At 35.1% G+C, this 1,153,433-nt stretch overlaps 26 protein-coding genes, 3 long non-coding RNA genes and 1 other non-coding gene across 53 annotated transcripts; 14 read left to right on the forward strand and 16 right to left on the reverse strand.

Moving 5' to 3' along the window:
* Positions 1 to 2,551: 2,551 nt before the first annotated feature.
* On the reverse strand, positions 2,552 to 34,347 carry LOC132698683 (otoferlin). Its single transcript, XM_060664875.1, has 28 exons — positions 34,189 to 34,347; positions 34,070 to 34,132; positions 33,928 to 34,012; positions 31,888 to 32,041; positions 30,993 to 31,155; positions 29,193 to 29,546; positions 25,203 to 25,481; positions 24,395 to 24,595; positions 24,230 to 24,337; positions 22,765 to 22,917; positions 22,569 to 22,709; positions 22,401 to 22,517; positions 22,211 to 22,345; positions 22,005 to 22,160; positions 21,381 to 21,632; positions 21,126 to 21,324; positions 18,788 to 19,047; positions 16,952 to 16,999; positions 16,760 to 16,896; positions 14,158 to 14,433; positions 12,167 to 12,337; positions 11,190 to 11,335; positions 8,951 to 9,099; positions 8,716 to 8,903; positions 5,978 to 6,216; positions 5,686 to 5,921; positions 4,712 to 4,812; positions 2,552 to 2,732 (listed from the first exon to the last, which is right to left on the reverse strand). The coding sequence occupies exons 1-28, from the start codon at positions 34,345 to 34,347 to the stop codon at positions 2,552 to 2,554; spliced, it is 4,851 nt and encodes a 1,616-aa protein (XP_060520858.1).
* A 1,347-nt stretch (positions 34,348 to 35,694) lies between these two features.
* On the reverse strand, positions 35,695 to 73,216 carry LOC132698583 (LIM/homeobox protein Lhx2-like). The gene is made up of 6 exons (XM_060664762.1): positions 72,886 to 73,216; positions 64,245 to 64,540; positions 50,172 to 50,345; positions 48,358 to 48,581; positions 38,510 to 38,748; positions 35,695 to 36,887 (listed from the first exon to the last, which is right to left on the reverse strand). Exons 2-6 carry the CDS (start codon positions 64,496 to 64,498, stop codon positions 36,669 to 36,671), a joined length of 1,110 nt encoding a protein of 369 aa, XP_060520745.1. The 5' UTR covers positions 64,499 to 64,540; positions 72,886 to 73,216; the 3' UTR covers positions 35,695 to 36,668.
* On the forward strand, positions 67,512 to 68,787 carry LOC132698584 (uncharacterized). The gene is made up of 3 exons (XR_009618399.1): positions 67,512 to 67,682; positions 67,880 to 68,047; positions 68,182 to 68,787. It is a non-coding gene; the product is annotated as an uncharacterized LOC132698584 (long non-coding RNA).
* An 89,400-nt stretch (positions 73,217 to 162,616) lies between the features above and the next one.
* Positions 162,617 to 413,830, reverse strand: LOC132697914 (protein apterous). Its single transcript, XM_060663678.1, has 6 exons — positions 413,436 to 413,830; positions 326,706 to 327,148; positions 324,494 to 324,694; positions 205,074 to 205,501; positions 184,562 to 184,776; positions 162,617 to 164,366 (listed from the first exon to the last, which is right to left on the reverse strand). Exons 1-6 carry the CDS (start codon positions 413,481 to 413,483, stop codon positions 164,151 to 164,153), a joined length of 1,551 nt encoding a protein of 516 aa, XP_060519661.1. The 5' UTR covers positions 413,484 to 413,830; the 3' UTR covers positions 162,617 to 164,150.
* Positions 400,799 to 537,747, forward strand: LOC132697919 (uncharacterized). Its single transcript, XR_009618321.1, has 3 exons — positions 400,799 to 400,936; positions 456,054 to 456,186; positions 537,649 to 537,747. It is a non-coding gene; the product is annotated as an uncharacterized LOC132697919 (long non-coding RNA).
* On the reverse strand, positions 532,715 to 634,558 carry LOC132697913 (serine/threonine-protein kinase tricornered). Of its 6 annotated transcripts, none has more exons than XM_060663675.1 (9): positions 634,418 to 634,558; positions 634,037 to 634,138; positions 545,794 to 545,929; positions 545,228 to 545,344; positions 542,954 to 543,169; positions 539,096 to 539,403; positions 537,974 to 538,283; positions 537,733 to 537,920; positions 532,715 to 534,940 (listed from the first exon to the last, which is right to left on the reverse strand). In XM_060663675.1, the coding sequence occupies exons 3-9, from the start codon at positions 545,916 to 545,918 to the stop codon at positions 534,825 to 534,827; spliced, it is 1,380 nt and encodes a 459-aa protein (XP_060519658.1). In that variant the 5' UTR covers positions 545,919 to 545,929; positions 634,037 to 634,138; positions 634,418 to 634,558; the 3' UTR covers positions 532,715 to 534,824. The 6 variants fall into 6 exon arrangements, with proteins under 6 accessions (XP_060519658.1, XP_060519660.1, XP_060519659.1 ...); XM_060663677.1 differs by having other exon boundaries at positions 634,469 to 634,555; XM_060663676.1 differs by lacking the exon at positions 634,418 to 634,558 and adding an exon at positions 634,223 to 634,307.
* Positions 632,087 to 632,177, forward strand: Trnay-gua (transfer RNA tyrosine (anticodon GUA)). Its single transcript is given in 2 exon segments — positions 632,087 to 632,123; positions 632,142 to 632,177. It is a non-coding gene; the product is annotated as a tRNA-Tyr (tRNA).
* A 72-nt stretch (positions 634,559 to 634,630) lies between the features above and the next one.
* On the forward strand, positions 634,631 to 635,661 carry LOC132697918 (uncharacterized protein C16orf52 homolog A). The gene is made up of 3 exons (XM_060663681.1): positions 634,631 to 634,826; positions 634,883 to 635,095; positions 635,148 to 635,661. Exons 1-3 carry the CDS (start codon positions 634,724 to 634,726, stop codon positions 635,333 to 635,335), a joined length of 504 nt encoding a protein of 167 aa, XP_060519664.1. The 5' UTR covers positions 634,631 to 634,723; the 3' UTR covers positions 635,336 to 635,661.
* On the reverse strand, positions 635,653 to 636,919 carry LOC132697915 (probable ribosome production factor 1). The gene is made up of 4 exons (XM_060663679.1): positions 636,633 to 636,919; positions 636,363 to 636,584; positions 635,889 to 636,307; positions 635,653 to 635,833 (listed from the first exon to the last, which is right to left on the reverse strand). The coding sequence occupies exons 1-4, from the start codon at positions 636,807 to 636,809 to the stop codon at positions 635,653 to 635,655; spliced, it is 999 nt and encodes a 332-aa protein (XP_060519662.1). The 5' UTR covers positions 636,810 to 636,919.
* Positions 636,920 to 636,942: 23 nt separating this feature from the next.
* LOC132697917 (transcription initiation factor TFIID subunit 11) lies at positions 636,943 to 637,943 on the forward strand. The gene is made up of 3 exons (XM_060663680.1): positions 636,943 to 637,386; positions 637,440 to 637,624; positions 637,684 to 637,943. The coding sequence occupies exons 1-3, from the start codon at positions 637,061 to 637,063 to the stop codon at positions 637,815 to 637,817; spliced, it is 645 nt and encodes a 214-aa protein (XP_060519663.1). The 5' UTR covers positions 636,943 to 637,060; the 3' UTR covers positions 637,818 to 637,943.
* A 941-nt stretch (positions 637,944 to 638,884) lies between these two features.
* Positions 638,885 to 642,310, forward strand: LOC132698858 (protein crumbs-like). The gene is made up of 4 exons (XM_060665208.1): positions 638,885 to 639,067; positions 639,182 to 639,322; positions 639,374 to 639,505; positions 641,618 to 642,310. Exons 1-4 carry the CDS (start codon positions 639,022 to 639,024, stop codon positions 641,680 to 641,682), a joined length of 384 nt encoding a protein of 127 aa, XP_060521191.1. The 5' UTR covers positions 638,885 to 639,021; the 3' UTR covers positions 641,683 to 642,310.
* On the reverse strand, positions 641,729 to 666,867 carry LOC132698856 (cold shock domain-containing protein E1). Of its 2 annotated transcripts, none has more exons than XM_060665202.1 (13): positions 666,737 to 666,867; positions 664,646 to 665,325; positions 660,702 to 660,909; positions 660,493 to 660,637; positions 659,307 to 659,486; positions 658,986 to 659,185; positions 657,173 to 657,380; positions 656,687 to 656,913; positions 654,381 to 654,710; positions 651,521 to 651,761; positions 648,914 to 649,430; positions 646,607 to 646,874; positions 641,729 to 643,423 (listed from the first exon to the last, which is right to left on the reverse strand). In XM_060665202.1, the coding sequence occupies exons 2-13, from the start codon at positions 664,737 to 664,739 to the stop codon at positions 643,258 to 643,260; spliced, it is 2,784 nt and encodes a 927-aa protein (XP_060521185.1). In that variant the 5' UTR covers positions 664,740 to 665,325; positions 666,737 to 666,867; the 3' UTR covers positions 641,729 to 643,257. The 2 variants fall into 2 exon arrangements, with proteins under 2 accessions (XP_060521185.1, XP_060521186.1); XM_060665203.1 differs by having other exon boundaries at positions 666,682 to 666,767.
* Positions 666,868 to 667,028: 161 nt separating this feature from the next.
* On the forward strand, positions 667,029 to 668,577 carry LOC132698857 (ataxin-3-like). 3 transcript variants are annotated; one of them, XM_060665205.1, is made up of 4 exons: positions 667,030 to 667,241; positions 667,367 to 667,396; positions 667,452 to 667,909; positions 667,964 to 668,577. In XM_060665205.1, exons 2-4 carry the CDS (start codon positions 667,373 to 667,375, stop codon positions 668,280 to 668,282), a joined length of 801 nt encoding a protein of 266 aa, XP_060521188.1. In that variant the 5' UTR covers positions 667,030 to 667,241; positions 667,367 to 667,372; the 3' UTR covers positions 668,283 to 668,577. The 3 variants fall into 3 exon arrangements, with proteins under 3 accessions (XP_060521190.1, XP_060521188.1, XP_060521187.1); XM_060665204.1 differs by having other exon boundaries at positions 667,033 to 667,273; positions 667,327 to 667,396; XM_060665207.1 differs by having other exon boundaries at positions 667,029 to 667,396; positions 667,442 to 667,909.
* Positions 668,578 to 668,791: 214 nt separating this feature from the next.
* Positions 668,792 to 674,052, forward strand: LOC132698184 (mitochondrial import receptor subunit TOM40 homolog 1-like). The gene is made up of 5 exons (XM_060664117.1): positions 668,792 to 669,144; positions 669,200 to 669,462; positions 669,512 to 669,741; positions 669,799 to 669,986; positions 673,912 to 674,052. Exons 1-5 carry the CDS (start codon positions 668,991 to 668,993, stop codon positions 674,049 to 674,051), a joined length of 975 nt encoding a protein of 324 aa, XP_060520100.1. The 5' UTR covers positions 668,792 to 668,990; the 3' UTR covers position 674,052.
* Positions 674,053 to 674,392: 340 nt separating this feature from the next.
* LOC132698182 (retinoblastoma-binding protein 5 homolog) lies at positions 674,393 to 677,641 on the reverse strand. Its single transcript, XM_060664115.1, has 10 exons — positions 677,518 to 677,641; positions 677,439 to 677,464; positions 676,985 to 677,386; positions 676,749 to 676,930; positions 676,450 to 676,569; positions 676,193 to 676,386; positions 675,963 to 676,138; positions 675,624 to 675,722; positions 675,426 to 675,561; positions 674,393 to 674,531 (listed from the first exon to the last, which is right to left on the reverse strand). The coding sequence occupies exons 1-10, from the start codon at positions 677,534 to 677,536 to the stop codon at positions 674,449 to 674,451; spliced, it is 1,437 nt and encodes a 478-aa protein (XP_060520098.1). The 5' UTR covers positions 677,537 to 677,641; the 3' UTR covers positions 674,393 to 674,448.
* Positions 677,642 to 678,155: 514 nt separating this feature from the next.
* Positions 678,156 to 680,414, forward strand: LOC132698183 (uncharacterized). The gene is made up of 5 exons (XM_060664116.1): positions 678,156 to 678,348; positions 678,399 to 679,033; positions 679,085 to 679,255; positions 679,303 to 679,481; positions 679,549 to 680,414. The coding sequence occupies exons 1-5, from the start codon at positions 678,156 to 678,158 to the stop codon at positions 679,712 to 679,714; spliced, it is 1,344 nt and encodes a 447-aa protein (XP_060520099.1). The 3' UTR covers positions 679,715 to 680,414.
* Positions 680,415 to 680,898: 484 nt separating this feature from the next.
* On the forward strand, positions 680,899 to 694,880 carry LOC132697948 (WD repeat-containing protein 3). Its single transcript, XM_060663738.1, has 12 exons — positions 680,899 to 681,147; positions 681,203 to 681,412; positions 681,469 to 681,666; positions 681,719 to 681,898; positions 682,297 to 682,692; positions 682,752 to 682,918; positions 684,329 to 684,488; positions 685,173 to 685,400; positions 685,543 to 685,812; positions 689,979 to 690,218; positions 692,362 to 692,772; positions 694,679 to 694,880. The coding sequence occupies exons 1-12, from the start codon at positions 680,977 to 680,979 to the stop codon at positions 694,844 to 694,846; spliced, it is 2,799 nt and encodes a 932-aa protein (XP_060519721.1). The 5' UTR covers positions 680,899 to 680,976; the 3' UTR covers positions 694,847 to 694,880.
* Positions 694,881 to 694,952: 72 nt separating this feature from the next.
* LOC132697949 (protein spitz-like) lies at positions 694,953 to 846,164 on the reverse strand. 2 transcript variants are annotated; one of them, XM_060663740.1, is made up of 7 exons: positions 845,920 to 846,164; positions 834,102 to 834,147; positions 780,155 to 780,271; positions 751,033 to 751,125; positions 701,350 to 701,521; positions 699,102 to 699,163; positions 694,953 to 697,311 (listed from the first exon to the last, which is right to left on the reverse strand). In XM_060663740.1, exons 3-7 carry the CDS (start codon positions 780,258 to 780,260, stop codon positions 696,992 to 696,994), a joined length of 753 nt encoding a protein of 250 aa, XP_060519723.1. In that variant the 5' UTR covers positions 780,261 to 780,271; positions 834,102 to 834,147; positions 845,920 to 846,164; the 3' UTR covers positions 694,953 to 696,991. The 2 variants fall into 2 exon arrangements, with proteins under 2 accessions (XP_060519723.1, XP_060519722.1); XM_060663739.1 differs by lacking the exons at positions 834,102 to 834,147; positions 845,920 to 846,164 and adding an exon at positions 785,159 to 785,551.
* Positions 810,686 to 813,546, forward strand: LOC132698606 (uncharacterized). The gene is made up of 3 exons (XR_009618402.1): positions 810,686 to 810,837; positions 811,591 to 811,695; positions 813,141 to 813,546. It is a non-coding gene; the product is annotated as an uncharacterized LOC132698606 (long non-coding RNA).
* A 2,632-nt stretch (positions 846,165 to 848,796) lies between the features above and the next one.
* Positions 848,797 to 970,089, reverse strand: LOC132698180 (transcriptional activator cubitus interruptus). Its single transcript, XM_060664112.1, has 12 exons — positions 969,948 to 970,089; positions 967,565 to 967,776; positions 883,993 to 884,114; positions 868,747 to 868,845; positions 864,692 to 865,071; positions 863,054 to 863,281; positions 860,592 to 860,741; positions 860,367 to 860,531; positions 857,862 to 858,554; positions 855,808 to 856,014; positions 853,542 to 854,689; positions 848,797 to 850,241 (listed from the first exon to the last, which is right to left on the reverse strand). Exons 2-12 carry the CDS (start codon positions 967,723 to 967,725, stop codon positions 849,701 to 849,703), a joined length of 3,894 nt encoding a protein of 1,297 aa, XP_060520095.1. The 5' UTR covers positions 967,726 to 967,776; positions 969,948 to 970,089; the 3' UTR covers positions 848,797 to 849,700.
* Positions 970,090 to 1,012,685: 42,596 nt separating this feature from the next.
* On the reverse strand, positions 1,012,686 to 1,022,825 carry LOC132698276 (probable helicase with zinc finger domain). 2 transcript variants are annotated; one of them, XM_060664260.1, is made up of 8 exons: positions 1,022,141 to 1,022,825; positions 1,021,832 to 1,022,040; positions 1,021,559 to 1,021,773; positions 1,020,469 to 1,020,581; positions 1,020,002 to 1,020,411; positions 1,018,603 to 1,018,865; positions 1,016,864 to 1,017,716; positions 1,012,686 to 1,016,004 (listed from the first exon to the last, which is right to left on the reverse strand). In XM_060664260.1, the coding sequence occupies exons 1-8, from the start codon at positions 1,022,418 to 1,022,420 to the stop codon at positions 1,013,965 to 1,013,967; spliced, it is 4,383 nt and encodes a 1,460-aa protein (XP_060520243.1). In that variant the 5' UTR covers positions 1,022,421 to 1,022,825; the 3' UTR covers positions 1,012,686 to 1,013,964. The 2 variants fall into 2 exon arrangements, with proteins under 2 accessions (XP_060520243.1, XP_060520242.1); XM_060664259.1 differs by having other exon boundaries at positions 1,021,832 to 1,022,055.
* Positions 1,022,826 to 1,022,852: 27 nt separating this feature from the next.
* On the forward strand, positions 1,022,853 to 1,024,454 carry LOC132698787 (uncharacterized). Of its 2 annotated transcripts, XM_060665049.1 has the most exons (5): positions 1,022,853 to 1,022,881; positions 1,022,974 to 1,023,375; positions 1,023,423 to 1,023,500; positions 1,023,548 to 1,023,795; positions 1,023,844 to 1,024,454. In XM_060665049.1, the coding sequence occupies exons 2-5, from the start codon at positions 1,023,037 to 1,023,039 to the stop codon at positions 1,024,202 to 1,024,204; spliced, it is 1,026 nt and encodes a 341-aa protein (XP_060521032.1). In that variant the 5' UTR covers positions 1,022,853 to 1,022,881; positions 1,022,974 to 1,023,036; the 3' UTR covers positions 1,024,205 to 1,024,454. The 2 variants fall into 2 exon arrangements, with proteins under 2 accessions (XP_060521032.1, XP_060521031.1); XM_060665048.1 differs by lacking the exon at positions 1,022,853 to 1,022,881 and having other exon boundaries at positions 1,022,888 to 1,023,375.
* A 201-nt stretch (positions 1,024,455 to 1,024,655) lies between these two features.
* Positions 1,024,656 to 1,029,460, reverse strand: LOC132698785 (ubiquinone biosynthesis protein COQ9, mitochondrial). Of its 4 annotated transcripts, none has more exons than XM_060665045.1 (5): positions 1,029,250 to 1,029,460; positions 1,026,278 to 1,026,546; positions 1,026,008 to 1,026,220; positions 1,024,851 to 1,025,060; positions 1,024,656 to 1,024,796 (listed from the first exon to the last, which is right to left on the reverse strand). In XM_060665045.1, exons 1-5 carry the CDS (start codon positions 1,029,293 to 1,029,295, stop codon positions 1,024,761 to 1,024,763), a joined length of 774 nt encoding a protein of 257 aa, XP_060521028.1. In that variant the 5' UTR covers positions 1,029,296 to 1,029,460; the 3' UTR covers positions 1,024,656 to 1,024,760. The 4 variants fall into 4 exon arrangements, 2 of the variants coding, with proteins under 2 accessions (XP_060521028.1, XP_060521029.1); XM_060665046.1 differs by lacking the exon at positions 1,029,250 to 1,029,460 and adding an exon at positions 1,026,722 to 1,027,391; XR_009618424.1 differs by lacking the exons at positions 1,024,656 to 1,024,796; positions 1,024,851 to 1,025,060; positions 1,026,008 to 1,026,220; positions 1,029,250 to 1,029,460 and adding an exon at positions 1,026,722 to 1,029,233 and having other exon boundaries at positions 1,026,540 to 1,026,669.
* A 169-nt stretch (positions 1,029,461 to 1,029,629) lies between these two features.
* On the forward strand, positions 1,029,630 to 1,046,467 carry LOC132698784 (F-actin-uncapping protein LRRC16A). Of its 2 annotated transcripts, none has more exons than XM_060665042.1 (22): positions 1,029,630 to 1,029,805; positions 1,030,410 to 1,030,507; positions 1,032,390 to 1,032,440; positions 1,032,499 to 1,032,708; positions 1,032,761 to 1,032,990; positions 1,033,047 to 1,033,306; positions 1,033,355 to 1,033,542; positions 1,033,606 to 1,033,683; positions 1,034,319 to 1,034,500; positions 1,035,230 to 1,035,381; positions 1,035,443 to 1,036,028; positions 1,036,919 to 1,037,147; positions 1,037,209 to 1,037,384; positions 1,038,408 to 1,038,630; positions 1,038,698 to 1,038,718; positions 1,038,795 to 1,039,011; positions 1,039,121 to 1,039,200; positions 1,039,985 to 1,040,156; positions 1,040,603 to 1,040,803; positions 1,041,799 to 1,042,032; positions 1,042,175 to 1,042,233; positions 1,045,184 to 1,046,467. In XM_060665042.1, exons 1-22 carry the CDS (start codon positions 1,029,769 to 1,029,771, stop codon positions 1,045,280 to 1,045,282), a joined length of 3,783 nt encoding a protein of 1,260 aa, XP_060521025.1. In that variant the 5' UTR covers positions 1,029,630 to 1,029,768; the 3' UTR covers positions 1,045,283 to 1,046,467. The 2 variants fall into 2 exon arrangements, with proteins under 2 accessions (XP_060521025.1, XP_060521026.1); XM_060665043.1 differs by having other exon boundaries at positions 1,038,795 to 1,038,993.
* Positions 1,030,681 to 1,032,362, forward strand: LOC132698786 (DNA/RNA-binding protein KIN17). The gene has a single exon (XM_060665047.1). It carries the CDS (start codon positions 1,030,937 to 1,030,939, stop codon positions 1,032,098 to 1,032,100), a length of 1,164 nt encoding a protein of 387 aa, XP_060521030.1. The 5' UTR covers positions 1,030,681 to 1,030,936; the 3' UTR covers positions 1,032,101 to 1,032,362.
* LOC132698788 (adenylate kinase isoenzyme 6) lies at positions 1,037,395 to 1,038,254 on the reverse strand. The gene has a single exon (XM_060665050.1). It carries the CDS (start codon positions 1,037,979 to 1,037,981, stop codon positions 1,037,424 to 1,037,426), a length of 558 nt encoding a protein of 185 aa, XP_060521033.1. The 5' UTR covers positions 1,037,982 to 1,038,254; the 3' UTR covers positions 1,037,395 to 1,037,423.
* Positions 1,046,332 to 1,047,049, reverse strand: LOC132698789 (GEL complex subunit OPTI). Its single transcript, XM_060665051.1, has 4 exons — positions 1,046,863 to 1,047,049; positions 1,046,706 to 1,046,809; positions 1,046,523 to 1,046,652; positions 1,046,332 to 1,046,466 (listed from the first exon to the last, which is right to left on the reverse strand). Exons 1-4 carry the CDS (start codon positions 1,046,965 to 1,046,967, stop codon positions 1,046,413 to 1,046,415), a joined length of 393 nt encoding a protein of 130 aa, XP_060521034.1. The 5' UTR covers positions 1,046,968 to 1,047,049; the 3' UTR covers positions 1,046,332 to 1,046,412.
* A 222-nt stretch (positions 1,047,050 to 1,047,271) lies between these two features.
* LOC132698136 (nocturnin) lies at positions 1,047,272 to 1,066,035 on the reverse strand. Of its 8 annotated transcripts, none has more exons than XM_060664041.1 (8): positions 1,065,921 to 1,066,035; positions 1,055,383 to 1,055,645; positions 1,051,094 to 1,051,311; positions 1,049,157 to 1,049,222; positions 1,048,980 to 1,049,101; positions 1,048,706 to 1,048,912; positions 1,048,363 to 1,048,637; positions 1,047,274 to 1,048,303 (listed from the first exon to the last, which is right to left on the reverse strand). In XM_060664041.1, the coding sequence occupies exons 2-8, from the start codon at positions 1,055,448 to 1,055,450 to the stop codon at positions 1,048,066 to 1,048,068; spliced, it is 1,194 nt and encodes a 397-aa protein (XP_060520024.1). In that variant the 5' UTR covers positions 1,055,451 to 1,055,645; positions 1,065,921 to 1,066,035; the 3' UTR covers positions 1,047,274 to 1,048,065. The 8 variants fall into 8 exon arrangements, with proteins under 8 accessions (XP_060520020.1, XP_060520024.1, XP_060520027.1 ...); XM_060664044.1 differs by having other exon boundaries at positions 1,055,383 to 1,055,642; positions 1,065,921 to 1,065,938; XM_060664043.1 differs by lacking the exon at positions 1,065,921 to 1,066,035 and adding an exon at positions 1,061,551 to 1,061,685.
* Positions 1,066,036 to 1,070,014: 3,979 nt separating this feature from the next.
* On the reverse strand, positions 1,070,015 to 1,088,194 carry LOC132697923 (H(+)/Cl(-) exchange transporter 5). 2 transcript variants are annotated; one of them, XM_060663689.1, is made up of 16 exons: positions 1,088,035 to 1,088,194; positions 1,087,545 to 1,087,642; positions 1,084,914 to 1,085,070; positions 1,083,974 to 1,084,000; positions 1,083,646 to 1,083,739; positions 1,082,122 to 1,082,368; positions 1,081,899 to 1,082,060; positions 1,080,879 to 1,081,026; positions 1,080,685 to 1,080,824; positions 1,079,232 to 1,079,414; positions 1,078,956 to 1,079,170; positions 1,077,552 to 1,077,845; positions 1,075,498 to 1,075,764; positions 1,075,280 to 1,075,443; positions 1,073,440 to 1,073,653; positions 1,070,015 to 1,070,447 (listed from the first exon to the last, which is right to left on the reverse strand). In XM_060663689.1, exons 2-16 carry the CDS (start codon positions 1,087,626 to 1,087,628, stop codon positions 1,070,357 to 1,070,359), a joined length of 2,487 nt encoding a protein of 828 aa, XP_060519672.1. In that variant the 5' UTR covers positions 1,087,629 to 1,087,642; positions 1,088,035 to 1,088,194; the 3' UTR covers positions 1,070,015 to 1,070,356. The 2 variants fall into 2 exon arrangements, with proteins under 2 accessions (XP_060519672.1, XP_060519673.1); XM_060663690.1 differs by lacking the exons at positions 1,087,545 to 1,087,642; positions 1,088,035 to 1,088,194 and adding an exon at positions 1,086,663 to 1,086,790.
* A 17,886-nt stretch (positions 1,088,195 to 1,106,080) lies between these two features.
* LOC132698378 (BTB/POZ domain-containing protein Tiwaz) lies at positions 1,106,081 to 1,141,501 on the reverse strand. The gene is made up of 7 exons (XM_060664396.1): positions 1,141,295 to 1,141,501; positions 1,128,155 to 1,128,244; positions 1,122,408 to 1,122,629; positions 1,108,806 to 1,109,011; positions 1,108,517 to 1,108,749; positions 1,106,635 to 1,106,731; positions 1,106,081 to 1,106,572 (listed from the first exon to the last, which is right to left on the reverse strand). The coding sequence occupies exons 1-7, from the start codon at positions 1,141,357 to 1,141,359 to the stop codon at positions 1,106,433 to 1,106,435; spliced, it is 1,053 nt and encodes a 350-aa protein (XP_060520379.1). The 5' UTR covers positions 1,141,360 to 1,141,501; the 3' UTR covers positions 1,106,081 to 1,106,432.
* Positions 1,141,502 to 1,153,433: the final 11,932 nt, after the last annotated feature.

Genomic DNA, 1,153,433 nt, shown 5'->3' on the forward strand with positions numbered 1-1,153,433 from the left:
TTCCGCGGAATCTAGAAATCCAATATAATACAGTACTTTGTATTTAAAATACGATGAACCGAACACCCTAATTATATCATTCGTAGTTGCTGAGCTGAGGAAGTAAGGACCATTATTTCGGACACCCTGTACAACCTGTACAATTGATTATGTACCAAGTCGCTTCAGATATTCCGTTGACATTTAAGTGAGGACCCAAAGAAACAATTAAATTTTTGAATAGAAATACAGTGACGTAGTCGTAGACTTAGTTGGACTTTACAGTTTACAATTTCATTTATAAAATATACAGGGTGTCCAAATAGTGTGTAAAAGTAATATGTCTCGTTTATTATTTGTTTTGTTTTTTATTTTGTTTATTAAATTCGAAAGTGACTAAAATAAACAATATAAAATTATTTTCAAATATAAGGGGTGATTCATAAATGTGTGTTCCGTTTAAAAATACATACGTTTTTTTGAAAGTGAAAAGTTTGAGACCAAAATAAATATTACCTGAACGTGGGAAGTTTACAGAGACGGATTGAGAATAATTGTTTCAGATAATAGCATTGGTTACATGTAAATACAGAAAAACAAATAAAATATAAATAAAAAACGTTGGCACAAAAGGTAATGCGCATTTAAACAAAAATAAAATCATGAACTCTGCAGCTATAGAAAAACAATTTAAACAGTATTTTACGCTAGGGATAATATTAAAATCGCAATATTAATATTGATGTTAGTTCCAGAAATACACATAAAAGCTAAAAACAAAAAAGATCCGTTTAATTAAGTTTCACTTTACTTATTATTGTAATTAAATTTTTCTACACAAAATTAAACATTAAAATATATATTTTTATTTTTCTTGGATTATTGCGATATTTTCTCATAATTTGACAATTTTGTCTAGTAAAAAAGCGTATACCTCAAAAAAGATTGATAAAATTCAACGAGCAATAATTGAAGTAAATAATGGAAGTATAATATACAGGGTATTCCATTTGACATTTTCACGCAAATTAATATTTCTTATTTTGTCTCACTCGGCATAAACCATTCCAAGACATATATAGGATAAAAGACCTTATAAAATTGTACATCCGTACATATACATATATATATACCCGAAGACACTCAGTATATAACAACCCTATATTGAATATAAAATGGAGGATTTACTACTGTAATAATACACAGGGTGATTGATTAAAAAAATATTTGATTTGGTAAGTTTGGTTTCCCGCGTATTTATGAAGCGCCCTGTATATTTCAAAATAATTTTAATTTTTTTCCTTTATCCCCGTCCATAACTTTTCTATTTAACATTTTTTACATTTAACATATATTACTTTTTGTGTGAGGCTGTAAATTTATAAGAAGTAATTAATTATATTTAAATGGATGGAGCTGGTGGAAACTTTATTGTATCTGTGGATAGACCTCGTTGACCTCCATCTTCGATAAAAATTTCAACCTTCTCGAAGCAACGTAGATATCTTAAAAAAACAAAAATATAAATTAGTTTGAGAAATCACGATTTTGGATCGAGGTCGATATTAACCTATTCGGCTGAAATTTGGCACAAAGATGGACATCAATGAAGTCTATTCGTAGATACTATAATGTCCACCATACCTACATTTTCGGTTGGTATTTTCAATTAATTATTTTCATGTTTATCATGTTTTTCCTCAAAAATTTTTTAAATCATTTACGTTTCTACAAGAAGATTGAAATTTTTATCAAAGATGGAGGTCAACAGATACCATATAGTTCTCCCCAGCCCTCTCAATTTAAATATAATTAATTACTTGTTATAAATGTACAGCGTCGCAAAAAAACCGTTACCGACGGCAAACGGTATAACTTGTGTGAATCTCTTTGGTATCATTGAATAGAGGAAGGATTAGAGTATTTAACATATAAGTTTCAACTTCTCAAAATTATTAACAAATAATATATAAAACGTTCAATATCTATCATTGATTTTTAAACTATTTTTTCCATTTGAATTGAGATTTTAAGGTTATTTCTCAACTTATGTTGATCTGAGAAGGTTCATATTTTCATAGAAAATGCACATCAATGTGGTCTATCCGCACATACTATAATGTCCTCCTCAACCCTCCATTTTCGGTTAATATTTTCGATTTATTAGTTTCATTTTTGTCATGTTTTTTTCTCATAAATTTAAGGTTTTTAATTTCTTTAAATATCTATGTTTATCCGAAAAGATTGAAATTTCTATCGAATTTAGAGGTGGATTTGGAACATTTCGATGGGCACTTACACTAAAACTAACGGCGAATGCCGCATCACCTTTTTCTTCAGCACCTGATGGAAAACTGAAATTAAAAAGCCCACACGCACAACCGCCTTGTTTACTCGCAACGCTGAATAAACTTTTTCGAATATTGCCTTACCAATACAAATAAAAAAAATTCGACTATTAATAACGACCCTTTATTTATTCAATCATGTTAAGCGCTGGGCGTATAACTTTTATTTTCGCTTGCAGGAAAACGAAAAAACAAAAATCATTTCGGAGTCGTTTCTTCCTTCATCAAGCTCCCAACAGTTTTTTCACAGAGTAACCTGGGACGGAGTACACCGCAGCGCCGATAAAAAATATCACCAGGATCACCAAGGAGTATTTCACCAGGGTGCAGCCGTAAGTCTTGCAAACCACGTATTTGAGCGATTTCAGCGGGTTTTTGAACCACGCGAAAGAAGTGTTGGGCCTTCTGAAATAGGTAGCCATTTTTAGTATAGTCCGGCACACAAGATAAATGGTCATGTCTTGCCTGGGATCTCATAAACGGAAGATATTTTACCCTCAATAAACCAACAAAAAGCCTATTTAAATTTTAAGGACGTTCGGCTGTTAATATTATTATTAAAAAGTCCAGGTGGCTGTGAATCTTACGTATTGTGACAGTAAACGTCAAATTAAATTAATTCTGCTTGTGATACATTAAAATACTCTTCAAGGCACAACTTTATATTTTCGAATAAATGTCCATGTTTGAGAGAAAAAGACAAGTTTCCTACAGCTACCTCTGAAGATCCAGTTCAACACAGTAACTTGCTCATGAAGAGGCAATACTTAGAAGCCCGGATGAGAGTATGGAGAATTTTACACAATTTCAAGCTTCAAAAACTGCCCTTCAAGACTTGAATTTAGCAGCTGGATATTGAAAAAACAAACTGTTTCTCGGATAATATTATTTAGTGATGAAGCCTCATTCACACGAAACTTGAAAATCCTCGATAAACTCGGGAATTCCGTTTTCAAGATAAATTTTCGGTGAATATTTATATGGTTTATAACTTGAAGAACGTCTTTCACGTTTCATTGAAAATGATCTTTCAATATGACTGGATAATGTTCCTCTTAATGTAACAGGGTGGAGATTTTGAGCAACTAATTCAATATAGTAAAATATAAATTAAAAAATAACAAAAAAAATGGTCGGACACTCCCAAGCTATGTATATATAAAACATGTGTTTAAAAGACATGAGCCAATGTCTACTACAACATTCATGAAGTTTTAATTACCACAGACCAACAATTTATAAACGTTCAACAAGATTAAAAGAATTAATAAATGAAAATCTCGCAAGATTTAAACATTACAACAAAACCTGGATTAACAAATCTAAATTAGATAACAATTATAGTCCATTTATTTTTGGTTGAAAACCTTCGTTTAGTGGGCAACAGGTACAGAAGCAAGAAAATTTCCGCAGCTTTAAGGCTTCTCTTGGATGAGTCAATAAAACGCCTCCAGTCCTCAGAATTGTACTCGATACCAGGTTTTTCATTAGACCAGGAATATCGGTGCTATAAGTAAGTGAAACAAGGTAAACGTAAGTCCTCACTAAGTCATTAAGTTGTGATTGTGAAAATAACTAACTAACAGGTTTAGAAACACTTGTGGTATTGTCTTCTGAATGGGCTGAATCTGCAGGCAGGACATCTAGGCCGTGTGACACTTGGGGACTTGAGGTTCGAATAAATAATGTTTTTCAAATTCTTAGTATTATATCTACGAACGTTGCACATGCAGTCATTATGGTGATTTGTTGGCTCTCTTCATATCATATTCCCAAAGAGAGGTGGAGGTGGTATTATAAGAGAAAATTCTAAGAGTGGACCCACAAAAAAGTTATTGCTGCTTTTGTTGCTCAGAGCCCCGCAGAAGTCCACACTTATTGTTATTTATTTGGTTTTCGTATCGAGCTGACTGTACGGTCGTATTTAATCGTAAGACTTCTAAACGCTATTGATCTGTTGACAACGGAATGTATTAATTATTTATCATAAGTCTTCACTTCATTTACCAAAGGATATTTATGGGAGGGCAATGAATAAAGGTAATCAATTTTCTTCGTTAATCAGACGGAAAAGGAGTAGTTTGAACTATATTTGATAAAAAAAGCATAAACTGCTTCAAACTGTTTTACATGAAAATATATAATTCTTGAAATGAGATTGGATGTCACCATTTTCATTTTATCCACGAGTTACGTTTTTGAATCAGCTTACTCTAATTACATTAAGTGGCAGAAATATTTGTTGACAAATGGTGGAAGCGCTGTCAATTACGTCCTAGCTATTTAGTACTTCAATGTTCCATAGAGCAATATACCAACATTATCAAGGTGTTACAATAGATGTTATTTTTTGATTGCTTTTGAAGCCTATTTCAGTGACAAACCTTGGTGGATTTAAAGCCTGGGGCCCTTGCCTGCCTACACCAGCCGGTGAATCTTGAGACTCTTCTTTCGTGAGTATTTCAAGTTCAGCTTCTAATTTCCCCTGAAACCAAAAATTTCGGGACTCTGGAGAATGTAATTATTCATTCATTTTTATTTAATATATAAAATAAAAACAAAAACCTTTGGTACTAATGAGGTGTTTACAGCGGAGGGTCACGATTCCTACGAATTCCTTTGATTCGTACTGTTACACTAAAAGTTCTTTGCGGTTTGTAATCTTTAAAATAAAATATTTTTTTTCTACATTTGGGTCTAGAATGCCATTGGTGAAATAATAAATAAGTCAAAGAAAATAATGAAATAACACTCAGGCAGACTATAAAGTGGTAATATACAGGTGTAAAGAAGCATAAATTACATAAAAATTATAAAAATAAAAAAATAACTTTGCAAACTGCATAATCCTAATTTAATTCTGCTCCTTTCCTTAAATCCTTTTTTCTTTCAATCGACAAGAAAATGTATCTGATACTCTAGATCGACATGTTGTGAACCATTCCAAAACAAATTTTCCCACCAAAATGCTTAGAGATTAGAAAATTGATTTTAGAAAACAAACTGTTTACTGGGATTTTCACAAGTATTGTTTACAGGCAGACTGATATGTTACCTTAACAATGCCAGTTTTTAAATCTAATTGAACGTTAGGCAATACATTTGTATGTATCATTTCGTTAATCTCCATGACTTCCAATAAATTTAATTTTCTACTATTTGTGGCTGTATGTAAAATATCAAAATTGTCATTAAAAATGTTTAATAGACCATGTTAGAGCGTCTGCCTGAGAACTTTCTACCAAGTGAAACATAATTAATCAGTTCTTTTTTGTTTTGCAGTTTTCTTCTTGGTTTTTAAGTGTTTTTTCTCGAACTATCCTCTAATCTGCCCTTCAGAAACGGAGTTTAAAGTAACTCTGTCACATGGCGCGTCCAGCAACGGCATATTTTTTTCCGAATTAGTGGGAACTAGTACCGTGAGTTTTGTTCGTGCGTTTTCGCTGTGACCGGACAAGAAAGGCCACCATCCTTTCGTTCTCCTGACTTTGAAAAGGTTCATCCTTTTCGCGTCGGAGCCCATAATCGAATGGCCGCACTGCTTGGCCGACCTGGTGCCCCGAGGCATGTTGGACAGTTCCAAAGTCAGCGAGCCTGAAAAACCAAACACCTTTTCGTCGGATCTAACACCACGGCCACCGAAATGCCACCTAAAAAATCGTCTTTGGTGAACGTGTCGTTGTCCCAAACCGTCAAGTTTAATTTGCACGGAATTTTCACTTCGTAACCGTATCTGTCGAACATGGAGTCTTTTTTGAAAATCACCATTCGGTTTTCGCTAGCTATAAAATGGAACGGGAAGACGAATCTCCAATTGAAGTTGCCTTCGCCAGTGAGAGATCGGTAATGGACGTCCGTGTATTGACTATTTTCGGCGTCGTCTAGCCAACTAGGACGTGTGAAAGCATATTTAACCGAAATATAAAATTATAAAAATTGGGTCCTACCACTTCAAAGAAAAAAAAACATCTTTTAACTATTCGAATAATACGAGCTGTTTCCTCAATAAACTCTGGTCGAACAACATCCATAAGTATATTTGGTATATTTGACATTTGTATCTATTTCTTCGCCGTGTCTCAATTAATATTAAAAAAAAAGTGTACAAAAAAAAGTAACTTTGTATAAGGTTGCCTGGTCAAAAATGTTACAGATTTTGAAATATTTGCTATAAAACCTATTTTCATTGTTAAAAAGATGGTGGAGAACCATGAAGAATATAAAACAACAGAGCACCACCGAAATGCAGATGCAGATAGGCAGTGAAGTTATTAACTCAAAAGCTCAATTTAAGTTAAATTATTTAAATATTTTAAGAAATTTTTATCTGAACCTTGCATTAGTTCATTTTTAAATTTATTTTCTATATTATCACTGTTTGCTCCCTAATTTGTTCTTTTTTTTTCAATGAGAATAGCAATGGCATTAAAAATTATTAAGTTAGGTAACACAAATTTCATGGACAACTAATATTAAAATAATAAGTGAGCATAACAAAATGCTGTGAAATTATGTGTGTGTTTCTATTTCAAGAAAAAAATCTACTTTTAGCTATTCAAATAATTTAGGCTATTTATATACTGGTTAGCTTGGGTTAGTTATTTAAGCATGTTTCAATTCCTCACCAAATTCTAGATATATTTCAAAATATAATATTCTGCGTCAATAATATCAACAAATGTTTGGCTCAATAAATATAAATTTTATACAAAGAATTAAAAAAAAAGTAGCTTTGTATAAGATTGACCAGTTGAAAATGTGTATTTTAGAATATTAACAATAAAATGCATTTTCATTGCTAATATGATGGCGGAAAATTTATTTTTTTAAAAGCTATTTAATTTTTTATTTTATTTAGTTATTTTTTTAATTTGTTTTCTTTATTATTACTGTTTTCTATATAATTTGTTGTCTTTCTTAGAAAAAGGTTGTCCTCATTTAAAGGAGGATATTTTTTTTTATTAGAATAACAATAGCATTGCTTTCCAAACTCGTAGAACTATCTTCATAACCAACTAATAGCAAAATAGTTATAAAAATTGGATGTTTCTACTTTTAGCGATTCAAATATTATATTTATATTTTGGTTAGTTATTAAGGCATGTTTCAATTCCTCACCAAATTCTAGATATATTTTAAAATATAATATTCTAGTCTAATAATATCCATGTCTTAGTGGTTCTGATAATTTTTCTGGCTAGAAATTATTTCAGTGGAGTGAGTTGACATAAAAAAATGATATAAAGCATTTTAAAGAAAGTAACTTTGTGTAAGACTGTCTGATTGAAAATGGTGTAGATTTTGAAATATTAGAAGTAAAACGTATTTATTGCAAAAATGACGGAAAAAATTATCGCGTGACATTTTTTTTTATAAATTATGTTCGGCAAGTCAAGAAGTATTTAAATTAACTAAATAATTTTTTATGTCGATCATAAAATTAAATTTGTTTTATTTACGGTCACTGTTTTCTCTACAATTTATTGTTGTCCTTATTTAAAAGAGCTCATTTTTTTCTAATTAGAATAACAATGACAAAAAAAGTATTAGGTTGGGTAACACAAAACTGTCCAAAAAAACAACTTTTCACGATATATACCAGAGTCGAAGAAATACCTAGATCTATTTAAAAATTAAAATATTTCTAAAATGGTAATACTCGAATTTTGATGGAGAAACTTTAATTGCGTATTCAAAACACTAAATTAAGTAAAAAAATTCATATAAACTTATGTCCAGAAACGATTTGTTTTAGATGGTGTTGAAACGTTTCGAACAAAAAATGCTTTTTTGCTATTTCCTAGTCAGTTGCTTTCTCCTTCCATTTGCTGATCGTCATTCATTTTTGTTTCTGCCATCATCCATCTTTTTTCATAGGTTTAAGAATTTCATCTCTATACATTCTCTGGATGAGTCCCATCTATTTTAATTGTTGCGCTTTTAATACTCTTATTATATCTAGTCCGTCAGACTGCTAATCTTGTTCTTGACTTTCTAGTAAACACCGTTTTCAGGTTAGTATATTGTTCTGCTTCTTCGAATCTGTAGGTTTTATTTCTGTTCTGCTCTTCTTTGATGCTTAAAGCAACTGATGTTGCTTTATCCTCCAATCTTTTTTTACTTTCTTTGAGTCCTTGTTCACTTATTGTGAGCAGTACTAAGTAAAATCTAGGCATTGGTGCATTTTAATTCGCTTTTATTTATATGCCAGTTAAATCCTACTTTATCTTTCATTAACCTTTATACAGAAAAAAAAGAGTACTTGTGCTTGCTCGGAGTTGTTATAAATGTTAGTTATCCTAGAACCTGATAATTTGAGAAAAATCTTTGACTAACGGAAACCACAAGCACCATATTCAATATGTTCCTAGAGCTGCTTCGGTATTACCCCTGGACATAAATATCCGATTTTTTCTCGCCGGTTAGGAATTCGTCGTCATCCAAGATGACATCTTCTACGTTCCAGATGATGACCCTCAGTTCGTAAGCCACTGGTTTCCTGGGCGATATGTTCACCTTCGACGGGGGCGGGTAATCCCTTCGAGGGAAAATGTCGATCCAAAGCTGAAGCTTGCCCTGCAAGACGAGCTCTCAAACCTGTTTCGATACCCTGCTGGTATTACCTGTTCGATGCCGGGTTTGTTAGGTGTGAATAAAGACCTGGTTTCGACGTGTTCCGGCACCAATTTGAAGCCGACCAAGGGTACGTCTTGCCAATGCCTCAGCGCATCCAGAGCTAGGATTTCTCTGCCAATTTCTGAATCTTCAATACCTTTGAGCCAAAAATAATAGTAAAAATTTGAACTAGTTGGAAAAGGAAAAGATAGAAAATATTTGTTTTTTGAAAATTTCTATTTTTTTTTGTCTTGAATTAAAATCAATTTACAGATAACAAGTTAATATTTTGACAACAAGGCGACTTTGAGTCGATTAAAGGTTCAAAAAAGAATTTCAACAACGATCGAGGTTCTTAATCCGCCATTTCCAGGCATCGAAGGTTGGCCATTCAATGGCCAATATAATTTTGGACATTGCTCCTCTAAAAATATCAATTAATGAGCAACAATTCCACGCTTTGGTCCAAGCGTTCAACTTTCGCCACCATGGAAAATATATATACAGGGTTAGTCAAAAGTCAATATCTCAGGAATTATTAGACATACATTTATGAAATTTAATATAGTTTCTAATAATGCTCAATCGAATGGTGGCGTTGCCACCTTTAAGTTTTTCCCTTAACTATTAAACTTACTTATTTTAAATAGACAGGGTTCTGTCGTTGTTCTAGGAATGACAAAATTAGGAATTCAATAATAATTTAATCAATAAACTAGGATTTAATTTATACACGACAAATGATTGCCACGATTTGAGAAACAATTGAATTAAGTGACCGACTGGTTCACCAGATTTAAATCCCCTAGATCTTTTTCTTTGGGATCGCCTCAGTACTAGTGTTGGTTGAATTTGTGTATAGAATTTTAAAAGATATTCAAAAATAGGCGTCGCTTTTTGACTAACCCTGTATAACACCTCGTCATTCTCATACTCATGCTAAGATCTTGTAAAGAGCTGTTTAAGATTTGTAAACGACCTTTTGGTTTGCTCAGTTCTTGCCATAGTTTTCGTTCACGAATAAAGGCGACTATTTAATATAATATATGTGGTAGTAACTTGTCTGCATTATCTGCTAAGACAACAGTAAAATTAGAAAGTTAAAGAAGAGTACAAGAATTAATAAATTAATATGCAGTAATATAAAAATATTTTTGTTGTATTATGGACTATTGACACAAAGATTCAAAATAGTGTTTCAAAGTAATATATCTCATTTATTTTTAGAAAAAATACAAAATTATATATAATATCAAAAGAGAAAATTTAAAATTATTTTTAAACATCCCGGGGGAATTAAATTTTTGGCAAACTTATATATATTTTAAATAGAAGTAGTACAGTCATTTATCTTATGCTTTTCTTGAAGTTAGTTTGAATCATTTATACAGGGTGAGTCAAAACGAAAAATATAATTTTTTGTCGAAAAATCAAAGGCAATATACATTAATTATACTTTTTGATTTGATGATTTGATCTAGAAAAACTGCCTTTCTTACAGCTCAAAATATTATTGAACTATAAAAAATGTTATCAGATCGCGCACTTTGTTAGTTGGCCATGCAAATATAAGTATAATTGGAAATAACATTGTAGGGCCTCATTTTTTTGGGCTTTTGCATATTATACCAGTCAAGTTACGAACAACTTATTTCGATAAGATGGCCGCTTAGACTTCCTGATCTAACAAAGATGGACTATTTTCTGTGGGGATTTGTTAATGGCCAGGTATATATAAAACTGTCCCCAACAATACAAAAAGGACGACAACAGAGAACATGAAACAGAGATTAAAAGAAGCCTTTCAAAGTGTTACGTCATGAAATGATAGCAAATACAGCCCAATCCTTTAAAGAATGTATATTGAAGTCGGCGGGAGACATAAATAAATTAACATTTCTTTTTTGCCTTGAAGTTTTGTTTGTGATATTTTCGCAAGGTTAGAAAATTCTGTTCGGAAAAATATGTATGCCTCAAGAAATACTCCCTTTAAGTATAGGAAATCCTTAATACCATTGCAATAGGATTAATAGTAGGAATTAATGGAAGTATAATATACAGCGTAATTTTTTTTCCGAAAATTAATATTTTTCTACTCTTGGCATAATAAAATACATAAAAAAAATGACCATAAATCCGAGGACACTCGGTATAGGCCATAACAACCCTATATTTGTTAGCTTCATATATGACTTTTTTTTACATTTTCCTCTAATAAACCCAAATATATTACTTTGACAGACTCACCTAAAAAATTTGTTGGGATAAAATTCACGCTACCCACGCGAACAGAATTCCGTTGGTATTCGGGAGTTTCCAGGCCCCATCTTCTGCAGAGCGCTTGCAGAATCTCGGTGGGTTTCTCTTGGTCTCTCCAGGCACAATATCCGCGCCTGCAGGCGTAGCGTAAAAGCAATCAATCAAAATTTGACGTTACGACCAAGAGAGGGCTCTAGGATTTTTTTTTCAATTATAATTTACTAATAAGTAAGACGTATTTTTCGGAATAGTCGGCCCATATAAACTGCTCGATGCAGGTAACAATGTAGACTCCTGCCAGAGAGATATTTATTTATTTACAATGCTATTGTAATATATAATAATGTTTTAACACTCAGTAACAACATTTTCATCATTTTTGTATCTCGTAGCATTAGTTTTGACCTACCTTGTATAGTATATAGAGATTAAAAAATGATGGACAGTACCTCCATAAGCTACTTTCAAAATTTTAAAATTACAGTGTCGTAGTAATAAAAATTAAATTGAAGCTATGATTTGGTCGTAAAATAAAGAATAATTTATTTTAAAAAAACACTAAAGAACGTATCTACTCTTTAAATGTAATAATGTCCATGGTGTCCCATTTATAATTTCAATGTTGATGCTACTTTTTCGAAGGAGCGCCAACATTGCAGCGCTAAAAATATGAAATTATGAAAAAATGAATACAAATATAAAATGACGCATTTAAATTTTATTGTTTAAGTTTTATGTGTTGAAAGTAAAATCGAATTTGAAAGATACTTGATATATTTGCCAATACTAAAGCATTTTTTTCAAAAAATTCGTTCATTCAATCCGTATAAATGCATTTTTTTTCAAATCCATATCAATTTCAAGTGTCAATTTAAGCTTGCGTGAAGTTCGTACTTCTAGTGAAGGGTTTGTTTATGTTGGATATAATATATGTAAGAAGAATAATTAAAGCCAGACTGTCTCACTCATGGTAAGCTTCGGATATGGCGCAGGACGCTCTGAACTTTGTGTAGTATCGGGCCTCCAAGTCGATTTTGGTCTCGCCTATAAGTTCGTCGTATTTGCCTACGTCGCGGTCCCAAACGGAAATCGTCAGGGTGTGGTCCAACGGAAAGACAGCTTGTAGCTCGAAAGTCCTTCGAAATACAACCGATCAGTTGAAATAAAGGTAGAGGTTTTATAGGATGATGATTTGTTCAAATAAGCACGTTAAAGTGAACCTTCAAAGTAATAATAATTTATAGAATTTATAAAAATCTGAAAAAACAACACGAAAACCACACTTCATGTAGGAGTAGTTGATGATGGGAATATCTGTATAATCTATAGTGAACATATTTTTGCGACACAGGAAAAATAGAAAAAGTGCTTGACCATAAGTACAAATTTTTTTTGTAGTATTTGTATGTATACAGCGTGTTCCGTCGTGCCAGAAGAATAATCAACTTTATTTTTTTAAATGAAAAATATGTCCGTGAGTATTATTATTTCTTATATAACATTGAACACTGTAAAAAGCCAATTTTTCTTTCAAAAAAAGTTACGGACAACTAAATGTCAAATAAAAGCTGTATTTTCGTCGAAGGAACAATTTTACTAGTTTTCTTTTTCATGGGTATCTTGTAAAAATAAGTAATAAATAATAATAATAAAAATAAATAAGTTTTCTTAATTACAAAAAATATTTTTTATGGTAATTTGTGACCGCCCTGTATAATACATTTTCGTCACAGATAGGTAAAAGCAATAAATATTAACCATTCCATGGATCCATAACAAAAATTCCCAATTTTAGTTTTCAAGTATAAGAAACAATTTTTTTCAAATACCTTTTCTCGCAAAAACGGAAAAGTTTATTTTTCTCAAAAACTACTCAAAATTCGTATTCGAAATGGAGCGAACAACGAAAATTTTTAAAAATATAAATATGGTTACTCTCTTAGCAAAACGAAACATCCCGCATACATAAAAATAATACTAAAAAAATGTCAATGTCACTCAAAGAATTGTCGACAGCCTTTGGTTCAGTAACATGTTGAAGTGCCTTATTTATTAATGAATGAGGATGTTCTGTATTGAAGTCGGAGTTGTTGATTGCCACACAACGCGTTGGTTGATTCAGCATTAGAAAATGTATTCTTCCGCTTTATGGATTACCCTAAGGCGTTTGATAGGTATTAGACAATAAAGCTGAACGAGTAATTTCACAATATTGGGGGCAAATAACATATACTTTGAAGGCATTTGAAAATCAAGATGCAGTAACACTTGTGAATAATATTGGCAACGTTGATGATAACATTATTATTGCCAGCAGCTATTGAATAGGGTGAGAAGTCAACATCGAATATGGCTTAGAGGGCTTAAAGTTAAACTTCAGATAGACATTTCATGATATATCAACGACGCATAGAAAGGTTATTTCGATGCTTCATTGAAAAAGTCAGAGCGATATTTACTAAGATGGTATGTCTTTCCTGTTCTCATTTATGGTATGGAATCTTGGACCTTAACGGAAGCAGCGGTCCTGCAGCAGGATATTCGAAAATCTTGGATAGACAATGAAGAAGTGCTTCGTAGAATGCAAAAACAGACGGAAATAACTAATTCTAATGAAAACGGCGATCCAGCAAAAGAAGAATTTCTTGGTTAAAGAACCCTAGACCCTGGTTCGCTTCAACAATAACAGGAGTCAATCGAGCTACGACGAGCAAAAGCTAAAATGACCGTACTGGAAGAAGAAGAAGCTGGTACAAACTTTTGGATAATGCGAATTTAAGCCATAGCTTAAAAGTAGCATAACTGAATGAGATAAATAACATCCAGTTCTACGCCAAGGACCCTTTGAACTTAGAAACGGTTTCAGAACGTTAGCGAGAAGAAGGAAAAGCTTTAACTTAAGCACCTAAAATTTAGGATGAAGTACACTAAACGTTATTCAAGCTTTCAAAGTTACCTTCCGAAAACCGGATCCAGTTGGCCAGCCATACAATGTTCGCGGTCGTCGATTGTTTTGTTTCCTACCGTCAAATACAGATAAGGATCGGATTTTCCGCTAAGGTCTTTTGGTCGCAAACCAATAGCGCGAACGCAATAAACTCTTAACAGGAAAGGCAACGGGGTATTCTCTGGGAAATCTTTCAGTACTCCATCTTTGACGGAAGTACCTCTCGGGCATACGTAGTCGTTTTCGTCACCAGCAGGGGGCGGCCAGCGATAGATCTTTATTGCTCTGTCAAGTAAAATTAATTCACCCTTTTTTGAGTATTGGAAAATATGAGATTGTTTGATAGAAGTTGAAAAATTTGATGCGAAAAATCTCACCTCACCAATGCAAAGTCAGTATTGAATTTTTCACCAAAATTAATTTTGCAAGACTGCGATAAGATGTTTGAAAATGTAGTGATGTATGTATTTATTAATATCCTATGGGTTATGAGTTTTTCTAACCAATTTTTCTTTGTCTAAGTCTTTCTAGATCACCACACTAAGCTGAAACATGGGTACCGGAATCAAAACTGTGTGTTATATGAAAATATCAAATGACATTTGAAGATTTCACCACCGTTCTTTGACGAATGGAGGCAGTTCTCAACACTAAACCTCTCTCTCTCTCTCTCTTCCTCCCTCCCTCCCCCGCCCCACTCTCTTTCTCACTCCCCCTCTCTCTTTCCATCCCTCACCCGCTCTCTCTCCCTTCCTCTCTCTCCCTCTCCCAAAACCAAAATATTTAAAAATTGTTATTTTTATATACCCTTACAGTTCTAGGAATAGCTGTTTTAATTTTTACATATTTCATGTGAGTTCATCAAGTCAAAGTACTTACTGCATCTTGCTGATTGTGGCAAAAATGCTTTAAAATCAACAGGATCTTTGTTAATTTTCCAAAGAAATTTTCACGGGCAACTATAGTAATATTTACGTCAGTTGTTAACACCTCAAACTTGCTGACGTTTCCCCAATCATCCTCTTGTCTTCTGCAGAGCTTAACTCAAACTGGGTCGTAATCTACTCTGTACCGGGTTAAATATTGTTTGAGATGGATGCAGCAAAATAAGGGACAATTTTAGAGATTTCTATGAATTTTTTTTTAAGGGTCTTTGATGTACTTTTGACATAATTCCTTCTGACCTCAGCTGCTGACCTGCGCTCTTTGCCTATCAATGATTTTTCATTATCTGGAAACCACCTCTCGTGATAGTTGTGCTTGTCCTTTCGTTTTTCTCTTTTCTTTTCGTAATTTAAGTTCCTTTTCCATTTTCCTTATTCCCTTTGCGAAGGTGAATGCTTCATTGCAGGGGAGGTATATTATGAAAATCCCAACAGTTATGCAGTTACTTTAAAATACCTTCATTTTATTTTATTTGTAGATTATGATTTATGTATTTAGAGTGATAATAACATTCAATACTCGGACTTTCTATGTACTGGTCTAGAAAATCAATGAGCTAGATTGCTTAGAAACTTCATAAACCTCTCTCAGAGTAACTTGGTTTGAAATAGAAAAAAATAAATTTTGGACTTGGTCATAAGGCAATTATCAGACATTATATGGTTAGTTCAGCAAGATGATCATTAACCTGCTATTCATTCATCACTTCAATTTCCTCATGCCATACATATGAAACACGACTTTCTTATGTCGCTGGATAATAATTTTAATTTTAAAAAAGCTAACTTCCTGCTAAGTATGTAAGTAATGTTCCTAAACTTAGTCATTTCTTTCTCAAGAATAGGATCGTGAGCCTGCCTGCTCTTTGTCCCCCGTTATAAAAAGTTAGATAATAAAAAGTGTCCTCTCTGATTTTATCGCAAAAGAGTCTGAAGTACGGCTAGTCCTGCAGTATGACAAAATTTTAAATGTCTTAGGTCAAAGCTAAAATCTGCAATTAGTGACTCTAATAAAAACTATCAACCGAACATTAAATATGCAAATAAAAAAGATCCTAAAAATAGAAATCTCAGTAATTCATACCACATTGAAAATATAAACATTAAGGACTTTGTAATACTTTTTAATCTACTCTTTAATAAAGCCATTACTGGTATATAGAAAATGACTAAAATTGTTTCTGTACACAAAACAGACTGTAAACCATAATGGGTCATGACCAAATATCCCATGTTGTTAAAAACCAGATAGTCCCTCAAGAATGTTGCATTTTAAAGGGAGACCGACCATTAGCAATTTTAGTGCTGTATCTCAGTATATTTCTGAGACTATCGATGAAGGCTTTCAAGTGGACTTCGTATATTTTGATTTTTCACCAGCGTTCGATCGCTTGGATCGCAAGATTCTAATCCACAAGCTTCGTACTTTTGGATTTTTTGAATAGCTGGTGAACTTGTTTTCTTCATACTTGTCCCACCGCGTAGACGTCTATTTCTATGGTCTCACCTTCAATGAATACGCTACTTCCTAAGGCGTTCCTCAAGGCTAAATAATAAATTAGTAAAACCAAGATGATTCGCACCGAACCATATCGGACAGAAAAGCACAGCCGAAAAGACGTTTAAAATTAAAGCGAAATGGAGTGAGCTGAGTTCGCGGTACAAACCCTTTGAAGAGAGCCGTTGTATTTTCCTCGTTTAGAAATTCCATGCCAGTTCGTCGCCCTTTCGCTATTCGAAATGTAGTCAGCATATCCGAAAAGCCTTGGAATTCCGGCTGGAGTTCAAGCTCGTTTTTGTATACCTGATAACCACGTCGGAGGTTTTATATTTTCAGATATCAATGCTAAAAACAATACCTTTAGTGTGTTAATCCGGGATGTTGATGTTGATAAACTGGCGCCGTCCTAAAAGTGACACTTCTACAATTATTTTGTAATCTTCGAACACAATATTTTGCATATACTATTTGCACATGCCGGCAACACTGTTAGGATATAGATTCCGTTTAGTCGACAATTTTATATTTAAAAAATAATTTTAAGACTATTCGGTACACTTATGAACATAATTTACAGATGATGCGCAATGTGTATTGGTAAGCCTGTTTGTTTGCTGTGTAATGAACCCATTTCAAGGACGAACTGATCAACTAAACACCAGCAAATGTTTCATAAACAAAGAACATAATCAGAATTTATCAAGGAGTGTATGGTAAAAGTTTGCAGTGTGTTGTGTGCTGAAGAAAAATGGATTTGGAAAAATTGGTGTCCTACGTGTAAAACAGACTTTTTTGCGCAGCTTTGAAAATTCGCAATAGCATTGATTTTTGGGTTTGGCAGATATTGTGAAATTATTCCAAACATCAATGGATAGTTTCCGAAATTCAAGTAGTATTCGTAGTTTTTAATAATCTCTAATTTTAAGATTTAATTATAATGTTGCACCTATTATTTGCATTTGGTTTTGTTATTTGAACAAATTTTATTATAATAACATTGTCGTTATATTTCATCTCTAATTTTACTTAAAATATTACTTATACAACATTTTTAGAAGCTTTTCCAGCTGAAGCAATAGCAATCTTCGTATTACCAAAAAGTTAATAAATAAAATAAATAAAATAAAAATTTCTTAATTTTATATTTAAGAAATATTTTCAGGACTCTTCTGTAATCGTATGAGTAGACCACAATAAATAGCAGGAAAGATAACCACTCTGTCATAATGATGACAGCAGCAAATGTCATAAGTGGTGTCATTGCTAACGTGATGGTTATCTTTCTTGAGTATTATTATTTTGTTTCTTTCAAATTATTTTTTATTTTTAAAAGTTGTCATTTTGGAAGCATTTTTTGTTTCCTTGTTATTTTATTTCGTAGATTGTTTATTCTTTTAAAATAAAAACCAATGTAATGAGGCCGATATGCACAAAGCTTTGGAAGCTGTTCGCAGCGCAACTAACCAAAAAGTTAATATAAACGATTTAACTGTGTTTATGCTGAAATGAAACAAGGTAAATCATCTTACCAGCGGTTCTGCTACTAAAATATTTAAATAAAAATATCTTCATTTTATATTTAAAAAATGTTTTTAATATTTTTAAGGATGATGTGTAATTAGAATTATTTTTATTTTTAAAAGTTGCAAATGACAATGAAACTGGCAAAATGATATATCAGCATGGCGGGTAACATCACTTACTATATTATTTGGCCCTCTTTTCCTACTTTTTTTATTTTGCAGGTGGTTTATTATTACAAAATGAAAATTAATTGTGACAGCTGGAACAAGGCAGATGTGGATGAAGCTCTAGAAGCTGTTTGCAGTGGATTTGCTGAGTAAATAGCAATCTGCAGCTAACCAAAAAGTTTATGTAAAGGATTTAACTGTATTTATGTTGAAATGAAACAAAGTAAATCATCTTACCCTCTGATCTACTAAAATATTAAAGTAAAAATATCGTAATTTTGATATTTCCCTAGTTCATTTAAAAAAATTGCAAATGACAATAACTGTGTACTGAGATTTCAGTTATGCTGAAATGAAACTAAATATGTTATCTTAACCAATGTACCAAACTAAAATATTTTAACTGTATTTAAGTAAGAAGTAATATTAATTTCTTTTCCCGCACTAAGATATTGGAATTTAAAAGATGTGTTTTATGTGCGAAATGCGGTTACTTTTCCTACCTCCAGTGAGGCATAAAATTTCGTCCACCAGTCGAAATCTTCGTCAAATTCATCATCTACGTCACTGGGCAACGACGAATAAGTACCGTCGCTCCGATAAGTGCTTCTGCGCACATTATCGCCGATTTTCAATTTCCGCCTGCACAGATAGCGTATTATACTATGAAATTTTTCGCGTAGTTTACTCCCGGATTGAGGTTGTTCTTCGGGCAAAGTTAAATTCTCGTCCCAACTTTTACAAGTGACGAGGGTTTCGGAACCTACAAGTCGTTCAAAATATTGAAAAAAAATACGCAGAATAACGCAGGCAATTTTGAGTTCGTTGTTATACCAAGTTTAGGAGGGGATGAATAAATGTGATGTTCTTTTGTTCGCCCTGCACGTTGGCGGATAGATGTATAGTGAAAATCACAAAAGAAGACAATTACGCCACTCCATAAGGCTGCGAGGGTATGTTATGGCAGGGGTTAGTAAGTTAGGTTAGGCTAAGGTTAATATTTATTGTAATTATTTGTAATATAATTCGCTATTTTATTGCATTATGTACTAAATAAGGGCTAAAGGTAAAGTTTACCTAGTCACATGAGTTATATTTTGCAACTCATAACTCTAAAGCATTAAAATAATTTAATGAATTTAAATTTCTTTTAGGCCAAAAAATTTTTATTATTATTATTATCCAATATTTGTAAGTTATTTTTTGCAGATTACTAGTAATCATGGAATATTTTTGGACATTTCTAGTTAATATAAGTCAGCTAATCTCGGGATTAGTTATAATCGGATATTTTAATAACACAACAATAAAAAGTAATATGCTAAAAATATGTAAGAATTTTGACACGAATGGCAATTTATTTAAAAAAAAATATTTTAACTGACTCACAAAGCAAATGTATATAAATACAAATAAATTATTTAAAAAGCAAACGATATTATGTGACAAATTACCTTTAATTAGTACGTACCCCATAAACTAATTAAGTTTACTTTGAAATTATTATTATGGGCTCTGTTACATTAAAAATAGGGTTTTTATACCACTGTACATAATTTGATTGGTATGTTCCCCACAGTTATTCCAAATCTTGGGTGTAACTTGCATAGCTAAAACATTTTCATCATTATAAGGTCCCTTCCGATATCATTATATTCTTTAGCAGGCTACCGTATTAACTAAATAGCATCGAATTCACACTGGTATCGAGTGGTACGAAGTATTTAATGAACATGGCTTCTGATGATGTCTAATAATTCTAATTTTGTTAATGATGGCTGTAATTCGAGTTTGCTTTTAACCAACCAGCAGCTGGTTAGTTATATAATCCTCTTGGATAGTGATTAAAGGTCTTCCATTATCTTTTTCTTGTTGAAAATAATTTAGCAAAGATACCTGCGATTGCGAGTTAAGCAAAAACGATGTTTAACTGAAAATTAAAAATAACAGGCAGTTTAAAACCAGGCTTTTACAAGCTTATTTTTAAGACGCAACATAGGGTTTTGCGTGGTAATTATTCAAACTGTTGAGCACATTTGTACTGTATCAATCCTGCTATGAATCTCAAAATACTAACGAACACATTAAAATACAAATGTTGTCAAAAAATGTGGCATAAAGACAAGTTGATATTGTAAAAATAAAATGCCTTTTAAAATATTGTTGAATTCTTAATTTTTTTTAAGGATTTACTGCTTAAAATGTCTTTAAATATTTGAGAAGTAAGACACTGTTGCGCGTATTTACTTGTTTCGTATCTTCCCAAATTATTATTATTATTTACTAGAAAATAATATACTGACTAAATTGTCCTCTGTTGTGATTTACAGTACATAGAACTTGACTTTTGAATAGATGTAACAGTAAAAAGATGTAAGCACACGGTCAGACTGCTGAAAGAAATTAGTTTAATAAAATATTACTTAAATTATATTAATATTTTAAAACCCTGACTATCTAAAATTGAAACTAAAATTGTTAAATAACGTTATAATTTATAAAGCATTTAAGTTAATATAAGTAGGTTAAGGTTATTTTTAGAGCCACTTTAACAAAGACACATATGGTAAATGACATGCTGCCAACTCCATACATTCTTGGATATTTTAATATACTAGATAAGGTACGGGAACTAGAAGCAATTTCAATTCAAATTGAATTGCATTGATGCATTGATATTAAACCTTATGTTGCTGGCAGTTCTAGATTACACTGAAAAATATCCTCTTTCAAGGAAAGGCATAAACATATTTAGTTTTGGTTTAGGCCTATGGCCAATATTTCTGGATGAGCCAGAATGTAGTACAAAGTTCGTTGTTTGAAAACATTTTTCAGGCTTACTTCCAAAGAATATGGTTCCACTGGCAGATGCTTGCGTAATCTTCAAACGTTGCTCTCGTTCATCCCTGGTGAGAGGAGAGAACAAAAACTGGAAAGTGTCGCAGATCGTAACTCCCGCGTATACGTATATTCCGAATTTCCTGCTGTCGAACAGTTTCAGTTGAAAGGATTCGGAATATTGTCTTTGTTCCGCCATGGTCTAGAATTTATTCTTTTTAATAGACCATGGAATCCAAAATTTATCGTCTTATATACCACAGACAAACTTCGCGCATAGTTCGGGAAATTGGAATTCCTCTTCGCGTTTTCGATGAAGTCAGAATGTGCGTAAGTGTTCGCGCAAAAGAAGGTCACCCTCGGTCTATTTACCCTCATCAAGTTAACCTTCTTCAAGTTCCTCAGACCCCAAAAAATTATTTCGATTTTGTAGGGTACCGCGATCGGTTTTATTTCAACTGGTATAGGTACGATCTGATCATCGGCGCCATCTTTGACTGCCGTTCTTATCTGTACAGGGTTATGCATTATATTTTGACACCACCTACAGGGTTAATTTTGATAGATAGTGTAAATACAAAAGTTTGAAGATATTTGCTATCTTCTGAAATTATCAGCTTAAATAGTAGTTCGTCTTATATAACATTTCTTTATGTAGTAATTGTAATGTAATTAAAATATTGGAAGAATGTCAAGTATTATTATTAATAAAAAGAAGAGTTGCAAAAGGCATCCAAAATAAAATTTAAAAATAGAGTGGTCCTGTATACTTTAAAATCTTTTCAATTTTTTATTTACCATGATAACTTTTGAAAGCAATATGATAATGTACTTTACTCTACAGCTGACTCACGCACCGAATGCCTGTTAAATTAGCTTTACCTCGATGAGATCGAAAGCCGCCAAAATGGTTGCGAAACATTGGTCGTTATGCAGCAAACGGTACCATTTCAACGTAGTCTGGGGTTGGTCGTCATTCCCGTCCAGAAACTTTACCGTCGGTTTCACGATAGTGAAGCCGATGAAATCCCTATGGTGCTGAAACGGAGCTTGAGGGTGTTGAATTCGATGGTTCAGATGGGAGGTACCATTCGATCTACGTCGTACATGCGTACTAGCAGCGTCGGAGGATTGGCCGTGATAAAAGAACGCGAGCCATAACTACAAATGTTCTGGAGAGCGATGGTTTGGTCCCAAACTGGAGCAAGTTCTTGCCTTTTGACCTGTGATGCGACTGGGATAAGCCAAAACGGCGAGCGAGACGTCTGGTATTGTTACCATTGTTTCTTTAACCAGATGAGCGATGGTGAGTTCGACATAAGCGTCGACTAAACCACTTAAATCGAATCCAGGTTGGATTTTGCCCTCCGATATGTACGCGTAAGCTGCAAAGGACTACATACAAAAGCAAACACCATCAACGATTGTGTTTTCGGTGCAACTCACGCGAATTTCCTGAGCGACTAAGTGATCGTCGTCCATTTTAAAACCATCGGGTAGCGATTCGAAGCAGTGTTGCTCTTGCCGCCATAATCCCAGCCAAATCATATATTCCATCTTACAAATGATGTCCTGTCTGCCCTTTAACTAGAAGCCGAGCATTTAGGTCGGGTCGAGCACCATGGCGAACGATAAATCCTACCGAATAGACTGCCGTTTCCACTTTTCCGCAGGATTCGCCTTTTTCTTCGGCTATTTTCGAGTACACTAATCGTCTCACGGGTATCCTAAGGTGAGCCACTTTCTTGCCGTTGCAACAGAAGTACAAGAACACGTCCGGCCAGCATGACTGGGCCTGTTTTGCGAGAATCAGAAAAGCAACGAATTTTACATAATTTTCAAAAAAATGTTGACCTTCAACATGGAAAACACTGTCGCTAACTACTTGATCCGACCCCTAAACTGTTCTGGCAGATTAAGAGGTGGAACTGTGTATTTAAGAAGGTAACAGGAACTACTACAAAGTGGTGTTTTTTGATTAAGCAGTTTAATAATTTGTCAACCAGAATTGTTCCGTCATTTTCTTTAATACTTCAAACATCAGCAGTGGGATTGGGAACATTCTTCTTTCTTGTTTTCGATGGTAATTGCGTTCACACGATCTTTTAGAGTTTCCCATAAAAATGCATCCATCGTGGTCAGGTCAGGACTGTTGGGTGGTCATTAAATTGTTCCATCTTTTACAATTGTTTAATTAAATTTTTGATTCAAATAGTGTTTAGCAAATATTACACAATGAGTCTTGTTGAAAGATCAAAGTTGTTCGAATGAGAGCTCATCTATATAGTTTTCTGATTAGTTGCGCAAAAAAAATTAAATAATCATTAACGTTTAAACGAAAGTTGAAGACATTGCTTATTATCCTGTTGTTTAAAATGACACAAAACACATTTATAGTGGTTGAAACTAAAATTCCTTGTAGCTGTTTTGTTGATTCAACATACCACTGGTTTTTTGTCTGAAATGTACATTAGCCCAAGCGTGGCCAAAATTGATTGTTTTTCTCTTTCAGAATAAGGCATTGCACAATAAAAAGAAAGGATTTGATTAAGCGCATATTATACAGGGTGTTCCATTACTATTCCTTACTATTCATTGAGAAACTTTTTATTTGACGAGGGAATTATAATGATCAGAGTACTACTTAGGGTCAGATAACCAACGGATGAATATCCGGATCAACAATAACGCAGAATATATAATATTTATATATAATGGAGAATAATTAGTAAAATGCTTGTCCCTGGAACACTTATTTGTAATTTTTTACTCGAAATTAAAATAATAACGCTATACAGTGAATAAAGTGAAACATGATATAAATTCATTTAAAAAGCAGATACTACATTTCCAAAACAAAGTTAGCACACGTTCCTCGCAATTTTGTTTTGTTGTAAACGGAAAATATACAGTAGTAGTAAAGTTCTTAAATTGCAATAAATATAATAACAAATGTGTGTCAATTAATTAATTAATTAATTAACAATTTAATTAATGATAAGAACAAAAAACATTGTTATTCTATTAATGTAGTCCGTATAACTCCAAAAATGTGAAACATAAAAAATCATAAAATATTTGACCACGACATAAAAATTTTGACTTACGTCTTTGATAAGGAATTCGATTTTCTTTTCTATCTTTAGCAGAGTTCTGTAGATGAACCTTTTCGACTTGTTGCCGGACAACAAATCAATTTTCTGGCAGATTCGAGTCTGAAATAAGGTTATAATATTCGGGTTGTCGGTAGGTCCCGTATATTCAAAATTCACCATTGCGTTTAAGCAAGTGGACAGCCGATTCCTATCTAAATCTGAGCCGTACTTGAAGCCGTACGAATTCTCCAAAATTTCGACGTACTTTTTGCCCGCTGTAGACAAGTAATTCATTATATCTTTCAAACTGTCGTGCAATTCCTTGGGAGCTGGTTTGGCTTGGCTGAAGAGAGGTTCCAAACTTTCCAAACTGTTTGTCTGAAAATTACAGTAAAACAAAATTGCAGGTAACTAAACTTGCGTGCATAGAAATCGACCAACTTTTCACTTGAATTTCTTTTTTTTGGAACCTGCTGATTAGATAAATAACAATGTTTTTTGCGTGATTTTTACGTGACAATTGTTTCGACAACACCGTGTCTTTATCAAATTTATTTATTTATTATTTATTATATATAATGTGAACTTTTATTTCTTATTTATTATGTAAATATAAAAAAATAAAAGAAAAAAAAAACACCCACACGCAGTTTTGTGTGGTCTCTTCGGTGCCATGATGCTTTTTAACCTTTAAGAGAATCTCGAATCGTCCTTTGCGGCTTTTTAATAATTAGGGCATTCAAATAGACAACACCATAAAAATTACATGAAATTAACGAAGAACACATGATCCGGACTATGGAATACATAAGAAATAAGGATTGTAGAATACATAATGTAAACAAGTAATATTTAAATTTTGTCTGGATCGCTGGAGAATCCCGATTAGTGCATTTCGGATTCTTGTATGTTTATTTTTTGGGTCAAAAATTTACAGTGGGCCGATTTCTATGCACGCAAGTTTAGTTCCTTGCGGCGCGTTTACGAGATACTGCGACATCTTGTCCAACATGTTCGAATTGAACATCCTTTTCCTGAAATCCGGCCAACGCGAGACTAATGTCATGCAAGGCTTGCGACTCCCGTAGTCCATGAAACTCGACCCCCGGTTCGTTTTCTTTAGTTTTCTTCCGGCGGTCGAAGCCCAATGGCTTCCAAATGCGACGGTCAACGATATGGACTTGTCTTCGTACTTTCTCGCGATGCTGTTCACTTCGAATATTGTGGCGAACAAGTACGTGTCCTCGAAATGAAACATTTTTTCCTGGAGGACAATAAACTCGTTATAATTTGCAGATCGTCTCGGCAACAGTTAGATCGAATATCTAGAATGGTCCTGTTCTGAATAATGAAAATCAAAAGATATGTTTCTGAGGACGCTTTCTACTCAATACTGGAAGAACTAGCACAGGGACAAGAGATGATATATTCCAACATCCTACTTCAATCAATTGCTGCAACGGTTCAGCAACCATCCAAGCTCTAAAGTAAACTCCAGACTGATCATTGAGGATAATGAGGCTGAATAACTGGTCCGAGGTCTCCTTGGACTGAAGCAGATATCTAGGAGACTATGGAGTTACTAAGGCTGTCGACGGCCAAAAATGGCCTTCCGGCTTCAGTCAATCACGATAGGACACTGCCATTTACGTTGCCAAGACGAATTGAGAACAGCCGTATGTTCTAATCAGGTAAGTGTTATTCATGAGCCAGCAGAAGGATCCATCGGAATGTCTGGTTAGGAAGGATGGGGGTAGTTAAGAATAGTTATTATTGGATAATATACAAAAAAGATATTTCGCAAAATTTGTTGGATTAGTGTTGAACAAAAAGCTTTGGGTTGCGTTTTCTTTAAAAAATATTAACAATAAATGAAAAATAAAATACTCAATATGCAATATATTTATAGTCCTCAATTAACTAAAAAAATATAGTCGACAAGGTCATTTGGATGTACAATAAAATTATATTGTTTTAATATACGTTATCACTAAGTAGTAAACATAATATTATAAATAAACCAAGTTATAACCAAAACACATTAATTCAAAAATCAAAATAATGCAAGACCGGTTTGACCAAAACAAAGTGTATCCAATAACATAACCAACATACATACAATTAATAAAACAAGGACCAGAAACAGATTGAAATCAAACAAAAAAAGATGAAAAAGAATAAAATTATACAGTTAAAAACATTAAAAGATTAAAACATCATTTATTTTCAAATTATCAATCTTCATAAAAGCTTCAAACTGTTTGTGTACAATGTATAGCTAAAAAGTTTTTTTTTGACTTAAAACTATTTTTCATTAATTTCGTAACAGAGTGAATAAGTAACTAATTCAGAAGATGTTTTGTAAAACTCATGACACTCGCTCCGCTCTTGTCAAATAAACTCGTGAGTCAAATGTCGTTTACCGCACTAGTTGCATAATATACTATTAATACAAAAACTGAAGAAATAGTTAAAATTCTAAGTGTCATTAAAAAATCTTCTACATGATTGTCTGTAGGAAATATTAAAGCAATGTTACTATTCGTTTCCGAATCAGAACGAAATTAACCATTCTACGTGAATACGCTGTTACAATGATTAAACTGCGATAGCAATAGAGTATCGGAAAACCGTTTTTTAGTATTCTGCGGGAGCGTATTCTGGGTCATTGTGTTTCCAGAAAACCTACACACACAGACCGATACCTTAATGCATTTTCACATCACCATCCGGTCCAAAAATCATGGGTTATCAACTCTCTTGATTACCTCTGCTCGTCTCTCTAATAATTTCCATATTGAAGATATCAAAATAATTTCATCACAAAATACACTTCACCACAACCTTATAATAGCAATGAAACCGTAAGCAATACTCAAATAAAGAAATACGTTCAAAAGGCTACCTCCACTGTGCATAGCTTGTTTTTGATAGCTTTAAACCTTTAATTTAACTGTTGAAGATTTTGAGGCTTTCTTTGTCATATATTTAAAAATTTTTTCATTAAACTGCCCCAATTTGGGATCTTCCGTAAAGTTAAAATCAGAATATTTTTATTCTTGTTTCATGAAGACGTTTTCGTGATTAGTTGTGAATGAGATGTAGATAAGCAAGATACATTTATTTCATCTTCATCTTGAATTCAAGAGTTCGATTTGAACTTCAATATTAGGAATTTACATAGAAGTTTTTCCTTTTTAAACGCTTTTTCTTTGGCCTCTTGTCTCTCTTTAGCGCCCCTAATAAATTTGCATTCTTTAATTATCGGAATGACACCTAATAAATTAGAACTAAAAGTTCAGATTTTCACGAAATTATATATTATGACATGACAATTGTTTCGACAACACCGTGTCTTCATCAAATGTAATATTTACAAACCACAAGCTACCCAAAAATGACAATAATACTTTAATTTATTAATGTTGTTGTAATAATTTAAGTTTAATAATGGAGAGGTACTTATATCTAGTTGATCGATAAACAATACATTTGAATGTCTCATTTTGTTAGTCTCCATGGCTTCCAGTAAATTCAGTTTTCTACTTTTTGTGGCTGTATGTAAAATATCAAAATTGTCGTCAAATATATGTTTTTCTGTAGCATAGAAATAGGAATCTAGACTATTGTTTTTGCACGCTCTTTTATGTTCGCTAACGCTTTTCTTGAAGGATCTACCTGTTTGTCCAATATAAATTTTAGGACAAGATCCGCATTTCAACCTGAAGGCACCTGATTTTTAAGATTTTGGACATTTCTTTTTATTGTTTTTTAAAGATATTCCCATTGTGTTGATAGTTCTAAAAGCTATTTTTAAACCACATTTTGACAAATGTTTTGAAACTTTTTCACTGAATTTTCCTATGTATGTAATTGTTTTAAATTGTTCGCGTTCTGGTTTCGGATAAATAGAGTTTACTGTTGTCTGGATTTGTTTTTTATTTATTATTTTTACGATAATGGACGGATTGTAGCCGTTGTTCAGTGCTATTTGTTTAATGATATTAAGTTCTTTGTTGTGATTTTCTGTTGAGAGTGGCATATTAAGAAGTATGTGTATAAAAGAGTGAAAAGCAACCATTTTGTGTGTAAATGGGAAAATCTAATTTGTTTTGCGTTTTCGTAATAGTTAAGCCTAAAAAATTAATAGAGTTATCTTGTTTAATCTCGATAGTGAATTTAATACGATTATGTAATAAGTTAATGTAATTTAAAAAAGAATTCAATTGTCTGTCCGTTCCAACAAAGCAAGCAAAGACATCATCCACGTATCTATACCACCATAGAAAACTTTTACTTAAAGGATGTTCTAGTACGATATTTTCCAAATTATCCATATAAATCTCGGCTTACAAAGGACTAACGACTAAGAGATGTAAATCTGTACATTAAATTCAAAATAATTTTGGTCTAAAGATACTACTAAGTAATCTAATAAATTTCTCAATGGGTTAACCTGCTTCCGAATGAGGATGAAATCTACTTCACTGGGAAATAAGTTTTGTACATCAAAAGACAATAGTGTTGCGTTTTTTTTTTAATTAGAAAAGGGTTAAATTAAAATTTGCCTTCCCTTGCTTTTGCGAAATTCTGTATACATACATTTATCACCTTACATATAAATTTTTATTTCAATTCGAGTCTTCTTTAAATAAGAGAAAAACTGATGCAACTATGAAACTAAGTTATTAAAATTTTAAAAAAATTCTAAAACTAAACTGTGTATATTATTTGAAAATTATTATGTCTGGAAAATTATGTGTAAATTACAACGTTTTGTGCTACTAGCGCCCCCTTTTCATAGATTAAAAAACTAGCTAGTAAAATAACCTCCGTTGTCTATTATCGAGTTGTTACTTGATGTTAAAAATTTTGATGCACTTAAAGGGAAGCAACAAGACCCTGCCGACGTCCTTAAGCTTGTAATTAAACAGAAATCAGTGGCGTACTTAAAACTGCCGCGCTAATGGAATACCTTCAACGCTGGCGTCACTGGTTGGACGTTGATGGTACGCGTGGCACTGGTATGTATCAGGCTGTCAACGAACTGAACCCTCATCGACATCAAAACGGAACCGCCGTACTGTTCCACGTGATTTCTTTCGGCGTACATGTAGACGTAGTTTGGACCGAAAGTCGGTAGAAATCCCTCCACTTGATGGTTGGAGATCGATTTCAAATCGAGGTAGTGCGAGAAGACCGCTGTTTTCCTGTCTACCGTGCAGAAGAGTTCGATTTTTACCCGTTGGGATAACGGGGGAAACAAGTCGGTAATGATGAGGCGTTCGTTAAATGACGGTGATGTAGATTCCTTTCTCGTGGTACTAACCTAAAAAAAAAACGTGATTTTGAAAATTTCTGGATTTGCAGCAGCAGTATATCCGTTAATATTTCAGCTATCGAAAAAATAAAAATACTTCCATAGAGCTTTATTTCCATAAGACTTGATTTACAAGTGTTGGATATTGTCAGGATAATGTAAAAGTATAAAATTATCTTAGTATAATTAGTAAATTAATAATAATGATAATAATAATAATAAGTAATACTGATAGATAAATAACAAATATATAAACAATAACAAACAACGAATACGTATTCGTATTCAGTTCGACAGGTAATTTATTATAAATTTTTAGAGTCAAAACAAAGGGACTATTTGCTGTAAGAGACAGTCGATGTGTAGGTATTTTTATGTTAAGATTCGGTCTTAAACTGTACTGAATATCTGAGTTTCTTGACGGCATATAAAGATTAGAGTTACTTTTTACATAAGTGTCAGTAACGAGTGTTGTGGAAATAGGTTCCGACATAAAAAATTCCAGGGCTTAAACAGTATAGTCCGTAAAATGCGTTTCTGCATCCTAAAGACTTGCTCCGCACGTGGGGAACCTCCCAACAAACCAAGGCGTAGTTGAGATACGAATAGACAAAGAATTCGAGGTGCCTCTATAGATAGCCCAAGACTAATATGCATGTTACTGGATCGATTTTCGAGAGATGTCAAAAACTAGAAACCGCATCGTTATATGTCAAGGCGTTTTTGAGCTACAGGGTGATTTAATGCAACAGACGCAGTTATAAATGTTATTAAGACAATTAAAACCTTATATACTACCTGCATTGTCAAAGATGAAAGATAACTTGTTGTTGTTGATTTTATATTCAATTAATTCATGTTTTAAAAAAATAGAATTGGATATTATATAAGTTAAGTTGGATTTAAAATAGGATACACGAGTTGTAATAAATACTATATATCTGAAATGATACAGAATTGCCAAATTCAATAAAAGTGCTGAATACGGGCGGTTCCTTTTTAAAAAAATGAGTTTTTTTAATTGGTCCTTTATGACCACCCTGTAGATCAGTATACGGATCCATGATAAAATTTTTCAAAAAAATTGCAATTTTAGTTTTCAAGTGTAAAAAAAAACACATTTTTCATAAGGCCTGCTTTTCCGCAAATGGAAAAGATCATTTTTCAAAATTTCGTATGCTATGTAATGGCAAAAAATATTCAAAAACAAGAATTTTTAAAAATATGCATAGCAATCCATTAAACAAAAGATAATAGTTAATTACTGTCCTGGCACAAAGGAACACCCTATAGATATAAAAATGCTGGAAATAAAATATATACTTGCGGCCAAACACATTTTGTATTGAACTTATTTTCCTCAGTGTCGCACTTCTTGAGATGGATAAATGATAGGCGCATCTTAAACGGACCTCCCTGTTAGAAGGTATATTATAATCAAATTCTGGCACTCACGGTCGATCCGGCCAAAGTAATTTTGATTTTCGCGGAGCATCGACTCCCGTGTTTTGTTCCGACTCGTTCTGAAGGAACTGTCAAGTTTTCGCATTCGTAAACGTCGAAGATATACCGAGCGTTCTGTCGGTCGCTGGCGAAACCGTCGGGGCACAAAAGGTTTCTGTAAAATGACAAGTTAGAACCTGAAAGGAGACAACCCATACAGCTACCAGATATATAAAATTACTTATGAAACATTTTTCAAAGAAACTTCCACAGCCTACTGTAATACTTTTTACAAAACTTCTGGACTCCTCCTGCGTCGGTTTTTGCTGAGTCGAAATTGCTGACGTTTCGGCAACCATCCTGTTGGCTTCTTCAGAGCTTGACTGAAACTGTTTCAGCTATTTCCTTAAAATGTGTCAGGATTTCGCAACATCAACTAAGCAATGTTAGAAATGAGTTTTATGATTCCTTGATTGCTTTCGGTATCATTGCTGAAAAATCCGAGAGTCTATAGAAATCTATAAACAACTTCAACTTAGCAATCTTAACCGCGACTCACCTGTCACCAATATGGGAATCAGTCATCCGAGTCCGTGCTTATGCCCCTCATTTAGCTCCGCCCCCCTCAAACAATATATTAGCAGGTACAGAGTAAAATGCCAGCCAGTTTCAGTCAAACTCTGAAGAAGCTTAGTTGGGGAAACGTCAACAAAAACCGACGCAGAAGGAATCCAGAAGTTTTGTGTAAAGCGTGTCTGTATTGAGTTTAGATATTTCAGAAATATTTAAAAAAATGGGACTGAAGTGTATGGTTATCGCTGTTTAAAAAGAAAATAGGGCACGGTTTAGGTTTGTGGGTGAAATGAACATCATCTGATAGCTATACGGTTTAACTAAGGTTACAAACCCTTCTATTTCGTCGTTAACAACGTTAACGGGCAACGTTGGTGATTGTCCTTTGGATAGGACCGCGATGTCAACCTTGAGGTAGCCCGTGGGTCCGCCATAAACGTCAGCTTTCGGATTCACCAGTACCGCCCACTTGTGATAAAATTGGGCATCTGAGTAAGACAAAAATAGTGAACTAGATTTTTCACCATTGAAACGATATCAGTGAAAATATTGTTTGCTTTAATTCTAAAATATTTATAAAAAAAATAGGCACAAAGAGCTTCAATTTTTTAAATAAAAAACCTTTTCTACCAATTCTAACCCACTTTCACAGGCTTCAAGCAGTTTGGATTTATTTAAATATACTGTTAATGTGTACCTGAAGGGTCAGTTATATGTATTGTTCCTTGTCTCATGTCCATATTCAAGAGCCATTTTGTTTATGTATGTATAATTCTTTGGTGTGTTGAGACGTCGTCTTGTAATTGGACAGAATAAAATTTTAATTTTATATGAATTAAAATCTAACATTATTACGATGATTTTGATTTAAAGTATAGATTGGAAGGAAAATTGCCTTTCTAAAATTGATAGACAAAAACGGATATCAGTATCTGCCGCTCCATAGATTTACAAGAAAAAAAAATCGCATTCCTCACTTATTTGAAAGACTATACTAAAACCCAAAATCACCTACTAGTATGCATTTTTTCTGCAAGTTCCTAAACCGAAATGTACAGGGTGAAAAAAGTCCTTTTTTTTTGTGGACAGCTATTTAACTATTTGTTTCAAATATGTTATATTTGCTTTATTATGATCCAAAAATTCCATTTGAAAATTTTTGATCAAATTTGATCAAGCCTGTTGTACAGCGTGTCCTTGGACGTTCTTACCAAATAGGAAAACTTTTAATCATTAACTTATCATTAAAAATGTATTTAAGAGAGCGTTTTCTCTTGTGAGGTTATAGTGGTACAAATGACAGGTTTTTAATACCCACCACCCACGTATTAATACACCAAATCGTAATTTATCACCTACCAGCGTTCATTTTATCTCTGCAAGTCTAAACAGACGGGTTGAAAAAAAAAACATTTCTGACGATAACCATTAAACCATTACTTTCAAATATGTTAGAATTTATTTATTGTAATGTAAAGGTGATTTGGTGCAACGCATATTGAGTTCCGGAATTTCCCTTTAAAAATGTTCAATTTGATCAAGCCTCTTATGCGGCGTACCCTTGGAAGTTCTTACCAAATAGGAAAATTTTTAATTATTTACTTTAGGGAAAAAATGCATCGCCCATTCGATAAGAACTTCTTCAAATCTATAACATGGAGTCCCTCCAGGATAGGTTCTAGGGCAACTTTCCTTCATTATTCACATAAACGATTTCCCCTCATGCATTAGTTCCATCAAATGTCCACTTTTCCCTGACGATACGACAATAATCTGCAGGTACTCATCTTCAACCAGATTAGATGAACTAACTTATGGGGTTCAGCTGAAGGCTCTGTCTTGATTTATTCTTAAATAATCATAAAAACAAAAACTTTTTAATTTCAACACACGCCGTATGTTGTTAAGTTTCAACCCCCCAACAAAAGTCGGCAACAGCTATGGGTTCTCCACTATCGCCAGGCATCGCGAACATATTTATGGAAGCCTTTGAGAAGAAAGCCATCGATATCTTTCATTTAAAACCAAAATTGTAGAAACGCTACGTTGATGATGTAAAACCAGACATCAAATTTTCTTCCTTATTCTAGCAACGAAAAATCCGATAATGTATAGAAATCTGTAAGCAACCCAACAATCTTAACCAAGACTCACCAATATGGGAATCAGTCATCCGAGACGCCATTTACGCCCCTCATTTAGCTCCGCCCCCCTCAAACGATATAAAAGCAGGTACAGAGTAAAATGCGAGTCAGTTTCAGTCAAGACCTTGAAAAAGCCAACAGGATGATCAGCGAAACTAACTAAACGCAGGAGGAATCCAAAAAAATTGAAAGTGTGTAATAGTATCATCAACTAATAGAACGAAAATTACTTGGTTGCGAGACGATGGTAAAAACGTCCAGCTTGGTGGTTCCAAGGAGTTTCCGTTTCCTGCAAAACGTCGCCGGTTGGACCACCTAAAAAGATGTTTTCTGCTCTAAGTACCCACCACAGCACAGAGCAAAGTTACTCACCGCGATGGTTAAAACTTTATCCGCTAGTTGTTCGTAAGTGCAGCTCAGTTCGAATACGAAGTACTGGAAAATATTAGATACGTTCACTAATTGCAAGAATGCGATTGGTCCGGTAGTACCTCATTGTAAAATGGCGAATCCGTGCCTCTTTTTATTTTCGTGCACTTTTTCATTTGGTCGAGAGCGACCGTAACCGCGGAATCCATATTGTCCCACGTGTAGTGCCTGCCTTCTAATATGTTTACCGTGAGAAGGTACGAATCGACTTTTCCTGTCATTTTGACGGTGATCGTTGGATTGAGCGAACTACCAAATGATTACCGGTATTGAGAAAACAAAAACTGGCGCATTCGCCATTCGTCAAGAATATTAGAAAAGTGTCTAATTCCTTCAATATTCAGAACAACGCATTTATGAAACAACACAAAAAATATCGCATCACTTGTAATTTTAAAAATGTTTGTTTTGCTTGGCTTTATTTAAATTTATGTGTCACGGAAACAAAATAAAATAAATCCCGTTTGAAATAAAACCTTAATTCCTCAAAATTAAAATTAAAAACAAAAACACGCAAATTAAGGCAAAGTAAATAATTTAATATCGTTCACCAGCCCTTATTACTGCTTCCATGAGTAGTGGCAGTCCCCCAAAACGACCTTGAATGTACGTCTGTGACATTTCTTCCCATACTCGAGAAAATATATTTTGAAGTTAGTCTATGGCTCTAAATGGTCTTCTGGTTCTATGGTCTATGGTTCCAGACATGCTCAATCGGTTTCAACTTGGTGCTTCGTGCTAGCTAGTTCATGGCAGTAATGTAAACTTTCAATGAATTGCTAAGAGGTGCTGTCAATAATTATTGGCCAAATTTAAATGCATATTTTGTAATTTTATTTCTGCGTTTTCCATAAATATAATTTCAAATTTTGAACTATTGGTATAGAAGTTTTAAGTAAAAACAAAACGCATATTGGTGAAAAAATTCGATAATGGTTGATGCGGCTTTAATGCAATTTTTGATTAAAAAGTTAAAAAAAAATAAATGCCAAAGAAGCTGACAAAACTGACATTTAAGGATTGGCGTCCATATTATGGGAACAGTCGACGACAACATATAGCCTGTATTTTGAAGTGGATGCTTTCCCTAGCTAGCCGCGCATCTCTAGAAAGCAACCGATCAAGAACCTCAATTTAGAAACTATTCGAACTCACCTTAAAAGAGAGAGGTACTTCTTCGAAAGTGTAAGGCTCTTCTAAGGGAGGGAGCAAAATCTGAATGCAGCATCTTTTGTACTAAGAACAAGGATGCACCGCAGTGAGAAATGAATGACTAATGTGTTAAGGTTTTTTTTCTGATTTCAAATATGTGTAATTATTTTCCGTATCAAAAAAGATCAAAGTTAGCTTGCCGTTGTCACAAAGCTTTTAAATTTAATAGTAAAAAACCAAGGTTGATAATATTTCTAAAATTCTAACCTATAAATTTTAGAATTAATTTGATGTGTCACTACTTCTAGCCCGTTCAAAGGTCTCAATATTTGTTTTCATCACAAAATAAAAAAAAACCCTAATTAAAACAAGGTAGGCGTATCGTCGAAAGCATTTAAAATAAGAGTCGGTTTATTAGTCAGATGTTATATTTAACAATTTGCAATAAATAGATGCATTACGGAGGGCTAAATAAAACTTAACCTAACTATTTACAATCGTGTTTACGTTAAACTTTCAACAACCTAAACCTAAGTTTTATTTGGCCGACCTGTCCCCTATATATAGACTAAAACATCTTACATCTTGCGTTTCAGCGCTATAAGAACGTAATGTACAAACAAAAGAAAAACAACTGAATACGAATTGCACGAATAAATTGTATCGTTTTAAACGCCATTTTTTTTGCGAGAAAAATAACTAAAATGCTTTACAAATTGGAACGAACAGTTACAAACATAAATATTGGTTCCGACAAAAAGCTCGGGAATAAGTTTTTACCATAAGAAGGTTTCTTGCATGGTAAAAGCAGAAATAGATCCCGAGAAAATGTATTCTGTACATTTTTTAAATGTACATCGACTGGATATATCTAAGGACCACGAAATACGACTATACGAAAAAGGAACATTGTGTGTATAACTTTATCATAACTTAAACCGACATATTTACAGGTAATCTTAAGAATCGTTGTTCTACTGCAACCAGTCTACCACTACACAGGTATCAAATTTATCTACAGGCCAATTATACGTAAGACACAGGTCAGGAAAATGTGGACAATCCTAGGGATTTGTCTTGTTGATATTCACATTAATTTACAATTTATTTTTACCAAAAACTCAAAGAAACAAAATACGAACGTCTATGTACTTCGAATTAATTTTTCCGGGTTAATGACATTTTAAGCTTCTTTTACGATATGTGTAAACAAATTTTTATATTTTGCAATTTGAATCAATTAAAATAAAATACCCTATTATTTTAGAAAAAAAAATGTTTACCTTAGCCAAAAAAAAAATGTATATATGCCTCACGGATTGACCAATTCTTTTGTAACATGTATTTTCGGATAAATGTTTTGGTAGCTCAACATAACACGAAGCGAACCTTAATAGATGTCGTTGAAGTTAATATTCTGCGAGTTTTGGGAATGTAGATGGTGATGGAGATCTTCGATGGATTGATGGGACATACTGTTCGTGTCCAGGAGAGCTGACCCCGTTGGTGAACCGCTGGCACCTTGGGGTTGAATGCTGTTGTTGTTGGTAGTGCCTTCTTGTCGCATGATGTTTCGCCGCCATTTTGCTCGCGCGTTTTGAAACCACACCTACACGGAGGGAAAGAAGATGCTGGTATTCACGAATCTTAAGTTATTTTAACTGTTACTGAAATTGGGAAAAAATAATCCAAAAAATTGTTTTAACATTTCTGGATTTCTTATGTGAACATTAACAAATAAGCAGAATAAGTAAAAAAATAATTACATTTTTTGATGATATTTTATCCGTGTCCCTATATGTCTGTAGTTTACATGTTGTAATCTTGTTTATAAATTAAACTTGTTTATGGAGAAAACATCAAGCGTATTTGCAGAGACCATAACTCTATATTTCGAGAAAGAATTCATCAAACATGATTCATGAAAAAGCTGAAAATCTTAGACCAAATTTTTGAAATATTTTAAAAACTAACGTCACCAATACCGAAACCATCAAGCTCTTTAAACTATCAAACGATGTGATAAATTTATCATCGCAACAACTTTCTACGACGGAAAAATCAGTTTTTGCAAAAAAAGGATATCACATGAACAACACCAACTGTCATCTCAAACAGCAAATGAAATTCGACTTGAAAGTTCTTCTCTCTAGCAATTTAATACAGTTCGCCACAACCTTCCAAAGACAATTTAGTCAGCAAACAACCCGATCACATATCAAAAGTTTTTAAGAAAGATGCGACAAAGAATACATTGGAGAAAGCAGACGATAAATATTAACTAGGCTCAAAGAACAGAAAAAGTCCTCAAACCACGACAAATAAACTCATCAGCAGTTAAACGGGACATTAAATCTTATTCGATAAAAGTAAAACTCTCGCATTTGATCAATTCTTCTAACAAAGAAAAATTCAAGAATCTGGAATTCAAGGTGAACTGCGACACAGGTTTACCGTCATCCGAACGAATGTCCACGTCCATCCTTTGCTCTTCTCTTCTCTCTAATAATTTCCACATTAAAGATATTAATAATAATATTATATAATAAATATACAATTCAAACCACCAATTGTCCAAAAGCCATTCAACATCTTCGATCCGTCAAAGACAATATTTCGTTTGAGATACCAGAAGCTTGCAGCATTCCGTGCATACGAGGCACAGATTACATTAGAGAGACAGAACAAAAAATATCAACTGGGCTCAAAGAATATGAAGGAGCCTTAAGACTATGACAAATAAACTCCTCAGCAATTGCCGATTACAATCGTAAAACCGGATATCAAATTTCCTTCTTTATTCTTCCGACGAAAAAACCGAGAATCTATAGAAAATCTGTAAGCAACAATCTTAACCGTAACCTTTTACCAATAACAGTCGTTCGAGACAATGTCCACGCGCCTGCTTGGGCTCCGCCTCCTCAAACAATACTATATAAGCAGGTGCAGAGTAGAATACGAGTTTCAGTTGAAGAACTCAACAGGATGATTTGTGAGACGTCAGCAAGTTTGATTTATAAACCGACATACGACTAATTCAGAAATTCTTTTAAATCCAGTTCCATAAACAGTTCTTTCTTTTCTTATTTTTCACAAATTTGAGCATTCGTTGAAGAGGTCTCTTCAACTTATGCAATTTTTCTTTAAACAGTGCCCATAAAATATCTCCATAGGTGCAAAATTTTCGAAATTACAATGGAAAATGGAATCATTAATTATCTCTCCCGTTACCTGCAACACTCGCTTCGACAGGCCGGTTTTCTGAGCGAGCTGCTTCAAATCCTTGGCGTCGGGGTTCTGATTGATCGCGAAATAAGTTTTCATCGTCCTCAGCTGATGGTGCTTGAACGACGTCCTCATCCTCTTGGTCCTCTGCGATTGGTGGCCGTTGCTGGAAGCCGGCGACGTCACCGACGAATCGTACGACAAAGACTCCATGGACGACGACAGTTCACCTTGTTGCAGCATCTCTGACGAAGACAAAGTTAGTATCAGTTGAAATCTGCTATAGCTATAGGTCACGTAGAATTATTATAGTTTTAAATGATCGAGATATACTATTAAAGTAAAAGCTGCTAAGATTTTTCAAAGAGAGTTCCACCGATTACAGTATTTTATTTACAAATCCTCTGGATTTCTCCTGGAACTGGATGGCATTCTATTCAACAACATATTCTCCAGCAAAATATCTAGCGTCTACCTTAAAGGCTTTTGCAGGTGATTATCAAACAGCATTACATTAGATCCGCATGATTAAAAAATGCTTCTCTGGGATATTATAGGATTCATATCAAGCCTCCACCATAGAGTTTACTAGTTGATGCACTCAAAAGCCTTACATTAAAAAAAGTAAATGACCACCTAAACATTGAATTTCTGGAATTTCTCTATGAAGCTTCTAGTCGTTACCAACTGTAAACTTTTTAAGAACTAGAATTAAAGTAGAACTTTCATTTTACTTTGAAGAGGTCGCTTTAAGCAGTTCAAAGATTTTTTTAAATCTGCAGGGTGATTATGTCTCTAATATGTTCCCAAACTGGATGCCTCCTGTGGATGACTGTGTTAAAAACAAATACTATTTAGCATTCCTTACATAGAGAAACAAAAGAGAAATTCGATAAACTTAACTTAAACTTAAACTTATAACTGAAGCAGCAAAGGCAATTATCCAAAAGTTCGCAAAATACAATGAAAAAAAAGTGCTACTGGTTTTAACAAGCATTATAGAACTTGGGGTTCTATTTAATACATAAAATATTTATAATAATCATTTCTAATAAATCTTTTGGCTATGCTGCGTTTCAGATTAATTGAAACGCCGAGTTTTTATGTACAAAATTAAACAAGGCAAGTTATGTTATCAGAGGAATGGATGAGAACAAGGAATGTGTTGTGTGTTAATTTATAGGATTTTTTTTTATATATAAAAAATAAATATAATAAATAAATAAATTAAAGAAATATTTATAATAAAAATAATAAACATAAATATAATAACTAAATATTACAAAAAATAAAGAAGAAGGCTAATGTCTAATATAATATATAATTATAACACCCTACCAATTCACAGTCTTTCGGCAATTGAGAAAGGACTTTATTATCAGTGCATTAAGATGAAAGTTTCATTATTATTATTAATTCAACTACTGCTCGAGATCGGATTTTCGTTGTGAAAAGATACTAAGATACAACAGCAAAGAAATTCACCAGAACCTAACCGTCTTTTTCGCAAAGCCTACTTCAAAATTTTTGCCCTCATTTTGTGGTCAGATCCTACTTCGCACAACTTTACGGTCGTTTATTGTTATTATGTTAGTCAAAGCCTACTCTGAATGCGCAAAGAAAATTCCAAATGCGAATTTCACGAGCACAGCGACTAGAGACCAAACGTAAAGGGTATACATTTTTTGTGCAAAAAAAAGGCGTGATAAATGATATGTTTATTAAGTATGCAAACACCAAGGTGCTAAAAAGTTAGTACGAAAAGTAGCATACATAGCGCCCTATACAATTTGCCCCAGAATTATTCGCAAAAATGAATTTCTCACGTCAAAAAACCGAGATTTGTCAAATTTTGTGCAAAAAGCGTGACTATTTCAGGAATTGTTAAAAAGATCAAAAATAAAATCGTAACTTTGACACCCTGCATCTCGGTTGATATCCACTTTTAAACAATGGTAAGTTCGGTTAAATATTAATAATTTTTTTGCTTTAGAACCTGATTAAACCTGTATATTATACGAGTTGCTGTATAGTTTATTTCTTTCACTTTGCGTAGCAAAACAAAGAGGCTCTAGCACTCTCTAGCTCTATCGATCGATAGTACATCAAACATTCAAACTCTCGTCGGCAAATATCCACGCAGGCACCGAACCACTCGCAAAGGGTCAGGGCTCGTATTTACAGCACTCGAGCACGTCTCCCCGTAGGTTGTTATCCAAACTTTCGCATACACTTACGAGCCAGAAAGACTTCGAAAGCGTCCTTTGCCTGAGTTCGAGGACCCACTCCACAGCAACGTACGTGAAATGTCCGCGTGGGACACGTAATTAAAATTTCGAACTTGTATCGATCCATAAAATAACTGCGAAAGAGTGTGCAGCGATATTTCTTCCTTCTTTGAATACCCTAAAATTTCCTGCTTCCCGACAATGATATTGTGACGTCGCAAGCGATATTTCGTATTAAAAGACCAAACGCATCGCCAGGTGTGCTTGCCAAAGTAATTGTGTTTCACTGAAAACTATCTAACAAACGCGTAAAATAAGTTTGTTTATTGCGAAATTCCCAGAAATACCCGAAAATGCTCCAAGTTTTTTTGGAACTCCTTATCCTCGCACATTAGGTTAGGAGCATTATATTGGGCAAATCTAACAGGTCCGTTGGTACCTTCCTCGTAGGGAAACACATAACTCGTTTTCCCATAACATTTTACAAGATCTAAGCATATCTTGAGAAAATACTGCCGTAAAAATGTCGCATCTATCAGCGACCATGTTGGTTGTTCAATGCCATAAGGTCATTGGTTAAAAACGAAAGCCTCCACAATATTTTTTTCATGGTTGCTTTATCGGAATAGGCAGGACCTCTATATCTCGAATAACTATATAGGAAAAATGTTATCAAAGCCGAGGCTTTTGACTCATGTTGCTGTGGGTAAACAGCATTATACTGGGCCATGGGGCTATTTTACGGCAGTCGAGGAATAACTCTCACAAGGATTTCTCCTGCGACCAACTTGCTGACGTTTCGCCAGCCATCCTGTTGGCTTCTTCAGAGCTTGACTTAAACTGGCTCGTATTTTACTCTGTACCTGTTTATATATTGTTTGAGGTTGGCGGAGATAAATGAGAGGCATAAACCCGGTCTCAGATAACTGATTCCCATATTGGTGACAGGTAGAGACCTGCGTCGCGGTTAGGATAGTTAGGTTGTTTATAGATTTCTTTAGACTGTCGGATTTTTTTGTTGGCAGAAGAACTGATTCGTGTTCGGCAACAGCTGATGAGTTTATTTGTCTTAGTCGTAAGGCTCTTTCGTGTTCTTTGAGTCTAGTTGATATTTTTCGTCCGGTCTCTCCAATGTATTCTTTGCCGCATGTGCATGGAATACTGTAAACTCATCTCAAATCGAATTTTGCCTTTGACGGACCAAAGATGAGAGATTTTTGGACAAGTGGTAAATGTGGTTTTGACGTTATACTTCTTTAGAACTTTAGATATGTGGTCAGTGATGTTTTAAATGTAAGGAAGCACCACACTGCCATGTGTAGGATTGCTTTCGGCCTCATTGCCATTGGAAGGTTGTGGTGAAATGTGACCATGCATTTAGTTATCGGTCTGTGTGTGTAGGTTTTCTGTAAACACAATGACCCAAAGTTAGGTCTGATTTTCTATTGATAAGAATATCTATGAATGGAAGGTTATTATTAGGTTCCAACTCAATGGTAAAATATATGTTAGGGTGTATAGGGTTTAATGTTCAAAAATTTGGCCGTTATAAAAAAATATGTTCCCAACAAGCATTTTTCAATTAACGTGAGAAGGTTTGGTTCCAGATTCTCGGACTTTAATATATCTGAAATGATGTCGAGAGTTTCAGGAATAGGAACTTTGATATAGAGGGATTGTACTAGGGAAACTAACTAGAATATCTTGTGTATCTAATGTAATGCTTTTTAATTGTTCAAGGAAAGGAATTAAGTACGAAACTGTCAGTTTTCCCTGTAAGGGGTTTTAATAAGGAAGCTGGATATTTTGCTAGAGTATATGTTGGAGAAGAGGTCGAAGGGGTAATCATGGTTTGTGAATCTAGAGACGAGGAATTTTAGAGTCATGGGGGTAGCAGATTTTTTTCATGGAGTCTGACAAAGCCTTAATAACAGATTTAAGGTTGCGATTCATAGATGCCGTAGGATCTTTTTTAAGATGATCCGCCTGTAAGAATATCTTGCACCTTTTCCTGATATTCAGTTGTTTCCCTGACTGCCGTAGCATTTCCTTCATCTGCTTTTAGGACTACGATATGTGGATTGGATTTTAGAGATTTGAGGGCGATGCGTTCAGGCTTTGCAATATTGGATTTAGGAGGTTTTGATTTTTTAAGGATTTTTGCAGTTTCAAATCGAATTTCGTTAGCTGTTTGAGATGGCAGTTTGTTTAGGATAGACTCGACATTTGAAATGATTTCTTCTTTTGGAGCCTTTTGAAAGAACTAATTTTTCCGTTTCCGAAAGTTGGCGCGATGACACATTTATTACAATGTTTGGTAGTTGAGAAGAATTCGATGGTTTGCCTAGCGTTGACGTTACTTTTCCAAATTTCTAAATGTGATTTTGGGTAGTAGATAAATAAAGATTTAAAGCTTTGTCATGATCATGTTTGAAAGGCGAATCATGTTTGATTGGCGAAACGTCGGCAAGTTCGATTCAGCAAAAACCGACGCGTGGAGGAATCCAGAAGTTTTTTAAAAAGTATTTTAAAATCTTGTTTGAATAGGAACAATACAGCTTAATATATGGTTATAATTGGCATCTAAAAATATTTCAGGTTTTAAAATATTATCGGTTCTACTCGAAATCAATGTAATTTCAAATGCAACATTTAGTTTTGGTTGCCATCTTGTTCGCAAAACCAAAACGAATTTTTCACACAGTTATTGAATGTGCATAAAAACAGTGCATGTAATATGTACAGTATTTTATACAGGGGACGTCGAAAAAGTGCACTTCTGAAAGAGCAGTAGTAATAATAAAAAGCTCTTTTTTAAATGCATACCCATTGGTACGGAGCAGTGTAGGAACAATTAGTGGAAGTTGTTTCAAATTTCGAATTCGAAAATGCAATAAAAAAAAAAGTTCCGTCAGTGTTGAGACTGATTTCATGTAAACCAGTGGCCAGGGGTCGGTAATGAAGGGGCCGATTTTTAAATCAATTTTAAAAAGAAAACTTCATACGAATTTATGCCCTAGGAGTCTTAACTTTACACCAGTGGCGGGCGGGCTGAAGTACGCATACGAAGTACGTAAACTCTGAGGTGTTTTTTTTTATCTTTATAATTATATCTCATCATAGCAGTAGGCTGTTCTGTTGTCAAATTTTCTAGTTTTGCATGTTCAACTTTTTTTCAAAAAGGTTGTTATTAATTTATTATTAGACAATTTTGCTAAAAATTATTATTATTATTATTAGGTAGTATTTTTTTTATAAATAAAAATCGTTTATTATTTATTTTGTTGTCCGGATGTTATCTTATTTCATTAAAACTGTAAAAGAAAAAGGACAGTCTTCTAATTTTTTTTCCTGAATGACACTAGTTGGGAATTAAAAACTTTGTATTTTGTATTAGATAGTTTTTTTTTCACAAGAAAAAATTCTCAATTTAACCACTGCAGTGGCGACCTAATTAATCAAAATATTATTTGTTCATAAGCAGTCAGTGGCGCGACACTGATTTCCTTAAAACAATAAAAATTTGCATTAGTTAGTAAAAATAAAGGCTAACTTCTCGGCATGCTGTCATATTAACGATATTGTAATGACTATACAGAGAAGAGGTTTTTTTTTAAACGAAAAAGAGCATATGTTTATATGAAGTTTTTTTAGATATAACAATTGTTCTTACATGTTTCTAAAAAAAATTGACTTAATTAGAGAAAGATATGAAAGCATAACTCTGGCTTTTGGCAAAATGTAAGACGTACGCAAAGATCTTTTAATTACTTCCCGTTAATAACAACGTACACGTTCGCCAATGAAGAAAAAAAAAGACAAATCCCAAATGCGAGTTTTCCATTGCGAAACCCATCGATTTGTTCAAAATTTATCGCCTCCACTTTAGAATTACAACTACGGCATTAAGCACGTCCCCCAAGTCGGCCGGTAGTTTTATTTTCTCCGAAAAAAACAAAACTGTGGGCCCGATCGCGAAACAAAACGTGCCAGTATATCGAGAGTCGATATCGACGCGTAATTTATAGGGTCGCTCCTACCGGTGGGTGGCCGAAACCCGAAACAGTTGACAGATGAAAAGTATCCCCGAGATCGGCGATTGGATAAAAGCACGTCCGGTAGCCCGATTGGTTTGGAAAAACGTTATGGCCCCCGCTTTTTTGAATAAATATGTGGACATTCCGTCCCGAGGCAGACCTATCGTCGTCTAGGAATTACTAATAGATGTTGTTTATGGTGGTACCGCGTCGACACCTGCGGTACCTATCGGTAAATGTAAATTAGGGAGACAGAATTCGGACGGCGAGGACATTCCTGCATTATGGGGCTTCCATTTGGGAGGACCAAAAAAAACCTAAGCGTCAGTAGGCGAAGTCTCACCGATACATCAAGATTGATACGGATTTACCGGCGATGTAATTTGGATTTTTAGGATTTGCCCGGAATGTACTGCCCATATCGGCAGCGTATTTAAGAGATTAAAGTATGTTCATAGATATAAGAAAGTGACTAACTGATACGAATTAAGGAAACTGAATCCTCAGACAAAAAGATAAATTATAAAATTTGTGCAAAAAATTCGAGTTCTATTTTAACCAGTTGAGAAATGTTCAATTATGATACTCAATTGTAATTAAAGTAAAATTATAAAAGAAAATATCGTTAAAAATTTGGTAAAATATTAAAAAATCATTTAAAAGCTCATTTCATCCAGATAAACTCAAATATTTATGTACGTTGTGAAAACTCGCCGATTTAATGAATAAATTAAAAATATTTATTAAAAACTATGAATATAAACGCCCATTGGGATTTCAATACGTATTCAATTCAATAAGTATTGGGTTGTTCGGAAAGTCATTTCGTTTTTTTTGGGGAACATGAAAGACAGTTTTCGTATAATGAATAAATATTTTATTAAATTATATATTGGCCATTCTGGTCCAACACCTTTTGCCATCTTTCTGGCAGTAACATAATTCCCCTCTCATAAAAGTTTTGGTCCTTGCTGGCAAAAAACTGGTTCAGGTGGTTTTTGACATCTTCATTTGAGGTAAAGGTTTTGCCATCCAAAAAATTTTGCAGGGACCGGAACAAATAATAGTCGGAAGGCGCCAGATCTGGAGAATATGGTGGATGTTGCAGTACGTCCCATTCAAGCTGTAAAAGTTTTTGGCGAGTGACCAAACTTGTGTGAGGTCTCGCATTATCCTGGTGGAACACTACACCCTTCCTGTTGATTAATTCGGGCCTCTTCTCTTTAAGTGAATCATTCAATTTGTCCAGTTGATGACAATAGACTTCTGAATTAATCGTTGTATTGTCCGGCAAAAGCTCAAAAAAACGATTCCTTTGACATCCCACCAAACGGAGAGCATCACCTTTTTTTGGTGAATGTTGGCTTTTGGCACGCTTTGAGCCGGTTCATCTTTTCTGCTCCATGACCTCTTGCGTTTAACATTGTTGTATACAACCCATTTTTCGTCCCCAGTAATAATCCGCTTCAAAAATGGATCATTTTCTTGACGTTTGAGGAGCGAATCACACACGTCAACGCGACGACACAAATTTCGCTCCGTAAGGACATGGGGCACCCACACATCGAGCTTCGAGGTTAAGCCCATGCCTTTCAAATGGCCATAAACAGTCGAATTCGACAAATTTAATCTCTCACCGATTTCTCGTGTGGTTATTCGCCGATTTGCATCAACTAATGCCTTTATCGTATCTTTGTCAGCTTCGACCGGCCTTCCAGACCGTCGTGCATCTTCGACATCAAAATTGCCGGATCGAAATTTTGCAAACCAGTTCTGGCACTGGCATACTGTTAACACGCCTTCTCCATACACATCCGTCAATTTATTTCTCGCTTGGACAGCATTTTTACCTTTTCTGAAGTAAAAAAGTAAAATTTGACGAAAATGCTGCTTATTGCTCTCCATATTTAAAAGGGCATCAACCAAAAACTACTGCGTAGAATTAATAGAACTTTTTCACACACAAGCCTTGCAATATCAGCTCTCAAGACATATAATGGTTATGCGGCTTAAGTGTAAAGTTGGTTTCGAAAAAACGTAAATTAAGTCCTCTGACGGGAAAAAACGAAATGACTTTCCGAACAACCTTATATATGGCTATCAGCAAGAATAATATACCAATGGGACAACTACTGGTTAATCAACAACCAATAATTCGCGTCTCAAGTAACGTGTTCCTGGGAACAGATGTTAATGAGAAATGGGATCATTCAGTTGAAATCAGACAACATTCTTGGAAGTCACACTCTCATCCGTGAATTCTGGACATTGACAGAGGCGTCTATGAAGAAACTAGAGGCTTTTGAGATGTTCGCAAACATTCGCAAAATGGATAAGGAATGTGAAATCATAAACAACGTAAAGAGGCGCAACGAACAGTGATACGGTCTGTTGCAGCTTCTTCTCAGGGTAAGGTTTTTGGAAAAAGAGGTCCGGGACGGAGGACAATCTCATGGCTCTACAATCTAAGAATGTGGTTCTCTCTTACAACCACAGGACTCTTCAAAGCAGCAGTAGATAAGATTTGAATAGCTATTCTAATAGTCATCATTCGAAACGATTATTCACCTTAAGAAGAAGAATATTAAGAGCTCATACGTGGTAAGTACTTTCTAGAGGCAACTGGAAACTAGTTTTTGTGTGCCAGATCCAAAAAAAATAACGTTTTTCTTTACCCACACTAACCATCGGCCTTGTGGTACGATCTCGTGCGTTATCGCGCTTAATATTGAAATAAAAAATAATATTCCTGGGTGCATGGACATCAAATATCGCCCCCGAGAGTCACCAAATCCCCCCGCCATACAGGCCCACGACGCGGTAGACGCAACAATCTTCCGAAGCGAGCGGAAAAATAAAACAATCGACAACAAGACAATCTCCGGGGTAGCGTCTCAGAAATGGTCGCCATAACAATTAGGCCTAATCTAAATGCCCGACTAATTATTGCCATTAATTCGAGACCCCGGTGAAAAAAGCGCCATCCGTAATATGTCCGACTATTTTTAAGCCATTGATTAAGGCCCGAGATGGGCGGTGGGAATCGCAGCAAAAAGTTGTCCTGCGAAACTCGTACGGCGGCAGGAAATCGTCCCCGCATTCGAGACCGGGTACTTGTACGATTGGAACAGTCCGAACCGGCCTCATGTCGTCTGAATCGCGAATATTGATTGATTTACTGACATCCGCGGTAGACATGCGAATCAATATCGGCTTTGTTTTAGGTCGCTGCAGATTGTGCCTTCTTAATTACGCGTCAAAGGAAGGGAAGAACAGCAAAATTGAAGAATACTGATAATATATAACAATAATAATAATAATAATAATAATAATAATAATAACAAATGGTACGTCAAGAATGTGGGGCAATTACAACGGTTATCGCAGTGGAAAAAATATATAAAATAAACATGAATAAAGTTGTCTGGAAACTGGCTCTCATTCTACTTTGTACTTGCTTATATATTGTCTGATATTTCAGAGACAACCTGTATATGGTCGGACGCTTATTGATTTGCGGTCGCGTTTTCGACAAATAAACGCAATAAAAAAAAGTAGAGGGGAAAAAAGGGGAGAAAAGGCGACTTACCCAACGTAGCGGCAGCCATTCTCATCGTAACCGGCAACTCCCCCCCGCAGGGGGAGTCGTCGCTCGGGGGTTTCCTTTTCCTCGGTCGTCCTTTGTGATTCTGGGGCGGGGTCGACGAGGGGAAATATCCGGGGGACTCGCTCCCCCTGAACATCATATCGAGGGGTTCGTTGCCGGGATCGCACATCTCTAGCATTTGGTAATGAGGTCTATTGAAACAAAAACTGCAATGGTAAAAGTTACTTTAGGGATCTCCTCGCTTAATAACTCGTTTTTCGAAATAGGAAAAATTTTCGAATTTTTAGTATGGCGATGTGGCGACAGAGGGAGCCTTCCTTCGTAATTTAGAGAGTTAGACAAATTAAAAGTTTGACTCGCTTCGGTAAAGAATGTTCTTTGAGGTTATGTTCGCAGATTGTCGTTTAGTCGTTTAGTTTTAAATTTTAATTATTAATTTAAATTTATTAATTAAAAAAAAGTTTAATTAGTAAAAGCAATAGAAAGCAAAGAAAAGCAGAATATGATTGAACAGAAAACTTTTATACTAAAGAGCCAAAAAAAAAAAAATGAGCACTTCAGTTCCAATTTATCTAATCAAAAATTAAATAGATAGGAATCCGCAGCAAACCACATAGGCAAAAAATATATTTTTTGAAAGGACTTGCTTTGCTCAGAAGAATTCTGCGACTACTTTTTTGAGCCTACTTATTTTGGGCACCTTCTTAAAATTTTGAATATGGAAATATATTTAAAAAACAAGTTTTTTTCAGAAGAAATCTTTGACTAGTTTAATGAACTTGTTTATTTTGAAGACTTTTGTCTTAGATTTTCATAACTTCATAACATCTTCTATATACTTCTCCAGATTATAAGATAGTCGAGCTAAAGCAAGACGAAAGAAGAACAAGGAATATTATTGAAAAGAAATTTTTGTGAATAAAAATAGTAAAGAAAATAATGGAAAAACTTAAAAAAGGTTAATCATATATATTCGACTATTAACGTTTTCGAGATATCGCCACTTTTTTGTAATTTTGAGCACTTTGTTTCTAATTTATTTAACCAAAAATTAAGTTTTATTCATTCAAAAAACACATAAAATTAATTTCAGTGAATCAGTTTATTGTTAGTAGTTGAAAAAATACAACAAAACGTAGTAGAAATTTTATTTTTCGATAATATTATTTTCATTTTTTTCTTTGCTGTGGGATAGACTGGTAAAGAAGCATTTAATTTTTAATCAGATCTATTCTTTGTACTATTTCGCTTTTAACTAATATTTGTTATGAACAGAGTTAAATTAAAACAAAACGTTTTATTTTTTTGGTGTTTGTGAGATTATAATGTACTAAATGTAGCCTTAAACAATGAATAAGAATCTTGTAAATTAGGAACTTAAGGAAAACTTAAATTACTATGGGCATCTTACGTTTCGTTGAAAACTTTAGTATCAGAATGACTGTTGCAGATTTACTTTATAATCCTACATAAACAATTCCTAATTACGTTATTTTTAATCTGGAATTTTAGTATAAATTAAAGTATAAATTGACTTTTTTAGCAATTTTTATGTTAAGATTGTATTATAATAACAATTATACCATTGTTATTTGACATCCTCGTTAGTTTAGTCTTTGTCATTATTACAACATTACTTTCGATAACGTCATCATCGCTTTGAATTTTGGTTTATTTGTAAGTCCAAATTGATTACTTTCCCGCCATTTTTTATAAGATCTGTCATGTGTGATGTAACTATTAACTCTGAATGATATTTTGAACATTTTTTTTTCAATTTGCTACACTGCACCTACCTGCAAAATATCAATCCATCCCGCATTCCGAAATGGTCTCCCTTCGACAATGGGATTCCGCAAGACGTACAAGAAAAGCAGTGCAAGTGATAAACCAGGTCCCGTGCTCTGATGACAAGTTCGTTCGCTGATATTCCTGCGTGGCACCGTCCACAGCGGGTTACTGCGAACATCCTGCAACAGTAGCACACGTATGAATGAATTAAATTAAAAAAGCGAAACTTTTATTAACGCTAAAACGTAATTCCATCAGATTTTTGAAGAAAAGGATGCTGCTGGCTCGCGCAAACTTCTCTAGAAGTGACATTCGCCGAGTAAGTGACCGAAGAAAAAAAAACGTTTAAAAAAAGACGCAATCAATGTCGCAACATTGTCAATAAAAGTCGCATATCGGGCGACGCCATGCGATTTTTCATCGCTCGCAAGAAACCGGTATAAATTCCATATAGTAAATATTTTAAATTGATTTATGTCGATAAATTTATGTTTCGGAATAAGGCAAAAACAAATTCCCGGCAAGAAATGCACCCAACCGGACCATATTAAAGAAAACGAATAAATAACATGTCCTTTTAGAGCCAGTTCCAGTATGACGGCAAAAACGAAAATGTCTTCTGTTTTCTTCATTGAAAATGCGAATTATTTATTATATTTTATACCTTTTGAGAACGATAAAGGATGGTACATTAAATATTGATCAAATTTATTCACGGACCAGGGAAAGCTTATCAAATGAAAACTGTGGAAACATCTAGTGATACCAGCTGACAAATTCGAAACACCAGTGTTGACTAAAAAGCTTCGTAATTGCACCTAAATGTGAACCATCTCCTCCAGAATTCTGGGACAACCGATCAATAAAGAAGAAAGGAGAATTAAGAACATGATGATGATGGAGCGGAACAAATGCTAGCGAAAAATTGAACTGAGGTGGCTTTTGCTTGAAGAAAATCCATTTATCAAAATAAATAAGAACTAAAAGTTCAGATTTTCACGAAATTATATATTTTGACATGACAATTGTTTCGACAACACCGTGTCTTTATCAAATGTAATATTTACAAACTACCTGCTACTATATATACCGAAAAATGACCAATTCATTTGAATATCCCATTTTGTTAATCTCCATGGCTTCCAATAAATTTAATTTTCTACTATTTGTGGATGTGTGTAATATATCAAAATTTTCGTCAAAAACGTGTTTTTCTGTGTTTAAGTGTGTAGCATAATTAGAATCTAGACTATTGTTTTTAAACGCTCTTATATGCTCGTTAATGCGTTTCTTGAAGGATCTACCTGTTTGTCCAATATAAATTTTAGGACAAGATCCACATTTCAACCTGTAGACACCTGATTTTTTGGATTTAGGACATTTCGATTTATTGTTTTTTAAATATTTTCCTATTGTGTTGTTACTTCTGAAAGCTATTGTTAAACCACATTTTGAAAAATGTTTCGAAACTTTTTCGCTAGGTTCTCCTATGTATGTAATTGTTTTAAATTGTTCGTGTTCTGTATTTGGTTTCGGATAAATAGAGTTTACTGTTGTCTGTATTTGTTTTTTATTTATAATTTTATCTATAATGGACGGATTGTAGCCGTTGTTCAGTGCAATTTGTTTAATGATATTGAGTTCTTTGTTGTAATTTTCAGTTGAGCGTGGCGTATTAAGAAGTATGTGTATAAAAGAGTTAAATGCAGCCAACAAAATTAAAGATGTCAAAATCCCTTCTAACGCAACTCTATTGTCTTTTGATGTACAAAACCTATTTCCCACTATGGATGTGATAGATTTAGTAGATTTTACCCTAACTCGGAAACAGGTTAACCTATTGGTGAAACAAGGTTTATTAGATTGCTTAATAGTATCTTTAGATCAAAATTATTTTGAATTTAATGGACAGATTTATATCTCTAAAGAAGGTTTGATTATGGGAAACCCACTTAGTCCTTTGTTAGCCGAGATTTTTATGGATAATTCGGAAAATATCATACTAGAACATAATTTAAGTAAAAGTTTTTTATGGTGGTATAGATATGTGGACGATGTCTTTGCGTGCTTTGTTGGAACGGACAGACGATTGAATTCTTTTTTAAATTACATTAACTCAATACATAATCGTATAACATTCACTGTCGAGATTGAACAGGATAACACTATTAATTTTTTAGACTTAACTATTACGAAAGTGCAAAACAAATTAGATTTTTCAATATATCATAAACCTTCACACACGGACACAGTCATACATAACAGCTCAAATCACCCTTCTTAATACGCCACTCTCAACTGAAAATTACAACAAAGAACTTAATATCCTTAAGCAATCGAAAACTCTTTTTTATCATGTGTATCAACATAACAAAAAAATATATCGAAGATCGAGTATATGTAGTCCGCCCATTTACAAAAGTCACATTACTTTTTGAGCACACCTCGTATGTATTAAAGTGAACAAATAAATATAGATTTAAACACGGTGATAGGCAGAATAGGGAGAGTACCCAATAGACACCAGTAAAATGAAGGACATTGTCGATATTTTAAAAAATAAATGTAGCTTTGATCACTTTAATATCTGTTCCAAATTATTAAAATGTGCCGATGTGCTTAAAATCTCCAAGCTAATACATAAAGGCGGAGAATTAACACTCAACAATTTGAGACCTTCGTTTTTAATACCTATTTTTTCGAATATTGTTGAAACGAAAATATGAAAATGAAAATATATCACGAAACAATCTACTTTACGAAAACCAATAAGGAATAAATCTACATCTCCGGCTTTAGTAAACGTATTAACGGAGATAATAAAAGTACGTTAAAATATAAAAAAGGGTTTCTCATTCGACATTAATAAAATCGAAAAAAATAATTTTGATTTAAATATGGTCATAGTTGAGTGAGAGATATCAATATGTAGCATGTGGACAAGCAAGTTTTGAGGGTGGTGAACGGGGTCCCTCAGGGTTCAGCTCGGGGTCCAGTTTTATTTATAAAATACGTACGACATTTATCAACCCATTTCATCCACAAACACCAAGAACTCTGAGAAGTCTAGAACAACTTCACTTGCTGATGACACAGCTATATCAATAGGCAATGGTTTTTAGGGCAATAAGTCATCCTTAAATGAAACCAAAATAGTTAATATGATTTTTTCTAGTAGGCGTGTCGATGAAGCTACAAATTGTAACAAAACAAAATTTCTTGGTGTTAGAATGGATGCGAAGCTGGACTGGAGGGAGCGCGAAAACTTTCTGACTGACAAGATCTTCAAAAGCATCTTCGCTGTAAGATAATTAGTAAACATTGTAAACTTTGACATACCGAAATCGGCATATTATGCCCTAATTCCCCTGACATGGGCTCGTGCACCTTCAAGCTCTCATGTCTTCTCATTACAACGGAGAGTGCTAAGAATAATGAACTAACAAAGTGAAAAAAAATAAAAAATTATAAACCAGTTCTTTACATTTAAACCCGTTCTTCAGAAATCTTATAAATTCTTTACCTATACCACAGACCAAGAGCAATACGTTTTTGTTCACCTTCACCTTCACCTCACTTCACTAGCTCTGGAAGAATTGCCTCAGCCTATAATAGCCTAAGATAAGCAAGAAGCAAGCGAAAACAACACCATCTCAGTCTTTGTCCCGTTCAATCAAATTCCGTTACGCTCACAATATCGGGTCATACCACTTACTGCCCTAGTGGCCAAGAACGTAAGATCTTCCAGACTCCTAGATGACATTGCCATCGAAACATAATTGTCTGGGAAAGAATCAGATATATCATTAATAAATATTATACATAAAAAAGGTCTTTAGATGAGGATCTAATCACAGAACTATCACTTCTAAGGGCTACTTTTTGGTCACGGCCCTTCAAAAACGACTTTATCCAGGCGTAACTATTCCCCCATATACCGCAATTATTTAGCTTATTCAACAACAAATTAACATTAAGCACATCAAAAGCTCGCTTGAAGTCAAAGAACATAACATAATGTTTTATTATTCAGATAAGGAAACTAAACTGAGTAGATAATCCATTGGGAAAATCAAACTGAGAATTCGAGAAACATTGCTACTTTTTTAGAAGTGCATCGAGCCGCACGTAAAAACAATTTTTGAATATTTTGAAAAAAATCAATAGAAGTGATATTCCACGGTAATTATAAATTAAATAAATAAAATAAATTTTTTTGGCTCTGTTGGCCCTGTGCATGCATCTTTGATAGACGAGTCAAACAATTCCTGAAAATATTTATAGAACAAGTCAAATTGCTCTTCAGCTGTACCAACACCGTCAAACAAAAACTGCCAGTCCACCCTAGATACTTCAACCTGAAATTCATTTATGTTACTTTCACTCTCAAAACAAAGTGTGTAGAAAAAAGATGGAGGAAAGTTGCAAAAAGGTATAGATAGCATTTGCATATGGATTATGGATTCGAGTGTATTCGGTTACAGTTCTACTGAACCCGTAACTTGCAAATATATTTACAATATTAAGAGACTCGCCTGAATTAGCGTTTCCTAAGTGCACCGAATGACTGAGTCTTAAATTTAAAAATTCATATATCTTTAACTCCAGAAAGTCCACAAAGTATTTTGTAGTAGATTACTTTTCCGAAATGTCACTTTCCCGACTCAATCTAGAACCAAAAAAGGATGTTAAATTGAAAAAATGTTTAGAAGATTAGCAGATGCAGTAAAAATGATGCAGCAATTACGGCTATGGAATTATAAACAATTTAACGATAAATGTTTGTATTGATTTGAATTAGACTGTCGCCATAAATAATGTTTTTGTGGCTCCGCGTCAGGATGAACGAAGATAAGACATTTTACTAGTGACAAAAGGTATCTCGTCATCGATCAGGCCTGGTTTCCTTTCGAAATTGATTCACAACTCGTATCAGGAAATCTGACAGGCTTCCCTTTCCCACAAGGTTTAACGCACGAGATATACGATTGAATCGAGTACGCTGGAAATTGTATAGAATAAATTGCAAAGTGCAATTGTTGTTTTTTTAATAAAATAGGAAGACGCCGCTCATTGAACTATTTAAACAACAATTTCAATCTATAAAGTATGAAATTTTGAAAAAACCACTTGTTAAAGCTTTAAAAAATATCACATTTCGTATCACCCTAAATATCCTGATAAAATTTAACCTTATGTAATGGTTGAACTGAGGTGGCTTTTACTTGATGAAAATCCATTTATCAAAATAAATAAGAACTAAAAGTTCAAATTTTCACGAAATTATATATTATGACATGACAATTATTTCGACAACACCGTGTCTTTTGTCAATTCAAAATTCAGAAAATTCAGAAAATGTTTCATTTATTTCACATAGGTCTAAAATGTAGATTATAGACAGAATTTTCAAGAGTTACCGAAGCTTATAATATAAAACTCAACATTAATCATCTTGTTTATTATTTTGCTACATATTTTTGGACCATACATATGACGAACAGCTTGTCATAAGAATCATGGTTATTGGAAATTATACAGGAAGATCGAAAGCAGAAGTCTTTGGGTAATAAAGTAAGGAAATCAAGTTGTATTGTTGCGTCAGGTTAAATCGGTGAAGTGAAACATTGAAACGAAATGTTTGTGACACTTCATCCGCTAGTTATGGTATTTAAAATGAATATTTAACCAAGTAGTTGGAAAAAAATACATTATAGCATAAAGTAATCGGTTAAAATATGGAACAAATTCATTTCAAAACCAGACAATAGATTTGAAGAAAAATTCTAGCACTCCTCTTACTTTTAAAGAACAAACGAATAAAAATCAAAAATTTAATTTTGAAATCATCAGATAAGTAGCTAGTTACCGTGATGTTGCTACACTGGCACAATTACATTTCGGTTTATTAAACAAATGAATCCGAATGAAACAATATTTAATTTTCATTGGATATGGAGACAAATGGAGACCCCAAGAAGAAGTTTGTTGTTTGTTTAACGGAAAATATTCAGAAAGACCCATTCAAAATACCAAGAAGTAGGACATGTAAAAGATCGCCTGCGGTCAGGTTGTCGAAAACTAATGAGAACGCAATCTTAAACAAATTGCAAATGTGCATCTTCTGAAGTAGCTTCAAATAATGATGATAACCAAAACTATGGTGGATTGTGCAACTGTACTATAGTTTTTTCATTGTCAGATACCGTTTAGTGATAAAGTCAGGTTTTGTTTAAATGCAAGGGTAAATAATCCACAATGGATGAGAGAAAATCATGCACAATATCTAGAAAAAATAAATGTTTCGGCAGGAATTATGAATAAAAAAATTATTGAACCTTATTTCTTCTATCAAAATTTTACTGGAGCCCAATAGTTGCAATTCCTTCAAAATGACTTATTTGTCAAAATAAATAAGAACTAAAAGTTTAGATTTTCACGAAATAATATATTTTGACAACACCCTGTCTTTGTCAAAATATATAATTTCGTGAAAACTTGAACTTTTAGTTCTTATTTATTTTGATAAATGGATTTTCATCAAGTAAAAGAGACCTCATTTCAATGACTTATTTGTTTTTACTCAACCAGTGCGAGAATATTTAAATATGAATTTTTACAACATATAATAACATATAATAAATTAATAAAATAATAAATAACATAAATAAATTATTATACAAAAAACAAGAACGAGTAAAAACGCCGAAGATCAGGTGGTCACCTCACTCTGTATTACATCTTATGCATTCACACACGGACATGTAAGTTTTTCTTCAGATTATAAATGAGAAACTTAACCTTAAATAGATGAATGAGATAAACTAAATATAATAATAATAATAAAGATATCTTTATTATCCCACATATCTAGAATACAATCAGTGTATTATGGATTTTGTCAAAATTTATGTAATAGAAATTTATGAAAAAGTAGAAAAATACAGTGATGACAAACATTAATATTCGTTTAAATTATAAAAACAGTTTTCTAGGAGGAAAAACTTTAGTTTGGCTATAAAAATGTTTACATTACTACTGATCTTTAGCTCTGGGGACAGTCTATTGTAGACAAATACCGGTAAACAAACTTCTAATATGTATATACACGCTAAAGGCATTATTTTAAACTCCCGGAAGAGAGCAATACACCTTAGGACTTTTTTTACTTACAGTAATCTCGAATAGTTGTGAGCATAGTAGAAATTTATTATGCACTCTACAGTCAAAACAGTTTTTCATTTTTTCATTTGAAGCTTTCAAGAAAGTAATTGGAATATACGAGGTGTGTTCGAAAAGTAAGGTGACCTTTAAGTTTTATCAAAATGTATATATTTATTTATCAAAATTAATCCTCGAAGCACTTCTGATAAGTACTTTCTGGTATACCCAGCTTAGATAACTTCCAGCTATTTTTGTTTTTTCATAGGTTTCTTGAGTGTTAGGAAGAGGAAAAAGTGTCATATCCGGTGAATATGGTGGCTGAGGCATGATTGTGGTTTTGTTTTGCGCAAAATTTTATGCAAATCTTTGCTCCATTTTTTTTTGACAACAGAAAATCGCACACAAACATAACAAAAAAAAATATCCAAAATCGAATGTACTTAGCCTGTCCAATTATGAAAGCCACCTTATTTTTTGAACATACCTCGTAAATTAGTACACGGGACATTGTTTTGGAGATCAATCCAGATATTTTCCGCCGCATTTTCCCCCGTAGATACTTAATTAGAATTAGATACGAAATAAGGGAAATTTATGAAATTAAATCCAGAATTTACAATCTGAAAAACAAGGAAAAAGTTGAATGATTAATGGTACATATCAAATGAATGACGAGAGGTTTTCTATAAAAGACAAGGCATCGCAGGCCCTGAAGTATATTAACAATGATTTTTCTGAAACTGCAGTCGAAGGACAAGCCGGCGATATTAAGCCCGAAACATAAAAACCCTCTGACAAGTATAAAGTTTAAACAAAAAACTTCAGCTACTGACATTTTACAAAGACGAGAAGCAAAAAGGTGTGGGGGTGGGTACTTTGCATCCATATGATGTACATTCGTATACAACTAGTCATAATATAATTCCGTCAAACCATTTTTCAGCCAAAACATAGCAGGTTTACTGCTTTACTGCATATTAACGATCAAATAACAAAAAAAATTGGATAAAAATGATCGACGTGTATCTTTTTTCCAGTCGTATTTAAATAATAGGCAGTAGCTCGTTTAAACGAATAGCGATATATCAGATTTGGGTAACGTTACTTCAGGAGTGCCGCAGGGTTCACTTCTTAGACCTCTGTCGTATGTGTTGTACACATTTGATATGTCTATGGAGGCCAAATTTCCTCAACTTTATTTATACGCTAATGAAACAAAGCTGTTACACACATTTAACTCAATTTTGATAATATCGAAACTAATCTTAGTATGGACCTTAAAAGTCTTTCTCAATATGTTAAAAAAACACAACCTTAAGCTAAGTTCTAAAAAAAAATACAAATTATGCTATTTGGTCCCCATGGAAGCTATTTAATTGGAAAATAAAGATCTTAAATTTACAAATGAAGCAAATGGTGATAATGGATAGTCCATTGAGATATAGTGGCCACATTTTTAATTTACGTAAAAAGACTTATAGATCCCTCACAACGCTATATGCAAATAAACATATATTGAATTTTATACTACGAAAAAACTCTCTGAAGCATAAAGTTGTATACTGTCTTCCATTATATTATCCATTCTTAGCCGTTGCTGATAAATCCAGGTTACAGAAAATCCAGATCAGCTGTGCCCGATTCGTTTATGGTTCTTTTTATTGTACATTATATTATATATTAATATTCTTTATATTATAATGAATATTTTGAATCTGGATCAATTCTAGTATTTAGGAAAAAAATTAATGTCCATTTATTGGAATTACAAAAGCCTCTGTCCTAAACAAATTATTATTTATTGTTATTATAGCTCGTTGTTTCAATATTATTGTAATATTCGGTTAATGTTGGGTAGCTGAGATCAATAGTTTGAGAGGTGTGACTATATTAGTTTGTATTAGTATTAGGTAACTTCGTCTATATTTTGTGCAATAATTCAAAATATCCCAGTAAAAACTATTATTATTCGGCCACGCTGTACTAAATTCGGATTTTTTTAACGAACGGCGTAGTTTGCGTCCTGAATATATTTCCAGGGAAAGAATCCACCGATCGCTATCTCTCCTTTTCCATTCAAAATTTATACAGGCGAAACGTCTCCTACCCGTTACGTAACAGAAAGGAAAAAAATAATAATGAGGTCGGACATTCTTCTTTATTAAAATTCCGCGCGCGTCCGGGCCCAAACGATAATATTGTTAAATTAATTGGAAGAAATTTTTGTTTAGCTTCCTTTATTCGGGTCTTTCACAATATTTTCGTGGTTGTCGTCATCGCCGGTGGAAGATAACGGCGAGCCCATGGGAAGGAGACCATGTGCAGTTGACTTGACGTAGGATTGAATGTTATAGTGCATAAATAATTATTATGATGCTCGTTATTTATGCACGGACGTTCGTCCGATGGGCCACGATAACCCCGCTACGGGCGTGCCTTTTACGATGTGGAAAAGCAAAAAACGTCGATTTTCTAGAATGCGACATTGTGAATAAAATTTGTATAAAGCAAGACGATATTACGTGAACGAAACCAGAAGTAAGAATAGGGTGGGAGTGGGGGAAGTAGGTTTGGATAACTGTCGATTTTTATTTATAGGAAGCCACATACTTTTTACTAGTCAAACTGCTTTATTTAAATTAATAATCGTAATAATAACAAGAGATAAGGTTAAAAACTTTCTTAGTTGTCTTTTCCTAATTTATTGATTCATGGTTCCCCTTGCTCGCTTTGATACTTTCTCACCTCTTTCAACACATACCTATCCTCTATCATTCGCTCTTCATTTCCATACCTAAACTGCCTTCTTTATATTTCTATACTATATCATTTTATAGATATGTAAATAAATTATACTAAAAGTCGAAGATTGCTTAATTTTCTTTTTCTCCTTTCTCCCTTAAGCTTTTTTTTTTGTTACCCATTTGTTTTCACCAAACCTACATCTTATTTTCAGTTCCACACTGACATTTTATGTCTTCTTTTAACCAATACTTATCTCCGCTATTAATTTCCTCCTTCGTAACCCTAACAATCAACTTTTATTCCCAACATATTTCCCTATAAGAAGGACTAGTAGGTAATGCTTCTTGGCTTGGCGTAGTTCTTTGCATTTTGAGTCTACGTTTGATTTTTGTGACGTTTTTTTTGCTTATTCGCGTCCTTTTGCTATCGCTCTATCTAATTAATCATCCCCTACTGTTTAAATGCTTGAATTTAACGGCTTTATTTCCTAACTTCTAAGTTTTTCCTTTACTCAGTACTTAATTAGTTTTTATGCACCCTCTCCATTTCTTGTTCTTTCCACGTGTTACAATCGAAGATCATCTTCCTTCCTTTTTAATTTTCACATTTCCCTTCCCACATAATTCTTTTTATCATATAATACCCTAAAAAAACTTGAAATTTTTTTAAAAATCCCAGGGGAAGGAGGATTTGGAATGTGGGATTGCAAAAGTTTGTGCTAGTCTAAAATTTCTTGCGCCGTAGATTTTGGAACGCCAACACTATCTTCAATTTTTCTACAAGAATTCAGTAATTTCATTTGCGAATAGGCGAAACTAACCAAAACTAAGCAAATATTTTGTTATTGTATTGTCTACATAATAAATTTGTTCTGTGCAAATTCATGTTATATTTTTCAACATTTCGAAATTATTAGTTGGCTCCCATAATATTTAATTAACAAATTAAATGCCTTAATAAAATTGAAGAAGTAATATTCAGTAGTAGCTATTCCATTTTGAATGTGGACGGTATCTTTCGTTTCTCAAAAAAGTAGCACCATGACCCGCAAACCGCAAGCCTCTAGAAGAAGATCAAATTCCTTTCGAATTTTATAGGGTATTTCGTTTTTTTTTATTTTATCAAAAAATCTTTTTAACAAATTTTGACGAAACTTTTTGCAATTTCAATGGCACTGGATGAAGACTTGATAATTGTTTTACATCAAGGGATAACAGATGAAACTGAAATTGACGTTGTGGTTGTTTCCGATGCCACCATGTAACGATAGGACTTTTCTAAATGTCATTAGATAGAGCATGTTATCTATCGTAATCTACAAAAAACGAAGCAATTAACAGAAACCATTAAAGCCAACAAAAACGTGAACACCTTAAAATCAAAACCAGAAAAACAAAAATGTAAAAAATAAAAACTGAAACTGAATAACTCATAAACCCTTTTGGGCAGCACTTCTCCAGGTCTCCTTTCCTTGTCCACGTCTTTGTCTCCTAATTGGTCCACGCAATCGCCATCTTAATCTTTTCCACTTCCTTCCTTTATCCATTTTTTGACGTGGCACATGTTTTATTTACCGTTCTTAGAACGTTTACTTATTTATCATGAAAATTAGTGATCTCAAGCATGGTCAATGCAAATGTTATTCTTTTATGTGCAATTTGGTACTCTTTCCGTCCGTTGAACGAACAAAAAATTGCCTAATTATTTTTTGACGCCGCCATTCTTGGAAACGTCCATCACAAATTTATAGCCGCCAAATGCGAACTGAGCTGGCGCGCCTATTTTACAATGTTGGAATTTCGCGGACAAAGAATATCAATTTCAACTAATTGGTTCCATTTTGTGCACCCGAAGGAATGTTCTTTATGTGTTTTTCGACTCTCGTCTTTTTTTCTCCCCCGATTTTCGAAGGTTTCAATTAATTAGGATCGGCGGAAATTTATGGTTCGAACACGCCGGCACTGGTTTTTATCTCGTGTGAGAATTATGCTGCTTGTCTCGCGGAAGATGCACATACAACGAAGCTATATATTTTTTTTCGGCAGCTCGAGGGTCCCGCGTGTTGAATATTTTCGTATGCATTAAACCGTCTTGTTTGTTTTTTCGAAAAGTGGTTTGAAAACAAGCGACTTGCCTATACTTACAACTTCACGGGACTAAAATGTAATGGAAGTAGAGCGTTCCGGAAATACATGGAAAAACCTTTCTGATTGAGATACATTTTAAAGTCTCTCCTCTAATATCATGATCCTGAATTGTTGGTCTATTTCCATGTTTGTAGTGTTTAGGTATGTGGTTAATTTCGTGAATTTTTGTCTTGATATTGATTACATAGTTTTTTTTTATTTTGTTAAATGTTCTTTTTTCCCGGAATAAGTGTAAAAGCAACTAAACTAACTTATGTTAGTTTTGTTGCACTCTTGCCCTTTCAATGTATGCATATGTTGCAATATATATTTTCAATAAAAAAAAATTTTTTCAGTTTGTGAACCGTGAGTATACTCTATAATCGACCCGTAGGAAGGACTGCAAATCTTGTTACTTTCGAAAATCGATGAAATCGAATTTTCGCAAGTATAAAAATTTTATATCCCGGTAACGGTAAGTCCTACGGGATCGCCGTGGGTACAGAAATGATCACCGTTCGAAAATAAAAAAATTTGTCTGTTTGTCCGTTCTCGTCTTTTGGTTTTTCCTAAATAACTTTCGAAATTTGCCTTTTTAACCCTCCACGAGATAGATTAGCTTGTAAGTAATGGCCCTGATCTGACGCCGATATGTTTTAAAGCGATCGACTTCATGTTTAACACATATATGCAGCCTTGCCCCGTGACGGAACCTATTGAAAACGGGGGGCTGGGGGGTCGGGAAGTATTTTAAAAAAATGAAAAATCGCGTGTGCAAGTGTCTACAAAAAAAACCATTTTTCAAAAACTGTTTACAAGACCAACAAAATTCTTCAACCAGTAGACGAAGAGGAAACGACTATTATTGAAGATTGGCAATAATTTCAAATCTGTGTTTTAGATGTCAGTTTCTTATATATGACGATATAGCCCATATAGACAGCTTAAACTTTTGTATATACGGTTTTTAAGTATTGTATATTGTAATATTGTATTCGCAATATTCGGTGCAATATTAAAAAACATAATAAGTGCTCCAAATTTGCAGATATCGATTTCAGTACATAACTTTAAACTTAGAAGAAATAAAGTAAATAGAAATAAAGTAAATAGATTAATAGGCCCCCTATTTTATCAAATGTTCAATTGAATACCTTCCTGGACCTCAGATCGAAGTATTTCTTATTTATTTACTATTTATTTATTCATTTAGTAGGAGAAAAACTAGGTTTTCTTCTAAAAACTGCAAAATTCTTTTAAAAGACTTATTTGTTACATTTGTTTCACAAGTTGATTAATTTAAGAATGTCATTCTTTCGGCAGTAGGCAAGAGTTCATTAGCATTGATTTCTCAATAGATAATTCATCTTTTTCAAACACCCGTTGACAATCCAATAAGTATTTTTGTTTTCACTCCCGTCTGTTAATTATTTTGATGTTCCTCAATTTATTTATTGTTATAACTATTATAATTATCAATATTTGCTAATATTCCTCTCACGCTCTACAACGTCCAAGTAATCAATATTAATGTCGATTGATTAATTGATTATATTATTATAATTAAAGACCAGCTGTGTTTCTATCTTCTGACACCACATAAATTATTTAAGCTTTTAATTGCCTTTGGAAATTCAGCAATTACTGGAGATTCTCTTTTTGGGGTTCCATCTCTTTTCAAAATTGTATATGTTGGAATGTTCGCTTTGTTATTAATGCATGAATTCCTTAAATTCCTTAATTTTTCAAATTCTTGACATTACTCACCTATATATTCTTGCTTGGAAAATTTTTGTTTCTAAATTTTTAGGATTAGCTGGTATTACTGATGTAAAACAATAGTGAGGGTGGGTCTCGAAGCATAATAACATCTATTTTCCGCAGCCGCTACCAAAATTGGTTCAAAATGAACTCAAAATAGTTGGCAAAAAAATGTCAGTAACATTATGAGAACCCAGTAACTAGGGGCTAGGAAACTGTGTAAGAATGGCGATAAAATATAATACACAACATATACGCAAAAGGGAAAGTACTACCACTCACCGGTAGTAATCTTCCTTGCAGTAAATATTCCCATCTCTAGCGAAACACGTAAGCTCGGTGTCCAGAGGTAGTTTGCACTCACAACACTTCAGGCAAGATGCGTGCCACTGCCTGTCCACCGCTAGCAAATAGTACCTATCTTGAATCTTGCCCCCGCAACCGGCGCAACAGGAAGCCTCGACCACCGAGGAGCCCCCGATGCTCGAACATGGCGAGGACGTGCCTCTATCCAAACTTTCGCGCTCTTTTAACATGTCGTTGAGTGCGGCGAAATGAGTTCAGTCACTTCCATCAATCTGTAATGGAAGAAATATCAATAAACCCTAAGTTTAAGTGTAGTTTAAGTCTGTAAGTGTAGTTGAGTCTAGAAAGTGATCATAAATTTTAATAAACATTAAATAGCTACTTTTCATGGTACATGTCAACCCATTCAGTGGAACTGCCAAGTTTGGGTATTGATAATTCAAAAAATATTATCTCCAAAAGGTCTCTTTGATAATGGGCGATTTGTTTTATTTTCAGATTTCCTGCTGCGGCTGTTGAAGATGAATCGAAATTGCTGACTGAAACTGAAATTAACTGAAACTGGCTTGTATTCTACTCTCATATTGGTAAAAGGTGAAGACATGAGCTGCGGTTAAGATTGTTTGGTTGTTTCTATAGTATAGATTTCGTTTTCGTTATTGTGTTCGGCAACTGCCTTAAGTTGTTCTTTGATTCTAGTTGATATATTTCGTCCACTCTCTCCAATGCCGCATATGCATGGAACGCTGTAAACTCCTGGTACGTCATTGACGGATCGAAGATGATGAGATTTTTGGACATGCGATAAATCTGGTTTTGACGTTATATCTCTTACGAACTTTGGATATCTGGTCAGTGATATTTTGGATGCAAGGAAGGAAAACAGTGGCAAGTGTAGGGTTGCTTCGCTTTGGAAGGTTGTGGTGAAGTGTATTTTGTGATGCGGAAGTTATTAGAGAGGAGAACAGATGTAAGATGTTTTAATTCTGGGTTCAGTGGCTGGGGTTGAGATAGTTTTACCGGTCTGTAAACAAGAGAGTTGATAATTGATGATTTTTGAGCCGGATGATGATGTGGTGTGGTGGTACTGGTGTGTGTGCGTAGCTTGTCTATAAACAGAGTGACTCAGTGCAAGGTCTGACTTTCTATTGATAAGAATATCAAGAATAGGAGATTATTAGTAGTTTTTGAAAGCTTTTGTATAAATTTTGGAAAAAAATGAGAGCAAGCTCACTGCAATATAGCCCTTTCTTTATCGTTATTGCCCTTACAACTGTCTCTTTCAGTTCTATTGGAACAAAATCCTCCTGAAACTAAATCTTAAGACTTGACAGGTTGATAGGAAGAACAGGTCAGTGATACGCCACTGAACTGAACCTCACCTGTTTCTAAATTGATTTGCTTTTGTTAGTTATTGACTTTTTGATTATTGGAATCAAAAACCATTATATTATTATTATTATTATTATTATTATTATTATTATTATTATTATTATTATTATTATTGTTGTTGTTATTAATTTCAAGCAAAATAATTCCTAATATAATAAAAAATAAAAATATCAAGTCAAGGGAAATGCTTAAGTTAGTGTTTAACAATATTGATGAATGACAATTTTTTATTTAAAAAAGTGATAAGACCCAATATTTGAAAACAAATAAGGATATCAGTATCAGTAGTAATAATGTCCATGGTATTTTAAAAACAACATATTTTACGTTAGGATAAATATATTGAGATGCGGTTTTCACTGAGTTGTTGGACCCTTATTTGCACATTGCATCCTCACTACTTTCCTTTTAGAGATAAAAGAATAAAAAGCATCTAACACAATAGATTTGAATTTGTTTAAGCTTTAAAGCGGTGTTCACTCTATCATAAATACAAGAAAACTTCGCACAAAACGGGTTTTAAAATTCAAGATGGCCCTCTGGTAACCATTTCAAGATCTCAAAAATTGTTTTTGCTCTTGGCCGATTTGGTCAATAATTTTTTGTTTCAAATGTTTAAAAACATCCGTTCGCAGTCAAGAATTGTGGAGGCGATAGGGGAAGGTTTGAAACATTAGCCGATAAACACGATTACCTTCCGTTGAAATTTCAAGCCGAAGTTGGTATTTGAAAAAAAAAACGGAAATGTTTGAACAAAAGAACGGATCAAAATGCTGCAGCTTGCACTTCGCTTAGTTCATTCCCAAGCCAGGAGACGGCGCTGCGTTTGTTGACCACCGTCTTAACACGAGAGTTTCCATTCGTTAACTACGTAAGTATTAATTTAAAATAATGCACCAATGCTTCCGTTTTAGTGGTGGGTGAATTCGCAGTATTTAGCACCATCGTATTACCTGAATTTCACCAAAATCCGCACGCACACTGCACTCTTCAAAGGGAGAACCCAAACGTGAACTGATAGGAAGTTGCTTTCGCGCTGCTTTTTGTAGAGAAAACGAAGTGGAATAAAAATTAAGACCCACTTTGATGTACGATTAATAGCCGTTTAGCTCGGACCGTTCGAATAATTCGAAACGTCGCCGTCGCGTCGATAGGAAGTCTCAACTTCCGGGTTTTAGCGGGCGCCGCGACTACTTAGCTGAAGAAATTCACCCAGATACCGGAGACTATACTGACGATTAATATGGTGCGAGCATGTCCAGTTTACCGTGGTATAAATAACATTTTCCTGGGTAAATGACTCACAAATATTTGCCTAGGCAAAAGCCATTTGCCTACAACTTTTGTCTGTGACGCCGACACCGTATTTTCAATGTAACTTGAATTATACTTACATAAGGAAAAATAAATATGGTTTAATGCTCTAATTGTATCAATGAATCTTCTTTTTCTATATCCATATATCTTTTGTTCCTTTTACATACATCTACAGCTATCAGTCTTCGTTGTTATTATTCCGTTCAGTATTATTCAGTATCAGGTATACCCGAGACTGGTTTACGACCATTTCCCGAAATAATAATTTTAATTGAAAATCGAATTTCGAAATGGAAGACGGAATAACACCCATAACGCCCATAACACAAGTCCACAGTGATTTTGATATTTAAAAGCTGTTTGATTATTTGCTCTATCACGTCAATTTGTTTATATACCCCAAAAAAGGTATTTTATTAATATACCTATCTATGACATTAATATTTACGAAATTAAGTGTGATTTGGCAACACCGGATAATATTCGATTTCTCTGCAAAGCAATTGAGTTGGGGCAGAAGCGTCAATACAGCGTTGTAACCTGTTTATGCGTATTTCTAGTGTTCTAGAACGTACAAATATAGAAAGAAGACTTTGAGATAGTCATCGGACTCTAGAAAAAAACCCACACCTGGTAGCAAAAATGTGTGTTTCAAATGTTTTTGCGAGAAATCTCGAGCCATATCTGATGCCAAGATAAAAGAAGGTATTTTTGAAAGTTATGCAAAGACAAGGATTTTCAAAACACAATGACCAATGTCGACAAAAATGCCTGGGTTTCATTCAAAGAAGTAGTTGATAAGTTTCTTGAAAAAGAACGAAAACTGGGAAATTATTGTTCAAAATATGTTTCAACACTTTCATCGTCTAGGTTGTAATACGAGTTTGAAAATGTCATTGCAGTTTTCACATTTCAACTATTGTCCTGAAAATGTCGGAGCAGTTAGCGAAGAACAGGAAGAGCGGCTTAACCAGGGCATTAGACAAATGGAGATGGAGCATAACGATGATGGCGGACTACTGCTGCTGCTATAGCTTTCTGGGAAGAAGACGAAGATTTCACTCAAAAAGGTCTGAGTAAAGTTTTTTTTTACTTTTTTTTAAACTAGGATTCCATTATTTTACTTTAACCTTTCGCGATACAAACAAAGGCATAGAATAGTTTTCAAAATAAAAACACCTGTCAAAAAGGTTAATTTTTTTAGACCTGTGTATTCACACGCGTCTCGGACGGTTCAAAAACGCAGGAATAAATCGGGACGGCGCTCGAATGAAGTTCCGAGGGCAAAGTAATTGGTACATGACGCAAGGCATTGTTAAAAGTCAATAAATCCCCGCGAAGGCGCAATTACGATCGACAATTAACAAATTAACCGGTCTACGTTGTCGACGGCGCTGCGGGTTTGCATAAAATGCCTGTTTAAATAGTTCTAACGGCAATTCTACATCACCGGCCGATATAAACAAGCTCGTAGAAATGGTGATTGTTTATGTGAGGTAATTTTGCGCCTGTCTGCAGCGATTAATGCGATTTGCATGTCCGAGGTGTCTCGTTAAGCATCAAAATGAAGAAATATATAATTTTTTCTTGGTTAGTGATTAATTAAAATGAAATTACCGTTATGAATAAGGGGCTATACCTTGGGCCGTATTTTATAGGCCAGAATATCCAGAAGTATGGAAACGTGGTCAAGTATTTCTAATATTTAAAAATAGCGAAAGCCAAAACATACATACCGATGCGATTTATACAGAATGTTCTATGTTTTGTTATTATTAAGTGTTCAAAAGGTAAAAATAGACTTATTCGAGTTTTTGAATACACATGTATTCAAAAATCACATCACCAAAAACTCTTGCAGCAGCATTTGAAGATAATATTAAATTTAGGTGAATTACCAATAGAATTTTGGCAAATGTTACAAAATTAGTTTGACAAGCACACAAATTGTGTTTATTTTGCTGAAGACAAGCAAATTACTTGTAAATTTCGTAATAGTCTTCCATGTTGCTAGGGTTTGTCGTTAGAATTTGTTATCAGCATGATAATTAGTCTTATTGCATTACATGCATACTTTCCTCATATGAGTATTCAAATCCTTAATCAGGATTACCTCTTAGAGATCTTGGTGTTATTTTTGACTTTAATTTTGCTTTTAAAATTTATCGTTTAAATAATTTAGTAATAGTATTCCAAGTCGCTAGGTTTGGTCAATAGAATTTGTAAGAATATATAAGCGTTTCTTCAAAATCTGTAAGCTGAAAGTTGGAATATAACCACAGTTTTGGCTGATCACCTAATCACGTAATTAATGCTGTTTTAAGTGACTAGGTACAGAACAAATGTTCAACACTTTCATGCTTATCATATGAGTATTTAAATCTGTGTTATGGATACCTACATAGCTGTCAGAGATCTTGGTATTATTTCTGACCATAATTATACTTAAATTTATTTATCGCTTAAATAATTTAGTAATAGCATTCCACGTTGCTTTGTTTTGTCACTAGAATTTGTAAGAATTTATCAGTGTTTTGTGAAAAAAGTTCAGAACAAATGGTCAATGCTTTTATACGAGTATACCTACATATCTGTCAGAGATCTCGGTGTCATTTTCCAAATATCTTAGTGTCATTTGAAATTTTACCCTTAAACTTAAATTTTTTCATCACTGAAATAATTTAGTAATAATATTTCCAATATAGGTTTTGTCACCAGAATTTGTAAGAATTTTCTCAGAGTTTGAACACATTATCACATAATTCATGCTTATCATATGGGTATTCACATCCTTGATGAGGCTTGCTTACATATCTGTCAGAGATCTTGATGTTATTTTTCACATATGTGTGTAATTTTGGAGCTTACTTTTAAAGTTAATTTTTTTATCACTTAAACACTGGTTGGCAATGAAATCCTATTTTAAAAAATTTTATGATAAACATAATGTTTCAAACGTGATTTTTTTTTATATTTCAAAATTTTGTTTTTTTTTTTCAATTTTTTCATTCGTCAACGTTACAAAAATGAGTTTCAGGGAGTTGTAAGAGAAAGGAGGGAAGTGCCGAAGGTGATTTTTATGGCAGTAAATAAGCGCATGCGCAGTATTCATTGCGACACTACAACAGTTCAGTGAAAACTTGTCGTTTAATTGTTTACCTTTTATATCAAATATTTTGGTAAGTTTTGCATAAAGTTCATGTTCTCTACATTGGATTTAAGTATTTGATGTGTAGTTTGAGTTTTTTTTTAAGTAAAGCCAATAAATATAAAATAGAAGTTTGAAAGTTGTTTTAAAATTAATTTTATGTGATTTTAGGTTACAAAATGCCACGGACTTGTAAAAATTCCTGAGATTGTTTTTGCTACATTTGTGGGGAATAAACCGCAGCGACATGTCATGACCGATCTGGTTAAAACAGCTTATAAGCTATATTTTGGATTTTCTATCGATGAGCGAGATAAAAGTTGGTTGCCAAAGAGAGAGCCTCAAAGTCATGAGAAAAAAATAGAGATAAGATTGTTTATCTGAACGTCCTATCTGCAAAGAGACCAATTCCTCGTGATAAAGACACTCCACCTCCAGTGAGAAGGCTGAAAATAAAAATATTTCAGGTCTACAATTTCAATCGAGTTTTCTTTCTGATAGTACTTCATCTTCATACACTTTATCTGGATCTTCATGTCCATCCACAGAACCTCATTTACTCGAACAAGGCGACTTAAATAATGTTGTTAGAAACTTGGGACTTTCAAAATCTAAGGCACAGTTACTCGGATCAAGGTTAAAACAGTGGAATCTATTGGCTAAAAGTACCAGAGTTTCATATTTTCGTACGAGGCAAGCAAGTTTTACAAGTTACTTCTCCAAAGAAGATGATTTGGTATATTGTAATGATGCTGCAGGGCTTCAAGAACTAAGTTTTCCAGAACATTCTAGTGAATGGAGACTTTTTATTGATGCTTCAAAAATAAGCTACAAGCATGAAAGAAAATTATGCAAACCTTGAGGTATTACTTGAGAAAATTGAATATTCTCAATACCCATGGAATATTTGTGCTGATTTAAAAGTTGTCGCTATACTGACTGGACTACAAGGAGGATACACAAAATTTTGCTGTTGTCTTTGTGAGTGGGATAGCCGCGCAAGAGACAAACATTACAAAGTAAAAACCTGGCCATCAAAAGTTTGACTCCTGGACTTAAAAATGTTTCTCATAAACCGTTGGTGCCATGCGAGAAAATTTTTCTGCCACCCCTTCACATAAAGTTGGGACTCATAAAAAACTTTGTGAAAGCTATGAATAAAGATGGTGCAGGTTTTCAATACTTAAAAACAAAATTTCCTCGAATCAGTGACGCGAAATTGAAGCAAAGAATTTTTGTAGGTCCGCATGAAGGATGAGGTTTTTGATTCGAAGTTGAGCAAAGCAGAAAAAAAAGAAAGAAATTTTCTTGGGAACGCAAAAAGTGACAACTATCAACAAATCATTCGGGAGCTACTTTCTGCTTATAAAGGTTTAGGATGCAATATGTCACTCAAGATCCATTGTTTAGACTCGCATTTAGATTTCTTTCCTGAAAATCTTGGAGCTGTATCAGATGAGCATGGTGAAAGGTTTCATCAGGATATAATGCAAATTGAAAAACGACAAAGGAAAATGGTCAGCAGCAATGCTTGCTGATTTCTGTTGGTCAATTCACCGAAAAACTCCAAGGGAATCTATGAAGAGGAAGAAAACTACTAAATAATTTGAATTCTATCACTCCACAATGAAATAACTGACGATATTTATTAGTTTTGTTAATATAATTTAGGATTTTTTACTGTAAAACTCAAGCCGCCACATTTTTTTATTTCCTTATAATAATTTATACTTTAATAATATTGTTTTGGTGTGTGCTACTTATTTGTATATCAGATCCCGTGTTTAGAGCATACAATAAGATCAATTCATGCATGAAAACAAGGAGAGAAAAAAAATTTTTTTTGCAGACCGGTGTAATTTAGTAATAATACTTCAAGTTAATAGTTTTGATCACTAGAAATTATAAGAATTTATCAGTGTTTTCTCAGAGTTTGAACACATTATCACATAATTCATGCTTGTCATATGAGTATTCCAATCCTTGATGATTATTGCTTACATATCCGTCAGAAATCCTAGAGTTATTTTTTACATTAATTTTACTTTGAACTTCAATTTGTCTATCATTTAACTAATTTAGTAATAGTTTTTCAAGTTGCTAAGCTAGTTTTGTGAGGCATACGTTTTACTTTTTATCCTCTTACAGTAAGAGGAGAAAAACAGTCTTACTCATAAAATAGACAACAAATACAATTTTTTTAATTATTTTTCATATAGGAGGTTGGACCTAACTTTAACTGTATTGTAATAATTAATCAGTACAATTTAGTAGTTATTATAACTGATATCACAAATTTAACAATAGGATTTCTAATCACTACGTGGGAGTTGTTTTCATATAACTTTCATTTAGAATCACTCCAGAAATTGAATGGGCTGATATTCATTATTTTAGTTGTGGAATACATTTTTCATCAACAAACCCTTTTTTAGGTTTTTACAACAACAATATCACCCACCTAAATTTGGGAAAATACACCTCATACAAAATTATTTTAATTTATTCGAGGATTTTAGGTGTTACATTAAATAGACCGTCTGTCGAATATCCATAAATATATAGTAATAAAACGAGTAATTCCTTTCAGTTTGGCCAAATATAGTTTCCATTTTTTCGATTTTATAGGATATATTAAAAAAAACGAGCTTATGGTGGATGCGCCGGTGACCGTTGTATTTTTAAAATTCGCCATCCGATTTGCGAAACTCCGAACCTTTAACCGACGTTCATAACTTCGACCCGCGTTCTCCGACTCACCTTCGAATCCGACCACGCAGAAATATCCCAAAACAACGCACCGCAACACACCAAACTTCTGGCCACTGTTAACCTATCGATTCGGAACGTGTAAACTGCAAAAGATGTGTAGTAAACCACCAAAAAAACAACTGAACAAGAGCCGGCGGCACACTGTGTGTGCGTTGCACTTTCCCGACGGCACGGGGAAGCATCTAAAAGGGAGCTCTGCATCTCTTTCTCGGGGATGCTGACCAAGCTCCGCCCGTCGTCAGAATACGGTCGCTGGCCACGCCCCGTTTTGGCGTTGACGATTAAACCGAGTCCAATGGGCCGCGACACCGATGATAACTGTCCCCCCACTCTTCTATCGCGCCAAGGATTTCAACACTGGGCACTCTCCTTGTCGCCTGAAAGCAGTGGTCTCGAGCGGTTGGGAGGTAATAGGTCGCACTGTCAGCGTTAAATCACACAAACCCAGTTAGTACTTAGCATGTTTTTAGGTGAAAATTAGCGGCGTATTGTGTAGTGTATATTGGTAATTATACCGGGCATTGCGGAAGGGAACATATGAAATCCCATGTAAATTTTTAGGCGCCCGAATATTGTACATTTTACATTTATTACATTACATTATGATCGGCTCGTGTACTTAGTTTGAATAAATTTTAATAACCCAATCTTCAGTTATTGAAGTAAATATGACGGTAAAATTAGAACACTATAGTTTAGATAATAAATCAAACAGCACACGAAAAAAAAATACTTGGTTCAAATAGGTTACGCTCCATTTTAATATAAAAATGTCAAATTCTCAATATTTACGTTTCTTTTAACAAAATGAAACGCTTCGTTTGAGTATAATAGACAAAATCTTTGGCACGTTCAAAGAAAAGATGCCGAAATGTTTTCTTTTCTGGTAATATATGCTGCAAATTTCATTGAGGTAGAGCTATAACCAATTCTATTTTCTTTTACCATAATTTGGATCATATTTAATAATTTATAAAACAAATAATATGATATCTACTAAGTTTTCTTGGATGGAGAAGTTTTATTTTGAATGAATAATCATTGTATTACACTTCATGTGCGTGTCTATTATAAATCGTTGTTGATGTTTGTCATTCTAAGAAAATGAGACTTACCTATTTGTTTTGTTGTTTGTATTTTTTCATCTCTAGATGCAGGCGCTTTCTCTCCTTTTTGAGAGTATTTATAGCAAAGCGACCGGTAGGATTTACTCATTTGCCAAGTTTGAATAAATTTTAATAAGCCAATCTTCATTTGTGATATGATGGCAAAATTAGAACACTATAGTTTAGGTGATAATTCAAACATCACACGGAAAAACTAAAATACTTGGTTCAAATAGGTTAAGCTCAATTTTAAAATAAAAATGTTTTAAAATTGAGATAAAATTTTAGATATTTATATACCAACTTGAATTAAGCATATACCGATTCGTTTCAATGAGCATCATTTTATATGGTAACTTTTAAATTCGTTAGATATATATTTTAAAATTTTCACATAGGTGGTAGATGACCATAATTGTGAAGATAATTAAAAGCAATTTTTTTGTGAAATCTGTTTATATTTATATTGTGATTAAATGAATACATAACACTGGCGTTCCAAAATATAGTTAATTTTTAAAGAAACATAGGGTTATAAACGAAAAAACATGTTCTAGAAAGTGTCTGCTATGGCCATTTTTACCGTGTTATCCGGAAGTGATGGCCGTAGATCGACGATATAGAAAAACTTATGAAATACTTAGCAATTTGTTTTTTTTTTTTACTTTCTGTCACATAGATTACAATTGACACACATGATCCAGTCAACACCCAATTTTGTGTACCGGTAATCCTCCTCACATCCTACGCACAAATTTTCTTCAAAAACTTCACTTCCGCTTTCCTCGCATTTCAGATTCATCATCTTCGCTACTTGATTCATCAATTTTGCTCGTTTTCTTCTTCGATGTTTGTTATTTATTTTGATATTTTTGTTGTTTTCCGTGGCCTTTTCTCTCTTTTTCTTTACGAACTGTCAAATGTTCGGGTAAGTCAAAATATCTGCTACCTGCCTATCTCTCTTTCTAATAACAGTTACTTTTTATGGGACTGGTATCATCTTTTCTGTTAGTAGTTTACTTGTGCTGGTAAACTATCACTTTGCTGTTCTTCTGCCTTCTTGTGAGCTGAGCACTGTAATGTAATTCGTCAATGGATAATGCGTAATCTGGTATGACCTCTCGATTAAATGACAGGATTCTCAGCAATCCTTGGTAATGGAAAAAAGATTATTTCAATTAGGTAACACATCATCAAAAAACAGAGATTACCGAATAATCGGGAAAGATGACCATGATTAATTCTAGATATGGCCGACTCTCCCGGATTTCCGGTAGAGGACATAGGCCCAAAATGTTTTCCACGACCAGTATCACAGCCGGAACATCGCACTAACCAAATTCAACGAACACAATAGTAAAAATACACATCTGGTTTCAAAACTATACACTAGATATACTCACTGTCATATATTTGTTGAACAGAAATTTCAAAAATCTAATTTCATCACTTTATTCTTGATTTTCCACGAAATAACAACCACAGATATTGACATATCGAACGTACACAGCGGACTGATCACATATTGACAGGCTATTTTATCGTAAAATTCATCGCCAACTTTAAATTTTATTTTATTTTTTAACACCTTTTATTGTACCTTATAATAAAATGTAATGCAGTTTATAACCTTTTTTTATTAACAAATGATTTAAAATAAAAGAAAAGTAATCTAATCTAACCTTAAATACATTAAAAATAAAAACAAAAGCAACTACTTCAACACTGTGTCATGACGTTTCTTGGTGTGTGCCTAGTTTTTTCAAAATAGATGGAACCATATACCAGATACCAAATTTTGGTACTGTATATAATACATACAAATAATTTTTATTATTATTGATCAGCTAGCCTTTATGAGAACTTGCCACTTGTCGGTGCAACTCTCTCAAAAATTCGATGTGGCTCGGAACATTCTTAAACAGATAGCTCCATTCAGATGTATTTGAGAAAAACCTACTCCCTATAACATACTTAAAAGATGTAGGTAATTAATGCAGTAATAATACAACTGACAATGAATCGAATGATTATGGTAGATCCGATTCGATAGCATCCAAACAATTGAAAAAAAAACAATTTAGGTTTAACCAGTTTTAGTTAACTTCTGTAAAATACCCAATTGCACACTAGCGTGCGGGAACCATCACTTTACCACGTCAGTTTCGTTTTCTACGGAACCGAGCCGCTTCGGACATTTCCGGAATGTTTACCGCACGGGTTTGGGAGCAATCGGATGTTTTCGGAGCTTTTACCGCGCGGCTTGCATTTTGACGTTTGTCAATTCTGACGGTCAAGTCAGTGAAATGTATTCGTGTTGTTTTGCAAAAATTAATTTAAAAAAACATAAATTTAAATCGAGCAGAAAATATTGAAAATATACGTAATCCAGAATTAAGAATTTGTTTTTTTTTTGTGCAGTAGACTACATTTTCACACACAGTGTGGAGGAAATCCAAATGATTAGTAAGAGGTTTCTTGGACAAGCTGTAAATAAACATCGAACCATAGTGTGGCGCACATTAAAAAGCCACAAATATTTTTCCTAAAAATACGAAAAGCACCAAGAACTCCGGGAAGAAATTTGAAGCTTCCTTGTTGCTTATTAAAATTTGTTCAAACTTTGCACATGAGATAGTTATACCGGCCCCTTCAAAAAGTTTTATTACAACTTTGCTATAAAGTACTCAAAACGGATTGAAGAGAAGCGACTGCATCTAGAGATAAAAAATACAATGACATTTATAAAAATATGGTATATACTTAATATTACAGTAGAGTCGGCAAGTCGAGACAATTAATTTGTATTAAAATAATACAGCAACGGGTTTGGTAGATTACTGAAGAAAAACGAAAGAAATAACTCTAATTTTCTTAGAATGACAAACATCGACAACAATTTACAATGGACACGCAGATGAAGTGCAATACAATAATTATTCATTCATAATAAAACTTCTTAATCGAAACAAATTTAGTACATATTAAGTCATAGCAAAAATATTAAAATTGGCGATAAATCTATCTCAATGATATTTGCAGCATAGTTTACAAAAAAATAAAACATTTCAGCGCCAAGGGTTTTGTCTATTACTTATCTACTAAACCCCCTATTTGCCTGTACTTTCATTAACCTATTCTATTGGATGCAAAATGCCAATGTGTACTAATAGTTTGTGCGATCTCATTCGAATAAACCATTGGTGAACTGCGTAGGGGTAGGAATAACACGGAAGTCAGTGTTTTCATTGGAATATAGTGTGAAACAAAAAAATAATAAAATAAACAAGAAGCAAACGACATAAGCACAACTTAACCTGATTCAGCAAGTTTGAATAAAAAGAAATGCTTTAACTTGTCGAAAAAATACAATTAACAACTAAAATGAAACCTCTCATTTAAGTGGAGACCCAAGTAATGTTAATTTCAAAACAAAAGTGGAGGCGATGATTGCCAAACCTAATAGTATATACCTATAGCTTATTTATTGAAATATTTTTATTGTTTCGAAATAACACCTTAGTCGAAGTTAAGTAAATCGTGTGCCAAACAAAACGATCCACTATACGATGTGGAAACCCGTACAAAAGTTTCTTGGACTTATACAGGGTGTCCCAAAAGTGTATTTAAATGTATATTTCGTCATTTTTTGATTCCTTGGTCAACGTAAAGGCCACGTTCTTAAGAAATTCCTATTGCAATTTTCCTATTCCAGTTTAGGCAGAAATTGAGGTTACGAGTTTTTTTTTTGTGATGTGTACATATAAAATTGTGTTGCGACGCTACTGATCCAGGATTGAAATGAAAACTTAACTACAGACCAGACTTTCAGTTTGACAGATACGCCTTATCTTATACAGGGTCTCCCAAATAGGTGGAACACCCTATATTTTTATTCCGATGTCAATTCAAAAATAAGGTGGGTTTGTACAAAAAATATTTGTATGCCCAGTATCAACAAAATTATAATATTTTAAATCTTCAGGAGAGTCTTTTGTTATAAATTTTTTTCGTATCTCCTATAGCTCTCCAGATAGTATAATGGATTGTTTTATTTGGCACACGAAAAACTTGATTTTCGACCATTGCCGATGGTAAATTTAAATAAATTTACTTATTTAGTTCTTAAGAACTTCTTATGGAACCGTCAAATTGCATCGCCCTGTATACGCGCCGCATGAACAACATGAGTGAGACGTCGGCACGTTTTTTTAAATGTTTTTTTAGATTGTGTTACTCGAGGGTCCTTTGACGGGAGCGGTCCTTTTGTGTAACCTATCCATCAGGATCTACCACCGGCAGACGCCTCGGTAAAATAACACCTATGTTTGTGCTCAAGTTGTCGTCAGGTCATTGCTTCCAGCAGACATACTGAGCTGTTTGATGAATAAATTCGTCTAGCACAGTTACTTATACCTGGCATTAACTAACTCTTTGAGAGCAGTAGATAAGTACTACTGCTATACTACTATAACGCGGTTTAGATACCTACTAAACTTTTAAATAATATGCAAAATTATGTGATATATACAAAAAAAAGAATGTCAAAAAATAAACTTTTTTTGATTTGAATGATTTTTTTCGATGTAGTGCTGGTGTAAAAAAATGTTCTGCTATTTTCAAAAAATTCGTATCACCCCGAGGAGCAGACTAGCAAACGGAACATGTACTAGTTGATATTAGAAAGTATTGTACTACCAAAAATATAGTGCATTTATTAATTTGAAGTTTTAAGTATTTTACGTTACCTTAACCGCAGACCTTCGAAGGACTGTATTAAAACCCATCCCAAAAGATGTTTATTCTGCATTAAGTGGTCTTGCTTGAGATGGACCGTTTTAAATTTGATTAAACAGTGATACTGAGGAGTATATTCATCAGTACAATATCAGTATGTATAATGTATATTAGGGAGGTATTTTAATGTGATCCTTCGAGTAAGTACGTGTTTATGTACCTGATTCACGAGCTTTGACCCTGGGAGGCTGTTTTCACTGGTTAGTTTAAAGGGCAAGGGTAAGTACCTGTACTCTATTTATCTTACAGGTAATTTTGAAAATAATCATTTTAGTCTTGTGTGCCTGTCGATTAACAACAATTTTTTTCTTGAATTTTTGCGTCTTCTACGTATGAAAAGTCTCTAGTGTACCTTAAGACAATCAGTAAATATGCAAAAGGTGATTAAAAACACTTCTTTCTACTCCTCAGACGGAGGGCAAAGTTTTTAGAGATGAATAAAACAAAAAGAATCAAATTTATACATCTATACATCTGCTTTCGGATATCCCCATATCTCCATGCTCCACCCTGATAGCATAAAAAGACGTGTATCCAAAAAACTACTTATATATAGTATCTATTTATTATAACCATATCAAAACGCCTTCATTCCCTAAACAAAAGAGACAAAATTTGTGTGTTTGATTTTATAGAAATATACATAGAACCCGCATGGTTAGTTCAAAGGGCAAGGGTAAGTACATGTACTGTATTTATCTTACAGGTAATTTTGAAAATAATCATTTTAGTCTTGTGTGCCTGTCGATTAACAACAATTTTTTTTCTTAAATTGCGTCTTCTACGTATGAAAAGTCTCTAGTGTACCTTAAGACAATCAGTAAATATGCAAAAGGTGATTAAAAACACTTCTTTCTACTCCTCAGACAGGGGGCAAAGGACTATCCCTAGTTTTTAGAGATGAATTCAACAAAAAGAATCAAATTTATATATCTATACATCTGCTTTCGGATATCCTCATATCTCCCTGATGGCATAAAAAGACGTGTATCCAAAAAACTACTTATATTATTTACTACTTACCTTTAGTATATATTAGAGACAAAATTTGTGCGTTTGATTTCATAGAAATATACATAAAACCCGCATGGTTGGAATTTCGCATACTGATGACGACAGGGACAAATCAATTCAATCGCGTGCTACCTTCCCTGTGAGTTGCTTACGTTTCCTTTATCTGACGATTCGAATTCATGACAGAAATAGTAAGAACATCCAGCCATCAGTAATTAAGCGCAGCGATTCAAAAGGACAACAAAAAATGTGAGTGTGTGTATGTGTGTATCGCCTGCCAATTACGGCCAATTAGCTTACCCTGCGTGTCCTAGGACTGGATGGATACCAACACTATGACCCCTCTTTCGAGAACCAGTGGCGTGCCGCATTGAAAAAATCAAATTTGCAGGGCATGTTGTTTATATTTTCTTCAACAACAACTAACTAACCAAGATACCATCGACGCCCAAAATCCCAATAACCGGGTATTTTCAGTTTTAGACAGTGGACGAAGTGCTGGGAGGAATAGGAGGATATCAACAGAAGAAGAAAAACAATTGGCCAATCGTCACTACATTACATTATTATGCATACATTATACATTAAAATGCGTTTTTACGGATAATTTACAATGAAAATTATCTGATGATTATTTTGGGGTTTCTTGCAGAGCAGTGATTGTATCATCTTGTCTATTATGAAGAAATCTATTAAAAAATTGGTGTGACCTTGAAAATATTTAAATGCCAAAATTTCAAACTTGTTAGTTTTTCCTAACCCCAAGAATTTCTGTCGAATGAGAACAACATATGACTAAATATCAGTAATAATTATAATTGAACTGAGGTGGCTTTTACTTGATGAAAATCCATTTATCAAAATAAATAAGAACTAAAAGTTCAGATTTTCACGAAATTAAATATTATGACATGACAATTGTTTCGACAACAACGTGTCCTTTGATACATTTGATAAAGACACGGTGTTGTCGAAACAATTGTCATGTCATAATATTTAATTTCGTGAAAATCTGAACTTTTAGTTCTTATTTATTTTGAATAATTATAATATTAATAAGGGGGACAAGAAGGTGATCCTTTAATCTTCCAAAAATACAATGAATCGTCAGATGTAGTCTTAAAAATGAAGAAAATAAAAAAAAGATCGAAAAAGTTATTTATTTTCATATTACAAATTGAAAAAACTGTCTAATTCTCGTACCAAACCAGACGATTTTGCCCAGTAAGTATTTGTAAAAAGGGTTTTATTAATCTCACCATAGAGTGACCAAAACTTGTTACCAAGAACACTTTTTTATCGAAAATTATGGTATATTTTTTTAAATTCAAGTTTTAGACTAATTATTTTTTATTTAAAATGCATTATTATGAATAGTTTATGTATTATTTACTATTGGGTTGCAAAATGTTTAATTCGCCTCTGCAAACAATATTTTGCAGAAATTTTGGATCTTCGGTAATCCTCAAACAGTTATGTTAGAAAACAGATGCATTTTATGTTATGTTTATCTTAATTCAAGCCCTTCCAATACCCAATTCCTTCTTTGATATCTGGTATCTGAGAAGCAGTTGAAAAGCAGGGAACCTAATGAAACCCATCAAAAATAATCCCCCAACATTGGTGTGAACTTGAAAACATTTAAGTGCCAAAATTTCAAACTTCTAAGCTTTTCCTAGCCCCAAGAACTTCTGTCGAACGAGCACAACACTAAATATTGGTAATAATTATAATATTAATAACAGGGGCCACAAGGTGCCGATATTGACGATATTCTGAGGCTGGCATCAGAAGTGGAATGTATGAGATGGATTAATATATTTCGCAAAAGTTATTCATTTTCATATTCAAATTGTACAAATTATTACAAAACTAACCAAAACAGACGATTTTGCCCAGGAAGTATTTGTAAAAAGCGTTTTATTAACCTCCGCATAGTTACCATATACCAATACCAGGGTAGTTCTCACAGGAAAACCGTGGTTCTCCAAGTATAACCTCGGCGATCGTCAAGCAATAGGGCGACGAGTCGCCGCTGGCGTCGGGATAAAGACAGGCGCTGTGGTCTCGTGAGGAAATTGCTTACGTGGAAATCGGGGCACGACATCTCATTACTATACCGCCAATTTCACGAAGACCGGCAACAGGTGACGTTTCCGTTTTTCTATTTGCCCCGAGATTTTGTCAACTCGAAAATTGATTCAGCCCGGCCGCAAATTGTATATAGGTTGTGGTTTTTACGTATACGCCAAGGAGATGGGACATTAAACACAATACTAGAAATTAATTAAGCATGCCAGAAAAATGAAAATGACATTCCTAAATTACAAATTCTACTTCCGATATTGCATCATTTCTTTATTTGCAAAATGTTGCCTACTTTAATATAATAATTATTTATTCATATCAATTTATTATTAAAAAGATTACTTTTAAATGAACTCGTTAATAGTTACGAGTGAATACGCATAAAGATAGAAGAATTCTACGACCAAAATAAACAACCTAATTAAAAAGACCATACTGTATATTAATATTTTTTCTTATTGGATTGTTACGTTTAAGTCTGGGTAGTCGGTATGTTAGTATGTTAAAATAGAGACCAGCGTTTGATATTCCACAATAATCTAAATACTCAGTGGAAAATAAATAAGACGTTTTTAAATAATCTGCTGGAATGTTGTTAATATGGGATATAGCAGCTAGTAGTTTTTTTTTCAGGCGATGGGAATTTACCTTTTCAATCGTCACATTTTCTCCGATGCAGTACCCCAGAACCATCTGTTCCAGGAAAGAAGGTTAGATTTGTCTCAACGTTTGATGTTTCACCTCTACGTTTCGTCACAACAAAAATTACCACTAGGGGAAGTGAGAAAATAGGCACCAAACCAAAAGCAAAGAAAACAACTGGCAAAAAAAGGAATCAAACGAAAGAAAATGAGGTCAGCGACTCCGAGGATGCAGGTCCCAAAAGATGAGGATATGGATATGGACGAAATTGGATAATGACGAAACTGATGACCAGAATGGAGCATGCAATTCCAATCAATTAAAATTCCAATCTAGTCAGTCCGGCCCTGAACATTTCCGTGGATGAGGATGACGGTGTTTAGGAATCGCGTCATCGATGACGCGAGTAAAACTTTATTTGGTATAGTCTGTCCCAATCTTTATCGCGTTGACTTTGGACGAACCCTTCCCAATAAACGTTATTGGGTAAAACCATTAACAAAAAATTTATTCTTACTTGAGTGACAGGGATGGAGTGGGCCAGGTATATATCTTTCTTTCTGATACATTTCTTCGGTGTTGACCATTTGCGGTATTGTCGAAATTATTTGTCGTGTATGAAACTTTAATCAGTAGAGAACTTATCAAACAAGATTGCTTTAGAAAAATCGTCACTAGGCGGAGCAAAAAGCTTCGCGGTTTCGTATAACAATTTCAATATGTTACGTATGTTATAGACGAAAACCTCAACTACAAAAATTGTAGCTCTTGACGTGGCCTATGGCACCGTTTGAACCAATTAGCCATATTTTTGACGACTTTTGATTTGCGGCTAATAATTTACTCTGTCAAAAAAATAATTTTCTAGACCATTTAGATTTTTGCCTATAATAATAATCGAAAAAATCTTCTGCGTCTGCCGGTTAAAGAATTTGGACAATCGGATGAACGAATTTGGTGGAAAACATATTTTTCTGGAAGCTAAAATTACCAAAAAAAATCAACCATTTTTTAAAAATACTTGGTAAAATTTGATGGCGCCAATTTCTACCGTTTAAATGCGGACACGGAGTTTTGATATCTGCAAATTTAGGACACTTAATACATTTCTCATGAAGCACGGAATATCAGGTGACATTCGATCTTTTGCTACCATCTCGGTAGCAAATGATTTAATGTTCAAATGGTCGAAAATCCCGAACGGCGTTCGGGTTCGGGCGGGGGGGTGGTTTGCAACAGCTGAGTCATGACGTCATATACGTGTCGAATGACAGGTTGTTTAGGTTGGAACCAGCCATTTTTATAGGGATATCAAGTTTGAAGCTTATTTAAAATGATTTATCTTACTAAGTTAACATTTTATTACTTTTTTTAAACAGGAATTCAGTCAGTTAATTGTGGGTAGTAAATTCATAGGGTAATGCAGAACAGTAACATAACTCCTTAAAATAGTTTTTCACGACGACCTTATATATTATTCATGCAGAAGGTGTAACGGAACGCTCACATAGTATTTTATAACACTATTCAATTTGTGTGATTAAAGGTTAATAAATATATGTATATTCGAGTTATTGCAAAAAGATATCTCAGAAGCACAGAAACAAAATATCAAGCATCAGGAAAAGTTGAAGAGAACTGTGTGTTCATCTTAAGGAAGGGACCACATAATCATGAACACTTGAAGGACCAAATACGAGACAGGAGTTGCAAGCACGTGTAACAAAGGAGACCAAAAGAATATAGGCAATAGACTTGCGAAAAGGTAAAGAAGTTATTAGTAATAAAAATATTTCTAGAAATGTGTAGTACATTACAATGTACGACTGAAACTAATAAGTATTAATAAATTTCAATTATGTTAACCTAATTTTAGGAATGCCGAAGGTGCCTTACTTCCTTCAACTCAGTATCTACCTCTAGGCAGAGCTGGAGGCAATCGAATGTACCTGTAGAACTGAAAGACGACTAGACTTCTGGGAGCAAGCGAGCGACCTAGATATTAGTTTGGTTATACAGTTTGGCAAAAAAGCTTGGCGTGAGCCATTTTTGTCTCAAGGTCCTGTATGAGAAGTTGCCTTTGTCCTAAAAATAAAAGTATAGGATTATACTTGCACAAGGCGCTGTGGATTGTATGTCAAATACAAGGAAATGTGGATGGAAAAGAATTATGGCGGAAATACTATGTTTTAGGAATAATTATTAAAATGCTTGCGCTTAAAATTTTTGTTTCATTTCAACCATTTGAACAGATTTACTCGATTAACGTCAGCTTATAATCAGTTTTATTCCCATCATCAGCTGTAAACCCTACCTATTTTGCTAAAAAATGAATTTTGGTGTGGACGTTGTCATTCATAAAATTTTAATAAATTTGATTTGATAGACGTCAACTTTTACCTTAATTGACCGAATTCGGGTGTCCTGTGCGGATTTAGCAACCGATGTACGTCCTGTATCTTTAAAACAGGCACCGTTTTCCTAATTCGTATTCGGATTATACCTATCTAAAATTCACTGTTCAATTGCAAAGTCTGCCATTTGACCGTCTGCTACATCGAGATCCCTCCCGAGGAGAGACTCACCGAGACTTTCCGAAACGGGACCGAACGTCGTTCGGCATTTTCGATCATTTGAACATTCTATCATTTGTGGTGTTCCTTTTGCTACCATTTCGTCGTCGCGTCGCCGAGCTATCCGCTCGCGTTCTCGCGAGACTCCGTAACAATTTTAAATTAGAAATTCGTATCTGATCACGTTTTTTGAGTAAAGCAACAGAGTGAGTGGCGTAGCGATCGCGACCCGCGACCCCTGTCGTTCCTTATCTGATCTAACAGACACACGTAATGGCATTCTGACTGTCACAGCCGTCATTCTTCACGTTGGTCTCCGCGAGCATCTCCTCGCGACTCTTTCTCCTCCTTTTTTTTTATATAAAGTTATAAATATTCACGTCCTCCGGCTGCTGTAAACCCGAGACAAGGCTTATACTCCTTAAAATTTATTTTATTTCCCGTACGCGGGCAACAAATAATAAAAACCGTTTTTATCTCTGGGAATTTTCAGGGCAAACGTGTGTCCGTACACGGGTCATATTTTACGGTAGTTTGTTTTCGTGTCCGATGGACGAAAAATTTCGTTAGAAACGATGCGGGGCACTCTTACGCGAGGTAATAATGGTTTTCGGTGAGAATGGGAGAAATTACGAGATCTAAAGATAACGGGGGTCACGAACGTTCCGTACTAAGGCGGACCATCCACGCTCCGCTACGTGCTTAACCCATATTATCCCAAGCATTAAAAAAATGGACAAATACTTTTTTGCTCTGAAATTATTTATCTTGTTGCACTTAAGAATACATTACATGTGTCAAAAAAAAATACTGGTGCGTAAACGAACCACTGGGAAAAAACATTAAATAATGTTTTGGGACACATGTAACATATAATTTATACATAAATATACAAAAGAAAGTTTAAATTCGACAGAAATGAAAACTGAAAGTAAATTGTTTTCCAAATGGAACCTGATTTGATAAAAAAAAACGCATAAGATTTTGTGGTACGTGAGGGTACTACTAGTATCACCCGGTTTCATTTTTGGTGATATTTTACAAAGCATGAAATATGTAAATGCACATTACACTTATTACAAACGTAAATTGCATGACTGTGACATATTCTTCATGATTATCATAACGCACTTCATTTATGGCAGGTGCAAGATTTCTTTGAATAACTGTTTTATCAGTTTTTACAAGTCACAAAGCAATGTAAGATTTAAAATCAAATTAATCATTTCGTCATCAAAAAACATAAAAAAGCCTATATTTTAGTTCCTCACATGATCTAAATTCATCGGATATAGGTATGTGAGTGTACTCAATCTGACCCATTTGACAGTAGAAGCACTCCTGCAGACGTTTGCAGACAGTATACGTCATCTTTTGAATTCCAGGGTTTCATCATTTGATGAGACCCATTCAGGTTCAGTAGTTGATGAATTATAGGACCGTTGAAAGACAGCTGTATCATTCGGTGTATGTAACTCGAAAGTTCCAACTATATTATTTGCTTTCTCAAACTTTTGTAGATTCATGTTATCGTTCATATCTTCTTCGTCAGTCAAGGTATCCACGTCAGGTGGAATATAGACCGCGTCAACATGTTCTGTAAATATTTTTTTCAAGTTATTTTTAGCATAAATTTGCAAGGAATGGAATGCTGCAATACATAAAAATAAGTGAATCCAAATAATACTTGAGACTTTCATTGTTATTGTCCTCATCCATCACGATCTGCTCCATAGCCGCCTCTAATTCCTTTTGAGTCAAATACCTCGAAAATGCCATATTTTACGAACTGTAACGTTCTCTGCACAAGGCACAAACTAATATTAAAGAACACGCTATGATTGACCTACTTTGAGTAAAAAAAAATGTTTATAAGTGTTACAAGCTGTTTCAAGATGGCCGAAAATAATGCATTTGCTCACTCATCGTTGCTTGTGGTCAAAAACAAAACCACAGTCATGCCTCCGCCACCCTATTCCCTGATATGGCCCCATGCGAATTTTTCCTGTTCTCAAAACTCAGGAAACCCATGAAAGGAAGAAAGTTTGGAACAATTGAGGAGATAAAGAAAAAATAGCTGGAAGAACTCAATGCTATACCAGAAAGTGTGTAGCAGAAGTGCTTCGAGAATTGAAAAAAAAAATGACCCAATTGGGCTATTACTTTGAAGCGGACAACTTTAATTTTCATAAATAATAAATAAATACTTTTTGATATAACTTAACAGTCGCCTTACTTTTTGAACACACCTCGTATACAAAAATAAATAAGAAAGAATAGTAGAGAATGTCAAAAATTAAAGACTTACATGCAACATTTGTTTAATTTCAATGTTAAATTTAAAGTAATCTTTGCTTATTTTAAAAATTGTCTGTTATGATGGTTTGACTGTATTTTATATAAAATGCAAATATTTATTAGCGTTAGTCACTTTCTGCAATATATGGTTGGGTAAACGTATGAAATGTGATCTCACACAACTTAAGGGTTTTAGGAAGAATTGTGATTTGAATTTGTGAATATTAATGGAAAGATTATCCTTATTGTAGATCCAATAGATCGTTAAACCAATTTTGTTGATAATTTTAATAGGAAATATTCGAGATGGTATAAATGCTGGGGTTAAAAAAATTGAGATCGATCAAAAGAACAACAATTCGATTATTCAAAAGAATTTGAGTGACTTTGTTTCTCAAAAATCATTGAATTTGTTCACAATCCTTGACCTACCATAGGAAAAGTACCTCAAACAAATGAAAGTTGGAAATGACGCAGCAGAGAAAGGAGTAGCTTTGGTCTCTGAATATAATCACTGAAGATTAGTTTCAATATTTAGTGGAAGTTGTCAAAGAACATCCAGGACTATTTCCTGACTGCAATACAAGTGTGTAGCTACGTCTAAAAAATCTATATTTATATATATGGTGGAACAGAATTCTTTTCCTATTAATGCAATTATGGATATTTCTTGAATAAAGAACTTTTTCTTTCTGAAATATATAATAACTAATTTTAAAATTTACTAATTTAATGAATAATTAAGAACTATTAATATATGCACGCGTTAGGATTCCAATGCAAATATCTTCAAAATGGTTCGAGTAATCGATAAACCACAAAAGATACTTTCTCTAGAGCGTTAAATTTTCTATAAAAATAATTGAAATAATTTCACGATAATTATTTCTCAATTAATAACAAAATTCAGAATAAATTATTTTTCTTTCAATTCTTCAATCTTTGACTTCGAATATCTTTGAAATGGTACGATTTATCGAAAAAGCATAAGAGATCATTTTTGTAGAGCGTTCAATTTTTGATAGGAATAATTAAATTAATTTCACGATAATTATTTCTCAATCAATAACAATATTGAGAACGAATTATTTGTCTTTAAATTCTTCAATCTTTGACTTCGAATATCTTTGATTTATCGAAAAAGTAGAGCGTTAAATTTTCCATCAGAACAATTGAATACATATCACGATAGTTATTTCTTAATCAATAACAAAATTCAGAACAAATTATTTTCCATTAAATTCGTCAATATTTGATCTCGAATATCTTTGAAGTACGATTTATCAAAAAAGTATAAGAGACCATTTTTGTAAAGGGTTAAATATTCTATGAGAATTATTGAAAACGTTTCACTATAATTATCTCTCAATAAATAACAAAATCCAGAATAAATAATTTTTCTTTAAATTCTTCAGTCTTGGAACTCGAAAATTTTTGAAATGGTTGACCATTTTTGTAGAGAGCTAAATATTCTTTGAGAATTATTGAAAACATTTCACTATAATTATTTCTCAATCAATAACTAAATTCAGAAGAAGTTATTTTTCTTTAAATTCTTCAATGTTTGACCTCGAATATCTTTGAATTAGTACGATTTATCGAAAAAGTATAACAGACCATGTTTGTAGAGGGTTAAATATTCTATGGGAACTACTGAAAACGTTTCACGATAATTATTTCTCAATCAATAACGAAATTCGGAATAAATTATTTTTCTTTAAATTCTTCAATCTTTGACGTAGAATGTCTTTGAAATGGTACCATTTATCGAAAAATTGACTTAATAAGCTGTTGCTGATAAGATATGATTATTTATATATGAGACTAAATCGAAAATGCGAAATTATAATGAGGATAATCTTCCAGTGGTAAGTACTAACTACTAACTAAAAAACTCTACAAAAAAATCGTTTTTTTTTACCCACCTTACCATCTACTGAGCAAGTATATTATTATTATTGTTATATAAACTAATTGGCCTGTCTTTGAGGTGCTGTCCCACGAATGAGGCACAGATCCGGCCCGGATACTTCTCTGCAAAGTACCGCGAGATACGCGACTCTCATTTATATACAAAACAATAAATAACCACTAAAAACCAAACTCGCCGCACCACCCCTGATAAATTTCGCCCGGCATCTATCTAAATCAGCTCTCCCGGGGGTTGTATTTCACCTAACCGAACGAGTAACGTATTTATGGATTCAGGACTCCACCCACTTCCACATTAATGATATATCGCTTGGGGAAGTGTAGTGTATACCAACGCATTTGGCGCCCAAGAATTTTAACGACAAACTGTTACCACGCCAAAAGGAATCGAGCGTCACATACACAGGATGTCGCCCGAAATGTTCGACCGAATGCATTAATTATGCAATTAGGAAGGCGCGACGTTATCTGAAAGAAAAATGGTCGTAGAAAAATCTGACGTGTTCGATTTGCCGAATTCTTGTGCTCTAATTGATTGGTTAGTTACTGCAACTTCAATATGGGAGTCTATCGGTTTCTTGGCCGTGTTACTCTGTTTCTAGGCACAAAAAAACTTGGCAAAATCCGCATAGAGCTCAAAATTCGTCGATTAGGCTTGTGAAAAAAAAAATATTCAAGGTCAAGGTGCAGGACTTTGCCTCGCTTTTCTACATTGTCGTTCAATGCAGTGCAACTTTCATTCTTCAATACCTGTGATAAGTTTTTTATTTTACTAATCAGTCTGAGTTATTGAGCGCTATATCTAAAATCTGGTTTGTTTTAGGGTATATTCAACCATAATTTCAAAGTGTATTCAGGAAAACCAAGTTTTATAGCAAAAATAGATCAGACAAAAGATAGATCCTACAATTCTTCAATATTCATCATTTTCAAAGTGGAATAGGTTGTTTTCTTTTAAATGTTGTTACAATAGATAATTGTTCACTTCCACTTCAACAATTATGTAAGGAGTAGATTATCTATAATTGTTCTGCACAGATAACTCCTACTACACCATCTGTGTGATAGAGTTGTATTGGCACACGAGTTTTGTCTGCAAAATATTTGTTCCTAAAATAGAACTGTTTGGAGTAATAAGATAATCTTGTGGCAATACATTTTAAATATGATTTCTGGCATATGATTTCCACGGCTGGACGTCCGATTTTCGATTACTTTTTCCAACATTTGTGGCCATATATCGGCAATAACACAGCGAATGTTGTCTTCCAAATGGTCGAGCGTTTGTGGCTTATCCGCATAGACCAATGACTTTACATAGCCCCGCAGATAGTCTAGCGGTGTTAAATCACAAGATCTTGGAGGCCAATTCACAGGTCGAAAACGTGGAATTAGGCGGTCACCAAACGTGTCTTTCAATAAATCGATTGTGGCACGAGCTGTGTGACATGTTGCGCCGTCTTCACCATTGACTGTAACGTTCTGGCCATCATCGTTTTTGAAGAAGTACGGACCAATGATTTTTGAGTATTGGTTTCGCTCCAAATGCGACAGTTTTGTTTGTTGACGTAGCCATTCAACCACAAGTGCGCTTCATCACTGAACAAAATTCGCTTATGAAAATCGGGAACAACGGCAATCTCGTTTTGGGCCCGTTCGACGAATCTACGCCTTACTTGATGAATTTATGATGATATGCCAAACCAAACTGAGAATAAATCACTTGACAGCTGGTAAATCGGTCGCCATCTTGAACAGTAATGCCAACTTAAACTTCTATACATCGAAAAAAAAACACCCATTAGTATTTCCAATATATGTTTCCTGCGGTGTAATCTACATGCTACAGACTTAACAAAAATGACAATACAAATCCAAAATATTTTTTTTTACTATTTTGGATTTACTTGAAAATGTGATTCAAATTTATGTACCGCTCTTGTTAACTTTTGAAGTCCCGGATGCATTAACGCATCACTGGGACAAAATGGGTTAACGTACAGTAATTTAATAATTTCGATGGTGCTAATTTGACTCCTGCGCAATTGCGTTCTGCTACCGTGCTGCGGGGCTCCCGAGGCCTCGCGGTCCATAAATTACTCCGAAACTATAAATTCTCGCGGATCTAATTGTTTTAACCGTCGATTTCGGTTTGCGTTTACCGCTAACCCACTTTAACGAAATTTCGATACGAGCCATTCATCATTTTGACAGTTCGCCAGCCTTTTCCTGTTTAGCGATAGCACTCGCTTTTTTTTTTCTCTTCGACGCCGCGCGCTCACCTCGCATTACTCGTTATCTATCTCGATTACCACTTTTAATTTAAATATAAATTAAAGAATTTTGTTTTAATGCATATTAAATCGGCGCAATTATCGACTATAAACGTTTAAACGTATGGCTGGTTGTATACAGGGCGGCCGCGAGCGGAACAAGAGAAAGACTTCTATGTTTCCAATCTCGACCACCAAAAGACTGCCCTTTTGGTGGTCGATAAAGTGATCCAACGATATATAACATTTTAAAATGTTATTTTAATCCAAATATACGTTTTGTGAAGAATTTAAATTTTTAATATACCTACCTAGTCGCATTGTGACTATACCTACTGGTCTTGAAGAATATCATCACTCAACCATGTTTCTGAAATTCCGGAAAATATAGTAACAAAATCGATATTTTACAATTGAAAATGTATGTTTATTTTGAACACCCTGTTCTATTCATATTCTGTATCTTTTAAGTAACCTTCAAATAGAAAAAAAATATTTTGGATAATGGTACAGCGTAGTCGTTGGTACAGATGGAATCAGCATCCATGCCTGTCCGTTCTCCGTTCTCCGTTTCTCCGTTCTCTGTTCCAGTGATTTTTGACGATAACGGTCAATGGAGTAATCAGATTTAATCTTCAATTTTCGATCTTCTCTCAAACGTGTGCAAATATCTTATTTTATATGCCATAGATATTTATTTATTTATTTATTTATCTACAATTTAGGTTGCGAACAGTACGAAGTACCAAAAAAAGCATCCCAGTTGTATCTTAGAGAGATAGGTTTACAAAAAAATCTAAATTTTAGCACTCATCAGCACAAGGTGAGTATAGTGTGATGCAAAGTGATATAATAATATAAAGACTATTACAAGTTTACATTTTAATTAGGGTACTTTATGTCGTAATATGTCCTACAAGATATTTTTTCACCCTGCATTTAAAGCCTTTAATAAGTGTAACAAAAATATCGACATCCAGAAAACAGTTCTGAGAATTAAATATATTTTGTAATTTAGTGGTCAATGAGTTCTGTCCTATCTTGGTTCGGTAAGGGTCGACATCACATAGAGCCCCGTCTCTGGCGCTGAATTGGTATGCGTAGGTTAGTTAATCTTTGATAAGAGGTAAGGAGAGTCAGCCTGATCGATTAAAATTTTGTGGAGCATTAACAGGTCTGTTTCAGTTCTTTTGTTTTGGAGGGTTAGAATTTCAAGTGTTGATTTAAGTGGTTGTAGTTGTGGTTTTCAACGTTGGTGTTAGTTTTATATGCAAGATATCTTAAAAAACTGTTTTGTACTCGTTCCAAACGCGTGATGTGGATGTAATTAGGATTCCAAATGACTGAAGCGAACGAAAGTTTACTAAGAAGAAACGCACAGTACAGTTCAAGAAGAGATTTGGGGTTTTTAAAATCTATTGAGTGTCTTTTTATGAAACCGGTAATTTTATTCGATTCGTTTATTACTTTAGCCATATGAGTCTTAAAAGTCCACTTTAGGATATGACGTTTTCAAGTACCTATCTTTGATGGCTCAGATATATGGCCGTTTTTATCTAAACAGGGGTACCATAAGTAATAGGAAATGTCAAAATATAAAATTCTTTAGTTAAAAACATTACGCTTAATCGAAATTTATCTTGGTCCAAAAGTTGACCTTAACCTAGATACAGTGGGGTCAAAACTGCAATTTAATTTTTGGTTTTTTTAAATAATTCCCGAAACAACCAGGCCTTTGCACAAAATTTGGCAAATCGGGGTTTTTTTCCCATGAGAAACTCATTTTCGTGAATCATTTTGGGGCAAATTGTAGAGGACGCCACGTATGATCCCTTACGCGCATTTGATCCTTTTTTACACAGAAAAATATATATTTTTATATATATTTATAGTTTTGTAAATATTGCACAAGAGTTAAATTTGCTGTACATTCAATAAAAATCCCGAAATTCCACTTAACGATTCTGATTAGATGCTTATTGGATAAGTGGAAATATGTGATAAAATGAGGCTACCCAGGCCATAGTTTCTGTTTTATATTTTCTTTCAAACTGAAGTGTTTATTTTTATTATAACGTTTCACTATCTATGTTATGCGTTTCAAATATTGAACGTAAATAGTAGAATACAACAGAGTCTAATTATACTTCTCCCGTCATTGAGGAATGTTCCGGGAGAAGTGGCTACGAATTTTAGTATACATAGGGTGTTACAACATGAGCATAGCGATAACTGAGCTACAAGCATTTGAAGTTTCAAAATTCAAAGCGTGGGAAATATCTCCGAAAACATTCGATTGCTCCCAAATCCGTGCGGTAGAATCCCGGAAATGTCCGAAGTGGCTCGGATTCGTGGGAAACGAAACTGACGTGGTAAAGTGACGCTTCCCGCACACGAGACCGGTGGGTAATTAGGTATTTTACAGACGGGAGTAGAAAATATATTTTTCAAAGTACATTTGATGGATGTCTTCGACGGTTTTTCATTCGAAGAGAGCCTTGCAGAACTGTTTTTGGCAATGTGCATCGATGTTTGAGAAAAACAAGTTTCTTACAGCTAGTTCTGCACGTGCACAGGAACTTGGTCAAGAAGAGGCAATACTTAATACGATGGATGCTCGAGACTTTCTGCTAGTGTATGCAGAGCTTTACACAATTTTGTACCCGAATTGGAAGAGATTCACCAGTTCCACGGCTATCATGGTCACCTAACCTTAATTCGTTTGATGGCTTTTTATGGAGAAGACTTTAGTTTATGCAGAAAGTATGAAAAAAATGGTATCGATGCCGCAGAAACCATTCGTGCTGATCCTGAGATTGTTAGCAGGGCTGCCACTTCAATTCTGGTCATTTTGGACAACTAATTAAATACAATAAAATATGAATAAACGAAAAACAAGGAAGCAATTTTTAAATGGTCTTGAAAATTGTAAATGCTTGCAGCTCTGTTAGTAGAAATTACGAGCCAGATTCAAGCTTCTCCATTATAAGACAAATATCATGTAGGAATGTGGGTAACCATAGCGTTTATCGACCTTGTTTTCCAAAATTTGCGATAATCTTTTGTCGACGGCCGGTATTTAAGTCTGTTATCAGTATCAGTTTTATCGACGATGCAGAAACTAGTTGTTTGCGTTTTAATTTTGACGTTTCTCGCTGCGGATGTACGTGCAGCAGATGATTGCAAAGAAGGACTCTTGAAAAATTACCAACGGGGACCTTGCGAATCCGGCGGCCTCAAGCGTATCCTGTACAGCAAGATGTGCATCGACGAGTTCGAAGCTAGAAATTACACCGTAAGTGGTACCAGAATTCTAGCTGAGCAAAATCGATGCTGGTGATTTGTAGTTGGCATGGACTGGTTCGGAAACTATAGCATGCGTGTCGCTGGAAACCAATGGACCGGTTTTCTTTGCTGGAGGAGGATCTGGATACAACTACACGTACATATTGATTGAATCGGTACAGGGTCGCCAGCTGGTATGGGAAGCGTCCATATATGCTATTTAACACTTGGTATACCCACTTTCTAGGAAAGAATGAGTAAAAATAAAATTATTTCGCTCTCGTTCTCTCGTTATTTTTGTTTTTGTTAATGGGTCAGAACTTTGATCTTTTTAAAATTGTTTTCTGGCCCTTTTTGCAAATATATTAATGTGATTTTCTTGTACTGGTAAACCCTGTATTAATTGCACATAAACCATTTTTTTACGTTAAAAGTTCGACAGTCACAAGATGGTATCTGTGTTTACAAAATGATGGTCCCTTGTGATCTACTTGTCAAAAAGTGACAATTATTTTTTATATCTCTTAAATTTCGGTTCTTTTTGGAAAATCCTTTTAAGTAATGGTAATTTTTTAAATTTTATCAGAAAAAAAAATGGATTTCTGGAGATTCTGTATATTATTTGGAATAAACAGCATTACTAGTATTAAATTCGTTGTTTTACATTTATTTGTATAACCATTGTAAAACTCGTTGTTACATGGTTGCCATATAAGCGATTGTACCAAGGTAAGGGTATCAAGAGGCATTATATGGTGTACGACATTTTTTTTAATACACCAATGTTGGAGTACGGAATTTCATGTCTATTTTTGCAAACATTGAAGGGACGCGACTGATTTTTCTTAAGGTCAAAATTATTTTTACAATCTCCAATCATTTTTAAAGAAATTTAATTTCTCAATTTTAATTTTAATTAGAAAACACTCTGTACATGTTGCTGTATCACGGTTACAGTAATGTTTGTATGGCTATTATTGCAAGAGTGTATGATATATCATTATAAGGATTGTGTAGTCATTACGCAAGATGTCGTATACTTTTCATATAATTGACGTTATAATATTCTATAGTCGATGTACTAAAAACAATGCATTAAAAGCAATATTGATTGTCTGTTCAAAAATTGAATTGATGGCGCGGCCATCCAACATATTTTTGTGTGAATTGAAACGGAGTAATTTAATAACTGGTATCCTTAAGAGGCAATGCATACTATTTACTTAGTGTTGCTAAAAATAAATTACAAAACAGTTACTTGAAAATTTGTTTATTTTAAACAAAGTGTACAAAAACATACTGTGTCAATATTGTAACCCAAAAATTCTAAAAATATGCACATACATTTTTTTAAAACAAAATAATAAATTTTAACTACTAGAGTAATGTTGAAACTAAAATATCCTAATAAATTCTTTGAAAATAAAAAATAAATATTGCATTTCCATAATGCGGGTTTTTTTATAACAGGTGTATCAAGACATGAAAACTGAAATCTTTATTTTAGACATGAAGATACTTATCCCAATCAAGACAAGGAAAACTTTTTGCAATGGTGCAATCTGATAGTTCAAAATGTCATTAATTCTGACTAAAAATAACATTTGCTCTTCTTTTAAAGAATAGCAAAATAATTTATAGGGCACACGATTTGTATTTAATAATAATAAAATAAAAATGATTAAAACAGGTGACAGGTTTAATGTAGTTTGGCCAATAAGCGCATATCATTTGGTCTAATGTTTGACAATCGTTTTCTAATTGTTGAACACGCTGGGTCATTTTTATAACTTATTATTTTATGTATAGAAACTATTTTAAAATATCATACAAATTGTATAAACCAGGATAAAAATTAAATTATTGTAAACATTATCTTCTTATAGAATTTTTGTATAAATTTCACGATTTGTATTGTGGTAATGAAGAAATTAAATAACCTTTATTAAAATAATCTATCACAACTGATTTATTTACTAAAATTGAAATGAGGTGGCTTTTACTGGATGAAAATACATTTAACACCATAAATTATACTAAAAGTATAATTTTGACATGACACTTGTTTCGACAACACCGTGTCTTTATCAAAAGTATTATTTACAAACTACCTGCTACTATATATACCGAAAAATGACAATGAAACCTTAATTAATATTGTTGTGAGAATTTAAGTTTAATAATGGAGAGGTATTTAAATCTAATTGATCGTTAAGCAAGACATTTGAATGTCTCATTTTGTTAATCTCCATAGCTTCCAATAGATTTAATTTTCAACTTTTTGTAGCTGTATTTAAAATATGAAAATTGTCGTTAAAAATGTGTTTTTCTGTGTTTAAGTGTGTAGCATAATTAGAATCTAGACTATTGTTTTTAAACGCTCATTTATGTTCGTTAATGCGTTTCTTTGTTAAATATACATTTTAGGACATGATCCGCATTTCAACACGTAGACACCTAATTTTTGAGATTTTGGACATTTCCTTATCAAATGGACCAATGTCGAAACAATTGCCATGCGAATATATATAATTTCGTGAAAATCTGAACTTTTAGTTCTTATTTATTGATTTATTTGCCGGTTATCGAATTTTGTAATGTTTTATTTCCTCTGATTTGCTTACGTTTGATAATATTTTATACTAGCATTTTCACTCTCTAGACTTTAACTGACTAGTGTAGTGTGTTTTGATGTGGATAATCAAGGATTTTTACAAAATATTTGCCGACGCTGAAACGCCGACTGTCAATTAGCGGCGGTAACCGAAAAACGAAAACCTTATCAAAAGCAAGTGTGATGAAACAAATGTAGTGGGCGTTACCGCTTAAAAAATAGGCGCCGTCGGGTCTGGTGCGACTATTCCCTGACAACAGTATTGGATTTCAAAAGAATAGACCATCGAGGTGACGGTTCATTTGCATGTCCGTCGATTTTATTACGAAACTACCTATTCGGCAGACTGACTTTAAACCGTTGCCCTTTCGTTACCGAAAGAACCATACAAGCTAAGAGATTACGGATAAATCAAGAAATAATAGTGTTTGCCCTACTTTAACACTTTAGTCATACAAATAATACACAGTGAGCATTCAATAAAGTCGACAGACAGACATTTACAAACAGTTGTAGACAATCCATGGCCACTGATTTACAAATGCATTAGAAACATTTTAAACAAGCATCAACGTTTACATCATGGCGTTTTGCTATCGCGGGCTGTCAAAATGACAGCAAAATCTTTTTTTTTAATGGAATGCCTTATATGTTGTTAGCTGAAATCATATATCTTTTTTATTTTTATATTATATTATCTTATTATTATTTCTTTTTTATTAACATTTCATTTTGCCGTTTTTGAGATATTTCGGTTAAAAAATCATTCGATTTCAGGACAATAGGACATATTGCTTAAACATTGTCAAATCTGCCTTGATAGCAGTGTTATATATGTTTGCAACTGCTTTAAAAATGTTAATGTGAGTTAAATAACTTAAGATATTTCAGGAAGAAAAACGCCAAATAATAAAAGTGTCACACGAAAGACCAGGACAACAAAAAGAAATTTTCCTGGAACCACAACTAGAGCCATCTCAAAACAAACAAAACAGCAATGCAGAGATCTATCTAGCTTTCCTAGATCTGGAGAAAGCTGTTGACAAACTTCTAAAATATGTAGTGAGGCGGAGTTTGATAGAGCGAGGCTTTGAAGGACTAATTTCAGCCATAACGTCCACATATAAGAACAACAAAAATTGCGTCAGAACCGACAGCATGCAATCGGCATACTTTACAGTAAACGACCACACACTTTCAAATATATATATATATATATATATATATATATATATATATATATATATATATATATATATATATATATATATATATATATATATATATATATATATATATATATATATATATATATATATATATATATATCCATTTAACATTTAAAAAAATGATATTGCTGTCATTTTGACGGCTTCCAATTGTGGTTTGTTTTTTCTGATATTTGCATAAGATAATAGAGCAAAAATCTTCAAACTTTTCTATTTTCACTTTTTTTCTATCTTTCAAAATTAACCCTGCAGGTGGGTGTCAAAATATAATGAATACTCCAGTACAAATGTTTAATTTAATTTTTTTTTTAAAACAACGGTTTTACATATTTTCAAAATATAGCATTCTTACGATACAAGGAATAGAGAAAAGGGATATGTGATAACAAATAAGTGTAAAAAACAAACAGCCTAAAATCTTACACATTTTTAAAGCCCATTTCATAATTTAAACTTTTAAAAAAAACATCTCAAAAAATTTAATCTATTTGTAAGCCTCGAAGCAATAATATAAATGAGTAAAGAACAAAAAATAAATGAAATATGAGCAAAATATCTATATATACAAGAATAACAATCCATCAAGTAATACTTATTATTATTATTATTATTATTATCATTATCATTATTAAAAAAGGTACATCGTAAACTTCAGTTAATTTTTTCAAAATATTATTTTCTATTAAAATGAGGATTTTACTATAAAATGTTACCCAAAGCTTTTTTTTTTGGAAACATGGTTTACCTGTACACTTTTGGACTGGTTCAACATCCCAAAGCAATTCACTCACTCCAGTTTTATATTCGTATACTGTGTGGTACTGCTAGTCCAGGATCGTCACTTTTGGTTTGGCATCCACGGATCGCACCTCAAGATAACAGTATTTTTATGGAGTAGAAAGGAGCACTGTTACTTTCGCAAATATCCAACAGCAGTACGGTACTACGCCGAAACAAAGAAACAATTTTTCTTTCCGTGCCGTGCTCTACTAGTTCCCTAATAGAAAATGATGATATCAGTACGAGCGACGAGTTCCCGTATTGGGGTGATCAACTACGCGGACCACGCGCCATTATTGATTGAATTTTTCGGACTGTCATCGTCGGTACGTCTGTGGACAGTGGGTGGGCCCCCTTCACAGCTGATCCGATTCAAACAAAAACTGCGGGAGCCAAAGATTCCTTGCGGAGATGACTCGTGCCTGATACCGCGTCTTGATGATTGCATTGTACAGCGTGGTCAAAAGTTAGGCCGATGAGGAGCCACACAAAAAGTTCCATCGAGCATAGAACATGCGGAGGACAACCACACCAGGGTGCAAGTGGATCTCTTCATTTTGATATTTCTTCATGCGACCTTCATTCTGACCAAGAAAATGGAATTCATCTAATAGACAATATGCATCCATTGGTATCCTCCAACCACAGAATATGATTTATTAGAGATCAATCGTAGTACAAATACCCTACAGACTTCATTACACCACAGTTACAATTTTTTTTTTTGCATAGTACCTATATATCTAGCTTTCTTTGCATATTGGAGATGAGCACATATATGATCTAGGATGAATACGTGATGCAAACACTTTTCAAAGCTCCCAACTTTTTTATAAATGATTAGTTACATCGCAATCATTTATAAAAGATTGAAATCCCTTAGAACATTTTGGCAATTTTGTTTTCCAATTCTATTCATTTACAGCTTAGAAGGACTGTAACCTAAATTTTTCGAATAGGAGTTTCTATACTGCTTCGACTAGTTTGAAAGGCATTAAATTTCATCTTATAATTTAAAAAAATCGAATTCTACAAATCTATTAAAGTCAACAAAATAGAGAAACGTTTTTAAGGGAAAATACCGCGTCTTGTGATTGCATTGTACAGCGTGGCCAAAACTTAGGCACAAAAAGTTGCATAGAGCATAGAACCAGCGAAGAAGAAGAAAGAAAGATCATTGGGGTACAGATCTCTTCATACAATCTTCATTTTGATTAAGAAAATGGAATAGACATCCAATAAGTTTTTCTGTTTTGGAAAACTCAATCACAATTGTTAAATTTTCGGAGCCACAGGGCTCTGTCCTTGGAGCACCACCCAACTCACTAACCATTTGAAGTTTAGCAGTTGGAGTTTATAAAATATAGGAGATATAGAAGTAGTAGGGGTCTAAAATTTGTATACAAACTGCTATACAATAAATAAAAAATCTTTTTCAACTAACATTGACTCATTAAGGTGTCAACCTATCCGATTTAAAATCTTTTTATTTCTTTCTCCAAATAAAATGCGTCACAAGCCACAAGCCCCAAAGCAAGTGCCATAATTTGTAGGCTCGGAATAACCAATACGATCCCATCTATATACGGGTCAGAACTGAAAATATATGTAGTCGCCGCGAGTGGCCAATAAATCGTTACCTAACAGGCTAATATTCAATTTGCAGACTCATCCGTTGAAGCCACAATCTCATCGAACTCGCAATTGGCTGAACTGTGAGCTCACGAGAATGTGTCCAATTTGATGAACACTTGCACAAACCGTCACCATCACACTATTGAAAAATCAGTTTAATTTTTTAAACTTTTGTGGAGTGTAGATAAATATCGATTGCTGCATGACAATAGATATTCTCTTTAACTTGTAATAAATAAATGATGACTCTATCACCATAGACTAAATATGGTTGTAGCTTTTGAGTTTTTAAAAATGTTGATATTTTAAAAGAAGAACATTTTGTTGTCCTGACATTTTTTTATCGTGGATTTGCTTTTTTTTGATGAATCACATATTTGATTTAGATGCTGTCGTAATAAGTTCAACCTCATTTACTATTTCCATAATTATTTTTGTAAAAATTGAATGAAATAGCTCATATATTTCACTTACAGTTGTTATTTATCAACCATATAATTAATCTCCACCGGTTAAGTTTGTCGATAGAAGCAAATGAGAGGAGCTGTCAAATTTTCACGTAATACGTAATGACATTTGATTAGTTTTGGTTAGTTTTTGTTAGTTATTTTGTGGCAGTTCAACGGTTCACGACAACTGCACATAGACATTATTTTTGAAGATTATCAAGTCAAAAAATGAACCAAGTCGAAAATAGAAAAACTTTGTCGTGTTTCAAAAAGAGTATTAGCATTGTTTCAATCGTAGTTGAACATCAGCAATCAAAGCAATTCCAAAAAACAAAATTCTGCTGAAAAGCTTTGTATGTGCTGGGTGTTTGAAACTTTTTTATTTGAGGAGATAGGATAATATAATCAAAACAAAAAATGATAATGTTTTTGTATTAATTTATTGAAAATCTTGAAAGCTCCACTCGGACTCCATGTAATGACTATTATTATTATTATATTATTACCGTGGAAGGCTTTCCCCAATTTTAGAGAAAATACAAAAATAACCTTAGTTTTGTTTGTCCCATACAACTTTGTTTAGAAAATGATATTAGTCGTTCATTTTTTTATTGTGTACCTTTAGTAGAAAATTAGAAAAAATTTTCAGGTATTCATTCCTTTCAAAAGTGTAATAAGAACATTTATGAAGATATACTAGACGAAAAATGTAACCTTAAAAACATTTTTTTAAATAAGAAACACTTTCTTAACATTATGATTTATCAGAATGTTTAGAAACGTAACATGGATTCAGAATCATTTTTATTGATTAAAATATGAAAATAAACCAATTTCATGCATGTTCATTTTTATTTACATAACAAATTGTGTATTTTAACGTAAAGGTGATATACATATAGCATTGCTTAAATATAATTTCATTTGCAGAAAACGGATCTGGTTTATAACCGTGGAGGCAAGGTGTTATCGTGTATTTATTTTAATTTAAACTTAATGGGCCCAAGGAGCATCTCTACAACCCTGGAAATGATACAATGTTATTTTGTAAAACGTCATCCTGAAATCGGTGGTACTAAGTTTAATTAATTAAGCCAAAAAATAGAATCATAAATATGTACAAATTATGAACTTTAAAATGTATACTAAATATACATTCATACATTCCAATATAATTATTAGAAAAATGTAATAAAATGAGGATTGTGTGCTTTGTTTCTTTATATGATCATGATTTCTTTTAAAAATATTTTTTATTGTATTTTCTTTTGTTTTTTTTAGTATTACCATCATATTAGTTATATTGATACACAAAATTCGACTTTTCTCTCAAATTATAAAATTGTCCAAAACGTAAGCAATATATTATAAATAATTCAATTCTACTGTTAAGAAAACTAATTTACAATATGAAAATCAGATGTGCAGGAAAAATTGAAAATGCCTCAAGAGAGACGTACTACGAGTACATAGCACCCATTTCCTCAGCAAGCAGTACCTTTATTAAAGCGCATTTTGTCGGATAATAAAAAATAAATAATTTTTAACTCTTGTACGCCTCATTCGCAGACACACTGTAAATGCGTATTAATTTTAAAACGTATTTTTAAAATGCGTTTTTATACTTTTCTTTTATCGTAAAATCAAATCATTTTAAAATTCAAAAAATATTATCGCAAATTTTGTTTATGGGCCAATCAAGTTAATACATTTTAAGAAACTAATTTCCAACAAGCTCGAAATCATCTTGAAACCTCTATTTGATCCTAAATGCGTGTAATCTGAGTTTGGATCATTCTAGGTGGTGAGAATAACTTTTGGTAGCCAAAAATTCCGCCAAATTTTTGCTTGTAACTGAAAAATGTCATTCTATTGAAAAATACGATACGCATGGGATTGAATTCTCGTCCATTGTCAAAGAAAATATTCTGTTCCTACCTGCAATCAGTGGATGTGATACAACTTCTGCATTCTATCCCCAAGGGAAGTTGAAGTTCGTCAAGCTTCTTGAAAAGAAGCATTACAAGAGACTGTAGATGTTTTCCATCATGAAGATGAGGTTCTCATTTCAGCTACCGCTCTCGGTTGTTGCATTTTCAGTAAAATAAATCAATAAAATCAGATTTAACTAAAAAATTTTACATTTTCTTCATCTGCTGTGCTAGAAACTGAGCTTGATAATTTACATGAAGCGCAGATTGATATGCGCCTCGAGAATCGATTACCCGACATTTTCGAAAATAAATGAGCCAGTTTTGGTGAAAAAATTACCGCAATTATTGCGAAGCTAATGGGCCGGGTGCTGGTGTTTAAATATTCGTCGTAATTGGTTTTTGCAAAGGTGTAGATGGGGGTCTTCTGATCGGTTAATCAGTATGATGGCGACGTATGTGCAGAAACATGCCAGTTACTTTGTATCAAGGGATGTATAACGGAATTGAATTTAAATAGATGGTGAAATAGTATAAAGCATATACTATTTTAGTTACAATAAAAACACGACTTTGGAATTTCTTTTCAATCAAGAAGAAAAGCCTACTATTAGTCCAAGAGGGTTTTTATGTGCTGAGGGCCTTAACAACTATATGCTGCTATTTTAGCTTTCGTTTATTTTTTTTATTTAATTGAAAATATGAACTTACCCACCTTTTCTTATTATGTATACTAGTTACATATTATATGTTGATTAATGTTTAATTAATTTTTTTAGGGCACTTGATAAAAGTGAATGTTCAAGGGTATCTTGATATTTGACTGCATTTATTACACCTTCAATAAAGTGAAGCTGACCAACATTGGAAAGTTTACTGTCCTTTTTAGGCAATCCTTATGGGATGTTTCTATTGTTTTTTGGAGGGCGGGGGGGAGTCAGACGTCTTCGGCAATCCCTCACATAGACACGTAGCTATAGATAACTTTATAGCAATTCTGTTTGGTCCGATCTGATTTGGACCCAAATGCAACGAGTTTTTGTCTACAATGGTTTTTCTTTGACGAACGAGTATAACTCAAAAATAGACAATTGCTAATATTTGCGACAGATTCTCCATTCCACTTTTGGAATAGACTTCTTAATATCATGCCTTACACACCGTTTTTCAGTGTCTCTATTGTCAATTTTACTGTTGGAGCTGGTCGATCAAAATGTCGATTCTATAATGTTAGGTACCTATAATTACTTAATGATAATATATATTTTGTAATAACAAGGAATACCGAGAATAAAAGTATCGACGTCATTTAGCTCTCAAAACTACGCAATGGCGAGGTAACGCACAATATAAGCAAATATAAATTTTATTATATTTTTAAAATAATTTCGATTAATTGACTGGAAATTGTTTTCCTTTCACGGTACCGATGAATACTAATTTCACGCACTTTTGGATCATTAGGTTTTCAATGTACTATTATTGTATTTTACTAGTAAGACAACTAACGATTGTTAATTATTAATAGACAAACGAAATTTGACTCTTCTTGGCAAAATATTATTTACCGGTAAGTTTCATTTCAGAGCCTCTTTTACTGGTGAAACATTTTATTCTTTGTGACGTCTCGGTCATCAAGGCCTTCTTCAGACATTTAATTTTAACGTACAAAAATGGATTTTTAAATAAAATCATTTATAGCATTGTGCTTACAAAATGATTATCAAACAACTGTATAGTGAACCGTTGACGTTTTATTGTTGTGCATATATTTTTATACTATTTTTAATCACTTTGTACGTTCTATTGACTTGCACTAGTAATTTTTAATCATTTCAATCTATTTTGCTGACTCCTATACACATCTTTATCTATGTTTTTATTTATGACCAGGAAAACAATGCTATAAATAATTTTATTTAAAAATACATTTTTGTAGGTTAAAATTAAAGTAAAGTAAGTAAAGTATCTTCTTCTTCTCAAGGTACCATCTCCACTAGTGAAGGTTGGATACAATCTCAGCAAATCCCGCTCAGTCCTTAGCAACCTGGAACAAGGTGTGGGCATTCAGGCCAGTCCAATCACGAATGTTCTTTAGCCAGGAATGTTTTCTTCTCCCTATCCCCCGTCGTCCTTCAATCTCGTCTTCCATTATTAGTTTAAGTAGGGTATATTTACTGCTTCGCATTATGTGGCCAAGGTATGCCGTTTTTCTTCTCTTGACAATTGTTAGCAGTTCCCTCTCCTATTGTGTTCTTCTCAATATTTCCTCGTTGGTTACACATGCTGTCCATGGGACTTTAAGGAGCCTTCGCAAGGTCCACATTTCGAACGCTTCTATTTTGTTTATGGTGTTTACTTTTAGCGTCCAAACCTCGCACCCGTACCGTAAGTAAAGTATAAAAATGTTATATCTCGGTGACGGCAGGTCCTAGGGCACCATCTTTGGTACAGAAATGATGAGGGTTGAAAAAATAGATTTTTTTTTGTCTGTCTATTTGTCTTCCTGAAAAACGTGATTTTCTCAAGAAATGTTAAACCGATCACAAAATTTTAGAACCATAAAACGCCGGAGATCCGGGGCTAAGACTTTTATATTAACCAATTCTTCGATTAGTAAAAAATATGCCCAATCGGTGCAAACAGTGTTGTAAGCCGCACCAAGAGTAACAATTTTTATATTTACGGCTCACACACGCTGTTCGAGAAATTTGAAAAAATCCATTTGAAAATCGCTGTTTGTCGAGCCCAATTTAGACGTCGTTGACTATTACGGTGGACATGGAAACATTCTTGGACCAGGAAACGTGGGAGATCCAGGGCTATAACCGCTATTTCCGGCATTTTTCAATTATTTACAGGGTGAATGTTAATGTAAAACTATAAAAAAGAGTAATTTGGTTTAACCAGTATCGTAAACTGTATCGAAAGAGTTTCAGGTTTCGTCTGTCATACAGGGTGCCCGACATACTTGGAATAATATCATTACAAATCGTTATTACTTGTACAATTTTTTATATTTATCAAAGTTTGTCGTGACTTTGACATTCGGCGATACGTGAAAGATGCTTTATACAGGTTGTATGCGCAATATGTTTACATCGATTGTGCGAAATTTCCATAGTGGTACGCAGTAGCACGACGGAAAAATAATGCCCCGCCCAGCGACGATCTTTCGAAAGCAATCTTGTTAAGGACCGTACATAATATGCAAGTATTTATTTGAATATTACTTTCAGTGTCTACGGGTTGAACTTGAACTTTTGGTAATTGTTTGTGATATTTTCCGTATTATTTATTGTTGGTGCGGAGCTCCTAGCCGACTAGAAAAAAGATCAAACGCGGAATATCGATATCGAGTCTCGCTGGAGACGTAGCGTTCGCATCCTGCCTACCGATTGCCCTTGTTAATTACCAGGTTTTCGACATTTTAGCTCGGCTATAATTATTATCTGCCGCCGCATGCAACGTGCTTTTAACGAAAACCAACAAAAAGGAGAAGATTAAAGGAGGAAGACGACCAAAAAAAAAAACGGGCAAGAAGAAAAATGCGTCGTGCATCTGCCACGGTTGCCGTTGGTTAAGGTCGTCGAAGAATTAGTTGCAATTAGTCACGTGTTCGATGTCCCTAATGAGTTGACACAGATAAAGTATTCCTCATTGATCGTTGATCGAGCCGCGCCATAGTGGAATGTCGCCAAGAGTGCGGCAAAAAAAAAATCGCGATATCATTTGATTAAATCAGTCGCGGGTACGGTATCAATGAACTCGAGACAAAAACGGCTGCAAGGTAATTTTACAGAATACGCGGTCTAACAACAATAAACTTAGCATAAGCTTCTCAAAAACTGTTTTTATGACTTTCAAATTGATTAGGTCCGACTAGAAATCTCTATAGCGGCATAGATGCAAAACAAATCATCAGAAATCATTCGACTTTCAAATAAATTTAGTCTTGGCCTCTAGGTTAATGCGAGAAATTCCCTATTACAGCATAGGTTTAAATCAAACGATCATTGTTTTAACAAAATAAATAAGATTTTCACGAAATTATATATTTTTACATGACAATTGTTTCGACGAAAAAATGTAATATTTACAAATTACCTGCTACTTTATATACCGAAAAATGACCATAACACCTTAATTGTGTTGTGAGAATTTAAGTTCATTAAAGGAGACGTATTTAAATCTAATTGATCGTTCAGCAATAATTTTTTTTTTATTTTTGTGGCTGTATGTAAAATATCAAAATTGTCGTCAAAAATGTGTTTTCCGTGTTTAAGTGTGTAGCATAATTAGAATCTAGACTATTGTTTTTAAACGCTCTTCTATGTTCGTTAATGCGTTTCTTGAAGGATCTACCTGTTTGTCATATATAAATTTTAGGACAAGATCCGCATTTCAACCTGTAGCCCCCTGATTTTTGAGATTTTGGACATTTCGTTTTATTGTTTTTTAAAAAATTTCCTATTGTGTTGTTAGTTCTGAAAGCTATTTTTAAACCACATTTTGAGAAATGTTTTGAAACTTTTTCACTAGGTTCTTCTATGTATGTAATTGTTTTATATTGTTCGTGTCCTGTATTAGGTTTCGGATAAATAGAGTTTACAGTTGTCTGGATTTGTTTTTTATTTTATCTATAATCGATAGATTGTAGCCGTTCTTCAGTACAATTTGTGTAATGATATTAAGTTCTTTGTTGCAATTTTCTGTTGAGAGTGGCGTATTAAGAAGTCCTTGCGTAAAAGAGTGAAATGCAGCCATTTTGTGTGTATAAGGGTGATTTGAGATGTTATGTATGACTGAGTCCGTGTGTGAAAGTTTACGATAAATGGAAAAATCTAATTTGTTTTGCGTTTTCGTAATAGTTAAGTCTAAAAAATTAATAGAATTATCATACAGTTCTAAAAATATTTTAAATCAATCATTAAAAAACTGAAGGTTTAATATGAAAAATCGACGATATCTCCATAAATGTAATCTTTATCACAAAATTATAAGATTGAAGTCTCCACGCAATTTTTTTTTAAATCAGCTTTCGCAAGGACCTTCACAATTTAAATTTAAGATTTAAAGGCCTACTCGCCCCTCCACTTCACACCTCTGGAATTTTTGAAAGTTCCTTTACATATGACATGGCTAAAATATATAATGCATTGGATCAGTCTCGTAAATTGCGAAACAATACCTTTTCCACACACCTGCGTGAAGTATCATTATTATTAAATATTTACGTAATGTCTACTGTAAACTATTTCCAAAGTGTAACTCCCTCTGTTTGTACAGATCGTACCAGGTATTTTTTATGTGTATTTTTCCTGCCCAACGCTGCTACCTTCTTCTTAGAATAGGTTTAAAAACGGAGGCTCAAAATATCTTATTTTGTTCATCTGAACCGTGTCCTTTTCATTGCATATTAATACGTGAATAAAATGATTATTATTAAATCTCGTAATAAATTTACGTATCTTGTATCTTAGAGTAATTGTCATTTGAGGTGCTGTCACTGCTCCGAAATTATCCCAAATGAACTGAGAACAGTTTCAAAAATTTTCAGATTTTTTACAAGAATAACCATTTTTAAAAAAACGGATTATAAAAATTGTTTATAAAAGGGATATATGTTATCCGTCAACAAAAAATTAGAAATGATGAACATCCTTATTCAACGAGAAACTGCATGAACTAAGTCACCGTCAAACCTAAGGTATCTAGAACCATAGGAGAGAGATGTTTTCTTTGTCTCTCTGCACAGTTTCGCAAAAAATTGCTTAATATTAGAACACTTTCATTATTTAAAATACAATTAAAACGGTTATTAAATTGAAATAACTAGAGGTAAAATCCATAGTTTAATATATTTAAAGAACAATCAAAAACTTTTTTTCTTTCATTTTGGTTAAAAAAAAATCTTCAAGGCTGGAATTTGGTGTAGTTTGAAGTTGACCAAGCACTTTATAGATTAGTTAATATTATCCTGGGGAAGTATTCAGGATGTCTGGTCTTTTATCCATCCAGGTTAGTTTTGATTAGTTTGGTTTGTTACTCTGTGTTTGTTGTCTTCGTTTGATCTATTGGACTTTTAATTTTATTATTTATGGCAATAAATGCTATGTAATAATAATAATAATAAATTGAAAAAAGTATTTACCGAAAAATACAAGAGTAGGATTACCAAAGTATTAAACACCAAACTGTCAGCCAAGAATCAGATCACAGCTATCAATTCCTGGGCTATTCCTGTACTCACGTACACTTTTGGGATATTGAAATGGTCCGAATCGGACCTTAATGGGTTAGACAGACTAACCCGCCGCCTGATGACAAAATTCCGATGGTTGCACACATCTATAGTCTATGACGAACGCAAAAAATGAACCTAAGACAATGACTTTTAGACTCTCAGGACCGCTTAATACATTTGATCGCCGAGGAGGACAAAGGGTTCACGCCACTAAATTTGCAGCACCGAGAAATCACGTTTGATCTGAGCACGAGACAGGAAAACCAAACTTTGTGGAGACAACAAACTCTACATGGAAAATTCCCTAGAAGTCTGGATGCAGATCACATTGATAAGGTCGCCTCGCTGGCTTGGTTGAACGCTGGATATCTATATCCCGAGACTGAAGGCTTTATTATGGCTATCCAAGACAGAGTCATGAGAACCCGCAATTATGAAAAACACTGCCTCAAACTCAACGTGGAGGACAACTGCAGGAAATGTGGCTCAGTTCGAGAATCCATCGAACATATTATTGCCTGGTGCTCTGCTAAACTTGCTAAAATTATCCACCTCCAACTAGCCTTAACGTATGGCCTTCTAGAAACATACCAACCGTATTATAAATACCAGCCCTCGGCTGTGCTCGAACATGGCAGAGGTGAACTATACTGGGATAGATCTGTTACAACGGATAGAACAGTGGACTACAATAAACCCGATATCGTTCTTATAGACAAAGGAAAGAAAAATGCCCTCATAATTGATATCGCTGTTCCACTCTCCCACAATATCAGTAAAACTGAAACAGAAAAAATACAAAAATACGAAAATTTGGCGGTGGAACTGAAAAATATTTGGCAGCTCAATAAAATGTTTATCTACCCATTTGTAATTTCGGCGGAGGGAATTGTCTCCAAAAACTGCTCCCAAAATTTAAAACACATCGGACTTCCACCGAACATCGTGGGATACGGACAGAAGGCTGTCATACTACAGACATGCCACATTGTTCGTAAGTTTCTGCATTGAGTGGGAGGAATTGAACTGTTTTCTCGCCAGTTCAGAAAGCCAGCGGCAAAGCCTCGGGTGAAAACAGGCCAGTAAGAGCTGAGATGTACTCGTATAATAATAATGATAATAATAATAATAGAAAACTGAAAAAATACGATATTTTGCATTTGTTTTAAGCTAGTCCTTACTATTATCTCTATAAGTGACATTTTTGTAATAGACAATAACATTTTTAAAATAAAAAAACACTTCAAAACTGTACCAGAAAGAAGACCTTTGGTAATGAGTACAGTGTGGTATAGGAAGTTTCACAAAGAAGAGGTGGATTTTCTCAAATATTTAAGTAATGGAAAAGTATTCTTTGTTATTTTATCTATTTATGTTTACGTTTGTGTTTTACGTTGACTGATTGTTGTGGATTATCGATTATAAGATCTGGCTGGGGATTTCAACTGATAATTAGTTCTAGGGGTATTGTTAACGTTGAAGTTCTTGTAGCCTTAAATGTCTTTGGTACACTTAAACACACCGAACTCAATGTCGAATTATCGAAGGCTAGATCATTGATGATTTTAAAAATATAGTCATTACTCCTCTGTGGTGCAGTGTTAAAACTTTAGTATCCAATGCAGATCAAGGTCATCTTTCGGCGTCATTTATGAATACTACAATTAATAATGGGCGTGATATTGATCCTTGTGGCATCCCAGATATAAAAATAAGGCGTGTACATTCCTATCCTATCCTATATTTCTTAAGTAAAACTGCAATAGAAAGAACCGATCCTTGGGATAAGGACAATTGATTTGATTTTAATATTACAGTCGTACGGCGAATTCAATCAAACACCTTTTCGAAGCCTGGGAATATGGGAAAAAAATGCACCCTAACCGACCCGATAAACAACGTACTAAACAAACATTGTGAACGAATTAAAATTTAATGCATACGTAATGATTTTCGTTCGACCGACGCAATAAATTTCGTTTATATGCCTCGGCGAATTGAGTTTTGAAGTTTCCATTTTTTATGTGGCTCTTCTCGACCGGGCCGGCCGAGACGCCCACGCCAGTTCGTTTTGTGCAACCAGATCACGATCTACGGCGAGTTCGGAAAGTTATACGATTATTAAGAAAAATAATCAAAAGAAGAAAAAAAAGTACAACTAGAAAATAAAAAACACTCTAGATAAACCAAAAATAACTACCTAGTGCTGGGACCGGCTTCTTAATTGGGCGGTTATTTGACCACTTCTTAGTTGCCACTCCAAAATATTTTAAATTACATCCCAAATAGCGCAAAGACGTTGTAAAACATCCTCAGTGAAAGCACTGAAAGCAGTAATCACAACACACAAAATATACTCAAAATAGACGCCGTATACCGTATACTGTCAACAAAAACAAGGCCGAAAAGATGGTGGACGACGAGAAGGAGTTTTTATTTTTTTTTATAGCTATTTTTATTAAAATAGCGTTTCTTGTCTCGTTCTGTCCAAAAATAATAAAAACAATTTTAAAGGTTTGATTCCGGACTTTTAGGACTTGCCAATACTGACGTCAATGTAGATGTGAACAAAAACGTTGCCAATAAAATGTCTCCCAAAACACCACAAATCAAATAAAACTAAGTATTTTCCTTCTCACTTGTTCAAAATTAAAATTTTTAGGTTTCATTTCGTTTTACGGTTTTTCACTTTTTTTCCCTTATCTATTTAGAGGATATCTGTGATATATCGTGTACAGTAAATCAGCCAGATTTCAGAGGATATCCCTGGGATGTATTTTACAGTATATTCATAGTATATAAATAGGACATTCACCCGATATACTTGGGGATATTATGTGCTATCTGGGTATAACTTCAAAAATATGAAATAGTTATTTTTTCTCCCATTTCCAAAACTCTATTTTGTCGTAATTAAGTAAATGCCGCCCATTGTAACAGAACCATTTTCAATTTAGCAATCTACCCTAACTTTCCGTCGGTACTTAATTAATCTCCGAGTAGCGTTCGAAGCAAAATCGTCCATAATAGTCTATATGGGGGCCCGAAAATCACATAAATAAATTCGATATCTCGCGCTCTCGACACCATAAAACAACCTTTTGGTCAAATTACCATGCCGAAGGCTGACAAAAAGGTCTTGGGGGGCACCTTTGAAACACCGAAGCCGGGTGCCCCGAAACACAGACTCCTGCGAGGTCCTGCTGGGGGGCTAGAAATTGATTCGGTTTTTATTTATGGTTTTTGATTCGATTCTCGCCCTGGCCGACGTTTGTTTATGCGATCGTTTTCGAAATAGGCACTTATTGTGAATTAAAAATATATTGATCCGCATGTGGCAACGATTATTGCCCGATGAATCATCCTTCGGCGTACATCGCGTTAGGTTACGGTGGTTTTACGAGTTGGCAACCTCGCATTTTGTGGAGAACATTTTACCGTCCTTCGCAGACCTTTGGTGGCGTGTCATTATACTTTAGGAAACTACGGGATGCCATGGATATTTATTGATCTATACCTTTATACCTACCAAAAGCAAGCGAAATATAACAACAACAAACACAGAACAAATCTATTATCACTGAGCTAGATTATGTTGAAGACTACTATTTCTCTTGATGAACACCTGCGACAAAAAGATTCAAGAAAAAAACACTGCTTCCAAATTTCTACTATACTAATTGTTAGAAAAATCGATATATCTGTCAACATTCGGGAAAGAAACATTATATTCACCTCACTTATTATCCCAAAAGAGGGAATCATTTGAAATGTCCAATCTATCCTAAACAAACTACCATCTCAAGGAGCTAATGAAATGCGATTTGAAACGGCAAAAATCTTTAAAAGATCGAAACCCTAAATCCAATATTGCAAAACCTGAACGCATCGCCCTCAAGCAGATAAAGGAAATGCTACGGCAGTCAGGGAAACAACTGAACATCAGAATCATACCGTCAACTTAAAAAAGATCCTACGTTATCTATGGATCGCAACCTTAAATCTGTTATTAAGGCTTCTTCTCTATCAAACTACCCCCCATGACTTTAAAATTCCTCGTCTCTACGAACACTCAATGCTCTAGCAAAATACCTAGCTTCCTTCAAATTCTTGCACGCAATCAATTCTTCTACCAATAAAAAATCCGAGAGTCTATAGAAATTTATAAACAACCTAACAATCTTAACCGCGATTTGGTGTGGAAGCCACCAATATGGGAATCAGTCATCCGAAACGGTGTTTATGCCCCTTATTTAGCTCCGCCCCCCTCAAACAATCTATATAAAGGTACAGAGCAAAATGCGAGCCAGTTTCAGTCAAGCTCTGAAGAAGCCAACAGGATGATTGGCGAGACGTCAGCAAGCTCGACAAAAACCGACGCAGGAGTAATCCAGAGGTTTTGTAAAAAGTAATATTCATTTTTGTTGTTTACGTGGATGCTCTTTGTTTTGTTTTCATTCTAGTTAGTTTTATTTTTCCCATCAAAAGGCTATGGTCACTTAAAGCCTTAGGGGAGTTTAGTGTTCTTATGTTTAGCGCTTGCAGAGGGTGTATGCTTCTATTGCTTCATTGAGTGTTGTTCTCTCGTCCTTCTGAACGTGTATTAGTACTGTACTGAGTGGTCAAGGAAAGTATTATCGATCCTCATTAGATCATTGTTTCACTTCATTACCAATACAGGCTATAAAGTCTCCAAGAATTATTATCGAACCATTCTTTGATATGGAATCTATGCTATTTTGGTGGTTGATTATAGAAGTCTTCTCGTTCTTGGCTTGGGACGGGCAACAAGATCACTAAGCTTTTCGGTTCAGCCAGTGATCCTGCAGGCGGAGTTCTGATAAACTCCAATTCCTCAAATCGCCGAGAACCGCATAAGCATATTTCTCGAATAAAACGAACACCCGCCACAAAAACGCCCTAAAAAGCAGATCATTAATACGCCCCCGGCCCTGGGAAAACAGGAATCAATTGTTCAGCAAAAATAAAAATCCAAAGAAATCGAGACCTGCGTGGACGCGCATTATACGGCCGTTGCGTATATTAAAAGCACTTGTCGAGCGTATTATTCTTGATCCGGCATCGTTTTATGCGCGAGAGCCGGTGGCCTATTGACACGTGCCGGCCACGTGGATAACGTAAACCCATTCATTAGTGCAACCACACCGAATATTCGAACGTGTACGTGTTCGTTTGTTTCCTGCCCCGTTTTACGTCATCGTCGAGGATATCCCCGCGGAGTCCTTTTTTTAATACGTCGAGAGATTGGGGCGTTGTTTGCTGCCAAATTGGATTCGTTAACGTGGGGACTTTTTGATGGGAGCACGTTGCAACGGAACACGAGGGTTGAGAGTTTTCCGTGAAAAATCGTTCAAGTCCGTCTCTCGGTATACGGCAAAGAGCTAACCAAAGGTCACGTGACGGACCGGCGTATCAATTGTAACAAGAAAAAAAAAACGTAAAATTTAAAAAACGCTAACGATTTCATCAAAATCAAATATGATTTTGCTTCATTGGTGATATTCTAAATCAATGAGAGACTACTACGTTAGGCGTGTCCGAAAAAATGTCCCAAATAACGCAAATTGACAAAAGAAGGGTTAGCACCTGAAATTATTAAAGAAAGGCTGGATGGTGTGTACGGCCAAAGTTCTCCTTCGTATTCTGTAGTGAAAGAATAGGCAAAACGTTTTCGAATGGGGCAGGAGTTGAAGATGATTCAAGAACTGGTCGGCCAGTGGAAGTCATAACGGAAGATATTGTTGCGATTGTGGAAGAGATGGGATTGAGTAATCGACGTTTAAAGGTCAAGGAAATCTCAGAAATTACTAAGCTTTCTGATACAAATGTTCGTCGAATTCTGCATGATCATTTAGGTATGCATATGGAGTGGAAGATGGGTTCTTAAAAACCTTTCGGCTATTCAAAAACAACGCCGTGTCGAGTGTGCGCGGTCTTTTTTGGAACTCTGTGTTATAGAAACTATTGTGACGGGTTCTCTATTAGGACCCTCTATCGAAAAAAGAATCAGCCTCCAAGAAAATTCACAGTCTGCCAGTCAACAAAAAAGGTGATGGTCACGATCTTTTGGGATTGTGAAGGAAATCTTGTGTTAAATTTTAAAGAAACTAATACCACTGTCAATGGTAAATATTACGCAACATTATTACATAAATTGCGAGACTGCATAGGTGTAAAGCGTCGAGGAAAACTGACCAGAGGCGTGCGACTGCCATTTTAGAGTGTGGGTTCCAAAGATGGATCATCCTCCCTATAGCCCAGATATGGCCCATAGAGACTATTATTTGTTTGGATGTTTGAAAAGAGGCTTACGTGGACGGCGGCTTAACGACGAAGTTGAGCTCATTTTGCAGACAAACCAAAAGAACATTTTTTTAAAGGGATTGAGTTGTTAATAAAGAGATGTAATAAGTGTATTGAAGTTAAGGGAGATTATATTGAAAAATAATAATAAATTGTTACTCTACTTTGTTTCTTTCATATTCAGGCCGGGAAATTTTGGCGCTGCTCTCGTATATGATTTTATAATGTCTTCTTAAAACTAACATGTGCATAATAATGTTAATTAATTACTATTATTAAAACAAAAGTAAACTATGGACATTATAGTTAACATATAATAAAATAACCAGAGCAAAGTAGTATGCTAGGCAACAAGTGCGGTAAATTAAATTAGACTCACGAGTTCATTTGGCACGAGCGGAGCGCAGTGGAGTGCTTTTCCATTTTTCTTCGTTACTTCTCTTCTTTTAAACGTTCTTCATATTGAAATTTTTATTTAAATGTATTTTTTGCTTGTTTATATTTATCAATATCGTGATTAAGATGCGTCAGTCGTCAAGCGCAGTATGGACTTAAGCAGCCCTTTAACTTTGAGATTAAGATGGTTACGTATCTAAAAGAGTATTATTTTTACTAGGATCGAATTTTTCTTCACATTTTTTTAATTTTCGATACAATCTGTCGATAAAAACGGCAACGCCGTAACGTGAACAAACCTTTCGAATTTATCCGCGTGGTATATAGTCGACAATCGATAACCCGGATAATCGATAAAACCGAGGATATTTTTAGCTCTCGTTTCGACGACATTTTGAAACCGAATGAAAACAAGATTGATTATTTCGGGCCGTGGGTCCATTAAGAAAACAAAAGAACACGATCCGGATGGGGAGATATATATTTTTTCGTACGCACTGTCATAACAATACTTTCCCTCTTTCGTTTTCGAGAAAATTATCTCCGTCGGATTCTCGGAATATAGCAACCGATACGACCGATAATATTCGTTATTTACGGCGTCATATTTCATGAGCGATTAAAGATTAAAACGTCCCGCGTTCGTGAATCGAACATGTCGATCCGATTCGATCGGACGCCGTTGTTTTGGAACCGCAGATTGACTCTTGTCTCGTACGGAGGGAACAAATGGATCAGCGCAAAAAGACTGAGGCAAATTTTACAGAAAGAGACCAGAAATGTGGATTGTTGTCTCTTTCTTGCTGTTACGAAGATCCATTATTATATGTTATAATCGCACATGTCCGTATACAAAAAATAACTAACCCGAATGAAGTTAGCCATCGCCACTGAAACAATCTAGAGCAGTGGTCGCCAGCGTCTGGGATCCATTTCCCATTTCAAATCGTTATATTTCTGGATATATCAACTAAATATGTGGTATTTGTCTCATTATCAATAACTGTCAAGTCAAGAAATATGGCTTTTTATGTTTAAGGTTTATGTCGTATTTCTTCGCCAGTTCGGGGTATATACTGTTTGCAACGTTGTTGTGCCTCTCTACTAAACTAACCAAAACTAACCAAAACTATTTATTACTATTATTATTATTATTATTGTTATTGTTATTATGATAATTATTATTATTATTGTTATTGACGAACGAAAGGCTGCGGGGGTATAATTCTCACATCTACCTGCGTACTAAGAATAAACGCGTCGCGTTTGATAAATTACAAGGCTTTTCGTCTGTCATAATAGTAACGAAAAAGCCGACTGTCAACCGGGACCCCTCCCTCGGCACTTCGCGTAATCATCTGTCAACGCACCCCATTGAAAGAGGCTGGTGCAAAGTCATCGTCGTCTTGAACCTTTTCTCTCTCCCGAAAGATGAATGACTTGTGGCCTGCTACCGGCGGTCTTTAGACCGTGATTAAGTGATACCCCCGATTTATAATTCTTTCGGCTTATATAGGAAATGCCGCCTAAAGGCCACAATGCATTATTTAATCAGTGACTCGATTTTATTCAAATCAGCCAACGGAGTCGATCCTACCTAATCAAATATAGTCCCCATTTTTCAAAGTTAACGATACTATACCATATAGCATTTTAACTGTTCTGTTACAGAATACTGGTCTGCAAACTTAAAAAAGATTGTATAGGAAAAAAAGCGGTTCTACCAGAAATGGCCGAATATCCACAGCGACGAGGTCGGAGAACAATATGCAAGTATAAATAGAACGTGAAAGAGAAGACTTATAAGTATGAAAAAGTGTGTTTACTAACAGAAAGCAGCAAAAAAATCAAAGTAGCAGCACCACAGTTAAAAAAATACTCAAAATATCGCCTCAAAAAATTTTAAGCTGCGGAGCTAGAAAACCTATTGAGCTGATAAAACAGGGACCCGATATACCATTCGAAATAATAGCGGATACCGGCAACAGATACAAAACGATAATATTCCTGAAGGCAAAAACATATGTAACAACTACGGAGGCATTAATAATAATATTCACAATAACAAATTGCCTTTATTGTTGTATATTAATACATACAAATATATAGTAGAGAAGAGGCGAAGGCTAGCAAAAGCTACTCCAGTTGACCTATTAAAGTTTAAATTGAAAACTAACCAGGAAGTTATAATTACGTTGATACACTAGATATTAAAAGAGAGAATTGAGGAACGCTTTGTAGAAATAGAAGAACAAGGTGGTCTAAGCACTGCGCATTGTTATACACACAACATATTCTACACATATGATATTTATAGATTTTAAAAAAAGTCTATGACACGGTACCATCAAAGGGACTTGGACAAGGGAGCAGTTTGTCACTTAAAATATATTTCCAGGAGGTATGGAAAAACTGGGGAATATGGAGTGAACCTCCACTGTCTATCGACTTTATTTTTCGCAGTCGTCCAAGTGTGAGGAGGATGCCTATTAAATGCTTGAGGAAGATTATAAAAAATGGGAACTTGATATCAACATCACAAAAATAATGAAGTCGCCGAAATTGGGAGAGGGACAAATTGAAGATCCTGAACTACAACTAGGCAACAATTAAAGATGTCTTTAACGTATTAGCCTTAATATTATATTACGGCACTAACCATCTGTCTGCTTTTTATGACTTATTCCTTTATGACCGCAAAACTAATAAAAAAAATTGAATTCGAACGCGTATTTGAAAGAAAATAATATTTTGGCAATCCTTTTCTGGCCTTTGATGTTCTTTTTCTTGCTAGATTCCGTACAGATTGGGATGGGTGGCATTTGGTAAATTGATCACATACGGCTTGGAAACGCTTACGTTGACTAAAAATTTCGCAGATAAGTTGGGAGTAAATCAAAGAAAACTGGAACAAACAGGCTAGTCAGACAAAGAACTAAAATAACAAATGTAATACAAAAAATAACCAAGGAGATGGGCTGCTCATACAGCGACAATATCTGGACCAAAAGATTGATAGAATGGAGACCCAGGGAATATAAAAGAAATCGGGGTAGGCCCCCAGCAAGATGGGAAGACGACCTGAGGGAAAAATAGCGGGAAACTGGAAGCAGAAGGCACAAAATAGAATATTGTGGAAGGAAATGTTGATGACGTAGGCATGAAATCTGAAAAGGTTTGGGCGTATTAAGTGAATCCTTAAAAGGAAGAAGAAAAAGAATTTATATTTTATTAAGTTTCCGAAGAAATTAACTTGTGTAGTCCAAGATTCGCCAACTTGGCTATTAAAGCCATAGAGTTAACGCTTGGCCAAATAGTTCCTTAATTAATCCATCAATTATCGTCTTTTCTTCCGTTCTAACGCGGCAACGTGGAACGCATAACGGGCGACAACAAAGGTGGGTTTTATTTTTTGATGCACGCCGCTAAAGTTTTTTTTTATGGTGACTACTAATTTAACATGTGGTACGTGTTGGTTTCTTTTTACGAAAAAACTGTTCCAGTTTTAAATTATATCAAACCGAAAAACTATTTTAAGTAGACCGTATACGCAACCGAGGACCGTGTCGGCGTTTAGGCTCAGTGGCGTGCGTTACATCCATCCGATTTTTGCCAAAGAAGTTTGTGAAAGACAATGTAACGCCGAAGACGGGTAAAAAGTATAAATGAAGAAAGACAAAGACTGAAGATTTTATGAAAGTACGGTATTCATGATCTATATCGATCAAAAACTAATGTAGACCTTCCAGTTTTGAAATGTACTCAAAAAAACATTAATAATAATAATAAAAATAATAATAATGTTTGCTTATACCTTCAATACAAACCAATCTAACAAAAAATACAAACATTCAATAATACCGAAAAAGAGCATTTGTTAGAAGTTGTAACACTGGTTTTAAAGTTCTCGGTTCTTGACTTTCTGAATTTCTGATTATCGTGTGTGGGTGCCATAATAATTGGCACAGCCTTTTAAAGTAAAAAAGAAGAAGAAGAAGAACTTGAAATTCGCGCAGAACGGCGCCACTGTCTAACCGCCGACAACTTATTTACAGGAAGTCGGTCATCAATTTAAGCGAGAGACACCTTTGCCTTTGACATGCAAAACGATTATTCGGAAAAACTGTGTCAAATGAGAAGTAAAGTTGCGGCCAAGGGGCAGTGACATCATCAATCAGATCTCGCGCATCAAAAACACATGTCTTAACATGTGGGTGACACGTGAGGAATCACGAATCCCATGTCAAAAATTACGAGCCACACAAAAAAGGGGTGACGAAAAAAATCGTATCGAATTTGGATTTTTTTACGATTTTCCTGGAAGCCGACCGAACCGCGACCGACGTTCGAGCAATAGGAAAAGTTATTTATGTTCGTTATTAAACAGAGAGGAGAAGCGTTATGGACCTAGTATCCGCAGGAAAAATTGCTAAATGGTTCGGTGAAAACATCGAGAAAAATGGCAAAGCTCGTCAAAAGTTAAAATAGTTAGAATCGATAAAATGATAATAATAATAAGTTATAATAATAATATTAAATTTATTAAAATATAACAATAGAAGTGACAAGTGGCGAGCTCTGCGAGGGCTACCTTTTATATGTCTGGATTTGTAATAAAAAACCATAAGCTACCAACAAATATGACTTGTTTCTCAAAATATTCATTCCGATGATCAATAATACACTTTAGCATTCGATGAAACCAATCATCAAAGCACTTTTCCCACACCTCCAAAACATGCTTTTTAAACGCATCAACCGATTCTTCTGGTGTCAAAAATCGTTGCCCACGTGGAAATAAAAAGAAGTCATTAGGTGCTAAATCAGAACTATATGGGGGATGGCCCATCAAATTAACGTTTTTTTTTGCACTGATCGGTGGGAGCTAGAATTGCCGTCGTCTTCGGCGGTTGGTTTTTCTAATTCCTTCGAAGACTTTCGGCAGAATGGTTGTATACCATTCAGAATTGTCTGTTTTACCTTCCACCAAAGAAACAGTTGCAACGTGGTCAGTTTTCCTGAAGAAACAGGTAACCATTTGTTTCGAGGTGCTTCGCGTACAAACAACGTTTGTGGGCTTTGTCTCATTCTGAAAGACCCACACTCATACAAAATTGTATGAATGCTGGTCCCACTAATGCCCAAAGATACCTCAATCTCATGATATGTCACGTGACGATCCTGCAAAATCAGTTTCCGCACTGCATCAATATTTTATGGAGAACAACAATCGATTTTGGACGACCTTCACGAAATTCGTCCTTAAGAAAACTACAAGCACGACTGAAGTCCAAAAACAAGCGATAAACAGTAGTCCTAGATGGTGCTTTAACTCCAAAAGTCGAATTAAGGTCATCGATGCATTGTTGTCGAGTTAGTCCACGTTTAAAGTTGCAAAAAAATGTTGTACGAAAATACTCCCGATTAAGTTCCCTTTTTACCCGTTGTTTTTATTAATTTATCACAAACACAAACGACACTCTTTCGCCAAAACCTAACTGAGTCAACCTAACCTCAAAATGTCAAACTTCCCTATGAAAACATTAGTCGCCAGATGGCAGGACTAGACTAGCAAGTCTGATCTGATATCAGTCTTTAAACATTTACTTTCATGTACTGGAGGATGGATAGAATTTTTCTGGAACTATTTGAAGAAAAAGAAGATAATGATGGACAGGTGTTACAAAAAGAACCCACGCAAGTACGGCGTAGAGATAAACACGTCATATTGTTTATCTCTAGCAACCCCGTGTGGGGTTGCTAGTCCCCCATCGGGCGCCTCCCCAGGTGGCGGATAGGGGAATGCCTCTCAGATATGAGTGGTACCGAGGAAATGAAATACTTGGGGCGGACCAAAACTAGCACTGAGCAACGGCAGCTGGTTGTCTCAAAACTGAACACGGGCGATAGTTTGAGAAACAATATTTGGCTGTGTTTCAGACAACAGACGGCGTAGTGGCATCCACTGAAACGGCGTTTGTACAGCGGTGTAGAAGGCAAAGGAAAACCACTACACTAACCTTTTCCCAGGAAAATCTTCATGGCTGGAAAATATTCAAAAACGGCCCTCAGTCCCGGGCAGACCTTCAATGGTCAGAGGGTGCGAAGAATCTCCCGGCCAGCACTGAAAATTTGCACCTGGAATATCAGAAGTATGTTTGAGGCAGGAAAGATCTATAACACAATAAACGAAATGAACAGATTGAATATTGACGTGATGGGTATCAGTGAGATGAGATGGCCAGGAAACGGAGAATGTCAAATGGAAGATCACATAGTCTACTATGCTGGAAACAGTGAGAGACACCATTTAGGGGGTGTTGGTTTCATCATAAATAAAAAGTTGAAGTCTTCAATTATTAGTTGTCTGCCATACTGTGACAGAGTTATTTTGCTAAAGCTCAGAGGAGAACCTTTTAACATAAATCTCATTCAAATATATGCCCCCACATCGGACAAAAGTGAAGAAGTAGTGGAAGACTTCTATGCTCAAATAAAAGAAGTGCTTAAGAACGTTAAAGCAAGAGAGGTAAACTTAATAATGGGGGATTTCAATGCCAAAGTGGGACGCGGAAAAGAGGATGATATAGTGGGTGACTTTGGGTTGGGAAAGAGAAATGAAAGAGGAGATAGACTCGTACAGTTCTGCAGAGAAGAAAGTATGATAATAACGAACACATGGTTCAAACTCCCACCAAGACGTTTGTACACTTGGAAAGCCCCAGCGGACAAGCCAGATAACATCGTAAGAAATCAAATAGATTTTATCCTAATCAACCAGAGATTTCGAAACAGTTTAGTCTCTGTCAAATCTTACCCAGGGGCTGACGTTCCATCCGATCACACTCCCATAGTATGTGTACTAAGAGCTAAACCACGAAAAGCTCATATCACCCGAACCACACAGAATAAGAAAAAATATGACATCGACAAACTCCAAGACAAGGAAATACAACAGGCAGTGGAAAAGACAATAAGTGAAAAACTACAAAAGACACCACTAGATGATACTCAGATAGAGAGAACGTGGACAACTTTCAGGGATTCAGTGACCCAAGCTTGTGATCAACATCTGACTTCTGACAAAAATCAGCAAAAGAAGAAACAGTGGATGACCGACAAGATCTTAAAGATGATGGAGGACAGAAGGAAAGTAAAAACTACGAACACCACAGAGTATCGACAGATTCATAACGCCATTAAAAAGGAAATTAGAGAAGCTAAAAAAAGATGGATGATTGAGCAATGTCAGGAGATAGAAGAACTTGACCGTAGGCATGACACGTTTAATATGTACAAAAAAATCAAACAAGTTACAGGCAGACATCGAAAAAGAACACCAGAAAACATTATGGATGAACAGGGGAAATTTATCTGTGAGGTGAACGAAAAACTAAAAGCATGGCAGAAATACATACTTGAACTCTTCAAAGACGATCAACGTCCAGTGAAACCTGAGCAAGCAAAGAATATGGAAGGGCCAGTTATATCAATGGATGAAGTTAAATTTGCCATTGAAATCGCTAAAACCAGAAAATCACCTGGTCCCGACTATATATCATCGGAAGTACTAAAGATTATGGATCAACATTGTATTACCACCTTGACGTCATTATTTAATAATATATATGAAAGTGGCACGATCCCGACTGACTGGCTTGTTTCATCGTTTCTCACCATACCAAAAAAAACCAGCCCCAAATCGTGCGGTGACTACCGTACCATCAGCCTTATGTCACACGTGTTAAAAATCTTTCTTAAGGTAATTCATGCCCGCCTGTATAAAAAATGCGAAGAACACATGGGCGAATCGCAGTTCGGGTTTCGCAATGGCTTGGGAACTCGAGAAGCATTGTTTGCAATACAGGTCCTTATTCAGCGATGTAGGGATATGAATTGCGACGTTCACATGTGCTTTATAGACTATGCTAAGGCTTTCGATCGTTGCCAACACGAGACAATGGTAAGAGTCCTACATGAAACGGGCTTGGATGGAAAGGACATAAGAATCATCTCTAATCTTTACTGGAACCAGAAAGCAACCATCAGGCTTGGAAATGATGAATCAAAAGCCTTGGAAATTAAGCGTGGTGTCCGACAGGGTTGCATTTTGTCACCCTTGTTGTTCAATCTCTACTCTGAGAAAATATTCAAGGAGGCACTAGAAGACACTACAGACGGTGTTAAAGTAAACGGCGAAGTAATTAACAACATCAGATATGCAGATGACACGGTTCTATTGGCCGACAGCTTGGAGGGACTGCAAGAACTTATCAACAGGGTTACACACACAAGCGAACAATATGGGTTGGAACTGAATATCAAAAAGACTAAATACATGGTTACAAGTAAATCTATTAATCAACACGGTGTGCTGTATTGTAAAGACGAAACCATCGAGAGAGTGAACAGCTTCACCTACCTTGGCTGTAACATCAATGAATCGTGGGACCACTCCAAAGAAATAAAGTGCAGAATAGAAAAGGCCAGAACAATATTCACACAAATGAGGCGCTTTCTCTGCAGTCGAGACTTCAATATGGCACTCAAGAAGAGAATCATAAACTGCTATGTCTTCTCAGTGTTGTTGTACGGGGCCGAGGCTTGGACGTTGTCCGAAGCAACAGAAAAAAGGATAAGGAGTTTTGAGCTGTGGATCTATCGAAGACTCCTGAGAGTTTCATGGATGGACCGAGTCACCAACGAGGTGGTCCTCAGAAGAATGAACTGCCAATTAACTCTCATGAATACCATAAAACAACGCAAACTTGAGTATTTGGGCCATATTATGAGAAACCCCGTCAAATATCGCCTACTACAGCTGTTCCTGCAAGGTAAAGTGGAAGGAAGAAGAGGACCAGGTAGAAGGAGAATATCCTGGCTCGCTAACTTGAGAAAATGGTTTGGCGTGACTTCCGTCGATCTGTTCCGCGCGGCAGCCAACAAAATAAGAATAGCCATGATGATAGCCAACATCCGGAACGGATAAGGCCGTCAAAGAAGAAGAAGATATAATACAAGAAACAAGAAAAAAAATACAGCGAGTAAAAAAGAATTTTTTTAAAAAATGTGAACTGAATAATGCATACGTAAAGATTGGAACACATCTTAAGAACCCTAATATTTAAGAAAGGGGATTAATTTATGGCCTAGACAGAGAGATAAGACCGGTAATAGAAAATTCTTTACAAGAATCTGAAAGTGGATTCAGAAAGAGGAGAGGTATAGAGGCTCACATATTCACGGTAACACGAGTATTTGTTTGAGTTTCATTGACTTGAAGAAAGCGTTTGATAAACTGCCAAGGGATTAACTAGTTAAAAGTGAAGTAAGTAAGCGACCAGAGACAAAATAAGGAAAATTGAAAAGATTGATCAACAAAGAAGCAAAATTCAAGTCCAAAATGGTCAATATAAGAAACAAAGATATAAGAAAAGATCTTGAAGGACGATCAACAGTGGCATACATAGAAAAAGATAAAATAGAAAAAAAAAAACGCGGAAGACCAAGAGACAAAGTAGGCAAAACTTGGAGTGAGGTGAAGATTATGGCAAGAAATTAAAAAATGTGCAAAATTTGTACATGAACATTAATCCAGTCAGATGGTATCCATCACGTAATGGTAACAAGAGTTTCATGAAAAAAAAAATGTTTTTTAGTTATATAAGGAACGCACCAAAGCCTAATCACACCTTTCAGTCGTACACGGAGGACGTAACGTAACGTCTTATTTTGACCTTCCGTTCGGTCTTTAATTCGTACTTAACATAAATTAATGACAGACGAAGAAGTAATTTGTGAGTGAATTAAGATAAAAACGCTTTCAAATTGAAAAAGGTACCGACAGAGTCCCGTGAGAATAAATCCGTTCGGGCGAACATTGTGGGTATAAAGTGTTGAGGAGAGTCATTAGAAAATCGCAGTTAATATACAGGATGGGTGGATTAAAAAAAATTTATGGCTGCTGCGGCTTTCGAGATGTTTATCTTAAATTTTGAATATAGTTTATGCAATGAGATTTGTTTGCTTTAATTTAATTAAATTTTATTTATTCAAATCTCTTCTTGCGAATACTTTGTTTTCGGTCATTCTAACTCACTCTAACAACAGGACGGGGACAATTTTATTGAACAAATATAGAAGGACAGGAAAGGAGATAAACTGTTAAAAAAGAAAACAATATTCATCAGGTAACATTCTCTTCGGAGCTAGTTAAGTGCATAAATGTTTTGGAATCTCTTTATTATGATCAAAGCGCCTAGAATGAAATTTCATCAGCGATACATAATTGTTTTAAAATCACTGTTTTTCTTGAAGAGTATTACTTTAAATTGTCTAAATGTGTACCAAAAAGTAAACTAAAAAAAATTTTTGACTACATTTTATTTCAGCACTAATTTTGTCCTTATGCGTTAAGGAATCTTCAAACTTTTATTTTTATTAGTTAATTAGTTTTCGGCCTGAGTTGTCTTATTTATTTATATGTATTCTGCGTTTGAACTATTCTACTGTAAGCTGGCGGACACTCCAGAAAGATGAGAAAAAAAACTAATCAGTGATTATATATTTGCTATAATAAAACATTACTTTTTCTGCTCTCTTCTGTCAAATATATAATTATACACAGATCTAGCGTGCCTGCGTGTCCTTTTCTCCATTACTTAATAAATTAATAAGAGTGTTTAAGCTTTTAAAACATTGTTAAAGAACTCAATAAATGAATTAAAAGAGCGATTTTTAGACTTATAGACGTCTTCATAGCTAATCATTAAATTTATATTGCTTTAAGTCTAAAACGTTTAAGAGAGCTAAAACAATAAATATTTTCCAAATGTCGAAAATGTCCAAATTTTCGAAAATACTGAAATACACGTGTGCGTTTAAATATTCCTCTTTAAAATATGGGCCAATGATTCCATCGAAAAAAATTCCAAAGTATACATTTACTTTTTTGTATAATACGACCAAAAATATAGTGCATGTCTTGTTTTGTCGTTTTAAGTATTTTACAGTACCCGAACCCTTGAGCTTGGCAGGACCGTGGTAAAACCCATCCCAATCCATCTTGAGATGGACCGTCATGAATATTTGTAGAAACTTGATTTTTTTTTGGGAAAGTAAATTTGATTAAGCATTTATACTCCGGGGTATTTTCGAATAAGTAGAAGCGTTTATTTTAATATCACGTGATATGTATTGTTCTTGAGAGTTATATATTATATTATATATTACGGAGTTATTTGATCCTTCCAGTAAGTTACGTATTCACGAGCTTTGACCAACTGAGGCTGTGTTCACTGGATGGTTCAAAGAGTAACGGTAAGTACCTGTACTCAATTTATCTTACAGGTAAGTGCGAAAATAATCCTTTTTGTCTTATGTGCCTGTCGATTAACAACATTTTTTTTTAAGACTGTAGATTATATTCGTGATACGTCATAAGAATACTGATAAATAGTTATTAGAATCTTACAATTAAACATTTTTTGAAAGTTCCTGTTTTTTAACACTTTAAAATGTGGAGACCGCGGAATGAAGCAGATATTCGCCTGTTATACAATTTTATAAGAACTTCAGAAGGGGAAGTAGGAGCAACAATAAAAACAAGTGACATGACCAAAGTTCAGAAGTCAACTGTAAGAAAAGTTGTTGCAAATGGGATATTCAAGAGAAAAGTGAGAGAAGATGCTGGTTACTAGAGTTGACCATTGAACTAATTGACGGCAGCGATGGTGATGATTTTTTAAATGACTGATACTTTATTATTATTATATTTAATATTTTGTATATTAATAATGATACTATGTAGAAATGTAATGAAATAGAACGTAGTAAATTGTTACTTTGTACTAATTTTTTGTGTACATTTTTCAAAAATTGGGAGGCAAAAAGATTGTTAGTGTTAGGTGGATAAATTCCTAGGACGGTCCTGGAATGGTAGCGGGTAAGGATCTGCTCTGCAGGGTGTTTTATAAGGGGATGTGGTTTTGGAGTAATAAACAGTGGGCAAAGTGGGTTGTAAAAGCACTATACTTCTGGCCGAAGTATAAAAACCGACTGTGAGACGATTTCCACTAACATTGTATTAAATCAGCAGATGAGGGTAATATTTGTATCAACAAATCAATAAATTCAAAGAAAGCTTTTTTACTCAAATCCCAGCAACTTGTTTTTTTATCCGACTCGAAAACCTTCAAATCACTAAGGTACACAACGAGCAAGTGCCAAGTGACACATGCCACCATTGTTAGCTGAGATATCGCGTCGTGCTAATTGGCAGGGGTCCGTTTCTTGCTGGGGGATTCGAATGTAACCCCCGACGATAGCATACGCTACCTCTCCCCGCCCTCCCGCACCCCAAACGATCCCACGGGATATAATTATTGGGAATCAAAAAGCATATGGTAATAGACGGGCCGGGAGGGTAGCAATTCGAGTCGGTTTGTGCGATACAGGAGAAGCTGACGTCGTTATTGTCTGATGAAAAAGGAGGCTGCAGAACATCGATTTTGCTGACGTCAGGTGTTAAGCTTTAGAAATCACTAATTTACAGTTAATTACTTGTTGGTCTCACGTCTGGTTTGATGGGCAATTTGGTTAGTTTAATGTTAATGAAAAAACTGGAACTTCTTCTATCTCCATTTATCTCTATCTCCCTAATAGAAAGAAAGCAGTTTTTTGAAGTAATAAAATGTCAAATTTACGACATGTAATGCAAGGAGTTCCACAGGGTTCCACTATGGGTCCATTATTGTTTTTAGTTTATAATAAAGATCTCTTTGGCCATATGGACCCTGTGACTGCTGTTAATTTTGCAGATGACTCTACATTTAAAACATCAAACGAAAAACACAGTTGCCCAAACAACGTGCCAATTTGTGGTTTAGAGCGAATCGTCTAAAATTAAATGAGGATGAAACTCACTCGTTAGTCTTTTCAACAAATATAAATATTTTGGAAGGAAGTTGTTGTTTGTGGTCCTGGAGTGTCAACTTTTTGTTACGACGATTGAACAATGTAATCGGAAAAGATTATCTAGTCTCGAGCTACTATGCTCTTTTTCATTCAGTTTTTTCATATACTGTAATACTGTGGGGAAACTCGATAAATTTCATAAAAATGTTGTCGTATACAAAACAGAGCGATCTGAATTATATCCAACGCAGGATATAGAGACCATTGTCAACCGCTGTTTCAGATTCTTGGGGCCACTGCCATCGGTATACATGTATCACACGGTGTTAGAAATTCATAACTCAAAAAATATGTTTTCAGTTCACTCAGATAATCATAAATACCCCACTTCCTCCTCAAATTTGCTTCGAACTAGGAAGTTTTAAGACACTAAAAGCATGAAAAATTTGCTATTTAAAAGTGTTAAAACCAAAATAAAATATCTTCTTTTTGAGCGTTGTTTTTCATCTATAAAGGAATACAAACGGAAAATAAAAAATATTTTCTCATTACATTTTTTGGTTGGGTTCCGTATCTTCCTTTTTTCCATTTTTATTATCGTTTGGTTTTATATGTTATGGATTACATTGTTATATGTATCCGATCGATCGATATATATGTATATAATTGTTTTTTTCTCTCTCGCAGTTTTGTGAAGTTTGAAGAAGTCTGATGGAGCACATTGGGCACAATGTAAGAAACTGGTTAGCTCGGTCTCCTTATGTAAACCCACTAGATTATTATTTGTGCCGCTTATGTACTGGTTCGTGTTATTTTATTTTTCATAAAAGTAGCCTGCTAGTGAGCCACCAGAGGAAAATTTACAAATGACAAACCTATCAAGCCCATTTGACATTCATAATTTCAGATCTGTTATCGTTTGGCCCACTAATTTCTTGACACCCACTTCATAAGAAAATAATATTTCAAAAAGTCAGGTGAGTTCAAAACTGAAATGGATGAGAGCTAGAGTTATTTTTACCATTTTCTTAAACTGGTTTATTATTATTACGTTTTTCTGTAGACATGTAGCTTAAACTTGTGTATCTATTACGTCATTCGTGTCAAATAACAAAACCTACGATTTAATTACATTTAACTGCCGTTTTAAATCACAGTTTATATTTTCTTGGTCGGCACCTATATGAATTAGACATGCTATGGTCCATATCTTCATGTCAGTTTTCGCGTAAAAACCCGTAGAAAATTCCAGTCAGACAAACCAACAGGCGAGTAGCGCTCTAATAATGGTAGTCAAGCGGCAGGTGGTCCCCAGTGATCGCCTATCTTTGAGGCAGTCGTCAGTCGCATTCGAATCATTCCCTCTATCGATGTACGTATACTGATTAGTATTTATAAGATCCGCTGCTGCATTATAAAAATCGGCTGCGATGCGTAAGCCGCAAAGACGGGTTTAGATATTTTCTCTGCCAGAACCGGTAAAGTGGCAAACCTGGGTTAGCCGTAACTCCAGCTGCACACAGTTTTACCAACTAGACGCACTGCACACATATTGGATAAATAGAACTATTTATCAGTCACAATTAGGACTGTGGGCGTCATTCTAGGGAAAAATCGTATTCCTGGCAACACCGCAATACCGTTGAAATAAAAATCGTTTGTGAAGAAATACGCATTTTTATTGACAACTAAATAATTGTAGATGAAAACAAAAATTTGTCGTACCCTAGAATGAATTGAAGATACTTAAAAGTAAGGCGAGTAGCATAGAAGAATAATAATAATGGTCAATTTATAAACCAATTAAATTAAACTTTTAAATACTCTAAGCATATACTTGTCATAGAATGTCATAACTAAACATTGACTTTTCGCTAACAGTAATTATTTCTTCACATTAACGATAATCTTTAACCCATATAATCCCAAGCATAAAAGAAAATGAAAAAATACGTTTTTGCTCTGAAATTTTATATTTTGTTGCACTTAATAATACATAACATGTGTCAAAAAAAAAACTAGAAACATACAAAACAATACTGGTCCAGAAAGCCTATTTTATAGTTCCTCACATGATCTAAATTCATCGGATATAGGTGCGTGAGTGTACTCAATCTGACCTTTCTTCCATTTTACAACAAATATTTTCAAAAAATAATACATAATCATTATAGTATTTCCAATGTATGTTTTCTGCGATGTAATTTACATGCTATAGACTTAACACAAATGGCAATACCAATCCAAAATAATTTTTTTTACTATTTTGGATTTACTTGAAAAGGTGATACAAATTTACGTACCCCCTTTGTTCATTTTTGTCATGCATAAGATCTTTCCTTTACACATAAGTTAGTGATTTCTACGGTTTTATGTCCTTTAGTAGTGATAATAATAAAATTTCTAAAATTGAACTGAGGTGGATTTTAGTTGATGAAAATCCATTTATCAAAATAAATAAGAACTAAAAGTTACCAAATGATAAAGTTCTTATTTATTTTGAAAATTTCTAAATAGATGTGCAAAAATATTTCCTTGATGTGACAAAAAAAATCATAGAATAGGTGGCGCATTAACGAACCACTGGGACAAAATGGCTTAATGTACCATCATTAAATATTATTAATCTGAAAATAATGTCATTTTTGAGAACATGGACATAATTTAAACATTCTTGGCCGACTCGGAAAGTTCCTAAACCCTTTGTCGCCGATACAGCAACCTCGTTACGTACCTATTGTCCCCACTCCTAGTAAATACCACAATAAAATTGTTTATCAGCATAAAACGCACTGTGGGATAACAATACATACCTTACATCACTGCCCCAAGATGTCAATCAGGCCGTAATGCAGGGTATTAAATTACTATAATAACTCAACACTAGAAAAACTTGAAATTTTTATCGCACATTCAACATCCCAGATATTGTTTGAAAGACATTTCAAAAACCCCAAATATTTTGTAACCATATTTTGCTAGGTTATTTAAGATGAGAAACAATTATGGAAAACCCTGTAGCTTGAAAAACAAGACTATATATACTTCATTCAAATTATGTACAACAGTACAGCATTATATTCTCAAATAACCTTTCTAAACATAGAAAGAGAATACTTTTTTCGAATACAACGTTGTCAATTTTTATTTAAAAAAACATGTCTGCCGCTGACTTGCAATTTTTTTTTTTGAACAAAATGTGTTAATCCTTAAATTGCTATAGCTCACGACTAGAATAACTTGAGTTTTTTATGGCAACGTCCTAGATATTGTTTGAAAAATATTTTTAAAACCCCATAAACTGCCAAATTTTGTAACCATATTTTGAGAGGTTATTAAAGCGTAGATTACGATAAAATGTAGGTTTCGTGGTAGTTAAACATCGGAAGTATTTAAACGACATTTTCGGCCTGACAGCGACATCGTAAGCTCACACGAAATCGCCACCATTCACATTTGGATATGAAGCTATCGCTGCCGAAAAAGATAAATCTCAATCAGACGTAATTAATTCCTCACGGGTGCGATGAAAACGGACACGAACAAGAGAAGCGCTGATTGAGACGTCAAAGCTCGAGTACAAAACGATGTAATAAATTATTGTTACACAAAGTTTCGCCCTCCATCGTCCAAAGTGCCTCGAACTGCGGCGATTCTCTATTATGTTTTACGACGACGGTTTTGCGGCTACGCCAGCGGCGCTTCTAGAAGTCACAACTCTCCAGGTAATAATAACCTAATAACTACGTCAAATGGAATCTAAAACATTAACATTTATATGACAAAAGTGAGTAAGTTACCGTATTATTCTCTATTAAGTTTAACCTTGCATTGTAGGTATGTTTATAAATCTTTTTCAATAGCTTATTCATATATACTATATATTTTTTCATTGTTTTTTTCAATAAAATAAAAATAATAACGGTATTACACAAGTGTATATCCATAGAGTACAATCGAAACTCACAAGCTCAGATTTTTTTATTATTTTTTCAGTAAAATAAATGATAATAATAATAACAAAACTAATAAATAGTAACCACATTACAGAAGTATACTTTGACACAGCACAATCGAAACCCACAAGCTCGTCATTCTCTTGAGTGTTCATGTATCTAATAGATTTTTTTTAAAAAAAATTTTCAATAAAATAAATGATAATAATAACACCAAAACTAATGACCACAATTGCATAAGTATATTTTGACATAGCAGAATCGAAACTCACAAGCTCGTCATTCCCTTGTAAATAAGTTCCTATATCTTACAAACTCTTCCATTGTCATTTTTAAGCAAATAAATAATAACAACGATAATAATAAAACAAATATATAATAACCAGCCTAACTCAGCACTATCAAAACTCAGAAGCTCGTCATTTCCTTGATTGTTCATATACCTTATAGATTTTTCAATTTTTTAAAATAAAATTAGTACACAAGTATATTATGATACAGCACAATCGAAACTCCCAAGCTTCTCATTCCCTTGTAAGTAAATTTCTATATACTACAATCTAAGTATATTTTAACACAGCACTGCCAACACTCCAACCAAACCAAAACTTCCATTATTTTTTTTCAATAAAATAATAATAATAATAACAAAAGAATGAACTTTACATTGACTTTTCCAATAAAGTAAATGACAACAATTGATTAAAAAAGACCGAACAAAACATATATATTTTTTTAAAGTCGTCTTATTAAGGATTTTATAGTCATTCCCAATAAATAAATAATATTTGACGGGCGTTAGAGATTTTTTAGGCAGTTTTACTTCTAGTAATGGAGATTGGCTTCTTTTTGAGGTGAAACATATGTTATCATAAATTAATTTTAAACCTGCTTTGATAATGATTGTGATATATACATAAAAGAAAAATAATAAAAAATAATCAATTTTGGTTAGTTTTGGGGAGCATTTCGACTTTTTCACTACTGAGAATAGGTTTTTTAGGATTTTACTTTTAGGTTTTACTTTTGTATCACTGTGCATTTTTTCTAAGTTTTATGTAGAAATGGTCTATGTCCATAAAATTTGTAATAAATAAATAAATAAATAAAATACCTAAACAACGAGAATCCATGCATTTATATTAGTGAGCACTCTTACTAGCCGTTCTTCTATTCTTCTATTTTAAAATTGGCATGGAGTTTATTGTATTAACCTATGCCCCTAGTGATTTGTGTATTGTAGTTAAGTTAAGTACGAATAAAAAAAAACACTGCAAAATTCTAATCGTCTATTAAACATTTAAGAACTTAAATCTTTGATGATCTGCTATGGTAAACTCTCTGGAAATCAACTGAAACTGTAAAACGTCTTGTATTATAGTGTTCTATAGTCCCAAACGTTTATGCTGGGCAGGGTAATGTAATTTTATGTCGTTTAGGACAAGTATTAAACTAAGGTCCATATTTTAGGCCATGTTATAATCGTCTGTGTGCCCGAGTAGATGATACTCTACAGTAACACAAAGGAACTTCAGAAGGACGTATAAGCTAGATATGATAGGATCGAAGGATCTTATAGTTATCATTTTTTGGGCATTTTCCTAATTTTATTGCTCATGGTCCATGGCTTTTAGTGCTTAAGTTAAGTTAAAAAAAATACCATACCACTGAGAAAAAACATTAAATAATGTTTTGGGGCACATAAGATGTAACATATAGTTTATACAAAAATATACAAAATAAAGTTTAAATTCGACAGAAAGCAACTAAAAGAAGATTGTTTTCCAAATAGAACCTGATTTGATACAAAAAATCGCATAAAATTTTATGGTGCGTGAGCGCACGACTGGTAATACCTGGTTTCATTTTTGGTGATATTTTACAAAGCATGAAGTATGTAAATGCACATTACACTTATTACAAATGTAAATTATTGTGGCTGTGGCAGATTCCACATATCCTTCCGGTTTTATTAGCATGAACAATCATGAGGTGACCTTGATTATCATAAAGCACTTCATCTATGGCAGGTGCAAGATTTCTTTGAATAACTGTTTTATCAGTTTCTTGAAAAGTCACAAAGCAATGTTAGATTTAAAATCAAATCAATCAATCAAAAAAGCCTATTTTTTAGTTCCTCACATGATTTAAATTCATCGGATGTAGGTGTGTGAGTGTACTCAATCTGACCTTTCTTCAATTTAATAATAGAAGTAAGCCTGTCGTTTGCCGAAAGCATACGTCTTCTTTCAGGTTCAGTAGTTGATGAATTACGGGACTGTTGAAGGACAGCTGTATCATTCGGAAAGTTCCAACTATATCACTTGGTTCCCCAAACTCTTGTACATTTCTGTTATCGTTCATATCTTCTTCGTCAGTCAAGGTATCCACGTCGGGTGGACTACAGACCGCGTCAAAATGTTCTGTAAATATTTTTTCACGTTATTTTTAGCATAAATTTAAAAGGAATTGAATGCTACCATCACATCAATACTAAAGAACACGGTAATTGTTGGATGTTTATTCTACATGCGCTAACTTGTCTAGACTTGCAATAATAGTAGTGATATTAATAAAATTTCTAAATGGATGTGCAAAAATGTTAGGTGAGGCACTAACGCACCACTGGGACAAAATGGGTTAAAAATTCGCAGACATGAATTATAAATAAAAAGTATCGTGTTCTGTTCAGGCCGCCGTAAAAAAAAACGAGAGATATAAATTGCGAGCCGCCCGCTCATCTTGTTTATTATAATTTCTCCCAGACTTAAACAATAATATGGCGGAATATTTATGAAATATCTCATACGAACAAGCTCACTCTCACGCGCAACATTTTACCGTTAACTTTAATTCAAACTGGCGGTGCGTTAACGAATCTTGATAAAAATTATTATTATAACCGCAATAAATTATACGAACTGGCTGTTATTATGTTATACTGTCGTGCCACGATTGAGATAAAACTCATTTTTGTACAGTTAAAGACGTTTTATTGCCGATTGTTACAAAATCGCGGCCGAAAAGAGGAAAACGTCTTTATGTGGCCTGTCAAATGTGGTGGATCTGGATTTATCTGGTGCGCTAACGTCGAGTTTATACTATAGAAGTGGAGCGCCTAGAATAATGTTAAAGAACTTTATAAAAATAAATCAAGAAAGCGAGTGAAAAGCAAAAAGCATCAGAAATGTCCCAATACAAAGAAAGGAGGAAGTCAGTTACAATATAAGCATAAGCATAACCCACAGTAGCATGTTAAAAACGGACGAAGTAAAGGTGCATCCACTAAAAATAAGAATTGCTTACTAAAAATAGACTCGAGTTTAATAATGCAGCTGCTTAGACGACATAACATTACTTTTTTTGTTTATTCCTTCCTAAGCACCAAAATGCGCACCAAACAGTCACTTTCTGAGGATGCATTGCTTTTTGAACAATCTCTCTTGGATTTTCTAATCACCAAATACGAGCATTTTGTTTGTTTTCAAAGCCACCAAATGTGCCTCATCGCTAAAGATGATTTTCGTTGAAAAATGAACCCCTTGTTCTCGTATCCATTCTGCAAACACGCGGCGCTGTTGATGATCTCGAGGTTTCAACTCCTGACTTATTTGGACTTTATATGGGTGTAGATGCAAGTCTTTTGTTAAAATTCGTTGTGTGGTTGAATACGTAAGGCCCACTTGCTGCGTTCGATGACGAATCGATGTGTTTGGATCTTCGGCTACACTTTCGCGAACACACACACACACACACCTTGCGTCGGTTTTGTATAAACTGAACTTGCTGACGTTTCGCCAGTCATCCTGTTGGCTTCTTCAGGGCTAAACTGAAACTCGCTGGCGTACTGCTCTGTATTTGCTTATACGTTGTATGAGGGGGCGGAGCTAAAGGACTGATTCCCAGATTGGTAAAGAACCTGAGTCTCGGTTAAAATTGTTTTTCTATTTGCTATTATTATTTGAATACTACCTATACGGAAACGGCAACTAAAAGGTTATATAAGTCACCTGTTATAGTACAGTCGATATCAAAATTTTGTATGTGATTTATTAAAAAAAAAAAAACTACAGATCTCAATGCACCTCATCGCGTGCGATGCGAGCAACCAGACGACTACGTCCGGCACCGGATCAGACCAATTCTATACTCGCCGTAAAATTATCCGTCGCTAAAATCGAATCGGCGATAAAAGCGGGGAAAAAAAATTACATCGCGGCAATAACAATAATTTTTAGACCGCCGAAGCGAGAGCGTCCGGTCACTGCCTAGCTGCCGTTTCGTTCACATTTGCTATTGATCAATTCTTATTTCTTCTGGAAACGGGCCGATAAATAAGACGGTTCTCGAACCGGATACGTCGACATTGTCAAGCGTGCGACCATTGTTCATCTCATATTAATCGTACCGATCGACTTTTATGGAAGGTTGACCCGATGCGTTTCGAAAAAAAAAACGGGAAAAGATTTTTCACCGTATCGGGAGTCGTTGTTATTCTTTAACTCGTGACGGACGACACTGTGTCGAGCACGATGTAACACTAATTTTATAAATGAAAAGTATATTATATGGCAAGAAATCGATATCGATATCGATCGATGTTGTACAGCCCATCCTTTTTGAACAATTTTTTATAATCCCTTTTAACACGCGCCATAGCTACCACGGAACCAGAAACACGAGCAATTGTAGTTGGGGAAAATTTAGCTAGCCATTTTTCACCACAGGTCATCAAAGCACCGCACTGATGAAGTCTAACGGAAGATTCCTGGAGGATTACCTAAAAACTCGAAGGAAACTGAACAAATTCTTGATTCATCTTTTGTAGAGTTATTCGAAGAAATTAGGGGCGATCGAAGACTAAATGATTGCCGGTGAGCAGATCAAAAGTAGAATCTCAACCCCAGATGTTGGGTAACTTTGACATATCCATTTTTCTTATCGCTTTTAGATCAATTTCAAGTAGATTTTGAAGAGGGTAGAAGAGAAGCCTTTGATGATATTGATGTGAGTTTTGCTCATAGTGACTGTTAGTTTTTCTTAGCTTTATGTTGCAAGTTTGATGGTGAATATGTTATCTACTGTTATCTATAGATTTTTTGATCAGTATGATTCGTATAAGATTCTCTCCATTCCCTCGGTAGGTACTCTTACTTCAATTAGGCATTCTTCAAATAAGCACTTCTGTCAATTTCGAAGGGCCATATCTAATTAACTATGCAGTCATTCCTTCTGGTAATGGTGAATTTTTTAGTTTGGTATCTTTTATTGTTTTATCCACTTCTTCGATGGTTTGCATAGGAGTTTCGCTCATTTTAAATTTGTATATTCTTTCTTGTGCTCCCGCGTTATTTTTCTTCAGTATTACTTGCTGTTTGATCTCTCTCTTTAACCTTTTGAATTTTTCTCTAATCTTATCGTTGTTTGTTTCTTGAGTTGTAGGTATTTTTTTTGTTTCGACTTTCTGCTGCATTTCAAAATTCCACCAAAACGGTTTATTCGTTTTTTGGGTTCTTGTCTTAATTTTTTGGTACTCTAACCAAAACTAAGCAAATATATTCCAGGTTGTACTCCTAACGATGTTTTTAAATAGAAATATCGTATATTAGTGGAGCAAAAAGATTTTATTATATTTAAAAATTGACAGTTTCAGATTTGGATTTTTTTTTAATTATTTTTTTTAAATTTATTTATTAAATTTATCACAAGCAAATGTAATCCAAATAACCAAATAACATATGGTGTTGTAGGTATATTTATCGTATAATAATAATATATCGTTTAATTAGCAACACACCAAATTAGAAATATAAAAAATTATGTGCGTTTAGAATGTAGTATATTTAATTAGGCATGAGCATAGACCTGAATTAATATTAATATAGCATTTGCATAATAAAATTAAAGCCTATAACTTTTTTGTACAAGAATACACTTTATTTGGTTTTTCTATAAATGGATATTCGGAAAAAGATACAATTAATTTTAAACATTCCAACAATATAACAACCACGAAAGTGGTACCCGGTTATTAAATCAACTATTGCATTTAAATGTACTAGAGGGAAAAAATCAGATAACATCCGTTTCGCTAAAGGGGTTGATTAACAAAAATTGACGACATTTTTTCGGCTGACATCTCAATAAATATTCCCCTTCTAGTGAGGGCCACTTAATAAGGGCATTAGGGGTTATTGTTCGGGTTTAACGCCGTTTTGGTTTAAACAGCTGTCGCCTGTGGCCGTGATAGGTCTCGATACAGTATCTTAACGAAGAAAATAGTTTCAACGACTAATGCCCTTTCAATGTATAGCAATAACGCATACCAAATATCAAAACTCAAAACCAAATGTTTCAGTTGCAAGAAATAATTTAAGTTGTGACAGACGGTCATTCCTTTCAAACCACATTAAACGCGTGACGTCATACCGCTGCTTATCAATCGATACGAGCCGATACGTTCTTATATTGTTATTCCCGGGTTATGGGCCGATAATTATAGGTTAGGTGGCCTTTTGTTTACGGTTATGTTTGGCTTGGTGTGTTTGTATTTAATCTACGGCAGTTTGTATTTGTAAAAAGAAACATAAAAGTGTTAGACTGTTCTGTTATTAGCTGCAGCTATATATATATATATACAGTCTGTAGCTACTAAAGCTAAAGCTATTTTCAATTTTCAAAACTTTCTTTTTAATACTAAACACAAGATAACAAAAGCAAGTAAGAGAACCAAGACTAAAATTAAAATTAAAACCACTCAAACGAACGCGTTGTCGTTTTCTAATGACTTCTTTATGCTACCGTCCGACTGGCGCGTAGTTTTACGCGCCGATTGACGTCACAACCGGTCACAGCCAATGACAGCTAGTACAATTTTAAAGTTATATAAACTTAATATTTATTTTTATTGTTTTTTTTTTGGTTGGATGAGTTGTAGAGAGATAGGATAACTTCTTGTCCTTGGATCGAGAAATCGGTTCAAAAGGCTGATGTTGGAAGAAGAAATGGCCTCTACTCTCGGGCAGATCTTAAGTGGTGCTAAGATTCCCGCGGTTTCAATACATAACCTAACTGAAAACACGAGCAGATTAAAAATAAATATTCTACTTTTACTACTTAGGCAGCAGTAATGACACGACATGTCATACTTCTGGGAAAACCACTTAAAAACCCAGTAAGAACCTTCATTCGTTTCTCCGAAAGGTGCCTTAGCAGCTGGGCAAATCCGTCAATATTAACATAATTCAAGCTTATGCTCTAACAGCTCACAAGTCAGATAACCAGAATTTTACAATCCACTAGACCAAAGCCTCAAACTGACTAAATCGAATGAAGTCAACATATTTATTGGGGATTTTAAGGCCAAATTAAGCAAGGGTACAGTAAGAACTGTAATTGGAGTCTACGAAATAGAAAGATGAACGAATAATTCACTACTGCGAGGAAAATGAGGCCAATATCTACATCTGGCTAAAGCTGAAAGAAAACGTACAGAGAAAAAATTCTTCTCCAACATCCCGGTATTTAGAATGAATACACACAATAGTTAACACCAGAGATGGTGAAAAATGTTGTTATAACATAAAAAGTTTCTTCAAAATGACAAACACACAACAAAGAGCGAATATGAGAAATGCTAGATCTAACGGAAGAACGAAGAAAACGCAAAATTTGAGGATTGGGACGCAGAACAAGAGATGCCGATCAAGAGCAACGTTCCCCACACTGAAAATATTTATTACAAAAAGAAATCTAAACTTTAATCTAAGATACGGAACCCATAAGTGTCATATTTGCTCAGTTACTCTGTATGGTGTAGGGGCCTCGACCTTAAAAGCAAATTCTATAAATAAACTAGAAGCATTTGAGATATGGCGAAGAATATGAAGAAATGCAGAAGGTCTTCGAAGAGCACAATTAGAATGTAGCGAGCTTTACGAGATAACAAAGTTTAGAAAAATATCCTAGTCGGGTCATATTAGGAGGAAAAGGGGAATAGGAAGAAAGAAACTCCCGTGGTTGCGCAATATTAGACAATGGACAAGGATTTGAATTTCAAGATCAGCAAAATCTGCAATCAACAGAAACATATGACGAACGCCGACGCAAGAATTTGCATGGCACTCTAAGAAGAACAAGGTTTAGGTTTGGTATAAGCAATAGACAAACATAACTTAAATAATATTTTCCACGATTCTAAACCAGCCTTTATTGTTGTATCAGCAAGTGGTTGATGGTCCTTGGAAGTGGTGTTCGGCCGTCTTTCTCATCAATTAAATTTAGACATAAAGCTAACAAACAATTTTATGGCACCTTTTCCAATCGAGGCTATGGTGAGATTTGCCTCTCCGATTTCATTGCAAGCTAACGGAAATCTTCATTATTAATTAGTGCAGGACCTGTTTAATTCTTCTTTCTTGGTTGACCACTCTTTCTTTCTTTCATTCCACACCTTCACAGTCCTTTGGATCCGTGACCTAATTTTCTGAAACTTGCACTTCTCCCTCATATCTTCATTCTGAATTCTGTTCATCCATTTCTGACTCACTATTCTTCAATTATATCTTGTGTTTTGTTAACTACGCCTTAATAGTTTGATGTCCTCGGTGGTTGTTGTTTCTTCACGGAAATAATTGGACAAAATTCGCCTGTCCGAATGTATCCCGTCGAAAAACGTCAAACGTACCAAAATTGCACTCGTTCATAACGGGTGATATTAAATCAAGTGGGCGTAACACTCAAAATGTGCGGAGCTGCCACAACACGATGTAAAATGCCCAAGTGCGGTAATTCCAAAGTAAACAAGATTAAACCCGAGTCGACCGTTTTGAATATCCCTCTGTTTGCTCACGGGATTAATTTTTATTCACAGTTATCCTCTTCTATATAAGCGCCCGCCGGTATGATAATATGTGCGTGTGTGTCTGTTTATTTAAGGGATTTTTTTTTCGGAAGTCGCTGATCTTTGATTTATTGATGACCTCTTTAGGATCGGGGGGCTAAGCACCTGCAGGCCCGCTTTAGAGAAGTTTCGGACCTACGAGGGCAGCACCAAAATTTCGCGGCCTGAATACAAAAAAGAAACAAAGTAGAGTAACAATTTTTTGTTATTTTTCAATATAATCCCTCATAACTTCAATACACTTATTACGTTGAACTTTTACTTGGCTTTTACTTGATGAAATTCCATTTATCAAAGTAAATAAGAACTAAAAGTTCAGATTTTCACGAAATTATATATTTTCACATGACGTGTCTTTATCAAAATATATAATTTCGTGAAAATCTGAACTTTTAGTTCTTATTTATCTGGACACTTATTACATCTCTTTATTATCAACTCAATCACTTTAAAAACATATTCTTTGGGTTTGTCTGCAAAATGAGCTAAAACAGCCTCTTTTAACTCAATTTCGTCGTTAAACCGCCGTCCACGTAAGTCCTTTTTCAAATATCCAAACAAATAATAGTCGCTGGGGGCCATATCTTGACTATAGGAAGGATGATCTATCTGTTGGAACCCACACTCTAAAATGGCAGCTTGTGCAACACCAGCAGTATGGACAGGTGCATTATCATGCCTCTGGTCATGGTTATGTAATAATGTTGCGCAATATTTACGATTGACAGTGGTATTAGTTTCTTTAAAATCTAACAAAAGAATTCCTTCACAATCCCAAAAGATCGTGGCCGTCACCTTTTTTGTTGACTGGCAGAGTCTGAATTTTTTTGGAGGTGCTTCACCCTTACGGCGCCACTCCATTGATTCTTTTTTCGATAGAGGGTCATAATAGAGAACCATAGTTTCATCTCCCGTCACAATAGTTTCTATCACAGGCTTCGGTTCCGACCCACCTAGTTCCAAAAAAGACCGCGCACACTCGACACGGTGTTGTTTTTGAATAGCTGAAAGCTTTTTAGGAACCCATTTTGCATACCTAAATGAGCATGCAGGATTCGACGAACACTTGTATCAGAAAGCTTGGTAAATTCTGAGATTTCCTTGACCCTTAAATGTCGATCACTCAATATCACCTCTTCCACAATCGCAACAATATCTACCGTTATGACCTCCACTGGTCGACCAGTTCTTGAATCATCTTCAAGGGACTCCGAGTCGATTCGAAAACGTTTTGCCCATTCTTTCATTACAGAATACGAAGGAGAACTTTGGCCGTACACACCATCCAGCCTTTCTTTAATAATTTTAGGTGCTAACCGTTCTTTTGTCAAAAACTTGACTGCTCTATACTCAATTTGCGTTATTTGCGACATTTTTTCGGACACGTCTTGTTTAAAATGCTGTCAATAAAAAACTATTTGACGCAAGACTTCAATTTCAATTCAAGATATATATTTAGAAAAAGACAAAGTTTTATGATACTGGCGCTGCATCTATGTCAGGCCGGGAAATTTTGGCGCTAACCTCGTATAAGCTTTCATTTTGTTATGGGTTTTGTATGGGCCTGTGTAAAGTAGGCCAGGGTAAAAAGATAACATTTCGTAGTAAAAATTTTCAGCAAAGAGAAAACTGTATTGAATTTTTTTATTTCTTATAAGATCTTTATTCTATGAAAGCGAAAAATAGGGAACTTGGATAACATTTTAATGTGAACAATATCGCTTATAAAAGTAAGTGTACTACTAAAACACAGTTAAAAAAAGAAATATTTGATAGTTCTACGCAACAAATATAGGCAATTAAAAATTGTACTAGCTGTCATTGGCTGTGACCGGTTGTGACGTCAATCCGCGCGTAAAACTACGCGCCAGCCGGACGATAGCATAAAGAAGTTATTAGAGAACACAATCGGTTTGGTGATTTTGATTTCAATTTTAGTTTTGGTTGTGTTACTTGCTTTCGTTATCTTGTGTTTAGCACCAAAAAGAAAGTTTTCGAAATGATCGAAGACGATTTTTTAAAATTACAATCTAACAATTTAACTTTATAGAAAATTGACACACTAGTTTTAAACCAATATTCTATTGCAATCAGCTTAAAATTTTCAAGTTTTATTTAAAACAAAATATTTTGTTATCTAGTGGAAATCTAAACACTGATTTTAAGGTATATTGGCATTAATATCTTTAAGTGTTACTTATAGTCATATTTAAGTAGATGCAGGCATGCTATTACCTTCCTAATGCGGCTTCATAGAAGACGTGAAGAGCCTTCGCCAACCGAAGTTGTTTGTTATTGGGCAAAAAGTAAACTCTCCAAAGTCAGAACTACAAGATTTTGGAGGAGAAAAAAAACTAAGCTGTGGTGAAGAAAGCACATTGTTTTCACAGGAAGGTATAGACCAAGGTTTGGAAAACAAATCTGAAAGCTCTTAAGACATTTCAACTTTGATGGGGAACATCAAACAGAAGAGTCAAACACTGTTTTATGTTTCTTTTTACAAATACAAACTGCCGTAGATTAAATACAAACACACCTTTACCCGAGCCAAATATAACCGTAAATAAAAGGCTACCTAACCTATAATTATCGGCCTATAACCTGAGAATAACAATATAACAACGTATAGGCTCGTATCGATTGACACGCAGCAGTATGACGTCACGCGTTTCAAAGGAATGGCCGTCTCTCACAACTTAAATTATTTCTTGCAACTTAAACATTAGGTTTTGAGTTTTGATTCTATACATAAACAAAGAAAAAATATTGTTCAGCTTGTGGAGCTTACACGGAAGGTCCTTATAGACCGGATCTAATTCCCAATGACTTTCTATAGCGAACAATTTTACTGATGAAAAATTTGATTGAATAGAAGCTCGGGCTCGCTGAAGCCGTTTAGTTATATGTCGACGTTGTTTTGGTGGCACAGAGTGGCCAGTGTGACGTGTCGACCACACCAACCGACAATTCATTTGACGCACTAAACGGTTGTCAGTCAAAGTGGGCCCCAACGTCGGAGATGATAATCTCAAACGAGAGCATAACTGAATGCTGCAAGGCGAATCGAATAGACGGCCCTCATAGTAGATACCCCGGCCATATTTTAGATCTAGATGAAAAGATTACAACCGCAAAGTATTAACTCGCATTGTTTTATTAAATACGTTTCACAGTAAGATACCTCCGCTGAGCTGCAGCAGAGCGAAAGACGACATTTTTGTTTGGCAACGGGAGGCATAGAAAATCACATCACTTCGCTATTACGTTTTACAAACAGCTATCGGGCACCACTACCACGATCGCAAAGTGCTTTTAATGGGAAAAGAATGGTTTTTGTTTAAAGAGAGGAGGAAATCCTTTTTTAACGCTCTTTGCTCTATGTCTTCAAGAAAAGCGGTGAAACAAATATCGATACACTTCAAAAAAAGTTTTTCCTAGGCTATCAATCGCGATTCTTTACTTTACCGCCAGGTGGCGTCGTCTAATATAACTGCAAAAAAAAAATGTGAATGAAAAAGTGCCACCGTATGAGACTATCGACGTTAAATTATCCCCAATAACAAAATAGAACGCAAAAATATGATTTCGGTTGCCAAATGATATTTTAAATGTAAAAAAAAGTTTTTATTAATTGTTGGTTTCAACCGCCACTGAGTTTAAGTTCACTATTTTAAATGAAAATACAACACAATACCTCAAATTCATAGGAAAAGTCCTCTAAGTTGAGTATTCATAGAGAGAAGCATAAAAATTGTTCGCGCAGAACTAATCCTATGGCTACAACTGTGCAAATCTTTCACGACGAATGCATCTAGTGACATTTATTTCTTTTTTAATTTGCTTAAAGAGACGAAACAAACAGGGGTCATAATAATAGTTAAGTAATGACAATAGTTTAAAAAAAAAGACAACGGGTTAAAAAAAGAATCATGAGAAGGATTCTCTCTTCAAATACACAGCAAAAATCCTAAAAGTTGAGTAGGATGGGCGTTAAATATCCTACCAATCGGCCAATCACAACCGGACATATTCTTCAACCACTACTAAGAGAGGCTGAAAAATTGTTCAACAAGAACTAGTCCTAAGGCCACAAGTTCTGCAGACAATGAAATATTTTCAAATAAGTAGAAATTGTCCTAAAGTCACAACTTCTACAGACAATGCAACATGTTCAAATAAGTAGAAGATCAGGGACTCAATAAACATGTCCCACGGGAATCGCAACTACAACTCGAGCTGCTAACAAATTTATAGTATACAGAGTAGGTCCTCACCATAATCTCAACAGAATTTAATTCCATTGATACATAATATCTGGGTTAAGCGAATCCTTCACTGTCAAAGCAATTGGTGACATTTATTTCTAAGGAGAAAATAGAAAATGAGAGTCTATCGTCAGATTTTGGCCTTTGATACATAACAAAAATCCTGTAAGTTGAGTAGGATGGGTGCTAAATATCATAAACTAATCGGCCAATCACAACCGGACGTATTCTTCATCCACTACTAAGAGGGGCTGAAAAATTGCGCACCAAGGCCACCTAAGGCCACAACTTCTGCAGACAATGGTATATGTTCAAATAAGAAGAAGATCTGGAACTCAATAAATATGTCTCAAGTGAATCGCAGCTTGAACTTGAAGTAAATAAAAAATAAATTTACAGTATACAGAAGATGTCCTCATTATGGTCTCAACAGAATTTAATTCCTTATGAAAACAACTAGTTATATTTATTTCTAAGGAGAAAATGTAAAATGAAAGTCTATCACCAGATTTTGGCTTTGTTTAAACCAAAAAAACAGTGGCTACAATAATAGTTAAAAAAAAGGGAACTGGACAAAATAGCTTGAAATGAATTTTTTCTTCAAACGCATAGTAAAAAACCTGATTGATAGAGAAAGTGCAAAATATCAGAAACCAATTTGTCAATCACAGAACTACGGCTACAACTTCTGCAGAATGTGGTCGCATTAGTTTCGGTCATTATGAGATCAACTGAAGCGATCCCATCGAAAATATAGGTGGTAGATCTAGAGGTCGAAAAATGTAGGATACTGAGAATTATAATAACAATAACCTCCAACAGCATTCGAACCTTTTGATGCACGATAAGCGAATGTTCCACTGTGGGAAAATAGAAAATCATAGGCGAAAAAAATCGCCCCTGCTAAGTAGATTCTGAACTGCGTTAGCAGAGGCCACAATAATAGTTTCTTCCTTGCTCTTACTCTTTTGCATTTATCTGGAGGTCTCTAATCCAATATTTTTTTAGTCATTGCGTCTCATCTCAATTGCAGTGAATGTATTTCTGTCCGCTTGAGTTTCGATATAGGACAGCTTCCTCGTAGAACATCCATTTCAGTGGCCAGCAATTTGATTGACCCACATCTCATACTTCTGACCCATATGTCACAGTAGTTTTTGCTATTGTATTGTAAATACGACGGTTGATTTCTCGTGGTTATTCCAAAGTATACCTTTTGGTACCAATTTTTGCATTTACACTTTACTATTTTCTTGCTTATTGAAGATCACTCCCAAATATCTAGCTCCATCTAGTTAAGTTGTCACTTTCCGCGATGCCCATAGTTAAGTATTCAAATTTCAACTCAAAGAATATAATCTTCCACTCGAAGATCCAGACTCGTACAACCTTTCAGAGCCTGGTCTAAATATGTGTTCAATAGAGTAGGAGATAGGCAACACCCTGTATTATTCTGAGATCGTTTTTCCAGAGCTATTTTCAGAGTAAAAAAGTAAAGTTTAAAAAAACTGGGATCAGTGGAAAAAGGGGAATTATTCTAGTTAATGCCAAAAATTGTACATGACGCTCGCAAGTTGAGGGCGTTCGGTATAATAAAGAACCATTCGAACTGAAACGATATACATACATAAAAATTTTGTGTAACTCACCCCCAATTAGGACTCCTCCGGTGAATCGGATACGGCTTACACGCATGTGTGGCTACGTTATGGAACATTAGTAGTTCGGATGGGTATTTTTTGGCTTTTAGCAGAGGCAAGATGATTAATGGCAAAATAAATAAGAACTAAAAGTTCGGATTTTCACGAAATTATATATATATATATATATATATATATATATATATATATATATATATATATATATATATATATTCACATGACAATTGTTTCGACAGCTCCCTCTCTTTATCAAATGTAATATTTACAAACTGCCCGCTACTATATATACCGAAAAATGCCAATAACACCTTAATTAATGTTGTTATGAGAATTTAAGTTTAATAATGGAGAGTAATTGATCGTTAAGCAATACATTTGAATGTCTCATTTTGTTAATTTCCATGGCTTCCAATAAACTTAATTTCTACTTTTTGTGGGTGTATGTAAAATATCAAGATTGTCGTCAAAAACGTGTTTTTCTGTGTTTAAGTGTGTAGCATAATTAGAATCTAGACTATTGTTTTCAAACGCTCTTTCTTTTGCAGGATCTACCTGTTTGTCCAATGTAAATTTTAGGACATGATCCGCGTTTCAACCTGTAGACACCTGATTTTTGAGTTTTTGGACACTTCGTTTTATTGTTTTTTAAAAATTTTCCTATTATGTTGTTAGTTCTGAAAGCTATTTTTAAACCACATATTGACAAATGCTTTGAAACTTTTTCACTAGGTTCTCTTATGTATGTAATTGTTTTAAAATTTTCGTGTTCTCTATTAGGTTTCGGATGAATAGAGTTTACTGTTGTCTGTATTTGTTTTTTATTTATAATTTTATCGATAATGGACGGATTGTAGCTGTTGTTCAGTGCAATTTGTTTAATGATATTCAGTTATTTGTTGTAATTTTCTGTTGAGACTGGCGTATAAGAAGTCTGTGTATAAAAAAGTGAAATGCAGCCATTTTGTGTGTATAAGGGTGGTTTGAGCTGTTGTGTATGACTGTGTCCGTTTGTGAAGGTTTATGGTAAATGAAAAATTCTAATTTATTTGCGTTTTCGTAATATTTAAGTCTAATAATATAATAATAACAAATATATAATTTCGTGAAAATTTGAAACTTACATTCCTTACTTATTTTGTTCAGTTCAATTTTTGAAAGAGGCTGAAATTGGTTTCTTGGCTATTTGGTTATTTCAAATTGCTTCTAGGTTGGCGAATATGTTCCCAGAATATTTGTTTTTTTAACAAATGTCTACAAAACGGGATACAAATAACATTTGATTATAGAGTTCGAACAGAGATTTCATCTATTATTCATAAAAAGTTTCTTAGACAAAAACTAAAGTTAGACAAAAATAATTTCAAACACAAAAATATCTAACACCAAGCCAGTTGTTACAAAGTATACCGATCACCAATTTTACAACAGGTTCATAAACTTAACAGACACAACATTTTCTAAACATGAATTTGAAGTTCTGGAAAAAGGTTTCAACTGTAACTTACAGCACAGGAACATTAATTTAATTAAAACAAGCATTCATTAGCGAATATAATAAACTCCCAATTAATAGATAACACACACCAAGAAATTTCTAGAATGTAAGATCTATTAGAAACAAAGCATTTGAAAATAACATACTATTTACACGTGCAGATAAAGGGAAGACAGTCATAACTATGTAAAAAACTTATTTCCCAATATTCCACCTATGGATGTGATAAATTTAGTAGATTTCACCCACACTTGGAAACAGGTTAACGCATTGGTGAAACAAGATTTATTAGATTGCTTTAGACCAAAATTATTTTGAATTTAATGGACAGATTTACATCTCTAAGAAAGGTTTGATTATGGGAAACCCACTTAGTCCTTTTTTAGATCAGATTTTTATGGATAATTTCGAAAATATCATACAAGACCATCCTTTAAGTAAAAGTTTTTCTATGGTGGTATAGATACGTGGATGATGTCTTTGCGTGCTTTGTTGGAAGGGACAGACAATTGATTTCTTTTTTAAATTACATTAACTTATTACACTATCGAGATTGAACAGGATAACTCTATTAATTTTTTGAACTTAACTATTACGAAAACGCAAAACAAATTAGATTTTTCCATTTAACATAAACCTTTACACGCGGACACAGTCATACATAACAGTTCCAACCACCCTTATACACAAAATGGCTACATTTAATTCTTTTATACAGAGACTTCTTCAGAAGATTACAACAAAGAACTGAACAACGGCTACAATCCGTCTATTATCGACTAAATTGTAAATAAGAAACACATCCAGCCAGTGAAAAAGTTTGAAAACATTTGTCAAAATGTGGTTTAAAAATAGCTTTCAGAACTAACAACACAATAGGAAAATTTTTAAAATAATAAATAAAAAAATTATAAATAAAAAACAAATCCAGACAACAGTAAACTCTATTCATCCGAAACCTAATAGGGAACACGAAAAATTTAAAACAATTACATACATAAGAGAACCTAGTGAAAAAGTTTCAAAACATTTGTCAATATGTGGTTTAAAAATAGCTTTCAGAACTAACAACATAATAGGAAAATTTTTAAAAAACAATAAAACGAAGTGTCCAAAATCTCAAAAATCAGGTGTCTACAGGTTGAAATGCGAATCATGTCCTAAAATTTATATTGGACAAACAGGTAGATCCTTCAAGAAACGCATTAACGAACATAAAAGAGCGTTTAAAAACAATAGTTGTGATGGATGTGTTTCTACCGAAGCACGCCGGGATTCAGGACCGTCGAAAACAATACACACACTATACTATACCAACGGAGTGTATTACTATATGTGAAAAACAAAAGTACAAATTGCATGGACCGGTCGTACCGACTCTGGTCCAGTAGATCGAAGTCAACATAGCTCGTCCCCTAAAAAGGAACTGGCCACTACGCGCTCCTACGCCGACTTCGTCTCCGACAATTGGCAATAGAGGGCGCTCCGCACATCACTACAACACAGTACACTCCGACCAATTTTTAAAGCATCACATAGTCTAGATTATAATTATGCAACACACAAAAACACATTTTTGACAAAATCTCAAAAATTAGGTGTGTACAGGCGGATCATGTCCTAAAATTTATATTGGACAAACAGGTAGATCCTTCAAGAAACGCATTAATGAACATAAAAGAGCGTTTGAAAGCAATAGTCGAGATTCTATAAGGTTGTTCGGAAAGTCATTTCGTTTTTTCCCGCCAGAGGACTTAATTACGTTTTTTCGAAACCAACTTCACACTTAAGCCGCATAACCATTATATGTCTTGAGAGCTGATATTGCAAGGCTTGTGTGTGAAAAAGTTCTATTAATTCTACGCTGTAGTTTTTGGTTGGTGCCCTTTTAAATATGGAGAGCAATAAGCAGCATTTTCGTCATATTTTACTTTTTTACTTCAGAAAAGGTAAAAATGCTGTCCAAGCGAGAAAAAAATTGACGGATGTGTATGGAGAAGGCGTGTTAACAGTACGCCAGTGCCAGAACTGGTTTGCAAAATTTCGATCCGGCAATTTTGATGTCGAAGATGCACCACGGTCTGGAAGGCCGGTCGAAGCTGACAAAGATACGATAAAGGCATTAGTTGATGCAAATCGGCGAATAACCACACGATAGATCGGTGAGAGATTAAATTTGTCGAATTCGGCTGTTTATGGCCATTTGAAAGGCATGGGCTTAACCTCGAAGCTCGATGTGTGGGTGCCCCATGTCCTTACGGAGCGAAATTTGTGTCGTCGCGTTGACGTGTGTGATTCGCTCCTCAAATGTCAAGAAAATGATCCATTTTTGAAGCGGATTATTACTGGGGACGAAAAATGGGTTGTATACAACAATGTTAAACGCAAGAGGTCATGGAGCGGAAAAGATGAACCGGCTCAAAGCGTGTCAAAAGCCAACATTCACCAAAAAAAGGTGATGCTCTCCGTTTGGTGGGATGTCAAAGGAATCGTTTTTTTTGAGCATTTGCCGGATAATACAACGATTAGTTCAGAAGTCTATTGTCATCAATTGGACAAATTGAATGATTCACTTAAAGAGAAGAGGCCCGAATTAATCAACAGGAAGGGTGTAGTGTTCCACCAGGATAATGCGAGACCTCACACAAGTTTGGTCACTCGCCAAAAACTTTTACAGCTTGAATGGGACGTACTCCAACATCCACCATATTCTCCAGATCTGGCGCCTTCCGACTACTATTTGTTCCGGTCCCTGCAAAATTTTTTGGATGGCAAAACCTTTACCTCAAATGAAGATGTCAAAAACCACCTGAACCAGTTTTTTGCCAGCAAGGACCAAAACTTTTATGAGAGGGGAATTATGTTACTGCCAGAAAGATGGCAAAATGTGTTGGACCAGAATGGCCAATATATAATTTAATAAAATATTTATTCATTATACGAAAACTGTCTTTCATGTTCCCCAAAAAAAACGAAATGACTTTCCGAACAACCCAATAATTATGCTACACACTTAAACACAAAAAAAGACTTTTTTGACGACAATTTTGATATTTTACATACAGCTACAAAAAGTAGAAAATTAAATTTATTGGAAGCCATGGAAGATGAACAAAATGCGACATTCAAATGTATTGCTAAACGATCAATTAGATTGAAATTCCTCTCCATTATTAAACTTAAATTCTCATTTAACCATTAATTAAGGTTTTATTGTCATTTTTCGGTAGATTGTAAATATTACATTTGATAAAGACACGGTGTTGTCGAAACAATTGTCATGTGAAAATATATAATTTCGTGAAAATCTGAACTTTTAGTTCTTATTTATTTTGTTAAATGGATTTTCATCAAGTAAAAACCGCCTCAGTTCAATTTTAGATTAATAGCCCCAAACGCGGTCAAATTTGGGTATAAGTTTGACATGATTAGGAAAAGGTGAACTCATAGAAGATAAATGTCGAATCATACTAACATTTTTTTTAAACATACACTTGCTGTAAATACACTTTGTATGTTAACACAGACTAAAGAATCGCATAGAACCAAAGCCTGTCGTCCCATATTTGAAATGATTTTTCCGAAAGTATTAAAAATATCATTCTTTATGTCGCGTGATAATTGTGTTTGATAATAAGGTCTATTGGTTTTTGTAATTTTCATGGGGTGAAAATTCGGAAGTTCAAAGATAAGCCCTCGCTTACCGACGCACAAAAGCTTCAACCGGTCACCGAAACTTTCAAAAGTTGCCCGACGTTTTTCCTCTTCTAAAGCGCACCGAATAGGTATTTACGGCTGATTCATTTCAGTAACAAAAGCACCGCCGGTGTAGCCTTAATTTGTGCAGGACGTCAAACTATATAATACGATACATATTGCTAGGGGCTTATCGATAACAAGTATATTGTTAGAGTCAGTCGTTTGACATCATTGGGGGAGGTTCTTTTATACACTCGCGGGGATGTATGGGGGGCGCACCTGTGCTATTAGGAGGGATAGCTCAAAGCACCTAAACTGGCGTAGATAACGACCTCTCGTTAAACGCAGCTCAAAAACGTCTTTGTTATTACCTGCGCGGTGCCTGTCACTTTTGCTCCGATTAAATCAGTCACAACTAACCAAATTATCATTAGTTATGGCTCACAAAAACTAGGAAATCCCAACTTACTTAATTTAATATACCAGACGAGTCAACAGTACGTAGATGTATGATGATTTGAGAGGCATTGGGGAATCCAATACTTATGGTGGATCCCATTTAATTGCATCCAAACAACTGAACAAGAAACATTATCCAACATTTTTTTGCCCAACAGCTCCTTTTATCGGATGCTGGAGAAAATTAAAAAATGTTTGTTTGTAACCTGTTCCTTGTTACTCGTTTGGCTCATGGTATCAATACGGTGGCAGAATGTAAATGATTTAATTAATTAAGTAACAACATTATTTCTAAAAGTATCAGAAATGGAAATTCTCTAAATACTCAATTATCACCCACACCAGTCAGTAACAACAGTAAGCCAAATCCATTCGATAAGTCGTGTCTTCTGCTTATTTCGACAAATTTTTCAGATGTCTTCTGGCAAACAAATGGTCGTGTACTGTAGCCAGATGACCTGTAACACCTAAGAAACAGGCAACCATTTGCTTCGTAAACAATTTTGGTTGGATTTTATGCGTCTCGGAAGACCTATTCGGTCGACTGCAGTTTCAGGTTCACATGCATAAATTCATGTTTCGTCACTTGTGCAGATGTTATAAATCGCTTTCGAAGCCCATGCTGATGAAATTGAAATTCGTCCTACAGCGAACGTCGACCATGATTGAAGTCGTTATATCGACGTTTCACGGTGATATAGGATTGTGGTTCATCGCCATATAAAGAATTAAGTTCATCGAGTCATTCGTTTCTTGATAATCCATCTCGAAAGTTAGGACAACAGGGAAGTGACTAGATCGATACTGCTTGACTATAATAAAGCTTCTGATATGACGGATCATTCCACGTTGTGTAATAATTGGGATACCACGGTTTTCACCCACCATGGTCTGTTGGTTTAATTGGGGATTGTTTGAGAGATCGGTCTCATATTACAGTAAGTTATCGGCTTCAAAGGTGCTGCAGTGGGTTCCTCAGGGATCCACTACTCTTTTCCATCTATATCTCCAATTTCCACCCATACGTCGATACCCGCACCAAACACCACTATGCAGATGATACTCAGATTTATTTGTGTCACGATTTCTTCAGCGCATGCTCTTAGTTTTAACGCGTCTAAATCAGCGGTCACGTGCTTTATACCTAAGGCCGGCAGAGACCCAGTAAAGCACACTGTAAAACTTACGATTAGGGTCGATGAGGGCAGGAACTTGGGGTTGGGGCTTAACAGTGAGTTGCGCTTCACCAAATTTTTGAATTACATACAGCAAACCCCACATGGCATACTTAAACTACTCTACCCAAATAAGATATATAAGATTATATTAATAATTCTCCCTAGAGTGTCCTACTGCGACTCTGTGCGGAGCGATAGGCTCCAGAAGATTCAGAATTCTTGCTATAGTTTCTCCTACGGCATCAGAAAGTTCGATAGAATCAGTTACCACTTATGTTCGACTCATAAGGTTTTGTAGCTTATGTAGCTCCTAGTCTTTACAATAAATTACAAAATCAGCAAACTATCTTAACGGCACAATTAAAACTTTTAACAATAGACTCAAGAATCAGTTGTTATCTAATCGTAACATTCGGTAACTATATAACAACATTTTTCTTCTGGTATATAAAAATGTTATCATTATTAATTGTATTTGCGATCCGGGTTGAATAATTTGAAGTTTGAATCGATAACCGTTCATTGTTTGCTCGTTCTTTGATAAAATTACATTCTGTTAATTTTAAATTACCCGAAACCAAGAACTGATGGTGCGATCTTACCGTTACATCATCAATTGCTCCATATACTAGCTGATATCGTTATCTCGTCTGCAAATTGAAAGTGATCGAAATCGTTGAAAAAAAAATTCTGTGTCGATTCCTAACAACATTTTTTCTAATCAGCGTCGACTCGTTGCGTTGATAACTAAATCTTGGCGTCTCGGAGGATTGAAGAACTTAGCGATGCATTTTGATTCTTTCGGGCTGGCGGGCCGTATCAAACATATTTCGAAAAAAGATGGTAGCTAATCAATAGTGATTATTTTGTATACTATTATTGCTTTAATTTCAGTAAGTACAGTTGCGCCACTGTATTACGAACCGATTGATGACTTTCACGTTTAGTTGATCGATGTGCGCAAATCTATGTTGTGAAGTTCCTTAACGTATAATTGATTTTATCTGCGATCAGAACAAATGTAAGACATTTTACAACAGCTATAACTGTTTAATTTTTTCTTTCGCAATAATTGAATGAATGAATTAGTTACTGAAAAAGTTCATTGCGCCTAGTGTGGAATGTCTCCATTGAGCACACATCAATTATAATGTCGCTTTCTTCCCTCCTTGCATATTTTTAATTCGTATATCCCCCGATGGCTGGTCTTCTGGTTGAAGGTTCTAGATTGAAAAGAAGAAGAATTTATGTAAGCGGTCTGTGATGATCGGTGATAATACCTAAATCGGCTGGTAAAAACCGTATCTTGATATCTTATTTTTCGCCTTACATATACAAAAAGAAAATCTAAAAGCACAAAATTTGAAAAAGTGGATATTACACCCGCAATTGTTCTTATTTTTTGTCTTGTTTTCTTTTTCTTCCTAATTTTGAAATAATAAAAGTAATTTTAGTTACGAAAAGAAACACGCGTAAAGGCACAGTTGTGAAGACGATTGTATCGAAATTAGTGTATGTACAGGGTACAGGGGACCCAATATTCGGCAACTTAAAAATTTACTTGGGATTCGGAACAGGAAAAGGAGCCTAATTTGGAGCACCTCTCAATTTTTCTTTTTAATCAGCACGATATTAAACAAATGTAAATACACCAGAATATTATACCAATTATATGTATTACGAAAAAGAAAACCCAATATTAAAAAAGAAATTATACATTTTCTGGAAAAATAAAATTTATTTCAAAGTTCATTTTAAGAAGCCAGTTTCGTATATTGAACCAAGTAATTTTAAAACACAGTTAGTACAAACATATTGTCACATTCTGAAAGAGATTTGCACATTTGGCATAATGCCACACTTTGCATTTTAGGCAACAGATCATGTCTATGATAGTATTTTTTTTCACATATGGTACAGTACCGAGACTCTTCTTGAACTAAGTTTCGCTTGAATGTCGTTTTGTTTTTTGATGGACCTTGATTCTTCTAAATCGATTTTGTAGGGAGAACTGGTTAATTCTACTGCCTCTTGCTTTCTTGCAGCTCTTTTAGAAACTATTTCTTTGCATAGTGGCAAAGGAGAAATTTCTAAGATGGGAATATTTAAAGAATTGTTCTTGTTCGTTTCTTCAGAAGAGCGAGTGGAATATCGTCTTCGCTAGATGAATCCATATTCCTACCTTCACCTTCAACCGATGAGTTGAGAATAGTTTAAGATATAAAACCGTTTTCTTTCTATCAGTTGGCCATATTTCAGCACCCGAAAAGCGTTAACAGCATTTAACATTTTCGTAATAGCTAAGTCTAATAAATTAAAAGAGTTATCCTGTTCAATCTCGATGGTGAATTTTATACGATTATATAATGAGTTAATATAATTTATAACAGAATTGAATTTTCCAACAAAGCAAGCAAATTATGGAAATCTCCCCTATTCCCGGTATTTTTTTCCTCCACTATTTTTATTTTCTTGGGTAATATCGGCAATAGAATTCTACCTCACACGCGGCCTCCACTGTCGCAGTTCGGAGGCGGTTTTCACACCGGATTAGGACCCGCAGTCGTTCCGGATGTGAGAGAAAGGTCACCAGAGTGATGGCGCCGTTGAGGCTGTACGCCGAATTAGACGCACCGTCACTTTAATTTTTTCCAGTCCCGTGAAATATGGCCCCCAGACACGAACCCGATCGTATTTCTTGGCGAAAATAATAAGAGCGTGTTTATACGGCTCCTTCCACGATTAATCTCGCGGAGGATTTTCGGAATTCGCCACGGGAATCTGGCCATTTTTTCGACTTCAAAGCGACACACGTAAGGGACGAGCTCGCTTGAAAAAAATAACACGCCCTATAGGGCGACGTTTCGGGGAAGTTTTGCGAAATCTGGCACCAATGCGAGAAGTGAAACGATATTATAAATTAATTATTATATTTATTGTTATTAGGAATATGCCACCTATCGCGTTAACAATAGTTTTTGAGGTAGCATTCAATTTTGTCATACATATATATACACACAGGAAACATGTATACAATCGGAAAAGGAAATCCAACATTTTAAAAAACGTATTGTACTTTATACGATTAAATTTGGCCGCACTGACGGGAAGACAAACCATGTAACAGCTTTGAAGAAGTCCGGAGTAAAAATCGCTCAATTAAGTACAAAAAATTAATACTGAGCCTTTTTTTCGGTGCTAAGGACAAAATACTTAAACACCTCAATGAAACACTGAAAAGCTGTTACATTTTAAATAAAAAAAGGTGAAAGATCGTGACCGAAAAATATGCATATACAGGGTGGTTCATATACTGGAGATGCTAGACACTAAAATATCAGGAATGAGTTCGATATGACTCACATAAATGAAATGAAATTAAATAGCGATAAAACAATAACAATTTTGATTAAGAAAATTTTTAAAAGGTAGTAACGAGAGCACCAAAGTGCTTGAGTTTATTAAATAAACCGGTTTAATCAACCATACCGGAGATATTAATTTGACCCCTCTTAACTCCCGGATCATGGATTCTGGAAAAAAATTGTCTCACTGACGATGAATAATGCGAAATTTTAATTCCTGCGTCGGGAATTCAAAGTTTGTAAGTCCTTCGATGCGGATAATAAGACAATCCTCCATTTACAGAATTTTCAGTAAAGAAAAGCTCCATCCATGCCATCGTATTTCAATTTTTCCAAATAATGTTTTGCGAACGTTTGGTGTGGTGTAATTTGCATTTTCCGCCAATCTAACTGGAGCTTGTTATTCTTCAGCACCACTTACACGGGCTTCTAGAAGGCATGTAGGTTATGCACTTATCAATACGGGTTGAAGTTGGAAGTGAATTTGTTTAGCCGCCAAAAAGTCCGGAAATAAATCCCCCAGACTTCCCAAACTTGACGGATATTTAAAATAGTTTTGAAGTTTCGTTTATTAATTGTTGAAATTAAATCTTGTCTTTTATTGCTCTCTTTATTTATAGAAAAAAAAAAACAAAAAACAGTATATTTTCTATAAAAGATTTTGATTTTAATTTTTCTCAGTTAAATTTCCAAAGCCTTGTATCTCCTGTATGAGTAATCATACTATTTTGGTTTCTAGCACCTCCAGCTTAGGCACTCCCCATTCTTTATGAATCACCCTGTAAAATATTTATATTCTACAAAACGCCTTAAAGTCGATATAACATAATATTATACGCCTAACTTAGTGTTTTAGGAACAATTTTAATAATTTACCTAATTAAGTGCAAAATTAATATTACTAATTTTTTACAGATTGTACAGATCAGTTTGCGATGTGACCCCAATTACCGCGAATGAAGAAAAATATATGCCGATAAACATATTCGAAGTTGAGAAACAATAACTGTCGATTTTCCACGTGTATTGCAATAGTAAAAAAAAATTCGTGGCCTTAAAAATCGCTTACCCAAAATTACTGCTGGATTGATTAATTAAAACAAAAACGTTTAAAATTAAAAAAAAAACTAAACAACCCTTCGAGTTTTATATATATATATATATATATATATATATATATATATATATATATATATATATATATATATATATATATATATATATATATATATATATATACGGTGTCCACTCAAGTCGTAGGTTTTCAATTTTCTCTCTCAAATATATATTCAACTTTGGGATAATATTTATTTCGAATTTTATATCGTATCGTTATCGAAAAAGATACTTATGTAAAATTAAAAGTGCCCTGAAAGGAAAAAGGTACGCGTATGAGAGAGCTTGCAAAATACGCGTTCCTCAGCGTTATAACCTCAAAATAATCGATCAAGAAACAACCAGGAAACCGGTTTTTATTGTCTTGAGTGCGACATCTTATATATATATTTCCATATAGAAAAAAAATCTTGTCATGGTCATTATAGTATACAGTAGATGTTCGGAAGTTTTAACATTTAAGTATTAACTTAACAAAAAACTGAATCTTGTTGGACATACAGGGTGGTTTGAAAAAGTATCGCGTTTAAAATTAATTATGTCTCCAAAACTAACTAACAGTCGTAAAGATTTGCGAAACAAGAACGATTAACAATAACTCAATGAAAACACACACAGTTGTGCAGTTGTGGCCGACCTCTAATTTGACAATCACAAGTAACACTAAATGACTCAAAAATTGAGGTTTCTACATACCCTGGCGCTTCCCGTTTCAAAGACATCACAAGAAAAAATTTAGGGGTGTAATGTCCAGTGACCTAGGTAGCTAGGGTACTTCTTAGCCACGCCCACCTTTGCAGAAAAGTTTTATCCCAATCGTTGCATATTTTGTTGTTATTATGTGGAAAAATGCTCTCTGGTGGCAACTGTAAACAATAAATACACTCGAAGAAGAGTTTTTTGGTTGAAGTTGTTTTGAAGTTCAAAATAAATAAGAACCAAAAATTCAGATTTTCACGAAATTATATATTTTTACATGACAATTGTTTCGACAACACCGTGTCTTTATCAAATATATAATTTCGTGAAAATCTGAACTTTTAGTTCTTATTTATTTTGATAAATGGATTTTCATCAAGTAACAGCCACCTCAGTTCAATTCATGGTTTGAAGTTACTGATAAATATTTATATTTATAATTTATGAGCGCTACTATTTTCTAATGAGGAACAGCTAACATCTTTGGTTAATTTTTAGCGCGGTACTTTATGAAGCCACCCTGTATGTCGAACATACAAATTTTCTTGCACAAATTTATTTTGTCACCAAGCAGGACTGTTTGGGTCGTGACACTTTTACTAGTTTAGTGAACAATTAAAAATTGTCCCATCCGGTGAGAACTTTCGAAGACACACTGTAGAGTACGCTTCAAAAACATCCGTTGATTTCTTAACAGCTTAGTGAAACATATCATAGAGGATGAAATTTGCCATGTTGCCAATATTTTGTTTATCTCCCACCTAATTATCACAAAGTTACTTATTTATGCTTATAATTTCAATCTTGTTTTAGTAACATTATTGGAAAATTTTTAAAACTAAAAGGGTTTTAAAAAACGTTGGGATGCTGCAGTTTTCTCTCAAGACAACAGATTGAAAACAGAGGTTAAATTGAACGTGTGAAATAATTTTGCAAAACTGGATAAACAAGTTTAAAAAAGTTTCATTATATAAAGTTCAATGAGCTATTAAAAATCATCACGTGAGGGTTTCACGCTGACTGGTGGCACTTAAATTTTATTGCATCTAGGAAATTAACTAATATTTTTGAAACGCACCTTACACCCACAAAGTCCATTCTAATCCAGCTGTTTGGGTTCATTAATGCAACAAAAAACGTCGCAGCTAACAATGTGTATTTTTTTTTCAACTAGTAGAACAGAAAAATCTGCCCAACTGTCGAAACGGACAAGCAAATACATCGAGAATTCGATATATTAAAGCTCATTTTATGAGCTGAAGTTACTGTTAAAACGCCAAAAATCGTCAGAAAATTAAAATCATAATTAAACAACTTGAAAATCATTTTGTTGAGATCAGTATGTCAATTTCGATTAGTTTGTTGCAAAAAGCCGAAACTAAAAATAAAACAATAATAATGATAATTATTATGACCAGCGAGATTCTTAGATTTAGGACCACCTGATTTTCAAGGGCGGTATTGAACAAAACAAAAATTTTTACAAACCTGTATATTGTTATTAACAACAGAAAAAGCAATTACTCTAAAATGATTTTTTTTTATTTCTGTCATAGGGATCAATGTGTTTGCATGTACAGGGTTATTTTTTATATTTGCGTACCCACCTACAGGGGTTAACGGAAGTAGGCGAGAAAACCTTTCAACACAAAAGTTGTATCATTTTTGCAGTATTATCTTTTACACTTGTAAAAGATAGCAAGTGAGAATCGCAAAGATAACAAACGGTAGCAAGTTTTTTTATTTTTAAATGGAACGTCCTATATATTTTCTGTTATGACGAAAGATCTGTTTATCCTGATTTCAAAAATATATAGATTGTTAATATTTGGATAAGACCTTCTCTGTTATATACCTCGACATTTGTTGAGAATATTATAACACTTGAATTTTATCCACCAAGCCTTGAACTATAGGGATGACATGATGATATTTTAAAGTGGACTTGAATCTTGTAATATGACATTCCCAATTGTGCGGCAACAATTGAGGTTGAACTTTGGGCCCTTTCTAAAAATTCATATGAAAATAATTTTATTTTTAATTATTATTCATAAAAGTAAAGCTGCTTTCAAAAGAGAGCAAAATATTCATGTCTTCATCTACATTGCCAACAACGATTTTTTCAACTGTTTACTGAATGTTCCGATTTAAAGTAAAGCGACACAATACGTGACACAAAAATTTATATATAGAACACATAGAAGACATTCTAAACAATCTTCATTTAAGAATAAAAAACTTGCTACTGTTTTTCAACTTTGCGATGCGAGGTGGGTACGCAAATATAAAAAATAACCCTGTACCTTGGTTGAAAAGGATTTTAAATAATGTATTTTACGAAAAATATCAAAATCTACTCAAAATAGATTTTGGGAACAGCATAATTTTTTGTTGTACTGATAGTCCACATCAACTGATTCTCTGCCCTTAAAACAGGGTAGCTTTTTGACTTGCCGATAACTAGCCACTTCAACTTTTCTGAACCACTTATGTTGCTTGCAACCATAACTGTAATAATTCTCTGCGTGCTGTTTTTGGCATTAAACCATTTTCAATCTGTAACGCTAACGTTTTATAGGGTAAAAATCATAAAATGCTAGTTGCACCTGCATAAAAAATATAATGCCGTTTACCACACTGGTTGCACAGTATTATATTACATTACTTGTAAATTGTTATTGTACGACCAAAAATATAGTGCATTTATTCTTTTGACGTTTTTAGTGTTTTACAGTACCTTAACCGCAAAGCTTCGCAGAACAGTGATAAATCTTGCCTGAGATGGACCGTAACGAATATTTGTAGAAACTTGAAGTTTTTATTTGAAACGTAAATGGACCGTTTTAAATTTTAACAGCAGGTGACTGTAATCTAAATTGCGTATATACTGTGAGGCTGTTTTCACTGGATCCTTCAAAGGGTACTGAAAATAATATTTTTGACTTGTGTGCCTGTCGATTAACAACGTTCATCTTCTTGTATTTTTATGTCTTCTATACAGTGCTTCGATTTGTAAATAAACAACAACAAGGTACATTAAACGTTCCTGTTCCAAAACCACGCAGAATTTGAAGACGAAGTGGAGATGCAAGTCGAACCCAATGAAAATGTAGAACTCGGCAAATAAAAAACGGATCTATTTTTCTTCGGATGCTAGACAAATTGTTTTGAATGTTTACAATTTTATAAGACATTCAGAAGGGGAGGAGCAGCAACAAAAACAAGTGACATTCCGAAGTCAATTGTAAGAAAAATCAAGAGGAAAGTGAGAGAAGTACCTCGTCAGGGGCCAATGGAATCTCAAAGAATTTCGCAACGGAGGGTGAATTATTTAAATGCAATTGAAAAATTTTTATGTACCTAATTCTCGAGTTTTGCCCCTGCGAGTGCAAAATCGGCCACGGACGATTTTGACTGAACTTTATTATTATTAATTTAATATTTTGTATATTAATAGTGATACTATGTAGAAATATAATGAAATAGAACGTAATAATTGTTTCTTTGTACCAGTTTTTTTATGTAAATGTTTCAAGAATTGCTAGGCGAGAAAGATACTTATATCCCGCTTGTTAGTATAGATAGATAAATTCCTAGGACGGTCCTGGAATAGCCACGGGTAAGGGACTGCTCGGCAGGTTGTTCTATAAGGGGCAGCACAGGGCCGGTTGTAAAAACACAATATCTCTGGTCATGGTATATTGGTGTCGCGATTCCCCCCTCCCCTACAAATTTTGCTTACCCGTTTCTAAATTTGGGCAGTTCGAAATCAATGTGCGTTTTTACCAGACTAGATTAAGAGCCAGCACCATGTTATTTATAACGAAACTGTTTTTGGAGATTCTCTGGCCCGGCTTTCAAGGCCGGACTTTCATCACACACGATTTGATTTTCGATGGGATTGTCCGAATGTTTCATTCTATCGTTTCACGAACAATCCAAAGACGACGGGCTGCCCGGTGGTAAGATGAACGGTGGACTGTGAGCCTGCATCGATATGCTGCTGCCTATCGAACCGGGTCCGCCATGGGAATACATGTCGATGTCGCTCATGGCATCCGAACCGGAACATTTCTCCCCCGTTTTGCCTTCCTGCTTCAGCATCATTCGCCGCCACTTTGCCCGCGCGTTTTGGAACCACACCTGCAACAACAACGGCCGTCAGAGGACATGTTGACCTTTTTTGCGGAAAAAAAATTCCAATTAATCAAGAAAAACATATTTTTCTACTCCCGTCTGTAAAATGCCTAATTACGCAAATATCTTAGCATGCGGGAAGCGTCACTTTACCACGTCAGTTTCGTTTCCCACGGATCCGAGCCATTTCGGACATTTCCGGGGTTTTACCGCACGGGTTTGGGAGCAATCGGATGTTTTCGGAGATATTTCCCAATCTTGGACGTTTGTCGATTCTGACGGTCATGTATTCGTGTTATTTTGCAAAAATGTACTCAAAAACAACACAACAACAAAAACATGTCAAAATCTGATATTTTGTCATTTAAAATATCCCAAATGAACGACACGCCGTGGGTATATGGAAAAATAACAAAATCCAGACGAAACTATGCACCCCATACAAATTTCATATGTTTAACGAATTATGATTGATTCTGTGAGTTTTGACAGACATTGATTGTACGCCATTAATTTCTCTTAAATTAAACATTACTCGAATCAATTTTAAAGAAATTAATTTCTTTGCTGAAAAAAAAACCCGTTCTCTGCATGATCATAACAATATCGTTAATATGACAGCGTGCAGAGAAATTAGTTTTTAATTTTAAGTGAAATCCGTGCGAATGAATGAAAGTCTCACACAAAAACTAGTAAAAGAATATGACAAAAAAGAAAACAATCAACAAGTTAAAGCTTGAGCATTTAGACCTCAATTGTACCGTGTGTTCAATTTATCTTGATAACATGTTAATTAGCTGTAACTTTTTTGTTTTTGGAGATATCAAGATAAACAAAAAAAAAAGGAAAATGTAGGGTTAGTAGTCAAGTTTTTCCAAGTGACGTATCAATCAAAACACTATCAATTTTCATTAGATATGTGTTTAATGGAATATCTTTTAAATCCGTTTAAAATGATTTAACACACTTTATACTTTAGTCCACTAGTTTTTGAAAAATTGGCAAAAATATGAAATTTTATGTAAGACACGCTAAAGTAAAAAATTCTTTAACTACCAATTGTAAATACTGCTGTATGTGACCACCATTTTCCTGAGCACAGTTTTGTGCACGTGACTTTTAATGTGTCCCCCAATAAAAAATCCAGTAAGGTTAAGTCGGAGTTGTTGGCTGGCCGTTTCATATCCAAAATTTTTAACTTGCACAACATTGTGACGAGGGCCACCGTCTTGCTGTCATATAATCAGCGCTGATATAATTAGATATAAATCTTCTATATATTGTTCTACTTGGTGTTCTAAGACTTGCAAATAAAGATCTTCTGTTAACTTTTGATCAATAAATGTCCATCCCAAAATATATCCATCTATGACACCACACCATACATTATCTGATTGGTACCCCTGGGTTTTTATTTCGTGTATTTCTTTGGGATTATTTAAGGACCTGTATCCCGTATTTTGTCTATTACAACCTTTCTTGTGGTGAATTATTATTATGTATATTTAAAAAATCGTTTTTTTTTAAAAACAGTTTACGAGACCAAAAAAATTCTTGAACCAGAAGATGCAACAGATACGGCTCCATAAACTTTTATTCTTGACAATTTTTCAAAAATATAAAGGGAGCGCCGAACTGAAAAATTGGTCCCCCTATTACTGAAAATTGATTATGACTGAAAAACTATGATTCAGGTCCCACTTTCTTTTATATTGCGATATAGCCCGCCTAGACAGCAAAAACTTTTGTATTTAAGGTTTTCACTTATTGTACAGGGTGTTCCCGATATTCAGTGCTAAATGAGAAATGTGTTAAGTGACCTAAATTTGCAGATATCAACTTCAAATTTAGCACATACGTAAAAGTCCGTGTTCACCCGATCCAGTGCAATAACATTTATCTAAGGCATTTTTTCAATTATATACAGGGTTTTTAAATTATAGGCAAAAATCTAAAATACCTAGAAAATTGTTTTTTTACAGAGTAAATTATTAGCCGCCAATCAAAAATCGTAAAAAATATGGTTAATTGGTTCAAACGGTGTCACAGGCCGCATCAAGAGCTACAATTTTTGTATTTGCGGTTTTCGTCTATCACATACGCTCCTAGGGATATTTGATTATTACGGCGCACAGCATGGTTTCGGAAAATACTTATTTTCTCCATTTACTATTTTCAAAAAATTAACAAATAAAAGATGGCCGAGGATTGAACATTGTGGAACACCACATATGATACAGCATCCTTAAAGTCAACATATTAGAGTCCGTTACTGGGATATTTGCGCAAAGACCCACTGAAAAACCAATAAAATGTAAAATTGCAAGTAACAACTCTCAGTTTAATCTATCTTAAACTTTAGAATAATCAAAGGGTAGTAGGATAATTATATCATCGTTGTCATCTTTTATATTAGATTTTTGTATATATCTAATCTGATAGATCATGATATTGTCAATGACTTTCAATAATATTGAACTTTTTAGGGATTGCAATTCCACTTCTTCGAAAACACTTCATCTCATAGACAGCACTTGACAATTTTAGAAAGAAAGGGCAGAATTCTAGAGCAACTCAAAAGGCAAAAGGTTTGCTGGGTTGAATAATCTGAACGGATTATTTGATTTCAATCAAAATGGATGAAACGTTTTTGTAAATGTTTTTTAAAGAGTTTCCGACACATAAGACCGTACAGGATATAGCGCCCCACTGATTTAGAAGCTCCGGAAAACAACTTGCCCACTCCGGTAACTTATTAGGACGCCATCGCTTCCGTTTTCTTTCAATCTTCCATTCCCCTCTCAAAAAAAAGAGGGCTCCCGCACACGCCCCCCTCTGCAACATTGTCTGTAAGCGGATGCCTGCCCGGAAAGGAAATAAATCACCCTGACTTTCCCCCGCTGGAAGCTACCGAACAGCTCCAATTACTCCTTAGCGTCGGTCCACGCCGACGTCGGAGCGTCGTCGGGTATGCAGAGGGATTTATAGGGGCTTTACGTCGGCTTATTTTGAGTGGCTCCGGCGGGTGGAGGTTTTGCGATTGATTTTATTTCTCGGAAGGGCTTGAGATCGTGACGCCCCGCCACTGGCCCGGAGGAAATGTTCCCCGCCTTATTTTCGAACCTCCGGATGCTTCCGATTTTTTCCGTTTTTTATTTATAAATAAGGCCATGATTTTCAAATATAGCACAGTATAATATTTAGGTCATACTGCAACACTAGCTTCAACATCAACGCGTTCTTTGTTTTAAATCTATATGATGAATAGTTCGAAGTCTTAAAAACATAAATATTCAATAGAAAAAGTGTTTCGTTTATGGGCAAAAAATAAATATCCTAAAAATTTCAGTTTTGGGGGTTAATTATTGGCGATAAATGAAAACTTGTTAAAGATGGGATAATTTTTTTATTTGAACAGTATCGTAAAGTATGTCGAGAAAGAGTTTCAGGTTCCGTGAATTATACAGGGCGCGAGATATTTGAAAAAATATCATTCGATAACGCTATTATTGGTGCTAGTTTTAATATCTACCGATGTTTGCTGTAATTAAATTTCATCGATCCGCAGGAGCACGATAGAAAACCAATGCGTCCTTTTACCACACGAAATCGCGACGATTTTTCGAAAGCATTATGCAACAAGCATTTAAACGGACTTGACAAACAAATATCCCGGAAATGTCCGAATGGGCTCGGATCCTTGGAAAACGAAACTGTCGTCATAAAATGACAATGAGTGAGTGAGTAAAGCGTCATTTTATCACGCCAGGTTTGTTTCCCACGGAACCGAGCCACTTCGGACATTTCCGGGAGCAATCGGATGTTTTCGGAGATATTACCGCGTGGCGTGAATTATTAAGGATGACCTTTGCATAGAGGTACATTGTGAAGTAAGTAAGGCACCTTCGGCATTTCTAAAATTAAGTTAACGTAATTGAAACTTATTATTACCTATCTAGTTTCAGTCCTACAGTGTAATATACTACACATTTCTACAAATATTTTTAATACTAACAACTTCTTTATGCAAGTTAACTGCATATTAAATCAATTTTACCTCGGTCCGTTACACCTTCTGCGTGAATAATACTTAAAGTTCTGTTCTGGTTCTGCATTTACTACCCACAATTAACTGAAGTCTTGCTTAAAAAAGTATTAAAATATTAACTTAAAAATAATGAAATATATCATTTTAACTAAGTTTGAAATTCGATTTCCCTAGAAAAGATAGAAGTTGTTACCGTTTTTGTGTATGTCAAGCAACCTTGAGGATGATGGTTATTGTAAGCTGGCCGAGTGACCTATTGCAGTGTGGCCATTAGAAGTAAAATCCAATCCATAGGGTAATGCAGAACAGGAACATAACCCCTTAACAAATAGTTTGTCACGACGACTTTATGTATTATTCATGCAGAAGGTGTAACGGAACGAGGCAAAATTGATTAAATATTTTATAGTTGCTCACAAAAGAGGCATTTTGCATGTTTAGTGCAGAAACGACGTATTTTATAACATTACTCAATTTATAGGATTAAACGTTAATAAATATATGTATATTCCAGTTATCGCAAAAAGATATCTCAGAAGCACATAAACAAAATATCAAGCATCAGGAAAAGTTGAAGAGAACTGTGTGTTCATCTTAAGGAAGGGACCACATAATCATGACCACTTGAAGGACCAAATACGAGACAAAAGAATATATGCAATAGACTTGCGACAAGGTAATGAAGTAATTAGTAATCAAAATATTTCTAGAAATGTGTAGTACATTACACTGTACGACTGAAACTAATAAGTATTAATAAATTTCAATTATGTTAACCTAATTTTAGAAATGCCGAAGGTGCCTCACTTCCTTCAACTCAGTATGTACCTCTAGGCAGAGGCGGAGGCAATCGAATGTACCTGTAGAACTGAAAGACTTGACTAGAGTTCTGGAAGCAAGCGAGTGATATTAGTTTGGTTATACAATTTGGCACAAAAGCTTGGCATGAGCCAATTGTGTCGCCCTGCCCCCTAACCAAATATGGGCATAAATTTTGATTTTTTTTCCTTCTTTTTACCTTTGTATAAGTTAATAGGAACCAGTAATAAATATTAAATAACAATATATATATATATATATATATATATATATATATATATATATATATATATATATATATATATATATATATATATATATATATATATATATATATATATATATATATATATATATATATATATATATATATCAAATCACATTTGATAAAGACACGGTGTTGTCGAAACAATTGTGATGTCATAATATATAATTTAGTGAAAATCTGAACTTTTAGTTCTTATTTATTTTGATAAATGGATTTTCATCAAGTAAAAGCCACCTCAGTTCAATAAACTGCTTGAGCTTTTAATTTTGTTTCATTTCAACCATTTGAACAGTTTTACATCATAAAGGAGAACAATCAGTACAAATATTTTCTGCTACACCAATGCAACTAAAGATTCGGTGGGGCCATTAGGGGACATTTCTGGGCTGCTCTGGAGCCGTGAGTCAAGAAACCAGGTCCACTATTCTGTAGATTTAAAGTATTTTTGTATCGCCATAAGTACATTTTTATGTGACTCTCATCTTATTTGTAAAGTATTCTAGGGGTAGGGGCCCATAAATGTGTGTTATCCAAGGCTCACTCGCACCTGGCTAGAACAAATTGCACCGTGAATTCAGTCAACTTATAATCAGTTTTATTACCATCATCAGCTGTAAACCCTACGTATTGTCCCATTGTCATTCATCAAATTTTTATAAATTTAATTTGATAGACGTCAACTTTAACCTTCGCCGGTGGCTGTAATAAATAGGGGGCGATAATGACAACAAAATATTCAAAACATATTCACGGGTTGATAAAAAATATTGTTTTCAATGCGGGTTGCACCACCCTTCGATGAAATTAACCTATATTTTTTTGTAAACAATAATTGACCCGATGCATAGGAATTGATGTGTCCTTTGCGGATCTAGCAACCGATATACGTCCTGTACCTTTAAAACAGGCACCGTTTTCCTAATTCGTATTCGGATTATACCTATCTAAAATTCACTATGAAATTGCAAAGTCTGCCATTTGACCGTCTGCTACATCGAGATCCCTCGCGAGGCGAGACTTACCGAGATTTTCCGAAACGGGACCGAACGTCGTTCAGGATTTTAGATTATTTGAACGTTCGATTATTTCTGCTTTTCCCCAATTCGCTACCATCTCTAAAATTTGATCGAGGCCGAGCGAAACCGATCCCGATTCGATCGTCTTCGCGACCGATAGCGTATAAGTAACGGCGGACAAAAACGACGACACATTCCCCGTGAGCGAGGAGGCATTTAATGGCCGCCGATACAATAAACATTTTATCTCCGGTCCGGCGTATATAGTCGATTCTCACGTCCCCCGAGTCCTTTTGCAAATTGCGCACCGCGCGGCAAAAACAACTGCGCGGCGACGCGTCCGGGACCCTTTTTTGTCGTCCGCCTTCCCCCTCCGCCGTCCGAAAACGACGAACGCACATTTAACAAATGATAATGGACGCGGTTACGGAATTCTTCCACATCCGAGAGGGTCCGGTTCTTGCAACACTATTATCGCCACTTTGAGTTTATTGTTATTAATAGTGGCGGCCTTATTGGGAACATCCCCGCCCCCTTTCCCCGTCACGTGATTACCTCATGTAACTTTCATTAACCGTCGTCGTCGTCGCCGCCTTCGACTAAAATGTAATCTTTATCGGGCTTTGTTTTAGGCGTGCGAACTTCGCGCAAAGGTGTATACTCCCCCCTGAACTATAAGGGAGTGACGATAAAGTAGAGTAAGAGCAATTGTGCAGTTATCTTTATTTAGTTCATTACCGGATGTCGTAAATTGACACAGGAATTTACCTACAGTAATTTTCGAGTTTTAAATCGCACGATCAATTATTTTTTGCATTTTTGGATCATTCTACGTAGCATAGAACGCTTTTTTTGTTTTATTGAATTTTTATTTAATTTTTGAAAATTGTGTCTAGGAGGCTGTGGCGCCTATCATAAATACTAGTTACCTGATCATGGGAAAAATTGTAAATGAAACTTTTCTTGACTTGTCTAATGAATTATTTTTTCAAATAGCGCCCTAGTGGGAAAAAAACTTCTTAAACCCGGTACTTTTTTTTGCAACATTTTAACACCACTAGCATACAATGCACGGGCCTGTCGAGAGTTTGTTCCCGTATATCAGAAACCTGTCAACTTTTTCACTCATATTAACCCTTCCATATTTCGAGCCGTTTAAAAGTTATAGAGTGTTCCCACTTTCACCCGGTATAGTTAAGACGTACGGATCATTTTTCATTACGTCACTATACGCTGGTTAATAGTTTTACGTGCTAACCCTTCTTTTGTCAAAAACTTTATGACTCCTCTATGCTCAATTTGCGTTATTGGCGACATTTTTTTGGACACGTCTTGTTTAAAATGCTGTGAATAAAAAACTATTTGACGCAAGATTTCAATTTTTTTTCGCACCCTACTAAGGTATATATTTAGAAGAAGACAAAGTTTTATCATGATACTGGAGCTGCACCTATGTCAGGCCGGGAAATTTTGGCGCTAACCTCGTACACTTGCGTTTGCCTGAATTTTCCAGTATCTGCGGGGCTTTTTGTCAATAGAGCCATGAAGTACGATTTATGTATTAATACGACTTATTCAATAAATTAGAGTACTTTTTGCTCTATGGTTCGGACAATCTACCACTACTGAATGGCCTTATAGGCGAGAACACAGAATTTCATGACCGATCCAAGCAGTTGTATTGTACGCCCGGCCTTCCGCGCATATTTCGTCCTCTGTTTTTCTCGCACTGGCGTGTTATATATATAACGCTTGCAAAATAGTCTCGTGCGTGGCGGAGTGGCCGCGAGTGTGCAAAACATGCACTAATTTCGCAGCACCTGATCCATAAACCAGTCGTGACGTGAGTCGTAACACGAACGTACACAAAAAATCTGGGCGCTTTCAAGTGTATGAATTTATTTCGCCATAAATTCGGTACCGTGAATACGGCACTGTCACGGATGTACAAATTTATCGACAGGCTATACTCAATTTGTTTGTTTTGTCGTCGTTATCCGTCATAAATCTACTGGGAAAATGTGATGCGTTTTTATGTAGGTCACCCCGAACTACTAGTTGCGAAGCGACGGGTTGTCTCTCGAGACGACTCGCAACCCGCAGGGTGTTACAAACATTTCCCAGGGCCGTTCCTTGAACTCAATTTGCGTTGCGACGTTATCATCAACAGTACTACAAAACCAAAGGCATATGACATCATTCATAAAATTAAAGGTAAAAATTCATAGAATGAAGTATTTACCCAATCACAGTTCTAAAATATTGAAAAGTCTTTGGAAACCTACATTGCACTGCCTCATTCTTTTGCACAGCTAATTACGCTATCATTGTATCATACCACCTCTTCCAAGGAAGCTTGGTTAACTGGAAATTTAATTGGATAATCTTTTACTGAACAACTTCTATTTCTAGCTGCAGTACCCGGCTCCGGTGGCAGGACTTTAAGAGGCTAGTAAATCCCTTAATCCCTTAATCGGCTACGTCTTTGGTAATGTGCAGCTAGATAGAAGATCAGTAAGAGTCTCTTGGTCTTTTAAACTCAGCCTACATGTGCCACCCCTACGATTTTTAAAAAGCACTCTCTGCCATCGAAGGTCCCAAATTACTATCATCGACATTTATTCAGTTTGCTGTTCAGTATGCTCTCCTAATCCAACAGATCTCTCTGGTATAAGATATATTTACAGCCGGTCCGCCACCTTTCTCATTGAACTTATTACTCAAACGGAACTTCCATGGAATCTTAACCAAATAATAAAGAAGGTAGATTCTTCCTATACGCTTTTAGGATAGACTTTGTAGTGCGCCCGCGATAGTCGATGGAAGTTCCTGGAACTGTGCGAGTGGGGGGGGGGGGGTTAAAACTGGAAACGGAAGGGTAGTATGGGGTTACGAGGCTAGGAGGCCGGTTCATCGTTTATGTATCCGGACGCGGCAGGCCGCCTCAAAGAGTGTTAATTTGTTTTCATTGTTTGTCGTGGGACAGTATTGGGTTCCCAATACTGCTCCTCTCAAGTGTATCCTTGGTTTTCGCAAATATACGCTGTTTATTACTCCAGAATTCCACGAGATTTTATTATTTTTCACGTAACCGCAGAACAGTATGTGAAGACCGTAACAACTTGAGCGTATAAAGAACGGTCCAAATGTGATGGGTCATTACCCGCCAGTATCCATAAAAGAGAAAGTCCAATCATCACAAATATATTAAAATCTGGACCGATTTCAATTTCATATTAACATTTAGAAGAGGTTAATATAGTTTATATGTTTTCATTGTTTATCTACAGTTGGTACCTCTAAATAAATTTGTGGAAGAAGACCGCGACCCGTTCGAAGTGTGTCAGTCAAGAACTCAATTTGTGTTGCGACGTCATCGTCAGCAGTACTACAAAAGCATACCAAACACTTTTGCTTAAGTCTCTACCAATTTACATCGCAATATTTGCCTTTTGGACTGTCCTAGTTGCAAGGAGCATTTCTCTTGGACAATATTTTACTGAAGAATATCTACTACTATTTCTAGCTGCGGTACTTCCATGTCCTTGGTGGGCAGAATTTAGATAGTTTTATTCCGCTTAATAAAGCAAGCTCCTAGTACTCTGAATTCCTAGTAGTGTGCACCTCATTAGAAGATCAATGGGAGTTTCATCCCTTCTAAACACATAATATTGACAGAGCATTCGTTACCCTTAAAGAAGAAGAGCGTAGCTTAAGCCTCGGTAAACATTCCCAATGCAGCAGAAAATAGCTCCCAAGTCAATTATTCAGCTCGTGCGTCAGTCCTGATCCAACGGAGATTGTTTCTGTACCCTTCTGGGATAGCGAAATTCTATTGTTTTCTAGTAACGTCGCTAACTGTGTGTGCACTTAAGCTGAGCGTGTAAAGTGTGGTGCAAATATGGTGGATCATCACGTGCCAGAGGCAACTTTTTAAACAATCTATACTAGACTAGAAGCAGCAGAATTCTCTGGACCGACTTCAATTTCATGTAAACATTTGAAAGAAGTTGAGGTATTTGATATGTTTTTTATTGTTTTTGTGTTCATCAATAACTAATCTACAGTTAATATGTTAAAACACATTTCTAGAGGAAGACCAAGACATTTTTTCTTTCAACTAACGGATGATACTGTTTGATGATTTTGTAGATAAAAAGAGTCGGTTTCAACATACTCTAGAGACTAAAGAATCTATTATCGAAAACGAACAGTACCAAGTAATAATATGCGCTAAAACTCACCCCTTGACGATTGGGTGGACAACAGATTATTCATGAAAACCTCACTCAAAAGGTTTAGGTGAAGTGAGTGAAGGTGGTCAAAATTAACAGTTTTGCAAATTGTAGAGATTGAGATAAATGGAGTCAGAAATTTGTACAAAAACGAACATCATCCACACTGTAATCTTTCATTTGTTGTTATAAGCGTTAAAGGCCACTCCTTGACGATTGAGTGAGCATAAGTCATTCATAAAATTGTTATGGTTGCTAGTAACGTCAGCAATAAAAGGTTGGCGTGTGATGACATAGCACTGCACAGAAGATAGCAAAGGGATCAGGCGGTTCTTAGTTGTTTTAAAATGTTGTAGGCGATATATTACGGAAACAGGAGATTCTGGATGGTGTTTCCGCATCGAATACATTAAAAGACAATCTAGATCTGTCAAGGACTCTGATTTAATAGCAGTAGATTTGATGAACGAAAGTGAAAGCTAGAGAATTTATGGCTTACTGCAATATTTGACCCAAACTGAATGATCGAAGACTTCCTGTCACTTTCCTCGTGTCCCTGATTAGGAACAGATATACAAAATGGAGAGAGTCTAGTTGCAAAATGAGTTCAATGTTTTAATGTTAATAAAACTGAGAAAATGTAGCTATCTACGCATCTTTTATAGAAAATAAGGTTATCACTAAGATGGTTGCCGATAATTTTTGTTTCAGATTATAAAAGAAAACCTCACTAGAAAAATGTAAGTGCTGTGAGTGAAGGTGATCGAAAGGATATCGATAATTAACAGTTTTAATGGTATTGTAGGGCCCATAATTAAATAAATCTGAAAAGTCAAAGCGCGGCACAGATTAGCGTTCCGAAAATAACCACCACGGCCCGCTTGATAAATGCGGCGTTTGTTTGTGTAAATGTTGCGTTTGCGAGCATACCGGTTGATATATTATTTCCGAGTGGTTGTTTTTTACGCCGATCTATCTTGCCCGGCCCCGCGCTGCATGTTTTTGTAATAAACGCGGCGCCTAATTGGAACACGTGATCTCTCAACGATGCCACTTTCGGCGGCGTGTGCCTACCCGAACGCGGGGTGCCTTTTGGGCGCAAGGCGCCATCTTCATTTTCGTATCAAATAGGGAATCACGTTGTAATTATACAGGATGACGTAGGGTTGAACAGATCGACTTTTCGAGTGGCACAATTGAAAAATAGCTGCAAAATCGCAAGAACAACAAAACTCTACCGCGCACTATAGAAAATGCAATTGAAGATAAAGAATTCGATAACTCAATATAATGCTTTGCTAATAACATAATAAACAACACATTGTTACGAAAACTGTATTTGTAACCAATGATCTTTTGTACCTTTTTTTAAATTCCTGTGACAAAGAATTATAAACGCGAATTGCGTTGAACGTGGAAGATCTACGAGACAAGGCACTCTGATGATGTGGCACCGTTAGTCTGTACCTGTATGTTACATTGCAATGGAATAGGAGCAAGCCGCTCTCTCGTAAAGTGGGTGAATCGAGGTTATGGATAACTTTATAACGAATACGTTGAAATGAAAAGTTCTTCTTTGTTCCATTTTAAGCCAATTAAGTTGACGTTGTGCAGCAGATACATGGTCATATTTTCGAAGACCCATAATAAAACGGACACAAGCATTTTGCAACTTTTGAATACGGCACTTACAGTCGTTATCAATAAAAAAAAACCATACACTACATTACATAATTGTTTCCTTAGTCTAAAATTTAAAATATGCCTATTACTATATGAGATTTTTAGTGAGAAATATGCCTTTTGAAAGATATTTTTTCAATATTCACGAAATCTCAGATCACAATCTATGATCACACTCAAATTTTTATGCTGAGTCGACAACGGAAAGTTTAATATTATCTAACATTATATTAATATTGTGTTGAAGTAGACTAAAATAACAAAATAAATAAAAATAAAGATTAAACAAACAAAAGATTTCGAAAACAGACATCAGAAAAAGACGCAAAGATTATTCCACAACGTTTATTTACATTTTTGCTGAAATAGAGGTTCAAATGAACAACTCAATATACAGGGTGTTTTCTAATTGCATGTCCAGCGATTTTTGGGTCCATGTTAAGAATAAAACCTCATATGAACGTCATAACTTTTGAGATACAGGGTGGAAAAGTTTTGAAAAAAATATTTTTTTTTAATAACTGTGATATTAGATATTTTAATGAAGTTTGGCACACGTGCACTATGTATCAAGAGGCATTGTTTAGCGTAACACATTTTTTTTTAAATACACGCTGGGGTAAAGAATTTCACAAGTCCATTTTGGCAGACATTGATGGTACGCCACTAATTTCTCTTAAAATAAAAATTATTCTTACGATCTCCAATCATTTCTAAAAAAATTATTTTCTTGTTCTTTTTTCAATCTAATATACGGTTTTTGCTTAAGAAAACAAAAACACCCCTTCTCTCTATGATCATAACAATAACGTTAATAGGACAGCATTGGAAGTACGAATACGAAGTACGTAAGCTTAAATAAATAAAATAAATTTAAACAGAAATTGTTAATTATTGATCTTGTTGGGATGTTAGTTATTTCATTAAAACTGCAAAAGTACAAAAGAACATTCTTGATATTTTTTTCCTGTAGTTGGTAACTAAAAACTAGATAATTTGTTTTAAATAGATATTTCATTTATCACAATAAAGAAGTTCAGGATTTAACCAGTGTAGTGGCGACCTAATTAACCAAAATATTATTTGTTCATAGACAGTCAGTGGCACGACACCGATTTCTTTAAAAATATGACATTTTCATTCATTTACTGATTTGATTTTCTTACAGTTACACTTAAAAATAGAAACTACTTTCTCTGCATGCTGTCATATTAACGATATTGTTATTTAGCTATCGTCTAACTGATTAAGTGTAATGTGCAGGATTATCCATCTAAGTGGGACCATCTGTTTGCTGTATAATGAACAGGCATCGCAACTAAGACTGCTTCAAAAAATTTTAAAATAATCTTCCGTTCTAGAATTTAAAGATTTTGATTCCCTAAAATATCATTTAAGCTAAATTTGGGTTTGGGTCTTTGGGGTTGTTCACCTTGTTACAAAAATGATACCATTATTGTAGTTGTCATTTTGAAAGACTACAAAGCAAAACAAAGTACCGCGAACAGATTTAACTTTTTTTTTAATTCAAATTTTAGCAAACACAATTTTCATTCTTATACGGACAACGAGAAAGGCTTGTTTCTTCAAATTTGCAAATCAAAATTAGATTAGATCATCAAAAATAAGGATATATTTCCTGACAAACAAACAGCTTACGAAATGAGCCTTGGTCGATCCCACTTCAAAATCTTTTGCCAAAATTTCGTTTTTGTTTTCCTTATACGCTGGGATAATAATAATAATATAATTTTGTTATTTGGCGTTTTTCTTGCTCAGTATAAATATAAACAAATAAATATAATAAATATCTTTAAACTTTTGTATTGACACTTTTTTTCTATAGTTTAAAATTAACGCTGTAGGGGCGTGTCAATATATAATGAATAACCCTGTACATACACAATTGTAGCTCAAGTAGGTACAGAAAAAAATAGTATTACTATTTATTGACCTGAGGTGGCTTTCAGTTGAGGAAACTTCATTCAACACAATTAAATTGTAACAAAAAATATGCCAAAGTTATTTATTAGTATATGACAGCTGCTTCGGCAACTACGGTGCCTTTATCAGATCAAAATCTAAATTTTTGGTCTAATTTAATTGTATTACTATTTAGCTCGTAATATTCTAATATATTATTTATTTATTCCTTCTGGGGATTTTCATTGACAAAAGTCCGATCGAAATGAACGAAGAGATGAGGGGCAGCGGCGACGCTAGGGGGTGCCCAGAAAAACCCGACCTATTAAAATTTTTCACTTGGACGATGGTTGTTTGTCTTGGGCCTCGTTAGACGTTCGAATATGGCCGGCGGCATCGATATTTTAACGGGACGAAGCCGGTGATTTATGGGCCCTCGTAAATGCGCCTATAAATAACGCTAATGGCAAAACTGACTGATTTTCAATCGAACCCGGGTTCTATACGCGATGAGTCGAGGGCGTTCGATAGTAATTTAAATGTTTTAAATAAAACCGAATGGCGATCAAATACAAAGCTTCGTCGATTATATACATTTTTTATTTTAGCGTTTCGCCATTATATGCGATGGGATCATGAGTGTTTATTAAGTTAAGTTCAAAATCTGACAGATGCGTCTCAGCTTATACAGGGTGTCCCAAATAGGTGTCCAATAGGTCGTGTCAAAAAACACATTAGGTCACTTGTTGGCAATACTAGATATTTTTTAAATTGCAAAGACACAAAGATATAATACTCCAGATATACAAATAAAACCTATAGCTAACAATACATGGTGTCCATTAGTACGTGGAGATTTTGAAAAAAATCGACTCTATACCACACACGTTAACAGATTTAATAAAACTTCAGAATTCATATTTAAATAAAAAAATATATATAATATATATATGTATATATATAATACATAAAAAAAATATCGTGATATACTACATTTTTACATATTTTGATATTTCTTTATTGTTTTGCTGCCAGATGAAACGAGCATTTTAAGAAGAACATTTTTAACTAAACTTTATGGACCGAATTAACGACCACTTTTTAGTTATCTTTTTTTTTTTTATACATTTACTTCTTCAAATTTGTTACTTTGGTTAGTCAGCCCATAAACTTTAGCAACTTATATTTTTTAGTTGGTATTTTCAATCAATCAATGAAACATTTCTTTTTCATTTCTCATTTCTTTAAATATGAATTCTGAAGTTCTATTAAATCTGTATTGTAGCAGTAGGTTCTATTCGTATATCTGGAGTATTATATTTTTAAGAGAAGTAGGATCATGTCTTTGAGAGAACGTTGGAATACCTTGTTGACAACCAAAATATTTTTGGTGGTGCCATGATTCTAATATCAAGTGATTTTGTCAGACTCAATCAGTTATTCCCCGATGTGTCAGTATGTAAAGACACTCCAATTAACAACGAAAATGCGAGTATTTTTGCAACAAGATGAAACTGCAAATGTGTTTGCGAAGCAGTTGTTAGACACTGGAAATAATAATGTTGTAGTGGACACCTCGACCGGATTCATCATATTACCACATCGCAAACTCAAAGTAGGAGTTTATTCAGCATGTTTTCCCAGATATTACATAAAAGTTCAACAAATATAATTGGTTGGGTGAACGAGCAGTAAAGATCAGTCGACACCGTTATGAACCAGGATGGCGTAGTCAACTATCCCACGAAGTTTTTAAATTCACTGGAATTGTCTGGATTACCACCTCACAATTTGGAGTTAAAAGTAGGATCATTTGTCATCATGCTGCGTAACATTAATCAACCACCACTGTGCAATGGAACAACACTGGCTGTGAAAAAACTGATGAATAACATCATTGAGGCAACAATCATGACACAAAATACAAAGGAGAGGATTTTTTATTTATTTATTTATTTATTTGTTTATTTATGCTCCACAAAACAAAACAGATACTGTAGTTTACGAGAAATCCTTAAATTGATTAACAGACTGTATCGTAATAGTCCATGTCGGTCAATATCAAATAAATGCCGAGCGTTTCAGGAAAACTCTGTTAGTAAGCAAGCATAATGTGTCATTCAAAAAAGTTTTTTTATTATTTTTTCAAAGAAATTCAAAGAAACTTCCACATGCTCCTGTAATACTTTTTACAAAACTTCTGGATTCCTCCTGCTGCGTTCGACTCAGCAAAAACCGACGCAGGAAGAATCCAGAAGTTTTGTAAAAAGTGTTTTCTTATTAAATACGGATTCGTTTTGTTTGTTTTAAGATTATATTATACAAAAGTTGAGGCTGCCGGGTCAGCTAGTGTTATATGTAAATTAACTATTATTATTATTTATTTCTATTTATTGAAAGCACCATTAGTCAAGTTTGATTTGTAGGAATCTTAAGAACGAAATAAAAAGAAGAATTCTATAAAAAAATCATTAAATTGCTTGGCGGTTCTATGATCTACGGAACTTCAAAAAATCTTTTGATATTGGCAAAACATTTTTTGATTTTGATGTTTTCGTTTTTTCAGAAAAGAAGGAACTACCAAAATTTGTGTTTTTTTTTAGAACAAAATTTTAACAAGCTTGACCATAATTAACTTATTCGTGTTTAGTGCAATAATTATTAAGTTCCAATCTTAGGAATATTGTATTACGAAAAAGGTAACAAAGTAAACTAATTTAAGATTGTTGTATTGCTGAATATGTATGTTATACCAAGTGTCATGAGTTTTTTATTTAATCACTAATCAATTAATGGACACTAACTCATTTTATTAATTATTGGTGTAATTAAGTGGTCAAATTTGGAGAACAATTTAAAAAATGAAAACATCTTGTATTCAAAAATTACTGATCCAATAACTTTATCAACTCAACGCCCTTTTAATTTTACCGATTGTGTTCCGCGGATATTTTCAATGGTCAGTGCTTATTTTTCCTGGTCCAGTTTTCCTGAAAATATTGAATCAGTTCTTGACAATATTTGTAGGGCTCTGTCAAGTTTAAATATGTGAAGTTGTTAATCTTTTATACTTTCGCAGCACACATTTGTTTTTTTTTGTACTTTCAGAAGATAAGAGAGGGGAATTCATACAACTTTTTATTTGTTATTGTTATTACTTTTGACTCCCTGTAAATTCATGGAAGAAATCCGTAACGCTTCACTCTTGCACCATTATTGTAATTCTCGTTAAGCAGTTTCTTCATTTCGCATTCATTCATAAAGTAATAACGAGTTTTACATGTAATTTGAATAATTCTGAGAGGAAACACTAAACACATATTAACTACATCTTTCATCATTCGGTGTGTCATCGACGTAGAAATGCGCATTTCAAATAGTTGAAGCACATCGAATTTTATCAATATCAATCAATAATCAATTTAAGGCTAAAAAAATTCGATTTTGCAAAAAAAAATCATTTTCCGGGTTGTTGTCCTGTTACCTCGAATTTATTTATTATTTATGTATTTTTTTTCTTTTACTTTTCTTACAAGCCTTCGAATTACCCCTATCTGATAATTTTATGTTTTGACATGCTCAGCTGTATTTAGTAATATCACTTAATTTCCAGTAAATTACATTTAATCACTAGCCACTAATCAATTAATTTTATTTATTATTGGTGTAATTAAGTGGTCAAATTTGGAGAACCATTTAAAAAATGAAAACATCTTGTTTGACAGTAGTGATTAATAAATACCAGATCGCCATTAAAACAAATTTTATTTTCATCTTAACATCATCCAGTTATTTGATGCCTGTCATAGTCTCCTGTTTGCATGACGTTTCAATTAGTTCAAATTTGTCAAATATTTATTGCACTAAAATTGTCTCATTTCAATTCATAGTAATCCAGTGTGTTCTTCTACGGAATGAAGAAAAATGCGTATTTCAATACAAATTCCACTAGTTTACTAACATTAATTATTAATGGAAGAATAAGTGATGACAATAAATGTTTGCAAAACGTAGGAATATCACCAATTATTTATAGTTATTACTATCGTTTAAATTGGGACATACAGGATAATACAAAATTAAACTTTTTTTAACATTAAAATTTTCACTGGACTGTTGGACCCTTATTCGACTATCTAAGAACTTTAATTATGTACAAAAACTCAAGAAAATACTCATAACCCCCCCACCCCTTTACAGAGCAAAGATAGAGTAAAAAACATTAAGCCGTGTGAACAACATTAGAATTTTAAAATTCAAGATAACAATTACGCCCTCTGGTGGCTATTTCAGAGTCCCACCGTACAACATACACTACAGTTTTCTACGTTTTCCATTCACGTCAGGTTTAGCGTCAAGTTTTCCTCTACATCAAAATCATTTATTTGCGAAAGCACTATACCAATGTATTTTTAGTGTCTTACTCTAAAGAATATCTTAGGGGACCGTAACAGGTAACCGATTTATGACGAGGTTTTACCACCGAACGTATCAATTTAAATTTAACTGGGCATAAGAAATCAACGAACATGCGTAAAACGGACTATTAATGTACCACGCGGGTACAACACACCGAATGAAATTATATAGTCTCGCCAACAGGTAGGCAGAAATTACAACGTCTCTCCTTATGCCCGCTAAATATCAAGTGCCAAGGCGTTACAAGCAACAGGAACAAAAATAATTTAAGAACAACGCGCTCGTACATCAAGATACCTGTCCGAGGATTCTGTTCCGCCGTTACAAAGACGGTTTAACTCGGGCGACGGTTTCTATTTTTGCTAATTGCCGCAGGCGGCTGCGTCCCGCTATGAAAAATGGCCCCTCGTGAATATACGCGGCTGAAAGACCGAATCTGTTCGGTATTCACGTGACCTGTCACTAACCGCGTGCCTTTGATGTGGCGGAAGGAGAAAAATCGATTCGTTTCAATCTTGGTCAAAGGATTAGCCGGTAATTTTCGAATAAGGGTGACGCGCGGCTGATTAGAAACGGCGGCAAAATAAGCGAGGTTAAGTTCCATGCCTTGTGTCATCTGCATACAGTACAAATAATGCGTCTGTACTATCCTGAGGAAGATCGTTAATAAAACAATTAAAGAGGAGCGGTGACAGGCGGGGTACAAGCATACATACAAATGGACAGAGGGATAAAAAAGTTTCAGAGACTAAAACCGAATGGCAGTAGGAATATGACTCGTTGAATCTACACAAGAAAGTCTTGGAAACCGTTGGATTACACAGATGTTCCGGTTGTATTTGATTTTTATTTCACGTTTAATAATTTCCTATTTATTGCATTTCGTGTTTGCAATTTTTAGTTATCAGCAGGCAAAGTAAAACAAAGGGATCAGGTTGGTTATTGTTGTGGTGGTTAACTAAGTGTTGATAATATTCTGTCAAGAAGGCGCTGTTAGAAATCCTAAAATTTCCCCTGTGAAATTTGGATATTTTGCTGATTATTTTTAGCAATCGACGTTTTAGTCGGATTTTACTCGACATAACCTCAAAAAAGGCAAACGACATCGTAGGTAAATTTTCTACAATTATAAAATTCCCTACTCTTGCTGTTAGCGAAAATCGGTTCAATAGCCTGGAGTTTGGACCAAAGGGTAAGATTGTGAAATTATAGTTATGATTCAGTAGTTAATTTATTTATGATAACTACAATAATAAATATATCAATTAGGCCAGACTGACTTCTAGAGTGTTTTCATTATCAACTTGGTTAAAACTCTTGAAATTCAAGAATTTGAGCCCGCACGTAGCAGACCTAAAACGTCCGGAATGCATCATTGTCTAAAGTAACAAAATCACTGTGTCTAAAAAAAGAAATTCTAGAAAGTTCGAAGATTACACAAGAGGATCTACAACAGAATTAGGCGAGATGTGGGGGTGATTTCCTGGGGTGAAAGAATCATTAATGGAGGAATGCGAAGTTCTAAACGTCTGCTACAGCTCATCATGCACTTGGGTTCACAACCTACTATACATTTCCGAGCAACAGTTAATGAAATTAGAACAACCGACAGTCCAAACGAAGCTCATTTAGAAGAAGAAGTTTTTCAAATAACCTTTTAAATGATTTGCATTGTTTTTCTAATTTCCAAGTTGTTTTGGTTTTGTAAAATACATCTCTTTGGTAAATAAACAAATACTTTTGATTGGACTCGTTCGGTTTCGTCGCCCGTTATCAAAGTGAAAATTTACCTGCAAAACTCTCTTGGGCAGACCAGTCTTCTGCGATAGTTGCTTCAAGTCCTTTGCGTCCGGATTATGATTGATTGCGAAGTAGGATTTCATCGTCCTAAGCTGATGGTGCTTGAAGGAGGTCCGCATTCGTTTCGTCCTCTGGTTGGACCCGTGAAGTCCGGGAGTACCAGGCGACCGACCAAATGGAATGTCTAGGTATTCTTGATTTAAATCTGGAATGGTAAATTCGGCCATATTTAACTCTTACAGCTTGCCCCGGGTCTATCAGTTAGTCACTGTCTTATATCTATGAACAGACTTTAACTCTAGCTAACACAAGGAAATATTTAGGCATGAAGAGATGAAAAGAACTATACTGTTTGAACTAGATCATAGCAGTAGAACGGTTACATTTTTAGATTATTTTCGAATTTTAAATTGTAGACAGTGTGAACAAATTAATTAATTCAATAATAATAACTAATTAATTAATATCACCTATTCTTGAGATCCACATTCTGGTAGAAACGTTGAAGAATGAAGATATTGAAGAACCTGAATCCAAGAACAATTCAAGCGTTATATGTATTTCAATGCCGAAGCATGAAAAGAAGCTACAATTTTTTATTTATACGTTACAACTGTTGTTACAATTTTCAGATAAAAAAAACAAATGGATTGAAGTATTTAATACAAAAACTAGGTTTCGTTTTATACGATTTTCTACAATGGAGTTTACTAAGGGCAGTGGATCAGGAGAACGGCACAGGAATAGCTCAGAACGTACGTCACAGGTAGAACTCAGGCAATTAAGCTCGGATGGGGAAGATGGAACTACCCATTCAGTCTAAACAGATATTAGGGTGGGTGTGCCCCATTCCAGACCTCTTGCTATTTTCTATTTACTAGATGTTTCAAAAAAAGTGTTACTCCACTACGAGTTCTGCAAGACAATAGTATTTTGATCTTCCAGGTTTATACAGTATGACCAAACCAAATTCTTAGGGCTTAGAGAGTTGACCAACACTTTTCGTGAGATGCGTTGCCATAATGATAAAGTGGCGGTTGTTATTTTTTCCATACAGACCACCTTCAGAATGAAGAACTATTCTGTCAAACTTTCGATTCAAAAATATCGAATTTTGAAGCTCTTATCGTAATAGTAAGTGAACTGAGACAAAACCACAAATTTTAATATTAAAAAGGCCTTTTGTAATCATTTAAAAATATCTAAAAATCTCAAACGTTTGTAGGGGGAACATTTGATACTATCGCAACTAACTGCGTTAGTCTTAATAGTCTTAATTATCCGCCATATATCCGTTTCCGTGCATGGGATTGAACTATTTTCTCTAACAGTGTTTACAAAATGACTGTTTATATCCTGAGCATCACATATATTTACAGGTAAACCACTATTTTCTCCCTTTAATAGTCCCACAGTCCTCACGCCTGCCCATATGATGCTAAAAGAGCAATTGTTTTGCTAAACACTTCCTTTTCTTAATGATGAATGTTACTTCTTGGTCTTTTGGTAATGTGGTCACTACACGAATGCAGTATTAAATCACTTCTTTCCTTGCTAGCACTTGCTTCCAAGCTTTAATCACCATTAAATAAATAAGAAATTCCCTATGTCAAATATCAACTAACTAGGCATGAAAACACCCGTGGTGTGCAATTATTTTTAAAAGAAGAACAATTATTTTTATATCTAGATCAGTATCAGTAGTCGCTGTACTCCCTACTGCACTTCTCTTAATTCCATAATAGTGAGACGGTTAAATCAATACCCTGTTAAATTTCTGCCGATTTGTATTTATGAAATCCCTGAGTAGCGAATCGTCTATAGTTAGTTATACTCAGGGCAAAGACTTTAGGAAAAGTGTAAATGAGAAACTGTTGGCTTTTGGCCTTGTTTCATTTCATTTCTGTCAGTGTCGTGGTTAGTCCTAATTTAGTGGAATTTCGTTTCATGTTTTTCATAATTTTCACAACTCTTTCAATTCTAGCACCTGTTTCGATTTCGTTCATCAAAAAACTGTCAAATTTCACAGCTCAGGCGTTCCGTCGAAATTTAAAGTTTAAAAGCTCGTGCAGAGAAGCTCTAAGCAAACATATTAGAGTTTTATGTTCCATAGTGATTGGTCCACATGGTTTGACATTTCAAAAAGCTCTCTTATCACAAGGACCTAAAGTTTTTTGTTTGTTCTCTTACCGGATGAAGGCAAATTCCTAAAATCTTGCGACATTATACCATTCACGAAATTTATAGAGGTAATACAACAGCGATGCAATATAGGTTCTAATATATAGGCCATAAATACGCGAGATTCGACTAAAACGCTCACCATCAAATATTTATTGCCACAATAAACTGGTTCCCATATGCCCTTACAAATTAAGCCTTATAATACCTCTTGTCCTCTTATGTAATCCTTTGTATATACGGAACCCTTATCCCTTTTTATAGCGTTCCGCTTTTATGAGCTACTTACTATACTCGAGTTTATTGTACACGGGATTATAAATTGATTTGTCTCTTCTATCCGCTCGGTAACGTGCCTTTATTTGGGGGACACTTTTTTTATGGGAGGAGAGGTGTTAAATTTTCGGGATTAAGTGATTGACTTAGTATACGAGTGTACAGGGTAAAAAAATGCAAAATTAAAAACAGAGAACAGACGAATAAACAAAAAAAAAAGAGCAAAGTGTGTCACAGGATACAAATTTTTTATTTTTTTATATTGTTCACATGATGCCCGTATTTAGACAGGTTATCAAAATATCTCTGATGTCAACAGGAAGCATATTACAGGAGTAGTTATTAATTTTTTTAACTGAATTGAATTGAATGAGTGTCCGATCTTGTTTGGCAGTATAAACAAACGTGGTGATGAAATTTCAGTATCTGAATGAAAGAGTGCTGGAAGCAGTATGAAGCAAAGTTGGTGATCGAATATATTCAATTGAAATTTGTTGTTCTCATTTGATTTACTCAACAGTATAAACAAAGCTGATGATCTCATATAACCATCTCAATGGAAGATTCATCCCACTGAGTGTTTTAAAGTAATTTAATTTAATTTAATTGTATGTCATGTTATTTTCAGGAATACAATATATTATCCACAGTATGGACAAATTTGTTGATCTTATGTAACAATCTCAATAAAAGACTGTTATATGATATTTTGATTTTCGAGATTCAAATATTTTAAACAAAGCTGGCAATACAATGTAATTATCTCAATACAAATACGAAATAAATAAGACAACCTGTTCATGAAGAACATAATATTTTGAAGACTTCGTCCACAGTATTTTACATATTATAATTTTAGCTAATGGAGTTGTTTTAGGAAGTGGGAATCACAAACTGGTTCCATAATAAAGCATACCTTAATCATTTTCATGGCAAGTATCTTTGTTGACCTTGACAATTAAATGCTATCCTGTTGGTCATCAATTCCAGTTACTTGGTTAAAAACTCTGTCTATCAATCTTATTGTACTGAATAAAAAATTTCCTGAATTAGAGTAATGTTGATATCTCAGAGCATCTAAACTAAGGAAGGCAATATCCGACATAGGGATGGAAGATCCAAATTTAAAGATTTAGTTTTTTCAACTTCTATTACGGTTGCTCTTTGTTCTAAATATGTGGGACACACCCTGCCAGCGACAGTCAAAACCGAGTCGACCATAATAGCCGCAGTTTCAATAGATACTTATCGGTCGTAATGGGTAAAGTTTTCCCACAGGACGCGTGGTGGGTATTTCGGAGATAACCCCCCTCACGTTTGTAAACACCGGCCTGTTAAACGTAATCAAAACCCACCGCAGATGTTTATCAAACACGGAGTGTGTGTGTATGTTTTCTTGCTGCGGAAAAACACGATTAATCCGCCAACGTATTAAGGTGATCGGAGGCGGGACGGAACAAATTGATTTGCTGTTTGGTTATTACCAACCCCCAAGCAATGTTTTTGCCTCGTTCGTTTTTGTAATTCTTCTCTTTTTTATTCGAATACGCGGGTTCTTGGAGAATTGAGAGCGTCAATGGAGTGACGAAGGTCCAAGTACTTTTTATAAAACTTCTAGATTCCTCCTGCGTCGGTTTTCGTTGACTCGATATAGCTGACGTTGTTATTTGGCCTCATGGTCAGGAATCCCAAGTAGATTTTCTTACAAGTTAGACATAGATGCAGCTCCAGTATCACGATGAAACTTTGTCTTCTTTTAAATATATACCTTAGTAGGCTGCGAAAAAAAATTGAAGTCTTGCGTCAAATAGTTTTTTTATTGACAGCATTTTAAACAAGACCGAAAAAATGTCGCAAATAACGCAAACTGAGTATAGAGCAGTCATAAAGTTTTTGACAAAAGAAGGGTTAGCACCTAAAATTATTAAAGAAAGGCTGGATGGTGTGTACGGCAAAAGTTCTCCTTCGCATTCTGTAGTGAAAGAATGGGCAAAACGTTTTCGAATGGGACAGGAGTCCCTTCAAGAACTGGTTGACCAGTGGAGGTCATAACGGAAAATATTGTTGCGATTGTGGAAGAGGTGGTATTGAGTGATCGACGTTTAAAGGTCAAGGAAATCTCAGAAATTACTAAGCTTTCTGATACAAGTGTTCGTCGAATTATCATTTAGGTATGTAGGTACATGGGTTCCTAAAAACCTTTCGGCTATTCAAAAACAACGCCGTGTCGAGTGTGCGCGGTCTTTTTTGGAAATCTGTGGGTCGGAATCGAAGCCTGTGATAGAAACTATTGTGACCTGGTTCTCTATTATGACCCTCTATCGAAAAAAGAACCAATGGAGTGACGTCGTAAGGGTGAAGCACCTCCAAGAAAATTCAGAGTCTGCCAGTCAACAAAAAAGGTGATACTCACGATCTTTTGGGATTGTGAAGGAATTCTTTTGATAGATTTTAACGAAACTAATACCGCTGCAAATGCTGTTGATCGCTATAGACTAGTTTTGACAACCTGCTTCACAAAATACTCAGGATTCAAGAGACACAACCATTGGTGGAATGAAGACAAAAATATTTAACTTATCTCATCAATTTCGCGTAGAAAAACGAGGCTTAGTTCCGACACCCATGACACTATAAAGAAAGGGTGACAAACTTCTTCACCGAACTGCATTTCGAATTTACTTGCACCTAGAGGACGGAGAATATCAATTTTACACTGTGGCTCACCAAAAAACATTAAGGATTGCTCATTGGATTACCATCAATACGTGAAAGTGAATAAAATAGTAGGTGAAAAATCTCTTTTTAAATATCCCACCAGGCTATGTATTAATTTTTGAAAAATGCAAACACTGAAAAGAATGGAAGGAAGTTTTAGAATTACAACGGATCCCAAAAAAAATCCTGCCTAAAATATTTAATTTCCAAAGCTACAATTTCGATTTGGATAGGCGACTTTCGTGAGGAAGGGGTGTGAATAGCAGAACACGTAGTTGTGTCCCTGTTACACTTTAGCTGAAAAAGTACCAACGATCAACACCAAAATATTCTGAAGACATTTTTAACCAAACCAACTATTTGAAATTTTAAGAAACCAAATCGTATGATAAAATGTATTTCGTACATGAGATCATAAAAAATCCGGTAATATACCCCTTAGATCACTGCGATTTGAATTTTACATAAATCATAATACCAGAACTGATTAATACCAGAAAGCAGTTGTACTTGAAGTGGAAAATAATTATAAAGAAACTTAGGCCTTCCTTGGATGATACTGATGGCACAGATTTAAATGTATTTATTATTTACATAATTACAATCACACAGTACGCAATATGTCAGAAAGTTTCATACATTTTGCGTTTTAATTTCCTTACTACTACCCTGGACCTGTTTGATAGCAATACACAAAACAAATAGTAAGTTTAGTGTTGAAAATTATCGTACAGGTGAGTTTCTCTGAAGTATTTGAATATGCATTTCGTGAGAGACGAATGCTTTTTCTTCAAGGGAAGAATATACTGTCCTTAAACCAATTTGGATTTCGCTGTAGGACGTCGACTAAATGTAATAATGTAATGAAAAACCTGTAATCATGGGATCTTTTGCGATCTCAGTAGTTCGTTTGACTCTATTGATCACCGCACTCTTTTGGGGAAGTTGTCATCACATGGGATTGCAGATATTGTTCTTAACTGAAAATACTCCTTTGTACGGGCGCGCAAGCAGTTTGTCAGTATTTTTAGTGACAAAGATAATCTCTGTCGTCACATTAATTCGTCCGTGGTTGATATTGATATTGGTGTTACATAGGGATCTCTTTTAGGTCCTGTCCTATTCATCTTTCAAGTTATATGCTGATGACACTTCCTTTGTCATTTCAGATAGATGTCATCTTTAACTGCAGAATGAAAAAAAACGGTATGTTGAGCAACGTCAATAACTGGTTTAACAGTAATAGTTTGTTTTTAAATCCGTTGCACAACTGATCCAATTTTTCTTGTTGTTTGGAGTGTCGCCTTCCAAGCAGATACTACTAATATTTGGCTTCAATTCTATGGAATTAAATATACAAGAAGAAGGCAATATTAAAACTTGATGACTCATTTCAGCAATTATTACGTCTGTATAGGTCAAGTTTGTTTTGTATTTTTCACATTTTAGACCATTTTCTGGGTAATTTCTTCTTCTCTTCTCCAAAGTAATGGGAATAGCTGTTGAACGATTTGAGTGAACTTTAATTATGTGAAAACTGTGCTCTAAAGCTCACCCTGAAAATACCTGGAGCAAGGAAGTCGAACAGGAGCTCGCCCAACATGTCTATACAAAACCACCTACAGAGGGCACGACTAAAGACTGCTTTAAGATCACAATGCGGATGATTGCTTCGAAAAACACGACACACGACCAGCAAACTAATTAAAGGTCGGCGTGCGCGTGTACCTACATGCGTGGCACAGTGACGTAAACTCGGATTAGCCGTTTGGACAAACTCCCTGATAGGATTGACGGCGATTTAATTAGGCCGGATGATGTTGGGAGTCGCTTTCGCGTCGCGCTTCGTCCCGCGCAATCCGCTTTCCGCTTAATACCGTCCAACGTACCAACCAACCCCCAAAGGGATCACGCGGCCATGTCTGGGCCGTGATCCGATTTAGTTGCCCGAGGGAATAGGGATTTTTTTTTTAAATTAACATTCGCGTCTCGTTCAACGAAACATATTGAATTTAATTAAGGACCGTGGAGTTTTAGAGAAAAAAAAGCAAACAATAGCTAAAGAAGAAGAAAAAAATGAAGATTCGTCCGATGTGTTTAATGACAGAGTATTTTAAACATAGGTGGTACTCGCGGTAGCGCTCCTATCAGTATGTTTGGTTACCTAAGATTCACAAACCATTATAACCAGTCAGCACTATGGGTCCTTCAATATATTCTCTAGAAAATATTATTTCAATAAATTCATAACTAGAAAACAAACTGAGTTTTGAAAGAAGCAAGGCGAATTTTTGTATTTCGAAAACAGTGGTATATGAACTTTTATGCTTGAATTTGGTTCACCAGTGCACATCTACAATCACATCTTATCATCAAGTTACACTCTGTATCTGCAAGGCAAGGTCGGATTTAACAAATTCAAACAAAATTCAAATTATTGAAATGGCAAATTCTTGTAGTGTACTTCATTCATTCAAATAGATAGTGATGAAAGTTTTATTATATCCTGTCAGCTTAATGACTTAACATTACAGGATACAGGATAGCTCAAAAAAGTACGACGAATAAAAATTGCTTATTGATAATAATACATAGTTTTTCCAAAATTTTAATTGTTCTATTTTTTTTTTAATTTTTTAGAAACAAGAAAATTTAAAAATAGGGTGCTCTATTTAATATTTAATAAGAAAAAAATAATTTTAAATTAGATAAAACCAATGAGATAATGAACTAAACTGTATCTTTGACTCACCCTGTATATCGTCAGTCCTTGGCAATATCCAGACATAAAAAAACTGTTTCCTCATTTATCCCGCCAGTTAAACCGAAAACACACTTCGATTAATCGTTTTCCTAATACAAGTACGTAATTGTTTCTAATGAACAGTAAAATCGAATTCTTACTCTTAATCGATAAATAAATAAAATATTAGATAATTTCTGGGTGTCGATGTATGTCGAAACGTATTTAGAAATATTTCCCCCCACCACCATCAAGCATTTCGAAAATTACGTCGTTAATCAAGGCGTTTATTTATTTATACGTGCACAATCGCATATAAAAATGAAAAAAACAATAATAGTTATTATTTACTGGTGTTTACAGCTGGGACCGTAATTCGATATCGCCAGGAATATGCGCTGGAGCGCTCATTATTGCGAATGCAATGCCAGTAATAATTATATTATTTAACAGTCGACTGGTTAATATGCGTGTTCGTTTAAATATATATATCATATAATGAATTCACAAAAATGCGCCAGGCGAAGTAATCCGTTTTCTAGGTTTTCCATTTTATTGACAACTTTTATAGGAGATTGGGTAATATTCGCGATCTGATGCATATTCACAACGGCGACAATTAAATATTTAAATGAACCGTACAACATGAGCAATTAACATTATTGCATAAAATTTGCAAAATCGATATTTATTATATATTGGAACATAAATTGGCATTTTTTCGGGGTATTAAAAGAGCCATTTCATTCTAATTTACGCATATCTAAATAAATATAAACTCATTGCCCATTCTCAAAACGGTACAAAATTATTTTCAAAATTTCGTCGACTAAATTTTACAATCACTTTTGGTAAAGATGACAAATTTAAAAAAATACATGCATATATATATATATATATATATATATATATATATATATATATATATATATATATATATATATATATATATATATATATATAGATGGAGCAGCAATAGACGAACAAGATGCGGAGTTAATTAGGCAAGATGTCGCCAGAGTCTTAAGACAGTCAAAACCACCGCAACCAAACTTAAGCAGAGAAGAAATGCAAGCCTTAAGGAATCTAAACAAAAACGAAAACATTCTAATAATGCCAGCAGACAAAGGAAATGCCACTGTCGTCATGAATACGTCGGATTATAATGCAAAATTGGAGGATATTTTGAACGACCCAATATACAAACTAGTCACCAGAGATCCCACGACATATTTGGAAAAAACAACTAAGTCCAAAATTCTCGATTCATCAATAAACGAGGATACAAAGAAAACTTATTCCGAGGGAAAAATCGAGTCGTTGCCCAAAATTCTACGGGCTCCCAAAGATCCATAAGGACGGGGTTCCCCTGCGTCCAATCGTAAGCGCCTTTAACTCACCATTATGCAAGCTGGAAAAACATCTGGCCAGTGCACTTCAGCCTATAGTGGAAAAGGCAGATTCCTATGTTAAAAACTCGGAACATTTCACTCAGATTTTAGGTTCTCTCAGGATGGACAAGGACGACATTATGGCAAGTTTCGATGTCAAATCCCTCTACCCGAGTATTCCAGTAGAAGAGGCACTCTTGCTTATAGAAGAAAACGAAGATCTTCCGCCATACATAATGGATCTGTCGAGACATTGCCTGAAAAACGCTTACTTTATGCACAACGGGAAAATTTACCGACAAATAGATGGAGCGGCAATGGGATCATCTCTCTCACCTGTGATTGCCAACCTCTTCATGATTTACTTCGAAAAGAAAGCAATAGAGAAGGCAAATCTGAAGCCAAAACTATGGACAAGATACGTTGATGACGTATTTGTTGTATGGCCTTTTGGCAAGGAGGAGCTTTTGAAATTCCTAGATCATCTGAATTCCATTCACCCAAGGATTCAATTTACAATAGAACTTGAAGAGGATAACAGTCTGCCCTTTTTAGATGTGCACATCACAAGGACCGAGGATGGACACTTGGAACACACTGTCTATAGAAAACCAACACACACTAATAGATATCTGAACGCTATCACAGATACAGGCAGTGGCAAATACATTAATTGCCCGGTGTTTCAAGCTCACAAACGAGAGGAACAGAGATAAAGAACTGAAGAAAATTAGTACCTGTCTTCGACAAAACGAATACCAAAGGCGCACCATCAGCAAGGCAATCAGTAAACAACAACAGCCGCAGCAGAGAGTGCAGGACGAGACCCAACGAAGATCGATCGCTGTCCTGCCATACATCAAGGGGGTTACTGACAAAATCGGCCGAATATTACGGAAACACGACATATCAACGGCATACAAACCTGACCATACCATCGGAGCAATACTAAGAAACCCAAAACAAAAAATTACTCTGGAAAACCAAGGAGTATACAGTGTAGCATGCGGATCGTGCAGCCTGACGTATGTGGGACAGACTAACAGAAGGATTTCAGCCAGGCTCGAGGAACATCGTTTAGCCATAAAAAACAAACAAACAACATCTGCTTTGTTTCAGCACCAACATCAGACAGGCCATAAAATTGATTTCGGCATTTGCAAACAAATAGCTAATATTCCTGATTTTAGGACTAGGATTATACGAGAGGCCATCGAAATAGAAAAGTCCGGACACCTCAATACGAGAGACGACGCTCTGCATTTATCCAACACGTGGAGAACGATAATCAAACAGCAGAGCGATGCGCAGCAGCCAACGGGGACATCGCAACTACGATCGGGCGAAATTAACAACGCGACAATTCAGGGGGCGGAGCCACCTCCCCCCACGCACAAGCAGCACCGTTACCATCTCCGGCGCAGAGTATAAATACCGCACGCACCGCCGATAACCTCCCAGTGTTCGAAGTGTTTTCGGAGCGCGAGCATTGAAGATGCCAAGTGAGATTTTGGCGAAACGTCTGCAGGATTCCAGTCGGATGCAGGATTTGCAGAATTCCAGTCGGATGCAGGATTCCAGTCGGAGTTCAACGAGCAAACGGATGATATCCCGGAATATAGTGTATAGTGTATAGTGAATATATATATATATATATATATATATATATATATATATATATATATATATATATATATATATATATATATATATATATATATATATATATATATATATATATATATATATATATATATATATATATATATATATATATATATATATATATATATATATATATATATATACAAAATTAAAATATAAAAGGTACATACTAATTTAAAGAAATTATTAAGAAGTTCTGCTTTAACTAACATCATATAAAGATAGTGAGCATTTTCTTTAGGGAAGGTTTTACCAATTTGTACAGCTTTGCAATTTCAAAAAATCCCCCGCGTTAAGTCATAACTTAGGCGGCTAGGAAATAGTTTGGTATAATTGACACCAATTAATTTATCAAGTTGTCAGGAAACAATAAGGCCTGGGCTGGTTTTCTTTTAATTTACAAATACATTTAGACCAATTAAGCCTATAACCAATCATACACCAACGAAAATTGTCGAATTACCATGGTAAAATGTTGCTTCAAGGTTCAGTTTCAAATTCATTTGTTATTATTTATTTAATTTATTGAATAAAGTAGTTATTATAAATGATAAATCAGTTGAAATAAAATTTTTCTCTATGTTCAGTCAAAATACTTTTAACATTTAACATTATATACCGACCAAAAACAGTAGGCCACCTTCAAAAAGATGTATTATAAATAAAGGAAAAATTAATTTGCTTTAGGTTAAATATTATTTAAATGACAAATATATTAAAGTCAGATAACAGAAATAAGGAAAACAACGTGAAACAAAAAAATCATAAAATTTGATGTTGAATTTGAAAATATCAACAAAAATGTAAAAAAGGAAACTAAAAAACAGTAATCAAATTTTACACTGTAATTCAAAACATGAAAAACAATAGAAAAACATAAAATGAAAAACAGGTAAAATTTTACACTATATTTTGAAATACGGAAAACAAAGTAAACTGAAAAGAAATCGTATAATACTTGGAAATAAGAAAACCCTAAAATTTTGCATTCTATTCCAAAATATCAAACAAAAACTTAAAACAAAAAATGTACCATTTTAAGTTGTATTTTGAAATACAAAAAATGCTTAAAACAAAAAATGTACCAATTTAAGTTGTATTTGGAAATATAAAAAAAAAAACGTAAAACATAAAAATTCGTAAAATAAGTTTTTTAAGCAAGAATTTTTTTAAGATATTTTTTATTATCAATTTTAAATTTAAATAATTAAATGTTACATTCTAATTGCAAACATGGAAAACAATTGAAGAACAAAAAATGATTAAAAAAAAGGTAAAACCTTACGTCAACCGAAAAAAATCATAAAATTTTACGTTGTATTTGGAAATAACAAAAACAATGTAATAACATAAAGCGAAAATCTTAGGTAAAACTAAAAAAATCGTAAAATTTTACGTTGTGTTTCAAAATATAAAAAAAATGTAAAAATATAAAACAAAAAACAGGTAAAATTTGGCGTTGTATTACGAAATAGGTAAAATTTTACACTGCATTTTGAAATGCAAAAACAATGTAAAAACAATTATGAAATGAATGAAAAAATAACGTAACGAATAACTAAAAACGTAAAACAAAAAAGGTAGCATTTTAAGTAGTATTTGGAAATACGAAAAACAAGGTAAAACAAAAAATTGGTAAAATAAGTTTTTTAGCAATTTTTTTTTACCAAAAACAAAGTAAAAACGCAAAACAAAAAAAAATAACCTCAAATTTTGGATTGTATTTCTAAACACTTAAACAAACGTAAAAAAAAATACGAAAAACAAAATAAATTAGTAAGAATAAAAAATACAAGTTCCCTAACGTACGTTTACTGAATAAAAAAGTTTTTTATAATCAAATACCCAGGCCAATTGCGCTTCCTTCGATTGTGTGCATTCGTTCAGGAAACTTAAATAATAATATTAACTATGGTTTTAACGCTTAGCCCTAAGGTACACGAAACTGATTACTTTGGTTACTTTTGAAACCTAAGCCTTGAAAATTATTTAAAAAATCACAAAACGATAATCAAATGTTATAAAAATAACCAACAACAATAATACATATACGAAAGGCAGCTCTGCCTATAAAATATACTTATTTATATAATAATATATAGGTATAGACCTAAGGTGCGTCCCCTACAAACAACAGGTACCGTGGGTGCAAGAACAACTATTTCACTTCTAACAGATATCGGGGCACCCGATCAGCAATAAATAACTCATTGACATCCGGTGTGAGATGGGGTAAGACCGAGGCGGGTTTTGTTTTTTTTTATCGTGCTTTCCTGTTATCTCTACAGATTTAATTTCTTAATTTTGTAAGCGACGCGGTCCCCGTTCTAACGGAATGCGATTGAGTTGTATTTCGGAGCCTTTTTTTAAAGAATTTTGTGAATTTTTCTCTCCCACCCCACTCGGTATAGTGCATTCGCAAATAAATGCTTTTCGTTTACTGAATACAACAAAAACGTGCTGTAAATGTGTAACGTGCAAAGTACAGGGTCGGATTTAATTAATTTAATTCAGAAAATGCAAAAGTTGAACAATACTACAGTCGAGTACACGACCAATAGTCACGACTTGCCTGGCCTTTTACGCCATGTCTTTTTCAAATGTAATATTCACAAACTACCTGCTACTATACATACCGAAAAATGACCATAAAACCTTAATTAATGTTGTTGTGATAATTTAAGTTCAATAAATCTAATTGACCGTTAAGCAATACATTTGAATGTCTCTTTTTGTTAACTTTTACTTAAAGTAAATAAAAGTTTTCTATGGTGGTATAGATACGTGGATGATGTCTTTGCTTGCTTTGTTGGAACGGACAAACAATTCATTAAATTAAATTACATTAACTCATTATATAATCGTATAAAATTCATTATTCAGATTGAACAGGATAAAACTCTATTAATTTTTTAGACTTAACCATTACGAAAACGCAAAACAAATTAGATTTTTCCATTTATCATAAAGCTTCACACACGGACGCAGTCATACATAACAGTTCAAATCACCCTTATACACACAAAATGGCTGCATGTCACTCTTTTATCCACAGGCTTCTTAATACGCCACCCTCAACAGAAAATTAGTGCAAAAACTTAATATCATTAAACAAATTGCACTGAACAACGCCTACAATCAAATCAAATAAATAAGAACTAAAAGTTCAGACTTTCACGAAATTAGATATTTTGACATGACAATTGTTTCGACAACACACATTTGATAAAGACACCAAATCCAAATGTGTATGGTACCAGGTAGTTTGTAAATATTATATTTGATAAAAACACGGTGTTGTCTGAACTTTTAGTTCTTATTTATTTTGAACATTTTTATTCTTATTATCGGACAATTGCACACACTGCCTCTAGATATGCAAGAAATATCTAAAGTCCCTAAATGTGAAGATGGTAACCACGTGAATATATTGGAAAAAATCTATCCGTAAATTAGTATATTTTTACATGCAGGAAAAGTGCAATATTGCAAATTAAAGTATGAAAAATGTCCCATACTCTTCTTCCAAAGCTACATTTTGGCATTTTGAAAAACTGTCTGAAACAGCACATATTTTTTATATCCAACGAAAGAAAAATCAAACAAGATCTTAACTAGTGAGTTACAAGTTCTTATTGGATTATCCTGACACTTTAACGAAGACGTCAAGTCATTTTACTTGGCAAATGAAAGCTACCTTTGTCAGTGTGTCCATTATTTATACCAATTACCATTAATATTAGTCACTGACTTTAAAAAAATCTAAAAACTTCCTTCGACCAATCAGGTGTCGGTTTTGCATTGTTTAAACGGTCGTTAAATTATATGGCTATTTCAAAAGTAACGTTAAAACATTTATAATTTTATTTAATTTTTTTCTTTTAATCTTTTTTTATTGATTTTCTAGAGCCCACAGAACTCTACCACGTTTTAGTAGAAACTGAAGTGGTTAATACGAAGGGGAGCTATTAGTTTGCAATTTGCGTTAAACTTGGCTTATCCGAAAAAAAAATGAAACCACCCTGGAATTTTCAGTGTCTGCCTCAAGAGAGATGGTGTATACTCTCATGAACAAGCTAAAGAATAAAAATTGAAAACATCCCCCACATCATTAACAAAATTAGATTTTAATAATATATTCCTTAAAATTTAATTTAATTTTAAATTAATTTTAATTTTTTTAATTTTAATTTTCGTTACAATAGTAATTTTTTCTAATACGCATTAACGTTAACACCAGGCCAATACACAATAGTTAATGAGATTTTGGTTAGGTTATGGTAGCATAGTTTGAGGTATAAAAATGGGTTCTTTTTGTTAAACTGTTTATTCTATTTATTTTTTTTCTATTTATTATAATACAGATTTAGTGGACTGAATTGTAATAAAAACATAAGTTCGACTTGAATAGTCCCACGGTTTTATTATATAAAAAATAAAAAAATATAAAGAAGTATCAAATGTATTTTTACATAAATATCCTGAGCTTGGAGATCCAAACTTACCCATTTTTTTTTTGTAATCTGGTAAATATCCTTTTTAAATAGACATTTTCCTTATAATTCCCAGTTTTAAATGGTGTAATGATTTAATTGGATTTGAACAATTTTTTTGTAAAAACTGAAATTAACATTCTAAACATTTATTACTTAATCAAATATTAACTAAATTTTACATAATTGGGTAACAGTTCATATTAATTTTTAAAAATATGTATTTAATTAAAATGTTATGTATTTGGAAATTTTACAGGGCAAAAAAATTTAAATTAAATGCAAAATAAATTTGCCGTATAAAAGTGAAATTTTTGTTTCGAAAATTCTCAACATAAAATATGTAAAATACGAAAAAATAATGTTAATTTGTGAAAACATATTTGAAATACATTTTTGCTTCTGAAAATAAAATCAGTAATTTCAATTTTTAAATAAAACATCAATAATCGTGTAAGTTGTTATTCACTAGCTTTTTTGTAATTGGACCCAAAATTACGATATATTAGAGAATTATACAATTTCATTAGACACCCTGTAGATGGGGTACGACCCCGTCCCAACCCGGGGTAATGTTAATAACCTTTTTTCTTGCTATAACGCTTCGACATAAATTTATGGGCGCTAATTAAAATGAAGTTTTTAAACCGACAACTATCTGTCCCATTAACAGTATAATATTCGCAGTAAAATCGGGAACGTTATTTTATGGGCTACGTTAATTGATCGAACAGATGCCTCGGATCAACGAAATCTTATTTGCACTTTTCTTTAAAAAAAAAATTGCTTATATTACGACCGTGCTCGTTTTACCGATATTGGAGCAAGAAATTAGTAACGGTTTACGCGTAAATTTGATGATTTTAAACTTTGATTAGTTCGATGTTGGTTTTAATGCTGTAGAAATTTGGAAAGAAAACAAAAAACTGCTGTAAAACAATAGACTATTGATAAAACCTATGAAAAAAAGAGAAATCAAACGACCCGAAGCAAATTTAAATCTGTTGAACGTACAGAGTTTTCATTTCTATGTGGACACCCATCTGTAGAGTTTATTAAAGCGAGCAAAAAGCTTTATATACAAAAGCTGTATGATTTTTTCCCTGAACGTACCAATAAAAAGAAATGAGCGCCACAGATGTATAAAAAAGGAAATTAAAAGGAACGTTATTACATTAACATTAAGATGAAAGTCCTTTTTCACCCGATTTCAAAAATACAAACTTATAAACAATGTTCCAAAGCAATAACCATCGTTAAATTCCTACTCTTCAATAATAAAAGTTTTGATGAGATCAGAAACATGAATTTATTTGCCGTTTTTATTGAAATAATATTTACGTCATTAGATAGTCAAACCAGAACCCAAAAGCTCAGTGAAACCAGCATCTTTTTTAATAAACCTTTGGTTCCACCCATCACTTGCTACAAATGTTTCAGGTCCGTGATTTAACCCATTTACTTCGAGTGCTTTTAATTTTATCATTTCATTTGTAACTACATAGTTTAATTGTCGCCATTTCAAGAGCCAAGAAAACACTATCGTCGATTTTACTATATTTTATTGCCTTCATTGGCTCATTCCTAATCTGATTAACGTACGTTTCGGATACATATTCTTGTAAATTTTCTTTATTTTCTTTTTTCTTTATTTTCTTACTCTACTTCGTTTCCTTACCATTTCCAATGTCCTTTAAAATGGATATTAAATATTAGTTAATTAATTATCAGAAACTATCGGAATACTAGTAACTATTCTATTTAACAAAAATTCACTTCAATACTGGCATTACAAAACATAAACATATTCCAATAACAGTTTTTATACAATTTGAGGTTATGTTGTTATGAACAGCTGATTTTACTTCTGAATTGGCCTAAACTCAACTCTAAACTTACCTTATATCGAACAGTTTAACTAAAAAAAGTTGCTTGTATAGAGAAAGAATGTTGCTTTTATACGTTTTACCTGAGAACGTTGTCGCTCGGTTTCGGTGGGTGTTTCAGCGACGGTTAGCGGACACGGCTACCGAAGAATACTAGAAACGATTCCGTCCATATACGGGGAAACATGTCCGACACGACAAAACGAAAAAGGCATTCGAAAAAATTACGGCGTCCCTTTGCCATATGGTAATAAAACGATTTACGCGGAGCGGATACCCATTTTATTTGCACGGAAACACGTCGACGTGTATACAGGACGATTCGCGACCTATTAGAAGTTCAAATTCGGACGAAAATAAAGAATCTGTTCTACTATTTATTTACAGATCCCTACAGATTACTAGTTCTAAGTGTCTTTTTAGGGAAAAAGCAAAAAAAAAAAATAGTAGATCGACGAGATATTTTCAGGAGTTACTAAACACAGAGGACAATGGAAAAATTAAAAAGAACGCGTTCAGTGCGAACTTCTTAAAGAAATGGGAATAATTATGACAAATATGGAAAAAGATGAGTGGAAGGAGGCCGTGAAAGGTCCGCAGAAGGTATGCCAAAATTACAGATTCTAGGCAACATTCAATTAAATAGACTAACCTTATAGAAGGACAACAAACAAACCTGACAAAAATGTGCATTCTAAAGTCGAAATCAGGAGTGAAAGAAACAACTCTACACAAAATCGGCTCAGACAGCGGTACAAAGGTCTTCAAAGACTGTATAACCAATAGAAGAAAGAAGAAACAGAATAGAGATAAAAGTTAGCAAAGAGAAAATTAAATGCGTTTCGACAACACCTTTATCAAGTACAAAATATGAAAATTTTCCGCCACCTATATATAAAAACAGGTATACTTTGACCAGAAATATAGTGCTTTTCCAGGACCGTCCTAGCAAATTATCTACTTACACAACAAGCGGGATATAAGTATGTTTTCAATCTTTTTCGCCGAGCAATTCATGAAACATGTACGTAAAAAAAATATTACAAAGTAACAATTTATTACATTACATTACATTATTAATATACAAAATATTAAATATAATAATAATAATAAAGTATCAGTCACTTAAAAAATCGTCACTATCGCTACTGTCGTCACGTTTATTAATTGTTTGAAACTGAAAATCTGTTTTCTTCAAAAAAGTACGCGACCACTCTTTGTACTTTTTTATGCAGTTCTTCTAAGGTTAAAACAGTGTTTACTTGATATGCCTAATTAGATCTGCGTGTTGTTCCCTAAAAACTCGTGCAGCATCTTCTGTCACTATCCAATTTGCAAAACATTTTCTTACAATTGACTTCGGAACTTTGGTCATGTCACTTGTTTCTTATTGCCCGTGCTACTGAATTTGTTATAAAATTCTAAACACTCAAAACAATTTGTTAAGCATCTGAAGACAAATTGATCCGTTTTTAGGTTCGACTACCATCTCCAGTTCGCCTTCAAGTTCTGCGTTGTTTTCCATGTCTTCCTCTAATAGGGAAACATCTACTTCATTCCGCGGTCTCCGCATTTGAAAGTGTTAGAAAATAGAAAACATCAAAAAATGTTTAATTGTAAGATTTTAGAAAAATATTTATCTGTATTCTTATGACTTTATCTTTATCTTTATCTACCCCGAATATAATCTATAGTTTATAGTTGTTTACAAATCGAAGAACTATGTGGAAGACATAAAAATACAAGAAGAAGAATGTTGTTAATCGACAGATACACAAGACAAAAATGAGTATTTTCAAACTTACCTGTAAGATAAATAGAGTACAGGTACTTACCCTTACCTTACCTTAACTTACAGGCACATAAGTAAGGATCACCTACGTAGTATAAACGAACATATTGCAATTTAGATTAAACTCAAAGAGTATAAGAGAGAGGGGAAGGTCGTGGATACTGTTACGAATGCCGGATAACAGCACTTCTACTTATTTGAAAATCAAATTTAAAACGGTCCATTTACGTTTCAAATAAAAATTTAAAGTTTCAACAAACATTCGTTACGGTCCATCTCAGGCAGGACCTACTGAATGCAGAATAAACATCTGTTGGGATGGGTTTACCAACGTCGAAGGTCTGCGGTTAAGGTACTGTAAAATACGTAAAACGTGAAAGCAATAAATGCACTACATTTTTGGTCGTGTTATAGTAATAGATTCATAATTACCGTTGCAGGGTTAAAAATTAAATTTAATAATGGAAACCGATTTAAATCCAATCCGTCATTAAGTGTTAGATTCGAATATGTTAGGACTACAGAAAAATTTAGTTTTTTGCTTTTTTATTCATTATGCAAAATATCAAAATTATAGTCAAACCTGTGCATTTGAAAATAAATGGCACAATTAGAATCTGACTTTTTATTTTTATACGCTCTTTTATGTTTATTAATGCGTTTCTTTATGGTTTGAGATGTTCGTCTGATAAAACTTGTAGACTCCGAATTGTTGAGTTTTTTGAAATGTTTCCTATGGTGGTTTCAGTTTTAAAAACAATCCTAAGAACAAATTCATAATATTCTAGTATTTTATTTTTTTATTATTTTATAAATTTTGGGTTCGGTATTTAATATGTGATGGATGGAGTTCAGACTTGATAAAACTGTTTTTTAGTTATAAATATTTGTCGTAAGGATTGTTGAAAGATTTCTATTTTATAATATATAATTTTTGTTCAAAATCTGCTGTTGCAAGCAAGAAAATATTAAGTAGTCTGCAAAGAAAAGAATGAAAGGGAACCATTGTGTGTGTGGGATTATGACCTGAGTTATTATGTATTATCGTATCCATGGTAAATGGAAAAATTTAATTCGTTCTGTAATTTATTTACAGTAAAGATAAGAAAGTTTAAATAAAATTCAAAAAGGACAGTAGTTGTCTTTCCGTTCCAGCAAAAAAGCAAAAACATCATCGAAAACGCCACTAAGGAAATCTTTTACTCAGATGATGTTCCTGAATGATATTTTCTAAATTGTCTAAATTATTTTTTATTAAAAGTGTCAATTTTGACAGGTAAAGGCAAGGACCAAAATTTGCCAAAACTAATTAACAACATTAATGGTGACAATGCAGAAACAATCGGTAAAGACGTACCTAAATTAGCTGTCATCCCTTCCAAATCCTTGGGCTTTCTCTTCCTGGGTCGCCCTTTTTGTCTGGGAGTGCTACCAGGCGCCCCATTGAAGAAGGACACCTTCCCCACCGGGGGTTCCGACGGAGGCGGCGGCGCCGCCTGCGGCGGCATCGTCGAATGGAAATCTGGACTAGGAAAGGACGGAGCGTAGGGGTGGTGGAAACCGAACATTCCAGACGGCGGGATTTCAATGGGCGGCATTTCAAAATGGAGACGGCAGAGGACGGAACCGGCACGCATGCCGAAATGGTCGCCCTTGGTGAGCGGCGCGTTGCACACCTCGCAGGAGAAGCAGTGAACGTGGAACACCAGGTCTTTCGCGCGCATCACCAATTCCGACGCCAAGATGGTCGCCTGACACCTCGCGCACCTTTTCATCCCGAACAATCTGGAAATGGCGAATGGCGTTAGGTAAAAACCAGTCTGCACGCCACTGGTCTGCAATTAAATCCTCCATAAAAAAAATATATCATAAATATGAAGATTTTAATGCTCTGAATATGTTCCCGCTGGATGATATTTTTGTCTTTCAATTGTTCACGTTGTATATTAAATATTTTGGTAAGTTTTGCATAACGTTCATATTCTCTATATTTTTCTTAAGTATTTCATGTGTAGTTCATATATTTTTTCACGAACAGAGCCAATAAATATGAAATAGCACTTTGAAAATTTTTCTAAAATAAGTTTTATTTAATTTTGGGTTATAGAATACCGCGAACTTGTAAGATTTCTACAGACTGTTTTTGCTACATTTGTAATAAGTTTACTCTAAAAATGCAGTGAAATACCATAACCGACCTTATTAAAAGAGCTTATCAGCTTTATTTTGGATTTTCTATCCATGAGAGGTCTTAACATTTCCTCAAGAACGTCAGAAGTCACAAATCTATGTCGTTCACAAAGCCAATGCCTTGGAGTGAACCTCAGAATCATAAAAATGATTGTTATTTCTGCAAGACCTCAACACGAGGATTCTCGAAAAAAAAAAGAGTATACATCCGAACATCGTATCTGCAAAGATACCAATTCCTCGTGGTTTTATTTATGCCTGTGCATCATCAGCTTCATACACTTTATCTGGATCTTCAAGTCCACCAAAAGGACCTCATTTACTTAAAAAAACTTAAATGATCTTGTTAGAGACTTGGGGCTATAAAAATCTAAACCACAATTGCACTGATCAAGATTAAAACAGTGGCATTTGTTAGATAAAACTACAAGAGTCTCATATTTTCGAACAAGACAAGATGCCGGGCTTTTTCAAGAACTTACTTTTCCAGAAAATTCTGATGAATGGAGACTTTGATGTAGTGATATTTTCCACTTATAAAAACAGCTTAGCAGAGTATGTGCATTTTTGTTTAGGGAACAAAGCTATCTAGAAGAAGAAAAAAAGAGGAAGAATAGAATAGGATATAATTAGGATTAGGATAAAAGTAGTGATATTTTCCAGTTGTAAAGACAGCTTAGCAAAGTATAAGTATTTTTGTTTGGGAAACAAAGCTATCTAGAAGAAGGAAGGGAGAAGAAGAATAGAATAGAATAGAATTAGGATTAGGATTAAAGTTGCGATATTTTCCAGTTACAAAATTAACTTAGCAAAGTATGTGTATTTTTATTTAGGGAAAAAAGCTATCTAGAAGAAGGAAGGAAGAAGAAGAATAGAATATAGTTAGTTAAAAAAACGGCTTAGCAAAGTATGTGTATTTTTGTTTGGGAACAAAGCTATCTAGAAGAAGGAAGAAACGAGAAGAATAGCCTTGGAAGGAAGGGGGAGAGGATAATAGTGATCCGGAAGCTAAATAGGACCCTTTTGTTTAAGATTTTGCATTTTTTTGGTAATTGTAACTTTCCGTTTGTAACGGGGTGATGGTAAAAAAAAATAAACATAAAAATAAAATTGGATAACTTGTGTTTTGAACAAATACAAAAAAAAACAAAACAAAAATACCATCGGTACTAACAACGTTTTAATAAATATTACACAGACGTAAGAATGTGCCAAATATGCCATGAACAGTATGAAAATACTAAAACAATACAATAAATAACACTAACACCAAAAAATCTCCTCTAAAATGCCAAACATATTTTATCGCAGTCGTAATTGAAGTCTTAAAATGTACAATTTAAAAAATGTTTGCTCAAAACTTAAAAAAATGATAAATTAAACAATATAGATATTATTTTTATCGACCGAAATTTAACCGAGGCCTAAATGTTTGCCCAAATAAACGTAGACTATCGCAATCAGCCATCTAAACAAGAACAATAGAACATTTATAATAATGGTTCGCGCATTTCCTAGATTAGGTGTTAGATAAGGATAGTATCCGACACCCGCCTACCTCCCATGAAGATATTACATTCTAAAACTGTGCGTTAAGATTGTCAGATAGCATATCCGTTTAAAAAGTATATAGAGCGTACGTTTGCTTGAAATTCCTTCAACGAATTTTGAGCAATACCAAAGGGCTAGAGTCGGACAAATATTACATGGATTGCATGTGTGCTATCACATCCACCAGGGATATAATCAACGGTTCTACGTTACCCCAAGTTTTTTTAAGGATTATTTTCAATTACATTATCAACACATTCTTCCCAACTGCTCTCTAGTATTAATTACATCAGTTACATGGGCGGACATTTTTGGGTTGCGTCAATCTTTGTTATTTCATTGGGTACATGTTATTTCAATAGGATTCAAATCGCAATGGAAGGGGGTTACCTAAGTTTTATCATACGATTTGGTGCTTATAACTTCAAATAATTGTTTTTTTTATTTTTTTACTAGGGAACTCTTGCAATACTTCTTTTTTGCTAGAGGGAAAAGAGAATTTTTTTCCCAATTCAGAAGACCTACAGCAAAAAATATATTTTTGTTTTAGTTTATTGCTCATTTTGTTGAGGGTAAAAGCTCTTATACGAACCACGCTGACGATACAATGATATAAATATGTTAAAGAAAATCGCCACGAGCTTTATGAAGAAAACAGTTGAACATTGTTTTAATGAAAAAAAAAAAATAGTTGTTAATAATAACAAAACAACACTTACAAGGTCAAAGTAGCTTAACCAAGAACGATAAACATCAATCGCTGTGCTAAGCAATAAGAACAAATTCTTCGGTTTTCTTTTTGGACAATATGTTAACTTAACGGGATATGTTACCAGTTTCGGGTTATAAAAAACAAAATGAAAATGCTGTGTGGAAGTTTCAAAGATATTGAAAAAGTATTTTTCTACCCCCTTCTGTAAAATACCTAATTACCTAACACAGTTTATACTATGTTCAAAGCGTGCAACCAGAACACTAGAAAGTCTCGAAAGTCTTGCATAGGAAAGTTCAAAGAATTTAATGGCTTAACAGTAATTTCAGTGTTGACACAAGAGTGTGTCGATTACTTTTTAGAACATAGCTCCTTTTTTACTCCTAGCGAATCACAAACTGTACTGTAACACGCACACAGAATTTCAGTTTTCCTCATTATCGACTTATGGCGACTGAAAAGGATCCTTATTACCAGTGCATAAAAATATCCGATAACCTCATGGAATAGATACAAAAAATTAAGACTGGTAAAATCTTAAAGAATGCAAATTTTATTATTCTAGTCAGAAACGAACCATACACTATGCAAGAGTTTTACACCAAGATAATAAAATCGTAAATATTGTCACTTCGGCACTATTCAGTGAACCTACATTTATTGCGTGCTGGACTATACCATCGAAGGAAACGGATAGGCAACGTTAAACCGAGCAATAACAGACAGGAAGGTAATGTGTCTGGTTTTGTTCAGATTTTGTGATTTGCAGTTTCCGTGAGTGTAATTACTGTAAAAAATAGCTCGAAACTATTTCGTTAATTTCTTGTTGTATTCGTCTGTGGCTCGTCGGATATTTTTAATATATTTAACGCAAACCATTCCTAGGCGAAAGTGTAGTAAAAAAGTAAAAAAGTAATTGGGAAACACTCCAAAAATTGTCCCAGATTACACAGATTACACATAGCACAGTTGCCCATGGCAAATACTTAAGTAAAAGAATAAAAACTATATATAACTTTATTTAATTTATCTACCACATTTCACAGCAAAACAATTATTAAAGTTTCGAAAGCTGATTTAAATAATAAATAAAAAATAAATGTCTTTAGTTTCCAGCATAATTTAACAAAATACAAAAAAAAATACAGAGGTCATCAAATTATTTTTTTTTTTTGGCATTTACCTCAAGAGAGTTGGTATGGAAGATATGTCTTTGTTGATCATATCCATGACCAGTAAATAGTTCCTTGCATAATACCCTGGTTTCCAATATCTACCAAATGCGCCCAGCTTACGCGTATAACAGGTCCTAAAATTGATCCTTGGGCTACTCCAGACATGACATCTCTAGAATGCGAAAGATGATTATTATATATGTCTTTTTGGATCCTTCTTGACAAAAAAACTCCGAACTCCGAAGAATTGCTATAAGAAGACGGTGGTTGATCGTACCGAGTGCCGTTTCACAACTGAAGTTCTTGCTGAAGCCACTTTGATTTGATGGTAAAATATTTTTGTCATCCAAAAATGTCCAATAATTTCGATCTGACATTTAATTCTGCATAATTTAAGGTGTAAGGTTTTTATTAACATTAAAAGAATCAATGACTGAAAATCTCGGTTTATTTAAACATTATTTTTATTAGCACAAGAAAGAAAAACACGAAAAGTCATAAATTTAAAAAAAGGAATTTTCACAGCTCTGTACTTTATTTAATTTATTTCCCATTTACGCATTTTTAATATAAAAATAAATAAATTTCACAGATATTAGCGTCACTTCGCCTCTGCAACCTCAAATATCCAGGACACAAAGCGTATTTCTTATCCATTATACGCGCTTAGAGGCAGAAGTAGAAAATATTTGTATTATTACGATTCATGCTGTTTTCAATTCGAGTTCATTGAAGGGCCGTCGTCGCAACAACCACTCAATACGAACCTGACACTCCACTCGGCCTTTGAGAATTGAAATAATTTTTGAAGTATTCAAATTGGCCGAAAGCCCCCCATTCAGTGTATCGGATTATGAGGCTTTTGTAAACGTTCGGAACGAAGCACGCCGCAAAACTATTGTGTTCGTTTTCGCGCAGCGACTGCCCTCCGAACAATCGTAATCCATTTCGAGAGGTCCTCGTCGGAATATATTTTTATTTTGCTCGAGGTATTTCCTTGCCCTATTGTCCCAGGGTCTTTTTTTTCTCGAAACATTCGAAATTCGAACGTCAACCCAGATATTTTTAATAAATAACTTGTTGTAATCCCTAATAGTGAAAATTGTCTGTAACTACATGACGATATAGCGTGTTTTCACCTACTGTAAAGGGTTATATATTTTATGATGATGACGATAAGTGTTTTATACTTGTACTCATATATTGTTCATACAAATATATTACTAAAATTGGTAACGTGCTACTAAATTAGCTGGGTAAGTTTAAAAAGAAAAATTTTTAGAATAACTTTTGGTCCACACTTTCCCAGCATCAAAGAGTTTTTTATTCTTTAGTCGACAGAAAGATCTACACCAAACTGAACGTATAGTAAAAAAAAAATGTGTTTTTACCATATTTAGTTCTGGTGCATTTAACTAATTGTAGCGATATTTTTATAAGAACTTAAGGTTAACTCTGTGAAATAAATATTATAGCCTTTTAAAAAGTACAAAAACAACGCAACACTTAGAGAATTAGAAAACAAGCGTTTCGGTATTAGTGCGAAACATATTTTTTAGACACGTGAAAAAGTTCAGAATTTTGTCACCTTCCAGTGGCCAATAGTGCTACCCAATAGATAGGGTAAACAATATATTCAATTTCTTTTAAGAATCGAGAATAACAAATCAGACACCCTGTGGTATAAACCTTATACAGGGGCGACTATACATTTTTTGAACAAAAATGCTTACAATCTTATCTTATATTTATAACTTTGCTTGAAGACTTCGTTTCCTACTTCTTTAGTTGTCTTGGCCTCCTTTATGACGTGTGCCTTGCAGACACATCCTGCATATTTACATATACAGTGTAAATATATGCAAAAGTTCAAATAAATTTTGTCCATTAACTTTACAGTTAAAGAAAAACGATCCTATAACCCGATCACCCAAAATAGTCACTCTAATGAGGATTCACTGCCGACTAATAATGGCTATTATACTAATTGATCCCTGCGTTGCTCTAAAAAGAAGCTCCAACGGTTTATAATATTCGAGACAAAAAAAAGGAATTCAATATGACAAAGCTGGCCTTTTAGAATTCGATGTACCGATGTTTTACTAATATAAAGTCCAAAACGTATTTTTCTTAAACTTAAATGGGGATTAATGTGTACATAGTCCAGAACATTAATGAGGTTTGACGAATTTAAACTCTGATTATTAAAAATGGTTGATAATTGAGAGATTTTGAGGTGTAGAGTTTGTCAAATTTTGCAGCCTACTAAAAAAGCAAACTATTAACACATCTGGCGGCGGTTTTTTATGAATAATTTCTGCCACAGGAGTCGTTTTATTTCTTTTATGGTTGCCTGCTACTTAAAACGTCAATACTATTTACAAAACAAGAAACTAGATATTTGACTGAAAATGGGTCGAAGGGGTAATCCTGGTTTGTGAACCTTATAAAGTTCGTAGAGACGAGGAATTTTATAGTCATGAGGGGTGACAGACTTCTCCACAGATTCTGATGAGAAGAGGAAGAAGCTTTAATAACAGATTTAAGGTTGCCTTCCATAGATGACGGTATTGGTATTGGTATTGGTATTAAAGGGGGGCGCCCTCGCGGGCGTCCAAGCACTTAGACCACCAGATGGGCCCGTTGTGCCCCCAGGCCGCTCTAGAGAGCGTCCAGAATGCCGCCCCTCCTGTAGAAGGTCAGCAACTCCTTTAGCCCAATACCGTGCACTGAGTCCGGATCGATCAGGGCCGTTCCGAAGACTCCCAATCTTGCCCATGTCAAGGCAGGGCACTCGGTGAGCAGATGATACGGGGTCTCCTCCCCTTCCATGCACCACCTACACTCCGGGTCGTCTCCAATGCCTAGCAAGCAGAGATGCCTCCTAAGCCTGCAATGTCCTGTGTAGGCCCCTGTTAGTGCTCTACACTCCCTCCTGGTCAGTCTAAGCAGCTCCCTGGTCCGAGGAAGGGCGAGCCCATCCATCATAAGCATAGATGACGGAGTATCTTTTTTAAGTTGACGATATGTTTTTAGGATTACGATGTAGTTTTTAACAATATGAATGAGTGAGTAAACCTTATGAAAAAAATTAAAAAAAAACTGATGTAAACTAAGATAACCAACTCCTTTTCAGTTTTAAATTCTTTTATTCATACTTTAGGGTAGGATAAAAATGCCCCTCAATGAGTTATTTTGTTGTTATTGGGTTATATTTTCGGAATGTTGGAAAACCCCGACCATTTTCCTTTTAAAGAACGAGTAAAAAGCATTTAAGAAAAAATATTTGAATTCATTTTAGCTTATTTATATAATATAAGAAGATTTTGCAGAAACAGGGTTTTAAAATTTAAAATTTAAATTTAATTTAATTTAATAAAATTTAAAAATTTACTTTTTTTTTAATTTTTAATATCGTGCCTAGTTATCCTTACTCGGACACGCAGAATATGGACATATACAAGATGTGTCTTGGGCCGCCCCAAACCTTGACGAATGTAAAAACTTTCGTATTATCTTTGATAATGAACTCGGCTTTCGTACAGAGGTTTCCAAAATTCCTCCAAAAAAAACCTCTATAAAAGTAAAGATATTTTAAACTTTAAATAAAAGAAAATCTCTGTGAAGCACCGGTTTTGAGTCATCTAAATTACTGTAATTTTGTCTGTGGACCCTGCTCGGACGTTTTGACAAAATATTAATTACAAAACGTACAGAATTCCTGTATTTGATTTATTATACTACTTAAAATTGGATTCCCCTCATATTTATTGAAAAAACTGACTTGTATAAATCCGCTTCAATTGTCTGTATGAAGTACCTAAAATTAAGAAGTTCATGACTAAAAGTTGCTTCTTGTATACATCAAGATGTCTCTCATTGCGCTTGTAAAAAAAATATCTCTTACGGGAAACTACCTACCGATCTAGCGTGCTGGCAGCGTCACTTTACCACGTCAGTTTCGTTTCCCACGGATCCGAGCCACTTCGGACATTTCCGGGATTTTACCGCACGGGTTTGGGAGCAATCGGATGTTTTCGGAGATATTTCCCACGCTTTGAATTTTGACGTGTGTCAACTCTGACGGTCATGTCATGTATTCGTGTTGTTTTGCGAAAATTTACCCACTAACGGTCGTAGAAAAAGTATAGTATGCAACTACAGTATTGCACTTGTTGCATAATATACTATTTTTTATCGATTTTCTTTTTTGAATTATTTGCTCAATTCATACCTTTGTATGCAAAATTGGTATTCTAAATTAAGTTTCCGTTGTCTGGTTACATACTTGGTTAACGTAACAGCTGAGCTGACCTTCGTCGAGATTAAAATAAAAGCATCTAACCAAAAACATTTAAATTTCATTTCAGAACCTAAAAAATAATTTCCCTTGGTCGATTCTTGGGACACCCGGTATATAAACGTATACCGGCCAATAAGGAAATCGGGCGATTGCAATGGGAAACGGGCGGCATTCCGACGACTTCTTCAGCCGTCGTGGATGTTCTCTCGACATTCTCGTTTTTTGGCAAACAAAAACCCGATTCGAATTTGATTGGTGCAATTGAAAATGGCGAAGACCGCTTTTTTCCGCGGCCGTATCGTCGGTTCCGAACACGATGGCTTTTGTCCTTTCACGAAAGCATTATTTATAGCTGTATTCGTACAATGGTCTCGGAGACCGGCGCTTTTTATTTTCGGCCGGCGAGGAAGAAGCCCGAGGGAATTCGTTCCTATACTGACGACGTAAGAGTCGCCTTTTAAAATGGGCTCCCGCTTTACTCAAGTAACACTGATAAATTCAAGTTATGTCGGGATGGTTTTTGTTACGTTGCACACCATATTCTACTAAATTTTAATACATTTTTCTCCACCTTTACCCCGCTGTCGATGAGATCTTTCGTCTAGGGGATTTTATTACTCTTTTAGTGCTCTTATTTAAAAATTAGAACCCTACACAAAGTATGAGTACATTATACTCTAATAAAAAAGCTTTAACGTTCTTAGGTGAAAAGAAATTGGCATTTTTCAAGATCAACATAACATTTTAATTTTCTGTAACTTTTTGTTTTTAGAGACATCAAGGTAAACAAAAAAACAAAATGTAGGGTTAGTATCCAAGTTTTTTCCACGACTTAGCTTCAATTTTTTTTTTGAGGACGCATAAAAAATGACGTGCGCAGAACTACTGCAATAATGTCGTGGAATTTCGTCAGGCAATCAATCAGTTAAGACACAATCCGAAAACGACATCATATAATTAGAGTGTCTGAGAAATGTGTCCAGGAAAATGGTGATCATATGCCGCAGTATTTAGAATAGTTAAACAATTTTTTACTTCACTGTCATTTTTAGTATTTTTCAGTCACGGCCTTCTCTAAAATTATATAAACATTTCCTATTTTTGCCGATTTGTCAAAAACGAGTGCACTAAAATAGTATATAATATACGGGGTGTTCCATTTTCAAAAATATGATGTAGGCTTATATGTCAGAAAATTGATAGTGTTTTGCTTTATACGTCACTTGGAAAAACTTGGCTACTAACCCTACATTTTCTTTTTTTTTTTTGTTTGCTTTGATATCTCCAAAAACTAAAAGATACAGTCAATTAAAATGTTATGAAGGTAAATTGAACGCACGGTACTTAACACCACCTTGAGGTGCGAATTTTTGGATTTATTATTATTCTAGGAGTATCTTGACTATACTGATAAACTGTTCGTTGCGTTGGATCTCACCATTCCTTTCCATATTGCTCCACATACCTTCTGGCTTATACTTTCCAAATTAGAGTCCAGTTTTCATTAAAAAAATAGTTTCTCATGAACTGTTCCACTCTGTATATTATTTTTCCATATTTGTACGTATTCTTTTTTTACCACCGACGCCTAATACGATATGACGTAGAAGAACAAAACGTCCTCAAACATTCGAAAATTGTAAAAGGAATTACGATCTTTTTCCTCGCAAATTATCCTGAAGCAACTTGTCGCCGCGACGTGTAAAACGTCATGCGACAACAGCAGTTTACCACCTCGTGGCGATTTTCCTCTTAACAGCCCATCTATAGCTATTTTAATGCCTTTCAAATGGCGTTCAGAGGCGCCGCAACAGTTCACCGTCTGCGGCACAAAAACTGGCCACCGCATTAACTTGAATAATTGTTATTTGCAGGCCATTTGTTGCGTTTGTTCGTTACGTGCGAAAAACTAATTAACTACTCTACACTGGAACAATCCGATGCTGACAAATTTCGAGGAATATTATATTATCAGCATCTACGCTAACAAATATTATGCTACCTTTAATGAACAATTTGCAGGAGTAGTAAAGTACCTTTTTTTTGGCACCAAGTGGTATTATCTTTACGGAAATACTAATGGAAATGTTTTGGGGGGAATTGTTTACGCTGGCAAAGGCAAATGTTTCAGATGGACTCAAAGTAAATGATTCAATTTATCAACAGCACGCTGATTGTAAATAACGCACAAAGAGCATGCTTAGACTATGGAATGAAGATCAACGTTAAGAAAACGAAGACCAATTCTCCATTTGTGTATTTCAACATTCTTATTAATGGTTTCTGGGTGCATAGAAATTAATGTTTTTTTTACCGTTTCTGTTATTTAACTTAATAACTACTTTGCTGTTGGGGATCTAATTTAAATATTGTTCAAAAACCCAATTGTCCTTGGCTCCTTTGTCTTCTATCCCTTACGCCTGGGAGACCTTTCTTTCCTTTCTGTCCCATTAATTTTTACATGCTTTCTTCACTTAGCACAGCTGCTACTTTTTTTTAAATTTATTTTATCAGCATCTACGCTAACAAATATTATGGTATTAGGTACTGTGCTGTCAGATCTCCTTCAAAAATCATAATACGTACAAATGATGTAAAAAAAAATTTAACAAAATTTATTTCAATAACCAATAAAAGAACCCTCCAGATTGATTACCCCTGGTATGTTATAAGCAGAGAAACAAACATGTTATTAATAAAAACTTGCAAAATAACAATTAATAAAACCTTTTTAAAGAACATGTATCGAGTCATTTTACCCAAAGGAACGTACAAAATGACACCAAGGTCTAAAATTTTGGTGAGTTTGGTCCTTTGCTATTACTTCTTCTTCTTACTTAGTTCTATTGGAATGCTTGAGGAATATTAGTGGTTTTCAAAGGTTCAAATACTTGTACAGTTGCTGTTTTCTCATAAGATTTATCAAAAAGATATGAGTTACAACCCTGTCTGGTGTTTGTTTAAGCCACAACGTAATTTTTTGGTTAACATATATTTTTAGCTGACCAAAAACAGAAACATCCAATGGCAGCAAATCCACTTCTTCCATAGACCACATTGATTCAAGTCGACCCTTCCTGTGTGCTCTTCTGAAACTTGCTTCTGTTATACTAATAGGAGGACGCACATTATGTTACTTCGCTTTGCGTGTGATCTTTTTTGATTAAATTTCAGTTGTCTGCCTGGGATTGCCTGGAAATTGCTTGGTTTTCAACAGTCATCTGTTTTCCAGTTTCAAACTCTTTTCCCCTTTTCTTTTTGTGCGCTTGTTCCTTTCATTTCTTTGAAAAACTCTACCAATGGTTAATCAAGAACTTGTTCTCAGTTTTCTGGAAATCCTCCAGGGATTTTCCCTAAGACATTCATCGGTAAATCCAGATTTTACATTTGTCGCTACAATCTGTGAGGCTTTATTCCACAGAAGTGTAACGCCGGGAAGTGTCCTTTGGGTAAAGTCCCAGAATATCTTCTCCTGTCGCAAAATCTTCCAATATTCCAATTTTGTGATTTGAGATCACACGTTGATAAATCCTTATTAGTCTACTATTTTGGTTTTTTTCTTTAGGTTTATGTTATGTCTGATGACGGTTTCTTGTTGTAGAAGTGTAATTTCTGATAAACAATAAATAATAATAATAATAATATCGGTATAGTTGCAAATGAACAATGACCGCAATCTCCCTATTCGTAACACCCTGTAGGTGCCCCCTCACGTGGTAAGAAATCCCAGAAACAACAAATTTCCGCATCCCCGCCGTTTGATCCCTAAGGAAGAACTTTCGCACCGCAGTCCCATTGACGGGACAATTCAATAGAGTCCGTGTATTAAAAACTACTTAGGGGTTGGGAAATCCGGCGTAACGCGCCCGCGGGGGGGCCGGTCGTGCCCCCCGCCGGCATGCCAACACACAATAACACTCTCGTTACACCGAGTATTTTTTTAGAGCCCATTGTTCGGGGAGTATGTTTGTACGAATGTATTTCCTATTTTTGTTACTTGTTTGAAGGGGTTGTTCGATGGGGGTTTTTTTCAAAACGATCCGTTTTAACGGTCTCGATACGGCGTAAAAACACATTCTAAAGGTTAACGGGGGCGGGGGGTGAGAAAACAAGGGGTATCTCCATTGGTTATTTCTCGAAAACGTTTTTTTCACTTCTGAGGAATATCTACACTAACCCTTAGTCCAAAGATCCTCCAAGAAGTGACTCTTTTGAGATTAATCAGGTAAGTCCCTGCGGTACCGCATTTATTTATTGTTTTTCGATTTAACTGCAATAAATAGACTCACAGCGAATATTACAAATATAAATCTTAGTAACATTAACCGCACCTTAACGCAAAAAGAGAAAAACAAAGGCTTCAAGTTCCCTGTATAAAAAGACCGGTCTATAAGCCAATACATACTCGTTGCAGTGATATTTACATGAAACACCAAATACAATATTTTAAGTTGCTTTTAAGTTACCGTTTAAAGTGTCCAATTCTTTGTATTTTTAACTAGCTGGCCAGTAGTTCCATTATATAATAATTTTAAATTAAATAATCATAAATATATATAATGCGACACACGGTGTGTAATAGCCTATTATACTTTCTTCTAAAAAGCAAGGATTTGGAATGCAAATGCTTATGTCAGTTTATTCATAGTAAAAGATAAAACCTACTTATGCTACTATGGAGATAAGAACAATGAATTTCACAATGAACTAAATTAAAAAAGATTGTTAATGTAGATTTCTCAAATTTTGATTCTAGCTGTGTCATAACGAAATTCTTTTAGTTAAGTTTTAAAGATTTTAAGTTGCCGTTTAACATGTCCACTTCTTTTTATTTTAGATTTTTTAATTAGATAATCGCAAATATATATAACACACGGGGTGAAATCGCCTTAGATACCTTCCCTTAAAAAGCACTAAGTGTTTGATTCGGAATGCAATTACTCATAGTAAAAGATAGCACCTACTTATGCTACTTAAATTTAAAAAAATTGTTAATGTAGAATTGATTCTAGTGTTTCATAACGAAGTTCTTGTAGTAAAGTTTTTAAAGTTTTAAGACGTATTTTAAAGTGACCACTTTTTAACTTTAACCAGTTGTCCAAAGACATTTAATGTTTGTATTGGAATGCAATTACTTATGACAGTGCACTCGTAAAAGATGAACCTACTGATTAAGGTTATCCAGGGTAAGATTTAAAGTATTTTTCCAGAAATATATCTAGTCTTGATAAATAAATAAAATAGTTTTTTACAGCATTTTACAAGAAATCTGTTTCAAGATACCTAAAATAAATACAGTGCATCATAAAGCTTTCCTTGAAAATGTATTTAATAAAGAATAAAAAAATATGTTTAATAGATTTATAAGCAACAATGGGTACGCTATTGGTTATTAAAATTGTAGAAAATTTGTTGGTGTTTAAAATATTGATGGTTTCTTGTTTATTTAATCAGTCGTCCTCAATGCAATATTTTTGTCAACGCTCAAAGTACAAAATTTCACAAATTTTTCAAATTTTTCCAAACTTGGGAATAGTTTAATGCAATAACTCCTTCTGTATAAGCCAACAGTATATAAAGAGCTTTAAAAAGGCTCATTTAATAATAATAATAATAATAATAATAATAATAATAAAACGTCTTTTATTAATTTTTTCTAATCGTTACATTTCTTAAAATTATATTTCAAAGTGCTTAATGAAACAAGCATAACCTACTTCTGCACGGTATTACCAAAAACCAGAAGCTGAAAAATTGTAATTGGAACTTTCTCAACGAACATCCGAGAGCGTACTAAAGAAAACCCAATAGGTACTGCAAGATATTCGATACAGTTATTGTTATTTTTCTATACCTTGACGACACTTTACAATTTTTTGAATTTAATGGTCGCTTCTAATGTTTGAGCATAAAATTTCAGATATAATTTATAAATGATAAGATTGTTTTGTTAATATTTCACTATTTTTCCTTTTTTTTAACGATTCTGTAGTATCTGTAGTATTAGAGCTTCTTCTAACGTTTTATTACTACATTTTCTTACTGAATCTGTATAAGAATTTTATAGTCATCTTTTGGACTGGATGTATACATATACAAACATTAAAATGGCAATGGAAATGGCAAACGAATAAAAAATAAAGAGAAACCATATAAAAAACAAAAAGCGACACCCGTAAGGTGATACGTATCGCCATATTTTTCTTGTTAAACGCAAAATAAACAAGTGAACGGTGATCTGTTACTTCCGAAATAAATTTCGACTCATTAGCGGCGTTAAAAGACATAAAGTAAAACGTGGATTATTAGCGCACCGACGACTGAGTTGTGGCCTACACTTCGCTAAGACCGACTCATCCGTCTACCGCCATTAATGAAAACCAATACCTTAACACGAGGAAGCGACCATCAAACGATGAATGCCGACGCTGCCAGAAATAAAAACAAAATACTCGACGTGAGACACGAGGTCCCTAATACGAACCTATACCGATAAAAAAAAGGGTATTTATACAACAGAATTGTAAAAAAGTATTTCCACCAGGTTACCAAGATTGCTTTCGAAAAATCGTCGCTGGGCGGGGCAAGTTCGTAGCGCCTAGCACGAAGCAGCTTTTTATTATAAGAGTGTATTTGTAAATGTGTGTGGTAGCGCTCCTGCGGACCACTACGGAACTTTCGCAAAATCTATGTGATTTAATAGCGCATGCACCCTGCATAAAATGTCCTTCACATCTCGTCGAACTTCAAACGATAGCTTTTTCAAATGTATCGCGCCCTGTATAATCGACGAAAGCTGAAACTCTCTCTCTCGATACAGTTTACGATACTGTTCAAATAAAATTATCCCATCTTTAACGGTTTTTCATTTATCGCCAATAATTAACCAACAAAAACGGAATAGCCCAGTCATATTAGGGGTTTCACCTCGGAATGAAAGATAATAAGCTATTAATTGGTATGACCCTTTTTTTTGCCATTCTAAACGCTGTCTCAAAAGTCACAAACGCTATCGTGTGCGCGTATTAAGATATTCAAGGTCAAAGGTCACAAAAATCGGTTTTTCGCGAATATCTGCCTTCCTATTGCTTAAATGAGATTTGCACTTATTACAAAAGTTGTAGGCTATAAAATTATCTACAACTTTTGTTTAAACTTTTTTTTCATACGACCAACCGTTTACGGCCAAATGCAAGGTCAAGCGTGAGTTATGGTTATCAGAACGTTGTATAAAGTAAATTATTTACTTGAAAATTATAATTATTAAACAATGCCCATTATTTATGTACTAATTATTAATTATTTATATTTAATTAAAATAAGTAACTTGATTATTTATCTATAACTATTCATATTTAACTATTTAAGTGTAGCATATTATTAATTCTGGATTATATATTTTAATTATATTTTAAATTAAAATGACAGTAAGAGAATATATTTTACACATATCTTTATTTATCATTAAATATGGCATATTATACATTTATTGAAATGTGAGTGTCCCGGCAATGAATAGAAAAGGGCATAGGGTAGGGACAAGTATTTCCAGGTATATAAGTATTGAGAAATTTACGCATTTTAAAGAAAACATATATAATGTCGTTTTAACTTAAAATATAACTAAAAAATATAATTCAGAATTAATAATATGCTATACTTATATAGTCAAATATGAATAATTATATATAAATAAACAAGTTACTTATTTTAATTAAATATAAATAATTAATAATTATTACATAAATAATGGGCATTGTTTAATAATTATAATTTTCAAGTACATGATTGACTTTATACAACGTACTGATAACCATAACTCACGCTTGACCTTGCATTAGGCCGTATATGACTGTACGCTGTGAACTCTTCGCGCTCTACTCCAAAAACGGTTGGTCGTATGAAAAAAAAGTTCAAACAAATGTTGTAGAGAATTTTATAGCCTACAACTTTTATAATAAGTGCGAATCTCATTTAAGCAATAGGAAGCCAGATATTAGCGAAAAACCGATTTTTGTGACCTTTGACCTTGAATATCTTAAGACCTGGACATGATAGCGTTTGTGACTTTTGAGACAACATTTAGAATGACAAAACAAAGGTTCATACCAATTTACAGCTAATTATCTTTCATTCCGAGGTTGACCCCTTTTTTTACCTAATATGACTGGGCTAGAAACTTTTACGATCTTTTAGAGTTTTTGGCCGTAAATGACACATCCTCTATATGTTCGTAGAGGTTATAGCCCTGGATCCTGGTTCAAGAATTGTTTGAAAATAGTAAATGGTTTTCGAGAAAATAACTCGCTATTTCGGGGGCTGCCGATTTCAATATGGATTTTCTATGCCGAGCAGCGCAGACGAAAACCGCAAATACAAAAATTGTAGCTCTTGATGCGGCCTATGATACTGATCGAACCAATTAGCCATATCTTTTAAGATTTTTGATTTGCGGCTAATAATTTACTCTGTAAAAGAACAATTTTCGAGGTCTTTTAGATTTTTGCCTATAATTTGAAAACCCTGTATATAATCGAAAAAATACCTGAACTAAATGTTATTGCACTGGATCTTTCCTGTCTGCCGCTTAAAGAATTTTGCCGATCGGGTAAACGATTATGGAGAAAAACATATGTTTCTAGAAGGTAAAATTGCCAAAAAAAAAAATTCAAAAATTTATAAAATACTTGCTAAAATTTGATTGCACTCAATTTCTACCGTTTAAATGTGGACACGGACTTTTACTTCTCTGCTAAATTTGAAGTTGATATCTGCAAATTTAGGACAGTTAACACATTTCTCATTTAGCACGGAATATCGGAAACACCCTGTACAATAGGGTACAAAAGTTTTTGCTGTCTATGCGAGCTATATCGCAATATAAAAGAAAGTGAGATCTGAATCCATAGTCTTTCAGTTATAGCCAATTTTCTATAATAGGGGGGACCCATATTTTAGTTATTTTTTATTTTGCGGCGCACCCTGTACATTTTAGAAAAATTGTCACAAATAAAAATTTATGGAGTTGTATCTTCTGATATGACTTCTGATAGATAACAGTTTCTAAAAAATAGCTCGTCGTTTCTTCATTTTATGTAAATCATCAACGTATCACACTAGTAAATATTGGAAGCAGAAAAGGATGTTTATATGCATAAAACAAATATATTAAAAACGTGGTCTCTCCAGCATACTCTAGCGAACTTGTTGGAGTAATAAAAACTGATTGACCCAGAGTACATGGCAAAACATGGTAAAATACCAAAGGCAGTATACTTTTTCTTACGAAACTTTGTATATATGCATAACTGAATTGTAATTCATACTGTAATTATATTATTATAAAACTACGCTTTCGCAGTATAATTAAGTACATGTTAAATGTAATTTTCCGCTCTGAAAGTAAATTTACATTTAAAAATGAGGAATTTTGAGCAATATATAATTTTGCACCTTCTTGCGAGGCGTATGGGTGGCCATTACTACGGTGAAATTTTTTACTATCTGAGACGCGCGTGCAGTTATAAAAATATTTTTTCTGCAATGTTTGAAACGTAAGATGGAGATCGTATTATGGTATCGGTAGGAGGTAATAAATACGGAGATGGAAATCTTAATGTTTTAACTGAACTTAAATTAGGTAAATTGAATTATATATGTTAAGCTTTTTAAGTTTTACTTCAGGTCTTTCATGTTTATAAATATTCAGTAGTAAATATTTTTAAATATTACAATTCCAAGCTTTTAGAAATTAAAAATAATAAAACACTCCAAATTTAGTAGCCTATCGTTAGAAAAAAGAAGCAAATACAAGACAAGTCTTGCCTGCATGCAGATCCAGCTGTCCAATAACAGAAAAGCACAAAAAAAAAATAAAACACTTCTAATGTTAACAATGTATTTACTTACAAAACTTTCACAACATTAACCGCGACATTTTTGAGATATGATTGGTTCAGATGGGGAGTTTAGAATAAAAATAATAAAGAAAAATAATAAAAAAAACTTAAACGAGAAGAGCCATGAACACATGAGTTGTGGATGATTGAAAATTAAAAAAGTCATGAACATTCTACGTTTCAGATGAGTTGTTGACGATGACTATAAAAAAGAGACGTGATAAAGAATACAACGTTGTATAACTGGATTAGAAGATAGAATATGAGAGGTTACGAGTATTGACAGAAACTGTGTGAATAATATTTGCAATCTGAAGGTTAAATAACTATTTTGCGTTTTTTTTTCCATTTTGTACTAGTTTCATAAGTTTCCACTCTCCACTCTTAAGCTTAACAATGTGGATGGATGTACATTTTCAAAAAAATCTTCAGCTTAAAAATTCCGTCCATGATATTAATCCATATTATCCCAAGCATAAAAAAAATAAAAAAACACTTTTTTGCTCTGAAATTATTTATTTTATTGCAATTAAGAACACATTATATGTGTTTAAAAAAAATAAAAACTCGAAACATACAAAGAATCTATGGCAGGTGCAAGATTTCTTTGAGTAATTGTTTTATCAGTCGCAAAGCAATGTAAGATTTAAAATCAAATCAATCACTTCGTCTTCAAAAAACATAAAAAAAATTTCAAGCGGAGTTTTTCCGGAAAGCCTATTTTTTAGTTCCTTACATAACCTAAATTCATAGGATGTAGGTGTGTGAGTCTACTCAATCTGACCTTTCTTGCATTTAACAGTAGAAGCAAGCCTGTCGTTTGCAGAAACCATACGTCTTCTTTTGAATTCCAGGGTCATCTGATGAATCACATTCAGGATCAGTAGTTGATGAATTACAGGACTGTTGAAGGACAGCTGTATCATTCGGTGTATGTAACTCGAAAGTTCCAACTATATCAGTTGATTTCCCAAACTCTTGCAGATTAATGTTATAGTTCATATCTTCTGGCAATCTTCTTCTTCTTCTTCTTCAGCCTCTAGACATCCACTCCTTTACATAGGCCTCTTCCAGTGATTTCCATGCCAACCTTTGCTCCGCGGTTTGCATCCAGTTTTTCCCAGCATGTCGTTGAATGTCATCTATCCATCTCGCTTGAGGACGCCCCACACTTCTTTTCGTTCTCCTTGGACGCCACTGCATTAGTGTTTTGGTCCATTTCAGATCGTTTCTAGCAACGTGTCCTGCCCAACGCCACCTGGGACTCACTATCCGCTCCACAACGTCACAGACCCCTGTTCTTCTCCTCTCTCTTAGGCTTACACCCAGCATTGCTCTCTCTGTTGCTCTTTGACAGACTCGGAGTCGATTTTCACTGCCCACTGTAAGCCTCTCAGTCTCGGGTCCGTATGTTGTTATTGTAGACCTTCTTGTTCAAATTCACTGGTATAGTCGGGTTGCGGAAGATATAGCTAAGTTTCCCGAATGCTATCCAGGTGAGATTGATTCTTCGGGTGATCTCTGCTGTCTGATTTTCTTTCCCAAGCTGGATGTTGTGTCCTAGATATATATATCCCTTGACATTTTCTAGCTCGTGATTTTCAATGGAGACCTTTATATTGTCAGGGCTCAGAAGTTTAGTTTTCTGGAGGTAAATTTTGAGGCCTACAGCTTGGGAAACATCTTTCAGTTCTTGAATCATTGTTGTCAACTCATTTGTGTTGTTGCTGAAGAGAACGATGATAGCTAGGGTAAATAACTTAGGTGAGATTGTATCACCTTGCCTAACGCCTTTTCTGACTGGAATCTTTCCGGTGATCCAATCTTCATTGATTCTTACATGTAGATGTATTGAAGTAAGCGAGTATATCTCCAGTCTACGCGAGCATTGTTCATTGCATTCATCACTGCCCAGATTTCGATTGAATCAAACGCCTTCTGATAGTCTATAAAGGCCATGTGGAGTGGGACATTATATTCCGTACATTTCTCTATCAGCGTGGTAAAATATTTCGTGGAGGTGTTAAAAAAAACGACAAGGTGGTGCATTAATGCACCACTGGGACAAAACGCGCGTTTTTGCAAATAGTTAAGAACTAATTATGGGAAATGATGTCTATAACGGCGAGCATATGCAATCAGAGGAACTAGTGGGGGCAGGGGACTTTTTATTTTTAATAACGGACCAGCGTCAAGTGTTCGAGACGATAAAGCATTTAATACCGCCCATTTCAACAAAAACAAAACCTGTACCAGTTTCCTGAACAAACTGACTGCGTGTGAACGCGGAGGCTCGCTTGAGAAAGTGCAAAATTCAAATTGTTATTTATAAAACGTCGTATGACTTATATCGAAAATAAACAAATATCTTAGCGGTTTTTCTATCGGGAGTGACCCACATTTCGAATCGGGACTAATTGCTTCATTTGCTTAATTGGAATCGAATATTACTGAAATCTAGAGAGTGGGAACGAGAGGAATGCAGATATTGAGCAAAAATTTTATGACACCACTTTGTTCTTCTGATAAACTGCTTTCACAGATAGATGGTTACAATACCAGTGGTCCTGTTAAAATATTATCCGAAAAGATATATTCGTTACACTAATAGTACCAAACTGACCTAAGATTAACATTACCTAAAAACAAGAGAAAACACCGACAATTTTAATTATTCTTTTTTTTAATTCATCGACAGCCGCCATATCCTGAAAACTAAACTGAACTCGAAGTACTGCTCGTACTAAACACAAATAAAGTACACCATTTAGTACGTTTTACCCTCTTTCATTAAACGTGACAAAAATTGTGGTGTAAAAAAAATGCGTACTTATATTGGCGGTTTTTTTTTTTTAAATTTTGTCTTCATTTCTCGAGGAATGAGAACAGCATTAATACGACTCTGTTTTGTCAAATTTATTTTTTCATTTATTTGTTATAAAAAAATCTACTTACCTAAGATAGCCATTAACTCTAAACGAGAGAAAAGACCGTTTTTTTTTTGTAAATATGTTTTTTAAAATATCTATTGCCAATGACTGCTTACTATTTCATTTGCTTATTATAACAAAAATCTACCAAACGGGCATAAACCCCCACTGACAGATAACAACAACGGAACGGCAAGAGAAAAAAACGTAATTTTTAATTTATATATTTTTTTAAATATCTATCTTGAAAAACTAAACTAAACTGGAATTCTGTGCTCTTACTAAACATAATAATGATAATAATTATAATAATAATAATTAATTATGTAAAATTACAAGAAAATTAGAAAAACTAACACACAAACTGGGACCCGACAAGTTTATTATGGGCGAATCGTGAATTTGAAATACTGGTGGCATGGGTTTTGCCAAAATGATTATTTGAGAAGATAATATGTATTTATTTCATTTATTTATTATAAAAAATAATGTACAAAACAAGTAGGCTTGGATTAACAAAAAAAAAAAACAAAAAGGGATATTCTCACAAAATGTGCTATCTGCAGTGGTAAATTTATAATACCAGCGGTGTGGATTAACGGAATTAATGGAATAATAACAATATTGTTTTTTTATTTTGTCTTTATTTGTTTTTTATTTATTATAAAAAAACATCTATTGAAACAGTATAAGAGTTAAAATGGCGTTGGCAAAGTCTACCCAAAGATAAGCTTTAACTCTAAACAAGATAAATATAGGTAGATATGCGTGCTTATATTGGAGTTTTTTTTTTAATTTTGTCATTATTTCTCAAGCAACGTGAAGAGCATTAGTGCGTTGCTGTTTTGTCAAATTTGATTTTATTTATTATAAAAAAAAATCTACAAAACAGACATGAAGCCCAAGTGACAAAAAAAACAAAACAAAAAGGGATATTCTCACAAAATTCTGTGAGTGTCTGTCAGTGGTATGGATTTAGACGATTATTTGAACAGATAATAAGTCAAAGTAGAAATGCCTGCTACATTGTTTTTATTTCTCAAGGAATGTCAACAACGCTGCTGTTTTGCCAAATATTGAATTTACTTTTTATTATTTATTTATAATTAAAAAAATCTTTCAAACCAGTGTAACGGTTACAAAGGCGTTGGTAAAACCTAGCAGAAGGTAAGCATTAACTCTAAACAGGAGGGAAGATCGAAATTTTTGCTAGTACTAAACATAAAAAAACTTCACCAAACATGACAAAAATTATATAACGGTAGTGTTGTAACAATTAACACAAAAACATGGACCAACAGGTTCTCGCTAGCATGTCCACGGTGGATCAACAAAAAAAAAATAACGATTTTCTCATAAAATTGAATATCCCGCGAATTTTGCATATAAGTGGGTCTATCTACAAAAATCTTTTACGTACGTAATATATATTCGCCATTGTTGATACCATCTCGTCCGTATGCGCAATTCCTTAACTTGACAATGAAGCTCCTTTCAAAGGTAATCGTTTTAATTTTATGCAACCGCCGCCGTTAACGCAGCGATGTTATTATTCTCGTGTTTTTCTCGTGTAAAAAAAATCATATCGGAATAAATATCAACCTACTTTACACGGCAGCCACAAACAATGTTAAATTTATGCACATATTATTTGCAGTTTATTTATCAGGCTTGAAGGCAGCCGCGAAAATCGGAAATCTGCTTGAAAAAATTAAGCATTGCCCAATTCCAGGTTAATTTAGAAGAAAGAAAAAGAAGAGGTTTTAGATTATTTTAGAATATTTCGGGTTTTTCTGCACTACGGGGTGTGTTCAAAAAATAAAGTGACCTTTAAATCTCATCAAAAAGTATTTATTCACTTCAAAGTAACCACCCCCCCCCCCTCCAAGAATTGAGTTATGCATCAATTTTTCTTTTTATCTCTTCAATCGTTCTAAACCTCCTCCCTTGCACGGGTTTCTTGAGATTCGGGAACAAGAAAAAGTCGCAGGGGGCCATATCCGTTAAATATGGTGGCTGAGGGATGACTGTGGTTTTCTTTTTGACGAAAAAGTCAGACACGAGCAACGATGAGTGAGCTGATGCACTATCGTGATGCAAAACCCATTGTTTTCCCATAATTTGGGACGTTTTCTTCGTATGGCGCAAATGGCGCATCACTTGAATGTAATACTGTCTATTGATCGTACGACCTTGTGGTTAGAACTCTTGATGTACTACGCCCCGATAATCAAAGAAAACAGTAAGCAAAATCTTGACATTCGCTGAACTTGAAGTGCTTTTTTCGGTGTTTTGGATTCTTCCATTGGGACGATTTCATTTGGACGTCATAAAGATGTACCAATGACCAGTTATGACCTTTTTGAGAATATCAGGATCATCTTTGACGTCGTTTAACGACTCTTAAGTGATGCTACTTCGACGGTCCTTTTATTCAAAATTAAGTAGTTTCGGAACAAATTTTGCTTGGAGACTAACCAATAGAGATGCCGACGTCTTAAGCCACTTCTCTAATAGTGATTCGACGATTTTTTAACACCATTTGCATCATTTTTTCAACGGTTTCATCAATTACTGACGTGCTGGGGCGTCCAGAGCTAGGTTCATCATCGGCGTCTTCTCCACCATCTTGGAACAGCTTTCACCACTTATAAATATTTTTTTTGTTCAAAGCAGATTCACCATATGCCGTTGTCAACATTTCAAGTGTTTAGCAGCACTGTATTTCATTTTTTACACAAAAGTTTATACAAATTCTTCGGTTATCAAAATACGTCTGTTTTTATTTGATATTTCTTAAAAAATAGAAAATTTTAAAAGTACTTTATACATGAAAAATGAAGGCGAACGAGACCCTAGAGGTAGAGGAATTTGATGATAAGAACTTTAGACAGTGGACCGGCATGACTTTCATGGATTTATACTGTACGTAGATCAGCAGTAAACAAAGCGATCTGGACTAAAATGTTTGGAATGTAAATAAATACCACAGTGGCAAGTGTGAGGTTGCTTTCAGCCTCATTTTTTTTGAGAGGTTATGGTGGTGTGTTGTGTGATGGAATCCTTAAGATATCTGAAAATTTTTGATTCTTCAGCTTTATTTTTTTATCAAAATGTACTTAAAACCGCAATTGGCCAAGTTATCTCTTGTATGGTTGTTGAAACATTCTTCGCACAGTTTAGCTTCCTCCCAAGTACTTCTAAATCCTCTACAGGTGCAGGTCATATTTATAATCTAACCAAAACTCATTATGTGCAAGGATTTTTCAATTTTATTTTAAACTTCTTGGAAAACTATATATAAACAAGACAAAAAGACGCTTATAATGGCAGTATAAAAATACGCAAGGGGTAATTAAAACATAATAACTACCCAGCAACAACAAGTTAATAAATTAAGGATTGCGGCAGAATCAATAGCAACGAGTTCGTATTACACCGAACATATTTTTCTGTGTTTGGCATTGCTTCAAATATCAAGCGGTTGTGACCGACCACTTTGTACCAAACTACTTAAACATAAGATTGTCGCCTCGTATATTACGTAGACGACGAAAATAAACATAAAACTTTATATCAAAACCGTCTAAATATAACCATGAGCATTATCGCGGAATATAGGTGTATGCCGCAAGACTAACAAATTTACATTTTGTTAAACTACTGAATATGCAAAACGCAGCCGCCAATTTTATTATTTATCGCTCATTTCGCGGCAGAAAATTATAGGTTCGATAGCTAACTCGGCCTAATGAAACGGTAACGAAAATATTTGGATTTCTCCTGTAGGATTGACTCATAAGTCGTGCTTCCTTTCGATTAACTGATTTAAGATTTATAAAATAAATGAAAATGTTATTAGATACTTTTGGCAAAGTCCATAAAACGTGGATCAAGTTTTTCGTGACATCAACAGCGGATAGAAAACAATATTTTATTTAAAAAATGTATATTGTATGGAGACGTTTTGTGCTATAAGAAAAAAAAATTTCTAGTCATAATTTTAATATTAATACAATTTTTTTTATCAAATTACAGAAGTTAGAAAGCCATTTTAACTTGGTCGACTAGGATTTTAGATAAAATTTTAAATAAAAGTCTAACCAAGAAGAAGGTTAAGAAGAAGGTACTCAAAATCAAAAATAAATATTGCGTGGAAACATGCCCAGGCATAGACAATCTATTAGGCAATACCACATCAAGAATAGCACATTTGTTATGCTACATAGTATCAAGTCAGGTTCTATTTGGAAAACAATCCACTTTTAGCTATTTTCTGTCGAATTTGAACTTTCTTTTGTATATGTATAAATTATATTTTACATCTTATGTGCCCCAAAACATTATTTAATGTTTTTTTCCAGTGGTTCGTTTACGCACCAGCATTTTTTTGTATGTTTCGAGTTTTTATTTTTTTTTAACACATGTAATGCATTCTTAAGTGCAACAAAATAAATAATTTCAGAGCCAAAAAGTATTTTTTCATGTTTTTTACTTTTGTATACTTGTATAATTGTTCAAATTGAATTTAATTTGACAGCTCGTTGGATTGCCATTAAATATGAGACAGTTTTCTGATAGTAACACATCGTTATATTCATCATCATCGCGTGCCGTCTTCAGTGAAGGTTGGCGATCACATTGGCAAATGCTTGTCTATCCTGTGCCGTTCTTATTACTTGTTCAAAGTTCAGGCCGGTCCAGTTTCTGATGTTTCGCATCCAGGACAGTCGCTTTCTTCCTAAACCCCTCCTTCCTTCCAGCTTTCCCTCAACTATCAGTCGTGGCAACTCATACTCTTCGTGCCTGAGTAGGTGGCCTAAGTATGATGTTTTCTTTACTTTTATGATATGTAGTAGCTCTCGCTCACCACCCACTCTTTGAAGTACTTCATCGTTCGTAATTCTGTCTGTCCAAGGGATCCTCAACATTCGTCTGTAGCACCAGAGTTCAAACGCCTCCAATCTATTCATCATGGCCGCCTTCAGCGTCCATGATTCAACGCCGTACAACAGGATAGGCCAGACGTAACATCGTACCAGTCTCAGACGTAGGCCCAGGTCCAAATATGAATCAGAGAGGAGCCGCCTATATCGCATAAATCCCTGGCGCGCTTGCTCAATTCTAGTCCTTATTTCGTAATCGGGGTTTGTGTCTCTTTCAATCCAGGAACCCAAATATTTAAAATGATTTACCATTTCTAGGACTTCGCCGTCGATTTGCAATGGAATCGGGATATTCTGATTTTTGCTAATTACCATTGTTTTTGTTTTCTTAATGTTGATCTTCATCCCATATTGTGAGCATGCTCTTTGAACGCTATCAATAATATTCCGAAGCCCGATGTCTGTGTCGGCCATCAGAACCGTGTCATCAGCATATCTTATGTTGTTGACAGTTTCCCCATTTACTTTGATTCCATCTGAGATATTCTCTAATGCGAATTTAAACAGCTCCTCCGAGAAAACATTAAAAAGAATCGGTGACAATATGCATCCCTGTCGTACTCCTTTACAAATCTCTATTTCCGCAGATGTAGTATTTTTTGTTCTTAGTTTTGCTATTTGATGCCAATAGAGATTCTTTATTAATTGAATGTCCTTTCCATCGATTCCCACGTTGACAAGAGAGTTTAGAAGGCCTGTATGTGGAACTCTATCGAATGCCTTTTCGAAGTCAACAAAGCATATGTATAGGCTCTTCTGCTGGTCCATGCATTTCTGAGCCAAAACCTGCAGGCTAAACAGTGCTTCACGAGTGCCCATGCCTCTCCTGAATCCAAACTGTTCTCTTGAGATTACCTGCTCGCATTTCTCCCGGATTCGATTGTGGATAATTCTGAGAAGGATCTTCAGGGCGTTGCTCATCAGACTAATCAACCTATCGTTATATTAATAATTATTATATATCTACTGATTCATTATAAAGTGGTCCAGGGTATTATTACAAGAGGGATTGATCTTTAACAGTATAGATTAAAGCTGTTTTATGATCCTAAAAATAATATTTAAAACTATTTTCACTTCAAAATATTCAAAATCTATCCCAAGCTACCTGATAAAGGTTAAACACTATGATCGCGTATCGGCTATATATTACTAGAACGAGGAAAAAAAAAACGTTTTTAAAACGATCCATCAATTACATTCCACTCGCGAGTTCCTGCTCCTTCTGGCGTAAACCGATTACCATCCATTTACCGAAAAAAAAAATTGAGAGAGAGAGATAAAAAAAAAATGAAACGCGTTCGACCCGAAGTAATAAACAATATTTTCACACTAAATCAACTTTTTGCAGAGACCGCAATTTGCATGCAAGGTTAACTCTCTCGGCAGTTTTAATTTTATGACTGGCGTTTTATCACACTACCGGTGGAATATAGAGCCATTTGCTTTTTAATTTACTGCGGATTTCTATCGACATTTTCCTGTTACGCGGTCCCGATCGTTCGCCGCCAATGCGGAGCCGTAATTTCTAGGTTTTAGTTGGAAATGCCGGTTGGATATATACGGCCTAGTCGAGATTTGATTTCGATCCCGGTGAAATAAATTCAAGTGTTATGAAAGTCGTTAACTTTTGCGCCGGGTTTACGGGCCGACATAAATATGCCGTAGCCGCCTTTTTTTTAACGCTCTAATTAAATATACAGGGTGGCGACAGCAATGGAAACGGTGATCTCCCCCTCCTAGGTGTCGCTGAGGTGGACGACCATGATTCCCTATAATCTTTCATCCTATACTTCTTTCCCTTCTTTTTTTTTCCTCAAGTAATAATTAAAGTTTTTCGAGGTTGAAGGCGGGTATTTATTCATAAGCCCCGTTCGTCTATAGATTTCCATAATTCTGTACAAAATCTCACCTTAACTGAAGATCCAGTGCAATAACAATCGTTATTTCGGGGGCTGTCAAGACGCCATGACGTCATTGATTATTACGGCGCACTGCTTGGTTTTGACAGAAAACTTATTTTCTCGAAAACCATTTACTATTTTCAAAAAATTCTTGAACCAGGACGCGTTGAAAATCCGGTGCTCTCTACTTCGAACATTGTTTGAATCATATACAGGGTGTGTCGTTTATGGGCAAAAAATCTAAAATATCCTAAAAATTTCCGTTTTTGTGAGTAAATTATCGGCGATAAATGAAAAACCGTTGAAGATGGGATAATTTTATTAATTTATCTGTAAATAAATATTCCCGCCTACAATTCATTTAAAATTTCTCTTTAACCGGTAATTGACAAAATGGAGAGCTCGCCCAAACGATTACGATATTAACGTGATTCCGTCGGAAGTCACGGGCTCGGAGTGTGGAAGTCGAAAGTGAGAACCCCGAAATCACAACGGCGTGACAAATTAACGGTATAAGCATCCATAATTCAATTGCGCAATAAATCACCCAGACCGCAATCTGTCATGTAATATAATAGGAAAAACTCTACAGATAAGAGAAAGATGGTATCGCGTGCCTTTTTAATCGCATGCAACCGATCCAAAAATTTACCCCGCGCACCCATAGGCGGCGCGACGGTAATCCAGCAGGGAGCGAAAAATAAAAATAATTTTAATTGAACGAATGTTACATCGACCTAACAATAACAAGATAAGATTTAATAAAAATTGAATCCCTGTACTTCGTGCAAAAATTTGGGAGTATTTTTTTGTAGTGTAGTCCGACAAAGTTATTGTAAAGTTAAGATCATAAAATATCCGTTTAAAAATTATCTTACCCAGTAAAATTAAAACTATAACGCACTACAGTGGGTCTCTCTTCTTGGTGAATACAGAAAAATCCTTCAACAATTACAAAACAGCTGTATATGGTTTTGTTATCGATTGAGACGGTTTTTGATCATGTCTCTGGTTCATATTCAAATTCTAATCGGCTTAAACTGCAAACTGATAAACCAAACTACTTTATAAAAATGTAATGTGCATTCGTTTTATGTCACTAGTAATATTATACTGTTATTGCTTGTATTACTTTTCAAATTTTATTTTCAAAATTTTTAATGCCAATGTTACGGAAAACACTTCGAAGTGTTTTCGGAGCGCGAGCATTGAAGATGCCAAGTGAGATTTTGGCGAAACAACAACAAGATCTTCCGCCGTACATAATAGATCTGTCAAGGCATTGCCTGAAAAACGCTTACTTTATGCACAACGGGAAAATTTACCGACAAATAGATGGAGCAGCAATGGGATCATCTCTCTCACCTGTGATTGCCAACCTCTTCATGATTTACTTCGAAAAGAAAGCAATAGAGAAGGCAAATCTGAAGCCAAAACTATGGACAAGATACGTTGATGACGTATTTGTTGTATGGCCTTTTGGCAAGGAGGAGCATTTGAAATTCGTAGATCATCTGAATTCCATTCACCCAAGGATTCAATTTACAATAGAACTTGAAGAGGATAACAGTCTGCCCCTTTTAGATGTGCACATCACAAGGACCGAAGATGGACATTTGGAACACACTGTCTATAGAAAACCAACACACACTAATAGATATCTGAAGGCTAATTCTCATCACCACCCATCACAGATACAGGCAGTGGCAAATACATTAATTGGCCGGTGCTTCAGGCTCACAAACGAGAGGAACAGAGATGAAGAACTAAAAAAAATTAGTACCTGTCTTCGACAAAACGGATACCAAAGGCGCATCATCAGCAATGCAATCGGTAAACAACAACAGCCGCAACAGAGAGTGCAGGACGAGACCCAACGAAGATCGATCGCTATCCTGCCATACATCAAAGGGGTTACTGACAAAATCGGCCGAATATTACGGAAACACGACATATCAGCGGCATACAAACCTGATCATACCGTCGGAGCAATACTAAGAAACCCAAAACAAAAAATTACTCTGGAAAACCAAGGAGTATACAGTGTAGCATGCGGATCGTGCAGCCTGACGTAGACCAACAGAAGGATTTCAGCCAGGCACGAGGAATATCGTTTAGCCAAAAGAAACAAACAAGCACCAACATCAGACAGGCCATAAAATTGATTTCGGTACTTGCAAACAAATAGCTAATATTCCTGATTTTAAGACTAGGATTATATGAGAGGCCATCGAGATAGAAAAGTCCGGATACCTGAATACGAGAGACGACGCTCTGCATTTATCCAATACGTGTAGAACGATAATCAAACAGCAGATCGATACGCAGCAGCCAACGGGGACATCGCAACTACGATCGGGCGAAATTAACAACGCGACAATTCGGGGGGCGGAGCCACCTCCCCTCCCGCACAAGCACCACCGTTACCGTCACCGGTGCAGGGTATAAATACCTCACGCACCGCTGATAACCTCCCAGTGTTCGAAGTGTTTTCGGAGCGCGAGCATTGAAGATGCCAAGTGAGATTTTGGCGAAACGTCTGCATATTTATTTTTATTTATTTATTTTGTTTGTTATCTTGCGACAACCCTAATATTGGCAGTGCTACCGGAATTATTAAAGAGAACGTTTTGATGATTTTAGAAAAACTGGAACTTGTAAGATGAAATGCTCACAACACTACGCACAAGCAGTTCTGAAAAATGTCTTTTGATATTAAATGTTTTCAAAAATATAAATAATGCATAAAACTAATTAGCCCTACGACCACTATGGGCCAAATATATAATATGTTTATTTTTACTATTAGAAAAATACATTCACCGTATTTAGAAAACAGTTTTCTTTCCTCATTATTGGTCCTTTTCCAAGAACATTATTGGAAATGATCAATGCGATGCCTTTTTTGCAGCATTTTAATTAAAATTGCTATCTTCAGCGAGGGAATTCACTTCAAACAAACACGAAACTGAGATTCAAGTTATAGACTGGGAAATAAAATTACCCACCATATTCTTGACTACGCTTATGGCTTACCCTGTTATGAACTGTTTTGACAATAATGTTACTGTTAAAGCATTCTCATGTGTTCGCGTCAAGTACAATTAAGTCACCCCGATTATTCGGGGTTAGTCTGCGTGAAGAATGGGACAATTTTCAATGAAAGAAGACACAATGTCCCCTCTATATGTGCGAGCAGCGGGTCCGGTAAACGCCAGAAACACATGCCCCATCGGTTGACGTTGAAATAGGTATCTTACAAGCTGCTAATTGCTAACGGTGTCTTTTTTTATTTGTTTAGGTATTTTACTCTTTTTTCTTTTGCTGAATTTGCTGTAACCGACAAAATGGCCAAGAAATAAGCAATCAAATCAAAAATAACAGACAGATAATTGTTTCACCTGTATAATTCCAAAGTCAACCCAGTAATGACGGCCACGGTTCTTGTTTTTGTAGTTTTTAGTTATCACATTATTTTTATGGCGGTAGTAACTACTATTTGTATATGAAAGAATTATTCATAATGTTGTGCTACCAATAAGCTTTCTAACCCCCCACCCCCCCCCCCCTTTTTCTAATGTTGGAAAGTCTACTGAAGTTTATATTAAAAGTACAGGCAAAATAGCCTTTACTGGTTGCAGGAAAACGAACATATTGAATATCCTCGGGAGCAACAAGGCAAATTTTGCTTCAGTATTTCGTGTTTTATTTTAGGAAGTTATGTAAAATTATGTATATCAATAGCATCAGATATTTGTTAATACTGGAAAATATTTTACCAGAAACATACCAAGAAAGTCTACGCACACACGGTCGCATAAGATGGTCTCCCGATCTCGTAATTCCCGACTTGATAACTTATTGTGGGCCTACCTTTAAAATCGGCATCATACAATATGGGATAATTACCACCCAAGTTAGTACTACAGGAAAATAAGTGAAGGCGGCACTGCTGCTTCGTAGTTGAAGGGAATCAAGAAAAGTAAGTCAGATTATCGTATACGCTATTAATTACTTTCAAATTTAGGTTGCAAATAGGTAAGACTACGTAAAACCCTAACCACTAAGTATATTCAGAATAGAATAACGTCCAAATAAAATTAAAATTTACAAAATACATATTATTAATGGGATAAATTTGAAGCAAGATAACTTATAAGTGACGCAACAAAGGCGCAAAATAATTTAATTTTTATTAAAATATTCATTTTTATCAGAGCTATCCCTACAAATGGGATAACTTTCATACAATTATGGGTTATTAACCACTTTAAAATCTAGTTGGCCCATTTAAAACACACTTTATTTCATAATTCAGTAAATGAAAAAAAATCTGACAAAAACTAGGTACTCCATTGGATTCTGCGCAAAAATAATCTCTATAGAGGTATTTTTATTTTTTCGACAGCTTCAATATAGAGAAAGGCAAATCGCGAAATTTTCAAAACCACCCTGTAGCTCAAAATCGCAATGGGATAAGAGAATTCTGTTCTTCTGCATCTTTCATTTCACCAAAAAGTAGCACCATGACCCGCAAACTGCAAGCTCCTAGTTTTATTCGTAACCGAGATATCTCTCAATGACACACTGTATATAGCGTCCAATTCAAAAAATATAACTTCGTACGAAATAATCAATTGTTTATTAATTTGTTGTTCGTATCAATTTGGAGATTACGAAAGAATAAAAAAAATTACTCCTCGAGGAAGACGATTCTATTAGGTTTTGATAATTCGCGTACCATATCACCCTGTATATCAAATAACAGTAGCGAACGACCTCTAAGACTGCGAAAGGACCCGCGCACACCGAAATGATGAATGAACCCAGTCGACGCCCGTAATTTACATTCATAATAAAGTTTTTATCTTACTTCTGTCCTCGTCATCAGATAGCAGACTTATGTTGGCAGCGATGTTCATACAATTTGTTCCGTATCAGCTTACGCTCGGCGCTATCTTTCCATCTTTATTGCGTCCCTGGACACCCTACATGGTATAGTATGGGCGGACCAACGCCACTTGACTTACGACGAGATTCAATTTTTTTTCTCCAGTTTCGCTTACCCGATAAAAATATTTTTCTCCTCGCACGGCCAGCTTCAGTTAACCGTCGAGATACGCAGCCCTCACTGTCATTCGTCTCGTAGACGTAAAGAGAGCGACAGCAGCCACAGCATTGGTAAACGTCAGTCTAATATTATTACTATTCACTATTTATTTCTAAGAGTTACGTTATTAGAACAAACAAAAGAAGATAACCATTTAAAAACAGAATAAGCAATAGATAACATATCAACCATCTTGCAAATTTAAAGCATCGATTTGACATATTTTTTGAAATTGTATGTAATTTGATTATTACATAAACATCTGCAATTTGCAATTTCAGTTAATGTTTGAATTTGAAAAGAGACGTTTTACAGCAACTAGGTGCAAATTAAAATGATAAAAGACTATAATAAATTTAGAGATAACTTTTGGAATACGTAATAATGTTTATCTTTGGACACTACCTTATCTCAGAAACTATAGAGAATGGAGCCAAAAGTTGAATACAAAAGTTAATTGAGGCATTACAAACCTTTAGTTTGTTTTACTTTTGTGTATACAGGGTTTTCCATTTCTTTCCTATTTTAGATGGAATACCTAGCACATTACTACCGTTTTTAACATTTTTAATTTTTTATGTGAAAACTGACGTTTGTATGACGTAAAATACGAGGTTAGCGCCTGGCATAGATGCAGTTTCAGTTCACGATAAAACTTTGTCTTTTTTTAAATATATATCTTAGTAGGCTGCGAAAAAAAATTGAAGCCTTGCGTAAATAGTTTTTTATTGACAGCATTTTAAACAAGACGTGTCCGATAAAATGTCGCAAATAACGCAAATTGAGTATAGAGCAGACATACAGTTTTTGACAAAAGAAAGGTTAGCACCTAAAATTATTAAAGAAAGGCTGGATGGTGTGTACGGCCAAAGTTCTTCTTCGTATTCTATACTGAAAGAATGGGCAAAACGTTTTCGAACGGAGCAGAAGTCCCTTGAAGATGATTCAAGAACTGGTCAACCAGTGGAGGTCATAACGGAAGATATTGTTGCGATTGTGGAAGAGTCAAGAAAATCTCGGAAATTACTAAGCTTTCTGATACAAGTGTTTGTGTATGCGTGTGTATTAGGTATGCAGAAGGTGAGTGCAAGATGGGTTCCTAAAATCCTTTGGCTATTCAAAAACAACGCCGTGTCGAGTGTGCGCGGTTTTTTTGGAACTCTGTGGGTCGGAAAGGAAGCCTGTGATAGAAGCTATTGTGACGGGAGATGAAACTATGGTTGTCTATTATGACCCTCTATCGAAAAAACAATCAACGGAGTGGCGTCGTAAGGGTGAAGCACTTCCAAGAAAATTCAGAGTCAACAAAAAAGGTGACGGCCACGATCTTTTAGGACTGTGAAGGAATTCTTTTGCCAGATTTTAAAGAAACTAATACCACTATCAATGGTAAATACTAAGCAACATTATTACATAAATTGCGTGACTGAATACGTGTAAAACGTCGAGAAAAACTGACCAGATGCACGACAATCCACCTGTCCATACTGCTGGTATTGCACAAGCTGCCATTTTAAAGTGTGGGTTCCAACCTAGTCCTCCCTATAGTCCAGATATGGCCCCCAGCGACTATTATTTGTTTGGATATTTGGACGGCGTTTTAACGACGAAGTTGAGTTAAAAGAGGCTGTTTTAGCTCATTTTGTAGACAAACCAAAAGAATATTTTTTTAAAGTTGTTAATAAAGACATGTAATAAGTTAATTGTAGTAAAGTAATTGAAGTTAAGGGGGATTATATTGAAAAATAATAAAAAATTGTTACTCTACTTTGTTTCTTTCATATTCAGGCCGGCGAATTTTGGCGCCGCCCTCGTATCTGCCAATTTCTTCATTCGGATTTCACTAAATATGAAACTAAAAAAACTAACAAATATTTTTTTTTTTAATAGAAACTACCATTTTTTATCATCTTGTTATATTTAGCATTAAAGATTACGGCAATTTTATATAAGGTTGCATGTGTATGTATATGTATTTCGTTTTAAAATTAGTCTATCACAAATAATATGTTGTTCTCATACAAGTTCAATTAGTGTTTGAACAAAACAAGTGCTAGAACGCTGCCTCCTTGGACGTATGTTTTGTTGATGATTACTGTCATAATCAAATATTTTTTCACATATTATTGATTATTATTATTAGGCACATACCGCCTTACATAAAAATGGCTTAATATTTAACGCTAAATATGAATTGATGAAAAAAAAAGTTTTTTTGGCAGTTTTTTTTAATTTCATTTTTAATCTTATTTTTCGCCTTCCGTGTATTAATACTTATGAAAATTTCTTATGAAATCCGTTATTCTAGTGATTTGTTTACAACAAAACTTACTCAAGTGAAACAAAAACTTTTCACATAAAATATTAAAAATGTTAAAAACGGTTAGACTTTGGTATAGGGCATTATACATAGAATTTTGTGTAGAATTCAAAAATGAAGTAATATACCAGGTGCTCCCAAAGTTGACACTTTCCCACGAAAAACACCCTAATTAACTTTTGGCTCCATCCCCCATACAGTACAGTAAACTATGGTAAAATTGTGTACCATTTGCCGTACTTTGGATAAATTTAAAACCACTTGAGATTGTTGGAACACACGGACGTTCACATTTAACCAAAAATTCTTATCTTCCAATGTCTTTTAACTAAAAAAGTAAGCGATGTTCAAAGTAATTTCTTTTATAATCCCTTGGTATTCCCTTGCACTTTTTCTCATACCGCAATCCCTCTGCAGTTAATATACGATAAGAAATAGAAAAAATACAGTATTTAAGAAACGGTTGTTAAAATCAACAAAATACATTTATGGTAAAAAAAACTTTAATACATTGCGTTAAAAAAAGTTATTTCAATTTTTTTGATATTTGATCGATTAGAAGTTTCGACAATCTGAGCTGCAGAACAAATTCAAGTTTGAAGCTGGAAATGCTGTAAGGAAAGACACGCTATTAAAGAATTCTTTAATAAAAAAAATATATTTTTTTTATTTAGTATTTACTTAAAATGATTTCTTTGTAAACACACTAGGCAATTCTAAAAAATATATTTAAATTTTATTCCAAATCTTCGAAACCTTTTTTTAGTGATTATTTTTATGGAAAAACAAATTTTACAGTAAATACAAATATAAAAATAAATAAGTTGATAATATATGTATGCTGTTGTATTGTATGCCGCGTTTTAGAAATACAGACAAATGTTATTATCTTAAGATCAATATACTTATAATTTCAGTGGTGTAAATATTAGAGAAGTGTTCCGGAATAACTATAGACACCAAGTCGCTGATCACAATCTACAACGCCTATGTGTCGTCCTGCCTTGAGTAAACAGAGTAAACAGTCCAAAACTGCAAAATACCTAATTACACACCGACCTCTAGCGTGCGGGAAGCGTCACTATACTACGTCAGTTTCGTTTCCCACGGATCCGAGCCACTTCGACATTTCCGGGATTTTACCGTTTTCGGAGATATTTCCCTCGTTTTGAATTTTGACGTTTGTCAAAATGTCAAAAACTAACGGCCGTAGAAAAAGTATAGTATGCAACACGTTCGGTATACTTTTTTTTTTTTTACTTTTTAAACACTCGGTTCGCTCGTTTCAAATAAATTCGTGAGTCAAATGCCGTTTACCGCACTTGTTGCATAATATACTATTTAATGACTAGTAACGACTAAAATTCCTTCATAGTTGTATGCACCTAGATATAGTACAAATTTAGGAAACAACTCGCCAATAGGTCCTTTTGCAAGGAAATTATAACAGTTAACTTATTGCACATAAATACTTCTGCAAGTAATTAGTGTTTCCCGCTCAAACTAAATTTAATTTATTTCTACTTTCGTGTTTTTTTTTCTTTTGTTTAAAAACATGTTTACTTATAAGACTTGATTTACAAGTGTTGGATATTGTCAGCATAATGTAAAAGTATAAAATTATCTTAGTATAATTAGTAAATTAATAATAATAATAATAATAAGTCATACTGATGGATAAATAACAAATATATAAACAATAACAAACAACGAATATGTATTAAAAGGTATCACAACAAAGAAAATCCTTAATATTGTAATAGCAATTTGTCTTTAAGAGTGCATTTGAATTTGGTTTGACTAGTTATCTCCTTCAGTTCGATAGGCAATTTATTATAAATTTTTACAGTCAAAACAAAGGGACTATTTGCTGTAAAAAGCAGTCGATGTGTAGGTACTTTTATGTTAAGATTCGGTCTTAAACTGTACTGAATATCTGAGTTTCTTGAGGACATATAAAGATTAGAGTTACTTTTTACATACGTGGCAGAATTTAGTATGTACATACTAGGAAGTGTCAATAAAGAGTGTTGTGGAAATAGGTTCCGACATGAAAAATTCCAGGGCTTAAACAGTATAGTCCGTAAAATGCGTTTCTGCATAATAAAGACTTGCTCCGCACGTGGGGAACCTCCCCAACACACCAAGGCGTAGTTGAGACACGAATAGACATAGGAAAAAGAGTACATTTTTAAGAAACCTGATGGCGGAGCCTCCATATGACAAAGCAGTAAACAGAAAGCTTTCTGAGAACGTGGTCCACCTGTTCGAACCAGGAGAGTCTCGAGTCTACATAAACTCCGAGGAATTTTACAACACTTTCCTGTTGAATGGTGCTTTCATTAAAGCGTAGTAATAAACTCTTATTTAAATCCCGTGTTGAAAAGGCGATCATCTCAGTTTTACTTTTATTCAATATCAATTTGTTAATTTCTTGTCTTGGTTGCAATGCTAAGTTGCTCAGACGATTCAACTATACTTAGTGTATCTTATAAAATAAATAAATTAATTAATAAATCTTAATTCTTTTTTTTAACCGTTATTTTTAATTCAAACCATTGGATGGGCCAAAACATAAACTTAAATACAAAATTATATTATTACAGTAGTACAAAAGCCTTGTTTTTTGTATCCCTAATTTCGACAAATTGATGGGCGCTGTTGCCAAGTGGGCAGACGCATATCCTCACACGCACAAATAAAAAACTAGAAATGTGGCGGCAATATCGGTGCGGGTTTCGAATGTGACGACTTTCAGCGGTTGGTTCACAAACGATTGGCGATCCACTTCGGTAAGATCGGAGAAATAAAAGAAAGGAACGGCATTCAACTGTCCGAGTATGAAAACCGTTTATGGAGTGGCGAGCTCCATAGACAATGGCCCTATTGTATCGAGTCGAATCTGCATAACGTCGTCCCTTGGTTCGGTTTTTCCACAAATTTATGGCTACCCGGTTTTGGACCCGCCTGTGGTTGTCAACCGGATTCTCTACCGATAGCTCGCCTGTCCATTTTGAATATTCTTTTAAAATGGAAATATCAGCCGACGAGACAGTCGTACTTCGCTATGCCTTAACAAAATAAAAAGGTCGCTTACAGCATCTGAATTGATATCGGCAACTTTCAAAGACACTACGTCCAAACGAGACCTAAAACGAGCCCTTAAGCTGACTTATGGGTGTTTCATAACTTATCCGCCATAAAACAACAGGTTACCAAAATTTATTTTTCAAAAATTAATAATAAATGAATCGTAATTATCGATCGTGAATGACCAATGGCGTGTGGGGTCGTCGTAGAACACTGGCAGTGGTCAATTTTAATACTTTTAATACTTACTTTTAATAAAGTAAATTACCAAATTAAATTACAGTCTCAAAGATATAGACAATGCTAGACACATTCATTAAACTTATTCTGAGTGGCTCAAAATTAAAGTCTCAATTATTTTGACTTCTGCGAGAGCACTTCAAATGCTTGCAAAAATTCGACAATATAAAAAATTATTTGCGACGTAGTAGAAAACACCAATAGAAATAGGTTTTTTAAAGGTATCGAAAGATTTAAAGAAACGACCAAAACCAACCTGTTGTATAGGAAGTATCAAATTGTTGAGTCGTTTTGGACCATTCACTGCGAATATCGATGTTCTAATTATTTTACAGTATCTTAACCGTAGACCCTCGCAGGGCACAGGCTCTATTTCACAAAATGTAAGTATAATTACGGATGCAATCTCCAAGAACCACTGGATAATTTTAGACCTACTGCCGGGTTTGATGTCCATTCTGAAACTTAGATAATTTCTCGATAATAAATGATAAAAATAATAATAGAACGTGATCCATTATAAATAAATTCAAGACCCACTATTTTTCGTCAGGTGTTAAACGAAAATTTCACTGAGTAAGCCATGGGGCGCCATTTTTTTCATTCGTTTTTTGCATTTATTGTTTTTGTTAATATTGAAAGTTACACTATTCATTGGTACACAGTCGATAGCCCTTTTTTAGATTGCCTTTAACTTGATTATTCTTTTTAAAATAATTTCTGTCCTAATTAGCTCTTTTATTTTATTAATGTTTTCTTGCCTAGTAAATAAATTTCGGCAACTCTTCTACATCTCGAGGTTCAGTGGGATGGTCGGCTCTCAAATGTTGACGTGATTGCCAATAGATTTGTACAAGATATAACTGCCATACTAAATACAATGCACCCCAAAATAAAATCAACATGAAACATCAATATAATAATGAACGCAAATGATGAAAGAAAGAGATAAAATTTATTTTAGGGCTGTTCGTTATAGAGACGTTGGAGGCTGGAGTGCATATAACAGATTACGAAACAACATTGTTAATAAAATAAAGTATGACAAAGACAAATACTTCACAGAGGTGATAGATGAAAATAAGCAAAATTCAAGAGAGCCATGGAAACATTTGAAGACATTAATCCCGAATAAAAGTTTATCCAGGCCAAGGGAAATTGAAAACTGATAAGGATATAGCGAGTGAATTTAATAAATATTTTGTGTAGAGCATTGAGAAGATATCATATCGGCAATAACTAGACCATCCGTCAATTTGACGTGTTTAGATCTGGACCAGGATACGGAAAATCACAGCGTCACGAGGTTTGAAAACATTTCATTGATTTACTTAAAAAGGATTGTGCGCGGAATGAAGAATGTTGGTGGGGTGAGTCTGCCATGTCAACAAGAGTCTTCAAAGATGGTTTTGCAGTGGTTGGAAACCGAATATTGGACGTTATCAGTGCGTCATTTTCTAAACGGCAGTTCCCAGAGGAATGGAAGTCATCTTTGGTGGTTCCGGTGCCGAAGCTTCCAGGTACTAAGCTGCATTCTGATTTTAAACCGATCAAGACTGTGCCAGTGTATTGGAACTCGTTGCAAAAACAATTTAATTGTCTCTAGTCAATCGGGATTTCGAACGGGACATTCTTGCGAGACTGTGATGTTTAGTATCTGTGATGAATTTGTCGGGGCTGTCGATGACAACAGGTTTATTTTGGCTGTTTTTGGAGAAAATATGGGGATCGGCTAAAATCTTACTTATATGGCAGAACCCAAAAAGTAAAGTATGAGTCATCTGTGTCCGAGTTCATTTTGGTGGACCATGGGGACTGTTCTGTAAATTAATGATCTAGTTCAAGTTGTGAAAAACTGCAAAATTTGGTAAGAATACCCAAGAAATGCAGCGAGATATCAATGATGACCTGTCTCGGGAGTTTATATGACTGGGCAATAATAATCTTAGCATTACTGTCATAAAGTCGACGTTGTGTTTGTATGGCAAAAAACATTGATTTAGTGGTTTGGACCTGGAGAGTGTTACTATTAATATAAATGGCGTTAATTTGCAGCATGAGAAAAAAAATATTAAGGAGTGTGATAATTTAAATACTTTTCAAAGATTATTAATTAAAACTTATTGTCAGAAATTTCATTCTGATTATCTTTTGTACTTATTTAAATTTTGCTGTTTTGCCGCTGGTTCGTATATTTAAAATGTAAATACGATTGTTTTCTGTTACAGCTTTATCCTAAATAAATAAAGTATTTATTTATTATTATTTATCTTCTGGTACAATCCTCTTAGTGCAGCTTCACAAAACCATAGAACGATTGACTTCAAAATATTTTTCTGCATTTTCCGTGGACCCATAGTCTACATTTTTTCTGCTGGGTACCGCTACAGTTGTAAAGGGAAATTTTATAAAAACATAAGCAATATTGCCGCCATATATCGTGTCTTACCGGAACTGCATTTTTTCTAATTTTTAATAGATACATTGAGAATTTCAATATTTTCATTTTCGAATAACATTTTATTCTTACAAAATTGCCTAATTAGGAATGAGAAAATGTCATAGCGATAATTAAACAAACAACAGAACATACGGGGCATGCCTTAAACAAATACAAATGTTTTGGATGCCCCCGTATACGTGAATATAACAAACAAGAATGCTGTTAGCTGTATTCTACAATTTTCACATTAATTTTCCCCCAAAATCTGAAAGAAAAGGGAGGTGAACATTTATAATGGATCACCCTGTACGTATTAACCTTTAGAGAACCTTGTGATACAAATAATTGTATTTCTTTGTAAGCAATAAACAACAAAACAAGGTTGGTAAGTTAAAAAAGGATAGCTGCTGAAAAGTTGCTTCATAATGTAACTATTTATTTTATTTACTCATTTGTTGAATTATTAATCATTTAAATTAACCAAACGATAATTCCTGAAAATTAAGATACATATTTCATTATCACCCTGTTTCTTAGGGTGAATTAGGTTGTAGTTACCGTCAAAATAATATTTTCTCCTTATAGTGCGACACCAATAGCATAAATAATTTATTAACTGCCGAGGTTAGATTCAATTTTAGATATTGGCGCAATATAAAAAATATTATTTATATCGTGCTCATCTGAATATTAAATACGAATGGGTAATTAATTTGCCATAGGCTATCTAAACGTATTTACATCTTAGTCCAGATTTAATTTTAGATATTTATTTATAAAAGACGAAAGTTACGGGCAAAATAATTTGCCTAAACGGACGTTAAAACTATCAGATTTTTTTTATAACGACAATTCGGATAAGATCTTCCGAGAAGATAGTCTTTTATTGCGGACTGGTCAGCGCCGGCTTCCTAATTATTCATAATATTTTATAGGCTTGACAAGTTATTATGACTCAATAAATATTTGGGCTGTAAACTTCGGCCATAACGTACGGGAATTTTAATTTTAAGTTTGTTGTGTTATTTTTTTATTATTCCGACGGTATAAAATTACAAGCGGGGACACCCAGCTGAAATCTGGGACTGGTTTACGATCTATGAAACGAAGATTTTGAAGAAACTTATGAATTGTAACCCGAATGCCGCAGCCGCGGGTATTCGGGACGTTAGGATTCGTGGATATTAAGATATTTCACAGATAAGGAGACGGGAAGATGGTGTGTGGCTCGACATTAGTCAAAAAGTTATTCTAGGTATGTTAATTTCCTCAGCTGGGACGTTTACATCGCCTGTGATTTATTCGGATCCAATCGACGTGTGAACTTCTCCTCTCTTGCTTGATAGAACCACAGAAAAGTTGTTCTCTGAATGTAGAGAGTACGCAAAAAAGCAATGCGTTGCTATTAAGGCGGGTGTGAAGAAAACAACAATAATAACTGACACCAATTGTTCATCAATTAATCGTTAGAAATTGTGAATGCTAGACGGAAGGGGGCATATCAAATATCAATCAAAAAATCACCCACTCAAACTGTTTTATTTGCCTGACTATATACAAACAACAGGGAGCCTCTTTTTTATTTTACCAAAGTGTTTGTTTATATATGAAAACGCATTATATCAAATATGAACCCTTAAATCGCAACATTTATTTCGCATAAATAAACAAATGAAGCAGTCGGCGTGACGTCACACCGCAGGAAAGTAAAGGGTATGTTACGAGTATAACAGCAACGTCAAGCATTCCTCATCGATTTCTTACCAAATTTGCTTCGTCAGTCTCGATTTTTAAATATATAAAGCATGCAAAAAAGGTGCAGGGGAGCATTAATATCAAAATAGATAAATAGATAAACTTGTTACTTTACCAACCAAGCTTACAATATATCATCTTCTATTACCTAAATATTAAAAATATCTAAATATTAATTTTATTTAGATAGGAATAACTCACACTCTAGTAAAAGTATTAGTTAGGTTTAGGTACTCATTATTTATACTTAATAAATATTTGAATAAGGATGTTATTTTTTTTGTTTCAGATTGCGGAAAATATGGACAATGAAACCTCACGTAGTTCCTCATATTTTTAATTGTCAGACAGACAGAAAAAGTACATTTTCAGTCGGTCAGAGCAGCAGCTGTCAAAAGGGCAAATTTATGAAGCACTAACTTCCTCTTCTACTACATTATCAGAAATACTACAAACAAATAAGTTTATACATCATTTAATTTATTTTAACATTTAACTAAATATTTTAATTTATAAACATAATTACATAATATAAAATTGTAACAATTTTTTTAAGTTGCTTAATGTTGGCAGCGTGTTTAAATAAAATTGTTTTTTTGTTTTTATATATCCCAATAAAAAAAGTTAAAGACCAAAATTGTAGCAGCATCAACTGGAAGAAAGCTCCAGGGTATGATTTAATTACTCGGAAGATTCTAAAAGAACTTCCGAAAAAAGATATAGTCAAACTTACCTATCTGATCAGTGCCTCATTTAGCTGAAGTGACATTTGCTGCCTGCAGTTTAAAAACCGGTTGAAAAATTACTCCTTAAAAAACTACAACCTCTTACCGAAGAAAACAACCCAATTCCTTCACATCAGATATAGAAAAAGTCACTCAACCTTGGATCACGTCCACAGAATAACAAACCCGACTGGGAAAGCGTTAAAAGAAAGAAAAAACTGCTCTACCATTTACCTTGATCTACAGCAAGCTTTTGCTGGAATGTAGCATGACGGAATTAAGTATGAGTAAAGAAAATTTGTGCCCAATATACAGACAATTGCTAGAATAATACATTTAAGATATTAAAGTTGGAGTTGCACAAGGCAGTGTACTGGGACAAGTCCTATAAATGTTACACACCAATGCGTCACAAGAAATCTGCAAATATCTGCAAATCAAATCCGATAGTATCAACTTCACAAATAAACGTGGCCAATATATATAAAATACACGAATACTCTATGCTAATCGAGCAAAATATTTGGGTATTACCTGGTGCCGCTCTGTCAAAAAGAAGAGAGAAGAATAAAGAAAAAATATATTGGCTATTAGATGGGCATTCCACCATGTCAACTTACAATACGAGTTAGTGTAAGCGTCAGTGTAAAAGCAGAGTAAAGTGTACCCGGAATTAAATGTCTAAATAATTATAGTATAAGAATTTTTGTTAAGTAAGAGTTTAGTTTTCCTAGTAGTAAGTTAAATTGGAACAAAATATCTTACTAAATAAACTTTGATAAGATCTAAATTATTATTATTTAATATTTAGTGTAATTTTTTGACCACGTGTTTTTATCAAATGTCACATTTGATAAAGACACGGTGTTGTCGAAACAATTGTCATGTAAAAATATATAATTTCGTGAAAATCTGAACTTTTAGTAATTTTTTATTTTGATAAATGGATTTTCATCAAGTAAAAGCCACCTCGATACCGTTTAGACCAGATTATCAAATGTTTTATAGTTTTTATTTTACGGCTAATCATTTGAGAGTTGTTTTTATAATAAATGCCGTCGACTGAATGTGAGATATGGCGACAGTCACATCGACTTTTTCAAATATCTCTGTGAAAACAAAAATTGTAGGCCTCAATGCGGCCTTCATTACTGTGAAAACAAAACGGTCATATTTTTCACGAATTTTGATTCACGGCCAATAGTTTAATGCCGGAAAGAACAATATTCAGCGTCTTTTATGTTTTTGTAAATAATTGAAAAATCCTGTATATAAACCGTTATAAAATTTTCAAAAAAATTTCAAAATCATGCTTGATTACGCTCACATTCTACTCTTCAGATGTGGGTACGGACTTTTTTGTTCCTTGAAAAATTTAAAAGACCCTGTACAACATGTGTGAAAACTTTAAATACAAAAATTTTAGCTGGCCGTACGGGCTATATAGCCATTGAAAAAAAAAACTGACAACTAGTTATGGTCAATTATCATTGCAAAGGGACCGATGCACCCTATACATTTTTAAAAAATCGTCAAGAATAAAGGTTTTTTTTTTCGGGATCTTGCGAGTCATTTGGTTCAAGAATTCTTTTGATCGTATATACCGTTTTGGACAAATGATTTTTTTTCTCGATACCCTGCAAATGCGGTTTTTTAATTTTTAAAAATAGTTCCCGGTCCCCCACTCTATATGAGTATTTCACAGCAAATTCCAAAAAACAGTCGAAAATGTAAAAAAAAAGATGGACGCGGTGATTTGAACGGAAGTTTCGTTTCTCACGAATCCGAGTCACTTCGGACATTTCCGAGATTTTACCGCACGGATTTTGGAGCAATCGGATGTTTTCGGAGATATTTCCCACGCTTTGAATGTTGACGTTTGTCAATTCTGACGGTCATGTCAGCGAATGTATTCGTATTGTTTTGCGAAAATGTTCCCAAAAACTAACGGTCGTAGAAAAAGTATAATATGCAACACGTTCGGTAAACTTTTTAACTCACTCGTTTATTAAACACTCGCTCCGCTCGTGTCAAATAAACCCGTGAGTCAAATACCGTTTACCGCACTTGTTGCATAATATACTATTACGACGCTGGTCATTTCTGTACCAATGGGAAAAATTCGATTTCATCTATTTTTCGAAAGTAACGAGAAATTCGTCAAAATGAAGTAATAAACATAACCGCATTTAACGCGAATGGATAAAGTATGCCTTTTTAATACGTTATCGGCGTATCAATTTCGTAACTTGTAGCGAAATACGTTCGTTTTTATCCGAAAACCGACACCGCTCGTAAAACCGTCCATATATCTCATAAAGTAGCGGCGAAATAGCATCAAATATGAAAAATTGCTTAAAATTTATATTTCTATGTAAATTAAGCTCAGTCGATACCTATATCATCTGCATACAAACTGCAAAATACGCACCCATTATTATATATATATATTCGCAGCAACGTTGAAATTGCGGGGAGCGAGACGTTTATTTTTTTAATTTTTTCAATTTATTCAAACCGGGTATAACCTCGCAATTTTCATATATAGTAAATACCGTAATTCAATGCAAATATATTACGTAGGCAAGAAAATAAAAGTACTCTTAAATACGGGTTATTGGAATAAGATGATGAAGATTACGAGGCACGTGCTGCCAGCTTTGCTCCTAATTAAATTGTTTTTGCGTCCCACGCGGAGTAGCGGTTTTACTTTTAACAGGAAAATATAATATTTTTTGGTTTCTTTAAATTCAATCGGTTACTTAAAACGACAGCAAATTGTTCCTTACTTAATTCTATCCGAACTTGTCAAATCTTTATTCACAACGAAAGTTTTTTTTTATACAGGGCGTCCCCGAATTAGAAATCATTTGTAAATGAGTAAAATCACGTCAAGTGGACCCCCCATTTACCAGCTGATCATAAAAAATTAATCTATATATATCTTTTATGATGGAAAATTGATCCCTAAAACGATTTTTTTTTATTTTGATTTTAACAACATTTATAATGAAAATGTTAAGCGGTTTTAATTAATAAATCAATTAAAAATCAACCGTAAGAGATAAATTTATCAAATTTTCAGCATCCATGGTCTATACTTTAAGAATATATTAACCACTTAAAATTATTTGTTTATTTTCGTATTATTAACTAACTTTTAAGTTAACAAATAAAAATTTGAATTTATTTATGACAGCGCGCCGCGCGCCGAGGGCTGTGGATGGGCCGCGCTGCCTTGCGTCTCAACTGCATTGAAGGTTTTATCAGTGATAATTTAAAATAATAAATAATACAGCATATTATTATAAAACAAATTTTATTATTAGATATTTATGTTATTTCATTATAATCATTATTACTAAAATTTATTTTTTTTTACAATATTAACAATCATAACATACTGAATAGAACAAACAAGATTAAATAATTAAACTGTACATTTGTCGTCAGTTATTTATTTATTTATTTTTATACTTTTTTTTTTTTTTTAATAAATACTTTTTCATCCTCTGAAACGAGCCTGGATTCTAGTGAAAAATTTTCCAATGGTTTGTAATAATGAAATTGGCGAGTATTTTTTATTGCAGTTAAGCATTCGAATCGTGGTTGGTATTTTTTTTAAAGAACTTTGGGCCCACTGAAAAAAGGAAAGTGGGGTTGTTATGTGGTTGTTTTTATCACGTTGGAGAATAGCACGATAAGCTTGTCTTATTACACTCCCTGCTAAGCCATCACACGCTCATTTGCCAAGATCAACACCAAAATCATTTTTACGATTAAAATATATTTAAATAATAATTAAAACTAATTTTTTAATCACATAATTTCATAATTCACTCGGGCCATTTAAAATCACAGAAAATATTATTATTACAATTAAAAATTATAATAATAAAATATTAACTAAAAAAACACAACTCAACAACACTTCAGCTTTTATTTTTAATAATTATTGATGTACTATTTACTTATATACTATATTACTAGGATACGCGAAAAACAAATAAAAATCGTAACGGAGCGGTTTTCCTTTTTTTTTTTAACTAAAGATGGAGTGTTGACTAGTAAATTTAAAAACCATAATTCGCTAAATTACCTAGAAAAAATAAGTATAGACCATAACAGTTTTAAAAATTTAAAGTTGATTGTTTTTTTCTAAATTTACGCTGTATGGTAAAAATAATTTAAAAAATTGTTAGTATTCTTTATAACATTGTTAAAAAAATAAAATTTTATTAATAATAATTATAAGAAAATAACATAAATAATAATAAAATTTGTTTAATAATAATATTCTGTTCGAGGCGCTCGGCAGCACGGCGCACTGTCATAAATAAATTCATTTTGTTTAAACTAATGACGAGCTGTGAAATTTTCTTCGGGAATCTTAAACATAAATGGATAAGGCATGTGACCGATAGAGGTTAAAGACATTAAAATTCTTCCTTTTCCAATTCTAGCTTCTTCTGACATCAAAAATGCAATTCCTAGCTTTGTTCGAACTATTACGACAAGGTTAAAGACATTAAAATTCTTCCTAATGCAATTCTAGCCTCTTCGGACATCCAAAATCAATTTCCTAGCACTTCAACCATCGACGAAATAAAGATAATTGACAACATTCTAATTCAGAGACAAGTCAACATAAAACAAGATTTATTTAGATAGTTTAATTGTTTGTTTAGACCAAAAATATTTTGAAATTAATAGTCGATGTTATATTTCTACTGAAGAGTTAATTATGTGAAATCCACTTAGACCACCCCTTTTTATGGACATTTTAGAAAATATTATGAGCAAAAGTAAGTAAAACAGTGGCCGTAGTTTGTTTTCCTAGATTTTGCTTGTTTTATTGGAACGTAAAGGCAACCACAGTCCTTTAACTCATATTCACTCTATAACCGTATAAAATTTACCATAGAGACGGAACTAGATGACCTTTTAAACTTTCTGGACGTAACTATAACTAAACTACAGAACAAATTGGTTGCCTATTATTCTTTCATTCATATCCAACCCATATTAGAAAAGGAACATAATATAATATAATAATTAATAATAATAAACAAGTTTTATCGCGCCAACGGGTAGAATTAAACGCATTAACCCATTAACTACGTCACTGATATGTCATATGGATATTGATATTATAAATAAAGCGAAAAACTGAATGTGTTGAAAACTATGGAGGTTAGCAAGATATTGGAGTCTGTTACTTAATGACCAACTGGACTTGAATTCGTACCAATTTTTAAATTGAAAGTTATGTCCCTACAATAACGGTAAATACGAATGTAAGGGGTGTTTTTTTTTCGATGTATAGAACTTTAGGTTGCAATAAAACAACGATGGATTATTCGATTGACATGAATTTTATTTATCTGAAAGAAAATCTTGTGGCATTACATATTAAATATGATTTCTGGCATATGACCGCCACGGCTTGCGCGGATGTAGTATAATCTGGACGTCCAACATTTGTGGCCGTATATCGGCAATAACACAGCGAATGTTGTCTTCCAAATGGTCAAGCGTTTGTGGCTTATCCGCATAGACCAATGACTTTACATAGCCCCACAGAAAGTAGTCTAGCGGTGTTAAATCACAAGATCTTGGAGGCCAATTCACAGGTCCAAAACGTGAAATTAGGCGGTCACCAAACGTGTCTTTCAATAAATCAATTGTGGCACGAGCTGTGTGACATGTTGCGCCGTCTTGTTGAAACCACATCTCCTGGACATCATGGTTGTTCAATTCAGGAATGAAAGAGTTAGTAATCATAGCTCTATACCGATCACCATTGACCGTAACGTTCTGGCCATCATCGTTTTTGAAGAAGTACGGACCATTGATTCAAACAGTCAGTTTGTCTGGATGTAACAGTGTTTCGACATACACTTGAGGATTAGCTTCACTCCAAATGCGGCAGTATCGTTTATTGACGTAGCCATTCAACCAGAAGTGCGCTTCATCGCTAAACAAAATTCGCTTATGAAAATCGGGAACAACGGCAATCTCGTTTTGGGCTCATTCGACGAATCTACGCCTTGGCTTCAATTCTTGCACGAGTTGGATTTTGTAAGCACGTAAACCAAGATCCTTCCGCAAAATCTTCCATAAAGTGGATGGACACAGATCCAATTCTTGTGCTCGATGGCGGATGGACTCATTCGGGTCTTCCTCAATACTACGCTCTACAGCAGCAATAGGTTCTTCTGTACGCACCGTACGGCGTCTCTGGCGATGCGAGTTATCAATAAGAGTAAACGTGGTGCGAAAACGTTCCATGGTTAATCGAATTAACTGCTCTGATGGACGATTTAGTCGACGATAAAATGGACGTAGTGCGCGATACGTATTCCGCACAGAAGCATTATTTTAGAAATAAAATTGCACTATTTGCAAGCGTTGTTCAGGCGTAAGTCTATTCATGATGAATTGCCAAAGCAAACTGAGAATAAATCACTTCAAATCTGTTAAATCGGTCGCCATCTTGAACAGTAATGCCCACTTAAAGTTCTATACATCGAAAAAAAAACACCCATTATTACCACCTGTGTGAATGTTCACATTTAAATGTTCTACTAAAAAATATCTTCAATTCACAATTTTTTTTCTAGTTTTAAAACTATGCTATACTGTTTGTGACAATTACAGCTTAATAGATAAAATAGACATTCAATTATGTTTTTAACATACCGTTGGTGTTGTGAAAACTCGGTTATATTATCACGTGACGGGCTTAAAGCCTCAGTATTATTTATTGCCGATTTGCGCACCTGCATTTCCACGTGCGCTTCGCTGAAAATCATCGATACCTGCGGTATTCGAGAGATATTCAACAAGTAGCTCTTAAAAAAGCTATTTGGTAAATCGCTTGTCACATTCGGAATTTGAATAACGACGGTCCTTTGGAGGAATTTTTTTGCTGAGCGATACAATCTGAACTATATGAAATTCAAAGTAGAAGAATGCCGTCTCACTTAATTAATTTAATTAATTAAGAGATACAGGGCGTTCAAAGTTTAAATTTAATTCTGAGTGTTCTCATTAATTGACAAATTTTTAATACCATACTAGTAAAAATTATCAGGTTTACGTATTTCGATATTTTTACTTATTATTTAGAAAAATCTAATTAATTTTTTATAGGGGAGTGCTTTTTTCTATAGGTTTTAAATGTATTTCCGTTTAACCCATTGTGTCCCAGTGGTGCGTTAATACATCACCTATTCTATGATTTATTTTGTCACATCCAGGAAATATTTTTGCACATCCATTTAGAAATTTTATTATCATCACTACTAACGGAGATAATACCGTAGAAATCGCTAATTTATGTGTAAAGGAAAGATTTTAGATATGACTTCAAAAGTTAACAAAAGCGGTACATAAATTTGTATAGTAAAAAAAAAATATATTACGCAAATAACCATGAGAAAAATTATTGTATCAGTGCATTTTGTTGATAGTAGTAAATAAAACGCAAGATAACATCATAAATTTTGGTGTACTGCAGAGTTGAGGTAGATAAGGAACAATTTTATTTACAAAAAAAATATCAGAATAAATACGATGAACTTTTTAAATGCAAATATGTCAACAAAATCCTTCAGAGTGAAACAGCCTAAACATAAGTTCGGAATGCCTCAAGGCAAGGGACTCCATCTGGGGCTCTGAAAAATTATTTGCACACATTTGCATTGCATTTTAGATATTGTTAATCATAGTAACCTTTTTTGAGAAAGTTTTTTCAATATTTCCTATACTTTTTATAATAACACACATTTAAAGTGACGTACAAAAAGATTATATTTTATTGGTTTTGAAAGATCCAAAACACGAGATGAAGAAAAGTTGGATCGCTCAGCCAAAATCAGATAATGGATACGAAAAGTCAGCATTGAGCAACAATAAGCAATATCTTTAGGGATAATTGTGGAGTTCCTGGGGTGATTCCCTAATGAAATAAAAAGACGAATAGCAATGGAACGAGGAGCCATGAGCAACGTCACCAGAATATGGAAAAATGGATAAATCGCTTGTATTATCAATCTTTTTGTACGGAGCGGAATCCTGGACTATGAAAATACCAGGCATAGGAAAGATGTGGTATTGGCGACCTATGCGACGGTATTTCATGGACTGAGAAACGTACCAATGAATCTATACCGATGGAGCTGAAGATCAAAGACAAACTGTCCACAAGACGAGAAACTGATAGTACAGGGAGAGGTGGAAGGCAAACGACCAAGAAGCAGGTCACTTGTTAGATGGATAGACCAAGTAAAGAAAATCACGGATACGCCGCTGAAAGACTTACTAACGGAAGCAATGGATAAACATCGACAAAGCCTTCTAGAGCTCAACTTGCAAGATTAGGTGCTGCTCATGGCAGTACTCAACAAGATAACAATCGTCAGACTAGAAGCCAACATTCAAATCCAATAGGCATTTTATGAAGTAACGCAAGTAACGAAAATTGATATGTTAAATCAACCACAGGTACATGGTTTAACAAATATTAAATAGTGACGTCAATATTCCAAACAAATTTCATCCACATCAATGTTCTTCGAACAACTACTACGACAGATACACAACTCACACATTTTCCATAAAAAAAACCATTAAAAAACAAATGTTTCAGAGGAACATCGGCATTCATAAAGCACAGCGTAGAACGTCAGTGCTGTATCCTCTCTCCAAAACATAAACCAAGGGATAAAAGTACAACGGAAACCAACTTAGGGGACCTGCAAGCTTTGGTTAAGTTCATAAACCATGCACTTTGTCAAGCAACTGTGACGGCGACCAAAAAGTCAAAATCTCTGTCCGTCAAGTCTTTGATCTGAACTGGAAAGAAGTGCATTTTCTTTGAGTTGTAGAAGCATATAAATATATGACCGATCCTGGTAAATGGAAGCAAAATCTCTAAATAGGATCGACATCTGATACGCAAGATGCTCTGGAACTCAGAAAGAACAGTTGAATGTAGTAAAACAACGACTGTCAGCATATAAGAAAGATAAGAAACATTCGAGAATGGCGTGGCATCAACGGTTTGGCAGAAAAAGAAGCATGTATTCATTAGCGAATATTACAAATATCATAGAAGCAGCCAAAATAAACACCATAGCAACGGCAGAGAGATGCTTCTTCCGTTATCGAGACACTTAATTTAGACGGAAAGTTCGTAATAACTGCCACGTGAAGTTAAATAAATGAAATAAGAAGTCAAACCATAGAACCGTGTGGGACTCCTGAAATTATTAATTTAGATGACGATAGCTATCTCAGCGACGCGTTATCTCTCGCCTTATCCTCGGGGTAGAAAATTACAGAGTTCTAACCATTGTAGTCCATATAATTGAATTTAAATTTACACATACACGATATACGAAGACGCGGCGTGACGAATCGCTTCGATGTGTAGCTCGAAGCTCGTAACATAATAAAACACCTGCCAAATTATTAACGACGGATTAAAAAAAAATCCCGATCTAAAATTGCGCGAAATTTACGTCCGCATCTGCTTCCATTAACGAGAGGCCGCCACAATCTTTAAAGATCTCGCGCGCGAGATAATAAAATAATCTACAAGTTAACGATAAGCGTTGCGGACATATTAGATATTAAACGCACAGGCGTAAATAAAATATTCATTATTATTAATATCGGTACACAATTATAATCGTTTAAGGCTAATATACACTGTCGTACGTTCGGCGTGATTACGACCGAAACAAAACGGACGAAGTTATTGTGAGAACGGGACGAGATAGCATCGTGAAAATCAAAACGGACGATAAAAATATCGAAAAAGGCACCCAGGCGGAGAACGATAAAAATTCCTGGACTCGACGCGAACGATCAGTAATAATACGGAACAATTTTATGGAAACCAAAAGCGGCAATACAGGGTGATAACGCGCGTGTTTTATTTTGTTTCGAGAAACGTCGAATCGAAGTTTAATCGATTGAAAACAATTGACTCTGCATATATTTTTCTCATTTATAAAAAAATTATTGCCTTCCAGAAACAAATATTTTTTAACAGCTGTATAACCAGTTTTTTCTATTTTCACCAAACGGCTCTTAACTAAAAACCAATCGTCCAGAAATGCTAAAACTTTGGTAAGTAACTATCAAGAAGTGCACAACTATGATCACTAGCTTTTAGTAACTAGTGCCGCCATCTTCAGGGTCAGGTGAGATCTGAAACTTTTCAAGTGACCCTCGTACTTGTTTGTTTTCGTTTTTGTGTGTGAAAATAATATTTAATTGTTTCGCAATTTTCTTTTCATCAAAATTGTGGCGTATTTGTCTAAATAGGACTAGGAATTCCTACAACAATATATACACTCCAGACGTATAAAGTCTAGTTATTTCGTCACGAATAAATTAGATAGATAGATGTTATAAAATGTAAACACTATCTGAATATTTATTAAAAACAAAAATTTCACAAAAAAAGGAAAATTTTGTACTGATCAACGTGGAAAATCAGTGATGTAAGTTTTTGAGGCCGAAGCTATCATCGCAGTGATTTGAGTCAGAAAGCAATATGTTGGTATTTTTATTATATGAAATTTTTTAAGAAAACGTATTCAAATACACTTTTCCATGGAAAAAGGTCAGTGTGTCAAAGTTCTTATATAGATGACGTAAATAATAAAAATATAGCCTGAACCATCTTCAGGTAAACAAAACCGCAGTAAAAACCGGATACTTGCAAATCTCGGTTCTAAAAGTTTAAAAATGACGCGTCAATCGAGTAGAGCAACATTCAAATAATTTGTTCAAAAGAAGGCTTTTAGGGAAAGTAAAAACCAAAATAATTGTGAGGTTTATTTTAGGTTTTTTGAACATTGTTGTGCTATGTGCCAAGAGGCATTTCAATTTCAAAAACTTGGAGCATTCATGGAAGGTAGCCAACAAGCCCATAGTTTGAGACCGAAACAAAATAAGTTCATTGTAGTTACCATAATCGGGAACGTCAAAGAAAACAACAGTAATACAGACACATCAAGAGAGATACCCAAAATGATCCCTGGAAGTCTGCACCTAGAATTATTGACGAATTCAAAATAATCAATTCTGATGGTATGAGAAGAGAAATTAAGGTATGAGAAAAATTAAAATGATAAAACCAGTATATTTTTATGGGCTTATTTCTCATGGAATGGGCTCTATATACATCCTTAATGACGCTATGTATCAATTTGTTTATAGGGATGTCATGCAGAATGTTATGCTTCCTTATGCAAAACACTCTTCACCTTAACCCCTTTGAATATCTCTGCGAAGAAATACAAATCCAAATACAGTTTAGTTAGTTGTGATCACGATAAGTATTTAATGGTGGAAGTCAGATGTTGGTTTTAAATGTTCTTGAATTTTTCCCAGAACAAAACACGAAGGCATTGATGGTGCTAAAAAAGGACATACGATAGTGAGAAGAGCTCCAAAATCCGCAGACTTGAGAGAGTCTAAGAAAAGTGAGATTCGAAATGTTACTCATGACCGCATTATATAAGGAAAATATGTTACTTTATAGGAGAAGATACATAATACGGGCTCAGCGCAAAATATATAGGCAGCTCTCCCAACACTTAAAAAGAAGTCTGATAGAAAGAGAGAATTTTCTGATAGGAACACTTCCAATTTTGGGCTCTTATGGACTAATATTTATTGTTCCGATACGGTAAACTTAACCGGAGAATTTTGTGTTCAAATTCCCACTTCCTCGGGTACATCTGGCAACGTAGCATAAATATTTCGAAAATATAGATCTACTACTGTAAAAAAAACCGTATCACCGTGTATAGGTAAACCGACAGAGAGAAAGTCAGAGTGAGAGAGAGCAGAGTAGTAATTACAAACACGCATTAGGTTAGTTTACGAGTGGCCGGGGAACGTGAAGTCCGCTTCACGAAGCGGACGGAAGCTGTAGGGGTCCCGGGGATCGTACACAGAAGTTCTCGGACGTGACAACACGTCACTAAAATGTAGAAATTGTTACCGTTGGATTTTATGGTTTCTGATAACCTTTGTTGACTTCGTGGCGCTGCTGGCTGCGTCCGTAACTGACGTATTATGGCGCGGGGATTCGTTTTTTATGCCTTTCGTCGCAGCGGGTGAAGATGACGACGTCTCGACGAACCCTTATCAGCGTATTACGATCGGCGCTTTTGGTATTCAAAAAGGAGCGGCCGGCCGGTCAAGGACGCGAAATATGTCTGCCAGTGTGAATAAGAAGGAAGATAAATCGTTTTCAAGGAATCGCAGAGAGAAAAGTAAAGAAAAAGGTCGAGAGGTCAAACAAAAACATTTGGATGAGAATTTGAAGATAAGTTACAGCAAGGTTCGATAAGAAAACTGATGGAGGAAAACTGATTTTAAATTTAAAAGATACCAAACAGGCTTGGTAAAAGTACATAGAATAATTATTTTCTGATGAAAGAGGAGATCCTATCATGACAGATGAAGTTAACACATTAAAAGAAGGAAAAGGATCATATGAAATGCATTCATAATTCTTTTTATTTCTCGTTAAATTCCTAATCAGTATATTCAATAGCAACTACAACACTGGGAACATCCCAAAAGAGCGCCTCATCTCAAAATTTATAGTACCGTGCAGAGATATGAATATTTGCGCTTATTTGATAGACTATCAAAAAGCCTTAGAAAAAACAAAACCTGAAAGGATGATGGAGGTTTTGAGAAATACGGGAATATTTACCTAATATTAAGATTTGTACGCAATCGACATTCTTCGTGGTGTTAGGCAGCGGTGCATCCTTTCGTCACTCATTTTCAATCTGTACTCAGAAGAAATCTTCAGTGAAGCTCTTGAGAATACCGACCTTTTGATGATAGTGTGATATTTACAGATAGCATGACAGCATACAAGAAGTAAAATAACCGACATCAGCCGTCCATGTGGCTTAGGAATCAATATTAGTAAATCCAAAGAGACACAACAGTAACACACACATGGGAAGGGTTTCACAGTTGGAAACAATCATGAATGAGGATTGGAATCACTCACAGGAAATTAGAATTAGAATAGAGAAGGCAAGGGTCAATCAAATGCCTAAATTGTTTAAAAGTCACAGTCTAACGTGGACATCAAAATTAGGATCCTTAGATGCTATATTGTTTCTATACTTTTCTATGGAATGGAGTCATGGATAGGGGCAACCGAAAGAAGGAGTTCAAAATGTAAAAGAGGTCTAGGAAGAAGAATATCATGAATCAAAAACTTAGGAACAAAAGCAACAACTCATTTATTTAAAGCAGCCGCCAACAAAGGCGTTATAGCTAGGTTGATATTCGGGACGCATAGACACCTGAAGAAGAAGATGGAAGAGCAAAAAAAATATTAATACTTACCTGATGGGTACAAAAAGCTTGTCTCACCCCCCTCCCCCCCACAGACTTAGCTCTCGATCATCCTCCTTTATTCTATGGGGGGTTTAGGTGCAAATCCCAATGTTTAAAAAGATTGAAATAATCATCAACCAGTTAGCCTTCTCTCAAGTTTTTCTAAAATATTTGAGATGGTGATGTGTGATTTCTGTATTGTTGAGGCGATATTAAGTTTTCTATTTAAGGATTTAATTTCGTTTTGCTGCTACTTATAACTTGGCCATATTGTTCTCATGTTCAGCATGTAGGATTATTTATTATCTGTGTAAATGATTAAAATACCCATGACCGCTTAGGGAAGGGAAAATGAATAATTGGTTCAATCAAACATCATCTCAAACATTTTGTAGAGCACAACAAAGCCAAACAGCAATTCTATCCTTTTCTACAGCACTCTCTGGAAAAAAATTAACAGTATAATATTCTGAGGAGAAAATTCCGATATTCAGACAGTTTTGAACATTTCTGAGTCTCTACCACTTACAAATTTGATGATACGCATTATCCCATTTAAATGAGTCTTAGACATGAATTTTGCAAGACCTGAATTCTCCATCTGTCTGAAGAATATATAATATAAGAAGAAGAATATATCCCAATAGTTAAATTTTGACAACACTAAAGATTCGCAGACATTTTTTTTAAATTTTTTGATATATATATTGCCCTACCTGATATATTTGCTTCAGATCACTTCAGTGTGTGGTTTAAACCTCAAAGAGCTGTCAAATGTCAATCCAAACATATACTTTCGTTATCAACTTATATGAAAAAGTCTTGTTCGCAAAATTTTTGATTTTGCCTATGCTACCCACAATATATTCTTAGCGTGAGTGGAAATATATACTATTATCACTCCGTTAATAATCCGCAAGATGGCAGGCGCGTCGTATGTCGCTTTATAGTTCTCCTGCATCGGGTATCGATTTACTTTTATGTGTCGTTCGTCTTAATTTAATTTCCAAGTATAATTTGTCGCGGATATTAGTCCCAGTCACCTGTAGATCAATTATTCAAATGTTATTACCTATTACGACAAAAATAATGTTAATGAATTAAATGTGGTCGTCAGGCGTAGAAAAAAGTCCGTTTTGTTCGGTTGACGGACGTTTTAATGGCGACTACTAGCCAGTAGGCAACGTGTATGATTGGCCAATAAACGTTAAATAAGCTAAAGCATCCGCGGGACAATTAAGATACTTCTGACGGTAATAAAGATAAGGCGTTGAAAAGTAACGGTCGACGATGGTTCGAGTTGTAAACGCAGGCTAGTTTCGTCTGAATTATGGTTTTTGAATTAATTACGACGGGAAAATACGATTAACCGGATCGCCTTCGATGATACGGTTGAATGGAGCAATCATCAGTTAAATTTAGAATATTATTTGGGCACCAAGAAAAACACTCGGTAAAAATTAGTTAGCTTACAGTGAATTATTTAAAATTTTTCTTATATATCACATGCTGCATTTAAATTTTCTAAAGAAACATGGCAGTATTTTTACAAAACTTCGGTAATTTGTTACGTGCGGTTGACAGCAAATGCAGCCACATCAAACTTCAATGGGAAGAAGAAGAAGAAGAAGAAAGAACGTATTTAATCTCTTGAATGTCAAGGAATACAAATTAAAAACGTTTTTGACATAATGAAAAAAATCAGATATGCGTAAGAATTTGTAAGGTTGTAATGTGTAGTTTTTGGCAAAAATTTTTGCTAGATTAGATCAAGTGTAGACGAACATATGTTCAACAATAATCATAAGGTAGATATAAGTAATTTAAAATTAGTTTAAATTGTTAAGAGAGGGAATAAGGCACTGAACAAGGGCCGAGGTCCAATCCCATTTAGCCCATTATACGCGCTGATTGGTTGCGTGAACAGTGCGTAATTCCCTTCCCACTTCCCGATATATATATATATATATATATATATATATATATATATATATATATATATATATATGTTCGAAGTGTTTTCGGAGCGCGAGCATTGAAGATGCCAAGTGAGATTTTGGCGAAACGTCTGCAGGATTCCAGTCGGATGCAAGATTTGCAGGATTCCAGTCGGATGCAGGATTCCAGTCGGAGTTCAACGAGCGAACGGATGATATCCCGGAATATAGTGTCATCATATATATATATATATATATATATATATATATATATATATATATATATATATATATATATATATATATATATATATATATATATATATATATATATATATATATATATATATATATATATATATATATATATATATATATATATATATATATATATATATATATATATAATCTTCTCCTGAAGATGCCAAACTTGGTTGGCGAAACGCGCTTCAAGTACGTAAAATTTGTGGTAAAACGCGTTATGGTGTGTCCACTTCTTATGTGTGTATCAAGAGGGAAACATCACCTTACATTCCAATAGGGTATAACTGTGGCGTCTGTTGTCCATTATCCGAGTGGAAAAAAATACGATAATTAAAATTACAAAGTGCGATGGAGAGATCAGGCGGCAGCTCTAAGTGCCTCATTGTCGCCTGGTGGTGGCGCGTCGTAACTTGCCGGTATCACTTTGGGTTAAACAACCGGAACAAATGAATAGAGGATCAGTGACGCCTCGAACGGACCAACCGGAACTAATGGGGGCGACAACGCAAAAGTATTTCCGGTAGTTGGAAATTAATCCCGATTTAGTTTGGTAATTCCGCCAACTTTACATTTAATTAAGCAATTTTATCTCGACATTTGACGCGGACCGCGCTCCCTGCGCTAGAAAGCCCTTAAGGGTGAATCCGATCTAAGCAACCAAAGAGATACTTTAAAACTGATGTCCAGGATTGGATATGATTCTAAATTTCACACATGGTCTGTTATACCCTATTAGAATAATGAAACCTTTACGGCTGATATTTATCTCCTAACACAACAATAAGAAATGAACACCATAGTATTCCCTCTTTTGCGTTTCATAACTGCGTTCACACCAAATGAATATTGCACGTCCTCAAACGTTCGTAACATACAAAGGGATTTTGGTGAATACTCCTTCTTCAATTTTCTCCTGCTCCAGCGTAATGTCCACACATACACGAATGATCAGCAACAGTTTCGTTGTATTTTTTGGATATTTCTTCATCCTCACTTCTGAAGGTCTCTTTGTTTCGCTTACATAAGAGCTACAGCACTCGCTCATATATGAATGATTCTAAATTTCACACATAATGTGTACTCTAGATCATGTTTGTTCTAACCAGAGATCACCACATACATTTACTGAAAAAGTAATAGCAACTGGCGAAATTTTGATAATTGTACACCGGAAGATCATACTGATTGAAACTGAATAGCAATAACAAGTCTTATCTCAATATTTTTTTGATATTGCCGTTAATCTACATACCTAGTAGCTATATATATCAAAGGCTGAGTACAGGCCCATTATAATCTGACACTACATCTACATATATGATTAATTCAAAAAGATTAATATCGGGAAATAGCTGTCCAACCAATATGTATGAAAAAGGTGCACAATGAAATTATAAGGGATAATTATGGGCACTTCTTTCAATATTGAAGCTATCAATAACCATCAAAAAATTCCAAGTGACGTCGAAGAATTTGGATTATTTATATTTGAAATCTAGTAGCTTGACGCCAGGGCTCCATTTTTATCAAAATAATTTTAATTCTCATTTACAGAAAATACTGAATATAAACAAAAATAAAAAACTATTTCCCTATACTGTCTTCAGAATAGGAACTAAATTATAAGATGGCTACATCGTCATCATTCGTGGGTGCTAATTGCTAATGGCGCAATATCTGAAGTATCATATCTTCCACAGGTCCACAGGTCTTCCAAGTTTCTGGGATTATCCTTTCTGTAAGAATGATGAACGAATGAATGAATGATAGCTTACGCTGTCCATCACCATCGAACTTTTTTGGTACGAGCGGATTTTTTAAAGCAGTTTTCAAAATTTTTTGTGATCATATTGTCATGATAATCTCCACTTTAAAATGTTAAATTGATACCCTTAATAAATCCCTCGCTAGCATTTCTAGCATTTGTAGAGATAATTTTAGTCTCATCGATAAATTTTGATTTTTGATATATTTCTACTATTTGATTACCACTTAAAACCAATACTTCTTACGTATTTTTTGAGCTTTTTGTTTTTTAAGCAAAGTCTGCCTTGTAAGATTTTCATATTTCGCTCATATCAATTATTTTGTTTAAGTAATCTGTAATTTTGGTATTTTCCCCAACTCTTAATTTTCGGATTTTTGTATGGCTAAGTTGTGTTACGACGACAACGATTTATTTCAAATATTTGTTGTCTCTGTCAGTTGACATAGATTAAACAAAAACAAACAAAAATGATGTCTTCTAGGAAGGTAATGCGGCAACTAATTTTTTCTTATTTTTTAATTCTTAAAATACTATAAAACGCGTTAGAAAATGTAACTGGCCTGTAGTTTAACAAACGCTCAGCATCTCTTACTGTTTCGGTTGCTTCAATGGCCGACACCATAAAAGAGACCGCGAAATATATGCTTCAATTCCTTCTGACGTCCACACAAGTAGTGACGTAGAGGGCAAACAAAAACATCAAATGGCGTTACGTCCGTAAGGCAAATGACATTATTTCCTGGGCCTCAAACACCTCCCACAAACGGGAACAATGTTTATTTACTCGTTAACATGTCGACCAAACAAAAAGTAACAAAACGAGCCGCTGATGTCCGTAATTATATCGTCGTCAAACGCGAGAACAAAATGACACTTAATTTCGTTACAACGGAATTCGTTAATCGCGTTGTGGGCGCAAAACTTTTTATTTTTGAATTTTTTTCGGATGCCAGTTTGCAGGCGGCGCGATAGTACGACGGAAAGAAAATGAAAGAATACGAAAGCAAAGGCGAAAAGAAAGATTATATATATATATATATATATATATATATATATATATATATATATATATATATATATATATATATATATATAAGTATAAGTATAAGTATATGTAGAAGACTCAATAAAAGTTACGACTGTGTGCATCAAAAAATAGTTTCAATAGAATCACTTTTTAGCTGGACATTCTACACGCTCAAAGAGTGAAGCTTTTATTAAGATTGATAAATAGGAAGTCATTGATATTGTAACCTTTTTGTGTTTTTAACTCTGTAATTTTACACCTTTCTTTTTTTTATTGGTTTTAAACTATTTGTCGTCTTTGTTTTATCAACAGTTTTTGTGTGTGTGTTTGTTCATGTTTTTTATATACTTCCTTTTAGACAAAATTGTTTTGCATTATTGGTTATAACTTTTATTTATACTGTTTTTGTTTTTTTTTTGTTGTTTTTGACGAACTACTGGCTAATATCCGTAGATGAAAAAAGAAGAAGTTATGATTGTGTCACGTTGTCGATACTATATTTTTCTAATTGAAGACCATAAATATCATAAGAGAAATGAGAAAATATATTGAGAATTGAGAATCATCTAATAAGCCAGTTTTATCTCGACAAAAAGGAATCTTTAGAAGAAACCCAGCAGCAGCTAGTTATTGAGATGAAGAGAAAGAGAAAGAGAAAGTAGGATCAATAATAATGGTACCTTCAACAGCAGCAATAAGCATTACTGAGCTCAATAAATTCAGCGTGAAAAAAAAGATCGAGATATCAAGAACGTTTTGGGTTTAATATGTGGTGGGGAATTATTGGAACTAACATACTAGGTCCACTTATTGGCCATACCATATAAAGTACACGTAATTCTAAGCAAGTTCGTGAACTCCTCTGGACTTCTTCATATGGGGTTTTGTTAAAAACATTCTTTTAAATCTGAAGAACATTACGAGAATGAATAACGGTATTGTATTGCATATATAATGAATTAAATAAAAAATTGTATAATTTCTATGGTGTCCTCACTACTTAATCCAATTTACATCACTCGCTTATTAAAAATAGAACAAATGCGGTTTTCCTTTTAACTAAAAAAATTACATGTGATACATCGTCGAAATTTTAATAAAAAATACTTCAAATTGACTAGTAAAAAAATAAAATTTAAAATAAGATTTTGGTCAAATTCCAGTTTTTCCCAAATGATGCAGCAGGCCGTGAAAATTTTTCAAGTATCCAAACGTCCTAATTTAACCCAAGTACCAGTCAGATATCGAGGTTGGTAACTATGAGACCGTGGCGACGCAAACGTAATGGTTATCTTTTTTTGAAAAAAAAAATACTGCGCGTTAATTTACGCTACGTCGTTCGGGGTTGGCCGGCGGATATTCACGGGGTTTTTGCTTCGATGAAATGAAGTCATTACGTCGTTTCGACCTATTATTTCGACGACAATATGGGTACTCAAAAAAAAAAACCGTGTGTCCACCTAATGGGATAAATTAATTGGCTGTTAGTTTTTATTCTAATTTTAACGAAGTAATTGTGTTTTCGGTTGGTTGCATTCGCACCTAGCTGATGGTCGCAGCATGAAAATAATGACGCGGTTGGCCCAAAAAACAAATGAACTCGCCTATCAGTTCCAGCTTACTAAGCCAGGTAAAGTCTCCTTTTGGCCTGTCACACGGTACGCTCCGGAATAACAAAAAGTAAAAAAATATTGTTATCAAATAGTATTAGCGACTTGTAACATACAATTCTATGATTTAGGACAGAAAAGGAAGTTAATCCAGTTTTTTTTTTTTTAGTAGTCCAACTCTTTTACAGACTTTTTAGTGGCAATAAAAATTATGGATGTACTTAAATGTTCAAAATTCGGGAGAGCGTTTTTAAAAACATTTATTTACACGGAAAGCGAAATAAAGTTTTATTCGAACTGGCAGTTACAAAGGTTGGAATAATTAAGAGCGTATTTTACAATATTAACTTACTTAACTATCGAAAATAACGGAGTGTTTTTTCGAAAAAACTTCAAGATTTTCTCCCTGGCAGGTTTCTTCTTTGGATGCGATTTTTTTTAATTCTCGTACCTTTCCGAATAAGAGCTTCTTAATGATGAAAACTAAAATTAGAACCATGATTATTCCAAAAACAATAACAATTATTTGGAATGTATTCGTTTCTTCTTCCACTGGTTCCATGGGAGTTATTTTTTCTGCTAAGTCTCTCAGCTGGTATATCTCGTCGATATTTATTTTTGAAAGACTTTCTGTTAATTGGATTTTTGGTAAAAATATCGGTTTTCCGAACTGGATTTTCACATCGTTGAAGAATTTTTCTTCATTAATTTCTTTTTGGCAGTTTACTGGTATCTTAATCAGTACTGGTACTTCGATTTGCATATATCGATCCGTGTTACACTTAATTAGTAATTTTTCAGGTTTCTGTGGCAAAATAAGAACTAAATTTCGAGTGATTTGTTCTATAATTGCCTCTGACAGGTTCATTTTCGTAATTGGGCAGTTTTCTATTTCGATGTCGTCAAATAAGTTCTCCACGCATACATCTCGGGGGTGAGTTTCTTCTTTGCAAAAGTAGACTTCTTCGACGACGGGACATGTTTCTGCGGTGAATTGTTTCTTCTTTTCCGCTTGTGCCATATAATGGTATTGGGGTATAAAAATCGATTGATTTTGGATTATTGGGAAAATACGGTAAAAGGAAAATGTTTCAGATCTTAAAATTGGACTGCAAAGATCACTTTCGAGTCAACAAAATTTACCTGAGTTCCCAAAATTTGATTAGAAGATACAATGTTTTTAAATTGGGGAATTTTATTTTGTTTATAAATTGATGCTAAATACTTAAGCATTTTATTCAAAGCAGAAATCGGTAAAATACTATATTGAAGCGCAACACAATAGCGTCCTCTAGGTTATCTAAAAACATTATCATATTTTGGCAATCTAAGTTTAATTGCGTAATGATCCCGTGAAAACTAAGACAGTCTTGTAAAGAGTATATCGTCATTAATACTACATTTTGGAATGTTTTTAAACCAGTGTGTAGTTTTCGTTGATTTTCATTTAATTTTACAATAGTTTTGTTATAATTATTAATTATGCCCTTTGATAAAGATATTTGTAGTTCTAATTCTTTGGCTAAATTATTTTGGTTTTTCTCAAGTGTATTTATTGCTGCTTTATAATAATTTCCGTCGTCAGCGTCGAGAGTTCCAAATAACCATTTATTTATTTTACCAACCGCGTTAATTTACGAACATGTGGATGTAAATTTTCAAGTCTTTCCACCGTAATTTGTATTAAATATTCAGTTCTTAGAAGTAAATTTTCGGCAAGTCCATAATAAGGAATATTATTAGTTATATTTTTAATATTAAACTTATCTTTAATTATTTTAAATGCGTTCTCTATGCTTTCTACGTGGTTAATTATTTGGTTTAAATCTACATAATGGATAAATGTACGTTTGTTATAAATTCACTTCGCGTTACCTATCTGGATAGGAAGTATAGGATTTACGAGTTTGGTAACTTGTACGTCTGTTAATATTCGTAAAAATATGTTTTTGTTAGCCTTTGTTGTTATTAATTTATTTTCCGTTTGGTGTATTAACAGTATCTTTTTGAATTTAAGAAGTTCTTTGCTTCTAAGTTTTGTCTTAATTAAAGCATATTTTTGATCACTAAAATCTGGTGGTTTTCGATCATACTTATTCTTTTGGCATGTGTCACAATTATTAACATCATTTTCTATGTCGTCAGACATTTTTGGCCAATAATATGGCATAGACTGAGTTTTTCTTGTTGGTCATCTTGGGTTTCGATGTCTTCGAGAACTACATTACATTGAATTATTTTAAATGCTGAATTTTTGAAAGTGTTTTGCAATGTTACAGCAAAAATTTGGGTCATAGGGTCATTTTTCGGGATTGTGATATAAAATCGATTATTTACGATTTGATTTGATTTGATTTCTTTTCTTTTCTTAACCTAATCGCGTGCAATGCCAGCCCTAAACTATCCCTTCAAGTGACCTTATACAGAGGTATCGTATCCTTTTCGTCACTCGTCACATGCGGGTTGTACCTTCGCAGACGGTCGTTCTGCTTTCCTTGCTGCTGGTTCTGCGTGCTGAAGGACTTGAAACTCCACGTAGCGGGTGTCCAAAAGTTTCGAACTTTCCTCGATTGGCGATTTCACAAAAACTCCCAGAAGATTCTGGTTAATTATCCACTACTACTGCACTTAGAAAATCCGTTCCGACTGCGCCACTTAAATGTTCAACATTCGGGAGAGCGTTTTTAAAAACATTTATTTACACGGAAAGCGAAATAAAGTTTTATTCGAACTGGCCGTTACAAAGGTTGGAATAATTAAGAGCGTATTTTACAATATTACAATCGAATAAATAGGCTTTTAATGCGGTGTCAGTGTCAGTGTATCTTCGCTTAGCTTTGGGCTTCGTCTGCGGTTTGGGACATATAACTATGTAGATTTGCGATTTTAACGCCGAAATATTCTTTTGTTTGATTTTAATTTTTGACCGTAGAAAATAGGCCACAAAAATGAGTTGCACTCTATTAAGTAAAACGTAAAATAATTATTAACAATACTATCCCTCTTCGGAATCGGATGATTGACTTTTTGCCAATGATGAACTATCGTCCTGATCCTCTGTAATGTTAAATTATGTGATGCTATACACATTTGTATGTCTACATTTAATTTCGAAGTATAAGATTTGATTTACAATTTTCCAAAATCTCAATATAATTTTGACGTCAAATACGAAAGCACGTTCCACTAATTGGAAGAAAACATCATAACCCTGAGCGGGCATGAACTGTTTAAATACTGTTTCTAAGACAAACTGTTATATAATAATAATAACAATGATGATAATAATGATATTAATAAATAGTCTTTATTAAAATACGACAAAAAGAATATATCACTGTTCAATAGGTAGCCAGGTATAGCAGCGCTACTCCTCTTAACTACACATACAATGTAGTAGAATATTCAGAATTTAACAAGAGAAAAAAAACTGACAAATATAAATAAGTCCCTCAAATATCCTAAATTCACAATTTGACAATTTTAAGCAAAATCAAAGGGGAATCAATGTAGAAAAAAGAAAGAAAGAAAAAATAGAGAAAGGAAAAAATCAAGGGCAATATTCAAAAACTACTAGAAGAAAAACAAGAAGCAAAAAATAAATAAAATAAATAAAAGCGGTTCAGCCTTCAAGTCAATTGTTAGACTCCATTTTCCACAGTTTTCGTATTTTATCGCCAAATTTAGCGAGATACGCACTTTTTCCTTCCTCTCGGCCACAGCTCATCCAGCACGCTCGCAATAAAACTGCGAAATTACGTCGTATCTAGGTGCTGTTACAAACCGCAATAAAAGTTTCGTGTTTTGCAATGGCCCCCTGCCGATCCCCCACCGGTTGTTTCTAGTTGGTTTCACATTGCAATCCCTGATCAACATCTTGCATTAAATTTACGGTAAAACAAGCGGTTTTATACTTGTTGGCCTTTCTACCGTCTAGACGCTAATTGTTTATATTTTTCTCTTCGAAATCGCTTTTATTATTCGCGCGATCTGGAGCAAATTCTAGAGTAAATAAAAACGAACGAGGTTTGAGAAAAAATATCAAAAAACCATTTATTTCTGCGTTGAGCTTAGTTTGTTCTTAATAATATGACCGCATATTTGGGAGGAAAATGCGTGGATGACTGAAGAATCTAGAACTTGGTTCTCACTGAACAATTGGTTCCTTTAAAAAAGTCGGAGAAAAGAAGAATCATAGAAGAAACGCCAGTTTGATGTTTTGTACCAATACATTTGTTTTTGGACAAGGTGTTACAAAAAACAATAATTTTATCGTCTAAAATTATCGGATTACAGGTCATTCTCCATTTTGACATCTTATCTGACCACTTTTTGCATGCTTTCTGGGAAAAAAACTCCAAAAGTAATTAAAAAATGGAATTTTTCCGACTAAAGTCCCATAGACTTGTAGCTGATGTTGGATGTTTTTCTGGCAGTAGAATTTTGATTGATTAAGTAGTGAGGATAACTTAGCAATTATACAATTTTTGATTTAATTCAATTCTATGTACATTATATATGCAATACAATACCGTTATACATTCTCGTAATGTTCTTCAGATTCAAAAGAATGTTTTTAACAAAACCCCATATGAAGAAGTCCAGAGGAGTTCACGAACTTGCCTAGAATTACGTGCACTTTATACGGTATGGCCAATAAGTGGACCTAGTATGTTAGTTCCAATAATTCCCCACCTCAAATTAAACCCAAAACGTTCTTGATATCTCGATATTTTTTTTACACGCTGACTTTATTGAGCTCAGTAATACTTATTGCTGCAGTTGAAGGTACCATTATTATTAAAAGTTATAACCAATAATGGAAAATAATTTTGTCTAAAAGGAAGTATATAAAAAACATGAACAAGCACACACACAAAAACTGTTGATAAAACAAAGACGACAAACAGTTTAAAAGTCATAAAAATAAGAAAGGTATAAAATTACAGAAGGATGTTTTTCTGGCAGTAGAATTTTGATTAGGAGTTTTTTTTTTGCCGAAGAAAACAACACAAATTTATGTTTTGGTTAGTTCAATTTTATATATAATATGTTTAATGTTATATATTAGGGTTTAACTGCGGATCACACAAAAGTAAATTTTATTTTTTTACTAGTCTATTTGAAGTGTTTTTTATTAAAATTTCGACGATGTATCACATGTAATTTTTTTAGTTAAAAGGAAAATCACATTTGTGCTATTTTTAATAAGCGAGTAATGTAAATTTTATTAAGTAGTGAGGATAACTTAGCAATTATACAATTTTTGATTTAATTCAATTCTATGTACATTATATATGCAATACAATACCGTTATAAATTCTCATAATATTCTTCAGATTCAAAAGAATATTTTTAACAAAACCCCATATGAAGAAGTCCAGAGGAGTTCACGAACTTGCCTAGAATTACATGTATTAAACCCAAAACGTTCTTGATTTCTCGATATTTTTTTTACACGCTGACTTTATTGAGCTCAGTAATACTTATTGCTGCAGTTGAAGGTACCATTATTATTGATCCTACTTTCTTCTCCTTCTTCATATCAACAACTGCCGGCTGCAGAAACCTTATTTTGGGTTTCTTCTAAAGATTCCTTTTTGTCGAGATGAATCTGGCATATTAGATGATTCTCAATTCTCAATGTATTTTTCTTTTTTTTTATGATCTTTATAGTCTTAAATTAGAAAAATCTAGTATCGACAACGTGATACAATAATAACTTCTTCTTTTTTCATCTACGGATATTAGGCAGTAGTTCGTCTAAAACCTAGGACAAAAAAAAACAAACAAAAACAGTACAAATAAAAGTTATGACCAATAATGCCGAACAACTTTGACTAAAAAGGAAGTATATAAGAAACGTGAACAAACACACATACAAAAACTGTTTATAAAACAAAGACGACATATAAATACTACAGACAAAAAAAATATCCAAAAAAAAAGAACACAAACTAACTAAAACCAATTTTCAAAGAATGCATGAACTACAAGACAAAATGGTAAACCATAACTAGCAAAACTAGGCTATACAACGAACAACAATAATTTTATCTCAAGTAAATAATTATAACACGAGTATAATAAACAATATATATCAGATTAACACAAGAACCAAAAGCTTTAAATATTTTACAAAGAGGTTTAAGTCTGCCAATTAATTGAGTTTATTTGTTGAAAAATTTAGAAACTATATTTTTAGTATGGAGATTAGAGATATCTATGTCCTTACCGTAACTTATTCAAAATTAGTTTTCTCCATTTTTCAAAAATATTAGGTTAAGTAAATCCTTAAGTATCCAAGTTAACCAAATTAACGGACATTTTGGTAGAAATACATCTTGGAAAGTAAATTTTGTCATCCTGTATATTAAAAGCAAAACGTAAAAAATGACAGTAAAACAACAGATTGGCCAACCTTTCTATAACTCTGCCTATTAAAAAAAGTTTTACGCTTAAACGGAAGAAAAACCACTACCCAACTGGTACCGCGCGAGTAAGTGATTCTTAAGGTGCCCTTTTTTTCGTTGAGCAGCGTACTAATAACCGAGTTCCGTTGATATATCAAAAACTGTTCGATAATGGTCATAAATGTCGCAGGATGCCGATAATCGAAATACTAAATTATCTCTGGCCAGGACCGTTAACGCGGGCTCTTTAACGTGGTGAACAAGTGATAAGCACGCCAAAGATACCACGCAGACAATTTCGAGTTTGCCGCCAATACACGGTCTGCTGCCTCGACAGGATATTTTAATTTATTAAGTCAAATCGCATTACAATCCCGGCTATTACGGTCGCTATTTTTTTAACGGTTAATACAGAGGCGTATCCGAGAAATAAAATGAAATCAAAATGACGCGCCGAGGGAAAAAATGAAGTTGAAAATAACGTTCTCCGGTGGCAAAAGCACCCGTTAAACTTATATAGAATAATGCGTGAACTCTAATTATATAAAAAATAGTTTGTGCACAGCTGTGGTTGTAGAAAATTTATTCGATGATTGTGTTGATTGACTTTCCATTCCATAACGCGAAGTCTAATTGTATAAAAGAATATTTTGGAAACAGACGCAATAGTAGAAAACAGAAAATGTTGATGCTATTAGCAAATACGAAATACAGCAAACGACAGAAATTTAATTATTAATTAAATTTTGCGGTTTTCTTTATAAACTTTTCATTTGAAATATCTTGGGAGCAGAAAATCCACTGGAGTAATATCCGGGGATCTCACAGGCCATTCGCCATAGCTATTTTAAATTATGTCGGGTTTTCGGGTGGTGCGATAAAGCTAATAAAAGGTTATCTTGAAGTTTAGGTCAATCAGCTAGAGAAACTGTTAGTTGTGGTGTGTCGCAAGGTTCAATACTGGGGCCACTTTTATTTACAATTTACACCAGCAATTTTGTATCGTGTATGGAAAAAGGGATACGTCGCCTTAAAGTTTTTTTTTTATCCTCATCGCCACTTATTGTCTGAGGCCCATGCCTAGATAAAACTGACACATATCGAATTCAGAGAGTGCAAAAAAAGTGTTTGCGGTTAAATTATGGTATAAGAAAATTTGATCCAGTCTCACACAAACTACAGGATGCTAAGTGATTGAATATGCAGAATAGGCGTACACTACACTCCTTGGTATTTTTTTAATTGTTTTTTTTAATTGCTTTCATCTCCTTTTTTGCAATTTATGTGGTTTAGTGGTATTTTATTGCATTGTGAATTGAACATTGCAGAATAAATGTATTATTATTATATTTACTTTTAGAAAGAGCAAACGCGGTCAGTTTCCAATGTCCTCAGCCTCGGCCAATCTAAATCTCGGCGGTTAAGAAATCAATTAGCGCATGGGGATTCCCTCGATAGCCGGCGTTGCCACATCTCAACTAATGGTCACGATTTGACCATTTACCTCCGGCCAAGGGACTTATCTATCTGTTAAATGGCCGGCTGTTCGAATTTTCGTGTCAACGTACAATAGATACGCGAGATTGTTGGCCGCGTGTGAGGTAAGTTTCGAAGCGGAAATAAAGGGAGATTATTTTTATCCGGTTGTACTGAAATCGACTCTTAATTGACGACTTTTCAATGGTTTAAATTTAAATTTGGCATCTTCCAATTGTCCAATTGCAAACTGTTAATTATTACTCAGCAATGTGGTTAATTATTAGATGGATTTCGAGAAACTTGTGCCACGGAAATTGTAAAAATTACTTATTCTCAAAATTTTGTAGAAATGTTATAGAAATCAACTCTTCGTGCTGTACCTCGCAATCGTGTGCCAAAAGTCTTTTTCAACACTTGTTGCACAATCCTTGTCATTATTTTTGGGTTAAAATGAACAAGAACAAATAGTTTTTTATTTCTTCCTTTTTTATTCTTCTAAAATCCAATGCGTTACTCAAATGTACTACTGTTTCTAATAAAATTATTACAAATAAAAAAGACAAATTGACAATTGTTCAACACATATTATTGTAATTGAACAAAAAGTTATTTTTCATCTGAATCTGACTTGATCGAATATATATTTCAAACAGGGTATTTGCTTTTGGCGATCCATCTTAACTTATAAACACTGAGTGTAAAAGTGTTCCCAAAACCTTTTTCTATTGTCCGCTTATGGGAAGTGTCTGTTTAAAGGAGAGTACATACGTCGAAAAAAAACTGTTAATACGACTATAAATACTCATATATAGTAAGCAAACTTTTAAAATATTATTTAGTCCTTGCGTTTATGAAAAAATCTAGTGTCTCATGAAGCCTGTTTTATTGAAGGAGACAATTTAACTAGTAACTCTCTGAAATACAGAGAAATCATACCTTTAACATAGAAATATGATTTCCTTTGGACTACCTTCTTCAAATGGGTCTGCGATCTCGACATCCAAATTTGGAAATTTCTCAACAGCCTCTTCTTCTGTTGTTATATTAACCTCTAAGGTCATGAAATCTTTTGGGAGTCTGTCTACTCCTGAACGTTTGCCAACTGTCGATAATAGAAGATCTTAAGGAAGTACAAAGCATCTAACACGTTGATGGTTTTTGTAGGCTCAAATAAACTTTGAACTTTGGTTAAAACCTTCCTCTCAAAAAACTACTTTTGATACTTTCCTTATTAACAACTTCGATCTTTTCCTTTAAAGTTACCATTTTATGTTTATGCCCACTTAAGCAAAATAAAGAGGAATCACCTAATATAAAATGTTATAAGCGAATTTACAATATCTTCCGTTTTAGGAGATTTATTAGAGATATCCGCAAGGATAGCTTACAATGAGTCTTATTTTTAAAAATATTCCATACAAACACTCGTAAAACAAAATAAATAACAACTAAAAGTTCAGATTTTCACGAAATTTTATATTTTGACATGACAACACCGTGTCTTTATCAAATGTAATACTTACAAATTACCTGCTACTATATATACCGAAAAATGGCAATAAAACCTTAATTAATGTTGTGCGAATTTAAGTTCAATAAAGGAGAGGTATTTAAATCTAATTGATCGTTAAGCAATACACTTGAATGTCTCATTTTGTTAATCTCCATGGCTTGCAATAAATTTAATAGTCAAAATTGTCGTCAAAAATGTATTTTTCTGTGTTTAAGTGTGAAGCGTAATTAGAATCTAGACTATTGTTTTTAAAAACTCTCTTAGGTTGGTTAATGCGATTCTTGAAGGATCTACTTGTTTGTCCAATATAAATTTTAGGACAAGACCCGCATTTCAACCTGTAGACACCTGATTTTTAAGATTTTTGACATTTCGTTTTATTGTTTTTTAAAACTTTTCCTATTGTGTTGTTAGTTCTGAAAGCTATTTTTAAACCACATTTTGACAAATGTTTTGAAACTTTTTCACTAGGTTCTCCTATATATGTAATTGTTTTAAAATGTTCGTATTCTGTATTAGGTTTCGGATAAATAGAGTTTACTGTTGTCTGGATTAGTTTTTTATTTATAATTTTATCTATAATGGACGGATTGTAGCCGTTGTTCAGGGCAATTTGTTTAATGACATTAAGTTCATTGTTGTAATTTTCTGTTGAGAGTGGCCTATTAAGAAGCCTGTGTATAAAAGAGTGAAATGCAGCCATTTTGTGTGTATATGGGTGATTTGAGCTGTTATCTATGACTGCGTCCGTGAAGGTTTATGGTAAATGGAAAAATCTAATTTGTTTAGGGTTTTCGTAATAGTTAAGTCTAAAAAATTAATGGAGTTATAATGTTCAATCTCGATAGTGAATTTTATACGATTATGTAATGAGTTAATGTAATTTAAAAAAGAATTCAATTGTCTGTCCGTTCCAACAAAGCAAGCAAGGACATCATCCGCGTATCTATAGCACCATAGAAAACGTTTGCTTAAAGGATGTTCTACCATGATATTTTCCAAAATATCCATAAAGGACTAAGTGGGTTTCCATCAAACCTTCCTTGGAGACGTAAATCTGTCCATTAAATTTAAAATAATTTTGGTCTAAAGATACTGTTAAGCAATCTAATAAATCTTGTTTCACCAATGGGTTAACCTGTTTCCGAGTTAGGGTAAAATCTACTAAATTTATCACATCCATAGGTGGAATACTGGGAAATAAGTTTTGTACATCAAAAGGCAATAGGGTTGCGTTAGAAGGCATGTTGATATCTTTAATTTTATTGGTTAATTCTAAATAATCTTTTATTGCAAATTTTGGTTTGAAATCTGTGTGGAACTTTAAAATATTTACTAATTTTGTTGAGAGTTTAACTGCCGGAGCTGTTACATAAGACCCGACTGGTCTAATGGGCATATCTTGTCTATGTAATTTAACTAAAGATAACTTCGTAACTCTCGTAACGTTTTTTTTTAAATAGATAGACTAAAGCTGTGGGGTCACTTTGTTGATATTAGATAATAATTGACGTTGTTGAACAAGAGCGGGGTTGACAACCAAAGCGCATCTTAAAATATGAACCGATACCTAATTGCCGCATAGTAGTGCGCCAACTTTTCGCATGCTCCCGTGCACAGACGGTTTCGCTTGGATTTGAAACAAATAAATAACTGTGGCCAGGGCCAGACCACGCGGAAATGTCGTTGCGTATATTGAAATTTGGATTTGAGAGGGTGTTTGTGATCGGTTACCGGATAAGACTGACCGATACATGTTCAGCGATTCGTAGTTGATTTTCGTCTCAATGTAACGCTAAAGCGAACTGAGCCGAACGAGCCTTGTATCGCTTGAAAATCTCTCAGTACGCCCCTGGTCGAGTCCTGGGTCCTAAATCACTCCGAGTGCGTTTTAATCTTTATGTTTTGACGAGGCTGGATGGTTCGGTAATGTCACCCTTTTGTAGTGGTTGAAGTAAACTAAATATATCCGAAAATTGCCAGCGTTTGTTATTTTCAAATGATTTATAGAAGCAATATAAATATATGGCGTGATTCTAGCGCATGTAGCGTGCTATATGGTTAGCGCGATGGAAGGCGACATATCTTAGCTCAAAAAAGCCACGTGTCTTTTTTTATGCAGCGCTTTCGTATTTTTTATTTAAAAAAAAAACACTCATATTGTTTGCTAAATACAAATGTAACTAAACGCCTAACTAAAATTTTCAATTACTTATCTAAATTCTATCAAAAATAACAAAAATCTTTGGGAAACAAAAAAAAGCGTGTTAATTGCAAAACCTAAAATTAATGATAATGGTAGTAACCACAATTACTTTTCAAGAGTTCCTCATCCATGGGTCCTTTTTTTTATTTTTTTTTACAAACTACACTGTATGTATGTATGTCTACTGTATGAAAATTCCAACAGAGCAAACAAAAATTACGGCCCTTATAGAAACACATTGAAATGACACCATCAAAAAAAGGACTTAACACATCACTGTCCATATCTTGTTAAAATCGCCTCTTGATGAGACGACTTGCCCACTAAATTGACATATATAAGGCCATCTGTAAAATGTGCAGAAAAATAACTAAAATCAGCTATTACGAAATATACATTTTTTAGGTAAAAGACAACTTTTGTATCTCTACATCTGCAAAACCATTCAATTTTGGAATTGGGTTCGGTTTTCGCAGTTTTTGTAACCATTGTCAAGTATTTAAATACAAAAATAAGGAAAAGAAAAATATGTACATTTGTTTTAGTTGGTAACTAGCAAAAAGAAAAATAAATAAAACAATGATGGACCAATCACAGTCTAGTTTATAACTCATACTAGAGAACAAACCAAAACTGAAAATTTCAGTGCTTTTTTGAGCCCTTTTAAGAAACTAAATTACTTAGAATGTCATATACGTCATTTGCTTAAAGTTTAATTTTGGCCAATATTTATTATGTGATTATAACAAACCTGGAACCGTTTAAAAGTATAAGCATATCTCTGAAATTATTTTTCAATTATTTTTTTAAATACTTTAAGGTAAATTACCAGTTTTTTTTTACTATTTTAGTCTTCAATTCTAATTTTAATTTTGATTTTTTTGTGGATAACAATCATAAAAAAAATAAAAAACGCTCAATATAAGTTTCTGTTTAATAAAGATATTTAACAAAATTTCCGAAAACTTTCGTATTCATCATTTCTCGTTACAATTAAAATTTACTCCGCCAAGAGAACTTTAAAAAATCTCCGAAAGTCAGTTTTTTTTTAAATATCTTTTTTTTATAATTTCTGTATATCCTCAAAAGAGTTCGAACCCAATAAAAATGTTTTAGTTTATTGTTGTGTCAGCCACAGCCAACTGCGTAATTTATCGTATGGTATTTTATTATTCGACCCAAGTAAAAAATAGAATTCACAATAAAAAAGACGGATTTAAGCTATTAGTCTAGCAATTTACAATAGCATACGTTTTATTGCCGACTAGAAAGAGACAGACAAGATTGCCGTAATGCTGGTTCTGAATAAGGAATTTTTTTAGGCGTTTTTATCAGTTTCTCTGCACCTGCGAATACTTTACGATAGCAGATTTGTAAATGTTTTTTTTTCCGTTTTAATATTGGCAATTACTTTTATCTTTAAAAAAGGTGATTATGATTATAATTTGACCGCCGGTCCTTAACTACGTGCGTAATTGCCGTTAAACATACGGAAAATTTTTCATCCATTTTCTCGCTTTTTTTATCTTAATGACGGTTTTCGGACGAGATATCAATTTTGTGCATATTAAAATTTATGCAATTTTGCGTAATCACCTCCCCCGTTTAAATGAACGTTATTGGCTGACTTATCGACGTTCGATAGCCGTTTTACCCTCCAACGGTTCATTATGCAATTTTTCACTTAAAAATCGCCTAGTTATTTGGTGTATACAATAACGATAAGCATTTCTAAGTTGGTTCGTTATTGTTTACGATAACTGCTAATCCTTAAACCTTTCGTAAACATTTTTAGCGGCAATAAACAAGTCTCAAGGAGTTGTTGTCTGATCGTTTTTCAAAGAAAACAAGATTGCTTTCGAAAAATCGTCCCTGGTCGGGGCAAGTCCTTAGCGCCTAGCGCGAAACAGCTTTTTATTATAAAACGAAAGAACTTCACCGTTTCGTGTGGTAAAGGGACGCATCTTTTTCTATCGTACTCCCGCGGACCACTATGGAACTTTCGCAAAATCGATGTAATTTAATTGCGCATGCACCCTGTATAAAATGTCCTTTACATCTCGTCGAACTTCAAAGTTACAGCGCAAAAACGGAACTTTTTAGGATATTTTAGATTTGTTGCCCATAAACGACACACCCTGTATATGATACAATCATTATTCGAAATAGAGGTCAGAGCGCTGGATTTTCCTCGGGTCCTGGTTCAAGAATTTTTTGAAATGGTAAATGGTTTTGGAGAAAATAAGTTTTTTCTGAAATCATGCAGTGCACACTTAACACATTTCACATTTAGCACGGAATATTGGGAACACCCTGTACAATAGGTGAAATTCTTAAATACAAAACTTTTTGTTGTTTATTCGGGCTATATCGCAATATAAAAGGAAGTGAGATCTGAAGTATAGTCTTTCAGTTATGGCCAATTTTCTATAATAGGGGGACCCATTTTTCAGATTTTTCGAATTTGCGGCGCACCCTGTATATTTTTCAAAAATTGTCAAGAATAAAAGTTGATAGAGCGGTATCTTCTGCTTCTTCTGGTGCAAGAATTTTTATGGTCCCTTAAACAGTTTTTGAAATTTTTTTTATTTTTTTAGAATACGATTAAAACTATTTAGATGTCTATAGCTTTAAGGACAATTTAAAAAAAGCGTTACTGTAAATAAAAAATGATCAGTATTCTGGTTATGAAACAAAAAAAATCATTGAGATAATTTTAATACTGTTAATAACTTCATACTCTTTTATATCTGGAGAAAACGAATTCGCTTTCTTTAATCAGCCACGTGTCATTAAAATCTCTAGACACCTTTAATTGTTTGCAAAAAATTAGTCAGCACTTCACAAGAATATATTTTTTTAGTATATACTTCCTGCCAGAAAGCTTCATTTAATTTAATAAAAAGTGAGCTCCTTATTTATTTACATTTTTTACTTGAAGCTTATGAAGAGTTGGTCAATAGTATCAACGCCAACGTTCTTATCTTTCCCAGTAGCTATGAGCCACTTCAGAATCCCAATTTGCATCAACGGGGTTAGCGAACAATTTTGATAACAAAAAATTCCCAGGCATAAATTGTTTATAGCTGCTGCCAATAGTCCGATTGTTTTGTCGAAAAAATTTTTTAGTCATTCACTAAGAGGTAGACATAGCGCAGGTGAGTTTAACTACCGAGTAAAAACCAATTTAGTTCGTCCTGCCCTTTATACATTAAATGAGTGTTTTGCGACAACATATTGATTTTGTATATTATTTTAATGTTCAATCCTGCCTGAAATCAGGTTTCTGGAAGTAAATTGATATCTTTCAAACTTACCAAAATACTTGATATAAAAGGTAAACAATTAAACGACAAGTTTTCACTGAACTGTTGTAGTGTCACAATGAATGCGCGTATTTACTACCATAAAAATCACGTTCGGCACTTCCCTCCTTTCTCTTACAACTCTCTGAAACTCATTTTGTATGTATATTTACTTTTTGTAACGTTGACGAATGAAAAATTTGAAAAAAAAAACAAAATTTTGAAATATAAAAAAAATATACCGATTTTGCAGGTATTTTTCATATTTTATTTGTTGTTCATCCATTTTTTATTTCAATAAATAGTGCGCAATTTTTTAATTATATAAATAGTTCTCTAGCGGTTCAGTAGACTAGACTGCACCGCTTTTGAGCTATCTGTTTACTTTGTCTTGAAAAATATCGATATTGCATATTATTTGTTATTTTGTTATAATAAAGGCTATTTATTATTATTATTATTATTATTATTATTATTTAATTCGATGAACGTATTAAGAATAATATATTTTTTAAAATTAAAAAAATATATACTGTTTGCTTTTTTTTAATACAGTTTGTTTTATTTCTTCGTGTTTCAAATACTTTATTTCCCATATAAAAAATTGGCAGTGGGAGCCTGCCGCAAAACCGTTCGATCACGTAAGTATTCTCACACGCCATGTGTGGCCCCATTTCGCGAAAGACAAAGGGCACTGCTGCTGCGGCATCCGTGCGCTATTGGCTCCCGCGAGATCGGTTCGGGGAAATGATCGAGCATCGTGCAATGTCGTACCCGCACAATGCCAAGTGCCATCTTGAATCGTCGGCGATGTCGAATCGTGAGCGTCTTGCAAATGTATTTTTTTCGTGACGGTCCGAAAGACAACACACACACACACACACACATGCACGGAGGTACCGTTACTTTCGTCAAGAGATACGAGTTGTAACGGGGAGACTTGAAATCTCGTTACAATATAGAATTTTTTGATGCTACGCCGAATTACTGGTGCACAGAAAAATATGTATAAAAAGAAAGAAAAAATAACGCACTAAAAACTATGATTTAGTCAATATTAAAATTGTATAAACTAAATGCGTATCTATTTTATTTTGGCCAAGAATGTATTAAATCATAATTTTTATGGTTAAACGAATTATTTGCTTCTTAAAACTTTTTTTATATAAACGAAAGTTTTATTGACGTAACATGACCTAATGCATAAAAAAAGTTACTTGGTACCTCGTACAAAGACCAGCTTTTTAAAAAAGTGTTAATTATGGTTTGACAAAACCATTAGAATTAGTACATTTATTTATAAATCCCAAGAGGTGAAAATTTAAATTTGGCGATAAATTATTGTCAAAGACGAATGTGACAAAAAACAACAAAACAAATCACACCAATTCGTATCACAAACTCTTTAATTTGAATTTAATTTGTGCTATACTGACTGAATTATCTTGATATTTGTTTTAATAAAAGTCGGTCTTCTTTTGTAAAACTAGTTTCGCCAGAAAACGTCTATTTTAGCATTTTAAAGAAGATTTTACGCAATAACCTCACATTTGGCATTAGGTCATCGACTACTTGTCATTTCCTTAAATTTTTCGAAAAAAAAATGGTCTGGAGGTAATGTTTTATTTATTTATTTGTTGGCGTGTATTGGCACACCTTCCTATAAGTTATTTTTCTGATCGACGCTGATTTCTTCTGCATCTGGTTGATTAGCTACTTCACTTGTGCATTTAGACTCACAGTAAACTGCCTGCTTCGATGGAAATGATTTTAGGCCCTCCAATAAGTAACCTGTTTGACGTACCCCTTTTGGGACTAATCTGGTAGTCATTGCATTCAGTGTGTCCACTTCTTTTTATCTTTAACCAGCTTTTAATTCAAATAGACTCGGGGTGCAGCGATAAAATATATTGATGATATGTTAAGAGTATTTGTTTTGCAATTACTTATGACAGTTTACTGATAGTAAAAGATAAAACCTACTGATTTATTATAAAGTTATAGAGAGTATTATCACTCTAGAGATAATTTAATTTATAGCAAAGTGTTAAAGTCTTCTTCCAGATATATTTTTTAGAATCTCACAAAATTTTGAGGAACATTTAGTCTGGATACTCCAAGATAGCTCGACCTTATAGAGCACTTTTACAAGGATTCAATAAATGTAGAATAAAAGTTGATCTTTTGGAAAATATAGATTTATGGCCTTAGAGTTATAGTTATTTTTCAAGTTATTCGATAAATCCAAATTGATTTAAGTGTAAAATGTTTAAAATAAAACTGAAAGTGTCACGTGTCCGTTAATAAAATGAAAAATAAAAAAAAGGTCACTATTTGAATCAGTCAAAACCGCCAAACATTCAAAACAAACAGACTTCAGTCAGGTGGAGTGATATCTTCCATCATAGCGAAAGTTTCAGATTAAATTTGTTTTACACATGTACCACATATCAGATTGTACTGGACTTGTCGATCGTAAATTAATTTTTATATAAACCAGTTAAATATGAAAGAAATATTAAATATAAGTATAATCTAAAATGAAAATAAAAACAGAATTTAAAGATAATGTAAAACCTACCATGTCGAACGCTAGATTTTGGTTTTGTTTAATTATTTTTGAGAAATATAACGCCAAAACCGGATTTATCACTTGTCTAAAAATCTCTCTACATCTTCGATTTGCCAAATTCAGTATGAGATTCCAGGAGTTTACAGCATTACAGCAAGAATAAAATATATCTCATACAATATCTCATCCAATATACATTATACAGTATACAATATAAAGGTACAGAGTAGAATGAGAGCTAGTTTCACGAATTTTTGACGTGCTCCTTTTTAGCAAAAAAGTGGTTAATAAAGATCTTATCACATCATAATAAATTTATTTTTATCGTAAATACCTCAAAACCTTTGCCACATCAAAGAGATGTGTTTCATTTTTATATTGCTTTGTGTACATTAAAAAAAAATAAAAATGGCCACCCATATCCACGCCAATAACAAAGTTAAGCACTTCGACAGGAATATTATCATTTTTGATACTTATTAAAGGCTTTATCGGCCATTAAAATCCTGGCTACAGTAAACTTAGACGTCCTGTATAACAAAAACTTGACCCTACAGTGACAACGACAATGTATTTCCATGGCGGTTTTAGTGGCCACTAAAATCATGCGGGGATAAATCACGCGGGTAGAAAAAAAAACGCCGCCTCACAACCCCATTAATAATCAATTTAATATCTGTCGTTAAAGGTCCGGCGAGCGATTGAATACTCGCCGCTCGTAAATAATCGGGTAACATCGGCTCTCCGCGGCATATTCCGAATACGTCGAAACGATTAAACGTAGAAAATATGTAATAAATATGGGCGGCCGTGGTCGATCGAGCTCTAAGCACCCATTGAATGCTCGGCCCGGTTGTCAACGGTCAATGGGGATAAAATTATCAAACGGGGCGCCCGTAAAAAAGAGAAAAATATGCGGTTATAAATGAACGACTTTCGAAGCCAACGCTAATACGAGGAATGAGCAAAGACAACGCAAAAATGCAGGACAATCCTATTAAAACAGTAATAGGAACGCTGTAGCAAAAAAAAAGAGACCTAACCTACAAGTAAGTCATTGTTTTAATTTCTAATATGGAAGCGCCTACGTGATCGTCGGACGGTCCCAATTTTTATCGTATGCTATGTGAGTTTGAATTCACAGGCTTAACGCAGTTGTTAGTATAGTGGGTTAGATACTCACCAATCCTTTTTTTTAATATTGTGGACAACCCTACGGCGATCTCGTATACAGATCGTTATTTTTGTAAGTCCTAAAAAATATTCTTCTTTCTTGCAGATCACAAATTTAACTGCAAACAGAGATTGCCAGTTTTTGGAAAATACTATGATTGCAGACCGTGGAACGTACATCATGGGTTTAATACATTTCACTGACGTAAATAGAAGGAGGCATGGCTCATAAGAAGACCCTCGTGATAGTCCCCGTCAATGTACCATCCACTATAGCATTCCGGACGCAGAAAGTTTTTTTGATCTATCAGCGGCAGCTGACAAGATACTAAATCTCAAACAAGTGAATATTAGCAAAGCCCTTGGAATCAAAGTTGTTGACTACCAAAGACCTGACTTTTTGTTTACTGCTGAATCTTTTTTTGAAGTAGCATGTTTGCATCGATGCTTAAGAAAGGAAAAACCATAGAAGATATTAAAAACATCTCAGTTGGCTGCTATCAGACATGAGTAAGATCGGTGATGACAAGAAAAGGCACCTATTATTAATGATTCCTTATCTAAAAGACCCTAAGCACCGAGAATGTTATTCTAATTTGACCAAATAATGTGTTGGCACTTAGCCCGTTTCTCATTTTTCTTAAATAATTGAAAGAAAAATTGTTTAAAAATATTTTTTTCCATTGTTCTTGTGTGGCAGCTTATTTACCCGTAAGCCAAATAAAATGTTTTTTATTTTAGTAAGAAAAAGTTTTTTTTTAATATCTCCTTTTAATAATTTTGGCACTTAACCCCTTTCTTACTTTTCTACTCTTCAATTAGTGGACAACACTTTTTTATAGTCAGAAATTAAGCATAGAAAATGCAAGAAGTCTTAAAGAAAAAAGTCATCTTTTGGCAAACTATGATAGAGAAAAACCTAGTGTTAAAGGTGCTATGAATCGTTTACAATAGCAAGAAGTAAGGGAATTAAACTATCAGGTAAATAAAAAAATATTGAAATTGTATTTATTAAAATTCTAGGGACAACGATTCCAGACAGAGCAAAAAAGATATCAGTGCGTCAGCTGGGTGGTGAAGAAGAAAAATAAAGAGATGGAATTAAAAAACATTTTATCCAAATACTAAACAAAAAATTCAAAAAATATATTACGAGGCCATTATAATTCAGAATTTGTTATCAAAAGTGTGATAACGTTCAAGGTCTTATTTAAAAAGCAGTTAGTTAATGTCCTATGCTATGTAATATGCTATTTATTTCTTAACTGTTTCATTGAAGATAGTCGCGCACACAACAAAAAGAAAATATTTTCATAAGTTGAGTGATAACTATAACCTGATTTTTCAAAAGTCACATTCTTTGAAAAATAAATGATTTAGAAGATGATATAGATGACACATCTTTTAACAAAATTGTAGATGGAGGCAACAACGTCATTTTGGTTGAGTCTGACCAATGCGATACGATTGGAACATTTGCCAAATTTGACTTGGAATTACATTTTCAAGACAAACTAGTACAATTGATTTTTCAAGCCTAATTAAGCAAGTTAGTATTGTTATGTATTCGATTTTTTTATTGATACATAGATTGTATTATTACTAATCGGAGGTTGACGTCAGCAGCGTAATCAAAATATCTAATGTAGAAAAGAGAAACAACGAAGGACCCGTTAAACCATAATTTCACTGTCAGTTCTAAATGCTCTCGTAGGGGCACCTATTGGAGGGACTTAACGGTCAATTTTTTATTTATTTTTGTATTATAAGGCACGCACTTAGAGCTTTCTGGTGCTTATGATTGTATAGGTAGGGATTTATTGCTCAAAAAATTACATTTATAAGGTGTAAGAATTAATGTGCTAAAATTGTTTGAATCATATTTATTGGGAAGGAAACAACAAGTAGAAATAACCCAAAAGTTATCTTTGTGTAGTGTGTTATTAACCCATATTATCCCAAACAAAAAAAAATACTTTTTTGCACTGAAATTATTTATTTTCTTGCACTTAAGAATACATTACATGTGTCAAACAAAAATAAAATAAAATCTCGAAACATACAAAAAAATTGTGGTGCGTAAACGAATCACTGGGAAAAAACATTATATAATGTTTTGGGGCACATCAGATGTAACAACTAAAAGTAGATTGTGAATTGTGTGGCTGTGGCAGATTCTACATCTTCTTCGTGATTATCATAACGCACTTCATCTATGGCAGGGGCAAGATTTCTTTGAGTAATTGTTTTTTTCAGTCAATATGTTCTGTAAATATTTTTTCACGTTATTTTACAAGGAATGGAACGCTACAATAGATAAGAATACGTAAATGAAAATAATACTTACCAATTTCATTGTTATTCATCACGATCTCCTCCATAGCCGCTTCTAATTCGTTTTGAAAATTTGAAACAGGCCAGTAACGGAGAACAGAGTATAGAGAACAGAGAACAGGCAAAAAAAATTGAACTGCACCAACGGCGATCCAGCAGAACCTACACCATTACCGATATCTCAAGTTTTGTTAGGATTATATTAATTGTAAAACGTGGTAGTACTGGCAACACCGCCTACGCTTTGGACATTAGTTCTTATCACGTGCGCACGATTCAAATAAGGGATTGAGCAAATCCAAAATAACAGATGCAAAATAATTGTAAAATATTCAACGTGTGGAATGCGTTATATAGCAAATAACCCGTTCAAGAATGCGATAGGCACATACATACTGCGTCGATTTTATTTACACGCGGAGATATAAAGACTACCGTGTTTCGCGGCAATATTGATAAAATCTATGTATACTTCTCGTGTCTATCGCGATTTTCACACTTTACTTAACTTAATAAATATAATTTCTAATGTGTTTAATCTGTTTATTGGCTTTTTCGCTAATTGTAATGGCGGCTTTATATTAACCCGAACGACTTCTCTTGGTACGGCGATTTTATCGTTTTATTAAAAAGTTTCCTTGATCATTTCGCTTGTGCAGGAAATCATAAATTTTACTTTGCCTGATTGACTTCGTGTTTAAACATTTTCCGCGATTTGCAGTTTCTAATTACCGATATAGTCTGTGGTGTTTAATTATCAACGCGTTAATGAAACTAATTGCAAATTCCGAAACGCGAATTTGTATTTATTTAGACCGAATGAATTTGTCACTAAAAACAGCCCTGCAAAATGTCAACAATAAAACTTAATCTTTGTTTTGTGATTTATTGAATTTTTGTTTTTTTGGATTTCTATACTTTCATAAAGTTCTTTTTTTTTGTGTTAGGTTCTGTTAGTAGGACTTTAACTTTTTGAAAATTAAATGTGTGTTTGGTGTTTTCGCAATGGGTAGGAAGAGCTGTTTTGTGACAAAAATGTCATACTTATGTCCGTTGATTCTATTTTTTAAATATCGGCTTGTTTGTCCTATATATACACTGTCGCAATTAGAGCATGGAATTTCATATACAATATTTCTTCTTCTTTCAAAAATCCAATTAATTACAAAACCAATTCTAAAAAGCTTAACAAAATATATCATTCAATTTTAAACTAACAAAATTAAATTATCCAATATAATAAAAAATACTAAAAAACCGTACCTGTTTTGCATGCCATTCCAATCTGTATAAAATATTCGGTGACAAATTATTTTTATTTTTAATATATTAACACAACGTCAAATGTCATTAATTGTTATATATGTCACCTATACAAAATAAGAATATTTTGAAAAAGATCGAAATTACGATCGAAACGTTCATAAATATCTAGAAGAATCACATTAATTGTTTTCCAGAGACCGAATACCCAAGAAAAATTGAAGAGTACATACACGCGACGGTCCAAGAAACAACATCCAATAAAAAATCACATATGTATATATATATATATATATATATATATATATATATATATATATATATATATGCTTTTAAGAAATGTATGCCTTTGATATAAAGTAGAAACAAACAGTAGAAACAGCAGCATTCCTGATTTATTTTATGTTCATGTTAATTAGCGTGCAAGCTTGTTACCAAAAGTCCTCAATAATTACGGCACAAACTATTTTTTTCGCAACATTAGTTTGCAGCAGGTGCCTAATTGCACATATATACAAATAAATTAATACCTTTTTCCGAAATCCCGTATCTGTGACAGCGCAAAATAACAATAATTATAAACGATTTTCCAATTATTTAGGGAAATAAAATAATAATTGATTAAATAAATCGCTGTTCTCAAAACGAAGGCTGCCGGACCGTAAAATATTTCGAAAAAAAATTGTCGATATTTGTATACGACGCGCCCCTAACGAGTAACATATTTTATTAGCTATACATAAAAATCGGACGCAGTTTTCATTTGACCAATAAATTTGCGGTAAAAAAAAAAATTACCATTAAATTTTTGAGTTAGGTGAAGATTTAATAATTAATATTAAAATTAAATTAAAAATAAATTTGCCGTATGCTTCAGACGAAATAATTGCTGAAATAGGTCTCTCGAGTTTTAAGATGGCCTCTTTACTATATATTTAATGCCATAGAATTGGTATTGGCTCAGTGCAAAGTATTTTTATATAGAAATATTGTAAGCGAGGCCAAGGCACGATGATACTGCAGGAGTATCTGTTTGGAAGGCAGCTCCCCAGACAGTTACGAAAGAAAATTGGATCAGTTCCATAACACATACAGAAAATATGATATAATGGATCGTGGGGAAAAGGGAATACACATGATATAACAGTACGGCCATGTATGGTCACCGTGTATGTTTGGATAAGCACTTTCTAGCTTAACCATGCAGTCAACTCCCGAGTTGCGGCAAAAAGTCAGCTAGCCATCTAACTAGTACAACAAAGGAAAGAGAAAACCATCAATAACAAGCAAACCAGAGATAATAAGGGGTGTTTTTTTTCGATGTATACAACTTTAAGTTGCAATAAAACAACGATGGATTATTCGATTGACATGAATTTTATTTATCCGAAAGATAATCTCGTGGCATTACATTTTAAATATGATTTCTGGCATATGGCACGGCTGATGTAGTCCAATCTGGACGTCCAATTTTCGATAGCTTTTTCCAATATTTGTGGCCGTATATCGGCAATAATACGGCGAATGTTGTCTTCCAAATGGTCAAGCGTTTGTGGCTTATCCGCATAGACCAATGACTTTACATAGCCCCACAGAAAGTAGTCTAGCGGTGTTAAATCACAAGATCTTGGAGGCCAATTCACAGGTCCAAAACGTGAAATTAGGTCGTCACCAAACGTGTCTTTCAATACATCGATTGTGGCACGAGCTCTGTGACATGTTACGCTATCTTGTTGAAACAACATCTCCTGGACATCATGGTTATTCAATTCAGGAATGAAAGACTTAGTAGCCATAGCTCTATACCGATCACCATTGACTGTAACGTTCTGGCCATCATCATTTTTGAAGAAGTACGGACCAATGATTCCACCAGCCCATAAAGCGCACCAAACAGTCCGTTTTTCTGGATGTTTCGACATACACTTGAGGATTAGTTTCGCTTCAAATGCGGTAGTTTTGTTTGTTGACGTAGCCATTCAACCAGAAGTGCGCTTCATCGCTAAACAAAATTCGCTTATGAAAATCGGGAACAACGGCAATCTCGTTTTGGGCCCATTCGACGAATCTACGCCTTACTTGATGATCGTTTGGCCTCAATTCTTGCACGTGTTCGATTTTGTAAGCACGTAAACCAAGATCCTTCCGCAAAATCTTCCATAAAGTTAATGGATACAGATCCAATTCCTGTGCTCGATGGCGGATGGACTCATTCGGGTCTTCCTCGATGCTACGCTCTACAGCAGCAATAGCTTCTTCTGTACGCACCGTAGGGCGTCTTTGGGGATGCGAGTTATCAATAGGAGTAAACGTGGTGCGAAAACGTTCCATGGTTAATCGAATTAACTGCTCCGATGGACGATTTTGTCCACGATAAAATGGACGTAGTTCGCGATACGTATTCCGCACAGAACCATTATTTTCGAAATAAAATTGCACTATTTGCAAGCGTTGTTCAGGCGTGAGTCTATTCATGATGAATTGCCAAACCAAACTGATAATAAATCACTTGACAGCTGTTAAATCGGTCGCCATCTTAAACAGTAATGCCAACTTAAAGTTCTATACATCGAAAAAAAACACCCATTAGTAGATAAATTATGGGCCCAAAATCATCATTTCGTTAAAAAAAGTCCTTTTCACGATTGTTTTCCACATCGGAACAATAATTAGGTTACAAAATGGCAAAGCTAAAATCAATCACGATAATAATTCCGTAGTAATTGTTGGCCAACCTGTTAAGATATTTCATTCAAACGAAGATCGATTCGTACCGCTCACAGAACACGATCATATCTTGTCGCTGTTACGAGCCATTGATCAATGGTGCCCGAGTTTTGCATTGTTATCTGTCAGATGTACAAGAAATTTCTGTTTCGAAAATACAACCTATTTTCGTGATTCGTGACTCGGTACTTACTACATTATTCCGCGAGGTTTTCGAATGTTAAAAACGAAATTATGGGGTCAATTTTCCCGAAAGTTCAACAATTATTACGAAACTTCCACTGGGCTGGGCTGGGTGTAAAAAATATGACAAAAAGCCCTGAAGATGGAAGTTTTTGATTGAAAAAATTCTAAGCCTAGGACGAGGGAACAAGTATCCAAGAAAAATGAATCGGAACGCCTAAAATTGTTGCAACTTAAATTAGAAATACACCACATTTCTGAGATGTAGAAAAAGTGAGACAAAGAGACTAAGTTTGATGTATTTTTTTGAAATACCTTTATGAAAACCTGATATTCCGTAATACAATACATTCCCAATAGTAGCAGATGGCAATATTTATTAATTTTGTCAATATAAGGGGTGTTTAAAAAAGTCACAATATTTAGGAGCGCGATTCCTCCGAACATTTTATTAAAAAATAGAAAATGTAGATCCGGAATGCATTGCTTCCAAAGTATTAAACTTTTTTTTTAATGATTCAAACTAATTCAAATATCTTCAGACACGCTTTTACTAACTAACCAACTAACCAAAACTAAATGAAAACCAAACATTGTTTGCAAAAATGTACGCCACTGACTTTAATTTAATTTCGATACTTCGCTGAGATAGACTAAAACTACAATTTGTTCGCATCCTACTACGCAGAAAAAGAAAGTTTTCTTCAAAAAAATGTAAAAAAATATTAGTGCAGTGCATATGTTATTTAAAATTGGTTGCCATATTTGCGATCAATTTTAAGTTTATGATAAAAAATGCGAGAAAATAAAAAGAAATAAAATTCCGTTTAATTCACAAGTCGAACATGGTTTTTCCATGGTAAGAGTGATTGCGCAACGCAAAACTACCAAATTTTGAATGTTAAAAAATTAATATTGTTTATTTTATTTTGAACTTAATCTACACAAAGAGCTTTTCTAGAATCATGGAAATGATACAACGTTATTTTGTAAAACAGAATCCCGATGTCGGTACTAAGCTCGAAATAATAATTAATAATTTAACAAAAATAATTATAAAACTATGTTCTTAGATGGTCACTAAATCAGGATTATGTTTTTTGTTTTTTGTTATTATTAAAAATTGGTATTCATTTTTTATTATACGATAAAAAGTTATTCATTATTAAAAATTCAGGTTGTTGAGAATAGAAAATGCTTCAAGAGAGAAATATTAAATAGTACTCATTTCTCAACAAGCAACACCATTATTAAAGAACGACATTTTGTATAATAATAATAAATAATAAATAATTGTTTCCTCTTGCACGCTCCCTCCGCGGACACACCGTATATGAGTATTAATTTTACAATTTACTTTTAAAAAGCATTTTTAGACATTTCTTGAGTTGTAAAATCACATTAATTTGTGGCAATTATTACGTTTGAGACAGAGTATTATTACTTTTTCGATGATTGTACAATAAATGATTTTTATTTAATTTTGTTTTAGTATTGCAAGTGACATTTCTATTCTTGATGAAAAAATATCTGCAAATGTATTAAATATAGATGGAAATTCTATATTATACCCACCTAAATGCACAATAGAAATTATGTTACGCTAGTAGCTTGTAGCTTATAGCACGTAGTATTTAAATTGCCTAATATATTCCATAATATTTTTCTGTGTATTACTTTTTCGGTATATTTTTGCAAAACAACACGAATACATTCACTGACATGACTGTCAGAACTGACAAACGTCAAAATTCAAAAAGTGCGGTAAAATCTCCGAAAACATCCGATTGCCCCGGGAAATGTCCGAAATGTCTCGGATCCGTGGGAAACGAACATTTTTAAATCCTTTTTCAACGTGCAATAACAACACCATCTAGACCTAGATTTAGACGGTTTAAGCACCGCCGAATTGATAATGACGGCAATTACCTTTCACTTGCTTGTAGGTTTAAGCAAAGTTTCGTCTAGTGTGTAATTTTGCTCGCCACCAGTTCGATCAATAACGCGATTTTTGCTACGGGCTCGTACGTATCGAGGATGAAAAAAATAACTGTGTCAATCCGCTCATATTAATTACCCTAACGATCGGCTTCGAAAAAATTGGCATTATGGATTTTAGCATGTCATAGAATTGCCAGTCGGGAGACTGATTAATATCTGCCGGTAAAACCGCCCGAGAATATATATATATATATATATATATATATATATATATATATATATATATATATATATATATATATATATATATATATATATATATATATATATATATATATCATTCATCAATAAACGAGGATACAAAGAAGAAACTTATTCCGAGGGAAAAATCGAGTCGTTGCCCAAAATTCTACGGGCTCCCAAAGATCCATAAGGACGGGGTTCCCCTCCGTCCAATCGTAAGCGCCTTTAATTCACCATTATGCATGCTGGAAAAACATCTGGCCAGCGCACTTCAGCCCATAGTGGAAAAGGCAGATTCCTATGTTAAAAACTCAGAACATTTCACTCAGATTTTAGGTTCTCTCAGGATGGACAAGGACAACATTATGGCAAGTTTCGATGTCAAATCCCTCTACCCGAGCATTCCAGTAGAAGAGGCACTCTTGCTTATAGAAGAAAACGAAGATCTTCCCCCGTACATAGTAGATCTGTCAAGACATTGCCTGAAAAACGCTTACTTTATGTACAACGTGAAAATTTACCGACAAATAGATGGAGCAGCAATGGGATCATCTCTCTCACCTGTGATTGCCAACCTCTTCATGATTTACTTCGGAAAGAAAGCAATAGAGAAGGCAAATCTGAAGCCAAAACTATGGACAAGATACGTTGATGACGTATTTGTTGTACGGCCTTTTGGCAAGGAGGAGCTTTTGAAATTCCTAGATCATCTGAATTCCATTCACCCAAGGATTCAATTTACAATAGAACTTGAAGAGGATAACAGTCTGCCCTTTTTAGATGTGCACATCACAAGGACCGAAGATGGACATTTGGAACACACTGTCTATAGAAAACCAACACACACTAATAGATATCTGAGCGCTAAATCTCATCACCACCCATCACAGATACAGGCATTGGCAAATACATTAATTGCTCGGCCCTTCAGCCTTACAATCGAGAGGAACAGAGATGAAGAACTGAAAAAAATTAGTACCTGTCTTCGACAAAATGAGGAACATCGTTTAGCCATAAGAAACAAACAAGTACCAACATCAGACAGGCCATAAAATTGATTTCGGTACTTGCAAACAAATAGCTAATATTCCTGATTTATATATTTGTATATATATATATATATATATATATATATATATATATATATATATATATATATATATATATATATATATATATATATATATATATAGTTCACGAGAAATGTAATTGAAGGTGTACTGGGTAATAGTACATGTGTTCCAGCGAAGCCTACATCCTATAGCCACGTTAAACGCACATGTAATCATTGTGTTTAATCGATTTGTGCTTTTACCGTCCCATGTCCGGCAGAATTATTAATTATTGAGTATATCAAAAATTTTCCCACGAACTTAAAATGCAAATGAGGAAAAGGCGCGAAGCAAAGTGGTGAAATGCTCTCTAAGATCGCAAACCTTCGCCAACTTTTACGGCCCCGTTTTATTAGTGGATAAAACGCCCCACACTCACCGAATGATCGTTTAAGAGCGGAGAAAATGCATGTTTTTGTACAAAACGTGAATATTTTTCAACCATATTAAAAGAAGAAAAACATATTACGTTTTTTCGTATTACGTATTCAAACAAAACATTGGTGGCTAATGTTAACAATTTTGATTAATTTACATTTTATTGGATAGACGTGCGAAAGATTTTTTCTTGAAGTTCGTTTTCGAATTTAATCGAATGTAATTTCCAATTAGATATTGCCTTTTTATAATACATATATCACAATAATATATTTTGTATAAGTAGGATAGATTTCTTTAAATTTGTTCTTTTAACGAATGTGAACCCATATTAGTTATTACTTTTTTGGATTTTACAGATCACGCAAATCAAAAATTTACTGCGCGTGAGTAAAACTCCAGCTTTTTCGATGGCAATGTTTCCTTGCAAAAAAAATAAAAAAACATTAGAAGAAAAGTAGGTTGAAAATTAATAACACAATTAACAAAATGGTATTTTGTCATTGTAAGATTTGTATGTTTTGCAATTACGGGATTTATGGAGAACAGGTTTAATTCCAATAGGCTTTATTTCAAATAACATTAATGTTCCTAATTTTTCATAAAATAAAAACGTATATTTGTATTTTGTGTTCATTTTGATGTAGTGCATATATTGGGATTATTCGCTCCGTATTTATAACTCTGAATTAGATAATAATCATTATATTAACACAGTGACCTGTAAGAATGCGAATGGCATCTTTCAAAATAGGAAAATTAAATAAAAAACCTCTCTATGATTCTTCTTTCTTCAATTCTCCTCGCAGCGCAACTCAAAAGTTTTCTACTAGCCGACCACTTTAACACAATGAATCCAGATATACGTGATTTATGTATTTTTAATATTTCGTTTTTTTTTATGTGCAAATTTGTATCTTAGTTTTGTTAAAACAACGTGAGACCCACTCTTAAAATATTATTTTTTTAAAAGCCAATTCGTAATAAATTAACCCTCAGTATAGTGACTTTAGCTGTAATGTCTTCAAGTATGTGCTAATTTCGCAGATTTTTTTTAAATTAATGATTTTGGTGGACCTGGGCTTATTAAACACATTCCCACGCACAGTAAAGTTCACGCGAGAAAAACTGACGACGACCTTTCATCATTTCATTAAATTACGAAGTTCTGGGATATTCTTGTCCACCAGTCACTTTAAAACCCTTTTAAGGAGTGACAAATAACAAATAGTGGTCCTTCTTAGCGTCTATTTAAACCTGAGCTGTCATTATGTCAAAAGAGTTTTAATTTAATAATGGTGAACTACATTAATGCGGATGTAATGACAGATGTGCATTTTATGAACGGGCAAGCAAACGGAAGCTCCTCGGTAGCAAATAAAAATTTACTATTAAAATTTGTTTTGCGTTGAATGTCTTGCTTTTTCATTGCGTTTTTAGTTGAGTTACATCATTTAAACAAAATGTTGTTAAAGAAGGTTATTGAGGCTTGCGCACCAATTGATCGACTTTTAAAAGATAATTGATAAATGTTTGTAACAGTACACAACTAAGATATTTTCTTTTTCCACATTACAATTTACTTTTTTAATTGGAAACTGTAAGTTGCAGGAGACCAAAAAGTTTTTAAATAAAACATAAAATAAATATTATGTATTTAACACATATTTCTCTTCTTTTGAGCCTACATTTATTACCACACTAACTTTTATGTTCAAGAAATAATTACCTTCCTTAAGTTTAAACACACTGTATAACTGACGGTTAGTTAGTTAATAATCAAATTTTTGAGACTCATAGACGCGGATATCCACCATAGAGATAACTGTGCCAATAACCGCACTATAATTATGCGTAATGATCGTAGTCTAAAAAAAATTATATTTTATGCATATTAACATATGACAAAATGATACGTTGGGAACTTTATTAATACCTGTCAGTAAAACTGCACGAGAATATATAGCTTGTACCAGAACTGTAATTGAAAGCTTACTAGTAAGTACACGTTTTCCAATGAAATCCACATCCTACAAGCATGTTAGACGCGTAATTATTATATTTCATCGATTTGCATTGCTACCGGGTGTTCGATGGAAATATTTGATATTAAATATGTAAAATGTATTCTCGTACAAACTTGGTGTTGCAGTTTTCGCTAAATGTTCATACCAAGCAACTGATGATGATGGAAATAATAAACTTCAATGACGACTCTGATAGTGAAACACAATTCGATTTAGACATTCATAATAAAAATGTAATTATGTATAAGATATTCCTAGCTATGAATTTAATGTTATTATTTTTTTCTATATTATACCAACCTAAATAAACAATAGAAATTATATTGCCGCTATATCCTTTGAGAAACCGTCCCCAATACTATACCTTAGTGAAAAGTGTAAAAATCTCTAAAAAGTTAAATGCAATATAATACGCCGTTTTTCCATCAAAGTGTAGTGAAAGCCAACCAATGAAATCTCGATATCTTCTTATTCCCAGCCTAAATTACAGAAACAGAAATTCGTAATAATTTTAATTATTTTATTTCATTGTCATTCATTATCATTAACATTATCACTCAATAAGCTAAGTTTTTGTTTTGTTAAACAATCTAGAAATTTAATCAGAAGACTAAAAAATAAAACATATCGTTAACGAATATTTATACGAAATGGATATTGAACAAATAGTTAGACCAGCTTACCGACCGGATCTTAAACCAATTGGGAATCTCTAATTCCAACGTCAAATATTCGTGAATTATTCATTTTGTTTTTAAAATTTCTACATTTCAATTCAGCTTACAGGCCCAAGACTCAATAACAAGTGGTAATTGCCTTACAATTAACTTAAAAGCTAACCAGAATATGCGTTAAAAGGTAATCGTAAATTCTATCTTCGATTTTATTTGTTATGTTGGTACACACATCCCTAACATATGTGCACAGTTTCAGCCAGTTTGTAGGTTTACTTTTTATTGTGTGACAGAAGCGTTAGTTTTGGTTAGTTTCACTATTACAGAAGTGGCTGAGGACGTCGGCATCTTTATTGGCACAATGTTCTATGAACTTCTGGGCAGGACTATCGAAGGAGCATCGCTCAAAAAGGTGACGAATCATGGGTATATTGTTATGTCCTCAAAACCAAAGTCGTCCCAACGGAAGAATCCAGAACCGCCAAGATCGAAGTTCCATCAAAAGTTAAGGTCACTGTTTTCTTTGATTATTGCGGCGTAGTACATCAAGAGTTCTTACTACAAGGTCGTTGGGTCAATAAAGAGTAATACCTTAAAGTTATGCCCCGTTTATGAGAAGCAATATAAACAAAACGCCCGGAATTGTGGCAAACCAATTCATGGACTTTGCATCGCGATAATGTATCCGCTTGTGTGTAACTTTTTGGCCAGAAACAGAAACGGATATGTCCTGTTTCCAAAACTCAAGAAACCCATGAAAGATAGGAGAAGAAAAATCGCTGGAAAAACTCAAGGCTATACCAAAAAGTGCTTACCAGGATTGGAAAAAACGTTGGCAGAAGTGTGTTATCTGCGGAAAGGGTACAACATTAATTTTGATAAATAAATAAATACTTTTTGATAAAACTTAAGAATTACCTTACTTTTGAGCACACCTCGTATAAACCGTAAAGTTAAAATAATTCAATTGCCTTGGTAAAATTCCAGTGTCGAGTTCTCTTTTTCAAATGCAGTGAGCAAGTTTAAGGAATTCCTTTTGAAATAGTTAAATAAGAACACACGTTGTTCAGATTTTCACATAAATATATTTAAATGGCAGCTGTTTCGGCAACACCGTGCCTTTATCCTTTGTGAATATAATCGGCAACGTAGTAAAAGCTTAAAGTACCACCAAATAGCCAGGAAGCTATTATCAGCTTCTTTCAAAAATTGTGCTGAAGTGGCTTTTACTTGATGAAAATCCATTTAAAATAGTTAAATAAGAACAAACGTTGTTCAGATTTTCACATAAATATATTTAAATGACAGCTGTTTCGGCAACACCGCATTTGATGAAAGCACGGTGTTGCCGAAACAGGTGTCATTTAAATATATTTATGTGCAAATCTGAACAACGTTTGTTCTTATTTAACTATTTTAAATGGATTTTCATCAAGTAAAAGTCACTTCAGTACAATTCCTTTTGATTTTCTTAAATGAATATTTCGTGTAAAAACAAGCAAGTTTAGAGTGCGCATTTGGGACCTTACTATTTTGTAATCTTTTATAGTGACTTTATTCAGTTTCTATTTCTAAAAAGTGGCCATTTTACATGCGCAAATGACACTTCATGACATTCAAATCTAACAATTTATCTTTCGAAAAATTTAATAAAATATTAACATCCTCTCGCAATATCCTAGGACATTTATGCCTTTTTTCCTTTGCCCAATATTGTTTTCACTGCGTCTGCATCTAAAATTCTTTCGTATAAAGCAAATCAGCAGAAAATCGCTTGAGTTGGTGCCGCCTTATTACACGTCATTACGGTTCAAGAAATGCGGAGGCCTTTTTTCAGAATCGGAAAACAAATCAGCGCCGATAAGGGGGCAACAAAAGAAACCACCGGTTTATTAAATATCATTTTGAATTAAAAAAAAAATAATAATAAAGGTGGCGACCGCGATATTAAGTGAGAACGACTGGTTTTAAAGGCTCGCGCGAAGCTTACACATCGGCGGCGATTATTTTAAATACGTGTTACCGCTATTGAAGCCAAAAGTTAAAAGAAACAAAAGGGAAGGTCCGGCATACCGCATAAATTCTCTTAACCGCTTTTTCGAATAAAATACGTTTCAGAGCCGCCTTTACAAAGGATATTAACATGATGAATATTTCCAGTTCGTATATATTTGTCTTTAGCCGGTTGCCTGCGGGCATATCAATAAGTATTATTAATTGTTCCAATGAGCCTCGTGCATAACTGGATTTTTGAACGGGTCGCGTTTTATTTAGTTTTACATCGAACGATCTCGAAGTCGGCCTTGGTGGAACGAAATATGAGCCGATCGGACGGAGAAAATTTTTATTAAAATTTGAGAGGAAAGTTTATTATTATTAACAGCACTTAGCTAGCTAAAATATAAAAACAAAATAAAACATAATGAAATAGTCACCGTACTAATAATAAATAGAGTAATATCGGTTTGAAGTAACTTAAAACGAAAAAATTTCATCTCATTTTAGAATTTTGAGATGAAATAAGAATTTTGAGGTAAAATTTCGAAAATTGAACTGAGGTGGCTTTTACCTGTTGAAAATCCATTGCAATGCAATGCAAAGCAATAAATTTTAAAATTTGGAAATAAAACAGGAAATTTTGGGGTAACCCAAAATATCAAATTTCATTTCATTTTAGTGTTTCGAGATGAAACAAGGAATTTTGAGGTAAAATTTAGATTTAAATCAGAAAAATTTAAGGTAAAACGCCGAGTTAAAAGGCGAAAATTTTCGAGTTATAAGTCCAAATTGACCCAAAAGGCAATAAATTTCAAAATAAAACATTCCGAATTATAAGTCGAAATTTGACTATAGATAAAATCTGAATTTGGGTTATAAATCCAAATATTGCGTCAAATTTTCGTGTTGTAAGTTGAAATTTGACCCTAAAAGCCAATCATTTTCAAAATTTTCAAGTTTTAAGTCAAAATTGACTCCAAAGGCAATACATTTTCAAATTTCAAAATAAAATATTTTGAGGTACATTAAAAAAATTAATATAAAATCTGAATTTGAAATTTTGAGAAATTTTATCACAATATTTGCGTGTTGTATGGCAAAACTTAATCCTAAAAGCAATAAATTTTAAAATTACGAAATAAAACACAAATTTTGAGGTAACTAAACCACAAAATTTGATTTTATTTTAGAATTTTGAGACGAAACAAGAAATGTTGAGGTAAAATTTCGACTCAAAACACAAAATTTTAAATTTGACTATGAAAATATACATTTTAAGACGCGAAATTTCAATGTAAAATCTGAATTTTAAATTTTGAGTTATAAATCGAAATTGTACCTCAACATTTTCGTGTTGACGAGATTTTATCTTATAAGTAATAAATTTTCAAATTTCAAAATTAAACACGAAATTTTGAGGTAACTTAAACCACAAAATTTCATTTTATATTAGAATTTTGAGTAAAATTTCGACTTATAAATCCAAATTTTACCCCAAATTTTCGCGTTGTAAGAAGAAAATAACCCGAAAGGCAATAAATTTTCAAATCTCAAAATGAAATATTTTGAGGTAAATTGGAACAACGAAAATTGCATTTTAAAACTTCGAGTTATAAGCTGAAATTTTACTATAAAACAAACGCGAAATTTTAATGTGAAATCCTGATTTTAAATTTTGAGTTATAAATCAAAATTTTACCCCAACATTTTCGTGTTGACGAGATTTTATCTTAAAAGTAATAAATTTTAAAATTTCAAAATTAAACACGAAATTTTGAGGTAACTTAAACCACAAAATTGCGTTTTATATTAGAACTTTGAGTAAAATTTCGACTTATAAATCCAAATTTTACCCCAAATTTTCGCGTTGTAAGAAGAAAATAACCCGAAAGGCAATAAATTTTCAAATCTCAAAATGAAATATTTTGAGGTAAATTGGAACAACGAAAATTGCATTTTAAAACTTCGAGTTATAAGCTGAAATTTTACTATAAAACAAACGCGAAATTTTAATGTGAAATCCTGATTTTAAATTTTGAGTTATAAATCAAAATTTTACCCCAACATTTTCGTGTTGACGAGATTTTATCTTAAAAGTAATAAATTTTCAAATTTCAAAATTAAACACGAAATTTTGAGGTAACTTAAACCACAAAATTGCGTTTTATATTAGAATTTTGAGTAAAATTTCGACTTATAAATCCAAATTTTACCCCAAATTTTCGCGTTGTAAGAAGAAAATAACCCGAGAGGCAATAAATTTTCAAATATCAAAATGAAATATTTTGAGGTAAATTGGAACAACGAAAATTGCATTTGAAAACTTCGAGTTATAAGTTGAAATTTTACTATAAAACAAACGCGAAATTTTAATGTGAAATCCTGATTTTAAATTTTGAGTTATAAATCGAAATTTTACCCCAACATTTTCGTGTTGACGAGATTTTATCTTAAAAGTAATAAATTTTCAAATTTCAAAATTAAACACGAAATTTTGAGGTAACTTAAACCACAAAATTGCGTTTTATATTAGAACTTTGAGTAAAATTTCGACTTATAAATCCAAATTTTACCCCACATTTTCGAGTTGTAAGAAAAAAATGACCCGAAAGGCAATAAATTTTCAAATATCAAAATGAAATATTTTGAGGTAAATTGGAACAACGAAAATTGCATTTTAAAACTTCGAGTTATAAGCTGAAATTTTACTATAAAACAAACGCGAAATTTTAATGTGAAATCCTGATTTTAAATTTTGAGTTATAAATCGAAATTTTACCCCAACATTTTCGTGTTGACGAGATTTTATCTTAAAAGTAATAAATTTTAAAATTTCAAAATTAAACACGAAATTTTGAGGTAACTTAAACCACAAAATTGCGTTTTATATTAGAACTTTGAGTAAAATTTCGACTTATAAATCCAAATTTTACCCCAAATTTTCGCGTTGTAAGAAGAAAATAACCCGAGAGGCAATAAATTTTCAAATCTCAAAATGAAATATTTTGAGGTAAATTGGAACAACAAAAATTGCATTTTAAAACTTCGAGTTATAAGCTGAAATTTTACTATAAAACAAACGCGAAATTTTAATGTGAAATCCTGATTTTAAATTTTGAGTTATAAATCGAAATTTTACCCCGACATTTTCGTGTTGACGAAATTTTATGCTAAAAGTGATAAATTTTAAAATTTCGAAATAAAACACGAAATTTTGGGGTATGGTCTGTTCATGGATAGAAGAAAGTGGCCAATTGCTTTTGAACGGATTATCCAAGGGTGGTCATCAACATACAATGCAACAAGATTATTACCTTAATTAATAATTAATTTTAAATAATTTCCTTAATCAATAACAATAATCTTGTTGCATTGTATGTTAATGATATTGGATAATCCGTTCAAAGGCTATTGGTCACTTTCTTATATCTATGAACAGATCATAACTTAAAACAGGCCATTTTTGGGTAAAATACCGAGTTATAAGTCGAAATTGAACCAAATGCAACAAATTTTAAAATTTCAAAATAAAACATTTCGAGTTGAAATTTGACTGTAAAGGAATATATTTTAATCTAAAATCTGAATTTTAAATTTTGGGTTATAAATCCAAATTTTCCCTCAAAATTTCGAGTTCTAAGTTGAAATTTGACCCTAAGAGCGAATAATTTTTAAAATTTCAAAGTAAAAAACGAAAGTTTGAGTAAATTGAGATCCCGAATTCTAAAATTTTACAGTTGAAACGTTTTAGATAAAACACTAAATTATATTATTGAATTTTAAGTTAAAACAGCAAAATTCTGATCTCTGTTCGCACTGTACTTGTATTTTTACAATTGCTTAGCGCATAATCCGATGCGTCAACAATCGCGACCCCAAAATTGCCGCATTAAAACGTTTCCTAACGATTTCTGACAACTTAAAAATCGAAATCAAACAAACACTCGGTCGGTAAGTGCAGTCAAACAGAAAAGGAACCTGTTTCCTTTCCGAATCGAGAGGGTCATCGTCACATATTTTCAACGACTCGTTTTACTTTCGGCGAAACGAACCTCTAAGGTATAAAATGAGCCATGCCCACTTATTCTCTCCGCTCCTTGACAAGTGATGTTTAAATTTCCTTGACGTTTCCTTTGATCTTGCCTATACGCGGACGGACATTGCGAACATGCGCTAATAGGAATAGGATGGGAACTTTCACGACGTACCCACTTAAATACGTAAGACGATCCACGCACGCCGGAGCGCGATTTTTTTGATTCGCGATTGTGCATTTTACTATCAATTTTCGATTGCTCTGTTGGAAAATATCCAATTATAAAATACAAAACAATAGTAACAAAAAAGGGAAAAATAAACAATTTTTGCAACCAAAATTTTTTGACTTTTTACACTTCTGACGCGGAATGGAGCTACTATTTCCGAAAAAACTTATATCTCTGAGAAAAATTTCGCTATTTCAATCCCTAGGATCCCTATATCGAAACATAATTTACGATTTAAATTTCTCAAAAAATATATGAATCCTTATTCCTGTCGATATTAAATTAAGCCAACTTATCTTGAGGTCTGTACTAAGAATCGATTACAAAAACTTCAGAATGCTTGTTGTATAATTTATTACTCCAATTCGTGAAAATAACATGAAGTATAGCGTTTATCCACCATTCAAGTGGTTTGATTCTTGTGTTATTAAGGTAGGATGTACTAAGAAAAAGGAAACTTCTTCCATTAAAATTTTTCGATATTTTCAAAAATAATTTAATTTTTTCATCCTTTTTATTTAAAAAAAAATGTCAATTCTGGCGGGTAAAGGCAAATATCTAAAAACTAGTAACACTAAATTCTGTCTCGACACTAATTATAATTATTTATATTGTTTCAAAAAGTAAATTCATTTTTTTGGTCAAGTTCTTTGGGTAGCAAAACATCTGGGACAACATCTAGTTTTTATGATAAATTCAAAGAAAGACATTCGAACAAAGTATTCAGTATACTCCATATAAGTAGTTTCGTCACATTAGGATGATCCAGACGAAAATGAACTAGTTCATTTAATAAAAAAAACTGAATGAACTGAAAAAATTGATTTGTACACAATAACGTTTTTGTCTGTTAAAAAACATAGCCAATTTGTTTAATTTAACTAAATATAATGTAATTATAAAAATTTTAATATTGTTACCTTATAACATCACTCGCCAACGGCGTGGTTAGCATAGCAACCATTCAAATTAAGTTTCTTTAAATTACGAACACCTAATTACGCACCGATCTAGCGGGCGGGAAGCGTCGCTTTACCATGAATCCGAGTCACTTCGGCCATTTCCGGGATTTTACCGCACGGGTTTGGGAGCAATCGGATGTTTTCGGAGAAATTTCCTACGACTTGAATTTTGAAGTTTGTCAATTCTGACAATGTATTCGTGTTGTTTTGCGAAAATGTACCCAAAAACTAATGGTCGTAGAAAAAGTATAGTATAACTCACTCGTTTATTAAAAACTCGCTCCGCTCGTGTGAAATAAACTCGTGAGTCAAATGCCGTTTACCGCACTTGTTGCATAATATACTATTCTGTTGTTGTTTCTCACTGACATAAGAGATTCATTTTTTAATATGGTCGATTTTTGTTAGTCTTTAGCATGTGATCAATTTGCTAGATATACCTTATCTCAGAAATTATAAGGGATGGATCCAAAAGTTAAATACCAAAGTTAAATGGAGTATTACAAATCATTAATTTATTTTAATTTTGTATGTACAGGGTGTTTTATTTTTCGGGGGCGAGTCTCCACTATATTATTTTAAATCGAACCCCTGGCATGCTAATTTTTGACTTCTACACAAAATTCCAAACATATTTTGTGCATAAGTCTAACCGTTTTTGACATTTTTAATTTTTTATGCGAAGAATGAATTTTCTTCATTGGGAAGCATTTTTTGTTTCACTTGACGAAGTTTGTTGTTGTTAAGTTGTCGACGAAGGACTGGAATAACGGATTTCATAAGAAATTTCGATACGCGAAAAATCAGATTAAAAATGAAATTAAAAAAAAAATGCCAAAAACTTTTTTTTAAATGGAAACTTGTCATATTTAGAATTAAAAATTAAGGCAATTTTATATAAGGTTGTATATGCTCAAAATTTTTATTTTTTGAAATATTTCTTCTTAAACATTTGTCTATCACAAATAATATGCCGTTCCAATATAAGTAAAGTAAGTGTTAGGTGGCTATGACGGCGTTTGCAGAAAACAATTTCTAAAGTGCTGCCACTATGATTTACCATTTCATAGTTGACCATAATCTAATAAAGATTAGCGATAGCGATAGGTTGGTTTTGTTAATGGATTATCAATAAAAAATTAGAGTTTATAAAGGATAACAATTTTTCTACCAGTTGTTCAATATGTCCGACCTTTTGAGCAAAACAAGTAGTGAAAAGGGTTTTTAAATAGATAATAACATTTCTGAGAGAATCGGGTTAAGTCTTTAGGGGTCTCTGCAAAATTCAACAAAATATTAAGTTCCTCTTAATTATTCAAAATATGACGATGTACATTTTTTTCTTTCTTCAAACTTCTCTAAAGTGTTGGTAAATTCTGTGGAAGATCTTTTCTTCTGGGCGTCTTCTTAATGGAAATTTTCTAATATAACCTTCTAACATATCAATCTTTTCCTCTATAGTAGACATAATACGCAAGCAGCGTTCTAGCACTTGTTTCGTTTAAACGCCGTCATAGCCACCTTGCGCTAAATGAACTTCTATGGCAACAGCATATTATTTGTGACAAATATTTAAAAGGAAATATTTCAAAAAGTAAAAATATTAGTCATATACAACTTTATATGAAGTTGCCTTAATTTTTGATGCTAAATATGACAAGATTATAAAAATGGGTAAGTTCCATTAAAATAAAAGTCTCTTGGAAATTTTTTTAAATTTCATTTTTAATCTTACTTTTCGCGTTCCCTGTATTATTATGTATCGAAATTTATTATGAAATCTGTTATTCGAGTCATTTGTCTACAACAACACTTATTCAAGTGAAACAGTATATGCTTCCGAATGAAGAAACTGGCAGATGTTTTAGATCTTGCAAAGGTCATATTTGGCATAAAAAATTAAAAATGTCAGAAACGGTTAGACTTAGGTATAGGACATTATACACAAAGTATGTTTAGAATTTTGTACAGAGTTCAAAAACGAAGTAATGTACCGGGCGTTCCATTTAAAATAAGGAAGTTGATAGCCGACCGCGAAAAACGAAACACTCTGTATATACAATATTAAAATAAATTGAAAGTCTGTAATGCCCCAATTAAATTTTGTATTTAACTTTTGTCTCCATTCCCTACAGTTTCGGAGATAAGGTATATCTAAAGCTATACATAAAACAAATATATAAGGTGGTTCGGAAAGTCATTTCGTTTTTTCCCTTCAGAGGACTTAATTACGTTTTTTCGAAACCAACTTCACACTTAAGCCGCATAACCATTATATGTCTTGAGAGCTGATATGGCAAGGCTTGTGTGTGAAAAAGTTCTATTAATTCTACGCAGTAGTTTTTGGTTGGTGCCCTTTTAAATATGGAGAGCAATAAGCAGCATTTTCATCATATTTTACTTTTTTACTTCAGAAAAAGTAAAAATGCTGTCCAAGCGAGAAAAAAATTGACGGATGTGTATGGAGAAGGCATGTTAACAGTACGCCAGTGCCAGAACTGGTTTGCAAAATTTCGATCCGGCAATTTTGATGTCGAAGATGCACCACGGTCTGGAAGGCCGGTCGAAGCTGACAAAGATGCGATAAAGGCATTAGTTGATGCAAATCGGCGAATAACCACACGAGAGATCGGTGAGAGATTAAATTTGTCGAATTCGACTGTTTATGGCCATTCGAAAGGCATGGGCTTAACCTCGAAGCTCGATGTGTGGTGCCCCATGCCCTTACGGAGCGAAATTTGTGTCGTCGCGTTGACGTGTGTGATTCGCTCCTCAAACGTCAAGAAAATGATCCATTTTTGAAGCGGATTATTACCGGGGACGAAAAATGGGTTGTATACAACAATGTTAAACGCAAGAGGTCATGGAGCAGAAAAGATGAACCGGCTCAAAGCGTGTCAAAAGCCAACATTCACCAAAAAAAGGTGATGCTCTCCGTTTGGTGGGATGTCAAAGGAATCGTTTTTTTTAAGCTTTTGCCGGACAATACAACGATTAATTCAGAAGTCTATTGTCATCAACTGGACAAATTGAATGATTCACTTAAAGAGAAGAGGCCCGAACTAATCAACAGGAAGGGTGTAGTGTTCCACCAGGATAATGCGAGACCTCACACAAGTTTGGTCACTCGCCAAAAACTTTTACAGCTTGAATGGAACGTACTGCAACGTCCACCATATTCTCCAGATCTGGCGCCTTCCGACTACTATTTGTTCCGGTCCCTGCAAAATTTTTTGGATGGCAACACCTTTACTTCAAATGAAGATGTCGAAAACCACCTGAACCAGTTTTTTGCCAGCAAGGACCAAAACTTTTATGAGAGGGGAATTAGGTTACTGCCAGAAAGATGGCAAAAGGTGTCGGACCAGAACGGCCAATATATAATTTAATAAAATATTTATTCATTATACGAAAACTGTCTTTCATGTTCCCCAAAAAAAAAAACGAAATGACTTTCCGAATAACCCAATATTTAAAGACCATATTGTGAAAGACAGTATGCCCTAACTAGCGTAAGTGGTACTATTATACTTATACTTAACGTTGCACTGTTAACCATGTATATATACGTGTATACAGGTGTACAGAGATTATAAAAAATTGCGGTTATTACTTCTGTTATTTCAGCGCGTGATCGATTCCTTATTTCTACACGATAAATAAATAATAACACAACCTTGGCCGCTACCTATGCGAGCGATATACTACTTTCCTACGTATAACTAACTAACCCGCTATATTTTGTAATTTTCTTCCGCAATTATCCGTTCGTACGGGACCAGAGCAGTCATCTGGCAGATAAGTTAATACCTTATAGGTAATTATAAAATTCTTCTTAATATCAATCGAGGAACGCCGGTAATACGCGATAATTGCGGGCGGCTGGAATATTTACGCGCGTGCCGACAAAAAATTTCCCGCTTTCCACGGTAAATGAAAAGGGAAAACGGGAAGACCTGGTGACTTGATAACCCGTTCGTACCGTTCCTGTGCTTTATCCAAGCCATCCAAGGACCACGACCTCTACTAAAAAAAAATCACGACTTGTTACTTTCGAAAAATCGATGAAATCGAATTTTTCGAAAGTATACGCCCTTGGCCACGAAACTTGTATCTCGCCAACGGTAGGTACGGAAATGATCAGCGTCAAAAAAAAATATTTTTTTTCTGTTCTCCGTTATTCTGTAGACATGGCATTAATTGGCTATATCTTTTGAAAGGTTTGCAGCACGACCTTTAAATTTGGCTCCCTTTAATCCGTGCACGAGGTACACAAAAAAAGTAAAAAATGAGTCGGATCAAACCAAGGCGTCCATCCCTTTTTTTAGATTTTCGTCTGTTTTTTGGACTTTGCTATGAAACACGATAAGTGTCCGAAATTTGAAGCTATCCACTGTGAAAAGCGTCCTTTTCGCTATTAAATTGTTAGCCCTAATTAAAAATTCGTAAAAAATATGCCCAATTGGTTTAAACAGTGTAATAAGCTACATCGAGAGCTACAATTTTTAAATATACGGGTTTCATCTATCGCACACGCCGTTCGAGATATTTGAAAAAATCCAAATGAAAATCACAATTTCTTGCTCTCAATTGAGAGGCGATGACGTCATTGATTATTCGGCGTTACTGCATGGTTTCAGAAAACAAGCATTTTCTGGAAAACCACTTACTCTATTGGAAAAAATCATATACCAGGAAACGTGGGAGATCCACCCCTATTTCGAACATTGTTTGAAAAATATACAGAGTGTATCGATTATTGACAGAAAATCTAAAAGTTCCTTAAAATTTCCGTTTTTGTGAGTAAATTATTGACGATAAATGAAAAACTGAACAGGTCGCAAACTGTATCGAGAGAGAGTTTCAGGTTTCGTCATTACACAGACCGCGCGAGACATTTGAAAAAATATCATTCGACAACTTATTTGTGCAAATTTTAATATGTTACAAAATTTGCCGTAACTTTGAGGTTTGGCGAGACTTGAAAGACACCTTATGTAGGGTTCATGCACAATTAAGTTACATCGATAGCAGCGATAAGAAATTGACATACAAAGGCGTTGTGTCCGAAATTTGAAGCCATCGACTTCATATTTGGCACATATATGCAACCTTGCCCCGTGACGGAACCTATTGAAAATGGGGGGCTGGGGGTAGATAAGTATTTTCAAAAAGTTAAAAACCGCGTTTGCATGGATCTAAAAAAAATACCATTTCTCCAAAATGGTGTATGAGATAGAAAAAAATTGTGTATCAGAAGATTGGCAAGACCCAATGCTATAAACTTCTATTCTTCAGATTTAGCAGAGAAGAAGAAGTCCAGACCCACATCTAAACCATTAAAGTTGGCGCGAACAAGTACCGCAAAGTATATTTTTTTAATTTTTGAATTTTTTTTTGGGCAATTTTGGTTTCCAAAACTATTATTCCGAACGGAAAAATGCTTTAACCAGCAGTTGCGGATGATCCAGTACTATAATTTTTATTTCGAGCATTTTTTTGATTATATTCAGTTATGGACAAAAATCCTGTCCGTTTCCAGAGTAAATTGAGCCGTAAATCAAAATTATTAAAAAAATTGACAAATTGGTTTCCACAGTGTTATAGGCGAGAGCAACGATACTTGTATTCACGGTTTTCCTTTATCACAGCCTCTGTTCGAGATATTTGAAAAACTCCAAATGAAAACAACCATTTCTCGCCCTTAATTTAGACGCGATGACGTCATTTACTGTTACGACGACTGCATGAAAGTTCCAAAGTGGTCCGCAGGAGCACGATAGAAAAACAATGCGTCCTTTTACCACAAGAAACCACGAAGCTCTTTCTTTTTATATTAAAAAGCTGCTTCGCGCTAGGCGCTACGAACTTGCCCCGCCCAGCGACGAGTTTTCGAAAGCAATCTTGTTTTCACAGTTCAAAGTATCGTGTTTCATATGGAAATTTTCAAACGTATGACTTTTAGGTTGTGTTGTTTGATCCATACATGTTTACGCGATTTCTGACGATTGGATTTGGTCTAAAGGTCTTTTTGTTGCTCCGATATAGGACTCCACATTCGCCGGGTATTTGGTAGATACTATTCGAGTACTATTTACAACGATATATTGTTGAGCGTAGCCATTATGAAGCAAATCATTTTTAATACCGGAAAAATTCTGATGGTTAATTCATATTGTGGTTGCTATTTTGCAGAGTGTTTGGATGATTCCTAGTTGCTAGATTCGTAGATACGTAGAGGTGCCGATAGAACTATTATTTCTACTTACTAGGACATCTCTTTCTCAACCGTAATTATCGAGAAAGTAATATAGCAGTCTATCGGTTCCATTCCATATGATGAAGGTATCGTCAACATATCGAAACCAGATCCTAAGTTTAACAATTGTGCGTTAAACTTTGACTTCGAAGTAAGATGGAGCCCCATCACAACTCATTTCCTCAATTTTAAGTAAAATTGATTTTCCCTACCATCAATAACAGAGCATCTGTTCTCCCACATGATGTTCTTTGAATATTGCCCAGTTTTGCACATAATTTGTAAATTCTCTCCCGATCTCAACCAAATTAACACATTCTATATAACTGTTGCAAAATTAAAAAAAAGCGCAGATAGTATATAGACAGTGTAGACAGTCTATTCTTTCACTTCATCATTAATTAAACAAATAGCTAATAAACATTTTACCAAATTTCGCACCGTTGGTCGAGCAAAATTTAAGCATTTTAAAATTTGAAGTGGTAAATCGATCAATAAAAATTGTTATTAGTATTAGCTAAAGTATAACGCTACACAGAACATGTGTAAAGGGAATGGCAAAATTCGCAAGAAAAGCGTATCACTGTAATGTCATGGAAGAATGGACAAACTAACTCCCAAACAGAATTGTCAAATACATCTAAAGATATCGAAAATCGTCCGCAACTTTCATTTTGCAAATTGTGTGATTTACCACTTTGTAAAAGAAAAAATGTACCTACAAATAAAAAAAACTTCTACAAAAATGAAGCTATATCTCATTAATAATATTGTGCTTAATGTATTTTTTGATAATAATAATATATTATATAAAATCGATTATTATTCGCCGAAGTCCCTGTCCAAATATGTTTTTAATGTAAAAAATTAAAGAGTTCTCTATAACCGTTTGGCTTCATCTCAGTTAAATCTGTGCTGTGTGCGCGTAACACTGTTAGCAACTTAAATATATATAAGCTGTATTGAGCGACCGACGTTTAACCAAATTTTAGTCAGAAATCGGTGCGTAATCTAATCAAAAATAACAAAAATTGGTTATAGACATGTTTTCTTTACCTACAAATGGTAAAATCTTACAGACAGATGATAATACATACTGATTGACATGTTTCTCTACTTTTGAATTCTAAATTCTTGCAAATGACAATTGGTATTGGTATTAATATTAAAGGGGAGCACCCTCGCGGGCGTCCAAGCATTTAGGCCACCAGATGGGCCCGTTGTGCCCCCAGGCCGCTCTAGAGGGCGTCCAGAATGCCGCCCCTCCCATAGAAGGTCAGCAACTCCTTTAGCCCAATACCGTGCACTGAGTCCCGAAGACTCCCAATCTTGCCCATGTCAAGGCAGGGCACTCGGTACGGGGTCTCCTCCCCTTCCATGCACCACCTACACTCCGGGTCGTCTCCAATACCTAGCAAGCAAAGATGCCTCCTAAGCCTGCAATGTCCTGTGTAGGCCCCTGTTAGTGCTCTACACTCCCTTCTGGCCAGTCTAAGCAGCTCCCTGGTCCGAGGAAGGGCGGGCCCATCCATCATAATAACTCTCAAGCCCCCCGCGGCCCGGTCTCTCGCCCAGGCTTCGAGAGCTCCCCGCATCACACACGGGGCGATCCCCAAGCGGGGCTCTGGCCCTATATGCCTATGCGAGGAGCCCTCTCTGGCTAAGGCGTCCGCTGCCTCATTGCCCCGGATACCAGTGTGACCTGGGACCCAGACCAACATGACCTTTCTCTACTCAGTACCCCTTTGCACTCCTTTATCAACAAGGAGAACGTACGCACTGACTTCAGCGCCATGAGTGCAGCCCTACTATCCGAGCAGAAGAAGACTCTCCTGCTTCCGTGGTTGAGCCGAAGCACCTCTCTGGCAGCCATCAATAAAGCGAAAATTTCCGCCTGAAACACAGTGCAGTACTGACCCAGAGGGACCGACAAGCTCGATCCCGTTGTCTCGCAGTACGCTCCAGCTCCGACAAATGACAATACATATTGATTAAATTGTCGAAGTTTGGTAGTATTGTATGCTGTCGAACATAAGCTAACCAAAAACAACCAAAATTGGTTATAGACGTGTTTTCTTTACCTACAAATTCTAAATTCTTGCAGATAAATAATAATATAAATTGTCGACCTTTTGTAATATTGTATGCTGTCCAAAATATTAAACCTGAACATCAGCTATCAGAAGGTAAGCTAACCACAAACAACCAAAATTGGTTATAGACATGTTTTCTTTACTTTTGAATTCTAAATTCTTGCAAGCAAATGACAATACATATTGATTAAATTGTCGAAGTTTTGTAGTATTGTATGCTCTCCAATATATTTATCCTGGAAATAAGCAATCAGCAGGTAAGCTAACCAAAAACAACCAAAATTGGTTATAGACATGTTTTCTTTACTTACAAAATTTTAATTCTTGCACACAAATGATAATACAGATTGATTAAATTGTCGACGTTTTGTACGATTTTATGCTGTCCAAAATACTTAACCTGGAAATCATCTATCAGTAGGTAACCTAACCAAAAACAACCAAAGTTCGTAATAGACATGTTTTCTTTACTATTAAATTCTAAATAAATATTAACTGGGAAAATTTTCAGACTTTTATGTAAAGTTGCTTATGCAATAAAACAAAAAACAAAAAACGTATTATAGTTATTATATTATATTATTTATAACTTTGTTATTAATAAATTTTGTTTTCAAGTATAAACTAATTTTGGGCTACAAGAAAGCTGGAGTCAGAACGCGGTCTTCGAGATGAGCCGGTACAAGAGTTAAAATAATTTACACCCTGAAACCGGTCCGAGTAAAATTTAAAACCTGACCTATATACCGAAAGTAAACTTAATGGCGGCTATTACGACCGGTCTTTAGGGTCGTGGACCGTTGTAGACAGAGCAAACACCTCTGACGGCCGCGTTTTTAAGACGTTTATAAAATGAGCGGCCTTAATGTCGTAAACTGGGTTAAATGCAATTAAAAATCTGTATTTATTTTGCTTTTTATGCAAAATTTTAGAAAAATATTTGTTTTTCATACCTATTCCATACCCCAAGGTTTAGGTAAATTATAGTTATTGCACTGTTTACTAAAATAAGACAGGAAATTTCTCTAAAAAAAAGGAAGACCAGTGTGCATTACCCTTTCGTTAACACATATAAATTGTCCTTGCAACATTGTTGTTCAACTAAACAAGTAACACTCTGATTGGTCACTTGGTTAAGACCTGTGCTGTGTGCAGAATCCCCAGTTGTTTATGCAGGCCAGTCACGCAGAACAATTTCATAAACGATCAAAGAACACAAACGTCAAATCTTAGCTAGTAAACTTTTGCTAATCATTTAAGATCAGTGCTCCAGCAACTGTAATACGAGGGCTACCTTTTATATTTCGGGATTTGTAATAAAAAAACTATATACCTAGACACCCTGATGATCAATACACTTTAGCATTCGATAAAACCAATCATCACTTTTCACTTTTCCCACATCCAGTCGGTCACATCTAAAACATGCTTTTTAAACGCATAGTTGTGCTACGAGAGCCAGCTTAAGGAGAAAACTATATTCGTCCCAACCAGCTTTGATATCGGTTTGGATCGTATGATTTTTGTTTCGAAAGTGTTTGGTGAATGTTTTAAGTGTATAAGGTGTGGCCGGCCACGCTGTTTTAGCCATACGCGCCGGTTAAAGGCCGGATGGGCCCGGATTTTCCATGGCGGAAGCGGAGGAAGGCCGATTATTTTGGTATGGGTCAAAGTCCTTCTTTGCAACCTGAGAACAAATGTTGGTTATATTTCTTTTTCACATGTTGGTCTGTGACCAAAACAAAAAATTCTTCGACAGTAAACATCACCGTCTAAGCACCAGATTATATACCGCGAGTGCTAGTAAGGGCAACGAGGTACGTTATTAAATAAATGGAACGTCCCAGAAATTTCAAAAAAGAATTAAGCGTCTTGGCCAAGAGGGAATGCTGGAAATTAATTTAGAGTTTCTGGAATGGCCACTAGGGGGCGTAATCTCCAAAATGTCTTAACCAATTTCAATACACATGGAGTCCTTAAAATGGTCTGTTTCTAACCTACCAACGGTGCTATGAGTGACACTATTGAGGTTGAAGGAGTTTTTTAATAAAATCGAAAAAAAAACATTTTTCTGAACAAAAAAAAACGATACGAGCTCTTTGTTTTATGTCAACCTGGTGAAAACCGCATCTCAATATCTTTATCTTAACCTAAAATATGAATAAAAGAACTCCGAAAAAAAAATTGGGTTTAGAGAATAATTTCCATGTTACGGGTTATCTCGAATTTGGCAAATGATATTTAAAATAAAAATAAAATGTTATTATTTATGTTTATTACTTTTTTACAATCCCTTCGAAAGGCAAAAAATTATATCGTATCTGACTGTTTACTTTTTGGCATGCTTTGCTATTTTCAAATATTTCGTATTATAAATAAAACATTTTGAGTCCCTGTTCCCAAACTTACATTAAGGCTACACACAAAATAAACAAAAAATAAATAGCAATAAGCACATAGAGGAGTTATAAATAGTTTACAGTGTAGTTAATTATTTAATCATAATAACACTTCGCGCAGGTGAGTGGAATAGGTATTGTTAAGTAATTTAAAAGACTGATCCAATGCATTGTGTTTTAGTCATGTCATATGTAAAGTGTGACGTGGAGTTGTTTAAATTGTAAACGTCCGTGCTAAAACCGATTTTGGACGACATTCACGAAACCGGCTATAAAGGGTAGTCCTAGATGGTGCTTCAACTCCAAAAGTCGAATTAAGTACATCGATGCATTGTTGCTGAGTTAGTCCACGTGCAAGTTGTAAAAAATTATTATTAATTATATTAAGCTCCATGTTTAATCGTCACATTTTTTAAAATTTATCACAAAAAACACTATTTCGCCAAAATCTAACCGAGTAAACCTAACCTCAAAATGTCAAACTTTCCTATAAAAACATTAGACGCCAGATGGCAGGACGAAGAAAATCCCGAAATATAAAAGGCGGCAATCGTAATAATAACACTTTTTCATTTTTCATTTCAGAGGTTTTTAGGCAATATAAACGTTAAAATCACCCTAGGGAATAACATGTTTTCCGTTTTTCATAAATAGCCTCGCAAGTATATGTAAATGTGGAGTTTTAACTATATAACGTTGATTTATTAATGCAGGTGGGAGAAAATAAATTTCGATTACTTTCACTAAATAAAAAACTCGTTTTTCATGAAGAAAAACGTAGCGAGCGTGGTAACACTGAATCGATGGTTTGTGGATCAAAAAATAAGACCAAATTAATACCCGGTATGAAATTATTTTGTTTGTCGTCCAGACAGTCCACTTCTTTGAGGAGTTTATGTAAATATTTTAACGGACCGCCAGAACGAATTAAATCCTATTAAAATGTGAAACGCCTGAGATTGCTTAGCTTAAAATAACCTTCACTTCGACTTAATCCTTTCCATTTTGTTTTGCAGTAGGTCGGAGTGTTTTTTTTTTCCTCCGCTAATAACTAAAACGGCATGTGTGTACAGAGGCGCGCGTGTGTGTGACGGGATAAAACGCGTATTAATTAACAACACGCACATTTTTTTTTTTGGTTTCTGGAGACAGAAATCGCATTTTAGCAATATAATATGAACGCGTGTAGCGACATATAAAATAATCAAATCAAATATATTCTATTAGAGAGTTTTTCCGAGAAAATACACCGTGCAATAAATTTTACCATATTGTCACCTTGTACACGATCATATGGTCAGTTTTTCTCCTTAGGCGGTATCTCTATCGCAATCCTAGACTGGAAATAAAATACAGTAATCTGTAAAAGCAAACCAAAAAACAAGGTCTCAATTACTTGCTTCCTACATTTAGTAAATCGTTGTTACGCCTATGAATAGAAGAAATTATTTGACTTAAATGTCACCTTTTCGTCTGTAAATGTATGCAACCGTTTACTAATTTAATAGAATGTTGTTTACATAATTACCTACTATCTAGAAGAGAAATAGAAAAAAAAAGAAGGTAACGAAAAAGCCAGATTCAAAACAATTCAAAAGTTAAGACAAATAATTATATTTTCCAATAAGACAACAATACAAACAAATACACTTCCTCCAGCACAACATTTCGCAGAAAACACTCGTGTGCCAATACAAATCTATCAAGGAGATGGTGTAGTAGGCTATAACATATTTGTGCAGAACATGACACAACAATATCCTTACTTAAAAAAGTAGGTATTTTATGGTTATATGGAAAATGGAAAAATCTATTATTGCCTGGTTGGAATGCTCAATGACTCAATAGATAAAAGGAGAAACAGTTGTCCTGTATACCTCCAACATCTGCTTATTTCCGTCAGCATTTGTATCTCGTGTATTATCAAGTTCAAGTGTGGCTAGGCAGTGAGCTGAATCCAGAAGAATGGGGTTGGAAATAAACAGTTCATTATCTGGAGCCAATTCAAAATCTACTCCAGTCTGTTCCAGAAAAACTGCTCGATACTAATTTCTGTAACTGCAAGACGGGTTGTAAGAATTGGGACTGTCAAAAAGTGGGATTATTTGTCCGGGCCGGACTGATGATTCTAATGAAGAGACAATTGATGCGTCCCTTTTTGTTAGAACAGCGAACCGAGATTCTGCAAGAAGAAGAAATAATTGTTGAAATAGAAGTAGACAATTATCCATTGAAACAAAATTTAGAAGAAAACCCAGTCCACTTTTAAAATTATCAACATCACCATACTTTCAATTAATAGGATACAATCTTATACAAATACAAAATTAAATTTTTTACGTTTGATCATGAATACATTTTTTTGCACAAGTCGAATCGAAGAGGATTTTTGACATTTCATCTATATGGTATATTTAACGTCTCTGCGAATTTTCAGCTCTATGCGAATTTTGCCCAAGTTTTGACTTGAACTGAAGCTTTTCCTTGATGAAAATCCATTTATCAAAATAAATAAGAACTAAAAGTTCATATTTTCACGAAATTATATATTTTGACATGACAATTGTTTAGACAACACCGTGTCCGCTAGTCAGTTTCAGTCAAGCTCTGAAGAAGCGAACATGATGATTGGCGAAACGTTAGCAAGGTCAATTCAATAAAAACTTATTTTTGTGTTGTGATTATACTGCTGAAAATTTAAAGTGGAATTTCGCGTTTCCAACTAGAGTCGGTCGAGAAATGGTTGCCGATTGCGCGATGACGTGATATTCGAAAAATGTCGCGCGACCAAGAAGAAGATCGTCGCACGTCGGTGCCGTGAAGACTCAAAATCGATGCCCGCACCATGCGGCTACCGGTACGGTCAACGGGGGCATTAATAAAACCAAGAACACAATTAATCACGGAGTCATATTAAACAGTAGCCGAGCATATTCCTGCAAATGCCGCTGCATACGCCACGTCGGCGAAACGCGAATTGTTTGAATATTCCCCTCACAAAGGGACGGTTCTTGCCCGCGTGTTTCGCAGATTCCGTAGTTTATCATGCCGGTTGAATTATTACAAAAGCCGGACGTCCACAATGCTCGAACTTCTGTGCCGTACGGGGGGGCTTCGTTGAAACCGCTTGTTTTCCGATAGTTTAAATAACAAACGCAAGGCGCGCCACTGACTTCAAACGTATACAATAAAATTAATAAATAATTGAACATTTTCCATTCGTAAAAAAGGAATAAAAAAACATATTCCTCATTTGACACACTAAATTATACAATACATTACAATACAATACAAGTGGGATGCTAGCTTAACCGAAACTTTTAAGCTTCGAAGAAGCCAACAGGATGATTAGCAAGTTCGACACAACAAAAACCGACGCAACGAAGCTGGGACATTGCGCAAAGAAGATTTTGAAAATGCTGAAGGCAATGATGAATACGAGTGCTTGCATCTTTTATCTCCAAAAAAAAAAACTTTATCATGAATACCCACAAATATTATGTTCTATAAAAGGCAGTTCATAGCATATAATGCTGGAATTCTCAGCACAACAGAAATATTAAAATGACTCTTTTCCTTATATATATTTTACAAAATACCAAAAATCTCGAAACAATTACCCTAAATTTTCTAATGTCGGCACACAGTTTCTTACCGAACGACTCGGATTTCAGCCATATAGAATGCAAATTAAAATCATTCCAACGTGTTTATACGCCTGATGACTATATTGATATTATGAGAAGCTGCCTTAAAATAAAACCACTTGATAATTTTCATGGCGTTCCAAATATTGAAAAAAAATTGTAAACAAACGACAAAAAGAAACAGGAGAAAAAAGAAACTAAGCGATTTTATAATCTTAGTTAAAGAAAATAATTTAGCCAATGAATACCTGGCAAAAAATATAGAAAAATCTGAGAGGAAGATCATCCACAACCATTAGTTCCAAATGGTAAACCAATCTCTGAAAAGAATCTTAAGAACATAAACGAAATGGTGCATCTTATAACGGGCACTGCCTTTTTATAGCAGCTTCAAATCAGATAGACGTATAGTTAAAGATGTTGATGGACTCGATGTGGATTAGCTAGATTTTAATGTTATTCCTTCATTATTCTTTAATATAATAATTTTTTGATACTTCTTATTGGTGTTTTTCATTTTGCAAAATCCTACAAATTTTTTGGTATTTTTGAAAAAAAAATAAATAAAAACTTGTTATAGTATAAAGTAAGATGATACTTGTACTATTGCTACAGTTTTTCTGTATTCAGTTTTGTATGCGTTGGCTGCAAATTTCATTTACAAATATGTCAATATTATTGAATTGTCCTTTGCATAAGATTGTAAAGTAAAAAAAATGTTTTACAATATGTTTTATAGGTCTCTCAAATCGTTACTTTGAGATTCATAACTCTTATCCCAAATTACATATTGTGATGTTCTCTGTGGTCCCTGCTTAACACTACACAATAAGGAAGCCACAAAACTCTTGTCTGCGCTGGATCTATGGCATTCTACACATTAGTTACTCTCTCGCACAGTATCTACTTTTTTTAAATATGGTTACACGGAATCAGCTTACGGTCTGAAGTACATATTATTAAAATGAATCTTCAGCCTCCAGCTTAATTACTGGAAATTTTCAAGCGTTTCTAATTGAATGAAATTAAAATGTTAAAGATTAACTAAATGCGTTCAAATAGCAGCTGCACGCTGTTATTAACATCACTCTCTTCTTTCTATTTTTAGTGTATAAATTAATACAAAATATCTGTAAATAGGGGCTCATGTCTCTTGTTATCTCAAATGTGTTTGAATTTTTGTTATTTGCTCAAATCGTTAACAAATTATGTTATGTATTCTTTTTCTTTAGGGTGAAAAAGTCAGCATTCCTGCAATTCTGAATTGACTTCTTGATCTATTATGCTTACACATTTTATTCCTCTCCTTTATAAGAAGTCTCTGTATTGGATAGAGTACCTCCGCGAGGAGCTTAGATAGTTCCTCTACTCTACGCATTGAGGTACTCTAAGTCAGTTCCCAGCTGATTAGGAGATGTCCTATAATATTACTACCAGACATCCCTGTATGTAACAGTGGTTAACCAGTTCATTAATTTTGTTTTATCCAGGTTATCCATAACTACTACTGTACTAAAATAGTATTCAAGAACTTCTGAGGTCATGTCCTATCCCAAATCATATATTGTGATTTATTTTACGGTCCCTGCTTAGTAGCGCAGAATACAGAAGCCACAAAACTCTTGGCTGCCCTTGATTATCACAATCTAGCTCAGAACAAGTGGTTGTGTGCAAAATAGCATCTACCTTTTTTATTTTTCTGTATATGTCCCTATGTCGAATACTAGGTTTTTGTTTTATAAATTAAAAAAAAAAAAAAGATATTCACGAAACTTAGCTATTTTTATTGTGTTCATGTAGATATTGCTCAAACAATTTTACTATGGAAATAAATTTGAATTGGGACGTACTATACAGAAGTATTGTCTTGTATTGTTGTGTTTCCTTAACTTCAAAACATCCCACATTTCGTTTTCTGATGCATTCCCATATTGCTGCTGCTAATTCCAGAATAACAATCTGCCAAATCTTAAGTATATCCAATATGGCGACAGTAGGTACGTATCTCACTACATTCACGAAACCATTCATACAACTGAAAATATCATCTATTAAGAAAATAAGATGTAGTAAAGTTAATAAAATGTTCCTCAGTATTTAGTTTAATTATTTTAACTGTGTACTAAGTAACTTAGTTTATTTAGTAAAGTAAAGAAAATATATTATTATTAGCTTGTTCGCTGCGATTATAGTAATATAATAATTGTAGATAATGCAATACATAATAAAATACATTTTAAGTATTCTCCTTCTTTAATAATATAACGTGCATCAGAGAGAAATTCATTGGCACCCTGATTAATGGTGAAAGACTTACCTATAGTAATCTTTTTTGCAGTATATGTTACCGTCTCTGGAAAAACAGGTTATGTCCCCGTCCAAACTGTTTCTACACTGACAACACTGCAAACAAGTTGCGTGCCACCTTCTCTCGACCGCTTGGAGATAGTATCTGTCTGTGATCCGCGTACCGCACCCCGCGCACACCACCACACCCACCGCACTGTCATCCGCGCAGCTGCAAAAAAGACAAAGCGTCAGCTACCACTAGCTTAAAAACGAAATAGGTTAGTAGTAGTAGTAGTTAGTAGTAGTTAGCTGTCAAACACAGATACAAATGAGTTCTTACAAAACGACACTATTTTAGTGTTGATTGTTGATTCACACTTAAGGACATTTCGTTGGATTTAATCAATTAATTTGGAAGTCTATTATCATAGCGTCTTTGAAAACTGCCACAATCCAACGACCACTCGAAAAAGGAAGTCGCTGTCCACAGAACTACTTAAAAAAGAAGAAGAAGAAGAAGAATGTTGATTTTTCAAAGAAACATCCACAGGCTACTGTAACACTGCTTTTAAAGCATCTGGATTCCTCAAAATAAATAAGAACTAAAAGTTCAGATTTTCACGAAATTGTATATTTTGATATGACAATTGTTTCGACAACACCCTGTCTTTATCAAATTTCACACCTTTATGGTCTGTATAATGCTCCATTGTAGCATAAATGTGAACTTCACTTTCAAGTTTCCCATTCAAAATTGCTGGAATGATATTAATAGTCTTATTGTTGATATTCTTGTTACAGACGAGTAGACGGGTACAAATAGATTCCTCACCTTTAGTTGAAATCCTTTAGGGACAAGTATTGCGTTCTTTATCCTATATTAATTTGTCCTAAATACCCATGTGGATTCAAGTGCAGATTTTCCTTCTGGTAAATCTGATTTGCACCATGTCTTTAGCTTTATATGTGAATCTAATTCTTTTGTAATAGCTTCTCTCCATTTCGTGGTCTTAAATGCATCTTCCTCGTTTAAATTATTACTTTCAAGGGTAGATATTGGACAAAATGCCGTTATATTTACAATTATTTGTTTTTCGACGTCTTTAGCATTCTTTACAATGAACTAAATACTTTTTTAAAGAAATTTAACACGAATTCCACAACATTATCTAGAAAATATTTATGGCCTTCTGGAGTAGACATTGAATGAATCAACCCACCAATCCTAGTAGTTCTTCTTCTCTGCAAGTTTGCCTTTCCGCATTTGTAGCATGTATATGGAGTCTTTTGAATATCGCTTCTGAATGACCTAGTCCTTTTTTAGCTTTTACCTTGAGTTCCTCACCAAGAAAACAAGATTTTACAAAATCATTGTCACTTTAGGAGCCATTGCGGTGATTGCTGCTTCATAATATTCATTCAATGTTAATAAAAGATGACAAACTTTATCTTCGTCTTCAACCTTTGATACGACAATTTCTGGTTTTTTTGTGCTTTAATTTTGGCAATTGTCTTTTGAGAATTAGCTTGCTAACCACACTTCTTTTTTGGAGAACATCCTCCAACGACTTTAACATTTCTCTCGCTGTTTTGGCATCTTTGATTATATCAAAGTCACTTACACATTGTATAATAATCGACATGGCCTCTGTTCTAAAGCCCGAAAGTATTTTTTCTGCAGTATCTTCAAAGTGCTTCTCTTCCAGTAGAGAGCCTGTTCATCTTTAACAGAAGTCTTGCTCCAATTTCGCTTGTTTGGATTTATGCATGGTTATCTTGTGGTAGGGACGTGTCTCTTGATTAACACTTTAATTATTGAAAAAGAAAATTGATGCCTTACAGAATAACTTTATCTTCGTCTTCAACTTTTGATGCGACACTTTCTAGTTGCCGAATTATGGAGTCGAACTGGTGAAAATGGCCCCCTTACATTTCATGTATTTTGTGCTTTAATTTTAGCAATCGTCTTTTGAGAGTTAGGTTGGTAAACACACTTCTTTTTTGGAGAACATCCTCCAACGACTTTGTAATTTCTCGTGCTGTTTTGCTTAGTTGGTTAGTAAAGCACAAAAGTATTTTTTCTACAGTATCTTCAAAGCGCTGCTCTTCCAGTAGAGCCTGACTCATCTTTAACAGAAGTCTTGCTCAAATTTCCCTTGTTTGTTTTTAACACTTTAATTATTGAAAAAGGAAAACTGACGCCTTACAGAATAACCGCGTACGTCTCGATAAAACCTTACCTAGACGGTGGCGTTGGTGGGTTCGAAGGTGGCTGCTCCGGCTCTATTTTCGGTATGTGATGCTCGAACGAGGACTGCGGTCTCCTCAATTCGGCAGGTGTCACGGATCGGGCAGGCCGCCCGAACGGTACGACCGATCGGCAAGGTTCGGCATTGCCCGACGAATGATTCGACAGGGTGCGGCAGGAATCGTTGGCACAAGCGGGATGATTCGGTGGCGGACGACAAATGTCCGACCCGCAGGACTGGTGGTTGTTGTTCGAAGGGGTGCTGCACGCGCTGCCTCGGCCGCTACCTCCGCCGCTGGAGGTGATGCTGGGGTCGCCCGGGATGCCAGTCGCCGCCGACGGATCACCCATAGATGAGGAATCGCATGAAGGCAGATTGGGCGAAAGGTCTCGTGATGGATCGTACGCCGGGCCAATGTATTGTTCGTTTTGCTGCTGCAACAGATTTAATATCGAGTTTTCAATGACAAACAATGCAATGTCCTAGAGAGATGCAGCAGAAGCACTGGCAAATTCGTGCACGTAATCAATTCTTCCAAGAACGAAAAATTCTAGAATCTATAGCAATCCATAAGCAACCAAACAAACTTAGCTCCTGTAGCTCCGCCCCCTCAAACAATATATAAGCAGGTACACAGTAAAACTAAACTGAGGTGGTTTTTACTTGATGAAAATCCATATAACAAAATAAATAAGAATTCAAAGTTCAGAGATTGAACAGGATAACTCTATTAATTTTTTAGACTTAACTATTACGAAAACGCAAAACAAATTAGATTTTTCTATTTAACATAAACCTTCACACACGGACACAGTCATACACAACAGCTCAAATCACCGTTATACACACAAAATGGCTGCATTTCGCTCTTCTATACGCAAACATCTTAATAAGCCACTCTCAACAGAAAATTACAACAAACAAACAAACTGCACTAAACAACGGCTACAATCTGTCCATTATCGATAAAATTATAAATAAAAAACAAATCCAGACAACAGTAAACTCTATTTATCCGAAACCTAGTGCAGAACACGAACAATTTAAAACAATTACATACATAGGAGAACCCAGTGCAAAAGTTTCAAAACATTTGTCAAAATGTGGTTTAAAAATAGCTTTAAGAACTAACAACACAATAGGAAAATAAAAAAATAAATAAAACAAAATGTTCAAAATCTCAAAAATAAAATGTATACTGGATAACCAGGTAGATTCTTCAAGAAACGCATTAACGATAATAAAAGAGCGTTTAAAAACAATAGTCTAGATTCTAATTATACGCATTTAAACACAGAAAAACACATTTTTGACGACAATTTTGATATTTTACATACAGCCACCAAAAGTAGAAAATTATATTTATTGAAAGAATAAAAAATTCTTATATATTTGAGGGTATTCCCAAAGAAATTCATGGTTACATTACACAATATCACAACAATACAGCCTGAAATTTTGGAAATCATAAAGAAGCAGGAAAGTCAACTGGGGTACTAAAATGTAAATGAAAGCGAGTTGTGTTTTTCAGTAAAAACCTAGTTTTAACCTATTTTTATTTTTTTATGATCGGGTAACATATCTAAGACGTTTTTATAATTCTTATGAACGAAAACATATTTATTTCCAAAAATGTTAGGCCGTTTTTGTACACACAAATAAATGCCAAAAACCTTGAACTTTTTCGGCCTTTATAATTTTTTATATATCAATTCTTCGTAACACTAAGGTAAGAGTAAACTAAAACATAATATAGGGCAACAAAATAAAAAAATATACTGACAAAAATCCAACAACTATTTCAATTAGTCCTATAGCCAAATATTCCCAAAAAAAAATAACATTATTGGGCAATTTTCGTTCATTTAAATATGGCGTGAATTTCTTCTTTTCGGCTTTATATCAACCCTAGTACCATGATTTTTAGAATATTAGAAATAAAAGCGAAACATAACAAAATATTTATTAAACATAAGATTAGTAAAACGTATAGTTATCGTCTTCATACAGTACCATCATGATTCAGTAAAAATCGGCAAAGATATTATCAAATTCCTCTCTATATCAGGTTTTGTCGCCAAGGTATGTGAGGCGAAGCTAGTCCAGTTTCTGATGTTCTTTGACCAGGAGTATAGGACCAAATAGGCTGTTGTGTTCCTTGTTCATTCAATGCGGCAATCCTTCATTCGAGTTACTTTGAGTGTCCACGACACAACTAGTTATCTCTTACGTTTCTTATTGTCGCCATGACTTTTGTATTCTTGGTATTTACCCTGAGACCTACTGCGAGTAGACCCAGCAGACTGCCCATCTCATATTACCTTCTGATCCCGCAAGAAATACTGATTCTGAGTACACATTCAAGAGCATAGGCCTCAAAAAGCATCCTTGCCCAACTCCACGCTTGATAGGTATGCGGGTAGTTACTTTTAAATCTCATTTCAAGAATGGTCAGTAATTGAAAGAGGTCGACGAAGTCAGATGCGTTTGCTGTTCACGTAAACCGGTTTAATGAATAAGTTGAAATTATCCTCGTCCAGTGTTGGGTTGTCCGGCTTTTTTGTGTTCTTTTTCGATTCCCGAGATCGTTATTAGAGATTAGTTATGCTGGAAGCGGTTATGGCAATAAATCGTAATCCAAACCAAGGCATGAACATAACTGTAGATGGAACACCAATACCAAGAGTCTCGAAGTTCAGGTATTTGGGCATTTGGGCACAAATAAGGAATTTCCTACATTTTCCACACTTCTTTGCGGTGTCGAGTTTGAGATGTGGGTGTATTGCAGAATGTTAAGGATGCCATAGACGTTTCAAATTTGGGACATCGAACCAACAACGAATGGGATCTTCCCGATACAATAAAAAAAAGAATCTCGGTCATCTTATGAGACATAATAAATACAATTTCCTTCAACTCATAATGGAAGGTAAAATCGAGGGAAAACGCGGTCCCCGACGCCGACAATGCTATTGGCTGAAGATCATCAGAGACTGGACTGGATTGGACTCACGCACATTACTAAGGAGAGCACAAAATAGAGAAGAACTTGCCATAATTGTTGCCGATCTTTAATGAATGGCATTTTAAGAAGAAAAAGGCATCGGTGTGTTTTCATCATCCACAATTCTGTATATAGTGGCGATTTATAAAAACCCAACGATACGAGAAACCACCCACCCACTCACACACTGATAATCTATATACTTAGTCTATGTTTAGTTAACTAATAGTATATCTCCCAGTCATTCCAATTTAACGATGAAATTATACCGAAGCAATATTCGCTGTCTCTGTTTCCTTTTCCACTATAAACCATTAAAATAAAAGCACTTGCAACTTCATTAATGACCCGGGAGCTTAACTCGTATAATCCTTATCGATAATTTAACTAGATGCTTGTCGTGGTTAACTATCGGTGCTAATAAATCATACGTAAATCTTCTTAGCGTTATTTATGTACGATAAACTGTGTCCCGGTCTATACTCGGCGGCGACAAAATCTACTCCAGAAACAAAAATCGTGCCGCCATTATTCAGGATAACGGCACATTTCATCGGGATGGATTAAGTCCGCTCTTTTTTCTCATCAAGTTCCTTATCAGCGTGGAACGGCCGCAATTTCAGCCGCTGGCACGAATACATTACTTTTATTTGTTGTTTGTTTGCTTATCCGTATTCCCGTGCGTAGAGGATCTTGGGACGCCAGGGGAAAATTCTGGCAGCGTCAATCAGCACGTTGATTAGGAACAAGCAGGTTCTCAGTACCAGTGCTGTACCTGCTGATATATTACTTTTTACAAAGCTTCTGTTTTTGGTGAGTCGAAGCTGCTGACGTTTCGCCAATCATCCTGTTGGCTTCTTCAGAGCTTGACTAGAACTGGCTTGCATTTTACTCTGTAGCTGCTTATATATTGTTTGAGGGGGGCGGAGCTAAATGAGGGGCATAAACACCGTTTCGGATGACTGATTCCCATATTGGTGACAGGTAGAGACTTGGACTTTTCGTTTGTAGAGGAATTGATTACATGCAAGATTTTTAATTTAATCGAATAAAATTTTATATCCGGTTTCGCGATTGTGTTCGTATCTCTGGTTTTGACGTTATACTTCTTTAGAACTTTTGATATGTGGTCAGTGATGTTTTGAATGTAAGGAAGAACCACAGTGGCAAGTGTAGGATTGCTTTCGGATTCATTGCTATTGGAAGGTTGTGGTGAAGTGTATTTTTTGATGGAACGCTAAATACCTTTAACGTGGAAATTATTAGAGAGAAGAGCAGAGGTAAGGCGTTTAAGTAGAACCACTAAATATAAAATAGAAGTTTGAACGTTGTTTTAAAATTAATTTTCTGTGATTTTAGGTTACAAAATGCCACGGACTTGTAAAAATTCCTCACATTGTTTTTGCTACATTTGTGGGGAATGCATACTAAAAACACAGTCATGACCGATCTGGTTAAAACAGCTTATAAGCTGTATTTTGGATTTTCTATCGATGAGCGAGATAAAAGTTAGTTGCCAAAAGTATGCTGCAATAGCTGCTCAAGAACGTTGAGAGGTTGGCTTGAAGAAAGTCACAAATCCATGCCGTTTTCAATTCCAACGATTTGGAGCGAGCCTCAAAATCATGAGGATGATTGTTATTTCTCGAAAAAAATAGAGATAAGATTGTTTATCCGAACGTCCTATCTGCCAAGAGATCAATTCCTCGTGATAAAGACACTCCAAGCAAAATAAAAAATGTTTTAGGTCTACAATCTCAATCGAGTTTTCTTTCTGGTAGTACATCTTCATCTTCATACACTTTATCTGGATCTCAATGTCCATCTACAGAACCTCATTTACTTGAACAAGGCGACTTAAATGATCTTGTTAGAGACTTGGGACTTTCAAAATCTAAGGCGCAGTTACTCGGATCAAGGTTAAAACAGTGGAATCTATTGGCTAAAAGTACCAGAGTTTCATATTTTCGTACGAGGCAAGGAAGTTTTACAAGTTACTTCTCCAAAGAAGATGATTTGGTATATTGTATGCTGCAGGGCTTCTTCAAGAACAAAGTTTTCCAGAAGATTCTAGTGAATGGATACTTATTATTGATGCTTCAAAAAAAAGCTTGAAAGCCGTTCTACTTCATAATGGTAATAAATACCCATCTGTCTAACCAAAACTATCCAAAACTAACCAAAACTACTAAATAATTTGAATTCTATCACTCCATAATGAAATAACTGCCGATATTTATTAGTTTTGTTAATATAATTTAGGATATTTTACTGTAAAAGTCAAGCCGCCACATTTTTTTATTTCCTTATAATAATTTATACTATAATAATATTGTTTTTTGATGAAATAAATATTAAATTAAAAACCTACGCGTGGTACTTATTTGTATATCAGATTCCGTGTTTAAAGCATAAAATAAGATGAATTCATGCATGAAAACAAGAAGGAGAGAAAAAATTTTTTTTGCAGACCAGTGACATAACCGATGATTTTTGGGCCGCATGATGATGTGCAAACAGGTCTGATTTTCTACTGATACGAATATTTAAGAATGGAAGTTTATTATTAGTATCCAACTCTAAGGCGAAACGTATTTTTGAATGTCTAAGAAACTCTACTAGGATTTCTTGGCCATGAAGCCAAATAACAAGAGTATTATCGACGTAGCGTTCCCATAATTTTTGGTTTTAGACGAAAGGCGTCGAGAGCTTTTTTCTCAATATGTTTGCGATCGAATTTCATTAGCTGTTTGAGATGGCGGTTTGTATAGGATAGACTCAACATTTGAAAGGGGGGGGATAATACGTGGGGCGAGGACGAAGTTGGAACCTTTTGGAACGAACTAATTTCTCCGTTTCCGAAAGTGCGATGATACATTTATTATAGTTGTTGAGTCGTTTAATGTTACAACTCTAAATTCGTAGCTTAACTTCTTGTGATTTTTTGAGTAGAAATCAAACAGACACGTGTTGGCATTGCGAGATTTTTATTCTTGACCATATATGGGCATGGACCCGGGTCGAACACAGAACACAAAATTAGACAGTTCATTCTCCGCTGTGATGCTGCGGTGTCGGTTGTAAGCGACGTTGCCGGAACGTACGATTTGTCCCTGTGTTTGGTAGTTGACAAGAGTTTGATGGTTTTCCTAGTGTAGATAAATGAAGAAGAATCCAGAAGTTTTGTAAAAAGTATTGCACTAGTTTCTTTAAAAAATTAATAAGACTGCTTATATATTGTTTGAGGGGAGAGGAGCTAAAGGAGGGGAATTAAATTTAATGCCTGAATTCGTGATTTTGTTCGGTAACTGCTGATGAGTTTATATCTCGCAGCCCTAAGGCTCTCTCATGTTTTTTGAGCATGGTGGATATTTTTTGTCCGGTCTCCCTAATGTATTTCTTGCCGCATATGAATGGAACGCTATAAACTCCGAGTATCTCAAACGGAATTTTGTCTTTGACGGCTCGAAAATGTTGATTTTTGACATGTGGGCATTGATATTTTGAATATAAGGAAGGAAAGAGTGGCAAGTGTGGACTCGTTGTCTTCGGAAGGTTGTGGTGAAGTGTACTTTGTGATGGAACGCTTAATATCTTTAGTGTGGAATTTACTAGAGAGAAGAGCAGGTGTAAGGTGTTTTAACTCAGCGAGTTCAGCGACTATTTTTGGGTTGGATAGTGATGTGATGTGCGTAGGTTTTCCGTAAACAGAATGGCTCAGTCTTAGGTATGATTTCCTATTGATAAGAATGTCTAAGAATGGGAGATTTTTATTAGTCTCTAATTCAATATATTATATTATAACATCTAAAGGGTTATAAATTGTCTAATTAGTTAGTGGATAATTATCCCACACTAAGTGTAGAGCTATGGCCAAAAGCAACTTCAATTAATACAATCCATTATTTTGGTTCCTCCTCCCTTCTTCTGGTCGGTTTGATTTTGTAGGCTACGATAAAATAGTTTCTTTTGTCTGGGTTATTCGTAAAATAAATAACACTTACGGTAGCAGACGAGTTCCGCAACTCAAGCTTAATTAAGCGTTATGAATTCACTTCACAAATGTTATTTTTTGTTCCATAAATGTATTCGCGACAAATGGATAGGTGTTTCCAATGTTTGTTCGAAACATTGACCGTTATAGGAAAAATGTGTTCAAGACAAGCATTTTTCAATTAGGATGGGAAGGTTTGGTTCCAGATTCTTAATATATCTGAAATAATCTGAGAATTTCAGGATAGGGACTGTGGTAAGGGGGATTCTACGTCGAAACTAACCAGGATATCCTGTGGATTTAATATAATGGTTTGAATGATTCATTATCAACCGACACACGTAAATTGAGAGTATTTGATATTTGTAATTTATTTTCTATTATTTTAAAATATTCATAAGCAAGATTGTACTGGCAAATGTATAGATGTAAGATAGATAGTAAGTTGTTTTTTTTTTAAAATGGAACACCAATTTTTTCAATTCCGATTTCTGTGTCAAATTTCAGGCATAATTCATCATCATAAGCACCTTACTTTTTATGTACCAGTAAAGTTCTTACATTGTCACGATTATATTTCTGCCAGTAAAGAATATTAATAAAATCCAGAGAATTGAAATTGTAGGTATTGAAGTAGAAAAAATCTTTAGTCCGCATAGACCCTTCTGTATCATTAAACTTACAGAATAACGGTAAAATTCAGAAGCCATTTCTTTAAGGAGATTAAGCAGAATTTAGCCAGAGACCGTCTATTAATCTTATCTACCGCCAAGTCTGGGTCTCCTGATTTCCAGTTGCAAATCATTGTCTATTTCCGATGCGATGGCGAAAATAATCTTACTAATTATTTCTGGCACTATTATCTCGTGACCCTTTTTTATTTTTAGTACTTCCGAAGAGTCCAAAAGCGAAATCGACCTCGCTGTTAATAACGAGTAACAAATTTTGGAAATTTAATTCGGTAACCTTTAACACGCTAAGTTACCATTTGACGATTAACACTCGTACTTAAAGGAGTGTGAAGTACGTGTTTTTCAATTTTATTTAGACGTGCCAAAGGAGTGCTTAAAAAAATCCCCTGCAACCCATATAAATAGCTACATATTTTTAAATTACTAGAATTATCCGTATTATGTTTTAAAAAGTAAACTTATTGATTGATTATTTATTTCATTCGCTAACGTTTTTTAAGAGGTTAATTAAATGAAGGCATGGGCGCTTTTTATAAAATCTTTATTGAATTTTAATTCGCACCAGTACGCACAGTAGACTGAACGTTTCAATACGCAGATTTTTTGCCTAGTTGCTACTTTTTTAGCATTCAAAACAAAAGAATTCCACCCCTTATCGATCGGACAAGAATGAATAGTAATTATGCAGCCAACATCACATGCTAAACGGGCATGCAAGCATATCCAAAAAGAGACAGCAGATTTATTACTTGTTCTTGTGAAAATGCGCCTTTAGCAACACGCAAGTACTTACGTCACGTATTAATTTATTTAATAAGAATTAGGATTGAGGGCTTTAATAGGCCGTTAATCCACTGAGAGTATACGTCAAAATGTCAACGCCGCCTTTCATTTCGCCTCGATGCATATAAAATGCGATCTGGCAACGTGTCGCTATTTTTGACATTTTGACGGCGCACTTGGTAGGTATTTTTTGAGATTTTAGCGCTTCTAGGAGAAGCGGTTCGAATTATTAAATCGACACTTAAAACATGCGAAGAGTATCCAGCGAAGGGATCAGTGAATTTACTCTCTGAAAACTGATGCTCTAAAATATTCTAAAGTATGCAGTGTTGCCACTTCAACCAAGTAGCTTTTGTTCAGGGTTCTCCACACCTATGTTTCACTGTTATCGAAATAAAAATTAGTATGCCATTTTAGATGGAACAAACAGGTTGCTTCAAAAATAAGATGCTGTCGTGGAGTGGCGTTTTATTGAGTTCTTTTTTATAGCACATCCTATATATTCATTCGTCATTCGAAACTAACCCGATTTTGTTCACGTTTCTCTACCGCCTTTGAAATAAAAATCAATTCTCAATATTTTTCGGTAATACCTACATTCAGCAACGAAAAAAGTTACTCACCAGGAGAGAATACCTAGAATACCTAGTAATACCTCATTTGAAATAAGTTTTAGTTATAAATAGGGAAATTTGAACAAAATTCAGTAAATTTCTTTCCTAGAAAAAAAAAACAAATGAATTATGTACTCTCCTGAGCTGAGATGAGTTGATATTAAAGCTCGGTGCTCAACGAGTTGACAAGAGAGGCAATCGACGTTCAACTTATGCCACGAATGAGTTACAGGACATGTGACTGGCCTGTATATAATGAGCGAGTGGAAAAACATCAATATCTTGGCTGCTCGCTTCATGTGGACAGGAAAAGAAACAGTTCGTGCAGCATTTAAAAGCTTACTAAGCTACAGGTAGGCCTACGATATGTAAGATGCTATGTATGCTTGTTCTATGATGCGGAAGGGTGGAAAAGCACCAGTATATGTAGAATAGAGGTCTTGTGAAAATACACTGCACTGAGCGAATGTTAAATGGAGAAGTACTAATTGCAAAACTTCTGGATTGTGGGCAAAAGACTATAAATTGAGCACGAGAGAGAGAGAGAGATGGCTAATATTCAGTGGGTGGATAGGCATCTGAAGAAGAAGAGCGATTAAAAAAGAGCCAGGTCCATCATGTTTCCAAGCTCATTTTTTAAATATTAATATTCCGCACTAAACGCGAAAGATGGCAAAATCAGATAAAAAGATATTAAGTTTCGCATCATGTCGATGTCGGGATATTACGGGGCTCGATTATTTAAACGATCATCATCATCATCTCGCTAAGTATGGTTGTTCGACTCTAATAACGCGAGCGCTAGAGAAACAGAAAAGAATCGTCATTCCTGGGTCAAAACAACGATTGCGTAGTTAATAGGCTAACGACATAATCATTGGCATTTTCCGAAGCCGGGAATGGAATTTGCTGCGAAGTATGTATATTTCGAAATGACGGTCTTTAAAGTGGCGAACGTGGTCGGAACGAAAATTTCCACGTAGGCGAAACGACGCATTATCTCGACCAAAAAAATTCATAATGGTGGACCTCAACCCATATGAAAATACGTCAGAGAAAAAGAAATCTGTTGGAATAGATAACATTTGTTTTCACTTCGTGGCACTTACATACATCCTGTATAAAGTGTTTTTAACTTATCGCCGAATTTCAAAGTCACAACAAACTTTGATGAATAAAAAAAAATTGTTCAAATAATAACGATTTCCAGTGATATTATTCCAAGTATCTCGCGCACCCTGTATGATAGACGAAAGCCTGAGACTATCTCTAGTCACAATTTACGATACTTTTTTTTTCAAAGAAACTTCCATAGGCTACTGTAATACATTTTACAAAACTTCTGGTTTCCTCCGGCGTCGTTTTTTGCCGAGTCGAGCTCTGAAGAAGCCAACAGGATGATTGGCAAAACGTCAGCATGTTCGACTCTGCAAAAACCGACGCAGAATTTACGATACTGTGTAAACTAAATTATCCCATGTTTGGTAGTTTTTCATTTACTTGTAATAATTTACCAAGGAAAAATGCTATTTTCAGAATATTTTTGATTTTTTTTTATACTTGTAATGCTTTTTACAAAACTTCTGGATTCCTGCTGCGTCGGTTTTTGCTTAGTCGAAATTGCTGACGTTTCGCCAATCATCCTTTTGGCTTCTTCTTCTTCAGTTTTAGTCAAGCTCTGAAGAAGCCAACAGGATATTTGGCGAAACGTCAGCATGGTCGACTCAGCAAAAACCGACGCAGGAGGAATCCAGAAGTTTTGTAAAAAGCTTGTAAAATGCCCGAAGTAAAACATATTTTTCTGCAAACTAAAAGTACCAATAAATTTTTTTTATTTTTTTTTTAAAAATACTTGGTGATATTTGATTGCACCCAATTTCTCATGCTTAAATGTGGGCACGAACTTTTACTTACGCTTAACATATTTCTCAAATAGCACAAAATAGCGAGAACACCCTGTACAATAGGTGAAAACCTTAAATACAAAAGTTGTAGCTATCTATATGCGTTATATTATCATGTATCGTCGAACAAGTATCGAAACAGAGAACAGAGAACGGACAGACAACAAAAAATTCGAAAGTAACAAAAGGAGAACATACTCATAAACAAATGAGAAATAGGTGTGGTGGTATACTTTTTTTTTGTAAAAATAGAACTTACCGAATAGTGTTCTTTAACTCCAAAAAATTACCTAAGCGTTGAATTTTATTTATTTTACGGTCTGAGTCAGTTTACAAAAAAAAGATACAATATAAATATAAATAAAAATAGTAACTTGGCAAAACACCCACTTTTATAAAGAGCAATAAACAATTTTTTAAATTCTGTTTTAAGATCGCTAGTAAAGAAACGAAGACAGCAGTTGTTAAATAATCTCAAGGTTTGCGAATTCGGACGAGAGAGCCGTACATGCCGTTCTAAAGTTTATTAAAAGTCAAAATATAGGAGCAGATTCTTCTAATTTCCAGAACACTATCATAAAAAGCTCACAAGGCTCAGAAATGCCCTTAAAACAGTCTCCAATATATCAATGTAACATCTGTAATGCGGACTACTAAGAAGGAATAAAGGATGTTAAAACAGTAGGGTGAGAACAATGTAGTGTTAGGGGTAATAAAACCAAGACATCTCAAGCCTTTGATAACAATGTCTTCTCAAAAGGTCAGCCAACTTTGGTGAAACACTCTATCGTTGTATTCTTAACAATATTTCTATTTTGAAAAGTGTTAAAAGTAAGTAATACTAAAACATTTTCCAACATTTAGATCAAGACCATTTTCTCAGCACCACAAGCTGACATTATTAAGCATCGATAAATGTTTTATAAAATTTTAAACCATCTTCAAAGAAAAGATGTTCAGGATAAAGGATCACAGAATACAGAATACGTCAGACTCGAAATGCTCAACAAATTAGCAGCAATTTTAAGATGACAATGGCGAATTTCATACTTATTTCTACGTTGCTCCAGATGGCGACTATTTCCCCATATTATTCAGATAAATCGAATTATCGAATAAAAAGTTACGAGGAGCAAATAAAACAATATTTAACAATAACAATTTCGGTAATACCAATAGCGTATATTTAATTTTTCGTAACGTCCCTTACAAAAGTCAAAAATTTCGATTTGAGGCACTTCGGGAGTGCTCTTCAATTCTTGAACCTCTCTTATATCTCTCGTACAGATTTGATACTTCTAACGAGGTCATATTTTCTCATTCATATGCTGATGACACCCAACTGTTACACATTTAACTCAATTAATTACGATAACGTCTAAGCTAATCTTAGTTTGGATGTTAAGAGTAAAAGTAAAAAACGCAATCAATCAAACAATAATTATTATTAATATTAACTTATTTCTCAAAAATTTGCCTAATTAAAGTAAAGCCTATATTTTCTTTTTGGTAGTCTTTCAGCACTCGTATAAGACAGAGCACCGTTTCTGGTGAACCAGTTGGGTGATAAGTTGCCCAGTCAAATTCTGAACTACTAAAATTTCGCATTTATTATAATTAATGTTGTCACCTATAAAATGAAATAAGCACGATGCAATAATGCTGTTGGATCCTATTACAAACGTAGATTTATGGCTTAGATAACAATTATTATTGTCTAGCCACTGGGCAACATTAGCGGTGGATGCTAAGAAACATTGCCGCGGAATGTATCGGTTTAAACAAATGACATCTGTTTTAATTTAGCTCCGCATTTGAATGCCTGCATTAGAATTAATTTCCACATACGTCGCAGTAATATATGGCGTCAATTTCCTGCCACAGCCCTCTTCGTCGCTACCGCTTGTAATCGTGTATATTAATCAAAAATTATAGATAGCGTAATTTAGATATTAGATTTATTGTTGCAAGGTGTGAGAACACGGTGTCTCGAGTAATGGTTCCAAGCCAACCACGGTACTGACGCTGATGCTTCTGGTCTTGGCACATGCGAAGCTTGCGTTGGGCTCTTTGGTATAGAATTCTATTTTTTATCAATTCGATATTTTTTTTTGACTAACTTTCACTAAATTTAACCCAATTTTGGTGAAGCTTCTAAAAAAAAAATTACAAAAATTACGAAAAAGAAATATTGGTTATCCCTGCCTTGCTTCAGCATCTCCTATGTCGTTAACACCCACCCAATATCGGACATAGGTAAAGATACTAAATATTAAAAAAAAATACGTTTTGGTGTAGCTATAGCTGTTACAACGAGATACCAAACAGTTCGATAGATAGATAAATAAGTAAAAATTATAAAATAACATATATAATACATAAAAACATATGATCGTACAGGAACGTGGACATATATATGTTTCTTATAACTGTTAATTTTTTGATCAAACGTCGGGACCAGCTATGGGTTCTTATGGAAACCTTGATGACACTTTTGTTATAGTCATGGTCAAGAAGCTCCCTATTTAATTATATAGTCTCAGTTAAGCTCTAAAGAAGATCACAGGATGATTGGCGATGATTATGCAGTGTGAATCCAGAAGGTTTGTAAATAGTTTTAATCGTTTGTTTAGACCAAAATTATTTTGAATTTAATGGTCTATTATGTATTGGTACTTATTCCACTACTTGCAGAAATTTTCATGCACAACTTAAAAAATATCATACATAAACATCCTCTGAGTAAAGGATTTCTCTTACGTAGATCATATTTTTGCTTGTTTCACTGGAACCGAAAGGCAACTGCAGTCCTTTTTAAACCATATTAACTCGATACAAAACCGCATAAAATTTACCTTAGAGACGGAATAAGATAAATGTGTAAACTTTTTGGACTTAACTATAACTAAACTACAGAACAAGTTAGATTTTTCCATCTACCATAAACCGTCACATACGGACACAATAATAGATAATTACTCAAATCACCCTTACACACACAAAATGTCTGCCTTTTATGCTTTTATCAACAGACTACTTAAAGTACCACTTTCAACAGAAAATGTTGAAAAAAAAATAAATATTACAAAACAAATACCTTTTAACAATGGTTACGACCCCTCTTTGATAGATTAGATTATAACTAAAAAGCAGTTTCAAATAACTCTGAACACTATCTATCCCATATTAAACACCGAAAACAAAATTTATCAAACAAAAAAATACATAGGAGAACCTAGCAGTTTTGGTATTAATATTGCTTTTAAAACTGAAAAAATCCGGAGTCTACAAGTTGAAATGTGGATCTTGTCCCAAAATTTATATCGGACAAACAGGTAGAACATTTAAGAAACAAAAAAAGAGAACATATAAAAATAAAAGTTCGATTTGCCGAAACAACTGTCATAAAGCACTAAAAACTGTGAAAATCTGAAAATTTTTTGTTCTAATTTAATTTTTGTAAAAACAGTTTTGTACTTTCGGGCAGTACATTATAAAAACCACAACGATATAATGACATTCTCTCAGTAGGAGACAATGAATGTACTGGATAATTGTGATCTAATTCTTTCCCTACCGTATCACAAATTTTAATTAAATTAATTAAGTTAAACTAGTTAATTAACTAATCTAAATGTAGAATGCTTTTTGCATTTTTTTTATATGAAAAAACAACAGAAATTTTTGCATTTTTTTTGGCAATAGACAATATCTTGGAATTAGTGTAGTGTTCTCAACTTTGATTATGTTTATTCCAGTGTGATCTATTTTAATTAATTTTTATTTTTTAAAACTTGTTTCACATTTCATGAGGAGTTTTATCGGATTTGAGAATCGGGTCGTATGCGTTGATTTTTAATAGTAACTGTGTTCTGCGTTGTATCTACAACTTCAACCGATCCTGTCACTTCATACATGTCGAGTTGATCCAGTACCTTAGAATAAAATAAAGGATATACATTTATCTTTTTTTTTTAAACTTGTTTATCTACCTCACCGGTAGCGATTTTATATTACAATAAAGTCAATATTATTATTATTGGTCTCAGGAACTAAAAAATGCAGAACAGCTTTGTTTGGGACTCCCCTGATTACAATATTAAAACCTCTACCTACAAAAAACTACTTCTTCAAACCATCTACATTTTCTCTAAATTATTTTTTATGTTAACGTTGGTATTGCCACATTTAAAAAAGTGAAAACATTTTCAGAAGCAGACGTAGTTAAAAAGATATTTCATAACAAATACCTTAAAATTTTGGAAATATCGATGCATAATAGCCCTTTGTCTTGCGCTTCCTGAAATGTGAGATTTTAACGTTTAGATGCGAAAATTTTGGAAAGATCCTTCGGTGAACCTAATTCTCTGACTAAGTCACTAAATTCTGATTGCAAAAAATCACTGTGGTTATTGAGAAACATTCCATATTTCTCCGATATCGTGGCCCTATCTATATAATAGGTATTCCAAAAAGTAGGGATCACATGGTTCCATTATTCCAATATCTTCGACCTTCTTCACATAACCCTACTCAGTAGTATTGTTTTTTAACAGGGATATTGAATTTTCTATTAGTTTAGTCCCCATAACTCAAAAAATATGAAAAATCCCAGATCACAAAATTTTTTAAATTCATTTTCGAAATCTGCGTCATAATAAATAATAATAAAAAAGGAACTTGGTATCGACATCTTGATCCACGCTGTATATTTTCCGTCTACTGTAATAAAAACTAACCAAAAAAAAAAAAACAATATTTGAAATCACATTCTTGTAATAAAAACTTAACAACAATCAGGAAATGCGGTGGAAATCGAAAAAATGGTTTTCTTTCCTAACAAAATGCCGGCGGCCGCATTTAAAAAACATCTGGCAAAGGCGATAACATAATCTAGAACACGTTTTTACCAACGACGAAGGCAAAACGTTTATAATTTTATATTTTCATTCGTAATGACATGATAAATGGTATTATTAAGGCATATTTGTAATTGCGTATCTCTAGTCCGGGCAAAAACAAGATACCGACCGGGTATACTTACTAAAACATTTTTTGTTTCGTTTATTTCTGAAACGGCAATAAATATAGTGTCTGGCTCGGGGCTTTTCAACAATGGCATGATTTAAGTGCACGTCTAAATAATGTAAGTTTAGAAAATTCCACAGGCACAGTTTTTCGAAACAAGGCGTACGGTTATCGGTTAAACATGGCGAATTTGACATTAGCTCTGGGATCCTTAAATAGTCCGCAACGCGTTTTTTTTTGGGAAAATAGTTTACAGCAGTTATTTTCTTTTTTTTTGGAATAAATAACTACCAAGTTCATTAGTATCTCGTGCGTTGCTGTTTTAGAAATGCGTTTGTGCTGTTTGTAATTTATTATCGGAACAGTAGTGAGATTTGCTACTTAGTTAAGTGCAAAAAACGTTGGCTAGTTTTTATTTTAGTATTTTACATGTCGCATCTTCAAAAACAAAGATTTGCGGATCATTTTTGCTCTTAACTTAACTTGCTTACTTTCGAAAAATCGATAAACTCGAGATCTCGGTAATGGCAGCTCCTAGAGGACCGTCATTGGTACAGAAATGATCAGCTTCGAAAAAAAAAATTTTTTTTGTCTGTCCGTTCTCCGTTCTCTGTCCACGGTTTTTCGACGAAAAACTTCCGAGAGGTTTATGTTACACCCTTCAAATTTTGCTTTTTTTAACAGTCCAAAGGGTACATAAGGTATAAATGGCTGCTGTCAAGTTTCGGCGTCCATCTTTTCCTATCGATTTTCGCATGTTTTTTAGACATTCCTATGAAACACGATAAGTGTTCGAAATTTGAAGCTATCTAAAAGATTGTGTTTCAGATGTTAGTTTCTTCTTTAAAACTTTTGTATTATAAAGTCCATGCTCATATTTAAACAGTAGAAATTGAATCGAATTTCGCAAAGCGTTTTTTTTTTTAATTGACTTTTTTTTTTATTATTTGGGCTTCCAGAAAAACATGCGTTTTTCCATAACCATTCACCCGATGGGCAAAGTTTTTTAACCGCCAGACGCAAAAGATCCAGTGCTATAACATTTATTTCAGGCATTTTTTCGATTATATACAGGGTTTTACAAATATACACAAAAATCTAGAAGACCCAGAAAATTGTTCTTTTCCAGGGTAAATTATCAACTGCAAATCAAAAATCGTAAAAAGTATGGCCGATCGGTTTAAACAGTGCCATAGGCTACAATTTGTGTATATGCGGTTTTCGTCCATCACATACGCTGCTCGAGATATTTGAAAAAATCCGTATGAAAATCGCTATTTTTCCTCCACTCCATCTAGACGCGATGACGTCATTTAATATTACGGTGGACTGCCTGGTTTCAGAAAACTAGTATTTTCTCGAAAACTGTTTATCCTATTGAAAAAATTCATATACCGTGAAACGTGGGCGATCCAGGGCTATAACTTTTATTTTGGGCATTTATTCGATTATGTACAGGGTGTGTCGATCTGATTTAAACAGCCTCGAAAATTGTGTCGTCTCTCACACTGGGTGCGCAAGATATTTGAAAAAATATCATTTGTAATCGTTATTATTTGTGCAAATTATTACATTTATCAAAGGTTGCGGTGACTCTGAAGAGCAGCGAGAGGTGAAACTCACTTTATACAGGGTGCATGCATAATAACATTACATCGATTTTGCGAAAGTGGTCCGCAGGAGCACCATAGAAAAACAATGCGTCCCTCTAGAAAGCAATGGCATCTGAACGAGTATTTCTTATAACTACCCTTTGGTATCTCTGACCAAGAAAATTTTTAAAAAGTTAAAGGGCAGTACCTCTTATTCCGAAAAATTTCAGGTTAGCTAGGAGAAGGAAATCATCCAATCAATAAATCATTAGTAACAAAAAGCAAGGCAGCAGTACTGTGAAGAGGTCGAAAATCAGATTGGATGTCTGGGAGGGTTTTGTTATCGCATACCAACTGAGGAAGTTGTTTAGCTGAAATTTTTTCAATAATCCTTGAGATGGTTGCCAACAAACTGATTTGTCTAAAATCGTTAATGTTTGGAGTTTGCTTCCAAGAGTCCGGAGAAACCCCGGTCAGGTTATACTATGATATATGATATATTTTATTACTTTTTCAATAATTTTGTGATATTTTTTAACCATAGTATTGAAGTTTTTTTTTTTCAAACAATTTTTTTTTCAAATGTTCTTTGTAGTGTAAATTGTAAAACTCAAAAAACACAGCTCACGTACTTCTCGTTTGAAAAATATCATTTCTTGTTGTTATGTAATATACATAATAATTTTTTTCTCTATTATCTACCAATCGGCAAAGTGGTGACGGTAAGGGTACTTTTGGAAGCAGCGTCGCCTTCGACGGAGACAAAAGTTTCCCACAGTGATCGGCTTTTGCGATAACAAGCGTCCGTCGAAATTAAAAAAAAAAAGATCGAACGTGGACCGCGGGTTAATGTAAACCAAATAAACGCGACAACGCTGGCGTGCCGTCCCATGACCCAGAGCCTACAGGTTCGGTCGGTGGTCAGGTTTAAAAAAAAATGTATCAACAGGTGCCCAAAGCGATGTTTATGAAACGCGATAATGTTACTTTCACGCAACTCGGCGTCGGTACAGGTTACTAGGTGTGCTTAAGGGCGTATAAGTGGGAAAATACATTTTTGTATATTTTACACGCCTATAATGATATTAGCTTCGAGGATAGTTTCTTCGCAAATGTCTTTATTATTGCTTTTATTTACATGTCAGGAAAAAGAAACTGACATCGGAAATGATATTTGTTTTTGATATTATTTTAATTTATTGTTAATTAATAGCATCAAGTAACACATAATATTATTATCATATATAACTATTATATAATATATAATATTAACCCTTTGCACTCGTATATGGCCGCAGAGCCGTTTTAGTTACAATCTCAGAAAGTATGACCATATTTCGCAATGCCTCTCTGATTTGGATTGGCTCAAGATGGATGACAGATATAAAGTTGAGTTAGTCACCGTACTTGTTTGATAAACTTTGCAGAGGAAATGATATTCACTTCTAATATTCACTCTCATTCTTTCTCGTTGAGAACACGTGTATGCAAAAATAAAAGATAACATGATATTTATTTTATACATGCCGTGCGCTGTTTATTGTATATCTGTTGATGTATATATTACGACCACTTCAGTTTACATGACTTCAGTTTTATAACTAACACGATTGGGTAGGGGAGACTTGTTCCCTTGGGAGACTTGATCACCCAGTGACAAATCAAAAACTAAACGCTTTTTCTAATTTTTATATTGGCAACATAAGTCTTTGTTGTCTATGGTGGACCAAAAACGTAATTTTGACAACTTCAGAGCAGTGCAGCCATTTTTATTTTTCTGTGTCAACATTTGTTTCGGTAAGTTTTTCATTTGTTTTTTTTTAAATAACTGAATGAATAATTCACTGAGTATGGGTCAAAATCATTGAAAGTAGGTTATTAAAGTTTGCATTAACATGTATTTTATTTAATTAACGTTTTGTCTTGATATGAAAAACAAATTTTTTTAAAAGAGCACTTCCGTGTACACTCGATCACGGCTCTCCCGGGTACAGTTGATCAGGGATCAAGTGTCCCATACATTCAATTTGTCAATTTTCTTTTTTCGTTTGTTTTAGATTAATTATAAAATGGGAAGAAAAGAAAAGAGGGTGCAAAACCGCGTATACGTGTTGACCCACAAATCTTAAAGAAGTTGTTAACAACGTATTGGAGGAAAATACGATCAGAGGTACTGCCAAAATTGTTACTTTTTGATTAGATAAGTTTTAGGACCTTGCAATGCAAATGTGTGATATGAATACCTGATGTTATTAGTAGTTTCTAGTTGTCAAAGTTATTTATGTTTGTTACATTTCCTTGAGATTAATGAATTTAGATTAATGAAGAGAGTTATTGATCGTTAGTCATTTAAAAAGTTTGAGTAATAGAAGTTATTTAAATACCAAAGCGATTTCCAAGTGTTGCTAAAGTAAGTCTAATTTTTAGGTGATGAGCAGTTCATATAGATACTGCTAAGACTTTTGAAGCTTTGTTTTGAGAGTTAATAATTTGCGATATGAATAGAGTTACTGCAAGATACTTTAATAAAACCTGTTAATACTTATTAGATTTATGACAATGTGGAACTTACATTGAGATTGAGACTTAATAGTCACTAAAATTAATCCTTAGGACATATAAAGCTAATTATATTCATAATTTTGTTATAATAAATGGTACTTTTATAACCAAACAAGTTTGCATCATCCAGTCTACCCGTTACTGGGATCAAGTCTCCCAGAATATGGGACACTTGTTCCTTTTGGAAAGTTTTTGGAAAATGCAAAAAAATAAATGACTACCTATATATGTATGTATTATTTTCATAGAACTAAATAAATTTGATAAAAATATAAGCATATAAGCAAGAAACCAAAATGGTGATCAAGTGTCCCCAGTTTCCCCTAAAGTTAAGTATATTTAAAAAATATATTTTTTTTTCAAATGCGCAAAGACATTTTTACAAGTTGAAATTGAAAGGGAATTGCGAAGTAGTGACGATGAAGTTGTTCTAGATATCGGTAGACGAATCTGTTGTTGCATTTAAGGGTAAAATTAGTTTTCTAACTTACAATCCTAACAAGCCTACAAAATGAGAGATAAGAATTTATGTAATGGCGGATGCTAACACTGGATATGTTTATTCAATTTTGCCGTACCACGAAAGGTTGACACCGGAAAAGTGAGACTTGATTCACCTGTAAGTACAAGGATAGTGTTACATCTGTGTCGAAAATTATTAGAAATTATTAGGCAACAACACCGATGGATACTATACGAGCTTACCACTTGCAGAAGAATTGTTAAAACTAAATGTTCATTTGACAGGTACTGTTCAAATCAACAGCAAATTTATACCTGATTCTATCAAAAATCCAATATTTCCGGAAGGTGACATATTTGCATGCAGATCATTTAATTTGAGATTATTGGCGTGGAAAGATAAAAGGGTCGTCACCACACTTACTTCGAGGGATAGTTCAGAAACACTGTGCAGTGTAAACCACCTATATAGATAATTAATCAAAGTAAAGTAATTTAACCGCATTTTATAAATTAATTTGCTATCAGAGCCGTGATTTCACTTATATTTTAACCTCTCTGTTTGGTTAAATGTTTCGGCCGCTTTCGGGTGTTCGTCGCCGGTGCCTCGGGTGAATTGGACAAAATGCACATTATAGTGTAAAACGCATATATATTTTTTAAGCTAGCCTATAAAATTTTAGTACATATGACGCAATACGCAACAGAGACAGATGTTTTCTTTAAAAACCGCATTTCTCGCCCCTCGCTCTGTCAGAATATCGATTAGTAGAAGGGCTTCATTTAAAATAAACATAGTTTTGGGGTTTAAAAGATATCTTTTCGGCATTTCTCGGTTAACCGTGCACTCGACTGTTGCGGGTTGTGTTTGCGTTACGTGAAATTGCGAAGACTTAAAGGTGAGTGTTCTCACGAGTACAGTGATGTTTTCGTTTTATTGGCCAAGATACCAAAGTACCAAATGATTTATTTATTGATCGGTTTCATTTTCAAAGAATTTGGTTAAATATTAGTGTGTTCTCTCTTTGAACTAATTTAAACGTTGTTCCTTTGCTTGTTGAAAGTCGGGGCTACTGTCGAGTGTCTCTGCCCTTCAGGATATATCTGTTATCTGTGATGTCTGGTGATATTATGTAATATTAAGTTTGCTTCATGAATCTTAATAATCTTTGGTACTCAGGATATGTTTTTAGTTTCAGATGCGAACCATGTCACCTCGCTGATGGCCTGTTCACCGTGCGTTTAGACCAAAAACAAAAAAATTAGAAATTACTCATTAAAATGTATTATATATACATTTTCAACTTCAAATTTTATTATTCTGGTTATCTCATCCTACAGTAGCATTTTTGGTTATCCCATTTGAACATTCGACCATTCCCGACTTATCCCGGCTTATCCGGTATGCAACGGCGTCGGACAAAACCGTTCGCGGTTAATATATCTCGAAGGTTCTCGTTAGGTCGCGTTGAAATACCTCTCCGAATCGAGTCTAGCGCCGTTGGTGACCGTAAAGGCACACGGAGCCCCCTTTCGTTTTGCACGCGAACCTTTCGCCGTTCTTTATATCGTGTCGTGTACGAGAGGAAGTCACCTTGTTTTTGCGCAATTTATAAAGTTGTGAAATTAGGCTTCTGGTGTATTCCCGGGCAAATAAATTACGCGTTCTCCGGCGAATATAAGAGACGCCGATTAAGGCGATATTATATACGCCGCGGCATGGACGAAGTGGGAAAAAAATTACGCTCTCCGCTTGGGTTCATTTTTACCGTTCGTGTTCGGGAATAATTTATTTTCGTGTAATTTGGTTAGGAAACGTTATGGGAGATGTCTGCCGCGGTTTTTTATTTAAATATATTAAATTAAATATGTAAACTTTAACTGGTGCCGAGAATTTTTAAAACTCAAAAAAAGATTTGGTTGTTGGTTGAACTTTGTGGCATCACTGTTGTTACAGGCTAGATTTACTCCAAATCAGAAAATTGATTTTCGTTAAATACCTAGGTTTAATTCAGAAGTATTAATTAACATAGTTTTAACAGCTACAAATAAGAGGCATACATAAAAAAGACCAAAAGGATAGTAATTAGTTTCATCTCTATATTCCAGCTCAAGTCTCGTCTTTACTTCTCGTCCTTCTAAACACAAATGGTGCATGCGCTAGTAAAACACTAAAAAAAAAGAATAGAAAGCATGTTTATAAGTCAGTTTTAGGCGTACTATCGGTACAATTTTTGCAAATTCAGTCAAATAATTGGTTGTGTCAAATTTCACCGGCGACATCGAGGTTTTCAATCCAAATTGCTGGTATATTTAACATTAAATACGCTTGGAAGCAAATAGCAAATTGAAATTACTACTTGCGTTGTCCCGGAATCACTGGTGGTACTTTCAAAATTGGGTAGCGATCGGAATCCGAATTTAATTCTTACTTAACTCAGCTACAATGTAAACAAACGCAATTAAGGTTAGAGAACTGTCAAATTTGGCATTTTTCGCCAAAAAAAATCATCTTTCATTAACCAAAATATTTTAATCAATCGCCAGAGTTGCAACCGGCTGTCATCGCCAGGGAATATCGAATATCGAATATTTTGATATCACGTCTTGTGGATTTGAATATATTGATAACTAGCGATAAAGGCCACTACCAACCTGGTAAGCATGTTACTATCTTGAAATGTCACTTTTTGTTCCCCATCACATGGTCTCTTCTGACGCGGCATGACGTAACTGGGCACTTAGGGTGGTTCTGCTTCCTTTTTTCCGGGCATTATAAATGGCCCTATCACTAGTTTGTTCCGACAACCGGCAAAAACCGACGCAGGAGCAATCCAGAAGTTTTGTAAAATCGTCCATTACTTTTATTGATATTAAATTGTAGAATAAATTAAACAACTCTTTTAACAAAGGAAATCTTCTATAACTTGAATGCAACTTTGCGAGCTACAAGACGTCTAAATTTTAGATTGTTTATGTGTGCGAAAACTGTTTGTTAAATTATTTTCGATAACCCATATTAACAACCTTAAAAGTGTTGTTTATACATGTATGGGCAATAAATCTTCCGGTTGCAGTCCTTTTAAAATACCTCAACACTCCTCGAGCAAAAATACACTTTCAAAATTATCGTCATCAGCATGCATCGAAATGAACAAGAAATGCACATATGCATTATGAACACTTATGTTATTTTAAATGAAGCCCGAACTATTTCCTTATAATTAAACCCGTTCCTCAGAAATCCTATAATTTACCTATACCACAGAGCTATTTGAATCAATGTAAATGGAACAAAAAAAAGTAATAAAAGTGTCTTATTCATTGATATGCATATAAAATGTAAAATCTAAAAATCTTAAGAGTTAGTGAGTAACTATTATTTGGGATTTAAAAAATAATCGTAACTTGCACAGCTTACAGATATAAAAGCAGTTCACAGCAAAATTGCCCAAAAGAACTTCGCTCGACGTCTACCTATAGAAGTTTAGTTTTGGAATTAAATGTATTGTTAATTTATACAAATTTTGTTCTCTTTCGAAATTGGTGATATTGCCTAAAAAAAACTTCTGAAATATTTTTATGATTTTGAAGCCTATGATGTTTTCAATTAATGACATTTTTTTTTATAACCGCAACTACAACTGAAGCCACTGAATATGTCAATGAAACAAAGGTATCTTCCAGTGAAAGCTTTAAATACAAAAGAATAATTTGTTTTTATAAATATTAAATATTAATATTTTAATTTTCTGTCACGTTTAGATCTTCGATACCTTTTTCTAAATTTTTTGAAGTATTTGCTTTATAAAATTGAAGATGTGAAGGTGCTTTTAAAAATGTTTTCTATTTCCTTAATGAATTATAGCATATTATGCAACAATTGAGGTAAACGGCATTCGAGAATTTAACAAACTAGTGAAAAGTTTACCAGACGTGTTGCATATTATAATTGGTCTGCGACCGTTAGCTGTTGCGTACATTTTTGCAAAACAACCGTCAGAATTGATAAATGTCAAAATTTAAGCCGACAAGATCCAATTTCTCCCAAACCTGTGCGGTAATATCCCGAAAATGTCCGAAGGAGTTCGGGTCAGTGGGATAAGAAACGCATGTGGTAAAGTATTTTTTCTGCTCCCGTCTGTAAAATATCTAATTACGCACCGATCTAGCGTGCGGGAAGCGTCCGTAACAACTTCGGACATTTCCGGGATTTTTCCGCACGGGTTTGGCAGCAATCGGATGTTTTCGGAGATATTTTCCACGCTTTGAATTCTGACGGTCATGTCAGTGAATGTATTGAACAATCATATTTGTGTATAATATAAAAATTTTATTTAATTTGCAATTTTGCTTTTTTTGTTGTAGTGTAACCAATCTGACTGGCGATTGAAGTTAAATTATATTCTATCCTCTCCATTTTATTCTAAATGAGAAACTGAAAATTTGACAATTTTTCTTTGTTCTACCATTGGAAACAAGTTTTTGGTGATAAAAAGCTAACTTTTTCCACAAATCGATGTTCTGTACGGAAAAAATAACTGGTTGTCCTGAAAGTACAAGCCGAGGCGTGGAATTCCTGCACCAATGAATATTTCGGGAGATAAATCGAAAACGTCTACAATTTTAAGAGGAGGTCCTACTTCTCAACAAAAGAAAAAGTATAACAAAGATGTAGATTATTTTACAACAAAAGCAGAGAGTCAGAGGTTGGCCCGAAAGTATAATAAGTATGCACCCATGAATATTCCTGCAAGTGAATTGAAAATGACCATAATTTTTAGAGAAGATCCTAGCAGAGAGTAATGATTTACTCATTATGAGTACAAACATGACAGTTGAAACACTTAGGGAACAGTTTCTAAAATGAGTTGAGAAAAGATAAAGTTCCTAGTGTTTCTTGGTAGTTAGCAATATTTTACTGAATTTCTTGATGATTTTTTTTATATAAACCCATTTGGAGTTTTGTTACTAAGAAGGAAAAAAAACGCAAAGCAAGTTAGCCAAAAGACTTGTTAGTTTGTCGTTACTGATGAAAACTAAGCCAGTTGATCGGAATTTTTGTAAAAAGTGGATTGTAGAGTAGACTTGGCGGAGAAATAAAGCTGTTTCCAACTTCAAGAAAAATTGTTAGAGGTTAGAGGAATTTGTTTATGCTTCCAAATAAATCAAAACATTAAAAAGAGAAACAACACAGAAAAAGTGCTTTTCATAGAACTCTCAGCATTACTGGAAAAATGTTTCTTATGTCCCAGTATATACGTATTTACAGGAAGTTCTAAAAAATTCTGGAAAATTCTGCAAAATGTCCAAAAGCCTAAATAATCTTGGCAAAATTTTAAAACGTGGCGAATCGAGCCTCGTACGCTAAATATCGTCAGCATCATCAGTAAATTCTCATGCAGGCAGCAGGAAAGAAAATTTGAAGGTTTAATTCGCACCGCTACAAAGTTACCCCGTCGCGTCCCTCACAATTATTTTCGCCGTACATTTTCATTTTATTTAAGCCACACGTATATGAAAATTACACGCCGAGCGGTAAAAATTAAAACAAAAACAACCAACATAGTCATTTGCTACCAGGCGAGGCTCCGCATCATTGTAATGAATGGTACCTACTCATACCGCTAATTCTGGCATTTGTGCATAAAACCTTAAAGATCTTCACACGCGAAATGACGTGTCTACCGCGTAGCCGATCTGAAATTTCCAACAACTCGCTCCGAGCGTTATTTTTAACCGGTTAATTAAGTTTAAAATTATTGATAAGGCGGTCGGAAGGCAACGGAAATGGGCATGTGAAGGAGCAACAAAAACAAGGTAATTTTTTTATTTTGGCCTTCCGTTCGATGGCTGGGCGACCCATCAGACCCATCGCCGTAAACAAAGTGGTCAACACAAAGTGGAAGTGCCATTTCGGACATTGCATAATATACTATTTCGTTTCAAGTGTATGCAAAGACCATTACTACACCAAAGAGTTATTCAAATTTTCCAAAAATAAATTGGTTCAATAATTATAAAAACAAAACAATTTAAACTTATCTCATTACCTGATAATGATAAACTGTCTTTATTGCTAAAAGAAGTACCTTTCTTCCACTTGGCATCAGCAAGAAAAAAACAAAATGCAGATATAATAGTAATTAAGAAAGATGAGAAATAAATAAATTTTATGTGGAACGACTAATAAACAAAATGCGACAACACTAATTATTCACGCGGAATTTGGCTTAGACATTACACGCTTATAAACCTAAGGTTGTGAGTGAATCAATAGGGAAACCAGGGATTTTGTGTCATAAGGTAAGGTCTCATATGACTTCCTTCATGAGGACAAACGCTGATTCACCAGCCTACACTAGAATATGTGCACTTGAGACAATCTTTGACATGTACATGTAGATCAGAAGAGGGCCAAGGACCGAGATCGAGAGAGGGACTGTTGAAGTATCGATACATATTTGGAGGGAAGTCATATACTGAGGACAGACCCGAGTTTAATGTCCCAGCTGCGTAGAACCCAAACAACGGAAGAATCTATGTTGCAGGATCACCAATAAGGTTAAAAGTGGAGAAAACAAGGAAAGCGTGCAAAGAATTGAAAAATGGTAGATCATCTGTCTAGGAAACACTGCAGTTGAACTTCTTAAATATGAATTTCAAGAAACGATACTGCTTTAGTATTAAACATTCCAAAATCTCAGATGAATTGAGATAGCTCAGTAAGTATATGAAAAGATTCTAAACAATAGAACAAGAATACAGAAGCGGCAAAACAAGCAGCAATTAAAAAAATAACTACGATAACGTCCCCGTAGTAAGACTGGAAAATCTTTACAAAAAACTAACATCAATGTGGAACTAATTTATTTCAAAATACAATTTAATTTTAAAATAATAATGGCAATATCCTCCATTACACGACATAGCGCTGATGGCGTGCCATAGCCTTCTACGGCATCACGGTTGATGCAGTTGCAAGTGTGATTTTGTTGCCAATGGTAGTATAAAACTTAGGAAAATATGCAACAGTTAATGATATACATTATATAGGAGTCAATGCTAGAAAAACAATATTTGACTACGGAGGAAGATCTTCCATTAAGGCCGCTTCCATTTGACTTTATAACTTTAAGAATAGCAGTCACATCAGTCAGAAAATTATTCAGCAAACTATTTAATCGATTGTTTACCATTTTGATTACCAACATGCATGAGGGAAATAACATGTTATTATTGTCGCGGAATGCCGATATCTCCAAAAATAAAATAAAATAGGCCGTTCGCGACCAAACAGGCAATGAAAAAAATCAATGTTTTGAATGAATATTTATACCGAACAAATAAACTTGTCGCTTTTCGCCTTAAAAGGAAAGTCGATAATAACTGTTTCTCACACGTTCGATGTTGAAACATATAATGTGAAATCGATAAAACGTAATCAATCAATATAGCGTAGCTTTAATCCTGATTGACTGTATTTAAAAGCTCATTTGAATATGTCTCTCATGTGCCGCAACGCATAACTGGAATAAATGTTATCGCCACGTTGCATCTAAATGTTAATATTTAAGATGTCGGGTTCAGCTTACAAACTTATGCAAATAAAAAATGAGGTACCGGACGCCTTGACTTAAAAACACTTAATAAGAAAAGTTTTGGGCCATAAGGAGACAGATGTCGCCTTGTTAATCGCTTCATTTATGTGTTCCTCAAAAAGGATGCCCAGAAATCTGGTCTTGAAACTTCAGGAAGGCAGTATTCGAGAGTTCTAGAAGGGCCCATCAATGATGTATCGTATATAAAATACGAATAATCTATAATTTAAAACTAGAGCAACAATAAGCGTAGTTAACTCATAAAATCGTTTAATTACTTTGTGTGACTGAATTAGACATGATAGTGCTGGTTTTACGATAAAAGAAAATGTTGAAATGCTGTTGCAGCAGGACTGAAATTGAAAAGACCACTATTCAAATTATTGCAGACAAGAAAGACAAAAAAATCCATGAAGAAGAGGCGCGAAATTCCTTCACCCTTTCAATTTTGGAAAACATACGCATAATTTAATAAGGTTTATGTAAAACTTGACGAAGAAAGAATTATTAGCTACCCAAACACTTTGGCAATTGCAAAAACAAACATATCACTACGACATTTAAGATGAAAGGAGAGTTACTGTGCAAAAAATCGAAGATTGAAGGGACACCAGAGAACTGGCCCATCATGTTATCAAGGAAGAAAAAATTCCTTATACATTACTTTTGATCGAATAACTGATAACTGATAAGAAAGGACACATGATTTAAAATCATTGTTTTGTTTGTTATTGGATATGTATATTATTGCTCAAACCACTTGGAAAATAAAATATAATCCGCAAGGTGCCTAAACATATGAGAGGAAAGCGAATATCATCTGCAAAGGTGGTGGTGGTATTGATCACCCTCAAAGTCAAGAGAAGGTCCACTACAATAGTACTATTAAAACTACATGGAGTGAGGTACCACCGAGTCTTCCTCACCAGTCATCGAAAGCAAAAGCTGAGGATCTTGCGATAGGCATAATTTGGGACGCCAACTCTCAACTTTGCTGAGAGAATGCCAAAGTGAATTTCGAATACAAAAATCGCTACCCCGTTAAAACAAACTCTTTACGTGTGACAATTGAATGGGTTCGCCACTAATTGCATATTCATGGGCTTGTTAGCCTTTGACGTGTATTTAAACTCGGCGTTGTGCCGAATGGAATTGTTGACAAATTGGAAATTTTGTTGATATATGACGGCTGTTAATAATGATTTACTGTTCATTCCAAGAACAACAGAGAGGGACGATATGTATCTAGCATTCTAACGGAACTATACCCATTATCAACTTTTTGTTTTCACGAAACGTGTTAGAGCATGTAGTTTCTACAGGGGAAACATGGAAAGGGAATGATGGCCCGGTGAATACCAACATCTACTTGTGATTTATCATTATTTAGTCACCAGCATAGGTAGTTTCCACACTATTTTGTTAATTTATCACCAATTTGGAGAATATTGTTCGAATTCTTATAGCAAGGGCAAAACAGTCTTTTGTAAAAAAAAGAAAAAAAAGGAACGATGCTCGCAAATCTCCTGCTAACTTTTGAAATAGTAGTAAAATATATGATAAAACGCATTTTCCAGAATATTATTAGGAACGCCGTTAAATCCCAATTTGAACCACCTTGTATACTTTTATCGAGTGCTCGAGATGCTAGTTACCAATTACTAAATGAAACTGTTGTACTAATTATTATGTAATTGCTAAACGAATTGAGGACACATACTTTTTTTTAGTGCAGGCCTTGAAACATCTAACTATAACCGCTATCGATAGAAATCGACAATTATAATAGTGAAAATCTTTTGTTGTCAAGTTTGAATCAGGAAAGATGGCTGTTATGCCATAATGATAACATCAGCAGATTTTACTAATTTTACTAACTAACCAAAACTACTCTTACACAGAAAAAAAATTAATAATAATATAATCGCAAACTTTACTGAGAAAATGATTATTTGCTCATGTGTCAACATAACTTGTGTAAATAATGAGCGTTTTACACTAACCAAAACTAATCAGAGAATAAGAATTTTCAATAAATACAATTCTAATACCATATAAATAATTTGGGATAGACCATTATATACATATCTCAGATCAAGATACTAATCATGTATTGTGCACAGATTATAGGATCATGCAAGATATAGAGCAGCTGACTTATGGATGCTATGCCTAAGGCTCAAAGTTTTTTGAAATTTAAAAAACTTCAGCGTTCGAATGTCGGGTGATACCATGTCAAGTTTGCTCAATCTGAGTGTAGCAATTCCAATCCAACCCATAGACAAAGTTACACTAATTTGAATGTGACGAACCTGAAAATGTGGAAACACATAAATAAGCTGCAAGAAACATAAATATTTTCTAACACATAAGTTGTCCTTGAGGAATTAGAATGCGAACAAATGGAGAACTTGTGACGACAGCGTCTATTTGCAGCAACTTTCTAATATTCACTTCAGTGTGATGCGCAATTTGGAAAAACAAAACCCTTACCACTATAGTCCTGCCCTGCAAAACTATTGAAATACACGGTCAACACGGTGATTATCCTTGGCCTCTAAAGATCTCAGACCTAACTCCACTGGGCTACTATTAAAGACCTTCTTAATTAAAAGTTTCATCTCTGCAGATTGCATATTTTTCAAAAAAACTATGAAAACTGATGATGCGCGAAGTATGGCAACACCGATCGTCAATCTTGCAAATCAGTACCAATATACAGCATGTTTTATTTGAAGCAAAAAAGTTAGTACTGGCCACCCTGTATAAATGAAAATGTAATAAATGAATCCAAATTAACCCAAGCAACTTTTGTGAAATCTTTTCGCAAACAAAATGGCGGCAAATTCAAGTCCCGCCCCCTTTTTGCGTAATTAGGGGATAGTTCCCATCAGAGTGTACCATAAGCGGGAACGTAATGGCGAAAGTCCGACCACGACCGCCGAAAAAATCGCGCGAAAAACTTCTAAAACGCTGAATGTTATCACTTTCCAAGCAATTCCGATCGGCAATAAAACAATTATCGCGATATCATAATTATATAGTTTCTCCTTCACCGTATTCAATAAACCGCGAAATAATAAATTATATCGTCTTTAGAGTCATAAAAACCGCGTCGTGGGCCGGACCGAGAAATAATAACTATATACAGGGTGACGCGGCGAAGTCTTCAACGATATTTGATATTATAATTAATGTTGGCAGACTAAGTATTTTGAGGCGGTCATCGTAAGGTGTATGTCTAAGCTCAAGTGGCGAACATCACAGCCATGGGTTCCAGACTATCAGCCCTAGCCTCATAGTATTTTAGAGCGTGGCATATATGCGTAGGAAAATATGGCAATGGACATATGTTTGTCTCATAGCAAATAAAACTTATGTCTTCATAGTTTTAAGTAGGTTTTTGCTAGTTCATTCAGGGGGACACAATATGACCTCAGGAATCAATCGGTAGGATCATTCTTGTCGCAACAGTATCTACAGCATGGGGCACAGAATTATGATTCATCATGTTGTGAGTCCCCGCTTTCGTTTGTTATTCGGAATAAGTCCTTTCTTGGTTTCTTTTTTCGTCTTAACTTTGCAGCTTGTATTTTGTCTTTTATTTCTTTTTTGTATCGTTCTTCCGCAAGACTTCTGAAGAAATAATGCTGCTTCCTTTTCTGACACCCACCTAGGACTAGGTGCAATAGCTTCAAATGATGAATTACTCCTGTGCCATCAATTATATTTGTGGTAAAACAGGGCTAATATTCTTAATGTTAATAGGAAATTATCGTTATTGGGAAACATCTCAACATTTCTAGTAATAGTTATAGTTGAGTTAAATGTATAAATACCACTGGTTCTAAAGCCCGAAACTCCATTTTGAACTGTAGCTACTTTTCCCCATGCCATCTTTAAGAGAGCCACAAACTGCAGTCTACTTAATCGACCTGGACGACTATGTATCCAGGTGTTATGTGTTTGGGTCCAAAATGTCTTTAAAGGCTTAAAAAAATTCACTGCATGTCACAAGTGACGGCAACCACTGGGTCGTATAGCTCGGTAAAGACTTGCTTGCAGCTAAAAAGAGAAAGATTCTTGAAATAAACTGTTCTCGAAGCCTGGTTTGAAAATATCTGTTGTTAGATAAGCTATTTTTAGATTATCATTTTACTACCAGAAGGCAAGCCATCTTTAAATTTTGGTTTTTATTTATATATTTATGCCGGCTATTACTGATATTATCTCGCCTTTCTCCGTTTACAGTTTTAGTACCTTGGCCAGCTTGCTTTTCGTCAATATTAGAGCTGTTTGAATAGCAAATGAAATTATAGAGTAGGAACAGTGAAGTTGTATGTAATCTCACTTTCTTTTTAAGATATATGTCACCTAAGATCATAAAAGTCAAAAATTGAACTAAGGAGGATTTTACTTGATGAAAATCCATTTATCAAAATAAATAAGAACTAAAAGTTCAGATTTTCACGAAATTATATATTTTGACATGACAATTGTTTCGATAACACCGTGTCTTTATCAAATGTCAATAGATGTCAAGATAGCCAATTCTAGCAATAGTTCTTATTGCTTGTTTTCACAAATTCAAAAGAAAATAAATGAGAATGCAATACAGCATGATATAATATTTGCACTAACGAAATCCACTAAAAAGTAGATGAATTGCTGCTTTACATGATACATTAAAATGGATACGTAATTTGTAAGTAAATTTCAAAAAAAAGCACCATAGAGCTCGCAATGAACCAATTTCCGGGCAATTCGCCCCCGAGCGATGCAGAAACGAAGAAAATCGGTACGCTAAATTACATTACTGAGAGGCAATTCCGCCTGGGCAAAGAAAATGCGACGCGGAAAAAGTACAGAAAGAAAACTAGTTATAATTCAGCTAAACCTATATGTTTAGAATACATTTTCGTGGTATTAAGTCAGCGTCGGCTGCGAGGGGATCTCATTCAAATGTATAGGTTTTTCAATTTCCATCTGACGTGCCCTTTGTGGTCTTAAGAAATGATGAACGCCTATGTGGTCATCTATTTAAAATAAGAAAGGAACAATTCAGGATCTCACATCGCCTGCATTTTATGAGTAACAGGACCTTATTATTATTTTTGGACAGTGTATTTTATCACAACAATAACTAAATATTTATTATGTATATAATATTATCATTCTACTAGCTTTCGATGTGCATAATAAGCTCTCCTCTGCACTTTCTTAATAACAATAATAATAATTTGTTATTCAATAACAAAAATACGATTTCTATAAAATTATTTATCTCTGCTTTTTTCTTCGTTGCAATAACAAACCTCCTCTCGTGTTGAAAGTTTAACTATAACATATTTTGCCATTTGCCAAATCTGACGATCACGTGACACTTCACTCAGCGATGTATTCGTGCTGTTTCACAAAAATGTATCCAGAGACTAATGGAACTATGTACAGTGCAGAAACATAATATATTTATGTAAGTATAAGGTAAAGTGTATTCGTAAAATTTAATCATATCATTACAACATTAACCCAAAACGTAAATTAATGAGTAAACAAGTAACACTAAAATTGGTAATTATAACTGTGAAAGTACAAAAGGGATATAATTGTAACAGTAAAAAATTGAAAAAATGGAAACAACGAGTAAAGCAAGGAAAAAGAAACAGTTTGACAACACTGTGAAATTATTTATCGCAGACCCTATAAACTTACGTAGTATTTCTTTTAGCTAAATGCAACTAGAACTTTTGAGCAACACTTAGCGGTATTATAGTTAAAAGGTCTCTTAAAAAAAGCTCACCCATTTTTAACTGAACCTCAAATCATTCAGAGCGTTCTTATGTGAGTTAACGGCTAGAATATGGAACAAATTAATTTACAAATCAGGCATTGGATTTCAAGAAAACCCCTCGCAAACGTCCATTTTTTGCAGTAAATAGAAAATATTGGTTGAAGGGAATGAACAGAATGTGGTGCAAGATCTCCCGTTCTGATATTACTCCAACGGATTATTTCCCCTGCAGAATTTTAAAATCCAAATGTGTATAAAGAAAAACCAGAAAATGTATATGATTTCAAATTTAGAATTAGATAGGAAATAAAGCAAATTAATAATATAGCATTCAAAAACGGATCTACTTTTTGACCCACCCTGTATATTTTATGCTCTTTGCAAAAAATGCGAAAGAAAAAAAATCGTTATATGGACCAGAACACAATTTAAAAAAGAGATCAATATTTTGACCCCTTAAAGTACTGAATAAAAATTAACAAAGTATTAAAAGACTGTCAGGAAAAATCATTTATAGCAAGAAGTTTATGAGTTGCATAACACCACACTTGTTTGTGTTTGTTTGAAAGTTTGAACACTTAAACGTGTTAAGATATTAGGTGCGGGGTTATATATAATATTTCTTATGTTGGGGTAGAATCAGGCCGCGTGCATCTGATGCATATCTAAGATATGCTTGCAACATGAGATCATAATTTTTGATGATGATAGTCAAATAGCAAAATAAACAGAAACGTATGATGGACGCCGGCTTAGTAAGAATTATCTAAGAAGATGAAGAAGAAGCTTCTCGTAGAGTGTAACGTCCACCCTGTATTCCGAGAGTACCGATAGAGCACCGCGTCCATAATTGTACCTTTTGGTCTTAAACAAACACGAACGGCGGTACCACTGCCGTTTCATAACATAATGAGGGGGCCCCGACCGGGCCCATCGACGATGACGTTCCGCCGTGTGATGGGCCCGAAGTCGTGCCAGCGTCCAGCCCGAATCGTGAGACTGATAGCTGTCAGAGTGTGTTCTGGGACCCGGAGGGGGGCCAAGGGAGATTGGGCACCGCGCTAGGGGTCGTGACCCCGACGGAGATATATCTGGCCGACCTGTGTGGTACCGGTACAAGACACGCGTGCCTGGTGATAAAGTTTCGTTCGGCCTTGGGACGAGGGGAGCGGCACAGGTCATCGTCAATCGTACTCGAAGGGGAGGAAACGACAAAATAAACTGCATTGAAATTAACCCACTGTCAATTTTTGACTTTAGTATCTTTTTTTTTTCTAGAAACTCTTCATCTGACCCAAATTTAATATGCTTTATTATGAGTTTAAATTTGTCAAAAGCTGATCTTTTATGTAACAGCCCCATAAAGTTCGAAGAGTGGCTATTAGTTAGTGGACAGCGAGAATAAGACTGAAGGGAAATAACCTGAGCCCACAAACAACTGCCATTGATCGAAAACTTACTTCAGCTCATTGACAAGCACACTTACGCTTTGCACGGGATCATTTGAATTGGACATTGTTCTGTTCTCAGATGAGACCAGAATATGCCTGTTTGGTGGTGACCGACGAAAATAAAGTGTACCGAAGACCAGAAGAGCGATTTGCAGAATGTTGCAATGAAGAGCGGAGCCCTTATAGAGGTGGTTCCTGAATGATATGCGTGCAATGTCTATGGACTCACGAACCGACCCTGTTTTTATACGTAAGAGCGGCCGTGGCAAACGGGCAGGAAAATTAACAGGTGCTAGGTACATCGAGCATATTTTATCAGATCACATGACAATCCTAGGCCGCTCTTCACAAGGATAGTGCAAGATTACTTCGTAGCTTCGTAGCCCAACCTCAATCACAGAGCTTATTGTTGCAGCAGAGGAAGAGTGGCTTAACATTCCACAAGAAATCCAGTAAGAGATGTTATTAGGGCAAGAGGGGGGGGGTCTATTAAAGCATTAAATTTTGATCAATAGTTTCTCAAAAAAAATGAAATTGAAATCAAAAGTTCATAGCGGGTCGATTTTTAAGCACGCAAGTTTATATTCTAAATTCCAGAAATACGGGGTTGTTCAACTTAAGTGCAGTTGGCCTTTATCGATGACGTAATTAGATAGGAGAAGACTAAGTCTGTGCCGTGTATTTTGGGCACTTTTATGGGGTATCTCGGTTATTTTTCAAGATATAAGGTGCCGTCAACAAAAGTATCGTGGTCCTCTTGGTCCTTGAGATACAGGATGGAATCCAAAACTATCGATTTTGGGACCACCCCCGAACCTCCGTTTTGTCACGAGTTATTGAAAATTTTGAAAAAAGAACCTGTATATAGTTTTTTACATTAATTGGAAATCATTTCAGCTTTTCATAAATATATATTAGTCTACAGTTGTTTTCAACATTTGCAAATTTAATTTTTCTCTTATTTTATTTTATTCGTAACAATAGGTGCATGATTAATCTACCATAAACAATATTCAAGTAAACAATTATTAAGATACAAGCAACTCAATATTTTAACGTTCAATTATTTAAATGTGTGTGTTACGTTATGAACTACTATTTGTAATGGTTTTGAAATTATTATAGTCCATTATAAAGAATATTAAAATAAAATTACACCTAAGACTGTTGTTCAAATTGATCGAATGCAAAATTTGCAGGTTTTCCATATTCTTTTAATGGCATTTAAAAGAATTAGAGTTTCGAAATTCAATTCAATTGCCCCACCAAATCCTGTTACAGAATCGTATCGCGTTTTATATTTAAAAAAAAATCCAAAACTGTAAGATCTGGAGATCGTGGTGGCCATCCATTTTTGAGGGAACACATGGTCTTGAAAGTCCAGAGTTATGACTTGGGGAATCATCTTGCTGAAGATATATATCATTATAATGTACTAAGGGAACATCTTCGAGTAATTCTGAAATGAATTCCTCAAGAATTTCTAGGTACCTACGTGCTGTAAGACTTCCTTCATTAATTCAGTAAGCTATTCATTGTCCCAAAATAAAACACGAATACCCCAAACTCAAAGCGTCTTTGTCATTAAAAATACCAGAACTTGAAAAGTAACATTCGTCGGACCATATTACAAGTCTGCCAAAAGAATTTGTATGTTTTTTTTTTAATTCTTTGGCATTCGATTTTGGTACCCCTACTGCTTGTTTTATGTGTTTTGCAAGATAATGACGGCGTTGCTTCCATGTAACATGACATATTTGTTTCTCTTTGTTCCCTATTCTCGTCGAAATAATTTTTAGGGCGTGGTTGTTAATATTTGAGAGAAGTAACAAAAAAAAATGAAATAGATAAGATGGTCAAAAGTAAACACTTAGTGCTTGGCCCACACTCAAATTTATTCTGCAAAATACATATTTCGTTAATTTTTTTCAACAATAGGATTTTATTAATTATATGCGTTACCAGCGAATCCACCAGTTAAGAATTAAGAGATGTAACAAATAAATAAATAGACGCAATGTACAAAAATAATCAAAAACTTGTTGCTTTTTGATCCACTAAATAAAAAGAGAAAAGAAAGAAGTAACTTAGAAGAACTAAAAATTACACTGGTCTGCAAAAAAAATTTTTTTTCTCTCCTTCTTGTTTTTATGCATGAATTCATATTATTTTATGCTCTAAACACGGAATCTGATATACAAATAAGTACCACACGTAGGTTTTTAATTTAATATTTATTTCATCAAAAAACAATATTATTAAAGTATAAATTATTATAAGGAAATAAGAAAATGTGGCGGCTTGAGTTTTACAGTAAATAGATTCCACTGTTTTCACCTTGATCCGAGCAACTGTGCCTTAGATTTTGAAAGTCCCAAGTCCCTAACAAGATCATTTAAGTCGCCTTGTTCAAGTAAATGAGGTTCTGTAGATGGATATGAAGATCCAGATAAAGTGTATGGAAGATGTACTATCAGAAAGAAAACTTGATTGAGATTGTAGACCTGAAATATTTTTATTTTCAGCCTCCTCATTAACTGGTGGAACTGGAGGTGGAGTGTCTTTATCACGAGGAATTGGTCTCTTTGCAGATAGGACGTTCGGATAAACAATCTTATCTCTATTTTTTTTCGAGAATCCTCGTGATTTTGAGGCTCACTCCAAATCCAAAATAAAGCTTATAAGCTGTTTTAACCAGATCGGTCATGACATGTCGCTGCGGTTTATTCCCCACAAATGTAGCAAAAAAAAATCTGAGGAATTTTTACAAGTCCGTGGCATTTTGTAACCTAAAATCACATAAAATTAATTTTAAAACAACTTTTAACCTTATATTTTATATTTATCGGCTCTACTTAAAAAAATAACTCAAACTACACATCAAATACTTAAATCCAATGTAGAGAACATGAACTTTATGCAAAACTTACCAAAATATTTGATATAAAAGGTAAACAATTAAACGACAAGTTTTCACTGAACTGTTGTAGTGTCACAATGAATACTGTGCATGCAGGTATTTACTACCATAAAAATCACCTTCGGCACTTCCCTCCTTTCTCTTACAACTCTCTGAAACTCATGTTGTATGAATATTTACCTTTTGTAACGTTGACGAATGAAAAAAGTGAAAGAAAAACAAAATTTTGAAATATAAAAAAAATTATATCGAAAAATCTAGACGTGATAGAAAAAATCAGCCAACGGGGATAGATTCAAAACGTTTGAATCATTATATTTATCATAAAATTTTTTAAAGGAGGATTTCATTGCCAACCAGTGTTATTCAGCCAAAAACATATATATTTTTATTCATCTCAACAATAGGATTTTATCAGTTTTATCCCTTATATCCGTTGCTACTGAATCCACTTATTAAGAATTAAGAGAAGTAAAACCCACGCTAAAAAATATTGTAAAAAATCTTATCCCCTATATTCGCGAGCAACGAATCCACTCATATTTGAAAGAAGTAACAAAAAAAAAATAGATCATCTGGACAAGAACAATCAAAAAGCCACACTAAAATTTATTCTGCAAAGATAGGCGTTCTTTTATTCTTCTCAATAAATTATCGCTTCTATCTCTAAAAAAGAAAGATTTCATGCTCAACATTTCAACTTACACGCAACCTCCACTACGTGCAATATTAAGCACCAAATAGGATCAAATAACGATAAATTTTAACATGTCCTGTAGATTAGAAACAATTGAACGCACATTACTTCCAGGGAATCCGAGATTAAATATCTTTTTCTTTTAATGTCTAATATCGAGAGTTTTCCAGTCCGTTATGAGTTCGGAAAATTTCGCAAAGAACTTTCTCGGTATTAGCCGCTCGTTTTCCAGCAAAGCGTCGACCGGAATTTTCCGGGGCATTTCAATTACAGGCACTTAAGTCGCACCGACGGGCGGTATCGCCCATAAATAAAACGATCACACGTGCACTGCATACCACTTAATTCTTGACGCCGGACTATTGTTAATTTAGAGCAAGTACGTACAGCAAAAAGTATATCCCGCACCTTATACGGTTTAAAACCTCTTCGGACGTGTTTAGCAGTTTCAACACGATCGGCGAGGTATATCGTAAAGTTGTAAATTCCGGCAACGCTGCAACCCCACCGCAATGCGCCATAAAAAAGGATTCCTTTGTTTTATTGTCGCTTCACATAAAATTTTCAAAATTTCCTACAAACGTCGGACCACAAATTCGGCATGTTCCATAATTCCCATAAAACAGCAGTTTCGTGGTAAAACCTCAACAATATTTTCACTTCTACATATGCTATCGCTTCAATCCCAATTCATGTTCGATAAATTTCCATTAAATAAAAACGACGAATTTAATTATTCAGACACAAGAGCAAATTAACGTGCAACCGATTTGACTATTTCACTCTATTCCACAAATTCCCAGTATAGGAATTTTTGTAGTTTTTTGGATACTTGAGAGATCTCATGCTCAATAGATAGAAAGATAGTTTTATTCACAAAGTCCAGTGGATGTTTCGTCAGGAAACCAATACATTATAGAGTAGTATAAAGATACATGGAATTATGTATATAAACAATACGATAACACACATTTAATAGTACAGTATAGAAGAGTTAAAAACGGATATACAAAGAGTACAAAAATATGGAGAAAATATCACTAAACTCATCAGGGCACTCCTGTAATATATGTTTCAAATTCTTTCAGGTCGTAGAGAGCATTGGTTGACAGAAGCTTTCCGATGCACTTTTTAAATTGTCTTGTAGATAATGACATGTGGTTCAGTCTTGGCTTTAAAAGGTGTTCTCTGTTTCGGGTGTTACAACCGTGGACATCCGTGTGTTTCTTGTGAGAGCCTTTATTTTTTTTTATTTATTTAAATAAATATATGCAAGGCACTGTTAGTATTTTATCCTTTATAAATATATCTTTGCATTATAGCCTCGGGAGCAGTTTATTGCAAACACTATCTATGTCGTAGTCCCACTTTAGGAAGGCATCGATGTAAGATCCGAGAAACTTTGTTGTCAGACAGCATTCTGCAACCTATAATTAGGAGACAGACTGTTTTGAACCCTCAATATTTGTTTTCAGCGTATGGGTAATTCCCGTCATATTTTCAAATCCTAACAGAAAAAAAAATTAATAACTTTTCTGTTAAAAAGTGATTTGCGATTATTATAGATATATCGTGTTAATAATTTTTGCAATTCTAATTGCTAATGTACTCCACAAGAGTATTATTGATGCTGATGCTACAACAGTTAAAAGTTTAAACCAACAACGATAAGTACCAGCTCAAATTAAATCATCTTCCCATTCTAGAGATTTTCAGTTCCAGTCCATGTTGCCATTCCATAAATTCTTCCTAAATCCCAAAAGGAAATGTTAACCTTATAAAACTAATTTGGAAGAAGTTCATATTTGCACTTGGAGTTACACCCTTAAAAGGATAAAAAAATTAGAGTTTATCTTAGTACAACGGGAAATCCAAGCTAAGGAATTACTCAAATCACTCAAAGTTGATTTCCCAATCGATACAACGAATTCCCAGTGACTATTGGCGAAAACTAGCAACGACAAGCAACTAATGAAATCAAATTGATAATATTAATATGTACAAACCTTCCGATTTTACAAGCGGCTCATAACTCTATTCCATAAATTATGAGTAAATATCAACTACGAATTTCATCGTTAGAAGGCTTACATATCCTTGGGCAACATAAAACACAATGAAAGTTAATTTTTCATTGTTTTACGTATGCATATTTATAACGGCAATGTTGATTTACGCCTCCGGCATTAATCTCCTAAGAACATTTAAGAAGCATTCATATAACCGCTTTTTTTTAATTAATTTATCAGCTTGCTATGATATAGTTCTTTGACGCATTAATGCCCGCCATAAATTACAAGAAACCCGTCTATGAACTACTAATTAATATTTATAGTAAAAATATAAATCTTGGGTTCTATATGCATAGGACGGCGTAAAACTTTCGGTCCGGCTTGGAGGCAGCTCAAAGGCCAAAGCTAATTGCATTAAACTATGGTAATTAAATAACGGGGTTCCCAGTTGAAAATTTAAAATTAATTAATTAAAAATCAAACGATATTATCGAATTCTTTCGAAATAATTCTTTGCTTTTCTTCTAACGCGTGTTATTCACAGGGTGTTTCTGATTAGCGAAATATTTGACGATTTTGACGAATTTCGCAACGCAAGCCTTTGTTATTAAAATACAATTGTTCATAAGATAACTGTTTACATTTTACTTATTTATTTGGAAACGGAAAGCTTTATGAAAAAAATGGAGAACACTAAAAAGTTTCTGATAAAATCGTCTACCGATTTTTTTCTATTCTGTCCATTTTTCCTTAAATTTAGTTGGGAAGACTTATAAAGGTAGTCTAATTCAGTGCCTCCACGCATTTTAAAAACCAAATAAATTTTTATCATGGTAATACTTTCCCAATATTTTATTGTTTTGTCGATTTTCAAGAAACATTATTTTTCCGCCTTTTTTTTGTAAGTGTAAGTGAATATAGCAAACTACCCTTTATTTAAACAGAGGAATTACTCCCTTACATTTTTCGGGTTTGTTTTGAAACAAAATATTAGTAATTTATATGAAAAAAGCTCAGCAGTTTTAGTTTTTTTGTGATCAGCACACAAAAAAACAAACAAATATTGAATACTTGACGAGTTAAAATATAAAATAATATCAAAAATATAATAAAAATTGGAGAAGAATTAATTTCCATGCATGACAATGCTAGGCCGCAAGGATCGTGCAAGATTACATTACAGAAGCCGATTTTCGAGTTATGGAGTGGCCATCATGCAGAACAGAATCTTTTTAGATGCTGTAGGTCTTGTAGCTATTGCTTATAGGTGGATATAGTACTCTACAGCCGATATATTATACGAAATAACTGTTATTCTAATTTGGGCAAAAAATGGACCTCATCTTTTTTCCCCAGTACTCTTCATTCATTATTTATATCATTATTAAAATTTTAGAGGCGAAACCGTACGGTAATATAGCTGTATCGTATTTTCTTATCCGACATCTCAGCACGATAAAAGAGAAATTTCTTCTCCACCGTATCCCCGAGCCATCGAGTTTATAAATAACAAACACTTAGAAGATTTGACACTTCTCGGACTTGTCCCGTGAAATATTGAGGCAGCTAGCGCGGTTTGAAAAATGTGATTTTAAGATCGTTAATTACCGGGTCCGCCGCTACTGTCACAGCGTCGCTGTTGTCGAGTCGTCCGTAGACAAATGACTGCAGTTATAATTTATCTACTACGGGCGTTCGGGTTATAAATGCCAGAAATACGCGTGTCAAAGCCTACCGAGATAAAAACGCGTACACGTATAAATAAAATGAGTTATGGAAACGATCTCCAGATCTTCTGGCTAGTTTCTTTTAAAAATAAGGCGAAAACGATCCACGGCTTGATTTGGAACGCCGAGATCTTTGCCGATAAAATTCGTTAAAACTGTAGCAATTTCTTTTCGTTTTTTTAATGGAGGTCATCCGTCTCTTGTCTTATTACATACAGAGTGTTGCTTAATTTAGTGTCTTAATATGTTATACACATTTTTGTCCTAAAAAGAACTCAAGAATTATCACCTTAAAAACCAGCCTATATACGAAATTCAAGAGTGGGCACCACGTATGAAAATAAAAAACATTAGTTTCTATATAGACCCGATCAGCTAGACATACGGTAACGTATTAAATGAATCGTAATGTTTTAATTGAAGAAAATTAGGCCAACATATTAGGATTTTATGAAGCACACCCAGTTTCCTCTATTACTAGAGTATATGAAGAGACAGGTATTTTTTGGTGATCAATCCACTCAGTTTTGGTCAATTATATATTCAGTTATTTTTCGGTAGTTTGATATAAAATTATTAATGTTATTTTTGAAAAGTTTGGTCAAAAATTGCAAAAAAAATTAAAGATCATCATCATCGTCATCATAGTTTTAGAGATAAGGTAAAATGTTAACTTAAAATTCTGGTCCACTATTTTTGTGTTATTATCAATATTGATATTTATTTTCTCTGTTTATTTTGTACATATAAAAGTTCAAGAAAAATATTTAAAAAATAAATGAATGTTTTATGAGCGGAAAACTATAATTTAAAAGAAACAACAAAAACGAGTTAGATGATATTGAGTCACAACTTTTCCATTATTCGTAGTCGTTTATTATATTGTAGTGGTTAACAAAAGATTAGATTAGAAAGAAGACCATAATCTTAAAATTTTAACAACAATGAAAAGGTATCAAAAATGTGCGCAAGAGATTTTACCTACACTTTTGCGGATACGATTCGCCATCACCAATAATAATGAAATGCAAAAGACACTTAACAAACTCTTTTATTTTGTTAGTAGATTTGTAAAGTATTTTTCAACGTTTTTTATTTCTAGATTTTGACTGGATTTAAGTAGACGTTTTAGAAGAAGATATATATTAATTTAGTTTCCGTATAACCGTTTATTTCATTTATGTTTGTAAGTGGTTATGTTTTGTAGATGATTTCATTAAGTATCAAGTTTTGATATGATCAGTCAAAGTAATAATTGGTATTCAGTCACTTCTCAGTTTTTCTAGTAGTCTAATCGGAAATTTTAGAACAAGTTGCACTTTGAAATTAATGGTGTTACAGTCAGTATTAGACCATAGGTTGAACCAAATTTTGACGACAGAATGGAGGAGAGTAACGAGCCAAAAAAAAACATTTCATTCGAATATATTTTATGAGTACATGAAGGAAAAGTTTATATAACAGAAAATTTATATAAACAGAAAAAAAAACTGTTTAAAAAGACACCAACATCGCTGAAATTTTAACATGGCATTATTACAGTCATGGCCATTGTCGAAGTATACCGAAAACAGAGTAGGTACTGTAATGACCGAATGCTGTGCTACTCCAACGTTAAATGTCAGCTCAAAACTACTGTGACTGACTGAAGCCTATTCAATAAACTATTTTCACGTTATCGCCTTTGCAGGTGTAGAAACAAAGCATCAGATTGCTTATTTGTCATGAAATTCAGCTTTTAGCTAATTAACAATCACAACGTCTATCGGTAGAGGTATGACCAATAAGGTCTTCCAAAAAAACAAATTTCTGACATGAAAACCAAATGTAAACAATAGACGCTGAATAAATCGCAACAACTCGAACTACAAATACCGTTTGGAGGCAACGCTGTGGCAAAAACTCGAACGCACGCAGGACGCCATATTTAACTCGCACGGCAATAGGAAACCAGCTCTTCGGAAGCCGGCACTCGAATTATTAAATCGCAAAGAAATAAGATTTATGGCATCGTCCCGTCGCATTTGAGCCATAAAAATCACCATATAAGGTGAAGAAAATGTAAGCACGTCCGGACACGGCATTAAAAACAAATATAATTCGTAGGTTGCTTTTTTTCTACTTGAATCGATTGCTGACTGATATGTGGGAAAGCTAATTCGCTATTTAAAATTCGATTTCTTCCCTATCGCGATGCCTTGCCTCTTTCTAGTAGATCAGAATGCACAATTAAGAAGTCGGGATTGCAATCTTATTGCTTTGATAACATGTTATTGTATTCACTTTGAATGAAAATTTAGATGATGTCTTCATGGTAAAAGAATTTGCTGAATCTGGAAATTACATTACGAGAAGGATGTGCCTTAGAAAAATGGTAGATTTGAATTAACTTAAAAAAAGTTTTATCCATTTGTGGTATTAAAAAAAATTCTGATTTGCGATGGCCTCTCAGAGCCGGTATAACAATTTTTCGAAAACTAGTTCATACGGAACGAGCGTATTCATTATATTAAAAATTTCTCTTTTTTCCTATATGGTCCTATATACAGGGTGTATGAAATGTCAATAATTCAGGTGGCGATTTTTGGGTCCATTTTAACAAAAAAAAAACTTCATATGAACAAACGTCTTAGCTTTTGAGATACACGATGGTAAAATTTTCAAAAATTACATTATTTTTTAAATATCTGTAATCCCACTATATTTTAAGAGGCATTATTTTGTGTATCACAATTTTTTTAAATACGGCACCGATTTCTCTTAAAATAAAAATTATTCATACAATCTCCGATCATTTGTAAAGAAAATTATCAAATCCGATCACAAATGAATACAAATGTCATTATTTTTTCAAGGAAATCAGTGGCGTGCTCTGCATGTTGTCATATTAACGACATTCTTATGACGATCCAGAGAAGAGGTTTTTGTTTTTTTAAGAGAAAACTGTACATTATACAAATAATTTTTATTTCAAGTGATATTGGAGGCGCCAAAATAGACATGTGAAATTAGATACGCCCGCCACCGGTGTATTTAAAAAAAAATTGTGTTACACTAAATAATGGCTCTTGATGTGTGCCAAATTTCATTAAAATATCCAAATTGGTATTACAGGTACAAAAAAATTATATTTTATTTTTGAAAACTTACCACTCTGCGTCTCAAAAGTTAACACGTTGAGGACTATGTTCAGATAGCGTTTTCTATTTAAAATGGATCCAAAAATCACCCCCTTAATTCTTGACATTCGATTAGAAAACACCCTGTGTATTGTAGGTCCCCAAAGAAAGCTCCATGGCATAGAATGTGGTCAAATTTGTTTAATTTAGTTATTTGATAATTTGATTTTCAATGTCATTCTTTTTATTTTTACTTTTAAAAACTGTATTACATTATTACACTATATTTAATTTATCAATGTATTTATAACTTCTTATTTAGTTTTCAATTTAAACGTTTAATTGTGGAGTAGCTTTTGCTAGACTTCGCCTCTTCTCTACTGTATATTTCTATATAACAATATACAACAATAAAGGCAGTTTATTATTTTTTTTTTATTTTTTCCATTTCCACAGGCAAGTACTTTGGACACGGCTTTTAGCAAGCGCCCAAATAGTTTTGTCATGTTAAATCTGTTTTGTTTTCGGGAATTGACATTCAAGACCCTCCGAGCAATGTGGCATGTTCCCAGTATGGCCACCTTCTGAAATGGTGGTAGTAGCAGCGTTTGCGTTTGCGTTTTAGAGGTATTTCACCAGTTGCTCCCACAATTATTGCCACAATAACCACTTTTTCTTGGTTCCAGATTGTTTTCACTTCGGCGGCGAGTGGCATGTATCTTCGGACTTTCTCAACCTGAGTTTGTCTTGTACCACAATGTCTGGCCTATTGTGTATGGTTCTGTTCCAGTATACTTTGTGGGTTTCACTTTCGGTAACAGGTTCCGGCGTGTAGGCATAGCAGTGCGGGGTCTCCATCAATAAACCAATTCTTTGGACTATTTCCTGGTGTATTACTTTGGCTATGTTATCGTGCCTTCTGAGCTATTCTGTCGGAGCTAAGGTTGTGCATCCAGCAATTTTGTGTCCTATGGTTTCTGATTTGGTGTGGCACATTCCTCACTTGTCACTTTGCACGTTCGGATCTCCTATTAACTTCGGTATTGCCTGATCTTGAATGGCGTACATAAATACCGTAGTTTCCGCCATCAGTGTACTGCGTTGGAAGCATTGGTGTCTATTTGGTCGAGTTCAATTGTAGGGGGGTACCGTCCATGTAGTTCTTTTAATTTCCATATCTGCATCTTATCTTCAACAGTGGTTATTTGTAGCAATGATAGTCTCTATCCGCCATAATAAGAGACGTGAGTTTCTTATCTGCTTTCACGATGTTGCGGTGGTACGTGGATGTTGTGCTTTTTTCATAAAAGAACCTTCTCAATTCATCAACTCGTTCTTGGTGAGCATCTGTTACGAGGTTAGCACCAAAATTTCCAGGTCTGACATAGATGCAGCTCCAGTATCACGATAAAACATTGTCTTCTTTTAAATATATAGCTTAGTAGGCTGCGAAAAAATGAAGTCTTGCGTCACATAGTTTTTTATTGACAGCATTTTAAACAAAAATGTCGCAAATAACGCAATTTGAGTATAGAGCAGTCATAAAGTTTTTGACAAAAGAATGGTTAGCACCTAAAATTATTAAATAAAGGCTGGATGGTGTGTACGGCCAACGTTCTCCTTCTTATTCTGTAGTGAAAGAATGTGCAATGCAGGTCATAACGGAAGATATTGCTGCGATTGTGGAAAAGGTGGCATTGAGTGATAGACAGTTAAAGGTCAAGGAAATCTCAGAAATTACTAAGCTTTCTGATACAAGTGTTCGTCGAATCCTGCATGATCATTTAGGTATGCATAGGGTTAGTGCAAGACGGGTTCCTAAAAACCTTTCGGCTATTTACAAACAACGACGTGTCGAGTGTGAGCGCTCTTTTTTGGAACTCTGTGGGTCGGAACCGAAGCCTGTGATAGAAACGATTGTGACTGGAGATGAAACTATGGTTCTCAATTATGACCCTTTATCGAAAAAAGAATCAATGGAGTGGAGTCGTAAGGGTGAAGCACCTCCAAGAAAATTCACAGTCATCCGGTCAACAAAAAATGTGATGGCCACGATCTTTTGGGAATGTGAAGGAATTCTTTTGATAGATTTTAAAGAAACTAATACCACTGTCAATGGAAATATTACGCAACATACGTGCAAAACGTCGAGGAAAACTGACCAGAGGCGTGCGTCTTTTGCACGATGTACCTGTCCATACTGCTGGTGTTGCACAAGTTGCCATTTTAGAGTGTGGGTTGCAACAGATAGATCATTCTCCCCACAGTCTAGATATGGCCCCCAGCGACTATTATTTGTTTGGATATTTGAAAAAGGACTTACCTGGACGGCGGTTTAACGACGAAGTTGACTTAAAAGAGGCTGTTTTAGCTCATTTTGCAGACAAATCAAAAGAATATTTTCTTAAAGGGATTGAGTGGTTAATAAAGAGATGAAATAAGTGTATTAAAGTTGAGGGGGATTATATTGAAAAATAATAAAAAAATGTAACTCTACTTTGTTTCTTTCATATTCAGGCTGGGAAATTTTGACGCTGTCCTCCTAGGCCTAGTACACCTCTTTCTCCTTTCTATCGTGACTGTTGGCATAGCATAGGTGTTGACCGCTTTTATTTTGTTTGCAGCCGTGAGGTGCGTTTTCAAAATAGACCTGATTCTACCCATTAGTCGATTTCGTAAAACCTCTTTCATTCTACCGTGGCTTATCCCCCCGCTTGGTTATTATTATTATTATTACTATTGTTATTATTATTATTATTACCTCATCGCACTATTTTCTGAAATTAAAAAAATCGCGGAAAATTCAACAGAAAGCTGAAATGCTCGATTCTTTGTAAACGCGTCATTTGAAAACCTCTTCAACGCGTGCGACGCTTTGCCCCGTTGCATATAACAATTTAGGAATTTATGTACCGTTACGTTTTCAGCCAGACACGAAACTATAGACAACCAAACGGTACAATTTTCCGCATGGATCCCCATTCGGTGGTTTAAAAAAAAGCACAGCGCTACACAATTAAATGTCATTAGAAACGCAACGTGTAATAATTTAATTGCTACCGGGCCGAACTCATGAATTTTATTAATATTATCTCTGATATTTATCTACGTACTTATAGCCTCTTGATCGTGGCCTGTAATTTTCTTTTATACTGAATCATGTAAACGCAAATAACAAACACAAAAGAATTAATAACGACCGACGTGCCTCTTTTTTTTTCTCCTTTCTTTTTCTCCTCGGTAAACTATTGCCGCAATTTGCTAAATAACTGAGACGAATCGTGGGGAATATAACAAAGTAATATCGTAATTAAAATTTTCTTCACCTGGGTCGGTACGCTTTGTTCAAAATGGAAAAAGGTGTAATTTCGTGATCGATGATTACGATTACGACTGAGCATTCCTCAGCTATCTTTGTCTTATAAATATTAAGGACGTTGTATTGTTAGCTACAAATTTTGGTCGATGTTTATGCGGAACCATATTTCCGAAGCAGCTTTTGTAATAATAATTATAAGATATTGAAATGCAGTTTGTTCTAGAAAAATGTGCAAAAGCAACATTCAAAGGCAAGCGCTAAAAAAGAAAGAAAATATAATAATGAGCGACTTTAAACAGCTTGAGGGCGAAGAGACCTACAGGTAAAATAAAAGAGTGGATAAAAAGAGAAAATAACAAAAGAGTGAGACTGCTACCAAACAGCCAGTTAAACAGCAGAAATAAGCTAGGACAATTCGCAATCCTTGTTCTTTGGAGTGATAAATTGGAAAGCCGATGAAATAAAATCCCTAGATCGAAAAACTAGAAAGCTTCTTACTCTCTACGGGATGACACTGAGCATCGAGGAAAAATGGCGGCAGAGGCTTGCAACAAGTTGAAGCTGCCTATAAAGCTACTATACTCAGTCTATCTCACTATTTCGAGAAAGCTCCTGGTAAGTCTGTAGAACTTATAAAAACAAGTGTCAACCTACTACCGAAACATAAGTCGGCAACACCAATCAGGACAGAACTGGGTACAGAAATGACAGATGTAAATCTAGAATGCAAATGGCTATATAATAACTTACTATCGGATAAGATCAAAGAAGAATGGCGGCGAAAAGCAATGCACGGCCAATATCCATCACAGGTGCTCAACAACCAATCCGTCCACAAAGAAAACAGTCTAAAATGGCTTACCCGTGCTACATTAAAAGGAGAAACTAAAAGTTTAATTATAGAGGCTCAAGATCAAGCTAATAATACCAAATATTTCTTCAGAAACGTCATTGGGCCAAATATTAAATCAAAATGCAGAATATGCAAAGAACAATATGAAACTATTCACCATATCATCTCGGCATGCTCGGTCTTAGCAAAGAGAGAATACATTGAGAGAAACGATAGGGTTGTTAAATTGGTCCATTCCGAAATCTCCAATAAAATATGGGATTGATGTGGTAGAAGCACGAACCAGTCCGGGTACCACAGAAAGAACATCACCTGGAACCAGCAAGTTATAATGGATCGCAGAATTAATGCGAATAAAATGATAACTGAAATAATCCCACTGATACTAGGAGCAACAGGAGCAGTTTCAATATATAAATATAACTGTGGACCAACTTGAATCTGTAGCATTATATGGAACAGCTCATATTATAACAAAAGTTATTGCTTAATCATCTACCTTAGGGATATGGTATATCCCCAGTAGCATGATCAACACCAGCGAACAACAAAGAAGCTGTGATATAACAATAATAATAAAAATAATAATAAAATAATAATAATAATAATAATAATATAGCTAGTAGACATGTAGAAGCTTTGCCTATGCTAATAGTACAGGAACTGTTGAAGCCACTATGCAACAAAATTTTGAGATCTGTTCAATACGCGCATGCGCGAAATATGAAATTGAGTTTTTAACCAATGCCAGCGCTAGTTGCAAATTCTGACGTTCGACCCAATAGACCTTGCGGGATGCAACAACCAACATGGCCGCTGGCTGGATGCTTCTTAAAATATGTCGAAATCCCATTGAATTGTAATGCAAAAATGGAATTATGGTGTTGAAAGCATTGTTGAAAAAATTATCGACAAGGGCAGGGTTAATATTACGCTGAATTACAGCACACGGATAGACGATAGCGCGATAGACACAATATCAGCTGATTTTTCCCGAATTTGTGCCCATAAATCGGCGCGAACAGTTTTTTTTTGTATAAACTTATAGGTTTAATCTGTATTGAAAATGTAAATAAAGCCGAATTCACGAAATCTGACCCTTAAAAGTGTAAATATAACTTTGAAGTACTTGAAACATCTAAACATCGTGTAGACGGAACGCTCATTCTTTCATCGCACGTTTAGTAATTGCAGACAGTTTCGCCTCCCAAATATATAATTATGAAAAGTGCAAACGGACAATTTCGTTAAAAGACTGTAGGTATTGAAAAATTTAACCAAGAAAATTAAAAACTAGTATAAAACAAGTCAATAAACAATTAGTCTTAAATGTGAGATAATTGCACATTCCGAAAAGAGCTACCAGTAGTAAATATCTAAGAATAACTTACGACTCTGATATAAAATGGGACGCTCACGTGGCTAACACAGTAAAAAAAAACAAATACTAAGTACATACAGTCGCTGTGTATGTCATAGGCTGGGGAGGTCTCTCCAGTTCTTTGTTTGACCTGTTGGATCGGCTTCAGAAGCGTATTGGAATAAAGGAACAAGATGCAGATATAGGGTGAAAGTGGGATAGACGCCCTTGGAGGATAGACGCCGCACCTTAAAAAAAGAGAATTTAAAACCAAGTTCACGCTCTAGTACCAAGTTCCTCGGACAAAGCTCGCCCCGCACAGCACAGTCTGCGCACGCGTTTCGACAGGACTGCACGTGTCGCCGCTTGAGTTAAAAAAACGTTGCCAAATTTTACCGCGCTGGCATGATTCTTGTGACAGTGACATTTTGACGTGTTCAGAACTTTCGCTTTCGAAAGGTAAGTTTTAAGTGGGTATTGCTATTTAAATAGTATGTATCATTTATATTTAAGGTGTGTTTACAAAATTACGAAATTATTTAAGTATTTTCATTTATTTGCTGGGGCGTTTATCCCTACTAAAAAGGATAGAGGCCCCACTATTGACTGAGTATAGACGCCCTTAGACGCATGACTTATTCACAGGTACTTATTGTAGAGGTAAGATTTTTTTAAATAACCTATCTAGTTAATATGCAAGTTAGTAGGAAAATTGACTTTCCAGTTTATTTATGAGCTGTTTATAATAATCGTATCACCTAATTTCATTTTTTATTTTAGACAAAATGCCGCGAAAATATAAAAGAAAAATAGGGGCACCCGTTCGTGCTGCTTGGTCTGAAGAAGCCCTTTGCAAAGCTTTTGGGGAAATGGATAAAGGCCAAGGCCATTTCGAACTTTGAGGAGGCGATACGCTAAAAAAAGCTGTGAAAAACTTACTCTGGGTAAGTAACAGAGGAATAAATTTCCCTAATCAAATTCAATTTAGGCACCGTCTTCTTAGTTTGTTTTTTCATACTTGTCCTTTTTGAATCCTCAGTTTTTTTTCTGTACCTAATTATTTCTTCTTTTTCAGGAAAACATCCCGCACTGGACTTTGACAAGGAGAAACGTCTCGTAGCGCACATACAAAAATTAGAAAAGGCAGGATTTCCCACAACACGACAGGATGTAAGAAGACTCGCTTTTGAATTTGCCGAGAAACTAGGTTTGCAAAATTCTTTTAACAAAGAGACACGTATGGCTAGTCAGTACTGGCTCAAATCATTTCTTGAACGACACCCAGAACTCAGTATTCGCCAGGCAGAAGGTTTGTCTATTGCAAGGGCTCAAGGATTAAATCGAGATGAAGTAAGCAAAATGTTTGAATTGTTGCTAAAAGTACTAACTGAAAAATATTTGATCGTTTAACCTGATCTACAAAAAGAAAAGACCGAGGTTTAGCTCTGAAAGTGAACAAGAGTTCGATGAATCATATTCTGACCAGACTAAATCTGATAAAGAAAATACTCAAGTCCACGGCCGACTGGATTCAGTGCCTGATGTGCAAACTCTGGTTACACGAAGATTCACTCTATATGGCGATTACTGTAATGGATGTGGACACAAGAAGAACCTTGCAGTTCTAAAAGCTAACCTGGCCAAAGTGAATTCAAAGAATAAGTAACCTGGCCAAAGTAAACAGTATCTCTATATTTGTTGATTATTTGAAAATTTTGATTACTGTTAGTTTTTTTTTAAGAAGGAAGCTTTGTTTTTTTCCGAAGAAGTCCAAAGGGACGGATTTGTTTTAAGTTTTATTATTCCTAAATTTAGTTCGGTAAAGTTTTAAATAATTTTTAATAGACGTTGTTAAGTTGCTAAGTTTACCCAAAGAATGATTGAAAGACTGAGCCATTTGTTCCTATAAAAGTGCCATTTACTTAATTTTACGGTATATTTGGATAAGAAAAATAGAAATTACATATTTTATTTAATTTTCTACGATTTTTTTTTATTACGGAGGCATCTATCCCATTGTAGGGCATCTATACTCCAGGGGCAACTACCCCATACAGTAGGCGTCTATCCTCAAACAATAAGTTTTTTTTAGAGCCAAAAATATCAACAAATCTACGGTATGCATTGAATGATGATATGAGTAGATAGTAAGTATAAGGACTATAGTTGTTACACTCACTCACTCGAATAGTGCTTTAAAAAAAAAGTTATAGTCAACTTACAAAAAGTGGGGCATCTATCCCACTTTTACCCTACCACTGATTACCAAATAAGCTTAATTAAAAAATGAATATATACAAAATCAAATGAACACTCGTAATAAAAGTATTGTTTTGGGCCGCCGCCATATGGCTGTTGAATAAAGAAGCTATGTGTAATATGCAGTAATAGTATATTATGCAACAAGTGCGGTAAACGGCATTTGACTCACGAGTTTATTTGACACGAGCGGAGCGCAGGGGAGCGAGTTTTTAATAAACTGTATACTTTTTTTACGACTGTTAGTTTTTGGGTACATTTTCGCAAAACAATACGAATACATTCACTGACATGATCGTCAGAATTGAAAACGTCAATATTCAGAGCGTGGGAAATATCTCCGAAAACATCCGATTGTTCCCAGATCCGTACGGTAGAATCCCGGAAATGTCCGAAATGGCTCTGATCCGTATTAAACGAATCTGACGCTTCCCGCACGCTATATCGGTGTGTAATTAGGTATTTTACAGACGGGAGTAGAAAAAATATTTTAATGAATTACCTAATAAACTGAAAATCTCAATGTTAACACAAAAGTACTAAAAAAAAAGTTAAAGAAAACCTTAGAAGTGTTACAATCGAATAAATAAAACGTAAAAATAAAATTCAAAATATCTAAAAACTTTTTTCAATTTGCAAAATTATGAAAAGTAAAATATATTTGTGTATAATTGGCGAGGTGGCACTCACAACCAATATTAAGTAGTTATAAGTTATAGTAAGTAGTTGTAGTAGTAAGTTATGTTAGGGTCAACCTATAAAAATATTTTTTATGTAAAATGAATTTTTGGCAATAAATGTTATTATTTTAATTATAATGGATTTTATTCAGCACTTAAATCATTTTCATTTCTCTCGTTTCTAGTATAAGCTTTATTGCAAGTTTCCATTTATGAGTAACAAACTCTAAAATGTGTCGTTTTTTGTTTCAAAATTTAAAAAATATTTTGCTCGCAAAAATTGCATTGCAAAAAAAAAATTGTAGCGAAAATATACTTTTATATTATTTATCTTGTTTTTTTAAATGATTTGTGTTTCACTTTTTACTTGTGAATAAAAAAGAATGAAAAAAAATAGGAGTTTCATTTAAATCATGATATTAAATTTAAAAAATCAATTAATTTAAATCATTATTTTAACAGTGATTTAAATGACTTGATTAAAATCAGTCCAACCCTGCTGGTTGCACCATTATTCCTTATTTTAACAATCAACATTTAAGTGAAAGAGGTTTTAAAGGTATTTTTCCTACAATTGCTACAAAACGTTTAACAAATTGCGGAAAAAAATTGACCTACAACGCGTCTTATGACGAACTAACCAAAACTAACGAAAATTACAAAGACGACTCGTTCAAAGATGGCCCGTACTAAGTCTTTTTTAACGACGGCAGCAAATATAGAAATACTTAAGGCAAGTAGTATTACGTAAACTGGACATGTTTAAAACTAACCGCAGCGGTTTGAAAGCTATCAACTTTTATGGCGTATAAATCGTTTTACTGTACACCCACCACGTTCGTTATCTCAAGTTCAGGAAGTCAACAGCATAGGTCACATAACGATAATACAAGCATCCGTATTGCAACGGCGCTGAGCAGAGAGTTGTATAAAAGCAAATCGCGGTGTAACGCTTTTTTCAACGTTTTTTCAAAATTTCCACTTTAAATTTACTTCACATTAGTGGAGGGGGATTAAAAATGTTCAGCTTTGGAAAGATTTATAATTTAATTTTTATTATTTATATTTTGTTTAATGAATTTTTATTATTTATTTATTTATTTAGATAATCAATTTATTTGCATATTGAAATCAATTGAAATTTTTTTCGAAGTTAGATTTGCAAGATGGATATCTGGAAACTGTGAATGCGAATGTTTCCGCAATTATAAATATATTTGAACATTAAACTTGCTAAACTAGATATCACGAAAGTCATTAAATTTTAAAAAATACGCAAAAATAAAGTTATACTGAAATATTAATAATTAATTTAACTTATTTAGAATTTTTTGTTATCCCCAAATGCAGATGTGTTTTATTTTCTTATAACTAAAACCATTTTTGTGGTACGTTCAAATTGATAATATAATTTTTTCAAAATTATTTAATCAATCACAAACTTCATGTTTCCTACGATATTAAACAGTTAGTGAAAAAGTTTTCGGTAATATGTTGACCATATGTAATATCATAAATGATCAATTTTGCTCTATCGAAGAAAATTTCACCACTTGAAACCGATTTTAACATTTTCTTACAAAAATTCAAAAACTATAACATCAGCTGATTTGGGCAGAAAATTTCGCGTGAATACTAAAAAATGTCAATTTAAATTGGGATGGTTTGTTCGATTCTTTTAGGAAAATCGCAAAATAAAACTAAACAGAGCAAAAAATTATTGGACAAAAAATAGGGTTCAATACGAAATAGAGGGAAGACAAATTTTGTGACACATGGTGGCCCTAGGTAGGTCACAAAATTTGAAGTATACGCAAAAATAAAATAATAAAAAACATTTTTATTACAAAAAACTAGCTCAATTTAACTTCTTCAGAATTAGTTACGTAAAACATTCAAATTCAAGCATATTATTTGAAAATTCATTTTTTTTTAATAAATATATTCTAATCGAACCAAAACCAAAAAATTATTATAGCTACCCGATTTTGTAAACTTTGTTACTAAAAATTCAAAAACTACTAATTTGGCGTAATTAGGCGATTTTGGTGGAAAATTTCGCTTGAAACTGAAATTAATTGGTTTAAATTTAAATTTTAAATTGAAAAAAACGCAACAAAAAACCAAATCAAAAATAGACAAACAATACACATGAAACAATTCGAGCATAAACTTAACACACATTTTTTAAAATAAAAACAGTATGATTGGATAATGGTTTTATAAATAATAAATGAATGTTCGGGAGGGGAAATTCAAGGCCTGACTTGTTCAAATTGTCCAGATTAATGGACACCTTCAATTTTCTGTGTAAATGTACACTTTTGAAATTTGGAACAACTTCAAAACTGCTAAAGATGTACTTAGAACAAACGGAAGGGAGGGGTTTCTGCATATTCGCGACTTCACCAAGGCATTCGACTGCGTCTAAACGGAATTCGTGAAAATACCCTAGGCCTTTTAAAATCTTATTCGGCCGGAAGAAAGCAATATGTTGCTAGGAATGAACTGGAATCTACTTTTTTGGACATTACTAATGGAGTGCCTCAGGGGTCCATCCTTGGTCCACTTCTGGTTATAATATACATAAATGACGTAGTATTTGCAACAAATGCTGCTTGCAGTATACTCTATGCGGATGACACATCATTGATTGAATCGGAGAAAGATCTAACTGATTTAAATAAAAAGGCTGTCACTACACTCTCCATGATTGAGCATGATTAAATTCCGATAAAACAAAGACTCTAATTTTCAATACCAATAAAAGAAGTAAAAAACCGTAATCGGTCAAACTCCTTGGTGTTTACCTAGATACGTTTTTAACCCGGTCGCCTCGTATAGACCACCCGTGCAGTAAATTGTCTTCGCAGGTTTTTGTCCTGAGACAACTGCGAGGTTCAATTTCGCAAAGCACTCTCCGGATAGTTTATTTTGCACTGTTTCACAGTGTCTTATCATGTGGCCGCCCAATATTCAAAAAATTGAAAATACTTACGTTACCATGCATGTTTATTCTGCAATATTTAGTTGAAATCCACGCAGATTTGTCTGTGTTTCTGACTCATGCTGGCCATCACAGCTACATGACTCGAACAGCTGACAAGTAAATCTAGATTTTTAATAATTATAATTTAATTAAATTAAAATTATAATTTTTATTAATAATTTCTCCTCCGTAGATGCCTACCCATTCCTTAAAACTGAACCTTCCCTGATTCGCTTGTTCCACCATAATATTTTTGCTGCTTCCAGTAATAGCAGTTATACCTGGTGAATATTCCATCACTAGAAGTAGTTGCGTCATCCGTTCAAATAACTTTCTTGACACAAATTCCAGTGTTTCTCTCCATAGTCCTGGTGGAAGTATTCAGGTTAATTTCTATTTTTACCAGAACCGGGCTTCTATACGTCCTAGCACGCGGTTTTGTAAAGGATCCGTATTCTTGTAGATGACGTTTTTTTGAACTAGGTTACCTTCTTTCCGGATATCTTTGCAAATATAGATTTAACGCCGTCTGTCGATTTTCGTTACCTTCAATATAACATTTTATCATGGCGTACTTTTCAAAGTTTTATATATTTTTTATAGCTTTATAGATAGATACCGTAAAACTGCATAGGTCAGCACAGCCTACTAGTGTAATTATTAAAAAATGCAGATATCTTTTTACTACTTAATAAAAATAGGTGCATGGCACATCGTTTGACAGGAAATTTTGTTAGAAAACTTTTTTTAAAAATTAGGGTATTCCATTTAAAAAAATGTAGCTTTGAGTTATATCTCGTGAACTAACGGCTTTAAGACAAAATCGGTGAAACACGTAGATTTGACCTTAAAAAATCTTCGAAAAATGTTTTAATAAAAATCTCTATCTTTACAAATGGAAAAGTTATAGAGGGTTTTTAGAAAAGCACATTTTTAAGAATCACTCTGTAGGCCATAGAGGTCTCTCGAATTTGGGCCACCCTGTATTCTTCCTGACTTCAAAAATACGTTTTTGTATTTATAAGTTGGCAATAAACAATTATTTATTTATTGTTATTATTATTGTTATTATTATTTAACAGCTCTTATACTTTTGATACGCATACGCATACGCCTCCAAAATGGCTCACCCTGTATATATCGCGTTGGAATATCGACGAGGCGACTTCACCTTATTAGTTTTAAGTTATGCTTGGCGTTAAAAAATCTCCGCTTTCTGCAAATAACAAGATAAGCGGCCGGCCGAGTTCGAAATGGAACTACGTCTATTTCAGACGGCATTTACATCGAGTTTTTCATTTAAATTTTACTCGCATGTCTGGTTTTAAGGTCCGGGATCGCGAGATGGAAATATTTCTGTCGCCGGGCAGCCATCAACCCGCCATCTGTAAAGGGAGAGATATACGCGTTATATCTGTTCTAACGAGCTCGATTTCCAATGAAAAATTTCTTCGACGCAAAATTGTTCCGCGTTTTTTTTTCTTTTTGTAATTGGTCTGCCGGAATCCGGGATTTCCAAAAAAGGCGTTTCGTAACGGTCTTGAAAATGAAAACTGCATGCGATGAACTATTTTTTTAATTACAATTTTTAAAAAAGTCTGTTTTTTTAATATAACATATTGGGTTACCTTCTTAACCGTATATAAGAAAATGACATTTGCGTCCAAAATCGCCTCCATTTTGGATGATTGTCTAGGTAATCCAGAGAAGAACTTCTCTTCTTTACCGAATAAGCAATTCGAATAATCGAATCCGAAATATCGTGTTTTACAGAAAAGTTATATACTTTTGAAATATAGGTAAGCAGATAGATAGACCCTGAAATTTTAAAAGTAATACTTATAAAAATCTAAATCAAGCACTTATTTGTCATTTGAAAAATATTTGCTTTATTCAAAAATTGCATAAAATAACGATGACTGAATTATGAAAAAACGGACACTCATCGATACTCCTTTCATCTAAAACAGGAAAACAAAAATTTCTCGCTCACTCAGAAACGTAGGTAGCTATAAATATTGCTTATTTATTTACTCACTTTTAATATATTATTATTATTAATCACCAAACAAATATATTACTTCTTTTACTTTTGCTTTTGACTCACAACGAATATCTGTTTTTGTACTGTTAAATCAAATATACACCTCTTACGGCAACGACATTTACATACATGCTTATATACGAGGGCAGCGCCAAAATTTCCCAGCCTGAATATGAAAGGAACAAAGTAGAGTAACAATTTTTTATTATTTTTCAATATAATCCCCCTTAACTTCAATACACTTATTACATCTCTTTATTAACAACTCAATCCCTTTAAGAAAATATTCTTTTTGCTTGTCTGCAAAATCAGCTAAAACAGCCTCTTTTAACTCAACTTCGTGGTTAAACCGCCGTCCACGTAAGTCCTTTTTCAAATATCCAAACAAATAATTGTCACTGGGGGCCATATCTGGACTAAAGGGAAGATGATCTACCTGTCGGAACCCACACTCTAAAATGGCAGCTTGTGCAACACCAGCAATATGGACAGGTGCATTATCGTACACGCCTCTGGTCAATTTTCCTCGACGATTTACGCGTATGCGGTCTAGCAATTTATATAATAATGTTGCGTAATATTTACCATTGCAGTGGTATTGGTTTCTTTAAAATCTATAACAAGAATTCCTTCACAATCCCAAAAGATCGTGGTCATCATCTTTCTTTTTGAGTGGCACACTCTGATAGATAGATAGAGGGTCATAATAGCGAACCATCACAGGCTTCGGTTTCGACGCACAGAGTTCCAAAAAAGACCGCGCACACTCGACACGGCGTTGTTTTTGAATAGCCGAAAGGTTTTTAGGAACCCATCTTGCACTAACCTAAATGATCGACGAACAGTTGTATCAGAAATGTGTTAGGCGATGAAATAGATGCGTGAGATTGGCATTCCTTAGAGAGCATACGGATAAATATTTGAACTTCTGCAATTCAGTAATATTTGCCGATGAGACCAAAATATACTTATTTGGATCCAATGGAAAAATATCAATATGCAGTAGTAGGCAATATGCATTTCATTGAAGGAAATATGAACCAATATGTGTATTTGTGTGCCCAAAAATGAATACCCCAATTTAAAAAAATAATAATTTTCTAATAAAATGTCCAGTCAAACGATTTGTCATTCACCCATTTTTATTAAATGGTATGGATTTTTGCTCCAAGACGTGTACATTGCAAGTGGTACCTAAATAAATGCCAAGAAGATCCCGATTTTGCCAGGAAAACTATTTGAACGGATAACTGCTATTACTGAAAACAGCAAAATCTCCATATTATGGTAGAACAAGCGAATCATTGAAGGTTCAGTTTTAAGGTATGGGTAGGCATCTACAGAGGAAAAATTATTGAGCCATATATTTGTGATGGAAATTTAAATGCCGAAGGATACCAACAAATTCTAGAAGAGCATTTCGTTTATCGAGAATTTTCCGCTTCAGCAAAATAACTTTTAACATGACGCGGCAGCTCCTCACAATGCACGAGACATTACTAATTTGCTAAATAATGAGTTAGCCGAAAACTGGATAATAAATAAAGGTCCTATATATCTAATGATGCTCAGGTCTTCAGACCTGACCTCTTGCGACGCACAGCGCCTGCTATGATAAATATCCAAAATTGCAAAAAAAAACGATTTTTTAGAAAAATTCTGTGTATCCCATATAAAGAAATATGACTTGGTGTGATATCTTGGGAACTAAAGGCTCCAAGACAAAACGGGTAAAATAGAGAGATTCCCGCTTAAAAAAAAATGTTTTTTTCCAAAAACTATTCTTACAATTAAAAAAGTTATAGAGGGTCTTTAAAATCGCACATTTTTGAAAATCACCCTGTAGCTCAAAAACGCCTTGACGTATCACGATGCGGTTTTCAGTTTTTTACTTCAGGCAGATTAGTTTTGGGCAAACTATGCTGAAAATGCTTAAAGCCATAGAGGCCCCTCGAGCTTGGACCACCTTGTCCATGGAGGAGCAAACGGCAAAACACATATTGTGCAGCTCTTTGGCCGTCGGAAAAATCAGATCCTGAAAACTGGGAACCGGATATGGTCGCAGCGGAAAACCGAGACATCAGCCACCCTCATCCTAACCTTTTATAGAGTTAAATATTTGTTAAGAGCATAAAAATTTTTTCTAAAGGATCCTTTGTCCGAATCAAACTGGCGAGCCGCCATTAAGAACATATGTAAGCCAGCGGGGTGCGTCAGTTGTATCGAGATATCGGACCGTAACTCTTCGCCATGCGAAGCAGGTGAAGTTAAAAGTTGAACGAGAACTATTCTCCGTCGAATGTAATTTACATACGACAAATATAACAGACTTCGGTCGTATTTTTGCTCTAATTTATAACTTACACGCAATAATCGTGCGCCACCTCGTATATAAAACTGTGAGTTATAACCGCCAAAGTGCTAATTGACGGAGTAATAGATCACAGATTTCCCAGCGTTGGCTGCGTGGCTGCTTGGAGTTGCCGTTGTTTTTCAATGCCATTTTCATTATAAAATAAAACCGTGGGTTTCGAGAAGAGGTTTTTGTGATTAACTCAACCTCAAACTATTTTTCAAAATGTTTCGTAGACAATTATTTGGGAATATAACACATTTATTATATTGCATACCGCAAACAAAGTTTATATAAAAATTGTATGACTTTTACTCGATTATCTTTTGTCTTTCACTTAACACAACGATCTGTATATATATTTTTTTATTAGATTTTGAAGAAACTCGTGTTTAATATTCAAAAATGATAATAATCAACATCAAAAACAGTAGCTCAAAATAATAATTGCTTCATAAATTTTGAAACAATGGAGATGTAAAAACCAACTTGGTGATTCTTTTCCAAGGCAATGTTGATGTTGATTAATTCTGCTTTTGAATAATAAACTCAAGTTATTTCGAAAACGGTTACACCAAATAGTGACGACTTATTTTTTTTTGAAATCAGGTTAGAAAGGACTGTCATCTCAAGAAAGAATATACATGGTGTATTTAATAAAAGGGAACTTGTCGATTATTTCAGATTTTTTTCCGTGGTTCTGCAAAGATTATCTATCAGGGATATCACTACGCAGTCACTGTAACGCTCAAATCTCTATAAATTTATATTTGTGATTTCAGCTTATAATTATTGTAATCGTAAAAAGGCAAATTTAAAAAAAAATAACTTAACAGATTGTTGTGGAATGTAGATTTTCTTGCCAGTTTCACCTGACTATGGCGATGCATTAATTTTTTTTTGGCATTTTGTGACATCTATTCATATTTAATGGAAAAAAAGGTGCCCAAAGTTGCTTGGTTTTAAAGATACAGATAAAGATAAAGATAAAATAAATACATCAAATAAACAATGAAACATTTTTGTCAAAGTCCTTGGAACTTTCGTAAGTTTGTATACATTTTTAATTTAAAAAAATCATAACAACAAATATCGCTTTGGTTGCTGATTTTTATATAAAATCAATTAGTTTTCGGTTTTTATTATTTATATTTTTTGGTGAAACTCAGTAGATCCGTTTGTTTTTCTCAAGGAGACCCAGTGGCGTGCAATTAAACAAATTTTATTTCAATCTCGAAAAATGGGATAGGATCGTCATTTGGGGTAATAATTTGGATTTAATCAAGTCCCAATTAGCCGCTTATTTTACCAGTGAAAACGTGCTCTTAAAAAAATAACGGTATTTTTGAAACAATGCAATTTAATACACGTTCGGTCGTTGAATGTGTCAACAATGCTTTGCCAATCAATAATCATTAAAAACGGCCCATATTCGTATTTCCATTTTTTGGACTATTTTATTTAAACTTGGTTTTCATAAATCAAAAGTGTGTCCTGTGCGATCGGGTTGGGTGAAAAATTGGCGTTTCGGTATAGGGCTACAGTTCCACTTGTTGGGATCTTTTCTTTTCTAGTCATTAGCAGCACCCAAATCCGGATCGTGTGCTTATTGCGAGCCTAATTGCCGCCATCTGTCAGCACAATTTCGCGAAATGAAATATCGAGAGCTTAGATTTGAATTTTATCTCCCAATAAGAAAAGCCCAACAATATATACGTGGCAAGGTACGGACAGCCTTAATGAAGCAAACCTGTTAATAATATTGACTATAAATTACGTAAATTAATAAACTACTGTTCATTCCCGTTCAGAAATGCTAATCAGATAATTTTAGATGTGATTTAAGGACGCTCGTCTATGGCACAATCGTGGGAAATGTTGCTTGTAACGTTATCGTGCGGTACACGGGTGTTTTTTTAGAAAATTTTGAAAAATCAAGCGCATCGCAGCGGTCTAAACGTCGAATCTACCAAATAAAAGGTAATTCGAATTTTAACAATATTTTATATCCATTTTTAAGGCATCAAATATGGTGAATAAAATTTTAAAAAATCAGGATTTCAAGAAAAATGTGGAAATATACGGGGCGGATCAAAAAGATGTCGACACCAAGTTCGTTTTTTAAAACCATTTTTGTAAATCCTTTTTCACATACCCAACTCTCAATTCTAATGAGCACAAGAATAAAAAACAGAAGTAGAGAAAGTAAATATCTAAATGAAACCCAGAGAATTTAAATTTTAATTTTTACTGAGAACTAAAGCAGAGGTTTGTGATTTTTTTAAAGCAAAATGCCTAGAAAGAAAATGGAGAAAAAATTTGTAAAAGTATTATCCGCACCAATACACTTTTGTGAAACTAGCATGGAAATGTGCAACTCAAAACCATTTTTTTTCATCGTCAAATGCTCTTTAGTGAAGAAGGGACATTTGGTTTACATTTTACTGTAAATAAACAAAATCGTAGGAGTGCAAATAATATCAGATGGATAATGTTTCAGCAAAGATTTTGAATACCATCCAAAATCGATATCATACAGGGTGTCTCAAAAAAACGACATTAAATTTTTTTTTTCATGAGCACACCTGAAATAATTGGTTATAGTATTCTTTATTTTCAATTATTTTTTCGTTCTTCGCACTTAAAAAATATTTTTTGATTTATACACGTATAAAAATTATACAATAAAATTTAGAGAAAAGTCAATTTTTATTGTTTTCTTAACTCTGAGAAAACCTCTTTTCTTGGTATAGACATCTCTTCAAACAAAAAAAAAAAAACTAAAAAAGATATAAAAACAGGTTACCATTTTGATAAAGCGGAACATATTTTATCAATATTGGAGCAGGAATTTGTACTTATATGTAAAAGATATTGTCAATCGGAGAAAATCAAAAGTAACAGATAATTTCAGTTAAAAAGAAACTTAAGTTTTCTAATAAGCTATTTGTCACAAGTGAAGATTAATTTTGTGTTGCTATATGATTATTAATTGTTAGCTAGATATTCAAAATTTAACTTCTCTAAAAAAACTTTGTCCTCTAAAAATTGCAACATACTTCTTTTAAAACGAAAATAGCTGGGATTTTTTTTAAATTTAACTTTGATGCTAAAAGCACTAAAAATGCAAAACGCGAAAGGGCGCTGAAAAGAAGCATAAGATGAGAAAAAGTGGCAAAATAAAAAATTCAAAACGATAAAAAATAAGATGTAAAAAGAACAAAAAAGGAAAATAAAAATTATGAAAATAATATATTTATTAAGTGGATGCAAATGATTAAAATGCGAAGTCTAGCACGATGAGACACCGAAACATTAAAAAATTACTGTATAGAAAATTAACAACAAATAAAATATTCGTTTCCCAACAAAACAGTTTTCAATATAGAAATAGTTTGCATTTAGTTATATTTATTTGTACCAACCAGACCCAACCCGTACATTAAAAGTCTAATTAGATGTAATTCAGAAACGCTTTTCAATTTTTGGGATTAAATATACTTCAGTATATTATTACATTTTGAGATTCTGTGGGAAATTCTAAACATATTTTATGTGTAATATAGTACACCTCTTATTGAAATATTTCTGTAATTTTTGCCAAATTTGGTCCCCAAATTTGGCAAAATATTAAAAAGCACGCTTAAGTTGACGTTTTTGTAATTGTTGTTATCCAATTTTATACAGGTTTTCCAAAATTAGGCTGTATTTCTCATGTGGTTTTTCCGGAACTATCTCGAGTTGTTGAAGATCGCTAGATTAGTGGGTTGGATTTTTATTGGATTATACTTTCAAAAGTAAAGTTTGTTCTTCTCCAGTGAATACCAGAGAAGATTTGTTTGTTGTCGGACAGCTCTTGCCGAATTGGACTCTCAACAAATTCAACGCCAAATATGGAGATATCGAGAATAGCAAAAAATAAAAAAACAAGCAATTTTCAAGTTGGTTAAGCTGGAAGAACAATTTTTTTTATTGTCAAATTTTCCAAAAACGGTTAGATGTAGGTATAGGACATTTTACACTAAATATACTTGGGATTTCGCACCGAATCTCAAAATGTAATAATATGCGCAATGTTCCATTTGAAATAAGCAAACTGACATGTTGAACCGGAAGTGACGGATCGTTGAGAATATTATAGAAAAAATAAAATAAATTCGATTGATTTAAATTCTTTCCCACTGCGCACACTTCGAGTCATTGTTTGAACTCGACACTCGACACATTATAGTGCCCCAGACGTGCCAAACAATCGTGTCAGGTAGCCAAAATCCTATTTCATGCCTATGATGCATTTCCTTGCTCGTAACGTATTATTCTTATCTTGGGTAACATCTGTCTAAGTAACCCTATAGCAGCGCCCCCCGGTGGTCCCCCGAGTTTTATGAAGATCTCCGAAAAATTTAAAACTGTCCCGATTTGTGGTATTTTGAAAGGAATCTTAGAAGGTGTCCCGGATGGGAGAGACACGTCTGCACGTCTGCCAGGTAGATTCGACTCCAATACACCAAAATAACCATAAGGAATCTAATTACAATTCAAAAATTATAAATATAATGGAAACCAAACAATATACTTCGAAATTGAGAATAAAAGAAGATTTTATATGGTACGTATGGATATATAGATGTATACAAATTAAATATATGCGTTTTGCAATCATATTAAAAAATATATATAGGGTTATAGGAAATAATAAAATTGCAAATAAATGATTATTCGCAAGGTTGATTTGCAGGTGACATTTTTAATTTTAAAGATTCTTTTCTGAATTATCATGAAGACACCATGGCTGATTTATTTGAAAGTTGGTTTAAAAACAAAGTAGTTCCAAACATTCCTTCTAATGGCGTCATTGTAATGGACAATGCAAGTTATCGCAGTAGACAGTTGACTAAAACCCCTTCCTCATGTGACACAGAAGCAACAGTCCAAAACTACATGTATAATAACGACATTTATTTTCACGAAGATTATACCAAAAAGCAATGAATTGAGGTTCTACAAAACTTGATCCTACAAAAGGAATACGTCTGTGATAATTATGCAAAAATCTATGGCATACAGTTTTAAGACTTCCACCTTACCACTGTATATTTAATCCCATTGAACATGTTTGGCACCAACTGAAATCTGCCATTCGTCGTAATAATGTTTTTCAAGCAGAACAATCGTATATCCATATTGCAAATATATAGAACAAATAATAATTAGTGATACTGATATATTATGTGAATAATTTTAAGTAATTTAAGTAGGCAATAAAAATAATTTGTAATTTTACTTTAGGTTTAAACATAAATACATACATAAATAAATAAATATTGTTTAGTATCTTTCCTAACAAAACCCCAAATAATTAAATTCTAAGCAAAGTACGGACCTGTTCGGCCATATTTCATTCTGACAGCTTGCCCGGGTCTTTCCTTAATTCGTATCAGTTAGTCACTTTCTTATATCTATGAACAGACTTTAACTACAAACTGACCTTTTCGGACTGTGTAAAGGCCCAAGGTATCACATTGGACTATGCAAAAAGACTTAATATATTTTAAAATATTTTAAATATATTTTACATTCTTTGAAACAGGCAAACGTTCGCTGTATCTAGATATCATTGAGACCACTCTCCTAGCTCTAAAATTATCAGATGTACCCGTAATTATAACAGGGTAGCAAATGCGTTTCCGGATCTTGACCTATTTGCTCTTCAATTAGCTGTAAAACCTGTAATTATTTCTTAATTAGATTTAGATGGTAAAAAAACATTAAGACTAGTCCACTGACAAAGTATCTCTTTTTTGTGACATTTTATGTTTTCCTTTGACTGGACAGCTGCGTCTGTCTGTAGGAAAGACTTGTTTATAAACAAATACATAAATAAATAAATATACATAATGATTGCTCACATCCGAAACTTATAGGCACCAAAAATATGAAGGCAAAGGTGAGATCCACGCGGAACAACGTAAGACCCACTAAGACCAACCAACCAACATTCACAACAACGGGCACTTCGAGGAATACGCAGGCGTTTTCGTCACCAAGCAACACGTAGATTTTTCCATTTGTTTTTTAATAAACGTAGATTTTATCGCACTGTTTACTTTTTACATTAAAATCGGGCAATCTTCGCGTCGCTGCCGGTCTCACCTCGAGATGTCAGGTATTAAAAAAGTCACGACGCGGCGACGAGATTGCATATTGTGAGATGCTGTTGACCCTCGCCATACGGATTGGTGTAGATTAACAGGTAAACCGATTAAAATCGAGTACGGGTCGAGTCAGGAAAGCTGCTCGAACACGGCTATTTCACATGAGAGAATATGCCATAAAAATACGATGCCCACACTTTCGGCGGAAGCGTGATAAATAGATGTTCACGTCCCGCGGGCCTTCGAGGTTAAAACTTTTCGGAAAATAACCTGCCTCCGCCGTTATTTTAAAATGTACAATAGATTTTGTGAAATAATAACTTGTGGTCGGTTCCCGTCGCTAAAACGCCTACTGCATCGCAAATATTGCCTGATACACTTTATCCCGAAGTATATCATCTTGGCTTTTAGCGCAATTGAAGGACAGTAGAACAAGCTACTCAAGATTCTGAAGGATAGTAGTTTTACTATCCTCAAGAGACTGGATTTTTCTTTTTTCAAATGTTCCATAATTCCGCTTCAATTTATACTACACTATTTTTGATTTTACCGTTAATTTAGCAACTGCAAGTCCTTCAACAGAAATTAATACCGAATATTCCGACATAGCATATTATTAAATTAGTTTGAGTTTTATAGGAGTTATTTTTATTAGCTTGAGCCAAGAGAGAACACATTTTTTATCAATATAAATTTGAAAGTTTTAATCATAACTATTTATATATAATTATATTCATTATTTCTGAACACTGAGTTTGAGTCACGCTGTATTTGTATTTATCGTAGATATTTTTGATTTATTAGATTTATTGCAGTACCAAAATTAAAAATTTGTTCAATTTTCTTTTTTTTTAATTAAATAAAACACTATAAACAAACTTTTTATAATTTATTAAAATAAAACACACAAATGTTTATTACAATACCAAAATGTATAATATATATAATTTCAAATTTTTAGAAATTAAATATAGTGATTTAAAGGATTTTGATTTCATTTGATATTTGATATAATATATAACAAGGAACAAAAACTAAGCGTTATAAGCTTATTTGTATATACAATTCCCTTACTCTAACCAAAAGTTTAAAATAACAAAATTCTGTGCGTGAGTTTTTGTTTAGCTAAATTTCAACATGGCTGAAATATCACGTCGACCTAACCTATCACTAATGTCTAGGACAATGTGTTTCACGTAAATAACTGACTATCGAATCTCTACCGCCGTATGTAAATTTGGCCATTTTCTCATATTTTTACTAAATAGAGAACCTATTACTGTCGAATAAAAACTAAAGAGGTAGCAAACAATAACAACAACATTGAAAATACGGACCATTAAATATTTAAAAAAAAAAACAAAATCTAGCGGTGGGTATTAAGCAAATACCTATGAAGAATGATATGTATTGCAATAGCTTTTTTTAAAATTCGGCTATAAAATAGAAACAATTAACACAATTTTTAACCTTAAGATATGAAGTCTGAAGATATAACTTAAATTAGAATGCATAATACACTATAATGAGGTAACTTATCATCAGTCCACCTTCTTAGTCGGCTTACAATGAAAAGTTCAATACTAAATTTTGCTTTCAATTCACCAACATTGAGAGGAGTATGACTCTTTTCTGTCTGCGATGACTACATCAAGCATTTTAACTGAACTACCGTTGCTTGCTAATAGCAGTAATATATGATGTACAATAAGGGCCCCGAAACTGAGCCTTGTGGCAAAGCGTAATATTTATTTTTTTAGGTACTACACATCTATATAGTTTTCTCAAATATAAGGAATGTCTAGGCATGGCATTAAATATTTATGTTACCAATATGGGATTCAGTCATCCCTCATTTAGCGCCGCCCCCCTCAAACAATATAAAAGCAGGTACAGAGTAAAATGCGAGCCAGTTTCAGTGAAGCTCTGAAGAAGCCAGCAGGATGACTGGCGACACGTTAGCTAGTTCGAGTCAACAAAAACTGACGCAGGAGGAATCCAGAAGTTTTAAAAAAAGTACTTATTATACTATCAGCCTAGGCAAGGCCTCTATATATGTATTATATGACTACATGGGTTTATCAAGCAGAAAAAGAAAAGTTAATCAGAATTAAAAGTAGAGGGCGCGCCAGGCCAGACCAAAAGCACCCATAGAATATACAAAACCCAGGAGTAGAATTTCAAACCTCTCCATTTCACGTCTTGTGTAGGTATATTTTAATTTATTACGACGTAACTAAATGATGACAGCAATGAGGGCTCGACATGTCAAAATGACATCAACCATTAACCACACTGAGTGAAGCCTCAGCTTCGCACCAATGATCACGAGATTTTCGCAATTGGATAGACCCAGATATCCCAAACGCTACGTCAGACGATGCCTGCAGGCGCTAAACCTAATATCAACGTTCTCGTCGCTCATCAAAATCACCATCGGGTCCGTCATGGTCAACAAACCGAATCTGAGAATGTTCGGAGTGACCAACATCGTTTTAGGCGTGTTCACCGTATTCGTCGCGTTGGAGTATTTCCAGGCGATCATCTTCAGGCACAAGAAATTGGCCGTGATCTACGCCGTCTGCTCCATCACCGCTACCAACGTGTTGGACCTGACTTTGACGTGCCAACATTACGTGAAACACAGGAACGTTCGGGATCCTCTTCAATCGAGAATTGGCGTTCCGATTGCAGTGGTGAAAGGAGTCCATTTTTTCGTCGTCTTCCTCTGGTTCGCTTACTACTGGAGAATCAGCGAAGTCACGATGGTCGCGTTCTCGAGTATAATATTGGCAAGACAGTCGATGGTTATGCCGGACACAAGCAGGTCCACAGTTCTGGCTATAACGTTGCCATCCTCGAAGAGTTCTGTCGTTCCCACGAGCGTGCAATTTGCACCGACCAGTTTGGGAGAGTCTAAAGAGGACGTGGTACTGACGAAACAGTCGAGCGATGTTTGACCATTGATTGAAAATAGACAAAGAATTAAGAACACGGCAGCGTTCTTGGTTAGTAAACCTGGGCAAGAAAAAAGAAAAGATATATTGGAAGAAAAAAATATGAGTTTGACAAGGGTCTGAAAACTTAACTTGATCCTATTTAATTAAATTAATAACACAAATGAATAATACTTAAAGTAAGAAAATATGTTGGGATACAATATATATTTAAGAATAAATAGATACAGCTTGACGCATAAAATTTTTAACATTTTGTAGAGGAACAAACGGCAGCTAAAGCTTAAGGTTTCTTTTTTTTTGACCAAGAAATTACTCAGGAGCTTCAGACGAATGTTCCAGTAGAGTGCTTATTTAAAAAGGTTAGAAAAAGTATGGACTCTGCGGGCACAGGTTGTTCATAATTTTGCAATGAAAGTGATGTTATTGAATTTAAAAAACTTACTGGGCAATTCAAAAATGATTAGTAAAAAAGATTTTACAGGCCTTATCTTGATCATAATCCAACTGTGGTGAACACGTAGAAAACGAGTGTATCAATAAAAACAAAAAAAAATGTCTGAATTACAGGCCATGATTCCCGAAAGGAAACAAATACAAAATATCTACGAAATACACATCGATTTACAATGTTCACCAAGAAACGAGGTGACTTGGATGGTAGCGGACAGCAAATCTTTGTCCAAGAAGTGGATTTTAGCAGCAGCTCTAAATCAAACGGACACCACCACTTTTCCACCACCACTGACTTTCAAGTAGGTTTAAATATTAACGAATTAAAAAGTATTCACAGCAGACAAGAGGTTATGCGAAAGCTTTTAAAATTTGAAGAGAAAGTCTGAAATTTGACGGAAATAAATGCAACCGAAAAACCTGTCATTACGGAACGTCAACTTGAGTTAAACCAGAAGAAAGTCTGTGAAACGAGGACAGAAAATAAACTTCTACTAGAGTGGCAAGTTATTTATTGTTCTCAAATTGTTAATTTGACGGTTATGAATAAGATAAAATTACTACGATTCATCAACAATTTTGTTGGCGAATCCGCCTCAAATAAGAAACAAGCTATTTTTGGAAAAAGCGCAATTAATAACGTTTAACGCGTAACGTATAAGCTGCCCACATACACGTGTTATATATCAAAGTTGTAACGGCGTAGAATTAGTAGCAAAAATGTCAAGCGAAATGCCGCGATATTGAATATTACCAAGTCAACAATTTCCGGCAATAAATTTTCTTTTTGCACTAGCAACCGGCGATTCAGTTTTACAAATATTTTGCGCTTTCTGTGTAGTGCACGGGTGATCTAAAACATTTTTTAAGTAGCTCTGCAGACCTAACAAAGCTGATACTATTTACAAATCTTCTGGATTCCTCCACAACACAATCCACTCCACCAGAACCACCCAAAGAAAAATCCAAAAGCACTCCCACACGTGCCACCTTATTTTGATTCAAAAGCTCACTGACCAAATTTCAAAATTTCCTAAGAAATATAACGTGAAAACCGGTTTTACCACTGGTCCTAAAATCTCTCAACATTTGAGATCCGTCAAAGAGAAAAATTCAATTTTGGATATCAGGAGTTATAACATATGCAGCAATGAGGACGCAAGATATTTATTTACATTTACAAAATTAAAAATTCGGGAATATTGGAGTGGTTCGTGATCATCATCATCACCAGCCTTCTTGTCTTGTCCATTCTCGAACGTAGGACTCCTCCAGGTTTTTTCATTCTCTCCTATTCTTTGCTGTCTGCATTCAATTTGTACTTATTCTCCTAAAATCGTCGATCTTCTCTCTATACCTCTTTTATCCACTCGAGGTCTCCACCCTAATATTCTCTTTGTTCATTTGCCGTTTTGTGGCCTCCACTTTGCTCTTGTGATAAGTTCTGTTAAATCAATAGTGAAACTTCCGAGCTACTTTCCAAAAATACTGAAAAATTAATCTCCCAATGGTGCCCCGGTTTTGTCAATTCTACAATCTCCAAGAGTAACTAAATTGAATTCCAGAAAAACTTGGTTAATTGCAAAGGAGTGATGCAAATCGTAAATTACACACGTTTGAGGATTTTTTTTCGTAATTCAACGAAACATTTGGATTTTTTGTTCCTCCTTCACCATTTTTGCAAGATCTTCCAGAAAAATAATAATGTATATGGAGTGCTATGTAAGACGATCGAGACTATTCAATTTAAAATGATCCGAATACATTTTTTGATTTTGAACATCCTGTAGCATCTAATTCAAATTCAAAAACTGAAAATACTGGAAAAACTATTAGGTCTAGATATGTATTACTATTTATAAAAAAAAGTTGAAGATTTTTAAAAGGAATTCAAAATGGGGCGTTCCATTGAAAAAAAACGTTTTATTCATTGCGCTTTTTTGAGCCACCCTATATACATTAAAATAAATTTAAATTATGCGCCCCGACCATTTTTACATCTTTTGTATTTGTCATTTTTTCATAACTTTTGATAGCAATAAGATTATGAAATTTACTGAATTTAATATTTAGCCATACAGCATCGAGATAATAAATGTGAAAGACATAAATCAAGCTAGTTCCATTCTAATATTAGAAAAATTATAGAATAGAAACTTCATTAAAGCAAAGGTAAAAGTAAAGGTAAAAGGTATTTTTTAATAAGATGTACAAGTGTACAATCTGACTTTACTTTTTTTGTTATTTGCTTGTATCCTTCCATTTTTGTGTAAACAAAAAAATATTTATTATATAGAATGTGTTTTTCATTATACAAGGATTGTATCTACTACGTACTGGTATTTTCTAGCCCAAAGCATACCTCAACGTAAATAGAACATTTAAAGTTCAAGAAACGACTAACCTTTTGTATTATTTTGCATTCTAAATATTTTATGCAATAAAAATTACTGTTTCAGTCCGACGAGACGAGACGTGTAATACGTCAATATGCGCTTCGGCTGACGTCACTGACAAGTATTTGCGGGGGCTGAGGTGAGGGGTAGCTTTTACGGATATTTTACTCGGTCTGCATAGGCAACCCGCGTTAATACTACGCGTGGTCGTCCGCGCACGCGCATGCCGACCGACGACGGCGATGATTGCGCAATGTTATGAATACAATAATTATATTGTGATGTTTACGTGCTGTGAGAATATAGTTGGCCAGCGGACAGCCATTGTCATTAGAATTGTATAAGCGAGTCCATCCCCAATTAGTTTCGCGTTGTGCTGTTGTTGATTTTATTAACGTTTTATTAGTGAGTGATTTTCGAGAAATGAAACGCGCACTGAATATATTTCAAAGTAAGTACCTATCAGTTAAGTGCCATTTAAAACAATATTTCGCGAGATTGCCCGAAACTACTAGTTTCGCTGTGAATTGCATCATGCGGACAGACCTAACCTATAAACATATGATGAAGCGTTATTTTGCGAGTTCTTTTAAAGTTGTATATCGTTCTCGTGATAAAATTACTGTTGCTTGTTTTAATGTCACTCTAATTAACACCTGCAATATTGTTGGTTAATACAAACGCTATAATTTAGCAAAACAAATATTTAGTTTAGGCTCAAAGACCGCAATTACTTTTACTTCGAGCGTCGGACTGGGAGTTTTATAAAGAATCAGTGGAGAGGCGCAAGTTATAATGTAGTACCGTTCGTAGTGTAATTATACTGGAACATCATTTGTATTTTATCAACTTAACTTACCATATATTCAACATAAGTATTATTTGTGAATATTTGCTGCCACTATGCTTTATACGATGCTTATCAAAGATGCGTAAACCATAATACATACAAATGTTTGCTAGTTTTATCGCAAAAGGGCTATATTGTAACCCAATGCTTAAAATAATACCTTGTATTTGAAATTTCCTAATTTTTAATCCATTTCGAAACTTAAATTCATTCAACTCTCAGACTAGAAGGATTTTGGGTCGACACCAAGGAAACAGTTTTATCAATGTGAGGTTTACCAAAAAATAAATGTAAATAAACAATAGAAAAGCAACATTCATGAAAACGGTAAATCTAAATTATATGAAAGGTGTAGATTTTTAAAATTACAATAGAATGTACAGCGTGTCCCGTTTTTAAAGTTCCAGCTTTCGTTTCCCAAGGCTACGAATTTTTAGATTTCCAGATGCAAGGGAGGGTGATTTTGAATTTTGGATTTCCTTGTTTAGACACAAAAACCAAACTCGTTAGTTTTTTTTACCAGAATAGTGTGCAAGTGTTTTAAACGCCTTATTGTTAGTTTGAAATAAGCTTATTGACATAAACCGTAGGGGCACAGCATTTCAAACAGTAATTACCATATGTTATCACTGTTCGATAGGTAAAGTAGACACTTTTTTATATGAAAAAAGTTTAAAATTGAATGTGAATGTTATTTTTTATTTCAATTTCATATTTGAGTTTCGAATAGCTCTCATATCTTTGAAAAGCTCATAAACAAGCGTAATAAAATACATGGAGTTCCGTTTTACCCAATTTGATGTAAAGCCTCTGAAACATGCTTTGCTTTGGCCGCCTATTGTAATTAATTTGCATATAACATGCAAACAATGTGTGGCATTTCAAAATTGGTGAATTTGTCATTTCCCCGTCACTTTTTCAGACTTACAAATATGAAAACAACGCCAAAATGCTTCCGAAGCTTTTGACATTTATTATAGGTCTCATTTGTCCACGATTGCGTCGCCATCTGACTGAACTGCGTGCATTGAGTCGTTAAAGTTTGATTTTATCGAAGACTACGCGATTTATCGAATTAATTCAAAATTTTAAAAAGTGTCCGGTAAAAAAGTGATAATGAAAAGATTCAATTTCCCAAACTTAAAGTTATTTTCTTTAAAGAATTTTTTTTTGACCCTTCGATTCACCATTTTCAACCAGCGGGTATAATAAATAAAAAAAAACAGACAGCGGGATCATAGGTTCTCATTTCTTCGTTAATATTTATCCAAATTTTCTTCAAAACGAATTAGAGAACCATACGAATGAGCTCCCATTGGAACAACTCATTGTGTAGTATTTGTTAAAGACTAATTAAATAACCGATTGGAAAAGATGGAACAATAAAATGGCCACCCAACGGGCCTGACCTAACGTCGATGGATGCAAATACATCAATACCATCCAAAACAGAGAGCATCTAAAAAACTTGAGCAAAACAGAAGTTCAAATAATAAAAGAATCTATCAATTACAGAGAACATTCACTAGATATATTGAAGAAAATGGGCGACTAATCGAAAAAATACTTTGTAAAATTAATTACCTACATATACTATATTATACCTACTTAAATTAATTCTAGAATATTTTTCAATGTTAATAATTAAAGTTAACAAACACTTCGAAAACTAATGAATTTAGGTATAGGATACAGGTATGTGCAGGATAAATAGAAATGTTCTCTTTTTTTTGGCTAAGCTGGTTGTTTGTTGAAATTTTTCAAAGATTCCAAATATATCGATAGGCGATCGATATATCCCAAAAACAGGAAATATACAGAATTGCCGGGAGATTTTATTCAGTGTATAATATACAGGGCGTTTCCTTAAAAAATACATAACTTTTATCTGTGGGTGATTTCTGCACATAGAAATATGTATTATGTTATAATAATATTATTAAAGTATAATACGGCGCTATTTCTTCAACTTTATGAATGTCCTACTCATTATTTCTGTATCCCTGGGCAACTTCTAGCAGCTCTGATGTCAAATAGCAGTCGTCAAAGAAAATATCTTTTCGAGCAATTTTTTGGCTTCTTTTGCGAGAATGATAGGAAGCGTTATTCATAATAACAACATTTTTCCATTCAGTTTTTATTACCTATTTTAAAAATTAATTCAAAACCTTTATTCTAATCTTCAAATAAGTAAGTACTTAAAATAATATTATCTATCTGTATAACGCAGGTATTTTCTGGGCTGAACCGACTCTGAAGCTGCCATACGCCATGTGTCGACTCTGCTGCTTTCTATGCCTATGGTATAATACGGTCAAAAATATGGTGCATTTATTGCTGTGACGTCTTAAGTAAATGAACCGTTTGAAATTTGATTAAGCATTGATGCTGCGGGGTATTTTCGTATAAGGAGAAGCGATTATTTTAACATCAGGTGCAAAAAAGATTGAAAAAATACTTACATGTCGCTTGTTAGTGTGGGTAGATAAATTCCTAGGATGCTCCTGGAATGGTTACGGGTAAGGGTCTGCTCGGCAGAGTGTTCTATAAGGGGTTGCGATTTTAAACAGTAGGCAGAGTTAATCACGGGGTCTTTTGTCAAAGCACTATATTTCTGGTCAAAGTATATCCACACTGCATTCTCTTTGTGACATGGACTATAGAGTCTACAGTTACACTGTGACCTATTGGGATCACCCTGTATATAACCCCGAGAAATTTGATAGATAGAAAACATAATTTTCGGACGTAAAATTTGAAAATCAAAGCCAAGCAGGGACACCCTGTAATTAAAACCGGTTAATTATTTACCGGGTTTAACGATTTAATTGAAAAATTTTTACGTGCTGCCACGAGACACTCCCCGTCTCGTTAACATTTCAGTTTTTTACGCCCTCCCCACCCGTTTTTTTTTTGCGAAACGCACGAGTGCGGCGGGAAAAAAATCCGGGAAACTGGTAACGACGAGCCGATCGGTCGCGAAACAATAATTATTTGTCCCCCGGAATGCATTAACAAGTTTACAATCCGCTCGTTAGGACATATCTGGGCGCTTTTTTTTGTGCGAAACTAAATACGCGAGTTTCATATTATTTATGAAGTAACGTGAAAGCTTTATATCAAGCGTCAACCAGCTGCACGCGAGCGACTCAAAAAAAAATATATGTATATACCGGACGATTTTTAATAAGCGCAGGGGTAATTATTTTTCTTATAAATATTTCGCGACAGTTTTGCGGGAATCGAAAGAAAAGGCTCATTAAATCGCGACTGTTTTTTTTTTAGAACTTCCGTTTAATTATAAGGCTGCGAGTTCGATCTGAACTAGAAGGGCAATAGAAAAAGACAAATGGCCCGGTGTGCCGGCTTGCCTTTGAAATCCGCAAAATCTGCGTGAAATGACTGAAAAAAAAACTAGTTCATTCTTACAAGATGTTAAAATAATATCTATTTTCTGAATCGACTTAATCGTCAGCAGTCCAATACATAACACATATCGTTTATTGTTGTTTGGAGATCAATGAAACATTGCATTTGATTATGCAGCTTATGAGTTCCCATAGGTTTCAGTCTATACAGTCCAGTCTAATGATAATTTATATCTGACGAGGTACATCTGGGGTTCCTTTTAGGACCCTTAACCGTTGTCCTTTATATGTCACTGCGATACTGTAAAATATATTCGTTAACGGTACTGGTATTTATTTTTCTTTTGGTATGGAGCATTTCTTGGAGTTTATCAGATATATTAATGAGGAGTAAGTAATCTTCCTAAAAAACCAACTTAAAACTTGGGGAGACTGGAACCTGTGGTGGAAGATCAACAAACTTACGTTTATAACCACTACTGCACCACAACTTTATTTAGAACACTGGACACGGCATCATCGGCAGATGATATAAACTATTATATAAGTTTATATCATCTGCCGATGATGCCAACATGGTTCGCGAAACACGTGTGCAGTGTTCTAAGTAAAGTTGTGGTGCAGTAGTGGTTATAAACGTAAGTTTCTTCAACTTAAAACTTAATCATTTTATGATATTTGGGAGCAAGAGTAAAGTAAATGTTGATATCTCCAGAGGCAATACTAAAATTGGTTTAGTTGATGATAATAGTAATCGATATTAATCTTAGGTTTAAAACACCTGAAAAATATATTCCAAAGTGCTTTTTTGTCTCTAAAAATACTTTACGGCACCCGATATATTTCAAATTTCAAACTAAGGAAAACTTTATGTGGAACCTTAGTGTCGAACAATGATTATGTTGTCTGCCTCGATGGGGACATCAAAACCAGAATGCAAAGACTCCAATACCTGATTCACTCATAATGTTCATAATATTCAAATGAGGTATAAGAACTAATTGTCTATTCCACCCCATCAGAATTGGCAGTCGATTAATTCAACAAACAAAATTGACATTCATAATGTTATAAGACATTAGGGCGTAAGATAAGGTGACAAAAAATATTTTTTCATTTTTTTTCTATTTGACTTTAATTGTAATTTCTTATTGGCAGAAAATTAAAAACGATCGCAATACATTTTTGAAAAACAAATTTGTGTAGTTTATTCTTATTATTTCTACTTAATACTTTTTTCAATTACCACGGAATGCAAAAATTTGCTATATAAAATTATGTAAAAATCTATGTAATCCGTGAAATCTGTAAAATCATATGGTTGTGTAAAAGCTGCTGCACTAATATTAGATTGTGATTAGGGAGTTTGGCTTGTCTTGCTGACATAAAAAATAGTAGCAATGGTACACATGATAAAGCGCCTGGTACTTTACTTTGTGACCATTTTAAACTTATCAGTTGGTTCACGACCAGCATTGAATTTTGTCTAACTGTAAGCAAATTTTTGCATTTTTTTATTATTTCTCGCGGTTTTAAAGTAAGCAATCATTTTTAGTTGCTCATGTCACCTTAATTAAGTTATTTCATTATCATTATTTCATAAAATACAGACCTGTGAAGTTATTGAATATCATATAACGGACAGAAAGTAAAGTACTATTTTTAAAAAAATAAATAAGAACTAAAAGTTCAGATTTTCACGAAATTATATATTTAACATGATAATTGTTTCGACAACACCTTGTCTTTATCAAATGTAATATTTACAAACTACCTGCTACTATATATAACGAAAAATCACCATAAACCCTTAATTAATGTTGTTGCGAGAATTTAACTTCAATAAAGGAGAGGTATTTAAATCTAATTGATCGTTAAGCAATACATTTGAATGTCTCATTTTGTTAATTTCCATGGCTTCCAATAAATTTAATTTTCTACTTTTTGTGGCTGTATGTAATATATCAAAATTGTCGTCAAAAATGTGTTTTGGTTAGTTTTGGTAAAAAGTAAGGTAAACTGTTATCAAGATAAATTGAACGTACGGTACAAGCACCAAATATTATTGGAATGCCGTTTTCTACTAGTTAATAATAAAAAGGAAACGCCCCAAATTTAATTTTTTCAACACGGAGCAATATTTAAAAAAATACATCCTTTTTATTTATCTATCTCTCTTTTAACTTCGAGGCACGCCCTGACAAAAATCTGAAACGGCAGAAAAACGGACGGGGATCGTCTTGGCAGCGTATCAGAGATGTTTATTTCACTATTCGCGGGTCATTGAGGTCTGTCTGAATGAGATATTATAGTCTCTCGGCGTTTGAGGTCAACATTTCGAGTCTGTTGGACACACTGTCTCGGGATCGTCGCGATAAGACCGCCGACTATTTTTGTAACGTCGTTCCACATAAGTTGTTACCAAGCGATAATGTTATGGTTTTAAGCATTAAAACGTTTTTAGAGAATAGTACACACGGACGATTCGCGTTTCACGATACAGCGTGTGCCGGCGAAACTTTTGGGACTTTGAACTTTGATTGGTGACTACAAAAAACTCACATGAGCGGCATTCGTGGCGCAAAAATACCGCATGCCACTGGTTTCGCCAAAAATTAATATCGCTTATAAGGTTTCCTAGTTTGCGAGTACCATGGTATAGATGTCCATACCATACTACAATCGTAACATGTTAAAAAAATATGAACAAAAAATTGTCAATGTTATTTGGTGCAATAAGAAGCTAGTTTGGCCCTAACAGAGTAAAACGATTTGCTCCAGTGGTGTCCAGAGCGTGCGGGAAGCGTCACTTTAACACGTCGGTTTCGTCAATATATCAGACAATTCAAATACTACGTCCTATAAGCTACAATAAAAATCTAATAAGTAAAGTAAAGTAATATTTATAATTTAAGTTTCTCACAGAAATTTTACAGTTTTTATATTAATATATTGCCAAGACCAATTGGAGTATTTGGAAATATCTATATCTCATCAGTACAAACAAAACAAAATTGAAGGTTAGGACCTGCTTTTTCTTCTTCGTAAAAACTCTATCCTCGGATGATTTTGCTTCCAATTACAGTATTTTTCTTTAATTAAACTACCTATTGGTTAATTGTAAAAGTTAAATAAACAAAACGTTGTTTATATCTCTTTCTGTCTAACGTACACAGTTAAAAAGAGACGACAATAACAGAACCGATCCGAACGATAAGCGGGTAGGTTTAATGGCAACTGGCAAATATGTTGTTTGAATGGTACGAAATTGTGATTTTTTTCGTGACCGTCGTAGAAAAAGTGTAGTAAGCAACACATTTGGTAAATTATTTTTTGAACCGGCAACTCTAGGATTTATTTTTCAATTTGCTATTATCTGATTAACTGTGGTAACATTCGCTAACTCATCTAATCTATTGATATTATTTTCGTTTTTCATTATATGTACTTTGCAGTAGCACATTTTAATTATGTTTTATCAATAACAACAAGACTTTTCAACAAAGTCACTTGGAATCTTCTAAAACCTTGTCAAAAGTTTTTAAAAAAATTCTAAATATTAATATGATTCCATATTTATTTTTATTATTTATACCATTTTTATTTATTTATATTTATACTATTTTTACAATGTGCTGCGTAATGAACATGACTTTTTACCAAAATCAAAATCTATACATTTCAAAAGCGTCACCATGATTTTTAGGGAAAAAAAATGTTTTCATTCATTACAAAAATTGTTCAACTGCAATTACACCTTCATTATTTATCGTACCGTATAGTTCAACAATTAAAACTGGAAGTATGCTGGATAAAACAAAAAAAAAACGAGCGCATAAAAATATTCCATTCACAAAACCAGTTCATCCATGCTGAAAGTTTTTTTGCTTTGAAATCTCGGGTTAAAATACATGGATCGGATACTTTTTTTCAAAAATACGAGAAACGTTTGGTACATTCTGCAGTGGTTTATATGTATGCCTAGAAAAAACGGATAATTTACAATAATATAATTAGAATTTACTTTTATATTCGAAATAGTAAATTTTATACATAAAATGTATTTTTGAAAAATACGATATATTTTTGGTACTCCCTGCATTTCCATTATAAAAAGTAATTTTGTATATTTTCTTCCCTTAAACATCCAGTTTAATTAGTTTAAATTTTATATTCCAATTTTATAGCACAAAAAATATAAATATAATTATTAACTTTTATCATTTAATCATTAGAATGCTATAATAAAATATTGCATATGAAAAACAGTTTATCATCCCTGCTATAAGTTTAAGACAAGATTGGTTTATATGGATATCTATAAAAATGTTTTTTATTTCTATTATGTAAATTATTTGTTAACTTTTTTCTTCCCTGAGACATATAGTTTAATCAGTTTCAATTTCTGTTATTCGAATTTAATATCACGTGTACAAAGAAATATAAATATTTAGTTGCATTGAAATAAATCAGAGAGAATATAATCGAATTCAGCATTTCAGATTTTTTTGTGATAAAGGGCTTGGCTGGTTACAACTTTTTTACTAAACAAGTGTTGAACAGCTAAATAATAAGTTTTGAAATTTGGTATTTACCGAAATGGGGGACTTCTTTTAATGAAATTAGGAAAAAGGTATTAATTCCAGAGACAACGCAGAGGCTGATCTAATTGTTGCCATTGAAACAAGCTATTTCCGTTTCAAAAAACGTAGACACGCATTTTTACATATTTTAACGTAATATTAGATTGTAGTGAGGATTAAATATTTTTTGCTTTGGTTTTTAGTTATATGTAGTTTAAAATGGATAAAATCAGATAAAACGTTTTTGAATCATTAATAAAAAACCGCTTCATTATAAACAAAAACTTGGTACCCTGTATCTTGAAATCAAGTAAGTATGGAACAAAATCCTATTTTTACCTAAAAAGTCGATCTTGACGTTTGCCATTATAACCCTGCGCACTCTCTACAACAAATTTGCTTTTTTTTCAAGAAGCACCTTAGACTAGGTCAAATAATGTTAGTCTATCATGAATTCGTATTTGTTCTGTGTCTTTTACTTTCCTTATAAAATTCAGAAGATGTTTTAAAAATTTCAGATATTGACTATGGATTTATAAGTCGTACAGAGCTTAGTATCAAGAATTGGTTTTTTAAAGATACAGTATACCGCTAATCAAAATATATAGTAACATTTATTTATTAAGTAAAGTAAAGCGGCTGAAGAATTGCATCAGGAAGTAGAGGTTAAGTTCTGAACCGAACAGGCCCTTAGCACCTTTCTCAAAATCAAGCAAATGCTTTAAAACTAAAATACTACATAAACGATATCGAAATGTAAGCAGCTATATTTATAATATATCCTGAGACGGAATAGAATTCTGGACCCTGCAAGTCACCACAACGAGGAACACTGAAGCCTTCAAAATGTTTATTTATATTCGTCTTATGTGGGTATGATCATGCATCGCATGAATCATGAACGAGAGCTATCAAGGAAACATACAAATGAATATCAATGATAAAACTGAAGTGAAGCGAGGTCCAGGAATGAACGTTCAAACGCTCAGGATAGCAGAAAGATGAAAAGAATTTGCCGTGGTTATCACGAATCTGCGCAAGTGAACAAAAAGAAGGTGGTTAATTACTAACGAAAAAAAAATAATAATAAGCAACCAATCAGGAAACAGCGGTTGCATGCGGGTCGTTTTTGTTTTAAATCAGAACCAGCCGATACGGTTTTGGTTCAAATAGCTTTTTTTTATGTTTACCGAAATCCACTTATCGTTTGTTTTGACTAAACCTTGACTTCTCGTGAACCATTTTTGTGCAGTCTGATAAAGTTAATTTTAGCCGACATCCCGCACATTATTGACCTCGATACAAAATGGTGCAACGAATTTTCGGTATTCTTCCCCTTGCCGAGGAAAATTAAAAAAAAACGCCTCGACACACTCACGGCTTGGATATTGTCGGTCTACCTTTTTTTTTTAAAGAAATCTAACTCGCACTTCATATCGTGTTTTTTCCACCCTGTAGTTAGTGCGTAAAAAATAATAAACTGTCATTTGTTTTACTTACTCCCGTCTGTAAAATGCCTAATTACACACCGATCTAGCGTGCGGGAAGCGTCACTTTACCACGTCAGTTTCGTATCCCACGAATCCGAACCGCTTCGGACATTTCCGGGATTTTACCGCACGGGTTTGGGAGCAATCGGATGTTTTCGGAGATATTTCCCACGCTTTGAATTTTAACGTGTTGCTTTGCGAAAATGTACCCTAAAACTAACGATCGTAGAAAAAGTGTAGTATACCAACACGTTCGGTAAACTTTCAAGTCAAGTGTTGGTATTTAAGACAAACGACTTTTTTATTTGAATTTTTATACTTCTTCAGTTATTTATTGGCCACCCCGTATTAATTTATCTTCAAAATATCAATATAGACTGCTTAGTTAGTAAATCAACCCCAAATATAAAACAAAGGCTTTCAGTAAGAGAAATCGATAGATATATTCAGACCGGCAAACCACTTTTATATGAAATTCAAAATTTCGGAAAAACGACATATATGAAGTATTCCATGAAGGTTCAAGATTGCCTACATATAGAGTTCCATTTAAAATAAGGAAGTTGTTAGTTGAGGCAAATTCTTTTCTAAAAAAACCCCTGCGCGCTGCTGACTTTTTTCTATGATAGCAAATTTAAGACCAGTTAAAAGCTGTGATATGTATTGTATTGAATATTTTTATTTTTTAAAGATATTTATGGCCCTAAATATAAGTATAATTAAACTTTTTAGATAAAATTCCAGTAAGTGGTGAAAACGGATACCTGGAGCTACATCTTCATCTTCTAACAAATAGGAAGATTTTGTTGAACTCCTACGAATGCTAGTTCTATGCGTTCAAGTTCAACGGTTTGTATCGGTTTCTTATAAACAAGTTCCTTTAAATATCCCCATAAATAAAAATCTGAAGGATGTACCTTACTTTTCCGAAAGATACACCCTGTAGCTGCGAAACGGTCCCGTTTTGGTATAAAAAAAGGCTTATTTTTAATTGAGGAAACTTCCCTTCAACGACGGCACATGCTTTTTGAAACACCCTGTATACAACGACATAATACAAATCCGACTGTTTAAAAAAAGATGACACGTTAGTTGAAATGTTGTATTTGCTCTTTTTTTCTATCGATAATATGTAACAACCTTTTAAGCGAACCCATAAATACGCGCATTTTAACGATAGGGAAAGGGCGACGGAAAGGGTAATTGCTTTAATGCGGCCACATATTATTCCATTTAAATTTCATTAACAATTTGTCTTCATTCAAAATATATGTAAAGTGTGTCTTAAAGTATATTGTCTTTGGTTAGTTTTTTTCCAAAAAGTAACTACGACGTTCAGACATATTGTTACCGGGTAAAATTTTTTATTTTATGTCATGAGTACACAGAGATTCCCTCAAACTTAAAAAGTGGAAAGCTAACATTGCTGAGTCTGGGGCATCTATTGGTCTTTGGACGTTGTTTCTGTTGAACAAAAGAAGTTTAAAGTATGGGTTATTTTAGGCATCTGCTCAGATAGAAGAAGCTATAAGTATAAAAAGAAAAAAAAATGGCACAAAATTACAACCCTTTACCGTGGTAGGAGCGCCCACAGTCACTAAAGTTACACCTACATTAATATCTCTGGATAATGTAGGTTTTAGAGCATCATGCACCATATATTTTTTTAAAAGGAAATAAAATAGTTGTCGAAGTTCCACTAGCCAAACAAGTGTAGTATAAAGATAGCATCTCTTAACTTCTTAAAACTTAAACGATTTAACTGCAATCGACAATGGAACAATAAACTTGCGTGCAAAGAAATCGGCCAACCAAATTTTTGACATTGGTATTTTTTTTCCAGGAACTATCCGTCTAGCCCAATAAATAAACATTCTATTTGGAAGACAATTTAATATGCTGAGTCCACAATTAACTATTACGAAAACGCAAAACAAATTAGATTTTTCCATTTACCATAAAGCTTCACACACGGACACAGTCATACATAACAGTTCAAATCACCCTTATACACACAAAATGGCTTCATTTCACTCTTAATACGCCACTCTCAACAGAAAACTACAACTTAGAACTCAATATCATTAAACAAATTGCACTGAAACAACGGCTACAATCCGTCCATTATCGATAAAATTATAAATAAAAAACAAATCCGGATAACAGTAAACTCTATTTATCCGAAATACTAAATAATACAGAACAATTTAAAACAGAAGTTGATTAGATCTATGCCTAATGGAGTCAGAGATGTTATTAGGGGGTTTTACCTATTTGTTTTTATTAATAAAAAAAAGTTAATTTGCTAAGGCTAAACCAAAAAAGGAGCAATAAATTTTAATCAATTTAAATTCGTATTAAAGCAGATTAAAGCCAAGAGAGGTTATACCCACGATGAAAGAATAAGTGTTGGACGCGCGGCCTCTGAAGATGCCAAATGATATTTTGGCGAAACGTCAGGCGAATGATCCTACTCCAGGATCAAACAACGAACGGATGAACACCCGGATTACCACCAATACATATATATATATATATATATATATATATATATATATATATATATATATATATATATATATATAATTTGATCTAATTAGCAGCGATCAAATTGAAGTCTAAAATTCGCGCAAGTTTAGTAGCGAGGACCGCGTCTTACCCAATGCATCCCGGGCGTGTGAGAGGCGGCCTCCTCAAACACTCCCATCTGCTGAGACGGCAGCCCCGACGACGAGCGAACCTGTCCGGCACCCCCGGACACTTTAAAACCAAACGCCGACGGCCGGCGCGTCAGTCCTTCCGCAATTACTGAAAACGCGCACCAAACACCTTCAGGACGTCGTGGTCATCGCGACACTCGCGGCACCCGCGGCACCACCACACCGGGGGAGCGTTACGTATAAATGTTTCGAAAAAAAAAACAAAAACACGCGTCGAAGGAAACGGAAGAGACGCCACGACTTCGGTAAACAAACGCAGGGGCGCGAAAAGTATTCAGACGGTCGCGGCAGGCCGTGCGACGTTGACGTTTGTCGGCGACGCGCATGTCTTAGACACGGCACACATGATGTCTATGCGGGCCGGCTCGCGCACTTGTGCGGTTCAACGCGCATGTGAGGCCCGGCGATCGCGGTCACGGACCCGCCCACTTCGATCGAGTGGGGGACGTTTGGGGAGTCTGGGAAGCGCCCCCTCTATCCTATACGGTAGACGACGGTTCGGTGCGGCTGCGGTGCGGCTTTGTTCCGGGGTATCGCTATATGTACGCGTAGCGTTATTAAAAAAAAAATGATGACGACGACGGTGATGATAATAAGCGGCATGTTGCGACACGAGAATCCACTTGATGTCCGGGAAAAAATGAATTATCAATTATTAAACATATAAAATCGATATTTTTGTGGCATTCCCATATTTCTTTATAATATTGAAGCGGAAGCTAAGATCGTTTAAAAAAAATCTCAAAGCAATATCTACCGGCCATCTTTGTACTTGGGCTAAAGTTATGGTAAATCTTATTTCGTTTTGCATTATTTTACGACCATTTATTTTTTCATAAACCGGAACAGTGTTTATCGGTCTAAATTCTGTATGCTGATTTGTGCCTTGAACCTTGAACGGTATACACCGGTAGAAAGTGAAGTATTTATAATGCCCAAAAGGCGGTTGCCTATTGCACTGAAGACATTTCTGATTACCCCAGTCGAGATTCCACTCGTCCCACCACCATATTTTCTAAGTCATCGAATTGTGGGATGCTGGATACTATCTCTGGAATACTATTTACAAAGTATTCATTAAATTTATTGGCGATTTCCATTTCGTCATAATTCAAAAAGTACTCTCCAAGCCGCCTAGACAACGACTTTTGCCAATTTTTAGTTTTCTGATTTCGTTACTTACGTATATGTATATAAAATTATATTTAATTTTCTGAAAACTTAATTTATTGAAACGGAAGCACGAAATGCTTGTCACATTCATCAGATAGTAAAAAAAATCCCACGCTGAGGTTAAACAAATGCTTAAACATAAGGAAACATTTGCGGCCAACTTGGGTTTTCTCTTGATTTAAACGCGGGTATGATGGCATTTGTTTAAATATGTCGTCCCAAAAACACGCAACGACCTGTTCCGGACATAGTACGTTCTATATACAGGATGTTTCAGAAATTCGGGACACAAATTTGAATTGTCCATTTACCAGGCAAGAATAAGCATGTTTTTTGTTAATGAGCGTTTGTCCTAGCTTGCTTCGTTATCGGGATATTGGCTGTCGAAGATTATAGAATAAATCGTTTTTTTATTAATTTGTCTAATGGACATCTATTATTAACAAGATTGCTTTCAAAAAAGGCGCTTCGCGGTTTTTTGTGCTAGAGAGACGCATTGTTTTTCTATCGTGCTCCAGCGCATCACTTTCGCAAAATCGATGTAATTCAATTGTGCATGCATCCTTAACGAAGTGCCTTTTACATCTCGGCGAACTTTAAAGTTACGGTAAATTTTGGTAAATTCAAAAATTTTTCACAATAATAGCGATTACCAATTATATTTTTTAAAATATCTGGCCCGCCCTGTATGATAGACGAAACTTGAAACTCTGCCTCGACACTGTTTAAACCAAATTATCCCGTGTTTTATTCATTTACGGCTATTCACGAAAACGGCAATTTCCAAGATCTCTTTGTTTTTTTACAAATACATACTACATACATATTCCAATAAATGCCGCAAGTAAAACTTATAGCCCTAGATCTCCCACTTTTTCCGGTATGTGAATTTTTTCAATAGAATAAATAGTTTTCGTGAAAATACCTATTTTCTGAAACAATGCAGTACACCGTAAAAGTGAGTGACGCCATCTCGTCTAGATTGAGTGCGAGATATTGCGATTTTTAAATAGATTTTTTCAAGCAGCTCAAGCAGCGATTTTTTTTGCGAATTTACTCCATAAAAGAACAACTTTCAGGTTCCGTCACTAGGCAAAGCTGCATATATGTACCAAATATGAAGTCGATTGCTTCAAATTTCAGGCACTTATCGTATTTCATAGCAATGTTGAAAAAATAGTCGAAAATCGCGAAAAAAAATGGATACCGGCGTCGGATCAGGGCCATTTCTTATAAGCTTATGTAACTCGTGGAGGGTTAAAAAGGAGGCCAATTTTAATTTTGTAGTTCCAACGGTTCGAAAGTTATTCGGGAAAAACCAAAAGACGAGAACGGAGAACGGACAGACAAAAAAAAATTTTTTTTCGACGGTGATCCTTTCTGTACCAACGGCGATCCAATAGGACCCACCGTTACCGAGATATAAAATTTTTATACGAGCGTAAATCGAATTTTTCAAAAGTAACAAGATTTAATATTTTTTTTAATCATGCAAATAAAAATTATTACTTACGGCCTTAAAATTGTTTGTATTGAAGTGCCAAACACCCCGTATAGTACTTTTCCGTTCTATTTGACTGACAGGTTTTATCGTCCGTCGTCTATTTGTAAAGAGTCAAACATTAGGTAGTTTTTAACAATGACGTTTAAGTAGTGTGTAAAGACCATTATCGGTAAATATTTAAGTTGTACACTGTACCGTTTGCCAAGTTTTGTTCAAACACAGGAACCCCGGCCTTATGGAATATTATCAGATGTCGCTTTAGATCTGCCGTGCTCCTTTCTACTTAAACAGATCCGGACTACGATGAATTGCGAAAAGGTAACTATAGAAAAACGTAGTTAAACTTTTGAAAGTTCATTTAGGCCTCCTAAACTTAAATCTGTAAAGTATTCATTAAAAGAATTAGTAAATGAAAATCTCCCCATTCCGTTTCTTTTATATCTTGATGGAACCTCCCACCTTGCTCCTCACTCACGGCACCAAGTTTCTCGTTAACTAATCCAAATGTGAGCGTGAAAAGTGTAGTTTTGTACTCATATTGCATTCCATTTCCCTAAATTTCTCTGACACATTTTCTACAATGTCTTTGTAATTTGGATATTTGTGGGTGCAATCTTTTCAGATTCGATCACGGTAGTCACAAAGCCTTGACCTTCCATTAATCGCCTTAATTGAGCGCCTACAAAAATTCCTTCCTTTAATTTTGCCTCTGAGAGGGCGGGAAATTTTCCACATAGGTATTTATTTTCATCTTTTTCTACAGCTTTCACATACTGCTTCAGCAGTCCTAATATAATATTTATGCAACGCCGGTAAAAGATTTTTTCTTCTTTCTTCTTCAGTCAGACTATCTTGTAGAAGATTTAGGAGTTAACCCTTTTTGGCCAGTTCTTTTTCACCCAAAGTTGTTGAGCTATTAATTTTTGATTTGTATGGACTGAAAAATAACAGGATACATCAAAAGAAAGGGGGACTTCACAAGAAAAACGTTATGGACAGAATTGTGGAGGAAACTTTTAAAAGAGAAAAAGTTAAAGAGGTTAGGATTTTCGAGAAATCAGCAGAAAATAACATCTGTATCAAAAATAAACAAAAACTCAGGAAAATAAATAAAATTTTAACCAATATGGTAGCAGTTGGTAGTAACTAGCTTTTGGCATAAAGCAAATTCTTCAAAGTGATGGAGTGAGGAGGAGATGAATATATTTTGTGAAAAACCAACAAATTCGAATGAAATCAGGAAAATACTCAAAATGTAGGATATGGTTAATAAAACATTAGAAATTGGTATCTACCCAGAATGTCCAGACTGATAAAATCATACCAATCCACAAAAAAAAGAGCCAATAAGACTTATACAGTTACTGACTAATCCAGCTGCTCAGGCCATTATCAATGATCATTTGAAAACTTTCCACTGTGCAGAGCCTTATTAGCGACAGTGCCTTTTCTGGGTTATATATAGAAAAAAGCACATTGTTGCTTTGTTTGTAGTTTTGAAAAGGGCATTTGATATTGTGGATATAGATTCGTTTTTATATAAGTCGAAAAGTAATTTAACAAATAGGAAGAAAAGTAATTATTTAAACAAACATCGTAGTGTTGAACTGAAACTTAGCATTGTACTGCCTATGCCCGTAGTTTCAAACGAAATGCAGGAAATGCTGATCTTATTAGATGTTACGACACGCTAAGCTGTGACAAGCTAAGTATAAAAAACACTGTAAGCGGAATATTAAGCTGAATATCATTACTGAAGGGAGGTGCATTAATAGAATAGAAAAAAAAACAAGTAGAGGAACTGTCGAGAAATACTTGTGCGAGGACCAAAAAAGGACAGGAAATGCCAGGGACTATTGTTAGCGGTGAACTAAAGGAAATGTGCAATGATTTGATGAAAATGAAAAGCAGACAAATATATGCGGCATCGTATATCAAGTTGAAAATTTACGGTACGGCCCTGTTGCTCGTGGCCAACGGCTTTGTTACAGATGCCCGCGTGGATGCTGGTCTGCGTCTTCGAAAAATGACCATTCAACACCTTTTCAATTATGGCTAATTAAAATGGCTGTCAGGTAAATCTGCCACACGGTCCATACCTTTGTGAGTAATTTTGATGACGTAGATGTTTTCGAAATGATGGATTGTCGAGCCGAGCTTAGAACTTATATACGGGACTCTACCTCCGTTGACGGCATAATTCCTTTAGACTTTAATCCACTCGTCTGGTCGATGGTAGTCGTTCGGTATGAAACTTCCGAGTCGATCCAGGCAATCGACAATCAATGCACAAGCTAAAAGTTGTTTAGATTTACCTAATTTAATTTATTAATTGCCAAGTATTATCGGTGATACTTTATTTAGTCACTCCAATAATTTTTTTCATATCAAATGAGAATTTATGCAAATAAAATTTAAATTAAAAATTAGCAGTAGGGCAAGGCAATTAGTGCAAGTGCATACTAGGCAAGTATATTCGTGGCACAGGTAATTTCGTGATAAAATCAAAATAATATATCACGTTCACACCGATTGCTGCATTATAAGTGGGCCTTTATAAATACATACCTATACTTTTTCACATTCACGTTCGCTAAGAGAAGATTCTTAATTTACTATATTCTTTATATGATATGATTGTTTACGATTTGCTTACTAAGGTAAATGTTATATGAGAATTGATAGTAGATTTTTTTTCCCAAGAAACTTTTATACTATTTGCAAAACTTCCTGTGTCTGTTGTTATTGAATTGAACTTGCTGACGTTCAGGGCTTAACCGAAACTGAAATAGTAAATTTAGAGTATAATTTTTATTTATTTTTATCTTAGAATTTTGAGGTCGCTTTGGACTCATTCACTTATAAGTTTGTTTTTTTTTTATTGTCCATTGTATGATGGTCTTAAAGAGATAACTTAATTTACTTAATAAGCAAAAAGGCCAACCAAAACTAACCGAAATGTATAACCTGGGTAGTCTTGAACCTTAAAGCTGCCCGATGAGTACCAAAACAAAATCTATTCTATAAAGCCAGTAAACAAACTGGAATACCATGGAGTACTGTAATAGTAATGGGTGTTTTTTTTTTCGATGTACAGAACTTTAAGTTGGCATTACTGTTCAAGATGGCGACCGATTTAACAGCTGTCAAGTGATTTATTCTCATTTTGGTTTGGCAATTCGTCATGAATAGACTCACGCCTGAACAACGCTTGCAAGTAGTGCAATTTTATTTCGAAAATAATGGTTCTGTGCGGAATACGTATCGCGCACTACGTCCATTTTATCGTCGACAAAACCGTCCATCAGAGCAGTTCATTCGATTAACCATGGAACGTTTTCGCACCACGTTTACTCGCATCTCCAGAGACGCCGTACGGTGCGTACAGAAGAAGCTTGGTTTACGTGCTTACAAAATCCAACTCGTGCAAGAATTGAACCCAAACGATCATCAAGTAAGGTGTAGATTCCTCGAATGGGCCCAAAACGAGATTGCCGTTATTGCCGATTTTCATGAGCGAATTTTGTTTAGCGATGAAGCGCACAAACAAAACTGCCGCATTTGTTGCGAAGCTAATCTTCAAGTGTATGTCGAAACACCGTTACATCCAGAAAAACTGACTGTTTGGTGCGCTTTATGGGCTGGTGGAATCATTGGCCCGTACTTCTTCAAAAACGATGATGGCCAGAACGTTACAGTCAATGATGATCGATGACTGTCAAGAGAATAGGCAACTGCTGTTAGAAAGCTGTACACTTACCAAATCGCTTCTACTGATAAACAATGCTAGACTGCGTATGTGCAAATGGGTTTTGAATTCCTCGAATATTTAAAGGAGCCTGCTGGATTGACTACCAAAAAAAGATTGCCTTCCAAAATACACTAGTAAACTTGTTTCCAAAAGGTTGGATAAATAGGGATTTATTTTTGGAAGGGTTTTCGATCTGTCGTATTGTTCGTGGATCCACCTGCTTCAGACAACAATCCGGAATCCATTTCATTGGCAAATGAAATTTTTCTTTTTATATTCACTGTATTAGCCATATTTTGCAACCCCTAGACGGTGAAGGTTCACTGGAAACGTGAGAAATCCAGAAAAGCCTTTCACACGATTTTAAAGTCCGCATTTACAGCCAGGAACCAATATAATAAGTGCATTTGACCTTTTGACAAAAATGTGCCTTTTTCATAATGGAAAACGCAACACCATAATTCGCGTTGGATCAGACGGAACATTAAGGACTCCAGCTTGGACTGAAATGAAGGTGCCAGTGCGGAACAACATTTTGGAAACGGGTTTCAAAATTATCTTTTATAAATATTCCGGTCGTATTAGGTGGATTAAAAAACGGACTCGCGTATCCGCTGACGAAAAATGAACCCAGTGTCGGCGACGCGGCATAAACAAACCATAAATTACGAGAAAATTATAGAATGTCAAAACGCTGTTAATATTTATATTGTGTTAAATATTAAAATATGTATAGGGAATATTATATGAAAATGGCGCTATAATTTGAATTTAATCTCCCAAGTGATCTAAAACTAATTTGCGATTGAGCCTGCGGGGGATCGAAAGTCACACTTTCCCTTCTGGAATTAGAATGGGATACACTTTCTATGAAGGCGGAACTAAAACTTTAGAAGTTAGCGCTAGATTGTTGAAACTATTGCCAAAAAATGTCGGTTACATTTAGTAAGTGAAAACCTCAAAAATTTGTATTTGTATATTGTATAAATCTCTGTCTGAAGTCTGAAGCTACAGGTCAATATTGTCGAAACGCCAAATAAACTGCGACTTTTGGAAAGTGTTTCACATTGGGCTAGGCAAGAGGCCAGTACTTATGGAGTACCACCGAATAAAAAATGGCGACTTGATTATATAACAGCGATAGATCCGCACAATCTTCAAACAGCAGCTTACCGTAATTAAATAAAAGAGACAAATGTAACAATTTTCAGTGCCAAATGCTTTGTTGCTTAGCTTTAAGAGCTTTAAAAGAGCATATAAAGGCGCAACTGTAGAAATTTTTGAACAACGGCCCAAGGATTGACTTCTACAATGCGAACTAGCATTATAAGATCCCAGCGTCTTTTAACACGAAATGCACAGATCTCTGTATAGAATAATATAAATCTCACAGAATTCAGGCAACTACTATATTTTTTTAATTAAGCCATGACAATGTTAATTTCAGGTAAATAATTTTTATGAATATATTTGTAAGCCAACGCAAAGAATGCAGACGAAAAGTGAAATATTGAGGCAAACTCTGTTATAAAATACATTCGTGGTATTGCTTACTCAATTAAGGGTCGTTGTTGGTAATAAATCCGGTGTTTCACAAGTTAATATTAGCAAACTATAAGAAAATTTCGTCTTCGTGGAAGTATAACAAGAGAATAGAAGAGCAACAGAAATTTGACATCTTTTAGTCAAGTAGGAGAGGTAGACGCGCATAATCTAAAACCTCTTTTTTCTGGGGAGATTTAACATCACACTCTGGAGTTTCATATATTTATTTATATTTGTTGAAGTTTTTATTGTTTAGAATAAAATAGTTCTGCACATTTAAAAAGTCTTATTAAAATAAAATTTACGTAAAATATAATGCGGTAAAATAAATGCAGATCAATGGATCAACTCAGTTGCTTCGTTGAGAGTTCTTAACTAACTGTCTACGAACGGTGCTAAAAAGACCCATGTGGCTAATATTATTCAGAAGTACCAGTAAGAGAAAAAAAGACCAAAAGTAACAAAAATGTCTAAAAGATACAGATGTTAAACGATCATTCAAATAATCTGGTTTATGGGACTTATGAGCAATATTGGAAAGGAAAATAAGTTTTTAATTTAGTTATGTTAGATCAAAAATTTGAGTGGGCTTAGTAAAAGTTTCATTGTATTTTGATTTTAATAATATCTTCATTTTTTTTATCAACAAAGACCGGTAAGTACTTACTGTGTTTTTACTGTATTAAATTACCGCATTCATTAAAAGTAAAGAGCAGCATTAACACAGTAAAATACTTTTAAGTATTTTTGAAATGAACCTTTGTTGTACAACTAACGTTGTAAACAGTTGTAAAACGCTTAAAAAATATTGTGCAGATAACAAACAAAAAATACTAACAAATAACTAACATTGTTTTTAAGACGACACATAACGTTTTCGACAAAGTCTCTAATAGTGATTAATTAAATCACGCAATGTTTTTCATGTTAGCTGCAAAGACCTTGACTATAGTGCGAGTTGTTGGTGTTGAACAAACTATTTTTGGAGAAAGTCAACCTTTTCATACTCATCAGATTCAAAACTAGTCTTATAGAAAAGCTCACGTTTACCTTTAACAAATTTAACTTCAATTATGTCTTGTAGAAGTAAATTGGGAGTGTTTGCAGCTTCCATCCCTTTTCTTCCCCATCTCTTAGTACGGAAGCCGAAACAAGTGCTTCTCCTTTTTTATCATAATCAACAAACGCCTCCTGAAAAATGACAATTATATATTTTTTCGGAAGACCAATATGCCAGTATGAATTGCTTTGAGACTAAAATTAAGCAGCCTTTAACATATACAATTATTTTAAATTAACTCAAAAGTTCAAGAAGTATCAGAAAAACAACAATAATAATCTGGCATTAACCAAAGTCGACAGAAACTACCTCTTTCCCATACGTTCACAGTCTCAGCTTCGCTGGTTTTTAAATCACTACTGGAAAACAGAAATTCTAATTTTAATCTCCTATGGGTCAAAAAAACATTCATTTCAATAATATCATTAGGTAATTTTAGAATAGTTCATGCCAATAACCTCACTTTTTCAAAATAAATAAATTAGTGCTTTTTACAAAACTTCTGAATTTCTCCTGCTTCGGTTTTCGCTTAGTCGAAATTGCTGACGTTTCGCCAATCATCCTGTTGGCTTCTTCAGAGCTTGACTGAAACTGGCTCGTATTTTACTCTGTACCTGCTTATATTGCATATGATGACTGATTCCCAAATTGATGACAGGTAGAGACCTGAGTCGCGGTTAAGATTGTTAGCTTGTTTATAGATTTCTATAGACTCGGATTTTTCATTTGTAGAAGAACTGATTACATGCAAGAATTTTAATTTTATTGAATAAAATTTTATGCCCGATTTCATCAGTGTGGTCGGAAACAGCTGATGATATTTTTCGTCCGGTCTCTCCAACGTATTCTTTGCCACATATGCATGGAATGCTGTAAACTCCTGGCGTCTCAAATGAAATTTTGTCTTTGACGGACCGCACATGTTGCGAGATTTTTGGAGCAGTGTTAAATCTGGTTTTGATGTTGTACTTCTTTAGAACTTTTGATATGTGGTCAGTGATGTTTTGAAAGTAAGGAAGGACCACAGTGGCAAGTGTAGGATGCGGCCTCACTGCTATTGGAAGGTTCTGGTAATATCTTTGTGTGTGTTTTAATTCTGTTTTCAGTGACTCGGGCTGAGATAGTTTTACGCCTCTGTAAACAAGAGAGTTGATAACCGTGCGCAGGTTTTCTGTAAACACCCTGTGTTAGGTCTGAGTTTCTATTGATAAGAATATCTAGTATCGAGTTTAAATATCTAAGAAAATCTACTAGGGTTTCTTGACCACGAGGCCAAATAACAAAAGTGTCATCGACGTAGCATTTCCATAATTTTGGTTTTAGATGAAATGTGTCGAGAGCTTTCTTCTCACATTTTAGTTGAAATTTACCCAAAATTGCCCCTGATGTGAGGAAAAAATAAACAATATTAACTAATGTCAAAACACAGCGTCTGCAAACTCCGTTATAGGACTATCATATCTGATTGGTTGGTTGCTGCATAAACTGCGTTAACACCGAAGTAACACGCAGATTGAAGTCCGTCAAAAATGCATATACTGTATTTTTCCTTCGGACAGCCGAGATTGAAAACAGTCTTGTTTTCTGGCGAAATAGAGTTTCGAATATTTGGAAGTGGTGGTGCAAAATAGATGCTTCTTCCAGATGGGAAAAAGCTTGATCCTAAGTACCCTTTGTCCAACGGTTACGTGAGTGAAAAGATTAGAGGTGAAATCACTCAACCAATGTTGTATGGATAAAAGTATAGTTATGGCCAGATCAATCACCAGGGTTGAATCTCGTCGAGAGAGAACCTTTGGGAGAAAAAAAATCAGAAATTATTCAAGAAATAAATACTTTCAGACCCCCGCTTGTGAAGAAACCATTACCAATTTAATTGAATCGACGCTTAGATATGACCAAGCTGTGATTATAAATAAAGAATATTAAGTAATTTAATTCATTTTATTTTTCTTTAAAAACAGTTCATAAAAATTATTTACATACTACCTAACCAATCACGAACTTATATCTCGTATATCTTGTCGGTTATTATAGGTATGAGTCTATTTTAAAACTTGTTTTGTTAACCTTTTGCTATTTCATGAAAATAATTTACCAACAATCTCCATTTTTAAAATAAAATCATTGGTCAGATGGTCGGCTCCGTCCGCCAACCACCTGACACTTTATTACCCGACGCTGTGTCGTATAGATTTTCCGACACAATGGAGAAAAAGATGTATGGAGATGACCGTTTGTGGCGCCTGCAATTTTTACGATTTTGACGCGTGTTCGATGTCGGCCCCCCCGTAGTGAGGGTCTGCCAAAATACTAATTTATTGGTTTGCGACACGAGAGCGGCGATGATCTCTCAAACTGTCAAAAGAAATCGATCTCCGGCCTTTCGGGTTCAAACGAAAAAGATGTTAGGTGCCCGGCGCCGGTTGACTATTACCTGTTTAAAGAAAGAACTGCTGTTGTCCTTCATTGGATTTCGTTAACGATAAAGACAAGGAAAATCGCGTTATTTTTTGGTGTATTGGCGTAAAGAGCTGAAATTTCTGCTGAAGTTTATTCGTATCTCAAGTCAAGTTGTCTCGATGTGCTTGGTGCTTGCTAAATCATGATTTTACCGTGTTGACCAATAATTAATAGCCCTTTCAATTCATTGGGCAATGTTTTATTATTATTATTTGGATATACAGATGTATGTGTAAAATGTCACGATACATTTATGAAATACTCACAATTATCCTCGGGTTGATAAACAAATGTCTTATTATTATAGTATTGGCATACAAGATGTGTATGTGTAAAGTTGAAATGAAGTGCTACGATACATGTATTTATGAAAAACTGAAAATTATTGAATTGACAAACGCTTTATGATTTTGACATACAGATGGATACGTATAAAATTTAAATGGAAATAGTTATGAGAAACTAATAATAACCGTTGAATTAGAATAAAATGGTTTATTACTATTTTGACATACAGATGTGTATGTGTAAAATGGAAATAAATTGTCACAATGCATTTATGAAAAACTGATAAAAATCAACGAATTGACTAACAAATGTTTTATTGTTACTATTTTGACAGCAAATATTGAATTGAAAAACAAATGATTTATTATTAATATTTTGACATACAGATGTACATGTATAACGTTGAAATGAAATGTTAAGATACGTATATTTATGACGAAGTGACAAAAATTATTAAATTGACAAAAAAATGATTTATTATTATTTTGGCACCGAGATGTGTATGTGTGAAGTTGAAGTGATATGTTACAATACATGTATTTATGACGAAGCGACAACAATGACAAAATTAACAAACAAATGATTGATTATTATTTTGACACACAGATGTACATATGTAAAGTTCCAAGGAAATGTTACGATACATGAATTTATGAAAAACTGACAATCATTGAATTAGCAAAAAAATGATTTACTACTATTTTGAAATACAGATTTGCATGTGGAAAATGCAAATGAAATGTCACAATGCATTTCTGAAAAATTGACAATTATCAACGAATTGACAAACAAATGTTTTATTATTATTATTTTGAGATACATACAGATGTGTATGTGTAAAATGGAAATGAAATTTTACGATTCATGTATTTATGAAGAACGGACAGCAATTATTGAATTGATTTATTATTATTATTATTTTGACATACAGATGTGTATGTATAAAGTTGAAATGAAATGTTAAGATACATATATTTATGACGAAGTGAGAATTATTAAATTGACAAAGAAATGATTGATTTTTATTTTGACACATAGATGTGTGTGTGTAAAGTTGAAAGGAAATGTTACGATACATGAATTTATGAGAAACTGACAATCATTGAATTAGCAAAAAAATGATTTACTACTATTTTGAAATACAGATCTGTATGCGAAAAATGGAAATGAAATATCACAATGCATTTCTGAAAAACTGACAATTATCAACGAATTGACAAACAAATGTTTTATTATTATTATTTTGAGATACATACAGATGTGTATGTGTAAAATGGAAATGAAATTTTACGATTCATGTATTTATGAAAAACGGACAGCAATTATTGAATCGATTTATTATTATTATTATTTTGACATACAGATGTGTATGTATAAAGTTGAAATGAAATGTTAAGATACATATATTTATGACGAAGTGACAATTATTAAATTGACAAAGAAATGATTGATTGTTATTTTGACACATAGATGTGTGTGTGTAAAGTTGAAAGGAAATGTTACGATACATGAATTTATGAGAAACTGACAATCATTGAATTAGCAAAAAAATGATTTACTACTATTTTGAAATACGGAAATGCGGAAAATGGAAATGAAATGTCACTATGCATTTATGAAAAACTGACAATTATCAACGAATTGACAAACAAATGTTTTATTATTATTATTTTGAGATACATACAGATGTGTATGTGTAAAATGGAAATGAAATTTTACGATTCCTGTATTTATGAAAAACGCACAGCAATTATTGAATTGATTTATTATTATTATTTTGACATACAGATGTGTATGTATAAAGTTGAAATGAAATGTTAAAATACATATATTTATGACGAAGTGACAATTATTAAATTGACAAAGAAATAATTGATCGTTATTTTGACACATAGATGTGTGTGTGTGTAAAGTTGAAAGAAAATGTTACGATACATGAATTTATGACGAAGTGACAACAATGACAAAATTAACAAACAAATGATTGATTATTATTTTGACACACAGATGTACATATGTAAAGTTCCAAGGAAATGTTACGATACATGAATTTATGAAAAACTGACAATCATTGAATTAGCAAAAAAATGATTTACTACTATTTTGAAATACAGATTTGTATGTGGAAAATGGAAACGAAATGTCACAATGCATTTCTGAAAAATTGACAATTATCAACGAATTGACAAACAAATGTTTTATTATTATTATTTTGAGATACATACAGATGTGTATGTGTAAAATGGAAATGAAATTTTACGATTCATGTATTTATGAAAAACGGACAGCAATTATTGAATTGATTTATTATTATTATTATTTTGACATACAGATGTGTATGTATAAAGTTGAAATGAAATGTTAAGATACATATATTTATGACGAAGTGACAATTATTAAATTGACAAAGAAATGATTGATTGTTATTTTGACACATAGATGTGTGTGTGTAAAGTTGAAAGGAAATGTTACGATACATGAATTTATGAGAAACTGACAGTCATTGAATTAGCAAAAAAATGATTTACTACTATTTTGAAATACAGATTTGTATGCGGAAAATGGAAATGAAATGTCACAATGCATTTATGAAAAACTGACGATTATCAACGAATTGACAAACAAATGTTTTATTATTATTATTTTCAGATACATACAGATGTGTATGTGTAAAATGGAAATGAAATTTTACGATTCCTGTATTTATGAAAAACGCACAGCAATTATTGAATTGATTTATTATTATTATTATTTTGACATACAGATGTGTATGTATAAAGTTGAAATGAAATGTTAAGATACATATATTTATGACGAAGTGACAATTATTAAATTGACAAAGAAATGATTGATTGTTATTTTGACACATAGATGTGTGTGTGTAAAGTTGAAAGGAAATGTTACGATACATGAATTTATGAGAAACTGACAATCATTGAATTAGCAAAAAAATGATTTACTACTATTTTGAAATACAGATTTGTATGTGGAAAATGGAAATGAAATGTCACAATGCATTTCTGAAAAATTGACAATTATCAACGAATTGACAAACAAATGTTTTATTATTATTATTTTGAGATACATACAGATGTGTATGTGTAAAATGGAAATGAAATTTTACGATTCATGTATTTATGAAAAACGCACAGCAATTATTGAATTGATTTATTATTATTATTATTATTTTGACATACAGATGTGTATGTATAAAGTTGAAATGAAATGTTAAGATACATATATTTATGACGAAGTGACAATTATTAAATTGACAAAGAAATGATTGATTGTTATTTTGACACATAGATGTGTGTGTGTAAAGTTGAAAGGAAATGTTACGATACATGAATTTATGAGAAACTGACAATCATTGAATTAGCAAAAAAATGATTTACTACTATTTTGAAATACAGATCTGTATGCGGCAAATGGAAATGAAATGTCACAATGCATTTCTGAAAAACTGACAATTATCAACGAATTGACAAACAAATGTTTTATTATTATTATTTTGAGATACATACAGATGTGTATGTGTAAAATGGAAATGAAATTTTACGATTCCTGTATTTATGAAAAACGCACAGCAATTATTGAATTGATTTATTATTATTTTGACACACAGATGTTTGTGTGTGTGTGTGTGTGTAAAGTTCAAACGAAATGTATGAATTTATGAATTGAATTGACAAACAAATGATTTATTACTATTTTAACATATAGATGTTTATGTGCAAAACGGAAATGAAATGTACTTGTTTTTATGAAAAAATGAACGAAATGGCCAGCAACTGATTAATTGGGTATACAGATGTGTATGTGTAAAAAGGAAATGTAATGTCTCCATAGATTTATTTCTAAAAAACTGACAAAAACAAATGCGGACGTACAGATGTATATATATATATATTTATCTATATATATATATATATATATATATATATATATATATATATATATATATATATATATATATAATGTAAATGAAATATCATCATAGTTGTGTTTATCAGAAACTCTGACAATAATCATTCAAGTGGCAAACAAATGTTTAATCATTAATATTTTGAGATACAGATGTGTATGTGTAAAATGGAAATGAAATGTCACTTAAAAATATTGACAATTTTTTTATTATTATTATTATTTTGACATGTGTATGTGTAATGTGAAGATGACATGTCACAGTACGTGTTTTTATTAAAAACTTTCAATAGTCATCACATTGGCAAACGTTTTATTAACGAGATATAAAAATTGGAGAAAGTAGAATCAAAATTCATGAAGATTTTTTACGTGAAATTTTCCGGACCCCTTCCATTAACTTCAACCAGATTCACCACGCACGATTCTGAGTAATTTTTACATTTTATTCATATGCTCCGTATGAAATGCTTCAACGCTTATCGTCTTAACGATTTTCATACTTATTGTCATTGGGTAAACCAACAACCGTTGAAAAATGTGCATGAATGTTTAATAAGCTGCCTGAAAGAAAAATGCATAGTGACTTTTTATTTCTCTGGACTCTGGGCAACAGTGAACAGGATATGATAAGTAGGTTGTTCCTATTGAATATGCGTATAACATGTGAACGATCCCAGAATGTCTGGTTGGAACAAACCTAATATAAAAAAAAAACAATAAAGAATCGTTGCTACTCTGACTGAATATCGACGAATTCACATCACGAGTCCGACACTTTTTCCTTTTGTCAAACCGGCAACGTTGCCCCTCGATGATTGACACTTTAAACGTCGATAATGGCTAGGTTGATGGCGGTCGGCGCTCAAGTACTGGTCAGTAGCAAATACCAGTAGTACCGTGGGGGCATTCAACGTCATTAATCGAGAAATTTTCAATGCGATCGCGCCAAGATGAGATTTCAATTATTTTCATACGCGTTACAAGGCTTTGCCGTAATAGCTGGTACGAGGCGACTTACGGGCGTCGACCATTCCGTCGACCATTTTTGTTAACGAAAAAAAAATAGTGTGGGAACGTGTTGGTTTTTTCTTGAAAATTCCGATAAATCCGTTTCCGAAAGGCGGGGAGTAATGAAACACAAATTTTTAGTAAGTGTTGTTAATGTACATGATGATATGTATATAATATATCCGTGGCAATGAAGTGGTGTCGTAATAACTCTACTTGCTGCCTTAGAAATCGTTTGACATTTTCCTACACATTAAGACCCTTGTAAAATCTTTGTTTATGGTCCGATTTTGATTTTTTTTTGTTTGATAGGTCTCTGAAAAATGCATTCTTTCGAAATCTCGATGAAATCGAATTTCTAACTCGTAAACTCGAGATCTAGGTAACGGTAGGTCCTAGAGGACCGCCATCTTTTAACAGTCCGCGGGGTACATAAGATATGTAAAAATGGCTGCTGTCAAGTTTCGGCGTCCGTCTTTTTTTTTCGATTTTCCACTTTGTTTGGACATTCCTATGAATGAATGATTTGTTTATGGCTCAATTGTGATAATTCTTTTTTGTTGGACAGATTTCACTGAAAGACACTAACGATTTGCTGAACATTAAATATGATTAGAGAGGATTAGGTATGAACGAAACAGATTTTACAATTTATAATGGATTTTTAATTCGAATGTAATAATAAAAATAACAGAAATATAAAAATCGAATTGACGTCGGCATACTGTTTCCTTTGTAAAACCAAGTGCGCCATTCACTCGCTAATTTAGTTTTTAATTTTGTTTACATCCTTCGATGTATTAATGCTGTTGTTTTAAGATGATACTAAACAAATAAATAACGACAGGTTTTCACGAAGTTTTCAAAAAAGAATTGTTTGTTTTTTACAAGACAGCCATGCCTTCATTTTGATGTAATTAGAAACATAACATTTTGAAGAGATCTTTCCAACAATAAAAAATATCAAAATGTCAGTTTTAATCCCAAAGATATTTCAAACAGCCTCTATTGAAACATTATTAAAATTGGTATAGTTGCCGCCGCCGCATAAAAGAAACACCATTCTCGTTTTGCAGAAAACAAGAGACTATCATCGACTGGGTTACTAGGTGGATTTAACCAAAGATACCGTCTTTTTCTGAGCAGAACATCAAAAGCTTAACAAAAAATTTGTATAACAAGTTTAGACCACGGTTGAATCGGTCCTTCCGAATCAAACAAAAATTGGACAGCTCTCCCCAACAATCTGTGCGTTTTATCTGATCTCGTAATAACGTTTTACTCCAGAAGCTGTAAATGTTCTAGAATCATGTTCAACAAATGGGTCACATTGTTTTGATAGTGAATCTGATTAATTTGTTTTTATTAAAGTTTCTATAAGTTAAATTGTCGTGGGTGTAATTAAAAATAGTTTTCTTTGTTGTTACGATTTCCTCAAACTATAGTGTTACGTAGATTATTATATTATTTATTATTATTATATTACCTCGGAGACTGACACAACTACGAAATCTCTAGCTTATATCATGGAAAAATTTAAGTTATACACCAGTGGGCGAAAACTATCACCTATTCATTGTCCTAATGGGCCAAAGAGCAAATAAAGGTAAATATAACGGGTATTCACGAGGTTAGCGCCAAAATTTCTCGGCCTAACATAGTTGCAGCTCCAGTATCACAATAAAACTTTGTCTTCTTTTATCTTAGTAGTGGTAGTAGTAGTTCCGTCAAATAGTTTTTTATCGACAGCATTTTAAACAAAAAAAATGTCGCAAATAACGCAAATTGAGTATAGAGCAGTCATAAAGTTTTTGACAAAAGAAGGGTTAGCACCTAAAATTATTAAAGAAAGGCTGGATGGTGTGTAGGGCCAAAGTTTTCCTTCGTATTCTTTAGTAAAAGAATGGGCAAAACGTTTTCGAATGGGGCAGGAGTCCCTCGAAGATGATTCAAGAACTGGTCGACCATTGGAGGTCATAGCGGAAGATATTGTTGCGATTGTGGAAGAGGTCAAGGAAATCTCAGAAATTACTAAGCTTTCTGATACAAGTGTTCGTCGAATGCATACGGTTAGTGCAAGATGGGTTCCTAAAAACCTTTCGGCTATTCAAAAACAACACCGTCTCGAGTGTGCGCGGTCTTTTTTGGAACCCTGTGCGTCGGAACCGAAGCCTATGATAGAAACTATTGTGACGGGAGATGAAGCTATGGTTCTCTGTTATGACCGTCTATCGAAAAAAGAATCAATTTAGTGGCGTCGTAAGGGTCAAGCACGTCCAAGAAAATTCAGAGTCTGCAAGTCAACAAAAAGGGTGATGGCCTCGATCTTTTGTTATTGTGAAAGAAATCTTTTGAAGAAAACTAATACCACTGTCAACGGCAAATATTACGCAACATTATTACATAAATTGCGAGACTGCATACATGTAAAATGTCGAGGAAAACTGATCAGAGGCGTGCGTCTTTTGCACGATAATGCTCCTGTTCCATACTGCTGGTGTTGCACAAGTTGCCATTTTAGAGTGTAGCTTCCAACAGATAGATCATCCTCCCTACAGTCTAGATATGGCCCCCAGCGACTATTATTTGTTTGGATATTTGAAAAAGGACTTACGTGGACGGCGGTTTAGCGACGAAGTTGAATTAAAAGAGGCTGTTTTAGCTCATTTTGCAAACAAATCAAAAGAATATATTTTTAAAGGGATTGAGTTGTTAATAAAGAGATGTAATAAGTGCATTGAAGTTAAGGGCGATTATATTGAAAAATAATAAAAAATTGCTACTATACTTTCATATTCAGGCCGGGAAATTTTGGCGCTGCCTCGTATATAAAAATACTCAAATCAGTATTCTCAGGAATGTTATAACATATTTTCCATATAATGGCCAACAATGCGTCTGTCTTACTTATCTTACGAATTTTGTTTAGATGGTACAATTAAACAAGATGAAAGAAAATTCACATTTTGTTAGCACCCTACACATGTTATTAATTAGTCAATCAAGATTTTTTCGAATCAAATTTTATGTTTTCGAAATTACGATTACAAAAATGTGTGACCCGCGGCCAATTATGTATGTTATATGTCCGTCTGTTATGGAATTTCCTGAATTGCAAATTGTATTATTTAGCCACGTATTAATTAGTTCCTTGTAAACGGAATAAGAAGTAAAAAAGAAAACGTAAAGCAGAAAGAAACAAAGTAATACTAGAAATGATAATAACAAGCAGCTTTCACTTCACTGAAAATTGACAGTTTACATACCGCTTAATAATACAGATAAGTATATGCGTTATACATTATCACGCAATATGCAGATTTGTCTTGTTAACCGGTTCCAAAACAACTCTATCCGTTTTAAAAGTTTCACGTACATATGTTGCGAGCGACAATATAACATGGGCAGATGAAAACGTATGCCTTTGGATGCGAAATTGCCTAATTTATTTTGGTTGCTTGTTTTGTTAGTGCGTGACCATTGATTTGGAGGATAATGCCGATTCGAAAGTATCGACCGAAAAGAAATTAAATCAATTGGTGGTTGCGTCGAACGAAAGTAAGGTCTGATAATACTTTTTAGTACTTCTCAATAAAAAAATTCCATCTTTAATAACCATAATGATAATAATGATGTGCTCAAAGTTTATTGGAAAATTCACAACCAACAAAATGCGAAAGATACGGAAAAAAATTCATTCAAGAGAATTGCTTGCTTGAAAAATATGGCTCGCAAAACACATTACACTTTTTCAAGCATAATTCGACATTTTGAAGTCCCACTATTTGTGAAAATCATCAAGATGTTGACTTTGGAACGGAGAACATTTCTAATAATAATTTATTATTATGATTGCATTCATCCACATATATTTGTGTTTTTCACAGCTTAAACACAAAATGTTAGATACAAATGTTATTTTAAATTCCAAAATACACATTCTCGCCTATTTTATTTGTCGGTTCCTTCCATAATTGTGACGTATTCCACAACATAAGAAAAATGATGACGTTACAATCCGAAATTCCGCAAAATTAGTGAAAATTGTTATGGCTATGTTTGTGGAAAGAGAAGAATTCAACCATAATGTTGTTTAGGAAAATTAGTACAGAGGTTACACCAAACCGTATTACAAAATGAATAAAATAAAAACTTGGCTTCTTCAGAGCTTAACTGAATTTTTTTTTAACGATTTTTGCGGGCTCAAATCGTATTTCATTAACAGTTTGAGATGGTAGGAGGGAGTTGGAACCTTTCCGCTAGAACTGACTTTTCCGTCTCAGAAAGTTGGTACGATTACACCAGAGTGTTTGGTTAGTTTAGAAGAGTTTGACGGTCTCACTAGTGTTGACGTTGGTTCTTCAAAATTTTGAATGTGATTTTGGATAAATGATACGAAGATTTTGCAACATCGCATTAAAATTCAATTGATATTCCATATAGTAATATATTTTTTGCAACACTTAAGAGATACAGTGCTTTGACACAGTATTGCCCTCCTTCGTAGTAGATACATGAATATTTAAAGCTTTTCCATAAATCATATTTGAAAGGGTATCGAACTCGGATGGGAACAAGATGGAAACAGTTTCAAGATGTAGAGACAGAAGAGTCATATTGGCTGATGGAAAAAAATTCGGGACAACGTTATGGTCTCTACAACGTAACAAAAAAGTCAGCGCTCGATGTGCTTTCCATAAAGGCTCGCTAAGTTTTCAAAGGAACTTCCACATGCTTCTACTGTATTACTATTTACAATTCTATTGGATTCCTCCTGCGTCGGTTATTTATAAATGAATCTTGCTGATGTTTCGCCAATCGTTCTGTTGGCTTCTTCAGATGTTAACTGAAACTATCCCAAACCGACGCAGGAGGAATTTCTTTGAAAAAAAAAAATAAATTAAGAATATTAATAATAAATTTGGATCAGTATAGATAAACTATTTTTACACTAAAAACCTGTAAAATTAAAAAATTATTTGACGCAAGACTTTAATTTTTTTTTGCAGCCTACTAAGGTATATGTTTAAAAGAAGACAAGGTTTTATCGTGATACTGGAGCTGCATCTATGTCAGGCCGGGGAATTTTGGCGCTAACCCCGTATTTACCCAGTAAAATATAATATATAAAATATATATCTGGGTTAGACATTTTTAACACGATAAAACTACGTACGAAGCAGGAAGGCGTCGGTTTTTTTACATACCTCGGAGAGTTTTATTAAAAGTCGGCGCATTAAAATTTTGCTCATAAAGTCTTAAAAACCTATTAAATATTATACGACGCGCATGGATAATTTTATTTTTTAAATTAACATTTTTATCTAACGGTCGCGGCCCCACAAGACGTCCCACTCAATTATAAGCTGCTTGAAATCGGAAAATTACCAACCTCGGTTTTATGCGCGGTGCATTAATGGCGATTTTAGCGGTACGAGCAGCGTTTGATTTGCACGCCCGTTTTCATACATTTCGAGAAAATATCATAAAATGTCATAAAATTGTTTCTAAAAAAAATACATCAGAAAAATGTCCCCAAAATAGAGGAACACATTGAAGATACTCATCATTCAAGTTGTAACTCAAAAATGTTAGAGTGCAACACGAAATAATGATTCGAATGTTAAGAACAACAAGAATTGACAAGGACCATTGCCAACCTCTACTGGCATCAAGAGGCAAATATGAACATAGAAAATAATATGACTGGAAGCATCTCAAGTAAAAGGGGGGGTAAGACAGGGTTGCATTCTGTCACCACTGCTTTTCAATTTATCCTCGGAGACAATATTGCAAAAAGCTTTAGAATATATCGAAGAAGGAATAACAATAATTGGGGTAATAATAAACAAAGGACTTCAAGAACTCTACAACCAAACTAACCAAACTCATGGCTGTAACTAAGAACTATGGGTCGGCCAAAGTGAAGGCTTTAGAGGATTAAATATCTGGGACAATTATTAAACGAGGACTGGAACCACTCACTGGAAATAAGCAAGCAAGAGCAAGGTTCATACGTATGAGGAAAGTGGTGTGTGGACACCAACTTAAACATAATGAAGAGAATCATTGCCAACATCAAGATTAAGAAACTACCATACTTCGGCCATGTTATGAGACACCTTGAAACATAAGACATCCAGCATTTAATCATTCAGGGCAGGGTCGAGGGAAGACTTGGTTGAAAACCCTACGATAGTGGTTCGGACAATCAACTAATACGCTGTTTAGGACAGCGGTAAATAAAGTACTGATAGCCAACATGATCGGTGACATTCGGTAAAAATTTTTCATTTAAGTGTTTTCTATAGATTACACTCCTCTGGGATTTATCAAAGAGTTTTCTCTACCTCCCGGAAAGTTTTAATAAGAACTTCAAGTAGACATCTAACGTACAAAAGCTAATTTAGGTGTTTCATCCTCAGACGCGTAGAATTTGGGGGCCTTCAGGGTTCAGCTTCGGTCTTTGGTTATTTGTCATCTATGTTGATGATATTAACTTGTTCATCTTCCCATTGCAAAATACCCTGCAGCTAATACTTCACTATATCAAGCAACTGGCCACTAACTGTTAAAAAGTTAAAAAGCAAACTTGATTTGAGCTACGGTGCTCTTCGTTATCTTCTGCAATTTTTACATCGTCTACCGAGGTCATTGTCTATATGTACTCTTGTCTCTCGTCATACTATATATTTTCCTTAACCCTTAAGTCGGGAAGATACTGTTAAAGTTTGTGACGGTTTCTCTTAAAAACTTATATTTGGACAACTGAGCTTCTGGCATTTCAAATTAATTGCTTAATTGATGATATAAATATAGACTATGAAGAGTTTATTGCTTTGGCAATTATTATAATAAGATTATTTGAACAATGGGAATTTTTGCTTAATTGAAATTGCTTTGGAAGACCATCAAATGAAGCTTTAATAGCCAATTTAGTTTCGAGTGTGTCATATGAGAGCAAGAAAAATATTGGCAAAGTATCAAAAGTTGCACTACTTATCCAGTGCGTTATTCCTGGCAATTTACAAATCTGCGTAGTTTGATGTTAAATGGAACTTACTGACGTTTCGCCAATTATCCTGTTGGCGTCTTCAGAGCTTTCATTAACTGTTTGAGATGGCAGAACGAAGTTGCAACCTTTTGCTAGAACTGATTTTGCAGTCTGAGAAAGTTAATGTGATTATACATTTACCAAAGTGTTTGGTAGTTGAGAAGAGTTTGATGACAGCATCATTGATCTATTTATAATTTTGAGAACGTCTTACGTCTATGATCTAATGTAAGATCTAATGTAAGACAACGATGTGGATTTATCACGACAGCACACCCCCTCACTTATGTCGACAAGTAACAGAATTTCTTAATTACTTTTTATGGGCGAAAAACTTTAGTTTGTGCAGAAAGTATTGAAAACAGAAAAAAAAAAACTATTTCTGCTGGTCATGAGACTCTCAGCAGATATTCAATAAAATAAATGTTCACATTTGATAAAGACACGGTGTAGTCGAAACAATTGTCATGTGAAAATATATAATTTCTTGAAAATCTGATTTTTTGGTTCTTATTTATTTTGTTCAATAAAATAAAATAAAAATAAATAAAAAATAAAGGGGTTTCTATTAAATGGACTTTAAAATTTCAAAGGTTTGCTACAAATCGCCCCAGCCACACCAAGCTACGGCAATCATGTCGTGGGACACCCTGTAGATCCATTAAATGGTCGTTACAGGATAAAAAAAAACCAAGCTAACCAAAAGTAACCAAGGCCTTTTGTTTAAAAATTTTTGTTACATCACAAACTGGAATGTAGCAAGATTTTTTCATTTTCTTTTTAAAAGAACATTTCATTAACTTTTATCAATTCTCGTCGATACCACGCCATTTACTGCATTATTTAAGCTCACGAGCAAGTCTATAAAGTACTAATTGCGAGATTTTTATCGCAATTGCCTGAACTGTAACCTGTGCACTATTTATATCACGACCGTTTGCTTAGAGCCGTCCGGGCAACCGTTTGCTATTGTTTTCCCGACGAGATGCTGAGACCGATACTGTCCACGGTAAGTTTACCCTCGGCACCCCAGATTATATCAAATTCGCGGCGCAAACCTGTAGCCGCTATTTTCAATTTTATTTTTCATCCGTAGAGGTCGATTCAATGGGCGCATAGGAAAGTACTTTTCGTATAGTTTTATGGAATGGAAGTGTAATAAAGTTTCCGTGCTTTTCAAAAATATTAATATGGAAAATTTTATTTTTCATAGAAACAGAACACACTATGAAAAACATATTATTCCATGGAATAATATTTCATAAAAATATGGTTTATTATTTTTAGTATAAACGTTATTCCACTTTTCTATCGACCAAGACATTTGAGCTGTAGCACGCTCCATTCCAGGTTTTCTATTCTTCTTTGGGAGTTTTTTAACAACAGCTTTTTTATGAAGATTTGCTTTACTTGACGGTTTCCTACCGCTCGTCCCGACGTATTTTTCATTCATCATGACAACTTTCATATTTTTGCAATATTTTGTAACTCTGCATTCTTTAGGGTTTTCTTCACTTTTCACTTTTTTCGAAATGTCTGTATACAAAAAGGAAGATATGATTTTACGTCTAGTGTTTTCTAATTGACTGTCTGTAATTAAGGGGGATTTTGGGTCCATTTTATAAAGGAAACTTCCTAAACGTCTTAGCTTTTGAGGTACATGGTGGTAAAGTTTTCAAAAATAAAACATAGTTTTTTTAATATCTACAATTCCACTTGCTATGTATCAAGAGACATTATTTAGTGTACTACATTGTTTTTTTTTTTTAATTACACCAGTACGAAATTTCACCTGTCTATTTTGGCAGACATTGGATTTCTCTTAAAATAAAAATTACTCTTACAAACTCCAATCATTTCTAAAGAAATTTTATTTCTTGATTTTTTTTTAATCCAACGTACGGGTTTCCCTTAAAACAATAAAAACCTTTTCTCTGCACGTTCAACATCAACAACATCATCAACATCCTTTTTTGAAAAAAGTGAAACATGGAATCTAGGTAAGTTGTTGATAGTGTCCTCCATCTCAACTCTTTTACTCATTTTGCCGCGTATTTTTTGAGGTATTCCTCCAGTGTATCTTATTAAATCGCAGGACGCTCCCATACGATCCTTCATCTCTTCTACAGTGTTAACTGGGGTTCGATAACCCAGACTTTTAAGATGCCCCCGTAGGAGAAAGTCCTAACTTGGGGAGGGGGAAGGGGGGGGGGGGCGACCTACCCATCGGGTAGTGTAGTAACTGTGTGACTTAAATTAAATATGGTACTTTTTCTAGCAATACCGGCAAATCCTATTCTAAAAACCAGCGATAATTATGGCCATTTAGCCTTTCTGGCAGGAAAAAGGGACCAATTAAGCAATTTGCAACAATTCCAGCCCATACATCTAACGAAGACTGTTTTTTGTGTTTAAATTCTACAACTGCAAGGGGGTTAGTTTTGGTTAGTTTTGTTTCTCCTTATTGATCGTTTGAATGTTTCATTTTCTTAATCTCCAAGGCTTCCAATAAATTTAATTTTCTACTTTTGGTGGCTGTATGTAAAATATCAAAATTGTCGTCAAAAATGTGTTTTTTTGTGTTTAAGTGTGTAGCATAATTGGAATCTAGACTATTGTTTTTAACCGCTCTTTTATGTTGGTTAATGCGTTTCTTGAAGGATCTACCCGTTTGTCATATATACATTTTAGGACAAGATTCGCATTTCAACCTGTAGCTATTCTGAAAGCTATTTTTAAACCACATTTTGACAAATGTTTTGAAACTTTTTCACTAGGTTCTCCTATGTATGTAATTGTTTTAAATTGTTCGTGTTCTGTATTAGGTTTCGGATAAATAGAGTTTACTGTTGTCTGGATTTGTTTTTTATTTATAATGTTATCGATAATGGACGGATTGTAGCCGTTGTTCAGTGTAATTTATTTAATGATATTAAGTTCTTTGTTGCAAGTATCTGTTGAGAGTGGCGTATTAAGAAATCTGTGTATAAAATATTGAAATGCGGCCATTTTGTGTGTATAAGGGTGATTTGAGTTGTTATGTATGACTGTGTCCGTGTGTGAAGGTTTATGGTAAATAGAAAAATCCAATTTGTTTTTGGTAATAGTTAAGTCTAAAAAATTAATAGAGTTATCCTGTTCAATCTCTAATTTAAAAGAGAGTTCAATTGTCTGTCCATTCCAACAAAGCAAGCAAAGACATCATCCACCTAGATATGGTGGTATAGATATACCACCATAGAAAACTTTTACTTAAAGGATGTTCTGGTATGATACCTTCCAAATTATCCATAAAAATCGCAGCTAACAAAGGACTAAGTGGGTTTCCCATAATCAAACCTTCCTAGGAGATGTAAATCTGTCCATTAAATTCAAAATAATTTTGGTCTAAAGATACTATTAAGCAATCTAATAAATCTTTTTTCACCAATGGGATAACCTCTTTCCAAGTTCGGGTGAAATCTACTAAATCTATCACATCCATAGGGGCCTACACAGGACATTGCAGGCTTAGGAGGCATCTCTGCTTGCTAGGCATTGGAGACGACCCGGAGTATAGGTGGTGCATGGCAGGGGAGGAGACCCCGTATCATCTGCTCACCGAGTGCCCTGCCTTGACATGGGCAAGATTGGGAGTCTTCGGAACGGCCCTGATCGATCCGGACTCAGTGCACGGTATTGGGCTAAAGGAGTTGCTGACCTTCTACAGGAGGGGCGGCATTCTGGACGCCCTCTAGAGCGGCCTGGGGGCACAACGGGCCCATCTGGTGGCCTAAGTGCTTGGACGCCCGCGAGGGCGCCCCCCTTTAATACCAATACCAATACCAATACCACATCCATAGGTGGAATACTGGGAAATAAGTTTTGTACATCAAAAGGCAATAGTGTTGCGTTAGCAACGATTTTGAATTCTTTAATTTTGTTGATTAATTCAAAATTTTTTATTGCAAATTTTGGTTCAAAATCTGTGTGGAAATATTTACTAATTTTGTTGAGAGTTTAACTGCCGGAGATGTTACATAAGATGGTCTAATATAAGAACATAATTTCGGCGGTTGTGGATTCTTCATTGTTAAAAAAATACTTGTCTTTGTCACTAAATAGTGTGGAGTTAGTAATTACTTCCTTTGATAAAACTCGATAGGATCGTGTTTGATACATTGGAAAAGTTCTGGTTTAAGAAAATTGTTGGTTTTTCAAATATATTCTGGGAGATCGATAGCTATGATTGTCAAATATGAAGACGATTGCTTCAAATTTTGAACACTTTTCGTGTTTGATAGCAAGCTCCAAAAAACAGTCGAAAATCGCGACAAAAAGATGGATACCGGGGTCGGATCAGGGCAATTTCTTATAAGCTTATGTGCCTCGTGGAGGGTTAAAAAGGAGGCAGATTTTAATTTTGTAGCTCCAACGGTTCGAAAGTTATTCAGGAAAAACCAAAAGACGAGAACGCAGAACGGACAGACAAAAGAATTTTTTTTTCTGTACCAACGGCGATCCTATAGGACCCACCGTTACCGAGATATAAAATTTGTATACTAGCGCAGATACTTTCGAAACATTCGATTTCATCGATTTTCGAAAGTAACAAGTAAATTCGTTGGGAGTTCGCCATTGCCCATTGGTCTCCTAACCAGACTCCTCGAAGGCTAGTCTCTGGTTTCGTTTTTCATGTCTATCACGTCGTTTTCCTTAATCTATGTATATAAAATAATCGCCGGATAGCGTAATGACATATCATTAGAAACGACGGCACGCCACTGAAACGGAGACACCTGAAATCGGTAATAACAGTCCGCAGGAGGTGTAACAGCTGACCATCATCCAGACGCGAACTACCTCCACCCTCGGGCCGATCGCTAAGCCTATAATAATCCAGTTAATTATTAAATTTGCGGTCGTGTGTTCGAACGGAAAAGTTATTAAAAACTGTCACACGTACAGTAAGGGACCCGTATGTACGGTTTTGGGTTAAAAAATCGATTAGGCTTGATCGAGCGATTAAGTTATACTTTAATTGACCGGCGTGGCTACGGGAGTCGTTCGCGACTGTTGAAACACGAAATTCCACTTTCCTGCGGAATTTCGACCGGTAGAATAGAATACAGCGGGTAAAAATGAATGGTGAATTGAGCAAGGGGGTGGAGTCACTGAAAACAGAATTTGTTTAATCGTGTCTGACTACAACTTGTGACTAGAAATTATTAGATATTGTTCATATATCACTCCAGTGTCTGGCGCATTTCACAGCATTTTCATTGCACGTCCAAAGGTCCCGGATGGTACATGGGCCTTGTAGGGATTGACACGCTAGAAGGTGCTCCATTGTCTGGGATTCTCCATATTCACACGTTTCCTCTTCCACGTATCCCCATTTCAGGAGGTACCCCAGTCTAAGTCAGAGCCTGCAGGAAGTTTTTCTTTTATATTCCAGGTTGGGATGTCGTTGATTGCTAGGCGCTGTTCCCGTTTTGTCTCCTTGGTAGCAGTTTTGCATTGCATAAAGCCTCGCCTTGATTTCAGTCTGACCGTTTCGGAATATATTGGTACATAGGATGTCTGGGGTCTTCACATTGTCTGCTTCGTTCGGCCATGGCTAGAGTTTCCCTACGTATTTGCGGTGGAGCCATTCCGGCTAGCATGTAAAGCTGATCAAAGTTAGTGGGTTTTAGGCATCCGGTAATTAATCTACACTTGTCATGCAGGACAGGGTCCAGTCTATGGGCATGGGATGATCTCTCCCATACGGGGGATGCATACTCGGCTGCGGAGTAGCACAGTGCTGTCTGCTGGCTCTGTCCCCCATCGAGCATTAATCAGTTTCCGGAGAATGCCGTTTCTGGTGTTGACTTTGGCCTTGGTTTTATCGATATGAACGTTAGGGAGCGGTCTAATGTAACACCTAGATAGAGTGGGTTTGGGCAGTGTTGCAGTCTGACTGAGTTCCATTCTAATTGTAGTTCCCTTCTCGCCTGTCGGTTATTGAGGTGGAATAGGCATGTCTGCGTTTTCGTTGGATTTTGATCTGTAATAATCATTCAGTCTTCATAGGGATTCTGTTATCTGCTCCTCTATCTCTGCGATGTTTTTTGGCTGGCAGGTGATAGCTACGTCGTCGGCATATATAAAGCTTCTTGTTGATGGGCCTATTGGTTGGTCGTTAGTATAAACATTGAAAAGCGTGGGTGCTAGCACGCTACCTTGGGGAAGGCCATTCTTCTGGTTCCTCCAACGGCTTCTCGTTCCTTGCAACTCTACATAGTATCTTCTGCTAGCTGGTAGTTTCCTGTCATTCTCAAAATTTTTTCATAAATTGGATATCTGTGTGTTAAATGCACATGCCATGTTTTTGATGACTTGCCCAGTATTGCTTGCTAGGTTTCGACAAAATCTTCTACATTGAATTTTCAAAAGGTTTGTATACATTTTATTGGCTATTATTCGCATATATTGCTGATTTTTTTCCAGTTCTTTTGTTTAATGACGTTAATTTTTGTTGTTTGCAGATACAAATGCCAACAAGCCCACTGTTCTGAAAGGGCTAATAAGAATATCTACTCAACAGAAATAAATATAAATAGACACAAAAAATATAATGCAGTTAAAAATATCTAATAATATCTAATAATAAATATAAATATAATAAATAAAATAATAAATATAAATATGATAAATATAAATATGACGCAAATTCATTGGTTAAAAACCTTTAAGATTAAATAATTTTTCATGAACCTGTAATTAATTATAACTATAACTATAACTCGTAGAAATTAAAAAAAATGTTACCCGAAAGGCCACATCTGCTTTAACGCATAATTTATGTATAATTTCAACATTTCTAGTAATTTTTTACTTGCGTTTGAAGAAACTAGGAATGATTCCACCTGCCAGGTTCTTTGATATGGTTGAGACCGGTTTCACATTATAAATACAGTTTACCACTTATTTTTGTGACCAACATCCTCTCAATGCATGTTTGCGTATATGATTTGAAGGTACCAAAACCGACTGGGATTGCGAGACATTTTTTTTTAATCCACCGGAGTCACTTTGTAGTAAAAAAGCACCATGGTTCAATTTGTGAGACCGAGGCAGTCGTTTCTATATAAAAAAAATTATTGGATGCTTAGTGGCGTGCATTTAGGCATATTCAAATTAGGTATTATTAAATAGATTGGAGATAAGTACACGTGGAATAGCCCTACTGATAAAATGTTTTGAAAATGGGGGCACGAGTTTTTCAATGCGACGGCACGTACGCGTGTTGCTTGAATCTTCCCCTATAAGTAGAAAGTACAATATCACAGGGGTAAAAAATTGCATACTACAATGTTTTTACCAACATAATAAACAGAGAATAATTGCGGATATAATTTTCGTAATTCCTTAAAAATAATTAACAATTTGTTCAATGTGTAAACTAGTAAATTTACTTTCAGAACTCATGACAGACTCATACCTCATACGTTCCTATCCATAGTGCATAATGAAGCTGAGGTCAAGTAGCTAAAGTATGTTTGTTTCCTCTTCTTTGTGTCTTTTTGATCACGGGACACTTTGGAAGTAGACTATTTAAGTTTTTATGTGATGCATTTGCCGATATGACAATGGGAAAATTTGTTCAAATCCTAGGGGTGCTTTAGCTCAAGTGATAGCTGGTGCTACTTTCTCACCGTCTCAACGTAGGCCTTCTGGATGTTTCTATCCTCTGGAATGCTTATGTTTGTGACGGTAAGTTATCTGTTTTCTTTATCTAGTATAAAGATATCAGATTGATTATTCGGGACTGTGTGATCTGTCTGAATACTCATATCCCAGATAAGTTGTTATCTTTGTTTTCAAGTGTTCTGTTCTTGAGCAGTCCAGTTTTTAGAGCAATTTTATAACGATTTTAATGGCAGTACGAATCCTAATATACAATTTCTTAATTTTCCAGCATTGTTTTCCATAATTGTTTTGAATTCGTCTAGAAATTCTTCGACTATTTTTTATTTATAATAACACATGCCTCGACCTAATGTATTTTCACACATAAAAATTCAATATATTCAACGGAATTTCAATTAAACCCTACGGGACGTTCAAAATAAGCATACATATTGAGATGATTTTAAATTTAAAAATCTCGATTTTCGTGAATGACACACTATATATTCTGAAGGATCAATATCAAATTAACACCTACAACTTGTATTAAATATATCATATATCTATTTTTAATGGGTTGCGATTTATTTTAGCTTTTCCCTTCTTCTATAAAATTAATTTTTATGACAAAACTATAAGCAAACTGGACTCTGTGAAGATTAAAAAACAAAAACATAGGAGATTTTATATATTGAATACTTATTACTACAAATTACTTGTTATTATATTGGGTTGTTCGGAAAGTCATTTCGTTTTTTTTGGGGAACATGAAAGACAGTTTTCGTATAATGATTAAATATTTTATTAAATTATATATTGGCCATTCTGGTCCAAACACCTTTTGCCATCTTTCTGGCAGTAACATAATTCCCCTCTCATAAAAGTTTTGGTCCTTGCTGGCAAAAAACTGGTTCAGGTGGTTTTTGACATCTTCATTTGAGGTAAAGGTTTTGCCATCCAAAAAATTTTGCAGGGACCGGAACAAATAGTAGTCGGAAGGCGCCAGATCTGGAGAATATGGGGGATGTTGCAGTATGTCCCATTCAAGCTGTAAAAGTTTTTGGCGAGTGACCAAACTTGTGTGAGGTCTCGCATTGTCCTGGTGGAACACTACACCCTTCCTGTTGATTAATTCGGGCCTCTTCTCTTTAAGTGAATCATTCAATTTGTCCAGTTGATGACAATAGACTTCTGAATTAATCGTTGTATTGTCCGGCAAAAGCTCAAAAAAAACGATTCCTTTGACATCCCACCAAACGGAGAGCATCACCTTTTTTTGGTGAATGTTGGCTTTTGACACGCTTTGAGCCGGTTCATCTTTTCTGCTCCACGACCTCTTGCCTTTAACATTGTTGTATACAACCCATTTTTCGTCCACGGTAATAATCCGCTTCAAAAATGGATCATTTTCTTGGCGTTTGAGGAGCGAATCACACACGTCAACGCGACGACACAAATTTCGCTCCGTAAGGACATGGGGCACCCACACATCGAGCTTCGAGGTTAAGCCCATGCCTTTCAAATGGCCATAAACAGTCGAATTCGACAAATTTAATCTCTCACCGATCTCTCGTGTGGTTATTCGCCGATTTGCATCAACTAATGCCTTTATCGCATCTTTGTCAGCTTCGACCGGCCTTCCAGACCGCGGTGCATCTTCGACATCAAAATTGCCGGATCGAAATTTTGCAAACCAGTTCTGGCACTGGCGTACTGTTAACACGCCTTCTCCATACACATCCGTCAATTTTTTTCTCGCTTGGACAGCATTTTTACCTTTTCTGAAGTAAAAAAGTAAAATATGACGAAAATGCTGCTTATTGCTCTCCATATTTAAAAGGGCACCAACCAAAAACTACTGCGTAGAATTAATAGAACTTTTTCACACACAAGCCTTGCAATATCAGCTCTCGAGACATATAATGATTATTCGGCTTAAGTGTGAAGTTGGTTTCGAAAAAACGTAATTAAGTCCTCTGACGGGAAAAAACGAAATGACTTTCCGAACAACCTTATAACATGTTTAGGAAAATACGCCCTTCTACTTAGATGCACAGGAATATTCAAATACTGAATATCGCGATATGCAGAAGTTAAAATTTCTTAATACTTTATGACAGCTACTTTGGCCACACCCTGCCTTCATGAAATACAAAATATGACTATATTCGGACACTTATATATAAAAACAGGTAGTAATAGATTCCAACAAATTTAGTTTTTTGCCTTTTGAATGATTATGTAATATATCAAAATTATCGTCAAAGTTGTGCATTTCTGAATTTTAATGAAAGTTTATTTAAAGTTTTAAGTTAGAATCCGAACTTTTATTTTTATACGCCCTTTGATGTTCGATATAAATTTTGGGACAAGATCCACATTTCAACTTGTAGACTCCCGATTTTTGAGTTTTTCGTAATTTAGTTGTTTTTTTGGAAATGTCCTATGGTGTTTTCTGCTTTAAAAGCAATATTAATACCAAATTTACATAGATACAAACGCATTAACGAACATAAAAGGGCGTATAAAAATAAAAGTTCGGATTCTAACTAAGCCAGTCATTTAAATTCAGAAATGCACAACTTCGCCGATAATTTTGATATTTTATATATTATATATAGTCCTTCAAAAAGCAAAAAACTAAATTTGTTGGAAGCTATGGAGATTAACAAAATGATAAATTCGAATTTGTGTGTGAACATTTTGTTGTTCTAATTTAATTTGTGGTAAATGGATTGTCATCAAGTAAAGACCCACATGCAAAAATTGAAGGCAAACATCAGCGCAGTGACATTAGAAGAGGTCATGTCAGTTAGCAATAAATCAAAAGAGATAAACCGGCTTAATAATATGAAGTACAGGCGCAAATTTACTGTGAATTAATGTATCACAAAAACAATGATTTAAAAAAAAGATATGTGAGAGTAATAACATCTCTCTTGCAATTAACAGCAATTTTTGAGAGAAGCTGCTAGTATAATGTCTCTAGTTTTCTTTAAATGTATGGGCAGGGATTGTAGGAGATAATCTAATAGAACTTCAGTTTTTTAACACATCCCTTAGTGGCAGTTTGTCCAAGAGGAACTACCACCTTTGATGGAAGAGGTACCCTTGCAATGCAGACAAAACAGGTGGTTAATGCAAGATGGCGCTCCACGCCATTTTACGTTGGCTCTACGGAGGTATTTAAATCATGCATTTCAACATCGATGGATAGGTCGGGGCTAGAGGCTCGCCTCGATCACCAGACCTTAATGCGATGGACTTCTTTTTTTGATGGCACTTAAAGTCTTTAGTGTATGAAACGCCTATGACAGATATCAATGATCCACGACAAAAAATAATAAACGATCGCGAGATCATGAGAAATAGGTTAGTACGTGTTAAAATGTATAAGAAAATGTTTAGAAATGAATGACGGGCATTTTGAAAATGAATTGCAATTATCGTTGTTTTATTTTCGAAAATATTAAATATATTTATGTTACTTAAATTAAACATGTTATTGTTATTTTCACTTGCTTTTCCGTAACAGAAATGCATATCGCGATATCCAGTATCACTTTTCTGTAAATTAGAAGTGGTATTCGGACCGAAAATAAAAAAAGTCGTTTTGTTGCTAAACGGTAGCACTTATCGACTTTCCGTTCTGTTTTTTAAATTTTAAAAAATGTTCTAGGTACATGACTAACTACCATAATTTGAGTTTGAGTTGAAAATTTCCTCCGAATTTCCTAACTCGATGTCCTGTATAAGTTAATAATACTAAAATTTGCAGGTTTGTGTAAGATCTTTCAGAATAAATAATAATATATATGGTTTGTCTGTAGCTTCTAATTTAAATTCCGTTGCATATATCTTTCAAGTCATTTTCGAATAACATTAATTATTGTTAACCCATTTTGTCCCAGTGGTGCGTTAATGCACTACCTATTCTATGATATTTTTGCCACATCCAGGAAATATTTTTGCACATCCATTTAGAAATTTTATTATTATCACCACTAAAGGACATAAAACCGTAGAAATTTCTAATTTATGTGTAAAGGAAAAATGATATATAGGACTTCAAAAGTTAACAACAGCGGTGCATACATTTGTACCACATTTTCAAGTAAATCCAAAATAGTAGAAAAAAATATTTTGTATTTGTATTGCCATTTTTGTTAAGTCTACAGAATGTAGATTACAGGTACATTACTTTATATCAAAAGGACTTAGAGGCGGCTATGGGGGAGATCGTGATGGTTGAGGACAATAACAATGAAAGTCGTAAGTATTATTTGGATTTACGTATTCTTATGTATTGCAGTTATATATGCTAATAATAACGTGAAAAAATATTTAGAGAACATATTGACGCGGTCTATATTCCACCCGACGTGGACACCTGTACTGACGAAGAAGTTATGAACGATAACATAAATTTACAAGAGTTTGGGGAACCAACTGATATATACCGAATGATACAGCTGTCCTTCAAATTCAACTACTGAACCTGAATGGGACTCATCAGATAATGAAACCCTGGAATTCAAAATAAGACGTATGCTTTCTGCACATGTAGTCGAAAATGTAAAAATAGGCTTTCTGGAAAAACTCCGCTTGAAATATTTTTTATGTTGTTTGATGACGAAGTGATTACATTGCTTTGCGACTTTTAAAAACTGATAAAACAATAATTCAAAGAAATGTTGCGCCTGCCATAGATGAAGTGCGTTATGATAATCAAGGTCAAATCATGATTGTTCATGCTAATGTGCATTTACATACTTCATGCTTTGTAAAATATCTCGCTCAGGCACCATAAAATATTGTGCGTTTTTTTTTGTATCAAATCAAGTTCTATTTGGAAAATAATCTATTTTTTTTTGTCGAATTTGAACTTTCTTTTGTATATTTATGTATAAATTATATGTTACATCTTATGTGCCCCAAAACATTATTTAACGTTTTTTCGCAGTTAGTTTAGTTTACGCATCAGTATTTTTTTGTATGTTTCAAGTTTTTTTTTTGACACATGTAATGTATTCTTAAGTGCAACAGAATAAATAATTTCAGAGCAAAAAGATATTTTTTGAATTTTTTTTTATGCTTCGGATAATGTGGGTGAAAATATTGGTAAAAACATTAGGTTTACGTTATTAATACAAAATGTTGAAAAATTTAAATAAAAAAATAGGGTGTTCCATTTTATTCGTCACACTTTTAAGCAACATTAAATCGTGCACCTTAACATTCTTTACAATTTTTGTATTTACCATTTTCTCATAACATTTGAACCGATCGGATAATTTTTTATTCTAATGTCGACTCGCCCTGTACATTCCAGCGCAAATGAACATCGCACATTTTACAGGTCCATATTTCGAAGCCGTTACGAAATTAAACTATCCCATACCGCGTCCCGGCATTAACAGTATCACGGCCGATCGACCATTAAATCAAAGCGAATTTAATTCCGTGTCAAATTAAACCCGGTATCATTTTTTATTCCCGTGATTTTTGCAGCTTCCGATGATAAATGACCGGCACCGTCCATTTGTATTAATTTCGCATGCAAATTATTTTAATAGTGGGTTATGGTCTCACCTGCATTAATTACGCGATTTTGTCTTATACAGTGCGCGGACGCGTAATTGGACATTAATTTCCGATAATGCGATAATCAGTTTGAATTGCTAGTGTCGCGAAATGTTTAACGGCAATAATTACATTGATACGTCGCAATGTTTGCCGTTGTTTCGGTCTCCTTTTTTTGTCCCGTGTCTTGACCCTTGCCGCTTCTTTATTAGAACTTGAACAAATATTTTATATTTATTTATTTTATAAAATTAAATTCCTGTAAACGTTTGTCACTGCAATATGTGGTAGGGTAAATTTATGAAAGTGATCCCTCACAATTTAAGGATTTTAGAGAGAATTTTTCTGTGTTTAGTTGGAGATGTATTATTAATTTATGATTATAATATATATATCTTGTAGCCAATGAAGTTTACTCTACCGCCGACTCACGCTGTACCTATTCGGAATAACTTTGGACAAATAAAATAAAAAAAACAAATATATGCAATTAAAAGTTGTAAAGTTTAAATCCTGTTTGAAACGCGCTGTCATTGGCTGTGACCGGTTGTGACGTCAATCCGCGCGTAAGACTACGCGCCAGCCTGAAGATAGCGTAGAGACGCCGTTACAGAACGTTCATCTGGGTGGTTTTAATTTTAATTTTCGCCTTTGATCCTGTGGCTTGTTATCTTGTGTTTAGCATCGAAAAGAAAATTTTGAAAATGACCGAAGCCGATTTTTTAAATAGTCAATCTGATAATTTACCTGCAGTGGATACGATTACGGTGACATCTGACATACAAAACACCGAAACATTTTCTTTTGTTGAGATTCGCGGTGCTAAAGCTATAAAGAATGTTCATAGAAAATTTAGCCACTAGTTTTAAACCAAAAATAATATTAAATAAATAAATCAATATAAATAATAATAAGATTGTGACAGCTTAAAGTTTTTAAAATTTAAATGGAATATCACGTAAAATGTAAAATTATCAATAAAAAAAAACCAAAAGGATTTTTTTTAAACTAGTAGAAACCTAAATACTAATTTTAAAGTATATTGCCATTGATAACTTAAAGTGTCATTATTTTATATACATCAGGAAGCCATTCGTATGGGGATCGCAATAGGATGGGCGCAGTTGCGAAGAGTTAAAAATGTTTGCACGGTTAAGGCTAAAATGACACCTGAACATAATGTTAACAATTAACGACGGTTTTTATTTTCTGGTAGACGAATAAAAAGTTTATCTGGCCTTTTAATATTGTTTTTGTGTTGCTTCCATTATTATCATGTAAAATACACTAATCACAAATACAAACTGGCGTAGAATAAATAAAAGCGTAGTTTACACGAGCCAAAAATAAACGTAAATAATATAATTTTCCGTCTAGAACCTGAGAATAACACTAAAACTTGTCGTCGTATCGATCGAAAAGCAGCGGTCTGACGTCACGGTGTCACTTATTGCAACTTAAATATTGGGTTTGGTATGCGTTCTTGCTATAGATAAACAAATATTTTAAAGAAATAAAAAAATAATTAAAGTTCTCTATTAAAACTGCACGTCAGTTGTCCATTGAGGCTAGGCTAGGCCTAAAGACCACGGAAAAATTGTATAATTCATATGATTCGCAATTTTTTACCTAGAAATAAGCGATCATTTTTGATTGCTGATTATACAGCTTGTCTTCCTAAAAAATCCCGCTTGGTGAGAAAATAAATTTACACAAGAAACTAGGATTAATTTGCCCAGAAACACTGCCTTAAAATTTCGCCAGTGATCAATATGACGAAATGGTCTGCGTTTGTATTTTGAAAATTTTGACCCACCATTTCCTCTTGTTCACTTTTGTAATAATTTTTTCCGTTTGCCTTTACGATTATTGTTGCCAGTTTTGGATAAATAGTCAACGTCTTTTGTTAATTTTAAACCCGCTCATGTGCAAATAAAACGAGCCACCGTACGGTGTGGAAACTCATAGGAAATACGAAAAAATGAATACAAAAGTTTCTTGGACCCTCCTGAAAATTGAAAATATTATAATTGTGTGTGTCCCAAAATCGCCCCCCCCCCCCCCCCCCGACATTATGACCATCATATAAATATTCTAGTGCAAACTTACCTACTGTCTCATCGAGCAGAATTGTTTAGGAAGAAGTACTTTTGTTTCATAATATTTCATATATTCACTTTTCCAGTATGTAGCGAATTTTGATTATTTTTCGTAAGAAATGCGATATTTTAAAAGTGAAAAGGTGCTTTTACATTTTGATATTACAACAACCGCAAAATTTTTCGAAGAACTAAAAATCTTTCATGGTATAAATGAGTATCTTTAAGTGATTTCATGGATCTAAAAAGCACGTGGTCTGATAATAAGTGATTCTTAAACGTAAGTAGCTCTTTTTCGCAATAAAAAAAGAAGAAATGATTTGCAACTTGATCGGCGCTCGGTTTATTAACTACAGAAGTCCTACACCGGACCGAAACTGGTTTAAGTGTATAAAGACCCATTTTATAAAACTTCTGGATTCCTGCGTCGGTAGCTAGCTAGCTAGCTAGTTCGAGTCGACAAAAACCGACGCAGGACTAATTCAGAAGTTTTATAAAAAGTATTACGGTAGCCTGTGAAAACTTAAAACCAATACACCTTACAAAAATCACCAGATACGGAAGCCTCGATATGTCCGATTTTCTGATCAAGGGTCAGGGGTAGTAGTGACATGCATAACAGGGCAACTCGTTACCGTAATTGGTTCTATGCTCTCAAGCATTGTGTTTCGCAAATATTTTTGCATGTTCACCAGCAGTTAAGCAGAGGCCCGTTTTCTTTTAACCGTTTTTGAATATATTAATTGCCTTTTTTCAGCGTCTGTTATTTTTTTAGGAATATAAAATTTTTATATTAAATTGAACGTCCGTGGTGGAAAGAGAAAAAATTTAATATCTTCATTAATTCAGGGAAAATTTTCAAATCCATTCACCCAAATACTTTACGTAAAGTATCAATCATTTAGAAATACCAAATCACATGGATAAGCCCTTTGTTACCAAATTTAACATAATTTGTTAATAATGATTAATGCCATGAAGCTATTTATTTATATCGAAATTTGAAATATTTGTGAACTTTAGCTTATTGAATATGCCTTTTTAATGGCGAATTGACAACCAAATTGACATTTTTATTGTGATTCGATTCAATTTATTCGGAGAAATATTGGAAAAATTACAAAAATTAAAACAATTCCGTTGTGTTTGTGTCATCTATTTTCCCTTGCTTGACAGTTTTATTATAGTATCAAGCAACAATAGTAATAATAAAAATGATAAAAGAAAGTTACATGTATGTAAAAATTCCACATATTCCGTTAAGTTCTCCCCAGAGCCCACAGCTAGTAATTAAACCAAATCAATTCCATTGGTTGTTTAGTATGTTACATCACAAAACGAATAACGAGACATCTTCGTACCGAAACATTTGGTCGGTGCACACATTTCACGGTAGATTATAATTATGTGAAACCAATTAGGTATTCGCCATTAAAGAGTAATCTTTGCTATTAATAGTTCTAATGCTGCAGGATAGCATAGAAGGAAAGGCTTACAGGCAGCTTATATAGTTCATTAGTCAAAACGATACCGTTGGCCACGTCGGCCTGCAATGCAATAACACCGAAACCTCAATTCCCAATAATCTCTTTAGTTTCCATTTGGAATCAATTTTAATACACCCGATTTCCAGCTGAATGGCAGCTTGCAAAGCGACGCATTTTAAGAACACTTCAATTATGGTCTTTAACGATAAAATGGCAACACATTGTGGCGAAAAATACAATCCAAATCCCTTTTCGATGCTCAGCATGAAATAATTAAAAAGAATTTTGGATTTACTTTGATTTATCAATGACTTTTCGGTTCAACCTCACCCCAGAGAAGTATGGATTTCTCATCGATATAATACTTTATTTCTTTGGTGATCAACAGGCGTACAATAGGTTTTGCACCCATCTATCCACAAGATTACACCTACAATACTGTAAAAATGTAGTTAAAGTTAAAAATTGAAATATTGCCTGTAACAAATTGTTTTAATAATCAATATTATCAACGTTATTCAAGCTGTTCACTTTTTAAAATTTGTTTAACTTTTACAGTGGACACTGAGAAAACATCAACGGGGCCAGTTGGCACTTCTTCGAATTTGGCCTAACAGTGAATTTTTTGCAGAGTTTACTTTCAGAAACCTTTCTTCTCTGCACCCCACGTGTTGTGGAGCCGGTGGAATATTGTTCATAGGATTATCTATACTTAATTTGATTGATATAAAATTTTATAAACTTATTTTGAATTTTTTCCAGACGTTTTATATACCGGCTGACTCAGAAAACGCGACGAACTACGACAAAACCGAAAGAAAACTTATAATACGAATGTCATTATAATTTAGGGGATTTGATGTGTTTGATGTAGCGGTTTACCAACAGAAACTTTCCATTGCACTGGAAAGTAGCTTGTTTCAATGCAACAATTTATGATTTATCAATAAAAGGGCTACAGTATTTCAACATACATACGTTAGTTTTAATATTATTAAGAATTTTGTTGGCCGTGCATTTTAAACGAGAAATTTAAATGGTTCTTATAGAAATTCTTATTATAAAAGTTTATTTTTGCTGCACAGTTTGACTTATTTTGTAGGTATGTTGAAAAAAGGTTAGTAATTTCGTTAGTTTCTGATAAATGTTAAATTTTGTGCCGCATGTATTGGAAATTTTTAGAGCTGACCAAGTTTTTTTGGAATTGTTTTTAAACGAGTCAAAGATATTGCTTCCTTTCTTTTCTTATTGATGCTAATGCAATATTTCTTTGATGTTTATAGCATATCCAGTCGAACTGTATTTGATCGATGATGATTTTTACCCGCTTTGCTACCAGCTGGTCCTACCCCTGACCCGGAATATTAAAGATGTGTTAGTAACAAAAATAGCATCAATTAAGCGTCAAAAATGCGCGTAGGCTCGTCAATAATCTGCACAAATTTATAATTTTCAAATAATCGCACGAAAGGATTCTGGACAATCATTAAATTAATATTAAGGCAAAAGATCTCATCGACAGTGGGTTAAAGGTAGGAAGAAATATTATCAAAAATCGGAGAACACAGTATTAAAATTTAGTTTTGGTGGCCTATAAAAACCATAAAAAGCATAGCTCCTGTTGGAGATTTTAGGCTTGAACATTAAATATTCCAGTTGTTGATTAGTAACAGAATCAATATTTAACAATTATACTCTACTTTTTTTAGAAAATTAATTGTTTGCCGTTATATCAAAAAACACAATATGGCGGGTACTCGATAGCGTAAACTTTTTATTTTATTTTATTAAACACTCGCTCCGCTCGTTGCCAAATAATTGCGTAATATACCATTTCCTAATTTTTATTAATACCCATTTCCCCATTACCGTACCTCGTCGTCCCAACGGGGACATCCGGTATAATGAAACATAATGAAAAATAAAATGTGATTAAACGTAATTTAACAAAACTTCTTTCAGGTTTTTGTCATCTTCTAAACGCACTTGGGTTCCTGTTCCGTCGGCAACGTGGAGCTCGCAAGACCTGATGTCTATATTCAGTGAAAATCATAAAGACGATTTACTGCTACACGTAGTAAAACGACTTTTAAAGGTATGTAAACATCTTAAGTGGTCATTCTCTATATTTATGCACTTACCGGTTAAAACGTTGACCATTTTGAGTACATTAATCATAAATGTGATAACGTTTGCGTTCGTAAATTTAATTTTAACGTAAGCGGCGATAGCCGTTTGCTTTGGATGATCCGGATATTTACACGTTACAGTAGACTGACGCCTTAATTGCTTTGAATTAGATCGCCGTTGCGAGGACCGATGATTTTGCCTTTGACGTTTATTGTTTGATCCACAACTATGAAAAAGTCTCACTTGTTAGTAAAGTTAGAGAGATGCGGTTTTCCTAATCTTCTGAGAAACAAAAGAGTTGCTATAGCCTATTTGATTTTGGAAATACGAGATGTTATCCGGAGCTTTGGATTTTGTGACACCCCAGATATTACCAATTACATCTGTGGAAATAGTAGAAAAAACATCAATAGAAACAACAACTTGGTGGTCGGAAGAGATCAAAGATAGAGAGGAAAACAGTTAGGGACTTGTACGACCGAATCACTCAGAAAAGATAAAATGAATTTCACGTCACAAATTGATGAATTGAATGAAAATGATGAATATATGACAAGAAGGCGCCGAAAAACGTTGGGAATGAAAATCCTTGTCAAATTACACAATCAAATGCGGACCGAAGAATGCACACCTCAAGATTGGAAAACATCTTTAATTAACCCCAAATGGGATAAATTGGACTGTAATAATTACTATTAAAAATTCTCTTTAAAAGAATAATCCAAAACACAATGATAAGGGTGTTGAAAGATAAATACAAAGAAAATGTTAACTACGTAATATACCAAAATAAAATTTCAGGGCCACTCGCAACCAAAGCAGGATTAAGACATGGAGGACTAAGCCATGTATCTAAAGGAGTGTTTGATAGAGATAGAGATAAAGATAATGCTCTGGTCCTGGAAGCAAGCTAAATAAAACTAAGGCAAAAAGTGATGGTGATAGGAAATGAACGAACGAAATGAAACTATATAAAACAAATTTCAATTACTTAGGACTAGAAATAGAGAACAACGGAAAACAGGAAAAAGAGATTAACAACAAAATAAAAAAAAATTAAAACTGTACCTTGTAATGAATGAAAACTTCATAAGTAAAAAACAAATATCAACAAAAACAAAAACAAATGTATTCAAGGCCAAAATAAGAAACACGGAAATAAGACGGGAGCTGAAAGGACAATAGACACTGGGACAATGTACATAAAAAAAATATTATAAAGTAACAATCTATTACGTTCTATTTAATTGCATTTCTACATAGTATCATCATTAATATACAAAATATTAAATATAATAATAATAAAGTATCAGCCGCTTAAAAAATCGTCACTATCACTACTGTCGTCACCTAGATCCATGATCAACTCCGCCGCTAATCGTTCTCGATAAATATTTTCTTCTTTTATTACTGGTTTTTCACAGCTAGACCAGCTTTGTACCGATAATTTAGCTAACTCTTGCAGAATTGCGTTAATTCTTCTTATATGCGCTTTCAACTCAGACCAAATCATCTCAGTCGGATTAAATATATAATGATACTTCGAAAATTTCAAGATTTCAGAACCACGAATATAATATATATTCTTTAAATGATTATTCTTTACAAATCGAAGAACAATGTAGAAGACGCAAAAAAAGAAAAAAAAACTTACTTGTAAGATAAATACGGTACCTGTAAACTTCTCTAGCAGCTTAACTGAATATCGTCTTCTTCCTCTTGGTGCTCTTCCTCGCCCTTTCTTGCTTGTTGTAATATGGCTTCATCTGTCAAGTCTGCTGTTGTAGGCAGCTAATCCTTAGTGACGTTTCTGTCGACATCACGGGCTTCGTCACTTATCTATCCATAGTTTATACCACGTCTCCGTTTGAACTTCCCCAACCATCCTTCCGAAGCCTTGAAATCGATAATGCAAGCTGTTCAGCAAACCTTTCTGCTTTTAGTTTTAAGATAGGTACAGAGAGCGGTACATTTTTAAGATGTTATTGGAACCACTGCAACATTGCCCGATGCAAATCTTAAAATTTTTGCTTTCTTAGTTTTTTACTGGAACTGCCTGCCGCTTCAGCACTTCCAAATCGTTCTATCTACCGAATTAAAACAACTTTGTCGCTTACTCGCCATGCTCGCCGTATTCACTAAGCGTGTCCTTTTTTCTTTCGGTATAAAGAGTGAGAAATTCGTTATACAGAATGGATTAATTCATATCTTTGTATGGAGACCTAATAGTACAAGAAATGTTCAGTCTTCACTGGACTTCACAACTGCAACGTTAGCGGCGCCACAATACTAATGCGCACACCGTGTAGACGACGTCTACGCCCATGGACGACCCCTAAATTGACCCGCAAAGAACGCGATTTAGTCGTATAGCGAGTGAGCGTCTTGATCCCGATAAATTCATTAGTTGTTATTTCCACGGTTTCGTGAAACTGGGCAATAATATATTTCTTCCCGTCGGATCCTTATACCTGCGCTCTGGTTTCACGATCACCAAGATCGCCGAGCACCTAAATAAATAAAAACGCTGGGGCATCTCACAGCGACATCTTAATAACGTCAGCGGTGGAGAGTTAACGTTTATTATCGGGAATCCTGATTTATAAGGGCAAACATCCGATGCCTATCTTCGGGTTTCGCCCCGTTAAGAGCAACCGTGAACAAACCATTTGTAAGCCACTAGCGAGTAAAGTGTGTCCCAAAGTGTACCGTCTTGACCTTTTGCTTACCCCGTCCCTAGAAAGTAATTATCGCGTTCGTACCTGGTGTTATATACCGGGTAAACCCATAAATGCGTCGCTCGAACATTGTCTCAGATAACATCCATATAAATAAAGCCAAAGCTATGAAAATGCTATGATACTTTTCTTGTTTGACCTTACTGTTAAAAATCCCTTTCAGATTTTCTTAACCATTTGAACTCTATACCTGTCATACCTAGCTTTGCCTAGGCAAAGTCCGCATTTCCGGGCCACTTTAGGCAAAATCCGGAATTATTCCATATTTCGGACATTGCCTACACTGTGCGTACTGTTGTTGTACTAGTATAAGGCACAGTTTGCGATAGAAGGAAAAGGAATTTGTAATAATAATTTATTGTATTACTAATACACCTTGTATTGTTTATGTATGTCACTTACCACCAAAGAATAGGTACTTGCCAACAAAAAAGAGAAGTCTCTTTGGGTGGAATTAGGGCTCCTGCTTTTTGCAGAGTACAAATTATAACAGTTGATAAGTTAAAACAGTTAAAAACGTTAATTACGTCACGTATTAGTACAAGATGTCGAATGGTGACACTTTTATATTTCGAAAGATGATCCTGATAATTAAAGATATATTTGAAATCACCATCAGGGCAAGCCTGCACATGTCCTCCAGAATTCACTTCTCGAAATAGCAACGGTTTTACGGTTATTCCCTTTTTTTATGCTTCGTCTTGTAAGAGGCTTCACATAGTTCTATCTTTTCCAGCACGACCACATTCCTTGTGAGCGTTATCTAGTACTTCAAATAATTCTTCATTGGACGCAAAGTATTTCACTTCAGTAATTTGCTCAGACAATGCCAAAATTAGATTTTTAATGCCTCCAACAAGTAACGGATTGTAACGTTTAAGACGTCGGTATTGAAAATTTATTTTAATAATTTCGGGCTTTGCCTAAAGTGGCCGGCAATGCTTGCTTTGCCTAGACAAACCTAGGTATGACTACATAACGGAGTTTGGCGTAACATTCTGTTGTAACTTTGATTCTTTATGTCTTGTATTGTTTGTTCTCACTGGTGATTAATTCATAATCTATTAATGAAATTTTTGTGTTAATTAGATGACTATCTACATATTTCGTCATATTTTTTATAAAATAGAGAGAACGTGTAATATGTCAACCGTCTCATGTCCGTTTCAAAAATGTATCTATGAATTCTTAATTTTTTTTGTCGCATTAAATGATTTAAACTTCCTAATAAATTCTTATTTCTATGATCAAACTAAAAAAAATGCCACTTATATGATAACAGTGTCATTGTTATGGCACCAACATTAAAAAACAATATGTACGAGGTATGTTCAAAAGGTAAATGATATAAGTTTTGTGAAAAAGTATTTATTTATTCAGCAGTATTGATGTTGTCTCCTTCCCAGACATAATACACTTGTGACAACGTTTTTGCCAATCCTAGAAGCACTTCTGGTAAGCACTTTCCGGTATAGCCGTGGGTTCTTCCGGCGATTTTCCTTCCTTCCTTTAATGGGTTTCTTGAGTTTTGGAACCAGGAAAAAGTCGCAAGGCCCCATATCCGGTGAATATGGTGGCCGAGGCATGATTGTGGTTTTGTTTTTGGGCAAAAAGTTAGACACAAGCAATGATGAGTGAGCAGGTGCATTATCCGTGAAACATTTTCTTCGTATTGCTTCTCGCAAATGGCACATAACCAAGGTAATACTTTTTATTGACCGTACGATCTTGATGTACTATGCCACGATAATCAAAGAAAACAGTAAGGAAAACCTTGAAATTTAATCGAACTTGAATTGCTTTTTTTCGGACTTGGCTATTTTGGGTTCCTGCGTTTATGACATTGAGAGATCCCCTTCGACGGTCTTTTTGTTTAAAATTACGCAGTTTCGAAAGGAATTTCGCTGCTACACGTTTCATGACCAAAACTTCGAAAAAAAAAAATGCGTGCCATGAGCCAATGAAGATGCCGACGTCTTCAGTCACTTCTCTAATAGCAACCATTTCTTTCACCTCTTCAACGCTTTCATCAGTTATTGAGGCGTCCAGAGCGAGGTTCGTCATCCGCGTCTTTGTGTACAAGCATAACAAAAAAAAATCAATAATTACAAAAGTCGCCTTGCTTTTTGAACACACCACGTATGTGACTGTTTTAAATCTTCCTCTGTATCATTGTATTTTCTACCTCATAGAACATAAAACCAAATGTTTCAATTTCAATTAGTAATTTAATGACTGTTAATAATTAAAGATAATTGAATTTTGGATAGCGTACTTATTTTGGTAATTATTGATAGTTTGTTTATATTTTATTGTATTCGTATTTTCTCTTAGTACCAATGTGATTTTATTATTCCTAAATAAACGTAAGTCCGTCCCTGATACATCTGCCGTCAAAATTCAAAACGATGCACCAAGAGACAAAATATAACTAAACCACGCTAAATATCCAAGCAATTGTGAAGTGTTATTATTAATAATAAGGGAACGAACGGGGATCTGTTATGAGAGCATTAGACGAGTAACGAGACTCCGCCTAAATAGGGGAATACCCGCCGTTTTATGACCTATCGCCTACCTTAAAGTGACTTGGTAGGCAGCGGTGAAAAGATAAGGTTGAGCGTTGAACATGCCAGGTCATCAGTTAAATTGAAAAATTGAGGCAGTAAATTCGGTGTGCCAAATTGGACCATTGTAAAAGTTTGCTAATTTTGGCTAGAGAAACATGTGAGTAAGATCAAAAATATACTAGCGAATGCTTCGCGTGTATATCTGCTACAGTCTTACGTAGCGGTAGTTGTCAAATTGTGCAATTTGCTAGTTTTTGGTTTAATTTTTCCAAAAAAGCACCGGAAAAAAAATCTACGTTGCTGTCAAATTTACAGGTTGATCCTGTTGTTTCGTATTTGTATTTTAATCACAGGTTGTCTGATATTGGCTCTTATCAGCCTTGTTACAGACGGTTTACCGTTTTTAAGTAGATTCTCACTGGATATGGGTTCTAAAATCATTATTTGACAACTGTCAGTATTGAAGCTTCCAAATTTGAAAATATTTTCAATGATTCTCAAATATACCTATATAAAACTTTTTTTTTCCTGACGATAACTACTATGCTGACTTTTATAATGGCCACTCAAAAAGGATTCTGAACTTTTACGAATTTAAAATGTTGGAGTTTATTTTCCCCAAATTTTTCCAAAACTTCCAATCGGAATAATTGTTTCTATTTGTCTTAGCAAGTTGCTTAACTGACCTACCCCATAGGATATTTAATTCTTGACCAGGATTTAAAACGCTAGTTTTCCTCCGCGTTTGAATATCATTTTGGATAGTATATGCAATGACAATATTTCTTAATTTTGCGTCAAGTGAAAACATTATTCTCGTATAAAACTTTGCGAAGCAACTAACTAAGCAAAGAACTTAGCGTTGGAGCGGCGCCATGATGATGATTCTGGCCTCAATATAGAAAACAGGAATACGACAAATTTTTTAAATCGGCGTAAAAAGACTTCTCGTTTTATTAAATAATATACAGGGGCTTTTAATTTAAAAAGGTATAACACTAAGCTTTTTCTTACACCTCGTCTATAAGTAATAATAATTACAACAATAATAAAGCTCTTTTGATAATTCGAGATTCAATCTGCTAAACATTAGTACACTGTTCCATCTAACCCGAAGAAAGAGGGTGGAAAAAAATAGAATCTTCGTACAAAGAATCTAAACAAAAGCTAATAATGATATTTCAATTCATTTAGCACACAGTTATCTGGAAAAATTTTTAATTTGCTTGAGGTTGATTTAAGTTTCTTATTTTATTTGGTAAATTATTTAAATATGAAACAATATTTATGTACGTCACAGCTATAGCGTATTTTATTACACATGGATAGAGGAGTGCTTAGTATTTTTACATATAGAACTTCAGAATGAAGAAATATTCTATTTTTCATATTTAGCCAATTAACTCTTTGATGTGTGTGACTAATTCTTTTTTAACTTAAGCAAGGGCCGTAAACTATATCCCCGTAACTTAAATGATATTTTGATATGTACATAAGCAAATCAATACAAACGCCTTTTTTTCACTCGGCAAAGGGCAGCTACGCTCTTAACTAAAATTCCATAAATTAACTTACAGTAAGAAACAATTTTAAAACAACATAAATAAATAAGTAAATGAGTTAACTAACAATAACAATAACAATAGATTAGGCAAGTAGGCAAAAAGTAAAATTAAAATAGTTGAACAATAAAATTGACAAGGCAACGAAAGCCAAAAATATAACTTTCTATATAATTTCCATTATTAGTTTCTTTTTAAAATTTTGTTTTAAAAAGGCTTATCTCGGGGTGTCATTAGTAGGACTTAGCAACTTAGCAGACACATTGGAAAATGAATTCCAATATACCAAACATCTTACGAATAAGGAAATCTTTTTACTTACATTTTTAATATAAAATAATTTTTGCCACATTTCATTTTATTAATTTTTTTAAATATAATTAGATATAAATTTATAATATATAATAATAATAAACTCAAAAATATGTATTTAAAACTTCATTAGTACCAAAAAATTTTTATTTCAATTTTAATTTTCTTTTACCAAAACAAATCATTATATTCAACATAAAAATCTTATATTCAACAATTTAGTCACGAGCGGAGCGCAGCGGAGCGAGTGTCTAAAAAAACATACCAAACATCTTACGAATAAGGAAATCTTTTTACTTACATTTTTAATACAAAATAATTTTTGCCACATTTCATTTTATTTTTTTTTTAAATATAATTAAATATAAATTAATAATGCATAATAATAATAAACTCAAAAATATGTATTTAAAACTACATTAGTACCAAAAAAATTTTATTTCAACTTTAATTTTCTTTTACCAAAACAAATCATTATATTCAACATAAAAATCTTATATTCAACAATTTAGTCACGAGCGGAGCGCAGCGGAGCGAGTGTCTAAAAAAACATATGGTTAAAATATATTTAATTAACGGATATTTCCATTTACATCTCATTTTCAGTTTTATTTAATTTTATTAAATATAAATTAATTAAATATAAAAATATTATTTCAAACAGTTTAATCACTACCGGAGCGCAGTAGAGCGAGTATTTAAAAAGAATGATAAATTGATTGATTATATAAAAATATAATTTCTTTGTGAAAACAATCTATTTATGAAAGTGTTCTCTCTATGAAGACGGTCATGCAAAAATAGCCTAGATGAAGTTTTTGTCTATCTATTCAATTACATGGTTTTTGGGTCTTGGATTGAATATTAAACGAATACATGATTTTTACATTTACATTTTCCATTTTAACATCAAATAGGCCTTTTGTAAACATTTAGAAATTTCCTCCGAAAATCTCAAATCTCCACAGAACGACTGCCCAATAGAAATCTCTCCCTATCACCCTTTCGGTCAAAAAGAATTACTGCGGATTTACTAGTAAACATCTCACAAACTCTGTCCAAGTCATGTGGCAAAAAAAGAATAGCAAATTTGTGCGTCGTTTGAATAATATTGATGAGAACCCGAGAACAGGAATTTTGTAAATATACAATGAAAAAGGACGACCCTGAAATGGTCCCCACATTGGCCAGCTAAGTAAAAATCTTTCAAATATTCATTTTCTTTTGCGTCAACTTCGCAGAATGGTGAGTTTTGATATATTGAAGTCAACTTAGTTTGGCTTATTTAGATATTTTATTAAAATATTTAGGATGCAAAAAAAGGCACTACGGATAATTACAAATTTTAACGAACACTGTAAGCCATTGTTTATTAAACATAAAACAATGACGGTTCCATGTATATTTATATTTCAAAGTGTTCTTGAGATACACTCCAAGACCGATAATTTGCCCAGGGATTCTGATTCTCACACCCGGAGTGCAAATAGTCTCGTGCTTCCGAGATACAGGTCGCAGAAATCAAAACAAAACTCTCCTTATATAGAGCTTTATATCGCATTGCCAAAATCTTTTAAACTTCAGGAGAAGATTAAAACTAAACTTAATAGAACAAATGCTCTCACTCTGACAAAGCTTTGCATGAGTCAAAATATTTTTCTATATAATAACAACTATTATAAACAACAAAATGGCACGGCTATTTGAAATTGTTTATCTCCTTTCCTAAAGAAAATTTCGAGTACTTTCCTGGGATATGGTATAGATACGTCGACGATGTTTTCGCGGTTTTTGCTACAATTTGCATGGATTTAAATGGATTTATTTCAAACTTGAATAATTACTTCCCATCTATTAAATTCACATATGAAATAGAAGGTTCTCGTTATTAAAAACAGTGAAAATCATATAGTTTTTGACATTTATTGGAAAGACACTAGTACTTTAAGATACATAACCAAAGATTCTAACCATGCTTTTCAACAAAAAATGGCAAGTTTTAATTTTCTAGTTCATAGACTTGTGACATTTCCTTTAAATCAACAAAGGTTTGAGGTGGGAAGAAGCCTTATAATAGAGGTGGCTAGAATCAATGGCTATAGTTTTATCGATAAGTTCATTAGGAAATTTAGATTTAAAAACAAACTTCAAAAATCAACGACTTTTCAAGCTGATAAGGAAAATTTAAAAGTAGCCTCAATTCCTTCCTCTCCCCAATATACAAGTGGACTCGATAGAGTCTTCAGGGCCGCAGGTCTTCGAAGTGTCTATCAGTCCGGATCAGAATTAAAAAATCTCTTGGGTAATCCCAAGGATATACTATATACCCTTGAAAAGTCGGGAATTTATGAAATATGTTGTAACGCTTGTGACAATTCATATGTAGGGCAAACCAAAAGATCAATTAATGTTAAATTTAAGGAACACTTAGCTCATTTAAAATTTGGTAGATTAAAAAAATCAAGTGTAGCTGAACATATGTTCAACAATAATCATAATGTAGATATAAGTAATTTAATATTAGTTAAACATGTAAATAATAGTAGAAAATTAGATGCCTACGAAAGCTTAGAAATTGTTAAGAGAGGGAATAAGGCACTGAACAAGGACAGAGGTCCAATCCCATTTAGCCCACTATACGCGTTGATTGGTTGCGTGAACAGTGCGTAATCCCCTCTCCCACAAAAATATTACAATATAAGTAATAATACAAAGCAAATTGCGCTCTTCCATGTAGCCACAAGAACAACAGCACCAACACCATAATCGTCAACAAAATACACACTTGTACATACATCGCAAATACAAGAAATTACGCGCATCATCAACTCATACGCTTTTGCTAAGATACTGAAGGACTTTATTGTGAGGAGGGACGTCGTAGCATAATGTATTCCATTAAATAATTTAATTGCGTTGCAGCTAAAAGATATCTGAAAAGTTACCGAAGTATATCTAGTAACGCAATATCTTAAACAATGACGGGCGGCTCGATTATGAATAACATTTCCTCTGCAAAGTTTATTGAACAAGTACTACGGGTTCTTATCAAAGAGGCATTGTGAACTGGCGAATAGACGAAGTTTTACTTCTTTACTGCGAAAATGTTTATGAATATACAATGTCCTCAACATTTGCATTTTGTTAGTATTCAATAAGAGGTTGTGAGCCCCAGATGCCTCCGAAATTATTTTTGGGTCTAAATTTATTTAAGTAGGGTATCATCCGCGTATTGATGAGATTTACAAAATTTAAGACAAGTAGAGAAGTCAATAAACTGAGATCAGAATAGAGGGGAAACCCCTCTCCAAAGCAATAGCATCTGAATGAGTGCTTCAACTGCCCTTTGATATCTCAGACCAAGAAACTTTTTAAAAAATGAAAGAGCTGTACCTTTTATCCCGAAGAATTGACATATTTTGCATACGAAGCTTTTATGCGCTTACATCAGTGACCAGCGTTTCAGGTATTTATCGTAAGTCGTTATCCATAAAAGTTTAATTACAATTGTTGATAAGGGGAAAATGGAATACAGAAATTGATTGTAGAAATATAAATACCATAGCAACCTACTGTCTGTGTCTGTGTAAATCTACATGTTAAACCTTATTTATGTATTTGTGTTAACCTTTTTTTTTTCTAAAATGCAAAATAAATCGCCCCATACACTCCAACAACAGCACTGAAAAGAGAAGAAGAAACATCGGCTACCGATGTAAAAAATCGCATTCGTCGGTATCCGAGTTATCCGCTACTGGTTCGGTATCGCGTTGTACGTAAAAGTACCTCGAAGAGTCGATCACTTTGTCCGCGTCAACGGCGACATTGCAGACCGCATTTATACGAAATCGAATGCAGATGAGTTCGAAGCTTTTCCTTTGACGTCGCTGTACGTACCGGACTCGAACCCGCATTTTTCCTTAACGTTTATTTGTCTTCAGATTAATTCGATGCTCTTTTTCTCGAGACACGGCGGGGCGCATTTTCTAGTCGACCAATTAAATATGAAACGGGAAAAGTTGATGGGGAAAATGACTAGAACTATGGGAACCACAAAATACCAGAGGACTGACTACATTTGGAAACTTTGATGTTTATTAATATAGAGGAAATTTTGATTTTGATATTTAGCGCAAATATAGTCAAGGTGTTGTTTTTTATGTGATATAATTCCCGATATTCTTGTAATGAACATACAAACGTCAGGCATTTCTACTACTAATGGGTATTTTTTTTCGATGTATAGAACTTTAAGTTGGCATTACTGTTCAAGGTGACGACCAATTTAACAGCTGTCAAGTGATTTATTCTCAGTTTGATTTGGCAATTCATCATGAGTAGACTCACCCCTGAACAACGCTTGCAAATAGTGCAATTTTATTTCGAAAATAATGGTTCTGTGCGGAATACGTATCGCGCACTACGTCCATTTTATCGTCGACAAAACCGTCCGTCAGAGCAGTTCATTCGATTAACCATGGAACGTTTTCGCACCACGTTTACTCTTATTGATAACTCGCATTCCCAGAGACGCCGTACGGTGCGTACAGAAGAAGCTATTGCTGCTGTAGAGCGTAGCATCGAGGAAGACCCGAATGAGTCCATCCGCCATCGAGCACAGGTATTGGATCTGTGTCCATCCACTTTATGGAAGATTTTGCGGAAGGATCTTGGTTTGCGTGCTTACAAAATCCAACTCGTGCAAGAATTGAAGCCAAACGATCATCAAGTAAAGCGTAGATTCGTCGAATGGGCCCAAAACGAGATTGCCGTTGTTACCGATTTTCATAAGCGAATTTTGTTTAGCGATGAAGCGCACTTCTGGTTGAATAGGTACGTCAACAAGCAAAACTGCCGCATTTGGAGCGAAGCTAATCGTCAAGGGTGTGTCGAAACACCGTTACATCCAGAAAAACTGACTGTTTGGTGCGCTTTATGGGCTGGTGTAATCATTGGTCCGTACTTCTTCAAAAACGATGATGGCCAGAACGTTACAGTCAATGGTGATCATTATAGAGCTATGGCTACTAAGTCTTTCATTCCTGAATTGAATAACCAGGAGATGATGTTTCAACAAGATAGCGTAACATGTCACAGAGCTCGTGCCACAATCGATGTATTGAAAGACACGTTTGGTGACCGCCTAATTTCACGTTTTGGACCTGTGAATTGATCTCCAAGATCTTGTGAATGAACACCGCTATACTACTTTCTGTGGGGCTATGGAAAGTCATTGGTCTATGCGGATAAGCCACAAACGCTTGACCATTTGGAAGACAACATTCGGCGTGTTATTGCCGATATACGGCCACAAATGTTGGAAAAAGTCATCGAAAATTGGACGTCCAGATTGGACCACATCCGCGCCAGCCGTGGCGGTCATATGCCAGACTTATAAAGTTTTACAGGTAACATTAAAAACGCTTCGAAGATGATATTTTATGACACTATATCATTAAACAATAAAAAACATTTTAACATCGGCAATGTTTTCAAAAAGTAAGCTGTATTGTGCATTTGCAATAATAACGGTCCTTGGAAAATCGGATACTCTTCTCTTTCTAATTAGACCAATATCACATTCTATTTCCCCTACTGTGTAGCTTGAATTTATATATTTTAGTTGAGTTTCTTTCAGTACAACTTCAAATGCTTGTTAAATGCTCGTTTCACTCAAAACTTGTACAACCCTCAAAGGGATACTTTGCCGAAAATGCGGCATTTTCCGTTTTTATTTTTTTTTTTATTTTATTATAATTTCTGCATGCAATTGATTTCCATTATTCCAAATTCTTCACAATGTCAGTTTCTTTCCACTTCATTTGCCCTATTTATTTATTTGAATATGCCACTTTAACGTGGCGTTTTTTATTTTGTAAAAAGTATAACAATGAACGCCTTAGCGTAGCTTAAGCAGCAACAAAAAATAATACTCATAATTAAAATCTCTCATTACAAAGCTAAAGGAATCTCCAGTATTTTTCCAGGGTTTTTGGTTGGTATATTCCCCAATAATCCCGGTCTCTAGATAAACACCGGTTTCAATAAAAAACCTTAATAATATTCCGCGATTATTATGAGAGAGTCGGAAAGTCCATAATGAGACTCGAAGAGAGGGATTCGTTTCTTTATTCAATAAAAAAAAACTAACCAAAAAAAAGCTCTGCTTGCTTAGCGGAAATTTTCTTACGGCCCGCGTTCCCTCTTGTTAGTTTTTAATCTTTAGCCCGGGAGGGGGTAAAAATTTGAAACGCGCCGACTGCAGAAAATGTTCCCTCGACGTTACAAAAAGTAAAATAAAATTCCGCTCGGACTAAATTCAAAGGGATAATTTTTAAAAATTATTTAATAAAAGTCGGGATCGTTTTGGTAGGAATATCAAAACCAACATTGCATTGTCTACTACAGTAAACTCCGTTTCTAACGACCCGCTGTACGATCTGGAAACCCATGGGAGATGTACAAAAGTGTCTTTTACTCTCGTGAATATTTAAAATACTATTGTGTCGATACAGGGTGTCCCAAAAGTGTCCCCTCCTACATCAACTTTGTTATTTTAAGTGGAACACCCTATATATATCGACGTTTTTGAAATCCTTGGTTAAAATAAAGGTCACTGTCTTAAGAAATTCTTATTCGAATCTTGCATAATTTGTAAACGTTTATTCATCGTATATCGGACAACGGAAAAGTTATTTTGTACTTCTAAAATGTACACCTTAGCTCAGAAAAAACCGCTTGTATCCGGTTAGTTTTACAAAAGTGGCTCCATGCATTTCTGAAAAAGAAAGGGCAGTTTTCGGTTTGGGCAGTCGCACTATTGTCTCAATAGAATCTCCTGTAGATGAGAAAAAAAAAACCCGATTCTCAACAATAATTATTTTGATTGGCAACTTGCGTAGCAGTTTTCATTGTTTCGACGACAGGACGAGAACGGGCGGATACCGGAGTTCTCAATAACCAGTCATCGATAATTGACACTTTATGCGTCCTTAATAAGCGGGTTTATCGCGACGTTGCCGCGCCCGTTTCGTTTCGGGGGTGCCGGACGTTTCGAGCAAAGTATCTCCGTCGTCGGTTCAAAATTCGTGCGGTGAATATTTTCCAAAATTTTAAGTAAACCGATAGTCAAAAGCACGAACATCGCTAGAAATTACTTTCAAAAAATATTAATGAACTTTTTTAAATCTTACCTTGACAATAGATGCCGATTTTGACTAGTATTTGAACGGTATTGACATAAAAAGGTAACTGTTTGGATCAAAAAATGATAGTTTAAGCTGATACTTGCAGTTTTCATGCGGTATTTAATACGATATTTGTCGGAAGACACGATTTTGAATGGAATCTGTTTGAACTGAATAAGAAAAACCTCCTATCATTCTAAGAAAGTGGGTTTTTAATGTCAATATCGTTCAAATACTAGTCAAAATCGGCATCTTCGGCCTTTATTGAAACAAAAACCTTAATATACCGGCCTTTGTGGGTCAAATAGTTGCCGATTTGGATTCAGAATTTGTTTTTTCACCTCTTATTGTACCCAAATCTACCTTAAAAATGTAGATATGGACTTAAAACCCCTATTTCTGGGACAAATAATTGGTTTTCCCCCCTGATTTCGAGCAGATCATAGTCAAAAACAACATTTTCAGAACTTACTGGATTGAAATCTACATTAAAGCGGCAGATACTTTTTTGGACGAATCGTTACGTTTATATATATATATATATATATATATATATATATATATATATATATATATATATATATATATATATATATATATATATATATATATATATATATATATACTCAGGCGATTATTGATGCAGAAGAGTGGTTTCGTTCGAATCCTCTTCAATTGAATGAAAATGAATCAGAGGTTGTCTTTTTTTATTCAGATGCACCTGACGTTAGCTCTGGTGTTTTTACTGGGTATGTACATAAATAAATAGTAGACGTAACTAGCACGTGCATATGGATATGCTGGTCGGGAGATTAAACAAAGTTACATTTCAGATTCGAAAACTTACAACATTTGCGACGTTTTTAACGTTTTATTTTAGCAACTTCATTAACGCAGACTCTTCAGAGGCAGATAGAATATTTAAAATTCAAAAAACGATTATTCGAACTTTTGCGCACAAAATGAGGATCACCGTAAGCCGCTATTTAAAAAAATGAAACTCTCTCTTCAATTTTCATCTATCAGTGCAGTATGTCCATGAATATAAAAAAAGAATGCCGACTTTCAACATGTATGCTACCAGACATAGAAATGATCTGCGTGTTACCTTCATTGGTATTAAAATTTAACATTATTAATAGTGCGGTAAACGGCATTTGACTCACGAGTTTATTTGACACGAGCGGAGCGCAGCGGAGCGAGTGTTTAATAAACGAGTGAACTTAAAAAGTTTTTCCACTCCCGTCTGTAAAATATCTAATTACCCACCGATCTAGAGTGCGTTTCCCATGAATCCGAGCCACTTCGGACATTTCCGGGATTTTACCGCACGAATTTGGCAGCAATCGGATGTTTTCGGAGATATATCCCACGCTTTAAATTTTGAAGTTTGTCAATTCTGACGGTCATGTCAGTGAATGTATTCGTTGTCTAACGGCCGTAGAAAAAGTATAGTATGCAACACGTTCGGTAAACTTTTGAACTCACTCGTTAGTATTTGGGTATATTTTCGCAAAATAACACGAATACATTCACTGACATGACCTTCAGAATTGACAAACCTTAAAATTCAAAGCGTGGAAAACCCGTGCGGTAAAATCCCGGAAATATCCGAAGTTTTTCGGATTCGTGGGAAACGAAACTGACGCGGTAAAGTGTGACAAAGTACAGACTGTACTTGACACGATAATGATGTTGTACCATTTCCGTTACCGATTTCTTTCGTTAAAATGTGTCTCAAAGAACGTGAGACTTTCAAAATCGAGAAAGAGGCTTAACGCGAAAAGGAAATGCGAAATTTTAATCGGCAAAGTCCCGTGAGAAAAACGGCGCTGCTTGCACCCGCGTCTTATTAAATCAATATGTTAATACCAAGCAATCAAGACGGACACAGAGTCGCTCGAGCTCTTTAGTGATTTAGACCGGAAGAGAGCTAAAATAACCGAACACATTAATATACATTTTGTTTTGTCGACAATATAGAATCTATTTCAACTATTCCGCCGTCCAGCCACTGCCGCCCAATATTCAAAGAATTGAAAATACTTACGTTACCATGTATGTTTATTCTCCAAACTTTAGTTGAAATCCACTCAAATTTGTCTGTTTTTCCGACTCATGGTGGATATCACAGTTACATGACGCGAACAGCTGACAATATCAAAACATTAAGATCGAGGTTGTGTACTACACAAAAAAATAAACTTAATCTAGAATTGTATAATATTTTTGCAAACACTATTTTTCGGTCCAAAAATATTGATATTAAACGACTTTCCATCAAAAAATTCAAACAATTATCAAAAAAGTTTTTTGAAGAGCATTGTTTCTATTCCATAAACGAATTTGTTACTTATCGGGCACAGTAGATCTAAATTATTTTAAGTTATTTTATAAATTGTTATTCTTTTGCTGACTTTAAAAATACGTTTTGTATTTGTAAATGGTCAATAAACGATATATATATGGCGGAATTAAAGCTATCTGTTTTTTTAAAATTAATTAATAATTTTCTGATTTTTTAATTTATATATTCATATTGTCTCACATATTTCCATAAATGGATAATTATGGCGATGGTTACGTTCTGATAACATTTCCTCTGAAGAAAAGCATTCATAATACTTCATGTTCCTCTATGTTAAGAATATGTTTTTTTTTGTATAGGTATACAAAAACACGTCCTTAACAAAAAGTTAAAAAAACCTTGTGTGAAGCGTTTCTTTTGTCACATGAACTATCGCATTGTATTTGGTCCCTGTTTGGATTTGGCCACTAAAGCCAAACTACAAAAAGTGCGAAATTCATGTGAAAACCGAATGAATTAACATTTCCCGTAGATAAAAAAAATCACGGCCTGTAGTATTATTCCTAATCGTTGTACGTGTTTCAACAATCTTTATGAGATACCGAGAATACACAAAGCTATCAACGTCAAAATACCACCAGTGTTTTATATAATATTTCCTCAAACCGTGACTAAAGAAAGTGTATTTTGTATTGTAATTGTATGTTGATTATGTATTAGTCTTGTGAGTACAAGATGTGAAAATGTTCTTGCTTCTCTTTCCTATTGGTTGGTGCGTTATTTCCTACTGATTAATCCAAAATGTATTTGATCAAGCGTGAACAAAGTAGCACTTTAGGACTTCAGCTGCGTTGTTTCGGTACTTTAGCCACGGTTTTGGGAACGATCGTGACGTAGCCCGTGGAAGTTTCTTTGAACAAAAAAAAGTTTAAATAAAATTTAGTGTATGAGGCAAAATTGAAGTGGAACACAACGAAGTGAGCGATTTATTTTTTTTTATTTTTAAGATTGATTAAGATATTTTTAAGATTGATTTAAGCATATGTTAATATGTAATAACATAACTTTGTACTTTATAAAAAAAAACACTTTATAAACAAAATACTTTGTTAAATTTCATATTTAATTTACGACGTGCTTACCATCGAGGTCAATTTTTCGTTTTTGATTAATAATTCACACCGGCCCGTAGCGGTCTCAAATATTTACCGGACTAATTAGCCGCTTGTTAAGGCTTCGGCAAAAGAAGGAAAAAAAAACTCTCGTTTCCGTACATAGTCGCGAATCCGCATTCAAGTTTATTATGAAAACGTAACCCCTTTTGTTATGGAAATCCAGAAGGAAGTCGGTATTTTTTTTATGCGCGATATCATCTGACGGCCGTGAGCTTTTTATGAGAGCATTTATCTCAGAAACCGGAAAAGACTTGTTTACATACAAATATTAATTTGCTACCGTAGTGATTTGAAACGTTCGGTTAATTTTAATTGCCATTAGTATTTAAGAGTGGAAGGTTTTGTTTATGGCGATGGGGAGGTGCTACCCCATTTAAAGCATATTCTAACTGTCACAGTGTTGCCAGATTTAATGAAACTTTATAATAACTGCAATATTTCATTTCACCAGCGACCGATATTTTTAAATAATAGTAAAAAAAGAGATATAGAATTGGCTTAGCCACCTAGCGTGTTCCTATGGCAAAATCAATTTTTTAAATTGTCTTACATATCTATGTGTGTTATTTTCATTTACATCATTTCATCCTTTTAAAATCTTCATGTTTACAATTTTTTTTCTTATTTTACTTAGTTTTTTAAGCTTTTAGAGCTGCTATAGAATGTCGCTTTTTCATTGATCTTGGGTGTGCTAATTGTTATATTTTTTAAAATTACGTTTATTTTTTACATATAGTGCGTGCTATGATCGGGAATAATATTTATTATTATGAAAATTATATGCAGGGGGTCTAAAAACTATGATTAATTTTGGTTAGATATTTTGAAAAAATTAATTCCGCAACTTTGCTAAGTTATGGAAACACAGAAAAATCATAAAAATACAAAAAATGAGAAAAGAATAACAAAAATAAGGAATAACAATAAATATCATTTAATTCATATTATAAAGGCAGACCTCTTATCTTCATTTATAAAAATTTGACAAACCCAACCTCAACCTCAAAATCATTTGTTAAAATGCCAAAAGTCAGATCAAAATCTCAAATCTGAATGAACTGTCATTAATACCTCATTAAACCAATCCCTTATACCTGCCCTTAAACATGTCTGACTCAACAGCTAACCTAAGTGTATTCTCAGTGTGGCTTGGGCTATTTGAGCATATACATGACAATTTAAGGTTATGTTGAAGCTGATGTCACATTTGAAGTATACTTTACTGCGCACTCAATTTTCTCCGGCATATTCGTATTCTAAGGGGATATTTTTTCGCATTGGTGAAAGACCAAAGATCTATTCAAACTCGTATACACTTTTGATTTTGAAAATTGCCGACAACGGCACGTGGCCGTACACGTTTCCGCATTACCGACAATTCAATGCTCTCGCTTGTATTCATTTCGAAGCGGATTAGAATTAAAAAGGGGTGTGCGGCCAATTTGGTCGCTTTTAGTGATGGTCAGTTATGGTCCTCTTTAATCCTCGTCCATGAGACAAAACTTCCTATTTGTACCCTGCCTAGTTGAAGGGTTAGAAAGGGGGCAGGTGATGGTCAAGGATAATCGTACACGCGCCCAAACTCAACCACCGTAACCTCTAGAAAAACACCTTCGTTCTCTAGGTATACAATCGTGGTCATAGAAACATTTTATTTATGTATTTGCTTAAAAACGTTACTGGAATAACAGAACGTTATTATAGTCATACACACGCGAGTATATACAACATAAAAATAAAATAAAACTAGCTTACTTGCTAAGAACACCAATTACATTAAATTTTCCTGTTATATTATAGTTACATTAAAAATATCAAATGCGTCCTGATTAGCATTAGCTTGGTCTACACATTACATTACAATTACATTATTGAAGCTTAAAATACAACACTTAGAAATATTTCAATTTATTTCTGTTAAACTATTCCAGAATTATATTCAATTGAAGCATTACAAAGCCTTATCACTTCCGGCATATCATTAATGAATAATACGGATATCATTGAAAAAACTTAACCCCTCTGCCCGACTTATCTAGAGTCTCTATCGATATCATTTTGCATCTTATCAAGATACAAGTCATATGCTACTTTCTTGACTTTTTTGAGATTTCGATTAGCTGGAGAAAAATGAAGTGATAGTTGTTTGATTATTGAAATTTGCAATTGACAGTTGGAAGCAATAACATTCACACGTTCAAAATCATTATATTTTGCATCTTATAGCGAATGGTCGGTATCCAATGTACCGCTGCTGAGAGAATGGCAGTTTTAAAATACAACGGGCACTTCAAAACCGTGAAGCAAGAAGAAACCATCATGCTATAAAACGACCCATTTAAGCCATCTACGGACATTAAATTTTACCTGGCATGTTCAAGAACCTGCATGGTAGGGCAGCAAGAAAGGTTCCTCTATTATCTTCAAAGAACAATGAACATCGTTTAAAGTCGATTCAAGATTATTTGAATTGGAACGGTGAAACCGGAACTAAGACATGGCGTAGTATAGTAAAACAAAAATAAATTGAGTAGGTTGTTAGATCGCCCAATGGGGAACTATTACCAAAACACACCATCAAAACTGTTAAACATCTAAGGGGTAATCTGAAGTAGTGGGGAGCTTTTTCTTAATATGGTGTAAGGGGTTATATACCAAAATGGGTATATTCGTATTCTTCAAGACATGCTGTTACCATTCGCAGAGGATCACATGTCCCTAATGTGGATATGATTTGAAACGCACTGCTAGAAAGGCGGCGCAGTTTTTTTGTGCCAATGGGGTAGATTTGCTTTCGCGGCCTTCTCAATCTCCAAATCTCAAACCCATTGAAAATCTTTGAACTTAGCTTAAAAATACAGTTAGCAAACACAAGACAAAAAATAAGCAAGAACCTTGGGGAATAATTAACGCAGAAATTAAGGCCCAGAGGATGCAAGGAAGTTGAACTGAGGTGGCTTTTACTCGATGAAAATCCATTTACCAAAATAAATAAGAACTAAAAGTTCAGGTTTTCACGAAATTTCGGGAAAATCTGAACTTTGACCAACACGGCATGTATATTAAAAAGAAATTAGTTTTAGTATTTTCCTACTCGGCGAGAATTCTCGCAACATAGGGCCAAAGCAAACGGGCACGACGGGTTTACCGGGAGATTTATTTATTGACGTGGAAGCTTTGACCCACCTGTCCGAAAGAGTTTTAAAACCGTAATGTAAGGCTTATCAACAAACGGTTAAAATGCGTTTAGCTATACTTTTCGAAATGGCTTTATCTATCGCCGAAACAGAATTCGAAGCAGATGGTCGTCGACGTCAAAGCGGCCAGGGTCGATTGCTCGTCCTAAACATACAAGGTGTCCTACCATAGCGTATTTCCTTAAAAAATCTATAAGGGAAACTCCACAAAAATCTCTGGGTAAACTGTTTTACATAGAATCCTCCCAATTCTGTATACTATGCTGTTATATATTTTTGCAAAACAACACGAGTAGGTGTGTGATGTGACCGACATCTAGGAGTAGTAGATACTAATCATTCCATGCAGTTCTTTTCAACGCTAGTTTTGAACTCTGTCATCATCAGTTTTTATATCAAATAGCTTAAATATAGAGGTGGATATCTTGTACCAGCTTTTACAATAGCTTGATGAAGTTCACCGTTTTGGTGGCGGAAAAAAATTCTTAAGACTATAATTTGTTAAATGCAATTGCGTACAGCATTTTTTATTCCCCTTCCTTCTCTTTCTCTTGTTACATTTATTCTCCGATGGTGTTTTCTGTATTTTGTAAATTCTGTTCTTATCTTTGTGTTTATTGCTTCGAGATTTGTTTACGTCCATTTAACTATTCCAAAGGAATATTGAAGAGCAGATATGGCGTATCTATTTATGGCTGTCGAAAGGTTTCCTGAGTTGAGTTTGCTTTTTAAAAGGTTGTAACAACGTTTTTCAAACTCTTCGATCAATGCGGTTTTTACTTCTTCACGCTTTGCTTTGTGGGTCTGGAGAATTCCTAAGTACTAGTATGGTTGTTCCGTCATAACGTAAATAAATCTGACGGTTCTAGTTCAATAGTTTTCGAATTTCTGAATGTGATTCTGGGTAGAAAACAAACGGAGATTTAAAGTATCGAACTCGGATGGAGACAATTTCAAGTTGTAGAGACGGAAGAGTCTTATTGATTAGGTCTATTTCCCTACAGATCTGAGGAATTCTTGCTCGAAGTAAAGCAAAACTAGGTTTTTAAAGAATTTTATAAGCGGAGGAGGTCTTGACATGATGGGATATTTTAAGAAAATTGGGCATGACGTAATGGTCTCTACATCGTAACAAAAAGGTCAGCGTACAGAGAAATCTTACCAGTTCCATCCTATGGGTTTCTTCAGAGATTGACTGAAAAACAGGTACAGGGTAAAAATGCGAGCCAGTCTCAGTCAAGCTCTGAAGAAGCCAACAGGATGATTGGCGAAACGTCAGCAAGTTCGACTCAGCAAAAACCGACGCAGGAGGAATCCAGAAGTGTTTTATAAAAAGTATTATTATTATTATTGTTATTATTATTATTATTATTATTTAGTGGACGCCCTGTATGTTTGAGAAACATCTCTTAATTATCATGTTAATCGCACGTTGGTCGCCGTAGTATGGATTGGTTCTAGTTAATTTCTCGTTCCTTTCGTCGAAAAAAAAAACACTTAAGAACGTCCGAATGGTTATGATGAAGTAGTTACCGCTTGAAATAAACCCACGACCTCGGGTCATACGAGATTGAAAGGCCTGTAATAAAGGGCCCGGCCGCTAATTGGGAAGTTATAAAACGGAATTGAAAACGAGTCGCAAAAACGACCGTGAAAAGGTCCGTTAAAATTTATCTATGTGTTTTGCATGGCGATCGCTAATATTGGAAGGCGAAACGATTTTCAAGCCGCCGCATCTTTTAAAGGCCCTCGTTTGAACAAACTCATATATCACTGCGTTACAGGTGGCGATAAATCACGTGGAACTCGCGTTAACGCTGCCTTAAAGTTGCTAACAGCCGTACGGCTCGAAACATGCGCGACTGAACTACTATACGGCTACACGAAATGGACTTATACGAACCTAGCACAGGTCCATCACGCGAGGGTTATATTGCATCGATTGTTTCGAGAAAAGCGAAGAACCGCAAAAGCCTGATTTGCGGACAATAAATATCCATTTTTCTACAGCCTGGCGAAAAGTACCAATTTGGGCTTCCAGAAGAAATTACAAGTTACTCCTCTCCGAGGAGCGAGGTTAATTATCATAGAAACCATCTAGTGTATCTTTGATACTTTCGGTACTTTTGATATTGACATGGTGGCAAGTTTTATCGCAAAACGCAAAAATTGCTCACCAAAACGACGACTACTCAAAATAAATCAGAACTAAAAGTTCCGATTTTCACGAAATTATATATTATGACGTGACAATTGTTTCGACAACACCGTGTCTTTATCAAATGTAATGTTTACAAACTACCTGATACTATATATACCGAAAACTGACCATAAAACTTTTTTTTTTGCATAAATGGAGTTTACTGTTGTCTGAATTTGTTTTTCATTTATAATTTTATCTATAATGGACGGATTGTAGCCGTTGTTCAGTGCAATTTGTTTAATGATATTAAGTTCTTTGTTGTAAATTTCTGTTGAGAGTGGCGTAATAAGAAGTCTGTGTATAAAAGAGTGAAAGAATAAAAGAATAAAATGCATTTTGGGTGTATAAGGGTGATTTGAGCTGTTATGTATGACTATGTCCGTGTGTGATGGTTTATGGTAAATGGGAAAATCTAATTTGTTTTGCGTTTTCGTAATAGTTAAGTCTAAAAATTGATAGAGTTGTCCTGTTCAATCTCGGTAGTGAATTTTATACGATTATGTTATCGCGGAACGTAACGAAAAACATAATTCAACTTTGCGAATAATATTTTGAGGTTCAGATTGTGAAACCGACCTAAACAACATTTACAAACGCGGAAAAGACAAAGTAATAAAAGAACTGTAGTAGTTATATTCGTAATTCGTAAGAATTACATACATTCTTGGTTTTGCGAACAACTTTTCCTATGTGAAGATGATGATCCTAAAATCAAAGTGGAAAATGACTTCAGTAAACATTTGACCTGATTTAAACAGATTTTAACATTTTAGATATACAAACAATAAACAATCGACATCATTCAGTAAAGTCTGCTGATAAAATAAAATAATTAAAAATAATAATGGGCACACAATTATATTTGCTAAAAATTTTCAAAAACAATACCGAACTACAAAATATAAATCATCCTTACAATATAAGAAGTAGACAAAAGTTGAATGTGACAATAAATAAGTGTAAAAAAAAACGGGCCAAAGATCTTGCACATTTCTTAATGCGAGCTTTATTAAGCGCATTTAAGAAAAATAAAATTTATTCTATTTGTAAGCCTCGAAGCAGTAAATAACTATAACATAAAAAATATAAATGCACAAGGAACAAGAAGTAAACAAAACAATAGAAAAGAATACGAGAAGAAATAAAAAAGTTGAGAATGATTTACATATTACACTTGTTTGTTTTCAATATCAACTTTAAAGTAACATTTGTTTTATACTTAAATTTCTGTAAAATTTATGAATAGTGATCCCTCACAAATTAAGGATTTTAGGGAGAATGTTCCTGTGTTTATTTGGTCATGTATTATATTTAATTTATGATTATAAATATAATTTTTGTAGATAATGAACTTTGCTCCACCGCCGACTCACGCTGTACCTATTCGGAATAACTTTGGACAAATAGGGAACTTGAACAAAGTTTTAATTTGAAAACTAATGCTTGTAGAATTAAGTTTGTACTTTTAAAAGAACCACAGTTCGCAAACAAAAAAAATTTCGTAGTTCTATTCAACAAATATAACCAATTGAAAATTAGTCTCGATCTTGTTGCTTGCTTTTGTTATCTTGTGTTTAGTATCAAAAAGAAAGTATCAGAAAGAAAGTTGATAATTTACCTTTAGCGGATGTGTTTATGGTGACATCTTCCATACAAAACACAGTTAATGCCTTGAACGTTCAATTTTTTTTTTAACTAGTGGAAACCTAAATGTTTATTTTAAGTTTATTTAGTGTGTTCTTAATTTTATATAAATCAGGAAGCCATTCCTATGGAAACTACAACTACAATTAACCATGCAAAAAAATGTTTGCATGGTTAATGTTAACAAAAAATGAAGACTTTCAGTTTCTGGTCGACGAATAAAAAGTTTATCTTGCGTTTTACGGATTGTACTCGATGGTACCACACTAAGCGCAAATATAAACTGGCGTGCGTAGAGTATATACAGATACACCCTTACAGGAGCCAAAAATAAACGTAAATAATATAATTCTTTTTTTAATTTTTATTTATTTATTACAATTAAAATATTGAGTTTTGAGTTTTGATATTTAGTATGCGTTATTTCAAAACAAAAAATAAATGTATATGAAGAATACATAACCATAACCATAAAACGTTGTTATCGCCGCTGCTGTTTGGAATATGTTCAAAATAAATAAACAAAAATGACCTTATTTAAAAACGGGTATAATTCCGACTATGTCTAACAAAAACTGAACGAAGGGACGCCAACGGTAAAAACGAACACGGCGGGAAAGTGACGGGAGTTGCGTTGGATCGAAGTTGGCGTAGGAGGATGCTGGGGGCGAGGGGAGCGCCACAATCGAAAACCCGTACGCTGTAAATGAAGCAGATCGCGCGACGCGCACGTAAAAATAAGCGCGTCCCTACGCCGCCGACGGCTTTTTGTGACACATTTCAAACGCGAGACGACGACTTTCGGAATTCACTAATGAGCAGTTGGCGTGGCGTCGCCGACACGTAACCATGGTTACCGGCGCTGCTGCCGACGACAGCCGCGCTTGATTTGCCCCCGAAATTTTACGCGTTGCCCGAAATGTCGCCCACAAACACACCTACCGTCTCGAAGTGTCAAATTCAAATATCATCGTTGCCAAATAATCGGGAAATACGAGTGACAGTGCTCCCCGATTTGTGATCGTCAACTATGTTTTGATTTTTTTATTATATCCTGATTCATTATAAATAAAAGAAGTGAAAATATATTTTTCTACTCCCGTCTGTAAAATACCTAATTACACAGTTTCGTTTCCCACGAATCGGACCATCTTGAACCTCAATAAGTTCGGCATATTATCTATAAACTCGTTTAGTATCTGATAATGCACCTTCATCAAATAGAACGTTTGGCTTCAAAATATATTTCTGGCTGTTCAGTAAGTTAGTAGTGTAATTTATTTTCTGTTTTTACACCTGCGGCTGTAAGTGTCAGTGCCTGAAATAGAGGGTCGTTTCCTGGTCTTTCCAACATGAGCCTACAAAATATCACCTTCTACTTTATTTTTTTGGCTTACGTGATTTTAGGAGGATGCCATTGGTTTTTCTACAAAATGGTCCAGATTTTGCAGTTGCTTCATAGGTTCCTGAATTATTAACATAGGCAGGGCCTCTCTATATCTCTAGTAGCTAGATGGAGCAACCGAATGTGCCAGTCGTAGAACCAACGTCGCCTTAAAAGCTCTCCGTTTGATTTCGTCCGCTATCGTCCGGCCTAATGTATTATTCATTTCGGTCCGTTTCAATTTAATGATTATATTTGAAAAATATACGATTAAACAGCGACGCTCCAAAAAATATTATTTATTAAACGGAAGCGTAAGTAGTGTAACATACACATATAATTAGCTTCGGTTATTTCCAAGTATAAATTAAATTAATTTAATATTCGCGGCTTCCCGGCTTTTATGTGTTTGCTTAATAACCGAGGTTCGGTAAATTTATGGGGGTTTTATGGTAATTCCCGTTACCAAATGTAAAGAAAATGCAAAACCACCACAGAAGTAGCCTCTCCTGCCCTGGTTTCCCATCTGTCTTTGTTTTATAATGATACCGTTGTGTTTCCATTTTGTAAAACCTGTCTTTTACTTCATGAAAATCCATTTAACGAAATAAATATGAACTAAAAGTTCAGATTTTCACAAAATTATATATATTCACATGACAATTGTTTCGACAACACCGTGTCTACCTGTATATACGGTGTATATAGTAGCAGGTAGCTAAAAATGACAATAAAACCTTAATTAATGTTGTGAGAATTTAAATTTAATAATGGAGAGATATTTAAATCTTATTGATCGTTAATTTGAATGTCTCATTTTGTTAATCTCCATGTCTTCCAATAAATTTAATTTTCTACTTTTTGCGGCTGTATGTAAAATATCAAATCAAAAGCCCGGAAACATCTAAGACTCAGAAATGCTTGGAAACAAATAAAATGAAAACATTAGGGAAAATAACATGGAAAACACTCTGGGATAGGGAAACAAATGAAAACATAACACACGTATGTATAATTGAAAACATTCCCAAATAGCACAAAGACGTCCGTAAAACATCTTCGGTATATCCTAGGGATATACTGTTTCAGCTAAGGGACATCCTTAAGACGTCTCAAGGATATACGATGTTACTAATTGGAACGTCCATAGTATATCAGATACGTATGTCCGTAGTATGTGTTAGGACATAATAAGGATATCCAATTGTACTAGTTGAGACGTCGTTAGTATATCCGACTGTGAGGATATAGGATTTTATATAGATAATGTCCAGTAGTCCAATTGGTTGTACGACTACAAAAATTCTATCCCAGTATTTGGTACTCCCTTGTGATGGAATTAATCTATTGGGTATGGTTGGTGAAGTCATCAATGGAATAGCAGGTGATATTTGAAATGCACAAGTTATATGCACATTTTATACACATCTGATTTTTTTCTATTGTAGATATGAAAAAATTGTAGGTATATATTATTTTTTTTAGCCAAGCAGCTATTGAATTATCATATTCTTTTGATGTTTGTGATGTGTTTGGCTTCTTATTAGCATCTGAAAATATTTTAGTTTTAAGAAAGACAGGGTTTATACTTTAGAAAGAAATGATAAAACTAACGACACTGGTATCTTATATGTTTAAAGAAAAGATTTAAAAAATCCCTACCTCCGTCTTTTAAGTACTCTCGTGAAAGTGATCTTAGATGCTAATCTCCACAATGGTGTAGGTATTCACTTATGTATTTCATATCATTAAATACCAACCTTATTAACTCTCATCGGTAAGATCCCTTTCATGGGAGTCAACCTAAAAATGTTCCTAGTTTTTTTTGCTCATGGTGATGGATCTACTATCACCATGAAAACAAGCCTTAATTTGTTTTTGCAGGATGTTTCTTGCATTTATTTTAAGGAAAAAAATACTAACTATACTATATAACTAAAAATATAATTTTGTACAGGGGGATTTTCTCTAACATTGTTTACTTAAATAAAAAATTACTTTAGCTTTGTATGCCTAAATATAACTGCTCAAAAAACACGAAGAGATGGATGGATGGATTTTATTTTTGTTTTCAAAAACTAAGCAACAAGAGACGAAAAGAAGTCCGGAATTAAAAAGATATGTAATTTAAAAGCATATAGGTTACAAAAAAGTCAGTTTTATCTTAACGCGGTCCAGCAAACACTCCTTAAAAAAAGTATCAATTAAGTAATCACCATAATGTATTTTTTATTAAATTATATTTCTTTTACTTTATTTATATTACATTTACGTGCTATTTATTTTTTTTAAAACATAATACCTATTTACCAAGGATTAATATTGTCAATTTTAATTTTGAAAATTTCTCCTTTTTCTTCATGCCCAACCAATTAAACATTATTGCAAGTTCATTTGAAATTAGCGAGGTCAGAGGTAGCAAAATAATAAAAAACAAGGCACGGTGGTGGTAAACTACAAAACAAGGGTTCGTTCAGCTTAGAATTTATCAAATCTTATGTTATATATATGACCATAAAGCTTTACTTGCATGAATTATTAGTTATTCTTAGTTCAGTATTAATAATATCACAAAAAAAAAGCACTGAAATCAGTAAGAACAGCACGCAAAATACTCCAAATAGACGCCAAGTACCTTATAACTCCAAGAAAAACAAGGCTGAAAAGATGGCGGACGACGAGACAGAGGAAAAGCCGATCAGACTCGAGCGAGTCCGGCACGGCACGACCGCGAGTACTTGCGTCATTGGTTGCAGCCGAACAGTGTTGGAATTTTTTCACTTGGATGAATCTTTATTTTCTGTGGTATTTTTATTAAGATAGCGTTTCTTGTCTCGTCCGTGTTCAAAAATAATAAAAACAAGTTGATTGTAACGGTTTGGTTCCATTTTTTTTATGACTTGCCAACACGACGTCGTCAACGTTGCCATTAAATTTCTTCCAAAACACGACAAATCTAAAAAAACTAAGTAATTTCCTGCTCAGTTGTTCAAAATTTAACTTTTTATGTTTCCATTCTAATGTTCCCATTATGGCGCAAGGGGATATCGGCAGAAGATATCCCTATGATGTATTTTACAGTATATATGCTAACGTATATCCTAAGAATATCCGTTTAAAAAAAAGAAACTTGGTAAAATTGTATAGACTCTAAGGTTTCCTCAGTACTATCCGTTACCGTATAATAAAACCTCAAGCTGCGAAAAATGTTTGTCCGGGTTTAGACCGTAGCGGATGTAACAGTACCACCGAAAGGCAAACAACTAAAGTGCAAGACGACTCGCAAGATAAACCCGTTTTGCACGCAGTTTCGCGAGCATTTCCCCGACGGGCGATTTATCAATAATACCTGAGCGAAATGTAAATTTCGTGTCTAATTATAAAACAATCTTAAATCTAACAGAAGTTTATCTGCGGGGATCGCTATTGTCCGAGCGCGCCAGTTTTTCTTAGTTTTAAACGCCGCGATGGTCTTTTCTGAGCGGAAGACCGCTTTCTAATTAATTCTAGATTATTCAGGATTATGCTTTTATGTTTCAAAGTGTAACACATCGCCCCGTAACGATTAACATTGCTAATTTACAACGAGACGCGCACCTTTCGAACTTCTTAATATAGCGGCTCTTTTCGGGTATTTCATAATTTAATTTTTGACCCCCCACCACCCCCCCCCCGAAACGTAGACCTAATAAATTTCGAAAAGCGACCGCGAGGTGAACGTAGCGAAATATATAACTTCCGGCACCGGTACGGTTTAATTTGATTTCTAAATTATTCTTGGGGTTGTATTGGGACTGGAACTTTCTGGTCGCTGTTGGCGACTAGAGCCACGAAAATATTTTAGAATTTATAAAGATAAAGATATAATTGGTAAAAAAAAGTAACTTTATAGTCGGAGAGCCAGTAACACATGTTTCATGAAGTGTTTGATGCATCTCAAAATTTTTGAAGTCCAGTATTTAGCCCAACTCGGGACATCAGGTACTGCGCATAATAGAAGTGTGTAATAAAATTGAACCCAAAGAAGTGTTTTATTATTCAGAGGCCAACAAACTTTAATCGATAGTTTAAATAATTTTAAGATTAAAATGAAATAAGCCAGACATTTTTGAGAGGGTTTACATAATCCTTCCTAAAGTTTTTTCGTTTCACTCTGAAATGTTAACAGTCTCTTAATTAAATATTAAAAAAAATGATTACAAATAGCCAGACACTTTTTCCGGTGTTTAATTACCGACAGACATGCAAATAAGTCTTATTCAAAATTGAAAGAGGTGGGTAGCGGCGTGAGTGAGAGCACCGATCGCCGTAGTAGCTACACTCTCGTTCTACGCTCCCCTTTACTAGACTAGAACTAAAAAAAATTCAATTATGTACACAACATTTTTTAAAACAAGTTTTCAATTGTCAAATTAAATCGTAATGAAAAGTTTAAGTTAAAATCTTGTGGAAAAAAAGGAGATTGTGAGGTTATCATTGTAAATTTCACGATTAAATTATATAGTTAATTTATTTAATTTAATTTAATTTATTATTATATTTATTATTTCCATGTTTTGAAGAAGTTGATCACTCGTTGCAGAAACATCGAGAACAATTTTTTGAGAAAAAATTATTTTAATTATATATAAAAAAAACTTTAGGTTTACATTATATCATAGGTAATAAATACATTGAATACTACTAACAATGACAAAAAATATTAAAATAAAATTCTGTTTATATTGTTTTTTTTAGACTTGTAATGTTTGAGTAGAATAGAGGGTTAGATCATAAGGCCAGCACCCTTATATCTTGAAAAAAAAAATTAAAAACGCTAAAAAACCCAGTAGTAGACCTCGGAAAACCGATAGATTTAACGGAAAACGAACACGGCAACGAAAATGGACAATGAGAATTGCAGAATGGAATATTCCGGGAATAAGGAATAAGATGAAAGAAGTAATTATGGAATTAAACCAAAGAGACATAGATATTATCATTCTTCCAGAGACCAAGAAAAAAGGAACAGGTAGTCAACGAATACAAAATTACTTGCACTTATACTCAGGCGTAGAGAAAAGCGAAAGAGCGCGTGCGGGGGTATCTGTGTTGACAAAGGAGAAATGGAGTAAACACATTAAGTCGTGGGAAGCCTTAAATGAGAGGATTATTAAAACCTGTTTAGAAATCAGAGGACGAAATATCACCGTTTTGGGAATTTATGCACCGAGCGACAATGCCCCATCCGCAGAAAAAGATGAATTTGAACGATTGCTTGAACACCATATGGACAATACAGCTGACTCACATGAAGTGATATTAGTCGGAGACTTTAACGCCAGGGTGGGCAAACAAAACACCAGTAATATAGTAGGTCGACATGGAGAGGATGCAATTAACAACAATGGCGAACGACTAATAAACTTTTGTCAACAATACGCCCTCAAAATAAACAATACATTCTTTGCACATAAAGACATCCATAAATTTACTTGGTACCAGCATACAAGAAACCTAAAGTCTATTATTGATTATATAATTACTAGACAAACTTCAAACCTGCAAGCGCGAGATGTGAGAGTCAAGAGGGGTGCGGATTGTGGATCAGACCACTACTTTGTCGAGGCAAAAATATATATTCCATATCCTTGGAGGAAACAGATAAAAAATCCAGAAACAGAATCCTACACATTTGACCCAAGAATTATTAGATACAATCTCAATAGCCTAGAGCAGGAAAGCACAAGATATCTATACCAACAGAGACTAGCCCAAAAAATTAAAACAGGAAGACAAGAAAATCGAACAACACTGGAAGAGTATGATTTCATTATAGAGTGTATAACAGACGCAGCAGAAGAAGCTCTCGGGAAAACAGCAGAAAAAGGTGACAAACCCTATTGGTGGGATAGGGACATTGAGAAACAGATTGAGACAAAGAAAAAATTACATATACAGCGATTACAAGACAGAGATAATAGAGAATTACAGAAAAAATATTATACACTTAATAAGGAGATCAAACGACAAGTAATAAATAGAAAGAATAATAGTTGGGAGAAAAGATGCGAATATATTGAACAATATATAGGAGGCACTAGGAGTTCTGAGGCATGGCGTACTATTAAGAATATCAGAAAAAACGCGAAAAATTGTGCATTTCCAAATAACATATCTAATCAACAATGGACAACACACTTTAAAGATCTATTAGAGGAAAAAAGGCCGGAATTTGCAAACGATATGGTGGAAGTCATCGAACGAGAAAATGAGAAGATATATATAACACAGCTAGATGTGAAGAAAATAGCAAAACACCTTAAGAATAAAAAAGCACCGGGCATAGGGGGAATATACCCAGAATTTCTGAAATATGGCCCTAATGAACTGTTCGAGGTCTTGGCTAAACTTTTTGAGAGATGCATAAATGGTGAAGAGTTGCCCACAGATTGGCGAAATTCTCATATAACGCCTATACACAAGAAAGGAGACAAGAGCAACCCTAAAAATTATCGCGGAATTGCAGTGATATGTACAATAGGTAGAATATACTCAAAAATAATACGAGATCTGGTTGAGAAAGCTATAGAAGATAAACAACCAGAAGAACAAGCAGGCTTTAGAACAGGGCGCTCAACTGTGGACAATATCTTTACGATTAAAATAGCGTGCGAAAAAAGAGTACAAAGAAATAGGGAATTGCACATAGCCTTAATTGACCTTGAAAAGGCGTACGATAGCATCCCATTGTCGCAATTATGGATGACCCTAGGAAAAGCAGAGATACCCTATAACTTAAGGAGCTCCATACAAAAACCTATATAAAAATAATTCCACTAGAGTAAGAAATGGAAAAAACTATACTGAAACATTCTTTACCACTAAAGGCTTACGACAGGGCTGTTGTCTCTCACCTACACTTTTCAAGATATACTTAGATAAGGCTTTAGAGAAATGGAGTAGGAAGATTAGTGAGATGGGACTGAGAGTGGGAGACTACCCATTGTACAGTTTATATTTTGCGGACGATCAGATAGTCATAGCAGAGGACCAGGACGATCTCAACTATATGATACGAAAACTGAAAGATGAATATCAAGCTGCTGGCCTTACAATAAATTGGGAAAAATCAGAATATATAATAGTAGGGAACGAACATCAAGAAGACCTAATATTAGAAGATCATAAACTCAAAGGTGTAAAAACTTGTAAATATCTAGGAGTTACACTTAACAAGCAGGGCAGCAGTGACGATGAAATAAAGGAAAGAACCAATAAAGGTAAAAAGGTTATAAGAGAGTTGAACTCGATCTTATGGGATAAAACAATTACAAAAGAAACGAAAAAACGGATATACACTAGCATCGTCCAGAGTATAATCACATACGGATCCGAAACGTGGGATATGACAAAAAAGAACAGAAACAAATTGATGACGACGGAAATGGACTTCTTACGATGTAGCTGCAGAAAATCAAAAATGGAAAGAGTAAGAAATGACACCATAAGGGAAAGCATGAACATGAACACAAATATAATAGAACAAATAGAGAAAAAACAGCTGATATGGTTTGGACATACGAAAAGAATGGACGATACAAGATGGCCCAAAAGCCTACTCGAGTGGGTACCAGTAGAGAAAAGAAAACGTGGAAGACTTCGAAGAAGCTGGAGGAATGAGGTAGATGAAGCTATGACATCCAGAGGGCTAGAGGAAGACATGTGTCTGGATAGAAAGAAATGGAAACTGGGGACGGAGAGGCGGCACGTACCGTAGAAATCCGTTATATATATATATATATATATATATATATATATATATATATATATATATATATATATATATATATATATATATATATATATGTTTGAGTAGCACTGCCGGTAATAACCTTTCTCAGAAGACACTCCTAATGGTAAAATGACATCACTGTACTTTAAATTATATTCTTGTCGGATTTTTAACGTGGTTCGTCATTTATTTAAAGTAGCCTTATTAAATAAATTAACTTTTCCAGCATCTTTCTTTTTACACATCACACATAATACACTTTTTATTTTTCTGTACTGTTACTGTAAATTGTTAATAACAAATTAGATAATTTTTAATAAATAACTTTCTTGATTTACGGAGGTATTATAAAAATTATCTTAAAATATGTGGTCACAACAACTAAGGTTAACTGAAAATGTACAATGTACTGCTGGTAAAGGACACGTGAGCAACAACCAATGAGAACGTAGAAGGGGAGTGTAGCTACTACGGTGACCGGTGCTCTCACTCACGCCGCTTTCTTTTTTTAAACACACTTATTTTCATGTCTGCCGGTAATTGAACCCCGGAAAAATTTTTTTAATATTTAGTTACGAGACTATTAAACTTTCATAGCGAATCAAACATTTCAAATTGTATTTTCAAAAAAAAAACTTATTTTTAAATTTTTTTAAATTTTCGATTAAAGTTTGTTGGCCTCTGAATAAAACACTTTTTTTTGGATTCAATTTTATTACGACTTGGGCTAAGCCGACACGGGTATTATTTTTCTCGTTTCCTTGTTTTTTATTTAGTATAACAAATGTAAATTTTTTTCAAAATTTCGAAAATTTTCGCTCGTACGTCAAAGTGAAACGATCGAAAAGAAGAAAACCATCGTCCTTTGCCCGTTCGAAATTAATATAAAGAAAAAACAACTAAACTACGTATACCGGAACGTAATGACCCGTCCCACTTGAATATAGTCATTCGGCAATATTTAATGTGAGGGTCGGGACCGTCAATTTGGGCGTTATTTAAAAAACGGCACTGTTTAATTTCTTCAATTTTTCTTTCGCGAGCGGAACTCCGAATTACGGGCACCTTCGTTCGAGAAAATAAGGTCGTTAGTCCGTTTAATCGCTGTAATTAGCAAATGTGCAAAATCATCTGCTTCCACACGGATTAACAATTTTGCATCATGCGTACATGTCGTATAAAAATTCGGTAATGTAATGGTATATAATTTCGACTTAACGTGATACGTGTCGATAACGATTCGGGCGGAAAAATTGCGGCTCAAAGGGAAGCGCTTAACGGTACGAGTGATTTTTTTTAAACTTCCCTAAAACGCCGTGCGCTGAATTAATATATCGGCGTAATTTGTTTCAGAATTGATCTAAAACGCGAATTACGGTTTCGAAATGTAACCAATAAATATATGACTTTTTACAAAACGTCTGGATTCCTTCTGCGTCGGTTGTTGCTGACGTTTCGCCAATCATCCCGTTGGTTTCTTCGGAGCTTGACTGAAACTGGCTCGCATTTTACTCTGTACCTGCTTTATTATTGTCTGAGGGGGGGGGGGGGGTAAATGAATGGCATAAACACAGTCTCGGATGGTGATAGATAAAGAAAGTCGCGGTTTAGATTGTTAGGTTAGGAATTGATTACATGTAGGAATTTTAGTTGTATCAAAAAAAATTTATGTCCGGTTTCGTTATTGTGTTCGGCAACTGCTGACGGGTTTATTTGTCTTAGTCTTAATGCTCTTTAATGTTCTTTGAGCCTAATTGATATTTGTTTTAATTCTGGGTTCAGTCACTCGGGCTGAGATAGTTTTACAGCTCTGTTAACAAGAGAGTTGATAACCGATGATTTTTGGGCCGAATGGTGATGTGACAACGCATAAAGGTATCGGTCTGTGTTGAAATGAACTTTTTCACTAGGTTCTCCTATGTATGTAATTGTTTTGAATTGTTCGTGTTCTGTATTAGGTTTCGGATAAATAGAGTTTACTGTTGACTGTATGTGTTTTTTATTTATAATTTTATCTATAATGGACAGATTGTAGCCCTTGTTCAGTGCAATTTTTTTAATGATATTAAGTTCTTTGTTGTATTTTTCTGCTGAGAGTGACGTCTGAGGAGTCTGTGCATAAAAGAGTTAAAAGCAGCCATTTTGTGTGTATAAGGGTGATTTGAGCTGTTATGTATGACTGTGTCAGTGTGTGAAGTTTTATGATATATTGAAAAATCTAATTTGTTTTACACTTTTGTAATAGTTAAGTCTAAAAAAATTAATAGAGTTATCCTGTTCAATGTCGATAGTGAATTTTATACCATTATTTATTGAGTTAATGTAATTTAAAAAAGAATTGAATTGCCTGTCCGTTCCAACAAAGCAAGCAAAGACATCATCCACATATCTATACCACCATAAAAAACTTTTACTTAAAGGATGTTCTAGTATGATATTTTCCAAATTATCCATAAAAATCTCGGCTAACAAAGGACTAAGTGGGTTTTCCATAATCAAACCTTCTTTAGAGATATAAATCTGTTTTGGTCTAAAGATACTATTAAGCACTCTAATAGATCTTGTGTCACCAATCGGCTAACCTGCTTCCGGGTTAGGGTGAAATCTACTAAATTCTATCACATCCATAGGTGGAATACTGGGAAATAAGTTTTGTACATCAAAAGATAGTTGCTAACTCCACACTATTTAGTGACAAAGACAAATGTTTTTTAACATCCACAACCACCGAAATTATATTCTTTAGTTAAATTAGATCAGTCGTGTCTTATGTAACAGTTTCAGCAGTTAAACTCTCTACAAAATTAGTAAATATTTTAAAGTTCCACATAGATTTTAAACTAAAATTTTCAATAAAAAATTCTTTTGAATTAAATTAAGACTTCAAAATCCCTTCTGACGCAACTATTAAAACGCAAAAGAGAGAGGAAATTATTAAAAACGCAAAAGACAGAGGAAATTATTAAAAACGCAAAAGACAGAGGAAATTATTAAAAAGGCAAAAGACAAAGGAAATTATTAAAAACGCAAAAGACAGAGGAAATTACATCGAAACTAACCAGGATCTTGTGTATCCAATGTAATGCTGTGCAGTGAAAGCAAATTAAGTACAAAACTGTCAGTTTTCCCTGTAAAGGCTGCGTCTGTCCCCATCCAATACCATCAAACTCTTCTCAACTATTAAACATGCACCAAGCTTCTGAGACGGGAAAAAACAGTTCCTTCAAAAGATTAAAACTTTGTCCTTGCCCCACATATTATCGAAAAAGAAGAAATCATTTCAAATGTTTAGTCAATCGTACACGTCTGAAACAGGTAATGAAATTCGATTTGAAACCGCAAAAATCCTTAAAAATTCCATCCCATGGTCAACTTGAAACAGATCCTACGTCATCTATGAAACGCAACCTTAAATCTGTTATTAAGACTTCTTCTCTACCAGACGCCGTGAAAAAATCTGTTACCCCTCATGGCTATAAAATTCCTCGTCTCTACGGACTCCCAAAGAGTCACAAACCAGGATTACCCCGATCTATTGTCAGCACTAATGCTTCTTCAGCAAATTCTCTAGCTTCTATATTATATTTATAGGGAAAACTGATAGTTTCCTACTTAAATAATTCTTTTTTCAATTTAGAACAATTAACCCACCATTTTTTTTAAATTAATATTTTCCTATTTTAAGCATTTATGATAAAATCTCTCGAAACATATTTAATTTTACAATAAAAAAGGTCAAAATCCGCCCGACTGGTGCCTTTACATCCCTTTAATGCGAAAACGAGACCTTAAAGATGACAATTTTATCGGCCGGAACAAATGAAAATTTAGTTCCACGCTCCCTCGAGGCGCACCGTCGGGGCCTTTCTTAATTTATCGCGTCTCGATACGTTTTGTTAAAAAATATAGGCCGTAATTTTCAGGCCGATTGCGAAACAATGATGTACGATTGGGCGCGAGCGACACCCGACATGGGACCGAAGTTGGATCTTCTTGTAACACCAAGATAAGTGCAATCCAATGAGGATGTTGTACGGTGGGAAAATGATGTCTTAATGTGCCCCGGGGGTCAGTGGTGGTGTCAACAGAACGCCCCATGGTTTGCTTAATAAATACCCCAAAAGACTGTCGAGTCTGTTTACAAACAATAAATAATAACATTCTTTAATAAGAGAGAGTCATCAAATGATATGTGGATAATTGGAATGGCCGTCATTTTTTTAATTTTTTAATACACTTTTTATTTTATAACGATGTATTCATTGTAAAGATACTTAATATACTTTTTCTATTCCAGTCTGTAAAATATCTAATTACACACCGATCTAGCGTGCGGGTAGCATCACTTTACCACGTCAGTTTCGTTTCCCACGGATCCGAGCTACTTCGGACATTTCCAGGATTTAACCGCACGAGTTTCGGAGGAATCGGATATTTTCTTTAGCGAAGCATTAAAATACTTCACAAACATGATAAATAGACATTTTTGTGAAGAAATTTTAAAAATGTATTGAGTAAGAATTTTATATCAACATATAGGAAACAAAAAAAATTAAACAGTCAACCAAAACTGCTGCTTTTCAGTAGAAGCTTTTTCTAGTTTTTTCCAGTATAAAGATTAAAACCTTCCCACCTTGTTTCTAGGAATTGCTGCCTTTCTTCAGTTTGATTTATAAGAATATAAAATAAAAGTCCTTATCCTTAGGTTCCTTAGAACTCAACAATTGAGTATGTGGAAACAGTGTATGCAATATACATTGAAACATTGTTTTACTGGTAAAAAGAAATTTACATAATTTTTTCATTAAAATTCAAATTAAACAGAGAACATTATCTGTCAAACTCAGATTGTTTTGCAGCTTGTCAAACATCCATTTCATGGCCTACTTTGGCCTGAAGCATCAGCAAAGCCCACTTGATACGTTCGTAACCGATTGAAAAAAAATATTCCTTAAATTTAAAACTTTTTATTAACAAAAATTTTTCATAAAACGGAAGTCAAACTTATTCATTCTTGTGTAGATACGGAAATTTCGTGACTAAAAAAAATGTTTTCTTTTTATATTTGATATAGTGGGTCCCAGGACCAACTTACGACATATTTTAAGATGTATCTTCCATTAAAACAGATTCTATACAGATCCGAGGCAATTAGTTATCAGCTAAAAATACTAAACCACAAATCTCCAATCTCAGATCATTTGCTATAAAATTTTTAGATTATTATAATGACGAATTTTAATAGTAGAGTTGGAGATACAAAAAGCTAAATTTTTAATTAAAAAACGGTTTTTTTTTTATGGTTTCAATATTAATTTAGATATTTGAATTTGATAATATGAGATTTGTGAAAACGGCTGTTAGTTGTTTAATTTTAAAAAACATTTTACGGACGCCACTGATAATTTTTTTTTAAAACATGGAGAAGAGTAGTATTAAAAATGCGATAGAAAACAGTATGTTTCGTATAGCTGATAATTAAGAAACAAAGTAATTTAGTAAACATATTGTTATGAATTTTTTCATACCAAATGAAAAACTTAAACCCTCATGTACAATTTAAATTTAATTTAAAATATCAGAAAATTCGAAAAAAAGCACCGTCTAGCATCGAAGTATATAGGGTTACAAATACGGCTACAACAAGCATCCAAATTTGATTTGAATTTTATTACAAAAACTAAAATCGCATTTCCTTAAAAGTAAAGTAACATAATCTTTATACTAAGGCTTCGGTAAAAAATAAAATCATCCTGACTCAAGAATATCATACTATTTAATATAAAAAATAAGGTTCCTATTTTGAGGGTCCAACTTAATTTGAGGCTCTATACAAAAAATCCTTTCCTTCACATCACAATATCACTTCGGTGATATTTTCTGTATTTGCAGCGGGCAGATGTCATTAGGAGACACAAGAAGAAGTTCCAGATATAGAATCATTCTGTGTGAACTGAGTGATTTCGTAAGACAAGCTATATAGTAATAGATGGTAGCACTTCCATTTATGGTTCGAATATACCGGTAACATGGCATAGTTTGTCTATTCTAGTATGTTAGTAAGGAATCAGACGAGTTTCAACTGATCGAACACAACACTATTCGTAAAGATAGAAGTTTACTTATAAACTATATTTTCTTCTCCCTCTTTATCCTGTTTTTTTTTTCCTGTAAAATCTTTAAAAATCACTGTTCAATTTGTCAAGTTGGATCTGAACAAAGATTCCGACACCATTATTTTATTTTTAGACATATTTAAACAATATTGGCTATTGGCCATTGAAGATTTTCTACAAATGCGTCGAAGCACCTTGATGATAGTTTGGGTTTGAAGTATTGAAATGCATATAAGCTAGAGACCAAAAAGAAAAAGTGTCATTCTAGAATTAAAGAAAATATCAGTTGGAATGTCTGCTGCTTATGTTGGAAAGCTGTTGGAACGACAACCTCCGAAAGGAATCTGCTTACTACTTCTTGGTGGCATGGCCCTAAGTTAATGCAGTACTATATGTAATATGCAGAATGAGAAGCGAACATTGTAGCTATCGAGTCCAATAATTGTCAATTAAGGTTAGAAGGTTTGGTCTCAGATTCTCGGATTTATATCTTGTGTATCTAATGTAACGTATTTTAATTGTTCAATGAAGTGAAACGAATTAAATACGAAACTGTCCTGTAAAGGGTTTTAATAGGGAATTTAGATATTTTGCTGGTGAACCAATTGTTCTGACAACAGGTCGAAGGGTAATCCTGATTTGTGAATCTTTGAGAGTACGTAGAGACGAAGAATTTTAGAGTCATGAGTCATGACTCATAACAGATTTAAAGTTGCGATCCATAGATGACGTAGGATCTTTTTTAAGTTGACGATACGATCCGTCTGTAAGAATATTTGGAATCTTTTCCTGATATTCATTTATGTTCGTGTCGTAGCATTTCCTTTATCTGGTTTTATTATTAAAAAGCCGGGATTAGGTTTTAGATATTTTAGTGCTTATTATATGCAGCAAAGAACTCTAATTCGCCATTTTCCCTTACGATAAGATTTTCTTTTTTGTTTCTTTTAGTCATATTTCAGTCCCCTGTGTAGATTCGCCGGTGATGTGTTCCACAGTTAAAATTGTCGGTCTGTCCGTGTATGTGACTGCATTTCGGAAAAACCGTCTGCACGCGCATTACGTCACTCTCGATTAGCTTCAGATGTTCATCGGAGAGGCGGGCAGGTGTACTTGTCAGCTCGTAGCCCCTAATTTTTTATCTATGTATCGGCAAATCGCGCCCTTTACAGTTTACCCTTCTTGACCAGTCATTTCCTGTTTGTATTTCGCGTTTATTTTCCGATAAGGGTCGGTATTTGAAAAAGCCCCGCGTTTTGTTATTGTGCGCTGACGGGGGTCGGTCGCTACGACACGAAACGTCGGTTTAGATGCGTACGGCGGCAATTGTTTTGACAGGAATCGGAGTCGATTAGATTATTCCGTATTCATTGGCGACTAAATCCAGACGGGTACCTCTAATTTGACGTCAATGCCACTAAAGTTCCTCAAGTTTAGCAATATTTAACAATATAATAGAACAAGAACCAATAACTATTTTTGGAACTTATCATAGTCAGTCCAAGTATACTTGTTTAACAAATAGATTAGAAAGTAAAACTTTTGTGTTGCATTTTTTTTTTATTTTGCGAATGATTTTGAACATGAGTTTGCGCTGCTCTAGCTGCAATCTGTCTTGTTCCTCGTAAGTTGTTGTTGTGTGTGTTCGTCTCTCGTAATTGTACAGCAGGTTCAACATCTGTGCCCATAGCAAGGATCATCGAACTGGATTGAATTATGTAGGTGCAGTCTTCCAATATGTCTTTTTTATTTTGCGAATGATGGTAAACGCGAGTTTGCACAGTTCTAGATGCAAGATTTCCAGTTTCTCATAGTTATACAGTACCTTTAAAATTCGATTTTCCAAAGTCTGCCTCGAATTAAATCATATAGAACACAGCGAGGAGGTATAAATAGCTCAACAAAAAAAATCTTAATTTATATATTGTTTACGATCTTATTCTTTTGTATAAACAACATGAACAATACAAAAAGTTTTTCTTTTTTTGATTCATACAATGCGTCATGAAGACACATTGACGACAAGTTCATAATCTGGAATGTCCAACAATGAAGAATCGCAAGATCCTCTGCCACCTTCCATTATCAAGAACGAAAGTCGACTCCACTTCCTTGATCGGTATACTGGATAGTGTCTCATCTAAGCATAAGGTCACAATACATGGCAATGTTAGAACCCTGGTGCACAGAGCTGTAATGTTATCTAGTTCATCCATATTCACCAGCCCCAGTATAACCTTCAAACAAAGAGGAATGTACCTTTTATCCCTGATAGGTTATGACATAACTGCCCCTTATATTCTTCAAACTATACCTATATAGTGAAACAATTTAAATACTTAATCATAATATCATCCAATTATTCTTTATTAAAGATTTTTATACTAAATAATCCACCTTAGGACCTGGCAAAACCATAGAATATTTGATTTCTATTATAATCTTATTAATTCTGCCCATAACAAGGATCATCGAACTGGATGGAATTATGTAGGTGCAGTCTTCCAATATGTCTTTTTACTAAAAATATTAACGATCTGAACATCTCTACACTTTCAACGATGCGGTAATAATGTGACAGAAAAAGGAATCGGTTTTCTTATACAGAACCGGCTTCTCCTTTGAAGCCCCTTTCTATCAATTGTGAAACTTAATTCCGTGATGGTACTTCTATGGTAAAAATGTCGGACACTAGATTAGAGGTTAGAAGATGTTTTTATTGTTAAACTTGAAAGTAAAAAAAATTCTTCTATTGTAGAAGTAATATATAACTCTTTAGTAATTGGGGCTTTCATTGCTACTCTAAAATTTGGACCGTGGCTCATCCCTCTTAGTAAGTTCATGAAATGACTTTTTGATCAAAGTTTATAAAAAAAATTGTACTAAATAATTTACTTCGATTTTGTGTCCAAGTCTCTGGAGTTTAAGATTCAATTAAACTTTTAGTTCCACAGTCGAGTTCGGTCCTGTCCGCATATGTTTTATCCAATGTTATCAGCAGTCCGACGATCGGCCAAACATCCTCATTCATCTTGTTCGATGATAAACTGTCATCTGCGGTCGGCTGCATATACACCGCTGCCCTGTAAAACATGTTTATTCGAGAAGTTTGACTCGAGTTTAAAAAAAGACCAATTAAGGGTTTAGTTTGATCGAACGCTTTTAATTGATCTCTCGGTACGTTTGAGTTTAAACGAAACGTTCCTGACAGAGAAATTTTGATGGACAATTCGCGATCTACAATTACAATAAATTTGGATTCAAGTTAACTATAACATTTTAATTTCTTGATTGATACAGTGTTGTCGAGTTCGGTATCAAATTTTAAATTTTAAATGAAACCCTCAGACAATGTTTATTAAGTAAATTACAGTTATTCAATTACGCATATTTTGTAAATTACGCATCGATAATTTTATGATATAATAATAAAGAAATATATAAAGAATATTTTGAGATAAAGACACTCCTAAATGAATACAGTTTTGCACAATCATACAGGTTCATGGGTCACATTTTTTATGATACTTAACCGAAATTTAACTTTAAATCGATCCAAAGTAATTAAAAAACTAAAAATACGATTTTTGTGATGAAATTTGGTATGTGGGGATGGTATTATTGGTATTGGTATTAAAGGGGGGCGCCCCCCGCCCATGTCAAAGCAGGGCACTCGGTGCAGATGATACTGCACTCCGGGTCGTCTCCAATGCCTAGCAAGCAAATATGCCTCCTAAGCCTGCAATGCCCTGTGCAGGCCCCGGATAGTGCTCTATACTCGCTTCTGCTCAGTCTAAGCAGCTCCCTGGTCTGAGGGAGGGCGGGCATCCATGCCTCGCCTGCCTCATTCCCGGAGCAACTCTTCAGCCCACCACGACCCGTAGTATGTGGGGTTAGAATCATATTGGAAATAACTTTTCCTCTGTATCTGTATTTATTTAGATAGCCAGAATATTGGGGTGCCTTTATCTTAAATGCGACACACTGATATAATATATAAATGATAAGCTTTGGGTTCGATAACATGGTTCTACTGCACTTGAATCGTTAATGTGCAATGTTCAAAAATTAAAATACTTTCTTCACTCTTGCACATGATTCAAAAAATCTGGTATACTGCTTAACAAATTTTATATCGATGGTTATCTCCATATAAAGAATGTAAAGTATGTACCAATAGTGTAAGAGCTAGTAACCTTTTCGAGATAGAATTCCAAGTAGGCCAGTTTTTAGATATGATATCTCTCTCACTCTCCCCATATACCGTACCGTAGTGCGCATCGTACTTGCACAGGTAAAACATCAGTTTTTCAACTCGTTTTAAGGTTCCTTTTTTTCTATTATTTTAATTGAACTCTTTGAAACATGAATCCATTATTGCTAGATATTTTTATTGTTATATAAGCTGCGTCAAGCGCTAATTTTGAATAAAAAAAATTTTCAGAGTGTTCCAGATTGGCTGAAATTTTTATGATTCTTGCAACGTCATTGACGTTCGGTTCCATCTGTTCCATCCGTAATTTTAATCAGCATTTACTACGAGTTCGTTACGTCACAAAGTTTTGGAGAAATGCTCATTTAAAACACCCAAAATTTCTATCACCTCGAGCTTCCGACTGGACTATAGCAATTAGCATCATAAGCTGCCGACATTATTATTAAAGGTAAATATTTAAAGATAAAATACTAATAAATTTCTTTGCTTTAAGATTATGAAATTTTTCATTCTATTACGATTTAATAACTTATTTCTAAACGATAACCCTTCAAAAGACGAAGGTGACAATGAAAATGACCACCGTGATGAAGATGATGATGATGATTATCAAGATGCCTCCGTTTTCTGCGATACAATTATGGATTAAAAAATCAAACCCTAATTTTCTCATAACTTTCAACCTTGAGGTTCATCATTGTCTTAATTTTGTACAACAATTAATTATTACTTTGATACCGTATTAAGCCACAAATTAATTCAATGGTTTTCAGTCCTTTTTCGGAAATTTATTTGACAACTATTTCTACACCAAGCAGAATAATACCACACTAAAATGTTTTGAAAAAAAAATGCAATTATTCAACAATAAGAATATCTGGAAATAATGGATTCATGTGTCAAAAAAATCAATTAAAATAATAAAAAGAAAGAAACCTTATTAAAAAGATTTAAAAAACCACTATCGCCAGCCAGATAGCCCATATGAAGTTCGGGAGAGTGAAAGAGATAGCATATCTAACAGCTGGGCTACCTGAAATCCTTGCTGTATGCTCTCGTACTACAAGAATTAGAAAGCTTCCCACATGAGGCCGACTGATACTTCGTATATATTTACCTTATTCTGAAATTTCCATCAAAATAATACTTCCGTTTGTTTCTTCCGCTTAAAAACGATCTAAACTCACATGCAGTTGGAAATTGGTGGTAGTTAGCGATATAGAAGAAGTAGCTAATTGTTACTTTGGAATTCTAAAAATTCATTATGTAACCCTTCAAGATATTATCAACCATTATTATTTTCTTCGGAAAGTGAATTGAAGACGTTTTATATAGGTTTATATCAACGATACAGAAAAATAATTATGAAAAACCGTTCTTAGTTTATCTTTGTTTTACCCCTGACAAATGATCTTTGCACTCTGCGGTTTCAGCCATTTTTGAATGAAACACGACGCGTTGCGTCACCTCTAAAGCTGTTTCCAAGACGTTTCTATCACTAGGTTATCTATAATCAAAAGTTTCTTGTTTATGGTTAGACGTTTCTATCGCGATTGCGACCCAAAAACTTTTATCGCCAGTTTTTAAACGATAACATCTTTCGTTTGGGACGGAGCTATCAATCGTTAATGCCGGAGATCATATCAAAGCCGGCAAGCATGAATGGACACCGTCGGAATTTACGTTAACTCTACCGGATCCTCCACCTCGGACCGACGCAGGGTAGGAAATTGTCGTAAAGTAGAACAGGGCACCGGATCTCTGGGAATTTTGGAAGCCGCGTTCTAAAATTCCTATAACTGTTTGACCACATATTATTTACTCATTTATTACATATTTTAATAATAGAAATATTGGGTTTAATTTTTATCAATTTTTCCCTTATCAGTTAGAAGTTTTTTATATATTTTTTTATAACTTAGGTGCAAGAGTTTATCCGCCACACATATAATCAACAACCTTACCCTTTTGAATGGTTGATAACCTCAGACCTCATTTCTTCCGTCTTAACGCTAGTAGTAATGCTAGAGTAGGCTAGGTTCAAATTACTACTGCATCCATTTTTTATACGGGTTCACAAACTTGGTCAAAGATTTTTTTTAAGATATCAATAATATCTAGTCAGATGATTGCACCCGGCTTTGGATGTTAAGTTTGTGAGATAATATTCGTTCATTTTTAATGTATGTCCAGATGCCCGCAGACCGCTATATGTTTTATGTACTATGCTGTATGTTTTCAATATTATTTTGTGAAATCCATGTTATATTTTGTTGCTATTACTGATTCTATGACATTGTCTACTTTTGTAACATGCTAATAAATGAAATGAAATGGCTCGATTGTAAGATTTCTGATCTTATTCCACCAATACATGGCGATTTGTTTTTCTTTAACTTGTCAATTCTTTGTTTAGTTTCATTTGTTGTTGCTCCATGTAGGAAACGGAATTTTCCACGACTCTCGGTTCTTACGAGATAGTTTGTCTATTGCCAATTGCACTAGATAGAGTTCTCCAAACGTTATACCGTTTTGACGACATAATCCGATATTTAACTTTGGTAAATTTTTGTAAAGGTAGATTAGCCATTCCAAAATGACGTTCCAGAACCGTACTTCCGTACTTTGTGCATACAAATGCTGAAGACTGGCGGAGTTGTGTAGAGTTTCATCGGTGAGATTCCTGGATTATTATTAATCCATGTAGTGAAAAACACATTATTATATAATATAAATAAAGTATAGAAAAAAAGTTGTTCTACATCAATTGTCAATGGAATTCTGGCACCAGTCAACTTCTGTAAACATTTTCTTCTTCAATGACATGTTCTACTCATTTTTTTCAACTACAAGCAGATATTTTTCTACTTCTAATTAATTCTATTGCCCCAGAACTAAATTTGCTAAAACAATATGCCGGCGTAGTGCAGGTCAAATAGACTTTTTGGAAATCCACAATCCTACCGCGTTTTTCTTTCACAAATGCACACGTACTATGTACGTAAATTTTGACGATCAACCTATCTAATGGACAAATTCAGCTTCAAATGGAGCTACATCAAGTAGGGACTGTTTTGAACTGAAAACCATAAAAGGGTGTAAAAACGGTATATTGTTTGGTGAACTTTAACGTCTCTCATATTTCGCTAAAAAATATGCTAAAGTTTTCAGATAAATCTTTATAGTTGTCCACAATCCATGCAATACTACTTATTATATACGGTAAAAGCAACAAAAGGAGACAACAAGCGAATATATTTCTTTTTACAGTAAATCTAGCCGATCGGCGCTGAGATATTATTTACGCCTGTTTTAAAAGGCATAAAAAATTTTTATGACAAAATAAAAACCTCCCGGAATAACTCGGAAAGCGCGAACACAAACGAAATCGGTAGGTAATAAAATGGCCGAATGTTTTTATGGTTTCTTTCCTGGCTTCGACCTTAATATATCGGTCCCCATAAACCGGCAGTGACAACTTCGTTACCGACGAAAATTACAACCTCTGCCGAACGTCGACGTCGTATCGTCGAATAAATTTTTTAGGTTTTCAGAGGCCCGGCTGAAAAAAAAAAAACGAGGAACAATAAAACGTCTAACGCGCCAAAAATAAAATCGAATAAAATCAAATCGTAATAGGGACATCCGTTAAGGAACTTTGATATGCTAGTTTTATTAAGTTAGAATAAATTGTACTATATAACAAGAAAGTTGAAAAAAAAGGGAGTCTGGAGCTTCCAGGATAATATGGTGTGAATCTTTTGCGCATGCGTCACTGAGTTGCCATATTACCGTAGTTTTCCGAGCTGGGAATTGCTACTACCAGAGAATACTAACGGTCTGCCATTGTTTACATTGTTCGTGGTTATGATTCTCTCCGTACCTTTTTCGTGTTTTTCTGAAGAACTTGCCTTTATAAATTATTACCGCAGAAAGTGTAAGAATCAATTCAGCAGGAACGGGAAGAATTTAGATGATAAATCTGCAGGATATTTTTGGGAAGTCTGAAGCCATGACAGGAAATTTTTGAGAATTACCATTCTAGGCAACTATTCAAGATTCAAATTCAACTTCATTTATAAATACTGATTTTGTAAATCTGTTTGTTGGATTGGGGACAACTTGAGTAGGCAAAATATTATATGCACAACTTGGGAAGAAGAAATCAGATTTTTGGACAAGTCATGAGACTGGTCCATGTTCCTTATCCAGTTTTTTCGTTGACTTGCATATATGTCAGTTTCCTAGTTATAATATAATAATTACATATCCATGTTGTGTCGTTCAATTTATATTTTATTTTTTAGTTTACCAAAAGATGAAATTGTGAGGAAACAATGGATAACATTACTTGGAGCTGCTAGGGAGGCTGATAGCTTCAGAAGAGCGTCCATATGAGGGCGACTTGTTTTCTGGTCGTTCTATTTGCCGATGGTACTTGACTGCCCATATTTAGAGTGCCAAATGGTACCTTTTTTTTTAACCCGACTGATAAAATTTATCAAATAATTCTAAACAAAAATTTCTTAATAGGACATTTTCATATGAGCTTACACTTTTAAAAAATCCCGAGCATTTCTGGAAAAACAATTTCTGGTTATTTACATTAGAATCCGGATTGCAATAAAATATAGCTAAATTATTGTGTGAATGAATACTAGTATCTAAAGCCCGGCAAAACGCGGATTTTTTTGCGGTAGTGACCATGCAATTTTTGCTAGCAAAATGTTTTAAAATTTTTTTTGAATCGACACTTTTTAGTGTTTAATTTTCTTGGTTACATTTTTCAATACCTACAGTTTTTTAACGAAATTGTCCATTGGTACTTTTCATAATTATTTATTTGGGGGGCAATTACTAGACTTGCGATGAAAGAACGAGGTGCCTATTGAACATTTTTTCCACTTAGATGTTTGCAGTGCCTAGTACCTCAAAGTTATATTTACACTTTTAGAGTCACATTTCGTGAATTCGCCTTCATTTACATTTTCAGTAGAGTTTAAACGATTAAGTTTATAAAAATCAACTGTTTGCGCCGATTTACCGATATCGTGTCTATAGCGCTTAAACAAGAATTATACTAAGGACGCCGATCCGTGCGCTGTAATTCAGCACAGTATTAACCCTGCACTTGTCGCTAATTTTTTTAACAACGGTATCTCATCAAACTCTTGATTGGAACCTTCGGCACTGCACTAACCAATAATTCTAACCATGCTTTTCAACATAAAATTGCAAGTTTTAATTTTCTAGTCCACAGACTTGTCACATTTCCTTTGAATCAAGGAAGGTTTGAGGTGGAAAGAAGCCTTATAAAAAAGGTGGCTAGAATCAATGGCTATGAAGATAGTTTTATGTATAAGTTTAGCCCATTATCTGCGTTGATTGGTTGCGTGAACAGTGCGTAATTCTCCCTCCCACTTCCCGATGTGTATATATATAGAGAAAATTTGTTCTATTAAGTTTAGTTTTGATCTATCTATAGGAATGTAAAAAATGATCAACTAGGCTGGTTCTCGTTGGTTGTTATCTCTTTTAATATAATCGAAACTGCAGCAAAAACAAATACACACACACACACATAATGAAAACTATACAAGGATATGGAGTTTTGAGGGGTTTTGGGTACACAAGAAGTAAACGGAAAAATAAACAAAAGTCGTATTATTTTCCGTTGCTGCAATTTTGAATATAAACGATTTGAAGAATAGATTCCATTTCAAAAATTTGCTACTTTTTTTTCAATTTGGACGTTGGTTTCGATTTTTCTCGTCAAGCTGTATTTAATGATTGGCGTATTTTTGAGAAAACTTTGTTAAGGAGCCCTTTTTCTACATTTTTTGAAAATCTGTGTTAACCAAAAACCAAAGCGCCGTCAAAATTTTTAAACCACTATGAACGCGTGAACAAATTTGGAAAAAATATCCCCACACGGATTACAGATCGTATCCTTTATTTTTGAACGTCGCATGGCCGAGAGTCTGGGAATATGGCTGGTGGACCTTACCCAAATGAAACCGCAAGTCATCGTGACGAAACTTTTTGGTTTTAACACCCAAACTTCGTACCTCCAGCTCCCAGTGGCGAACGTTTTCCATTTTTTCTGATACGAACCGCATAGCTGAGGAAGTCAGGGGACAGTTCTAAATTATACACAAATCTTAATTAACCGGAATTTTTCTTTAAATTTTAGGAATATGCGTCATTTTTATTAGTTATATTTTATGTAGGTATATTTACTTATTCATCTCCATTTTCCATAAAGCTTTGGACTCTAAATGCTTTGTAGTTACTCTCTGGGAGACCTTCCAACCAATGGAACTATTTTTTTTTTAAATATGTCACTATAAAATGCATGAATGCGTTTGTGACAACTGTATGGAAGGTATTGCCAATTAAAGTGATTTTTTAAAAATTTTCTTTATTTAATATTATATAACAGAGAGCAATGGGTCCAAAATGAGATCAAAATGGATCCAAGTGGCTGAAAGAATAGATAATTTAGAAACGAAAAAATATCTATCCGATCTCAAGCAGCAATACATGTTTTTATTTCTCATCCTTCCCCCACCCCTATCTCTCACTCTTTCTCCCTGAACTCGAATATAACAAATTAACTGCATCTAAGAAAGTTAAACAATGCCTAATATGTTATTTTCTCAATTTTCACCTTTTTTACACGCAATTCTGTTTGGTTTTGTAAATGAAGATAAAAGAAAGGGCCTACGTTCGCGCATCCCCGATCGATACGCCACTGAACCCCGGGCGCACGGTATTTTCAAACGCCGAAGTGTCGTTATTAGTAAAAGAAAAAAGCGGTGACTTTCGGGCCAAACCTATAACTACTGTCAGAGATAATTATCAGTCATCACAACGTCGACATCCTTCTTAATTATTTGGGTTTAGTCTTTGTGTTATTTTTCCAAACCCACGTCCCCAGATAAGATCGTCTGTGGTTGTAGTGCGAAAATTTGTCGAGTATTCGGACGGAACATCTTAAAAACAATACAAATGCAAAACTTCACACAGACTTCGACGCATTTTTGCAATCCATATTTCGTCTAAACTGCATCGAAGTGATAGAAAAGTGATGCATTATTATCACGTGATTATTCACCAATCAAACAATCAAATCAAATGTTTAATGATTCAACTTCTTATATATTCAAAGGTCAAATGTCTCTAACCGATGCTATCTTGAAAAGGGGATTTAAAAAAAAGTGATAACTAATAAATACTTTTTTTTTCTAAATGATACGCTCATCTTATAAAAATACACGTCATACCAATGATCAAACCTAAGTAATAACTTTCAATATTACATACCAGCATACAGGTCTCACTCTAAATAAAACTCCACAGAAAACGAATGGTAATTTTAAAGGACTAATGGTGTTAGCATTTCGATTGGCTAACAAAAAAAAAACTTGAAAGAAAAGCTTAAAGATAACGGGGAGGTAGACTGTTATTGAAGTATTAAATTAAGGGTGGTGAGGGGATGGGAAAAACGCAAGCAAAATTAGAGAGATTTTGGCACCATCCGTTTTTTACCGGACGTAGCTCCTCCACAAAACGGGAAAGGAGGAGTATTGACTACAAAAAAAAAGTCCGGGCCTTAAGTTAATAGCAAGTGTCTATTGTTATTAAACAAAGTCTCCAAAAAAAAGGGGAAAAACCAAAGTTACGAGTCTGGTGTTATATAAAGCATCAGCTTCCAAAGTTGTAAATAATCGTTTCAGCTTTACGGTCTTGAGCGCTCAATACCAATACCCAATACTGTCTAGAATATTCTGGAATGGGCGGTCCTCAGCTTTTAAACCTCACCTTTCACCTTCTTGGAGGTATTGACAAAAGAAAATGCCTGTCGCTGGTTGTCATTAATCAACCTTAAAATATTGGTGCGAAACTCTGATGGGTTATAGCCGCGTTAGCGTTCTATATCAAAAAGAGTCCGATACGAGCTTGTTCTTTTAATATTGAAAATGACAAAATAAGGGACAAGCATCCAACCAATTCGATATTCCCTGGCGATGACAGCCGGTCGCAACTAACTCTGGTCACTTCCGGACGAATTGAACGTGATTGATTGACATTTGGGTTGCGATCGATTAAAATATTTTCGTCAGTGAAAGATGATTTTTATTGGGGAAAAGTGCATCAATCCAACGCAGCATGACAACGTAGGTAAGTTTCATTCCTTTACTTTACGCGAGAGTGCTTTGACTTTGAAAGTTCTAACCTTAATTGCGTTTGTTTACATTGTAGCTGAGATAAGTAAGAATTAAATTGGGATTCCGATCGCCACCCCATTTTGAAAGTACGATCAGTGATTCCGGGATAACGCAATTAGTAATTTAAATTTGCTTCCGAGCGTAGTTAATGTATGTCAGCAATTTGGATTGGAAACCTGGATGTCGCCGGTGAAATTTGACACAACCAATTATTTGACTGAATTTGAGGTATGTGCAAGATGCAAAAATTGTACACTAGTTAAGTACCGATAGTAACACTGACTAATAAACATGCTTCCTATTCTTTTGTTTAGTGTTTTACTGGCGCATGCACCATTTGTATTTGGAACGACGAGACGTGAGCTGGAATATAGAGGAGATGAAACTAATTACTATCCCTTTTATATTTGTATATACTGCTGGATTAAACTTAGGTATTTAACTAAAAGCAATTTTCTGATTTGGTGTAAATCTGGCCTGTAACAATGGACAAAATCCATAGTCCTTATTCATTCTTTGTCACAGAACTTACGGTTCTGGTTGGAACGCAAATGTTCCCGCGTCTGGTACGTTTCTAATTCGGTTTTAATTTTCTATGGGCAGCAAGCGGCGAGTTAAATTTATGCAAATGCACGAGATGGCTCGAGAACCATTAGCACGTCGTAAACTTTCAGAGGTTACGTTTTTTCTCTTAAATTACTGCGCAGATAAAAATCTCTAATATTGTAATTAATCAAGGTATTATGACAGAGTCGTTAAACCGGCCAGATATTTCCGGGAATTCCTTATTCGAAAAGACACCTCGATCAGATTTTTTAAAAATGATTCGCTCTCTCTCTTGTTTCGTAAGAAAATTTTCCTGTGTCGATGTCAGTGGACTCCAGTCACATAACGTCAAAAATCAACTCACGAGTAATAATCTGAGCGAGGATTAATATAGTGTGGACCGCCATTTGTTTTTGAGTATATTTTATGTACGAGTCCCAACTGACTGTTAATCATATCGAGACGAAAGGCAAAATAATGCATAAGATCAAGTTAATAGGATTATTATAAACGAAATAGTTCGGAAAAACTCCACTAGATACTAGAGGCAATTTTAAGGTTAGCGGGAAATGTGTCCAGGTTTTATACCTTCTATGCTTTATACCGGTTTAACACTGGTAGCTAGAGCCAGAAAGAGAAGGAGTTCAACCAATGTGTAAACGCGAAATTACCAACAGAAGAGTTAAAACAACTGGAATTAAACGAACTCTCGACAAAAATTACCAGCAGTAAAAAAAATTCGAAATTCAGCATAGAAACAGAACAACTTATAAAAGAAAGAAAGAAACACCAACAGAGGCTCACAGAACTACAAAGAACTCAACAAAAGAGTTAAGAAGGCAATCAGAAGAGATCAAAGGATGCAAAATGCGAAACTGATCGAAGAGACTATCAAAAACAACGGTAACATGTGAGTTCTTCGTTCTAGACAATCGAAAGGCAAACTAACCATCCAGAAAATGAGAAATAGCCGAGGAGAAGTTGTTACTGAAATGGATGCAATTATCAGAACAGTCGAGGACTTCTATCGGAACCTATACAGCCAATCAATAGCAAACCCAAACCAAGATCGATATGACAAGACAAACTCTATTATGAACGTAGGATCAGAAGAACTGGAACCTGTCGATAATGGCGAAATGGAAGCAGCTCTGAAACAACTCAAAAACTATAAGGCACCAGGAGAGGATCAAATCACAAGCGAGATGGTTAAAATGGGCGGAGAGACCCTCAAAAAAGCACTCATAATCCTACTGAATAAATGCCTCGAGGAAGGTAGGATTCCAGAATCCTGGAAAAATGCAGAAGTCGTTCTTCTTTTTAAAAAAGGCGACAATACGAACATAGAAAAAATAGGCCAATTAGTCTGCTATCTGTTTTTTATAAGCTGTTAACCAAAATCATCACAAACCGCCTGAGCCAAAAATTTGATTTCTACCAACCAATGGAGCAAGCCGGTTTCAGAAAAGGTTACAACACCATCGACCATATCCAGACAGTACGCACGCTGATAGAGAAATGTACGGAATATAATGTCCCACCCCACATAGCCTTTTTGGACTACCAGAAGGCGTTTGATTCAATCGAAATCTGGGCAGTGATGAATGCAATGAACAATGCCCGCGTAGACTGAAGATATACTGGCTTACTTCAATACATCTACGAGACTGCCACCCTACATGTAAGAATCAATGAAGACTGGATCACTGGGAAGATTCCAGTGAGGCGTTAGGCAAGGTGACACAATCTCACCTAAATTATTTACCCTAGCTATGGAAGATATATTCAAACGTTTATCATGGGAAGAGAAGAGTATCGATATGGACGGAAAACGCCTCAGCCACTTACGATTTGCGGACCACATCGTTCTCTTCAGCAGCAACACAAATGAGTTGACAACAATGATTCAAGAACTGAAAGATGCTTCCCAAGCTGTAGGCCTCAAAATTAACCTCCAAAAAACTAAACTTCTGAGCCCTGACAATATAAAGGTCTCCATTGAAAATCACGAGCTAGAAAATGTCAAGGGATATATATATATATATATATATATATATATATATATATATATATATATATATATATATATATATATATATATATATATATATATATATATATATATATATATATATATATATATATATATATTACACAACATCCAGCTTGGGAAAGAAAATCAGACAGCAGAGATCACCCGAAGAATCTCACCTGGATAGCATTCGGGAAACTTAACTATATCTTCCGCAACCCGACTATACCAGTGAATTTGAAAAAGAAGGTCTACATATGTGTATCCTCCCAGTAACAACATACGGACTCGAGATTGTGACACTGACAGTGGGCCGTGCAAATCGACTCCGAGTCTGTCAAAGAGCAATAGAGAGAGCAATGCTGGGTGTAAGCCTAAGAGAGAGGATCAGAAACGAAGAGATAAGGAGAAAAACAAGGGTCTGTGACGTTGTAGAGCGGATAGTGAGTCTCAGGTGGCGTTGGGCAGGACACGTTCCTAGAAACAATCTGAAATGGACCAAAACACTAATGCAGTGGCATCCAAGGAGAACGAAAAGAAGTGTGGGGCGTCCTCAAGCGAGATGGAGAGATGACATTCAACGACATGCTGGGAAAAACTGGATGCAAACCGCACGGCAAAGGTTGGCATGGAAATCACTGGAAGAGGCCTATGTCCAGGAATGGATGTCTAGAGGCTGAAGAAGAAGAAGAAGAAGATGCTTTATACTCTGAAGGAAGCTTTAACAAACGTCAAAATACCATCAGTGTTTAAAATCTATCGAAAACATCCGATTCCTACCAAAGTGACTAAAGTACCGGAAACGCCTGAAGTGGTTTGCAAGAGTGGTTAATGAAATTGACGTCCTAACCTTATATTTTGAAAATACCAAGTACTGGCGTCAAACAAATGTAATAACCTGGGTGTCATCAGCATAAAAATATGCCGTAACATGTTTCATAGACGATATAAAATTGCTGTTGCAAATTGTAAATAAAAGTGGCCAAAGTATGGAACCTTGCGACACATAGCGCTTATACATTTCACAGAGCCTATGACTAGGTACCATAATATTCTGGGTTCGAGTGTTATAATTGTGTATTATGTTTGCGTGAATTCATTTCTATTTTTAAATATAAATATTAGACATTCGTAAATATAGATTCCACACACAGTTGCTTAAAGCATCCTCTGCACGAGCCATTGTACTGCATCGTTCTCATCTATCTTATGGTTCTCTTTTGAATAATAATCCCTTTTTTTAGTTCAGAACTACAACCCCAGAATATTATGCCTTACCGTACAATAGATTCAAATATGACACAATAAACAGTTCTTAAGGCTTTCGTTCTCGTATACCCTACGATAACACTAATTGCATAAAACTACCCTATTTAATTTTGTACACTCTGTCCGTATATGCGTTTCCCAATCTAAAAGTTCGTTTATCTGATCATCTAAAAACCTTGTATTCTCCGTAAACTTTACATTTGTTTTATTCATTTCTAGCTAGTCAGGAATCTGTTCTATTTGATTTTGTTTTGTTCTAAATAAAATCATCTTTGTTTTATTAGAATTGACTATTACTTTGTTTTGTATGAACCGTGAATTTATTCTCCCGAATTATTTTTCGTTTTATTTGTTACAGGCACTAAAATATTCGCATCATCCGCATAATTAGTTATCCAAAAATTATCTATGCCCATTGGTAGATCGTTCATATAAAAAATAAAATGAATTGGTCCTGGTATGCTACCCTGTGATATCCCTGTATTATTTTGTAAGATTTCACGATTTTCGTGAAAATCTGAACTTTTAGTTCTTATTTATTTTGATAAATGGATTTTCATCAAGTAAAAGCCACCTCAGTTCAATTTCAGATTTTGTAGTATTGTTTTTACTTTGGACGACGACGTGCTGTTTTCTGTTTGAAAGGTATGATTGTATCAAATCGAGTGCTTTACCATGAATCCCATATATCTCCATTTTATCCAATAACAGTCTATGGACTCAGCAATTGAATGCATTACTGAGGTGTAAGAATAAACTTATTTCTAAGTGTTTTTCCTCAAATTTATCATTTGATACATAGCATTTTTTAAAAATTTTCATTTCATTCGACGCTTGTTTCTTAACAATCATATATTTAATTTTTTTGTGAAATCCAACTCAATTTTTTCATGGTTGATTATATATCTTTATTTTATCTCTTATCTGGTGGCGCGTCCGCCGGGTTTGATATTGATAAATCAATAAAAACTAATTGCTTCGAAGCAAAGGTGGTCCCGTATGTATATATAGTTCGGCTGGGTACAAATTGGACAATGTTTATTCATGCCCCTAATGACAGGTGTTGGTGAGGAGATTGCTGCTTATTTAAGGCCCATTTACATTCACGGTGAAGCCGGTCGGATGTGCGCCGAAACGGCCGCGCTCGCTGCACTTTCGTCATCGTAAAAATCGCAAATTACAGTGATAACGCGATTTTTAGCGATGCCGTAACGAGACGTTCTCGTTTTTAGATCGGGGGACGCGATAAGGGGCGGACATTTTTGTTCGCGGAAAAACGCGGTTTCGCCTTAAAAATACAAATATTGAATTTTAATCGGCGCCCTTGCTACGGGAAAATGTTAGCCTTTTGCACGTACGCAATAATTTTCGGTTTTTACAAAAACGCTATTTAGCATAATCTTGTGGTAACGGTTACGGCTACTTCCTTTCGCTCTTAAACATTCATTAAATGCATCTTCAAGGTCGGGGGACAAACGACAAAAACGCTCTTTATTTATTTATCTCGACCACTGAGGCAATATACAAAAAGAAAAAATAGTATTGTAAATCTAATACATACATAAAAACAACCACGAACCATATCTAAAATATAAAAACAAAAAAAAACAAGAAAAAAAACCTTTTCATTTTATGTATGCCCCCAATGCCCCCGAATTTTTATATAATGCCTCCCAGTCCTCCAATGACCGCACAATGTACCATAGTTCTTCACAATGTTCTTGCAATACTCCTTAATTATTTTTTTAGTTCATATACCAATCAAACGTATTAAAAGCCAACCAAAAAACCAAAATAAAAATATATAAATAAACTAAATTAAAAGTCATTAATTTGGTACATGCTTGCACTACTCAGGGGCGTAATAAATGTGGTTTTTTAATGAAAATACGCGCAAATTATGGCATGACGTATGACTTACGGAATAAGCATGGACTTTTTATTAAAAAAATATATGATATTGTTAGATTACGTTCGAATATTTAAATATTGGCGCGATCTATCGATTTCGGATGCGTCGGGAAATCTTCGGGTCTATTCGCGCGCGTGAGCCGGGACGCCGCAGAGGGTGGCGACGGGCATCAGTCTGATGCCCTGCTCTGGCATGCACCGCTCGACATTGACGCCAAGATCGGAAAAGTCGTCTTTAAAACAATCTCGATTTATTTAAATCTAACATCAGGTGTGGGGTACACGTGTAATCGTTTAACGTAATTTGGAGTGTGCTATAATGGCCGAAGAAGAACTGAATCGATCTTTGGGCGCCATAGCGTCGATCCTTGAGAATTTGCAACAGCGTGTCGGTACAAAGGAGCCGTCGCCGACATCAACCACATCGCCAGCCACCCAAACCACTCCCATTTCGTTGGCCTTGCCGAGTTTTGACCCCGACAATATGGATAGTGGTATTTGGTTACAAAAAATTGAAGGGTATAAGAACGAATTTGCTTGGTCAGATCGGGAAACCGTGAGTAGAATTGGTCCATTTTTGCAAAAATCTGCACTAAGATGGTTTTCGGCATGGCAACCCACGGAAGAAACGTGGGAAAATTTTAAATTTGACTTTTCTGTATCTTTTCCCAAACAAAAGAATTTGGGTAAACTGTTAAGCGATGCTGTAAATTATCGTAGTTCCGATGCGCGCAGTTATGTTGAATACGCGAGAATTAAATTAGAAAAATTAAAGCGCACGCGGGCAAGTTGGTCTGATTCGGATTTGATCGAAATAATTGCTCATTCAATAGACGATCTTGCGGTCAGAACTGCGGCCTATAATTGTAGTGCCGCCTCTGTTAGTGATTTAATTGCATTTCTCTCTAATTACATAAAAATTCCTCTAGTCGAAAAATCGGCATCCGAATTGAATAAGAAAAATAATGTATTTTCACACAAAAAAACGACGCAGGCAAATTGTTATTCTTGCGGTCAATCGGGACACTTTTCTCGCGATTGTAAATCTAAAACTAAGAATACCAATAACTCGGATAATAAAGGGTTTGATGTTTGCCGATATTGTAAAAGACCTGGTCACGGCATTGAAAATTGTTTTCGTCGGCAAAATAAACAAAGTCGAGGAAGTGAAGTTTCAGAGTCCGGACAGGACCCAACCGTAAAGAAATTTAAATCTCATCACGTTTTGCTCAATTCACATAATTTTAATGAAAACAAGTTAAAAACTGTGCCTATCGTTATTTCGGGTTACACTACAAATTGTTTAATTGATACCGGCTCCACGTGTTCGCTAATAAAAGAAACGTTGGTAGACAAATTAAATCTAAAGAAAATTCCGCGTGTTACTCCTTTACGATGGTTCGACGGTACCATACATAATTCTTTTTCTTTTACCAAAGCATTGGTAGAGTTTCCCGAAATAAAAATAACGCTTGATCTTGTTATTGTGCCGCATAGTCATTCCAAATATGACGTTATCGTTGGTGAAAATGTTTACGAAAATAATGTAGTTTTAATAAAAAATAAAAACGTTCAAAAAATTATGCCCATGCTTGCGCTTACAAATTCTACTCGAACCATTCATAACTCGGAAATAACAAGTGATCTGGAGCATGCAGAAATGGCTGAACTAATCAAACTGCTGGGGAATTATCAGAATTTGTCAACTGCTACTGATTTTACCATTAAACCTGTCAATACCGGGGAATTAACCATCACATTGACAGAAAACAAAACTGTTTATCACCATCCCTACCGTATGTCGGAGTTTGAGCGTCAGAAAGTACGTGGCATCGTTGCTGATCTAATTAAAAACGAAATCGTCCGGGAGAGCAATTCTCCATTTGGGAGCCCGATTATACTCGTTAAGAAAAAAGATGGGACATTTCGATTGTGTGTCGATTATCGTCATTTGAATAAAATAACTTTAAGAGATCGGTATCCATTGCCACGTATTGACGATCAGCTCGATCGTTTAGGCAAAAATAAATTTTTCACGTCACTTGATATGGCTTCGGGCTTTCACCAAATCCCGATTAATCCCGAGTCGATTCCAAAAACCGCTTTCGTGACACCGGATGGTCAGTATGAGTATTTAAAAATGCCTTTTGGACTGGCCAATGGTCCTGCGGTCTTTCAGAGAGCAATTAATATGGCTTTAGGTAACCTAAAATATGACACCGCGGTTGTTTACATGGATGACATAGTAATACCCTCCATCACACTTGAGGATGGATTTTGTAAACTAAAATTAGTTCTTGATGCTTTGTCTAAAGCCGGATTTTCAATTAACCTTCGTAAATGTCGATTTTTTATGCAAAACATCACCTATTTAGGTCGTCAAATATCGGCTGATGGTATCCGACCTGATCCGAATAAAGTTAAAGCAGTCAAGGAAAGTCTGTCACCCACTAACGTGAAACAAGTGCGCCAATTCATCGGTTTGGCGAGCTACTTCCGTAAATTTATTCCCGCTTTTTCTTCCAAAGTAGCTTGTATAACTCACTTGACTCGTAATGATGTTCCCTTTGTTTGGACGACTGAATGTGAAAAAGCGAGGCAGTATGTTATTGATGTCCTTACTCAAAAACCGCTATTGTCAATTTTCGATTCAAATTTAGAGACTCAATTGCATACTGATGCGAGCAGTATTGGTTTCGGTGCTATTTTATTGCAGAAACACAGTGATACCTTTCGTCCAGTTGAATATTTCAGTCAAAAAACCAATCCAGATGAAGCTATGTATCATTCGTTTGAACTAGAGACTCTGGCCGTTGTGAAAGCTTTAAAAAATTTTCGTGTATATTTGCTTGGATTAAGATTCACTTTAGTAACTGATTGCAATTCCTTAAAATTATCTGCAAGCAAAAAAGAACTTAAGCCGCGGACCGCCCGCTGGTGGGCTTATATGCAGGATTTCGACTTCGAAATTGTTTATCGTAAAGGCTCTGAAATATCTCATGTTGACTTCCTTAGCAGGAACCCAATTGAAACTGTAGCTCATATCGATTCACAACCCAATTTTCATAAAAATTGGCTTACCATATCACAAAGTCAAGATGAGGAATGTAAACAAATCATTCAATCTTTGAACGATGCTAAAGACGATGTCAAACGAAAATATAAATTAGAAAAAGAGACCTTATTTCGTATTACAACCAATAAAAATAACAAATCGTCTCAGTCTTTACTTTTTGTACCATCTAATAACCGTTATAGTCTTTTGAAAATATTTCACGATGATCAAAGTCACATAGGTTGGGAAAAAACTCTTGCCTCAATCAGACTTTACTTTTGGTTTCCCCATATGACCAGGTATGTTAAAAAGTATGTTGAACACTGTTTGATATGTGCAGTACGAAAAAATCAGACGGGTCCTAAACAAGGCTTCCTTACTTCTATCCCAAAGCCCGATGAACCATTCCATACAGTTCATGTCGACTGTCTGGGCCCCTTACCAGGTAATCCAAAAAACTATAAATATATCCTTGTTATAATTGACGCCTTCTCCAAATTCTGTCTCCTATATCCTCAATCCACCGTTACTACAGAAGAAACAACACAAAATTTTGCTAAATTCCTCAGCATATTTGGCACGCCCTCCAAACTAATTCACGACGCTGGAACTAATTTCATAGCAAAAATATTTAAATCATTTACCGAATATTTTGGCATCGAATTACACGTGACAACCCCCGGTGTTCATCGCTCCAACGGACAAATAGAACGCTATATGCGAACTATTACCAATTTGTTAAGAGTTGAATCCAATAAAGTAACAGATTGGCCGAACAAAGTATGGAAGATCCAGTTAGTAATCAATACTACGAAACAAAAGACGACTGGTTGCTCACCTTTTAAGTTAGTATTTGGTCGAGAGGGTCAAACGCCTCAAATTCGTACAGTCTTAACCGATTTGCCAATCCCTGATGAAACTAAATCTCCAGTGGATTATTCCGCAGTTATAAAGAAACTACGGCAAAATTCAGAAAGGCAGTTGAATTATCTAAATAAGAAGCGAAGAGACAATCAGCTGTATAAAGTAGGTGATACTGTTTTGTTAAGCCGAGGTCAAAGACCTGAAAAGTTTTCTTGTGAATTTGTTGGTCCTTACATAATCAAGAGATCACTTACCAATAATCGGTATTTGATTAAGAAATTAGGTACTCCGAAAACTTTTAAATGTTCTAAGGATCAGTTGCGGCATTGGCCTACTGATTGGACGCCTGACGATTTCCAAAGATTATTACAACTAGACAATTGTAAGTACATAATTTGACTTGTTGTGCCGTGTTAGATTGATTTGAGTTGTGTATATAAAACTAATTTAAATAGTCTTTGGAGTATTTTGTGTTTTGATTTTGTTGTTTGAGAGCCCATCGCAAATACGTGCTTATTGCAGTATTTCCATCGCGCTGCTCAAGTCAACTCTGTGTTTTGATTTTGTTGTTTGAGAGCCCATCGCAAATACGTGCTTATTGCAGTATTTCCATCGTGCTGCTCAAGTCAACTCTGTGTTTTGATTTTGTTGTTTGAGAGCCCATCGCAAATACGTGCTTATTGCAGTATTTCCATCGTGCTGCTCAAGTCAACTCTGTGTTTTGATTTTGTTGTTTGAGAGCCCATCGCAAATACGTGCTTATTGCAGTATTTCCATCGTGCTACTCAAGTCAACTCTGTATTTGTAAATGCGTGCTTACTACAGAATTTCCATCGTGTCTGTCAGCTTGTGAGTTATTACGTAAATCTAGTCCCAATTGTTTGTGAAATTCATTTGATTGATGAATTCTCGTTTTTTGTTCATTACAGGGAACTCTGGGACGGCTGATGATAAATCTGCAGAATGAAAGGTTTACGAATTTTTACCGATGTACACATCTATATATTTTAACGTTGCTGTAAAGAAATAAAACTTTGTTTTTTTTCTGTGTGTTCATGTCTGTGACACTTCAAATGAGTCATGCATTCCGAGAGCGGAATGTTGTCAGTTTGGCCGTGTTAGATTACGTTCGAATATTTAAATATTGGCGCGATCTATCGATTTCGGATGCGTCGGGAAATCTTCGGGTCTATTCGCGCGCGTGAGCCGGGACGCCGCAGAGGGTGGCGACGGGCATCAGTCTGATGCCCTGCTCTGGCATGCACCGCTCGACATTGACGCCAAGATCGGAAAAGTCGTCTTTAAAACAATCTCGATTTATTTAAATCTAACAATATTTTGAAAACTATTGGCATACTTACCTATTAAATTTTTATTATTATTTTCTTTTCAGTTGGAATACTAGAAAACAACTTTGGAAGTTATTTAAATTATTATATATTAAGTGTTATTATTAATTATTAATTAATTATTTCATTGTTTTCATCAAAACTTTTTAATTTATATGTAAAAAAAATGATAAAAATTAATTAAAATTAATAATAATCCTAGAAGAAGGAGAAAACTTCTAACTATATTAACAATAGAATGTGCTATTTGGTTAACTTTTTTTGAAACATTTTCAAAAGATTCAGCTTCTAAAAGTACATTATTTTTTCATATTTCTATTATATTGCTTTCTGACATCTCTTAGAAATGTCACTGATCTGCTATGGCGACTTAGTGCTTGAAATGGTTTTAGCAACATTTCACAGTTAACGTCAATGCAAGTGTATGCGTTTAGGGTGATAACGTTATTCTGCAAAGTCAAGTTTCTTTAATTCAATATATCCAAATTCGAAGAAAGAAAACCGGGAAAAAAGATTTTTAAATCATTTTATAGAAGTCGGCATTTTTTTTTTCACAAAAGCATAAGGATAATTCATCTTTTTTTTTAAATCTGCCTCCATCGCTATTTGGTATCGCATATTTTCCTAGCATTTTAATAATTCATATGGTCTTCACGACTTAGATGACGTCACCATTTACCATTATATGAATGCTGCCCGGCATAAAACATATATTGGAATAAGAATAATCCATGTATTTGAGAGTCACTGAATCATGATTCAAGTTTCATACCTTTTAGCATTCGAAAATCTCCGGTAGATTTAATTTCCAAAACCTTTATGCCAAAACGTGAGACTTCTTTGAAAATACTTTTCCAACTAAGGGTTGGATCTTTTGCCGTGAATTTGTTGTCTGGGCCATAAACTGTCACCGTTAAGGCATATTCGGCTTTTGTTAATTTTTTGTAATAACTTTCTATCTGTTTAGCATTTGTTGACGGATATGCATTCATAACTGGAAGGCCGTTTTCTTAAATGACCAAAGATCGCTAGCAAAGACAGCAGTTATTAAATAATCTCAAGATTGGATTGGAATAGAAAACACTGAGGAGTCAAGATATCTGAATAAATTCTTCTAATTTCCAGACCATCTATCACAAAAGCCTCAGCAGCTGACCCAAAAACCTCAGTTAATAATATATCCAGACCGTTTTCTCTGCACTACAAGTTCACCACGTCATCACTCAGATCTCTTCTACGTGTCAATACTGAACGACACCCGAGCGCACCACCGTTTCTCAGGAAATATAATTGTTGATGCTGACGTGATGTCTTATTTTCCAGCAATGAAGAAAAACAACAGACCGTAGCGGTTTGGATCCGGTACTCCAGAGAAAGCAATAAGGTTTGCCGTGATGACGGATTACCAAATCGTTCAAAATCAACTATTACGAGCTTATTTTTAGCTTATTTACAAACAAAATTGTTTTGTGCAAAATTATCAGTACATAAAGTACACAACTGATAGCAACTTTTAAAATAGACAAAAAAATAATATTACGACAATGTATGCATTAACTAACTCACTCACTGGACTAGTGTTTAATAATCATATATTAACAATTAGCAACTTTTAGTTGTAAATGACAATGTATTTGCAGGTTTTTTTCCACCACATTGCCGGAACTAACTGATTTTGATTAATGCTATAGTATCTCAACATTTCTGAGTCACCTCTGGAAAGTTATTCTAACTTGGTCACTAACTAACTTCCAATCCTAGAAATCTCTTCCAACTGTCATTCCGTTAGTCACCGGTTTCAACTCAAATAGAATTATTAACTTAACATTACAATGATGAAATAACTGACTGATTTGTCTTAAGCCATGGTGATAGATCCCATTTATCAAGCTGCATCCAGATTTGATCAAGAAACATTAGTTTTAACTTTTTTTGCCCAAGAGTGTTTCGACAGAAAAATTGAAACTTCTTTTATCAGATACGATATGGTTAAGGCGACACAAAAATTGAAAATATTTAATTCTAACCTATTTCATGTTACTTTCACTGCACACAACTCGCCGAGGAATTTGGTTAGCCGCTGCCATATTTTATGCCGAGAATTAGTTCAAAACCTATCGAAGATTTAAACCATTCATCTTCTGCCAGTCTAATAAATGCAAAAACTCTTTCTTCTAACCCAACGGTGAATAAAAAAATTAATATCTTTAAGAACCAATTATTTTGTTGTACTTATTGCACCAACACTAGAAATTGGAGGCTACCTCTGTTTATTTTACAGATCGAGTTCCTTTACAAGTTGCTATTATCTGAATGTGTAATTGGTATTGTGATGGGTGTTTTTTTTCGATGTATAGAACTTTAAGTTGGCATTACTATTCAAGATGGCGACCGATTTAACAGCTGTCAAGTGATTTATTCTCAGTTTGGTTAGTTAGTTAGTGCAATTTTATTTCGAAAATAATGGTTCTGTGCGGAATACGTATCGCGCACTACGTCCATTTTATCGTCGACAAAATCGTCCATCAGGGCAGTTAATTCGATTAACCATGGAACGTTTTCGCACCACGTTTACTCTTATTGATAACTCGCATCGCCAGAGACGCCGTACGGTGCGTACAGAAGAAACTATTGCCGCTGAAGAGCGTAGCATCGAGGAAGACCCGAATGAGTCCATCCGCCGTCGAGCACAGGAATTGGATCTGTGTCCATCCACTTTATGGAAGGTCCTGAGGAAGGATCTTGGTTTACGTGCTAACAAAATCCAACTCGTGCAAGAATTGAAGCAAAACGATTAACAAGTAAGGCGTAGATTCGTCGAATGGGCGCAAAACGAGATTGCCGTTGTTCCCGATTTTCATAAGGAAATTTTGTTTACCGATGAAGCGCACTTCTGGTTGAATGGCTACGTCAACAAACCAAACTGCCGCATTTGGAGCGAAGCTAATCCTCAGGTGTATGTCGAAACACCGTTACATTCAGCAAAAATTAACTGTTTGGTGCGCTTTATAGGCTGGTGGAATCATTGGTGCGTACTTCTTCAAAAACGATGATGGCCAGAACGTTACAGGCAATGGTAATCGGTATAGAGCTATGATTACTAACTCTTTCATTCCTGAATTGAATAACCATGATGTCCAGGAGATGTGGTTACAACAAGACGGCGCAACATGTCACACAGCTCGTGCCACAATCGATTTATTGAAAGACACGTTTGGTGACCGCCTAATTTCAGGTTTTTATCTTGTGATTTGACACCTCTAGACTGCTTTCTGTGAGGCTACGTAAAGTCATTGGTCTATTCGGATAAGCCACAAACGCTTGACCATTTGGAAGACAACATTCGCCGTGTTATTGCCGATATGCGGCCACAAATGTTGGAAAAAGTCATCGAAAATTGGACGTCCAGATTGGACTACATCCGCGCCAGCCGTGGCGGTCATATGCCAGAAATCATATTTAAAATGTAATGTTTTATTGCAAAAAAAACACCCCTTATTATAGGATTTCTGAAGAACGCGTTTAATTATAAAAAAATAGTTTTGGCTTAATGTACATTATTTTTCATATATTAAAAATGCATATTTACATTTTTTGTTCGTTTATTTCAGATATTCTGAAAATTTTATGCATTTAAATGCTCACATATTGGGGTTTTTCTCTTGTTTCTACTCCTTGCTCATACATACAGAGAATCAGCCAACAATTATAGATGAGATACGTTTTCAAATCAAATTGAAAACGTCAACATCCATCTGTAAATAGTTCCGCCCGTCATCGGTCTCAAGTTGTTCAGCAATCTTCCATGCCTTTCCAACAGCCATTCTTCCCATGGTGTTTGTCGATGATAGTAGGCAAACACTTCCTGGAGCTAGGAGCAACACTTCCGTCATTCTGTAGTCAAACTGAACAGGGATACCCTCCATACTTTTCACAAAACTTCTGGATTCTTCTTGCGTCGGTTTTTGTTGCTGACGTTTCGCCAATCATCCTCTTGGCTTCTTCAGAGCTTAACTGAAACTGAAAGTAATTGACATACTTCCGTACTAACGATTTTTGCCTTTCACAAGTATTAAATTCTACGTAAAAAGTTGTTGAATATACAACATTTTTCACAGCAAAAAAGCTGCATCGTACATTTCAAAATACTAACAGCAAGGCAACGTTATTGTTTCAAATTTATTTTCGCAGTCCTCAAACTCCATTTTCATATCGCGCTTCAATCTAAACCAGTCCAGTTTATGGTTACTTTATTTCGTGTAACTACTTGTTTGTTTACTTAATATTTTCGGTTATGCCTCGAAGATAAACTTCTTCACATAACAAAAACTGTAATAAAATATTTCGTTATCTTGATCAAAATCGAGCATATACCCATTAATAACTACAATGGGGGTACACCTAGCCGACCAAACCCGGGAATAATTTTGCATAAATTTTCCATGCCCCGTTAATTACGTCTAGTTATGATTTTTGAAGGAATCCTTCTTCCGAAATAAAAGCTTTAATGAGAAATTCGAGTAAATCGCTTCCGGTATCCCTTTTGTTTGTTTTTTACGAGCGTTCTCGTTTTCAACCGGGCCTGCGATCTTGTACAGATTACTCCCATATTACGTCGTAATTTAATCCGAATTTAAATGTAAATTCTGTATAGTTTCCCAAAAAAATAGGCGGGAACAACTGTTGCTACCCATTCGGTCCAAACTTGCGATAACAAATAAAAAGAATGTAATTCGTAAGGTGTACATGTGTAAATAATACACCTGATTATTTACCAACAATACTTATTTATCAATGTACGAGGTCTGTAAATGAAGTAATGAAATTGGTAACGTGCCTTGTGATTTTTTTTATTTATTTATATTTATATTTACTTTATGTTTCTGTTAAATAAATTTTAAAAAATGGTGGCAGAATATCATTGGTTAAGCGTTGACAGCTTTATTTGGAACTAATATGTTATTGCATCGCAAAAAAACGTCTTAAATTCGTTGTTAAACGTCAATAAGTGACTGTAAATCCCTAATAAATCGCTGTAAATCATCTTAATTTAATAGGTTTTCTTAATATGGAACTCGTCTAATATTGTTGGTTAAAGCTTGGTAGCATCATTTGAAAATCATTTGTCACTTTTATATATATAGCCCTACATCGAGAAAAAACGACTTAAAACCACAGTTAATCTACAATAAATCGGCGTAAATCCTCAATAACTCCCATTATCTGCGAAAAAACAGCCACTATTTTCTCAGACTCCCATTATTTTCGTTCTTAATTAAATATATTTTCGTTTTTCGAACATCATAAAGCGCTTGTCACTTTTATTGCGATCGCATCGCAAAATACTGCTTCGCTCAGTTGAGTTGAGTTAATAGTTATTAATCGTCAATAAATCAGAGTAAATCCTCAATAACCCGCTATAGATCATCTGCGGGAAATCAGGGGCTATTTTCTCACAATCCTGTTATTTTTCTTCTTAATTCAATACTTTTTCAATTTCCTAATGTGGTAAGACATAAATTAGTGCAGAATATATCGAATTTATCGCACTTCGTATACATATAAATCTCGTATAATAATGTCATCTAAGCCCTTACATTAGAAAATCATAAAAAGGTTTGGCACTATATTGCAAAAAAAAGGGCTTAGATCCGCTGTTGATCGTCAATAAATCAGCGAAAATTCTGAGTAACTTGCCATAAATGATCTGCTAGAAATCATCCGCTATTTTCTTACACTTCTATTATTTTCATTTTTAATTAAATGCATGAGTCTCATCATTTAATTTGCAAAGCTCGTCTAATATTCGTTGGTTAAGCCGTGATAGCCGCATTTGAAAATCATGAAACGCTTATCACTTTTATGGCATCGCATCGCAAAAAAAGATCATAAAATGTTTATCATTTTTATGGCATTGGGAATAAACGACTTAAATCCGCTGTTGATCACCAATAACTCGGCGTAAGTTATCTACGAGAAATCAGTGACTAGTTTCTCACACTCCTGTTATTTTCGTTATTAATTAAATACTTTTTCCTTTTCCTAACATAGTAAGACATAAATTAATGTATAAAATATCGAATTCGCAACGCTTCGTGTATGTATGTATGTAAATCAACCTCGTTACTTAATATGCAGACTTTGTGTAATACATTATTTTAGAATTGAAAACTCTATTTGAAAATCATAAAACGCTTCACTTTTATCTCACCATATCGCAAATTAAACGGCCTAATTGAAATCCGTCGTTAATCGTCAGTAAACCAGCGTAAATCTTCAATAACCCACCGTAAATCGTCTGCCGGAAATCGGCGTCTATTTTCTCACACTTCTTTCATTTTCATCCTTAATTACATAGGGAAAACCGGCTCAAATCCGCAGTTAGTTGTTTATACATCAGCGTAAATCATCGATAAAACGGCGCAAATGCTCAATAACCCGCCAGAAATGATATGCGAGAAATCGGCTCAAAGCCGCAGTTAATCGTTTATAAACCAGAGTAAATCATCGATATAACGGCGCAAATGCCCAATAATCCGCCAGAAATGATATGCGGGAAATCGGCGGCTATTTTCTCACACTCCTTCATTTTCATTCTTAATTACATAGATAAAAATGGCTGACATCCGCAGTTTATAAATCAGCGTAAATCATCGATAAAACGGCGTAAATGCTCAATAACCCGGCAGAAATGGTCTGCGAGAAATCAGCGGCTATTTTCTCACACTCCTGTCATTTTCATTCTTAATTAAATAGGGCAATCGGCTCAAAGCCGCAGTTAATCGTTTATAAACCAGAGTAAATCATCGATATAACGGCGCAAATGCCCAATAATCCGCCAGAAATGATATGCGGGAAATCGGCGGCTATTTTCTCACACTCCTGTCATTTTCATTCTTAATTGCATAGATAAAAATGGCTGAAATCCACAGTTTATAAATCAGCGTAAATCATCGATAAAACGGCGCAAATGCCCAATAATCCGCCAGAAATGATATGCGGGAAATCGGCGGCTATTTTCTCACACTCCTGTCATTTTCATTCTTAATTACATAGGTAAAAATGGCTGAAATCCGCAGTTTATAAATCAGCGTAAATCATCGATAAAACGGCGTAAATGCTCAATAACCCGCCAGAAATGATATGCGAGAAATCGGCGGCTATTTTCTCACACTCCTGTCATTTTCATTCTTAATTACATAGATAAAAATGGCTGAAATCCGCAGTTTATAAATCAGCGTAAATCATCGATAAAACGGAGCAAATGCCCAATAATCCGCCAGAAATGATATGCGGGAAATCGGCGGCTATTTTCTCACACTCCTGTCATTTTCATTCTTAATTACATAGATAAAAATGGCTGAAATCCGCAGTTTATAAATCAGCGTAAATCATCGATAAAACGGCGCAAATGCCTAATAATCCGCCAGAAATAATATGCGGGAAATCGGCGGCTATTTTCTCACACTCCTTCATTTTCATTCTTAATTACATAGATAAAAATGGCTGACATCCGCAGTTTATAAATCAGCGTAAATCATCGATAAAACGGCGTAAATGCTCAATAACCCGGCAGAAATGGTCTGCGAGAAATCAGCGACTATTTTCTCACACTCCTGTTATTTTCGTTCTTAATTAAATACGTTTTCTTTTTCCTAAAATGGTAGGACGTAAATTAATATATAAATTATCGAATTTGCGGAGCTTCGTGTATGTGTACGCAAGAGCGGTTCGAAAAGAGTTTCGCTAGCACACACGTCCTCCCTTTACGTGTTAATTTTCACGCAAAGATTGGCCCCGGCTAACTTAATTTCCATACATCGGGGTTTTAATTGCGCACATAACTCTATAGTAATTTATTTGAGTCGAACCTATAAAGTCCGTGTTTATACGGCGCAAACGCTTGTCTATCAGATTTACAATTTTTAGCGAACGGTCGTTGTAAACGACTTAATTAGAAAAACGAGCTGGCGTGAGGGGGTAACAGAAAGGAAAAGCATTTTATAATATCCGTTATAAATACCCGGCGAAATTAATAATTAAACATTAAGGAGAGCGGCGATGGAAACGAAAACTGCTCCTTGGCACGAAAGGGACGAATCGCGCAGGACCGGACTTCGAGAACTGCCATTTTTGAACTAAATTTGTAATAATAATAATGATCACCATACAAAACTTGGTAAACCAGATTTTACGCAGCCATAAGATTTCACAGATTTCGCGGCTTTCATAAATATTTCACGCATTTCAGAGTTCACGTAATGCGCAAGGATTTCACAGATTTAAATGTAATTTTTGCGAATTTCACCAATGTTAAGAAATAAGAATAAAAATAAAGAACTTTTAATTCCGTCGTAATTAGATAACTATTAACTTAAAAATAATACCTTTTTTTTTTCGAAAAATATTTTTTGTAAATATTTTTTGTAAAAAAATTAATCAATTGTTTCCTTTCTCTTCAAGTTTAATTAAGTAATTTTCTCCCTAGAAATTTTGATTAAAAAAAATTACAGTAAATGCCAAATGGAAGAGATACAACGAAACTAGTTTCTTCCACATGGGAGCTACCTTTTTTTTTACAGTTTAGTCGCAATTTGGATGGAGTAAATATAAATGTAATAATAAAAAAAAAATACTGAAACAAACGAATCAGTGACATGAAAAATGGATAAATAAATGAATATAATTTTTTATCCATGGATCATTAGTTGATGAGACGTCTCACAAATAAAGTTTGATTAAGTTTATAGTTCTTACACAAGACTTAGGTAGTCCAAAATTGTTATTTATGCACATATTGGCATTTTTTTAGTATTATTTGTTTATTGTGATTTGTCTATAGTGATTTCATTAATGGAAAGCACTCAAAACTCTTAACAAATTCTTAGAAATGTTTCATAGATAACAAAGGCTTCATACATTTCAGTGAAAAAAAAGATATATATATATATATATATATATATATATATATATATATATATATATATATATATATATATATATATATATATATATATTCGCGTATTGATTCACGGATGGAAAAATGTGATGACACTATACTCCGGGATATCATCCGTTCGCTCGTTGAACTCCGACTGGTATCCTGCATCCGACTGGAATCCTGCAAATCCTGCAAATCCTGCATCCGACTGGAATCCTGCAGACGTTTCTCCAAAATCTCACTCACAGTGACTAACCAAAACTAACCAAAATCTCACTACAGGATTCCAGTCGGATGCAGGATTTGCAGGATTCCAGTCGGATGCAGGATTCCAGTCGGAGTTCAACGAGCGAACGGATGATATCCCGGAGTATAGTGTCATCATATATATATATATATATATATATATATATATATATATATATATATATATATATATATATATATATATATATATATATATATATATATATATATATATATATATATATATATATATATATATATATATATATATATATATAATCATTGCTTATATTGATTTTGTAATTTATAAATTTATTTTGTAATTTTAGGGATTACGAAATATTCTCTAGGCAAGAAATCTCTCCTAGAAGGCTGTAGATATGATTTATTTGTATATTTTGTTTACTTAAGCAGTGAAAACAGAAAAGGCGATCAATTTTTTTTCTCCCCTTGCTTTTATTAATCACGGTCTTGGTAAACTTCGATTTGTTTATGACATCCTCGTTATTATTTATATAATTAATTTCACAGTATAACTTTATTAAATATTTGACTACTTCTTTATCATTTTATTGAAATATTTTTTCAGTTTTGGCTTATTAATATCATTGGGTATTTAAATGGATCGATTGACAAAAAAGATGATAGTATGAGGGTTACTATTGTTAATTTAATTTTATTACAAAAACTACGAAATTATTTATTATTATCTCCGAAGACATTTAATAAACAAGTGAAATGGCTTCCAAAATGACGAGATTTTCCTAAAATAAATGGCATGATATATTTCAAGACGTTTAAAATCATTGTACCTACTAATGTGATCCGTTAGTTTCGTTTTGCCACCCATATGACATCCGAAATTTCGTTCTAAATAGTACTATTTATTGTTGTGTCACCACAAATAAATTCTTTCACAAACTGCTAAACAATACGCATATAAACAAGTATTCCTCCATTGATGTCAATCTCAGCATGCGCGTCAGCTTGCTGCAACGCTCATAGATGGCGGTGTTTCCATTCTCATCTGTTGTTGCAATGTTGCAAAAAAAAATTATGTCCCCTTAAAAACGATTCTGAAACTTTTTTTTCCTGAACGTGAAGTCCAGACCTGCGCGCAGAATAAAAATGCCTCCTATTGGCGGCTCCAAAGTAAAACTCTACATATTTATTGGTGCGATTATTCATTAAATTTAAATTAATCAGTCGCGTGTAAACGTTAAAGTTACACTAGATCGCCGAGGATACACGACGTAACATCGTTAGTATCGTCTAACAAGGTGTAAAATTAATCACCATTGCTTGAACGATTTTTAAAAGAATAACTTGTCGCTCGTCTTATATATATATCGCGCCGTTTCTAAGTGCCTTGTTAATGATTTTTCTTTGTCGATACTGCGACGGCTTCCCGAATTGACTTTGAAGTCGAGTCTCTTTGAGTTAACGCCGTTGTAGTCCCTCTCGTCGCTTGGCGGCTTTGGTGGCGATTTATAAAAAAAAAAAACATAAAGCAACAACGAAACGAAACTTTTCCCACGTGTCGAGCATAGAGAGGTAAGAAGCAAAGGCAAGCAAACTATAAGGGAGACCCAACTGACAGTCTGACGTTAATATAACCTCAATTATGAGTCTTTAATTACGTTGCGGCCGGCGTAGATTTTACCAAAAATTGGCCGGTTATATTAGGGCTTAAAAAGGGATAGCGAACAAATGAAGCGACCCCCACAGAACTGCTGGTCTAATGAGGCAAAGGTACAATCAATACAGTAACCAATGTATCGAAGCGAAATGTACGTTGGGCTCAAATTAGGCTTTTCAAGCTACTTCACAGAAGCGTTTACTTAACCGTTGCGCAATCTCGGGGTCAAAATTTGCACCCAACTTTCATTTACAAGAAGGCGAGTCAAATTTAGTAGTGACCTGTTATATCGGCGAATGGAAATTTGAGTGGTGGTTAAAAGGCACAGCAGCCGGCGCAACCACCGAGTTATATTGCAGTAAGTGGGAGAGCATGTATTGTTTACATAATTTTTAGGTTAGTTATCTTTATACTTTTAACAAGCGGATACAGTTACAACTTTGAAGTTGCTTAATTATGAAAATCCGTAATCCTGCAGTTTACGTATATAGTACATGGGTCATAGATTTTCAAAATATTAACTAATTGGTTCAAGCGAGTACCAGCAGGTGGCACTATCTGTTGTTAAAAGAAGCAATTGGTTTGAGCGAGTATCCGTACATGATCGGTTGTGGCGCCATCTTTTGTTGGGAGAAGGAACTAGTTAGTTCAGACTCGCACCAGTAGATGGCCCGATAGTGGCGTCGTCTACCACCACGAGATCGAACTAGTTCTCGTACACGCCGATTTTAGCTCCGCCTGCCTTCGAACTAACTAGTTCAAGAAGACACCGCGGGATGGACCGATTGTAGTGCCTCCGTTGACCTCTAAACAAAGATGTTACAAGTATAGGGAAACTTTTAATTTAGACAGGCACCAACACCGAGAGCCCATAAATGTCTTGAGATAATAATAACAAAACAATGTAGATATTACTTAAAAACAATTTATTTCGGATACCATCACAAAAAGACATAAAAACGCAGAAACACATAAACTACTTAGTGTTCTGGAAGGAGCAAAGCCTGTTATCAAAACAAAATAATTTGAAAACTTAAAGAAACGCATGAAGAACATGTGCCATCTTGTACAACACAATTTGAAACTTCTTTTGCCGAGCAATCAATGTTTTTTTAGGTTGGAATTCAAGGCTAATTTTTCTACTCCAGATCAGATCAAAATCTGACAAGGCAGGAATTTATATTTGCCACACATAATTTCCAGTAATTTGCAAATTTCAAATAAAGAAATGACATTTTCGAAAATCATTTCTTTTCTTTGATAAACACTTCAGTGTCACATATATTTGTACACGCTCGCGCGTGCATCGACAAGATACTTGAATGCATTTGTTCCAATCGTCCAGGTACCTCAAAACAGCTCAACTAAGCGTTTCCTAATTTTTAAGCTTGGCCACCTGACCTAACGTAACTTAAAGAATAGTTTAATAGAAAACAGTTTTCAATTTTATATTATTTAGCAACCAATGCCAAAACAAAAAACAGCAACCCTAAAAACTGAAAACTTTATTAGTGGGCCAAATGTGGAACATGTTCAGAGCGAACCGCCAATTCGTCACAATCGCATATCGACACGCTAAATTTGAAATTTCTAGGCGGTTTTATAAATAGGCTGACGATATTGTTTGACCCTAGCCACGCAACCATAAAATTTTGTAAGTTAAAAGTTGAGAAACGAGACCCACGCCTGAACATCTCAATTTCAATCAAACTTTTCAGTTTACAGCAATTTTTCGAAAATCATAATCGAACTTCGTAACAATCTCGCCGCTTTTAGCCTACCAAAGCCAACTGTCTAAATGCACAGATTCCATTATACTTCTTCACGATGGCCAAATTTGCTGAGGACACTCGCCCATTACCGACATCCGCTGACGCCATGCAGTACAAACCGCAGCCCGTTGAAATTAAAAGCTTTTTTTACTGTACTGCATTGTACAGTAAAAAAAAAAACACGAAAATTCGAAACCATTTTTTGGTGGTATTACGGTGGGAACGCGATAAAATAGAAGCAACTGTAAGAATAGAAATAAGTAGAGAAAATCCAGTGTTTTAAAGCAGGTTTATTAAATATTTTTTTTTACTTTTACAAGGTTTTGGAAGTATGTAAACGTAATATGTACAAGTCCTGTTAGCGAGACCAGCCAAACGCATAAATTAATAAATAACGAATGCATCTTTCCGCAGGGCGGGAGGGGAGAGGAGTCGTCGAAAACCCCCCACTTGTCATTGTCGTGTCTCGATGGACGCGTATATTAGAGAGCAAAACTCACCTGCCCCCGCCCCCGCCGCAGTTGCTCGCGCATCATAGATTCCCCGCCCCATAAAAAAAGTGACGCGATTCGACGACTCCGCGACTGCTTTTTCCTAACGAGATCAGTCCTAACCTACATTTATACAGGGTATCGCATAGGAGTTGGTCCAACCTGCACTAGGTGATAGGCACAGTAATTTCTGATCAAAACCTATAAACGCCGTTCGTTAAAAATATATGTAAAAACCGCAAAAAAGCTTTGGATGATATTTTACTAAATACAAATACTAATGGTGTAAATCAAGGCAAAAGCGTAAAACAATAGTAATTAATGGCTCAGTGATATGTTTACACTTCTCCCTATTAGCCACGGTTTAAATCCAATAAGGCTTATATAAACTACTTCAACGTAAGCATAAAAGTTTGGGCTTTCATAATTTTGACCATTTTTAATGAAGTGAAGTGAAGTGAAGACTTGCCGTATTTCATACGGTAGAAAGAAATATTCAATCGTTTTTTCCATTATACGAATTTATCAACCACGCACAATTACGAAATAAAATGAACGGAAATTCAAAAAGGCTTAAAGCCGGGAGTGTAGATAAATGTTTTATGGGTCAAAAATATTGTTGAATTCGAATATTTTCTACATAATACTTCGGTTAAAAGTGAAGAAGACAGAGCATTGGGCCTTGTTAAAAGAACTTTGCAAGTAATCATTGCCTTAAAACTCTATTTTACATTTTTGTTTTGGAATATGTTTGTAAGGTATGGTCTCCTTACTATAGCCGTTATCTTTAACAGATCGAGAGAGTGCAAAAATAATTTTAGAACTCTTAGCAAAAGAAGGAAATATAATTGATTCCAAAAGCCCCTATAAAATTTTAAATCGATTGCCTTTGATAGAGCTCTGAGAGGCATCAACCTATTTAATGTTCGATTTCAAATAATTTTTATTCTTGTATGTTGAATTTTTCTTACCGCAACTTTCGGAACTGTGTCTCCGGATTATTTATTTTGCTTATTTTTAGTAGTAGTCCAATCGCGGGAAATGACCGGTCCTATAATAAACTTTCTTCTTAAAGTTTAATTGTTAAAGTAGTTTAACATCATTGAATGGAACTCCACTTTTAGGTCAAGTTTTTCTGTTTTCCTTTACTTTTTTTTGGTAATCTTTTGCTTTCATTAATAGAGGCGTTTAGAGTTTAAAAATATATTAATGGAGGCGTGGATTTAAGAGCAAGTGTAGAGCAAAAACTAATTATATGTGACTACAGAAGCGACCTCTACTATCACCCCGACGAGTTTGTACCACGACCTACGGGACGCCATGTACATATACGGTTGAAGAGGAAAAAACGTGTAGCCTCGGAGCCGACACGTTGAGGGGGAAAAAAATAATTCCGTTCTCACGGACGCAGGGACTAAACCAACCGAGTGCTCTACTACTACTGTTTTTGCGTCGACGGTCACACAGGGCGCGGTCATAGGTCGCTCAGGACAAAGAAAAACAATTCAAAAAAAATAAAAAATAAAAAGTATCACTTTGTAACAATAAAACGAAATACGTCGCAATCGGCGGGCATCGATTCTGAAACTAACCCTTCTTTTTCCCGCCCCTCCGTTCGCCTTTTTCCCACTCACGGCTTTTCGATTTCGAACCGAATTGCGCGAGGAGAGGAGGAAATCAGACCTATCGTTTACGAACACATAAAATACTCGCCGTGATCGGGACCGAGCGACCGATCACACCGTGCCCCGCCCCCCTCGCGGCTCGCGCGCAATAAATAATTCGGACGAAATAAATTAGTGAGGGTCGGTTCACAATAACATCTCGCGCGCGGAAGGAAAACCGAAACGGAAAACGATTAACTAATCAGTTCACTTCTTGGTGGGCGTGCCCCGTTGCGTCATACCCTCGAAGCGCTTGAACGTGTAGTTGATGAACACCCAGTCCTTGTAGGTGATGTCGCCGTCCTGGGGCATCGGCGCGGAGGCTGAAAAGAACGGGGACAATGTCGACGGGAACAGAACAAAAAATATGCCACGATGACGTAATAAAAAAATAGCCACTTTGATACCCACTCGATTAACTATCCCTAATAATTGCATTGTGTTCAGATTTCATCCTTACGTGTACTAGTCATCTTAAATTTCTTGTTATTTTCTATATAGTTATAATATATAATATATAAGTTATATCTAAATTTTCAAAATATGTAATATATTGAGCGTTCGTAATTAACGAATAAGAGATGCCGTAGATGGCAGCACAATCAACCAAAGGTCCCCTCGGCTTATTCGCTTCGTTTTCGTTTGAAGAAAATGTGTACTTTTTTGAGTATTTTGAAAAGTCATTGTATTCTTTTTATATATCATTTGTTATCGCTGCAAATATTATGGTTAAAACGAAGTGTCGTTTTTCAAAAAACTCTCCAAACCCATTGAAACCCAAATGACATTAACATATGCACATGGGTCCGATTCTGCTTCGTTTCGTAGCAACAGGTTGTTGGAGAGTGGTTATTTTTTTTATTTATCCCCAATTTATCTAACACGGGTCTTAAAAATCTTTAAAAAATAAAGATAGCCAAAACAGTACATAACCCAAAATGAATGCATTCATTTCATTAAAGAAATCTAAATCGACAAAGGCACTGAATATCCTTTCTAATTTTGCTATTAAAAATAAAAATCGCAGTGGGGGAGCAATACTCTGTCCAACAGTGCAACAACTACCACTAAAATATAAGAAGGAACAGAACAAATATGAATAAATAGAGGGGTTAGGAAGGGAGACACAATATAGGCGAAACTTTTTAATTTGGCACTGAAAGACATATTCAAAAAATGAGCTATTTACGATATGCTGATGATAATAGTACAATAACAAACAACGAGCTGATTGAAATGATCGAAGAACTAGATATGCAAGCCCAAAGAGTGAATTATAGAATAATAGAACAAGTCAAAGATTACATATATCTGGGACAACAGATCAAAATGGATAAAGGGAATCAAACAGCAGAAATCAAAAAACGATGCAGCAATTAGAAACCTCAGTTTTAACCAAAAAATATCCACAGTATATGAAGACCAGAGTTTTTAACTAATGAATAATGGCAGTAGACACACATGAGGCACAAGTACGGACCTTTAAAAAAGATAATGTAAACAAGATAAACAGAAAGACATAAGCTGAGCACAAAATTAAAGGATAACAGAAGAAAAACTAAACTAAAACCGGAGATGCCGGAAAAGTGAAGTGAATAAAGTGAAAAGTGAAATCAAGTGATCATACAATGGAGACCATGGGAAAATAAAAGTGAATGATGAGGGATAGCATGTGATTGAGAAGCAAAATTAAGGAAGGCCTCTGTACGTACAATATCAGACGTAAGATGCTGAATAGAAAGATTGTAGCGATAGCCCATACGCACGGCACTGGTCAAGTTGTCTAAACTCTTTTTGTAGTAAAATATGTACCAGTGTAAGCATTAACACTTTGAACTTTAAATTGACCACTGTACACGTGAATCCTTTTGATTGGTTGAACTGTCCAAACGGAACGGTCGATTTTGATTGGCTGGGTAAGATAGGAAAATCTAAACATAAAGTAAAACAATAATGTTTATTTTCAATCAGAGTTTTAATTTTAAGCCTTAAAATAACTTTTACCCTCCAAATTTTATCGGAATTGCTACAGTAGTTATCGAAAAATTTGGAGAACAGAACCAGAACTATAATTTGCTTCAATTTTCATTTTTGGTATATCTGTTTATGTAAAATAAATTTAATTAGTAGTTTTTTTTACTATCCATCCCCGTGGAAAAATATTACAAGGTAATTGTGGAATTCGAAAAATTATTTTGTTTATTTATTGCAAGACAAGGTTCTACAAATTATTGTTGAGATTTGTAAGATGCATTTCATACTGAAACCTATCTAGAGTCTTTCAGAGAGCAAACGGCGAACAATAAAATTCTAATTAACATTTTCCACGTGGCAGTGTAGTGGAAAAAATCACCCCTCAAAATATCACTCGTCATTTTAACCTTCGTTGTGCCGTGTGGGGTACAAATGTACCCGAACTCAATTTGTCTTATATTCTTTTTAAAAACTTTACACAATGGTTCCTCAATTTTATTTATTGTAATTGCAGAAAAATTAATAATACAGCAGAAAAAAATCAATGCGAACGAGTCGTCTTAGATCTTGTCAGAGACCTAGGAACCGGATATGGCATAACCATAGTTTTTAACTCGCAGATAAACTATTAGAGAAACAAATGATTCTGCGGAACATTACGAAAAAATAAATCCTATATTCCCGAAGAACTATTGACAAAACTTTATAAACCTGTCTTTATGTTATGCTGGCCTTAAAAAGCATTTATTTTATGGAGTGCAAAAGTGCCAGACGAAAAATCGAAAAGCAAAGACAGCGGAACAAAATTTCTTTGAGACTTAGGATAGTCGTTGATTAGGGAAAATGTCATAAGATTTAAAACGGAACCAAGAATTCCCAAAAATTTTCATGGACCGACCATAGTGTAAAACAGATAATTTGCAGATTATGTGTGGACAAACGTAAGAGTTAATATGAGTAGAGGAGTTCGTCTAACTTATTTTTAACATTTTTCAATAAATATAATATGATTTATACATATTTTATTTACATTAACTATTTAATTTCGTTGTTACAGTGTATATCTGCGAGAATTGTCTTCAAATTAGAGTGGAGTGGAGGTTAATTACCTCCAAAATGTGAAAAACAAGTAAGTACTCACGAATTTCTAATTTCACGTCTGGAAAATCGTCAAAGTTCGACGTGTCGTCTATCGACCTGACCTCTACCGGTATAGCTGCCGGCCTCTCGCGTATATGCTCCCAATCTACGCCCCGGAAAAACGGGATCAGCTTCAAATCCTCGAGACCTTTCTGGGAACCCAGTCTTCTATCTGCTTCGCAGCAAAACCTACGAATCCAAATTCGTACCGTATCGCTCGAGATTGACCAATCGGAACTCACTTAATGATCGTATCTTTGGCGTCTTCGGATATGGGCACCTCCGCCGGGAACACCAACGTTTCCCTCCAGTTCATCACTTTCCTGTAGGTGTCCTGCGGATTCTCCGAACAAAACGGCGGATATCCGATGAGCATCTCGTACATGATGACGCCTAACGACCACCAGTCGCACGCCGGTCCGTAACCAGTTTGGAGGAAGACCTCCGGTGCTATGTAGTCCGGTGTGCCGACAGTACTGTACGCCAATGCCCTCCGGTTCTTTTTCCAACTCTCCGCCCGCCTCTTGGAGTCCATCGGACTCGACGTAATGACTGGACGTGATAAAAAGAGGGAGGTAGGAATTAAAATTATTGAAGTAATGGAAACGCTGTTTCGAATATACAGGGTGCATCAAAAACAATCCTACAAAAAACACATTTATAGTGAAATTCTGCTCACTGACTTGAGTTTCGTTTTGCGATTTGTTGGATTTTTGCATTTATGCTTTTTCATTTTAATCACATTGTTATAAAAATCATTTTAAAAGTTGTTTTTGCCTTGCTTTTTTATTCTCCAAATAGGTCGTCGGTTAATAATTTCATTTTGTTTAGAGAAAATGGTTTTTAAGGAAACAGTGTACATACTTTCTTATACGATGTCTTCAAAATCTAGCAATACATCTCATTAAACTCAAAAACAATTTAAATCTGATTAATTATAAAAGGACCCGAATCAAAAGGTCTTCAGCAGCCACATCGGTACAGGGTGTTTTCAAGTACTTGATCAAACTTCAGGAACAAGTGATTATTAATTTTCAAGCCCCTTAAAATTGTTCTTCATAAATTAATAGATTAAAATAATTAATAGAAACGGCAAAGAGCCTAAAAAAACTTTTTTATAAGTTGAGTTATTCAGATTCAAATAAAAATAACATTTCCGTAGACAAACTACTCAAAGGCGATGCTACTGTCGTATTTTCCAATTTAGTTTTTAATTTTTAACACCCACACACAATGCCAGATTCGAAATATGCTCAAGAGATAAAACAGTTGTTACCTTTAGATGCTTAACAATTTAATATTGTGTTATAAATGTAATACCGGATTCAATTTTGAAAGAGAAAATTTATTATGCAATGACTCACTAAAATCAGACGGTTTCGCTTGACTGAGATCTCTGTAGAAGTCCGTCCGGTGCGACTTCTTCAGTCCCGTGCACAGCCCGAAATCGGACAGCTTGAGGTGGCCCTTCGCGTCGAGCAAAAGGTTGTCCGGTTTGATGTCCCTGTGGATGAAGCCCAGCTTGTGTATCGAGTCGATCGCGAGCGCCGTCTCGGCTATGTAAAACTGCGTACATTCTTCCGACAACGTGTCTTTCTTCATGAGAAGCGTCATCATGTCGCCCCCGGGCAAGAATTCCATTATCAGGTAAAGGTTGATGGGATCTTGGAAACTGCAACGAGTATAAACAAAGGTAGAAATGCTTGAACTACACGAGTACACTTCTTCTTCTTTAAAATTTACTTTGCAACGTTGGACAAATTCGGTAGGGGCCCTCGCCCATTGCCGACATCAGTTCTTGAATCATCTTCGAGGGACTCCTGCCCCATTCGAAAACGTTTTGCCCATTCTTTTACTACTTTTTAGGTGCTAACCCTTCTTTTGTCAAAAACTTTATGACTCAATTTGCGTTATTTGGGACATTTTTTCGGACGCGTCTTGACATAAATTTAAAAGACGACAAAGTTTTATCGTGATACTTTTTCTTAATTTGTTATCTAAATCGCTTTTATATTATTTTAAGTAGACTGCGTTTCAGAAATCAGTCACACGAATCGAAATTCCACATCTAGCACAGTAAAGAGCCCCTCGCAATTTCGTGCTGATAATTACGCACCTTGAAAGGTGAAAGTTATTAACCATTGTCGGCGGGTAAGTAATTACAATAACGTTTTAACGATAGAAGCCATTGGGTATCCTAGACGCCGCGGTAAACAATGAAACAATAAACCAATTTAGGAAAGAGCACCGCAATTTAATAAAAATTTCCTATCGATTTTAATCGAGTTTAACGAGCACTGACGGGAACGGCCGTCGGCTATTTTTGGCGAAACTAACCCGCAGGACACTCTAAAAGGGTTTGCGAACGAAAATCGTGTACCTAGGTATAACGTTTTTGCGATAATTTTTTTTTTAATAAAATGATTCCATTTGGACTTGTCTTCATACCGATTGTAAATTGGAAGCAATTTAATTGAGTCGATTGGCAGCATTTCTGTTTATTAAAATTTGTACAAAATTTCGGTTCAAAAATGAGTAAATTTTTTTAAAACTTCGTGTACTACATGCTCAATATTATACGGATAAAAGACCTAACGCGGCACCAGATCACTTCTTCATTTCATCCTAGTGCAATTGGTATACTCTGTCTCAATCTTCATCGTGCTGGCTTTTGTCGGCAATTATGGAAGTTACCCGCCGGCGGCAATAAAATTCGGTTCCGGTAGGTATTAAAGGACATAATATCAGGGACGGACTCTCAAAGGTTCGCCTTGATAAAGACGCTATATCATCATTTTCTATACGACGATTTTGACAATCACTACGCTAATTTCTTTTCTTTATTTCTCCACTCAAGTTTATTAGTAATCATTCTTATTTCGTGTGTAATACAGCGTGTGCGAATTATGCAAAATATGTGCGAGTCTAGTCAGGAGGCGCTCCCGCCCAACTGTAGAAAACACTATTCTGTTGAGACTAAGGAAGTTATAAACAATGTTTATTTGACTCTCATTGAACGGCCACATTGACGAAAATTCCAACATCAACTGTATGGAAAATTGTGAATAATCCCATTTCAGCGAGGAAAAAAAGAAGCGATGCTGACATTTTGTCGAGTGTAGATGAAAGTGATCAAGATATAATACGGCGTAAAATTTACCAGTATACGAGGAACAAAGCGTGCCTGCATTAGATATCTTAATTAGGAGGCTTGAAAAAGATGAAACCGGTGTTAAATGTGGCAGAACTACCTTATGGAAGTGCATTCAACACGTGGGTTTTAGATTGGGTTTAAAATTGTCAAAAGACAAGTTTTAATGGAATTTTTTAGAATTCGGAAATGGCGACTGGAATATCTAGATAAAATTAGGATTTACAGACAACAACAAAGGGCAATTATTTACTTGGATGAAACCTGGTTCGACATTTATGATACCCCGGAAAAAGGTTGGGTTGACTCAAGTAATAAGTGTAAAACAAACGAGCCAACAAAAAGAGGTAAAAGAATAACTGTTTTGCATGCTGGCTCTAAAGATGGTCGGATTCCAAATGTCTCTGTCTGCGAAAAATATTAGAGATTCTTCTCTGGATTACCATGAAGACACCACCGCTTATTTATTTGAAAGTTGGTTTAAAATCAAACTAGTTCCAAACATTCCTTCTAATAGCGTCATTGTAATGGAAAATGCAAGTTATCACAGTAGACAGTTGACTAAAACCCCTTCCTCATAGCGACATTTATTTTCACGAAGATTATACCAAAAAGCAATTAATTGAGGTTCTACCAAGCTTAAACCTACAAAAGGAATACGTCTGTGATAATTATTGTAATTCCATTTTAGATTTAAACATGGATACGTACATAAATAAATACATATTGTTTAGTATCTTTCCTAACAAAACCCCAAATAATTAAATTCGAAGCCAAGTGCGGACTTGTTCGGCCATATTTCAATCTTACAGCTTGCCCGGGTCTTTCCTTAATTCATATCAGTTAGTCACTTCCTTATATCCATGAACAGACTTTAGTTAAAGCTTCGTGTTTAATAAGTTCTCTACTTATTAAAGTTTCATACACATTTTTCACAACCTGTGCCACAAGTGCCACCCTTGCCTTGTCACTCATGTAAGAATGAATGTTTTGTTAATGGCTTTACCTAATAACAATAGGTAATAACATCGTTAAAGTTTTATTGGAGAGGTTCTGTCGGAAGCCGACGCGATGAAGATTGAGACAGACTATACTGTGCAGGGTTTTCTATAATTAATTGTACACAAAAGCTCGAGACACAAGTCATCTAAATAAAAATTTATTTTTAATTTAAATCCTTAAATTCTTTTCGAGGTGATTTTTTAGTAGGGAGATAAGAATTTGAATTGGTAGTTAATTATTAACGTAGATTGTAGAGAACGCTCCACGCTGTACTTTGATTAAATAAAAACAATGTTGCTTTTTATTCACACAATTTTTCCTCAAATATTGCTCTGAAGACCTGTTTTCGAAATTTGTTGTATGTGTAACTTCTAATACATTTATTTATGTTGGAAAAAGAACAATTTTGCAAAGCAGTTTTCAAACAAATGCCAAAAATATGATTCAACCTAAATTCGGGCCCATTTTTTATTATATTATAGAACATCCTGTATAAATATTAATCGTATTATGAGAATAAAGTTCTGAGTTCTTAAATCATTCTGAAGATTTGGTATTTTTCAATTCATTCCAAAAAACTGTTTTGTGCTTAAAGTATTGCCGATCTAAAAACGATCCTTTGTACCCAAGAACAATAAGAATAAGCACATAATAATTTTTCATTTACATTACATTACAAGTGTGATATGCCTTACTAGAATTTGCAGAAAATAAAGTCCCAAGACCATTCCGCTCCTAGTTGTTCCAAAAATTCAATTTTATAATAAATAAATTAGCATGGACAGTTTGGTGAAGTCAAATTATTATATATTAATTATCCACTTGAAACTTGTGTTTTAAATTCACCTACCGCACTATACATATTTTTAATGATTCACAGAAGAAACTTTGTCAATTATTTTGTCCCACGTTCCTCGGTTACCATAGCAACCATTCATATTTAGGCAACGCCCTCTAAGAAAACTAAAATTGTTCTTATTTATTAGCGATAAGACGTCCGAATATTGCACTACTCTCTTAAAGTTCTGGGGGTACTCCAAAAACGGGGCCGCAATGCTATAGCACTCACCTATAATACATTTTAACCACCCATTGGTGATCAGCCTCCACCAATATGTCACGTTCGGCGCGCACGTGCGCAACCTGTTCCTTTTCTAGCATGTCCGCTTTCCTGAGGATCTTCATGGCGTACACGTGACCCGTGTCCTTTTTTTGCACCAGTCGCACCTCCCCGAACGCCCCCCGACCGATCACTTTCAGGGGCTCGAAGTCTTCCACTCCCAACCTGTGCAGAACCGGATGTACACACATCTTTCATTTGTTTTGTTAGAGTTAGGATATATTAAACCCGTTTATTGTGAACATTCGGTTATAATGAACACTTTTTGAAATACGCTCAAAAAGTCTCATGGGACAAATGTAAATTTTTAGTGTTTATAGTGAACCCGAATATAGTGAACGTTCGGATACAGTGAACTAAATTTCGTCAAGATTAAGATACATTATCAGTTTTCAATGAATTTTTTCGAGGCTTAAAATACATAGCACATTTGTTTTGTTATTGGTTTGAACTCAGTTGTGATTTAGTTTTCGTGAAGAATGTTGATGACAGATCTTCAAATGGACAAGCAAAAACGAAAAGCATTAACTTTGAAAGAAAAATACGATGTTATATAAAAAAAAATTAAAAGTGGTATGAAAACAAAGTGATATTTGTCGTGAAATGCAACTGTCTCCATTACCTGAAAAAAAAAAAGATAGTATTCTCTCGTCCTATGGTTAAGTGAATGCAGTTGTAAAAGGCTCAGAAAATCAGCTCATAAAGGCGTCATTAAGGGACTTTTACAGTGGTTTATCCAAAAAAGAAAAGAAACTGGTGGTCCAGTTCTTCAGCAAAAAGCAAGCGAAATGGGAAGTAGGACGAGATTTTGTGTTTGAGAAGTTGAATTGAACGTTGCATCTCTGGAGGAAAAATTATTGGTGAGTCTGCATCAGATGATATGAATGTTATTAATAACTGGCTCACAACGGTTTGGTCTGATCTTTGCAAAAATTATGATAGTGACAATATTTTTAACATCGATGAGACCGGCCTTTCTTACAAACTAACCCCTGATAAGACATTGAAATTAAAAGAAGTAAGGTGTGCAGGAAGAAAATTGTCCAAGGTTCGCATAACAGTTCTGGTTACTGCAAGCGTGTCTGAGACACGGTAAATCAGTAAACCCAAGCGTGGATGACATCTGACTTATTTACCGAAGAGCTGCGAAAGTGGGATACAGAATTGAAGAAGAAGACCAGAAAAATTAGATAATTGTTTAGTATATACCAATATTTCATTAAACCAAATCAAACTCTTTTTTATGCCACCCAATACCAGTTCAAAACTGCAGCCCATTGATCAAGGCATAATCCATTCCCTGAAGTGGCACCATAGGACGGTAAACAATAGTTTTCAGTGAGGTTATTGGATGCTGTAAATTTAATTCACCGTGCTTGGCAGGAAGTTAGCAAAAACGCTATTGCAAACTGTTATAAACATGCAGGATTCTTTGAAGCAGAAGATGACTTTGAACGAAAGAAGAAAGCCCTTGAAGCAGAGATAGGAATAGGAGGATGCTAATATTTCGACTTCGAAAGAATTTACGTTATTTTGTTTGGAAACAAATGCAGAACACACTAGTACAAACCAAAATATCCGACTTGTTTATCCAAGAGTAGGTGGATACATGTATTTTTTTGTAGTTTATTTTCTTTAGATATTCTTTACTTGTTATTGTTCACTGGTTACTTGTTTTGTACAGAATGATATTTAATTTTCACTTTTTCAAACATTACATATCTACAAAAATGCTAGTATATCGTGGCATTTTTTTTTACAAAACCAACGTACTAATATTATTATATTATGTAATAACCTCCATTCGTCGGGTAAACATGAACTGTGTACAAAAGTTCATTTATTGCTTATAATAAACCTCGGATACAGCGAATCAATTTTGATGCATCTCTCGAGTTCACTATATCCGGACTTCACTGCATTGATATTTTTTGTGTCAGAATTTCATTGACCGTGTAAGTTTAAATGAAAAAAAAAACTAAAGCAAATAGTAAAGAAGAAATGTTCAAATTTAAAATATCACGTGTTTGTGGATTAGGATTAAAAAACCGTAATCCAAAATGAAAAGTTAAGTGAAATATTTTTTCCTTGTGCTAAAAAAGGGACTAGGAAGGTTTTAGTTTCTCAATTTTCTTGATGGTGGAAAAATGGTAGATGTTGGAAGGCTAATGGCACGCCACTGGATGTAATATCGTAATTAATTTCCAAATCTCGTCTATTTACCTGGAACGCTTAAGCCTGAGGAACTCGGTTTCTTTCTGGGCATGCTGCAACCTCTTCTCGTGTTTCTGCTCCTCCGAGAGGCTGTCGTCTTTGAGGGATTCTTCTAATTTTGCTAACCTAAACCCTCAAAACTTACAGACAAGCGAAACGAACATGGGCAATATTTTAAATCGTATTCTCTCATAATTTTATCCTTATCGTGAAGAAAAAAATATCTGGGTCAGCGTTTCTATTTGAATAAAAAAAAAATAAATAAATAAATTCCCGAGACATTAAACCAAATGGGAGATCAAAAAAGTTATTAGTAAATGCAAATATTTTTAATCGACTAGCTCATAAACTTTCAAAAAATGTTAAATGAAGTGGCATACTAACGCCCTATATGTCATTGTCGTATAAAATTATTGAATGAAAACTTATATTGGTTCTGCCACTTACGCACGGTTAAGGAGGTAGAACGGCGGACAATGTTGGCCGTCCAACTGAGAAATTAAATAGCAAACGACTAAGGAGAAATGTGATTGAAACTGGAAAAATCTCAATTTAGTGAATAACAATTAAAATACCTTTGCTTTCGCTCCACGTGCTGGGCTATAAGGTTACTATAGTAATTCTCCAAGGTGACCTTGGCCTTGGTCGCCTTGTCCAGGGTGTGGACACTGAAACGGATGGTGTTCTCCGTGGCGGTCATGTCCAAGACCCCTGAAACAAAACAATAAACGGATTTAGATTTTTTTTTACATTTACAATGTTGAACCAACTGCCTATACAGAACAGACTTTTTATATTCACATACGCATTGATGGGTACGGAAAAATGTAGGTATAAGTACAATAAAAATTGTACGGATATAGTCCAAAAGGCTCGCTTTTGTGACAACGATACTTTGAACTAAACCATACATTCCGCGCTGAATACAACACAACGAATTTGCTTCTCAACGAAATCATATACTTTTTTCAGGACATAAGCTAATATTTACATAAATACGTAGGTAGGTATATCTTCAATTTCTTCACGATCTGCTAAATGTGTGCGGGCTTTTGTTTGCCCGAGATTAGTAGAAGATGAGGGGCGGAGGACCCTCGAAGATTTCGGCACTGAACGCTTGCGGGCGGGCGTGGCGTGGGATTTACACTTCGTTTTTTCTTTTCAGCGGACATCCTTGAATTACGAAACCGAAGGAATGGCGGCGTGAAACAAGACGAATTCAAGAAAAAACGTGACGGACGGGTATTTACGCAAGTGACAAATTGTTTAAAACGAAAATGGTCAAAAGTAAACAATCAATATTTGGATGACGCAATATCATGTCTTTCAGAGACGAAGAATGATTTTTTAAAATGACAACTAAGCAAACGTTTTGGAAAAAACTAAGGATAAAACAAAAAGTTGGTAGGGATTAGAAAGTACCAAAAAAAAAAAACGTTGTACCTACCAATTAAACGGGAAAAATGCGCTAAAATTAGTGAACCAAGGTAAGTCTTTCCCCTACTAGCACTTTTTCTCAAATAACTTTCCAAGCCGTGAGTTGGTAGCGGTCAAACAACGATTCCCCCGTGAGTTTTATTACTATTTTCCATCGATACAAATGAAACTCCTTATTATCAACTTTTTCGGCACAATTTTGTAACGGATTTATGAGTTCATGAATTACCTAAATTCAGGTAGGATATACTCAGATATAAGTATAATTTTCAATTAAATTTATGCGTTGAAACTTCCTGAATTGTGAACTAAAAAAAATGTGCCAATATTTATTTGATATAAAAGTCTAATTTTTTCATTACAAGTCAATTATTTTTATTATTATATAATATTTGTTTATTATTACTATAATAATTATTTTATTGGAGTATGTTGGACGAAAAAGGTAAAGTCCAATCGGAGGCTTTATGGTAGCAATACAGCTAAGACACAGGAATCATTTTTGATTTCGTCACTATACGTGACGCAACTTCACAACTGCTGGAGTATATATACGGAGTTTCAGATACTTTAAAAAGCCCACCTTTGCAAATGCACTTGGCCAAACCACCAATTCGTTGAAAAGACAACCGACCAATGTCGAAGGTACCTACTGTACTACCGAATCGATCGTAGTGAATGGTGGCATCTCAATCCGCCGCATAAGCCGGATAGAGACGATTACTCAATCGATACGCGTAACGGATCGGATAATGAGAGCAAAGGGAGGTGCCTAGAGCGAGACCCGTGTACAATACAAGGATGGTCGTTAGCTTTTCCGATAAGTTTCATTTAAAAGCACAGACAAATGAATATTGACGACGTATAGTGTGTTTCAAAGTATATCGTCATGCCTTCGTTATGTCGCGTTGAAACCACTCGTTACTACATGCCAAACAATACAGAAAAGAATTAAAGAAGTGAGTTATTGAATGAAAGAAAAAACACAGTGATTTTCAATCTCACCGTCACCAATTATAACAAAGGTAAAGATCTGAAAGCGGATGTATAATTTACCTACTGAGATCAGTATGCACCATACAGTATCAAAAGTGAAAATTGCCAAACACCTACAAATAAAAGAAAAAGGCATCGCCATAATTCGTTGGGGATCAAAAGAGGAATTTGCTTTTTTGCAAGATATCACAGCCGCTGCTGCAAAAATTACCAAATTCCTAAAGTACAAAAACTAAAATGTTTTGGTGTTAAATTCGAATTCCATTAAAAAAAAAACTATTCCCATGTGACAGTATAACTGACGGGGCGGAATGACCCCCATAAACTCAAGTGTTGCTTGCATACTGGGACTGAAACAGAATACCGACTGGTCCGGCAAAAACCAAAACGATATACTTTGGGACGTACCATACAGATCTGATTTTTCAATATAGAGTACGATGGGCCCTCCAAAATAGTGTCAGTTTCATACCTGACATCCGAAATAAAAGATTTTTACCGGGAAGGATTTCGAAACAATAAAATGAAACTTTCTTGGTTATAAAATGCAACTTCCTTGGTTGAGAAGGCGGGGAAGCTCGCTATTGTAGTTTTCTCTCCGTTCGACATTCCCGAAGCCGAAAATGCATAGCAAGAACGTTTGCAAAAGTGAAAGTCGCTCGGAACAACCGTCTGTTATTATATTGTTGCCGCTGTTGTGCCTGAACCTTGACTTAGGGACATTTGGTTTCTAGAACGTCGGTTTGGTTGCGACAACCAAGCGCAATTTATCATTTTGGTTTTCGCTCGGCGGCAGCAAGGTCAACAAAGATTTCGTCGTCAATAATAAACAACGCGTTTATATATTTACGATCCGGCTTATAATAAATTTCGCCAAAAAATGTGTTTACCACTTACTACGATGATAAAAGGTCACATCGATTAAGTCGATAAACAATTTTTATTACGTTATTTTTTTTTTGTTGGGGATGTCGAAAGATAGGTATAGGGAAACTTAAATAAAAATAATTAGAAGTTCTCTTATGATTTGTTTATCAATAATAATTTTCAAATTTTGATTGGTTGATTAGTTGTCATATTTACACAAAATTGAAACGATCAAACCAAACTAACCAAAACGAATCATAAAAAAATTAATAAAGAGATTTATTCTTAGTTTTATTTGTACAGTGCTTAGAAATGGAACTTTTTTATTGCCTAAACAACCAAAATTACAAATAACAATTCTAAAACGTCTAGAAATGTTGATGTTAAAGAAAAATAGAAGGATCCGCTCCATAGCCATAAATCTCTCTAATTAAATATTGGCAAAGCTAAAATATTTACTTTTATTTGTTTGGAATTAATGGTTTAAAATTTTGATTAATCACTAACAATGAGAAGGAGAATATATGTATGAACTATTATTAATATAATCAGACAGGGTGTTTCAAAACAAATGCAAAAAAATTAAGGCGAGTGATTCCTTGTTTAAAGGAAAGGGTCGATTTGTATATAAGGTAGTTAGCTATATAAATATTGGGTCAAGTTAGACAGACGAAAAAAAGAACGTTTACATTTTTTATATTAAAAACGGAAATAAAATATTAAGGAAGTATTATCATCATAAAAACACTGCTTCTGTATATTTTTTCCTTAAAATGAGTGGAAGGGATTGAATTGGACTACCCCTACCATTATTTTTAACAAAACTTAAGGGAAAACTGGCAATGATATAAAATATATATTGTTTAAAATTGTATGTTTTATTTAGAAGCATTTTTGTCTCCCGAAATTTGTTTCCATGATTTGATGCATAGCACCAGATCAGATTAGTTTCGGAAATGTTTATTAGTAATTTTTTTTAAAACGCAATTGTTTAGAAGATAATTGATGAACGCTGGTACAAAATGGAACTGACTAAATTGTTTTTCTAAAATATATTTTATTTTGCGACATTACATTTTATTGTTATTTTTGTAAACTGTAAACTTTATGTAAAAATTGCAGGAGACAAAAGATTCTAAATAAAACAAAATAAGAGAATACATTTTTCATTGCATAAGTTTTTCTTTAAATTTAGGTAGTAGTCTAATTCAAAAATATTTTTTTTTGCAGAAAGTGTGCTTTTTCATAATAGTAAATACTATTTTCAGTTTATAACATAAAAAATATAAACCTTATTCTTCAACATAATAACAAAAATAATAATAATAATAATCATAGTCTTTGAAATTTGAAATATTTTCAATTATTGCACACATCTCAAACGGCGAAGTCAAGCTTGATCTTACAATAATAATGAAACAACAAGATATAATAATAATAAGAGTCTAGGAATGCATTATTGGCAAAACATTAATTTGTTTAGGACAGAATAAATGCACCTTAAATGTTTTCCTAAATATTTACTATAATTATTATGAAGCAAAATGAGCCAATTAGAGCTAAAGCAGTGTTCAAATTTACAAGAATTATGGTCGGGTATATCCAAAATTTTTTCCGTCCTTCATACCGAAACATTAAATAATCTTTCAGGTACGTTGGTACAGAATATTTCTGTTCAAGATTTTTCGCAATCTGAATTTATCAGCAACGGATAATATAATAGAAGATAGTACATAACTTTAGAATGGATGCATGCTTCAGAGAGTTCTTTTCTTACTTAAAAATGCAATAAATGTGTTTGTTTGCATATAGCCTTTTGGGAGATATGCAAGTTTTCTTACATAAATTATGAATGTGGCCACCCATTATCACTCCTAAGTCTTTTGCTTCATTTGTAAATAAATCTTCATTTTCAAATTGAATTTTAATATGAGAGCTTAGAATTTAGGTTAAGGATGTGTTTTTTACTACTTACTGTTAAACGAGGAATCGCATTTCATTGATTAATGACTAGAAAAAGCGACCCGCCCTTCATCACATCAGGATTAGCGAGTCAAACACTTATTAAAAAAAAATAATTCTTGGGCGTAAAAATCGAAATTCAAAAAATACGGATCTATCTTATGTTCTCAGCTGATGATTACCCGTACCGATAAGCGATTCCTAATCAACGTCGATGTAGACGAAAATAAATGACGCGTTTCGAATTTTTTCCCACGAACGATACCAAACCAAGTAATAAACAATGATCCGAACTTTTTTAATAACCGTCTATGAACCTGTAAACGTTACTCATTTTCCGCATGCACGCGGATCGATTCCTTTGTTTACTTATCTTGGCCTTTATTATTTATTCAATTCATTTCATTATTGGGAAAGCTGAAAACCGTTAGAAACGCAGAAGCATCCTGTTTTGAACAATGACGCGCGCGCGCGCGCCAAACGAAGCGAATGTGAGGCCGACCGCATCAAATGTCAATCGCGCCAAACAATGAAACGAATATCCGCAAAAATTTCCGTAAACAATCGGACCGAATAGACTTCCTTAAAAGCTTGAATCCTACGAGGGTCGTTCAATAATGTGTGTTCAATCTTTATAAACCATATCTTTCAATTTATCCCACAAAAAAAAAGGTTCATGGGGGTGTAATCAATGAATAAGTTTAAATACCGCACGGATGTTAAATTTTGATGGTAAAATATGAGCCCTAGAATTCTTGATCTCCAGATTGCCCACTCAAAGATCTTCGCCCCTGCCTGTCGACTTCAAAAACACACTTTTATTTTTTTAAATCTGCTTCTTGTAGTTTTTGCACTGGTGCGAATTTAAATGGCTTATAACTGTGTTAATTTTTAAACAGGTCTGAAGTGGGGTTCGTCTGAAGTGGCAAGGCGAGTGGCGGTCTCTGGAGTATTATCAAAATGCAGAAGAATATGTAGGTGCATGTTTTCATCCAAAACCGTTCGGCTCTTACTTTTTTTCACTAAAACACTGCCATTTGTTCGAAATTGCTGGTATATTTTGACAAATATCAAGAGTCGGACTTTTGTTAACATTCTAATAGCTAAATATAATATAGTGAGGATACATTATGCTTCCATATATACAAAACGAGGATCCCTACAAAGGACGAGGTTCTGTGTGGGAGAAAATTGTCTTGCGCCTCTGGCAGGCAGAGATCTATGCCATATTGAAGATCGTAAGGGGGCTCTCCACGCGATAACAAACGCTGTATTAAGAGTGCTAGGAACTCAACTAGGAATTATCCAAACTCCTCATGAAAGAGATACTTCCTCGACAGAGATAGTAAAAAGACCACGACATTTTCGAGCTTGCTTGCAAATTCGTCTAGATATATTTCTGAAGCGTGTTTATTTCGCATCCCATCTCATCCTAAATCCAATAGAGATAGCGCCAAAAACAAGCAATTAGATACGTGCATAACCAAGCACCATCAAAGATATGTAAAAAAAAATTTCACCTTATATGCAACATTTATTTTAGTTTACACGAGAAAAAAAAATACAAAATGGCAAACAATCTCTCAAGAAAACAAATATAACACAAGAAAAAAAAACTCTCCAGGTGTTGACAGATACATAAAAAAAAAACAAGATAGTCCAAAACAAAAAGCCAAAGGTTCTCTCAGGAGAAAGTACTTTTTCGCGTTTCTCTCTATTCTATTGAGTGATAGACATTTAAAGGTCAAGGAAATCTCAGAAATTACTAAGCTTTCAGATACAAGTGTTCGTCGAATCCTGCATGGTCATTTAGGTATGCATAAGGTTAGTGCAAGATGGGTTCCTAAAAACCCTTCGGCTATTCAAAAACAACGCTGTGTCGAGTGTGCCGAGTCTTTTTTGGAACTCTGTTGGTCGGAACCGAAGCCTTGTGATAGAAACTATTGCGACGGGAGATGTAACCATGGGTTCTTTATTATGACCCTCTATCAAAAAAAGAATCAATGGAGTGGCGTTGCAAGGGTGAAGCACCTCCAAAAAAATTCAGAGTCTGCCAGTGATGGCCACGACCTTTTGAGATTGTGAAGGAATTGTTTTGATAGATTTTAAAGAAACTAATACCAATATCAATGGTAAATATTACGCAACATTATTACATAAATTGCGTGACTGCGTACGTGTAAAACGTCGAGGAAAACTGACCAGAGCTGTGGGCCTTTTGCACGATAACGCACCTGTTCATACTGCTGATGTTGCACAAGCGGCCGTTTTAGAGTGTGGGTTCCAACAGATAGATCATCCTCCCTATAGTTCAGATATGGACCCCAGCGACTACTATTTGTTAGGATATTTGAGGAGGACTTACGTGGACGGCGGTTTAACCATGAAGTTCAGTTAAAAGAGGCTGTTTTAGCTCATTTTGCATACAAACCAAAATAATGTTTTTTTAAAAGGATTGAGTTGTTAGTAAAGAGATGTAATAAGTTATGAGGGATTGATTATATTGAAAAAAAAATAAAAAATTGTTACTCTACTTTGATTCTTTCATATTCAGGCCGTGAAATTTTGCGTAAACTTTTATCCATCAAGACATTCCTCCCAGTTTGAAAACAAGGAATAATCACTGGGGGTCGGAATCTGGTCAATACGGTGTAATAAATGAAACTTCATCACAATACTTTTGACCATCACAACTGCCTCAGTGTGCCCCTGTGCATTGTCGTAATGAAACAGAATCTCGTTCTATTTCAGATGACGTTTTCTTTTCATTTTCGTTGCTCAGCCGTTTCACTAATAACGGGGATCGTTCCGTTTGGACCCGTTCACCTTGAAAAATTCTCTGTTTTGACAGTTCTTTTGTCTCTCATCTTCAGGGCAAATCAAACGATTGCATTTATTCTCCACTGTGAGCCAATTTTCCCTACCAAATTGAAGGCATTGTACCTTGCGATAACCCTGTGACTTCAACTACTTCATGCACTTGGGTTGTGGATTAAAGACCACGTTAAAACTCATTCGGCCAATTGCAAACTCACTCGACAACAATTAAAACTATGTGCACCCAGAAGAGACTTTGTCAGTTCAGTCGGGAGTGCTTGCATTTATAACCAAAATTGGACACGCCTTTCATATTTTCAAAACCGAATAATTGATTTGCGTCACGCGTATTTATTTATTTATTTACAGTTCCCACCCAAATTTATGGCGCATAACAACTCTGGCGCAATGCCCAGCGTACATTAGAAAAAGTGCAATCCCTAGGTATTTCGGGATGCTCGCCTATCGATTTATTTTATCTAAATATTCCAAGTTAAAAATATACACAGATACGCAACTATAAGTCTAGTTTTATTTTTCTAACCGTACAACGTTATAATTAAAAACATGCGAAATGTTAAATTCTAATATAAACCAAAACTGTGGAAAAATGGAATCACATCCAATTCAGGTCAATGGCGTACATATATAATTTTTTATTCCAAATAGCTATATTGTAATTTTTAATCAATACAACTATTTATTATTTAGCTTCTGTCAATATTATCGAAAATTGACCTCGACTAGAACCAAATAATACCTGAAACGTTGTTAAAAACAAAATAAAAACGCTTTCCGGAAATTATTTTGACAGAATGGCAAGAAATATAAAAAAAAATAATAAAATCAAATCGTAATTCTAAATTATACTAGAAAAAGTTTACATTGTCACGTAACAGCGTGTATGCGGCGTCGGACGCAAACATTCGATTGTCCTTGGCCCGACCTTGACATAAAACGATTTCAAATGTGTCTTAAATCGATAAGACAACGAAGACTCATTTGGGAGCATTACCGAATAAAATAGTTATAGTCTGATGGGACATCAATCAAGACGTCGCCACCTCCCTCCACATTTCCGATAATTTATACATATATAATTAAGGAAAATAAAAAAGCTATCTCATTTTACTAAATTCTAGTACTTGTACAAAAAAAATTAATTTCTCAGCTCTCTTCGCCCTCACCTCTTTTATTATATTAATTAACTTAAATAAATTATAAACGGCAAATTATTCAAAACGGATTTAAAAAAATTTTTCATTATGTTTAAATTTAGAGTATGAAACTAAAAAAAAGACAAAATTTTAATGTGGGTCCCCCAAACTTTTTTTAGTAACTTTTATGACCCAATCAAACGGATTTGCGGTCTAAATTTCATTTAGGTATTTCAAGCCCAATAACAAGAAAAAGACGTTTTTTTGGAGCCCCTTTTACCGAGCTATGTCTTCTTGAGTAAGGATTTTCGAATTTTTAATATGGTGTACCACAGATCCCATTTTTCGATGTTCAAAATCGGATGGTTTAAATTTAAATAGAAATAAATGCTTTCGCATCACGTTTTGTAAAAAAACTTTAACTCATTTAGAGAGAATAATCGCAGTTAGATACCTTGGAGTATTAAGTCTCTTTGATGACGCTTATAACAAAAAATATAGGAAGAAATAACACTGCACCAAAATTTAGTGATAGTACCGTAAACTTCATTCGGTAAGAGGTAGGCTAAAATATCAGTACAAAGTTGGTATAATTGTGAAATACGAGTAATAACAGTAGAAAATATTTATCGAGAACGATTAGCGGCGGAGTTGATCATTGAACTAGGTGAATGATGATGCTATATTATTATTATTATATTTAATATTTTCCATATTAATAACGATACAAACATACTTGTTTGTGTAGGTAGATAAATTCCTAGTACGGTCCTGGAATGGTTTTGGCGTAATAAATTGTACGCAAAGTTAATCGCGGGGTCGGTTTTTCAAGCACTATATTTCTGGTCGAAGTATACCTTTTTTATTTTTCGACGAGAATCCCAACCTAAAGGCGCAACTGGACTTTGCCACGGCGAAACAGTAGACGAACATCCACGGAATTTTCGCGCACCATTCGGCGGACACGCGCGTTCCCGAACCCTCTCGCACCGGGATATCGTTATAAAAGTCACGGCACCGACGTCGTCGTCGTCGTCGTCGTCGTTCTGGCTTCTAGCGGCAGCGGCAGCGGCGGCGGCGGCGATTCGAGCATGACAAAACCACGTCGTCCGTATCCGTTTCACAACGTCGACTACGCGGATCGCTCTAAGCTCCTCTCTCTACGCACGGCGGCGATCGTAACGACAGGCACGCGGCGACTAAAACCGAAACGCCGAGTCCGAAAAGCGAAATCGACGGGGACGTGGTGCACGAGAGGACGGAGAAGGTCTCGGTCGTATTTTTATATCGATTTGTCAACCGCGTAACACGCCAAGGGGTTGGCCATTTTATATTATCGATGACCGTAACCGAGTTCGAGGAGTCGCTTTAACGGAATATTATATAGGGTGATATTTACGAAGCTTCTGAATTGAGCCGAGCTTGCTTGACATCGTAATCCTAAAAATATATCGTCAACTCAAAAAAGATATGAAATCTGTTATTAAGGAATCTCCCCTTTCAGAAGCTCAAATTTCTCGTCTCTACGGACTCCTAGATTCACAAACCCGAACCGCTCGACCTATTGTCAGCATCATTGGTTCTCCGCCACATTCTCTAGCAAAATCTCTAGCTTCTACATGAAAACCCTTTACGGGGAAAAAAGTTAGTTTGGTACTTAATTCCTTTCATTTCATTGGACAATTAAAGAGCATTACATTAGATCCACAGGATATTCGTGTTGGTTTCGGCGTAGAATCTCTATTTACTACTCTCAACATCATTTCAGATATATTAAAACCCAACAATCTGGAACCAAATGGTCAAATTTTTGAACAAACGTCGGGAACAGCTACAGGTTTTCCATTATCACCAGACATAGCGAATGTATGTATGGAAGCTTTTGAGGAGAAAGCTCTCGACACCTCCCGTCTAAAACCATAATTAGGGAAACGCTACGTAGCTGACACTTTCGTCATATCACCTCATGGTCAAGAATCCGTACTAGATTTTCATAGAAATTTAAACTCTTACTCCCATTCTTAGATATTCTTATCAATAGAAAATCAAACCCAACATTGGGTCATTCTGTTTACAGAAAACCTTTGCACACAGACCGATAGCTTACTGCATTGTCCCAACCATCGGCTATCAGCTCTCTTGTTTCCAGAGATGTAAAGCTGTCTCAACCTTCACTAAATCCAGAATTAAAACACCTGACCTCTGCTCCTCTCTCTAATAAATTCTACATTAGAGATATTAAACATTCCGTCACAAAATATACTTCAACACAATCTTCCAAAGACAACGAATCCGAAAGCAACCCCATAGTTGCCACTGTTGCCCTTCCTTACAATCGAAACATCACTGACCGCATAAGAAAAATTCTTAAGAAATATCGAAACATCGACATCTTCGGTCCATCAAAGACAAAATTCCATGTGAGATACCAGAAGTTTACAGTATTTCGGCAAAGAATCGGTTAGAAAAATATAGAATTCTATAGAATCTATAGAATTCTATAATCTACGAGTCATCCAAGACAATGTTTATGTCCCTCATTTAGCTCCGCCCCTCGAACAATATCCAGAATTCAGAAATTTTGCAAATAGTTCCCTTTTCCGGAATATCCTTAGCCTCTTTCTGTCCAGGGTTTTCATTTATATTTTGACACCCACATACAGAGTTTATTAAAGGACTTCTTAATTGACTTCAAATTCGATCGAAATGCTTTAAATAACATCTTGTGGTCCTAGTATTGTTGTTGAAGTGTAATCTATCATTATTAAATAATAATATGTATTTTATAATAAATTATTATGCGTTTGTGATGTTTAATTTACCTACAAGCCTACGATACTTGGGGAATCCCAATAAAAATATCCACTGCATTTAGAATCACATATTAGGAGGCAAATTTTAAATAATAAAATTCTTAGGAATCTTATTTTGACAAGATGGCCCTTCAGAAAACTTTTTGATGTCTGTGATCGATAGTCAGGTTGGATACGCTTTTTTATTCCACAAAAAAGTCTACGAAAATCCCAAAAGTGAATTTTTTTAATGAGACTCCATATTTTGCGAAATCGTATAAGGTTGTTCGGAAAGTCATTTCGTTTTTTCCCGTCAGAGGACTTAATTACGTTTTTTCGAAACCAACTTCACACTTAAGCCGCATAACCATTATATGTCTTGAGAGCTGATATTGCAAGGCTTGTGTGTGAAAAAGTTCTATTAATTCTACGCAGTAGTTTTTGGTTGGTGCCCTTTTAAATATGGAGAGCAATAAGCAGCATTTTCGTCATATTTTACTTTTTTACTTCAGAAAAGGTAAAAATGCTATCCAAGCGAGAAAAAAATTGACGGATGTGTATTGAGAAGGCGTGTTAACAGTACGCCAGTGCCAGAACTGGTTTGCAAAATTTCGATCCGGCAATTTTGATGTCGAAGATGCACCACGGTCTGGAAGGCCGGTCGAAGCTGACAAAGATGCGATAAAGGCATTAGTTGATGCAAATCGGCGAATAACCACACGAGAGATCGGTGAGAGATTAAATTTGTCGAATTCGACTGTTTATGGCCATTTGAAAGGCATGGGCTTAACCTCGAAGCTCGATGTGTGGGTGCCCCATGTCCTTACGGAGCGAAATTTGTGTCGTCGCGTTGACGTGTGTGATTCGCTCCTCAAACGTCAAGAAAATGATCCATTTTTGAAGCGGATTATTACTGGGGACGAAAAATGGGTTGTATACAACAATGTTAAACGCAAGAGGTCATGGAGCAGAAAAGATGAACCGGCTCAAAGCGTGTCAAAAGCCAACATTCACCAAAAAAAGGTGATGCTCTCCGTTTGGTGGGATGTCAAAGGAATCGTTTTTTTTGAGCTTTTGCGGGACAATACAACGATTAATTCAGAAGTCTATTGTCATCAACTGGCCAAATTGAATGATTCACTTAAAGAGAAGAGGCCCGAATTAATCAACAGGAAGGGTGTAGTGTTCCACCAGGATAATGCGAGACCTCACACAAGTTTGGTCACTCGCCAAAAACTTTTACAGCTTGAATGGGACGTACTGCAACATCCACCATATTCTCCAGATCTGGCGCCTTCCGACTACTATTTGTTCCGGTCCCTGCAAAATTTTTTGGATGGCAAAACCTTTACCTCAAATGAAGATGTCAAAAACGACCTGAACCAGTTTTTTGCCAGCAAGGACCAAAACTTTTATGAGAGGGGAATTATGTTACTGCCAGAAAGATGGCAAAAGGCGTTGGACCAGAATGGCCAATATATAATTTAATAAAATATTTATTCATTATACGAAAACTGTCTTTCATGTTCCCCAAAAAAAACGAAATGACTTTCCGAACAACCCAATAGTTATTCACTGTTCAATAGAGATATTATATTATATACGCTACTAGTTCATATAAGTTAATTATTTATTTGTTCTACAATCTTTGCGCGTTGTCATTTAAAACAGTGAGATTTTATAGCCAAGGAAATAAATTAAATGTACTGAGAAAAATTGACATATTTATAAGAAATAAAACAAATCAATACTAGTCTATTTGGTATGAAAGAACCGTGAATTGCTTTATTTTTTTTTTAACGCCCTTCAATTTCTAAAAAGAGCTCTTTCGAAAAAGAAATATCAAAACAACCGTTTTAAAATAAAAAAGTTTTTTCTCCGTCATATCCGCTCGAACAGATTTGATTTAAACTATGGGTTCGAAAGTATTCGAATGGAACGAAATTGTTTTTATTACGGGTGACTAAATTTTAGTCGAAATAATGCGGTTAGTGGCTTTACCTTACCAATTCGGGTTTATTTTCATTGAATTGGCTGACGTCCCGTAGTTAAAAATACCGATTTTTGTTTGGTTGTTTAGATTCCCAGAACATTTTTACGGAATCCTTACCCGAGAAATACAGTAAAAAAAGTTAAGCTGCGCCGCAAAAATAACAATTAAAATACTATTACTAGGTAAATGATTCGATTTTAAGAGCCTTTTTCCAGTGAAATCTGTAGTCATCAATCACAGATCGATCGATCTCTGCCTGGGGAGCGCGAGTTCTAGATAAATGGCATAAAAATAGAAAAATGTCAAGACGAATTATGAGATTACGATTGGAATCGTGGGATATGGTCGCCCTACAAACAGATTCCCGTACGATCATAATGGATCCATTATTAAGTAGGGTTTATGGACTCATCTCTATCAAATAAAAATAGTCTTTCTAAGCTTATATATAAGACAGTAAATAAATAACACCCTTTTAGCGAAAAATGAAGAAACTTGGGATAAGTAAACCAGTCCGACTGAATGGTGAAAATAATTTATTTTTTCTTGATTTTACATTACATTTTCTTTACTAACTGAAACTATCTACAATTGGTTCAGGCGTAATGTCGTCCTAGATCCTCCATATGACCCACAGTGCGACGTCACAAGGCAGTAAACAAATAAACGTTTAGCCGTCCAGTCTAACAGAAACGCTTGACTAACTCGGGGTGTTTCCTAATAGTCGCTTATTGGATTTGGGGTAAAATTAATACAGCAAATCCCATTACTCTAGCGCACACATGTCGTCGGTAGATGATTTGGTTATTGTGGGAGTTAAAAAAAAACTTTAAGGTTTAACTTAATAAGTATCGTGCAAAACATATAATTTTACTAAAGTTTATGTTCAAAATTTCATTGCAGTTACAACGTGCGTTAGATAAGGAGATAGAAGTCTTCTGTTGCTTGACAACCATGAAATAGTCAATAGTGGTCGGCTATTCTTCCACAGGTTCTTTGTTTCTATGCTACTAGAGCGGTATGAAGATACTTACAGTGCGTTTAATTTATCTTGATAATATTTTAATTGGCTGTAACATTATTGTTTTTAAAGATATCGAGGGAAACAAAAAAATAAAATGTAGGATTAGGTTCCAAGTTTTTTTCCAAGTGGCGTATAAAACAAAACACCATCAATTTTCTGACATATAAGAGTACATCATATTTTTTTTAAAATAGAACACATATTATGTATGTCTTTAATACAATATTTTATTCCGATTACACTTTATGTTAAGTCCTCTCGTTTTTGACAAATCGGCAAAAATAGGAAATTTTTATATAATTTAAAAACTAACTGCAACAACAATAATTGTTTTCAAATTTAAAGCAGAACAAAACCACTAAAAATGACAAGACACGGTAAAGTATTTTTTTTAATTATTCCACATAGTGCTGTACGTGACCACCATTTTCCTGAACACATTTCCCATACACATTTGTATGATGTCTTATATTTAGTAATGTTTCCGGATTGTCTCTTAACTGATTTGAACTGACGTGGCTTTTACTTGATGAAAATTGTATTAAACACATATATAATATACAGGGTGTTCCATTAAAAAAATATGGATGCAGGCTTATATGTCAGAAAATTGATAGTGTTCTGTTTTATACGTCACTTGGAAAAAAACTAACCGTACATTTTGTATTTTTGTTTACCTCGATATCTCTAAAAACAACAAAGTTACAGCGAATTAAAATGTTATCAAGATTAATTGAATGCAGGGTACATATTCGAATTTTTCATATTCAAAACTAAGCGAAGTACACGAAATATGAACCGACAAAGGAAACGTGTATACATGTTTGATATAAATCGCTCCATATTGAATAGATTAAAGTTATCAATACATTATGATTAAAATGATGAAAATGTTTCTATCAACGCGGCTACGTTTGATAGTTGCTACTCCGAATTCCACTGAAATAAAATCGTTTTTACCATAGACAAAAATAAGCATTTCTTCATTATCGCCCGTAACAACAAGATCAACACCACGGCAGATGACTAAAACATTACGTGTTTATGACGTCATAACTAAAACCAACCACAACAACATCAGAAAATTGTTATGCTCCATTATTAACAATTTAAGAAAATTCAAAAAAATACAAATCAACATTTAACTGTGTCTAGTTTGTTTTAATTAAATAATATTAACAAAATCAAAGGCAACTCCATATGAAAATCCAACAAAGTCAAATGTGTTAAAATATTGAAGTTGAGGCTAAATGTTTATGTTTTGCTCTATTTCATAGAATATATTACATATTGTTGTAACAATCACATAGCTAATGAAATATGACAATTTTTGATAACACGTGAATTACAGCTACGAAGATTGATGCAGGATTGATAAAGATGCGACGAGCGTACAAATTAATAATTAACCCTCGCGCCTCGATGACGTAAAACTCGGGAGCTTCAGGCTCAGTTTCACCGACCGACAAAGCGGAATGAACATTTTCGCGTGATTCACGGGGATGATTCACACAAAGCCGCGGTGCGCTTTTTTTTTCTCAAGAAACAATCCCGAAGCCGTAATAACGTCATTTAAGCACCTAAAAAAAAATCAATCCAGCCGCCAAGTTAAACAATAATTATAATTAAGTAGACAAACTAACATCTGGCACGCGTGTATCGAAAATATCCACTCGGCGTCGCGTGGATTTAAAATGCCGCCGCTGCCGATGGTCCGAGCATTATTTATAAAACCATTGTTTATTAATCCGCTGCGCGACCTTTGCCGTTCGAACTTCTGACCTTTGAAAATTATCGCGACCTTGGGAAAGTGCCCCACCGGGGATGGACGGGTTGTCGTATTAAATTTATGGGGGTTATGCAACCTACCCCACAGTGTAAAAGCGCCTTTAAAAGCATACGAAAGATATTAATTGAATTGGGGAGATTTAACTAATTATTATTAACTTGAATTGAATTTCATGTTTTCCAACTAATTTCGATTTGCGCAAGTGATTTGATGTTGGCGGGTTAAAAATTTAATTCATTTATTTATGTAAAGAAATAACGCATACCAAATATCAAAACTCAAACCTCATTGTTAAACATTTTGTTTTTGATACTAAACACAAGATAACAAAAGCAAATGACAGGATCAAGACTAAAATTAAAACCAAGACGAACGTATTGTCACAGTCAATGACAGCGCGTTTCAAAGATAACTCCTCTTTTTTACAATTTTTAATTGCTTATATTTTTTACATAGAACTACGAAATTATTTTTTCTGTGAACTGTGGTTCTTTTAATAGTATAAACTTACTTAAATTTTATTGCCATTCTTAAATTTTGGATACGGCAAAGCGTTTTATTTCAGTATATATTGGAACCTTTATATCCGTGAAAAGAATCGAAATGAAATGTATAAGCTTAATTTGCTCTAGAGGCATTCGATATGTTTACCACCTGAGAGCGCCATATTTTATCAATTTATGCCACTATTATTGTATTTTGCAAACCAACGTGAAAAAATCGTTCACTTGAACAGTTTGACCAAAATATTCCACAGCACTAATAACTAACTGTTGGACACGATACTTATCCTGTCTTTTTTTATTTTTTTTCCATATATTAAAACGCCGTTATTTTCACACACGGATTTGGGTGCAATGGATATTTTACATGTACGCAAAAACTAACGGTCGTAGAAACAGTATAGACTACGAGAAATAAGCTCATCAGCAGTTGCAGAACAGAATCAGTAGAATGGGAGGCAGTTTCAGTTAAGTTCTGAAGAAGTCAACGGGATGATTTAGATTTTTTCTTATTACACTCTTTAAGGCGTCTGGTTGCCGGTATAAACGAACAACAGCTACGGGAACCACTTTTATCCCCTCCACACTGATTGTAGACATTTTATCAACGACACGTCTGGTACCCTTCGGATATGATGCCGTCCTCGAGGCGGAAAATAAAGAGAAATTAACGTGGCCCAGATAGGCACGATATATACAGGTCCAATTCATTTATTATCGGGGTCTGTCTTGTTCACGCGAGATGCCTACACGCGAGTGGATATTAATTAGTTTTCGATATAACAATTAATAAATTTTAAAGTTCCGGTTTCGTAACGACGAGTGCGACGCTGCCGCGACGGGCACTTTTGATGTAGAAGAAAGGAAGAAAGAGAACCAAAACATTATCAAGTGTATACAGGGATACATATACATACAAAAACAGTTTCTATATGGATAAGAAATAGACGTAGTCAATGAAACGGTATTCGAGGAATTACTGAGATTCATTAGCTAAAAAAAGTCTTTTGAATATAAACATTTCAACAAGAAAGTTAAGAATGTTTTTCAAATGTTTAATCCAAAGTTCAAAAGACACTTGGACTTGACTTTCTCTGTATCGAAGTTCTCTAGCGTTTGATATTGCATCGAAACCATTCGAAGTGGAGTTTTTTCATATAATGGCAATACATTTAATTTAGTTTAGTTTAGTTCTCACTTTGATGTCTCAGATCGTTGGTCAGCTTTAACATACAAAAAATGTTTATTTTGGTTGATTTCATTGAATCATTGAACGCTGAAACAAAAAGGAGCAGACGCAGAACGCAGAATTGTGTCTCAAAGTCTTTTTTCTTGTTAATGTTAATGTTACACTTGAGTCCAAAAGCTGGCAATGCCGCAAAACGACAACGATGCCAACAACCTCCTCGTCACGGAACAAACAATGGCGAAGATCATGTCACACCATTAATTATCTCGCCTTAAATGGCCCGTAGGTACACCAACGGTATTGTTCCGATGAACGATGCTATAGGAAGCGGACCACAATAAGAAGCATGCGGTTCGCACTACTAGAGTTACGCGCCGTGGAAAAACGGACCGATTTAATTAAGAAACATTTAATATGCAACGATGGGGAATCATACATTGTATAAAACCAGTTTTTGGACGTCGCGTTCTCGTATAGAACGATTACGAAAACACAAATCGGCAATTTCACGGAGCGGCTGCCATTTCAAAGCAATTTTGATTGAGTGACAAGTTGTCGGCGCATATGAAACCGTCCGCCGTCAGCCGACAAAAACAAATTGTTTTTAATGAATTACTAAAATTGATACGGATAGAACTGGGGTAGAGTCAAAGTTGGTAGTGTGATGATGATTATGAAGATGTGCGACGTGACGATTTAATGACGTGCTGCTGAAAGTTCAGGTTTAGACCAAGTCCCAAAGCTGGAAGATACTGTGAAAGGGCATTTATTTAGGCTAATAGAATAGAGGCCCCGCAAGGGAACCCTGCGGCACACCCCAATAGTTACGTGAACGACAGGCACGCGATTTTAAACAAAATCGACGCGTAACAAAAGAGTGTGCCGGAGACGTCGATGTTTCCAATCGTGCACCGGATTGCCAAGTTTTAATTATAAATCTGTTTTTCGTAATGGAAATAGGCGGCTATTATTAGGACTGCGGCAGCGGAATATTCGGGATTCCGTACCTACCGAGGCCGGTACATCATTGTCTGCTTCTATGCGCGTTATTCTGGGTCGATTTCGATATCGATCGGGTGGAAACAAAAAAAACTGACAAACCGCTTAAGCGTGTGTACGAGGGTGTGTCGATAAGTACGCTGCATGAAAGAACATTCGCCTCAATATAAATATTTTTATTGCCATTCTATATGCATATTACTATTCCTAACTAGGTTTTATATAAATTTTCAGCAAAACACCCTGGAAAGTTTTACAACAACGTGCAGTTATAAAAGACTATAAAGCCTTTCCCAAATAAATTAGAAGACGGATAACACATTGAAAGGCTCTTCGCCCATCATATTCAACGATTAAAAGAAGGAAAAAAAAGCTTTCTTTTCAAACTTGATAAATCTCGCAGAAAATAAATTTAAAAAAAATGTGGGAATTGCTCAATGATAAATTAGGGTTTAAAAAAATTAATAAGAATATTATTAAACAAAATATTAACAATGATAAAGACGAATTCGGAAATTTTTTTGCTAATCACGTGCAATTAAAAGTGTTAAAAGTGGCACTCTTACACCTGCTAGGGAAAAAAGCATGTATTTTATACCGTACTCCGATGAGCAAACGTCTGCTCTAATTCATTTGCTGAAAAAGCAAAAGATCTTCTGGTATCGAAGAAACTCCTATGCGACTTATAAAGGCATGTTGTGATATTCTAGATCCGTAATTAATGAGTAATGAGTAAATTTCGTTTGGGCAATTTCCCTCAGCGTTAAAAAACTCGAAAGTGATCCAAGTATTCAAAAAAGGGGATTCCACATTAAGCGATAATTATAGACCTATAACAATAGCAAGTTGCTTATCGAAAATATTAAAGAAGGCAATGTACAACTGAATCCAGCATTTCTTGAAATAAGAAAGAATCATTTTAAACGTGCCACATGACTTCCGCGAAGGGTGCTCCACGGAAACGGGACACAATCGACCTTGACCAACATACTCGATGTCAGAGATGCAGTGGTCGGAGTAAATAATAATATAGCCATAAAAAGATTATAATCGACCCTTCTTCTAAGTTGCCAAGTGACAAAACAGTGTGTGGATAATATTTTGAGAATATGACCCAACTGATGAGACCAAGGAAGACCAGAATCGAAATAAACTCCCAGAAATTTCGCAACCCGATCGTTTTATTATTACACTTAACTAAGATGCTCTTATCTATGCCTCTTAGTGAGAAATGAATCAATTCAGTTTTATCATGATGAGAGATCTTCCATATAACCATTTTTTTTCATCATTTTAAATATTTATTTTAATATCTAGGTTCTGTTTTGGTTTATATTTTTTTAATAATATGTAGGTCATAAAGCAATATGAAATAAAATAAGTATTATTTATTTATTTATTGTTTGAAAAATTTGAAATAATCATTTTTGGGAGGTCATTTACACAAACAATCACATATTGTTATGCATTTATATCAAGCGGATTCAAATTGGCCTACAAGATATAGAAACCATTTAGAAAAATACTGACTACTATTGCATTTCCGAGATACGAGTAGTGCCCCAAAATTTCAAATGTCCAAAATCGCCGGCTATTTTAAAAGCTAAGCAAGGCATGAAAATAAGTCCAAAAATTCTATCTTCAAGTCGCGACCAAGATGGGACACAGTGTACATAATATCAAAATTAGGTTTAACTCGCGCTCCCACTGAGTTCTTATTGCGTGACAAAATTATTTAGTAATCTGAAAAATTCATTTAAAATGGTAAATACTAAATAAGGTAGGGGCAGCTGTACACGTAATTCTCTTATTTGAGCTCTTCATGTTCAACTTAATATGGTTGAGTTTTTAATATTTTTGTTAGCAAATTCTGTGAATACTTTAAAATCCACAATTTACTCGATTTATTATTGTTATTATAACATATTAAATGCTGACGCAATGTTCAACCATTAAACATAAAGGAAAACATTTGGACAGAGATGAAAACTAAATGGAAAAAAATGTCCCCCGATACGCCAAATTCTGTTATCTGTGATCACGTCCGAGAGGACGAAGAACCGCGTTGCAGAATCGAAGTTTCCCGTGACGTGGCGTGGAAGAGTTCGAAGGACGACGGCTGACATTTTCACCTTTTCTTTTTGGCCGGCATCGATGATGTGGCGTGACTTTACTCCGTCGCCTGAAGTTTAACGCGCTGCGGAGCTGTGACCCGATAAACAACCCGACGCGTACGAAACGCGAGGAACGATTTTAACCGATAGACGTGGTGAATAAAGCGTACAGTTGAAAGTTCATTCCGAAAGGCGATACAGAATTGAGTGTATGCACCATGGACGTTATACACGGTGAATGAGTTTCATTTAGCAAAACAACTGTCGATAGTAATTTTAAAATCAACAGTTTTTAGTGCTTTTAGTGTTAAATTTAATTGTTATTCCCAGAAACGATAATTTTTTTCATAAGCCGGCTACAGACGATCTGGCACGCCCGTCAGTTCGAACTGAACAGTCCGCCTGAAGACCAGTCGCCTGAACTATCAGTTTAGACGGACGCTTCTTTTTTTCAACCAATCTTTACACCATACCGTACGTTTTTTTTTTAAATTTCTTTTTATAAAAAGCAAATACGAAGCCGAAAAGTGCTAACGCGTCGTCGTCAGTAGAGACCGTGACGATGATTGAGACTAATATTTCATATTCGACTGAACGTGTGGAGGGTGGGACTCTGTAATTCGTTTTATGTGATGACGATGGAGCCGAACGTACCTCCGAACTTCAAGGCAAGAGCTTCTCTCTAAAAATCGCATTGTATTTATATATTTGGTTTGTTTTGAGCGTCGATTATTTTACTGGCTGTTTATGATATTAGGTATTCCGACATAAAAAGGTAACGTCGCAATTTGAAAATCGTGGGACTCTGATAAATAGCTGCTGGGGTGGATTGATGTAATCGAGATTGTTACGGTACGCGAACTTCATAGCGACTATACAATTGTACTTTCCTTCTATAGTCTAACACAGAACACAGTGTGGGTCCCGTGCGCAATGCATTTAGACTGGGTGGAAGATACTCGTGCTTCATGCAGTGCTATAGAATAGAAAAGAATTAATTAAGTATACTGGTTGGCTCAAAAAAACGGGACGAATAAAACATCCGTTTTTTTAAATTCTTCAACATTTATATTAACAATGATACACACCTAAACCTAATAGTTTAACCAACATTTTAATTCTTAAAAAAAAAACTAGCTTTCACACTATAATTACGATAAAGACGTTATTTTTAATAGCGTTATTCAAACATGACGTAAAAGGTATACGCAACGGAATTTGAATTGGCGCTTTTTTTTTAGCCTAGCAATCTTAGCAATCTTTACATTTTTTGTATTTACAATTTCTTCATAACTTTTGGACGTCAATGAGACAATAACCTTTACTGCCCTGTATAGTTTAAGGAATTCCCAATATCAAGCAATATCATCTGCATGGCGTTTTTGGTGATATACGGTGCGTGTTACTCTTTCCTCCGTTTTAAACAAAGTGTTTATTTCATTAGACATACCTGAATAAGTCCGAAGTTTCAGAATTTCGTTTGAGACCGATTCATTCTTATCACAAAAGATGTTGAACTTATTTTACAGTTTAGGATTCGGTTTATTGTCAGCAAGCCAATTCCGAAAGACGGGAAAATGCCAATGGAGGCTGCTTAATCCATATCCATGGATTGGGTGATAAACAAAAACTTCGGCAAGGGAACAAGGCGCAAAGGTTAGATTGAATATTGAATATAAAAGATTAAATCGATTAGGCATAAAATTTCAGTTGATATTTAACTTTTAATCCCAATGCTTAAACTGGAACTTCAAATTTCATTTCAACACGGCGTAGCTTTAACGGGTAAAATTAAAGTTAATCGATGCGTAATTTGCGCCATTACGAGTAGTCCGGTCTCGTAAAATTGGCAGGTTGATTAATTTCCGGCGCAAATTATTGGGACCTGTTAATTATTCGCCCGCTATGGTGATTGACAAACATCGACTGATAACGTCGGGCCAAGACAAATTGATTTTCAACTATCCGAATGCAGTGTGTGGGCGCCTGGATTGTTTACCGGGCTTTTACCGATTCGATGAAATGTTAATAGTAGTAGAATTCTATGGTGTGCAATATTTCTGAACCGTATAAACATCGTTGTCCACATTTAATTACAAACTTAACATATAAAATGGTCGATTTCATAATATCTCGATTTGATTGTTGTCTGACATCGCTTATAGTCGAACTAAATATCTGGCATTCTTTCTAAAACAAAAATGAAGTATAAAGTCGTTCTTATTTTCTTCAAAATAAAATACGCGATGTTAAATTTGAAATATAATATTAAAATACATTGAAAAGCGGATAAAGGTTCTTATGTTCTTATTTCAGTAGTTACAGGGTGATTTCAAAATAAGTGTAATATAATTTTAATGTTACTTATTACTGCCGCACCTATAATTGATGGCAGCTGTATGTACATAAATACGAAACGTTCAGATAGCAGCTTGGTGTTTGATGTAAACATTAAAATTTCGCTAAATAAACAGAAAACATCCGGCGAGTATTATGAAATTACTAAGAATCGCTTATCGCGGGAAAATCACTTAAATATTTTCAAAAAAGCCTTAGCTTACAAAAAACGACACGAAAAATTAGTCTTCGATTTTTCGGTTAAGCATGATTCCAAAAAATGATTCATTTTATTCATTAATGTTTAATGATTTAGTACATGTTAACAAGATATCGCCTGCTGATTGCGTTCATTAAAAAAATATATATTCTTCTAAATTCCGTTATAAACAGGCTAAAAAAGTTTTTTTTTTGTCCTAAGGTTAATTTTACAGCAGGAATAGGAAAAATGCAAAAGTTTTTGCAAAGTTTTCCAAAATTCATTTTTTCTCAAATTTTATGGCATTTTTTCGATATTTTGCAATTTTCTACAAAAAACACCGGTTAAAATGGTGTTCTTCGTCGGGTTTTCGTTTGCTTTTCATTCATTTTGTCGATTCATCTCTATCGATACTATACTAACCTCCGGTATTCTAGTAATACGATCATTTTGATTTATTTTTCTCTTATTCATTTCATTTGTATTTTTTTTTATTTCTGGTACAGTTTCGATGTTTTATGTTGATCTTAATAGGTTTTTGATTTCACCTCTGCGCTGAGACGTTTATAATGTCCCACTTTAACATTTAGGCTTCCGACATACTTTCTTATTAGATATCTTACCTCTACCATTACTTCTTTACTTATTTACGAGTTCGCTCGCAAAATATTTAAACGGAAAAGAAGAAAATGAAATTAATTACATTTTTATCATTATTTTAAAATTTTTGTTTCGACTGATCTATCCCCTATATTATATGCAATTACATTTAATAGGCACGATGAACATCCCCGGCAACATCAAGAAGTAGGCTTGTGGAATAATAAAATTAGCGGGCCAATTAAATATGACGGTAGCCATAGCGTTATGGTGGCAACAAAACGACGCACCTTTTCACAATAGACGGCAAAATATAAACACCTTAAATATATTATTTCCGAATAAGGGGACAGTAAATCGTTGGCATGCCAGAAGTCCAGAAGATATAATTTAGTTCGGTATCAGTTCGGAATTTTATATCTTCAATCTCAATTTAATAAGTAGGTTCTTCTCAGGTTCTTTGTGGTTTCCTTGTTGATACGCGGGTATAAAAGATTTTTTCTATTTATTTTAAAAACGTCTTTTTTGCCCCCGTAATAATTATTTACCAAAGTAAAATGCAATTAAAACTCTGATATTTAACAAAGACGGTTTGACATATTATTGCTTTTGTTTCATCGCCAACTTATTTTTTGTGCAACCCTAGTTTTATTGTCAATTTCACGCGTATTTTTTCAGAATTACAGGCACATCCAAAACATTAAATATAAAATGCAAATCTGTGTTTTAAAAAATAATGTTGATAATGGGCGCGTCATACTTAAAACTTAATAATGTCAGTTTATAGGAGAGAAAAAGTTGCAATGCGAAAGTGTGATGTTTTCAATTTTTTGTTAATCAAGGTCAGGAAAAAATTTTCGTTTTTTCTCGGATATCTGCGAAACTGATCAGTATTTTCTCGTATCTCTTGCAGTCTCCGAGATCCCAATAATTCCTCTCAAATATGGGACAACCTGTACATAGATCGATATGTTCAGGTCGATAACCATGATAAACGTCGACTTTTATAGTATCGATTTTACAATCGACGCCGATTATCGACATTCAGCTATCAATTATCGATCATCGTCCCTAGGCGCGAAGAAAAATTTAACACTTAACCCACCCATTGTCGCCAACTAATGTTTACGCTTGAAACGCCACTTCCTCGAGCCTAATTGCTTCCCGGTTTTCTCTTTCGATAACGGTACGAAGCACGCTCCGGGGCGATACCGGAGGCGAATCGACGGAATCGAATTTCACCGAATGGGACAGAAAAAAAAACGCTCCGAAGCGTTATAGAGAAGAGAAAGAACGCGAAATTCACTTAACTTGTGGCGTAACTGAAAAAAAAAACACTTTCCCTATCCGATAGTCGGCGGCAGTGCGTGTCCCTTTCACTATAGCCACGATTAACGCACGGACCACAGTAAAAAAAAAATAACGTTTTCGAAATACCCAAACGAGAACGTTATTATAATACGACCAAAAATATAGTGCATTTAATGCTCACTATTGCCTCGATTAACACAGTAGAAAAAAATGTTTTCGAAATACCTAAACAAGAGTGTTGTTATAATACGACCAAAAATATAGTGCATTTATTGCTTTGACGTTCTAAGTCTTTTACAGTACCCTAACTCCAGACCTTCGCAAGACCATGGTAAAAACCATCCCAACAGATGTTTATTCTGCACTAAGAAGACCTACTACCCTGAGATGGACCGTAACGAATATTTGTAGAAACTTGAAATTTTTATTTGAAACGTAAGAGTTTTTAAAGAGCAACACGCAGATCTAATGAGTGAATAGTGTTTTAACCCTAGAACTGCATAAAAAAGGACTAACAGACTTAAACATTAGTTATGCCAAAGAGTCGTTGCGTACTTTTTTCAGCCTCGTATCATTCAGCCGAAATTAGAAAAATTCCAAATACTTCTTCAAATAAAGAAGGAATTGAAGAATTTCTGTACGAAAATGATTTATAAATTGGGAGATTGTACCATAAACGTAATTCGGCAAGAAGTAACTAAAATATCAGCAAAGCTGGTCTAAATGTGAAAAACGAGTAATAAAAGAAGAAAATATTTACAGAGAATGATACTTTATTATTATTACATTTAATATTTTGTATACAATAATAATAAATAATAATATAATATCTATTTTTCCAGTCAATAATCAAAATACATGATAGGTATACTTCGGCCAGTAATATACTGCTTTTACAACTGACCCCGTGATTAACTGTGCTTTCGGTTAATCACGGGGTCGGTTGTAAAAGCACTATATTTCTGGTTGAAGTATAGTTATAACGTTGCCGAAATGCGGAATTGTTTCGATTTCTCGCTCCGTTGTTCATCTGTGTCAGGAATGCGCGACCGCAGGAGTAATTGTCCGAGCAGAATGTTTCGTTCGATAATCAGACCATCTTCGTCCATAAAGAAAAAAATACGCCATTATTAATAGAAGAGAACAGATCCGCAATAGTGGAGTTTGACAAGTTAAAGCCACACGAGCGTCGCGTGTTTAGGAGTCTTATTTGTTTTTTTTTTTGGAAAACAAATATACCTAGAAAGGAAGAAACGCGTCTCAAAAGCTTCATTCATTTGGAGTTTTGAGCACTGATCGTTCCAAATCGGTATCATCATCGTTTATAATAATCGTCACTACCATTACTGTGCTAAACAAAGTATAATACAAGAGACAAATTCAATTTTCAAACTATTTTTTATGATTCTTAATTGATTCAAAGCAAAATATTTCGAACATTCGCGAATTTTCTAAAATAATGAATATCTTACATTTCTACTTTTAATATCATCTTAAGCATGACTAGTTTAATATTCATGTACAAATTTTGCCTATTTTTTGTATTTTTGCTTCTCACAACTTGCTTCTTATTTTGTACATTTTTGTGACTCCTTTAACTCTTCGTAAGTATTTCATCTTCAGTGCTTGAATTTTGCTTTTTTGTTGGTTAGTCCACGATTCACAACTAAATGTTAAGATTATCCATTTCTACTCCTAGCTCTTTGAAACTGCTGTATCAATACATCATCCAGTATTATATATATTTCTTTGTGTACATTTTCTATCATCATTACTTTTGTCTTAGTTTTATTTAGTTTCATTCCAAAATCCACCAGAGCATTATTCCAGATCGTCATGCTATGCATTAGTTTACATACTATCACATTTCCCCATGTTATCTATAGCCCACATATTTCCTTACGTTTGCTCTTCAGCTCTTTACTATTTCATCAATGTGAAGAGCAGAAGTACCTCAAACGCTTTCTCCAAGTCTCAAAGAAGCCCCAATATATTTCATTATCTTGTTGTATTGCCTGCATCATTTCGTTGTCTCCCTCAATTTTGTGTTTTGTTCGTGTTGTAAAATAACTATCAATTTAATTTTTTTAATTTCGGAAAATCAGGTCCCCCAGTTCCTTTTCTCTCTGTCTTATAAGGGTCATAATTTTCGTCCGTTTCTGATGTTTCTTTCTTCTTTTTTATTTGTTCTTCAATCTCTTACAACCACCAGGCTGTTGGTTTTCTACTGTTGTTTTTTTCTACTACTTCCACCGATTTCTTGGGTAGTGTCGTCCTCTAGTGAGTTTTTGGAGTTTTTGAATATTTTTATTCGGTTTTACTTTCTATATCCAGTGACTGTAATTTAGTAATATATAATGTATTTAGTAATATATATTATATGCTTCACTTGATGAGAAAGAGACCACTTTGCTCATGCTTTTGAGCTGAAATTTAATCAAATTTGGTAAAGATAGTGCAATTTTCATTCTTATTGTTAATGTGATTTTGATACTGAATATTTGCTCTACTTTTTTAGAGACCTTCTTTGAACTGGAATGGCGGTGGATTTTTAGCCACAATGACATCAAAAATGGTTCCAAAACCTTGATCAATTAAAACATATGAGCGAAGATTGTGACACGATAACTGAGGTCTCAGAAGTGAATAATTAAACATTTTCTTGGATGGCAAAATGGCCGCACCAAATACCATTGTTTTTTGTACCTTTGGGAACGGTAGACGAAACAAACCCTTAGTTCTGAGAAGATATGTACGCCTAGGCAATTCGAATCTACATCGAGCACTACTATGCAATTTCGTAAGAAGGAACATAATCTTCTGAACCTCACACTGTCACGAAATGTGCCGCCTGGGTCTTCGAAAAGTTCTAAACTTTTTAAGTTCTCTTTATATTATCTTCGTGGCCTTGGAAGTCCAACGAAGGCCCGCCCTATTGTCCCTCCACCGTCCTCTCTACTACCATGCGATAGCTTCCGACCAAGGTTGCAGTGCTTTATTACAAAATGTGTTTGAAACGCGAACGTAAAAAAATGGTTATTAAAAAAAGAAACATTTGTTGATAAATATTTATAAATGGTAAGATCAAAGATCAGGTTGAAGGCACCTATTTAAATACTACGTGCCAGATTACACTTTTAAATAAGACTCGGGAATTGCGTAACCTCACACTGTAGAAGTGTTTACGTATAACGAGGAAGCCCGGCGTAAACTTGGAATCATGTGAAAATCACGCACGCCCACGAATCGATGCGATATCGTTGTTTCCCACGAATCGATGCGATATCGTTGTTTCCAAGGTCCGGGCTCAAATGTGTTTTTTATAATAAAATTATAAACGCGGCGTCCTTGAATGGACATAGACGGCAGCGCCATCTCTGCAGAGACGCGCAGGTGATCGATGCGATATAGCACGGAACTATTTAAATCTTCTGTAATTCATAAGGTCGTTCACTGGTCTTCCATTGGCGAATTTGCATGAAAAACGTGACTGAAATAACAAAATAACCGGCGCTCAAATTAAAAATAATAGAGGAATGAGTCACGATTCGGAAAAATTCCGCGGTATTTGGACCATGACGGCAATGAAACTTTTAATGCTTTTTTTTTAACGGGACTGAAAATTGTAACAACATTAATAATTTTCGAAAATTCACCGGGCTCCTTTGAAGCCCACACGTATTATGGAGGATATTCAAAGGAGCTTGCTTGTAACCTCTAACGTCAGTCAATATGGTCTCTGCTGACAGACAATTCAACGGTTTTCAGTTCAACTCGTTTAATTAAGGCGGAAAAAGAGAAAATGGCGCGCTTCTGAAATTGAAGGGGCATGCACGAAAAGAAAATCATTGTTTTCAGTATTTTCCGATACCTATTGCCTCTATATTACCTAATTAATTTAGAGGCATGAAAAAAAAAAGCTGCGGTATTTCTGAATTATTATGAACAGGGTAAAAAGTGGGAGATGGCGAGAAAAAAGTATGCTAAAATGCCCCTATATAATTGTTCGAGACTAATGTGCACTGCGAATAATAATATTAATAATAATAATAATAATAATAACTTAGTAACAGGAAGAGAGTTGTACAATTTTGATTTTCTTATTAGCTCATAGTCATAGTCACAACACTTCAAAGAGCTAATTGGCTAAATAAATAAATAAGAACTAAAAGTTCAGATTTTCACGAAATTATATATTATGACATGACAATTGTTTCGACAACACCGTGTCTTTATCAAATGTCGAAACAATTGTCATGTCATAATATATAATTTCGTGAAAACCTGAACTTTTAGTTCTTATTTATTTTGATACACTGGAATTAGTTACATGACATCTTTTAAAATGTTATTGACAAAACCTGGCGACTATTATACAACAGCTTTGACTATTACGTAAGCACGTTGAATACAATTTGAAATTTGAATTTGAATTATCAAAAATAACTTTCAAATTTCAAACATTGCCAAAAATATTGTTTTTTATACCAGAAACGTCATTTTTGGGGTAAAATATAATTAAACAACATTTATTTGCATTCAGAATATTTTAATATACTTTAATGTGTAATGTGTGTCATCTGCATAATATGGGCATTACAATGTTCGAGTATATATATATATATATATATATATATATATATATATATATATATATATATATATATATATATATATATATATATATATATATATATATATATATATATATATATATATATATATATATATATATATATATATATATATATATATATATATATATATATATATATATATATATATATATATATATATATATATATATATATATATATATATATATATATATATATATATATATATATATATATATATATATATATATATATATATATATATATATATATATATATATATATATATATATATATATATATATATATATATATATATATATATATATATATATATATATATATCAACGGCATACAAACCTGACCATACCATCGGAGCAATACTAAGAAACCCAAAACAAAAAATTACTCTGGAAAACCAAGGAGTATACAGTGTAGCATGCGGATCGTGCAGCCTGACGTATGTGGGACAGACCAACAGAAGGATTTCAGCCAGGCTCGAGGAACATCGTTTAGCCATAAGAAACAAACAAACAACACCTGCTTTGTTTCAGCACCAACATCAGACAGGCCATAAAATTGATTTCGGCACTTGCAAACAAATAGCTAATATTCCTGATTTTAGGACTAGGATTATACGAGAGGCCATCGAAATAGAAAAGTCCGGACACCTCAATACGAGAGACGACGCTCTGCATTTATCCAACACGTGGAGAACGATAATCAAACAGCAGAGCGATGCGCAGCAGCCAACGGGGACATCGCAACTACGATCGGGCGAAATTAACAACGCGACAATTCAGGGGGCGGAGCCACCTCCTCCCACGCACAAGCAGCACCGTTACCATCTCCGGCGCAGAGTATAAATACCGCACGCACCGCCGATAACCTCCCAGTGTTCGAAGTGTTTTCGGAGCGCGAGCATTGAAGATGCCAAGTGAGATTTTGGCGAAACGTCTGCAGGATTCCAGTCGGATGCAGGATTTGCAGGATTCCAGTCGGATGCAGGATTCCAGTCGGAGTTCAACGAGCGAACGGATGATATCCCGGAATATAGTGTCATCATATTTTTCCATCCGTGAATCAATACGTGAGAATATCATACACCTTTACGGGAAGGAGACCTTTACAGCCACCAAGTGTTATGAAAAACTAAGACAAAGGAGGGTTATTTCGCTGTGCAACTTGAATTTTCTTAAAAACTGCCGCAACCAGAACTTGCTGCCAACATTTACAAGGTTGTCTTATCATACACACACCAGAAAGACACAAGCTATCCTGGACAAAGCTAGCAAGGCCCTACTCCAAGACCAGATCAGGCGGACCCGGTACGAAATTAGTGAGACTGAGCTACAACTTTTCAGACTCCACCTGAAACTGAGCAACAAGATCCATCAGTTGCTGTGGGACCGCATAGAATTATTAACATCATGGCGCACTGAGAAAGACAAGGACATCACGTCAAAAAAAAAAACTGTGGAAGAAATTAGAAATCCTTCAGTCAAATTCCAAAAAATCAGGACAAGTGCCAAATACAAACCGAAGCAGCACAGTTCATAATATTTCAGCATACCATCTTTCCGATACAGAAGTCAGCGTACTGAATAAAGGATTTAACTACGCAATAGCTCCAAAAAGAGTACCCGTCGAAGAGATCGTTTCCAACGTCGAAGCAAGTCTTTCCAACATAGACGAGCAAGATGCGGAGTTAATTAGGCAAGATGTCGCCAGAGTCTTAAGACAGTCAAAACCACCGCAACCAAACTTAAGCAGAGAAGAAATGCAAGCCTCAAGGAATCTAAACAAAAACGAAAACATTCTAATAATGCCAGCAGACAAAGGAAATGCCACTGTCGTCATGAATACGTCGGATTATAATGCAAAATTGGAGGATATTTTGAACGACCCAATATACAAACTAGTCACCAGAGATCCCACGACATATTTGGAAAAAACAACTAAGTCCAAAATTCTCGATTCATCAATAAACGAGGATACAAAGAAGAGACTTATTCCGAGGGAAAAATCGAGTCGTTGCCCAAAATTCTACGGGCTCCCAAAGATCCATAAGGACGGGGTTCCCCTGCGTCCAATCGTAAGCGCCTTTAACTCACCATTATGCAAGCTGGAAAAACATCTGGCCAGTGCACTTCAGCCTATAGTGGAAAAGGCAGATTCCTATGTTAAAAACTCAGAACATTTCACTCAGATTTTAGGTTCTCTCAGGATGGACAAGGACGACATTATGGCAAGTTTCGATGTCAAATCCCTCTACCCGAGTATTCCAGTAGAAGAGGCACTCTTGCTTATAGAAGAAAACGAAGATCTTCCGCCATACATAATGGATCTGTCAAGACATTGCCTGAAAAACGCTTACTTTATGCACAACGGGAAAATTTACCGACAAATAGATGGAGCAGCAATGGGATCATCTCTCTCACCTGTGATTGCCAACCTCTTCATGATTTACTTCGAAAAGAAAGCAATAGAGAAGGCAAATCTGAAGCCAAAACTATGGACAAGATACGTTGATGACGTATTTGTTGTATGGCCTTTTGGCAAGGAGGAGCTTTTGAAATTCCTAGACCATCTGAATTCCATTCACCCAAGGATTCAATTTACAATAGAACTTGAAGAGGATAACAGTCTGCCCTTTTTAGATGTGCACATCACAAGGACCGAAGATGGACACTTGGAACACACTGTCTATAGAAAACCAACCCACACTGATAGATATCTGAACGCTAAATCTCATCACCACCCATCACAGATACAGGCAGTGGCAAATACATTAATTGCTCGGTCCTTCAGGCTCACAAACGAGAGGAACAGAGATAAAGAACTGAAGAAAATTAGTACCTGTCTTCGACAAAACGGATACCAAAGGCGCACCATCAGCAAGGCAATCAGTAAACAACAACAGCCGCAGCAGAGAGTGCAGGACGAGACCCAACGAAGATCGATCGCTGTCCTGCCATACATCAAGGGGGTTACTGACAAAATCGGCCGAATATTACGGAAACACGACATATCAACGGCATACAAACCTGACCATACCATCGGAGCAATACTAAGAAACCCAAAACAAAAAATTACTCTGGAAAACCAAGGAGTATACAGTGTAGCATGCGGATCGTGCAGCCTGACGTATGTGGGACAGACCAACAGAAGGATTTCAGCCAGGCTCGAGGAACATCGTTTAGCCATAAGAAACAAACAAACAACATCTGCTTTGTTTCAGCACCAACATCAGACAGGCCATAAAATTGATTTCGGCACTTGCAAACAAATAGCTAATATTCCTGATTTTAGGACTAGGATTATACGAGAGGCCATCGAAATAGAAAAGTCCGGACACCTCAATACGAGAGACGACGCTCTGCATTTATCCAACACGTGGAGAACGATAATCAAACAGCAGAGCGATGCGCAGCAGCCAACGGGGACATCGCAACTACGATCGGGCGAAATTAACAACGCGACAATTCAGGGGGCGGAGCCACCTCCTCCCACGCACAAGCAGCACCGTTACCATCTCCGGCGCAGAGTATAAATACCGCACGCACCGCCGATAACCTCCCAGTGTTCGAAGTGTTTTCGGAGCGCGAGCATTGAAGATGCCAAGTGAGATTTTGGCGAAACGTCTGCAGGATTCCAGTCGGATGCAGGATTTGCAGGATTCCAGTCGGATGCAGGATTCCAGTCGGAGTTCAACGAGCGAACGGATGATATCCCGGAATATAGTGTCATCATATTTTTCCATCCGTGAATCAATACGTGAGAATATCATACACCTTTACGGGAAGGAGACCTTTACAGCCACCAAGTGTTATGAAAAACTAAGACAAAGGAGGGTTATTTCGCTGTGCAACTTGAATTTTCTTAAAAACTGCCGCAACCAGAACTTGCTGCCAACATTTACAAGGTTGTCTTATCATACACACACCAGAAAGACACAAGCTATCCTGGACAAAGCTAGCAAGGCCCTACTCCAAGACCAGATCAGGCGGACCCGGTACGAAATTAGTGAGACTGAGCTACAACTTTTCAGACTCCACCTGAAACTGAGCAACAAGATCCATCAGTTGCTGTGGGACCGCATAGAATTATTAACATCATGGCGCACTGAGAAAGACAAGGACATCACGTCAAAAAAACTGTGGAAGAAATTAGAAATCCTTCAGTCAAATTCCAAAAAATCAGGACAAGTGCCAAATACAAACCGAAGCAGCACAGTTCATAATATTTCAGCATACCATCTTTCCGATACAGAAGTCAGCGTACTGAATAAAGGATTTAACTACGCAATAGCTCCAAAAAGAGTACCCGTCGAAGAGATCGTTTCCAACGTCGAAGCAAGTCTTTCCAACATAGACGAGCAAGATGCGGAGTTAATTAGGCAAGATGTCGCCAGAGTCTTAAGACAGTCAAAACCACCGCAACCAAACTTAAGCAGAGAAGAAATGCAAGCCTTAAGGAATCTAAACAAAAACGAAAACATTCTAATAATGCCAGCAGACAAAGGAAATGCCACTGTCGTCATGAATACGTCGGATTATAATGCAAAATTGGAGGATATTTTGAACGACCCAATATACAAACTAGTCACCAGAGATCCCACGACATATTTGGAAAAAACAACTAAGTCCAAAATTCTCGATTCATCAATAAACGAGGATACAAAGAAGAGACTTATTCCGAGGGAAAAATCGAGTCGTTGCCCAAAATTCTACGGGCTCCCAAAGATCCATAAGGACGGGGTTCCCCTGCGTCCAATCGTAAGCGCCTTTAACTCACCATTATGCAAGCTGGAAAAACATCTGGCCAGTGCACTTCAGCCTATAGTGGAAAAGGCAGATTCCTATGTTAAAAACTCAGAACATTTCACTCAGATTTTAGGTTCTCTCAGGATGGACAAGGACGACATTATGGCAAGTTTCGATGTCAAATCCCTCTACCCGAGTATTCCAGTAGAAGAGGCACTCTTGCTTATAGAAGAAAACGAAGATCTTCCGCCATACATAATGGATCTGTCAAGACATTGCCTGAAAAACGCTTACTTTATGCACAACGGGAAAATTTACCGACAAATAGATGGAGCAGCAATGGGATCATCTCTCTCACCTGTGATTGCCAACCTCTTCATGATTTACTTCGAAAAGAAAGCAATAGAGAAGGCAAATCTGAAGCCAAAACTATGGACAAGATACGTTGATGACGTATTTGTTGTATGGCCTTTTGGCAAGGAGGAGCTTTTGAAATTCCTAGACCATCTGAATTCCATTCACCCAAGGATTCAATTTACAATAGAACTTGAAGAGGATAACAGTCTGCCCTTTTTAGATGTGCACATCACAAGGACCGAAGATGGACACTTGGAACACACTGTCTATAGAAAACCAACCCACACTGATAGATATCTGAACGCTAAATCTCATCACCACCCATCACAGATACAGGCAGTGGCAAATACATTAATTGCTCGGTCCTTCAGGCTCACAAACGAGAGGAACAGAGATAAAGAACTGAAGAAAATTAGTACCTGTCTTCGACAAAACGGATACCAAAGGCGCACCATCAGCAAGGCAATCAGTAAACAACAACAGCCGCAGCAGAGAGTGCAGGACGAGACCCAACGAAGATCGATCGCTGTCCTGCCATACATCAAGGGGGTTACTGACAAAATCGGCCGAATATTACGGAAACACGACATATCAACGGCATACAAACCTGACCATACCATCGGAGCAATACTAAGAAACCCAAAACAAAAAATTACTCTGGAAAACCAAGGAGTATACAGTGTAGCATGCGGATCGTGCAGCCTGACGTATGTGGGACAGACCAACAGAAGGATTTCAGCCAGGCTCGAGGAACATCGTTTAGCCATAAGAAACAAACAAACAACATCTGCTTTGTTTCAGCACCAACATCAGACAGGCCATAAAATTGATTTCGGCACTTGCAAACAAATAGCTAATATTCCTGATTTTAGGACTAGGATTATACGAGAGGCCATCGAAATAGAAAAGTCCGGACACCTCAATACGAGAGACGACGCTCTGCATTTATCCAACACGTGGAGAACGATAATCAAACAGCAGAGCGATGCGCAGCAGCCAACGGGGACATCGCAACTACGATCGGGCGAAATTAACAACGCGACAATTCAGGGGGCGGAGCCACCTCCTCCCACGCACAAGCAGCACCGTTACCATCTCCGGCGCAGAGTATAAATACCGCACGCACCGCCGATAACCTCCCAGTGTTCGAAGTGTTTTCGGAGCGCGAGCATTGAAGATGCCAAGTGAGATTTTGGCGAAACGTCTGCAGGATTCCAGTCGGATGCAGGATTTGCAGGATTCCAGTCGGATGCAGGATTCCAGTCGGAGTTCAACGAGCGAACGGATGATATCCCGGAATATAGTGTCATCATATTTTTCCATCCGTGAATCAATACGTGAGAATATATATATATATATATATATATATATATATATATATATATATATATATATATATATATATATATATATATATATTGTTTATTTTTGTTATTAAGAGAAGTTTGTACAGAATTATTTTTGATTAGTAATAACAATATCCAAAAGTTAAAAAATGACGGGCTCAATAAAGCACAGCACCTTTTACCATACATTCGATAGCCAAAGGACCTAGAATTTATTAAAAAAACGCCAGTTAACAATCGAAAATATATTTCAAAAAATATCCACCACGACCACCGCCATCACTCTCGTGGGAATTTCAATGCTACCGTCACAGCATGGGCGTATGTATTTTTATACGTAGTCAAGGTGTGTTTTCTGTAGACCGCTTAGATATGTTCTTAATCTGTGGAGATTCGAAGGTTAGTTTCGAAGATCCCGCGTAACAAATACGAATATCAACACTGACGGTTATGAAAAAGGCGGTCGGAACATTTTCTTTGTTTAATTCGTATTATTTACCACGTTCTAAATCGACTCGAATTAATTTTCCAGTCACGCATGAAGAACCTACCATGGGAAATGTCCAATTAGCTTTACTTTTCTATTTATTTTTTTTTATTGTTATTGCGCAACACGTAACGCTCACGTCTATAACATGACGCTAATTATCCGAAAATTGATTGCGACGGCACTCCTTCCACTCCTAATAGGACAGAATCCAATATAAATTTGTATAAACAATGGAAAAATATCGAATAACACACTTTTAACGTCTTCCCTAATTTAAACAAGTTTGATAGCTCTGCTCTTTATATTTATATAGTAATAGTACAATGTTGACTGTTATAGTTCGCCGAACGATATACCGTTTTTACGACAATCCGGAATTTAACTTTGGTTAATTGAAGGTCTAACCTCGCTTGGGTTTTTTCTTTGTAATCCTCATTAAGTAGACTCGCAATTCCACAATGACGTTCCAAAACCGTACTTCGATACTTCGTGCATACAATTGCCGAAAGAAGTGTGTGTAGTGAAGTGAAAAATCATTAACAATTCATTTTCTTCTTCGATGATACCGTTCCACGTAATTTTTTCCAACTAGAAACAGATATTTTTAAAGCACAACAGTGCGCACGGCACAGTTCTTGTCGGCTTAAATACGGCCCTGGCTTGTGGTACACGTGCTGAAAAGAATGGTCCCTTCCGCTTTACAGCAGGCGGGACTTAAACTCATTCAGAAAGTGAAAACCATAAAAGGTTTTAAAAACGGTATATCGTTCGGCGAACTTTACTAAAATAATTTTTCAAATAAACTTCCCAGCATTTGAATGGAAAAATGTTTATCTGGAACATACTTCACATACAATGAATGGAACAATGGAACTGCTAGGTTCCAACTAAACCCAAACTGTGCAAGAGGGAGGTTTCATAATGGAATTAGAAAATAACAACACTGATTCCTTTCTGGACATCCTTATCAATCGAAAACCAGACATTATTATCTTGCCTGGTTTTGGAAATATATGACTAATAGTATCGGTACTCCATGAGACACGGCCTCTAGAAAACGTAAATGTGTCTCGAAAAGTACAAAATAAAGTTAGAAATTAAAAACCTTAAATTAATGGCAGCGGTTTCAGTTTTGAATCGATTTAAGCTTTCAACAATTCAAATTTTGGCTCTCCGGTTTAATCAATTTAAACTTTATATGAAAAAATAAAATTGTAAATGCCCGCAGTCCGCACAATTTGTTTTATAAAAAGTTCAAGAACGAACCCGAATAAAAAAAATAAATTAACTTCAACTATATATAATAATATGTCTGCTACAACGTCCTTACCCACTTATTCAATGAAATTTCATTGATTGTTTTGTTTTTTTTTTTCAATCACTCCACATTTTATTATTAGAATGCTATTTTGAAATACCGTGAGTCATAAAAGCCTACGTACACTCTTAAAATATTCATTACTTTAAACCCAATTTTCGTTTTGCAAAAAACTTATTTATTTTATATATTTAATCGAACAATTCTTAAATTTAAAGCACACCAAAGAGACCAAAGTCAACATAAAAATTCAAAATTAAAAAAAACACATTTTTTTTTTAATTTGATATTTTGTTGGAGCGCCTGGACCCTTCTCGGCACGGATAAAACTAAATTTTCAGTGATGCTTGGAGCAAGTGTCAGCCCCAGTTTGCTGTAAAGCAGCCTTTGGTGAATCTTTATCAGTGAGCTGTGTTTCCATAACTTTTGTTCTAGCTACTCCCAAATACGCTCGATAGGGTTGAGGTCTGGAAGCTCGAGAGGTGAACCTTATACAAGATCCATTGCTTGACAAGGGCAGTAGTATGCTTTGGATCGTAATCTTGTTGAAAAATATATTTATAATTGTTTATACAGCGCGAGAAAACCCGACGATTTTAGCTATGGCACCGTAAGATTTGATTGAAGTTTTAAGAATCCCTCTAACAAATGCCAAATAACAAATGGTCTGGGCGTCTGCGATAAAACTCGACTGCCATTATGCACTGTTGATAAAAAAAAACAATTGAAAACCAAGCACTCTTCATATTTGCGAATTTTACGCTGCGTATGTTTATTTTGATTTTTCCAAAGAGGAAACCCCCTTTAGAATAATGAATAAGGGTTTGTATGTAGACATAATTCCATACTGTAACAAATAAACCTAAACCGAGATAAACTTTCACGATTCACCGAACTTATTTTCGTGACGCCGCCCGTAACGATCCGGAGGTGTCAAACAATTAAACGCGCGACCTATAAAATCCGGTGTGTATCTAGCAGGCGATGACGCAAGCGGACATCAGCTGATCTTAAGGCCGATCGTTCGCTCAGCTGGCACCGGGCCAGCGTTTTCCGTTCCGAGGATGCTGCGAAATTATACGAAAACAAGACGGGTGCCGTGCGGATCACGTCGAGACACGTGCATCGTTATTAATATACAGTAGGTCAAAAAAGTCTCCGTACACATACCGTTTTTTCAGTTTTCTTTTAGTTTTTTCTTTCGCTTATATTTAATGAGAAATATATTTCAAGTAAATATCGCCAATCTCATTAAGAGTAATAAAAATAAAATAAAAAATCTTTGAAACGCGGTATTTGAACGATAAAAAATAAGACAGTTTTAGAAGGAAGAAACTATATTAAATAAGTAATTTAATAAATCATTAATTATCAATATTTCATCAAGTCAGCTAGCATAAAATTTCGCTTAAACAAATGAGTTATGCCTGTTTATTTTTGATGCCACTTTTAAGGTTTTCAAGTAAGGGCAAAATGAGCGGTAAAAATTGCGAAATTCCAATTGCGCGACATTGGTAAAAAAATTAAAGAATCACATTCAACCGTACAGTATGTAATCTAATCTATCAATACAAGAGAGGAACAGAGAGGGCGGGAGAGGGAGAGAGAGAGATAAAATATATAAAAAATAAATATATAAAAAAATAAATAAAATAAAAAAATTAAGTGAGAATTCTTTAAACAGTGCGTAAAGCACTGGTCCCAAGAGTAACAATAATAAATTTATAAAAAGAATAAATAGAACAAACCGCTACTTAATCTTATATTGTAGAATACCTATACTTAATTTACATTCAAGTGAATTTTCAACTGTTTTTCAAATTTAATACATTTATTTACATTTACATGTGAACGTATTTATAAAATATAATCTTCATGTTTGACTTTCTTATTTTATTAATCACCTTATACATAAATTTACATTGTTCTAGCTTAAGAAATTCGTCTATTTTATAAATGTCCAATTCTCTCTACAAATTTTATTGCGTATTAAATAAAATTTTTAAGAATTTATTTTGTGGAGTTCGTATTTTATTAAATTAAGTTTTTACTACCGTAACTCAGATAATTTCGGCTTTTATATATGGCACTGACCATTGGGTAAATTTCATTCGATATAAAATTAATATGCTCAGCCCAGTTGAAACTATCATCGATCAGCACGCCTAAATATTTAATTCGTTTAACACGTTCTTCTTAACACTGTTCTAAATTTATCTTCTTAATACTCAATCTTGGCATCTGTATTACTTTGTTTTTTTGCTTGAAAAACATGTATTTAGTTTTATCAATATTGATTTTTAATTTATTACCCAAAAGCCAGTGCGTATATTTTTTAAAATCAGAACGAATTATTTCTTGTAAATCATTGTCACTTTCACCACTATAAAGTAGCACTGCATATGTGCAATACCATGCTGTAAGCCCTGCACACTGTTTAATTTAAGACATATAACGAGTACAACAATGGTCCCAGGACTGAACCCTGAGGGACGCCACATACACATTATTGCAATTCACTTTATTTATTTATTTATTTTACTTATTAGCAAAGTACGGACCTGTTCGGCCATATTTCATTCTTACGACTTGCCCGGGTCTTTCCTTAATTCGTATCAGTTAGTCACTTTCTTATATCTATGAACAGACTTTATCAGTGCACCGTAATTTGATCATGCCCAGGGGCAGTATTTTTTTTTTTAAGTTTGATATAATAGTCCTAATTTCATATTCAGTTGTTAGTTCGAAATATAAGCTTGATTCACAATAAATTTTATTAAAGCCTATATCACGGGATTGCGTTTATCTCTAAATTCATTGTTTCATTAAAAACGTGGAAATTTTAACACTACTTTTTTTAGGAAAACAAAAGGAAATAAGAAAAACTGATCGACCAAACTAAGCAACATTGCACGCAGTCTTCTGGACAAGTGACGTAATATTACGGATTTAGCATCGACGCCAACACATCTGACGCATAAAAACGCACTTTAATTACGCGTAGATGGCGCGCAATGGCGGCGTAAAAAAAACTGTCGCGTAAAACGAGTGGAAAAAAATGACGGAGCGCTTTTACATTAACCTAAAGGCGCGTCGCGCTATAATTTGCCGAATAAATTATTGTTACAGAAACAATTATTATTCGCTATTGAAATGGATAGGAAAAAAAAATGATTAAAACGAGGAAGTTCTGTTGTTGTTGTTGACGGCGTAGGCAGACAATACGTTTTCCCATGACCTAACTGTTACATCTTCGGGTGTATATTAAATTAAATACGCCGTTTTTATTATACGAATAACAGTGCCGGGGGGAGTCGTTGGTCATGACCTACGCAATTAGAATACAAAGTAGGTGCGTGTGAGGTAGACAGTAATTTGCCGGCCATTTTGTATTCCCAACGCGATTGCGATTTTCCTTTTTAAACGTAAATAACCAATGAATTTTCATGTCCAAACGAGACAAACCGCGGAAATGATAAATTAACAATCCCTGTACTGGGATATTCATGATAGAAAAGATAAAAAAAAAGTATAAACACAAAAGTTTGAAGATTTTTGCTGTATTATGTATGCATTTAAATGGACATAATGTTGAAAGGGATAAATGAGAATATAGAAAAAATATATACGGGTAGAGGAGTTCCTTCAAAATATAATTAAAAATGTAATTAAACAATTTGAGGACTGAAATAGTGTCACACGGGATACCTGGACAATAGATGAAGACCTCAATATATTATTTTACTTTCAAGGTAAATTATGATACTATTACGAAACTTGACATCACGACTTTGAATTCTACTTTCCTAACTTGTACGAGGTTAGCGTCAAAATTTCCCGGCCTGAAATCCATGCAGCTCCAGTGTCACGATAAAACTTTGTCTTGTTTTAAATATATATCTTAGTAGGCTGCGAAAAAAATGTCTTGCGTCAAATAGTTTTTTATTGACAGCATTGTAAACAAGACGCGTCCGAAAAAATGTCGCAAATAACGCAAATTGAGCAGTCATAAAGTTTTTGACAAAAGAAGGGTTCCCCGTCGTATTCTGTAGCGAAAAATGGGCAAAACGTTTTCGAATCAAGATGGTCGACCAGTGGAGGTCATAAAGGAAGATATTGTTGCGATTGTGGAAGAGGTGGTATTGAGTGATAGACGTTTAAAGGTCAAGGAAATCTCAAAAATTACTAAGCTTTCTGATACAAGTGTTCGTCGAATCCTGCATGATCATTTAAGGTATGCGTAAGGTTAGTGCAAGATGGGTTCCTAAAAACTCTGTGGGTAGGAACTGAAGCCTGTGATAGAAACTATTGTGACGGGAGATGAAACTATGGTTCTCTATTATGAATCTCTATCGAAAAAAAAATCAATGGAGTGGCGTCGTAAGGGTGAGGCACCTCCAAGAAAATTCAGAGTCTGCCAGTCAACAAAAAAGGTGATGGCCACGCTTTTTTGGAATTGTGATGGCGCTCTAATACCACGGTCAATGGTAAATATTACGCAACATTATTACATAAATTGCGACACTGCATAAGTGTAAACCGTCAAGGAAAACTGACCAGAGGCGTTTTTTGAACGATAATGGGCCTGTCCATACTGCTGGTGTTGCACAAGCTGCCATTTTAGAGTGTGGGTTCCAACAGATAGATCATCCTCCCTATAGTCCAGATATGGCCCCCAGCGACTACTATTTGTTTGGATATTTGTAAAAGGACTTACGTGGACGGCGGTTTAACGACGCAGTTGGTTAAAAGAGGTTGTTTTAGTTCATTTTGCAGACAAACCAAAACAATATATTTTTAAAGGGATTGAGTTGTTAATGAAGAGATGTAATAAGTGTATTGATGTTAAGGGGGATTATATTGAAAAATAATAAAAAAATGTTACTCTACTTTGTTTCTTTCAGGGAAATTTCGGCGCTTCCCTCGTACATTTACTAGTTTTTTGAAAATCCTGAACATTCTATACCTGACGTTAAATTTTCTTGCAACAGAAATAGAACAGTTGTTGGAAAATGTGCCAGTTAGTTATTATTTAAATTTAATTTGCACACCTCCACATAATGTCCAACCGGTTACCGATTATCTAAATAATAAATATAGATAGGTAGGCGAGGAACTATCGAACGGCCTGCCGACAGCCCCGACGTGAATCCCTGTGACATTTTTTTGTTTCGATACTTAATAAATAAAATTTACAAGTGATAAGAGGAGGAGTTAAGTTTTACATGATCTAAACAGAGAAAACCCTGATTTTATCACCTCCCGTAATAAAGAAAATTAAAATGAAATATTGTCCGATGTACAGAAAATAATGGAGGTTACGTGAAAAATGTTTAGCGTTAATTTTTGATATTTTTATTGTTCGAATAACATAATTTTATTATTTGGCGTTTTTCTTCCTCAGTAAAACCCATTTGAAATATCTTAATCGAATAATAATCAAATAATAATTATTTTTAAACTGAAATATCTCAAAAACGGCTAAATGAAATGTCAATAAACTATATGTTTTTAAAATCAGCAAAAAAAGATCTATAATTTAAGCCAATAATATATAAGGCATTAATCAACCATAACCACTAAACTAGAGCAAATATACAAAGAAATGTAATAAATTTTATACTCTTTACACAAGGATGTGAAAATGTTTAAGGAAACAGAAGCTTATGAATGGTTAAACGGTAGTGGTGTACAAGATGATGTGAATGACCAGGAATTAACTAAAAGTGTTTGCAAGTAGTAGAAGGCACTGACAGTATTGCAGTAAAATGTAAAAAAATATACCATAAATACCTTTAAGTCTATCGCATGATATACGTATCCTATTAAAAAAAAAAAAAAAAAAAAACGATTATTCAAAATCTCCTTATTTCGAATAATCGGGACTGTACTGTATTCGCATCAGAAACAACTCGAAAACTATTCAAGATAGGACATGTCTATGTCTTTATCAAAAATGGTAAGTTTTTAATGCACAAAATACGCGGCTTCGGAAATCGTAAGTTAATCACACCGAAATAGAAAGCCGCCTCGTGGCATTTCGCAAACCCAATTTTGATACGATTAAAACGCAAAATGACGACATACCGCGGATCGTCAGTACGATATTAGTCACAATAACCCGATACTGTTACACAAGCTTATCATGGACGTGAACATCTAGACTAACTGGCCGCCGCGTAACCGCCATATCGTAATAAAATACTGTTTATCGTTTCACATTAAAAACACATTCAATTGTGTTTCGATTCAGTTTCAGTAGTTTGTTACCAGGCAATAAAGTTTTTTTTTCGCGGACATTTAAACAACGGTGACGTCACTTTTGGATTTTCGGTAGCTAAAAAGAACACGCGGCTCAGTGTTGCCACCCTCAAAAAACTAAAAAACAACAACTCGCCTAAGAAAAAAACAGTAGAAAGCGGTAGGTAAAGAAAAAACCACTTTCTTAGTTACTAGAACTCACATAAATTGATATATTTTTAATCACAGCAACATAAAACAAAAATCAAAGTAAAATTATTTTTCAGTTTCATTTTCAATTGCCTCATCTTCAAAATTTTCACAATCATTTTTATTTTTAAAATCATACGTGTTTTTGTTGAATTTCTTCATGTGCTTCAAATGAATAGCAATCAGTTATTTCGGATTTAGTGTGTAATACTCCTTTAATAGTTGTAGTCGATATTCTATTGCGTAATTTGGTTTTCATAATATTTATAGCAGAAAATAACCTGTGGTAGGCACAAAAGCTTTTTTGCCAATTCACACAGTGTAGGGAATGTTTGAGATTCGTCTCCATTTCGTAATTCTTGTACATGTTTCCAAAAGTCGATAATATCGGGAGTTTTGTTTTGGTCGAAAGAAAAATCGACATTTCTTAACATTCGCCATTCTCTATCCACTTCGGTTATATTATTTGGACAAATCTTTGGGAAGAAATAATGTAAATCTGCAATGGAAGGGAATTTCTTTTTTATTTCAGGATCCAGAATTGCTTTAGGATTTAGCATCTTCAGACATTTTAATGCTTGACGGTCTTTGTCGTGAAAAGGAAACCTTTTTAATAAACAACTTTTTTCGCGAATTTAGCATACGTTAAAGGAGTGATATGCTTCAAGTAAAGTTTCTGAATAATAAATATTAGACTATTAGACTTTATCCAGTAACGTATTATTAAATGCTAAAAAGGTATGCCGGAATCATACTGTTTTAAATCAAGAAAATAAGGCTACCTATTACTAGAGTATACTAGTTTTGTTTAGATTTTTTAAATATACATCACGAGAATACTAATTTTTTGAAAAACATTTTATGGACTGATGAAAGTTCGTTAACAACAAGAAAGGGTTGTCATAGACAAAATACGCGATATTGGTCTTTAAATAATCCTAGACAAATACAGGAAATAAAAACCCAGAGGTACCAATCCAGAATTTAACCGGAGATCATTATTTCCAACCCTTAGAGCACTAAATATGCTGTGCATGTTAAAAATTTTCTTAAAGTGGAACTTAACTTAATTATTTTTTTTTGGGGACACATAAAAAATCACGTGCACAGAACTCCTTGTAATAATGTGGAACTTCGGCAAAGGATTAAAGAAACAATCAATCAGTTAAGAGACAATCCGGAAACGTTACTAAATGCAAGACATCATACGATTAGAGTGTATTAGAAATACTTACAAGATTTTTTTTACATTGGTGTGTCTTGTCATTTTAAGCGTTCATCTTCTACTTTGATTTGTAAATAATTATTATTGTCGCAGTCAGTCAAGGTACTCTATGAAATTATATAAAAACACATACGAGATATGACATAAAATTTATGGTGTTTTGGTTTATACAGCACTTGGAAAAAAAACTTGGTTACTAACCCTACATTTTTTCGTGAACTCAATTAACAGATTTATTTGAGATTTCGTGTCCTCCAAGATTTGATTTTGAAAATAATCTTTTCTGACTGAAATCTGTCCGGTCTTGTCTGTTGTTCATTTGAAGCAAATATACATTTCTAAGAAGAAACCGTGATTCATGGACATGAAGCTTGGTGTCTTCAGATAAACTCGCCTTTTTTTCAATTGGAAAAAGATCAAGTTAAAAATAAAATCCTTCGAATGCAACACAACCTAGTCATACAACAATATAAACAATATAAGAAATACGTTATTAGAAACCAGGGTGACGCCATTCCAGAAAGTTAATAGCTTTCAAACGTGAAGAACTTTTTTTTTGTCTTCCTGTCATTTGGAAGGATATTTACAGGCACATACAGGGTGTCCCACTTAGGCGATTTTCACCTTTAGTAGGCACGACGGTGACTATGGGGTACCGCATATTTAGCCCGGAGCAACAATTACTTTTAATAGGGTTTTGCGTATCTGCGATACTTAAAATTTGATATTGGTAGAAATCAAAGCACTCTTTGTAAAAAAAAAACGGTTTGTTAATCGTTGACGTTTTTTATGGCGTCACTGTTGCAAATGGTGCAAGTCGGACCTCTTATAAGCAGGTCAAGGTCACCTCTTACAGTCTAACGCGGCAACGACAGTGAATTTTATGTAACTGCTCAGTGAAACTCAGAGATGTTATAACAATATCCATTTTGAAATCAGGTCTAGTTTGGTAAATAATTATTAAACACAGAAAAACACACTTTAAACGACAATTTTGATATTTTACATAGGGCCACAAAAAGGAGAAAATTAAATTTATTGGAAGCCATGGAGATCAACAAAATGAGACGATCAATTAGATTTAAATACCTCTCCTTTATTGAACTTAAATTCTCACAAAAACATTAATTAAGGCTTTATATTCATTTTTCGGTATATGTAGTAGCAGGTAGTTTGTAAATATTACATATGATAAAGACACGGTGTTGTCGAAACAATTGTGATGTCATAATATATAATTTCGTGGAAATCTGAGCTTTTAGTTCTTATTTATTTTGATAAATGGATTTTCATCAAGTAAAAGCCACCTCAGTTCAATTTTAGAAACAAGAGACCGTGTGTTTCAACCAATTTAGATTATTCTCATTTCTTTTTGCAATAACCAAATAAAATAAGGCGAAAGATATAAATATAAACTTATCGATTATCGACCATATCCGATCACTTCTTCGCATATGTCAAAAGATATTTTCTTGAATTTTACACTCTAAATATCGCTGAAGAAGATGTTCGCCTACGTAAAAAAAAATCACTTTCGATGAAACCGACGTACTGAAACCATACGTCATGCCCAAAGCAATTGTCAACTTCGAGAATGTTATTAACAAGCCGATTTAACAAATATGAAGGGGCTGAAAGATGTAAACAGCTGTATTTATGATACCTTTCATTTTTCATTTAAATTTCGCAGTGTTATAGTTAGTCATTAGCAAGAATTTCGCGTGACTGTATGAAACAAGTTACAAATCACTAATTGTCATAGGAAAAACGTCATAAACGTAACTACCTTCGGAACAAAATAAGCGTAACATCTATTAAACGCGTTAAAACAATAATCGGTTGCACCCAGCCAGATAAAAAAATAAATCTCGCCATGCCCGAGTCAGAACTCCCACCGGTTATTGTATTTGCTGATATCTCAGCGCCAGCCTGTACGGGATTACCGGAGGACTGTCGCAATTAATGTACGCTACACCGTTTAGTATAGTAAAATAGAAAAAAACAAAAAAGAAAAATGGCTAGTTAAAAGATGGAACCACCTTTAAACAAAATTCGAATGTTCTGATGACGGAAATGGATAAATCCACTGCATTTTTTTTTAACTTTTTGAGGAACCTATAGCCTCAAATGTAATATTTTTTCTTTTTTTTTTGCAAATCTTAGCCAACAAATTCTTTTTAGAGCCCGATTTTCAGGAAACCCAAGTTGCATGACCCTGAGCTTTGTTCACGGACCAACTATATTATTATTATTATTATTATTATTATTATTATTATTATTATTAACATACATTACCTAAAAATTGAGACAATTTTTAGTTTCTTAAATAAACCAGTGGCGAGCCACGTGTTTAATTGATTTTGATTTAATGTCGATATTTTTTAGCTGAGGATTTTATCGATCGATCTATTATATCGACACCTCATAAACTAAACGTTTTTAGGTTCACCTTAGACACCCCAAGAAAAAAAAAAACGAAGCCACTACAGTAGAAAGGATTCTATAAAATTTTATAAAAACAAATATAATAAATATACTTAGAATTAAAGAACAATTCTGATGTAGCAGATGTTTTGCTGGGACTAGCTTAGTGAGGAATTACTCTTGCAAGTTGTTAAAAAAACAAACCTACTGCTACTACTACTAACGAACAAAAATGGCTATTTAAAAGACCATCTCTAAACAAAATCCGAATATTCTGTTGATGGAAACGGGCAAGTTCATTAGACTTTTTACATTTGTATTATCGAAACATATCGGCTCAGATGTTTTATTTTATTTCGGAAAGATTAATTAAGGTTATGATTATCGTTATTATCATATATTATATAAAATTTGATTTTGGAAGCTACGGACTTATCTCGAAGCTGACGCTTCCGTATTATTAACATTGTATTGTGATCATATATCCCCGTAAGCACATATTGCGGGAGTAAAAACGAATTACCTGGTTCCTCCTTGCTGATACTCTGCAAAAATATCTTGCAGGGGTACCACATGTTCACGCGCGATCGGTAACAATTTTCGTTTTTAAAGGAACCATGCACACACACACGCGGCCAGATCGTTATAATAGAATCACTTACGCGACGATCAAATCATCAAATTTCAATCAAACCGTATCTTCGCAAAACTTATTTTTGAACCGGGCCATCCCGCGCGATAAGGTAGTACTCGACACGTTTCGAAAAATTCAAAAACCTCGTAGGATCACACGCACTGAAACCCACTATTGCATTCGATATTGATTAGATAGCGATTTTTACGTTATTTGCAAATGGAATGGAAGGTGCGCGAGTGTATTTCGTATATCCAGATGGTCACCTAACGTTAACACGCGCTGGTACCAACTGACCGAAAATAAATAAATAAAAAAAAACAATCGATAAAAATTAGCACCGATCTAATAGTGTCCTGACTAATTATGGTGCCGAAATAACTGTAGGCGGTGCGACGCACGTATACCAAAACCTGTCGCCGTATGCCATTAAAAAATGATAGTCGTACTTGACGTCCATTTAAGAGGTCAATTGGCGAAACAATATAAAATTGGCAATACACAGGGTGACTTATAATTAATTGGAAATAAGTCGAACTCAAATTATGTAACGTGATTGTAACCCGATAGGATAAAACTTTTGGAGTAAGAAATTTGTTTTTTTGATGTGGAAAAAAGATTTTTTTTTTATTTTATGAAAATAGAAAGCTCCATCTTTAGATTTAGATTTAGATTTTTGTTAGATTCCATTGCAAGGACCTTTGTTGCTCATGATCCTCACTAAGCCAAACATCTCATACATGAGAATGTTAAATATACCGTACATTTCTGGAATTATGTTTATTATTATAAAATTTTATAGATGCTTGTCTAAGGCAGACCAAAAAACGTTTACATTGTCCTCAAATACCTATGTAGTAAACATCATTGTTTTTGGATAACTCTTCGAATGTTTTGCTGTTTTCCAGAGCTTTTTACACAGGTCTGGCCTCTTTTGGTATTTTTTGGGCTTAAACCTAGTAACACAGAGTTATGTTACGAATTACGCCATTTGGTGTCGATATAAGATGTAGAGTCCCGAACTCAAAATATCAAGATTTAACCAAAATCAATTGAAGAAAATGCGACTCTTGTGTGATTAATTTAAAAAATTAAAAATTATTCTCGGTTAATATTTCAAAACCATTCTCTACACCCTAATAGATTGTACCAAATAAATGTTTCCATCAGAAGCGGGATACGGCTTCTTGGACCTCCTCAAATTCGGAATTGCCATTTTGTACACCTTTTTCAAATAAGAAAATACGATAAAATTGTAAATATGGGACTTTTGCAGTTGAAGGTAAACACATTTTTTTTAATTTAAATTTTTATTGTTACTTTCTGATCACCTTGTATATACTCATTTTTATTTAAATACAATAAAAGATATTTGATATTTTGAAAGAATACGTTAAAATATTCCCAATAATATTAACACATCACCCTGTAAACTGTATAGTGTCACGACGACGACGTAGATATGCAGCAATCATACATAATTTAAATATGTCAAAATTCTAGAAGCGAGTGGATAATGAATTAAAAAAAAATCAAACTATTAAAAGTTATAAAATAAAATCGGCAATACAAGTGGATTGAAAAATTAGGTTAAGGAAAACATATATACAGTGTGAAATCTTTGTTTATAGATTGAAGTTTTTAATGTTTTAAAAAAATGTTTGTATGCGCTATTATATTACAAATTGTAATTAAACAAATTTCAAAAATTAACGATAAAAAACTTTTTTTTAGATTCATCTTAAAAAAACAAATCTAGTATAAAAAAATATTATAAAATAAAATATAATCTTGGTATTCGAATAATAACAAAGGAAACAGTATGCCGACGTCGATTGATCTCGATATTTCTATTTTCATTATTAGATGACAATTAGAAAATCCTTTTTAATTAAAAAAGTCTCTAATCATATTAAATTTTTAGAAAATCGTTTTGTTTTTAAAGAAGCCCTTTTAGAAGAAGCCTACAGCATGATTGGCGAAATCTAATCTACACACACACAAAAAAAAAAACAAAATCAAACCGTAATTCAAGATTTTACAACGATGTACAGCCTTAAGCGGGACGTAAACGATATTTCGAATACCATGTTATAAAAACTAGTAATAGTTGGGTTTTAAGTACTCCTGAATAAGAATTCGTTGCTAATAATCCCTAATGGTACTTCTCTCCTTTCTCTCTTTTGTTAAATAGTCTGTTGGCCATGACTTTAAGTTGAAGCAATAAGGAAAACAAGATTTTAGTGCATTTTTCAAATACCTATCCAACAAAAAAAAAAACAAAATCGAACCATAAACAAAGATTTTACAAGGGTGTACACTTCTTAAGTGGGACATACTGTATATAATGACAATAGCCATAATTGTAGTCATGAAAATTTCTATTTGGAATGGTGTAAGTAAAGAATAATATTGTTCATTCTAAAAAGGGATCTCCCATCCTGTGTATTTCTTTCCATATATTCGCGTCGGCGTTATTCTTTCCCTAACGTATTATTTTATTAGAAAACTGATGAATGGCTCGACACCGATTCCTCGAAAACGCAAAAGTAATACGATCCGACGTAATGAATCCCCGACATTTTAAAACTCGTACGGGTCTTCCATACAGATATCTGATTCCCCAAGCAAGAAAAAACTCTCGTTGTGAGTATCGGCTACACGTTACTTCGATACCGTCAAAATTTTCTCGAGACTCGTGTTCTCATACCACCCTGCTGTTAAAACAAAAAAAAACACAAATTTTCAAAGACGAGATTTCAAATCTCGAACATGCAGTGGCCCAGTTAGAAATCATAGCGACATAAAAGAGGAGCGCAAAAGAACCTACCACCGTTTTTTAATGATTTATTAACAACGTGTTTGTTTAAAAAACGACTTATCTAGGTAGTATCACGCAACGCAAATAAGCTCAAACAAATCATGTAGTCGTCACAGTCGAGATAAATCGCGAAAAAAAAGTGGACTATCCTTTGCAACAGAGACATGTCTATTTGAACTATACTTTAATATGAAAAGGCACAATAAAACTACAATGCTTATACGCACCAGAAAGGAAGAATAACAATTGTTGAAATAAACTACCTTAAACTCTGCTTGCACTTCAATCTAAGTACAAGAACAGTCAACCAGCAAAAAGAGAGATTGCCCAATGTGACCAGATTTTTCTTGGTTGTTCGTTGGTTGATTTTGAGGAGGCTACGGCAGCTAAAAAATCTCAGAGGCAAAGAACACAGGTGCATGTCTTCCCTCTTCAAATATAGAAAGCGACATCAAGGAATGCCTTAAATCATAATTTAAAACTTTACCTAAAAAATCGTTAAGATCTTTCATAAAAAACATAGATGATTGGATTTCGGAACTCCATGGGAACCAGAGAGGCCCTCCCTCCTATTCGGTATTCAAATCACACCACAAATTGTGATGTTTGATAGGGTTAAACATGATAAACTAACGAAGATATAAATATAAAAAAGTTAATAAGTATAAGTATAGGACATTGAGAATCTCTTGGATAGACCACGAGACCAATAAAAAAAAAGGCGGAAATAATTATACACACGAAAAATAAGAAAACTAGATTACGTAACGGGGAAGGAGAAAAGATACAGATTACGGCAAGAAATATTACTTGAAAAAATTCCAGGAAAACTGTGACCTGGTAGGAGAAGAATTTCTTGGTTAAATAATTTTTGAACTTAATACCATTCGACATCCGGGCTGGATAGGCACCGGAAGGACAAGAATGAATATATGGAATGAAGTATTTAATAACCGTAAATTATTACTGAATCTAATTAGCCCGAGGTTATCAAAACAAGATACGTTGTTTAGAGACAAGCAATATCAGCAACAGAAACATTGATGCTTACGTTAAATATATATCTAGAGAAGACCCATACACTAGGTAAATGTATACTATCAAAATTTTTAAACAACTTATGCGAACCATTGTGACAGAAAATTTTTCTGCCATTACTAATGTACAAGGTTAGTAAACTTAGTAAAGTGTGCACCAGGGGTATACAGAGCGCCCGCGGAGAACAGGTACTGCAACGTGCGATAGCAGAGGTTATGTTCGAATAAATCGGGCTAGTGCCACTCATACGGGTGCGTCACAACAGGGGAGGGCCACTTATAGCATTAACAAAATCCCATATAACTAACGGTACCTCACAAGCTCCATAGTTTCATGTTCCGTTGCATTACCGTCCTTGGCTTCCACCGCTCACCAACAAAACCAAACCCGGACAAGCGGGACAAGCGGAAAAACCGGGAAGATAAAAAAAACCCTAAAAACAAGCGTCTCTAGAAACACTACCCCCCTAACAGCGTAAAATTAGAAAACAGTGCCAGATTAGAGCAAGGTTAACCTATCCGAATTTGTAATTTTCGAGAACCATGCAACCAGTATTTTACCAACCCACAGATGCCGCGCTAAGCCCCTAATCGGCGTTAGCCACGTTCACTAAGGACTCTCGCCCAAATAATACGGCAGTCCCAATCGTTAATAAATTAATATCTTAAATACGCCAATAAAGGGTAATAATAAAACGGAACCGTGACAAACTCATCATTATATGCTATTTTTACATAATCAAAAACAAGATGAAAGACAATTAGTACATGTTTGTATAGACAGTTTGTTATTTATAACAATATAAAATAATTTTTGGAATTGAAAAGCCGATAAATAAGAATAAACAACTAAACTTGAAGAAATATGAAAAACACGACATCGATATTATTGCCCAAAATGACCAAAATACGTCGAATATAAAAATTACTATTTACAACATCCCATACAGTACGAATACTTATAATAATAATAATAATTTGAAAATATTTCGCAAATATTATCAAAAAAACTGTCAGCAACCAAAAAAAAAAGTCGACTTTCTATGGGGGGCATTTCCTTATTATGGGGGTTTAGGCAACATTTTGTTCCTATGGATAGCCAAAAGAAAAAATTGACATTTTTAAACATATTTAAAAATTTCGTTATTTTCTGGAAATATCGAAAAATTCCATTCGATCTCCAATTATCCCCTATAGAAAAAAATGGTCAAAGTTGATAATTGTTTTTACATTTTAAAATCGAACAAATTTAATTGATTACGATTCGTGGAGGCAACTAAAAACTTTCAAAATATAAAACAATATATTAATCAAAAAAATCCATATAATCATAACTCAGTCTTAATTTTTGTATAGTTTCCACAGTTTAACAAAATAAAACATTTTTTTAAGTTGAAAAAACGATAAATAACACAGCAACTATAAATAAAAAAATCAGCATATATGGATAATATTTTTGAGAGGCGGCGAGGAGACACCTTTACATCCAGGCAATTTAAAGTTCCTAATAATCGTAACGCGACCTTCGCCGCCGCCACCGGTGGTGCTGCTGCAACGAATTGCTGCATCGGTTTTTGGGAAAGTGCCAGTTAATTCCGGGCAGTCGGTTCAACTCTTTGACCCAGATAGCAAGCGACCACATGCGGAAATAGGGAGGTTGCACGCGATCGCAAAGGTTTACCGCCAATCCCACCCCCGCCGCCGCTGCCCGACCGTCACCCGGCAATTTTCTCAACACGCGCCCGCTGTTCCCTTGGGCCGGAAACGAATATGATCCGATGACGAAATTTGTGATAATTTACTAAAGGCCAAAAAGTCACTGCACAACTACAATCATCAATTTTTCAAAAATTTATGGGACTTGCAATTAAAAAAAAACTCCAAGGAAGTGGAAACGGCTGAAAGCAGACCTGCGGTTTGATTAAGTCATTATTTATATAATCAAAAATAAGATGAAAAACAATTCTTAATTTTTTTTATAGACAGTTTGTTAATTATAAGAAGATGAAAATATTATCCAACAGATATCAAAAATGCTACGTCAACAACGAAAAGAAAGAAAACTTCAAAAAAAGTTTAGTGCAAAATTCTGTAAAAAAAATATTAATCAGTTTAGTCAAAAGTCAAAATTCGCATTATTTTTTGAAAATACGGAAAAATTCGATTGGAAAAAGTTTTTTTAGGTTTTCTATAAAATTGCCAATTTAAAAAAAAAAGTAAAATAAAACTTGTTTTTTCTCACGTTTTTTCAATCCAACTTTTTTTTTTGTTCAACATAATTTAAGGAAATAGGAATCAAATTATGCACTAAATGCACTAGACTGAATACTTAAAACAATTGTTTTCCTTCAAATTTATCTGAACCACAGACAGATCGTCAATCAGTTTGGATGCGGCATTTTTAAGGCAATATTATCTCAAAATATGTCCAAATCCTATCAAATTTTCACCCAAAAAGGAGTTGATTGTGTTATTATGGCTGTTTAGAAAGAAAATAAAGGTTAGTTGTTCAAAATGTTCACTCAGTTGCTGTGTACAGAGTCTAGCTCTGCTTGAAATTGAAGTGGTAGCTTTGCTAACAGTCACAGAATCAGCACGAATAGTTTCTGCGGCATTCATAATTCTAGCTACCAGTTGTTCTCTGTTTTCAATCCTATCTGTATAAACCAAAGTACACAGTAACAATTTATTACGTTCTATTATTAAATATTAAACATAATAATAACAAAGTATCAGTCACCTAGTACCCGTTTTTCACAGCTACGCCAGCTTTGTGCTGATATTTTAGCTAGGAGGTAGCTAAAACATCAGTTGAATTACGTTTATGGTACTATCACTAAATTTTGGTGCAGTGTTATTTCTTTTTATACGCGCTTTCAACTCAGACCAAATCATCTCAATCGAGTTAAATATACAATGATACGGAGGTAATCTCAATATTTCATGTCCGTTTTGCAAAAAATTCTTTGAGATCTTCGTTATTTGAAGAAGAATTTCCAGAAGAATAATGTTGGTTTATGTTGTTAATGGACACCTGAAGGTAAAAAAAAAAACGCTTCTACTTATTCGAAAACACTCCGCAGCATCAATGCTTAATTAAATTTAAAACGGTACTTTTAGGTTTCAAATAAAAATTTCATGTTTCTACACGGTCTATCTTAGGCAAGACCTACTTAATGCAGAATAAACATCTGTTGGGATGGGTTTTACCACGTTAATGTCCCGGATATGTCGCGCGTTAATAACTCTTTAATCTGGTTCAAAGCCGTAAACTGTCGGTCAAATTGCAGACGTACGAAACGCACTAGACTCCCCGAGTGATGGCGTCGAAAGGACGGCTAGCAAATCGCTTATTATTAACGCGCCGAGGCTTATCAACATAATGACACTTAACGGTGTCCTGCCCGTTATGCGTCGAAAACTAGATCAATCGTTGATGGAAAACGCGTTCTGCGGCGATTCGAAGGAAAAAAGTGCGAGAAGTTTCAAAAACACAAAATATACAGTAAAGTCGGTTCATAAATATAAGGAAGTGACTAACTGATACGAATTAAGGAAAGACCCGGGCAAGCCGTAAGAATGAAATATGGCCGAACAGGTCCGTACTTTGCTTAGAATTTAATTATTTGGGGTTTTGTTAGGAAAAGTCATATTTATTGGTTGTATTATCGATTTTTTATTTATTATTTATTATCGATTTTGTATTTCACATGAGCAGATGGTTGTAAACTAAGATCCGGCGTAATTTTGACTTTACGGTCCGGCCCCGAATAAAGTGAAATCGTAACAATCCAAAGGCGTTTTTTTCATTATTTATCTAACCCGGTATATAGGCAACCACTTCGTTTGCATATCGGCCGCGAAGCGTTTTAAATCTCCTTCGCAATGGACGGCGGTAAACGGTAGTCATGCAACAACACGCTCGGTTGCCCCATTGAAGAAAAGTGGGTTAACGCAAGTATAAATGCCATCGAAAATGATGGAGAGTACGATATGGAACTGGCCCCAAGAGTGGACGCGTTTCTGTCGATTTGCTTTCAACGCAGGGGTGTACGTCGTACTATAAAAATTCAGTCGTTTTAATCTACCAAAAATGCGACTAGATTTGGTTTTTCAATATTTTATGGAGACCTACTGAAGCTACTCTACCATTCGCGGAACATCTAAAGTTGTTAATAAGGATCGCCAAAAATTTGCAGGCCTGTATATGAAAGAAACAAAGTAGAGTAACAATTTTTTGTTATTTTTCAATACAATCCCTCTTACCTTCAAGACACTTATTACATCTCTTTAATAACAACTCAATCCCTTTAAAAAATATTTTATTGGTGTCTGCAAAATGAGCTAAAACAGCCATCATCATGATCATCATCAGGATGATCTATCTGTTGCCCACACTAAAGTGGCAGCTTGTGCAACACCAGCAGTATGGACAGGTGCATTGTCGTGCAAAAGACGCACGCCCCTGGTCAGTTTTCCTCGACGTTTTACACGCAATATTTACCATTGAAAGTGGTATTAATTCCTTCACAATCTCAAAAGATCGTCGCCATCACCTTTTTTGTTGACTGGCTGACTCTGAATTTTCTTGGAGGTGCTTCACACTTACGACGCCACTCCATTGATTCTTTTCTCGATAGAGGGTCATAATAGAGAACCATAGGTTTATCTCCCGTCACAATAGTTTCTATCACAGGCTTCGATTCCGATCCACAGATTTCCAAAAATGACCGCGCACACTCGACACGGCGTTGTTTTTGAATAGCCGAAAGGTTTGTAGGAACCCATCTTGCACTAACCTTATGCATACTTAAGTGATCATGCAGGATTCGACGAACACTTGTATCAGAAAGCTTAGTAATTTATGAGATTTCCTTGACCTTTAAACGTCGATCGCTCAATATCACCTCTTCCACAATCGCAACAATATCTTCCTTTATGACCTCCACTGGTCTTGTTTAAAATGCTGTCAATAAAAAACTATTTGAAGCAAGACTTCAATTTTTTTTTCGCAGCCTACTAAGATATATATTAAAAAGAAGACAAAGTTTTATCGTGATACTGGAGCTGCATCTATGTCAGGCCCTGAAATTTTGGCGCTAACCTCGTAATATACCGAGTTAATTAAAAGTACTCGAATGCTCTAATATGTATATATAAAACTGCCAAAGTTGGGAAGTTAAAATTCAATATACAGGGGTTTCTGAATATGTTGAATTCAAAAATGCTAACATATAACCTTTCACTGGTACGCTTCTAACACTGGTATTACCATTTTTGAACACTGCATGCACTGCATAAAGCTTCGGCAGTTTTGGAGAGATTTAACGGTTCCGGTACTTCTTACTACACCGATACCTGTTTGCTTCAAATATCTCAAAACTTTGGATTTAAATCACGCTTTGTAAATGAAACGCAACGTTTTAATTAAATAGCAATTAATTAATGTACATAACCAACTTTGTTCGATTATTTTCATTAGTTTCAATTCAAATAAATTTAGTTAAAATGCAGAAAGTAAACTCAACGTTTTATTTAAATTTAGATTTATTTCACTTCACCAAATTTATTTTTTCCGTGCATCTGGTCACCGAATTTCTATAATGGCAAATGGCAAAGTGTGTCGATCTAGACGTCATAACCGGTTTGCAAAAGATGTTATACCGAATTACAGGCATACTAATTGACATGTTAAGTACACAATAGATCCGCCAACGACCACGTCACAGTGAAAGTGACCGGTCCAGTTAGGTGGAATCGAACAGGGTCAGCGATGTTTTTGGCGAGGCGACCAAAGAATACATTGTGTTACTTCCCTGACCAAAACAAACAAATAAATAACGTTAGTCCTTGATTTCCGTAGTAGGAACACGTCTTATATATATTAATTAATTTTTATTATGACTCTTGATTTAATAAATTTAAATTTAAAACAAAATGCAAAAAATTAATACGTTCAAGATATACACGAAAGTACACTTTGACTTTTTATCTTATTAGTCAATGGATTTATGGGATTATATCTTCCTAACCTTGTGAGTAAAGAGTAAACATAATAAATTTTCTAAAGAAGTCACTTAATTATTGGGAAGCACTTCGTTTAGTGCGAGTACTAGATTTTCAACTGTCGGCTTTCTTTCATCAGAAACCACCACAATTATCAATAGAGGCAGATGGAATGTTTACATTTTAAGGCGATACAAATATCTTGACGGGCACAGACAATGTTGCCAAATTCTGAGGATAGCCACAGTTTTCACAGGATTAATACATATTATCATTATTATCATCATCATCAATATTATTATTATTATTATCATTATCATTATTATTATTATTCAGTGTGTCGAAGTGAATGGAAAATTCAGTAGTTCTAGCTTGCCGGTATCGTTTGGAGTGCCGCAGGGCTCGGTGCTTGGGCCCCTGCTGTTTATAGTTTACATCAACGATTTGCCTTCCCACATACCATGTAAAACTACGCTCTACGCGGATGATACAATTTTTTTATCTCGAGCTAGGAACCCATATGAACAGTTAACAATCTTAATCAATTTAAACAATGCTCCGGTTAAGGTACTTGGAGTCTGGATCGATCGTACTCTTTCTTGGAAAGATCGCATTGAACACCTTTGCCACAAACTGTCAAGTCAATTGTTTCTAATTAGATACTTAAACAAGTCACTCATTCCTATCATGTCAAGACTTGCTTATTTCGGATTGTTCCATTCCATGGGGTGGTTCCGTGCATGCCCGCAAGGCTTTTCTTATGCAAAAAAGAGCGATACGTGCGATTGCGAATGCAAAACCTAGTGATCACTGCCGTCCGCTCTTCTCAAAGCTTAATATTTTGACCCTACCATCACTTTTTATTTACTATACAGTCACTCGCATACATGAGCTAAAGAAGGATACGCTTAAGCACTGTGATCGCCACAATCACTACCAGGGGATCTGAATTAATTGTCCAGGACCATTCTAGGCTGCGCACATCCGAGTTAAATAGATTGTACATTAATTACTAGAATGTTCTACCAACCGTTGTCAAGGATCTGCCATTCACTAAATTTTGTAAGGTAATAAAACAATTTGTATTGGAGAACGCATTCAATACCGCAGATGAGTACATCCGTGTTGCGTCCCGAGTGTCTCCATAATGCTAACTGCGAATTTATTTAATTATTTCTTTTTAGCTAATTCTTGTTTGGTGTTTGTCTATAATTATGTTGCTCTCTATGAATGTTATTAGAATGTGTTTGGTATTGTGTTAATTCATTTTCATTCATTCTTGTAATGTATTTAGTCTAAAGTCTATTATTATTATTATTATTATTATTAATATTATTATTATCATCATTATCATTATTAATATTATTATTATCATTATTGTCCTCATCATTATCATTATTATTGTTATTATTATTACTATTACCATGTTTAGCGTTATCATTAGTATAATTATTTATATTGTTATTATATAACATTTATTGACACAAAATACAAATACAACCTTAGTAGTAGTAGTAGTAGTAGTAGACAAGCCCAATAAGAGACTTTAAGTTTGACTGTTTCTGATTTGATAGTAATAATATTACGAAAGTGACTCTAGTAGTGGTAGTGATATTATAGTTACTAAAAGACTGAGAACCAAGACCTTTACCATCGAGTTCAAGCGGCAGTGAAGAAAACGACAATATAACACAACCTGGTAATTTTGGTCCTTGGCAGGAAGTCACATGCCACGATCAGGTACCAGACAGGATTCAATTCACTGCTGCGGAAAAAATGGTAGGACCACAAATTCGTGATACTTGTACAAAACCCAAACATTTTCTCAAGCTCTTTTTCATCGATGAGCTAATCATAAAAATAGTGGAACAAACAAATAACTACGCTAGACATAAAATAACACAGAAGAGATTGTCAAAACTTGGGTAGATACTAAGAGTTTACCGCATTTATTGGGGTTGTCCTAAATATGGGTACAATAACCTTATCTAATATCCAAGAGTATTGGTCACAACAGTTTAACGGCGAAATATCTTTTTTTAGTAACATATTTAGAAGAGACAAGCAATTGATAGAACATTTTGTTCCATCAAGAGAGATATTGGTAGACGAACCTGTTAGATTAATTTTTTCACTTGGGGGATAAGAATTTATGTAATGGCGGATGCTAACAGCGGATATGTTTATTCAATTTCGCCGTACTACGGAAGCTTGACATCGGAAGATTTAGCGAGACCTGATTTGCCTGTAAGCACAAGGATACTTACTATACAATAACCCAGGATGTAGAGGATATCATTTCTACACCGATGGATACTATACGAGCTTGCCACTTGCAGAAGAATTGTTAAAACTAAATGTTCATTTAACAGGCACTATTCAAATCAACCGCAAATTTATACCAGAGTCTATCAAAAAACCAACATTTGGGGAAGATACTACATTTGCATGCTTTGATGTTATTGGCGTGGAAAGATAAAAGGGTCGTCACCACACTTACTTCGTGGGATATTTCAGGAACACAGCCTGACAACAGAAGAATACGTGGAGGTAACTTACAAGTTGTAAATAAGCTAAGTTTTATAGGAGGCGTCGCCCGCGTCATACTGTTTCTTGAGGAAGTCTTTGAAATGGTGGCGAAAGTTATTTTTCTGGGGATTCGAAATGTCTAGTGTCAATGCATATTTATTATATAAAATTTTACAACGGGGCCAAAACAAAGAACCAATGACACATCTACAGTTTGTTCGCGAATTGGTTGACGAGATGACAAAAAACTTTCGGCCGGGGTTCAAAATTTCTGGCAGACCTTCATCTGTTGATACAGAAGAGCGACTAAATGGTAAATCACATATTTTACTGAGGGAGGAGGTAAAAGTACAAGGCGGCAGGCAGGAAACTGGGCTACACGTTGGTGACTCCCACCGAACGGTACCATACACTACAACGTTATAGGATGTAATTTTTTTATATTGTGTATAATTTTTTTTTATTTATTGATTTATTTGTGATAGTAGACAGATAGATATAAATTTCAACTGCGCTTCCATATTATGCCATAGTCAAATCAAAAAATAATTGACGCTAAAATATGTCAAATTCAAACTGATCAATGATAATTACAACCTTCAAAGCGCAATTACGGTTCATTGGCGTAGATTCGTACAATCGTTTCGGGTCCCATTTATCAAAACTGTTTAAAGTTCTGTTGTCGACTAGAAAACGGCGAAGTAAGTGGTACAACGACATTGTCACGTGCGCGTTTTAAACGTTAAATTATGCAACCGCGACGACAACAACAAAAAAACAATCGCCTTATTAATAATCACCGGAGACCGCTGCGTAACAGTTAAAAAAATTGTACGACAAAAGAATTTAAAACAATAAACTCCTATTTAGGCCAGTGTGTTAGTGGAGGGAATTTTCTCATACTAGACACGTAAATACGTAACAGAACAAGTACCTGGCCGTTCGTTACGTCGCGGATAACCTTTTACTCGGTGAATAAAAAATAAGGCAAACGTTGCATCGCATTAGCGCGGCAATGACATCCTATCAACAAAGTTGTAAGCAGTATGCCAAATAAAATGATCCATAGGTGATACGAAAAAAAAGTGTGGTACAAAAGTTTCTTGGCCGCTCTTGAATATTTAAAATATTGTAATTTTGTTGACACAAGGTGTCGCAAAAGTGTCTCCTCCGATATATATGAACACATCAACATATTTCTATTTAAAAAGTTCACAATTGACAAGTTTTTGTTAGTACATATATTTTGCATTGTAAATAAGTTACAGTTTTTTGGTTAACCTATCAACTTTAATTATAATATTTTCGTTATTAGGTATTTTCAATCGAGCCACATGGGAAAAAAATTTGAAATTGTTAATTTAGAGCAAATTTTCTCTTTTTAACATTTGTCGTCAAACTTGTTGCTCAAATATTATTTTGTTTTAAAGTATCGCCTGTAGCGGCTATGGCAGATGCGTTATCAGTATTTAATATTGCAAAAAGACTTGATTATTACTAGCAATATTGTTATGGTTTACAAAAGAAATATAAAAATTGATAATTTTTTTTTCATCATTAATTCGTTCATCTTTAATGTTTAAGTGGTAAAAAGCTAACCAACAACGCCTCCATATTTAGATAATAAACGTAAGACAGTATGTCAGTGAAAAACGTCGGTATTTTCTTACAGACTTCCTGTGAAATTCGAAGACAGTACAGATAAAATTTTATTACCTTCATGATTTTTTATCTTATAATTTCTCTGCTACAAATTAGAAAGAAATATTTATTTCCACAATTCTCTATTTACTCAAATTTAATACCAGAAAAGACAAATATTATCAAAGGCGCCGATTTTTAAAATATTAATAGTAGTCCGAATAAAAAATTAGGTAAGCAAAATACACTATATTGATTTCACAGTGACCATGATGAAATTTAAAAATTATTTGATAGACATGGATGAAGTATGGTATTCTTCCTAATAAGTATGAGGCTAATGTTATTAAAGTTTTTCAAAGAAATTTAAAAATGAGAAATGAGAAAAAAAAATACTATTTACAAATCTCCTCGATTCCTATGAAATAAGTCATCCGTTCTGTTCGCCTGAAACAATATATAAGCAGGTACAGAGTATAATGCGAGCAAGATTCAGTTAAGCTCTCAAAAAGCCAACAGGATTATCGGCGAAACTTCAGCAACTTCGATTCATCAACAAATGACTCCATAAGATTTATAAATAGTGTTATTAAAATAATTTGGAACAAGATGTTGAATGGATTTTTTTTTGCGTCATCGCATGGCAACGAAGCTGTAGATACCATTTGGTGGTTTGGTGAAGAGAGCGGTCCGGATGGAAGTCAAGGGTAGGCAAAGAAACAAACGCTACAGAACTTAACGATTGTGCGATAGAAAAAAGAGATGATCTCGGACTCCCCAATCTAAACCAGGCACTCAATCGAGCAATCTCAAAATAATCAATACTTCCAAGCTACTCCATGAGAAAGTAGTAAAATCTGGAAAATTATTAGCACACGAATTATTATTTTGCAATACTTAATTTTCTACGTCATAAATTTTGGGTTTATCTTTATGTAATTTATCTAAAAGAAATAAATCGAGGCTTTCGTATAAGATTGTTGTTGTAAATACAGAGGGCCCCGCTACACTCCTGTGATGCAAACCCTAAAGCCGGGCCCAGACGGACAACTGAACCCGGTAACATTTTACGTTCAGTTTGGACGGCATTCCGAAAAGTGGTGAACCACCAAAGGAACCTTCGAATGACACCCCACTGGTTGAGCTTGTCTTGTAAAAACTACCTATTCATATTCACGAGAGTACCGCTCTTGTAAAAATTGAGTGGTTGAAAGAAAAAACCTTCGCATTTATAGAAAAGTATCGGAGGTGTTGTGGAGAAAAAAACGATGCACGGAAAGAACTCGGTGAAGGGATAAATATGTCCTCTGAACTAGGCTATTGTTCTTCTCATAGCCAACAACAGCAACATCAGAACCTTTCCGCACGTCACCACATGAATCCCACTTTCAACATTCCTATCAGTCACCCCAGCCACCTAATTACTTCTATAGGTCACCGAACGAAACTCCATATTACCCAACAACTCACTTCCTTCACCTAAGTCTGAAACACATACACAGCAATCATAGTCCTGATTTCTCTGGCCACTCCGAATCATTGATGACTTGCTCTCATTGTAAATTTAATACCTTTTACTAAAAGTTAGAATCATTTTTACCTTATAACTTGCTTGAAGAATGGGTTTTCTTTTCAAAAATTAAGTTACGAGTAATAAACTTTTTGTCTTTTAATTCTTCCACTAACGCTATCGGTGACATTCTTGTGAAATTTTTATATACAAAAAAATACACAAAAATCACTGAACTAGACATTTTGATTTGACGTCATACCTACGGTCACTGTACTGATGGCAACACTTGCACTTAAGTCCGTTTTAGTTTCGAAAGAGTCGCGTTCGAACATTAAGTTCACTTATCGTATTTTGGCCGCCGTACAAGCCGACGTTCGCCTTTTTGTTCGAGTCGTTCTCTGGCTTCTTGTTTATCGTTCCACTTTACACGACTTATCATATTATACACATATTTTTTTCTTGGGAGTTATTTTTACGTATACCTCGTGGCCCGGCGGGCGGGGCATTGAACCATTTGATAAATACGAAGGTAACGCGATCAAACAATGGTTCACCAAGAGTTTATTAACCGTGGAATACCTTCCGACGTAACCGCAGTGTCAAGAGAGGTTCCGATGTGACAACTTTTTATTTTAAAATCCGTAAGGGATAAGTATTTTACGTTTTTTTTTTTCTTTATTAAACATAAAGTATTTTTCGTATTATTCTGTCAGGTGGTTTCGAAGGTGCAAATAGAAAAACAAACCCCAAGAAAATAAATAATCAGTTAATTGCCAAAAGCAAATGGTAAAAGCTCGAAAACTAGTTATTTTGCTTAAATTTCAGACTTTCACCGGACGCAAAAAGTAAATCTAAAAATGTCGCTAAACAAAGACATCTCTGTTTTTGTTTGTCGAATCCTAACCTAGAATTTAATTACTGTGTAATATCGTTCATTATAATGGCTGATAATAACTCGTTTTTTGACGTCAACATTGACAAGTATAGTGCCTATATTAACGAAGTGAAAGAAACTAAACAACATAAACCTAAAAAAGGAAATTAAAACGATTTGGTGCGATAAAATTTGGAAAAGGATTAGATAAGTTAAATCGATCTGATTGATATGCAATTAAATCTCGACAATCATTTTAAATTTATCATGGTGTATCAAGACCATCTCACTAAATTTGTTTTGTGCCATGTGTACCAACCAACCAAAGCGTACGCAGTCTCAAGTATCAGTGGAACGTGCAAATCAGGGCCTTCGAAATATGATTGCCACGTGCATGGAAACGAAATGAAACTGTTATTGAAGAAAATGGTGGCGCTCCTGAGGAATTTAAAAATGAAATTGAAATTTAAACTACTTCTTACATGGAAGGCGAAAGCGCGTCACAGGAAAATGAAACGGAAACTTTAAATATTAACCGGAATAGGGAGGAAGCTCATCGTTATTTGCAAAAAATAAAATAAAATAAAACAATATCGAGTAACATCAGGTGGAAAAACCGTTAAAGTAAAAATATCAGACGTGGATAGATCCGAAATAGATTTTCTTGGCTGGTGTGTTTGAACAAACAGATGAAGATTTTTATCGTCTTGGAACCAGCAGGGGAACCTTGGCTCAAGAAAAAACCATAATATTGACTTGTCGCCCCCCTTATTTTGAGATTGTTACACTCTAGCCCTTATTTGAAGCGTGAGCACGCGGAAATAAAAAAAATGCCCAACACTAACTAACCAAAGACGTCTCGTTCGTTTTCTTCGAAAAATCGTATGTGGTTTGGTGAAAACACATGGCTATAAAATTGTCAAAATACATTTGGACCTGGAGATCGGTATGTAAAGGCTGTCAAGTTGTCAAGCAAAATTGATACAAACCAATTAATTCTGTTTAATTATATTTGAAAAACTGCCAAAATGATCAAATATGGCCGAAATTTGTCTTTTATTTATAATACACGCCTTTAAACGATGCAATGTCATTATCTGCTTCAAATTTAAGGTGAATAATAAAAATTCAACAAAATAAAAAAAATACAAAAATTGCAGAACAGTTTATTTGAAACGAGCGGAGCGCAGCGGAGCGTGTTACATACTGTACTTTTTCTGTTTTTTGTTCACTGACATGGCCGTCAGAACTGACAAACCCCGGAGAACATTTCCGGAGTAATACCATAGGAGTTTTGGAGCAATCGGATGTTTTCGGAGATACTGCCCACGCCTTGAATTTTGACTTTTGTCAATTCTGACGGTCATATGTATTCGTGTTGTTTTGCGAAAATGTACCGAAAAACTAACGGTAGTAGAAAAGTATAGTATGCAACACGCTGCGCTAGTGTCAAACTGTAATAAGTGCATTTTCCTTGGAAAATTAGCAGCGTAGGTGGGAAAAAACAAATACGCGGCTTGCGATAAATTTTTCCGGCACTTCGGGCGGTTTAGCTTTCAGAAAACGTAAAAATCCGGAAATTCACTTTTCAGTATGCTAAAAGCGAAATGTTTTTTGCCAAAAGATACGAAAACGCCGTTACCGACGCCCACAACGTCACGACAGCCACGATGCAATTCCGAATCGAAGCAGGCCATTATTAGAACGTGGCCCGATCGTCGAGATTTATCGAGAACAAAGCGGAACCGCCTCCGGTGCACCCCGAGGACCCATTCTAACCCATTAAACCGCGTTCTCCCCCTACGGCCGCTGCGTTATACTCGAGGGCAGTGCGGGAGGTCGTCGTTTAGATGGGAAAATTCGCGATGAAAAAACATCCCTCGTAGTCCAGTGCCGGAGGCAGGAAGTCGACGGGCATTTCTATAGCGGTCGATACAAGGAAGGAAAAATTAATTACACGATTTAAAAATATTTTCGATTGCGCTGTTTCTACGATAAATAATATTAAGCGGAAACACACGAAACAAGAAAATAAGTACGCCCGCCAAACTTCAAAAAGTCACTTTTCTATCGCTAAAATAAACAAGAGTGGAAGGTTTCAGTGTTGGTGTTTCATTTTCTTAATTCCTTTTTGCTGAGCTTTATGATGATTGTTTTTTGAATGATTTTAAATCAAACAAAGAACATTTCCTTTTCATTTAATATTGAAAATATCATTCTTTGTTTTCTCTTCGAACTGATTATATATATAATTTTTTTTTATTTAATATTATTATTTGTTCATTATCATTTTACCACAATATTAAAAAACATGTACGTGTCAAACCCCACATAAATTAATTTATAAAATTAGAAATCCGCAAAAATTGAATCCTAATTAAAATCAGAAAAGTTAAATTAACTAAACACTTAAGATTAAGCACACCGACTAATTGTTCTGATTACGTTTATGCATGACGAAGACCACAAATTGTACATGGCACTGTTATCAGTCAAAATTATTCAATGCAGTTTTTTTATTATAAAATTATTTATTGCTGTAAATTTTGATGACAATATTTTAAAAATATTCATAAACAGTTTATCAAAAAATGATTGAAGGATTTTAGAAATATGAATGTTTCAAGATTTTTTTTGTTATATTTTTTTTTGCAAGAACTTTTGTAATTTGTCCCTTCCTTATCGGTTTCTAGCAAAACATATGGTGCGTCAAAATAGGGGTTTCAATTTATATTATTTTTCTTTTTGCAAAATTTTCTGGATTCTATTTTTTTTTCTTGAAACTAAAAGCTTACTGAGTGTCATCATCATGTGGTGTCCCCTAAAATAAGTTAACTAATCAGACATGGTTAAGTTTGGATCTCTTACTATAGAAGGCTTACATAGACTTAAATATATTTCGAAACGAAACGATTGTGCATAATTGTTTTGATTAGTTTCTGTTCATTCACAAAAAAAATTCTGGCAGAATCTTGTTTTTTTTTATGAAAATGAATGCTTTCTTACGATTCGTTAAACCTCGTCTTTCGAAAAAAAAAAACAAAAATAGACCTTCTTGGTGTTAGGGAAACTATAAACCAATGTATAGAATCATATACATATTATATTTAAACGAGATAAGTGTCAAAATATAGTACAGAACTTAAGTGTCAATTAAGGAGGTTCAATCCAATATAGTGTAGTAGCCCTTAATTTGCTATCTTAACATTTAAATCCTCCTTAAAGACCCCTTCTCTTTTAAATGTATACTACTGATCAATATACCCAGTAATCTCTTACCATATCATAAGTTGGAGAAGAGCAATAGACTCGGACCGAATCCTTGTCCAACAAAAAAAAATAACTTAAAACCTGTATAATCCTGGAGAGATATTTTTAGAACTAGCATAATTTTAACTTAATTTTAATAATTTGAACTCATTCTTACTCGACAAGAAATAAAAATCATCTTTTGATTCGTAGAACATAAGAAATTCAAACAATATTTAAAATGTACGAAAATTATATGAATAAAACACATTAAAAAAAAAAAGTTTGCATTACATGACACATTTCGCTCTTTGTTGGTCTTTTCACGAAAAAAAATTGTATTTCTTTTATATTTTTCATGTTTTTAAATTTGACAATTTTTTCTCGACGAATTGACTGGGCTCGATTTTGTTTGAGATCTAAGCTGAGCCTTTTTTGGTAATTTTAATAGTTCTTGGAAAAGTTTCTTGGAAGAAATAACTCTTCCAATATGTTTCAAGTTTCAAGTCGGTTTTTTTGAAGGACTTTGGAAAATGTTTTTCTTTTATTTAAATGAATCATGTGGTTTCGCCTAAACCTAGTTAAGTAATAATATTTGAAGGTTACATTAACGAGCCTTACTATACAAGGGATTTTAGCAATTTTTCTTTCATTTATCGCGTTATTATCATTTTAATTAAGTTTTCGACTTTTGTTGCTTAATTAACATCTATAACGCAGTTGATAACGTTCCCTTAACAAGTACCTATTTTCAATATTCATCAGATATATCAGTAAATCAGTAATAATAAATAAATAAATAAGTTGAACTCTTTCACGATTTTTTTTTTCAATAAAATTTCGCCGGCGAGACGCTGCCGCGTACGAAACACGTGCCGTTCGCCGGACGGAGAAGAAAAAGAACGAGGCATTTTTAGGACAAAGTGCGGGCGGAAAAAGGAGGTTATCCGAGTACTTTTCGCTGTCTAAAGTTCCGGAAGGTGTTTGTGTGCGTTCTTTTTTTCCAGTACAAACGGTAAAAGGATACCCGGTAATAATAATTGTCATGCTATCGGCACGGGCACGCGAAAAACGAGCCAGCTGGTGTGTATCCGCCGTGCGGCAGGAGTTTAATTGAAATTCCAGGCACGGATTCGGACCGATTACTTTTTTTCTTTTTTAATTCGGTCGAACCGTCACCGCGACGCCGCCCACTCTCGTGGCCGGAACGAAAACAAATTCGCGGATTTCTTGTACCGGGTGTCTGAAATAAACACCCCCCCCCCCCCCCCCCACACACTTAACGCAAATATTACGAACTGTAGAAGAGAAAGTTAAATTGAAAAGTTAAAAAAAGTTACATGGTGTCATCCAAATTTTTAATTTTTCATATACACTTTTTATCATTATTATTATCATTATTATTATTATTATTATTATATTCCAATAATGTAAATATATATTTTCTGATTCTTCGGGAAATTCTAAATATAAATTCAATGTTATATATCTAAGTTTTCGTAAAAAACGTCAAAACTCTTTTTTTCAGAAATGAACCCCAATATTTTTATACTTCCATCCGATTTGCAGTCGAAAATGAAGGTGACCTTGTATAGCGGAAATTTTTATTTCCGGTATAAAATTTTCCTAACTCAAAAAAAAACAGAATTAAGAACGGAATTCAATTTCTAAATCCAATGTTCTTTGTTTATTTATAATGTAAATGTAATAGTTATATAATTTACGTAATAATTTACAATCCTACTTGTGGCTCTTGTGTCTTTTAAATCTTATAGATCAGTTCTTCCAAAAATTGTTTTATCGGAAATGCTTCTGTGATATTCTCTTGTGGTTACATATATAACAATTAATACATTCTGTGTTTTAATGGAAAAACAGAACACAAATGTCAAACTCCCAGAACTACGGCACTTTGTACACATGAAAAATTAAAAATTACAAAAATCTAGATGAATCCATGCAACTTTTTTCAATTTGAGTAAGATAAGGGGATAGGGATCCTTATTTCGGACACCCTGTACAGGTACCAACCAGTAAGATTAACTGAATAAACTAAATAAAAGACAACAAATTCTCAAGCAACAAATACCGATGATCTGTTCTTAGTAACAAACCAGTCGTTGTCTAACATTATATTCTTCATTTCTATCTGGTAAGCAATTTTTCTTTTCTGTACTTTATCTCCAGATTTGAACGCTTTTAATTTATTAATGATATTTACCTACAGCGTAAAAGTATCCGCCCCATATGTATGGACCGTACATAAAACTTTACAGAAATCATGCCTAGTGACAAATTTAGCCTAGCCTAGCCTACAAGAAGTAATTTTTTGAGATCTCATGTAATGTCTATTAGGGTAAATGCATACAAAGAGAGCTATTGACAGTGCATACGGCGACTATGCTTTGAACTTGTGTTCATACACAATTTCTTTTAAAGTTCACGTGCCTATAATAATTAGATTTTCTCATGCATACAGCATATACAGCGACTACGCTTTGAACTTGTGTTTATACACAGTTTCTTTTAAAGTTCATGCTTGCTATGGCAAGTGCATACAACAACAACATCGATAGTACATACGGCCGCTATGTTATGACTTTCTATGCCCAGAAGAATTAATTCCTTGAACTTAAAACTTGCATGTAATGTCTGTTAGGGTAAATGCATACAAATAGCGCTATTCACAGTGCATACGGCGACTATGCTTTGAACTTGTGTTCATACACAGTTTCTTTTTAAAGTTCATGCTCGTTATGGCAAGCGCATACAACAACAACAACGATAGTGCATACGGCCACTATGTTATGACGTTCTATGCCCAGAAAAATTAATTCCTTGAGCTTAAAACTTACATGTAATGTCTGTTAGGGTAAATGAATACAAATAGCGCTATTCACAGTGCATAGGGCGACTATGCTTTGAACTTGTGTTCATATACAGTTTCCTTTAAACTTCACGTGCCTACAAAAATTAAATAAAATAACTATGCTTTGAAATACTATACATACATACAACCTTTAAGTTTCAAAGTTTACATGCTCTCAATAATTAAATGTAGTTAAGATTGTTATTGTAAATGCATACGCAAACCAATTCATACGGCTCCTCTGCTTTGAAGTTCTGTACATCTCTTATATTGCGGGCTATGTTATCTGCATATAATAGTGCATACGACTACTATACCGAACAACTCTTTATACTTCAAAGCTTACGTGCATAAAATAATTAAATATAGTCTGTCCTATTTGAGGGTCTTAATACTTCGAATTATGCTAAAAATCTTTTATTTATTAGTGTTAAATAAGCTATTGTGAATACAAACCTACTAAATAAATTCACCAAAACCCAGTGTCGCTTAACCTACGTCGAAAACTGGAACTACGCGAAAAGTAGAAACTCTTCTAGCTCTCTGTAGCCTGAGTTAGGCAACAACGTATCTTAGTTTCATAGCTTAATTACTACTATCTCTTCTATAATTCACGATTATTTCCTACACGATACTGGTGTTCAAAAATGCATGCCACATTGATCCTGACAAGCGGTTCGGCCCCCTACCGCGGGGTGCATAATTTATACGTAAGGAACGGGTCGAAGCGGGTTGACACGTGTGGATAAAAATACATAACCACTTCGACGCGAGCAAACGACGATATTGCTAAATCATTGAAGCAATTATTATTGACTCATACTGAATTAGAATTGTTTATCATTTCATCAAAACAGTCTTCAAAGTCATCCGGATTTATGGTCTCGTGGTAATCTTCCGTTTGACGCGACTGAAAGGTTAGCAGAAAAAAAAACGAACGAAAAAAATAAAATTCTCAATATATTTACGTTTTTTCAAGTATTTGCAAATTGAGGATGTCAAATTGGAAATGAGAACACGAAAGAATCATATTCTCCAGTTAAGTATTTTAGGTGTTGTCTTATTCATTTTTCTATTAGATGCCTTTAACAGAATGCAAAATATTTTCAAAATAGGTATGAAATTGTAACAAATATCTAATTACAATTATAATATATAAATAGTATTGCAGTAGAGTGTCGAAGTTTCTCAGAAATTAATCAAATAATTTAAGATAAGGCTATTTACTACGATGAAAAATATATCTTGAAAATATCATATTCAGTTATCATACATATTGAAGATCTTAATCTAAGCTGATGTCGTAATCTACGTATAGTTTCTCACAAGGGCCTTAATACCAGTTGATAAGCCTTTTACAAATGTTTGACGGGAACTGATTATATGTTTTGCTAATATACAAGATTTCCCACGGTGGTCAATAGAAATCCTATGAGAAACAAAATAACTGTGACCGCAATAGGTCCTGACGTGCAAGTTAAAAATATTGTGCCGGTTCTAGCCAAAAACGTGTAATGTTTTGGGGAGAAAACGAATTATTCAATTAACTCGAAAGCTCAAAAGCTGTAATATCGACAATATTTTATACAGGGAACGCCGGAAAAGTGCACTTTTGAAAGAAATATAGTATTAATAAAAAGTAAGCAGTCTCTTACCATTTTAAAGAAAGTATTGAAGTTTCTTGACGAAAAATTACAAGGAAATTATCCATATCCATATCCAAAAAAAATTCTGAAAAATATAAGTATATTAAAAAGCTGTGAGAATTTTGCTAAAGCCGGTTACTTCAAGTGAGGGAAACATCAATGCGTTAGTTCACGTTGATATGTATCCTGAAGCCTCTACGCAAGTAGCGGCAAAGGATTTTGGTATTTCAAGAAATTCCGTTGGCATGATTTTGAAACAGCGCGCCCAAGAGGATGCAGACAGGACCATTCTGCGTACTGTGGTAGCAGATTTCCTGGATGACTTGCCTCTAGCTGTTAGAGATTACAAATGTAGATACGCATTTTAAAAAAATGACTTTTTATTTTTACTATATTTCTTTCACGCCAAAATGTCACACTTTATAGAAGCGTTTTTGGCAGATAAGTGAATTTTTCATTTGAAATATTTTTAATTCGTACAAACAAGCTGTGCTGAACTGGTTAACAGGATAAGTGGCCCAGTATTGCCCAAAATTACAGCTCTGAGGACATTTTTAATGGTGACGAGACTGGGCTATTCTACAAGACGACTCCAGATCATAACCTTAGTTGTACAATGTTGGAATGATGTTACTTCGACCACTATTTCGAACTGCTTTCGACATGCAGGTCTGATAAAATCGGAAGATGAGTTTGATTCAGACCTCTGGTTCAGTGGTTCGAGAAGTACAAAAATAATGACCAGGTTCCCCTAATTAATTGATTACGCAATAGCCACCAAGATCTAACCGACATTGAAATGTATCTTCCTGAGCCGAAAAGCTTCCCAACTGTTGATGATAACTTAATAACAACGGAGTTATTAACGGATAATTACTGAAGTTTTACAGCCAAGTCATCCTCAAAGCTCTGGTAACGAAAGCGACGATGATGTTCAACAGGACGAAGTACCAAGTTATTCTGAAGCGCTTTACGTCGCTAAAATTGTTACAATTTTTTTACAATTTACTGATAATGTAACTGATGATATTATGAAAGCGTCCTGGAAGGTTTTTTTACTCAAAAAAAAAAGTACATACGTATATTTACTTGTAGGTTTATATAGATAGATAAGTTTTTAGTTTAGGTACTTTAGTCACTTTCTTTTTGTAGTACCTATATTAGTGTTTATTATTTTTTTACATTTATATAAAATAAAAATATGTACGTACCGATACAATTTTTTTGGTTTTTTTTATAGCGTACTTTCGTTCATAGAGTACTCATAGAGTACACTGTATTTTTTTTTAAATTTCCGTGTTAAATCCAACAAAAACTCCTCAAATCGAGCACCAAAACTCCTTCTTTTTCTTAAGGTAATTACGTAATCATTTCAATTATTTCGAAGCATAATAAAAATTACAATCCGAATTGCGTAGTTTTTTTCGACCGGAATTTCGGACCGTAGTGTCCTAAGGAGACGACATAATTTTTCAAGACGTTTCCCAATGCGCAATTTGTCCTTCCTTACGCAATGAAAATTGTGACCGTTTAACGTTAAATTATTTCCACGCTTAATTGCTTGTTGTTTAGTCAATTAGATCGCAAAACGACCCACGGTACTACCTGCCCGTACATTTTGGCGCATTAGATTTGCCTTTTTGCCTTTATCATTAACAACGTAACTGTCTAGAATGAGTTGAAAATTTATAGTCCGTATTAATGGTAAAAATTTGGATGTTGTTAGTGAACATCGAGGTTTGCGTTTTCGCAAACCTTTGGTCTTTTTTTGTGAAACGAAAGATGACGTTAACAAAATCTTATGACTTGCTTAACTTTTAAAATAGAGTGATTTTGTAAATTTGAAGTTATGGAGCACCCCTCGTATCTCGGATGAAATTCCTTAAAAGTGCGCATTCGACATAGATTTTTACGCAGCATTCGTAGTCAGTTTTCTTCTAAGTAAAAAATTATATTTAAAATAATTATGTTTAGATTTACAAAAAATTGCAATATTTAAATAAGGTAACTATTTTAGATATTTAATTTTTTTTTCCAAGACCTAACGCAAATACCTTAATGAAATTTTGAAACAATCATTTTTTAGGTGATTTATGGTGTCCCAAACTTAAAATTTCAAAAATCACCCAATGTTTGAAAAACTAAGCAAGTCATGACGTCATCTTTCGTTCCACAAAAAAGTACCAAAGATCTGCTGCCAGGCCCTATCTTTACTAACAACGGACAAAATGGGACACAGTGTACACTGGGCTCCCTCACGGTTCCCACTTGGGGCAGTTGCTATTTATTATTTACATTATTGCAAAGCAAATTTAGTTTGTAGACCGACGAGGTAAAACTTTAAAGACATCCTCAGCATTGAAATCGAATGCCTATTGCTTCAAATTCTAGATAAATGGAGAAGACCAACTTAGGGCACGCAATGATGCTGGGCAATCAGAGCCAAACTGAGAGAAAAACAAACACCTGCATACTACTTGCGGCCTGAAACCAAGGAGATTTACAATCCACACAGCAAACCGAATAAGATCCACTAGAGAGAATGCTATGTGTTGGGAATTTCCTTGAGACTGAACCCAATAGATTTTCCAAAATTTATTTTCTTTCTATTATACTATGATATTAGCGTTATTTGAAGATTACGTAAAAGATATAGGCAACGGAATTTGAATTAGATGCTTCAGGGTGATAAAATTAAACAAATATATTTGAGTCATTTTAAATTCAAATATATCGATTTTTCTTGAAAGGCACACGATATATATTATTATCTTTTCTAAAACATCTTATTTTAACTTTTCCAATATTTACCCTTCTTTATGCTTAAGACTTTTCTATAACAATAGTTGCCTTTGAGAAAATGACAATGCCAAATTTTTACCTAACAACTGAGTAAATAAATGCATAAAATAAAAAAAAAACAGTATGGATTTTCCTAAAGCTGAATTATACACTGAGTGAGCCGGAAAAAATACTTCGTTGGCAACTAGAAAATTTCTTCAGTGTTTAATGAAACGGAATCGATGCTAATGGTAATGAAAATTAAAAAAATATACGTTTTATTCGTCACGTTTTTATGAGCCATCCTGTAAATTATGCATCCTAACAATCTTGACAACTTTTGTATTTACTATTCTGTATTCTGTATTCACTTCGGACATTTCCGGAATTTTACAGCACGGGTTGGGAGCAATCGAATACTTTCGGAGATATTTCCCACACTTTGAATTTTGACGTTTATCAATTCTGACATTCATCTACAAGTACTCTATGGTTGCATCACACATTGTACAAAGAAGCAGAGGACCACTACCAAAATGCTCGTTAGATGATATCGAGGCAAAGGTTGGGCGATATCGGCATCAGTTTGCCAGCTTTAAGGGGATCCTAGAGTGATCTTGGTCGAGAAGTAAAAGTTTTCAACAGCATCTGCAGTTATCTCTTGCACACTGTACTTTTCGCTTCTGTCGTTTGGAGCCTGGTATCACGTATACCAGAACAGAACAGAAAGATAACACCACACAAGAATGACATTTTTCTCCTGTGGAATCTGGGATATTAGCTAAAATACAATGTAGCGCCTGTACAATTTCAAATCATGCCTTTACCTATCATTGCCTTCGAATTATTTTTAATTTTTTCTATTTTACTCTTTATTTATTTTATTCTTTTTATGCTGAACTTGATTCATCGCAACCTCCCAAAGCAGTTTTTTTTTTTTCAGAGGATACTGCTGTGGGTTTATTATATTGGGTTGTTCGGAAAGTCATTTCGTTTTTTTTTTTGGGGAACATGAAAGACAGTTTTGGTATAATGAATAAATGATTTATTAAATTATATATTGGCCGTTCTGGTCCGACACCTTTTGCCATCTTTCTGGCAGTAACCTAATTCCCCTCTCATAAAAGTTTTGGTCCTTGCTGGCAAAAAACTGGTTCAGGTGGTTTTTGACATCTTCATTTGAGGTAAAGGTTTTGCCATCCAAAAAATGTTGCAGGAACCGGAACAAATAGTAGTCGGAAGGCGCCAGATCTGGAGAATATGGTGGATGTTGCAGTACGTCCCATTCAAGCTGTAAAAGTTTTTGGCGAGTGACCAAACTTGTGTGAGGTCTCGCATTATCCTGGTGGAACACTACACCCTTCCTGTTGATTAATTCGGGCCTCTTCTCTTTAAGTGAATCATTCAATTTGTCCAGTTGATGACAATAGACTTCTGAATTAATCGTTGTATTGTCCGGCAAAAGCTCAAAAAAACGATTCCTTTGACATCCCACCAAACGGAGAGCATCACCTTTTTTTGGTGAATGTTGGCTTTTGACACGCTTTGAGCCGGTTCGTCTTTTCTGCTCCATGACCTCTTGCGTTTAACATTGTTGTATACAACCCATTTTTCGTCCCCAGTAATAATCCGCTTCAAAAATGGATCATTTTCTTGACGTTTGAGGAGCGAATCACACACGTCAACGCGACGACACAAATTTCGCTCCGAAAGGACATGGGGCACCCACACATCGAGCTTCGAGGTTAAGCCCATGCCTTTCAAATGGCCATAAACAGTCGAATTCGATAAATTTAATCTCTCACCGATCTCTCGTGTGGTTATTCGCCGATTTGCATCAACTAATGCCTTTATCGCATCTTTGTCAGCTTCGACCGGCCTTCCAGACCGTGGTGCATCTTCGACATCAAAATTGCCTTCTCAATACACATCCGTCAATTTTTTTCTCGCTTGGATAGCATTTTTACCTTTTCTGAAGTAAAAAAGTAAAATATGACGAAAATGCTGCTTATTGCTCTCCATATTTAAAAGGGCACCAACCAAAAACTACTGCGTAGAATTAATAGAACTTTTTCACACACAAGCCTTGCGATATCAGCTCTCAAGACATATAAATGGTTATGCGGCTTAAGTGTGAAGTTGGTTTCGAAAAAACGTAATTAAGTCCTCCGACGGGAAAAAACGAAATGACTTTCCGAACAACCTTATATTTATGTCCCAAAAAGCAAATAAGAAAACACATAAATAAATAAAACCTAATTTTATGGTTTAGAACCCGCCTTTAATGTCTACCGAGCAAATCGTCGAACGCATTCTAAACGAGAACGATCGACAGAAAATTTTGATCAATCCACGTTTGAAGTCAACATCAGTCATTCAACATACATTCATTCAATATACATTCAATTCAATTCAATATACAGCTTCTATACGGGAAAAATTTTAAACACAAAGTTGTTTGCATGACACTATACAGGGTATCTCGTAAGTATCTGGGGAAGAGACGCCCTAAAAAACGCGCGTTTGTCCGCTTGTTTATTTCGCAAAGCAAAGAAACCCTTTGGGGGGGCTTTTATCGACTACGTTCATGAAATACCCGCGCCAGTTTCATGCCTCGTCTCACCAAAATCGACCCCGATAAGATAACCGACAAAAAAATAAATAAATAATAAAACCGATCAGCTTCGAAGTTTGATTAATAATCGATAACCCGACAGAAAACGAAGCCTCTTATCGATAAATTAATATTGACCTCGATATTATATATATTTTATACATTTTCGTAAAACCGAGGACCCAGTAGAAACGCGTTTACTGGCGAAAACGCGAAAATTGAGGAGGAGGTGAGAAAAAACGCAGCGGGAAATCCAAGGCCAACGCGATTGCGATTTATTAAACGACATACGATGTGTAGATGCGTGTGTGCGTGTGTGTGTGTGTGTGTGTGCATGTGTGACCGTGTGTCGTATTTAATAAAATTAGACGCTGCAGGCAAGAGTTATTATTAAAAAGCAACACATTTGGGCCAATCGTTGGATATAAAAGCCCACTTATGTACTATATATAACATTTTGCAAATTTTGAACATTTTAACAACTTTTGTTTATTTACAAAAATTTGCGATTTGTTTTAAGACTTTTCTGACTTTTTTGTTTTATTGAAAATTTAGTGCATTTTTTTATGTATTATTATTAATCTTAATGTTAATCTTAACGTTAAATAAATCATGGCCTACTCATAAAATAATTAAGACCTCACCTTACAAAGTGCGATAAAATATATTGTCCACTTGAGAGACTGAATTGAAAATTTTACGCTCTTTTCAGAAATCGGGATAACAAAAGACTTTATCCTACTAGTCTTAAAAAGTGTCTGAACAATGTCACACTTTGGCATAACTTAATAAATAATAAAAATTATCAAATAATAACTTCGAGTGAATTTTCAGAAGAACAAAGGAACAATTATGTCAAACCGAATCAAAGGTTGTGACTTTAAATGTAAAAAAATGGACAATCAAATTAATTTAATTAAATTAGTACTTGGAAAGAACGCAAGGACGACCATCAACCAACTGAAAGAAAAGCAAAGCCTTTGGGACTATTGGACTTCGGGCTTCCACTGGGGGGTACTTGGTACCGGGAAGAAAAAAACGTAAACCAGAAATGATAAAGGAGAAGAAATCACAAAACCAGAAAATGACGAGAGAAAAGAGAAGAAAAGCAATATCGCCGCATCATTACCATGTGAAGATAAACCGTTTGATGGGTTTGAACAATGGGCGGTAAATGATGACTTGAAGAATCCCTCAGTTGCAGATTTCGAGGCAGGTCGATCGCTTGCATCGCAGGTGCAACAAGTGTAACGTTTGTTGGCGTTGAAATAAATTAATGCCAAAATAACTAAAAAAAAAAAAATTCAAAAATAAAAAAAATACTTCGCGTTATTTTATTACTCCCAATTTAAAGAGTCTAAATGCGGGTCCAGACTTCTACTTCTCTCCCAATGCTGAAGTCGGTAGCTGCCACTTTTTGGAGTAATTATTATGTTTTTTAATATTGCACGGAATATCGCGAACACCCTGTACCATACTTAAAATACAAAAGTTTAAGCTGTCTATATGGGCTATATCGCCATGTAAAAGAAACTGACATCTAAAACACAGATTTGACAAAGAATGCCGGAGCACAGGTGGCCAAAACTAAGACGGGGGACTGGAATGTAAAAGAAATGTGGAGGAGAAAAACGCCGTAAAGGAAAATGCCGAAGAAGAGCTATTTGTTACATATCTAACGAAAAGTTTGCGTAAAACAGTATTTTAATTAACATTCGCTGTAGGAACTATGGGAGCGGAGATCCCTGAATAGAAAAGCGAATCTGGGACCCACTGTATAACAATGATCGTCTCTTGTAGGGTCGTGAAGATAAATCACGCCGAGATGGTACACTTTTAAGTGATATATAATTTCTTAAGAAATAACGCCGAAAAATAAAATGGACTAGAGCTTTTTTTATTATGGCACTTTAAAGATCATTTTTAGCAATAATTTTGACTTTTTTATAGATTGCAATTCAAATCACAGCGAAGTCCACTTAAATTTGTGTAGTTCGATATATGTATTTACAAAATAAAAAATAACAAGTTTCAAAAGCGTCCAAAAAAAAAAAATAAGAGGCGTCCGCACACCTACCTCCCAGTCCGGGCTTGTTAACCGGCTGCTGTCCGAACTTGGATATCCAGCGCAAAAATCTGCACGCGCTCTGCGCGGATTCGCGGCACGCGGGCGACGTCCTCTGTAGAACCACCGCCGCCAAACCGCCGCCGCCGCCGCCCGCCTGATCCGAACCGAGCGACAACGGCCTGTACTGGCTATAGGGCGACATATTATATCGCGGCTGCATCAGAGTTGGCGAACTCGCGGCCCATATTTCGTCGAAAAACAATAGAAAACGCCAACTTCGTAGCAACCCGCGACGCGGTCGCACATTTAAAATCGCGCACGCGCACACACGACGCGTCGCGGTAGGCCTCGGAAATCGAACGAAGACGCGGAACGCGTGGAGACGAAGAAGGAAGCGGAGATCACCTGTTACGACGACGCCACATAGCGCACTGACGCGCGCGTGCGATTGTTGTTAACAATTAACGTCGGTACCGCGGTGGTTGCGCCTGAGGTGGGGAGGGGAACGACGGGGCGAGGCCGGGAAAGGCGGAGTCGGCACTTCTTCAACGTTCGACCAGGGTCCGCGTTATTTACAAGTACAATACGACCAAAAATATAGTGTTTTAAGTATTTTACAGTACCTTAAGATGTTTATTCTGCATTAAGTATGTCTTGCCCGAGATAAACCTTAATGAATAATGTAAATACTTGAAATTTTTATTTGAAACGTAAATGGACCGTTTTAAATTTGTTTAAGCATGATGCTGTAGGGTATTTTCCAATAATTAGAGGCGTTTATTATAATGATAATGATATGTATCATTGTTAAGGGTTAAATCCAAATTGATATATGTTCGTATATATTAGAGAGGTATTTGACTGTGCTCCTTCCAGTACGTATTTATGTACCAGATTCTCGAGCTTTGACCCTGAAAGCTGTTATTCACTGGGTAGTTCAAAGTTTAGACATTACCCATTTATTAATTACCTTATATACCAAAAGTTCCGATTCGGAAAGTCTTTTACGAGTTATCTCTGACTTATTTTTCAGAAATTATGAAATTCAAAATTATAACTTGTTTTTCGGGAATTCGGATTAAAATTAAAAATTCTGACTGATTAAAATTAGAAATTCTGACTAATTTTTCAGAAATTTATACATCAGAGAGTCTGACTTGTTTTCCAGAAATTCGGACTAAAATTAGAAATTCTGACATATTCTTCGGAAATTCTGACGAAAATTAGAATTTCTGACTTATTTTAAATAAATTCTTACTTGTTTTCCAGAAATTCCGACTTATTTCTCAAAAACTCTGACTAAAATTAGAAATTCTGATTTATTATCCAGAAATTATAACACATTTTTCAGAAATTCTGACTGATTCTTCAGAAATTCTCATTAAAATTAGAATTTCCGCCCTATATTTCAGAAAGTCTGACTTGTTTTCCAGAAACTCGGACTAAAATTATAAATTCTGATTTATTCTTCAGAAATTCTGAATAAAATTAGAATTCCTGACTTATTTTTCAGATATTCTGATTTGTTTTCCAGAAATGCGGACTAAAATTAGAAATTCTGAATTCCTTTTCAGAATTTCTGACTAAAATAAGAAATTCTGACTAATGAGCAATTCTGACCTATTCTTCAGAAATTCTCACTTACTCTTCAGAAATTCTGACTAAAATTAGAATTTCTGACTTATTTTTCAAAATTTCTTACTTGTTTTCCAGAAATTCTTACGTATTTTTCATAAATTCTGACTAAAATTAGAAATTCTGACTTATTCTTCAGAAATTCTGATTTATTCTTCAGGGATTCTGACTCATTATTTAGAAATTCTGACTAAAATTAGAAATTCTGACTTATTCTTCAGAAATTCTGACCAAAATTAGAATTTCCGACTTATTTTTCAGACATTCTGCCTTATTTTCCAGAAATTCGGACTAAAATTATAAATTCGGACTTATTTTTCAAAATTAGAAATTCATAGAAATTAAATAAACTAAAACCTATATTTTATTTCTCGCAACCTATAAGCTCTTTCATGGTAAGCGGTCAGATCGGACGGAAAGCGATCTCGGAGCGTCGATCGCGTCGTCGCGACATTTCCGACGAATGAAACGCGCGTATATATACCAACTGGTCTCAGCGTGCCTTTCTCGAAGGCAAAACACGTTAATTACACAATTCCTCGGCAAATTAAGCGTACAGAAAATGCTCGACCCGTCATCTAATGGCCGATAGATAAGTATAATCGGGGTAACGGTCTCTTTTTTTTTAAGTCATTTTACGAAACGGCATCTCCTGCCGTGTCTTCCAGAAACAACTTGGCTACCGTAATGGATCGTAAAGTTAACTTTCTGTGAAATGCGCCTCGCACAAAGCGCCGTCCCATTAGCGCACGCAAAGGATAGTTGAAGGACGTATCACCCACCGAAACTATGTCTAACTTCGAAGCCGGGGGTTGTCATCAACCCTAGCGATTTAAGCGGGATGCTTTCGGATTTTTTACTAAACCCACCGGCTCCCTCGCCCTTAAACAAATCTTCCGCTTTTCGACGAATAAAAAATACATTAATTTAAATTTTCAACCTATTTCTAAACACACGAATTGAGTTCAATTTCAGGCACGCAATGAACATAGATAAATACACCTTAATAAGAAGAATAATAACAACAATAACAACAAGAATAATAAAAATAATAACAATAATAATAATGTTACCAATTCGGACAAAAAAAGAGAGGAAAAACAGAAGTACATAAAATAAGTAGTAACTAATATCAAACAAAAATATAGCATAGTGTTGCCTCGGGAATCAAACAATAGGAAATTTGTTTATCAAGTAATTTTTGAAAAGTTTAGTCGTTTGAGACTGCTTAAGTTTGATATTTTATTTGGAGCATTGTCTTATGTTTCCCGCTTAAAAAATTACGATTATGATATATAAATTTTAACATTAGGTGAACATTTAGAAATATGCTCTGAAAAAAAAAATATATTAATCTTAATTAATAAAATTAAATTTTCCCCCTTGAATGGTCATATATTCTTTGCATTGGCATCATGATAAAAAAAGCTATAACAATACACTTTCTTTTCTTTTTTATTGCGTAGCAGAACATTTATATTGCTACTAATAAATTCTACTTTGCCCTCGGTATTGTTTATATCATAAATGTTATTCCAGCAAATAGATATTTTTTCAAATCTCACGATGTTTTAAAAATAGAACCAGTTTTTTTTTTATATTTTAAATGGTCTCTTATATGAGGAACTAGTAGAACTCCGAAGTCATTATGTTCGAATACGTAAATTAATAAATAAATTAATAAAAAAATAAAATAAATATTATCTAAAAAAACAATTATAGTCGTACGTTGGGGGTTTATAAACCACCGAAAGTGCAACCAGAACTTAATGACGCGTACGCTGCGTGTTATTTACAGAGACTACGTGTCATCGATATTCATCTTAATCAAAATAAGCTCTAATAACGGACTAAACATTTCAACATTTCAATTTTAAAAAGCAAAAATTACCATAGAGAAATTTGGAAGATCTCAATTTTCTTTTACTTGGAAATTATGTAATTGTTTGTTGGTAAGCAGAAGAATATTTTTTATTTTAATGATTGGTGGATTAACGCCCATGTGGTTATAGATAATACCAGCCATCGTTCAAGATCCATAGGAAAAACACCATCGTCGTCTTGAATGAGACTCAAGACCAGCAAATATATTGGATTTGGACTCTCCGTACCATAAGACTCATTAATAAAGGACGTCGGTCATATCTCAGGAACCATGAGTCCTACAACTTATAAAAAATATTTCAATAGACCAAGAAAAAAATCTGAAAATTATTTTCAAGCTCATAAAATGGCCGCTAGGGCACGCAACTTCTAATGCAAAATAGAAAATGCGGGTTTTCTCAAGAATATTCCAAATTAACCTATATCAGACTTAGTTTTAACCTAATCTACTCTAGATAACTTTTTTGTTTGAACATTTTTTTCTATCTCGTCAAATTAAGGGTGGGGAAGTGTCAAATATCGATTAGTTTTAAAAAGTATTTATAGGAGCTTCCACTCACGAGTCAATATCACGATATTAATTCTTTTACGAAACGGTAGGAGGCGGGTCATGTCAAAAACAGCTACTTTTATGATTTTATTGAACATTTTAAATATAATAGTATAACTATTTTTAGCTACCATGAAAGAGCGTAAAAAAAAACACAGCAAGTAGTGGAGATACATATAAAAATGTGTTAATTAAACGTATATTTCAACCGTAGCATAGTAATAGTACCAGTGACGACAAAAGTGACGTGGGTTGCTTATATTTTCTACTAGAGTTAAATTTGATTTTGTCCTAATGTGTCCATAATAATCGCCAATAGCCAATAATATTTAAAAAATAAATCGTCAATATAATTTATTAATATATTACATGTCAATATTGGAAACAAGGGTAAAATAACTAAGTAGGCTTAGCGGTTGCCATGGTAACGGCAACATTACTATGGAACCCAGCCCAAACATCAATTTATTGAGGCATTTTCTGAATAATTCTTTCTAACCCAATTTCCTCCCAATAACGTTTTATATATAAAATAAAATAAAACAAGTATCGAACCTTTACTATAAATTATTATCCCGTCATAATACGTCACCTCTTGGTTATCTCTAATACTGCTTCTATTATACTACTTGCTGTGTTTTTTTACACTCTTTCATCCTAGCTAAAAATATTAATACCACTGTATTTGAAATTTTCGAGAAAAATCACAAAAATAGCTGTCTTTGATATGAAGCCTAAAAAAATATTATTCAACTTTTTCTAAACCAATATTTGACCCATCCCCCATCCTTAATTTGACGACATAGAAAAAATATAGCTCAAACATAGAGTAGATTACGTTAAAACTAATTTCGATCTAGGTTAATTTGGAATATTTTTGAAAAAATCCGTTTTTTCCATTTTACAGTGGAGATTACGCCCCCTGACGGCCATTTTATGAAATAATTTCCAGTTTTTTTCTTGGTCGATCTAATTTTTTTTTTCAAGTTGTAGGACTCACGGTTCCCGAGATATGGCCGTGCTTTATTAATAAGAACAATTCAACCATGAAACATGGACAACTTTTTATTTTCCCGTACACTTTTGCATTTTCGTCATGATTCAAATTTTACAAAATTATATGAATTACATGGCGATTCAAACCAGTAAAGTCGTGCTTTTCGCATCGATCAAAGGAGATCAAAAAACGGTACCACCGACGCCATATGGGATCCGTGGCCGCTAGGAGACGATACTACCATCGATCGGTTGCTCGTCTATTGCACGGCCCGGAAAAGGTAATGAAACAGTTACGTAAAGTACACGTTGAACATAAAACTCGAAACGATCATTCGGTTTTTATTCGAGAGACGATAATTTTTACAAAGGCAAAATTCGTAGTATCTGCGGTAAAGTATGAATTTCGCCAGGCTATCGCGTATCGACTTTCACAAGTACAACCTTCGATAGCTCAGTTGGTAGAGCGGTGGACTGTAGAGGCATGCACCCGTTGACATCCATAGGTCGCTGGTTCAAATCCGGCTCGAAGGAGATCTTTTTTTTTGCTCGCGAAAACATTCGAAACCATTGGATGAACATTTAAAATACGATCCCGCAATCTAAACGCACTTTCTAAGCGTTTTTGGAGGTTAGAGCTTTTGCGGCGGTGTTTGCGTTGGGGCCCACGTGTTCCCGCATCTGACCCACTTCCATAGTCATTTTGTTTGCATTCCTAATGGCCTGTCTTGTCGACATAACAAAGTGAACTCGTTCTGGTTTGCGAGGGCGACTTTGGCCGATATTTCCCAAATCAATTCTCGATGAAAAATGACACGCGAGTGGAGTGTTTGTATTGACATTTTTTTTTTCGACTTACAAGTTCGGTCCAAATGAATAACTGATTCTATACTTTTCGCAGGGCTGCTAACTATTGTGCAGACGTAAAATTAATAAAACATCCGAAGCACCCCTTGCTCCAATGTGAAACCAAATCGTTAATATACCCCAAAATTTGTACATTTTAACTCATTTGACCAACCTTGACAAACCGTGAATCGACTCCACATGACTTGGTCCACTTCCAACACAATTTGCGCAAAAATGTTTCATCTTCTTTTCTATTCCCAAATGTAAATGTTCAATATTAGCAAGCTCTTTTACTTTGCACTCGTACCATTTTCGAATCCCTTTAATGTCAGAAATAAGTCCCGATTTGTTTTAATCAAATTCATATTGGATCCAGTTTTCTAAACAAAATTTTTTAAATTTTATATTTTTGTGATCGTAATACTCCAGCAATTATATTGAGATTATTGGTAAAGCGAATCCTCTCGAATATCAAATTTTGTAAATAAAAAACTTAGATGTTGATATATTTTTACCAAATTTGTTCATTTTGTTACTATATTTCTTATAAAAAAGACGACTTATTTTTTGTAAAAATTTCAAAAAACCATTAATCAGTATTAGGCAATCATATAACAAAAATATTTACTAAAGTCAACATTTCATACTAGATTGTTTTTATATGTGCTTTTCATTGGCATTTTCATTTAAATATTAGTAAACTTTGCAATTTTTGAGACACTTAAAGCCACAAAATTTAACGCGTAAAGATATCTATCACCAAAAATTACAATAAATGATAATAAATGGACTTCTTTCTAAATAATTGTGAATTTAATTCTAAAAATATAAAGAACATTTTTTGGTCTATGTCTCTGATATTATAGTAAGCCAGCTGTGACCCGAAACTAAAGTAACGGAGAATATCGCACCTAAAAAAGCGTGAAAATCGGGCCAGAAAATTGCTTTTTTTTTTCAACCGTGCAAGAGAGGCGGAAGTCAATCAAGGTCATAAGCAAAAGCGTTTAATGGCGGTTCGAATTCACCGACGAGAAAATGGGACAGAAAACAATGGACAAAGTTCGGCCGCGTGCGTGCCCTGGCACCGCAGAAAAATACAACAATGGGAAAACCGCAACGCTGAAAGGATTTATGCGTTAACTGCCAAACCGCATTAGTTCGATAGCTGTAGTTAATTCCTCTGGCTAAAAGATGTAGGAAGAACAATAAAACTGTGTTTTGTTGCTAAGAATCACAAAAATTTTAAAACAAAACATTTTCTTTGTATTATTATGTTTAAACAATTATATTCGCGCTTCATAATGTAAATAATTAGATTAATAATTATGATTTAACTCACAAAATCTTGACAGTTTACCGGCATATTACTAATCCACCCAGAATGGGACCACAAGGACTGCGTCTCCACACAAACAGTTTTGACATAATATTTATCCTCGTGTCAAACAAAACCCCGTTTTTTGGGGTTATATTTCACAATAAATGAGTTTCTCGCACTTGGACTTAACGAAAGCACGAGTAAATGCCGTAAAATAAAGACTTACCTTCTGAATTTAACGGGGTAATGGTGGTGGTTGAAGTAGGAGCCAGCGCAAGAAACTGGGGGCACAGCAAGCCCCATTCAACAAACTAAGGCCTTTGAAAACCTGAAAATAAAATGATCCTCGTCCATCTTCCTGTTTCTGCATTTGACCATAACAATGTTAAATTGATTAAAAAGGTGAATGTACCAAATCGAATTGGAGACATGACCTCATGCATTGTTCATTAACAGTTATACCAACGTGAAGGCGGGCGAAATCGGAATCGGCCGGCGATCTTTACAGCACGAAAACGGCGTTAGCGTACAAATAGCAACAACTCTGTTTGCAATATATAAACAAAGGTTGGATTGAAAATATGAAGGAAACGTTAAAAATGTTCACCTTAAAATCCCTGTATAGTTCACTAAAAACAGTTCATGATAACTACTTCACCTGCTATTTAACTTTCACCATATTTTCCCGAAAATAATTTGCACTTTTCGTGGATAAACAAAAATTATTGTCAACGACTTTGTCAACCGCGAATGTTAGGTATTGACGGAGTTTTTCGAGCAACAGCGCCCCCTACGATGGAAAACCAAACTAACCATAGAATAAACCCTGAATTGACAGCAAGTGAATTTATATTATTACCTGTCAAAACATATCTTGGATGTGTCTCATCTGGGTATGTTTTAATTGATAAACATGGATAAATTAACTCTAATATCTGGTACGTTGTTCATGACCGCCGATATTTTCGCAATAGTAAGTTTGGCCAGACCAGATTGGATCATTACAGATGTTGGAGGTATTTTTTTTTATCACCTGGGATATTTCCGAGAATTCCGCACATTTTCTTTGTAGGTGATACAAGATTAGGATTAATGTGGACGTGTATGACTTTATATAATCGACCCCAAGTATGTTTCACACCGGATCTTCAGCCTGAATGGCTGCTGGCACTTGTGTGCATATTTGTTGGATGCATCTGCATAACAACCACCATTATTTTGCTGGCATCGTCTCACTGGGATCGTAATGTCGTCCCTTATGCTAGATGGGTGGGATTTACAGCAAGTAAGTTGCGTAATTTCCTACCAAAACAGAAAATAATTTATATTTGTTTTAGTGGTTCTCTTTTGCTTAGCTGCAGTGATTTTTCCAATGGGCTTTCATGTAGATGAAATAGGAGGTCAGCCCTATCAATTGCCCAACAGTCATCAAGTTGGGATATCTTATATTCTCTTTGTTCTGGCGCTTTGGATTACCGTAATATCCGAACTATTTGCAGGCAAGGTCTGTCTTCCTCATTTTTGACGTTGCTGTTGCTATTTTGTGTTTTTGTTACTCATTATCTACGCTGTATATTCTTTTTTGGCAATGAAGGGTGACGATTCTTTTAGTAGTAAGTTTAACTCGTTAGAAATAGAATGTAACACTCGTTTACTTTAAAAGGACATTTTACAATTTTATATGCATAAGGCTAATAATCTCTTGAAAATATGACGTTCTAGTCATTAGGTTGATCTTAGAAATGAATCTAGAAGTTGAGCTAGGGTCTCACTTTTGGGAGTTTATCCAAAAAATGTTATAAAGACTCCAGATTAAATTTATTGTATAAAAATAAAATATTATTATAAATCGAATTTTCTTCTACCAGCGGCCTCCATCGTGTGTCTTCTACCATCTTTTATCCATTCGTACTGTCCAAATTTGCTATCAAAAGTACCTTTTTGCAGAGACTTTAATTTTAATGTAAATCTTGGTCCCAGTTCTTTTAATCTGGCTCTTTTACCTTCCGCATCAAAACCATACCTAAAAGCACGTCTTTAGTAGTACCAAGACTGTCCAACCTTACACGTAAGTTCACCTATAGTGTCTAAAGAAAATAAAATCGCGCTGATTGTGAAAAGTAACAGCTCTTTGACCTACAAACTCTGAATCATAGTGAAACAAAGCTCCCAACATTCTTGCAACAGTCCAACCCAATCTCGTAGTAAAGTTATTTAATATAACTTCTGGTCTGTGGGCTGTAATATCTTTATGATTTTTTCTCAATTCGGTAGTTATTCTCACATTAGTAAGTTTAAAATGTGCAGTCGGCCCATTTGGAAGATGTATAACCAAAAGACCGTCAGGTTCCTTTCTATTTTCATTAATTATTAAAATATCGGTATACTCATTTTTAATGGCGCTGCGGACCATTTTCTTAACCCCAGAACGGTTCCTATACAATGCTGTTGAATTTGGAATAATTCTGGTTAATTCCCGGCCAAATATTCTAGTTTTCTAAAAATATGTCCTAGAATACAGACACACTAAGTTAGAAAAATGTATCACTCACTCTCATAGGATTATCAGCATAACTGATAAGTATTTTCGGCTCATATGTGTGTTTGTAATAGTCATTGAACTCATCGTGGTCTAAGTCTTGTCGAATCAATTCATTCTCTTCCTTCTCTAAATCAACTACAGTCTCGTCTTTGATTCTCAAAGTGTCTATTGTATGAGGAACCTGCTTAGGCTGCCCTGTTAACGCCCGTTGCTTTTTCTCTTCTTTTTTGGCCTAAACATCACAATGAGCACAAAAAATAATCAAAATATTCTAGGTCACCTTTTTTTGAGCTTTCTTGGCTTTCTGGAACTGTTGGTTTCGAACTATTTTATTTCTAATATGCGAATATTTTGTTTCGCTTGGAAACGTAACTGTGCCACTAGTTGAGGGTTTGATGTCCTCGAGTTTTACCTTTGCCTCTTCGTCTGGTTGTTTTTCATCTTGTGAGCCCTGCATATCGCTAATTTATAAAACCGATGCCGTACTACTTCCCGTTGATACAACCTAACCAAAATGATTATTCTTCTTCTTGAAACTTACGGTACTAACATGTTTCCAATTCGAAGAAGCACTTCTTCTTTTATCCATGGAACTGAGAAAGAAGACGATTTTAAAGAAAAAACCTAATTTTCAGTAGTAAAATAGGAATTAAAATTCTTATTATAAAATTATATGATAAACACTGTGAAATAAATTTTTGTATTGCTATGGATGATATTATGAAAGAATCGGATCATAATAATATAAGAGCTTTAGATAATTTGAAATATGATTTTTCTGGGACTCATTCAGATGAAGATGATGATGTAGTAGATTCCTCCAGCCATAATATAACAATTCAATCCGACCTGAATTACAGCTCAAGAGACGTAAAGACGGAAATAAAACAAGAAGAATTAGATTTGGGTGTCGATATTATAATGCCCGAGGCTTCAAATTCAAACCTCTCGAACCTCACCAGTAATCCCACAAAACCCAAAAAGGAGATGAAGTCTAGAAGAGAATTGGAGGAAGAAGAAAGGGAAAAAATGCAGTATGCATCAAAAATATACTGGAGAAATTTATTATTTTAATCACAATTTTTAGAGTTTTAGTATCAAATTTTACAGAGGAACAATTGGACCGATATGAAATGTATAGGAGGTCAGCGTTTCCCAAAGCGGCAATCAAAAGACTGATGCAGACAATTACCGGATGCTCTGTGTCGCAAAATGTTGTTATAGCTATGGCGGGAATTGCCAAGGTTTTTGTCGGGGAAATAGTTGAAGAAGGTGATAATTTTGGGCAGTTGGGGGAGCTGTTTATATAACAAAAATGTGCCCTAACTTAGGTTTGGACGTTATGGAAGAATTGGGAGAAAGTGGGCCCCTGCAACCCAAGCATCTTCGAGAGGCAGTCAGAAGGATGAGAAGATCAGGAAATATTCCAAATGGAAGAGATTATAGATCTCATTTTAGACTTTAATTGGATTCTTTTATATTATACATTTTTATTTTTAATTCGATCACATTATTTATCAATACCAATTATTTAAAAAATATCTTTTGAATTTTATATATTATTGTGACCCATATTTGAATATATTATTTTACTATCAATTGGCCAATTTATTTAAGTGGCACCATTTTACTGCTTTTTAAGTCTCTACCTACTGCCAATTTACAATTAGAAATATTAATGTAAAAAGATGCTAATTAAACCGGAAATATTTTAATTTATAGAGCTTATGATACACTAAGAAGTTAAGCAACTAGGGGCATTCAAATCAGTAAAAAAAAAATTAAAAATAATTTGCAGATTTTTTTCTAACTTCCCATGAAAGGAAACGCAAAATATGATTTAAGGATGCTGAATCATTTGTATTACATCTCGTTGCACTCGGAACTCTCAATTTATTATCAAACGCAATAATCGTAATTTTATGGTGGAGGCCAACGATCTTTTCTTATCAGCGCAACAGTGAAAAGAAATATTATCACAATTAACCAGTGCCGTGGGCATGATACAAAATGTATGCTAAATATTCATAATTGGATATGTACGAACTGACGCGAGCGAATCAGAACACATTTGTTTCAAGGGTTTAAAATATTAATAGAAATCAAATGCGACAAAAATGATCGGTCAGTTTAAAATCTAATTTTTTGTACCAATTTTTTGTACCATCCGGATTTTTATATTTTTGGCGGTTGATTGGTTTTGGTTCGATTTATTTCAGACAACTTTGTATTTGTTATGTTTTGAATTAATTATATTAGAGGTAAAAAAATTAGGAAATCATTTTATACACGGATACAGAAGAAAAATACTTACCATTAGACAAATACACCTTACAATAGGTATAAAAATTAGAAATAAAATTATGAAATAATAAAATAATCATTTTTGTAACGGTTTTCTATCAACAACGCCCCTGTGTAAGAAAATTATAAGTTACGCTTTGGGCGTTAGACCAATTTAAAAATAGATGGTAAACTTCTTGGGATTTGGGAGTATTTTTAAACCCGCATATCTACGCTGCCACTGGAAGTAGTCATTAAACCGTTAATCGCCGAAGAAACTGAAAATAGTATGGATTGGCCTGCCTGCAGTGCCGATATCAGATGAGAAAATTACATTTTTGACGTTTTCTTTTTTCTTTTTGAGGTTTGGTCCTCCCGCGAAAATCATGGTACACGTGAATAATTTTTTAGTACTCTCCGTTGTATTTTTGGGTAAGTTTTTATATTTTTTGCTTTTGTCTATTATTTAAAAATTATCCCAACATTGAAAATTTTTTGTTAATTGCATTTCTGTACCTTATGCGAGAGTAATAAAAAACGTTTCAGGTGTTAAATTTTGCATATCCTGCGAAAACGGACAAACCAAACAGGGATGTCTAATCAGGAACCTGGTGTGTTCCTGTGGGATAGGATGCGTTTCCGACTACAGATATGATACGATCCACGAATGCCAGAACGCACTTAGAGGTAACGAATCGCGCCTAGCGAACAACCAACTCAATGTCATTTTTTTTGTAGGTAAAAAGAAGGACATCTGCAAACTGAACAACCCCTGTCAACACGGAGGCACCTGCATACAAATTTCCCAGCAGCCTGGTTACAAATGTAGATGCGAGGGCACCGGCTATTTTGGAATGAGATGCAACAGAGGTATACAGGGTATCTTTATAACTAAAAGTTAATCTAAGTTGGTAAATTTTTTCATATGAGCTTTGTGCTGGTTCTCGTGACATTTGGTAGATTTATTTGTTGTATCAAGAATCTAATATCCTTGATAACATTGATTTATTTTCCCCTAAAGACAACTTATCGATACTTTTAAAAAAATGGACATCCCAAAGTTTTTTTTCAAATTAAGCAATTAAAAAGGACAAAAAAATACTTTGATCAAATTCAGCAAATGAGCGTTTATATAATATAGATTAAAACTATGATCATAGGAAATTTTACTAATAAATTATATAAATACCGACGACACTCTATATATAGGTAGGTAGTACGTCACACTAACTGATCCTAAATTGGGTTAACGATCAGTTAAAGCTCAGCGCTCATACGCATCTCGAAATATGCCTACAGTTTGATATAATTCGAAAATCAAAATTATTTTGTTTGTGAAACGAGCGCGGTATCAAAACAGGAACTCGAGCCGACCGTTAAAAACAAAGGAAATTTTATATAGGCTTTAGATTTATTACATTTTGATATTCATGTTAAGGCCACACTATAGGTTATCGTCGCGGGAAGTCTTATTTTTAACGTTGTAAAAAACGGTCGCGTAAAAGGTAATTTCCAAATGAAAATAGCACTTAGGTTTTCCGAATAACACACACCTAAAGACAATTTTTCTAACTTTTGCCATTTATATGCACCGGTCAAGCTTGCGGAAAGCGTCACTTTGTGCATGGACATTCGGGCATTTCCGTTACGTTATTCGATCGGATGTTTTCGGTGCAATTTTGACGGTCGCACGTCACAGTGTATGTATTGCCGCGATTTTGCAAACCGATTAATATCGTCAAAATTAAAAAAATTCCAAGGACTGATTGCCATGACTGCAAAACACATGATTAAAACCTCTAATCTGATTGGTTGAAATTTGGAACAAATGCGATTCTAATGCATTAATGATAAAAAAGGTAAATATTTTTGTATTTTTCTAGATATTTTTTTTAAGAAAAAGTAAAATGACATTATTCATATAGTTCACATCCGATTATTTTATTTATTAAGAAATTCAAATTAGAAAAGTCAAGAAACATTGTTCTAGAAACTTTAAGAAGTATCTAATCCACACCCTGCAAGGACGCCAAGGATATATTTTTTAAAATTTTACATAAATAATGTTGATTCTAACTGGCAGTGTACCGAATTTCATAGGAAAGTTTCGGAAGTTATTAAGGTTATAACGAAAGAAATGTAACAACCTGTAGTTTTTTCCTAAGGATGTTTTTTCTGAAACTCCAAAAAATGCGATTCTAGTGCATTATTCATATAGTTGAAATCCGATTTTTTTTTAAGAAATTCAAAAAAGAAAAAGGTCAAGAATTCAACATTTTCCTAGAAACTTTGAAAAATATCTAATCTACACAGTGCACGGACGCCATTGATAAATTTTTTAAAATTCTAAATAAATAATGTTGATTCTAATTGGCAGTGTACCAAATTTGATAGGAAAGTTTCAGAAGTTATTAAGGTTATAACAACCTGAAGTTTTTTCCTAAGGATATTTATTCTAAAACTCCAGAAAATGCGATTCTAGTGCATGAATTATAAAAAAGTAAATATTTTTGTATTTTTCTAGATATTTAAAAAAAATGACAATGACATTATTCATACAGTCGAAATCCCATTTTTTTTAAAGGAATTCAAATAATAAAAGGGCCAAGAAATTAACATTGTCCTAGAAACTTTGAAAAATATCTAATCCACAAATTTCATAGGAAAGTTTCGGAAGTTATTATGGTTATAACGAAAGAAATGTAACAACCTGAAGTTTTTTCCTACGATTTTTTTTTATGAAACGCCAAAATGTGATTCTTGTTCATGAATCATAAAAAAGGAAATATTTTTGTATTTGTAAAAAGGTCAAGAATTCAACATTGGCTTAGAAGCTTTAAATAATATCTAGTTCGCACCCTACATGGACGCCACTGAATTTTTTTTAAATTCTACATAAACAATGTTATCGATGCTAATTGGTCGTGTACCAAATTCAGAAAATGAAACGCCCTGTATACTAACCGTACTTTTATATTTCAGCATGCCCGGTGCCGGGAGCTGGCAGGATAGGCGACATCTTCCCTTACGAGTGCATCGTAATATGATACCGGCCCCGTTGTTCTCCATTATGTTTTACAATAAAACACAGTCTTACATAATGGTTTCACTTTATTCCTTTTAAAATTAAAACAACGTTTACAAATAGGGCGATAATCCACATTCATTAATTTGTATGTAGTTTTCCTTTGTTATCCTTAAATGAAAAAAAAAAAACTGCATCACAGTACCCACACCCAGCGATCGCTCTGCTATTCTCACCCCACCATACGATTTGTTTAAAAATTCAATTAACCGATAAATAAATAAGTCGGCCAAGGCTCGATAGAAAAACGACTATACTATCACAGTGGGGGTCCAACAATATACAAAAAAAAAGAACGGCATTTTTAATTTTTTAGGCCACTTTAAGCTATCGTCACCGCCAACGAATGGCGACACAATTCCGAAACCTCTTCGTTTTAGAAAATCCTTACCTCTACGAACATTAGAATATTCAATTTTATAGCACACGTTTGCGGGCAAAGTTTTGCCGTTAATCATTGGACATAGTCCCTTAAAAACGCGACATATACAGAACGGTCATTTTTTTTATTTATTGCAAAAAATCGCATTTTTTTTTATTCGAAGTAATTAACATTTTCATCCGATTTTCGCCCCAATAAAAATGTATTTACGAATAAACAATAAAAAAAAACTGAACAATGACTATCAATATCAATAAACTAATAACTTTTTAACGGCTTGAAAATCGACTCAAATGTTACCCAGTTTATCCGCCGTCCTGCATGATTTTCGCGTTTTCACAAAAAAAAGTCAAAACAAGATTCACTTCCAGCGCGTTTTCTCACAATCACAAGCGACACGTAATTATCATTAGAGCCCATTATGAAAAACAAAAAAATACGCCGAGCTTTGGAAACATGCGCGCATCGTTATCGGTTCGCCGCGGGTACTGTAGGACACATTAATCGCTATATAGTTTCAGCTAAATATGATAAAAATACTCGCCGGATGATAGCAACATTTTTGATCCGACTTTTGCGTCAAAAAAATCACACTAAAAACCCTCAATCGAACCGAAAATATAACGGAAAAACCTTACGGTGTATACACATGATTTTCCCACTCGTACCGATGCAGTCTTCTCTAGTTTACCTCCCGTTCATATTTTTGTAGTTTTTTTTTTAATCTAATAACATTTTTACCCTAGGAATAAATTCATTGTATTTAATATATTTGTCAATGGATTATCTGTTTTTTTTTTGGATTTTTATTTCTTCAAGCGGCTGTTTAAATTTACACATACTTTTTTTTTACTCTTACGTCCTTTTAGTTCCGGACCGAACCTGTCATTATACTCGCCGTGATGAAAATGAAAAAAAAAAATTAACAGGTGGGGGCCTCTTCTTTTCAAAATTTCCGTTAAAAAAAATTACTCATCTGCGACCCGAAAAAGTATTATAATTGGGATTTACTCTCTAAATAAGACTTAATAAAAAATACACTATATACTTTGCGATTTCGTTTGTTGTTGTTTCTTTTTACTTTCCAAAGACAAAATCGTAGGTTAGTGGGCCTGGAAAAAAATCTCTACGGGTTTGGGTGCTTTTTTTTTTCAATTATTCCGGCACCGCCCCCACCAGGCGACGGGTCCTCGCTTCAGCTAGGAAGCCCTTGGTGTCGGGCCCTTTCGGTTGACGGATCGCGATCAGTTTCGGACCGGTGTCGTCCAATGAGATCGTCCTCAGCCTGCTAATCAGTCTTTCGGGTCTCGCTTGCACGTCGCTACAATAAAACCAAAATAACCCTCAGCCACCCGATAGAGATTAAAAATAGTTTCTGATGACGATATATATCAGGAACTTGCCTTATTAAAAGGAGAGGAAAACATGCAAAATACACAAAAAAAATTTTTTTCTAATTCATTTCAATATTCATTTTTCGCCCGCAATTATGGAAGTTACCTGCCAATAATACTCAGTTGCAGTAGGTATTAAAGGACAGAACATTAGAGACGCACTCTCAAAGGTTTTAGTAATAATATATATTTTTTAAACTTCGGGATTCCTCCTGGGTCGGTTTTTGTTGACTCGAACTTTCTAACGTTTCGCCAATCATTATGTTGGCTTCTTCTGCTTGAGCGGGCGGAGCTAAATTAGAGGCATAAACACCGTCTCGGATGAATGATTCCCATATTGGTGACAGGTGGAGGCCTGTCTTAGTCTTAAGGCTCTTTCATGTTCTTTGAACCTAGTTGATATTTTACGTCCAGTGTATTCTCGAGTGTCGTATATGCATGGAACGCTGTAAACTCCTGACATCTCAAATTTTATCTTTGACGAATAGAAGATTTTGAAAGATTTTTGTACAAGTCCTTTGATATGTGGTCAGTGATGTTTTCAATGTAAGGAAGGACAGCAGTGGCAAATGAGGGATTGCTTCGCTGAGATAGATAGATACGGGTCCGTAAACAAGAGAGTTGATAACCGATGATTTCTTAGGCCGGATGGTCATGTGGCATTAAGTATTGGTCTGTGTACGTAGGTTTTCTGTAAACAGAATGACCCAATGTTAGGTCTGATTTTCTATTGATAAGAATATCTAAGAATGTTATGTTATAAACGTGTATATAGTTTAAATGTCTAGGGAAATGTACTAGGGATTCTTGACCATGAAGCCAAATAACAAAAGTATCATCGACGTAGCGTTTCCATCATTTTGGTTTTATATGAAACGTCTCGAGAGCTTTCTCCTCAAAGGCTTCCATAAATATATTCGCTGGATGGCTGGTGATAGTGGAGAACCCATAGTTGTTCCTGACGTTTGTTCAAAAATTCATAAGAAAAATATATTTTTCAATTAAGGTAAGAAGGTTTGGTTGCAGATTTTTGGATTTTAATATATCTGAAATGATGGTGAGACTTTCAAGAATAGACACATAAGTAAAGAGGGTTTCTATGTCGAAACTAACCAATATATATATATATATATATATATATATATATATATATATATATATATATATATATATATATATATATATATATATATATATATATATATATATATATATATATATATATATATATATATATATATATATATATATATATATATATATATATATATATATATATATATATATATATATATATATATATTTATTTTTTTTTTTTTCACGTATTGATTCACGGATGGAAAAATGTGATGACACTATATTCCGGGATATCATCCGTTCGCTTGTTGAACTCCGACTGGAATCCTGCAGACGTTTCGCCAAAATCTCACTTGACATCTTCAATGCTCGCGCTCCGAAAACACTTCCGAGTGTTCGATCCACAGATGCTCCAGACGTAAAACAGTTTACACACTGTTTTTTTAATTGCATATAAATTCAGCACTTCCAAAAGTCGCGCTTTTTCCTAACTGAATATTCCTGATTTCAGTTTTTGAACTCGATGAGGCTTTGCGTAGCAGACGGCTGTGATAGTTTGCATGACAATAACACTGTTATTGGGAATATTTGTTAAGATTATTTTGAAACTAATTTTCAAAAAGTACGGCACTTGTATCCGCATCATAATCCAAGCTAGAATCCTTAGTATCATTTGCAGGCAACAGCAAGCAGTTTGGGACAAATCCGTCTGTGTGTTTCCATTACTACTTGCCTTTTGTCTATTTTACGGCACCTAAATCTCCTATGGAGCGTGGCACGGCTTATATTTATATTGGTTTCACCTTCTTCTAGCTTCTGTTTCAGTTTATCCAAGGTAGGACCAACTTCGCTTTGATAAAGACAATACCTTTTCCGTATTCTTGGCGTTTGTTGTTACTTTTAAAGCCTCTTGTTGAATAAGTAATTTACTGATTACAGTTTCGTACACATTTTTCACAACCTGTTTTGCCGACAAATGATTTCGAAATGCACAGTAAAAACGCTTTACTCAACACTGCCACAAATGGTCAAGAGTCAAGTGTGTCATAATGACGCAACGGTGACGTAACACAACTAAATAAATAAATAAATATAAATTTCATTGTGTTTTTAAAATAAATATAAATAAATAAATATATTTATATAAATTAAATTAAAATAAAATAAAAAAAAAATAAATTAAAATAAATATAAATGAATAAATATATTTTTATATATGATATATTAAGGTTGTGATGTTCTGATGAGCTTGGAATTTTTACCAATTTCAAGCAGCATTAAGCTGTCTACTTGTTGATGATCTCGCGATTATAAAAGCTGCCAATTTTTGAATAAATAAACGAAGGTTTCAGTCTACTTAAAATGTAAAGTAAATTATTACACCATAACTGTGACATGACACGCGTGTCGCAGCTAACACACGAGCTCATTTTTTGTGACACATTTTTTAAGATAAAAAAAATTCATAATTCAGTGACCACCGTTGGTTATTATTAGAATACATTTTTTTGGTTTTTGTATTTTAAAAATTGTAAATATTCCTTTTTTTTTTAGTTTTTACTTTAGTGATGTGTGACATTTTTCAAAAATTTTACAGCTCAAAACGTTGGCCACCACTAGACTGGCACCAATTATATATATATATATATATATATATATATATATATATATATATATATATATATATATATATATATATATATATATATATATATATATATATATATATATATATATATATATATATATATATATATATACATAAGACTTGTCGAGCTCCCTTTAACAATGTCGTCGATAATATCTACCCCTTTTTGAGGTTAAAATTGTATGTTAACGTTTACTTATCGAAAGAGATATTCATGATTGACCTTAAAATAAATGACATTAAAACAATGACCGACTTATAAGTGACGAATTAAACCAAAAATCGTTCTTTTAGATTCGAATTTCGCATTTTCTGTCAAAAATGACGTTCACTGATTATACGCGACTGTCATTTCGATAATTATTATTAATAACTGGGCACTTACGTCACTTTGACGACGTTGCAAGCGGACGATTTGCCGCTCCGGTGGTTGGTGACCAGGACGAATTCGACGGTGTCGCCGACGTTCAGCGTGACGTTGTCCTTCACTTCGGTCATGTGGAAAAACAGTTTCTTGCCCTCCTCGACCTCGTACGCGAGGAAACCGAAGTGACCTTTGATGGCGTCGACGGTGGCGCGCAGTTTTTTCCTCACCGCGACGATGTTGGCCGCCCGCTGCGTGGAATCGATTTGAAAGTGAACCTGATCGCCCACTGAAAAACACACCGCCCAATCGGTTGAAGATTCGTACGCGAATTCCCTGCATTTCTTCAATTTGCTTCCACAGAATAAGTTTTTCTACGGTAAATCTCGACGTCTGGGACCAAATGACAAAAATATTCGATATAGCAAAATAGCTAGGCAGAGATATGGAGATCTTTCAGCGTGACAAGAAAGTAGAGATTTGCACGACTACATTTTGAATTATGTTATTTTTTGGGTCGATTGGATGACGATATTCGAAAAATGATTAACCTAGGCTAACCTAACTTTTGTAGAAAGAAAAACAATACAAAAATTTAAAGAATAAGTAGTGTGATTTTGGCTATTTTTCGATTTTAGTTGTTCTAACCCGAAAAAACTTTTGCTTTAAAACAGTACGAAGAAACAGTTTAATAACCATCCGTAGGGCAATTTGAAATGTCTCATTTATGCATACTGATTACTCAGAAAATATACAACTTAATCTTTCTGAAATATATGATTTTAAAAGTTTTTTTTTTAAGTAAAATCTTTTAAATAAATTTAAAAATAAAATAAATAAAACGTGTTGACCTACTCAAAAAGTATAAGATAGAGGGGAAGGCTCCCATTAGTGGCAATGTTAAAAAGCGTACGGGAGTTTGAACGTACGGGAGAAAAACGGAAAACGTGCGGGACGTACGGTTCAATTCAATTTAATTCAATTACTTTACACCGTCATGACAGTACTTTAGTACTTGGACACAAGTACTAGATGGCGTCCGTAACAGTATACGCGACCTTCCCCTCTATCTTATACTCTTTGGGCCTACTATTGTACACAGTCTGCATTTTTGGTATTTTAAAATCCTCACTTTAACCATATAACACGTTTAAAGCATAAAGAGAATTAAATAACATGGATATTCAAACTTCAACAAGTTAAAAAAAATAGAAAAACGCGATTCCCATGTACGCCATATTAGTGATGACCTAGGATTGACGACTTTGGCTGAGAAATGTCAACGTCAAGGCCTCAAAGCCTCGGGCCTGGCTCGGGCGCATCTCGCATTTCGCCGCACGGAGTTGGTGGAAAAGTGCAAACCGGAAATAAGCGATACATATCAACAATGAAGATACATTTTAAATTCCCTAAAGTTTAAATTCGTCGTCGCGTTTGATGAACCCGGACAATTTGATGAATTTAAAAATGTGACAATATTTATTATTATTTATCAATTTATATAATTGCTACGGTTGACGTTTCGCCAATCCTCCTGTTGGCGTCTTCAGAGCTCGATTGAAGCTGTTATATATTGTTTGAAGGGGGAGGAGCCAAAGGAGGGACTTGAATATTTTCTCGGATGATTGGTTCCCTTATGGAGAAAGGTAAAGATCTCGAACGGAATTTTGTATTTGGCGTATCGAAGACAAGACAAGACGTTTTTTAAGAACTTTCGATATGTGGTCGGTGAATTTTAAAATTTAAGGAAGGGTAACAGTTAAAAGTATGGGTGAAATGTACTGGGTTCAGTGGCTCGGCTCAGTAAACGAGAGAGTTGATAACCGATAATTTTTGGGCCGGATGGTGATGTGAAAATGCATTAAGGATCGGCCGATCGAACCGTGTGGATAGGTTTTCTGTAAACAGAATGACGTTTAAGTGGCTAAGAAAAGTTTGGAGGGATTCTTAACCATGGGGCCAATATAGAAGCTTGGTATTTTCTTTGAGAATATGTTGAGGAACAAATGGTTCTGGCGAAGTCAGCAAAAGACGCAACAAGATTTGTAAATACCTTCTTTTTAAATTTCAAAATTTCAAAATGAAAAAATAAACTAATTTTTTTTTAATGTGTGAGTTTTCCTCTAACTAATCTCGACTCAATGGGTTTTGATTATTAATTATTAAAACTTATTGGGTCAATTGCTATTTGTAGGTTATATTTCCGATTTTAATATTTAGAAATAATAATTTAACAACTGAAACAACCATATAAACTGATTGACAAATCCGATCGTTCCAATCCTAGAGGACAGGTGACGTCGAACTAATATCTCATATCTGGCTCACCTTGCAGCAGTTCCCTTTTGTTGATCAGACCCATGATGCCGAATTCGTACTCCGCCGATTTCTCCTCCGGATCCTCCGTCCTAATTTTGATCAGTCCCGAGTACTCGGTCTGGTCCGGATTGACGGACCGCAGTGGGCGCACGACCACGCCCTCTAGGACGTCTCCGTTGACCGCGGGCAACTCGATCGTACCCTTCGGTATCACCTTGACGTTTTCGGCGGACGAGCACGAACCGGAATTGCCCCGGGTGCCCAAATTGTACTCAACCTCCTGGCCGAGCTCGAGACCGTTCGAATCGCCCTCGAAGTTGCTAAAGTGGAAAAACACCTCTTTGTCGTGCTGAACGGTCTCGATGAAACCGAAACCGTCCTTAAGGGCGGCGACGAAACCCTGATACACCTGACCGCTGTTCCTGTGCTTCACGCCGTTCGTCTGGATCGCAGCGGACTGGGTGATCTGGATGTTGACCGCCACGTACTCCTTCGTCCTTTTCATTTGATTGATGTCAAACCTAACCTGCGACGCACGACGAAGACGGGTCAGACCAAACGGTCGGGGGATGGGATGAGCCACAGCGTTCGGAATGAAGATATTACGAGCACATTAGGTTTTTTTAAATTGAAATATCCCTTTAAAACAAACTGCCCAACTAACGCATTTACAGCTTTTTACAAAACTTCTGGATTCCTCTTGCGTCGGTTTTTGCTTAGGTGAAAGTTTCAGTCAAGCTCTGAAGAAGCCAACAGGATGATTGGCGAAACGTCAGCAATTTCGACTAAGCAAAAACCGAAGCAGGAGGAATCCAGAAATATACACATACCGGATGACACAAGAGAGTGGGACCACTCCATAACTTTTAAACGGCTTGTGATAGCGATTTGGAAGGTTAATATAGCCTGAATGTAAAGTTTTTTGACAATATGTAGTCAGTTGCACTTCCGGTTTGGGCGCAAACGACAGTAACTTTCGAATTTTAAATGGCACAACCTATATATTTTGCATTTCTGCATTCAGGAGATTATTCTACAAAGGATAGAACGATTTTTCTCTTCTTTTAATTTTGAAAATTGTGTCAACATTTGTTGAGGTTTTATTTTCTAACAGATTTTCAAAATATTGTGTTGAATTATCCCAAAAAGTGACAGCTTTGAAAAAAAATATTTTATTCTGTTGTTCTTCTGAGTTTCCGATAAAAAGTGCTTGTAGCTTATGACGTACGTAAGTATTGTATGTTAGTTTTTGACTGTATCCTCGTATTCCAAGCGCATACCAAGTTTTTACCATAATAAAACACTTTCAACAAAAAATTCGCAGAAGAAACTCTCCCTTAAATTTAATTTTTTTTAAAATACTAATCTGTTTTCTCTTTCAACTGCATGAGAGTTTCTTTTTTAATCTTAGCGACTTAATAATGAATAGTAAGTAATATTTTGTTTTTATAAAAATGTATTTACTTATTGTTTTTCCTTCCTGTGAACTGATTTTATAACGCATTTCGAAAATGTTCAATGTGTTAAAATTTTGCAAAAAAAGTACCGGTTTTAAAAAGTTTTTGTTCCCACTAGGGTGCCATTTGAAAAAACCGGGTTATCCCAAAAAAATAAAAGTTCATTATATTAAATGCTATTTGCCATTAGACAAGTAGAGAAAAGTTTCATTACACAATTTTTTCCGTGATCAGATGAGCCAGTAAATAGTATTTATGATCGTCACAGCTTCCTAGACACATTTTCAAAAATAAAATAAAATAAAAATTAAAGATCCTGCGTAGGACGATCTCTTGAATCCAAAAATCAAAAAAAAAAAAAAATAATTTGTGCCATTTAAAATTCGAAAGTTACTCTTATTTCCGCTCAAACCGGAAGGACAACCATTGACTACAAATTGTCAAAAAATTGAACATTCAGCCTATATTAACCCTTCCAAATTTCAAATTGTGTTACCACTTTCGTGTGTCACCCGGTCGGTATCATTGGGATCATACCTACAAAAGGTGAGGATGGATTAACAAGGCCCTCCTCAAAAATTAACCAATTTTTTTTTCGTTATTATAATTATAAATTCTGTTTATTTGTACATTTTCAGCCCTTTGCGTAATACCAGGTGTAAAAGGAACCGCTTAAAAATTCTTTTAAAAAAAGCTATTTTATATTATTAGGAACGAATCGTCTAATCAGTAGCATTTCTTTTTATTAAATACTTTTTAATAAATAATTATAATTATTATAACTTTATAAATAAGGGAGAGTGGGGCACGATGCCCAGCAGCTTCGCCAAAATTTGGGTAAATTTAGTTAAAAGCCTCAAAAAATAATAAAAAGCTTAAGTGGGCCGCTTTGCCCCACCATCCCCTATACTAATAAATATAGTAAGGTGACCGGAGCTTCCCTAATTAAAAAATGGGACAAATAAGAGATGGTGCTGGCCACATCGCTTTGCAATTGAGGATCCGGAAATGGCACCACTATGAATCAAAAGTCCCTTTGACTTTTTCACTTAAGTAGCTATACTGATATTCTTGGTGATATTTAAAAAAATTGGTCCGGCCTCATGCGCCCGTAAATATCGGAATCCGAACTCAGTGGGGCGTGGCAGCTGTTACGTACTTTGTCCCCGATGCGGGGCAGATGCTTGACGTCGCAATCTTTCGCGTAAAACGAAATAGTTTTCTTAGTCCCGTTGAACGTGTACCCTATGAGCCCCGGTTCATTCGTTTCCCCGCCGTAAGCGTTCTGACTCTTGCTAGGGCTCCGGTTCAACCAATTGGTCATCGGGATCTCTTTCGCTATGACCCCTGAGAGATCGTTCTCGACCCTGACCTCAAACTGTACCGTGCCGGGTGGTAACCTGTTGTAAAACGACACCGTCATTCCTTTCTATAATGACATCTTGTCAGAATATGATAGCCTAAAATATCCGGCGTTGATCCACATTAGCCCGATAGTTAATTATTACATAAGCGAAAGAGTTCGCCAAACTTCAAGCCATATTGTTACTAGATACATAGAGGTTTTGATTATGCACTTTTGAAGCAATTGAAAATGTGTGAAGGTCACCGTTTAAAAATAAAATGGTGCAAAATGCAGGTTAGTATAGTGTAGTGAGACCATAGATATATAATCAGCTTTACTTTACTAAATATACGGTTACAAAATGTCTTGTTCCTTTCGAAAATCGATGAAATCGAATTTTTCAAAAGTATCTGGGCTAGTATCAAAATTTTATATCTCGGTAACGGTAGGTCCTATGGGGTCGCCGTTGCTACAGAAATGATCAACGTCGAAAAAAAAAAGTTTTGTCTGTTTGTCCGTTCTCAGTTCTCCGTTCTCGTCTTTTGGTTTTTCCTGAATAACTTTCGAACCGTTGGAACTACAAAATTAAAATCTGCCTTCTTTTTAACCCTCTACGAGGCATATAAGCTGATACGAAATGGCTTTGATCCGACACCGGTATCCATCTTTTTTTTGCGATTTTCGAATGTTTTTTGGATCTTGCTATGAAACACGATGTGTCCGGGGGGGGGGGGGGGGGGGCTGGGAAGTATTCTAAAAAAATAAAAATCGCGTGTGCAAGGGTCTACAAATCATTTTTCGAAAACTATTTACGACACCAAAAAAATTCTTAAACCAGAAGAAGCGGAAGACGCGGCTTTATAAACTTTTATTCTTGACAATTTTTCAAAAATATATGCGCCGCAAATTCAGAAAATCCGATTGGCAAAATTCTTTAACCAGCAAACGGGGAAGATTCAGTGCAATAACATTTATTTTGGGCATTTTTTCGATTATATACAGGATTTTCAAATTATAGGCAAAAATCTAAAAGACCTAGGTGTCATAGGCCGCATCAAGAGCTACAAGATTAGTATTTGCGGTTTTCGGGTATCACATACGCTGCTCGGGATATTTGAAAAAATCCATATTGAAATTGGAATTTCGGGGGCTGTCCAGACGCGATGATGTCATTGATTATTACGTCGTATTGTATGGTTTCAGAAAAAACTTATTTTCTCGAAAACCTTTTACTATTTTCAAAAAATTCTTGAACCAGGACGCGTGGAAAATCCAACCTCTACTTCGAACAATGATTGTATCATATACAGGGTGTGTTGTTTACGGGCAAAAAATCTAAAATATCCTAAAAATTTACGTTTTTGTGGGAAAATTATCGGCGATAAATGAGAAACCGTTAAGGATGGAATAATTTTATTTGAATAGTATCGTAAACTATGTCAGGTTTCGTCAATTATACGGGGCGCGAGATGTTGGAAAAAATATCATTCGACAACGCAATTATTTGCGCAAATTTTAATATATGCCGATGTTTGCCGAAACTTTGAAGTTCGACGAGATGTGAAGGACGTTTTATACAGGGTGCATGCGCATTTAAATTACATCGATCCGCAGGAGCACGATAGAAAAACAATGCGTCCCTGTACCACGCGAAGCTCTTTGCTTTTATAATAAAAAGCTGCATCGCGCTACGCGCTGCGAACTTGCCCCGCCCATTTTTCGAAATCAATCTTGTTAATATTATATTATATCGCATTACATTAAGGCCCCTCTTTTTATTTTCTCCCACCTTACGTCGTTACCATAGTAACGATTCGTCCTTTGTGCCTATATGCGCAACAACAGCAATTTTACTAACGACTTATGCGGCATCTCTTAGTTGACCGTCTGTGCCATAATTCCTACCGATTCTTGATAGAAGGTCAAAAAAAAACATGCACCATTTTTGGGTGTTATATAGTGAAAATCTTACAGTGTCGCTTTTTAAAACCGTGAATTACACTGTGTTTAATTTTGACATTTTATTTAAAAATATCTAAAGGCCAAATATCTCTTCCGGTGTGCTCTAATTAGAATCTTTAGCATTTAGAAGAAGCGGATTAGATTAGATCAGATTTGGGATACGGGGTGGTAATTTGAAAGTTTAACTGACGTAATAACAGGCGGATCGAGGAGATATTGTTCTATTCGGTTCAATTAAGTTTAGGTTGAAAAACTGCATTATAACATTGATCAAAATTAACGAAATGGAAAAATTATAAGTTGTTAGAACTTTGGAAACGTCCCTCGTAAAAGGTTGGCTGGATTGGAACGAAATATTACACTATAAAATGGCCAATATAACGGAATTAACTCAATTATATTGTTTTTTCTAACCGCTTGCTATAAACTACAATCATATATAGTTCTTCTGAACATTTGGTTAGTTCCATAAGAGATAATATTTTAATATTTTACACTTGCCGTAGCCCGGTTGGGAGTTTTTGTATTTTTAAACTCGGTAAACTCATTCCAGTTGGTGTCTGTGCGCGTTCGAGTTGAAGTCTTTGTGTACGCGCATAACGATAAATTTATGGAACTAATTTTATTCTTTTCAAAATTAATTTTATGTTGAAAAACCATTTCATAAATAATTATTTTTGAGATTTTTATGGTTTTCTCTACTTTCACTCACCACTTCATTCGGATCGCGCTCTGTCTGTTCTCCTTCTGCGACGAATAATTGGCGATCTGGTCTTGCACGACGGTGAACTCGAACTCGTCGCCGGCTTGCAGCTCGTTCGTTTTGTTCACGTCGAGTATCTCGTTGAAGTGGAAAAACAGTCTCGGTTCCCGGTCGACGCACTTCAGAAACCCGAAACCGTCCTTGAGAGACGCGACCACGCCCTGTTCCCGTTTCTCGCCTGATGCCTGGAAACTCTCGTCGAGCAGCACGATGTGGGTGGCCCGGTCCAGTGCGTCCCTCCTATCGGTGGCTATTTGAAATTTCACCCAATCTCCGTACCTAAACCGAATTTCGATTAAAAATACGATATAATTAGAAAAGTTTTGGGGAACGAAATAGGTGCCTTGTTTCATGATATATTTACCCACCTGCAGCGTGAATTTGAACAAAATTCTGAGTAACTTTTATTATCATTTATAATCATGATAAATTTAATTTTTTCTGCTAAAAAACATAACTTTACTAAAATATTTTTGCGTAAATACGATAGGTACAGTCGAAACTCTATATAGCGAAATTGAAGGGAATGCTATTTTTTTCATTTTAAAAGAGTTTTTGTTACAAATAGGCACTTTAAAAATAACAATACTCATATGTGTTTCGTAATATTTAATTATTTTTATATCATCATTTTATATAAATTTTTAACAACTACATTTAATGCTTCAAATCATGGGTTATTTTCGTTTGAATTTTTTTAGTCTGCCAATATGTATCTCGTACTTGGGCTTGTATTTTCACCATTTCTTCGAGAGGGGCATCTTCCCCATGATACATAAAAAATTTCTCTAGCAGCTTAACTGAATATAGGGCTTGTTAATTGGTTGGTGGTGGTCCCAGATCAACTTCTTCATCTTCTTCTTCCTCTTGGTGCTCTTCCTCACCATTTCTTGCTTGTTGTAATGTGGCTTCCTCTGTCAAGTCTGCTATTGTAGGCAAATGCTGATCTATCACCGTAAAATCTTGCAACTCCTCAAACGTAATTTTTGTTTGAAACCGCTTTATCCATTCCCTTAGTGGCTCATCATCTTCCAAGTCCCGGTAATAAGTCCTGTATGACGATAGGAGTGTTGGATTGTTTTTGCTGTCAGCTCTTTCTAAGCTTTACTAATAAAGAAATGCCAATTCTATATTCCGTAGATTTGGAATATGGGGATGTGCCGGGCAGTTATCTAAGAGAAGTAATATTTTCCTCCCCTTTAATTCTGCATCCCATTTCCGTACGTCCTCTTCAAAAATTTGCGATGTGCCCTTTTTTCTTTCGCTATAGAAAGTGAAAAATTCGCTATACAGAGTGGATTAATACATAGCTTTGTATGGAGACCTAATAGTACAACAAATTTTGTTCGTTATACGGAGTTTTATGTTATACAAAGTTTCGCTATAGGGAGTTTTCACTGTATTTCAAAATTTTCTAGGGGTCAGCTAACACATTTGTTTAAATAACTAATACGTGACTTCGATCGCAAGTCAAGCACGGTTTTTCAAAAAATAAAATTTCCGAGAAAAAATTTAGCGACGTTTTTTCGTTTACTAGCCCGGCTGCATAACTGACATTACTTGCTCTTAGATTTGAATGAATAAAGATTGTTCCTCGCGTTCCACGGAAAAAAGATTTTTGTTTTTCCACTTTTTAGGGTGGATTTTCAAAACGAGGAACAATCTGTATCCACTCAAATATACTGATGCTTAGAGGGTTATAGCAAAAATGTAGGGTTGCCTAAAAAAAAGTTTTTACTTACCATCAAGGTCCCGTATTAGATATACCAACAAATGCATTACCCAACCCCGGAAAATTTTTGAAATATCACTTATGCGGTGTTTTTCAACAAAAATAAATCAAATTTAATGTTTTTCAAAGTACGGGAAACAGATCATAGGGAACATTAACAAAAAACATCAAATCAATTTATCAATTTCCAGAATGGTGAAAAATGTCAAATGCAAACCATGCATAATAATAACTTTTTAACCACTAGGCAAACATACAGGTTTGTTACAGTTTTAAAATAAAGCAAGTCACATTTTTTCAACCGGTTTTTAAAATAATTAGCAACCAACCAAGACGATATTAAAAAAAATTATGCTTGTCCTTTCAGATATTTTCTTATTGCCAAAGGTTTAAATTTTATTGGTTGATATTTGTGAAAAAGAAATTTGACCTAGACCTTGACCACATACCATGGATGTATGTCGATCTTATTACTTAATTTTCGGGTAAAAATGAAACCGTTTGCAAGAAGTCGGAGGCCTACCTGAGGGTGAAGTCGCCCATCTGATCCTTCTCGCTAAACGAAATTTCCCTGATTTCCTTCGAGTCTGCCACCTTATAGGTGATTCGGCCCGGCAAGGGCTCGTTGCTCGTCCTCAGATTCTTGTCGATCGCCTTGGTCACCTGACCTTTAAGGATGTCCGGCTTGAGGTCTTCGAATATAACGGTCCCCGGTGGAAGTTTGGTTATATTACACGCAACTTCCTTCCCCTAGAAATCGTGTTTTTATTTTTTTTGGTTATAGACAAGTCTCTAATATTTAGAGATTACATGATTACCATTGGTGCATATTAACGATTTTTGACCAATTTAGTTGATATAGTTGGGAAAATGGTTTTACCGTGCTTAGATCGTGAAATACACTGTTACGATTGAATCTACGTACAATTTGTGCAACAATTGCTTCTATACTTCTTATGAATTGATTGTCGGATCTCCTTCTGTAATAATGTTATTAAAGAAGACTTACGTTGCGGGTTTGAATGGTGTATTCCACGTCGTCGCCCAAACGGAGTTCCTCTTTGGTTTTGGCTTCGGAAAAATGAAAAAATATCTCTTTGACCACATCCGCGCGTTCGATGAATCCGAAACTGTCCTTTAACGAGCAGACGACTCCCTGATATTTAACCGGATGCTTTGGATTCTCTAAGCGGACGTGGCAAGCGCCCAAGTTACCCCTGCAAATACTTTCTTTGTCCATTTGCGGGCGCTAATTTATACGCAATATCACTACTTTATTCGGAAGATTCTATTTTTATTGTTCATTGTCGATTTGTTTCTTTTTTTGTTTGTAAAGGATTGAGAAAACGGAAATCCAATTTTTTTTCGTCGTTGATCAAATCACCCTTTTTCGAAATTTATTTTCCATTCGGATTATAATGAGAGGTTACACAAATAAATGGAAATTTAGTTTAACTCCCGCTCGAAGGACCAAATTGGGTGAGGGCTGGTGAACTGTGAAAAGAACTAAAGAACCAATGATGTCAAGCTGTTACCTTTTACCCCATAAAAAACCCCATTTCACCTACATAAAGAACGATAAAGCATCAACTGTTTCTCCGTAAACATTTTTTGTAAACACCCTTCGTAAAAAATTATACTTCCGAAGTAGTTTAACATTTTTTCCGCCAGGGGCCTCATATATAAACTAATCCCAAAGAAATAACGACCACTTCTGTAATTACTCTATAACTTCCCACAAAGTAAAACTAGAGCATTCTAAAAAAACGTTAACCTTTAAAATAAAACAAATATTTTCTTAATTTTTGAACCAACTAAAGACTAATTACAAAAAAACTAAAGAATTGAATTTCGAGATTTAAAAAATTTAACGTATTTCTTCTAAATAATCAATTGCTCTAATAATGCGAGTAACGTCTTCGGGTCATAGATTCAATTAAATTTATAATTATATCCCTCTTGATGTTACGTCGCTCCTCCTGGAGCATGCCTTCAAGTTGCTCTAAATTTCGGTAGTGTTGTAAATTTTTCATCCCTCTTTTAAGAAAATCCCAGATGTGTTCAATAGGAATAAGGTTTGGAGAGTTTGCTGGTTACTATCCTGGCAGTGGCAAATGAGCAAAGAAATACAGCCCCAGGCCATCAAAAAAGGTTTCTGTAATATTTTGATCATGATCTCGTTCACCTCTTCGTCTCCAAGCCCACACGTGTACATCGTTGTGGATAAACTGTGGGTAAACAATAAGTGTCCCCACTGAGCTCTTCAGTGTGCTCAGGTCAACTGCGATCTCACAGCTCTAACTCTGGACCGCATACCAGCTGCGTGGAGTCTGTTCAGTACTGTTTGTGTGGATATTCCCCTTCTTGCGGCATTAAAATGAAGACCAACAATTATCTGCTCCCTTCTCAACAAATCACGGTCTTCACGTGCTTTTTCTTTGAGAATAAAGTCTTCTTGTAACTATGCCAAACTCTCGATATCTGCTCATGAGCCTAGATATTACTGAATGATTGGTTTGAAATCTTCGGGCGATACTTCTAGTAGAAAAAACTTGATATAAGGTAACTACTCTTGCTATTTCTATTTCATTTAAATGTCTTCTGGTGAAAGCCTTTTTTTTTTACTAAAAATAATTATTTTATTATATCTATAATTTTGTCTTTGAAAAACAAAATTTATACAAAAACTTGATAGTGCGTCTATATTGTAAATGTAAAAAAAGTGGTCTTTATTTCGTTTTGACTAGTTTTGGTTAGTTTGTACGGTCTCCTCCACAACCAAAAAAAAAAATCTCGCCTCCTCCAACTTCCCCAAAGTTTACCTATTATTGGTGGCAATCTGAAAGCTGACCCTATCGCCGGATCTGAGCACGACGTTTCCCTCCACATCGTCTTTGGTGTACGGTAAAAAGAAGCACTCGCCCCTGTTTTCGTAGCTAATCCTGCCCATCGTGTCTCCCCCCGAGCCCTCGCCCCTGACCTCTGTCGTAACGGTTCCCGTCACCCGCTCCTCGCTCATCACCTACAACAAACGCACCTTACAAATTTCCACCAGGGACCAAAATCAGAGGCGACTCGTCGCCCTTTATTGCGATTAATTTTCTTTGCAGATTCAAGATTTTCGGAGTATTAAAGACACTTACGACTTCCGGAGCTATTTTCGTGACCGCGCTCGCGATCGGTTTGCCTGTACGTCGATCGTAAGTCATTTCGAATTCGACCGGATCGCCGATCTTCAAATGCTCGATGGTACCGCTGAACTGGCTGAAGTGGAAGAAGAGACGCGCCTGCCGCTCGCAGCACTGGATGAATCCGTAGGAATGCTACCGATACAAAAAAACCAACCCGCTATTACGTGACGAGAAATAGTATTAGACTCATTAAAGAAAAAATATAAGAATAAATAAGTGTGGAGCGACACAAATAGCTGCGTTTTTGATTAATCATTGATTAACAGTTAACCCATGAAAAAGATGTGCACGAGAATCTAGAGGTTAAAGCCAGAATCGCTATAGCAGTTTTCTCAAAGTGAAGCAATTCTTTTGTAATAAATATATTAGGTGATATCGTATCGTTCTAATTTGGTTTGTATTCTTAAATGGAATAAAACCATGAGCCCCGAAAATGACGAGAAAATCGTGGAGAGAGCATATATCGAAGAAAATCGGCATCCTTTGAGGATATTCTCAGGACTGATGACATACACCCTGATAAAACTGAAAACAAGCACAAGACGAGAACAATTTACAGTAGCTATCACCAATCTTCAATGCGAAGAGGCAGATGAAGTAGAATAATCAGTAATGATGTACGATTAAAAGAATATAAAGATATTTAGTCCAATTTTACCACAAGGAGATACTACTTTCCATGATTGTATTAGAATTAGGGTAGATTTTATCAAAATTGGTGAAGAAAATGAAACAAAAGCCTTTTAGTTGGATTAAGAACGCGGCAGGAGAAATTTTTAATTACTATTCTTACATAAGTTAACCATGAACTTTTTTATGACAGCCTGAAATGTGTTAAAGGGAAATTGCGATTTTCTTTCTTGTTTCGTTTGTCTACCTTATTTGACTTACTTATTATGTATTGCATATTTTTGGTTCTCTCTTTTTTTTTTTAGTTTTTACTGTCTTGTAATTGACTTTGTTTAAATAATAATTAAAATACATATTAATACAATTAAAATATAAAAAGATTTTAGCAAAAATTTTTCTTCTGCAAAATAAATATTTCACGAGATCACCACATAGAATTTAGTTTAAATTTCATGTTTGGAGCTTTGTTAATAATACAGACTTTTTTTTGCGTTTGATAAATCCTCACCAGTAACTTTTCAATGATACCCGTTTCTCTGGTTCCCAAATTCGAATTAGACGACTCGTTGTTATAGCTGCTGCTACTGGTGTTACCGTTGGATACTGCGGAGAATAGGTTGGACGAAGTGCTGTTGATCGAACCATCGCCTGAGCTGAAACCCGCGAAAGCAAAATGCAAAGTGACGCCCGTGCTGCACGCCCATAAACGTGTTTTACCTATTAAACACGTTGTTGGTGTCCAGCGTGAATGTGCCTATGGGCGGAAAGGCGCGAGTACTGGCGTGCGTTGCACTTGCCGACCCATAGAGGCCGTTACTGTAAGACAACTGTGAAGCGGTCGTCTTATCTTGCAGCAGCGGGAATTCCTGGCCGAACCGCGAATTTGAAGTTGATCGATTGAAGTTGAATGGTTGAGATGATTTACCTGACGTATTATAAACAGTCGTTGAAAAATGAAAATGACGAAGTTCTAAAAATGTGAAATTAAAAATTTTTTTAAAAATACTTGGGTATTTTATAAGATCTATCGCTAAAAATGATTTTGTCCTTTGCTCTCTACGCCAGCATCATCCTTTCGTCCTGCCTAACAGGTCGTCAATGCGGAATGCTTTTAATAGTACTAATAATACCAAAAATTGAATAACTGAAAAGTTGCGGGCCCATATCAGGAAGTGTGGAAAACATACAGTGGTGAAAAAAAGTATGGAAACTTCTAATAACGTTTATATCATTAATTCTTGAAGTACGCTAGAGCATTTTAATTGCTATGCCAATGCCATGTCTTTTTATCAAGTTTCTTTTTGCAATGAGGGATTTGTGATTGGAGATAAGTACAGAAACTTTTTATAATTAGTGTTCTAAAGAGATTTTCGATGGTAATTTCAACAGAACAATGATACCACCTAGCGAAAGAAAGGTTGGACACAAAAAATAACTGTCTAATTGCCAAATCTGAACTCCTTTGAACATACTTGCATCGGCGTATCCTAATACATTCCAATGTTAAATATCCACAAGACCATCTTAGATTCTCGAGGCCATGCTAGAACAATAGAAGTTCCCATACTTTTATTTGAAATTTCGTTAAAATTTCAAAATAGAAATCCGAAGGAAAAAATTATTTGCTTAATGGGGTTTACTCTTTTAAAAAACTTTATAATTATTTTATTATTTTTCCACTACTGTATACTAATTTATCTGTTTTTTTGGTTTTCAAAAAATGTTATCATGAATTTGGTACAGTTTTAAGTTGGCCAAGTAGTTTATAGCTAATAGTATCTTGGGGAAGTATTCAGTGTGTATAGCCTTTTTTCGATCTGCGAGGTGTGTAGTGAAAACTGTATTTAGTGTCTTATTGGGATGTCCTATAACGTTGTATTTGTTATGACGATAAATACTATATCTATATATACAAAAAAATTAACTAGCCAAAAGTTCACTTTTACTTGCGATAGAAAATTGCAACCTACCTTGCTTATATTTAGAATATATAGTTTTTATGTCAAACTTTTTCGGAAAACAGGAAAAATGTTTTTTACTTTGTTTGTGACATTGGAGCAGGAGGTTAAAAACTAAACAATCTAATGAACTCTTCGCCTTTGAACGTTTTTTCTAGTTTTTTAAATGATTTTTTTATTTATAACCCACTCTAAAGAAATTTAAGCGAAGTATAATCATAATATGGCAATATGTACATAAAAACAAAATTAATAACTAATAATAACATTGATACTTTTAAAATATTAATATCTGCGATGTTGAAGTAACCAGATTCTGAGTCATGTGATCCTGTTTCGTTGTCAATACCGGTTTTTCTTTTATTAGAAAAAGGTTAGTGGACAAAATACCATATTATATTTAAATATATACGTTAAAAAAAAACAGGTCAGCCGTTGTGATACGTTAAAGCTAAAGTTGAAAATTGGCCATCTTTTTTTGCATTCTAAATTGCGTTAAAAGGTCGCCATAAACTCCCAACGATGATTCTGCATATTTCTTAAAGCCCTCGTTGTATTTCCATTACGTCAAAGCTTAAGTAACTTAATAAAATAATAACACTTGATAAAATTTGAAATCGGTGCCTATTAATTTGTGGCTATCACTGAAAAATGTCCACAATAAACGGCACTAGTGGCGCCTCGCAGTGGGAGTTTAAACAACTCGAATCACTGGCGAATACACATAAACAATTAAATCAACTATATAGGGTAAAAAAGGTAATATAAGCCAAAAAATTAGTCAAAAATGCGCATTTCATAGAAGATGCGGGAGCATTAGTGAATGTTTTTGAGTTCGTAATGCTACGTTACAGTGCGGCAAACGGAAACAGCAAACTATGCGATATAAACATGATCGTGTTTATCGAACACAAAGTTCAACGTAAACGGTTTCAAGGTCGCGCCGCGGAACTTAACAAATTGTCTTTTGCGACGTGCCTTTTGCGTCCTTTTAATTAAAAGCGACAACTTTGTTGCTCTATCACCAAACTTATCTATATTCCTTAGACGTAGTACCGGGTAGTAGTAAGAGTTTAAATAACCCCACTTTTAAAACGAGGGACGTTGAAACACTCGTGCTGATGGGAATAAAATAAAAAAGTGGCGTAAATGAATCGAACAGACGATTGAAACAAAGAATGTGGGAAGCTTTAGAGTCCCTTATTTATTAAGTCATCAACTGCATATCCAACTCATATAATTATAATCATGTGTAATTGTTATTGTATTTATCTAAAAACTCCCTGTAAGAAACACAGTATATATGGATCGCAGAGGAATAATTGCTAATTCAAGCAGTCCCATATTGTTTAGACTAGATTTTTAAAAATTATTTCGCGCGTTTTTGATAAATAAATGGCTCATATTTTGTTTGTTCGCACTGACGTCATCGGTTTATTAACATTCCGCTGCCAGGTAATGGACCTAAATTTGTTTGACATTAATATTACATATAATTTAATGTAACGTAATTCTTTCAGTTTTTTAGGTAGAATCGCTTTAATTTTTTCCGGAACTTAATAAAATCTATTGCGCATGTGCATGTGTATTATAAAAGTGCGAACGGCATTTTCATGAGTATGATTCAAATTTCAAATCGCTAAAGGAAACCCACAGATATAAACAACGGTGTTGCAAATAGTTGAATTGCCACATTGCCAAGCAAAAAAATTACCTTATTGAAAAACTTCTTCTATACCTAGAAAATGCATACATGCGTACGGCTTTAATACATTTAACATTTACGTTATATGGGATTTTTCCTGAATTAAAACCATTCCATTCCCAATACCATAAAATTATAGTCAGACATAACTAAACTTTAAATATTAAGCCAGAAATATTGCTTGTAACAAATTCTTATAACAATAATTATATTATTGACATTATTCAAGTTGTGGACTTTTGTACAGCGGACATTCATGAAACATCAATAAGACTAAAACACCCGTTTTCACCGCTTGCAATTCGACATAAGGGTGAATTTGTTTTTCTAAAAGACAAAAACAAGATATTACAGACCTTTCTACTCTGTGGTGTTGTCGAGTCAATGAAAATATTATTAATAGGATTTCTATAATTTGATTTGAATGATAAAAATTCCATATCACACTAGAGAAATTTATTTGACTAAAAACAAGAGAATTGGATAAAAAAAAAGTTGATTTGACATTTGGCAGGATCTCGTATCTATGTAACACATAACCTAACATTTGAAAGGAGCTGCTCGCAATCATAAAGCTATAAATTAGGACGTGGACCTTGGAGACACATTTTGAATATGATAATGATATGTGAAATTAATTTTATTGCGTTCAAAACAAACTATTTTCGTCACAGAATTTTACCAATCTCTCTAAGCCACTTTGAATCTTTATAATATCAGTTCAATCTTGAACGCTTTTAAATATTTTTAAATAGTCTACATAAAGTAAAAATGTATTTTGACCCATAAAGTTTTTATTAATAAAATAAACCCCGCAAAAAAAGCAGAAAAGTGAGCAGTTTAGGGGAAACATGTGCTTAAAAAAAAGGCAGACCAAGTCAAGTGTGTCAATTTGTCAGAACCAAAACTTGAAACTTACTATACCTGAAAATGTTAAACATTTACGGGAAAAAAAAGATTAAAATTAATTACATTTAAATTAGTAGATTTTGACTTACCGTTACTGGTCAGAGATTTAAAATCAATGATGGGGTCCTGATTCATTGTATCGGGGGGCGGCTGGAATGTCTTCCACTGAGGATTGCTGGACATATTTCTATACAGTACAATGATTTAATATATTATGTCTTCTTGTCACTTCTTATCGTTTTTCTTTTAAGTGTAGTGGATATCACAGAATGGTTAACCGGTATTTCTCAAATACCCGACGAAATACAGTCAATGCTTGCGTGAGTGTACGTGTGTATGTGTTTGTGTGTTGTAGATGTGTATATGGCAGCCGATAAAAATTTAAAAAATGATCGCTCACGTTAGTTAAATCAATCGAATTCACAAGGTACACGAGTTCCCAGTACTTAGACCATAATAATAATTAGGGGATCAGTTGGACAAAGCAAAAAAGTAAAGTTCCCACGTAAAGTCATAAAAAAAAAACAATTCACAGTCACTCAAAATTTGTTAGTTTTCGTTTAATATGCGGGTTGTATATGTTGTTGAAACGGAAAAATTAAATAAAAATCCTCAGATGTCTTCAATGCGTGCTGCTTGCGTATTGTGCCGTAATGCTCAAAAATTTCTTGTCCATAGAAGGCTGATGGTTACTGGTTGGGACTAGTAGTAATCTGGTTTACTTCGAATTTTCTTCTGGGCTAAATTTTGAAGTTGTTAGTTACACAAGCTGTAAACAAAGAGATATTGGTTAGGGCGACCACAAGTAAAAGAAATTGAAAAAATGAAGTCAACTAATTACCAGCAATCAATCGGTCAACATTTTTTTTTACCATGTCCACCTGCAGAAATTTTTTTCACTTGTACAGTTTTTGTTAGTTTTGTTCCTCTGGCTAGTACATAATGTTCATGTTCCATGTTAAATACGTTATAGGTATCCAATTAGATTCAAAGTAATATGAAATAATAACAAATATAATTAAAAGTAATACTACAGCTACCAATTAAAACAAATTAAAAGGGGTCTATTTTTCATTAAATACCTAATTATTATGGAAATACACTAAGTAAAAAAAGTAAAGGAACAAAACATAATGACGCAAAACATAAAATCTCAATTATCAATCAATATTAATTTTGATTGGGATTTTAAATACTTTGTCACCTAATTAAAAATACATCTGATAATATTTTATTAATTTTGAGATAATATTTATCGTTTATATAATTAAAAACGGAAATAAACGAAGATTCAAATGGCATTCAAATTTATATGAATAAATCCAATCTGTCAGTAGGCCCTTCGAGACAATTGAACGCTTGAGTAAATAATGCAGAAATTTTACTGCAGCACCTCAAAATAACCCAGAACCAGAGTTCCGTGCGGTTCCCTTTCCCGAATATCAAGTTAAATTAACCGACAAACGGACCCTACATCCTTTCATAATAAATTAATGCGTCTACCTATCAAAGCAAGATCCTTCATTCTGATGAGCATCCTAGGTCTTTTTATTTTTGTACATTTAATAACCCCTCAAAAAACTTCTTCAAATTGCCGACAATATTTAGAAAAATTAATTTTATGGCTTTCGTTCCATAAAGATCCAATTTATTTTTAGATTTCTTAAGGAACCAAAGAATTTTGATGCTGTCACTTTTTAGACAAAAAATATATCGCCTGTTTATGTTTTGCTTTAAAATAGGTCAGAAAAAGGAAAAAAATACGGCAAAATATATTCATTTTTTGTTAGTTGATGATAAAAGATGTGGACTACATTTGAAGCACGGGTTTATTAGCAACGGTTAAATTATTGATTTTAGACCGAAATAAATAAAAATGTTGCGATATAATGAGAAAATGATCTAAAAACTACTTGGATATACAATTATATCCAGAATAGTAAAGTTTATCGAACAGTCTTCTGCCGGAGAAGACCCTGCTGCGTAGAAAACATCGGCACAAAAGAGAAAATAGTTGAGGGTTACAATGAAAAATTAAGGTGGATTATATCTACTTCGCATAATTCTATGAACTATGACTCTATTTAACAAAACAGAACAACTATTTGGCGGACAGTGTACGTACTTTTTCAATCGAATTTGGCGTATTTTTGGTAAAATTTGAAAAAAATTCAACTCACCACGACACAGCACAGCACTGACGACATGCCGCCATGTTTAATGTCAACATGGTCAAATAATATTCATGACAGAATCCTTTACGCTAGGATGAACTTGCTCAGCATTCCCAATGATGGATGTGACGTCACTTATTGCTTGACATATTGAATTCAATATTTTTTTCGGTAAACGATTGAAAGTGAAAACCGTAGTTCTTTTAATTTCTACATATCAATTGACGAGTATATCATGAACACTCATTTATCTCATAAAACTAGGATTATTAAAGTGTTAACACGTTAACGTCTAAGACTGACGTCAGAACACATATAAATTTAAAACTCAACCTAGCAACTTTGTTTTCTCTATTTATCAGGGTTTTTGGTCATTTCCGAATTATTCCACTATTTTTGAGAAAATTCAAACTAGTAGTAATATAGACGAATTTTAGTAGTTTAAAAGTACCTGATCAACACCTCTACCTGTTTTGTGTAATTTGGTCTCACATGTAGTGAACAACTAAATGTAAGAATATACTTATTTAACCCCGGAAAAATGTAGGTCTGTTTATAACCTGAATATATTCGTTGGTGTAGTTTTCTATTTTTAGTTGTCTGACTAGTTTATTTTTCATTTCTATTTTATGGAAGACCAGCATGGAGGCAATATTTCATGAAAAAGTTAGTATGCTGTACAGGCATTTTAAAGAACTAATAAAATCTTAGCTTTTTACAGCAAGATGGGTCTCTTTGTGCCCAACATTGCCTGAATTCCTTACTGCAAGGATCTTACTTCACGGCTGTGGATCTGGGCACCCTGGCCAACAGATTGGATGAGGAAGAGCGTCAGCGTATGGCAGAAAGTGGTCTAGATACAGAAGACTATCGCAAGTTTCTCCAACAACCTTCCTCAAATATGGATGACAGTGGTTACTTTTCTGTGCAAGTAATAAGTAGTGCTCTGCAAGTTTGGGGACTTGATTTAGTGCCTTACTGTAGTACAGATGATAGAGCTAAAACAGCCCTAGAAAATCCTAGTGCAATGCAAGCTTTTATATGCAATTACAAAGATCATTGGTTCTCTATAAGGAAAATTGGAAATCAATGGGTCAATCTGAATTCTTTACTGTCCAAGCCTGAACTTATATCCGATACATATTTGGCTCTGTTTCTAGCACAATTGAAAAATGATGGGTTAGTGTTGATAAATTTCTCAATGTTCACTATTAAAAGTCTTATTGGTTTTAGATACTCAATATTCATAGTTTTCGGTGATCTACCTGATTGTCCTGCAGATGAAATACTTAAAAATAACCCCATTGAGGTAATACCTAGACAACATTTGCAACCAACAATATCCAGTGAAAGTGATCCAGATATGCAAGCAGCGCTTAGGTTAAGTTTGCAGGATGAAGCTCTTATAGAACCTTTAACCGATAGTCCAGATGTTGATGATGGGGACCTACAAGAAGCCCTAAGGCTTAGCTTGCAAGGCACGAATAGCACCGATGATGAGGATGAAGATTCCCTTTTGAAGAAAGCTATCAGTATGAGCCTTCAATGTTAGTGATGAAAAGATGCAGACCTTTAAATAATGAATTTCTGGATGGATTTATTGGTCAAGAAAATACTTGTTAGTTTGTTTACTTGTTATTTAATGTCATTGAGGCAACTGTCCTTATTACTTACCTTAAAAAAGAAGTGTTCATTTTTAGAACTAACTTATTGCATTGAAAAAATATTCGTCTCAAGTAAATAGTCTCAAATTTCGTAGAACCTAAATAATTGCCTGGGAATACTTTTTTAAAGGTTTTTTCATCACTGCCATTATTTTTGTATTTATTTATTATTGATAATTGTGACGAGCAAATATTTTTATTGTTTGTTGTTAGATTATATTGATATATTTTTAAATTTTTAGTATATTTTCTGTAATTAAATAATAAATAGAAAAATAAATGTGTCGTTCATTCCACTATAAACCAAAGTCAGATTGCAAAAAAAAGATATTTTCAAACCTGTGGTCAATAGAAACTATGGAGCGCCATCTATGAGCTGACGTGCGTATCGATCTAGTGGGCATTTGCATTATCGATATTTCTTTCTGTCATCCAATTTCCATAAAAATTGATGAAAATGTGGATTTCTCGTTGCCCCCCATCCCGGTGTTAATTTATAAAGTGAATAAGTATTTTGTGGAACTCGCAAGAAGCCACCAGCGGAACTCTCAGGCGCCCTTGATATCTGCTATAACTTTCATTAAGGATTTTTGATAATGGGTAACGTACAGGCGTATTCTACACCTCCACCGCCGCCCCCTCCAGCCGGAGTGAATTTTGCGAAACCTAAAGATTGCGAACCTACACCTGTCGGCCCCGAAACCATGGAAAATCCAGGACCGCTTGAAGAAATACATACCAAGTGCAAAAGTAAGTTGGGTTATATCATAACCTCAATTAATATAAAACGTAAATTTTATTTTAGATGTTTTCCCAACTTGTTTTGAGGGGGCGAGGGTCTTGCTTACGAGAGGTTTGAGTAACCACTTTCAAATCTCTCATACCATAAACATGAGTTCTGTGACTCCAAGTGGCTATAGATTTGGTGCCACTTATGTGGGAACCAAACAGATATCACCCACAGAAGCGTATCCTATTTTGTTAGGTGACATTGATCCTACTGGAAATTTAAACGCAACAATGATCCATCAAATTCAGCCGAGGCTTCAGGCAAAATTTGGAGCTCAAGTAATTTGGATTATCGACATATAAATACATTTATAATGGTGCTTTTAAGGTACAAAATTCTAAGTTTCAAGTGGGACAGTTAACTTTAAACTATAGAGGCGCCGATTACACTGCCAGTATGACTGTGGCAAATCCGGATATTATAAACGGTTCTGGTGTAGTTGTACTGCATTATTTGCAAGCCGTTACTCCCCGATTAGCTTTAGGATCGGAACTTGCGTATCAGAAGGGACCGGCAGTTCCGGGGGGAGAAATAGCACTTCTTAGTGCCGCTGCCAGGCATGGACTTGTCAATTATGGTTTGTTGATTTTCTAATATCCAGATTTTTTTTAAAGATATACCACTGAAAGTGTACAAGTATCAGGAACGTTGGGAGTTTCTGGAATACATCTGTGTTATTATCAAAAGGCAAGCAAGCAGTTACAAATCGGCGTGGAATTGGAAGCTAACAATAGGATGCAAGAGGCTGTTGCATCAATCGGATACCAAGTGGATCTGCCTAAAAGTGAAGTTGTGTTCAAAGGTAAGAGAGAGGATATTCTTGGAGCTTAGGGTCCCACCATAAATTTCGCCATTCGCAGATGTGGAATGATATATTTGTCATAAAGACTTGGAAAGAAAAAACTTATGACCAAAGTGGCCCATATAAATAGTTTTTGCTATAACTGAACATTTTTGGAAATAAGTGTTAATAGTGTCAGAATGGCTGAAAGCATTTTGCCAAACTTGAAGCCTTTGAAAACACCTAGGCCATTAACTCTGCTCTGAGCAGATTGATTTCAATTGCTTTCATATCTGCTACAGAGGATTTTATTATTCAAATTTATTTTTGCAAAAAAAATAATATATCACTTTTATTTCATCATAAGATAGCTAAATAATGGTCTAACACTCTAGTGAAAACTGCTTTTTGATATCTTTGATATAATAATGTTATCACCTTTGTGAATGATAATGATTAAATATTTATGTTCAGTGTTTTAGAATAATATATATAATATTAAAACCCAATAATCCCATAATTGAAATATTGCAATGCAATATTACAATAATGAAAAACAATAACACAGATATAAGCACTAAGATCTTTGCGTTTTAATTTTAATGCAGGATACTCCATGGACCCATAAATTGTAACATAAGCAACTTTTTACAAACAACGCGACCAAAATACCTATAAATTGGTGTAATTTTGATATATAAACACCACGAACAAATCAATCAACAACAAAACAAATCTTCTGAAGGGGCGTGACTATTGTCTCCGCCTCCGTCAAACAGTATATAAGTAGGTACAGAGTAAAATGCGAGCCAGTTTCAGTCAAGCTCTGAAGCAACCAACAGGATGCTTTTGGAACTGTCAGCAACCATCAATTTGTAAATAATACTACATTATAATTTTTGCTATTTTTTTCTTACAAAGCACACTTCGATTTTACAAATTTCAAATTTGGTGTGGACAGTATTAATTATTATTGACAATTTAGTTATAATTTATATATTTTAACAGTAAATTTATATATATTTTGCTTATATGAAACCGATATATATATATACAGTGTGTCCAAGATAAGGATGCACAGCATGGGGATCTCGGAAACTATAAGAGATACAGTGTCGGTTAAATTAGACAAAAGTTGCGCATTTTGATACCGAACAAGATCCCGTTTTACAAATTTGAAAATTCCAAGCCGTTCCGGAAATATCCGAGAAAAACCGAAATATTGCGATTTCGTTTTTATTATTTTTTAAAGCTATTTGAAAAGATATGAAAAAACGGAAAACACTTTTCCATTGGCACTTTTTAATCTCTCCAAATTGACGTTAACAAATTTTCATTACAGCGTTTCGATTCCATGGAACCACCATCAACTTTGATTTTTCTTATGGGACGGAAAAAAAGTACACACAGTATTAGGTTGCGCTTTTCATTGCGAATTCAACGATGTACGATACAATACGGTTACTTATGTTTTTATCCAGAAAAATGGCTTTTTAATACATTTCCAGTATTTTATTGTAGTAGGCCATGAGATCCGAACGATGAAAGGCAAAAGAAAATGGTTGACAAGTTCGAGTTAATGTGTTTATTTATTTACTAACTCTAACTGTTCATTTAACATAACAACTAAATCCAACAAGTTAATGAAAAACAAATTCTATAACAAATGTTCGAATAAATGACCTCCATTTTCTAGGCATAAGTACGCCCGACTTAACATTTCAGGAGTAATTTTATTAAACGCTGCTCGTACTGATTGACGTAATTGTTCCTCGTTGTCAAAACATTCTTTGAATACCTCATTTTTTATGTAGCCCCATAAGAAAAAGTCCAAGGGAGTTAAGTCCGGGGACCTTGGAGGCCAAGGTGTTTCACTGTAAGTCCCAATGTATTTTCCATCAAACCGTTCAGTTAAATATTGGCGAACTTCTCTGGAGTTATGGGCTGGGCCACCATCTTGTTGGAACCAGCAGCCTTGCACAGCGCCTAGCGGTAAATCATCTAAGGCATCTTCTAAATCGTGCCTCAAGATGTCAAGGTACCGCTCGGAAGTTAAGGAATTATTATAGAAAATAGGGCCTATAATCTTGCTACCAAAAATCCCACACCAAATATTAAACCCAAAGCGAACTTGATGTCTGGATAGTCTATTAACACGTGGATTTTGTTGCGACCAATAGTGTGTATTGCGCCTGTTATAAATACCGTTATTGGTCACCATACTTTCATCAGACCAAATCACTTTATATGGAAAATTAAAACTCTCATCACACATCCTGGTATACCACTCACAAAAATGTCTACATCGTTCGTCGTCACCCGGTTTTAATCCTTGACATATTCTGAATTTGTAAGGCTTAAATTCATTTTTCCTTAAAATAAACTGAGCTGTAGATTTAGCTACCCCATTCTGGTCTTCAATTTCTCTGGTAGAAGTTTGTGGATTTTCGATAACAGATTGTAGAACAATGTATTGGTTTTCTTCATTGGAAGGTTTTTGTCGGGATAATGCAGGCTTCTTAAATGATCCATATTCTTTCAGATTAAATAACAAACGCCGAAAAAACTCTTGTCAGGTTGTCTCCGCTCTGGGTATTTGTTAGAATACATACGCTCGGCTTCCACACAATTTCTTTGGCATCAGATGTAGCAAGACAGCATATCACATTTTTCTTCGTTTGTAAAATTACCTCCCTCCATTGTAGAACAAAATAAATTAGAAAAAGACAACAACAATAAAAATACAAAAACAATAACTAAAGGAATAAACTTATGATCGACTGATAACAAAGACAAATAACATTAATGTGTCATTGAAATTGACTGGATGTCATTTTGTCATGGCCTACTCCATTTAAATGCTGAAATGTATTAAAAATCCATTTTTCTGGATAAAAACATAAGTAACCGTATTGTATCGTACATCGTTGAATTCGCAATGAAAAGCACAACCTAATACTGTGTGTACTTTTTTTCCGTCCCATAAGAAAAATCAAAGTTGATGGTGGTTACATGGAATCGAAAAGCTGTAATGAAAATTTGTTAACGTCAATTTGGAGAGATTAAAAAGTGCCAATGGAAAAGTGTTTTCCGTTTTTTCATATCTTTTCAAATAGCTTTAAAAAATAATAAAAACGAAATCGCAATATTTCGGTTTTTCTCGGATATTTCCGGAACGGCTTGGAATTTTCAAATTTGTAAAACCTGATCTTGTTCGGTATCAAAATGCGCAACTTTTGTCTAATTTAACCGACACTGTATCTCTTATAGTTTCCGAGATCCCCATGCTGTGCATCCTTATCTTGGACACACTGTATATATATATATATATATATATATATATATATATATATATATATATATATATATATATATATATATATATATATATATATATATATATATATATATATATATATATATATATATATATATATATATATATATATATATATATATATATATATATATATATATATATATGTGAGAAAATACCTTTCATTTATAGCGATGTCGCAAAATGGCGGCGATAGAAGCAGTCTAAATCAATCTGCTCAGGACAGCGTTGATATTCTAAAAAAAAACCTTTTCAAAAACTCCAAGTTTGACAAACTGTCATTCTGAAGTTATTGACAGATATTTTCAAAAATGTTTGAACACTCTCCACCACTTTCATATAAGAGAGCAAAAACGATTTAACGAAAATGAATAGAATTTACGCAGCATTTGTAATATAAGATTATTTCTCATTTCAAAATATAATCATAATTTCCAGCATTTTATTTTTGCCGCTTTAGTCATTTTTTTTATTCGAGATAGCTCCGTCCTATCCGTCCTTTTTAATTAACCACCCAGTACTTGTTATAATTCTTACGCTTGGCGGCTGCGCGTAGGCGAAAGACGGATCTGGAGTGGGATTATGGTTTGAATTCGAATTACTTTTCAGGACATATTGACTCGAATTGGTCGGTGGGGGCAGTGTTAGAAAAAAAGTTAAGCCCTTTGCCATTTACGTTAGCATTTAGCGGACTTATGAATCACAACAAGAATCACTTTAGGTTAGGAGTGGGTGTACTGATAGGTTAGAGGAATACTATGAAAATGATAGACAAGCAACAAATTTTATTCCAGAAACATCATAATATTCTTTGTTTTTTTCTTCGACTACACATTAAATACTTTGGAACCAGTCTTGAATTTGATTTTTTTCCGCCTGAATGTGAGAATGATTGTTTTTTTAAACATAAACTGTAGTAGGAACAAGAATCGAATACAATCTGGACTTTTATTACATTTTGAAGCGCCGCGTGTCGATTGTTAGTTTGCAAGTTCATTATTTTTTTTACACTGTAAATTAAATAATTGTAAAATATTGTAGACAAAATATATTGTTCATATAAAATACTGGTTTGTTGTTAAGCCCTCGATAGGAAGAAAAAAAGGTGAAACACACACAATGTTTAAGCCGAAAGCAAAGAACTACTCATTTTCTGGGCCTTCCTACTCCCTTCTTTACGCCTCCTATGTGTTTATCCTTAGATTTATTGCTTAACAAGGGGTGCACTTCTGTAAAAGAACAGTTTCAACATTGTAACATACAAGCGAAGGCGGTTTCCCAGTTGAAATAAACTCCTACGTCCAAGGTTTTGCGCTTACAAATGGAGCGGGGTGGGGAAGATTTGGCTACCATCAGTAGCAATGAAATAACCATCCGTTAATCAAAATTACTCACAAAGTGCAACTGCAACTTGCCAAGTACCAAATCCCAATACAAAAACATCGAGCTTAAGCCAAGCAACTACTACACATAAAACAACCGTGCCAAATTTGGTAACCTGCAAGTTACCAAGCAAAAATTCCGGTAGCTATTTCACAGCTGTATAGTATGTCACGCATTAATTTGTGGATTTTGCATTGGAAAAAAAGAGGAGTGCATGGGGAAGGAAACTTGTCCTAAACTTTGGTTAATCACCCAAACTATCAAAAATTCCGGAGAACTGCCCAATTTTATTTACTTATTGATTTTTTGAAAAAATAAAATAAACTTTTGGTAAATCCAATAAAATTGATGTTTGGATTTTCGTTCTCCGAGACTTTAAATAGCACACTCAACGCGAATCACCCTCTCTGTACACTAACGCGTTAAATACTAGGAATTTATTTCACCAAACTAACTAAACATCTACTTACGGCGTGCCCCGATCCGATCTCGACAAATAAAACAACACAAAAGAAGCGCAAAAGAATTCTATAAATAACAGATAAAAAACTTTTATTTAGCAACCACAACTTAAAACTATATAATACTATAGTAATATAGTAACAAGTTATATATATTAAAAAATTAAAACTCCTTTAAAAATAGTCTACATTTCGTTAAAAAACAAAATGGAAAAAAATTCAAGACGCTCTGAACTTTCTACACTTAGAACTGTAAACTTTTACTGTTATTATTATTACCTCCATCGCTGACGTTTTCCAACGCGATGTCGTACGACTTGTACTTCTTCTTCTTCGCCGGAGGGGGCCCGTTGCTTTGGCCAGACGGAGCCAGATTCGAGTCCACTGCGTTCCAGTTGTCCTCTGGATCTTCGATCTGAAAATGGCGTCACAGGCAAACGGAACGTTTTACTTTCTTTCGTTTTCTAATCAAAGTACCTCGGGCGCTATAGGCAAAAACTGTAGACAATCCATGTTGCCGTCTTCTTCGTCCGAACTGCAAAACGCGGCGACAGGTTCTATGGCACACACGTCCACCTTAAATTTTTTCGAAAATGTTTTACTAATATTATTTGGTTAAACGTTAGCCAAAAAAAATGTTCTTTTTTTATGAGCTGAACAAATACAGTGTCTTCCACTTAATTACTGTACACCCTTGTAAAATCTTTGTCTATGGTTCGATTTTGATTTTTTTTTGTTGGATCAAACTCTCAAAAACGCACCAAAGTACTGTATTTCATAAAAATATAACAAATAAAGGTAAATTGTAATTCTAACCTCCAAATCCGTATCCTCTTTCGCATCGCCGCCACTGGCAACAGACTTGTCCTCATCCGTGATGTCAAATTCACTTTCCCTCTCCTCATATTCTACATTTTCGTCAAGCTCTTTAAAGTCGGGCGCAAAAGCCGACCAATTTTCAACCTGATTTTGGGCCCACACACTCACAACACCTTCAATTTTATTTATTATCTTATCTGTTAGGTTTTCCCTGCATTTTCACTAACCTGACGAAATACTGGCAATAATAGGTCGGACTGGATGCCATGCAACATCCACTAAAAGTTCACCTTTGGTTCCATGCAAAATTTTAACCAAATTGCCTATCGATTTTTCCCAAATGTAGAGCGCATGTTGCCGAGCTGAGCCAGCACAAATATACTCCCCGTCACCAGAAAAGCAACATTTTTTCCACATTGTTCTGCGAGTGGCACAAATTTATTTCAATTCTTTTCACAAGTAAATACTATACTGATGTACTTACTTATTTACTAAATCTTGTAGCTTCTGAATTGGTTCTGGTTCACCTTCTTTCCCACATGCCAGAACTTCCTTACTGTTGTAAACTCTAATCACTCGGTCCGCTGTATTTATTAAAAAACAGCTATAAGAATAAAGAGAAAAAATAAATAAATAAGTTCAGTCACTGCAAAATTTTGCTCTATGAAAAAGCATCTTCACAGTCAAATTTTTTTACTCATAACCTTGAGTGATATTTAACCCAAAAATTGATCAACTAATTCTCAATACATCCCCAATATAATATAAAAGCAAAGTACTCACTCTCCCCTCCTTGCAAATTCTATACTTTTGACAGCTGTTGCACTGGAGGTGCCCAGCATAATTCTGAAACTGGCCTTAATTTCTAAGGATTTTGAGTCCAACACCAAGACTTTTCCTTTGGCATTGCCCGTGTACACATAGTCCCCTCTCCTATCAAAGGAGGCTACTATGTTCAGATCCCCCTAAGAAATTAAAGATAAGATTAAATGACCAAATTAAACATACAAATTCACTACATCTTCATCTATAGGCAAAACTTGGTGTCCTCCATTGGTGTCAACTAATACAGCGGCATGTTTCATTGGACAAATTAACAGTCTTTCCAAATTTCTTGGTTCAAATTGCACCTTCAAAACAGGGCAAGGAAATCTGTATTTTTGTTCACACTCGCCATGCAAAACATCCCATATGCAAACTGTATTATCCGTCGAAGCAGAAGCAATCTTATGCCCATTTCTGGACCAACTGATGCTACAAACTGGATGTACATGGGCCGAGATAATTTTTGCTATGCCCCGTGTAAGAAAGTCCCATATGACAATTCGTCCATCGTTACAACCAACAGCAAGTAAGGTCCCGCGTTTATTAAAAGCACATGTTAAAGCAATGGAAAGTGAATCTAGTGTACCATCAAATTCCTTCAAAAGGACAATTATCAGGATAAGATTATACCGTATTCCCTTTACTTACTTCGGGGTAATTTTGTCCAAAGGATTCTATATCAAAAAAACATTTTTTAAGAATTTGTTAAACCGATTTCAATACATACCTAAAAGCTCCAAGTTCATTTTCAAAAGCAATTCCCAAAAATTCACGTTATTACAATTTGTTTATTTTCATTTTTCCATGCTGGTACAGAACAGGATTTGGTATAGTCATGTCTAAAAACTGCCTGGCCAGCCAGTGAATTTGGCTCCCAAATTTTCATGATCGGTCACTTCGTAAGAATTAAAATGTGGGATCTCTTAATGTAAAGAGATAAAATTCATATTCTCAATTTTTTTGCTTAGTGTTGGTTACTTTTGATTTCGATGATGAGAGACGAAGTTCACCGGCTGATTAGGCGTTAGTGGTAGTTTATAGCAACAGCATAAAAGTTATTGTTTCTTTTTAGTTATATTCTCTTCGGACTGAAAATCAAGACTAATTATCATTAAACTATTTAAAGCCTTTCCTAAAAATTAACTTCAACTTGCGTAAATACACAGGAACATTAGAATGTTGTTCCCCTGCCACTAACCAACTGACCAAAACTAATCGATGTCCATCAATCGTGTTCTCTGAAGGTTTCGTTATTTCAAAAAAGTCTGTTAAGTATTAGGTGCCTATCAGTTTTAAACAGGTTTCGCGGTGGAAAAAAGCTTATTATTTTATATTTACATTATTTACCGCCTGGAATTTTAAATAATGGATAATAAAAACACTGGAAACTCCAATATATCAGGCAATCCACATAAGAAACCTAGGATTAAGCAAAAGGCGGTTCCCGTTATTAAACATACAAAAACAAGTCTTCGACGTTTGCTAATTGCAAATCCTTTGCTCGAACATGAGGAAGCGGGCACGAACAGAAAAGTTATTGAAGATAAATCGAATAATGGTAAGCGAGAATGGTATTAACACGGCAAGCATTATGTCGAAGTTTTCTAGTAAATTCTGTGGAGATTGTAATATCTGGAAATGCACCTTTAAGACCTCGACCAACAGTAAATAACATAAAACCTGTAAAAGGTCCAGCTGACACGAATTATGCGCGCTCGCAAATAAAAAATAAACACTTGTTTCATAGGAGATCGCGTTCTCATGAGACACAGAAAAATTTAAAAAGTTTTTCTAAAATAGTTCAGTCTCATGAGGATATTGCTGCTCAAGGCATTTCAAATCCACCAGATGTAGAATATGTCTTTAAAACACCAACAGCCTATAAAAGACGCAGCATATTTACCCCTCAAACAGTAAATAGTAATTCCTCTATGTGCTCATCCACCCCGGCACCTATGAAGATTGAATCATTAGAGATGAAACTTTTCGAATGGCTTAAAAGGGCAAATAGACCTTTATCTGTTCATCATTTGAAATGTTTTGGACTAAAACATGATAGAAATGTCGCTGAAGTCATCGCCAACAAGGAGAATATTGACACTTCAATTCCCAGGTCAGAAAGTTATGAGAACTTGTTTAATATCTCATCACTTAACCAACCTAGACAAGTAAAAACTGAGATGTTAGAGGTACATAATGTTGCTAAGGAGGCTTTATCAGAACTGCACAACCTAATTTGCGAAGTATTTTCAGTGTAGCTTTTATGCTGTTGTATGCATTAGTGACAATTTCAGGGATATCCCATAGAACAGTGTGTGGAGTGGCTACAATTAATGAAAAACAAGCACAACAGACTGGATGAAGAACCAGAATATTGGGAATGTCGAGCAGCAATTGAGCAATTTGCCGGTAACATTAGTAGTGCTGTTGAATGTTACAAGACCGCAATTGTGCAGGGTGCAGAGGTAAGTAGACTTAAATAAAATGCTCAGTTGAAAAAGTATATGTTCAGGTCAATAATATTGATAAATCTCTGGATGAACTTCTTAAAAAATTTAGTCTGTTAAATATAACTCCCACTATCAGCAAAGATGTGACTAACTCGAAGAGGCAGAAGATTATATGTGACGCAAGAAATATTTTTAAATCAACGATAATCCAGTTCGCTGTACAGGAGAGAAAATTACGAAAGTAAGGCAGCCGAGAACCTTTCCTGTTCGTACTACCGTTGACTTTTGTTCCCTGCATTATATTTTAGAAACAAAAACATACCTGACTCTAAATTGGTGGTTACTCCAGTGAGAAGAAGTGCGAGATTATCAACGCATGCTTCCAACTCCACTCAAATGCCAAAAATATTTAATTCCCTGAAAACTATCTCGCCCCGAGATTATGAGTTTAAGAAAAATGAAGCAATATGTTAATTTGTTGTCATATGTTTGTTTTAATCTTTGTAATTATATGGTTCCATTTTTTCAAAAAAAATTGTTAGTGATAAAAATGGGCTATAAATTTGTCCAATGAATAATCACTGTGGTTTTCTTTTTACACTTTGTGGGCACTGCTGCTGGGGCAGCAAAGCCAGTAAACTAAATGCCTGTGATTAAATCGATTAGTTAAAACCTAGCCCTTACCTGTTACCCTTTGGTTGTAATTAATTTTTTTATGCCTCCGTAAAAACAATTCCTGGCGGTGAACGGCGGCAAGACCTAAATTTGATTTTATATTTTCCTTAGAGAAAGGATGGGGTTGCATTCAGTCCAAATTTCAATTTATTACGATTATAAATAAGAGATATGCATTTTTCAAAATTGGTCATCGATTTTTTGGCCAATTTTTCGGCCCAAGCGTCTCGGACTGCCTATAAGTTAACAGCGAATGAGTAGCTGAATTTGGCCAATTTGAAAAATGTTCTACGATTCGTTCACGAGACAGCCGTCATCACAGGCGCAAAATTCAAGCAATCGACGGTAACTTCTTGACAATATACTATTTAAATTGAAATAAAAGACCGCTTTGACGGCGGTCAAAATTATGTGCACCCTAAGACATGCTCCTACATATTGTAAATTTCCCTTTTACTTTAGCGATTTCTTGGAAATGTTGGTTATTTCAGCGATTCCACTAAAACGAAAGAAGCTATCGTCAAGTACAAGTAGATTAATGCGTTGCACAATAACTTTTGGGCTCGACTGCTAGGATCATTTGCCCATTGCCGACTTCCGTCGAGGTTCTTCGCTTTTAGTCATAAACCAACACGTACAAAGAAAAAACAACTAATATTTGCTCAACTAGCAGAAAATAATTTTGACCGATACCAAAAAAAAAAAACGACATCCCCGCGCATCATCCGGGCCCATCCGGCCTCCATACCGGCGTGAACGGTGAAAAACGATGGGGTTCGCGACAATTATCACTTTAAAATATTCACTAAACACTAAATCCACCCAGTGGAGACTGATTTCAAAATTTTTGGCGACGATTACAAAGGATTCTGTAGGGAGCGAACGGAGGTTAAACCGTCTCGAGAGATTCTCCACCACAGAATCAAACTGCCGTCAGAAAATTTGTAAGTTTTGGTTTGGCAATTTTGTGGTTATGTTCAAAGTTGGCCTTGTTTTTGGTTATGTTTCTATTTCTATTTAAACAAACATTGTAAACAAGCGAATAAAAGTATTCGCAAAATATGGGTTTGACAAAAGATTATCTACGTTATATACCATCGGGAACGTTTAATATTATCTCTAGCTCAAATTGTAATGCAATTTTCGTAACACTAGAAGGTCAAATTGGGAGATTTATCGCGGTGGGTGCCTGCGAACATATCGTAATATGGGATTTACGGCTCGGTGAGAAGGTTGGTATTATTTCATAAAACTAACACTGTCGCTTACATTATCTCTGTTTCACAGGCTCAAACCTTGCCTGGAGAAAAGTCGGTTGTTACACGGATTTGTGCCAGTCCAAATAACAGGCATTTAGCTGCTGGGTATTCTGATGGGAATGTACTAGTTTACGATTTGAAATCTGCAGATGTAATTAGTATTTTTTCTGGACATCGTTCTGATATTACAGCTTTAGCTTATGACAGTTTTGGGCATAAAGTTGTTTCGGGATCTAAGGTTGTTATTTTTTTTTTTTTTTTTTTTGTTATATATCCTATACTTCTGTATGTTAGGATACCGATGTAATATTATGGGATACTGTCGCCGAGACGGGTTTGTGCCGCTTTTCAGGCCACAAGGGTCCAATCACTGAATTGGCTTTTCTCTCTGAGCACAATGTGCTAGTGTCCAGCTCCAGGGATCGATTTGTAAAATTTTGGGATCTAGATACCCAGCACTGTTTCAAAACTTTAACAGGGCATCAAACAGAGGTTAGAATTGAATTTTTCTTTTTCTAAACTGATGGAAATCTTTGATCTATAGGTGTGGGGCTTTTGTCTCTTGAAAAATGATAAATATTTAGTAACAGGATGTGAAGATGCTGAGCTCAGGGTGTGGAAATTAACGACACGCGATGCTGACGTGGAAAACAAAAACCCCATTGAACACATGGCAAATATGTTAGAGTTGGCAAGTTTAGAAGATGACGGCGATGATAATTTGGTAGGTTCATTATACAGTGATATCTTAATTTGACTTTGCCAAAAAATCTTCTCTTGTTTTTCACATCTATAAAATTATTGCGACAAAAAAATGTCATTCATATAAATGGATCTATCATTTTTACTTATAATATAGCTTTAGATATATCAATTATTGTTTTTAAGTTGTATATACTTATTAAAAATAAACTGCCTAAAATATTTGTAGTCGTAAGTATGTTTTTTAAAAATTGTTCTGTATTTAAACTAAAAATATAAAAAAAAGCAACATTAACTAGGTAACAATTCCCTAAACTAATTAGAAACACTAGTTGGGTATGGAGTATTTATATTTCGTTGTTGAACAGTTTCATTTTTCTACTGACTGTTCATCTCGATTTATGCGTGCCTCTCTTTCAGCATCCCCTTCAATGTTTTAAAGTCGGCACTTTGCTAAGGAACGGCAAGGGCCGAGTCGTGTCCCTCGCGAGGGATCCGACCGGTCAAGTCTTGGCGTGCCAAGGCAAAGACTCTCACGTCGAGTTGTTTTACTTTTGCTCGGACGACGAAACCCAAACGCGATTTAAAAAGAGGTTAAAGAAGGAGAAGTCGAGAAAAAAAGAGGACGATCAAAACGAGAAAAGTGAAAACCCGCAAGTCACCTTGAAGGACGAGGTGAGGAGATTATCGCAGGTGAAAACGGAAGGTAAACCGAAAGCGTTGGATTTGGTTTTGGGTAACGGGGGCGAGCTCAGGGTGGCGGTGAATTTTGCTGACAACTGCGTAAGGTTGTTCACCATAGAGACCGCGCTGAAGGCAAGTCGTGCGACTTGACGATTTTGGGGGTCTCGACTTAATCTTTACTTAATCCTCAGCATGCGGAATCAAAATGTCTACGCGGTATTATTAGGCCGGGGCATCATACGGAGGTGCGCAGGGTCGCGTTCAGCCATGACAACTCAGCCATAGTCTCCGGGGGCGGGGACTCGGTAAAAATTTGGAACAGACCATCTCAAGTTTGCTTGCGAACTGTGAAAACGGGGTAAATGATATCATCTCACTGGGTGCTAATAATGACGTTGTATCCAATGCCCAAGGCTAAACCATTATAAATGGTACCCATCACCTTCAATTTTTTTACTTTCCATTTTAGAACAAAAAAAAGTTTATTACAAAAGTAGTAGGGTTGAATGAGTTATATACATGGTGTGACAAAAAAGCGTAGAATATCGAAGCTGTATATTTTTTAAGTAATATTATTTTATAAAAAGAAAGGTCTGAGATGTCGTAGTTATTTCTTGCATAGAAATAAAATCTTCACTTAGTTGGCCATGCATCATCATGCGTCACGTTTTTTGTTTAATTGTGACAGTTACAGCATATTTTGAATGTTATTGTTCAAAATTCGAAATATATATAAAAAATGCCAAGCACAAGACATGAATATATGGACATACAAGGGGAAAATAGGTATCTATACAACACTTCAAAGAAACAAAATTTTTGAAGCCAAGAACTGGGCAGTGTATTTATTGAATCGTAAATAATAATAATAATAACATTAAACATGTGCCACATGATGGTGTAATGTAAAAAATAAGTAATACATGTTATTTCAGTTAAATAAGAATAAAAGGAATTTTTTTATGAAATACAATGCTTACATGAAAACCAAATACTCCTTTGGTATATTATGCATTTTTGGTTAGTTTTGTAGTTTTATATAAATAGGTATGTAACAATAAAATTACACATTAAACCCGGAGAGGTGTGTGGTGTTGTGTACACTTTTTTTTTTCTAAAATGCAAATTAAAAAGAAAAAAACATTAATCAAATCATTCGCAACCGGTATAAAATCAAAAAGTAAGTGAAAAAACAATTGAAAACTATTAGCGCGCAAAAGTCAAATATGAATTATGCAAACTTAACCTCAATTCTTATTAATTGCTTATTTATTTTTTCATTGAAGGAACTGTGTTTAGTTTGTCATAAATATTTAGATAAAGTTTGGAATTAAACCAAATATGTCTTTTCAAATTGTGCAAATGAAAGAAGCTTCGAAAACAGCGCCTATGAGAAATAGAATGGGACGCTATAAAACGTTTTTTGGAAAACCGGAGTTACCAACAACAAACATTATTTAGATGAAGCGAAGCAAACGTCTTACTTTTATTATGCAACTATAAAAAGTGTTACAAAAGTTCAGGTTTCTCATAATAACATCTTAGCTGATAAAAATGTTACACTGGAGTATGTTTTTGGCTGTTTAGATCATCACCCAGCTTTGACAAATGCATCTATTCCAAACTAACCAAAATAGGGTGTGAATTTGTGTTGAATGTTGGTTTCTGGTCAAATTTTGATTGATGACTATTTGGGTCGCCTTTGGATATAACGTCATTTGACGAGACATCGAGGGTGGAGGCTGATGTGAGGTTTTTGTTGTTGCAGGAACGTGTCGTGCGTCGCATTCGTTCACAGTGACAGACACGTTCTAGCAGGATTAAAGGACGGTAGTTTGTTGATAATCGACATTGAGGTGGCCGATATTCTGGAAGCAATTCCCGCTCACGACGGCGCGTTGAACACAATCTGTCTTTTACCCAACAGTGTAAGTTTGTACGTAAACAAGGCAAAAAGGGTCACTCTCAATATTCAATATTCAATATTTTTGTGTGAAAATTGATTTATAGAAGAATTGCAGAAGTTGAATGTTAACCTGGCAGTTGGAGGACTAAAAAGAAGAAGTCGCACTATTTAGTGTATTTGTTTTTATTTTTATTATTCATTTTTCTTTAAACAATAATGTAGTTATGATTCAACGCAATATATGTATATTGTCATCGGCATATTCTTTTTTGTTTTTTTCAATAACTTGAAATTATTACACCATTTCCATTGTTTGAACATATATTGGAATTGACATTATGACATGTATTTTATGTTAATTAAATTGATTAAATACTAACTTAACCTAAGTCTAGTCCTCCAACGACTGTTATCAATTTATTGAGAGTCTGGAAGAGAGCCTTAAGTCTATGAATATGCCCAACATTCCTTATGATGTCATGCATCTGGATTTTGACCAACAATGTTGGGCGTATGCTGTCGGTACATGTTTAAAGGGCCTTACAGGGATTTCCCCTTATGAAATTTTGCATTTTTGTTTTTAAAAAACCATGAAAAAGTTCCGCTGCCTGCTAAGGAAGTTGACGTACTTAAGTTGAGGGTGGCCCCAGCGATCGTCCTCCTTCGAAGGTTCGGTAGACGCGTTGAGAGTTTTGATTGTTTTCAGAGCGGCTGCGCGACCGGTGGTGACGATAAGACCGTGAAATTCTGGCAGTATGAGCTGGTGGTCGACTCGAGAAGCGAGTCAAAGGTTAAAGTGTTGTCTCTATTGCACACGCGAACACTTAGCCTCGACGACAAAGTATTGTGCGTAAAGATGTCGCCCAACGGCAAATTCGTAGCCGCCGCTCTGCTCGATACTACCGTGAAAATATTTTTTGCCGATACGTTTAAGGTGGGTATTCGGGATATAATTTAGCTAAGCTAAATTTATTCGAAATTTTGGCGAAATTGGAAGTTTCCCGGCACCTCCGCCAAATTTTTGAGGCTCATTTCCCGATATTTTTAATTTCTATTTTTGACTGGAACTCTTGCAGTTTTATTTGTCGCTGTACGGACATAAGCTGCCCGTTTACTGCATGGACATATCGAGCGACTCGTCGTTGATAGCGACCGGCTCGGGCGATCGGAACGTGAAAATCTGGGGATTGGATTTCGGGGACTGTCACAAAAGTATTTTCGCTCATGATGACACCGTCACCGGCCTGGGGTTCGTTCCAAACACCCATTACTTTTTCACGTGTGGCAAAGACGGCAAAGTGAAGCAGTGGGACGGCGATAAGTACCACAAAATTATCACTTTGCAGGTGAGTTTTTAAAATGGCGAGAAGCCTGACGTAGTACGCGTTTGCATGAAAAGAAAAGTAGAACAAGAAATTCAAAACTATAAGTAATTAAATATAAGTGGATGAATAAAAGGTTTCTAGATGCAAAGTATATTGGTCAAAATTCTATGGTGGTATTTGTATTAGCAACCATAGTGGTGTGAAAGTTGAGCTGTCCTTGGGTGGTCTATCTGCAATTCAGTGGAAGCTGAACACATATAATGTCATTTGTTAAGGGGTATTCTGTATATGTAAACTAAAGTAACAAACCTAGAGATCGAAAATATTGGTTCCTTAGATGAAAGGATCACACTTTTTTGTCTACAAATTTTTTGTGCACTGATTCTCAGTCTTAGGGAGTCTCTTTTTCTAGAGATCGTTACAACTATTACTTTTCTAGTGTGTAGTCACCAATTAATACCATAAAATTCTGTTTTGGGGTTTTTCCAACAATGCCGATCGGTGCCTTGAAGATTGCATTCCCAGCCTCCAACGGAGGACGTCCTCTAAAACGTATTTTAGCACTAGGTTTACAGCTCCTTTACTGTATTATCTTGCCTTGGTTATGTTCGTTAAGAAAAATCCTACTCTCTTTATCAACTTTGACTTTTTATCATCCCCCTCACAACTATATAATATTGAATTAGGACTTCATCCTTTATTAACGTCTATATTTTAAAGATTGATGTCTTTAAGAGTGAAACATGTACTGAATTCCCAAATTTCTCGGAATTTTTGTGTTGTGTTTTCAGCATTTAGGACATAGGTGAGTGTAGCATCTAATGTCAGCGCAACAAGAATGTCGCTGTTGTCATACTTCCAAAAGTGCTCAGGATTCATTAATGTTGATTGACCCGTTTATGCCATTCACGCAAATTCTATAGGGACTTTTAAAATTTGCAAAAAAAGTGTTCGTTCTTTTTTTATGAAGTATTAGTGTTAGGTGTCCATATATTAATTTCCTTTTATTATGTATTATAGTAATTGAAAAATGTATTTATAAAACGGCCCTGACGTTTTGCATATTCGGCAATTTTCGGAATAGTTCGGTTAATTGACATTCTTTATTTTGCAAACTGTTAATTTTATTTTGTCTCTAAGTACGTATAGTGGAAACCACCTATATAGATAATTAACCAAAATGAAATATTTTAACTGCATTTTATAAATTAATTTGCTATCTGAGCCGTGATTTCACTTGTATTTTAACCTCTCTGTTTGGTTAAATGTTTCGGCCGCTTTCGGGTGTTCTTCGCCGGTGCCTCGGGTGCCCAATCTCATAAGACATACGTTCGGCAGAATTATCGATCGCACGTGATCGCTTGTGACGTAAGCGAAGACCTCTAACGGTTTTCGTTTATTCGGTCAATGCATTTGAACGCGTATTAAAGCGTTGTATTTTGTGTTCTTTGAACAATTAAAATAATTTGAACTAGTGAGTAGTGCGTTTATGTTTGTGTTAATTATATTTCTGTAAAAAAAATTGGACAAACCAGTGTTTTTAAGGTTTAATAAATAGTTTAAAAGACTTAAAAGTTTTGTGTTCGTGCCGCTTATTAGCGGTGTTATTAGTTAGGAGGTGAGCTCATAATATTACACATAATAATATAGGTAACGGTAAGAAATACATTTCTTTTACCTTTTTCAAGGGGTGGTAAAAAACTTAGCAAAAAAAAATTTAAAACAGAAAAATAATTACTATTTAGTTTAGATAGAGATTTTTGTAAGCTGAGAACGATAAGTCGTATGAACTTCAGAAATTTAAAAGTAAAATATAACGTTAGTCTAAAAAGAAAATCTTTCCAAGGTGATACCTGCAGAAAAAAATTGACAAAAGGCAAGTTTTAGTGGAATCTTTTAGAATTCGAAAATGGCGACTGGAATATCTAGAAAAAAATGAGGATTTACAGAGAACAACAAAGGCCAATTATATTTACTTGGATGAAACCTGGATCGACACTTATGATACCCCGGAAAAGGGTTGGGTAGACTCAACTGATACGTGTGAAACAAACGCGCCATCAAAAAGAGGTAAAAGAATAACTATTTCGCATGTTGGTTCTAAAGATGGTTGGATTCCAAATGGACTTTCTCTGTCTGCGAAAAATATTAAAGATTCTTCTCTGGATTACCATGAAGACACCACCGCCGATTTAATTGAAAGTTGGTTTAAAATCAAACTAGTTCCAAACATTCCTCCAAATAGCGTCATTGTAATGGACAGTGCAAGTTATCACAGTAGACAGTTGTCTAAAACCCGTTCCTCATGTGACACAAAAGCAACAATCCAAAACTATAAGGTTGTTCGGAAAGTCATTTCGTTTTTTCCCGTCAGAGGACTTACTTACGTTTTTTCGAAACCAACTTCACACTTAAGCTGCATAACCATTATATGCCTTGAGAGCTGATATTGCAAGGCTTGTGTGTGAAAAAGTTCTATTAATTCTACGCAGTAGTTGTTGGTTGGTGCCCTTTTAAATATGGAGAGCAATAAGCAGCATTTTCGTCATATTTTATTTTTTACTTCAGAAAAGGTAAAAATGCTGTCCAAACGAGAAAAAAATTGACGGATGTGTATGGAGAAGGCGTGTTAACAGTACGCCAGTGCCAGAACTGGTTTGCAAAATTTCGATCCGGCAATTTTGATGTCGAAGATGCACGACGGTCTGGAAGGCCGGTCGAAGCTGACAAAGATGCGATAAAGGCATTAGTTGATGCATATCGGCGAATAACCACACGAGAGATCGGTCAGAGATTAAATTTGTCGAATTCGACTGTTTATGGCCATTTGAAAGGCATGGGCTTAACCTCGAAGCTCGATGTGTGGGTGCCCCATGTCCTTACGGAGCGAAATTTGTGTCGTCGCGTTGACGTGTGGGATTCGCTCCTCAAACTTCAAGAAAATGATCCATTTTTGAAGCGGATTATTACTGGGGATGAAAAATGGGTTGTATACAACATTGTTAAACGCAAGAGGTCATGGAGCAGAAAAGATGAACCGGCTCAAAGCGTGTCAAAAGCCAACATTCACCAAAAAAAGGTGATGCTCTCCGTTTGGTGGGATGTCGAAGGAATCGTTTTTTTTTTGAGCTTTTGCCGGACAATACAACGATTAATTCAGAAGTCTATTGTCATCAACTGGACAAATTGAATGATTCACTTAAAGAGAAGAGGTCCGAATTAATCAACAGGAAGGGTGTAGTGTTCCACCAGGATAATGCGAGACCTCACACAAGTTTGGTCACTCGCCAAAAACTTTTACGGCTTGAATGGGACGTACTGCAACATCCACCATATTCTCCAGATCTGGCGCCTTCCGACTACTATTTGTTCCGGTCCCTGCAAAATTTTTTGGATGGCAAAACCTTTACCTCAAATGAAGATGTCAAAAACGACCTGAACCAGTTTTTTGCCAGCAAGGACCAAAACTTTTATGAGAGGGGAATTATGTTACTGCCAGAAAGATGGCAAAAGGTGTTGGACCAGAATGGCCAATATATAATTTAATAAAATATTTATTCATTATACGAAAACTGTCTTTCATGTTCCCCAAAAAAAACGAAATGACTTTCCGAACAACCCAATACATGTATAATAACGACATTTATTTTCACGAAGGTTATACCAAAAAGCAATTAATTGAGGTTCTACAAACCTTGAATCTACAAAAGGAATCCGTCTGTGATAATAATGCAAAAAATCTAGGGCATAGAGTTTTACCACTGTATATTTAATCCCATTGAACATGTTTGGCACCAACTGAAATCTGCCATTCGCCGTAACAATGTTTTTCTCCGTGCTAACTCCAATTTCCTCAAACTTACAGAAACCGAAGTTTTTAACATCCCTCCACAAAGTTGGGCAAATTCTGTTAAACATATAGAAAAAGCAGAACAATCGTATATCCATATTGCAAATGTAGAACAAATAAAGGTAATAAATACAATTTGTAATTTTATTTTAGATTTAAACATAAATACATCCATACATAAATAAATATTGTTTAGTATCCTTCCTAACGAGACCCCAAATAATTAAATTCTAAGCACTTACTTCACAGCCAGCGAGAGTTTTCGGAGGCAATTATATTAGGTTTACGATTCTTGCGACAAATGCACATTATAGCATTTGTGGTTTTCCCATTCAAGGGCCATGCCGGCGAAGCGTATTCGCTCAGCGTCAGTTTCGACGGACGCTACCTGGTCTCTTGCGGTTCCGACCGGGTCCTGCGACTGTTCGAACGATCCCAGCAGCTCGTCGTACTGCAGGACGAAGAAGAGGAGGAACGGGAACAGCAGGAGGGTTTGGCGACCGGAGAACAAACCGTCGTCCCCGGTCAGCCGGGTCTCAGTCTGCCTTCCAAGAAAACGATCGGTAGCGAGAAAGCCGTAAGTGGTGGAAAAAATCTTTTTTCTCAACAAAAATTTGATTAGGTTAAAAGAAAATCGTTTTTCCTGAATAATTTTTAAAAACGCTTGGTTTTTTATTATCATGACGGTGCCTTCTCCTGTAAATGTTGAAGATTAAATATGTACAGGGTGCGGCAGCATAACTTCCTTTTTTTAAATGCGCGCCATTCAGTTAGTTGATGTCATAGTGGGGCGCTAGTGGTCTCGTTTAAGAGGAGGTACTGTAAAGTTTTGTCCCGACACGGTTCAGTCGCCATCATGCGTTGGAATAGTGAGGAGCGTGCCTTTGCCGTTGAGGCCTACTTTTCAAGCGGTTGTTCGGTTGTTGCAACACAGCGTGCATTTCGGAATCGCTTTAATTTAGCCCCGTTGGCTCCCGTCCCAGACCGCAAATCAATTGTTACATGGGTCACTACATTCAGACAAACTGCAAGTGCGACAAAACGAAGAACTGGAGTCCCTCGGCCCGTTAGATCACCTGAGAACATTGAAGCAGTGAGAGCTTCAATGTTGCGATCACCACGGCGTTCTGCGCGCAAACGCGCATCTGCCCTTGGACTTTCCGATCGTTCTGTGAGAAGCATCCTTCGTGATGATCTTCATTTTCATCCCTATAAGATGGCGATAGTGCAGGAACTTACAGAACGTGACTTCAATTCTCGGATGAACGCGTGTGAGCTTCTTCTTGATGTCGTTCCCGAGGGTGCTATTGTTTTTTTTAGCGATGAAGCCCATTTTCATTTATGTGGGTCGGTTAACAAACAAAACATGCGCTACTGGGCTGACACCAACCCTCGACAATTGCATCAAAGGCCTTTGCATTCACCCAAAGTCACAGTGTGGTGTGCAATTTCCTCAGCTGGAATTATTGGTCCCTGGTTTTTTGAGTAAAATGAGGTTACAGTGACAGTGAATTCGGACCGGTATGTAAACATGCTACAGAATTTTTTTTTCCCACGGCTAGAAGAGTTGGATTTGGGGGACACTTGGTTCCAACAAGACGGTGCAACAGCACACACTTCAAGAGCATCGATGACTGTTTTGAGGGAACACTTTCCAGAGCGCCTTATCTCAATTAGAGGCGATTTGGAATGGCCGGCACGCTCTCCCGATCTGTCCCCTTGTGATTTTTTTCTATGGGGTTTTTTGAAATCCCTGGTTTATGTGAACCGTCCAAGAACCCTACAAGATTTGAAGACCAACATCGAAGAAGAAATTGCCAACATAACACCAGCTATGCTAACAAGAGTCATGACAAACGCCAGATATCGGTTTACGCAATGTATGGAGAATGAGGGACGTCACCTAACAGATTTGATCTTCAAAACAATGTAAATAAAAACTTTAGACATGTACCTACATTATAAAAAATAAATAAAGATTTTCCGATGCACACAATAGTTTTTATTGAGTTTTGAAAAAAGGAAGTTATGCTGCCGCACCCTGTATATATGGAGTATTTCGGAAACTGTGTAGAGCAATAAAACGCGAAATTTCGTCCACTTCTTCTAAATTTCGGTATCGGCCATAGGCGTAGCTTTGTGTTATAAAATTATTTTTGTTCCCTTACCATCGTACCTGATAAATGACACTTTAATGGTAGGCTTAATAAAACATACTTACGGTGGGACCTTTAAAAGTATATTTGGTTAGTTTAGTTAGTTCACTGTGTTAGTAATAAAATGGCGGCATTCACACCAACCAAAAGATATTCCAAAAATTATCCATCATTTTTTGGTATATATAGTAGCAGGTAGTTTGTAAAAAACAATTGTCATGTAAAAATATATAAATTGCTTGAAAATCGGAACTTTTAGTTCTTATTTATTTTGAGTACTATTTTGTTTGTTGATTTTGTTGTTGCCATTCTTCCAAGTATGCAATTAGACCAGAAAAAGATTATAATTAGGTGCCTTCTCGAGCTGCACCCCCGCAACCTGTATTGTATTATGGTACTCTGGGTATCCTTCCAGTTCCTTTCGATAAGAAGAATCATAGACTAAAAACAACTTTTGGCTAGGTCTTTTCCTACTGTTACCAGGTACTTATATTTCTGAGGGAGACTTTAATTCTATTAAAAAAGAAATCGCGCACTTGAGTCTAACTGGAAGCCGCGTTGTAGGCCGAAAGCATTCTGGAATGTCTGGAGGTGAGCGAGAAATATCGGGAACAGTTGGCGGAACACCAGGCGCTGCAGGCCGCGTCCGCACAGCCCATAACGGCCCCCGCGCCGCCGCTGCTCATGCAAGCCTTGAACGTCTCCTCTCCCGGCGAATTCCTTTTGGAAACGTTGAAAAGAATACGGGCGAGCGACTTGGAAGAAGCGTTGCTGATCCTGCCGTTCGGGTCGGTGTGCGTCCTGCTGGAACAGCTGCCGGAGTTGATCGCTCGGGGCGATTGTATCGAGTTGACTTGCAAGGTCGCCACCTTTCTGTTGAAGCTTCACAACGCGCCCATCGTCGCCAATCAGCTCCTGCTTCCCACGTTGGAGAAGCTGCAGAAGCTCATGTCGCAGAGGGTCTCTGAACTGAGGGTGAGTTATTTCAAAGGCGTCCTTCTTTTCTATTAGGTGATTTAGTTTCTTTTTTTCTTTTTCTGATGCTATATAACGGTTTACTATATATATATATATATATACCTATATATATCTGGCCACCCTGCAGTCTTAGAAGCCCAAACAATCATATTTTTATTTACATAAACGGTGCAAATGCGAAAGCAAAAAGAAATAAGAACTAAAAGTTCAGATTTTCACGAAATTATATATTTTTACATGACAATTGTTTCGACGACACCCCGTGTCTTTATCAAACACATTTGATAAAGACACGGTGTTGTCGAAACAATTGTCATGTCATAATATATAATTTCGTGAAAATCTGAACTTTTAGTTCTTATTTATTTTGATAAATGGATTTTCATCAAGTAAAAGCCACCTCAGTTCAATTTTTGAAAGCAAAAAGTGTTTCCAAAAAAAAACGCCTTGGCTTTAAATTTGTAAACTTGATGTTTGGAGGCTGGGTTTGACCAGCTTCATCTTCTTAATTCATTATCGTATTCGTAATTTTGTCAGGCGATTGTAAACAAACGACATTGATTAAGGTTAAGCTGAACTCAAAATTGTCAAATGTCAAAGCCGCCTATATTGTCGGTGACAAACCAGACTTAAAGGCAACTCTGCATATTTCAGTTCAGCGATAAAGAAATCTTTTTAAATGTATGTTGCGGTCCTTATTTGAGAAAATCCGAAAATCCCAAACAGAAGACAAGATTGTCCTGTTGTGACCATCCTTCTCAGCTCGCATTTTGGTCGTTCACAGTGTCCGGTACTTTTATTGCACCATTTTTGAAGTATTTTCGAAAGCTCTTTGTGTTTTTCGCAAACTACAGAAATTCTAGAGGCATCAAAATCGCAAAATTAACGACATTTTATTTTTTTTTATTTTTTTGTTACTGGTCCACGTCAAATTTAAATAGGACAAACAAAGTTTCCATTACTTTTCTTAAAATCACGAGTCAAAATAAAAATAATGTAGAAACGTCAAACGTTGGACATAACCTAAAAGGAACATTTTAAAAGCCATGAACCACACAGAACATTGGCACGTTCTGCATAAAACGGCTTTAGGGTAACAATATATTTTCCATGTACAAGGTTATTCAATATATTGTGACACCCACCTGCAGGGTTAATTTTGTTAGAAAAAAAATGTAAACAAAAGTGTGAAATATAAAGATTAAGAAAGTAGAACTCAGTTATTATGTCAAGTGTCGTAATAGTATAAAAATAACTTACCTTGAAAGTAAAGTAATATATTGAGATTTTCATCAAATCTCTTTCTATTGGCCTGATCTTCCGTGTTATTTCGGTCCTCAAATTTTTTAATTGTATTTATTCTTCTACCCGGATATATTTATCGATAATCTCTTTTAACTCTCGCAACATTATGTCCGTTTGAATATTATTTTATTACTTGGCGGTTTTGAAATATCTTAACTTACGCTACAGGTCTTTAGTTTTGATTAGTTGTCAAAAGCAGAACATTGTTAAAACAATTGCAAACATAGATAATATGGTTGCTATCAAGGCAGACTTGACCATTTTTAAACAATATGCCTATATTTTTAAACTGAAACGTCTCAAAATTGGCTAAAAGTCAATAAACTATATGTTTTTGAGATCAGGAAAAAAAGTCTGCTAATATATAGGGCATTCCATTAAAAAAAAATGGTGTTGCTGTCATTTTGACAGCTTGCGGTCGTCGTTTGTTTTTTCTGACATTTGCATAAGATAATAGATAGATTAGAAATCTCCAAAATTTTGTATTTATACTTTTTTTTCCTATCTTTCAAAATGTAAGGATCCCGAAAGCAAAACCCGAATAGGGGCTATTGGATGATGCTTCACAAAGTAATCCAAAGTTGTTATTTAATTGTAGGACTTGGTGGGTTACAATTATTACGGGCTCCAATTTCTACAAGGGCAAATCGAAGCAGCGGAGGGTGTGCAACTTTTCAGGGACGCGACGTTGGAAAAGGGGAAAGGAGAAAGAAAGAGGAAAAAGAGAGAGAAATTGAAGAGGTCCATATTGACGCTCAGCACGTAGGCTACCTCATTTTTCCAGCAATTAAATATTTTTAATTACGTTTTTTGTTTTTTTTTTGGGATGGGGAGTATTGAAATGACTCACTTAAGTTTACAATACTTTTAATTTAAATTATTTATTACAATTACGTGGAAATAATAAACAAATATTCTAAGGTTTTTTGTTGGGGAAACTCATCTATGTACACAATAGGGTTCGGAAGAGACAAATCTACATAAAAAAAATATATGATACCGTGTGAGTTAAAACTACGTCTCTCGCTGGCGTGACGTAAACTGGTTGATAAAACAATGAATTCTGTTAATATGTTTGAAAGCCGTGGAATCGTTAGTTTTTGAATCGAGAAACTAGAATCGTCTGGGTAATAAAGTCCGACATCGTTCTTTCTTTTGCAATTACTGTCTGTAATAATCGAACAAAAAGTATACATTTAGGTGTTGAGTTATTCTGAGAATGAAAAAAAAAACAAAAAATATCTTTCTTTTTGTCATTTTGATAGTGGAAAAATGAAGCGAGACTGTTTATTTTGATTGAAAAAAAAAGAACAACATGGACTTACCCGTTCAATGGCTTTTTTTACAAATAGTTTTAAAATTTGACGCCGATAATGTGATTTTCTTATATTTCTCGCAAAAAAAATTGACCAATCCTGGTCGACGAAGCAGTCGCAATGGACTTGTAGAAGAAAAAGAAAATACTTGAAGGGCTTTGGTTTGTTGGAGCGCTTTTTTTACACCGCCAAACCACAAATATCGCCACAATAGTTACCAACGTCGGCAAATGTAAAATATTTTTCTGATTAAGATCAGAACAATTTAAAGACTAAAAAAACTAAGACCAAGAAAATTCTGAATCAAAAGCGCTTTTCAAATCCTGAGATAGCATGTGTGAGAACGAAACCAGTGCGATTAGTTACGGTTGTCTTTATTCTTCAGCATTTGACATTTACTGAAGAAAAGAAGGTAAATATTTTTGCGGGACCTATATCGCATTAAGTAAAGGTTTCTCAGTGTTTTTTTAATTGTTTGTGTCGTCTTTAAGGGCTTTCATTAGAAAAAATCAATTTAAATTTGACATTTACTGAAAAAAACAACTTAACGGAAAAATGCGATATTTGCGGTTAAAGCGTGAACATAAATCTTAGGAGAAAGGCCCCTAACTTGTAAGGTATCGCAATAAATTAGGAACGAGGTGCTTTATAATATCTAAATTACAATTAATACGAATAGGTTATTGCCAATAATCCTAAATGCCCGTGCATTTATTATTGGAATAAAAAAATTACTGCGTATCTACATTTATACAAGAAAATATAATTTATATATATATATTTATATATTCGTACCCTCGGGTGGGGGTTTCATTCGCTTTCGAGCGGCGACAGTTCCCCTCCGCCGCCGCGCCCCCAGCCGGCCTGTTTCAAAGCGAATAAATTCGCCACCCGGGGCGCATACAAATAAAAATAACAAGTTAACAATAATTAACAAAAATGTCGGCGAGGCTTTGATCAAACTTGAAAAACTACATCCGGGAATGTAACACGTTACCTTACTACGTCAAGGTAAAAGAGTGCGATTGACGTAATAATAATAATTAAAAAAAAAACAATAATATAATCGAACTGCACAAAATTTACATGTCTGCATTAACCGTTTTTTTTTTGCTAAAAAAATACCTGCGATTAGGTACTTATTTACAAGGGAAAAAAGAATCAATAACTTACTGGTTTAAACTTAAGGGGCTCAGACTTAAATACATCAGACTTGCGGGCCCCCCCGTGGAAGAGGGACGGATCTCATTCGATTACACATTTTGGAAAAGTAAAAAATATATATATATAAAGGTCACAGGAGGGGGGGAGAAGATAAACACGTAAAATATAAATAAATAAAATGTTAACGCCGGCTCGGGAAATCCCGCAAAGCTGCCAAATCGAATTGACAAAATTTTAAAAAAATAATACACACGTAGGGGTACATAGCAGAAGCTGCGTATAACAAAGTGAATTGATTACTTTTTATTTCTCTCGTTATAATTTAGTCTACACGTATATCACTAAGCACAGTTTTTGCCCCCACCTTCTCGACGGAAAGCGCGCGAAACGCAAACAATAGGAACTCTCTCCTGGGAGGGATGGGGCGGATCTCAAACGCCCCACGGGGGTGCTGCCGGTCGCAGGGGCGGCGGCGTGTCCTGGTGATGATGGTGGCGGTGGTTGTGGTGGTCGCCCCTGTCCTGCGGGGGGGCGGCGTCCGTCACTTGGACCGACGTCGGCCTGCCTGCGCAGCCCTCACCGCGCCCCATCCCCGGGACTTTCGCCACTTCCGCGTTGTCAGGGGTCGGACTTTTCTGGCGCTTGCGCCAGTGCAGGTACGCAGCGACGCAGAGGATCACCACCGAGAAGACGGCGATGGTGGCGCCGCCCGCGATAGACGCCGTTTCCAACATGAATCGCCTCTGGGAAGCTACAACACACGAATGAAGGATAAATATTGGACAAGCTAAAATAAATCGCAAATTATGACACATTTAATGAAAGGTGTAGACATATAGAGGCCCTGCCTGCATGAAGCAGCTATGTTTTTTGAGAAGGTCCATTCAACGTGCGCAATGGCAGCTCTGATTGTAAACTATGACGTTGGAACCTTGGAGGTTTCAACAAGCAACACATTGTCAATGTCTGGATATGGTAGTATCTTCTCAAAATATGTCGAAAAAAAGGTGTCCGACATAAGATACTTCAGTCTTACTCTTGCTTTGAGAGAATCATCGGAGAGATTATTATTATGACTTGGAAATGAAGCCCAAAAACCCCCCATGAACAAATATTTCTCTCATGTACAAGATGGAAAGATATCCATAAAAATTTTCACATTCACAAATTATGTGTAGAATTTTTATGTGGAATGTGGAATTATTTGATAAATTTCAGTCAAGTTAGATGCACATCAGAAATGAAACCGTCAAATAAGTAACAAAAAAAATGTAAAAAGATACCAATCGACACTCTAATATAGACTGTCAAGTACAATCAACAACTAGAATGACCAAAAACAAGTAACCCGATGTGCAATTGACAACAATATCTACGTAAAAGACCCTTTACTGCCTACTTTATCAAGCGTTTACCACCTCTCGTATATATGAAGGAGTGCCCTTGCAGTTCTGTTTTCGAAAAGGAATGTTACCAATCGTTTCCTTACAATTTTTTGGTAAATGGGGGGTTTTCAGGCAAAAGACACGCTTTATTTTTTAATGATGATTATAGTTGAAGGAACGGTACAAAGTCCGAAGCAAGCTAGCTAACCTTTTTTAACACTCAAAAAACTTTTTCTATACAGAGGTAGCCCGAGTTATTGAGTCCTATCATAGTGTTAACTGCGTTTAGTTTTAGTTTGATATGTTGTTCATAGAGTTCGCCACTTGGGACTACTGCTAAATGTTAATAATGAATAATTTTTAAGATTTCAAAACCAGACTTTTGAAAAAATGTTATGCATATTATTCTTCTATTTTACAGTAAAAATAAAAGTCTGAAATGATTTTACTGCAAAGCGTCAACAACGAGAAACAAATTTCAAATTTTTCATTCAACGGTAGTTTCTCATTTACCCACAGTATTCAGATGACCTACTTTCAATGATTCGCTAAACGTTTCATAAATCTCAAGGCAGATGGCGCTCGAGTCATATAAATTCCATTTTTAAAGACAAAAGTTATCGAACCGCAATTCCGTGTGAACTCAAAACATTAACCAAAAAAGTGTTTTTTCGGTTTGATCATGGAAATAAGAATTTATGAGGTAATTAAGAATGAAATAATGAAGAATCAACTGTAACAACGCGAATATATAAAAACCCACTGAGCCGCCAAAACCACCTAACCTCAACCTCAGAAAACTTGACAATTCCAACCATACTGAAAAAAGCATGACCACAATAATTTGCCTTGGTCAAGGCCCGACGCCATTAAATCTCATTTGAATGGTTGTATTTGGTAGCATTCAACAGTCACCGATTTGTTCTCTGATAAGTCTGGGTTGACTAGAAATATTTCGCAGTATTTAAATATGACATTTAAAAAGTAACACCAACTACTAATATTTAAATTTAAATATAAAATATAAATATTTAATATTTAAATTTAAAATTGTGTTACTTTACGATAATTTTTCATATGTAGTTTGTATTTCCCTTAGAGTTAATACTCGTATAAATTTCATTTCTTTCAAGGTGAACAAAAAAAAAATACTTACGCATATAAGATCCGTCTAGGTCTTTGTACTCGCACCTAGATCCCATGTACCCTTCTGCACACCTACAATAACAAGAACTTTGTTAATTATGCCTAGCTTGGCAACAAAGCGTACCGCCCCAATCGCTAGATTCTTGTCAATTATTGTAATTTTCCTAGTCCACATAGCGAATACCACACCCAAAACACGAAAAGCAGCCGCACGGAAATAAAAACTCGTTTAGCCGCAACAATAACCTCAACCGCACTATAACCTCAACAATACGACCCCAGAGAAACAAGAAAAATAACCACCTTGCTCCTTCAGCAATTGTGTGCCGTGGCCACAGAATATTAGAGATTACTCACAGTTTGCGCAACGTACAAGCAAAGATGAGCGTAGTTCTTCAAAAATGTGTATAAAATTTTCTATTTGCGCAATCAATTATCATAAATTTAATCTTGTAAAATTTTAAAACTACAATAATTTACAAACAAAAAAAATTAATACCTACGCCTAGGCATAGCTAGGAATATCTACATATAATTACATTTTTATTCTCAATGTCTAAATCTAATTCTGTTTCACTATCAGAATCATCATTGAGGTGAATTATAATAGGAATAATGTATAGAAATGCAAGAGTCGTCAATTTTTATAATGTGCTGTATTGAATTTTTCCAGTTTTCCATTGGTATATTATTAATTACATTTTTTATCAGATTTATAACAAATTCATATGGAGAAGGACGTAAAACAGTGTGCTCAGCCCGTTCAGCCAAATTATCGCATACATAATGTTATTTAATTGCATATGCATGTAGGACTTTCAAAAGTAAATATAATTTTCTAACAAATATTTCCGGATTTTCTTTTGTTTTTCGTATATCGCTATAAAACACGATAAATGTCCGAAATTTGTAGCTATCGATTTCAAAATTGGCATAAATATTGAGTTTAGTTCCCTTACGGAACGTATTGAAATTGGGGAGGCTGGGGGGTCGGGAACCAAACGATGCGGAAGATATGGACAAAAAATCTTTTCTCCTGAAAATTGGGATCCCTTTGTAATGATAATTGACCATAACTGGAAGGCGGTGATTCTGTTGTCAGTTTTTTTTCACACAATAGCTTGTATGGAGGGCTAAAACTTTTTTATTTAAAGTTTTCACATATTGTACAGCGTGTTCGGGATATTCCGTGCTTTATTCAAAAACGTTATAAGTGACTCAAATATGTAGCTGTCGACTATAAATTCGGCAAGGAAGTAAAAGTCCGTGCCCACATCTAAACAGTAGAATTTGAGAGTAATCAAGTATCGCCAAATACGTTTTTAAAATTTTTGAAAATTTTTCTTTGATTATTTTGGATTCCAGAAAAACACGATTTTCTCAAAAACGATTTAACTGATCAGCAAAATATTAAAACCGGGATATCCGGTGCTATAACATCCATTTCAGGCATTTTTTCGATTATATGCAGGAATTTTGAAAGTAGTATGTTTACCCCTTTTCACCATCCACCGTCCTCCGGGGGAGATTTTGAAATTGCAAATTTACAGATTTCAAACCAAGCCAAAAAAATAAAAAAACAAGTTTGACCAGTCTACGAGAGCACATCAATAGCTCAGGTTTTGATAGCCAGATGTCACCCTTAATGGGGGTAGGGGGTAGTTTTTGTGTTTGTGCTTTTTTGCCAACTTTTTTTGTGCCCACGTTTATATCGCGGAGGGAGATTATTAAGTCACGGGACCTAGGTGACTTAATAATCTCGGCCAAACACAAACACAAAAACTACCCCCTACCCTTATTAAGGCTGACATTTGGCAATCAAAACATGAGCTATTAATGCGCGAAATCTCTTGTCAACTGGTTAAACTATTTTTTTTTTATTTGGTTTAGGATCTGTAAATTTGTAATCCCAAAATCTCCCCCGGAGGACGGGAGATGGTGAAAAGTCAAAATTCGTAAAAAATATGTGAAATTGGTTTAAACTGTGTCATAGACCACATCGAGACTTACAATTTGTGTATTTACAGTCTTCATATATCACATATATAAACTCCAAATAAAAATCACTGGCGAAAGTTCCATAGTTCCATAGTCCGTAGGAGCACGATAGAAAAACAGCGCGTCCCTTAACGAAAAAAAACCCGGATTGGCTTCTTTGTGAAATAAAAATTTAAAAATTTTGTCCGCGCTACCCGCTTCGAACTGTTAGAATGACGTTTCCGAGTGTTTTTTAGTTGTGGAAAGCGCGATATACTCACTCGCAATTGTAGAGCAGCGAATCCCCTATCTTGACCGTGAAACAGGTAGCGCCGTTCAAGCAGAACCAGGTGGCGTACGCGGGGGGACACTCGTACGTGTGGAATGTGATGTTGGGGCGGGGGGTGGGCGCCGGCGGTCTTGGTTTCGGGGTCGTCCGCGACGAACATGCCTCTGGAAAAAGACAAAAAGAAAAGAACGATTATTAACCTAAAAAAGACAATGATCCAAAACGATAATTTCCTGAGTTTCTTAAAAATTTGAAAAATTGTCTTTTTTATAATACAATTCAATACAGAAATTGATGTGAACGCTAAGGGTGTTGACGGGCTAAGTAATTATATAATACAAATTTGTTGTCCTTTTATTTCGCCATATATGTTGTTAACTTTTGCAATACAAAATCAGTACATTCGGAGACTTGGAAGAACTTGGAGTTAAAAGATTTGAGGCCAATTAGTGTACTACCATATATGTCAAAAATTGCTGACAAAATAATTAATCAACAGCTTGCCGTTTAGGTGGAACAATATAAAATCTTGACCGAAACCCAGTCGGGTTTTGGGAAACACCGTGGATGTTCTGCTGCGCTAGCCAATGTAAGCGGTGACATTTTAAGAGCCGCAGATGACGTAAAAATAACCCTTCTGACACTTCTAGACTATACCAAAGCATTCGATACATTAAACCATCAAATTCTGCGTGCAATTCTTCATTATGATGGTCTTAGCGAGCAAGCGGTATTACTTTTTAAATCCTTTTTGGCTAATCGTACGCAGAGAGTCTAAGCAAATATTTTTACATCCAGTGTGCAATTAAACGTACACTGGCAATGTATTTATAACTCTCATATGTTTTTAATGAATGATTGTACCAAATATAATAAAGATTCCAAAAAGACCAATTAGATAAAAATGTTCATGTTTACTGTTTTAAATACATATTTATAAAATGACATTTCTACTATTACTTAAAGTTCCCTCAAAACTTTATGCGATAATTTCCTGAAAACTCGATTACTTAATTGTGATACATAACATTTGTTCATATGCTTATGCGTTTAAAAAAAAAAAATCGCGATTTTTTTAAAAACCAGTTAAAACATTTCGGCGCGGGTGACGTAGGCTTTCGCTGATAGTTGTTCTCGCGTATTGAAAAGCAATATCGCGCATTCTTCTCACAAGAGCTTACAATAACACCGAGTGTTTGCGCAAGATAAACCAGAGTACACGAACGCGGCAGCGTCTGATAAAAACGCACCCCACCGAAACCTATAAAGGCGCGTTCACACGTTCCGTTTTTTTTTCCCGCGTTCCATTATACGCGTCACCTGCTTGTCCCGATTGTTTTACGCACATTTTTAATCGATGACTAAGTCGACGCGATGGGGTTTCTTGGAACCAACGTTCGCTTCGCACCGAGAAAGCGCGCGCGTGTGTGTGTATACGTGTCGGAATCCGTGCCGTACATTTTCTCCACGCTTTTATAAATTCCCATCGATTTGCCACCGGCCGCCATGCAGCAGCTCCGATTTGCTGCATTATGATTTGCATAACTATGTCGCACTTTGACTTTGAGTCGATTCCAGGCCGAAGTAAAAAGGACAGTTGGACAACTGCGCCTTTTTACTGTTTCCATCTTTAAGACCCCATCAAAGAAACTCATTTTTTGTGGCTTAATATCTATTAGATAATTTGTAACAATGAATAATTCCGAAAATTTTAAGGATTAGGAGGTCTTTTTCGAGTTATTGGATAAATTCATGATAAATTCATTAATAACATCAGATCTTCTTCTTCTTCTTTTAAAAGCATAGGAAAAATGCTCAATTAAATTACAAAAGTAACAAGTCAAAATAAAAGCCTACGTTACGAGCTATTCTTACAAGTTAACGAGAAAACAAGTAAGCTATGTTATGTTAGGTTACGCTGGAGTTTCTTTATATATTAGTCAGCCAAAGGACCCACCAAAAATAGGTAAATTCGTAAATAGAGATTTTGTGGAAACCCTGGCCGCTTAAACATGATATTACAGAAAGAGATGCTGCTACTTAATAATGTGAACACATGGCGATTTTAAATAGAAAAGTTAAAATAAATATATCGCAAGGCGTTGAAGGTTTCAGAAAAAAAAAGGACGGTCAAGAGGTTTTAGAATACGCAGATTTATTTGAAATTTGAATTTTTCATTACATCTCATCCTTAACTTTTTAACTTTAACTCGAGTATTTCCGATTAAAGTACACGAGGGCGGCAAATTAATGCGGACGCCCTGTACATTTGGCGCAAGGTGAATGAGCTATTTATTTACCGGATAAGCAAATGAGCGTGTCAAAAAAAGCCCCACTCCAGTGACATAATAAACAGTTTTCCCGACTTAATTTATCTTCGGGCTCTCTCTTTGTTGTGTGTAGGCAAACACACACGAGTAGGTCTTCACTTTGTATACAAATCTGGAAACGCACACACTTCTATTATTTATTTATATACCGTGCGAATTGTGTAAACAACGTAATCCTTTGATATCTGTTTCTGTATTTGTGCAGTGTAAATCGGTAAATCTATTTGCTTTGGTTAGTGCGGTGCCTGGGATAAGTCCGCGGAGGGGTATTTTATTAACATGGCGTTATTCTTCATTAAAATTTTGACGGATTTGTTATGTATAAAGGACATTTTTGTATCTGTCGTTTATCTGCCATTTTTATATACAGTAACATGTATCGCGCGTTCGCAAATACCCCGTAAGTCTCTTCTTGAACACTCTTGGGCGAGGCGCGCCCTTAATATTATCCTCCGGCAGTTCATTAAAATTACAAACACCATCGTAGAATAGAGTTTTCTGTAAATTTGTTGTTTTTACCATAGAAACATTGAAGTGCTGATTGGAACGCATATTATATTGATAAAAGTTTGACCTTTTTTCCAACCATAATTTAAGAGAGCCTGGTTGGTGATCGTGCGCAATTCCATAAACCAACATTAAACTTGCTCTTCTAACGAACTGCCCGACATTTAGCCAATTTAGCTGGTCGAACATACTCTTTATAGGAGTATATCTATCACGGTTCAGGATGATTCTCATAACCCTATTTTGTTGTAACTGTAACTTATTTAAATGTTCTTTTGTACAAGATATAAGCAATGAACAAACATATGAAAAATGAGGCAAAAGTATACTATTATACACTAATATCCTAGTCCACTGCGACAAAAACCGCGATACACGGTTAAAAAACCCTATTTTCTTACCATTTTATTTTGCATACGTGATTACTAAAGCATAATTGTGGATCCAAGATCACCCCTAAGTATTTAATCTCGGAAAAAAACTCAATTTTATTACCCTGTATATCCACAGAATACCCCGACTTATAAAATTTTTCACAGTTAACCTTAGAACCGATAACCATGCATGATGTACACACTTTATATTGCAGTCCACTCGTTTTTGACAAATCGGCAAAAATAGGAAATTTTTATAAAATTTCAAAACTGATTGCAACAACAATAATTATTTTCAAATTTAAAGTAGAACAAAACCACTAAAAGTGACAAGACACACTAAAAAAATTCTTCAACTATTCTAAATACCATGTTTTGGTCTAGGATTATTTAAAGACTAATATCGCGTATTTTGCCAATTACAACCCTTTCTTGTACTGTCCATAGAATGTTTTTCAAAAAAATATTATTCTCATTATGTCTACTTAAAAAATCCAACCAAAAACTGACCTTCGACATTGTTCTGCACCTAGTTTTTGAGTTTTACGAAATAAAAATTTAATATTCTTTCAAAACTGAGTGGATTGATCCTTGAGATATAGATATATCTCTTGTCTCTTCATATACTCTAGCAATAGAGGAAACTGGATGCGCTGCAGCCTTGGAAATATCTGTTTTGAAGGAGCTCGGCGCTCTGGATAAAATCTAATATACTGACGATGAGCTGCAGTTGCACTTTTATTATTCAGAACATTTACTTGAAGCATATCACTTCTTTAACGTATGCTAAATTCGCAAAAAAACAATAATGACTTGAACAATAATTCAACCATCAACATTGTTCACTAGTATGTGAAACATGACCATACTTTTATTTGTCAGTTAGGGCACTCTTTGAAATAACATAAAATTTTCTTATTCTTGCCGATTTGTCAAAAACGAGTAGACTAAAATATAAAGTGTGTTACATCATTATAATCGGAATGAGCTATTCTCTTAAAAGCATATAAAATATACAGGGTGTTCTATTTAAAAATATGTCAGAAAATTGCTAGTTTTATACGTCACTTGGAACAAAAATTGGCTACTAACCCTACATTACGTATTTTTTTTACATTGATAACTCTAAAAGCAAAAAAGTTACAATCAATTAAAATGTTATCAAGATAAATTGAACGCACTCATTTATACGTTAATACAAAGTACATTAATTTATTACATGCAGCACAAAAAATAATAAGTCTTTTACCGTCCAAGTATTATTAAGTACACATATTGGGGATTAATGAGTTTGACAGATAGTGAAAGCAAAAGCTACATTCGTAGCGGTTTAAGATTGCACACCAAAAAATAAAAATAAATAAGAACTGAAAGTTCAGATTTTCACGAAATTAGATATAATGACATGACAATTGTTTCGACAACACCGTGTCTTTATCAAAAAAAATTGTCATGTCATAATATATAATTTCGTGAAAATCTGAACTTTTAGTTCTTATTTATTTTTATAAATGGATTTTCATCAAGTAAAAGCCACTTCAGTTCAATTATTGCACACCAAACTGAAACCACTTAAATGCTATTTCTGGTCTGTGGCCTTGCATAGACATTGGCGGAAGCGTCCACAAAGAAACTAGACGTCTTTGACGGACGAATTCTTAGAAAGAGCAAGAAAGAGACCGTTTTAAAAATCCTTCAAAAAGAGACCGAAATAGTGGACATTATTTTAAACGCTATTTCTAAACAAAAGTCAAAGAAATCATGTGGCCCAGATAATATTCCACCATATATCCTTAAAAGATGTGGAGAGTTTCTAATGAGGCTGATGGAGATTTTATTTAATTTGATATTGCACACACGGGCTTATTCGGATTCTGTCTTCTTCTTATAGTGCCGTGACCGTTTAACGATCATTTGGTATCAGGCTGCCCACCGTGTTGACAATCATTGTTTTATTAACAGCTGCACGAAACCATACCATTGTCTTAGATTTTTCAACCATGATGTTCTTCTCCTTCCAGGGCCTCTCTTGCTATTCACTTTTCCCTCTATTATGAGGTGCAGCATGGCATACTTCTCAGGGTGACGCATAATATGTCCAAAGTATTCTAGTTTACGCTGTTTGATGGTTAAAATTATCTCCGGATGTTTGTTCATTCGCTCTAGTACTACTGCGTTATTAACTCTATCCACCCAGCTGATCTTGAGTAGACGACGGTACATCCACATTTCGAACGCCTCTAGGCGCTTGATGGTCGCGTCGGTGAGTGTCCATGACACCATCCCATATAGGAGAACCGGAAGTACATAACATTTAACCATTTTCATTCGCAGTTTCAATGTTAGATTATGGTTACAGAGAACTTTTTTCATTTTTACGAATGCTGCTCTTGCTTTTTCTATTCTAATTTTAATTTCGTTAGATGGATCCCATTTATCGTTTATGTTACTGCCCAAGTACATCGTCAACCACCCCGCTCATTCCAGAGGTGCACCTTCCACATATATGCCATCATCCTGAGGTGAGACAGTTTACTAATGATCATATATTTAGTTTTATTAACATTTAGTTTAAGTTCGTACTGAGCACAAGAGTTAGTAATCTGATTCATCAACAATTGCAGATCTTCGTTGGTGTTTGCAATGATTAAAGTGTCATCGGCGTATTTGATGTTATCAACAGTTTTACCATTTATGATCACTCCTGGCATGTTGTCGCTCATTGCTTCGTCAAAAATTCCTTCAATATACAGGTTGAACAACAAAGGCGACAGAATGGTCTGTACAGCCGTTCAATTTTATGAATAATATTACACAGTAAAATCACATTAAATTATGTATTTATTGGACATATAGAGCAGATCATTTCAAATAAGTATCGAATGTTGGGGTTTATAATGTTGAGCACCTTAAATATCTGATACAACTCTTATGTCAGAAGTATTTTAGTTTTATATAGACTCCATTCCTTGCAATACAAAGAAATGCAGAAAATGTAATTTATTAATGTAGTTCTTACACTTGGAAGAGACGCAAAACAGCAGAGGCCCTCTTTTTATGCAAATTCATGTGGTACAAAATAGATCGTTGCTATCTTCTTCTGTTAAAACATCAATGTTATCCATGGAATTTCAACGTTTTCATTCATCACGTATTATGTGTACGTACAGTTTTTGTGCCGTCATCGCTATGCCATGCGTGCAACACTCGATACGGATTCCCCAAGAAAAGGGGATCCGGTTTCTTAACGTTTGGTTGCCGCTTGTGGTTTGTCTCCCAATCGATGGCAGAAATTTAAAGACATTTCATAATTGAACTGCAGTTTTCGTCGCCTACGATCGTCACAAATATTTCTTTCTCACCAAGTAATATTTTCTTGTATCTTTTATTGTTTATTATCAATAAATGAAAATTTATGCAATCAATCATTCGAGAGAATCGTACGAGTATATATTTATATAACACTTTTTTTTTATTTTTATTGTACATACTGTATTAAAATTTTAAAAAACTGTTACAACATTCCTGACACTGATACTGGCAGTTAACTATCATTCCAATTGATGGATTCCTTGATATATTAGAAAGGAAGTGATGAAGAGTGGATTCACAGTGAAATGTATGCAATGACCGAGCGTAATCAGATTTCTTCCCTTGAATCATTTCATTATTTAGACGAGATATGGTTCGACGCTATACAGAAAGAAATGCCTCGTGAAAATGCATTTTGAACGTACCTGTCCCTACTGGAAAAAGAATATCATTTTACATTTTAAACTGTGGCCGAAGAGAGTGTCAAATGCTTTTCTGCTTTTGTAAATTTGGGTAACAATTCTATTCCAAATATCTCATCAGGCAGCGTAACAGCGCAATGCAACTAAATGTATTCAGATATTTTGTGCAAATAAAAACTTCAATAATATTATCACCATTATGACGATTTATATAGTGTCTATCGTCGGAATATACCAAATTTTTTCATAGCTGCTTCGCTATCTTTTTGCTACAAGCGGGATTTGAGATTCCGTTAACATTTACTGCAATTAACTAGCCCACTAAGCTCAACAAAGTTGACTAGTTAATTTATCACACAGCACAAGATGAAGATTAAAACGGTAACAACAATGGGGGATGCAACTGTAAACATAATACGATGCGTACGAATATCGGAACAGGTATCCGATCCCATTTGATTCGGAAAACTTATATATCTCGACGTTTGTAGACGGTACACCACTAGCAGACGGAAAAAGCGAATTAAAAGGTTGACTGACCGGAACCGGATGTGACGCGATTTTAGCGCCGCGAGCCCGGCATCAAAAGGAAACAACTGTTTGGTATTCGATGGTCGACATCTCTCCGGCATTGATCTTCCGCCCATTCACCACCCGTGCACACATAATTTTACAGTTTAATATAAAACTGAAGGATGGCGAAATTAATTTCAAAAAATATATAAATACATACCAGATATACAGGGTGTTTCAAAATAAATTCGAAAAAATTAAGGGGGTGATTGGGCGTTTAAAATAAAGCATAGTTTGTTACAAAAATGACTGACTGAAAATGATGACTGACTCTTTGTATTTTTTTTTTGGAGGGAATGGAGGTTAACAAACAAGCTGTGCTGAACTGGTACACCGTTTGGGTAAATACGACAGGAAGCGAAAAATGCAAACTTCAATATTCAAACATCAGATTAGAGTTTTTGCCTAAAAATAGCACCGCATTCGTCCAACCAATGGATCAGGGCTTAATAAAATACCTTAAGGCACATTATCGCACATATCTTTCGCATCGTTTGATCCAGTCAATTGAAAATAAGGAACCTTTCAACATCACTATCCTACACTCCATAAAATTACTTGCACGATGTTACTACAACCACGATTTCAAACTGCTTTCGACATGCTGGCCTGATAAAATCGGAAGATGAGTTTGATTCAATGATTCAATGATGATGACTGGGAGGTTCCGCTAACTAATTGGTTGCCCAAGATCTAACCAACGTTGATACCTGGATAGCTTCCCAATTATTGATGATAACTTAATAACAACGGAGTTATTAACGGAAGTTATTCTGAGGCGCTTTGTGCCGCTAAAGTTGTTACAATTTTTTTACAATCCACTGATAATGTAACTAATGATATTATGCCAGCATCCTGGAAGGCTGAGAAGCAAATCGAGAATATGAAATTCGTATTGAGAAAAAAAATAACGAATTTATTTGCTCAAAAAGAATAAAGTAGATAGACATTTTTACTTGTATGTTGCAAAGTTTTTTGTTTAGGTAGTTTAGTTTCTTTTTGTTTTTTAGTACCCATATTTGTGTTTATTAGTTTTCTATTTTCAAATACGAGGACAACGCCAAAATTTCCCGTCCCGAAGAAACAACACGAATGCATTCACTGACATGATCGTCCGAATTCACAAACGTCAAAATTCAAGGCGTGAGAAATATCTGCGAAGCACTGATCTAAGTTCGACCGACCCTGGTTGACTTTATTTTTTTATTTCCCGTTTTTTAATATTACTTTTCAGATACAACAAAGGCAGCCTAACCGATAAGAACATTAATATTTGCTAAACTTTCATTTGCTTTAAACCAAGAAAGCGAAAAGACTTGCCGTTCGAATTGTTTAAACTGTTTACCTATGTCGCTGACCCACTAATCTAAATTTTAATATTGCTCTCTAGCGCAACGCGATCGGATTTTATACTGTGGCACAGGCGACGCTGAATCCGAAAGAAAAAATGCGTAAAAGTTAACATTGTAAAAAATACGGATATCGTAAATTAAACATAAAAATTTAACCCAAATCGCTTACGTAAAATGCGTTTTTTTTTTTGTTTTATTCGACTTGTCACTCTTTTGAGACCCACGACACTGAATACGCATCCGTTCATTACACACAAATAATGCGTTTTTTAAAATGCTTAGGAAGAATACTTTGTAGTAAATCATTTCTTTTCTACTATTTAGCTAATAAAAATATAACATTTTGGGTACGCATGTAAATATTTTGATATTGATTGGTTTTTAAATTATGCATTAAAAAATAGTATTTTCTACTCTAAGAATAGAGTAAGGATAATCCATATAGTTTACAATTACTTCGTTAAATTTGTATTTTAATTATTTAAAACAATATTTAGTTATGCTTATTTTATCACTTATGACATTATAATTTGAATCGTTTTCTTTTCAATTCAAATGCAGATAATAATTTTGTTTGATTAAGAATAGGTAATAACAGTTATTATGCACGTGTTAATTTCAAGATGACATTATAGAATCATATAGCGTATTATTGATTTAGTTAATGTCTTAAAAACCAAAATCATTTCTTTATTAAATACAATTAAATTTTTTTTCAGTGTAACTATTAAATATGAAACACATCCAGTTACCTTTATTACTATAGTATATGAAGAGACAGGGTATTTCTCGGGGATCAATCCACTCAGTTTTGAAAGAATATATTGGGTTGTTCGGAAAGTCATTTCGTTTCTTTTGGGGAACATGAAAGACAGTTTTCGTATAATGAATAAATATTTTATTAAATTATGTATTGGCCATTCTGGTCCAACACCTTTTGCCATCTTTCTGGCAGTAACATAATTCCCCTCTCATAAAAGTTTTGGTCCTTGCTGGCAAAAAACTGGTTCAGGTGGTTTTTGACATCTTCATTTGAGGTAAAGGTTTTGCCATCCAAAAAATTTTGCAGGGACCGGAACAAATAGTAGTCGGAATGCGCCAGATCTGGAGAATATGGTGGATGTTGCAGTACGTCCCATTGAAGCTGTAAAAGTTTTTGGCGAGTGACCAAACTTGTGTGAGGTCTCGCATTATCCTGGTGGAACGCTACACCCTTCCTGTTGATTAATTCGGGCCTCTTCTCTTTAAGTGAATCATTCAATTTGTCCAGTTGACTAGTAGACTTCTGAATTAATCGTTGTATTGTCCGACAAAAGCTAAAAAAAAAAACGATTCCTTTGACATCCCACCAAACGGAGAGCGTCACCTGTTTTTGGTGAATGTTGGCTTTTGACACGCTTTGAGCCGGTTCATCTTTTCTGCTCCATGACCTCTTGCCTTTAACATTGTTGTATATAACCCATTTTTCATCCCCAGTAATAATCCGCTTCAAAAATGGATCATTGTATTGACGTTTGAGGAGCGAATCACACACGTCAACGCGACGACACAAATTTCGCTCCGTAAGGACATGGGGCACCCACACATCGAGCTTCGAGGTTAAGCCCATGCCTTTCAAATGGCCATAAACAGTCGAATTCGACAAATTTAATCTCTCACCGATCTCTCGTGTGGTTATTCGCCGATTTGCATCAACTAATGCCTTTATCGCATCTTTGTCAGCTTCGAACGGCCTTCCAGACCGTGGTGCATCTTCGACATCAAAATTGCCGGATCGAAATTTTGCAAACCAGTTCTGGCACTGGCGTACTGTTAACACACCTTCTCCATACACATCCCTCAATTTTTTTCTCGCTTGGATAGCATTTTTACCTTTTCTGAAGTAAAAAAGTAAAATATGACGAAAATGCTGCTTATTGCTCTCCATATTTAAAAGGGCACCAACCAAAAACTACTGCGTAGAATTAATAGAACTTTTTCACACAAGCCTTACAATATCAGCTCTCAAGACATATAATGGTTATGCGGCTTAAGTGTGAAGTTGGTTTCGAAAAAACGCAATTAAGTCCTCTGACGGGAAAAAACGAAATGACTTTCCGAACAACCTTATAAATATAATGCATTTAAATTTCGTAAAACTCAAAAACTAAGTGCACAACGATGTCAAAGGAGGATGCAGTATTGTTTGGAGTTTTGAGAATAATAATTTTTTGAAAAACATTTTATGGACTGATGAAAGTTCGTTCCCTACATGAAAGGGTTGTAATAGACAAAATACGCGATATTTTTCTTTAAATAATAATAGACAAAAACATGGTGGTGGTGTCATGGTGTCATAGACGGGCATATTTTGGGGCCGATGTTTATAGAACAAAAGTTAACTGGAGATTATTATTTGCAACTCTTAACACGGGACATCCCAGGGGTTGGATAATGAACGGCGGAACTATGGATTGGCCAGCCCACAGCCCCGACTTAACTTCAATGGATTTTTTTCTTTTGGGGACGCATAAAAAAATCACGTGCACAGAACTTCTTGTAATCATGTCGTGGAACCTAGGCAAAGAATTTCAATCGATCAGTTAAGGGACAATCCGGAAAAGTTACTAAATGCAAGACATACAATTAGAGTGTACGAGAAATGTGTCCAGGAAAATGGTGGTCACGTACATCAATTGAAAAAAAAAACTTGGCTCCTAAACCGACATTTTATTTTTTTGTTTACCTTGATATCTTTAAAAACAAAAAAGTTACAGAAAATTAAAATGTTATCAAGATAAATTGAACGCACGGTATTATTATTATTATTTACTTATTAATTAATTGCAAAGGAAAAACTTAAATCGGCTGCTAACATTGGCGAATTTTCAATTTTTCTTGCACATCCATGGCAAATGCGATTATTTTTCGAAAACATTCGACACTAAACCGTACCCGGGGATTTATTATTCTCGGAGCTGGACTTGCAAGTGTTAGGAACTATAGAAAAAGGCGCGAGAATAATAATAAAATTTAGAACATCTGTCGTATGCGGTTTGGCAACTATATTTTAATGCCTTCGAGGTAATAATGGACGCGTGTTGCGACGACATGCGACACATCCGTCTCTTAAAACGTCCGCATAAGCGCAGGGAAGGGGCGTTCGGTTTATTTAAATTCCACAAGAAAATTACACACTCAAATCTTCGATCGGTCCATTTTTGCGTTTTCTTTTTTTTTTCGATCTAAATTCGGTTGGAATGTTAACAGGTTCTCGAGAGCGCACGCCGACATCAAATTATAATCTACTCGCCAAATTGCCCCCCCCAGGTATAAAAAACACCCTCCCCTTTCGCCGCGGCGTGACAGCGTACACGGCAAAAATTAAATACATTAAACCCCGAGCATTTTCTTGTCTTTACGACCTTGACCATGATTTTGTTAGAGATCATGGGGGGTCAACCTCGATTTTGACTGGGACGAACATACTGAGCAGTTGGTTGAAGCCCTGAAGCTTACTTCCTCTATAATCCATCAAGAAATGATCCAAAAATGTCTTGAATTGTGTCCAAGAGAAAATCGACTATGTTGTATGCTTGGGGTTAAGATTTTTAATCTATATAGGGGAGAGTTCCATAATTTGAACGCAGCGCCATCTTACAGAAAATATGTTCATCTCATTTCTGCACAAAAGCGTTACTTTGATCTTTTTCATTTTGGGCTCTTCAATTGCGTAGAAATCTAGGGAACTTCGCAAGCATGCAACTATGCCTCCGCTTGTAATTGTAGTTTTTCATTTAGATACAAAAACTTTTGTGATTAAGAACGTCTTTAACATCTACAGTATCTAGTTGCTGAACAAGTGCTTCTGCAATATAGCAGAACATCTAAGACCACGCTGCTTGTTAATTTTTCTGTTTGGTTTCGGGACTCTCTATAATTGTAGGTTTGTATTTGTACTACTCTATTATGCTGTTGGCCTAATTTACCCTTCACAAATGCCAACCTATCATCATGAGCTGCGATGATGTTTTCCAGAAACTTAATTACGTAATATTCACTCTGATAGGGTGAGAGCGCATTCACCAGAGCCAGAAAAGGTAAATGGCTTTAGGCTTGTCGTGAAACGAAGTAGGTTGAACATTTTATGCAGAAATTTATTTTCCCCTGGAGCACCGGCCTTGTCCGGCAAGGTCACACAGCCTGTTCACACGGGTACATAGAATCTCGCAAGGTCACAGCGTCGCATAAGTAATAATCATTGTTCGTTTTTTTCCTGTCGCCGTCAAATGACTAACCGATTAGCGACGGAGTCGCCGATCAAAGAAAAACGCCACACAGTTGCAAAAAATCTTAAATATGTGCCATTCCCACCTAACTGTCACTTTTTTACTCAAAATTTCTAAGATTTAAAAACTAGACAGTTCTTTTTTTTTATACATAAGTAAAAATAAAAGCCTAAAAGAATTTTAGTACTTCAGATCGTCAAGAACGAGAAACAAAATATCAAATTTTCCGTTCTACTGTACATTTATCTAAATGGACTGACATAAAATAAATTTGGGTTGTAAAATCAACTCTTTGCACTATTTCAGCAACTCCATGTTTGTAAACTGTACTCAGATGACCTACTTTCATCATGTTACACTAGACGTTTCATAATTCTCAAGGTAGATGGGGCCCGAGTCAAATTCAAAAATTCATTACGTTTTAAAGGCAAAAATGATAGAACTGCAATTCAGTGTTAACTTAAAACATTACCCAAACAAGTGTAATTTGTTTTTAGTTTGATCATGGAAATAAGAATTTATGAAGTAATTAATTTAAACCATTTATTGAGATAAAAATACTACATTATGCAACAAGTGAGTTAAAAAGTTTACCGAACGTGTTGCATACTATACTTTTTCTAGTTTTTGGGTACATTTTCGCAAAACAACACGAATACATTCAGTGACAAACGTCAAAATTCAAAGCGTGAGAAAATATTTCCGAAACCATCCGATTGCTCCTAAATCCGTGCGGTAAAATCCCGGAAATGTCCGAAGTGGCTCGGATGAGTGGGAAACGAAACTGACGTGGTAAAGTGACGCTTCCCGTACCCTGGATCGGTGGGTAATTAGGTATTTTACAGAAGGGAGTGGAAAAGAGAATTTACAGATCAATTTTAGAAATGCACATGACACGATACTGACACCGCTGATATGTTGTAGGATCTTTCTGAATGGCAAATTATATTATATAAAAATATGATGGAATATATTCGTGATCAACTAATTAATACAGTGAAAACAAACAATATATAAAAAATCACTGCTAAGACAGAATCACTCATATCCACTTTCGGTCAGAGACGTAAAAATTTTGGCATCCTAACAGCTATTAAACAATTGACAAAACAGCGTCCGAAAATTGAATCCTTGAAACATACTTGAATTTTTTAGTTTACCTGGGGTACACTTAATGCATATTTTTTAAACACCCCGCATAATACAGGCCTGAAAAATATATTTTTTTGGATAGCTCGAACCTTTAATCAAGAAAAATGCACACCTCTTTAATATCGTCAAAATAAACTATTTCTAATTGTAGGAGAGGGTAGGGTAATACGGTCTACTTAAGGTTTTTATTTTTTTTTTATGGCTTTTTCTGTTATAATTACATGGAATGGCTTTTTTTTAGAAGTTTAAAACGGTCCATTTTACCTTTGGCATTACGCAAAGGGTTAAAAAGTAGACTGAGACCGGTCGGGCCTCCGCAAGTACCACAGCTAATGCACAGGCACGCAAACGGTAGTATAATTCGGGTATATATACAACGCTGAATGGACTTCTGAAAACCGTATACGTGATCAGATTGGGAATCTTGGAGCAAACAGGTGTCTAGCAGGCAGTTGCCATTGTATCGGCAATGTCGTAAATAACTGGCGGTACGAGGAACCTACCTGTCGACTCTCTTTGCCTCGGATAATAATAATAAACAATAAAACCGTTTATTGTTTGCTGAAAAGATACGTGATCAGTACGATGGTTCGCAGGGGGTCGAAATTGAGAAAATCCGATTTTATTGTGCCGAATTTGTCGAAGACATTTTGGGTAAAGCGCTTTCGGCAACATCTACCTTACCTTCTTAAATGTAAAACTAATATAAGAACTGCTACAATATAGAATAAATTCTATTAAAAATCAGGTATCGGGCTTCAAGAAAAATGCTCGCAAATGTCTATCCTTGCGCATTTCTTGCAGTAATCAAAAAGTTACCCTATATCATTAATTTCGCATCTAATGTAACTTTTCAATCATCCAAATTTTATGGTTTTTCCTTATAGACTTTTGATTTCAAATATTATCAGTGCTATTGATCCCCTTTTAACGATGCAGAAATTATAAATATCGGGCTCCAGTAAGATTTTGATCAAAGTAATGAGGACCAATAATTTTGTTTGTGCATAAAATTTATTTTATTTACCGTACCATTCAAACGAAACGGGATCATCTTCGTTCAGCTCTTGTAGCAATGAAATTTCGTACGGATGATACTTTTTCTTCTTTTAATACACGCAAAACTGTTCGTCGGCTAACATTATTATTTGAAGCTACTTCAGAAAATGCACGATGGGGATTGTAGCGATATAATTAGGTCTTTCTGGACATCTTGGCAAATTACAAACCTTTTCTTGAGTTCTTGTTTTGTCTACATAATTTACTTTACTGGTAGAGTTCTCCAAACAATATACCGTTTTTACCGTATAACCCCCAATAAATAGATACTTCGTGTATAGAAATGCTGAAAGCTGATTTGTGTAGAGTTTCCTCGATTATTATTAACCCATGTAGTGAAAATTCCATTCTTTTAAATGCTAATTTTAAAATCCAACAGTCCGCACAGCATAGTTCTTGTCGGCTAACATATTAAATACGGCCCTGGCTCGTGGAACACGTGCTTAAAAGAATGGCCCCTTCCATAAAAGGTTGTAAAAACGGCATATATTTTGGAGAACTCTACTAAGCTATTTACTTTTTTATTTCAAAACGAAAATTTGTTTTTCACTCTTGTGCCCATAATAGATAGGTAGAGATAGGTACATGCCATACGATGGATCTAAAAAAATGACCTGAAATAAAAAAAAGGAACTTGGTATCGCCACCCTGTATAGTTTATAATTACTAAATAAGTTTGTTCCATATTGTAGCTGCATAAATATTTATTTTACTATCAAATATATATTAGTTGTTCTCTTCCAATATCGGTACTTAGAGAGCCATCTATTCCTCTTCGTTGTTTAATTTCTTCATTGCGGATCCGGTCTCTTTTATAAATTCTTAGTGTTCTTCTAAAGGCGTCCATCTCTACCGCTTCAAGTCTCCTTCGATTGGCCTCCGTTATCCTCCACGTTTCTGCGCCGTATAGTAGACTGCTTTTTACCAGTGTCTCATATATATATATATATATATATATATATATATATATATATATATATATATATATATATATATATATATATATATATATATATATATATTTGTCTTCGACAAAACGGATACCAAAGGCGCACCATCAGCAAGGCAATCAGTAAACAACAACAGCCGCAGCAGAGAGTGCAGGACGAGACCCAACGAAGATCGATCGCTGTCCTGCCATACATCAAGGGGGTTACTGACAAAATCGGCCGAATATTACGGAAACACGACATATCAACGGCATAAAAACCTGACCATACCATCGGAGCAATACTAAGAAACCCAAAACAAAAAATTACTCTGGAAAACCAAGGAGTATACAGTGTAGCAAGCGGATCGTGCAGCCTGACGTATGTGGGACAGACCAACAGAAGGATTTCAGCCAGGCTCGAGGAACATCGTTTAGCCATAAGAAACAAACAAACAACATCTGCTTTGTTTCAGCACCAACATCAGACAGGCCATAAAATTGATTTCGGCACTTGCAAACAAATAGCTAATATTCCTGATTTTAGGACTAGGATTATACGAGAGGCCATCGAAATAGAAAAGTCCGGACACCTCAATACGAGAGACGACGCTCTGCATTTATCCAACACGTGGAGAACGATAATCAAACAGCAGAGCGATGCGCAGCAGCCAACGGGGGCATCGCAACTACGATCGGGCGAAATTAACAACGCGACAATTCAGAGGGCGGAGCCACCTCCCCCCACGCACAAGCAGCACCGTTACCATCTCCGGCGCAGAGTATAAATACCGCACGCACCGCCGATAACCTCCCAGTGTTCGAAGTGTTTTCGGAGCGCGAGCATTGAAGATGCCAAGTGAGATTTTGGCGAAACGTCTGCAGGATTCCAGTCGGATGCAGGATTTGCAGGATTCCAGTCGGAGTTCAACGAGCGAACGGATGATATCCCGGAATATAGTGTATATATATATATATATATATATATATATATATATATATATATATTGCTTTTTTGTTTCTTTCCCATCTCCGTACTCAAAAATATTCCATTCAGACAGCCAACTGTTCTTCTAGCTTGAGTTATTAATTTTTTGATATCCCCGTCATCCTTGTATAGTATATTCACTGCAAGGCTGCATCTCCTTATTTTCTAGTTGTGCTGCGTCAATCGGTAGGTATTTGGTTTTCAAATATTAAAACTAACATTATGACACTTAAAGCAGAACATCGAATCTAATTCTTCAGTTTTCGCGTTGCGTCTAGATCAAGGATCATTACCACGAGGATATGAATGGGTCACACCCTGCAGTCCCATGGCAGACCTCACGAGGTTTTCTAACTCCTAGAACAATGTATCATATAGTCATAAGCTGTGATAACATCGTTAGTAATTTATTTTTTCGAGACACCTAGGAGAGGACAAATTTATTTATCTTTTATTATATTATATATAATTATAACTATTTATTAAAAATTATTTTTAAAAAAAGTTACTGATTAGTAGCTATTTTGCTATCGATTAAAACATTTCTTATTGGTATTTATAAGACATTCGAAAGGTCTGGTTTTAGGCTAAATCCATAGAATTATTTTTAAGAGGTCCATTTTACCCCCGATATTAAGCAAAGGGCTAAAAATGTACAAATAACACAAAATAATCCAAATTTTTGAGGTCTGCCTGCCTGCCCCACCCTCCCCTACCCCCGCCACAACCAAAAACAAACAATTTTCTTGGGTTTCTTTCGCGACGTCCCGTCCGACCATTTACTAATTCTTTAATTGAACCGTAAACAACCGCAGATTCGTTTAACAGTACCACGGTACACTGTACCATGGGCACATATAACACGAACTCGCTTACATACGGTACAGAACCATCTGAAAGAATAACGATAATTTTATGCATCGTAGTAGAACGGCACCGTTACAAAGTTTATTTATAATAATAATTAACTTTTTATGCGCGTTTAAGGAATTAATTGCTGGTACAACAAAGCGCACTGCTACGCAGTCTGCGAATATACTTTCTTGCTTCGCCACGCTTTGTTAACGCTACAGTTTTTTATTTTCATATTTCCATCTTGCAAGTTCCCGGCTGAGTTATCATCTCATTTTTCGTGTTGCAATGGCCTAAAAATATTAAAACGCTTTGCAGTTTAAGAAAAGTAATAAAGATAAATAATAATACTGAATTTAATACAATCGAACTTGCTGACGTTTCGCCAATCATCCTGTTGGATTCTTCAGAGCTTTTTTGTTTCTGCTAAGCTCTGAAGAAATTAACAGGATGGTTAGAATGGAAAGTAGGCATAAATTTGCATTCGGTTACTCTGTCGTGTCAACCGCATCTTTCAAAGGTCTCAATGGAAAAGACACATTATTATCCCAGGCATAAAAAAAATTAAAAAAATTCTTTTTTTGCTCTGAAATTATTTATTTTGTTGCACTTAAGAATACACTACATGTGTCAAAAAAAATTAAAGCTCGAAACGTACAAAAAAATACTGGTGCGTTAACGAACCACTGGGAAAGAACATTAAATAATGTTTTGGGGCACATAAGATATAACGTATAATTTATACATAAACATACAAAAGAAAGTTCAAATTCGACAGAAAACAACTAAAAGTAGATTTTTTTCCAAATAGAACCTGATTGTTTTCAACTCCCATTTTGGAACCATAAGACTAATTTTGTAAAACTTTCAATATTATTTAATTATTTTCTTTAGGCACCAATCGGCATCCCAATTTATAAATTAGCGTTATATTTGGTAAATAATGTAAATAATATATAATATAAAAAATACACAAATATTAGAAATTTTTGTAGAAACAGATTTTTAAAATTCAAGATAGCAACTACGCATTTTTTAATTTTAAATTTAGTTTAGTTAGTCAATTTACTTAACACTTGTTTCTTTAAAAAATTTTTTTTTAATCTCATTTTTATCTAATCATAATTATAATTAAGCTTTGGCGGTCCCAAAGTTTTGGAGTCACACCAGTCCTTTCTCTTGAAACGACTCGAAATCTAATTTTAAAACAAATTTATCTTCATTTAAAAATGTTGAAGTTTCTAAGCAAAGCTTAAGCAAAGAGTATTTTAATTCGTGCAATGTGTCCAATGAACGGCTTTTCGCTTGCAAATATGCATTTATTTCAAAAATTCTATCAGTTATTTAATAGGGACATGATATAAATATAAATGTAAAGAAAACCAAATGGATGGGCATCAGCAAAAACAAAAACATAACTAGTAATTTAACAGAGGTCAGCGTAAATGGAGAAATTGTGGAGAGAGCACAAACATACAAGTATTTGGGGTGAATGAAATCTGGGGCTCAACTCAAGAAATCAAAAACGGAATAGAGCAAGCAAGCAACATCTTTTAAGAACATCCGAATGTGTTGGCCAACAGAGCCTCAAGAATACGTAGAAAACATATGAACAGAGAAATAGAAGTACCTAATAACATTAAAAGAAGCAAGCTGGAGGATTTTGCCAACGTAACGAGAAATAAAAAGTATGAATTGCTCCATATAATCGTGCAAAGAAAAATAGAGGATTCTATTTGCCGAAGGACGTCTTGGTTCAAAAATCTGTGGTACGGAGCAAGTACCTCCACATTGTTTGGATCTTGAAGAAGAACATGACATACGATTTGATAGTATTTTTCGATTATCTATGAGAATATTCGACGAGAGGCTCACGGGTCAATTATACAGGTTGTCCAACGTCCCATCAAGTGAAAAGCGAAGCAAAAGCAAAACATATGTTTCTGTTTTCTAATGTCTAATGGGGGCCGGAGATTGCAGAAAATCTGGAATCGTCCGAAAGGAAAATAAAGAAAAACGCCCGGTATATAACGACATGTGTTGTTCGGCAGCCCTGTGCTCGCGCTGGCCGGGAGACATATGCCCACCCCATCCACGTATAAATCGACCGGCCTAATAAGCCAAGAAGAAAGTTAATAATTTCGCCTGGCGTTTTTTTTTACGTTTTAATGGTGCCGCTATTTCTTCCGACGAAGAGCCCGAAGCCAGATGTATTCTCCCGCGTCTACCGCCATAGTCGGCGCGGACAGGGTACATTCGCTATCACCAATATAATCTGATGGAGGCTTAAAACATAATAAAACATTTTTAAATCGAAATGTAAGTAATATATAACAATTGATAAGACCGATATTACTGTATTTATGTTAAAAATGTATTAGCTTATGGTTTATTGTATTTGGGCTAGCTAAGTGTTACTTAGTAAAGATTGTTGTTACTTTACTTGATTAAAACTAAATAAAGTAGGAGTAGTTCACAAATATAGGAAAATTTGCTCACTCACGAAACGGTGGCAGCTAAAATAGCAATTAAATGGACAAAAGAAGTGGTATTCAACATGTGAGAAACATGTAATAATGGTAACGCGGTTAGGTAAAATCTGAACCTTGATAAGACGCTTCACAATTTTCTGTAATAAAGCTTTGATTAATAAAGCTATTAGTAGTTATTGTAATTGTTAGATCCTCATTGCCTGGGGTCCTCTTGTGTCATTTTTAAATTGCAGAAAGAAACAATAAGAACTATTGCTAAAACCGCCTTAATAGTAATACAAATCTTGTGTGTATTCCCAAACAGTTCGATAACGATAATTACCATAGCAAATTTGGAAAATATTTACTAAAACTTCTCGGCCCCGACGTGCCATCATAAAATTATACATGTAAGGAAGGAAAATTTTCTGTTTTCTGTACATTTTCTTTGTTTCCAATTCCTAAATCGCATAATTATTTAAACTGGATAGCAATAGAAAAACAATGTCTCAAAAGTTATTCAAATATCGAAGGTAGGGAAATGCATTTTCTTCTAGAGGTAGGTATATAATTTTTTAAGCACATATTAGAACCGCATTTTATATATTCTGTTGAAAAACAAACATTCTTTGGCGGAACTGTTAAAACAACTCTGTCAAAACGAATACATCTGAAGACATAATATGAAGAATAAATCAAATTCTCTGGCGTGGTTGTCGTAGCCAAATGCACTAAATAGCCGGGAGAAACATGAAAATTACATACGGACTTGAAAGGAAATAATTGCTGGTCATAATGGTAAAAAAAACAGAGGATATGAGTTTCAGGACACATTTAAGCACTTCAGTTTCAGTAGAACACTTTTCAATAGTATTTTTTGGTATAATCGAAAGTTACCGGTCAAATTAATGACCAAATAAAATTATAACATTTATCTGCCCTAAGTAGTGGTCAATTAAGAATATACCCTGCTTAAAACGGTATATTATTAGAGATTGAAAAACCGACTTAACACTTCAATGACTTGGAACCCACCATGTTATCCAGAAGCATGCTTTTTGACTTGCGTCCGAGAATGTGTTACGCCACTGTCGGCGTTAAACAGCTTCTAACTAGACGCGTGCCGCCGCACGAACAACACATGTCGCCATTTTTTTTAGATCATCCCGGAAAAAGGCGGCGGCGACAAAAAAAAGCAATCCGCTTGCTTTATTGTGACGCGGGCGGCACAGATGGAGTTTTGTGAATTCCCGACCTAATTTTTTTTAAGCGAAATTAACGCGCCATCAGAGCGTCTAAAATTAGAACGGCGGGTGGAACGAATGTAAGTTCATCCGCGATGTATTAAAATGGCGATTACCGCGTTGAAACAGGATTGATTGAATCAGTCGAACTCCATCTAAGTTTGTATGGCAACATTTTACATGACAAAAACTTATTCTTCTTTTCACGCTTTGGTTTATTAAAAAAAAAAAGTAATCTTATAAACACTTTCGCGTGGCGCTCGGTACGAAAACCAGATTTGGAAAAGCGGATGAAAACATTTTTGAGGTTCTGAAATGGCCATCAGAGGGCGAAATTGTCATTTCGAATTTTAAAATAAGATATCTGCGCAAAATTTTCTGATAGTAATGACAAATAGATAAAAACAAAGAGGTGGGTGTGCTTCAACATTCCGGGAACTAGATGTCGATAACTACAAAATGGCTTCAACTATTTTATTAAACTTGAAGTCGTTTCATCAAACGTGACATAATGGCCAAAAAAAATCCTGAACAGAAATTAAATTCAACGCCACCAGATAGTCCACCATCCAGTGAAAATCGCATCTCACTATCTTTATCCTAACCTCAAATATTTCATTTTGGTAAGCATCTCCACTTTACGCTTGTTATTGAAATATATACTTTTTGAAATAAAAAATTTGGTTTATTCATTATATTGTTAGAAGACTTGGAGTCAGCAGATAAAAAAATATAAAAAGATCAGGGTTTGAAGTATAACAGAATAAATTTTTTGTAAGATATTTTACCAAAATATTGTTGAAGAACTAGACAATAACGTAGAAGAAACGAAGCAGTTACGATAAGTCAATGGCAGAGTCTAATATTACTTCGAAACATAAAACACCCCAACGCAGCCCAACCATAACCATAACGGTGATCATCACCTAGTACAGAATATAATATTTCAGTACTTTCAAATATTTTTTTTACTGATTTGTGAATACTACAACAATTAGGTTTTAAACACTACTTACGCAGCTCTCCGTTCGTGCCAAAAAAAATTGGGACTAAAGTGGCATTTATTATACTTATTGCATAATTTTGTGAGATTTACTGATCTAACTAATCTTTTGAGCATTTGCGACAAGCCTAGATTGAGTGGACAACTTTTATAATGAAACAAACTTAAAGCTTATTATAAACATTTTTCAATGATAAATATATGTACTAAATACTGCAGAATAGTACAAAATCTCATATTAGTAAAAAGTACCGTTGGTAATCATGAGTTCGACAATGATATCACTAATATATCGACCAGTAAATTTGAGAGACCTTCTCGCCAAAGCTCAATTACAGGTCCCAAATGTAGTATCGCAAAGTGCTAAAACAAAGAGTCATTATCAGGTAAAAAAATGATAAAAACTGGCTGGGTCGAGAGAGCCTGCCAAAAAAAAGCCTGCGGATAGAAAATTAGTGGGGACCGCAGGGTCCCCCTCCACCGGTGGTCCAATTATCACTTCACCGTTGCCTGTCATCGGGTCCGCTCTGATTACAGGGTGACCCCTCGCCGCGGCGGCCTTTGTCCCTTATCATTTGGGCGGTCTAAGCAAATATTTACCGCCACGCTCGAGCACCAATTCAAGAAATAGATTTCGGTGATGCGTTATTTTCCTCGCATAGGTTTCTGCCGGCGGCAGCGGTCAACATCGATGTTTTTCAAACGCATTGTTCACCGGCAATCAAAATCATTAACAGAGAGGTTCCTTGATGCAATGTTCTTGTACGCTAGTGACTCTATTCGCTGAGCGAGAGATGGGAAAATTGTCAACACTGTCAATCTCGTTTGGATAACAGTCCACGGAAGTATTGAGGGTTATGGGAAGCCGATAACTGCCTTGAAACGTTATATATGGTACTACCGGACATTTTTTGAAGGGAAGAAATTTTCTATTTCATCTTCTAGCTGGGTATGCATCAGGTGGGAGCTCAGTTGATTAAGTCCGAGAAATTATCAAAAACTATCAGTCCAGTATGTATCGTTTTGGACTAGAGTACAGAGCTTTTCTAGAACTTCTGCTTCACTTATAGGCAATTTCTTGAGTTTTTCAGACTTTTTCCTAACTTATAAAGTTTTTGGGTTTTCTTTATGAAAATATCCGGAGTGCAAACGTTCCAAGTAAAAGAAACAGTATTTTCATCGATTTCTTGACACGTGCTCTACAGAGTAACTTGATGCATCTGAAAGAAGAAAATCCGTTTTGGTAGAACTTTTTACGTAACCATACATACACGTACGTGCACAAAAATGTTATTACGAAGAAGCCAACAGGATGATTGGCGAAACGTCAGCAAGTTCGACTCATCGACAACCTATGCAGGAGGAATCTGTATTAGTATTACCGGAGCCTGTGGAAGTTTTTTTGAAAAATGGATTAATGTTTCTAGAACAAATCTGGTTATACTTAAACTGCTGATTTTTTGCAGTGGTTTGGATGCAATTGAATAGAATCTTCCAGAATCATTGGATTCATCCGGTTTCCCTAACAATTTAATCATATGAGTCAGTTGTTTCATAAACCACGAGATAAAAATAATTTTCACCCACTGTTTTTTTAATCTCATTTACATTTACATCAACGCTATCTTAACATACTCGTCCGGAATGTAAAATTTTCAATATTTTGTGAAAAATGATCTTAAATTGTATATAATGTAATAAACGTGCAGCGTGAAAAGGGCCGGACAGGGTCCTTATCTGGTAATAAAAAAGGCAATAAATTCTCTATTGTTATTACTATTAGTTTAAAATATAAACGTATTTCTCAGCAGCGGGCCAACCGCAATAACGACCCGACCGATCGAGCCCGTCACGGGTGCTCGTAAGTGCTCCGAAGAGTTCTTCAATGTGTGGACCACGGCCAACGGAGTGTCTTTTAGTTATTAGTTCGGGTGACTCTGGCGACGACAATGGAGAGAAATCCATTCCCAATTACGGGTTAATTGCACGGTACCCCAGACGCAAATAAAGCGACAATTACGCGTAAACAAAAAAATTAACGTCGACGTGTAATATCGTCGGCCGGTCTGAGAACCGTAACGTTCGACAATCCACCGTGTCATCACGCTGATTACGGTTCCGACGTTGTCTGTCAAACCGGCGTAGAATGCATCTGAATGAACGGCACGTGAGGGTGACCTTTCCCAGGCCGTATCGACTTTTAATATTTACTGGCGAATAAAATCACGGAAAGTGTGACGGATATGTGGAATAATCGGACGTTTCGTCGACGTAGGTGCCATTATGAACGTCCGATGGAATGGATTCGTGGCAAAACGCGTCGCCGTCGGATGCGGGAACCAAAAATAATCGACGTTCGTAATACAGGGTGTCCCAAACAAGCTGGTATTTGGTTTTGTTTGTTCAGCGACGTTGACGAGATTGGACGGTTGGGTGGAGCGAGGGTAAACTATACGCCAATTCGTAGTCGCATTTTATTAGTAATTATGTATTATGTACCTGTGTTTAATATTCTTTGCTTTGGTATACTACTTAGTTTAAGTTTATTAGTGATCATTCTTATTTCGTGTGTAATACAGGAATCGTGTGCGAATTATGCAAAATATGTGCGAGTCTAGTGTATCTCGGGAGATGCTCCCGCCCAAATGTAGAAAACACTATTCTATTGAGACTAAGAAGTTATAAACATTGTTTATTTGACTCTCATTGAACGTGGTGCTGGCAAGCAAGTTAGTAAAAAGGAGGGATGTGTCGGAGAAAAATACAAATTTATCCAGTGGCGCGCGACAAAAAAGTTCCACAAGGTCCCGTGCAGTGGACACCCGCAAAAACAACACTCCGAAGTTAAATCTGAAACGCCCCGTATAAACGATCCACAAGTCGCGGGATCGGAAAATTGAAGACGGCGAAAACGCGAAGCTAAACGTCCGTATTATTAATCTTAAAAAAAGAGACGAACTCGATTGAAATATGAATAGGCGTCGACACATCTTTCGGTTTTGGAGCCGATTAATAATAATCGCATCGGAGGCATATTCCGAAAGAAGATCGATCATCCGGAGAGGTTATTACGTCCCGCCTGAATAATGGTGAGCCGAGAGGGGGCGGCGCAACCTCAAATATACGATTTTTCACCATTCGGCGGGTCCGCGCTGACGGGTTCATCGATTATAATTCGAATCGCCGACGACGCTATTAGCATTTTTAATAAATATATATTCGGCTAAAAGCCCCCCTCGCCGCCTTGCCCCTTAAACGACGCAAAATTAAATTTCAAAAAAGGATGTATTTCTCTTTTTTATCCACTAACTTTATAATAGTAATAATAATTATTACATATTTATTATTATTATTTATTTCCCAACAAAATAATACAGAAAGTATCACAAAATTTTCCTAGCCTTGGAGGAGTTGATAACAATTACAAAAATGAACCGCTAATAATTAATTTATTGAAAAGTTATGTTTTGGATAATTCTATCTTACAAATACCAATAAGAAATTTTTTAATGGATAAAAAAATAGTTACTAATCAGTAACATTTTTTTACTAAATACTTTTTAATAAATAATTATATATGTAATATATATAACAAATTGGTGGCCTAAACCAAAGAATCAGTCAACCTTGTTTTTAATGACTTTGACAACAATAATATGCTTTGCATTAAAGACCTAAAGTAAACTTTTTAAAATTGGACGAGAAAAAGTACCGATCAGCAGCAAAAAGAGCAAGAGTTCCTTACTCAGCGTGACAGTTTGAAGATAGTTACACAAAAAAAAAACAACTATGTGGTTGAAGTTTTAAGAACCAAATCGTATGATAAAACTTATTTCATAGACAAGGTCACAAAAAAATCAGGTAATAGGGGTATAGGATCACCACTTGTAACCACTGCAACTTGAAATGATATGGGAAGAATTAAAAAACAAAGTTAAAAGCAATAATATAAATCCAACATTGTGGTCGCACTCATAAAATTTCACAAGAGCAAAGACACCATCGGCAAGCTACATCATAGCTGCACAACTTAATAGGTCAACAGAGTATTTAAAAAGATCCTATTAGGAAAAGTTGTTTTGTATCAAAAATTAAAAAGAAATCGAATTCTACTAGTTTTTAAGTTTTCAAAAAATTACGCAAAAACTCATTATCTTACGTTAGTAATTAAAATAAATATAAAAATAATAGTTAATATTTAAAATGTTTAAGTATTTGATCCATGCAAATATAATCAAGTCAATATGGCACATTTTTTTTATTTACTTTAATTTTGGTAAAAATTAAAAAGATTAGTATGTTTTCTTTGTTTGCGGTTTATGATCGAAAAGCGTCTACAAAATGTCTAAAATAAATGTCGTAAAGAATACGAAAAAACATTTTCTTTAAATGGTTCCACCAAAACACCTTAAAACCAATGGTCAAATATAGTTTCTTCACTCTGGCCAAAAATTCTATAACTTACTTTCGGACGAAATAAGAAAAATTAATAAAAGTCTAACAAACAAAAATGACAAATACGAGAATATTTATAATTATAATTTAACTATTGGAGGGTCTGACATATATAGACGAATCTATCTAAGTGTATTCTATAAATCGCTATAATATAAATAAGACGTATTCAGGTTTGTGTATATCCTGCAATAGACGTACCAAGGGATCTAGATTCATTTTTAGCTTTACGTCGACCTAGGAGGAACACGAACTATATCCACTACTAGAAATATTTAGCAATATTTTTTTAAACTTGCGGTATACAACAACGATATCTATTATAATTGTAATTATAAATGGGTCGAACACCTTCTATCTGACTACTGAACTTTTTTAACATAAGCTTATAAAAAGAAATCACGTTTGTACACCTAAATAATGTGCATCCCGTACTTTTACTGTCTGCTGCGCGACAAACACACTCTTTCCAGAAAAAAAAAAACATATTTTTTAAACCGCACCGACCACGAGAGTATCCTAATATATACAATCCGATCAACTTACTATCGACCACATTATAACACGCTAGTCCGAAAATAAACATCCACCGGTGCGTATTTTACCGCGGATCTTCTCAGACACAATAAACAAAATTTATGTTATTTCGGTCGCCGAAAAAGGTGGGACACGTCTCCCGATCGAAAACACTTTCTCTGACGCTCGGAATTCTGCGTGTCTCTCCGCGTCGTCTGCGACATCGCGGGACCTTGGCGGCACTCGTTTCGCGAACATACGGTACTTCTACACCTGTTTTTTTGCTTTCGCTATGGCGCCATTGTTTATCCGCACTCGCCAGAAATTTGCGCTAATATTTTGGTCAACTAATATATACGCCACTGCTTTCGCACCGTTGCAAATTGTAAACCGTTTCAGCAATTAAAAACAGCTAAACAAACTAAGCATTTTGTGCAAGATATATTTTTACTGCAGACCATTTCAACCTTTTTCGACTTAAATCGCTTAAAGCAACAATAAAACATTTCTAGAAAACAAATGTTCTCTTTCGCACTCTTCTTTTTAATTTAAAACTCATTTATATTTCTATTATATTTCGAAAAAAACGAAAACATTTGTATTTTTAATTTTTATCTGTGATCTTACGCTCGAAAGGTACTTCTTTCAAAAACATAAAATTCCATTTTGATTGACGATGAAGATTTTGTTTAAAAAAAAAAGACCAAAAATAAAAATTTTAATCATTTGTTGTCAAAATATACAATCAGGGTATATTTTTAAATGTATTTAATTATATTTTTGTATTACTTGGTTAAATTTTGTTCTTTTAAGTCAATTTTTTGTTGTTGTTTATATTAGTTCCTCTAGTTTTGGTTAGTTAGCAACTAAAAACACCTCCAGACAACTACGCATTGTGTGTAAGAGGAAAAAAAAACAACGCTTATAATAGTATATTTTTCAAATTCAATTGCGGCACTTGACCACTATTTTTTGGAGGAAGTAACTAACCACTTTTTTTAATAAAAAAATATATTTTTTAACATAAATCGCTTGAAGCAGCAACGACACATCGTTCGATGGTTTCGTTTATATATTTTATATATTTGTTCTACATTTCAATCGATAAAAAGAATCAAAAATATTTATATTTTTTATTTTTATCTGCGATCTTACTCTTGCAAGGTACTTCTGCATTTTGAAAACAATATTTCAAAAATATAAAATTCCATTTTGTTTTGTTTATTGGAGGAAGTAACTAACCATCTTTTTTTATTATATTATTTTTCACTTAAATCGCTTGAAGCTGCAACACATCGTTCGATCGTTTTGTTTATATATTTTATATATTTCTTCTACATTTCAATCGATAACTTAACAATTTATTCGAATTTTCGGAAAAAAAGAATCGAAAATATTTATATTTTTTATTTTTATCTGTGTTCTTATTAATTAATTGTGGTTAGTTTCAGAGCTTCTGTCACATTCATTTTTTGTTTGTTTTTACTAGTTTTATTTAGCAGCCCCTATTATATTGTTTTTGCTTTATTAAATTAGTAGAATACGTTTTCTAGTAAAATTTTTCATGATTTAAAACATAATTCGTTTTTAAATATATGCAAATATTTTACGTTAAGTCTGTTAAAAAACAGTGGAGCAATATACGGCGTGATTCATGTTTAGCAGATCTCATCGATAAAGCAAAAAGTTTGCATAAACATAAGTCCATTGTATTTGGAAATTTTTTTGCTTGAAATGGTTAGTTAGATTAATCACCCATTTCTCTTCTTTATCGTTGTTCTATTGGGATATTACCCAGGTTTATTTTCATGCCTATACGTAATTTTTTGCGAAAAACATTTGACAAATCCCGTCAAAAAATAAAGAGAAAAATTTTCATTTTCAGTACCGCACGCCACTAAAAACAAATCGAACTCATTCTTTCCTAAAACTTATACATTATTTTAACGTCGCATTTAATTCCAAATAAAACTGTTCCAACTTAACGACTTTCTTGATCGCAACGGCGATAAACACGAGATTGCTTTAATACGACTGGCGTGACGAATGGTTTTATTTAATATCTGTATCGACCATTAATAAAGTCACAGGCGACAGCAAAAATTTGTATTTTTAGGCAGGCAGATCCGCAAGGGTCGACAAAAACGTGCCCCGCCATTTAGTACTCGTCTTTACGCCTTACTATGCAGCTAGATTGCAGCTGATTCGGTTTTTTAATCTCGCCTCTGATGTATCGATACAATTCATATTAACGATATTTGAACATGTTTACAAAAAAGAAATTTCAGTTTCAATTTCAATTTTACTGTCTACGGATTCGATAGTGAATAAAATATATTATATATATATATATATATATATATATATATATATATATATATATATATATATATATATATATATATATATATATATATATATATATATATTCCGGGATATCATCCGTTCGCTCGTTGAACTCCGACTGGAATCCTGCAGACGTTTCGCCAGAATCTCACTTGGCATCTTCAATGCTCGCGCTCCGAAAACACTTCGAACAGCGCGAGCATTGAAGATGCCAAGTGAGATTTTGGCGAAACGTCTGCAGGATTCCAGTCGGATGCAGGATTTGCAGGATTCCAGTCGGAGTTCAACGAGCGAACGGATGATATCCCGGAATATAGTGTCATCACATTTTTCCATCCGTGAATCAATACGTGAGAATAAATATATATATATATATATATATATATATATATATATATATATATATATATATATATATATATATGATGACACTATATTCCGGGATATCATCCGTTCGCTCGTTGAACTCCGACTGGAATCCTGCATCCGACTGGAATCCTGCAAATCTTGCATCCGACTGGAATCCTGCAGACGTTTCGCCAAAATCTCACTTGGCATCTTCAATGCTCGCGCTCCGAAAACACTTCGAACACTGTTTTCGGAGCGCGAGCATTGAAGATGCCAAGTGAGATTTTGGCGAAACGTCTGCAGGATTCCAGTCGGATGCAAGATTTGCAGGATTCCAGTCGGATGCAGGATTCCAGTCGGAGTTCAACGAGCGAACGGATGATATCCCGGAATATAGTGTCATCACATTTTTCCATCCGTGAATCAATACGTGAGAATATATATATATATATATATATATATATATATATATATATATATATATATATATATATATATATATATATATATAATTTGAAATAAATTTAGTGTAGCTACGAAAAATAGTTCCGGATATTTCAAATGACACATTTTCGATAAATTTGCAAAACTTTATGACTATCAAAAAAAAATCGTTAATTATCAGTGTTTCAATGATATTTTGGATCATTTTAATCATTTCCAGAAGCTTGCTAGTCACGTACAGTTCACTCTACTTGCCCTCATATTACAAATACTTGTTGTATCGAAAATATGAACAAAGTCTGTAAAATTTTCGTCCTAAATAATTTTCTATATTGTGGATTCATTTTAACCACTTCCAGAGGTTCTCCAGTCTTGCGAAGCACATCTAATACTGTCGTCACCAGTAACTTTTATTTTTTAATAAATAACGACTTTCGAATATTAACTGAATTAACAGTATCAACTTACAAACGCTTGTCATCATCAATAAAATCATTTTCGATATTTTGGATTCATTTTAATCATTCCCAGAGGTTTACCAGTCATGCAGAACTCATCCCGTACTTTCGTCATCAATTGCCGCTTGTTGTATGGAAATTAACCTCTAAAATTGTCATTAAAATGATTTTCGATATTCAAGATCAATTTTCATCATTTCCAGAGGTTTATTAGTAATGTAAATCTTATTTATAATCTTTACGTCATCAATGTATCTCATATTATCAGCGTATAAATGCTTATCATATCGAAAATATAAACAAATTCTCAAAAATTTTCAACATAAATCGATTTCCACATTCTAGATTCACTTTAATCACTTCCAAAGGTTTTCCAAACATGCATCAGCTAATACTTTCGTCATCAATTGTCGCTCCTTGTACGGACCAAGACCTCGAAAATTGCCCATAAAATGGTTTTAGAAAATCAAGATGCATTTTAATTACTTCCAGAGGTTTATTAGTCATGTAAATTTCATTTATAATATTTACGTCATCAATTTATCTCATATTATCAGCGTATAAATGCTTATCATATCGAAAATATAAAAAAATTCTCAAAAATTTTCATCATAAATCGATTTCCATATTCCAGATTCACTTTAATCACTTCCAAAGGTTGTCCAGACATGCAGAGCTCATCTCATACTTTCGTCATCAATTGTAGCTCCTTGTACCGACCAAGACCTCGAAAATTGCCCATAAAATGATTTTAGAAAATCAAAATGCATTTTAATTATTTCCAGAAGTTTATTAGTCATGTGAATCTCATTTATAATATTTACGTCATCAATTCATCTCATATTATCAGCGTATAAATGCTTAACATATCGAAAATATAAAATTCCCAAAAATTTTCATCATAAATCGATTTCCATATTCCAGATTCACTTTAATCACTTCCAAAGGTTTTCCAGACATGCAGATCTCATCTCATACTTTCGTCATCAATTGTCGCTCCTTGTATGGACCAAGACCTCGAAAAAGATGCATTTTAATTATTTCCAGAGGTTTATTAGTCATGTAAATCTCATTTATAATATTTACGTCATCAATTTATCTCATATTATCAGCGTATAAATTCTTATCGTATCGAAAATATAAACAAATTAATCACTTTAATCACTTCCAGAGGTTTTCCAGATATGCAGAGCTCATCTCATACTTTCGTCATCAATTGTAGCTCCTTGTACGGAACAAGACCTCGAAAATTACCAATAAAATGATTTTCGATATTCAAGATTAATTTTAATCATTTCCAGAGGTTTATTAGTCAAGTGATGATATTTACGTCATCAATTTCTCTCATATTAGCAACGTATAAATGCTTATCGTATCGAAAATAAAACCAAATTCTCACAAATTTCACCATAAATCAGTTTCTTTATTTAGAATCATTTTAATCACTTCCACGGGTGTTTTCCAATCATGCAGAACTCATCCTTATACTTTCATTATCAAGTCCCGCTTTTTGTATGGAAAAAGATCTCGAAAACGGTCATTACAATGATTTTCGAGATTCAAGATTATTATTAATTATTAATACTTACGTCATCAATTTCCCTCATATTAGCGGCTTATAAATACTTATCATAGGGAAAATGTTAACAAATTCTCGAAAATTTTTAAGTTATAAACACTTGTAAATAACATCTGAAAAGTTATTACCCTAAATCATTTTCGTAAGGAAGACTCGATAAAAACAACCGATTAAAAATATATACACCTAATTGCAAAGGCCGTAACACTTTGTACCACCAGGGTGTGCTGTCGGCGGCAATTCTCAATACAAGATAAGTTATATCGCGTGATACGGAACGGCCATTAACCAAATTGTAAAACTTTGAAGGCATCGATCGAGTCCCGAGAGGCAAAAAAAAAATCGCCGAAATTCGATATTTTGAATGCTACCGGGTCAAAAATTTTCGGTTCATCTGCCCAGAGTGGTTATTTTTATTATTAACGGTGTTCTCCGGGGTTCGATCGTGGGACCGACACTGCGTCATCGCGACATGCCGATCATAATTATGATGTTATCTTCAATAAGACAATGGAATATGTATATAGGTAGTAAACAAATGCACATTAAATCTTGAATTAATTTCGGCCCAAGCTTGTTGACCAAATGGTTAATTTTTCTTTCTACCACCAATCTGATAATTCCTTCAGTCGGTATCATCAGATATATATAGGGAGATTTTGTCCATTGTGAAACTGAAACGCACTCTTTATTATCAATTATTTCACTTTAACTCTAACCAATCCTAAAGGCATCCTTCATAGGCGCAACCCAACAGTTCTAAAAGAGGTCTGTTGCACTTGGTCTGGTCTGGAGGTTTCGAAGTACCAGGAAAGTTGATTTTGAGTAGTCATTCAATTATCTTTGATCTCACCCGACAATCTAGAAAGCCTCTCTAGTTGTCTACAGCGTCGGCAGCAAACATTTGATAAGTATATGACTTGGAAATGCTTTTTGAGGGTAAGAGCACCAAGTTTGCCAGAAGTAGGAAGGAATATGGTCGTGGCGTGGCCATTTTACCAGATATCAATAATTTTACATTTGGTCTAATAGTTCCAAGATTTAGAAACAGTCACAGAAAACGTAGGAAGCTAAGTTATCAACTCACGGCTAGAAATGTCAGATTTTCTGCTTTATTCGTCTGCAGAAGATTAAAAGAAGTCCAATTGGCTAGTAGAAGGCTTGCCACTGCACTGCTATTTACTGCAGATCACGGCAGATGCGCAGTGGACTATGAATGTCTGGAAGAGAGCTTTGCTCGTGCACCAAAATATCTTGAAAAAGTTATTAAAAATCGCGCATAGGAGGCACTTTTATTTTCAAGGAAGACAATGGAAGACCAGGCATCGCAGATGACACTTTTAGTTGTTTTCTTTCCCATTCGTTATGTGTTCGGTCCAGGAGAAACGCAACAATCGGCGAGTCAATTTGGGCACTGAATGTCACATTGAAATAGAACATTCTTAAGCTTAAACTTTTTGCGAGGGCGATCTTTCTATCACTTTGACATCCCAATCCCATTTTTTATTCAGTAAATTTTGCGATACGTTTGATGTTTTCCCCATTGGTGTCTAGGGTGATGTAATACTTTAGTGTGCTTTACTTTTGTTGTATCCCGAACCTATCAACGCAATAATTGAGTTTGTTCAGTAACCAGTGGAGGTTGCCAGCCTTGCTGAGGTATCATCAGCATTGTGAATGTTATTTATTGGATTTCCACTGACTTGGACAGTCTCCGTGGCCAGCTGAAATGTTTTCTCAACATAAATGTTTAGTGATATAGGTGAGGGCATACATCCTTGTCAAACCCCTTTTAATACCTGGAAGGTATCAGTTAGATTTTTATCAATTCGCACTTCCGCTAGCTGTCTTTCTATTAGCGGTTCCTGTTTTACATTGTGGAAGGTTCTTCTAATAGTCGATAAAGTGGATGACAACAACATTAAAGTTAAACTTTCATTATGTGGGGAACGCTATCATTCCGGACATTCCAGAGTCGGTGGAATTGATTTAAGCAGAAGTTGATTGTCTTGTTGTTCATTTAGTTGTTGTTCGTATTGAATTAGCTGCTGCTTGTCACAACAAATATAGCAGGGCCTGGTTATGTTCATAGAGGCACGTTATGGGTAGCCCACAGGAACGCCATAATCAACACTAATTCAGTGGTTATCGCGAGGGTTGGGGCACCAACGACAAATAAGCCGTAATGAAACGGGGCAATATCGGAATTGCCAGGGTTTGTGTGTATTCCAATGCATCGCGAACGAGGCCGCGCATAAAAAATTACGAAGACGATTTTTATTAGGGTCCGGTAATTGCGGAAATTATTCGTAATTACCGGGAATTAGACCGTCGGTTTTCATAGAAAGCGAAGAATAATTATGAGTTTGCTCAACTAATTGATCCCTTGCGTTTTGTCATCCTGACGTTAATTTTCGGCCGAAAGTGCGGCCGAGGATTGCGCAAGTTGTTTCGTCATTTATATCGGGCGCTTTTTTTTATTTTTTACTTAATTAGCAAAAATGGTTGTCGAGGTTAGAATATGCCATAAAAAATTTGGTCCCTTAGTTTCCAAACACCCCGTGTATGGGTCAAAACGACGCGGTATTTCACAAGGTTCCATTTTAGGACCCCTATTGGTTCGCGTTTATTACGTTAGAAATACAAATCTTCAATAGCAAGTGGTTTTTATAAAGAAAAAAACATGTACAAACGTATGATACAGTTTTTAGAGTACGTTTTCGTTCTGAGTGCTTCACGGAAACAAGGACAAATGAATTTGTCCAACCTATGTATGAAGAGCTCGATATTGACTGAAGTGTTTTTGGATTTGTCTCGGGTATTTGACTCCTTAAACTTCAACATGACAAAGAAGCGAAGACACTTGTTAAGTTTACTGGCCAGTACATCAAACGTTTAGGGAGCCCATGATTCAGTTCTGCTTAGGTTTCTTGGTTCTTATACCGACATCTATACTTGGGAGGCCACTAATTGCTTTCTACTACGCGTCTGTTTCATATAACATTGTAAAATAATGATTACGACCAAAACTTTCAAGGTCTCTTGGTAAACTCGGAGCTGCTTCGTATCGTTGTGGTCCAAGGCGGTGTTTATCTTGCCCTGCAAGTCTTGCAGTTTCACTTCCACGTCACCGAGAGCGACAGGTCGACTTTTAATCACTTGCTGAAGCTTTTTGTTGGGGGACTTGACCGACGACCCGGAGGTCACAGGTCTTTTACTCAAAGGCATTCACTAACATTGATTTAATTGAAGAGAATATAGAATAGTTATCAATACTAATCTATATGAGCCGATCATTTTGAAAGTGACCGCATTTAAGGGATTTAATTTTATTCATCCTATTAAAAAGTCGCCCTTATTAAGTTTACAATATGGCCTTGCTTACCTTAGGACTTAGATCACTTTCGAAATAAAAATTTGTTTTGTTACAAAAAGTAAGAGCTTAAGTCCGTTACATATAGCTTAAAAAATAGAAAAAAAAACATTTAAAACATTTAAATTATATTTTTAGATAATAGAAATAAATTTAGTAACAAGTTATTCGTTAAAATTCTCAGTATGCGGGAGTGATTTGAATTAGTTATGGTGTTCCGGAGCTATATGCCGACATATTTGTCAATTTGGCTCTTGTTTCATCCCAAAAGTACATGTATACATTATCGTTATGGAAATTGTGTGCGCACAGTGAAGCGCATATAAATTAAACATTTTGTTTATAGTCAGTTCAGAATGAAGATATTTTCTGTCGGGATTATGGTCCCTAGCATCATGGGATTCAAATTTTCTGCTTCTGTTGTCACACAAAGTCTTTATCATATTTTTTGCGCCAATTTTCCGATTAGATTTGATGCGGCAAACGCCACAATTTAAACCCCCGCCCCCGCCCACACAACCATGCGGCTATTAATTAATAACCTCAAATTCCACACCTCGCTACGTAATCTTATCCGAATTCTCACGATCTGGCATACCAAAAACGGTCGTCGCGGTCATCGGGGCCGATCGTTATCGGGGCATAATCGAAAGTGTCACTTTTTTTTTCTATAGACGACCGACCCCCACTTAATCGGCCAATTAAGCGATCTACGACGGCGGCGGCGGCCTCCTCGCTCGCCAGATTCGAATCTGGGTGACCGAATTTAATGCGATTGTCGTGTAATTCGGCGCCGGGGGCAATAAATTTCGTCGACCGCACCACCGCGGGGGGTGGGGGGGAGGGGCGACGACGTGGCACGGCGGAAAGGGGAGCGTCGGGGGTTAACGATATTTTTCGACGGCCGGAATCGCGTGAAGTCCTGTCGACAAACGCGTCATCGACGTCGACCGCCATTTTTCAACTATTTTTTTTAGGCGTCCAAGTGTACAGGGTGGACCACAAGCATTTCACTTAAGAAAGAGGGAAACTTAACAAAGGTCCCCAAATGTTTCAGTGTCAGAAAATAATAACATATGCTTATTCAGTGGACAACGAGAATTATAAACGAAAAGTAATACACAAATAATAATAATAAACAAATAAACAATAAAAAGTTGTGCCGGATCATATTTCATAAGTTTACAGTGCCACATAATGCAGAAAGTGGCTAATGCCAATAAATGTTTAAAGAAATGTAATTTATATTAATTACAAAGCTTAACCTAGATCACATAAAAATATAAGAAAGAAACAAATATTGCTTTAAATTTGACAAACAAATCTTACATGTTTAGATTTTTTATATTCGACATTCTCCACCTTTTCTCTGTTGTTTTTTTCTCATATTTCGTTTACTTTTTGTTTTTATTCTTGTTAAGTTATATATTGCTTAGAGGCTCACAAATAAGATAAATTTTTTGAGATGTTTTTTAAGACTACTTAATGATGTTAATATTATCTTTCTTTGGAGATACAATTATTTGTTATCACATTTTCATTTTCTTTATTTCGTGTATTGTTAGAATGATTGATGTTTTGTAGTTCCGTTTCGTAATTTCTACTTTTTTGGAGAACGAATTTTTTAAGATGTATATCCAGCACTAGTCCCCATCCCATAATGCGTTAATATTTGGTGTCAATTCAAAATGGTTCAAAAATATTTGCATTTGTAAATCCTTGGGTTGCTTACTACTGTTTCTAAGTGTTTATTCCAGTTTAACTGTGTATCCATTGTTAAGTATATTATATCTGTCGACCTTATTGAATAGCGTGCATTGTTCATTGTTTGTATTTCCAAAGTATTACAATTACAATTCGGCAAGTCATTTTGCACTTTTATTTTAGCAATGTTAGGATTAATTTATCGGAATTATACACGTCACTTAAATTTAGTCCTCTAAATTTTTGCTAGAATACTCTTGATCGTAGCAGAAAAACCATCAATAAAACCAACCAGTCATTTCCTTAAAACTTTTACGTAAAACAAATTCCTATATTGATTTATAAAATAAAATAAAACCGTTTTTTCAATATCAGTTTTTCTAAAAAAATACTATCGCCAATAACTGTTCCGTTGCTTTATTTACAAAGTTCTCCAGTTTACATTTTTAATTTTAACAGAAAAGTATTGCCAAAGTATTAAATACTTAATACCAGTTTTTTAAGAGAAAAAATAATAATATATATATGGCGTGCCATTTAAGAAAATCAAGATTTTTAAATTTAAAACGATCCAAATACATTCGTTTATTTCGAACACCCTGTAGTATCAAGCAAACCTTCTTTAAAAATTAAAATATTGGAAAAACTATTAGGTTTAGGTATTTATCATCATAAATAAAAAAAAAGACATTTAATTTTTGAGCCACAACTTTTATTAAAAAAAGAAAAAACTTTATTAAGATAATTATTTATTGTTATCTTCTGAAATTGTAAATACAAATTTTAATCATTAATGAGTGTTTTTAGATGAGAAAATAACAGAATATTTTCGAAAAAAACAAAACTAACTAAAAAAAAACTGTTCACCTTTCGTTGTTCTGAACTTTAAAATAATTTTTGCGTTTGAGTTTGATATTTTGTCAGGAATGGAAATCGTGAGATAGAAAAAGTTATGATAATTTATTCTTTCTTAAACTACCATGTAGCCAAAATATTTCTTAAGAAATATATTTAAAAAGATGAGGTATTATGTGTATACATAATTTTTCAGATCTGTGACGGAAATTAAAAAAAAAACCACCCCGGAAAATTTGGGAAAATTTCGCAATAAATTACATTCCTCATTTCCACATAAATACATGCGCTGACTTGTCTAGACTTGCAATAACAAAATTTTGTTTCATAGATAAAAACATTGGTGCATTCACGCACCAGTAAATATTTTCAAAAAATAAAGCATAATCATATATACATGCTATAGACTTAACAAAAATGGCAAGACAAATCCAAACTATTTTGGATTTACTTAAAAAGGTGATACAAATTTATCTGCCGCTTCTGTTAACTTTTGAAGTCATATATAAGATTTTTCCTTTAGACATAAACTAGCGATTTCTACGGTTTTATGTCCTTTAGTAGCGATAATAATAAAATTTCTAAATGGACGTGCAAAAATATTTCTTGGATGTGACAAAAAAAATCATAGAATAGATGGTGCATTAACGCACCACTGGGGCAAAATGGGTTAAACTAGTTGCCCGACGAGTTTCCCGAACCATTCACAATAACCGGTAATTTTTCAGCAGTGAGAGGGAGAGAGAGAAAGGGGGGTGGGGAGAGATCAACCACACGTACACACATACACGCATTAATCGCATTATGCAGGTAACACTGTTACACAATCGTCTCGTTGCATTCACAAAACGTAACGCGGCGGCGATGTTGCCGATTCGCTCACGAATCGCGACGTTGCCGGTTCGCGCGCGACCCGTTCCGGTTTCGCGGACAGCGGTGCTTATTAGCGATCTAATTAATTAGCCTCGTCCGATGCGGTCAGCGAACGCGGGCCGCGCCAGACCAAGAGAAGATCCACCACCGGGACGACCCGAGCGCGATCCAATTAAATCGCCATTCACGGTCTCGCCGGGCGGCGGATTTGATTTGCCGCACTTTTCTTTGCGATCGTCCAAAGTACATTATGTGAGTTATGACTTTTAAATACTGATAATGCTTAAGTACTATCAAAAGTATTTATTTATTTATCAAAATCAATGTTACCCATTCAGATTAGCATTTGCTGGGATATTCTTGCTCGCCTTACATGGATTTCCTAAGCTTTGGGAACAGGAACAAGTCGCAGAGGGCCATATCCGGTGAGTATGGTGGCTGAGGCATGATTGTGGTTTCGTTTTTGGCCAAAAAGATGACGCATAACTTCAAGGTAATACTCTTTATTGACGGTACGACATTATGGTAAGAACTCTTAATCTATTACGCCACGAACGTCAAAGAAAACAGTAAGCAAAACCCTGAGATTTGATCGAACCTTCATTGGGACCACTGGGCTTTGCTTTCGACATCATAACCATATACCCATGATTCGTCACCTGAACAAATCAGGATCATCACTGATGTCGTTTAACGACGGCTCTTTTGTTCAAAATTAAGCAGTTACGGAACAAATTTTGCTGCTACACGCTAACCGAGATGCCGACGTCTTCAGCCACTTCTCTAATAGTGATTCGATGACTTTTCAACACCATTTGTTTCACTTCTTCAACGCTTTCGTCATTTATTGAGGCGTCCAGAGCGAGGTTCGTCATCGTCGTTTTCTCGGCCATCTTTTTTTTTTGTTCAAAGTAGATTCACCATATACCGTTGTCAACACTTCAAGTGTTCTTCAGCACTGTATTCCATTTTTTAAATAAAATTTTAAGCAAATCCTTTGTTCCATTTATTTTTACACTAAACACGTCTAACGCTTCTGGCTGACATAAAAAAGTATACGTGCAAACTGGCTGGAACTGCGAACATATGTGTACCAACATAAGAAAAAAAATCATCCAAGGTCGAATGTACATAGCCAGCCCAATTACACGAGTCACCTTACTGTTTGAACACCTCTCGTAATATCTGCAAAAGTGACTTAAGCAACAGTATACGTAATTAATGCTTTAAACTTCGCCCACATTTTTAGCGCAGGGATACCTCTAGAGAAGGAGACTCGATATAATGTATTGAAATCTATAACCAGTTCGTATAATCTAGCTTTTTCCGTCACTAGCTTATCAATCAAACTCGTCACTAAAATGGCGTTTACGAACCTTGTTTAATAATTAATATTAAATAATCATCAACGTAAATGATCTGACGCTACTGAGAAATGTCAAAAAACCTATATAAAATTCTTTTCGCTTTTTTGTACAATCGGCTTACGCAAAAGATGGTAAGCAAAACGCTTAAACCCTAGAAATATATAACCAGTTCGATTTACTAATAGAATGAGTTTTATTTTAGGAATTGGTGCTAACCAGTCGCATTATATTGGTGCGGGTTGTCTACGAAATGTTTTACAAACCAGGTGGCAATTTTGACACTGACATTGGTATTTTCACCAGTATAATAATCTAAAATATGAGAGATATATTTTTGATTTTAATCCAGTTGTGAGTTATATAAGGAAACCAGAAATTTGGATAGTGTATAGTTTACGTTTCTATTGTTCTTTTTTTTTGCTATTACTTAAAACTTTTTGTATTCATTTTAAATTAGAGAAAATATTAAAAATAGTAGCTTTATTTTTTGTTCACTCTTTTTTCCTAACATTAACGTTAAATCATATAGTTTCGTTATGTATTGGGTTGTTCGGAAAGTCATTTCGTTTTTTTTGGGGAACATGAAAGACAGTTTTCGTATAATGAATAAATATTTTATTAAATTATATATTGGCCATTCTGGTCCAACACCTTTTGCCATCTTTCTGGCAGTAACATAATTCCCCTCTCATAACAGTTTTGGTCCTTGCTGGCAAAAAACTGGTTCAGGTGGTTTTCGACATCTTCATTTGAGGTAAAGGTTTTGCCATCCAAAAAATTTTGCAGGGACCGGAACGAATAGTAGTCGGAAGGCGCCAGATCTGGAGAATATGGTGGATGTTGCAGTACGTCCCATTCAAGCTGTAAAAGTTTTTGGCGAGTGACCAAACTTGTGTGAGGTCTCGCATTATCCTGGTGGAATACTACACCCTTCCTGTTGATTAATTCGGGCCTCTTCTCTTTAAGTGAATCATTTAATTTGTCCAGTTGATGACAATAGACTTCTGAATTAATCGTTGTATTGTCCGGCAAAAGCTAAAAAAAAAACGATTCCTTTGACATCCCACCAAACGGAGAGCATCACCTTTTTTTGGTGAATGTTGGCTTTTGACACGCTTTGAGCCGGTTCATCTTTTCTGCTCCATGACCTCTTGCGTTTAACATTGTTGTATATAACCCATTTTTCGTCCCCAGTAATAATCCGCTTCAAAAATGGATCATTTTCTTGACGTTTGAGGAGCGAATCACACACGTCAACGCGACGACACAAATTTCGCTCCGTAAGGACATGGGGCACCCACACATCGAGCTTCGAGGTTAAGCCCATGCCTTTCAAATGGCCATAAACAGTCGAATTCGACAAATTTAATCTCTCACCGATCTCTCGTGTGGTTATTCGCCGATTTGCATCAACTAATGCCTTTATCGCATCTTTGTCAGCTTCGACCGGCCTTCCAGACCGTGGTGCATCTTCGACATCAAAATTGCCGGATCGAAATTTTGCAAACCAGTTCTGGCACTGGCGTACTGTTAACACGCCTTCTCCATACACATCCGTCAATTTTTTTCTCGCTTGGACAGCATTTTTACCTTTTCTGAAGTAAAAAAGTAAAACATGACGAAAATGCTGCTTATTGCTCTCCATATTTAAAAGGGCACCAACCAAAAACTACTGCGTAGAATTAATAGAACTTTTTCACACACAAGCCTTGCGATATCAGCTCTCAAGACATATAATGGTTATGCGGCTTAAGTGTGAGGTTGGTTTCGAAAAAACGTAATTAAGTCATCTGACGGGAAAAAACGAAATTACTTTCCGAACAACCTTATATTACTGAATCAGTCCGTAAAACAATTTCTTCACATTCTACATCTGATTTCGAACTGTATAGAAAACTAACTTATTAACTAAAGCAGCCTACGTGATTTTTCTTGCCTTTTCTTTGGTTTCTTAAATAATTCTATGTAAATTTCATTTTCTTCGTGTTTAAAGTTGAAAGGAAAAAAGAGCTTGCAATATCAAATTGACTGCAAAAAAACCTAGGCGGGTTAGTCACCTCAAACGTCTTTAATAACTGCCAAGCTAGAGGTAGGTAGTGAGGTGGATAAAAAAAGATGTAAGCACAAAGATTAAAAGAAAAAGTTGAACGTAAAAGAAGTAAGAGAGTAAATTTTTAAACAAATAGTAAGTAAATTACCAGAGCTGAAAAACTGTCACTGTCATAATAATTCATGCGCGAGATACGTCAGTGAACATACAGCGGCGAAACGGCCGACTATTTATAGGCTATTTTCCATTTTATTCCGATTTTCACACAGATACGGAACAGGCTTCTTAGCCGTCCATTTCCTACCGTATTGTCTTCATAATTGAATCTATTTAAAACGCTTCCCATTTGTATACGGAATCTTCACACGGTACGATGCGAAGACATTTCTTCGTGATTATGCAATCTTACTTAGCGTTAAACTTAATAATTGCGATGAAAGTTTTCAATCGATTATACTGATGGTATACAAATACTTCTCTAATGGGGTAAAAATAGAAATAAAATATCAGAACGAGATGATTTCCGTTCTCCAGAAGATTTGACGACCATTTTCTTATTTGTTTTGAAATAGTTGAAACGATTTTTGGGTGACATCAAGGCCGATCGTATCTAGGGAAGACATGCGCGCTAGTGACCTTGGGATAAAAAGAAGAAGATATAACCTTAATTCAAAATGGTGTAAAGTTGCAGCTCCAGAATCTATTGCCAAAAAAGAATTCAAAATGGTTTTGCCATAAGTGCAAATAGAAATATTTGGCTAGAAATTGTAATAATCGAATATAAACAATGGCTGGTAAGGTTCTGACAGAATCTCAAGATGTACATGGGGTGTTCAATCAGAAATAAATTGACAGCAACTACCAGCCGAAGCGGAAGCGAAAAGACGTTGAAAGTATTTCGGAAAAGTAGTACACTTGACACTAACCTTAACCTCGAAGGCTTCTCAAAATTAGATCTCATTGAACTTTTAACGGGTCGGGTGAAAGACCCGGTATATGACGGGGAAAGTTTTGGCCGCTTTGGACGAATAGGCGGCAAAACATTTCCCCCAAAAACGACCCCCGATATGCAATTTTCGAAGATCGTAAAATTCCCCCTCGAAACAGTTATCGTGTCTGGCTTTCCGATGTCGAAGCAGACCTCTGGAAGCGTGCCAGCATTCCAAGGGGATCGCCGTCAAGCAATACGTTTTGGGGGGCGCAGGCGGCCATAGTCGTTTGCATTGTCTAATGGGCCTAGTATAATGAGATAAGCGTTGGTATAACGCGAGAGTTTACGTTTCTTCCTTCTCCTGAGACCCTGCGCCCGGTGTATACTTTCATCCAAATTAGACCGCTAGGCTCTGTTTTCTTCCATGTTCTTTATGGCTGTTATGGCAGCATCGCTGTGCGATGTAGATTAGTGTTGAAGAAATCCAGATTTTTTAATTTCGAAGTTTTTTTTTGTATTTTTTGCTGTGAAAAGGACATGCGAATAGCGAATTTCAAATAACCTGGAATGAACTTAAGGTCGCGCGTAACCTCGAGTTTATCTAAGATCGAAAAACAGACTCTCGTTCACGAAATAGTAGACCTTAAAAAAAAAACGAATAATATGAACTATAAGCGTTCAATTAAACTCCGAAGTCGATGTTTAAAAAAATTTTCTTGGACCGAATTGTTTAGCCTATAAACTTTAATTATTTATTTTTGTTATTAACTAGTCCCAATCAAGTATTAACTATATAAAACCATGGAGCCAAAATTTCCAAGTATTAATTCGTTTTATTCGTATATCTGGACTAAGAAGTGTTATCATGTCTTTGCTATTTAAAAAATACGTAATATTGACAACAAGTGACCTAATGTGGGAAGCTTTAAATTCAACAAGAATTTATACGTAAAGTAAAGTAAGTAAGTAAAATCTTTTGTCCTAGAATTGATATCTGAAATGTGCTCCATTGGAAAATCTTGGGATTTTGTTAATCGAATTCGCCAAAACGGCACCACCTATTTGGAACACTCTGTAATACCTTGATCGTTAGCGTTACAACAGAATTTTATATGGGGAAATCAAAATATGAAACAAAAAACACTTAACCTCGATTTCTGCCTAAGCTATGCAAAATTTGAATGGGAATTTCTTAAGTGACATTTATTTTAACCAAGGATTCCAAAAGTTGGGACACCCTGTATCAACAAAATGAAAATATTTTAAATCTTCGGGAGAGTCCAAGAAACTTTTGTACAACACTTTTTTCGTATCCCCTATAGATTGCCAGATCGTACAGCGCATCATTTTATTTGGCACACGGTGTATTGCTATTTCCCTGCAGAATTTTCAAATAGTAGTGGCCGAAAAAAAAAAACAATCCGGAACCAGTTAATCATCCACGTGGATCCTGAATGACCGGTTCACGATCAGTTACGAATTCTTACGCATAGGTTTCTAACCGATAACTTCTGCCAAAATTTCGGCTGTCGGCCGGCAAACTGAACGGAATCTCGTGTGCGAGTGTGTGTGTGTAGATGTAATCTCGGATGCCGAATAGGCACTCGACGTATGCCGGCACGCAGTAGCGGCGCATAGCTGTGCCGTTGAACCCGAAGGCCCCGGCGTCTACACGAATATTGTTGCGTGCCTCTGACACATTTTCTTATTCGCACGCGCTTATATACATACAACTTCCTCGGCGAACTCCCCCCCCCCCCCCCCCCCCCTTGGAGTCGCTCCGCGCCGCTCGCCGCACGAAACAATTTTTATTTTTTTATCGGACGGTTTGCCACGAGTTTGATCGATACGCTGGGAGTTCCGTTTCCGATAGCAAATAGGCCAGAGAGCTTCGATCTAAGGAGAGGCGACAGTGACCGGCTCGGTTCTTCGAGGAGCATGGTCGAACGTCTCGGGTATAAACGTTAGTCTTTGAAAGGTGATTTTTTCAGGTCACTGTAATACTTTTTACAAAGCTTCTGGATTCCTCCTGCGTCGGTTTTTGCTGAGTCGAAATTGCTGACGTTTCGCCAATCGCCAATTTCAGTCAAGCTCTGAAGAAGCCAACAGGATGATTGGCGAAACGTACTTCGTGCTTATTAATCAGATAGTCTTTCAAGCGAAAGCATTTTCTTCTCCTTCCTCCAGGGACATCACTCCTCTGGCTGGACCTCGCGCTTCTCTTAAATTTTTCCTTAATTTCCTTTTCTTAATGATACTTAGCAGCTCATTTTCTTGTTGCATGCGCAGTAATACGAATTGATGGATTCATTTAATGGATACATGCTTTGTCCACGATATTCTCAGCATAGGACAAAATTTAAATACAAAATAAATGTAAAAATCCAAAACGTAAAATGTCAAATAACAGTATGTAAAAATGTAGAATAAATGCAACCCATACGATATCGAGCACTTAGTGAGAAAAGTGTTAAAGTGCTGCTCGATTCCGATTTTAATTATCTTAAGGTATATATATATATATATATATATATATATATATATATATATATATATATATATATATATATATATATATATATATATATATATATATATATATATATATATATATATATATATATATATATATATATATATATATATACAGTGTGTCCAAGATAAGGATGCACAGCATGGGGATCTCGGAAACTATAAGAGATACAGTGTCGGTTAAATTAGACAAAAGTTGCGCATTTTGATACCGAACAAGATCCCGTTTTACAAATTTGAAAATTCCAAGCCGTTCCGGAAATATCCGAGAAAAACCGAAATATTGCGATTTCGTGTTTATTATTTTTTAAAGCTATTTGAAAAGATATGAAAAAACGGAAAACACTTTTCCATTGGCACTTTTTAATCTCTCCAAATTGACGTTAACAAATTTTCATTACAGCGTTTCGATTCCATGGAACCACCATCAACTTTGATTTTTCTTATGGGACGGAAAAAAAGTACACACAGTATTAGGTTGTGCTTTTCATTGCGAATTCAACGATGTACGATACAATACGGTTACTTATGTTTTTATCCAGAAAAATGGCTTTTTAATACATTTCTAGTATTTTATTGTAGTAGGCCATGAGATCCGAACGATGAAAGGCAAAGGAAAATGGTTGACAAGTTCGAGTTAATGTGTTTATTTATTTACTAACTCTAACTGTTCATTTAACATAACAACTAAATCCAACAAGTTAATGAAAAACAAATTCTATAACAAATGTTCGAATAAATGACCTCCATTTTCTAGGCATAAGTACGCCCGTCTCACGGTAGACTCCAAAACACGACTTAACATTTCAGGAGTAATTTTATTAAACGCTGCTCGTACTGATTGACGTAATTGTTCCTCGTTGTCAAAACATTCTTTGAATACCTCATTTTTTATGTAGCCCCATAAGAAAAAGTCCAAGGGAGTTAAGTCCGGGGACCTTGGAGGCCAAGGTGTTTCACTGTAAGTCCCAATGTATTTTCCATCAAACCGTTCAGTTAAATATTGGCGAACTTCTCTGGAGTTATGGGCTGGGCCACCATCTTGTTGGAACCAGCAGCCTTGCACAGCGCCTAGCGGTAAATCATCTAAGGCATCTTCTAAATCGTGCCTCAAGATGTCAAGGTACCGCTCGGAAGTTAAGGAATTATTATAGAAAATAGGGCCTATAATCTTGCTACCAAAAATCCCACACCAAATATTAAACCCAAAGCGAACTTGATGTCTGGATAGTCTATTAACACGTGGATTTTGTTGCGACCAATAGTGTGTATTGCGCCTGTTATAAATACCGTTATTGGTCACCATACTTTCATCAGACCAAATCACTTTATATGGAAAATTAAAACTCTCATCACACATCCTGGTATACCACTCACAAAAATGTCTACGTCGTTCGTCGTCACCCGGTTTTAATCCTTGACATATTCTGAATTTGTAAGGCTTAAATTCATTTTTCCTTAAAATAAACTGAGCTGTAGATTTAGCTACCCCATTCTGGTCTTCAATTTCTCTGGTAGAAGTTTGTGGATTTTCGATAACAGATTGTAGAACAATGTATTGGTTTTCTTCATTGGAAGGTTTTTGTCGGGATAATGCAGGCTTCTTAAATGATGCATATTCTTTCAGATTAAATAACAAACGCCGAAAAATACTCTTGTCAGGTTGTCTCCGCTCTGGGTATTTGTTAGAATACATACGCTCGGCTTCCACACAATTTCTTTGGCACCAGATGTAGCAAGACAGCATATCACATTTTTCTTCGTTTGTAAAATTACCTCCCTCCATTGTAGAACAAAATAAATTAGAAAAAGACAACAACAATAAAAATACAAAAACAATAACTAAAGGAATAAACTTATGATCGACTGATAACAAAGACAAATAACATTAATGTGTCATTGAAATTGACTGGATGTCATTTTGTCATGGCCTACTCCATTTAAATGCTGAAATGTATTAAAAAGCCATTTTTCTGGATAAAAACATAAGTAACCGTATTGTATCGTACATCGTTGAATTCGCAATGAAAAGCACAACCTAATACTGTGTGTACTTTTTTTCCGTCCCATAAGAAAAATCAAAGTTGATGGTGGTTCCATGGAATCGAAACGCTGTAATGAAAATTTGTTAACGTCAATTTTGAGAGATTAAAAAGTGCCAATGGAAAAGTGTTTTCCGTTTTTTCATATCTTTTCAAATAGCTTTAAAAAATAATAAACACGAAATCGCAATATTTCGGTTTTTCTCGGATATTTCCGGAACGGCTTGGAATTTTCAAATTTGTAAAACGGGATCTTGTTCGGTATCAAAATGCGCAACTTTTGTCTAATTTAACCGACACTGTATCTCTTATAGTTTCCGAGATCCCCATGCTGTGCATCCTTATCTTGGACACACTGTATATATATATATATATATATATATCATATGATGCACGATAAATTTTTTTCAAACCGTAGACAAAAATAATTCAAACAAAAACCATAAACAAATTCACAATAGGAATTTACACAAACTCTGTTTCTTCTGATTTAAAACTTAAAAAGTACAACAAACATTAGAATCTTCATTTTAAAATTACGATTTCTTCAGATTAAAATAAATAAACAAAATGACAATGACAAAAAGTTGCTTGTGGCAGTTTTTTAAAAAGAAATTTAATAATAAAAAAAGTAAGGTGCCGAAAAATGACCCCCCCCCCCCCGCCCAACTTGCAGTTTTCGTACCTATACGCAATCGAGGAAACGTTTTATTTTAAAATTAATCTAAAATTAGATAGCCGAGTTTAGCGGTCATTAAGAATGCTAAACGATATCTATAATAACCCCACTTTCATCGATCGACCTGATCGCGTACCCTATATTTATAGTGACGGAATATTTTATAAAATGAGCATAATGTGGCGCTGAACTGCTAAATGATTTCAGTGAATTTCGACGAATAAAAAGCTTAATCGCATAATCGATCAAGCGAATTACTATAGGAATAAAATCAACGGCTCCACTTACCTACTATACTAACTAAAGATGACACTAAAACTAGAACTAGAAACGACCAGGGTGGGGGGTATATCCGTAGATACAGCTTGGATCGTCTTCGACCTAGAAAATAAAAAGAAATTGGCATTAAAAGCGAGGCGAGTTATTACATCTATCTAATTTCTTTTGATGGGAAAGAGGTTTGATCGGCATTGTATGCACAGAATGAGTAAAACTATGGACGTCAATTGTGCTAAACAGCAGTGCAAAAAGTGTACCCCTTTCTTGCACTCCGTTGCGCGCTGCAATAGTCCAACAATATGAATGAAGTTTACCAGCTTTTAAACAAACAATGAAATTTAAATGATAATATTTACGGAAATTTTTATTATTCCGGAAATGATAACCATCGAGTAACGAAGAATATGACTTCGTCAGTAATGTGATTATAATTCAACAGAATTGAAGTAAAAAATATTTCCTTTTAAAATTAAACAGAAATTAAAAAATGTAGGTATAATATTAAATATAAAAAAAAACGTATTATAATAAATTATAAAAAAACATATAAACCTAATTTTATTGTGTGTCTTTCACGGTTTACCTGAACTTCAAAGTCATGGCAAAGTTTGGTAAATTTAAAAATACAGTAATAGGCAAGTAAATTAATATTTTTTCGAAAATCTCCAGCGCCCTGTACTATAGACGAAAACTGTAAATACGAAAATTGTAGCTCTCGACACAGTTTACGACACTCTTTAAACTTTAAATCAAATTGACGACAGAAATTTTCAGGGTCTTTTAGATTTTCCTGGTTCATGAATTGTTCCAATAGAGTAAATGGTTTTCGAAAAAATATTTGCTTTCGGAAACTGTGCAGTATGTTGTAAGAGCAATTGACGTCATCGCGTTTAGATTTTTTTAAATATCTCGAGCACGTTATGTGATATTGAACAACCGCAGATACCAAAATTATAGCTCTCGCACAAATTGTCATATTTTCAAAGAATTTTAATTTATGGCCAATAATTTACCAAAATAAATAAGAACTAAAAGTTCAGATGTTCACGAAATTATATTTGATTCGACAACACCGTGTCTTTATCAAATGATATCAAATGATAAAGACACGGTGTTGTCGAAACAATTGTCATGTCATAATATATAATTTCGTGAAAATCTGAACTTTTAGTTCTTATTTATTTTGATAAATGGATTTTCAACAAGTAAAAGCCACCTCAGTCCAATAATTTACCTCTAAAAAGGGTCATTTAAAATTTTGGCCATAATTGGAAAACCCTGTATATAATGCTTTAAATAAACACTACAGTCCTGGATCTCCCGCATATCGTGGTTCTAGATAGTTTTCGAGAAAATAATTTTTTCCATGAATTGAAAATTATTAAAGAAAAATAACTTCAAAAGTTGAAATATGAGTGTGCAAAATGACTGCAAATTTGAGACACTTATTATATTTCTTCATATAGCAGGGAATATCTCGAACACCCTGTAAAATTCGAAAAAAAAAAACTTTAAATACATGGATTCAGCTGACTATATGGCTTATATTGTTGTATGAACGAATCTGATGAATGATAGATAGAATTTTAGTAATTCAAATTTGCTTAAAAGAAAAACCCATTTTTGACGCATTAGGCGAATCCTCTGCGTCTTTTCAGATTCCATAAACGCGCTTTTTTTCAATGGCATCCGTCGGGGAAGAAATATTTATACACGTATGCCAAATTTCAATTCGAAAGCTTCGAAAATAGCCGAAAATCGAAAAAAAAAGATGGAACCCGAGGTCCGATGGCGGCCATTTTTTATTGGCTTACTTGTCCCTTTTATACAAAGATGTAGAAACAGGAAAAAAAATTGTGTGTTGAAATAAGTTTCAGACTGTATACTTAAAAAGATTTTATTTCATCGATAATTTTTTTACAACTGCCAACCTTATAAATGCAATACAACACAAAAAGGCCATTGATGCCAGTTAAAAAACACCAGAAGTCACGTGACGTTCACGCATCCGGGTAGTGGGCCATTTGCAATACGTTGAATGTAATTAAAAGTCAGTTTATTATTTAAAATTAAAAAAGTGATCCTCGCAAGACACGAGCTATAAACCGCAGCAGCCGTAGTTCCTTAATAATTTATAATTCCTTAGAATTCTTCTTCGATCGCTTAGATTTTTTTAAGAAATTCGTCCATACTGTACCGTGCGTTCAATTTATCTTGACAACATTTTAATTGACTAAAACTTTTTTGTTTTTAGAGATATCACGGTAACAAACAAACAAAATGTAGGGTTGGTTAGGAGCCACGTGTAAAAACAAAGTATAGTAGAAAAGTATAAAACAAAACACCATCAATTTTCTCACATATAAGCCTACATCATTTTTTTTTAAATCGAACACCCTGTATATTATATATGTGTTTAATAGAATATCTTATTTCGATTGCAATGATATTATTGCTTGATTGATTGATTGATTGATATTAGTGATTACACTTTATATTTTAGTCCACTCGTTCTTGACAAATCGGCCATTTTTATATAGCTTCAAAGAGTGAACTGACTGACAAATAAAAATATGTTTATATTTGAGACATTAGTAAACAACGTTGATGGTTGAATTATTGCCCAAGTCATTATTGTTAAAATGGTTTTTAGCATCCGTGAACGGAGTGATATGCTTCAAGAATTTTTAAACATCAAGAACATCTATCAACGACGTCAGAGCTCCCCAATGTTTTGTATTCCATTTCATCAAGGCAACTATGGCTATTTTTCTCCTTTAACTCGAACCTTGACGTTATTTCACAGTTGCTCTCTTGATCCCTTTGCTGGCGATCGTCGACTATTTAAGACAAAATTAAAACATGTGGTTGAATGTAGTTGTAACTAGTGTGATACTGTTTGTTTACTGTTTTTGTGTTTTTATATATTTATATTGTTACTTTTTCTTTGTAAATTGGCTCAGCGGTTGAAATAAATAAATAAGAATACTTTCTGAATAATGAAAGTGCAACCGCAGCTCGTCGTCAGTAAATTAGACTTTCTCCAGAGCGCTGAGCTCCTTCATAAACTGATATTTCCACGGCCGGCAAAGAAATTTGCAGAAAACGGCAATGCTAAAAAGGTGAAGCACATCCAGTTTCACCTATGAATAGAATATATGAAGAGACAGGTATTTCTCGGGGATCAATCCACTCAGTTTTGAAAGAGTATTTATTATTGCATTTAAATTTCGTAAAACTCACAAACTAAGTGCAGAACAACGCCAAAATAGGTTGCAGTTTTGTTTGGATTTTAATATATATTTTTTTAAACCTTATGATGAAAGTTCGTTCACTACAAGAAAAGGTTGTAATAGACAACATAGGCTATATTGGTCTTTATATAAATAAAAACCCAGGGGTACCAATCAATTAATGTATGGTGTGATGTCATAGATGGGCTTAATTTTGGGTATTTGTAGATCAAAAGTTAATTTTAGATCATTATTTGCACCTCTTAGAGCACCAAATAGAACAATATATAGAAGATTTACCCCTAAATATTATGAGGCAGCAAGACTCACAATGTTGTGCAAGTTAAAAATTTCCTTAACATGGAATATCCCAGGGGTTGGATAGAGAACGGCGGAACTATGGATTGGCCAGCCAACAGCCCCGACTTAACTTTAATGGATTTTTTTCTTTTGGGGATTTAACTTTAACGGATTTTTTTCTTTTCGGGGCACATAAAAAATCACATGCATAGAACTCCTTGTAATAACGCCGTGAGGATTTCGGAGGCAATCAATCAGTTAAGAGACAATCCGTGCGTGAAAATGCATCCAGGAACATACAGCAGTATTTAGAATAGTCAAAGAATTTTTTACTTTAGTGTGTCTTGTCATGTTTAGTGTTTAATTTGGAAATAATTATTGCTGTTGCCGTCAGGACGCTCTTTGAAATTTTAACTGATTTGTCAAAAACGAGTGAACTTAAATATGGAATAACATATTATATTAAACAACTATATAATATATAGGGTGTTAAATTTAGAAAAATATGATGTATACTTATATGTGTTTTGTGTTCATTTGGAAATTAACTTGGCAACTAACCCTACATTTTGTTTTTTCGATATTTCTAAAAATAATAAAATTACAGCCAATTAAAATGTTATCAAGATAAATTGAACGCACGATACATCAGAATTCCCGTGGGGTGCACACTCTCAGTATCTACTTTTTTAATATATTATTATGTATAAGCTGCGAATTTTGATGTTATCGGACTTATAGAAGGACCGTTCAAGAATCTAGCGAGGTGCACTTTTCAATGCCCGACTTCAACCGATATCACGGTCGTTGTATGCATTATCTTATCTCTCCCGGCTTTCTCGTTTGATCTGGCGCGAACTGTTTGGTTAACGGATTTCGGAAAGTAAACGACGATAAAGGGGTCAAATTTTCTACGCACCAACAAGTTTCGAACAAAATTTTAATAACAATTATCGAGTCCAATGGACTCTAAGATTGTGGCTTCCGTGTTCGAATTCGTATGACTACCAAATGCTACTTAATAATAATCTTATTAAGCCAGTAGGAAGTGCAAAATTAAAATAATATTCGTATACATTTTCTTGAATAGTGATTATACATTCAATATATCAATCAACAACATCATCTAATGAGGATAGCCAATGTTACCAATTTACGAATTATATTAAACATGCACTTAATGATCTTAACCTTACTCGAAATAAAATAGATAATCTCCCGGAGCTTTCAAGTGGTTGATGGTGTTTCAATTGCTCAAATATTATTATTATTATTATTATTATTATTAATTATTAATATCAATTAGCACAATTTTATAAAATATTGGCAAGAAATGATTGGAACAGCTAATAAATAGGCACTTGTTTCAAAATAAAATTGAAAATGGCCGGTATTTAAAGTATTTAATATGTTCTTATAAGGGTAATTAAAAAACAAAACAACAGAAAATCAAAATATTTTACGAAATTGTAATGAGAACGAAAAATTCTGAATTAACAGAAACCATTGAGATTTTGATTCGAGATTAAGTTTAGAAAAAGCATCAAATGATGGAGATTACGTTGAAAATTTCTAAATTAATTATAGTTACCGTTGGACCAAAAAATATGCTTAACAGTTTCCTTTTCCAAGGCAATATTGATGTAGATCATAAAATTCGACTTTTGAACAACAAAATTGTTGGGTTATAACTTGATAAAAATCCGTTTACCACAATTACATTAGAACAAAAAATGTTCAGATTTTGACAGTCATTTATTGGTTTATGACAAGACCGAAGCGGCTGTTATAAACCCATATATGACTGCCAAAATCTGATGGTCGAGTTATACATTTTTTTGATATCGTGTTAAAAAGGACTTTCATCTTAAATAGAAATATACAGGGTCTTCCATTTAAAACAGTGAAGTTACAGTTGCGAAGATCATTAATTTTTATCGGCACGTTCCGAAAATAATAGAGAAAAAATCATACGACTTTTGAATAGAACGTTTTGATTAGGGATATAAGAAATAAACCATAAGAAAATTTCAGATAAGCTTCTTTTTTGCGCCTTCTCTGGCAAAATTTACATGATCACAACCGTTTGTAGACTGTAGAAATTAAAATCAATAAAAATAGGAAAAAAATTGTTTTTTTTTTAAATAATATTTTAAATTCAACCTGGTAAACAATTCGCACGTTTCCCACGCATCTGGGGCAGTTTCTCCTTTCGAATGTCTTAGTCAAAAAAACACGCAATTCCGACAAATTGCCGACTTCCACGAGCGCCTTTGAAACGGGAAACCACCAATTGGCGTGGGTGCAAACACAAATTTTAATAATTGATAAGACGTTTGACCGCGATTTGAGACACAGCGATGTCAGTTTTCAAACAACAACCGCTTAAATTACAAGACATTGTAACGGATAAGCGGCCAGTATCAACCGATTATTTTTTTTTAAACAGTCCTTAAAACAACCGAGGTATTTTCTATACACATTTTTTTTTAATTTTAATCGTAATTACAATTAGCGACCACAGTCCGCTGTTCCCACGTTCTTTCTTTTTAATTTAATACTTGTTTCTATAATGGTTTATAGGTTACGTTATTAAATATGAATATTCCGCTATGAAAAATCGTTCGGGTGACATTTCGCCCGATTGGCCGCTAAATTAGAAACGTAAATGGTAGCGCCATTGCTTTTTCCGTCGTAGCCACGACAAAAATGCCTATAAAAAAATTTCGCACGACAATAAAACGAATTTCGAAGCAATCCGTTTTTTTTTTATAAATACAATTTTAAAAGCTTTTATATTTCTTTCTGATTTGATAAACGAAATTATTTACATATACAGGGTGATTCATAATGGTGGGCAATCTCTAAACGTGAGATACTATGGTCCATAAGATACCTGCATGTCATGTCATGCAGACAGGTAATACATATAAATAAAAATATTAAATTAGATTTTGAAAATGGGAAGCGTGGTCGCAATAGTAGGTATAAAATTAAACTACAGGTATGTAAAATTGATCAAGATATATCATCTATTTAAAAATGAGCGTTGGCGGTGAAGGTGGACAATTGCTGCATTTCATTTGAAGTTTTTTGATAATATTATTAATATTCCCAAAATTTTTATTATTAAGTATTTCTTCGAATTAATTATTATTAAATTTAAACAAGTTAAAAACCGACAAAGGTAGAAGAGTCTTTTCTATAAAAAATAGAACATTCCTGGTTGATGCGATTTATTGTCATTGTCGCAAAATGTTGGAAATGAATAAGAAAATTACTCGTAATATTTTGTGTCTAGTAACTCACCAATATTACGGCATGTTTCACTTTTTTTTTTTTTTAATCAAAGTGCCACTAACTTACTCGTGGTTCACCAGAACAGTATGGGAAAGTACGCATTTGCATTGTCGGCAAATAAAAAAAGCACCCAATTATCAGTGGTTTTTAAAATAATTCACCAAGTTTTTAATAGAATATGGAAATACAATGACGGCGTCTAAGAACACCAAATGCTGTAAAAAATTATTATTTGGCGTATTCTAAAAAAAATAAAAAATTCATTCGAAATTGCACTTGATTTCTGGACATTTTGATTGTATGTACGTGCAATGAATCTAGATTATTAATAAGCATAGAGCAATACTATTTTAGCAATGCCTCACTATTTTTTCGTCAATTTTACCATCCCGTAACCAAATTTTCTTAACTTGCTTCATTTTTATGTAATAATCGAAATCTAAAATCTAATCCCGACATCGTAATCCTAAACACAAATGAATATCAGGAAAAGATTCAAGACAGACGGATTATATCGTCAACTTGAAAAAGATCCTACGTCATCTATCGAACGCCTCCTTAAATCTATCATTAAGGCTTCTTCTCTATCAGACTCCGTGAAAAAATCCGAAAAAAAAATCAAAAAAATCGTGACCCTAAAATTCCTCGTCTCTACGGACTCAAAAAGATTCACAAACGAGGATTACCCCTTCGACCTCTAGTCAGCACCATTGGTTCTCCAACATATTCTCTAGCAAAATATCTAGCTTCCTTTTACAGGGAAAACTAACTGTTTTGTACTTAATTCCATTCATTTCATCGAACAAATAAAAAACATTACATGAGATGCACAAGATATTCTGGTTAGTTGCGACGTAGAATCCCTCCATACTAAAAGTTCCTTATCCTGAAACTCTCACCATCATGTCAGATATATTAAAATAAGAGAATCTGGAACCAAACCTTCTCAAAAAATGCTTGCCTCATCGTGAATATATTTATGGAAGCCTTTGAGAAGAAAGCGATATTTTTGTTATTTGGCCTTATCAAGATAAAAGAAGTCACTCGAAAGCGATCGTTTCTTATAAAACTCTTGGGAAAGACCGTCTTAAAAAAGGTGCGTAAAAAAGTAGCACATTTTGGCACTAACATTTCGGACCGCTTCGGAAATAAATTCCTCGATAGTTTTATCTTTCTCCGCCGCTTTTTCGGAGATTTATTTATATTATACGCGGCACGGAATTATACGAAGAAAAACTCTCTAGGCGCCGGAAAACTCGAAATGCGATACCGCGGGGTTATCGACCTAAATATTATCTTGGGCGCTCTCTCGCGCCTCCAATAACTCTATCCGTAGAACTCCGAAACCTTACTTGTCCCGGATATGGATATTTTTAGGATCGCCGTGGTCTTTTTCTTTTGTTTCACGACTTTGTGGTTGTGGGGAAATAGTATAGGAGAACGGGGTCGGGGCATCGAAACGAGGGTGATACCGAAATAAAAAATAAGTTAAGTTTCATTCGTGACGGAAAATAATGCGATTTGTAGCGCTTTATTTTTAAGATTTACGCTGATTTATTGCTATTTGTGAAGGATGTACCATTTAAAAAGGATTTATCAGTTACGCGAGAGCCTATATAGTAGCCAAATGCCAAGTGCTCCCAAAACCGAAACGGTTTGAACGAGGTCACGTGACTTTCGTATACGTCAAAAGGTTCTTTTGATAAGAGAAGAATTACTAAAAACAAGTTCATTTTTGAATATTTAAAAATGTAAGTGTTTTAAGCTAAACTCTCCGTTGAGAGGGCTACTGAGGACCAAGTGCTATAGGACAAAGGTCCTAATTAGTTGAATATTTTGTCTTAGAAGATACTTTTAAAAATTATTTTTGTTTTTGCAGCTGAGAACTTGCAAGCTATTGAAACAGGTACTATATGTTTGCAGAAAATGCCCTATTTTTTTTCGTTTGATTTAAAGCGGCTTGAAATTTTCACATTTGACATTAGTAATTGTTTTGAAGTTAATTTATTGGGGTAAATTTGTTTTCAAGTAACAGTTGGACGTAATAAAAAAAATCGCGATCTTTGGTTTGTCAACGATGCCGCAAGAAATGAAAAACCAAATCTTGTGATGAAATGATTTCCTTTCAATCCTTTGCTCCGATTTACAGCTATTTATTGATGATTTATTGGAATTACTGCGAAGTTATGAGGATTTACTAGCTTACATAGAATGCATTTGTGGACCTTTATCTTTATCAAAAGTATTCATAATCAATATTACAGAAGTGTTGCATATTTTTAATTCCAGAGTACTTTATTAGATTCTGTTGTTTACGTTTTTTTTTCTTCTCCTCTTCTTGTATACTGAATGTCCCAGTAAGGGCACCAAGGTACGGTATTGGGGACATAGGGAGTTAACTGTTAACTAAATCGGGCAACAGAAAATGCTGAAAATTGTTTTCAAGTTTTTGAAACGGCCAGCAGGGGGCGTAATTGTTATCTTGAATTTTAAAACTGTTAATATCGAAGCTTAGAAAATTTCAAATGTGTTCAAATATTTTCTAAAATAAGAATCCACCAGACAAGCTCAACGACTCATTTTAATAAACTCGGAGTCCTTGAAAAGGGTTTTTTCTAGCTTTTCCTTGCCACCAGGTGGGGTTTTTTTCTGACATAATGGGAAAAAAACAGTTTGTGAAAAAAGAATATAGATAGATAGATCATTTATTCACAAACTCCATTACAATGGATGTTTCATCACAAAATATAATATTAAAATGTTTTATTATAGATGAAGTGGTGATGTGTATATAACAAACAATACAAATACATAAATATAACATTACAAATATTTATTTAGAACATGCGCTTCGAATCCACTTAGGCTATAAAAAGCATTGGTTGTCAGATGCATCTTGACATGTTTCTTAAATTGCTTGGTAGAAAAGTTGTTTAAGCTCGACGGAGGCATATTATGATAGTGTGGCACTGCTGAGCCTAAAGTTCCTCTACAAAAATGTGATTCAGTTTAGGCTTTAAGAGATTTTCTCTGTTACGAGTGTACTGACAATGGTTATTAATGGGTTATGGCTATGGCTATGATATTTGAGTCTTATAATATTTAACGAAGCAATACTTGGATGTTGAGCTTGCTATGTCCACCAATTATTGGAGGCTGGTGTTGCAATCGTCTATATGCAACGGGATTTAGCTGCACCTCGTATGTAGATCTGTATTTATTGCAAATGGCACGATAACATATGTTCAAGAACTTGGATCGGACGACGAAGATTGCTAATCTATATTGGCACCAGGCGGCTGAAATAAGTCTTCAAAACTCAGCAACAACAAAGCAATTTGGAATAAGGAAGGAAGTCAGACAGGGCTGCATTCTATCCCGAATGCTTTTCTCTATGTGGAGAGAGTTTTTGCTGAGATAATATCTGAAAGACCCATGGGTATTATAGTTAATGATATTTGATGATTTGCACACCCTACTAAATACTGTCAATAAGTCAAGCCCACAGAGGGGCCTAAAGATCAACACCAACAAAACGAAGTTTATGGTTGTATCTAGAGATGTCTCGCCAAACCTATATCTCCAACTCAATGGAGAGCAAATAGAGCGCGGGTCAATAAGTTTAAATATTTGGAAGCCAAAACTTGAAATTAAATGCAGGATAGAACAAGCACGGACAACATTTCTAAAGCAAAAAAAAAAAAATCCTCACCAACCGGAATCCAAATTTCAAACTCGGGTACAGAATGGTTGCCTGATCAGTTCTCCTGTACGCTTCTTCTATAAAGGGCACATTATACGGGGAGAGCGATATGACTTTCAACGCCCAATACTACAGGGAAAGATTGAAGGTGGAAGACGAGGCATCGGAAGGAAAAAGTTGTTTTGGCTCAGAAATATTCGCCAGTGGACCGGTATAAGCGCCATTCAGTCGCTCCAGGAAGCTGCAGCAAATAAAGTCATACGATAGGGAGGACGTTTAAGCAGTAATCTGCATGGCACCTAAAGAAGTAGAAGAATGAATTGTTTAACGATTTGGCAATAAAATCCATCATTATTATTACCGTTATCGCACAAAAACGGGTGTTAAATCGTTCCACGTAAAACAAATCATTACGTTCGCGAGAATTGGCAATCTTCTGACGTTATTGTTAAAAACAATGACGGTACGCATTGCGAAATTATTTTTACCTCGACAACAATTATTATGATATTCCGGAATTTTCTGTGTTCGAGTCACGAAATTCGTCAACGTATTGACGCGATATTTCCCATAATATTTTGCAAGAGCCGCCGCGTGTTTGTGAACGGTTTCACAAAAACCTATACGTGCATAATGTACGGTTTGATTTGTACATTAACAACAAAAGAACAATAAAACGAGGTTTAGATCCCCAAATTGAATAATCGCGGCGCATACAAACACCAATGCCGGAACACTTTCACTCGTTTAAATTGCAAAAATATGCACACGGGTCCATACGATCCGATTGCAGATATACGGTCGGCAACGCCCATTGCGAAATACAATCTAAAACAGGCACATGTGCACCGTGTGCCAAATAAAACGATCCACTATGCGATCCGGAAATCCATATTGTTATTTTAACAGGAACACCGTGTATATTTCGAAATTTTTGGTTAGAATTCCAATTCGAATTTTGCATAGTTTGGGGAGAAATTGAGGTTATGCGTTTTTTTTTCATATGTTGATTGCCCCATACAAAATTGTGTTGTGACGCTACTGATCCAGATATTGCAACGAAAGTTTAACCACAGACTAAGGACATGATACTTAATCACTTTGACAGATGCGCCTCAGCTTATACAGTTTGTCCCAAATGGGTGGTGCCGTTTTGGCGAATTCAATTAACAAAATCTCAAGATTTTCAAATGGAACGCTCTATATTTTTATTCAGATGTCAATTCTAGAATAAAAAATAATGTAAGTATGTAATGTATCATCTTATATTCAAATTACACTTACTTTTTGAGATATCCGAGGTTTAAGATAACGCCCGTAATAAATCCTGTTGAATTTAAAGCTGCCCACAGTAGGTCACTTGTTGGCAATATTACGTAATTTTTAAATAGCAAAGACATGATACTACCTCTTTTAGAGATATAATACTCCAGATATATGATTAAAACCTACTGCTAACAATACAGATTTAATGAAACTTCGGAATTCATATTTAAAGATATAATAATAAAAATAAATAATTAAACTTTATAGGCTGACCAAGGTAACAAATTTGAATAAATAAGTCTTTAAAAAAAAGTTAACTAAAAAGAGTTCGTTAATTCGGTTCATAAGGTTTAGTTAAAAATATTGCTCTTAAAATGCTCGTTTCATCTAGCATCAAAACAAAGAAATATCAAAATATTTAATGTAGTAGGCTATGACGTCACGATCTTTTTTTTTACTCACTAAGGTGTAAACTCTCACATTTCTGTTTGTTTTTGTTGTTTTTCATATTTCTATTTAAAAAGCTTATAGTTGTCAAGGTTTTTGTTAGTAAATATTTTATTTGTATTTTAAATAATTTAAACTTTACTTATTTATTGGTTTAAACAGCATTTTAAACTGTAACCAAAGAGTTCCAGGCTTCGTCTATTATACAGGGTGCGCGAGATATTTCAAAAAATATCATTGCAAATACCAGTTATTTGTACAAATTTCAATACTTATCAAAGTTTGCCGCGACTTTGAAGTTCGGCGAGACGTAGACTACGTCCAACATCGGAGATGGAAGGACCTCTGAAGAAGCTCGCCACTCGTGCTAGCGAAACGTTAGGAAGTCATTCCAATCGACGACGGCCTTTAAACCCGAATCAAGATAATAGTCAATCTTGTTGAGTCTTCCGTTGGTCTACTACGGACAAACTGACGCGCAGCTACATTCGGCCACGGACTACATAACGCACCCGAGCAGACATGGTTCCCACCAAGACGTTTAAACCCAAGGCACTTTTTAATTACTTTTAAGAGAACGGCAACGTAAGCAATAAGCTACGCGAAAATTAAATCATTTTTCCATTTACCGACGACGCTTGAATATTGGTATATACCGGGCCTTGCGCAATTATAAATTAATTTCGTCGCGATTAATTACTACAGGAAAAAAATCGGCGTGTTGTATTGAACGACATGGTGCAGCAGCATAATTTCTATGCTTATTTACAATGTTTCTTAAAAGGATAGAACAAAATCGAATGCCATATATATTTTCTTATTTAACTTTTAAGACAGCATTAAAGAGTTGTTGTTTATTTTATTTTAGTATATGAATATATGAATTATTTTCCATATTAAAAAAAATATATGAAAAATATGATTTGGATAACCCAAATATCAAAACGAATGTCACAGGAATATTAACTGTAGTTGAGTTTTCACCAGCTCACCTTTAATTTTAAATTGTGTTTAAATGACAAAGTTCCTTATAAATAATAAATCTTGCAGTATAAGTATGCCTCTGTGACGTGACAAAAAATAAATCCGTTCCTGCCAGTCGTACAAAAGGGGAGGTTCGTGCTTCAATTGTGGTTCGGATGGATCATACTACCCGCAACTACTTTTCTTTCATGGTCATTGGTGAGGAAATGACCAGATATGAAGAATTCCATAAGTGAGACTCTTAAATATAAGTAATAAAGTTTTGGTGATGCCGGACTACATTTTCGTACGTACCTAATATAAAAATTTAGTATTACTTAGGTAGGATTTGAACCAGCGTACCGCTAAAATTAATTAACGAAAAAGTCAGAGGTATGAATTATAAAACGCTTTGGATCCAAGACAGAGCCTTGAGGCACTCCAGAATTAAGTTCACTTCAAGGAAGCCCAATCAATTTATCGCGATTTTAAAAAATTAAGTCACACGCTGTTGCTGGTGAGTGTTCTGACCTAAAACGGGGACTTAAAAAATCCAATAGTAACAAGTAAATAAATAATAAAAATAATCCTTAAAAATTTTTTTTTTTGATTCAATTAAATTTACTTTTTCTAGTTTGTATTCGTAAACCAATTTAATCGTGCTAAATTCGGAAGAGGCCTGCAGCACCATATTCACAAATAAAAACGTAAAATAGATTTTATCAATATTTATTTTACATAAATATAATTTGAAACTAAAAATAAAAATATAAATAAAAAAAATAGCTGACGAAAATAATGTTTTCTACAATTTTGAACAGCCTAGTAGTTATTCGGCTACCAATGGATGACGCAATTGCTATTGGTTACCTTGCCAGCAGATGGCGTTCTGTGGCACAACGGCGACAAAAGTAATGTTACGAAAAAAGAATAAACGCGACGACACGGCTTTCCTCGCATCAACAGCTAGTCTAATGAAATTGGTCAGGAAAATTAATTCTAGCCAAAAATGTGCATCAGAAAGCTTAAAACTTTTGACGAAGTTAAAATCAAACCTATACATTTTAACCTTTCCTTTTCGTTTTCTATGCTCGTTACTCCGTCCGAACAACCCAACCGTACACGAAACAAATTGATGACGACGCGATGGGCGAACATTAAAAACGAATACGAAATGTCGCCGACGATCCAGACTGACGGCGACAAAACGCAGAATTAATCCGTATCGACAGAAGGGAAACAATACACCCAGACCGATTAAGTTATCCGCCATGGCCATTTGCATATTTCTATGTTAATACCTTACGATGCTAAACGTGAGGGTATCCCGCGAGGTTACGACCGAAAGTCATTCTTTATGAAAAGTTCTGCTTGTTGAGAAAACGTTACATCACATAGACATTGAAAACTTTATAAAATAAGGTTGTTTATAAACTAGCATAAAAACAAATAATCAAAATAAAAATTTAAATGTTTTAAAATAAAATATTAATAATTATTATTTTCAATTGAGTGACAGGCAGAGACCCGAGTCGCGGTTAAGATTGTTAGGTTGTTTATAGATTTCCATACACTCTTGGATTTTTCGTTGGTAGAAGAATTGATTACATGCAAGAATTTTAGTTCTATGGAATAAAATTTTATGTCCGGGTTCGTGATTGTGTTCGGCAACAGCTGAGGAGTTTTTGTCTTAGTCGTAAGGCTCTTTCGTGTTCTTTGAGCCTAGTTGATATTTTTCGTCTTGTCTCTCCAATGTATTCTTTGCCGCATATGCATGGAATGCTGTAACCTCCTGGCATCTCAAATTGAATTTTGTCTCTGACGGACCGAAGATGTAGAGAGATTTTTGGACAAGTGGTAAACCTGGTTTTGACGTTATACTTCCTTCGAACTTTTGATATGTGGTCAGTGATGTTTTGAATGAAAGGAAGGACCACAGTGGCAACTGTAGGATTGCTTTCGGCCTCACTGCTATTGGAAGGTTGTGGTGAAGTGTATTTTATGATGGAACGCTTAATATCTTGGCCGATTTTTTCTATCACGTCTAGACTTTTCGATATAATTTTTTTTTTATATTTCAAAATTTTGTTTTTTTTTTTCAATTTTTTCATTCGTCAACTTTGCAAAAAGTAAATATACATACAAAATGAGTTTCAGAGAGTTGTAAGAGAAAGGAAGGAAGATGATTTTTATGGTAGTAAATACGCGCATGCGCTGTATTCATTGTGATACTACAAAGTTGGTTGGTTGCCAAAAGTATGCTGCAATAGCTGCTCAAGAACGTTGGGAGGTTGGCTTGAAGAAAGTCACAAATCCATGCCGTTTTCAATGCCAATGATTTGGAGTGAGCCTCAAAATCATGAGTATGATTGTTATTTCTGCATGACAATCAAATAAATTATAATTTATACTTGAATAATATTGTTCTTTGATGAAATAAATATTAAATTAAAAACCTACGTGTGGTACTTATTTGTATATCAGATTCCGTGTTTAGAGCATAAAATAAGACCAGACCAGTGTTATTAGTTTCCAACTCAATGTTAAAACGTATGTTAGGTTATACGCCCTTTTTCTTTCTGTCTTGAGACATTTTCACATTTTCCTAATTTATTAATACCCTGTATATCTGATTTAATATTAACGGGCAGAATATTTTATAACATTTTGTGGGAAAATGAATGACGCGGATTTATTCAATGACACGGAAAATATTCAGTTTTATATCGTAAGATTTGAAAATATTGCGCAACATCTTGGCAGAAGTTATTAACTTCAAAAATTTCCTGCGAAAAGTTACGAAGTTCAAAAAAATTAAAATTGTGACCGATTTCGATTTCGCAAAATTTGGACCAGTAGAAAATACCATTTAAATAAATAAAAAATAATATTTTTCAATTTTTATATGTTTTCTATCTCTCTATTATATATTAAAAAAGAAAAAACAGCAAAATTTCGTTTGGGTTAAGTACGAATATATGTTGGTGGGAGAGGGGACCTGACGATGAACGAATAAGATTAAATGAAACCGTAAGAACGAAAAATACACTTCAACGACAATTAGAGCTAACCGACAATTTCCTTTCTCGTTCATTAATGGCGACAAATGTAAATCTAGGAACACCCGCGTGGCGCCAAACCGATAACACCGGTTTTCCAGTTTTCCAGCATTAATAATAATAATTTGAATCTGACGTGACTAGTTTTTTACTATTTTTCGGTCGGTCTATTAAAACAAACGTTTTTTCTTTAAACGGCACTTAAAACGTCACGCCATTCGTCGACGGAAATCAATTACAACGTTGTACGTTTAAACGAGATTTATCAAAAATAATTAATTTATTCTTTTTATTTCTGAGACCCTTTCAATTAAAACTCCGCCACAGAAAACTCCACAGAACAATTTTTTAATTCATTTACCTTTAATACCCGTTGCCAATGAAGACGGGACAATTTCTTAATATGTAGCTACATATAAGGGTTCGCATAAAAAAAAAACGATTAAATTTACGAAATCCGAAACGAAAAATAATTAAAATAAATAAATGACAGTTTCCGTTTATGTCAAAAACTAAAGGAAAACGCCTCTGGAGGCGAAAAGTCGCATCACACATAGTTACTATTATATATCGTTGAATTCGTCATAGAACCCACTCTCCCAGCCTGTATCAATATATAGGGTGTGATATTGGTAGTTGGGGGCGACGTCCAACATTGTTGCTCTTATGCAACCCCCTAAAGCAAACAACCAGTACAAGATATACACTCCTACTACAGTTCGAAAATCGCCGATTGTCAGGATACACCAGTGAATGTCAATATTGGCGTATCAAATATCATTATTTTCAACTGTCGGCGGCAAATCATCGAATCAAACAAATTTATCAAAATAAAACTCTACAGGCCATTATTTATTTCGATTAAAACATGCCTCAAGGTGTCATTTTTGTTTGCTAATTCATCAAAGTCTGGGGATTTGTGCGACCATGGTCGACGTCAGACACTTTAATTCACACAGTATCACCAATTTGGGCCGCAGAAAACTTGCATGGAGTAGTAGATTCTCTTTCGCGGAATTTATAAGGTGTCGTGCTGTCTAGTCAACAACTTGAGATGAAGGCGTAATCGGTTGTAGATCAGTCGGCATTTCGGATCAGCAGGCCCTGGATTGATGTCAATACTATTTTGGAAATGCATCTAAAACATGATCTGGCTCTTTCGACTGAGCCTTGTGTTTGACTGTGACGAGGCTTTTTGTGCACTATGCATAGTTACTAAACTCTCTACCATTGCAATATTGCGGGAGCACCAAATAACTAGACAAACTTGTTCAAGTGATCTTGTAATCTCCATCACATCAATCGAATCGACTTGGCATCTAGAGTTTAATTCTTAATTCACCATTAGTTTTGCAACAATACCCTTTTTGGGCGCGCCATGTTTCATTTGACATTGTTTACACAAATTTAAATAACATTGCGATTACGCCTTCATAAGTATTTAAGTTGCGATTCTTTAAGCATTCGTGTTCTTTCTCTATGGCCCTATGGTTTTAATGCCACAATTAACTTTTGCTCGTCGCCGACTTTTAAAATGTCGGAACGTTTTAAAGCAGAAATGACGTCAGAAACGACTTTAGAGTACCTTGCCTAAGAAAAATAAAAACAATTGTCTTTCCGTTCACTTCTTATTTTCAAGAAATTGGCCCCTACTTACTGCAGCAGCCATCGTATTGCCGCTATCAATCCAACTTTGTGTAAAACTCACACGAAACCACACAAAGGCCTGTTATCACCTGTTGTCTCCGACATCTACCGAAATTTGTATGTATTTTGTATTGCGAAGGACCGAATTTTCGCTAATTCATTGGGTGTCAATCGACATCTCAACAATTACTAATTTGGGTCTTTCACACATACATGAATTGCAAATAAATACTTATATAGGGCAGGGTGGGGCAAGGCGGCCCACTTAAACTTTTTATTATTTTTTGCGGCTTTTAGCAATCAGGTCGATTTATTTTTGATTGACTTTAACTAAGTTTATCCAAATTTTGGCAAAGTATTTAATTAAAAAATACGTTACCTATTAGTAACTATTTTTCTATCAATTAAAAACTTTGTTATTGGTATTTATATGATTTTCGAAAGCTCCTTCAATAAATTAATTACAATTCGGTTATGATAATAGCTTTTTTTAAAGAATTTTTGAGCGGTCCCTTTCACTCCTAGTAACCAGAATTTATAATTATAATAATGGAAAAAAAAATTTTGGTAAATGTTCGAGGTGAGTCTCATAGAAAGACTGAAATAACAAAAAAATTAACAAATAAAAATTCAAAATTGAAAAATGACATATTATTTTACGTAGACTTTCGCCGTGTTGTCAAAAATGTGTTGTTTTCCGTCAAAGTTGTGAATGAGTTTATTGTGAGCGTTGATAGCTTTATGTATGCTGCTATGTTTGGGAACAGCGAACATGAATCCATTTTGTCCCAGTGGTGCGTTAATACACCACCGATTCCATGATTTTTTTTCGTCACATCCAGGATATATTTTAACACATCCGTTTAGAAATTTTATTATTATCATTACTAAAGGACATAAAACCGTAGAAATCGCTCAATTATGTGTAAAGGAAAGATCTTATATATGAATTCAAAAGTTAACAAAAACATACATACATAAATTTGTATCACATTTTCAAGTAAATCCAAAATAGTAAAAAAAAAATTTTTTTTACTATTTATTCAAAAAAATCTTGCACCTGCCATAGACGAAGTGCGTTATGATAATCAAGGTCACCTCATTCGTTCTAACAAAACCGAAGGAGATGTAGAATCTGCCACAGGCAAGCAATTTGCGTTTGTAATACATGTAATGTGCATTTACATACTTCATGGTTTGTAGAATATCACCAAAAATGAAACCGGGTGTTACCAGTGGCGCGCTCACGCACCATAGAATATTATGCGTTTTTTTGTATCAAATCAGTTTCTATTTGGAAAACAATCTACTTTTAGTTGTTTTCTGTCGAATTTGAACTTTCTTTTGTACATTTATGTATCAATTATATGTTACATCTTATGTGCCTCAAAACATTATTTAATGTCTTTTCCCAGTATTTTTTTTATGTTTCGAGTTTTTTTTACACATGTGTGTAAAGTATTATTATTATTTTTTTTATGCTTGGGATAATATGGGTTAAATGAATGGATACTTGAAGAAGAAGTTTAAGTCAATTTCAAAAGTTTTTGATTTGAGAGCGTGACTTTTAAAGTTCTGTACTGGACCGCAATGCAATGTCAAATTATTAATGGTAAAACGATTAACCATAAGCGCAAACAAAGACAAAGCGGACGTACACAATACGCCGCCGTTAATCAATGAAAGAATCCACCACCTGGTTCGGGTCGCGTATAAAAGACTCGTAATGACTCGTACGAAGGTCGACAAGCGTAGCAATTAATAAACGATTCGGAAGTTGCTGCCGCACGATCCGCATGAAAAAAAAAACGGGCGCCTCCAGGTCTGGAGAGATTCCAGCGTTTCAAACGCGACTCGTAGACATATCTCGAAAACAATACAGGTGTACCCCAGGGCAGTGTATTAGGACCTGCTATCAATTTCTGCGAAAAATTACTTAGAAGTGGTAAAGACAATACGAGGTCTGTCAATTAGATTCCCGGAAAAGTGGCAACACTGCGACTCTCGTTATGCTACGGCGTTCGCGTTGTGTCATTCGAAAGAGGATTCATTTCTGCGTCAGTCTGTGCAAGTTTCGTCTCGATCGGTTGTTCAGTTCGTGTGTTACAGTACTTTGATCATCGGCGTGTTTGGACCCCTTGTGTCGAAAATGTGTGCTAAAAAAACTGAACAAAGAGTAGTGATCAAATTTTTGGTCAAACGTGGTGTAAGTTCCGCGGAAATTATGAAACAGTTAACCGACGTGTACAAGGATGATTGCCTGAAAAAAACAGCTGTCTACGAGTGGGCTAAGCGGTTCAGGGAAGGCAGGGAGTCGGTGGGAGGGAGCTCCCTCCACCTCTCGAACGGCACAAAACGTCGATCGCCTGCGCGTGCGTGTGCTCGGAGACCGTCGGGTAAGCCTCAGAATGTTGGAAGACGAGTTGGGTATCAACAAGGAAACCATTCGACAGATGCTACACGAGGATTTAGGGATGCGCAAGTTGTGCGCGAAAATGGTTCCCAAAGTGCTCACAGTTGAGCAGAAAGAGCTTCGTTTATCCATCTGTGAAGACATGATTTCTCGAATTGAGGAGGAAGGAGAAGACTGGATGTCAAATGTTATTACCGGAGACGAGTCTTGGGTGTTCCAGTATGACCCTGAGACCAAACGACAGAGCATGCAGTGGGTGGAAAAGGGGGGGAAGCGCCCCACAAAAGCCAGAATGTCGAAATCAAAAGTGAAATCTTTGCTCATCGCATTCTTCGATATTAATGGAGTTGTACACCACGAATACGTTCCAGCAGGTCAGACAGTCAATGGGAAGTTCTACATTGAAGTTTTGAAACGTCTGAAGGCCCGTGTGTTTCGTGCACGGCCGGAATTGGCCGAACGTGGATGGGTGCTGCATCACGACAACGCTCCAGCCCACTCCTCATTCGCAGTTCGCGATTTTTTGACCAAAAACGGCATTCCAACGCTTCCGCACCCCCCCTACAGCCCGGACCTGGCCCCTGCGACTTTCATCTCTTTCCACAATTGAAGTCCTACCTCAAGGGCAACCGATACGACGGCGTCGAGGAGGTGCAACGTGTCACGACACGGGTGCTGAGGGACCTATCTTCAGGGGGCTTCAGGGGGTGCTTCCAATGGTGGATCCAATGGTGGATCCAACGGTGGCGCCGGTGCATCGAGCTAGAGGGAGACTACTGCGAAGGATTATAACTTAATTTTAAGAATTTATGTATATTCCGGACCGTCCGGGCACTTTTCCGGGAATATAATTGACAGACCTCGTATTAACTCGGAATTAAGATTACTTAGTGACTGGTTGTGCGTAAATAAACTCAAGTTATATTTAAATAAAACAGCATATATGGTGTTTGGGAGTGAACAAAATTATTATGTATATTTGGATAATAAGAATAGGTTAATAGGAAATGTTTCACAAATCAAATATCTGGGAGTAGTTCTAGATTCTCAATTAAACCCCACAACATGTAGATTATATTTGTAAAAAATTTGGAAAAAAAACAGATTTCTTGCGCAGACTTTCGCCTGAGCTTAGCCACTGCAGCAGATGTCGAATTTTTCGAAAGTATACGCGAAAATCTGAACTTTTGGGCAATTATGAGCCCAATACAAAGGCACCTACCTAAATACATCTAAAATAAGAAAACAACCAGTACTAATAAATAGTAGTACTGCTACTCACAAACGTCCAAAAATCATGTTTCAGCAACAAAGAAGTCCTAATGGGGGGCATATGGGGGATAAGTGGAGCCTGATCTGGTCTGTGTAGCATAGTCCATGGTAGCCAGAAACTCAGGACAAAAGCTTCTGAAGTCTAATAGATTGACTACGCTATTTTGAAGATCATAGAGATGAAGGAAAACAACGCATGGCATGCTTGATCGGTACAGTACAACTGATACACACCTCAGTAGCTTAATAGAAGAACCGACAACAAAGCATCTTCCGTGCGTTAGACCTCTAGATCGGTAATCTAGAAGAAAAACAAATTTAATTAACTTATAGGGACAGCCATTTATGGAGTGTACACCCATGCGGACCATTGATATTCGAAAGATCTCGGTGGAAACGGAACAATATCCGAAAAGAGAGAGAAATTACATCCGCAACGGCCGACGACGATAGAGAAAATCCGCTCGAAGGTCCTTCGACCAGACGGTTTCATTCATTTCGGCTATTTTTGAGCCAGGAATCGCAGACAAAAATAAAAGGAGCGCCGCCGCGTACAGCCATTTAAATGTTCGGTACTGATGTATGAATGTCTGTCGCGTGAAAGTTCTAAATCAGGACGTAAAATACCGGACACGGTCGCAGACGGAAAATAAAACGGGAATTAGCTCCAAGGTAAATTTCTAGAAGAACCTCTGGTGTACGAGGGCAGCGTCAAAATTTCCCGGCCTGAATATCAAAGAAAGAAAGTAGAGTTAAAAAAATTCCAATTTGCTCAATTCAACAAAAACGTTCAAAAAACAAAACAGAAAACCAAGGACGGCGTAAGATCGAAAGACTAAATTAGAAAACATTAAGTAGCGTCTTGGTTCCGGTTAAAGAAAACCATTACCATCACCGTCGATCACAGTCTTAATGGGTATTCTGAACCGATCCTGGCATCGCTCCGCTAAAGGTCGAAACACACTACATGTCACGGTGCAACTCGATATATTTTTTAAGTAATTTGAAGAGTTTTGTCAGTTTCGGAGAGTTCTTTTGACAATTTCGCTTCGACAGAGAGCTAAAAATTTCTGAAAAATACATAATTATCCCCGAAAACCAACGGGCAGTTCAAATCTTATGGGAAGGTGCTTCCTCAAATCACACATGATGGGAGCCATTCTCCCTTTTTTTCGTTTTTTTTTTTTTTTGGAAAATGGTGGCACAAGACTTGTTTTTACAGATTTACAACTGCAGCTTGATGTTACACATAATTTTTCGTTTATGATTACGATACGAACTTTTTAAATATGTATGAAACAATTTTGTAGTGAGCCTTCTCACATATACAAACGCGCCAATGATGGGAAATATTTAAACTGTCGAAACCTGAGTTCAACATATTTAAGAATCAATCGAAAATCACTTAGATGAAAATGCAATTTTTGAGAATATGTTTGTTGCAATTTAAAATAAATAACATTTTGTTTTCTTTTTTGTAATACTGAATAGTCTTATTTTTAACGTAATAGACGTAGGCCGTAGATGCAATTGACCTCAGAATGATAGCATTGTTGTCAGATTTACCACTATTACGTCATAGATCAAAATTGTTGCATGTCGGTTTTATTAACGTCTTATACTTTCAACAATATTAAATATTCATTTATATAAATATTTCAACATCTTCTTCTCTTCTTGTATGGCTAAATATAAATATAATATAAATTTTAAAGAAATAAAGCTACTACTAGAAAGCGCAACTTGATCTATAAAAGGGGTAAAAAAAACTTTCTTTTTTAACCTTTTAAGAAATTTCGACAACAAATGCATTCGACTGGGCGATAACGGTTGCTGCTGATAAAATTTGAGTTCAAAATTTACAATACGTACGTAGTCGCTTACTTTAAGCAAGAGTATCAAAAAATGATCCGTATGCCTTAGCTATATTGCTACCATTTTTAGATGCGGATTTCAAAACTGACAAATAAAATCCCTGTGTCGATTTACGACATAGCGCGATTTCCTTTTTCTTTAATGTAAAATTGTTTAAAAAATATAATTTCCTCTAAAAGAAAACTGAAAAATATCTCCATAAAAAAGCCTCCAACTTTTAGCGAAACTTCTGACCGTAGAAATTGACGGAGCGTATTGTTTTTAGCGATTCGATCGGGACCGGTGTGAATCGAGCATTAAAATGTAGCGTAGTGATTCATCGACACCTATTTAACCGATTAACGCGGGTCGAATTATAATGAGTGTTTGCATGAAACCAGTTTCGGCGACGGCGCTCCGTTTCATCAGCGCCAAAATAGCGACGGGGTGAGACTTACCCGGGAAAGGGACGGGAGGGGGATCGTCAACGCGTCCTACATGATTTTCGTCAACTTTTCTTTCCCCTTCCTCGTCGATGATTTTTATCTCTATTGACCAAGTTGAAGGCGCCCGCCGAACACGACTTAAACAAACGCGTGTCATTTTACAAGTTCGAACAACAATTAGACGAAACATTATTTTTAGAACTATCGGAAAATACGTTTACGATCCATTAAGTGTCGCAGAATTTGTGGAATACCCATAAATGGACCGATATATGATTGCGCTGTTGTTAATGAAGTTCTGAAGGAATGGAGGAGTAGAAGTAACAAGGGGGCTAAGCTCCGTTTTTTCTTGAAAAATAGATTTTTATATAAAAAGGTCCTACGTGCGATGCAATATGACCCATCAAGGGGGCACAATGTTAGAATTGACGCTTCTGTAAGTGATCTGTTATTTTCACAACAAAGAGGTCAAATGCCGTAATACGTGTTGTCCGTTTACATTGTTTTTTAATCGTTTTCTGTATTCGAAATGAATTTTGAACGTCGAAAACAAGGAATGGGAAGATTAAGTGATGAGCAAAGACAACTGAAAAATGCAGGACGATCCTATAAAAACAGAAATGCGAACGTTGTAGCTGAAGAAAAGAAACCTAACCTACAAGTGCGCTGTAGGTTTGAATTCACAGGCTTAGCGTAAGTGGTTAGTATTTAGTACATTTAGTATTTTTTTTAATATTGTGTCCTAAAAAATATTCTTCTGTCTTGCAGAGAACATGTAAATGTAAATTTAACTGCAAGTCGTTAAAATGCGAACGGAGATTGCCAATTTTTGAAAAATACTATGAGTGCAGGCCTGCACTCTGTAGAACTGTACCACCCGTTATAGCCTTCCAGACGGAGAGGGTAATGTTGTAATTGTATGTAAATCTACTTTTATGAATACTTTCGATTTGACAAAAAAGCATTTGGGAACTATTATTAGGACTGGCAGGATAACGAAATTCCTCGATATGAGCATTACAGAAAAAAGGAATATTGTTGTATGGAGCGATAACTGTATTTCTCAAAATAAAAACAGAATGATTGTTTTTATTTATGTTTTTAGTGAGTTTGTGGACTATTGAACAGAGGAACCTTGTCAGTGGTCACAGCTTGCTTCAGTGCGACAGACACAGACACAGTAGATATGACACAAAAAAAATTTTTGATCTACAAGCGGCAGCTGACAAGATACTAAGACTCAAACAAGTGAATATTAGTAAAGTCGTTCGAATGAAAGTTGACTCCCAAAGATCTGGCTTTTTGTTTACTGCTGAATCTTTTTCGGAAGTATTAGAAATATCTCAGTCAGGCTGCTACCACACATGAATAAGATCGGTGATAGCAAGAAAAGGCCCCTAATGTTTCTTCTCCCTTATCTAAAAGACCCTAAGCACCACGAATTTTATTCTAATTTGACCAAATAATGTGTTGGCACTTTACCAACCACGAGCCTTCTTGGATTGTTATAGGAGGTGAATCTTTAACACCAAGGGCAGTCATGTGATAATTTCCGCGCTATATTAATAAATAGTTCTAAATAATGATAATGAAGCCTCACTACGACACTAACATCCCTCTTCGGGGCTTCATGCGCTACAGATCCCTTCTTTGGGAATGTCAAATACTACTTGGACTATGCGATGCTTTTAAGGTGCTTAGGAAATAAAAACAGAAAAAAAAACTGCTTCCTATGCATACTTAAAGTTGATCCAAACCACAACCAATGGTATTGACACGTCGATATGATTTTAAGCAAACAAATAGAAAAATAAAAACACTACAAAGCGGTGAATCGAAGCGTTTAGAACGTCGGCTGAGCTAGAAAGCGCATTATTACCTGACAACGGTTTATTTATAGGTAGTTCCGCATATGAATCGCATACCGCTTATTTCAGTTTCACCGGCGACTTACAACACTTTTTATAAGCGTCTACACGTCGGAAAAGGCTGCAGCGTAATAAATGCCTCTCGAACACGAAACGTTCCGATTTAACTCCGATTTCGATTTTCCCGCCCGCGTATCGTTCACTACGCGATCATAGAATGGACAGGAACGTTGCACGTTTGCGATAAAACATTCGACACGACTTTCTATTGATTAAATTGAACAAGAATCACCCGGTTTCAATTGAACAAGTTGATTTTCGTTAAAACAAAAACTGACATCTTTAGCGCAAAACAAGCAAGAAAAGACGTTGTTTTAGGAGGAGCGAAAACGGACCGGGACCGGCAGGATAATAGCTGCGACAAACCAAGGTCGCTGTCCTTCACCTACATGTTCGCCCTCGTTCATTCATTTAACATGCTCAATCAAAATCAAGAGACGTCACTATGATCCTGGGCGACTTTAATGCTAAAGTTGGCAAGGGGAGGATCAAACAAACAATTATGGAAACAATAACAAAAAATAAATAACTTACGGGCATTTGAGCCGGAGCTACGAAGGCAATATGTCAAGCGAGAGCACAGAAGACAAAACGGCTGGAAGAAAAGAACTAATACATTCTACGAGACGAACAACAAAATGATAATAGACACAGAAGAAAAACTAGGAAAAAAAAGTGGAAGATCAGTGAGAAGGAGGAGAAATTCCAGGATAAGAAACCTGCGCCAACGCCTCAGCACCACCAGTATCAATCTGGTGAGAAAATACGCGTAGCTTGATGATTGCTAACCTTTGACGTTTGAAGATGAAGAAGGCATCTACTTATTTGAAAACGAAGACATTCGCTGGCTCTTCAGAACAGCAACCCTTACTATTTCAACAATTTTCCTGTCAATGTCAAACGTTAAATTCGCTAGGTCGTGCAATTGTGTTATATACAGGGAGGGTCGAAAAAAACGCGGACGTAACCGAGTAAAGTAAGAAAACTTCTGTTGGAACGAAGTAATATAATCGTCCAAACGGTAGATATCGTGTGGGTAGCGGTTGCGAAATGCGCGTCTCATCGTGGGAGAACGTCGGGTCCACCTCGCTGCCGGCAAGGTCGAACAAACCAGAAGTCCCAATTACTAAACAACCTAAGCACGTCCGATCGATGATGCGGAGAAAAAAAAATTACCTTGCGCACGTTTCGCGTTCGCCTTCGCGCGATTTTATATACGACGGGCGGCCCGAAAATTCGCGATAATCGTACGTCATTTGACTTAGAATTAAAAACGTCAAATTTTTCAAAGCTATCGACAGAACATTGAACTAGATATTAGTTTGGTTATATAGTTCGGCACAAACAAAGGATATTAGTCAAGTATTTTATATTTTTTAGGTAGGTAACCTACTACCTTTGTATACGCTAATAGGTACCACCAATAAATATTAAATAACAATATATAAATCAAAGTGGCAGTAGGTATATGACCCTTCTTGGTAATTTGTGGATTATTTGACGTTTATTAAAAAAACACTGCTAACTCCTAATAAGGTGCATGAAGGAAGAGGTTATTGTTTATCATAAAAATAAAAAATGTTATCATTATAGGCTTTTAGTTGGACAAGGCACTGTGGATTGTACGTCAAATACAAGGGAATTATAGCGAAAATGTTTTAAAATTTTTGTTTCATTTCAACCATTTGAACAGTTTTACATCATAAAAGAGATCAGTACAAATATTTTCTGCTACACCAATGCAACAAAAAAAGATATGGTAGGGCCATTACGGACATTACTGAGCCGCTCTGCGGCCGTGAGCTCAGGAAGCCAGGTCCGCGATGCTGTAGGTTTAAAGTATTTTTGTATCACATAAGTAGGCTAGAGGTAGGAGCCCAAATTGCATAGTGAATTCAGTCAGCTTAAATCAGTTTTATTCCCATCATCAGCTGTAAGCCCTACCTATTTCGTTATAAAATGAATTTTGTTGTGGACGTTGTCATTCATAAAATGTCGATAAATTTGATTTTAGGCGGTGGCTGTAATAAATAGGGAGCGATAATGACAACAAAATATTCAAAAGATACTCACGGGTTTGTGGTTTCCTCTCCTAGGCAACCAGCAGTGGCGTGTTTTAATTTTGTGTTCTCATTTGTGCGTGTTTATTTTATGGTTGTTGGATGATTTTTAATATTTTATATTATATGTCCAGGCAATTTGTACAACTATGGTTAAAAATTGAATAAAAGGGGAAGTGAGTTATAGTAATAGCAACAACAAAGAATTGGAACATGCAATTATACCGGGTGTCCCAGTCAACGACGTACGGGATTGCGAAAACGGATATTCCCAAAAATTATTTTTGATGTTTTGACGTGGAAACCAGAGGGCGTAATTGAATTAAACTGTAAACGTTGATACTTATAGTGCAAACTGTTTTAAAGATGAAACAAATTAAAATCTTTGTTGTCAGATGCTTCTTACTCTATCTCCAAAAGCAAAGTGGCGAGAGGGGCTGGTCCCGCCCAGATTATTGCAATCCAAATAAATATTAACTGAATTAATATTATTATAATACGACCAGAAAATGGTGTATTTTTTGCTTTGCTTAATCCATTCCAAGAGATTTATTCTACATTAAGTAGGTCTTGCCGGAGATGGACCGTAACGAATATTTGTAGAAACTTGTGTTTTAACCCTAGAAGGGCTGCATGAAAAAGTACTGACTAAAACATTAGTTATGCCCAAGGGTGGTTGCGTACTTTTTTGAAGAAAGCAGACGGCAGTGATAGTGACGATTTTTATTTAATTATTTAATATTTTGTATATTAATAATGATACTATATGGAAATGTAATGAAATAGAACATAATAAATTGTTACTTTGTACTAATTTTTTTATGTACATGTCTCATGAATTGCTAGGCAAAAAAAAATTGAAAACATACTTATATCCCGCTTGCTAGTGTAGGAAGATAAATTCCTAGGGCGGTCCTGGAACGGTTACGGATAATCATTCCATTATCGGCAGGGTGTTCTATAATGGGCCGCAGTTTTGGAGTAATAAAGAGTAGACAAAGTTAAGCACTATATTTGTGGCCGAAATATAAACGGAATCCGCATCTTTGAGCTTATAATCCAATATTTTTGAAATTATTGGAAGGGATACTTGCATACTCATAACTCCAAAGACGGATGCCTGTTTTTCGCTTTTTTTTTTTTGTTATGTGCAATTAATTAATGGCACGCGAGAAAAATTCGGAGCTCCCGACGTCGATCCGGCGCCTTAGGCGTCTTTGGCGCCCGTAGGGTTACTGACCTGAGAATCTGGCTAGGAATCGGTGGAAACCGGTGGCCAGCGGCTGCGTGAGCCTGCGGGGAAGGCACCAGCCCCCGCCCCATCCCGCCGAGGCGGCTCCGACCATCACGTGCGCCTCTGAAACGAGAGATAAATGGGAAAATTAGCTTCAGGAATGAAATGTGCAATTTTAAGAAGCCGAAAAAGGGATGAACAGCGAACGCCTATATTATTATGGATTATTTTCTGAAAGGCGCGTAAATATAAACAGTTTTTAAACTTGCGTCCGTCCGAGCAATCGCAAAGTCTGCACCGTAATTGCTTTAATTATACTCCCTTAGAATATGAAAATTAAATTAGATTCAAGTTGCATATAACATCTTTTTATTTTAAGATCATTAAAAATAAATCACCTAGCTATCTTTTTAATAAAATTTCCTTTAGGGCAAACATTTTTTATTCTGTTAGCAATAAATGTTTCAAATTCGAATCTAACCAAAGCTTTTCCTCGAACGCAGAAGTTGATTCTCTATTAAGTCGCTAGCTAGCTCGCTAGCGTTGAATTCAATTTCAAAACTCGTTGGTTGGACGGACTCGGTCATACTAGTCTCTTCTGTCTCACTTGGTAGGAATAAAGTCCAGAAGCACGATAGTCTCCTATCCTATACCTTTCATTTTCTATATACAGATCGGGTTACGTCAACAATAACCACATGCTTTTTTCTACATCGATCTTAAACGATTCAATGCGGTGCTAGACGTTCCGATCCTTGGCTCACAAGTAAAGCTAGATTATCTGTACTCGCTATGAGATCTATGGAGGATTACAGCCTAGAAAGTGTATTAGATGACACTAACCTCATGCGATTACGTCGAACTTACCTTTCATGGATGAGAAGCTTCAACAACACTGATATACCGTGGACAGGACAGCGATTATGGTTCACAGACGGATTGTTTGAAAGTGGTAGACAATGATTAAGTAGAAACATTAAGAGATTGTCAAACTTCCATTGGCTTTACAACGGATTTGCCCCATTAGGAATAAAGACGGAGATAACGAAAATGAAAAATGAGTTACCGGAATTTCTAGATCTAGATAAGGATATATACCTAACACCATACGCACAAAATCGGTCTTTCGGTAAGTGGATTATATGTATAAAGATTCGGGAAACGGTCAGTCATATATCCAGGAGCTTAAAGATCTAAAGGACATTGGTTGAACATGATGGGAGAAGCCACATACAATAACCTGAACGTCCAACAACATATTCTGAGTAGGAATATCTCATTCTTGGACCACAGTTGTCTCTGGTAAGACACCTGGTAATGCTAGGGCCTTTTGGTGTTCACGCGGTTGGAACCTGCCTCATCAGCCTCAGCTTTTCTTTGACGTCTACCCCTCCCTCTCGCCACCCGCCAACCAAAATGCCACGACCCTATCGACGTCGGTGACCCTTTCGCTAGGCACATCGGCGGGATTATTTGCATAATAAGGTGTTGACCTCCCGGGAAAAAAAATCGTCCGCGTCAGTGTCTTCGAGAGGCGTCGAATTTCCAATTTCGGACTTATACACATACCTCCGTGGGGCTCACCCACATCGCGCGAGCGGCACCTACAAAGAGGCGCCCAGCTCGCAGCAGGTCCAAGTCCTTAACTAGCGCCTCGATCGACCGTCGAAAAGCGGCGGAGCGGGGGGAACGGGACAAGAGAAGAAAAAAATACGCGGTGGACGGCGCGCTGAATAAAAAAGAGAAGATGGGCCCCCGGTCGGACGAAAAAAGGTGTCAAGACGGCGACGGACGGCCGCGGTGGCCAAGCCGGAAGGTCAAGGTTATGGGAAAACGATAGCGCCGCACGCTGGTGGAAAAAACCCTTTGTCGTAAGAAATGATCACCGTATCAAGCCAAGGGTGGGTCTAATTTAACTTGATACGGAAGAATATGTACGAATTGCTAGGAATTTGGTCTTTGCTAAGGATCTATTCACACCCACGTTTATGGGATATGTGGAATTTTAATACACTGATGCAATTTTTTTAATAGGCCTATATATAGGGTGGAAGGTTTAAAAGGGGTCTATACCTTATCTCTAAATCTATGAGTGTTTTAAAAAAAAGTTTGAATACAATAGTTATTTCCAGTAAAAGGATATTTAATTTTTTTTCTGTTATTTCAATTGCCACTGTCATATACAGGGTGGTCAAATAAAATAACTTAAAAAAAGTACACCCTATATAATATGGCTTTTTAATTACCCATTTACCAGATGAATCCAATGATGTATAGAAATATTCATATATTCAACATTTTTCTTTGTAACATATATTAGAAATTAACACGTCTTCTCCGAAAATATTCAGAATTGAAGAATTTTTATCACATACGCGGTATTGCAATGTGCCGCAAAATGTTACTCAATTTTTTAAAATTAAACTCCCTGTACATTTTTGCATTTTCGAATAGCCCTAATTAAATTTTCTAACATTTTTTTTAAAGAAATTGCTCGTTAACTCAAATACCGTTATAAAAATAATTTAACAGAAAATAAATAGATGAATAAATATTACTTCACTTATTTATTAATAAAAGTACAAGGCAATGCGAAAAATAATTTATATTAATTTGGGAAGATTCATGGGTGAAATCTGGTGTAGCAGTTCTGTGAAAGAAGTGAAATCTTTGTAAAATCACGAGGTAACGTAACATTATTGTGTCATTCTCGGTCCTATAATTTTAAACGTAAAGTAACAAAAAATAATAAAAAAGTATTCGCAACCAAGAAAAAATATTCATATATATTTATAATTTGATTTTAATTTAAGATTACCACAAAACACAAAAAATATTCCATAGAACTAAAAGGTAATATAGAGGCTTTGCCTACGCCGAGAATACAGGAATATTGAGATGACGATATAAACCTTCTATGCCTTTTTTGGCCAATTTTGTGTCGCTAATTCCTATAGTTAAAGACCAAATTTTGAAAATATATGAAATTTTTATGAATTTTGTCTAAACTACCGAACCTTTTTTTAATAGTAAGTGTTATAATATATGTAAATATATATAATATATTCAAATTCAACCGTTTTTCGCGAGAATGACAAAAATAAGCTACAATTCAATTTATCAACGATAGAATTAATGACCTCAATGTCTTGTTTGTTCGTCAGGAAATTTTTATCTGCACATTTTTACCTATGCATTAAAAAATCTGGAAAATCAATAGTACAGCTTTTAATTAATTTGCATATACACATAAGCACAACCTTAACAGGCAGAAGACGACTGAAAAATAGATATAGATATGAGAGATCATCCTTCTGGAAAGATAATTGTTTATTTTTATTTATTGAACAAAGTGAAGTGGTTTCAAGGGTTGATAAGTTATTTGGACAACAACAACCTCGCAATTTAAACAAAAAATTAAAATACGTCAAAATATCAAAGGGGACAAATATTTCAAGGAGTTCATTGCGATTATATTAAGAAAAGTGCTTTAGAACTAAGAGTTGTGAATGATAAAAATAAAGATAAAACAAGTTTAATATGCAATGAAAAAAAGGTAAATTCTAAACAATAACCTTTCTTAATAACATTTTGCGGTGTGATTGCGATTGCAGTGTAACACCGGCGGAATTTACACGACAATTAAAACTGAAAGTGATTATTTAAACGAGTTTAGAGGAAAAGGACCGTCAGTTCGTGAATCAACATTTAAAAATGCGATAGATACGATTCCGGCTCGTTACGGGCTTTGATTTGACATTGACTGCTTATAGGTTGATCGACTTATATACATCCGATGCTGTTTAATCCGCACCAATCCGAGCAAAGTGAACATTCGCTTTTTATAATTATGTAGTTCTTTTCCACAGACCAAGAAATTATAATCTTATTCTAGTTGTTGTTTATACACATCATGGCAAGCTATTAGAATATCAAAAAATCAATGGTTTTAGGATATTACCTTTAATTATAATTTTTAGACATACGAAGGTAGCTTGAAATACATAATTAAGAGCCATTCAAAACTACGTACGAAATCTTAGAGAAAAACAAAATACTGCCTAAAACTTTTATGGATAGATTTGTACAGTGTTGCCATAATTATTATAATATATTATAATTAATCGCGAAGTAATGAAAAATGTTCTTCGATGTTTGAAAACCTAGCGAAGTGCAAAAATGATTAATTTCTTGATAAAATAGTATAGACTATAGAACGGCAGACTTAATCAAAACTCGATCTTTTATAGAACAAATTCTAAAAAGTCTAAACTATCCATAGCACATAAAATTTTACTTAGTAATGTTTAAAGTAAAATTTAAATTAAATTACATTATTATTAAATTTAACATCCGGATACGCGTGGTTTTCAAGGGATCTTTTACGAATTTATTTGTGGATGACACATTAATTTCTGTCTCAGGCAGGAACTTTAAAGAAACCGCTGATAAAATGAACAGAGAGCTGGAGACTAAAATACAATACATCACTATAATAGACTCCACACATGTTACTTCGACCACTATTTCAAACTGCTGTCGACATGCAGGTCTGATAAAATCGGAAGATGAGTTTGATTCAGACGATACCTCCGGTTCAGTGGTTTGAGAAATACAAAATTAATAACGACGATGACGGGGAGGTTCCCTTAAGTAATTGTTTGCGCAATAACCAACATTAAAATGTATCTTCCTGAGCTGGACAGCGTTTCTGGCTAATTGCTAGCGGCTAGGACAAAATTGATTCATTGAACCAAAAATGCATGTACTCTAATAAGGGCACCTTTGACACATCTGTTCCGATTCGAACGAGAGAAAACGTTATTTCTCATAAAAGTAGTAAAACAACGTCAACCCATTCTGGTTTCGACGAACCCGAACGTTAATCTTCCGGGGTAAAAATTCGAAATATACGAAAACAAATCTTCGGGACACCTTCGCCGGCGCCCCCCCCCCCCCCCCCCAAAGGGGAATCACCTATCTATCTCCTCGTATCGTTTAACTACGTACGTGGTCTGAAAGACGTCAACATCGCACCGCCGGTACTTTCGGTTCGTCCGCTACCAAGTGCCCGCAGCGTTTCACGTCGAATCGCGACGATTCCATCGTCTGTTCGGATAGAAAATCACCCGACACAAAGTCTGGGAGGCCCGCGGGCCCATATTATTATTATTCACTTCGATGACGGCACACGGACGCGGGCACACGCGAGAAAAACGATAATTGAGAGAAAGAGTCGCTGATCGTCGAGGTGTCAGATATTCGCGAAGATATTCCGGAGACGCAACGAGAGGTTACCAACGGAATGACCAACCATCTAGCGCGGAAGGAGCGTGCACACTGACAGCGGATCGAGCGAGACACGGCGACCTACCGAAAGTGCCCGAGGCTTTCCGACCGAAGCACCTGAGGGAGGCGAGACCCGGAGGGGCTTGCTACCTGCCGACGGCGACGGCGGCGTCGAATCGCGACTTTCGTCGAAGGAAGAGGAACCGCCACATCCTTTACTGCCACTCGAGCAGTAAAATAGTACACCAACATTGATATGATGAATTACTTTACAGATAATTTTGACAAGAAATATCTGTTGCCTTTTATATTTCCGGATTTTCTTAACCCATTTTGTCCTAGTGCTGCGTTAATGCACCACCTATTCTATGAATTTTTTTTGTCACATCCAGAAAATATTTTTGCACATACATTTAAAAATTTTATTATTATCTCCGTAGAAATCGCCAATTTAGGTGTAAAGGAAATAGCTTATATATGACTTCAAAAGTTAATAAAAGCGGTACATAAATTTGCTTTATTTTTTGAAAATAATTACTGGTGCGTGAATGCACCACTGGTTTTATCTGTGAAACGAAACTTTTTTATTGCAAGTCTAGACAAGTCAGCGCATGTAGAATAAAGATCCAACAATTAGCGTTTTCTTTAGTATTAGTTTGTGCCTTGTGCAGTGAACGTTACAATCGTTAAAGCCCCCGCAGACGCTGTTTTTTTAGCAGAGGCCAACTGTGCAGGCCAATTTGTGCAGTTGAAATGTACTATTACCTGTAACACACACACGCAGTTTTATAGCGCAGTTCTTTCTATACAGCCAACTGGGTAAATTCACACTCACTAGTTTTGCCACGGTTTTTCTATACTTAGTAAAAGAAAATGGCTTCTCAAAAAAAGCAACGGTTGGTTCAAAGAAGCAAATGGACCAAAGATGGGACTTTTTTGACTGACCGTATTAGTGTTTCAATAATATCCTATTATCTTTATTCCATGTTCTTCATCGTCTAGGTTACTCGTTGAGGCATGTGATGTCTCTTGATCACTTAAAAAGATCAGCAATTCATAATATAATAATAAGGGTTTGGAGTATTAAATATCTTCTGTACCGGTCCCACTTACTTTGAATTTTTTCAATACTTTTTTAAATTCTTTAATAAATGAACTCCTTAAATGATTTATTTCTTAACCACGGCTTCCCTATTTGCTCCCGTATCAACCTCTTTGAGTTTTCTGACCAACACATCATAGGCTGCGGATTTTTTATTTCTGTCACTGGTCACATGGTAAGCTTTCGTATACCTCAATAAATTCGCTTAAAAACTGTTTGTTAACATTCGTCATTTTGTTGCTCACTCTTTTTGGATTGTAAATAAACCTTAAAACTGAACAAATCAACTGAACGAGTCCACACACGCTCAGGTTTCCAAGTTTGCGCGGGCCAAATTCAAGCACGGTCTGATTTTGCTCAGGCCAGGTCAACGGCCTGCGCAGTCGGCCTGACGTTCACACAAACGCACCGATATGCCTGCACAAACTAGGTTTGCACAGGCGGCCTGTATTAAAAAACTGAGCGTCTGTGGCCTTTACAGATCGTGCTAGATGAGGACAATAGCAATGAAAGTCGTAAGTATTGTTTGGATTTACGTATTCTTATGTATTGCAGCATTAAATTCCTTGTAAATTTATTCTAAAAATAACTGACTAACTGACGAAGAAGATATGAATGATAACATAAATCTACAAGAGTTTGGGGAACCAACTCAATTACTCAAATAAATCTTGCACATGCCATAAGTGAAGTGCGTTATGAAAATCAAGGTCACCTCATGATTTTTCATGCTAATAAAACCCGAAGGAGATGTAGAATCTGCCACAGCCACACAATTTACGCTTGCAATAAGTGTAATGCGCATTTACATCCTTCATGCTTTGTAAAATATCACCAGAAATGAAACCGGGTATTACCAGTGGTACGCTATGACACGTCTATGATATCGTGACAGGCGATTTATCATGGATCTATGTATCTGAACCTGAAAGTAAGCAGCAGTCGACTGTGTGGGTCTTTCAGGATGATACAAAGCCCACAAAAGTTGTTCGTGGGCGAAGCACCTCGAAACAAATGGTATCCTGTTTTTTCTGGCCATATTGCAACTGTTTCTTTCGTGAAAGGTAAAGACCAAAGAAAAGAAAAACCAACCGCCGAAGACGAATCACTCTCCACGACGACAGTACAAACAAAAAACTTTGTGAGCATTAACAACGTTGATTTGATGAGCCATCCACCATATAGTCCTGATGTAGCACCTAATGACTTCTTTTTATTCCGATATATTAAGAATAAATTACGTGGGCATCGATTTTTCAAACCAGAAGAAGCGATTGATGAGTTTAAAAAGCGATGTGGGAAAAATAAAAGGTAGAACTCGTGTAGAAGCTCTAGTTTTCTGCATTTTGAGTATTAATTTACATTCACATCAACAATTACAATTTGATTGTGTTGGATTATAGCTAGACCTTCGATACCTCAAATCATAATCTTCTTATTTTTAAGTTAAAGTTCTCCGGTTTTAACGACAGTGCAATTACTTTTATGAAAAGTTACTTGAGAGGTCGCCGCCAGAGGTTTACGTTGGGATCCACCTTAATAAATGTTGTTCTTATCAGTATGTCAATGATAGGCAAATATACTTATCATTCTCGGTCAAAGATGTAGCTTTGTCCTTCAATGGCATAAACAAAGATCCGATATTAAATGACTCCGAGACCCAGATTGTTCTTTTTGGCAATAAAAAGAGGAAATTATCAAGAATAATGATCTGAAACTTTCCTTGAATGGTACTCCGCTTGAATTTGTCGACAAATGTAAAAACCTTGGAGTTTTTTCGCAGAAGGAAGCCGTAAGGTAAACTGAAAGTACAACATATAGAACATATAGAGAGGTCACAAAGGCCCCAAGACCGAACCTTGCGGCACTCAGGGTGAATTTGACCGTACATCACTTTTAATATTCATAAATTAAGCAGAGCTCCAGTAATTAATAGGTTTTCCAATTTATTTAATAAAATATCAAAAATAAATATATCAAAAGCCTTTCCTCAGATCTATGCTTTTGAAACATGATTGACAAGATCCACAGTGGTACTTCAAGTGTTACCGTTTTTGAACTGCGTTTATAATGTATTTAAATTAACGCTTTTTCGTAAGATCTTCCGTGATTTTAGAAGAAATGCTCAATACTGAGTGGTCATTCAACTTTATTGCATAAACTTGACAAATGAAAGAAAAAATTACTTTGTGTCTGGTGGAGGATCAGAGAGTTTCATTTGATTGCTTTCAAATGAACTAAAAATTAATGTCGTCAAGACTAGTTTGACGGTTTTACAGTTTTTAGTAAAAAAACTGCGGTGGCTATCACTAAAGTCTTTCGAGTAAAATAAGTTGTCAAAAAGATCAGCTGGAAAGAAGACATAGAAAAAATCATAAAAAAGAAATTATGATTAATAAAATAAAATACACTAAATATCGGTCCTACTTCTTGCCCGTTTTAAGGAGTAAAAATTTATGCCCGCAAATTTTGATTTTTTCCCAATTTTATCATATTCACACACATCATATTATTTTGAAATGATTAAATTACTGCATTGGATATTTCAAAAACGGCGGTTATAAGCTTAAAATGGGCCATTTGTCGCTGTCCATGGCCGAGATCGAGTGCCGCAATTGCCTCTACATGTCGCTGGCATTGCGACAACTGCTAAATCTGTTATCTGACCAAGTCCAATTTTATCGAGCCGCCTCCAAGCGAGATCAAATCATGTTCCTTAAATAGCTTAACAAAGCCGAACCATGTCATACTTTATGCCGCAAAAGTTTAATAATTATATCTCAGGCGTTTAAAAAAATCGCAACATTATCCTAGTACAAACAATACTGGACACGGGTCTCGTAACAGGGCCGCGGCGTTGCCGATGCGACGATTTTGTTGGCAAATTTCTTCCTATAGACGCAGCATCTAATAGAAACACTACGTTTTCGTTTTTCTACCCATTTACCAATTAAAGTATAGCGTAATACATTTTTCAAGCCTTTTAGCAATTTCTCAAGGATCATAGGGATCACTAAATTATCAAATATAGGGCAAAAAGCAAAACAGAAGAGAAAATTTTTTGCTTTAAATAAAATAACACAGTTTCTATCCTTTTCAGATACAATTCTTGGTACCTATCTCCAATATATGGCTCGAATAGTACAACACATGCATTCCGTCAATAACCTAACCAAGAATATGAAACGCAAATATTATGCAAATGCGCGGATATTTCCAGTTTTCTCCCTTGTTAAACAAATACATGTTTTTTGTTATACGATTGTTACCCAAATCGCAATTTTTTTATATATCGGATTAAGAACGCTCCACGACATTGTCCCTCTCTCAGATCTCTTGAACTCGTTGCCTTCGACACTCCTTTTATCCAGGTCTTTTTTGATCGTCCAGGTTTTCTACGGTTTGTCGGTACCCGCTCCATAACCGATTTTGGTAGTCTCGCTTGTTCCATTCTTTGTTCGTAGCCATATCATATGAGTTGCTTTCTATCGATGTCATTTGTTAAAGAACCTTCTACTCCCATTTTTTGAGGTACGACCCCGTTACGAATCGTTTCTCTTCTGGATGTTCCTAGTGATGGTCTGAATATATTCATTTCTAATACTTTCTTCGTTTATTTTTCGTGACTCTCCATATATCTGCGCCATAAAGCAGACTCTTCATAATAAGCGACTCATTAATCGTAAACTTTCCTTTTATTTTTCAATTTCTTGGTTCCAAAAAATACTGCTTAGACAGTCCAATTCATCCAAGAACCATCTGATTCCAATTGGATATTAGACGATTCCGTTCCTATGGGCAGGTACTTAGTTTTCTGGGTAGTCTTCGCGCCATCTATTGCAACTTCCTTTGTCATTTTCTATGATCACTATTATAAGCATGGGTCGCCCATTTCAATTCCCATTCCAGGACATTTCCTTTTCAGCTGCTTTAAGGCATAGATCTTAAAGAGTTAGTGACGTTAGTCCTTAATTTACAGGAAACTGATCTAATATTCTGTTACCACCTTTTATTGATAAAAGGCAACATTGCAGGAGAATAATTTCTTCTTCTTTCTTCTCTTGATTTTTTTTTATAGTGAACAATTGTTGATTCCGGTTGCCTCTTGTGGGACGACGAATTTTCAAGCGGAAAAGCGGCAACAACGCACTATTCTGGGCAACAGCAGCGGCGGCGGAGGGAATTGTGTGGGAAAGCATTCACATTTAAATCGACGCATATAATTATATCACGGACGGCTTGGCTCGCTGACCGGCCTTTTTTTAATTGCCCGTTGCCCGTTAATTGATATCGTCGTGGTCACGGGCTTTATTACTATTATCGACCCGATGTTGTAATTATCCGCGTTAATGTCGCGCATTTTACCGATCGATTTAGACATATATATACATACATACATACATACAAACAAACATACATACATATATAAATACATTTTTTTTAATTTTGTAGCTTTAATTAAGATTAAATTTTAGCAAATTGATAATTTGATGAATTAACTAATTTCGGGTTGATACATCCAGGTTTTGTAAACCTAGGCGTCTAAGTCAAAGAGATATTGTAATATTGAAACTTAGGCTTCGTATATTAAAATATTGTCACATTGTAATACATTGCCATACCGTAATAATATATTTATTTATAAAAAAGTCTTTCCCACAGAGGGACGCAGCTGTCCAATAAAAACACACAATGTCACAAAAAAGACATTTAGTCAGTGGACTAGTTTAAATTATTCCTTACAGGCTAAATCAAGTTAAGAGCCAATCACAGTTTTTAATTACAGCGTGTTAATTTAAGTGTTGCTTAAAAGCTTCAAACCTCAGAGCAAATAGGTCAATATCCTGAAACGCGTCCTCGACCTTGCAATTGGAGAGGTAGAAGAGTAGTTTGAGTGATATCTAGATACAGTAAAAAGCAGATGCAATGCAATTGTTTTCAAAGTTATAATGAAATAATAATTCAATATTTTTTCACTATAACTAAAAAAACATATATGTCTCCAGTCTCCAGGCGTACGATATATTATAAAAACAATAACATTTAATCCACAGCGGTTCTCCTTTGCTTTTTTGAGGTTATTCAAAATAGAGTAGCTCCGAAACTATTATTTACCTTCCGGTTGCCACTTGCAGCGTCTCCGTCGGTCAGCAAAATAAATATCTCACGGGACGGGAGGGCTACTCCGGGGTCCTATGACAACACCGTCGTACCTCGGGGGCCCCCCCGCAGCGCCATTGTCCGTTTGATGTCGGTGCTTCCTCGCGCTCATTGAGAAATTCCTCCGTTCAAACATCGCAAATCCGCTTAAAACGTACGCGACGAATAAAGGACTTAATTTGCGTCCCCACCCCCGGTCAAAGGGAGGGGTTCGGAAAGTCGGTGGGGAGGCAGGGGCGAGTGTTTGTGTGAAAACTAATAACAATATTATGAACGGCCCAAACGGGCGATTGTTACTGCCAAGTTGAATGGAAAATCGTTTACCATAGCAACGTAAAGTATTTAAATCGAAATTAAGCTGCCCTTTACGCGCCCTTCGAATTAGGTTTAGCCGAAAGCCCCTGGTCGTGCGTAAATACCAACCAAAAAACATTACAAATGACGAAAACCACTGTCGCAGGTTTTGCTGATAGACAGCTAATCTTTTTTCTATGGTTTGGTTAGTTTGTTTCGAATAAAATAGTTTACGAGTCAAACTGGCACAAATAAAACGAACCCCCTTCGTCTTTATCTCTATATCTTTACCATGATGCGACATGTCCTAATAAATTAAATTCGGAGAAAGCATGAAAAACTTTTTTTTTATTTTTCCTGTAATTTATTTATTGAAAAATTGTTACAAAGTGTTATCGCTAAGCCACAAATCGACTTTTTTATTATCGGCTCGAATTTTACCTGAAAATGTGAGTTTACCTAACAGGACTTAATGCGTTAAAAATTAGTTTCTATTAAAAGAGCTTATTGTCCAACTGCCCATAACGAATATTCAACTACTGAATATCGCGATATGCGTTTTTGCTACGGAAGAGCAAATGCAGATCAAGCAGATGGCTTATAACAATAGAAATTATCGACATACCTAGGCGAAAGAGGATGATTCAAACCTGATAATATAAATAAAAGGAGACCAAGGTATAAAGGAACCGCTGCAGGAGAAGAAAGAATACTTCAAAATCTGGCAACCGACCCGTGAACGAGTGCAAAAAAAGTTGCTGCTCAGGAAAGAATTTGTTGCTCTACAGTTTGGGAAATGATTATCGGCCCTTTCGTGTTCAACGGGTACAAGCACTGTATGAGGGTGATGAGCAATTGAGAGTGGTTTTATGCAATGAAATTTTAGGAAAAATTCAAAATTACTCACAATTTTTAAATTTTAAGTTGAAGGAAAATATCATGTTCATGGATTATAAGAGATAATCTTATAGGACCTTATTTTTTTGACATAGCTTAATAGCAATTTTTCCAAGTGTTACTGGAAGACGTACTCTTGCAGTAGTTAATGCAAATTGGCTGTACGAAGGTATTTAAATCAGGTATTTGAACATCGATAGATAGGTCTGGGCGTATTTCCAAGTTGGCCGCCTCGCTCACCAGACCTTAATCCGATGGACCTATTTTTTTGGGGACACTTAAAGTCTTTAATGTATGAAACACCCATAACAGATATCAATTATCTACGACAAAAAATAATAAACGGTTAGTATGTGTTAAAATGTATAAGAAAATGTTTAGAAACGAATGAATTTTGAAAATGAATTGGAATTATCGTGTATACTGTCTAATTCCCGATTATTATAAATAATTTTTTATTTTCGAAAATATTAAATATATTTATGCCATTTTTTCACTTTTTTAATTCGTACCATACAATTTTGAAAAATTTAGCGCAAGTCGCACGGAGGTTAATAATGCATATGCAGAAATGCATATCGCGATATCCAGTATCAACTTTCAGAGAATAAAAAAGTCGATTTGTGGCTCATTATTTTGCCACGTCGAATCTTACCTTATAGTTTCCGAACTCAATTTCCGAACACCCTGTATCCATGCAAATTTTAACAACAAATTGATGAAAATTAAAAAACATACTTCGAATCTCTTCATGCATGCATAACCGCACTACGCAGTTTCAATTTTAGACTATAGTTATAAATTAATTTGCCGAATAAGTCTGTGACGAAAGCGAAATGAGAAGCGAGTAATTTTACACTTGGAAAATTCCAGGTGGAAATATCGATTCGAAAAGAACAGGGCCGGCTTTGCAACATTGGAAACCCAACGGCCTATTAAAAGTATCGGGGGAACTAAAACAGATTTTGTTGTCAATTTTTTTAAATTAGCTAATATTGCTTGATAAGAATAATAGCAAAAAAAAAATAACGACATGAAATAGAGGTATTGGGAAAAAATAATAACGTCAAAATAACTAAGTTGATATGAAAAAAGCTGATACAACAACTATAATAATAACATGCGGTATTTAACAAGCATAAAAAAAAACACGAGAGATTGGAGATTTGGTGAGATTGGGGATTAAATTAGAAAAAAAAACCTAGCTCTCTCATTGCGTTATGTGTGTGTTCGTAAAAAGCTTTCATTTGCTGCCACTATCTTTTATTTTTTAAGAAATTTTGGATTCTAAACATTGAGCACAATTGAAAATTTTCGTTTTTCAGAACAGGAGCTCCAATATCAATGCCAAACACTACTACTATTCTCATAGTCATAGTCATTTCCTAATTATTGATATTGATATTGAATATTTTTGCCATATCGTTTGATATGTGATATTTCTGTGGATTATTTGTTACAATATCTTATGCTTTGTTGTTGTTTTCGCTAATTTGAGCTATATGCAATTCGCATTACATCGATTGGGAATAATTGAATGTTCGCCCCATGTGAAAATATTTTCGAGGTCAGGCAACTGTAACCCCACCTAATATGGCGCCGACGGCTATGCGACAACTGTGACCTTATGCGCGAAGCTTTCCCAAAATTAATAATAACCCGAACATATAATAAAATAACAAATTAATTAACGGATCTGCTTGCGCTTGACGGGGAGGCCGGTAATAAAATTCCCATTTGGACGAAAAATGCCTCATTGTTATGCTAAGCAACCAGAACACAATATAACTATTATGCGAGTATGTCCGACTATAAAGATAATGGTGTGCGAAATATTTTTATTCAGGCCGGGGTTGCCGCAAAAAAGAAATATTACGCGACTCACGCGAAAAAATCAATTTTATCGCCTTCCTCGGGAAAAAAGGAAATAAATATTTACAAAGCAATTCAAATTATTACCGATATTCGTTTGAAATTTATATTTTGTTTATTTGTCCTAATAGTTGCCAAAATAATTTAAATGTAAAAACAATCTTCTATCTATAATGTTAAAAAAAAAACAGCCTTTTATTTACGCTTTTTGTCGCCATTAAAGCTATAAACATGTTTCTTTGCAAAAATGAATAAAACCACTTATACTCGGTACCAAAACAAAAATTTACATTTCTTGGATATGTGCCAACACATAGGTCTAGGAACCGTTTTTCGTAATCTTCCAATTTGCCCCAAAACACCTCGGCCTAGGCCATCATCCCACCTCGTTCAAAATGACGTCACACTCAGACGTTACAGGAGCCATTACTACATGATTTTTGTGGCACCTGATAGTCACACATCGAGCCCTGATCAAAACACTCTCTCTCTCTATTTTTTTGAGTTTAGAAGCAACAGACTAATCATATTCACAACTTTATTTCTTCTCAAATCCAATCTATTGTACCTCAAGGATGCCATTTGGGTCCTGCGATTTTCAACCACGTAGGTAAGTTTAATATTTTTTATTAGACATCGAAGTTTGTTTTTATATGCATTATATTGCAACCTTCGTCGTAAAATGGGACGGCCAATTCTCACGGCATCGCGATTAAATATCGCGAACCACGTGGCAACAGCGACGGTATTTTTTTAAACCAAAATACGCGGACGGCATTGTCGCGTTTTTCTCGATCCCTGTGAGAAATCACATATAACGCGTGTGTACACACACAAAAGGCGGGCGCATGTCGGCAAAAATTCCCATGTTGCATTCTTGCGCTCATTATCGCGGTTTGCGAACTTATTACAAGCGGGCTTCGCTTAACTCGAATCATAATTACGCTCATTTAACTGATGCGTTCTTAGTTTTAAAGTGGAGCGCTGACCGGGGCCGGGACTTTTTGCTGATTGGTTTCAGCATTTAGACGTAGACTACACCCAAGTGGTGCTTTGAGCCGGAGAAGGCTCGAAAGCCTCAAAAACAAGATAAAAATCTAAGTTTGTATTTCAATGGGCTAGCTAGTATTAAAAGAAAATCCTGAAAAGGGAGGAGACTCTTGCCAAGGCAAAGACAGGTCGATGGATTCTTCAGAGGCCTAACGGCCAGATTTAAAGCAGACCCGTTAAGCTACAGAGGAAAAGCGGTAAGAATAATGGCCGCCACTGTGTTCAAAAAGTAAGGCGACTTTTAAGATTTATCAAAAAGTATTTATTTATTTACCAAAATTAATGTTGACCCCTCTCAGACATAACACACTGATGTCGACGCTTTTTCAAAGCCTCGAAGCCCTTCTGGTAAGCACTCTCTGGTATAGCCTTGAGTTCTTCAAGCGATTTTTTCTTTATCTCCTCAATCGTTCGAAACCTTCTCCCTTCCATGGGTGTCTGGAGTTTTGGGGAAAAGAAAAAGTTGGACACAAGCAACGATGTGCATTATCGTGATTCCAAATCCATTAATTGATTTTCCACAATTCCGCCCTTTTTTTTTCGAATTGCCTCTCGCAAACGGCGCATAACTTCAAGAATGACTGGGTTGAAATTCCAACCTTCTTCGTCCACGTTTTAAATTGATTGGGCTGAATCATTTTTGTAAGATCATTCCAGAGATTTCGTATCGGGTTCAAGTCTAGGCTTGATAAAGTCCATTCAATTACATCAACAATTTTTTGCTCAAACCGCCTTCTTACTGACCGTGTATCATTTTTAATTTGCTGGCCGTCATTTTAGGTCTCCCAGCTTGGGAGACATCTAACCCTAATTTGAATGGAAGGAAACACTGAATGTAGATCTGCTGGAAGTTTAATATGAGAGACGACCTAGCTTTGTAGCTATAGAAAGAGTCAAAATAGAGTTAGTTTGATCTTCTATAGAAAAATAAGGGTACTAAATCTTAAAATTTGGTTAGCACTTATTTACGAAAACTTAAAATAGATTTAAGTTCAATAAAAAGAAATAAGGTTGTAAAACCACCAAATTAAAACTCTCGAACGTCCACATAAGAACGCAAACTAATTTTAAAGAAGAGTGTAAGCAAAGTGTTGTTTTATGAACTGAAACTAAACATGAAATTTAAAAAAATCCACTTTTTCATTTTTATTTTAAGTTTTTTCATACCATACATGTATTATGTACATTTTCGCAAAGGATGGTAGAAACATTCTTAATAAAATCATGTTTATCTGGAAGCCAAAATAATTACAGAAAATTTTTCAAAATTTAAAAAAAATATTTGCTGACATTTTGTTACGCTCAATTTCTACTGTTTAGATGTGCGTACGGACTTTTATTTCCTTAAACTTAAACTTAAACTGACAACAGAATCACAGCCTTCTAGTTGTGGTCAATTATCAATATACAGGAAGCTCAACTTTCAGTTTTTTATAACAATTTTGGACACAGCCGAAAATTTAAAAAAAAAAAAAGATGGACGCCGTTGTCTGATCGTGCCCATTTTTTATTGACTTATACATCTTATATAATGTCTAAAAGGAGCCAAATATAATAGAAGTACGTCTACAGAGAAACGGAGAGCAGAGGACAGAGAACGTAAGACAGAAAAAAATAAAAACAATTTTTTTTCGACCCTGATCATTCCTGTACTGATGGGGGGGTCCCCTAGGACCAACCGCTGCCGAGATATAATTTCACCGATTTTTCGACGGCGACAAGTTTATAGGTACTTAGTATATCCGCGTTTTGGCGGTCCATCGGAATTTCGGAAATTTTTGGTTAATATAAATTAGATCTATCTATCGGTCATTTGAAGATTTCCTCTAGTTCTTTTATTTTCGAAAGGTCGAAACAATATTTTGTAAATAAATACTAACAAAAAATTATAACCATCTTTTTCAGTAAAACTGAGTTTCGATAATACATTTTAAAAATTTCAAAAAAATTATCACCAGAAAATTAGGCAAAATTAACACGGACTTAATGATACTTTATTGGCCAAATAACAAGGAAAGAAAACACGGTGCAACAAGTTTAAACAATCCTACAACTAGGGTTTGAAGTGAGTAAAATTACAAGTGAAAAAAAAAAGCAATACGCCGACACGTATTACATCTGGGTGGCAGTCATTCTCACCTGGTCCGAAAGGCGGCAAATAATAAAAGAGTCCGTTCGTTTTTGGGAAAGGTACGAAATATCGAAAAAGTCCAGTACGTGCCGACCAATAAATACTGCGAATTAGTAGCTGTCGGTGGTCCTTTTTGCTATTAGGCGGATTGATAAATGGCTTTATTGCGTCTCTCTTTCTAACTATATACACGTCGGAAGACGTTCTTAATCTCCGTAAATCGCATTCCGCCGGGATTCTCTAGAACATTGAGCAGATCTTTATTGGTGTGGTGAGTAATAGCAGCGACCCCTACGAAATTCTTTCAGCGAAAGTGTCAGCTTTGTGCCTTGGTAAAAATTGCTTAAATTATAGTGAAATTTTTCAATTTTTCTCAATTTTAATTTTTTATTGAAATTCTACAGAAAATATATATGGTAAGGTAATTTTATCATTTATCATATATATTTAAAATCACATAGAATTTTTACATTATTTGTTGTAAAAGTCCAAAGGAAGTTTGTAAAATTTCAATAAAAATTTGTAAAAACCCCACGATATTTTTTGAAAATCCATCCCGATAAAGCCCACAAGCCCACTATATGGTAAGGTAATTTTATCATGGATCATATATTTTTTACATTATTTGTTGTAAAAGTCCAAAGGAAGTTTGTAAAATTTCAATAAAAATTTGTAAAAACACCACGATATTTTTTGAAAATCCATCCCGATAAAGCCCACTATATGGTAAGGTAATTTTATCATGGATCATATATATTTAAAATAAAAAATACATTATTTGTTGTAAAAGTCCAAAGGAAGTTTGTAAAATTTCAATAAAATTTGTAAAATCACCACGACATTTTTTGAAAATCCATCCCGATAAAGCCCACAAGCCCACTATATGGTAAGGTAATTTTATCATGGATCATATATTTTTTACATTATTTGTTGTAAAAGTCCAAAGGAAGTTTGTAAAATTTCAATAAAAATTTGCAAAAACACCACGACATTTTTTGAAAATCCATCCCGATAAAGCCCACAAGCCCACTATATGGTAAGGTAATTTTATCATTGATCACATATTTTTTACATTATTTGTTGTAAAAGTCCAAAGGAAGTTTGTAAAATTTCAATAAAAATTTGCAAAAACACGATATTTTTTGAAAATCCATCCCGATAAAGCCCACTATATGGTAAGGTAATTTTATCATGAATCATGTATATTTAAAATCACATAGAATTTTTACATTATTTGTTGTAAAAGTCCAAAGGAAGTTTGTAAAATTTCAATAAAATTTTGTAAAACCGCCACGATATTTTTTGAAAATCCATCCCGATAAAGCCCACAAGCCCACTATATGGTAAGGTAATTTTATCATGAATCATATATATTTAAAATCACATAGAATTTTTACATTATTTGTCGTAAAAGTCCAAAGGGAGTTTGTAAAATTTCAATAAAATTTTGTAAAAACACCACGATATTTTTTGAAAATCCATCCCGATAAAGCCCACAAGACCAAACGGGCGTCTCCTTCAAGAAAACAACTTTCTTTCACGAACAATTACCGACAAATTTTCCAGAATATTTTATAGATTGGTTTTTAAGATATAATTAGATCACAAACTGGGATAATGTCGGTGTTTTTTATGGTAGCATAGGTCGGCCGTATGAAAGAAACTGTGCATGAATTTTTAAGGTTTCCAAGTGGATAGTTTTTGGCAAACTTTTATTTATTTCTATGGGAATTTTTATTTAATTTGTTTCTATTTCTTGTAATACTGTAATGCTTTTTTAATGTGCTCGTGCACATTAAAAAAGCAAAGAAACCCATCAGTTTAACAAACTGTAATAAAAAATAGGTTTCGCTATATAGTATGTATATTTTAATACAAAAAATTATAAACTATTTATTTTTCTTACACTTTTAAATGTTTTCAACATTTTATTGGATTATAACAGCTTTTTCTTTAAAAACCGAAAATAACAAGCAAAATATTTATTACCCAATTATAAATATTCATATAATTACAAAAGCAAATTTACAAAATTTCAGTAAAACAATGTATATATTTAAAATAACTAAAATCGAATTGTTTGTAAGTTTTTAAATAAAAAAATCTATAAATTTCGGTTATAATTTGGTTAAAAAGGTATAGAACTTGTAATTATGTAAATTCTTTTGTACTACTCTTTCTATTTCTACCTAATATATTACGGACTCAAAATTACGCACGATATATTCTATTCCACAAATTCTACATATTTATCAATGCTGGGTGATGGAATCGTATCTCGTCATATTATACTACTACCCAAGAAGTTGAGTTAATCTCTATAAATCATCCATTAAAGAGAGTTAAAAGTCAAAATGAAACTCTAACTGTATAAAGAATAGACTGTTGGAAATTTCTATTCTTTTTTCAAATTTCATAAATCCCCCATTGTGCTGACTAGTTTTCTTACAGCATTTTCTATTTCATAAAATAGTCATATTTCCACAGTAACGGGATGTAACGATATAAATAGCAAACGACAGGCTCCACAGGCTCCAAGTTGGACAATCTATTGGGCACTTTATCTGCGGTATTAGAAATTTTTCCGATACCAATAGAGACTTAGTCTGGGACTTTCCTAGAACTCATCAGAAATAATATTTGAGTCGACCTTTAAGGCAGCAGCACATTCCGTGCGATTTCTACTGCACTTTACAATGTTTTGTAGATTGAGCACTTCCGGGCGTTTATCCATGCAGGGATGACTCATTTTTAGACACTTAACAGAATCCGAAGGACGGCAAACAATCCCGACAATTTTCTAATCTAACCGAATGACCGCGATAATTTACATGTAACTGTCATCGTAAAAAAAAACACCCACACATGTAAATAACGCGGGAGCGCTAGTCGATCAATCTCGGGGGAGGCAGCGGACCAAAACCAAAGACAGGTGGCGGGATGGCTGGGGGCAGGTGATCATCTTCATGCTCTGCCACCTCCACCTTGGTGTCTTTACCGCAGAAATTACGTTTTTTCCCAATCGCCGCGCGGGTACGACAACATTAAAAAAAAACTCCGCTTCTATTGTGTATTCGACTAATAAAAAATATACAGGGTGTATATTACAGAAGAAGAAGAAGAAAAATTATTAATTATTTTTTAATCGCACAGTATTGACAATTTAGCTATAGCACGTTATACACGACATAAGTCTAGAATGTTCAGAGAAATTAAAAAAAAAACAATAATATATCATATAAAAATTAGCCCATGAATCACCCCCATAGACTATAATTATTATTATTAGTATAAATATAAATATAATATAAAAATAAATATAATACAAACTGAACAGGTACGCATATAAAAAATACACAGTAAAAAGCAAAATAATAACAAATCAAATGTGTACGAGGTGTGTTCAAAAAGGAAGGTGACTTTTGGACGGGTTACGTACAATTCGATATTCGATATTTGTTTTCGTTATGTTTCTGTTTTAGCCAATGTGCACGTTTGCGCGTTAAGGGTGTTTTGTGTGCTCAGCGATAATCTGCTGTCAAAAAAATGTAAATTTTGTGTAAAAAGCGGAATATGGTGACGAACCGCGCTCTGGACGGCCCAGCACCTCAATAACTGATGAAAGCGTTGAAGAAGTGCATGAAACGTGTAGAAACAAAATTTGTTCCGAAACTGCTTAATTTTGGACAAAAGGACCGTCGAAGAAGTATCGCCCAAGAGCTGTTAAACGACGTCAATGACGATCCTGATATGACGTCGAAATCAAAGCCAAATTGTCCCAATGGAAGAACCCAGTTCTGTTTAAAACAAGAAAGTTTTTGCTTGCCCAGCAAAATACAAACACCCTATGTATACATCAATATAATATTTTCGCAGTATAAACGAATCCAAGCAATTTTTGTCTTTGCGTTTATTTTTATATTCTTTACAGATTCGTAGGTAAGGTGAAGAATTGAGGAATATAAACATAAAACAATTAAATATAAACACACGCGAATAAAAAATATTGAAAAATGTTAAATAATAAAACATTTTAAATAAGTGAAATACTATATAAATTGCCGTTAAATAAAACGACCACATATATTTTTTTTATTATAAGTTGTTAATAACTCAAATTCTTTTTCTGGATTGAAAATGAGTTTAAAGATATCCAGAACCAGTGATGATTGATTTATTTTTAAATTTTGTTTGAGCAGCGGAAACAACACATGACAGTTTGTTTTATGAGCATCCATCCGCCATGAAAAGGTGTAGCAGCAAAATTTATTCCGAAACTGCTTTTTTTTAAAAGAAAGGAGTGAGAATGAGCATCGCCCAAGAGCTGTTGAACGACGTCAATACCTTTGGATAAATCTTAAAAGTAACCTTACTTTTTGAACACACCTCGTATATTGTAAATTAAAGTAGTTTTTCAAGTACACCAACGGGTACAAATAAAGACGGAAAGGCATACAGACGCCGCAACTCAATTCGTATAAATTTTGGACATTTTTTATGAATTCAAAGTATGATGGTACCTCGATAAGACTCGTTTAATTCGTCACTATATGAGACTAAACCGATTCTAATCGGAGCGTGTGTAGTGTGAAAATTGTCGCGACGATTTTTGCGCACCCCCGGCAACAGGATCGCGTGTTTCTCGCCCTTCGGGGTGCAGCTGGCCACTCCTAGCGCCCGGTTCGAAGGTCAAAGCAGCGCCCCACACGTCTGGGAGGCACCTGGTCGCCGCGGACTTCCTCTCCTCTCCTGTCTCCTCACGGGTTCACCTTTGTTGTCGGCGATCGAGATTTTCGGTGGCACACACACACACACACACACACACACGCACACACGCACACGTGTGCGCCGCTACGTATTACGTTTAAATCATAATATGGTCGTTTCCTTTGACTCAAGTGGGGCGCAACAGGCCGACGTCCGCGTCGTAGCGTTTGGGGAGGAAATGTAGGGTCTTTTTTTGAATTTTTGCAAGTTGAACTTCCCCCGATGCGAGTTGTGCCCATAAAGTAATCGACAGCGGTTATTTAGGAGACTAAAATTATCAGAATAAAAAAAACTATAAGTATTTTCAGTTTCAAGGGCAATTCTTTAACGAGTAATCAATTTTCGGCGGTTCCTCATAAAACAAACTATCATGTGGTGTTTCCGCTGCTCAAACAAAATGTAAAAATAAATCAACCATCACTGGTTCCGCATTTACTTATAATACAAAAAATATATACGGTCGTTTTATTTAACAACAATTTATATAGTATTATTACGTTTTTCCGATTTTAATTATTTAAAATGTTTTATTATTTAACATTTTATTGTTTTATGTTTATATTCTTCAATTCTTCACCTTATCTCAGAACATGTAAAGACAAAAATTTCTTGGATTCGTTTATACTACGAAAATATTATATTGATGTATACACAGGGTATTTGTATTTTGGTGGACAAGCAAAAACTTTCTAGTTTTAAACGGAACACCATGTATATGAGAACTTTATAGACGCATTTTATGTATAGTAATAGTGTCTAAACATTTCTAACGATTTCTCTAATTAAAGTCCTTTGTTATATATCTGGGTTTTATTTTCTTATAGTAAATGGTGTTTGTTAATAAATGAATACAAAACTGTTCAAAAGTTGAAATAGGAGTACTGTATTTCGAGTCATTATATTTGGTGACCTCGTGGGTTTTCTATTTCAAGAAGTTGTACATTTCGAAATATTATAATAAGATGTCTAGCAAATAACGTCAACATACAGGCCATAGAAAAAGTGCAGCATAGGTTCCTGCGGTATACAGCATTTAGAGGATCTCACCATCTACTGCATTCAAATTCCCATGGACCTACTCCTTCCAGGTGGAGTTCCATCGTACTATGTTGTTTTCTAGATCAGCTGCACTAGCGAATCCCTTTTCTGACGAACTTGACTGCTTCCAGATTGCAAGAATATTTAAAAAAGAACTTAAAGGACTGTCGGTAAACTAAGTGTCCTTACTGTCGTGTCGACTAACTCTACCAATATTTAATATTTTGGACAATCCATGTTTGTCATGTTATGGTAAGGTCTATTTTATTCTGTTTTTAATTTTGCTTTATTTTATTTTATTTTGTTGTTTACTATTTAGTTTATGTCAATCCTACTTTATATTGGGCGGTTGGCAAGTTGATAAATAAATAAATAAATAATAATAATAATCGAATGCAACCAGGGTCCTACCTTGAGAGAAGAGTCCTTCACCAACCACAAGCACGATAGCATTTCTCTTTGTGACAGGTAAATATCCCCGGTAAATATATTTCGGGTAAATACTCAAGGTTTTTACCCGATTTGGTATTTATATGGTTTTTTTCATATTGTTGTTGGACTCCGCACCGTCATTTACGACAATGAAATTTTAGTCAGCTGAATTTAAAAGTGGCCGTCGGAGATTAGAAGATCAAAGGTTGGAACGTCCAAAAACTGTAACTGCCGACGAAAATGTTGCCAAAGTTCATCGAATGGTGTTAAACGATAGTCGAATTAAAGTGAGAGAGATGCAAAAACTGTTATTTGAAAGAGACATCTGGTCATCTAAGTCGATTACATTCAAAAGGAATGAAACTCCCTAAATAAGTCGATTTTTCAACCCTGTCAACTACTTCGTTATTAATGAGCAGTTCTGTACATGGTGTTGGAGTTTTGCAGATTACCATGTACTTTGTCTTTCCGGCATTAAGTTCTTGTAGGTTTTCCAGACTGTTAACTATAAAACCAGCGTCGTCGGCGTAATGGATGTTGCCTATATTTTCTCCAATTATTTTTATTCCACTCCTAAAGATGTCCTCAGAGTAGAGGTTGAATAGCAGAGGAGTATTTTTCCTCTATACGCACGACTGCCTTCTGTCTCCAGTACAGGTTGCTGATAATTCGCATGTCCATGATGTCAATTATTATTCACTTTGGACTCCTAAAATGGTTATAGCTGCACCTTCTGCATTTATGGATACTGTTTTTCGGGTTGGTGTTGATCTGTTTGGCAATAAACAAGAGGAAATTATCCAGTATAATGATGTGAAATTTTCCTTGAAAGGTACTCCGCATGAATTTGTTCACAAACGTAAAAACTTAGGAGTCTTTCTTGAAAAGTCCTACCAGAAACTGAAAGTACTTTACATGTATAAAGACTAGTTATCTACTGAGATTAGATTGAAATTGTATGACTCTCTCTATTGGGATATTGGGACGTTGTATACTGGGCAGCTCTAAAACAAAAATTGCAAAATGTCTGCCTGAGATACAGCTATGGTTTGCGTAATTTTGTTCATATAACGCCGGCACTGAAGGATTCTCAGTGGTTAAATCTGACCAGGGGTAGTGTTCTATGTTCCCAAGCATAGTACGGCTGCGTTTCAGAGTACTTTTACATATAACGCTATTAAAACTTACAAATCACTTCCATCGCCTGGGGAAGTATATAGAGTTACATCTTGGATCACCGTTAGGTGGAAAACTTTTCATGTGACCCTCGTAGCATTCTAAGGTTATATTGGGAGCACCGTTCAGATAACGCAAAAACCAGAAACGTTAGCTTATAATTGAGACGTGAACTTATAATACCGAGCGAACTAGTAACGGATATTCGGCGCCCTTACCTGTCGGTAAGAGAAATCTCGCCCTAGGCAAACGTGTGGGGGGGAGGCGGGGGGTGGCGGAATCGGTATTTATAAGTTGCGCGTTATGAGTCTTTCCCCCCTCCCGCCCCCGGGTACGCCGTGGGTGCAACACAGCCGCGCATCTGCCCCCGTGAACGCAAACATCGTAAAGTGTAATACGAAACTCTCGGAAGTTGCCGGTACGCCCTTAAAATGCACAAGGTGGCCCCGATGCCGCCATTCGGCTTATCGCGCGCCGCTCATAATTTTATTCGGCTCAGTATTCGTATTATACCGGTGAAATTTCTCAATCGGAGACTCGAACAAAAGGTTTTTTTTTATATTGGAAACGAAATCGAAGACGGATAGTAGATTTCCCAACAAGAATGTCGAGTTACACCGACCAAAAAATATGAGAAAAAAGCAAATACAAAAGTTTAGTGGTTGTATTTTAAAATTTTGTTTCGAATTCGAATTTTAATTAGCTGTAACTTTTTTTCTAGGGATATCAAAGTAAATAACAAAACAAAAATTTAGGGTTAGGAGCAAAGTTTTTTTCCAACAAAACACTGTCAATTCTCGGACATATAAGCCTACATCATATTTTTTTAAATGCAATATATATGACATTTGTGTATAATTAATTAATCAAGATATTCTATTAAACGCATATATTTTTCTAAAAAAATAACTAAAAATTGACCGTGGTCAATTAACCACTCCTTAATGGACTAGTTTTAAATAACAATTGTAGAGGGTTATCTATCATTATTTAATAATAATATACTACAACCCTAAGAAAATAAAGACACAGTAATAATAATAATAATAATAATAAATATAGTAATAATAATAAAAATAGTAATAATAATATTATTATTGTATATTATTTAGTAAATAATGTTGTATTTTGTTGGTATTGCAAAATTGAATCAACAAAAGATTGTTAACTTTTTTTGGCCAAATTTTCGCAAACCTGGTGCCGATATTAAAAACGACAAAATTTTAAAATTGTAAATAATAAAGAATTTTATGAAATTGAAACCGCAACCGTTTACTTCCTGGCATGCGAACTCCTCGTGCTGCAGCAGGAAGTTCGGGCCCCGGCAAGGGGTCACGGGGTTGCCAGAGATACTATTTTTAAATCCACTTAAACAAGGGGACGAAAGATTTTCGGATGAGGCGTTGCAGCTTTCGGGGATCAAAACTCCCGCGCAGGTTGAAACGTTCTTCGAAAATGGCGCAGTCAACAAAAACCGTTATTATTATCATTAGTACGATGCGTCGTTTTCCCGAGACCTTTTCCACCAATTGCAGCCTCGAGTATGAATATTGATTATTTCAACCGTTTTTATTGCCGCTTTTACGTTTTGTTTTATTGCGGCAAATCGCGCGTTTCGATAAAACATTTACTGCCGAAAGACGTTTGCCGTAACATAAGCGAATTATCTGTCAATGGTCGTAATAGAGAAGCATTGGAAAAATCCTTAATAATATTAGCTACGTTGACGATACTGTTTTGTGAGGATTTACAGAGAATATTAAAGAAAGTAGTGAAAGCTAGCGAAGATTACGGTCTCGACATGAACATCAACAAGACTAAAATGATGGCGATAACAGAAAGGAAGCAAGCAACAGGTCGGCTCGTCGTAGACGAGAAAACAATTGAACAAGTGAGACACTACAAATACCTTGGCACCATAATTAATGAAGACGTTCAACATAAACAGCAAATGCTGGCACGCAGTCTTCATAAAAATGAAAAAAAAAACTATTGACGGCTCCGGACCTATCACTAACGGTAATGGTCAAATGCTGTGTATTTCCCGTATTGCTTTATGGCTTGGAAGGCTGGACGCTGAATAGAGAAACCACAAGGAGGTTGGAAGCTTTTGAAATCTGGCCTTACAGGACGCATGCCGGGAGTCTCGTGGATGAGTAGAACTACAAACGAGTTAGAGTTAGGAAGAATGAGCAAAGAACTCGAAATACTCTTTACCATTAAACAACGCAAATTTGAGGGCATTGTGGAGGGCAAAATTATAGATAGACGAAGTGTAGGGCGCCCAAGAGTCTCTTGGTTGCGCAATCTTCGAGAATGGTCCATCGTCATCAACCTTCAAAGGAGAAGATTATACAGGAAGAATCGTGATACGTGGTATTATTGAAATAACACGGTATCGTTTAATTATTGAAACCGGACCCCACGCTGATGCCGAAACGTTATTTTGTTCGGTCCAAATAGGATAAAAAAATCAATTTATTTTTAAAAACCAACATACGCCGCAAAAAGCAATTTAAGCTATTTATCTGGTAAATGATACATGCCTATGGTACAAAACGTAATGTAACTACAAAGCAGTGTATGGAAAACTTAGATTTTTATTAAAAAATAAAAAATCATTGATTTTTTAAAAAAAAAACATCACTCTCGTAAAAGCAAAGTCATTAATTATTTCAAAAATGTCATGTCCTTTTTGTCTTTTATTGCCAAAATTTGAATTCATGCATATTTTATTTATATTAATCTTTATGATTTTTAGAGACTTATTTTTATTTTTTACGATACATGAAAAAAGTATTTCGTATTCATATCGTATAATTTATGTATCCTAGGAAGGAATGTATTCGGTTTTCAAAAAAATTGTAAATTTAATAAACTACGTTTTTAATGTTTTTATTTCCTCACTCCAGTATTGCTTGACAGTTCTGCCACTACATCGTCTGCCTCGAGTGCAACGAGACTCATGACAGATCTGTCGAGCCTCTGGAAATCTCCCCAGTCTAAACAAAGAAGACAAAGAAAAAGAAAAAAAAACTGAAAAGTACTTTCGTAATGCGAACAGCAACAGCTGAAATCAAAAAGATTGACAAACAAATAGCAAAGGTAATTTTTGCTACTAATTCGAGCTTTCGATGCACTGAAATCTCTATATAAAGGTTTAAAAAACAGTTGCTTTATTTAAAGTTTTATAACCTGCTGCTCTTAAAACTGAACCGATGTAAATAAAAACATGAACCAAAAAAAAAACAAATGGTTCTTAAATACTTCCAAAAATGGATAACGTAGTTATTTCACAGGGTGTTTTAAAATTAAGGCTAGGAAATATCCATTAAATTTACCAATCACTAAAACGCGAATATTTATCAAACCACTAAATACGTGAAGTAAAATTGGTCATTTTAGCAAAAATTTTCTTAAAAAAAAAATCAACCTAAATTTTACTAAAAATTTCAATGTAGCTTTTTTTGCAGCTGAGTGTATAATAATGCTTAAAACATCCAGCTTACGCTATAATTTTAATTATAAGTATTTTGTTTGTATTTATGTTAGGGATGGGGCAGCTGGAGAAAAACTGCAATAGCTTGAATTTGAATTTGTGCTCGTTTAAAGGACAATTTCATTGATCACTTCGAGGGTGCTCTCGAGATAATAAACTATTATAATGATAATAATAATATGATAATTTACAATTTCGAAATAGTCGCCTTCAATAATTTTTTGGATAGCTTTGAGTGCCGGAAAACTCCCATAATACGGATACCGAAATTATTCCGGTTGGTTCGATAGTTTACCCCCACCTCCCCATTGAAAATCGACAATAATAACCCCCTACCCTATACACGACCTATACCCACGTTAACAAATAAAGAGGAGTTTACGCACGCTGACTGGGCACGCATTTAACAACAATTTACCCAAATTTACCGGTCGGACAATGACGTTGACAAACAACTGATGCTAGCCGAAGGACATTAATTCGTTAATTCCATCACGCACCGGTAGAGGGATAATCCCTTAATGGCGGCGCGGCGGGAGGTTCCCAGTGGACGTATTCGATGTGTCAGATCTAATTTGGTTAATATATCAATGCCGGTCAGTGTTAAGGGTCGGTAGCGAATAATGTCGCATTTATATACGCTGGCAAATTTCTCGTGATTTAATGGGCGGTCTTTCTCCAACAGTTTTAGGATAGCGATAGCTAATTTGCATACGAGCATTTTCACCTAACTTCGAACAGTCGTATTTATACGGTTGCCGATACCATGACGCATTCTGCCTACAGCCTTCGCTAAATTTTAGGACTGGGAATAACTTTAGACAAATAATGACCTTCATAAATATCGGAAACAACAAGTTTATAAATATTAGTTTTAGTTGGCGTAAGGAAAACTGTTTAAATAAATATAATTATATATATAAATAAAACAAACAAATATTAAAATATATATAAGATAAATTAATATTTCAATTTTAATTATACTAGAATTAAACAAAATAAATAAGAACCAAAAGTTCATATTTTCACATGACAATTGTTTCGACAACATCGTGTGTTAATTCACGTTGTTGTGAGAATTTAAGGTTAATAATGGAGAGGTATTTAAATATAATTGATCGTTAAGCAATACACATAAATAGAGTTTACTGTTGTCTGGATTTGTTTTTTATTTATAATGTTATAGATAAAATTATAAATAAAAAACAAATCCAGACAACAGTAAACTCTATTTATGTGTATGATATCATGATATGATATCATGGACCTGAAAGCAAGCGCGAAGCATGTCGAAAGAAACGGTATCCTGTTTTTTCAGGAGAACTGGCCACGTAACAACTGTTTCTTTGGTGAAAGGTAAACCAGTCAACTCTGAATGGTACACGACCATTGAAATTAGAAAAACCAACCCCCGAAGACGAATCACTGTCCACGACGACAATGCCAGCACTCACCGATCAGTGCAAAAAAAGAACTTTTTGAGCATTAAAAACGTTGATTTGATGAGCCATCCACCATATAGTCCTCATCACATTAAGAATAAATTACGTGGGCAACGATTTTTGACACCAAAAGAAGCGATTGATGCATGTTTTGGAGGTGCCTGCCTCGATGTGGGAAAAGTGCTTGGTAGCTTAGAGTTTTTTATTACAAATCCAGAAACGTCAGAGGAGTACCCTCTAACTTCGTCAGTAATCCAAACTGTTGATCTGCTTTTTGAAGACGCACTGTATACCTCCGTAATTACGTCATTTTGAGATCGCGGCCCATATTGCGTGGCCGCTACCGCTCCACGTCCGGGAGATAGTGTAACAATAGCCCACGGTCAAGTATCGAACGTGTCGCGATTTTTTTTTATGGTCGTAGGTGGTCTTGCACGTGCCACATTGACGAGGAGGTGGGAGCCGATGATAGCGATAGCGCTCGTCGGGCATATTGTTCGGTTAAATGTTCCACTCGATACTGATGATCGGCGGTGCTCGGTGAGATACGCTGATGTTCTTATTAACCTCGAAGGGCTTTTGTAATTGTATACGAAGGGCTTTGTCTTGCGATTTTTGGGCCCCCTAGGGGGCGACATTTTTTTTTATTTTAATAATAATATACACAAGCCCTTAAGTACACAGAAAAAGACATAAATTTATACACCATATAAAAAAATTACATCCTATAATGTTGTAGTGTATGGTACCCTTCGAAGCAGCCACTATTGAATAGTCAAAGCAAGTGTCACAGTTTCCCGCCTGCTGCTTTGTACTTTACGATTAGACCATACCGCGCAGTCTTTTTTCTTTCCATCATTTTGACGTAAAATATGTAATTTACCGTTTAGCCGCTATTCTGTATCCACGGACGATGGTCTGCCAGTAATGTTGTACCCCTGTCGAAAGTTTTTTGTCATCTCGCCAATCAATTCCCGTACAAACTTTAGATGTGTTGTTTTGCTAATGTATAACTTTAGAAGGAGAAACGATATACTACTACTATTATACCACTCTCTGTAACATACTTTCGATTTGAGAATATGGTTGTGCCGTATGCTCAATGTTAGAAAATATAAGTCTATAAAATAATTTTTAATGTAATAAGTTTGATATCTCCAATTTCAAAATGCTTTTGAAATATACTTCCAATTATAATATATAATCGTAATCGTTTGATTTGAGTTGATGGCATATCCTGGCTGCACGAAGCCTGACGAAGTGTAACCAATGGTCATACGACCTTCATTGTAGTTTCAGTTTTTACCGGTGTAAGGTGAAAGGGTTGTGGAACAATAAATATGGAAGACACATTGAAAGGTTGGGGACTTCCGGAGTCCGTTAGAAAAGTATTGAAAGGTGTGTATTTAGAACACTATATACCTACATTTACTACCTACATCTTTTAAATATTTTATAGGGAGTAGGGATTTTTCCCAAATATGTATGTTCTTGGATACAGTACCGGCAATTGTTTTTATTTTTTTACAAAATTAGGTACAGACCAAAAAATCTCACGACACAGTGTTGAAGTAGTGGCTTTTCAAACTCTTGACTGGAACCTTCGGCACTGTACTAACGCACAATAACGCGTTTTACCACAAACCGTTTTAACTGTTTTAATCTTCTCCTGAAGATGCCAACTTGGTTGGCGAAACGCGCGTCGAGTACGTCAAATTGAGTTTCGGTTTGTGGTAAAACGCGTTATTGTGTGGTAGTGGCTTTTGTTGATGTATTTAAAGCTAGGAAAGAATGTGTGCGACAATTTTGTTTAGATTAAGTATGGTTCTTAAAAATGGTTGAACCTCATTCTCTGCCGTATATTATTATTTTTTTCCAATAGCTTCCCGGGTATTCTGCGGAAGCCAGAATCCTCCAAGAATTAAAATACCATTTCATTGTCTCAAAGATTGAGACGCATTGCAAAAACTTTTGTTGTTTTTCACTATGTTTTAGCTGTAAGCTTGTGAAGCTAAAGAAGCTATTGTGTTTTCTGTAGACTTTCTTTGCATGAATCCATACTGATTTTTAGTGAAAATTTTGTTTTCCTCTAGAATCTGGACAAACGTTTCTTTAAGGACCGTCCCAGAAATGCAAACTGGATAAATAAAAATGCGGAAAAGTGGAATGAACTAATCAATTTAAATTCAATTAAACTAAATTAAAATTCAAAAAAATTCAAAAGATCAAATATCAGAACATGTTTCGATGATACTATTAAAAACTTTTATTTATTTTTTTTTTGATTTTTTGTTGCACTTTACTAATCGCCAATGCGACCAGGTTTAGACTTCTCTTGAGAAAATTCAGAAAAACATTATTAACTTTTTGAATTATAAGTTTAATACAGTTCGCCACAACTGGGCTTACGAGGTCAATTTGCAGTTTTATGGAGTGTACATTTCGATATTTGTTTTGTCCTTAAATGCTTAAACAATCAGGTAGACTGTAATGAGATTTTACAATTTTTCTGCCTAAATTGCAGCCCGTCATGCTTCATAGTAGAGTTATTTTTGACAGAACTTTTGACATCTTAAACGAGAGTTACGATTTAGTCTTATTTTTCTAGGTGTGTATGTTAACTTTGTACCCTCATTATGTAGATAACTTATATTGCTATTGCTACTGGATATTCAGTAGCTTAAAAAAAAATTAAATCACTGTAATGGTTGTTATGTTATAATATTTAGGATGATTATGCTGTTATGACTTTTTGTACGTTTATTTGTCAAATTACTTATCGATTTGTAATAATTTGTACTTTGGAAGAATTTCAAATTTTGAAACGCTTTTCTCGTGTCTAGGATACGGCAAACAGGTCGTATGGGGTGGAAAAAATTCGTCAGATAATGTGACGCGGTGGCAACTGCGAACGAGGATAAACACAGACAGGAAGATGCCACGCCACCACACACGTGTCGCGGCTTCTCTCTCGCATCTGTCGCGGTTATTCTCACCTTTCGTCCCGATTCGGATCGAACAGCGATTTCCTGCTTCGCACCCGCCCACGACTATTATAAAAATCTGCGAAGTTTCTGAAACGTTTCGATTTTGGCACACCACGAGCCAAAGGATATTTTTACAATTTGATCCCACGAAAATGTCCGTCCGTATGCGAATTGGGGCGTCAAAATGGTTGACAAATGGACGACAATTATTATAAAGTGAGGATACACCCTGTATAAAGTGTGTGCGCGAATGTTTGTGCCAGTAAATGCGATTCCAATAATACAATCTCGCCGTTTTTCATTTACCACCAATAATTTATACGAGAAAAAGGAAATTTTTAACATTTTTAAAGATTTTGTGCCCCAAAATAAGTAGACGTTGCCCTGGATATTTCACGTTTCACGGCCTTATTTTTCACTAATTTTGATTTGCAGCGAATAATTTACTCAATTTCAGACTGGCACAGACGTGCCAGAAGCACATCAGCCATTTATATTTTAAGTATACAATACAAAAGCGGTAAGCTGCATGTTCCGACTGTAGGCTGTCGACGACTTCGAGGTCACCTGATAATTCGGGTGTATTTTTATCAATCTGCGACGCTTAAAACCTCGTCTATTTAAAAAACGATAAAATATATTTTCTTATCCAAAATATTTGGTAGTCTGGACGATTTTATTTGAGTAAGAGTTTTTGATCCTATAAGTCTTATTTTCATTCCCAAAAAGTGATAATGTTAGGGTCGTCTCCAACGATCATCATCATCAAAAAAATAATAAGTATATATGATACAAGTATTGTCGGCAAACGCTTAAATTTTACAGAAAGTTGATTTTAGAATATCCGACGTATACACAAGAAATAACAGAGGAGCTGGATCACTGCGATTTGAACACAAAGGAGAGACAATAATATAAAAGTCAACTTTAATTAAGTAAATTTTTAAATAATTAATTAATACCAGAGAGAGTAGATGGGACAACGTAAAACCAAAAATTATATCCTTGGATGATAGTGATAGCAGAGATCCAAACTATTCTGGGGACTAGTTTTATTTAATCTGGTATTTATTATTTATATAATTACAATTATGCAGTAAAGTAACATAATCATTGCTAACATCAAGATTAAGAAACTCTTATACTTACGAGACATCCTAAAACATACAACATCCAGCATTTGATCGTTCAGCGGTAAATATAGCCAACATGATTGCTAATAGTCGGCACAAAACGGATATGGCACATCAAGAAGAAGAAGAAGAAGAATACAACAGAATGAATTCGTACTCTTTTGTTTCAATTTCCTTATCACTATCGTGGACCTAGGAACGGATAAAAACGTTAAAAACCATTATTACAGTCATGACCATTTATCCTGCATCGCACGGATGCCACGTCCCGTTTTAAAGAACTCTTTTACACGAACTTTTGCTCGATATCCGTGCAAAAACTAGCGGACATACGGCGATCTAATTGAAAGCCTCGATATCGTCAAACGCAATTATTCCGTGAACGCATGCGTACCTACTTATGAATTAACCATAAGCGAAAAACCTCTTTTTGTTCGCGGCGAAGACACGCAACTCACTTTTCGAACTATAGTACTGTCTGCTCCAGACAACACATGTCCACTTTCATCCGCGTTTCGTGCGAAGCGGCGCTGCTGCTTTTTTTTTTCAGTATGGAAATATATTTATGGTTTTTTTCCTCTCTATATGGATTACGACCGTGTAATAACGCTCCTCGGGCCTTTGCATTTTCATTATAAGGCAATCTTTGATTATCTAATTAGAGCACGAACCAAGTATCCGTGTCAAACACGACATTTCGCTCACTGGTTTGACGTATAGCGTCTACCGGTATATACATATGTAGTCGCTTTGCACAGGGTGTAACAATCCGGTAAGTTCGTTGGTCGCGTACAGTGACCGTTGGTAATATGTACCGGGTGGGCACTTTATTAGAAGAACTACTGGTTTTAAAAAAAAAGTTTATACAAAAGTTTCATGATTTAAATTAAATTTGAAAAATATTTTTTTTTTATATATTTTGACATTTTTTCGAATTTTATGTACTTTAGACAGAAATTGAGATTATATATTTTTTATGAATAATATTGTTCTTCAGAGGCATGATCAAATTTTAAACACATTTTTAGAAGACTTTCCTCTAACGATCTGCGATGACTAGGTATTTTAAAATTATACAGGGTGTCTTAAATTAAAGGACTTTTTTGTAAGTAAGGTAACACAGAGATTTATTACAAATTATTTTACATCAACGATGTAAAATAATTTGTAGAATTTTGATAATAAACATAATGTAAATTTCAATCAAAATCCACTAACTGTGATTATCTGCACCTCAAATGCAAACATTAAAATAAAAAAAAAACTAATTTGTAATTAAATTTTCAAAAACATTTTTCTCGAAAACGGTGTGTTCTAGCCAGGTGCTACAAGGGTACCTTATTTACGTAGAAAACGTCAGATTTTCAAATTCTGCAGTCCAAATTACGAAAATTCCCCTGAAGACAATCCAATACTAAGTTTTACTTCGTTAAATACACCCTAAAAAGTTTAGTAACTCTACCAAATTTTACGCAAAAATATTTACGTGTTTCGAAAATATCACCTCTTCAAATTTAACACCCTGTATGTAAAAAGTTAAGACGTCTTGGACCCTAGTTTATATGAGCCTTTATCCTTATTTTGGGGGACAGCCTGTATACTATAGCACGGTTGATTGTATCGGGCTATATTCTAAAGACGTTGTATTTTGTTTATATGTCGTAACCACAATTCGCTACTAAAAATCTGCTTAGATATTTAATTTAATTTAGAGTCATACTTTAAAACTGTCGACTTAAGAGATCTTACATATTTACTTAAATATTTTTTTCACTATCTCAATTGCAGAATAAATATTTAATGGAAAATTTATGCCAGTTCGTTTCCTTAAATAAAGTTATCTCTCTGTCTTGCGTTTTCGGTACGCGCGGTACATCTTGGCGGTGTGGCCGGCCGCTTCTTTGTATTAACGCGGACGTGTGCGGGGGCGGTCTCATGAGTCACGTGCCGTGGGCGCCGGCGTCGTCGGGTAACTTCCGTCGCCGGCTCACCCGGGCTTACCACGTAGACGACGCCCATATATATGCGAATACCGATCACCATGACCATCCCCTGCAGATGCGAGATCGAAATCTGAAGCCGCCCGATCTATACCGATACTTTACAGACCTGTAATATGATTCCTGGTAATTGTTCACGCGTACTACTAGTCCGCTCTTGACGAGGGAATATGCCTATTAGTTTTAGGTGGCAAATGGCTTCTGTAGTACGTGTTTGATACAGACCACCGGTCGTCGACTTAATGGCTCAATAGAATAAAGAAGGATCTTATGAAAAACCTCCGAAAATTAAGTCTTTTACTGTTTGGACACGCATATACCGGGTGGTCGTAACTGGTGTGTTTTAAAAGGAAATACTAGAAAGATACATGTCAAGGACTCTGAAGTTTCTCATAAATGAATTTAACTTTCTTGTTACTTTCGAAAATCGATTAAATCGAATTTTTTGAAAGCATCTGCGCTCGTATAAAAATTTTATATCTCGGTAAGGGGATCGCCGTTGGTACAGAAATGATCACCGTCGAAAAAATTTTTTTTTGTCTGTCCGTTCTCCGTTCTCGTCTTTTGGTTTTTCCTGAATAACCTTCGAACAGTTAGCGCTACAAAATTAAAATCTGCCTCCTTTTTAACCCTCCACGAGGCACATAAGCTTATAGGAAATGGCCCCGATGCTACGCCGGTATTCATCTTTTTTTTTGCGATTTTCGATTGTTTTTTGGACCTTGCTATGAAACACGTGAAGCGTTCGAAATTTGAAACAATCGACTTCATATTTGGCACATATATGCAGCTTTGCCTCGTGACGGAACCTATTGAAACGGGTGGGGCTGGGGGGTCAGGAAGTATTCTACAAAAAACATCATTTTTCAAAAACTGTTTGCGAGACCAAAAAAATTTTCGAAAAAAAAGAAGCAGAAGATACGGCTCTATAAACTTTTATTCATGACAATTTTTCAAAAATATGCAGGGTGCACGGCAAATTCAATCTGATCATTTCTGTACCAATGTACCATAGGACCTACCGTTACCGAGATATAAAATTTTTATACGAGCGCAAATACTTTCGAAAAACTCGATTTCATCGATTTTTCCAAAATAACAAAATACAATAATTTTCTTCTAGCGACATGCTCGTTTAAGATATCAATGGTTCCGGCATTGAAGTTTTTGGTGAATCGTTGAGGTAATCTAATCAGACAACTTTCAAGTTCCACATAGATTTTCTCACGGATCTGCGTTCTCCTTTTAATAAAAACCAGTATTTAACTATTTAGCCATTTAACACACACACGCACATCCTTAAAGATTTTTCACATATATGAAGGAGAGAGAAAATATTCGAAAATTGTAAAGTACAGTTTTGAATATGAATAAATTTTTGCGCCATAACCCGAACGAATGCGCCAAAAATTGGCTTAGAACCGGCACTACATACTACTTAATGGGAATTATACAGCATGCAATACAACAGAATGTTTGGTGTTTCAATTTTTCGTACTACTACCTTGGACGGGTTTGATTTGTTGATCATTTATGGTGTGTCGGACCATACCAACGGCTTCTCCGAAAACACCACCTCTAAGGCTAGCGAATAAATATTTTCAAAATGTGATAGAATTTTGATGAAGATCCAGCATCGAGCGTTTTCCACCCCCTGAGAGATACGCGCGGATGTTGAAGACTCTCAAGATGGGACCGCGACAGCTGGCTTGCGGAACACCCGCAAATACACCTGCCCAAACATGCGCCCAGGGCGGCGCACGCGCGCCCCCTACGTTCGTAAACCGCCCGCCCGTTTTATCAAATGGCAATAGAAATAAAAGATAGGAAAGTAAAAGGCGGAATTATAATAAAAAGATCCTGCTTAACCAGGTTTGATTTACAACGTGGAAAATACGAGCAGACCTCGTTTGTTGTATCAGTGGCGGATTTCCTGGGGCGGTGGATTTATAAATATGTATTTTAAAAATTATCTTCCTTATGCAACTGGCGGGGTAGATTTTAAAAAGTGCGACGTGAATTTTAACAAAATTTTGAATTAGAAAAGTTCGCGTGGATTATGGAATATATTCCATATGTTTTTGATTTTGTCAATTTTTTAACCAAAGATCAGGTGTTTTTTTAAAATAATTTGTCTATGGTGTCAGTAATTTTTCACACACATTGTTAGCATCTAGTTTTTAAAAAACAAAGTGCACTTAACTGGATAATCTTATTTTTTAAATAAAAAATACAAACTATTTTAAAATGTTTTTTTTTTCGTTTTCTTTTTCGTGTCGTTTGATTTTTAAATCAACTTCTTGCCAAATAAAATATTGCTTTTGGCGATGCCAAAAATACTGTAGAAGTTTAAAAAAAAAAAACAAAAAAACCTACTCTGTTCTATCGTTTGACGAGACGAGAAATGAATAACAGAAAAATTTCAAAATTTTATGACCCTTAGGGTAAGATAATTAATAAAATCACTGAATAAAGGATCTTATTTTTCTAAAATGAAGTTGGTTAGTTTTGGTTAGGTTAGATGACATGATTTCACAAAGATTTCACAGATAACAAACATTTCACAGATTTCATAAAGCTGGGGCACCAGATTTCACGATTGATTTACCCCCGATTTCATAAGATTTCACATATTTCATAATTTTGTAAACGTCACCGAATTTGAAAAAAATAAAATAAAAAAATAAGTAAAAATTATATATACAAAATTAATTAAAAATCTTTTTCTTTAATTGCGAAAGAGTATTGTTAATGTCAGTGTTAAATTAATGAATATTACTGTTATACATTCCATATCTTTTGAAAACGGACAAAATTTAACTTCTTAATTGTTTTCTTTTGTTCAACTTGAACTAATTAATTTTCTTCATATTAATGGACATTTTTAATACATTTAGTTGGGAATTACGATAATTGTTGATTTCATGTCGATAAAAAAATTGCAATTAAAGTCTAATAGAAACAAAAAAACAGAAAAAATATTAATCCTTATGACCTTTTAGATATATAATCTTATAACTATAAAAATCATCAAAAATCACCCGCGCATCATTAGTTAAGTGATTTACTATAACACTTATGCTTAGCTTTCGCTTATGCTCCTCTTGTAGTATATTGTAAAAACCGTTTCTTGCTCAGTATTTATTTATTTATTTATTTGTTAATTTTAGAAACATTTAAAAAGAAATATTTAAAAAGCAACTTTTTTTTCAGGTTCATCCTAAGCACAAAAAAACAGGCTTTGAAAACCCCAGGGTTTTACTTTTTCTTTAACGGCGATGTTTCGTAAAAAACACCAACGCAACAATACTAGGTAATAACATGATGGCGCTCCTTGTAAAAAAAAATCTTCCTACATTCGTCGGGTACAATTTATCAAAGGTACCACCCACGTGTTTAAAAGTTTTTTTACGTCACCCCTAAGCGATCGCCCAAAAAAAAACTCGACTCCCTACCTTTCAAGATTTTTTTCTTCAAAACTTTGGTCTGCAAAAAATGGCGCTACCGCAACGACCCCCCGCCCCCTAAAGCTGGTAAGCCCGTCCATTGTTTTCTTAACTACCGTTGAAAACAACCTCTACAAGCGTCTACACGCGATAGTTATCAACACGTACTTAACTTCTATTTTTTTTTTCAACGCGCGCGGGGAGTCGATACTAAAGACGCAGTACGACCACAGTTTAAACGAAATTAACAAAAAAAAAAACACACACACAAACACGAAGCGGCTTTTTTTTCATCCCCTCGCACGACCCCGATTGTTTCGATGATAGAACCATCGAACGTTAATTAAGGCCCAGGGGGTTGTCTCGTTTTTGTTGAAGATTTTTTGCCGGAAACGTTTAATGCTTTTTTTAATACCCTAAAATATCCGTCAAAGTTGAACGACCCGATTTCACTTAAATAGTATTCGAACTCATCCTGAAGATGGCGGCACTAGTGACTAAAAGTCAATGATCGTATTTGTGCAGGTAGTTATAATACGACCAAAAATATAGTGCATTTATTGCTTTCAGGTTCTAAGTATTTTACAGTACCTTAACCGCAGACTTTCGCAGGACCGTGGTAAAACCCATCCCAACAGATGTTTATTCAGCATTAACTAGCTCTTGGAATTTTTATTCGAAACGTAAATGGACCGTTTTAAATTTGATTAATCATTGATTCTGCGGGGTGTTTTCGAATAAGTAGTAGCAACATATTCGTATATATTACAGAAGTATTTGACTGCGATCCTTCCAGTAAGTACGTAATTCTCGAGCTTTGACCCTGCGAGGCGGTTTTCAATGGATAGTTCAAAGGGTAAGGGTAAGTACCTGTACTCTATTCATCATACAGGTAAGTCCTAAAATAATCATTTTCGTCTTGTGTGCCTATCGATTAACAACATTCTTCTTGTATTTTTGTGTCTTCTACATAGTTCTTCGATTTGTAAACAACATATTCGCGGTTAGTTAGAAGAAGACATGGAAAACAACGCAGAATTTGAAGACGAAGTGGAAATGGTAGTCGAACCTAATGACAATTTAGAAGACGAACTACATCAGCAAATAAAAAAAATGGATCCATTTGTCCTCGGATGCTAAACAAATTGTTTTGAGTGTTTACAATTTTATCAGAAATTCAGAAGGGAAGTAGGATCAGCAATAAAAACAAGTGGCATGGCCAAGGTTCCGAAGTCAACTGTAAGAAAATTTGTTGCAAATGGGATAGTCAAGAGGAAGGTGGGAGAAGATGCTGGTACTTCTAGCCTATAGTTAAGTATTCTTCACTTATTTGACAGGCAAAGTAAAATCTCTGAACATTTTACAATGTACTTGCTTTGATTATTAATTAAATATAATATATAATAAATAAAAAATCATGTATTTGTATAAAAATAGTACTCGCTTTAATTGATCCGGAATATCGGGTCTCTACTATATACAGAACACTAATAATAATGAAAACAAATGAAATGAAAAATGAAAAAAATAAAATAAATGAAAATAATGAAATTCAACTAAATGCATTCCGATCTAAAATACGACATATAACGTATAAAAATATGAGGTGTCAAAATGATGGTCTGTTTATATTAATATTGAAAATAATAAAAACAATAATATCTATGCGCATTAAACTAACAATTAACTAATTAAAAAAAAATTGAAATAACAGCCGTATGAACAAGTAAACATACTTGAAATTAAAAAAAAAAACTGCAAAAAATTTCAAATTATCAAGCTGTCCTTAAACGAGGGGACGGGGGGACACTATCATAAGGCGAGCGCGTGCCTATCGCTCGTCATGGTGGGGCTTCGCCGGCTTTGGGAAAATCGATCGGAAATTATTAAGCAGTACCCGATATCAATTTTATGCGAGCACATCCATCGCTTCCCATATGCTATTTTTACGTAGTGGGGCGTGACGGAGCAAGTTCGAGAAAAAAATACGCAGGGTAAAAATTTTAAGCAATTTTATCGTCATTTTCTACTTGCCCCGAGTACCCTGAGCTTGGATAAATATTGACCATTGGCCTTTTATTGCTGGGAAGTGTTTTAACAACGAAGAACGCCCGATCTATCTTCAATTTGTTATGTCCAAAAAACTACAGAGCAATTGCTGTCATTACTGCTGGGAGAATACACTCTAGAATATTAAAAAATCCTCCGATTCCGAGGACAATCACTCTTGGTGAATGGTGATAGAGGACGCCAAAGGAATAAATAATTGTCATAATAAAATCGGCAGCGGATCGTTGAGATAATTATAAAAAAAAGCTGTTTGGCATGTTGAAAAGCGGACATTTTAGGATACATTTTTACATACTAGGATTTCATCCAGCCATTAGGTTCTTAACAAGTAACACCAAAACGATTCTAATCAAATTCGGTTTAAAACGTCTAAACGCCAACAAATTTATCCGTTAATTAAATACTAATTTTTTTGAAGCACCCTATAAAGACGCAAGACTCTGCTAACTGCTTGGTCTGATGCTTAACCAGTATGCGTAATTTTTCGCAAAGTGCAAAAATTGACGATAAAATGGTTAAACTGTAAATTGCAAATTTAAAATTGTTTTTTATTAGTTCCGGCAAGAGTGACGCTTTCAAAAAAGAAAACCGAAATGACTCACTCATTCGAAGGATGCGAAGAGTGCCCGACGAATCTTAAGTTCAGACGGCAAAAAATCGCCGGAGACAATGGCGGAATCGATTAGTTAGCTCATTTTGACGGGCATGTGTGTGTGTACCTGGCGACCAAGCGTCTCGTTGCTCGATGAGTTTCTAGCGTAAAATTCCGATTGGCGACAACTTTACTATTTCAAACGGGTATTCATATATTTTTTTTAACGTCGTTTTATTTCGTTTTCTCTTTAAGCGGAAAATATATTTTGAACTTCATTTTCGTAACATTCTTATTAAACAAGCTTTGGCAGTATGTATAATTAAAATAAATGAGAACTAAAAGTTCAGATTTTCACGAAATTATATATTTTTACATGACAATTGTTTGGACAACACCGTGTCTTTACTACCTGCTACTATATATATACCGATTAATTAATGTTGTGAGAATTTAAGTTCAATAAAGGAGAGGTATTTAAATCTAATTGATCGTTAAGCAATACATTTCAATGTCTCATTTTGTTAATCTCCATGGCTTCCAATAAATTTAATTTTTTACTTTTCTTGACTGTATGTAAAACTAGACTATTGTTTTTAAACGCTCTTTTATGTCTGTTAATGCGTTTCTTGAAGGATCTATCTGTGTGTCCAATAAAAATTTTAGCACAAGATCCGCATTTCAACCTGGAGACACCTGATTTTTTTTAAATTTTCGTATTGTGTGGTTAGTTCTGAAAGCTATTTTTAAACCACATTTTGAAAATTCTTCCTGAGATGCGCCATATTTACTTCTTTTATTAATTTTAAGGTCTATTTATACACATCAGTGCTGTATCACTGTGTGTCACTTCAGTGTCAGTGTCAGTGAAAAATAAAATATCGTTTAAAATCTAATAATATGAACAACCTTTTCAATCAATGCCCGTTTCGTCTCTCTTGATCCAAATTTTATGTACCCACATTAATATAATTTCCAATTCTTCATTAGTCATATTGTACCTCACTGAATGCATACGACAAATGTGTGTGAATTGGTATCACCGATCGATACAGATTGGCCCTGTTCATTTCAAAAACAATTTCTTGTTTTTTTATTCTTTTGCTCATAAAAAGTAAGAGATAGGAACAAAAAAGCTATGTGAATTATGCGCGGTAGATTTAAAAAAAGAAACTCGTTATCCACATCTACTTTTTCAACCACCCTATATATGTTTGTTTACTGCAAGAAAAGGGTTACCCAGTACAAACCAATCTTGTTCCATTTATTCAAAACATCAGCTCAGGCTGCGGTGATTCTTCCGATTCATCGAAAAGATGCGCTTTGGTTTCTACGAGACCTTAAATACTTTACTTATTTAGGGAAAAAAATTATTGTTCAGTTGGGGCGTGAACTTCATTGGCAGAAATTTCGTGGTGGATAATAAGGCCTGTTCCTCACATTCCAGATCGACCTCTAAATTCTTCGACCTTTCCAGGTTAAGTGGTGTCTCGTTGGGTCTACTCGTGCGTGAGGACGTATTGAAAACTAATGCGCGGCCACTTACTATTAATTCGGCGTAACTTTCCGTACAAAGGCGTTTTGGTTTTGTTGTTGGCCCACATCTGCCAGAGCGAATGCGTTTTAATATAATGTCGGTATGGGTACCACACGTCGGGGGTACCTATACCATACTCTTTTGATACAAGCCACGGAGACCGGAAGAGGAGTGTGTGTGTGTGTGTGTGTGTGTGTGTGTGTGTATGTGTGTGTTGTCGTTCTCGTTTATTCGAAGCTCGGCCTCAAGCCGGTTTGTTTACCAACCTAAAAATAAAATTTGAAAAAACAACTCCCACAAATTATACAAAAGATGTCCAGGTCTCTTCGAGTTAAGGCAATTTGCATTTTGTTTGTAAAACACAGAATGTTTTCTTTTATGCAAAAGTCCAGTATGGATATCACAAGTACAGCTACACTCTAGGTAGACCTCTAAGACCATTTAACAACTCATTCACACAAAGCTGTTACTGCTGTTTTTGTCGACCTACGGGAGGCATTCTATGTTGTGAGTCATGTGGTCCTCTTGAATGAATCAGGGATCTGCACTAGTGTCTGCTGGTCTGCAATTTAATGATTTGGTCAACGGTGACCTCGACAATGACTTGACAAAATATTAGAACATGATGTTACATCAGAACAGGTCGGTGTGATATCAAAATCAACGGTGTGGTCCAGAACTAGTACATAAGCCTCGTCCTGGATTTACTTCTCAATTGAAATCGAAATATCGAAAATAAAATAATACCCAGAACTGACATATCTGTTACGTATTTGGGATAGCTGTAAAGAAATCAATTCCAATGAAATAAAAATCCAATAAGGTTTTGATTTTGATTATACGACTCATAACGAAGATCTCTTTGATATGATAAAAGTATTGCCAATTTCTAGTATTGCAATCTAAATGATAAAAATATTAATTATTAGCAGAACATTAAAGAAGTTCATTCTCCTTTTTATAAGTAGAAACTACAATATCCATCGCTAGAACAAACACAAGTGATGATTAAAGCTAAAGATAAAAGATCAAAACCCATTTAAAGGAAAAATAAAAGCTTATTACAACTAGTGATTTTTTTTAGATCACCTCATCATCATCATTATCATTATTATTATAATGATTATTATTATTATTATTAAACAAAGTCACTCAATTCTTTTAAATAATAGAATTGATGTTCTTTTGATAGATATCAAATTTTTTAATCATATAATTTATACCATCCTTTTTATATCAGTGCAACGGTGATAAAACGGCGAGATGATGATAAGATATGATTATTTATATATGAGACTAAATCGAAACCTATAATGATATAATGATATATGATTAAAATCTCATACGTGATAAGTACTTTCTAGAGGTAACTAGCAACTGGTTTTTGTGTGTCAGATCCAAAAAAAAATCGTTTTTTTTTTTTGACCCACCTTAGTGGTGATTGGTATTCCGCGTACGTTAACCGAGTTAATGCCGAAAATTAACACGAAAAGAAAAACATTCCTAACAGACGTGCAATTAATACGGCCCAAAATGGGTTACGCGTCTCTCCTTCAAAACGGAAATCCGCGGGAAATCTTTAATGTTATTGGTGGCGCGTGATGGGACTACTTAACGCGTTACGAACCCGACTGACTCACCCGGCACCTTTTTTTATTGAAAAAATGGCCGGCGAAAATGAATTTATGCCGCGATTAAGCAATGGACGCGCAATTTTTCACTTTGTAGCCCCCGCCGCGGTGCAGTAATTTATCCCGTTATGACGAACATGATTGTCCTATAGGCGGCTCGTCGACTTGCGATGCGCAAAGGATTTTTTTCTAAAATCATCAAAGTAATATTATGTAAATATTCGAATATGTCAAATAACGTATTTTTGAAGTCAGGAAGAGTACAAACAAGATAAACATATTAATATAAAATATAAATATAAATATATAAAAATATAAATATATTACATATAAACAGTTAAACCAGTGTAACCAGAAAGTAGAACTTTGAATAATTAATTTACAAAATAATTCGTTTATAGAATAGAAACAATATTCTTCAAAAAACTTTTTCGATAATTATAATTGTTGTTTTTAATGGAAAGTAATATCAGTATTGAGGCGACCAGGTTAACAGAATTTGAAAAAAAAAATACAAATACAAATTTTATGTGTATTTTTAAAATTTAATTATTTATTTGTGTTTTGAATACTGACACCTCAGGCTACTGTAATACTATTTACAAATCTTCTGGATTCCTCCTGCGTTGTTGAATCGAACTGTTTCAGTTTCGGTTAAGTTTTGGAGCATAGCGTATTTTTAATATATTTTTGACTTATTATTTTTTTAAAAATCAGTCAAACTCGTAAAATTATTTAAAAATCCATAAAGATTCTGTGAAATCCGTGATATACACTTAATCTTTGTGAAAGTCGTGAAATCTGTGAAATAATATGGTTGCGCGAAATCTAGCGTACCAGAGTTTTGGATGGTGAACTTAACTTGACTTAACTTAAGTAAATTAAGTCAACGAAATTAAATCATATAGTTTTAGAAACTAACAAAAAAGCGAATTTATTCGTAATGGTGCCTAAGAGCGACTGCTAAAACGTTCCATAAATTAAAATTTCCGATTCGTAAATCAAAACCAGGAGCGGAAACTACACCCATTTAGCGACTAAAGTAGATAAATCAAAGTTCAGCATTTGCAGGGCATTAAAAATTCGGAATAAATGGCATTTACCTTAGCTTTCACTCAAATCTCGAAGAAATGAACCATTAAGCTGTCACAACCCCTCGCGGGATCGTTTTTGCGGCACCAGCACACAAAACAAGTCTAAAATACCGGAACAACATCCCCCGACGTTAATTATTCCCCCCCTACCCTCCCGCCACAACTTCGCCTCATAAATAATATTTTTTCCATCCCAGGGCATGCGGTTTACTCTCGTTTTTGGATAGGAAAAAAACACCCACCCCCTTAGGGTATTTACATATGCATATTTCTTTATTTTTAGAACTATATATACGAGTCTATCTCGATCTCGTCGAAACAAATTTCGTCCGGTACACCCTTTGCGCGCACACGCACAATACGAACGTTTTCGGGAAAATTAATTTGGTGACTCTTTATCTGTTCGAACAGGTAGAGGCTAGCTGGTGCGCTATTGTAGAGGTTTTGGTAGATCCGTATCGGAGAGAAACGATGAATACCAACGCCGAGAGAAGAAGCGATTATGAATATTTCATAAGGCGTAATTTTGCGTTTCACGCGGCCAGTGGATGGTCTCGATCATCGATGACGATAATTTTAAGGGAGTGACAAAACCGCGTCGAGGGTCCTGCTTAAACGACAACGTCAATTCCGCAAACTGAGTTTAGTCTTGTTTTATTATTAACATTCCTAGAAATAAAATATTGTTCTAATACTTTCTTAGAATTCAATTTGTTTTTTTTAGAAGGACCCCTTCAGATTCATGTCGACATTTTGACCCTTCACACGTAATTGAAATAGTCCTTGCCAATATTACATTAGTGCCGGTCTAGACAAGCTGTCATCGGAGACGAAAAAAACTCCAGGAAACGTAAGGCAACATTCACTTGACACCAAATGAAACTTTCTAAACAATCTTTGTCCTGCTGTGTTATTTCGTATTTAAATAAATTTATTGATATCCAGTTTGCACCGCAGGTAAGCAAGCAGTGAGGCACGTTAGTGCTACTATCTACTATCACTATCTATATAACATTAATTTAATAATATTTTATACTGCACGTTTGCTTTATTCGTATCCTTTTTTCATTCTTTTTTGACCCTCTCTTCGGCATATTTATAGGATTACTACCGCTGGCAAAACAATTATATATATTTTCTAAACATTTACACTTTTTATACAACGTAGAACACACATCCATCCCAACCTCTCGAAAAGTAGATCTAGATACCAAATTCTTTTTTTTACGGAACACCATTTTTATTTAAATTCATTTTTGAACTACAAGTTACAAGTAGCTAGTATAAGCAAAGTTATATTAACATGTTACAATTACATTTCTGTCAATAAAGAGAGTGAATCTAGAGAGAAATTTTAGTTTTCATTGGATATGGAGACAAAACGACAATTCAAAAAAAAAATTACCCAGAAAGACTCACTATAAGTGGTGTTCTATATATTTTCAATTTACTGCCAAAAATGAGCAAGAAAATATTATGATTATATTTTTAAATAAATTTATTTCATATTTTAGCCGTTCGCTGTATATTTTGTTGATTTACCATATTTATATTTTTGTTTCGGGTCGCATTACAGAATACAGATGAAGTTTATTTATAATTAATTAAATAATAATTTATTATAATATACTTATAATTATCGAGAACGGAAATAGGTTATGTTTCACAGACCATAAAAGAATAACTTCAAACGAATAGAAAAACACCTATCAATGTAGATACTTACTGAACGTGTTTCTAGGTTCCTTGCCGACAATGAAGATACGGCGGTTTTGGTGTTAAAAACTATATTATAAAAGTGAAATAAACTATATTAAAATACATTTTAATTGCACTTTTTTCTTTCAACCAGCATCTCCATAATTTTGAAACTATAAAATTTTTATTATGTATTTATGTATAACTACTTTTAGCATCCTAAAGATGACCCAAAAAGAATCAAAACGTTGGCGTAGAAGCTGATGTTTCGGTGTTTTTTGTTGATCTTTTTCAACAAATCAAAATCTTTTAAAAGTTTTATTTTTATTATATTTAAATAATATATTAGTCATTGGGAATCAACTGTCATTATTAATAATTATTAACAACCTGTTGAAATGGATAGAGTTATTAAAATAAGAAAAAAAATTAATTGATTTATTGAATAGTATTAATCTGAACTTCTGCGAAAATCTGTGTAGAGAGTCAATATAAAAGTCAACAAATACGTAGGTATGAGTTTTTTCAACAAGACACGATTTAAAGAGAATTTTTATTATCATTATTAATCATAAATTAAAATATTTATTACTAAAAATTATTAAATAAAATAAAACATCCAAACTACTGGGCAAAAGCAATTCCGCATTAGTTCCGCACTAGAAACGGCCATTACTTAAAGAAGGAAAACAAACAACTTAAGGTTGCGTGTTTTAGGACACTTCCGGTTAATTGGCCGCAGCCAGGCTCCGAATATTTATTTGTCCGATCGATAAGCCACCCCACTGCGACGTCCTACATGTTATTCAGTAATCCTCTCCCTCCGCAAAATTTTTTCCCTCGTTGATGAGAATCGTAGTTTTCGGGATATTGTACATTAATAACCAAATTAAAAGCTAAGAAATTACCTTATTTATTTATGTAAGACCTGGATAGGGAACGCGAAAACTTAACCTGCCCAACAGGATGGGCCGTTAAATCAACAAATTCTACCTCTATGTGTTAATGAAAGTAGTTCCACCAAAATATTGAAGGGCATCAATGTTGGTTTGAAAATAAGGGGACCAAACCACCAAAATTCCCGTTAATGATCTCACTAGAGTGCAATATACAAGTCTGGCAGAATCAATGATAAAATTTGGACAATGTTTGATAATAAACTCAAGGATTATTGAACCTTTAATAGAAAACATACAGCTATTCATTATTTACGAAATACTTGGTCCACTTTTGCTTCACGGGAAAAATTGATAACACAACATTTTTCCACATTTAACTATAGCCTGTTCTCCAGAAACAAAACACACAAACGATCAACGTCCTGCTGCAAAAGCTTCCCGTCAATGATGTTCTCAATTATTTTACAAACTTTTAGGTCATCAGCCAATTTTAACTATTTCTATTAATCCATAATCCATTACGGGCCTTCGGGGTTTATCAAAAATTCTGTTTATGCTGTCCTTAGATCATAGGGGTACATTGAGAAACTATTTTCACCCAAAGAATCTATCATTTACGGGTTTGGCTAGCTATTGATGTAATAATTTTTGTTTCAAAACTATTCTCTTCATATAAGTTATGTAAAAAAACATATTTATAAAATTTGAAGCATACGAATGACCTCTTCATGAATTGCGAGTTGCAGCAAGACACCTTCTCCCATCCCAAGATCACCAGACATTATTTTAGTGGTGAGATCGCAAAAAAAAAAAATTAACAGTACCTACGTGGCTGCTGAATTATGTTGACTATGAAGTAAAATTTTTAATTCCTTCATTCCGGTTTACGATATTCCCTTTTTCATTAGGCAAACAAAATATTTTGTTCCGCAGTTTTACGAAAATCTTAACTTTTTTAAAATTTACCAAGACCACAATAAATTTTATTAAAAAAGTCTTAGACAGAAAGAAGGAACAGTTAAATTATTAAAAATAGGTGTATGACTTAATAAAAGTTGTGGGTTTTTGGTACGTCACCTTCGAATAACACTAATGACAAATACGAGTGATTGACTCTTAAAAACAATGGCGCCATAGTAATTTTTTTTGCAAGCGTGAAAACCAATCGTTTTTTTATAAAATATAAATTATTGGAAAAAGTATTAAGTTTAGGTACGTATTATTATTAATAAAAAGAGTTGAAGGATTTTTAAAATTTAAAAATAGGGTTTCCATTTAAAAAAAAAGTATGTTTTATTCAACGCGTTTTTTTGAGCCATTTTGTATACTGTATATAATGCCGGTGGGCGGTTTGATATTAATTTTATTTCGGTTCGTTTTCGGTGTCGTGGGGGGTTTTTGATTCACCTTATTTATCGGTCTAACCGAAACAGTAATCACATATTCTGGTTCGATGGCAGGAACCCAGTTCATTTTTTGATTGGTTATTTTGTGGTCGTTCATTTTCATAAGCCAGTATCGTGAATTCTTTTGTTACTGTAAAATGCCAGGAAAAGTCTAACTCGAGCCCACCGTTCCTACTTTCTTTTATCTCTGACGTAGATATTATATTCACCACCGTCATGGAGATTAATTCGTTAGAAAATATGAAATGTTGACTGTTCACCGACCGGCAGATTAAGACCCAGTGTGCCCTTATCATTATTATTATTATTAGAAGACTTAATAATTTTCTGTTAACATTATTTGATGTTCATGTCTCAGTTGCAGGAGTTATAGGTAAACCAAAGGCCCCTTCAGAATCTTAGAATATTTATGAAGCAGAGAGATATTTGCAAAGATGATTTAAACTTAAGGAGTTTTACAGTATCTACAGTGAGAAGAGGCAAGCGGGTATATTCACTGTGCAATTTAAATAACTCCAAACAAATTGCTGCTATTTGAAAAAAATAAAAGTAATTCAAGTGCATTTCCAAGTAGTTTGAATGACTCCGAAAACATTAATAAATTTTTTGGCCAGTTTTTTCAAAACACATACAACTGTAATGGTAAAATAGGAGATTATCAGAACAATTCTTTTAATAATGATTGACGCATTTGTTTCGAATTAACAAAAATTTCCGATAATCATAAACGCATTCATAAAATTAAAACAAATACCACTGGGGTTTACTAAATAGTGCTTACATTGATAAATATGTCACTCGTTAATTCTTCTATAGAGGTAGGTAAAATATTTTAAACAAAGTTGGAGGCGCAATTGTCGAAATTCAAATTTCCAATGTGAATTTTTTTAGGTTAGCTATAAATATATTCAAATTTAGGATTTTTAATTAAATGGTATTATTAATAAACGGTAATTTTATTTTATTTTATCACGAGTATGATAATAACAAAATTTACCGGCTTGGCAATCTCGTCACATGCAACTTAATACAATATGGTGGGGTATGTCATCTATAAATACATGGCTAGTATTGAACTGGCTTTTAATGGATGAAAATGAAATGAAAATATTTACAAACTACCTGCTACTATATATACCAAAAAATGACCATAAAACCTTAACTAATGTTGTTGTGAGAATTTAAGTTCATTAAAGGAGAGGTACTTAAATCTAACTGATCCTTAAGCAATACATTTGAATGTCTCATTTTCTTAATCCCAATGGCTTCCAATAAATTTAATTTTCAACTTTTTGTGGCTGTATGTAAAATATCAAAATTGTCGTCAAAAATGTGTTTTTCTGTGAGTAGCATAATTAGAATCTAGACTGTTGTTCAAGTTCAGTGCCGGACTAAGGACTAAGTGGGTTTCCCATAATAAAATCTACCTTACAATTAAATTCAAAATAATTTTGGTCTAAAGATACTTACTATTAAGCAATCTAATAAGTTTTGTTTCACCAATGGGTTAACCTGTTTCCGAGTTAAGGTGAAATCTACTAAATCTATCACATCCATAGGTGGAATACTGATAAAGACACGGTGTTGTCGAAACAATTGTCGTGTAAAAATATATATTTTCGTGAAAATCTGAACTTTTAGTTCTAATTTATTTTGACATCGCTAGTAACTTCGTCATATAATTTGTCCACATAGTTGTTCCATGCTAAAGGTAGTTGAAAATTAAATAAGAAGTATTTGCTTGAAGATGGTAGACAATGATATCTACGCTGTCCACACTTGATAAAACGTAGTAATATAAGTGCCCGAAGTTCAACCAACCCTTAGTATTTCTTCTTCTTCTTTCTCTGTTTATGCATTAATGAATGTTTGCGAAAACATTTTCTATTACTTGTTTATGTCCGGCCGTGCGGATCAATATCTGAATGCCGGGTATGCCAGCCCACTGTCCCAGTCATGGTATCTTAAAAAATCTGCGGCATATCCACATCGCAACCGCGTCCAGTTTCTAAACATTCGAAATGTGATTTGTAATGACATAGATAGATAGATAGATTCATTTATTGACTACGTTTCGTGCAAAAGGAACGTACAATTGTAGCAAGTCAGAAGTTATATTCAAGTGTAACAAAATTACATTAAAAAATAACATAAAAATACACATCTAATACAAAAAAAAATTGTACAGTTGTAGGAATTCTTTAATAGTATCTTTAAATTTTCTATTGCTCATCTTTTTCACGGTACCTGGCAAAACATTATACAATTTCAGGTTCAACGAGTTGCTCTCGGACTTCCTCAGTCTAAACCTAGGCCGTCTAAGGAGATCCCCCGAACGAGTTGGATAGGCATGGCAATGAGAATTAGCGCTAAAGTTTCCTTTCGTTCTTTGTATCTCTAATAACTGGTAGTAGATATAGATGCAAGGAAGGGGCATCACTTTAAATTTTTTAAAGTAAGGTTGAATGGCCCTTTTCTGCATTCTAAAAATCTCCACAGCAGCTGAGGAATCACCCCCAGCACCGTGCCATAGCATAAGTGCGAATGCAACAAAGAAAAACAGACCTTGTTCCTATCAGGCCTCTCAGTCGTCGAAGAACGAATACGTTGCTGGACAATCTATTTTTCAAGTCTGAGATATGTTGTTTCCGATTTAGACTATCATCGATCCTAATGCCAAGCAACTTGACGGACTGTCCACTATTTACCAAGCAATTGGAGGAAAACACAATACTCTGGGTCTTGTCTAAATTTAATTTAAGATAATTATTTTCGAATCAGACATTAGCCCTGTCCTCCAACATGCCAAACCTAACGGACACTCTTAGCAGATGTACATTACAACGATGCCAATCTATCAATCCAAGTCATAATCTTCATATAAATCAAAAAATCTTTTATACTTTGTATGTATGAATTGAATTGTATATATTGAATACATTATATATCGAATATATTTAATTGTATTCAACTTATTTTCTGTAGCGTAGCGACTTAATTATTTGCAACGTACAACGGACAAAACCGTTGCAAAAAACAAACCGAGATGCCCATAACTAAAACCCATCGTCGCGTATATCCATAACAACATGCTGAAAACTTCCATACAAAGAGCAAAAAAAAATTAATTTGAGGCGAAAGCTTCGCATTGCGTGTTGTCGGTTTCTTCTACTTCATTCGCCCCCTGTCGGTACTTTATTTTCAAAGAGCAACATTTCTTCGCCAATTTGACGTCATAAAATTGCAAAAAATGTCATTCTTAATTATCAATACGGCTGAAAAATAATAAGAAAACCTTAAACTACACTTACCTTTTTTTCATGTGTTGGCAACACCCTCTCCGACATTGCTCCAACCCTGAAATTAATTTATTGAATTAGTAATTAAAGCTTCGCTCTTAAAATTCTTAGTTTTGAAGATACAGTGTTTGGGATTCGTGGAAAATAAGAGACATAAAGAAACCAATTTTTTTTTACTGAAACGTACTAATATGTTTTTTTTAATTAAATTTAGTAAATGGTAATAAAAAACGTCGATATCAGATTATCAAATTATGCTTTCTGAATGAACTCAATGCTGCAAAAATATTAATGTTATTATCAACTGTACTAAGACAGTTTGTCTCAAGCTTTCAATGATACGGCAAACTCCGTGAGGTCTTTCTTTCGGTGCCAGTATGATGACTCTTCTTTATGTTTAATTTTTTAAAAAGCTCCTCCGATTCCTTTTCACCTCCCTCAATGATGCTAGCTCCAGGAAAACCAAAATAAGCACAAAATAATTTTAGTAACATCCATTTACTTAAAATTTAACTTTACCATGATAAATAGCAACCCACCATGTTTGTATTGAGCAATATATTACGTTACTTTTTATGACAATAAAAACCATGCGTGAGTAGGAAATTTCCGACGCCTTGCCTCCAATAAGACATGATGGCGTTACGTGGGGGACAATAACAAATGCAATGAACCTTGACAATTATTATTTTGACACATACTATATGTGCTCTTTACGAATATATAGTGTTATTTAATTTTTTTTGAAAATAATATTTTTCATAACTGATTTAAAATGGACGCAGTATAAACAGATTAGTTAACGCAAAAAAAAAATAACGACATTTATAATTAGGTTATTAACGAAACGACACAGATTTTGCCAAACCGTTACTTGCTTCTCACGGTCCACGTATTGTCACAAAAGTGCATCGTGTATAATTTGACAATTGGCGAGCCGAAAGGCTATAGATGTCAACTAGAGATAAGCGTCCAATTTTTCGAATCACATGCGCAGATAAACGTGCCGTTATCGATCTCGTTAACGAACGGAAGATGGCGCTCTGTGATTATTGTTAATTGGGTCCGAAATGACGGCACGATTTAAAAACGTCAAAACCGAAGGTGAAAACCATTGGCGATATGTGGTGCATTTGCGGGTTGTTAAGGTAAATTATAGGTTATACCCGGACATTAATGGGATACAATAGGACAATGATATAAGAAAATTAGGCGAAATTGAAAGATATATTATGGGATATATTGGGCAACGATCAAGCATATATATATATATATATATATATATATATATATATATATATATATATATATATATATATATATATATATATATATATATATATATATATATATATATATATATATATATATATATATATATATATATATATATATATATATATATATATATATATATATATATATATATACATACAGGGTTTTTCACTTAAAACTCCGCACGCCAATAAGTCCAAAACGAAAAGAAATATTTAATTTATGTAAAAAGTAGTCAAAGTGTGGGGTCGAGTAGATATTTTCTAAAGTTTAAAAAATTCGACGCCTGCAAAGAGCTGGGCGTCGCGACGCGTCGAAAAATTATTCGATTGCAGAGACTTTGGAAATACGCGCATACAAAAGTACATATTATTTGAAAACTTTTTTGTAATTTACTCAAACTTATTTACTTTACCCGTTTCTAAGTTATACCGATTTAAAATAAACATTTCTTGATTAATAAAAAATGTGATTAACGCTTATTTTTACAAGTATGCCATGAATGTTAGTTACTATGGCAACCATTGTTATCGCAGTTGTTTTAAGTGCAATTACAAACGTAACTTATTATTGCTGTATCAAAAAATCGTCACATTTTGTCACAAGAAATATCCAAATTTGTTCGGTTAAAAAAAACTAAGAATTATTATGTGAAAATGGTGCAGTTTAGCACTGAGGAAAAAGTAGACATGTTACTGGTGTTTGGAGAATGCAGATGCAATTGTAGAGAAGCAAAAAGAGTTTACGCACGGCGTTATCCGCATAGAAGGGTCCCCGATGCAAAAACCTTTTCAAGTTTATGTAAAAACTTAAGAGAATATGGCAGCTTCATCAAACCTAAAAGAGATAGGAACAGGACGGCCACAAATGATGAAAATACTGCTGCTGTAATTCAGCAGGTTGATAATAACCCCAAGATATCCCTATCAGAGATAAAAGAAAATACCGGTGTTACCATAAGTTCTTCGTGGAGAATTCTACGTAGAAACTCTTTGCACCCGTACAAAAGTAAATTAGTTCATAAACTAGAACCAGGCGATTATGCTAGAAGAATGTATTTCTTAGCGACATTGTCCGATTTGTATAGCCAAGATGCAAATTTTCTCTCGAAAATTTTATGGAGCGACGAAAGTCGATTTCAAAATAATGAAATCGTTAATAGACACAACTGTCGTTTTTGGTCCGAAAACCATCCTCGTTGGATTACAGAAAGAGGTAACCAACGAATTTTTAGTATCAATGTTTGGTGCGGCATATTAAATGGATTCCTTATTGGACCTTACTTTTACGAAGGAACTTTAAATGCAGATCGCTATTTAAGATTTCTTCAAACTACACTTCCGGAACTATTAGAAGAAGTGCCTCTTGACACTAGAAGGAATATGTGGCTACAGCAGGATGGAGCGCCTGCACATAATGCCCAAATAGTAACGAGGTATTTGAACCGAGAATATTCCAATAGATGGTTTGGTACTAATGGACCGGTAAGGTGGCCGGCGAGGTCCCGGGACATTACACCACCAGATTATTTTCTTTGGGGCTACCTAAAAAACGTTATCTATGAAGAATCTATCGAAGAAATGGCTGATCTAATTAACAAAATTAGTGCAGCGTGTGCCGCTATCACAAGAAGGACTCTCCTACAAGTGACCCAAGCTCATCTGTTAAAAGTTTTTGATAGTTGTGTTCGAGCAGATGGACATAATTTTGAACAAAATTTTTGAAATGTCTTATTATGTAGTTAATTGCAATAATAATTTTGGTTAGTAACTTGTAGGTATTTTACTGTTTTTTCATTTATTTATCATGTTATCAGAACTAAATCGATGAAAAATAATAAATAAAATCATACTAAAATAGTTGAAATCTATTATTTGTAATTGCACTTATAACAACTGCGATAACAATGGTTGCCATAGTAACTAACATTCATGGCATACTTGTAAAAATAAGCGTTAATCACATTTTTTATTAATCAAGAAATGTTTACTTTAAATCGGTATAACTTAGAAACGGGTAAAGTAAATAAGTTTGAGTAAATTACAAAAAAGTTTTTAAATAATATGTACTTTTGTATGCGCGTATTTCCAAAGTCTCTGCAATCGAATAATTTTTCGACGCGTCGCGACGCCCAGCTCTTTGCAGGCGTCGAATTTTTTAAACTTTAGGAAATATCTACTGGACCCCACACTTTGACTACTTTTTACATAAATTAAATATTTCTTTTCGTTTTGGACTTATTGGCATGCGGAGTTTTAAGTGAAAAACCCTGTATATATATATATATATATATATATATATATATATATATATATATATATATATATATATATATATACATAAAAAATTCCAATGGTGTAAAAAAGTTTCAGTTGAGGTGAGGTCGAAGGGAGATTTTTATATTTCCGAATGTCATATTTTCCCTTGGGAATGTGCGCAGAATTTAATACTTGTTGCGTAAACATTAGAAATTCTAATGGTACATGAAAATTTCAATTTGGTTAATGTCGGGGAGAAATTTTGAAATTTTCGAAGGTCATACGGTTTTTGCTGCGCAAAATCAGATTAGAGATAAGATATTTACAAAATGTGGAAAAAATATTGGGTTGCGCAAAATTGCGCATTATTTTGATGTTGTTAAAATATAATATAAAATGGTTCTTTTTGGCTGCGCCTTGTTAAAAGAAAAACAGTCCTCGATCACCGAAGTAGTGTGGCATTTCGCGCACCAGATACGCAAATAACTATTTATTTATGTATGTTAGGTCCCTAAAAACCGCTCCGAACTCTTATCGCACGCGAGCAATCAAATATGACTCCTCTAGCGCAAAGTCTTAAAAAGGTTTATTTTAATGGGCGCGTTTTATGTGCAACATTGTACAGGCAGTTAGATGTAAATACGTGCAAATTGGAGTACCAGGCCATTTTTAATTACCAATAATTGTACCCATACATTTTCCCGAATTTGTTTATCCGACTATATAATAGACAAAATTATAGATAGCTTCGTTTTCGGTTACCAATCCTTGTAAATGATTGCTTGGTATTTGGCAAGGTACGAAATTCCATCAAAAGTATTAGCATTACGTAGTTGGCGAATAAACTTTTATTTGGCACGAACTGATCGAGTGATTAATAAATAAATATTATAATGTTGATCGGAATTATTAAAAAACAAAATCAGAAGCCTAAAACAACGTTGAGGAAACTTTTGTCTGATCATCTTAGTTAACCAGTCAACGACATTTTTGCAGACCAACAGAACTGGTCTTGCTAGATTAAGCCGAAGGGCAAATCACCACTCAAAATTGAATCGCCAGATTTCACACAACCATAGCATTTCAGAAATTCACTGAGTTCACAAAGATTTCGAGGATTTCAGGGATTGCATGCAATTTTTAAGGAATTTTACAAATTTTACCGATTTCGAAAAATAATTAATAAATTGCAAATAATTAAAATTGTAAATATATATTTTTTCAAAAACACGCTATGTTAAAACGTTTAAAAAAATGTCATGAGTAGTCTCAGCGTCAGTGTTAAAATAAAAATAATTAAAGTAAATTAAAGATTCTATTTTTATTTTTATTTTTTTTTATTTACTTTAGACTCGAAATAAATAAAATACATTTTTTTATTAATACACTGCATCCCAGTAGTCCCACATTTACAAATAACTAAAAAATATTTATTTAATAATTACATTTGGCACGGATTTCACAGATAACAAAGATTTCGCAGATTTCACGCGTGATTTACCTCTAGCTATAATACCCCAGTATTGTAGAAATTAAATATGTAATAGGCGACAACTATTATGCAGCAATGGAAGATAATATTTAGGGCGTTTTATATATCAATATAATAATCTATAATAATAAGTTACTGATGATTCATTGAGAGCAGCGGATTCCAAATTAAACTAAATTAATACTCTTGGATTATCGCAAAGCGTTCGGCACCTTCAATCATTTCCTTCTCTTAGCTTCTTTCATTCTTTAAAAATTTTTAAAAATTTTCTTTGTCAGAGATATAGAAAATAGTCATTCAGGACAGCGGTGTTCCGCAGGGGAGCATTCTGGGACCTAGCTGACTTCTCTACTTTTCTTAAACTTTGTTAAACTCGTCAATACGCCGAAGATACTCAGTTTTATTTTTGTTGCTAGTGAAGCTTTAAATGTTGCTACCAAAATAAATTTAGATCTAAAAATTATTTCTGAGATGTCGGCGGCTCATAACCTCTTATTGAATACTAACAAAACATTGTATATTCATAAACATGTTCTGAGTAAAGAAGTCAAACTTAAAGTCGGTGATAAGTTAGTTCGGCTATACTTAATTGAGATAAGAAGAGACTCCAAGGACTTCAGAATACTTGTATTCGTTTTAATTACAATCTCAGAAAGTATGACCATATTTCACAGTGCCTCTCTGATCCGGGTTTGGCTCAAGCCGGAGGACAGTTATAAAGTTCAGTTAGCAACCTTTCTTTTTCTACCAAACTCCAATAAGACCCCGTCGTACTTGTTTGATGAACTTTGCGGAGGAAATGATATTCATAGACACACTTCGGTAAACTTTCCAGAGATCTTTTAGCTAGCCTCCCCACAATAAAGTTCTTTAAAAAAGCGTTAATATCGTTTCTTAGGCCCGCGAGTAATTTATGAGTTTATGATGTGTGTCTATTTCTTGTATTTACGATGTATATTGTTGTCAATTGTTGTTTAAGTGCTGTTGTTCTTGTCGTTACATGGAAGAGCGCACTTATGCATTATCACTTACATTGTAATATTTTGATTTTCGATTAAGACAGTGAGATCTGATTTATACGGCGTTGGTTGACATCCCACTTAGAAAGGCTCTGTAATCGATTGATAGAATTCGTTAATTCTTTCTTGCATTTATTTTTTCCACAAACCGATAAACTCGTCGTAATGGTCGGAACTTGTGCGCGGATTAAGGGATAAAAGGGGGGCCGAGCAGATGTGCCGTCGCGTCGCCTCAACACGATCGCTCCGTGATTGTGGGGCATCTGCTTGTGGTCGCGAGCGCAACCACAGACCGCTTATTTTTTAGCACGCCCGGGTTAATATCTCTTAAATTATGAATAATGAGTTTCTATTCCGCCGTTCCGGATTACCGGACCGTTTTATTCCCCCCCCCTGCCCGCGCAAGGTGCGACAACGAGGCTGGGATAAAAACAAGATTGCTTTCGAAAAATCGTCGCTGGAAGGGGCAAGTTCGTCTCAAGTAGCGTGAATCAACTTTTTATTTTAAAAAGAAGGCGCTTCGCTTATTGTTGTCCTAGAGTGACGCATTGTTTTTATATCGACCACTATGGAACTTTCGCAAAATCGATGTACTTTATTGTGAATACACCCTGTATAAAGTGTCCTTCACATCTCGTCGAACTTCAAAGTTACGGCAAACTTCGGTATATATTAAAATTTATACTGGTAATTGCAATTACATCTTTTTTCAAATATCTCCCCTGTATTATAGACCAAACCTTAAACTATACTGTCCATATCAAATTATCACATCTTTAGAAGTTTTTCGTTTATCGCCAATAATTCACCCACAAAACCTGAAATTTCTAGGATCAATTAGAATTTTTTGCCCACAAACGACGTACCCTGTATATAATTCCAACAATGTTCGAAATAGAGGATATAGCCCTGGACCTCGTTAGCCCCCAGTAGCAGTATCTAATTAGTATCTAATTTTTCCTATGGAGTACGTGGTGGGAGTACATGACGTCATCGCGTCTGGATTGAGGGCGAGAAATGCTGATTTTCATTTGGAGTCTTTCAAATATCTCGAACAGCGTATGTGATAGACGAAAACCTTAAATACCACAATTGCAGTCCTTGATACGACCTATAACACTGTTTGAACGGATTAACTATTTTCGGTAAGAATTTTGATTTACAATTTTCAGGATCACTTAGATTTTTGTAAATAACTAAAACACCTTTTACATAATCGAAAATACGCGTGAAACAAAAGTTATACCGCCCACGTATTAGGGTTGTAAAATTTTTAGGATCCGATGAATGGTTTTGGTGGAAAAGATGATTTTTCTGGATGCCAAAATAACAAAAAAAAAATGAAAAAAAAAAAACTTCGCGTTATTGATGGTCCAGACTTCTAGTTCTCTCCCAAGCCTGTAACTGCAAATTTGGGGCACTTATAATGTTTTTTAATATTGCACGGAATATCACGAACACCCTGTGCAATACTTAAAAACCTTAAATAGAAAAGTTTTAGCGGTCTATATGGACCATGTCGTCATGTAAAAGAAACTAACATCTAACACAGATTTGAAATTACTGCCAATTTTCAATAATGAAAAATTGTCAAGAATAAAAGTTCAGCTGTATTCTCTGCGTCTTCTGGTTCAAGAATTTTTTCGGTATTGTAAACGGTTTTTGAAAAACGGTATTTTTGTAGACCCTTGCATACGCGATTTTTATTTTTTTTTTAAATACTTCCCGACCCCCAGCCCCCCATGTTCAATAGGTTCCGTCACAGGATAAAACTGCATATACGTGCCAAATATGAAGTCAATTGCTTCAAATTTCGGACACTTCATAGCAATGTTCAGAAAACAGTCGAAAATCGCGAAAAAAAGATGGATGTATCGTGTGGAGGGTTAAAAAGGAGGCAATTTTCAATTTCGTAGCTCCAACGGTTCGAAAGTTATTCAGGAAAAACCAAAGGACAGAAAAAAAATTTTTTTTTTTTACGGTGATGATTTCAGTACCAACGGCGATCCTATAGGACCCACCGTTACGGAGATATAAAATTTTTATACGAGCATAGATACTTTCGAAAAATTCGATTTGTCTTACGTAGCCGTTTGTTTTATGTTCTAGTCTTAACATCCAGATCTTCTTAAAACGTCCATTTCCGTTGTCTTTTTCCGTCATTGTCTATATTCATTATGTAACTCTGGCTTGACCTTCCGTTCTGTCCTTTCCTTCGTCTGTACATGATACTCTGTATTCACCCACTTCCTTGACAGTTACATTGCCATCAAGTTCCAGATCTCCATACTTTGCGCTTTACTGTATTAACTTTCTGGTTCCAGTTTTTTAATGCATGTTCTGTGTATGTTTTAAACAATGTGCTTGAGATGCAGCAGGTTTGTCCTAGTCCTTTGATGACTATGAATCCTTTTGATAATGCATTGCTTACTTTGACTTTTGCTGTACAGAGTTTAGGTAATTAGTGTGTTTTTTAAGGCCTTCCATCATTTTACGACTCTAGGCCCTAGGCAGATCTACAAAGAGTAGGTGAAGTTTCTTTCCTTGACCAAATTCCTTCTTAATTATTTGTTTAATACAGGTCCATTGGGATTTAGATAATATTTAGATTATATAAAATTCAATTCCACTGTTATTACAATCTTAAAGATTGATTGGGGATATTGATACTATTCTCAATGATATCTTTATCTTGAGAGACTTGAGCAGTTTTACTTCTGTCAATCCTTTAGTTACACCAGAATATTAGAATAAATTCGGAGATATAATTATAAAATTTTTATCTACCATAACTTTATATATTCTAACTATTATTACTCAAATATTAGTTTTTTATCCAAATAATAATATTTTATTTTGGATATTTATTTATATTTTTCTTTTACTTCTTCAGTTGACGATCCTTATCATATTAGAGCAAATTTCAATAATTTGTTACATTATACATGTATTCATTTATTTATTTATTTTTAAACAAAAAAATGCGAAACTTCTCTAAATACCAGAAATATCAAAATGTGTGCTAAATAACTTATTACAGCACCCGCATCACAGACAATGTGCAAAATTGATTCGTAAATGTTTACCTCAATGAAATGAATTTAGTATTGTTACAAACTGCAATTATTTAGAAAAACAAAACAAATACCAAGAATTTTAAAGGACTTTACGGATTTCGCGGATTTGAAAAAAAAAACAAAAGATTATCTGCAAAATTTATATAGCTATTAGATACTATGGTGGCTCTAGTAGGGCAGAGGGCAATTGCTTTCTAAATGGTTATCGCCACACACACGTAACTAGTTTTTCTAAAATATTTAAGGCATATTTTTATATAATCACAAAATACTATGAAAAGTATTGCCTTAAAAATGTCCATCTAAACAGAAACCTGTTATTGGTTGCTGTGAAATGACTTGTTATTGGTTGAAAACTTGAAAACGAGATTTAATCTTAATTTCTTTTCTTCAGCAAACTAACCAAAACCCCTAATGAACAATATATATATATATATATATATATATATATATATATATATATATATATATATATATATATATATATATATATATATATATATATATATATATATATATATATATAAATATATATATATATATATATAAAATTATGGAATTATTATATTTCATATTATATTATATTATTATTATTATTATATTATGGAAAACAGTATTTTCAGAAGTCATATTACATTGAAATTTAAATTTAAAATGATATTTCCAAAATGTTCTATAAAATATCGAGTTTACATGAATAGAGAAAATAATTACAAAAAGCCACAATGACAGTAATATGAATTCATAATAGATAAACAAATTATTGTTCTAATGGAATTCAGTCATAAAGTTTCTTATTTCAAGATGACTTAATGGAACGTGTTTAGAACACTAACAACACTTAAGAAGTGCGTCAGGATTTCACACAGATTTCACAGATAGCAAAGATTTCACAGAACTGATACACTAGATTTTAGGAGTGGTTTACTCCTAATTAGAACAAAAAATTATCAAATTTTCACAGTTTGTCAAAATCTGAACCTTTTTTTGGATTAAATTTTGTTAATTTAATCCAAAATCAAGCAAAATCAAGTTAGTTTTTTGACATGATGGTTGTTTTATTGATGGTATTTATATTGTTTCAGTTCAAATTCCCGCTTTTATTATATTAATGTTTTCTTGCCTAGTAAAATTAATTTTATTTATTAAAGAACCGTAAGAGCTGTTAGCTGGTCATATCATTGTAGCGTGTTTGTCAAATAATTTCCGCAGTTCCTTTCAGTGTCATATCATCCATACACTATTCTATATCTGATATAATCCTCTTGGTAACTATAGGGCAGACAACTTTCTTCTTTCCTGGATTTCGTGTACACCGATAATGCATTTTTTTTCTATTGGGTGCTGTTGTATGACAAGATCCGTCAGTCCGTAAAATTTTATGCAAAAATATTAGTTTTTGGGCCTCAGTTTCCTTCATTGTTCCTTGTTTTTGTTAGAATTTTAAGGGTCCTCTGAAAAATACACTATAATTATTAAAACATTATGCCGTATTTTAAAAAATCCATTTTGATCGTCAAATCACTTTTTTGGAGACACAGACAAGTTCATTTATGTTTTGTAAATTGGAGATTCTCCTTATTTGCAAAGTAAAGTAGATCTCTGTGGCTTTTAAGTTTTTGTACCTGTTCGCCAAATTTTTCAAACATTAATTACAAATTACATGGTTTCCGGTGCAAAATATTAAATAAAAAGTGCTAAAAACAAATATAAAATTTTGAACGTAAGTTGAGCTTCAGTATATTTACTAATTTATTGTACCTAGATTATAAATGCACCTTAATTAGAATTATATTCAACTTATTTCATAGTTGATATTTAGAACATAAAAATAATATCGTTAGGTATGCCAGAGGGCAGATCGTAGCAGTTGAAAGGAGACGCCCGACAAGCTCTACTGACCACAACCCCTTGTATTATTCAGGAATCAAGAATTGAGCAGTAAAGTTCCAGAAAAGGGGCCAGACGATGATGTCATGCAGAAATATCGCGTGCAAATTCTACCCCATCATGTACACGCAGGAAACGCGCAAAATATTTCAGTTTTATTTGACAGAAACGTGGAGTGGCCGGCCAGACGCAAAAACGGGCCCACTATCCTTGAGGTAGTCCCTTCCAGCGCAAACGGGACTCCAGTGGCGTGTCGCGGATCGCAATTATCAGTGGGACCATCAACCAGACACGCGAAAGACAAATTGCAGGGAATTTCAAAACGAAAATTATTCGGGCGACCACGAAATAGACGGGAGAAGTACGCGCGATAAACCGCTTCAAGTTTGGTCGACCATTAACAATATAAAAGCTCCGGTTTAGGTGTAAGTGAACTTGAACTGGCGTAATTGTGATTACGGTAAATCCGAGAGACCATTTTTAAAATAATGTTACAGCGGCCCTGGCGTGCGGTCGGTGTAGCGTACCTTCCGTGCACACCTGTCGCGTGGTCTGGACGATTGTACCTTGGGTGCACAGTTGTTAAAAACCAAGAGAATATTGTCGACGTTTCTAATTAGATGGGACGAGATTGAACGCCACTAAGAAAAGTTACCGATAAAATTCACGGTAGTTACCAGTACGCTGTCCTCTTAGGCATGATGTAGATCCCAAACCAAAATAAAAAGTGGACGTCCCAATTTACACGTGCACACTCGTACTTAATGTAAACTAAACTCCGTAATAACTTTGCGCATTTAAAAAAAAACAATAACTTACCACATAAATTTCAGGCAAAAATCAAACTGTTAATTACTTCTGACACTTTTACACAAAGTTATAATGTTTATACGCGCCGCGGCAGTTAACACAGAAAAACGGCACTTACTTCGAAAGTTCGTCTACTCGTTCGATGAGGTAACGCGCACCAGTTTCAAAATTATTTGAATTTCAGTACGTTTGTTTAAGAAAGTTTAGGCAAATTTCACAAAGTAAATATAACCTCGCCATCTTTTTCTAAACTCTTTACTGCTCCAGCGCCCTCTTCATTCAATTAATGCGGAAAGCACGAAATTCGTGGGAGTGAAATTGAAGTGCCGCAAAATTCACATGACCAAAAAAAGTACGCTAAAAAGTTCTTCGTTCGGGAGGAAAAAAAATCTAAAAAGCTATTTGAAAGTAGATGTAAATTCCTAAAACTGTAATAGCGTTGAGTCAAATGGCGACATCTGTGCTAACATGGCCGAACGTAAAAGAATAAACTGAATTATAACATACTGCTTCCTGTAAATCGACTCGTGAACTATGAGTGGCTGTTATGAGATGTCGCTAGCAGCAGACGCAAAAAGAGGCATAGCATAACTAACTTAACCACTGAATCATGAGACTTGGTTAAAATCGGCATGTCGCGCATGCGTATCTAGATGCAAATAAGCATCTCTACCAAGCCAAGTGGTCTGTTTCGTTTTTTATCCTTAAAGGTTCTTTTTTATTTATGTAAAAGGAGAAAACTGTGTGTTCATTGTTAATTCAACGGGAGTAAAATTTTATTAAGCTGGACAGGACTTCATTTTAGTAGGTCTTACATGAAAAAGGAAAACCCATTACTTTTTAAGCGTTGGTATCTTTATTTTCATAGCAAATACAAAACTTAAGAGTAAATTTTTACAGATCGTTGTAATTGTTGGAATAAAAAGAGACATATATGAACATGGCAGTATAAAAACACCTTAACACATACTAAAATGAGATCACAACAGACCCCCATATTTAAACATAAATTAAAAAAATGTTATACAAATTAATATAAACGGAACTATGATATATAGATTTACAAAATGTTAAAGCCATTTTTATATAAATATTGCAAAAATTTTTGCTAGGTAATATCACAATTTACACATTTATACATTAGAGCAGTAAACAACAAATAAATTTAATATAATTTTATGTACAAATGTTAAAACGATCTGAAAACAATTTCATCGAAAACAAATGCCGATGTATGGGAACTTTATCTATTTACACAATAATCATGATGTAATGTTCAACAAATCAGATTATTACACTCTGAAAAACCAAGCTTTTAACTCCAAAATTATCCTCATGAGAGTTATAAACGCTTTAATACTGTAAACTGCTGAGTAAAGGTTCCCATAAATATTATATTACTTGTTTCTCAAAGCGTCAGCAATTTGTCTGTATAAAACCACGGTGCGAACCACGTCGCTAGCTTTTTTGTCATCTCGCTTAAATAATTTTTTTTAAAAAATCAAATTCGTTTTCCACGACGAAAACTGGCGCAGCCGGTAGGATTTCCGTGAAACAAGCATTCCAAAATCGACACTGTTTGGTCTCTCTCAATCAAATCCGAACAACACAAAAAACTGTTCAAGTGGGTGCAAAGTGCTCAATTGGCCAGGGGAAGGAACAAGCATCGTCCACAACCCTATTGGTGCGAAATAAGGAACAAAAATCGTCCGAATTTCATACGTAGCCCAGGGAAGAGACAAGCATCGCTCATCCTATTGGAAAACTAGATTAAGAAACGAAACAACCAAGAATGAAAATCGTCGTTCTCTCACTGTTAATGTAAGTTTTTCTTTTGTAAATATTTTTCTGATTCAAACTGGAAAGATTAATTCCTCGTTTTGAAACATTAGAGTTAAAACCTAGAGTAGCTTCTGTCGATAATTTTAATACATCATTTGATTCCGATTCCGATTCTGACATTAATTTAAGCACAATGCCGGATACGGTGAATCTTCAATTAGTTAGGTACCAAGCGGATAACATCCCTCATTTCGACGGCAATCCTAAACAAATAAATCGTTTTATTAGAATCTGCGAAAATTTTCTAACTAATCATCAAAATGTAAATAACCCAAATGCTTCAATAAATGTTTGTTTAATCGATACAATAATTAGTAAATTAATTGGTAGAGCAGCTGATTTAATAGCTTCTCGTTCTGAACTCGATAGTTGGTTAAAAATTAAAACAGCCCTTCTGGCAACGTTCTCCGATCAAAGATCAGTTGATTGTCTTTTACAGGATATAATTTCAATGAAACCCAATAGTAGCGAAAGTGCGCATAATTTTGGTTTACGCTTGCAAGATGCCCGTAGTATTTTATTTTCAAAAATTAACTCTACATGCGAAGATATCAATATAAAAACTCTAAAAATTATCCAATTTGAAGATCTAATTTTAAAAACATTTATAAACGGTCTTAATTACCATATGCAGTTAGTTGTACGTTTAAGAAATCCAAAATCTCTCGAAGAAGCCATGTCGTTCTCGTTAGAAGAAGAAAATTTTATCGCTTATAAAAATCGTGTTGATATTTCAACCAAAACTACACCTGTTGCAATGCAAAATAAACCAAAACCTCTATTAGGTCAATACCCAATTAATTACCCATTAGCTCCACAAAATTTTACTAGCCCATTTCAACCGCCAACATTTCGACCAAGTTTTAATAATTTTAACCCCCCGAGATTTCAAAATAATTTCCAAACAAGACCTTATTTTCAGAATATTCCAAGACCACATTTCCAAAATAATCAAAGACAAAACTTCCCGAATATTCAAAGAATAAACCCGATGATCCAAAGACATCATTTTAATCCAAGACCTTACCCATTTATGCAAAGACCGATGTTTAATCAATATAACCAAAATCCTACCGACTGCGCCAGTTTTCGTCGTGGAAAACGAATTTGATTTTTTAAAAAACTTTATTCAAGCGAGATGACAAAAAAGCTAGCGACGTGGTTCGCACCGTGGTTTTATACAGACAAATTGCTGACGCTTTGAGAAACAAGTAATATAATATGTATGGGAACCTTTACTCAGCAGTTTACAGTATTAAAGCGTTTATAACTTGAAAAAACTAAGCATTTATGGAAAAATATTCAAGAAGAAAAAAACGGTGCGCAATAATTTTTTTAATATGCCGAACTACCTCTAAATAAAGCCGACGGATGTTAAAAAAAATCCAAATATTGAGGTAAAACACATATTTGATAATAATCCACACTGCCTGCTAAACGTACATGTCAAAAAAATATTGTAACTGCAATCTTTATCTTTTCGTATATTTTTTTGCTGGAATTGCTTGTTTTGCGGTTCTATAAATAAATTTTGACAATCAAAAATGTACCTGATTGGCACCAAATTTTTTTGCCTACATTTTTTCTTTTGCGGCGGTTAAAAAAGATATCCATCCCGATATCCGTTGACAGACTCGTAATAGGTGTGAAATCCGCATTGTATCTTAGCTTCATAAAATTACCGCTAGAGGCGCGCTATTCAAAGCGATACCTTAAATGCCTGGGTGAAAAACATAACGAATGGAACAATCCTCGTGATGGATGAGCTTATAGCTCTATCCATAACCTAAACTATACAGAAACCATAAGGATTGTTACGATGACGTAATTGAGTGACACTTTAACTAACCAAAATCGAAAGTAAAACTAACCCCCTGCACTTTGGATGCAAATTTGACATTTTGACACAAGAAACAGTCCCCCGAAAGATTTTATCTTACGCTCTTGACTACTGAATCATCTGCAAGTACCTGTTCTCCTCCAATAGTGAACTCAACGAAGAAGTCATGTCGTTTACTACCATGTTGGGATTAGAGGGGTCGGTACACTTTCCGAGAGGATGGGTGGTACTCGTCACCATATCCGAATTGGAAACCCACGACTGACAGTTCTGAACGTATTCCAAAGTCCTCTGATACGCGTCTTCTCTCATGCCGAGCGTTACTGTGGCGTTGTTTCCGTTCTGATTCATTTCCGACTGGCTGATGTCTTTGCACTGCACCTCGTTATCGTTGAAACCGTTGTTAGGTTGAGTTTGGCCGAACTTTATCTTCCTGCAGTTGCCGCAGGCTGCGGGGTTCGCACCGCACTGGTTGTTGTGGTTCGAATTGCACTGGTTGAATTGTTGCTGAAAGGGATAACAATCCTGGTTGTAGTGGCCGCACGGTCGGCTCATCTGAGCCGCTTGCGGCTGACTCATGATGTCGGACGGGGCCGTCGTAGCCATCGCTGGCGATGGCAGAGGATTGACCCTGTTGGGCACGCAATACCTGCAAAGATGGGCCGTAGAGTAAAAGAAATTCGGGAGACATCCGGAAAGAACGGAATTTTTATACGGAGAACATATTAAAAATAAAAGTCCTAGTTTTATTTTAAATTTACTTTGCTTGCGCATTGATTGTGATACAATGGTTGTTCTGTGCTTTATACATACGAATCTATTTTTTATTCCCTGTACTATTAAGTTACGTGATATGTCTACATATATAATTTTTTGTCTTGAAAGATCTAACTATCTACCTCTCTGTTGATAAAAGTAAATTAAATATGATGTATATACACAAAACAAAAGTAAGCTGTAAAGTTGTCCGAAAAAAACTTTTCAATGTTTACGACTTTGATATACAGCTGTTATTGTATTGACATCACATATTTTAATGGTAAAATAATAGATAAGGTGAAATGCTAAGAGTAATAATGATTTAACTATAAAAATTACAACAAATAAGTCCGTAAAGACTTCTGAATAAAACGTAGGTCTAGGAACAAGTATGCCACTGAAATTATCTACCTGGAGTACTGTCTTTCATATTTAAAAGAAGAGCCATAACGCCATAACCAAACTGAAAGATTCCATTTAATTGATAAAACTGTCAAGGGCCATGTTGATTGTTGACCGTCTTAATGACTGAAAGATTTTCTAGCACGGACAACCGTTTTATACTAACTATTTTTTTCTAACACAGACGCCACCGTTATAAAGAGTATTTTCGTTTGATTATAACAAACATTGTCTTGTCCAGGGGCAGATTATATCGTGTCAAGGTCAAAGCTACAGGTTTGTAACTCGGTAAGGCAAGGTTTACCACATGGCAGCACAATTTAGTACCATCGAAATCCAGAGAAGTTGAGTATCAAATTCAAGGGTTTCGAGTGAATGAAGAATTAGATTTAAGATTTGAATATTTTTTTCTAGGATGCAAACAAAAGAATCCCAGTGGTGCGTTAATGCACCACCTAATCTATGATTTTATTTGCCACATCCAGGAAATATTTTTGCACATCCATTTACAAATTTTACTATTATCACTACTAAAGGACATAAAACTGTAGAAATCGCTAATTTATATGTAAACGAAAGATCTTATATATGTCTTCAAAAGTTAACAAAAGCGGTACATAAATTTCAAATTTGTATTACCATCTTTCTTAAGTCTATAGCATGTAGATTACATCGTAGAAAACATACATTGGAAGTACTATATTGATTATTCTATATTTTTTGAAAATATTTACTGGTGCCTGAATGCACCAATGGTTTTATCTGTGAAACAAAACTTTGTTATTGCAAGTCTAGACAAGTCAGCGTATGTAGAATAAACATCTAACAATTAGCGTGTTCTTTAGTATTAGTTTGTGCCTTGTGCAGTAAACCTTGACACATGCATTCTTAAGTGCAACAAAATAAATACTTTCAGAGCAAAAAAAGCTTTTTTTTATTTTTTTTATGCTTGGGATAATATGGGTTAATTTGAGGTAATAAAGTTACGAAAAATGAACACTTTTGTGGTCCTAGTGGTGAAGTCAAATGACTTTCATATTTACGTCTACATTAAAAGACAAAAAGAAGAGCCATAACCTTCCATTTAATTGATGAAACTGTCAATGGCCACGTTGATTGTTGAAAGTCGTATTGATTGAAAGATTACTGACTGGAGTAAACATTATACACTAAATCTTTGGAGTTAGCGTTTTCGAGTACAGACGTAACTATTATAAACAGTATTTTTGCTGGATTCAGCCTTTAAATTATCATGGTGTCTTACGGTTAAAATACGATATGCGAGGAGTATCCTTAATTTCCTTAGAGTTAGAAGAATCAATCGACTCGTGTGCAAACCTATTAAGCAAACAGTTCGTCATAACTCGATAAGTCAGTTTGCGAAAATACTCAAACAATTTAGGTGAAACCACTTTCATACTCTCCACGTTGCCCAGTACAATTTACACGAGAGGTTCGTTTATTTTTGTAGGGTAAAAGCGGGATAGACGCCCTTGGAGGGTAGACGCCGCACCTTAAAAAAAGAGAATTTAAAACCAAATTCCTCGGACAAACCTCGCCCCGCACAGCACAGTCTGCGCACGCGTTTCGACAGGACTGCACGTGTCGCCGCTAGAGTTAAAAAAACGTTGCAAAATTTTACCGCGCTGGCATGATTCTTGTGACAGTGACATTTTGACGTGTTCAGAACTTTCGTTTTCGAAGGTAAGTTTTAAGTGCGTATTGTTATTTAAATGGTACGTATCATTTATATTTATGGTGTGTTTATAAAATTACGAAATTATTTAAGTATTTTTATTTATTTGCTGGGGCGTCTATCCCTAATAAAAAGGATAGAGGCCCCACTATTGACTGAGTATAGACGCCCTTAGAAGCATGACTTATTCACAGGTACTTAGGCTATAGGTAAGATTTTTTAAAATAACCTATCTAGTTAATATGCAACTTTGTAGGAAAATAGACTTTCCAGTTTATCAGAATCTGACCAGACTAAATCTAACAAAGAAAATACTCAATGCAGAGAATGTTTCGATGACTATGCAAGTACCAAGTCCACGGCGGACTGGATTCGGTGCCTGATGTGTAAACTCTGGTTACACGAAGATTGCACTCTCTATGGCGATTACTGTAATAGATGTGGACACAAGAAGAAGCTTGCAGCTCTAAAAGCTAACCTGGCCAAAGTGAATTCAAAGAATAAGTAACCTGGCCAAAGTAAACAGTATCTCTATATTTGTTGATTATTTGAAAATTTTGATTACTGTTAGTTTTTTTTTTTTTAAGAAGGAAGCTTTGTTTTTTGTCCAAAGAAGTCCTAAGGGACGGATTTGTTTTAAGTTTTATTATTCCTAAATTTAGTTCCGTAAAGTTTTAAATAATTTTTAATAGACGTTGTTAAGTTTACCCAAAGAATGATTGAAAGACCGAGCCATTTGTTCCTACAAAAGTGCCATTTACTTTGGTTTTACGGTATATTTGGATAAGAAAACCTCATAATATATTATTGTGCAACTAAGAAAGCAAATAAACATTTTATTTAATTTTTTACGATTTTTTTTTATTACGGAGACATCTATCCCATTGTAGGGCATCTATACTCATGTCTACCCCATACAGTAGGCGTATATCCTCAAACAATAAGTTTTTTTAGTAGATAGAGTAGATAGTAAGTATAAGGACTATAGCTGTTACAAATAGTGCTTTAAAAAAAAAGTTATATAGTCAGCTTACAAAAAGTGGGGCATCTATCCCACCTTTACCCTGTGTTGTCTGTCGTCTGGTAACTCACCCGGGATTGCCCATCGGCTGGTAGTTCCCGCAATTCCCGTTAAAGTTGCCCGACATCGGCTTGGTGTTGGGATGACACGCGTTGCTGCCGTACCCGTTCACGTTGCACGGCTGGTAACCCGCGTGGTGATTCACGCAGTTGCTCGTCACTCCCGCAGTCACGTACCCGCCGCTCATCTGCATCTGGTTCTGGCACTGACTCGTGTAGGCCTGCTGGAAACCGCACCCGCCCGCGTGCTGGTTCCCGCCAAACTGCTGCCCGACCACGGGGACGTTATTCTGACACCAGTTCATCCCGTCGTAGCAATTGTTGTGGTTCGGCGCCCGATTGAGGCACTGCTGGTGGTTCATCGGTTTCATCTGGCCGGTGGAACAGTTTTGGGGTACCATCCGGGTACCCGGACTCGGCATCGAGTGCACGGTGTTCCCGGGAGACAGCAACTGCGACTGGCATCTCACCGAAACGGGTGACGAAACCATTTGGTTCATATTCGAGGCCGGCGACGCCATCGCTTGATTGGCCGGCGAGTGGATGGTCTGCATGTCGCCGTACATCGACGGCGGTGACGGCATCACTTGGTAATTCGTCGACGGAGAAGGCATCATCTGATTGGTCGCCATTGGCAATTGGTTGGCAGCCATAGGAGAGCCGATCATCCCCGGTTGATTCGACGGTGTAGGCGACATCATCAGATGGTCGGGCGGATTGGGAGAAGGCAGCAGCTGATTGATGGGCGACAATACTTTGCAGAAACTCGCCGGGCTCGGTAAAGGCTTGTCCGCTACGTTCTGGGCGACCGTCTCCGACCAACTCATGGCGGTCAGGTCGCCGGCGGTGTGGGTGTCGGCCACTTGGTTCAAGTAGATGAGCATCTCGTCGGGAATGACCAGTTTGTTTTCGACCATCTCTCCTTCGGCCACTTCGTCCAACACGACCGCTTGGTTGGGGTGGAGGTCGGACGAGTTCACGGTACCCCTGAGCGGCGATAATGTCACCGACGCCGGTCGAGGTTGGGGACTTTTGCGGTCGCTGATGGTGTGGCAAGGTTCAGACATGCGTCTACCCTCGGTGCTGGTTGCGGACTGCGCGACCATACCGGACAGCCACGACTGCTGCATGGCGGTTTGTTGCAAGTTCGCGTTTTGCGTCTGGAAGCAGGACTCCAGTCACGAAGGGGATGATACTGCGGGGCGGCGTTTAGGGAGTTTGGTCGTAAGGGTTACATCAATAGTTACACAGGATGTAATGGGGTTTGAAGCAGAAAAGTTCTGCAAATAACTTCTGCAATTAGGGAGAGTCGTTACAAAGGTATAAAATATGGTACTTTCCACTGGGGTTTTAAAAAAGATTAGTGATTTTTTACTAATTGGCAAATAAAGTTATAGAATAACGCATGGGACTATAATAAGATATGCTTGAACGATTTTATGAAAAAAAGTTGAAATCGATGTACAGGATGTTGAAATAAAAAAAAAAGGTTTTACATTATTTTCATCGAAACTGCTATCGATATTTTCTCTGGTAAAGGTCTGTAATGCATAAAAACAAGATGTTTCATAACAAGAAGGACGATTTTTTAAAAAAATTATCAATGAATTCCTCAATCGTTTGTATAAATTAAAAAAAAAATGGGTTTTCCTGATTTTCGTTGAAACTGCTTCAGATATGTTGAAATTTCTAGCAAAAACATTAACAACAACATTAAAACATTAAAAGTTAAATAAGCGCAATGTCAGTTTCTTCATGTGAAAAAAAATTACTATGTTGCATATAAATTAACCAAATGGAAAAACATCGGAATTTCACAAAAAACGATTCTTTAAATCTGCATGACAGGAAACAAAAAGTTTATTACTATAAATAAATTTAAAAAAAAAACACATACACATAAACACAGAAATAACACAAATAACTTAATCTCTCTCATACATCCCACTTCTGATGTTGGTCCTACGCATTGCAGGAATATGTTTCTATAGCGTTGTGGACCTATATCAAACAATCAACCAAATAAAATAACGAAAACCCGTTTTTTAACTTCCTTGTACTCAAAAAAATATAAACATAAACTTTTTTTAAGGATGAAATACGCTATAAAGGGAGAGCGTCCATGACGTTTCAGAATTACGGATATAGATAAATAGATATAGATAGAACTTTTTAATACCGCTTAAAATTGAAGCATTGCTTCAATGGGTGCTGTTGATTAGTTTTTAAACTATATTCCACTTTTGAATACAAATGAACTAAAACACTCAGTACTTACCTGCAGCACTAAATTATTTGACGGGGTGGCGCCAGGTAGATTTTGCAATTTCTGTAGTTGGCCAGCCAGAAGATGAGACGGTGGTGGGGGTGGCACGCAAGCGCCTCCCGTAGTGGCTGTAGATAATTGGCTGGAGCGCCGAGAGCTTCCCGCAGAAATGGGATCGTAAAAAGAGCCAGGACCTATGCCGGTTCTCATGCCAGACACCTAAAAGCCAAACCACAGCCAAGTTTTAGGTGGAAGTAAACATCGGATAGCACTTACAAGAATGGCACAGGGCTATACTAAATCTTGACTTCTTTTGGGAAAAGAAAAACATTTTTTACATTTATGAGAAATAGGAAAATAAATGAATTTCTTGCTGCCTTTTTGACTAATTACGAGGGAAGCGCCAAAATTTGACGTCCTGAATATGAAAGAAACAAAGTAGAGTAACATTTTTTTATTATTTGTCAATATAATCCCCCTTAACTTCAACACACTTATTACGTCTCTTTATTAACAACTCAATCCCTTTAAAAAAATATTCTTGTGCTTTGTCTGCAATATAAGCTAAAACAGCCTGGGGGCCATATCTGGACTATAGGGAGGATGATCTATCTGTTGGAATCCACACTCTAAAATGGCATCTTTAGCAACACCAGCAGTATGGACCGGTGCATTATCGTACAAAAGACGCACGCCTCTGGTCAGTTTTCCTCGACGTTTTACACGTCTGCAGTCTCGCAATTTATGTAATAATGTTGCGTAATATTTACCATTGACAGTGGTATCAGTTTCTTTAAAATCTATCAAAAGAATTCCTTCACAATTCCAAAAGATCGTGGCCATCACCTTTTATGTTGACTGGCGGACTCTGAATTTTTTTGGAGGTGCCCTTACGACGTCACTCCATTGATTCCTTTTTTGGTCATAAGGGAGAACCATAGTTTCATCTCCCGTCACAATGTTTTCTATCACAGGCTTCGGTTCCGACCCACAGAGTTCCAAAAAAGGCCGCGCACACTCGACAGGGCGTTGTTTTTGAATAGCAGAAAGATTTTTAGGAACCCATCTCGCACTAACCTTATACATAAATGATCATGCATTCGACGAACACTTGTATAAGAAAGCTTAGTTCAAAAACTTTAGGACTGCTCTGTACTCAACTTGGGTTATTTGCGATATTTTTTCGGACACGTCTTGTTTAAAATGGTGTCAATAAAAAACTATTTGACGCAAGACTTCAATTTATTTTTCGCAGCCTACTAAGATATATATTTAAAACAAGACAAAGTTTTATCGTGATACTGGAACTGCATCTATGTCAGGCCGGGAAATTTTGGCGCTAACCTCGAATCATCACTAACGAATAAAACTTGATTATGACATGCTTAAAAGGAAACCCTAAGCTCTGTATCAGCCCTGGTCCCAGAACAGATTTTATAATTTCAAGGTTAAAAGGACCGACTCGCTAACGAAAGTTCGGCCACTCGTCTACAGATGGCAGCAAAATTAGCTCCGAAACTCATGCAAACTGTGTATCAATTCAAGCATTCCGAAGGTTAATTACGCATAAAGAATTGAACTTATTGAAATTGAAAGTGTATCATTTTTAATAATTCATAAAAACACTTTTCTCCTAATTAAGTAGTCTAATAATTTAAGTTTAAAGTTTGACTCTTAGCATGATCTAACTGCGCGCTGGGCGCGCTTTATTCAAAAAACGTAAATAATTTTTGGTGCAGACAGAGTATATGAAGTTTGGAAAATATCAATTGCAAATAGGCTGCCGTGTCAAATATTAGAGAATAATCATTTTCATTCAAATTCTTTTTGATTTGATTTGCTTCTAAGCGATTTCATTCACATTTTCTCATTTTGCATTAATATTAAATTAGAACGAAATTACACAATTTAAAATTTGAAAACAAAAAAAAAACATTGTCAAAATTTAGAGACGGATATTTAGTTGGCACCAGTTTCTACAGAAAACTTGAGAATTTTTTATAAAATATCATTTGGTGGGTTTCCTTTATGATTTTTATGAGAATTTATGGTTATGGTTTTTATACCTGCGAAGCGACACTGCTCTTGCGGCTCATGTCGGCGCTCCTCATGCTCCCGTAGTACGAGCTCACCGTGGAACTGCTGTCTTTCCGAATCTGAGCCTGGGTATTGACCACCTGCGGCTGCGCGCCGCCTTCCATCTTCAGGTTCGTGATTCTCGTGTTGAGATCGGCGATTTTCCGTTGCGCGTTAACGATCGGCCCCTTGGGTCTCGCCGCGGGTTTCATCCTCAAACGAGGAGTAACCCTCTCGCTGGCAGCCACGCCGCCGCCGACCATGGCCCGTAGCACTACCGGCAACTCGTCGATCTCCAAGTCTTCCGCGTCGTAAGTCCATTCTTCTTCTTCCGTCCTCTGCAGGGTCCCTCCGTCCGTCGCGAAATCATCCCCGAAACCACCACCGGCTAGTTGAGTAGCCCCCAGAGGGCTACCTTGTTGCACTTGGCCGGGCGAATTGGCGTCCGATTCGGATTTAATGCTCGGACTGCTGAGGCTCGCGGTTTTGTGGCTCTGGGTGTCTTCGCTACGCGGACTCGAATCCAAACCCGCGGGTCCGTCGTCGCCGCTATGGTCCGGACCGCCCTTGTGTTTCTTGCTCGCGTAGAATTCTGCGCCGTGGACGGTTTTGACGTGTTTGCGCAGCGAGCTCGGGTCGGTGTAGCGCTTGGTACAGCCCGGGGCCTTGCAGACGTACGGTTTCTGAGAGGGGGGCGTGACGGTTAGACGAGGTTGGGGCGCGGGCGGGAACCAAATCGTGTCGGATGATTAGCGGCAAGTTTCGAGTCCAAACGCGAGAGTTATAGAATTGAATAGCTGTTTATTTAGAACTTGGCTACTATACCGGGTGACACAAGAAAGTGGGAACACCCTATGACTTTTAAACGGCTTGAGATGGCGATTTGTAATTTGGAATGGTTAATATAGGCTGATGCCCATACAATATGTAATTGGCACAACCTGTATTTTTTGCATTTTTGGATTCAGGAGATCGTTCTACGCAAAATACGATGGATTTTCTCATTTTTTATTGTTTTTTTTTTTAATTTTTATTTAATTTTTGAAAATCGTGTCTAGGAGGCAAAATCCGTTAAAAAATAAGCTCACAGGAAAGGAAAAACCAGATAAGTAAATATCTTTTTTTCTTTTCAAACCAACACAATATTTTGAAAATCCGTTAGAAAATAAAACCTCAACAATGTCGGTAGTACCGATTTGAAAGTGGTACTGGTACTGTGGTACACTGTATGACAACTTTTACATTGACACAAATCACATTCATTTAATAAATAAATAAATAATAATAAATTAAATAAGTACGAAAGTACGTTCTTCAAACTGTCCGGGACGAATAATTAAATTAAGTTAACGAAATTAATATTCTTGTCACGTTTATCTAACAGCCATTTACAATGTCGAAGTCTTCTTACAAGTCAACTTCATAAAGACGCCGATGAAGGTTATACTTAAATGGATGGTAGCCGTGTTTTCTTTTTTAATTCTCCTCACAGATTCTCTTGAGATGCCTAGTTCTAATGTCACTTCCCTTAGCGACGCAGAGGGATTTACGTTGACTTATCCACACAACATTGATTTCCGTTTCTTCATTTATAAAAAAATTATCATAATTTTCCCCATTATTCCCCGTGTATCAGAAACATATCAACTTTTTCTCCATTTGTAAATTGTCAGAATTTTCAATAATGCCGACTTGATTTTGATGAGATTTTGAAAATTTTGGTGTCGAAATGATGCAAAAAAAGAACAGATTTTTTAAAAAGTTTTTGTTCCCAGTCAAATGCCAAAAAAATAAATGCCCAAAAAAATTTTTTAAGTGGCACACCCCGTATCTCGGAAGCATCTGGACCCACATTTATATCTACTTTTTTTTCTGTATAACATTAATTTATGCTTATGTAAAAGTAGGGGCACTTTTTTATGCTTATATGGAAAACTAGACTATTTACATGAACAGTCTTACTCCAAAAATATTATGAGCACTAACTAAAAGAATATAAAAGAGGTAACACAGGTATTCAAAAGTTAAAATTAAATTTTCCTTTTGTTTTTTTGCCATTATGGCTTGGAAACTTGCCACTAACCGTACAAACAGAGTGCCTATACTTAGATTTGTATGCGAATCCGTAATATTTTTAAGGTCTTATTTTACATTCATATTCTCCATATTCAATTGAGAAATTTTCAAAATTTGATTGGAAAAGCTATAGAGGCGACCTCAAAACTAGTCAAAATACGAATTTCGAAGTGCACTTTCAATTTGTACAAAAAATATTCCACTTTGCATATCTTTAACGAATAAAAAAATTTACGAATTCGAACACACTTACAAGTCAACACTCTGTATATCCATAGCGGTTTGGGTCCAACCGTACGTCGTTCAATTAAGCATCCTAAGAAGTACTTACGAAAGATGGCCTTTAGGTATGAGGGAACGCAAGAAAAAACCGCAATAATTGAATGTTGGTTTAGCAGGAGCAGGAATCATTTAGTTACCTCGTTGCTGTGAGTCCGGTTCTGGTGTTTCGCCCTGTCAGACGCGTTGCTGAAGGCCTTCGAACAGCCTGGATACTCGCAGGTGTAAGGTTTCTCGCCCGTATGCGACCTGAGATGCGTTTTCAAATTTTCCAGTCTGGAATAGGCCTTGACGCAGCCTTCAAACTAGGGAAGAAACGGAATCGTTAAAAATAAATCGAGCGTTTTGGAGAAAATAGAGCTTACTGTGCACTTGTGAGGCTTCTCGCCGGTATGGCGTCTCATGTGCACCACCAACATGTACTGCGCCTTGAAGGGCTTTTCCGCCCTCGAGCAACCTTCCCATCTGCACACGAACGATTTCTTGTTCGCGTGAATGTGGTCGTTGTTGATGTGCTATAAAACAAAACCCATGAGATCATCTGACTTCAACAATCGCACCTCTTTCTTGAAAGCAGCGGATTCTAAATTAAACTCTTGTCTCATACTCTTGGACTATAGCACAGCCTTTAACACCTTCTCCTAGCTAAACCGGAATTCTTCGGGATAAAAGGTACGGCTCTTTCTTTTTTAAAAACATTTCTTGGTCAGAGGGTAGTTATAGCAAATACTCATTCAGATGCCATTGCTTTGAAGAGGGGTATTCCCCAGGGGAGTATTCTGGAACCTATTCTGTTCTCAGTTTATATAGCTGACTTCTCTACTTTTCTTAAATTATGTAAATCTCATCAACACGTCGATGCTACTCAGTTATCTTTTGTTGCTAGTGAAGCTTTAAATGCCGCTACTAAAATAAATTTAATAAATAAAAATGAAATACCTTATGCTATTACGTCCCTCCCCACAATAAAGTCCTTCAAAAAAGCGTTAATATTGTTTATTAGGCTCGCCCGTAACTAGCGAAAACGTATGAGTTTATGATATGCGTCTATTTCCTGTGTTTACAATGTATGTACGCGTTTGTATTTTGTTGACAATTATGGTGTTGGTGCTGTTGTGTATTGTTACTTATATTGTAATATTTTAATTTTCAATAAAGGCAGTTCATTATTATTATTAATATTATTATTATTATAAGGCTTGAGCTTCAGTTGTTAAAATCATTAATAACATTTAAATAATTATGATAATGATAATTATAAAACACCTCCCCGGAAGACTTTCATTTTACAATGTGGAGAGGATTATACTGCAATTAAATTAGAACAAAATATGTTCAGTTTTTCAAATTTTAATGATTTATGACAGCTGTTTCGGCAACACCGTGCCTTTATGAAATATAAAACATGACAATATTCCGACACCTATATATAAACAGGTAGTAATAGAATTATAATAACCGGGATAGGGTTATAAATTTAAATTTAACAACGGAGACGCATTTAAGTCCAATTGGTCATTAAGTAACAGATTTGAACATCACATAGCTTCCAACAAATTTAGTTGCTTGCTTTTCGATTGCTAATGTAAAATATTGCAATTATCACGCTTGTGCATTTCTAAATTTAAATGAATTTCGCAGTAAGGATCCGAACTTTTATTTTTATACGCCCTTTTATGTTCATTGATGCGTTTCTTAAATGTTCCAAGTGATCCACATTTCAACTTGTAGACTCCGGATTTTTGAGTTTTTCGTAATTTAGTTTTATTGTTTTTAAAAAAGTGTTCTATGGTGCTTTCAGTTTTAAAAACAATATTAAGGCCAAATTTAGATAGACGTTTCGAAATTTGCTTGGTTGGTTCTCCAATGTATTTTATTGTTTTATAAATTTTAGGTTCGGTGTTTAATAGATAGATAAAGTTCAGACTTATTTGACACTGCTTTTTAGTTATAATCTTATCTGTCAAAGAGGTATCGGAAGAAAGCTATTTGTTTTATAATATTTAATTCTTTTTCAAAATTAGAAATGGAAATGGTGGTATATTAGGTAGTCTGTGGATAGAAGCATAGAAGGGAGCAATTTTGTGTGTGTAATTTATTTTGTAATAATTTATGCTAATTTGTTCTGTAGTCTAGTTACAGTTAAATTCAGAAAGTTTAGAGAGTTATCTAGTTCCGTCTCTATGGTAAATTTTGTACGAAGTTAATATGATTAATTAATATTGATTCAAAAAGAACTGCAGTTTCCGTTTCAGTGAAACAAGCAAAAACATCGTCTACCTATCTACGCCACCAGAGAAATCCTTTATTCAAAGGATGTTTATGTTCCAAAAGTCCAATTCACACAGATTGTTTTAGCGCATTACCTACTGAACCAATTAAAACCTAAATCCAATCAATTGAGAGAAAAATATCATCATTTCTTTACATTTACTGAAATGCGTCGAATAGTTGACAGTGCGCCCCTGGCTTAAGAGGTTATGTTAATTTTACGACAGTCGACGGTTAGGCCGGTGCGTTGTAATAAAATAAATATTCAAAAATGTCTCAGTATCTTCTTACAAAACGAAATAGTTTTAAGTTCGGCATGTAGATATTTCATTGTATTGGTAGTATTTGGTTTTTACCGTAATGGTATGGGTGTGGTAGAATTCAAGTGAGCCACATATGATGAGGAAATTCCAAGCGCGGGATTGTTTTGTACGAAAAAGCAGCCTCATGCGAAGGTATTTTCGGAATATAGTAAAGGTTTGTTACAAATAATAAATTTGACTTTTAGGATATAGAATTTTTCGATTTGACTAATTTAGGAGCTTCGTTTGCTCACCTTGACGAGTTCATCTTGCGTGCCAAATTCGGTACCGCAGTCTTTCCAATGACAGTTCGTTTCTATAAAATCACCCGGCTCGTCTTTGGGATCAGCCGGATCGTTCTGAGCTTCCGTGACGTGGGGGATCACGTGGGGCTCCTTCTTGATCCTAGCCTTCCTGTTAGAGCTGTCTATGTCCAGGTGCGTTATTGTACTATTTTCGGACTTTCTCCGGTCATTAGTGTTCTGGAAATGGTCGGTTATATTACAGACAAGCCTCCCATATAACCTCATACTGCAGTAATACTACTAGCTGCAGTATCCGAAGTAAATACCATAATAGAATACAGTAAAAGTGAAATCTAGTTTTCAACTATCCATGTGTACGGCAAAATACGTTATTATTTTGATTTTGATTTTGAATATCACCTGCGATACCAGTGTATATTTAAAAAATCGCGATTTTCAAAATTTGACATAAAATTATGAAAGATTCAGTTTTTGGAGACACTTATTTAATAGCACCATTAATAAAATGGCGCTCGCTTCAAAATTTGAATTGAAAGTTCCGTTATCTCAGGACCGTCAACAGAAACAGAGATTTATAGTCGTTTTGGACCCTCCTTATAATGCATCAATTTAAATTTTATTTGTAAATATAAAATAATATTAACATATTGTGACAAAATATGATTCACTAGTTTTATAGTATTTATAAAACTTACAAGCTTAGGTTTACTTTACCATATTTTTATAAACAGTAAGGAGATTTGAAAATATCTAAAAACGGCTATAGAAATTGAAAAACAATTTGAAACTTAAGATTTTGATAACCTTCGCAAAAAGTTTAGGATTTTTTTAATAGGTGAAAACTATCCAAATACAAAATCTAGCTAAATTTGGAGACCGCTATAACATTTATATTATTTTTTTAATTCATTTTTTCCACGGTAAGGGGCTAGAGGAGGTACAAAAAGTTATAGCTTGCTCACAGAGTTGCAAAAACAGGCCTGTTCATAGACCACACTTTAACTTGCCAGTTTAGGTTCACTTTATATCCATTACTTGAAAATATTCACAATTAAAATAAAGCCTAAACAGCTTTCATCTTAAAAAAAAAATTCTTGCCGATCCAGGTTTATATCATTCTTTTTAAATAAAACCAAAATTAGAAAAATGGAAAGAATAATTAAAAGACATACAAAAATACAAAATATGCTCGAATTTCTCATCTCTCTCAAGTTATATAATTAATTCCTCTAAAATATTTTAGTAGCGTCTGGTAAAGACTATATTAGTAATCGTCATCGTTTTCTAAAAATGAATAATCCAATTTTTGATGATATGCCTGTCGATTAAGAACATTCTTGTATTTTTGTGTCTTCTACATAGTTACATGTAAGTAGTGTAAGTAGATCGGCACGGTGTTCTAAAAGGGCGGTTTTGGAGTAAACAATAGGCAAAGTTAATCACGGGGTGGGTTGTAAAAGCACTATATTTTTGGTTCAAGTATACATATTTTTTATTTGATATATCTTTGCTCTCTATATTCTTTTTTTTTTGACTTGCTATAAGGTACCTGTCAAATTATACAATTATAGTCCATAAAATTCTATTTCATTCTACAAATGTTGTATATAGTGACGCCCTACTTACATCAGTCTTTAACGGTTGATGCTGCTGACCAACGGGGTGCATCGGATGATGGGGCGGCAACGAGTACACGGGCGTCGAGGGATGATGAGGCGGTGGCGGCAACAGCGGCGGAGGCGGGCCGGACGCGGCTCGCATCAGGTGCGCCTGCAGGACCGGGTGCAGCCCTTGCAGTGCCGGACTGATGGCGCCCGCAGATAAGTGCCCGTAAGACCCGCTACAGGCCGACGAAGAACGGGAACCGTTGACGATCGAGGCCAGGGAGTTAGGGGAGAATCGGATCATGGAGTTGATGTCGATGGAATCCGAATAAGGTGAGGAGGAGAGGGCCCGTTTACGGGACGCACGTACGCCACCGGGACGGGGACTGTTCAGTCGGGACCCTGTAGAATAAGATTATTTTTGTCAAAAAATTTAGTCGCAATCAATTTGAATTTTTCCCTAACTTGGCGAAATTGTGCACAATCTGGCGACGGCGCTGCCTCAAAAATTATATTCCACTTTATATTTCACTGCAGTCCAAAAATGGATGATTTCGGAGATATAGATTCTTAACAGTGTATCTTAGTTTTAGTTTTTCGTAAATAATTTTTGCATTGGTTTATTCAAGACACCTTAGGTACTTTAAAATATGGTAGGAGTTAAAGTTAAGGTAACAGAAGAGTTAAAAATTTGCGTAAATAGAAATTTAAATTAAGATGAAGAATACTTATTTTTACCTAACAAAACTAACATATCGCGGTTGAATCTACATTCTTCCTAACTTGGCAAAATTGTGCACAATCCGGCGACGGCGCATGAGATAGCTATGTTTTTGATCCCAACCTCGGTGTTCAATATTTTTTTATCGTATACTCTATTCGATTATGCCGGACAACGTATATACAGAGTCTCTCAAAAATGCTATTCGAAGGTATTGAGGGCAAAAAATTTGACCGACTAAATGAATGATTCCGTAAATCCTCAGTTTTAGTTTTTCGTCGATAATTTTTGTAATAACTTATTCAAGATATACTGTATTTATCCTAAATACCTTAAAACTTGGTAAGCTCCATCTCTTAAGATAACAAAAGAGTTAAAAATTTTACAATCAACCCTCGACAAGTATTCAAAGACGAAGAATACGAATTTTTATTCGTATTTATTTTTCCTTAACTTAGCGAAATTGTGCACAATCTGGCGACGGCGCATGATCATAACTTGAATGTTCAACATTTTTTGGTCTTATACTTTATTCAAGTGTCCCAGTCACCTTATATACAGAGTGTCTCAAAAATTAGATTTGAATTTTTGGACGGCAAACTACCTGACCGACTGATCACAGTGCAAAAGTGGATGTTTTCGCGGATACAGATTATCAAAAGTCCACCTTAGTTTTAGTATATCGTCAATAATTTTGGTAATAACAAGACATAATGTATGTACCTCAAATAACTTAAGACTTAGTAAGAGTTGGAGTTAAGATAACAGATAAAGATAAAAGATAATTTAGCGAAATTGTGCACAATCTGGCGACGGCGCATGATCCTAACCTGAACGTTCAACATTTTTGGATCCTATATACAGAGTGTCTCAAAAATGCTAATTCAATTTCAGAGATACAAATTGTCGAAAGTTAACCTTAGTTTAAGTTTTTCGTCCATAATTTTTGTATTAACTTATTCAAGACATACCGTATTTACCTGTTTATCTAAAAACTAAATGCAATATGCCCTGTATGCCCCATAAACGTTATTTCGTTCTTCCCAGCAACGCAGCATATTTTACCAATGAAATGGAAGAAGTCGTTTTTTTTAATTTTTTTCAATACCTTGTGTATGTGTATACTTTTGGAGGTGAATTATTACTTCTATAAATAAAAAAAGACCTTCTCTTGCCAATACCAACCGATTTAGAACACGGACATTTCCTTAAATATATATCCTAAATCAATGAACGTCCTGTCTTGAATAAAAATAAGCTTAACTGCTAAGTAAAGTGCGAGGTGTAGTTCTTAATTTAATTCTGATTAGAGGTATTAACTAAAGCATTCCTCAAAAAATATACACTAATACAATAATAATATCTATGCCTAAAACTAAGGGTCGTAGAAAAAGTATAGTATATAACTTTTTAAGTCACTCGTTTAATACATATACTATACTACTAATAAAATTTTGTGTTGTTATGTATTTTCATAATTCTCTTACTTCTATGCAAGTTTTCATGTGCTGATGTTCGGACTCTTGCTCGTCAATTGTACCCAAAAAAAAAATCATTTTCTGTCGGCCAATTTCCATTCGGAACGCGCGAGCATTAAGTATCACCCGGCTAAATACTTTCCGTCTCTATTGCCTATCTGATAAAATATTCATGAGGCGTCGAGAGCCGTATGATTTCACATCCGTTGGCGTTTAATACATATTTATTTTTAGATATCTTAATTGTGTGTTAAATAAAAAGCCCCTTCCCTAATGACTGTTCGGCAGACATCGATGCATTAGCTGGTTATCGTTGCTGCTTTTGTTCGCAGTACATATTTACGTTAATTTTAACCTTAGACCTCAGGATTTCAGTTGGAGTCGTGAGTTACGCGAGTTGAATAAAAATCTTGGACAATGTACGGGGTGGTCGAAAATTAAAAACCGCATCGTGATATGTCGAAGCGTTTCTGAGCTATAGGGTGATTCTTAAAAATGCGCGTTTCTCAAAACTTTTTTATTTGTAAAGATAGAGATTTATATTAAAAACATTTTTTTAATGGCGAATTTACCCCATGGAATACCCCCATTTAATAATTATTGTGAACTAGAAGTTATAGTGCGAGGTTGTTGTGTCCTCTCGTAGTCGTAGCCAAGTTGATTTTGTATGAAAAAAAAAACAATAAAATTTTATCTACACATTTAGGGCGCGTACAGCGCCTACTATGGTAAACATCAAAAATTACAAATATCTTTTAAACTAATTAATAAAAATAGGCGTATGGCACATAATTCGACATGAAATTTTATTTATATTATATATAAATATAACTTTGTGTGATGATATCTCGGGATCTAAAGGCTCTAAGACAAAACAGAAAAGATAGAGAGATTCCCGCTTAAAAAAAAATGTTTTTTCCAAAACTCTATTATTACAATTAAAAAAGTTATAGACGGCCTTTAAAATCGCATATTTTTGAGAATCACCCTGTAGCTCAAAAACGCCTGGACATATAACGATGCGGTTTCCAGTTTTTGACTTCTCTCGAAAATCCAGCCAGTAACATGCATATTAGTTTTGGGCAAACTATGCTGCAAATGCTTAAAACCATAGAGGTCCCTCGAATTTGGACCACCCTGTACAGTTTGTTCTATTTTGCTGGTTTTACGGCGTATCTACGTTATTGTTAAAGCTGGCGTTGCGACTTTGGTTAGTTTTTCACGACATTAAAGACGGAAAGTAATAGCTAATTTGTTTTTTTTTGCATTTCTAAATAGCTGTGACGTAGTGACGTGGTCAGTTTTCAAATTTTTATATGTAAACTAAACTTGTCCTGCATGTCTTTGAATATTAGCTTTTCCAAAATATGAACAAAATCAAAGCATATAACTTTAATGTTATTTTTTTTACAAGTTAGTTCCAAATTTATAAAGAAAAGCTACATTAGTAAATAAGGTCTGAGTTAAGTTGATTTCAGTATACCCAAGATTGGCCCCACCAATTTTGATGTATCTTACTAACCAAAACAAAGGTCGCTCTCTAAAAGCCTGATTAATACCGCTTATAAAATGATTTTTTTCACTCCAAACCACCGTGTGAAAACCAAAAACTATTTGACTAAGCAAAAGAAATCGTAGTAGACTAATTTTGCAAAAAAAAAGTAAAAACAGAATGTCGATATCCTTATTGGTTTCAGAGCTATTGGCAAACAATAAAATCCACGATCAACCGCAGAAGCAAATTAAAAATACAATTAACAATTCATAATTTAAGTATCCAGGTTAAATAAAATAAAATATTCAAACGTATTTATTAATCGCAAAAAATATATCGTAAAATTTGATTATAAATATCAATAAAGGATTTAAGTAGCTTACCGTCCAGACTAAAGGGAAATTCGCTACTGGCCAGGGTGGAGGAGGGATGAAGATCCGTCAGCCCTCTGGCGTTCAGGTACTCCGAACTGAGACCAAGTCCTGAAAAGAAAATCCAGTTTATAATTTAAATATTTTTGGCATTTGGCGATACGAATATTACGGAATTCTTACTAATTGGTGTTTTTTTTCGATGTATAGAACTTTAAGTTGGCATTACTGTTCAAGATGGCGACCGATTTAACAGCTGTCAAGTGATTTATTCTCAGTTTGGTTTGGCAATTCATCATGAATAGACTCACGCCTGAACAACGCTAGCAAATAGTGCAATTTTATTTCGAAAATAATGGTTCTGTGCGGAATACGTATCGCGACCTACGTCCATTTTATCGTGGACAAAATCGTCCATCGGAGCAGTTAATTCTATTAACCATGGAACGTTTTCGCACCACGTTTACTCTTATTGATAACTCGCATCCCCAGAGACGCCGTACGGTGCGTACAGAAGAAGATATTGCTGTTGTAGAGCGTAGCATTGAGGAAGACCCGAATGAGCCCATCCGCCATCGAGCACAGGAATTGGATCTGTGTCCATCGAATTTATGGACGATTTTGCGGAAAGATCTTGGTTTACGTGCTTACAAAATCCAACTCGTGCAAGAATTGAAGCCAAGCGATCATCAAGTAAGGCGTAAATTCGTCGAATGGGCGAGATTGCCGTTGTTCCCGATTTTCATAAGCGAATTTTGTTTAGCGATGAAGCGCACTTCTGGTTGAATGGCTACGTCAACAAACAAAACTGCCGCATTTGGAGCGAAGCTTATCCTCACTTGGAAGACAACATTCGCCGTGTTATTGCCGATATACAGCCACAAATGTTGGAAAAAGTCATCGAAAATTGGACGTCCAGATTGTAGAACAGAAATAAGCAAAAGGAAAATAAAATTCTTGTACTAAGTTTTGAAAATGTCTGCCTAGCAAATATAATAAATACATGCAAATATTGCATCCGAAAACTATTTGTGTACCAGCAAATATCACACAAAGTTATATTTATATATAATATAAATAAAATTTCCTGTCCAATGAGCTGCCATTAACAAATGGTGAGAAAGAAAGAGGTGGAAGGACGCTCTGGATTAAATAAGGCATGGACGAAATAAGAAGCGACCTTGAGGAACACCATTCAGAACGGCCTTTGATTCTGAGACATAACTATTAGTTCCTTCCCTTAGCTTTCCTACCCGAGTTACCTGTTATTTAAAAAAGATATCAAACATTGAAAACCATTACTACGAATACAATAACTATATAATGCGATACGAAATTATATCGTCAATTTCGATTCAAATTGAGAACATGTCTGTAGAGTGAAAGTTGATCTATTGAGCTTTTTTATTATTAACAATGGACTCAATATCATTTTGTACTTTGGGATTTGCGACCAGGCTGAAGCAATAATTGACGCGTGATATGTTGCGATCAAAGAGAGTGAGGACGTTCCAGATTTATATACGCCAGACAAATCTGAGGCGTTTAATTAGAACCTTGTTAACGTCACAATTGGCGGCGGTGCTGCCAATTTAAACGCGATGACGTTATAACAAGCTGCATGAAAACTCACATTCTAAACGCAGACGCACTCCGTTGCCAAATTTGTAGGATATTAATGGATATGATTTGCTTTCAAGGTAGGCGCGAAAAACTTATTGGTTTATCATTATAATAGAACCGTCAAAAACCATTTTATGTACAAAAAAAAATATTTAAAATTACACAGCGAGGAATCAAAACTTTAATAAAGTCATTTTTCAAACATGTTGCTTGGGTGTCTGCCGGAATAAACAAATTCAGGCTTAATTTGTGATATTAACAAATATTCAATGACTGGAACCACTTTTTCTCATGTACATTGTATCGCCAAAGTAGCGGGGACACTAATGGTTTTCAATTCACCGTTTTTAAAGAGACGGAGTTGAGATTTTGTAGATTGTCGAGTGATCGGCAACGTCGCCTCCGAACGGCACGTCCTGTGGGATCGTTGACGATATTATGGTTAACGAGCCGATGCCCTCCTGCTATTTTCAGCGTCGCGCGGCTCGGGTTGGTCGTCGGTTATTTTAACGCGCCATAATAAACGTGTCTATTAAGTGTCCCCTATTTTGCATGTCGTCGGTTACTACAACAACGGACAACCAAAGGAAATCCGACGCATCTGTCAAAATTTCAAAAAAATAATAATAATGAAGTCTGCAATGTTCTTGGAAAGAGATTATATTAAATAAATTTATTTTTGCTCAAATTAGAAATAATCTACGCAACAACATGGTTTTTATGCGAAAAGATCATGTCCCACTACCAACTGGTGCTCTCTGTCTTCGTATGTCTGTGACTCCCTGAACAAACAAGGTCCAGTTATATACACTCACTTCCAGCGTTTGACCACATAGATTATCACTTACTAATTGAAAAAGCATCTCAAAAATTTGGTGAATCTGTTAAATTATTATTGAACGTTAGGACTATGACTCGCTAGTCCGGCCACCAATATATGACTGCCACGCTCAGTCCATTGAGAGTGTGCAGAGAAGGTTACTGAAGTATCAAATGTTCAGGGAGGACGGTTCCTATCCTGAGAGTGCAGTTGATCATGATCTTCTGCTGCGAAGGTTCGCTGTACTGCCTCTGAGCTTGTGCAGAGACTTGAAATCTGTTTCATTAGGTTATTGTATTATGATTTTTTTCAATGTACGAGGTTAGCGCCAAAATTTCCCGGCCTGACATAGATGCAGCTCCAGTATCACGATAGAGCAGTCATAAAGTTTTTGACAAAAGAAGTGTTAGCACCTAAAATTATTAAAGAAAGGCTGGATGTTGTGTACGGCCAAAGTTCTCCTTCGTATTCTGTAGTGAAAGAATGGGCAAAACGTTTTCGAATGCGCCAGGAGTCCCTTGAAGATGATTCAAGAACTGGTCGACCAGTGGAGGTCATAACGAAAGATATTGTTGAGATTGTGGAAGAGGTGTTATTGAGTGATCGACGTTTAAAGGTCAAGAAAATCTAAGAAATTACTAAGCTTTCTTATACAAGTGTTCGTCAAATCCTGATCATTTAGGTATGCATAAGGTTAGTGCAAGATGGGTTTCTAAAAACCTTTCTGCTACTCAAAAACAACACCGTGTCGAGTGTGCGTGGTCTTTCTCTGTGGGTCGGAACCGAAGCCTGTGATAGAAACTATTGTGACGGGAGATGAAACTATGGTTCTCTATTACGACCCTTTATCGAAAAAAAAATCAATGGAGTGGTGAAGCACCTCCAAGACAATTCAGAGCCTGGCAGTCAACAAAAAAGGTGATGGCCACGATCTTTTGGGATTGTGAAGGAATACTTTTGATATATTTTAAAGACATTAATACCACTATGGATGGTAAATATTACGCAACATTATTACATAAATTGCGAGACTGCATACGTGTAAAACGTCGAGGAAAATTGACCAGAGGCGTGCGTCTTTTGTACGATAATGCACCGGTCCATACTGCTGGTGTTGCTAAAGATGCCATTTTAGAGTGTGGATTCCAACAGATAGATCATCCTCCCTATAGTCCAGATATGGCCCCAGGCTGTTTTAGCTTATGTTATAGCTTAAGACAAAAATAAAAGTAAAATTTTGATTACATAATTTTAAATTCTCTATGAAATCCACCAGGTAAAGGTACCACAAAATATATATTTTTAAAACTTCCAGTAGTTTTTTTAATACTTTTTCCTGACCGGCTCAACGCATTTTAACAAACTTGGTCTCGTTGGAAAAACCATTTATGGCTACATCAAACTCATCTTAACTTGTTATGTTAGGTTCTTAGCTTAGCTAAGCCTTTTCATATAACAGAAAATTGCTAAATTCAGTGCAATAAAATGAAATGAAATGAAAAATAATGGAATTATGAAACTTTATTAATGGGGATTTAAAAAAGACAAATGACCAATACCGGTGTAATAGCGCATTTTCAAAATTTGTTTTTCTTCGAAATGTTAGGATCGGAGTTACAATTATTGTTATTTCCAAAAAAATATGGAACCATTGTTTGAAATGTTTAATAGGCTGGTTGCGGCACGGCCAGGTCGGACTTTCGGAGAGACCAAACTTTATTAATTGCCACAAAAACACGAAAACGTTGATATGCTCTTCCATTGATATAATATTATCGACCACTGATTGCATAATATGAAGTCCGTAGACTGCAGACTTTAGACACCACAGTAGCAGCGATTGGTCACCACTGGAACCCCCGTTCTCCTAACCAGAGACTCGGATTTGGTTTGGTACTCCTGCACCCTTGAACTAGCAAGAATAACAATCCAATACAATTACCGCCCATATCAATTTAATATCGCCGCGACATCTTTAAAAACCGTTTAATATTCATCCCCGTCAATTAACACGTTATTAATTATAAATATTTCTTCCGTTTAAACAAACGCGTTCTCTCATCGCTCATAACGCCCGCAGACCTCATTTATGTCGTCTAAAATTATAAAGAATAACATCGTTAAACCAAAACCGAAATAGATTGCCGCACCAGCACATTTCGTTTTAGCATCGCCAGATGCATCCAGTTTGGCCAGTGGCGCCGATTGTCACGGGGCAACTCCGAGGCTCTTCGGATAATAACTCGAAATCGGGGAGAAAGAGGAGATGCATTTATTTGAAAACATATTCGTAAACATACATATATTTATAAAGCTTGAAATAGGTTAAAAACCTAGGTAAAAATAAAAGAGTTATGTATTATAAAATAACACTGGAAAAACGCAGACTGACATGAGGAAACACATCAAAAAAATTGTGTGTCTTAAATCTAAAAAAATAAATAAAAAATATGCTGGTTTTTCAAGAATTGCTTTAGGGGGGTACATAATACAGCAGTATAGCGACAAGTTTTCTAAGCAAGAGACAACGAATGGATAGGATAATTGTAATCTAATTGTAAGTATGAGAACTTATGTTCATTTATGATGATATGATAATTTGATTCTACGCTAGGTATTGAATTGTGATATTTCACAGCATTGTATATTCCCATACTATACAAATGACGCAGGGACAAGCTACATATCTAGAGGGGAAGAAAATAAGATTAATCGCTCTGGACTTGAAGTTCACCAAACTTTTTCAGTTTTAAAATTGACAGCATGGCTCCAGAGTGACACAAAGCCTGTCTTCATTTCTAAGTAAGTTCGTGTCATCACTTTGGTAGGGTAAGTATGTTTTTTTTTAAGCTTACCTACTCGTCCACCTCATAAGGTAGGTTAGATTAGGAAAATACGTTAAGATAGGAAGCCAAACTTATATAATACTTGCCTTAAAGTGCGATCTATTTAATTGTCGTTATTACCAATGATTACGATGATTTATGGTAATCAATGTTAATCGGGCCTCTTTATGAACCGCAGTTGTGTTTCCAAATGAAATGCCCCCATGAAATACCCCTAAGCACGCCTATGCGACCAACCGGGCACGAAGAGTTGTAAAATACTTTACAGAATTTTATTACAACCCCAAAGCCTTCTGTTCAAACAGACCATTACTATTTTCAAATACGGTCGGTATAATACTATTCTCGTTCTTCCTGGCTTTCTAGTGGTTTCAACTCTGTGTGGTGCGTTTTTTTCTTAGCTGCCCCATTCCGGAAGTCGTCAACCTTCGTGAACCTTCGTTATTGGCTACAACAATATCAACTTTTGAAGACTATGGCTAGTTATTAATTAATCAGGCTTGTTTATATATAAGTAAGTATATATAAATAATAACCCCTTTCAAATAATTGATGTTTAAAACTAAAGAAATAATAAAAAAACATTTTTTTTTAAATTTTGTATTGAATTATCCTCTCACATGCCTTGACAACTTCCTTATTTCAAAATTAACAAACACAAAAAGTCAAATATAAGAACAATCTCATAACGGGGTTAATTTTATTAACATCAAGATCATTAAAAGAAAAAACAAGAAAATCATAAGTTTGATTTTTTATTTCACGTAATTTTCCTTTCGTCCCGCTGTATCACTTTATTTTTCCCTTAAGTGATGTTAAATTATGTAAAGTCAATCTCCCATTCATTTTTACTGCTTCTAATGCATCTAAGTCAGGCAAAACAGCTTTGACTTTTCTTCACCATAGGCATTCAAATTTTACAATCCCCACGAAGCACCACTTGGTGGATTGAAAAACCATTTTGTCCTATCTACTGATGTTTCTTCCTCGTGAAATGCTTCGTATCCTGCAAAAGTTGAGTGAGTAGAGGAAGATGGACTCAAAATTGAGCCTTTTTGGCCTGCAACAGCTCATTCAGCAATCAAGGGTGCAGTTTATCATTAACATTCAGCAAAAAAAAAACCGACAGACTTTTAAAATTGATCTCCACACTCTACTTAACACTTCAGCACGGTACAATGAATGTCGTATTTTCCGCTGTTTTAACGGAGACTGTCCGCTCGACATTTCAGTGACAAATCGTCTGGTCGACTACGTATACGTCTACCGCTTCGAATACCCGCGGGAATGCTAAATTGACTGATCGCTCGAGAGCCTTCAACAAACTCCAGTCATTAATAACATGTGCGAGGCAGAGATTATCTTTTTTCATATGTTAATTCGTCAATTTCAAGCTACGCGGTGTTGTAACGGACGACGTGGTATATATTTCAACTCAATTACGCAAACAAAAGGACTTTAAAACGTTAGAGCTTTTCGATTCGGACTTTGGTAATATATAGAGTAGATAGATATTGACTGGTTCAAAAAGTACTTTTTTCACAAATAAAAAAATATTAAATGAACCCCTACGGTACCACTTTTGTTTTGTAAGTAATGCAAAGTTTGTACGCATTTGGACAACAAATGCGCCAAGTGCTTTTTGTCACTGTTCGAGCAAATTTTGAGAAAAAATATGTTTTGGTAGAGCAGAAAATAGTATATTGCGCAACAAGTGCGGTAAACGGCATTCGACTCACGAGTTTATTTGACACGAGCAGAGCGCAGCGGCTCGAGTGGTTAATAAACGAGTGACTTAAAGTTCACCGATATGACCATTAGAATTGACAAACGTCAAAATTCAAAGCCTGGCAAATACCTGAAATGTATTATTTTTCATTAGGTAATATTTAAAAATAACATTCGAGAGTGCTGTGACTAAACTGTCACCCCAGTTTATTGGCATACTTTTTTGAAGGATTCTGTGGCATTCTTCTTAAGCGTATTAATATTTTGTGATTTTTTTGGCATAATATATAGAGGGCGCTACAAAAACCTTAAAATCTCTTATTTCATGCCATAACTTTGTTACTACTTCTGTTATGTTCTTTTTTTGTTTTTGAAAATTATGATAGCGAGATGATTTCTAAGCAAAAAGAGATATGCAACATTTACTGTGATTTACAAACAATATCTTACTTTATTTTTTTTATTACTTTTTATTGTTCCTGAAGTGGAAGGATTTCATTTTGACGTTTCTCAACAGCATTTTACTACTCTCTGAAGTATGCAGTTTTGTTTTCATTTCGTTGATGTTATATTTCTTATACATCACCACCAAACATATTAGTTAAATATTTAAAATACAATTGTGTTTAGTTTTGATCAGGGAATATTAAATTGTTTTCATCTCTTACATCTCATCATACACATGTTATAACTATTTTATTTAAATAGTGCATATTTCCATAAGTTTCCACCCAAAATATATCGATATCTTTCATATTTTTACCTGGTAACACACAGGAACATGTTGCGTTAGTTTTATTCTTGCTTTTTATTTTTAATTTGGTTAATTTGCCATAGTTTAACATCGTTAGGACCATGGTTAAATAACAATATTGATAATATATTAAACGATGGCCATATGGGTATTTCGGTTTTTTTCATTTTAACAATAATGGCCATGAAACTATGACGTAGTATGGACGTTTTCTTCACAACAATGAAAGAAGAAAATCCAATTTTCTATCTACCCGTAAGTAAAATAAGCTAGTTTCAGTCGAAATATGCTATAAGATTCTGTATTTTTGGATTGGATAATGCCGTAATAAAAAAGTTTAGGCAAAAAGAATAACATTTGTGAAGAACTTAATATATCTAGGCTATGACATATAATTAATAATTTTTTTAATAATAATTGTTGAATTATTGAAATAAATAAAATCAGCGAATTGGAAAATGTTACTTTAAATCTGAATAAAACTGAACCGTCGATTTTTGGGACCATCGACGTCATTTCGCAACTTTTGACGTCACAGCGTCGACAGCGAATCGCGCAACCCGTTAATAATAACATAAATTATGCCAATTTTTTTTTGGTTAACGTTACATGTAAATAAATCGATAAAACCTCTATTTTACGACGGCCTGTCGGTCGGTAATCGAACGAGTTGGCTTTATTAGACGTTAAAATATCGAACGGAATGGCCCTTAAAATATGATAAGCTGACGTTTACGACGGGACCTCGTAAATGGCGTATAAAAGACGTTCGACAAAAATGCGGTGGCTCGTTCACGGCGCACTTGACTTTCCGATATTAAATAATTTCAAAGATCGAAGGGGCCGAGAGCCGGATGACGCGGTCGTAAATTATCAGTCAGTTTCTGTGCGATGCGTTTCTATTTTCGTGTCGAAACTAACAACCTGGAAACTTATATGGAAAAACAAACTAGTCGAATCAATCGGATCTCGTTTATTCATTGGTGGTATCCGACAGCGGTGAGCCAAAGAAGGTTGCATAGGCGAGGATTACCGAGAACGATGCGGTGACGTCACCCGGCCCACTCAAAATACAATATCCAGCAAATGTCTACGCACGTTAACGATTTATTTCAAAATGTTTTTATAAAATATTATAAACCTTAATCAAAGTAAATTCTAGAAAAGTTCAACATTATAATGATTCGATCACAGATTATATAAGCGCTTTTAACTGCAAAAGTTTAGGTTAAGTTTAGTTTGAAATGCCGAAGTAGGCTTTGGCGAATTAGTCGTTTTATAGTTGCACTATAATAATAATAATAATAGAATATTAATAATAATAATAGTATTTATTTCAAATTTGTTACATAATAAAACAAAGTGAAACGATACAACAGTAACAAAGTTGCCATACAAGCAACTCAAAGATATTAAAATAGTCATAATTTCTACTTTAAACAAGCGTTGACTGTCAATTCGTTTGATATTCAAATTTCTACGTAACTACATCAAAGATTCGAAGATGCCTGAATGTAACACATTTCGATATAATTGAACGTCTTGTAGTCTCCTATGACTACCCCAAAATATTATTCCATATTTTAGTACCGATTAAAAATTTGCAATATTCTTTTATCTAAATACTGACCAAGTACTCTAATTCCGAAATAGATTGAGTTTAATCTATTTTTGCAACGGATTTATATGGCACGTCCAGTCCAAATTTTTATCAATGAATGCAGGAAAAAACTTGGCGTTTTTCAAAATCAGTGATATTTTTAAATTTGGAACTTTGTGTTAGTATTAGGTACGTTTTCTTTGTGTTAGGAATCAGTTTATTTTTGCTCCAATAAAAAAATTGCTGTTATCGCTTAACAGTTGTTATCAAACTCGTATTATCTGCTAAGTGCAGTATTCTTTGGTCTAGTTGTTCTGAGTCTAGAAACAAGTCCCCAAATACTATCCTGTACACTCCCATATAAGGACTTTTATTAGTAAAATGATGGGTTGAAAGAAGTTTAATAGTCAAAATGTCCAAAGAAATACAAGAGATACAAAAATGAAAACGGAATTGAAAATATGCGAGCGTCCACGAAAACTAATTACTAGAGACGAGAAAAAAATCAGAAGGATGGTTGATTAAATTGAAAATCTGTATAAAAAAATATTTATGCGGATACAAAGCTGTATTAAAACCCTGCAAACTAGTTAGTAAAATTAATAGATGAAAAATACTTTATCAAGCAAAACAATACAGCAATGGTGGAATGGATTTCTGGAATAAATAAAATAAAGCAAGTTTAACGTGCCTGGAATGGTCGGCTCGAGAGAATAATAAAATTAAGACTCTTAACCAAGGAGGCGGAGGCTTAATAACTGTCGGAAGAAGTCTAGCAACATCAGGTGGTAATTTAGTAGTAATTGAAGGAACAATGGATAAAAATGTTGAAGATAAAATCTGCAAGAGAGTGCACAAACAGTTGGGTCAGATAGGACTATTAATTGCAGCAAGATAAACACCCAAAGCACACTACTCATGTTGTTCGTGAATACAATACTCCTCACAGGCCTCAAACTCAATCTCGATCCAATTGAGCACTTGTGGGATATAATGGAAAAAAGAACTCATAGTAATCAAATAACCTGTAAAAATAAATTAGAAGTTTATATTTCGTTTACATGTAACATGTAAGTCGATTTTGCCTATCAGTTACATGCAACGAATATTATGAGTAAATTTAGCAGAAAATTCTCACGATCATAGCTAGATAGCTAGCTAGCTAGTTTCAGCTATTCTATCGTTATTGTAATAAGAAAGACCAACTACTTGAAGCTTTTCTTTCTCTGAATAACCCATTTTCTTAACAGAATGTTTTAATTTAAACTCCGTGTGACTGCCTGTAGGTGGGTACGCAAATATAAAAAATATCCCTGTATCTATTATAGCCCAAACTCGATTTCATTCCCACCAAGAATATCCTAGGCCGAATCGATCTACATTTAACGAGAAAAAGAACAACCCACACTGCAGCAGTTTTTCCGGAAGCAAATAGGATGACAAGTTTTGTTAATAATATAATAATAATAATAATAATAATAATAATAATAATAAGCATTTCAGCCAGGATATCTAAGTTTTATACAGAATGCTTTAATTTTATACTTTACCGGTAACCTTTTTTCTTAAAAAATCCATCGGGTTCACTTAAACAGAAGAGAAATATAAAAGATCCGCCCCAACGGGCCGTTATATAACATTAACATTCAACGCCCTCTATCGGCATACTACGTAAACAATTCACGACGCAAAAAAGCCTCTTATTATTTTCGGAAAAAATCCCGCCGCGAAAAAAACAATCCGCGAGGGCTGGACGTAGATCCTACCGAGCGCGCCAAATAAAACCGCCGGAACCGCCACAAATCAGATAATATAAAAGGCGAGCTCGCTCTCTTCGCCCAGTCTCCTGTATATTTATCGACGTTTTAATGATTTATTTTCGCTGCGGAAATGTTTGTTTGGATTCGCCGGGTCGCCTCGAATAGGAGGCGGGCGTTTATTTATAAGCTGCCGGTCGTGTTTGCTTTCGACGACGGATGCGGCGATTACATTCGCTACAATTTACCGGCTGAGGTTATGCGTGGCGATAAACGAGGCTATTTTTTTTTTACGTTTTTGTTAAAGTGGACGGTGCCGACCGAGCATCTGTGCGTAAAACTCTTATCTGCGTCAGATGATGAGCGTCTAATAGCAACCGGTCTGCGAAGTAATTAAACGTAATGAAATCGTCTATACGATTTGTTTTATTTACCAACCCTCTGTGGCAACTTTTTTTAGTTCGACTGTTCTGTGTAAGCAACATATTATTTTTTCAATATAAATATTCGAGCCAAGTTTAGGCCCAAACAGTAAAATCAGCTGTTCGCCACAACATAACCTCAAACAGTAAAAAATTCGTTTATCGCAATATATTTGTGTGCTGTGCTGCCAGTATTGAAGTTAAACAAAATAGTGACTTGAATTGTATTAGTTTCTGTTAATTAATCATTCAGAAGAAAAAAAAAACGTTCAATTTCGTTAAACGATGAACTATCCACGTTAAAGGACATTAAAAGTACATGAATATGCATCCAAAACGTATATTATACATTTAAACATCTTTTTTCGTCAAGTGATGAAATTTAATACAATATTCCCTCTGATCACTTTTCAGAAAAATATGACATTCCCTTGACAAGATTACATTTACATTACAATTACAATTACAGATACTGAAATTATGGAGTGGGCTAGTGGAACAAGCGAATCAAGCCATCCTTTTAACCTTGAAGAAAATCCTGAACAAGAAAGTGAAGAAAATGTAGAAAATTCGCCTGACTACAACAAAAACATCAATGATATTATAAATTATTTTAATTTGGTCATAGAATGGGCAAAAGAAACTGACAATGAGGTTATTTTGTTGGAATTTAGTGCTGTACTAAACCAAAGATTTATTAAAATTTGTTTGTATATTTATTCCACACAGTTTAGTTAGTAAAAAAAACAAGTAAAAATATTTCCGGGACGGTAAGTATTTTTAGACTGCATTTTTATAAGCAACTTTTTCCAATAAGAAACTTTATTATTGAAATTGGCTCAAATGAGTTGCTTATAGAGCGTTCACTGTATAATTACTTATACGAAGAGGTGAAGCATACTTTGAAAAAAACCATTTGACTACCAAAAAAGGATTAGAATTCTAAAAACAAGCAAACATTTTAAATGAAGGTTCTTGGCGCCATCTAGTTTTGGGTAGTTGCAACTCGATGCGTTAATGTAATCAGTTTTTATTAGATACTTTAACAATTTGACTTCAGAAACAGTGCCTCGCCAGTAGTAACCAACACACATGATCGTGATTCTGACCCTTGTGGTAATTAAAGAGTGAACGATAAACGAATGTTTAGAATAATGGATGAAAAAAAAATGCAGTTGAAAATTTTACATTTTTATTGCACGAGCAAGAAAAGAAACAACAATGGAATAGTCTTGGTTAAGTATAGGATGTGCCCAATAAATAATTTTTGTATTTCAATTTAGACTCTTTTATTTCGTTGATTCCAACATTATCAAAAAGTGAGTATATGTTGTACTCAATTGCAAAAACGGTCTACTTCTACTCAACATAGCCGAACAACATCACTTTCACCACACCCGTCCATCGCGTTCTATTTCTCGCTACTTGTTCCCAGTTCTCTATATCCATCATCTTTAGACCTCTCTCTATATTGTCTTTCCATCTTTGTCGTGGTCGTCGTCATTTTACTAATAAGGTATGGAATTATCTTTTGGGGGGGTAGTGGTCAACTACAGAAAATTTTTGTGGTTCAAAAGAGGACTCTTCGCACTGTCAAAAAAATACAATTTAGAGAGAGCTGTAGAGGGGTCTTCAAGACTGACGGTATTTTTACTGTATATGCTTTATATATTTATGAAGCATTGATATTCTTTTTTAAAAATCGAAAGGACTTCGAAGTACAGATATTTCATAGATATAATATCAGAACCCTAAATGTAAATTACCCTATTCACCGTTTAACCTTAACTGAAAGGAGTCCTTATTACATGTGCCTGGGATTGTGTAATAAATTACGAGTTAGAACCTTACTCCATAGAAGAGTTTTTCTGTAAAATTTAAATAATTGTAAATACGATGTAATTGAAATTTGACGCTGATTTCCTTTGTATTATTTTTAGGTAATGTATTTATGACACAATGTGAAATAAAGTTGATTATTATTATTATTATTATTATTATATTATTATTATTATTATTATTATTATTATTATTATTATTATTATTCCGCTACACTGCACTTTATATTCATTAATTAATAAATTAAATTTATCAGTTTAGAATCCATATTTGGTAGCAAAAGAGTGTAAGGAAACGAAAATTCTGGGCGCACTCACGTCATCCAGCGTGGACATCCGGCCCTGCATTACCGGCGTTAATAATAAAACTGTCACGAGAGACGCTTCAGTTGTGACGATAAGCATACGGGCGAGCGTGATTGTTTCTCGACGTACTTAGAACGAGTCTGAAAAGGACCCACATCCGGTACACGACAACGTTTCGCTTTTGTGTGCGGAAGAATCCGGCTCGAAGGACCGAAAAAACGAGTTTAGGAGAAATTGTGAATGTAGTTCCGAAACAGCCGACGCCTCTGGTCTCTAAGCAACGCACGGATATTTGGTTCACCCCGCTGGTACTTTTGTATCCTCGAAACGCATTTATCCGTTTGACGTTTGACGGACAGGCTCATCGAGTAGGCCGTTGTCGATGTAAAAGGCATAACAACGAAGCGAAGACGAGATCTCATTACGCGGACCAGACATGATCGAGTGCCTCGAGGTGCGAGAATATATCTCACTCTAATACCGTTCTATAGTAGGTAACTATCGCTAACCACGACCTTAAACTTCGAGAATGCATTGGAGTCATAATAGAACAATATTAATCATAGGTAGAACATTTATTCGCAATTTACACAAATTATTATTTAAAAATTCCGGAAACGCCATTTTTACGCATAAATTGCGGATTTGACTACGACTTTGTCAATGTCAGCAACCGGTACCAAAGGCGGGTGGGACGGGCAGGGGTGCCAAAGTAAGAGGAAGACACAGGGTAGGTGCCAGAGGTAGCACCAATGACTGGGTGTTTTCATACATCAATCATCGTGAATTCAAAAGCTGGTACTGAGTCGTGCAATATAATTAGTGTAGAGTTAAGTACTCCTCAAGGAGGAATTCTTGGTCCTCCTCCATATTTCTTTTATATGTAAATGGCTTAACAAAGAGACTAAAAGACTGTTAACTTTTTTATACCGCGATGACATAACAGCAGTGATACCGGCTAAATCAATAGAAGAGTTAAATTTCAAATTAAGATATAATCAATTGATCACGTGTGTTTGAAATTAAACAAAATCTGCTTTGCTATTAAAAGTCGGCAACATAAATTTTCTTTTGAAGCGCTGTTCTATCGTGGGCTCAAGCAACTAACATTGATCGAATATTTATTATTGAAAAAAGAATAATTAGATTAATTATTATGCGAAGAAACTTTTAGGTCACCCACAGTCAGAATTCGAAATTAAAAAAAGTGAAGTTTATAGTCACAATACACTTAAAAAAACTCCAAATTCCAAGATTTAAACACTTTTCTTAAAAAGTATCATTATCAGGTTGACATTTACAATTATAACTCGCTTCCTGGGGGAGAATTATTTATTATTGTTTTTTGTTTTTAATTTTGGTGCATAAATATATAGATACATACCGAAAGGGTAAGATATGTAGACGATGTCGCGGAATGTGAAGGAAATTCATTTTTAATAGACGCAGAAACACTAATAAACAAAAACGTAATGTTTACTTGTTTTGTTTAGTTAGTTTGTTAGTAGTACGCAAGTTTTGCTTCGAGTATAATTTGGTTAGTTTTGGTTAGTCTTACGCTTACCGTGAATGGAATTAGCGGTGGAATGCTGCAGAGAATAGAGGTACTCCATATGAGGCGGAAGTCGATAAGCGGGGTGCAGTTCCCTACTCAAGAGGATCCCGCTCCCTGGGCTCGCGCCTACCCTGCAACAAAAAGCGAGAACAACGTAAAAAAAAAACTTATTTACAAACACGACACAACGCAACATCAAAACATTTCGTTTGAAAAGGGCCCCGAGAATTATCGGTGTTGTCGCCCCGACTCATAAGGGAGCAAGAGAAATCGGAAGAAAAAAATGTGTTAGCTTCCATTTAGACATTTGGTAAATGACGTACTTAAATATCTATAAATATCTAAAAATTAATACGATTAAATTGAATTTTAAACTTTAAATAGCCGGTGAATAGAACTGGACATATGATTAACGAATAAATAAAAAAATCGGGTTCTTTTAAATTGAAATTCCTATGTAATATTGGCATACGTCCAAAATGAAGATCGATATGCTATTAGGACTGTAAGATCTTCTTCGTATACTCCAAAAGGACCCCTTACTTTCTTATGCAAAAGAGATCCTACGATCCTAAAATTTTGATATAATTTTCACAATAGTCACAAGACTGGCATTTTTCTTGTAAAGGAAAATGGCGTAATACATTGTTCAGATACCGTAACATAGTTTCAAAGTTTCCAATACGGGGTGTTTTAAATCGTGGGGAAATACATGTCTTTAGCAAAGAACTGAAATAAAACATAGTTAAAAGAAAGGTGTTTCGAATAATATGCAGTGGTTTAAGTTTTATTATTATTAAAGTTTACTTATTCCATTCTACCGCATATACAATAAAAGACTTTTTTTTTGTAAATGTTAAGCCTCACTTAAATTGATTCAATATCCTTAAAAAGTTTTCAAGTTAAACGATAAATACGAAAATTAAATTGATACTTTAGCACCCTGTAACTTTTTATCTGTCAACTTTTGGACTAAAATATGTATGTAATGGCAGTTTGTTTTCAAGACACAAAATGTGGTGCTTTTGGATTGTAAACAAAATTAACCCATAACAATTTTTATCTTCCATTATTAAAACATTTGTTCACAACGTTAAAGACTACAACATACCAGATTTTTAGGAAGTGGTCGAAAGCCATTTTTGTATGAGAAAAACGGGGTTCTTCCACATGCTAACTTACACTTGGCGGGTTTTTCATTCTAAACACTGATCTGCACGCACTTTTTTTCCTGAACATGTTATCTAAATAATCCTTGTTTGTCAATGCAAATTAGAGGGCTACTACGTTGAGTTTTGCTCGCCCGCTACACGAGAAAGCGCTACAAATCTAAACCGCTCGGCGTCACTACCGTATACTCCGTTCCCGGAATTCGTCCGGGCACGAAAAACATTCGCAATCGAGAATTAGCGCCGACATAAATAAGACGCACCGAAACGAAAACAAGACCGAAATTGAGCCTAAGCGAGCAATTTAAATACGATCGCCGCTTTATTGGCCTGGGCATGCCTTGCCTTGCGCTTATGGCCCAACGGCCCAGGCGATTTAAACTTCCCGTGGTCAACCCCGGGCGGTCACTTCCTCGATCTGGTCCGCTCCAAAGAGACACACCTGATAATGTACTCTTCGGAGTTAACTTTTATTTAGCCGTAAAAAGCTGCAGTTGTTTATGGGTCGGGTCTTTTTTTCTGGGCCTGCGCAATTACCGCCGCAGAGGCGGCACCGGCAAAATAAAGGTTGCGGCATAATGGACGGGTTTATTCGTTTACATTTCGGCCAGAGGCGTGCGGACCTCGCGGCGATCGGAAGTTTGGCCGACTGGTTTCAGCTGATTTGTCCGCAAGACCGAAAAGAAGAGGCGCCGCGCTTGCGCAGATCTTAGTGCGTGGATTTGTTGCATTGCGCATGGAAGCGTTGATGGCCCCCCGTTATACGGAAGAAGACTATTGTTTAGGAGGCATAGAACTAAATAAACAAGAAATTATAAATAACCAGCTGTCACAACATGTAGAGAAAAATCAGATTCGAATGTCAGTGACGACATCTTCGGGGCCACAAATGCGGGTAAAATCATAGTATTAGCATTATTAGATTTTTCAAAAGGATTTGACATAATACATCACGAAGCATTGTTTGCAGTTATATAAGGTTAAAAATTTCTTAACTGTCGAATTTGCTCATAAGGCCTCAATTAATTGACGTACTACTGTACGTCATTTTCACCTCTAAGATTCAAAACATACTTAAACATTGTAGAGCTCAAGATTATGCGGATTTCATTCGTATCATCTTAAATAATAATAATAATAAATCTTAAAACAATCTTATTAAAGCTCATTCTGAATCGAAATAAATACTGTTTAATCATATTTTTTGTATATTATGTCGTAAATAGTAAAAATACAACAACTGTGATTCTACAAAATTTCTGGATTCCTGCTGCGGCGGTTTTTGTCGACTTGAAACAGTTTCAGTCAACCACTGAAGAAGTCAGCAGCATGATTGGCGAAACGAAGTTTTGTAAAAATTATTACAGCAGCTTGTTGAGAATCGTCAATAACAATGTATTTAGAGTAGAAGTTGGCGTTTATAAAGAAAGAATAAATAAATAAATATACGATAATGTTTTAATGCATTCGCACCGACCTAAAATTTATTGCAAAAGAAAAATCACATATTTTTTTATTGGGCAGTCCAAATTTCGTTTTGCTAAATTCTATGCTTGCTGTGCTGGTAAATTTATTGGCTTCTTCAGTATAATAATACAATAATAGATAATACATGTTGAATTACTTTAGTTAAGAACTTAAGGTGAGGAAAGGAATAACATTTCAGCTTTGAGCGTTATTACTGTAAAATTTATTATAATTTGTATTCAATAATTTAACGTTTGTATATTCGTGCGTATATTTCAATGTATTCCAAAGGAAGCAAGAGAATGTAACGGTGGTAGAAACAAAGCTTTTAAAACGAAAGAAGTTAGTTTAAATTTAGATATAAAATTTACGAAAGTTATATGAAAAAATATAAGAAAAGTTTTAACCCTCGAACTCGTAACCTGACTCGAAGTTGCTCCATACTGCTTAGATCTTCGCTTATTTAAATTAAGACCTTCGAAATGTGGTCAATAAAGAGTCGCTCCATTTGATTAACAATCTTTACCATCCAACATGCGCGACAATCATCCTAAGTGATATTCTTGGGTTATTCTTCGTTGGGATTTCTGACTTCAGTCACGCACAACGATTTGGCCCTTCCTATTTCAGCTTTATTCCAACTTTTAAAAAGATTTTAAATATATTTATGGATCGTGGTTAGTTTCCGACGCTTCTTCTTTACGATTTTTATCACGTCGGACCCACACTCATGGCACACTCGCCCATAACACCTATATCCGGCGGAGACGCTTCCGATAGGTCCAATTAAGCAAATAAACCGCCAGATTATTAAACATTGGGGTTACAATTCGGACTGGCGATTCAATTAGACGCAGCGTTAACTCGCTTCGAATTGAAATTTCCCGGGGCCGGGTGCATTTCACATTCCGATAATATTGCCGCGTTCCAATTAAGGGCAACGCATGCGCGGTACCGTGCCACGAGATAAGGTCTTATTAACACCTCGGGTCACGTGAAGCGACAGGGACGGCCTTAATTGGCCCGTTCGAGGGTGTTATCTGATGGCGAACTGACCGCAACTCGCGTGGTTTTTCAATGTTTGTCTTGCCACACTATGGCGGCGTGTTACACACGCTTACGCGGCGACACGAACGCAGATTTTCGATCACGTTCACTACTCATTGTTTATATACAGGGCGTGGTTTACGCTAAAAAAAAAACTGTATCCGTAAATGGCCAAATTCGAGAAACTAACTTGAGATTCGAATATTTACGTTTGTAGGCATTTTAATGACTAAGTATATATTTGTTACTTATTATACCCGGTTTTATTGAAATCATATAACTTAAAAGCGTTTTGAAACAGATTTTTTTTATTTAATGCTCTTGGCCGCGTTTGCCACGATCATTCGCCATTATAGGTTATGGCCACTGCCGTACCATTAGAGAGCCAGATAAATAACTGTACATATTTGTCAGCGACAGCATAATGAACTAAATATATAGATTAAATATGTTTTGCAATTTATTTTTACAAACGACTGTAGAATAGTTTTTTTTTTGCATTTTTTTACTAACTTAACATTTAATTATGTCCTTTTACTATCTTGCATATTTTTAAAACAAATACTTCGTAGCCAAATTAATTAGCTAGCTATATTTATTATAAAAAAATAAAAATGTATGAAATATTTGTTAAACAATTTAAAAGTGGAAGAATATCGTTTAATTGAACGTTAACTAATATTACTATTATTATTTGTTTAATTAATAATAAAAGTTACCACTGTACGACTCATATTTTCTAGGTATTTATTAAAAAAATGTTAATTATTTGAGGAAGTTTTGCTAAAAAAAGGTTTAATAATGACGTACGTATTAATTATTATAATAAAAGATATTCCACAATCCGTCACAGGGTGTACAAATAACGCAACAAGTGTTATTATGAATCAAAATACAATTGGTTCAAAAATTGTGATGTTTAATATCATTAATCTATAGTTGAAAGTTAAACGTAAACGTCATTACCGGTTTTAAAATTATTAAAAAAAATTCAAAATTAAGGTTTCTTACATAATTTCGAGCAAAGTTTGTGAATTAATTATTCTTTTGCAAAATTTCGTAAAAAGTTTTGTGAATTCACTATTTTTTTTTGTAAAAAATTTTTTGGTGTGTGAATTTGCACTTTCTTTTTTCGAAATTTTGTAAACAAAAGTTCTTCAAATATTTTTATTTTATAGCGAGTGTGCCCCTGTACATAACGTAATCGAAAGCTTACAACATTCTAAAACATATTAAAAGGGTTTCTACAAAATCGCGACCTCAAAAAATAAATTATGCTCACGAGGAAGGAGAAAAACAATGACAATATTAGATAATTATAGTATAACCTTCCATTTTGTTAAGAACTTAAATTGTGCTAGTTTGTGGACTTCGAGGTAATGCCATAAATTGTCATTAAAAAAAGGCGAAACGCTCATTACAATCGAATCCGATTTAGGTAGAAATAAAAAGAGACGAACGATACCCACGAAAGCAGCGCGGTTTTCGCCGCGGAAGTGAAACATTAAGACCCGACGGCTATATACCTACCACGAAAAGGCTAAATCAAAAATAACAACTGAATGAAGCGATCACAGAGCGACGAAATTATTCACCATCTCCGTGAAAGATAAACATATAAATTATAAAAAAATTAAGCTATGCCGCCTCGTTATGGGACACGTTTCCCAAGCTTTCGAGACCCACACCCTGCCCCCCCGGAGCCCGTGGTACCACGAAATTAACATGCGGCTTGTCCCTACAAAACGATCTCGAACAGTGTAGTCACCTACGCGCGATTTTACGACTCCGCGCTGTTGCCACACCGTCACCTTTTAACGTCTAAATCTGAATCTACAATTTTAGTGCCTCCTTTCGTACTGATTGTAGTAATTGATGGTTCCTGATTTAGATTTTGTTTTGGTTGCATTGACTTTAACAACTCCTAATACATACATGTTAATAAGCGGTATTTTGGGAAAAACTGTTAATTTTAATTTTTTTAAATGCTTATAGGAATCAACAATTTTTAACTCAGTTGCATAACGGCGCATCCAGATTTCATTTTAAAAAGCTAAATTACGAGACGATATTCTAACCCATTTTGTCGACATTGCGGGTAACCTCAATAGTATAAATCAAGGTATTAACACTTATAAGACGAAACTGCAAGAGTTAGTACCACAAACGCCGAATGATCCTAGCAGTTGTGGCCAACAGAAGTGCCGACTGATATTTTTGGGTATTCTGCATGGTAATGACACGCATATATCGGACAACATTATATTTTGTATTGACAGGAGTAAGATAGATATTTTTTTACGTAAGTAATTTTATTTTCCAATGAATCATGACATAGTTATTTCAGGAGCGAAGACATAACTGTCCAATTTCTAGTTAAGTATCCGGAATTCGTTGAATCCAAAAGAGTGATAAACCCAGAAGTTGTTTTTCAAAGTCCACGTCAACTGAAAAAGAAATGCTCTTGGGTAATGGTTTATAGCAAAAAAAAATAGGTATAAAATATAGGTTAAATTTTTTATCTGAAAGTACGAAAGTACATTATAATATAAATAGTTTCGTAACGTATTACGCAACAGCAGGCAATTTTTACTGTGAATTTAATAACAGTAATAACAGTTTTCTTCCACGGATTAGCTGACTCAACAAGCCTGATAAATTATAAATAAAATTCTATACAATCCCTCCAGCTCTTTCTTAGTCTGTCTTGAAAATTTCTGTCTTTTATTGCATTGTCGAGTTTGCCAGCGTTTGAAATCACATTTCCTAGATATTTATAAGTTTTGCAGTGCTTGATGGTATCTCGATTTTGTGTTTACTCTCAGGTCCCATAAATTGTACTCTTCGGTGAGTTTTCGCATCATGTAATTTAAGTCGTCGTAGTTTTGAGCTGAAGGTCGGTAAAACGTAGTGTATATAGTCCATTAAGGGACAATTTTTCATAGCTCCCTCCAAGTATCTTTCGAACAAAGTTCGCGGCAAACAATATCCCTATTTTAGCAGTGGCCTTGGTGTTGTTGGTTTTCCTAGTTTCATCTTCATTACCGGTTGTTCTTCTTCTTATGGCGCCGTCCCCTTTCCATCATCTGAGGTCTAAATCGACGATCTGTCAACAGCGCGGACCCGGTCGAGAGTAGACGAAGACATAAAAACGAACGCTCGTCCCCCCGGCCCCCCCGGCGCGCCGCTGACTCTCGACTTTTTACCTAGAATAGTTTCGGACAATGGTCCTTCTTCCGACGACGTCGACGGAGCAGGTAGAAAGGAAAACAACTGCGGAGCGCAGCAGTGGCCCCGGGTTAACGTTTCGGCCGGGGTGTGAGGGGGGGACAGTTGTTTTTAATGACTCGGGACCATTAGGAGCGAAATAAATTTCGGGGCCGGCGAGCAAATAAATTTTTGACACTTGTATGGGGGCTTTCGGAAATTTGTTAAATAGAATCGTTACCGTTCGGGTGACGTTTTTACGCGTTCGGAAATCTGAGACCGCTCGCCACGTCCTCTGGCGGCGTTTACAATGAGACGACTCATTTAATCGTCTGAGTAGGATGACGCGTCGCCTGGTGGGAAAAATACTCGTTGCCATGGTTTCAATTTGGAAACAAATTGGCGAGAGAGTGGTATACTTCGATCGGAATTATAGTGCTCTTACAACTGACTCTACGATTAACTTTTATTACTCTTTATTACTCGAAAACCGCAAACCCTTACCCGTAACCATCCCAGGACCGTCCTAGGAAGTTCTCTACCTACACGAACATGTACATAAAAAAATTAGTAAAAAGTGACAATTTATTAAGTTCAATGTCACTTGTTTTTATTGCCGAGGTAGTTCGTCTGGGGAACATCCATCCGCTTCATTCCACGATCTCTGTACCTTTATCTACCGCAAATATAATCTACAGTTGTTTATAAAAGAACTATGTAGAAGACACAAAAATACAATAAGAAGAATAGTACTTACCTGTAAGATAAATATAATAAAGGTACTTACCCTTAACCTTTGAACTATCCGGTGAAAACGGTCTCGCATAGTTAATGCTTGAGGATCAGGTATATAAATACGTACTTTTTGGAAGGATCACATTCAAATACCTGCGTAATATATACGAACATATTGCAATTTAGATTAAACTCGTAAGAACGATACATATCACCTGATGTTACAAGTAATCGCTTCTACTTATTAGAAAATATCCCGCAGCGTCCAACTTCAAACGGTTCATTTCCGTTTAAAATAAAAAATTCAAGCTTCTGCATACATTCGTTACGGTCCATCCCAGACAAGACCTACTAATGCAGAATAAACATCTGTTGGAACGTCAAAGCAATATATTTCTGGTCGTACAATAACTTCAATTTCACTGATTTTAACGTGCTAATTCGAAAACAATTTGTTTCTATCAGCTCCGTAGTTTGGTGGCTCGTGGAGAAAGTTTTAAGGTGTTCTTGCAATTCTTACACAAAGCTTACCTTACCTAAAATTGAAAATTATTCGTTCATCACAAAGTTCAAGCAGATCATTCTAAATTTTCTCACTTAGAGTTGTCATAACCTTATCCAGACATGCGGTAGCTGGTCTCCCTCGTTTTCCTTTATTTGGTGGAACATACTCAAAAGCTTTCCTTGCCTTAATTGGAAAAAACCTTATTAATAGGCAATTTCGAAAGAATCCAAAATGCCAATATTTGAACGCAACCAACAATTTCCCTTGATTAGTTCTTATAGTCTACGAACCACCCTCCAAATACGTGCACGACCGACTTTAGCTGTGGACGTTGCCGTGTATGCGCGCTCTCGCACGGCATGTTCCGGAATATTCAAGAGGGAGCCATTTGCATCGTCTCGGATATGCACGCAAAGGTGTGGGACTGCAGCTTGGGTACTTAGTCAGTAGCTTGTGTTCCGGATTTTTCGTTTAATTACCGAGCGGCGGTGGGCACGGAATATATTATTTCGCTTTGCATAAACACTCACCTAAAATCTCTAACCAAACGATGATCAGTTGGTACCACACATTGTTGCCAATTTTAGACGGGTAACATACGTATTGTAGAGTCGATACAGGAAAAACATTTTAATGGAAATGATGGAGTCCGAAGACAAATTTTCCATTAATATGCTAGATGCAGTCAACTTTATGGTAAAGCTTGGAAAGAGGTAACAGCAGAAAAAATTCAACACTCCTACCGTCTTGCAGGAATTGCACTGGTTGGCAATGAAATCCTCCCTTAAAAAATTTTATGATAAATATAACGATTCAAATAACGAAAAAAAAAGCAGTCCCTTCAATTTCGCTCTATAGAATTTTAGTTATTTATATATTATAGGTTATGTCAATACTTGTCCAAACTTTAATGTTGTTCCAAAGGAGGTTTGTTCAGATTTTGTCTTGGGCTTAACGTGAGATGAAATTAAGTGATCCGTACGGTTCCGGCTGGTACCAAGACCAAATCGTCCGTGTACGTTTTCTCACGATTGAAACGCGACCGTTCAAAAATGCGACAGAACAGGACCGATGATCGGACACTCTGCTTGTCCTTGTGGGTAGAGACCACGATAAACGGAGCAAGTAATTGGCACTGACCACGACGTATAGTGTCGTCGTGAACGCGCAATCTGTCTCAGCGATCTAGTATTAAATATTCATGAATAGTTCTTACACTGCTGCAGGAATAACCTGCTCTTCTTGCCCTGCCCTTGTGGCGGTTTAGCATTTCGGGCCTGAGTACTCAAAAATGCAAATTGCACTTTTCTTCCATTTTCTGTGGTCTAATGAGCGTGTAGTTTAAGTTTCGATTTAAAAAAAGTCAGTTATGCTGTTTTGGGATACTTGATACTTGACAATTAATCAATAGAACCTGCCAATTTTGTTTGCTTCTTCAGAGTTTAACTGGTTTGCCTTCTATTCTGTACTTGGAACTTTGATTCGTAGCAATCATTATTCTGGCAATCAGGTGGGGCTTCATTCTACATGTTATTTGCTATAGATTTTTACTAAATTTATTGGGTTTAAGAATAACAGATGAGAAATAAAAAAAAAATAATTAAATAATTTTTTATTAAAAATAATATAAAAAAAGTATGTTTCATCTGGTATAGCGATCAGGACAGATTTTTTACAGTGGGATCCTCTACTATGACGTAAACGTCAATGGAGAGGTCAAATCGAAACTGGTGACCGATAATAGAAGTCGCATTAGCGTCATGGTGTCAGCTGCGGGTGCGGCAGCCGTCCAAGAAATTTCCCTTCTAATTTGAATCGGACATGGTCCCGGGGCACTCAACCGTCTCTCCCGCCGTTAATTATTACCCGTTTAACACCTATGCTGTTTAAAAACGCTAGAGTTAAATGGAACGCCAGAAAACCGAGTTTATCGGAGTCACAAAAGCGGGTTCCTTAATTTCCTTTCTATAAAAACTTTCTCCCTTTAATTCCGGAATTTTTACTTTGTTCCATTTCGCCTATATTTTAAATTAAGTCGATGATCACTCAAAAACTTCTTAGTTTATGTGAGAAAATGGAAGTCAAGTTCATCTAATAGCAGCATATGTAATATCCGAAATTTCCAAGCGGTATACACATCTACAGTACACACAAAACATTAAGAATAGTTGCTAGAATTTGATGGGAAAACGCCAAAGCAAAATAGAAAAATTTGATCAATACTGCATCTCATTTTTGTGAGGTAAAGTTACAAAATACAAAACTGATTCTTTTTTCCTCCAATGCGACATCAGTGTGTTATCCTGAAAACCAGGGAATCATTCAGAACTTTAAATTTTATTATTTACTAGTACAAAAGAAAAAGACAATCATCTCGAGAATGAACGCAGAAACAATATTACGTCGTATAGTGACACTTTGAAAGTGATAAACGATCTAAAAGTTTTGGAAAATAAGCATTATCTATCTATTGTTTTGAAGAAAAAAAAATGCAAAAGAAGAAGGGAATCATCTCGAGGATGATATTGTTGATACCAGAAACAATATTATATCTATTTATAGTGAAGCTTTGAAAATTATTAACGATCTAATTATTTTTTTTGCAAATGGGGATTACATTGCATTTGAACACCTCAACAATTTACAGCATTATCAATCTATTATTTTGAAGAAAATAATGCAAGTAAGGACTGCAAAAGAAGAAGACATTATTTCGAGGATGACATTGTTGAAAGCAGAAACAATCATACATCTTATCGTAATTTTCTTTTTGCAAATGAGCACTACATGTCATTTCAACACTATTATTACACACAATCTATTATTTTGAAGAAACAAGTGTAAAAGAAGAAGGGAATTATCTCGAGGATGATAATGGTGAAAGCAGAAACCTTATATTTATAGTGAGTATTTAAGGACATTGCATTTGAATATCTCAAAAGAAGATGATGATATTGTTGAAAGCAAAAACCCTCTTACGTCGTATAGTGCGACTTTCAAAGTGATTAACGATATGAAAGAGACAGAGAGAGAGCAATACCAATCTACTCACATTTTGGAGTGTTTTTAGCTTTTCGTTTGTGGTGTGTTGATAAATTATAAGTAATAAAACTGCGTACGTTTATTTCTGTTAAACGGACCCCTCTGTCAAAGGGGCAACATCGGCGGAGTGTCCGCTTATGGGAGGTTTCGTTGAACAAAGATTTTGATTATCGCGGAAACATTTTTATAGAGGTAAATGACGTCCCCGGTATAATATCGAGAAAGTGCACGGAGAGTGAGATAAGAGATGCCCACGAGGAGACGAAGGCGTGCATATAGTGCCCGTGCACAATGATGAAGTTACAAAATCCGGTTTTCTTTTGAAGGTATAATAAAGTCGTTAATCATAGTAAGTTCTAAAACCTGCTCCGACGATACCCGATCCCGAGGTTTTATTTAAATTCATAATTATTCCATTCTAATCTTGATGCAAGTGCCTACCATAATCTGCCTAATAAATATCCTAAGGTATTAAGGCAGACGTCTTCGGTAAATTAAATGGTTTATCTCGTAAAAATCAAATAAAAGAACCACTCGCACAAACACGCGCTACTCGGCCCATACGGTTGTGTGTATTTACGACGTATTCTCTTTAGGGCTCTCGCTCTCGGTTGTCGCTTTTAATTTTATAGCCGGGCCCTTATTGGATGCGTGGGAACTCCTAAGTTCACGCAGTTGCTATATAATTGGTCACTGCTAATTTTTTTCAACTTATAAATGTCTCGAACGCTTCAAAACTGTACGCGACCACTGGTCACGCACCAGTGCAATGTTGGTTGCCTGTACCACCTACATTTTTCTACCCCCATAATGAATTGAAAGCGTCCACGCGTACTTGGGGCAATGTTGGTTGCATATGCGGTTGGAATTTGCCCGAAACCTCTTCGCGCGTCTATGACGCGCGTGTAAAAAATCGGCCGTAACGACCAGTTATTTACAGTTTATGGTAATAAAGTCATTAAGGTGGGTTCCAACGTTTAATCTCCTGATCGGGACCCGGCTCGCATAAAAAAAATGTCTCGCCGCCAGCTCCGGGGGATTTATTTAAATTAAAGATCTTTTTTGAGGAATTTGGTGTTTCAACCGGATCGCCAGATTCCGGTGTGGGTATATATGCAAATATTCGGCCGACACCGCGGATCAGTGGCGTAACGTCGCCGTTCCTTGACAAACCTAATCTTCGTAGAAACAAATTACTAGGAAATGACGAGTATCGTAGTCCAGAATTGAAAGTGTATTTGATTCAGACTATATAATAGAGATAAACTAGATTCAACAAGACAGCACAGCGATTTTGTGGAAAAGCTTGGTTCAGACAACAGGCCATTTATTGTTTATGGCAAATATCAATTATCAATCAATCAATTTAGATAGAACAAGGACTTTTAATGCTAGGAGAAGAAGAGATGCTCGGTGAATTTATGAAAGTAAATTCACCGAGGAAGTCAAATCAGGTGAACTCGGCGGCTTTTGGATGGTATTTGTTGATCTTTTTGTCAAAAAATTACGAACAATGACGTGTGCGACGGTGCGTTATCATGGTGCAGAATCCACCAGTTTTCTGCCTACAATTCTGGTCTCTTTTCTCGGATTGCTTCACGCAAGATCTCTGGCCTTCTGGAACTTTGCTGCTACACGACATAAACCCAAATCATTAACCAAAATGTTTTTGACGGATCCATTATCACTGCTCAAGTCATCCGCTATTTCTAAAACTGGAGAGAGTTCTATTCTTGACTATGTAACTCTCGAGAGCATGTCGAAAACAGATAGATAGATAGTTCTTTAGTTCAAAAATTGTTAGCCATGTTAACAATAAATGAAATGACGTCAGTAGGTCAGCTACATCTTACATAAGAATTCTTTACATGTTTAGATGCCTAAGCTATATGGCTCGAGTTCAATTAAGAGTCTTTCAATTTACCTTTTAAACGCATTCCAATTATTAATTAATTAATTAATTACTTTTTGATCAAGGAGTTATAAAATGAGGTCGATCTTAAATAATTAAAAGTTTGGCAGCTACTGGCGATTTTTTTTAGAGATCGACATGAGAAGAGATAATCCAGGGAAAACAAATCATCAACTACGTTATTTCTTTTAATAATTATAAATTTGTTTGTAATCCATTTACTAATATATTTGTAACGAGAACATAACGATCAATTTTTTGTTCTATGTACTCGAAAAAACGCCTCGTATCATGTTAAAAATAGGTTTATTCGAGCAATATAACAATAAAACAAAATCTTGTTTATTTTTGTCATTTTTCAAAGGGGGAAATTGAAATTTATTTGTACTCTATTTAGTAATATATTTGTAAAAAGATCATAGCGTTCATTTTTTTTCTATATAATCGGAAAAACGACTCGTAATATGTTGTAAATAGGTTTTTTCGACCAATATTACAATATATAGTCGTCAAAGAGGAAATGAAAACTTTTTTTAGAATGAAGAAAAAAATTTTTTTTATCATTTTTCAAAAATGTTTAGTAAATTTAGTTAAAGTTAGTCACAAATAAATCGGCTTGATGATTAAAAGCCACAATAATAAAAAGCTTAAGGGGGCCGCCTTGTCCCACCCTTCCCTATATTCTATTAAGTCATTACGTGTAACTATTAATTATTGAAAATCACCATTAACAACCGTAACGCGTATGTAAAACGTAATTAAATGCGCGCTCGTATATCAAATATCCGCGAAAGTGCCCGCCCATACGTTTTCATTTGGCGGACGTAAATATGCGTGATAATTGTAGCGAATTATTTAAAACAACGGGCGACATTTCGTGCCGCAAAACGTTCGATGTGGGCTTGTCGGGAAATTTATTGCCGCCGGAATTCCATTACGCAAACGCGCGTGCATTCAATAGCGAATAATAACACAAAGTCTACAAAATTAAAATTAATTAAAAATTAAAACTTTTTGACAGATGTTTTTATTTTGAAAAGGGATTTTATATAATTTCGGTGGGTCGATTTCAAAAATTGTGTCGATTTAAAAAAAAAGTGGAATCAAAGTTTAAAAAAAAGTGAAAAGAAAATTTACTCAGACCTTTTTGAATGAAATCTTCGTCTTTTCAGCGTGTTTTTAAGGGCACGCTGTATTGACGCTTCTGCGCGTTGCCAAATCATATTTAGTTTCATAAAAATCAATTAATTTATAGATCATACCTAACATAAATAACATTTGTTAGCTATAACAAAAATGACGTAATATAGCTTTCAAAGATCAAACTAACTTAAAATCTTCTCCATGCATATTCAGATTAAGTTGGGGCTTGAGTGCGCAACTCTAGGGTTATGAAGCGCAGACACTACCATAATGCGATGGAGCTGGGAAAAGTATAGTGCCATATATAAGCGAAACGCACAACAATATACTCGTCGGGTATAATTAAATTAATAAGAAAATTGAAGAGTAAGAGTAAATCGGAAAACGACAATCGAAATCTGCGATTGAAAGGTATACCCTACTAAGAGCACAGCCATGATAAGAAGTTTTTATTTCAAGGTTCATTATTTTACAACTAACTAATAGTGTTAGTAATAACAACATTTTGGTAGTATCTGCGTTTTCTGATTTAGTTTATATAATTAGTGACCTTCAGATCCCCACGATACGAGTGGATTTGACTGCATGATCGTTTCTTACTTTTAATTGAGTTTTTTTACTCCCGTCTGTAAAATACCCAATTACACACCGATATAACGTGCGAGAAGCGTCACTTTACCGGGTCAGTTTCGTTTCCCACGAATCCGAGCCACTTCGGACATTTCCGGGATTTTACTGCACGGGTTTGGGAGCAATCGGATGAATTTTAACGTTTGTCAATTCTGACGGTCATGTCAGTGATTGTATTAGTGTTGTAATGCGAAAATGTACCCAAAAACTAACGGTCGTAGAAAAAGTATAGTACGCAACACGTTCGGTAAACTTTTTAAGCCGCTGCGCTCCGCTCGTGTCAAATAAACTCGCGGTCAAATACCATTTACCGCACTTGTATAGTATAATATACTGCTTTCTACTCCCGTCTGTAAAATACCTAATTACACACCGATCTAGCGTGCGGGATGCGTCACTTTACCACGTCAGTTCCGTCAGTCAATTTCAATTTTGAAGTTTTGTTTTCCATTCATTTCGAGATTTCTTTTCTGATAGTACGGCAACTTACCGCCCGCGTTCGCAACCTTATCCTACGGCGATCAAAACTAAGCTAAACTAACCAAAACTTTTGTCCACATTTTTTGACGGTTCCCGGTACCGACGCGTTCCTGCAAAGGGAACAGCGGGCCCTGTTGGTCCGCTGCCTGCGAGTGAGACGTTCGCGATCATACTGAAAGCGACCACCCAAGCAGCCCGCTGGCCAATCGACGTCTCACTCAGTCCTGCAATCACGACGAGCCAAGGGCGCCAAACAACAGGGATAGCAGGACAATGGAGGATCGCAGGGTATAATCGAGTCCTTCGCGAGGACGAGCTTGCTCTCTCGTCGCGTGCAACAAGTAGGTGTGGTGCGGACCGCTGTTTATAATTTTTAGCTGAACGCGGTGTTTTAAATAATAATTCATTTATTAACGGACAACATAAAACAATAACATATAAAAAAGACAATAATTATTGTTATTATTATTACAAAGAATAAAGTGCAGAGGAGAACCTATTATGCACATTGATAGTTAGTAGTCTTATAAAATGCAGGCGATGTGAAGTCCTGAATCGTTCCTTTCTTAAGATCCCTTCGCAGCCGACGCTGACTTAATGTTGGCAGACTAAGTATATTGAGACGGCCATCGTAAGGTGTACGTCTAAGTTGAAGTGGCCAGCTCGTAGCAGCTCTTTCCATAACATCACAGTCACGCAATAGAAGCAGACTGGGGAAGCAAATTCCAGGATGTGGCGAATTTAAGTGGTGAAAAGTCTACAAACGACGCGAGGACTAGGATTTTTAAAAGTCTTTTTCAACAAAAATAACGCCCAGTTTGCTTTCTTTGCAATATTTGATACATGTACAGACCACGCAAGGTCATTAGTTACTGTCACACCTAGGTCCATCTGAGAATCGGCATTTGACACAAAGTTTCCATTGATATAATACTTTAAGTAAAAATTAAGGCACAATGGCTACGAGGTCAACATCCGTTTCTTGCAGGTGCGTTAAAGTTCCCAACAAAAAGAACTTCAAGACAATAATCATGATAGGAAGCGAAGACGAAATCATTTTCTACGACTTTCCAAAGGTTTAAATACAAGTTTGAATACAGCAGATTCATTGTAGTTAGTTTTCTCTATTGGAATGCGCATTTTATAGGACCAACGTAAAACACGCGTCTGTGCATGCATATTCAAGTGAAGACCTTGGGATAGCCCAAAATCTAGTAAGCCATTGCCCTATTAATTACACTATATTTTTTAATTTTTTTCAAAGGTTAAGGGAAACTGGCTCGCATTTTACTCTGTACCTGCTTATATATTACTTGAAGGGGCGGAGCTAAATAAGTGACATACACACTCTCTCGGATGACTGATTCCCATATTGGCGACAGGTAAATATCGGAGTTTAGATTGTCAGGCTGTTTATAGATTTCTATAGACTCTAGATTCAGAATTTTAGTGTTATTGTTTGTCGAAATGTCCAAAATCTCAAAAATCAGGTGTCTACAGGTCGAAATGCGGATCTTGTCCTAAAATTTATATTGGTCAAACAGGTAGATCCTTCAAAAAAAAATAAAAAAGCGTCTAGCCACAAAAAGTAGAAAATTAAATTTACTGGAAGCTATGGAGGTTAACAAAATGAAACATCCAAATGTATTCCTTAACGATAAATTTTGAATTAAATTACACTGGTTGGCAATGAAATCTATAATATATAAATATAATGATTCAAACGTTTTGAACCTATCCCCGTCTAGATTTTTCGATACAATTTTTTTTTATTTTTCAAAATTGTTTTTTTTCAATTTTTTCATTCGTCAACGTTACAAAAAGTAAATATACATACAAAAAGAGTTTCAGAGAGTTGTAAGAGAAAGGAGGGAAGTGCCGAAGGTGATTTTTAATGTAGTAAATACACACATGCGCAATATTCATTGTGGCACTACAACAGTTCAGTGAAAACTTGTCGCATAATTGTTTACCTTTTATATCAAATATTTTGGTAAGTTTTGCATAAAGTTCATGTTCTCTACATTGGATTTAAGTATTTGATGTGTAGTTTGAGTATTTTTTTTAAGTAGAGCCTATAAATATAAAATAGAAGATAAGATTGTTTATCCGAACGTCCTATCTGCAAAGAGACCAATTCCTCGTGTTAAAGACACTCCACATCCAGTTCCACCAGTTAATGAGGAGGCTGAAAATAAAAATATTTCAGGTCTACAATCTCAATCGAGTTTTGTTAATATAATTTAGGACTGTTTTTTGATGAAATAAATATTAAATTAAAAGCCTACGTGTGGTACTTATTTGTATATCAGATTCCGTGTTTAGATCATAAAATAAGATGAATTCGTGCATGAAAACAAGAAGAAGAAACATTTTTTTTTGCAGACCAGTGAATTATTGAACTTAAATTCTCACAACAACATTAATTAAGGTTTTATGGTCATTTTTCGGTATATGTGGTAGCAGGTAGTTTGTAAATATTACATCTGATAAAGAAAGGGTGTTGTCTAAACAACTGTCATGTGAAAATATATAATTTCGTGAAAATCTGAATTTTTAGTTCTTACTTATTTTAGTTAATTTTGTTCGTTAAGTAAAAGCCACCTCAGTTCAATTTTTGGTAAGGAATATTTGTAGAGTATTTTCGAATAAGTAGAGGCGTTATTTGACTGTGATGCTTATTTTAATTATATATATATATAATATTAATAATTAATATAGCCATTAAACAACGCGTGTTCAATGGACCTTCTCAAAATGTTTGCATAGTATTTCCGGATGGCCAGTGCCCCTATATCCCCTAGCTTGGAGTAGTTATCACTTTTTTCCAAACATTTGTAAGTTTTGTGAGATATATATTCAGTTCAACGTTTTGTTGACAAAATACTTTCTTTGATAACATTACTTGACTTCTCAGCGACCCACAAGTGTTTTTGTCCGCACTATAGAGGATTATTGTGACGTTAGACTAGGTTACTTCAAATACGTGTATTTACGTATGACGTATTACGAGTAAGATTATTTTGGCGAGATTATTTGCAAGTTGCAGCAGTGGATAAAAATTGGTCATCAGAGTTCTAACTGCATGAAATATGATAATTATACGCACATATGCAACTTTTATTTTTACTGTTAGTTTCTGCAATTAGTATATTAGTCTATTATGTAATATAAATTTCAATTTTAATTTTGTAGCAAAATTCCAAAGCATTGGTTTCACCTCTGAGTAACTGTAAACAAATAGAAAAATACTTATTTTAAATTAAAGAGCATAAACCTAACCACATTTAATGAAAAAGATTACGCTGTAGCGCGAGATAACGAGATTTACGTCAAATTTTCATTAAGCTTGATGTATGTTGTTAATTACATAATGCAAGAAATAATTTGCATGATTATAATTATTGTATGTACATTTTGCCCATGGCAAATTTGGGGTCTATACAACCACTAAAAAAAAACACTTATCTTAGGATAGGCATAAAGTTAACTTTTCTTCGAATTATACTTTCGGTATACTCATCGAGGGTTTTTACTGTTTCTACATTTTTTTGGGACACGTCACTTGTCTAGCTCGATTATTCTAAAATTTTGATAAATGTCCATATATTCTACTTCCAAAGAAAAAGGTTTTTATAGATATTAATAATTCATAATAACAGCTGAAAAGGGTTAAGCGAGTAAATGACTTGGGAATTGTTCTTGACCCTCAGTTAACCCTTGAGGCTCAATAACATACTAGAGTCCCCATCCACAGCTTGGAATCGTATTTATAGTAAATATATCATCAAAATAGAAAATACACTTAACAAACTTTTTTACAACTTAAACCCTAGTTACAACAGAGATCGACACTTTTCCACGTACGAAGAAAACTTAAAATTTTACAATTTGAAGTCGCCTGAAACTCGAAGATACTATTTTGATGTTGCTTTTCTTTACAAAGTGGTAAATAACCTTGTGGTTTTTTTTTTATCAAAATTACTTTAACTTTAACGCTAATCCATATCAGATGCGAAAGAGACTGACGTTGTCCGTCGAGACATATAATATTTGTGTTTTGCAAAACGGCATAGATATAAATAAGTTTAATTTAAGCCGTAGTGTATTTAAAACAAATGAACATAGACTTCTTCAGCTCGCAGTTAAAATTTATTTAATTCTAACCTTTGCTTTCATTGTAGACATAATTGATTGCTCACTTTCCCGATTTTAAATAGTAATATAATAATAAAACAATATAACAAATAAATAAATAAATAAATAAAATACGGTATCACATCAATTAAAATGACTTGAAACCTAGGGAACCAGACGATCATTTTTTCATTACTTTAACGACAAATGTCTGTTTGGATATAACATATTTAAATTAAATTATTAAAGTGAGATATAAAACGAAGATTAATATCGAAATCTAGTACCAAATGTTTACCAGTTTTACGCGAAATGTATCTTGAATAGTGCCAAATATTATTGAAGAGTTTTTGGCATTAATTTCTAAATTATTATTTGTGTGTGAAACTGCGTGAAGGTGCACGTTGCAAAATCGCATACAAGATGATATGTCACAAATATAGACAGTAAATAAAAGAGGCCCCAAGGATCGACCTTGTGGAACACCATACATAATTGGCTCCGCAGATGACGCAATAGACGAACCCAATAAAATATAAAATGACAAGTAACGTGGTTTAATCTATCGAAAGCTTTAGAATTATCCAGGAGGACCTTATGCGGTTGTACAACCAAACCCTACATTCTAATTTTAATTATTATTTATTAAATTTGAGATTTTAGGAAATGGAATTACTTTTGACTTTTTGCACTTCTCCGGAAGCACTAATGGACAATATGATATGATGCAATAATAAAAATAATGATAATAATAACAATAATAATAATTCATCTTTATTTCAAAGCATAATTACATTGAAATAGTGTCATTTACAGTGGTTGTCCTACATATTTGAAATAAATCTATAGTATTCTTCTACACTACGAGTAAATTAAAAATTGTTTTCTTTAACATTTTTAAACCTCTAATCGTTTTTATGTTGTTCGGCAAACTATTATAACACCTAATACACTGATAATACAAAAACTTCTCACTCATACTCAGTCTGTGCCTGGGATATGTGTAATTCATGGTTCTTGTCCTATAAACTTCCTGGGACAAACTATTTTCAAAAAGCTTTCTGTTAAAGACGACCAGTATACTCTCTCGTATGAAGATTGCAGATAAAGTTGAAATTTTATTTTCCTTACATTTTGCCCTACATGACTCAATATATAATATATATAGTTCGAATGGCTCTCTTTTGGCAAATAAAAAAGAAGTCAGAAAGGGGAGAATTCTAGGACAGCTGAAAATTACCATACGCAAGAGTGTTTATTTCTAACATCGTCTTCATCAACTATGTTAAATTCAAATGCTACTTAAGAAGCGATAATGATAATCACTAGTAGCTAGACCAAGCGCTTCTGTTACCGAGTTCCTTTTTCTCTCCTAAGCAACTAACCAAAATATCCAGGCGCGGGCGGACGGGCGAACAAAACGAACGAAGAGAACCAACGTTTCGAGCGGTTAAGCGCAACAAAACAAGACAAAACAAACGCAAGAAAGCAACGACACGATCGTTTCTCGCGCAACACAATACAGTCACAACACAACATAAACCAACCCGTTAAGCCGTAAAGAATCAAAATTCGCATATGGAGCACGAACCTCATATTTTAAACTTCAACCATGTTGCGATATTTGCATTTTGTCGTCTCTCCCCCCTCTAGCGCTCCCGAACGTCGCTCGCCAGGGTTATTTTTGTTATTTTTTTGCTCGATATGACTTTGCATTCGAACTGATGACACCTCGAATCCGAAACGTTATTTTTTTCATGGAGGTTAACGACTTCGTTTTCGAATCGTCGTCGATTAGAAGTTTGGAATCATTCAGTGCACAGGAAAAGCCCCCCTCCCGCGCGTATCACGTTCTGTACGCCAAATGGTCGAACCCGATGAAATTCTCTGATGTCGGCGACACTCGCGAACAGATTTATTGATTTCCCTCTGTGAAGTCTAATATATCCACTTCGTTTGTCGACCGTAGCGGTAAATTTTCGAAAAATTGGGTATACTCAGATTTCATATCGGACCAAGAGTCTGACTGACCTATATCCGTAAAGTAGCACATAAATCGTCATACATCCCCGTGAATTCTATTATTGTACGACCAAAAATATAGTGCATTCATTGCTTTTGACGTTTTAAGTATTTTACAGTACCTTAACCGCAGACCTCCGCAGGATCGTGATAAAACCCATCTCAACAGATGTTTATTCTGCATTAGTAGGTCTTGTCTGAGATGGACCGTAACGAATATTTGCAGAAACTTGAAATTTTTATTTGAAACGTAAATGGACCGTTTCAAAATTTGATGTATTTTCTAATAAGTAATCTAATCATTCTTGTCTTGTGTGCCTGTCGTTTAAGAACATTCTTCTTCTTGTATTTTTGTGTCTTCTACATAGTTCTTCGATTTGTGAACAATAACTGACACAATTATCCCAAAACAGATTGGCATACGAACACTGGATTAGGAATCAAAGGATTTAAACTGTCCTTATAGTTTTGCAGAGAGGAGGGACAATATGGAAGAGTAGCAATCTTTACGAGCCAAAATGTTTCAGCCAAAGACATGGGGCAGATGTCAAATATATCCAAAGAAAAAAACACGTATTTGTAGTCGGTTTTAACATAGAACTCCTTAAAGAAAATAAAGCAAGCAGGCTACGAATTCGTAGCAATGGCGGCGTCTTTTAATCTTATGACCACCATTAAGGTAAATACTAGAATAACACCTACAACTGCTAGTTCGATTGACAATTCAGATTTTGTTCATACCAATGTAATAGAAATTTTTATCTCAGACCGTTTAGCACAGAAAATTGAGTTCGAGGTTAATCTGAATAAGGCTGTAAACCTTGAGTATAAACGAATTTTCTTAGAGGAAAATAAAAGCAGTTTTCTGTGCTATTTGGGGAAAGAAAATTTGGAAAATATATATTCGCTACACATAAATGACGTAACCAACCAGTGGGATAATTTCAAAAACTTTGTACTAAATCGAAAAAAAACGGCTTCATTTATTACTCACATTGAGTAATCGTGACGTACAATATCAAGATACTTATAAAACTACAAAAAAGGAATATCATTAACTATTAATAAAATGTATGTAGGCCATCAGCAAAAAGATTACCAGGAAACGCCCTCCCAAAAATGAAGTAGATCTCGAGGGGAATTCCGGAAAAGTAGCCAATGAATATTATCAGTTCTTAGTGTCGGTGGTTCGAGAAATGTCAAAAAGCTTAAGCTCGGAACCATAGATCTGCAACAACCAATCTGTGATACTAATTCCAGTAACACCCGAATAAATTTAAATAAACATCGCAGTGGCGTCTAAGTATTATTAAAAAGTCGATTGTAAAAACTAAAAAAGGATTAAACAACTTAATTAATATCTAAATTACTGGATTTGTGATGATTAGTTTTATAATAACATTAGCGAATATTGCTTCCAATTTGTTTTGGTTTTATTTGTCTTAATTGCTCGACTAAAACTAAGATATTCCGATGTCGGTCTGCAAGGAGTCTTCTTCAATGTTCACGGGATAAGGAGTTTGACCTCCGGATAAAAGTGAAGCAACCCAAAATGGGTCGGATATTAATGGTTGAGAAGATGAAGACTAGAGCTAGCCAGGAATTTCTTTGTCCAACTCAGCTCATACCATGGACGTTCAAATTTGGTACATTTAGAGTGTTACGAGGAAGTTTGGAATAAAACGAGAGCTATTTAAATTCGTGAACAGCAGTAAAACAGTAAAAAAGGGAAAGATCGTGGGCAAGCGTGGACTGGGAAGGAAGAAGCTGTCACAACCTTGAGGAACTGGTAAGAATCGTAGAAAACAGTGAGGAATTTACCACTGTATGATCTGCAGTTCTGCGAGGCCAAGACATAACGTTTTGGAGGAAATAGAAGTCCGTCGCGGAAATTTTAGACTTAAGAATGATCAAACAGTCATCACTAATGAAACTGTCGATTTTAATGTATAAAAGAAAAGTAAACAATTCAAAATCCTTACTACGTTTCGCATTACCAATCAGCATGCCTGGAGATGAGCTCGAGCGTTCCAAGTTCACGCTGATACACAAGATAAACATTTAACACCTAAACGCAAATACGCAGATCGGAAGCGGGGCAACTTTTAGGAACTTTAAACCGATCTCGAACTCGGCGCAAACATAAATATTGAACCAGCACGCTGTGTAAAGTTTGCCCATCATCAGGTCATACCGCTTAAAAGGAGATTTTATTTGCTTTGAAAATACGAGTAGCTGAACCGACTGAAAACGTAAACGCATGAAAATTTCTAGGTAAAGCGACCATTAGGAAGGTATTTAATACCCGAAGATACTAAAAAAAATTGTGCAATGGTTATTCGCAATTATGACAATTTCAAAACACGCAATAACGCGTTTTACCACAAACCGAAACTCAATTTTGCGTACTCGACGCGCGTTTCGCGAACCAAGTTGGCATCTTCAGGAGAAGATTAAAAATAAACTTAATAACAAATGCTCTCTCTCTCTAAATAATCAACGCGTATAATGGGCTAAATGGGATTGGACCTCTGTCCTTGTTCAGTGCCCTATTCCCTCTCTTAACAATTTCTAAGCTTTCGTAGGCATCTAATTTTCTACTATTATTTACCTATTTTAACTAATTTTAAATTACTTATGATTATTGTTGAACATATGTTCGGCTACACTTGATTTTTCTAATCTAAAAAAGTTTAAATGAGCTAAATGTTCCTCAAATCTAACATTAATTGATTAATTGATTGGTTTGCCCTACATATGAATTGTCACAATCGTTACAACATATTTCATAAATTCCCGACTTTTCAAGGGTATCTAGTTTACCCTTGGGATTACCCAAAAGGTTTTTTAATTTTGTTCCGGACTGATAGACACTTCGATACCTGCGTCCCTGAAGACTCTATCAAGTCCACTTGTATATTGGGGAGAGGAAGGAATCAGCTTGAAAAGTCGTTGATTTTTGAAGTTTGTTCTTAAATCTAAATTTTATAATTAACTTATCGATAAAACTTCATGAATGAACTTATTAAGTATGGGTCGGACAAATTATTCAGAATATTGAAAAACATGTTTGAAAGAGCAATAAATGAAGAAACGTTACCAAGGGAGTGGAATACGGCATATATAAGCTCTATTTTCAAGAAGGGGGATCGTAGGAAGTGTACCAACTACAGAGGAATTAGCATTATATCAAGCATGGGAAGACTATATGGAAAGATAATCAAAAACAAAATAGAAGACCAGATAATAGGGAAAATAGGTGAAGATCAAGCCGGTTTCACGGCAGGGAAGTCATGCGTTGATCAGATATATACGGTAAGGCAGACTATCGAAAAGAAAAAAGCTAAAAACAGAGACATCCATTTAGCATTCATAGATATAAGAAAAGCTTATGACTCTATACCCAGACAACAACTTTGGAAAGCAATGGAAGATATTGGGATAGAAAGAGAACTAATAAAAGCCGTAGATACAATGTACAAGAGCAACGAGTTGTCGGTTAAAATAGGTAATAGGTACACAAATCGATTTCACAACATCAAAGGGCCTACTACAAGGATGCCCTACATCAACAACGTTGTTTAAAATCTATCTTGAGAGGACGCTAACACAATGGAAAAGAAAATGTCAAGGTATGGGAGTCCCAGTACGCGACGACCACTTATACACCCTAAGCTTTGCCGACGACCAGGTGGTCATAGCCCAGGATGAAGACGACTTGAGTTACATGCTCAGAAAGCTGAAAGAGGAATGTGAGAAGGTAGGTTTGGAAATAAACTTCGAAAAGACAGAATATCTAACAACAAAAGAAGGGGAAATCGAAGATTTAGAAATAGATGAAAACACAACCGTAAAAGCAACAGACAAATTTAAATACTTAGGGTGTATAATAACAAAAGATGGATCAACAGAAGAAGAAATCAAATCTAGACTAGGTCAGGGTAGAACATGTATAAAACAACTGAACTCCATTATATGGAACAAGAAATTAATAAAGAAAACAAAAACAACAATATTTAAGACAATAGTAGAAAGTATAATTACATACGGAGCAGAAACCTGGCTATTGAACAAAAAGAACAAATCTAAAGTAACCGCCGTCGAAATGGAATATTGGAGAAGGTGTTGCCAACGAACACGCATGGATAGAATACGTAACGCAGAAATCAAGAGGCAAATGAATGTAGAAAAAGACTTATTAACTACAATAGCAGAAAAACAGCTTAAATGGTATGGTCATGTCAGACGAAGTGACGATAGACGGTGGATAAAGAAAATCACAGAGTGGAGCCCTATGGGACGTAGAAAGAGAGGAAGACCCAGAAGATCGTGGAGGGATTAAATAGATGAAGCCATGGAGGAAAGGGGGTTGGAAGACGGAGATTGGAATGACAAAGATGAATGGAGAGTCTGGTTGAGAGAGGGAAAACGGCGCGAGCTGTAACAAACCCCATATATATATATATATATATATATATATATATATATATATATATATATATATATATATATATATATATATATATATATATATATATATATATATATATATATATATATATATATATATATATATATATATATATATATATATATATATATATATATATATATATATATATATATATATATAAAACTTCATAGCCATTGATTCTAGCCACCTTTTTCATAAGGCTTCTTTCCACCTCAAACCTTTCTTGATTTAAAGGAAATGTGACAAGTCTATGGACTAGAAAATTAAAATTTGCCATTTTATGTAGCAACCTACAATTTGTATTTCAGATTTAATGTGCTTTTTACCTGTTGCACCATCCTCGGTAATGGATTTCTGTTTAATTTCTTATAAGGACCCTCTTCAAGGAGTTTATCAACTCGTTGAAAATAGTCTTCTTTGTCTTGAGTACGTAAAATTGAGTTTCGGTTTGTGGTAAAACGCGTTATTGTGTGTTAGTACAGTGCCGAAAGTTCCAGTCAAGAGTTTGATTGCCGAAAATGTTAAATAAACTGTTATCCACACTTTGACTCCAATTTTTGTTTAAATTTTTAACTTTAGGACCGATCTATCAGTTTAATTCACTCAGTTGTATGAAATGATTCAAAAAGACCGAAAGGTCAAAAGTTTCCAACGCCACTAACCAAAACTAACCCAAGCTGCAATTTTATATATTTTATATTTTGCTTTATAAATGATTTATTATTTCTGATCACTTTTTAACAATTCTTCGCTTCAATTCAATGCGACCTCACACTACGAGTGCAAAAGTTACTGATGATACGAATTAAATTAGAAAACTTTAGACTACCAAAATGTTAAGGTTTTTCACAAGGAGAGACAAAAACCCAAAAAATTCTGGTCATTATTAATTTTGCACTTTGACTTGTGATAGATTGATTGATTGACTATTGTGAGTTCTTCTAGAGTTACAGAGTTTCACCTAAGTTTGCTTCCCTGATTGAACTGAGATGAACACAGATTTCTACGCTTGGACATACAAAAACCTAAAAAAATGCTTTCATTATTCATTTTGCATTCTAACTTGTGAATTTGACAACAAAGTGCGCACAAATTCTTAGAAAAAAGTATTATCATATAAGCATTTTAAGTTCCGACTACGATTTGGGAACGCGATCATACATTTCAAACAGTGTCGCTACGTTCTCAAGTTTAATTCAGCGCAAATACGCAGTTAACAGTATTTAAGCGTGTCATAAATAATTCCTAACTTCGTCGAAGTGTTTAAGTTTATATTTAAATAAATCTCTGATACGGTGGGGTTATCTCAACTGACCCCGTTAAGAATTATTCCTAATACACTTCCATAATAAAGTTCCTCGTCCACGTGACACGTACAAGTCCATTGCCTAAGTCAACACGCAAACTATGAAGCCGATGACGAAGAAGATTTCACGCCATATGGAGGGCACGTGGAACAAAATCCGATTAACGCCTTTTAACAACAATATGTGGACGATTATTGCCCGGCATTAATGGCGTGGTATTACCGAACAATCATAATACAATAAACGCAGATATAGCAAACATGCTAATTAGGAATAAATGACATGGCGAGCGTGTCTCGCGAGGGATCATTTGCATCCGTAAGTGTCCCGTAACTAGTACCCACACTTGTTCCGTTCGGTTTGTAAACGCGCATATTAAAACAAAAGCGAGACGGGAGATTTTAACAGTGGCGTGCCCGTGTCAAGCAGCGGTAAGCGCTCAAAATTCAAATATTTATTTGCGTCGGAAGTTAAAAAGGGTTACAAATCTCCGAATGTTTTCTCGTAACGTTTATATAGTTGTCGATCAAGTGTCACTAATGGACGACCATTTCTGGCGCTCAGGCCTAACGTACACAGTATAGAGGAAGAAGAAGTATACTGTGGTTACATATAAAAACGTATTTGTACCTCGCAAGTGAGACAGATTGATAACCAGGCGCTAACGCAACTGTAGTCAGAGACTTGTTTGAAATTTTAACCCTACTATAGTTTGTATCGTTGTTGGTGCCGTATGTTTATATTTGGTGGTGTTCAGTAGTTACTATTACCTCCTAGTTACCTAGTTACCTCCAGTGAGACAAGAAAAGATCTGAGAGCAGCGTCCAAACGTACCTGTTTGATGATTTCTACACTATCATTACAAAAACAGAAGATATTCCACAAAATTCCCATATAGTTTAAACAAAAATTTCATATTAGTAAGTATTTATAGAAAAAATAAAACCTAAACCTACCTCTCTAACCAAAACACACCTAAAAATGCCAGTATATTTTATACATTTTTCAAAATAATCAGGTTTTTTGTTTATTTTTAAAATAATTTATTGTCGCATTCGGAATTGAAAACGGCAGACAATTATATAGTTCAAGTCCTAAATTATGAGGAATGATAGCTCTTGTATATCTTCGATTTAAGTTGTTCACGTCCGTCCTAAAAGCAATTTTTTTCTGAAAAATACTCAGGGTATTTTGTTTTTATTGCACCTCGTGCTCCAAACTCTTTACAATAACTGCGTAGTATTGAGCAGCATGAACTACAAAATATTCACAAACAAATTGTTATTGCAACTATTTTTTTTGCCATACAAAAAAAAAACAATTAATTGCTGCTTCAAATCCACCAAACTAGGGGTTTCGGTGTATGGGTTTTCTTCATTCACGTAGGAAGTCAGGTCGGATAGAGTCGGATGAATAGCAATCCCAAGTACATCTTCTTATACAATTTACGTAACGTTGGGCAAACTTACCAGGGACACTCGCCCATTGACGACATCCGTCGAGTAATTGTCAATCTCTGCATATCCAGCAATGGGCGAATGATAGCAGTTAGTTGTTAGTGCAACGAATGTAGAAGAAGAAGGAATAACTGTCGTCACGACGAAACAAAAATAATATCTTGTTTAGGTTATGTTATTTTCTTCTGATCTCTTTTTCACGTTCAAGGATGTCTCTTCTGTCTTCTGCGCGGACGCGACGCGTCGTGTCGCATTCACCATTCGCGTCCGATGAAGATGATTTGCAGAACGAAAGTCGCAGAATGACGCCATTATATTATATTCGGTTAACAATAATATCGCAGGCGGCGACGCGTTCGGTCTTGACTCGTGCGTGACGTGGCGTTCTTCTTTATCGTCGAAAAACCGCGGGGATAAAAGGCACCGGGCCATTGTTCCGATCATTTTCTGCTTTCGGTCATCTCTCTTTCTCTTTCGGACGCGTTCCGACCCAACAAAAGGCATAATCGAATAAGGCCCCGTCCGGTAATGACTTCATCATGACAAATAAGCGAATTACAATCGAGTCGCCTCGGAGAAAAAACAAACGAAAGGTTGTTGATCCGGCGAGAGCCTGCAAGGGGGCTGCTGACGGCGTGGAAGTAACGCGATCTTATTCAGAATAATCGCTCGGGAGAGTAAAAGTAAACTCGTGCTCGGAAATGGAAAAAAGAGCAACGATACAGCGCGGCCGGCATTTATGGGAACGGGCCGCCAATCGGGACCCCGACGCGCGTTGACGTCATCGCCTGCCATCGGTTATACATTTTAGCGTCCGCCAGCGACATTATTGTGTCGATAAGGCAATATGTGGATCGCATTCTTAACGTACTTGGTTCAAACGTTTCGAATAGATCCTAGCCTGATGTGGTAGATCTTAACAGCAACATGCATAATATATAAAGTGAAATTAAGTTGTCAATTTGGGATTTATTATGTTCAAATATGTCATTTCAGGTTTTGCAGTGACTAAATGAATTGCAGACGTTCAACTCAATGAGCAAGATGCAAATATAATCATTTAGGCAAGGGATGAGTGGGCTGATTAAATAAGAACGTAAGGCGGAAGGAAATTATAATGTAACAATATTAATATTTTTGTGTTAAACAAACCTGACACGTTTTAGAGATAATTCCTTTGAAAATCTAAGACTGAACTAAGCCCAAATACATACAACAAGAAAATAAGCACACCCGCCTATGAGCCTTAGATTTGTTTGTATACTTATGAAAAGATGAATTCAAATTCTTTGTAAATTTCACAGTAGCCAGTTATACATTTCTAGCGTCTTCTAGTGACATTATTGACATTTAGTGATATAAGTGATATAATCATTTTCTAACCGCACATGGTTCAGACGTAGCAACCATATCCTTACTTTGTGTGGTAGTCAATATAAAGTGTATATATTTCATTTCAGGTTGAATCCCAGACGTCCCACTAAATGGACTAGATGCAGATAGGCATTTGGGCAAGGAATGGTTGTTATGGCAACCACGTAGATAGATATATAGATGGTTTATTGACTACTTTATTATATCATTGTTTGCAGCAAGTCATACAAAGTCATACAAAGCAAACTTAAAAAGTTTGAGTGGAACACCACGCACTCCATAAAATTCAAGCTTGCTCGAGAGAATCTGATGAGAAACACGGTCGAAAGCCTTTGAGAGGTCGCACTGTGAAATCATTGGATTTCTCCTGCGTCGGTTTTTGCTGAGTCGAAATTATTTCCTGTCCTGGAGAAGCCAACAGGACGATCGGCGAAACGTCAGCAATTTCGACGCAGCAAAAACCGACGCAGGAGGAATCCAGAAGTTTTGTAAAAAGATATTCGATGCCTTTGAGCGTTCTTTCGAAATTTACAATGGGCACAACTAATCACAAATACACAAAACGAAAAAATAGGTACATCGGCCTATGAAACGCGCCTTCGTAATTCAAACAACCAAATTCTTTGCAAATTTCCCAGTATTGCGGCATTTTTACTAATAGCAATATCCGAAAACAATTTTTCACTTTTTTCACAAAACAAGCAAAAGCAGGCATAATATAAGATACGCGTTTATTCGTGGAAACTTTATTATAAATTTTTTTTATGAAAATCGTATACCTATATATTGTTCAAAAATAACTATTGTTTACTTTGGAAAACTTCCTGGAAAAAAAAAACGTTTTTAGGAGCAGAGAAGACTTACTTAGTAACTTTAAATCAACAAACCTCGAGACCTCGAAGACCTCAAAAACTAAGGTAAACTATTCTTTTAACAGGTGTATTGGGACGTCCCAAGGTCTACATAGCAATTTTTCGAGTTTATTTTATGGTTGCGAAAGTTAGACACTTGATCCGACTATGCAAAAGAAAATCAACTCTTTTAGAAGTGTGAAAGATATGAAATACTAAGGCTTTTTATGAAGGTAAAAGTTCAGGGTACAAGTATGTGGACAGGGGCAGGTTGGTCACAAACGAACATCTTTGGAACAACAGTTTCCAAAATTACAGTGGCGCTTTGTGATTGTTTGGTAGCTCAGGACAGGGGCAAAGAAAAACTAATCTTGAAGGAAAACATGGGTTAACAGGGAGAGATTAGAAGAGAATGAGAAATCAGAACAAGATGGGGCAAGATTAAAGCTAATTAGTTCAGAGCAGTTAATAAAATATTGCCGACACCTGCAGGTAGAAGACAGAGACGAGTTCTTGACCAAAAAAATCATATAACATTCCCATAATTCCCAATAAACTCACAAGAGCTAATTCATGCTGCCAAAGTTATGAAGAAGAAATATCTAAATATAAGAAATATATAAAGTTTCATCATCTACCTCGATGATCCTTTTGCCAGTTTCGTTGAAATTTCATAGTACCAACGTAAATTACAAGCTCTGTCGCGATAACGTAAGCAAAATACGCGACACTCTGACAGCGATACGGTGTTGCCACGTCGACCTCGCGATAACCGGCTCCGCGCGAATCAAAGCGATCGGGAAAGGGGCAAGCGAGGAAGAAAAAAACGTTGACGTCATTATCCGCCTTATCAAAAATTTCAACGCAACTCGGCCAATTAAATCTTAATCGGCAACGATCAATCAATAACCGAAAAACAAATTTTCGAGGCAGCGTTCGAAATTTTCGGGTCTCTGCCGACCGGTTGCCCGGGAGCTTCTCGTTTTTGTTTTGCGTTTTGGGGGGGACGACAGGTGGGCTCCGAAACGAAACCTGATATTAAAATTGGTCCAAAAGTTAATTTCTTCGGTATCGGGCGAGGCTCGCCAGTAATATGATACGAATTTATTACTTAATGGGTTAATAAAACAATGTGCGTGATTCGCAACGAAGAGAAAAAATGGTTTACTAACCAAATCACAAAATTACACACACAAGTTTGTTGAAAGTGCTATTTTAACATATCAGCTTCATTATTCACTCTTGCGCGCTACCTGGGCACTTTAAGGTGTATTAGTCACGGGTCTGGGAGCGATTGGATCCTTTCGGTAGAGTCAAACAATGGATGTTTTTTATACAATGGATGTGTTCGAAAAAACTTGGAACTTCTTTAGTCAGTTGTTCTGCTCCGCTTCGCTTTGCTATGCAACACGTTGCTAAACTTCTTCAGTCAGTCGATTCGCTATTATGCAACACATTGCAAAACTGCTTCGGTCAATAATTCCGCTGCTCTTCGCTAGTATGCAACATGTGGACAAACTTCTTCAGTCACTCGTTTATTAATCACTAGCTCCGCTAGTATGCAACACGTTGATAAACTTCTTCAGCCACTTTCTTCGCTACTATGCAACACATTGCAAAACTTTTTCGGTGGCACTTCTTCAGTCGCTCGTTTATTAACCACTCTCTCCGCTAGTATGCAACAGGTTGAAAAACGTCTTCAATCACTCACTTCGCTGCATTTCGCTAGTATGCAACACAAGGACGAACTTCTTCAGTCACTCGTTTATTAATCACTCGCTCCGTTAGTATGCAACACGTAGAATAACTTCTTCAATCACTCACTCACTCCGCTGCATTTCGCCAGTAAGCAACACGTGGCCAAATTTATTACTTACTCATTTATTAGGCAATCGCTCCGCTAGTATGCAACACGTTGATACTCTCACTCCCCTGCGATTCGCCAGTATGCAACACGTTGATAAACTTCTTCAGCCACCAGCTCCGCTACGCACCACTAGTGCCGCAACAAACTCCTGACCCAAATGACATTCATACAAACTGTTTGAAAACAGTCTATTTAAAAAAACATTTAAAAAATTTTGAGTCTTTTATTTTTGGCCTCTTTTTCTAGAGGACCAGAAAAAGAACGAAGAAGAAGAACCCAGAAATCTATGGTCAATTTGAAATAAATTTGGCAAAACTGCAAAATACAGGTTCTGGAAGGGTTCAATGCTATGAATTGATCGGTTAATTGATTTTTGACTCAATTAGACGATATTAAAATGGAAAGTTAGATTTTCAAAAACAAAAGTAAATAAAATGTAATTGGCAAAAAAACGTCCCAAAAACAATTCAATAGCTATGCGCTGACAAGTTTTATTTGTGGTTTTCATGTACATATTTTACTGATTTTATTATATTCTTTCATTTGCGTTGCTTGACAAAGTCACATTTGTAGAGAAGGAGAACCAAAAGTAAATTGCTTCCGGTAGTAACTAGGTATAAAAAAACATAAAAAAAAGAAAATAAATAAAAATTATAGAAAAAAAAATTAAGTAATAAAAATTGAGTAGAAAGAACAACCGAATTTTTACTGAATGCTGGTCTCAATCCGAAGAGACAAAAAATCGCTGCTGCGGCTGAGTTGCGCAGCATTAAAAAATAAGGGCCTGAGAACAGAGCCCTGTGGCGCACCCATAATTATAAAGTTACGTAATTTTTTCCAGGTAATTAATCAAAAACTCTGTGGCCGCCAAAGAACGTCCAATCATCGCGACGTAAGGATACATTGTTAACGGAAGTCAGTAAACCCCATTTTTTAACCAACGCAACAGCTAACGTCTACTTAATAATTATAATCCCATTTGCGGTTCTTGATCCCTCGCCAATAATTTCGAGTAAACCGTCTCATTAATCACATTACAATCTATTAAACTCGGTTTATTGTCGAATAGGCTCGACGACGACGAACGCGGCTGATAACATGCGAACTAATTGACTTGTCAGCCCGGATGATATCAACTATAAATCTTGTCTCATGCGATCTGGCTCTTCGCTCGGACCATGAACTTTCTCCTGCCTTAAGCGTCTGACAACGCGACGTTTGCCAGTCAGTCGGCTTCTCTCTGTACGCGGCCGCGTCATTTGTTTTTGGACGGGATAATCGGAGAGTTGTGTCCCGAAAAAAGAAAACGAAGATGACGATAAAAGGGCACTCAACTGGATCTAAATTGGAACGGAGACGGCAATTATTCATTCTCTTAAAGATCCCGAGAAAATTGCAAACAAATTGATCTACTTAAAAATCCAAAATATTGCTTGTGCTTTTCCGGAAGTATTATCTCAAGAAAGAATTAAAATAAACACAATATGCTTATATTGAAAAAGAGAAACATTTTAAAATTTTCAAAGAAACTTCCACAGGCTACTGCTACTACTTTTGGATTACTTCCGCGCCGGTTGTTTCAAAACCAAACAAGCTGCCAATCATCCTGTTGGCTTCTTCAGAGTTTGAAACTGGCTCGCATTATACTCTCGATCGACTTAAACAGGAGGGACGTGAACATTGTCTCGGACACCTTTCACCAATAGAGAAATCAGTTATCTGAGACAATGTTCATGCCCCCCTTTTAGCCCCGTCCCCTCAAACAAAACATAAGGTTCGATTCCAGAAGATTTGAAAATAGTATTTAAGATTTTTGTAACAACTAACTCAAAAGGCAAAGAATACCATTTGTATAATATACAAACGACAAAATAGATTCCACAAATTTGGTTATTGTATGGAAAGATTATTTTATTTACATAAAAATTTATAAATACAATTTATGGAATAATTTTAAATTTCAAAGAGCATTTTAAAACTTCATTTGAGTAAAAACCTGAAAATTTGTCAAATGAAATGTTTTTTGGCAAATAAAATAACATAGGTTCATATTTTCCCCTTTATAACATAAACATAAAAAATTGCCTCGCTTTAAAACAACGCCATTTCGACCAAGTTTTAAGTAAATAAAACGGGTAGTCTTATAAATAAATTTGGAATACTCAAGATTATGAGTTATTCCAAAGCTATTTATAAAAACCCGGGTAAGAATTACAAAACTAACAATAAAAGAAACGAAACTGAATTGAATATTATAAATATGAGGAAAAAAGTCTGTAATAATTAGTGCATAAAAAGTTTAATATGACTTTAAGATAAACACTAACAGTAACAGATAAACACAATTAAATTAGAACAAAAAATATACATATTTTCACAGTTATTTATTGGTTAGTTTTGGTTTGTTTATCACTAAGCTGTTTCGGCAACACCGTGCTTTATCAAATACACAATATGATAAGATTAACAAAATAACATATTCCAATCTATTGCTTAATGATCCATTGGATTTAACTAAAGTATTTTGGTATTTATTATAATAAACACCTTATAAATATGCGCCATAATAGATGGGTATCTTGTAAAACTTATAAATACTATAAGCTGATGTAACTAAAGTGTTTTGGTATTCACTGCTAGTTTTAGAATACTTGAAACACCACCGGTTTTCTTCTAAAACTTGAAAAAACTGTTATAGAAGCTAAGGTTTCTTATAAACCACTTATAAATAGGCGTCATAATATAAAACATAAATAATATAAACTGATGTAACTAAAATATTTTGATATTTATTGGGAGTCTTAGAATACTTAGAATCACCACTGGTTTTCCTATAAAACTGTAGAAAACTGTAATAAAATTTTAAAAGGTTTCTTATAAACATGCGTCGTAATAGTTGGGTAGTTTCTTGAAAGTTTAGTTGCGATGGTCACGCCGGCGTCATTGTAGTCCGCGGGGTAGAAAATGGCGGTCCGATATTTTCTCTTAATTAAGGAAAAAATAGCGGCCGCCCGACAAATGGTTAATAACGAACGGCGTAGAAGGCCCATTCCTTTTAATTATGACATAAAACTTGAGACTCATTATAAAGGTTTGCGCTTACATTTATCTGACCGCGGAGACAGACTGAAAAAAATACATGAGCATTGCGCAAACGTTTTATTGCATATCTCCCGGAGGCAATTAATTATTTTTCCTCACGGGCTCGCGTAAAAGGGAGAAGAAGATTAAGTTTTTTCAACTTCTATCCGATAGGAGGTTTAACTCGTCGCGCCTTAACGACGGTTTTGATTTGATACCGCGCATTGCGTCATTAGTGCTGACGTGGTAATTTGAGGTTATGCGTCTAAACATACCACATAGATATTAGATAATACAGTGGCCCTGCTACGGTAAAAAGTGATGCGCCGCAGGTGGCTATGATATTCTCGTAGACAAGGTGTGGATTTTTTGCGCATGCGTCACCCCCAAATAACTCAGTTGCCACATTGCCGTAATTTTTCTGAAAAAAATGACTTATTTTCATAAGAACGCAAAATCAGTCTCTGAAATCCGAATATAATTGGCAACGCCGACCTAGGAATTGCTATTACCAGAGAATACTAAGAGTCTGTATCAGTGTTGTTTACATTTTTGGTGGTTATGATTCTCTCCGTACCTTTTTCGCGTTTTTGTGAAAAACTTGTTGTGTTTGTTGTCAAAAGTGTAACAAAAAGAATGTGCCTATATACGGGTAAGTGTTGCCTTGTGTACAAACTTGTATAATTTGTGCTTTCAATACTTGTTCCTTCACGAAATTGCAACAAGTGTGGCTCTTAGACAAACAAACAAACCCGAGCGATTTAACAAACTGCAAGATACCGTACATAGATTATGTTTTGGGTAACATTTTTTAGTGTACAAGAATTACAGGAAATATAAGAAAACAATTAAGCTTCAGGTTTTACTAGAACAATCACAAGAAATACTCCTAGACAATTACAAATCCCTGTAAACCTCACTCTGGGGTAGTTTTCGTTTGTCATCACGCTCAGTTTGTCAAAAATTACAGAATTTTTTTGATAGGGGGACCTTTTTGGGCTTTATTTCCAACAAGTGAAAATAATAATTTCTTTTCTAGTGCAGACACCAGCAGATCTTTAATCTTCAGTGGTAGTGAAAACAACATTACAAGTTATAGAGAAGCCTGGCACAGAATAACCAGCGGTCGTCCTTTTTTAAAAAGAACTTGAGGCACAGTAACATGTTGTCAACAAGTAAAGTGCTTCTGATTTAAATTTTGTTTCGAATTTACAGTTAATGAAATTGTTGATTTAGTTATTCTACTAATAATTAACAATAGTTTAATGTATTATAAATGAACATTCTTTTATTGCTTACATCTCCTTTTTTGCAATTTTTAAAGGTGGCGATCCTTTCAAAGTAATATACAAGTTCCTTGAGAAGAGTGACACTGAAGCATCTTATGTCGGACGTCATTGTGCAAATAAAAAATAATAATTATTATTATGCTATTAAAAAATGTAGCATTTATTTTTATTTAATTTCTTATTGTGTTTATAAGCAACACTGTCAACATGAAACTCACAAACAATTCCAAATGAATTAGTTTAATATCTTTTTTGATTTGTAAAATTAGTTTACTGATAAATCTCTAAATATAATATGAAATAATATGACCTCAAGTGCGGCAATTTGTAATGTTTTGTGCTATGGTTAGTCTTTATATGTCTGATAATAAATGTCCACTAGATGTGTTTGACAGAACCACTGAGAGACTTTTATCGGACATAATTCCTTGCAACCAATAGTTCACAGAATATTTGCGCCAGGTCAATTCGCTGATTGGCGCTTTGTTTTTCGTGGCTTAGAGAATATTTGTAAGTTCTATTCAGTGTATATAAAAAGTTATATATAATTCCAAAATTGGTAATCATTCCTCTAACATTAGCTAGCTCGGTGGAAGAAAGGTAGTCCCCTACTCCTTCATGACGTGCCTCAGAATGCCCAGCGTACACATACAATGTTTGTTGAAACATCAATCTATTTGCTTAATTATTTAACAAATCAAAGTTCAAAGTTAAGTAATTTAAGTAAGAATATTTTAAACCATCACCAATTTTTGCTAGTCTACTCCTCTACAATACGTTTAGAACATATTCCTAATAAATAGTGAAAGAACACTTCAGTTGAAGTTGAGTCAAGAAGCAAGGTAAAGAACAGAAATATAAATAGAGTATAAAATACAGCACAGTTTTATAAAATGTTGACACTTTTGTCATGAAATGTTATCAGAATCAATTTGACCGAAATCTGCAAACAACATTCAGTTGATAATTATTAATTATTTTTTAATCACCCTTTACATTAGGGTTAGAGAATACTTGTAAGTTCAATTCAGTTTATATAAAAAAAGTTACATAATCCTAAAATTTGTAATTATTTTTTTTACATTAGTTTGCTCATAATCTTGACGATAATGCTATAAGTCTTATAATGTTTTATAATGCTAGCCATCTAGACATCTTCGAAAACCAAGACCACTTGCTGAAACATATCTATCTATTTGCTTAATTATTTAACAAATTAATATAATTTTAATTAATAATTAATATACCACAATAAATAGACATAATATTAAACTTAAACCAATCATCGTTGGTTTACGTCTCTTCTGTTCCAGAGGATTTTGAATGTGTCTAATTAAAAAGTAGAAAAAACACCTCAGGGCATTTTTATGTTTTAATGTTTATTTTTATGTTGTGGGTGCTCTGTGTTCCATTGATCCATATGAATAACAAATACAGCACAGTTTTACAACACAAAATACTTGCTCAAACCCTTTTGCTTAATTATTTATATTTAACAAATCAAACTTTGAAGTTCATGGAGAAATATACAGCTGATTTAAAATGTGCCCATTAAAATGTAGAAAAAACACCTCGATACATTTTTATCTTCTCAAAAAAATAAGATTGATAGAAGAATCAAAATACATTTGGGTTTGTTTCTATAATAATATTAATCCTTATGAATAACAGATAAATTGATTGGGCAAGGCAGTTTTACAATCCTTTGTCATTAATTGATATAACAATCAATTTTCACTTAAAAACCGAGATAAAACCGAGAGATGGCAACTCTCGCAACTCCGCGGGCAATAAATTGAAAGCGAGACATTTTTCATGAATGCAACAATTATATGATTTCAATGTTTATTTATCTGTGTTGTTAGCAGAATGAATTCATGCTCGTTGTCCCCTTTTTATCACTTTTTGACTTTTTGGCGGTCTCGCACTATTTTTTAAAAGCTTTTATAAATATTTAGAGCTGAAACAGTTGGTAGGTAGTGTTTTGGATAGTTTCTATAACAGTCAAAATAAAATAAAAATTTCAACTGTAACGGAAAACTGTAAACTGTTTAGTGGGCAATTATTTTTCGATCGCCCCGTATATTCCCGGTGATTATCCGCGCGCACGCATCGTCCGAAGCCGTTAATTAAATATAATCAAGAATTTAACGATGATGGGTCCGGGTTCGGGATTACAAACTGATGTTATTATTCAAACTTGTCAAAACTAAGCAGCGGAGCAGATAATTTAGATCCGAGGAGGCACCTGCGACGGATTAATATTAATTTTCGGGCGATAAATCATACGATGAGTGACGGCATTTTTCTCGTAAATTGGATCTTCGCGGACGCTGAGTCCGGACCAGGCCCATTCGGTAATGCAATTTAATTAGTTCGAGGCCGGGGCGTAATTACGCTGATTGGAAGCCGTTTTTTTCTTTTTCCACCATCCGATTTGATTAAAACATTAGGCCATCGAGAAAAACAAAAACGCCGACAACAAAGATTATGCTCTCCTCCATATTTTTGAGGGTCGCCGACCTACTTCGTAAGGGATAGAGCACTGACCAAGGGACCCTAACATTTTCCGACCAATTTCTTTGGTGACTATACTTTACATTCTAGAGTATAGTTCGACCAGAAATATAGTGCTGCAATTGAAACATATACATAAAAAAATAGTACGAAGTAACAATTTATTACGTTCTATTTCATTACATTTCTATCATATTTGGGAGTTCTTCTCTTTTAGAGAATTAGCAGAATCTTCGGTAACTAAGGCGCAAGAGTGCACAGGTCCTCTCAAGGCATGTACTATAAATCTAAACTTATCTGCTGGAGAGCTTTAATACAGGTTTTGAATAGCACCTTTGCCAGTTGTTTTCCCATTTACATTACTTTACATTACCATAATAAAATTTTTGTCAAGTTGCTTAGAATGGATACCGATACCGACATCAAATACAATTGGCAGGGTGAGACGCCTGACATGGGAACTCAGACTTTCCCGTCTTTGACAAAATCTCAATCCAAGCACTCTAAAACATTGGACTCTTTGACAAAAAATGACATATAAAAGAAATTTGCACTATAGTGTCTCACGTACTGTCCTCTTCATAACGCTGTTAGAACTAACCTATTTAAAGATGTGCAGTTTTTTGTGGAACCTAGAGCAAGAGTGGACAAAATGCCTATTCGTCGGTTTGGGGGAAAATTTTCATAAATCAGTGCTTCTGTTAAAATCAATTGTAGCTTTTTATGCGTATTAACCTTGTTAGAGGAACAATTTGTATTGCTTGATAAACAATTGATAATAATAATCGATATATAAAAATTCGACGCTGCTTATTGTTCAATGTTACGCCAATGATCCAGTTTCCGATTCTCACCGGGTAAGAACTTGATGATGCTGCGAATCATATTTGATTTTAAACCTGCTAACCAGGGTTTTTGGCATAACTGGAATTTTCGAGAAACAAGTCAAAATTAAAAATTTGTGACATAAGTCCGTCGTAGGGGAGTTTGACCATCGACACTTCAGATATACAGGGTAATTCGTAAAGAATGGACAACCTCAATACTGGAGGTAGTAGACACGAAAATATTATGAAATCACAACATTTTCAATTACTTATTTTATATTTTCAATTATCAAATTTTTATTAAATATACGCACGTTACCTTCTTTTGAGTATTTATTAAAAATACCTCGGAGTCTTTAAATGCAAATAAATGGAAAACCTACAGAGTTCGACGGCCATTCTAAAATTTTAAATTTTTTCAACCAAAACTCGACATATAAAAAATGTGCTTCAATTTATCTAAATGATGTGGTGAAACTTAAACCGCAAAGTCAAAATAAGTTTGAATTTGCAATTGTGATGTCGAAAAACCTAACATTGCCGATTTTTATTATTGTATCATAAACATATATATAAAAATTTGAATAAAATTAAAACATTGAAGTTTTGAACTCTGCGATAAAACAAAAATAATAAAAACAATTTTATAATATTATATTTCATTTCTCCTTTAAAATTGTAGAAGTTAGTGGCACTTAGAATCTTGGCTACTCCAAATAAAATCAATACTACAACCGTAGTAAGTAAACTAGCAAATTATTTTTATTGAAATGTTTCTTTTCTACCGCAGAAAAGGAAACTAACGCAGGTGAATTTTGCCATAGCAAAAAAGCTCTTTGATGGTCACTAATATTAGACAGTAAAAGAGAGAGTATAGGAGATATAAAGGGAGAGTGAAAGGGATATAAAGAGAGAATAAAAGAGATATAAAGAAAGAGTAAAAGAGATATAAAGAGAGAGTACAAGAGATATAAAGAGAGAATGAAGAGATATAAAGGGAAGGTAAAAGATATAAAAACAGAGAGTAAAAGATATGTAGAGAGAGAGAGAGGAGAGAGAGAGAGAGAGAGAGTTAGTGTCGATGTTTAGACCCAAGAATTTGCAGTTATTGATAATATCTATTAAAGTATTATCTATTTTATTTTTTTTAGGAAATTCTTTGAACTAACCAATAGTAATTAATTAGTAATTAATTGAAATCTCGGTAATACAATTTGGACATTTTCTGGATTGCTCGTGCGTCGGTTGTTGATGAATCGAATCGAAGCAGTTTCAGTGACAGTCTGAGCAATCCAACAGGACAATTGACGAAACGTCGGCAAGTTCGATTTATCAGCAACCGACACTGGAGAAATTCAGAAGATGTGTAAATAGTAATTATTGGAAATTGGATATGATTTAGAATAATAGATTGAAGGTCATTTTTATGTATAATGAAAGGAATCGGCCCAAGGACGCTAACTTGCGGCACAGCGAGTCGAATAGGAAGTTTTTCACCAAAAAAAAGGTTTGTGGTAGTTTGCCGGGCTCATTTAGCAGATAGCCGGTCGAATGTTTCGGAAAGAGTCATAGGTCGATTCACAACCTCCAAGGATGTTTGTTATTATTATTATAAGATAGAAATAAATAGACGTTAAACATTTGAATTGAAAGACAAACAACGAATAAAAAACAACACTCTCAAGGAGCTCTCCCCACGCCAATGGTTTCGTTTCTGTTTCTCTTCGGGCCACAATTATGACACCGTCCATAGATTACTGGCGAGTTATGTTTTCTGTTAGACAATCGATACAGCGCTAGAGTTACAACATCCGCCGCATACGACCAGAGAAACCGTCGAAATCGGCAGTACCTTCTCTTTCTTTCACGACAAAAGTGACCATATTTTCTCGGAACCGCATCATCCAGCCGAGACGTTTCTCGGTCCCGACTTAAAAGAAATCGGCATTCGGGTTTTCTAAAATTAACTTGCCGATTTTTGCCGACAGGACCACTCAAATGCCTTAGACGAAGTTTTTATTTAACTCGAGTGCGATTTGTAATGTAGCACATGCTTGGTAATAAGACATATTGTAAGTATAGCAGTGTTGGCCCGTTGCAAAATGGAATGTACCCCCTCCCCATCCCCAAAACCGGATTTTAACACTCAAAGGTCGGATTTTAATATCCGATTGCCTTAAATTAAAAAGATTATTTAACAAAAAAAAACAAAAGTGTAAAGAATTGCAATATTCACCTCTAAATGCACAGGGAAACTCTACCGGCACCTAATTCATTCTCAGTTTTAATTGATTGATAAGTTTAATAATAAGTTCACACTTTAATCATGAACAGAGGATAAACGCACAAACAAAAGACTTTCTACTATCAGTGTTTATTAATTATTTAACCGATGTGTCGACTGAGCTAATTCTTAAGGGCACGAGTGGATTGAAAAGTCGCAGAGTTAGAAGAAGCAAACAATGAAAATTCAACTTGTTCTTATTAAACATGAAAAAGCCTTAACTCATTTGTTATCTCACTTTTATAGCCAACAGCATAGCAAATTACACCTATTCCGAATATATCGCAATCGATGAGATGTCGGTTGGGTTTAGGAGCAGATGCCCTTTTAGGATGTATATGAAAGCCAAACCACTCAAGCACGGCATCAAAATTATGTGTCTATGTCATTCCATGTCATTAAAAAAAATCAAAGTGTGATCATGTTGTCCACCATGCACCACGACAACTCTGTTGATCAGGAAACTAAAAAACCTGAGACGAAAGGGGGCGTCGATGCCCTTGAGCAAAAATGTGTCCTTTATCGTTAAGGTCGAAGATTTCGTCGATGGCCTTTGGTGATTTGATAGGCTATAATGGATATTGCTATGGTAAATAGTCATATCATTTTTCACGCAGCTAATCCTGGAATTAAAAAAATCGCTCTGAGTTTTGAAAATAAGATTTGCTATGCCCAATTTGTCCAGAGAACTTAGCTCAATAATCTCGAAAGCATTAGGACCTGAAAGTACTCGTGATGATCACCCTAGACGAGAAGGGTCCTTTTGTAAGGCGTATATGCTACTAGTGTCCCAGGGGTAAAGATACCAAACATTCCACCATTTGCTCAGAATATCATAGAACAATCCGCCAACAATAGGTAAGCACTATATAACAAATCAATTTCTATTGCAATCATATTTTCAAAAATTATGTCAAAAACATTAGTAACCTTTTTTTAGTTGAGATTTGAATTTTATTTCCAGAGAATAGACTTGTTTCAATATTTTTTAATATTTTTTGTTTGCTTTTGTTTATATAAAAATGAAGGTGTTGCTTATTTATGTTCTAATATTTTTATTTTTTTCATCAAAAATTAAAAAATCACAAATTACATTGAAATAATTACCACAGCCAATTAAAAATTGGAGGTTCCTTTGTGACCTCACGATAGTAGTTATGTAAGTATAAATTCCTTCAACGTAACTTTTTATTGGTGCACCTCTGACAGATGCGAAAAATTCAAATAGTTTTTGCGATCGTAATTTGGGTAACCTATTGTTTTTATTATCATTTTTATACTTCGCATTTGAAATTTCAATATTTGTCAATATTAGAAATACCCTGTATATTATCTTTGCACCGTAAGCAAGTAAAAGTAAATGCTTTTCTTACAAAAATACGCGCATACAATTTTAGAGACCAAAACATTTTTCCAAATTATCGTCAGTCGTTCGGATAAGGAAAAAATAATACAACAATACAAATACAATACAATAAAATTACTAGGTGCTTGGTTTCAGATGGTGGACGCTTGCGATAACTAAAAAATTTCGAAAATTATCTCGCAGCAAACACGATCGCCAGAATATATCCGAATATCAACATTAACCCCAGAACCTTTGTCGTTTTTTTCCCGTATGGATTTTAAATAATAAAAAAAAATGAAAATCGCAATGTGATTATACCTTTGGGTCAATTTGCCGTCTAAATGGCAGGTGGATACACGCACGAACTCGAACTCGACCGGTCCGATTTAACCCGAGCCGGGTCCTCTTCGTCCTTACAGCGTTGCCATTTTATCAACTCCTAGCTTTGGTCCGTAAATTCTTAGTTTAGGACCACACTTAATATGGCGTCATGGACGAACATTTCGGTAGCCACGTGGACATGTAGTTAGGGTAGTTGTGGTGCAGTTGGGGTTATAAACACAACGTTTAATTCACTACAACGGATTAGGACTTCTGCAAATGTTTCGTTATAGAAAGTCGTAGAAAAAAATATTTTACTGGGTGTCTAATAAAGGCTCAGTCAATACAGGACTAGTTAGTTCATTTAAAAAACAACTTTTTGAGAAATATTGAACGGAAATTAACAAATTTAACTGAACCAATTCAGTTATACAGTTCTTCTTATGGTGCCGTGACCGTTTAACGATCGTTTGGTATCAGGCTGGCCACCATGTTATACAGTTAATAACTACAAACTCAGTGGTCTAACAGTTGGTATCTCTCCCTAACAAAATGAAAAATTTCAGCTATTTTTTTCTTGTTACGGGTTAATACAAATTATTTACTAAGGACAATTGTACATAAATTGATATTTTTGCACAAATTGCACAAATGTGAGTCTTAAAAAAAGTATAGTATGATAAGCTTCTTTGAAAGTGGCCTTGCATATCATTTTCAAAGGTTCCACCAGATATTATACCATCTATGTTGTCATCTCGTTTGTGATTATCAGTGGCATTTAGACTGAATTATTTCTTAAACCCTAAAAATAATTACTACTTACATTACTAAAATTAAAGGGAACAGATATGCCTAGCATCACGTTCATTGAAAGATAGAAAAGCAAATGGTTCCAAATAAAATATCGATACACGTCAGTTTACGGCTGTTTGGCCCATAGAACAATACCAAGGTTAGGTTATTTACGTTTAACCAAGTCTAATGTTACATCAATGCCAGAAAATCATACTCCATACATAGATGTTAACTTGAAAGATGGCGTACGGGTTTCAACCCTATACGGAATAAAACTCTCCCCAAAAACTAAAGCACTGTTCTATTTGACCACCTATTACAACATTGCAGGCTCTTCGGTCTATATCGTACTGCCGTTCGTTCTTGCGCAGCCGGAACAGCATGCCGCTCGTCCGTCCTGACTCAGCATACGTGACTCTTGGCGGCCATAGAAAACATATCGCTAACATACATACACCATAGCTTGTATTTCAATCCCTCAAAATCAAAACTAGAAATTAAAGTAAATAACAACATCGCCACAACTATCGAAAAAACAAAATTTCTAAGATTTATCGTAGAAAAACTCAGTAATAAAGGTACTTAATAAGGTATTTTTATAAGTCTTCTTCTCTTCTCTCTCTATGGATGCGAGAGCTTCATGGGTACAAAAAATCACCAACATTGATGTTCCAAATCGCATGCACAAGTCTCGCGAATTATTGAACACAAAAGATTCAGAATTTGGGTCAGATTATAAGGGGCAAAAGATATGGATTTCGAAGTCTGATAATAGGCGGCAAAGTACGAGGTAACACGCCAAAACTCTCGACTTAAACTTCAGGAACGCAGAAATAAAAGAACTGTGAATTAGAATTAGTAACTATTTTTATATCGATTAAAAAATATTTTCGAAAGCTCTGGCTATAGGTTAAATTCATAGAATTATAATAATATGGAATAGCTTAGGGCAAAAAATGTACAAATAATCAGGAGAAAGAACGAAAAAAATTTTTTTTGGTTAATTTTCGAGGAATAGCTTTTTTAGGGCTAAAAATGTACAAATAACCAGAAGAAAAAAACGAAAAAAAAAAAAAGGTGGGCCTTGCCCCACCCACCCCAACGTTTTTTCCATCGCTGGGGAAATATGCGACAGCGCGGCAACGCCGCCTCTATCCGTCGTAATTGAGATATGAGAATCAAACAAACTTGCGCGTACTCTGTGGTTACATGGGCGTACCCGATCCCGAAACCAGTAATTGCGCCAATTTCGCTCAGCGGCGGGCGAGCGCGGGCCCGCGGCGTTTCAAAGCCCTCCGATGAAGTAATTTCGCGGCAAAGCGAAGTCGCCCCGAGGCCCGGTAAGTTTACCTGCTCTAACACTGGTAGCTGGCGCGGAAACGGAGCTTATCGTAGCTGTTGCGTCTCGCTTCATATGTCCTAGCTAAATGGTTTTATAATTGACCCCCGTTTTCGAATAATATCAACATCCGATCTCAATCGTATGGTCTGTTCATAGATATACGAAAGTGACCGATTGCTTTTGAATGGGATTATCCAAGGGTGGTCATTAACATACAATGCAACAAGATTATTACCTAAAGTTTCGGAATTTAAATTCAGGTAAAATTTTGGTCCGTAATAGAAAATAATTTTATACCTACCTGTGTTTAATATTCTTTGGTTTGCTATACTACTTAGTTTTAAGTTTATTAGTAAACATTCTTATTTCCTGTGTAATACAGCGTGTATCTCAGGAGATGCTCCCGCCCAAATGTAGAAAACACTATTCTATTGAGACTAAGGAAGTTATAAACATTGTTTATTTGATTCTCATTGAACGTGGTGCCAGCAAGCAAAGCATCTTTAGAAGAAACGGCCACATTGACGAAAATTTCAACATCAACTGTATGGAAAATTGTGAATAATCCCATTTCAGCGAGGAAAAAAAGAAGCGACGCTGACATTTTCTCGAGTGTAGATGGAAGTGATCAAGATATAATACGGCGTAAAATTTACCAGTTATACGGGAAACAAAGCGTGCCTCGACTGATAGGTGTAAAACAAACGCTCCGACAAAAAGAGGTTAAAGAATAACTATTTTGCATGCGGGCTCTAAGATTCCAAATGGACTTTCTCTGTCTGCGAAAAATATTAAAGATTCTTCCCTGGATTACCATGAAGACACCGCCGCTGATTTATTTGAAAATTGGTTTAAAACCAAACCCCTTCCTCATGTGGCACAAAAGCAACAATCCAAAGCTACATATATAATAACGACATTTATTTTCACGAAGATTATACCAAAAAGCCATTAATTGAGGTTCTACAAAGCTTGAACCTACAAAAGGAATACGTCTGTGATAATTATGCAAAAAATCTAGGGCATTCAGTTTTAAAGCTTCCCCTTACCACTGTATATTTAATCCCATTGAACATGTTTGACACCAACTGAAATCTGCCAATCGTGGTAACAATGTTTCTCCCCGTGTTAACTCCAATGTCCTCAAACTTATAGAAACCGAAGTTTTTAACATCCCTCCACAAAGTTGAGCAAATTCTTTTAAACATATAGAAAAATCAGAACAATCGTATATCCATTTTGCAAATAATATAGAACAAATAATAATTAGAACAGGCGATTTTATTTTAGATTTAAACATAAATACATACATAAATAAATATTATTTAGTATCTGTCCGGCCATATTTCATTCTTACACCTTGCCCGGGTCTTTCCATAATTCGTACCAGTTAGTCACTTTCTTATATCTATGAACAGACTTTACCTTCCACGACGCTAGATGGGGGCGGAAGCTTCACGCCCGAGTTTCGTTAAGCGTTTTTTCCAATATATTTTCCGCAGCCGAGCAGGCTTTGAACTATCTAAAACCAATTAAATCGCGGAGTAAACATCTCCATGGTAACCGTAAACAGATTAATATTTTTCATTTATTATTTTCATTCATATCATTTTCGTTATTCATATTTTCATCATCGTCAAAAAAATTATATTTTTAATTTTTTAAAATACTTACTTTGCTTTGAGAAGGTTGAAATTTTTATCGAAGATGGAGGTCAATGAGGTCTATCCACAGATACCATAAGCTCCCCACCCCCCTTTCAATATAATTAATTATTTTTAAAAAATTTGCAGCCTCACACATAAACCGCTCCCGATGGCAAACGTAACTTGTAGGAATCTTTTTGGTATCGTTAGATAGAGGAAGGACCAAAGTATTTAAAGCATAAACTTCAATTTTTCAAAGTTATAAATTAATAAGATATAAAACGTTCAATATTGATTGTATTATCGTGAGGTCAACAACTTTAAAGTGTAGGACTGAAAAATCCTACCAGTTTATTTGTAGGACAATTTGATCATTTGTTTATAAAAAATATTAGCAAGCTACAATAAAAAATTTAGCATGTTGCTCATCACTTTTTATAAATAAATAATAGATACAACTTTGAGGGGGTGGCCAACCTATACCAAACCCATTTGTTCGTAGGCCAAATTTATTTTCAAATTAAATATTTCAATATCTATAGATTTAGCTAAAAACTAAACTCTTGCTGATCATTTTGGTATGGTAACTAAATTGACATGATTTTATACCTGCGTGTATAGTCAGCTACCTGATACAACAATTTTCGTAGAGGTTGGGCGTCTTGATGAAATGAAACGATTTCCAAAGAATTAGCTTGTTGCTTATCATTTTGAAAAAAGGTCCAGGGCTCCCGGACTAATAGTCGGCCGCACGACCAAATATCTTCGTCATTAAAGACGCTTATTGATATTGGCGAACGGTTGTCGCGGCGAAGGCCATATTCGATGCACGTTGCAATAAAACCAAACCCGAAGAAGAGAGGAAAAAAAAAAACGACCGAATGAACGAAGGCACGTCCGTGTTCAATTAACGCTATAAGATAAACGATCAGCTTCCTTATACGATTATTTATTAAGCCATTAGCATGCGATTATCAAATAAAAATTACGCCGTTTTGGTTTTCGCTTCGAGGAAATTGAGATTGACGTCGAGTTTCGAGAACGGTCGTACTATATAGTTATTACGCTGCGGAATGACGATCGGCACGCGGAAAACCCCGTCAGTCGGGAAACGGCGGTTTTTCGCGAGCAAACGACGTCTTATTTGGATGGCCACGACAGAAACGCTGGTTGATGCTTCCCTCCTCCCATTTGCCTTATTCGTTCAGGATTGAGACCACCACCATAACAAATTCTTCTCTTTCTGGAGCCTTGTGTATCAGAGACTGTTCTAATGTTTAATGTTCTACATTCTCCCCTCCTCGCATTTGCCTTATCGGTTCAGGATGGAGACCGCCATGGCAAATTCTTATCTTTCTTGAGCCTTGTGCATCAGAGACTGCTCTAGTGTTTGATGTTCTACATTCTCCACTTCTCCCATTTGCCTTATCCGTTCAGGATGGAGACCGCCATGGCAAATTCTTATCTTTCTTGAGCCTTGTGCATCAGAGACTGCTCTAGTGTTTGATGTTCTACATTCTCCCCTCCTCCCATTTGCCTTATCCGTTCAGGATTGAGACCACCACCATAACAAATTCTTCTCTTTCTGGAGCCTTGTGTATCAGAGACTGTTCTAGTGTTTAATGTTCTTCATTCTCCCCTCCCCCCATTTGCCTTATCCGTTCAGGATGGAGACCGCCATGGCAAATTCTTATCTTTCTTGAGCCTCGTGCATCAGAGACTGCTCTAGTGTTTGATGTTCTACATTCTCCCCTCCTCCCATTTGCCTTATCCGTTCAGGATTGAGACCACCACCATAACAAATTCTTCTCTTTCTGGAGCCTTGTGTATCAGAGACTGTTCTAGTGTTTAATGTTCTTCATTCTCCCCTCCCCCCATTTGCCTTATCGGTTCAGGATGGAGACCGCCATGACAAATTCTTCTCTTTCTTGAACCTTGTGCATCAGAGACTGTTCTAGTGTTTGATGTTCTACATTCTCCAGTTCTCCCATTTGCCTTATCCGTTCAGGATGGAGACCGCCATGGCAAATTCTTCTCTTTCTTGAGCCTTGTGTATCAGACTGTTCTAGTGCTTGACGTTCTACATTCTCCCCTCCTCCCATTTGCCTTATCCGTTCAGGATGGAGACCGACATGGCAAATTCTTATCTTTCTTGAGCCTTGTGCATCAGAGACTGCTCTAGTGTTTGATGTTCTACATTCTCCCTTCCTCCCATTTGCCTTATCAGTTCAGGATAGAGACCACCATGGCAAATTCTTCTCTTTCTGGAGCCTTGTGCATCAGACTGCTCTAGTGTTTGATGTTTTACATTTTCCTGCAGATCCATATTTCAAATCCTTCTTAAGTTCTGCTTGTTTAAGAGTCCAAGAACCTTATGGATATGGAAAACTTCGAGTAGCAGTGGAGTTTGCCTATATTGATGGATCTTGTTTGGCTATTTCAATAATCTAAATATCTCTTTTGAGTAGAAAACTAAGGAATTTACTTCTCTGTCTAAATAGGTATAACTCTTTACGCTTAAAGGGGTCCGTTGGTTAGTGTTTCAGCGTTTGACTGAAAACAAATGTTTTGGTCTAATCCCACTTTAGCACTTATAATTGTTAGAGTGCTCATTATAATGTTTGTAGCTGCTTTTCAGATTCTCCCAAAATCACTGTTTCATCTGCTTTTCTTATACACTTGACTTATGACTGTGATTGATTAGAACGTGAGATATGAGACATTTTTTTCTAGCTACTCTTTCTGTAACTATGATGATGTAGATCAAACTTGCTCTTTCTGGGACAAATGGTTGGTTTTTTGCCTTGATTTCAAATAATAATCATGATAATAGTAATAATAATAATAATAATAATAATAATAATAATAATAATAATAATAATAATAATATGTCTTTATTTCTGTATATCCATACTTTCTACAAATAACCGTTTTCTTTTACAAAATGAATTTATATATATACGTACACAGAAATGGGCAAAATCCACATATGGATAACCTCAGTATGTTAGCCGCCCTGATCTATTTAACCCAGGCAGGATTACAGGCAAAAACTGCTTTTCACCCACATATTGTTACGAAAACAGCATATATGAGCCAGAAACCTTATTTTCTGGCTTAAATAGTTCCCTTCCTTTGTCGATTGTAAGGAAATTTAGAACAAACCTGTAGATATGAACTTAAAACCGCTCTCTCTGGAACAAATATTTCGTTTTCCTTCTTGATATCGAACAAAATGCAATTAAAACTGCATCTGTCTCATATTGTTACGAAAACGGCATCAAAGATATTAGACTATAACTTTACTTTCTGGATCAATCAATTTTGATTAGATTCCAGTCAAAATCGGATTTTTCACCACTTTGTATATGAACTTGTACTTCTAAATAGCAATGTTCCCTTCTTGAATCCATATCGAGATCGATTTAGATATTTTTCACAACTGATATAGATGCGCGTGTTCTTAGAGTGAAGCAGCTTTGAGGCACTGTTTCGCTGTCATATATTGAAGAGGTTTGTCAGCTTCCCGATTGCTGCTGGTGCAGCTCTTGTGTTATATCGTGTGTTGTTGGAGTTCTTCTACTTTCTCGCTTTTGTTGGTTGGTACCAAAGATATTTAATTTTGCTTTGGCCGCTGGAGCTGAGTAGAGAGATCAGTAGAGTCGAACTGAAATCATTGTGCCAGCTAATAATCTTCAGCAAAATGGTCAGAGGTTATCTGAAGCAAAACAATGCTTCTCTCATCGGTTAGTCAGGAACGTCGTGCTATGATGCAACAAAAATTGTTCTGATGAGACTCTCAGGTTTCAAATTAAATTACTTATCATCTGATTGTTCTCGAAATCTACTATGAAGAAATACTTACGCTATGTAGAGTTTTGTGGTAGGTGTGAAACCAAAAAACTGGCTTCAAATGTGTTGTTCACTGGTGGTGGTGGTGGTTATCTCTTTGGTTATCGCAGGTAGAAGTGTCTAGATCGCTTCTCGTCAAAACTCATAGTGCGTGTTAAGCTCGGGCTTCGTTAAATCGAAAGGCCACGCTCGTACGGTACACATTTAACAGCGACATTAAAAATTTTTATTCCGCCAGAACGGCATTTGTGAGCGAGCAGCGCACTATTAGCGGCGTACAGTTTATTCACTCATTTAAGGCGTTAGCTAACTAGAGTGGAACGATCAGCGAGAGAGGTCTCCATATATGCATAATAAAACAATTCTTATGACCCCGGGAAATAATTTGTAATTAATCTGGATATCGTAATCGTTAACGCCACGGGTGAACTTTTCCTTATAGTCGTCAGCGGTATAGTATATTTTGTGATATTCGGTTTTGACTTTTTCTAAATCAATGTCTTGGAATTGCTATGAAATATTCAAAAATTAATTACAACACCAGAACCAGTATTGCACTTTTCATAAAAAATGTAGTTTCTTTTTAACGGAACTCACTGAATTTATACTGTTATGCTAAAATTAATTACACCACCAGAATTGTTAATATTATTTATGACGTGTTTTTTTGAATGCTCATTTTGCTATTCATGGTTCTTTGATCGCTCAATCTTCTTTTTTCTTGTAATATCTGTTTTGGTAGTCTGCCGTCTTGCTTTCTCTGAACATTTCGGCCGTTTTTGCTCTATGTCTCCTAACGACTGTCTTTTTAATTCCTTTTTAATGCCTTTCGTCGTCATTTGTTTCGTGTTCCAGTCTTCCATTTCCATTTCTGTTGATAAGATTTTCGTTTTCACACCTCCGAATCCTTTTTATCATGGAGTTATATATACGAATTTTACTATTCCTTGTTACACTTTTGACCACAAAATCCAGTGTAATGCTCTTTTGATTTTTCGACTTTGTGTTGAATCTCTGTGTATTTGTATCCACTCACTTCCTTGGCAGTTGTCATCATATGAATGCTTTAACTTTGACTTTTCCTGCACAGTTGTTACACACCTCTTGAACTGCTCTTATAAGAGTTTTAGAACCTCCAATAATTTTACGGCTGGTGGACCTTAAACAGATCTACAAAGAGGGAATATTATCTGTGCAAGATCCTCCGCTTCTAAAGTTACTTCTTCTCTTCTTTGCCGAGGTACTCTTCTTCGATCTCTTATAACACGTCTGTGCGTTCACCTTTTTTAATCAGTGGTTTTTATATAAGTCAACTTTCAACCATTTGGTACTCCCTGACTATTTAAGCACACTGTTCCAGTCTTCCATTTCCATTTCTGTTGATAAGATTTTCGTTTTCACACCTCCGAGTGAATCCTTTTTATCATGTAGTTATATATACGAATTTTACTATTCCTTGTTACACTTTTGACCACAAAATCCAGTGTAATGCTCTTTTGATTTTTCGACTTTGTGTTGAATCTCTGTGTATTTGTATCCACTCACTTCTTTGGCAGTTGTCATCATATGAATGCTCTAACTTTGACTTTTCCTGCACAGTTGTTACACACCTCTTGAACTGCTCTTATAAGAGTTTTAGAACCTCGAAAATAATTTTACGGCTGGTGGACCTTAAACAGATCTACAAAGAGGGAATATTATCTGTGCAAGATCCTCCGCTTCTAAAGTTACTTCTTCTCTTCTTTGCCGAGGTACTCTTCTTCAATCTCTTATAACACGTCTGTGCGTTCACCTTTTTTAATCAGTGGTTTTTATATAAGTCAACTTTCAACCATTTGGTACGCGCTGACTATTTAAGCACACTGATAATTTTGCTGCTCAACTCAACTGCTAACTCAACTAGACAACACTTAGAAACGTCAAGACCAGAAATATTAGTGCGACTAGTAAATCATGGGACAGGTACTTTTAATGCAGTTTATCTTGAAATATACTATACCGTTCTCCTCTCTCTTACCTCCATTCGGAGCGTAGGGAAGCATTAGTCACCGCGCCGAATCTATTGTCGGATATAAATAAAATGAAAACGATACGCATCTAGAGTGTCCGACGCAGCGTATATATAAAACCTACTTTCACGCTACTATCGGTGAACACACACTGTAGTCAGTCCATGCATATCTCGAATCGTCGCAGACGACATCGACAATGACTAAGACCTGTTCTTACAAATGGCCGCCCACTATCGACACATCAATCGACGTATACACGGATCGCCACTCGGAGGAAACCGATCGCATCTCCAATTGTCCCGCTAATTGAGAGAGAGGAAAAAACAATTGACCGTGCGGTTACATGTGTTCGTTTCGATTTTTGTATCGGATTACCTATTCGGAAATGAGATATTTGTTCATTGCAAGCGGATTTCGGACAAACCAGATCCCGAAGATTTTGCTAAAGGGTAAAGTCTGTTCATAGATATAAGAAAGTTGACTAACTGGCACGAATTAAGGAAAGACCCGGGCAAGCTGTAAGAATGAAATACGGCCGAACAGGTCCGTACTTTGCTTAGAATTTAATTATATGGGGTTTTGATAGGAAAGATACTAAACAATATTTATTATTTATGTTTAAATCTAAAATTAAATTACAAATTATTTTTATTACCTACCTAAATTATTTAAAATTATTCACATAATATATCAGTATCTCTATCGCTATCATCGCCTGTTCTAATTATTTGCAACATGGATACGATTGTTCTGCTTTTTCGATATGTTTAACTGAATTTGTCCAACTTTGTGGAGGGACGTTAAAAACTTCGGTTTCTATAACTTTGAGGACATTGGAGTTAACACGGGGAAAAACATTGTTACGACGAATGGCAGATTTCAGTTGGTGCCAAACATGTTCAATGGAATTAAATATACAGTGGTAACGTGGAAGCTTTAAAACTGTATGCCCTAGATTTTTTCCATAATTATCACAGACGTATTCCTTTTGTAGGTTCAAGCTTTGTAGAACCTCAATTAACTGCTTTTTGGTATAATCTTCGTGAAAATAAATGTTGTTATTATACATGTAGTTTTGGATTGTTGGTTTTGTGTCACATGAGGAAGGGGTTTAGTCAACTCTCACTGTGATAACTTGTATTGTCCATTTTGTTTTTAAACCAACTTTCAAATAAATCAGCGGTGGTATGTCTTCATAGTAATCCAGAGAAGAATCTTTAATATTTTTCGCAGACAGAGAAAGTCCATTTGGAATCCAACCATCTTTGTGTCCCTCGAGCCTTTGGAGCATGATTAAATTAAATTCACATAATTTTTCTGACTAATTTTCAGAATTCTTTGCTCGTGCAGATTAACACGTAACGATCTTAAATCTCAGCTCGAGGCTCGGGCGTATTACTTTCAGACTCCAGACGGTCTTCCACTTGAAAGTCTGCCGTTTTAACGCTTGAACATCGAACCGAGATGGCCGATGGCATCGCGTATACCCGATCCCCGGCCACGATAGCGCAAGTGTTTTGAATCAATGCCCTATTCATGGGCAACGAATAAATAACCAAATGTCTTAATCCGGACAGATAACGCGTTCTTTGTCTCTCGTCGCGCAGGTATACGCCCTTCCCCTTTTTTTTTCGTTCCTCTTTCTTCTTCATCTTCTTCTGCGCGTCTTCCGCGAGCGCGTCGCCGCCCCCCTCCCCAATTCTCTTCTTATTTATCGCCCTTATTAAAATCGTTCTCCGTTTTCTCATGTGCGCGAGTGTGTGTGTGTGTGTGTACCAAGCCGCCGCTCTTAAGGTTTAACAACCTCGCCGAGCGTCCCGGAGGATGGAATTTTTAGTGTCCCGTTCACGAAGACCGAGTGTTTCGTTCTAGAAACACAGGAAAAACGTAACCTCGATGTGAAGTAGTTCTCAAAACAGTTTCAGGTGCAGTTGGGGCTGTGGTTATAAAAAAAATGTATGTCGGTAATTGAAAATAACACTGTTCAAAATCAAAAAAAATATTTCAGTTTTTATAGGCAATTTCACAAATTTTGAAAGAGAACTGGATTTGTTTAAAGACAATAGGCAGAATTTTCTTTTGGGAAACTTTGAAAAACATTTAGTTGCCAATTGCTTTTATAATTGCAACAAAGAATAGCTGAAATTCACTTGCCAATACTTAACACAGATATGGATTTATTTGCCACAAATCATACCCTAAATTTAACCCTCAAAAATCTCGAATTATTATTATCAGTGAAAATAATTTTATCTCGACTGTAAATACAGCAAAAAATTTAGGTTTAACTCTCAACGGTTTTTCACATTAAGAAAAGCTAATTGGTAGTTACGCCTTAAGGATATCTAAAGATTAATAATAAATAATAATAATAATAATAATAATTAGAAATTAATATAGTTTTCCTTCTGCTCAATGATGCCTTGATAAACTTCAAGTTAGCGTTAAAAGTAAAAGTAAACGCAACTCTTGAAAGGAATGAGATTGTGGTATGATTCAAAAAAATTAAAGATTTGAAAGACATAAAAGATGGAATCATATGGATCAAATCGAAGAAAATTAAAATAATAAAATATAATTAAAATAAATGGATTTACCAAGTGGTAAAAAAATATCAAAATCGGGTAAAAAATAAAAAAGTTATAATATAATATAGAACTAATCCAAAAATTTATAAACGTATAAACGTAAAAAATGTTTTAAAAAATCTACCGAAAATACTCGATCCCTCCCAACTTGTGACTAAAGTACCGGAACGCTCGAAGATACTTTAACAAATTAAAGTAGCTATTATTCTGCAAACGGCATAGATATTAATTAAAGCCTAGCAATTATGTCGTAAATTATTATGGTCTCTAATTTTGCTGAAACTGTTGAAAACCAGTAAAAAAAATTGAAGCCGCCAAAATTCAATTTTCAGAGTTAGACTACCAAAAATTTCTGAAAATGCAAATTCACCGAATATTTCCTTCCCAGCAATTTTTCAAACCAAAATCGATTTCCTCTATCTATACTAAGCAAATTCGGAGAAGCGAATTCAGGAACTTTTGAATAACGTTTTTTTTTTTGAAAAATCTGTATTTTTAATGGTTCAGATGTGATCCACGCAATCCCATTAAAAAACGCCCTAAATGTATAATATACTATGGTTTCAAATGTTCGGTAAGGCTGGATTAGGACGAGACTGACACGACGCTTGTACATTTTACGGACCCTCGTTCAGGAGAGGTCGCCTCTCCCATGGCCGCATGATAACGCGACCCCGGAGGATAATAACTTCCACGGATAACCATCTCGGCAGGCGTGAGATGCGCGCAGCAGTAACTATTCATATAAAAGTCCGGCGACAATCGGCGCATAACATCAGGAAATAAAAACCCCAAAGTAGGTGCCACAAACGGCGTTGTAATCGGCGCGCGAAGGCAGCCATTCCCTTGTTACCCTTCAGCAGATGATCTCGGCGATATACGGCCGCGATGTTGGACGACTTTAACAGCCGATCCCGGTGGTGTGGTAGTGGTGGTGTGCCGCTAGAACGACCACGCTCTCGACCTCGACGAGCACATTTCTCGGAAACGAACTTATAAATCAAGATCGTGGCGATGGGGTTCGACGAGCGAGAACCGGCGGTATCGATGCCGGCCCAGGGGCCCCCGTACTAACTGATTTAGTTGTCTAGATGCATGTAGGCGGGTTTTGTTTGCATCTGTGGGTCAGATGGCATCTCGATCTCGGATTTATAACGTTTTTACCATTCCCGGCTCTGGTGAATGCGAAACGATAGCAAACTCGGTTGCGACTGCAATTACTCCGGGCAACTGTGAAGGTACCATACATTCGCAATCGAATTCCCCTAAATGCGATTGGAATTTGTCCCTAAAGTTTGGATAACTAGAGAACCACTAAGTTATGGCGCGGGATCGATAACATACAAGCTGTAGTATGTGCACTGCAATGTGAATCGATCGTAAACTCGTTTGCGACTGCAATTGCTTCAAGCAAAAGCGAAGGTACAGTATATTAGCAATCGAGAACCATTAAGTTATGGCGCATAATCGAGAACATATAAGCTACAGTGTGTGCACTGGCGATGTGAATCGATCGTAAACTCGCAATTACTCCGCCTAAATTTCCCTAAAAGCAATATGAATTTGCAATTAAAGTTTAAATAACTAGAGAACCACAAAGTTCTGGCTCAGGATTGAGAACATACTAGCTTCAGTGTGTTGCACGATACTATTTCCGGCTCTGGTGAGGCGAATCGATCGTCATCTCGGGTGTGACTGTAATTACTTCGAGCCATTGGTAAGGTACTTTCGAAAACAAATTCTCAAACATTCAATTGAAATTTCCCCTAAAGAGAGCGAGAGTACAAACAACATTCGGGGTATTGCAGGGTATGTTTACATTTTTAGCGATCCGTATTCATTTCGATTTTAAATTATACATTTGACACGCTCGTATGGTTTGGAATTCGCAGAAAGAATGTATATTATTAATAATCTCAGCTACATAATCAGAGCCCATCATCAAAAAACTGTTTTTAACACAATTTTTGAGGTTGGATTTAAACAAGTGAGCCTTACAAAGCTGAAATAGAACAACTACACCATTAACGAATAGCTCAACACCACATTCCGGTCTCTGTGTAAAGGGAATGTCAATAGGAAATGACAAATTGCGTCGACCCTGACTAAAACTTTGGTACGGCTTATACCTGGCTACTAACGATACCTAATTTTAATTTTAGGAGCAACAAAATAAGAAAATTGCTTTATCGATCGATCGACCAATCATTGAAATAAAATCAATTTTTAATTATTGTGAATTATAATTTACCGACAAATGCGTAGTAAATTGTGAACCATACCACCAGTAAAATGCACATTTTTCTATTTATCTAGAAGTACATTTTTGTAGCTAAGCGGACACTTTTATTTTAACGGTATTCTCCTATTTTTGCTTAACCGCTTTTAATAAAACATCTTGTGACTTATTATTTCATGCGAGTTATGAGAAGGAGATTCGTATACCTAGAATTACAAAAAAGTAATGAAATTTAATTCTCGTAATGAGTATTGCTAATTGCATTAATAAAGGAGGCTAATTTAAGTGTGCAGAAAGAATAAACAGAACCTCAGATGTTGACTTTTTCCAAAAATAAAGCAGCTTATCAGAGTGCTGCTAAATTAACAATAGGTAATTGTTACTTACTTAAACTAGGAAGAACTTGTAAAGAAAAATGGATTACTGATTTTTTTTTTTAATTTTTAATGCTATTTGTCAATATAAATAATGTATTATTATTGTACTGAGCTTATAGTGTATCCCATAAAAAAGAAAACATTTTCTCTAATTATTTTATATTTTTTCAAATAAAAGGTGCATTAGTAATAATTCGGTTCTCCTTTTTTTACCAATCTCAGTTGTTATTGGTCACTAACCAAAACTGAACTTGACGTTCCTAAGACTTCAGATTTTTTCCATATTATTCGCTAAAAAATGGCGGCTGTGGAAGGACAAGAGGTTCATATTTTTCAAAATTCTTCGGGAGTTTCTGCAACCCATTCATTCCAAAAAAAAATGTTAACGGATTTATTTAAGACGCGAGATCTTTGGTCCGGTCGGGATGATCGCGGCCAAATCTAAAAGTTATATAAGTAGACGGACGGTCAGCAAAAAAAAAAACAAGACAAACGACAGCTCGGTTTGACCGTAGCCGTCGCAGGACTAACTCACACAACTCTCCCTTTGTCTATGAATAAAACATGTCGCGGAATGTTAACAAAAACGGTCTCGTTTCGGAGGCCATTGTTGGATCTTTTGTGTGACGGTAGACCGCCGAACCGCGATGAAGTCATATCGTCGCGCATACAGAAGACTCCAGAGCGAATTCAGACCGTCCACCATGACTGCGCCTAATTGCGGAGGGACTACGAGAACTATTTTGACTTACGTTGTTAATACCGGGCGACCAATTATGATCTTTTGTAATGGTGCTAATTGAAATAGAGAAAGAAACTCGAAAAAGCAGATGATGTCAACAGCCAACCAATTGTCATTTCGTCACTCATGGAAAAATAGAAGCTTGATGTTTTTGACAATTGAACGAGCTCAATCTAATCCTACTGACTTGATTGACATTGACTTGTGCTGTCCCGAAATGAACACACCCAGTTCCAGTTATGAAACGTTATAATATGGCTCTCCATAACCCTAAAGGAAGATAGTTATACCTAGTTTAAGTAATACATTTTAGGTCACAACTACCTACTTTTTACATTCTAAAATAACATGACCAATTTCATTTTCAATTTTCTTATTTCTATGTAATTCTAAATCAATTAGCAATATCTCCAGGTTTCGTCCAAATAATATTGTTTGCTGGAAGCCACCAGTTCTTATTAGACAAAACGAGATTTCAGATCTTATTAGCCCAAAATTTGTCGACGAGAGCTGTGCGTGTGTCCTCTGCTACTACTCTGTTACTACTAAGAACTACACCAACACCAATAATCTTGACACAGTGTTTGTTATGGGTTATTACCTCAAGTATTATTAAAACTTTATTAGCTATGGGATATATTATACTGCGTTCCAGATTATTTTTATAATGACCATCTACACCAATAACCTTGTCATTTTGTCCCCACTACAGAACGAGCCATCCCTTCTTATTGATGGCAAATATGATCCCAAAGAAATATAGGTAACACTGTAACTTTTCAAGTTGTTGTTCCTAAACTTTGTTATAACATCAAGCATCTTGTCACCATGTCCCACCCACAAAACAAGATGTGTTCTTTCATGGGTTGACTTCTGTTGTAGACATATAACTATTAGCTAACAGAGCGGAACTACTAGTTTCGAGCATGGCCCTAAATCTCACATACTAATATGTGTGCCATTTCCGTTCTAAATACATTTTCAGCAGATTTAATGGGATCTGCACAAATTTTCTCAGCAGCCATGTTTGCATGGATCTATGAGTATAGGCAGGGCTTCTGTATCTCTAGAAGTTGTATTCTGTTGGCTTCTTCAGAGCTTAACTTATAACAATGACCACCACTACCAATGGTATTGTCATCGACCAGTACAAGACATAAGTTACAGCTGTTATTCCAAGAGCTACGAACTCAAAAACCCGCGAAGAAGGTAATACGAAAACTTATTTACTTATACGATGAACTATACTTTTTTTTGTAACGATCACCGACACCAATAATCTTGTCGGCGGCGTGTAGCGACCGGCAAGTGCCACGCTCGGCTTTCGTCCTCTGCATCGGCGAGTTTTTTGCACGCAAGGCCGCGGTACACGTATAAATCGTCATTATACGCGCACTGGCAGCATAAAGACATACCAACGGGAATGTAGTTCTCAAAAATAATCAGGCAGCGCACATCCATACGTCAATTCGGTATAAAATATGGCCGCGATACGAGGCCGAACGTGTAGAACGGCTGTTCTGGTTTTTGCGCCCCGGTCTCCAACGGTCGTTGATCGGTTTCTCGGGAAAAATTAAGACATTTTTTGGATGGTTGAAGTTGCCCGCACGGGAGCCCCGTTTTTATTGTTTTCGTGTGACCGTTTCGCTTTGAGCCGCGAATCAGCAGTAGCATCACGTAGAACTCTAATATATAGTATATAGTATTTTGAAACGATTGCAATAAAATACATTTTCTAATCAAAAAAAGCACTTGGGAATCCTCGAAATAATATGTAACTTTCAGATTAAGTACCATGAGAGGTAAAAATATTATTAGCAAAGTGCACTGGGGAGCTTAAATTTAGTAAATTGATCAGTGTTCTTTATGAAAAACTTAAGTCAAAACGGTCTTCACAACAGCGGGTTTTGTCTGATAAAAGAACATCTCCACGAATCGCATCCTGCCAAAAATAGTTTTCCTTTAATATTCCTCGAAGTATTGGGACAATTATAAACCACACAATAGCCGTTAGGTACTTTCTTCCCACCCATTTTGAATTATTACACTCATAACCTCGAATCTGATGACGTCACCACGACGCCACGTCCCATTATCTTGCAGCTCATATGAAAATTAAAAAAAAAATCAAAGATGTCCGTTCATCCAACTTGTGCTTGATTTGACTTACTCATCGACTTTATTAGTAGAATGGAGGCGTGCGTTACTTTAATGTAAAGAACTGTAGCTACTGCTCCTAAGCCAAGTTCAATCTCGTAAATAAGATCCAATACATCGCCTACAGCCTGAACCAAATAAACTTCTAATCACGGACGACCAAATTTGTCATTTTCCGGTGATTGAGAAGAAGAACACTAACGTATCATCGACATACATTGACAACAAAACAGTTCATATTATGCGTTTTTAAAATAAGCGCTTCCATTTAGTAACCTTCATTTTGCCCATTGCTTGTAAAATTTAATACAAAAAACGTCAATGCAGTAAGTTTTACTAACACACAATAACGCGTTTTACCACAAACCAAAACTCAAATTTACGTACTTGCGTTTCGCCAACCAACGTTTGGCATCTTCAGGAGAAGATTAAAACTAAACTTAATAGAACAAATGTTATATATATATATATATATATATATATATATATATATATATATATATATATATATATATATATATATATATATATATATATATATATATATATATATATATATATATATATATATATATATATATAGAGCTAAGACCGCGTTTAAACTGGTGCCTTTCGAATAAACTCGAATCTGCATTCGAAATATCACCAAATGCTGAGTATTAAAAGCGGGTAAAACTGTATATGCCAGTCGTACGCTGGGAATTTAATTTATCGCCTATTACTGCGACAAACCTCGCATCTCTCTTTCTCTTCCTCTCTCTGCCCATTCGAACCGACCGACGAGCATACAAAAATGATACGCTGTCGATCGCAATTTCTAGAATCGGCGGCCTCCATTGAATATGCGATCGGTCAAGGAAACGAAATAATTTGCTATTCTTATCAAGATTAGCGACGGTATCCGGCATTCTACGAATGATGGACAAGCGTTCTACGAGATCGTCATAGTGTCACTCAGGTCTCTGACCTGAATTGTGAAGAACTGCTTATTATGATTATGATGTCCGAGCGAAGTGGTCCGAGATGAGGTCCCTGTGGCACTCCCATTTTCAAATTTGCTTCCTATTTGCTCGAAGGTCTTTATACTTCTAGTACATACCCGTCTAGTAGCATATAAGTCAGAAATAAAACTTATTAGATAATCCCAAATCAGGTGTAGTCCAATATGTTTCGGAAAGCGATAATAGTGTAGGAATAAATCATCTTAGGTTAGGTTAGGTTAACATAATAATAGATTCCTAGTCGCCTATGATAGAGATATGAAAGAGATAAGATACCATACCTATTAGATATCCTAAAGGGGTGAAACTTTAGGATATAATTAATAATTACTTAATTGTCATTTACTTACTAAGTAAGTTGTACTAAAATCAGTCTAACAATAAATAATAAAACAGAACTTCAACACCAAAAAACAAAAAACGAAGTCTGTCTATTTATTTTTTTTAAATTATCATGTACCCACAAACAAACCAAACAATGACAGTTGTCATGGAAACATTCATGGCATACTTTGTGCAATGCAGTACACGAAGATAAAACAGCTTCCAGGCCAAAAAGTTATGAACAAAATAACTCTGTAAGTATAAAAGCGCCCTCTAGGTTAATTTTAATATCTTTTTATCTTAATATCTCGATTTTTCGAAAATTCAGTTATATTTTCAACTCTATGTATATTTTTAACGGCTAACATTTGTAACCGCATCTATAGGACGAATCTTATTATGCTTATGTTCTGCGTATCACTACTATACAGTGTGTTTCAAAATAAGATGCTGTGATCCTTAAAAGTGCGTTTCCTTTGGTAATGAATAATGGATAATTTATTTTTGAAAATATTTTTATAAAACCGGTTTTTCCTCATTTTCATTGAACCTGCTTCAGATATTGTGTGGATTGTTTAGTGCAGACAGAGAACCACAATGTATAGAAACAATTTTTTTACTACTCTTTGTACTGTCACCAGTTTCTTCAGAATTAAGGAAACAATATTTCAACTCTCAAATCATTCAGGTTTCATTCTGCCAGGATCCGATCGATTACGTATTAACCCACACAGTAATCTAAACTATTAAAAAATATACGTCAAGGTATAACTAACAACTAAATAATTTTGGAAACCCTTCGTCGGAGGACACGTGTTTACTAAGCAAGGAATCGCGATTTTGAAATGCAATTTATTCTTATCCCGACGCCACAGGTGAAAATAGGAATATAACTTTCATCCAAAAAACACTCTTTATATATTTATATTTAAAATATAATAACATAACAACAAAATGATCATAATAATATACAGAGAGTTCAAACAAGAAAATCAAAACCCACTTAAAAAATATGTCTATCCCTGTACAGTAAGTACGTAAATAGGCGTTTTTAAACGTCATCGATTATCAACTCGGAAACGAGAGGCAAAGAGACTCCGTTTTGTCGTACAATAACAATCTCGCATTTTGCCTTCGCCCACGTTCGGAGGCGAAACGCTCGATTTATTTCAATTTTAATAAAGCAATTCCGTAAATAAACAGGCATCGACGCACGTATCAGATAAATGAACGGGTTAGCCGCGCGGCAGATCTGCTTCGTACAGATCGGTTCGGCCGATTAGGATGCGCAAAAAAAAAACAGGCAGCGAGGTATCATTAACAGCGGCTACGTCTAATAAAGACCAAAGTACTGCCGTCCCCACGATTGGTCGACGAAACCTTTACGCACATGTTCAGACACCGATTGGGATTTAATTAACGGGTAGAACATGTTAATAGTAACTTAATAATACGCCCAGATGTTATATCTAAAGGAAAATCGGCGAGTCATCAAAGCTGGAATGCGACAAGGTCCGATCTTGGTCCAAATCCCTAAAAACCCGCCCAGTGTGCTGCAGACGGAGCTCTACAATAGCCAGCAAAGAAATCGCCTGGCGCAAAATTACAGCAGACGCGCAGTTCTGGTACTTCATAGGCTGAACAGGAAGACACATTCGCTTAAGCATCAAGTCATGCTTGGCGAATCATATCCACTCCCTAGGATAATCAGGGAGACGACTCTTGGAGCTATGGAGAATCACTGAGTTTGATGGGAGGCTTACCTAAGTGCAGGTGCAGGCTATCTTCCTTCAATTACAGATAACATCTGTGTTGGAAGATCGCTATTGTAATTCGGTCAAACCAGCCAGGTGCTGCTTTATTGGACTATCCAGACAAAAATATTTCAGAGATACCGGTTTAACCTAACATGGGTGAATCGTGAGCTATCTGTGCTGGCAGTGCTGTCTATTTTCCAATAACGATGATTTATCAATTATTGGGCGTCTGTAGGATGCTCTCATTGTATAACATGACACAATGCTGTTGCACATATTTAATTCAAGTAATTTTGATCTCACAAATCTTTCACAATCTTGAACTCAGTTCTAAAAAAATAAAACATATGTATATTGAGTTTTAAGGTGCAGAAAAAACACTCCGATTCATATATGCGTAACATGCGTATTGTATGAGAAAGTTTGGTCGCATATCAGAAAGAATATTGTTAAAATAATTCAAAACTAAATGTATGTTTAAATTTTTAATTGGTATTCCTATATTCAGCGTTATAAAATACTCTTTACCGACTAAGTTCGGATATTCCTTGAAGAGGGTTATCAATAACAAACACATAATAATGTATTGTACAATATATACTATTATTCAATAACGATGTATAATAATAATATGTTACTTATTACATTTTCGATCACTCATTTAAGAACTGACCAGCTCCGATAGTAGCAGGAATGCAACGCAAATAAGTGTCACGCTGGTACCTGGGTTTGGCCTTGCTGGATGAATTTGGATCATACAGTACAGCAAAATTATTAGGAAGTCGGTTCTTGTTCAAGAACTTGTGTGTTTGTTGTTCCTACTTTATTATAGAATAACATGTTATTATTGTAGAACAATATATTATGGGAGTTGAGAAATAGAATCTTTTCTTGGTTTTAAAAGTAAAGTTTAGGGAATAGAAAAGAAAATCAGATGCTGCGCAATCGCACGATAAATATCGATCGTCATTTGAGGCGGATTAAAACATTATAGGATTGAAAATCAAGCGATTAGTTCTCAGATAGATATCAGCTACGGTTACGACTTCGAGCAAAAACCTGACCAAAACGGCGAGATAGTTCCAGGGATCGGGATCCGATTGCGGATTTTATGGGGTCGCGGAAAAAGCCGATTTTTCGCATAAAGCAGTCGTTTGCATGCGATTTTGGTTACGGATCGATATCCGATACGAGAGTCCAATTAAAACTAATGTAAACAACTTCATACAATTACATTAACATAATTAGTGTCGGGTTCTAAAACGTTGGTATTTTTATTGCGAGGCCGCAAGATAAACCGACTTAATAAGCCGGTTGCTTTTTAACGAGTTTTCCATCGGAAACGTTTCTTTCCTCGAGGAGGGAATGTTGGCCATTTGGCTTTGGCGCAACGGGACATTTCGTAATTCTTCGACCATAACGATTCGAACGCTGTGTGGAAAAGTTCGGCCTAATTTTGAATGGTTGTACGGTGGAAAAACAAAAACAGACATTGAAGCTATCTGAAAAATAGTTTGCCTCTATAAAAGAATCAATAACATGAGTAACATATTTATCAACGAAAGGACTACAATATTTAAGCCTAAGATATTTCGTTTTTGTAAATTCAAAACAAAGCTGCGGGAAAAACATTCATTTCTTCAGAGTCATTCAAACTACTTGGAAGTGGGTTATTTGGGTTAAAATTAAAATTTTGTAAATCAGCTGAAGTTTTTTTGGAGTTATCTAAATTGCAGAGTGAATCTAGAGAGAGAAAAGAGGGTATTTTCTTTTCTTATTGGTTTCCAGCTATCTGGAAAATAGTTTACCTCTAAAGAAGAGTTAATAATATGGGCAACTCACAAGTGGAGCCTGCGCAGCGAGATTCTACGCATTTTATGAAAACCTTCTTCAATGTCCTTCTAGAGGGGCATTAATAGCACCAATGCAAAAGCCTCCAAAATTCAAAACAACACCATTTAATTCCTATATCTCTTTTATTCCGGGTTCATTTTTGACGGACTTTCTTTAGCATTAAAAATTAGAGTAACTTTTTTCCTTTTGATAATTCCTGTTAATAATTATGGCATACGCCCAAGGAGACCATGGAAATGTGTTTATTATTCGTTAATTACAACACCAGAAAAATTACCACACATAAAATAAGAAAATGATTACTTTGAAAGCTTTCGAGAATAAGGTTCGGTCAAAGAGAAATCCAGCATCGGTGGTTGACGAATCGAACTTGCTGTTGTTTCGCCGATGGTCCTGTTGGCTTCTTCAGTACTTAATCGAAAGTAATTCAATTAAGCTCTCGATATCATCAACAGACTCAGAAGGTAATCAGAAGACTTATAAAAATTTACTGTGATGTGTGGAAATTTCTTTGAAAAAAAAAGACAGTTGTGGCTAGTTTCGATTAGTTTTGGTTAGTTTGATATCACCAACAACGGACTTGGGAGGAATTCAGAAGGTTTGTGGAAAAAAAATAGTTGTGGCTAGTTTTGGTTAATTTTGGTGGGATTTGGTTAGTTTGATTTACCAACAACAAACTCCGGAGGAATTCAGAAGATCAGTAAATAATATTACTGTAGATTATGGAAATTTCCATTAAAAAAAATTGGTAGTTCCGGCTAGTTACATATGGTGACCAAACAGAAGCCGGAATACGTACGGAATACAACACAATATTTCAATTCATTTATGGAAATTAAAAAATCCATGTGTAACAGAAGAAACGAATATAACAAACAAATAATAACAAATAAATAAATCATAAAATAAAATGAACGAACAAAATTTTTTCTTCAAAAAACTAATTTAATATCGCCGCTACTGCGATGAGAAATGCAAAAAAAGCAAAAAATTCCAGAATATTTCCACAATGATGACTATAACCGCCTGGACCATGAAATATGTCTGGAATGTTCTAAGGACCACAAAAAAAGCACTACTATGTACATGCTGCGTTTAAAATAGGCACAAATTTATGACCAATTATCTAAAAATTTTAGCAGGATGCGTCCCATCGACTAGAGAATAGTGCCAAATTCGCATTTTTCGTAGAATTCCGGTAGCAGTTGGCAGTGAGACGACCTGTATAAAAAGCAAATTTATTATTATTATTATTATTATTATTATCATTATTATAATTATCATCATCATCATTATCATTATTATTACTGTCATTATCATCAGTTAGTATATCGATGAGAAGATACAACAAAAATAAACATTTTTCAAAAAAAAAAAGAGTATTTTGAGAGTCATCGTCTTAATAACGAAAAATGGTTTTTCGTCCGAACCGCGCCGGCTAAAACTTAACTCAGGCGCTTCTTAAACGTATACGAGTTCGATTAATTCTTCTTTTTCAACGTCGGACTTTTTCCCGAGGCTTATGATACCCGAGCGTCCCATAACGACGAGAATATACGCGGTGCTTTGTGAAAAAGCAAGCGCGCACGACCGGCCAAATCATGCGACCGCGCTCTCTCTCTCTCTCTCCCCCTCACTCTGGCGCGATGATCAAAGCGCCGACCAAAACACGACCAAGCCAGTTTAGATGCGCCGTCGTCGAACCAAATTGGTTTCCTTTTCTCTATGGTCAGGACCAAACGGATTACCATCTTAATCAGATTTAGTTTGTCGGGCCTGAATTATTTATTAGGATTTATGCGGGCGGATGGATAACACGAAGGCATTATTCGGAGATTTGAATATTTGAAAATTACCCACGACCGCGTATTACGTTCAAGTGATCACCCAAGTGTTGGTGCTACCGATTTTATTTTGCTCGTTCTCCTCAGCGGCCTGTTCGAATATTATCGTAGATCAATCTTAAGACATGTAGAGTGGTAAATGCAAATTATGAAAAAAAAACATCGAAATTACATACAAACTTATATGTGGTTTTGGGGAATATTCTTCAAGCATTGTCCAGGTTAACTCAGAAATTGTATGAGCACCTAGACCTAACGCGCCTACTACCGTGCAGCCATTTACACACATTTAGACACCTGGGCCGGACTGGTAGAGTTATTCGACCAACCGCAGAATATCAATCGGAATAGTTGGTTAGGGTTTGGCCCGGTCAGATGGCAAGAAAACGAAGAAGAGGTTGACAAAGTTAAAATAGTTTTGAATGTATTTTTGGAGGAATGTTTTTGCATTTATATAACTGGTTTAACTTTTTTTTTTATAAAGTTTTACATTTTCTTAGCAATGGCCTTTAATACCGTTTTATTAGAAACTTAAATGCTTTAGTCCTTGCGTGTGCATTTCTTCACTTATCATCGTTTCTTGTGCAGTAATTTACCAATGTCTATTTCCAATCAATTTGCTTTGTATTAGGTACATTAATTTTGATTGTTCTAGTATTTTAAGTTCACAAGTTTTTTAAATAGGGCAAGTTCCTGTAGATTTCTTCACTAGGTATATTAAAGATTATTACAAATGTGTGTTTTATTTTGTAGCATTTGAAATTTATCTAGCTTGTGTTTCCCCAGTATGTTAACAAGTATCTCAGAAGTGGCTCTACGAAGCTTCTATATAGCACTTGCTTTGTTTTTTGGCTCAGTTATAACATATTTTTATTGCACCTCAATCAGTGTCAATATGTTTATCCCAAATCAGTTTCTTTGAGATAGTTAGTCTTAGGTATTTATATTCACGCACCTGATATATTTTTATATTTAGGTGCCTTTCCTGTTTCTCTAAATACCACATAGACTGTTTTTTGGGCGTTTAAAGAAAGTGTTTGTAGTGTTCATAGGACTTTAATTCATGCATTGATAAAACTAGGGGTAATTTTAATTTTTCATAGTTCAAAAGGTAATACTCACTGAATCAGATTTTTTTTTTATTAATGTCATTAGCTTCAACCTTGCTACGCTGTTTTCATGTGTAGGGACAATTACAGAAGCCGAATAAGTAAAAAAAAATCGATTGCAATTGCTGTAAACTAAACTGAAAAACCACGGCAATAGTAAATGAGAAATTTGTTTTCGAAAAAAAATCGTATATACAACACAGTGTGGCCAAGACAATATGTCTGCCGTAGGCGAATGATAGTTTATGGCAAGTGGGTTTTGCCTAGGCAAATGGCAAATAGTTTCTATTTAGAAGTCATTTACCTAAAAAAATGTAATTTGCCTAAGTCGCTGTTAGGCAGCTTACTATGGGATTTGATGAATGTATTTGTGAGTATTATTCGCACAAAAAGCATTTGCCTAGCGAATTAGCACTTGAAAAATAAAAGGCACTATTTTCTCACACTCCACTCGATTTTTTATATGGGGATATTGCAAATAACAGGTTTACCAGCGGGTTTTTGACACTGGGGGTCGAATGAGAATACTAGACTGATAAGAAATGTTTTGAATACAAGGGCCGCGAGGTGTTACCCGTTTAACATGTAACATTTCATCTTTTTTCTTATTCATTTATCACGTCAGCACCAAAACATTTAAAATTTAATACACATCCTTTCTTGTGATTTAAACAATGCGTCGTACATCGCAATAAAAAATGATTTTCACCGAAAAAGTGAAAAAATAAAGTTGATGATGGATTTCGCAGAGGAACGCGATCTTGTGGAGCTCAAAAAGTGGCAAAGAGAAAGTGAATCTCTTTAAATAAAAAAAATATATAAATGGAGTTTTTTTAGTTTGCTCGGCAGCGCGTTATTAACCTTTAAATTTTACAACTTTTTTCAAATTTAACTATCGTCGTATATCTTATGATATAGACCTCCTTATCTTGGACACACTGTATATCACGGCAGAACAAAAAAAATGGTATTCTTCATATATACTTTGTAAATACATATAACTAAAGTTTGACCTCTCAGAGGAAAATTTACAATTTAAAACTCTATATGAAATAATGTGTAAATACCCGCCAAATGTTGAAAATGATTTGAAATGAATTCTTCTATCATATCTTTTGACCACGCAAGCGCCCTACAGGCGGATTCTAGGTATCAACATCAATTTTTCTAGTACACATATGTAACCGTGGTCGAAATGTCGTTGTCGTCGGCAACGCGGTCCACGAACATTCCGCAAAAGCAAAAACGGGCCCGTAATTGGGTCCCGCGGTCGAGCAAATTGCAGCCCGACCGGGGTCCGGTTGATTGATCGATTTTGCGTGCCCGATCCTTGTCGCTTTCTCACGTCCGCGAGCCCGCCAATTACGAAACGGGAAAATGCCAAAAAATCAACGCATTCCCCGATAGCTTAATTGCGAAACGCGACCGTGCTGCTCCCTGCCGGTATAATTGTTCCGCGAATCGGTCGAGGCAGAGAACCGTTTTGGTCGGTACCTTTATCAAACGGCCCGACATCACGCGTATGCTCTGGTGCTCCGGGTTAAGTTTGCGCGTCATTTTTGTTGAGAATATGCCCGTTTTGCGGAAACAATGTGTCGTGCGCGTGTGTCGATTGTGAGAAAATGTGTCTTTTTGTGTTAAAAATGTGAGCGATGTGGAAAAAAACCTCTCCAGTGTGATGATGATGTACGAAATGGACACAACATGTCTTGGATGTGCTAGAAATGTGTAGAGCTTTTTGAAAATGTGCGCAATAGGTGAACGAAATTCGGATAGTTTGTTGTATGTGCAATGTACAATGCTCTATGAGAAATTTAATGACGCAACCCAATAGTTGTTGAGTTTTAACGCCGGTCTGAGTTCTTTTTTTATGGATCACACCGTATTCTTCGATGTCATTAAGTAGTGCTGACTTGCCGGTTCAGTGAAATATTACAATCGCTACTTTCTGGTATGCTAAATAAAAATAAAATCAGGGAATATCTTTTACGAAGTGCAGAAATTGTCACGTAACTTCTAAACAACAAACTACCAGCTCGATTTTTGAGAAAAGTCCGCACCTGCAACTTTTAACCAATCACAACGTGTTTATTTAACAGATTACCATGGCAACGGATGACTTTTGGTGGAAATTTTTTCCTCGTGAGTACCCAACGGCGAATTATGTTGGAAAGTTTAATAGAAACATGTGTTGCTATCGAAATCTGTCAACAAAATCAATTTTGATTGGTTAAAAACCACACGAGATCAAATTAAATTCGGAAATTTTTCGAACTTTAATGGAATCAGTACTGAAAATTTCAAATATGAAAACATCAGCTCAACTTGTCTGCGAATTACTTAAAATTAATTTTTTATTTGTGAAAGTTGCAAATTTCCTGATTTTCAGTGCAATTAAAGACATAGCATGGCCAACTATGGTAAAGTTTCGAAACTGTTATGGCGAAACCATGATTTTAATTAAAACAACAAATATTAATTTCATCTCGGAAATTAATTGCAGTTCGGCACTCGGGGCAAACTATTTGAATTTGAGAATTGGTTTACCAATCTCTGTTAGCTTGTAAGAGGTGGTGTGTACTTTGTTGAGTATATAATCTTTTCTGCATTTCAATCAGAGTCACGCCAGTAAATTTGTCGTAAAAAAGTAGTTCAGTAATTGCAAAAAAATATTTCCAAGCAACCAATGAAATATAAAATGTAATAAGACAAACACTACAACGAGAAGCATAACAATGAAATATCGACTATTAAAAACTGTTCAATTATACAGAACAATGTTTCACGTTGAAACATCCCCAACGGACTATTTTCACCATAGCAATAGCGCACCATCAAATTTTAATTCTTCCAAAATAATTCGATTTGTGACTAACGGAATGACTAAAAATACTAAAAATAAACTCCATTTTGAGAAATAAAAAAGTTACGGTAACTATTTCAAAATGCATACTTTTGAGAATCACCCTGTAGCTCGAAATCAAGCTGACGTATCAAGATGAGGTTTTCATACTGGAACTTTTCTAAAAAATGTGTAATTTCGAAAAATGTTGTACGAACTACCATTTGGAATCTAAGGCAAAGAAGATGTTTTATCAAAGAAATCTCGAAAAATGGTTATCCGGCTCGGAGGACCACAAAAAAATATAAACAGTTCAAATTCAGGATTAACGCAAATGTTTGAAGCAACTTTTGCCTATGCACGCCATGTTCCCTCGCTAATTCCGCATCGGATCGTTCTAAATTCAAATTAAGCAATTTTTTGCGTTCATTAATCACCGAAGAAAGGTCGGCACACTCTTTATTAGCTTTTTAATGAGATTTCGGTGCAATTTGCACTGGACTCGGGGTGCATCCATCTTCCTCGCTCGACGGATTTTTCTTCCGGCGTTGTCAAATTGACAAATCGTAGTTAGATTCGGGGAAACGTGCTTTCAATTAGCGGCCCGCGCGGTTTCGCTTGGCGGCGTTGCCAAGTTAACGAATCTTTTTAGTTTTTTCGTAGTTTATGATTTATGAAATCCGTCGGCCTACCGCGGACGAGAATCGATGGCTCGATTATAATTTTTTCAAATCGTTCGAAAACAAAGATGGACGACGTTATGGCGGCGAAAACGTTCGCGGCTGAAACCGGACCTACGCGCGGCAAATCGGCCAGAAAAATAACTCTGTCAACTCGGTTTTGGATTACCCCTTTCAGTAAATTGGTGTATGTAACGCGAGACTTCTGCGGAATTCGTGGTTTTTATTTTTATTTCGTGATTTCCTTACGCCCGAGAGCCTCCGTTGTGTTTTTGTTTTTAACGTCCTGCTGCCCGTTTTCATGCTGAAAAATTTAATTTAAGTCGATGGGGCGGCCAGTAAAATTTTCCTTTTTTTACACCATGATTATAAGGCAAAAAATGTTTTTTTTTAGAATTTGACACCCCATATTTCTGAAAGGAAATGTTTCCAAAAATATATAACAAACTAGGACCTTAATATCTAAAAGGTGGCTCAATAAATATTTTTCAAAAATAGGTTTTATTTTTTTTTTTTTAAATATTTTTTGTTAGTAAAACATTCACAAAATTTGGTTTTTGGTTTGCTATTTTATTAGTTAAAAGGGGCGCCTAGGTAAAAAAAAAACAAGGCAAGAGATAAAACTCCGCATACAATTTGGTTTTACATTCCAAATGCAGTCAACCTATTTTTCTTTTAATGTCGTTATTTAATTGATATATAAATCAACAACCAATATTTACTTCTACACACACGGTGCGTCTTCAAAAATTTTTTTCCAAAGTCTGAAGAACAACAAGAACAATTAAAAAGTAATATGTATGTGATGTCATTATAAAAATTAAGTTCTTACATTTGCATGCAAAATAACATAGAGCTCCGTCTAGCTACTCTTAATGACGATTCTGAGAGTACACCGGATAATATTTTGAATAAAAACGTACTTATTAACGTAATTATTGGTAATTTCTAGTGGCACAGTATTTTCTATTTGTTTTTATTATACCTAAATAAAAATATTTAACCTCTATATTTATACAACAGCTTAAGAGACCGTCCCAGGTGTCGTGTCCTACAATACCGACCGGTCAGGTGTTTTACCGCCGCCTGCAGGTTATTTCGTCAATTACGGCGAAACGCCAACACGATATACTTCGATACAAAGTATACCGTCGAAAAATTTCTCCCGTGACCGGGTACCCAAAGATGGCGACCGCGAGGCCACGGCACACCATTTCGCATCGCCGAATAACTTAACGACTTTATCGCATAATAATAAACCCGTATATATCTCACTTATGGCTTCAATTTAGATGCAAATTCGCGTGACGTGTGTGGCCGCCATGTTAGTTTCGTATTCGGCCTAGGTCCCGGGGCCCGCAGAGCTTTCTGCGTACGTCGATTATGTCATATCGTTGGCCGCCATTAACGGCAAATTGACAATAATTGGCCGACGATTTGGAATAATCGGCCCGTTCGGGAAAGCCGAATTAAAGCCCCGTCTACTTTCTTTCCCTTAAGCTCCGCGTATATCGCGAATTAAGTTATTAAGGGCGATTTCTAACCATCGTTATTTGTGACTGCGACACAATAAATTTCTAATAGCCCCCCGTATAGCGTGACCAAATAACCTATTAATATTTGAAGATTTATGAACAAATATAAAATTCAATTATTTCTTGTAATTTTATTTTAGTGGAAATACATTTTGACAGTAGGTTTTTGTTAATCTACTACCACAATCAAAGAAATTTGTATTGTTTTATGAGTCATAATATAATTATACCTATTATTTTCCTATTCGAAGCAAATTAATGTTAATTTGTTCACCTAACATTTATTAACTATTTAAATAATAAATTCACGATTATAACAAATTATTAACCAATAATAATTACTAATAAGAAAAATTAAGTAGCATTAAAATAATCCTAACTTTATAGTTCATCATCACTGCTTTAGTCTTGTGCAGGTTCGGGGCATTTATCTTTTATGGAACTCAGTCATCCTTTTTGTTTTTGGATATTGGTTCTGAGTAGCACTTTTACTACTGGGTCTACCCTTTACTTGTCCCCTTACATTTAGAACTTTGTATTCTTCAGCGTAATCGTACCTGAATAATGTTAAATTTTTTGTTCCTTTTTCGTATCGGAGTTGTTTGATCGTCAGCCGTCGTACTCTCTGACCACTTTCGTCTCGAATCGTATTGTTTAATGTCGATTTGCTGAGTTCTTTAAGATTCAGATTAAGATCAGCTCTTGGATGGTGCTACTGTCATAATTGTTGCACTATGCGTCGAATCTGCTTCCATATGTGGATGGCATTTTTGTAAACAGTTATGTATTATAATTCCTATAGGTAAAACTTGAACGATAAATATGTATTCGGAGTTTCGGAGGAATGACATCATGGTCATTTTCTCTTGTAAGTGTTTTTTACCTGTGGACTTTGAACAATTGCAAAATATCAACTTATTCTTTCTGTAAAAATATATTACGTTTTGAATATTTTACTGTTACAAATTAAATTCCAGAAAATTTGGACTTGGCCACTTGTATACCGACGATATAACCTCACCACAAACTTACAACAAACAGACCTAGATCCATCCAATGCGACAACTAAATATATATAGGCACAGGCAAAAAGGATACTTAAAAATAATCTGAAAGTGTGTAGTGGAGTACTATAATTTTACTTCCAAGATGGATTTGCCTTTCAAAAAAATAATTATCACGTAGCAAATCCGCCCTAATTAAGCCGTGTACTAGATTCAATCCATTTTTTATTTATTTGAGAAACCGTTCCGCCACATTTGCCGCACTAACAACACAGAACCAAAAACCGTTAAACTATTTGATAATTGGGATTTCGTGACTTGAACCAGTTTTTTCCAATGATGAACGACTTGACCCGCGCTGGACAATAGACGAAACGCATGCACAGCGAGATTCGATAGTAACTTTCTATTTGCAAGAAAAAAACTAAAACATTTGCTGATGAAAATAATTTTATTATAACTAGATCCATTCAGCAATTAGAGAACCTACTTTTAGACTGTGGATACTGAAACAGTTCATTAGAAGTTACCGTAATCAACAAAACCTTAGAATTCTGAAGTTTTGGAACTCCGGGGTTATGCCTTCATACAAAATTCCTCAAAATAATCCCATTCAAAAGCAATTGGTCACTTTCTTATATCTATGAACATACCATACCTTTATCTGTTTCAGTTTTTCACACCTGTTTGTTCTTTTGAATATCAAAAAAACTTCATCGCGGTTTGAACGATTTCCACAACCAATAACAAACACCAGTTGTTCATTTCAACATATTTTATATCCTTAAAAGTAGTACAGTATTACTACACTAACGAAAACGAATGTTTTTACACTCTAAGAAAAGCAAAATAGCGTTAACAACCAAAAATTAATAAATAATTTAGAAAGAAACACTTTCAACAGGCACATAATAAGATCATTTGCTAAAAAACAGGAAGTTTGGTTATAAAGAAACGTTATCTACTTTGTTTGTTTGGCCTGGGACGCTCTGTTGAATTCGATTGGACAGATCGTTGGATTGGCTAATTCATAAAAAACAATTGTTTATAGGTTATATAGGCGAATAGGAAAATTAACATTTTTTTTATTCCTTTAATACATTTGTTTATGTATAGAAATAACGCATGCCAAATATCAAGTTGTGACGCCCTTTTGATGAATAATCGTGACGTCATACCGCTGCTTTTCGATTGACACGGCGAGGTGTTATAGTGTTTTTATCAGGTTATAAGCCGAGAATCATATTATTTACGTTTATTTTTGGCTCATTTAAACGTGTGTGTGTGTGTTTGTATTTAATATACACCAGTTTGTATTTGTGCTTTACATGATAATAGTGGAGACAACACAAAAACAATATTACAAATCGTCCCATCGTGCTTGAGTACAACAAGAAAATCAAAGCGGTCGTTTTTTGTAAATATTAAGTGTCACTTTAGGCTTAACCGTGCAGAACCGTGTAAAAATTTTCGAACTTGCACCCATCCTACTGCAGTCTTCATAGGAATGCCATTCCTGATCTATATAATATAAATAAAAAAAAATAAAATCAGTATTTATGTTTCCACTAGTTTAAAAAAAAACCCTTTTTGTTGAATAATTTAAATTTTATTTGATCAATTTTAAAAATTGATTGCAATATTATGTTGGTTTAAAACTAGTGGCTAAATTTCCCATAATATACCTTTCAGCTTTAATACCGCGAACCTCAGCAAAAGAAAACCTTTCGGTGTTTTGTATGTAAGATGTCACGATAAACATATCCACTAAAAATCGGCTTTAGTCATTTTCAAAACTTTCCTTTTGATACTTAACACAAGACAAAACCAAGCGACAGGATCGAGACTAAAGTTAAAATTACAACCACCATGGCCAACGCGTTGCCGTTCTCTAACGGCTTCTCTATGCTACTGTCCGACCGGCGCGTAGTCTAACCAGCCAATTGACGTCACAACCGTTCACAGCCAATGACAGCGCGTTTCAAAAAGGATTCAAATTTTACCATTTTTAATTGCTTATATTTGTTACATAGAACTACGAAATTTTTTTTTTGTTTAAATATACAAGTCGAAAATCGTCAAGATGTATGTCGTAGGTATGCACATTAATGAAATAATAAAATATCAATTTTAAAATATAAAAAAGATGACGTGATAGAGCAAAATATGTCTAACGAGCGAACTTTACCATAGAAGTACGAAATAATCGTTTTTTTTTTGAAAAGTGGTTCTTTTAACAATATAAACTTAATTTTATAAGCAATATTTTTCAAATGTAAATGTTGTTCCCTATTATCGGGGCCGCTTAACTAGTCGATTACATATAGCCAACCGCAAAACAGGATCGGCGTGAATTTTGATAATAACAAGACTAGTAGCCCGAGTCTAACGGCCGGCGAAGACGTTTGCAATTATGATAATTAGTTAACAGGCTAGCGTAAGATAATTCGAAAATCGTCACGCCACGGCAACGGCAATAATTATACCTTGTTAAAATTTATATCTTAATTCTGGCCGCGGCCGCGACGTGTAGTTTGGTAACCTCTCACCACATAACTTTGGCCGCGCGGCGGTCTTCGGCTCCCGCCGTCCGATACTCTCCGCCCCGGGCCCCAGGAATGCGGCTCTATTATGGAATCAAGTTCTACAAACACACGCATTAACACTAGCCCGTCCGAGAGGACCAATTTACAACTCAATATCAACTCCAATATTTACTCAGTTTTACGGGTAACAACGTAGACATCGTCGTTCTCCGAATTTTCTCTTAAATCGTTGCGAGTACCGCGAATCAGATCTAGAAAGCGACCAGTGGATTCGTGCTCGGGGGCGAAGACATCATGATGGCCGGTGGAAAGGTCCACAATGATTTTGACGTTGAAGCTTGCTTGTATATTTTTGGGGGCTTTTTTCCACCAAACGTGAAAACGTGATTTTTAGGACATTTCTAGCGGTAAACGCGATTAAAAGAAAGAAACGACCATTTTAATAATTGATGCAGTGAAATCCACTCTTATCGTGGAAATCCAAATTACACTATCAGAAAACGCAGACACTACCAAAATGTTGTGTTATTAGTAACACTATCAGTTAGTTGTTAAATAATGAACCTTTTCCCCTTGGCACAACCCCTTTTACTCTTGACGCTTTTTACAGACTGATCTTGCGCAGGTTTTGAAAATATATATTTTTTGTAAATACATTATTGTAAATATATTATATATATTTTTTGTATATTTTTTGGGGCTCTGTTTATGTTTATGTTAGGTATTATTTTTAAATGGATTGGGCTTCTCACATTGTTTGTTTCGTTTTTGTTGAAGCATTAAGAAACTGACAAAACGGTAGAAAGAAATGTTTAAGCCCTGTTCCGATGGTGTGGCGAGAGCCTAGGAATCACAGTGGTGATTGTCATTGTTGTTCGTCTAATGTTCGAGGATTCAACAGAACAAATAAGAAACAAATTGTGTATCCCAATCTGGATTCGGCTATTTGACGAGTTCTTCATGGACCTGATGTACCGGTACCTACTGCCCCAAAAGGACCAAAAAACGTCATTCCGACCCAGATGACTCAGACTTCACATCAGATCCCAAAGCGCCCGACTTGCACGTTTCACGCAACAAACAATATGAGAAGTCCGGGACTTTTCTTGGTCGCCAATTTTTGCACCAAAATAAGCTTAGCTTTACCAGTGCATACCTACCACAGATTGGATTGTTCACACAATGACTTCTTTTCATATTTATACGTTCCAGAACACTAGAAAAAGGTTACAACGCTGTACTGACGCTTCTGCGCCAACTCCGTCGCTTTGCAGAGAAACCTAATATTATCCAGTGTTGCCAAATCACATTTAATTTCATAAAAATCGTGCCTGACATGGAACAAACATGTACATGTCACAGGTGTTAATAAAATAACATTTTTAAGATATAGAGCGCACTATAAAAAAATGACGTGACAGAGGGCCCTCAAAAATATACAAATAAGCCGGTAAGAAATTTTTTTCGCGGTATGACCTGTTTTTCGTAATTAAAATTTTATATGTTGCAGTTTTATAAAAATTTGAAGTCTCGTAAAGTGTTAAAAAATATTTTCGAAATCTTAACTCGCCCTCCCCAGCCGTCCGGCGACTGTAAACCATTGCGGACGGGTTTCATTCAACCCGAGGTTCAAACAAATAAGCGATTGAGGAAAACGTCGACTGGCACGCCTAGTTTATTTAAAGGTTTTAGTACCGGAACATGCCAACATAGTAAACATCGTTTTAACTGCATCGTTAAATCGGGATCGGAGGCCCGCCGAATGCCGAAAAAAATGCAATGTTACGCGCCTTTTGAAAATCCTTTGGATTTCTACCCGGGCATGATCTCGCATTGTCGGGCGAGGACGGTCAAGTTCTTTCTTCGAGGCCCCGGGGGTGGTATTGAAAACGGACAAAAATCGCAGGTCAAACACGGAGGGATTACAACTGTATTATCCCCTACAGCACGGCAGGTTCCGTGAATTTCTAATTGTTTGCGCGCCATACTTCCTGTACGCATTTGTTTACGGTATTCACGTGTCGCCATTATTGTTCTTCTTCGAGATTACATATACGAGGGCTACCTTTTATATTTCGGGAAAATTTCCCGGCCTGATTATGAAAGAAACAAAGTAGAGTAACTTTTTTTATTATTTTTCAATATAATCCCCCCTTAACCTCAATACACTTATTCCACACAATCCTTTTAAAAAAATATTGTTTTGGTTTCTCTGCAAAATGAGCTAAAACAGCCTCTTTTAACTCAACTTCGTCGTTAAACCGCTGTCCACGTAAGTCCTTTTTCAAATATTCAAACAAATAATAGTCGCTGGGGGCCATATCTGGACTATAGGGAGGATGATCTATCTGTTGGAACCTACACTCTAAAATGGCAGCTTGTACAACACGAACAGTATGGACAGGTGCATTGTCGTGCAAAAGACGACGTCAGTTTTCCTCGACGTGTAATTTATGTAATAATATTACGTAATATTTACCATTGACAGTGGTATCAGTTTCTTTAAAATCTATCAAAAGAATTCCTTCACAATCCCAAAAGATCGTGGCCATCACCTTTTTTGTTGACTGACAGACTCTGAATTTTCTTGGAGGTGCTTCACCCTTACGAGCCACTCCATTGATTCTTTTTTCGATAGAGGGTCATAATAGAGAACCATAGTGTCATCTCCCGTCACAATAGTTTCTATCACAGGCTTCTGTTCCGACCCACAGAGTTCGAAAAAAGACCGCGCACACTCGACACGGAGTTGTTTCTGAATAGCCGAATGGTTTTTAGGAACCCATCTTGCACTAACCTTATGTATACCTAAATGATCATGCAGGATTCGACGAACACTTGTATCAGAAAGCTTAGTAATTTCTGAGATATCCTTGACCTTTAAAAGTCGATCACTCAATACCACCTCTTCCACAATCGCAACAATGACTTCCGTTATGACCTCCACTGGCCGACCAGTTCTTGAATCATCTTCAAGGGACTCCTGCCTCATTCGAAAACGTTTTGCCCATTCCTTGACTACAGAATACGAAGGAGAACTTTGGCCGTACACACCATCCAGCCTTTCATTATAATTTTAGGTGCTAATCCTTCTTTTGTCAAAAACTTTATGACTGCTCTATACCCAATTTGCGTTATTTGCGACATTTTTTCGGACACGTCTTCTTTAAAATGCTGTCAACAAAAAATTATTTGACGCAAGACTTCAATTTTTCTCTCGTAGCCTACTAAGACATATATTTAAACGAAGACAAAGTTTTATCGTCATACTGGATGGAGCTGCATCTGTCAGGCCGGGAAATTTTGACGCTAACCTCGTATAAACTACCAACAAACATGAATTTATTGTTTCTCAAAATATTCACCCTAATGATCAATTCACTTTTGCATTCGATAAAACCAATCCACAAAGCACACCGAACAGGGCACCTCCAAAACATGCCTTTTAAACGCATCAACCGCTTCTTCAGGTGTCAAAAATCGTTGTCCACGTAATTTATTCTTAATGTAGGGAATAAAAAGAATTCATCAGGTGCTAAAGCTCAACAATTTGTGACTCACCGAATTTTTTAATAATTTTTGTGAAAGCACAATTTGCAAATTCCCACCCGAGGCTCTCATATACTTATGATCGCATTTTACTTCCTTTTTTTATTTACTTACACCCTAATTACATGCAACAGTGACCAACATTGCAATCATGACAATTTTTTATAACTAGTAATAATCAAGTTTCGAATTTAATATCATTTAATAAACAAAAGTAGGCTGAAATTGTCAAAGCCTCCTTTTACAGATAGCAACACAAAAAAGTTTTAACAAAGTGTCTGTTTAGTTAAACTTTTCCGACTAGTTAATGCGATTGATTTCAATCAGTAAGATAGGCCGCCATATAAGTACATATTTCTTTAAAAAAATAAATAAGAACTAAAAGTTCAGATTTTCACGAAATTATATATTTTGACATGACAATTGTTTCGACTTTATCAAATGTTTGATAAAGACGCGGCGATAATTGGATTTTCATCAAGTAAAAGCCTCCTCAGTTCAACATATTTCTTTTCAAATATCGATATTTTTTCTTTTGTTTTGCTAAATTGCTTTATCAAAATGAACTGCTTGATGGTGAGATAGTCTTGATTAAGAAAAATTCCGCTGTTTTTTCTTGTTTAAAAATCAATATCTATTGTTTTTCAGCTGCACATTAATTTACTTTGGCATTTAATTAGGTATATAAAGACGAAATAGATGGGTGCTTAGAAGTTGTTTGAACATTACTACTAATTCTATTCTGTTATTCATATTTTTTATAAATTCATAATGTGGAAGATTTGGAATTTAAAAAATCCAAACAAAAAAAATGAAATTTTCAATACGCTCGTTGCCTAAGCGAGTACTAGGATTAAAATTAGTTTTATGGGAAAACATTTTAGGTGAATTTGGGACGCCCTTTAAATTTTTATAGTTTTTACGAATATAACCATGTTTTAATAAATATCCATTAGAAGATACTTTTAGACTTTTCTTTCCATTCCGCCTAAACCTACACCGATGGTAAGTATAGTCGCGTGCCTATCAATAATTTTTTGTCAGCTGCTCAAGCTTCGTTTTATTCAAACCATATACAGTGAATTTTAATACATTTTTTTACATTTTCACATCACATCTCCATGAGATCTGCACCCCACCCACAGCCACTGCTCCCTCGGCTGACCCCTCATTTGTGCATTCAAACACCCTGTATAACTCATATACATACCCGGAAGAAATAATTTAAAAATTGGTTGTATTTTCGGTTCCTCAGTCGGATAAAATTTTGAGGCAAATAACTGATAGACTTACCCCGGAGGCGGGTGGAACGCGCCAGGCGGTTGGGGGGGCCAGACGAAACGACCGTCGGGGGATCGCTGCTCCAGTGGCGGCGCGTGGAAAGCCCCGAACGGACCTTGGGGAAATTGCATTGGGAGCCCGGCAGACATTCCGAACTCCTCTTTTTCGGGCATGACCCCCTCCCTTCAGATGGGGTGGAATGTGGAATTGCCACAATTGCACGCCTGAAACGGGCATTTTTGTTTTAGGGGTTTGATTTCGATGTTTTATTTTTTAAAGGCCCCAATGGCACCAAGATAGAGACAACAAGACTGCAAAACGAACAAAAAAAAGAAATTCAAAAAAATTTAAATTTTTTAACAAAAAAAATTCAAATTGGCAAAGAATTAAAAAATTACTGGGAAGACAGATAGACAAAAAAGCGCCCCTTGATTTTTGTAATTGAAATAGCCTCGACAATTAGAACTCATTTTCAAAATGTGTATGTATATATAGGCACATGATTGTGATACCCATTAAAAAATATATTTTAATATTGCAAAGATGTGAACTTCTGAAAAGCGACGACAACACATTTAAAATATATTTTGAAAAAATTGAAGAAATGTGAGAAAACCTAGGAGTAAGCATAGGTCTTACAACAGAATGCAAAAAAAATGATAAAGTTTAAGTTGACACGATTTCCTGATAGGGAAAAAAACAAAACATGAAAAACAGCATGGAACTTCAAAAAAGTAACAGATTGTTACATCTTCATACATAAATAAGCAAAGTATATAACTCATTCACACAAATAAAACTAACACTGTTAAGATGTACGGATTTAAATAGTTTTTTCGTGTATTTTAAATGTAATTTAAATACAAATGTCTCCAAAATTTTAAATATTTGTAATTAAAATTAACATCTCTAAAAACAGGGAACAGGAAAAAGAAATTTCGAGTGTCAATAGTCTATTTTATTTTTTCCAATAATCCTTTTCAATGATGATCAATAATTTCGCAGGTGCCCACCTTAATATGTTCCGCTTCCTGTTATACCAAGAAGTCTAACTGACCATCTGGATCAATACGTAAAATTAGTTTATGTTCTTTAGCAGTTTGTATTGTGTGAAAATTTTGGCCGATCTCGATAAGCAAATTAAAGTGTTTGTTTTCTGTATATTTTCTTTCGCAAAAAAAAACTCATCAGACATAAATAAATACTCTTTCCCGAACTAGGATACAAAAAAAAATATCTTTTTAATTTTAATGAATATAATTAAAAAAAAACAAATTAAAATATAATTATACCGAGGTTCACGACATTTTCAAAATTTGAAAAAAACCTTTCTATATAATATAATATTTAAGAAATAGAAATAGAACAGAAAACAGATTTAGATGAAAAACAAAAGATGCAAATGCAAAACAAATTTTGGACGGAATTTATTAAAAAATATTTATTGTCTTAATGACTTGGCTCTTTTTTGGACAAGACCGCTCTGTATAGTATACTTTTTTTTTCGATAGTGTCGAAATAAAATGTAATCTTATTTTTTCTATTTTTGCGACACCAAACAGCCATTGTTCATAAAAAAATACTTAAAGAAACATATTTATAATTTTTGAGTTTCGAAAAACGTGAAATCGAGATATAATTACCCCAACCTAGAGGGTATTACAGTTTGGGTAACTTCGTAACTTTTTTTTTTAAACAAAGACGGTAGAAATTACATTCCTCTGACTATCAATTTTGGAGTTGAAAATTTCCAAATTTGGCACACCCTCGTATTTTAGTTATTTTTTAACGTACCCAAAATGTAAAAAAGCACCCTTAAATATTTTTTTCCGTAAAATGCAGTGGCGTGTATCATTTTTTGACATGGTTACCATCAAATCTGTCTTTTTAATTAAAAAAAAATTTAATAGTATGCACCTTTTTTTTTAAGTTTGAAAAAAGAGACATTGTCATCAAAGATTTGCTATCTAGTGATTTGGTAGGTAGAACTGTGAGAAAAAGTTTTTATTACTTCTATTTACTTCTGTCTTGTTGTTATCGGAAAACATACAAATGTTATTTTCTGATAAGTTATTGTTATTTTGGAAAACAATCCTAGAAATATTGTCAAATATTCTGAAATCTCTATCGTGCAAAAACTGCGTTAGTTCACGTATAGCGAGTGTGGTGCATTTTGGTTTAGAAACCGTCCTTCCCAACGTCTTCTGAGTGCGCAGCAAAACCCATAACGCAAAAGTTCGATGGCCCGGGCGTTTTGGAAGGGTACGGACCCTCGAATCAAAGCTTCCGGCTCAAATTGGCTCCCTTCGGAGCCGACTGAGCTGACCGCTGAACAGTATTCACATTCCGGTACACCACCAACACCGTATCCTTGGGGGAACACCCATCCACTCACCCTCAACAACATTTGATCCACGGTAAACGTCCAAAGAAACAATCGCGTGCCGACACTGTCTGCTTTAACGCGATTTCGATAGTCGATGTATTCGCGCGCACGTACGTCACTGTTTTCGTGGTGGTATGACGAGGTCTCACTCGCGCCGTTGCTCGAAACTAACTAGCGAGGGCCGGACCAAGCAGGGCCGCTGGGCTGACAGGCCGACAACTCAACTAGCGATGAAGGCATCAGCGCCGGGTTCGAGGTGGGGTGGCGGGAGGAGGCTGCGGTCAGAGGCGGCGCGTACTTGGCACACATTATCGTTGACTCGCAGTTATAAGAGTATGTGATTGCCGCGAGTACCAGGGAAGACTTGGGGTGCAAGGGGCGGAAGGACTAGGTTCGTTCAAATTGTACCACTGTTATAAAAAAGCTTGAGGATTAATATTTACCTCGAAGAAATATGACAATATTACCCTGCGAGTATGGAAAGACTATAAAAAACGAGCCAACTTAATTTGTTTATTGTTGCAAAAACCAACAGCTATAACTAAGGACTGCCAAAGCGTGAAGTGACAAAAAAATAGCCATGGGATAGCTTGACGACTTTTGTTTGCCTCGAAGAAATATAACAACATAACATTGCGACTGTGGAAAGACTTAAAAAAAAGACTCAACTTTATTGTTCTAGAAATCAATATTTATAACAATAACGACTACATTACCCTGAAGTTACAAAAAAATGAATATACAGCGTGTGCAATATAAGGATGGAATAGCATGGGGGTACCGTACCAAACGGTTAAATTTGAAAAGTTTTAAAGAATTTTATGAGAAACTTGCTTGAATCGTTTATGAGAAATTCGAGAAAATACAAAAAGATGAATTTTCTGTTTGTGTCTGTAAAACCCAAAATAGGACAAACATGATCTTGGGATTGGTACATTATTAGAAGAAGAATATGATGACGTTAAATTAAACAGATTTTTTTCATTTGTTTTCGAAACACATTATTGATTTTGAAATATCCTTATTAGCGCCATATCGCCATATTTTTGAGATGATGCATAATAGACATTTGGAAAAACAAAAATTGTACTATAGTAAGATTAAAATTATTGCTTATTCAAAATCTAAAAGTCAATATCGAAAAAACATTCAAACAAATTTGTTTCCTTACTAATTACATTTTTAGAACTTTGATTTACTTATTAATTACATTGGAATATATAAATAATAATAATAACTCGATTTGGTAATTAATATTAATAATTGGGATATTTATAGTCTCAATTACAAAAGATGTTTAAATAAATGAGCATTATTTTCTAAGCATACGTAACTGTGGAACTCAACTTATTGTTAAGTACATTTGATGATATGGTTTTAAATGCTTCTAAAACAAGCTGACGTAATTCTTGCTCTTTTTTAACATTACGTTGGTTCATATAGTATGGAAGGAAGTGTATCTGTGGATCATGAAAGCCGGAAAACCACAAAATGTCAATAAAGGCATTTATCCATAGGGACATTTATTTTCTCAAAGCCTACTGTGTTTATAGCATTAACCAACCTGTCACAACGTTAGCTTTTCCAAATTCCGTTGAAAGCGATCATGGCCTAGTACAAAAAAACAAATTTTGCTTTTGTGAATCTCGAGAAAAAAAGAACGCAATTCTGTTACCCTGTATGTTATGTTAGGTATTTTATTTTATTAAAAAACCCCACAACATTATTTGGCGTATTTTGGACTTTACAGACAAAATATACAATTCACCTTTTTATATTTTATCGAATCTCATTAAAATTCTTTAAGATTTTCTTTATTTAACTGAGCCTGTGTCGCCTATGGTTTGCGATATTCACATGCTATATGTAATTAATAATAACTAAAAATATAAATTTTTATTTGTTACAAACAATTCGCAAAAAAAATTGGAAATAAAAAAAGAGAAGCAAAAAAAATACTAATGACGGCGAAAGTAATAATATTAATAATAACACAAGTAGGTTCAGAAAATAGATGTATATTGTTTTCAACTAAAAAAATTTGCTGATGCCTTCTTACATTATGGCCAAAACACTGGAACCACCAATGCTTTAGTGTTGTAAGAAAAATTGCAAATTATGATGATTGTGGTTAGATGGAAAACCCAATTACAAAATAGATAGATAACGATATAAAAAAGGGGTATTCTAGAAAATTACGTATTGCATTCTTTGGGAATTTTCATGTGCGTACTAAAAGTAAGTTTGGATGAAGATAATCACTCTCTAAAAAACAAATTATATCTACGAATGTTGAGCGAGAGTCAGTGGTCAATATCTCTGGCAAATTCGCGACACGACTGACTTTTCAAAAATTATCTCGCTTTGTGTTTTGTTTTTTGTTCTGTCTCCATGGTAGTCACAACCACTCATGCGTTAAAATGCCCCGCCTCCTCCCCTCCACGACTCCCCAGGCCGGTCAGCTAGCGAAAGGTCAGGAAGAAATTCCACTCAACGACGGCCATAAAACCCGAACAAAAACACTTACAGAACTTACTACAACTTTCCTGGTTTGTTTTGGTGAGTTTCCTTGGCAACTAACAAAAATCAAATAATTATCCCGGGTTACTATGAACTTGGAAATAACAAGATTGCCATGTATTAACTCTGCGATTCACATTTTTCCTGACGTTTTTGTACCGAAAAATATTGTAGACCATTAAGTATGCGTTACTTTTATAACTAATGTAAACCAGGTTGTAGATAAATTAGTACCGACGAAAAAAAAGATTAATGGCAGTTCCTGGGATGAGTTCTATGATACTTCAGGCACAAAAAGCACGAGATATATTGCCAAACCAAAAGGAATACATTTGTGAGGGTTTTAAGAAGTGAGAAGTCGAAATGTTATGAAAGAAGCATTGATCGGTGTAAGGGAAACAGCAAGAACATGTGGCAACTTTGACAATCAATTTGGATAATACAGAACAAAATTTTAACAACTTCTATGCAAAAATATGCAAATATAAAGGGTGTTTTTTTTTCGATGTATAGAACTTTAAGTTGGCATTACTGTTCAAGATGACCACCGATTTAACAGTTGTCTCAGTTTGGTTTGGCTATTCATCATGAATAGACTCACGCCCGAACAACGCTTGCAAATAGTGCAATTTTATTTCGAAAATAATGGTTCCGTGCGGAATTTTATCGTCTACAAAATCGTCCATCAGAGCAGTTAATTCGATTAACCATGGAACGTTTTTGCACCACGTTTACTCTTATTGATAACTCGCATCCCCAGAGATGCCATACAGAAGAAGCTATTGCTGCTATAGAGCGTAGCATTGAGGAAGACCCGAATGAGTCCATCCGCCATCGAGCACTGGCATTGGATCTGTGTCCATCCACTGTATTGTAGATTTTGCGGAAGGATCTTGGTTTACGTGCTTACAAAATCCAACTCGCGCAAGAATTGAAGCCAAACGATCATCAAGTAAGGCGTAGATTCGTCGAATGGGCCCAAAACGAGATTGCCGTTGTTCCCGATTCTCATAAGCGAATTTTGTTTAGCGATGAAGCGCACTTCTGGTTGAATGGCTACGTCAACAAACAAAACTGCCGCATTTGGAGCGAAGCTAATCCTCAAGTGTATGTTGAAACACCGTTACATCCAGAAAAACTGACTGTTTGGTGAGCTTTATGGGCTGGTGGAATCATTGGTCCGTACTTCTTCAAAAACGATGATGGCCAGAACGTTACAGTCAATGATTACTAACTCTTTTATTCCTGAATTCAATAACTATGATGTCCAGGAGATGTGGTTTCAACAAAACGGCGCAACATGTCACACAGCCCGTGCCACAATCGATTTATTGAAAGACACGTTTGATGACCACCTAATTTCACGTTTTGGACCTGTGAATTGGCCTCCGAGATCTTGTGATTTAACACCGCTAGACTACTTTCTGTGGGACTATGTAAAGTCATTGGACTATGCGGATAAGCCATAAACGCTTGACCATTTGGAAGACAACATTCGCCGCGTTATTGCCGATATACGGCCACAAATGTTGGAAAAAGTCCTCGAAAATTGGACGTCCAGATTGGATTACATTTGCGCCAGCCGTGGCGCTCATATGCCAGAAATCCTATTTAAAATGTAATGCCACAAGATTATCTTTCGGATAAATAAAATTCATGTCAATCGTTGTATTATTGCAACTTAAAGTTCTATACATCGAAAAAAAAAAACACCCCTTACAAACCAATCTTGAGGAAATCAGTACAAAAAATCTTAAGGAGTTCACACGCTTTCAAACGCTGAATATAAATGAACTAAGACGTATGTAATGAAATTGAAAAATAAATCAACAGCTGATAACATATGCGATATAAACTTTTTGAAAAATACTGCCTCACTTAAGACAGGAAAAATTCCCGAAGAGATCAAGAAAAGCTTTATTGTACCTATACCCAAAGTAATAGTTCCAAGTAAATCTGGAGACTACCGGCCAAATAATTTTAGAAACAATTGTGTTTAAGCAGCTGCATAGCTTCCTAGAAAAAAATAAACTAATTTTAAAGGGCAGTCTGGGTTTCGGGAGAAACACTCGTGCGAATCGTCTTTACAATTTGTGTGCTCGAAATGGAGTCCTGACATTCATGACGGTAATATAGTTTTAACTGTGTTCATTGATCTTCAAAGAGCCTTTGAGACCATTGATAGAGAACGTCTGGTGGATACACTGTTTGCATATGTGATCAGAGGGAATGTGCTTGTGTGAATAGTTGATTATGCGACAGATTCCATCTAACAAGGATTAATAACGTGGTTTCTGATAACTTAGAAAGCAATGTAGATGTGCCCCAGGGCAGTGCAATAGGACTGTTGCTTTTTATTCTATATGTGAATAATTTCTGGGAAAAATTACTTTAGAAGTGGTGGACAATATGAACTCGGAATTAAGATTATTTAGTGACTGGTTGTGCGTAAATAAACCCAAGTTAAATTTAAATGAAATAGCATATATGGTATTTGGGAGAAAACAAAATTGCAATGTATTTTTGGACGAGCATTTTAAGATTTATATTGACAGTAGCTTCAAAGGAAATGTTTCACAAATGAAGTATCTGGGAGTAGTTCTAGATTCTCAATTAAGTTTCTCACAACATGTAGATTACATCTGTAAAAAAAAGAAAAAAATAGGTTTCTTTCGTAGACTTTCGTCTGAACTCAGCCACTGGAGCAGATGTCTTGTTTTTAATGCGACTATCAGCCCTCATTGTAATTCGGTTTTGATTTCTTGTAGAAACATAGAATTGAAGTGCTACAAAATAAAGCCATGCGGACTATTCTACACATTACACCCCCCTTCGTGTAACGGGTGGTTGTCGGTGTCTCAGAGTACTGAGTTCTTTAATGTTTTGCTGATATATAAAATAAAAAATATATTCCTTCCATCCTACTTGCAAGATTATTTAATTCCTAGGTCGTACAATCATTCTTATAATGTTAGGGGTAAAAACGATTTTGATATTCAGTATGTTAAAACTCTGCAAATGCAAAAAAGCTTCTTTGGTGATGGGCTTCGATTGTTCGATGCTCCGCCAACAGACACCAAAAATTTACCGAAAAATAGTAAAAGATTCTTATATTAATATTAATATTAGTGTGAATTAGCTTTAGCTTTATATAAATGTGATACAATATAAATATAAAAGACAATATAAAAAATATATATACAATATAAATGTCAATTACAAGAGTGGCTTTCATTTAAGTAATAAATTTTCCAAATAGTACCAACGATCCCTCCAAATTTCTAAAAAGTAGCAACGCAAAACATTCCCATACCACTGCACGCGTTGCCTATATAGTCGCGGTCACCACCGCCGTCTCGCTCCAAGAACCAAAACATTGACTTGTTTATTTTTATCATTTAAGGCAGAACCAGATTCAAAATCGTAGGAGTCAACGCTAAATTTCTTGCCGGAGTCGGAGGTCGATCGGGTAAGATCGGGTAAACTCGGGACGAGTCCGTTAAAGCGACCAAATTCCAGGCACCATAACCATTCCGCGGGTGTTGTTCGTTTTGCCCGATGACGAAATGACTCTATTTAGAGACGGGGAATCGCGTTGATCGCTTCGGGCGGTCGACATTTGGCCCGCATCGGGTTTTTCGTGAACGGATTTTGAAAAATATTAAGTACCGCCGAAATACGAGGATATGCTGAGCGTAAAGTTATCGGGGCCCAAAAACGCTTAGGCGATTATGCACGGTCCGATACGACCGCCATTGTTGTAGTTGGGCGAAGAATAGAGGAAAATTGGGACCGGCAATTGTTGAGTGGACCGGTAGTACCGACGAACAGAAGAAAGTTATTACGAAAGCACTTTGAAACTGCTCACATATACACGGTGTCTCACACAGTAATTTTAGACGTCGAGAATAAGCTGAGAGATCTGGAGAACTCATATAAAGGAACTTTCAATGACTAACAACAACCGAGAACCCACTTCTAATAACAAGAGATGAAATTGACCACGCTATAAGGATAGCAAAACTTGGCAAAACAGTGGGACCAGACGATGTGCATTGAGAGCTTCGGAAATTGCTTGCTCTTAGATCTGTTCAACGATGTATACAAAATTGACAAACGTCAAAAAAAAGCGATAAAATCCCGGAAATGTCCGAAGTGGCTCGGATTCGTGGGTAACGAAACTGACTTGGAACAGTGACGCTTCCCGCACTCTTGATCGGTGTGTAATTAGGTATTTTACAGACGGGAGTAGAAAAATACATTTTCCGTCAACTCTTTTTGTCTATTTTACTAAAGCGATACATAAGAAAGTAATAAAAATAAATAACGGATGTTTATTTCCATACCATACCAATGCAGCGACAACTAAAAGTTTTTTTTGCCATTTTGTAGATATTCCAGAGATAGAGTATTAAACAAGAAGGTTGGAATTTTCCGCAGCTGTTAGAGTTTACTCTAATTATAGTGAATATAACAAAAATCGGTGTCATTGCACTTATCGATACTAGTTTTTTGGAAAGACTTGCAAGGATGTTAGGTTTTCTGAATAAAAGCAATTTTAACTCTTTTAGTGTAAAAATAATTGAAATGGATAAGGATTATTCACATGAAACTCTGAAGAAACCTTTTCATAGAGAGTTTTCCCAAAACGTCTAATGTTTCATCAACTGTATACCTACATATTTTATATATACCGGATTAGTGCCGAAATCAAAAGTGCCAATAACAGTGTTGTCAGATTTACCACTTTTTCAGTAAAAAATACCAGAATTAGGTAAAAGTTAATACCTGGGGGGTTTCGAATTCAAAAATGTACAAAGAAACCAAACGATACAATGGTAGTAGATACAGGGTCTTCCATTTAAGAAAAATTAGTTTAGGTTTCTTGAAATCTCACGAGCTTTTCTGAACCCTTTTTACATTTCACTGTCTTAATTTCCCGTTTTGTTATTATAAAGAGTGTGGATGAATATATGGAGACATAGATAAGAAGGAATGGTTTTCGAAATATTTTCTCCCAATGAGTTGGCATTAAAATTTAAAATGGAATCATACATAACAATACATAACATAAAATAACATATTTTTGTATGAGGAACACCGGTCAACGTTTTTTTGATTTTCGCAAGACTTCTTAAAGGAATTTTTCAAAATTGTGCCACCCTGACACCATTTACCGCTTACCATTGGCGTTTTATATAACAATAAATGAAATTTATCAGATCTGAGATTTCATTTACAATTCCTGCAGCTTTGAAATGTTTTCTTATAATTGAGTTGGAGGTTTGAGTTTTGAAGTTATTTATTGTAAAATTACCGTAAATATACGGAAGTGATATTGACAGCTTCATTATATCTACGCAAGTATACTTCGAAAACTATAAAATTATGGAAATTGAGTCTTAAAAAAGACCAATAATTGTCAATATGTCTTTGTAAAATTTTGTGATAATTACATTTCCTTTCCTCAATATATAGGCTAGGAACAACATACCGAGGTCTGTTTTCACTGACGTTCACAACTGATTAATGTTTAATAGTGCCTGATCATTTTATGAATGATTGGTTTTGTTTCTTTTCACAACGCCATCGAAGCAGGCAACTTCACCGAAATTATCAATTTCAAAGCCAGCTTGGTGCATAATAAATATATTCAAATAGTAGTGACCCGCTCGCTGATATAATTTGAACTTTAGGATAGAATTGGTTCGGTGCCATATTATACAAAAGTACGGGATGTTAGAAAGACTAGTTTGTGGTAAAAGTGGAAAAGTGTAGACAAACATCGGAACATCAACAATTTCGGATATAAAAAGAAACCAACAAAAACTAAAAAGGTATGTGTGATTGATTTTGAAGATTATTTTGGACATTTGCTATGAACTTTCTCTACTTGGCGCTACTACCTACAGATGTTTCATTTATGCTGAATGTTCTCACCGAGCAAAATCTCACGAACTTGGAAACGATGAAGATTCGTTACCACCGGAAGATATAGATGGTGCTGCACATTATGCGACAGTTAAAAGTAGGCATAACGTTCTTATACTTATACAAAGATTAAAATGATGAACCAGAAGAGGGTCAACCATTTAGTACTTTTGTATTAAATGGTTTAGTTGTTAATACAAAAGACAAATCTTCTGGATACTGTAACCCCTGGTGTCTCAAACGGAAGTTTGTCTTTGACGGATTGAAAGTGTTGAGAGATTTTTATATCTGGTTTTGACTTATATTCCGTAAGAACTTTTGATATGTAGTCAGTGATGTTCAGAATGTAAGGAAGGACAACAGTGGCATGAGGGCGGGTTGCTTTCGGACTCATTGTCTTTGAAAGGTTGCGGTGAAGTGTATCTCGTGTTTTAATTCTGGGTCCAGTGACTCGGGCTGAGATAGTATTACGCCTCTGTAAACAAGAAATAATTTTTGGGCCAGATGGAGATGTGACAATGCATTAAGGTAAAGGTTTCCTATAAACAGAGTGACCCATTGTTAGGTCTGATTTTCTATTGGTAAGAATATTCAAGAATAGTACATTTTTATTAGAAGAAGTGAACAAGATTTGTAATTAGTGTTGCAGTAGCCTGTGGAAGTTCCTTTGAAAAAAAAGAATGTAAAATATTTTTTGTGTTTTCTGAATAAAATAGGGAATTCGAAATAGGTACATAGGTACAATAGCAGGCGTTCCAATGGAGATATAGCATCTCTATAGTTCGTATCTTCTTGAACAGTACTTTACCACGACATTTGTTGTTCAAATATCCATTATCCAAACATTCAGATCAGAACTGAGAAGACGTAAGACACCACGTGACTTTCTGTCTGAAAGACTTGGTCTAATCGAACATCCACGGACTCGGAGTTTAGTCTTAGTTTATTATAAGCAGTATCAAAAGTTTTACTGTAATCTAGAGAATAAGACAAGGTACGTTATTTTAGTACGACGTGAGAACTATCTGAGGAAAGGCGCAATTGACGGGCGTCTTCGAGCACGGGTCGATGAAGAGCGGCGAGGGACGCACGGATGGCACGTTGATGTTGACCTTGGGTGCGCAGATGAAGTTATTAAGACATTAGACGGCCGTCTCTCTCGCCGGCCGCCGCCGTTTGGTTTGCCGGATATATTAATTATAGAGAAACGGCCGGTGCAACGAATTTGGTTTATTTATCTAGGAATACCTGTTGCTTTCGGACTTGTACGAGTCACCTCGTTAACTCGGCGGCACCAGCGCACCCACTTTCCATTGGGAATCCGGCCGTCTGAACGTCCAAGCTGGAATGGCGATAGCGCGATAAAAAATCGAGGCAAATTTCACGGTAGAAAAAGACGGCTAGTATTTGTAATAGTAATAAATAGTGAATTATTTGCTAATTAAGGTTCTGAAGGACAAATATTTGTCAGAAAATGGCAGGATCTATTCCTTCAGAAGCATTATTTAAAAAAAAAACTTCAAATACCCACCTATTTACAGGAAAAACTGAAACCTGCAACATTTGCAAAATACGACGATCAAAGAATTTGCTTTTTTACTTGTTAGTACAAATCCGACTAGATTTACGGCATTGTGTGTCTAAATTTACAACTTTTATCCAATGTCCTGACATCAATTTGAAATTTTAATTTCAAAACAAATTTTTCGCATTCTTTTTTATTTATTTCGATATTTGCCTAAAGTATGCAGAATCTAATAATTGACATTTAATTTGGTTAACAAATAATCAATATTCGTGTTTTGGTAAAACTGCGCGTTGTTTTGTTTGTCTCTTGAAACAACGGTTTTATTGAAGTTTGTTGCTTTTTGAAAACTCTAGCTAGTGAAATATTTAACTTTTGGTCAGTGGAATTTCTTGCCTGCAAAATGTTATAATTATTCGTAATATTGTTAAGTTATTTATTAAAAACAGTAGATACTGTCTATAAAAAATGAAATGCAAAGAAAAAAACAACTTGAAAACCTAATATTTGCTGTGGCTTGTATTTTGGCTAGTCATTGAAAGTCGTAGCAAATTTGTCTTAATTTTCATTTCAAATTTTTGGGGACATTTTATTTTAACTAAAATTTCCATGTTACTTATTTTGTATTCAATTTCAGCCAAAACAATTGTAAACTTCACCTTGTTAGTTAAAATTACTCCCAGGCATTGGTTTTAATATGCTAGAACTATCAACTTAGATTTTTTATCCTCTTTTTTCACATGTTTATTTGTAATTTTTTGTAAAATTGATAATAATTTTAGTTTACTATTACGCTGTAATATCGTTGTTTATATATTTGATTTCCTTTTTTTCTTTGTATTCTTAAGTGTAAAATTTAACTCTCTTATCATATGAATCAGATTTCATTAATAAAAATAAACATGTAAGGTAAAAGTGGGATAGACGCCCTTAAAAAAACAACCTTAAACAACAAACCTTAAAAAAGAGAATTTAAAACCAAGTTCATGCTCTAGTACCAAGTTCGACGGACAAACCTCGCCCCGCACAGCCCAGTCTGCGCACGCGTTTCGACTGGACTGCACGTGTCGCCGCTTGAGTTAAAAAAACGTTGCAAAATTTTACCGCGCTTGCATGATTCTTGTGACAGTGACATTTTGACGTGTTCAGAACTTCCGTTTTCGACGGTAAGTTTTAAGTGTGTATTGTTATTTAAATAGTATGTATCATTTATATTTATGGTGTGTTTATAAAATTACGAAATTATTTAAGTATTTTTAGTTATTTGCTGGGGCGTCTATCCCTACTAAAAAGGATAGAGGCCCCACTATTGACTAAGTATAGACGCCCTTAGAGGCATATACCCTCTCTCTATGACTTATTCACAGGTACTTGGGTTATAGGTAAGATTTTTTAAATAACCTATCTAGTTAATATGCAACTTAGTAGGAAAATTGACTTTACAGTTAATTTATGAGCTGTTTATACCTTTACATGTCGTACTTCACTGTAAATAATGCAGCGTATCACCTAATTTCATTTTTTATTTTAGACAGAATGCCGCGAAAATATAAAAGGAAAATAGGGACACCCGTTCGTGCTGCTTGGTCTGAAGAAACCCTTTGCAAAGCTTTAGGGAAACTCCAAGTAAATATCTTAACGAATGTTCACCTATCCCGAAAATTCCTGTTCCATTATACAAAAGAGGCAAGCAAGGTGCTGCCGTTTTAAATTCAGAAGAACATATTAACTCTAAGAAAGCTAAGTTGAAAGATAAAGCTAAGAAGCAAACACCAGACAAACCTAGAAAAAACAACCAAAAATCAGTTCCTAAAAAGAAAAGACAGAGGTTTAGCTCTGAAAGTGAACAAGAGTTCGATGAATCAGATTAAATCTGATAAAGAAAATACTCAATACAGAGAATGTTTCGATGACTATGCAAGTAACAAGTCCACGGCGGACTGGATTCAGTGCCTGATGTGTAAACTCTGGTTACACGAAGATTGCACTCTATATGGCGATTACTGTAATAGATGTGGACACAAGAAGAAGCTTGCAGCTCTAAAAGCTAACCTGGCCAAAGTGAATTCAAAGAATAAGTAACCTGGCCAAAGTAAACAGTATTTGTTGATTATTTGAAAATTTTGATTACTGTTAGTTTTTTTAAGACGGAAGCTTTGTTTTTTTCCACAGAAGTCCTAAGGGACGCATTTGTTTTAAGTTTTATTATTCCTAAATTTAGTTCGGTAAAGTTTTAAATAATTTTTAATAGACGTTGTTAAGTTGCTTAGTTTACCCAAAGAATGATTTAAAGACTGAGCCATTTGATCCTATGAAAGTGCCATTTACTTTAGTTTTACGGTATATTTGGATAAGAAAACCTTATATTATTGTGCAACTAAGAAAGCAAATAAATATTTTATTTAATTTTCTACGAATTTTTTTCTTTATTACGGAGGCATCTATCCCATTGTAGGGCATCTATACTCATGTCGAAATTTTGCCAGGGCCAACTACCCCATACAGTAGGCGTCTATCCTCAAAAATAAGTTTTTTGTGAGTCGAATATCTTCAAATCTACGGTATGCATTGAATGATGATATGAGTAGATAGTAAGTATAAGGACTATAGTTGTTACAAATAGTTAACTCACTGGAATAGTGCTTTAAAAAAAAAGTTATAGTCAACTTACAAAAAGTGGGGCACCTATCCCACTTTTACCCTAATTAAGTAAAGTGCAACAGTTTTAACAAGGACGTCACTGTTTAAAATATGATTTGACACCGGCTTATCGAGTACGTACCAAAAGGGCAATTTTATTTCAAACATTTTTCCCATTATATCCGATCGGGGGATGAATTTGTTAACGTTTTCGTCGCAGAACGTTTCGTCGAATTCGCTTCGTTCCATTCTATTGTTGCCACAAAGACCGTCCAGTATACGGAAACATTTAAAAAGGCCGAAACATAATGACAAGGTAGGTCACAGTCGGAGTGTCATTTACACAATCGAAGACGCTTCCCCTGGACCCGAATCCGACCTCCATAACGACTTTCATCTGTCAATGGGCGGGCTACGACGAATTTTATTTTATTTTGGTTGCCTTTTTAACGTCAACATCTCGTATGTCAAGATTGGTTCGACTCGTCTCGACCGAGATAATTTGCGCCTATTGCGACGTTCGTAATGAGAATTTTTTGAGGTTATGGCGACGACAATTCGACTATTTATTTAAAAATGCATTTAAAAATAATTTCACATCAATAGCGTGGAAACCGTTGATACACTAACTTTGTAATTATATTTGAAAATAAAAATAGTAGTCAAAAAATGTTAAACCCCTTCAGCAAAGCTTGCAAAAATAATACACAAATACTTACACATTCAATTCATTTAATCTATGGAGAAAAAGTCTATAAAGTATTCCAAATTCATAGTTTACTTCTGTGTAACATTTTATTGCATTGGATCGTGGATCGGTCCATACTGGATAAAAGCTAATAATGTTAATTTAATATCCTCAACAGAGCTAAATATTTTTTTCGATTGTTTTATTGTTGTGTATTGTTGAGTCAAATAGAAATGCTTGAAGTTTGAAACAAAAGAGGCAATTTACTTTTTACAAAACTTCTGAACTCCTCCTGTGCCGGTTTTTGCTGAGTCGAACTGGCTATCGTTTCGCCAATCATACTGTTGGCTTCTTCAGAGCTTGATTGAAACGTTCTCTCTCCCAAAATTAGTATCTTAGTAGTATTTTTTCCATTGAGAAATATGAAATGAAACCGAAAGTACACAGAAAGAGTCTAGTTTAATCTCAAACCCACCAAAATTAGCAAGCAATTGGTTTCACAAAAAAAAATGACAGCCATCGACAGTAAAACCATTTTCCGACGACAAGGGAGAACGTAGGCGATCCGGCAACACCGCGACAACGAATAACTCAATCTACAGAGTGCAGACGTCGCATCATCCTCGGGCCACAGATATGGAAATCGCGATCTGCCAATCCCGCTACATTTACGTATGCTAATAGAGTTGTGAACATGTCAAGAGAGAGGCTCACGTACACTTCATTCTCATGTCCGTAACCACGTTCTGTCAGTCATGTTATTAGCCTGCGTGTAATCGCCATCGTATACAGGGCGATATGTTTAGATGAACGTGAAAACAAACGTTGTGCATTATCAAAATGGTTGATCAGGTAAAATGCACTTTAAAGAGACAGTTCAAAAAAACACTTGGATTGGGATTTACGACAGGTCCTCTCAAACTGTTTGATAGTACCGCAATGGGAAAACGGAGAGCGCCTTTTTCCTCTATATTTTCTATAGTTTGAACCAACCAAGGGTTTTAATGCCCTAAAATTTCTTGTGTTAAATTTTGTAGCCAATACGCAAAACTAAAATCTACTTAATGCCACTCACCAATCACCTTGCTCGAGAGAGGGCTGGCTCGATTCCAGATTTTCGATTTTTTTTGCGATACCATTTTTTGAATCGTTTTGTTCTTTTTGTAAGTCTATGAGACACGTAACAGTTGAGATTTTCCTCAAGCCTTTGATTGTTTGACATTTGCTTTGACGTTGACAGTGTGGACACCGTAAAAAGTGTGGTTAGTTTATTGAAGTTTTCCTATTTACTTTTTGAATGTAAATAATTATGGAAGAATTTAATTTTTAAGAAGCCCTTATCAAAGAAATGATAGTTAGGCGTTGTTGGTAAAGTTATTACTAACTAATGAAAATGCAGGAAATTCCAAATTATACTCTGGACAGTTTCTAAAATCACTTAAAAATGTTAACATATTTGATGGTTATAATAGAGAATAAAAATAAACCAAGTGGCCAAAGTAGTTAGTTTTTAATTTACCTATTATTGATTTGCAATTTTTTCAAACATAAACACTACAGTTCAGTAGCTGCTAATTGTGGTGCTTTGGTTCGATATTTGTGGTTCTTTTGGAGTTGAGGTTCCTTTAATGAAACTTTCGCGCCTGTCAACTTAAGTTGTCTTCAGTGGCCTTAATTTTTTCCACTAATTCAGAGCAGTTTCATTTTTGATTTACCATGGTTACTGTTTCAAATTTCAGCAAACTTGCTATTTTCTTTACTAACAGAAGAAAGAGCTCCAGATTAATTTTTAGCAGGGCCATCCGTAATCTCAAATTCAAACCCCAAAAAATAATTTCGTCCATTACTAGTGTTAAGAAAAGCTACCATGGGTTTGAAATTTCCAAATACGAAAAAACGAATTGGACGGTCTTATTACATTGTATGTTAACCTGAAAAATGTACTTACCCTACTAATTTTCATTACAAACTTTGCAAAAATAAATTAACCCACCATTGCAATTATTTATTTTTAATCACCTCAAAAGATTCTTGCTTTGAACAAAATTACTAACTCATTGGAGAAGTTACTATTTTCTATATTGAACACCCATCATTATTTAATAAATTAGGGTTACGTTAGTTAGTCATTGCTCAATCCTACGTAGTAACATCTCTAGCTTCACACACTTGATTAATTTTGTCTAAAAGAATATAGGCATGCGCATAAGCTTACTTGCATTTGTTCAACAAATAGCGTTTGCGTCCGGCCTCTGTTTACATTTTACTCGATGATGATTTAATTAGATCATAGATGGCGCTGCATGTATGCCTAAAAGTAAACTGTATATCTTCAGTTAGTTTAACCTTATTAGCTTTAAAACTATTTATGCTTATTAATGTTCTCCTAGAAATTAATTAATTTTTTTATAAGTTGACCAAGATTGTTTAAATAATTGTTCGGAAGTAAAGCCCGTCGCCGACCAATTTGTAAGGCCATTTAATTGTGTTCGTTAGACAGCTTTAAAGTCATCACAAAGTAAAAACTCGGTATCGGTAATGGGCGAGTGACCCTGGATCGTTGGCCCAACGGACTGTCAAACTAGATGAAGAAGAAGTGAGCCATGTAATTATTTCAAGTGCTTACTATTTGTTGTTTTTTTCTGAATAAACTCTTCGATTGATCATGGCGTAACGTGTTATAAGTGTTAAGTGAGAAATTACCGGCGTTTTTGAACCAGGTTTGGGATGAGTTGTAAAATGTGCAGCTACAAAGATTATTTTTCAAACCAGCGATATTTTATGATTTCTGCTCCTTGCATTGTTTGTAAAGAAAACGATATTTTAGTTACAAATAAGTTTAGGTTTTAATAATTTATTATTTTCTACTGTAAATTTAATTGGTACTTGTATCGTTTATTAGTCTTTCTTTGAATATTATCCAAAATCACTATCAAAGTTGTTGCTATTTTGTGTAAAGTAACAAAATTAAAATTATGGAAACTGTTTCATTCTAACTCAACGTATTTTAGTTAACTTGCTCTGCTATAAATTACATTCACAGCTACTAGCCGAATGGTCAAAATAATAACGCAATGCCTCAAGGAATATCTATAATCAATCCCTTAAATTCGTTTTTTTTTTTGGATAATAATGGTCTTTGAAATTTAACACAAGAAGCTCATTAATTTATTAATTAGACATTTCTCCGACACTCGTAAAAGCGGCGGCGGCTTTTTTCGTCCGAAAGCCCATTAGGAAAAAATTAAGAAACTAATTAACGCATTAAGATTAACCTTGGGCCCGTGTGTGAACCTTTCGTCGTGTCGCCGCCATGAAATTTCCGGGATCGCGAAAACTTGAAGGACCGTAAACGCTAAAGATGAAAATATCGCTAGATTTTTTAGGAAAATTCAATTTTGGAATTGAACTTGGACCCGAAAAACTTTTGCGTTTGATTTGATGCCAAAGTGGCTTTTGTCACATCCATCACAACGTCTCTTTTATTTTTCCTTTGGAGTTTTACTGGCTTGTGATTTTGGGTGCCACTTTCATTCACCTCTTGCATTTTTGTTTGTTTTACTTTTGAATGACGACTGTTGAGGATACGGTACCTCTTTCATGCCCAGTTAGGATAGTTCCTCTGGCGCAATGAGCTGAGCTCCTAGTACTCTTAATTAGCTACTCGCTTGGAGTGTCTTCCTCTTCTAAACACGTCGCCTCGGCCTCGGCCTCGGCTAAAGTTGCGTCAGTGGAAGTAGGCTTTTTATTTGTTCATTTTGGGCGTCCTGCATTTTCAAAGTGTCTTACTTAGTGTTTACAAGAGGCACTTTCCTACCTACCTAAATTATTAGTTACTGGATATTAGTGGAACTAAAAGTGGCATTCAGTTGCCACACCAAAATGTGTGGGTATCCGAAAAGTAGACGTGTTCAGAAGAGTGAAATTGTTTATTTCAATCTCAAAGTAGTTCGCTGAAAAAACAACACCAAGAACTATTTGGATAGTAAGTAAGTTTATTTAGTGTATGATACACCACAACATTGTGGATAAGTTTTATGGATTAATACTTTTTTATGTTTCATCCAAATAATGTTTGATTCAATATATACATTTACTTTTTTTTAATATTCTATATGTCTGTGTCACAATCTGTGTGTTCAATTTTCAATTAAACCCCATAATGTGTATTTTATATATGTTGTCTTTCAGAAGAATTAATAAATGCTTACAATGAACTAACACAGCCGCACGTCAGTGCCCGGTGCACCAAAAACTTTGAAAGACTTACGTCTGATATCGATAGAAGATTATCTTCTGATCTTATTCATTTGATGCCACAAAGATTATTAGTTTTGGTCTTTGGTAAAATGGTTTATTTTGACAGATAATCTCATATATCCGAACGTGCGTTTTTGGGATCCCGAAACTTGATCCAGCCCTATCGCTGATAGCTGGGGTGGAAAAATCCAAAATAAACAAGTCTTAAGGAGTCCACTGGCACGTAGTGTTTTATATTTCCATATAAAAAGAAGCAGGTGCTAAGCCTTGTTGAAATTTATAGTCGTGAAAACTTTGTGGAATCATAGTTGAACGCTTCTCGATTCTAAGTAAAAAACGGAAACTACTTTTAAAACATTACCACGCAGTTTGGCGCATATTTTTGCTACAATTGTCGGGCACCTAAATTTAGGTGACTTAAGGACAGCTTCGGCAGTCTAGGAAACGAAAGTCTCCTCCCCCTAACCTAAATTTAGATGTCACCTAGTGTTAGGCGACCTGTAACATTGTACGCCGTCAGTCGTTCCACGTGCGGAAACAAACGGACCGTCATCTCTCGTCTCTCGACGAAAAAGAAAGATAAAAAAAACAATTTCGAGACGTACAACTTTATTGTGACGTGTTCAGTATACTCGCTCGAACGATTCCTCAACGGATGATCGCTTCTGCCTAATTAATTTTACTCGTATCGCTCGCTCTTCATCTCTCCGTCTCTCCCCGGCTGCTCCTTTAACGTTATTCGATTCGGTTTTTGTCGATCGATTTTATTGAGAGGTACCGAGGGCAAAAAAACCGCGCCCCAAAATGCGGTACGTGACGCGACGTCCCGGTAAGCGATGGTCGGTGAAGCGGCGTTGCCAAGTCGGCCGTCACGATTCTCTACTGAAGTATCGGGACGCGCAGACAATAGAAAATGTGTGTGCCACAGACGAGCAAAAGATTTAGGTCACTTAAGAAATTACAAAGTTTTGGGAAAAAAAAATTAATCATTAATCATACCATTAATTATTAATCATAATTCAATTAATCAGAAAATCTTATGTCGATTTTCATGATTTTTCCGGAAAAACTAACCAAAAAGAAGAGGAATGTTACCGGTCTATATAAATAAAAGTGCAAAATGTCATTAATTAATAATTATGCTTTGTTGTCTTGTATATACAATCAAACTATGAAGCGGAACATTTGATCTTCATATCATAAACGATGTGGGCCCTAATAAACTAGAAAATGATTTCAACTACAGCAAACAGCAAGTACTCAGGCAACAACACGAGACCAGAAAAACAACGCAAAAGAATACAAAAGACAAAAAGAAACGAAGAACAAGATCAGGAAAAGTGCATGGCAGATAGATGCAAGGAAATAGAGGAGCTGGATACCTTTAATATGCATAAAAACTGTTTAATAAAAAAGGTCCTAGTATCTTAGTAGACAACACTGGAAAAACCAATATAGATGAAGAAGAAGATCTTAATGCGTGGAGCAAACACAATTGCCAAAAAACAAAGAGAACTTCAATTCAATTCAACGTCAACTTCAATTTATCAACGAGAAGAACATGGTTAATTTTATAATTATATATCTTACAATGCGGGAGAAGATAAAGACAAAAGCCAGGAGGTGTCACGATCACAGATTGATGGGTCTAATGAGCCTCACAATAAAAGTGCACGCTCGAATAAGAAACAAATGCGAAAATGATTTTGATGAGGGAAAAAGTGTTTGCTCTTACCGAAAGGCCATCGACAGAGAGCAATACGAAAAGCTTATAAATATATTGCGAGACTCTGGTTGATGTTGATGGAAAAGAATTACGCATAATCAAGAACCTGTACTGTACAATGGAATTCCTTAAGGAGGCTTTATATGAAAGAGAAAAATCAACGGTAAACCTATTAGTACCATTTTATTAATGCAGTAAGAGAGGAAGTGGAACTGAATAGAAAAAAGACAAAGTTTATGGTATCTACCTGCCAGCCAACCACAACCAATAAGTTCCTGAAGTTCTTAGATTCATTTACAAAAAATAGCGTCGGTAATTAAGTATATTATTAATTATAGAATGGAATCTTATAAAAATTAGTTTCTTAAATAAAATAAATACTATTCTATACTTATTTTATTATTTGTGTACCACATTGTTTTTATTGCTAAAGTTATAGAGAAAATTTCCAATCCGAAATCCCAAGCTCGCAAAAAAAGGGCTACACATAGTGACTTATACTTGTTGGTGCTTCGAACAAGTTAGCTGACACAATGACGTACTGAAAAAAAAATTCGAATTTAGTATGACAAAAAATCCCCATCCGAAATTATCCCAATTAATATTGAGATCAAACTAAAATTCACCTTTAACGCCCTTTCTCTCTCTTAAAGTTTGGCAGCGTACATCTGTACAACTGTACTTTTAAACCAATTAACACGTGTGTTTTTGACAGATCCCCATGGCAACGGATGAATTTTAGTGGAAATTTTTATGGAAACATGGGTTGCTATGGAAATCTGTCAACAAAATCAACTTGGGTCGGTTAAAAACTACCGGCTTGGAATTTTCTTACCGTATATATAAATGAAAAAAATAAATTTATAGCTCTATTTGAGATTCAGGAAATTCCGTATACTTCAAAACCGAACTAGAGATTCCTCACCGAGTGAGAACGATACTAACGACTATAAAATAAATAAGAACTAAAATTTCAGATTTTCACGAAATTATATATTTTCAAATGACAATTGTTTCGACAACACAATGTTGATAAACATTTGATAAAGACATGATGTTGTCGAAAAATCTGAACTTTTAGTTCTTATTTATTTTGATAAATGGATTTTCATCAAGTAAAAGCCACCTCAGTTCAACTAACGACTACGCATTTATAAATAACCCGGGGGACATCAATCACGGTGTTGATTGCGGCGTGAATCCGCCGGGGTTGGCAACTTTTCACCCAGTTTCTGGCGCGCAGGAGGTGAAAAATGGCCAAAAGGTACCGGAAAGGCAGACAAACATATGTATAAACCCCCTAATAAACGACCGCGTCATCTGTCATCGAACGTTTCGGGAGATTGAGTTACACAGAGGGAAGGTAATCCGAGGCATCCGAGTTATCAAACGTCAAAGCTTAGTTGAAACTAAACAACTCGAAATTTGCCTGAACTGCAGTTTGTTTGAGTGGTGTTCGAAAATGTGTCGTTGTCGAATTTTGTTGTTTCCGCGTAACGGGAATTGTAAACAGGGGCAGTCGGTAGGATTCTAGGCGGAAATACTTCACTCACCTGTTCCTGTAATAAATATAAATGAGATTCAATTTACAAAAATATCGGAATTATTTGAATCTGAATATCAATTGTAATCCAAAAAAATATTTGGATATCAAATAGTCACTATTTACAAAAACAGGCAGTCTTAGAATTGTGTGCAAAATTTACGTACTGTCTAAAATTCAGCGATCAAGGATCTTGGAAAACCCAAATAGAGCAAAGTACCCGGCCTGAATATGAAAGAAGCAAAGTAGAGTAACATTTTTTTATTATTTTTCAATATAATCCCCCTTAACTTCAATACACTTATTACGTCTCTTTATTAACAACTCAATCCCTTTAAAAATATATTCTTTTAGTTTGTCTGCAAAATGGGCTAAAACAGCCTCTTTTAACTCAATTTCGTCGTTAAACCGCCGTCCACGTAATTCCTTTTTCAAATATCCAAACAAATAATAGTCACTGGGGCCATATCTGGACTATAGGGAGGATGACCTATCTGTTGGAACCCCACACTCTAAAATGTCTCGCAAATTTATGTAATAATGTTGCGTAATATTAGTTTCCTTAAAATCTATCAAAAGAATTCCTTCACAATCCCAAAAGATCGTGGCCATCACCTTTTTTGTTGACTCTGAATTTTCTTGGAGGTGCTTCACCCTTAGGACGCCACTCCATTGATTCATTTTTCGATAGAGGGTCATATAACTTCATCTCCCATCACAATAGTTTCTATCACAGGCTTCGGTTCCGACCCACAGAGTTCCAAAAAAGACCGCGCACACTCGACACCGCGTTGTTTTTGAATAGCCGAAAGGTTTTTAGAAACCCATCTTGCACTAACCTTATGCATACCTAAATGATCATGCAGAATTCGACGAACACTTGTATCAGAAAGCTTAGTAATTTCTGAGATTTTCTTGACCTTTAAACGTCGATCACTCAATACCACCTCTTCCACAATCGCAACAATATCTTCCGTTATGACCTCCACTGGTCGATCAGTTCTTGAATCATCTTCAAGGGACTCCTGCCCTGTTCGAAAACGTTTTGCCTATTCTCTCACTACAGAATACGAAGGAGAACTTTGGCCGTACACACCATCCAGCCTTCCCTAAGCGAATTCCACAACTAAACTAACGACGACAGAAATCAGCAGAAATTTGAGATTTCCCAAAGCCATTCAGGTTCCTATAAAGCAAGTCGGGAAGTATTCTAAAAAAATACAAAATCGCGTGTGCAAGGGTCTACAAAAAACATTATTTTTCAAAAACGGTTTACGAGACCAAAAAAAATTCTTAAACCAGAAGACACAGAGGAAACGACTCCATAAACTTTTATTCTTGACAATTTTTCAAAAATATATAGGGTGCGTCGCTGAAAGACTATGATTCAGATCTCACTTTCTTTTATATTGCCCTCATAGACAGCAAAAACTTTTGTATTTAAGGTTTTCACCTATTGTACAGGGTGTTCCCGATATTCCGTGTTAAGTGTCCTTAATTTGCAGATATCAACTTCAAATTTAGCAGAGAAGTAAAAGTCCGTGTCCACATTTAAATGATAGGAATTGGGAGCAATAAAATATCCTAAAAATTTCCGTTTTTGTGAGTAAATTGTTGGAGATTTACCGATGTTTGCTATAACTTTGAAGTTCGACGAGATGTGAAGGACATTTTATACAGGGTGCATGCACAATCATCGATCGGCAGGAGCACGATAGAAAAACAATGCGTCCCTTTACCACATGCAATGAAAGCAAACTTGTTTTTCTTGTTTTTAACTCATTGAAGATAATATCTCTGATAGTAGCAGCACCATCATCACCTAAAATATGAATTAGTTGGGCCAGGTATAGGGTCCTTGTCTTACCAGCTTCAAAAATGTTGAGATGATTAAAATGTGTTTATCTTTTGTTTAGGGAGTTGAAGGTGAAATCCTTTAACCACGCCCAGCGTGACAGAGGAAAGTGTGACTCCTTGGTGAGTTGTGCAATTCAGGTATACCCGCTGAAACATCCTCATTCTACAGCATCGGCTGCTAGGGCCTTATAATATCTTGTTAAATATCTTAATGCCAGTGTTCTTTCTTTAAATTGATTTCGTTTGAGGTTGTTGCCTTTGCAATTGGACATGTACTGAACGATGTGGTTAAGGGTTGTGTGTACTGTAGACACCCGAAGAGCTCGTAGTCTTTCCAGTGTACTATATCCAATACAGATGTTTTGTCGGTCCTGACGGATTTTTTCGTTAACCAATTGTCGGAACTGTTTTCTTCTTCTTCTAAGAAACTTGCAATACTTCTTCTACTGAAGTAAGCTTGGACATCGGGGAAAGGGAATTCATTGTTCGGGTTTTTTGTGGATATCCTTTTGCAAACGTTTTATATGTTATCAACGCAAGTTTTCTTCGTAGGTTTAGTAGCATCACGTGGAACTGCTCGTTTCTTTCGTCTCTTCCCTTTTTATGAGCTGTGTGTGACAATTTCATTGAAATACCGTTCTGCAACTAAAGTCATGCATACTACCAAGATTCTTTGATTTTAATTTCGGTCGCCGCAGTTGTCGGACTTTTTTGGAGTATTTGTTAAAAAATCAAGGAATCTATTTCATTTCAAATGACTCCTGAACAAATAAATAAGTGTTATTTTTAGTGACCGCTCGTTTCGTATTATCGTCGAAGAGAAAAAACCGGCACCCGAAAATGATCGTCGAAACGGGGAGACGAGAGCCGCGTGAAAGAAAAAGCCAGGAGCGTTCGTGAACTATCTTCCTACGTGCAGGTGTAAAAAGTCCAATTAACCGAACGAACCGACTATAAATTTTGTGCGCGTAACGTCCCAAAAAACGAAATTCTGGGTACCTGAAAGAAAGGAACCCATCGTGAAGAGCCTAATAAATACATCATCCGACCACAAAAGCGAGAAATTCTTTAGTACGCTTCAGGGACCCTGAATAGATTGTTAGACGCGGTTCGACCTGGGTACTTAGAGATGAACGATTGTTCGGGTAGAAAAACTCCGGGTTTTCGGCCGAGATTCTCTTCTGCTCCTTGCGCCCGTGACAATGGATTATTATGCTAATTCCCCCCGCTTATTATCGAACTTCATTAGGATTATTTATTGGATAAATCGTGCACATTGGGAATGTTGCTTTTGTCGCCGCTTTTTCTCGACCAACGTTTCCTGTAACCGATAATTGTATTCATTTATTTTATTATATAAATTTTTTTATTATATTTCAGGTTTTGGTTGTGCAAAAGTTGGAGGGCATCAAGCAAAAATTGAAGACGTACTAAAGAGAAATATGTATTACAATAATATTAATAACGGATATCTTATCTCAGAACCTGGAACAATATAAAAAATACTGACACAACAGTTGTTTTCAATTTAATACGTTATATATATATATATATATATATATATATATATATATATATATATATATATATATATATATATATATATATATATATATATATATATATATATATATATATATATATATATATATATATATATATATATATATATATATATATATATATATATATATATATATATATATATATATATATATATATATATATATATATATATATATATATATATATATATATATATATATATAAGGAGTAATTCAGCAGCTGAACCCCCAATGTCTCCTTAGTGTTTAATATCAATATAAGGTTTTTATATCAGAACATGACAATATCTGTTTAATTAAGTCGCTAATTTTACTTACAAATTCATTCTTTGAACGCCAAATGTAGTGCAATAGGTTAATAAAAAATAAATGAAAGGTTTCGTTTATTTAGAACCATCTCAAGCTCCATAAGACCTTCAATTCTTTTTGCTTGTCTCTCAGTATATGACCATACTTATATTCAAACTCTTATTTGTAGCTCGCTTAATATATTTTTAGTTACCTGCATAAAATTTAAAATATTTAATAATTTTGTTTTTTTTAAATATTTTTTAAGCGGAAGGTTCTAACGGGATAATTTGATAATCCCACAGTTGTCAGATTATGCTCACCCGTGCTTTAGCCATGACGTAGATGAATTATTTATCTAGATTAAACGAATTTGGTTATCAAGAATGTTGCAAAGCAGAAGTTATTGTATTCCTTACAATTCACTTATACCGGCCTTCAATGTCCACTAAAATCATTAGCGTCTTTTTTTCGTCTTTTTGACATAATCCGTAAATTCAAAATGGCAAACATCAAATTTTGCATAGTTTACCCAGAAATTGAGGTTATGAGTTTTTGTTATGTTTGTGTTATGACGCTAACGAAAATTTAACCACTGACTAACGAGATGATACACTACTCAATCAGTTTGACAGATGCGTCTCAGCTTATACAGGGTGTCCCAAATAGGTGGTGCCGTTTTGTCGAATTCAATTAACAAAATCTCACGATTTTCAAATGCAACACACTATATTTTTATTCAGATATCTATTCTATCTTATGTTTATTTTTTTTTACTTTTTGAAACATTCGAGGTTTAAGAAATTCGTATTGAATTTAAAGCTGCCCACATTAGGACATAACCCTACTTCTTTTAAAGATGTAAACCTCCAGATATACGGATAAAACCTATGATAGCAATACAGATTTAATAAAACCTCAAAATTCATATTTGAGGAAACAACAGTCGTTGATTGAAAATACCAGCTAACAAAAATAAATAAATCAAGTTTATAGACTAAATAACCAAGGTAACAAATTAGTTAAAAATGTTCCTCTTAAAATGCTCGTTTCATCTGGCATCAAAGCATCAAAGAAATATCAAAATATGTAAAAATGTAGTATGACATCACGATCTTTTTTTTTGACGCATTAAGGTATAAACAAAGTTTGACGTTTCTGTTTGTTTTTGTTATTTTTCATATTTCTATTTAAAAAGTTAATAGTTGCCAAGTTTTTTAAATTTTAAATAAGTTATAGTTTTTTGGTTAGTTAGCTAGACAATTAACTATTAAGTATTATTAAATCTGTTAAAGTGTGTAGTATAGAGTCGATTTTTCTCAAAATCTCCACGTATTAATGGACACCCTGTATTTTTCGCAATAAATTCTATTAATATACCTGGAGTATTATATCTTTAAAGAAAGATAAATTACAAACTTACCTTATTTTTTATCCTTGTTTTTTGTTCCTTGATGTCTTGAAAATCTTGATATTTTGTTAACTAAATTCGCCAAAACGGCACCACCTATTTGGGACACCCTGTATAAGCTGGGGCGCATCTGTCAAACTGATTGAGTAGTGCATCATTTCCTTAGTCTGTGGTTAAACTTTCGTTGCAATACCTGGATCAATGGCGTCACAACACAATTTTATATGGGGTAATCAAAATATAAAAAAGAACACATAACCTCAACATCCGCCTAAACTATGCAAAATTCGAACACCAATTTCTTAAGAAAGTGACCTTTACTTTCAAGGATTCCAAAAATGTCGAAATATACAGGGTATTCCATTTAAAAAAAAAGCAAAGTTGATGTCGGAGGGGACCCTTATCAACACTTATCAACGTATCAACTTTGGGTTTGCAGATCGTATAGTGGATCGTATGTTTTTAACGTTATCTACTTTATTTTATATAAACATCATCGCTAGAATTAAAGTGGCGCGGGACTAAAGAATCCCTAAAGATTCCTCAAACTTGAGGCTCCCAAGTTAGAGTGGCGCTCCACCTAGCTCGACAACTTGAGCCACCAAAAAAGCAGAATCTCCTTCTTTTAAGCCCTGCCGTGTGCCCGCGAGCGAGACCTCGACCTCGACGTCCAGCGAGGTGGATCCGCCTAAAATGTAGCGGACTCGTAACACCATAAATAACATCCAGTTCGGCACAATCTGGTCGCAACCGCCCCGTAGCTCGAAGGCCACAAGCACGCGGGTCATTTGCCCCGAGACGCGACGCTGCAAAATGCAAATTGTGTCTTCATTAGCGACCACGGCCGATTAGCTTTTTAGCCACCGTCGAGCCCGTTCTTGGAAATCTCCTCGTTCCATTTCTTGGCTCGTTTATTTGGGCATTTTTTTCGCACAAGTTTTGTTAAATTGTTATTTTCCTATCGGTCTTTTTCGATATCTGATCTAATCGGTTTCAGCTCCCATATTAGAATTCAATATCACGTGACAAAGAACCTTTTTTGTTTCAAATAACCAGCCTATCTTCAACTTTTGCTAAAAAGGATATTAATCTATTTAAACGTCAATTTATTTGAAAGCATTCAAATGAAATAATAGTATTTATAAACTTTAAGTGAGTTAGCAGCCAACACAACAGAACTGAACTAAGAAGAAAGTTATTGCAAAAAGTAGGTAAATGTTAAGTTTATCTGAAAAAATAGAATGTAATTGTTTTCAAATCGATATCTCAAAAACGGGCTTAAACGACAAAGAAATAACAATGTTAAGAACTAAAATGGACCAGCTTGCTTGCAATAAATTCATTTTATTTTTCCTGTTTAGTTAATGTTTGAAATTGAAGTGCTTATGGATTTTCATTACATTTTGAAATAAATTATAAAAGATTGAAAAATATTATAGTCTAGTTTTCGCAAGAACCATGAAACATGCAATGCATGTTTTCGAAAATATGTTTTATTTTATTTCCTTTAACAATTTCACCAAGATTTTTTTGTCACATTTTAAAGAGAAACTCGTCTTAAATTTGTAAATAGTTTTTTTGGGGTGGACACTGCACAAAAAAAAATCAGCACAACCAAAAAGCCACCTACTTGAGAGACTGTCGATAATTGTCGATCTATCGAAACATAAACTTGCAGCAAATGAAATGATTACGCAAAGGTAAAAAGATGGAGATAACTTATTGACAAAAGTACATTTTCTATAACAGCTGTTAGCAGGCAATAATGAAAAAAGGACCTTACCAAAACAATACATCAAAGGAAAGCAATAGAAATGGGATACCTAGAAGCTCTTAATTTTAGTGTGTATGATTGTTGTGAATTGTGTGTCTTAATTTTGCACGGCACATGTAGTTTCTGAGCTACACGTAATTTGAAAGATAATTTTATTTTTCTAAAAACTTTAAATTGCGCTTTTGAAATTTCTATTCAAAGTTTTATTTTTTTGGAGTCTTAGTTTTTTGTAGAAGCCAAAATAGCATCAGTTTAAATGTGGGTATTGACCTCTAGAGTGCGCATAATTTCAGAATGGGACAGCACGTGGCTATTGCTCTCCTTGGGCTGCCTACGTTACTTGGGCAATTTGTGTTATCATTTGTGCCGTGTTTTGATCATTCTTATAACTCCAGGCAAATTGTACAAATATTGCTCCAAAAAATTGGTGTAAAAGGAAAAGTGCTTCAAGAATTCATTTTTATTAAATTTATATTTATACCTTTGTTATTTTCGCTACTCACAAAACTCGAGAACTCGATAACGGTAGATGCTAGGGGGCCCCCATTGTTACAGAACGAATTTTGGTCTGTCCCTTCTGCGTTCTCCGTTCCTGTAGTTTTTCGACAATAACTTTCGAACGGTTTGAAGTAGGCGGTTCAAATTTTGCTTCTTTTTAACAGTCCACGGGGCCCATAAGGTATGTAAAAATCGCGGCGATCGGACATTGAAAACCATCTTTTTTTTTTTTCGATTTTCGACTGTTTTTTGGACAACGCTATGAAACACGATAAGTGTCCGAAATTTTTATCTATCTATAACGAAACCTATCGAAACTGGAGGGGGGTCGAGGGGTCGACAAGTGTTTTGCGATCCGGGACCATAAATTTGAAATGAAAATTGTTCTTTTCTGCATTATATTCTTAGCACCAAAACAAAATTCGTATTTCGTATTCGTAGTTACAATTTTTGTATTTCCAGTTTTCGTCTATCGTACACGATATTCGGGATATTTGAAAAGATCCAAATGAAAATCACTATTTCTCACCCTTAATCTAGACGCGATGACGACATTTACTATTAAGACGTAGTGCATGGTCTCAGAAAACTACTATTTTCTCTATTGGAAAAATTCATATACCAGGAAATGTGAGGGATCCGGGGCTATAACCTCTATTTCGAACATTCTTTGACTACACAGGGTGTGTCATTTATATTCAAAAAATGTGCAAGATCCTAAAAATTCACGTTTTTTTGGGTAAATTATTGACGATAAATGGAAACCTGTTAAGGATAAGATAATTTGATTTCAACAGTATCGTAAACTGTGTCGAGAGAGAGTTTCGGTTTTCGTCTTTGGAATTCGACGGGGTGTGAAAGGCACTTTATACAGGGTGCATGCAAAATAAAATTACTTCGATTTTGCGAAAGTTCCATAGTGGTCCACAGGAGCTGGATCGAAAAACAAACCCTCTTGGACGAGAAAGAGAGTTCATTAAAATACTTGTCTAAGTCGGATTTTTTCTTATAAACCGATTCTCAATTAATTCTAGAAAATGAGGAATTGAGGAAATTTCCAGGGAAAATCGATACTTTCATTGAAATATCGACTTAAAACAGCCCTTTCTTTGGTCAAATCTACCTTAAAAATGCAGATATGAACTTAAAACTCTCATTTCGGGCACAAATAATTAATTTCGTCCCTTCGTTTCGAGCAGATCATAATCAAAAACAGCATTTCCACAACTTACCGGACTGAAATGTACTTTAAAGCTGCAGATGACTACTTAAAACCCCACATTCCTGGATTGATCATTTAAAAATTGTTTGGACATTGACCTATTCTAGAAAATATTCAAGATGTCTCTAAAATGTACGAAAAAAAATTAATTTCGTAATAATGGCATTTGCCATGTTAATGTCAAACGAAACACCTTTAAATAGCAGTGGCGTCCGTCGTCGTCGTTAATAATTAACGGTGAGGACGTCCAACAATCGCCTCGATAATTGAGGGAAATCGGCCTATGTCCGTAACAACTGTGAAGTCGGTTGTTTATCGAAATTCTTTAGAATTTACCGGCACGTCACACGGCCATTTTCTGTTCCATGTAGCGATAAATCACACCGTCGATGGCCCGCTGAGGCACTTTTTCATGTAAATCTGACCTGCCGCCCGGTTCTTTCCTCGAACATCGGGCCCCTTTGGCTGCGAGACCTGAGCCCGCGTCCGACGAATTATTTTTCCTCATAATGACGTGTTAGAAACCGTTTGTTAATTCTTCCCGCTCATTTCGTTGGGTGCTTAAACATTCCGCCCGAAAAAGTTTCATGTGTCTTTATCCAAGGGTGCTTCTTCTTGTTTCGGTTAATTATAACCAATCCAACTAACCACGCCTAGCTTATAATATTCATTTTCTCCTTATTGCGCATCCGTGTTTGCTAACATGTTAAAAAAATCTACGTCAGCAATGCCTTTCAGAAAAATAACATCTAGGACAGAAGTAGACAACTTAAATCTAAGATTTAAAGGAGTTATTATTACTCGTCACGAGTCTCGTCTATTTCAATTCTTTTCTAAATCATTTAAAAAATGTACTGGCATTTCTAGATGTTAGTTTTGTTGGAGAGGTAGGTTTGGGTCTTTTTTTATTTCTATAAAAGTGTGTCCAAATAGTGTATCAAAGACCGAAAGAAAATTTTTTAAATTGTTGCAGATTAAAAATCAAACTTAACAGATTACTCCATTTTATACTCACTCAACCAATGTAGGTCGGTAGGTTATGGTCTATACTGCGTGTTTTCGAATTTATAGCCAGTTTTTCGTCGAAACAGAACAAAGCAAATATTACCTAAACGTAAGAGGTCTACAAAGTATAAAAAATATAATAATATATATCAAACATTATTTTATAGTTGAATAATATTTTATGAAAGGCAGAATGTTTAAATTAATGGAAAGAAATCAAAATATTTTTCACAAAAATTAATTTGACAAATTTTGGTTTTCGTTTGTAAATATCTATTTACCTCAAAACACAGTAAGTTTAGGTACAGGGAATGCTTAATACAATTAAAAGAGCATTAATGGCAATGGCCATTTGATTTTTTCACGAAAATTTATATTTTTCATTTTGACTCACCTTCCAATGTTTTATTAATTGATGCAATGCATTCGATATAGACTTAACAAATACAAGCTTGGTTTCCCACATGTTTATGAATCACCCTGCACATTTAAAAATTGTTTCTTTTAGTCTTGTCTATAACTTTTGTATTTAATTTTTTTAACACCCTGTATACAGGTTCATACTTAACGAATATGAAATATTAGTTTAAATAGGTAAATAATTTATTTTCGTCCGTTTATGAATATGGAGTATCTGTGAAACTGTTCAAATTGGGATACAATGACGCTATTTGAGAACGGGAGGTTCGGAAGCTCATCAAAAGTCTTCAAGCAAATGGTGAGATTGTAAAGATTGCAAAGATTACGATGCACGAAGTGTAATATTTTCAAATAACGTCATTGTGTCCGAATGTGAAGTTTCTATTCCCATAAAATAATTCAGAGTATCTCATAAACCTATATTTGCTTTGCTGTAAAGTCTATTCATAGATATAAGAAAGGGACTGATACGAATTAAGAAAAGACCCGGGCCGGATATGGCCGAACAGGTCCGTACTTTGCTTAGAATTTAATTATTAGGGGTTTTGTTAGGAAAGATACTGAACAATCACTATCGCTATCATCGCCTGTTCTAATTATTATTTGTTCTATATTATTTGCAATATGGATATACGATTGTTCTGCTTTTCCTATATGTTTAACAGAATTTGCCCAACTTTGTGGAGGGATGTTAAAATCTTCGGTTTCTATAAGTTTGAGGACATTGGAGTTAACATGGGGAAAAACATTGTTACGACGAATGTCAGATTTCAGTTGGTGCCAAACATTTCAATGGGATGAAATACAGTGGTAAGATGGAAGCCTTAAAACTGTATGCTCTAGATTTTTTGCATAATTATCACTGACGTATTCCTTTTGTAGAACCTCAATTAATTGCTTTTTGGTATAATCTTCGTGAACATAAACGTCGGTATTATACATGTAGTTTTGGAATGTTGCTTTTGTGTCACATGAGGAAGGGGTTTTAGTCAACTGTCTACTGTGATAACTTGCAGTGTCCTTTACAATTACGCTATTAGGAGGAATGATTGGAACTAGTTTGTTTTTAAACCAACTTTCAAATAAATCAGCGGTGGTGTCATCAGACGGAGAAAGTCCATTTGGAATCCAACCATCTTTAGAGGCAGCATGGAAAATAGTTATTCTTTTACCTGTTTCTGACCGATTTCATCTTTTTCAAGCCTCCTAATTAAGATATCTAATGTAGGCACGCTTTGTTCCTCGTATAACTGGCAAATTTTACTCCGTATTATATCTTGATCACTTTCATCTACACTCGAGAAAATGTCAGCATCGCTTCTTTTTTTTCCTCGCTGAAATGGGATTATTCACAATTTTCTATACAGTTGACGATGAAATTTTCGTCAATGTGGCCGTTTCTTCTAAAGATGCTTGCTTGCTGGCGCCACGTTCAATGAGAGTCAAATAAACATTGTTTATAACTGCGTTAGTCTCAATAGAATAGTGTTTTCTACATTTGGGCGCACGATTCAACACACGCTGTATTACACATGAAATAAGAATGATTATTAATAAACTTAAACTAAGCAGTATACCAAACCAAAGAATATTAAACACAGGTAGGTATTAAATTATTATCTATTAGGGACCACAATTTTACCTGAATTTAAATTCCGAAACTTTAGGTAATAATCTTGTTGCATTGTACGTTAATGACCACCCATTCAAAAGCAATTGGACACTTTCTTATATCTATGAACAGACCATACCTTCCTTTCGTCACCCAGAGGTTTAGGAAGGTCCACACGTGATTATCGTAAATGAGAGGCATATGAACATGTCCCTTGCCCCGCGCTCGTTGCAATAATCGCATCCGTTGTCCCCTCAGGGAGGTGGGCACCAGCAATACACCCCACCGAAGCGCAATATTTCACAGAGGGTAGAGTGCAACGGGCATGAAAAGATTACGGCGAATTTGCGGTAAAGCGGATTAGTTTCGTCGCATATAAGCCGGTCTTTAAATAAGAACCCTCGAACTAATTGGTCCCTCCCGTTAGGTTTATGTTTTGCCGGCAGATGATTACGATTAAGGAGTGTCTCATTTCACAGCTCATTAGACAATTTTCGGGGTTAAATTTTCCGACAAAATGGAGATTATTGAAGACTGCAGAAGCCTGGGTAAGATATTCGCGATGGAACCATGCGAACAACAGTGAGAAGGTACTAGATGGCGACTAGGCCACAAACACTGTGTTCAGACCCCCTGTCTTAGACTAGTGAAGTCAGGGTGGTTGAATATTTTTAATTGAAATAAACTTCACATCTAGTCAATTTTAATGTTCGGGCCCTCCTTACAGCATCTGGAAAGACCATTCTCATACAAATTGCAAAGATGATTTCTCCTTAATGGACCTTTCAAGTTCAACGTTTCAATTTTTTGTCAGTTCTCCGTTCTCTGTCGACGCTCCATAAAAACGCGAATAACTTTCAGACCGTTTGAGTGAGGGAGCTGAAGTTTCGCTCCTTCGAAACTGGCCAGGTGACACATAAGGCAAGAGGAAATGGGTGCAATTAGAAATTGGCATTTCTTTTTGCGATTTTCTTTTATTTTTCGTACATCGCTATGAAACACGAACCTATTGAAATTCGGTGGGGCTGGGGGGCGGGGACATATCCTCAAAGAAGCATAACATTATTACCCTACCCAATGCCCAAACATGGAAGAGTAGGAATTGATTATATTTTATTAACACACAAAAGATTTGTTAATTGAAAATTGAAAACTGAAAATATTTGGTAAACATAACTTCTAGAAATCGTAACGCGTTCTCAGAGGACTCGTAGTCGTTAACCGCATATAATCCTCAAATCCCGTGTTCCCGAATGACTCCATGTTCTCCATTGTGCACTCCTAATCCCTAACAGCTGCAGACGCTGTTATAATTTGGTTGGGATGTATATATAATATGGCGTACATAGTCATTGCACGAGGAAATTCGTTCCTAAACTTAATTTTCATTAATTTTTTAATTTTGAAGAAAAAATGTATTAAATGAGTTAACTAGCCTCTAAGTAAGTGACCACAAATAAACATTTCTTAGTTCAGTATCTATTTTGTAATCTCCGTCATTAATGAATCAACCAATCAATAAAAAAAATTAAATAATGAATAATTATAAGTAAATAAATAAATCAAAATAAATAAGAACTAAAAGTTCAGATTTTCACGAAATTACATATTATGACATGACAATTGTTTCGACAACACCGTGTCTTTATCAATAGATATCAATGTGTTTATTAATAGATAACAACAAACACAAAGAAATTTCTCAAATGTCACTAGTTAAAACTATCAAAAACAAAGCTTCTGAAAATAACATAATATTTACACGTGCAGATAAACGGAAGACAGTCATAGCTATCGATCTCCCAGAATATATTTCAAAAACCAACAATTTTCTTAAACCAGAACTTTTCCTTTGTATCAAACACGATCCTACTGAGTTATATCAAATACAATATAATTACACACTATTTAGTGACAAAGACAAATATTTTTTAACAATTATGAATCCACAACCGCCTAAATTATATTCTTATTATATTAAGTTCCACACAGATTTTAAACCAAAATTTGCAATAAAAAATTCTTTTGAATTAATTAACAAAATTAAAGATATCAAAATCCCTTCTAACGCAACTCTATTGTCTTTTGATGTACAAAACTTATTTCCCAGTATTCCACCTATGGATGTGATAGATTTAGTAGATATCACCCTAACTCGGAAACAGGTTAACCCATTGGTGAAACAAGATTTATTAGATTGCTTAATAGTATCTTTAGACCAAAATTATTTTGAATTTAATGGACAGATTTATGTCTCTAAAGAAGGTTTGATTATGGGAAACCCACTTAGTCCTTTGTTAGCCGAGATTTTTATGGATGGTTTGGAAAATATCATACTAGAACATCCTTTAAGTAAGTAAGTGGTATAGATATGTGGACGATGTCTTTGCATGCTTTGTTGGAACGGACAGACAATTGAATTCTTTTTTAAATTACATTAACCAATACATGATCGTATAAAATTCACTATCGAGATTGAACAGTTTACTATTAATTTTTTTTACTTAACTATTACGAAAGTGTAAAACAAATTAGATTTTTCAATATATCATAAACCTTCACACACGGACACAGTCATACATAACAGCTCAAATCACCCTTATACACACAAAATAGCTGCATTTAACTCTTTTATACACAGACTTCTTATTACGCCACTCTCAACAGAAAATTACAACAAAGAACTTAATATCATTAAACAAATAGCACTGAACAACAGCTACAATCCATCCATTATAGATCAAATTATAAATAAAAAACAAATACAGACAACAGGAAACTATATTTATCCGAAACCAAATACAGAACACGAACAATTTAAAACAATTACCTACATAGGGGAACCTAGCGAAAAAGTTTCAAAACATTTGTCAAAATGTGGTTTAAAAATAGCTTTCAGAACTAACAACACAATAGGAAAATATTTAAAAAACAATAAATCGAAATTTCCAAAATCCCAAAAATCAGGTGTCTACAGGTTGAAATGTGGATCTTGTCCTAAAATTTATATTAAACAAACAGGTAGATCCTTCATGAAACCCATTAACGGACAATTTTACTTTTTTCAGTTATAAATTATTTTTATCAATAAAAATTATTGAAACTGCTTCGTTATATCATAATCATTTTAACTTTATTTTTAAATAATTCAAGAAAAGCGGGTACTTAAGTACTCTCCCATTTAGAAATAACATTTCAAAAGCACTTTCCTCCCAAAAAAACATTTTTTTTAATTATTCCACAAAACCATGCAAGTGGAATTATTTTGTTCATATGTTTTCTTGTCTGTATCATTTGTGTTATTCATTTATTATTAATTGATTTAAAGGTGGGCGCAAATTTAGTACTGCAAAAAAGCAAAATTTGAATGAGAAACATATTATATTAATATCACCTTTTAGTCCTTCCTTCTTCCGCTTTCGTCGGATTATTTTTTGTTCAGCCGGTAAAGACTCCGAAATACCATTTTGCAACACTACTTATGGGAATCATTTGATTTATTGGACATTGACTTTAAATAAAAGTTGTAGACTAAAGTAGGAAAGAAAATTATATTTTTTTCTTATGAAATTATTATTATTATTATTATTATTATTATTATTATTATTATTATGTGGGATAGCTCTATTCTTTCTATATTAAATATTACCGAAACGAGTGAATGTTAAATGTCAATGTCAAATTTAAATCTATCAAAATCTGAAACACCGTGCTTGAATGTGAGCGAAAAAAAAAACAACACACTTGGTCCTTCGAGCCGGATTACAGTCGTTAGCCCGCGATACGACCAGTTGACTGATGTCCGTCGAGGTTATCACGGACGAGTGAGACGTCAAAACTCAGATTACCGGTTTCCTGGCAATAGCGGCGGTAGGCGGGGCGTAGGGGGGGTCGTCGACGATCTAAGCGGCGGCGTTTTGGGGGCAATCAAACCACTTTCCGGAGGTGTCGGGCAATGGCGGGTAGAAAAGTGCCGCCGGTCGCCTCGGACGTTGTCATTTCCAAATTTTTATGGTCCCCTCGAAGCCTTTCCGTGAATACGAATTACGCTTTTGAACCACTGACATTATATCCGAAGGAGATCAGACCAATGACGCTATTAAAATGTCCGTAAGCCGACATAAACAAATGCTCAACTCCGCCCCTGTACATATCACAGTTGACAGCAGGGTACATAATATTTATATGTTGACTATGGATTATCGATTTTACAAGTGATTTTTTATATAAGTTAATAGTGAATATTAATATTTTATTATAATGTGTCTACTCTGGACAAGTTATCCTTTTTACTGTATTGATGACGTCACATGCTAGTAAACAAGTCACGATTTATGGAAACATAAGCAGATAATAAGTAATTAAAGAAAAAGTAAATTTTAAAACATTTTAACTGTTTTCTCCCAGATGTGAAATCGGTACAAAGAAAAGGAAAAAAGATGTATAATGTCATTGTAGTAGGCAATAAATAAATAAACGTCTATATTAAGTTAATAATTTTGTTAGCATTAATATCGTTTCCAGGGAGATCCCCGCTCATAAAAATTCATTTTTCCGAAAATTTGGAAATACCAACATTCGATTTAAATGTGTTATATCTCACGTCAATCTATGAATATTCAAAATATTGGAAAAACAAATTTGACAGTTTTTGTTCTCCACATAGTTTTTATACGGGGTTCGTAAGAAAGCAATAATTAATATTTTCCATAATTTATATATTTATTTATAGGGCATTTCGAGCTTTTGTAAAATCTACACTCTGCGCATAATTTATCAATCAAAATGGGTTTCAAAAAAACAATTTTCGTTTGAGAAATTTATTCTTCTGTCCGCATCTATTACAGCAATCGCCATATAGAGTGCAATCTTCGTGTAACCAGAGTTTGAGTATTTTCTTTATCAGATTTAGTCTGGTTAGATTCTGATTCATCGAACTCTTGTTCACTTTCAGAGCTAAGCCTCGGTCTTTTCTTTTTAGGAACTGATTTTAATAAGCAAATGACAGACAATGACAGGGCATTGGAAACACCTGCACTGCCCACAACAAACGTAGTTCTATGTAACAAATATAAGCACTTAGAAATTGTAAAATTTAAATATTCTTTGAAACGCGCTGCCATTGACTGTGTCCGGTTGTGACGTCAATTCGCTAGTTAGGCAAAACACCGAAAGTTGCTTTTGGTGAGATGCGCCGTGTTAAAGCTCAAAGGTATGCTCATAAAAAAATTAGTAATTTTGTCTAATTTTTAAAATGTAAATGGTACATAAAATAAAATGTAAATTATTCAACCAAAAAAAAAAACAAAAAGATTTTTTTTAACCAATGGAAACCTAAATAAATAAGTATATTGACATTGATAACATACAGTGTTTTTTATTTTATGTAGATGGGAAGCCATTCTTATAAAGACTGCGAGTACGAACAGTTAAAAATATTTGCACACTTAAGGCTAAAGTGGCACCATTATAATCATGTACAGCGCACTACACACAAATACAAACTGGCGTAAATACAAACACGACCCCAAAATAGACGTAAATAATATAATTCTCGGCCTGTAACCCTACAATAACACCATAACATGTCGCCGTATCGATCGAAAAGCAGCGGTATGACGTCACGATCATTCACGCGCGTTCCCTATTTCCCTATTTTTCTATTCCTATGTTCCACCTTCTCTTAAAGATTTAAGCAGTGTTCGTAAAGGGCTCAAATGCTCGGTTATCCGTAGTGCGCCAGTGGGTTTCTCCTTTCAGTGAATAATAATTAAAATTGTAAGCAATAAAAATATCTGGCCTAATGATTTATTAAAAGCAGCAATGGAGCAAAATCATATCGCATTTGATTGAATCATGGCGTTTTTTTTTTTTGAATTTTTCCTGTGATCACCGGTGGCAACGGCTTCCCAGTGCGTTTTGATTATGATTTTCATTTTGACTGCGTAATTATCCCGACTTACCCGATCTCCTTTGAACCATAACGTCGACGGGGTACGTTTTCAACCGTATTGACGTACGCTCTTTGTTTGCCCGAATAACCAGAACTGAATAATATTTATATAAGCGGACGTTTTTTATTTCGTCATCAAACAATTGTAATCAATCGACGGCCCGGGTATTGTAAAAATGCAACGGAACGCGAAAATGGTTGAAAACAAATTTCAACCCTTTGGCGATAATCAAAAGACAAAAGGGATCGAAAGGCTCGTGCCACGCCTATCGAAAACAGCAAGACCAGCGATTGTTTTTAAAGGCTCCGCGGGAGTTGAATATCCATGTCGTTTATTTTTTTTTGACGATTTTCCGCTTGATTGCTTACGAATTAAGCAACACTGAGGACATACGCCCAGCAGAACCCTTTTATAAGCATCGGACGCAAAACAAAAGCTTATAATAAATACAAAACTTCAATTTATATTTATTATACGTTTTACATCCTATAATTTGTTACTAATCGACATTAAGGATATAAAATAAAGATAATTATGTTAAATACTATTAATTACTTAATACATTGTATAAAATGCTTTATATATTATATTTTATATTTTCGTGTTTTATTGGGTCGATTGATAACATGTTTAGTCCGATCTGTTTGCAAATAATTTATTTAGAGCTGCACAGTGTAGGCAGGTAGTGTTTTAAGTAATTTTTAACGAGAGATATAGGACATTATTTGAATAAGAAAATAAAATAAAAAAAAATAGATACTCTATGTCTTCACATTTAGATTTTAAAAGCATGTTTTATTGGATTCTTGAAACATTTGCTGCAGTTTTCCTGGATTTTGTCTTTTCTTATTTGTTGTTATTGTTTTATCATTGGAATGTACAGAAAACGTATAGAATTGTTCGGTCAATTTTTCCTGAATCCGGAAACCTTATTCTTCATCTACTTTTCGTTTCTTTTCATCGGACATTTTCGTTTACTTTTCGTTCGTCCAAAAAATATTGAGCAAATTGACGCACTAACTGAAAAGTAATGATGTTTTGTTGCGCCGCCACTGGGCTTGCTCGCTAACTTGATTCCGTTATTAAGAGTTAGTAGCGCAATATATATATTTTTTTAACCAACTAATCGAAACGAAACATAACGATAGATACTTCACTTTCCGCCGTTTCACCATATTACAACCCACAGAATTGGTATGGGCAAGAAGGAATGAGGACAGTGGATTGTGAAAAATGGAGTAAGTGCGTCGAAATAGAAGAAAGAATGCGAGAAGCTGATGGCAAGCTAGAAAACACTGTACAGCTTTATTATTACTTAATTAGGAATAAATAAAATCTCAATAATCTGACCATTTCTATGATTGTAATCGCGGTTAAATATTAATTCGTGTGACGGTTTGAAAAACTGAAACATTTGATTTATAAGAATAACTATTTTTAACCAAAACTAAAATCCACTTAACTTTACGTTTTACGTAAAAATTTTTGGTAATGCTAATCGCAAGTCAATTTCAAAATAATTTAACGCCTTTATTGGGGTTAAAAGTGTTTGGAGATTCATTCAAACCAAACTTTCGTTTAACATAAAAAATGAGATACAAAATATTTTTAAAAAATTAGCATCTTCATTTATTGACGTTAAGTTTTAAAAATTTAAAAACAAAAAGGAAAGAAATGAGATACGAAATATTTATACATGTCATGGTACATGGTAATCGGCCCAAACCAAACTTTCGATTGCCAGAAAAATGAGATATCTACGAAATGTTCTAACAAAAGTTACGCGCCTTCGTTGATTGACGTACGATTATAATGCGACACCCCGTATAACGCGAAGGTACTCCTAACTCCCGGTCTTTACGAAGGTGTGACGATTACCTGGTCGGATACCTACCAGACCAGATACACCGAAAAACGGACCAAATTTCCCGGAATATCTTTGCGGCAGAAAGATAAAGATGACTTCGGCTGCAATTCCGATCGGGGCGGAGTTACCTGGGCCGGATGCTCGCCAATAGAAATGAAGCTCCGCCCGTCGCGCCCCAGCGCCTTGGTGCTACGAACAGGACAGATCGACAGAAGTCGACGCGACGTGGAGAAAGTGCGAATTTTATATAGGGTGTTTTTTAATTATATATAAGTGTTGAGGCGATTTTTTAAGTGATTTTATGTGAAACGCGAATGCTTATTTTTAATGAAAAGGGTTCATAAAAATATCTTAATTAACCGATTTTATTGAAATTTAAACAATCGTTTGACCAATAATTCTAGTTTTTTTTTCATTTTTTGTTGTTGTTTTTCAAAAAAAAAATAGTCTTTCTCTCCTGTAAAACTTATATTACATACCATTAAAATTAAACAGTAGAAAGAGGGATTCGAAAAACTTTTAAGAGAGGATGCTTATTTTTGATTATATATTCTGTATTATAAAATATAAATTTTATAATTTTAACATCCTATATTTGAAACAGAAAACATTTGCAGTGCAGTTTTTGTACACACACAATTTTTAAAAAGTATACCAGCTCTAATTCGCATTTTCCTTCAAATTTAATTCATACAAAATTAGAAAGTTATTATGAATTATTATATGTTATCCCAAAATTCTTTAGAAACTTAAAGTAAATCATAACTATATAGGTACAGTTCTGTCCATCAAAAAACCCGTACAAGTATCATGACTAGTTTTTATTTAAGCAATTTGAAATAGGCTGTTGTGATTATTTCCTCTATTAAATATCAAAAAAAAAAAACTACTTACACGATGACAAATTAGGTGGGCGGGGTCTTATTGAAGAGGATGGCGCACTAACTTGGATCATTTTTTATATTTACAGATTTTTTCCAATGGAAAAGTTATGTAATAGAAATAAAACAAAGCACAACATGTCACATTTTATATCTCCATGGCAATGAGACACCTTATACCCATCCAATGAAATGGTGTTATTTAAAACACCTTTGACTAAAGTTTTTTAAATTATAGAGAACCAAATTAAAACAGTGATTTAAGAAATATTTATATATATTTCCGATACTTTTTGAAAACAATATTTTCTCATTTTTTCATTTCATTTTTCATCTCATTCAATCAAATCCAAAACATTGAATATTGAGGTTAGGTATAAAACTACGTGTTTTAAAACTGATTTTATTAATATTAAAAAGGGATTTTTCATCATTTGGATTCAATACCCTTCATTTTTGTTTCCATCTCCCCCTAAGTCCATGGATGTCGGCAATGGGCAAGTGACCTTAGTCAACATCCCAACCCAAAGAAAATTAGAAAGTTTTCATACTGACCAAAGAAAAGGATGATATTTGAGGAACCATTGTACATGGTCGACGTTTGCATAAAAAGTTAGAAATTGGTATGAAAAATTGTTTAGTTTGTTAAGTTAATTGAATCGTTAGAGGCGTAGCACTTATAGTTGTGTGTATTAGTGCTTGTTTAATGCGGATGTATGGTTTGTATGGTATTGTTCGGTTTCCGAATATTTCATATTCACGGTGGTATCCAGGCCAGATTGGATATCCTGTGTGGATAATTGCCGTTAGATGAATCGGTGGATTGAGGAGTTTATTGCACTCTATGAATACGTTAACACGCCCCAAGGATGGTGGAATAGTCGAGACCCTTTCTTCACGAAGGCATCCTTTAGGAATTTTAAATTATATTTACTAATATTTATAAACTGGCCGAATGACCTTTAGTTGTTGTGGTGATCAGAAGTAAAAGTAGTAACAGTAACCAAACCAACCAAAGAAAAGCAATAGCAATAGGAAGCATTGGAAATGCCAGGTTGTATCTAGTACAAAATCCTTTTTAATCGTTTAAAACACAGTTCCTTCGTTGTTATTCATATCGGATTGGTCCAGATGGCCGACGCGAGGGGTAGCCGTATTTTTTCGGTAAAATTAAGAAAAGAAAAACTAAAAAAAGAGATCTAGACTCATGCATTGCATATCGTAGATGAATCTTGCTCCCGCAGTAACTTTTTGATGCGGTGTTTTTATCGTGGTGATTTAGTTTACGTGATATGTGATTTCGTTTCTTGGATGATTGATAGGAAGACACCTGGATTTGAAGTAAAGAGATAGAAAGAACCAAGCAAAAATTCAAATTGCCTCTGTTGGAATTTACGCAGATACTGTTTATTCATATATTTTAATGGTAAAAAACTAATTTATTACAATATCTGTGATCGTTGATGTACGAATAAGCACGCCGTTTGAGTTTTGCTGAATATTTCGCCCTTCTTTTTGACCCCGCGTGAAATCAAACCCAACCGAATAACTGTATGAATTTATATTTTTAAATAATAGTAATAAGTACACGCATAGTTATATAAAGATATATAAACACAGTAAAAAAAAATCTAGTATATACTCTCTATCCACTAGACAACGTTAAGATGTACATGACTATTTACAAAAAACTCTGCAATATACACCGTAAACTATACACACACATAAATATAAGTTTGTAAACTTTCTCTACGCGTCGCTAACCTAACCTATAATTTCCGTCTAAAATGCGGATATAAATCTCTAAACTATATCGAACTTTAATAGAATCATTAACGGTTGCGAAACTGGACGGCTCAGCATCCGCCATTTAAAAAATAATAGGAATATCGGACTGACGAAAATGAGATCCTTCAAAAATCAAATAATACTCTCCAAAAAAAGAACTATTATGGTTAATTTCCCCGCCAGCGACCCAAAGGTGGAATAAATCGAGATGCGACACTTTTGACATTTGACAGTCATTCGAAACGTTCCGAACCAGACGAAAACTCTCTCTGTACCATTAATTTATTCAGAACACGAGATCATAACCTAATTTTTTGTCGTTTTTTCCATCGTTAACTACGATAAGCCTCATTTTGTTCTTTGAGAAGTGGAACCTTGAATTGAACCTGGCAATTCTTCTTAATTTAATTGTGTTCGTGGATGTTCTGCTACAAGTGGTGATTGACGAAAGCGATAAAGAAAAAAAATTAGAACCAGAGGTTGAAGAGGTCGGTCGAAGAAGTGTTAAACAAAATACGTTCGTATTCGAACATATGGGCAAGATGTTTACACAGTACTGAACGCAATTTTTTTTATGAGGATAAAACTAGAAAAAACACGAGAATACATTAACATTTAAACATTTATACATCCATACATAAGTCCAATTCATTTTGCGACAAACCTCGCTTCGAGTTACCAAAGTTGGACTGTAACCAGTTTTGATAATTAATTTTGCTGACAACTTATTGGGCCTTGTAGGTTATATTTTGATTTTTATTAAAGTACGCGTTTTCAATATACAATAGAGTCTCCAATAAGCAAATATCATATAAACATTGAAACAAGCGTATATAGAGCGGTTGGATTCTAAACTTCAACAGCCGACGTCACACTAATGTAGTAAATCATGAGGGGTAATTAGGTTATTATTTCGCGGTCAAACTAATCATCACAAGAAATCGTTCGGGACGTTTTTAACTGCGACCCATGTCATACGTCGACAGTATCGCTTTCCACCGACAAGTCAGACGAGAAAGAAAAACCCGGCGCCTCCGCCAACCTTCCGACACTACTGAAAATACTTATAAAACCGCGGCACTCCGACAGAGGGCGACCGAATCGCTCCGCCGTCGGGCCCGTCCTTGTCGGCGAACGCCTTGTACACGTCGTTCATGTCGCTGTTGCTGCCGATACTCAAGTTCGCGAACACCTCGTTTATCTGCTGCTGCAGGTGATCTTCCCCGTTCGTCTCCGGGACCGAACTCGCGTTCCCGTTTTCTGTTGCGACGGAAAATCGTTCCGCTTTATTGTGTCCGTTCGACGTCTCGTTTTGTATATAAACCGGTTTGTTGATGTTGATTTGGTTCGTCGGACTGTCGTACCAGTTAAAAGTAGGCGAGTCGCAGGACTGGGGCGTGGCGCAATCGAATATCAACCTGTCTTGCACCTTGGAACCTTTCTGATTAGTCGTGTGAAGCAGATACCTAAACTTCTCGGCCGCCTCCTCCCCCGTACCTTCTTTCAGATAATTGTACCATCTCTCCTGTAGACTGGGAGGTTGCAACAGCATGTCAGCGAGGGACATGTTCTGAGGCAGCAGGTTCACGCAGTCGTTCAGTACCGACGCTTCCGGAAAATGAACGTTGTTCATGAACTGGATCAGTTTGTTATGGGACGTCCCGTTGGGTTTTCCGCCTATCGCGACGTGCTGTTGTACGGTTTTAGCGATCTGGATCGGTTGCAGGTTCGAGATGCGCGACGCTACGATCATAGGCGGAGGCGGAGGCGGCTGAGGGGGGTTCACCACCCTGATGGGCTGCGAGAAGCCGTTCGCGATCGGATGTGATACCAATCCGGCCACGCCCGGTCCCAGATTAAACACGAACGGACGAGGCTGAGGCGGGTATATCAAAGGCGCGAGGAACCTGCAGTCCTGTATACCGAACGGCGACACGCCCGGAGGCGGTACTACCGGGTGCGTCATAACCGGCGCAGGCGCGGGCGGTATCATCGCTTGGACCACGTTCTCTTTGTACTTCCTGGGGACGAATTCGGGGGCTAGCGGATTCAGCGTATAGATCTTTTTCAGCTCGATACCGTCGAGCTGGAGCTTGAGCTGCGTCCACGTGATACCGAACAGGCTCTCGTTATCTTTGCAGATCTGAATGAACCGTTCCCACACCTTGCTGCACCTGCCCAAGGAACAGAGCGCTATGGGATCGCCCACGACCGCTACCAAACTCTGCGCCCTGGTGATCGCGGTGTTCAGCAGTTTCGAATTAGACAGAAAACCGTAATCGATGACGTCGGCGGACGAGTCGTTGCTGCACGTTTTCCTCGTGCGTACCGTCGACAAGATAATAGCCCGGAACTGTTTGCCTTGGACGTTCAGGACCCGTTCGACGCATACGTTCTCAATGCGACGTTTCCTCAACTCCGATCTGATGCGGAACACTTGATCCGCGTATGGGGTGACCACGCCTATCGATTGGTCGGTGTATTTGCCCCATTCGTCGGGCCAAGTGCGTTTCAACTCCGCCACCCTCTCCACCACTTCGTACACTTCCGAATTGTTGTAGAACGCGGTCGAGTTTTTGTCTTGCACGTCCTCGCCCCTGGTGGTGAAAAACGTCAGCGGATAGAATCGAAAGTGTTTCGGTTGTTTGCTACTCGACACTAGTTTCTGATCGTAGAAAGACTCGGACGTGAACTGGATGATGCTCTCGTGAGCGCGATAGTTTTCGCACAGCAGTATCTTGCAGGAAAACTGTTGCGGGTAATGATCGTATAGGCGTTCGAGCAGCGAGATGTGAAGGTCGCGTTCTTTGGCGAACGGGGAGAATATGTCCGGGCCGAGTTGCATGTGGTCGCCCGCTAGCACTAGTCGCGTGTTCTCGCTGGCCAGCGCTAGGGGCGTGACGGTTTCGCACTCGATCGCCTGGGCTGCCTCGTCGAGCAGGATGTGAGTGAAGAAACCTTGGGGAAGACCCATCACCGATAGATAGACCGACGTCGATAGCGTCACGACGACGATACGGTGTTTGATTAGGTCCTCGATGGTGGGGATGTTGAATTTTCGAGTGCCGTTGCTCATCGATATTAGGCAGTACTGGAAAGGGGACATTGTTAGGAACCCGACACGTGCTTAATCCCATTTGATATGATAGTTGATACTAAAATTCGTCGTCGCCATCCCGTACTAAAGACGCTTAGGCCAGTTTGTGATGTAAAATAGAAGGATCTCAATACTCGACACTTTCCTTGTGTCAGCGATTGGTATGAATAGAGAATGATCTCAATAGCCTTGCTGTGGTTCATAGTATATTGACAATTTGTCAATGCGGTATTTCACTGATAGAATTCAAATTCTAATACTCTATTGTCACACGCGATCAGACACTAACACCTGCCACTAAGAAGAGAACTTGCTCACTAATCAATCAATCAATCAGTTCTTCTAGCACACCTAATGAGACTGAGATCGAAGTCAAGATTATCAACAGTCAGAACTTAGCAAAAGCGAAATTATGGAGTATGCAATGGAGACAGCAAGAGATGAAACTTTATGAAAGACCAAACATCACAGGTAGATTGCGGGTTTTACTATTAAACCTGAGGAGCACTGCCGAACAGACACTGAACCATGGCGTTTGAGGATTTAAAGGCAACCTACAAAATATACACCCAGAACCTCGCATCCACTGCATTCGACTGATTAGAGAACCAGCAGGTTGCGACTATGGCTTATATTGTTTATTTGTATTTGTACAAACAAAATAAACCAAAGAAGTCATTTACATTACTCCCAGCAGAAGAAGAAATGGATGAGGATATTCATAAAGATCTAACAGGTCAACAACTCTTATGGGAGGCCATACCAATGGCCGGCGCTCCACCTATTACTCTTAAGGATTACATAGTTTTTTCTTAATTCCTACCTACTAGCAATGACGTCACGATTAAATTACCTTTTGAACTACCGGATTGACGGTTGCGACCCAGCGTTTCTGATAATAAATCCTCAACGGTTTCGCGTGCTCCTCCCCTTCGTCGACCCACTTATCCAAGTAGTCCTTAATGTACAAATCGGCTGCGCTGTTCGAGTGGGTGCACAACAGAATCCGATTCGATGAGTCTTTGATGAGATTTCTGATCGCCTGCGCCAGCGTGAACGTTTTGCCGGTACCGAACGGCCCGATCACCAAAATGGGCGGCAACTGTACACACAGTGGTGTCGTGATCGCGTTGACCGCCTCTTTTTGTTTGATGTTTAGCCGGGAGTCTAACGTACGTGACCATTGTCTCGAAGGGGACCACGGGATGACGGGCTCGAGATACGTGTCGGGAAAAATCGTTTTGAAGTTGACCATTTTGTCCAGCGTGTAGTGCCACTCGCAGTACGGTATGCGATTGAGCTGAAACTGGATCTGCACCTCCAAGTCAGAATCCGGAGTGAGTTGCAGTCCTTGCACTGTGTCGCTCGACAACCTCAAATAGATCGTGTTCTTTCCCTTGTCTTCGATTAAGGCCTCGTATATTTTAATTCTCTGACTGGCGTCTAGTTGCGTGGGACAGAGGTAGACCGTGTTACAGTGCATGAGGATGAGCCGGCCCTCTGAGGTATCTTCGGATAGTTCTTTCCCCAAGTCGATCGAGGCGAACAGTTCGCCGTTGGTAGAGTATTTCGCGGTACTGGCCGCCATACTGTTTGGCGACAGGATGTAGCTGTGCGCTATCTGGAGTTTGGTCGTGAGATTATACTGGGCAATGAGGTCGTACCGTGCCATCTCCTCTATAAAGAGTAATTGATGCATACGTTCCCTTGAAGAAAAGGAGACCCTTTCAGTATATCCAAATGATCTTTTAAAGAAGTCTTCTTTTAGGAGTCTCAAACGACAACCAAGCGGTCGTTAACAAACGACAGGACCGCGTGTCACACGGATATACAAAAATAATGCAATTTGGGTGTAACACTGCTATAGAAGAAGTGACTTATTGAATTCCATGGCGTAGATACCATACCGCGTCGTCCAAAATCTTCAAAGTCCAATAAAGGCGAGGTTTGGACATTTTCGGAATATCAAATTGTTTTTCACGCAACAAGTGCACAAGATTGCGAGGTCCACGCTACGCGTTCGTTTTAGTCCCTCAAGGGAGTTGTTCTAGCCATCATTTTATTCTTGCCACACCCGTTTAGGTGTGATGTTCCTTGTATTAACACTCTCATTTGTTCTTTTAGAACACTCTATCGATTATTTTGTTGTTGCCACGCCCCTTGAACATGTGTCTCGTTGTACTACTCTTTTGTACGCACGTCTTGAATTCTAGTCACTCTTCCACTCATTTTAACCACATTTACATTATTTTGTTCTAGACTCGCCCTTTGGTTTTGGTTTGTATTTACATCTTGTATGTTTAATTGTGTTCTTGTCGAGTCAAAATATTCACTACTTGTATTGGCAACATTTATCTAAAGATTAGAAAATCCACAAGACGATTTTAAACAAATTTCCTAAACGCGCTGTATATTTCTGTATTTATATAAGCTGTAGTGTGAGTTAGTTAATCAGAAGTCGGGAGAATTTATATTGATTTTGGGCAAAACGGAGTTTTAATTTAGTTTAGCTTTGCTTCCGTCATGTACCATGTGACACGCGGTCGTAGCCTAAGAGAACAATCACGGCAATGCGGGTCTCTCAATATTTACCTGTAATTATTTCTTGTAAATTTTTTCTCCGCTAACGTCGCGTGTGACAAAACGAAAGTTTCCGCTTGCGGACACGGATACATCCCCTTCAACCGGGTCTCCCACTCGTCGTTACCGGAACTGACCAAACTCGATCGAAAGTGAACTATATCAGAGTTAGTCGCGGTCCACCTTTCCGATATCGACAAAGTGATCTCCTTTCTGATCTCGTTTATTTTGTCAATTTCCGAATCGGGTACCACGTCCACGCAAAGATGTTTAACCTATAAATAGAAACGTATAAAGTAATAGACAGCCGCATATACAAAAGAAACCCAACAAGTCATCCACCACAACCAATAGACAAGTTGACACGTTTCTAGAACTGTTTTCAGACGAAAAATGGTGTATTTTATAAATACCACAAAGAGCGTCAAAAGTAACCCTTTTTTCCTAGTGACATCATAATATACTATGCAAAATGTTAACCAATCGACAATGACACCAAGAAAAATGTCAAAATTCTTCAAAAGAGTTTGCAATTCACTTTTACAATCGTTTCAAATTAAATATCGCAAACTCCAAATTCTGCTAAAGTTGCGAGGTTTTAATTGAGAAAATTGAGATTAGGATGATTTAAGTTGATTTGATTTGAAAAATCATTGTTGGTCAATTGAATTACTAATCGACTAGTCAAATTCGATCAGTGTTTTAAATACCAACTTGCAATAATGTGTATTTTATAATAAATTATTATGCGTGTCATTTTACCTCTTCAGGGAATACCCGAATAGGATACTTAACGATTCGGGGAATCCCAATAAAAATATCGACTCCATTTAGTTCTCAAAATGACTCGACGGCGAGGTAACGCGATATATAAATAAATATAAATTTCATTGTATTTTTAAAACACAATCCTTCTAAGCACATGACCATCGGACAGTGAAAAAAAAAACATTCTCTGACTGAATACGTAATTCATACGCAGAAAAAATCTTAATAGGAAAGAACAGTATCACCATTGGGGAATCCCATAGCAGATTATGTAAACCACCAAATCAACGAATCCAACGTTTCAAAAATTCAGTGCAAAAAAATATTTCTTGTTACATCAACATCATTTATAGGTTACACGTAGGCAATTAACACTAAACACTATACTATATTTAGGCAAATAGACATTTTAATTTAAGAATAACTTTCAGAGGAACCTATAAAGGCATCGATTGCGAACGATACCAAACGAACTATTTTTAAAGCAATATCATCATAATCCATACAAGGCACATTTATGAAAACAATGCCTCACAAGCAGCGTATTATTTAAAAATCGCTAATTATGAAAGAATTATATCCATTGTTTAGACATTGGAAAGGACTTGTCAGGTTTCCTTGGGAATAACGTCATTAAACTAACCAAAACGGGCTCGAAGGAGAAATCAAATACGATCGACTGCCTGAAAGTGCCGAAGATACCGGTAGTGAACATAACCTTAATTCGATACTCGACCGGCATGTACGACTCGTGATGCGCCAACTGCGATATCCATTCCTGGTCGTTTTTCAAGTCGACCTTGCAGTTTTTCACTAAAATTGTCGAAATGAAAAAGTGGTTTCGGTGAGTGTCCTGAAGCAGGGCGACCGCTTTCAAGGGCCGTCGCGTTTTCATCAGGAACGTCCAGTGGTGGAGGCTGTTTTTTGACGAAACGGTCACCGACAACGGGCAAGAGCAACAGTCTTCGACGTCTTCGATTTTGTCGCACATCAGTGCGTTCGGGTTCGGGTACTGCACCCACTTCTCGAGCAGTTCTTCAGTATACGACTTACCTACGAAAAAAAAACATATAGGTGCGCGTGCGTAACGCCACGCGGCTGCCATTTTACCGAAAAGCTCTTTTTCTCTAGCCCGTTGCAGTTTCATTTCCCGATAACGAAAACGTTCTTTCCACTCCATCAACTCGTCTTCTCCGTGCGCCTGAACACACTGCATGCCGTATCTGCAAATCCCAAAGCATAACAAGAAATTGGAGAAGCTTCTATTATACTGGGCCCCCGACGAAACTCTGGAGATAATTGAACTTTTCTGTTTTTATCTGTGTCCGCTGTTTGTGTTACATTGGGGAAGCAAAACTCCAAAACAAAGTTGAATGAAAATTATAAATAAAATACTTTAATGTTTTTTATTCTTTTAAGATTTTCCCTATAATTAGGATTTGGTTTGCAGTAATAATTTTAGCTAAATTATGTTTATCTCATTTTTCGAGAAAGGGTAAGTGGTGAGGGGTGTTCAAGTATATTTCGATTGCTTATATCCACACTAGAGGGCGTTTTGCGATATCCAACCAGTATCCAGTACATCAATGACTTTAAAGCAATATTTTTAGATTGTTTTTTTATGACACTAAAGCCAATGATTGAGTTGCCTTTTTTTTCATAATTAATAAATAATTGGAAGTTTGGCTATCAATATCAATCAGGTTTCCATAACTGATCATATCTCTGGAGGAGAATAGTGTTTTTTGCATTTTTTGATATATAAGGCATACATCTTAATTTTTTTTAAACATCAAAAACATATATCACATCAGAAATGTTAACAAAAAATAACGAAAAGTAATAAAATTAAAAAAACTGAGTACTCTTTAAGAATAATATTTTAAAAATTAATACAACTAACTGATTTCTGATTTGAAATATATTTGTAGGTATTCTGCAGTTGAAAAATAGCTGACAGGCCTTTGAAGGATAGTATTCTTTATGTAAATAACTATAAAACATAAAAAATTAATTTCCCAATATGTTTGATAATTTTTCTCTATAACAAATAGCCAAATAGTACATCATTGTCTTGCTCTCAAAATATTGTAAATTATTGTATGAACTTCCTGATTAACCACAAACTAGATGGAAAAGAGTGCAATATATGATTTTAGGAAATGAGTTTACACTATTGAAAAAACATAATTGCATTTACCTACAACTGCTTGTTTCTCTCCAATTAGCACACAACACATAAGTATCAGATTTGAAACCCCTTGGGGGTGGTCTCCAGTACCAATCATGGCCATCGTCTGACATTATCATCATTTCGTGCAGTTCAGTCTGGCAATGAGTCCGCAAGTCCATCTTGTCAACGAAAGAAACATTACAGTAGATGCATGAAACCAACGATGCGGGCCTTCCTTCCATCTAAAATAAACTCATGATGTTAATATGAAAAAAATATAAACCCTATTAATATAAAGACCTTGTTTTTTGTGTTAAAAATGCTGTTGTTATTGGTTGCTGTTAATCTAGCTTCTAGGAGTTTCATCAAATTTGTAAATTTTTGTTTAGAACCAACACCAAAATCAAAAGTCTGAAGCAACCCTTGCAAAATTAATTGGGTTTCTTTGTTTTCTTCAGTGTCGTCCTGGGGCAGTAAAGAGAGCCATTCTTTTACAGCGACCTCGGCATCTGAATAAGTCATTCCTATCAGTTATCAAAAAAAAGTTTGAGTAGATAAAAGTAAACAGTATACAACAAAACTTTGTAGCACTTTTCGACGAAGCCATACCTACAAATTTTTGTAAAAGAAACAATGCTTGGACGAGTTTCTTTCGCGCCAAAAACGTTATGTGGTCATTTTGGTTTATAGTCAGTTGAATGATACTTCTGCAGTCATTTACAACTGCCAAGTAATTGTTTAACTCAAATAGGCATTCCGATCGAGCATACAGCGAGGATATGACGAGATCGATTGAATTATGCTTGTTCCTCAAGAATTTCGTATAAGACTCTACTGCTTTCTTCCAGTTTTTTTGTCGCGCAAATTCTTGAGCCGCCTGTACATCCATGTTTTAGCAATTATTTCCGCCCCTATTTCAATCAGTACATTTTCCCCTAATGCTCTGTAATGTTTAAAAGCAGGAATGCACATAATGTCTCTTAAACTATTAGGTTTTTAAACCTAAATCGTACAATTTAACATAATCAATGCACATGACAGCGGCTGTCATCAGAGCCCTAAACAAAACAGGAATTGCAATGAAGATAGCGAGAATGATTATTAAAAAGCCGTGATAGCAAGCCAGTTAGGTAAAAAAAAGTATGAGATGCTTATTCAAATTTTGAAAATGATTCCTAAACACGTTGTTTTAAAATAACAAGGTTAAAATCGAATTTGTTTATTTAAAATATTGACCAGAAATATGTTAGCAATTCTTAAAGAAGAAGAATATATTCTAAATTTTCTATTGGTGAGCGAATGGCCCTGGTAGCTTTTTCAACTTTGATTGAAGAGAACGAATGTACTATGGTGAGTCTCGTATGTTTTTTGATTTTCTTTTCTATTTTAAATACTCTAAATATTTGATCTTTTGAAGATATTGTAAATTATAAATTTTTTAGCACACATGATAATAACAACACCGACCAAGATCGTTTTCTTCGCATTACTTATTTAATATTGTTATGGATCCAGGCAATAATAAACAAACTAAAGGGTTACTTTGTAGCCTTAAATATTTAAAACTCTGGAAACGTAATAATACATCTAATACCGTAAATGTAAGCAACAGAAACTCGCCTAAGGGGGGTAGCGCTCAGAATAATGCGAATGTGGTAGTTTTCCGAAGAAATTTAACTGCCAACTCTTTGGATGAAATGACACCACTCAGAAGATCAGGAAGCCAGTTAAGAAAAAGTTTAAGAAAGTGGCATAGAAGAATGAAAAACTGTTTTTCGAAAAACGGACATGTAAATGGCAGGCAGATTACTATTTGTCCTGCACCTGCTGCATCAGATTCTAGAGTAAGTTGGCTGAATTTAGGAAAGTGGTTGTAATTTTTTTTTACTAGGTCGTGTTGTCATCAACGAGTGTTAATAGAGAGAATATCTATTCCCTGGATCCACTAAGTATTGAAAGGGAAACAAAGGTATGTAGTGAATTATGCTTGAGCGTTTAACTTAGAAATTTTTTCAGTCTCCATTATTGGACCAAACTACAGATACCACAATAAGCCCTTTAAGGTATATGACAAGAGAAAGTGGTATATCTGCAGTGTTAGATGAGAGAGGAGTATCTGTTACTGGCAGTGTTCCTAGGAATGATGTGTCCAGCCTTGCACATTGTGTCTGGTACTGGGGACCAGCTTCCCGAGTACAAGTTGAGGCTAAACTAGCGGAAGCATGTGATGGTTCCTTCCTTGTTAGAGATTCTTCATCTGATAGGTAAGCAATTAAAAATGGCAGGTAGTTAGAACACAGTGAGGTTTTTAGGTATATATTTTCAATAAGTTTTCGAAGTGTTGGCATAACACTCCATTCAAGAATTGAATTTACCAGTAGAAGCGGTTATAAACTGTTTGACCATGATGGTTATTCAAGTGTTAAGGAATTGATCGAGCAAGCAATGGAAGTGTCGCGAAACGGAATTTATTGTTACACAAAAAATCGGGCCGCCAATATGCCGAATTATCCAGTGAGATTAACAAATCCCATTTCAAGGTACGAGGAGGTTAGGTCCTTACAGAATTTGTCTCGCTTTGTTATCAGACAATATGTTAACTTGAATGATATTGACAAGTTGTGTTTGCCTATAGCTCTGAGGTCTTATTTGAAGGAAGAGATGATATATTGAGTTTTTGTGATTTAAGTGAAATAGAAACAATAGTAAGTGCAATTCGGTAGGTTTTGTTATGTCATTAGGAGTTAAATGATTCCTAAAGTAACTTTTTCCCCAGAAGCCGCCTTGTAACACTATTTTACAAGGCTTTACACTTTTTCATGTTTATATTTTTTTGAATTTTAGAGTTTGTTATTTTATTTTTATCTTAGTCCCTATTTTTACGATTTTCAATGTGATAAACCGATTTTTAAATAAAAATAAATAAGCGACAATTTTTTTTATTTGAAGAGGAATAAACATGTTTAGTTTTTTTTTCTAGAAGTCTATGAAGTTGTTTTATTATCTGTTGTAAGATATGCCAATATGCCAGTGCAACTCGTCCATATAATTAATTGAATTCGTTTAATTTATAATCTATTCCCCTCCGTGGGGATCAGTTACACTTTGATATAAAATCCCCAATTTTATATTTAAAAAAACACGCTATAATTTCAATGTTGCATTTTTTCATAACACAAATATATACATTTAAAAGTTACCAGGTACAGAAAAATACCATCTTCCGGGACTACCTGTTCCAACTCAAACCCAGAATATTCCTTGCCTAAAAACGTTACACAATTTTCGCACTATCCGAGGAGCAATTCATTAAATATACCGTTATAAAGGCCGACTTGGCAACGTCTTTTGCTCCCTGACTGGCGATATCGGACTTGCTGATAATGGCGTTCAACTGAACCGCGTCCTCCATCCTACGTCTTAAAAAATCCCAAGTGTCGATTTGATCGGGCGATTTATCTTGGATCAGGTAGAGTTCGGTGGCCTTGTATACTCCTGCCACGCCCACCCGTCGAATATACCAATTGAACTATGAAGCACAGACAAAAATAACCATAACTAGCCCCCACATGATTGCCGAAGGTAATCACAAATCACAAATAAAAACATTTTCTAGAAATCTTCTAACCAATAACTTTTAATTAGAAAGACTTAAATATTTCAAATTACTATATATCACTTTATATGCGGTCTTCTAAGAAATTAGAATATCTTAACTCTTGTATAGTCAAATACAAAGACAACTAGTAAAAAAAAGACAAATAGGAAAGACAACAATACATATTACTTTGTCTATTGTAAAATTTGCCTCACTTTTTTTTATCATGAGTTCACTGAATCCAAATGCTTTTTGAAGAAAACTAATAACTAAACTAATTTGTGACAGTGGCAGTGGATCCTCAAAGCTGAAACATTTTATAGGTTATGTATAAGTGCCTAACCTTAAAAACATAATTGTTGAAAAAATAAGACAAAGTTCCCCATTCTTGGTTTCATAAGGTTGGGATTCTATGAACAAGTCAAACCAAAGTATTTAACTTTGATTAGAATTTGTTTTAGCCTTTGTTACAATTTCTATTTTTTCTTTCGTGGGTATGTTTGTTTTTAGAATTCTTTACTTTTTGTGTGCCTACATTCTCGGCTTTTAGGGCGAATTCATGCAAACATCCATTGACACTTACTTACTTAAAGTTTAGAGCAAAATCTTGAATGGTTCTTCGGTGACTCCATGAGCATGCAGTTTCATTAAAGCAAAATCGATTGCGTACGTCGCAAAAAGAATTTTTGGAATGTAATGTAATTATTTACCATAAAGAAAAATAACTTATGAGCACGCGGCATTAATATTGAATTAATTCACTGAATGCCTCCGTAAACCGCTGCTTTCTCAACTTTAATGTTAATGTTAATAGGAGGTATTCGTTATTAACGAAACGTTAACCTGTGTTTAAAAAATCGCTACGTGTTAAGACTTACGTCGACCGACCTGTCTCCTGCATAGTAACACACGTCGTCGACCATGGTCAGCAGTGTTGCCAATGCATTCGGCACGTTAGGCGGTAAGGACATCACGGCTATAGCCTGCGGCCACCTGCTGACGTAGGGCACTATCATCTTCAGACGTTCGCGAATCGCCGTCTCTGCGAATTGGCCCGGCGTTATCGCTCGCTCGCCGTGCGAATGGCGGAGCTAAAACACGCACCTTGGAGTTCAAGGTCCAATTGTTGGTCGTCGACGGAATCGCACCTCTTTCAATATGTCCAGCAATCGTAAGTTGGAAGTCGTGTTGAAGTAGTGGACCAAATCGCCACCACCACGCGTAAATATACCGTGCGTTATGCCCGGGTATCCGACGCACTGAGCCCCTCTGCTCAACGCCTCCCGCGACCAGCCCAATTCTAAAACAAATGGTAGCGACGCCTCCAGAATCTTGTTCCGGATATCTTCCTCGTAATCTTCGCCGCTTTGATTTGCCGCTAAGTTTCTTTTACATTTCATCCATATCGTACGCGTATCTGAACGGAAAAGCAATATATAGCTACCACTATGATGCAATTACTACGAGAATCAGAGAGTCATCTTCCTGCGTTTTTCTGATTGGTCACCATTAATACTCATATTCAGCAATCTGCATGGGGCTACGCTTTATGATTATACTTTGGGCAGATGGGTGAAAATAAAAATACCTACCTTCCAAAAAGTATGAAAACATTTTTCAAATTTCACAATACACTGATGAGTTCATTATCTAGCTTCATCATTATGTTTTTTGTTGCAGAATACCCAGTCCCAAAACTATTTTTTCACGTAATCTACTCCGTCGAATTACGTAGAGAAATTAACTCTTTTATTATAGGTTATAGTTTGCCATACAGATACATAAAATCAAAGAGTTGGCGTACTGATTCTCGTAGAGTCGGTTTGCTGTTTGGTTTCATTTTGAATATACAGATCATAAATAAAGTGAAAATGTACTTTTCAATTGAATGCGGTAGGCCAATTAAAAATGTCAAAGCGATGCGGCTACCAGTTTGTCGTCGAGAATGGCATGATCTTCCGCGCATGCGCCAAAAATTTTAAATTCAATTGCCAGTTTTCATCTCATTCACTGGAAAAACTTCAGTAAACGGAATATTAGGAAACAAATGACCTTATTATATCCAAAGGAGACCTGAAATGCTCCCAATGTTTGGTGGCAAAATGTTTATTACTTCTCAGATCATTAAATACTGGCGGTAGTGAAATCTATTGTCAACATAACCTCAACGATCACAATGCTAGGAGTTAACGCCATAGCAACGGGGGCGCAACTGGTTTATCGCTATTCTTGGTTGTTTATGTTCGCTCCTTCGGGTACGATGTTATCGTTAAGAACACACAAATGGTTTTAATAATGTTATAATCAAAGAAAATACAAAAGCTACAATGACTTACTAGCGACACACTCGGTAACCCTGGTCAAAAGACTTTGCATAACATCCAAAGCGGTAAGGGATGAATTCAACACTTTCAACTGGTCCTCTTTATTAATCTGAGGCAAACCCTCACCATTTACTCTAACGGACACTTCCATATCGTCCCCTCTCGTTTTTGCACTCTTAACGTCGTCGAACTCTTTTATTTTCAATTCGTAGTGGGCGCGTGACAATTCAATCCCCTTCCTTAGTGGTTGCAAAAAAATATCCTCTACATCGGGAAGGAAATCCCAAACCTCAGTCAAATTTTCCGAATCCCTTAATGCCAAATATCGCAATAGATTTAGAGCCGAAATTATTTGATCCGAGTTTTCCATTAGATTAGTTTCTTCGTTTTCACTAAGATGGCAGAATTTTCTTAGAAGCCTAAATAATTTGGGTCCCTTAAAATATTTCAACGAATCATCTTTTCCTGAACACAATGCCTTGTTCAGTAGGTCTTTGTATATAGTTATGATGTAACCCATAAGCCCCGAATGTGTCAACGTGTCCAATAAATTAAAAATAATCAAATAAGTTGCGCGCACTTCAAACGCTAGCAAGTAGCATTTGAATAGGTCGAGCGCTCTAGTCCTGACCTGTTTAGAAGGATGATAAACGATAACATCGGTTAAGGCTTTACAAAAAAGGCTGTGATCTTTGGACCCCAGCAACAAATAACTCAGTTTTGTGTCTTTTACTTGGAGCAACAAAAATTCACCTAATTTCAACCCTTTCTCAGATGATATTTGATTTTGTTGATCCAGTAATACATACAAAAGATGTAAACAAACTTGAAATATATAAACAGGATGATAAACTTTGGGTATGTTATCAATTTGAACAACTTCACCATATAATAGATAAAATAAATTTGCCAATCCTAAGGAACCAGGAACTATTAATTCATCATTAAATTTGTCCTGCTTGTATTCAAGAAACACAATCGGATCCGACAAGGTACCCGAAATCATTTCAACAATAGTTTCAGCATAACCTCTTGCTCGGGTTTTGATGTCCCCAAACTTCTCCATTGACAAATAACAAAGAGGTTTTCCTAACAACTGAATTAAAAACTTTTGCACCACACTTTGCGCTTCAGCATCGAAACTGTTAAAATTTTTTGCTATTTTGTTATAGAACACTAACACTTCGTCATAAAGTCTAATGATTCTCTTCGCGTTGTGATTGTTTTCCACAAAAAGTCTTTCTTTGTCATTCAAGTTTTTATAATCGGGTGGTTCACATTTTTCTAGGTAACCCTGAATGGAGTTGAAACACCAGGCCAAAGAGTTACCTCTTTTCTCTAGAATTCGAAGGATAATATTAAATACAGGATCTAACAAAGCAACAAAGTTCACATCATCTTTCGCCTCTTCAAGTTCAGTCACTAATTGCAACAATGCTTCTTGGGGTTGGGACTGTTCACTGAGGACATTTAGCAAGTGCTTACTGCAGTTGAATACTTCGTTATTAACGTTCTGAATTTGGATATTTAAATTCTCTGTAAGCACGGGAATGATGTCCCAAGAATTGTTTAGAATTTCTTTGGCATTTTTCTCCAAACTGAATAGTTTTGCAGCATATTCAGTTTTTCCATCACTTAAAGCTTCTCTCAATCTCCTTGGAAAGCCAGTTATAGAGTTGGATGTCATGTTAATGGTACATTACGAAAAGAACCGTATTGAAACAAATTATGTCAAAAAATGAGGTTACGTTTGCGATCTTAAGTGTAGCAGCAAAAAAATATTAAAAATTACTTACACCTTAACGGAACTCTTCTGGATGTACATAAAGTTGCTAACGCCATCACTTTTGCGAATTAATTTTTTTAATTGAGATGTTTAAAAACATAGAAGTCGGGAGGTTAGTTCTATTGGGCTTGTTCTTTTATTCGTTCGAAAAATACGTCAAAGCGCCAAACACAATATTAAACAAGGTACATCGTGCGTCGGCAAAAAAGGTAAATAATTGCATTTTATCGGTCACTTTTTCGGCGATTGCTTAATTTTTATTTGAGCAGAACGATTCATTGGAACGAATAAAAGAACATACTTGCAACTTCTTCTTTACTCAGCTTGGAATTTAGCAAAGGTCAAAGCTTTTAGGGAATTTCGTTGAATGGCACAGTCGCAAAAATAAAACCCACTAAACCTCTGCTCCAAACCCCGGAAAATGACAGTGACAGTTAAAAGAAGTTTTATTATGTTCTGACAATTATAAATAATAAAATGGTTAATTGAATTTATTTTTAAATGTGTTTGTGTTGTGAATGTTTGAATTATGTCTACCCGATCGCAGCTCACCAAGGATTTAAACGGTAAGATTTGTTTCACTCAGAAAATACCGGAAAATTGTGTTTACAGTGTCTTGCGAGGGGAGTGTCTAAAACGACAAAAGTTTCTTGTTTATAAAAACCAGTTTGTTATTATTTACGGTTTCGATCTGGCAGGCAACCAGAAATTAATTGCCGAGAAAAATGCTTGTTACTCATGCCTGAAATGATTCATTATTTTTTATCTTTGTTCAATTCTTGGAATTATTTCTTAACAAATTTGATCTCCCCGGTTCAAAAATGACCCAGTGACCTTAAATTTAATGGTAATGAATTACAATTGAGCGTGATGCGATTAACAAAGCGCAATTTCAAATTTAGAAATTCGGAATGAAGAAATCACGCTATCAAGAATACCATTTGTGATACTTTATAATATTTACTTATCATGGAATTGTGTTTCTTTTGTCCTAAAAAAGGTATATATACGTAATTTGAAGCAAAGACAGGTTTTGTATAAACTATAAACTATAAAATAAATTGTTCACATACGTATAAACTTTGCTGAGTAATGCAAGGTCATATTTGACTTAATTAATGCATCGTTTTGTTTTTATCGCCACTTATGCATGTGATTTTTTTTAAGTAGAAAGCATCAAGTCTTCAGTGGGAAATAAAGTAAAAATACTTTTTAAAAATGTCGTTCGACTCGAGACCAAGGGAGACAAGACTGAAAATAGGGTCCTGGTAAGTAGCGGAGTTCAATAATCATTTGCGCTTTTGTTTATTGCTTTAACATTTCCGGTTCAAAATTACTCTACTGTGACCAAAATCGATAAGGTCTCATTTTTGAATTGCCGCCCAAATTTAGGGGATTTTTGTGAGTACGTTCTCGCGCAGTCCGTCCTTAAAGTTTCGCATTGAATTTGCCTGTTTTAAACGCATTTAATTTGGGGAATGTTGGCGGTAAAAGCTCGGTAATGTACCAAGAAACGCGAATAAACACGCGGGACGAGATTCTTCCGAGTTTTAGTTAGTTGATTTATTATTGTGGCATCACTGCGAAATGCAACAACTGTCATTTGTCGTTTTAATTGGATTGTTTTGCGATTGTTGTGAGACAATTGCCAATTTTTGTGTTTTGTAATAGTCAAAAAGTAACAACATATCATCAAAATGCCACGTGCAGAAGTGGGTACCCCGAAATATATCGCGAACAAAATGAAAGCCAAGGGGCTTCAGAAATTGCGGTGGTATTGTCAGATGTGCCAGAAACAGTGTAGAGACGAAAATGGGTTCAAGTGCCACACCATGTCGGAGTCCCATCAACGGCAGTTGCTATTATTTGCGGAAAATTCCAAGAGGTATATAGATGACTTTTCATTCGACTTCGCGAAAGGTTATATCTCAATTTTAAAAAGACAATTTGGTGGTAAAAGAGTGAATGCCAACAGAGTTTATCAAGAGTACATTTCTGATCGTAATCATATTCATATGAATGGCACTAGGTGGGTAACCCTAACGGGGTTTGTTAAATGGCTCGGCGGAACCGGTCAAGCTGTTGTTGATGAAACTGAAAAAGGTTGGTTTATTACGTACATAGACCGAAGTCCAGAAACTGTGGAAAAAGAAGAGAAAAAAAAGCGAAAACTAAAGATGGACAAAACTGATGAAGAAAAAACTATGGAGTTTATTGAAAAGCAAGTAAAATTTGCTTTAGAAAATTCTGGCCCTCCACCTGAGTCGGTGTATACTGAATTAGTGAGAGAAAATGAAGAGGAACCTTTGAAATTGGATCTTAATTTAAAGATAGAGAAAAAATTAACTGCAAGTCCTGTACCATTAGACAAGGTGTTTAAGAGACCCGCTGACGGGGCCACTAAATCAGAAATAAAAAAAGTTAAGATGGATCATAGAAAAAAGACGGCACTGGATGAAATAAAGGAAGAAGAGGAGATTAAAAAAGAAAAACAGAATCGGAAAGATTACTGGTTAGTTGAGGGTATTGTGGTCAAGGTTATGACAAAATCTTTAGGTGAAGAATATTACAAACAAAAAGGTGTTGTTCGGGAAGTGATAGATAGGTATGCGGCAATAGTGAAACTGTTAGAAAGTGGCAAGAAATTAAAATTAGATCAGCAGCATTTGGAAACTGTTATTCCTGCGATTGGAAAGCTAGTGAAGGTTGTCAATGGGGCGTACCGAGGAGAGACTGCTACGTTGTTATCTCTGGACGAAAAAAAATATTGCGTAAATATAGAAATCGCTTCTGGTCTTTTACAGGGACGTAAGGTCAATGGTGTGGAGTATGAAGACATTTGTAAATTACAAGACGCCTAATATGTTGTGTTACCATGTTTTAAGTGATAGAAGATATTGTTTCATTTAAAATGCAAAATATATTTTTTTTCTGTGATAAATATGTTTTTACTTTATTGCTACACTGTGACAACTAAACTTACTCAAATAAAAAAAAGGGGGCAGTGATCTAGTAGCTAGTACTGATTACATATAAACTTTTGAGCAATTAATAGTTGTACCATTCTGTCCCATTGAATAGCATTGTTTTGTTATTTTCTCTTTCAACCAAACTCTACATAGTGCAAAAAATAAACAATGAATTCTATAGGTATTTTCCCCATGTCGAATCCTTGTGCTCACAGCAAAGGTGCCAACAAAGGTAAGTATGCAAACTAGCTCTAAGTAATAGAGACCAAAACAAACTATAAATGTCGCAGATTGACACGCACTTCCACTACTTGGAAATACAAGCGTTGGAGAGCAAACGGGGTAACCAGTTAAGTTTAACGGTCAACGACAAGGTGTATTCTTTCCTTGTTGGTGAAGATTCGGCCTGCAGCATTGAGGTGGACAATATGATAGGTGCCCTGAACAATGCCATACGAAATATATTTCCTACGGTACCTCTGCAGCACATAATAAGAAAGGTGGACGTGGCTAGTATGTCGAGTCCGTCGATTAATGGTTTATCATTTATAGCTCGAGGTCATACCAAACACTAGGCTGCAGCAATTAAGAGACTTGGAGGCTATAGCGAGTAGCAGGAGGGAAGTCGGACCGTGTGGAGGATTTTCTACTCAATACGCGTGCTATTGCGATTACCACGGTATGACATACAGGGAGGAAGTGGCGTGGGACGTCGATAACATCTACGTGTCACTAAATACTCGCGAATTGAACTTAAAGGATTTCGAGTATTTAGATCAAAAGTAAAATGGTTTATTGATTACGGCGATCGGTGCAAATCTATAAAGTAAATTTTCAGAGATTTGATACCTATCATCAGCGCCCTCGAATATAACACCTGGTTCACCAAATTGAGGGCGAATCAAATCAAGCTGTCCCACGACAATATGGATAAAATACTCCACATTTTGCGCAAGTCGCTAAACTTGGAGGAGTTGTATGTTGACAATTTGGGACTTAAGGCGGATTTTGTAAACAAATTATCGAACACGCTGAAGCTGAATCCCGGCACTGCTCTGCATACTTTGGACTTATCTTACAATCCGATAGAGGATAAAGGTTCGCCGCCACCATGAAGAGTGGGAGGTATTATTTCTGGCCTTTTAGGTGCTTCCTATTTGGGACAAGGCGTTGGCAGGCTCAGCAAAGGATTCGTCCACTTAAACTTGGCCCATTGCGGCATTAGCTCTAAGGGTGTTAACAATATGGCAAACGCGCTTTGCGGCAACACGAGTAACTTTACAACGCTTACTTACCTCAATCTGAGCGGGAATAGTCTTAAGGACGACATTAGTGTAAGACCTACCCCCTTTAACTATCAATTTTGGAGTAGTTTGCGCTAAAAAAAATTGTTTCAGCATTTGCATAATTTTTTTTCTCAAGCGAACGCTCTCCAGCATATAGATATTTCGTCGACGGATGTAATTCTCGAAAATGTAAGTAAACGCCATTTAGTCAGCTAAATGATACTATATTGAAAACTATTTCCGTTATAAAATAAAATAAACTGAATTAGTGGCAACACTGTAAACGATATTTTTTTTTACATATAGGTATCATGACATAACTCGGAAAACCTGGAAAAATTAAATAAAAATTAGGCTTTAAATTATCGATAAGTCGGAAAGTGTTGTTTGAAAATTAATTGAATATGTTTGGGATTAGCTTTATGTTGTAAAAAATGACAACAAACAAATTCCGATTTAGGGAATCACTCCAACTAATTTTTAATTCACTGTATTCAATTAGTACAAAAATTGAGTCTAATCCAATACACACGCAAAGGTATGAAAGGTATAAAATTAAATATAAATATAAAATGGTTGTAACAATGCCATCCAAATACTTTTTTTTTATTAAAAATCCAATTTTACAAATTTACAAATTGAGATTGAGTATGAACTTTGATGATAAGTGTCATTTCAATTGATTGGTGTAAATAAATATTTGACTCTTGCCCTTGTTATAATGAACGAAACCATTGCATTAGCATTTTTTTGGCGGATTAAAAAAAAACTAACCCTTTCCCCCACTTTGACAGAATATGACGTGTTACACATTCCCATTTCAGCTTTTTGGTGCTCTAGTTAAGGGTTGTACTACTAATTTAGTCCACTTGAACGTGTCCAGAAATCCGTTTAGCAGTAAAAAAAGCAAAGAGGCTCCAATTTCGTTCAAGCAGTTCTTCAGTACAACCCTCAACCTCAAATACTTAAACATGTCCCATTGCAAGTTGCCTCAGGAAGCCCTGAAGTAAGTGCCCGAGCCCGCGCTGGTGAGGCTGGGGATATCAAAATTCATTACTTTAAGTTGTTAACGACTTTTGAGTGTAAAATAGTGTTATATGAGAAAAATGGGTATATTGTAATTTCGCAGAAAAAAAACTGCTTCGTTTTGGAGATACAGAATGTTGAAATATTTTGCTTTCAATTAAAAATTAAATTGTTTAATCAGTGGCGTTCGTGAGATGGTTTTAATTAATTTGGGTAATAAAAATGGTGGCACGCCAATGGTTTGTCGCAATTTTGTTAATAAATTTAGATACTATCGGTTCTAGACAAAACGGTGCCTCAGTTTTTTTCCCTAACACAAGCCGTTTTCAGGAAAATTCAATTTTTTTTTGCACGTGCACCGAATTTTATTATCTAAATTAATTTCAAATGATTTCACGAAAGCCACTGATTAAAGCAAAACAAGTTTACCTATGCTGTAAATTAGATTTTCTTAAAAATAAAGAGCGATTTTTTTCCGCGGTATTTCAACACCCTGTATCTCCGAATTTTGTGACATAAGTACATATAAACTTTTTCACTGTATTACAGAGCAAGCAGGAGTTGTAGGGTGCGTCAATACCACTAAGTATGAGACTTTTGTTTATCTGAAGTTTCAGACTTTTTGACAACTTGTTTGATATCCTCTGTCCGATAGTGTTCTTGGGTTCAAATGGCGGATCAAAAGTGTGAAACGAACATGTTGTTTCAGAAACTTATTGCTGGGATTGGCCTGTAACGAATTTACCAAAGAAATGAGTTTAGATATTAGTAATAATGGATTGGGCAGTCAGGGTGCCCACGTGCTAGAGTCGTGCATACACGGAGTTCGTTGTATCTCTAGTCTCGATATATCTGACAACAGTAAGTGATCGTGATTAAACTTTCTCACGCTATTCACCAAATCGTCTTCGGGGATTTCTAGATATGGATTCCGATTTGTGTAACGTCGTCCTAGCCATAAGTAAGAATAAATCGTTGAAGCACCTCAACATGGGCCGCAGCATGAAAAAACACATGTCCCTGATAATGGATTCGGTGGTGCAAATAGTCCAAGACGACGAGTGTCTGTTACAGTCCTTAGTGGTGCCCGATTGTAGATTAAGATCGGACCTTTTCAATTTATTAAACGCCCTAGGCGACAACAAGTCATTAGAATTATTAGATATTAGTGGTAATTTGATAGGCGATTCTGGTGCTAGACTGTTAGCTAAAGCGCTGCAGATCAACAGTAAACTACGTACAATCATATTGGATAGGAATAATATTACGTTGCAAGGGTACAACGATTTGGCGTACGCCCTTGAAAGCAATAGAACCGTGCAATATATACCGTTCCCGATATTCGACGTTACGCCATGCATGAAAGCGTCCGCGGAAAGAACGGATACTGTGATGAGGAAAATTCAGGATCTTTTGAATCGTAACGTTTCCTATAAGCAACACATGACGAAGGTGATGCCTTTGCAGGCCGGATTCTTACTGACATCGAAACAGCAGGCGCTAGATAGGTACCTAAATGGCGATAGTGAGCTAGATCTAAACTGGAATAGCAAAAAGACGGCTAGTTAAGGGGATTGTTCCCTTTATCTCGCTAAATTTGTGTAGAGTTCGCCCAACGATATACCGTTTTTACGACATAATACGCATAATACGTAACTTTGCTTAATTTTTTATGAAGATCTAACCGCAGGCAAGTTGCATCGGGAGATTCTTCCCTTATTATGCTGCGAAAAATCCATTCTTTAAAATGTTTATTATAAATATAAATGAAGAAGTAAGTTTGTTAGAATATGTATAAAAAAAAGTTGTTCTATGTTCTATTTTTTACACTTCATGTCTAATTAATTCTATTGCCTTAGAACTAAATTTCGGTGAGGCGTTTATTCTTCTTAAACTGGGTTTTAGCTGTCCCCATATCAGTTCTATCGGATTCACATTGCAGTGATATGGTGGAAGACGTTGAATCTCCGCTCCAACTTGTTCCAAAACGGCTAATTTTAGCGAAAAAACTGAATAGACCATTTTTGTTTGGAGTTGATCAGGCTATCTACTTTTTTGTATTATTTAAATAAACTAAAACGGTTTCACGAACATCAAACAAAAATATAAATTTGTTTTTAGGTGCTAACCGCTTAGTATGACAAAGAAAGCAATCCTCGTGACATCTGTCTCGCTCTAAATAAAATAATCCATATTGGCTGCATTATCAGGGCCATTCCAGTTCGATAGAATGAGTTCACTGCATAGCGATAGTATAAGAAAGAAAACCAGGCAACCCATAGAATTGTGCCCCACAGAATTGATTGAAATGTTCTTTGCTTTTCACGGTGGCCGCAATAAATGTTGTCCGGTCTTCTTTGGAAACCATATTTAAAGCTTTAAACACATTTACATTTAGGTTAGTTTCCCAAACTCAGGAGGCCATTAACAGTTTGGTCGCCGATTCCATAAATTCAAACAACGATATAAATCACGCGACCGACGTCATACAGGACGCGGAAAATTGCAAGCAGCTGCTGGTGAGGTTGCAAGAAGTGGCGCAGCACAGAAACGACAAAAACCCGGTGGAGGAGAAATTGCATCATGTATCCAATGAAATTTACACTAGTATATGTGAATATATTCAGGTATCAACTCGTCTTGGCTAAAATAGGATGTCCAAATTGTATATTTTTGCAATGCTTTTAGACAACTGCAGATAAAATGCTGAAATGCTGCAAGGAGCAGTGCCCTTATGTGTTGCACGATGACCAAACAGTACAAGACATTAAAAAAGAGTGTAAAAGGAAAAAAAACATTCCATTGGATGTTGTGACCAGCTGTATTAAGCATCAAGCGGGAGTGGATATCATGAATAGGATAAGGTAAACACAAATTGTAGTTTGATCATGTTTTTCTACTTATCACGCACCGCTATTTTGAAACCACTGTTGCAGCCACAAGCAAATTGTTTCAATGTTTTTCTGCAAATCTTCAGATGACACACTGGTTAATTCCTGAACAATATCTTGCTTATAAGAATTGTTAGCTTCGTCCAAAATAACTTGAAAAATTTCACAGTCTATATTATCTTCCAGCTTTTTCCCGCTGTAACCTCTCCCCGTTAATCTATCATATAGTGTGGTGTTATCTGTTCTTAATACAAAGACGGCATCGAACCATCTTTCTGGAAAAAATTCGCAACTGTGATAATCGACGATATTGCCGCCCCGATTCATAGTTTCCTCCAAGCCGTCTAAAAGTTTATCCTCGTCTAATACCGGGCACTGGTACACCTGGTCGTATTCTTCCAAGCAGTTATTGTCTTTTGCCACTTTGGATATTTCCAACCACTGCATGCCCGTTAATTCGGAGAGTTTTTTGCACAGCGTCGATTTTCCAACGCCCGGCGTGCCAGTTACCAGTACGTTCGGCGCTTCCCGCTTAGTGCTCGCGTTACATTCCATCACTTCGTTTTCCATTTAGGCAGTTTAATTTTAACAACGCGAACAACGCATGTTTACAACTTAGGTTAGGTTGAAAATAGAACGAAGAAGAAATTTTACGGGGAGCGATCACTAACGATCACGTTGAACTAAGTAAAGCGTTTTCTGTTATTTTTGTTTCGTTTGAAATCGTACATTTTATCCAAGACAACGAATATGAAATTAAAATAAGGAAATATTTCTTCTATTTCACCATTTGGCGAGTTCCATTTTCACGACATGAACAGCGCATGTTTACGATGTAGGTTAGGTTGTAAGCGGAATGAAGAAGAAATTTTACGGGGTAAAATAAAGCATTTACGTTATTTTCTTATTGTTTGAAGTCTCAAAGCGCAAGTTTAAACGAAAACGAGACATGTGTAGTTAAAATGAGAAGAATTTTCGAGGGCAATTTTCTTCTAGGGAATTAAACTTGACTATGGCGTCGCAGTTATCGGAGCAGGTAACCGACGAAGTGTACGAGGCGCTGATGAAAAGTTATAAGATATTAGTGGGCGACGCGAGCGCGATTAGGATAGATTCGCCCCTTCGTCGATCTAGGTTAAGCAGCTCGGGTAGTTCGCGTCACGGGGCGAGCGATATTTCGATTACCGACAGCAGCCACCAGAGCGACCACTCACCAATGGTAAGGTGTAACTCGGACAGTGTCGTTTCGCCTTTATAAAACTTGTATTTTTTTCGTTTTCATGCAGTTATTGGAGTATTTGAACTTAGTAAGTACGGGTGTTTTTGCGACTTTGATTTCTAAAGTTCAGTGTTTGGTAGTTAATTTAATTAATATTTGTTTAGGCAACTCCCCACCTCTCCGTGAAACGAAAGAGCGTGCACGGACGCAAATTAAGACCCAAATCGGTCGTAGACAGCGTGGAAGGCCTGTCCGCCGACGATATACCAAGCCTTCTTCCCTCGTTGCCCGGCAACTCTGAAGAAGAAGATTCGGTTACCGAATTGCCCAACGCCAGTCACCACCTCCAACATCTAGTGAAAGGTATTTTTCTGAATAAAGGTTAGTTTCGCACCTCCATTACCATCTTTTCTTGCGTTAATCAAAATCATTTTTTCATCAATTGGGAGTTTTGGGCAACGATTTTCGACGGCTTTAATATTGTTTCAAGGTCGTCCGAGGAGAGCGAAAACTAGAGCGCCTACGAGGCCGGTGGTTAAGCCGCCTGACGTGACGGACTCGGTGTCTCAGGTAAATGTCAAAAAAAAAAAATAATTTTTGAAAAAATTAAAAAAAAAAATCCGTTTACTATCAAGCCTTCAAGTATGTTAAAGGGGTCACAATTTTTTTTTAATTACTTCTTTAACTGTTTAGGATACCTATACGAAATTTAAACCACAAATACCCTTGGTTGGGTCATAAAAGTTACCGGTGAGAAAATTTTAAAATTTTGAATAGGAGCTTTGAGAAAGGGGGGCACTTATTTAGCAAAGAATTGTTTTATGGCGATATATATTTTTTCCATAAAAACGATGTTCTCGTTTAAAGTTAAAACAAATACTGGGTCTCGAGTTATTTGAGGTTTTAACGTGTAATTGTGTCTGAATTAACAAATCATTTTATGTTATTTTCATATGTGAGAACCAACCATCTCGCGGAATAATAATAATTGTGTAACTTTTATGGGCTAGTCAAATGTGTTTGTGGTCTAAATTTCAATTAGCCAAGCTAAACCATTTCGGTGATAAGTTAAAAAAAAACCTTTTTGAATTCTGAAGGAAGTGTTTTCTAACTACTTATTTTATTAATCTTTATTATATTTTTTTTATTATAGTTTATATTTATTTTATTTAACCTTCGTTTTTTACGCCGTTCATCGTATAATAACAGTATTATTTCATGCGGAATGAGATGTTAAGTTGTAAATTATTAGTTTCCCTTTTCTTCTATTAAAAGTTGGAAAAACTGTGGCCTATAGTTAATAACGATTAAGAATCGACAGACGTTTCTCGAACTATCTTATTGTCGTCGTCAGGATTTGGTCGAAGGTTTGGACACGTTCTTCCGCCCGGGTTCGGTGACTCCCACTTCGGACGACTGTCACTCGTTCCAAGCGGACGGTAGCCCCAATCACGAATTCGCGTCGCCCAATTTGAGCGATGACCGAAAAACTCCGAAACTCAGCCGGAACTCACCCCTGTTGAGAGGTAAACATAGTTTACCAAATTAGTGTTTAATTTATTTTAATAAATTTTATCTAGGTTAGGTTTTAAACGCGATCTAACTGCGTTTTTGTTATCTACCGTTGAATTTTTACTTCTCTCGTTGGATTAAACTCGGATCAAAGTAATTTTTAAGGCTATATATAATAATAATCTATAATTCTAACCTAACAGTCCGAAAAGTAATTTCTGGTGTCAATCTTTCAATTCTAACTCTAACCTAAAATTCTCAAACAAAACGATTTAACTGATTTATTTTGTTCCTGCTTCATATTTAGATTATTATTATTATTATTATTATTATTAGAAAAGGATTTAGATATTGTGAAATTTATAGACTTTGGTTTGGACTTTCATCCTCCAACTGGAGTCACTTCCAAAGTATTTCTATATTATTGTCCTTGCTTTAAATTGTATTATTATGTTGAAAGGCTTGATGACGCCCACTCCAAGGTCAAGGTCGATCGATAACTTGGAAAAGTTTTCACCGTCGTCGTTACGGAAAAACACCGGCGATTCACCTCTGAGTAGGAGGCTGACAGGCGAGAGTTTGCTGAGTCAGGAAAGCAGCGACGGCAGTTTGGCGGCCGAAACGTCATTCGATCATTCGCCAAGCAGCACTCTATCTAAAGGTACCCTCATCGATGATTATGTAAAAAAAATGCGATTTAAACTTTACAAATACTTCAGAATGTTAGTGTGTACAAAGGACTGTTTAACTTCAGCTGCGTATATTACGTTTTGTTCAATTTTGACGTACTTGACTCTTCTTCTTTTTTGCTTTTCCTTAAAGTGGGCACGTCAACCAAGGACATTCGCCCATTACCGACGTACTTGCCTCTCCAAATTTTATTAATGTATATGTTCTATTTTTTTTCAAAGAAACTGCCACAGGCTACTGTAATACTATTTACAAAACTTCTGGATTCCTCCTGCATCAGTTGTTGTTGTGTCGAACTTGATAACGTTTCGCCAATTATTCCGAAAAAGTTTCAGTTAAGCCCAGAAGTTTTGTAAATGGTAATATATTCATTATAGTAATAAATAATGCTAGTGCTTTTATTAGCATGAATTAGTGTAGCTTCTAAAGGGTTTCTTTTGATTGACTGAATGAGAAATCACTGACCCCAAGCTCCTCCAGTTAAGTACTGAACTTAACCCAACATTGTGCGTGAAGACATTTTTTTAGTGGAATATGCGCGGATTAATTTGTTTAAACTATTTTTTTTTTATTTTATCTTCAATCCGGTTCTGGTGACGGCGCCTGACTGTTCAAATTGAAGATAATCAAAAATTTGAAACGAATAAAATTCATCAGCAAAAATGTCATCAAAGGCTATAGCTTATCGTCTGGGGATAATCTAAAGGAACAATGGCTCCTTGCGCAACTTCATAAAATAATAATAAACAATAAGAAGAAGAGGATGTTTTGTTACTATGAATGTACCCGGCTCAGGCTTAAGGTTGGGAAAGAAAAGCACCTTGCAAGGTGTTTTCGAATTACTGTTTCTTTTCTAATATACATTTGTTACGGATCCACTGTGCATAATTTCGAAACCACAAAAAATAACAATTTGTTTACCAAGTTTTCCGAACTGATATTTAATATTTTTAATTTATATTGCAGAAGATTCGGAGTCGACTAAATTTCTCAAATTGAAACCGTCGCCGGCAGTGGCGCCCAAACCTAGGCCCTGGTCGATGGTCAATTCGGAAGCGAAATCGGGGGACCTGCTCAGTGACGGCTCGTCGCCTAACAATTCGACCGGTAATACACCGGACTCGGCCGAAGCCCTCGACAGCTCCGAGTCCTCGTCGATAGATCGCCGAATATCCAAGGATATTAAACTGAAACGTGGAGGTAACTATATTTTTAAAACAACCTCCGATTACACCATAGGCGCACATCATTTTTTCACGGCACTGCTTTGGCTTTTTTTATATTTTTTACGTTTTTTTGTTTAGGTTATTTACCGTTATTCTTTTTCTTTGTTTTCATCAAGGTATTTTGCAGAATTATTTCCCAGAACGAGGCGATTTCAAGTTTTTATCCCGTTATAAGGTAATTTTGATTTTGCTTTTGCCAGTTCGCCATTTATTATCATTTTTCGCCATGATTTGCATCGATCGGTTTTCTCTACATGCATTATTGCCAAGATAATGGGACGGAGTTTCCTCTCCTTCCCCAAAACGTTTTTGAAAAGTGTCCACAAGAAAGATTGTTTTTATTTAATTAAAGTGAGACTGAAAATGTTATTAAAGTGAAATGTTGGATAAGCCTGATAGATGTCGCACCAAATAACCTGGTGACACTTTAACGTTTCCTGTCGGCCCTTTTGGACTTCAACTTACCATTGGTAAACTGCAAATCTTGAGTTGAACGTTTTTTTTTTTTAAATATTTTGCATACTTTTTGAAACATGGTGTTTAACGTAAAATTTTTAAATATGTTTCTTGGGTTAGTAATGTTTTAATTTGAGGTTATTAAAAATATCAATTTGGGGAAATTGAATTGAAAGCGTCGCCATTTTGCAGCTTTACCGTTTCCTGTCCGCCCTTTTGTACTTCAACTTAAACCATTGCGGAACTGTTTTTATCTACGATCCTCGTCGTTGAGGTCGGACGTTTTTTTGAAGGTTTTGTGGTTAAAAAATCTGTAATCAAAACTAATATTCAAAATATAAATCTATTTCGCATAATTTTTGAAAAATGGCGTTTAACGTACAAAATGTTAAATATGTATCTTGGATTGGTAATGTTTTAACTTGAGGTTATTATAAATATCAATTTGGAGAGTCTGTCCCACTTGAAAAATCAATGAATTGAATGATTGATTGAACACCAAAAGCATCACCATCTTGCAAATTTAACGTTTCCTGTCGGCCCTTTTGAACTTCAACTTACCATTGGTAAACTGCCAATCTCACCGTTGGAGTTGAACGTTTTTTTTTTTTTTTTTAAATATTTTTCATACTTTTTGAAACATGGTGTTTAACGTAAAATTTTTAAATATGTTTCTTCGGTTAGTAATGTTTTAATTTGAGGTTATTAAAAATATCAATTTGGAGAAATTGAATTGAAAGCGTCGCCATTTTGCAGCTTTAACGTTTCCTGTCCGCCCTTTTGTACTTCAACTTACACCATTGCGGAACTGTTTTTATCTACGACCCTCGTCGTTGAGGTTGGACGTTTTTTTGAAGGTTTTGTGGTTAAAAAATCTGTAATCAAAACTAATATTCAAAATATAAATCTATTTCGCATAATTTTTGAAAAATGGCGTTTAACGTACAAAATGTTAAATATGTATCTTGGATTGGTAATGTTTTAACTTGAGGTTATTATAAATATCAATTTGGAGAGTCTGTCCCACTTGAAAAATCAATGAATTGAATGATTGATTGAACACCAAAAGCATCACCATCTTGCAAATTTAACGTTTCCTGTCGGCCCTTTTGAACTTCAACTTACCATTGGTAAACTGCCAATCTCACCGTTGGAGTTGAACGTTTTTTTTTTTTTTTAAATATTTTTCATACTTTTTGAAACATGGTGTTTAACGTAAAATTTTTAAATATGTTTCTTCGGTTAGTAATGTTTTAATTTGAGGTTATTAAAAATATCAATTTGGAGAAATTGAATTGAAAGCGTCGCCATTTTGCAGCTTTAACGTTTCCTGTCCGCCCTTTTGTACTTCAACTTACACCATTGCGGAACTGTTTTTATCTACGATCCTCGTCGTTGAGGTTGGACGTTTTTTTGAAGGTTTTGTGGTTAAAAAATCTGCAATCAAAACTAATATTCAAAATATAAATCTATTTCGCATAATTTTTGAAAAATGGCGTTTAACGTACAAAATGTTAAATATGTATCTTGGATTGGTAATGTTTTAACTTGAGGTTATTATAAATATCAATTTGGAGAGTCTGTCCCACTTGAAAAATCAATGAATTGAATGATTGATTGAACACCAAAAGCATCACCATCTTGCAAATTTAACGTTTCCTGTCGGCCCTTTTGAACTTCAACTTACCATTGGTAAACTGCCAATCTCACCGTTGGAGTTGAACGTTTTTTTTTTTTTTTTAAATATTTTTCATACTTTTTGAAACATGGTGTTTAACGTAAAATTTTTAAATATGTTTCTTCGGTTAGTAATGTTTTAATTTGAGGTTATTAAAAATATCAATTTGGAGAAATTGAATTGAAAGCGTCGCCATTTTGCAGCTTTACCGTTTCCTGTCCGCCCTTTTGTACTTCAACTTAAACCATTGCGGAACTGTTTTTATCTACGATCCTCGTCGTTGAGGTCGGACGTTTTTTTGAAGGTTTTGTGGTTAAAAAATCTGTAATCAAAACTAATATTCAAAACATAAATCTATTTCGCATAATTTTTGAAAAATGGCGTTTAACGTACAAAATGTTAAATATGTATCTTGGATTGGTAATGTTTTAACTTGAGGTTATTATAAATATCAATTTGGAGTCTGTCCCACTTGAAAAAATTAATGAATTGAATGATTGATTGAACACCAAAAGCATCACCATCTTGCAAATTTAACGTTTCCTGTCCGCCCTTTTGTACTTCAACTTACCATTTGCGGAACCAAAAACTAATATTCAAAATATAAATATATTTTGCATAATTTTGAAAACATGGCGTTTAACGTAAAAAATGTTCAATATATAATGTTTTAATTTGAGGTTATTATAAATATCAATTTGGAGCAACTCTGTCCCACTTGAGAAGATCATTGAATTGAATGAAATAATTATTTCAAATAATGTAAAAGGGAAAGTCCGATTGGTGTATCGCAAACCAAGGCATTGAACCGCGGGAGAGACCAGTAATGTTCGGTGTTGCCAAGTTGGCGAATTTAATTTTTTGTTGACGGTCCAGGGACTGGATGGCTTTTATGAACCATGATGATTCAATGTCTTTTGGTTTAAATCCGTTATCGAGCGAAAACGAATGGATTGGCTGATTTTTCTGTGTTCCATTTCATCCGTTGAAGGGGATAACGTGTAAACAGGGCCAGTCTTCAAACAGCACTGAACGGAGAGACAACAATTTCAACTGTAGGGACACGGAGGATGCACATATTAGTAGATAGGGTGACTGTATGAGAAAAGTTCTTTCCATTTATCCTAAAAGAAAATCGGAAAATAGTCGTTAGACGTTTAAAAGTACATAGGCGTAGATTGAAAAGGGAAAAAAATTAAGGGTTTCCTTGTTGTATTTTTGTTACCTTGGCTTTTACATTAGGCATATATTTTCTGACGAAAAGGAAATGAAATTCTTTAGGGCTCAAGTTCAAGCCGCCCGGTGCGATTAAATTTCGACTTGATTGTTGAACCAATTGGTTCAACAGTTTAATGAAGGTTTACGCTAAGGGGTTCAAAGTAGTGATAATTCACGACTGCCATATAAAGTTTTATTATAAAATGGATAACTCACAATCCTTGGTGGTATAGTTTTTAGCGCCGCAAGATAATTTGCGCGAATGTAAAGAAAGTTTTTTTTTGCAAAAGTACCATATTCCAACAGCCATTTTGTCTAATTAGAATATATTCCTTTTTACAAAATTGTGATTGGTATTATATAGACTGAATACTTACAAAGATTTTTGTTTCCCTCTTATTGTCGAATCTTTGTTTTGGCATAAACAAATTTAAAATAATGATATGAGATAAGAAAATTTATGTCAAAATCTGGATGTGTAGATTTCACATTTTTAATTTTAACATAAGGTCGATATATTTTTAGACAAATGTGAAGTGTGATTTTTCTCCCTCTCTCTAATCTATTTGATTTGTGATAAATTGCATTTCAGTGTAGCCTATTATTACATGTATATAGAATGATTTTTAGAGGACATTCCACTGTTAGAGGTAAAGTATTAACTAAAAAATGTCTCAAATGGCCTAAAATCTCAAAAAAATGCGTCATTATGTGGCAGAAAGTCCTCGCGATTTCCTCTTGTCTGAGTTATTTTATTCTTTTGTGTTGTTAAATTTATATTTTGTACATCTATGCTTCCATTTATGTAGTAATCCTTTTTATACTTTAAAATAAAGTATTCAGTAATATATTGTTTCATTTAACTTCCATTATTATTTAAACATTAGCTCCGAACTCAATTTTTATTGTAATTTGCTTATCAGATGACATAAATTAACAAAAACTGATGAACTATACATAATGGAATATTTACAGCAGCATTAAAATTCTAAATTCTATTTATCAGAGTATTTCCGGTTCTCCATAAAGCCCTGAATATATAATGATCCATGTAACCTGCAATGTAAAACATTAGATTGGGCTCCCTTAATGCACACACTTTGTTTTTTTACCAAAAAGCCCGCAAAAGAAGTCATAAACCCTTCTTTCGTGAGTTCCCAAGCGCCGCCGTAATCCTCTTCGTCCACATTTTGAAAACTACTGAAATACACGTAAATTATTGCGGCGTTAAGCGTTACGAATCTGAAAGTAAATGCCATGAAAATTATATCAACTTTGTTTTTGAGGTTACATACAATACCAATCCCAAAAATCCTTTCAACGGAATTAATCCCCAAACAATACCGAGTATTATACCTATTACTTGTCTGGCCCAATAAATCACATCCAAAAATTCTTCCTGAAATCATCTTACTGGTAAATTGAGAATTGATGGAAGCTGACTTTACCTACTTTATCGGGCCATTCCGAATTGGAAGTAAGAGCTCTACTCCAAACCGAACTTGTTTGGTGTTTTATAGTTCCATTTCGTTCTGCAGTTTTACTTTTAGTGTTCATTTCTTTTTAATTGGAAAACATGCACCTACGTTCAAATAACCTTAACAAGGCAAGCCTTCACACTTCTTCTTAAGTCTACTGGCGAAGTTAACTAGGATCATCCGGCCAGTTGTGAAAAAGTATCTACCTGGGCACTCCGAAATATTTCAGACCGTGTTTAATTGCCTACATCCCGCCAGAGGCGCTGCAAACAGATGAATTTTGACAGAAATTGGTTTAAATTTAAAATTGTGAAGATATAATTATTACACGCAAATATGTTTATTTCTGCTAGAAAAATTTACCAGGCTAGCATCAAGCGACGCCATAAGTAAAAGTATCTCAAAATCGGTGTCCCCTCTGTATATAGGGATTTTAAGAACCATTCACAATACCCATTTTTAATTTTAGTAATATTTAGTTTACTAGTTTTTGAGTGCAATCATTTGCCCATACCCTGGCCCATATCACGAATTGGCTTATCTTTTTTTTTTGTAAAAATCTCAATAATTAAAACGAAAAAAATATCTACTTGACATAGTTAAATGGTACCTGCTCGCATATACATATTGTCCAAAAAAGAACTTCGGTTAGCACTTAATCAAGAATAGCAAAAAAGTCTTTAACCACTGCTCCTCAAAAATAAGAAAAACCAAGTTAGGCCCCTTTGTGTTTTGGTTCTGAACTTCTCTATTAGTTTCTTACATCGCGCTAGATGGCGTCAGTGATGCTGTTTCAATTCTCCAAGAGTAAAGTTTCCCATCTACAGCCAATTTAATATAGTTGTCTATGGTATTCATATATCTCTCAAATATATGAAAAACACATTCAAATTCACAGAAAAGTCAGTCGATGGCTGTCACACAGCGGTTGTATTTACCACGTTTATGTCGCGGTGCCTAATGACGTCATGTAAAATCAAACCTTGCACTTTTTGACTTAAATATTTATTATCAACATAGGTATTAATTTATTTATCACAAAATTTACTTATACTTAAAAAACAACAGAAAATCTTCATAATACAATGACCCTTTTGTTACTAAAACGCTGAAATTAGTTAAGGCAAAAATCATCACAGTTCTATTCGGCCCATCATGTTAGCAGCGCAGATAACACTTAATTATCACCATCGGTCCTTATTTTAAAGTCGCACACTAACGAGAAATGATCGGATGGATACGAGAGAGACGGTACCCGATCTTCACCGATATCCTCTCCGGATGGTATTTCCAATACACTCTCCACCTCCAGTTTATCTTTGCCATAGAAAATGTAATCGATGGTGTGACAAATTTCACCTTCCTCTCTAATTTTCCAAGTCGTATAGAGAGGTTCCCTCTCCCGAGAGGTGAGCCTGGAACAAACCAACCAAATTCAATACCTTACAGATCAAACTTCCGCCGATCTAAGTACCTAGAGTTAATATCACAGTCTGCATAAGCGCTGGCCATGTCCTCCCTACTTTTGAGCATCGTCGTGTAAACAGGTTCGCTAGGTTCGGCGTTAAAGTCGCCGCATACTATTAAAGGTCTGTCTTCGCAATGCCGCTGCAAGAACTGAACCAAATCTTTTCCCTGTTCGTTGCGTAATGTGGCCAAGAGGGCGCTGTGCCTCGCTTTAAGATGCGTAGTCGCCACGCAGATTTCTTGTCCACTTTCTTTTATTTTTAAGTTCACCAATATCGCCACCTGGGATATAAAAATATTTGAGAGTGTCTCTGAAATTACAATTATAATTTTTTGCAAAATTCCATTACTTGGTTGCTCTGGATGGTCCAAATTTCGAGTATTCTTGTCTCGGCCCTCGTCAGATCGAACTTGTCTTTCTTGTAAAAGATGGCGCACCCATCGGGACCGTTGTTACCGTGTATGTAGAAGCACGGCGAATCCGGCTTGGGGAAAAACATACCGCAGTACCCCTGGGTGCCCAGGACGTGCTTTAAAAAGTTAAAGTGGTCGACTTCCTGGAAAACGAACAGAACGCTTTGGCTTTGTATCAAACCTGGCGTAAAAACGACTGATGTGACGCACCTGCAGACATATTATATCGGGGCAGTATTCGACGATTTCTTCTATGATCAGGTACTTCCGGTGGTTCCAATCCAACGCCTCGTCGGGACACCTCGCGAAGTTGTCGTTCATTTTGCCTAGCGCTTGAGACGCGATAAATTTAACGTTTCGATTGGAAAATCTTTGCAATATATTTACCTTGAGAAAGGATGTTCCACTGAAACACTCTCAAGTTGTGGGGACCGCTGAGATAATCGCTGCACACTGCAATAATGAAACCCATACAATCGTGAATCGATACATCCTCATAGCAAACGACTTTTGCCGGTACTAACCAAAAGGTCACTCGAAAAAGACAAGATATTGCATGTAAAAACGGGTTTTGGTGTTGTTGTATGATTGAATAAATAAGATATTTCCATTCCAATTGTTAATTTGCTGCTTTCCTGAACAGTATACCAGTTTTGGTTAGTAAATGTGGAAATGGTGAATTTGAACTGTGGTGGCCAAATGCCCTCCAGCTGTACAGTGTTGCCAAACTGCAATGTTTATTCGATTTAACCAAGCAATTACACAAAATAGTATAAAATTGTGGTTATAAAAATTGGTAGTTATGAAAAGCATCTCCAATTTAAAAATATTTCGCAATTATTTAAAAATCGGACATAAATGAAATAACATTTTTAAAAATACAAAAGTTTAATGGATAAAAAACGTAACAGCAATATTATATGCAAAAACAATGTGTTTACTTTAGGTATATCAGTTGTTGACAGAATTATGATAAAACAGTATCACTTATGAGAATAGTATAAAAAGTATAGCAGACTATCAGCAGAAATTCTGCTGCGCAGATAAAAAAAATTACATTCAATTGGGTTTTGTTCAATATTGCCGTCACAAATGTTGACGCAAAAGTAGGCCAAATTCACAATACTACTGGGACCTAACCTAGCCTCGTGTGTTATAAAGTTTCGCAATTCTCCACCATCATTTAAAATCGTGTTGGGTTTAAAAATATTATTTATAGATACAGCTTCAAGAGCCATTATACATTTTTTGAAAATTAAAGACCACGTTGCGAGCAAAATGAATGGAACAATGGAAAAATTTGGTAGCATGCGGCGAAAAATGCTATAAACAACTAAAGTTCGCGCTAACGAACAATTTTAGTATTTATGAACCTATCTACATAAACTGCAAACCCAATTGACCAATAATAGTTCGCAGTTTTTAGGAGTCGAGAATCTCAGCGTGCACATACTCATGCAACCAATAGAAAAAGCGGTAAGTCCCATAATGCAGTTGCAAAATACAATTCGGTAGACTTTAAACATTGTTAGTATTTTGAAGTTTGACAGCCCTGATAGTCACGTGTATTGGTGCTGTTTTGAAAAAATGTACCGAAAAACTAATAGTCGTGGAAAAAGTAGAGTATGCCAACACTTCTTCACATGCTCAACCAATCCTTCCGCTACGGTTTCCACGTTCCAAAATAAACCCGTGACTAAAGTGTCGTTTATCAAACTTGCTGCATCATACACTATCAGAACGTAAGGAAGGGCTTAAATATTTTAAATTTCTAAGTCAAACAATTTGGTCCACTTTTTTAGATCGCCGTACACGACGTTCCAGCTTAATTACGTTATTTATTTACGTATTTTAATAAGAATATGTTCTTTCAAAAACCGTAGCGAACGGGAAAGATAATGTAAGTTATTTAGATTTTTTTTTACATTTTTACATTCATTTACTTAAATTTATATTATTTTTATTATGTATCCTTAATATATTATATTTCAATTACATTTGATATGAATATATACAATAGTTTTATTTTGAACCACCACTTTTCTATTAAATGATTTAATGCAAAAACAATACAATTTTTTTTTTGAGCGCCTTGTAAATGAATGTTATTTGTCAATGTTGTCTTTACCGTAGAAATTGAGTTTGGAAGGTTTCTGTTGTAGTTTCGAAGATAATTGGAGAACAATCTGGGAAATCGTTTTATTTCATCATCGACCCTTTTCTTAAAATGTGGATTAAATTGAAATTCTTTTAGAGTCCAGTATCTCCGTTGTTTTTAAATAAACAAAATTTAACATTGGTTAACTCAAAATTACTAAAATTACCTTCAGTGACGGCGTTAAGTTTCTTATACTTGAGTTCGTAACAGTCCCCGTTCATACTCCTGGTTTTCTTGAAAGCTCGCTTGAACATCATCTGGCCGTATGGTCGTTTCTTGCAGAACTGCAGCAACTCGTCCCTGCTTAGGTTTTTCGGCAGAACGATGTCGTTGTCTTGAACGTCGCCGTTCGAAATTCTCGGGGCGGAACTGAAACTGCCCATTCTGGAAAAAATCGTAATTTGATCCTTACGATTCCGCCGATTCGACAGACATGCGATACAATTTAATTGGCATTCGGCAGCGTTATTTCCGCAAGACTTGGTCGAATGAGAATTGGGTTTATGCAAATTTACGAGTTTTCATAACAAAGGATTGTTTACGCGGTTACGCGTCGTATTAGCTGTGGTACATTTAGTAGGTTCCTTGTACGATTCGAGGCCGAAGGCTTTTCCGATTCGTCTACTAAAAATTTTGTTTTTAGAACGTCAAAACGTGGCAGAAATCTCAAAATAAAAATCTCGATTAGTATTTCTTAGAATTGGCTCTTAAGGGTGGTGCACTAACCTGCGCTTAGGGCCATCTTTTTTCTAAACAATAATTTTCACACAATAAAATTGTTTTGCCAACATATTTAACGAGGCCTAGGCATATTCTGAAAAAAAAACTGCCGTCCAAACGCGGCATATGTCAGCGGCCATGTTGGTTGTTGAAAGCCGAATCATAAGAAAATTTGGAAGATTCTTAACGATCCGGTATAAAAACTTGCTCGAGAAATGTTACGGTTGCAGATTGCCAATTCCTATTTTAGCCAAGGAGCTTGTCATAAGGTTTGAGTCTCAGAAACGCAGAGCGGAAAAAGGTTTTTATTTTTTGAATTAGAACAACTTCCTTGACCCACCCCGCACTTACTAGGTACGATTTTCCCGTGGAATATCTTCAAATTCAGGCATGAAGATTCATATAAATATGTGCCTCATACGACTGATTTTTAAAAAAGAGATTTTGTTAATATAATTCAAAGATCCGTAAGATAGGAAGTCTACGCCACTGAGTTATATCATCATCCTAATTATCATCTAGTAGGCTAGGCAGTTAATAACACCATGACATTTTTTGATATAAATATATTTTCTTTTAATTCATCTTTTAACCTACATGATCCGTTTAATAAAATTAAACTGAACCATACATAATTAAACGTACGTATATATATATCTTAAGTCAGCTGCAATCAGCTGTTACGAGGCGGCCAGTGGGATACGTGTTGGACATCTACCGTAAACAAATCGACTGCTTATGCTTATTCCTTATCTAGTAGGCGTCCCGTGGTATCTACAGGATACGTCATCTTATGGAATTTTTCAGAAACTCGAACTGTATAATATAAAAAGTGCTTTTACGCTCGACAGAAAACTCGATATTTTTATTCGATAAACGGCGAAAAATATCATTAACCTTTTGCATCTAGCCTATAGAATTATTAATAACAATTACTGCCCCTTCGCGTGTTTGACTGCGTAGATTCTAAACAAGTAAAACTCACAAATTCTGCTTCCTGAGGTACACTTCGACCATCTTCTCGACCGAGAAGCTTACGTTCTGCATTTCCGGGAGAACCACACTCATTTTTTTCTCGCCTCAGCGAACCGAAATCGAATAGTCCAGTCAAATTCTTCGACGTCACCGCGGAATCCTCGACGCTCAGTTTACTTATTGCTCTATATATAGATAGCCGGCGTGTTTTATCGATACAACGAGCGAATAACGAAAATCCCGGTCGCACACACCTAACGGGTTTGCGAAAACATTTAGCTGTGACGTACCAATCATCCCGAACGTGTTCCTTTTATTCGGTGGTCCGCGCAGACCGTCGCGCGTACTTTGTCCAGGTCCGTATTTTGAAATCCGCGCACAGATAAGTCCGTCTTTAACGCGTGCGACCTTTCCCCGTACAACGTTGCCACAACTGTTCTGATTGAGGTTGTTCTCATATAACTATTTATGGTGCACCTACTAACCCATACTTTGCGCAATTTTCTTTCTAAACAGCGATCTCCACACACTCTTAATTCGTTTTCCCAAGAAATTTAAGGACGTCTAGGCATAATTTAATAACATACTGCCGTAAAAAGGCGACACCCGACCCAGCAAAAACCAAAGCAGGAGGAATCCAGAAGTTTGGTAAAAAGTATTACAGTAGGCAAGGAAAGTTTCTTTGAAGAAAACAAACGTTAAATGTCTCAATTTTTTTTCATATTTGCTTCAAAAGTTCTTCTATGATCACCATAGGCAGCAATATTTTACCAAAGGACTGACCAAACACTCGAGCCAATTCCCTCCGTTACTAATCCCATCGAAAATCAAGTTTTTCTCCATTCCGATTGGTAAGTTCATGGTTTAATAGTTTATATTATAGTTTTACCGTCTTCTCTTTCGGTAGTCTACCATTAAACGAGATCATGTGGCAACATCGATTTCGCTTGATGCGTTAGTTCACCTATCGACATCGTTTTCAACGATTGCGCGTTTATTGTTGATGTTTGCAAATGTTTTGCGAAACTGAGCAAAGAAATAAACGGAAATACGTATGCATATAGCATTTTTTTAACGCCACACTCCGCGAAACGGAAAACTTAAACGAAAGTGAAGATACGCAAAAACAAATAATGATTGAAACAAAGCGAAACAATTGCACAGGGTGGCCAATATAACGTAACCCTATCTCAGAATTTACAGCACGTCGGGGTCCCGTATATTCAAAAATAAAATAAAACTTTGTTTCAAACCAGATGACTTTTGTATTTGAGATTTTTTTGTACATCCTGTATATTCTGAGAAAGGCGTTATATTGGCCCTGTACGTATTGCCAAAGAAAATTAAACTTATAAAGCAATTTTGAATTTTTAATCTTCAACTCGTTATAAATTATAGACTGGTTTCGTCAATTGCCGACGGATTTCGAAAAAACGATTAAAAATAAATTTCGGGAATCCTTTAATACGCCCGATCGATAGCAACGCACGTGCGGTGAATTTAAACTCGATTAAATCCTTATTGTTAATTGAAATTATTTAGCGTTAATTTTAAAATAATGAAAGCCAGTGACCGCAACGCGCGATGACCGCAAAAGAAAGGGAATTTCATCAGTTTTGGGTGCCGCGAATTTTTGTTTACCCCTTATTTATCTGAATTTATCCTTTATCCGGCTAATTGCGAAGTAATCGCGGGTCTTTTCGAATTCCCCTCAAGATTTTGACGTCATATGTTGACAAGTGATACACTTTTTCTTATGAAAATAAAGGTTCGCTGATAGTACAATAATAGTTAGTTGTGTTATAAAGGAACTTACCTTATTATAAACATTTGTAGCACTCACATGGATTTGAGCTAATGATTTATCCTCAGAAAAGGTCATTTTCAGACACACCCCGTAAATAATCGAACAAATCTCTGAGATAAAGGTTATAGTCCCAGATCTTTTACGTTTTGTGGTTCAAGAATTTTTCTTCGTTTCCATTCTTTTAAGGCCTTATCTATGTAAATTTCAAATAAAAGGGGAGAGAAACAACATCCCTGTCTCAGGGCTTTATTTACCAAAAATTCTTGAGAAGTTTCTTTTTGAATTTTTACAAAACTTTTCGCGTTGTATTAGAACTGTCTCATTGCATTTATGTACATCACTGGCACTTACTTCTTTTCCTTTTAAAGCATCCCATAACTTATTTACCGATACGGTAAAATATACGGTATAATTCTCTCGAGCAAGCTATAATTTTTTTGGCTAGTTTTTTCTAGCAGAAAATGTTATCTCACCCGGAAACCACTTTGCTCTTCTGCATCTTCAATTTTGCCCTCTATACGATAGACATATATAGCATAGATACTTTATCAAGATAAAGGCGATTTGACTACCGTTGTCAATAAATTAAAGCTTATTATCAATAAATTAATCCTCGTTAAGTTTTTTGGTGCAGCACTCATTTTAGATGTACAGGGTCAACTATGGCAGAGAACTCAAAAAAATGTTACTGAATTATAATCGATATTTTATAGAATTTTGGCGGATCTACCCGGAATTTAACATACTTATATCTTACAGTTCTTGAAGAAATACAAATTAATATTACGATTTTTTACTAATTAATACGTATAATGTGTTCTATTACGACCGTAAACCAAATTTCATAGTTTTTTCTTTTCGATCCCTGTATAACTGATCATAAAAACTCCATAGGCGCCTAATGCTTAGATTAACTACGTTCGCAGAACGACCAAAACCTTAAGATTAGTTACCTTGGAAACGTGGTCATTATTTTTCCCAGGCTCTTCGTCGATATCGACAGAAAGCGTCTAGACGCCATTATTTTTTAGTCCCGCCTCGCTTTTGATGTCGCCGTTGTGATTGTTGTCGTCGGTGCACTTTTTTTTGTCTCAATTGACAAGGTCAAACTAACACCTACACTACGTGATAGTCAAGAGGTGCGGCGTTGCCACATTCGCACGTAAGTCCGACAACGCATCACTTTTTCACTTCCGCGCGGGTAATTTCCGGCCTGCTGCAAAAAAATCGTTTAACAACATGGTTATTAATTAACGCACGTTTTAAGTGCACGCGTGGGTTTAAAGGAAAACGAACAATTGAAAAGGAATGCGGAAATCCGATGTTACAGTGTTTTTACGTTATCTTTTAAGTGATGCCATAAGTGGATCAGTTTCAGTCAAGCTCTGAAGAAGCCAACAGGATGATTGGCGAAATGTCAGCAATTTCGATTCAGCAAAAACCGACGCAGGACGAAACCAGAAGCTTTGTAAAAAGTACTAATTCATGTTACTTTCATTGGAAACACAGGATGAGCATTTTTAAGCTGCAAACTAAAAGCTGGGACAATAGATTGTTGTGAGCCTCTGGGATTTTTATAACAAAATTAGATTTAAACAGAAAAAATATTAAATTATATTATAATTTATAATTGGTGATTTAGAAAATGGCATTACGTCATAAAAATTATTGTAATATATCAAAGGTTACCAAAAGTTAGTGAAAAGCAATTGGAGAGGGTAGATATTTGACATTTATTATTTCCCGTACAAGCCCGGTCCTGTCCGCGACCCCCACACGTCCCGATATACACTGAGTGAATTTGGGAGGCACACAAGGGGCTCCATTTGTGCTTCGAAAGTTTACGCAAAATAAAAACATTTTCAGTGTGTCACTTTATTGGCAAATTAATTCAACTAAAAAATGTTTTGGAATTGATACAAGAGAATTTGAATGTAATGAAAATTATGGTGCTATAACCTTTAAACTATAAACTTCACTTTCGTGAAGATTTATCGATGCAACTCAAAATTGAAAAATCTTGTAGATTCGCCAATTCGTCGAGATTCATCGAAGCCGTTTTAAATTTTATTTAAAACGATTTCATACCGCCAATTATCGTTGAGGCGTCAACATTTCAATCGACAAAACGAAAACATATTTCCTCTTTTTTGTTATTATCGAAAAGTTGCTGAGAGACATATTTCGGTAATGAAATTATCACATCGTTCTACAGATTACTTGCTAGATTAGTCGGCAATAAAATCGAAGCAGCCGCGCATCCGCCATATTGTGGAGGTTGGCTCATAGCGTTTTTTTTTTAAAACGTCATCGTCCAATATTCAATCGAAGCCATTTTAAATTTTATTTGAAACGATTTCACACCGCCACCTATCGTTGAGGCGTCAAAGTTTCAATCGACAAAACGAAAACACGAAAACATATTTCCTTTCCTTGGGTAATAAAAATGTCAGATTCGAACGTCATCGTTCAATGGTCAATGTAATGTCACCGACACGTCACAACACCGCTGGGTTTTGTGGAGCTTTGCGAGATTTTGTGATGATGATGAAAACAATGATCAATGAAAATAAAATTTGATGACAATCAGGTTGAACTATGGGCTTACTTGTATCATCTGTATTTAGCAATTTACTCACACCGTAAGAGACCGTCTCGAGTAAATAATACATGTAACACGTTATCGATGTTATCACAAGTCACTATTATCGCGATGGCGATGACGACCAATTGCGCGCGAACGATGAGAATCGCTCTTTTTCGTTATTATTAGGTGGGCATACAGTTGGAACGTGATCAAAACGCTTTTGGCAAAATCCGCGCCAAGCGGGACCATTTCGCATATCGGAAATTTTGGCTTTTCCGTTATTTTTCCTGACACTTTATAATTCCAGGAAATATTTGCGACCGTCTAGTCAACAAGCGACTCACGAGTTAAGCTTCAAATATTTACTACTCACCGTAACGTAAATATTTACTAATTTTGATAAGGCCTATCAAGATTCCCGTTAGTAATTTTGTTGTTGTTTAATCAATCATTTTTTCCATTTCTTCAAATAGTTTCTGTTCTAGATTATTACAAAAAAAAAATTCTTTGTTGCATGTTATTTGTTTGCATTTTTTAAATATATTTTTTTGTTTAATGATTTTTGTTGACACCGAACGGCAAACAGATCTCTTTTTGTGAATGCCTTGTTAACTGGAACAAAGAATTCAAAATTTTGTTGGCAAACTTTGCCACATAAAATTTAACTTGTTGCTTCATCGATTTTTCGAATTCAGATTTGGCAGAAGGGTAGAAGTCCACATCCGCATTTCATCCGTTGAAAAAGGACTTACTCAAATCACGCAAAGTAGTTTGTTAAAAATATAAAAAAAAGAAAAACATAAAATATACCAAAAAAACTTTTTTTGGTACATTTTACCCTCCAGAAAAAAATTATTTTCTCGAAAACTATTAACTGACTGTTTTGTGAACTAGGAAATGCAGGAGATCCGGGACCATAACTTTTATTTCAGGCATTTTTTCAATTATATATATAGTTTTTCAATTATAGACAAAAATCTTAAAGACCCTGAAAATCGTGTTAAATGGCGTTATAGGCCACATCGAGAGCTACAATTTTTGTATTTACGGTTTTCGTCTATTATATACGCTGTTCGAAATATTTGAAAAAATCGAAATGAAAATTACCATTTTTCGTCCTCAAACTAGACGCGATGACGTCATTTACTATTACTATCTACTGCATGGTTTCAGAAAATTAGTATTTTCTTGAAAACCACTGACTATTGAAAAAAATCATATACCAGGAAACTTGGGGGATCCAGGGCTATAACCTCCATTTCGAACATTATATTTATATTATATACATTATATACAAAAAAAAATCAAAATCATCCCAAAAATTTCCGTTTTTGTGAGTAAATTGTTGGGGATAAAAGGAAAACTGCTAAAGGCGATAATTTGATTTGAACAATATCGTAAACTGTGTCGAGAGATAGTTGGTTTCGTCAATTATACAGAGCACGCGAGCTATTTGAAAAAATATCATTGGACCACGCAATTATTTGTACAAATTTCAATATTTAACAAAGTTTGCCGTAACTTTCAGGTTCGGCGAGACTTTAAAGACACTTTATACAGGGTGTATGCACAATTAAATCACAGCGATTTTGCGAAAACAATGCATCTCCCTCACGTAACACAAGAAACCGCCAAGCGCCTTCGTTTTAAAATAATAGGATGGTTCAGGGCACGCGATGCGAACTTGCCCCCCCAACCCCCAGTTGCGATTTTTCGAAAATCTTGTTTTAAAAGTCGTTCTAAAGTTTACAATGCCACAAACTACTAAACAAGGTTGTAGTTTGCTTCTCTTCTTCTTTTCTAAAATCTAAAATTAACGACACAAATTGTAATTTAATACTGAACTAACTGATATTCTATCATTCTCCAAGAGGGTTCTTTTACTGTTATTGGGCAGAATTGTCATGAGAAAGGCTTTTCTTCTTCTTTACTCCCGTGGGCCAATATTACTATTACCTTTGGCTAAGGAGGAAGTTTTTAGTGTCGGAATTTACATGTTATTTTTCGTTAGTGTAAAAATTCGAGATAATAGGTGAAATAGTGAAAAGCACTAATTGAAATTACAACCACAACAGTTAAAAATTGTTTTTTAATTAAGCATTTCTGATGAGCGGGTATATTTCCACGGGCGATTGTTTATATCGTGTTTTTCAATGTTCGGTTTACATAAATGTTGCAAAATCGCGATTGCCTATTGCCGCACAAGCATTTCCGCGTTTAATACAACGGCGTTCCCGCCATTTAAGGCGACGGCGCCTAATCTCCAAGCAATCGCGTTACGTAATAACGTTACCGTAACTATAGCGTTACGTAAAATGCCGATGCATAAACGAAATTTATTAATTACCTACGCGACAGCCATGACTATGAATTTTTCATTAATCATAGGGAGACCCTTTTCGACATACCATACTTAGTTATACATTTCTTACCCAATTCGATACGCAATATGCCAAATAAAATAATTGTTATATCGCAACAATAAAATTAAATTGTTTGTTAGGGTTTGTAATAATCTAACTGCTAAAAAAATATACTTTTTAGCAGTTTTAAACTAAAAATAAATTAACGGACTTAAAGAAAAGTAAGAACCAAAAAGTTTGGTCGTAAGCATATATATACAAGGTGTATCAGTTTATTGTAGTACTTAAATAGTCAGCAGTAGTTACTATGTATATGAGCTATGTTTATATGTATTTACATTAAACTGCTACACCCTCTATATTTGGAAGTTCTACCGAAATTGTTTTATTTGACAAATTTTGAATAAGTAAGCATTTAGTTTTGCTTGTCAAAATGTAAAGTAAAGGAAAGCTCTCGAAAGTTATATTAAATATGTGATTTACTTAAATTTTCAGGACGTTATTCATTCAGTCTCATTCATAGTGGCAGGAAAGTCATCGTATAACTCTTAGTGTCAGATTGATTAGAAGTGCGAAATTGTTCAGGTCACCGCAGGCCACATAAAAATAAGAAAGAAAATTATTAATTTGATTAAACTCACAATTAAAAATACTGTATTTGGCGTCAATCGTGAAACACACGCTGTATAATTCCTACGCGTGGTGCTTATCTTTCACACTGCAGGTTAAGGACCCGTGGAAGTAAACAAGCGATTTTTTAAGGTAAACAATTATCCATTTCTATTTAAAAAGCGTAAATATGTAGGTCAGTCTGGCGTTTATTTGTAAAGTAAACAAAGGATGCTGTTTCAAATAGCTTGTGCAGACTTGCTGTACATTTCATTTAAGAATGTTGACGTGCCCCAATTTTCGGGTACTTTTCATAACTTGAGCAATTTGGAATTTTAAGTGCAAAAAGTGTATATAAATTGTGAAATAATCTCCGCTTTTTCGTTGAAATTTGACGTTTACAGTTGGGGTAATGAAGTGCTATAATTTTTCTCTTTTCTGAAGGCACTTTATTGAACTTGTTGGTTAAAATATATACGTCATCACATTAACACAATATTTATTTAACGACGATAGAATAAAGTTTATTGCAAGTCAAACACGAACGAATAGAACAGAGTGCCCGATCCAAATGAATCATCATGATTAGAAGGGGTCCTTAAACAGAGCCTTGGCGTACGCCCGTTGAAATATTGAGTAGATTTGAGCTCACATTATTAATGGAGGCTTTCTATTGCTCAGATAGGAACCAAAAAATGGTTTTGCAATGCCACGTATTCCAAAACTTATCGAAGGCCTCGGAAATGTTGAGGACCTAGAGTACGGCCTCCACATCTAAAGTCATATTGACATTCGATCGGTACACTGTACCTCGCCAAACATGCCAACCTTCCTTTTACAACGAATTCGATAACTAACAGAAAATGCGAATAAATGAAATAGGCCTGAATTTGTCGGCTACGTCTGTCTCCTCCTTTTTTGTGATAAATTTATTGTATATTTATCGTTTTTTTGTAGCACTAATTATGTCAAACTTTACTAAAGGGGTTAAGAAGAAATAAAAATTATTAGAAGAATCTACATCCAGATGCGTTTCACTTTATAATAGATTTAAACCGATTTTTGAACCGATTAATCATAAACTCAATGATGCTAAGTGACTACTTATGGGAAAAAGGCGCCAGCTTCATGCGTTTTTCCGATCCGATCACGTGAGTTTTACCAGCCAATAGAACAACGCCGCCATTGATTTTCTTTCGTTTTATTACCAAAACCTAAGTAAAGGCAATTAGGAATAATTGAAAAAAATTTGTTCGTTTTATTTTAAGTAAGACTGATATTAATTCAAAGTGGGGGCAAATTTAATTCCAATAAAAATTAAAAAATAGGACTTCCTAGTCTAATGATAGCGCTAACAGAAATAAAAGGACCTTTCTTAAAATTTATTTGGTTTAAATCTATAGCATGTTTAAATTGCTATTTTAATCATTTAAATTAATATTTTGTGATGTTTTTTTTTTTCATTTTTTCTTTAAGCGTAAGACTAATGACAACTTAAAAATAAGTAATAAAAAAAAATGTTTGGCGTATACGACGTGATTTTCTTTGTATTTTTCCCGTACCTTACTAGGTAAATGAGGAGTTGCCGTGGGGGGACAAAATCTCCTGACACCTCGTCCATGTATCCGAACTTTAATTCTATGCTTCGGGCAGCTAATCTCCGCTTGGCCATGGGAGACGTGAGCAGGTTCACCCTGGATAAAGTTTCGGCCAAGGCGAGGTCCTCCTTGATGTTTTTCAAGTTCAGGTCGCCGTCTTCGGCGGCCGCGTCCGCCATATTATCGAGCGCGAATATATCCGGTTCCGCGCGAAAGCGAATTGTTTGATTATTATTATTATTATAACCTAGAAACTATTTACTTATCCTCACTTAACGATGAGAAATTCGATTTTCAAGCTCAGGCTTATGTACAGCGTGTCCCCGAAAAGTTCTAAGTCTGCTTTAAGAAGACATTTGATAAACGATGCATGTACAGGGTGGTCGTAATTGGAGAGTTTTAACAGTAAAACGCTATTGCTGAGTAGATAGAGCAAAGTCGATTTACGTATCTAGAGCTCGATTTTTAAGAACATACTACACTACAGACACTACCAACCGAGATATAGGGCTATTGACTTTTTTGTCTACGAAAATTATGTTCGTTTTCTCATAAATGAATACAACTTTCTTATTTTATATGGCAATCATAGTTGGCTATGGTCTTAAAAAAATGCCCGTTTCAGACATATAGATTTGTTGGTACCTGTGATAAAAAAATTAATTAAAATTAATTAAAACGTGAACTTAAAAAAGGACAATCACAGCAAACTATGATTGCCATATAAAATAAGAAAGATTCGTTTATGAGAAAACTGAGAACTGTAGAAAAATATCAGGGCGCTGCTGCATTTGCCATAATAAATTGCCCTAACAATATCCGAACCCAAAATTTTCATAAATAAAAAAAACATGGGCAATTTTGGAAAAGGCCTGAAAATTGAAAAAATATTTCGGTTGGTAATGAAGATATCGCCATGCGGATTAAATGTTTCTCAAAAATCGAATCCTTGACATCAAAATCGACTTATTTTGCTCTATTTACTTCCTGTTAAAACGCTTCAATTTCCATTTTCATTATTATTACCATGGGATACAATGTCGTTAGGCCAGACAAGAAAAAATGCATTTAAATTCTTAACTAAATACACTTAAACTTAAAAGTTGTTGGAAGAAAAGAAACTGTAATAAATGAGGATGTCTTCACAAGAATAATACACCTGTTTTATTTCAAAAAACAAAGCCTTGGGCGAAATAATGTCTGAAGTGAAAAAGGATGGTTTAATTTCAAGGTTAGGAAGAAATTGCATCGAACCTGTAATTGAAATAGAAGAATGAATGTGTGAAGCTAATAATATGATAGAAAACACTCTACATCCTCCTATTATTTCCCTGGATTCTTCTAACTACTTCAAATTTATTTCCTCATTTAAAAATCAAGCATTGGATTTTGAGCACTTAACAGAAAATATACCGGGTGGGTCAAAAAAGTTTCTTTTTTTTAATGGAACAATAAGGCGTATGAAAGAAATGTTATTAGGTGTTGAAAATGCCCACTATTAATTTTTTAACAATTTTTTTGGTGTCTGATTCTAAATTTTAAATCATCAATGTTTTGTTGGTTTTTCCTAACCACTTTTGATTTTGAATATCTCTAGGGAAAGAAGCCGATGGAGTAATATCTGGAGATCTGGAACAGGCCGTTTTATTGATCCACTGTCAGGGAATTTTTTTATTAGTTTGTTCAGAATTTGAAAATTGATTTAAGAAAATGGTGATCCATTAAAAAAAGATAACTTGGTATCGACATATAGCTTTTGATCGACCCTGTATATATTTTCTTGTATGATCTTCGACACAGTTCTAAAATGAAACCAAACAAACCGAACAAGGCTTTATATCCATACACATACTTTTGGATTTTTTGGATGACTAAATAAATAACACAACGTTCTTAGACCAGAGATTACTGGTATTCTTTTTAAAGCAACCAAAAAAAATTAATATACCAGAATAAACATCACTGGAACACACTGTACAAACTCCAAATGTTATTATTATAATTTTTAAAACATTTGTATGGATCCTGTTAATCAATTAATGTGTTTTGAAATTTTAATACTCTCAGCTAAATTAAATTCCATACCAAATTATATGAAAAACTATGACCGTTAAACCGAGATGGGACGGCGAATGTTAATCACTAAATTGGTTAGTTTTGGTGGTACTATTCGTAACGGGCACTCAAAAAACCGGTTTTTTCGCGATCGCGTTTTGGTACCGAAAGGCGAGCACTTTTCTCGCATGTGATTTTATATACTGACGCGGAAGCTCTTCGCGGTAGTCGGCCTTAAGAATGGAACCTCGCGGAGGCCTGTGCGTGGGAAAACAGCGCGCCTTCTAAAATAGTCCGCAAGTGGCCACGCCGATCCGCTCACCCTGTATACAGGGTATTTCATAGCAAGGTACTGTTGCTGAAGGGTTGTTCCCCATTTCTTGTTTGTTTGTAATGGCCCACAACGCATAGAAACAATTGTTTTTTATGAAATTTATTTTCCCACTTCCGCCAGTGGTCACTGCTTTTTTTTGAAAAGTCTTTCACTATGCCAAAACGATTTTTTAACTTTTGATTTAAAACAACTACAAATATAATTTACTAAAAACTGAAAATAACTAAAATAGATACGAACACATTTTGGTCGTATATAAATAACATTCCCTGAGCTACAATGGCGTAACAGCGACCTTATCAGCAAAGTCCACTTGCCGAGGTATCCCCTTATGATAAACCCGCTTAAAATCGTTTTGATCGGAAATTTGAAAAAATACGGGTGGGCATACCACCCAAAATCAAGTATAGAAGTGAACAGGCGTTTTTGTTTAGTTCCTAGTAATACATAAGTAACTCCCTGTGGTAAAGTTATTTCAAAAGTTGGGTTATATTTGATGTTGCATGTTACTGTTTACCGCTCATGTAGTAATAGCAATGTCATGTTGTGACTTCATTTTTGACCTGATGATTTTACTATCCTGAACTAAACTAACTAAACAGGATTGGTTAGTTTACATACAAAGTTATGTAATTTAATTTAAAACTAAAACTAGCTGGGTAGTATACAAACCAACCAATAGCTCTCGGTTTAGTAGCTTGTTTGAATCCTCAGAACATTTCATCTAAGGTCTCAAATAAGAGCGTCGAAATCTGCAATTTTTTGGAGGAATCTGTCCGAATGACACTTTAGATTTGAAAAAAGCAGCAGTAGCAACAGAAGTAGTTAATTAAACATTCATCTATGTTTTTGAAGCAACTATTTACACCCAAGTATTTTTTAATATTTTTATTTTAGATATTAGCATTTGTTTTGGACATTCAGTACCAGCTTAAAATAAAGGAAATCCATCTTCCATCGGAGATTTTGGAACTCCAGAATGATCTCGATAGGTCTACTGTAAAATTCACAAATTTCGATAAATAATACAGTAATGCAGTTTACACGAAAAATGACAATTGGGCAATACAAAACTTATAAAAATTACTCAGGTTAAAAATATTGAATATTTTGAATATTTAAAGCACCTCTAGAAAATAGTGCAAAAAAACGCATGACAGATCTTGTTAAGTATCTTATTGACTCACTTATATTTGAATTCTAGTCCGTATCAAGTGCGCACTAGGCAAACTTTTTCTATAGACACATTCAAAGATACGGACTTAAGCCAAAACCAAAAGCCAAAATTTTCAAACATTCTTTTAATACTATCCATTAGCTTAAGAAAAATGTAGTTGAGTTTTTTTTGTATTCCCGACTAGTATATATACGTTCTTTAAGTTCTTTTAAGAAATTTAAAATGAGTTAAAAAGAAGCGCAGAAAATATAACGCTGAACCTTGAACCGTTGACGTATAGTGTCTACGCGTTTTTTGTGAGGCTATCTTCACATGCTTTGTAGATAATTTTTAGTTATTTTAGATTTTTTTTTAAAAATTCGAAATTTTTATTTCTCAGCAACTTTATTGTTGAACGCATTTGGACCGCGTCGGGCCCAACTAGTATTTCTTGGATCAAACCGGTTTATCCCGTAGGAGGAAAAGACCAAAACCTAACCAAAACTGCGATCGTATTCAAATTTCTCGTTTAATATTACGTTTGGCTCGCAACAAACCCGTTTCTAGCTTTTCTTAACTCTTCTTTCCCAGTTCCTCACATACACTGCTTTGAACTAGGACAAACTAGTTTCCCCGGTGGCCCCAATTCAGAAAATTGCGATTTTCAAGGAAAAAAATGATTAAATTTCGTGATGCGATATCGATCCAAAGACATCATGGTTTTAAATGTTATAGCACCATATCGGTATAAGTGATCTAATTAACGGACTCATAATTCGCCACACTCACCGGCATGTCCTTAGTGCTATATCCGAAGAAGGTCTGTTAATTACAGGCCGGCTTCATTATAGTTTACCACTTCCGCTTTTTCGACCTTTACGCGTCCAGCAATTAGTCTTTGCAGAATGAAAAAAACAAAATGCACCAAACTGTACGAAATACGAAATGCGTCCTACCAAAACCGGTATCGACTATAGACAAGGAAAAGCCGTGATCTTGTCTAGAACTCTTGACCACAACGAAGCGTTATCGGCCAAGGCATGTGTGATTTTTAATTTTTGAAATAGTTAGACGATAAGCTATCGATGATCGCTAATGGACACGCACGAGGCGCGATCGGTATTTTACAAAGTCGACTTATAAAATATACTCCATATATACAAATTAAAAGAGACCTGACCTGGAAATCTTCTTTGAGAATAAATTAGGGCAAAATTGTGGGTAATTTCCAATAGAAAGTGTTTTATTATTTTACAAAATTTAGTGTATGACAGGACCTTGACAACAGTTGGTAGAACAGTGTAATAGTAGATGTAGTGGTGTAGTGATTATGACGATCACATTCATAAGCAAGTCTTGACATGTGTGTTTAATTTAAAACAACTGATTTGACAATTTGTGGAAACGGTGTTTGATGTGATATTTCCAAAAAGAGAACGATCCAAGCCTCAAATTGTGCACCTTGCTACAAGAGAAAATAAGATGGTTCGTTTTATTTTCATTTAACTTATAATTTGAAGGAACTTTGAAATCTCCCTTCTTGTGTAGTGGCACAATCCTACTTATTTATAACTGTTCTGGAAATATTCCAGTTTCGGTTAATTACTTGAGCTGTGTTTAAGAATTCTTGAATTTAACGTCTAGAAAATTAGAAGTCACTGAAAACCGGATCCAGGAAAAACGACTCAGAGGGGGTTGGAACATTTATGTTTTTTATTTCGACAGTAATACTCGATGCCACCTCGGAAAATATAAGTTGAGATCATCGGAAGTAATACTACACTGTTAATAAGTTTCCAGCAGCTGGGACCAAGATTGTCAGAGTTGTCAACAAACTGACCGTAAGCGTTTATTGAAGTTTGGCTTTGGCCGTGGCCCTTACGTGCAAGAGCTTATATATGGTCTTATATGGATCTTGCAGGCCACTTAGATCGCTGTTGTACCAGTGAATTAGTCTCGAATTGTAGATTTAACTTGTTTTGTTTTAATAATCTGATGATTTACATTTGTTGTTACAAAATTTAACAAATAGTCTACTGTATCAGATGGGCTTACTGTCATGGGACAGTGATCATCCCAAACTGTTACCTCAAGAGTCTGAGAAAATTGTTCGCTGAAAAATCTATCTTCTTTTAACCCAAAATCAGTTTTCACAGTAATAAAAACACCTTTATGTTCGGAAAAAACAGGCTCAACGTTACCAGCGCTGTAAAAGGTGTCACAAAAATTTACCATAATGTTGTCAATGCAATTTGCTCAATGGTAAGTAATTCTAGTTTTCTGAAATGGTTCCATGCATTCCAAAGAGGATAACTCTGCGTGAAGATCCAGACAATATTTAGATTAAGACTGTAACAGGCAATATTATTTTTAACACATATGGCAGTTCTTCCTCTAGAGGTACTGAGACGACAATAATATCCAACTAGTTTATAATTGCGCACCTTAATAATAATAACAATAATAGGTCTTTATTAATATTTCTATAAATAATAAGAAATAAAAGAGTATGAGCTACTCACTTAACCACACTAAATCAAAAGATTTTATGAATTAATTTACATTAACTTAATTGTATCATTGTGAAAGTGAGGTTATAAAAAAACATTTATACACATTTGTACTAAAAAAAAATTAAATACCTGTAATTGAACAGTGGATTAGTTTTAAGACCCTTTCTAAAGTCGGAAGCGGTCGAGCAGCCCTTGATATCATGATCTTCAAGAGTCAAGCGTTTCATTATAACAACAAAACGTCTTATATGGATTTTGTGGCTTCTTTGTAATTCTATATTATCTCTGATTATAAAAAATGTTCTGGCAGCTGTTAGCTGTGTAGTTTTGAATCATTTAAATTTTTTTCCGCGATTTTGGAATTGCAATTTGAAGGAGAAAGAAATTGCGCTCCAATTGGCAACAGCGCCTGATCGCCTCTCGCAGGTAAAAGATATTTTGCTTAGTATAAACTACACCCACCACACGTTACTAAAATTGTATGGTTGTCAGTCCGTAACTAAGCAAAATATTAACTATAACGGGGATGACAATTTTTACCATTATCACTGTTTGCTTATGTTTCCTTCGGTGTCAGCTATTTGACATCTGCAATATTTGACGCGGTCGAATCTATAGCCATCGTGCCTTGTATTGTACATCACATGTTACATTGTGTCTAAGTCCCGTAGACTTTAACGCAACTGGAGGTCATTTTTATCGTAATGTTTATATAGAATTTACGAATTAATGTTATCGGCTTTCACCGAAAAAATAGATTAATCAGTCTGGCGCGGCCATGAACGGGTCCTCTTTTGGGCTGTGATACAATATATTATCCCAAAAAAACAAAAGGCACAACGATACTAACTTTTCCAATAACGTTGCTTTCATATGTTGAAAAGTTTTTGAGGATGTAGTAACTTCTTTAAAAACTTTTTACTTACGCAATGTAACTCACATACAAACAACAAATACGCGAGACACCTAAGACGAACTGCTACAAAAATGATATTTTTATAGTAAGTGTTAAAAATGTTTGCATGTCCATTATAGAATGCATATCTGCCATTACTGTCAGTCGCCTTTGACAAACGCAAAGCCAACTTCTTTTATTTGACAGCTGCAAAAAAGGAGATGCTAATGTAACATCTTATGTAAAATAGCAATAATCAATTACACAAGTCACACTGTTCAACCTCCAATGTCAGCTTAATGTCTCCTTAAAATGATTTTATATTTTGAAGTTTTTTTTTAATAATTAACTATTAAATATGTGGAGAATTGACTATCCATAATTTTTCTTTCAAGATTCTTCATCAAAATTTCACTTATCTTCATACGGGCTAAGTTTTCGTGTCTATAAACAAATGAACTCTTCTTTATTGGCGGTAAAATTTAATTCTCACTCCATACGCGTTGCCAGCACAGTAGGACCAATTTGTTTCTATTGCATATGACCATCTAGTTAGCGAATGCAGAGACCTCTTTTATTTGATAGGTTAAATTTCGCAAGGCACCAAGAAGTAAAAGTTATCGACCGGCCTTAATCACAATCACGTGATACAAACTTTTTCAGCGTTTTTGAAGCAAGAATCGTAAACCTAATAGGATTGCGCAATCCCGTAGACATACGTTCGCCAAAATTATCGATCGCACGTGGTCGCTTGTGACGTAAGCGAAGTCCTCTAACCGCTTTTGTGCATCCTTTCAATGCATTTGAAGGCGTATTAAACCGTTGTATTTTGTGTTCTTTGAACAATTAAAATGATTTACACTAGTGAGTAGTGCGTTTATGTTTGTGTTAATTATATTTCTGTAAAAAAAATTGGACAAAACAGTGTTGTTAAGGTTTAACAAATACTTTAAAATTGTATGTGCTCGAGTGGCGAAACAAAGACTTAAAAGTTTTGAGTTCTCGAAATTGTAGTTTTCGTCGTTTTTCCAAAGGGAAAGATCTAGTATCCCGAACTATTCGGAACGAGTGGATAGTCCGATGTTAGAAGAGAGGACAAACTTAATCCAGATAAAAGCTATGTCTGTCTAAAAAGAAAATCTTTGCAAGATGATACCCGCAGAAAAAAAAATAGACAGTATGGTAAAATTGTAAAATAAAGATTTAAGTATAGTATATGTATTTTTTATATTATGTATATACGAGGGTACATATGAATACATTTTATTATTGACCTATAAATAGTTGTCATGTATGCCTAATATATTTTTTGTTTTTTAATATGTTCTTTAATATATCCAAAAATAGGGATTCCTAGTTTATACATTCTTCATTTTCCATTCTCCATTTGTAACACCAGTGTCAAACAGTTCATTGTTAGAGGGGGTTTCTCCTTCCTGAAAGGTTCGAGGAAAAAACAAAGACGCATCGTCGATAACATGTAAAAGTCTTTATTGGGTATACCTACACGATAATCATCTGAGCATTTAAGGGCGAATCGTTACGGTTAGGGGAGAGTGTATTTAACGATTATTAAACGGAATCTCGGCGCACGCGTTGACGTAAATTGGAGGGGGACAGGTGCGGTGGTGGCGGGGTAGGGGAAGACATCGTTTGTGGTGTAAAAACGCCGCGCCGCCGTATAAAAACTATGCAATAAATAATAAATTCGGATATACGGTGTGGAGAACACGTACACACACGGTATACAAAATAATTTCCATTTTTTACACTCGATACCGTCGCGGTAACAACAATTATCACTTAAAAACGAAAGCTTAATTGAACAGGACCGAGCTGGGGTCCTCGTTGTCCATCTGCTTTATGTGCCTCAGGACGTCCTTTTTCGTAATTACGCCTAATAATCTCCTGAATAGGGGCAATAAAATTATAATAACAATCACAATCACAATACTGATCAGAAATCTGAGGGTACCAAAAGTCGCATGGGCCACTCGCGCACGGAAAACAATAAAAGCGCTTTGGGGAATTCCTTAATTTTTTTAGGTGTACGGAGAGCAACCCGCTACCCATTTTCAAAGCTTGCTCATTTTTCAAAAATGGAAACTATAAGGTTGTTCGGAAAGTTATTTCGTTTTTTCCCATCAGAGGACTTAATTACGTTTTTTCGAAACCAACTTCACACTTAAGCCGCATAACCATTATATGTCTTGAGAGCTGATATTGCAAGGCTTGTGTGTGAAAAAGTTCTATTAATTCTACGCAGTAGTTTTTGGTTGGTGCCCTTTTAAATATGGAGAGCATTAAGCAGCATTTTCGTCATATTTTACTTTTTTACTTCAGAAAAGGTAAAAATGCTGTCCAAGCGAGAAAAAAATTAACGGATGTGTATGGAGAAGGCGTGTTAACAGTACGCCAGTGCCAGAACTGGTTTGCAAAATTTCGATCCGGCAATTTTGATGTCGAAGATGCACCACGGTCTGGAAGGCCGGTCGAAGCTGACAAAGATGCGATAAAGGCGTTAGTTGATGCAAATCGGCGAATAATCACACGAGAGATCGGTGAGAGATTAAATTTGTCGAATTGGACTGTTTATGGCCATTTGAAAGGCATGGGCTTAACCTCGAAGCTCGATGTGTGGGTGCCCCATGTCCTTACGGAGCGAAATTTGTGTCGTCGCGTTGACGTGTGTGATTCGCTCCTCAAACGTCAAGAAAATGATCCATTTTTGAAGCGGATTATTACTGGGGACGAAAAATGGGTTGTATACAACAATGTTAAACGCAAGAGGTCATGGAGCAGAAAAGATGAACCGGCTCAAAGCGTGTCAAAAGCCAACATTCACCAAAAAAAGAGATGCTCTCCGTTTGGTGGGATGTCAAAGGAATCGTTTTTTTTGAGCGGACAATACAACGATTAATTCAGAAGTCTATTGTCATCAACTGGACAAATTGAATGATTCACTTAAAGAGAAGAGGCCCGAATTAATCAACAGGAAGGGTGTAGTGTTCCACCAGGATAATGCGAGACCTCACACAAGTTTGGTCACTCGCCAAAAACTTTTACAGCTTGAATGGGACGTACTGCAACATCCACCATATTCTCCAGATCTGGCGCCTTCCGACTACTATTTGTTCCGGTCCCTGCAAAATTTTTTGGATGGCAAAACCTTTACCTCAAATGAAGATGTCAAAAACCACATGAACCAGTTTTTTGCCAGCAAGGACCAAAACTTTTATGAGAGGGGAATTACGTTACTGCCAGAAAGATGGCAAAAGGTGTTGGACCAGAATGGCCAATATATAATTTAATAAAATATTTATTCATTATACGAAAACTGTCTTTCATGTTCCCAAAAAAAAACGAAATGACTTTCCGAACAACCCAATATGTTAAATGTGAGTTAACTTGTTCAAAACGACAATATGTGCAATATATACTTGTGCACTCAATACATCACTTAAGGGATTACAATGTAAAGACAATAATATTAAAAGCGGCCCATAACATAACATTGGTGTTTTATATAGATGCACAATTAAAACATGTAGAGCATTTGTATCATTGGCAGACAGAAGTTTTAATTCAACAAAATGGTCAGCATAATCATTCTTGCATTAGAAATTTGCAAGTAAAGAAGACCACATCAGTCAGTCACTGCTTATTAATTAATAATTCTAATTTAATATTAATCATATTGTATTCATAGTAAACTGATTTAAGCTACTCATGTAATCGTCCAAAAAAATTTGCAAGATTACACTAATGCATTTAAATTACTTAATAATTATCGCAATGAAATCGATTTGTGTTTCGACCTAAACGAAATTGTTACTGGTTTTGAGCAGTTTTTATTAATTCGATGATCATGAACATATTTCTGTTAAAAAATGATAAAACGGAATTCTAACTAACTGAATCTTTATTCCTTAAAACATGTGCACCACCACCACAGTTCCGTTTTTCTGCCGTTCCTCTTAGTTTCTGGTCGAAACAAAAAACGCAGACCACAACCGAAAGGCACAGAATATAAAATAGACATTTCTAACTTAACTCTTAAAATATAAAATCATAATTTAACAATTTCATCATATTTTTTATATGATATACTTTGTCATTCAATTCAAGTTAATTTTTAATTTTTTTTTGTAGCAATAAATTATTTAAATTATTATTTCTATGATTAAACCAAAAAAAAAACAATGACACTTTTGTTGTTAATGATTAAACTTAACCATGAATTCCGGTCCAATAACTCTTGTCTTTAAAGTTTAAGGAATTCTTGAATTTTAATTTATATGACTCGAGCGCCATCTACCTTGACATTCAAGAAACGTCTAGTGAATCATGTTGCAAAGACGTCATCTGAGTACCGTTTCCAAAAATGGAGTTGACGAAATAGTGCAAAAAGTTTATATGATTTTTGAACTCAAATGTATTTTACGTCAGTACCGCGCTTTGAAGTTGTAGCGAAATCCTTTCAAGCTTTTATTTTTTTATTTATATGAACAAAAAAAAATTTAAAATCTTAGTATTTTGAAGTAGAAAAGTAACATAACGGAACCACCCATAATGTTTCTTTTTATGCCGCTCATCAAGACATTTTTAGATTCGTATGTGTTTTGACCGTTATTCAGTTAAATAGAACAATTAAAATTAAAAGTACTAACTTGCTAGTTTCTTGTAAAAATTATATATTTAATTTAATTGCTTTTTATAAAAAACGTTTTTTTTTTAAATAATAAATATACATGTTTCAAAATGACTATTTTTCCTTCCTTTACCCAGGGTTAATAATGGTCAAACTAAATAGGCGCGTTAGTGACCCATATAATTTAGGTTACCCTTAAAAATTTCTGACCAGTGCGCGCAAATGGTATATGCCCGTTTCTTTACTCACCCGTTGTGTGTGACTAGCGTTTGCCTCAGTCCTAATTTCCTAAACATGTCCACGACCGTTTCCATCGGCGTTTGGTCCGTTATGGTGATCGGGGCCATGTCCAAAATCTTCTTCAGGTTTAACGGCGGGGGACCTAAAGTCTGCGGGGGATTCCCGCTAGTGAACAGCACCAGGGACTGGCCGCAGATTCCGTCCACCATACGCTTGGCATTTGCTAAAAAAAAAAAGAATTTAAATTTTCACCCGGAAGCGGGTGTCAACTTGCTTATAACTTATGCTTATATAACGGATTCCACGAAGTTTTCAGATACCTTGCATAAATTTACATACACTTAAATCGTTTATGTCATAAATAAATAAAATAAAAAAGTACTTTATAAGAGTAGATATAATGGCATTAATTAACAACTTGATTATTATCGTAAACATTCTAAAGTTTTTAGGCATCTTCAGGGCTATAAACAATCAGTAGTTCATGGCACACTATCCAGAAGCAATATATATATATATATATATATATATATATATATATATATATATATATATATATATATATATATATATATATATATATATATATATATATATTCGTTGTTGTTATAACGTTCACTACTAACTCTCATTAGTCCCTTGATAGATACTTTTTTGAATTGTAACAGGATAGATTTCTACACTTCCTTCAAAATTTTACAATTTATTCAGTAAAATGATCTAAAGATCCTTGTAACAAATGAACACCCTCACCACCATCTATCCGCTCACAAACGAATTAGTCGGCGACCAGAGCGCCTCATTGAAGTATGTGTATACGCACGGTCCCGCTAGAGTGGGCCACAGGGCACCCACTAAAAGTAACAAGAGGGGGCCAGCGGTGGAAGACGAGAAGATGGCAGAGAGCGAGCGTTACTACGTGTGACATGTTAAATTACGTTTTGATTTATTTTTTTTGCATATTCCAAGATGAAAAAGATTAATCAAAAAAACTTTTAATGTTTAAGGCTTGCTTTATTACGGCCGATCAGAGTTTTATTACAGAGGTATCAATTTACTGCAAAACTATATTCATAAAAATGTGATTGTTTTTACGCAATAAGGAGAGCACGAAAAAAAAATTAAAATACAAATGACAGATCTCTTCTTTCAAGATATATCCTGATTTTATTCATATATTTTTCATTAAAAAATTTTTCGGATTTTTGACAAAGTCTAATATGTTTTTGATCATTTCATGGAAAAAGTTCCTATAAACGTAGGTCCGAAAATGCATAGATACATAAAGATTCTTTTTAACAATGTTTTTCAAATTACAATAATAATAACAATTAAAGAATGGCGTTACTTTTTCGTCTCTTGGATTTTTCTCATATTCATATTCATATTAAAAAATATTTATCACAAAAATATTTTTCAACGTTCTAATAATATTTGCGAACAATGCGACCAAAAATAACTTAATATTTATTATACAAGTAGAGTGGAAGTATAAGAAGGGGAAGATAGCATGAAGATCATTGAAATTCCATATACTTTTACTAGACAAAAAAATTATGATCAATACATGGACATACAGTAATATATTTTTTATCTCGCAAACGAAATGAGAAAAATTCAAGAGACGAAAAATTACTGGTTTTGGCTGCTCGACCTCAGAGAAGTACCAAAATTAAATTAAAGTCAGTGGCGTACCTTTTTTACCAATAAATTTTATAAAGTTGACTCCACCTCTAAGCAACTGTTTAATTTCTATTTAATTAGAGCCAAATCGGCGTCTTATCACTAATTTAACACTGCCGCGGCATTCTTAAACACTCTGTACATACAAGTTCGTAATAGCACTCACCTATCGCCAGATTCAGATCTCTTCGTAGCACGAATCCCACCAAATACTGCGACTCCCTGGACACCACGACGGGATAGCCGTTGTGCTCGGTGTCCTTGAGCAATTGCTCGATGTCGTCCACCGTCATCGAGTCCTGCGTTATGACCGATAGCGTTTCGTTGCGCCTAAGAAACAACGTAAAATGTTTTTCGCCAAGAAACCGCCCCCGCGAGGCTCACTTGGGCTGCATGACGTCCGCGGCCAAGCTGGTATGCTGGAACTCGTCCTTCGAGTCCAAAAACGGATACCCGTTGAGGGCGATGTGGGCGTCGTAGATGCCCTGACGACCCAAAGCGTCGCCCACCCATTTGCTGGCCATCGCAGCGGCCATCAATGGCACTATGTACCGAACGCCGCCGGTTAGTTCGAACATGATGACCACCAAGGACACGGTCATTCTGGTCACGCCCCCTAATACCGCAGCCGCTCCCACCATCGCGTACAATCTATAAAATAATTTGTGTTTATGTCAGAGACCAAACACCACGATGGCGTGCAAATGTTGATCTACTAAGTTGTAGGAGATTGAACTATTAAATGTGCCACAACACAACAACAGTTTTATTATGTAAAATTAGCTGTTAAGATAATCTTTACTACAGTTGCTATTTGCGTCTACCTGTTTTACATTAGAGATATTAAACGTTCCATCACACTTCACCATAACCTTCTACAGATAATGAGTCCGACGTTCTGGTTTAAGAAAATCGTTGGTTTTTAAAATATATTCTGAAATATATATTTCAATAACCAACGATTTTCTTAAACCAGAACGTTTCCAAGGTATCAAACACGATCCTATCGAGTTTTATCAAAGGAAGTAATTACTAACTCCACACTATTTAGTGACAAAGTGATAGATACGGGCTTTGCTTTGTTGGACCGGACAGACAATTGAATTATTTTTTATATTACATTAACTCATTACATAATCGTATAAAATTCACTATCGAGATTGAGCAGGATAACTCTATTAATTTTTTAGTCTTAACTATTACGAAAACGCAAAACAAATTAGATTTTTCCATTTACCAAGCTTCACACACGCAGTCATACATAACAGTCCAAATCACCCTTATACACACAAAATAGCTGCATTTCACTCTTTTATACAAAGAACTTAATATCATTAAACAAATTGCACTGAACAACGGCTACAATCCTGCCATTCCTTCCATAAAAAACAAATCTAATCTAATCTAAAGACCTAATACAGAACAAGAACAATTTTGAACAATTACGTACATAGGAGAACCCAGTGAAAAAATTTCAAAATATTTGTCAAAATTATTTACAGTCATGCTTACTAAATTTGTTATTTTTGAAGATGTTGGTTTAAAATTAACTTCCCTATGCCTATTGATATAATTCGCCGTTTTTTATTTCTGCTTTGTCAATGTCATGCGTCCTTAGTTCAAGTTCTCAATCCAGGGGGAGCGCCAATCGGTTTCGGTTGCAACAAGTTTGACAAATCATACATATATGTCACTAAACGCAAATTTTTGTTTGATCATATAGAAAATTCGGGTGAAATCACTCCCAGTCTCTTCAAAACATCTTTTATATGTAAAAAATTAATACAATTTTTGAAATGACATATTATTTTATAAATATCCAAAAAAAGTACGGGCCTTTCAAGTAACTAAATTTGATTAAAAAAACTACCAACTAGCAATAGTTAAAAACTTTGGTATAATTTAAGTAAAAACAACATTAATTAATAGTTAATGTAAAATTATTTAAACTTATACGGCTTCATTTAGTTACAAATAAAATGATTTAATGCAATTTTTCTCCTTTTTAATGCTATGTCAATAACCAAAATAGTAGTTTTGGTCAGTATGTCCGCGATGACCTTTACTATTCGTGTGCAATTCAAAAATGTACTTGTTATTAGACGCTCGCTGCCTGTAAAATTCGTTGTATTCGTCCCAAAAAGCTTCGATATCAGTTTCCATCATGTAATTTTTGTTTCGGAAGTGTTTTTTAAAGTGTTTAAGTGCGCCGGCTCCGTTATTTTTGCTATTCACGCCGGGATGGTCGTTGTCCATGGAAAATTTCGCAGCAGTTTGAAAAATATATATTTTTTGACATTCACAGAAGGCATATTACATTACATAGCGGGTGTGATGTAGAAATGTTAAAACAAAAATGGATGTCACGCGTAACTTAGGCAGTGAGAAAGTTTGCAAAAAATTAAGAATTTGTGAAAGACTTGGCAACAACGACTTACCCGGGGGTAATGCAGTCGTCCCCGCTGGAACACTCGCCGCTGAAGAACCAATTGTGCGGGTACCTGAACGCCAGCTGCTCCATGAAGATGCCGACTATGCGGCCTATGATGGCGCCCAAACACAAGGACGGTATGAACAAACCGCAGGGAATTTTCATGCCGAACGTGAACACCGTCATGATCAGTTTGAGTACGAGCGCGATCACCAGGAGCCAGATGGCGTCGTACACTTCCGGTCCCGCCTCTGCGAGCTCTATCGCCGACTTTACGTTCGTAAAGTTCCGCTTGTAGTGACTAAAATTATACATGGACCTTGCATTGGAGTAGCAGAAGTTAATTTGCCACTCCAATACACAAACGTTTTAATTCTAAGTGGCAGACAACGTTGCCAGTTTTAGTTTGGTTTTTCAACCACTAATCGACAGGAGTAGAGCAGAAAATCACTTGTGGCAAAGTCTCTTTCTTACACTTATTAATAAATATAAAATATATAAAAATTAGTTTTAGATTAATTTTTGTTTTCAACATGTTTTACAAATTTAATTTTTTAGAGACTGTTTAGCGATAATGCTGTTTGTGTTTTCTTTTGTTTTCCTGTAAAAATGATATTTACGCGTCTCTTAAGTACCACGATTGCATTTTGGGGCGTCAACACCGTTTAATCCTGTTTTATAAAAAACTGAATGAATTTTATTTGTTAAACTGGTTCTTTTGTTAAAATTTTTAGTTTTTTAGTGTGACTTTTAAGGGACAGGAGTGTGGTTACTTGCTAAATTAAAATTTATCTTGAACTATCAAAATATTATAAACTACAACTGTTTTACAAAGCTTTTATGCTTTATTCAGTTTTAGTAAAACCTTGCATCAATTTTAAATTTAAGGCAATTTTTTTTTTGAAAAAAAATATTTCTATTCAAATTACGTAAACTTACAATTCGCCCCTTCAAATATGACGCCAGCCGGTGGGAATTGTTAAACTAACCTATTATACTGTTATACTTTATCTAAATTATAGGTTATGTGTTTTGAGAGCGTCCGAGTGGCAGTAGCGCATTAGGACGGCATCCTGATCTGCCATTTGGAATATGGTTATTCTGGAATATTTGGCACCATAACAACGTCGTACCAATTTCTTTTTCCAACTTGTGATCACAGAATAGACAAACAACAAGAAGGATAATTCTCAGTTTGGGCGGGAAACTTTGTCTAACCTAAAAATAAAGACAAAACTCGCCGATACAGTGCCGTGCGCCACTGGATTCCTTTTAAACTGTTCCTATGCGAGGAGTTCCACAGAAAATGTTTTTGTACGTCAACACAATCTTTCTGGAGATTCAGAATTCTGGTTGTTTGCTTATACTGTGATGGAGTGGTGACCGCGGTTAATTGATGGTCTAGCCTTACCAAATGGGATCGTTGTTCGCTATGCCGCACTGGCTGAACAGCAAATAGATGAGCTCGCTGGTGTTCATCCGCGTGTAAGGGTTCGGATAGGCTATGAGAGCGGTGAGGGCGGTAACGACCAGCACTTCCGTCACCGGGTACTGGCCCAGCTTCGAGAACTTCCTGTACCGGCACCAGTACAAGTTACCCTTGATAAATATCGTCGCTATGATGCCCTACATGACCGGATGACGGTTAACTTGAGCTGACCACAGACACGCACCCCCCGCCACTCACCCCTATGATACCCAGCCCTATAAACGGTATCAGCTCGAAGAATATCCAAGGCTTGTTGTACTCGACGAAGAAGAGCACCGAGTGCTCGTTACCGAAGGGGTTTATAGATCGAAGGACGAACGCGGCTATCAGTGCGCAGAAAAAAGACCTCCACAATGTCTTCAGGGGAAAGTAGTAGCTGACCTGAGGAGTTCAGAAGCGAGCGTTGGTCAGCTTCCTCTGCTAAAGCGTTGAGCATAAACAGAGAAGGGCCACTGTAATATCCCCCCACCGCAAAATAGTGAAATCTGCTTTGAAGCTGAGACTAATTCAGATCTTTTTGCTCTGTCTTTGAAAGAATATTGATGGGCGTGTTCGAGAAATAAATTCAATAGGTCCACAAAGGCTTAACGCACTTTAATGAACTTCCAGTAATAATAAAGGGCTAGGTCATCTACCTAGCTATGAGTGCGGCGTTTGCGATTACTTACCTTACCGCCAGATAGCGCTTTTTAAATATAATATTTTAATAATTTTTTACGTCATTGGATAATTAAACAAAGCAGTAAAAACCGTATGTCAATATCCTAACCTAAAATATGAACAAAAGAATGTTTTAAATTTTTCGCATTGAGCAAAAAAAGTCTCAACTTCAAAATGACAATCACTGTAAGTATGCTTAATAAAAGAAAATTTTGCGAAAACCGTGTTTTCAAAATCAAGTTGGCAATTACAATCTCTGGTGGCCATTTCAGAAACTCAAAAATAATTGCTATAAACTTCTGGAACACCCAGCATATAGGGTGTTACATATTACTGGTGCCGATCCTTGGATCTTTTTAAGAAAACTACTTTATATTAACATGGGAGCAGAATGACTTTATTTTTGATATACAGAGTGTTGAAATAAAAAGTTTTTTTTTTAATTTTAATCGAAACGGCTTTCGATATTAATGTATTAATTAACAAGTATTAATAGTAAGGGCCCACAATGCATGGAAACCCTTTGTTCGGTTTGAGAATTATTGTTGTCAGTGACGTCGCGATAAGCACGACTCCGAACATCGAAAAAATGGCACGTCACTGCGAAAAAATTAAAAAGCCAATAAAAATCTTATTTGGTAGAATTAAAATAAATGAATGCGGAAAACTAGCATGAAACAAAATGTAGATAAATGAAAAATATACATAAATGAGCTGATGAAAGTGACCGCCAGCAAGTATGCATGCTTCTTCTGCTCATTAAGTCTCATATCTTCTGAAAAATTGCTGAATTATACTTGGTATATCAAAAATAAAGCATCCTCTGGCCCTTAAGGGTGAAAATTTTATTGTAAAACATGAATTTTAATCAAATTAATTGTTTAAGTCTATTATTACATAATTAAAAGGAAAAATTCGACAGAACAATAATTAAAGTGGGCGAAAAGCAGAGTGTCCCTTCTCTTTCCCGTTTATGTTCGACAATTATCACCTCCTCTAAGCTGAAGAGAACCCCACCAATCGGCGCGCCGAACGCCACTGACACTCCGGCAGCTGCCGAAGCCGACAAGATTTCCCTTTTTTTGGCCTCGTTCCTACCATATTTCGGGAATAGGTATGACAAAATGTTGCCTTAAATGAAACGCGATTTCAGGCGGTTATTCGGCAGCTGGTCAAAATGTATACCTATTGCGCAGGCTATGTGGACCATGGGTCCCTCCTTTCCCAAACTCAGACCGGCCGATACGGATAGAATGAGGCCCACGGATTTAATCAGCAAAGTCCACTTGCCGAGGTATCCCCTTATGATAAACCCGCTTAAAATCGTTTTGATCTGAAATTTGAAAAAATGCGGGTAGGCATACCACCCAATATCGAAAAATAAAAACCTTTTTTTCTGATATTGCGAGTAAAATTTCTAGCCAAAAGCATTGAATTTTTCTTTAAGTCCAAATTTGGATGTTCTCTGGTCAACGTAAATGATAATTTGGTTGAATTTCAAAATACTACTCAAAAACTTGCATGGCCTGTGTTCATATTCAACAAATACGGCAATAAATTTGGCATCACTGGCTCGTTGGGCACGAAACAAATGTTACCATGAAGGGGTGTTGCCAAATATAACCACCGGTGATCTACTCTCTTCTGACTTTAACTGCTATCTGATCAGATTTATACTACATTAATCTAAACTGCACAAAAAATTAAGCATGTTGAATTAGAAGTTATAACATTCTTTGAAAACAGAATCTATAAATGAATAGCAGGATTTACAATCATTATAAATCAATAAATAAGAAAAACATTTGCAAGTTGTTGTCATTTCTATATCTCTAAAAAACTTGCAACACTGTAAATAAAATAATAAAGTTGGGTTATATTTGATGTTGCATGTTATTGGTTACCGCTCATGTAGTAATAGCAATGTCATGTTGTGACTTCATTTTTGACCTGATGATTTTACTATCCTGAACTAAACTAACCAAACAGGATTGGTTAGTTTGTATAGTAAGTTATGTCATGGATTACGAGAAATATTCAATTCAATACTCTGCTTAGTTTGTAAGCAATTTAAAACTAAAACTAGCTGGGTAGTATACAAACCAACCAATAGGTCGCGGCTATTTTAGTTTTGGTTGGTTTCGGCATATTGAAAATTATGAAAATAAAAATTTTCATACAGAACGTTCAAAACAACATCATTACCTCTGGTATACCAGATCCGCAGGCGTACGGTGCAAACATACGCACCAAGGACGCCGAAAGAGCGGCGAACAGTAGCGCCCAAGTCATGTAGAAAAGGTAGGATATTACGTAGGAGCCGGCGCCCTCTTTAGCTTGGAACAGAACCTCGGGCCACGTCAACCACTGAAAAAGGAAAAAACGCGGGTCGAAATAGTACGCGGCCGCACCCCGCAGAGGTCGCTACCTGCGAGCAGTTACCGGTTTCGAAACTCGTCTCGTTCGACCAGCAGCACTGCTCCCGGTTTAACCAGAACGCTTGCGGACATATGCCGAATTTCAAGTCGGTCATCCAGCTGGCGCCTATGTCGATCACGCCGGCAACGGCGCCCGTGCACAGACCGACCAGAAGGACGCACAACCATCCGGACCAGGCGTCGTGAGCGCCCTCGATCAGGTTCCAGAACGAGTCTTGTTTCTTTTTTACTATGTGCCTGGAATACGCGTCCCTCGCCATAAAACACAGGCTGACTGCCAAAGAATGGCCTGTGAAAAGTGTCTGGAGCGATGCCAATACAAGCCAAGTCATTCATAAAATGTGTATCAAACATTAATGAATGGGAACCACTTCTCGGCGAATGAATAAGAATGATTTTATTTGTTGCTGTCTATTCAATAATTTAAATACAAAATCATGAAAGAGTAAACGATCTAATTGTGCTTCAAAATATCAACAATACTAACGCACAATCACAAACAAAATAAATCAATTTGATTCATATTAAAATTAAGATATCACATCTGCTCTTTTCCGTTTTGAAACAAAAATTAAATCTATCTGATTAATTGGAACAAAACTGGCACATAACTTATTCAGTAGTGCTGACAAATCTTTTATAGTCGATTATTGATATTAATTTTTTTGTTAATGTCGAGAGATACTTTGCATTGGAAAATTTATATTTGTTCTTAATCAATCGTATTTCTAAAATATCTATAAGAAAATTTTATTTTTGAAGCACTGTAGTAGTTACTTAAACGGACGGATGTTAGCGCTACCTGGTAAAGGCGAGTGCCCATTGTCGTGTCGGCCACCAAATATCGTCTTATACTACTAATTAGGCATTATTGTGCGCCGCCAGTCAGAGAACGACTTTCGCCACAGACTGCTAAAAGCAATGAGATATTAAGAATCCGTTGTATTCGTCCCAAAATCTCTGATATCGTTTTTTTTTTAGTGTGATTCTTGTTTGGGAAGAATTTGGTTAATGTTTTAAAATGTTTAAGTGTGCCGGTCCCGCTGTTTTCGCTGTTCACGCCGGTTGGAGGCATGATGGGCCCCTTTTTTGCTAGCTGAGAATAAATATTGGTTATATTTCTTTTTTACGTGTTGGTCTGTGACCAAAAGCAAAATCCCCGGGGGATGCTGGAAAATGGGCGAATAGCCACAGCAGTCGAGAACAGCCGAGAGCGCATGGTATTTTCTCTCTCTGGGCTCTCCCTAACAAAAGCCTTTTCTTTTAAACAATTCCCCATCAGCACAGAGAATTTTTCATCTAAACTGTAATCACAAGATTTTTTCTTTAATGAGCGATATAGAAAAACCTGAATGAGCACAATAAAATCTTAATGATTATAAATATTGAGGCGTTGCCCTTAGGGAAAAACTTTACAAAGTTTTTGAAAGTTCTTCGAATGAATACTTCCAACAGACCACTCAAACATGAGATTTGGGAAAACTACGCCCTTAGTAAAATATTAGGTATATTACCTATGACGCATCCTATCCCGGGCGATATCCCGTTGCCAATCGATGGTATGAAAATCGTCATATTGGCCGATACCCGGTATGTCGGCACCCGATTCTAAAAAAAACAACAAAATAATGTCTTGTTTTATTAACATTGTGTTAAAAAAAAAAATTGACACGCAACTTTGGATGTCTTCTTCTTTTAAATTTTTCCTACCTTAGCGATAGCAAAAATTACCGGAAAACGGTCTTTTTTAGGTTAGAAGCAAAGAAAATTAATTATTTAGTTGGACCATGAGGCCACGAGAGGTTCTGTGGCTTGTCGATGAATTTTTCGCGATCCACTTACCTTGCGAACCTCCATAGGCGATCGAATCTGAAAATAATTTAATTTTAAAATAAAGATAACTTTTTCTAGACTTAAATTAATCACTTTTGCAACTGGAAATTTCAAATTATTGGTTTTTAAGCATTAGTTAGTCAGTAGACAGTAAGAAGACTGAAGGAAAATAACCTCAGATGAGACCAGAATATGGCTTTTTGGTAATGACCGACGAAAAAAGGTGCACAGAAGACCAGCAAGTCCTTATGATGCATGATATGGGGTGCAATTTCTATGGACGCACGAACCGACCCCGTTTTTATCCGTAGGGGCGGCCTTGGTCAAGGTGCAGTAGGTTTAACAGGTGCTAGGTATATCGAGGATATTTTATCAGATCACTTGGTACCATATGTCGACTACATTGGAGAAGAATTCATTTTTATGCATCGCACATCGCAAGGATCGTGCAAGATTACATTACAGAAGTCGGTTTTCGAGTAATGCAGTGGCCAGCACGCAGTCCCGACCTTAATCCTATCGAACATATATGGGATGAGCTAAAACGGACAATTCCAGCTAGACTTAGTACCTCAACCTCGATACCCGAGTTTACTGTTGTAGAAGCGGAAGAGTGGCTTAACCTTTACATTATTAATATAATATAATAATTATACTCTTTGGTTAAAACTTCAAAAGCAGAAATAACATTTAATCAATTTAAGCATATTAAGCATATTAAAGCATATTAAATTATATTTCAAACAGCATATTTTTTTAACTGATCAGCAGTTTTTACAAAAAAAAAGAAATTGAAGTCAAAAGTTCACAACGGGCACTCATTTATTTATCGAAAACAAAACGTTCTTGTTTCAGAATCGACCGTAAGGGAATCGTCGTTGGAAATTTTGAAAATTTTATTCCTGTTTTGCGATTTTTAATGGTAAAAAGAGTGCAACGATCGACTCACAGTGTGGCAATCCATCGTCTTCGTCCAATCGGGTGTGACGATGGTCCACGGACGTTTGCACGTCGATCATATCTTCATCTGGGGTGGTCGCGTACGTTACTCTAGCTCCCACGCCTCCGCCGACGCCGTTGGTGTGTTGCTGCTCACGCTCCAGGTACTGAGGGTCGAATGGTTTACGTTTTACTTATTTTTTGTATAAGATAAACTACTTTTATATTTTTCTTGTTACTTTCGAAAAATTGATGAAATCGAATTTATTATTTTTTTAATTATTTGTCTGTTCTCCGTTCTCTGTCGTCGTTCTATAAAAACGCCAATAATTTCGGAACGGTTTGAGTGGGGGAGCTGGACTTTTGCTCCCTTTAACCTGGCCACGAGACACATAAGCCCATAGCAAATGGCTGGAATTGGCAATTGGCATATGTCGTTTTTTTTAGTTTTGTCTGTTTTTCGTATATCGCTATGAAACACGATAAGTGGCCGAAATTTGCAGCTATCAATTTCAAATTGACACAAATATAGAGCGTTTACGGAACCTATTGAAATTGGGGGGAGCAAGGGCTTTAAATAACTTTAAATAAAGACTGTGATTCAGATGCTAATTTGTTTTACACCAAAATATAGCGGCAGCTAAGATGTTTGTATTTAAGGTTTTCACATTTTGTACTGGGTAAAAGTCCGTACTCACATCTAAACAGTAGAAATTGAGCGCAATCAAATATCACCAAATATATTTCTTTAATTTTTGAAAAATTGTCTTTAATTATTTTGTCTTCCAGAAAAACATGATTTTCTCAAAAACTATTCAACCCATCGGCAAAATTTTAAAGCCAAAAAACGAGGGAGATCTAGGGCTATCACTTTTATTTAGGGCTATTTTTCGATTATATAAAGGATTTTTCAGTTATGGACAAAAATCTAAAAGATCGTGAAAATTGTATTTTCCGCAAATCAAAATTCGTAATTCGCATCAAGAGTAACAATTTTTGTATTTACGGTTTTCGTCTGTCACACCCGCTGCTTGACTTATTTGAAAAAATCCATAATACGAAAATTGCTGTTCCTCGCGCCCAATTTAGACCCGATGACTATTACGGCGGACTGCATAGTTTCAGGAAGATATTATTTTATCGAAAACCATTTACTCCATTGGAAAAATTCTTGGATTAGGAAACGAGGGAGATCCAGGGCTATAACCTCTATTTCCTGCATTTTTTTAATTATGCACAGGAAGTGTCGATTATGGACAAAAAATCAAAAAGACCCTGAAAATTGCCGTTTTCGTGGGTATATTATTAGCTATTAATAAAAAGCTATAAAAAGGAATAATTTGGTTTAAACAGCATTGTAAATTATAACTGTACCTATTATTTGTACAAATTAATACATTTATCAAAGTTCGCCGTGACTTTGAAGTTCGGTGAAACGTAGAAGACGCTTTATACAGGGTGCAGACTAAAATTACATCGATTTTACGAAAGTTTCATAGTGTTCTGAAGGAGCACGATAGAAAAGCAATTGCATCCTTCTAGGACAAGAAACCGCGAAGCGCCTTATTTCTAAAATTAAAAGCAGCTTCGCGCTACGCGCTACGAACTTGCCCCGTCAGCCGATGATTTTTTGAAAGCGATCTTGTTCTAAGCATTGCTGAGGCATGAAAGGAGTGAAAAACGAAAGTTTGCACCCAAAAACATAACAAATAAAGGCGACACGAGCGCAACGAAAATTTCTAAACCTTCTAGATGTTACCTTGGATTTTTTGAATCGAAACAACCTCGTAACACCAAAACTAGTAGGGTAAAAATTACGATTAGTTCGCTACATCTCGATTTTTTGTAGAGCGAACTGGTACGAGATAATAGAGGCATATATCCAATCTAATGAATGGAAACCCGCGCAAGTTAGTCAGAAATCGATTTTGAGGTCACTGCGGCGTTGCCGTTGTGAGATAAAAACCCGAAACTAATGGGATTTAAAAGTCGTTTGACTGTCAAACAGTTTTCAAATTAGATTCACTGACGAAACTAACCGTAAATTTTACCGGCCGCGTATTTTGCTCAAGTATTGGCGAAGTTTCGGAGGGAACGTTGCCATTATTTATTGCACTTGCAATAGTTAGTTAATAAAATAATATAAAAATAAAAAAAACATAAATGTAATTTTAATGTAAACTTTTCGTTTTGCGCGTTTCGTTTGCTTCAACCACCACTTTGACATTCGGTATTCGTGTCAGGTATGTAAAAACGGCGCTTGACTATTTCTAATCATATTTAAGTCAATTACTGAAAGGATTATTGAAAACATTTGATTTCTCTCTTTGTCTTATTTGACTTTCCTTTCCTTAGAATTTGGGACAGCAACCTGCATAATGTGGGCTTCTTATAAAATAACAATACATTTTAATCGATTCTTCTAAAAAGTAAAACAAAACTTTGGAGTGTGAAGAGTAAACGTGCAAAAAATAATTTTCTCCAAAGCAAACTTAAACTTTGGCAACCTACCCCTTAACACTGGCCAATATAAAAATGTTGCGAATTCTAACTGTATACTGTAACGCTTAAAAGCCTTTGTCTGACTGAATTCGAAGATAAGCGAGGTAATTATTAAAAACAACGTCTAACATTGACTAACCTTTTTGTTAACAGCTTGATACGATTTGGGAGTATCGGGCGTAGACGGTCCTGATGTTCTCCTATTCAGCGGAAATTTTTCCATAATATCCACTTCAACTGCAAAAGTATCCGCTTACGATTAGGCGTATCATAAATTGCACAAAAATTGCTACATTAAGAATCGTTTATTTAAATTTTTTTCGTAACATTCGGCAACACCGTGACGTAAACCAAAAGCCTAAGCTGCTACACCTCTCAAATCGAGCGTACGATTTATGTGCGTGTTGAAAGTTGCGCCTTTATTTTCGTATTTTCATTATTTGGCTAACTTTTAACAGTAATCTTTGTCCGCCTTAAGGTCGGACCTAAAACAAATAATGCCATTCATTTTTAATCGCGTTGTTATAATTAGAACGACCATCTAGCAAAGTCACCAGCGGTGAAAGTACGAACGTTTCTCGAAAATTATTGAACTGGCGAGGGAAATATTGAAGAAAAAACTTATTCACCATTTTCGTGTCCTAAGTTAACCACACTTCGAGGCGCGCATTGAAAATAATCGCCCGAATGGTTTTGCGGAAAAAAACTTAACTACACTACGCTTTAACCAAACAAATCAACCTGTCATGAAAATTCCTGTTACCGTCAACGTCACGTGAACAAGATGCTGTCATTCCGCAGCGCGACGAATATTTCGTCTCAGTCGCGGCGCGCTGTTGCCAACATTTTTTCCTTGTATAATTCTAATTGGCGAATTTTACTCAAATCGAAATCGCCTCTTATCATCTGCATTATATGGGAAGATGAAGCGTTCAGATCGTTGGTAAATGAAAGCCGCATTTTGCAGTTCAATAGTTGACGATTTTGCGGTTTTTGCGAAGTAATTTGTTCATAAATTATTAAATCGACAACTGTCAATAAGATGATTGATTAGAAGTTTCTTCTTGTTCTTCTTCTTTTAATCGGTTTCCCATTTGGTAGGCCATCTTCATTTTTGGCCATAAACAATTTACACCTTATTCGTTCTATTTACGCATTTATTCCAGAAATTTCTTCTAATTCTAACAAATTTCTCACTTTTCACCATATAACATTTTTTAAGAATCCATCCTTTCCTTTTCAAATTTCCATGGCTCGTTAAATCTGCACCCAGATACGTAAATTGACTGGCCAAGATCGCAGATCGAAGCTCTCGGTTAGAACCAAATTATCTAAAATCCATTCTCTCATTACAAGGATTTTCTGACTGACTTGCTAGCATTCGTGAGAAGGTTTTGGCCTCAAGCAAAGTTTTTAAGGACGAATTTTGAAATTTGTTGACCCTCAAGAAGAAATTGCACATTGTGGCAACGCCGGAGATGCTAGTCGAGACACATACCTATAATTATAGGAACTTAACATTGTGGCTACGACTGTCGTCAACAGATGTCGCCACCAGTATCTAATCGGGAAATTTAAATAAAAAGTTAAATTTTGTGGGAAGGATTCGTTTTATTAATTATTAATTAGTAATAAATTTTATGCAATTACTGTAGCTTGTGGAGGTTTCTTTGGAAAAAAAAATATAATTATATATGTTGTTGTTTTGGCGTTAATAATCGATACAATTTAATTAATTATGTATTTTTAACTAATCAAGGCATATTTAATATTAAAAATAATTAATAATTTTTGTAAAGAATCTTTATTAACTTAATTTCAATGACTAGTTTCTTTCCAATTAAATAAAGATATGTTTTTAAATAGCAACTGTTTTAACAGGAATAACCTATTTCTGAACTAAGTGGAGCAAAATTGCTGCTTTTTAATCTATGAAAATTTTGTAATATAACATAACAATTTTTTCTACAGTTCTCAGTTTTCTCATAAGTGAATACAACTTTATTATTTTATGTGGCAATCACATTTGGCTATGGTCTTAAAAAATGACCGTGTCTTGCCCTTTTTAGCCATATATATTTGTTGGCATCTGCGGTTAGAAAAAGACCGAAATATACGGCATTTTTTGTTTATGTTTATTTTTTATTCAATATTGAATCCTGTGTTCGGTCACACATAATTTTAGAGATCGCACTTAGCTTTTAGTTTGATATGATAAAGTGTTTGAGCTTTCAATACCAAAGCCAAAGCAGCACCAACCAGACAAGGGAATATTTCGGACGTTAAAAAATAGTTTAACCAATAATGTATCAAACTCCAGTTTTGACTACTTAAAATTCAAACCATATCGTACCAGAAAAGTCCACCAATTACATGAAGTCGGTGCCGGGAGAACAATATCATTTTTCCACTTTTTTATCGGAAAATGCGATGAGAGCATTAATTTTCCTTTGTCTATTGTTTGGGGTGATGAAGCGAGAATTGACCGCACAGAAAATAATCATGCTGATACACTACAAAATTGGCAAGGCCGCTATAAATTCAATATGTGGGTAGGAATTTTCCTAGGTGGGATTTGTAACAAATATGATGTTTTTTTAGCATTTCCTTCAACACGAGCCTTTTTTTGGTGTGGAATCCAACGCGAACAATTTTTTTGCATGCAAACTGGTATGTAGGCTGGTCCCACTATTGCCAAAAAATACTTCAATCTCATGGTAAGTCACATGACGATCCTGCAAAATCAGTTTCCGAACTGGATCAATGTTTTCTTCTGTCATTCTTATGAAAATTACGACCACGACTGAAGTCCAAGAAACAGCGATAAACAGTAGTCCTGGATGGTGCTTTAACTCCAAAAGTCAAATTAAGTTCATCCATGCGTTGTTGTTGAGTTAGTCCACGTCTAACGCTGTAAAAAAATATTCCACGAAAATGTTCCCAATTAAGTTCCATTTTTAATCGTCACATGTTTTTTAATTTATGACAAAAAACACAAAACTAAAACCTAACTGAGTAAACCTAACCTCAAAATGTCAAACTTCCCTACAAAAACGTTAGTCGCCAGATGGCAGGACCAGTATAAGAAAATCCCGAAACATAAAAGGCAGACCTCGTATTAGGTTAAAATAACTACAATCAAAAATTAAATACATATTAAAAATTATACCTAAAATTAAATTTAAAGTATTAAATGGTTCTTTGGTTTCGTATCTTTCACTTAGGTTATTTTTTTATGTTTTAAAGTTCTACTGATTATTAAATTAAGTTTAGAGGTTTCTGTGTGACGTCTGTTTGAACATTTTATGCACGGCCTACTAATACATAAACAAAAAATGCCCTATATTTCCTCCTACTTTCACTGATCACATTTTTTAAGTATTCATTTAATCATCTAATATGTTTCTCGAAATTCGAATATTTGGCATGGCAAACAGGCCCAGCTCAAAAATTAACCAATTCTTTTTTTCGTTGTTATAATTATAAATTCTGGTTGTTTGTACATTTTTAACGCTTCGCGTATTTTACATATACGGTTCGCATGAAGTTTGGTGGTTTTTAGAGTTTTTATATTAATATCCTGCTAAGATCAATTATACCATTTTCAAATATCAGTACAAACAAAAAAAAAATGCTTTTTCTTGCTTGTACGATCTTAAAAGTTTAATCCTCTTAAAAGCTCTATCCTTGGATGGTTTTTCTTCCAATTACAGTCTTTTTATTTAAATAAACCACTTAATGATCAATTGTAAAAGCCAAATAAACAGCATAACATTTTAAAATTATGTTTATTCTGTTGTTTTTATGACATATCCAATGATATATCTCTCTCTGTCTAACGTACACAGATAAAAAGAGACAACAATAGCAGAACCGATCGGAACGATAAACGAATAGGTTTAATGGCAACTAGTAAATATTTCGTTTGAATGCCCCAAAATTCAGCAATGCGATAATCTGTTATTATTTTTAATATGTTAAATTGTGATTTTTGCTTGACGGTCGTAGAAAAAGTATAGTATGCAACACGTTTGGTAAACTCTTGTAACACTTGTTGCATAATATACTTCCGGCTGACAAAACTAACCGAAATGTGTTTTAAAAACTCCGACGGAGCGTTCGAGCAGGAACGCCGTCGTCGCGACACCGTTGCCGAAGAGGTACAGCAAGAATATAAACCGGAAATGGCGAAACGTCAGATTGCCGACGCGGTTCCGCGGTCCGCGGTTGAGTTTCGATTTTCGCGCCAAAACCAGCGACGCGAAGTGCCTGTACGCGACGTTTATCCGACCGATGTACGGCGAATCCCGAGGGAAAATCCACCCTGCCATGCCGGGAATGATGTACTCCTCGACCGGGTAGTACCGGGGCGAGTTCCCGATTCTCAGGAAAGCTTCCCCTTGGCTCCACGGCACCAAGAAAGCGCTCCTCGAGTTGTTTTGCAACATCGCGATGATTTCGTGACGCTGCACGATAACCAAATTCCTCAAAAACTTCCTGTCCCCCTCCGGAAACGACCTGTTTATCGAATACATTCTCGCTCCGGGATCGATTTGCGATAGTCTCGATACCTTCTTCGGAGGCGGTTGCTGGACCACCCTGGCGGTGAAAAACGACGCGAAATAGGCGGTCCACAGACCACAGAATGCCAGCCAAAAGACGAAGACGATTTTCGTGGTCTTCGATCGGCCTAGGTTTTTCACGGATTGTTGCGTGAGTACCTGCAGGGCCTGCAGGAAGCTGTGGCCGAAGTCGCGGGTTCCGGAGATGCCGCTGCCGAGGTACTTCAGCAGGGCGACGGCCACGAGGATCGCGGTCATGACCACGACGTCGCCGGCATCGAAAACGCGTAAAAGGCTGTACAGGGGTTCCGGCTCCGGTACCGGCAGCAGAACCACCACGTTGTCCATGCCGAAAGGGACCGTAAAGTCGAGGTGCTCGTGGAAGTTATGGTCGTAGGTTTTCTTGACCGCGAAGAAGTCCACGTCGTGGTTAACTGTCAGTCGGATGACGTCCTCGAAAGGTTTCTTCACTATGCGACAAGTGGCGTTGAGGTGGCGGCATACTGAACGCAAGATGAACATGTCGTCGCCTTCGTATTCCCCGTTACGTTCTGTTATCCGCGGGTAGTCCTCGTAAATCCCTACAGTGAGCTGGTATTGGTGCAAATTTTTTAATTTATCAGGGAAAATGCTTTCCTCCGATTGGTTTCCGGGCGTCGACAAGGCACCGGAAAACGGATTGTAAGTTGCTACGACGACGGTGCGATTTTTCGCGTAAACTATCGCGAAGCTTAGTATCTGAAACCTCCAAACGGTTTCCGCGATTTCTCTGATTCTACGCGTCCGACCGCAGAGTATTACGTGTAGCCTACAACGCACGCCCATGCCGTTTTTCAGCATGTTTCCGAGGGATTCATTTAGACGCCCGGAATCACCCAAAATTAAATAAACGTCGCTCGGTTTGGCGTCGAAGGCGCCGGCCGTCGTCGATAACACGAATCTGGGCGTTACGGTCCTGGATCGGAAATTAAACGCCGGACAGAGATGTCGGTCGACGGCGACGAAGCAATCGGTCGCTCGTGTATGCCTGGTTGCCGGAATCGGTCGTTCGAAATAGGCTTCGAACGGGTTACCTCGCGTTGGCAAAATGAAACGGGCGTGACATAAGTGCGCACACGACATTACGAGAACCAGAAAAGTCATGGATTTCATGCCGAGACTGAAAACCGTACTAATGCTCGGGTGATTAACGACCCCGCTTCTGAGCTGATTGAAACCGCGAATCAATCGGGTTTATGGGTTTTTGATTGATGACTGTGAGACGAGGTGTCGATGTGTAAAAACGAAAACTGCGATAACGTCTTTGGATTGTGTTGAGAAATTGTAGTGATCGGATGCAGTGGCGGGCGATATTATATGACAATGCGGAAATAAGAAGACGGACAGGAAGAAAACAACTCTTGTGGTATGGCTACGTAAGTAAGATAGTGATGGATTATGAACCAACAAACAGGAGGAGAAAAGAAAGAGCTGCAGGAAAATGGATTAGCAGGATTAGAGAAACCATGACAAAGAAGATGACTGAGGTAGAAATACTGGAGTTAATAGTATTCGATAGTATTTACTGCGCATGCAATAATGTCTTTCTTTAGCAAGTTGCGCTCCAATTTTGATATAACTTTCTAATTAACTTTGTTAGTATTCACTTCAATTCAGTATCGGACATAATACAAGTAGAAAAATTGGAGTACCTGAAATCAAAAATCTCTGATCAATGAATCAAAAATGTGGCAACATATGAGTCACTCAAAAAGAAAAAAAGGAAAATTTAACTGAAATGAAGAACCTGAGGAGAGCAAAAGGTGTAACAAGAAGAGGCAGAATTAGAAACACTCAAATAAGAGAAGAGCGGAATGACCAGTTAATTGCTGATTTCATTGAAAAGCGACAACTTGTAAGGTGACCGCTAAGAAAATTTATGAAGCAAAAATTCATAAAAAAAAACACACATGGGAGAAAAGAATAGATGACACTCTACAAAACAGAGGAAAATTGTGGAAAAAAGCAGAGAATCCAGGCCAAGTTCGTTCTGCATTGTTATGCGTGATGTCAGATCGCAGGCATCATTAAGAAGGATCGTTCTACAAATAAAAGATCAATATATAAAGTTTGGAAATAATACCAACCAAGATTTTATGTTATCAGGTTATATATGAAAAAGCAATTATAATAAGTGAAATATTTCTACGCCCTTGGCATTTCTGATGTGAGCATCCTGTTGTTTTAATAGTAGTGTCACTTTATGTCGTAACTTTATGATTTGAATAAACTCTTATCTATACTTAAATGATTAATTCGTAAGGGACAGCTTTTTCGACTTTTTCACTAACCAACCTTTCGCACGTATTTTTGTTCCTGTGTTTGAATCAACAATAATTGTTGCACTTGTCAGTCTTTCGTGATTAATAATCAATAAATAAAACGATAATAGTGCGATATTGTGTTATTTCTAGACATATTATGCAAATATTTTCACAAAAATATGTTTAGATAAACCTTTTAAATCTTTTTTACATTATATTGACCTATGCTCCAGATGCCGCCAAAGAATATGTCCCCTTCTGCGACCAAATACAAGACGAACTTAATAACAAACCATCTACCATAACTACTATGGAAGACCTGAACGCAAGAGTGGGAAACGAAATACTAGATAGAGTAAAAAAAAATTAATGAAGATGTGGTAAACGACTGAGGTGAAATGCTAATAGAATTATGTGCACGCAACGAACTGAGAATTAACAACATGTTCTTCCAAAACAAACCTCAACACATATAATTGAACAGATACAATAACAACATACAGCCTAAGAACATACTGGTTGTTCGAGTACCATCCTCAGCCAGCATAGACCATCAATTAGTGTTAAGCAAAATTAGATTACAGAGACCACCTTTGATGAAAATCCAACCAGGATACATAGAGAAAACTAATATAGAATCACCAGAAAACGAAAGCGCAAAAACTCTGTATCAAAACAGACTAGAATTAAAAACAGAAGAAAACGAAATAACACATAACGATAATTTAAAACAATGCTGGAAAAAAATAACAAACAATATAATAACATCTTCAAGAGAAGCACTTGGAGCAAGAAAGATAAATGTAAATAACAAAAAAGGCGATAAAGCCTAACAAATGAAATATGGAGGACCAAAAGTAATAAAGGAAATAACAAAAATTTTCAATAAAATAATTAAAGAAGAAAAGATACCTCTAGAGTGAAATAAAAGGTTGTTTAAAAATGGAGACTAGACCATGTAAGAAACGAAGATATCCGGCAGCAATATAATATTCAAGATATAGTAAGATGAGCACGAGAGAGAAGAAGAAATTGGAATCAACACGTAACGAGAATGGACGAGCACAGATTAGCAAAGATCATAAAACATGGAAAGCCCGCGGGGAAAAGACCACAAAAAAGATGGCAAGATATCTGGTCATCAGAATCACCAATAAGATTAAAAATTACCCAGTAAACACAAGCCATTGGACTTAACGTAGGAATAAGAAGAAGAAAAAGAGGTTATGGAATGAATCAAAATGATAAGGCAACGCCATCGCTCGAACGTATTTAACATCCATGTCGTCCTGTCACTGGGACACCCTGTACGACACCGTGTCCCCCTCCGGGGAGGTTCCTACGTAACGTTTCCCCATTTCATAATGCAAAAGCTGAATAACGAAAAAAAAAAAAAGTTCCGAGCTGGGTTATTATAATACGAAACAGAGCACTGCCACCCCCGGGCCCAAGTTCATTATCGATGCAGATGGGCCCGCGGGACTCCAAACCGGCCCCCTCCTCGCGGCCCCCCGACCCCTTTTTTAGTAGCCGCGGGGTAATTATGGATCGATAGGTCGCGCGGCCCGGGTCCCGCTTTTGAGTTCTTCCTCCGTTAGGAGCCCCGGGGTTACGGGCTCCAAGTATCCCTCCCTCGGGTTACGGTGGCGTTTTTTTTTTTTTGCGTTAGCGGCTTTTGCGGTTACCGTTCGACCTCCGCCTCGATCCCAGCGCCATCTACGAAGAGGACTCGCTGAATTTTGAAGCTTCGCACAAACCCAGGGGTTTCAGTAACGTCGATAGATCCCAACAAACACAATTTACTAGACTATGGGTCTAGCTGTGTTTTTTTTTTAACATGGGTTGTTTCCTAATGCGAGAGAGTAATAAAATGTTAATTTGGAATGACAGTTTTACGTATTTACGGGGTTCGCGAGGTTTGAAAACATTTCATTGGTTCACTTAAAATGGATTGTGCGTGCAATGAAAAATGTTGGTGGGAGTGAATCTGGCATTTCAGCAAAAGTCTTCAAGGATGCTTTTACGGTGGCCGGAAATAGATTACTGGACGTTATCAATGCGTCATTTTCTAAAGGGCAGTTCCCAAAGGAATGGAAGTCATCTTTGTCATAATTGTCTCTAGTCAATCGGGATTTCGAACGGGACATTCGTGCGAGACTGTGATGGTTAGTATCTGTGATGAATTTGTTGGGTCTCTCGATGACAATAGTTTTGTTTTGGCTATATTTTTGGACTTCAGAAGAGCTTTTGAGATTGTCAATAGGGATATTTTGGATTGGCTAAAATCTTACTTATCTGGCAGAACACAAAAAGTAAAGTATGAGACATCTGTGTCTGAGTCTATCTCGGTGGATCATGGGGTACCACAGGGAACGGTTTTGGGGACGTTATTATTTCTTCTGTATATTAATGATCTAGCTCAATTAAATTTTGATGCACATTGTGATTATATAATGAGAAAGGTCTCACAAAAAGGTAATATAAACCTAACTATAGACTAACGGAACTTCAGAAAATACAAAACAGAGCAATGCGCGCAATTCTAAAATGTAATTGTTATACACCTTTGATGACTATGTTAAGCGTGTTACAAATATTAACTGTAAAACACAAAAGTAATGTTTGGTTGATTGGTAGGTTAATTACTTTAAGAATGTTCATGACTATAACACTAGAAACCGTACTGATTTCATCCTACTCAATCGATGTAAAACTACACATATGTTGAATACCATTTTAAATAAGGGTTTGTTAGAGTTTAATATACTGCAAAAAAATATTAAGGAGTGTGATAATTTAAACGCTTTTAAAAGATTAATTAAAACTTACCTATTGTCAGAAATTTTAATCTGATTTTTCTATTATAATTGTTTCTGCTATTATAGACCATTGTTTTGTGTTCTTTTGTACTTTTATACTTATTTAAATTTTCCTATTTTGCTACTGACTCGTATATTTAAAATGTAAATACGATTGTTTTCTGTTATAGCTTTATGCTAAATAAATAAATGTATAAAAAAATATTACAGTTTTGGTTAGTTCCTATTGGGATAAGCCTCGATGTAAGGCCGTCGTGCTTGATCTGCATTTCCATTTGCTCTTCAATAGCAAAAATGCATATAGCGATATTCAGTATTTGAATATTCCTGCTCGGCAGGACGTTCTATAAGGGGCTGCGGATTTCGAGTAATAAAAAAATAGGCAAAGTTAATCACAATATTTCTGGTCATGGTATACCCACGCTGTGTCCTCAGAGTGACTTGGACTATAGGCGGTCGGCGAGCGAGGGGGGTGGGAGGGTTTAACCACTTGCGGGCTGGGGTTGAAGGAGTAGAAAACGGAAAACTCTAAGAGCCGGCGGCGCCGCCTCGGGCCTATCCGTCCGTTACTAACGAAGAAGGGTTTGTGGTGCTTTTGTCGGGACTCTTGGAAAATTTAACAACTCAACACCTGAGGGCCCCTCCGCCAGTCGAGTAAAAAGGGCGAACACGCCGGTACGTGTGCGTGTGTGGAATCAATATTTTTTTGAACAAAATTCCTCCGATTATGTTATCTGGATAATTTACTTAATGAGTTATATTGTTTATCATTGATTTTTCATAATTTAATTGCGTCACTTAATTAATTAACTTAATCATATAATTACTTTCGGGAGTTCGGGTGAAATTGCGGAGAATAATCGATAAAATTATTTATAAGTTTATATATTTTTTTAGACAACTTAAGCAATTGTTATACTTTTTACAAAACTTCTGGATTCCTGCTGCTTCGGTTTTTGCTGAGTCGAACTTGCTGACGTTTCGCCAATCATCCTGTTGGCTTCTTCAGAGCCGACTGAAACTGGCTCGTATTTTACTCTGTACCTGCTTATATATTGTTTGAGGGGGGCGGAGCTAAATGAGGGCCAGAGAGTCCAGAAGTTTTGTAAAAAGTATTACAGTAACCTGTGGAAGTTTTTTTGAAAAATTAAGCAATTGTTCATAAAATTTATTATTCTCATTATAATTATTATAATAATTATAATTAAGTCATAGCCGCGTGATATGAAATAAAACTAGAGGAATTACATTTAATGTATCGGGTGGCCCGTAAATAAAGGACGCCGCTCATATCTCAGGAACCATTATTTCTACAACTTGGAAAAAAATATTTTGAAGAAAAAGCGGGAAATTATTTTCAAGTTCATAAAATAGCCGCTAGGTGGCGTCACCTCTGCTGTAAAATAGAAAAAAACGGGTTTTCTAAAAAATATTCCAAATTAACCTGTCTCAAAATTAGTTTTAACTTAATAGAACGTTTAATAACTTTAATAACTTTTTTGTGGCTAATAACTTAGTTTAGTTTTAAAGAGTATTCATAAGAGCTTCGACTAGCATGACAATATCACGATAATAATTCTTTTACGAGTCGGTAGGAGGCACTTCATGTCAAAAACAGCAATTTTTATGATTTTCTCGACAATTTCAACTATAATGGTATAAATATTTTTAGTTAGGATGAAAACACACAGCAGGTAGTGGAAACAGCAACGCAAAATCGTTTTTCCTCTCTGAGATATAAATACAAATTAATTTCAAAATACTTTTTGACGTAGGTATAATAGAAGCGAAGCAGTATTAGAGATAGCCAAAAGATGAAATCAAATTTAACTCTAGCAGAGAATATCATCATCAAGTCTGACGTCTGCGGTACTATTACTATGGTACAGTTGAAGAATATGTTTAATAAACATAATTTTATTTATATCTCAGAGGGAAAAACGATATTGCCATGCCAGCTTAAAATATTTATACCATTATATTTGAAATTGTCGAGAAAATTATAAAAATAGCTGTTTTTGACACAAAGCGCCTCCTACCGACTCGTAAAAGAATTACTATCGTGATATTGACATGCTAGTCGAGGCTCCTATCAATACTCTTTAACCCTGAACTACTATCGCTCATTTATACTTACGTAACTACTATCGTGGGGTCACAAAGGATCCCCCAATTTTTAATTGGCTGTGGTAATTATTTAAATGTAATTTGTAATTTTTTCATTTTTGATGAATGTATGAGTATATAGAAGATACATATTTAGAAAAAGGCACTTATATCCCAAAAAAATTAAAACATTAGAACATAAATAAGCAACACCTTCATTTTTATATAAACAAAAACAAACGTTCATTAGAATAAAAAAAATAATAAAAAATATTGGAACAAAAAGTCTATTCTCATAATTCTATCTCTCATAATACTATCTTTAACTGTAACAGAACAAAAAGATATTCAAATTTCGAGCAACACACTCATGTTTTTTACATAATTTTTGAAAATATGATTGCAACAGAATTTGATTTTTTATATAGTGGGTACTTATTCTTGGCATGAAGTACAGGTGACTTGTTGTAGTGAATGAATTTTGCAGATTGTCCTATGATATTCTGAGCAAAACAGGACCTTCTCGTCTAGGCTGATCATCACGAGTACTTTTAGATTCTAATGCTTTCGGGATTATTGAGCGAAGTTCTCTGGACAAATTGGGCAAGGCAAATCTTATTTTCAAATGCTCATTAATAAGACTAGTTCCTAGCTCTTTGATAAACTCAGAGCGATTTTTTTTATTCCGGGGTTAGCTGCGTGAAAAATGATATGACTATTATTATTATAGCGAACCAAATCACCAAAGGCCATCGACGACATCTTCGACCTGAACGATAAAGGGCATTGTCGTGGTGCATGGTCGACAACTATCAACTTCGTAGTTTTTATTGGGTTGAAATTGTTGAAGAATTTCCATTTTATTTTTCAGCATGGTTCCCGCATATGTAAGTCCAAGTTTAGCAGTTGGATTCATTAAAATGAGTACTGATCTGGTAGGTATGGACAGCTTCAAAGGATTTGGTTAGTTTTGCCAGTATACACGAAAGCATTTACCAAATAACGTGTCTTGGAATCACATAGACACATAATCTTGACTGGTTTACATCCTAAAAGGGCATCTGCCCATCTACCCGTGATTGGATTTGAATAAACCAGAGAGATATAAAATACCCAAAAAGGCCTAGGATTCAGCTCTCAATAATTCGCACTTAGGTTGGTAATTTTTTTCATTTGTATACTCTAAAATGCTGGCTAATATATTGGAGTTTATCAATAGAGACCACGATTCAATTGGACTAGATGGTCTTGATTGTAAGGCAGGTGCACAAGACCTGGAAGGTGCGCGATAATATTGTGCGCGCGAAATCTTGATGGTACGGGAGGATTTTTAGCCCACTTAAATCTATTACGTCCGTAATAATAATTTTCAGATAATACTTCATCAGATGCTGATTCAACTTCGTCACTTATGTAATCTGCGTCACTTAGATGGATTTCTGAGGCTGTATCATTTTCAGAGTGTTCACTTTCATTGTCTGTATCACTGTTATTATTGTCACTATTATCTTCAACATTCTCAAGTAGGTCGTTTAAAGAGTCTATAAAGTTGTACACATAGTCCGATGTTACTTTGACACTGCCAATTCCAACATTACCTACTACTAAACGGTATGGTAAACTATGGGAGAATACATAGGGCGATAACGTCATGCGCGGAACCGTCTGCCAGGCAATCACAAAAGTTTAAGTTTTGGGGCCACGATAGTCGTTCAAACTAACTTCGTCAAAATCGGATTAGCAAAAAAAAAGTTATTCAACTTTTCCTAAACCAATATTTGACTCGTCCCTCACCCTTAATTTGACGAGTTCAAACAAAAAAACTATTCTTATCTAGAGTTTTACGTAAAAAATAATTTCGATAGGTAAATTTGGAATATTTTTGGGAAAACCCGTTTCTTCTATTTCGCAGTAGACAGTACACCTGGTACACACTTCAATAAATCACACAGGCCGACACAGGTTTTGTGATTTGGTGTTTTTCATATTTTTGGCGTTGTAGGGACTAAATTAATTTTTGTCATATTTATTGTTTTAAAAATAAAACATTGCAAAATATTCCAAAACTTGAAATCGCTAGGCCGCAGGCATTTTGCATACAAATTGCATTTGTTGTAGGTAGTTATTAAGTTAAGTTAAGTTAAGTTAATAAGTAATACTATAATAGATAAAGATAAATTTATTCTTAATAAGAAATATGTTATATCAGAAAATAATTTAAAAAAAATTTTAATTTTGGAGATTAAAGATAGAGATTTCTTTTTCTGAAACTTAAAGAAGTATTTCATTTCTGGTTTACAAGACCAGTATTTTAATTAAATTATTTAAGTTAAAATTTAATGATAATTAATTATTATTTATTTAGAAGATTAATATTTATTATTGGTTTCTTATTTTTTATTTTAAAAAGAAATTATTGACTATTAATATTATTAATATTAGAGTTTTTAGTTATTTCTTTATATTTCAATATAGGATTGGTATTAAGATTTAATTTAGGAGATTATTTTTTTTAAATAATATTTTTAACAGTAAGTGTATGTGAAGGTGTAAGTGTATGTGAAATGTACTTTTTTCGGTACCTGTTGCTCGTTCTCTGGAACTGAAAGGATGATACGAAAATCTATGCTTGAGAAAATCAAATACAAGGACTATAGTTCGATGATTTGGGGACTTCTACTATTTCAGCAGTCAGGATATACGAAGCCCTCCCGTTTTTTGTGTAAGGTGAAATAGAACTGGTCAAAAAGAATTAAGTGTCTCTGTGGAAAACTCCCGCTCTCTCAGATTCAAAATTAATGGAAGAAATTTTTGTAAGTCCTCAATTAAGGCGATTAATAGAAGATCTTGATATTTTGATCCAATCCACAAAGGTTACATGGATTTCATGATAGAGAAAAATGTTTATCAGATTTATATTTAGAAAAAATGGTCTTCCTGTCTTATTAACATCTTCTTGCAATATCCTGCAATCGTTTACAGTCTCTATGTTTCTGTGTAGTTTCATATCTTTCAGAAGCGGCAAGTTATTTAAATGTTAAATACTTTGTTCTATGTCATTTTTAAACAATAAAAATAATGATGGCCTAATGTTGATCTTTGTGGCACTCCTAACGTAAGAAGATTGATTTCGAAAAATCGTCTGCTTCCACACTATGCGCTGCCCAGTCTACAAAGTCATTACGCAGCTTTGTATTTTTTTTTGTCCCATAGGAACGCTTTGTTTTTCAATGGTGCTCCTGCACACTATGGAACTTTCGCATGCACCCTGTATGAAGTGACTTTCACATCCCACCGAACTTCAAAGTTACGGTAATTATTAAAATTTTTGCAATTGATAGCCATTTTCACAGATTTTTTTTTCCAAATATTTCGCGCACCCCGTATGACAGACGAAACCTGAAACTTCCTCGATACAGTTTAGGACACTGTTACAATAAACGGTTTTTTATTAATCGCTAATAAATTAACCACAGAAGAGGAAATTTTTAGAATCATTTTCATTTTTTGCCCATAAACGACACACCTTGTATATAATTCAAACAATGTTCGAAATAAAGATTGGAAAAAATACTTGTTGTCTGAAACCATGCAGTACCTCGTAAATTCTGTGTGATTCTGATTTGGATTTTTTCACATATCTCGAACAGCGCATGTGATAGACGAAAGCTATAGCTCTTGATGCGGTGTACAATACCATTAAAACCAATTAACCATATTTTCTAGGAACGATTTACTCTGGAAAGAACAATTTTCAGAGTCTTTTAGATTTTTGCCTATAACGGAAAAAACCTGTACATAAGGCATTCTATTTAAAAAAAAAATTGTTGCTGGCATGTTGACAGCTTGCGATCGTCATTTGTTTTTTCTGAAACTTGCACAAGATAATAGAGCAAAAATCTTCAAACTTTCGTATTTACACTTTTTTGCTATCCTTCAAAATTAACCCTGTAGGTGGGTGTCAAAATATAATGAATAACCCTGTACAATAACCAAAATGCGGGGATATAATTTCACGCGTCACCTTTTCTTAAACCCGCATTCGTTCTTTCGTGGCCAGGGGGGTCTCGAGAACCGGGCCTAGCCATCATCATCATCTGCGAGCCCCCTGGAGACACAACGCGCCCCCCTCGGGCAACGCAAACGCGTCTAAAGCACCAAGAACTCGAGACGTATTTCCCATTGGAGGCCGAGGGCGACGCTCGTGGCGTCAGGACTCTTCCGAGAAGGACCAGGTTGATTGGAATGGATAATATTTGTTGTGCAGTTTGAAAAAAAGCAGTGGCGTGTAACGCGAAGGAAAGTTTCAAAGCCGGAATATGAAAGAAACAAAGTAGAGTAACAATTTTTTATTATTTTTAAATATAATCCCCCTTAACTTAAATACACATATTACACCTCTTTATTAATAACCCAATCCCTTTAAAAAAATATTCTTTTGGTTTGTCCGCAAAATGAACTAAAACATCCTCTTTTAACTCAACTTCGTCGTTAAACTGCCGTCCACGTAAGTTCTTTTTCAAATATCCAAACAAATAATAGTCGCTGGGAGCCATATCTGGACTATAGGGAGGATGATCTATCTGTTGGAAGCCGCACTCTAAAATGGCAGCTTGTGCAACATTATCGTGCAAACGACCGGCTCAGGTCAGTTTTCCTCGACGATTTAGACGTATGCAGTCTCGCAATTTATGTAATAATGTTGCGTAATATTTTCCATTGACCGTGGTATTAGTTTCTTTAAAATCTATCAAAAGAATTCCTTCATAATCCCAAAAGATCGTGGCCATTACCTTTTTTGTTGACTGGCAGACTCTGAATTTTCATGGAGGTGCTTCACCCTTCTTCTGTCAAAAACTTTACGACTGCTCTATACTCAATTTGCGTTATTTGCGACATTTTTTCGGACAGGTCTTGTTTAAAATGCTGTCAAAAAAACTATTTGACGCAAGACTTAATTTTTTTTCCGCAGCCTGCTAAGATATATATTTAAAAGACAAAGTTTTATCGTGATACTGGAGCTGCATCTATGTCAGGCCGGGAAATTTTGGCGCTAACCTCGTACATATGTGTTTAATGTGTTTAACCTTATGCCGGTTACAATGTAACACACTTTATATTTTAGCTCACCCGTTTTTGGCAAATCGGAAATAGGAAATAGGCGCAGGCGAAAAATTTTTTGGGTGCCACGCCCTAATTATGTTTTCCCGTAAAGGACATAAAAAATAGGGCGTATAGTAGGCAACAAAATTAAAAAAACGAAAAACTCAAAAGAAACGCATGTATTACATACAGCACAACACAATACATTATTATGTACAATGTACGTGGATATATTATAAAATTTACTTAACATATTTTAACTTCAAACTCAAACAAAATAAAAATCAAATAACAGCAAATAAATTTATTATTTATAGATTAATTTAAAACGGCGATTTGCTTTCAAATACTCTTTCAATACGTCATCATAAAAGTTTGTGGTTCGTTTTAATTCTTGTAAAAGTCCAGTTTCTAACGAAATTATTGTTAAATTATTCCACCTTGCCTGTCCTTGCGTATTCCTTATATACGTATGAATTCTTTTTAGGCCAGAAAAAGATCTTTCTGTTGAAGCACTACTGGCTGGGATGGTTCTGTAATAATATCGGCATTGGCAACACCGCATGCGGCGCAGATTGGACGGTCCCGACTGCTTTCGTGTGTTCATTGCTTGCCCACTAAATGTAATGTTAAGCTTCGGCGATGTGTTCGATTTTGAATATTGGGATGCGTTTTTTAGGTAATAATAAGACGTGGAACAGGTCGCGTTTGTTTTGTATGATGTTTCCAGCTTTGCAACCGTAATAAAGACTATACTAACTTACTATTTAGAAAAATAAAAATATGTAGGTCATTTTAAATAGGTATGTGGTAATGAATGAGCGTTGTTAGATAAATAGATTTTCAATTTATGTTTGTCTTGAATAAACGAAAGGGCAGGCGATGCTCTTTTGCACGCCACTGAGCGATAGAGAGATAGAGGAATAGAGCGATAGAGCCATTAGCTCCATCCAAGAAAGTAGACAGAAAAGTATGTGGGAATTACACTAACTCGGTAGGAAGGTTGTATGGTCAGAAGCGTATTGAACCGGAGTACCGGGACATTGAAAAACAGAGAGGCTTCTGAGCAGGAAGGTGCTGTAAAGACGATATATATATATACTCTTCAACAAAATTATTGAAAAACGCTGCTCATAACCTCACTACTCATCTTGAGAAAGTCTACGGCACGGTACCCTCAACACTTTTAGACACAAATAAAAATATTAGAGGTCTTCACAAGATGTACAAGAATCCACAGGGTGTAGTTAAGACCCAAAAGGGTCTTAAACAGGGATGTTGCCTTTCTTCTTGTTTAAAATTTTTATACAAAAAACATGGAGACATAAATGATCAGGTGTGGGAATTAAGGTTGGTGAACATTACTTATCAACATTATTCTTTGCTATAATTTAGAGGAAATGAAAGTGAATATGGCCAAAGCAGAATACTTAAGTCTAAGTAAAGAAGACGAGTTGACGCGAAGAGTACGTAGTATTATATCTAATAAAGGCCCATCTGTACAAGACACAACGCAGAATACTACAGAGATTTTAAATATCCCCAGGGGAAAAAATCCAGTGGAGTACTATTTGGATATCTTGCAGGGCATTCTATTTATCCACTTTTACTAATCCACTGCTAATTTTTTACACTAATTGTTTTTAAAACTTATTAAATCTTGGTCCAATGGGAATAACATGATTCCTTACTCAGTAGTTTAAGTTAGTTCTTCAATCAATTTATCGTCGTTATGAAATATAACATAATGTTTTCTTGCCTAGAAATAAAAAACAAATAGCAGACAATTATTAATATTTTTATTTTTAAATAATTATTGTTATACTTAACGTAATGTATTTTACAAAATAAGTACGATCCGCCATGTCGTCGACTTGCGCTTATTTTTTTTTTACTCGGATCACAGCCAATTGCCAGATCTAGATCGAGATCACCGAATTCAGTTTGCTAGATCCCATGATTCGTCACTATAGCGTAGGAATGTACAAAAGTTTTATGTACAAAACAAACCGGTCTAAAAGTTCACACAGTCCGTGGATTCTATTTTCTCTTTTCAAATTTGTGCCCTAAGTATACGGTTGTCGGTGCGAAATACTAATTAATCAAAATCTTCGGCGCCGAATGCGGCGAGATTTCACCCGGGCAGGATTTTCCTCACGAACAGGTACTCCGAGAATTGTTGGCCCTCGACCCCGCCCCCGTTGCTGGCCGCTATTTTGAATCCCGCGTTCAAAAGTCTCGTGATCACCTGCATCGAGTTTAGTTTGCAATAACCTGAAACGTGACGTGCCAAAAATTATTCACTACTCGCTTCCCGTGCAAAGGAAAATGGCTACCGTTCAAGGGAAATCGAATCACGTGATGTGCGTCTTGCTGATTCCAGGCCGCTCCGGTCCTGGCGTCCATGACCGCTTGGTTCGTCTCGGGGAACACCTAAAATTATGAATGAACTATAATCCAGCACACGATAAATGGTCATGACAAAATCGACATGACATCTCGTCGAACTTAAACGTTACAGCAAACATCGGTAAATATTAAAATTTGCCCAAATAATAGCGTCGTCGAATGATATTTTTTCAAATATCTCGCGCCCTGTATAATTGACGAAACCTGAAACTCTCTCACGACACGGTTTACGATACTGTTCAAAGAAAATTATCTCATCTTTAACGGGGTTTCATTTATCACCAATAATTTACCCACAAAAACGGAAATTTTTAGGATATTTTAGATTTTTTGACCACCCTGTATATAGCCCTGGATTTTCCACGCGTCCTGGTTCAAGAATTTTTTGAAAATAGTAAACGGTTTTCGAGAAAATAAGCTTTTTCTGAAACCATGCAGTGCGACGTAATAATCAATGACGTCATCGCGTCTTGGCAGCCCCCGAAATAACATTTCACACATTTCTCATTTAGCACGGAATATCGGGAACACCCTGTATAATAGGTGGAAACCTTAAATACAAAAGTTTTTCTATATATCCGGGCTATGTCGCAATATAAAAGAAAGTGAGATCTGAATCATAGTCTTTCAGTTATAACCAATGTTCAATAATAGGGAGATCCATTTTTCAGTTTTTTTGAATTTGCGGCGCACCCTGTATATTTTTGAAAAACTGTCACGAATAAAAGTTTATAGAGCCGTATCTTCTGCTTCTTCTGGTTCAAGAATTTTTTTGGTCTCGTAAGCAGTTTTTGAAAAATGATGTTTTTTGTAGACCCTTGCAAGGGCGATTTTTTATTTTTTTAGAATACTTTCCGACCCCCCGCCCCCCATTTTCAATAGGTTCCGTAACGGGGCAAAGCTGCATATATGTGATAAATATATGTAGTCGATTACTTCAAATTTCGGACACTTATCGCGTTTCATAGCAAGGTCCAAAAAACGGTCGAAAATCGCGAAAAAAAGATGGATACCGGAGTCGGCTCAGGACCATTTCTTATAAGCTTATGTGCCTCGTGGAGGGTTAAAAAGGAGGAAAATTTCAATTTTGTAGCTCCAACGGTTCGAAAGTTATTCAGGAAAAACCAAAAGACGAGAACGGAGAACGAAGAACGGACAGATAAAAAAAAAATTTTTTCGACGGTGATCATTTCTGTACCAACGGCGATCCTAGAGGACCTACCGTTACCGAGATATAAAATTTTTATATGAGCGCAGATACTTTCGAAAATTCGATTTCATCGATTTTCCAAACAAGAAGCCAATAACACACTTTAATGCACAATTTGGAGTCGCAGGGAAATGTATACGATGTATCAGAGTACAGGGTGACAGGACAGGATGACAACATTTTTCATCGAACTGTATTTTGAATGTACCCGTATCTGATAAAAAAGGCAATTCATTTTACACTGTTGCCACTTTCAGCAAAAAACATTAAATACTGCTCATAAGACTATCATCAGGACATGACGAGTGACCTTTTTGAAAATTGGGTAAACCATTCTCTTCTTCCAAATAGACGCCCAGCCAGGGGAAGAGAATTGCTTGGTTATCATAGCACATCACAGCAAAAAAGAGCTATTACAAGAGTTTCTTAGTCAGCATAATCTTTATTTTGAAGATACTTATAGAAAAAAGCAACTTCCTAACAAAATCCCAAATAATTCTAAGCACGGACCTGTACTGCCATATTTCATTCTTGCAGCTTGCCCGGGTTTTTCCTTAATTCGTATCAGTCACTTTCTTGTATCTATGAACAGACTTTACCTCATCCAATAAGGATCTATCCCCGGATAGCATAATCCTCTCCCCTAGATCCGGACTGACGTGCAGAGCTACGCACTCGTACAACTCTTGACCGGACGAATGCCTCAAAGGTCGATCCAAACTACCTCCGTGGTACCGACCACTGGCCGTGTGCAACCCCTTACCAGTAGCAGCAGCAACGATACCGTTCTTGGTTCGATCTTTCTTCATCTGCTCCAGTTGTCTGATCATCGCTGATAACGGTCGAGCTATTAATTGCGTCGCTTTGGAGAATTTCGAATATACTTACGAGGAATGTCGAAGTACCGCGCCTCTTCGAGCAACAAGTCGAGGTCTTGGAAGTTCTCGGGTATTAAAAGCTTCGAGTTGCGCATAAAGTTTAAAATGTGCCTGAACATCCCCCCGTCTCGGTCGATGAAGTAGTGTTGTTTCAGCGAGTCCAGGACTATAGGTATGCTTCCGTTGAAGAGTTTGGCGAGTCTGGATTCTGGAAATCTGCAACGATAGTTCAGAATCAGTGGCGCACTCTATCGACGTAAGAGTAAATTACTCGCCAAAGTGAAAATAAAATTTGTTTAATAAATGTTGGTAGACCTTCTTCGTTGGAAATAACGTGAAACATAAATTTAGAAAAAAATATTTGTAATAAATCGGCTTATTAAATTAATTAAATTAAAACGTAAAAAGTAATTCAATAATAAGGGGTGTTTTTTTTCGATGTATAGAACTTTAAGTTGCAATAAAACCACCATGGATTATTCGATTGACATGAATTTTATTTATCCGAAAGATAATCTTGTGGCATTACATTTTAAATATGATTTCTGGCTGTCGCGGATGTAGTCCAATCTGGACATCCAATTTTCGATGACTTTTTCCAACATTTGTGGCCGTATATCGGCCATAACACGGCGAATGTTGTCTTCCAAATGGTCAAGCGTTTGTGGCTTATCCGATGACTTTACATAGCCCCACAGAAAGTAGTCTAGAGGTGTTAAATCACAAGATCTTGGAGGCCAATTCACAGATCCAAAACGTGAAATTAGGCGGTCACCAAACGTGTCTTTCAATAAATCGATTGTGGCACGAGCTGTGTGACATGTTGCGCCGTCTTGTTGAAACCACATCTCCTGGACATCACGGTTATTCAATTCAGGAATGAAAGAGTTAGTAATCATAGCTCTATACCGATCACCATTGACTGAAACGTTCTGGCCATCAATCGTTTTTGAAGAAGTACGGACCAATGATTCCACCAGTCCATAAAGCGCATTAAACAGTCAGTTTTTCTGGATGTAACGGTGTTTCGACATACACTTGAGGATTAGCTTCGCTCCAAATGCGGCAGTTTTGTTTGTTGACGTAGCCATTCAACCAGAATTGCGCTTCATCGCTAAACAAAATTCGCTTATGAAAATCGGGAACAACGGCAATCTCGTTTTGGGTCCAGCCGACGAATCTACGCCTTACTTGATGACGGGTTGGCTTCAATTCTTGTACGAGTTGGATTTTGTAAGCACGTAAACCAAGATCCTTCAGCAAAATCTTCCATAAAGTGGTTGGACAAAGATCTAATTCCTGTGCTCGATGGCGGATGGACTCATTCTGGTCTTCCCCAATGCTACGCTCTACAGTTCTACGTTCTCTTCTGTACGCACCGTACGGCGTCTCTGGGGATGCGAGTTATCAATAAGTGTAAACGTGGTGCGAAAACGTTCCATGGTTAATCGAATTAACTGCTCTGATGGACGATTTTGTCGAAGATAAAATTGACGTAGTGCGCGATACGCACAGAACCATTATTTACGAAATAAAATTGCACTATTTCATGATGAATTGCCAAACCAAACTGAGAATAAATCACTTGACAGCTGTTAAATCGGTCGCCATCTTGAACAGTAATGCCAACTTAAAATTCTACACATCGAAAAAAAACACCCATTACTAAAATCAAAATTACAATTTTTTAATGGTTCTTGAACCTAGCAGTTTTTAAATTAAAAAATAAAACGTAAAAAAAGTTGTTGATCGATATTGAAATTTAATTGGGAATAATAATGATAATGGTAGTCCATAATTCCCTATCTATTCATTCAAGAAAAGTGAGAAAATATGTCGAAAGAGTGTTTTGTAGCCTAATTGATGGGACAGCGAATTTGGAAAGCAGCATTTTTTACCTAGACAGAATAACTCTTTTCCAGATGCAACTAAACGAGTCTGAACTGCAGAACGTAAACATGAATTGTGCAATATAATCATTATGCCCAGAATTTGAACTTTCTTGAGAATTACGAGGTTAGCGCCAAAATTTCCCGGCCTGACATAAACGCAGCTCCAGTATCACGATAAAACTTTGTCTTCTTTTACATATATATCTTAGCAGGCTGCGGAAAAAAAAATGAAGTCTTGCGTCAAATAGTTTTTTATTGACAGCATTTTAAATAAGACCTGTCCGAAAAAATGTCGCAAATAACGCAAATTGAGTATAAAGCAGTCATAAAGTTTTTGACAAAAGAAGGGTTACCACCTAAAATTATTAAAGAAAGGTTGGATGGTGTGTACGGCCAAAGTTCTCCTTCGTATTTTGTAGTGAAAAAATGGACAAAACGTTTCCGAATGGGGCAGCAGTCCCTTGAAGATGATTCAAGAACTAGTCGAACAGTGGAGATCATAACGGAAGATATTGTTGCGATTGTGGAAGAGGTGGTATTGAGTGATCGACGTCAAAGAAACCTCGGAAATTACTAAGCTTTCTGATACAAGTGTTCGTCGAATCCTGCATGATCATTTAGGTATGCATAAGGTTAGTGCAAGACGGGTTTCTAAAAACCTTTCGGCTATTTACAAACAACGACGTGTCGAGTGTGCGCGGTCTTTTTTGGAACTCTGTGGGTCGGAACCGAAACCTGTGATAGAAACTACTGTAACGGGAGATGAAACTATGGTTCTCTATTATGGCCCTCTATCGAAAGAAAATTCAGAGTCTGCCAGTCAACAAAAAAGGTGATGTCCATGATGTTTTCGGATTGTGAAGGAATTTTTTTGATAGATTTTAAAGAAACTAGTACCACTGTCAATTATAAACATTACGCAACATTATTACATTAAATGCCAGACTGCATAAAAAAAATGAAAAAATCATTGTCGTTACTTTACACCTGTCATTGCCAGTTTTGGTTACGTGTCTGGCAGAAAATATTCGTCAAAATTGACATTGATTTGTTGTGACTATAAATTTAACTGTATTTGTTGACGAAACGTGGGTCATGTTTATGTCTCCAAGTTCTAAAAAAACTAGTGAAGGTCTTCGATATATTGTAGATTATCTTGGGAATATGAATAAATCAGTTATTACCAAATCTTCCTCCAAAAAATTTGATAGTGATGGACAATGCACGTACGCTTTTTAGAGGATATTCTAAGAAAATCAAGGACCAAGCAGAGGTTGATTGGATGATGGAAAGAAAAGAACATTAACTTCCCAGTGAGAGCATGAAATGATGAAATATGGCTCAGTGTTAAAACATCGAAAAAAAATTCTACCTGGATGAATATGTGAAATCTATAGGCTATATATACTATATATACTAGACTTCCTCCATACCATTGTCAGATTAATGCTACTGAAATGGGATGGTCTGAGTGTAAGAGGAAATACGATCAATATGTGGGAAAAGCGATAAATGAAGCATCTTCATAGCACAGGCAAAATTACAGAATGGAAAATCCAAGAACTTGGAAGGCAATACAGATTTGTGATGCTCCAGAGATGGTGCCATTTGTAATTGGTACCGAAGAGGACGATAACGATTAAAAGGAAGACGTCTTTCAATTTAGTTCGGATTCTGAAGACAGTGAAGGGATGTATTTTTTTTTGTTTTTGTTTAAAGTATTATCTGTAATTGAGAATTAATATGATTATGATAAAAATAGGTAACTGTCGCCAATTTATTATGGTTAACAATGCAGATAGCTAAACAAATCAGTCTATTCACTTCGCAGACTACGACGATATCTGTTGTTAAACAAAATTCTTTTTAAAAAATTAATCTCCGTGGAAAAGGGCACCGCTCTCCTCGTGGCGTACATTTTCCGCGATCCGGATCTCCCCCAGAATACCATCCAATTCGAATTTAATCCGCTGATTTTCCAATTCCAACTCGTCTATCTTAACCGTCATTATTTCTTCCTCGTTACCCAACAAACCACTCTTGGCTTCTTCCTTAATTTGAGGGGCTACATTTTCATCTTCTTGTGGCACGGTATTGCCCTGTGGTTCCAGGATTTCTTCACTCAACACTTTTTGCTCTGCGCGGAGGTGACCCATTTCCTCTTTCTCCTCGGAAACCGTGGCAAGAGTTAGCTTAGCCCCTTCTAAATGATTAGCAGGACTTTCATCTAGTGATTGCTCCAAATGGGTCTCGTCGGGAACACCAGAGCTCGATTCCTTTAGATTCATCATGTTCACTATTAACACGGCCTTCCGAATCTCCATTTCGTCGATCAGGTATTTCAGCCGACCGTCTCGGGTGACGCTGTGCAGTTTACTCACCTCCTGCGCGGACCGGAGCAAAATAGATCTGAGCTCTTGCAAGAGAACGTCCCTTCGCCTTTCCAAGCTCGATATCTTCACCTCGATCACCGCGTTCTCGGTCGGTACGGACAGAGGAAGCGACGCCTTTGATTTTTCCAACTCGTTCAGCAATTTGCTCTTCAAATTCTTCACCCCGGCCATCCGATCGACGATCTCGCTGCAACTAAGTGAGGTACCCTGACGTTCCGATATCGCTAGTTCGTGCTCCAGTCTGGATCGCGTCTCCGCGAGTTCGCTGTCCTGCTCGACCGCTTCTTTCAGCAAAGCGATTTCCTCGATCAGTTTTCCCTTTTCTTTCAGCAACTGTTCGTCTTCGACTTTTAACCGCTCGATCGCGAGGCAGTCCGTCTGGATGTGCTCCAGAGCGTTGGCGAGCGTTTGCTCGGAACATTCCGAATTCTGCTCGACCAGATACGATTCCAATTCCTCTCGCAGTTGCAGTTTCTGACTCTCCAACTCTTCGACGGCCATTTTTAAACACTTCGATTCGTTTTCCAGCCTCGCGATTTGCGCGACGTCATCGCCGACGAGCTCGAGCGTCGAATCGAGCAGATTTCTCAGCTTCAGGTTCTGGTTTGCGAGGCTCTTTATCGTTTTCGCGAGCACCTCGGACATTTTTGACGGCGGATTTTGACTTTTGCGATGACGACGTGACGCTTCGAAATTAAATTAAAAATTTTCACGATGCGATGGAAATCAGGGACGCGATACCGGAAACCAAGCGCAGGATACGCACTTTGCAGGTTCAAAACCGCAAGTTCGAGAAGTTGCTAGAGAAAGCTCGCGACGTGGTGCTGAACTCGACTGCCAGCGTAGAAGAGCTGCGGTTCGTAAGGCAAATCATCGAGACGGTCGACGAAGAGAAGGAAAACCTGAAAAAGGACTTGTCGGATGAATCGCGCGATGTCGCAGGGAAAATAAAGGCCGTCGAGGAGCTTTGCCAGGTTCTGGCAGACGAGGTTGAACACGTGCAAAGGGAACATGCGGAAATAAAGTTTTTATTGACTCACCGTAAAGGAGAGGACACGGAGTGGCTGAGGAGTATACTCCAACTCGAAAAGGATCCCGCTGCCAAAGAGGGGGAGTTAATGAGGCAAAGAGCGAAGCTTCAGAGGAAGATTTTAAACGTTGAGAGGAAAAAGGATGAAATGCTGACGGTGATACGCGAAGCGTCGGCCGAAGATAATTCCCAGACGTCACAGTCGGAAAACGTCGACGACGAGCAGTACTTCAAGCAGTACGAAGATCTGCGGTTTCTGATGCTGAATTTGGAAAGCGAACGCTCACGACTACTGCGTGAGCTGCAGGAAGTTCTGGATAAGTCGAGAAAGGAAATCGCGGAAGAGTACGACGTGTTGCAGAATCAAATCCTGCAGGTGGGACGTCAGAAGGCGTTGTTGAAGGTATCGGTTAACGATCAGCTTGAGGCTTGCGAGAGGGAGTTGGAGAATATTTTTAACGCTTTCACTAACGTAGCTTCGAACGACGAAAAGGAAGCGGTTCGGTCAGAAGGGGTGGGGAGGAACCTCGACGCTAGGTTTGGCGACGGTTACGACTTGCCCTTTTATTGTGCCATTCTGTGAAAATCGGACCAAAGATGGCCCCGTTGAGTGGAATCGTGTAACGAGATATAATAATGCCGTTTTCGATAAATAAATTGGATCTGGTCATCATTTATGTTGATGTTTTATACTACTATAAGATAGTATAGTAAACAATTGTAAAGCTGCAAAAAAATAAACGATACCAGAAACCTGGTCAGGTGGTCCACTGTTTACAAAGCTTCTGGATTCCTTCTGGATCGGATGTTGACGTTTCACCAATCATCCTGTTGGGTTCTTCAGAGTTAAACTGAAACTGGCTCGTATTCTACTCGGTATTTGCTTATACACTGTTTCAGGGGGAAGGATATAAAGGAAGGGCATATTGGTGACCTGAGTCACGATTAAGGTTGATTGCTTATAGATTTCTATACATTCTCGGATTTTTTTTTTCGGTCAAACTATATCAATCCGAGTCACTGAATCCACACCTTGAGTCTGCTCTCCTCTCTGGGTTGTCCAAAATTCTGTCAACATCTTCGATCCATCAAAGACAAATTCCGTTTGAGATACCAGAAGTTTACAGAAAGACTACATTGGAGAGACAGCACGAAAAATATCAACTAGGTTCAAAGAACATGAAAGAGCCACGAAAGCGATCGTCAAATCTTATTCGATGATGAACATCCTAGTGTCTATAGAAATCTATGGGCAACCAAACAATCTTAACCGGGACGCAGGAGGAATCCAGAGGATTTGTAAATAGGATCAGAAAAGAAAATATACCAAACATACAGCCACGACATTCTCTTGGTTTATTCACATACAGTAAAGCAACTTTCATGATAAATTTAAAATTAAACTAGCAAGCGTTGAAATCAAAATAAATAAACGTCTATTTTGAAGGAGAGTCTAAGATTGCCATTTCTAAGCAGTTTAGTTTACCAATATAGAGTGTTTTGTGAATTGTGATGAAAGAGCGCTTGTAGAGAAAATAACAGAACCAGGAAGGCCCAGGAAAACTACATTTTCGAGGGATAGGAGATTTAATTTTTTTTTTAACATTTGAGCCAACGACATTTGAACTGCACAGTTCGAGGCTGGACGAAAATAGTGACAAAATTTTTAATTCTGACGGAGTGAGGGGAGTAAATGGTCCATTTCATCGAAGATGTTGCTCACTTTTATCCGATACTGTTTATTTCTTATCAAAAGTTAGAACAAATATTTTTTCTTCTCATATTTGGTTTGCCTAGAGCCTATGCCGCAAATAAACTGTATTGTTTTATATCAACCTTATTTTCAATAACATCTGTTCTGTTCACAAAATGGTACAGTATTAGTAAACAATTTATAAGCAGTCCCTCTGTATAAAATGTTATTTGGTTATCTTTATAAAAGAGAAAAATATTATTACTATTATTACTATTATTATACTTATGTATAATTCATTGATGTAACTCATCCTGCAAATTAATTATAAACACTAACCCAGGGCAATTTACTTTATGAAGATAAAAAGTCAATCAGAAAATCAAAATCAATCATAAACTTAGTCAAAATCAACTCTACTTCATTGACTACGACGCATTTCTGTTTTATCGGTAATTATGAAATTTCCTCTGCTTTCCAATTAAACAATGGAAAATATAATATAAATTAATAAATAGAAATAAAATTGAGAACAATTAAATTAATATTGTTACATTATAATGTCACACGCCAATATTTCATTGCCCGTCAGGGGAATTATTTTCTCTCACCTTCCGTGGTTGCCATAGCAACCATTTATATTTAGGCAACACTCCCACCCCACTCGTTTCTTGTCTAAATGACAACAAATTACGTCAGACGACTCCAAAATAATTATTCAATCGAGGATGTACAAGACGTACATGCAAAAATTGCTTGGCGTCTGGATTCATATTGTTGCGAGCCGCCATAACGATAACCCGCCGCCCGGGGGCGGTTAAACCGAGGGCGCAAAAAACGCGTCAGAATTCATTGCCAATAATTAGAAGTTGCGAGGCTGAGGCATACGCGTGTGTATGTGCCTTTATCGCGAGGCATTCGCAACTCTCGTGAATGTTCAATTAGTTGGACCGCGGGCGTCGCTTTTGCATCGATATATTCAGTGCCCCGTTTTTATCGTCGAGCCTCCAGGTTGCGAAGCTTCAAGTTTTCGTTCTGATTTATGCCCGACCCGATGACAATCCGCAGATATATCGCGAAACGCTCTAAACGTTCCACAGGCTGAAAAAATTCACGTACGAGGTGGGTTATAGTCTGTGCGTTTGCGAAAGAGAGTATTAAAATCACAGTTGGTTAGAATTTTAAACCGTCGCACCGTATAATGAAAGAAAGAAAATTGACACAAGCCGTACAAGTGTTACTACCAGTAAAGGATAATAATAGGTTAATTGTCTGAGCAAAAGAAAGGCATAATAAAAATTATTTTCACGGCAATATTCTTTGGTAAATTCAGCTTCCCAGAGAATTCTAAAAGTAGTTATTTGAACATAGACCTAGAATACAGGGTGTCCCGAGATTAGACGTCAATTTTTTAACCAGGTATTCTGTGACCCATAATAACGATATAAGTTCATATAAACTACTGTCCAAAATCAAACTCTTGACTGGAACCTGCGGCACTGTACTAACACACAATAAAGCGTTTTACCACAAACCGAAACTAAACCAAGTTGGCATCTTCAGGAGAAGATTAAAACTCTAGTTTTAACGCGCGTCGAATACGTAAAATTGAGTTTCGGTTTGTGGTAAAACGTTTTATTGTGTACTGTCCAAAACATCTTTGGTACAGTTACTAAACTTTTTAGGTTCTATTTAAGGAACTAAAACTTAGTATTGGACTATCTTCAGGGGTGGGTAACACATACAACAGTCTCGTCAATGAATTCTTTGCCGCATATGCATGGAATGCTGTAAACTCCTGGCATCTCAAATGGAATTTTGTTTTGACAGGCCAAAGATGTTGAGAGATTTTTGGACAATTGTTCAGTGATGTTTTGAATGTAAGGAAGGACAGTGGCAAGTGTGGGATTGCTTTCGGCCTCATTGCTATTGGAAGATTATGATGAAGTGTATTTTTTGATTCGCGCGATACCATGGGTACTAATTTGCGTATCGACGTATTTCGTTACACAGTTAAAGGTTGGGAGTCGACTTAGATCGAGGCGATTGAAGCGATCGCCTAGAGGTTGACATTTAACATGATTAGCATATCAAGAATGTGGTAAAAGTAAAATAAAAACCCATATATTCAAAATTTCTAAATAAGGAGTGTATTAACGAGAGTCTTACGTTCACAGTTTAGAATCTTTAACTGTAGCAGAGTATAGTTCAAATTATACTGTCATTAACTATGCCTGTAATTTACTATCTCTGGGATATGTTTATGATTATATTGAGAGTGCGACTATAAATCGTATTTTATATACAAATTATACAAACTTCCTATTTTCTACGGAGTGTCCAAAAATACGTGGTGATTGATAACTTAAGGAACGCACTTTATAATCAGGATTTTTTATAGTTGACGGTATTATTTCACCAGTTGGCAAAGTATTCTTATTTTTGTAGACAGAAAAATGTATTCGGTCAGCCAAAATGACTGCTTTATCAGTGAACTATAGTCGGCAAAAATTTCAAAATCAGCCAGCAACCATTTATTTTGGTTAACAACATAAATATATAAGCGACCTACGTTTAATCAAATTTCAGGAAGCAATCAACCAGTAAACCAACCAAAACTGCTCATAGAATTGCCCTTTCTACTGTGAAATGTTGATGATCAGGTAACTATTTTGTAATTCGAATTGTAACCTTGTTTGTAGAACAAGGGTTGGAGAATTGTTTTCTGTTTACAATTATAATAACAAAAACCCATTTACGGAAGGAATTACGGTTTTTGACGCTATTTGGTAGTTTTTGGCTAATTTCCTTAGGCTATGGTAGTATTATTTTGCGTAATTGTTAAAACACGGATCATTGTTACGGTGGGATTTCGTTCGAATGAAGATTTTTCTAAAAATTAGTTTTTGAGTGTGACTAAATTCACAGATCACCCAATAAATAGATTTTACAGCAAAATCAGACCAAATAGGCAGCTGAAATAAAGTGTCTGCCATTGATATTTTTAGGTCTATTCTGCGACCCGTTTTCTTCAGACACACACTCTTTAGACACTCACTTGTACCAAAAAAGTATTGTGTAAAGTGTTCCACAACAAACTCGTGTTAAATAGCCGTTTATCAAATTTATTTGGCTGCAAATTTCCCTTATATAACTTAAATACCGTTGGGGTATTCGAAAAATTAAAATTTAGTTACGTTTTGACATATCATAGGTATCATAGACCTTCCTCAAAGCCACACATATTTTGAAGGTAGAATTCAAAAACACTATAATATACAATTAAAAAATACAAATTTGATACATTGGGAATTTTGGAACGACCCGTACATGAAAGCAATTTCTGATAGATTGCAACTTTTGGAACGACGTGTATATAAAAGCGATTTTAAAATATAAGCCCAATGTACCACAGCGACATTTTGTGAATAATATATTGTTTGTTTCCCTAAGACGCAATTAATTAGTTCTGTTCCAGCTTCTACAAACTGGAAAGCGCTGGAACCAATGACGTCACTATAATGTTTTCTAATAATTCTACCTACATACCCAACAACCAGAATTCAAATTATTTAAAAAATCTTAAGGTTTATCGGAATCATAGACCTTATTCAAAACCACGCATATTTCAAAAGTAGAGTTCACAAAAACAACTAAAAAATACAATTGTGATACATTGGGACTCCTGTAATAACCTGTAGTAGCCACGATGGACCACATAACCCAAAAGGCACATTTGTTATTGTTTATTTCCCTTAGACTCAATTAATTAGTTCTGTTTCACAAACTAGCTCTGCATTTCTTGCAAATTGGAAAGCTTTTGAACCGATGACGTCACTATAATTTTTGTTAGTAATTCTACCTACAAAGCCAATAACCAAGAGCCAAACTCTTAAGGTTTATAGGAATCATTCAAACTTCAGGCAATAAAGTCACCAAACCTGAACTGCTCACACATATTTTAAAAGTACAATTGAGAAACACAAACAACTAAAAAATACAACTGTGCTGACGTCACTATAACCTTTTCTAAAAATTCTGCAAAACCAATAAATTGCGAACAATTGAAAAGTAGACGGGCAAACGCTCTATAAATAGCAAAGCGCAGATGCGCGTTAACCTCGAATAATAGGGGATTACCGGCGAGGTACGTTACTACTAAACGCCCGGTAAAATATTTATATTACCCGCTTCCCATCTGTGCAAGAGTGTGCGACCGCCATCTTATTAGAATAGGAAATAATTCGTTAATTTTATACTAACCATAATTACCGGTAATTTACTTAAGTAGAATTAAGACGGTACTAACCGTGCCACAATTAGTTCCAGCGTTTAATAGCTGTCATCATTATAAACTGGGCTGTTATCTTCGGTGAGTTTTATTTACCGTTTCCGATTGCGGTTAAAAAGACTATTAGAAAACACAATCGTCAGCAAAATTTATTTAGAATTGAAACGAGGAATGGGGGAATCACAATGAATTTCTTCGCATGTTATTTATTTATTGTTGTATTACCAAAATTGTTGAACGTTCCCTATTCTCTGGGATGTTTGCAGTAAAATGATTTTAAAATTAGTACAGTGAATTTCGGTAAAGACAAACCCAGTTTGGTTAGCTTTTTTCTGCATCAAACTCTCACGGTGCGTTGATATTGTTCACCATAGTTTGGTAATACTTCAGTTTACATATATGGAGAGATGGGTCATTAAGATTCTTTAGTTGTTTGGTTTCCTTAATATCTATTTGTTTAAATTAATTTCGATCCCATTTTTTATAAATTGGTCCTTTTGGAATTATTTCTGCTGCCAATCAGGAATGGTATTGAAAATATTTTACTACTCTGAATCACTGATATTGCCAGAATCACTAGAGACTTTATCGACATTGCTAATAAGTGGAAGGAACTCTATTCATTGCTTGTTCCCTGATATACCACTCGCTGAAAATAAGAGTAAGAGAAAAAAAGAGCAAAAAATAATTTTTGGGAAGGTCCATTCAACATGCCAACCATGCTAATCCTGCAATTAACCGAAACTGTTAAATTGACAGCTGTTAAAATGTGATATTATTCAGACACTTTGTTAATTCGTTGCCTCGCAACCCGCCTTAGCTTTGATTTTTATTATGGCCGCCATATTGGAAAGATCTTAAAATTTCCAGTTCCAAAAGTTAGGTCTTAATTATTTTATTTAGGGTTAACATTAATAAGTAACATAAAAAAAACGCATAAACGCATTCAATTTTCAATATAACACTTGAATAATCTACTAACACTTCAATAACCTACAAGTTCGATACAAATTGAAAAAGAAAATTGCGACAGAAACAATATACAGGTAATGTATTGTAAATTCTGATTTTGCGTAATGACGTCCATTTGCATGGTGACATTTTTGGCAAATCGTGGGTTTTCATATAACCCTACCAAGTGTATTTCTGTTAATGTTTCTAAATGTGTTCAAAACTCTTTGTTTCAGGGTCCAACATGGAAAATTTTGAATGTGGAAAAAAGGTGACCAATATATCAAGGCCTATTTATAAAATAATTAAAACCTAACTTTACGAAGTGAGATAAAATCTTTTGTGCACTTGTGAGACATCACTGAACTGGAAATTTTACGAATTTCCCAAAATGAAATGGAAAATGAAAGTTGAGACACGCTATCCTACTCGTCTTGAAGAAGTGTCTCAAAAATGTGTCATTTTGACGGGTGTCAATTTAACCGTTTTGGTTAGTTGAAGAAAAATTGAAAGTGAAATTATAAATGAAAGTTGGGGCACGCTATCTTACTCGTCTTCAAAAAGTGTTTAAAAAATGTTACATTTTGACAGATGTAAATTTAACCGTTTCGGATTTACCGGCGAAAAATGAAATGCGCCATGTTCGTTTTTTTGCCCATATTTTCTCGCCGATAAGAAAAATTGAAAGTGAAATGAAAAACGAAATTGAGACGCGCTATCTTACTCGTCTTGAAAAAGTGTCTCAAAAATGTCACATTCTGACGGGTTTACGACAACGAAATGCGCCATTTTCGTTTTTTGCCGATATTTCCCAAAAAAATCTAATATGGCGGCCATAAGAAAAGTTGAAAGTGATAATTGAGACACGCTATCTTACTCGCCTTGCAAAAGTGCCTCAAAAATGTCACATTTTGACAGTTGTCAATTGAACCGTTTTCTAAGTTTCCTCTAACATTCCAATGATTTAACCGTTGCTGTAGATATAATGGTAGCGGAGATCTCTGTACAGAGAAGCGAATCTGGGACACCTGGTATATTAGTTTCAGACTTGTTGCAATTCTAGTTAACCCCGAAATGAAACACATTTTGCCCACTGAGATATCAGTTACTTTGAAAAACGACATTTTTACTGAGCATGCGCACTGGTGTACTTCACAGACATGCCAAAAGATGGCGCTGCAAACTATATTTTTGGGCTCATTAAATAAAAAGACTTATGTCATTTTCTATAATTGTAGCGCTTGGACGCTATTTTTGGGTCTCAAAATGTTCTAACCAAAACAAAACTTTTATTGTTGCTCAAAATACATCCTGGCCAACCAAAAACTTAAGGTTTTTTTTTTAATAAACGATAAGACTTACTTCGTCAGCGTTTCCAAGGAGGAGGTGTAAATGGTGCCTCCCACGTCTATATGCACCGGAGCCGTGTACCGAGAAGCGGCCGCGACGCATGGGATGCCCGCCATTTTGCCGTAACTGACAGCCACGGCGGCGGCGGCGCTCGACGGCGGCAGGGGCGGAGTCGGCGACGACGAGTTTGACATCGTCGGCGAGGTGGCAGGCGAACTGCTCGGTGACATTAATCTGCGAATATAAAGAAACATAAAGTTATACAAACTTTATGTTTGTTAATGTTAAACAAAAAAAAACTGTTTAAAGAAGGTAAAGAATCAAAAGAAAAGGGAAGTAACTAAAAAAAAATTCGTATTATTTTAGTGTAATACTATTTAGAAACCGGCTGGCTCGTATTCTGCTCTGTACCTGCGAAAATAAGAATATCCATAGAAATCTATAAGGAACCAAACAATGTTAAAGGCGACTTACCAATATGAGAAAGAGTCATCCCAGAGAAGTATATAACCAGGTACAGAATAGAATGCGAGTCAGTTCCAGTTCAGTTCTGAAGCAGCCAACAGGATGATTTTCGCCACTTTATGATAATAATAACAATTTATTGACGTTAACAACCCTACGGTTTTACACAAAGCCAGCAAAAACATTGAGCAAAATCTACATATATGTGTAATTACAATTATAAATATATGTATAATTGTATACATATATGTATACAATTATACATTGTGTATATGAATAATTACAATTACAAATTACCGCGACATAACAGAGAAAGCGCTAACCATTATTAAAATTGGTAAAAAAGTCATCAAATGAGTAATAGGCCCAATTCAGCAGAAGTGATTTGACCTTAATAGAGAATTGTCTCTGCGGCAGCTCTCTGACGCTTAGAAGCAATAGATTGAAGAATTTAGTTCCATAATAGTTCTTATAAGTTCTACTCTTTGCAATTCTTGAGTAGTTAATCAACATATCATTTCTGTTTCTGGTGAAATGGTGACAAACATTAATATGAAGGGATATTGATACTGGTTGCTTTTAGTATACTTTAATGCCGAATAAATATAATAGCATGGAACAGTTAATTTTTGGAGATCTTTAAACTTTGCTCTTACGTCATCGCCCTAATGGCGCGCCCCTGTATCGAAAAAACCCTTTCGGTATGCGAGGAGTGCCTGTAAACCATAATTGCGTAGCTAAATAATCACTGAAAGAGTGAAAAAACCGCGCAAGAAGTACACCACCCTGGAGAGGTTCTCACAAAGACCAAACTGGGCCGGAGACAACAAACGGTTGTCCTCGAAGTAAGCTGCTAATTGAGAATATAGAATCTTTTCAATAATTTTACCAATTGTGGGGTTAACGGATATTGGACGATAGTTATTTATATCATTTACATCACCCTTTTGAAAACATCAGCAAGTGCGATTTAATTTAGGATTTGTAAAATAATCGAAAAAGAAATCGTAATAAATAATTATAAAAACATATAGACATTATATACCGGGTGACACACGAAAGTGGGAACACTTTAACTTTCAAACGGCTTGAAATAGCGATTTGAATTTTGGAAGTGTTAATATAGACCGCATGTCCGATTTTCTGACAATATGTAGTCAATGGTTGCACTTCCGGTTTGAGCGGAAACGACGGTAATTTTCAAATTTTAAAAGGCACAACCTATATTTTTTGCATTTTTGGATTCAGGAGATCATTCTACGTAGGAAAGAATGGTTTTTCTCACTTTTGTTTTAAATTTTTATTTAATTTTGTGTCTAGGAGGCTGTGACCATCATAAATACTATTGACGGGTCACCTGACCAATTTTAAATGAAACTTTTCTTTACTTGTCTAAGCCTTTAATGTGGTGAACTATAATTTTTTTACCATAACTTAGTTTTTTTCAAATAGCACCCTAATGAGAACAATTTTTTTTTAAAAGCGGTACTTTTTTTACCATATTTTCACGCCAAAATGTTCAAAATCCCTTAAAAAATAAGCTCACAGGAAGGCAAAAACCAGATAAGTAAATACATTTCTATAAAAACAAAAGATTACTTAGGTGGCTTTGCTTCTATTCATCATCAAGTCGGCATGATTGAAAATTCTGACAGTTACCATTTTTCCCATGATCAGCTGACCCGGTAAATAGTATTTGTGATAGTCACGGCCTCCTAGACACAATTTTCAAAATATAAATAAAAATTAAAAAAAAAGAGAAACACCGTACTATCCCACGTAGAACGATCTCCCGAATCCAAAAATGCAAAATATCGTTTCCGCTCAAACCGTGACCATTGACTACATATTGTCAAAAAATTTGACATTCAGTCTATATTAACCCTTCCAAATTTCAAATTATGTTCCCACTTTCTTGTCTCACTCGGTATACATATATTATTTAAGGGTTTAATTGGGACGCATTCGTCAATAATAAAATTATTGCCACAAATCAGAAATATTTATTTATTCTGTTTAGAACAAACGTTGCTCTTGTCTTTTCTCGACGATATTGCCGGTAATTTGACTCGTAGGTATACGCGAAAATTTGCATGAGAACAATCGGCGGCCTTGCGATAATTGCTCGAGTTGCGATGACATTTAACAATTCGCATCTAAATCGTCGGTTAAACAACCGCCATCCGTTATGGAATAAGTCACTAAACAGTTGAATTGAGATTAAGATCAAATAAACAACATATACGAGGGCAGCGCCAAAATTTCCCGGCCTGAATATGAAAGAAACAAGGTATAGTAACAATTTTTTATTATTTTTCAATAAAATCCCCCTTAACTTCAATACATTTATTATATCTCTTTATTAACAGCCTCTTTTAACTCAACTTCGTCGTTAAACTGCCGTCCACGTAAGTCCTTTTTCAAATATCCAAACAAATAATAGTCGCTGGAGGCCATATCTGGACTATAGGGAGGATGATCTATCTGTTGGAAGCCACACTCTAAAATGGCAGCTTGTGCAACACCAGCAGTATGGACAGGTGCATTATCGTGCAAAAACACATACGCCTCTGGTCATGGTTATGTAATAATGTTGCGTAATATTTACCATTGACAGTGGTATTAGTTTCTTTAAAATTTATCAAAAGAATTCGTTCACAATCCCAACAGACCGTGGCCATCACCTTTTTTGTTGACTGGCAGACTCTGAATTTTCTTGGAGGTGTTTCACCTTTGCGACCTCACTGTATTGATTCTTTTTTCGATAGAGGGTCATAATAGAGAACCATAGTTTCATCTCCCGTCACAATAGTTTCTATCGCAGGCTTCGGTTCCGACCCAGAGAGTTCCAAAAAAGACCGCGTACACTCGACACGGCGTTGTTTTTGAATAGCCGAATGGTTTTTAGGAACCCATCTTGCACTAACCTTATGCATACCTAAATGATCATGCAGGATTCGACGAAAGCTTAGTCATTTCTGGGGTTTCGTTGACCTTTAAACGTCGATCACTCAATACCACCTCTTCCACAATCGCAAAAATATCTTCCGTTATGACCTCCACTGGTCGACCAGTCCTTGAATCATCTTCAAGGGACTCCTGCCCCATTCGAAAACGTTTTGCACATTCTTTCACTACAGAATACGAAGGATAACTTTGGCCGTACACACCAACCAGCCTTTCTTTAATAATTTTAGGTGCTAACCCTTCATTTGTCAAAAAAAAAGACAAAGTTTTATCGTGATACTTTAGCTGCGTCTGTCAGGCCGGGAAATTTTGGCGCTAACCTCGTACTACACGAAGTTTATTTATTTACCTAGGTTTGTTGACACTGGCCATTTGCTCACTTTGTTTTAAATTTTGAACAATAACGTGTTCGCCAATAATCATCATTTTTCTGTTTGAGGGCTGGTAAATCTGTTTTGTGTTTTTTTTTTAAATAGGAGTTTGATGAATAAAATTGTATTTGATGTTCTAGACCAACATGCAATTCGTAACAGTCTGCTGTTATTATAATAATTAAAAATAGCTCATTATAACCTAAATGTATAAGTAAATATCGAATGTCAGTTTTTCAATAGAGTTCTACTTGTAGTTAGTTTCAAAATATTTAAAAAATTCACGTAATTACCACGTTAAAAAGTAAGTGAAAATGTCAGCATTTATTTACAGTTTGTTACAGTTAATTTTATTTTTATAACAGAAAGAGTGACACAAGAAAGAATAATTACAATGGCATAGATTTGATTATAAAATATAAACTTTAATTTATACACTATATTAGGACTGAATACTTTTGTAATTCTGTAATAATTTAAAACAAAATCATTTGCGCAGGCGTGACTATTTTTGTACTCCTAGGTAATTATTAATGTTTTAAAGATTCTTTATAAAATAAGTATAAAAAAAAGATTGTTTATTTTTGCAGTTCTAGTTAATTCTAAAATAATTATTGTTTTTTGTATACCAAAGATTAATGTGATTAAAAAATATTTTGGTATTTAGAAAAAACTCTCGAAAGATTTATTTATAAATTAAGAAAAAAATTAATTCTAGTCAGAAGGATAAATTTTACTTGAAAACAAATGGTGTCAATGTTTGGGAACAAATAGTAAACTAGGACTGCCTGCTTTTGATAAGCCTAGCTAATTATAAGTTAGTTTAAAAAATTCATTTGAGAAATTGTTTTTCTATTATAGAACATATGAGTGACGATTTTTGTAATCCTACATAATTGTTAATGTTTTAAAGACCAGATTAAAAACCTGTTAAAAGAAATAGAAAAAACTAATTCTATCTAATTATAAAAAAAAAATAGATTAGTGTGCTTCAAAAATGTTAAGATTTCAAGTTTTTATTTCATAAATTTTAGTTAACTATAAATATTTTAAAAGTTCCTTTAAAATCAGGTTTTTAAAATTGAAAAAAAGTCGCTGGATAGTTAAAAACAAATTTTATAATTATAAAAAAAAATTATGTCATAAATGTCTGCTTCCTGATATAATATCAATTTTTACATAGAGTACAAATGTGTATTTTTCCAATCCTAGGCAATTACAAAATAATTTCAAATTTCTTAAATATCGCCTACAAGCTGCATATAAAACAATGTCGACATTTGGGCACAGATACTGCTATACAGATATAAACTATAAAATAAGTTGGGAACTTGTTTTTTGCATAATAGAAGATTAGGTTAAAGACAATTATATTACTGTCAATTTTTGTAATTATTAATGTTTTAAATATTCCTTTAAAAGCGAATTTTTATAATAGATTAAAAAATATAATACGATTAACAAATCTTCTGGATTCCTCCTGCGTCGGTTATTTATAAATGAAACTTTCTGAAACAAGTCAACAGGGTGATTGGCGAAATATCAGCAAATTTGATTTATAAATTACGATACTATTAATTTTATTTTAGAATATTTGGGCTAAGGTAAGACTAGCACTGCCAATATTTCTAATTTTAGTAATATGTCAACAAGATCGAAATTTTCGTAGCTAACGCGCAAAATTTAATTGAAAAAGTGCACAAATTACACGCGGCAAACAACTTCCAGTTCGAGCCGACACACGATTAGCGGAAAAAATGTAGCACAGAAAACGGTTTTGCCGCGGCAAATTGCAAAATTGACACAACATACGTTAAAGTTTACATTTAAATTTGTTTAGCACCCCGGGCCGTATTACGTACGTTTTCTATGAAAATTAGCCTATAAATTATGCGGCGTGTTAAAAAATCGCACCAGCCTTGAAAAACGTTTTTAGCTCGGTCGCGATTGCTTTACCTCATTTTTATTTGAGCACTCGGGAACATGTTCCTGCTCGTTAAGTCTTTGGGCTCTTTGTCGACGTCGTTACGCAGATCAGTCTTCTTCCTGCAACCAGAGAAACAACGTTAATTGACCAGGCGTTACGTCGTAGGCAGCCAATACGCAAATGTACGCAGTTGCCAAGTTTAAAGTTATCATAGTATTTACTGCGTAGAACATACCGATATTAAAAATATCGGTACGTTCTACGCAGTAGAACGAATGTAATTATTTTCAATCATTTTTTAATACACTTAATGTGATTATATATTTAAACATCTAGTTTTGTTATTAAGATGAAAATATAAATTTAGATTTACCTGAAATTTATTTCAAGAGAATTATTTTAACATAACCTAAATTCCGCAAGAAAACAAAAATACTTTTAACAAATGCAAAAACTTATAAAAGAAGATCTCTTCTTCTTTGAAGCAATTGTTTTAGAAATGTTGTTATTTATATTTATAATTACTTTCAACACCGAAATACAAAATTTTTTTAATTCAATTAAAATTCTAATTCTAAATTTTGTATTGTATTGCGCTTTCATCACTGAGAAACGAGATCTAATTATATGTTCATGAAAAATGTATTTCTTAACATGAGCACCAGAGTATTTAGCATTGACACACCATTAAGAAACACCTTGTGTATTTTCGAAAATGAAAAATCAAAATGCTTATTTTGATCTATGTTTTCCTAGAAAGTCAATTAAATGGGCAAGTTAGTATTGATTAATGTTGCTCACAAAAAAAAATGAAAAGGCTACACTCAGATTCCAAAATTCACGAACTCGATAGGATCGCATGCTGGATAGCCTAATATGGGAAACCATATTGAAAGAAGAAGATCATCTTAATTAATTACAAATTAGATTCCGTCATATCATATGCGTAAACGGCATCGTTCCTCGAAAAATACAACTATAAATACATTTGGTTGGCATTTATAAAACAATGATCAACTTTATACTGAGAAAACGGAAAATTTTTGACATAAATTGACGATCGATCACGATATTTGATAAGTGGTTTGAAAACCTGAACCTTTAGGCATAGTTTGCTACACATATTAGTTTTGGTTTGTTTAGTAGTAGTTATGGTAGCAACGATGTGGTTTAAAATTTGACATTTCACAAACAACGAAAAGTGCATTTTTTCATGTTTAGTATTTATAGTTAATAAATAGCATTTACATACAACACCATAAAACCTATAAATTCTAAAACATTGACCACTTATCAATGGCGTCTGCACAACGCAGTACATAGAACTAATAACATAGATATATACTTAATTAAGATAGATGGAACTGTTCACTTTTTCACGTGGTGGTTGACAATGTTGCCAACTGCTGACCATCGCTCAATAAGATTTCGTAGATTTGCAGAAAATAAAGTCCTTAGACCACAAGCTGCAATTTATGAAAATATTTAATCCTGAACCTTTTCGACCACAAAAATCCAGGTAATTGACTTATCTAAATTTAAATGTTTCATTTTCTGTCTCATCAGAGTTTCTAACTAACCAAAAAATCACTTTTATACTACATTAGTGTAAACGGTTTGTGTAATTAGCTCAAAAGGAAATTAAAGTTGTTTGCAAAGATATTTCGTATTTAAATAATTATGAACTTATGAACTCTACATCAATATCAACTCTACTGCACTTAAGGGAAGATTTTTAATGGAGATAGAGGAATATGCAAGCATTATGTAAACACACGGTGTTGTCGAAAAGATTGTCATATCAAAAAATGTATAATTTCGTGAAAATCTGAACTTTTAGTTCTTATTTATTTTGATAAATGAATTTTCATTATGTAAAAGCCACCTCAGTTCAATTATTACTATTATGTTTGAAATCAGTTACATGGTTACCATGGCAACCATTCATACTTCACCGCCCGCCTCCCTCGCCTAAATGCATTTATAGCTATTACAACAATGACAATTTTATGAATTATTTAGGCGGTCTCTTTTTGTAAGAAGCGGAGACGCCGCGTGAAATTTCAGACCGACGTCCTTCGGTTACGCAAATGACCAAATATTCGTCTTCCGTTTAAGCAATCCGACGACCTGTCAAATGAAAATCACTATGGCGTCCCAGGACAAACAAGCAAAGTAAATAACCTTTCTTTGCAAACAAAACTGTTTCTTGAATAATCCAAACGTCGAATAACCTAAACTAAATGGATCTAAACCATCATCATCTCATATAAACAAAAAAATCGCATTTCATAATGGAAACAACACCAACGATTTTACAGTTTTTTAATATTACCTTTCACCAATATTGGAATCACTAATATCTTACATTCAATAATGACTCTCTATCTTAAAGTAATTAACACAGGCTGCAAAAATCGATTTGAACCTTCAAAATTCACCACACATTTGGGTGGTTTGGATTGCCTAATTCGTGAAAATAATTGTGAGGTTAGGTTTTTACGTGGGTTAAAATAATTACTCGCTGACGCACGCTTATATTCAAAATATACAGACGAGTCAAATTAGGCAGCGTGGTCTATTGCGGTTTCATACGCGGGGATGACCGGCTGCCCGCCCAACGTTATGGCAGCAAACCGTATAAAAGGCCGCGTAGCCACTTTGAAAAGCAAACACGGGCAGGTTAATTGACGACGGGGGACTAAATTACTAACCAGCAAAACGCCACTGGCCAACCGTAAATAAATATAATAGACACAAAAGGATAATTCTAATTACTTTTCGCAGTGACCAAGGCGAGGTCTCTCGAAATGTAACGCACACTCAGGACCGGACTCGTCGCGCCAACCCCGTGACTCTTCGTGCAACAGGAACAAATAAAGAAAGTCATAATAATAAATATTTTTTTAAATTAAGAAGTGTCGCTACAAAACTTTTATACAGGTATCGGGTAGTTGCGATAAGCACAACCAAATTGAAGAAAGAATTGTTGGCGATTGATATTCCAGTAAAAGCCCTTTTTGTACAGAATAGAATTTTGTTTTTTGGGGTTATATTGACACGGACAAATCATTCATAAAATTGCTGCTATCGTGATGTCAATATAGAGGAGTGATGCGTAGATAAGAATGGTCGCTATGGTAACCACGTATATTGGGAAAAAATAAGTCCCGAGGGGAGCGAGGAGCGTGTGAAATTACAACAATATTAACAATATTAAAATTGTTAGAATTACATAAAAAATAGTTACAATTAAATAAGCTTAGCAAACACATACCAAAACTTTCTTCGCATAATGAAGGTGGGAAACAGAATATCATCGCCTTTCAACATATCGAAGGGGCTAAAGCAAGGTTATTGTTTGCAGACGATCAGGTACTTATAGCGAATGATGAACACGACATTGAGTATATAACGAGGAAACTGATGGAAGAATAATCGAAATGGGGACTCAAAATAAACACATCTAAAACTGAACATCTATTGGTCGGAAGATGCCTTTCAAACATAAAACTCGGAAATAGTAGAGCCCGTAGCTATATTATTGAAGACGGAAACACCGAAAAAGATGTTTATAGCGGAATTACACAAGGTCGTAGAGCGATTCAACAACTGAACTCCATTTTATGGTCACAAAATATCACAAGGACCACGAAAAACTATTATTCAACCCGTCACCACACATGGATCAGAAAATTGGCAAATAACATCTAGAACGAAAGAACGACTCAAAGCTGTAGAAATGGAATTTTTGAGACGAGCACCCAGAATATCCCGATTGGAACATATCCAAGCCGAGAAAGAGCAGGTATAAAAGAGGGTATTTTACATAAACAGAGTGGACAGACATAGGTGGCCAAGAAGACTTCTAGAATATCTTGGACAGAAGGAGTTCGAAAGTCCGTGAGAAAAAGAGAAATGAAGAAGAGGATTGCCGCAATAGAGAAATCTGGAGACTCAAGTGCGAGAAGCGGCTAAGGCTGTGGAAGCCCTTCTATATATATATATACATATATAAATAAAATTAGCACAAGCACAAATACACAAAACAAAAAAGTAGGTACCTATGAAAGACGTCTTCTATTTGTTTACCCCCCCCCCCAAGTAGCCCATGGCTGAAAGAGATAGAGCAAAAAACATTTGGATTTGTCTCAGTTCTAAAATAATATTCACCATCACTAAGCTTTGCAGTTACGGGTTTCCCGGGTTAAGACATAAGTGACCTTATTCGAATTCAGCAGACAGATATTTAATCTCGTTTTCTCGAATTAATATTTTGTTGTTAACATAAATGTTAACATCGAAATTTAATTACAAATACAAAATTTTGACTTGTCCGTGTTTATACAAAGGTTATTATTGCGTGGCCATTCAAAAGCATTTTTCAGATCAGCATTCATTTTTCTTTGCATTTCATCCACATTTTCACCCGCAATGAAAATCATAGTGTCATCCGCAAATAATACCGCTTTAGTATCATCTGAAGTATTTACAATATCGTTTATATACATAAGAAACAACGATGGTCTCAAAATTGTCCCCTGAGGAACACCATGTTCTACAGTTATGCAATCAGATATGCAATTTTTATATGTCGTTTTTTGTACTCTATCTGTTAAAGATAAAGATAAAGATAGCTTTATTTCCATATGACCTGATTTACAAGTGTTCGATATTGTCAGCATAATGTAAAAGTATACAATTATCTTAGTATAATTAGTAAATTAATAATAATAATAACAATAAGTAATACTTATGGATAAATAACAAATATATAAACAATAACAAACAACAAATACGTATTAAAAGGTATCACAACAAAGAAAAAAAAAAATAGGCGAAGCGTAGCAATTTATCTTTAAGAGTGCATTTCAATTTGGTTTGACTAGTTATCCCCTTCAGTTCGATAGGCAATTTATTATAAATTTTTACAGTCAAAACAAAGGGACTATTTGCTGTAAGAGACAGTCGATGTGTAGGTAAGGTATTTTTATGTTAAGATTCGGTCTTAAATTGTACTGAATATCTGAGTTTCTTGAGGGCATGTAAAGATTAGACTTACTTTTTACATACGTGGCACAATTTAGTATGTACATACTAGGAAGAGTGTTGTGGAAATAGGTTCCGACATGAAAAATTCCAGGGCTTAAACAGTATAGTCCGTAAAATGCGTTAAATACAAACAAAGCCATTTATACACATTTTGTACAATTTTCTTAACAGTCTAGTTCTACTTATTGTTTCGAAAGCACGCTCAAAATTGAAAAATACAGGCAACACAAATTTACCATACTCCAAGGCCCTCAAGAAATCATCACAGACGGTAACAACGACAGATTCACATGAATGTTTGCAGCGAAAGCCCGACTGGTTAGGCAGTAAAATATTGCAGCTGCTGTTTCACCACAATCTCAAGAACCTTCTTATAAACTGGAACGGTATTAATTGGTCTAAACTCTTGGCATAGATTGGTGTTGGGAACCTTCTGTACAGGGATCACCATTGATGTCTTCCACGCCTCCGGAAAAATTCCACTCGTAAGGGACTCGTTCACGTTGTCCAACAATCGATTTCCAACAACTGCACAGGCATCAATCAATACACTCTTTAAGATGCCACACTCATCACTTATTAATATATAATATAGCTATGACTTGCTTAAATAAAACAGTTGTTATATTTTGTTACTATTTTAGAGCACATGAATTAAAAAACATGTACTTATTAATAACATTGTGTTATTTTAACGAACATAAAATCCTTTGGAAACGTCCAAAACTCTCCCACACTGATATTCATTCTGCACTAAGAAATTGCATTAACTTTAACGGCCGTCGTAAATGCCGGTAAAAAAAATGGGCTTGGGATTTACTGCTCTTTAACTGGTTGATCTGACCGCCGTAAGGTCGAACCAGAGAGTGACCCTTTTTATGTTAATCGTCTGTGATCTCGCAGACTTATTCAAATTTAATGTTATATTGCTCGGTGTTAAAAGACAAACTTTTGCTCTCTATGTTAGAGGCGATTTTATACCATGTCTTGCCCGGATGGCGTTAATAATAACACGAAGTTAGGGCTGACCGCCGATGTCTGACAAAGGTTGGCATTTGCATGTATTTCCGTATAGGATGAGAGGATAGTTTCGCTAGAGAACTCGGCTATAGTTCTAAAATCGACGTTGAAGTTCGTATGTGCATAATTAGGACGCTTAGAACAATAGTGGCAGGAAATTCTACAAAAGGATTTCGACCGTTCACCTTCAAAGAGCTTCCGGTTGAAAATTATTTGTATCGCGATCACTAGAAAAATTACACGTTGAAAGGAGATGGAAGATGTAATGATATTGACTAACCTAACAGGTCCGCTACAAGGTTTTTAAGGCACCCTCAAGAATTGAGGACAATATGACAACAGCTCTTTCAATTCTAGGAACTCTGTGTATCGCGCACGCGTATAATATAAGGATATCGTACGACAAAAGGAAATCCGTATTACTTTCCCATCTGTTCCCAGAGGCGATTTCATGGTGCCGGGATTGTTTAATGAATCACCTAATAACGGCCAACGCACGCGCCGTATCCTGCAATATCCTATTTATAAGCGTGAACCGTTCGTTAAAAGCGTTATTACCTCGAAGGGGAAACGGAAAATTAACACCCACTTTGAGGCAGTACGGAACGTACCAAATTATATTATATACGTTGTGTTCGGAAATTGAGTTCTAGTAAACTGCCCTCTATGAATGAATTGAATGAATGAAATGAACTTTTATTACCACGTTGAATCTTTCCTCCAAGTTTCTGAACTCAATTTCCGAACACCCTGTATATAGGCACGGTGTGTCTGAAAGTATATCGTCTTGTTACTGAGTATACTCGGCTACCAACAATTTATTCATCAGTAAGAGGCACGACAGGGGCGAGTCTTGTCATTGTCGTTAGATGCAAAACAAACCATGAAAATCTTGTATGAACATTTATTAATAGAAACTTGTTCCTACTTTAGATAAACTGAAAAGGAGGCTGGAAGATGAAACCAATATAATTTATAAAATGGGATTTTAATACCCCAAAATAGATAAAAAAAACCGACTCTTTTTAAAATATACTTGAAGCAGGCCATGACAATGACAATGTGACCCAAAAGTATGATTACTTAGAATATCTAGCCCACAAACACATTGAGTGGGGACTGAAAGTAAATATCAACAAAATGAAAAAATAAGCCACTATCAACAAATACCATGACACACATGGATGAAACCGAAATACCCTCATAAGGCAAACAATTAGACAGACAATTTAATTGCATACTTTAGGGTAGAACAATATCTCAGAATTTATAACAGCATATTTAAGAGAATTGTTACCTATGCAAGTGACGCATGGTTCTTGAAAGAACAAACAATGAAGGCAAAAACCAAGAAGATATACTTCGAGACAAACCATACCATCGTCGACTCTGGCACGAAACTTGTCTTGTGTTAAGGATGCCCGTGTTTTTTTGTTAAGTGTTTACAGACCTGTTGCATTAACGTTACGAATCAGTCCGATAATTTTAGGTAATAGTGTTTCGTCGCCGCTCGAATGGCGGTCTTATCTGTCGACCAGCGACGCGACACGGAGGCACGATTTTGTATATCGTGTCGACCGGTAAAACGCCACACCGGTAGGTATTAAATGACGGAACAATAATACTATACAGGGTGGTCGCTTCAAGGAATTGTATGGGTAACTTCGAAACCGTCGGTTCCCCAAGTTATACTTCGACCAGAAATATAGTGCTTTTACAATCGACCCCGTGATTAACTTTGCCTAATGTTTATTCGCCTAGCAATTCTTGAAACAATTTATTGCCTTCTATTTTATTACATTTCTACGTAGTATACTTATTAATATACAAAATGTTAAATACAATAATAATAAAGTATCAGTCACTTAAAAAATAGTCACTATCGCTACTGTCGTCACCTAGTTCAATGATCAACTCTGTCACTAATCGTTCTCCATAAATATTTTATTCTTTAATTACTCGTTTTTTACAGTTAGACTGGATCATCTCAGGCAAGATATACTTAATGCGGATTAACTATTTGCTTGGGATGGGTTTTAGCACGGTCCTTCGGAGGTCTGCAATTAAGGTACTGTAAACTACTTAAAACGTCAAGCAATACTATATTTTTGGTCGTATTGTACCAAACTAAATTGTGAATAAAGAATGTAATTACTCGAGCTTGGAATTTTTATTTCATGAGTTGTATGGCTAATTGGGACATTTTATCGTATTATTGGATAAAAAAATAGTTGCTTTCGTTAACAATTAGGTGCCCTTATGGATCCACCCAAGCCTGCAACATTAAGGCAAAGTCCTGCCGATCCGAAATAAAGCCGAAGAGTGTCATGGGTTTCCAAACAAAGTCAGTGCAATTCAAGCTTTGGATCTTGAGGAAAACATAGACAAGGAAGAAACTTTTACTTGGAATGATTTTGCAAGATGCAAATGTATCCTATTTTCTGTAGTAGATCCAACTAAAATTTTATGCGTCCCATTGCATTTCCCCATCATAATCTAAATATGGATTTAAACGTCAGATATTGTTCCTATGCCATTTTCCCCAAACAACTATCGCAGGTGCAGGCGAAATTATGGTAAAATGTACCTGCTACCCTTCAAACACAATATGAAATGTGGATGTCTATCCGTTGTTAAAATCGACGTAGTTCAAATTACTCGGCATTTTGGTCTGCATTGCAATTATACAAGGTTTTTTCCGTGGTACTTTGACAGAGTGGCCGTCCGTGCTAGTGAAAATTAGGTACTTACCACGTAGATTAATGGGAAGATTATCCCCATTACAATTTAGCATGTTCGATTTAGAATAGATCATTAAGGCAATAATTAATCATTTTTTTAGGAAACCGGACACTTTACAAAAATGGTCGTCGAACCATTTAAAGAAAAATAATTTTTGTTTTGAATTTTGTTATTGACTGTAAAATAATTACTGTCAAATGTTTCCAATTATTCTTATGGAAAATTTAATGCTCTACAAAAAAGGTCTCTAGTGGTCTATCGATTACCCTGAAGATTGCATTCGAATCTCAATGGGCATTCATAGTTTTTAATAAATAATTTTCAATTTATTCATTGAATTAGTAAATTTTAAGATTATTGATTATTTATTTCAGAAAAAAAGTTATTTATTCAAGAAATATCGATAAATGCATCAATAGAAAAAGAATTCTGTTGCACTATATCAAAATATATACCCTAATACAGTATTTTATTACTTTTATTACAGTTAGTACTGTCTAGTAGAGGTAACTAGCAACAAGTTTTTGTGTGTCAGATAAAAAAATCGTTTTTTTTTACACAAAATTAACTCCCTAAGGTGGGACCAAAGATTATTTTAGAAACATCGAGTTCTTTTATTTTAGTATTTCTTTCCCATGGCACATTTATTTCCAAAGTTTAAAAACAAAAAAAATCAGTTGTTTTGGTTAGTGAAAATCATTTAGTTTTTGACATTGATAGGAAGGACACTAGAACTTTAAGATACATAACCAATAATTCTAACCATGCTTTTCAACATAAAATGGCAAGTAAGTCCTTTAAATCAAGAAAGGTTTGAGGTGGAAAGAAGCCTTATAAAAAAGGTGGCTAGAATCAATGGCTATGAAGATAGTTTTATCGATAAGTTAATTATGAAATTCTGATTTAAGAACAAACTTCAAAAATCAACGACTTTTCAAGCTGATAAGGAAAATTTAAAAGTAGTCTCAATTCCTTTCTCTCCCCAATATACAAGTGGACTTGATAGAGTCTTCAGGGCCGCAGGTCTTCGAAGTGTCCATCGGTCCGGATGAAAATTAAAAAATCTCTTGGGTAATCCCAACGATAAACTAGATACCCTTGAAAAGTCGGAAATTTATGAAATATGTTGTAACGATTGTGACAAGTCATATGTAGGGCAAACTAAAAGATCAATTAATGTTAGATTTAACTTGGTTGGCGAAACGCGCGTCGAGTACGCGTTATTGTATGTTTCAAAGTGTTTATCTATTGAAATTTAAATTAAAACGCATATTTAAAATTGTTACTATATCTTTAAAACAAACGCAGAAGTACTCTACGTGAAAGTAAAAAAAAAACAGAAGCTGCAATCACCAATATCTGATCGTCTTGCACAATGTCATAATACCTATATGTATACAACTTACAAATCGATCTTTTGCCTTTCTTTGATGGGTAACAATGTCAGTTTATGTCGTTAAATGTGACTCAACTAACACAATTATAGTAACAAAAAGTTGGTCAATAAAGTAAAGGAAGGATATATGGAAGAGTGCAATACATAAACTAACGTGCAAATTCAATTGTGCTTCTTGTTAATACAAGTAAATTTTATTACTTTTTGAGCAACTAAGTAAATTTTCATGTAAGCGGCCCTTGCAGAGGAAACAGTCTATGCACAAAACTAAAGGCAATGAAATTACAACAGTCTTATTTAATAAAAAAAATGAAAATCTCGCTCCAAATGTTAACATTAGCAAAAAGTCTGTCACTGTTTTCCCATTATTTCTCTTGGTGTATTTTGTAATTTGTATATGCACATTGTATGTGCTTGAACATTTTAATTTCTACACTATTTTCAATTTCAACCATCATCAACTCACACTTACGTTAATTAATATACTGTAAATCAACCAATCAACAATAACCAACTTTTGAGTCATTAACACGAACATCATCATAACATGAACGTGAATGAAAACTAAAAATAAAACATTATTAAGGATAGACTTCCTCTTCTCAAACTTGTGATAATTTAATTCTAAAATCAAATGCTTTAAATTAAAACATTTAAAAAACGGAGACGGTAATATTTAAAATTTTAACATGGCGACGCGTGGCTTGAGGGCAGCCAGAAAAGAAATAGTTCCCAAGTTTTTACTAGAGATAATAATAAATTTAACTTTATTAAAGTTGAATGAAGTTTTTAAACTTCATCTCCTTTATTAACATTTGTTTGAATTAAAATGCAGCGGAAAAAGTCGGTTTTTCATCTCATTCTATTTCGAAAGAACTTTCGGGGAAACTTCAAAATTTACAATAATAACATATATCACTGAAGTACTCGAGTAAATTGTAAAATTAATACATTCTATTTTTTTTTTTTTATAAAATGTGATAAGTATCGTGAATTCTTAAGTATTTTTGTTTTGCATTTTGCATGGCGCCGAGACATCGGGGAAAGTTTTACCTAAAATGTAAATCGGAACTGAATAATTTTCAGGTCGGCATATTTATATGTGTAAGTAGGCAGCAATCGTAATATGTCATCTGCCTTGGTTTGGTTTTTGTTGGTTATCGCTTTCGTATTTAAAGTGGGCACCGATAGTTCTTGAAATCCAAATTTCTACAGCCCGTACAAGGTGTATGGCATAGAGCATCGCTTGGTTTTTATGAAAATGTAATGAAAAAAAAAAAAACGATGGCCAAAACCAAATTGCCGATAACTTCTTTATTTATGGACGTTTTTGAATTCGAAAGGAACATTAATGGCGCAATTTATTATTAAATTGGAGCGGCGTATCCCCGATATAAGCAAATGTTAATTTACTAATAGAAAATTTCCGTTCTGAACAATTTTCAATAGTCCATATTCCTTGGCATTTATTTTGGAAAACGGGGAATTCTATATTAAGACGTTGTTAACCACCATTCTTGTCTGCAGCTTCAAACATGTTTAATTTGATATTTCAATTTCAAACTGATATCGCGATTTATCCATAAAGCACCTTTGGTTGAATGAAAAAGGATCTTTGGGGAATTTTTAAAATGCATGTACATTTTTTTTGAGAAGGTCTCAACACTGGCATTTGTTTTAAGACTACATGCAGCCTACTTAAATTGCCATAGAAAATAAGAAACTTGTATTCACTTGTAGTGGAGGGCTATTACGCCCTAACAAAAATTTTCATAAAGAAACAATGTTTCAGCAATTTTTGAAGTTATGGAAAATTAATTATTATTAGTTAGGTTTTGCTAAATTCTGCGTAATTTAAAAACATGATTTTCGTGTTACTTAGACCATGTACAGAGTGTCCAATTTTCTTCGGTACCCTATTTATTAAAAAAAGATCAAATTAAATTAAAAAAATTTTTCAAAGAAACGTCCACAGGCTGCTGTATACCGTTGTCAATATTTGTGTGCATTTGTATACAGTTGACATTTTGCAGGCGAGCAGATAGTTATTGCACGTGACAAAGAAAACTTAGAATATCTAAATAGGAAGTTGATGGAGGAGTATGACAAATCAGGTTATGGTTAATGTGAACATGTCAATAATATTGAAGAACAAAAGGAAGGTTTAGTACTGCATGAACACCAAAAAATAGACGTATTTGAGGTATGTGGGCATAAAAATTCACAGTAAAAGAAGATGCGAAGGGAAAATTGAAGAACGCGTAAATCCGTGGTCGAAACTAGACCAATAAAACAAGCAATATATAAGGCTATTTGAAAGAACTGTACGGGTCGGAAATAAATCAGAACCAAAGAGATAAGAGATACAAGAATTAGGGAAATCATGAATGTAAAAGATGACTTGCGTAAAAAAAAATCAGCAAAAACACCTTCGATGGAAAGAATGCCACCAGAGAGAATTCCTAACACGGCAAGGAGGGCAATAGAGATGTCTGGAACAGAGGGCGTAGAATTACGCTATATGTATGTCAATATTTGTCATATTTCTACTTATTCATCTATTATTATTATTGATAAAGGTCTAGATTGTGATCGGAAGACTGGCTAGGTTACGAAACTCCACTTTTATATCAAGAGAATTGAAATTTTACAATGGACAGGGCAGATAAAAAATGCTCCACTTTTGAAGTACTTCACGGGTCTCAGTTGTCGTAAACAAGTCAGTTGCTATGGCACAAATTTAATGGAATTTCGTTTACGGAGTCAATTTGGTTAGTTTAAGTTTATTAATCTGTATTAAGTAACAACAATTTTATTAATATTGAAAAAAGATTTTCCTATCTCGTCGTAAAATGTGCGTTGCCTATTTAGTGATACATGTTTTTTTTTAACCTAAAAAAGAGTGGTTTAACAAAGGCGCAATATAAAATGTATATGTTTATATTTGCATGTACATTACCTGTACAACATTTGCTCCTCGAAATCACTGGGGCTCCGTTTCAGGGACACGGCAAAATTCGCCATGCTTTCACGAAAAATTCAGCCGGAACTCATATAAACCGTATACCGGAAAATCACCAAGCAGAATGTCGATCGCGCGTTGCACGTTCAGACCGTAACATCCGCGTCGCCGACGATCGACGGGACACTGAAAGGAAGGGCTGAAATTTCTGAAACGAGAGTGCAGTAAGAACGCGCTCCGGAGGTAGGGGGAAACTTGAGCTTTTGGCAGTTGTTGACGGTTTTTTCGAATGCGCTTTGACCTCGTGTTGTTTTGATTTGAGAAGGGTTCTTTCTTTTAGATCTCTGCTGGATCCGCAGGTTTATGCTTATATAAAAATGAATGATATTGTGTTCAATTATGCGTCATGCGTGGTCCAAATGTTTGCTCTAAAAGCATTTTAAATATATGATTATATTATAGCTTGGCTGCGGAAGAAGGAGCGCCTCTTCCTAAAAAGCCTCCCTTGCTGAGAAAATAAATTTGTACGAGAATATTTGTATATTGCACATTCAAAAAGTATATCTTAGAAATTAGCAGTCGTAAGGACGTTCGGAAAAAAATATTGCAAAAGTAACCGTGAGAAAATAGTGGAACTTATTTGTAAGTTTTAAAAATGTTTACTAGTGGGCAAAAAGCAAAACGTGCACCTCATTTTAAAGCAGAGTTAAATTCCAGTCTCTTTGCTAAAAAACTTTTTGCTTTGCCAATAATTAACGGTAACTCGAGGTCTTTGAAAAAAACTTTTCTTGGGCTATCAATTTTTGTTAATTGCCTCTAGAGGAGTGTTTATAACTAATTTTGTAACAATTTTTCTATTATTTTATAATAATAAACACTTTATTCGAATGAGCTTGGGTCCATTTAAAAGACAATTTCTACCTTGGTCATGGATAGTTGTTACCTTTTGTAGAGGGGTTCGTGGACTTGTTTGTTTTAGAGTTATTTGGAAATGAGTACTTCTTGATAAGTAGGCTTTGAAACAATTTATTGTTGTTGGTAACAAATGGACATTTAGGATTGGCAGTGCAGTTCGGAAATTATAATTTTTGTGTGAAAACATGTACTTTCTGGCAAAAAAAACGGGGCTTGTGCAGACATAGATCTTTGAAGTTTCCCTTGCTGTTGTCAAATTGGAATTTGAGAGATTTAAGTCAACTTTTTTTTGGTTTTGTATTATTATATAGTATGTTCTTTAAATTTAATTTAATAAAATATATTAATTTAATGTTCCAGTTTTATATGTAGAAGTAAAAAAAATCGTTTTTTACTATTTTTCATTGTGGTTAAGCAAGTTACTGGAAATGTCTATCTCAACAATTTAAATCACTAAGCACGATATTTTTATATCGACAATATTAAACAAATATTAAACTTAAACTTATTAAACAAGTTAAGAGGTAAAAATTAAAGAGCGAAAGAGAAACATCAACGCTACAGATATCCGTCTCCTATACAGTTGTTCCATAAAAACTCCATTTTTTGACAGGCATTAATTCTAACCTAAGAGTTTTGTTATCGGATAGGATTATGTTTACATTGAAGAAGAAAATGGATTTTCATTCACTTGTAATCGTGAGACTGTCTAATGCATCGAACATTTTGCAAATTACCTGAAACAGTGTAGTGAATTTATAATAATATTAATAATATTGAGGAAACTATGTGGACAAGATAATACACATTGGGATTTTTGTTGTTTGGTTGTTTACAAATAAAACTTATGTCCAAATAACAAACAGGACCTACAAAGATAAAAAAAATCCGAAATTTCTTTGGGTTTTCAAGAACTGCCTGAAAACTTTCAGTTGATTTGCTTCTTTGTCTGTTTGAAATGAATTAAAATCCAACAATCATAGATTTGAATAATGAATATCGTTGAAATAAACATAAAATTTTTATTTGAAGATTTTATTAGACCCTCTTTTATTATTAAGGCAAAACTTTTAATTCTAAAGAAATTTTCTTTATAATATGTTTTGAAATAACGGTAGTTAGCCCAATCATGTATGTCATTTGACTAACACATGTTTTCCAGTAATGTGATTATGGAACTTAAATCAGCTTTCCGCAATTTTAGTATTGTGCAGTTTTGCAGGAAATTTCAAAGATATAATTTTGTAAACTAAGTTGTTTGGTTTTCCAGTATCCAGTATGAGCTTTTCTTATTTGCTTTGTGGTGCTAAAAGGGGGCGGGGGTATCAACAAAAATTTTAATACAGAATAAAAATAATTTTCAAAATTTTTTATTTTTAACAATTTATAAACATAAAAAAAAAATATAATATTTATTCCTTGACATATTTTTTTGAAGGAATTTGTTCCAGTAGATTAGTGTCATATTTTATAATATTGTAAATTTTTTCTCAAGAATTTGTCAACATGTATTTGTCATTTAAAATTTCAACAGTTAATTTTGATTTTTAATACATTTTTAATACATTTTTGTATGGAATATAGTTTCTTTGCAAATATTTCGCACCATTTGTGTTCTGCTGTCATTTTTTTTGATACGTAATGTTTAATCTTTTCCTTATCAATATATTTGTTTACTAATGACACTTCATTAAACAGATTATCATATTTGGCAATTTTTGAGAAATATAACCAATTAAGTTCTGGTGTTAATGTAATCCAACGAAAGTGATCAATATCATCACATCGTACTGCCAAATAATATTTGCGGATAGTTAACGGTAGAAATTTATTTTCTAACCTCTCTTGACACTTTTAATTATTAACTTCATTTGCTACTTCGGTTGCCGATATTTTGTCACCTTCAATAAGTTTTACAACGATTTTAGAGGATTTTCAAAATTCTTTCGATATCTGCCAATTTATTTTAAGGTTAAGTTTGGTGACTTAATTTTTGTCATTAATATAAAATATGAAGACTACGAGTATTTTGAGCTAAGTTTAAGAAAATTTATGTGTTTATGAAATATCTAAATAAATTACTTACCTTAATTTCCTATGGTAATTAGCAGATTCGTATTTGTATTTATTTGTTTAACTAGTTTGTTAGCACGCAGTATGAACACGAAGTGTATCATCCGAGACAAATACAATATTATTGTAGTCGTCGTTTTAATTTTCTAAATTTTAAAAGCCGGGTACGTCTGGTCACCTTATACGATACTAGTAGAAATTAAATTATATTTTATAATAACTTTTTTATTTTATCTGTGTTTTTTTTTTAATTTTGAGAATTATACATATATACCGTACAAGGAAAAGGAAAGGAGAGGGTGACAGGTAGAGACCTGAGTCACGATTAAGATTGTTAGGTTGTATATAGATTTCTATAGACTCTCGGATTTTTCGTTGGTAGAAGAATTTTAGTTTTATCGAGGCTCTTTCGTGTTCTTTGAGTCTAGTTGATATTTTTCGTCCGGCCTCTCCAATGTATTCTTTGCCGCATATGCATGGAATGCTGTATTAATACGGAGCCTTGGGTATGGTTTAGCACTAAAATATTTGCTATAACCGAATAAATCGATCGGACGGATCAATGCGCGGTTAATATTGTTCCCGATCGTTACGGTCCTGTATTCCGCAACAACACAAACTGGCCCCGAGGCGCGGCCGACACACAGAAAGAGAAAAGTTTCGATTTTATCGTAGTGCACGTGCACAGCCGGGGGCGAGGCCCCGGGACTGAACGCGCGGAGGAGTCGGACCGGTCGGGCGCCATTCGGGCGACACCAGGGGGCCCCCGAGGCTACTCCGGATCAGAGTCGCCGTGCCCTTTTCGGAGCCCCGGGCTAGCGACGGAGACGGCGGCCCGATTGACTTTCAAATGTCCGCGCGGGCAGGCCACACGGAGAAAACGTAAAAATTGGACAACTCTCGATGTACAGAGTGACGGTGCATCGCGTTTGCATGAGTTGCGATAAAAAGAATTGTTGATGTTCGGGGAAATATTTTTTTCTACTCCCGTCCGTAAAATGCCTAATTACACACCGATCTAGCGCGCGGGAACGCCAACGTCAAAATGTCAAAACACGTGTCGTAGAAAATGTATAGCAGCAAAGTAAATAGATGTGTTGATAATAAAATAAACATATCGCAATAGCATTGGCAAATTAAAAATCCAAATTTAGCTTTGCTTTTCTGGAATTTTTGAGTATTTTAGTTTTGATCAAAGTTGCTTGCGCTAGGTGTAATATTACATCTAGTTATGCATTTCTTATTTTTAAATTCTATAAAAATAAACATATTAATGAGAACTTTTTCTACATAATTTGTAAACATATTAGAACAGTTATTAGAATTTTATTAAAATTGCTTTTCACGTGTGGGTGATTCTGTTAATTGTAAGTTTTTATGTCTATTATATTGTTGTTGTCATTGGTGATTAATTAATAATCTAATTGTGATAGTTTTTATTAGATATAATTATATGTAATTATAATAATAAAGTCCCACAATATATCAGCTAAATAACTCATAAATTGACACTAAATTCCGGATTAAATTAATTAAAAAGCGCCATCTACCTTACGATTTATGAAACGTCTAGTAAACCATGATGGAAGTACGTCACTTGAGTACTGTTTACAAAAATGTTGTTGATGTAATAGTGCAAAGAGTTTATATGATTTTAGAATCCAAATTTAATTAATGTCAGTGCTGTGGAACGGAAAATTTGAAATTTGTTTATCGTGCTTGACGTTTTGGAGTTGTAGTAAGATCGTTTCAGGCTTTCATTTTTACAGTAAAATAGACGAATAATATACATAAAAAAATGTAAAAATCTAGTTTTAAAATTGAAAGAAATTTTAAGTAAACAAGTAACAGTTGGATAGTATTTAAAATTTCGCACTCCGAACGGCCAAAGTATCTTTTCGAAAAATATCAATATCATATATCAGTGTTCTTTTAAAGTCGCTAAATATTTCAACTCCAATCCGGACATCAAGTGCTGTTCGGCTGTTTACCACATTAGAAAACGTCTCACCACCTTCTTATCTTGTACTGTTTTATTTCCTTTATGTTCCTTCCAGTCGTATAGCAAAAAGCATCGAAAAATGGAATTTGTGTCAACTTGAAAACAACGTTCACGCTTTACCGCTAATAGCAGAGACGAGTTTTAAAAATCAATGAGGCAGTTACGCCCTCTGGTGACGTAAATACTCAAAAGCTCATTGAGACTACATGCAGCAGTGTAGTGGGAATTTCTTTGCATTTAATAATTATGTCAGATGCCATACCCCTACATTTATTAGTGATTCGAATCTCAAAACTAAATGCGTCCATCGCTTCTGCAGTAACGTCACTCTTGATTGAGCATCGCATGATTTCCAATCAGTTCCCGTATATACCAGCCTGCTGTTTTATTATCCGACATTTACGACCGATATTACATTACTAAGGACGAGATATCTGGTCAATTCGCATAAGCCGTTTCAATAAGTCAGAAATTTTACGTGCCGGCAACATCTGCAGAGCAGATAGTCAAGTGACAAGTACACACACACGAGGTAGTATCATCTCGTAGCTGGCGCCATATGGGTAATGCGAGGTAGTTGATCGTGTATCTTCGTGGTATACTTCCACCAGAAATATAGTGCTTTTACAACCGACCCCGTGATTAACTTTGATTACTGTATATTAATCCAAAATCACAGCCCCTTATAGAATACCCTGCCGAGCAGATCCTTACCCGTAACCATTCCAGTCCCACCCTAGGAATTTATCTGCCTACACTAACAAGCCGGATATAAGTACGTCTTTTCAATCTTTTTCGTCTAGCGATTCTTGAAACATGTAAATAGAAAAATAAACCACCCTCCATTGCGAAATTCTTTGAGATTCCATTAACCTATGATGTTAGGGACAAATCGCACGTTCCGGCAACGTCGCATACAACCGACACCGCAGCATCACAGCTGAGATGAACTGTCTAATTTTGTGTTCTGCGTTCGACCAGGGTCCATGCCCATATATGGTCAAGAATAAAATATCGCAATGTCAACACGTGTGTGTTTGATTTCTACTCAAAAAATCACGAGAAATTAAGCTACGACTTTAGAGTTGTAACATTAAACGACTCAACACTTGACCTTTATTAATTGTTTTTTAACGGAAAATCCATTTTCTTCAAAAAAGCACGCAACGACTCTTTGGCACAACTGCACAAGTCTGTCGATACTTGTTTCTCCTAGGCTTAAAACGCTATTCACGTTAAAAGCGTGGTAGAATATACGCCTAATTAGCTCTGCGTGTTGTTCTTTAACAACTGTCGAAGTACCAGCATCTTCTCTCACTTTCCTCTCGACTACTCCATTTGCAACAATTACAGTCGACTTCGGAACTTTGGTTTACTTGTTGGTTCGGTTTACTTGTTGTACACTTGTTTTTACGTTACGTTTTTACGTCTTCTAAATTGTCATTAGGTTCGGCTACCATCTCCGCTGCGTCTTCAAATTCTGCGTTTTTTTCCATGTCTTCTTCTAACAGAGCAACATCTGCTTCATTCCATGGTCCCGAAATTTTAAAGTGTTAAAAAACAGGAAAAATGTTTAATTGTAAGATTCTAATAAATATTTATCTGAATTCTTATGACGTACCTTTATCTCCTGCGAATATAATCTGTTATTGTTTATAAATCGAAGAACTATGTAGAAGACGCAAAAAGACAAGAAGAATGTTGATAATCGACAGGCACACAACACAAAAATGAATATTTTCAAACTTAACTGTAAGATAAATGGAGTACAGGTACTTACCCCTACCCTTTGAATTATCCAGTGAGAACAGCATCAAGGCTTCATCAAATTTAAAACGGTCCATTTACGTTTCAAATAAATGTTTTTACAAATATTCGTTACGGTCCATCTCAGGCAAGACCCATTTAATGCAGAACGTCTGTTCGGTGGGTTTTACCACGGTCCTGCGAAGGTCTGCGGTTAAGATACTGTAAAATACTTAAAACGCCAAAGCAATAAATGCACTATATTTTTGGTCGTAATATAACCTCGATTCGGTTTGAAGAACGCGGATAAGTTAGTTCCTCCTTTTTGCTACTCGAAAAAAGACGGAGAAGGAAAAGTGGCATCAAAAAATAGAACTCCTAAATAAAATGAAAGAGCAAGGAGCAAAATGAAACAACACATTTGTTGTTTGATTTGCAATTATAGGTTTAGTGTATTACCTATTAGCTGACCCAACTAAACGTCATTGCGTCCTCAAAAGTGTCATTATTCTCAATTGCAAAGGAATAGGATGTACTGGACAAGCATTTGAAACAGTTTGCCAAATTATTTAGGCAAGGAAAGGACGGAAAAATAAAACCAAATTCAAAAATTATTATTGGCTAAAATAATTAACAATCAACAGATGATTGCTGAAAAAGTGTGGAAGTGGAATAATTAAAAGAAATTTTATATTATGTCTTATTTATTTTTTCTTGTCGTAATTGTTTGTAAGCCTTTTTTTAAAGAAATTTTTTTAACGAAAATTAATAGTACATTTAAGGAGCTCAACATGAAATAAATAATTTGTATGACAATATCTACATACCTGAGTGTAGTTTTCAACGAATTAATAAGTATATAAATAAGTACAAATATAAGGTAAAAATATATTTTTTTAAATTTAAATTTAATTTAATTAATTATGCATTCTTATGATATATCACAACGTTTTCATAAAACGAAACTAATTAATAAAAATATGTAATAAATAGAAACATTACATTTTCTGGCAGTATTCTACTACCACACTTTCAGGATTATTTTAATTTTATACAAAAACACTAGATAAATTAGGAAAGAAAAATAACACAACAGAAATCTCAAAGAGGTATCCATAGTAATAATCCTGTAATATATAAAGAGTAATTACAACAATAAACAATAACAAAATTCTTGTTGCAAGAAAACAAAATAGAATAGTTAATAAACATTGTTTTATAATCCCCAAATTTGATTATTGGGTGTTTAATTATTTCAAGTTTCAAGTTAGAGAAGAAGCATTTAATATAAAATTTAATACAAATTTTACTTAACTAAAATTGAAGATTTTACGACACTAATGCGAAAGAATTTTTTTTGGCGGTCTGGGTGCTAAAAATAAATTTGTTTTATCTTTACTTGCTCAGGTTTCGATTGTATACGAAAGCGAATCCATGTTTACCTACAAGCGAGGCGTGTAGAATGCACCTTTTGTTTAGTCTCTATAGGCGAGTTTTTCTTTCTCAGCTTGTTGCGCTACTTGGGCGGTTTTTGTTTCGGTTTGCATTTTAAATGGCCAAGTTTTTAGTCTGCTCGCATTCGATTATCGCTTAGAGAGAGACGGTAGGCGTGTGTGCGTGCCGTATTAGCATACCCATTAGCAGTCGCTTACAGCCAATCGCTAATTTTAGAATCGAATAAGTGAAATTCCTCGTAGTTTTAAAAAAAAGTTACAATTTGTTATCTTGATCCGTTGGTAGAATTTACGTTACTTTTAATTATACAGTTTTGGTTAATTTAAACACAGCCGAAAATAAAAGCTAATCTTAGAAACGGTGTCCTTACTAAAGTAAAATTAAAATAGCAAACTAATTTTGGAAAACCATGATTGTAATGAAATATATATTTGTATTAATATATAAAACACTACAAAAAAAGTAAATACCGGCACGGTTTTCAGTAGACTATTTAGGTGGCCATTATAGAAAAAAAAACTTATTGTTACATTAATTTTGTTAGAAAATTTTGAACGTTTCTAGGAATTGATCAACGGCAGATAAGATGGGTTCGATTTTGGGGGTGGGCGATGTTTCATATTCGATGTTTTGGTTAGTTTTGTGAATGTTGTTAACTTTAACCATATTAATTAAAATATAAATATATAATATCGGAAATGACCTGCTACTTCAATATCCCACTTCAATCCTTGAATGTGAACCCTCTAGATTTGTGAAAATTAAATAATCAAGTATGTCCCAGGCTCCACGAAGTTGTTAGGACGACAAAACAACTGTTGTAGGTTGGTGTATGGCATAAGGAATTATGACCACGTGTCCCCTAAAATTAAATTGTTGCTGTGATTGAGAATTTTAGTACCTATTCGCTGTGTTAATATACAAGATCTGAAAGTCCTCCCTAGGTAACAGATAAGCTAGTTTTTCGGTGTGAAGACCACAACGTAAATATTAGAATGAGCTTACTGTGCCTCAAAATACGAGGGCATACAAGAAACAAAGTACAGTAACAATTTTTTATTATTTTTCAATATGATCCCCCTTAACTTCAATACACTTACTACATCGCTTTATTAACAACTCAATCCCTTTAAAAAAATATTCTTTTGGTTTGTTTGCAAAATAGATAAAACAGCCTCTTTTAACTCAACTTGGTCGTTAAACCGCCGTCCCCGCAAGTCCTTTTTCAAATATGCAAACAAATAATAGTCGCTGGGAGCCATATCTGGACTATAGGGAGGATGATCTATCTGTTGGAAGCCGCACTCTAAAATGGCAGCTTGTGCAACACCAGCAGTATGGACAGGTGCATTATCGTGCAAAAGACGCACGCCTCTGGTCAGTTTTCCTCGACGTTTTACACGTATGCATAAATAATTATAAAGATTATTATTATTATTATTATCATTATTAGATTTTTTATATTTCCTTCCCAATTTGACAACGGGGTTAATTTTGTTTTTTAGGTTTTGGATAGAGTATGGTTTCTCGGACCTTTAAGGAAATCTAAAAAAGTCGAGGCCGGTCCTGCGGATTATGAATCCGCAACGTTTCCATAAATAAGCAAATAAACCGCCCGATCATGGTGGCAAACCGTATTAAACAACAAATTTATATCGTTATTGCATGTAAGCGCTCGCGACTGTGCAAAAATCGACCGATTCAAACGGCCACGCGGCCATATTTCACGAATTAAAAACGATCCTCCACGAGCTGTGCGTCCGCGATATCCATTTGAGCGTAGTAGTCGTACAGGATAAGAAGTTATTACATCTTCACCGGCGAGTTATAACCGATATCTTTCTCTCCGTTGGTTTATCTGATTTCAGCTCAAATTACCTCGTCCGAGAGGATTTAAATTGAATTTGCCTACCGCGTATCCATCGTCTGTCACGTGGCGATTCAATCAGAGAAATAAGTTACGACACGCTTGTTTGTTATTACGGAACGATCGGGTTTCTCAAACGATCCCGTGAACTGAGCGACAGTTGAACAGAGGAAGGAAGAAAAAACAACTCTTCGGACCATTCAGGCACCCTTAGCTGTCATTTTCAATCCATCCTTCAATAAATATATGTACTTCGCATACGACCAAAAATATAGTGCATTTATTGCTTTGACGTCTTAAGTATTTTACAGTAAAGTCTGTTCATAGATATAAGAAAGTGACTAACCGATACGAATTAAGGAAAATTATTTGAGGTTTTTTTAGGAAAGATACTAAACAATATTTATATATTTATTTATGTATTTATGTTTAAATCTAAAAAAAATACAAATTATTTTTATTACCTACTTAAATTACTTAAAATTATTCACATAATATATCAGTATCACTATCGCTATCATCGCCTGTTCTAATTATTATTTGTTCTATATTATTTGCAATATGGATATACGTTTGTTCTGCTTTTTCCATATGTTTAACAGAATTTGCCCAACTTTGTGAAGGGATGCAAAAAACTTCGGTTTCTATAAGTTTGAGGACATTGGAGTTAACACGGGGAAAAGCATTATTACGACGAATGGCAGCCAAACATGTTCAATGGGATTAAATATACAGCGGTATTATATTATCACAGACGTATTCCTTTTGTAGGTTCAAGCTTTTTAGAACCTCAATTAATTGCTTTTTGGTATAATCTTCGTGAAAATAAACTACATGTAGTTTTAGATTGTAGCTTTTGTGTCACTTGAGGAAGGGGTTTTAGTCAAGTGTCTACTGTGATAACTTGCATCGTCCATTACAATGACATTGTTTATAACTTCCTTAGTCTGAATGGAATAGTGTTTTCTACATTTGGGCGGGAGCATCTCCTGAGATACACTAGACTCGCATATATTTTGAATAATTCGCACACGATTCAACACACGCTGTATTATAGACGAAATAAGAATGACTACTAATAAACTTAAACTAAGTAGCATACCAAACCAAAGAATATTAAACACAGGTAGGTATAAAATTATTTTCTATTACGGACCACAATTTTAACTGAATTTAAATTCCGAAACTTTAGGTAATAATCTTGTTGTGTTGTATGTTAATGACCACCCTTGGATGATCCCATTTAAAAGCAATTGGTCACTTTCTTATATCTATGAACACACCATACCTTTAACCGCAGACCTTCGCAAGACCGTAGTTAATTTTTATTTGAAATATAAACGAACCGTTTTAAATTTGATGAAGAATTGATACTGCGGGGTATTTTAAAATAAGTAGAAGCGTTTATTTTAACATTAGGTGATATGCATCGTTCTTAAGAGTTTAATCAAAATTGCAATAGGTTCGTATACCTAGATAGCAATGTCCCATTTAAGTCGCATGTCCCGGGACATGTCGAGGATATCCTTACGGTATACGTTAGCATATATACTAAGAATATACTGTAAAATAGCTTACGGATTTATTGTACACGATATACCACAGATTGGCCGCAGGATTTCACATTGTCCCATAATGGGAACGTTACAATAGTAATAAGGGAGAAAAGTGAAAAACCGTATAACAAAATGAAACCTAAAAAGTTAAATTTTGAACAACTGAGAAGGAAAATACTTAGTTTTTTTAGATTTGTGGTGTTTTGGGAGACATTTTATTGGCAACGTTTTTGTGCCCATCTACATCGACGTCAGTATTTGCGAGTCCTAAATAAAACCGGAATCAAACCTTTAAAGTCAACTTGTTTTAATTATTTTTCGACACGAACGAGACAAGAAACGATATATTAATAAAAAATACCACAGAAAATACGGATTCATCTAAGTAACAAAATTACAAAAACGTCAAAATAATGTCTTTGTTTTTAAGATCCCATTTGGCAACACTGTTCAGTGGTAAACAATGACGCAACTACTGGCGGTCGTGCCGTGCCGGACTCGCTCGAGTGTCGTCCGCTTCTC

Source organism: Cylas formicarius, unplaced genomic scaffold, assembly GCF_029955315.1.
Source record: "Cylas formicarius isolate icCylForm1 unplaced genomic scaffold, icCylForm1.1 PGA_scaffold_2__14_contigs__length_35257938, whole genome shotgun sequence".
Lineage (NCBI taxonomy): Eukaryota > Metazoa > Arthropoda > Insecta > Coleoptera > Brentidae > Cylas > Cylas formicarius.

Excerpts from the sequence above, each read along its gene's own strand:
- LOC132698683 (XM_060664875.1), bottom strand. The coding sequence starts at position 34,347 with ATGACAGGAAAAGTCGATTCGTACCTTCTCACGGTAAACATATTAGAA. Across the intron at positions 34,133-34,188 it reads ATTCGCCATTTTACAATGAG|TACTTCGTATTCGAACTGAG; the intron begins GTACTACCGGAC and ends AATATTTTCCAG. Across the intron at positions 22,918-24,229 it reads TCGAATTCCTTATCAAAGAC|GCCCAGTCATGCTGGCCGGA; the intron begins GTAAGTCAAAAT and ends CTCGCAAAACAG.
- LOC132697915 (XM_060663679.1), bottom strand. The coding sequence starts at position 636,809 with ATGCAGGGCTCACAAGATGAAAAACAACCAGACGAAGAGGCAAAGGTA. Across the intron at positions 636,585-636,632 it reads CCAAGAAAGCTCAAAAAAAG|GCCAAAAAAGAAGAGAAAAA; the intron begins GTGACCTAGAAT and ends TGTGATGTTTAG. Across the intron at positions 636,308-636,362 it reads ATGCTGATAATCCTATGAGA|AAAACTAGAATATTTGGCCG; the intron begins GTGAGTGATACA and ends ACATATTTTTAG.
- LOC132698788 (XM_060665050.1), bottom strand. The coding sequence starts at position 1,037,981 with ATGGAAAACGAAGTGATGGAATGTAACGCGAGCACTAAGCGGGAAGCG.
- LOC132698378 (XM_060664396.1), bottom strand. The coding sequence starts at position 1,141,359 with ATGGCGAATTTTGCCGTGTCCCTGAAACGGAGCCCCAGTGATTTCGAG. Across the intron at positions 1,108,750-1,108,805 it reads GCGGTACTTCGACATTCCTC|CGATGATCAGACAACTGGAG; the intron begins GTAAGTATATTC and ends GACCGTTATCAG. Across the intron at positions 1,106,732-1,108,516 it reads ATAGATCCTTATTGGATGAG|GTGTTCCCCGAGACGAACCA; the intron begins GTAAAGTCTGTT and ends TCATAATTTTAG.
- LOC132698784 (XM_060665042.1), top strand. The coding sequence starts at position 1,029,769 with ATGTCTACCCGATCGCAGCTCACCAAGGATTTAAACG. Across the intron at positions 1,033,543-1,033,605 it reads GTCTTAAGGACGACATTAGT|CATTTGCATAATTTTTTTTC; the intron begins GTAAGACCTACC and ends AAATTGTTTCAG. Across the intron at positions 1,035,382-1,035,442 it reads TCTCGATATATCTGACAACA|ATATGGATTCCGATTTGTGT; the intron begins GTAAGTGATCGT and ends GGGGATTTCTAG.
- LOC132698857 (XM_060665205.1), top strand. The coding sequence starts at position 667,373 with ATGGAGGCAATATTTCATGAAAAA. Across the intron at positions 667,397-667,451 it reads AGGCAATATTTCATGAAAAA|CAAGATGGGTCTCTTTGTGC; the intron begins GTTAGTATGCTG and ends AGCTTTTTACAG. Across the intron at positions 667,910-667,963 it reads GCACAATTGAAAAATGATGG|ATACTCAATATTCATAGTTT; the intron begins GTTAGTGTTGAT and ends TATTGGTTTTAG.
- LOC132698786 (XM_060665047.1), top strand. The coding sequence starts at position 1,030,937 with ATGCCACGTGCAGAAGTGGGTACCCCGAAATATATCGCGAACAAAATG.
- LOC132697918 (XM_060663681.1), top strand. The coding sequence starts at position 634,724 with ATGGATAAATTAACTCTAATATCTGGTACGTTGTTCATGACCGCCGAT. Across the intron at positions 634,827-634,882 it reads GATCATTACAGATGTTGGAG|GTGATACAAGATTAGGATTA; the intron begins GTATTTTTTTTT and ends TTTTCTTTGTAG. Across the intron at positions 635,096-635,147 it reads ATGGGTGGGATTTACAGCAA|TGGTTCTCTTTTGCTTAGCT; the intron begins GTAAGTTGCGTA and ends TATTTGTTTTAG.
- LOC132698856 (XM_060665202.1), bottom strand. The coding sequence starts at position 664,739 with ATGTCCAGCAATCCTCAGTGGAAGACATTCCAGCCGCCCCCCGATACA. Across the intron at positions 659,186-659,306 it reads CGAAAATAGCTCCGGAAGTC|GTGATGAGCGAGGAGCGGGT; the intron begins GTAAGTGTCTTT and ends CGTTTGTTGTAG. Across the intron at positions 649,431-651,520 it reads TGCCCCGCATCGGGGACAAA|GTTAGGTTTGACATCAATCA; the intron begins GTACGTAACAGC and ends CGTGCGTCGCAG.
- LOC132698789 (XM_060665051.1), bottom strand. The coding sequence starts at position 1,046,967 with ATGAACACTAAAAGTAAAACTGCAGAACGAAATGGAACTATAAAACAC. Across the intron at positions 1,046,810-1,046,862 it reads ATTCGGAATGGCCCGATAAA|GAAGAATTTTTGGATGTGAT; the intron begins GTAGGTAAAGTC and ends AGATGATTTCAG. Across the intron at positions 1,046,467-1,046,522 it reads CTTCTTTTGCGGGCTTTTTG|GTTACATGGATCATTATATA; the intron begins GTAAAAAAACAA and ends TTTACATTGCAG.
- LOC132697923 (XM_060663689.1), bottom strand. The coding sequence starts at position 1,087,628 with ATGGAAAAATTTCCGCTGAATAGGAGAACATCAGGACCGTCTACGCCC. Across the intron at positions 1,079,415-1,080,684 it reads TTCTCTTCAGCTTAGAGGAG|GTCAGCTACTACTTTCCCCT; the intron begins GTGATAATTGTC and ends TGAACTCCTCAG. Across the intron at positions 1,079,171-1,079,231 it reads TAGGGCTGGGTATCATAGGG|GGCATCATAGCGACGATATT; the intron begins GTGAGTGGCGGG and ends CCGGTCATGTAG.
- LOC132697913 (XM_060663672.1), bottom strand. The coding sequence starts at position 626,798 with ATGCAGCCGCGATATAATATGTCGCCCTATAGCCAGTACAGGCCGTTG. Across the intron at positions 538,284-539,095 it reads AGCGAAACCGTCTGATTTTA|TCATTACGTCGAGTCCGATG; the intron begins GTGAGTCATTGC and ends TATCACGTCCAG. Across the intron at positions 537,921-537,973 it reads GCCAAAGATACGATCATTAA|GTTTTGCTGCGAAGCAGATA; the intron begins GTGAGTTCCGAT and ends TTGGATTCGTAG.
- LOC132698785 (XM_060665045.1), bottom strand. The coding sequence starts at position 1,029,295 with ATGGCGTTAGCAACTTTATGTACATCCAGAAGAGTTCCGTTAAGGT. Across the intron at positions 1,026,547-1,029,249 it reads CAGAAGAGTTCCGTTAAGGT|ATACGCGTACGATATGGATG; the intron begins GTAAGTAATTTT and ends TTTTCCGTTCAG. Across the intron at positions 1,024,797-1,024,850 it reads CCAAGTCGGCCTTTATAACG|GCAAGGAATATTCTGGGTTT; the intron begins GTATATTTAATG and ends TAACGTTTTTAG.
- LOC132697917 (XM_060663680.1), top strand. The coding sequence starts at position 637,061 with ATGGATGATATTATGAAAGAATCGGATCATAATAATATAAGAGCTTTA. Across the intron at positions 637,387-637,439 it reads GAAGAAAGGGAAAAAATGCA|AGTTTTAGTATCAAATTTTA; the intron begins GTATGCATCAAA and ends CACAATTTTTAG. Across the intron at positions 637,625-637,683 it reads CGGGGAAATAGTTGAAGAAG|GTTTGGACGTTATGGAAGAA; the intron begins GTGATAATTTTG and ends GCCCTAACTTAG.
- LOC132698276 (XM_060664259.1), bottom strand. The coding sequence starts at position 1,022,420 with ATGGATGTACAGGCGGCTCAAGAATTTGCGCGACAAAAAAACTGGAAG. Across the intron at positions 1,020,412-1,020,468 it reads TAGAGAAAAAGAGCTTTTCG|GTAAGTCGTATACTGAAGAA; the intron begins GTAAAATGGCAG and ends TTTTTTTCGTAG. Across the intron at positions 1,016,005-1,016,863 it reads TCAATCCGGTAGTTCAAAAG|TACTGCCTAATATCGATGAG; the intron begins GTAATTTAATCG and ends TCCCCTTTCCAG.
- LOC132698180 (XM_060664112.1), bottom strand. The coding sequence starts at position 967,725 with ATGCCCGAAAAAGAGGAGTTCGGAATGTCTGCCGGGCTCCCAATGCAA. Across the intron at positions 860,532-860,591 it reads AGAAGCCTCACAAGTGCACA|TTTGAAGGCTGCGTCAAGGC; the intron begins GTAAGCTCTATT and ends TTTCTTCCCTAG. Across the intron at positions 854,690-855,807 it reads CAAATAATTTAGTGCTGCAG|ACGCAAAACGCGAACTTGCA; the intron begins GTAAGTACTGAG and ends TCCTGCTTCCAG.
- LOC132698787 (XM_060665049.1), top strand. The coding sequence starts at position 1,023,037 with ATGGATCCAGGCAATAATAAACAAACTAAAGGGTTACTTTGTAGCCTT. Across the intron at positions 1,023,376-1,023,422 it reads CTGCTGCATCAGATTCTAGA|GTCGTGTTGTCATCAACGAG; the intron begins GTAAGTTGGCTG and ends TTTTTTTACTAG. Across the intron at positions 1,023,796-1,023,843 it reads AGAGATTCTTCATCTGATAG|GTATATATTTTCAATAAGTT; the intron begins GTAAGCAATTAA and ends TGAGGTTTTTAG.
- LOC132697914 (XM_060663678.1), bottom strand. The coding sequence starts at position 413,483 with ATGGGAGTGTTTGAGGAGGCCGCCTCTCACACGCCCGGGATGCATTGG. Across the intron at positions 324,695-326,705 it reads CCACCAACGCCACCGTCTAG|CTGCGCGGATGACAGTGCGG; the intron begins GTAAGGTTTTAT and ends TCTTTTTTGCAG. Across the intron at positions 184,777-205,073 it reads AGGGATGACAGCTAATTTAG|ATTTAAATCAAGAATACCTA; the intron begins GTACGTCTTTAC and ends TTACCATTCCAG.
- LOC132698858 (XM_060665208.1), top strand. The coding sequence starts at position 639,022 with ATGGTACACGTGAATAATTTTTTAGTACTCTCCGTTGTATTTTTGG. Across the intron at positions 639,068-639,181 it reads ACTCTCCGTTGTATTTTTGG|GTGTTAAATTTTGCATATCC; the intron begins GTAAGTTTTTAT and ends AAAACGTTTCAG. Across the intron at positions 639,506-641,617 it reads TGGAATGAGATGCAACAGAG|CATGCCCGGTGCCGGGAGCT; the intron begins GTATACAGGGTA and ends TTTATATTTCAG.
- LOC132698183 (XM_060664116.1), top strand. The coding sequence starts at position 678,156 with ATGGATAATAAAAACACTGGAAACTCCAATATATCAGGCAATCCACAT. Across the intron at positions 679,034-679,084 it reads TGCACAACCTAATTTGCGAA|GGATATCCCATAGAACAGTG; the intron begins GTATTTTCAGTG and ends TGACAATTTCAG. Across the intron at positions 679,256-679,302 it reads CAATTGTGCAGGGTGCAGAG|GTCAATAATATTGATAAATC; the intron begins GTAAGTAGACTT and ends GTATATGTTCAG.
- LOC132698184 (XM_060664117.1), top strand. The coding sequence starts at position 668,991 with ATGGGTAACGTACAGGCGTATTCTACACCTCCACCGCCGCCCCCTCCA. Across the intron at positions 669,463-669,511 it reads AGGCAAAATTTGGAGCTCAA|GTACAAAATTCTAAGTTTCA; the intron begins GTAATTTGGATT and ends GGTGCTTTTAAG. Across the intron at positions 669,742-669,798 it reads CTTCTTAGTGCCGCTGCCAG|ATATACCACTGAAAGTGTAC; the intron begins GCATGGACTTGT and ends TTTTTTTTAAAG.
- LOC132698136 (XM_060664037.1), bottom strand. The coding sequence starts at position 1,061,765 with ATGGCGGACGCGGCCGCCGAAGACGGCGACCTGAACTTGAAAAACATC. Across the intron at positions 1,048,913-1,048,979 it reads CCGATATAATATGTCTGCAG|GAAGTCGACCACTTTAACTT; the intron begins GTGCGTCACATC and ends TTCGTTTTCCAG. Across the intron at positions 1,048,638-1,048,705 it reads GGACCATCCAGAGCAACCAA|GTGGCGATATTGGTGAACTT; the intron begins GTAATGGAATTT and ends TTTATATCCCAG.
- LOC132697949 (XM_060663739.1), bottom strand. The coding sequence starts at position 785,180 with ATGTTGACGTCTTTCAGACCAC. Across the intron at positions 701,522-751,032 it reads ATCTTTAGTTAGTATAGTAG|AGGCATGTTCGTCGCGGACG; the intron begins GTAAGTGGAGCC and ends GTCTTTTTCCAG. Across the intron at positions 699,164-701,349 it reads TCGCTGCTCTACAATTGCGA|GTGTGCAGAAGGGTACATGG; the intron begins GTGAGTATATCG and ends TTGTTATTGTAG.
- LOC132698583 (XM_060664762.1), bottom strand. The coding sequence starts at position 64,498 with ATGTTAAAAGAGCGCGAAAGTTTGGATAGAGGCACGTCCTCGCCATGT. Across the intron at positions 48,582-50,171 it reads GATGGATTGATATTTTGCAG|TTTTTGTTTCAATAGACCTC; the intron begins GTAGGTGCAGTG and ends TTACCATTGCAG. Across the intron at positions 38,749-48,357 it reads AATGGCTGCCGCTACGTTGG|AGATGCTGCAACAAGGTGAA; the intron begins GTAAGTCGCCTT and ends TGTCTTCGTCAG.
- LOC132697948 (XM_060663738.1), top strand. The coding sequence starts at position 680,977 with ATGGGTTTGACAAAAGATTATCTACGTTATATACCATCGGGAACGTTT. Across the intron at positions 681,413-681,468 it reads AAGTTGTTTCGGGATCTAAG|GATACCGATGTAATATTATG; the intron begins GTTGTTATTTTT and ends TCTGTATGTTAG. Across the intron at positions 681,667-681,718 it reads TAACAGGGCATCAAACAGAG|GTGTGGGGCTTTTGTCTCTT; the intron begins GTTAGAATTGAA and ends TTTGATCTATAG.
- LOC132698182 (XM_060664115.1), bottom strand. Across the intron at positions 675,723-675,962 it reads AAGAGGATACGGATTTGGAG|GTGGACGTGTGTGCCATAGA; the intron begins GTTAGAATTACA and ends AAAAAATTTAAG. Across the intron at positions 674,532-675,425 it reads GGAAAACGTCAGCGATGGAG|AAGTGCACCCCTTGTTAAGC; the intron begins GTAATAATAATA and ends GTTCTTTTACAG.